At 40.8% G+C, this 1,116,003-nt stretch overlaps 6 protein-coding genes and 2 pseudogenes across 11 annotated transcripts; 6 read left to right on the top strand and 2 right to left on the bottom strand.

The window, feature by feature from the left end:
- The first annotated feature begins 65,287 nt into the window (after positions 1 to 65,287).
- Positions 65,288 to 72,280, top strand: LOC140198595 (secreted phosphoprotein 24-like). The gene is made up of 6 exons (XM_072259594.1): positions 65,288 to 65,415; positions 65,558 to 65,679; positions 67,151 to 67,273; positions 68,243 to 68,377; positions 71,061 to 71,108; positions 71,971 to 72,280. Exons 1-6 carry the CDS (start codon positions 65,361 to 65,363, stop codon positions 72,106 to 72,108), a joined length of 621 nt encoding a protein of 206 aa, XP_072115695.1. The 5' UTR covers positions 65,288 to 65,360; the 3' UTR covers positions 72,109 to 72,280.
- A 38,056-nt stretch (positions 72,281 to 110,336) lies between these two features.
- On the top strand, positions 110,337 to 115,613 carry LOC140198596 (secreted phosphoprotein 24-like; annotated as a pseudogene).
- A 28,579-nt stretch (positions 115,614 to 144,192) lies between these two features.
- LOC140198733 (secreted phosphoprotein 24-like) lies at positions 144,193 to 148,662 on the top strand. Its single transcript, XM_072259747.1, has 6 exons — positions 144,193 to 144,379; positions 144,518 to 144,621; positions 145,150 to 145,278; positions 145,904 to 146,032; positions 146,149 to 146,193; positions 148,588 to 148,662. Exons 1-6 carry the CDS (start codon positions 144,193 to 144,195, stop codon positions 148,660 to 148,662), a joined length of 669 nt encoding a protein of 222 aa, XP_072115848.1.
- A 33,025-nt stretch (positions 148,663 to 181,687) lies between these two features.
- On the top strand, positions 181,688 to 187,064 carry LOC140198597 (secreted phosphoprotein 24-like). Its single transcript, XM_072259595.1, has 8 exons — positions 181,688 to 181,739; positions 181,882 to 181,985; positions 184,044 to 184,172; positions 184,744 to 184,875; positions 184,985 to 185,029; positions 185,617 to 185,661; positions 186,825 to 186,869; positions 187,000 to 187,064. The coding sequence occupies exons 1-8, from the start codon at positions 181,688 to 181,690 to the stop codon at positions 187,030 to 187,032; spliced, it is 585 nt and encodes a 194-aa protein (XP_072115696.1). The 3' UTR covers positions 187,033 to 187,064.
- A 15,608-nt stretch (positions 187,065 to 202,672) lies between these two features.
- On the top strand, positions 202,673 to 205,964 carry LOC140198598 (secreted phosphoprotein 24-like; annotated as a pseudogene).
- A 3,610-nt stretch (positions 205,965 to 209,574) lies between these two features.
- On the bottom strand, positions 209,575 to 285,186 carry LOC140199418 (thioredoxin domain-containing protein 6-like). Of its 4 annotated transcripts, XM_072261478.1 has the most exons (20): positions 285,097 to 285,186; positions 278,747 to 278,794; positions 267,997 to 268,054; positions 263,320 to 263,423; positions 262,607 to 262,678; positions 250,456 to 250,572; positions 245,015 to 245,090; positions 243,027 to 243,109; positions 242,092 to 242,184; positions 241,247 to 241,401; positions 239,496 to 239,695; positions 239,023 to 239,167; positions 237,218 to 237,325; positions 235,494 to 235,645; positions 231,231 to 231,375; positions 229,455 to 229,693; positions 228,968 to 229,024; positions 221,074 to 221,133; positions 220,538 to 220,639; positions 209,575 to 212,452 (listed from the first exon to the last, which is right to left on the bottom strand). In XM_072261478.1, exons 2-20 carry the CDS (start codon positions 278,777 to 278,779, stop codon positions 212,343 to 212,345), a joined length of 2,109 nt encoding a protein of 702 aa, XP_072117579.1. In that variant the 5' UTR covers positions 278,780 to 278,794; positions 285,097 to 285,186; the 3' UTR covers positions 209,575 to 212,342. The 4 variants fall into 4 exon arrangements, with proteins under 4 accessions (XP_072117579.1, XP_072117580.1, XP_072117582.1 ...); XM_072261479.1 differs by lacking the exon at positions 262,607 to 262,678; XM_072261481.1 differs by lacking the exons at positions 243,027 to 243,109; positions 245,015 to 245,090.
- Positions 285,187 to 294,969: 9,783 nt separating this feature from the next.
- On the top strand, positions 294,970 to 957,275 carry vps8 (VPS8 subunit of CORVET complex). 2 transcript variants are annotated; one of them, XM_072261483.1, is made up of 46 exons: positions 294,971 to 295,158; positions 307,525 to 307,593; positions 312,388 to 312,518; positions 320,823 to 320,919; positions 325,624 to 325,656; positions 330,483 to 330,537; positions 337,565 to 337,689; positions 339,521 to 339,607; positions 340,785 to 340,852; positions 343,954 to 344,107; positions 346,885 to 346,944; positions 347,398 to 347,505; positions 350,559 to 350,639; positions 361,192 to 361,362; positions 377,606 to 377,680; positions 379,066 to 379,101; positions 381,726 to 381,816; positions 387,117 to 387,163; positions 389,244 to 389,333; positions 400,700 to 400,746; positions 411,010 to 411,232; positions 412,953 to 413,042; positions 415,523 to 415,574; positions 418,980 to 419,022; positions 425,113 to 425,185; positions 435,872 to 435,991; positions 443,142 to 443,213; positions 447,891 to 448,010; positions 448,406 to 448,462; positions 449,447 to 449,529; positions 452,368 to 452,452; positions 468,402 to 468,500; positions 470,521 to 470,610; positions 484,106 to 484,152; positions 503,384 to 503,531; positions 513,119 to 513,208; positions 525,026 to 525,065; positions 552,567 to 552,670; positions 564,433 to 564,514; positions 576,860 to 576,942; positions 647,810 to 647,890; positions 686,614 to 686,783; positions 749,360 to 749,528; positions 800,887 to 800,940; positions 901,393 to 901,470; positions 956,977 to 957,275. In XM_072261483.1, exons 1-46 carry the CDS (start codon positions 295,087 to 295,089, stop codon positions 957,115 to 957,117), a joined length of 4,191 nt encoding a protein of 1,396 aa, XP_072117584.1. In that variant the 5' UTR covers positions 294,971 to 295,086; the 3' UTR covers positions 957,118 to 957,275. The 2 variants fall into 2 exon arrangements, with proteins under 2 accessions (XP_072117585.1, XP_072117584.1); XM_072261484.1 differs by lacking the exon at positions 901,393 to 901,470 and having other exon boundaries at positions 294,970 to 295,158.
- Positions 957,276 to 1,019,171: 61,896 nt separating this feature from the next.
- Positions 1,019,172 to 1,049,279, bottom strand: LOC140198599 (UPF0524 protein C3orf70 homolog). 2 transcript variants are annotated; one of them, XM_072259597.1, is made up of 2 exons: positions 1,048,166 to 1,049,279; positions 1,019,172 to 1,020,174 (listed from the first exon to the last, which is right to left on the bottom strand). In XM_072259597.1, the coding sequence occupies exons 1-2, from the start codon at positions 1,048,299 to 1,048,301 to the stop codon at positions 1,019,582 to 1,019,584; spliced, it is 729 nt and encodes a 242-aa protein (XP_072115698.1). In that variant the 5' UTR covers positions 1,048,302 to 1,049,279; the 3' UTR covers positions 1,019,172 to 1,019,581. The 2 variants fall into 2 exon arrangements, with proteins under 2 accessions (XP_072115698.1, XP_072115697.1); XM_072259596.1 differs by having other exon boundaries at positions 1,048,118 to 1,049,279.
- Positions 1,049,280 to 1,116,003: the final 66,724 nt, after the last annotated feature.

A 1,116,003-nucleotide genomic window follows, 5' to 3' on the forward strand; every position in this document is an offset into this window, starting at 1 on the left:
GATAAAGTGGCCACAGAGCATTTTTTAAGTGTTATGAGGGAACTTTCCCCCACCACCCACTCAGGAGGTACATTTCAACCACCTTCTGAGTGAAAGTTCTTCCTCACATTCCTTCAGGATCATTTACCCCCGTGAGGTGGGTTAAGACTCTGAGCAAGATGGGGGGTAATGCCATCTTAACCAGGGGCACAATGGAGGCAAGGAATGGAATATTGAGTTAAACCTGCATTTAGTTCAATGCATAAGGTTTAGCAGGTAAGGTGGACAAATACAGTGTGGATTGGCTCTGAGGACTGGGAAGTTATAGCCATAACAGAAGCATGATGGAGACTGGCAGCCCAATATTCCAGCATATAGATGCTACAGGTGAGACAAAACTACAGGTATGCAAGGAGGAGGTGTAGCCATTTTGATAACAGAGGACAAAACAATAGTACTTAGAAGTGATGTTTTGGAGGATTATCTAGTGATGTAATATGGGTACAGTTTAGAAGCAAGAAGAGGAGGGTCAATCTAGTGGAGCTATATTAGAGACACAGTCCAATTGTCAGAAGGGACTTGAGGATCAGGTGTGTGGAGAAATTGCTCATAATTCTAAGGATAAAGGGGTTGTATTAGTGGTAGATTATAATTTCTCTGGTATTGATAGGACTACACAAGGTGCTAAGAGTCTGTGTCCAGGAAAGTTTCCTGAATCAATAGAAAGACAGCACTGCTTGAGAGGGTGTAACATTGGACCTTCCCTTGGGGAACGAGGCAGGGCAAGTGACAGAAGTGGCAGTTGGGGAGCACTTTGTGTCTAGTGACCAAACTTGTATTAATTTTAAGATAGTAATGGAAAAGGTGAGGACAGGCCTAAAGGGAAGGGTCCTGAACCAGAGCAGGGCTAATTATGTCAGAGTTAGACAGGATCCAGCAGAAATTGTGTGAACCTATTGGAATGGAAAGCAAGGTGAAGTTTTTAAGAAGCAATATCAAGGTCCAGGATTCACGTTTTTGTTAGGGGGAAGCGTAAATCTGGCAAGTTTAGGGAGCATTGGCTGACAAGTGAAATTGAACTCTGAAGTGTACATTAGGTTTAGGAGGGTGGATTCAATGAATCTCTTGAAGATTATATTTTAAAAAAAAAAAAAAAAAAAATTAAGAATGTCCTAAGAGTGAAATCAGGAGGGCAGAATGTAAATATCAAGGATATGAGTATTCAGGGTTTGTTAATCCAGGGAGGGATGGCCCAGTCTTCCTGAAAATACTGAAGGGCGGCCTGAGCTCAGTCCATCAGGAAAAGTTTGATTTGGGGATATTGGTGGGGTTGACCTACTTCTTGACAGTGTCTTGGGCCAGTGAGATGGACCAGAGTGGGAAGAGAAGTTGTAAAGAGGCTGTAGTGAATGTAACTTCCATGACATCAGAGAACTTGCTTTGTATGCCAGTCGCTGAGTCACGGAGCAAGGAAATGCTGGAATAGATGAGGGAGGATAAAGGAAATGATTTGTTACAGCTGTGGCTTCTCAGGCCATGGTTTGAGGGCAGTGTCCTAAAAACGGGGAAGTGTGAAAATCACTCACCAAACCAGGCAGAATCTACAGCAGCCCCCTTTCTTTCCAATTTGACCAGATAATAGAGCTGGTGAGGTTGGGCAAATAACTGACAGCCACCTCTATTGCCAGTGGTGGTCATCTGCAGATGACCACAAGAGGTTTATCTGGGGGCCAGCAATGTGAAATGTTCATTGACAAAGCATTGTCAGTATCAATAACTGATCTACCCTTGCTCATGTCTGGAGAGACTATTTGCATTAGCAGTCCAGGAGGTGAAACAATGAAGGTGGAGAGAAGTCAGCCCTAGGTACTTGAGATTGAGGGAGGGCAGCTTCCTGTAGATTTCTGGCTGTGCCCAAACAATGAAGGTACTGTCCTGGGGATAGACACACTGAGTAAGGCAGGAGTTATCATAGATTCAGGAAAAGGAGAAATAATGTGGACAAGACAAGGACAGCAAACATTATGATCCACAAAGCAGATAACATGGCCCACAGAAAGTCTGCAGCACCAACCTGGAAGAGAGACAGGGCAATGTGTGGGAATCGTATCAGGAGGTCCCAAGGATCAGGGCCAATAAGGTTCCATAACTTCACTGGCATGGTAAACTGAGAAAGAGAAGGAAATACAGTGACTGAAGGTAGTCATCCAACCTGAATGGGGAGTGAATACAAATGAACTGGGCCTATTCAGTGGTTGGGACGGCGATCAACTGGACAGTTCGGAAGGAGATGCCACCTGGGAGAGGTCCTTGCGGTCATTCAAGTAGAGACAGCTGCAACCGTACATTGATGAGAAGGCCTGTGAGCCTAATAATTTACTTTGCTGGTGCCCCTAACAGAGAATAACCACTGGTAGTCACTGAGTTTTGGCTATCTGAGAATGAAGGGGTGAAGATAGAGTGATTAAGCTGCAATCGGTCAGCAGGGAAGGAGGCAACAGGCATACGAATTACAAAGCAGTGTTTTAAAGACTGTTGGTCAAATTTCTGGAACAATCTCTGCTTAGTCTTGTATATAGCCATTAGGGATGATAGCGTAGATGCACATAAGATAATTGAGGAAGGGGTTCCAAAGTACAGGGCATTTTTTTTGCTGCCCTATTTGATTAGATCCTCAAGGTTTGGCACTTTTTTTTTTTTTTTTTTTTTTTTTTTTTTTTTTTGGAACAAGTTATTTTTGTCCAGAAGGGCCAAGAGGTAGGACTGTTGGGGCATATACTGGAATTGTAGTATATAGTATATAACAAATATTAACTTCAACCAATCTTTAGACTTGAATGTGGATTATAGGTTAAATTTAAAATACAGCCCTGAACAATAGTTTCCTGGAGCTGTTGCCATCAGTTAACCGAAAACCAGACAATGCTGATTAACATTCATTTTGAGTGTCTGGAGTGTGGGTGCAATAAGGTGTGAATATTATATGTACTTCAAAGGAAGCATTGTAGATACATTGCAACTATAGAGTTGTCCTTTGATCTTTAAGTCCTGTCATGGAATATTGGGTTGACAGGCCTCCTCCTCCAGAGTCTCATTTTGTTGAGTGAAAGACTACTTTTATGTCTGCCAGCGGCATCTCTCTGGTGACTTTGTTCATGTTGCAACAGGTGCAATACCCTTTTTAAATTTATTCTCTTATGGGATGTGAGCGTGACCAGCTGAGCCAGCATTTTATTGTCAATCTCTAGTTGCCCCTGAAGGTGGTGATGAGATGGCCATAGACTGCATTAATGCTGCTTAGGATGATGCAAGCAACAGTAAATGGTGTATGAAGAAAATTTTGGCAGAGGGCACACATGAATCTTTAAGTCCTCCAAAATTTGAGCATATCCTCAGGTTTGGCTGAAGATGGAAAATACCAAGTTTGATTAAGAGGAGCTTTATAAGGCAAAAAGGAGAGCCCTCTGGATCTAAATCAATACCTTCCTAAAGCCTCATTCACCAGTACCCTACAGGAACAGGCACCACAGGACCCATGCCATCAGCAGTGTTGACAGTACTGAACTCAGGTTAACCACTTGAACACCAGTGACAACCCAACTTCTTCCCACCTCTGATCATACAATAATGTGCAAATGCATAAAACCATCACTATCACTCGGGAAGGAATGAAGTTGGAGCAAGATTCAAGATGACTTATTAACTCAAATCTTACAGAGAAATTAGTCATTTGCGTTAACAGTCAACACATCCAAGGGAGTGCTGGGGACAGCCCAGTGTTGCCTCACCTTCCAGCCCCAACATAGCAGAACAACAGACAGAACATAACAACCAGCAAAAGAACACCAGCCAAACATGCCTCCCACCCAATCACATACACACCTCCTAACCCCAAGACAGGTCATCTTTTTGGGCTCCAGCATTCAGCGGACACAGATACTGATTTGGACTTGCAGATATTGGGCTCTTGGCAAACCCTGCAGCAATTTGCAGATCCAGGGCTCCAGTTAATAGGCCTCAACATCTGAACTTCAGATCAAACCTCTGGGTATCAATCCTCGGCATTGACTCCAGTACCTGCTTGGCCTTGTAGACTACTCAAACTGCCCCTCTCTTTCAATGAGATTATTACTGATCTAAATCCATCATCATCCTCAGACAACTTTTCTCCCATTGCTCATCAAGATTCTGTCAGCAAAAAATGTTCTGCTTACATTGACTTTGAAGAAAGCTTTGTCTGGAATTCTTGAGCTCTAGAACATAGAGTATAAATGATGAAAGTAATGAGGAACATTTTTATTTATGAATTTTCCCTAAGTGTTTTCCAGGAATGCAGTTCCTGGCTAAATCAAGGAATATCTCCACACATTCTCTGATATCACTTTGAAACTGAAGGCATGTCCTCACCAAGCATCAGATCCACTTACATTCGAGTCATTTCAGGTTACCGTCAGCTCTGTGCCAGAACCAAGGCTTTCCATAAGCTTTTGGACAAAACATATACAAACCCAAGTGTGAGCATCAACTGTAAATATTATGACCTTGAAAGAAAATTCTTGGCAAAGGGAAGCTGATGGAGCAATATTTATGTGGTATAGTTCAATCAACACAAAGAATCAGCCAATACACTACTTCAAACAGCTAGAGTTTCATTAGTTTAATTCATCCATAGAAAGATATTTTACTCAAGCTTTATGATGCACACTTACAGATCACTTAGCATTTCCCTGGAACCTCTTTTTGATTTGTTTCTATTTCACAATTTGTGATGTTTAGACATGCAAGTAGAACAGTAGCGCTAAGGTATTGCTCTACAGCGCAAGCCAGCAATCAATGATTAGGGTTCAATTCCACTGCTGCCTGTAAAGAGTGCGTATGTTCTCCTGTGACCGCGTGGGTTTCTTCCAGGTGCTCTGGTGTCCTCAACATTCCAAAGGTGTACGGTTAGGGTTAGTGAGTTGTGGGCATGCCATGCTGGCACCGGAAGCGTGGCGACACTTGCACGCTGCCCAGCACAATCCTTGATGCCCTGGCAAACTACATGTTTCATTGTACAGTACATATGGCAAAGCTGATCTCCTTGAGAATTAGAAGTAAAAGAGGATTTGTCTTTGCAGTGGGTGCATCTGCTTTTCCTTGTGTACTACTTCAATATACTTGTATATGGAATGTTCTGTCTGGATGGAAAGCAAACCAAGCTTTTCCCTGCATCTTTGCACATGTGACTATAATAAACCAGTTACCAATCATAGCATGTTTCTAATTAGGAGAGCCTGCTAGAAATAGGTAATACCTGCACAAATAGGCAGATGTGCAGATACTGTGGCTTTGATTGTTGCTGATTATTAGTGGTGCATAATGAACTTATCTATATATTTAGGAGAATACAATTTTGACTTGATTACATCCTTCCATTATCTTCTTGCTTTATTCTGTGTACACAGAAACAATTCCTAGAACATAGAACATAGAATAGTACAGCACAGTACAGGCCCTTCTGCCCACAATGTTATGCCGACCCTCAAACCCTGCCTCCCATATAAGCCCCAACCTTAGATTCCTCCATATACCTGTCTAGTAGTCTCTTAATCTTCAATAGTGTATCTGCCTCCACCACTGACTCAGGCAGTGCATTCTGCACACCAACCACTGAGTGTTTTTTTAAAAAAAACCTTCCTCTAAAATCCCCCTTGAACTTCCTTCCCACCCCTTACCTTAAAGCCATGTCCTCTTGTATTGAGCAGTGGTGGACAACCACATGCTGTGTACAGGGGTAATGGTTCACTTCATCCCAGGTGAAACGTAGAATGGTATTGGATCTTTTAGCTGACTCTGCAGCAGAGTTCTGCTGAAAGAAATTCTTTGAAAGGGAAGTGCAATGAATCCTTCCCAGAAATGTATGGCAGTGTCAGCATGCGAGAAATTTTATTGCATAGCAAAACATTTTCATCTGCCACATGCTAGCTTCTGAGCTGAAAATTAGCCATTATATATGCGATCTACATCACTGTGTACACAGTGAATTGAAGAAAACTGGAGCACAGTCCTCCATGGGCATAAATCACCAAAGCATAGAATGATGGCAGTGCAACAATACCACAGATCTGCCTGCATCAGACAATTGCCACCTTCATGTCCATATTCTGGTGTAATTGTACATCCTGTGATTAATATGAGCGTCAAACAGTGAAGAAGGCTTTTTAGTAGATGACTCAATTCTTCTTCTGTTCCTCTAGTCATTTGGCAAAGAGATTTCTCCTAAAATCTTCAAAGATGATCTGATTTGATATTTCCAAAATGACAAACCATTCAGCCCATCAAACCCACTTCCATGCACAGAGCTGTCCCATCCCCTCGTTAATTTTCCCTGTAATCCATATCCTACAAGATTCTGCCCTTCAACCACACCTGAAGGGCAGCTTACAGTTCTCAAGTATCCTAGCAAGCTACACATCCTAGGGTGTAGGTGGAAACCACTGCATCCACAGTCAGAGGAAGGGCACGTAATCTCCATAGATTGGAGGAGAGAGATTGATCCCAATCATGGGAACTGTGAGGTAGCAGCTGGACGAGCTGCACCACAACGCCATGGGGGGAGCACCCTTTACCGTTCCCATTTCTCTCTTTTCCTTTCTTGGAAAAGATCCAGGAGTTTGAAAGCCAAGATGGCCAGATTCAAGAATAGGTTCGTTCCCACTGATATCAGACCATTAAACCAATCACTAATATATATTTAAAAAAAACCCTTTCCCTGAGATGCGACGTGCTTGGACTTCAAAATCTACCTTTCTTCGTTATTTTTGTTGTCATTTCAGCATTTATTTTCTAAACCATAATAAACCAGTTACAAATTGTAACATGGCTCTAATTAGGAGAGCCTGCCAGAAAAATGCTCAAATGTCAATGAAAGGCAGATGTGCATTCTGTTGCTGAGCAGTCACCATTGTATTTGTTATGTTACTGTGCATATGTTTACTCCGAACATCTTGCAAGCTGGGAATGTCATTGTGCCATGGTGTATATGACAATAAACTATCTGAAGTATGTACCTCAGCTGAACTGCGGCTATCGATGCAGTGATTCCAGACACTACTTCCATGCATCATAACAGTAGGGTTCTGATATCTCAGCTGTTCAGGAAAATGAGTCATGCAGCAGCTTGGAAAATTAACAAATAGATCCATGACGGAATTACAGGACCCACGCATCCAGGACATAATTGAACCAAGATCCTTCCTGCTAGAGGATGCAGGACTCACAAATTCAAACCTGGGCAAAGCCAAGGATGGAAGGCGGCTCTACTGAAGTGGATTTTGTGATCTCTCTAAAAGGGCAGAATGAGCCCTAGGCTAGAACTTAGTTGCATCCACAGGAATGCTATAGAAGCAGAAATTCTCCCAAATGAGGGAAATAATAAAACAGACAATCAGCTTTGATAAGATATTGGTGAATTCTAATGAGCCAACTATAACAAAACAGACTGGGTAGATTATGGGGCAATTGTTAGTATTAGCACACCTGTTGTTCTACAATATGCTTTGAAATTTAAAGAATTAACTTTATTTAAAGATTAGCTTTATTTGTCATATACATTAAAACTTACAGTGAAATGTCTTGTTTGCAATGTGCTGGGGCCAGCCCACAAGTGTCACCATGCTTTTGGCACCGACATAGCATTCAGACAAATCTCTAACTGTATATCTTTGGAAGGTGGGAGGAATCTGGAGCACCCAGAGGAAACCCATGTGCTCTCAGGGAGAATGCAGAGTCCAATCTCCTTACAGACAGTGGTGGAACTCAAACCCTAATTAGTAATCGCTGGTGCTATAAAGCAATTGCACTAACCACTATGCTTCCATGCATGTGTTCTTTGGATTATAGAAGCAAAACCTCAATATTATCCTTAAGGAATTAAAACTGAATGAATAAGAAATGAATCTCCATCTCACCATCCCATGCAACTTCTGCCATTTCACAATGATGGTCTTCAAAATATGTGACAGCCCTGCTGAAGAGAAGTGGACTACTTCATCCACATATCTTCCTGAGCCTGATTTAGAATTCATTGTGACTGAATAGGATGCAAAGAGATCAGGAAACTTGGTAATGAAGGGGAGCAGGAGCTGTTGACCAATGTGCTGAATGCCTATCTCAGTGCTGGGCCATAAGGCACAAGTATGAGGAGCTGTCCCTCACGTACCACTTACTAAATGAGTTGCCCTTCTGCATCAAAACTCCATTCACCTCAGTACCAATGCCCTCTCCCTTTCCACTCATTGGAGAACGAGGTCAATAACATTTAATAGGGCCATGCTCTGTGCCCTGGGGAATGTGTTGCCCATAATCCAAGCAGCTCCAAAACCACATGCTGAGCTCCATTTGAATGTTAGTGAGGATCCAGGATTACTTTCTATAGATCCCTCTGCCAGCCAGAGAAGCAGAGTAATAAACTTCTCCTGTCTCCACTAGTCCAGAGACTCATTCATTCCCTGGATATAGATGCAATGCCAGCATTTATTGTTCATCCCCATTAGCTCTAAGCTTGCCAAGCCATTTCAGGAGGAGTGTGGGGTCACATGTACTGGAGGTTAGACCAGGAATGAAGGCAAGATATCCTTTGCTGAAGGACAGAGGTGAAGCAGGCGACAATTAAAATATCTTGGTTTCTATTACCATGACAATCCCCTTAATTCTAGATTTATTTAACAACTTTATTTTAAATTTCTTGCTTGTCTCAGTACTTAATGAAATTAAATCTCCATTGAATAATCTAGGCCTCTGGATGCTGATCCAATAACACAATCAAAAAGTCGCCAAGGCACATCCACCTCTGTCCATCCTTTGGATTTTGTCTTCCTCTATCAAGGATACGCCTCCAGGTTTCAGCTGGTGAAGTGAATGGGCAATGTTCATATCTTGGTCATGAGTAAATAGCCAGATGCAGCTAGTACAAGTTATTAAATCACAAACCAGATTAAGGCAAGCTTGAGGTTGCATATTCTCCATGCACCATCAGTTATCTGCCATGAAAGGGCCTACAATGATTCTTTTCCTCACAGTAACAGGCCCTTTGGCCCACCATCTAACTGTAGCCCCATTGTTCATAAAGACCAGAGTGACTTCCAAAGAGATAACGTTTCAGCCAGGGCTGGCATTATTTTATGGTTTTCATGTGAGAGCTGAGAACTCGAGTGAGGCAAGTGAATGGACAATGTTGTCCTTGTAGGTTATCGACATGCAGGGCTTCACTGGTAACCATCTAATGCTCTTAATGTAGGCACCAGTTTCACCACCTCTGAATGTAATCCCATTATGATTTAGAATATCACCTCCATCCTGGTTACCCAGCCCAGAAAGGATGAGATGTGGGTACAAAGGGGATTTACAGTACTGGGGTCTGTACATCTTCAGTTATGAAGCAATGCTAAATGGGCTGGGATTGTTTTCCAGAGGCTAAGGAAAAGGTTAATTGAGGTGTATAAAATTATGAGATAAAAGTGGAAGGAAGAGAGATCTCCTCTAGAATTGAGGTGAATGATGAGGAAACAAACAGGAATAGAAAATATAGTCCCTTAAAACTGTCCGCTGATTGTGACTGGCCCTGCATCTTTTCAGCTTTACCATCCAAACCCACTTCCTGTCATTTCCTTAGTTCCAAAAAACTGATAAACCTAAGCTTTGAATATGCTTAATAGGTAATTGAATACAAAAGATTTGAGAATATGGGCCAAATAGGATGAACAAAGATAGGCATCTTGATCAGCCCATTTCTATACTGAATTTTTCTATTCAGGTTTTCATCTATGAACTAAATAGTCACAGCCCTTGGAGTAGAGAACTTCAAACCATTATAGTTGTCTATATGGAAAAAATGTCTCCATCTCAAACTTAAATAGCTGAATCCTTAAATTGAGGTTTTGTTTCTCAGCCCTAGACACTTGAGCAAGTGAAACCAGCCCATCAACATCTACTGAGACCCCTTCAAAGGTTAAAACTACCTACTTGATGTGTTGTGATTTATATAGACATTGGAATAAAGCTAATAATTAGCCTGGATGTCAAGCCAGTATAGAGGGTGTGAGCTCATCCTGTGCTGTAAATGTTGAATCTCTAATTCTTTGATAACCTTTTCATGTCAGAGTGTTTACACACTCATTGAATATTTTATTGCCCTGAAGTTTTCCTGACAGATGAAATTTATGTTTTTGTCTTGAAGCAATCATGATTAGAGAGAACGCCCTGAGATATAATAGAACTAAAATCCAGCAATTTTATTTTTCTAAACTTACTTTCAACCTGAGTTAGAGATGAGTGTAGCTTTCATTTTACAGTTCAGGTCAGGTTAGGTTATGCTTGCATAACTTTATCTTAAATCCTTTTCACCTTAAAAGGAAATATAGAACTTTCAGATTACCAGGGGTCATGACCAAGCACACCCATTCTTTTGAAAAATAAAGGCAGCCTTTCACAACACTGAGTTGAAACTTGTTTAAGAATTGCTGTGTACTGTGGAATTATTTGTACTTAGCATGTTGATGGATTGTCTGGAAACATTTGCAGATGGAGCATTGAAGAATAAATTGGACTTCACTGTCTTGTGACATTTAAGCACATGACTAAGATTCCCAAATAATCAGTAACAAGACAACTCATTGATTAAACTCTCTTTAACGAGGCTACGTGGTAACAAAAAAAAGCATAAAAGAAAGCCAAAACCTTTTCCCACATTCAGCTGACTTTTATTTTCCTTTTCTCCGATCCTTTCTTTCCCATGTTGTTGAGAGTCAGTGCATGGTCAGGGAGAAAGATAAAGGGAACTTTAGCACCAGAGTAAACTCGCTAATGGATTTTTGACTCTGTGGTAAACATGATTAAGCTCTGCTCTGCTTATTACAGCAAAGTCAGTATCATCTGGAACCCACACCAAATGCCAGAGGAACTCAGATCAGGCAGCATCTATGGAGAAGAATAACTGTCAATGTTTCAGGCCGAGACCCTTTGCAGAATCTCTAGTGTTTGTCAACAATAACCCTCATTTTTTTTACAAAGTTATCTTTCCAGCTACTTTAAGCAACTGAGAATGCATATACCATAGTTTCTAGAGCTTCAAAGAATGCTACAAACAACTACTATTTTTGAAGTGTGGTCATATTGTTATGCAGGGAAATTGTGAACAGTTTGTGGACAACAAGGTCCTGTTAACATGGATGTAGAGTGGAGAAGTGCAAAATTCACTCCCCTGTTGCATCAAGGAGGTCATGAAGGTCCGCCACTCATGAATTGGATTGCCACCCTCTGGATGGCTGAGAAGAGGTGAAGTACATGGGAGAGGGATTTGAAGTTATTGTGAACTTCATGTTGGTGGGAGTGAATGGCTATGTTAGCCTCATTTTAATTGCACCAACATACAATGTGGAACTCCACTGGAACTACATGGAGACTTTGCTCCTACTAGGTAACCCTTGCAGCAAAGACCAGCCATCCAGAGAGTTCACATGATGAACTGTAACAGTCAACTGTGTTCACTAGGTACGGGGTACCATGTCAATTGGTGGGTGGTTACTGGGTAAAAAGACTCGTCCTGTAAGCAGGGAATAGTAATAGGACAGTAACTCAATTACTGGGCTCGAGTTCAAATCCCACCATGGTAGCTGTAGACCTCAGTCTTTTCCAGCTGTGTTCCAACAAGAGTGAAGTCCAAATCTGCAGAAGTTCCCTGGCTGTTTTGGATATTCGTGGAGAAACCCATACTTAGACCTGGGATGGAAAGGGCAAAACCCTCATTATTATGGAGAAGAATAAGACAAAGTTAAGCTTTAGACTACTCATATTGTTTAAATTCTATGAAGTTCATAGTTTTAAAATGCACTTAGTTATGTCTTAAACTTTTGAACATTTTGGTTGATTTATAATAGTTTCTCTACAAATAATACAGGAATACTTAAGTTAGCCAGCTATTTTACCTCTTATCCATCTTGTGATTTGTGCTAGTACTGTCTTGCCACATTTGATGTCTCTCACACATCCATGACCTTGCACAGGACTTGCCTTTGATTAGGCCATCACTTGGCAGGAATTAACATTGAGCTGGTCAACAACTACGACATTCCAAGAGGGGTGGTATGAGGAGTGGGTGTAGGAAATTCTCGACCACTTCTACATTAAGCACATACTTCTATTTGACGCCTCGTGAACAATCTCACCCCTGACAGGTTTGCTTTAGTTCAGGACTGCAGTGCATTATTAGCCTAATTTTCCCCAGCTGCGTGAAACTTGAACAAACACCTTACTGACATTACTGCAAGAGACAAAGATGGCACGAGGACAGGGCATCAAGTCTCTTTCAAAACCTGTCCTGACAAATAAATCAATCAATGCTGGCAATCTCTAAACCCCCAAACACTTGTGAGCTGTTATTGATTTACAGCAGCTCTCTGTGGAGGCGAAGGTCATTTAATGGGATCTGGAAAACAAAGTCTGCACTGGTCTAGGCTTCACAGTTCACACCTTTGGCTTTTGTCATGGACAATCAGCACAAAACAACATCATGGTTACTGGCGGTAATTCCACTTGAAAGCTTCTGCTCCTTTTTCCATTGAAACCAAATGTGGTGAGTGTTTGGAAATGGCAGTGATGTTGTGATGAAGGCTGTGGCATTATTTAAGAATCTGCAATCTGTTCCTTCCTGTTGTAATACTGTAGTGAGATTAGTAATGTTTACTTCTACCCCACTCACTGACTATACTACCTGATTTGTCTGCAAGGTACCTATAATTTATTCTGAGTCATTCCCAAGTGTTTAATCTTTTGGCAACATGGTTTTTAGGACAAGCAACATCACATTTGAAGTGTGTTATGAGGATATAAATGATATCCTGTTTTTTTTCAATGCGATGGTAGCAAGATTAGTTCTCACATTAGCTCATCATTGCAACTACTATGTACTTTATAAATACGATATGTGCTTTATAAATATCTAGGCACAGTGCATTGTTAGCAACATCATCAATAATTTTTAGATGTTTTAGAGTTTAAAATAGCACAGATAGAAGGTTGAAATTTGTTCTGTTTCTTGTCCCATATTCAACTGAAGCTCCAGTATCTGAAACTCCAAAGAACCAAATAACCTCTCACACAAAATATGATCAAACTTTCTTCCCTTTCTCTAATCTCCCTACCATGTTGGGCTGTTATAAATGTCAACTTATAAAGGACAGGATAGATTTTTGTCCATTGCTACTTTAAGGTTGCTTTGGAATCAATTGATTCTGTGAACATGATTTACAAAAACTACTTTTTTTTCAGGCATATGGCCAATCATTTTAAGAGCCTAACCAAAATGGCAGCTCGATGATTTTCAGCATATATGGGAGAGTGAGTAAGTGATAGATAAGAGCTACAGGGAGGTAGTCACCACTAGGTTGCAGGAGGCAGGTAACTGGGTGACTGTCAGGAGAAGGAAGGAAATTGGGCAGCCAATACAGAGTACCCCTGTGGCCATTTTCCTCAAAAGTAAGTATACCACTTTGGATACGGTTGAGGGGACGACTTACCAGCGGGAGCCACAGCGACTTGGTCTCTAGTGCTGAGTCTGGCGCTGTGGCTCGGAAGAGAACGGAGGTGAAGAGGACTGCAGTGGTGATAGAAGATTCCATATTTAGAGGAATAGCTTTTCTGGCTTCTTTATACTCCTCATGTGCTTTGCTTGATCCAGTTTTTCCAAAGCTTTAAGTACTATTCCTTTTCCTTCTTGACTAAATTCATCACCTTTCTGGACATCCGAGGCTCTCTTATCTTTCCATCCCCCATCCCTCCTTCCAACAGGAAGATACCTTTCCTGTACACTGTGCAACTGATCTTTCAACACCCCCCACATTTCTAATGCAGACATGCCAGAGAAAAGATGTTTTCAATTAACTCTTAGTTCCTGTCTAATGCCCTCGTAATTTGCCCTACTCCAGTTTAAAACTCTCCCACAAGGACGATACCTACCCTTACCTATAGGTATCTTGAAAGATAATGATTGTGGTCACTGCTCCCTAACTGTTAACCCATTGAAAAATTAGTCGCCTGGCTAGGCTCATCACCCATCACAATTTCCAATACATCTCTTCCTTTAATCGGACCATCCACATGTTGATTTAAGAAACCTTCCTGGATACACTTAACAAATTCTACCCCATCTAAACCTCTTGCACTAAGAAAGTCCAATTTATATTAGTAAAGTTGAAATGCCCCATGACAACAACCCTATTATATTTACATATTTCCTTAATCTGATTACATATCTGTTCCTCAATGTCCTGGTGGCTACTAGGGGATTGGTAATACAATCCCGTCAGTGTGATTGCACCCTTCCTATTCCTTAGTTCCACTCAAATGGACTCAGTGTCTGACCCTTCCATTATGAGTGCAGCTATGATATTGTCCCTGAGTAGTACCCCAGCCACCTTGGAAAGGAAATCACCTATTCCTGCGCCTCTCTCAACCAATTTTCAGTAATGGCTGCAACATCATAGTTCCATATACAAGTCCATGCTCTAAGTTCATCATCCTTGCCCGTAATACCCATAGCATTAAAATATACACACTTCAAACTATCCGAACCCTCATAACTATTATTATATTTTTGCCTTTCAGTACTTTCCCTGGTATTAGTTCCCCTTCAGTTCAGGTGTAACCTGAATTTCATGTACAGGTCACCCCTTCCCCAGAAAAAGTTCCAGTGATCCAAGAACCCTGTCCCTTGCACCATCTTGTCAGCTGCTTGCCCATCCATGCTATTACTTCATTCCTAACTACCCTAGCCTGTGACACAGGGAATAATCCAGAGGTTACTACCTTGGAGTTCCTCCACTTCGGCCTCTTTCCTAACTCTATATATACTGTATAGGACCTCTTCCCCCTTTTCTGCCTATGTCATTGGTGCCAATATGCACAAGACCTCTGGGTGTTCACCCTTTCCATTAAGAATATCCTGCATTCACTGCAATACATCCTAGATCCTTGCACCTGGGAAGCCACACACCATCCTGTTGTCTCTTTTACAGCCACAGAATCTCCTTTCTGTCTCCCTAATATCTAGTCCCCTATAACTATCACACTGCCTGACTTCATTCTTCTCTGAGCCCCAGAGCCAGTCACAGTGCCACCAGTCTGGCAGCTGCTGCTGTGCTTTAATTGGGCATCTTCCCCAGCAGTATCCAAAAGGGTATATTTGTTGCTGAGGGGAATGGCCACAAGGGAACCCTGCTGCACTGATGACTTTATCCTCTTACCTCTCCTGAGGTCACCCATCTACTGTCTGAAGCCTGTACTCTGGGTGTGACCACCTCTTCAAAAGTCTCATCTATAATATCTTCAGCCTCCGAAATGATCCTGAGTACATCAACTCCAGCTTCAACACCTTGACCTGGTCAGTCAGGCACTGAAGCTGGGTGAGCTTCCCACTGATGTAGTCATCAGGGAAACTGTCAGGTATCCTGAATCTCCACATCTGACAAGATGAGCTTTCCATCCTGGCTACTCTCTACTAATAAAGAGAAAAGGCTTACTGCCTGTCCACAATGAAGACTGTTAAGTCAAAGCCTTCCCAGTCTATCATTGGCACACTCTGACAATGTCTGCTCTGCCTGAGCCTACTTTCCTTTTATTTGCAGCTGATTTTAGCACTCTGACGCTAACACTTACCACACCTGTGCAACCAAAAAGGACTGGCCTTACGTGAATCTGCTCCTTTTAAAATCTCTCCCCTGACCGTTACTCCCATGGCTGAGCTGCAAAAAAGGTCACTTACAAATTCACCAATGACACCTTTGATGGTAGTATCTCAGATGGCAACAAAGAAGTGTGATAAATTGGCTGGTTGAGTGGTGTTGCAACTACAGACTGGCACTTAATGTCAGCAAGACCTAGGAATTGATTATAGACTTCATGAGGAAAAAGTCTGGAGAACACACACCAGTGTACATTGAGCAGTGGAAAAGGTGAAGAGAATCAAGTTCCTGGGCATCATTATCTCAGAAGATCTATTCAGGGCCCAACATATTGATGTAATCATGAAGAAGGTATGCCAGTGACTGTACTTTATGTGTTTGAGGAGATCTGGTATGTCGCCAAGGACAAGCAACTTTCTATAGATTTACCATGGAAAGCATTCTGATCGTTTGCATCACAGCCTGATATGGAGGGTTCAATGCACAGGATTGAAAGAAGATGCAGAGGGTTGAAGACTCAGCTAGCTCCTTCAGGGTCACAACCCTCCCCACCATTCAGGACATCTTCAAAAGGTAATGCCTCTAGAAGACAACATCTATCATGAAGGACCCTCACCATTTAGGACATGCTGTCTTCATATTACTACCATTGCAAAGGAGGAACAGGAGCCTGAAGACCCACACTCAGAAGTTTTTGGAGCAGTTTCTTCCACTCCACCATCAGGTTTCTGAATGGTCCATGAAACCATGAACTACCTTGCTCTTCCTGTTTTGTACTAATTATTTATTGTAACTTCTAGGAATGTTTCTGCCTTACACTGTACTACTGAAACAATGCATTTAACGTCATATGTCAGTGATAATAAACCTGATTCTGATTTTGATACTGATTCTGAGTGTGGTCTAAGAATCTGTGTTATCTAAGACAAAGCAAATTACTTTATTTGCATACTATTTACCATCCTAAACTTCCATGAATTCCATTTCAACTTGCACCATCCTGACTTGGAAAGATACTTCCATTCCTTCAGCAATGGTTAAAGTCCAAATTCCCAGCCCTGTGGGAGTACCTTCACCACACAGACTGCCGTGGTTCGAGAAGGTGGTTCACCACTACATTCCCATGGGCCATTGGGGATCAGCAGTAAATTCCAACCTTGCCAGAGACGCCTACACACTATGAATAGATTTCAAAAAAATATTCAGATATTGAAGCCAATCCAAATAACACAGCAGCTTTGAATCGGTTTATCAGATTGCTAAATGGAGAAATGAGTGAACCAGTTTCCTGTAAATATAGCAATTCTTCTTATCCTATTTTGTCACTGTAATTTAGTGATCCCATCTATCCATTATTGAAATGCTATCTGTACTTTAATATCAGCTGATGTTCAGTGTGTATCACATACTCTTCCATGTCAGATTCTGGTTTCAAGATCCCCCGCTGTGGATTTGAATACTAATATCTCAACTGACCCTCCGTGCAATATTGATACAATCCTGGCCTGTGGAGGGTGAGTCACAGATAGGATATAAAATACTTTTGCAAAATGTTGAAAGAGCACAAAGCAGTTATCTGTTATGGTAACTGATACTTATCACTAAAGCAGCATCTACTAGCGATTATTTTCACCCTGGAATTTTTACGAGCTTCCTACCCATCAAACTGTAACCCATAATTGCTCAAGGTCTCTGTGGAAGGTATGAGTGCAAAACCAAAGTAGCAATGGACAAGAGTGAGTTCCTTCCAAGGCTCTTTTATTAAACTCTGTAAATCCAACAATACAGTCAATTGGTTATTCACAAAATCACAAATGACATCCATAGTTTCATATCAGCAATGAATTCCTTGCACTGACTTCTGATTTAACTCACTATTATCTATTTTCCAACTCAGATCCAGTGTGACCAATGATGTGAAGAGGAGGTCAGGTGTTGCTTTGCAACCATACCAATGATTTCACTGACTTGCCTCCTCTCTGACGGTGGTTGTTATTCTGTTTGTGGTTTCCTGGTGAGGGTTTATCTCTTGTGGCCTCCTGCTGTTTTGGTCTTCTCCTGCACAATAGCCCTATTTACAAAACTCTGAATGTTCTGCCCCGTTGCCTCAGTCACTTCAGGTCAGTGATTCCTGGGTCCCAGAAACTTTCGCCAATCTTGCATGCAAACTTAACGCCAGTTAGAGTTCAGTTTTTGTGGGAACTGTGGCTGCTCCATTGTGTTCAACTATAAAAAACAGGATGAAGCTCAGTGTCATCCAGAATAAGGGCAGACAAGCCCACGTCAGCACTCAGTTCCCACAATTACACTCAGTGTTATCCAATTACATCTCCCCCACCACTGCATTCCCCACCAAGCCAGCAAAAGTCTCTTGCCTCACTTCATCCATCCCTAGTTCACCATATCTTCCAGCTCAAGCTAAACTGAAAGGCAAGATTAAGCTTCCACTCCTCCCCATCTTCCAATCCATGAGTATGATCATGACCTGCCCTTCTCCCACAACTAGTTGAGCAATCTGGAGTGTAATTGGAAAAACAAATGGTTGTTTTTGTTATATTGTATGAACCCTTCCAACTTTCATTCATACATATTTGATGTCATGTCAATCAAACCCATTGAGGTACGAACCATTCACAATGTTTAATGAACAACATTCATGAACCACAACTGCCTTCAATGCACTCAGTGACACTGAGGCTGCCCATTCCATGAGTTTGGTCTTCAGCAAGCTTTATTGGCCTCCCACAAAAACCAAGAAATTAAAAGCAGGCATAGTCCTTCCAGGTGAGGTGACACTTCACCTGTGAGTCAGCTGGGGTGATATACTGCGTCCGGTGCTCCCGATGTGGCCTTTTATATATTGGCGAGACCCGACGCAGACTGGGAGAATGCTTTGCTGAACATCTACGCTCTGTCCGGCAGAGAAAGCAGGATCTCCCAGTGGCCACACATTTTAATTCCACATCCCACTCCCATTCTGACATGTCTACCCACGGCCTCCTCTACTGTAAAGATGAAGCCACACTCAGGTTGGAGGAACAACACCTTATATTCCGTCTGGGTAGCCTCCGACCTGATGGCATGAACACTGACTTCTCAAACTTCCGCTAAAGCCCCACCTCCCCCTCGTACCCCATCCGTTATTTATTTTTATACACACGCACTTTCTCTCACTCTCCTTTTTCTCCCTCTGTCCCTCTGACTATACCCCTTGCCCATCCTCTGGGTCTCTCCCCCCCCCCCCCCCCCACCGTCTTTCTCCCCGGGCCTCCTGTCCCATGATCCTCTCATATCCCTTTTGCCAATCACTTGTCCAGCTCTTGGCTCCATCCCTCCCCCTCCTATCATTTTGGATCTCCCCCTTCCCCCTCCAACTTTCAAATCCCTTACTCACACTTTCTTCGGTTAGTCCTGACGAAGGGTCTCGGCCTGAAACGTCGACTGTACCTCTTCCTAGAGATGCTGCTTGGCCTGCTGTGTTCACCAGCAACTTTGATGTGTGTTGCTTGAATTTCCAGCATCTGCAGAATTCCTGTCATATGCAATTCATCTTTCTAGGCTTACCCCCATTCAAAGGTCAAAGTAAATTTATTATCAAAGTACGTATATGTCAGGCTATGCACCTATGAGATTCATTTTCTTTGGGCATTCACAGTAAATACCAGGTACAGAACAGAATCAATGAAAGATTGCACCCAACAGGATGGACAAACAATCCATGTGCAAATGACCACAAACTGTGGCAATACAAAAAGAAAAAAAAAGAAATAATAATAATGCATGAATAAACAATAAATACTGAGAATGAGATGAAGGGTCCTTGAAAGTGAGAACAGTTCAGTGATGGGGTAAATGAAGCTGAGAGAGATTATCCACTCTGGTTCAAGAGCCTAATGGTTGAGGGGTAGTAACTGTTCCTGAACTTAGCAGTGCAAGTCTTAGGACTCCTGTACCTTCTTCCCGATGCCTGCAACAAGAAGAGAATATGGCCTAGATGGTGGGATCCTTGATGATGGATGCTGCTTTCCTGCAACAGCCCTCTGTGTAGATGTGCTCAATGATGGGGAGGCTTTACCCATGATGGACTGGGCCGTATCCACTACTTTTTGTTGGTTTTACCATTCACAGGCATTAGTGTTTCCATACTAAGCTGTCATACAACCAGTCAGTATGCTCTTCACCACACATCTATAGAAGTTGATCAAAGTTTTAAATGCTGAATCTTTGCAAACTTTTGAGAAAGTAGATGTGCTTCAGTATGATTCATTATGATCCTGGCTGCTCATGCAAACTTAATCCCATTCCCACTTCCTCCCTGTATACCTTAATGCTGCCAGGTCAAAGAACAATATCTAATGCATCGAATATAACCAATGATTGGACCTCAACTACCTATTGCAGTAGGGAATTCCACAGGGTCACCACTCTGTGCGTGAGGAAGTTTCTCTTCATCCCAGTCCTAAATGGGTTAACCTGCATCCTCATTCTGTAGCTCCTGAATCAGAATATCCCATATCACCAGGAACATCTTTTCTGGATCCAGTCTGTCTAGTTTCAACGGGACATTATAAATTTCAATGAAATCTCCACTCATTCATCTAAGCTCTGTCAAACTTTATCCTCACTCTTTTTGGCAGTTCCGCCAACCTAGGATTCAATCTATTGAAACCTCGCTTCAGTGCAAGAACATTATTGAGGGTGATGCATGTATGGAATGAACTGCCAGGTTGAGTCAGGTACAATACTTTAAAAAAAACAGTCTGGGAGCATCATGGTAACGTGGCAGTTAATGTAATGCTTTACAGTGGCAGTGATCAGAATCAGGCTTCAATTCCTGCCATTCTCTGTAAGAAGTTTGCCTCTTCTCCCTGTGACTGTGTGGGTTTCCTCCAGGTGCTCTAATTCCCTCCCAAAGTCCAAAGGCACACAGGGTAGGATTAGTGAATAATCCAAGGCTATGTTGAGGCCAGAATCATGGCAACACTTACAGGCTCACCCCAACATAATCATCATACTGCATTGGCTGTTGACGAAAACAGCACATTTCACTGTATATTTCGATGTGCACGTGACAAGTAAATCTAGTCTGTTTAAAAGAAACCTTTATCTTTTAATCTTTGCAGTGGACAGGTTTATGGATGGGAAAACTTTAGAAGGATATGGGCCAAAGACAGGTAAATAGTACTAGCTTAGATGGGCATTTGGTCAACATGGATCAGTTCGGCCAAAGGACCTGTTTCCATGCTGCATACTTCTATGAGTCTATCCTTCCTCCGATGAGGACACCAAAGTTGAGGATGTGGGCTGAACAACGCCCTGTGCAATTGCAGTAAGACACCTTTTCTCCTCTACTCGAACTGCCTCACCAAAAACGTTTACAACACACCATTTGCCCTCTTGAACATCTGATACATCTGCTTCCAGTGACTGGTATAAAAGGACACACAGGTGTTTTTTCTTGTACCTTCCCCTTCCTAATTACTTGTCATTCGGATAATCATTTGCCTTTCTACTTTTGTTACCAAAGAGGATAATCTCACATTTATCCACCTTACTCCACATCTGCGTGCATTCATCCATTCATTCCAACTATCCAGTCACACACTGGATCCTCTCTAAATTCTTATGATTCATGCTCCTACCAAGCTTTGTGCCACTTGCACACTTGGAGTTATTGCAATTAATTCACGCATTCAACTCATATATTTTTTGACTAGCTGGTCAAACTACTGACCCTTGCATCACCTCAGTACTCACTGCTTGCCACTCATGAAGATTAATGTAGTTGTTAATTGCCACAGAGAATCTGGCAAAAGAATCAGGATACTTTGAGATTTGCATTGGATTTGACACATATTTCTCTCCTTTAGGATTGCCACTGATTTGATTTGATAGCCTATAGCCTTCTAGTAGACAGTCATCTCTTCAAGTTCAGCAAGTTTATTGTTAAGTTGTAAGAATCTTGTATGCAGAGGTGAATTGAAAACTTGACTTACAGTGGCACCACAGGCACACAGCATCATATTAGCAGCATTCACATGAAAAACAGAAATTAAACAAAAGTTATACACAATTTTTACAAGAAAAAATATAACTCGATCAAAAATAAATAAAGTCCATTTTAGTGCTAAGTAATCTAAGAGGCCATTGTGTTACTAACCTGCAGTAATTAGGCTCTGCCAGTTGGTTCAAGAACTCGGTGGTGTGAGGCTCCAGGGTTCTGTTCCTACTGCCCACTAGGAGCTGTGCGATGGCACGGCCTCGATGATAGACGTTGCCTTCTTGAGGTAGCGCCTCGTGTAGGTACTATTGGTGGTGGGGAGGGATATGCTTCTTGTGTATCGAATTGCTGTACCACTCTTTGATGCAACCTATCAGAGTATTTACAGCAGTACATCTGTAGAAGTTTGTGAGTGCCATGCTGAACTTTTTTAATCTTCTAAGTAAAGACATTGGTATGCCTTGCCTTGTTAACGCCCAGAAATCTAAGGCTGCTGACTCCAAACATTTGACAAACTGCCTTACCCTTTCTCTCTCTCTCAGCTGCTGAGAACCTTCTTCAATTCCAACCGATCCGCAACCCCCATTGTGTTGCTGACAGGGCACTGCACTACAGTACTGCCTCAGCCTCAGAGACTTGGCTTCCATCTTGACATTGGTTGCTGTCTGTAAAGGGTTTGCACAATTTCAGTGAGACAGTGTGGGTTCCCCACAGTAGAAACCGTTTGAAACATGCTGAGTAAATTTGTGTAAACTAGCAATACTTGCTACATAGTATGTAACAAATGTGTTGCTATTTTGTAACCATTCATTCGTGGTATACAAGTTATAAAGTTAGAATAAACTATTTCAATAAAGAAAAGCCAAAGAGAATGCACAACCCCAATTGCAATATTAGACAAGTTTGGCAAAACAGATTATGCAGTATTCACAGCATGATTCTTAGTTGCAAAGCCCCTGATGAGCAATCTCTCAAGGCCTGTGTGTGCATTTGGTGAGTGCCAACTTTCCATTAATTTATATTCGCTACACGCATAAAACTAAATAACTCTCTCTATCTCTTTATCTCTCTCTCCTCTCCTCTTCACTCCTCCTCCACCTCTCCTCTTCCCCTCTCCTCCCCTCTCCTCCCCTCTCCTCCCCTCTCCTCCCCTCTCCTCCCCTCTCCTCCTCTCTCCTCCCCTCTCTCCCTCTCCCCCTCTCCCCCCCTCTCCCCCCCTCTCCCCCCCTCTCCCCCCCTCTCCCCCCCCTCTCCCCCCCTCTCCCCCCTCTCCCCCCCTCTCCCCCCCTCTCCCCCCCTCTCCCCCCCTCTCCCCCTCTCTCTCCCCCCCTCTCTCCCCCCCTTTTATTCTGAGACACATACACTCAAAATTTCATTTTTGAAGGCCTCCCACTTGCCAAGTACACCTTTGCCAGAAAACATCCTGTCCCAATCCACACTTGCCAGATCCTTTCTGATACTATCAGTGTTGGCCTCTCTCCAAATTAGAATCTCAACTCTTGGATCAGACCTAACTTTTTTCTCATTTTACTTTGAAACTAATGGCATTATGATCACTAGCTGCCACATGTTCCTGTACACAAACTTTCATCACCTAAACTGTCTCATTCCCTAATAGCAGATCAAGAACTGCACATTCTCTCATTGGGATGTCTACATACTGATTCAGTAAACTTTCCACAACATATTTGACCAACTGTATCCCATCTAGTCCTTTTATGGGAGTCACAGTCTATAGCTGGCAAGTTAAAAATCATCTATTACAACCAACTTATGTTTCTTGCAACAGTCTGTGTCTCTCTGCAAATTTGTTCCTCTAATTCCCACGGACAGTTGGGTGGTCTGTAATACAGCCCAATTAACATGGTCATACCTTTCTTATTCCTCACTTCCACCTGTAATACCTCACTAAGTGAATTCTCCAGTCTGTCCTGACTGAGCACTGCTGTGACATTTTTCCTGACTAGTAACACCATTCCCCCTCCTTTGATTCCTCCCACCCTGTTGCATCTAAAACAAAGGAACACTGAAATATTGAGCTGCCAGTCCTGCCCCTCCTGCAACCAGGTCTCACTAAGGGCTACAATATCATAATTCCAGGTGTTGATCCGTGCCCTGAGCTCATCTGCCTTCATCTACACTACTACTAGCATTGAACTATATGCATCTCAGGACATTAGTTGCACTGTGCTCAACCTTTTGATTCCTGACTTTGTCTGAGGTCTTAAGAACATGTCTCCACTACCTCTCCACGACCTGTTGTGGGGCGCCCTAGTTCCCATCCCCCTGCAACTCCAGCTTAAACCCCACCACCACCCTACGCCCCCAGCCTGTGCAGCACTATCAAATGTTCCCACTAGGATATTAGTCCCCCTCCATTCCAAGTACAATGTCTCTTCTGTACAGGATGCAGAAGAAAGCCCAATGATCCAAAACTCTTATTTCCTCCAACCTACACCAACTCCTTAGCCATGTGTTAAACTGTATAATCCTATTTCCAGCCTCACTAGCATGTGATATGGACGGCAGTCCTGAAACCACAAGCCTGGATGTCTGCCCTTTAACTTAGCACCTAACTCCCTGAACTCACTTCGCAGAACCTCATCACTCTTCCACCCATGTCATTGCTACCTACATGGACCACAACCTCTGGCTTTTCATCCTCCCACTTAAGAATGCTGAGGCACCCCTGGAGGCAATGTACCATCTGGGAATCTCATTCTCGTTCACAGAGCCTCCTTTCTGTTCCCCCAGCTAGCAGATCCCCTACCACCACACACAAGCGTCTGGCGATGCTGGAATTGGGAGCAAGAAACAAACCTGGAGGAAGTCGGCAGGCCAGGCAGCTTCTGTGGTGGCAAAGGGGTGGCCAGCGTTTCACGCCGAGACCTGAGTTCATCTTTTGGTATAGAATCAAACCTACTTCAGAGTCCCAAAGGACTCTGTGAAATTGGCCAAAGTTACATGAAGAGTAGTGCACCGTACAAGCCTTCATGCAGAGGAATGGGAGTTTAGTAGTTCCTATGACACCTCAAAGCAGATATTACAGTTGTCACACTGAACACTGGGAAACAAGCCAGCATTTCACAAAAATATTTTCCCAGGACAGCCACAGTATAGCACCAAAAAGGTTATTCTGGAGGGGAGTCTTAGGTAGTGTGAGAACAGACCTTTCCAGTGTGTCAATGAACTCACCTTGCAATAAAGGACTTGTTGGACCATGGCATTGTAAGTATGTCCAAAATGTTACTGCAAGGGAAGGCTGAGATAGGTGAAAGGAACTCCAGTAAATTATTAACATAACACTGTATACATGGTAAAGAGTATAGAACATAGAACGTAGAAATCTACGACACATTACAGGCCCTTCTGCCCGTGATTTTGTGCTGACCATGTAATCTACTCTAGAAACTGCCTAGAATTACCTTACTGCATGGCCCTCTATTTCTCTAAGCTCCATGTACCTATCCAAGAGTCTCTTGAAAGATCCTATTGTATCCAACTCCAACATCATCACCGGTAGTACATTCCACACACCCACCACTCTCTGTGTGCAATACTTACCCCTGGCATCCCCTCTGTACCTGCTTCCAAGCATCTTAAAACTATGTCCTCTCATGTTAGCTATTTCAGCCCTGGGAAAAAGCCTCTGGCTATCCTCAGAATCAATGCCTCTTATGATCTTTTACACTTCTATCAGGTCACCTCTCATCCACCACTGCTCCAAGGAGAAAAGGCCAAGTTCACTCAAGCTATTCTCATAAGCACCTTCTCCAATTCAGGCAACATCCTCGTAAATCTCCTCTGCACTCTCTCTCGATAGTATCCACTTCCTTCCTGTAGTGAAATAACCAGAACTGAGCACAGTACTCCAGTGGACTCTGACCAAGCTCTGAAATAGCTGTAACATTGCCTCATGGCTCCTGAGCTCAATCCCACGGTTGATGAAAACCAACACACCTTCTGTCAACCTGTGCAGCAGCTTTGAGTGTCCTTTGGACATGGACCGCAAGATCTCTCTGATCCTCTACCCTGCTAAGATTCTTATCTTTAATACTGTATTCTGCCTTCAAATTTGAAATGAGTATGAGCCTGACAGTTCTGACCTTTTAATTCACATCATTCTCAAACACTTCTAACATGTTCCTGTTTTGTTTTAAATGTAAGACAATAACAGAGGCTAAGGTTTGCCTCCCGCCCTCCCAAAATCTCCAGTTTCTTCCATCATTGGAGGAAATGTATTCCAAATGATCATTGGTTGATCGAGTGACAACAGGCTGTCAGCTGATGTGCTGAGGAACCTTGTGCAAGGGGACAGAGCCCAGAGCAATTGCTAAAAAAAAATATTAGCCTGGAAATGGTTACTGCCCTGGGTTAACCTCTGTAAAAGAGCTTTTTGTGTGCTATTTGTGTGCCATGTACTTGCTAATGGAGTCCAGTTTCTAAACATAAAAGATCAGTGAAGTTGAGGTTACAAATATACTAGTCATGAAAATAAATGTATTTTAAGGTAATAAAAATAGAAATGAAACATAGTGATTCATTTCTGAACAGTTAGTATTGAAGATCAAGGAAATAATATTAAACAATGGTTCGATTGCATTCGGACTACAAGGCATATTTTATGGCTTCCATTTTGTTTTTTTTTGTTGTTCCTCTCCAAGCCTTGAAGTGCATCAGGCAACAATCTTGCTGCTTCTTTAGCATTTGTCAGTCTTTTACAAGGCCAAGTTGCTAGCTCAATGCTCAACCCAGCACGGATGGAAAGGGTGCAAGGAACTGGCCGGATTCGAACCAGAAAGTATGGTATGGATGCCAGTACACCACCAGCCGGGCAGGCTTCCATTTTACAGAAACCTCACAGATCTAGCAAAGAAAGTGCAACAAAGAATCATATGGATGTTACTAGAATTCGAAGTAATGAACGATTTGAATAATTGCATCCTGCTTTACGATCAGCTTGCGGCCTTGCACTGGGAGATGAATGCAACTTGCATTTGAAAACAAATGCTTTGATACCAGTCTTTTCTGGCAACTGATATTAATCAAGGAGGTTATTGGATAATCTGATATTAATCAAGGAGACAAAAGGGCAATATTATTGGCTACAAGGAACAATATAATTGAGAAACACTATTATTTCCAGAGCATGCTGGAAATACTCAGCAAGTCAAACAATATCCATGGAAGTGTTAACATTGCAGGTCAATGACCCTCATCAGAATTTCAAGCAGACAGTTGCAGAGGTAACTATTGCCAAAACGCATGTTTACTTCCCTGTTTATTTCAATACAAAACCATCAGCATATCCCCACATTTATTTTGAGTCAATTAAGTTCATGTAATTAAAAAATGGTTTGATGTTAATGTTTACTTTTTAAGAGATAGATTTATATTAGTTCTTTAAATGTTTTAGAACACAACTATTTTGGCAGTTGGATAAGGAGGAGCCTTTGCATGGTCAGGTTGAAGATATTTTTCCAGCTGGTTTGCAGATGGAGCATGTATTGATCCCACAAACTGTGAAACTATCCCTCAGCACCATGCAGGATCAGGAGGACACATTTTGCTGAGAGGTAGTAAAAGTTCAATGTGAATTTACTAGATGGATCACCAGATAGTCTAATTCCAAATTTCTTCAGAGATGTTCTGAAGGTGCCCTTCGATATTTCTTTTGACTTCGGTAAGATCTTCATGCTGACTGAGATGGAATTTGAGAGCTTATTTGGGGATATGGTCATCTGATGGCTGTGCACAATGACCTTGCAGAGTAACTGGGATTTATCAGCCATGCCGATAGTGGGTAGCATGGTGGAGTAGCAGTTAGGGTAACACTATTACAGCATCAGTGACCTAAATTCAGTCCCCGTCACTGTCTGTAAGGTGCTTGTATGTTCTCTCCATCACCAGGCGGCTTTCCTCTGGGTACTCCGGTTTCCTCCAACATACCCTAGAATGCTTCGCTTGCATCCTTATCTTATCTTGGTTCCAAAGCTTAAACAAAAAGCCTATACAAAGAAGAGTTAGGTTTTCAATGCAAACACGAGGAATTCTGCAGATGCTGGAAGTTCAAGCAACACACATCAAAGTTGCTGGTGAACGCAGCAGGACAGGCAGCATCTCTAGAAGGAGGTACAGTCGACGTTTCAGGCCGAGACCCTTCGTCAAGATTAACTGAAGGAAGAGCTAGTAAGAGATTTGAGAGGGGGAGGGGGAGATCCAAAATGATAGGAGAAGACAGGAGGGGGAGGGATGGAGCCAGCAGCTGGACAGTTGATTGGCAAAAGGGATACGAGAGGATCATGGGACAGGAGGCCTAGGGAGAAGGAAAGTGGGGGGGGGGAACCCAGAGGATGGGCAAGGGGTATAGTCAGAGGGACAGAGGGAGAAAAAGGAGAGAGAGAGAAAGAATGTGTGTTTAATTCCACATCCCATTCCCATTCTGATATGTCTATCCATGGCCTCCTCTACTCTAAAGATGAAACCACACTCAGGTTGGAGGAACAACACCTTATATTCCGTCTGGGTAGCCTCCAACCTGATGGCATGAACATTGACTTCTTTAACTTCCGCTAATGCCGCACCTCCCCCTCGTACCCCATCCGTTATTTATTTATATATACACATTCTTTCTCTCTCTCTCTCTCCTTTTTCTCCCTCTATCCCTCTGACTATACCCCTTGCCTATCCTCGGAGGAAAAAAACTTTCTCCCCGGGCCGCCTGTCCCATGATCCTCTCGTATCCCCTTTACCAATCACCTGTTCAGCTCTTGGCTCCATCCCTCCCCCTCCTGTCTTCTCCTATCATTGTGGATCTCCCTCTCCCCCTCCCACTTTCAAATCTCTTACTAGCTCTTCCTTCGGTTAGTCCTGACGAAGGGTCTCGGCCCAAAGCGTCGACTGTACCTCTTCCTAGAGATGCTGCCTGGCCTGCTGCGTTCACCAGCAACTTTGAGGTGTGTTGCTTAGGTTTTCAATGGTTGTGTTCAGCCTGCTGACTGCATTAGAAGATGTATGCAGACAGTCCCTGTTAGCTTATCATCTTGACTTACAAAACCATACATGCAGAAAAGGCTGTACAAAGTGTTTGCAGTTCCTTTTGGTAGTGCACCATTTAACACTTTCCTTGCTGCAACCTCCACAGCCCTTGAGCAAGGCAGACAATGTATGTGGATTTAGAATCAATGGGATGTACAGCACTGAACTGGACCTTTTCAACACACCTTGTCCTTGCCAATTGTGATGTACCTGTGTTAATTCCATTTGCCCGTATCAGCTCCATACGTCTCAATTCCTTTCCTATCCAAGCTCCTGTCCAAATACCTTTAAAACATCTGCAATTAACAAGTGAGTTTTCTTCATCGTCCTGCATTGCCAATTATATTTTTGAGTTAGATCACCATTTATCACTATTAAACTTCTGTTTAACCAAGCTGCCAAAGATGGTCTTACCAGAAATAATAATAATATAAATGACAATAATAATTATTTGTAGTATTATTATTATTGGTACAAAAAATTTACTTGACCAACTGTACATATGAATTTATTTCAACAATTTTCTGAAAAATCCTGAAAAAGTGCCGAAATTTTTGACAGAAGGTAAAATGTATCTCTTAAGGGAAGTCACAAATGACATCAAAATATCATCATATTACTTGTTTATAAAATTGTAACACTATGCACCTCACAACTAATCACTACTCATTTAGATAACTACAATATAGTTACAAAAGCGCAGAAAGGATGATGTAAAGAACAACTGATAATAGATTCTGTAATTCAAAATCAAGCCTGGTAGAAAAGCAGAAATCTTTCATGTCGTAATATTGATTACCAAAAAGCATTTGATTCTGTCCTACAGTCGTGGTTAAGAAATGCTTTTAATATATATAAACTACATCCAATACTTGTGAAATTCCAACAACATCTGATGAAGCATTGGTGTACTATTATCACCCGATCTACTAACAACCAAAAAAGAACAACCAGCGTTGTCAAAATAAACTGAGGCATTTTCCAGGGTAACTCTCTAAGCCAACTATGGTCTTGTCCAGCATTAAACTTGCTCTTTAATTTACTGAATCAAATAAAAGCAGAGTATAAAATCAGATCCAACCAAATGAATTTTACCTTGACACAGCTTCTATATGTGATGTACTCCAGTCCCAGATCAGTGAGAACTTTAAAAACAAGTAAGAGAATTTTAAAATCAATTCTAAAAGATATAGGAAGCCAATGCAGAGTAGCTAGGGCTGGAGTGATATGGTCCATCATCCTGGTTTTAGTTAAAATTCTAGCAGCAGTGTTCTGAATGAATTGAAGTTTTTCAATAGATTGCTTTGGAAGGCCTGTAAAAAGTGTGTTGCAGTAACCTAGTCTATTTGATATAAAAGCACGTATTAGTTTTTCAGGATCATTATGTGAGTGAAATAGATATACCTTTGCAATATTTCTTAAGTGTAAAAATGCTGCTCTGGTCACATTCTTTACGTGGGATTTAAAATTCAAGTCTGAGTCAAGGATAACACCTTGGCTTGTTACTTCTGATTTTACAAAGGGAGCCAAATTCCCAAGTTTATCTCTCTTGGCTTTGGGATCAACCAAAAGTATTTCAATTTTATCTTCATTTAGTTTTAGGCAAGTACTGATCATCCATTTGTTTATTGCACAAAATTCTTAAATTGGACAAAATGGCTCCTTATCTTTAGAGGAAGCCATAACACTAGTTTATGAAGCTTACTAACAGGACATACTGCTTTTGCAGAAAACTGCTAAAATAAAAATATCTCAGAGCATAGCAATAGAAATCTTAACCAGGTCACTGCATTCTCTCACCACCAATAATAGTCATCCTCATGAAAGCTTCGGAACTTATCAATCCATTATTAATACCACAGTATTCAAATAAATGTTGTGATTTCAGGAAATGGAGGTAACATATCTCACCACGGATATTGACATAACACTCTGTTTCCCAGGTGCATCATATGCCAGCCTGTCTGGGGGTTTCCTGACTCTCTGAGACCTCCTCATCTCATCTTCAGTTCCTTCGGCCTTAGGCACTCCTTGTGACTGCTCCTGTTGGCTTGGGAATGCCTTCCCCTGTACATCACTCTTACCTCCCGGTGACTCAGTTCCCCCTCCCCCCTGAATGAACTCAACTTCCTTCAGTTTAAGCAGGTGCTGCCGATCAACAATGTCCTCTGTCACTCTAGCTACCCCTCCAGAGCATAACATAACAGATTCAGAGTGGCCGTATGCTCATCATCCTGCTTAGGAGGAACTTAAACCTCCTCAAAAACAGCTCTGAACACGGGTGAATCGACAGGATTTCCAAAAAATTCTCTCCATCTCTCTCCTTGCATGCGCCCACAAGCCTTCTCACAATGGGAGTATTTGCTCCCACAGGAATGGAAGCTTCACCCTTTTCAAGTGGATCCGGGCAGACCAATACTAGTGTATCAATAGTTACTCCAACATCTGCTTCCAAAGGCTCCAGTTTCAATGACATGTAAGCATTGTATGGGTAATCATCAGCACTAAGCCCCCAAATCTCAAAGACATTGAATGGTGTCAATGGTAAATGCATCAAATATTGGTTGTAAAAGGATCTGTAGAGTAAAGTAACTTGAAAACCTATGTCAAGTATGGTTCTAACATAAATACCTTTTATCGGCATGGATACATCAGACTAAACGTTTGTCCCACTAAACATTTGGGAATAGTGTTTTGCAATTTAGTATTTCCCTTGAAACACTGTTTGGAACGTATTCTCTCTGAGATGCCAGCACATTCCTTCATTGGGTCCATCCATAGTTTTGCTTCTTTTCTTCTCTGTTTGATTAACCGCTGACTGACTTTTCGAAGATTTTTCTGTCCCTCCCAGTTTCGCTTGAAATGTCCATGTTCTCCACAGTTGTAACAGAAAATACTGGTCTCCTCTCTAACCAAAAGACCTGTTACCAAGCAAACCCAACTGGATGACACAACATTCCTAAGATGGACAAAATGGCTCCTTGTCTTTAGCCAAAGCCAAAACATAGTCTGTAAAGTTTACTCATAGGACATACTAAATTTTCGGAAAACTGCTGAAGTTAAAATACCTCACAGCATAGCAGCAGAAATCTTAACCAGGGCATTACATTTAAAATATGTGGTAGGTTCAGAGTTGAGAGAGCAACTAGACTGTTTACTCCTTGTTACAATCTTATAGAGTTCTGAATCAGAAGTACATAGTTGATTTTATTTTCTTCCATTTTTCTTTCTTCCATGGCTTTCTGTCTCTTTCACTAATCAATTTCCCAGCTCTTTGCTTCATTCCTCCCCCTCTAAGTTTCACTATCACCTTGTGTTTCTCTCTTCCTTCCCCCCCACCTTTCAATTCTACTCCTCAGCAATTTTTCTCCAGTCCTGCCAAAGGGTTTTGTGTGTGTTAACTTGGTTGCTGACTTTTTACAAAGTTAGCTATTGAGGATACTGGTATCTGTAGCTATACTCTCCCTAATGGAAGTAACTTTGTTGATAAAAAAAAATATTATGAATTCCTCACATTTTGTGGCAGATGCTTGACTGAGGACATTATAGTTTGGGGCAAGGTTCAACTGTCAGTTAATAGTTGAGAACAATATTCTTGAATTGCTGCTATTCTCTGTAATAATCTTGGGAAAATGGGCTCTTCTGTGCAGAGCATATAGCGGCGTTAGAGACTAGTTTTCCTTGGAAATATTATGGTGTACTTGTAGCCTAGTTTTCCTCTATTTTCTCTCAGCTACTCTGCAGGATCTCTTGAGTTCATGGACAGAATTGTTTAACCGTCATGCTATTTTACTGCTTGATTTCTTTTATAAGTGGGGTTACTGTGTTTAATATATATTCCAGTTATTGTTGAAAGAATCAACTAGTTCATTTACTGAGCAGTTTAGCTCACATGGGTCAGATAAACTAGCCAGTTCAGAGAATGTAATTTGTATTACAGCATCAAGACACCATTTTTAACTGTAATTGCTTTTGTGGTCTTGGTTACAGGCAAGAGGGCGTTAAAAAGTATACAAAAAATGATCAGAGATAGTGGTATCAGGCATGGAGAGTCATTAATAATATTTAACCCTCTTGTCATTACTAAGTCAAGTGCATTTCCAAGTTGATAGGAGGGCTCCGTGATATGTGGGTATGATCTAGACTGTCTAGTTAGATCATGACTTCAGCTGCCATAGAGTTTGAATTTGGGTCGTCATTAATATGAATATTGAAATTACCAGCAATGACAATCCTAACATTGTTGAATATATGCAACACACATCAAAGTTGCTGATGAACACAGCAGGCCAGGCAGCATCTCTAGGAAGAGGTACAGTCGACGTTTCAGGCCGAGACCCTTCGTCAGGACTAACTGAAGGAAGAGTGAGTAAGAGATTTGAAATATTGTTGAATATATGTTACCATCCAAATGGCATTAGACATGGGTAAATTAGAGCAATGCAAAAATCCCTTCCATGTCAATGTTGCAAATATGTGAAAGCATGTGGATGTATAAACTGGAATTAATTAGTGAGGCAATAAACATTCAGTAGTCACTTTATTAGGTACAAGAGTGGAAATTGGTCTTGCCTTCTGCTACTGTAGTTCATCCACGTGTTGTGAAGCTCTTTTGCACAGCACTGTTATTACACGTGGTTCTTTGAGTTACTGTCGCCTTCCTGTACAGCTTAAACCAGTCTGGCCATTCTCCTCTGACCTCTCTCATTAACAAGGTGTTTTCTCTTCACAGAATGGATATTTTGTTTTTGTTTTTCTCTCTATTCGCTGTAACTCTAGAGACTGTTGTGCATGAAAATCCCAGGTTATCAGCAGTTTCTGAGATACTCAAACCCCCTGTTTGGCACCAACAATCATGCCAATGGCAAAGTCACCTTGGTCACGATTATTCCCCATTGTGATGTTTGTTTGGTCTGAGCAACTACAGAACCTCCTGACCATGCCTATATTCTTTTATGCATTGAGATGCTGCCACATGATTGGCTGATTAGGTATTTGATTAAAGAGCAGTTGCACCAGTGCACCTAATAAAGAGGCCACTGAGTATTTATTAATTCCAGAAAGTAATGAGTGGTAGAACCATTTCATGAGCTGTGACATCATCAATGCAAATATGTACAAGTCGTCAGTCTGATTATGTTCTTGCTTTTGCAAGTCCATTTGGAAACTCTGTTCTGAGGGAGGATCGCTGAGTCGGAACATTAACAGGATGTGATCTTTCCTCAGATGCTGCTTGACTGGGTGAGTTCTTTCAAAATTTCTATTTGTGCAAGAATTTCCACTGGAATGATTTCCAGCCTTTGCTCTGCAAACATATCCACAATATCAATATTCTCACTGGCAAGCTGTCGGAATTTTTTGGTTGGATGAAGCATCAGGTAGGCTTGTCACTGTGGGACAGAACATGTTCTAGTGTCTGTTCTCTTTTTGATGGTCCACCTGTGAACAATTAAAAGATAGGAATCTGTCTTCCAGTTTATTGCACAATGAATTTAGCTGTGTGTGGAACCAGTAATTATCTAGCAATCTGTAGCTGTAAGGGTTGTAGATTCACTTACCCTTAAAAAGGCTACAAAGTTAAAAATGCACACCTAATCTAAAGCCATAATCTCTCAGATAAAACAGCTGATGGAGGGTCAATGTTTGATGTCAACTACACCTGCAGCCAGTATTGTCAACAAAGCCGGATCAGAGGTATGGAAAATCATGAGAGGAATAGATAACGTAAATGCAAGCAGGCTTTTTCTGCTGAGGTTGAGTGAGACTAGAACAACAGGTCATGAGTTAAAGGTGAAATGTTTAAGGGGAACATGAGGAGGAACCTCTTTACTCAGAGGGTAGTGAGAGTGTGGAATGAGCTGCCAGAGGAATGAATGGATCGAGGTTTGATTTCAATGTTTAGGAGAAATTTGGATAGATACATGGATGGGAGAGGTATGGAGAGCTAAGATCTGGGTGCAGGTCAATGGGACTAAGCCAGAATAGTATCTTGCCATTGACTACATGGTCCAAAGTGCCTATTTCTGTGCTGTGGTCTTCTATGACTATTTCTATCGCATTTACAATATAGAGCATGGAAAAGGAAGATGAATGGGAGAGTGGAGGCTGGAAAGGAAGAATATCCACACAGATTAACCAGGAGGCTTAAAAGCCAAGTGATCTTAGTGGCTATTGACAATATAGAGGGACCGTATGTGATGAGGGAAGTATCTCCAATGCAGTGGGCTGGCATATGATGGAAGAGTGAAATGATTGGAAGCAGTTGGAAAAGAGGGAAATGAGTAAAGTGACATGAGGTCTAATTACAGTAGGTTGATTGCAGTGACATCTTTGAGGGACTGGAGGTGAGGATGATGAATTTCAGTGAGGTTTGTGAGGGACCAGTGCTAGTAGTAATTACAGTGATGTCCTGATGAACTAGAGTTTCAAATGATGGTTATAATGAGTTTATTGAAGAACTAGAGGAGAGGAAGACTACAGTAAGCTCTATTAGGAATGAAGTGATAGGATGATTACAGTGGGTTTCTTGAGGGATCAGATCTGAGACTGATGATCACCAATCACAACCATTGATCACAGGTGAAGATTGATATTGGAGTTAGGGTGGAGCGGAGATCTTCTAGAATCAGTGACATAAGTGATGAATAGAATGGAGATATGAAGAGAAGTGAATATCCTGAGGAGATCAGAGAAACAGGAGCATCTTCATTGATAATGGCCACATTGCTTGTAAATGGCTAAGGAGATATGAAAACAGCTTCCCACCACCCGTTTCACAGCAGCATCAGTGGTTCAAATTTTGGCATTAGCACTGTGCAGTGCTTAAGTCCCAACGTACAAGAGCTACATCAATGGATGTTTGAGCAGAGTTAAAAATTGATAACTGGTTTTCTAAGGTTACATTTCTGGGGAACTGTAAGCACAAAGTCCTGTGCAAGTGCAGCATAACAATGAAGTGGAAGTTTATGATTTAGAAGTTGGAGGAAGTATTACCAATAACAAATGAATTTGTGCAGAAGATTGTGAAGATCACAATTTTAATTCCCTAGAATCCAAATGTATTTGAATGAACAAAAGGAAATTTCCTATTAAATTTGTAATGTGTTGAAGTCCTTCTGTGGGCTTTTACCTCCTACCTTTGTACCCTCCTCTATAGCTCCTAGATCTCTGTATTCCTCCACTTCCTGCTACATGCACAGCTCCAGTTTCATTTACCCTTCCAATAGAGACAAAGTGGATCATAATCCATTAGTTTGGTGATGTTTACTGCTAAACTTGCACACTTGGAAAGAGACAATGCCACAAGAGATGACACCAAAGCCTGTATTCTGGCAAAAGCAAATAGATTTCTGGTAAATGGTTTGGGGTCTGATCTGCATAACTATGGCTCTGATGTGGACAATCAAGCCCTTCTATCTTCCCCCACACGCTCAACTTATTGGCCTCCTCTCCCCAAACCCCCTTCCACTGTTTACTCTTTCTTCCCTTCTGTTCCTCTCTAGGTTTTCTCTCGTTCACCTTTTCGCCTATTCTTTCGCAGAAGTTTGTACAGATTTGGCATGTCATCTAAAGCTCTGACAATCGTCAATAGATGCACAATTGAGAATAACCTGAATGGTTGCATCAAGGCCGAAGAACGGAAAGGCCAACAAAAAGTGGTGGATGCAGCCCAGTCCATCACAGGAAAATCCCTCCTCACTATTGAGCGCATACTCAAGAAAACAACATCTATCATTTAGGACGCACCATCCAGGCCTTGCTCTCCTCTCACCGATGCCATTGGGAATGAGATACAGGAGCTTAGGTCCCATACCACTAGGTTCAGGAACAGTTATTACCCTTCAGCCAATAGGTTCCTGAAACAGCATGGATAACTTCACTCATCTCAACTCTGAACTAATTCCACAACCAATGGACTCACATTCTGGAATTCTACAACTCGTGTTCGGAGCATTATTTATTTACTATTTATTTATTATTATCATGTTTTTTGGTATTTGCACAGATTGTTTTCTTTTGTGCATTGCTTGTTCGTCAATCTTGTGTGTAGCTTTTCATTGTATTTCTTTGTTCTACTGTGAATGTCTGCAAGAAATTGAATCTCAGGATAGTTAGTGTATGGTGACATATGCATACTTTGTTAATACATTTCCTTTCAACCTTTAAACTTTGAGCAGCTCTCTGCAGTTTTTTGCAGTCCCAGAGCAGTTGCCATACCAGGCCATGATGCATCTGGATCAGATGCTTTCTATGGTGCATGCCAAGCACGTGCCAACAGTAAAGTTTCCCCTCACTTCTCCTTGTAATCAATCTCAGTTTTAATGTCATTTCTGCAATAGAATTATACTAGCAGCTTTGTATCCTCACCTACATCACCACTCCACTGCCCTAACCAGCTATCCTTGTGACTCCCTACACAGCTAGTTTTACTGCATGTGCTCCAATCAAAGCCACGGCTTCTCCTATCAGGAGCAACTGGCAAGTCGAAGGCTGGATCTGTTGGTCAGTATGCATCGATGTACCACAATGTCTGCTCTCCTTATTCTGACTGATGTTTATCCTGGCTGCTTTCACATTGTCCTCTCTGCATGATGGGTTCAGAGACAATTCACATCAGTAAGTGCCTCATTTACTGTGTGAGAGTGGGTTCACAGACAGTTTCACATCAGTAAGAGTAACATTCCGACGTTCTCTAAAGTGTGGCAGGCTGCTCTGGAAAAATGAGATGTAGCATCTGTTATTTATTGGAGGGGAAAGAATTTGGGTGACTTGGAATGTGTGGGAGGATAATTATCTTTCCATTTCCACTCTGGGCTCTGAGCAGAATTGATTGGTGTTAGATTGGAAGTAATGAATTAAAACAAAACTGCGTCCTATTTTGGCATTTTCACCCTCAGCTTAACTGCATTTTGATCCACTTTAAATACTGTACAAGATGGCAGGGTTGTATAGCATTTAGCACAACACTATACTGCAGCAGCTTGTATAAGACTGGGGTTCGATTCCTGTCACTGTTTGTAAAGAGTTTGTATGTTCTCTCCTTGACCACATGGGTTTCCTCCAGGTGCTCTGGTCTCCTCCCACATTCCAAAGATGTCTGGTTAGGGTTGGTGAGTTGTGGACATGCTTGCAGGCTACCACAATCCTTGTTGATTCGATTTGATGCAAATTACCCATTTCGCTGTATGTTTTGTTGTCGAAGTGACAGATCAAACTGATCTTCTTTTGCAAAACCCACTGACCTTCTTTTAATCTTTTACTTTTCTTTGTTTCCAACAATGTGGCAGTGTTCACAGACTGACAAGATTTATCCCGTTTGATTTGCTATTGCTATTTTTTCAATCCTTCTCAAGCCCAAGGGGATTGAGCTTGAATGCTCTGCCTCGATTTACTTTTTTGTGTTGTACTTTCTCTTTGAAAGGAAGAGACTCCTGACAGAGAACTCTACTGGCAGAGTTTGTGTGGTCTTTTCAGATGTTTTGAAGAATTACCCTGTATGTTAGAATTTACTGTGTTTCACAGCCGGGCAGGTTATAGTTAAATGAAAACCTTGTATAATATATCAAACCTTATCTCTCACATCCCTCACCTAATGACTCTAAAGGAGGACATTCAATTCACTGAGGATTTGCTGACTCATAGAGCAATCCCACTAATTTCATTATAACCCACTGATCTCCCTGAAACTTTTCTCTCACACACAACCAACTCCCCATTCAACTACATTCAGATAGAGTTCCGCTCTTTGGGTGAAAAACATTTCCCTCTATGTCTCCACTATCCTGCCTTTCACCTGAAATCTTCAGTCATGAGCTATTGAGTTCTCTGCTGAAGGAAATAATTCCTTCCCCCTCATACGATCCAAGATTCTTAGGATTTTATACAGTGCATCCTCAGTTTTGAGCTATTGGTGATATATAGTCATGATAGTGCAGCTGTTTGCTTTCATAAATAGCCAGAGAAAGCGTACAGAATAACAGTCAGAGCACATTCCACTTAAATAACTCAACATCCTTCCCTCATCAAATAATAAACCACATGCCTTGCCCCTTTCCCAAGCTGACCTACTTGTTTTTGGCATGCCTTTCTTTCCAGAAACTTTCCAGCAGTAAGAAACTATTCTCGCATTTCAGGCTTAGCCTAGAGGCCTACATGCCTGGCTGCCCAGATGCCATTTTGTCCATTAGAGAAATCCCGCCCTTTGGCCCCTCAAGTCGGGGATGACCATAACACACTGATCTAATCTCATCCAATTTTGTATTTCCCCCACAATCTCATCAACAACATTATGTTATGCGCTTGTGATGCTGCTGCAAGTGAGTTTTTAGTGCACCCCTGCCTACCTACTCTTGTACATGTGATAAAAAATAAACTCAAATTTGACTGTGACTTTGACTTTGAGTCTACCACTCACTTACACTGGCTAAGTGAGCCACCAATATACAAGCCTTTTATGGATGGTGCCGATGACACTACACTGGTTGGTCTAATTTCAAATAATAATGAGGCAGCCTGCAGAGGTCATCACCTTGACATAATGGTGTCAAGAAAACAGCCTCCCCCTCAATGTCACAGAAACGAAGGAGCTGGTTGTGGACTACAGGAGGAATGAAGACAGGCTAACCCCAATTGACATCAGTGGATCTGGGGATGAGAAGGTGAACAGCTTTAAATTCTTTGGCATAAACATCACCGAGGATCTCACATTGTCTGTACATACCAGCTGTGTTTTGAAAAAGGGTCTTTTTCACCTCAGGCAGTTGAAGCAATTTGGTATGGGCCCTCAAATCCTAAGAACTTTACTGCTCATGTATATGAAGGATAAAGTATTAATGTCAATTCAAGTTATATGGAATCAAGGGGCTTGCAGGTGTGCAAACCAATGATTGGGTACAAATGCAGACAGAGCAAAGAGTTAAATTGTAACACAGAGGCAAAATTCAAAAGGGTGAAGAATACAGGACTGAAGGTGCTGTATTTAAATGCATGTAGCATTCGGAATAAGGTGGATGAACTCATGGTGCAATTAGATTGGTTGGTATGGATTTGCGGACACCGTTGAGTCGTGGCTGAAAGAAGGCCATAGCTGGGAGCTTATATATACTTTGTATCAAGAGGACAGACAGGAAGGCATAGGTGGTGGTGTGACTTTGTTGGTAAGAGATGGAACTACATCTTTAGAAAAAGATGACATAGGGTCAGAGAATGTTGAATCTTTGTGGATGGAGTTATGAAATTGCAAAGGTAAAATATCTATTATGGGAATCATACATAGGCCTCCAAATAGTAGCCAAGATGTGGGGTTAAGATTGCAAAGGGAACTGGAAAAAGCATGTAATAAGGTTATTGACACAATTGTTATGGGGAACTTCAGTATGCAAGGGAATTGGGAAAATCAGTCTGGTGTCAGATCATAATAGAGGAAATTTTTTTGTGTGCCTGTGAGATAGCTTTTTAGAGCAGCTTGTATTTGAGCCTACTTGGGAAAAGGCTATCTTAGATTGGATGTTGTGTAATAACCAAGATCTTATCAGGGAGCTTAACGTAAAGGAACCCTTAGGAGGTGGTTATCATAATATGATTGAATTCATACTGCAATCTGAGAGGAAGAAGCATAAGTCAGAAGTATTAGTATCACAATTGAATAAAGGGCATTACAGAGGCATGAGAGAGGAGCTTGCCCAAGTGGATTGGAAGAGGATACTGGCAATTTGACAGCGGAGCAGAGATAGCTGAAGTTTCTGGGAATAGTTTACAAGACGCAGGATAGGTATGTCTCACAGAGGAAGAAGTTCTCAAATGGTAAGGGAGGCAACTGTTGCTGACAAAGGAAGTTAAGGACTGCATAAAAGCCAAGGAAAGGGCATATAAGGTAGCAAAAGCAAGTAGGAAGTTGGATGATTGGGAAGCTTTTAAAATCTAAGGCAACTAAAAAAAGCTATACTGTAAAAAGCTGTAAGAGGGGAAAAGATAATATATGAAGACAGACTAGCCAAAAGTATAAAGCAAGATACCAGAAGTATTTTTGGTTATATAAAGGGAGGTGACAGTTGAAACTGGACCACTGGAAATGATGCTTGTAAGGTAGTAATGGGGGATAAAAAAAATAGCAGATGAATTTAAAGGGCACCTTGCATCTGTCTTCACTGTGGAAGATATTGGCAGTGTGCCAGAGGTCCGTGAGTGTCAGGGAGCAAGAGCGAGTGTCATTGCTATCACAAAGGAAAAAGTGCCAGGCAACCTCAAAGGTCTTAAGGTGGATAAGTCACTTGGATCAGATGGACTGCATCCCAGAGTCCTGAGAGAGGTTGCTGAAGAGATAACGGATGCATTGGTCATGATTGTTCACGAATCACTTGATTCTAGCATGGTCCCGGAGGACTGGAAGATTGCAAGTGTCACTCCACTCTTTAAGAAGGGAGGAAGGGAAAAGAAAGGAAATTATTGGCCAGTTAGCCAAACCTCAGTGGTTGGGAAGTGTTGTAGTCTATTATTAAGGATGAGATTTTGAGGTGCTTGGAGACTAATGATAAAATAAGTCAAAGTCAGCATGTTTTCTGTAGAGGGAAACCTTGCCTGATAAATCTGTTAGAGTTCTTCGAGGAAGTAATAAGCAGGTGGACAAAGGAGAGGTGTAGATGTCATTTACTTGGATGTTTCAGAAGGCATTTGATAAAGTGCCAACCAGCTGCTACTTAACAAAGTAAAATCCTAAGGTGTTACAGGAGAGATACTGGCATGGATAGAGGAACGGCTGACAGGAAGGGGGCAGTGAGTGGGAATAAAAGGAGCCTTTTCTAGTTGGCTGTCAGTGACTAATGGTGTTCCTCAGGGATCAGTATTGGGACAGCTGCTTTTCACATTGTTTGTCAGTGATTTAGATAATGGAATCGATGGCTTTGTGGCAAAGTTTGTGGATGATACAAAGATAGGTGGAGGGGTGGGTAGTGCTGAGGAAATGCGATTGCAGCAAAACTTAGACAATTTGGAAGAATGGGCAAAAAGTTGGAAGATGGAATACAGGGTTGGGAAATGTATGATAATGCATTTTGACAAAAGGAACAATAGTGCATACTATTACCTAAATGGAGAGAAGGTTCAAACATCAGAGGTGCAGAGGGACTTAGAAATCCTTGTGCAAGACTCCCAGAAGGTTAAAGAAGGCAAATGCAATGTTGGCATTTATTTCAAGGGAGATAGAATATAAAAGTGAGGAGATAATGCTAGACCTTATACGACACTAGTCAGGCCATATTTGGAGTATTGTCGACAGTTTTGGGCCCCATATCTCAGAAAGGATGTGTTGTCATTGGAGAGAGTCCAGAAGAGGTTCACGAGGATGTTTCTGGGAATGAAGCGGTTAACATATGAGCGGCGTTTTGCAGCTTTGGGCCTGTACTCACTGGAATTTAGGAGAATGTGTGGGGATCTCATTGAAACCTACCGAATGTTGAAAGGACTAGACAGAGTGGATATGGAGAGGATGTTTCCTATGGTGGTGGGAATCCAGAACTGAAGGGCACAGTCTCAAAATTGAGGGTTGATCCTTTAGAATAGCGGTAAGGAGGAATTATTTTTGCCAGAGAGTAGTAAATCTGTGGAATGCTCTGCCACAGACTGTGGTGGAGGCCAAGTCCATGCATATATTTAAGGCGGAAGTTGAGCGTTTCCTGAGCGTTCATGGCATCAAAGGATATAGTGAGAAGGATTGAGTGGGATCTGGGATAAGCCAGGATGGAATGGCAGACCAGACTCAATGGTCTAAATGCCCTAATTCTGCTCCTATATCTTATGGTTTTGTGTGAACATCCTCCCTGTCTGTCCTTCCCCCACCCAGTCTTAAAAATGGGCTTGAAGAGATTGTGTACTGCTCCTCTCAAAATGAATGAGAGCGCTTCAACTGATAGGCTGAAATCAGTCAACTGCCCCTAAATGACACGTTCCACAAGCTGAACACTCTGCCTTTAAAATTGCCTTCAGTATCTACAGTCCATTGTTCAGTTTGACACGTGTGAAAACTTGGGGCTGTAATTTTGTTTGCAGTTCTGCTTTGGGCTTAATCCAGAGAAGGGGAACTTTATATCAGCCTCTTAGCATTTGCCAGGAAATTCAGTTCCTGAGTTTTTTTTCCCCTGTGGATTTTCATTTGTGTTAGCAGCTTTTTATTTTGAGAATACAACTCCCCAAAATCACATAAACAGAAGCACAATCTTCATAATTTTCTTCTGTACTATGACTTATTTTTTTCAGTCTCACTGCAGTGGAAAACAACAGATCTTATTTACTGATCCGACAGGCTTCTGAAACTGTATTGTCTGAAGGTTCATCTCTCTACCCTCCATTAGTTATCCTTTGTTACCCCTACCCTCCCCAAATACGGGCTCCTTTGTGCATCTGGAATACCTTTCCCATGGAAGTCATGGGCATAATTACCTTCAGCTCAACACGCAAAAAATGCTGGTGGAACTCTGCAGATCAGGCAGCACTTATGGAGGGGAATAAACAGTCGAAGTTTCAGACTGAGACCCTTCATCAGGAACTAAAAAGGAAGGAGGAAGAAGCCAGAATAAGAAGGTGGGAGGAGGGGAAGTAGAGTTGGCAGGCCAAAGGCAAGACCAGGTGAGAGGGAAGCTGGTGAATGGCAGAGGGGAGTTGAAGTGAGAAACTGGGAAAAGGTAAGGGTCAAAGAAGAAAGAATCGGATAAGAGAAGACAGTGGCCCATGGGAGAAAGGGAGGGAAGAGGGGTACCAGGGGAGGTGATAGGCAGGTGAGGAGAAGAGAAGGGGTGAGAAGGGAATTGGAGAAGAGTAGCTGGGGGGGGGGGGGAGAGAAATTATTGGAAGTTAGAGAAATAGGTATTCATGCCGTCAAGAAGGAGGCTACCCAGATGGAATAGGAGGTGTTGCTCCTCCAACCTGACATTGGCTTCATCATAGCAGTAGAGGAGGCCATGGACCAACATGTCGGAGACCCTCAGCTTCCTGGCCTCAAGGTCACAGCAGTCTGCTGCTGCTAATCTCTGCCGCAACTTCCTGTTTGACAGTCACTGCATTCAGGTCATCAGCCAAGCTACACTAAAGGAGAGAAGCCATCATGTACTTTTCCTTCAATTCCTCAGGAGCAGGCAGAATAGATGTGCACGTTTCCCCAAAGCGCAAACATACATGGAGCACAAACGATATCCTGGCTAGAGTACCAGAGTATCTTTGGGCTTCTTTTCATAAAGAACCTACCTCCTTTTGGCATTGTTCTTCATCATCCTGCCCACATAGAACATTGGGAGCTCACTCCCAGACTACACTCCTCTCTCCTCATCACTGACATATCCATTCATTCAACTTTAATGCTCCTCTGTAGCTGGAAAGGTTAACTATATTGCAACTTGTCCTAAGAATTGGCTGCGGATATCATACCTGCTGGGTTAAGTGTTGGCAGCTCTAGCTTCTCGAAATGATCCAATAGAAACCATTGTGCTGAGGGATATAATTTCAGTTTCAGTGTAACATTCTGCCAGGAGATGCATCAAATACCTTTCAGTAAAACTCTCAATTGAAGCTCCACTCTCTATGTCACTTACATAAAGATGGACAGGGTGAAATACAATGCTACTTAATACGTTTAAATGCAATTTCTAGCACTCTGAGTTGCAAATTACAACATTTCAGTGTAATTGGATCCAGAAAAAAGTTCTACAAGGAAATTAGTCAAAAAATATGAAATAATGTATAATGATCATTGATGATGGTTGAAGTTAATCTGAGTTACACATTTTTAGGGAGCGACACAGAGACTTCTAACAGCTTTAACTCTGGGTGTTACCTCATCACTGAATAGAAGCTAAATTCCATGTTAAGAATTAGTATGATGTTGCCCTGTTGGATAGTGAAATGAAGTTGGTTTCGATTGAGCTGGATGGATTATGTCAAGGGGCTGAACTGACCTCCCTATGGTTTTGGGAACCAATGCCCATTCCAGAATGTGTCACCAACACCAAGTCATTGCTGGTTCTTTTCCACTGCTATTTTGGAGACAAATAAACTACTGTGTTAGCCTGCATTGCAAGAGCAGTTGGGTTTCATGAAATAACTTATATAAAGTCCATAAGAGCATAAGATATAGGAGTAGAAAAGGGCCATTCGGCCCATCGAGTCTGCTCTGCCATTCAATCATGGGCTGATCCAATTCTTCCAGTCATCTCCACTCCCCTGCCTTCTTCCCATACTCTTTGATGCCATGGCTAATCAAGAACATATCTATCTCTGCTTTAAGTGCACCCAATGACTTGGGCCTCCACAGCTGCTTGTGGCAACAAATTTCACAGATTTACCTCCCTCTGACTGAAGTAACTTCTCCATATCTCTGTTCTAAATGGATGTCCTTCAATCCTGAAGTCATGCCCTCTTGTCCTAGACTCCCCTACCATGCGAGATAACTTTGCCATATCTAATCTGTTCAGACCTTTTAACATTCAGAATGTTTCTATGAGATCCCCTCTCCCTCTCCTGAACTCCAGGGAATACAGCCCAAGAGCTGCCAGACGTTCCTCATATGGTAACCCTTTCATTCCTGGAGTCATTCTCATGAATCTTCTCTGAACCCTTTCCAATGTCAGTATATTCTTTCTAAAATAAGGAGCCCAAAACTGCACACAATACTCCAAGTGTGATCTCACATGTACCTTATAGAGCCTCAACATCACAACCCTACTCTTCTGTTCTATACCTCTAGAAATGAATGCCAACATTGCATTCACCTTCTGCACCACCGACTCAACTTGGAGGTTAAGTTGAATAGAAGCTGAGGGACTAGGAAAAGGATGCATCAAGGTACCACATTGATAGTATTCTTTCTTTTGAAAGCATGGGCCCTGCTTTGGAGAAATGAGGTAAAATGGGTTGAAAAGAGAATTATCAAGGTACAAGAGATTCTGCAGATGCTTGACAAACATGCACAAATTGTTGGAGGAACTCAGCATGTCAGGCAGCATCTATGGAGGGCGATAATGCTGCCTGGCTTGCTGAGTCCCTGCAAAATTATTGAGGTCTCCTTTCTTTCACCCTTTATTAACTCCATTCAAAGATAGACTAAAGCCAGCATGGTTTCCTGGAAGGAAAATCCTGCCTGACAGACCTTCTGCAATTTTTTGAGGAAATTACAAGCAGGGTAGACAAAGGAGATGTAGTAGACGTGGTGTACTTGGATTTTCAGAAGGCCTTTGACCATGTGCCGCACATGAGGCTGCTTAGCAAGATAAGAGCCCATGGAATTACAGGGGAGTTACTAGCAACAGTGGAACATTGGCTGATCAGCAGAAAACAGAGAGTGGGACTAAAGGGATCCTATTCTTGCTGGCTGCCAGTTACCAGTGGAGTTCCCCAGGGGCTGGTGTTGGGACTGCTGCTTTTTACGATGTATATCAATGATTAGGACTATGGGATTAATGGATTTGTGGCTAATTTTGCCAATGATACAAAGATAGGTGGAGGAGTGGGTAGTGTTGAGGAAACAGAGAGACTTGGATAGTTTAGGGGAATGGGCAAAGAAGTGACGAATGAAATACAGTGTTGAAAAGTGTATGGTCATGCACTTTGGTGGAAGAAATAAACAGGCAGACTATTATTTAGGTGGGGAGCGAATTCAAAATGCAGAGATGCAAGGGTACTTGGGAGTCTTTGTGCAGGATACCCTAAAGTTGAGTCAGTGGTGCAGAATGTGAATGCAATGTTGACATTCATTTCGAGAGGTATAGATTATAAGAGCAGGGATGTGATTTTGAGGCTCTATAATGCATTCATGAGATCACATTTGGAGTATTGTGTGCAGTTTTGGGCTCCTTATTTTAGAAAGAATATACTGACATTGGAGAGAGTTCAGAGAAGATTCATGAGAACGATTCCAGGAATGAAAGGGTTACTATATCAGGAACGTCTGGCAGCTCTTGGGCTGAATTCCCTGGAGTTCAGAAGAATGAGGGAGGGTCTCATAGAAACGTTTTGAATGTTAAAAGGCGCGAACAGATTAGATATGGCAAAGTTATTTCCCATGGTAGAGGAATCTAGGACAAGAGGGCACGACTTCAGGATTGAAGGACATCCATTTAGAACAGAGAAGCAGAGAAATTACTTTAGTCAGAGGGTGGTAGATCTGCGGAATTTGTGGCCACAAGCAGCTGTGGAGGTCAAGTCATTGGGTGTATTTAAGGCAGAGAAACATAGGTCCTTTTTTTAATATAATTTTTATTGAGTTTTCAAACTTGATTACATGAAATACTAATATCTACCCTCCCCCCTCCCCTTAACCCTTCCATCCGATATATACCCCAGAAGGATAGGTTTTTGATTAGCCAGGGCATCAAAGGGTATGGGGAGAAGGCAGGGGAGTGGGGATGACTGGAAGAATTGGATCTGCCCATGATTGAATGGCAGAGCAGACTCAATGGGCCGAATGGCTTACTTCTGTTCCTATATCTTATAGTCTTATGGTCTTAAATCCTGAGTCAAATCGCTCTCAGCAATCACCATGTATAATAGAACGCAGAACAGCACAGCACAGGGAAGGGCCATTCAGTTGACAATGTCTCTGCCATGCACAATAATACAAAGGCCCAAACCTTTGATTGTTTACTCTTTTTCACCTATGATTCCTGACCTACTGAGTCACTCCAGCATTTAGTGTGTGTTTCTTTGGATTTCCAGCATCTGCAAATTTTCTTGTGCTGTGACAAATTAAACTCAATCCCTTCTGCCTGCTCATGGTTCATATCTCTCTCCCCTGTATATTCTCGTGCCTTTCTAAAAGCCTTTTAAATGCTGCCATCGTACCTTCTTCCACCGCTACTTCTGGCAGCCTGTTCTAAGCACCTACCACTCAGTGTATAAAATAAATCCTTATCCTGCACATCTCCCTTAAACTACTCCGCTCTTACCTTAAACACATGCCCTCTTGTATATGACATGTCTACTCTGGAAAAAAAAATCTGGCTATCTATCTATGCTTCTTTTAATTTTATAAATTTCTACTAGGATTCCCTTCAGCCACTGACACTCCAGTGAAAATCACCAAAGTCTGGTCAACACTATCTTTCAACCCTGTCTCCAGGCAGCATCCGAGTAAACATCTTCTATACCTAACTTCCACATTCTTCGTGTAATAGGACAACCAGAACTGCACACAATACCCCAAATATGGCCCAAGCAATGTTCTGTCTAAACATATCAAAGGAGTCCCTATGTCATCTTCCGGGGTGTGGAATAAACAGAGGAACTGAGGAATGAGCTGTGTCACTAAAGTGACGGCAACGGTCAGAGCAGAGATCAGAAACTCAGCCGCAGGTCCAATATGACACTAAGTTTGTGAAAATCCTGCTTCAGACGCAGACAGCTCCCTGGAGCCATGACCATATGTAAATGTTAGAGGTGAAAAGCATTTAAGGAAAATAGTTGCATCAAGGTTTTGCTAGCCTCCTGTTTTGGTGTGGCTGGCACTTTGTGCGGTTGACTCTGAAAATGCTGCAAGTATATAAATAATGCATTTGTATTAGGATCAGATTTGGCAAAATTAGAATGCACCTCCTGATCCAGTCATAACAAAATCTATGTCATTTAATCTTCCATTTCCTCAGCTAACCATCAGCCAGTTAACTCCCACTGAATTTGGCAACTGATTTTTATCACTGTTAATGTAAATGCAGAAGGTTCATAACTCTGTCCTGAATGCAATTCTGCTTTCAGCTTAGTTTAGGTAAACTCATCAATCAAATCAAAGGAGAGGAAATTACTACACAAGCTATGAATTGTAAATAGTTTTAGATGTATTAATCAGGGTAAAGTATTTTGAAAGCTTTGGAGAGATGGTTTATATTATTTTCCATTCATTCTGTGAACTATAAGACCGATGCAAATCCACTAAAGAAATAAAAGTCTAATGCAAAATAGTTGAATTTATTATGAAATATCTAGTACAAGACATTTTTTTCACTTTTGTCCGGGTTCCTTGATGCCACACTTGGTGAAATGTTGAGCAATACAAAGAAAATAGGAGAGGAACTCAGCAGGTCAGGCTGCACCTATGGAAGGAAATGAACAGCTGACATTTTGGACTGAGTCCCTCCAGCACCTGAGGAATCTCATGTGTCTGTTGTTGAAATGTTGCCTTGTTGGCAAAGGCAGTCACTCCCACCTTGCCTCTAAAATTCAGATGTTGAATATATACATAGAACATAGAACAGTACTGCACAGGGGCAGGCTGTTTGGCCCACAATATTGTGCCGAACCAGCCATAAAGCAAATCAAAAATACGCAAATACCAATCCCTCCTACCGACACCATGTCCATATCCCTCCACCTACCCCACGTCCATGTTCCTATCCAAATGTCTCTTAAAAGCCTCTAATGTATTTGCCTCTACCACCACACCAGGCAATGCATTTTAGGCATCCACAACTCTGAGTAAAAAACTTATTCCCCACATCCCCCTTGAACCAGCCTCCTTTCACCTTCAATGCATGCCCTCTGCTATTAGACACTTCAACCCTGGGAACAGATGCTCCCTGTCCACTCAACCTATGCCTCCCATAGTCTTGTAAATGTCTATCAGATCTCCCCTCAGCCTCCAGCGCTCCAGAGAAAACAACCCAAGCTTATCCAGCCTCTCGTGATAGCACATGCCCTCTAAATCAGACAACATCCTGGTAAACCTATTCTGCACCCTCTCCAAAGCCTCAACATCCTTCCTATTGAGGGGCGACCAGAACTGTACGTAATACTCCAGATGTGGCCTAATTGGAGCTCTATAAAGTTGCAACATAACCTGACTTTTGAACTCAATGCTTTGACTAATAAAAGCAAGAATTCCATAAACTTTTTTAACCACCTTATTGACCTGTGTAGCTACTTTCAATGAGCTATGAACTTGGATCCCAAGACCTCTCTGCACAGCAACACTGTTAAGGATCTTGCCCTTAACAGTGTAGTGCCTCCTTGCATTTGTTCTACCAAGGTGCAACATCTCGTATATATCTTGGTTAAACTCTATCTGCCATTTCTCAGCCTATGTCTGCAACTGGTCTATGTTATACTGTATTCATGCTACAGTCTTCTCCACTATCCACAACTCTTGGTATCATCCACAAATTTACATTTTATCCAGGTTACTTATATATATTACAAACAGCTGAGGTCCCAGCACAGATCCCTGTAGAACTCCACTAATTACAGACCTCCAGCTCGAGTAAGTCCCTTCATCCTCCACCCTCTTGTCTTCTGTGCGCAAACCAGTTCTGAATCCAAATCACCAATTCTCCACAGACCCCATGCATCTTAATCTTCCGAATTAACCCCCCAGGAGGGTTTCTGTCAAACGCCCCACTGAAATCCATGTAGACAATATCCACTGCCCTACCCTCATCAATTTCTCTCGTCACTCTGTCAAAAAACTCAATCAAGTTGGTAAGACACAACTTGTCACACACAGGGCCATGCTAGCTCTCCCTAATTAGGCTATGGGTTTCCAAATGCTCATATATCCTATCACTAAGACTGTTCTCCAGCAATTTCCCTGCAATGACCTGAGACTCACCGGTCTATGGTTCCCAGGATTTTCCCTTGTTCCTTTCTTAAATAGAGGTACAACATTAGCTACTCATCACTCCTCCAGGATCTCACCTGTGGTCAGAGCGGGCATGAAGATACTGGTGAAGGGCTCAGCAATCTTGTTTCTTGCCTCCTTCAATAACTTGCAATAAATCCTATCAGGCCCTGGGGACTTATCCACCTTAACATTCATTAGGAGGCCCAGCATTTCCTCCTTCTTGACTTCTGAACACTATACTTGTCCTCCATATCCTTTTCCTTGGTAAATACTGAAGCAAAGTACTCATTAAGTACCTCACTCTCATTCTGTGCATCCAAGCAAATTTTCCCCCATTTATCCTTGAGTGGTCCCACTCTCTCCCTATTTATCCTCGTACTCTTGATGTATACTTGGATCAGGACTGTGATGAGATCCAGGGCAGCCTGATCCAGGGGTGAGACCTTCCATCACTTTGCTACTGATTGAGATTAGACTTATGGCATAGTAACTATCTGGATCATATTTGGTTTGCCATTTGTGCAAACGTATATACCTGGTTGATTTTCCACAGTGCCAACATGATGCAGTAAAGTGGGCATGCTGAAGCTCTTAGCTGAGGCTTCAACCTTCCCAGGAGTATTTTACTGTAATGTTGTTGAGGTGCAAAACCATTACTGTATCTAGCGCTCCCAGGTGTCCCTTCATACCACATGAATAAATCCATTTGGTTGCACACTGATGTCTTTGACTGTGGGGAACTCAGGAGGAAGCCAAGTGGATTATTCACCTTTGACTTGCACTCAACCTAGTAGCCACAAACACCGTGGGTGACCAGGTTGTGGGTGAAGCCTTTTTCTTCCATCAGTTGTTTAATTGTCCTCTCCCATTACCATTCATGACTGGACGTGCCATGGTCTAAATGTGAGTTCAATAACTTCTAATCTGAATAAGCTCCTACCACTGTTGAGCATGACTGCGGAACTGTGGAACTGTTTCAGCAGGCTGGCACCTCCTTTTATGGGTCCAGTGTGCTTCTCCTGGGATGTCCTTTCATCACTGCTGTCCTTGCTCATTTACACCATCCACTGCCACGTGATATCTGGATAAGAGGAAGTGCTGGAATCAGATACTAAAAAAAACACAGAGAAAACTTACAAAGATATTGACAGAACTTGAGAACCTGAGTTATAGAAAGGTTGAATAATCTAAGATTTTATTCCCAAGAGTTTAGGAGATGGTCCCAGAACCATGCTGCCAAGGGTGACATCCTCACGGCAGGTCATGGAGCAATTCCTTTCACTTCAATTATGTCTTCTTTTTATTTTAGATTGGTTCTGCTACTGTTAGAGCACGTTGTTTCCATTCTGGCGGTGTGTTTTTGGCTCAATCGGGTGATCTGGTGCTTTGCTGTCTCCGAGAGGTTACCATGAGGCTGCAACCAAAGTTTGCGACGTGGAGGCCGGGAAGGCAGGAGGCAGAGCGCAAGCCTCTGATCAATTCCGCCTCTTGCCAACCTCACCAATTAAAGTACTGAGGAAGATTGTACGTCTTCTGTATATAGGTGAGACCCGACGTAGATTGGGAGACCGCTTTGCTGAGCATCTGTGCTCCAACTTCCAGAACAAGCAGGATCTTCCAGTGGCCACCCATTTTAATTCCATTTCCCATTCCCATTCCAATAGGTCCATCCATGGCCTCCTCCACTGCCATGAGGAAACCACACTTAGATCGGAGGAACAACATCTTATATTCCGTCTGGGCTGCCTCCAACCTGATGACATGAGCATCGATTTCTCAAACTTCCCGTAATGCCTTCCACCTCCCCCCCCTTCACCATTTCCCATCCCCTTTTCCCTCCCCCACATTATCTCTTTGCCCATCCATCACCTCCCTCTGGTGCTCCTTCCTCCCCGTCCCACCTTTTTCTTTCTTCCACGGCCTTCTGTCTCTTTCGCCAATCAACTTCCCAGCTCTTTACTTCATCCATCCCCCTTCAGATTTCACCTATCACCTAGTGTTTCTCTCTCCCCTCCCCCACATTTTACATTTACTCCTCAGCATTTTTTCTCCAGTCCTGCCGAAGGGTTTCAGCCCGAAACATCAATTGTACCTTTTTCTATAGATGCTGCTTGGCCTGATAAGTTCCCCCAGCATCTCGTGTGTGTTGCTTGGATTCCTAGCTACTTCAGATTTTCTCTTGTTTGAGGAAGATTGAAATGATCGAGACAAGTGCGGAAGGCGAGTGAGAGTTCAGCACTATCTATCAGCCTCTCACTTGCTGCTGGTGGAGGAGGGTGTCTGAAATATACCTTTTGATTGTTGTATTTTATATCCTGTGTTTTCACTTGCTTTTTTGTTGCCGCTTGCATGATTTGTATTTTTTTTGCGCTTAGAGGAAGGGGGTGGTTTGATGGTTTTTTCCCTTTGAATGGGTTCCATGGTTTTTCTTTGTTTTGTGGCTGTCTGTGGGGGGAAATGAATCTCGGGATTGTATACTGCAGGCATACTTTGATAATAAACGTACTTTGAATCCTTTGAATGAGGGGAGAGTTGATAGAAGTATACAAAATTACAGTATGAGGGGTATAGATATGGTAAACGCAAGTAGTCTTTTTCCACTGAGGTTTTGTGAGACTAGAAATAGAGGTCATGGGTTGAAGGTGAAAGGTGAAATGCTTAAGGGGAACATGAGTGGAATCTTCTTCAATTGAAGGATGGTGAGAGTGTGGAATGACTAGCCAGTGGAAGTGGTGGATGCAGGTTTGGTTTCAACATCTAAGTGAAATTTGGATAGGTACATGGTTGGGATGGGCATGGAGGGCTATGTTCCAGATGGAATTCAACAGACTAGGCAGGTTAATAGTTTGGCATGGACTAGATGGGCCGAAGTGCCTGTTTCTGTGCAGTAGTGTTCTATGACCCTACTAGTTTAAGGGCCACTTAGACAGACCCTTAAATAGGCAAGGCATAGAAGGATATAGTCCAAATGAAGACAAATGGGATTAATGTCGATAGGCAAAAAGATTCATTTGGAAGTGATGGGTCAAGAGGCCTATTTTTATTCTGTCCAGCTTTATGGCTTTATACGCAAGATTCCACTTTTGAAAATTCCTTTGCTTTTTTCGCCCCACCAGTGGTAGTTGCACTTTCAGTCAGAGGACTTTGTGCTCAGAATATATCTCTGTGAAAGTCACTTTTTAGTCATCTACCTATCCCTGCAAGTGCCACAACACCTGTCTCTTTCTGATTATGCTTTTGCAATGTGACGTGGAATATTGACCAGTCTTGGCAGTGCTATATAAATGAAAGTTGGTTCTACTAATGAGAGATCAGAAAATAATGAGTCATAACAGTAAAGGGCAGCAAAATAAGTCAGATGGACAACTTCAGATATGTTCCATAAATCAAGTGATTCAAAGTATTTTGTTTGTGAAGTCATATTTCCTGGGTCTAGAAGCAAAGTTAATCTAAAAAAATCTAAAATTAGCTAATATTTATAGAGTGATGTCAACTATCCATGTCTTTATTGTTTGTACAGAACAAGCAAACACTGCAGTAAGTGTTGTGTAATATACAGTTAGAAATTTCCCTGCTTTTTTAGTTCAATTTGGCCAGTTATTTAACTTGAAAAACAAATAAAGAGCTTGTATATTCCCAAAGTTTTTCTTACATACAGTGCCAGAAAAGGCTTTTATTGGATTTGGCATAAATCAGATTGAGGTTCTTTGTAAAGTGGATTGACAGAGGAATTAGATAGCTGAGTAGCCCAAAGAAATCTCAGACATTGTTTGTTCCCCAGATTAAAAAGATGGATTGTATCATCATTGAATAATTCTATAGAACTTCAGAGTCAGTGTACAACTAGCAAAGTCTGGTACTGGAGATCAGAACCAGAATCAGGTTTAATATCATTGACATATGTCGTAAAATTTGTTGTTTTGCAGCAACAATGCAGTGCAAGCCACAAGGAATCTATACATTATATAAAAATATATATAAAATATCAAATTAAATAAGTGGTGCAAAAAGAGAGCAAAAATCATGAGGTAGTGTTCATGGGTTCATGAACCATTCAGAAATCTGATGATAGAGGGGAAGAGGCTGTTCCTAAAACACTGTGTGTGTGTCTTCAGACTCCTGTGCCTCCTCTCTGATGGTAATAAAGAGAAGGGAGCAAGCCCTGGGTGTTGGGGGCCCTTAATGATGGATGCCACCATTTGAGGCATTGCCTTTTGAAGATGTCCTTGATGGTGGGGAAGCTGGTGCCCACGATGGAGCTGGCAGAGTGCAACCCTCTCCAGCTTTTTCTAACCCTGTGCGGTGACCTCTCCATAGCAGACGGTGATGCCACCAGCTAGAATGCTCTCCACATTACATCTGTAGAAATCTGCTAGAGGCTTTGGTGGCATACCAGAACTCCCCAGACTCCTAAAGAAATGGAAGATGTTACTGGAGATGGTACTGAGTTTCACTGAGTGTGTGTGGATACTTGATAATGAAGTTGAAACTAGAAGAAACATTTATCTTGGTTTTACCTTCCAACCTGACATTCCAAAATTTTGATTACTTCAGGGGAGAAAGGCAATATAGCCCTCAAATTGGGTGCTATGGTAGCGTAGTAGATAATGCAATGCTAGTGGCATCAATCTTCGGAGATCAGTCCCAGTGTCCTCCTTAAGGAGTCTCTGTATATCCTCTCTGTGGAATATGTCAGTGTTCTCTGGGTGCTCCGGTTTCCTCCCACAGTCTAAAGGTGCACTGGGTAGGAACTGAGCAGATCAGGCAGTTTCAATGGTGCGGAGTAAACAATTATTGTTTCAGACTGAGACCCTTCACCAAGACTACTGTGATTCAGTATTTGACTCTATCCCACAGTGACCTATCCTTTGCTTCCACTCCTGACCAACAAGGCGGCAGAAGGGAGGAGGTGGTTCTAATTCTTGACAGACCACAGTCAATCGTTCACTGTAAATTGTTCTGTGATTAGGTTAGGGTTAAATTGGGGTTGTGGTCCTGAAGGTCGGCATGTCCTGAAGTGCAAGAAGGCCCAATTCCATGCTGTATCCCTAAGTAAATAAATAATTGCAAGCAAAGGTACTTGAAAGAACTAAAACTGGGAATAGGATTACATTTGAAGCTGTGTAAAGCTGGTCAGCACAGTGGTGCAGATAGTAGAGCTGCTGCCCGCATCTCCAAGTGACCCAGGTTCAACTCAGAGCACAACTGTTGTCTGTGAAGTTTGAATGTTTTTCCTGTGACCGCTGGGAGGAGTGTGAGGACATGCCTGTACTGTATGTCTGAAGCCACTGTTTGCTGAGGATTAGAATCACCTGCTCCCTGCTGCCTTCTTATTGGTCAGAACTGGAGAAAAAGTTGGACTAGACAGGGGACTGCAGGACAGAGTCAAAGACAGAATCATAGTCCTCCCGCTGAAGGGTCCCAGCCATTGATGCTGCCTGACCTGCTGAGTTCCTCCAGCATTTTGTGTGTGTTGCTCTGGATTTCCAGTATCTGCAGAATCACTTGTGCTGCAGAATCACAGTTAAGGAGGGAGCACAACAGCTTCCAACTTCAATAAGCCCTTCGCCTCCTTCAGTCAGAAGGAAACACACTCAAATGCATTTTATGTTAGCTATATGGTGACTTGCAGAATAAGGAACTAACCAATAGGTTCACCACAGAGTCAAACTCAGTAAAACTCAGTATGTGTATGAGAGAGAGATGGTTGCCTTGAAATACATCCTGAATTGCTCACTATATTACACATCATTTCAATGGATAACCATCAACCCATTCTGTCTCTGCCTAACTTAATAGGTATATCAATGCAACCTGCAGATAACCCATATAAGAAAACTGCCTTGCACAAAATTAATTCCAGACTAAATGCTTGGTTATCTTTTTCTCTTTTGATTTTCTCACTTTTGTAATTGATACTTTATAGCATGGTAGGCATGAGTGATGGGATGAATTCTCAGGCAAGTATCTGTGTGAGAAGTTGTGCATTGAGACTGCAAATGCATGAGACTGTGTAGAATGTATGATGACTCTGTTTGCACAGCTATGTGAGTGAGTGTAAAAATTGTGTACTGTGTGTGAGTTCCATGTTGATCCACACGTTCTAATTGGACATACCACACACACACACAACTGGTGATCTGGGGGAATGTATGAATTTTACTTTATCCTGTGCTAATTGGATAAATGGGTGAAGAGTGAAAGATGGATAATCAGCGTGATTTCTAGAAAATGTTATTAGGAGACATCCATGTACAGCTTAGCTTTAAGCCAAATCAGTGTGTCTATTTCTATGAATCTGGGCACAGCAGCTATAGGTTGACCCTGTTCCATCTTATTAGTACAATAATTCTGCCACAACAACTTTGCTTCCTTTCAGCATGCTGACTAACCTCACAAAGTTATGAACTGAGCTTTTTAGTCCTTTTGGCAGAGACAGTCACTTTCCATTGGCCCTTTATTTTTCCCAGTCCTTCCTTCACTGTGGTTGGTTTTATTTCAGGAACATTTCCATCTCATTGCCCTTTTTATCTATTTCCATGTCCACCGCTCTGTGGTTGGTTTTATTTTAGTAACATTTCCATCACTCTCATTCTGTCAGCTATTTCAGTCTTCCTCCTGATGCGCATTTTTGCTGAACTCCTCAGAGTATCCCAGCAGCAAACCTACAACCTACTCAGTGTAGCTGGGACCATGTATTTCCTGAACAGATGTGATACTCATCCTACTGCTCAACCACAGTCACTGCTCTGGGCTGTTCTGACTGTAAATCGCAGCAAGTATCACTTGGCACAGGCCATTAGCTCCACTTCACAAAGTCATTCAGTCTTAATATTAATCCCCACACAAAGATTGGGAAAGCCAACACAGAAATCACCAGCAATTACTTCTCCACCATTTTATGTCATTGAGTATCAGGATAGCTCAGTGTTGTGTGTTTTATCTGGTGCAGTTATGAGCCTGATTAGCAATTCAGTGTTGCTGCTCAGGATCCCTGGACATCTGAAAACAAAATGGAGCAATGAAAAGGGGAAAGAAAGTGGCCTTCTCCACTTACCTTTGGGAGGAGCATTCATGCTTTTCCCTAATGGTAACAGCGAGACGGTGGAGGTCTTTGATGATGGGTGCTGCTTTCCTGTGGCAGTGCTCCGTGTAGATGTGCTCAGTGATGGGGAGGGCTTTACCTGTGATGGACTAACTGTATCCAGTACTTTTAGTAGGCTTTTCCATACAATGGCATTGATGTTTCCCTACCAGGCCATGATACAACTAGTTAATATACTCTTTACCACACTTCTATAGAAGTTTGTGAAAGTTTTAGATAACATTTGAACCTTTGCTTATTTCTGTGAAAGTAGAGACACTGCCATGCTTTCTTCATATTGATACTTATGTGCAGTACCCAGGACTGGTATTCTGAAATAATAACACCAAAGAATTTAAAGTTGCTGATCCTTTCCCCCTCTGATTTCCTGATGAGGACTGGCTCATGGAGCTCCACTTTCCTCATGAAAATCATCTCCTTGGTCCTGCTGTCACTGAGTTGGAGGCTGTTGTTGTGGCGCCGCTCACCCAGATTTGCATTATCTTTCCCATATGTTGATGTCACCAGCTTTGATTCAGCCAACAACAGCAGTGTTGTTGGCAAACTTAAATATGACATTGGAGTTGTGCTTGGCCTCAGTCGTAAGTATAAAGCAAGTAGAGCAGGGAGCTAAGCACCCTGTGGTGCCTAGTGGTGCACCTGTGCAAAGGGAGATTGTGGAGCAGATGTTGTTGCCAATCCGAACTGGCTGGGGTCTGCATGTGAGAAAATCGAGGACCTAGTTGCACAAGGAGTGTATTGAGGCGTAGGTCTTGGAGCTTATTGATTCGTTTTGAGGGGATGATAGTGTTGAATGCCGAGCTGTAGTCAATAAAGAGCATCCTGATGTATTCATCTTTGCAGTCCAGATGTTCCAGGATTGAGTGAAGAGCCAATGAAATGGCATCTGCTGTTGGCCTGTTGTGACAGTAGGCAAATTGGAATGGATCTAAATCACTTCTCAGACAGGAATTTCATCACCAACTTCTCAAAGCACTACATTACAGTGGATGTAAGTGCTGCTGGATAACAATCATTGAGGCAGGTTACCGTGGTCTTCATAGGCACCAGTGTAACTGAAGCCTGCTTGAAGCAGCTGGCTACCTCAGACTGCCAAATCGACAGGTTAGAGATATTGCTGAACTCTCCAGCCCGCTGAGCAGGTCTTCAGTAATCAACCAGGTATTCCGTCTGGTCCGGATGCTTTCTGTGAGTTCAACTTTCTGAAGGATGCTTTCATGTGGGCCTCAGAGACTGAAATCACAGGGTCATAGGGCGGCTGTGGAAATTTGTGAAAGCACCTTCATGTTTTGATGGTCAAAGTGAGCATAAAAGGCACTGAGCACATTTGGGAGTGCAGTCTTCTGTCGCTTGGTGTCACTCTGTAGGACGTAATAGCATTCACGCCCTGTCACAACTGTCAAGCATCCTTAGGTGACTCAGGTTTGTTTTGGAATTGCCACCTTGCACATGCAATGGCTTTTTGGAGATTGTAGCTGGACCTCTTGTATTTAACTTGGTCACCAGAATAGAATGCCGATGTTTTGATCTCATGGTTCATCCAGGCCTTCTGGTTGGGGAAGAGCCTAAATGATTTTCTGAGAACACACACATCTACAACTGTTCTTGCAAAATCTGTGACAACCTTGGTGTATTTACTCAGATCCTCTGAGTCCTTGAACATGGCCCAGTCTACCAACTTGAAGCAATCACGTAACAGCTCCTCAGCCTCCCATGACCACCTCTTTGTTGTCCTTATCTCTGGATCCTGCTCTTTAGCCTCTGCCTGTATGCAGGTAGAAGGAGGACAGCTAAGAGATCAGATTTCCTGAAATGTAGTCTAGGTATGGAACAGCAGGCATTCCTAATCGTAGTGTAACAGGGGTCAAGTGTGTAGCATTCCTGGTGCTGCAGGTGACAGGTTCAAGATAAATGAGCAGAGGTTTCTTCAAACAAGACTGATTGAAGTACCAACAATGATTTGAAAAGTGTCAGGGCATGCTGTTTCTTGTTTGCCAATCACGACATTCAAAACATTGGATGCTTTACATCTGACTTTTAACATCTGTCTTTGGCAGCATGTAAACTGTGGTTGGGGTCACAGAAGAGAATGCTCTTGGCAAGGAGGACAGTCGGCACTTAATTATCAGGTGTTCCAGGTCAGGGGAGCAAGAGCACGGCAAGACCACAGTGTCCGAGCACTGCTAAGATTTTATCATGAAATAGAACCCCCCCCCCCCCTGCCCTTTTGCCTTCTCCAGAACCACTTTTGCAGTCCAGTCAATACAGCAATCTTGCCTTAGGTCTTCAGTCTTGTTCTCCAGCATCTGTACAGTTGCAAACAAGGTGCTGCGTAGAGGGCATTTCATCCCACCGTGTTTCAGCGTGGCCTGGCTTAGAGTCCTCCCCTCCTCCCTCTTTTCCAGCCATGATGCTGTACCTTGGTCCACTTAAAGGTGCTGTACCTGCAAGATTGAGGGTTAAGTCTGCCGAGTCTGTCAGAAGATCATGAAATCTCTAGTTCATTAAGAAGGTACAAAATACATTGCTTAAAGGGAAATTATAAGCTGTAGATTGAATGAGAGTAAGTCAGAAGTAGTATATCTGGAAACTTATAAGCAGCCTGCAACACATCACAATGATTCACCAGTGCCATCTTGAAACATCAGGACAATTGGTTAACTTGCTTAGCTTGTCTGTGTTGGGCAGATCTGCCAGTTAGTCAAGAGTTGCTCCGAAGGATCTTGCTTACAGGACGATGCTAGTTTGTAAAGGTGCCTGCTAACCAACCTTACACTGTGCAATAACTGTCCATATTCACACTTCACCCATGCATATTGTCCAGATGGATCTCATTCTTATAAGCTGTGCATAGGGACAGGCCAGAGCAGTTCAACCTCCGGACCCAGAATGATCTTAAATAACAGAGTAACACCACACACTCAACATTTTAGGAACAGCTTTTTCCCCTCTGATATTACATTTCTATACATTCCATGAACCCATGAACGTAACCTCACTCTTCTGCTCTCTTCTTGAACTTTTTAAATACTTATTGTAATTTATAATAATTTCTATGTATTGCACTGTAAAGCTGCTGCAAATAACAAATTTCATGCCATATGCCAATGATAACAAAACTGATTCTGGTTCTAATTCTGAACTTGCTAAAGGCATTTACATCAAATAAGCAACATTGCTTGTGCTCTCTGAACTTCTGATCCATATTCTCTGTCTAGCCAAGGTGTGCTGAATGCCGCAACACAATCACATTCTGCACGTTCGTACTTGTAAAGTCAAATCTCATCCCTGTTGGCCAACATTATATTCAACATGCTGTTATTATTTTCCCCTGTCAGACCTTGTCATACATATGTTTTGAAATTATCAGTCTGGATGGCGTGCAAAGCCAAGTTTTTCCCCACATCTTAGTCCACGTGACAGTAAAAAAGTAATTACCAATTATCAATCTATTCAGATTTGCTAACTGCTGGAGGTATACAGGAGATTCTGTAATTATGAACATCTCTGTTCTGACCTGTTATGTACTTTTATCACATTCCATCATGTGATTGATAAGAACTGGGGCACATGCCTGGACAGACACTAATCTCAATCAGACATCTTAATGATTTTTACAACATTTAACAGCTGGGTACAGTACTGACAAACAACACCTTATACTGAAAAGGATACTGCCATGCTGCAACCCACCAACAGGCATGTTGAAATAAAAACTGTAACTGGCTCTGACTTGTTTCCCTTTTGACCGAGTTTGCACCTAAATTTGCAGTTATTAAAAAAATAGCACATAGCTTCTGGTAGGTTTGTGATTCTCATGAATGGTACAGTCACGTGCATTCAAAGAGTAATGCACACAAAATACTCAGCAGGTCAGGCCACATCTGTGAAAAGGAATAAACAGTTGGCGTGTTGGGTCAAGAACCTTTGTCAGGACTGGAAAGGAAGGAAGAAGATGCCAGAATCAAATGGTAGGTGAGGGAGGGAAAGAAAGACAAGCTAGAGGGTGATAGGTGAGTGATAGGCGAAGCCCCCTTCTTTTCCAGACACGACGAAGGATCTTGGCTCAAAACGTCGACTGTTTATTTATCTTCATAGATTCTGCCAGCCCTGCTGAGTTCCTCCAGTATTTTGTTGGTGTTACTCTGGAATTTCAGCATCTGCAGAATCTCTTGTGTTTATGCATTCAATGAGTTGCTTCCATGGTGAATTCAATCTGTTTCAATATGCTTGGAAGTACTCAATATAAAAACATACTCAGTTGTTGAATTCTTAGGTTTGCTGCCTTGCAGAAGGTAAAGAGTGAGAATAAAGGGTGCCATTTCTGTTTGGCGGCCAGTAACTAGAGGTTTTCAGCTGGGGTCGGTGTTGGGTCTGCTACTTTTCACATTATATATCAGTAATCTGAATGACAGAATTGATGGCCTTGTGGCCAAGTTTGCAGTTGAAACAAAGATAGGTGGATGGGCAGGTAGTGTTGAAGAAGGATTTGGAAAGATTAGGAGAATGGTCAAGGAACTGCCAGATGGAATGCAATGTAGGGAGGTACATGGTCATGCACTTTGATAAAAGGAATAAAGACATACACTATTTTCTAAATGGGGAGTGAATTAAGAAATCGGAAGTCTAAAGGGACTTGGGGGTCTTAGTGCAGGATTCCCGAAAGGTTAAGTTGCAGGTTGAGTCAATAGTATGGAAGGCAATGTTAGCATTCATTTCGAGAGCACTAGAATATAAAAGCAAAGGTGTAGTACTGATCCTTTATAAGACATTGGTCAGACCACATTTGCAGTGCTGTGAGCAGTTTTGGACCCCATATCTATGAAAAGATGTGCTGGCATTGGAAAGGGTCCAGAGGAGGTTTATGAGAATGATCCTGGAAATAAAGGATTAATATCTGAAGAACATTTGATCACTCTGGGTTTGTACTCACTGGAGTTTAGAAGAATGAGGGGGAATCTCATTGAAACCCACCAAATATTGAAAGACCTAGATAGAGTGGATGGGCAGAGGTTGTTTCTAATAGTGAGAGAGTCTAGGACCAGAGCCCACAGAACACAAGGACGTTCCTTTAGAATCAAGTTGAGGAAGAATTTCTTTAGCCAGAGGACCATGAATCTGCAGAATTCATTGTCACAGATGGTTGTGAAGGCCAGGTCATTGGGTATATTTAATGCAGAAGTTTATATTTCTTGATTCATAAGAGCTTCAAAGCTTACAGGGAGAAGGCAAGAGAATGGGATTTAGAGGGAAAATAAATCAGCCGGAAAATAAATCAGCCATGATCAAATGCACAGCAGACTCGATGAGTTGAATGGCCTAATTCTGCTCTATGTCTTACGGTCTTAATTTTATGTTCACTAATGTTTTGGGGGTGGATGTCACAGCAGTTAAATCTGTCTATGGGTGGAATGGAAAGTGGCTGCAGGGCTGTATGTGGACTGGGTGCACAGCGGCTTTCGGCTAGAGAGTCACTGGGATTCTGAACAGAAGGAAAATTAATTATTAGAGTTTTACTATAAATGGTAATGTGATTTGCATGATTATGTGGATTTCAAAGGGATGTCTTGTTGTGAATTAAGTCTGTGGTGTGCTTTACAAGTGGGTGGAAATTGAGTTAATTATATATGGCTAAAGGTGATTAAATGAACACTAAAGAGAACTGGTAGTACCTGTATTATATAAACAGGTAGATCTGTGGTTGTGATCATAAATACAGGTGAACCTCAAGGCTACATGCTTAGGCCCTGCTCTATCCTTTTTACACCCATGCCTGTGTGGCTAAGCAATGCTCAAATTTGCCCATGACACCTCGCTGGCAAGTTGTTTAACTTCGATGGTACCAGCTCAGCCCCTGCTTCCATATTTCCATCACAGTAACTGTAGTATCAGAGCAAAGAGAAGTTTCTTAACACCAATGAGGAAATTAAAGGGAAAATGCAGACTCAATCTCCATTGAACACAGAGACAGAATTATCAAGTACTGCAGCTATTTAATCCATTGTATATGTCACAATTTGCTGAAAGTTTGACTTAATTAACTACATTCCCTGTATTTTCCTTTGAGTCCTGGAAATTATTTTTTAAAATTTTATTTTACAGATACAGTGAGGAACAGGCCCTGCTGTCCTAGCAAGCCACACTGCTCAGAAACCCACAGGACAATTTACAATAACAAATTCACTGACAAACCGGTACACCTTTGAACTGTGGGAGGAAACTCATGAAGTCAATAGAGTGAATGAACAAACTCCTACAGACCGTGCCAGGATTGAATGTCACACTAACTACTACATTACTCTTCTAAATATTTAGTCAATTTCTGTTTGAAAGTTCAAAGTAAATCTATTATCAAAGTACATATATGTCACCATATACAACCCTGAGATGCATTTACTTGTGGGCATTCTCAATAAATTCACAATAGAATAATAACCATAATAAAATCAATGAAAAACCATGCCAGCTTGGGTTTTCAAACAGTGTGCAAAAGATAACAAATACAGAAAGAAAGAAAAAATAATAATCAATAAATAAGCAAAGAACATCAAGAATGTGAAATGAAGCATCCTCGAAAGTGAATCCATAGATTGTGGGAGCATTTCAATAATGAAGCAAGTGAAGTTATCCCCTTTGGTTCAAGAGCCTGATAGCTGAGGGGTAATAACGGTTCCAGAAACTGGTGATGTGAGTCCTGAGGCTCCTGTACCTTCTTCAAGAAGGGAGCATGAGAGCACGACCAGGGTGGTGGGCATCCCTGATGATGGATGCTGCTTTCCTGTGACAATGTTTCGTGTTGCTGTACTCTGATGGGGAGGGTTTTACCAGTGATGGACTGGGCTGTATCTACTACTTTTTGCAGGATTTTCCTTTCAAGGACATTTGTGTTTCCATATCAGGCTGTGATGCAGCCAGTTAATATCTTCTCCACTACACATCTGTAGAACTTTGTTAGAGTGTTAGATGTCCTGCTGTACCTTCACAAGCTCCTAAGGTGGTGTTGTGCTTCCTTCCTAATTGCGTTTGCACGCTGGGCCCAGGATAGGTCCCCTGAAATATTAACACTGAGGAATGTGAACATGCTGACTCTCTCCACCTCTGATCCTCCAATAAAGGCTGTCTCACGGAGGTTTCTTCCTCCTTTCAGCTGCATGTGGCATAGTGGTTAGTACTGTCAGAGTACGGTGCTAGCAATCACCGATTGGAGTTTGATTCCAGCCGCTGTCTGTAAGGAGTTTTTACATTCTCCCCATGAATGTGTGGGTTTCCTCCAGGTGCTCTGGTTTCTTCCCATATTCCAAAAACATATGGTTAATGTTAGTGAGCTGTGGGCATGCTATGTTGGTGTTAGAAGCAGGGCGACACTTGTGGACTGACCCAGAACAATCCTTGTTGAAGCAAATGACACATTTCACTGTATGTTTTGATGATAAGTAAAGCTAATCTCTTCAATCTTAACTGTCTCAATGTAATTTATAGCAGAGTGTTGGGCTGACAATTGTTGCAGTTAAATTACAGATTTTAATAAATATGTATCTCATCTTTCGTTGACAGATTAAATTACTTGCAACTTCTGAGAATGGTCAAATAGCAAAATACAATGTACTAAATGCTGAAACTTGAAGTAATATTTTTAAATGGGGGTTGGTGAACAAAAATTTTAGATAATTGCAGATCTTAATAGCCAATAAATAGATGTGTGAAATATCTGCGTCTTTTCCAAAAGTCATAGTTATTAAACCCTCTATTATTGAGTTGGCAGGAAAGTTCTTTTCGTCTGTCTCAATGTTGTGGTTTGAAAACGTTGGTTGTGAAACTGTGAGTCATTAATTGAAGGGATTGCAACATATAAAAGGCAACAGCAGATAAAGGCTCAGTGAGAGGGAGAGAGATAGAGACATCATCAGCAGCTAAGTACCAAAGCTTGTCAAGATGCAGTCATTTCTATTGACTTTCGCTGTACTTCAGGCTTTCCAATACTGTGCTGGTATTTAAAATTTAAAAGTTATTTTTTCATTAAGATGCCATGAAAACTGCTTTCGGAATGCCGACTGAATGAATTCTAGGAAGTTCAGAACAGGCAGGTTACTATAAATGCTAAGTACCCTTATTGCTGACTTATTTTACAGCCATCCCAGTGTTTGACTTCCTTCCAGTCTTTGAAGATGCACTGAGGCAATCCATTATACGGCTGAACAGTGACACAGCTGGTGGTTACCTGTTTGCTGCCATCAGTAACGAACTGTTGCATGTAAGTATTATTTCATCAAACAAGACTTAAGTTATTCTTCATTTGTGTATTTATTTTGTTTGATCTTCTCTTCATATTTGTTTTAACTCTCCCTCATGTCCTATTTCTGGCAGTCTGCTGCTGTCACTTCTTTAATCTTTCACACAGCTGCAACGTATGTTTCTTACATAACGTATCCTGCAACTTATCATTTAGTTTTCTGTCTCCTCCTCTTAGGTGTTCTGCACATGTATTTCTACCCACTATTTCTTTGATCTCTTCAGTTGGGATATCAAATATTAATTAATTCTCTCTTCTCTCTTTCATTTGTCTTCCTTAACTTTTGTCCCAATGATTCTGTTTTTCTTTCTCTGAGGCTGTTACCTTTTTTAAAATTTAGTCTTGTGAAATAAGTAGTGTTTTAATGGTCTGAAAAGGCAGTCGATTATCTGATAATCCATTTGAGGTATTCCTTCTGTACCGGTGGGGAGCCCACATGGGTTAAAGGTTTGCTTCTCTGTTTCGGTGTGGGACGTGAGAAGAGAACATTCCAACAGGTAAACTGAGCTTCTAAGATACAGAATTGTCCTCAGTCACTAAGTTCACCTGAAGATAAACAGTGAACCTGGCAAGTTCTTTTTTTCCATTTGTTCAAGGTATTGAGAAGCTTAATTACCAAAGCTTGAAGAACTGCTAGACATTTGATTTAGAAACTGCCGTAAAATCCTTTATCATCTTTATAGTTTTGTGGTAAGGTTCCTCCAACCATGAAAAAGTTCCAGTCAGCAGATGTCCGGAACATTACTCTCGTTAGCATTGTTCCTTGGACCGTGCCTATCCCTTACTCTAGATGCTGAAGAGCAGGTGGCAGTGCAGTAAACGACAGTAGTGGAAACTGAGTTGCTTATTACCTCAAGACAGCAACAATAAACAAGTATTGTGCACACTATGCTCAGAAAATGCCTGCTGCACAATAGATATACAGATAGGTCTATCTTTCTATAATATTTCTGTCAGCCTCATCCCTTTTCTGCTTACTTTCAAGATATTCTTAATAATCTATCCCTTGAGTTTTGAACTGGAACTTTGCATCCAGGCTTCAGAATTCCCCTTTGAAGCTTCCTATCACTTTAAGTCTTTCTTGTTCTTTTAACATGTTCACTGAAACTTACTTCCTTCACCAATTACTATCGCAATCCATAAAAAATGTCTCTAAGTGACTCAAATCTAATTCCCTGTAGTGTTTGTCAACTAAATGAGAATGGCTATCATACATCCACAGCTCCTTTGAGCCAACTTCATTGCGAGTTGTAATCCTTGTAATGCTGACCTATCCATATTGTAAATTGTTAGCAATTTCAATGCCTTACTTACAAATAATTGCTGCAGGTCAATGTGAAAATGTGCGGTTTCAGTGACTTCAGAAGATTTTCATTTACCTTAATAAAGCTGGCAATTCACATCTGATAAATCTCTGTGTTTCATTCCTTAGATTATCCCATCAGGACAAGATGATATTTCTGTGGACCTGAGATTTACTGCAAGGGAGACACTCTGTCCCAAAAATAGTGGAGTAGAGATCGAAAACTGTCAGCTGAGTAGAAACCCCCTGGCTGTGAGCATTATGTTTTTTTTAAATTCATTGACCTTAATGTTGTGGTTATAATGATGAAGAAACTGTGTACAATTGTCCTGATTATACTGTGAAAACTGACGGCATATTCAGAGTACAAGCTAACATTCTGGAATTGCCATAATGAAGCCTTGTCCTCCACTAGTTGAGCAGTGCAGGACCTCAAAAGAGAGCAAATACTTAATTGGCTTGAACTTGGCAGTATGGGATCAAGCAAGGGTCTATATAAGCATATTTATTTTTTAAATGGAACTACTGAAATGAAGAGAACTTCAAAATATTATTCACACTGTAACAACCCTGGAAATGAAATTATTGGTAACTGGATATTTAATGGCATAATAGCATACTTTCAGGCAAGCACTTTCTGTCACAGATAAGCTGACACATTTCCACGGGATAATTATTTCATACACACTTAAAACAAAGTCAATATTTAGTTATTTTATTAATGAAATAACTAAATATTGACTTTGTTTTAAGTGTGTATAGAGTTTTAATTGATACTTTAATCATAAGTTTATGTCACATCTTCATTTCTGTTCCTCTAACACATTTTAAGATGGGTTCTAGTCCTTCTCCAGGCAAATGCGTAAAATCTTGTACCGTAAAACACTGTTAAGCTGTGCTGTCTTTCCGATAAGATATTAAACCAGTATTCTAGTTATTCTCTCTTGTGGTTGTTAAACAACATCATGAGATTATTTCAGAGAGCTAATAAATTACCCCCCTACCCATGTTGATCATTACTGGGCTGGAGTATTTTGCCAATATCACATTGTTGTTTGTGGGAGCTTACTCAGCATGTCATTTTCTGTATTACCCTAGTAATTCCACTTCAAAAAACAAAACCCAATTGGGTACTCAACATTTTGGGATGCTTTATAACGCACAATATAAATGCAAATCTTTATTTTACATCAATATGGTTATTCCTACTTTAAACCACAGGAAATGGTGACATGTCACAGCAGCGTTGGCTATTCATTAGGAAAATTTGTTGATGTTTTTCTACGTTGCAAGAATGCAAGAAGCAGATTTGTGGACAGCAGCAGTGCATCCGCCTCCTTTGAAAGCAGTGAAGAGGTAAGCTGCAAGTTTATTCTGAATGCCAGTTAATATTTATATGGTATTTATTGGATTGCATGAAGTAAAATCTTGTCCTTTGCTACAGATGAGATATAGTTTCACTGCTGCTTATTGACAAGTTCTGAATTGCCTTTCCCAATTTACATAAATGTGTTTAAGACCTACTCATTTCTAATCAATCAAATCAATTTATCAATCAAGTTTAGTTTAACCTTGAATTTTAAATATTTGCCAAGACATCAAATCATTTTAATTGAATTCATATAATGAAAATTGGGTGGTGGAATGGAGATATGTCTCTACCAAAGGAGCTGAAAGGCACTCCACCCTTGGGCAAGGTGTAACACCTGCTTGTCCCCCTGGTCTGGATCACGTGAAGCCATGGGATCAGGTGGTGGATGGTCGTATGAGCAGCTGGCGCATAACACAAGTCCTAGTTATGCAACCACTGCTGTCAAGCAGTCACCCTCTGAAGTGATAATGATAATGGCTGAGGTACCCATCTTGTAAAGACACTACCCAGAAGAAGGCAATAGCAAATCACTTCTGTAGGAAAATTTGCCAAAAACAAACATGGTCATGGAAAAACAATGATCGCCCACATCATACAACACAGCACATAACAACAACATTGATAGTGAAAATCACTTACATTTTTAATTGTATGTTTTAAAATGGCAAGCGCCTCCCTGTGAAAAGGTATAATGATATACAATCTTAACTCTGGAGCATGATTCCTAAGTCTGATCCAACCCAATTGTTCATGGTTGGTAAAGGGCCAGTTTAAAACCTGATCTGAGCACAGCTTTCAAACAAAACTAGATAGTTAGGGTGATGGTGGTAAAGGGTATGAAACTTAAAGTAATATCCAAAACTGCTGGTAATATGCATTAGCTCTGGAATTCCAGCAAAGGTGAACAGAATTATGGTCCAGTTGTTGACCCTATGAGTATGATTTTAGAGAGGGTAGGTTTTAGACAAGGTACAAACTTCTCTACATGCCACAGAGTTTTACCTCCATTGCAGACATCTTCTGGAAGTCAGCTTGGTTGACAGGCTTGCTTTAAGCTTGTAGGTGTACATCGGGAAGGAGTCTCCAAATATAATTGGTAGAAAGGAGAGATGCTTCATTCACAGATGGTCTAATGGGGGAGCTCTTTTCAATGTATCTGACTCCGAGCATGTAAGTAAGCTTGGAAATCCATATTCCTGTGTCACAAACACTTGCCGTCCCTCTAAAGCACTGCCCATTTCCCTTCAGTGGTTGGTATTCCCAAACTCATGGGAAAATCTATTGTAGAGAAGTTAGAAGAGCAGCTTCTAGGCTCATGAGGGTATGTAAATGATCAGCTCAGTTTGAACTGGGATTGTTTTAAGTACCTCATCCGCCACTCGGAAATCCAGGTGGACAAGATGCCCCCAGGCTGTGCCATCAAAAGTTTAACATCATATTTGACCCAAGTAACTATTTCTGTGGATTGAATTTACCAGCATTGGCAAAGTTTAGAGATAAAGCATATTTTGAACAATTAGAAAGGAATGGAAAGCATCTGAGATGGGTGGAAGTATAAAATAAATGTTGCATTAATTTATCCTTTTCAGACTAAGGTCTTGGTTAAGGTATGTTGAGGAATTGAATATTATGCCAATTTTGTTATGCTATAATGTTATGAATAACTTCTATGTCAAGCGTGCTATGGAACAAAAAAATGTAAAACTCCTTGTGTCATGAGTCATCGCCATATCTTCAGTCAAGCTTAAGATGCACTTACGTTGTTATAGCTATCTCACACAGATTTGTGTGATTTATTGGGAGATGGGGAGATAGCTGCAGTGTTTAGAGCTTAGTCATAGGATTACCATACTTTGGGATTGCATGTGGCTGATGGAGCCCACCTGGCCCCTCAGAATGTAAAATCAGTTCAATTACACTGACAGGAAAAGAGATCCTCCCTCAAGAGCATGTGACAATGATTTTACAGGCCTAAAGCACCAAAATATCCTACCCTGCAATTCCAAAAGAAAGGAACTTGGATTTTAGGAGAAAAATATTGGTATTACCCCCAGGGAGCTGTCCTTAATCACCAAAAAGAACTATCTCTTATTCTGTATTAAGAAAATCAAACTAATAAATACAAGAGAATGATATAGATTTGTATTATTAATCCATATGATATAGAAACCTATTTTGGCTCATTGAATCAATAATTATTCACCGAACAATCCCATTCTCCCTGTAATTTTCCTTATAATTGATTCTCCCCACATTTTATCAATTCCCCCTATTTTCTACCACTCATTTATAGACTAAGTGTAATTTAAAACCATTTAACCTATCAACCTGCACATCTTTGAGTTGGGGAGGTAAATGGAATGCTCACAGTCACAGGGAGAACACACAAATGTCACACAGACAGCACCAGAGGCTGCAATTGAACCAAAGCTATTGGTAACACCATCCTGACACCTTTCACTATTGAGCACCCCGGACTTGGAGACAGATCAGAGCAGGAATGGGGAGTCAGGGAGCTAAGTAGATGCCTTCTGCACATGGTTTTACAAGCCTTCCTCCCAGGCCTATTTGAATATACAGCTTATACCAATTACTCCGCCTTGTAAAGTATTTTCTTCACAACATTTTTCTTCACTTCTAACATCAGCCTTGATGTTTTCATTGTAGGTCATGTACCAGAGGGGATCAAAATTTCAGGATGAGTACTACTCATCAGTAAGTATAAATGACCATTAAAATCTGTCCAGTCACTACATGGTGGTCACATAGCCGTGCCTCTTCCAGTTATCAAGCCTCGCCAGGTGCTGAGGACGTAGCCCTCTGAGCAATCCTGGGAGGCCAGTGGAGTACGAGGAGGTGGTTGAAGACCTTATTACTCATTCACAGTGTGTAGGCATTGGCCATTTACCTTCCATCCCTGGGAGACAATGAACCAAATCTTTAAGCCACCGCCATGTATGCCCTTTGCACTCACGACTTAAGTAACCTGGTGGTCAATAAACATCCTCCAGTTCAAAGGGTAGGTGAGTTCCTGTCTCCATGGCACAGAGTGGCGCCAATTGTCAAGTCAGCAGAGAACCTTTTGTGACATTTGACATGAGTTAGAAATGCATCTCGTAAGGTATCACAGAATGGAAAGTCTCACGTTGATTACCAGGATAATGCGCCCCATTTCTTTAAAATTCAGATCCCTTTGCCTTCTGTGGCACTGAGTCGTGGCACTTGTTAACTGGTTCCAGTGATACCTCCATAGAGGCCATTATCTGAGGAGAATATTCAAACAGCGTGCTGTCAGTTGTGTGGGAGCCATACTGGAGTTCTATGCTACATCTTATTTCAGGCAGTGTCTTCCTGAGTTTGTGAGGCCACGTGGTAGAAGTGTCCCAGGCATGTACCCTCATGGCACAAGTCATTCCAAATTAAAAGGACATCTTGTGAATACTGGTACAGTGGAGATATCATCAGATATCAAACACACTCCAACTACTACCACTTGCCCATGGGTTGCTAACGACTAAAATGACATAGGATCCAACCATGAGACTATTGGGTTTACACTCTCTTCGCTCCACACTAGATCGACTGGAATAGGCAACAACCTGATGAACATCAGAGGAACGGCTCTGCTATGGAAAAGAAAATTAACCAGAGACAGAATATGAACCGGGGTCTGTCAACCAAGAAGATTCCACGTCGTAAACAGAGGCCGGAATAAGCAGTCAAAATATGTTCAAAACTGCATAAGTATATACCATGCATGCTTTAAAGTAAGCAGTAGAAGCTTAAAAAAATCTTAATTGTATCTTTCATTCAGTGATATAAGTTACATTGCTCCTTATGTACAAGTTGAAAGCAAGACAATAAAGCAAGTCGATGATAGTGTGAAATGTCCTGTCACAGTTTTGTGATAACTGACAATCTGAAAATGCCCCAGACTTGTTCTCAGGCACTGAAATGAATCATAAATTAATTAATGAAGTTGAAAATATCTCAGACTATTGCCTTCAAAAGAATTCTTGGTAGATAAACCAAATCTGGAACATAAATGAAACTAGAGTCACAGCAGGTTATATTTATAAGTTAGGTAAGAAGTGCTTCTCCTGTTTACATTCCCATGGTTTGCGTGACCTCCTGGTCGGCTTTGGATGAGTTGAAGAGAGTGTGGAGAATTGTTTTCCAGAATGGAAATTGTTGGTCCAGAAGACTTTCTGTTTCTTGGCTTGTCCAAGCAAATTAAATGTCTGAGGTTCGAGGAGGAGGATGGAGAAGTGTAACTGGATGTGAATGCAGGAAACTGAGGCAGGAGTCAAATGCTCAGTTGGTGAGTCTGCTCCACCTTTCCACATCGTGACTAAACCCTGGCCTCGCTCCATTTCCTGACTTCATTCCTGAAAGGACTGTTTAAATTTTCAGAGCCTGTCTGTTTGTCCCAAACTCATTAGCTACTACCCTATCAGTTCATTATAATAACCCATGAAAAACTGGGACAACTTATCAATGAAACTTCAGAGTTCCAGGAACTACAATGTAGTTTGTGTGATCAAAGCTCAAATGTATCACATTATCATGGTACAGTCCAGACAGATGCCAAATGCTTTCACACGTGTATGATGATCAGAATTGCTCACACAGCTTCATGTGTGATATAACCAGGGATTAATCTGCCTATATAGCATTTCTATAGACCTTCTTCCAATATTTTGTATTAGAAGTCAAATCGTAAACATGGAAACATGCTTTTAGGCCCAACTCATCAACGTCAATGGATGGTACTTAACCCATCTCCCAGTACTTGGTTCATAACCTTCTATTCAAGTGTTTCAAGTGTTTATCTAGATCTTTCTTAAATGCTATCAGCAACCCAGTTTCAACCCTTCTCTCAGGCAGTACATTCCAGATACCACTTTCTGGGTGAAGGTCTCTTCAAACATGCCCTTGAATGCCTTTGTGCCTTTGCTAAATATATGTATTTAGAATTTAGAATCAGGTTTAATATCATCAGCATACATCATGAAACTTGGTTTTTTGGCAGCAGTACAATGCAATACACGGTAATAAAAGCTATAAATTACAATAAATATACAGTATATAACAAAATAATTTAGTTAAGTCATGCAAAAAGGAAGGGGAAAAATACTGAGGTAGTGTCAAAGAATTCAATGTCCATTTAGAAATCTGATGGCAGAGGGGAAGAAGCTGTTCCTGAAACATTGAGTGCATGTCATCTAGTTTATCTACCAAAATTATAGGGAAAAATTTTCTACAATATATTCTATGTACATAGGCATCCGTTAGTCTCGTGAGACCATGGATTTGTGCCTTGGAAGGTTTCCAGGGCGCAGGCCCGGGCAAGGTTGTATGGAAGACTGGCACTTGCCCATGCTGCAAGTCTCCCCTCTCCACGCCACCAATGTTGTCCAAGGGAAGGGCACTAGGGCTGATACAGCTTGGCATCGGTGTCGTCATAGAGCAATGTGTGGTTAGGTGCCTTGCTCAAGGACACAACACGCTGCCTCAGCTGAGGCTCGAACTAGTGACCTTCAGATCACTAGACCGACGCCTTAACCACTTGGCCACTTACACTCTATGTATAGCCCTCATAATATTATATACTTCAATTGTTCCTTCTTTTAACCTCCTCCATTCCAAGGATAACAACCCAGCCTCTCCAGTTTCTGCTCATAACTCTTACGGCTTCATCATAAAATTATGCTGTGAACCTCCACCATCAACGTTGCCATCAACTGTATCTCTTCCATTTCAAGCATGTCTGCTCTTACCCCATCCTCCCGCCACCCTACCAGGGATAGGGTTCCTTGTCCTCACCAGTCTCCCCATCCAGCACATAATTCTCCGGAACTTCCGCCATCTCGAACTGGATCCCATCACCAAGCACATCTTTCCCTACCAACCCTCCACTTTCTGCTACCCGCAAGAATTGCTCTCTAGCTGACTCCCTTGTCCATTCATAACTCCCCATTGATCTCCCTCCTGCCACTTATGCTTGCACACAGAACAAGTGCTACACCTGCCCCTGCACCTCCTCCCTCACTACCATTCAGGCCCCAAACGATCCTTCCAGTTGAGGTGATACTTCACCTGTGGGTCTGTAGGTATTATCTACTATATCTGGGGTGCTCTCGGTGTGGCCTCCTGTATATCGGTGAGACCTGACGCAGATTGGTAGACCATTTCGCCAAGCACCTACATTCCGTCTGCCAGGAAAAGCAGGATCTCCCACTGGCCACCCATTTTAATTCCACTTCCTATTCCCATTCTGACTTGTCGGTCCATGGCCTCCTCTACCGTCGTGATGAGGCCTCACTCAGGTTGGAGGAGCAACACCTTATACAGTATTCCATCTGATAGCATGAACGTTGATTTCTCAAACTTCCAATAACTGTCTCCCCTCCTGTCCCCATCCCCATTTCCCTCTCTCACCTTATCCTCTTACCTGTCCATCACCTCCCTCTGGTGCTCCTCCCATTTTCTTTCTTCCATGGCCTCTGTCCTCTCCTATGATTCCACTTTCTCGAGTCCTGTATCTTCTTCACCAATCAACTTCCCAGCTCTTTACTTCATTCCTCCACCCTCTATTTCACCTATCACCTTGTACTTCTTCCTCCCCTTGCCCCTCTTCCTTACTCTGACTCCTCATCTGTTTTCTCCAGTCCCGATAAAGGGTCTCAGCATGAAACGTTGAGTGTACTCTTTTCCATAGCTGCTGCTTGGCCTGCTGGGTTCCTCCAGCATTTTGTGGACCTTCTCCTCAACCACTCCAGGATTACTACATTCTTCCTGTAGCATGATGAACAGAACTGCATGCTGTACTTCACCTGAAGTTTTATGAAGTTGGAGCATAACTCCCTTAAATGCCCTGGCTACCTTTACAATCTGAGCAATGCCTTTGAAGGTCAGTATCCCATATGTCTTTCTAACCACATATTCAACTTGTGTTACCACCTTCAAGGCTGTATGGATGAGCTCCAATTTCCCTCTCTTCCTCAATACTCCTGCGACAGTATTCTAGTCCTTTTATTAAAAAGGATGGCATTCCATTCGGTAGATCAAAGGCAAGTTCACTGCTAGCCAGCAATGATGGCCCATTCTTATTGTTCTAAATGCTTGTTAGGCCACTTAAAAGGGAAAGTTACTCTTAAAGCTTGCTAAGCCACAGTTTCTTACAGGCCAGAATCAGAACTAGATTCAGTTTTATTATCAATGACATGTGAAATTTATTGTTTTGTGGCATTAGTACAGTGCAACACATAAAAAGATATTATAAGTTAGAATAAGAAATATATTAAAAATAAACATATAATGAAAAAGAGCAAAAACTGAGGTAGTGTTCACGGTTTCATTGTCCGTTCAGAAATCTGTTGGCAAAGGTGAAGAAACTATTGGAAATTGGTAAGTATGATGTTGTGGGAATAACAGAGACATGGCTTCAAGTGGACAGGGCCTGGGAAATGAATATTCAAGGGTATACGTCCTATCAAAAGGACAGACTGATGGGCAGAGGGGGTGGGGTGGCTCTGTTGGTGAGGAATGACATTCAGTCCCTTGCGAGGGGGGACATAGAATCAGGAGACGTAGACGTAGAGTCAGTATGGATAGAACTGAGAAATTCTAACAGTAGAAAGACCCTAATGGGAGTTATCTACAGGCCCCCAAACAGTAGTCTGGATGTAGGGTGTAAGTTGAATCAAGAGTTAAAATTGGCATGTCGCAAAGGTAATGCTACAGTTGTTATGGGGGACTTCAACATGCAGGTAGACTGGAGGAATCAGGTTGGTACTGAACCCCAAGAAAGGGAGTTTGTAGAGTTCCTCCGAGATGGATTCTTAGAACAGCTGGTACTGGATCCTACCAGAGTGAACGCAATTCTAGATTTAGTGTTGTGCAATGAACTGGATTTGATCAGGGACCTCGAGGTAAAGGAGCCATTAGGAGGTAGTGACCATAATATGATAAGTTTTAATCTACAATTTGAGAGGGAGAAGGGAAACTCGGAAGTGTCAGTATTACAGTTGAACAAAGGGAACTATGGTGCTATGAGGGAGGAGCTGGCCAAAGTTCAACTGAACAATACCCTAGCAGGGATGACAGTGGAAAAGCAATGGCAAGTGTTTCTGGGAATAATGTGGAAGGTGCAGGATCAGTTCATTCCAAAAAGGAAGAAAGATCCTAAGGGGAGTAAGGGGAGGACGTGGCTGACAAGGGAAGTAATGGACAGTATAAAAATAAAAGAGAAGAAGTACAACATAGCAAAGATGAGTGGGAAGCTGGAAGATTGGAAAACTTTTAAAGACCAACAGAAGGTAACTAAAAAGGCAATACGCGGAGAAAAAATGAGGTACGAAGGTAAACTAGCCAAGAATATAAAGGAGGATAGTAAAAGCTTCTTTAGGTATGTGAAAAGGAAAAAAATAGTTAAGACCAAAATTGGGCCCTTGAAGACAGAAACAGGTGAATTTATTATGGGGAACAAGGAAATGGCAGACGAGTTGAACAGGTACTTTGGATCTGTCTTCACTAGGGAAGACACAAACAATCTCCCAGATGTAATAGTGGCCAAAGAACCTAGAGTAATGGATGAATTACTCAAATGAATTAGGAAGCAAGGATCAGATGGGTCTATTGAGGAATATAGGGAAGCAAGAAAGGAGCTTAAGAAGGGGCTGAGAAGAGCAAGAAGGGGGCATGAGAAGGCCTTGGCAGGTAGGGTAAAGGAAAACCCCAAGGCATTCTTCAATTATGTGAAGAAAGAAAGGATGACAGGAGTGAAGGTAGGACCGATTAGAGATAAAGGTGGGAAGATGTGCCTGGAGGCTGTGGAAGTGAGCGAGGTCTTCAATGAATACTTCTCTTCGGTATTCACCAATGAGAGGGAACTTGATGATGGTGAGGACAATATGAGTGAGGTTGATGTTCTGGAGCATGTTGATATTAAGGGAGAGGAAGTGTTGCAGTTGTTAAAATACATTAGGACAGCTAAGTCCCCGGGGCCTGACGGAATATTCCCCAGGCTGCTCCACGAGGCAAGAGAAGAGATTGCTGAGCTTCTGGCTAGGATCTTTATGTCCTCGTTGTCCACGGGAATGGTACCAGAGGACTGGAGGGAGGCGAATGTTGTTCCCTTGTTCAAAAAAGGTAGTAGGGATAGTCCAGGTAATTATAGACCAGTGAGCCTTACATCTGTGGTGGGAAAGCTGTTGGAAAAGATTCTTAGAGATAGGATCTATAGGCACTTAGAGAATTATGGTCTGATCAGGGACAGTCAGCATGGCTTTGTGAAGGGCAGATCGTGTCTAACAAGCCTGATAGAGTTCTTTGAGGTGGTGACCAGGCATATAGATGAGGGTAGTGCAGTGGATGTGATCTATATGGATTTTAGTAAGGCACTTGACAAGGTTCCACACGGTAGGCTTATTCAGAAAGTTAGAAGGCATGGGATCCAGGGAAGTTTGGCCAGGTGGATTCAGAATTGGCTTGCCTGCCGAAGGCAGAGGGTGGTGGTGGAGGGAGTACACTCAGATTGGAGGATTGTGACTAGTAGTGTCCCACGAGGATCTGTTCTGGGACCTCTACTTTTCGTGATTTTTATTAACGACCTGGATGTGGGGGTAGAAGGGTGGGTTGGCAAGTTTGCAGACAACACAAAGGTTGGTGGTGTTGTAGATAGTGTAGAGGAATGTCAAAGATTGCAGAGAGACATTGATAGGATGCAGAAGTGGGCTGAGAAGTGGCAGATGGAGTTCAACGCGGAGAAGTGTGAGGTGGTACACTTTGGAAGGACAAACTCCAAGGCAGAGTACAAAGTAAATGGCAGGGTACTTGGTAGTGTGGAGGAGCAGAGGGATCTCGGGGTACATGTCCACAGATCCCTGAAAGTTGTCTCACAGGTGGATAGGGTAGTTAAGAAAGCTTATGGGGTGTTAGCTTTCATAAGTCAGGGGATAGAGTTTAAGAGTCACGATGTAATGATGCAGCTCTATAAAACTCTGGTTAGGCCACACTTGGAGTACTGTGTCCAGTTCTGGTCACCTCACTATAGGAAGGATGTGGAAGCATTGGAAAGGGTACAGAGGAGATTTACCAGGATGCTGCCTGGTTTAGAAAGTATGCATTATGATCAGAGATTAAGGGAGCTAGGGCTTTACTCTTTGGAGAGAAGGAGGATGAGAAGAGACATGATAGAGGTGTACAAGATAATAAGAGTAATAGATAGAGTGGATAGCCAGTGCCTCTTCCCCAGGGCACCACTGCTCAATACAAGAGGACATGGCTTTAAGGTAAGGGGTGGGAAGTTCAAGGGGGATATTAGAGGAAGGTTTTTTACTCAGAGAGTGGTTGGTGCGTGGAATGCACTGCCTGAGTCAGTGGTAGAGGCAGATACACTAGTGAAGTTTAAGAGACTACTAGACAGGTATATGGAGGAATCTAAGGTGGGGGCTTATATGGGAGGCAGTGTTTGAGGGTCGGCACAACATTGTGGGCCGAAGGGCCTGTACTGTGCTGTACTATTCTATGTTCTATGTTCTAATTGAAGGAAATTTATATTAGGCAGGAAATGGTGTTGGATAGGCTGTTGAGTCTGAAGGCTGATAAGTCCCCGGGACCTGATGGTCTGCATCCCAGGGTACTTAAGGAGGTGGCTTTAGAAATCGTGGATGCATTGATAATCATTTTCCAATGTTCTATAGATTCATGATCAGTTCCTGTGGATTGGAGGGTGGCTAACGTTGCCCATCTCTTCAAGAAGGGAGGAAGAGAGAAAACAGGGAATTATAGACCAGTTAGCCTGACGTCAGTGGTGGGAAGGATGCTGGAGTCCATTATAAAAGATGAAATTACGACACATCTGGATAGCAGTAACAGGATCAGTCCAAGTCAGCATGGATTTACAAAGGGGAAATCGTGCTTGACTAATCTTCTGGAATTTTTTGAGGATGTAACTATGAAAATGGACAAGGGAGAGCCAGTGGATGTAGTGCACCTGGACGTTCAGAAAGTCCCACATAGGAGATTAGTGGGCAAAATTAGGGCACATGGTATTGGGAGCAGAGTACTGACATGGATTGAAAATTGGCTGGCTGACAGAAAACAAAGAGTAGCGATTAATGGGTCCCTTTCGGAATGGCAGGCAGTGACCAATAGGGTACCACGGCGTTCAGTGCTGGGACCGCAGCTGTTTACAATATATATTAATGATTTAGATGAGGGAATTAAAAGTAACATTAGCAAATTTGCCGATGACACAAAGCTGGGTGGCAGTGTGAAATGTGAGGAGGAGGTTATGAGAATGCAGGGTGACTTGGACAGGCTGGGTGAGTGGGCAGATGCAGTTTAATGTGGATAAATGTGAGGTTATCCACTTTGGTGGTAAGAACGGGAAGGCAGATTATTATCTAAATGGAGTCAAGTTAGGAAAAGGGGAAGCACAACGATATCTAGGTGTTGTTGTACATCAGTCACTGAAAGCAAGCATGCAAGTACAGCAGGCAGTGAAGAAAGCTAATGGCATGCTGCCCTTCATAACAAGGGGAATTCAGTATAAGACCAAAGAGGTCCTTCTGCAGCTGTACAGGGCCCTGGTGTGCAGTTTTGGTCTCCAAATTTGAGGAAGGACATTCTTGCTATTGAGGGAGTGCAGCGTAGGTTCACAAAGTTAATTCCCAGGATGGCGGGACTGTCATATGTCGAAAGATTGGAGCCACTGGGCTTGTATACTCTGGAGATTAGAAGGCTGAGAGGGGATCTTATTGAAATATATAAGATTATTAAAGGATTGGACACGCTGGAGGCAGGAAGCATCGTCCCGCTGATGGGTGAGTCCAGAACCAGAGGTCACAGTTTAAGAATAAGGGGTAGGCCATTTAGAACGGAGTTGAGGAAAAACTTTTTCACCCAGAGAGTGGTGGATATGGTCTGTCCCAGGACGCAGTGGAGGCCAAGTCTCTGAATGCTTTCAAGAAAGAGATGGATAGAGCTCTTAAAGATAGTGGAATCAAATGTTATGGGGATAAGGCAGGAACTGGATACTGATTGTGGATGATCAGCCATGATCAGTGAATGGTGGTGCTGGCTGGAAGGGCAAAATGGCCTACTCCTGCACCTATTGTCTATTGTCTATTCCTAAAAAGTTGACTGCAAGACTTCAGGCTTCAATATCTCCTCGACAGACTGGGTAGAAATGGCAAATTCCTCCCCTAAATAATGTTAATGAATCAGAAAGTCCTTTCTGATGATCTGGTAGTCTTACAGTCATCATTACTTTTATTTTTTTTTAAACCCCAGAAAGACTTAAATTTCTTCTTTGTCGTATATCAACTGAGATCTCTGGATCCAGACGAGCCCTTTGAACATGGGATCAGCAACTTAACCATGATGCTGTTGTATCCAGTGAACATCATTAAATGCAACAGAGGCAATTCATTCTTCTGTCAGGTACAGCCAGTCTCTTTCCTCCCAGACAATTTTTGTTCACAGTGGTTTAATGCAATCCATTAAATCAACAAAAAACAGGTCAAAACAAGTCAGTGTAATTACTGTTTGACTTTTTAAAAAGTTGACTAGAGTGAGCAAAATCCAGCCTTAGAAAATTATCCTGAATCTTTCCTGTAGTACACAGATGCCTTAGAGTTATGAAATAATTATATCAAAGCTCATTAGGTTCAGAGTCATTGAGCACAATAGCACAGAAACAGGCCCTTCAGCCTATCTAGTCCATGCTGAACTGTTATTCTGCTTATTCCCATTGAACGCACCTGAGTAATAGCTCTCCGTACCTGTCTTATCCATGTACTTATCCAAACTTCTTTTAAATGTTACAATTCAACCTAGTTCTACCATTTCTGCTGGCAGCTCATTCCACACTTACACCATCCTTTGAGTCAAGAAGTTTCCCTTCAGATTCCCCTCAAATATTTCACTTTTCACCCTAAACCTGTGAACTCTAGTTACAGTCTCACCCAAACTGAGGAGAGAAAGCCTGCATTCAACCTATCTATCTCCTTCATAACATTGTCTACCTCTATAAGATCTTCCCTCATTCTCCTGCGTTCCAGGAAATAAAGTCCTAACCTATTCAACCTTTCCTTGTAACTCACATCCTCAAGAGCTGGCAATATTCATATAAAATTTCTCTTCACTCTTTCAATCTTATTGATATCTTTCCTGTAGGTTGTTGACCAGAACTGCACATAATAGTCCAAATTTGGCCTCATCAACATCTCACATAACATCAACATAACATGTTGTCATTCTGCTGTTTGCTTCCTTCCTCCAGCAGCAATAAACCCAAAGGTATCTGGCTCACTGCAGACTGCCTTTTCAAAATCAAAGGGTAGTTCTGAGTCTACTTCTGCAAACCCTTCCTCCCTTTCCAGTTTTTCTGTTTATCTCTCTTGCTCCCACCAGCCGCTCCCTCCCAAACCATGCTGCTCAACAAACTTCCTGCTCTCTGGAAGGGAAGCTCTAAACACACTATCAATGCAACAAACAAAAAATGTTCCAGTCCCATCACAAAACTTTAGTTGGCAATGGTGGCAACTGAAACTTTGGTTTGTGTATGACAAAAATGTTGAGTTTGAAGCTTATAAGGATTGGTATATATTAATACTTTGCAAAATCAAAGGGCGGCTCGGAGTGTATTACCACAAACCTTTCCCTTCACAGTATTTCTGTTTATCATTCTTATCCTCTCAGCCCCTCCCTCCCAATTCCTCCTGCTGCTCTCTGGAATGGAAAATCCTAAACACACTATAAACGCAACTAGCAAAAATGTTCCAGTCCCAAACAAATGCCAGGACCTACCACATGAATCAATACAAGTATTGGCAGTAACTGGCACCAACTTAACTGAAACGGCTACATCAGTGGAGAAACTGGAACACTTGCTCTAACACTGAATCGTTGGAATGAACACTCACAATCTCTCCAAGGCAATTCTTCACACAACTACTTGGGTGAAGGACTAATGGGAATTCTGACAAAAAAGGCACAATAAATCGATCCAATTTTTCTGCAGAGCAGGAGATCAGAGACCTTTCTGTAAGAAGGTAGTCCAGCACTAAAAGACTTCAGCTTTGAACACCAATAACAGTACAGGCTGAGAGCTTCCTATTCTAGATCCCATCATCTCACTCAACTCACTGATATTGAAATATATTCTCCAGTGTTTACCCAAGCTTCTATTTAATGATATTAAATGTTGAAGGGATGTTGGACAGGCTGAGGCTGTGCAGAGACATAAGAGGTGGGAGTACTTCCTGTGAGATCATCGCTTTGCAAGATAGGCTGAGCTTGACCATCAGGCTGCAAATCATTTATACTGAGCACATATTTAACAAATGCAGTTCGTATTTCTAGAGGTAAAAATGTCCCTAGTTGGTCTGCATGAGGTTATTCTAAAGGAAGATTTTACAATTATCTTCTCTAGAAGCAAGCTAGGGTTTGCAGTGTTAATCACTCTTTGCTGTTTGAATTTAATCTGTTTGAAAGTTTAATCTGTTAAGTTAGACATCAAGAATTTTGACAAATAACTGATATCATCCAAATGTTCATTAATATCCACAGGGTCTCTTAGGAGTCGCATAACTCTATTCCTGTCAACTTCAGTCATTGGAACTCTTAAAACAGGAGGAAATGCATACTATTCACATCTACAACTCAGCAGAGATGTGAATAAATTCACTTACACAGCAGGGCTTTGAACTATTTTCACTAATGGGCCAGGCAAGAAGAAAAACTTATTGTTTAATATGGACACATTTAGTCAACTCTGGCCTCCAGGCTCTTGCTTTTGCAACCTCTCTTCAAGGACCCTCTCACTGCTTTGATTCTGATAAGCTTTACTCTTACCAGTCTATGTGGCACTAATCTTCCCTGTGACTTCAAAGTTAAAGCAATTTTCTCCCACTATAACTGGGCTTTCACCAGCAGTTTAAAGTCGTAGAGTATCTAATTTTATTCAATTTCCTTTTCATGGAATGTACATATATATTTATGTAAAAGTTGAGAACAATATTGTCATAACAGTATTGAAGCAGACCTTTTGGCCTCCCAATCCAAACCCCTCCAACCCACTCCAAATTCTAGCACATTAAGGACAATTTACCATATCCACTCACACCACACAGCACACAGTCTCAGGGAGAACATATCGACTCGACACAGAGAGCAGCTCTCAATAGTAACCAATTTGATGGAGCTGAGAGGCAGCACCATAGTATTGACACTGCTTAAGAAATAAATCATAATCCCTTTCATCTTTTCACATTCCTTACAGCGGAATGCCTGTTATACCTTAGATTCCAAGAGCATTAATGGGGGCTAACTGGACAGCTGTGCAGGGATGGACACAACAATTTTGTATCTTTCTTTCATTATCATTATTGTATATACAGAGCTTTGTACCATAAACAGCTGAAGCTAGCAGGAGAGCACTAATTGAACCTATATCTGCATATCTTAACGATCTTTGGCATGTAGAGACTGGTTGTTACAGTAAATTTCCACAGTGTTCCAGACCACGCTGAACACTTTGCTTGAAACATCAGTTTATTACACTGATAGGATCGTACCAAATACAACATGTGAAGCTCTGAGCCTCTAGGGCTGTATAGTTGCAGTGACCTGCTTTCGGGTGCTGTCTGTGTAGAGTTTGCATGTTCTCCCTCTGACCACATGGGTTTCCTTTCACATTGTGATTGGAAGGTTAATTGACCAGTGAAAATTTCACTTACTTTGGGAGGAATGTAAGGGCAATAGGTGGGAGTGAAAATAAGCAAGTAAAATGCAACTTCACAGTGAGGCGAAATAGACTCTGTGGGTTGAAATTGCCTTTTCTTTGTGTTGTAAGGATCCATGGAAAGCTCTCCCCCTCAGCCCAGTCATTCAGTTGCATTAACGTCCCAATCAAAAGATGTAGGAGAATTGTTAATCATGTAGAAAACTATTTGACAACCTGGCTGCACATCTGGAGTATTTAAACACTTAAGAATCAGGAGGCAAGAATTGAAAATTCACCCAAAATTGGAAGCCATTTGTTGATGTCAGATTGCATAGTCCTCAGTCTCGCGAGCACACATGTAAAATGGCTGCAAATCCGTTCAGACAACTGAAGCCCAAAATGGAGCAGCCACATCTATCTCTAATGGATATCTATTTTAATAATGTGTGGTGTGATGCAGAAGAAGTCAAGTCAAGTTCATTGTCAGTTAACTATATACTATCAAACGAGACGTTTCTCCAAACCAGGGTGTAAAGCACAGAAGTACATATAACACACATATAACGCACAATAACTTATAAAAGTAAGGATAAATTCTACAGATGAATTATGCATAAATAAACAAAGTAAAATGCATAAGTTAAATATTGTAAGGTACATAACAGATTAACCAGTGACACTTAGAATGTGATAAGGCAGGGAGTTCAGAAACCTGAGGAAAGGAACTGTTTCTCATCCTGACCATTCATGTTTTTATGCATCAGCCTAATGGTAGAAAGTCAACGAGGATGGTGGATGGATGGGTGGGTTCCTTAACAATACTAAGAGCCCTGCATACACAGCACTCCTGATAAATATCCCTGATAATCCTCTCAACCGTCTTCATGTTCCTTTGTAGGGACTTCCGGTCCAATGCTTGGCTGCTTCCATACCAGACTGAGATGCAACTCATCAGGACACAAGCAATGATGCTCCAATGAAGCTCAGTTAAGATGTCGTGAGCAGAGGGAGCCTGCCTTGCCTCAACCTCCATAGGAAGTGAAGGCACTGCTTTGCCTTCTTGTTCAGGGAGGTGATATTAAGGGACCAGGTGAGGTCATCCATGATATGACCTCCCAGAAAGTTAGTGCACTTAACTCTGTCTGCAGAGGAGCCATGTATTCACAGAGGGGGATAGTTCATCTGCATCTTCCTGAACTCCACAATGGTTTCCTTGGTCTTCTCCATGTTCAGACTAAGGTCATTCTTCTCACACCAGTCCTCCAGTAGCTTCACTTCCTCTCTGTACTCCGTCTTCTCATCATTGCTGATAAGGCTAACCACCGTTGTGTCATCTGAAAACTTGACACGGTTTGAGCTGGATCCTGCGACACAGTCATGCGTCAACAGTGTGAACAGCAGCAGGCTAAGCTCACAGCCCTGGGGAGCACCAGTGCTCAGTGTACTGGGACTAGAGGTGTTGCTGCCCACGCGGACCGACTGTGGCCTTTCTGTAAAGACGTCCAGGATGCAGTTGCAGAGGGAGGTGTTGAGATCAGGCAAGGACAGTCTCCCCACCAGTTTCAGTAGTGTGATGGTGTTTAACATAGAATTGAAGTCTATAAACATAGTATATGAGACCCATTTTCTACATAGGACACAACAGAATGGAGGGCAGAGGCTATTGCATCATCAGTGGATCGAATTGAGTGATAAGCAAATTGGAAAAGGTCCATTGTAGCTGGGAGTAAGGCTTTAATATGCTTCACGACCACCTGCTCAAAGCATTTCACAATGGTTGACATAACGATAGTCTTTTAGACAGGTTACTGTCACCTTCTTTGGCACTGGAATGATGGTTGGTGCCTTGAAGGTGGCAAGGTTTGTGACTGGTACAGAATAGTGATATTAAACACTCAGTGGCCACTTCATTGGGTACAGGAGCGGAACCCAAAATGGTTTTCTGCTGCGGTAGCCCTTCCCCCCATCCATCTAATCCTGGGTGGTGAACGTTTTCTGGTGGGAGCTTTTGCTCCCCCACCCACCACTTCCTTCCGTTGTTGAGTTGCTCCCTCTCCCTCCATTTGACGTGTTGTAACACACGTTTATTTGAGTTACTGTCTCTTTTCTGTCAGCTTGAACAAAGCTGGTCATTCTCCTCTGACAACTCTCATTAACAAAGTGTTTCCAGCCACAGAACTGCCACTTGCTGCATGTTTTCTGTTTCTAACACCATTCTCGATTAACTCAAGAGACTGTTGTGCATGTAAGTCTCAGGAGATCAGCAGTTTTCTGAGATACTCAAACCACCCTGCTGTACACCAACAAACATTCCACAGTCAAAGTCACTTAGATCACATTTATTCCCCTCTCTGCTGTTTGGTCTGAGCAGTGACTGAACATCTTCACCATATCTGCACGTTTTTTTGCATTGAGTTGCTGCCACGCAATTGGCTGATATTTACATTAACGAGTAGGTGTAGAGGCGTACCTAATAAAGTAGCCACAGGGTGTATATTCTATTTAGTTTATCAAAACATTGTGATATATACAGCTAACATTGTTAAATATGGTATGGTGATTCTTAACATGTCAAGAACGTTATCCCAAAGCACAGGAGAATGAGGGGAAAATTGATTGAATTATACAAAATTATGAGGGGAAAAGACAGTGTAAATGCAAACAGACTTTTCTGCTGATCATTGATAAAGGTGAAAGGTGAAATATTTAAGGGAACGTGAAGGGGATCTTTTTCTCTCGGGGGTGGTGTGAGTGTGGAACGAGCTGCCAGCAGTAGTAGGAGATATGGGCTTGACTTCAAACTTAAGAGAACTTTGGATAAATACAAGCATAGATGCAGGTGCAAAGAGGGCTATGTCCAGGTGCAGGTCAGTGGAAGCAGACAGAATGATAGATCAGCACATATTAATTGGGCCAAAGGGCTTGTTTCTGTACTGTCATGCTTTATGACTCTAATTTAAGAAACAGTTTGATTAAAGTTGGTCACAATGTAATTGGAATATGGTACAATCAGTGATATCTCTGTGTCTGACCAACACGTTATTGTATTTATTACATTGATAGCTAGGAGGGCCATTTTGTTGAAGTGGAAGGATACAGCAGCTCTCACTTTGTCACAATGGTTCTCTCAAGTGATGCTATGTCTTAGCTTGGAGAAAATTAGAAGTTGAACCTTTGAACCTATATTTGATTTTGAGAAAAGATGGGGTTCATTTGCTCGTTATTATCATTTGAGTTAATTGATAGATTTCCTCCACGATCTAATCATAAATTTTTGGTACATTTTTTTCTTGCTGGCGGTTTGATGTTTATCTTTAGAAGCTTTTTGTATGACGCCTGGCTCCAGGGTTGAACACCTAATGGTTTTTTCCCCCACTTTTTCCTGCTTCGGGTTTTTTATCCTTATTATCACCAAAAATTTTTCAATCTTTAAAATAGTTTTTTTTTCTTGAGACATTGTAAGTGTTGCTTACTTCGATGTACTCATGTTAATTTTGGATAATAATAGTAAAAAGATTTGAAAAGGAATATGGTACAACTAAAGTTGTTTGAGCAAATTGTCATTGATGGAGAGAACGTTCCTTTTGGATTGTAGTTATGCTAACAGCAAAAGGAACATGAGAGAACAGTTTAGTTTCCTCTTACAAACTGCTTCCTGGATTGATTGATTGATTGATTGATTGAATAGACTTTGATTTAAAGGCTAGTCATGGCCAAATTGGGCCAAGGGCAATTGACTGTTACATTTACTGTTGCCTGGGACAACAGAAGAATGTGAAAACTGAATAGTGCAAGCTGTAACTGACTGTTATAAAATATTTTTTAGGCAATTGGTTTGGAACCGTTTTCAAAGATCAAAGTAAATTTTATTATCAGTATATAGGCATGTCACCACATACAACCCCATGATCCCTTTTCCTGTGGGCATGCTCAGCAAATCTATAGAACAGTAACTGTAAATAGGATCAGCGAAGGAGCAAGTAGGGCGTAGAAGACAACAAACTGTGCAACTGCAAATATAAGTAAACGGCAATAAATAACAAGGGTATGAAATATCAAAATAAAGAACCCTTAAGTTGAGATCATTGGTTGGGGGAGCATCTTAATAGTGGAATGTAGTTATCCTCTTTTGTTCAACAGCCTGTTCTTGAACCTGCTGGTGCAAGTACCTCCTACACAATGACAGCAGTGAGAAAAAAAAAAATGGTCTGGGTGGGGAGGATCTTTGATGATGGATGCTGCTTTCCTACAACAACATTTTATGTAGATGTTCTCAATGGTTGAGAGGACCACTTCACCCATGATGTAATAGGTCAAATCCAGAACCTTTTGCAGGGTTTTCTGTTCAAAGGCATTGGTGTTCCCATACCAGCCGTAATGCAGCTAGTCAATACACTTTCCACTACGCAGCTATAGAAGTTTGTCAAGGTTTTTGATGTCATGCTGAATCTGTGCAGACTCCTGGAGAAGTAGAAGGGTAGTCATGCTTTCTTTGCAATTATATTTACATGATGAGTCACCTGAGAATTTAAAGTAACTGACCTTCTTCACAGCTAATCCTCCAATGAAGACTGACTCATGGACCTCTGATTTCACTCCCCTGACCTCTACAGTTGCTTGATCTTGCTGACATTGAGTGAGAGGTTATTGTAATGACAGCCCTCAGCTAGATTTTCAATTTTCAGATTTTATAATAAGGCAGCGTTTTCTAACATTTGGTGTAGTTGTCAGGATCCAAACAATATGTAGGAAGGAAAAAGCTTCCAAAAGTAGGAGAGACAGAGAATGTTGAATATTGATGAGGATGCCACCTGAAGAGTTACTCAGTGAAAATTGGGCAAGAGCTAACCGAATTTTTACTCTGCTATTAAAGATTGTTCAATGAAAATGGGTCACCTAGGTAATCCTGAGCAAGTTGTAAGCATGTTAGATGGATGTTAGTTACTGTGCATTGAAGCTCACAAAAAATGCATTAGCATATTCAGCATATGGTGCAGCATACAACCAAGAAAGGACAAAAAGGGTTCATGGGATTTCTGGGATACTGGAGATGAAATATAAGGTGACAAGAAAAAATATTTCTTTTGACTGGGGACCTGAGCAACATCAAGTGTTGAAGCTGCTAAAAGAACTAATTATTACTGCCTTGATTTTAGCAGAAAGATGGCTTGCCAATCATTGGGAGTTCAGGTATTGGTAGAGAAGAATGCAGCCACATGGAGTCAATGGGAAATGCATCCAGGAAACAGTACCTTTGGGCACGGTAACAGTTACACTATTACATCATCAGCTGTAAGATTGGGTTTCAGTTCCTGCCACTGTCTTTAAGGAGTTGTATCTTTTACCTGTGACTGCATAGGTTTCCTCTGGGTGCTCCTGTTTCCACCTACATTTCAAAGGTACATGAGGTCAAATTACTGAGTTGTGAGAGTGTTACATTGGCACTGGAATCCCGGCTTATTTGATTTGACACAAACAACATACTTCACTAAGTTTTGAAGTATATGAGACAAAAAACTAATCTTTCAAAGATTTACATTAAGCCAACCTGTCTCTTTTCAAGTAGTAATACACTATGTCTACGGCAGGTGCAAACTAACTATGGAAAACTGAGAGTGCCAGTTCCTGTTAGCCAGGGTTGTACTGAAGTCAATGCATTAACGTGATGAGTTACCTTTATGCCTTTTGGCATGTTGGAGTTTATAGATTTGGTCTGGGATATTTATTTGTCGTTAGGTTTTATATTTGCATGGTGGCTTCAAGTGGATAACATGCTGGTCAGCAACAGCGGGAAGGTGAGTGGAAATCCGAATTACATTTACTGGAAATGCAATCAGATGAAAAGCTCATGGAAAACCAATGAGACCTAAGTCATCCCATCCTTCTCTCCTCCCTGTCATCAGTTGACTATGGTATAGTTGATAAAAAGTGTTACATTGATCATAGACCAGATCGATCATTGAACTGAATTGAATTAGTTTTGTATTATCACACGTACTGAGATACAGTGAAAGACTTCCATTGCACACTATCCTGGCAGGGCATTGCCTTACATAAGTACATCAAGGAAATAAAAAAGAAAACAGAACACAAAATAGAGTGTAGCAGCTACAGAGAAAGTGCAGTACCAGTGGAAAAACAAAATACAAGGGGCATGGTGAGGTAGACTGGGAGATGAGGAATTCATATGAGACTCTATTCAAGGCTCTCATATCAGCAGGTTAGAATCGGTCCTTAAGCCTGGTCATGCAAGATCAAGCTTTTGTATCTTTTGTCCAATGGGAGAGGGGTGGTTTTGGGACCTGTCTGCTGGGTTCCTCTGTTTCAGAGTGACAACTGTCTGCTTGTTCACACAGTGAGGAATTTGTTGCCTACTTCTCGAGGGTTTGACTCTGGCTCTGAGATCTATGGCATAACTGGGTAGCTATTCTCACCTTAGCAGACAGCTTTTGATTTATTCTGTAGGCTCAGGAGATGTTCATGGGAGAAATGTGCAGTCATTACTGCCTGGGTAAGGGGCGTTGTCTGCTGGAGGCTGGTGTTTCTATTAGCAGTATTCATCAGGATCCAATTAAACACAATCTGCCTGTGAGACAAGTTCCAGGGCATCTGAGCCCTCACTTAGTCAACAACAATTTGAAATAATTCAGCCACAGCCCAAAGATCAAAAGCCAAATTAGAACCAAATTGCTACCTAATGTGCTAAAACATATTCAGCAAAGTTTGGGATCTGAGTGTTTAAATCTCACTGCTATCCACAGATATGTTGCCATTCCCCCCTACCCCACCTGTATCCACAGTGACTTACGGTAACAGTGACAGTTTATACTGGTTTAAGGCCATTGGCTTCCACACTGACAGCCTAATTTTATCCAATATCAATATTAATCCCTGAGAGTTTGTTTACTGAGTGTAAATCTTGTGCACATTCCTGTGATGGTTCTGGGCTTTTACTTGCAGGAGTTTAGAAGAATGTGGGGGGGGGGGGGGGGGGGAGATCTCATTAAATCCTGTTAAACATTGAAAGGCCTAGACAGAGTGTACCTGGAGAGAATGATGCCTATAGTTGCAGAGTCTAGGACCAGAGGGAAATGGCTTTGAATAGAGACACATCCATTTAGAACAGAGATGGGGAATTCCATTAGCCAGAGGGCAGTGATTGGGTATATTTAAAGTGGAGGTTGATAAGTTCTTGATTAATCAGGGTGTCAAAGATTATGGGGAGAAGGCAGGAGAATGTTGAGAGGGATATTAAATTAGCAATGATGGAAAGTTGGAGTAGACTTGATGGGCTGAATGGCCTAATTCTGCTCCTCTGTCTTATGGTCTTAGAAACATAGAAAACCTACAGCACAATACAGGCCCTTCGGCCCACAAGGCTGTGCCAAACCCGTCCTTACCTTAGAACTACCCAGGCTTCCCCATAACCTTCTATTTTTCTAAGCTACATGTATCCATCCTGCTGATATGAGACATCTCTTCTGTAACTACTTTCAAGCACCTTATGATGTTATTGTCATAAGTGGGGGTGCTAGTGGCAGATCCAAATGCAAGACACAGACAGTGAAGTAACAGGAACAGGACTAGGTGTGTCAAGAAAGCAAGAGAAGTGGGGAAGAAACAACACTGGACAAGACACAGGCCCTGGATGAGGCTAGGATACAGGGCCTGGGCTAGGACTAGACTAGGAAAGCAGGACCTGGACAAGGACTCCGAGCCAAAGACTGAACAGGGACCTGGAACCTAGGTCTTGACTCAGGTTCAGACCCCGGATCTAGGCGAGGACAAGTCGTGGCTACAGGACTAGGAGTGACAACAGGACTGGATGTGAGACTCCTGGACAGGATGAGGGAACCCTAGCACCTGCCTGAGAGAGGCACATGGACAGGATGAGAACATGAAGCCTTAACTTGGTCAAGGGAGAACAGGAACACAGAGCCTTGGTCGAGGGAGAACAGGAATACAGAACACAGAGCCAGGACCCCTCCTTGGGAACAGGACTTGGGGCCAGGACTCATACACAGAACACAGAGATCTCCACTCAAGGTAGCAGCAAACAGCCAGACCTACCCAACAGAGGCGAGGGCACAGAGAAAGTTCTCAGCTCAAGGTAGCAGCAAACGGCCAGACCTACCTAGCAAAGGCATAGACACAGAGACAGTTCCCAACATAAGGTAGCACCAAACAGCCAGACCTACCTAGCAGAGGCGTGGACACAAGCGAGGTAGCAGGCAAGACTTCAGGCAAAGGTAGCAGGCAAAGGTTTCAGGTGAAGGTAGCAGGCTAGGCTTCAGAAGGAAGGGGAAGAGGAGGGAACAGTCCAGCCTCAGGGTAACAGCAAAGACAGCCTGGCTTACCCAACAGAGGCAAGGACAGGATACTGACCAGATGAATCAGCAACCACACTCAACCCCAGGGCCACTTATATTCCCAGCCCCAAGATGAGCATCAGGTGCCTATGATTAAGCCCAAAAGAAACAAGGAACAGCCGGAAGATCTGGAGTCCGGAGTCCACAGACCGGACCGTGAACCGGAATGCGGAATTCACGGACCGGACCATGACAGTTATGTCATGGCTATCCCTCAAGGTTGAGGATGATGGTCTTCGTTCTGTTGATCTACTTATGGGTTCTCAAGTGGCTTATGAGTCCAATCTTGGCTTTGAAAGTTCTTCCGCATTCAGGACAGGTAGTTCCAGATGGCAGATCAGGCTTTGGTTGTTGCTGCCTCTCTTTCCATTTTCTTCTCTTTTCTTCTAATTCTGTACATCTGTTGGCTTCGAGAGTTGCTGTTCCTTCTCGGGTGATGGCTTGCCAGAGTTTCCTGTCCTTGGCATTGGTTTCCCAATTGTTGACGTCGACGTTACATTTCTTTATGTTAGTTTTTAAGACATCTTTGAATCTCTTCTGTTGTCCGCCTCTTTTATGTTTGCCTTCTTTAAGCTGGGAGTAGAAGATTTGTTTTGGCAGACGTTCATCTTTCATCCAAACAACATGACCGCTCCATCTTAGTTGGTTCTTGATGACGTAGGCTTCAATGCTGTTGTTTTTGCTTCATTTAGCACACTGACATTGGTTCTTCTATCTTCCCAGCTGATATTTAAGATGTTTCAAAGACAGTGTTGATGGAACTTTTCAAGTGCCTTCAGACGTCGTCGGTATGTTGTCCAGGTTTCTGATGCATACAGGAGCGTTGGGATTACCACCGCTTTGTATACTAACATTTTGGTGTCTGTTCGGATATCATGATCATGAAAGACTCTTATTTGGAGACATCCAATAGCTGTTCCAGTGCATTTAAGACGATGTTGGATCTCAGCATTAAGGTCGACATTGGAGGAGAGGTGACTTCCAAGATACGGAAAGTGGTCCGCATTTTCCAGGGTTGTTTCGCCAAGTTGATGGTTCTATCCAATTGGTCTCAATTGGTGACGGTTGATAGATGATCTGAGTCTTCTTGAAATTGATGGTAAGTCTAAGTTTCGTGTATGCACGGTTGAAGCAGTCAGAATCTGTTGTAGGTGGTTTTCTGAAAGAGCTGCAACACTGTTGTCATCTGCGTATTGGAACTCGATGAGGGAACTCATGGATGTCTTCATTTTGGATTTGAGGCGGGCAAGATTGAAAAGTCTGCCACCTGTTCTGTGGACAATTTCGATTCCTGGGGGTAGGTCGTCCTTGGTAATGCAGATGATTGTCACAATGAAGATGGGGCAATCACACATCCCTGTTTTACTCCTGATCTAACTTGAAAAGGCTCACAGTTACTGTTGCTGACCATGGCAGTGGCAAGCATGCCATCGTGGAGGAGTCTCAGGATTCGATTGTACTTTTCAGGGCATCCATAGGTGGGTAAGACATCCCATTGGAGTTCCCTTGATACCAAGTCAAAGGCTTTGGTGAGGTCGATGAATGCAATGTACAAAGGTTGAAGTTGTTCACGATATTTTTTTTGTAGTTGTCGCATTGTGAAGATCATGTCGATTGTCCCACATGATGGTCTAAAACTGGTTTGTGTCTCTGGAAGGATCTTCTCAGCTAAAGGCTTGAGCCGATTGTTCATGATGCGGGTGAGGATCTTTTCATTCCCACAAACTAGTAAATTCTTTAGGTGACAATCGTATGACACCAGTGTTTGGAGGCTGTTTTTTCTTTCTTACTGAGTGTTGGATCATCGCAAACCCAGCACTCAAATGGATAACACCCTTCGAAAACAGTTCCATTTGTCCAGCTCTTGAGATGTTTTGATGTTGTGGGATTCTGAAATACTTAACCATTTGGACCGATCATAACAGCTTCGCTCTTTGGTAGTCTAATATCTGATTTCACTTCTACAATACCATCTCCAACTTGATCTTGGTCATCTCCTTAGATCCTGTAAGAAAATCAAGATTATGTGTCTTAATGACTACTACCAGTGTCTTGGAATTCTACCAAGATTTCGACCCATTGCAATTTGGCTACAGCTGAACCAGGTCTACAGTGGATGACATCTCCTTCATTCTGTCCTTTGCCTATCCCTGGAGCATCTGGATAGTATAGATATTGATGTCAGACTATAGTTCTACCTTCAATATTAATGTAATAATGCATAACGGTAGCGTAGCAGTTAGCACGGTGTTATTGGAGCTCGGAGCATTGAGGATCGCAGTTCAATTCCAACATCATCTGTAAGGACAATATACGTTCTCCCCATGGGGTGCATGGGTTTTCTCTGGGTTGGTAGATTAATTGTCCCATGATTAGGCTAGAGTTAAATTGGGTTGATGGGTGGCATGGCTCAATGAGCCAGAAAGGCCTATTCTGTGCTGTATCTTAATAAATAAATAGAAGCAAACTCATCCCAAACTTGAGATCCTGGGACTCAACACCTCCCTCTGTGACTAGATCCTTGACTTTCTGACAAACAGACTGCAGTCAGTAAGGATGAGCAGTAAAACCTCCTCCACAATTATTTGAAACACAGGTGCTTCACCAAGTTCCATCCCTAGCACCTTACTCTACTCCCTGCACACTCGTGACAGGGTGTAGTTGTGTGGTGGAATCTGAAGGAGTTGATAGGAATGGGGGAAGAATGAAATGGGATCACTTTTGGATTAATATGAACGAGTGGTTAATAGCCACTGTAGGCTCAACAGATCAGTTTCCATGCTGTCTGGCTCGAAGGTAACAAGGGTGATTTATCGTACACAAAGGTTTAACAACTGTAATTATTCAACAAAGCAGCTCATGATTGCCTCCATGTGTCCAAACAAGGAAAAAATGGCAAAAGTAAAACAACCTGTTGTGCTGAATAGGCAAAGGGCTTACATCAATATAGTGGGGTAATGCCAGCATCAGAATTAATTCATGCATAAGATCCAATCTGTTCCTTAGGGTGAAACAGCCTTTGTGTAGTGAGCCAAATAAAGGAGGACAGGATGGCTACAAGAACTTTGGCAGCGATAAGTGGGGTGATGGAGAGAAATCTAATAGACAGACTGGAGAAGGAAATATTCTGACATTCATCTGAAGACTATTTGACCCAGGGAGAATTTGCAGAATTTGCATTATGCATGCACCAATAATGTTTTTCAATGAAATTCATGCAGCTGGCTCACACAAACAATGTTCTCTGCATGAAAATTGTAAATCTGCAATTTCAACATGTCTTTTGATATTGGAAACGTATGTAGAAATCTCCAATTTCCACAGGGAATCCCTTGTCCATTCAACCCTCCCCACTAATCTACCTCCTGGCACTAATCCCTGTAAACAGCAGAAGTTTTAGTCATAGTCATACTTTATTGATCCCGGGGGAAATTGGTTTTCATTACAGTTGCACCATAAATAATAAATAGTAATAGAAATAGTAATAGTAATAGTCATAGAAATAATAAATAGTAATAGAATAGCAGTAGAAATTAGTAACAAATAGTTAAATAGTAATATGTAAATTATGCCAGTAAATTATGAAATAAGTCCAGCCTATCGGCTCAGGGTGTCTGACCCTCCAAGGGAGGAGTTGTAAAGTTTGATGGCCACAGGCAGGAATGACTTCCTATGACGCTCTGTGTTGCATCTTGGTGGAATGAGTCTCTGGCTGAATGTACACCTGTGCTCACCCAGTACATTATGTAGTGGATGGGAGACATTGACCAAGATGGCATGCAACTTGGACAGCATCCTCTTTTCAGACACCACCATGAGAGAGTCCAGTTCCATCCCCACAACATCACTGGTCTTACGAATGAGTTTGTTGATTCTTTTGGTGTCTGCTACCCTCAGCCTGCTGCCCCAGCACACAACAGCAAACATGATCGCACTGGCCACCACAGACTCGTAGAACATCCTCAGCATTGTCTAGCAGATGGTAAAGGACCTCTGTCTCCGCAGGAAATAGAGACGGCTCTGATCCTTCTTGTAGCCAGCCTCAGTGTTCTTAGACCAGTCCAGTTTATTGTCAATTCGTATTCCCAGGTATTTGTAATCCTGCCTATTACACCTGCCTATTCATCTCCTCCCTCACCCCTCCATTTAATTCCCCAACCTGTCTTTCCAGGGGAGGCAGCACATCTCCTGTAAATCTGTTGGGGTCATCTACTGTACCTGGTGCTCCCTATATAGCCTCCTCTGCATAGGTAAGATCTGACATGGATGGAGAAACTGCTTGTCATGTACTTCCACTCCATTTGCAAAAAGCCTGGTGGCCAACCATTTAAATTCTTATCCCCATTCACATTCTGATATACCTGTCCATGGCCTCCACATCTGCCAATGATGAGGCCACTCTCATGTTGGAAGAGCAACACCTTAAATTCCACCTACGTAGCTTCCAACCTGATGAATGAACATCAATTCTCCAACTTCCAGTAATTTTGTCCCCTGCCCTTTCCTTCTTCTTCAATTCCACAATCCGGCCTCTTACCTCTTCTCAACACCAGCCTGTCACCTCCCCCTGATGCCCTTCCCCCTTCCCTTTCTCCCATGAACCATTCTCCTCTACAATTGAATTCCCTTTTCTCCAGCCTTTTACCTTTCCACTTGTCACCTCCCAACTTCTTACTTCATCCCCCTCCCTTCCCTTATCACCTTTTAGCTTGTCCTCCTTCCCCTCTCCCCACCTTCTTATTCTAGTATCTTCTTCCTTCCTTCCCAGTCCGGATGAAGGGTCTCAGGCCAAAATGTCGACTGTTTTTCCATTTCCATATATGCTGCCTATCCTTCTGAGTTCCTTCAGTATTTTGTGTGTGTTGCACTGGATTTCCAGTATCTGCAGAATCGCCTGTGCATTACTCAGCCAACACTCTCTCAGCAATAGTTATAGTTCCAGAAGGCATTTGGTAACATCAAAAGTTATTGTGGAGAATAAAATCTGACGGTGTGGTTAGAAGATTGCAGATTAACTGGAAGCACTGAGACGGTATAAATGTATCTTTGTCTGGTTGGCAAGATATCACCAGTGGTTTGCCACAGGGATCCATGTTAGGGCCACAACATTGTTTTTTTTAATGTAAATGACTTCAGCAAGGTTGGCTGCTCTGGAAGGTTAGATCAAATAGAGTTGGCTAATTAAATATATAATTGTCTTGATGGTAGAAAGCAGAGGCTGATAGTAAAAGGTTGTTTCTTGGCCTGGAGTCCCATGACTCGTGGTGTATCCCAGGGTTCAGTGCTGGGCCCATAACTGTTTGTCATCTATATCAATGATCTAGTTAAGAATGTACAAGGCATGTTTAATAAGTTTGCATATGACACTAAAATAGGTTGTATATAGACAATGAAAGAGGTTATCAAAATTGAAGAGAGATCTTGATCAGCTGAATAAGTGGCCCAAGGAATGGCAAATGGAATTTAATTCAGGTAAGTTTAAGGAGTTGCATTTTGGAAAGTCAAGTCCAGGTAGGAATTTCATAGAGAATGGCGGAACCCCGGGGAATGTTGTAGAGCAAAGGGATTTTGGAGTATAAGTACATGAATCATTGAAAGTGGAGCCACAGGTAGACAGAGTGGTGGAAATTCAACCAGCTCCATCATGGGTACTAACATCCCCAGCATCAAGGACATCTTCAAAAGATGATGCCTCAAAATGGTGGCATCACCATTAAGGACTCCTGTCACACAGGACATGTATTCTTCTGATTACTACCATCAGGAAGGAGGTGTATATATGTATGTTTTTTTATTTTAAGTATGGCACTGTACTTCTACTGCAAAACTACAAATTTCACAACATATGTCAATGACAGTATACCTAATTCTGATTCTGAAGAAGGCTTTTGGAACACTGGCCTTCATTAGGCAGGGCATTGAGTATAGAAGTGAGGAGGTCATGGAGCAGTTGTACAGGTTGCTGGTGAGGTTACACTTGGAGTATTGTGTTCAGTTCTGGTCTCCATCTATAGGAAGATGTGCAGTTTAGATTTACAAGGATATTGCCAGGACAAAGTGATATGGAAAGCTGGACATGTTAGGACTCTTATCCTTAGAGCAATCAGAGATTTAGATGTGATCCTATAGAGTGTAAAAATTCACGAGGGGCACTGGTAACATAAGTGCATCCAGTCTCTTTTATCCCCAGAGTTGGGGTACCAAGAACTAGAGGACGTAAGTTTAAAGTACGAGGAGAAAAGCTTTAGAGGAACTTGAGGGGCAACTATTTTACATAAAGGGTGGTATGTATGTGGAATGGAGTGCAAGGGGAAGTGGTTGATACAGGTACATTAACATCTTTTAAAGTCAATTGGATAGGTACATTGATTGGAAAGGTTTAGAAGGTTATGTGAGAAACGGGAATAGGTTGGATGGGGCATCCTGGTTGATAGGGCAATTGGCATGGCCTATTTCCATGTTGTATGACTCTATGACTTAGATGATAGCTCTGAGAATACACTGTTAATGTACTGATGCAAATGTAAATAGACAGTAGCTGTGAAGAAGACACGATGAGACAACAAAGGGATAGGAATAGGTTCAGAGAGGGTGGAATGATCTGGAGTATGACTCAAAAAATGTGGAATTGTTCACTTGACACAAAAAAATTAAGAAGAAGCACATAATCGGAGTGAAAGATTGCAGAGCTGGGTGCCCAGGTATGTGGGATTCACAAAAAGGTCAGTGTACAAGAAAAGCAGTATTTAGGCAAGAGTACAGAATGTTGCCGTGTATTGTTAGGAGAATGAAACACTGTTGCAGGGAGACTATGTTTCAATTAGATGATAGGATGTTAAAGTATTGGAATCATTTCAGAGATTTACAAGAATCTCTGAGGATCATCTGGACAGGCTAAACTTGTACACGTTGAAGTTCGAAAGAATCAGATTCACTTGACTGAAACTTTCTGAGAGGTCTTCACAGAAGATTGTGTAAAGAATGCTTCCTCTTCTGGAAGAATCTAGAACTACAGGTGCCTCCAGAATAAAGAGATGCCCATTTATGACAGAGATGGGGTGATTTTCTTTTTGTCTCTCTCATAAGGCTGTGAATCTTTGAAACTATCCCTCAAGGAATGGTGGAAGCAAAGCCTTTGAATAGTTTCAGGCTGTTAGACTGATTCTTGGTAAAGAAGCCAGGCAAACTGCTTTGATCTCATATGGTGGCACAGGCCTGAGGGGTCACGTGACATCCTCTTGCTTCAAATTCAGATGTTTATATACAGACCAGTCGAAGAATGAAGACCAATTCATTTCATGCTGACCTAACCTGTTCTTTGCCTAAATCTCGTCAAGGACTTGACCAACTCCCTTTGAAAGGTTGCTCTCGAATCTGCATTCCCTATCCTCTCAAGCAGTAAGTCTATGGTACTTCCAGTATACAATTCATAAAGTATCTCCATTGTTTTGCTGAAGAATCCTTAAGCAAAATACTACAGATGCTGTTGAAATCATCTTGTAGATGCTCCAAATAATGTTGATGAAGGAACATAGACATGAAATTGAAACACCCTGGTTTCCTTGGCTGCGCAAGTCTAGGGAAGACAACTTCCGGCCCCGCCAAACTCGTGAGGTTGAGCCACGCTCAATCCCAACCCAAACCCTGGTTTGTGTGGGTGCTGTGTCATTTGCTACCCCGTTACAAATTAATGCCACGGAATAACAGACAGTACACTGCATACGATTAAAGGAATTATATTTGTGAATCTTAACTAAAGAGTTAGTAAAGAATAACAAAACGAAAAGGGCCCATTCCAATTAAAAAGTCAAATCTGCACAAGTTGGAGCTCTCTTGAACTTCTCTGTCATTTTCACGCTGGGCCCTCAGTCAACATGAAAGCACGCATCATCTTCCGAACATCACTCGCAAACCATCTTGAACAAACGGGTCTCCTACCGGATCATGTGATATGACCCGTTCTCCCCAGCATCTCCTCTCGTCATCTCTTCTTGAGCAAAAGCTCCAAGCCCAACTTTAGAGTCCCTCACCAGGGAAACCTCCCTTTAATCTGACCATCCTAATTGGTTGGCACACATTTCTCATCTCTCTTCAACAGTAACCCAAACAAGCATGAAGACAGAACAGACTGCTCTTACAGAGCTGCCAAAATGAAATATGTACAGTATAACAGTAAAAATATGAACCAGATCATTAAAAAATGTCAACACTTCCTCTTCCCAGTCATGCTGCCTGACCTGCTGAGTATTCCCAGCATTTTCTGTTCCATTTAAGGAATGTCTCAGAAACATACTAAAACCTACAGCACAATACAGGCCCTTTGGCCCACAAAGCTGTGCCAAACATGTCCCTACCCTAGAACTACCTAGGTTTTACCCATAGCCCTCTATTTTCCTAAGCTCCATATACCTATCCAAGAGTCTCTTAAAAGACCCTATCTTTTCCGCCTCCACCACTCCTGCTGGCAGCCCATTCCACGCACTCACCACTCTCTGCGTAAAAAAACTTACCCCTGACATTTCCTGTGTACCTGCTTCCAAGCACCTTAAAACTATGCCCTCTCATGCTAGTCATTTCAGCCCTGGGGAAAAGCCTCTGACTATCCACACGATCGATGCCTCTCATTATCTTGTACACCTCTCGTCCTCTGTCGCTCCAAGAAGAAAAGGCCGAGTTCACTCAACCTATTCTCATAAGGCATGCTCCCCAATCCAGGCAACATCCTTGTAAATCTCCTCTGCACTCTTTCTACCGTTTCCACATCCTTCCTGTAGTGAGGTGACCAGAATTGAGCATAGTACTCCAAGTGGGTTCTGACCAGCGTCCTATGTAGCTGCAACATTACCTCTCGGCTCTTAAACTCAGACCCACGATTGATGAAGGCCATTGCACCGTATGCCTCCTTAACCACAGAGTCAACCTGCATCTCAGTTTTGAGTATCCTATGGACTCGGACCCCAAGATCCCTCTGATCCTCCGCACTGCCAAGAGTCTTACCATTAATGCTATATTCTGCCATCATATTTGACCTACCAAAATGAACCACCTCACACTTAGCTGGGTTGAACTCCATCTGCCACTTCTCAGCCCAGTTTTGCAACCTATCAATGTTCCATTGCAACCTCTGACAGCCCTCCACACTATCCACAACACCCTCAACCTTTGTGTCATCAGCAAATTTACTAACCCATCCCTCCACTTCCTCATCCAGGTCATTTATAAAAATCACGAAGAGTAAGGGTCCCAGAACAGATCCCTGAGGCACACCACTGGTCACCGACCTCCATGCAGAATATGACCTGTCTACAACCACACTTTGCCTTCTGTGGGCAAGCCAATTCTGGATTCACAAAGCAATGTCTCCTTGGATCCCATGCCTCCTTACTTTCTTAATAAGCCTTGCATGGGGTACCTTATCAAATACCTTGCTAAAATCCATATACACTACTACTCTACCTTCATCAATGCGTTTAGTCAGATCTTCAAAAAAATTCAATCAGGCTCATAAGGCACGACCAGCCTTTGACAAAGCCAGGTTGACTATTCCTAATCATATTATGCCTCTCCAAATGTTCATAAATCCTGCCTCTCGGGATCTTCTCCATCAAATTACCAACCACTGAAGTAAGACTCACTGGCCTATAATTTCCTGGGCTATCCCTACTCACTTTCTTGAATAAGGGAACAACATCCGCAACCCTCCAATCCTCTGGAACCTCTCCCGTCCTCATTGATGATGCAAAAATCATTGCCAAAGGCTCAGCAATCTCCTCCCTTGCTTTCCACAGTAGCCTGGGTTACATTCCGTCTGGTCCAGGTGACTTATCGAACTTGATGCTTACCAAAAGCTCCAGCACATCCTCTTCCTTAATATTTACATGCTCAAGCTTTCCAGTCCAGTGCAAGTCATCCCTACAATCACCAAGATCCTTTTCCGTAGTGAATACTGAAGCAAAGTATTCATTAAGTACCTCCGCTATTTCCTTCGGTTCCATACACACTTTTCCACTGTCACACTTGATTGGTCCTATTCTCTCACATCTTACCCTCTTGCTCTTCACATACTAGTAGAACGCCTTGGGGTTTTCCTTAATCCTGTCCGCCAAGGCTTTCTCATGGCCCCTTCTGGCTCTCCTAATTTCATTCTTAAGCTCCTTCCTACCAGCCTTATAACCTCCTAGATTCCTATCATTACCTAGTTTTTTGAACCTTTCGTAAGCTCTTCTTTTCTTTTTGACTAGATTTACAACAGCATTTGTATACCACGGATCTTGTACTCTACCATCCTTTCCATGTCTCACTGGAACATACCTACTCAGAACCACACACAAATATCCCCTGAACATTTGCCACATTTCTTCCGTACGTTCCCCTGAGAACATGTGTTTCCAGTTTATGCTTCCAAGTTCCTGCCTGATAGCCTCATAGTTCCCCTTACTCCAATTAAACGTTTCCCCAACTTGTCTGTTCCTATCCCTCTCCAATGCTATGGTAAAGGAGATAGAACTGTGATCACTATCTCCAAAATGCTCCCCCTCTGAGAGACCTGACACCTGACCAAGTTCATTTCCCAATACCAGATCAAGTACAGCTTCTCCTCTTGTAGGCTTATTGTGTCAAGAAACCTTCATGAACACACCTAACAAACTCCAGCCCATCTAAACCCCTCACTCTAGGGAGATGCCAATCAATATTTGGGAAATTAAAATCTCCCACCACAATAACCCTGTTATTATTACTCCTTTCCCAAATCTGTCTCCTTACCTGTTCCTCGATGTCCCTGTTACTATTGGGTGGTCTATAAAAAACACCCAGTAGAGTTATTGACCCCTTCCTATTCCTAAATTCCATCCACAGAGACTCCGTAGACAACTCCTCCATGACTTCCTCCTTTTCTGCAGCCGTGACATTACCTCTGATCAACAGTGCCTCACCTCCACCTCTTTTGCCTCCCTCCCTGTCCTTTCTGAAACATCTAAAGCCTGGCACTTGAAGTAGCCATTCCTGCCCCTGAGCTATCCAAGCCTCTGTAATGGCCACAACATCATAGCTCCAAGTGCTGATCCATGCTGTAAGCTCATCCGCTTTATTCATAATATTCCTCACATTATAAAAGACACATCTCAAACCATCGGTCTGAGCGCATCCCTTCTCTATCACCTGCCTATCCTGTCTTTCGCACTGTCTCCAAGCTTTCTCTGTTTGTGAGCCAACCTCCCTTTCCTCTGTCTCTTCAGTTCAGTTCCCACCCCCAGCAATTCTAGTTTAAACTCTCCCCAGTAGCCTTAGCAAACTTGCCCGCCAGGATATTGGTCCCCCTCAGATTCAAGTGCAACCTGTTACACCTGCCCCAGAAGAGGTCCCAATGATCCAGAAATCTGAATCCCTGCCCCCTGCTCCAATCCTTCAGCCACACATTTATCCTCCACCTCATTCTATTCCTATACTCACTGTCACATGGCACAGGCAGTAATCCCGAGATTACTACCTCTGAGGTCCTGTTTCTCAACTTCTTTCCTAACTCCCTGTAGTCTGTTTTCAGGACCTCCTCCCTTTTCCTACCTATGTCATTGGTACCAATAGGTACCACGACCTCTGGCTGTTTTCCTTCCCACCTCAAGATATCGTGGTCTTGTTAATTATATTCCTATTCCTCACCGGTTCTGTGCCCCTTCCTGCAATGTTATTCAATATTGTCATGTTCCCACTTTCAGCAGCCGTGTCAGCAACCATCGGCCTGAGCTTGAAGGTGCAGAGTCAATCTATCTCATGCCAGCATTAGACGTTCAGTACCCCTGGGCTTTGAGCAGAAGCTGACACCTGTTCCTCCTTGTGGTTTCATCTTTTCTTGAACTGTTTACCTTCTCCCAATGCTTCGACTTTTCTCACTCCCCTCCCCCTCCCACACATACCCTGAGCCCTACACACAACCCAGGAGCCAGGAAACCTAACCACAGATTAGAGCACCACTGTCAATAAACACAAGTCCAAGACAAATCCTTGCATGCTGTGCCCACACTGGGGAAACTGAACAGCATCTGTTGTCAGAAGTGCTTTGCAGAGGAGGCCTGGTAACTTTATTAAACCATAATTTTTGCAAACTTTGCTCAGTATTTGAATATTACAGTAACCTAACCTTAGAGGATGGTGAGACCTACCCAAAGTGGGCATCGGGATGGTTTAGCTCTGTCGCCCACTCATTATTACAGTGGTGAGGGGCCAAGGCACTGAGCCCAGTCAACTGATGGGTTATGAGCACAATTCTAAAAGACTGTAAGAGGTTGTTTTAGGGGCTCCTTGTTTCATTTATTCAATGCAGGAGAGTTTTAACAATAGCTCCACCTCCCACAAAGGGTGGATAAGTGGAGAATATTAAATAGTTAAGACCTCAGTGGAGGCTTTCTGGTTTTACTGGAAGGACAAGTGCTGGTTGACCAATCTCCTCCCAAGAGACAGCACGAGCATTTAGATATTTAGAGTCAGCGTGCCAAAGGTTTAAACTGCATTTCAGGATTAATACTCTTTGCCTGTGCTTCCTCGATCTTGTGAGCGTTGATAACTGGAGAAAGAGAGTCAAAGATGGTGTGGAAAAGCTAAGAACTTGTACACAACTGCTGATGGGTGAAAAGTAACAGAATTACCCTCTACTCCTTCATCAGACCTGTTTATTTCCTGTTCAGTGTGAACCAGTCTCATCTCCACCAACACCAGCTCCAGGAACTTCCACCTGCATCTCATCACTCTCCAAAGCTGACCTTGCTCTGATCTCACTTCTAAATTTCTCAGGCCCACCCTGCAATCTTTCCCCAACAACCCTTGTGCTACCTTCCTCCTTTCTCCAACCACCCGTCTATATGAATTCCCATCCCATCTCTTCCTCCACTTTCTTCCCAATGCGTTGTCATCACCACAGTCCTGAAGCCTTTGTTATTTCTCTATCACACATCATCATGAACACATGCATACAGCCATTCCATCACTTCAACCTGAATTCCAACCTGATCAACTTCCAGATTCAGATTAATTTATTTACCACATGTAAATCAAACATAAAGTGAAATGGGTCATTTCCATTAGCAAGCAGCACAACCCAAGGATATATTGGGAGCAAGTGTTGCCACACATTCTGGTGCCAATCTTGCATGCCCACAATGCTTTGTAGAACAACATGGAACACAACAAAACAAATCGCTGTATTATAAATGGTTAATTTCTGTGCTTGTCGAATGTCTGTGCCCTTTGACATTTATGAACGTGACCATGGGATACAATACAATACAACTGTGAGAATGCAAGAATATGGGGATTCAACCATGGGAACATAAAAGTTAGGTGAACTCAAGGATGGGACTCGTGAAGAGTGGTGACAAGTGATGATTGATTCTGGCTCAATGGTTTAAGCTGGTGCTAATGTTTTGGTCCACTTACTGTAGCATTTCATATCAGTGGAGAGGATATAAAAATAGAACATTTGAGGGACTTTGAGGTAGTTTTTTTAAGGCCTCACTGTTGGGTTGATTGTGAACAATGCCACAGATCAGGTAGAGTGGGAGGTATACTACAGTGAGAGGACCCCATGCATACCTAGATAAGTATTTTAATGCTTGTTTTCTGTCCTAATAAATGAAGCTCTGAAGTTCTAGGTAAATAATTGGATCTGTGTATTTCTACCTTACCAAGCCTACCCCACGAACCGTTTAATGTAATGTAAGAACCACAACAAGCAACAACACAACAGTAAAACCAGCCCATTTCCTTTCTCACACCCAATCCCCTCACACAGATGTCCTCCAATCCCAGAACAGGCCTTCAGGCCTTCAGCAATCTCACGGACAATGAGTCTCCAATTTTCCCAATGGACTGCAGACACATAGACCCAGAGCTTCAACTATCGGACATCAACTTCTGGACTTCTGGGCTTCATCTTTGGCATGGGTCCCAGGACTCGCCAATGACAGGACCCCAAGCTCCAGGCTTTGAACTCTGGCTTCACTGATGATGGGATTTCGAACCTGAGGCCATGAACTCTGTTCTAACATGACTTACATACCTGAGGGATCATAAGCTCTCGCACCCCCTGCTCGCATGGACATCTGATCCGGGGGCCAGTGTGCCTGACCTATAAACTCTAGTGCACACTAACTTGTCTGTCAAACATGGGAACATGTTAAATCTAACGTGCACTATGGAGGAAAAACTCCATAGTTTTACACCCAGTAAGTAGTTGGGCCAAAGCGATAGGAGCACTCCTTGAGAGGTTCAGACCTAAACTTTGCAGGATGTCTCATGTTCTTCATGAATACGATTCACACCAAAAACAAATTGGTGTTTGGGATCAGCGCCGATGATTTACAGGAAAATAGGAGAAAGAATGGGTTAATAAACAAATCATAGGAATAGCATGGGCACCAAATCATAACAAAAAAAGCTTAAATTTAGCTCAAAAGTCATCATGTTTGGGAAGAAATACCCATCAAATGCCAGCCACGGTAGGTCCTGGATTAGCTGATCTGGCAAACGTGAGTCTAACCATAGACAGAGAGGCAAAAAGTACATCAAGATCCTTCCCTCCATCTGGAGGCAGAGGAGGTTGGGGAGGTCCTAAATGCATACTTCAGTATTCACAAGTGAAGAGCACCTTGATCAAGGGTGAGGTCAAAATAGAACAGGCCTGTGTGCTGGACAATGTGGAGATTAAGGAAGAAGTGTTGGATCTTCTTAAAAACATCAAGATTGTTAAGTCCCCGGGGCCGGATGTAATGTACCCCAGGTTGCTGTGGGAAGTGAGAGAAGAGATTGCTAGAGCAGTAGCTATGATCTTTGAATCCTCTTTGGCTGCAGGGGAGGCTCCGGAGGATTGGAGAATGGCAAATGTAGTTCCCTTGTTTAAAAAAAGGGGAACTATAGACCGGTGAGTCTTATATCGGTGGTCTGCAAACTATTGGAAAGGATTCTTAAGAATAGGATCTACAAGCACTTGGAGAAGTAGTCTACTCAAGGATAGTCAACATGGCTTTGTGAAGGGAAGATCGTATCTCATGAGCCTAATTGAGTTTTTTGAAGAGGTAACAAAAGAAATTGATGAGGGTAGGGCGGTAGATCTGGTCTACATGGATTTGAGCAAGGCATTTGACAAGATTCCCCATCAGAGACTCATCCAGAAAGTCGTGAGGCACAGGATCAGTGGAACCTTAGCTGTTTGGATAAAAAATTGGCTTAAAGGAAGAAAGCAGAGTGTAGTAGTGAAAGGAAAGTATTCTGCCTGGAGGTCGGTAACTAGTGGAGTGCCGCAAGGATCTGTCCTGGGACCCCTGCTCTTTGTGATTTTTATATATGACCTGGATGAAGAGGCGGAAGGATGGTCAAGTAAGTTTGCGGATAACACAAAGATTGGGGAAGTTGTAGATGTAGCTGTAGGTTGTCGAAGGTTACGAGAGGATATAGAAAGGATGCAGAGTTGGGCAGAAAAGTGGCAGATGGAGTTCAATCCGGAACAGTGTGAGGTGATGCATTTTGGAAGGACAAACCAGAAGGCTGAGTACAGGGTTAATGGTCGGTTACTTAAGAGTGTGGATGAACAGGGGTCCTTGGGGTTCAAATCCATACATCCCTCAAGGTCGCTGCACAGGTTGATAGGATAGTTAAGAAGGCTTATGGGATGCTAGGCTTCATTAATTGGGGGATTGAGTTCAAGAGTAGAGAGGTCATGATGCAACTCTACAAATCTCTGATGAGACCACACTTAGAGTATTGTGTTCGGTTCTTGTCACCTCATTATAGGAAGGATGCGGAAGCTATGGAGAGGGTGCAGAGGAGATTTACCAGGATGTTGCCTGGATTGGAAAACAAGTCTTATGAGGCAAGGTTAACAGAGCTGAGACTTTTCTCTTTGGAGCGTAGAAGGATGAGAGGGGACTTGATAGAGGTCTAACAAGATTATGAGAGGCATAGATAGGGTGGATAGCCAGTACCTGTTTCCCAGGACATGGATAGCAAACACCAGAGGGCATATATACAAAGTTAAGGAAGGGAAGTTTAGGGGAGACATCAGGGGTAAGTTTTTCCACACAGAGGGTTGTGGGTGCCTGGAATGACTTGCCAGGGATGGGGGTGGAGGTTAAAACATTAGGTACTTAAGAGCCTCTTGGACAGGCACATGAATGAAAGAAAAATAGAGGGTTATGGGGTAGTGTGGGTTTAGTACGTTTTTTTTAAGGAATATATGGGTCGGCACAACATCGAGGGCCGAAGGGCCTGTACTGTGCCATAGTATTCAAGTGCCTAGTACCTATTGTTCTGGCGTGAAGTGTTTCCACGTGAATGAAGTCCTCCAACATGACATTCTTTTTCTGAGACCTCAAGGAATTTGCAACCGCAAATATGTGGGTTCCTCTCTTACTAAGTCAAGGTCAGAGAAGGTCAGCGTGGAAACCAGATCTCTCAGCCCACCAGGCTCATGTCAAACATCAGCCATCCATTGATATTAATTTTACATGAATCCCAATTATTCTTCTCACATTCATGGCAACTCCGAAACCTACCACTCACCTACACACTAGTGGTAATCTACAATGATCATTTAAACTACTGACCCTCGTCACATGAGAGGAAACCAGAGCACCATGTAAAAATAGGGAAAATGTGCAAACTCCACAGACAGCTCCCAAGATCAAGATTGAACCAGAAACCAGTTCCAAGAGGCAGGAGCTCTTGTGCCACCTGTCATTTTGGAATTTAATAAGGTGATCAAATGGCCAATCCAAAACATCAGTTTGTTTCAGGTGCGAGCCCCATTCAGGAACAACATGAGACGTCCTGAGCAATTAAGGTCCCAGTGTCTGAAGCTTTCAAAGAATGTTCATATCCGCATTGGCCCAACCATTGGTCCTCATATTTCCATGATCAAATGGAAGAACAGACTCAATGGGCTGAAAAGCCTAATTCCGACCCTATGTTATATGGCCTAAGATAACACAATTTGATACACTGGTTTCAAGACCTCTTTCTGTCCTCCGGGCATTAATTCTCCCCAAGTCTCCAATTATTGATCTTCCATATGAATGGAGTGGGACAAGGAATATGCAGCCAAACGTCTGTATCCTGAGATAAGGTGAATAAGTGCCTGGGAAGCACTGAGGGAAGCCTCACACAGTAAAGCATGTTGTTTTTAGTCACTGTCCAGGAACGTAACTGATCAGGTACTGCATATTCAATGCTATTGATTGTAAATACAGCTCAAGAAGTAGACTGGTAAGAGCATAAAATGGAGGAAAGGAGGAGAAGAAATTTGATGTAAACATTGATTCTGTTGCAGCCAGTTTTGAATTTATTCAGAATATAAAGTGGCGGCAGTGAATCCAGAAGAGCCTTGAAGGGTAATGATTAACCCAAACAACAATGCTGCCCCCTACTTATGGGAAAGCCCAGGCAGCTGTAAAAATTTCTTGGAGGTTCTATCCACATCCACTGCAGCTGCTCAGATCCCATCATTGAAAACATTGCAACTAAAGTTCTCGAAAAGCTGAAACAACGTGCATTTTTTCCCTTCCCTAGTGATATATCAACCGGTCTGCTAGGTGCACGGCACTGGAGATTCCAGAGTACTCCTGCAAAACTGGTGATGTGCTGGAGATGTGAATGTGGCATGTTTTTAATTACCAATAACCATTTCCTCTACCTCTGTCAGTTCATAATTTCACATTCCAAGGAATGTAACCCCATCTGACCACATTCCCCACCAAATCTAAACATGGTGATGATACTTGGAAGAAGCCGTGCCCATTTTACAGCCCACCTGTCAGCTGGTTCCTGTGCCCACGGTCAACAAACTGGGCAAACATGAGTCACTGTTTGGATGTGGTGGAGGTTCAAAATATAAAAACCAAGGCAGCAAAGCAAAGGCAGGTCGAGAGAGAGAAACAGCTCCTTCACTCTGAGAATCTAGCTAGCTGATCCCACACGAGGCAGAATGAAATTCTTCCTCCTCGCCATTGCTGCCGTGCAGATCCTCCACTGCTCGGGTAAGTATCAGGGAGAGTGGGATCTCGGAAAGCAGTGAGTTATTAATAATGAGCTTCAGTCTGTTCTATAATACCCATGTGTATGAAGAACTGATGGCCTTTCTTTTCTCCGCAGGTGCACCAAGCTCCAAGGCTGCTCTGAGAGCATCAATGATAAAGCTGAACAAAATCACCAGAATCTCAAACCTCTGCGGTGTAACTGGGAGAAGATTTGCAGATGTAAGTGTTCTTTGGCTTAATCATGTTTTACTGTTAACAGTATACAAAAATATTACTTCTTGTACTGCACTTGACACGAGCTAAGTAGTATATTGATGAATCAGATAAAGAATTTAATTCTGCTAACAGTGACAGGTTTGAGAGATTTGGACTAGAAGTAAAATTCAAAACTTTTTCCAAAGTTTAGGTTTAGGATTTACTTTTGGCCGAAGTATTTCCAGACCCCAGTTATCCCTCAATCATTTATTCATTTCTTTCTATTATTAAAATTCTAGTCTCTTGAAAATCTTCAATGTGGCAGGTTAAGGACTAATGCTCTCTCTGAGTAAATTATGTTTTTGGCTATGTTGTTTGATCATTTGAAATGTTCCAGGGAGACCTCTTTTGAATGTAAAGGCATGTGTTTCTCTAACTGGCATTATATTAGAGTAAGAATACTTGGTTCAAGAACATGGCATTAAGGTGGGAGGGATGGTGAGAGTCAGCTAGGTTTCTGGAACATGATAGTGGATGTAGATACAATAGTTCATTCAAGAGCCCTAGTATTTAGGGGAGCACGATAGCGCAGGCTTTATCTATTTTTGATTTAGCGATATAGTGTGGAGTTGACCCTTTTGGCCCGTCACCCCAGCAACCCTACAACCCCGATGAACCCTAACCTACTCACAGGGCAATTTACAATGACCAATTAATCTACCTGGTACATCTTTGGACTGTGAGAGGAAACCAGCGGACTGGGAAAAAAATGCACGCATTCTAGGAGGAAAACGTACAGAGGCTCCTTACAGAACGGCGCTGGAATTGAACTCCAAACTCTGGAAAGCCCTGAGCTGTAATAGCGTTGCACGGACCGTTACATTACCTTGGCACACTTTACAGCACAACACTTTGCAGGGCCAGCGGTAAGAACAGAGTTCGATTCCTGCCACTGTCTGTGAGGGGTCTGTACATTCTGCCCGTGACGCTTGGTCCTCAGTTTCCTCCCACATTCTGAAGACGTACAGTTTAGGCGAGTGAGCTGTGTACATGGTATGCTGCCACTGGAAGCGTGGCAACTCTTGTGGACTGCTCAGCGTAACCCTCACTGATTTGATTTGACACAAATGACACATCTCATTGCATGGTTTGATGTACATGTGACAAATAAATCTAATCTTTTATATTTAATCTCTTTAGACAAGCATGGGAATATATAGGGAATGGAGGGATTGGGATCATGTGCAGGCAGAAAGGATTAAGAGAATTTGACATTTTGTTCAGCACGGGCATCGTGGGCTGAAGGGCCTGTTGCTGAGCCACAGGAAGTTCTAAGTTTGAAGTTTTAACACGTACCACTTCTGTCACTAGGTTTATCGCACAGGCAGATTGTCATACAACGTGGATTTAGCGTTTACTGTGAAAGAAACCGCCTGCTCCAAAAGCTCCCGGCGTCCATTTGATCATCGCAGCTGCCGATTCCGCTCCGGGAAGAATGCGGTGAGTCCTGGGTTTATTGTAGAACTGACGCTCTTCAGTTTACTGAGTTGCAGCGTAAAACGGACAGTCATACTGAATCATTAAAGGAATTTTGTAATGCCGAGTTATCTACCAGTCCCTCCCTGAGTCGGTGCCTACTAATGCCGTTCAGCAATTTTAATCTATACTTTACTTCTACAGGGAAAAGGTATCTGCAAAAGCCACGTTGAATACTTTGCTGGCAAGATTGTTGACATTGACGTGGACTGTCGAGGTTTGAGGACAATTGACAACAGAAGTAGATCTTTAGAGTCAAGTGAAAATAGTGTTGAGGTAAGTTCACCATAATATAAATCAAGGAATGGGCTTTTTGTGTGTTGAATACAAATTTTCTTCATTTATAACTTTATATTCTTCACTGTGTGTAGGATTATGAGGTGCATAGACAGAATAAATATGCATAGACTTTTTCCTGTGGTTAAGGAATCAAGAACTAGAGAATATAAATTTCAGGATGAGAAAGGAAAAACTTAACATGAACCTGTCAGGCAACTTTTTCACTCAAAGGGTGGCCAGTATATAGAATGAGCTGCTGGAAGAAGTGTTTGAGATGGGTACATTAACAGCATTCAAAGAGGTATATGGACAGGAAAGGTTTAGGAGGATATGGGCCAAACATGGACACATTGGATCAGCTTAGATTGGAACCTTAGTCCACATGGACCAGTTGGGCCTACAGGGCCTATTTCTGAGCTATAAGACTCTTTGGCTCAATCACTTGTGGCTCTGAAAAGATATGCAACGGTGGACCATAAATTTGACGTGCATCTGATTGATTCATTGGCAGTGACATTAGAAATCCATCATTGCTCGCACGTGCCAAACAGCTGGTATCTTCACATTTGTACTTTGTATGAATCGTCGGAAACAAATTCATTGATGCCTTCAGTTCTTAATAACAACCTCCAAAGCCTGGGCCTCTGTACCTTCCTCTGCAACTGAATCCTTGACTTTCTCACCAGGAGACCACAGTCTGTGCTGATCGGAGATAACATCTCTTGCTGACAATCAACACTGGCATATCTCAAGGATGTGTGTTTAGCCCACTGCTCTACTCTCTCTATACCCACAAATTTTCAGTACTTTAGGACAAATCTGTGCCTAGGCACAGCTCGAAAGCCATCTATAAATTTGCTGACGACACAACTATTGTTGGCAGAATTTCAGATGATGATGAGGAGGCGTACAGGAGCGAAATAGATCAGCTGGTTGAGTGGAGACGCAACAACAACTTTCCACTTAATGTCAGTAAGACCAAGGAATTGATTGTAGTTTTCAGGAAGGGAAAGTCGAGGGAACACACACCAGTCCTCATCAAGGGATCAACAGTGGAAAGGGTGAGCCACTTCAAGTTTCTGGGTGTCAACACCTCTAAAGATTTATCCTGGGCCCCAACATTATGATGCAGTTACAAAGAAGGCACAACATAGATATTGAGGAGACCTGATATGCCAACAAAGACACTCACTAATTTCTACCGATGTATGGTGAAGAACATTCTAACTGGTTGCATTGCCATTTGGTATGGTGGGGCCACTGCATAGAATCAGAAAAAGCTGCAGGAAGTTATAAACTCAGCCAGCTCTATCATGGGCACTAGCCTCCCCAGCATCGAGGACATCTTCAAAATGTGATGCATCAAAAAGGAGGCATCCATCATAAAGGACCCCATCACCCAGGTCATGCCCTCTTCTATTTGTTACTATCAAGAAAAAGCTACAGCAGCTTGAAACTTCAAGAGCACAGCCTAAAGGCACACACGCAAGGACACAGAAACAACTTCCTTCCCTTTGCAAAACACATTAAAGTTGCTGGTGAACGCAGCAGGCCAGGTAGCATCTCTCCTCCTAGAGATGCTGCCTGGCCTGCTGCGTTCATCAGCAACTTTGATGTGTGTTGCTTGAATTTCCAGCATCTGCAGAATTCCTCTTCTTTCCCTTTGCCATCAGATTTCTGAAAGGACAATGAATCAATGCACACGACCTCACTATTTTTTCTTCTCTTTTTGCATTTTTTAATATATGTATACAGCACTTCTCACTGTACTTTTTTTGTTATTATGTATTGCAATGTACTGCTGCCACGAAACAAATTTCACAACATACGCCAGTGTTATTAAACTGGATTCCGATTGAATTTGTTGAAACTTGATGCATGCAAGTGGATTTTTACCCTTTACTTCTTTTTCTACTATTACTGAGAATAGTTCTTTATTTTCAGTACTTTAGGGCAATAATGTCCTTTGCACAACTTTAATATTATATCCATTCTCTCCTCTGCACAGAATCTATAAACATTACTCTTTTAATTATAGATAAACTTCAGGAGACCACCTCGTCGAGGAATCTACAGACGTAAGTGCAAACCAAAAAATTACTAAGATTAATAAGACCACCTGTGTTTAACTAGCTAAAATGCAATGTGTGGCCAAAACGTACTTCATTGATTCTGGATTCTATTGGAAAAAGTTGGGGGAGGGGGAGGATCAAAACTGGTTGAATCTTGTCAGAAGTGGAGAATTGAAATCCTCGTCAAAGGATTTTAAAATGGGACTAAACAGAGGTGATTCTATTCTCCATTGGATCAGAACGTATTCAGATAGTGGCATCAAAGAAAAAGTTATTTACATTCACACCATCCTTCACCTAATTATTGTTAACCCTAATCTTTAGGATTAATTGATCATTGAACTCACCAGTCAAGAGGTGATCTGTTCACTCCATTATTTCTATTAAAGGCCAATGTAGCAATTGTCTGCAGAACAAAAGACAGGGGAATCATTAAATCACAACTCTGAAATTTAAGCTATTAACCCTTTTGAAATATATAAAAAATATTGTCGTTAATCGTTGTTTACTGAATGAAAACTAAGTATATGTAAATACTTTAATAAAGCCAGGCAAAAGTGAAAAACATTTGTTTTTTTTTTATTCCAGGTGTAAAACAAGTTAAAAGAATCGTTGGCTGAGGGAGCACAGATGTAAGCAGGATTTCAAGTCAAATAATTGCCTTTTGATTTTTAGTAACAATTGATATATTGATTGCAAACTAAACCTGGATGAGAAAAATGATAATTTTGTTGATTGTTTGATTCCAGAGGCCCAATGAGGATTCCAGAGCCCAAGTGAAACATCTGAAGGGCCAGGCTCTTGTGTCTATCAACACAAGAAGACCTCAGTTTGAATAAAGAAGTGCATTCGGTTAGTTTATAGGTGGGATGGGGGAGTTGGGAAGGAAGGGTTATCAGTGTGGGGGTGATTCTGCAGATTCCTGACTGTACATTTTACTATAACTGGGAGGTTCGATAGCTTGTAAATGATCCATCCTTTTGTGTGTACTGATTCCAGTGGATTAAATTAGAACTACCAAATAAACAAATACTGATATTGTTCCAAATTTTGTTATTTACTTTACTGATTTAGTTTGGTATGGTCATTGTACATTGGGATTATGTCACCAAACAATTAATCTCCAAATTGTGGGCTGATCATCCAGAGAACGGAGTTTAAAATCTAACCACTGCCACTGGGAAAATTAGAGCTCACCAGTTTTAATTAATCTAAAATAACAATTTAGCATCAGTAATAGTATTGAAAAGCATTGGCCTCTTTAATGTCACATAGGAGCATCTTGACCTGTAATGGGTCTATTGATCGTCTAATACTCTTCATTGTTCTTATAGAGTCAGAGAGTAACACAGCATGGAAATAGTTACTTCAGCCCAATTGTCCATGCCAACCAAAATGCTCCTCTAAGTTAGTCCCATTTGCCTCTCTAAATCTTTCCTATCCATGTACCTATTCAAGTGCCTTTAAAAGAGTCATTGTTTTACCTGTATCCACTACTTCACCTGGTAGCTCACTCCAACTACCCACCACCCTCTAGGTGACAAAGTCATCCATCAGATTTCTTTCAAATCTTTCCCCTTTCACTTTAATCCTAAACCCTCTAGCTTTTAATTCCCTTTCCCTAGGAACAAGTCTGGGTACACTCACCATACCCGTACCTCTTGTCATTTTATACAATGGCCCAAGCAAAGCTTGAGATCAAGGATATTTAGCAACAAACAACAAGTGATACCCTTGGCAGCAAAGCCTAAAACAAGTAGTTTAACGGACACAGACTGTCTGTTCCTTTGAGACTGTTGTTAACTGGATAGTTTGAGTGAGGAGCCACATAATTTCCATATAACACATTTTGTCAAAATGGAACCTTTACTCTTCAGAAGATATGATACCTCTTTCTTTCCCTAGCCAGATGTGGAATCAATTTATCAATTTGCACCTTGAATGGAAGTGAGAAAATTATTTTGATAAACTGAGAATGATTTCTTATTCATTTGCATCCTTAGATGACCCGAGTCTCATGGTCAAATAACATTCCAAAGACTTGTACAGAAAACAACACTAACTGTGGCTATTTCCTCCCTCAGATGACCACTTTATGGTCACCTTGGATCCATCTGCTGCTTCCTGGGGCATTCCAACTGTTTGTTTTTGCCAGCAGTTTCTTTCCTTTCGTCCCTTTTGCTGCGTACAGAATCCACATTCATTGGCTGTGCCAGATGGCACAGTGTGAGGTAACCAAGTCCATAAGCCATTCTGCTATAAAGCTGACAAGACTCAAGCCTACACAAGGGTGTGGGAGCAATGGCTGGAGCACCCGAAGTTATAACCAGCTGTTTTACACAGATCAGATTGTATTTCTCATAGATAGGGCCATGAAAGCAGCTGCAGCATCTTGTGACCTTGACCCACATGCTTCCATGGTTCCACCAATGGGTGCACTTGCAGGTCCATTGGTGAAATGACCAGCGCTAAGTTATTGGGCTTCTCATGTTCATATGTCACATGGGCAAGTACAAACAGTGCTCAATTGTGATAGTTTGAACAGGAAGAATTCTCTGTTTGCTAGGGTAGTTGTGCTGGTTGGTCGTCCACCCAAGACCTGGCTTTCATGCACTATGCATCTGCATCAAGAAAAGTGAACTAGCAAAGGAACTTGCCACAACCTTCTCCAGAGCACAAGAGTCTGTGCCTCAACTACCATATGTAGTTCAGATTTGTGATCAGTGGCCAACAAAACCATTATTATAATTGTGTTTCCTGCATTCCCGTGTGTTAATTGTCTGATATGTATAGAGTCTGTCATGTTTGGTTCACCTGCACTCTTTCCTGTGTAGGTATCTGTCCAATGGATTAGCTGACATATTGTCCCCTCTCTTTTCCTGAGATAACTATTAATTTTCCAGGATTATAACAAGGCCAGAATTTCTTTTCCCCAAACCCACTAAACTCTTCAGAAGATGGGGTAAGTTGTTTCCTTAAAGAACTACAGCCTAATGTGCTTTCACATTGTTGCTGTGTCAGATTCCAGGATTACATCTAGCTCTCTTACCATTTTACAATCAGATTTCACTTTACAGGACTCGAGATTTACTTCTTTTCCTTCTGACTTTTAATGGTGGTTGGCAGTCCAACTTAAAGGTCCATTACTGCCATCACCTGGACTGGAGTGTGATATAGAGAGTTGGGAACTAAAACCCCTACTAGTTCTTTATCAACTGAAAACTAAATTACCCCAAAAAACCCTATAATTTTTAAATAATGAAATACAATATTGTGAATTAAAGTCACTTCCATAACTTAGTAAAATTTTAAAATGAAAACTGCCAACTTCCAAAGCTAGTAATGCAGGCTGTATTTGCGTTCTTTCAACCTTGTATGCTTCACATTGTAAAAGAATGTGTTCAGCTATTCTATAATGATGACAATACCTACACACCTCAGAGTGATGTTTTCCAACAAGATACAAGGAATAATTAAGCGTAGTATACCTACTAAGTCGAGTCAGTGTAATTCCTTCCCTTCTTGTCTTACACCCGACACATCTACGTGCAGGAACCCGTAAGAGGCGGAAATGTAGACCAATATTTGAATATGAAATAAAGTTTGAAGATCTTCCAGCAGTCAACCAAACCTACTGCTGGAATGACCTGTTTTAAGACTAGTCAAAATCAAAAAAGAATCTGAACAATTTATAACTTTGCAAGTACAGATTTCCTCCACCCACTGTAAGCCCAAAATGATGGCAACCAGCTCAGCAGTATGTAATGATAAATAGTTAGTAAGACATTTCTTTATTGTTACCTGTAATTCAGGCACAAAAACAGTCACACGTGTTAAATTATCTTTTGATCCATCATTAAAAACAGTTAACATATCACAATAGTTCTCCTTAACATAATGATGAACCACAAACTCTCGGGCATATCAGGATCCTTGGATTTCCTTAAATCATGCGAGCTAAAATCAACTAAAGCCATTGGAAGAAAAAACCATGGTGTGGTTACTGAAAAAGCTACAGTGGGACAAATTACATAATCCGGCAAACCCATATTCCTAGTGTAATGAGAACCCAGGCACCCACAACTAAAAACTCTCTTCTTGTGATGTTGCCAACAGCCCTCCAAAACACTTTTAACAGGATGATCATTCCTCTGCCTCTCAAGTTAACCTAGTATGTTAACAACAACTTTATCCTCCACAACTGTAAAGGTAATTGTCTCATTTCAGCCAGTAAAGCTGAAACAGGAAATGACTTTACTGCACCACAATTGCAGTCTTAAAGCCTGTGCTTTTATCACATCCAAATGTTTTAAATTTGAAGATGAAGCTAATCGATCAGCCACACAGCCATAATCAAGTACCGATCTAATTAAACAAATATAAAAAGTCAACAGAGATTTTTGTGTAGCACCCCAAGAATACCAACATAGACACCTAAAGATATTCAATGCCCCTTTACAGTTGTCAGTTATCTTACTGATATAGTGCTTCCATGTCAGCTTATTATCTAGCCACATGCTAAGAAATCTTACCACTCATACTTCAAGAGTTTGACTATACAATTTCAAATTTTGCGCAAGTCTATTGATCCTCCTTGTAAAACATATGACTTGTGTTTTAGTTACTGAAAGCTTAAAACCCCATTTATTTGCCCATTGTTCTACCTTATTAATTAGTAATTGCATCCTATATAAAGTTAAATTGAATTTTTTCCTCTGATCCATAAAGCTCCATCATCTCCAAAAGGTGATCTACCCACCCCAGTGCCCATTTAGAAAATATCATTAATCATAATATTAAACAATAAAGGGCTGCAAATACTGCCTTGAGTCCCATTCTCTATCTCACAGAAGCCTGAATATACCTTTCCTACCCTTACCTGCATAGACCATCCAAATAAGAAACTCAGAAAAAAATTATATTACCTTCCTCACACTCCTAATTTCCATAATTTAATCAAAAGACCCTCCCTCCGTAACACATCATATGCTTTTTCTTTCTCCAAAAAATACTGTTATTACAATTTCTTTATTTACCTGATAACATCTTCCAAACACAAAACTAAATCAAATATCATTCTACCCTTCCAAAATCCGCTCTGATAAAATGATATATCACCTCTTTTTTACAAAATATAATTCAACCACTTTATTACCATATGTTCCATAAGTTTACACAAATGGGATGTTAATGATATTGTTCTATAACTAGAAGGATCGGACGGTGTGTTTCCAGGTTTTAGAATAGGCACTCTTACTGCCATTTTCCATGAGGAGGGAAGCTGGCCTAAATTCCAAATATGATTCAGAAATTATAATATTATCTTAAGAGAGTTGTCGGCCATATGTTAAAACATACAATATCATATATCATCTTTTCCTGGAGCCGACTGATCTGTACTATCAAGAGCTTTCATAAATTCAGATAAAGAATACATCACTAACACTATCATTGCTACAGCTAGCTTCCAATACATTGGGGTATTCACTTAGAGCCTTAACCCTTCATTGTTTAGCCTCTTCACTTAAATTATCTTGATTTATGATTTGCAGCAAATGATCAAGGCAGTAATTCAATACTTTGTTTCAGTAACAGTCGTATTACCTTCTTTAATCAATACTGAAATGTTATTTGCTTTATGATCCCCCCCATTTTTTAAATCATTTGCCAAACACTTCCAAGTTTAATACCCCTTCCAATACTATGACAATATGACCTCCAATAAACCTTTTCGCACTCTTCACTACTTTCTTCACCACACCCTGTCCCCTTTTATACTTAATAAGGTCACTCGGAAAGTGTTACTTCTTAACTTCCTAAACACCTTATTTCTCTCCCTAATTGCCTCTGAACACTTCTCAGTCCACCATCGTACAGCATTTCTCCTATTAATGCCCTTTTTAATAGGAGTCATTTCCACCACAGTTTGACGAATAATGTGACATAATCTTTCATTGCAGAAATCCACATCATCCTCAAGATTCAGCCCTGATAGGCACTCATCACATGAAACCTTAAACCTCTCCCAATCTGCTTTAGCGAAATTCCACCTCCTAAAAATGGCCTTCTATCCCCTATATAAATCCACACCTAAGCTTATAAATATAGGAAAATGTTCACTTCCCAATATTTCATCTCCCATGTCATCCCACTCACTCATTCCAGCTAGAATTTTGGAAACTAAAGTTAAATCTATAGCAGTTTCAGAACTATTATGAACATTAAATCTCGTGCCCCTTCCAACATTAAAACACAAGATGTAAAATATCTAAAAATTCTTCTACAATCAAATCATTTCCATCATTCTGCGAACAGCCCCACAGTGAACTATGTGAATTAAAATCCCCACACCATATAGTGAGCTAGAGCTTTCCAGCAAATCAATCGAGAGCTTTCCTCGGGTTATAAAAATTTACCACTTTAATACCCCTACCTGTTGAAACAAATACTTCTACGACAAGTGCCTCATGTACTTCATTTACATCTACAACTTTATGTCCTATCCCTTTCCTTATAAAACTTGCAACACCACCCCTTTTACCAACTAATCTATCATACCTAATTACAATATAATCCTGCAAAGAAGAACTTAAATGTGGTAAAAACCAGGTTTCCTGAATACATATAACATCAGGTAGATTTGATAAATCAGAAACAAACTTCTTAGAGTCATGATGGTTTGAAACCAGGCTTCTCACACTCCACTGCAATATTCTTATGCCCGTTATGTACCTTCACAAGGAGACTGAAAAACAGATACCCCACCTGTTACAGCTTCATTTACAGCTTCCCACATAACATCTGTTATACCCAGATACTTTTCTGCAGCTTCCACAATAATAATAACTTTTTCAGTATGACTAGATGTCTGAGCCATACAATTCACTATATCCGCTATGAACATCACAAACTTCATTTGATCAACTAGTAAAGTACCTTTAGTAAGAGAAGTATAATGCTGACATATAGTCTTTGACTTCACAGTCTGTTCTCTGACTGGTAATTCTCTATTAATGTTTGGTTTAACTTTTCGCACAGCCTCTACACATGACACACCTAACTGTACTTGAATCTTTTGAACCTCAGCTGCCTTTTTAAGCACTTCACATCTTCTGTAAGTTGCAGTATGTTCTCCTCCGGACTTACAACATCTAAACTTTACGCTTTCACAATCTTCCTATTTATGTTCCCACCACACTTACTACATCTTAGTTTCCCATGACGCACTGCCACAATATGCCCAAACTTCTGACATTTGTAACATCTAAGCGGGGGTGAAATATAAGCTAGAACATTATTACAAACATACCCCAAACTAACTTTATCAGGGAGCTTCTCTTCATCAAAATGTATCAATATAGATAAACTATCCATCCTTTCCCCATTTTGACTACATGCAATCTCTTTACCTCCTCAACTTTGCCTCCCAATAAATGAGATTTAACCTCTTCTATCAAAATCTCTACCTGTACATATGAAACAACACTCCGAACACCTCTACTTTCATTAGGCAAAATAGCTACTATCCTTTTGCCAAGTAAAGTCTTCCATCATAATGCCTTCTCACACTGCTTGTTTTCCTTACACACAATTAACATCTTCTCAACTTTTAAAGTACAAGCACGATCTATATTCCCTATGGCCACTTTTAGCTCTGCAGTAAATTTAATGGGATTGATGGAGGGCATCTGTTCTAGTTCAAAGTTGAACAATACTTTGAAGTCTTTCTTTTTTTCTCAAAGTATTGATCTCTTCCTCTCTATCACTTGAAATCATTCCAATATTATATTTCTTTTTCCATTTTCCAGATCTCCATTTGCGGTTTCTTTTCCAGATCTTTCTCCCTACCTAAACCTACACTATTTCCCAACATCCCCACACTATCCACAGCCTGCACCACCAACCATCACTCCTCCAGCAAGTTCCCAAGTCTGACTGCTCCACCATCCAGCCAGTCCTCTTCTTGTACAGTCACTCAATTTTTCCTCCCCACTCTAGATTTAGAGTGAGAACAAGAGAGTTTAAAGGAGCTAGATCTTGGGGCTACTTATGAGTTTCACCTTACAGGAGTTTAATACAGGCAAGTTTTCTAATTGTTGGTTAATTGTAAGTTCATTGAACTAATAAAGAGCAGCAAATAAGAAGAAGGTTGGGTGAAGCAGAGTGTCCACATTGGAGAGGTAATTGTGTGAGTGGGCGAATGGAAGCATGGAGGTGCTGAGCCTTTGGTTCAGGAGGCTGAGAAAGAGGCCCAGGTGTTGGATATATGTGTGGATCTTTAAAAAGGCTTTGGTAAGGAGGCATTTGCAAAGTCTTAGGTTGCTGTTGATCCTTTGTACTTGATTCAGTGTTGGCAGGATGGAGATAAGGCCAGTAGAATGCTCTTCCTGCAAAATGTGGGAGGTCAGGGAATCTCCTGATCTCCCTGATGACCACATCTGTGGGAAGTGTACCCAGTTGCAGCTCCCGATAGACCAAGACAAGGAACTGAATTCGGTTCTGGATCATCTGGGATGCAAGGAGCATGATAGATGAGACGCTTATTGAGGTCGTCACACCCAAGGTACAAGCTTCAGATGGATGGTTGGATGGATGACCACCAGGAAAAGTAAAGGGAGCTGGCAGTAGTACAGGCTTCCACTGTGCCCATTCCACCTAGATGCAGGTGGACCTCCTCCTTGATGACATCTTCAACAGATGATGCCTCAAGAAGGTGGCATCCATCATGAAGGACCCTTGCCATCCAGGACATGAGCTGTTCTCATTGTTACCATCAGAGAGGAGGCATAGCAGCCTGAAGGCACACGCCTTTAGGAATAGTTCCTTCTCCTTTGCTATCAGATTTTTGAACAGATCGTTCTTTTACATACTTAAGACCATGCCTCACTTTTTACACTCATTTTACACTACATACGTGATTTTTATTTATTTTTGTAACATAGTAACTTTTTAATGTATCGCATTGTATGGCTGCCACAAAACAAAACAAAAATTGTAACATGTGTCAGAGATAATAATCCTAATGCTAACAGCCTTGGATACTTCTGGGGGGGGATTCTTTCAGGGACTAGCAGCAGTAGTCAGGTCTCTGACTCAGAGGGAAAGGATCCAGGATGATAGGAGACCTGATAGTGAGGGGGACAGGCAGGAGATTCTATGGCTAAAGAAGAAAAGCCAGGATGGTGTATGCCTCTTGGGAGCCAGCGTCAAGGAAGTCTCTGAGTGGATGCAGAAATGTTCTTCAGGGGAGGTGAGCAGTTAAAGGCTTTGTACATATTAGGCACAATTGACATAAGCAGTACAAGGGACGGGGCTCTATAGAATTAGTATAACGAGTTAAGTAAGAAACAAGACCTCAAGTGTAGTGATATCTAGATCACTCCTGGTGCCACATGCTAGTGAGCCCAGAAACAGAAGGAATGGCCAGATGAATGTGACTGAGCAGCTAGTACAGAGATCAGGGGTCAGGGATTCAGGTTTTTGGGTAATTGGGATCCCTTCTAGGATTGGGATGACCTGTACAAGAGGTTGTATTTGGATCTAAGAATCATGATATCCTTAAAGGGAAATTTGTTAATGCTATACAGAAGGGTATAAACTAGATTGGCAGGGTGATGAGGCTCTGAGTAGCAGCAAATCATGGGATAAAACAGTAACCAGTGAGAGCAAATTTGGTCATCAGAATTGCCAGAGACAAATAAAGGAAATGAATACTCAGTTAAACTGCATTTACAGCATGTCAATGCTGGAGGAACAGATAAGAAGTGGCATGGTTAGCGTAATACTGTACACTGCCAATGACCCAGGTACAATACTACTGCTATCTGTACAGGAGATTGTACGTTCTCCCTCTGACTGTGGCTTTCCTCCAGGTGCTCAGGTTTCCTCCCACATTCCAAAGATGTACAGCTAGAGATAATGAGTTACGGGCATGCTGTGGCAACACTTGTGGGCTGCATCCAGCACAATCCTTACTGATCTGACTTGATGCAAGTGGCACATTTCACTGTATGTTTCAATGTGCCTGTGACAAATAAAGTTCATCCTTACCTCAACGTGGATTGGCTCTGAGAGCTGGGATATTATAACTGTAACCAAAATGTTCCTGAGAGAAGGACAGGACCAACACCTCTACATTGCAGGATACAGATGCTACAATTGTGACTGAGATACAGGGAATGAGGAGGGTGAAGCCTTTTTAATAAGGAAGTACGAAACAGTGGTACTTACAGATGATATTCTCAGGGCATTGTCCAGTGAGGCCATATGGGTAGAACCTAGCAACAAAAAAGGAAGGGTCACTCTAGTGGGGCTGTAGTGGAAAACCACCATCACCCCTCCCTCTACTCTCCAGCAGGAACTTGAGGAACAGGAGTGTAGAGATACTGCTCATAGTTATGAGAAGAAAAGTGTTGCCTTAGAGGGAGATTTAGTTTCTCCAGTACTGACAGGACTATCCAGAGTGTTAAGGGTCTAGACAATGGAATTTGTAACTTTGTCTAGGAAAACATCCTTATTCAAAGGGCCCTACTTAGAATGTAATACTGGACTTCCTCTTAGAGAATGAAGCAGGGTAAGGGACAGAAATGGCAATCGGGGTGCAAGTTGGTTCTAGTGACCATAAGTCTATTAGTTTTAATAATGGAAAAGCTGAGGACATGCCCATAGGTTAGGGTCCTAAATTGAAGCAGGGATAATTTAGGGGAATTTAAGCTGAGTGATTTGGTGAGCACTTTGGAGGGACAGGAATGGATAGAAATTGGGAGACTTTTAAAAGTGTGATATAAGGTATTCAGGAGCAGCATATTTTTGATGGGACAAAGGGTAAACCTGGTACATTTAAGGAAGGACGGCCAGTAAGAGATATTGAGGTTCTGATCAAGAAAAAGAGAAATTTTCTGTTGTACTGTGAACAAAGTTGCCATAAAGGCACTGAAGCTCATGGATATAGAAGTGTTTTACTCAACAAAAACAAGCAACAGGCATCATAATGAGATCCTTTCGGAGGAAAAGGCCTCGCGACCCAATATTACATAACAATTATATGCTAAAGATCAAAGGACAAGTCTATAGTTACACTATATCTACAATACTTCCTTTGAATCACATATAGTTTTCACACATCTCCTTCTTTGCACCCACACTCCAGACACCCAAAATAAATGAATGTTAATCAGCATTCAAACTGCTGGAGGAACTCAGCAGGCTCGGCAGAATCTATGGAAAAGACTACAGTTGGTCTTTCGGGATAAGGCCCTTCAGCAGGACTAGAGAAAAAAAGATGAAGTTAATATTTTGCTGTACAACCTAACTCCAGAATACACCCTAACAGTTCCTCCTAGTGGCCTTCCTGGACAAAAATAAATTTGTTCCAGGAATAGCCAAACCTTATGGGCGATTGAATCAAATAGGGTCGCAAAAATGCCCTGCTTCAGAACACCTCTCCCAATTACTCTACCGTATGTGCATCTACATCTACACTATCATCCTTAATGCCTACCTACAAGGTTCTAAGGAGAGATCATTCCAGAAATTTGACCAACAGTCTTTAAAACACAGCTTCATCATTCGTATGTCTGTTGCTTCTTTCCCCGCCGAACGATTGCAATTTAATCACATTCTTTATCTTCATCCCTTCATTTATTTTTGATAGCTAAAACTCTGTAGTGGCTATCCATGGATACTTTCTAGTCAGGGGCACCAGCAAGGTAAATGTATCAGGCTCAAAGGCCCTCTCATTGATGTACGGGAGGGGTGGGGTGGGGTGGTCTCTATTTGAATGACTGCAAATACTTCACCGTGGTGGCACACCCTTCTGGACTATTCATTTGATGCCTGGCCCAACCACTCAAAGGGCCCAGTTCATTTGTATTCACTCCCCATTTGACTGGGGCGACTGCCCTCAGATGCTGTGCGGATTTTCTTTTCTTTCTCGGTCTGCCCCAACATCGAAGCTGATGTCTCTGCTGTAACTCGAATCCCTTCCCATCAATTCTCCCCAAATGTTTTTCTATACTGAGCCATACAACTGATCATCTACCTTCAGGAACCAGGCTTCATTACAGAGTACCATCACCATTACATTTTAACATGCTATTCACGACTTGCTGTTGCGCTCAGTGTCTTCTGCCTTCGCATTTGCTGTGGGTCTGCTTCCATCAGCTGTGGTCAGGCCTGATACAGCCAGCTGGAGTTCATCACCAGGGTTCTCTGCAATGACTCTGTTACCGGGTAGACTTGATCTCCCGCTCTGTCTGTGGGGTGACGAGAAGGTGGGCCATACAGTTTAACCTGATCCCAGTGTTTCCACCGGCTGCCTTGCTGGGACTGTACACCAACGCAGGCGTCATTCATCCAGAGCACTGCCTGTGGATCTATCCACCCGGGAGTGAAACCTGTCATTTCAACCAGCTCTTTTTCCATGACTTGGTCACCTGGCTGTGGGAGGACTATCTTCTCTCCCTCAAGCTCTCTCTGATTTGCAGTGTATCACTACTGCTTTGGCTGATCCCTCAATGTGTTACCCTGGTTACAGTGGTCCTTCACATCTCCATGTAATCTTGCTGAATTGTCAGTTGTGGTTTCTTTTGTACATTTGTAATTTCTGTTGCTTCTTGTTCTTCCACTGCCTTCCTCGCACTGATGTCTGCCCACTCCTTCCCTTTCTACTCCTTACTATCCCCTTTCTGGTGAGCCTTTATTTTAATCACTGCTACCTCCTCAGGCAGCTGCACTATTTCTAACAGCTCCTGACTGTGTTTGGCCCCTACCTTTGGGACCTTCGGACATGATTCCCACACATTGCCCTGTCTCCTCTCTCTGCTTGGGTCTGCTGTCTCCCTGTGCGCCATGTTATCTGCGTTACAGGTCACATGTCCACTGCCCCTGTCTTGTCCACGTTATTTCTCCTTTTACTGAGTCTATGATCACACCTGCCTGAGTCAGTGTGTCTATCCCCAGGATAGTACCTTCATTGTTTGGGCACACCCAAAAATCTACAAAGAGCTGCACTCCCTCAATTTCAAGTACCCAGGACTGACTTCTCTCCACCCTCGTTGTTTCACCTCCTGCACTGGTAATGTAAATTGCCTCTCCAGTCATGGACAAGGGTAGGTCAGTTGTCGATGCCGACAATCCCATGTCCAATAACATTTCACATTGCTGGTCCCCTAATAAACCTTTGTGTACATCCGTGGATGACCACTACTGGCAATAGAGGCTGCTGTCAGCTGTTTGTCTGACTGAACCAGTCCTATAATCTAGTCAGCAGCCAAATGGGAAAGAGAGAGGGCTGCTGTGGTTTCTGCCTAGTTTGGTAAGTGATTTTCACACTTTTCTTTTTTTTCACAACACTACCTCCAACCATGGCCTGAAAAGCTGCAGCTGTAACAGATCATCTCCTTTCGCCTCCCTCGTCTTCTCCAGCAGTTCCCTTACTGCATGCCCAGCTGTTGACACTCAAAGCAAGTTCTCTTTGATGTCACGATAGCTACGTTCACCACAACCACTTTACGACTTCTCTTCCCCCTCCTCTGGTCTATCTCACTGTCCCATAATACTATCTTGCAGTTGGCCGATCCCACTGCTGTCCCCAAATCGAAAACTTCCTGGTGGGCTGAGCTCAGGCCTTCCTTCAGCATTTTCAGGAAGACAGGGTCATCCCTCCCTGGATTGTCCAACCCTGAATATTCCTCTTATGCTCGATATTTACACTCTGCATAATCCATGGCTGGCTCATCAGCTCTCTGAATGACTGATACTATCGTTCCCCAGTCATTTGCGCCTCCCCCCAGTTGCTGCCTCACTTCCCCCTTAAAGAGGCAATATCACTCTTCATTGCTGGCATTCCCAATAGTTGCCCATGTACCATCCTGCACACCCCCCGTGCTGTACTGACCCACATATTCCTCGGGCAATTTGCTTTTACCAATGCATGGCTAACTTTAGGGCGCATCTGGTGAATTTCAATCATTTCCTGGAGCTTGCGCCAGAGATCTGTATTCCTGCAGAGGTCCAAGTGTGAGGTCTAATTTCCCTAAGTAAGGGCAACTCTGACAAAATGCTCTGCTTCTCCTCAGGGGTGAAGGGCTTGTGAATGCTCATAATCAAAGTCAAGGGCTGGCTCGGGTCATCAGGGTTCTCGACCTCAATCGGTGCTATCCCAACAGATATATCTGGGGATCTCCACATTAATTCCAATATTACATACAATATAAGTGATGGATAAAAATTAAACAGTAACACTTAAAACTGCTGGATATGTACTCTGCAAACTGCCTCTTATGTATGTCTGAACTCATAATGCCTGTTATATTTCTTGACATCTAACTGTTACATCAAGGTTACAGATGGTTTGTTAAAACACACACTCACAAATGCATCAACCAAAATACCATTCCCAGGAAAGTATACCTGACCCCCCCTCCCACCGATGTCCCGAACTGTCAGTAATCTCCTTTCACAACTGATGACCCTGTCTTACCAAATCAACACACAAAGTTCGGTCTCTTATATAAACACACATGTACGCGCACACACACCACACCACTTATCAGCTCTCCACCATGTTCGTGATACCTCATGATCTCAAAGCCACCGACTCGAACAGGTCCAAGTGTGAGTGTTAATTTTAAAAACACTGTCCCACTTAGACTGCTGAGATCACACAAAGGTATCACATGATGGGTCTCACAAAGGTAACCTGGACGAGCCCCCAAACATTGTAACAAGAACAAAGCTGCTGGAGAGACACTGAAGCTAGTGGATACAGAAGTGCTTTCTTCAGCAAAGATGAGCAGCAAGCATCATATTGAGACCCTTTCGGAGGAAGAGGCCTACACAACCTAATTATATATGATATTTTATATGTTAAAGATCAAAGGACAATTCTATATTACAATGTATCTACAATGCTTCCTTTGAATTACATTTAATTTTCACACCTTCTTCGCACCCACACTCCAGACACCCAAAATGAATGTTAACCAGCATTGTCTGATTTTCAATTAACTAGCATCAAAAGCTCCAGGAAACTATTGTCCGGGGCTGCATTTTAAACTTAATCTACAATCTACTTTCTGGTCTAAAGATTGGTTGCAGAAGTTAATATTGTGCTATATAATCTAGAACATACATGGGGTTTTAGAACATACATTGGGTTTAGGATGTTGGGGAATGAGTGAATCCCTTGAAAACTAAGAAAAGATTAAGAATACTCTAAGAGGGGCATCAGGAGGTAAAGAGATGGTTAGTTGTATAAGTTGTTGATGAGGTAGCGGCTGGAGTACCTTGTACAATTTTAGTCACCCTGTTATAGGAAAGACATGGTTATGGACTAGACAGCCTGAGCTTTCGGCTAGGTTTTTATTTCTTGAGCATAGGTATGTGAGCGAGAGGTGACCTTATAAAGGTTTATAATATCATAATAAGGTTAATGGGAACAGTTTGTTTTTCCCCTCAGGATAGGAGAATCAAAAACTAGGGAACATAGATTTAAGGTGAAATGGGAAAGATTTCAAAGTGATCTGAGGGGCAACTCCTTTATTCAGAAGGTTATGAGTTAATGGAACAAGTATGGATGAGGTGAGCTAGGTGGGCAACATATTCGACAATGCCTCATTGGGACAAAGGGCCTCTATCCATGCTGTATTACTTTGACTCTGACTCTCTGCAGAAGACTTCTCAATTCCTGTTCTGTTTACTGCCTTTCAATTCTTAGTCTGGTTTCACTACCATTCTAATTCCCCACTCTGGAATCTGCACTGGTAGTTTTGGCATGCTGCCTACACCATATCATTTTATTTTGGCTTTGATTGTATTTCTCCCTTTTTATCCAGGAGCTCTGACTTCAGTGCTCATCACTTTTCCTTCTGTGCGAACGTCTCAATCATCTGAGTCTTCAATTTCAAGGCCATCCCTCATCCCATTGGAGTTAAATCTGAATCCTCCCTTCCACTTTACTCTGGCTAGGTCCCCTTTCATCTATTTCAGCTCACACTGCTCCTTGATTTCTTTATTAATAATCTAAACCTTAAAAACACATCAGTGTTTTTTCACTCTCTCTCAACCTATATCATGCCCCAGGACCAGGTCCAGCAAAGACTACTTCCTTTTTGGGCAATCTTGCTGATGATCAAGGATCTTTATTGGACACCAAATTTATTAAGTGACCTACATGATGTGATTGAAAACCATAGTTTTTCAATGGTAAAGTAGCAATGGAAATGTTAAATTATAAATTAATAGATTCATTGTGTAGAAAAAAATGTGACAAATGGAACAGCATAGTACAGTTCTATTTGCCATATAGGGCCTGTATTGTGCAGTAGCATTTTATGTTCTAGTACAAACCCTTAGGCCCACAATGTTGTGTAGATCTTTCAACTACTCCAAAATCAATCAATCCCTTCCCTCCCACATGGTCCTCCACTTTCTTTCATTCATGAGCATATTTAATTGGAACAAATTGTCAATTGTTAAATGATTTCCTCTTTTACCTTTAAAATTCAAATAAATTGCCATAGATCTCTAATTTATAGGGTCCCAATATTTTTAGTCAGCCTTGATACAGGAATACTTTATGTTGGGGATGACTATAATGGCCTTTCTCTGTAAATAAAATTCTTGCTCTCATATACCCTATGAGGATATCAAAACGGTCAGGATTTTCCAAGTGATATCTGAATAAGTACCATAAATCATGTGTCAATCCAGATCAAAGGTCTTGACTCAACATCAACTGTCAATTTCCCACCACAAAATCCTGCCTGCCCTACCGAATTCCTCCAGCATCTTGATTGTTATTCCAGATTCCAGCTCCTGAGTCTGAATAACACCATGCCTTGCACTCAGTTTTACTTCCTATGCACTCCAGTATCTGGTTTCACCTATCAACTATGTTTGTACTACTTCCCCTCCCCCCTCCTATCCACAACCTTATTCTGGCTTCTTCCTCCTTCCTTTCCAGTCCTGATGAAAGGTCTCAGCCTGAAACATCAACTGTTCATTCTTTTCCACAGATGCTGCCTGACCTGCTGTTTTCCTCCAGCAGTTTGTGTGTGTTGCCCCAGTACCTCATTCTCTCAAGCTGTCTCTTCACAACATTGATCATCTATCTTCAAAGATGTCAGTACCAGCTGCCAAATCCTTTGTTTCACTGAGGGTGTATATATGTTAACAATTATCTGCACTGATGTTTAACACTGAAAATCATTTTCCAGTAATGAGGTTGTTTTCCTGACACATTAACTAGACAAGGATTGCCGGCAGTGCTACCACTCACATGATGGTAGGCATCATCTATCAATTTGGAAATTGTGCTCGAGCACCTCCATCTGGGGTTTCAAAGCTCAAAGTAAATTTATTATCAAAGTACATATATGTCATTATATACAACCCTGATATTCATTTTCTAATGGGCATAATCAATAAATCTGAAACAATGAAAGACTGCAAAATCTGGACACTTAAACCAATGTACAAATGACAACAAACTATTCAAATACAAAAAGAGAAAAATAACAATACTAAATAAATAAGCAATAAATATCAAGAACATGAGATGAAGAGTACTTGAAAGTGAGTCCATTGGTTGTAGGAACGTTAAATTTTCAATGATTGGGCAAATGAAGTTGAGTGAAATATGACTCAACAGCCTGATGGTTGAGGGGTTATTAGTTGTCCCTGAATCTGGTGGTGAGAGTCATAAGGCTTGATGGTAGAACAAGAAGTGAGCATGCCCATGGTGGTGGTGGTCCATGATGATGGATGCTGCTTTCCTGTGACAGTGTTTCATGTAGATGTGCTCAATGGATGGAAGGGCTTAACCCATGATCAACTGAATTGTATCCATTACTTTTTCGTAGGATTTTCAGTTCAAGGCCATTGATGTTTTCATACCAGTCTGTGATGTAACCAGTTAATCCACTACACATCTACAAAAGTTTGTCAAAGTTTTAGATGTCATGCCGAATCTCTGCAAACTGCTCAGGAAGTAGAGGCTTTCTTCATTGTTGGACTTGTGTGCTGGGCCCAGGTCCTCTGACATAATAACACCTAAGAACTTAAAGTTGCTGACACTCTCAGCTCTGATTGTCCAATGAAGACTGGCTCATGTACCTATGGTTTTCTCCTCCTGAAGTCAATAATCAGCTCCTTGCTCTTGCTGAAATTGAGTAAGAAGTTGTTTCCCAAAGCAGTGAAGAGCAATGAATGGATCTAATACCCTGGGACACCACCAGTAACAGATCTCCAAATGGACCCAAATCCGTCCAGAATTTTGCCTTCAGCTTTCAAGCCTGACTTTAATCATTAGAGATTCAAAAGACTGTAAATGCTGGAATCTGAAACAATGTGCTGGAGGAACTCAGTAGGTTGTGCAGCATCTATGGCATGCTAGGAATCATCGACATTTGTATCATGTATCAAATGTCAAACATTTCATGTCCATCCTCACCCCCCAACAGATGTTGTCCAACTCACAAGTTCCTCCACCAGTTTGTTTAACAATGAGAGGGTTCAAGCCAATGATCATATATATTTATAAATAAAAGTTTCTGCTCAACCTGGGCCTGAAACATTACCTGTTCTCTTTCATACAGGTGCAGCTTAACCTGCCAAATATTTGCATCATTTTATTATTTTAAATTTTCAGAAACTGTAGTTTCTGACCTATTCTGTTACGATGATTTGCTTGGTTCTGCCCCATTGGTCTGATTTTTTAAAAACATTTTGTTCCAGGGGACTGCTGGAAATGACTAGAAATCAGTTCTCATCCATTATGTGTTGCCCCTGACATTCGTTTGGAGCGTCAGTGGGAAGACACTCAAAGCCATTATGGATTGCAGAAATGCACTGGTGTTCTGAACCAGGCAGAACAGTTGCTCATTCTTTAACATTGCAGGTCTGTCTGTTAAATCAGATGTGAAACAGGTCACCAGCAAACAGGGAACCCTCTGTAATTTTCAGGGCAATGACAGAGTTCGCATCATTAAACAATGTGGCTTAAAGTCAGTAGTTCGCAGAATCTTATACATAGACTGACCTGTAAAAAAGTCCATCACAACTACCGCAGGTGATGACTCTCACTAATTCTCATCCAGGATCCTATTTGCCACCTGTCAATGATTCAGTCCAAATGTTGTCCCACCCTCTCTGCGGTCCTGATGACAATTAAGTTCCACAATTTCATTTCGCATTGTAAGTGGTGAGAGCAGATCTTTTTTCACTTCCTTGAAATGTTGTCTCAACCAAGTCTTCTTGCTCATTAATCCTCAAGATATACCACTTCAACTTTTTTTCCCAGTTGAAGAAATATAGAAACATGGAAATCTACAGCACATTACAGCCTCTTCAGCCCACAATATTGTGCTGACCATGTAAGGTATGCTAGAAACTGCCTAGAATTTCCCTACTGCATAGCCCTCTATTTTTCTAAGCTCCATGTACCTATCTAAGAGTCTCTTAAAAGACCGTATTGTATCCAAGAAATGACACTTTGACCTCAGAACATCATGAAAGGTAAAACATTTTAACTCAAGGATTTCTGAGTTTGAATCTTCTGCACCACCATGCTTTTCAGCTGTAAACAACAGCAGGGTTTGGATGAGGAGTAAATTCTATTGCTGAAGCTTCATTGCCGGGCCAGCTATGTGTCAACTCATCATACAACAAGGTCACTTACCATCATCAGTATGGTGAAGCTGGTACAAAGCCACAAACACCCACTGATGCAACCCATTAAACGTCAATATTAGATGTTTACAAAGAAAGGCTCAGATCTTCCCTGAAACTTGTATTTTCTGAGGGATGAGGGATGGGCCCATGACCCTTGGAGTTCACTTGTCAGCATTCCTGAAGAGTTACCACAACTCTCCCTTTTCACACTCCTACACATTGCCCACAATGCTCTCTTCACCCAACCCCTGAATAGTGAACACCCTGCAGTAGGTAATTATCACCTTCTCCCTCAGCCCTCCATTAGTAATTACCTTCATCCCACCCCACAGCATTGGCCACCCTCCCTAACTCCACCTTCTGGTCAGCGACCACAATCGTGACAGCTAAGTGATCTGCTTTGTCCTGGATGATGTAAAGATTCTTGACAATTACTGGAGCTGTATTCATCCAAGCAAGTGAAAGCTGCTTCATTATGCTGCTGATTTGCGCCTTGCAGATAATGAAAAAACTTTGGGGGCTCAGTGCATCAGTTATCACATATTTAACCTTCGAGTAATACTCATGGAACACAGAAATATGCATGTCAAACAAGCACACATCGACACTAATCCTTCAATAATCCCATTTTGTTTTAATCCCTCTGCATTCCCATCAGCTCACCCCCGATTCGACCACACACCAGGGGAAGATTACTGTAGCCAATGAACCTGCACACCTTCGGGACGGGGAGGAAACTGGAGCACCTGAAGAAAAGCCATGTGCTTACAGGTGAATGGCCTTCCTCCATTCTAACTCCTTGTACTTGTCCAGATAAACACCATCTGTCATTTCTCATCACCAATCTCCAACTGATCTATATTTTGCAGTATCCTTTGACAACCCTCCCTGATCTTCACAACCCTGCCAATTTTCATGTCCTCAGTAAACTTGCTCATGAGACCATCCACATTTTCAAACATCAATAATATGCATTACAAACTATAGAGGTCCCTGCACTTATCCTTACAGAACACTACTGGTTACAGGACTGTCATCTCATCCAGAGAAACAACCCTCTACCATTACCCTCTCTCTTCGAAAAACCAAGCCAATTTTTCATCCAATTTACCAACTCACCTTGATATCATATGATTTCATTTTCTGGTCCAATCTGTCATGAGGTACGATGTCAAGTGTTTTACAAAAGTACCCCATAGGCAACGTCCATTGCCTTACCCTCATTCGCATTCTTTATCATTCCTCAAAATACTTAAATTTGAGTCAGAACCTCCATGCACAAATCATACTCACTACCCATAAAGTATATGTTTTAATGCGAGTGGAGGGAAATTTAATGTCCTAGAGTCATAGAAAAGTACAGTTCATAAGTAGGCCCTTCAGCCCATTTAGTCTGTGCCAAAACCATTTAAACTGCCTACTTACATCTACCTGCACTGGGATCATAGCCTTCCATAACCCTACCATTCCTGTACCTATCCAAACCTCCTGTAAATGTTGAAATCAAGCTCATATGGACCATTTGTGCTGACTGATCATTCCACACTCTCATGACCTTCTGATTGAAGAAGTTTCCCCTCATATTCCCTTTAAACTTTTCACCTTTCACCTTGAATCTAGTTGTTACCTCACCCAACCTCAGTGGAAAAAGCTTGCTTGCACTTACCCAGTCTATACCCCTCATAATTTTGTATGCCTCTATCAAATCTCCCCTCAATCTTATATGTTTCAAGGAATAAAGTCCTAACCTTTTTCAGCATTCCTTATAACTCAGGTCCTCCAGTCCTGGCAATGTCCTTGTAAACTTTCTCTGAACTCTTTCAATCTTATCTACATCTTTCTTGTAGGTAGGTGACCAAAACTGCACACAGTACTCCAAATTAGGCCTCACCAATGTTTTATACAACTTCAATATACCATCCCATCTCCTGTATTCAGTTCCTTGACTCGTGAAGGCCAATGTGCCAAAAGCTTTCTTTGCAAATCTATCTAGCTGTGACTCCACTTTCAGTGAATTATGGACCTGTATTCCCAGATCCCTTTGTTCTACCACACTCCTCAGTGCCCTACCATTCACTGTGTAAAACCTATCCTGATTGGTCTGACCAAAGTGCAATACCTTGTAATTGTCTGCATTAAATTCCAGCTGCCATTTTTCAGACCATTTTATACAGACATCAGAGATAGGTATTTTACACAGAGCTTGATAAGTGTGTGGAATGCACGGCCAGGGGTGGTGGAAGGAACATTTAAGAGACTCAGTCACATGGATGAAAGAAAAATGGAGGGTTGTGTACTATGTAGGAGGGAAGGGTTAGATTGATCATGGAGCAGGTTAAAAGGTCAGCATGACATCATGGACTAAAGAGCCTGAACTGTGCATTAGTGTTCTACGTTCTATGTTTTTCTCAAAGTGAGTAAATATAGTCCTTCAGAATTTTCTCCAGTAATTTCCCTACTACTGTATGTGCAGTCATCCATAAACATTCCCACTTCTGACCCTACAAAGATAAGGCTCATGAACTGGCATAGATAATTTCAATCACAACAACTCTGAACTGATTCTACAACCTACAGGCTCACTTTCAAGGACTCTTTGCAACTCAAGTTCTCAGTATTTTCTTTTATTTGCACAGTTTGTCTTCTTTTGCACATTGGTTGTTGAATGAGAGTTTACCCTCTGGCTTAATTGTCTGGGTTGAATGAGGGATCTGCTGCGCCAAGGGGTTAAAAATTGTGGTGTACCGTTTTCTGTTCCTTACAGATTCTCATGGAAGCCCACCTCTCTGATCTGTTCTGAGTCTATTCCACCAAGCATATTTGTTTTACAACACGAGATAGAGGTCGTCCTCAACATGAAGGCAAAATTCAGCAGAACTAATGACTAATCCCACCATGGAAAAATGCATCAAGTAGATTGGGTGAGGTTGAGGCCATGTAGATTCATCCCTTTTACTGATGTTTTCCACTGCTTTTTGTAGATCCCTCTATAAGAAATGGTTCATGTTCCCTCATGTTACCCTTCCAGAAGTCCACAATCAGCTCTTTCACCTTATTGACATTAAGTGCAAGGTTATTGCTGCAACATCACTACACTAGTTGGTATATCTCACTTCTAAATGCCCTCTCATCTCCATCTGAGATCCTACCAACAATGGTTGCATCATCAGCAAATTTATAGATGTCGCTTGAGCTATACCTAGCCACACATTCATGGGTATAAAGGGAGTAGAGCAGTGGGCCAAGCACACACCCCAAGGTACACCAGTGTTGATCGGCAGTGAGGAGGAGATATTATTAACAAGCCACACAGATTGTCGTCTTCCGGTTAAGAAGTCAAGGATCCAATTGCAGAGGGAAGTACAATGGCCTAGGTTCTGTAGCTTGTCGATCAGCACTGTGGGAATGATGGTGTTAAACACTGAGCTATAGTCAACAAATAGCATCCTGACATAGGTGATTGCATTGTGCAGGTGATCTAAAGCCGTGTGAAGAGCCATTAGGATTGTGTCTGCCATAGACCTATTGTGGCGATAGGCAAAATGCTGAGGCAGGAGTTGATTCTAGCCATGACCAGCCTCTCAAAGCATTTCATCACCATAGATATGAGTGCTACTGGACAATGATTATTAAGCTAGCTCACACTTCTTTTCTTGGACACTGGTATAATTGTTGCCTTTTTGAAGTAGGTAGGAACTTCTGACCGTAGCAGTGAGAGGTTGAAAATATCCTTGAATACTCCCACCAGTGAAGAAGATCCCACTCAGGTTCCACTTAAATATTTCACCTTTCATCCTTAACCAATAACCTCTAGTTCTAGTCTCGGCCCACTCAGAGGATAAAGCCTATTTGCATTAACCCTATCTATACCCTTCATAATTTTGAATACCTCCATCAAATCTCCTCTCATTCTCCTGTGTTCCTGGGAATTAAGACCTAACCTGTTCAATCTTAGCCGATAACTCAAGTCCTCAAGTCCTGGCAAAATCTTTATATAAAGTGATGATGGACAGGACGAGAGGGACAGAAGAATATCTTCCTGTTCCTAATGCTCTGGTCTTCCCAGGTTTTTTGGGTCCATTGAGTTCAGGCTTGCACCTCATTTGTTGCCCCTCTTGATGTTACTCTTCACATTCTCATCTGGGAACAAGGTTTTCGTCAAATAAAACAGTTCAATGGTCAACTGTAATGTTTCAACACCAGCCACAGCCAATGCTGAAGAGTTCAATCATGTAAAAGATTAACTCAAACTATTTCACCCCCCCCACCCCGCCCCACATCCTCACCCACCCACCTTCCCCCTTATCTGGTTTTACTTATTACCTGTCAGCTTGTACTCCTTCCCATTCCCACAGCTTCTTATTCTGGTTTCTGCCCCCTTCCTTTCCTGTCCTATTGAAGGACCTCAGCCCAAAACATCGACTCTTCTTAGATGCTGCCTGGCCTGCTGTGTTCCTCCAGAACTTTGTGCCTCTTCCTTTAGATTCCCAGCATCTGTAGAATTTTTTAACTTTAAACTAAAAATAGGGACGGTTTTCCCACAAAATAATGGGACTCAAGTGACCTATGTGCTAAAATATAATCAATGTTTGCAATCAAATTATGATAACTTAGTTCTTGTTCAAAATACGATGTATATTTTCGTGCAGATGTTGACACATGTTTCCCTGGACACTGATCATTCCCTTGAACTGTTTACCTCCACTAATTATTTTGATGTTCTCTCTTTTGCTCCACACTTCACCTCACATCAACTCTGAGGTCAGTGTGCAACCCAGGAGGCAAAAAGCCTGACCATAGGTTTCGTTAACATGTCAACAAGTCCCCATCCAAAACAAAGCCCTGGGTCAAGCACCCATGCTCAGAGACCTAAATAGTTTCTGTCATCAGGAACCTGTTGCAGAGAGAAGTTTGTAATAGGGCTGATCTTTTATTCAGACAATACTGTGCTGCAACACCATAATAATATGAACTCTTTGTGTGTAGTCGTTTGAGCAAAAGGACAATCCATATAATACAGTGAGGATCAATCCATGATCACAGTTCTAAGCTGTCTTGTTGGCCTGTCATTCAATGTCTGAGCACTAACACTGGAGTAAATGTGAACACAGGGCCATGAACACATCAGGTGTTTACTGCTTTGGCACGAGGAGACTTGAATAGAACAACATATTCTGATCTAACTTCCTCAGCGACCGCACTGGGGCTTTGCAGCACCGTGTTTGCCTGTTCCAGAGTGAAAGTTTCAGTTCCTGCTTGATAGATTACTCAGTAATCCTTGCCAGCTGTTTATCTGCACGTTTTCAGTTTTATATACCACCAAACTGTGATGATGTGTTCTTCATATCCCGCACAATTTTGGCAAGCAGATAAAGACACCGTCAGTTCATGAGCAGCCCACAAAGCCATGTTGGCAATGGTCAACGTGAACCCACTGCCCCCAGTGCATCAGTGAACTGGTACTCCCATACACGGCACAGTGGATCATCTCAGCGGTCAGTGCTGCTCAGAAATACTCAACTGTGTGAAATCGTCATTCTGTTTACAGATCAGATTAACCAAACTGTGCCACGTTTGCTCCAAGTTCAACCCACGGACAATGAATAAGTTAAGGATATCATTACTGGAATGATGCCTGGAAAAGCTTGGCAGGTGCTGAGAGTTGTGCAGTGCACCACAAGCCAGTTCTGTGCTGCTGCTGTTACTGAACGCCCTTTACGTCAGCTCCATAGGGATGATGATGCTGCTTCAGGTCCGTGCCCTCCTCTCCAACGTCATCCTTGACGTTGCCTGCCGGAACGTGACCAAAGAAGCATCTGATCGATGATGCCAAGAAGTGGTCTCAACAACAACAGAACTTTAGAACTAGCCACTTGTCACTGGCTCCTGTAACTTCCTGTGCTGAGCTCAGTTCGTACCAAGGAATTGATCTGTCAGAGTGGGAGAAAGGATGTTGAAACCACAAAAAGTGGCTTGGCATCAAATTAGTGATGAGGAATGGAAGTTAAATTTAAGATGCTATGGTATTTTGGATTTAAATTTTTAGATTTAGATTAGCTTTATTTGTCACATGTACATTGAAAAATACAGTGAAATTTTATATTATTTATTTATTTTATTTAGAAACACAGTGTGGAACAGACCCTTCCAGCCCAACAAGCCACACCACCCAGCAACTAATCTATTTATCCATAGCCTAATTACAGGATAATTTGAAATGACCAATTAACCTATGAACCAGTATGTCTTGAGAATGTGGGATGAAACCAGAGCACCCGGAGAAAACCCATATGCCCATGGGAAGGACACACAAACTTCTTGCAGACAGCATTAGAATTGAATTCCAAACTCCAACGCCCTGAGCTGTGATAGCATCGTGCTAACCTCTATACTACCATGAAATGTGTCGTTGGCATCAAATCAGATCAACAAGCATTGTGCTGGGCACCATACTTCCGGCTACAACTTAGCATGCCTACAACTCACTTAGCCGAACTGTGCACTTTAAAAAAAATGTAGGAGGAAACTGGAGCACCTGGGTGAAACCCATGAGGTCACAGGGAGAATGTACAAAATCCTTGCAGACAGCAGCAGGAATTGAACCGGATCTTGCAGCTGATACAGTAAAGAATTGCACTAACTGCTACACTACTGTCTCGTTGATGCAGGGAAGGATTAATTTAACAGGAACTTAAGAAAATAATATATATAAGTCTTGACAGTGAGAACACAAGGACAATAGAACATAAAAACATATGAAATTAAAACAGGAGACCTTAACTTCATGCCTGTTCACCATTAGGTAAAATCACTATTGATCTTTTACCTCATATTCTGTTTCCTACCCCATCCTCATTCCTTGATCCCATTCATATTCTCATTGTACATCACCATGGGTCATTAAGAAGTGAGAAGAGCTTTGGATGCATCACTTCCTGTGCCATACTCACAGCTAACCTCATGACGAGATATCAGAGATCATTCTATGTGCAGACCACCATTGAAATGGAGGAAATACAGAGAGACGGGAAGGTAACCAAACAATGTTATTCATTTTGATGTGTCAGGTTAGAAGCATTGTCTTGTCTTCCAAAAGCCAACATTTTCTGGTTACTGATCCACACTAAACCGACTAATAGTCCACTAATTGATCTCTATTTATTAATACTATCAATGGAAATGTTACGTGGGACTTGGTCTTGCTCAGACTACCTTGTTAAGAGCAGTATTTGGGTAATAGTTGAGAATGAAATCAGTCCAAACATTGATTCCGCATACGGTCAACCACCTGGTTTCAGTCATTCCTTGGCGTTCATGTTGTATGGAAGTATTCTGGAGTTATGTGAATATAGCAGATATTATCTCAAGCAAGGACCAGTCTACAGTTCATATTGTAAATTACAACCAGTGAACTGAAGTTCAAAGCTTCATTTTTACTCATGGCTGCTCCACAGACTAAGGGATTGCATATGCAGTAGCTAAATGTTAAAACAATGAGCCTGCAGCAATTCAGACAACTATGACTAAAGTCATTTGTGCCCTTGTAAATAGATTCAGGGAAACTTGTAATCAGAAAAGGTATTTGAACATTCAGATGACGCTTCAGGCCAAGACCCTTCGTCAGGACTAACTGAAGGAAGAGCTAGTAAGAGACTTGATAGTGGGAGAGGGAGGGGGAGATCCAAAATGATAGGAGAAGACAGGAGGGGGAGGGATGGAGTCAAGAGCTGGACAGTTGATTGGCAAAAGGGATATGAGAGGATCATGGGACAGGAGGACCAGGGAGAAAGAAAAGGGGGGGGGGGAACCCAGAGGATGGGTAAGGGGTATAGTCAGAGGGACAGAGGGAGAAAAAGGAGAGAGAGAGAGAAAGAACGTGTGTATATAAATAAATAACGGATGGGGTACAAGGGGAAGGTGGGGCATTAGCAGAAGTTTGAGAAGTCAATGTTCATACCATCAGGTTGGAGGCTACCCAGACAGAATATAAGGTGTTGTTCCTCCAACCTGAGTATGGCTTCATCTTTACAGTAGAGGAGGCCGTAGATAGACATATCAGAATGTGAATGGGATATGGAATTAAAATGTGTGGCCACTGGGAGATCCTGCTTTCTCTGGCGGACAGAGCGTAGGTGTTCAGCGAAACGATCTCCCAGTCTGCATCGGGTCTCGTCAATATATAGAAGGCCACATGGGGAGCACCGGACGCAGTATATATTGGCGAGACCCAACGCAGACTGGAATACTTCGTCTGGTGCTCCCGATGCGGCTTTCTATATATTGGCGAAACCCGACGCAGACTGGGAGGTCATTTCGCTGAACACCTACGCTCTGTCCGCCAGAGAAAGCAGGATCTCCCAGTGGCCACACATTTTAATTCCACGTCCCATTCCCATTCTGATATGTCTATCCGCAGCCTCCTCTACTGTAAAGATGAAGCCACACTCAGGTTGGAGGAACAACACCTTATATTCCGTCTGGGCAGCCTCCAACCTGATGGCATGAACAGTGACTTCTCAAACTTCCGCTAATGCCCCACCTCCCCCTCGTACCCCATCTGTTATTTATTTTTATACACATTCTTTCTCTCACTCTCCTTTTACTCCCTCTGTCCCTCTCACTATACCCCTTACCCATCCTCTGGGTTCCCCCCCCCCCTTTTCTTTCTCCCTGGTCCTCCTGTCCCATGATCCTCTCATATCCCTTCTGCCAATCACCTGTCCAGGTCTTGGCTCCATCCCTCCCCCTCCTGTCTTCTCCTATCATTTTGGATCTCCCCCTCCCCCTCCAACTTTCAAATCTCTTACTAGCTCTTCTTTCAGTTAGTCCTGACGAAGGGTCTCGGCCCGAAACGTCGACTGTAACTCTTCCTAGAGATGCTGCCTGGCCTGCTGCGTTCACCAGCAACCTTGATGTGTGTTGCTTGAATTTCCAGCATCTGCAGAATTCCTCGTGTTTGAACATTCAGAGTTGTCTCCCACTGTAGATATGCAATTTAAGGGAAGCATTGTCAACTCAAATAATTGAAAGCAAACAATGTCATTGTAACCACTGAAATTGTATAAAATCACTTCCTGTTATCTTGATCTTAAGTTAACAAAAATGTGATGTACCTGAGGGTTTGTGAACCTTTACTGAGAGTGTCTCCAGAATGATGGCTGCTTGTGACGCTGAATAAGGATTCCATATCACCAACTTCAATGTCTCTCTGGTGACGTTGTTCACAGTCCAAACAATGTGAAGAATGGACATTTGGGTCAAATATGAGCCCTGGGATGAATGGCAGGAACTGGGGGAGAAGGATCAGGGAGAACAGAAACTGCTTAAGGTAGAAAACTGTTGCAGGAAGGACTTGAGTTTGGCAGCTGACCTGAATAAACCATGGAAGGTAACATGCCAGTGAATTCAGTCAACCTCCTGGGGTAATGATAAATACAGCAACATTGCCCCCTAGACTTGCGAGTGCCAAATCCAACCTGAACATATTCCAGCAAGTTACATTTTATAATATCCCACTCATTTAAGCAACCTCTTCACGAAGATGATAGAAACCTTAAAGAAAAATGTCCACAAAAAATGAAACACTGTTCTGATCAATATTGTTGTTAGCAGTAGAATCCCAGAGATTAACTTTCAATTATTGGAAAGTGCAGGAAATTCCTGAAATTAGCAACCCTGTTCTAATTGAAAGAAACATAGATGTAATTCCTTTGAATTAAGAGCTGCCTTGTTCAGATTTGTGATGACAATTTCCTCTCTTTGGTTAGTTTATTATTTCAAACTCTAAGGAATAAAACCTGATTTCACTCTTTTCCCACCAAATCTAAACATGATGACGATACAAGGAGGTGGCTTTGCCAATATTATTGCCCCCCTTTCATCTGGTTCCTGTGCCCACGACTTTCAAGCTAGGTAAATATGAGTCAGTGTTTGAATGTGGTGGTGGTGCAAGATATAAAGACCCAAGGCAATGAGGTGAAAGCAGATCGATCGAGAGAGAGAAGCAGCTTCTTCACTCTGAGAAACCAGCTAGCTGATTCCATACAAGACAGAATGAAATCCTTCCTGCTCACCATCATTGCCGTGCAGATCCTCCACTGCTTAGGTAAGTTCTGGGGTGAGTGGGATCCCCAGAGAGTGGGACCTCAAAGAACAATGAGTTATTGGTAATGAGCTCCGGTCAGTGATACTTCATGCATGGGTAAAGGGAGTATTTGATAAAATATTCTTTCTCTCTCTTCAGGAGTGCCTGTCCCTGAGGATGCTCTGAGAGCCTCAGTTCTGAAGCTGAATGAAATTACTAAGGTTACCAATCTCTGTGGTATCACTGGAAGAAGGGTAGCAAATGTAAGTGTGTCCTTGTTTCAAGTGTGTTTCACAGACTGAATATTATTAGAAGAAGAGGAATATTTTAGAAGAATACCATTGAGCACAGTTAGACACTTTATTACTTATGAGAAGAATATTAAGCATGCACAACTTTTCATGAAATTCAGTTCAATTATTTAAATTCTAAATCTGTATTTGGTTTTGGAGACTGGAGCAACCTTTGGAACTGTGATTTGAAATTTCATCCAACTTTGGGATTTATTTTCTTCTGAAATATTTCTAAATCCTGAATATCCTGTCATTAATTGTTCATTAATTTCCTGTAGAAACTGAAGGCTCCAGAACATTGTTCATTTTGCACAATGAGGGACAAAGAATTAAACTTACGCTCAGATGCGTTAAATCTTTTGTCCCTGTTACATTGTCATTCTGACTGTCAAATGTAAGCATCTGAATGGAATACAGGCCTCTTTTGTTCTAAGCTGTATCTGACCAGTTATGGATGGCAGATGTGGTAACATATTCATGACTTGTTTCTGTTAATAGACCTATCGCACAGGTAAACTGTCATACAGTGTGGATTTAACATTCTCTGTGAAAGAAACCATCTGCTCCAAGAATTCTGGACTGGAATTTGATGATCCCAGCTGCTATTTCCGTCCCAAAAATATCGCTGTAAGTCCTGTGCTATTCTGTGACATCAAACGCTTCTTCTGAGTAGTAAGTTATACTGCAGTATTGAAACACCTGAAATCAGTATCTCCTGGGTCATCTGGTACAAAGATCCCTGAATACCAATTAATATCAAGAGAAAGGACTTGAGATACTAAGATGAACCGTTGAAATGGCCTCACAACTCCAGGTTCAATCCCAATTTTGGGTGATGTCTGTGTGGTCGTGTATGTTCTCCATGTGACTGCATGGGTTTTGTCTAACATCCAATGACGTGTTGGCTGGTAGGGTAATTGCCCTTAGCGTGAGTGGCTGGTAAAAGTATTGTGGGAGTGGGGCGGAGATGATAGAGATGTTAGAGGAACAATGGTACTCGTGTAGCTCAGTGCTTGCTTGTCACCACAGATGCAGTAGGCTGAAGGACCTGTTCCCATGTTGTATGATTTCATGAGTACTATATTAAATGTGCAAAAAAAACATAAATACTGAGATATGTCATAGAAACTGCCCTAAGTACTAAGCAACATCATAAGAAAATCTATGGAAAGAGCCGAAATTGAGCTAAATGGCATTCTGCTTCAAAACAAAATTTGCAATCATGTAATACGTCATGTTATTCTAACAGGAGGAAGGGTTTTGCAAAAGCCGTGTTGAATACTTTGCCGATAAGGTGGCTGACATTGAAGTGGAGTGTGAAGGTCTGAAGATAGTTGACAGTGAGAGTGACTCAACAAAATCAAGTGAAGCCACTGTTGAGGTAACTTCACCTTTACACTGTTCAAGGCACTGGGATTTCTTAAAATGGGAGTTTATTTGCTGAATATTTCATTGGTTTCCTGGGCTAAAGATGTGAACATTACTCTTAACGTATAGGAAACATCTGAGTCAAGAGAGACATCATTTGAAGAAACATCAGATGTGAGTATTAACTGCTGACTTGATAAATGATTTTCACATTAATCTCAATTATGCAATAAGTATAAAATGTCACCATTAGTTTTGCCATAATTGATTCTGAGAGACCAGTTTATTTCTGTTCAAGGTATTAGGAAAAGGGATTCATGTGCTTTATTCCAGTGGGAAATTTCTAACATTTTCAAAGGATTCTAGAATTCCCCCGATCCTGAGGTAACTTTTTTCCATGAAGTCAAAGCTAACTGAAAGTCTAAAGAATGAGATTTTTCTGATGCCATTATTTGTAGAACATAATCTTCTAGGGATCTCTAATAGTTGGTCCTTACTGAATAGGAAAGGTTTAAAACAATAAATACCAGTTGATGATCATATCACTCATCAACATATCCATTGACAGCAGAATATCAAAGGCTTAGTGAAGATATTTTCACTCTGACTGAGCTATTGCATCTGAGAAGTAAAATATCTGTGGTTATCAATTCTATCTCTATAACATTGTTTGTCACTTTGTAAATGTTTGTTATTTATCAAATGCAGTGTACAATCCCAAATTGAAAGTGTTAATATTGTAATACAGAGGATTCCTGTTAATTGGGCCGTTGTTACATCAGGGCAGCTGCTTTTTTGGGACAACACGTAAAGAAAAAAAACTAATCAAGAAAATATCTGGAATTCCCTTCATTTATTTGGGATACTATGCAATTTATTTGGGGCAGGAAACCATTGCCATACCATTTCTAACTAGCAGCAGTCATGTGCACTTGCGAGCTGATTAGACGTTACACCATGATACAAGTTAGCAGTTTTTAAATAGCATCAGTTTTTAGTGTTCGTCTTAAAAAGCAGTGATTTTTGTCACTGATAGTTGGCGAGAAATAAACAGTGAGACAATTCAGAACTGTTTTGCTCACTGCGGTTTCAAGCAATCATGCTTGAAGATGCTAGAAATGGCCATAAGTAAAAATGAAAGGATTTTATGACTTCAACAAGTTGGGAACTATGAAGAATTTGAAGGTATTGAAAATTGTCTTGAATGCTACAATCAAAATGAAGATTTAGAAGTTGCAATCATTGACAGCATTGTATGAAAGCAGTTCATTATCTGCTCTAGGTTTTTGCGTTGATTTTGTTCATTTACAGTCAAAAGAACATAACACAGATTAATTCCTTCATTGATAAGTATTAGCAGCTAATACAGAGTTTTATAGTACGGTAGTAGCATTAGTAGTATTTTAATTCATTCTCTATTCATTTAAATATATAATTTGTTACTCAGTTTGTCTTTGTTATACTATTTTAATTATTTTCATGAAACATCAGCTAATTAGGGCAGCCACTTAATTGGGCCAAAATGGACTGGTCCTGATGTGTCCCAATTAACCAGAATCCACTGTATAATTATTTTTAGGTATTTTTTACAAATGTGAAGCATATACATAATTTATCAATTATCTCTTCATTAAACATAAAATAATATCTTAATACAGGTGGAAAGCAAATCAGTCGAGTATTCATTGGAAGAGCCATCAAATGAAAGTTTAAGCTAATGATTCTTAAATATAATATGTCATCAAGATAGAATCTGAGGACTTCAGTTATTGGTTGAAACCCCCAGGAACAGTAAGAGAGAAAGAGACTCTGTCCATACACTAGCAGCATCAAGGCAATTAATGCTGATGCCTTCCTGACAGCAGCCACACATTGAATCTCCTCTTTCAATGTACACTATTCAATAGTTCTGAGGGAAGTCAACCCAGCTAGTGGGAAATCTTACCCCCATTATTGATCTTGCAGTTCTACAATTCCAGGGTTGTGTTGACGCATTGCTACAGTGGAACATGAGATACCTGGTGAAGCCTTCCCACTCTCCAAGGTTCTGTCAAGATTTATAAAATTAGGATTTTTTTCCCCCAATTGCATAGAGGGATGAGGGGAGATTTGATATGTATACAAAATCATGAGGGACATTGATAGGGGAAATTCAACCAAGCTTTTCCCACTAAAATTGGGTGAGATGAGAACCAGAGATCACGGGTTAAGTGTGAAAGGTGAAATCTTTAAGGGGCACAAGAGGGGGAACTTCTTCACTCAGAGGGTGGTGAGAGTGAGGAGCAAGCTCCCAGCAGAAGTGGTGGATGTGAGTTTGATTTCAACATTTAAGAGACATTTCCTAAGTACATGGTTATGGTCTGGGTGCAGGTCAATGGGATGAGGTAGGTTAATAGTTCAGCATGGACCAGATGGGCCAAAAGGCCCATTTCCATGCTGTAGTGTTCTATGACTTCTAAACTCTCATTAATAACCTAATAGTCAAATCTTATACACGCTGGGAAATAGTTTTTAAGATGGCACTTTGGTCTTCTGTGCTGAAATGTAAATATTAATATTTCTTTACAGGACCAAACAGAGTCAGAGGACACAACTCTGGAAGAGACAACAGATGTGAGTACTAGTTGGAACTTTGCAAGATGATTTTTCTGTTGATACTGAATACTGAGCCATTGAATACAACTGAGAATATACCATAACTAACAATTCTATATTCGTAACATTTTGACAGTTTTTGAATATTTTAAATATATAATTGAAAAACAGGTATCAATACACTTTTTGCTAAACCTATGAATAATATTTCAATATAGGCACAAAGCGAGTCAGAAGAAACACCATGGGAATCTTTAAAAGTAAGTTTAATCTGGGAAGTTTTATTTTCTGATTCTTAACTACAAAAAATGTGAAAGGGATTAAGCTCTCAGAATCTTTTCAGAGTCAGAGGCATTTACTTAGTCACATATCCCATAAACAGAAAAGGGGATATGGTGCTCACTTGCTGTTGGGTGTTCACTAACCACATGAGTTTGTTCTTCACTGAATCTGCGGTGACATAAGAACATCGAGAGCACACTCTCCTGACAACAATCAGCACACGTACAGCTGATAGCTTTCTGAAAAAAGCCTCATTTATGTTCCCCTCATCTAAGGGTCAAGTTCTGTGGAAGTTCAACACAGCAGAGACCAGTTGATGGGAGTGGTTGTCTCAGTTAGATTATCCCATGACCCTACCCCTCTCTGCATGAAGGATATACTGACCATTGCCACAATGCACCATAATAGGTACTTGGTGGGAACTTCTCCAATCCAATGCTTAGCAATGAGCTGAAATTCCAAAATGTTCAGATTTAATAATAGCTCATTTGTAAGTTAACATATAATTAATTGGTAACAATTGAATTCTTATGGCTCTTTGCTCTCCTATGCCAATTTTTAAAATATTAATATTTTCACACAGGTCAAAACCAGATCAATAGAGACATCACTGGAGGAGACATCAGATGTGAGTATAAACTGGGGACTTGTCAGATGATTTTCTTGGAGATCTTGCTTTTGGGCAATAAAATATGAAGTCCTGAATTTCAGTTTCAGGGCAGACTGAGAGAGCAATTTCATTTTAATTCAAAACTCCAGGGTGGGTTTACAAAGTTTGTAAAGGGATTGTTGAATTGACTCCAATATAGGATGAGTTGGGTCTCGAAAGATAAGCTGAATACCAAATTGCAAGGAAAAGTATCAGAGACAGAATTTGTTATACTCAAAACAAAGAAAAACACCAAGTACTCATCCTTCCTGATGCAGAATAGCAGGGTAAATACAAGAGATACTGATGGATGGGATGTGTCCCTATCGTTACATAACTATTGACCCTAGAGTCCATATACCAGTTCTGTACTGATCAATACAGTACACAGTAGAACAAGAGAGGTTTGGTGAGGACTTCTTTATCACAATAACAAGTCACTGAATTACAGCTTTGATATGTCCACATCAAACTAATTTAAATTCAAAATCATTTGCTGAAGTTAATTTATCATTTACCAAATATATTCATTAATCCTGTCCTGATGCTTTCATACAGATGAGAAGCAGATCAGAGGAGACATATCTCCAGGAATCTTCAAATGTAAGTTTAAGCTGAGAGTTTTATCTGCTTACTTTCTCGTATAGCAAGTTGGTGGGATGGTGCAGGCATTTAGCTAGTAGATCTGCTGTCTAAACACTCCAGCGACCCAAATTCCACACAGACCCATGTTCTCCCCACAATTATATGGGTTTCCAGAAGGTGCTCCAGGTTTATTTCACACCCAAAGACATACAAGTCGGTGGATTACTTGTGGGAGTGTGGATGAATGGCAAAATCTGTGGCAGCGAATCGGAATGTGGGGAAGATAGGCACAGGGAAAACTGAGACAGAGATTAGATTGCAGGCTGACAGAGACTCAGTAAGCTGAAACAGCCTCAACTTCAAGTTCAAGGGTATAAAATTAACTTTTTACAGCATTATTACAGAATATTATAGCCTCTTTTTATGTCATAAGGGAACATGGAGATAATACGGAAATTTGAACCGTCAGAAAAGAATCTGAAGTTTACATTTAAGTGCAGTGATTCAGCTCTTATTGAATTCTCTACAACTATGACCAGAGGGTTGTTGGGTGAAGCTGAGCTTTTGCTCCCTAAACTTTAGTGTAACCCAGATCAATTACCCTAATAGCACCAATGGTCTGTGGATACGTAAAACTAATGGATTCCTAAAAGCAGCCCATCTTACATTCTCCTCACGTAATTATCAGTTCCAGGGAAGTTCAGAACTATAGTGATTAATTGATGGAATATTCCTCCAACATTAGAATAGCTATTGACCCCTCCTATACTGACAATTTCTGCACAACAGAAATTCAAACTTCATTGAGGATATTTTAACTCTAACATTGAGCAAATGAACTGTACCTCAGGAATATAAGTTGTTCTCACTTCCTGACTTACAACCAGATATTATTTATGCTTTTTGTTTAGAAATGATTCTAAAAATATATACATTATTTTCATTCAGGAGAGAATCCAATCAACAGAATTATCACATGAAGAATATTCACATGTAAGTATAACTGTGTCAGATAATTGCCTTGCTATTATTATCACAAATACAAAAATTATTCTAAAAATAACTATATTTCTTGTATATAAATTACTATTACTATAACAGTTCTGTTAATTCCATCCATCCTAGGAATACGAGGATCCATGGTTCCATCACTAATCAGAAAGAAGCATCTGAAAGTTCAAATTCTATGTGAACACATGAAAGTCTGGTTCCGATTAAAGAAAACATTGTCAATTTTTTTCATATATAAGACCAAGGGGCCTGGGGCTCCTAACTGTACATAAAATGTACCTAGGGATATCTATACATTGTAAATGTTCTGTATATTGGTGTGTAATGTTGTATTGTATACTATGGATCAAATTAAAATTATAAAGGATTTATTCACATGTTCTTTGAAACAAGTTTTTCATTCTACTAATTATATTTGAATTAGGCTGTTTCACACAGACAGGATTTGTCAGTCTACAGATAATTAGGATGAGTTGCATACTTAGCTGATTGAAGACTGGTGTGGAGATGTGTGAGTGGTATTGCCATGGCCCAAACTAAAATTTAAAGTCTCCACGTTTCCTGATCCAGAATCTAGCATTAGCTCAGTGAACTCTTTTGTGAGCACAGAATCTTGCATCTTGAGTCAAAGTGACCAGACAACATCTTTCTGTCTCACTTTATTGGAAGAAAACGCTTTGTCCTGAAAATACTTACTGTAAGGTTATTGGTATGAATGATCTCTGACCTAAATATACAAAGTTATGAGGGTTATAGATAGAGGTATTTGCCACTCAATTGGTGAGCCTAGAACTTGAGATCGTAGGATTAGTGTGCAAGTTGTGATATTGAAAGGAAATCTGAAGGAGACCTACTTCATCTGTGGAAATGGTGGATGCAGGTTCAATTGTAACATTTAAGATAAGTTTGGATAGGTACGTTGATGAGAGAGGTGTGGAGGGCTATGATCCAGATGCATGTGGGTGGGACGAGGCAGATAACCACGCCAGCATGGACTAGATGGGTCAACAGGCTTATTCTGTGCTGTAGTGCTCTATAGCTCTATGATACTGATCTGCTGAAAGCAGCAAGAAGACTTTCAGGAGAATGGGACAATGTGAATGGGACAATGGCGTATCCAGACCAGTCAACACTATGAGGTCCTCCATTAAAATTTCAGGACGAGTGTCTACGTTAAGATGGCCATCGCATAGACTCATCAAGCAGCAGCCTGATATAGCCATGCACACACAATCCTGTCATTCAGCCAATGTTCAAAGCTCCTCCACAATGGTATGTTTCTTGTATCTCTCGTATGACAGCTCCAAAGAAGATGGCAATTCAAAGACATACACTTTGAATTGCCAACTAAGAGAGTAAGGCCTCTGAGAGTTTTTAAAATTAACTACATTAAATCTAATGAAAACTGGTCTTACACAGGCAAGGAGCCCCTGCTTATCACCACACATTACAGACTTCCTATCGGATCGCCAACAGGTGGTAAGGATGGGCGCCCTCACCTCTGCCCCTCTGACCCTCAGCACAGGTGCTTCCTAGGGTTGTGTCCTGAGTCCCCTTCTCTACTCCCTTTACACCCACGACTGTACTGACACACACAGCTCCAATCTGCAGATCAAATTTGCAGATAACACAAGTTTGATCAGCCTTATTTCTAGTGGTGATAAGATAGTCCACAGAGGAGAGGTTAATACCCTGACTCAGTGGTGCCAAGATAACAACCTTTCCCTCAATGTCCAAAAAACAAAAGAGCTGATTGTGAATTACAGGAGGAATGGAGACAGGCTTGGCCTGATCAACATCAATGGGACTGCAGTGGAGAGGGTGAATAGTTTCAAGTTCCCCGTATACACATCACTGATGATCTCCCCTGGACTGTACTCACCGGATTTGTGGCAAAAAAAAACACAACAGCGTCTCTTCCACCTCAGGCGGCTGAAGTTCAGCATGAGCCCTCAAATCCTCAAGACCTTCTACAGGGGCACCATTGAGACCATACTGACTGGCTGTATCACCACCTGGTATGAGAACTGTACCAACCTTGATTGCTGGGACCAGTGCATCTGTGGATGTCAGCTTCCCTCCATTGAGGACATTTATAGCAGCAGGTGCAGAAAGAAGGCCTGAAGGATCATCAGGGACACCAGTCACCCCAACCATGAACTGTTTCAACTGCTTCCATCTGGCAAACAGTACCATAGCATTAAAGCCAGGACCAACAGGCCATGGGACAGCTTCTTTCTACAAGCCATTCGACTTTTAAATTCACATTGCAACAGAGTCATAACACAAAGATTATTACTCCCTCACATTGTGGGATGGATGCAAGATTTAAATAAATTCTAAATTCTGGGGAGTAAAGCCCAAACCTATTCAACCTTTCCCTAAAACTCAGATCCTGAAGTGCAAGAAACATCTTTGTAAATTTTCTCTGCACTCTTTCAATCATATTTACATCTTTTCTGTAGGTAGTTGACCAAGCCTGGACACAATACTGCAAGCTGGGTTTCACCAATGTCTTATATGTTATCAAGGCCAATGTGAAGCAAGTTTCCTTTATGACCATATTTACCTGTGATGCCACCTTCAAGGAATTATGGATCTGTATTCCCAGATCCCTCTGTTCTACCACACTCCTCAGTGCCCTACCACTCACCATGTAAGACCCACCCTATTTGGTCCTCTCCAAGTGCAACACATTGCACATGTCTGAATTAAATTCAATCTGTCATTTTCAGCCACTTCACCAACTGGTTCAGAACCCACCGCAAGCTTTAATAGTCTTCTTCACTGTACACTACATCCCCAATCTTGGTGTCTTCCACAAATTTACTGATCCAGTTAACCACATTATTATCCAGATCGACGATATAGATGAGAAACAACGATGGACCCTGCACTGATCCCTGCGGTACACCAGAAGTCACAGTCCTCCAGTCAGAGGCAACCATCTACAACCACTCTCTGACTTCTTCCGCAAAGCCAATGTCTAATCGAATTTACTACCTCTTCTTGAATACCAAGCAACCAAATCTTCTTGACCAACTTCCTGTGTGGGACCTTGTCAAAGGCCTTGCGAAAGTTCATGTAGACAACATCCACTGCCTCGCTTTCATCCACTTTCCTGGTAATTTCCTCTATAACATTGGTTAGGCATGACTTACCATGCACAAAGCCACGTTGATTGTCCATAATCAATCCCTGTCTATATAAATACTTATATATCCAATTCCTGAGAATATCTTCCAATAATTTTCCCTCTACTAATGTCAGGCTCACTTGCCTATTCTCAGAGCCTTTCTCAAATAATACAACAACAATAGCTATCATTGAAACCTCCAGCACCTCACCTGTTGCTAAGGATGTTTTGAATATCTCTGCTAGGGCCCCTGCAATTTCTGCACTTGCCTCCCACAGGGTCAGAGGGAACATATCATCAGGCCCTGGGGATTTATCCACCCTAATTTGCCTCAAGACAGCAAAGACCTCCTCCTGTGTAATCTGCATAGGGTCCATGACCTTGCTGCTGCTTTGTCTCACTTCTATAGTGTCTCACCTGAGTAAATACAGATGCAAAATACCCACTTAAAATCTCCTCCTTCTCTTTTACCTCCACACATAGATTACCATTCTGATCTTCCAGAGGTCCAACTTAGTCCCTTGCAATCTTTTTGCTCTTAATTTATCTGTAGAAGCCTTCAGGATTCTCCTTCACTTTGCCTGCTCGAGCAACCTCATGTCTTCTTTTAGCCGTCCTGATTTCCTTCTTAATTGTTCTCTTGCATTTCTTATACTCAAGTATCTCATTTGTTCCTGCCTGCCTTTACTTGCTATATACCTCCTTCTTTTTCTTAACCAGAGCCTCAATATCTCTCAAAAACCAAGGTTCCATAAATCTGTTATCCTTGCCTTTTATTCTGACAGGAATATATAAACTCTGTTCTCTCAAAATTTACTTCTGAAGGCCTTCCACTTATCTAGTATACCTTGGCCAGAAAATAGCCTGTGCCAATCAACACTTGCCAGATCCTTTCTGATACCATCAAAATTGGCCTTTCTCCAATTCAGCATCTCAACACAATCCCACATCTATCTTTTCCATAATTGCCCTGAAACTAATGACATTGTGATCATCAGATGCAAAGCAGTCTGCAATCACTCTACAAATTTGCTCCTTTAAGTCCCGCATTGTTGGGTAGTGCATAACATAATCCCATTAACACGGTCATACCTTTCTCTGTTCTACCCATAAAGCCTCACTAGACATGCTCTCCAGTCTGTCCTGACTGAGTACTGCCATGACATTTTCCTTGACAAGTTATTCTGCTCCTCCCTCTTTAATCCCATGCATTTGAATTCCCAAAATGCACCATCACACATAGTCCAGATTCAGCAACTTCTGCCATTTCTCCACTCCTTTCTGTCCTCCAGTGGAGCAACACAGTAACATAGTGGTTAGCATGATGCTGCTACAGTGACAGCAATCGCTGATTGAGGTTCAATTCCTGCCACTGCCTGTAAGAATTCTATACATTCTCCCCCTAACCAAATGAGTTTCCTCGTTGTGCTTCAGTTTCCTCCCATATACCAAAGACATAAGGTTATGGTCAGCAAGTTGTGAGCATGTTATGTTGGTGCCAAAAACATGGCAAAGAAACCAATAGGTCCTTCTGCTATTTCTCTACCTCTTTCTCCCATCCATTGGGGCAGCACAGTAGCATAGCGGTCAGCATAACACAAATACAGCACCAGTGATCACGGATTGGGTTTCAATTCATGCCTATGCCTGTAAGAAGTTTGTACGTTCTTCCCATGACTGTGTGGGTTTCCTTCGGGTGCTCTACTTTCCTCCCACATTCCAAAGACATACAGTTACGGTTACTAAGTTGTGGACCTGCTATGTTGGTGCAGAAGCATTGCAACACTTTTGAGGCTGTCCAGCACAAACCTTGCTGATTTGATTTGAGGCAACAATGCATTTCACTGAATGTTTCAATGTTTCAATATACAAGTGACAAATGAAACTATTCTTTTCTTTATCTTTATAAATATATGACTGATCTTATTCCTGCCATATCCTTTGACAACTTTCTTCAGAATCCACTATTCCACCAGTTTTTGAGCTGTCTGAAAACTTACTAGTGTGATCATCTACATTTTCCATAAGACCATATGTCCATAAGACATAGGAGCAGAATTAGGCCATTTGGCCCATCAAGACTGCTCCGCCATTCATCATGGCTGATTCTTTTTTCGCCTCCTCAACCACATTTCCTGGCCTTCTCCCCGTAACCTTTGATGCCATGTCCAATCAAGAACCTATCAATCTTGGCCTTAAATACACCCAACGACCTGGCCTCCACCACTACCTGTGGTATCAAATTCCACAAATTCACCAGCCTCTGGCTAAAGAAATTTCTCTGCATCTCTGTTTTAAATGGACACCCCTCTATCCTGCGGCTAGACTCCTCCACCATGGGAAACACCCTTTCCAAATCTACTCTGTCTAGGCCTTTTAATATTCAAAAAAGCTTCAATGACATCTACCTCCCCCATCCTTCTAAATGCCAATGAGTACAGATTGAGAGCCATCAAATATTCCTTGTATGATAACCCTTTAATTCCCAGAATCATCCTTGTGAACTGCCTCTGGACTCTCTCCAATTCCAGGAAACTTTTCTGAGATTAGAAGCCTAAAACTGTTCAAAATACTCAAGATGTGGCCTCACCAGTGCCTTATATAGCCTTAGCATCACATCCCCGCTCTTGTATACTAGACCTCCTAAAATGAATGCTAACATAGCATTTGTCTTCCTCACCACCGACTCAACTGACTTTAGGATGTTCTGCACAAGGACTTCCAATTTCCTTTGCATTTCAAATTTTTGGATTTTCTCCCTTTTAGAAAATAGTCTGAACATTTATTTCTACTACCAAAGTGCATGGCCATGCGTTTTCCAACAGCGTATTTCATTCGCCACTCTCTTGGCCATTCTCCTAATCTGTCTAAGTCCTTCTGCAGCCTACCTATTTCCTCAAAACTACCTGCTTCTCCACCATTCCTAGTATCATCTGCAAACTTGGTACCAGAGCCATCTATTCCATCATCTAAATCATCGATATACAGCTTAAAAAGAACCTGTCCCAACACCAACCCCTGCGGAACACCACTAGTCACTGGCAGCCAACCAGACAAGAATTCTTTTATTCCCATCGCTGCCTCCTACCGATCAGCCAATGCTCTAACCATGCCAGAAACTTTCCTGTTACACCATAAGCTCTTAACATGGTAAGCAGCCTCATGTGTGGCACCTTGTCAAAGAGCTTCTGAAAGTCCAAATATGCAACATCCCCTTTATCTAGCCTACTTGTAACCTCCTCAAAGAATTCTAACAGGTTTGTCAGGCAAGATGTTCCCTTACGGAAATCATGCTGACTTTGTCCTATCTTGTCCTGTGTCACCAAGTACTCCATACATCCTTAAAAATTGACTCCAACATCTTCCCAACCACTGAGGTCAGGCTAACTGGTCTATAATTTCCTTTCTGCTGCCTTCATCCTTTCTTAAAGAGTGGAGTAACATTTGCAATTTTCCAGTCCTCTGGCACCATGCCGGAGTTCAATGATTTTTGAAAGATTATTGCTAATGCCTCCATAATCTCTAATGCTCCCTCCTTCAGAACCCTAGGTGCAGTTCATCTGGTCTGGGTGATTTATGTACCTTTAGGTTTTTCAGCTTTTTGAGCAACTTCTCCCTTGTAATAGTAACTGCACCCACACCGCTTCCTTCACACACTACAACATCTGCCACACTGCTAGTGTCTCCCACAGTGAAGACTGATGTGAAATATTCATTTAGTTAATCTGCCATCTCCTTGTTCCACCATTATTATTTCTCCAGCCTCATTTTCTAGCCGTCCTATATCCACTCTCATCTCTCTTATTTTTACATACTTGAAAAAGCTTTTACTATCCACTTTGATATTGTTTGCTAGTTTGCTTTCATTTTTCATCTTTTACCTTTTAGTTGCTCTCTGTATGATTTTAAAGCTTCCCAATCCTCTATCTTCCCACTAATTTTTGCTTTGTTGTATGCCCTCTCTTTTGTTTTTACATTAGCTTTGACTTCCCTTGTCAGCCATGGTTGTACTATTTTATCATTTGAGTATTCCTTCATTTTTGAAATACATCTGTCCAGCACCTTCCCCACTTTTCCCAGAAAATCACGTCAATACTGCTCTGCTATCATCCCTGCCAGCAGCTCCTTCCAATTTACAGACATACTTTGGCCAACTGCTCTCTCATACCACTACAATTTCATTTACTCCACTGAAATGCTGCTACATCAAACTTTACTTTCTCTCTATCAAATTTCAAGTTGAACTCAATCATATCATGATCACCGGCACCTAAGAGTTCTTTTACCTTAAGCTTTCCAATCGCCTCCGGTTCATTACATAACCCCAGTCCAGTGTAGCCGATCCCCTCGTAGGCTCAACGACAAACTGCTCTGAAAAGTGATCTCATAGGCATTCAACAAACTCACTGTCTTGAGATCAATTACCAACCTGATTTTCCCAATCAACCTGCATGTTAAAATCTCCCATGACTATCATAACATTGTCCTTTTGCCACATCTTTTCTATTTCCTGTTGTAATCAGTACTCTACATCCCAGCTACTGTTTGGAGGCCTGTATATAACTGCCATCAGACTCCTTTTACCCTTGCAGTTTCTTAACTCAACTCACAAGGATTTAACATGTTTCGATCCTATGTCACACCTTTCTACTGATTTGATGCCATTCTTTACCAGGAGATCCACGCCACCCCCTCTGCCAACCTTCCTATCCCTCCGATACAATGTATAACCTTGGACATTCAGCTCCCACCTACAACCATCCTTCAGCCATGATTCAGTGATAGCCACAACATCATGCCTGACAATCTGTAATAGTACAACAAGATCATCCACCTTATTTCTTATACTCTGTGCACTGACATATAACACTTTGAGTGCTGTAATTGTTACCCTTTTTGATTCTGCATCCTTAATACACTGATACTCACCCTGCTGACTATCATCTGCCTGCCCTTTCTGACAGTCTGACTGCATGCTACAAGGGGTGATTGATAAGTCCGTGGCCTAAGGTAGAAGGAGTCAATTTTAGAAAACTTAGCACATTTATTTTTCCTACATCTACACACTTAGTCCAGCAGTCATGGAGCATACGGATCCCTTCTTTGTAGAAGTCGGAGTCTTGGACCTCCCGAAGTGGTCCACTGCAGGGATGATTGATAAGTGTGTGGTCTAAGGTAGAAGGAGATGAGTTATTAACTTCAAACTTTCTGCATTTTCACTCAAAGAGTTGAACTGCACGTGCATGTAACAAGAGCTGCATAACTCATCTCTTTCTACCTTAGGCCACGAACCTATCAATCACCCTTGCTGTGAACCACCTGGAGATCCAAGATGCTCTGTTATATGCACGTGCAGTTCAACTCTTTGGGTGATAATGCAGAAAGTTTGAAGTTAATAACTCATCTCCTTCTACCTTAGGCCGCGAACTTATCAATCAACCCTGCTGTGGACCACTTCTGCAAAGAAGGGATCCATATGCTCCACAACCGCTGGACTAAATGTCTACATGTAGGAGGGGACTATGTTGAAAAATTAATGTGCTAGGTTTTCTAAAATTGACTCCTTCTACCTTAGGCCACGAACTTATCTTTGCTTTTTTACTATCCATCTTATCCTAAGGCCCTTCATTCCAGTTTTCACCTCCCTGCCAAATCCTTCACAACAGCTTTAGCAAAGCTGCCCGCGAGAATATTGGTCCCTCACGGGTTCCCGTGCAACCCGTCCCTTTTGTACAGATCGTACCTTCCCCGGAAGAGATCTCAGTGCTCCAAGAACCTGAATCCCTGCCCCCCCCACACCAGCTTCTCAGCCACGCATTTATCTGCCAAGTCATCCTGCTTCTACCCTCGCTAGCATGTGGCACAGGTAACAATCCAGAAATTACTATCCTGGAGGTTCTACTTCTCAGCTTTCTGCCTAGCCTCTAAATTCTTTCTTCAGGACCTCTTTGCTTTTCCTTCCTATGTCATGGTACCAGAATATACCAAGAGGGAGGACTGGTCTCTCTCTGTCTCCAAAATGTTGTGGACACAATCCGAGATGTCCCTGACCATGGCACCTGGGAGGCAGCATACCATCTCACGTCCACAGAATCTCATTTTCATCCAAAATCAATTTATGTATTACAAACTACAGAGATCCCACCACTGAACCCTCTGGATCTCCAGTCAGAGTAACTTTCCTCTACCACTATGCCTCTGTCTTTGATGACTGAGCCAATTTTGGTTTCAATCTACCATCTCAGTGTGGATCCCATGTGACTTAATCTTGTGGATTATAATGAAGAACATTGCCAAATGTAAGGTCCATGTAGACAACATTCATCACCCCACACTTGCTATTCATCTTCATCTTTACCTCAAACTGTAATCATATTTGTGAGACTGGACCTCCTCTGCAAAAAGCCATGTGGACTATTTCTACTAAGCTCATGCTTTTCCAAATGTAACTGTATCATGTCCCTGAGTTTCTTCTCCAATAATTTCACAACCGGTGATGTAAGACAATAATATCCTAGTTTGTCCCTGTTGCCCTTCTTAAACAAAAATGTCTTTGGACATTCTCCAGTATTTAATTTTACATGGTATGTGTGTATCTTAGTCACTGTATGTCTTTGCATGTCTGTGTGTGTCTTGAGTGTGTACCTCTATCTGTGTATGATCTTGTCTATGTCTGTTTTGTGTGTGGTATGTGACTCTGTAACTCGCAAACCCAAACACCCCCATCCCCTCCCTCACACAAAAAATAACAGATCACTCGAAATCCCAGTCCCCCAATCCACAACAAGAAAGAATGGGCGAGAACACATAAAACAACACAGAACTGAAAGAGGCCAATATGAACTGCAGTTAGCTTGAACTACAGTCCAATCCATAAATCACAGAATTTCGATAACATTTCTGAGAGTATCAGGACCCAGCAGCCTCTCTGAGGAAAACAACATGAACCAGCAACCTCTCCAAGAACCATTCACTCCCCTCTGCATTTGCCTCGATGCTTCAATCTACGTCAATGCGTTAATCGGCAAGAAACGTAGTTGATCATGGCCCTCATCTCGTCTCTCAACTTTTCCTTGTGGTAGCTCAAGCTTGCTTACATTTCTCTCCTGGAGTTTTCTTGGGGACAGCAGAGCATTAGCTCACTCAATCAAACTACAGACTGTAAGTCGCAGGCTCCAACAGTTTCAAAAACAAAATTAAGATAAAAAGTAAATGTAAAAAAGCTGAAATGATTGACTATCTGGATTGCCCAAGGAATCATTCATGGGTGCCACCTTGACTGGAAAATTCACTAGATAAACATAAACTATAAATGATATACAATTTTTACAAGGCAGAACACAAGTAGAACAAAAATTAAATAAAAATACATTTTAGTGCAAAATAATCAAAATAGTCATAGTGTGGCTAAACTGTGGTGATTTGGGTTATATTGGTTGTTTCAAGAACCAAACAGTTGAAGGAATGTAGCTGTTCTTGAACTTGGTGGTGTGGGACTGTAGCTTTCTGTATCTTCTGTGCAATGGCAGCTGCAAGAAGATGGCATGCTCAGAACAATGGGGATCTTTGATGATACATGCTGCCCTCCTGAGGCAGTGCCTCTTGTAGATATCACCAGTGGTGGGAAGGGATGTGCTTGAGATGAATTGGGTTAAATCCACTACTTCCTCCAGCTTCTTATGTTCCTGCAGAATTGAAATGCCATTCCAAACTATAATGCAACCAGTCAGGATACTTTCAACAGTTACAATCCAAACTTGCTTAACTGTGTGTGCTGTTTCTATCTGTTGGCATCATACGCTTATATTCCAGTCTAGCTGCTGCAATACTAAAAGATTTAACACAGTATTCATTACAGTGTCCCCTGGCCCTCAGCTTGTTTTTGGAGATTTGTCCAGTGGTATGCTCTATCCACAAAGAGCAAAAAAAAACTCAATTTCTGTCATTTCTGCCTTGTTGATCTACATTCAGTCATCAATGAAAAGACAAGATATATTGTTGGCCATGTTAGTGCCAGGAACATGCTCACTAATACTCAACTTGGATTCCGCCAAGGTCACTGGGCTCCAAATATAAATGTAAAGTTGGTCTAGACAAGGATGCAAGAGCTGTATTCCAGAAGTGGGATGAGAGGAACAGCCTTGTTAACCTTGTGTACTTAAAAAGAAGCTGGAACAAAAGTAAATAGGAACAATGGTGAAAGTTATCCACCAGCTGGATTCATGCCTCGCACAATGGAAGTGGTTTTGGTTAATATAGATCATCAGGTCCCAGGACATCACTGGAGAGATTCCACATTGCGGAATCCTTCACCAGTCATCTTCAATGTTTCATTAATGACCAGCCCTCCACCATATGGCCAGAAGTGGGGATGATCACTAATGACTGCAGATTGTAAATTACTGTACACAATTCTCAGATTTAGATGTACTTACCTCATATAAATGGAAACATACAGTGAAATGCATCATTTTTGTTCAGAATCAACACATCTAAGGATGTGTTGGGGCAGCCCACAAGTGTTGCCACATAGCATGCACACCATGCTTGGCAGAACAGTACAGAACTCAACAAGCAGCAAAATAACAGCAAACCAATATCCTTTCCTCCTGCCACCTACTCATAGACAAAGAGAGTTCTGCAACTCCAGACAGGCCTCCAGCCTCCAGGTTACAACCACCGGGCTTTGACTTCCAGTCTTCTGATCGAGCTTCAGGCTTTGACCTTTGGTACCAACACCCAGACTAGCTGATGGCAGGGCACCAAATTCCAGGCTCGAACACCAGGCTGGCCGACTGACTGGCCCTCATTCCTCCTTGTGCCTGCTGCTCACACAGACATCTGATCCTGGGACCAACTGACGTGGGACAGCCCAACATCCATGGATGTCCTTTTTCACCCGTCCACGCTGTTGGCCTTCAAGCATGGAGAAGAGGCCTATACTCCAAATGTCTTTCATCACCCATCCACATCGGTAGACTTTGAATGCGAGAACGCAGAGCAGAGGCCTGACCTCGATATCCTTGTCCTTAAACCACAATCTGGCCTCTAAGTCACCACATCCCTAACCTGATTTTGAACTTCCCTCTCTGTCCCCAAAACTACAAGCCAGCATTTTCTCAATATCCTAAATTAAGCATTCTTGGAATTCTATTAGGCAAATATATTTCTAATTTTGAGAATCTGCCTTCTTGTGAGAAGCTAGAGACGAAGTCATAGAGCTCCAAGTGGAAATATTTGTCATATTATTAACCATGTAAGAGGTACTGGGAGACTGGAAGAATGGAAGATTGCTAATGTCAGAATCAGAGTTACGTTTATTATCATTGTCTTTTAAGTAGGTCTTAGAATCAAAATCTCAGATGGTGAGGTGCACAGGAGTAAGAGATCAGCTGGTTGGGCAGTGTCACAACAACCACACACCATATCAGCAAAATCAAGGAATTGATTGTGGACTTCAGGTAGATGTCTCCTACATACAGCGATCCTTCGGGGGATATCTTCTGGACAGATCATGAAACCATATATTTCACTTCATTCATGTCTTTTGAGAGGGAAGAATGCCTTTTTATCACTTGTGAGATTGCTCTGCTGTGAAGACGGAGAATGTTGCCCAGGTTTTCTACATTTTGGATGTGGACTTGGATTATGGACTCTTTTTCAGTCCTATGGTTTTTTTCTATTCTGTGTTTTTCAGCCAACCTTTCTTATTTTTTGTGTGGGGGGAGGGAATTTGGGGGTCAATGTGCATGTTCTGTTTTTGTTCAATTTTTTGTGCATGGAGGAGGAATTTGGGGTTGATGATAGTGCTGCTGTTATTTTCTTTCTTAGTTTCATGGCTATCTGGAGAAGAAGAATTTCAGAGTTGCATGGTTTGATAATAGATGTACATTTGAACCTTTTAATGTGGACTTCAAGTAGGGAGGTCAGAAGAACATACACCAATCCACATTGAAGGTCAGTGAGGGAAAGGATGAGCAGCATGGGTGTCAGCATCTCAGAGGATCTACTCTTGGACCAACGCTTTGATGCAAACACAAAGAAGGTGTGGCATATTAGACTCTGTAATCAATGAATGAATGTCTGACAGGTCAAATGATAAATTATCTCTTTCCATGATGGGTGAAGGTACAAGGAGAAACCCAAACTGTGTCTGTGGATAGGGGTAAACTGACTAAGGAAGAATGAAAATATTTCGGTCTCTCTGTTTTAAAGGTTCCTACTGGAATTTGCTTTGTTCCATTTCAATGCTTGCCTTATGTTTTGTTGGATATCTAACTCTGTTGAGACCCAACAAGCCACTGACAACCTTGTGATTTGTGAAAATGATATTATTATTTTGGGAAAATGTACATTATTTGATATCCACTAATTGGGAGTATGGCAAGCCTATAAGTGAGGGAATGTTGTACACCTAGGGTGACTGGTCTCATATGGCTGTTTCTTTCTGGGAAACAAGTAAAGTGCCAAATTGACTGTAATCTGCCTCTAGTAAGTTAACCAAGTTAAGAGCCCATGGTATTACAGGAAAGTTACCCTAATATGGTTGGAGCATTGGCTGATTGGTAGGAGGCAGCGAATGGAAATAAAAGGATCCTTTTCTGGTTGGCTGCCAGTGACCAGTGGAGTTTTGCAGGGGTCGGTGTTGGGACCACTTCTTTTTATGCTGTGTATAAATTATTTAGATGGTGGAATAGATGGCTTTGTTGCCAAGTTTGCAGATGATATGAAGATTGGTGGAGGGGCAGGTAGCATTGAGGAAACAGGTAGGATGCAAAAGGACTTGGACAGATCAGGAGAATGGGCAAGAAAGTGGCAAATGAAATACAATGTTGGACAATGCATGGTCATGCACTTTGGTAGTAGAAATAAATGTGAGGACCATTTTCTAAACAGGGATAAAATCCAGGAATCTGAGAGGTAGAGGGACTTTGGAGTCTTTTGTTCAGAACACCCTGAAGGCTAACTTGCAGGTTGAGCCTGTGGTGAGGAAGGCAAATGCCATGTTAGCATTCATTTCAAGAGGTCTAGAATACAAGAGCAAGGATGTGATGCTGAGGCTTTATAAGGCAGTGGTGAGGCCTCACCTTGAGTATTGTGAACAGTTTTGGGCCCCTCATCTTAGAAAAGATGTGCTGGCGTTGGAGAGGGTCCAGAGGAGGTTCACAAGGATGATTCCGGGAATGAAAGGGTTATCATATGAGGAACATTTGATGGCTCTGGTGGGTCTGTTCTTGCTGGAATTCAGAAGGATGAGGGGGGAATCTCATTGAAACCTTTCTAATGTTGAAAGGCCTAGACAGAGTAGATGTGGAAAAGATGTGGACAAGGGGGCATTTAAGGCAGAGATTGATAGGTTCTTGATTGGACATGGCATCAAAAGTTATGGGGAGGAGGCCAGGAACTGGGGTTGAGGGGGAGGTAAAAAAAGGGTCAGCCATGATTAAATGGCGGAGTAGACTCGATGGGACAGATGGCCTAATTTTGTCCCCATGTCTTATGGTCTTATGGATTACAATAAAATCTTGATCATTTTGGTAAGTGGGCTGAGTAATAGCAGATGGGACTTATTGCAGATAAATGCAACCTGCTATATTTTGATCAGTTAAACCAAGTAAGGACTTGCACAGTAAATGATAGGGCCCTGTGGAGTGTTGTAGTTCAGACAGATAGCTTCTTGAAAATTATGCTATAGATAGATGGAGTGGTGAACAAGGTGCTTGGTCAGTGTGACTTCGTTGGTCAGGGTAATGTTCAGGAGTCAGGATGTCAGGTTACAGCTGTACAACGAATTGGTATGGTCACATTTGGTAAGGCACATGACCACCTGCATCCCAAGGTCTGAAAGTGGTAGCTATGGACTTGGCAGGTGCACTCAAAAATCTAGTTTCTAGCTGAGGTTCATGAGAAAGAGCTAAAGTTTGGGTTAGCTAGGACTTTATTCCTGGGAGTCCAGATAGCTGAGGGATATATTCATAGTGGTTTATCAATTCATGCAGAGCATAGACAAGGTGGTTTGTATGTGAAGCAAGTTGCCAGAGGAAAAGTAGATCTGGATACAGTTAGTAATAGTAATGTGATCACTCAAGTTGAGTACGATGTTCTCCTAAGGGTTTGCATTTTGATGGGTCCTCAGGTGGCTGCCAAGGCCAATACAGAATCCATTTAATCTGGTGCAGCATGGTCATGAGTAAGTGGTGGCTATGGTTTGCAGTTGGGTCTTTCGATTGTTCAGTTTTTTCTTTTTGCAGCTGCCAGTTGTTCTGTGTGGCACAGCAGAGGAGCTCCCTCTTTAACAGAATTTCTCCAGGCGTATCTATAGAGTGTAATGTCTTCCCAGTTTTTGTTGAATTTCTTCAGGTTGATTTTCATGTTATTGTTGAAGCATTTCCTTTGGCCACAAGGGGCTTGCTGATCTTCTTTCAACTAGGAGTAAAGGATCTGTTTGGGGAGACATGAGTTAGGCATCCGAATGACATGACCTATCCCTCAGAACTGGTGCTGTTTTATTGTGCTGGAAATGCTGTTGGCCTCGTTCAGTACCCTGGAATTAAAACAACAGTCATTCCGGCAAATCCCTAAGATCTTTTGTAATGTACTTTGCTGGTATTGTTCCAGGGTTTTCAGGTGTTTATTGTAGGTGGTCCATGATTCAAGTCTATACAGTAATCTAGGAAGGACCACTGCTCTACAGACCAAAAGTTTTGTTTGGACCTGTAGGCTGCTGTCTTCAAAGACTCAGGTGGTGGTTGATCTCCGAGTCGTTGCCTGTTTTTGAGGAGAGAGTACTGCCGAGGTAGGGAAAGTGCTTTACATTTTCAATGGTGATACTGTCAACTTATACGGTGGACTGGATAAATGGCTTGTGGGGCGGTGACTGATATAGGGCCTGTGTCTTTTTTATATTCAAAATAAGACCCAGCACTCTGTATGCCTTGGCAAGGGCCTTCAGGATACATTGGAGCTCTTCTTCAGAGTGTGCTATGGTGTCGTTGTCATCTGCATACTATCAGTTTCATGATAGAGGTGGTGCTGACCTTGTTTATGGCCTTAAACTGGTTGAGGGTGAAAAGCCTACTGTCCATTCTATACATGGCTTGGGATTCCTTGTGGCAGGTCTTGAAGCTGAGGTGAAGGATGGCAGGAATAAACATGGAAAATAGGATGGGTGCAATGATGCAGCCCTGTTTGACTCCTGTCCAGACAGTGACGAGTCTGATTCAACGCCGTAATTGCTGAGTACCGTACTTGACATGCCATCTGCAGTAGCGTCATTATTCATAAGTACGTGTCAGGCCAGTTATGTCTTAATAGAATATGCCAAGATCCTCGGAGAAGATAGTAACTGTCTCTTGGAATGAGGCATAAAGAGCCTTTGGCAACTGTACACACGATGGAGCAGACCTATTTAGGATCCACTCTACTCACCCTAATCGGGGAAGGGACTGGAAAAGGTCCCCTTAAAATAGCCTGCCTCGAATCCTCCTGGCTGGATTACCATATCCAGAGGACCTCCATGTGTGGTCAGAAACAAAGGAACGTGATATATGGAGCCTGGAATATGCAGACTCTGATAGATAGTGCAACCAGTGATAGACCAGAGTGAAAAGTTGGGATCTTCACCAGAGAGCTGAGGAGATACCCGATTGACCTAGCTGCTCTTTCTGAAACCTGCCTGGAAGATGAAATGCAACTGAAGGAAGAGAAGGGTGGTTACACATTGTTCTGGAAAGAGAAGGCAACCAACAAGTCCAGGGTCCATGGTGTTGGGTTTGCAATAGAGAACCAGCTAGTCAGCGAAATCTTTGAACTTCCCATGGGGAATCAGTGAACACTCATGACAATCCATTTGGTTCCTGACAACTACCAGATGGCTACCATCGTGACTGCTTATGCATCCACTCTGGATGCACATGAGTATGACAAGGAGGCCTTCTGCACTTGCCTAGACGCAATACTGTCAAACATCTCCAAGGAGGATAAGATAATTCTTTTCTGGGACTTCAATGCCAGGGTCGGTCAGGACTTCAGCCTTTGGACGGATACCATAGAAAAGGAAGGCATTGGCAACATCAGCTCAAATGGAGTACTACTTGTCATCATAGGTGCTGAGAACAATTTTATCATCACAATCACTCTCTTCTGCCAGAAAAGCAAATTCAAAGCAACTTAGCAGCACTTGCAATCTAAACAGTGGCCCCTATCACGCAGTCTAACTAAGTCATTGTCCGAGCTAGGCGCCACTGTGATGTGAATATCACAAGGACCATGACTACCAGCAGACGACTGCTAGGCAGATCAACACCTGATCCGCTCCTCCATGTCCACCTGTCTCATGAGAAAAAGGAGGCTTCAGATGAAGCAGACCAGGACAAGACTAAAACTTGAGAGTCTGCTTGAGACTGCCACCCAACAGCACCTTCAGGCCTCATTTGGGGAAACCTCCAATGGGAATTTCTAGAAGATATCAAAGAACACTCAGGTCTGCTTAAATCCATCATTCTCAATACCTGAAAAAGCATCATTGGGTACTTGGTGAACTGAGAAAGCTCTGGAAATCCAGAGACTAGCAGAATCTAGTAACATGAGTGGCTTCTTTAGTGCCACCAAAGCACTCTATGGTCGAAGTTACTGCTGATTAAACACCCTGCACTCAAAGGATGGGAAGAACTTATTAAAGAATCTGAAGGATATGTACAATTGATAGAGATAGCATTTTCAAGAACTTCTTAACCACCACAGCACAGCTGAACCAGAGATTACTAAGCAAATCCTACAGAGACCTGTGAGCAGCTCCAGAGGCATGGGGCACCTCTCAGTACAAAGGAGGCTTATATTCCAGAGCCTGAAAAGCAACAAAGCCATTGGTCCTGACAGGATTGTTGCAGATATCCTCAAGGAAGGCGGAGCAGCATTCCTGCATCACATATCCACCCTGCTCCTGAAGGTCTAGGAAAAGGAACAACTGCCCTCAGAGCTCAGGGATGAGCTAGTAGTGTCCATTTTCAAGAAGGGAGACAAGGCAGATCGTGGCAATTGCGGAAGCATCTCCCTCCTGTCAAAAGCAGGCCAAGTGCTTGCATGTATCCTTGTTAACCAATTCCTTCCACTATCTACAGAAGTACTCCTTGAATCACTGTGCAAGTTTCCTCACATCTAGAGGTACAGCAGACATGAACTTCACAGTCTGCCAATTACAGGAAAAATACCATGAGAAAAGGCAACCCTTGTACTTGGCTTTCATAGATTTGACAAAGGCATTTGGTACAGAAGACTGCCAAGCTCTGTGGCATATACAACACAGAGCATATACAATTACAACATTTAAAAGACATTAGACAAATAGGAAAGGTTTAGAGTGATAGGGGCCAAACACAGGCAAAATAAACAAATAATAATAATGTGACCATAGGACCATAAGACCATAAGACATCGGATCAGAATTAGGCCATTTGGCCCATCGGGTCTGCTCCACCATTCAATCATGGCTGATCCTTTTTTTCTCCTCCTCAACCTCATTTCGCGGCCTTCTCCTCATAACCTTCGATGCCATGTCCAATCAAGAACCTATCAATCTTGGCCTTAAGTACACCCAGCTACGTAGCCTCCACAGCTGCATCTGGCAACAAATTCAACAAATTCACCACCCTTTGGCAAAAGCAATTTCTCCACATCTCTGTTTTGAATAGACGCCCCTCTATCCTGAGGCTGTGCCTTCTTGTCTCAGACTCTCCCACCATGGGAAACATCCTTTCCACATCTACTCTGTCTAGGCCTTTCAACATTCAAAAGGTTTCAATGAGATCCCCCCTCATTCTTCTAAATTCTGGTGTGTATAGACCAGAGCCATCAAACGTTCCTTGTATGATAACCCTTTCATTCCTGGAATCATCCTTGTGAACCCCCTCTGGACCCTCTCCAATGTAGCACATCTCTTCTAAGATGAGGAGCCCAAAACAGTACACAATACTCAAGGCGAGACCTCTCTAGTGTCTTATAAAACCTCAGCATGACATCCCTGCTCTTGTATTCTAGACCTCCTAAAATGAATGCTAACATTGCATTTGCCTTCCTCACCACAGAATCAACCTGCAGGTTAACCTTTAGGTTGTTCTGCACAAGGACTCCCAAGTCCCTGTGCATCTCAGATTTTTGAATATTCTCCCCATTTAGAAAATAGTCCACACATTTACTTCTACTATCAAAGTGCATGACCATGCATTTTCCAACATTACATTTCATTTGCCACTTTCTTGCCCAGTCCCCTAATCTAAGTCCTTCTGCATCCTACCTGTTTCCTCAACACTACCTGCCCCTCTACCAATCTTTGTAACATCTGCAAACTTGGCAACAAAGCTATCTACTTCATCATTTAAATCATTTATATACAGCATAAAAAGAAGTGGTCCCAACATTGAACCCTGCGGAACACCACTAATCACTGGCAGCCAACCAGACAAGAATACTTTATTCCCACTCACTGCCTTCTTCCAATCAGCCAATGCTCTAACCATGTTAGTAACTTTCCTGCAATATCAAGCACACTTAAATTGGTAAGCAGCCTCATGTGTGGCACCTTGTCAAAGGCTTTCTGAAAGTCCAAATATACAACTTCCCCTTTATCTATCCTAATTGTAATCTCCTCAAAGAATTCCAACAGGTTCATCAGGCAGGATTTTCTCTTAAGGAAACCACGCTGATTTTGTCCTATCTTGTCCTGTGTCACCAAGTACTCCATAACCTCATCCTTAACAATTGACTCCAACATCTTCCCAACCACTGAGGTCAGGCTAACTGGTTCTTTAATTTCCTCTCTGCTGCCTTCCTCCTTTCTTAGAGTGAAGTGACATTTGCAATTTTCCAGTCCTCTGGCACCATGCGAGAGTCCAATGATTTTTGAAAAACCATTGCTAATGCCACTACAATCTCTACCGCAACCTCTTTCAAATCCCTAGGGTGGAGTTCATCTGGTCTGGGTGACTTATATACTTCAGGCTTTTCAGCTTTTTCAGCTCCCTCTCCCTTGTAACAGTAACTGCACCCACTTCTCTTCCTTCACACACTGCAACATCTGGCACACTGCTAGTGTTTTCCACAGTGAAGACTGATGCAAAATACTCATTTAGTTCATCTGCCATCTCCTTGTCCCCTGTTATTATTTCTCCTGCCTTGTTTTCTAGCGGTTCTGTATCCACTCTCATCTCTCTATTTTTTATAGACTTGAAAAAGCTTTTACTATCCACTTTAATATTATTTGCTAGTTTGCTTTCATATTTCATCTTTTCCCTTCTAATGATTTTTTTAGTTGCTCTCTGTAGGTTTATTAAAACTCCCAATCCTCTATCTTCCCACTATTTTTTGCTTTGTTGTGTGCCTCTCTTTTGTTTTAACATTAGCTTTAACCTCCCTTGTCAGCCACAGATGTACTATTTTGCTATTTGAGTATTCCTTTATTTTTAGAATACACATGTCCTGTACCTTCCTCATTTTTCCCAGAAATGCACACCATTACTGCTCTGCTGACATCCCTGCCAGCAGTTCCGTCCAATTTACTTTGGCCAACTCCTCTCTCATACCACTGTAATTTCCTTTACTCTACTGAGATACTGCTACACAAGACTTCACATTCTCTCTATCAAATTTCAAGTTGAACTCAATCATATTGTGATCACTGGTTCCTAAGGGTTATTTTACCTTAAGCTCCCTAATCACCTCCAGTTCATTACGTAGCACCCAATCCAGTGTAGCTGATCCCCTCATATGCTCAACAACACTGTTCTAAAAAGCCATCTCTTCGGCATTCGACAAACTCACTCTCTTGAGATCAATTAACAACCTGATTTTCCCAATCGACCTACATGTTAAAATCTCCCATGACTATCATAACATTGCCCTTTTGACATGCCTTTTCTATTTCCTGTACTAATCTGTGGTCCACCTCCCAGACACAATTGAGAGGCCTGTATATAACTGCCATCAGGGGCCTTGTACCCTTGCTGTTTCTTAACTCAACCCACAAGGATTCAACATCTTCCAATCCTATGTCACATCTTTCTACTGATTTGATGCCATTCTTTACCAGTAGAGCCACGCCTCCCCCTCTGCCTGCCTTCCTATCCCTCCAATATAACGTGTAACCTTGGACATTCAGCTCCCAACTACAACCATCCTTCAGCCACGATTCAGTGATAGCCACAATATTATACCTGACAATCTGTAATAGTGCAACAAGATCAGCCACCTTATTTCTTATACTCCGTGCATTGACGTATAACACTTTGAGTGCTGTAGTTGCTACCCTTTTTGATTCTGCATCCATAATACAATGATACTATGACTATGTCCCATCACCTGCCTGCCCTTCCTGACAGTCTGACTGCATGCTATCTTTACTTTTTACCATCTGTCCTTTCCTGAGTCCCTTCACTCCAGTTCCCATCCTCCTGCTAAATTAGTTTAAACCCTCCCCAACAGCTCTAACAAACCTGGCTGCAAGAATATTGGTCCCTCTCAAGTTCAGGTACAACCCGTCCCTTTTGAACAGTTCATACCTCCTCCGGAAGAGATCCCAATGATCCAAGAACCTGAAGCCCTGCCCCCTGCACCAGCTTCTCAGCCATGCATTTATCTGCCAAATTGTCCTGTTTCTACCCTCACTGGCGCATGGCACAGGCAGCAATCCAGAAATTACGACCCTGGTGGTCCTGCTTCTCAGCTTTCTACCTCGCTGTCTAAAATCTCTTTTCAGGATCTCTTTACTTTTCCTTCCTATGTCACTGGTACCAATATGCACCAAGACATCTGACTGTTTCCCCTCCCTCTCCAAAATGTTGTGAACGTGATCTGAGACATCCCTGACCCTGGCACCTGGGAGGCAACATACCATCCGGGTGTCCCATTCACATCCACAGAATCTCCTGTCTGTTCCCCTCACTGCAGAGTCCCCTATCACTACCGCTCCCTTCTTCTCTCTCTTTCCTTTCTGTATCACGGACCCATGCTGAGTGCCTGTAACCCAGTCACTGTGGCATTCTCCCAGGAGGTCAGCCCCCACAAAAGTATCCAAAGCAGTATACTTGTTTTTGAGGGGAATGGCCACAGCGGTGCTCAGCTCTAACTACCTATTTCTATTTCCATTCCTCCTAACAGTCACCCAGTTACTGGCCTCCTGCAACTACGAGGTGACTACTTCCTTGTCACTCTGATCCATTATCTCTTCACTCGCCCATACAAACCTGAGGTCATCTAGCTGTTGCTCCTGTCCCTAACACGGTTTTCAAGAAGCTGCAGTTGGATTCACTTCACGCAGATGTAGTTCCCTAGGAGACTCTGGGTCTCCCAGGACTTCAGCATCCAGCATGAAGAACACACAACTCCTATTTACTATACCAGGTACAGTAAGAGGAAAACAAAAAGGAAACCTTAACAGAAGCTTGCCCAGAGCCAACACCTTCTTTAAACCAAAGCCTGACGCTTCTACTCTCGCTCCTGGCCTACCCCTGTCAATGGCCACTCCGCTTGTCCCTCCTGTACTTTTATTTAGTTTGCAGTGTTCTGCTCCCACTGCTGACAGGGCCTCTGCAACGGCCATACGCTCGCGAAGCTCTCTTTTTAAACAAGCATTGCCGACCTGCGAGAAACCTCTTCACAGTGCTCTGCTCACACCGGTGATAGGGCCTCTGCAATGGCCAAACACCCACAAAGCTCTCTTTTTAAAGAAGGGACATGCTGAGATAGACACCCTGGTTGATATGATGGCCTTAAGGGCCCATTTACTGTGCTGTCTACCTCTGTGAACATAGCTGCTCTCAATTGAACTTATCAGCTCATTTCATCATCTTCAATACCTCAGTTAGAATTCGTTGTAATCCTCCATACCGTTGAACCAAGCCTGGAGTGCACAAAAATATACACTGTGTCATAAAAAAGATAGTGATCTGCAAAGTGAGTTGGGAACTATTCAAGGGAGAACTGTCATGTCAAACTTTACCTCATGCATTTAACATACTGAATACAAAAGGAGGATATTTACATGGATTTATTAAATGCTGTAGAAATAAATACAGGTTACATTAGAAGGCTTTCAGAGATGATAGATGATGCTCCACTAAGAATGAAAAATTACTGTGGAACAGCAAAAACAAATCAAGTGGGTTTATCATGGTGGCAAATAGAAAGTACTATGTTATTCCTGGAACAATTTAATGTGTTTTTTTTTAACTACGGGAAGTTTCCTGACTGTTTACACACCCCTGTCAATGGTCAGATGATTAACTCAAGCCTTCCAAACACAGTTTTCTGGTTTTAAATCTTCCGCCGCTTCTTCTGACTTCTGAACTCAAACTTAAAACATTGCTAGCAAACTCATGAGTGGCTACTGCATCCATTTTAAGCCACTAAAGCTCACATAAGGACTATCTAAACCAGAGAATCTGTACAAGGAGACTGAATTTTTCCATTAGTAGAAGACTAGCAAAGATTAGCAAAGACTTAACAAGTAGCAAAGATTTCTCAGCCGACTGTTGTTGCAACCAAGTTAGGAGATCAATTGTAATTCAGGGGATGCTGTAGAGGATTCAGTATTATTCAGTACATGTTTTGGGAAAACTAATCTCACCTGGACTGTACATATCAGCTGTGTGGTGAAAAATGCACAACATCACCTCTTTCACCTCACCTCAGACAGCTGAAGAAGTTCAGCACAAGTCCCCAGGTCCTCAGGACTTTCTACAAGGGCATCATTGAGAGCATCCTGACTGGTTGTGTCATGCTGGTACGGGAACTGTACTGCCCTCTATCACAGGGCACTGCAGACAGCGGTGCGGCATCCGTTAGTCTTGCAAGACCATGGTTCTGCGCCTGGAAAGTCTTCACTCTCCAGGGCACAGGCCTGGACAAGGTTGTATGGAAGACCGGCAGTTGCCCATGCTGCAAGTCTCCCCTCTCCATGACACCAATGTTGTCCAAGGGAAGGGCATTAGGACCCATACAGCTTGGCACCAGTGTCGTCGCAGAGCAATGTGTGGTTGAGTGCCTTGCTCAAGGACACAACACATTGCCTCAGCTGGGGCTCGAACTCACGACCTTTAGGTCGCTAGTCCAATGCCTTAACCACTTGGCCACGTGCGGACAGCCCAACATATCTGTCGACGTGAACTTTCCTCTGTTCAGGACACCAACTGCAGCCGGTGCGTAAAAACGTTCTGGAGGATCATCAGGGACTCCAGCCACCCCAACCACAAACTGTTTCAGCTGCTACCGTCTGGCAAATGGTACCCCAGCATTAAGGCCAGGACCAGCAGGCTCCGGGACAGCTTCTTTCACCAGGCCACCAGATTTATTAGTACATTGATCTGGCTGTGTATCTGACTGTACGTATATGTACTCAAAGCAATTATGTATACAATGTTAGTGTTTGGGCAATATTCTCCCCCATTTCCCTTCTTTATTGCTTGTACCTTGCGACAGAGGTGCAACATAAGGATTTTTACTCCCTTGGGTGTAAGAAATAAAATAAATACAAATACAAACAAATCTAGAATCTTAAATGAAGTCAGGTTTCAGATTTCTGAGCAGACATAAACCCACGAATACTACCTCACTATCTTTGCTCTCTTTCGTACTACTTGTTTATTTGTTATCTGGTGCTGGTGAACCAGCCCCACTGCCTTGTGGGTAGCCCAGGAGAGATGAAGGCTACAGGATTAAACCCAGGCAGAAGATCCGGAGTGGAGCCCCTAAGGTGGCCGGACATCACTGAGCATCCTTCTGGCAGCTCCTGCAGCCAAGCTGGTGACAAACGTATTGCTTCACTTTCCTTTAGACTACACTGGTGAAGTCAAGAGGAGGACCTTGACGACTGGGCATCCCAGGATCTCCGTACCTTCCGCACAGGCTTGTGCTGTGGAGAGGGCACAGCCTCCATTGTCCTTCGAGAAAGATGGATGCCATCAATTTACTTTTCATTACATAGTTCTTATTATAACTTATAGTACATTTTATGCATTACACTGTACTGCTGCCACAAAAAATACAAATTTCATGACATGACAGTGATAATAAACCTGATTCTGATTCTGAAATTAGACTAGGACTAGGATACAAGTTCTTTAATGAGATCATCAGTATTTATAACATGCTTAACATAGAATTGTAAAGGCATAATCCCCTGGTGGAATTGTAAACACAGTAGTATACTGTCAGTGGATTGAAATGCAGTTAATGGATAAGCAAGGAGAGACTGCCTGGTTTTCTTTATTGTTTATGGAATTATCTGTCCCACAGAATCTCGGTTATGAAACCATCTCTCCAAAAAAACATTAAGCAATTCCTAAAGCACCTGCACCTGGCAGAAATGTTAATGTTCGCTCCAGTCTTTATCCAATCCTATCTCTCACAATATTCTATAACACACCATTCAAAATGTCTGCATTGACTGAAGTAGCTAACTCCACACAAGTTTGTTGATGACACCACTGCTGTGGACTGTATCAAAGGTGGCGATTAATCAGCATGCAGGAGGAAGATAGAAAATTTGACCAAGTGGTGTAATAACAAAAATCTCTCACTCAATGTCAATAAAACCAAACAACTGATCATGGACTTCAAGAGAGGGACACCAGACGTCCATAAGCCAGTACTCATTGAAGGATTGGAGGTGGAGGAGGTCAGTAACTTTAAATTCCTGTGTGTCACTATCTCAGAGGACCTGTCCTGGACACATGATATGAATGTAATTGCAAAGAAAGCACAACAGCACCTCTACTTCCTCAGGATCTGTGAAGATTTGGCATGTCACCAAAAACCTTGACAAACTTCTATAGATGTGTAGTGAAAAGCATATTAACTGGCAGCATTATGGCCTGGTATGGGAACACCAATGCCTTTGAGCCGAAAATCCTACAAAAGATAATAGATTCAGCCCAGTACATCACATGTAAAGCCCTCCCAACCAGTGAGTACATGAAATACTGTTGTAGAAAAGCAGCATCCATCATCAAAAATCCCCACCACCCAGGCCATGTTCTTTTCTCGTTGCAGCCATCAGTAGAAGGTACAAGTACCTCAGGACTCACACCATCAGGTTCAAGAGCAGTTACTACCCCTCAACCATCAGCATCTTGAACAAAAAGGGATATCTACACTCATTCAATATCTGGTGTTCTCACAACCATGATCTCACTTGAAAGACTCTTTATCTTGTTATTTCATGCTCTCATTATTTATTGCTATTTATTTGTATTTGAATTTGCACAGTTTGCTGTTCATTGATCCTGTTACCAGTTGCTGATCTATAGATTTGCTAAGAATGCCCACAGGAAAAAGAATCTCAGGGTTGTATGTGGTGACATGTATGTACTCCGAGAATAAATTTTACTTTGAACTTTTGAACTTAGAACTTTGAAGCAAATGAGCAGAGTTACAGATTCTTGGTTTGTCTTCAGGTCGGTTTAGTCCACATGAGAGTTAGAGCCAGAGCGGCAGCCAGAATGGTTTTTTTTAATTGCTTTAACACGCGTAAATATGCTTAAGAAGATAGAGAGTGCTAAGATCACTAACGCTATCGCTTAGACCGTTATTTCATTTTATATTGCTAGTTTTAGTTGCATTAGTTTTTTTATCATTAAAGTAGGTTCAATAGGTACATATAAAGTCAGGGAAGTGTATAAAATATACATCCTGAAATTCGTTTTCTTTGCAAACATCTACAAAACAGAGGAGTGCCCCAAAGAATGAATGACAGTTAAACTTTAGAACCCCAAAGCCCCCCTCAGATCCTCCCTCCCACACACAAGCAGCAGCAAGGCAACGACCCCCACCAGCAAAAAAGCATCAGCGCCCTCCACTGAGCTCTCAAGCGTGCAGCAAGCATCAATAAAGTCACAGACTTGCAGTACCCTAAAGACTACTCGTTCACCCGGTAATTCGACATACCACAGGCTCTCTCTCTCCCTAATAAGAGAAAAAGATATGTCCCCATTTCATAGCGAGAGGGGAGGCATAACAAACAGCTCACCGATTTACAATGTTAAAAGTCTGTTGTGCCATTTTTTCCGAGCTCTGTGCCCAGAGAGTCGGCTCCAGAAAGACACTGCTCTCCGGACACACAACCCATGGCAGCTAACCTGCTGCTCCCGATGTTCCGTGCTCTCCCGCGGCATTTCAGTCAGGGGCACCAGCCGAGAATCAGCACATCTCCAGAGCCACAAAAATCCAGCACCCTGAAAGCGCACCAGTCTTCCAGGCTGCATCCTTGGGATATCAAAAACAGCTGGTTGTGAGACTCTGACAGTGGGTCCCATTCCCACAAAGAACCGAACTCAGAGTGTAACTCCGGGTCAGGGTCTTCAAAAGAACCTTGAAAAGGAAAAAAAAGAGAAGATAGAAATAGAGTGACTTCTGAAGATGCGAGCAAAGGAGTCGCCAATTAGTGCCATCATAATTTTGCTCCACCCCTCCTATTGATTGTCTTTGCTGATTCCATACTAAAGGATTAAATATACTCTTTTGAACTTTGAAACTTGGTTACTTTGGAGTGCGTCATACAGTGTCAACCCCCATGATTAGTGTCTGAGTGGTTTTGGCTTGTTTTCATGTAATCACTACAATGAGGGTAATGCTGGCAGATGGAATTTATGTAGATAGGCATCACAGGCGACACAGACGAGATGGGCTGAAAGGCCTGTTTCTGATCTGTATGATTCTCGGTTTCTAATATACAAATCACAGTTCTTTCATAATTATCTATGTAATCAACAATTTCACAAAAGACTCAGCCAATAAAGGCTGGCAAAAACCAGTGAGGTAAAAACGCAGTCAACTTGAATACCACTGGAATCATATGAAAACATGAGATAATTAAGTTCAGCACTATTCCCTGGATTTGTATGCCTGCAATTCAAAAAATGTTGATGAGAAAATAAAGGGCATTCAGCCCACAAACACAAGAAACTGGCCAGACAATAAAATGAATATGGAAACAACCAAGGAATGAGAGGCAAAGGGTTATGAAGATGAAGAAAGCAATCAATCATGAGGCATTGGAGTTCGAACTAAAGTGCCATTTGATCTCAAAGACTAATCCAGAGCAGCTGAAGAACAAATCCTCTGGTGAATGTAACCCTGATTAGCCTTCAGAACACTCTTCCTGTTCATTTTAACCATCCCATGGGGCTATAGGAATTTCTGATGGTGATATACTAAATATTTTCCTGATGCGGTTGTTTATTCCTCTGATAATTACCCTCACCCACCCCTTCTACATTCCTGCCTCTGAACACTCCCTCTCCCCCACTTGCCTGAAACCACTCAGTGCCCTGTAAATTGAGCAGCCAGGAAGCCACAAACATAAACCTCTCCACAACTGTCAACAAGACCCTGGTCCAAAGTAAATCTCTGCATGCAGCACCCACGCTCGCTGATGACTGGCCCCTGTTGTCAGTGACGTGAAGCAGAGAAAGCCTGGAGTTTGCTGTGGGTTTCTTCCAATAGCTTCTAGATAGTTAGCTGCCACTGCAAGGCATGCAGGGCTGAGGCGGAGTTGTCAAGGGCAGAAAAGTATAAAATTCTGTTCAAAATTAACTCCAACATGAGAGCAGAAGTGAAGTGCATGCAAACGCTTAGATTCAAATTTCCAACTATTGGCACCACTGATCAATTAGAGAATATCTTTAAAATGCCTCAGGGTAGATACCATCCATCATGAAGGACAAGAGCCATTTTCATCACAGTTTTTAGTAGCCCTGGTTACTAAATGAGAAGTAGAAAACACACTTCATGGAGCCACACTTGGGTAATGTACAAAAGGATAGAATTTTACTATGAGCACGTTCATATTCCTTGTCCACCAACTCACAAGGGGGTAGCTGTCTGGGACTCCCAACATCAAAAGGAACATGCACAAGAACATAGAACATAGAAAATTTACAGCACACTACAGGTCCTACGGCCCACAATGTTGTGCCAACCATGTAAACCTTTCTAGAAGCTGACTAGAATTTCCCTACCTGTTAGCCCCATGCCCGATGTTTTCTCCAAGTGTATCAATGTTCATCAGTGCTGCCCGTCACCAATACCTCCAAAGGTACTCATTCCACAGACTGAGACTGCAGTTTGAAAGTCAGTCATTGGCAAACAAGAAACTAAACCCGAAATGGAAGCTAACTATCAAAACGGTGACATGGTTGCAATTATAGAATATCTTTTTGACAAGTTGTCCCAGATTCTTTTGTATATCAAAGATAGTACAATGACTTCTGTTCATCTGCATTATTCCATGCAACCAATGCGACTTAATGCTTTTACAGTATAATGCACAACAATACATTTTGTTGATGCACACTAATAGCACAATTCATTATGATAAAAGTTCTACTAATGAGAAGCAGAAATCTCAGGGCTGTTCTTCATGAACATCAGACTTTCATTGATGGAACTGTTTTCATCCTTATCAAAACAATCAAAACAAGAAAACTGAAGTGAACTTTAACATTTTTCCTATTAGTCAGACTAGTCTGGAAAATCAGTAGTTTTGCTACCCAAGGTCTAAATGGGCAACAACTGTTCTATTGAAGCAATATTACTACTTTGCAACTTTTTGTCTCTAAAATGAAAAGAAAACATGCTGTGGAATTTCACTATCATACATGTACATATATATTTTAAAAATATAAGTGTTTTAAAACAATAAAAATTATTTGACTTACAGTATTTACAGAGTATCAGCTTTCATGTCCATTGTGCATTTGTACCATACTCTGTCTAATATTCATATGTTTAATAAAAACATATTCTATCTTGCAAGGGCACAAGCAGCAGCGCTGACGCATTAGTATTAACATTTGGACTATAGAGATCCTCTTAACATCTGGACTACTGAGATATCTGATAGCAGCAAGTTTTACAAAAAAGAAAATCTATTATACCAAGGTACATCTTTGCAAGAAGTTTTTTTCCAGTTCAATGAAATGTGACAGTCATTTACTACTGACCACAAACTCTACACCATGACTTGTGTGGTAAATTATCCAAATTAATAACATCAAGGTATGGTTGACTGATTCCAGGAATCCATCGAATGGACAGAGTGTGATTTTGTACTCTTACCAATAACCATTTCCTTTCTTCCGCCAGTTTTTTATTTAGCATTCTAAGAAATAAAATCGTACCTCATCCATTTGCCACCAAATCTAAACATGATGACCTTTCTAGGAGGAAGTTCTGCCCATTTTTACAGCCCACCTTGTTCCGGTGCCCATGATGGTCAAGCTGGGCAAATATGAGTCAGTGTTTGAATGTGGTGGAGGTGCAGAATATAAAGACCAAGGGCAAAGATGTGAAGGCAGATCAAGAGAGAGAGAAGCAGCTCCTTCACTCTGAGAAGTCATTCGACTGATTGCACAGGAGGCAAAATGAAATTCTTCCTGCTCGCCATCGCTGCTGTGCAGATTCTCTACTGCACAGGTAGGTACTGGGGAGAGTGAGACATCTGAGGTCTCTGAGTTACTGGTAATAAACTTCAGTCTGTTTTATTTCACCTCTGTCTAAGGAGAATACATTGAAGTTTCTTGGAGAGTTTTATCTAAATTCACCTTTTCTTCTGCAGGACTGCCAAGCACTAAGGAAGCTCTGAGAGCCTCAGTTATAAAGCTGAACGAAATCACTGAGATCACCAACCTCTGTGCAATAACTGGGAGGAGAGTGACAAATGTAGGTATATCTGAGCAAAGAACAGGGAGCTTAAATATCAAAATTTACAAATATATTTGATGACATTTAGATGCTGAGTATTAAATATGCACAGAATATGATACAACACATTGTAGAGGCTGAATCTCTGGTCAGTAGTGTTACAGGAAGGATTCTAGTATGTATAAAATAGTGGCTGATTGGCAGGAGGCAAAGACTGGGAATAAAGGGAGCCTTTTCTGACTGGCTGCTGGTGACTAGTAGTTTTCCACAGGAGTCTGTGTTGGGACCGATTCTTTTTACGTTATATGTCAATGATTTGGATGATTGAATTGATGGCTTTGTTGCAAAGATTGCAGATGATATGAAGATAGCTGGAGGGGCAAGGAGTTCTGAGGAAGGAGAGATGCTTCAGAAGGACTGAGACAGATTAGGAGAATGGGCAAAAAAATGGCAGATGGAATACAATGTCAGGAAGTGTACGGTCATGCACTTTGGTAGAAGAAATGAAAGAGCCGACTCTTTTCCTAATGGAGAGAAAATACAAAAAACTGAGATGCAAAAGGACTTGGGAGTCATTGTGCCAGATTTGCCAAAGGGTAATTTGCAGGTTGCGTCTGGAGTGAGGAAGGCAAATGCAATGTTAGCATTCATTTCAAGAGGACTAGAATATTAAAGCAAGGATGTAATGCTGAAACTTTGTAAGGCACTAGTGAAACCTCACTTGGAGTACTGTGAGCAGGTTTGGGCCCCTTAGGAAGGATGTGCTGAAACTAGAGAGAGTTCAAAGGAGGTTCACGAAAATGATTCTAGGATTGAATGGCTTGTCATATGAAGAGCATTTGATGGCTCTGGGCCTATATTCACTAGAACTCAGAAAAATGAGGGGTGACCTCATTGAAAACCTATCAAATGGTGAAAGACCTTGATGGAGTGGATGTGGAGAGGATGTTTCCAATGGCGGGAGATTCTAAGACCAGAGGACGCAGCCTTAGAGTGGAGGGACATCCTTTTAGAACGGAAAAGAGAAGGAATTTCTTTAGCCAGAGAGTGGTGAATCTGTGGAATTCTTTGCCAAAGGCAGCTATGGAGGCCGTCTTTATGTAAATTTAAGACAGAGGCTGATAGGTTCTTGATTGGTCAGGGCATGAAGGAATATGGGGAGAAGGCAAGAGCTTGGGGCTGAGATGAAAATTAGATCAGCCATGATGAAATAGCAGAGCAGACTTGATGGGCCAAATGGCCTAACTCTGCTCCTATATCTTATGGTATTATTTTCAAAGGGAGACTAACAAATCAGATGATAATCTTGGACAAGTAGTTTAAGATGTCTCAACACTGATTAGGAAACAACACTTCAAATGGCCACAATAGCTACATGATGAAATTATAGCCATTCAATTAAATTAATCAGGTATAAAAATGTATCATCAATAAATGCATCATAAGAACAATTGAATTGTTATTCTTAACTTACTGCAGAAAATAAAATTGCTACTTTTCCCTCTCTGGCCTTGGCATGATTTCAGATTCACTGAACTGAGTAACTCTTCACTACTCTCTGAAATAGGTTTATAAGGCAGCCATTCAGTTTATGGCTTTAATCAATGACCAATTGCTGGGCTTGTGTGTGACATCCACATAACAGGAATCAATTAACCCGAGATAAAGTTCAGTCATTCTCAGTTCCTGAGTTTAATTGCTAAATCAGTATTTGATTTTAGGAATTTAGATTGGACCAAAGTCTGCAAATAAAATCTGCTGTTTTTTCCAAACTTTGAACACAGGATTATTTTGTTCTCGTTCCAAATTCTAATTACCTGTTGATAAGAAATAGCCTACAGATACTGAAAAGTTAACGTAAAAATAGTCAGCATTTGTGAAGAAAGAAACAGAGTTCGTGTTTCAGGACAGCATATTGAACACTACTGAAAATTTAAAGGGATTTTTTTGTCCTTGGACAAATTAAATTTTCCGATCTATGTTGCCTGTTGATGCTGAATGGTAAAGCGGTGAAATCTGTGTAGAGTTTCTCTAACCAGAACAAGCACACACCAATAATCTGTTTCCTTTTATCAGACTTATCGCACAAGCAAACATTCATACAATGTGGATTTGACATTCTCGGTGAAGGAAACAATCTGCTCCAAAAGTTCTGGCCTGGAATTTGATGATCCCAGTTGTCGTTTTCGCCCCAAGAAGATTGGTGTAAGTCTCAAGTTTTATTACATTGTGCAAACTCCATGTGTGCTGAATTATATCAACGCAAGGGCCAAGGGTGATAAGTTGTGTTAGAGGCAGGGCCAATGGTAGACACATTTTTTCTATTCAGAGTGGTAGGTGCCAGGAACACACTCTCAGAGCCGGTGGTGAAAACTGAGATCTGCTACATTAGTGGCATTCAAGAGGCTTTTATATCAGCACATGAATATGTGGGAAATGGAGGAGTGTTGATCATGAGCAGGAACATGGGTTAGTTTAATTTGGCACGATGCTTAGCAGAATTGTCATGGATGGAAGGGTTTGTTTCTGTAGTGTATTATTCCATGTCTATATGTCATAGGAAGTGCCAGCAATGCTGAGTTATATCATAGCGAGTCCCTATTAGGGAACTGAGTCTGAGTGCTGAATTCCATGCATACTGTTAACTCATAGGGAGAATGGTGACCCCTGAGATAAATCAAAAACAAACTAAGAGTTGAGCTACACTGTGACCATTTTGTACCTGTGAGGATGGTACTGTCATCAAAACTTAATACATTTCTTTTTATTTTCACAGGAGAAAGGGTTTTGCAAAAGCCGTGTTGAATATTTTGCTGATAAGGTGGCTGACATTGATGTGGAGTGTGAAGGTCTGAAGACAGTTGACAGTGAGAGTGACTCTCTAGAGTCAAGTAAAACCAGTATTGAGGTAACCACAGTTATACAATTCAAGGCAAAGGGATTTCTGACATAAGGTTGTTTAAAATTTGTCTCATTTTCTGCAGTACTGATGATTATTAAATAATCTTTTCATACAGCACAGAAACAAATCCCAAGAAACATCACTGGAAGAACCATCAATGGTGAGTTTAAACTGAGGATTCATTGGATGATTTTTTGGTTGATCGTGGTTGTCACAAATATAATGTGAAACCCTGGATTCAGTTTGGCCAGAATGAAGTGTGAAATGAAATATTAACTTAATTTGAGGAATCCAAGGAGAGTATTCTGATGATCAACTCCTGTGGGAGATCTCCACTTATTGTGGAGATAAGTATTATTGAAATGGCTCTACATACAGAGGAGCAGTTTGTTTCCTTCTGAAGATAAAGAGAACTCAGCAGAAAAAAAGGGATTTTGGAATGAGTACTATCTGTCACGTAATACCAATAATAAACACTATGAAGTTGACGGGAATAGCATTCATTATTAGCTTATCTATTAAACTCACAGCCCCACCACACCTGGACCACATGGCAGAATATGTTAGGTTTACTGACAGTTTTCCAGGTCCAACACTGAGCCATTGAATCACAACTTAAAAACTCAATGAATAGGTCCTCATTTATTATTCAACATATTAATATTTTGTATATCTTATGTATGATTATAATTAACCAAGTATTTAATGAACCCTGTGCCAACTTTGTACGTATTAATATCTTGACAGGAGAAAAGCCATTCTAAAGAGACATCACTGGAGGAAGCATCAAATGTAAGTCTAACTTTTGTCTGCTGGTTTCCACTAAAAAAAGGTTTTCAAATCTGGATTGAAGTCTGTTAGAATAGTCTTTGAGAATTTGATTTAACTAAACACCATGCAGAAATAAATGGGAGAGGGAATAATTGAGCTTAATTGCTATTGGTATTTCTACAGACATTGCCAGAGCTTGGGTTGACTTGACCCCAATATAGAAAATGAATTTGCATTGAAATTAAAGGGAATAGAATGCTGACGGGACTGGGAGTTGCTGCAGATGGAGCATGACAGTACTGTTGTTTACATATAACCATATAACAATTACAGCATGGAAACAGGCCATCTCCGCCCTTCTAGTCCATGCTGAACTCTTACTCTCACCTAGTCCCACTGACCTGCACTCAGCCCATAACCCTCCATTCTTTTCCTGTCCATATAGCTAGTCAATTTAACTTTAAATGACAACATCGAACCTACCTCAACTACTTCTGCTGGAAGCTCGTTCCACACAGCTACCACTCTCTGAGTGAAGAAGTTTCCCCTCATGTTACCCCTAAACTTTTGCCCTTTAACTCTCAACTCGTGTCCTCTTGTTTGAGTCTCCCCCACACTCAATGGAAAAAGCCTGTCCATGTCAACTCTATCTATCCCCCTCATAATTTTAAATACTTCTATCAAGTCCCCACTCAACCTTCTACACTTCAAAGAATAAAGACCCAACTTGTTCAACCACGAACAATGGTCCAAATTATAGGTCCTTTCTGTAAGTTCAAAGTGAAAATTCAAAACTGAAGTGGAATTCTTCTTTTGTTATTCAATATTATTGAAATTTGTAGCCCAGCATTTATTGTTCATTAAATGCTGGGTTGCAGATTCTCGTGAATATTGAAAATAGCTCTTGGGAATGTGATGGTGAGCTGCCTTCTTGAACCACTGTTGAAGCTGCTTCCACAATACGGTTGGGAGCGGATGCCCAGAATTTAGATCCAGCAGCAATGATAGTTGCATTTCCAAGTTAGGACGAGTTGAGACTCACAGGGGAAATCCCATGCTCCTCTGAACTTGCTTGACTTCCTGTGTGAAGAGATTTTGCCACTTCATCATTCTGTGATGTAACAATATTAGTGCATTTGTTTGAAGGCGATGCCAGAAATAAAAATGTGAATATTTTTATACAGGTGAGAAGCATATCAATAGAACGATCATCCCAGCAATTTTCAAATGTGAGTATCTGCTGTCACTTTGTTATCCAATACTTTACTCTCCATCTTGAACACTAGCAACCAAATACTGAACTCAGACTGTATTCAGTCCATCGCGAGATGACAGCTCTGTTGGTTCTGTTTATTGCAGGAAAATGCTGAGGATTCAAGAGGCCAGTACTAACAATGAAGAAAAAAACTATGAATGACCAAATGATACAAGCAGACCTCAATCAAATTGAAGAAAATTTGATGAAATATACTTGTCCATAACTAAGGGAGTGGTGGGTGGTGGGGGAGGGGGTGTTCTGGGTTGGGAGCTGCGAGTCAAACTGAGGTTCTCTGACTGTACATTTTACTGTGATGGGGAGATTTTATAATTTGTAAATATTGGTATTGTTTCTTGTGCATTATTGCCTTGTATACTGTGGATCAGATTAAAGTTATAAAGAATATTTCAACTTCAGGTTTATCTTCATTCAATGATACACGCGTATGCAGCTAAACAAAACATAATTCCTTTGGGGCCAAGGTGCAAAACACAGTACATATAATCACACACACCACATATACATACATTACTTAAGACCCAGCACATATAGTCACAGTCCCCGAGTGGCATGCCCCAGGATTGATGATATGTGGGATGTTGTCCTGTCAGTACTGGACAACTGGCCTGCAGGGATTAGCTTTTAACCTCGCACGGATTCTAGAGCACTTGGTGTGCTTCTGTTTTTCCTCACATTACTTCCAGTGCCCGGTAAACACAAAATAATCTGCAGATGCTGGGGTCAAAGCAACATTCGCAACACGCTGGAGGAACTCAGCAGGTCGGGCGGCATCCGTGGAAAAGATCGGTCAACATTTCGGGCCGGAACCATTCATCAGGACTGTAGAGGGAGGGGGCAGAGGCCCTGTAATGAAGGTGGGGGGAGGGTGGGAAGGAGAAGGCTGGTAGGTGCCAGGTGAAAAACCAGTAAGGGGAAAGATAAGGGGGTGGGGGAGGGGAGGCAGGGAGGGGATAGGCAGGAAAGGTGAAGAAAGAATAGGGAAAGGTGAAGAAAGAATGGGTAGTAGAAGGAGGCGGAACCATGAGGGAGGTGATAGGCAGCTGGGGGAGGGGGCAGAGTGACATAGGGATAAGGGAAGGGAGGGGGAAGGAATTACCGGAAGTTGGAGAATTCTATGTTCATACCAAGGGGCTGGAGACTACCTAGACTTCCAGTGCCTCCTTCCCTGGGTGGCTGTAAAAGGTGGCACTGTGCAATAACCCAAGGAGAACCTTTGCTATTGGTCTCACTAATGAACTGTGCTTACAGTACTTTGTATTAATAATGAGCAACAGGGTCCTGCAATCAGAAGAAAAACGTGTCAGATAAACATTTGCACCATGGGAGTGGTTGCTGCGACTAAACACTTACTAATATTCTTCCAAATGTTGTTACTTAGCTGAGTGATCACACTGCAAAAAATAAGGAATGAATGCAAATAAAGCAAGTTGTTTCTAAACCTTATCTTATTGCTGGGTGAAATAATAACACCGACTATCAGAATTAAACAACAGAATGTGAGCAAAAGTAGCTAACATAGTTTAGAAAGAAAACACCTTTCCTTTGTAAATATTATGGTAGAAAATTACATCTCAAGTATGCAGTAAAAATGTGCTATGGTCCTGAGCTTGAAAACTCTTCCCATGAATTTCTGTACTTCTACTGGAGAATTGTGCGAAGGGAAGCATTCTACAGTCTGAAACTGAATAATGCAACAGAAGGGTCAGAAGAATTGTGTTATTATTTGGCCACCTTATGGAAGACTTGTAGATAAACTGAGCAAAGTTAATGTTTTATAAGTATAAATTACCCAACTGCTGTAAAACTGCATGATATGTCCAGCATTTAATTAGCACCTGTTGGTCTTTGGTACACGCGGGTGTTCACACAATATATGATGCGGTGCTTTACGTTCATGTGGAATCAATGGTCCCACATGAATAAGTCTGTCCCTCCCTGAACCTTTGGGAAGGTCAGATATATTCATAATAGTCATGTGAAAGTAAATCCGCACAGAGTTTGGAAGGGCTATCACATCCACAAATATCTGTGACAATAAGTACATTTTCTTATGGTCGGGGCTGTATTTCTGAGGAACACATGTACTTCCTGAGGTGGTCAATAGCACAAACCGCTGCAACACAGTAGCCCTGCCATTTGGGGAATACAAGTTATTTCTTCCTTGGCAGGCTTTCACCCGGAGCTGCAGAACAAGGGGGAAGAGAGGGAGAGAAGGCTGAGAAGTGGGAGTAGAGGGAGCTGAAGGAAAAGGCTAGGTAGAGGAGGAACATATCTGCAAATAAGAGTGAAGAGTGGCCTATTCTGGATACGGTGCCAGGCATGCTTCTGATTTTCTTTAGAGAACCTCACCCCATTGGATCAGTGGCCAAACAGGAAGATCAGTACTGAGGTATAACTGACCAGCAATACTACGGTAAGGCTTTCGAGTCCTATGGTTTGAGTATACTGGTGTACACTTTCAGCCCACTGGGAATTTCTTACTATATGGATGTCACCTGATTAAAGTTATAAGCAATGTCTGAAAGTAGTTTGCAAGACCTGAACATTATAGAAAATCAAGTTAGAGAGTCACGATTCCTCAAGAAGCTGTGGAACAGCATAAATGTATCTTGTTAAAGATTTTCTTCATTAAGTATCTGTAATGTATGGATCTATTTCTTTTATAGCAATGACTTCCCTCAGCACTACACATTGATCTGTTGTCTATGCATGCACATTGCTTTCTCTCTCTCATGCAATGTGAATGCACCAGTTAAAGCCATCTCCCATGTGCATGCTTTTACTTAATTGATATGTAGTTGTGCACAGACACACCAGCATCTACGTAGGAACATAAGACATGGGAGCTGAAAAACAGTGCCCTGCCATTGATCAAGATCGTGGCTAATCTTGCACCTCTGCTCCCTTTTTCTGCAATATTCCAATATCTCTTGATTCCCTTAATAAATAGAAACATAGATAGATAGATAGATATACTTTATTGATCCCGAGGGAAATTGGGTTTTGTTACAGCCGCGCCAACCAAGAATAGTGCATAAGTGCATAAATATAGCAATACAAAAACCACAAACAATCAAACAACAAAATGCAAACTATGCCAGATGGAAAAAAGTCCAGGACCAGTCTATTGGCTCAGGGTGTCTGACCCTCCATGGGAGGAGCTGCAAGTTCGATGGCCACAGGCAGGAATGACCTCCCGTGCCGCCAGTGTTGAATCTCGGTGGAATGTGGTCGAAGTCCAACAGTAGAAAGTTCAATATCCGGTCTACAAACACGTTCCTCGATCGTAATATGACCCGGATTGCACCATCTGTTGTAAACCAGAACAGTAAGCACCCAACTCCTTTACATTTACCGCTCTCAGTGCACTTCCGGTCAGCCCGAACGGTCTGGAAGCCGTCCATGGAGAAGTTTTGATCAGGTATGTCCTTGTGCAGCCCCGTTCCAGTGAAGCACATAACACTGCACTCCCGAAATTTTCCCTGACGCCTGGCTAGCGCCATGAACTCGACCATTTTATTACCCACCGAACTCCTCTTCTCCATAAGTCTCTGTTGTCGCGACCCGGTCCTCTTTCCTCGACTTTGTGATCCCCCCCTGCATCCTCTGTGTGTTTTCCTCCAGATTTCAGCAGGGGTGTCCGCCGCTCTGCTCGCTAAACCGGCCGGCATTAGCGCAAGCAGCTGGTCCCTGGAATGAACAATGTGACCACGCTTCTGTCCCACGTGTTGGGATGTAACTACTTCCAGCGTTAAAAACCCAAATAAAACTCTCTCTACCAGCATGTTAGAGAGGGTGCAGCTTCGACATGTTACCGTGAAAAAAAATACAAAAATAACTTAAGTTAAAAAGTAAGAAGAAAAAAGTAAGAATCCGATCAGAACGGCTGTAACAGGCTGCATGCATGACCAGCGCATGCGCACTAGGAGCCTGAAACGAGATATCAGTCTCGTTTCTGAGTGAATACACTGCATGAGCCTCTAAAACTCATAGGGGAGAAGAATTGCAAGGATTCACCTCTCTCTGGGTGAAGGGTCCTCTCCTGAATTCAGTCCTGCTCCTGAATGCAGCCATAACCAGGGAGATGGTGATTGTTTTTAGGAGGAAGAGGCTTCTGACGAGTCCTGTATACATTCTGGGAGAAGAGATTGCAGTGGTGGACAAGGTCAAATACTTGAGCGTTTACCTCGACAACAGACTTAACTGGAAAACCAACACCATGGTTGTTTACAAGGACAGGGATGAGCAGACTCTATTTTCTAAGGAAGCTGAGACCCTTCAAAGTGCACAGCAGGATGTTGGAGATCTTTTACCAGTCTGTTGTAGCAAGTGCAGTCTTCTTTGCTTCTTTATTTTGGGGGAGTAGCATCGTCAAAAAGACTGGATCCTTCCTTGGCTACAACCAGGACTCTTTTGAGTTTAGTGGTGGAGGGGAGGTCACTAAGCCAACTGTTATCCATTATGGACAATCTGGCACGTCCTCTCCATGACCTACTGAATAAGCAGTGGAGAGCCTTTTCATACAGCCTCATTCTGCTCTGCTGTCACAAGAAGCAATACAGAAAACCTTTCCTACCAAATGTAATACGCTTATACAACACAAACAAGAGAAAATCTGCAGAGGCAGGAAATCCGAGCAACACACACAAAATGCTGGAGAAACTCAGCAGGCCAGGCAGCATCCATGGGAAAAAAAACACGGTTGACGTTTTGGGTCGAGATCCTTTGGCAGAACTGGAGAAAATAGGCTGAGCAGTAGATTTGATAGGTGGGGGGAGGGGAGAGAGAAATGCCAGACGATAGGTGAAACTTGGAGGAGGAGGGATGAATCAAAGAACTAGGAAGAAAGTGGGGGGCAGGAGCACCAGAAGGAGGTGATGAGCGGGCAAGAAGATAACATGAGAGAGGGACAAGGGGATGGGAAATGGTGAGGGGGTGTGGGTAGAGGCATTACTGGAAGCTTGAGAAACTGATGTTCATGCCAGCAGGTTGGAGGCCATCCAAACAGAATATGTGTTGTTCCTCCAGCCTAAGTGTGCTCTTATCCCGACAGTGGAGGAGGCCATGGATGGACACATTGGAATGGGAATGGGAATGGGAAGTGGAATTGGAATGGTGGCCACTGGGAGATCCCACTTGTTCTGGTAGATGGAGTATAGATGCTCAGTGAAGTGGTCTCCCAATCTACATCAAATCTTTTTATCTCTGTGCGACAGGAGAACATACATCATAGTACAATAGTCTCTGCTTTATTGTTTCATACATTATAGGATGTGGAAATCATAGAAAGGGTTCAGAGGAGATTTACAAGGATGTTGCCTGGACTGGGGAGCATGCCTTATGAGAATAGGTTGAGTGAACTCAGCCGTTTTTCCTTGGAGCGACGGAGGATGAGAGGTGACCTGATAGAGGTGTATAAGATGATGAGAGGCATTGATCATGTGGATAGCCAGAGGCTTTTTCCTAGAGCTGAAATGGCTAGCATGAGAGGGCACAGTTTTAAGGTGCTTGGAAGTAGGTACAGAGGAGATATCAGAGGTAAGTTTTTTACTCAGAGAGTGGTGAGTGCGTGGAATGGGCTGCCGGAGACGGTGTTGGAGGCGGACATGATAGGGTCTTTTAAGAGACTCCTGGACAAATATATGGACCTCAGAAAAATAGAGGGCTATGAGTAACCCTAGGTAATTTCTCAGGTAAGGGCATGTTCAGCATAGCTTTATGGGCCGATGGACCTGTATTGTGCTGTAGGTTTTCTTTCTTTTCCAATCTTCTTATTAATTTTCAAAATTATAAATATTACAACAATATTAATGAACAGAGATTGGGATTACATTATTAATAATTGACATTACAAATATAGCGTTGGTAATAATAGATGTGTAAAGTTTCCCAAACTCTAAATATAATTAAACATGATAGAGGGACGTGCTGTAGGTTTTCTATGTTTCTATCATTATTGCACATTATTGAACATTGGTACATTATTATTGGGTATATTATTATTCTGTATTTTATCATTAGTTAAGTCTGCACACAGCTAAGTGTGTTTTTTAAAATATTGCTGCTGTAACAAAAGAGGGAGCTGTTCCCACTCAAGATCAATAAAATCGTTATTATTATTATTATTATATCCCTTACAATCCAAACTGGTGCCAAGCTGTGACCTCTGTTAAACTGCAGCTTAGGTTTAGTTGTTTATTAATTGTTTTTTAGGTTTGTAAAATGGTTTTGAGGACAACATCCCAACCACTGAAGTCAAGCTAAGTGGTCAATAATTTCCTTACTTCTGCCTCTCACCCTTCTTAAAGAGTGAAGTGACGTTTTCAATTTTCCAGTCCTCTGGAACCATGCCAGAATCTAATGACTAATTGCTTCTATGTTCTTTAATACAATAGATTGTTGGGGGTAGGGGGGAAGGAAGCAATGAATTATTTCGATGTTTGGAAAGTTTTCAAAAGAATCCCACAAAGGAGATTGGTCAGTAAGGTTATCCCTAGAAGCAATTAGTTAATAAGGAAACTATTGACCGCACCTGGCATTATTAAGCCCCTCTGGCAGAAGTTGTTTTTAATATAGTCAATGACTTGGTCTCCACAGCTATCTGTGACAATGAATTCCACAGATTTACCACCCTCTGGATACAGGAATTTCTCCTCATCTCTTTCCAAAATGGACATTCCTTTATTCTGAGGCTGTGCCCTCAGTCCTAGACTCCCCTCTACAGAAAGCATCCTCTCCACATCTGCTAGTATCTTTCATGCAATACCATGAGCTTTGCTGAGAAGCCTTATGTGAAACACCTTGTCAAAGGCCTTTTGAAAAAGCAAATGAACAACATCCACTGACTCTCTTTTGTCTATCATGCCTATTATTTCCTCAAAGAATTCCAAAAGATCTGTCCGGCAAGATTTCCTCTGAAGGAAACCATGCCAACTTTAGCCTATTTTATCACGTGCCTCCAAGTACTTTGAAATGTCCCCCTTAATAATGGACTCCAACATCCCAACCACTGAAGTCAAGCTAAGTGGTTAATAATTTCCTTTCTTCTGCCCCTCACCCTTCTTAAAGAGTGAAGTGACGTTTTCAATTTTCCAGTCCTCTGGAACCATGTCAGAATCTAATGACTAATTGCTTCTATGTTCTTAAATACAATAGATTGTTGGGGGTTTGGTGAAGGAAGTAATGAATGTATTTCATTCCATATGTTGTAATTTGACCTTTCCAAACCTATTCTACTTCTTTTAAATATATGCAGAGAGGAGCAGAGTCAATGACACTAATGGTTCTTTTTGATGTTACACAACACCCCATGTCTTTTCTTTTCCTCAGTTCAGTTGATTAGTATTTTTGGGGGGGGGTATTTTTTTTTCTTTTTTTTCTTTTTTCATGCTATTTCTGTCTTTTTTGTATATTATATTCGTATTTTGTGCGATTTTGGGAGGGTTAATACCTGTGTGCCAACTGAGTTTATATTTATATATGTTAATTATTGACAATGTAATCCCAAAAGCTTTGTATTAATACTATGTTATGTTTATCATTTTGATATTACTAAAAAGATTGAAAAAGAGAAGAATGTATTTCGGTGTTTGGAAAGTTTTCAAAGAATCCCACAAAGGAGATTGGTCAGTAAGGTTATCCATAGAAACAATTAGTCAATAACGAAACAGAATTATTGACTGTATCTGGCATTATTAAGCCCCTCTGGCAGAAGTTTAATTAAGTGCATAACACATTGCCTCATTAGGACTTCTAGCTAACAAATAAATTTTAAATATCTGACAATGATCCACCAAATGAATTGCAGAAGTACTCAGGAAAGGACTTTTTCATGTCACTGAAGATATATATAGCAGGTGTCTTGCCAATTAACTGGCCAGGGCATTGTGGTTGTTTTGTAACTTCAGAGACTTCAGTGCAGTGCGACTGAGCAGCAGAATATGGCAGTATCATTCTTGTCAGTCATGCGCCTGACTCCTGACGTCTGACACATTGGGACACTCAGTCATTGCTGGCCAAGTCTGCAGCATTTTCTATCCCCTGGTCGAGGGTTCAAGATGTGTCAAATTAGAATGCCTCAGAGACTGATGCTGTCTCCTCCTCTGTGAAAGGATGGGGCAAGGTCAGACAGTTAGTAAGTAACAATGCCACAGCACTCTGATATAAAACAAAACTCAACAGCTACCTAATTGCCCTCATAAAAATACTTCCTTCAGTCCTCAATGTCTTTCCTTTGCATTCTGAATTCTGGGCACTCAGCAAAAGCAAGAAGTTATCACTACCTCAGCTCTTGTAGCCAAATGGAGAGGATTCTGTGGGTGCTGAAGGTGATGATTTTGAAGCATCGATTGACATTCCTTTTAGCACTGCTCCTGCCTTTTGTAAAATTAATGAAGTGCAGAGCAGTTAATCAAGAACAGTGAAATGTCTAGCTCAACATGTTTGGGAGTCAAAGTCAAAGAGGTCAAAGTACATTTATCATCAAAGAATGTATACATTATCCAACCTTGAGATTTGGTTGTTCACAGGTAACCACAAAACAAGACACCTGAAAGAACCCAATTAAGTAAATAGATGAAAGATCAATACCGATGCGCAAGAGAAAGAAAACAAAAACACAAATTATGCATACAATTAAAGCGAACAACAACATTCTGAACCAAATTGACTCCTCAGGTCTGAACCCAGAGCAGCCCTGAATAGGCCCAAAGCCCCACTTATCAGTTCATCATACTAGCAGGTACAGAGCACTGCAACTGGGGCAGTCTTCATGGAGAGAGGAGTGACTATCACAGAGGACAAATAAAATTGGTTCTTAAATCAGTCGAGCCGATGTTTAAGTTGACCAAACAACAGCACAGCAAAAGCTCCAATGCCCTGGAGAGAGGAGTGAACATCACGTAGAGTGAGCGAAATCGGCTCTCGTCTCCGATCTGGGCGGCACTTAAATTGTCTAAACAACATATAATACCTTGCACTAGGACCCTACTACTGTGAAGTACTCGGAGCCTAGACCACGCCACCCTGCGACTGGGTCTGGGCTCAGATTTCCCTGGCCAGCACGAAGCCGCTCTCAAGCTCTTCAAATCAGCTCGGTGTCCAGGGCAATCCAACCTTGCACCCAGGCCAATTGTATGGGCATTGACTGTCCTCTGCCCAGGCCCCAACTTCGCCCCTCAGTGCTAGAGCGATCCAAACTCACATCCAGGCCAGTTGTATGGGCACTGGAACTCCATCAGCAATGATTCTGCAACACACCATATCAATTCATCCCCCAAACTCACTTCACTGTTTGCAGTGATAATTTAACACAATTTACCTCAGAGAAGTTATCTTTAGTGATGTCTTTAGTCGGATTTCTTAATTTTTTAACTATCAGTGAGCTGTCACATGAGCTCAGTAGCACCATCTTAGCCATAAGTATAGCGTTCAAGTATAGCAGGCAACCCATTCTAATTTATTATCAGCTGAATTCAATGTGCAGAACGGCAAGTGAAATTGGGTCACATTTGGAAATCTGCCACTGATTTCTGGTGACTAGGGCTAAATAAAGTCATCAGTACTGTTCCAAGATGGCGCCAATCTGCAACCCTCTATTGAGGTTGCAGCTCAGATTGAGCTATTTTTTAGTTGTTTTTTTTTAGGTTCATAGAGATGGCTTTGGGAATAGAGAAGGGAGTTAGATCTCAATGTCTGCGAGACCAAGTCTGAGTTGGTTGGAGGCTGAAGAACACAGGCTGTCCTAGGTTTAGAGGGCTGCGGATGTGCATGGGTGGCAGGGAGAAACAGGGCTTGTTCTGCTGTTGTTGTTTTGTTCCTTGCTGTGTTCTCTGTGTTCTCTGTGTTCTCTAGGTTGTTCTCCTAAGCCTTATGGGCTACATTGGCACCAGAATGTGTGGCAACACTTGTGGGCTTCCACAGCACATCCTCAGGTGTGTTGTTTGTTAACACAAATGACACATTTCACTAAATGTTTCAACGTACGTGCGTTAAATAATCTTGATTTTGAACATTAATCAAGCAGATCATTACTGTTTAAAGAATGAGTTACTAGCAAAGAATGCGACTGAGGTACAAATTCAATATCTCTAAATTTTAAAAAATAAATTAATCCCTTCAAAAAAACAGTGTATTGAATTTAAATTAAATTAATTAAATTAATGAACTGGTTGAAGGAACTGCTGGTATTGTAGCAAGTTTGCAGATGATACCAAGACAGGTGGAGGGCTAGGTAGATTTCCAGGTGCAGGGAATCTGCAGAAGGATTTGGACAGGTTAGGAGAATGGCAAAAAAGTGGTAGATGGAATGCAGCGTGGGGAAGTGTATAGTTGTCCACTTTAGTAGAAAGAATGAAGGCATCTATTTTCTAAATGAGGAGAGAATTCAGATATTGGAGATGTAAAGGGACCTGGGAGTCTTAGTTCAGGATTCTCTTAAAGTTAACTTGCAGGTTGATTTGGTTGAAGGAAGCCAAGTGCAATGTTGATATTCATTTTAAGAGGATTAGAATGTAAAATCAAGGACGTACTGCTGAAGGTTCGTAAAGTATTGTTCGGGCTACATTTAGAATATTACGGGCAATTTTGGGCCCTGCATCGAAAGAATATGTGCTGGTCCTGGAGAGGTACCAGAGGAGATTCACAAGAATGATCCCAGGAATGAAAAGCTCAATATATGAGGAGTGTCTGATAGCTCTGGGAACTATCAAACAAACATTCAGGGGATGGGGGTACCTCTTTGAAACATACTGAATATTGAAAGGCTTAGATAGAGTTGATGTGGGGTCGATGTTTTTATTACCAGCAGAGTCTAGGAACTGAGGGCACAGCCTCAGATTAAGGAGATGTCCCTTTAGGACTGAGATGAGGAGGAATTTCTTCAGTCAATGGATAATGAATCTGTGGAATTTCTTGCCATAGAGGTCTGAGGAGGACAGGTTATTGGGTGTATTTAAGCAAAGATTGATTGGTAAGGAGGTTAAGGTGTGAGAATGGGGTTGAAGAAAGAAAAAACAATCAGCCTTGATTGAATGACAGAGTGACTCAATGGGCTGAATGGCTTAATTCTGCACTTCAATCTTATAGTATTATGGTCTAAAACAACTATCAGCAGCCATAACATGAGGCAAAGTCCAGCCTGATCTGCAAAAAAAGGAGGGATAGTTCAAAGAGTCACACTCTAAGTCTTCATTTGAATCACACAGTATATGAGAATACTAATCACATTAATCATCATGACTGATCCAGAAGACCTGAATGTCTTATAATATTAAGGGAGTAAATGATTAAAATCTCTTATGAGATCTGACAATATTCCACTTGTTCACTTTAACCATTCCCTAATTCCATTCAGTTCTGAGCTGATGATGGTGATATACTAAATATTTTCCTGCTACAGTTGTTTATTCCACTAATGATTATCCTCACCCACCTCTTCTACATTCCTGCCTCTGAACCCTCCCCCTCCCCCACAATCCCCAGGCCATTCAGCGCCCTATAAACTGGACAGGCAGGAAGCCACAAACACAAACCTCTCCACAAGTGTCAACAAGACCCTGGCCCAAAGTAAATCATTGGATTCAGCACCCACGCTCGCTGATGACTGCTCCTGTTGTCGGTGACGTGAAGCAGAGAAAGCCTGGAGTTTGGTGAGATTATTGGCCAGTGCTTTCTATCATTGGCTGTAGGTACAGCAAGGAGAGCATGGCTGATGGAGTGTAATGTCCAACAAACAAAATAAAACCCAAACTACCTGCAACATGAGGGCAATATTGAAATGACTAATATACTCTGGACTCATGTCTCCAACCATGGACTGAGTTAGCATTCATATTATAACTAGTGTATATCAGGGATTGATATAAGCATGTGATTAATATAAGCATTAACTGATCAATATATTTCATTTGTGATAAATCATACTCTCTTGCTCTGAAGCTCCTAGAAAGAGATCATTATTAGTAGTGCTTACTGCCTCCATAAAGTAGGCTCAAAACCACCACTAAGTATGCTACAACCCAGCCCCAGGGCAAGAATAGCTGAAACAATCAATGCCTATTAGCTCCTGAAAACAAACGGTGGCTGAAAGGAACTTTTCAAGGTATCTACCATACACAGATCCACAAAACTCTGTGGTCAGGAAAATAAAAACCTTTGATTGGCTTACATTTGAAGTATTATGTGCAGATCTGGTCACTGCATTGCAGGAAAGATGGGGAGGATTCAGAGGCGATACGGAAGAAATTTTACAGCATATCGCCCGGATTATAAGGAGAAATCAGACAAATTTGGACTGTTTTTCTCTGGTCAGGGGCTAAGGGATGACCTGATAGAAGTATATGAGTTATGAGAAGAATAGATAAGGTACTGTAGTTAGTCAGAGCCTTTTTCCCAGGGTGCAAGTTAAATATGAGAGGGCATAGGTTTCTAAGGGCATGGGGAGATATGTGAAATATTTTAAAGATTAACAAGTACGCAGAAGGGATTATGCAGATGCTGGAAATCCAGAGTATCGCACACGAAAATGTTGGAGTAACTCATCAGGTCAGGTAGCATTTATGGAGATGAATAAACTGCCGCCATTTTGAGCTGAAACTTTTCATCAGAAGATTAACGGGTAAAGGGTTTTGCAGAGAGAATTTTAAGTTCCTGGAATACACTGCCAGAGAAAGTGGCAGTAGATATAATAGGCATTTAGAGAGAGGGATGTAGACCAGGTGCAGTATATGGGATTGGTTTAAATGGGCATTGTAACCAGCTGAGAACTCATAGGCGGAAGAGCCTGTTACTCTTCTGCACTGTTCTATGTTGTATATTCTAACAGTATTGACTTGATGAGTTTCTCCAGCGACTTGTGTGTGTACATCCATGAGCCTATCTGAGAGTCTTTTAAATTTCTCTTTTATCAGCCTCCACCACCAACCCACTGTAGTGCTTTCCAGGAACCCAACACTCTCTGTGTAAAATACCTATATCTGACATCTCCCCTTATCTTTCCTCCACTCACCTTAAAAGGATGTCTTCTGCTGTTGGTCATTGCTGTACTGGGAAAAAGGTGGTGTAGAAATTGCAAGATTATATCAATGCACAGATATTCTAACAGTCAGTGACCATATTATTATAATAAATGGTGTATCCCTTTATTGATACAACAGTGGCAATGCACCACCAAGTATACTACAAAGACCCCTGTCTAAGCAAATTTAAAAGTTCTAAATAGATATATGTTACTGTAAAATAGCTTGAGATTCATTTTCTTGCAGGCATTTACAGGAAAGAAGAAATACAATAGAATTTTATGAAAAATTGATGCACAAAGACTGGCAAACAACCGATGTACAAAAGAAGACAAAAGAAGGTAAAAAAAATACTATTGAGAACAAGAGTTTAAAACAAGTCCTTGAAAGTGAATCTGTAGGTCATAGAATTACCTCAGTGTACTGCTGACTGAAGTTAACAACACCAGTTCAGTCGCCTGATAGTTGTAGGGTAATAACTGTTCCTGAACCTACTAGTGAGGCACCTAAGACTTCTGTGTCTACTTCCCTGTGATAGCAGTGGGCAGGGAGAAGGGGCTGGATGGTGGGGTTCTTTGATGATGGATGCTGCTTTTTTTAATGGCAGTGCTCCTTGTAAGTGTACACAATGGAGGGGGGGGGAGGCTTTGCCAGCAATGGACTGAGGGGTATTCACCACTTTCTGTTGCCTTTTCTGTTCCTGGGCATTGGTGTTTCCATAACAAACTATGTGCAATCAGTCAGTATACTCTATAGTATTTGGTGACATGGCAAATCTATCGAAACTTTTAAGAAAGTAAAGGAGGTTTCCTGCCTTCTTTGTGATGACACTTACAGCTATGTATGTGCTGGTCCCAGGCAGAGTTTCTGACATTTTAGGTACCAAGGAATTTAAAGCTTGTGAGCTTCTCCAACTCCTTTCCCTGAGTGAGGACTGGGTTATAAACCTCCAGCTTCTTCCTCCTGTAGTTGATAATCAGCTAATTGGTTTTGCTGACATTAAGTAAGAGGTTGTTGTTGTAGCTCCATTCAACCAGATTTTCAGTTTCGCTCCTTTTTGACGATTTGTCACCATCTTTGATCTGGCCAACAATTGACATATATCAGTATGGACCATTCGCATTTACTGATGACTGAGCCCTGAGTGAAGATAGAGTTGAACAAGGTTAGTATTTTCTTCAGTTTATCTTTTTGTTTCATTACAATCATTACTGTGAGCTGAGAAAAACTGAAAAATTGAGGGAGAGTTACATCCAACTCATTAGGGTAAAAAATAATCTATCTCCATCCTGAGGAAGGGTCCAGGCCCAAAACATTGACTGGTTGGTCCCCTCCAGAGATGCTGCCTGACCTGCTGAGTTCCTTCAGCAGTTTTTGTGTGTTGCTCTGGATTTCCAGCGTCTGCAGAATCTCTTGTATGAACTTATCTCCATAATGGAAGCAAGATCAAAATGGTTATGAAAACTTCAACTCAAATACCCAACCACATACATGAGATTTACAACATTACAGGTCATGTATATCAGCTGTTTACTGCTCTACTGATGAACATGGTTTTTGGAGTTTCTTACTCAATACATGGTTCCGATCTCAGGTACAGCATCTTGTATTTGCTTAGCACCTGAACAAAACCTCCCAAGACACTTCACAGAGGTGTGATCTGACAGGAAGCATGATGGGATTTATAGTACGGAATTCACCAATGTGAGTATAGATATCATTGCTCGTCAAACTTCCATTCTTTCTGAAACTTTAATCTGTTCTTTCAGCATAACGATCCTGTTATGCAACAAACATCTTCCAGAACCAAATGGTAAGATGAACAACACATATAGCAGTTGAATTATCACTTTTGGCTTATTCATAGTCATTCATCTCCTGGTACCCACACAAGATAACAATGCAGCAAGATGGCTGTGCTATGGGGGCTTAACAGAACTGAGTAAGATTCTCGTCAGGTGATTCATGTAATGTATACAAATATTGATATCAAATTCAGGTCAAGCATTCTGAATGGATCTTTGGGAAAAAGCACATTTTGAGTCCAGGATCCAAAGAGGTCCCACATTTATTGGTGAACAATGAAAACTGAAGATGCAAGAACTGCTCAGCAGGCCAAGCAACATCTGTGGAAGTTAATATTACAGTTCAAAGATCTTTCACTGCAATTAGCGGTCTTTCAGTTGGTTGAACTCAATATCAATAGCCAATCATTAATTGTAGTTTCATTCCTGAAGAATGGTGACAGGTCAGCCACTGCTGCTAATGAACTAAACCCAGCAGAATGGAGTTAGCACAGGGGACGGGAATGGAGAGAAAGTGTGGAAAATTCAAATGGAAATAAACAAAATTTGTTTTACACCTCATCCACGTGATGGTTTACAGACAAGTCTTCGATACAGCCACAGGACAGGAGTTAAATATTTTTCCAGCATGTTTTTCTATGCAAAAAATAATTCAAATAACGTGCTCAACTCCTCACTGAAAAATTCCAGAAGTTCATCCCAGTGGAGAGAGTGTCACTATGTACACATGGCAAATGATTATTTGTGCTCTTTAGTTTATTTATTATTACATAATCTGATAAATAAGACCAGATTTCACCCCTTTCCCACTAAAACTAAACACGTTGATAAAATTCGGAGGAAGCTTTGCCCATAATTAGAGCCCACTTTTCATCTGATTCCTGTGCCCACGGTCAGCATGCTGGGCAAACAGCAGTCAGTGTTGAAACGTGGTGGAGATGCAAGATATAAAGGCTGAAGGCAGTGAGCTGAAGACAGGCCAAGAGAGCAAAGCAGATCCTTCACTCAGAGAAACCAGCCAGCTGATTCCACACCAGGCAGAATGAAATCCCTCCTGCTCGCCATCACTGCTGTGCAGATCCTCCACTGCTCAGGTAGGTACTAGGGAGGGCAGTGAGCTATTGGCAATGATCTTCGGTCTGATTTATTTCAGCCATGTGTAAGAAGAATCCACTGAAGTTTCTTGGAATGTCTTTTTTTTACAACTCCCCCCCCCACCCCCCCGTCTCTCTCTGCAGGAGTGCCAAGCACCAAGGAAGCTCTGAGAGCCTCAATTATAAAGCTGAATGAGATCACTGTGATCACCAACCTCTGCAGTATGACCAGGAGAGGAGTGATAAATGTAAGTGTGTAAATTGTTTTGTTGCATAAATTCTGCAAAAATATCAATGATCTCTGATAAACGGATTACTAAGTATTATCCATACATACTACATTATGCTGTCTGATTCTCAGTTTGAGAATCTCTAATCTAAATCACTGCTTGATTTCAGAGATTTGGATTGGAGGAGGGATTTCACATATTTTCAGGATTAGTGCTTCATTTCCTCTAAATTATTTCCAGATTTCCAGAGATGTCTCCTACTTGTGAGCCTTTATCAATAGTAAAAGTTCTGGCAGATTGGACATCTTCTCTATCTGGTTCATCATGGTCATTCAGTAACTGGACAACACTAAGTGTCTTGTCCATGTAGGCTGACAATTCTGAATTTATAAGTAGAGGTATCTCTTCAATCATAGAGCCATGGAGCCAAAGAGCACAATCAACCCGTTATTTGGTCTAGTCCCATCATCCTGCACCTGGATCATAGCTTTCCATACCCCTCCTATCCATGTACTTAAAAAATTAATCTTAAAGTGTTGAAATGGAACCTGTATTTATCACATCATTGGCAACTTATTGCACACCCTGAGTGAGGAGATTCACCCTCAGGTTCCCTTTAAACACTTAAATAAAAACCTGTGACATTAAGAGCTATATGTGACCACAGTAATACATTAGTAAACTGCTTTCCTTTGTTTTAGGTTTATCGCACTGGCAAATTGACGTACAATGTGGATTTAACATTCTATGTGACAGAAACCATCTGCTCAAAAAATTCTGGATGGGAGTTTGATGACTCTGCCTGTCTTTTCTATCCTAAACCAAATGCTGTAAGTACCGAATTATGTTGTAGCATTGAAACTTTTATATGCCACTATCTAATTGAAGAACGGATGCTGATGTTTCACCTTGCAAGGATGATAATACCTTCCTTGTATTAAATTAAAGCCATACATACTCAGCTACAGCAAAGGAAATACGAAGAGATTTCAATGATATCAAAATACTTTTGAGTTAGTTCTAGTAGTGGTTCATTCAATCTCTCGAGTTGTGTGCATGGTTCTCCTAAGGGATGTCTATTGATGGGAATTCAGGTGGCTGTAGAGCACAATTCTGCCCCCTTTTGCCATGGGAATCAATTCTATGCTTACATAAATCAATATTCTTAATTTTGACAGGACAGGGGTTTTTGCAGAAGCCACGTGGAATATTTTGCTGATAAAGTGGTTTATGTTGACGTGGAGTGTGATGGGTTGAAGACAGTTGACAGCGAGAGTTACTCATTAGAATCAAGTGAAATCAGTTTTGAGGTAACCACGCAGTTATATAATTCAAAACTTTCTTATACTTGAGATTAATTATAAAATGTCCCAATATTACACTGTGCTAAAGATGTAAATATTCATCTTTTAAAACAGGATGAATCCAAATCCAAAGAGACATCACTAGAGGATGCATTCAATGTGAGTATTGACTGGATATTTAATGATTTTCTTTTATATCTTGATTGCTACCAATAAAATCTCAAGTTCTAGGTACAACTGTGCCTGAGTGGAATGCAAGAAGGCAATGTTTTTCATTTCAAAGCACAGGAGGAAAGAGATTCCAATGTTTGATTCCTAAATGAATGTGAGGTTGTGGGGATGGGGCTGGGGCTAATTTCCAACCACTTCCAAAGGTTGTTGAATTGACTCCAACACTTATTTTCCACTGAAGGCAAAGTGAATTGTCCACCAACAGGACATAATAATTGCAAATGATGACATCTAGAGAGCAGCCTTGATGCAATCTCATTAATGGACCTTCTCTAAAGGGAAGATCATGAAGGACCAGTTCTAGAAGCACGTTCACATAATTGGTTTGACCTTTGAACCCAGGGCAGTATTGATCACCTACTGTACAATTTCATTTATTTGGTGAGGAAATTCTCTGCTCCAAAACTGAGCTACTGAATCACAGATAATATCCGTAATTGACAATTAATATTTGAAATTTTTTGATTTGCTGGTAGGTCCTTATTTACTATTAAGCCCTGCACTAAATACATCAATATTTTCATGCAGGCATATAGCATGTCAGAAGAAACATCAGTGCAAGAATCCTCATTGCAAGACTCCTCAAATGTAAGCTTTTTTGGGGAAATTTTATGTGCTGTTTCTGAACTGCAAACATGTTCCACTCTAGGTTAATCTGTCAGGATAAAGTCTGAAAATCAACAAAAAGAGGGGAACGATACTGATACTCAATTGTTTTTCGGGGGTTTGCCATTCTTTAAGGAAGGTTGTTGAGTTGTCCAATGAGCTTCATGAAAAACACTCACTTTCATCCTACAAAGGCCATAGTATCAAAAACTAGGACATTTATATTTATATTCTCCTCATTTAATAAATACTAGTTATCAGCTCCTCAGGACTGCAGGAATCAACACTATCGAGACTTACAGATAGAACACCTCAATTCCATTAGCTCATTCACTGACCATGCAGCCCCCTTGTACCAGGGCTGCTTTGATCCATGCTGCACTGCAGACCAAAGCAATTGCTGAGGACTTTTCAACAATAATATTAAATTTCAATTGTGCCATTTTGACTTTTGCCACTTCCTACAGTTATGATTTGATGGCATTTAAATGTTTTAATATTTATTACATATTTGAGGTGATGCCAAAAATTAGGATTATTTCCAAAATACTAAAGGTGTAACATTTATGTTTTAAAATAGGTGAAAAGCAAGGAAACAGAATCATCTTCAAATGTAAGTATGAAGTTGGACTGTGTTGATTAATTCGTCATCACAAACACACACTGAAGCCAGATTCAGTACTCTCCAGCTGCAGATATTAATTTTGTTAATTCCATTTATTTCAGGAAAGCACTGTGGATTCAAGAGCTTGGCATTAACCATAAAAGTAACTCCTGGGAGCCTAAGTTCAGTGTGAACACAAGAAAACCTCATTCAGAATAAAAAATGCTGTTATCCACTCTACATGTACATATAAAAGGGGCACTTGGGGTTTCTAACTCTAATTTTCTACTGTAACTGCAAGATACCATTGATTGTAAATGTTTTGTACTTTCATGTTTTATTCTCTTGTATTGTGTTATCATCTTGTATACTGTGGATCAAAACGAAGTGTAAGTTTTTGTGGTATTCTGTACAGCTGTTGTCCATTCTACTCTGGATTCAATAGCCAATGCCTGCTTGTTAACCTAGGCTTTGTACTGCCACCCTATTTTCTGACAAGATTATCTATTTCACCACCCAGCAGGTCTATTGGTTTACTACAGAGCAGATCATTAATCTGGTCAGTTTGGACTTGTTGTATTGTACTACAATCATATATTCTTGGCTTTTATATCAGAAACAATATAACTGCATTGTTTTTGCAGACATGTACAGGTATATCCTTTTTTTCCTGAAAACAAATGAATAAATTACTTCTAACAAATATGTGTTGTGATTCATTCTCTTTTGTTACCTTGTTTTTATTTATACTATAACTTTTTTTTTAACTAAAATTACATTGGACAACATTGACCACCAGAAGTATCTCCAGCTGAGTTCAGTAATTATCTTTTTTTTACTTTGACTGTACCCAGTATTATGGGGCCATGTACATCATTCCTGTCTATCAGTCAGCCATACTTTCTACCCCATGATGGATAAGAGTGAATGATTCTATTATATTTAATTCCATATGGCTGTTCCCTGCTTCTTTAAGAGAATTGAATGTGCCTGTATCAAATAATAGGAGCTTTGAGAGCAAAGTAAGGCTGTATTGAAACTAAGGAACTGGTTTGTCTTACTTATTTTTTTGTCCTCAGAACTTTCTTATTTCCAATTGAAAATTAAAAAAAGAAATTGCACATGCTGGAGAGGCTGAAATAAACAGAGCAAAATCTAGGAACATGATGGATAGTCTGAGCCCAAAATGTCAATAACTTATTCCCTTTCATAGATGCTGCCTGACCCACTTTGACCTGAAACATTGACTCTGTTTTTCTTTTCAATGATCTTGCCAGATCTGCATTTCCTTCTCTCTACATGAATGAAAATACACGTGGAATAACTCCCTATGGTCGGAGTAGAAAAGAATATTGTTACAAAAGTGAAGATTAGTAAGGTTCAATATAAGACTGGCTGCAGATTCTTAAGGCAAGAGGTCAGTCACTTAGACAGAGCAATCTCAAAGTCCCACACTGACTACATCTGCTCCTATTTCCTGCACTCTCATTGAAACTTATGGCTCTGATGCCACAGTAACACAGTAACTTTCTCCCAGACCTCTATCACTGTAAGTAGGATGTTCTGCAAACAAGATAACACTGTGCAGTTTGCTCGGCCTGTGGAGATGCCACAACCTCTGTTTTGACACTCCATATCCAGGATGCCTCAACCTGGATATTGAAAGTGGAAATTGTTCCCCATCCCAGCCTGTTTGTGGGAAAGAGCCAATTCTACTGCTGATGGTCATTTTGTCATTACTACTACTGACAGTCACTAAGAGTAAGTTACTCATGGTTTGTACACAAACATCAAAATATAACCAAAGAGAGACAGTATTTGTCTATCAGATAAGTAGAAAGGATATTTACTTTGAGATCCACAATTAAACAAAGTAAATTTATTATCAAAATACATATTATGTCACCATATACAACTCTGATGTTCATTTTTTGCAGGCATTCACAGTAATTACAAGAAACTCGATAGAGTCATTGGAAGACCACACCTAGCAGGATGAACAAACAACCAATGTGGAAAAGACAAGCTGTGCAAATACAAAAGAAAGAAAAAAAATAATAAATAAATAAATAAATAAATAAATAAATAAATAAATAAACAAACAAACAAGCAATAAATATCAAGAATATGAGATGAAGAGTCTTTGAATGTGAATCCATTGGTGGTGGGAACATTTCACTGATGTGGCAAGTGAAGCTGAGTGAAGTTATCCCCTTTGGTACTATTGCCTAATGGTTGAGGGGTAATAACTGTTCCTGAACCTGGTGGTGTGGGTTCTGAGGCTCCCGTACCTTCTTCCTGATGGCAGCAGTGAGAAGCGAGCATGGCCTAGATGGCAGGTGCTGCTTTCCTGTGACTGCATTTCTTGTGGATGTGCTCAATGGTGGGGAGGACTTTACCCATGATGGACTGTGCTGTATGCTTAAATACAAGAAAATCTGCAAATGCTGGAAATCCAAGCAACAAAATTAAGGGTCTGGTGAAGGTCCTGATGAAGAGTCTGGTCCCAAAGAGTCGATTGTTTACTCTTTTCCACAGATGCTGCCTGGCCTGCTGGGTTCCTCCAGCATTGTGTGTGTGTGTGTGTGTGTGTGTGTGTGTGTGTGTGTGTGTGTGTTTGTTTGTTGCTGGGCTGTATGCTTTACTTTTTGTAGGCTTTTCCATTCAAGTGCATTTATGTTTACATACCAGAATGTGATGCAAACAGTCAATGTACTTTCCACTACACATCTATAGGAGTTTGTCAGAGTTTTAGATGACATGCCAAACCTTCACAAACTTCAAAGAAAGTAAAGGCACTGCCATGATTTCTTCATAATTACACTTACGTGCTGATCCCGGGACACATCCTTTAAAATGATAAGACCGAGGGATTTAAAGTTGCTGACTCTCTCCACTTCTGATCCTCCGATGAGGACTGGCTCATGGACCTCCAGTTTCCTCCTCCTGTAGTCAATAACCAGTTCCTTGGTCTTGTTGACATTGAATGAGAGGCTGTTGTTGTGGCTCCACTCAGCCAGATTTTCAATCTCCCTCCTGTACGCTGATTTGTCAACATCTTCGATTCGGCCATCAACAGTGGTTTCGTTAGCAAACTTAATGGCACCAGAGCTGTGCTTAGCCTCACCGTCATAAGAATAAAGCAAGTACAGAGGAGGCTAAGCACACAGCCTTGCGGTGCACCTGTGCTGATGGAGATCCTGGAGGACCCTATTTGGCGCACTATTTGCGAACAGTGACTTCCAGTGAGAGGAAGAAACATTTTCAAGAAACCAACATTGCATTGCAGAAAGCTATTGAATCATCACTGCGCATCTCATTAAGGATAAGTCTGTGGAATATCTTTCCTGGAACATTATCACGCTTCGGAATATATGCAATGCCTGATGCTGATCAGTCTAAGGTTGGACTCCCCATCACTGACTGCTTGAATTTCATTGCAACCATAACCTCACTAAATTGCTTCTCCACCTGAAACAGAATCAAGGGAAATGACCTTTTTGATTTTCTTGCTCATGTTTTTCCCATTTCTATTAAGCCACATCTGTTGTGTTGTTGCTAGTGAGTCAGAGATGTGGTGGAAAAGCAAAACACTGCAGATGTTGGAAACCTGAAACCAGAACAGAACATTCTGAAAACACACTGCAGGTCAGGTAGAGTCGTGGACAGCAAAACAGAGTTAGCATTTCAGGTCGATGAGCTTTCAGAACTACAAACATTTAGTATTTCTTTTCCCAAGGACATTGGCTGACTTATTGACCATTTCCAGCATTTTCTGTTCTAACTTCAGAGTTGTTTCATAATGTCATACAGTATTGAAAAAATGTTTTTTAGCCCAACTCTTCCATCTGACCAAAACTCACATCTAAGCTAGTCCCCTTTGCCCATGTCTCTCTAAAGTTTAAACCTCCAGAGTCTAAACCTTTCCTACCATGTATCTATCCAAGTGCTTTTTAAATGTTATTTATGTGATAGAATCCTACTCACAAAAATAAAAGTAAGTGCTATCACACATCCTGAGAAATCATAGCAGTGGACTCGGAAAGGTTTAAGGAAATTTTTGGCCCCATCAGTTTACTTATGGTCCTAGGTCAGACCAAAATGCTATACTATGGGAGTCAATTTTTAGAGCAGGGTAGTATTTATTTTCCAAGATCCATTAAATAATCGGGTAACATCTCAGTTCAAGTATACTGTACTGCTGTAACTAGATTGACATAACTTTATGATAAAACTATATGTATTACAAATATCATTAGCACACATTATCATTCACAACATTTCCTTATAGATCATAGTGAAGTTGTAGTTCAGTCTTTACACTTGAAAAGTTCCTTTCGGTAAATTACGACACTCAGTGATGTAAAAGACCTGAGTAAGGAGACAGTGATTTCCACATCCTTAGTTAAATCCGATGTGCATGCATGTCCAATCAATGGCTAGTTAGCTGCAGTAACATGGATTGTTTAGGCACCTTGTTTTATGAGGTGGGCAGCACAGTAGCTTAGCGGTTAGAGCAATTGCTTTACAATGCCAGTAATCACCAATCAGGGTTCGATTCCCACCACTGTAAGAAATTTGTATGTTCTCTTCAGGACCACGTGGGTTTCCTCTGAGCACTCCAGTTTCCTCCTACATCCCAAAGATATACGGGTTAGGGTTAGTGAGTTCTGGGCATGCTAATTAGGCACCAGAAGTTTGGTGACATTTGCAAGCTACCCTCAGAACAATCTTCAGACTGTGTTGGTCATTGACGCAAAATGACGCATTTCACTTTGATTCAATGTACATGTGACAAATAAAACTTTTTAATCTTTTGATATAAAGGCCTCAGCAAGGATTCCAAGGAGCCTTACTGCAATGTCTGCAGGATTTGTTAGCGCTAATGCTCCTTAAAATGTGGAAGAATCAAATTTAGTCATATTTACAATTTAGTATGATCAATAAGACTGCCAATTCTACCGAAGTCTGTGGTGTAGTGGATAGTAGTCAAGATTATGCAGGATTACAAAAGGATGTAGATCAACTGGGAAAGTGGGCCAAGGAGCGGCTGGTGAAATTTACCTCGGGTAAGTGTGATCTTGGGAAGTTAAACCAAGCCAGGACTTACACAATAGATGCAGGGCTCATGAGAGTGTTGTACAACAAGGAAGGGTACGAGTACGTAGTTCCCTGAAAATGGCAACACAGTTGGTGAAGAAGACATTGCTTTCATCATTAGCACATTGGATACAAGTCATGAGTGTCATGATAGGCCTATACAGGACTTTGGCGAGACTGTATTTGGAATATTCTGTGCAGTTCCAGCTAATAGGAAGAATGTCATTAAGTTAGAGAGAGTACAGAAAGATTGACAGGAATGTTGCTAGGACAGAACTGTTTGACAAATGGATAGGCTGAGGCCTGTTTTCCCAGGAACTTTGGAGGCTAAGATTAATTAAGCAGAGATACAGTATATTAACTCATAAGGGATATAAGTAAGGTGGGTGATTACAATCCTTTCCTCACAGTAAGAGTGTTTAAAACCAGAAGGCATTGGTTTGAAGTAAGGAGATGTATGTGGAACAAGTTGCTAGAAATGCTAGTGGGAGGTACATTTACAGCTTTTAAAAGATGCATAGAAAAGAAGAATTTGGGCCAAATGCAAGCAAATTGTATTTGCTCAGAAGGATATCTTGAGCAGCAGAAAATTAATTGGGAATAAGAGCCTTGTTTCCATGATGTATGACTCTAAGACTAGAATGCAATAAAATGGAGTTCTTCAAGAGGCTGAGTGGTTTTGATGCACTGGAAAGAGAAAATCTATTCCTTCTGGTGACGAGTTTAATAACTAGTGATCATAAACATAGAAGTAAAATTGACAGAAGTTGAATGATTAGTACCAATAATGTTAAATAGGACAACATCATGTGACTTTAAAAAAAATCAAGGCATGGTAGTCATTTATTTATTTAGCGTTACAGCATGGAGTCGGCCCTTCCAGTCCTTCAAGCCGCCAAAGCCCCAGTAAGCCCACAACCCCGATTAACCCTAACCTAATCATGAGACAATTTACAATGACCAATTAACAGCCTTTGGAGTGTAGGAGGAAACCGAAGCACCCGAGGAAAACACATGCATTCCACAGGGAATATTCATGGAACAGCGTCGGAATTGAGCTCTGACTCCCTGAATGCCCCGAGCTGTCATCGTGTCATGCTAGCCAGTGTTGTACGCTGGACCTACTGACATATCAAGTTTTCAGTCATCAATAAATCAGCCTTTATCAATTAAAGCTGGATTGTTACTATCCGAACCAGACTTAATAAGAGAACAATGTTATGGTTGATTAATGATAGACGTTGTTCTGTGAGGAATCAGATGAAGAAAAATACCTCAAAGAAACTGCAATTTCATATATGTATTTTTTTGGTGTTAAGGTGCTTTTTTTGCTGTATCAGACTGCCATAGTCAGTCTGAGCTGTTGAAGAGCAGTGTTGCACTGTTTGTAATGGGGTCATATGTGCAGCTCCAGCCAATGTCTTCTCTGCCGATTATATGGAATCACTGATGGAACTATTTCCTTCTGCATTTTCCTTCTCCTCCTCTGTGGGTCCATCCGGAGAGCTCGTTTTCAAGTGCTCAGCGTAAGCATCATCAGGAGCTGTAAAATTGATAGTGCAAAGGCTGTTTTAATCCCTTCGTAAAATGGTCTTATGGTATTGGCATTGTTTTATTATTGTCACACACCGTATACCAAGATGCAGTGAACTCCAAAAGCCACGTTCATCGCTAGAGCAATAAACAACTGATATACAGGACGTGTGATGTTGTAAATTTCATTTATGTGGTTGGGTACTTGAGTTGAAGTTTTCATTACCATTTTGATCTTGCTTCCATTACAGAGATAAGGTTCATAAATACAAGAGATTCTGCAGTTGCTAGAAATCCAGAGTAACACACACAAAATGCTGGAGAAATTCAGCAGGTCAGTCGGGGGAGTAAACAGTTGACATTTCAGGCTGAAACACTTCATCTGGACTGGAAAGGAAGAAGCCAGAGGTGGGGTTGGGGTGGGACGTAGTACACCCTAGAAGGTGATAAAGGAAGCCAGGTGGGGGGAAGGGGAGGGGAGGTGAAGTGAGGGAGGTTGAAGAATCTGGGAGGTGATAGGTGGAAAAGGTAAAGGACTGTAGAAGGAATCTGATAGGAGAGAAGAGTGGGCCATGGGAGAAAGGGAAGGAGGCGGGGGACCAGGGAGTGGTAATAGACAGGTGAGAAGAGGAGGTAAGAGGGGAGTCAGAGTGGGGAATGGAAGAAGAGGGAAGGAGGAGGGGGAACATTTACTGGAAGTTAGAGATATTGACGTTCATACCATTAGATTAGAGGCTACCCTGTGGGAATATGAGGTGTTGCTCCTCTAATCTGAGTGTGGCCTTATTGTGGAGGTAGATGAGGCCATGGAGTGATGTGATGGAAGGGAAATGGGGATTGGAATTAAAATGGTCAGCTACGGGGAAATCCTGCTTGTTGTGGATGGAGCAAAGGTGCTTAACAAAATGATCTCCCAGTCTACGTCTGGTCTCACTGATTTAGTGGAGGCTGCATCGACAGCACCGAATACAGTTGATGACCCCAACTGTATTGGATAACAAAAGTGTTACTTCACCTGGAAGGAGAATTTGGAGCCCTGAATGAGGGAGGAGATGAATGAGCAGGTGTAGCACTTCTTCCACTTGGAGGGATGAGTGCCAGAAGGGAGATGAGTGAGGAGTGACAATGGACAAGGGAATCACGGAGAGAGTGATCCCTGTGAATGGCGGAGAGTGAGGGAGGGGTAAACATGTATTTGTGTACCATCCAGGCAGAACATGCCATACATAACTGCTTCACAGTAATAAAGAAAACTGAATTCTTTCTATGGTGTACTTCAAAAGGGCAATGGAGTTAAACAAATCACGTGAAAGGACCATGGTGAGGCTGACTGAGAGTTCATCTTCAGTGTAGAAGAAAAACTAACAATATGTTAAGTCCCTAAGCACATGTCCCTAAAGACATGTTCGGCACAACTTTATGGGCCTGTATTGAGCTGTAGGTTTTCTATGTTTCTGATGTATGACTGTTATAGGACAGATTGACTTCAATGGTTTGTGTTATTCAGAATCAGACAAGACTATTACCCACTCAACTACTCTAGGCACTGTTGAATTCTCTAAGGACATTAAAGCTTTTTGATTATGCTCTCAATGGCCACCTTATTAGGTACACTGTACACCTGCTCGTTACTGCAAATATCTAATCTGCCAATCATGTGGCAACAACTTAATGCATAAAAATATGCAGACATGATCAATAGGTTTTTTTTTGATCAAACATCAGAATGGGGAAGAAATGTAATCTAAGTGACTTTGATTGTGAAATAATTGTTGGTGCATGACAGGGTGGTTTGAGAATCTCAGAAACTGCTGAACTTCTGGCGTTCTCGAGCATAACAGTCTCTAGAACTTAAAGAGAATGGTGCCAAAAACAAAAAACTTCCAGTGAGCAGCAGTTTTTTGGATGAAAACACATAGTTTATGAGAGATGAGGACCCTGGTCAGACCCCACTTGGAGTACTGTGCCCAGCTCTGGTCACCTCACTACAGGAAGGATGTGGAAGCCATAGAAAAGGTACAGAGGAGATATACAAGGATGTTGCCTGGATTGGGGAGCATGCCTTATGAGAATAGGTTGAGTGAACTCGGCCTTTTCTCCTTGGAGCGACAGAGGATGAGAGGTGACCTGATGGAGGTGTTCAAGATAATGAGAGGCATTGATCATGTGGATAGTCAGAGGCTTTTTCCTGGGGCAGAAATGGTTGCCACAAGAGGACACAGGTTTAAGGTGCTGGGAAGTAGGTACAGAGCTAATGTCAGGGGTAAGTTTTTTACTCAGAGAGTAGTGCGTGCGTGGAATGGGCTGCCGGCAACGGTGGTGGAGGCAGATACGATAGGGTCTTTTAAGAGACTTTTGAATAGGTACATGGAGCTTAGAAAAATAGAGGGCTATGGGGAAGTCTACTAATTTCCAAGGTAAGGACATGTTCAGCACAACTTTGTGGGCCAAAGGGCTTGTATTGAGCTGTAGGTTTTCTATGTTTCTATGTCAGAGGAGAATGGATAGACTGTGTCGAGCTGGCAGGCAGGCAACAGGAATGCAAATAACCACACGTTACAACAATGGTGTGCGGAAGAGCATCTCTGAATGCACAACATGTCGAACCTTGAAGTGAATGGGCTACAGCAGCAGAAGACCAGGAATATACACTCAGTGGCCACTTTATTAAGTACAGGAGGTAACAAGAGGTTCCTAATAAATTGGCCACTGATTGTATATGCACCAGCATTTTATATATAACTATACCAGGAGCAAACATCTCAGAAAAATATTGCAGCAATTCCGCGCGATTACAAGATAGAAAGGCGTAAAGAATGAGATGAATTTGAAAACATTGACCAAGATGTTAGAATTGAATGGAAATCAAACAAGCTGCAGATGCTGGAAATCCACAGCTAAACAGAAAATGCTGAAATTACTCAACAGGAGAGGGCAAACCTGTAGGATGAGAAACAGAGTTGAACTTTCAAGTCAAAGACCCTCTATCAGACGTTATTTTGTCAGAAGGATGAAGAGGAGTGAATTATCTTTCCATCACACTCTTGTAAAATCTATGTGTTGCTAATAATTAGTAATGATTAATCAATAGAGAGTAGTATTTTCAGTACATGCTACAGAAAATATCATTAGGTCAGCATGTTGAAAAGTTTTCATGTTTTCGCCCTAACTAACTTGGCAAAGTTGGGATCTGGTTCCACATCTAAAAGTCTATGCTCAAGTCTACTACTTCACAGTAGTAATTACTCCTCATAAATAAGCCTAATCAATGAGTGAGAAGCAACTAATTAAACTATTTAAACTAGACAGATATGGCAACATTAATATCCTTCCTTAACCTGTCTATGCATTCACCTGCAAGGTTCACTAAACAGTAAACAGGTATCCTGTGCAGGTATCTTCTGGGGGTTAGTTAAAAAATACTCGTGGACTAAGATGTTAGCTGTCCTGTGCTTTCACCAGTGGGATCATCAGTTGATCTGCCACCTGTCTTCAGGAATTTCGGCCGGCTTATAATCAAGACTCCCTTGAGGTGGTGGGCCAGCAGTGCTAAAGCACCTCCTCCCACTGGTGAGCTTAAAAACTTGGCATCTGCCTCTATCAGAGTTGTTGGTCACTTCCATCCAACAGATAGTCTGCTCTTCAGGTGTCTATGCAACTACTGAAGGGTTTGCAAGATATGTATACACTGTCTGACTATCTGCCCCTCTGGACATACTTGGTCCACATCCATGCTGATCCCTTCTCTGCTGCCTCAGCTACAGCTCTGCTGGTTGACTTGATCTCTCTTCTAGTGAAGCCAAGGTCATGCAGCCACTTCTGGACAGTGAACGCAATAAACCCACGGCAGCCTACTTCGAATGGATAGCATGAGACCTTCCACCCTCTGCCTCTGCTCTCTGATCTTAATTCTTCATACTTGGTTAACTTGCGCTCATGGGCTTCATCACTGTTGTCTTCCCGGGGACTGTGAGTTCACCAATAACCACTTCTCTACTGGTGTCAAACCATACGATTATATCTGGACGCAATGTGGTGAAAACTATTTGCTCTGGGAAACTGCCTTTCCCGTCCAGGTCAGCCTTGACACACCAATCAATGGCTGAAGAAAGTATGCTTGATCGTGAGCCTGTGCTGTACACCCTTGACTTGGAGCCTTCTTTCACAAATGATATGCGATGTTCTGTGCAGCATGGGGCATTGCAGCACCTCAGCTGACTCAGCACAGATAAGGTTCGTGGTTCAGACTATTCAAATTTTGGAGGCTCTATACTTTGACTCATGGTACATGGAAGGTTTAAGATTTAAAACATCAGAATTAAAGTATTTTTCTGCTTCTGGTCGCTCTGCTGACCTGCCTTGCCTGTGTGACTCTGGATCAAGTATAACATAATGTTTAAAAGCTGTTTTGCAATGCCCAGAGGAGGAACCAAAAATAAGCAGATGCAGATGGTACATAATATCAAGAACAGAGAATAGAGGAGACACTTCTGGTGCTGAGAATGAGTTGTGGAGGGTGGTGGGGAGGTGCTATTTTAAAAAAATATCTGGAGGGCAAAGACAGTCCACAAAATATTACTGGCACTTCGAAATGAACACTCCTTTACTGTATTCGCTTAGGAAACAAATACTGTAGGTGCAGGTTTCGTGGAAGGGGAGGGAGAGTTACAGAGCATGTTAACATTTAAGAGGAGGAGGTATTAGATATCTGAGCAAACGTAAAGGTGGAAAGGTTCCAGGACATGATAACAGTATCCTCGGCTGCAATGGGAGTAATGTAGGAAATTGCTGGGGCCCTGACAGAGATATTTAAAACTTCACTGGCCTGAAGTGAAGTTCCAGGTGGAAGGTGGACAGCAAATGTGTTCCCTTTATTCAAGAAGGGCAGCAGGGATAAGGTAGGTAACCATAGGCCAATGAGTCTAACTTCCAGTGGTAAGAAAGCCATTGAACCAAAATTGTGAGAGATAAGAGTAACCTACATTTGGAAAGGTAGGGGCTATTCAGGGATAGTCAGACCTGGTTGATTGGAGGGAGATCCTGTCTGAATAATTTGGTTGAATTTTTGAAGAATAGCAAAATACATTGAAGACAGCAGTTTGGTTAATGTAATTTGCATAGACAAGATCCCAAATGGAAGACTGGTCCTAAAGCGAACCCATGGGATCCAAAGAAGTTGGCAGATTGGATTCAAAGTTGGCTTGTAATAGGAAATTGGGGGTACTTTGTGATTCGAAGCTTGGGACCAGCTTGGGTACTTGATGTTCAGCATGAACAAGGTGGGCCAAAGAGCCTGCTTCTGCACTTTATGGTGCAATAAAAGCTTTGTAGCTCTGAATAACTGCATGTAGTGTCAGTTTCTCAAAAAAAAATCTGAGTATTACATCATATTGGCCAGAGATTTCCACAATAAAAAAAACCTATTCAAAGTTGATGTGAGAATTTAGCTCCATAACCATCAGGAAGTTTGAGATTCCCTAGAAAACATCCACAAACATAGAAACTTCAAAATTCCCACAACTGGTTGTCACTGTCACCCAGACACTGGACTCCTCATTGTGAAGGATGAACATGAGAACCTGTTCACTGAATCTATTCCCGGTGAGTTCATTTATTTTAATGGAGAGAAATGGGTGTGATCAGAATATAATTAGCATATTTTTGTAATGACTAATCAGGAGGGTTTAAACTAGTCTGGCAGAGATGTGGGACCCAAGGCAGTAGTGCAGAACCTGGGCTAATTCCTTGCTCTCTTTATAAATGTTAAAAAGAGCAATTTCAATGGACAGGATGGGCAAGGGAAAGTCAGAGAGCAAGGAAGATCTGCAGGAAGCTTGGCACAAAAGGCAGGTGAACTTAGGGCATGGATTTGTGCATGGCGCTGGGATATCACAGCCAAAGCAGAAACATGCTTGAGGGAGGGGCAGAACTGACAGCTCAACGTTCTAGGCTATGGAAACTCTTAGATAGGCACGTGGATGTACAAAAAGTGGAAGGTTATGATTGTGTAGGAGGGAAGGGTTAGTTTGATCGTGGAGTAGCTTTGTACAGGTCAGTACAACACCGTGGGTTAAAGGGCCTGTACTGTGCTGTACGCATGCCCTATGTTCTTGAAAGGTAGGACGTTACATTTTGGAACAGGAAAGTATCACCCTGGTACTTAGAGAGGATATTCCTGTGAGATCTTTTATGCAAGAAAACACAATTGAACTCTGATATGAAGTTATCTGATATCTATACATAGATTGATTGGATTGGATTGTTCAAATTAGTGCAAAGGGTAAGAGTGTCTGCATACTTCTTCCTTGCAATGATACCTGGAAGCCCTGGTACTTTCTGATTGTTTCCAACTTAATACTTTCCAACCAATTACACCAGGAACTTATTGGGTTATCTGAGGCCACAGCCCATTGCTTGCTGAAGGTTAAGATGCAAATCATCCTTGAAGAAGTACAAGTGGCTTCAGTGTTTCTGGGTCAGGAAGGAGACAGATCGGCACGGTTTCAGGTTCTGGTGGCTAAACAATGAATCATGCTAGAAAATATGCATATGTGGGTTGTGGAAGAGAATATGATCAGGCATCTACAAGATTGAATAATCTTCCAAAGTTTAATGTCTAGTCTTCAGGTTAGGAATAGCAAATAATTGCCTGCATTTAATGGAATTAGCAATAATTAGCAGGGGGGAAGCTCATCTGCACAGGCATAATGGAATGGACAGAACAAAACAGAGGCATGGGTCAATGAATTTGCTATGAGCTCCAAGATCAGCTTCTTCTAGACAATATATGAGAATACTGGGGTAAACTTGGAACAGGGAGATCAATGGCTGTGCAACACACACAAAATGCTGGAGGATCTTAGCAAGTCAGGCAGCAATTGAAGGCACAGGGGCACAGCTGGTGGCCTTGTGGGACTCACAGCTCCATAGCCCAGGTTCAATCCTGATGTCCATTGCTTTCTGTATGAGGTCCCTATGACTTCATGTGTTTCCCCTGGATTTCCAGCTTCCTCCAACATTACAAAGACATGCAGGTGAATTGGAGACTGCAAATTGCCTCTAGTGTGTTGCTTAGCGGTACAGGCAAGGGGACTGTGGAGAGAATAAGTTACAAGGAAATAAGTGGGAATAGATTATTCTGTGAATATACATAGACTTGGTGGGATGAAATGGTCTCTTTCGGTGTTATAAGGAACAGTTTGCAAGATAAGCTTCTCACAGTACCTTGATACATGTGACAATAACAAACCAATACCATCACCAAACAATATTTGGTTTTGATACTAAAAAGACCAAATTGTCTTGTAAACTCACCAATTCTGAAATAATTGTATTTTCCACTTATACTTCCAACCTCTTGCTAAAAAGGCAAGCATACCGTTTACTTGACTGCTTGCATTTTTTTGGTATTTCAGATTTTAAGTATTTTTTTGCATCTTCCACAGGAAGACAGACACAAAATATTTGTTTAAAGTCCTCGCTACTTTCTTTTTCCCATCAAAAATTTTCTGATATTTGTCCCTATTAGATCCATATTTCCTTTCACTAAAACCTTTGTTCCATTTTTGCAGGGGTTCTAGAAATCTGCTCTTATCATTAGGGCTCCCAGCAATCACCATGACCCTCTCTCAAGGCAACCAGAGGGGAATTGGTTAGAATGAAAGGATTGGACCAAGTGGGTATCCCATCCCTTCCCCCACCCCCAGGTTCTCCAGTTTTCTCCCACATCTCAAGCACAAATGACTTGGCAGTTAAGCTAACTGCAGCAAACTGCCCTGGAAGTAAAGGTGAGTAATAAAATGTGGAGGGGAATTGACGGGGATTTGGGGAGAATAAAACAGGATTAGTGTAGATGGGCGTGCAATGACTAGCATAGACCAGTGGGCTGAAGGGCCTGTTTCTGTGTCATGATCATGAAGTGTTGGTAGGAGTACACCAATGTGTTCACATGACAATGAGCTTGCAAGAGTAACTGTTATCAAGTTATTCTTCAAGCTCTGCAGGTCAGATTGTTCTCTATGTACTGGAGTCTGTGTGCACAGCCCCTAACTGATTCCACTTCCCCACTATAGAGAACATTAGACAGGATCATTACCTTCTTCATTAACTTGCCCCTCTGGAGCTTCTTCTGGCAAATTCTTCTGCAAGTTCTCATCAAAGGTGCTCTTTGAGTTTTCAATCTGAGTGTCTACAGGAGCTGTAGAAATTAAAGGCACAAAAAGACTATTTTGGCAATTGTAGAGATTAAGGGCAGAAAAAGAGGTGGGAGTGGACATAGTGGCTCAAAACATCAAATGCTTATTTCACTTCATAAATGCTGCCTGACCTGCTGAGTACCTCCAGCATTTTTATGTGCCATTGAGAGAAAGCAGTTGGCCTTATGTGCATTATTCCTCTAATTCAACTGTCCACAGAAATTCATCTACATCTTAAGTATATTTTATGATACTGACCATCAGATCTACAACAGAAGTAATCTCAGTGAGGACTGGTGTCAACCAATGCTGCCCCAATGCTTTGCACAATCTTTCTCCCCATAAATTAGGATGTCTCTATTTTGGATGGAAGGTTTTAGCTAAAACTGTAGGTTTTTAGCTTACAAAAGGGATGATAAGAGATAGATGCTCTTACTTTCATCACCTACTTCAGTTTTCTCTGTTGAGTCCACTGCATCAGCTCTTAGCTGTGTATCTAAAAAGCAACAAAACAAGAGAATAAAATATTATTTTTACTCTTAATATCTACCTCTTCACCATACATGGAATACATACTTACAATCTACTTAATTTTCTATGTTGTTTTATATTAATTCTGTGGAGAATTCGCTCAGATTTCTCTTTTATCTTTAATTTTAAAATGCTCTCCTAATCCATTGTGCAGGATAAAGACCAAAAATATTACTAACATAATTCTTTCCCTCTACTGAATTGCGCAGATCCAAAAGAGGAAAACTACATTAATCCCAAGGGTCCTGGATTAAAGAAAGGCGATGTAACCCAGTTTTGTTGTTGCCTGTTGGTATCTAACAGCCCCTGCTGGTGGAATGTGTACACAGACATGACTGAGTCAAAAATCTGGCTCTGCTGCCCCTGGTGGTGGAGGAGCAGAGGTGCAATAGGGTAGGAATTGTCTTCTTACAATGCTGCAGTCATCATGAGAGTGAAGCAGAGACAGATTTGGCCTTCCTGCTTATTACGTTCACGTGCTTGGAAAATCACTGCCTGTCTACCAAGAATCTGAGGATGACAAATCATATGGAGATGGGCAGAAAGTTAACCCTTACACTTTAACATAACACTTTATTCTACATTCTGTACTGATGTGATGATATGATCTATATTGATAGCATGCAAAACAAAGTTTTACACTGTACTTTGGTGTATATGTAACAATAATAACCCAATTTACCAAACCGATGAAAATGGTGGGTTGATTCTTTAAGGAGATGCCAGATAGCATCTGTTGTTTCAAAGTGAAAGACTGGTGCAAAGTACAACAGTGACACATGACGACTTCACTATTGTTATGTAGGAATATGTCATTCTTTCCCTCCAGACAAAAAGTGATGTCAGAAATAACTCCCTCTAGAGAGGTGCTGTAGTCTCAGGTTGTCCTAAAACGTGGTACATCTAGTGTAATAGTTTATACTTTTTATACTGGAAGCAATGACAATACCTTGGATAGAAGTGGAAGACTTATTCTATACATCAGAGGGCTATATTTGACCCTGGAGTAGTGCCCAGTGCCTATAGTGCAAATGCCTCTGACAATATTCATCCAAGATTTAAAAGCAACCTTCACATGAAAATTTAGACCAGTCTTCTCAGAAAGCATTGCTCAAAGCTCAAGAAGGGTTTCTCTGCTACTTTGATAACAAATGGAGCATTCCATTTTGTCAATACCCACACAGATTAAGTCTCTTGGGAGTGACTATTGCTAAAGAATAAACAGTGGAAAGTTACCTTATTTTCGCTGTGACCACAAATCTTTGCCTAATTGTGGATCAGACCGGTCCACAGGCAGGAGTGATCTCACAGACCAGTCTACATTAGCCCTACTTATTAATGTTTCTGTAATGGAATAAAATCGTTCCAACCCTAACTAATAGTTAAAATAAAGATGACAGCCAAAACTCCCAATTACTAGTATCATGACATACTGTATTAAATACACACTATGATTTTCCAGAGTTAAACAGCTGGAACCTGAGTAACCTTGTCTCTGCCCTATTTCTCCTGAATATTGTCCAGCACTTGAGCTGCCATATTCATAGTAGACCTTTGGAAAAGATGGAAAGGGCTGTGTAGAAATGTTTCAATCATAACAATGAGGGATATAGATACAAACATGCTTTTTCCACTGAGGTTGGGTGAGACTAGAATCAGAAGTCATAGGTTAAGGGTGAAAGGGTCAAAGTGGAAATACTTAAGGGGAATATGAGGGGGAATTTCACTCAGAGGGTAGTGAAAGTGTGGAACTAATTGCCAGTCGAAGTGGTGCATGCAAGTTTGAATTGAGCACTTAAGAGAAATTTGGATAAGTACATGGATAGGAGGGGTGGGGAGGCCTATGCTTCAGGTGCAGGTCAATGGGACCAGTCAGAATAATTGTTTGGCATGGTCTGGATAGCCAAAAGGCCTGTTTCTGTACTGCCATCTATAATTCAATAACAACATGGTGAGGGTAGGGCCTAGAATAAAGCACTTCCATGGTAGGTTGGTCCAAAAGGTTCAGGCACACAGGATCCACATTTAGTTGGAAACAAAATAGGGCTGGTTATTGAGAACAGATGATAGTGGTTGAGAGGTGTTATTCTGAATGGAGGACTGTGGCTAGTGCTGTTTCACAATATTCAGTGCTGGAAACTTTATTGTTTGTGATATGCACCCAGTGACCACTTTATTAGCTACTTCCTGTACCTAAAAAGTGGCTATTGAGCGTATGTTAATGATTTTCTGCGGTTGTAGCCCATCCACTTCAAGGTTCGTTGTGTTGTGCATTCAGAGATGCTCTTTTTAACACCACTGCTGTAATGTGTGACTATATGAGTTACTGTAGCCTTACTATTAGCTTGAAGCAGTCTGGCCTCACTCCTCTGAACTCTCTCATTAACAAGTCGATTTCACCCACAGAACTGCCACTCTGGATTTTCTTCTTCTTTGCACAATTCTCTGTAAACTCTGAAGACTATTGTTCATGAAAATCCCAGCAAATCAGCTGTTTCTGAGATACTCAAACCACACCATCTGGCACCAACAATCAACCTACAGTCGAAGTCACTTAGATCACATTTCTTCCCCATTCTGATGTTTGATCTGAACAACAACTGAGCCTCTTGACCATGTCTGATGCTTTTTCTGCATTGGGTTTCTGCCACGTTTGTCTGATCAGATAATTGTATTAACAAACAGGGACACGGGTGTACCTAATAAAGTAGCCACTGAGTGTAAGTAAATGATCTGGGTGAAAATGTAAGTGGCCTGATAAGTAAGTTTGCAGATGACATGAAAATTAGCAGAGTTATGGACAGTGATGAAGGTTGTCAAAAGTTAGAGCAGGAGATCACAATCATCAGGAAAACTGGGTAAAGGAATAGCAGATAGAGTTTAATCCAGACAAGTGTGAGCTGTTGTACTTTAGGCAGTCAAATGCAAAAGAAAGTGTACAGCCCCCTAAGCAGCTTTGATCTAATGAGGAACCTTAGGATACAAGTGCTTAGATCTCTGAAAGTGACAAGACAAATGGATAGCATGGTAAAGAATGGATATGTTATGCCAGTTTTCATTGGGTAGGCATTGAGTGTAAAGTAGGAAAGTCATGTTGCAGCTATATAGAACTTTACTCAGGCTATATTTTGAGTATTGTGTGCAGCTCTAGTCAGTGTGGATGAACTGGAGAGGCTGCAGAGAGGTTCACCAAGATGTTGCCTGGATTAGAGAGTATCAGCTATAAAGAGAGGTTGAACAAACTTAGATTGTTTTCTCTGAAGCATCAGAGGCTCAGGGGTAGAAAATTATTTGAGGCACAGGTAGGACAGATGGCCAGAGTCTTTTTCCCAGTGTGGGAATGTCAAATATTGGAAGGTGTTGGTTTAAAGTGAGAGGGAGAAGTTTAAAGGAGATTTGCTAGGCAAGTTCTTTAAACAGAGAGTAGTTGGCATCTGAAATGCAGCACCAGGATAGATTGGAGAAGCAGGTATGATTCCAATCTTCAGGAAGCATTTAGATAGTGACATGAACAGGTAGGGAATGGATGAATGTGGACAATGTCCAGATATGTGGAATTAGTTTAGATTGGCATCAAGTTCAGCATGGATATGGTGGCCTAAATGGCCTGTCCTGTGCTACCCTGTTCTATGTGTCCATGGTAGCGGTCCCCAATCACCGGGCCACAAAGCATGTGCTACCGGGCTGCAAGGAAATGATATGAGTCAGCTGCACCTTTCCTCATTCCCTGTCACGCACTGTTGAACTTGAACATAGGGTTGCCAACTATCCCGTATTTGCCGGGACATCCTGTATATTGAGCTAAATTGGTTTGTCCCATACGGGACAGCTCTTATCCCGTATTTCCCCCGCTAAGGTAGGGCGTTCTTATGAAACCTTTCGTGCCGAAATGGCGTAAAGCAAAGAAGCAATTACCATTAATTTATATGGGAAAACTTTTTGAGCATTCCCAACCCCAAAAAATAACCTACCAAATCATACCAAATAACACATAAAACCTAAAATAACACTAACATATAGTGAAAGCAGGAATGATATGATAAATGCACAGCCTATATAAAGTAGAAATAATTTATGTACAGCATAGTCGGGAAGGTTAAGCCAAAACTAATCTGTGGAAAAAAATCAGCACTTACACGCATGCGCACATCACGCATGTGCACACAGGTGTCCGCGCAAGGTTTCATGGTCATGGTAGTCTTATGGGGTAAGCACAAGTGTCCCGTATTTGACTGCTACTTTTGTCCCTTATTTGGGAGTAAGAAAATTGGCAAGCCTAACTGTAAAAGACATGCTGAGGTGAGTTTAACCCTACTTGAACACCACCACCTACCCCCCAGTCGGCCGGTCCACGAGAATATTGTCAATATTAAACCAGTCTGCAGTGCAAAAAAGGTTGGGGACCCCTGGTGTATGGGATTAACCATTGATTTTGTGAATGGAAAACTGTTGTAATGTTGAAAGGAAAACATTCCATTTGGCTGCCCAGCAATTGAAGTGCTGGGGGAAAATGAGAGGTCAGCACAGATTTTAGCGCCAAAAAAAAAGGGAGAGGGTGGTTGTTGATGATCACAATGCCTACCTCACTGCTCCCTTTTAGATCTGCTCATGCTACCATGTTACTCCAAGCAGACATGTGACTTCTCCACACAATCCAAAAAAGCTTCAAGCAGCACAATCCACCTCATGAGGAGAAGGATAACTGAGGGAATGTCAGACCCAAATAACCCATGTCAGCTCTAACTTTAATCTGTGTTGATAAGAGTTCCAAAATGATGGATAATTGTGGCAGAAATCCTGCTTATCTATAGCCTGGCCATTAGAACATTAAAAAAAACAAATTAAAATAACTTGTTTTGGGAAACAAATTGGTTCATGATTAGACTGCTAGAATGTAAAACAACTTATAAATATCTCTTCAAATTTATTTTTGTGAATGAGCTTGGCATGTAACTTTACTGGAGCAGAAACAAATTTGACTCATCTCAGAAAGTAATACAAACCCTAGAGTAAAAGGAAGAGACACTTGTGGTTTCTCTCCATTTTTACCTGTGTTTTTCCTAAGGTAATAGATGTCCTTCAGGAGTTTGACCCCTAGGAGGAAAGAACCCTTCATTTTATGCCCACCACCCCACTGCCCATAGGACTGCAGGACATCACCAAGTCAGTTGTCAGTCTTTGCTTTTATTATAGACTAGGATCTCTGCTCAATTACATTGATCTTGTTTTCAGTTGAAATGAGTGTAATTTGCATCAGATACAAATTTTGTGAGTTCTTGCACCAGTTATTTCCAAAATAATAACAATAATGTTAGTTACAAAATTGGTCATATTCCCGGACCAATTTTACTTTAGTTGAAAGTCTCCACCCATGTGTTGACCTTCAAAGAGGCTCTAAAAATTAAGCTGGCAGCAATATAGTCCATCAGCCAGTAGGGTTGATCGGTACCATCTGAGGGGAATAATGCTCATAGTGACTTTTGGCAAGCTATACATCTCTAGAGTTAGAAAACATGTGATAGCATTGCACCAGTGGTAGCTTTATGTGTGCATTTTATAACACTACCCTAAAATAAGCATTTCTGAAAAGTGGCCAATATAAAATACAACATATATATTCAACCTAGTGGTATTCTGTCATCAGTGATCCCTCAACATTGAAGTTTGTCACAACGATAGCTGAGTTCAAGTACTTTTCATCAAAAGTTGTTATAAAATTCTACATTGAAAACTATGTCACTGGTGGCACTCGCAGTACAGTGTCCAATTTCAGTAGAGTGAATCATTTCATTTTTGGAAAAATCTTTGTCTGTTGTTTATTTTGGAAAAGTCAATAAAAACCCTAGGACACATATAATCACATGGATTTGTGGAGAATTTATTCAAGAATTCAAATAAGTAATCACTTTTTGTATATATTCCATATTAACATCAATACAGCAGAAAATGTTACCCCACCCCCGCAAAAGGTAAAAAAAACCTCATTTGGAGAGATTTCTGGAGTTTTATCAATGTCATGATATTTTCCATATTGTTGTATCATATCAAAACAATCCTAAGCTTTTGTCATGTCATATAGAATTACAGTACAATAATTCAAATGTGGGGTTCCACCCTGCCATAACCTAGGCCCCATTTGGTTGTAAAATAAATATATTTAATCAAAGACTGCTTTCCATACTTTGTTTTCCATACTTTCATAACCTATTAATAATCATAATAATTTTCCAAGTCTTCCAAATCTTCCACATCTTCATCTGAACTTTCCACACTCTCTGGGGTAGATGCCTGGTTCTCACAATCTGCCAGTCTACACATGTCAGTACACCTGAGGCCATTTGCAACACACATACATCTTGGGAGTCAACATTTTTTTGGACAGTTACAGGCCAGTAGATCCAAGTCTGTCCACAGGGTTATCAGCTCAGCTAAGAGTGGACCTTGCAGTAGATTGTTCAACTTCTGTTGGTTCAAGTCACTGGCCATGTCGTTCACATGGTCTAAGAATGATTTGATCATCCCACTCCTCTCTGGAACATTGTTCTCAACCCATGGTGTGAACTCTGCCCACACGAGTCTTATCAGTGCTTCGTAGATGTACTTGTGGACCCTGACAGCACGATTGTAGTGTTTACCATCAAGAATCCATTGATGGACCCCTCCGCGACAATTCTAGGCTCTATGCATACTTCCTTTAGATCAGCATCCCGAAATCGCTTTCCTAGGATGGCTAAGATATTACATATGGTATGGAATGTCCCCATCCTGAGAAGAATGTTGGAGAAGCGGTCTTTATGCTTCCAGATAATTTCAGTGGCTTTTGCAGAGTGCTTGATCCATGACTACCATAATTGTTTCCAGATGAAGTTCCTTCCTGATTAGCTCTGATTGGTTCAGGATTTCAAATACTGTGGTCAACTCTGTGGCTCGTGAATTGATGGTTGGCAGATACCCAACAATATCTTGGGAGATTGGTTCCTGGTTCCTGGTCCCTGGTGCTGATATTAAAACCAGTCCAGCTTGGGATTGTCTGATTCTCTGGATCTGTTTTCTACCACCGCTGCAATGCTATCACATATTTTCTAGCACTAGGGGTGTATACCTTGCCAAAAATCACTGTAAGAATTATTCCCCACAAATGGTACCAGTGGTCCAAATTTGAGGTCCTGGTTCACTGATAACAACATTTAAATGTTTCTGTTTATAACTTACGTTTCGATTTGCCAAAAACCCAACCATGATATTTTCCACACACGTGGCACATATTACTTGCACTTTAGAGAAAGAAGCAGAATTAATTAGCAGAAACACTAACTCTGTTTTTCTCTCCATAAATTCTGTCTGAACTACTAAACAGTTCCAGTACTTTTTCTTTTCCTTCCAATTACTAACACTGATTTCATTTTGGGATAGATCCATTTTCAGTTGCAGTTATCAAACTTCACTGTTTCCAACTTTGTGAAATGGAACAACTTTTAAAATATATGTTTTCAAAAAAACTCCTAAATACACAGGTTTGTGGGTGATTTCATGTACAGCAATATGCAGAAATCCAGAGGGCAAGATGGAGAACAGAAATATTACGTTAAAATTTGCTTAAGTCTGGGAATATTTTTTGCACGATCAATAGCTTCAAACATTCCTTATTTTCCTTTTTGCAACATGTTGCTTAAAAGTTATTGTTTGGTATGTTTACCTGCACAGAAACATTCAAATTTGTTTTCAAAAGTATGTTATCACATTGGCTGTGTTAGCTGAATTATCTAATTAAAATAACCATTGGAGTCATTCATACAGACCTTCTGATTCCTCCCTATACTCCGGGTAAACTATTTTCTCCAAGTTTGGTTCAATACCTGAAAGTAAAAAAGACAACTATCAGTAGTATTATCAATTCAAAAATTAACCAACTTCTCGTCTTTTACTTAAGCTGCCCTGTCAAGAGCTTAATTAATTCTTTCAGTCAATCTGCACTATAGCTTCAGTTTTGGTCTTAGAAATAATCCTTAAATGTCCCATATCCTTGAAGCTTCAGATAAGGTGCATTTACAAAGCTGTCAGCTGCTTTCATGTACTTACACTCTAAGCCTGTCATGCTTGTGTTGAGAATAACAGGTTTAGGGTATGGATAAGAATTGGAATATCTAAATGATAAAATATTTAAATTTACATATATCTCCATTTTAAATATCCATTTATTTCATGCAAATATTGCAATATTTCATAATTTAATGCTATAAGCTTAGCCAGACTCTACATTCATTTCTTCTGCTTATATGTTCTGACCTTGGACAATACCATCCACTCCGATATTTATGTCCCCAAACAGAAACTTGATTTTTTCTATGGCTTGCATTCGATCTGTGGGACCATGCAAGGAATTCCGTAAGACATCCTTTGCAAACTTGGCTCGCAAAGAATCTGGTGCTACTTTCTTGGCCTCCTCAGGATCTCTTGGACCCATCAAATTTCTCCATTCTTCTACTGCGTTCTCCTTACTTAGAATCATCGTCAATGATGGACCTCTGCAGAGGGCACAAAGAGGATTAGAGGCTATCAGTATTAAACTTACTTTAACCTATCTTTCAAAATGTGCACAATTTCTTACCAGAAGTAAGGTTCACAAAGAGAAAGTGGTTTCAAACAATAGATTTTAAAATAATGGCTTCATGAACATTCAATGTGCTGAAATCCAAAGTCAATGTATAGAATATTCTACCTATTGAAGGCCCCAATGCATAAATTGCTTAAGGCAAAACTAGACCGAAAACTTTTGATTTATTTGCAAGATGTGGACCCTTGGTAGAAATTTTAGTATTAATTGCCAATCCTTATTTGCCCCCAAATGAAGAAGTTAACCACATTGTAAGTTCAGATGTCACATACAAGCTGACTGGGTAAGAACAGATATCCTTTCCTCAAGAAAATTAGTGAACTGGTTGGGATTTGACACCAATCTGACAATTCCTTGAACACCACGTAATATTGGAATTCCAGATTTAGTCACATCTGACATTGTATGATTTGAACTCCTGTTTTTGGATCAATTGCTAGACAAGTAACTTAACCACTTTGCTACCATACTGTAACCACAGTCAGCTAAGATTATTATTTTCAAATATTGATTTGAAAACTGTGCTGGGTGGACTAATGACCAAAACTCTAAAATTAACACAGTCTTCTACTGTTTATCAAATGATATTCATAGCTGAATCCCATCATGTCTTTGTGTCCATGAACTCTGTCAGTTTTTTCCTGACGTGTACCATGCTTTTGAGTCAAAACAGAATATTCTAATGGCTCTCTGTCCTCCTCCCCGTGGAAGTACATAAAAGGACATAAAGGGTCAGCTGAGAGGGAATGGAGCCAATACTAACACACGAACTGAATAGCCACTTTCTTGCTGGTGTTTACATTAATTTATCAAACTAAAGAAGGTGGTTTATATGGTGAAAAATAAAACCCAGGAGAAAATAACGTTCAATCAAATTATATTTTTATTTTCCCTATCCTTTTGATCATAACTCTCTATTATTTATTTTGCCAGCCATATTTACATCTTGGCTCCAAATGCATTTCCTTTGGATGGCTGGTTTGTTTACTGCAGGAATAAAAGCCAAACCTTAAATTATTTTCTTAGCAATGAGTAAAATGCTATATTTATAATCCAACGGGATTCATTAGTTGGGTTGGGCTTTGGAGACAAGGTGAGTTATAAACAAAGCCAGACATCAGTTCTACACACTATCTGTCTACCCAAGAATAGAATCATATGATCATAGCACGGAAGGAAGGGCATTCCTTCCAGCATGCCCACTTTGTAAAGGGCTAGCCAATCGGTCCCACTCTCCCCAGAGCTCCACAGTTTCCCCTTTTCTATTCCATTTTGTGAGCCACTGTTGACTTTTAGACAGTGCACTCCATATCACTAAATCTACATTAACATTCAGAAATATTTGCATTTCTGCCAATGGAAACAATTTTCCCTCATTTATGCTTTCAAAACCCTTCAGATGTCTGAAGAGCTCAAATAAATCTAGATAGAAACCAAATAAAACCTACTCAGTCATATAGTCAATCAGCTTGTCAAAGAATGGCTTGCCCTTGTGTTCCTTGTAGAACTCTTCAGCCAGTTCTCTGCTAAATACTTTTTCTTCCATCTGTGAAATAATAAAGCCTCCTTCTTCAATCTTCTGTACAATCATATCTGCCATAGTTGAAAGTTAAATCACACAAGCAGGTTAACAAAGGCTGCACTCATTCTAATATGATAAAAACAATCATAGCTAGTGAGAGGATAAATATCACAATGATATTGGGAATGTTTTTATGGAATAAGAAATCAAAATGATGAAAATACTTTAAAAAGTGCTGGTGATTGACTTCAGGAAGGAGAAGAGATGTACATGCTCCTGTTTAGATCAATGGCGGTGAGGTTGAAAGGATTGAGAGCTTTGAATTCCCTGGAATAAACACTGCCAATAGTCTGTCCTGACCCAACCATGGTCAAGAAAGAACACCAGCACCTCTACTTCCTCGGAGGTTAAGGAAATTTGCCATGTCCCCATCGAACCTTACTAACCTTTATAGATGCACCATAGTAAGCATCCAACCCAGATGCATCACAGATTCGTATGGCTACTGCTCTGTCTGAGAACGCAATAGGCTTCAGAGAGTTGTGGGCACAGTTCAGCATATTATGATGGACTCTGCCTGCACTCTTCAATGCTTTAGAATGGCAGCCAAATGCATCAAAGGCCCTCCCCACCTCGGACATTCTCTCTTTTTCCCCCTCCTATTGGGTAGAACATTCAAAAGCCTGAAAGCACATACCCCCAGGCTCAAGGGTAGTTTCTGTCCTGCTGCTATAAGAATAATAAACAGATCGCTTGAATGATAGGGTGGACTATTGACCTTACTGCACTTTCACTGTAACTGTAACACATTACTCTAAATGCTGCTGTTGCTTTTCCCCTGTGCTACCTCAATGTGATGAAATGATCTGTATGGATGGCATCAAAACAATGCCTTTCACTGTGCCTCAGGACAAGTGACAATAATAAACCAATTCTGTTACTGTGACAGTATTGTTAAATCTTTCATGAACAAAATTATGCTTGTTTTCACATCAAGAAAGTTTCTTATTTCATTTGGAAAGATTTTGTTGAAATTAAATATGACTGAGTGAAAACTTAAGCAAACTAGTCAGATCTGTATGAACTTGTAATGCAGGACAATCCAAGAGAAGTCCTCATCCTTGTTTACAATTCCCAGCATTAGTTTGTCCAAGCCAGCTCTGGAACCTCCTCTGGTTTCTGCCCAGGTCCAAATCCTCTTATCTCCTTCAAATCTCACCTCACCTTTGCTCCACCAACAATGGCATAAACAAGACTCTGATTTTTTGAAGGGCTTGAAACTGACTTCACAGACAATGCTAGAAACACTCCAACAAAACGGTCGATCTAAATGCCCAAAGTGCCAGAGCTCAAGGATGAAGTTGGTCGAGGCAGTCTTGAGGAGGACTTCATAGAATGCATACATGATAGTTTTCTGAACCTATAAGTGAACATGCTATCTTAGATCTGGTCCTGTGCAATGAGACAGGTAAAATTAGTAACGTTGTAGTTAGGGATCCTCTTGGAAAGAGTGATCACAGTATGGTTAAGTTTCTCATACAAATAGAGGGTGCAATAGTTCAATCTAAAATCTAAATCAGGTATATTATGCCTAAAAAAAGGGAGAATACAAAGGGATGAGGGAAGGAGATGGATAGGATAGACTGGGAACACAGGCTATATGGTGGGACAGTTGAGGAACACTGGAAGACTTTCAAAGAGATTTGCCACGGTGTATATTCCAGTTAAAAGAAGGGACAGTAAGTGTGGAGAGAGCCAGGCTTGGATAACTAAGGAAATAAAAGAAGGCATCAAACTAAAAGCTCAGTTGTACAAAGTTACCAAGAGTAATGAGAAACTGGAAGATTGGGAAAACTTTAAAAAGTAATGAAGAAGCACTAAGCAAGCAATAATGAAAGGGAAGATAGATTATGAAAATAAACTAGCACAAAATATAAAAATGGATAGTAAACATTTTTATAATTATATAAAGTGGAAAAGGGTGGTTAAAATGAACATAGGTCCTTTGGAGGACAAGAAGGGGGAATTGATATTAGGTAATGACGAAATGGCAGAGGCTTTGAATGACTATATTGTGTTGGTCTTCACAATGGAGGATCCATCTAACATGCCAAAAAGAGATGATATGGATGCGATGGGAGGTGAGGACCTCGATACAATAGCTATCACTAAAGAGGTAGTGCTGAGCAAACTTGTGGGCCTAAAGTTAGACAAGTCTCCTGGTTCTGATGGAATGCATCCCAGGGTACTGAAAGAAGCGAGAGCTTATACTTGAGGCATTGGTGATAATTTACCAAAATTCTCTGGACCCTGGGCAGGTCCTGGCAGACTGGAAGGAGGCAAATGTCACACCACTGTTCAAAAAAGGATATAGGCAAAATGCAGGTAACTATAGGCCAACTAGTTTAACATCTGTAGTTGGGAAAATGTTTGACGCTATCACTAAAGAAGAATTAGTGAGGCATCTGGAAAGAAATGGATCCATCAGGCAGACGCAGCATGGATTCAGCAAAGGTAAGTCCTGTTTGACAAACTTACTGGAGTCCTTTGAGGATATAACAAGCAAAGTGGATAGAGGGGTACAGATGGATATTTACTTGGATTTCCAGAAGACGTCTGATAAGGTGCCACATAAAAGACTTATCCATAAGATATGTATGTATAGAGTTGTGGTGATGTATTAGCATGCATAGAGAAGTGATTAACCAATAGAAAGCAGAGAGTTGGGATACATGGGTGCATCTCTGATTGGCAATCAGGCGTGAACGGTGTGCTGCAGGGGTCGGTGCTAGTCTGCAACTGTTAACAAAACAGGTCAATGATCTGGAAGAGGGGACCGAGTGTGGTGTATCTAAGTTTCCTGATGACACTAAATTGAGTGGAAAAGCAAACTGTGCAGAGGATAGAGAGAGTCTGCAGAAAGGTTCAGATAGGTTAAGTAAGTGGGCAAGGGTCTGGCAGATGGAGCACAATGTTGGTAAATATGAGCTCATCTGCTTTGAAAGGAAAAATGGCAGATCAGATTATTATTTAAACAGTAAAAGATTGCAGCATGCTGCTGGGCAGAAAGACTTGGGGAGCGCTTGTGCATGAATCGCAAAAGGTTGGTTTGCAGGTGCAGCAGGCAATCGAGAAGACAAGTGGAATGCCGGCCTTCATTGCGAGAAGGATTGAATTTAAGAGCAGGGAGCTGCAACTGTACAGGGTACTGGTGAGGCCGCACCTGGAGTACTGTGTGCAGTTCTGGTCTCCTTATTTGAGGAAGGATTTACTGGCTTTGGAGGCAGTAAAGAGGAGGTTCACTAGGTTGATTCCAGAGATGATGGGGTTAGACTATGAGGAAAGATTGAGTCACCTGGGACTGTACTCGTTGGAATTCAGAATAATGAGAGGAGATCTTATAGAAACATATAAAATTATGAAAGGGATAGATAAGATAGAGGCAGGAAAGTTGTTTCCAATGATAGGTGAGACTAGAACTAGGGGACATAGTCTCAAGATTCGGGGAGTAAATTTAGGACTGAGATGAGGACGAACTGCTTTTCCCAAAGAATGGTGAATCTGTAGAATTCTCTGCCCAATGAAGCACTGGAGTCTATCTCAGTAAGTATATTTAAGACAAGGTTGGATAGATTTTTGCCTAGTAGGGGAATTAAGGGTTATGGGGAAAAGGCAGAGAGATGGACATGAATCCATGGTTAGATCAGTCATGATCTTATTGAATGGCGGAACAGGCTCGATGGGCCGGATGGCCTACTCCTACTCTTATTTCTTAAGTTCTTAAGGATGTTTTATTCCTATTCATGTTTCCTCCTGGTAGATGGTGCCAACTTTGATAAGATACCTCAGATGAAGCTCCCTCAGAAGACTGATGTTACCAAACATCCCAATGATACTGATGGTAAAAGTACAGCTATACATGAAAAACTGTTAATAGTCTATGTTAGTCAATGGAACTATCCAGCCCACATTTCCCAACTCTGTCTTTGCTATTTCCCATCTTCAAAAGTCTCCAAATGCACCTCTTCCCTTAACGACATACTTAACACTCTTCTGAATAGTTTTTATATATTTATTGAGCATTTATTTAAAACATCTTAAAAATGCATGGTTTTTGATTGATTATGCTATCCTGAATTGCTGGACATTGTTTCTGGTACTGTGTTTGTTTACTGATGTCTCTACATACCTTTGTGATTCTCCATTGCATCAGGTTTGATGACAGCCAGCGTATGTTCCACTTGGAAGAAGAACTTCAGCTCCCTTTCTGCCTCCTCTGGTGTGTTGCTGCCATGCAATTGATTTATTGGAATAGATTCCACTGCAAACCGTGCCCTCAGACTGCCGGGAGGAATGCAATAAATATATTAAATATGATAGATTACAGCGAGGAATGTAATAAATAGCTCATTTGTAGTTTCGAGGCTCCAGTTGGCACACCTGGTCCTGTCTCCAAAGCTACTTGTCCTTTCAAGTTCCCTGAAGGTATCAGTGACACCTCATTCAAACTGTTACTACCTTAGTCAAATGAACACTCAGTGCCATCAGGAGCCCTCAGACGTTGTTCTAACACAATCAAGAAGTGAATCCGGTTTACGTTCACGCTAATACCTTCCCCCACGTTACACTACAGACTGATGACATTGCTGTACTTTCCTCATTTTACTTCACTGCCATCACCAGCGAAACATAATGTAAGGCTTTATTAAAATAACGGATAGTGACAACTTTTTAGATAATGCTATGCCTTTGTCACAAATAAAGCACTTATTTGATCCAAAATATTCTTTGAAAGACCTTTTCCAATCTTTTCAGATCAAATATATTTTCCCCCAGTTTTCTACGCTTTTCTCTTCTCTCTTGAGGGTCGTCATGAGCTAAGGTAGTTCTATGGGTCTGTGGAGTCCTCCTGTATCACATCAGGTGTCCTTTATTCCTGCATTAAGCTAGTTAGTTGCAGTTGGCAGGACACTTCATAATTATTGTCTGGAATTAATATATTGGTCATTCCTCATCCAGCATTCCCATAATGCACATTAGAGCAAGAGCCACCAACTGCCCTTTCGATCAGTGAGATCCCCCAGCAGCTCAGTCCCAGGATTGGATGTCCAGGGGAGCAGGAGGCAAGAGGACCATTGATCCCTTCATACGCGAGTCAGCGGGCCCAGAGTTTAATGCATAGAGTTTGGGGTCCTGTCATCGGCACGTCCAGAGTATGAGGCCTGTAATTCAGGGTCCCAACATCAACTAGTCCTAGGGTCAGTACCGAAGCTTGAAACCTGAAGATCGATTGGAAGCCCAGAAGTCGAGGCCCTGGTCTATGAGTCTGAAGCGCACTGGGGAATTGGAGGCCTTTTGCCTGCAAGTCTGCAAATCCTCTGTGTGTATGGATTGATGGGAGAGAGAAAAGGGCCTTGTTTTGATGCTGTTGCTCTGTGGCCTGTTGTGTTCTGTGTTGTTTTGCTGAGCATTGTGGGCATGCTATGCTGGCACTGAAATGTGTGGTGGCACTTCCATCAGGGCTCTCTCCAGCACATTCTTTGGTTGTGTTGGTTGCTAATGCAAACAACACATTTCACTGCATGTTTTCATGTACCTGAGATCAATAAATGAATCTGAATCGGAACCTGAATCAATCAGTTGTCAGGTCGCCTTTAGAATCAACACGAGTCTACTCGTACAAAACTCAGTTTCAGTACCTCTGTTGCCATTGCTCTGACAGAAGTCAGCTAACTTAGGGCCGTCTGGGGTTAAATATTTATTATTGTCAGATTGGAAGCTACTGAGTCAGCCAATAAACAAAGTCTGTTCATTCTTGACAAGAAGCTAAGGAGGCACGTTTTTATTTTTCATCAAATAAATTCACTCCCAGTCTCTGCAAAGAAAACCTGATGGTCATTTGAAAGGACATACCTTTCAGGGGCTTCTTCTTTCGCTTGACGCACATCTTGAGGCCCTAGCTGATTCCTCCAATGTGAAACAGCATCATTGCTGGCAAGAGCCAAAGCAAGTACAGGCCCACTGCAATACAATACAGGCTAATGTTATCACTGATACAGAAGTTTAGTGGGTAAAATACAAGCAGAATACAGACTGCTGATGCTTCAATGGAGCTTCTGTTTGGCTGAGATGATAAAGTCCCCCATGGCGGGCAAATTGTTTTGTAATACTGCATTTTTTATCATAATGTTCATGGAAAATATTCCTTCAAGGAAAAAGTCAAGGCAGGTGTTGATATTGATGGATGCAATCTACCACCCCAGAGACCTGAAACATTCTGTAGTCAAGGAGTACTGCCTGAGTTTGCAAGAGAGCTTCAGTAATATTCATTTATTATTTTGGGGTGGAAAGGTCAAAGCTCCTTCACTCAGGTGAACTTAATCGAAGGGATTTTTTTTTCCCCAAAGGCAGCCAGTTAGCCTCCAAGTGAAGTCACTGATCAGCTTACCAAAGGCTTGGACCCTTTCAGAATGCCTAAGAAATGTTTAAGATCTCTGAGATGAGATGATGTAAGATCCATCATGGACCTCGAGATAGGCTTCTGTCAAGTAATTATGGGTTACTCAGATTGCAAAGTATTCTTTGTACCAAAGGGTTATAGGGAAGCAATCCAACAAACTTGAAGACAGCTTTATTTGACTATTCCATGATTCTTACATTTCAATCTGGTAAACTAGTTTCAATATTTTAAGCGATTAGATGAATCCTGACTAATTTTTAAACTCCCTTTCAATTTATTGAACATTATAACATGGATCGAATCAAAATCAAGACAATATGTTTTTAATATTTATTATTATGGAAACGTTCATTGATATACACAGTACATTGGTTAACAAGATTACAGCAACTGTATTTATAAAGAAATAAAATACTGCTGTTGCTGGAAAAGATTAAACCAGAATATGCAGGAAATACTCAGCAAGTCAGGCAGAGTTTACAAAGTACTTTTTCAAATCAGCAAAATTAAAGGTATATGGGTTTTGAATATTTAAAGGAAGAAATAGGACAGGATGAAGGCGGGAGCAAGAGAAAGAGCTGACAATAGGCCATTACTGTATAACAAAATGATAGTCCATTATAACAAAAGCTTGGTGCAAAATGCAGAATGGTTTTCTAAATTTACCAAGGGAATTTGAAAGGAATTCTAGAAATCCTTTGAGTGTGGTCTCCCCATATTTTGGAGTTGGTGTGACTGTTTTGCAGAACAAAATCCAATATTTCATTATGAGCTTACAATCTCTCGTTCTCTGTATACCTGTCACCTCAACCTTTCTACTTTATGTTGCTCCAACATAAGGAACAAAAGCCTATCTGAAAATGAGGAAATAATAATGAATTCAATAATTTAAGATTATCAACTTAAATGTTTTTATTTCAAATTATTTGCCTTACCACACATATACAGCATACATGTGGTACTATTCAAGGCATTCTGTAATATGTCCAACACTTTATTTATTTTTTATGTGTTTCTACAATAGAGCTACAGAAAAAAAACATCAACTAAATGGAGATTTATACATTGCAAAACAAACAAGTCCAATATATAATTCACAACAATAAAAAAGCACCCAAAATAAAATCATGTAAGATTAGTATCCACCCCAACCTCCCACTGAGAAAAAAACCCAGGCCAACCATTTCTGTGTATAAACCATTTCTGTGTATATGTCCAACACACAAATGCTAAATATAACAATTGTGAGTAATGGTACCTGGTCATGTTCTGAAGCAGTGCTGGGAAATATTCTGCTTCCGTGTGCTCTCTGTAAAATTCATAAACTTGTTGTTCTGTAAGTAAGATCTCCTTCTGCATGGCTATTGTTAAGCCAGCCTCATTAATCTTCTGCAGGATGGATTCTACACAGCAGGAATAAAGAATTAACACACGTGGAGTGACAAAAATTGTGTTGTTCATATTTTCAGAAAGCCTTAAATGATTTAAAATTAAAGTCTAATGGTAAGACTGAGGATGATATTAAAACTCAAAAGTTATGTTGTGAAAACCAGAGATTTTTGATCAAAATGAGCAGGAACGAGTAACTGGACTCCACAAGGAGTCTTTAGCATTTTCAGTTCTTTCTGTACTTTGTTCTCTCCCTTTATCAGATTGAACACTGTGTAAATCGGTGTGGATAGGGCCATATTCGGGGGAACTGTGGTGCAATGCTACACAAATTATTCTCACCCTTCTTATCCTTTAAGATATCCGGCCTGATCAGAGCCAAGGTCTTCTCCACACGTTGGCCAGTCTCAGCATCATTATGGGCCTCAGAGCCGGCCCCAAAGCTGGGGAAGAAAAACGCAAGTTCCCTGGCAGCCTGTTCCTTGTCATCACATCCATGAACTGCATTGAAGAGCTTCTCAGTACCGTATAGAGCTCGGAGACTTTGGGGGAAAAATATCCATTAGGAATTAAAAAGCAGTAAGCACACCAGGTAAGCGCTCTGTGCTTTTGCTGTTACTATTCAAAGCAAATAATTTGGCATATATAATGCGTGACTTACATATTATTGTCTTTTTATTGCATATTTTAAATTATGTCTAAGAGTGTTTTCTTCTCTCCCACATTGAATATCTTTCAGGATTGAGGAATTGTGAATGGGAAACTAGGTAATCTGATCTTAAGTGATGTTGAGAGTTCACAGCTAAAATCTTAAGTATTTATTGCCAATAATCATGAAATGCAGATAATTTCCAACAAGTAAATCACCCTCACCTTGCTTTCAACACTGTTACCAATTATGAATCTCCCACCATTACCATCTTGAGAGCCACCATTCAGCAGAAGCTTAATTGGAGAAGCCACATAAATAGTGTGGCTACAACTGAAGGCCACATTTTAGATACTCTGTAGTGAGTAGAATACCACCAGACTTCACAACATCATTCTAATGTCCACAAGACCCAGGACACTCATACAGATACAGCAAGACAAATGGTGTATTGGTCTTAATTGCAAAATGATGGAATACAAGAGCAGAGACATCTTGCCTCAACTACATAGAGCCCTGTGAGATTCCATTGGTAATATTACGTGCAGGTCTTGTTTCTCTACCTGAGTAAGGATATCCTTGCAGTAGAGGGGTTCCAGACAAGGTTTGCCTGATAAATCCCTGAGATGGTAAAGAGAGATAAAGCCAGCCCTCTAGGGATCAAAAGAATGGGATGCAACCTCATTCAAACATACAAAGTGTTCATGGGGCTTGACAGTATAGATTCAGTTTTGATTCCTCCTCAACCTGGTGTGTCTAAACCAGGGTCACAGTCTCAAAATAAGGTAGCTACCTCAGGGCAGAGATGAGAAATTTCTGCACCAAGACCCAGAAGGGTGTGGAAGCTCAGGCTGAGTATACTCAAAACAAAAACTGATTGATTTTTAGACTCAAGTTAATCAGGGTAAAAGTGATTCCAATAAAAATGTGGATTCAAAGTAAAATATCAGTAATGACATTGAATAGCAAACCTTTACCGTTTCGACTTATCACCTTCCAGCTTCTTAATTCATCCTCCCCCCCATCCGCCCATCTACCCCCTCACTTGGTCTCACCTATCACATGCCAGTTTATATTCCTCCCCCCCCCCCACACCTTAGTCTGGCTTCTTCCATCTTCCTTCCAGTCTTGATGAAGGGTCTCGGCCTGACATGCCAACTATTTATAACCCTCCATAGACATTGCCTGACCCGCTGAGTTCCTCCAGTATTTTGTGTGCGATACAGTAACCTTTACTATTTAGAATTGCAACAGTTCAAGAAAATGAGTCACCACCATCTTTTCAAGGGTATTTACAGGTAGGCAATAAATGCTGGACTTCTCTATGGCTTAACATCCCAGTGCTGAGGTAGTTGGTTTAATTTCTTCAAATCCTTAATGCTACCCAGATCAAACCACAGCAGTCAGTAGGACAAAGTTTGGGAGTTCCTTGGTGCTCCAGTACCTTTCAGGTTTCTCCTGTTTTGCAATTTCGACATCAGTTGGGCCAATGAACTCTTTCCACAGAGGAATGACTTCATCTGTTCCTTCAGGTTCGGATATGACCAGAGCACGGCAGGGACCACTTGACATGAAGCGAATTAGCTCTTCGAAATGAGACTTTAATGTCAAGAACAAACAATGTTTGAAAATCAGTATACATTTTTAGATTAATCTTTTATGGTACAATATTTTCTTCCTTTTCTCTTCCTTCAGACTTCCTTTGACTGTTTAGTACTATGGCATTGGGTTGATGACTAATAAACCAGGCTTCCTTTGTTGCTGTTGAGTCTCACCACTGTCACTCATTTTCTGTTTTAAGTCATAAGCAGAGATACCTAGAAAGACAATTTTCTTTCAGGGAAAAAGGAATCCTCTTTTTCATGGCCACTCACCTGGTAGCAGAGTAGGAAGGCATTCCATCACATAGCATTAGGGTGAAAAGTTTATATCTTATTCCAGTTTTCTGAATTCATTGGGAAAGTGGGCATATGTATAAAATGACCTGACAGAGTAGATAACTCCCCTTGGATGGAGCATCTAAAAGCAGGAATTACAGTCTCTGAATTGGCTTTCAGGAGCAAGATGAGAAATTTCCACAGCAAGGCGATAGTGATTCATTGCAATTTTCTACCTGAGGACTCTGGAGATTTGGAGTCTCAGTTGCTGAGTATATTCAAGACAATTGATGGATTTTGAGAGGTTCCAGGGATCAAGGTATATGGGGTTACAGCAGAGTTACAGGTTTTTGACATCAATCTTTTATTCCAATTTAGCAAGACCCAGATACCTGGTGCTTTTCACACCCACCTCCTCTGACTGATGTTGGTAGAGGCCTCGTGCCTCATCTTCTGTTAATGTCCGCTCCTCTTGGCAGATAATTTCAAAGCCTGCTTCCTGAACCTAAGCAGACCAAGAGATATTAGGGGTTCAGTGTTTTCAATTCTGAAAATTACAGAAACATTGGTGTATCATATAATCAAATATTCCTACCATAACAATGTTGTAAAATTACTCCTGGATCCAAAAATATTATTGGCATTCAAGCAACCATAGGTCATAGATTTATAGTGTAATATGACAAAGAATTCCACCTCATTTCATTTTTAAGGTAACATCCCTTTGTTTCAGCCTGTGCCTCTCCTCCTTTTGGAAACATCCTCTTCACACCCATTGTATCCAGGCCTTTCAGTATCTATTAGGTTTCAATGAGATCCTTTCTCATCCTAATGAACCCCATTGATTTTCCATTCTAGTTTAAAAACCGAAAACATTTTCTGTCAGCAAAACAAAAATAACATTGCAAAGACTCAAGTAGGTTAGACAGCATCTGTGGAGCAGTAAACAGAGGGTCTTGAGGATCAAAAATTTACATCTGAATAAAAAAAACAAACAAACTGCTGGAGGAACTCAGTGGATCCGATAGCAGCTGTAGAAGTAAAGAAGTCAACATTATGGGCCAAGACCCCGTGTAAGATCCTTCCTTAAATCTGAATAATTTGAAACATTAATTTTGTTTCTTCCTCCATGGAATCTGACTACCAACTTTAGCTGTATTTTGTTTCTGTTGTATTCTTTACACTTTACATCAGTACATCACTACTAGTTCTATCTCCAGGGATTTCAAGATTCAAACATCAGAGTGGAATTAAAATACAAAGCTGAGTTGCAAACCTGTAAATTGACTGACACTAAATACCCTCAAATAATTTTTAACATTAATGGTTTGAAATTCTGCTTCTCACCTTCATTATTATTTCATCTGCTTTCCCATGAGCCACAGCATCAGGTTTGATGATTGCAACCGTGAATGCCTTATTGGCAGTAACTGCATCAAATGAACACAGAGTTTGTGATACACATGAGGAATTCACTTTTATTGAATAGTTTAGTGAAAAGATTTAGGAACACAGGTAAAGCAGTCAAACTATTGAGCTGGCCAGGATTTAAAGCACTTGGGAATATATTTCAGTATGTATCTTACTGCTGCCCCCTAAGGGTTGATGTACCAACTACACTGTGGAAACATGTTTACAGTTTTGCTGGTTTTCTCCTCTTTACTCCCTTGTTGTTTATAACAGTCAGCCTGACTCGTGTGGCGCCAATCAGAATTAACACTCACAACATCCTGGTTCAAGTTCTGAAGGCCTGAGGCTGAAACTTTAATCTGACACTGAAGAAGTACTGCACACATTTTTGTGACGGGACCTTAAGCCAGGATCTCATCTACCCTTTCAAATGGTTATAAGCATTCCCATAGCACTATTTCAGAAAGAATTTCTAGTGTCCTGGCCAGTACATCACTTAATCAACAACACCAACAGCAACTTATCTGGTCATTGCCTTACTCCTAATTATGGACACTTGCTGTGTGCATTGTATTTTCTACATCATGAGAGTATCTGTTTAAGATGCACTTGACTAGCTGAAAAGGGTTTTTAGATATCGTCAGGATATAAATGATGAAACTTAAAGCCAAGTCCTTCTTTCATTTGAAAGTGACTAACCTTTAAGATTATACAGGTCACCAGAGCCAATCTGACACTTCATCCTGACAGCGTTTCCAAGCTGGTGTAAAAATATTGAGCTATTACCATCTATTACCAAGTTTATACATGGGAATGTTCCCATCAGTGATTACATAAAAGGAAACTGATAGGGTCATTGCATCGAATGGAAAAAAAACTACAAAAAGTAGTGGATACAGCCCAGTAGTGGATACAGGTTAAGCCCTCCCCACCACTGTGGACTTTTACAAAGACAGCTGTCACAATAAATCAGCATCTATCATCAAGGACTCCCGCCATCTAGGCTATGCTCTTCTCTCACTACTGTCATCAGAAAGGAGTTACAGGAGCCTGAGGTTCCATGACACAAGGTTCAGGAAGTTACCACTCCTCAAGCATCAGGCTCTTGAACCAGAGGGGATAAATTTACTCACCCCAACACCAAATCTGATTCTACAACCTACGGACTCTCTTCTAAAGACTCTGCAACTCGTTTTCTCAATATCTGTTGCTTACTTATTACATTTTTTCTTTTCATTTTGTATTTGCGCAGTTTGTTGTCTTTTGCACATTAGTTGCTTTTCCCTGTCATGTGCATTTTTTCATTGATTCTATTGTGTTTCTTTCTACTTACTGTGAATGCCTGTAAGAAAACAAATCACAGGGTTGTATATGTTGACATACATTTACATTGTATGTTGAACATCCAACCTTTCTCTAGTTCTGCAGAATTACCTATACATTGCCTTAACTAAGATCAGGTGATACTGTACACATCAATAATTGAATATGTAACTTCCTGATCTGCGTGTGACAGGACTGCACCATCAAGCGAACTTACTTCCAGAGACATTAACAGTTCTTTCCTACTTGGTCTTGTTAATATTGTTACTAGGTATAAATGTCCAGAAATATAACTAAGTCACTGTGGTGTTACGTTGCTCCAGAAAGGAGCTGATAGTAGAAATACAAGATGACAGGAAAAATCCATGAGTAACTGCTTTTTGGCTGACAGTGGTTGGGAACATCTGCAACATGAAGATTTCTTCCCATATGATGTTTTCAAGGACCTCCACTTTCCCTTGTCATTCTAAGTAACTGAGCTGATGCTCCCTCCTCCACTCTATCAAAGGGAGGCAGTGGGTCATCTTGATGGCATCCTTTTGACATTCATTGCTTCAATGGTCCAAGTAGCCTAATTATGCTCCTATATCTTATGGTCTTACCGAGTTCTTTCTCTTCATCAACTGGCAGCACTGTCACTTCCTCGTCATCTTCTTTTACTAAACCTCCATCTTTGATCTAAATCCAAAAGCAAACCATGGCTTTGGTTGGTTGCCTTGTTGAGACACTTGAACAATTTTTATGACAGGATTAGACAAAGAAGATATTTCACTGAGGTGCATAGACTTATGAATAAAGATAAATTGAATCCCAAGTATCTACATTCCGTAACAAAAAGTTTTTTCTTAACCAGAGAACATGTATCAGTAATAGATGGCTCGGCAATAACTGCAGACGAATGATTCAAATGTTCGGATTCAGATTCTGATGGAGATGCAGACTTACTTATAATATGTACGTTGAAACATACAGTGAAACGTGTTGTTTGTTTTCTTAAGACTCCATGTGCATCTCCCTAAATAATACAATTCTAATAAAATTTATCATTCAAGGATTTAAGGGTGTTGATAGATCAGTTTGAAAAAAACTTGCAAGGACTAGATACCCATATAAAAATGAGAGGTGATTAAAAATAAAACGTTCCATTTCTCAGAGTCACAGAAAAGAACGGCACAGAAACAGGCCCCTCAGGCCCACCTAGTCTGTGCCAAACCATTTAAACTGCCTATTCCCATCAACTTCCACGGAATCATAGACCTCCATATCCTAACCATCCATGTACCTATCCAAACTTCTCTTAAACATTAAAATCAAGCTTGCATGCACCACTTGCACTGGCAGCTCATTCCACACTCTCACACCCCTCTGAATGAAGAGGATTTCCCTCATGTTCCCCTTAAACTTTTCACCTTTCACCCTTAACTCATGACCTCTAGCTGTAGTCCCACCCAACCTCAGTGGAAACAGCCTGCTTGCATTTATCCCATCTATACCTCACATAATTTTGTATACCTCTATCAAGTCTCCCCTCAATCTTCTATGTTCCAAGGAACAAGTTCAAATCCTGCCCAATCTTTCCTTACAGCTCATTCAAATTTGCCTCAAGGCAGCAAGTATCTCGTCCTCTGTATTCTATATAGGGTCCATGAAGTTCATGCTGCTTTGCCTCTGTTATATGGATTCTGTGTCCATCTCCTGAGTAAATACAGATGCAAAAAATTCATTTAATAGCTCCCCCATCTCTTTTTGCTCCATCCATGGATTACCATTCTCATCTTCTAGAAAACCAATTTTGGCCGTTGCAATCCTTTCTCTTAACATATCCTAACGGGAGTAAGGGGAGGCCATGGCTGACAAGGGAAGTAAAGGACAGTATAAAAATAAAAGAGAAGAAGTACAACATAGCAAAGACGAGTGGGCAGCTGGAGGATTGGGAAACTTTTGAAGAGCAACAGAAGGTAACTAAAAAGGCAATATGCGGAGAAAAAATGAGGTACGAAGGTAAACTAGCCAAGAATATAAAGGAGGATAGTAAACGCTTCTTTAGGTATTTGAAAAGGAAAAAAATAGTTAAGACCAAAATTGGGCCCTTGAAGACAGAAGCGGGTGAATTTATTATGGGGAACAAGGAAATGGCAGACGAGTTGAACAGGTACTTTGGATCTGTCTTCACTAGGGAAGACACAAACAATCTCCAAGATATAATAGTGGCCAAAGGACCTAGGGTAATGGATAAACTGAAGGAAATTTATATTAGGCAGGAAATGGTGTTGGATAGACTGTTGGGTCTGAAGGCTGATAAGTCCCCGGGACCTGATGGTCTGCATCCCAGGGTACTTAAGGAGGTGGCTTTAGAAATCGTGGATGCATTGGTAATCATTTTCCAATGTTCTATAGATTCTGGATCAGTTTCTGTGGATTGGAGGGTGGCTAATGTTGTCCCTCTCTTCAAGAAGGGAGGAAGAGAGAAAACAGGGAATTATAGACTGGTTAGCCTGACGTCGGTGATGGGAAAGATGCTGGAGTCGATTATAAAAGATGAAATTACGATACATCTGGATGGCAGTAACAGGATCGGTCTGAGTCAGCATGGACTTATGAAGGGGAAATCATGCTTGACTAATCTTCTGGAATTTTTTGAGGATGTAACTATGAAAATGGACAAGGGAGAGCCAGTGGATGTAGTGTACCTGGACTTTCAGAAAGCCTTTGATAAAGTCCAACATAGGAGATTAGTGGGCAAAATTAGGGTACATGGGATTGGGGGCAGAGTACTGACATGGATTGAAAATTAGCCGGCTGACAGAAAACAAAGAGTAGTGATTAATGGGTCCCTTTTGGAATGGCAGGCGGTGACCAGTGGGGTACCACAGGGTTCAGTGCTGGGACCACAGCTGTTTACACTATATATTAATGATTTAGACGAGGGAATTAAAAGTAACATTAGCAAATTTGCCGATGACAGAAAGCTGGGTGGCAGTGTGAAATGTGAGGAGGATGTTATGAGAATGCAGGGTGACTTCGACAGGCTGGGTGAGTGGGCAGATGCAGTTTAATGTGGATAAATGTGAGGTTATCCACTTTGGTGGTAAGAACAGGAAGGCAGATTATTATCTAAATGGGGTCAAGTTAGGAAAAGGGGAAGTACAACAAGATCTAGGTGTTCTTGTACATCAGTCACTGAAAGCAAGCTTGCAAGTACAGCAAGCAGTGAAGAAAGCTAATGGCATGCTGCCCTTCATAACAAGGGGAATTGAGTATAAGAGCAAAGAGGTCCTTCTGCAGCTGTACAGGGCCCTGGTGAGACCACACTTGGAGTACTGTGTGCAGTTTTGGTCTCCAACTTTGAGGAAGGACATTCTTGCTATTGAGGGAGTGCAGCGTAGGTTCGCAAGGTTAATTCCCGGGATGGTGGGACTGTCATATGTCGAAAGATTGGAGCGACTGGGCTTGTATACTCTGGAATTTAGAAGGCTGAGAGGGGATCTTATTGAAACATATAAGATTATTAAGGGATTGGACACGCTGGAGGCAAGAAGTATGTTCCTGCTGATGGGTGAGTCCAGAACCAGAGGCCACAGTTTAAGAATAAAGGGTAGGCCATTTAGAATGGAGTTGAGGAAAAACTTTTTCACCCAGAGAGTGGTGGACATATGGAATGCTCTGCCCCAGAAGGCCGTGGAGGCCGTCTCTGGATGCTTTCAAGAAAGAGATGGATAGAGCTCCTAAAGATAGCAGAATCAACGGTTATGGCGATAAGGCAGGAACTGAATACTGATTGTGGATGATCAGCCATGATCACAGTGAATGGCGGTGCTGGCTCGAAGGGCTGAATGGCCTTCTCCTGCACCTATTATTTATTGTCTATATATCTGAGTGCCCCTTAGGATTCTCTTTCACTTTGTCTAAGGCAACTTCATGCCTTCTTTTAGCCCTCCAGATTTCTTTCTTAAGTGTACTTTTACATTTCTTATCCTCCATAAGCACTACATTTGTTCCTACCTGCCTATACCTGCTATGCACCTCCTTTCTTTTTCTTAACCAGGGCCACAATATCTCTTGTAAACCAAGGTTCTTCAAACCTGTTATCTTTACCTTTTATTCTGACAGGCACATACAAGCTTTGTATTCTCAAAATTTCACTTTCTAAGGCTTCCCACTTATGAAGTACACCTTTGTCGGAAAACAGCCTGTTCCTATCCACATTTGCCAGGTCCTTTCTGGTACCATCAAAATTGGCCTTTCTCCAATTTAGAGTTGCAACTCGCCAACCTGACCTATCTTTTGTCATAGTTACTTTGAAACTAAAGGCATTATGATCACTAGATACAAAGTAATCCCCTACACAATGTCCATTAACCTGCTCTGCCTCATTCCCGAATAGCAGATCAAGTACCTCCCACTATCTCATTGGGACTTCTATGTATCTCGTGGGGACTTCTATGTACTGATTAAGGAAAACACCTGAGCACATTTGACAAACTCTATCTCATCTAGTCCTTTTATAGTTTGGAAGTGCCAGTCAATATGTGGAAAGTTAAAATCACCTACTATAACATCCTTATGTTTCTGGCAAGTCTGCGATCTCTCCACAAATTTGTTCCTCTAAATCCCATGGACTGTTGAGTGGTTTATAATATAGCCTCATCAACATGGCCATACCATTCTTATTTCTTAGTTTCACCCCGAAAGCCTCACTTGACAAGTTATCCTGCCTGTCCTGACTGAGCACTGACTAGTAATGCTACCTTTCCTCCTTTAATCATTCCTGCTCTGTCACACGTAAAACAATGGAACCCCGGAATATTGAGCTGCCAGTCCTTCTCCTCCTGCAACCAAGTCTCACTAATAGAAACAATATCATAATTCCACATGCCCTGAGCTCATCTGCCTTTCCTATGATGCTCTTGCATTGAAATATATGCAGCACAGAACAATACCCTCATCATGCTCAAACTTTTGATTCCTGACTTTGTCTGAGGTCTTAGCAACATCCGTCTCCACTAACTGTTTTGGCCCTCTGGTTCCTACTCCCCTGCAACTGTAGTTTAAATACCTCATGCAGCACGAGGAAACCTTCCCGCTATGATATTAGTCTACTTCCAGTTCAGGGGCAAACCAACCCACCTTCTCTGGAAGAGAGCACAATGATCCAAAAATGTGACAACTCCCTCCTACACCAATTCCTTAGCCACATGTTTAACGGTAAAATATTTCTATTTCTGGCCTTACTAGCATATGGCACGGGTAGCAATCCTGAGATCACCACCCTGGAGGTCCTGTCCTTTAACTTTGCATCTCACTCCCTGAATTCACTTTGCAGAACATCACCACGCTTCCCACCCATGTCATTGGTACATACGTGGACCAGGACCTCTTGGCTGTTCACCCTCCCGCTTAAGACATTTGAGATGTCCTGGACCCTGGCAGCAGGGAGGCAACATAGGCATCCAGGAATCTCAATCTCATCCACAGAACCTCCTTTCTGTTCCCCTATCTAACGAATCCCCTATCACCACAGCTCGCCTCTTCTCCCCCCTTTCCTTCTGAGTCACAGAGCCAGACTCAATGTTAGAGACCTAACCACCATGACCTTCCTCTGCTACGTGATTTCCCCCAACAGTATCCAAAGTGGTCTACCTATTTTTGAGGAAGATGGCCACAGGGATACTCTGCAAGGGCTGTTTAACCCCTTTCTCCTTCCTGACTGTCACGCAGTTTCCTGTGTCCTGCACCTTAGGTGTAACTACCTACCTACATGTCCTAACTATCACTCTCTCAGCCTCCCAAATGATCCAGAGTTTATTGAATTGCAGCTCCAACTCCTTAACATGGAGTGTTAGAAGCTGCAAATGGATGCACTTCTCGCAGGTGTAGTCGTCAGGGATACTGGAGGTCTCCCTGCCTTCCCACATCCTGCAAGAAAAGCATTCCATCATCCTATCTGGCACCTCTACTGTACTAACTGACTGAATATAAAGGAAAAACAATTAAAGACAATAGTTTGGAATCAGTACTTTTTTTTTGTCATTACTGTTCTCACCACTTTCCGGTCAGCTCCCTCTTCAAGCACCTTCTTTTCTGCAACTAAATGTTCGAGAATGGTTTTCTGGAGCAACGGTGTATTCGCCCCTCTCACAACTGCAACCAGCTGACCTCCCTGAAACACAGAAAGTGCAAGAGTGGTAAGTTTAAAATGTAAGGGTAAGCTTCACAACAAGCTCACCTTCCATGTGAGCTCAGTGCCTCAACAGTTAACGGCCAGTTGACATTCCTAGCAGATGTGTCAGTAGACAAATGGAAAAATCTGGCAGTTGCTCTACAGTGTAGGTGAAGGTAACACAGCCAAGACAGCATTTGCTGACTTATATATTCCACTGGAGCCTCCTCTTACCCTAGCTCTTCTACTTCAGTGAGTAAAACCCTTCATTTGAACCTTGCACAGGAAAATGTTCATGCCTTTCCATTAGATTTCATGACATGTATTTGGTATTATAATTATATTGTTTTTAAGTGTATTTAAATACATGTAGCCCCCCTGGCCAACCTCAGGGTCACTCGGCTCGCTGTCATCTAGGGAAACAGCCCTCAATCCTGGCACACTGGGTAATAGTTTGTGTGGATGCTGTGTGATGTACCCCACCCCGCCCAAATAACAGACAATACACCAGATACGATTAAATGATTTACAGTTTATAGATATTACTGGAACTATATAATTAATAAAGAATAAAATATAAAAGGTGCCACACTTATCAAAGTTCAATTTCTTCACACACAAACAGTTGGAGCTCAGGACCCTTCTTCACCCTGCGACCCCTCGGACCACCTCGACCGGCCGCCTGGGACCAACAACAGTGGTTGACCAGATGCTCCACACGAGCCCGTCTCCATCTCCCCTCCTCGCCGAATGCTCCGCTCAGGGTCCAATCCCATTAGCGGACTTACAGCACCCGGTCCATTCTCTGTCTCTCTCTCTCCAGCCTTCTCCCTCAAAATCCCGCGCATACAAATCTTCCAGATACACCAAAGTCATAACAATTATCCCAATTGGTTCATAGCATCCTCTTATCACCCCCTAACCCACAACAAGCTGCTAATGCAAAACTTTCTCAGTGTTTAATATAACAAAGAAGCATTCCCAAGTATAACATAACAAATAAGCCATTTTAGTAACATAAAAGACGAAACCCCCTTACATACATATACAAGCACTTGACTTTACCAAGTGCTGGTAAATAGGATTAGTCTACTTGGGTTGGCATGGACAGGGTGGAACAAAGGATCTGCTTCCACGCTGTACCACTTTTTTTTAAAAGGCATTATGAAGTAAATGATTAATCATAGTGCTAACCATTTCTCCGCTCTGTTTCCAGATCCCTTATTTACCTAGCAACTGATGGTCATCACCGTTTGTCCCAGATATGACCTCTGGAGCCAGGGAGGATAAACTTCCTTCTTCTTGCTCCTTGTCTTCCTTTGACATGGAGACCAAAATGAACCAATCGTCATTATAATCCAGTGCCTTATTTGGTTTCCTCTCATGGCATTAACCCTGAAAAGAAGTTCCCGCCCACTAAGTAACAGTGTTCCCCTTCTAAAATAACCCAGCTGGGCCTGAGTAAGTAATTAGCAATGCAAGCCAGGAATCGATGGGTCGTAGTTCTGCCAAAATGCTGATAGAGTCTCAGAAGCATTTCTCAATGTTGAGTTCAGGTGCAGATCACCTTTAATGTAATTAAGTGAGCAAAAGGGACAAATGGCCTATTTATTGGTACTTACCATGAAAGAGGTCATGGAGGTCAGGGAATTCACAGAAGAGAAAAATAATGCCCTAAAATGATCAATGTTATAAAAGAAGAGCTGCTGGTAGTCATGAGATGGGTAAATCCCCGGGGTCTGATCCAGTGTATCATTACAGATTGTGGGAAGGAAGGGAAGAAATTCCTGGGGATCTGCAAGGCAATTTTGTATCCTCCTTAGGAATGGCTGAGGTACTGATATCTGGAGGACGGTTACTGTTGTGCAAGCACTAGCCAATGAACTACAGGCTGCCGAGCCTAACATTATCTATGGGTAAGTTACTAGAAGGGATTCTAAGAGAACAGGATCTACCACATTTGTAAAGACAAATACTGAAAAGAAATAGTCAACATGACGACTCATGTGTGGGCAATTATGTCTCACTTAATTGATATTTTGAAGAGGACAGAGAGGACATTGTCTACATGGACATTAGCAAGGCTTTTGACAAGGTCTGGCATGGTAGGCTGATTCAGAAGGAGAGATCATGTGGGATCCAGTGTGAGCAAGCAAATTGGATTTTAAAAAATGGTGGAAGGAGTCAGGGGGTGATAGTGGAGAGCTGATATTCAGACTAGAGGCCATTACCTGTGGTGTTCTGCAGGGACTGGTGCTGGGTCCACTAATGTGTATCATCTACATTAACGATTTGGGTAAAAATGTAGGTGGCATGATTAGTAAGTTTGCAGTTTGGTGACAAGTGAACGACAAATAAGGTCATCTAACATTATAAAAGGATCTAGCTCAACTGGGAAAGGGGGCCAAGGAATGTCAGATGGAATTTAAGTCAGACAAGTATGAAGTGATGCATTTTCAAAGTTCAAAAGTGCAAAGTAATTTTACTATGAAAGTACATATATGCCACCATATAGAATCCTGAGATTCATTTTCTTGTGGGCATTCACAGCAAATACAAAGAAACACAATAGAATCAAAGAAATATTGTACAAAAACAGTTGGACAAGCAACCAGTGTGCAAAAGACAACAGACTGTGCAAATACAAAAATAAAATAATAATAGTAATATTATTTTCTCAACTGGTGTCATCCCAAAAGCACTACACAATAGCATTAAGTAATTAGGGCTACACACCAATATCTATGTAGATCTTCAGAAAGCCACAATACTAAACATCACTAGAACAGGCCAAAACTACGCAAACTTCTGATAAATTAGAGGAGCTGCTGTGCTTTCTTTGCCATGTTCCTTATGTGCTGGACCCAGTACACATCCAGTGAAATGAAAATACTGAGGAATTTAAAGTTGCTGAACCTCTCCACTTCTGATCCCCCTAATGAGAACTGGCTCAAGGACATCTGGTTTCCCCCTCCTGTCATTAATAATCACCTCCTTGGTCTTGCTGACATTGAGTGAGAGGTCGTTGTTGTGGCACCACTCTGCCAGATTTTCAATCTCCCTTCAATATGGTGATTTGTCACCCCCTTTGATTGGGGAAGTTAAACTACGTCAGGAATAACAGAATCATGGGGCGTGTTGTAAACCAGAGACACTTAAGGATACAAGTGCATAGCTGACACAGGTAGACAAGTAGAGAATATAAGAACATAAGCAATAGAAGTGGGATTTGGTAATTAGCCATTCCTTGTCACGGCTATTCTGGCTATGGACTCAGTTCCACTTGCCTGCCTTTAACCCTAACTCTTACTCCCCCTAGTATTCAAAAAACTGATTGTGTCTTAAACACATTTGGTGATGTAGCCTCCACTGCTTCCCTGGTGGAGAATTCCACAGATTCACTACTCTCTGGGAAACGCAGTTCCTCCTCATCTCAATCCTAAATCTACTCCCTCGAATCTTGAGGCTATGTCCCCTAGTTCTAGTCTCAATTACCATTGGAAACAAGTTTCCTGCTTCTATTTTACCTATCTCTTTCATAATTTTGTATGTTTATATAAGATTCTCTCTCATTCTTCTGAGCTCGAGCGACTATAGTCTCAGACAACTTAATCTTTTCTCATAGCCCAGCCCCCTCATCTCCAGAATCAACCTGGTGAACATCTTCTGCACCATCTCCAAAACAAGTATCTCTTTTCTTTAATAAGGAGCCAGAACTGCACGCAGCACTCAGGTGCAGCCTTGCCATTTCCCTGTACAGTTCTAGCATATGGCATGTTTGTTTTCATTAGATGGGACATTGAGTACAGGAGTTGGGAGATCATGTTACAGCTGTACAAGATATTAGGGAGACCATTCCTGGAATATTAACTGCAGTACTGGTCACCATTTCATACAAAGGCTGTGATTCAGCTAGAGGGAATGCAGAAAATATTCACTAGGACATTGCTAGGACTGGAAGGCTTGAGACAGAATATGCTGGAATAGATTTCCCTGGAGCAAAAGAAGTTGAGAGGTGACGTTAAGGAGAATTATAAAATTATGAGGAGTTAAAATAGATTAACAGATAAAATAGATTGTCAATGTATTTCCCCACAGTAAGGAAGCCTTTAACTAGAAGGCTTGATCGGGGCATGACTGCTCAAGCACGTGGACATCAGCCAGTGAGAACAGCGAGAAGAGTTCAAAAGGAGATGGTTCCTTCTTCAGCGGTTTGATCAGGGCACAACTACGCAAGCGCGTGGACGTCAGCCACTGAGAACAGCAAGAAGAGTTTAAAAGATGCCAGCTTTATACAGCAGGCATCAGAAGAGCGGGCGACGGAGTAGAGGGAGACAGAGTAGGAAGGCTTTGGCTCAATGGGGCTTCGGCGATAATGAGTCAAGGCGAGGTAGGTTATCTGTGGAGAATACAGACAGGAAGAATGTGTATGAGGCCAGTGCTCTGTGCTTAGTGTCAGATGTGGGAAGTCCTGGAGTCTCCCAGCCTCCCGGATGGTCACATGTGCACCAGTTGCGTCAAGCTGCAGCTCCTTAGGGACCACGTTAGGGAACTGGAGATGCAGCTCGATGACCTTCATCTGGTCAGGGAGAGTGAGGAGGTGATAGAGGGGAGCTATAGGCAGGTAGTCACACCAGGGCCTTGGAATAAGTGGGTAACAGTCATGAGAGGAAAAGGCAGGAGTCAGACACTAGAGAGCACCCCTGTGGCTGTACCCCTTGACAATAACTACTCCTGTTTGAGTACTGTTGGGGGGGGAACGGCCTTCCTGAGGGAAGCAACAGTCTCTGGCACAGCATTTGGCCCTGTGACTCAGAAGGGTAGGGAAAGGAAGAGGATGGCAGCAGTGATAGGGGACTCTATAGTTAGGGGGTCAGACAGGCGATTCTGTGGACGTAGGGAAAAAGCACGGATGGCAGTTTGCCTCTCAGGTGCCAGGGTCCAGGATGTTTTTGATCACGTCCATGATATCCTGAAGTGGGAAGGAGAACAGCCAGAGATCGTGGTACATATTGGTACCAACGACATAGGCAGGAGAAGGGAGGAGGTCCTGAAAGCAGACTACAGGGAGTTAGGAAGGAAGTTGAGAAGCAGGACTACAAAGGTAGTAATCTCGGGATTACTACCTGTGCCACGTGACAATGAGTATAGGAATAGAGTGAGGTGGAGGATAAATGCATGGCTGAGGGATTGGAGCAGGGGGCAGGGATTCAGATTTCTGGATCATTGGGACCTCTTTTCAGGAAGGAGTGATTTGTACAAAAAGGACGGGTTGCGCTTGAATCCCAGGGGGACCAATATCCTGGCAGGCAGGTTTGTTAAGGCTATTGGGGAGAGTTTAAACTAGGATTGCTGGGGGGGTGGGAACCAAACTGAAGAGATGGAGGAAGAGGCAGTTGGCTCACAAACAGAGAAAGCTTGGAGGCAGTGCGAGAGGGAGAATAGGCAGGTGATAGAGAAGGGACATGGTTTGAGATGTGTCTATTTTAATGCAAGGAGTATTTTGAACAAAGCGGATGAGCTTAGAGTGTGGATCAGTACTAGGAACTATGATGTCATGGCCATTACAGAGACTTGGATGCTTCAGGGGCAAGAATGGTTACTTTGAGCGCCAGGCTTTAGATGTTTCAGAAAGAACAGGGAGGGAGTCAAAAGAGGTGGGGGTGTGACACTGTTGATCCGAGATAGTGTCACGGCTGCAGAAAAGGAGGAAGACATGGAGGGATCGTCTATGGAGTCTCAGTGGGTGGAAATTAGGAAAAGGAAGGGGTCAATTACTCTACTGGCTGTTTTTTATACACCACCCAATAGTAACAAGGACATCGAGGAGCAGATAGGGAGACAGATTCTGGAAAGATGTAATAATAACAGGGTTGTCGTGGCGGGAGATTTTAATTTCCCAAATATCGATTGGTATCTCCCTAGAGTGAGGGGTTTAGATGGGGTGGAGTTTGTTAGGTGTGCTCAAGAAGGGTTCTTGACACAATATGTAGATAAGCCTACAAGAGGAGAGGCTGTACTTGATCTGGTATTGGGAAATGAACCTGGTCAGGCATCAAATCTCTTAGTGGGAGAGCATTTTGGAGATAGTGATGACAATTCTATCTCCTTTACCATAGCATTGGAAAGGGATAGGAACAGACAAGTTAGGAAAGCGTTTAAATGGAGTAAGGGGAAATATGAGGCAATCAGGCAGGAACTTAGAAGCATAAATTGGGAGCAGATGTTCTCAGGGAAATGTACGGCAGAAATGTGGCAAATATTCAGGGGGTATTTGCATGGAGTGCTGCATAGGTATGTTCCAATGAGACAGGGAAAGGATGGTAGGGTACAGGAACCGTGGTGTACAAAGACTGTTGTAAATCTAGTCAAGAAGAAAAGAAGAGCTTATGAAAGGATTAAGAAACTAGGTAATGATAGAGATCTAGAAGATTATAAGGCTAGCAGGAAGGAGCTTAAGAAAGAAATTAGGAGAGCCAGAAGGGGCCATGAGAAGACATTGGTGGACAGGATTAAGGAAAACCCCAAGGCATTCTACAAGCATGTGAAGCTCAAGAGGATAAAACATGATAGAATAGGACCAATCAAGTATGACAGTGGAAAAGTGTGTATGGAACCGGAGGAGATAACAGAGGCACTTTATGAGTACTTTGCTTCAGTATTCACTACAGAAAAGGATCTTGGCAATTGTAGGGATGACTTACAGCATACTGAAAAGCTTGAGCACGTAGATATTAAGAAAGAGGATGCATTGGAGCTTTTGGAAAGCATCAAGTTGGATAAGTCACCGGGACTGGACGAGATGTATCCCAGGCTACTGTGGGAGGTGAGGGAGGAGGTTGCTGAGCCTCTGGCAATGATCTTTGCATCATCAATGAGGACGAGGGAGGTTCCAGAGGATTGGAGGGTTGCGGATGTTGTTCCATTATTCAAGAAGGGGAGTAGAGATAGTCCAGGAAATTTTAGACCAGTGGTCTTACTTCAGTGGTTGGTAAGTTGATGGAGAAGATCCTGAGAGGCAGGATTTATGAACATTTGGAGAGGCATAATCTGACTTGGAATTGTCAGCATGGCTTTGTGAAAGACAGATCATGCCTTACGTGCCAGAATAAATTTTTTGAGGATGTGAATAAACACATTGATGAAGGTGGAGGAGTTGATGTAATGTTATGGATTTCAGCAAGGCATTTGACAAGGTACCCCATGCAAGGCATATTGAGAAAGTAAGGTGGTATGGGATTCAAGGGGACATTGCTTTGTGGATCCAGAACTGGTTTTCCCACAGAAGGCAAAGAGTGGCTGTAGACAGGTCACATTCTGCATAGGTGACCAGTGGTGTGCCTCAGAGATTTGTTCTGGGCCCCTACTCTTGTGATTTTTATAAATGACATCAATGAAGAAGTGGAGGGATGGGTTAGTAAATCTGCTGATGACACAAAGGTTGGTGGTGTTGTGGATAGTGTGGAAGGCTGTCGGAGGTTACCGTGGGACATTGATAGGATGCAAAACTGTGCTGAGAAGTGGCAGATGGAGTTCAACCCAGAAAAGTGTGAGGTGATTCATTTTAGTAGGTCAAATATGATGACAGAATATAGTATTAATGGTAATCCTCTTGGCAGTGTGGAGGATCAGAATGATCTTGGGGTCTGAATCCATAGGACACTCAAAGCTGCTGCGCAGGTTGACCCTGTGGTTAAGAAGGCATATAGTACATTGACCTTCATCAACTGTGGGATTGAGCTTAGGAGCCGAGAGGTAATGTTGCAGCTATATAGGACCCTGGTCAAACCCCACTTGGAGTACCGTGCTCAGTTCTGGTCGCCTCACGATAGAAAGGATGTGAAAACCATGGAAAGGGTGCAGAGGAGACTTACAAGGATGTTGCTTGGACTGGGGAGCATTCCTTACGAGAATAGGTTGAGTGAACGCAGCCTTTTATCCTTGGAGCGACAGAGGATGAGAGGTGACCTGATAGAGGTGTACAAGATTGTTCATGTGGATAGTCAGAGGTTTTTTCCCAGGGTTGAAATGGCTAGCAAGAGAGGGCACAGGTTTAAGGTGCTTGGAAGCAGGTACAGAGGAGATGTCAGGGGCACTTTTTTTTTTTACACAGAGAGTGATGAGTGTGTGGAATGGGCTGCCAGCGATGGTGGTGGAGGCGGATACGATAGGGTCTTTTAAGAGACTCCTGGACAGGTACATGGACCTCATATAAATAGAGGACTATGGGTAACCCTAGGTAATTTCAAGGTAAGGACATGTTTGGCACAGCTTTGTGGGCTGAAGGGCCTGTATTGTGCCATAGGTTTTCTATGTTTCTATGGCATAGATTTAAGGTCATAAACATGAGAAATTCTGCAGATGCTGGAAATAGGTTTATGGTGAGAGAAATCAATTTACAGGGATCCTGAGGGGCAGGTTTACCACACAGACTGCTGGTTATATGAAGCAAGCTGCTGAGAAGTGGCAGATGTGGATGCAATTATGATTAAAAAACATTTGGAGAGGTTCATGGATAAGAAAGATTTAGATAAGGAGCCAAATGCTGGCAAATGAAACTAGCTCAGGAAGGCTCTTTCATAAGCATGGATGAATTGGGCAGAAGGTCCTGTTCCCATTCTCCATAACTTTATAACTCCTTTTTGATAATATTCCTTCATCCTGCTGCATATTTGATGATCTTTTGGCTCTACTGACTCTGATATTGGCCTCAAGGCACTGAACTCGGAGTTAGAGTGGAAATCAAGATCTGAAGTAATGAGCTCTGAAAACCTTCCTTTGACTGCCAATTGGAATATTTATTATTTCACAATGTTATTTCGGACAGTTTCCATCCCCCTTCAAAGGTTTTTGTAACCACATAGAAAAGAGGAGGTTAATTTATAAAGGGGAATTTTGTTAAGAACTGTCCGTAAGAATAAATAATATTTTATTTTTCGTAAATATTATTACTGGCCTTCATAATACTGAGTTCATTTTATTAAATGACCAAGGTTTATGCTTTCATGTTCTAAGGTGGAAATGGTTTGCACGGAGTTGGTAAAGGTACACAATTGTTTATGCAACCAAGGCAGATGATGGTGAGCATTTCAGGTATCTCCTGTAGAGGGAGAAAATCTCTCCTAGTCTCACTTACAAGAATCTATTCTTTTAGCTGACATGTAATGTTTACATATGTCTAACTTCACAGATGCAAGGTGGGCAGTGTGAAACTGTCACCTCATTAAAGGAAAAATAATTTTGAGGGACATTTTTGAACCATTTTTGACCAGTCTATCTCAATGGTTCATTCATTGAAAAACCCTGAAGACACATTGTAGAGCTCAACAATAAATTGGGATAAGGCAAACATGAGGAAATCTGCAGATGCTGGAATGCAGATGCCGAAGGGTCTCGGCCCAAAACGTCGACTGTACCTCTTCCTATAGATGCTGCCTGGCCTGCTGCGTTCACCAGCAATTTTTAAATGGGATAAAGGCTATGAATCCAGGAAAATTTGTGAAGAGTTAAATGAAAGGAGAGTAAATTACCATGGAATGAGGTCAGCAAAATTCATTTGGTGATTCCAAGATATCCTAAGCTGCTCCTTGAAGGTCAAATTGCTCAACACATGGTTAGTGGTCATTTTAACGATTCAATCAAGATCAAAGAAAACCTGGGCAATGAGTTTCTCAATCTAATTGTTCTTATTTCTCTGTACCATACCATCTGTAAATAGCCACCATGGTCATGAAGGGGAATCACACTGAAACTTATCGAATATCGAAAGACGTAGATATAGTGGACGTTGAGAAGATATAGAGGAGCCTTGGAACAGAGGGCTCAGCCACAGAATACCAGGATGTCCCTCTAGAACAGCGATAAGGAAGAATTTCTTTAACAAGACAGTGGTGAATCTGTGGAATTCATTGTCATAGATGGCTGTGGAGGCCAAATCATTGGGTACATTTAAAGCAGTGGTTGGCAGGTTCTCGATTAGTAAGGTTCTAATTGGCAGAGCAAACTTGATGGACTAATTCTGCTCCTACAGTTGAAGTCAGAAGTTTACATACACCTTAGCCAAATACATTTAAATTCAGTTTTTCACAATTTCTGACATTTAATCCTAGACAACATTCCCTGTCTTAGGTCAGTTAGGATCACTACTTTATTTTAAGAATATGAAATGTCAGAATAATAGTAGAGAGAATGATTTATTTCAGCTTTTATTTCTTTCATCACTTTCCCAATGGGTCAGAAGTTTACATACACTTTGTTAGTATTTGGTAGCATTGCCTTTAAATTGTTTAACTTAGGTCAAACGTTTTGGATAGCCTTCCACAAGCTTCTCACAATAAGTTGCTGGGATGCACAGGACTGGTATAACTGAATCAGGTTTCTAGGCCTCCTTGCTTGCACACACTTTTTCAGTTCTGTCCACAAATTTTCAATCGGATTGAGGTCAGGGCTTTGTGATGGCCACTCCAACACCTTGACTTTGTTGTCCTTAAGCAATTTTGCCACAACTTTGGAGCTATGCTTGGGGTCATTTGGAAGACTCATTTGTGACTGAGCTTTAACTTCCTGGCTGATGTCTTGAGATGTTGCTTCAATATATCCACATAATTTTCCTTTCTCATGATGCCATCTATTTTGTGAAGTGCACCAGTCCCTCCTGCAGCAAAGCACCCCCACAACATGATGCTGCCACCTCCATGCTTCACGGTTGGGATGGTGTTCTTCAGTTTGCAAGCCTCACCCTTTTTCCTCCAAACATAACAGTGGTCATTATGGCCAAACAGTTCAATTTTTGTTTTATCAGACCAGAGGACATTTCTCCAAAAAGTAAGATCTTTGTCCCCATGTGCACTTGCAAGCTATAGTCTGGCTTTTTTATGGTGGTTTTGCACTGGTAGCTTCTTCCTTGCTGAGCAGCATTTCAGGTTATGTCACTATAGGACTCGTTTTACTGTGGATATAGATACTTGTCTACCTGTTTCCTCCAGCATCTTCACAAGGTCCTTTGCTGTTGTTCTGGGATTGATTTGTACTTTTCGCTCCAAAGTACATTCATCTCTAGGAGACAGAATGCGTCTCTTTCCTGAGCGGTGTGACGGCTGTGTGGTCCCATGGTGTTTATACTTGCGTACTATTGTTCGTACAGGTGAATGTGGTACCTTCAGGCATTTGGAAATTGCTCCCAAGGATGAACCAGAGTTGACATCATTTTCTGACGTCAATCCGATAGAAAATTTGTGGGCAGAACTGAAGAAGCATGTGTGATCAAGGAGGCCTACAAACCTGACTCAGTTACACCAGTTCTGTCTGGAGGAATGGAACAAAATTCCAGCAGCTTACTGTGAGAAGCTTGTGGAAGGCTACCCAAAACGTTTGACCTAATTTAAACAATTTAAAGGCAATGCTACCACATACTAACAAAGTGTATGTAAACTTCTGACCCATTGGGAAAGTGATGAAAGAAATAAAAGCTGAAATAAATCATTCTCTCTACTATTATTCTGACATTTCACATTCTTATAATAAAGTAGTGATCCTAACTGACCTCAGACAGGGAATGTTTTCTAGGATTAAATGTCAGGAATTGTGAAAGACTGAGTTTGAATGTATTTGGCTAAGGTGTATGTAAACTTCTGACTTCAACTGTATGTCTTATGGTCTTTATCTGAGCCATTGTGAGTGGAAATTTTCTCTGTGACCTCTTTTTGGCGTTGACAGGAACCTGACAGGAAACTATAAGCAAGTTCTCAGGTCTTAGAGCATATGAGAGTATTAGAGATTGTCTTTACGACAGAGGCACCCTCTCCATCCCTCATTCGCATCTTTCCACCAGAGCTGTCAACGTGCCTTCTGATAATCATGGACTGCACTCACAATTAAGAAAGGCTCCCTGGGAAAAGTACAAGCAGCAGCCAATACTTCAGTCAGCATTCTGTGGAATTCAGATGTGGGAAGGGTACTGCAGGGGAAGAAGCATAACACAATCCCAAAAACATGTGACATTTCCACTTGATGAATCTATTTTAAATGATCTCACCCCATAGAAAAGGAAAGTGGGTTCACATTTCCCCCTGTACTCTTGTAGAGAGTCAACATTGTCCACTTCGGCCTGGAAAATAAATGTGTGATAATATCAGTGGGTTAACTGCGTTCTGGGAGAGTTTTATTTCCTAGCATGACTGCTTATTTTATGGAAATGTTACTCATTCCACATGGGAATGGAGTGAATTTGCCTCTGGACAGGTTAACAGTTCCCCTAAATTTTAGCCATTTGTGGGATAGTTGCTCACTGGAAGGCCAGCATTTCTGCCATATCTCCAAAGGCATTTGAGCTGAGTATCTTGGGAGACCATTTCAAAGGACATTTCAAGGCAGCCACATTGTTGTAAGTATAGAGTCACATGTAGGCCAGATCTCTAAAGCAGATGAGTGAAGCAAGTATTGTAGCTTGAACAATGATCAGGTGGTCATCTTTGTAATCCAGATACATTGTGGGTATTAGATTGTGATGCTTAAGCCAGTCTCTGTGTTATGACAGAAGATGAATGGCCTCTGGCACTGCATTCGGTCCAGGCAAAGCTACTTCATCCACCACACCTGTAACACTATTTTTTTCTCAAACAATGTTTCCATCTAAGACTCATTCAAGGACATTTGGAATTGAGTTTTTTTTTGCTGGATTTCAAATGAAACCAATTTAGCAGTGATACTGCCTTTCTGAAATTCCATACAAAAAAATTAAAGTCTTACCATTGCAAAATGCAAGAGGTCGTCTCCCAACTCATTTTTAATCTTCCGAAATAGGCTAATCACAGCCTTACATGGACCACACCACCCTTGGTACACATCAACCACTGCCAGAGAGAAGAGAACTAGCTGTAAACCAAAACATTCTATCTGAAATGCATGTAAATCTCCTTAAAAACTGATTACACGAAAGCAAGGACGCATATTAACTAAATTTAAGGTATTAATACACGACCTGTTTTAATGTATTGTTTCTGGGATGTGGGCATCTCTGTCATGCCCTGTATTCATGGTCTGTCCCTAACTGTCCCTGCGAAGAGGGCAGTGAGCTGTCTTGTTGAATCGCTGCACTCCTTCTGTTGAAGTACTCCCACAGTGGGGAGGAAGTTCTAGGATTTCAAACTAGTGATTATGAAGGAATTTTGACATATTTCTAAGTCAGTGGTTACAAAGTGCTAAGTGTATCCAAAGCCTTTATTTTCAAGTTGCTCTCAATGTTATTTTTGAGACTTAGGCAAGACAATGCATATTGTTCACCACTGGTGATAAATAGCCAACCTTGCGGTGTTGAATCAGGCTCATCTCCAGATTAACAAGCTGAGCAAGACCTCAAACCTCCAATTGCTCTTCTGCAGACATCCCACCCTGCAAAAACTCGTTTCAGGGAGGTAGCACCATCAATTTGCGGGAGACTTCCGGGAGAGGTGGGATGTCTGCAATAGGGTAGCCCCTTAGCAGCCAGCCAGCTAGTTTAAATAATGTTAGCTATGCTAATGAATGAATGACACCTGTTAAACTCACCTCAACATGTCTTTCACATTTTAACCCACCATGGGCAATAGAAAAGTCACTGTCGCAAACAGCGCAGCGAGCAACAGTGTCATTACTTTTTGACCCCTATTAAGCAGGGGTATACTTTAGGGTAGTCTGGGGTGACGTACGTTTCATATTTTCTTTTTTTGGAACACTCTCCCATGGTGCGCTCTCGCTCACTCTCTTCTCTCTCGTGCATGGTCGCTCTTGCTTTCTCTCTCGTTCTCGCTTGCTTGAGCTCTCACTTGCTTTCTGTCTTGCTCTCTCGCTCGCGCGCTCTTGCTTGCTCTCGCTCTCTCTCGTGGTCACTTGCACTTTCTCTCTCGCTTGCTTGCTCTCTCTCTCGCTCACTCACTCTCAAAAAAATTGATTTCCGTGATATTGTATATAATTTGCGGGCATCAGGGAGCCACTATTCATATTCGGGAGACTCCCGGAACTTCCGGGAGAGGTGAGCTATCTGCTTCTGCTGCTAAAACCCTTGTGAAGGCCTTGCATTTTAAGTCTGCCCTCCTGGCTGCTCTCTGGCCTCTCTCGCTAAACAAATTCATTTTCATTCAAAATTCTGGTATCCACCTTTATTTGAAACCAAGCCCTTTTTGTTCATGGCGCTGCACTGCTCCCCAGTCTGAACGCATTTTCATTCATAGATTATTCTAGTCATTTTCAGAGCCCACTGTGGTCATGCTTTTCTATATCTCACCTCCAACTCTACAACTGTTTGAGACCCTGATATTACTCAACGGTTCTGCATATCCACCATTCTAAATTCATATTTGAAGACCAATCTATAAATTAACAAAGCCGTAGGCTATGGAATTTGTTCCGTAAAGCTCGTTGTTTTCTCTACCTCTCTCTCCTTCATTCTTTTGTTACATAAAACCTATTTCTATTTTTTCACAACACACACAAAATGCTGGAGGAACTCAGCAGGTCAGGCAGCAGCTGTGGCAAAGGATGAATAGTCAGAGTTTTGGGCCGAGACCCTTCATCATCTATAAACTCCTCTCCATAGATACTGTCTCACCTGCTGAGTTCCTCCTGCATTTTGTGTACGTTGCTCTGGATTTCCAGCATCTGTAGAATCTCTTGTGTTTCTATTTTTCCACATTTCCTCATTTCCTAATAGCCCCTGCATGATACTTGCTATTAGATCTTCAACAGTTTTAATGGGGTTGATGTGGTGCCTAAAAATACTTACTTAAGGGTAGTTAGCATATGACAAATAAAACCACCGAAAGTGTCATGTCCAGATGTTTAACATCCAAATGAATGAATCACATGAATGAGCAACTCATGGGTGTGCTTCAACAACATATGTTTTAATTCAGCAGCTAAACCACTGAGGGTGATTATAGGCTACAGTGGTTTTAGCATGACTAGCTCATGATGTAAGCAATAATTCCCAAGAATCATCTCTGTGGTAGTTGAACATTCATTTCAGTTTTTCAGTCATCTCTTGCTTGAGCACGTAAACTAGGTAACTTTGATTAAAATATATTAAAATGAGAAAGGAATTTAAGGCTTACTTCTTCTACTGATTATGCAGAATTACTTCAATCGTCAGCTCAACCTGATCCACTTGCTTCCCAGAGGAAGATGAGGATTATTCAAGGCTGTTTATGTTTTTCATGGTTTTCTATCCTGTATTTATAATCACTGTGAATATTCTTAGCCCAACCTCCAACCAGAGAAGTTACAACAGATAGCTAATTGAATCTGAGATACTGGTCAACATTGAATTGTTATTTTACATGCAGATTAACTTAGGTAAAATACATTCCGACAATGTTGCTGTACTTACTGAAAGTGTACTGTTGACTTCCAGCAATTACTGACGTTTAACTAAACCTTAAGTGCGGATGTTACATTAACTTAAGACATGGGGCCTCCATTAAAATAACTTTCAAGGGGATATTTGTACTCACAAAGCTTAGTATCAAAACAGTACCAGTTGGAAAATACAGGGTGGAATTTCCTGAAAGAGGAGCTAACTATAAATAAACACAAAATTATTTTCATATGTATTCATATTTTGGCAATAACAAATTACTCTTAAATTCCAGCCAATCTTATTATCAAATATGAAAACACAGAACTATCAGCAACGTTTTAATTTCACTCCTTATGGTACTGTCAGTATGAAACTTGAAGTATTATGCAAGCTACTGCCCTTCCGCATCTGGGAGTTACTTTAAAAATCTGTAAGTTTTTTCATTAGCACTGAAACCATAAGAAAACACATTCAAAGAAATGCAAATGCAAATATTTTGTAGGTCTGAATGCAGATGAATTATTTTTTAAAGAAGTTCATTTAAGAGGAGAAAAAGTAGGTTTAGCTGTAAACTCATTCTGAGTGTGTGCAAACTGAGAGCAAAACTCTTCAGTCTGAGGACAGAACCATCATTATGAGCTGAAATGTATTCAGATGCATAGATCTACAGATAGCAGAATCTATGAAAGAAACAATTTAATTTTGTTCTTAATATCTTTTCCTTAGCTTGCTTGAATTTTACTGTAGGTTTCTGATTTACACTGTCCTTATCCATAACGCTGGCTCAAAGTACATAGGAATTCCATGCTTTTCGTCAGCGCTTCATAGTAAAGGACGGTCTAACTTCCTTATCCTGCCTTGGCTAAAGCTCTGTAATTTCTTGAATATAGCAAGGCGTCCCTGTTTGCGGTCCTCTTATCCATGAGCAATTCAATGCACAAAACTGGTTGCTAAGAGCGTCCACACATACAGTGTTCTCTGGTTGTAACTGCCACAAGAATGTGGTTGAGCCAGGTCCTCGGGTCAAAAGTGTCAGGCAGCCTGAATGTTCATAAATGCCCCTAACAGACCATGAAGGAAATTTTGAATATTCTGTATTCAAGCAGGAGTTCTATCCCTCCTGAGAGTTTTACGGGAAATTCCAACATTTCTCTGGAGTATCCAGGCTGGTATTTTCTTTGGTTATACTGGATCCAACCCGTCTCTTGCATTTCCCCTTTACAGGATGCCTGACTGTGGCCATGCAGCTCCCAGCATCAGGTCAGAACAGGCACTGAGGTCATTCCGCATAGGGAAGTGGGCCACATGTTACAAAACCTAAGGACCCACCATCAACACTGTCTTCAGTCTCCTCGCCAACTTCAGACCTTTTGACATTAACACCATTGCCCCAGGTTCAGCTTGGGCTGAATTAGACTATTTGCATCTGCAGCAGCTGGATCAACCCTGCACTAGGTGTCTGATCCACACCTTCATAATCCCATTCAACCCTATTTCACTCTCATTAGCACAACCTCTCCACATCCTGTCTGTAGTGCACTCCTCCTCACTCCAGGATTATGTTTTTCAAAGCTTTTCCTCCTCGCATGATGCCAATGGCCTCATGTAACTTTTGTGGCAGTTTGTTCTCTCTTAAAATTTTCTGTGCACTATAACTCTTACCAAACTTCTCCCAGCCTTGGTGATGCATTTTCTTTTAATTCTGTGCCATTCAATGACTCCACAAACGTTAATTTTTCAGCTGTAACTTTAAGTCTTTCACTGGTGGCATTGCTTCTGTTCTCCAGGAGGTGCTGCTGCCCCACATACCCTCTATCACAACACGAATTTTCAGTTTCTCTGATTTTGTAAGTAATAGTCACTCAATTCAATCTTAATGTTAGTTATGTTAATTTATTCATTTTTATTGAGTGTTAATCTGTTTAATTGAAATACCTTGATTAACAATGGACCCAAGATTTCATATAAATGTAGTAATGTGTTCATAGTTAATTTTGTAGAGTGTGATTTTGTTCCATTGTTATCCTTACTCTTAAATATCACTCCTATTTTGATGCCAGATTGACTGAATTTCACTTTAAGAAATTTCTTACCAGTCAGCCCAGTTACAGCCAGCATTTCATCCCATTGTTCCTGGCTCGAGACAGTAATCTGCACAGGAAACAGTAGAGTAAATGTTGGGTGCAGTTGTGAGGAATTTACAGATCCAAAGTCAAATTAAAAGAGGATACTGCTCACTGTTGTTGTTGAAAAGGTACAGGAGAACTAGGAATACACCGCAATACATTATTACATTCATGTTTTACTTAAAGGGACATTTGCTGATAACAGTGACTTAGCTGGGCATCTTCAGAACTGACTGCAAGCTCTTCAAACCCCATTCAACATGCAGAGTGTGCTACAGCTAACAGGGAGGCCTTTTGTTCAGTACTTTGGTGCTGAGATTCTCATTCAATGGATGCCTCAATGTTAACACTACTTGCACCAATTCACTCAGATGCTGTTGATGTGGACATGACTGGCCACCCTGGATTAGGGATCTTGAGGCAGGAGGCAAAGTTATGACTATCAGTAAAGTACCTGGGTCCACAGAGATTCTGAATCCTACCTAGGTCTCTTTGACAAATAACGTATTTGAAGACTCAGGCTTTTCAATGCTGTGTCTCAAGATATGCGTACTGGCAAGGAAAGACCCTTCACTGCACTCTTGTGTCTAAACCCTCTCTCTTCAGAGCTCAAGATCACATTAGCCCCTAACTTCCTTGCCAAGTGGTGACAGCAGATTCCTACAATGCCTACTAACTTGCTGCTCATCACAACATCAAGGGGGTCACCCAGGCACGTTATTCAGAGAGAAACAGCAATAGTAATGATTCTACCTCACAACTCTGATCTGGGTTCAGTCCTAATCTCTGGTGCAATGTGTGTGGATTTTACATGTTCTCTCTGACCACATGTGTTCTTTGGGGTATTCTACTACCTTCCCAAGTATGGGGTTAATTGCCCAACCATAATGGCACTTGGTAGATTTGAAGGTGGCAGTTGATGGGGATATGGAGAGTTTTTTAAAAAATGTGTCAGGGTCTGATAGATTCCCATGCAGTATCTCTTTGAGATGGTTTCAGCTATCTTGATAAACAGCTGGCTTTTCAGGCATTGGGTTTTGCCAGAACTGCTGAGAATATGCAACACTGTTCATTGTATTTTACAATGAATGTGAAGTGGCTTCTTTTCTTTTGAAGGAGCCCACATGGCATTTTCTTTGTCCCTCAGTTGTACTTATAAAACTCCTGCTCTGTGCAATTTAGCTTGTTGCATCACTTCTGATTTCATCAAGCTTTATTTATCTTAATATTTCTCCATACCACAAATAGCTTGTCATCAATTCAAATGTTTTATTTTACTTTTAAAATGAGAGTTAATAATGATCAAAATGATTCAGACAGTAAATGAACTGTCAGAGTTGCTAAACCTGTGTGTGAAGAAACTAGACTGACATTAGCAGAGATACTGTTATTGAGAAGGGCTGTCTCAGCACTGTATGATTATAAATTAATTCAGCTCCCACGCATTGTCAGAATACAGAAATTCTTTCATATTGGCTTTCTGACATCACCAGCATTTGCTGTTTAAATAGGAATATTTAAACATAGACAAAAAAGAAAAACAGCAAAAATGCCTGTTACGTTAAAAGAATTTTTAAGGGGATTGTTTACTGGGTGTGGATGTGCCTCATTAGTCGAGATAATTTCACCTCTGCCCTAGTAAACAGGTTTCCAAAACGTTCCAGTCATACTATTTTAGTAACAGTTCTTAGGCCTCTTAAAATAAGGTGGATTAATAAATGTGCTAAAACTGCAAATACTAATTCACATGAGCATGTTACCCTATATTATAATGGTTGAATGTGAGAGAAATCAGTCTTACTTTTACATTCATTGATTGGCATTGTTCTTAACTCAACCTGTTTTCTTTGCTGCTTTTCAGTAAGTGCTACTTATTCTAAGTGACATTAATTCAAGCACTGGCTGAAATTAAAATAGTTTTTTAAACTTGTTTTCAAACTTGTTTTCATCGCTTTGAAAGGCTAATGACATTCTGCAGTGTTTTTTAATGAGGAAATTAATATCAGGGCAATGAACTTCATCTGTGTTTTTTTCCAAACTGCATCATGAGCTAAAATTTGTTGTTCAGTAAATATTCTGAATTGATGTTGTTGAGGAATCTGCCAACAATATGGACCCTCCCTTGGGTTAGTGATGGTGGAGCAATCGGAAGTCAGACCACAGTAAACAGGGACTAGGAAGCACAACGTTAGTGTATCAGTTCTGCTTCACTGAAGAAAGACCATATCCCTGTCATTCACGGAAGCTCCACAGACAGTTCAGCTGCCTAACAGGAAGTGGTTGTGTGTACTATTATTATATTAATTATCTGTACTTAAAAATAGGTTATCTGGCAACTTAAATAATTATAAATTGCACAGGAAAGAAATAATCTTGCACTTAAAATAGATAACTTGAATTAACTAATTTTGTATTAACCAGTGTTATTTTTAATCTTGAGGTTGTAACTCAGTTGCAGGTTTGCACGATTAATTCCCATTGGATTGCTCCATTGGGATGATGTGGAACCCTTGGGAATTCATCAGCAGCACTCATTTCTCTGATGTGCTCGTGGGCAATCCATGGCAATGGTAGGTGACTGGGAGAGTCCTGAGGGATGTCAGTGCTATGGAGAACAAGAGCTATCTGATTACAGTCAGGGCACGTTACCAGTGGGATACTTGACTCTAGGAAGACTAAAGGGAGAGGCAGATAAAAAAAAGCATAGTTGGAAACACTGTGCTGAATTGGTACTCCAAGCTGCTGCTGAGAGAAAAATAATGAAAGAAGGAGATGCAGAAAGCAACATCAAATCCGTGCGAGTAATCTATATTACATGTTGTCTATTTTGAAAGGTGGACATTTGAGAATGCAGGCTAAGGGATGGAAGGAACTTGTTTACTATGATTCTGTCTGCAGGCACCACAGTGTGTGGGTCCAAAACATGCACTTGAGTTGCTGGGGACAAATCCATACATTATTAGGGCACAGAAGGAGAGAAGGAAACATATGGTAGGAAAGGAAGAAGTGGAACGAAAATATTTAATTGTTCCACCCATTTTGACTCATTTCTTTGGGTTTTATTTCGGCTATGAATGCTTTCATACTTTTTGCTGCTGTGCTATGAGGTGTGATTTATAGTCAGCACCTCACATCAGATAATATAAAGCTAATGATATTGTCAGCAAAGGAAGGGCTGTTTGGTACTTTGTTAGAGCAAACTTCAATTAATTCCTCCATCCTATTTTCCCTTTATTGCCCTAAATCTTTCTGTGCTTCAGCTATTTATCATCTGTCCCATTAAAAGGTGGACTTGCCTCTTCTTTAGCTTTGTCTGCTACCATTGTGAAAATCCAAACTAACTTTACAAAGCTCAATTAGCCATCTGTTTAACTCCAGTGAAAAAAAGCACCAACCTTGCCTATGCTAGTCCATGATTCAGCCCAAATTTTAACACACAGTTGTAATTGCTTGTGCAAAACTAGACAAAAGGGTCAGGCAGGAAGTCCAAATTCAATTTGATTTGTAAATTAATTATTTTCATTTCAGGCTTTCACAGAGTCATGGTGTTATGTAGCATGGCAGATATCCCACCTCTCCCAGGAGTTCTGGGAGTCTCCCGCATACCGATAGCAGCTGCCTGATGCCCGCAAATGATATACAATTTCCCAGAAATCGATTTTTTAGAGAGGGAGAGGGAGAGGGAAAAAAAGAAAGAAAGAAAATGATTGAATCCTGCTTGATCTCTCTTTGTGCTAAGTAGACCTATCAGTTTTCTCCGTGGGCGGGCTTTACAGTCAATCTCTCTCTCCCTCTTCCATAGTCCATCAGTTCAGTTACTGCTGTCTGTAATGACACCGAAATGATCCAGACAACTGTCGGTGATGAAGTACAAAAGCCTTGCGAAGAAATTCCCAAGGCTGGCGGTGACAACCTGACTATGCGAGGCTGTCCTATATGGGCGGAGTGTGTTGGCGTCTTAAAGGGGGTGGTTTAAATTGGAGCAAAATTCCAAAATTGTCCGCTAAGACATCTTTAAAAATGCGCTCCCAAATTCTTCGGCGTTCTTTTCCTGAAACACTTCCACTTACAGGTACATCGAAGCCCGTGATGGCTGGGTTTAAGCGCAGCCGTTTTCAGAAGAAAAAACGATTTTAATAAATACCCGGCCCCCATTGAGGTCTCATCATTAGGACAGTGAACTGTTTACCTGTGCTGTGCACTTTGTATGCATTTTGAATTACACTTTATTAAATAATATGGTAATATATTGTTTTATGTGGTGTGCATGATATATGTATTGTGGCTACACCGTGGTCCGGACAGAGGTTGTTTTATTTGTGGACAATCAGCCAGATGACAATAAACTTGAACTTGAAGATACAGAACTTCTAAATCACTCTTTTAAAATCCCCCAATTCGATGTAAAAAAGTAAGTTCTGATCCCGACTATTGCGGGGGTGTGTGTGTGTGTGTGTGTGTGTGTGTGTGTGTGTGTGTGTGTGTGTGTGTGTGTTAGAACAGAGGGATTTGGGTAGAACAGATCCATAATTCCTTGAAAGTGGCGTCACAGGTAGACGGGGTTGTAAGGAAAGCTTTTGGCTCAATGGCCTTCATAACTCAAAGTATCGAGTACAGAAGTTGGGATGTTATCTTGAAGTTGTATAAAACACTGGTGAGGCCTAATTTGAAGTATTTTGTGTGGTTTTGGTCACCTACCTACAGAAAGATGTCAATAAGATTGAAAGACTGCAGAGAAAATTGAGAAGGATGTTGCCAGGACTTATGACCTGAGTTATAAGGAAAGGTTGAATAGGTTAGGGCTGTATTCCCTAGAACATAGAAAAATGGGGGGAGATTTGATAGAGGTAAACAAAATTATGGGGGGTACAAATAAGGTGAATGCAAGTAGGTTTTTCCACGTTGTCCAAATGGACTTTCAGCGGTGCACACCTGCAATAAGGATACACCTTATGCTTTTTTCTTTTAGAGACCACAACATATTAGGGAGGCTAAGCACAGGGAAGGCTGCTCAAGTATTTCACAGTTCTTGTCAGCAGAAAACCAAAGTCTGACAGAGAAGGTCGCTAGAGCTGAGGTGTACTTTACATCTTTCATCACTGAGCATAACCTCCCATTCCAGGTGTGTAAGCAGACAGGCAAGCTATTCAGGAAAATGTTTCCTGATTCAGAAACAGCAAAAACCTATGCCTGCTCATCAACCAAGACAGCAGCCATTGTGAACACGGCACATTAAGACAGAATTCAGAAGTCAGCTGTCTCACAAAACACGTGTGAATCTGTTGTCTTGCAAAATTAACAAATTCATTGACACAGACTGCTATAAGGTTGAGACTTCCAGTTGAGACCTCCCTAAAATGAGTTTTTGCAGGGTGGGATGTCTGGCATGGAAACAGGCCCTTTGGCCTAACTCGACCAGGCTGGCCACCTGCTAGTCTCGTTTGCCCACATTTGCCCCAGATCCCTCTTAACATTTCCTAACCATGAACCTGTCTAAATGTCTTTTAAACATTGCAATCATGCCCTCCTCTACCACATATGGTAGTTTGTTCTATATATCCAACAGGATCCATGTGAAAAACTTGCCCCTTTGATCCCCTTCAAATCTTTCTCTTCTCATCTTAAATCGATGCTGTCTAGTCTTAAACCTTCCTACCCTTGGAAAAAGACAGTGAGAGTTCACCTTATTTATGCCCCTCATGATTTTCTAAACCTCTATAAGGTCACCCTTCAGCCTACTTCACTCCAGAGACACAAGTCCTAGTCTATGCAGTTTATCCTTATAACTCAAGCTATTCAGTCCTGGTGACATTCTTGTGAGTCTTTTCTGCACTCTTTCCAGTTTACAGTCATCTTTCCAATAGCTAGGTGACCAGAACTGCACACAATAACCAAATGCAGTCTTGTATGGCAGTAACATGTTGTACTTATTGCCCTGACCAATGAAGACAAGCTTGCCAAATACTTTCTTCATCACCCTGTCATTCAACAACAGTCACTCAACTTCAGCAACACTAAACAGCTGATTATTGACCACAGGAAGAAGAAGCTGGAAGTCAGTGAGCCAGATCTTATTAGGGGAATGGAGGTGGAGAGGGTCAGTAACTTTAAATTCCTCAGCGTTAACATATCAGACAATCTGTCCTGCGACCAGCACATAAGTTCCATCACAAAGAAGGCTTGACAGCACCTCTATTTTCTTAGAAGTTTGCGCAGATTCAATGTCATCTAAGTTATTGACAAATTTCTATAGATGCACAGTGGAGAGTATCCGGATTGGTTGCATCATGGCCTGAAAACACCAATGCTCAGGAATGGAAAAGTCTACAAAAAGTGATGGACACAGACCAGTCCATCACAGGCAAAGCCCTTCCCACCATTGAATACATTTACAAGGAGCACTACTAAAAAGCAGGATCCATTATCAAATGCTCCCACCATCCAGGCCATGTCCTTTCATCACTGCTACCATCAGGCAGGAGGTACAGGAGCCTTGGGTCCCACACCACCAGGTTCAGGAACAGTTATTACCCAACTGAACTCGTGTGGATAAATTCACTCATCTCAACAGTGAACTAACTCCACAACCTACAGACTCACTTTCAAGGACTCCACAACTCATATTCTCACTATTATTTATTTACTTATTATTATTATTTGTAGAATTTGTCTTCTTTTACACAATAGCTGTTTGGCTGTCATAGTCACGAGTCATACAGTACAGAAGTGCTGTCCATGTCGACCAGCATGACTCTCTGAGTTAGCCCATTTGCCTCCCTGTGGTCCATGTGATGCAACTGCAGCTTGACCATGTAAAGGACCTCACTGCAGAAATGCAATCTCAAAGAGTAGGAAGATTTTGGAAAGAGATAATGAGAGTTAGTGAGCAAGAATTCAGGATGAGCAAGCAACAGCAAACATAACTGTGCTTTCTGTGGATTATTGCTGTATGTTCTCAAAAAGAGGAGGAAGGTGTTTTTCTCCATCAGTGGGAGGGAGAGTTCTCCAAACATTGGCAAGGCATTGTTGTTGAAGGTAACAAACAGCAGCAACAACGTGCCTAGGTCTTACATATAGCTTCAGAAGTGACTTAATAACCTAATAAGCCCAAAGAATGTGAGTGCAGTTTCTGATTTACCAGCTTCCTGTGGTGTACAACCCTGCCTCCACTCATAACTAGCCAAGTGTAATCTGTCACATCATTCATTACACCTACTCAACTGTCAGCTGCAACAAACTTATACTTCCTGGGCACTTTATTACTTCTAAATTTATATATCCATTGCTGCCACTCACTTCAATCCTTATGGAAATGTTTGAGTCATCCACAAGTAAATACATTAGAAAAAGTAATATTGGTCCATTTGGCCCTTTCTGTCTGTCCTATCATTCAATAGGATCATGGTTAATGTTGTGTATTTAATATTTAAGTAATATCTGATAAAACCTTGTATATATATATTGGTTGATTAAGCACTCCTGGCTGGTTGAAATTCAATAATTATGGGTTATATGTAAAAATGCATTAATTGCATACATCATCACGCTACCATGTGATATATGCACACTTCACTTAAAGTAAACTTGAAGCTAGGCCCACATTTCATACTCTTGTGTCATCCTTCAAATAAGTTCAATGTTTTGAAGTTTCAAAACACAATTCATATTCTGCCTCAGGATCACAGTTCTGCACTAGTGCTATATCCTTTGATTTCATTAACAACAAAAAGCATATTAATCTCCAACTTGAATATACTCTAAAAATGGAGCCTCCAAGGTCCTCTTATACAGTGAATTCATTACCAATGGAGGAAAGAAATTTCTTCTCATCTCTGTCCTGAATGGCCCTGTTATTGACACCCCAACCATGGAAAACATTATCCATCTACCTATTCAAATTCTGTGTATTTCAATGAAATCACCTCTCATAACCTCTCCTCATATGGAAAATCTGCCATTCTAGGAATTAACGATTAAATCTTTGCTAAACTTCCACTATTATAAGGAATTTATTCTTTAGATAGGAGAAATTATCGAGACTCTTTATAATTGGAGCAATACTCCTACACTCAAATCTTCTTGCAATGAAGGCCCACATATTGTTTGAGTTCCTAATTACTTTTATGTACCTACATATTAAGTCTTAGTCATTCATATTCGAGGACTCCCAGGTCTCTCTGACCATAGACCTCTTCTACATCTCACCATATAAAAAAGGACTCCGTGTCAAATCCCAAGGCAATCCTATCAAATCCATTCCACCTTACTGTAAATCCCTGCAACCTATTGTCTGACATAACTCTGCCATTGGGCAGTCCCAAGCCCAGCTACAAAAGCAGGAGGATTGGGCATGGGGCAAGCTACTTCATTCCATTAAAAAAACACCATAGCTGCAGGAGTTCCAGAGACTTCATCCCTGGGAGAGGAAGAATTTTTGATGGGCTGCAACTTGGAAAACTGGCCCTGAACTGAGGACTCTGGCAGGCTGCTGTCGGTGGCCTATGCCCCAGTAGGGATGATGGGCTTAAGTAAGTGAGTGAGTATTATATGACTTGCCCATCCTGGTCCTTCAACCACCCACTTACAGTAGGGGCAATTTACAGGAACCAATTAACCTACCAACTGGCATACATTTGTGATGAGGGAAACAAATGAGAAGACTCCCAAGGTCACAGAGGAAACTCTACACAGACAGCACTAAAGGCCAGGATGGAACACAGGCTTCTGGGACCGGGAGCTACAGTACTACCTGCCATGTGACTCTGCTTCCCACAGCCTGTCTGCATTGTCCTCACAGCCCACCCTGTCCCTCAGATTATTTGTGTAGTGAATTCACCGGATAGACAAAATTCCTGTGATTCACTCATGGATGTGCTCTTTCATTTTTTGTTAGGAGAAAAAAAAAAGGTATATAAAAGGCTAAGAAGTAGAAATGGCTCCCACAGTTTGTGGAGCTCACAATGAGGTTGTTGCTTGTTTATTTATTGAGATACAGCATAGAATAGGCCCTTCCAACCCTTCGAGCTGCGCCACCGAGCAATCCCCCAATTTAATCCTAGCCTAATCACAGAACAACTTACAATGACTAAATAACCTACCAACTGGTACATCTTTGGACTGTTTCAGGAAACCCAAGCATTTGGAGGAAGCCCACACAGTCACAGGGAGAACGTGAAAAACTCCATACAGGCAGTGGCAGAAATGGAAAACATAATATTTATGCATCCCCCTCGGATCGATATGAAAGAATCACAAGCTTTGCAAATGGCTTATGATTAGCTCTGACACACTTCTGTTGACCATGTTTTACGGATCACTGAACCAAGAAAACCCGGCTTATCAAGACTGTGACTTTGCCAAGTATGCTCGGATGGCCTAGTGATGGATGCTCCATCTCTAAGCTGTTTTTCCTCCATAATACCACTTTCGAAGGGGATGATGAGCCCCCATACTTTTATTTCCTGGGTGTTTCTCTTCCACCAACCTCTGCCCATCCGTTTTACTTCCATTCTGCATTCTGCTCAGTTCGCTCCAGGACACCACTGAACTCTGCACCATCCTCCCCTATATTTCCCTTCCATGCTTCTCTCTCTCTCTCTCTCTCTCTCATGCATCTCCCTCATGTACAACCTCTTCCTGTACCCCTGCCTGCTCTACTTCTCCCATCCTCTACTTCTCCCATCCTCTTTCCACTGTCATTCCACTCAGTATGCCATCTTTCTGTGCATTTTCCTCCTACACACTCTCTCTCTCTCTTTCAAGCACTTCCCTCCAATAATCCTCCTTTCTGATAATTCCCTTTCATGCTTTTGTGGACCTTCTCTGCTGCCTCTTTGTTATTGTCCCTCTCTCTACTGGCCCACTCTTTATTGCTCCTCCCCCTTCTGCTTCATCCTCTCTCCTGTGCCTGCTCTCCCTGTTATGCCCCTCTCATATGCCTGTCTCATTTGTGCCCCTCATTCCAGTGTCATATTCTGCTGACACCTCTGTCTCTCCCATCCATCCTGACTACCTCATCCTGTGAGCCATAGTCTGCGTATTGGAGATCCAAAGCCAACACAACACCACTTTACTGGATAACATTAGTCTTCACTGCCTAATGTCCTTGTGTGGGTATGCACAGTACTCCCCTGCATTCTGCTTGTGTCATAGATTGACCCCTGGACTTCACAAGAACTGCTTGCAAAATGTTTGTTAGTTGGAAATGAGACATCCTATATTGAGCATTCATTGAGATTGAGCAATCCGAATTTGAAACATCTTATCAAATGCACCTCAGCCTCATCTCCATTTTACTGGCGAGCTTCCCAAGTCCTTGAAAATTCCTGCTGGAATTCTTAAATTCTGATTTTGTTGAAAAGCTTTTACATTGCCCTTATGAGCTTACAGTAACGATTGACATTAAGTTATGTGTATGAAGTCAAATGAACCTGTTGGGGGAGTCCTTGCTGTTTTTACAATTCCTTTTCCTTTACACTCAACCTCACAAGCACCCTTCGTTGACATAGCACAATGGCCCTCTTGTGTCCATTTTAGAGTACAACTAAAAAGGACATTTTTAGACTTTGTATTGAGTAACAATCTAGAAGTTTTAGATCAATGTACATGATGAAAATTATTTGGGATAGTTTTACAATGTTTTATTATTAATAAAAGTAGGTAACAAATCCAATGGAACCTTTAGATTGCAGCCGTTTATTTAATTTCCTAGTCGTACCTGCAGTATTGTTTCTTTCTTCTTTCCAGCCATTTGTCCCACTCCTGACTGAAATGGAAATTAACAATGTTTGCAAAATTCAATCCACTTTCATCATCTATTGACATATTTTCTTGTACCACTGCAGCATCTTATTAATCAGAATCAGGTTTATTATAACTACTATATGTTGTGAAATTTGGTGTTTTGTGGCACCAGTGCAGAGTAATATAAAAAATATACAGTACCATAAATTATAATTTGAAATATGTAGGTCGTGTTTATGGCCATTCAAAAATTTGATGGCTGAGGGGAGTAGCTGTTCCTAAAAAGTTGAGTGTGTGTCTAGGTTCCTGTGACTCCACTCTGATGGAAATAATGAGAAGACAGTAAATCCAGGGAGGTGGAGGTCCTTAATGATGGATGTTGCCTTTTTGAGACATTGCCTTTTGAAGATGTCCTCGATGATGAGGTGGCTAGTGCCCATGATGGAGCTAACACCAGCCTCCCCAGCGATAACTTTGGTGGTTGCTAAAATTTATCTTCGTCCATGTACTGCAGTTTAACAAATAACTTTTAAATTATATTTGCTCAGATGAGAGCAATTTCCATGTTTTTAGAAGATTGAGCTTAAATGATTATCAGCTGGGGGACCAGATTGCACAGGTGATTGGATTTAGTTTTTGATGTCTGGGGCTAATTTCAATTCAGTCATGGAATGATCGCCTTCCAAGCATGTGACATTCAAGGTAAACCATTGGAGATAATTTTTCCCTGTGAAGTTTTGTTCAGTGCAAACACTAATCAACCAATTATTTCCTTCGTAATTTTGTTGGGAATTGGGTCTCTGAAATCAACTCTTAAATATGGTGACTGGACTGAATCTGGCACTGCCAACCAATTTCTTAATGGGATTGAAAGAAATGTGGTCTTTTCAATACTTAGCATCAGTCAGGTGCAAGAAACTAGGGACTTGAAGAGTACCAGAAGGTCCCATGTACTTCCCTATTCATGGGCAATGCTGCCACCTCCTGCTCAAATGCACTGCTTAGCCACAGACTGATGAGCATATATAAGCAATTCCAATTGGTTTCAGGGATTGAGTTAGTTTCAGAGAAAAAGTTAGTGATATTGTATAAATATATAAATAAATAATCAATCATTGTCATCTGGTCTGACTATTTTTTCTGTTTCCTTCACCACTGGGTGTGATTATCTGAAGGTTCTGTGAATGTTGTTCAGAGGAGTCAGGACTTTCATAAAGTCTGGGTAGACTTCATAGAGGAGATAAAATGGAAGCTGGGATTGTGGAAATAATGCAAGAACCTGGTCACTGGGTTTAAAGTGTTCTTGCTGCAGGCCCTGATGTTACTCAGATCCTGTGTCTGTGCTGCTGCAATCACCCCAGCATCATCCACAATATCGAAAAAGGGACAATGTCCTCAGAAATATAACATGTAAATCTTTTAATAATTGGAGGGGGGTGGATGTGCCAAATAGCTCTCACCCTGATGGCTACCTTTATATGTGGCTGCATTAGATTCAGATCAGATTTAGATTTATGTATCACCTGCACATGGAAACATATAGTGAAATGTATTCTTTGTGTTAACAATCAACATAATCTGAGGATGTCCTGGGTCAGCCAGCATGTGTTTCCACACATTCCGGCACCTACATAGCATGCCCTCAGTACACAGCAGAACAACAGAGAACACAACAAACATCAAAACAAGCCTCTTTACTCCCTTCTACCCACCCACCTTTCACTTGCAGACAGTCCTGCAACTACAGAACATGCCTCCATTCTCCAGTCTCCAGGCTTTAGGCATTGGACTTCAACTTCTGGACTTCTGTTGGACTTTCAGATGATAATCTTTAGCCTCAACCACCCCAGACTAGCTTATGAAAAGGATCCCGAACTCCAGGCTTGTCAACTGACTGGCTCTAGTGCCTCCTTGGGCCTTATGGACATCTGATCTTGGAACCTACCAATCCAGAGCAGCCCGACATCCACAGATGTCCTTCATCATCCCTCCACAGTGTTGTACTTTGAGTGTAGAGCACAGGCTTGGACTCTGGATAGCCTTCATCTAGCTATGCATACACTCTGGGTACCAAATGTTACCATGTTCTGAGATGCTACCTGCCATTGGGCCTGCTTATGTTGTCATGAAACATTCCATTCATTTAGACTCCACCATTCTCACTTGTCCCTTATACAAATGCTGACAGAGGCAAACACCTGCTAACATAACTCAGTCAGGCAGTGGTTTGCATGGAAAGTGCTTTAAGCACTGCAGAAAAAGGCGTGGGGGGGCAGTGGATTCTGTCTATTGGTTTCCTAAATAGACCAGCCTAGTGCCTAATCACCAAAACTTTGAAACAAACAGGACAAGACATTGCTTGGTTGTGCTGCGAGGAGGGCCCCTCCCTGTGAAACCTTCATATATGTCTGGGGTTTTAATCTCATCATCACACATTGCCCTTGTGGCAGCCATCTTCCATCTCCATCTTGGAAAGATGCTGAGTTCTTTGTTTAAGCTGACATCGAAAATTTGCACATGCTCTATATTCTGTTCTTGGAAGACCCCAGTGAGACAAATTGTAACTGCGTCCATAACAGTTTTAGCTCGGTGTAAGTTGCCAAGTTGTCTGCCTGGCACTTTGTAGTCTTCCACTATGACATGGCCAAATGTTGTAGGTTCAGGACCTCATACTGAAGGATTCACTGTGTGAAAATGTCACAATGGCTGTATGGGGAAATACCCTCCGATATTATGTCAAGCAAATTTTTATGTATATAAAGAGAATTACATGGTTTGTGCTGAGAATGCGGGTACATGAGTATGCTGTGTAAAAAAAAATCTCAAACTTTACAATTAAAAATATGCCAACTAGATATCTTTCAAAGGGTTTTCTTTCTGGAATCATGTGGAAATTAAAAATCTTCACTGTCAATTTTTACTAACAATGTTTTATAGTCATCCCTAATATTTTGTAAAATTGAAACTGTGTCACTTTGCTATCAAATATTACTTTTATTCCACTTGAGGAAAATTGAATACTTTGCGCAGAAATAAATATTCTGTAATCAATTTCCTTAATGATAATACCAAATTATGATTATATAGAGATTTTTTTTTTAAATCAAATAAAAATTTGTCTTGGAAACCCATAAGACATTTGAGCAGAATTAGGCCAATTGGCCACTGAGTCTGCTCCACCATTCAATCATGGCTGATCCTTTCTCCCCCTCCTCATCCCCTTTCCCCGGCCTCTCCCTGTAACCTTTGATGCCTTATCCAATCAAGAACCTATCAAGCTCTGTCTTAAATACACTCAAAAACCTAGCCTCCACAGCTGCCTGTGGTAATAAATTCCACAAATTCACCATCCTCTGGCTAAAGAAATTTCTCCACATCTGTTTTAAATGGACAACCCTCTATCCTAAGGTTGTGCCCTCTTGTCCTAGACTCCCCCACCATGGGAAAAATCCTTTCCACATCTACTCTGCCTAGGCCTTTCAACATTTGAAAGGTTTCTATGGGATCCCTCCTCATCCTCCTAAATTCCAGTGAGTACAGACCCAAAGCGATTAAACATTCCTCGTATGATAAAACTTTTGTTCCCAGAATCATCCTTGTGAACCTCCTCTGAATCCTCTACAACACCAGCACAAATTTCTTAGATGAGGAGCCCAAAATTGCTCACAATACTCAAAGTGAGGCCTCTCTAGTGCTTTATAAAGCTTCAGCATCACATCCTTGCTCTTATATTCTAGACCTCTTGAAATTAACGCTAACATTGCATTCGACTTCCTCACCACCAACTTTACCTGCAAGTTAACCTTTACAGTGTTCTGCACAAGAACTCCCAAGTCCCTATACATCCCAGATTTTTGGATTTTCTGCCCGTTTAGAAAATAGTCTTCACATTTATTTCTGCAATCAAAGTGCATCACCATGCATTTTCCAACATTATATTTCATTTACCACTGTCTCACCCATTCTCCTAATCTGTCTAAGTCCTTCAGCAGCTTACCTGCTTTCTCACCACTGCCTGCCCCTCCACCAGTCTTTGAATCATCTGCAAACTTGGCAACAAAGCCATCTATTCCATCATCTAAATCATTGATATACAGCGTAAAAAGAAGTGGTCCCAACACCAACCCCTGTGGAACACCACTAGTCACTGGCAGCCAACCAGAAAAAGATCCTTTTATTCCCACTTGCTGCCTCCTACCAATCAGCCAATTCTCTAACCGTGCCTGTAGTTTTCCTGTAATATCATGGGCTTTTAACTTGGTAAGCAGCCTCACGTGTGACACCTTGTTAAAGGCCTTCTGAAAGACCAAATATACAACATCTAATGCATCCCCTTTATCTATCCCATGTGTAATCTCCTCCAAGAATTCCAACAGGTTCGTTAGGCAATATCTTCCCTTATGGAAACCACGCTGACTTTGTCCTAACTTGTCATGTGTCACCAAGTACTCCATCACCTCATCCTTAACAATTGACTCCAACATCTTCACAACCATTGAGGTCAGGCTAACTGGTCTATAATTTCCTTTCTGCTGTCTTCCTCCTTTCTTAAAGAGTGGAGTTACATTTGCAATTTTCTAGTCCTCTGGTACCAAGCCAGATACCAATGATTTTTGAAAATTATTACAAATGCGTCCACAATCTCTACCACTATCTCTTTCAGAACCCTATGTCATGCGGGTGGGGGGGGGGGGGAACGCTGGGAGCGGACCCAAATGCAAGACACAGGCACAGAAGTACTAGGAACAGGACTTGACTAGAGAGCTGGGACAGGAACACAGACTTGGGCTAGGAAAGCAGGACCAGGACAAGGAACTGGGAACTAGGAGCCTGGGCTTGGACTCTGAGCCAGAAACTGGAGAAGGACCCAAAACCTGGGTCTTGACTCGGGCTCGGACCCTGGAACTAGGCGAGGACAAGATGTGGCAAGGCAACAGGACTGGACGTGACGGCAGGACACGGGACTCCAGGGCAGGACAAGGCACTAGCACTGGATGAGGACACAAAGCTCAGACTTGGACTTGGGAGACTGGAACACAGAACCTTGGTAATCTTGGGAGACAGGAATGCAGAACACAGAGCCTTGGTCTTGATAGACAGGAACGCAGAACACAGAGCCTTAGTCTTGAGAGACAGGAGCGCGGAACACAGAGCCTTGGTATTGAGAGACAGGAACACGGAGCCAGGACCCCTCCTTGGGAACAAGACGTAGGGCCAGGACTCATACACAGAATTCTGAACATGACAAGATGGTTCCCAACTAAAGGTAGTGGTAAATGGCTGGACCTACCCAGCAAAGGCATGGACACAGAGGTGGTTCCCAACACAAGGTAGCGGCAAACAGCCGGACCTACCTAGTGAAGGCATGGACACAGAGACAGTTCCAAACAACAAAAGACAGTTCCTTAACTAGACACAGCAAGGCTCCAGCCTTGCTCCGGCAGAAGAGCTTGACGACAAGAATAGGCAAGGCTTCGGATGGGATGGGATGGGATGGGATGGGATGGGATGGGATGGGATGGTTTTGACAGGAACAATCCAGCAGCCAAGCCCTGGTCTCCAGAGGTATTTATGTATCTGTGTAAATGAGAATCATGTGCCTCAATTAGAGCATCCTACAGAACAATGGAAAACCGGAAAACCTGGAATACGGATCGATGGACCGGACCATGGATCGGAATGCAGACTTCACGGACTGGACCATGACACCCTAGGATGCAGTTCATCTGGTCCGGGTAACTTATATACTTTTCGAGCACCTTCTCCCTTGTAATAGTAACTACACTCACTTCTCTTCTCTCACACCCTTCAACATCTAACAGACTGCTAGTGTCTTCCACAGTGAAGAGTGATGCAAAATACTCAGTCAGTTCATATGCCATCTCCTTGGCCCCAATTATTATTTCTCCAGCCTCATTTTCTAGCAGGCCTATATCCACTCTCATCTCTCTTTTTTGCATACTTGAAAATGCTTTTACTATCTACCTGGCTATTGTTTGTTAGCTTGCTTTCGTATTTTCCTTCCTAATCCTAATGAATTTTTTTTAGTTGCTCTCTGTAAGGTTGTAAAAGCTTCCCAAACCTCTGTCTTCCCTGTAAATTTTGCTTTGTTGTATGCCCTCTCTTTTGCGAGATCTATACACGAGATTTCAATTCCAATTGATTCGTGATGCTTTGGTTCTAAAATATTACCAAGTTATGCCGGTATTATTTGGACCTTTAATCGGTATCCACAAAGGCCATCAGCGAGAAAGGGACATTTTTCCGACAAGAACACTCACAACTTTGTGTGCAGAAGATTATCTTTGAGAAGCTTAAGAGTACCTTGATGGAAGTGCTGTCGAACCCAGACTACCCAGCAGCTGGAAGAACTGTCTTTTTGGTGGCAGTGTCCGTGTCTTTTTGTCTCGCACACGAAGTTCAATGGGAGAATCTCAGGAAACCAACTGGCTTCGCAGACGGAAATGTAAACTGTTGCTGGTTGCCTTGGTTAACCATCATGTGATCTGTATGGCCAGTCCAATGACACCGTTACCCTGCTTTGGGTCCGTACACCGGTTTCTTTGCAGTACATTCAAGTGGTGCACTTTGAAATTTGAATACATCAGTGTCGGATAAACCGAGAGTGAAACAATGTCGCCGCAATAAAGTAATTGAATTTGTTTTCCCACTATCACTTATCGTTTCTCATCCGTTTTCAAAATGCTGATTCAAACTGTGTTAATCGGTTCACAGTTGATTTCCCTCTGCGCTTGTATTTATTGCACAAAGGACATTAATTTTATCCGTTAAATTACGCTAGACAATGAGGGGTGTTTTCGGCTTTATTTATTCAGCTACTGGTAACGGTGACCCTGTTTCATTTTAGCGTCAACAAAGTGAAGAGTTGGAAAACCCTACTTGAAATTGACGAAGTTATCAGTTTATTTAAACTAGAGACATTTTCCTTCTCAGCACCATGACACTTCCAATCCGGTTTAAACCAAGCGAGCTCTTAATTAAATACCACAGTGATAAAAAAAAAGTTTTAAAAAATGCAGGTGCTGTAAATCTGAAATAATCAAGCGAGAAAATCCGGGAAATAATAAATAGGTCATGCAGAGTTAATAAATCAGGTTGGTGGATCATTCCATCCAAAAATAAAGTATAGTATTATGTAACGCTATTGGAGCGAAAAACTACAAATGCGGGAATTCAGAAACAAAAACAGAAAAGTGGTTGTTGAGTCCAGAAGCTGACTGAGGCGATGTTACCAATAATCAGAATGAGAATCAGGTTTAACGTCACGGCACATGTCATGAAATTCGATGTTTAGCGGCAGCAGTACATTGCAATACATAATAATTAAAACTGTAATTTACAGTAAATATATATACATTCAAAAGTTACATTTTTACAATAAATATATATACATTCAAAAGTTACATTAAATAAATAGCCCATATTCAGATAAAAGTGGTGACATATTGTTCATGGACTACAGAAATCTGACGGCAAAGGGGACGAAGCTATCCCAGAATCGTTGAGCGTATTCTTCAGGCTCCGGTACTTCCTCCCTGGTGGTAACATGTCCTGGATGATGGGGGTCCTTAATGATCGGTGCCTTTTTTTTGAGATGTCCTTCATTTTGATGAATCTACACGAAAACGCAGCACACCATTTTCAATTTCTTGACTGAGACTTGAATGCTAAGTCTCCCAACATACAACTAAGAGTATAACTAACTGTGAGTCATTTTGATACCTTGATCTGCAAAGATAAAGTCTGGAGTTAGCAGATAACTTCTTTGTCCAACAAAAGACTGCAGATGCTGGGAATCTGGAGCAACACACAAAATACTGGAGGAACTCAGCTGGTCAATCAGCATCTATGGAAGGAAATGGACTGCAGACATTTCGGGTCGGGACCCTTCATCAGGACAGGATCGGGACCTTTATCTTGGAAACAGATTTAGCATATTCATTTGGGAGTTGCCTTGTGATTCAACAGTATACTGTTTATTGAAAATTCTATTCATTTGTTAAAATGCGTATCTCTGGAATTACATGTAACAAATCATTAAATTTATATACACAATTGATTTCCATTTTATAATGTATTGACCTAAAATCGGGTCAATTCTGAGACTTACTGATGCCAGACCTAATGACACTTTTTATTTGTTACATTGTACACATTAGAAGCATTCTTTTTGCTGCTTGCTAGAATAAAATCCTTTCAATTATTCTTTCAAATTTAGGTTTGCACTTTTGTGAAACACTGAACATATTCTGTTAATTGTCAGTACCTATAATAGTTGTATCAAAATTGACATTGGAATGTGATTGAAGAGACTGTATATATATCTCAGGCACTTCAAGTCAATCACTCTCTTGTACATTGCGATGACCAAGTAGTGCAGAGTTCTGTGAATTTTTTTAAAAAGCAATAAAATAATGATCGATTGATTGTCTGTATTCAATTATGATCATAACAATATTTTTCCAAATATTTTATGGATTTATGAAGATTATTTACTAATTTAAAGATATGATGTAAAGATGTCCTTTAATTCACTGCCAGAGGATGATGTACCACTATCTTTTTTTCTCTATTTATATAAGCAGATAGCAGAATTAGCCTGAACCGCATATCCAGTTATTTCCGCCTATTGAATTTTTGCTCTTCACTTCTGGATCTTCATTTCAATTTGCAAATCAAACTATCAATATAGCTCACAATTAACTATACTTATAGCTGTATGTTGGGAGACTTAGAACTCAAGTCTCAGTCAAGAAATTGAATATAATGATTAGATTCTTGAAAAAGAGAGGGAAGAAGAGGAACCTATTGGCCAGTTGGCTTAATATGCATCATTGGGAAAGTATTAGCAGCTATTATTAAAGATGATACATTGCATCACTAAGAAAAGCATTATGATAATCAGACAACTCAAAGTAGCCATTGCTTCACAAAAAGGAAGCAACGTTTGACGAATTCATTGATTTTTTTGAGAAAAATAACACATGCAGTGGACAAAGAGAAATCAGCAGATGTACCAAGATTACCAAAAGCATTTGATGATGTACCATGCCAGCTGTAGAAAATAAAGGCTCAAGTGCAGAAGATTACATATTGTTGTGGATAGATGACTGACTTGCAAACAGGAAAAAAGAAAGTAAACATAAATATGCCTTTGATGGCATGACACAGGAACAGGGTTGGGGTCTCAACTTATTACAATTTAAATAGTATGCTTGCATAAAAGGACTAAAGGTATGGTGCCTAAATTTTCAGCTGACTGAAAGAGTAGGAATGTAAATTGTGAAGCAGTAATAAAGAGGGGGCTATAAAGGAATATACAGAGATTAAGTGAGTGAACAAAAATTCTAGCAAACTGAGTTATTGTTCAGATTAGTAGAAAAACTGAGAGAAGAAAACATAGCATTTAAATAATAAGAAATTGTCAGTCTCCGAGATACAGGTATTTGGGTATTCTGGTGCACAATTTTCAAAATACAGTCACATTAAGTAATTAATAAAATCTAATTGTCAGGCCTGCACAGGCAGACACCTCCAAGCCTCCACCCAGCTAACAGAAGTCACAAGTTACCTGCCACTCATTTCCAACTAATAACCTGCAACCTACTAAAACCCAGCTCTTATCCACAGTCCTTGTTGTTGTGTATTTAATATTATAGTAATACTGGAGTAATTTTGTAAACATATTGTTTGTTTAATCATTCTTTGTTGTTTATATAATTTTTATGGTTATATGCAAAAATGCATGAATTGCATATGCCTCGCGTAAAGTAGACTCATATTTTGGACTCGCCTTTCTTCCTTTGAATTAGTTTAATGTTTTGAAGTTACAAAACATAACAGTGGTGACGAGATATTTTTAAAAACAAACCCAAGATGGCCAGCAACCTGTTGAAGTGCAACAAGCCATTCAAATTGAAAAACACTGCAGTGAGGAATGGTGAGTGAAAAAAACAGCCCAGCAGATGCGGAGACTGTTGAGTTAAAAACAAGGCAGTAAACAGAAAAATTTAGCATACATAATCAGTGAGTTTCGGATGGTAATGACAGAGGCACAGTGGAGTTGCAGTCAAGGATGAGGGTGACCATGAGCAATATTGCAGCATCTATACACAGGTCAGCCTGGCAGGGGCTCACATACACCAGACTAATGTAGGTTTCACGGTGAAACTTGCACCATAGTAGAACACATACAAAGAGAGTGTTGTCAGGCAGCCGCAAATAAATGGACTGCACAGGGAAGAGAAAAAGATAAAAAGTCAAGTTGCAGTTTCGACAAATGCACTAATCTGCATGCTGTTAGTGACCAATCTGATAATGATGAGCGTGATATTGGGCAGTGTAGCCTTAAGGTTTACAGTGTGAAAATTTACAATGGACAGGCAATATGTTGTACGTCAGAAATGAACATTCAATTAATTAAGTAACACACACAAAATGCTGGAGGAACTCAACAGGCCAGGCAACATCTATGGAAAAAAATACAGTCAACATTTCAAGCCGAGACTTTTTTCCATAGATACTGCCTGGTCTGCTGAGTTCCTCCAGCATTTTGTGTGTGATACTTGGATTTTTAGCATCTGCAGATTTTCTCTTCTTTGTGGTTAAATTAATTAAAATGGAATTGGAATCTGGCTCAGCTGGTGCAGTCATTCCATAAAATGAGTCTGAACAGCATTTCGTAGATACTAAACTGAAGCCTGCAAGATCCTACTGAGAACTCATATTGGAGAAAATATCCTATGGGAATGATACTCGTGACAGTGAAATAAAACAACCAATACGCCACATTGAGTTTGTATGCGGTAAAAACAGGAGGACCAGCATTGTGGGGACATGATTGTCTGAAACAATTAAAACTTGAGTGGAGATCCATCCACAATTTGCATACCACATTCCCTGCAACAAAGTCAACTGAAAGTGAGTTAACAAGGTCACTGGATGATGCCACAACTGTCACCATGCTAAACACCAGGAATTGTTGCCCAACAGAGGACAAACAGGTGTTGGTGCCTACCTCTGTGCCTCTGGTTGGAAAGCATATTGGACCAAGGAAGGATCATGCTCAGAGGAATTGTGAAAGTGACAAAAGCATAGCCCGAGTACAACAGCTTTTGTAGATAACATATCTGAGAAAGCTTCTAATTTGTTGATCAAAAAGTTACTTGTGAAACGTAGCTTGGTTTTAAACTGAAAGTAAGCTTAAGGAGCTTCATGAAAGTGATAAGCATTTGGCTTTTGTAGGTTTAACGAACCAGAATCTACTCTACATGGATTAATGTTATTGCATGAACTTCAAGTGGAAGACAAAAAGCTGCTTGTAAAAATAGATGTAAAAACCAAAACCCAGCTGGATAAATAGAAGGCCAAAAAGATAGGAGTCAATGGAGTAATGAAAACAGAGGATTCGTCAGATGATGTTGTGGACGAGGAAACCAAGAGGAGAGATCTGATTGTAAATGGAGCAATAGAAGGATTAGTAAGAGAATGCTCCAGTGAACTAAATGAAACTTCCCAAGATCAAGATGCGCAAACTAGAAAAAGAAAAAGGAAGAAAAAGAAAGGTGAACCATTTCCTGCAATCTCAGAGTCAATTCCCACAACCAACACAGAAGAATCCCCAGAATCTGAGATTATTTTCACAGCCACAAGTCTCACCTGCTAAAGGGAGTGATTCCCCCCCTTCAGGAAAGACATTATCACACAAGAGTAAGAGATCCTCCTCAGCAATTAAATCTTTAGGCTGAATGGGACAATTTAAAATTTACTATGTTGTGGATATCCGTATATAGTTGGTTGAGACCTCCATCGGTCAGAGTTAACCATGGATATTGCATCCCAGCTGTCTAGATATGCAAGCCTGGGCAGTACAATATGGAGAATAAGCTGTTGCCCATGTAGCAGGCTCCCCCCTCCATGCTTCTTATGAACCCAAAGGAACAGCGGAGACTGGCACAGTTGGTACCAGCAGCATTGCAGGAGTTGCCAGTCAGCTTTGAACCCAATGTAGGACTCCAGCTCTGGGTTTTTCCCTCGGGATTTACTCCTGAAGCCTTCCCCATGGGTGGGTATAGCCGCAAGGCAGCGGAGGTTTGAGATCAGAGTTTTCCTTCTAGATTAGCTGCCAACCACGGCTAATGAGCCTCATCTGACTGAAGCAACTGATTTTAAGGCACCAGTAACTCACCTTTCCCCTTCTCCTGTCAGTAGAAATGGGCAAGAGCTGGATGTGATTGTCAGAGGCTATTTTAAGCGCATGCCATTGGGAGTATTTAATAGGTAGCGGGAGCTTGTGCCATTACTACCCCCCAGCTATAACAACCTTAAGGATAGTAGTTGCATTATATAATATACTATGTATATAGTTGAGATGCATTCTCTATTGAGTTGGAGTTTATAGCTAAGCAGGGAGAGTGTGTACTTGATATTTCAGTAAAATTTGAGTAATCTTGTAATACATTTTTTAATTAAGCATTTTTCATTGTTTATGTAATTAATTATGGTTATATGTAAAAATATGCGAATTGCATATGTCATCACGCTACCACATGATGCATGCACACTGCTTAAACACGAAGTTAGACTCTCATTTCAGACTCCTTTGTCTTCCTTTGAATTAGTTTAATGTTTTGAAGTTACAAACCATAACAGTTGTTCACTTTTATATGAACTAGCTAGCCTCAATGAGTTGCTCCTAGCCTTCAGTTACCATGTTGCCTTGTCATGTTAAGTATCCGTTCTTTCTTGTTTTGTGGCCCCCCCCACCCCCGTGGCTTGTTATTTTGCAGTTTATGACTAAAGTGTTTGCTCACTGCCAAATCACTCCGCTACTCTGTATTTGGCTCAAACCTACTCGACATTTCCTGACAGGATGGGTGAACCAGTGATTAACTAGCAGAGTTTGCTTCAAGTGGAAGTTGTCTGCCGACACGAGTACACAATGCAGAAGTAGCAGGAAACCATTGACCATTTCTTCTGCCCTTTCAACCATCTCTCCATAATGTTACAGCAACCCTGTGACAGGCAAACTTCTCCCTTGGGGCTTTGGATTCCAGTACCTAAATGCATCGATGAATCCCCAACTTGATGCTGCAGTTTCCTGTCCCAGTGCTTCCTACACTTTGAGCTGCAGCCAACTCTGTTTCTACAGACCAATCCAAGATTACCTTCAACTCTCTTGACAGGCAGGTTCTGACCTGGGCTGCCACTAACTGGGACAATAAAACCACCATCTGCAATAAATATGAGGAATTCACCGCTGAGATGTGCAGCAGTTTCAACCATCAATGTGGAAAGGGGAGACAGCAAATCAGATACTTTGCCTGAGTCAAGGCTCACACTTCGTGCTGGATTACAATGTGGAATTTGGCACTTTCTCGGTGGTGTGCAGCTGGACTGCAAGAGCACTGCTGGCTCATTATCATCATGGCCTCTCAGAGTGCTCGCCTACCCAGGAATTGCATACTAACCTTGAAAGCCTCATCGCTCTGGTCTTCTGTGTTGACAAGTGTCTTATGGAACAAACCTCCAGATAGCCTGCTAGAACCATTTCAGGCTGCAGGACACTCATTTGCAATGCCTTGCAGTTAGGGACAGCTCTCTTAATCCCACCAGAAGCATGAGCATCAGTGGAGAAACAACTTGTGTGCTTACTGTGGAGTTGCTAATCATCTACACATCTAATGGCTACTGCATTTAGGAAAATGGCACCACCATCTAGTGAGCTGCTCCCCACCCCCAGCCCTTGTTCCAGCACCATAGCCCAACTCTCTCTCTCTGTACTCCTTCAAACCCTGATGGCTCTATGTGCATTGAGGTCTGTGGTGGATTCTGGTGCAGAAGGCAACTTTCTGGGCTGGACACCGTGTGTGTGCAGCTTGGACTCCCTACGAAGCCTACCTCTCACCTCTTCTGCATCACAGCCATTGATGGACCTCTGGTATAGTCAGAACATGCACACGGCCTGTGCAGATTCGCACTAGAGAGCATCGCGAGTCCATCCAATTCTTCCTTATTGTATCATCCAACACTTTGCTCATCTTGGGCTACCCCTTCTCTCCAGTCACGACTCGCACTTCTCCTGGTCATTAGGCTCACTGCTGAATTGGCGACCCCTCAGCGGGACCTCCTGCCTGCAACCTCACTTGACTTCACTCTGTAAATCCAAGGAGGTGGAGGAAACCCTCAACCTTACCAGCCTCCTGCAGGAATACCATCACCTTCAGTAAAAGGGAAGCCAGCATTCTGCCGCCTCACAGATCACACAACTGCACGATTGACCTCCTCCCAGGCACCACCTCTCCACAAGGCCGTCTGTTCTCTCTCGCCCCTCCCGAGACCCAAGCCATGAATGACCACATTGCTAATGCCCCACAGCACGGCTTCATTTGACCATCCCGGTCCCCAGCTGGTGCAGGATTCATCTTTATCAATAAGAAAGATGGGGGATTAGTCCCTGCATTGACTACTTCCCACTTGCATTGAGGCCCCTCATTGCTTAATATTTTGCAATTTATTATGAAAATGATTGTGTATTGCTAAATTGTCTCTATTACTCTACGTTTGGGTCAAGCCTCCTGTACATTTCTTGACACCCATAGAATGCTATTTCTTTCCATAGATGTTGCCTGGTTCACTGAATTCCTCGAGCATCTCGCCTAGTGCTCTAGGTCAAATCATCTGCAGTCACTTGTGTCTCCAGAATGTTATCGTTTAATGTGAGTGATACCGAATGTAAAAGTTGGAAACATTTTGCTTCACTTATGTAGGATTGATAAGATGGTGACTGGAATAGGGGAGCAGAGAAGGTTATTGGGGTCTCCCTACCTGCTGTCCAAGACCTCTTTCAGAGTCGATGCCTCCAGAAGACACAGTACATCATTAAAGACCCCTCACACCCTCTCCATGAACTGTTTGTTCTTCTGCCATCAGGCAAACGTTACAAGAGCATCAAAACTAAAACCACAAGGCTACTAAACAGCTTCCTCCCACAGGCAGTCAGACTGCTAAATAGCTGCTCTACCTGACTCTGCTTTGGACACTTTTAACTTGCACTGGACACTTATAATTTGATTTTAACTGACATGTGGCTGTTGTGTTTTACTATTTATTGTTATGTCTATTATTTAGTGTTGCGTTTGTTATGTTATGATTGAACTGCTCCTGGGAAACGCTGTCTCATTCTGCCCTACAGAACTGATGTACGGTTAGAATGACAATAAAGTTTTTTGAATCTTTTGAATCTTGAATACCATAAACACAAGAGATTCTGCAAGTGCTGGAATCTATAGCGGCAGGCACAAGATGCTTCAGGAAGTCAGCAGATCAGGCAGCATCTGTGGGGGTGAATAAACAGACGATGTTTGATGTTTCCAGGCAAGACCCTTCATCAGGATAGACAACTGGAATACTATGTACAGCACCTCTCCTAAACTGAGGAACGACTTCACTGCAACAGGAGTGGTTCAGCGTAAGTATACTACCACTTGGATTAGTCGAGTTGTCTTTTGATAGGTTAAACTGGGATCTGTTGGGCGTCTGGAGAGTGAGGGTTGGGGGTGGTGATTACTCGAGTTAATATTAAATCCCGAGGAGTCTTTAACAGAGTCGATATGGAGAGGATGGTTTCTCTTGTGACAATCTGTATCCAGGTTTTAATGTTTAAAAATGAGGGATCACCATTACAAATGTGCAAGCAGGAATTTGGAACTGAGGTTTGAATTAGGTCAGTTGGAGCAAGATCGTGGGACCGAGTCGCGTTGTCTTGCATTCCCTACATTCGCATGAAAGTAGCCTTTGTCGTTCAGTATCGAGGAAACAGCACGTGGTTGTAAGCACCTGCTCTTCAGTAACCGTTAAAAAAAGACTTGCTATCAAGTTGGCATATGAGATTCGCTTTGCAGAAGATCACTGGAATTACCCTGGAAAGCATGACCACTATTTATCAACAACAGGTAAAAGACTAATGACATTGCTTTCGAGGAGAAATTCACGACCCTACATCCCTCTGACAGAGGGTTCAGAGGCAGTGAAGTTTTGGGATGCACAGAGCAGGAATATCAATACAAACACTTCCCAATCCGTGTGTCCGCACACTGTCAATCACTTCCGGGCAGCCAAACAAACTTTCCGCATCAGAGGCAGCTGATTGGTTTACCGCAGCTGTCTGTCAAAGTGCGCGATGACGTAAGCTGCGGAGAACATCCCGTAGGGTGGCGGTTGCTACGGTGAGGTTTGGGCGGGACTATCAGCAGAGGGTCAGAGACAGGTGATCGGGGAGGTGGAGCACGGAAGATGTCGGAGTCACCGGACACACAGAGCTTAACATCGTCTTCGTCCCAGATCAACCTGACGGACGCTGACGGGGTAAGCCGGCTAGGCCCAATGACACACCCGCGCGGCTACTTACCTTAGCCTTGTGCCTTCTTCTTTAACTGGACCCCAGTGCCACAATTTCCCCGGTTCAGGCTGCACCATCCCGCCCCTGTGCCCTCTCATTGACCGGCTCATTGGCCCCTATGACCCCCCACCTCACCTGCCGTGATCCCAGTGCCCTTCCTTACCTTATCTCTTAGAAACATAGAAAACCTACAGCACAATACAGGCCGTTCGGCCCACAAAGTTGTGCTGAACATGTCCCAGCCTTAGAAATTACTAGGCTTACCTATAGCCCTCTATTTTTCTAAGCTCCATGTACCTATCCAAAAGTTTCTTAAAAGACCCTATCGTATCCTTCTCCACCACCGTTGCCGTCAGCCCATTCCAGGCACTCACCACTCTCTGCATAAAAAACTTACCCCTGACGTCTCCTCTGTACCTACTCCCTAGCACCTTAAACCTGTGTCCTTTTGGGGCAATCATTTCAGCCCTGGGAAAAAGCCTCTGCCCATCCACACGATCAATGCCTTTCATCATCTTATACACCTCTATCAGGTCACCACTCATCCTCCCTCACTCCAAGGAGAAAAGGCCGAGTTCACTCAAACTGTTTTTATAAGGCATGTTCCCCAATCCAGGCAACATCCTTGTAAATCTCCTCTGCACCCTTTCTATGGGTTCCACATCCTTCCTGTAGTGAGGCGACCAGAACTGAGCACAGTTCTCCAAGTGGGGTCTGACCAGGGTCCTATATAGCTGCAACATTACCTCTCAACTCCTAAATTCAATTCCATGATTAATGAAGGCCAATATGCCTTCTTAACCACAGAGTCGACCTGCGCAGCTGCTTTGAGCGTTCTATTGACTTGGACCCCAAAATCCCTCTGATCCTCCACACTGCCAAGAGTCTTACCATTAAAACTATATTCTGCCATCATATTTCACCTACCAAAATTAACCACTTCACACATATCTGGGTTGAATGCCATCTGCCTCTTCTCAGCCCAGTTTTGCATCCTATCAATGTCTTCCTGTAACCTCTGACAGCCCTCCACACTGTCCACAACACCTCCAACCTTTGTGTCATCAGCAAACTTACTAATCCATCCCTCCACTTCTTCATCCAGGTCACTTATAAAAATCACGAAGAGTACGGGTCCCACCTTTTCTGCAGCCGTGACACTACCTCTGATCAATAGTGCCATGCCCTCACTTCTCTTGCCTCCCTCCTTGTCCTTTCTGAAACATCTAAAACCCGGCACTTGAAGTAACCATTCCTGTCTCTGAGCCATCCAAGTTTCTGCAATGGCCACCACATCATAGCTCCAAGTACTGATCCACGCTCTAAGTTCATCCGCTTTGTTCACGATACCCCTTGCGTAAAAATTGACACATCTCAAACCTTCCGTCTGAGCGCATCTCTTCTTTATCACCTGCCTATCCTCCCTCACACACTGTCTCCAAGCTTTCTCTATTTGTGAGCCAACTGCCTCTTCCCCAGTCTCTTCAGTTCGGTTCCCACCCCCCAACAATTATGGTTTAAACTCTCCCCAGTAGCCTTAGCAAACCTCCCTGCCAGGATATTTGTCCCCCTGGGATTCAAGTGCAACCCGTCCTTTTTGTACAGGTCACACCTGCCCCAAAAGAGGTCCCAATGATCCAGAAATCTGAATCCCTGCCCCCTGCTCCAACCCCTCAACCACGCATTTATCCTCCACCTCATTCTATTCCTATACTCACTGTCGCGTGGCACAGGCAGTAATCCCGAGATTACTACCTTTGCGGTCCTGCTTCTCAACTTCCTTCCTAACTCCCAGTAGTCTTTTTTTCAGGACCTCTTCCCTTTTCCTACCTATGTCATTGGTACCAATATATACCACGACCTCTGGCTGTTCTCCCTCCCACTGCAGGATATCTTGGACACGATCCAAAACATCCCGGACCCTGGCACCTGGGAAGCAAGCTACCATCTGAGTTTCCTTCCTGCGTCCACAGAATCGCCTGCCTGACCCCCTAACTATAGTGTCCCCTATCACTATTGCCTTCCTCTTCCTTTCCCTACCCTTCTGAGCCACAGTGCCAGACTCTGTGCCAGAGGCACGGCCACTGTCGCTTCCACCAGGTATGCTGTCCCCCTCAACAGTACTCAAACAGGAGTACTTATTGTCAAGTGGTACAGCCACAGGGGTACTCTCTCGTACCTGACTCTTCCCCTTCCCCCTCCTGACTGTGACCCTCTTGTCTGTCTCCCGTGGCCCCGGTGTGACCACCTGCCTATAACTCCTTTCTATCACCTCCTCGGTCTCCCTGACCAGACGAAGGTCATCGAGCTGCATCTCCAGTTCCCTAACGTCGTCCCTTAGGAGCTGCAGATCTACACACCGGGTGTAGATATGGTCATCTGGGAGGCTGGGAGACTCCAGAACCTCCCACAATTGACACCAAGCACAGAAAACCGGCCTCACACTCATACTGTTTCCTTTCCACAATTAACACAGGTAAACCTACCTCGCCTCATTACCACTTAAGCCCGTTGAGCCAAAGCCCTGTCACTCTGTTGCCCGCCGGATATGGTGGTCTTCTTTTTAAACTTTTCCCGCTCTACTGGCTGACATCACGCACTCGCGCAGTCTTGCCTCTCTTTTACCCCGGTAGTAAAATGCCTTCGCTCCGGAAATCCTTAGCCGTTTCATTCACAGCCTTCTTGCTCCGAATCTCCAGTTCACTCCAGTTCAGCTCCTTCCTTCCCACCACTGCCCTTGCCATAACTCTGCCACCTGTTTCCCCCAGTGCGCTCCAGGAACACTGCCCGAGACCAGTTTTTCACGTAAGGTGTTCCAGCGCCCAGTAACTTATCCAGGGCTTCAGAGTTAGTTGCTAACTAACTAATCTCTGTGCCACCTGATTGTTTGATTACCCTGCCGTGCTGTTCTATAGACCCCTTCCTATGTTAAAATAAAACAATAGTATCATGTCATTTCTCTATTCTTTAGATTTGTAGCACAATTGGTTGTATTGGTGTGAAACAAGACTATATGTTAATGGAGTGACACATTTGTTAATGTATACCACACCTCACTTCATCCCACCTCTTCCACCCACCTACTTACCCCTCACGTGGCTTCATGTATCACCTCCAGTCATAATCATAGTCATAGTTTACTGATCCCGAGGGAAATTGGGTTTCGTTACAGTTGCACCAACCAAGAATGGAGTACAGGCTTGCAGTCCTTCCTCACCCTCCACCACCTTATTCTAACTTCTTCTACCTTCCCTTCCATTCTTGTTGAAGGGTCTCGGTCCGAAATGTTGATTTTTATTCCTCTCCGTAGCTCCTGCCTGACCTGTTGAGTTCCTCCAGCAGTCTGTGTGTTACTCTGGTTTTCCAGCATCTGCAGATGATCTTGTATTTCTAACAATGCAGAATAGAGTCTTACAAAGAAAATGCAGTGTAGGTAGATAATAAAGTGCAAGGCCATAACGAGGTAGATTGTGAAGTCAATATCCATTTTATTTTGTTAGTTTCCATACAGTAGTCTTATAACAACATGATTGAAGCTGTCTTTGAGCTGAGTGATATGTGCTGGCAGGGATTTGTTTCTTTTGCCCAGTGGGAGGATGTAAGAAGAGAAAATGCTGGGGTGGGTGAGGTCTCTGATTTTGTCGGCTGATTAACAGAGGCAACAAGGTGTAGACAAAGGGGAAGCTGATTTTTGTGATATGATTAAAAGCCCCATGGCACCATTTTGAACAAGAGCAGAGGAAATGGGGCCGGATTAATGTTTCAAAGAAGAGCAGCAGAATTATTTTGATCAATGGAAAACAACTAATACTGCAAATGCTGAAATCTAAAACACAAACAGAAATGTTGAAGGACTCAGCCAGTCAATTGGCATCTGTAGAAAGGGAAACCAATTAAAGTTACAGGTCAAAGAATGAAGGATCTGCCATCCGTGACTTAACTGCAGAATAATTGTGGAATTATTCCCAGTGCCTTGGCTATCACCTTCATTGTGCTGATTGCTTGCTGACATTTTCCATGTTTACATTTGCTGGCATTATTTCAATTGTAACAGCATTTCAGAAAGACAGTTCTCCATTAGCTGAAAATATTTTGTACATTCCGTAAGAGATAGGAAAGGCACTACATCGCTACAAATTTAGTTGAATTCTACCCTTTGTTGGTGTAGAGTAAAAATGTTATGCTGTACAACTGGCATGCTGTTGATTATTAATACTATTATGAATCTTCTTTTGAACTCTGAAAACCACACACGATTTTATACCTTTAGCATGAGATTATTATCACTCCATGTTGGAGCTACCTGTTTAAAAACATACTACTGTGTTACATTTATAGTTTCAGTGGGTTAACATTGCAGAATAAACAATAACATTGATTTGTTTTTCTCATAATTTTTAAACACATCACAGTGCAGCTTGTGGTCTTGTTTATAGCTGCTTGTTATTTCCATCTATTTGGTTTGCCCATTCGTAGTTTTTGAATTGTTATTCCTGGCCGATGTCATGTGCTGCATTTTATGTTGTTATAGTCTAGTTGTTGGGAGATATGTGACACTCATTTGTAAGGTATTAAATGTATGACACCATACTGAGACTGTGGACAGCTCTGCTTGCTCCACAAAGTGAAGAACATTGGTTGTTGATGGTATTTTCAGACTTTGATTTCTCATTTGAGTCAATTCTTCTTAGTGTGCGGTAGATGGAAGGTGCACCTTCATGATAAGATGAACCTATACAGAAATGCAATATACTGTGGACCCACGATAAGCATGTCATTAATCCATGACAAAATAAATCTCACTGCAAAACAACACAAACTTGAGCCCTACTTCATTGGCATTTGTCAATGTGTAAACCAGGAGATGTGGCACACAACAGGATAAGAATAGAACTCCAATAGTCAGCATCTAGGAGGGAAGATAAAAAAGTAGGATCTCAAAGGTGATATTTCTGCATTACTCTCAGTGCCATATGCCAGTGAAAGTATAAATAAGAAATATATGGAGGTACAATGTGTAGGCATGGTGCATAAGACATAGGAGCAGAATTAGGCCATTTGGCTCATCGAGTCTGCACTACCATTTCATCCTGGCTGTTTATTATCCCTCTCGACCCCATTCTCCTGCCTTTTCCCTGTAACCTTTGACACCCTGATTAATCAAGAACCTATCAACCTCTGCCTTAAATATACTCGATGACTTGGCCTCCACAGCCGCCTGTGCCAGTGAATTCCACAGATTCACCAGCCTCTGGCTAAAGAATTTTTTCCTCATCTCTGTTCTAAATGGATGTCTCTTTATTCTGAGACCTTGCCCTATGGTCCTAGACTCCTCCACTATATATAAAAAAAATCCTCTCCATAACCATTCTGTCTAGGCCAGGGTTCTCAATCTTTATGTCACGGATCAATCTCATTAAACAAGGCAACATGGATACCAGGTTGGAAGCCCCTGGCCTAGGCCTTTCAATAAGATCCCCCCTCATTCTTCTAAACTCCAACAATTGCAGGCCCAGAGCCAGCAAACAATCCTCATATGATCACCTTTTAATTCCTGGGATCATTCGTGTGAACCTCCTGTGGACCTTCTTCAATGCCAGCACATCTTTTCTTGGATAAGATGCCTAAAACTGCTCACGATAGTCCAAGTGCAGTCTGACCAATGCCTTATAAAGCTTCAGCATTACATCCTTGCTCTTGTATTCTAGTTGTCTTGAAATTAATGCTAACACTGCATTTGCCTTCCTTACCACTGTATCAACCTGCAAGTTGATCTTTAGGGACTCCCAAGATCCCTTTGCGCCTCAGTTAGAAAATAGTGCACACCTTTTTTTCTTCTACCAAAGTGCATGACCATGTACTTCCCTACACTATATTCTATCTGCTATTTCCTTGGCCATTCTAAGCCCTTCTGCACACACCCTGCTTCCTCAACACTACCTGTCCCCCTCTTATCTTCATATCATCTGCAATCTGGCCGCAAAATCATCAATTCCTTTATTGAAATCATTGACATATAACGTGAAAAGAAGCGGTCCCAACCCTGACCCCTGCGGCACACCACTAGTCACTGACAGCCATCTAGAAAATGCCCCCTTTATTCTGACTCTTTGCCTCCTACCAGTCAGCCAGTCTTATAGTAGTCATAGTCATATTAATCCATGCTAGTATCATTCCTGTAATACCATTAGCTTCTATGTTGTCGAGCAGCCTAATTTGCGGCATCTTGTCAAAGGCCTTTTGAAAATCCAAATAAACAACATCCACTGACTCTGCTTTGTCTATTCTGTCTGTTACTTCTCAAAGAGTGCTAACAGATTTGTCAGGCAAGATTTCCTGTTAAGGAAACCATGCTGACTTTGGCCTAATTTTTCATGTACCTCCAAGTACCCCAAAACCTCATTCGTAATAATAGACTCCAACAATTTTCTAACCACTGAAGTCAGACTAAACTGCCTGTAATTTCCCTACTTCTGCCTCCCTCCCTTAAAGAGTAGAGTAATATTTGTAATTTTCCAGGTCTTCTAGAATCTAGTGATTCACGGTCATTTTTAATGCCTCCACAATCTCTTCAGCCACCTCTTTCAGAACTCTGGGGTATAGTGCCTCTGGTGCAGGTGACTTGTCTACCTTCAGACTTCTGATCTTCACAAGCACCTTCTCCTGAGTAATCCCAATGGCACTCACTTCTGCCCCCTGATGCTCTTGCATTTCTGGCATTCTGCTAGTGTCTTCCACAGTGAAGACTAATACGAAAAAAAAGTTCATCCACCATTTCTTAGTTCTCCATTACTAGCTCTCCAGCGTTATTTTCCAGTGGTCCAATAAACATTCTTGCCTCTCTTTATATACAGGTTTCCCCCGCGATTCGAAGGTAGAGCGTTCCTATGAAACGGTTCGTAAGCCGGAATGTCGTAAACTGAAGAAGCAATTACCATTTATTTATATGGGAAAATTTTGTGAATGTTCGCAGACCCAAAAATAACCGACTAAGTCATGCCAAATAACACATAAAACCTAAAATAACAGTAACATATGGTAAAAGCAGGAATGATGTGATAAATACACAGCCTATATAAAGTAGAAATGGTTTGTACTTTTCCGCAATCATTGCCGGCATTGTTGTCCGTAGCGAAAACCTCACGCAAGTGCCGTCGGCAAAAACACGGCGCAAGCGCTCTCGGCAGAAAATCTCATGCAAGCGCTGTTGGCAAAAACACTCTGTCCAGTAACCTTTAAGCTATGAAGCTGCCAAATCATACCAAATAACACGTAAAAATACACAGCCTATATAAAGTAGAAATAATGTATGTACAGTGTGGTATCACTTACGGGAATCGGGAAGACAGCTTGCGGAACACACTGATGATAGTGTGTTGGACTGAGTCGTCGGAGTTTGGGTGGTGCAGTGGCCCCCACCCTCCAGGCAGCAACCCAATACCGATTGTGAAGCATGCAGCGGTGCAGTGGTAGCCGGGAGGCACACAGCACATCTTTTAGAAAAAAGCCGAAATAAACATGCTAATAAATTACGTGTCGGGTGGCACCTAATTAATTAGCATATTTATTTCAGCTTTTTTCTTAAAGATGTGCTGTGTGCCTCCCGGCTACCGCAGCAATCTCCGCGAATCGGTATCTGTCCGCAGCCTGGCGGTTGGGCTGGTGGGACACTGGGGTGTCACCTCATTGTCGTCTGTTTCCATTAGGGCAGGCAGCTCATCTTACCTATGACTGTCTGCCCCGATGTCGAAGGTCGAGGTTCGTCGTCTGCTGTGGCTGATGTTGAAGGCTTGCTTGACTGCTGAGCCTCGTGCATTTTTCTATCATACAGTTCTTTGTAAGCACTCAAACCATCCTGCAAATATCCCCTAAACCTACGTATCCTTTCAAAATTAAAGTCGTACTTTATCATTGCAGCGAAAATCTCACACAGTTGCTTCACGTTCACTTCGCTACTGCATTCAGTTTCGATTGTTATCCTTTCCTCTTCCAATTGCATCAGCTCTTCATCTATCAGTTCTTGGTCATGGGATGCCAAAACCTCTTCAACATCATCTTCGTCAACTTCCACAAGCCAAACTCACTTTGTCCTTACTTCGTTCACCACGATCAAAATGCTTAATTATGTCTAGTTTTACGCTAAGTGTAACACCCTTACGAGCTTTTTCAGGCTTTTCCGATACCTTAGAACTCATCTTGCTAATGGCTGGTCACGGGCACGTGTTTAAGCAATGCCGGCGAGAATGCCGTTCCGAATCCAGGGGAGAGCAGCTGCTCGGGACGCGCGCTGCCCTTTATTGTGCGCTGATGTTTTTTGTAACAGTGAAAACACCTTCTGTTAGTGAAAACTGGGAACTAATGTAGGTCTTTCGTAACAGTGAGGTTTTGTAAAGCGAACATTCGAAAAGCGGGGGACACCTGTATCTAGAAAAACTTAATCACTTTTTATATTATGGCTAGCTTAGCTTCATATTTCATCTTTTCCTTTCTTATGGCTTTTTTAGCTGCCTTCTGTTACAAGAGAATTACAGGAGATCCAGGTATGACCTATGGAAGGCTGTCTCACGGGCAAAGTAGGAACTCCGGACTAAAACTTGAATCAATGAAGGATGCATGATAGTTTGAATACTATCACCTCTTATAAAGTTAAATCAGACGATGCAGGGCGACAGCAGGTCTTCACTTCCTGATGAGCTCAATGCCTTCTGCGCTCGCTTTGACCATCAAAACGTGCAGGAACCATAACAAACTTCCACAGCCCCCGATGTTCATATGGTTTCAGTTTGAGCATGTGTGAGCAGCCTTCTGGAGGATGAGCCCATGAAAACGTCTGGCCCAGATGGAGTACCTGGTCAAGTACTGAAGACCTGTGCTGATCAACTGACTGGATTGTTCACTGAGATCTTTAAACTCTTGTTTCAGTAGTCTGAGGTACACACCTGCTTCAATTATACTGGTGCCCAAAAAGAACTTGGTGACCTGGCTCAGTGACTATCATTCAGTAGTACCTACATCCACAGTGATGAAGTGTTTTGAGAGGGTGGTGGTGAAACATATCAATTCCTGTCTGAGAAGTGGTTTAGATCTGCTCCAATTTACCTACTGGACCAATAGGTTTTCAGCAGATGCCATCCCATTAGCTCTTTACTCAACCCTGGAACATCTTGACAACAAAGATACATATATTAGGCTGTTCTTTATCGACCACAGCTCAGCATTCAATACCATCATCCCATCAAAGCTAATCAATAAGCTTAAGAACTTGGCCTCAGTACCTCCTTGTACATTTGGATCCTTGATTTCCTCATTTGCAGACCCCAGTTAGTCCAAGATCTCTATCAGTACAGGTGCACCACAAGGCTGTCTGCTTAGTCCCCCGCTCTTCTCACTTTACACATACAATTGTGTGGCTAAATACAGCTCCAATGCCATATTCAAGTTTACTGATGACACCAATATCGTAGGCTGAATCAGCATTATTGAAGGGAAATTTTAAATCTGGTTGAGTGGTGCCATAACAACAACCTCTTACTCAATGCCAGCAAGATCAAGAAGCTGTACTGCAAGAGAAGGAAACCAGAGGTAAATGGTTGATGAACCAGTCTTCATTGAGGATCAGAGGTGGAGAGGATCAGCAACTTTAAATTCCTCAGTGATATCATTTGAGAGGACCTGTCTTGGGTCCAGCTCATAAGTGCAATTACAAGAAAAGCATAGTAGCACCTCTACTTCTTTACAAGTTTGCAAAGATTCGGCATGAGATCTAAAACTTTGACAAACTTCTATAGATGTGTAATTGAGAGTATATTGACTGGCTGCATCACAGTCTTTTACGGAAGCACTAATAAGAAACTCCTGCAAAAAGTAGTAGGTATGGCCCAGTGCACCATGGTAAAGCCCTCCCCACTATTGAGCATACTTACATGATAACACTGTCTCAGGAAAGCAGCATTCATTATCAAGGACCCCCCACTACCCATTATCTGCTTTCTTATCACTGCTGCCATTAGGAATAAGGTACAGGAGCCTCAGGACTCACACCACGACTTTAGGAACAGTTACTACTCAACCATTAGGCTTCTGAACCAAAGGGGATAATTTGACTCAACTTCATCATTGAAATGTTCCCACAACCAATGGCCTCACGTTGAAGGACTCTTCATCTCATGTTGTCGATATTTATTGGTTATTTATTTATTATTATTTCTTTCAATAGGTGCATTTAATGTCAGAGAAATGTATATAATATGCATCCTCAGATTCTTTTTCTTCTCAGACATTCATGAAAACAGAGGAGTGCCCCAAAGAATGAATGACAGTTAAAACATTAGAACCCCAAAGCTCCCCTAACTCCTCCCTCCCAGCAAGGCATTGACACCCCCCCTGCGCCCACCAGCAGAAAAGCATCAGCACTCTCCACCGAGCACTCAAGTGTGCAGCAAAGCATTAGTAAAGACACAGACTTACAGTACCCCAAAAACTACTCATTCACCTGATAAGTTGACATATCACAAGCTCTCTCTCCCTCCCTAATAAGGGAAAAAGAGGTGTCCCCATTTCACAACAAACAACTTGCTGACTTACGATATTAGAAGTCTGTTGCATCACTTTTTCTGAGCTCTGCGCCCAGAGAGGCAGCACCAAATAGGCGCAGCTCTTCCAACACACAACCCCCAGCCCAGCAGTTAGCCCGCTGTTCCCAGTATTGCATGTTCTCCCACGATGTTTCAGTCAGGGGCACTGACCTAGAATCAGCGCATCCCCAGAGCCACGAAATCCCGGAACCTTGAAGGTGTGCTGGTCTTCCAGGTTCCATCATTGGATATCAGAAAGTGGCCCGACGTGAGGTCCTGAGAGCGGGTCCCATTCCTGCAAAGAACCGAAGTCAGAGTGCAACTCCAGGTCAGGATCTTCAAAAGACCCCCTCCCACACCCTGAAAAAGGAAAAAAGAGATATTAAAGATAGAAATAAAGCTACTTCTGAAGATGCAAGCAAAGGAATTGCCGTTTAGTGCCATCTTAACTTTTTTATTTACAAAGTTTGTTGCCTTTTGTATACAGGTTGAACATGCAAGCCGATGTGGTCTTTCATTGATATTGCTATGGTTATTATTCTATGAATTTATTGAGTACGGCTGCAAGAAAATGAATCTTAGTGTTGCATATGGTGACATAAATGTACTTTGATTATAAATTTACCTTGAACTTTGGTTTTTAAAACCTTCCCAATCTGAAAATTTCCCACTAATTGTTGCCTTACTCTGTGTCCTCCTTTGCTTTTATGCCGTCTTTGACTTGTTAGCCATGGTTGCCTCATCCTCCATTTAGAATACTTCTTCATCTTTGGGATGTATCTTTCCTTCACCTTCTGAATCCCAGAAGCCCCAGCCATTGCTGTTCTGTTGTCATCATGATAGCAGCTCACTGAAAAGTCCAGAAGGTATCCGAGGTCTGTTTAAACCTCATGCTGCATCAATAATGAACAACCTCCATTGCTGACTGTGAGAAAGAGCTCATTGAAAAGTCTTGAAAGCACCTTGTAGCTAGGAGGGCCTTAGATTCTTGGGGCCAGGAGACTATGTGTAGGGAAAAAGGCAAATAAAGTGGGTTGCATTTCAATGGAATTGAGGTGAATGCCCCTGCGGTACACTTTAGCTTTTGTGCTTGTGGTCATTTTTTAAAATTAAATTCAGAATCTCAGGCATGGTCTTGTGGTGGAACTTCTATAGTGCGATAGGGGGTAGATTGGAGTTAGTGACACAGCTGGCATTGCTTATCTACTGTCGTAAATGCTGTACCCAGTGTAGGGTTGACACTGAACTACTGAGATAAGGATATCAAATGTCATACTTTGGTAAGGGATTATTCAGTAGTATTAGGCACTAATTTTGATAAGAATTCATAAAACTGCCACAATTAAAATAAAAAACATTTTCATGAAATTGCAGTATTCTTGAAATTGAACTTGCTGAAATAGATTTTTTTTTGTAGATGAAATGCTTGGCTGTATTGGTCTTTACCAGTAGGGTCTTCAGTATCCACTCAAAGATGTAGTTGTGTGAAATTCCATCTGTTTCATAAACAATGAAACCAGATTCCTCACGAAGAGGTTACCCATTTCAGAAGCAGTCATATTAACCACTTAGTGTTTTTTGTGTGCTCAAAATATTTCATGATTTATTCTTCAATTGATTTTCAATGAGCTCCCTACATTTATTGCAATGGCTGCAACACGTTCTGGAGAATCTGGGAAAGGATGTGATAGCTGCCAGTCTTATTTTTTCCTGATATGTAGGGAAGAGAAAAAACACCTAATTTTCTTTCTTTTGCAGATCGATGACAAAGAGTTTGATATTCCTCAAGTTGATACTCCACCTACTCTAGAAAGCATTCTAAATGAGGTAAGCTTAATGCTAAAATAAGAATGCTCTGCCTTTAAAAAGTGCTGGACAACAGATGTGTTGTAGGAATTAATGCTTGATTCATTGACTTTACCTGCATCCCATAGCATTGTAAATTACGTAGTGTCACTGGTGATCTGGGACTGGTTTTGAAATGTAAGGCATATTAAAAAATAACTAAATACTGGAAATGTAAAATAAAAAAAAAACACTTGCACTTGTAAAAGTGGATGTAAAAGATTGGTTGAATTTCATCAGAATTAAGTTTGTTGCTAGGATTTCTTCATGCATAATATTTTGGTGTAGCTTAGGATATTTTGTTCCAAAACATTAGATTGTGCCAAGACTAAAGGACAAAAAAAGTGCCTGATTGGATTGATTACTAGCTCCTTATACTGCCCTCCTGTATCTTTCCCCTTGGTCCAGATTTGGAACCAAAGGCAAAACACTGATAATTATTGGAATGATCCTTAAATTCATCCTTGCACCACACTAATTATGGTTAATCTATAAGTAGCAGTGGTAACATTTGCTAGTTCTGTGAAAGCAATAAATTTTGGAATCATTGAGAAATATAAAAGGTAAAGAAACTAAAGTAAGTAAGAACAAGTTTCAATCATGGAGTTTAATGCAATGCTCACAATGGTTATTTAAAAACTTCCAAATGCACAAAAGAGAATGTGTTGTTTTTTCCATGGCCATTGAGGATAATAGTGAGGAAGTTAACGAGTCCAAACCGTCAGAGAAACCTGGCCGAGGTATTTGTCTGCAAAGCTACATAATTAAAAAAAAGCCCTGTCTATATCCAGAAATTAACCCAGAATTTGTGTTGATTTCTGGGGGGATTTGGCATCCATAGGGAAATATGACTGCTGACTTTACAGTGGAATTTTTTTGCACTAACAGTTTTATCAGTGCTGAACTCCCTCCGAATGACTCTTAACAGTAGTGTAACACCTAAAATATGCCTACATTGAAATTTTAAATCTTGGTATAAAAACAATAGTTCTTATTTGCTCTTATTAACTCTTTCTCCTGAAACCACACAATTCATATTGCTGTTGAGATCTGTAAACTCAAATAAGGTGGAAATCAACATTACAGTGACCAACAGTGTCCAGATCTTCATGTCATTCTGGGATATAGATTTTTGCCACATCTGAATTTACTGCTTACCAATGCAGTAAAGGTTTTGCCTTCATAACATGCTTCTCCAAGGTACAAGTATTCATTGATTGTACTCAAATATTTGCAGAGACTATCATGTTAATTTACCAGTAGCTTAATGGCCTCTTGCACAAATAACATGCTTCTGGGAGAATTGCTTTACCAGTCCCTGTCCAGTTTTCTCTGATCCTCTGCACTTTCCCATCTCAGTTCCATTCATTCAGTAGTATGCTGCTCTGTAGCTTACCAAACACTGCTTTCTACCTCTTTTGACTTTGCTGAAATAATCTTGCTTGTGTTGTTAAGTGCCAGCAACTGAGAGAGATTGCAATAGATCATTAGGCAATATTGGTTTTAAGTACAGCATTATTTATGAAGTCTTTGGTATCTATGAACAGCACATTTGAAGAATGTGATCTTTGTGCAATTCTCATAAGCAGAATTGTGTTGACTCACAACGTGCCTTTAATATAATTAAAAGATGCTAAATCAAAAGCTGCGCCGAACATGTCCTTACCTCAGAAATTACTTAAGGTTATCCATAGCCCTCTATTTTTCTAAGCTCCACGTACCTATCCAGGAGTCTCTTAAAAGATCCTATCATATCCGCCTCCACCACCATTGCTGGCAGCCCATTCCATGACTCACCACTCTGTAAAAAAAAACTTCCCCTGACATCTTCTCTGTACCTACTTCCAAGCACCTTAAATCTGTGCCCTCTCATGCTAGCCATTTCAGCCCTGGGAAAAAGCCTCTGACTATCCACATGATCAATACCTCTCATCACCTTATACACCTTCATTAGGTCACCTCTCATCCTCCGTTGCTCCAAGGAGAAAAGGTCAAGTTCATTCAATCTATTCTCATAAGGCATGCTCCCCAATCCAGGCAACATCCTTGTAAATCTCCTCTGCACCCTCTCTATGGTTTCCACATCCTTCCTGTAGTGAGTCGACCAGAACTGAGCACAGTACTCCAAGTAGGGGCTTTGACTGTCCTATGGACTCAGACCCCAAAATCCCTCTGATCCTTCACACTGCCAAGAGTCTTACCATACTATATTGTGCCATCATATTTGACTTATCAAAGTGAACCACCTCACACGTATCTGGGTTGAACTCCATCTGCCACTTCTCAGCCCAGTTTTGCATCCTATCAATGTCCCGCTGTAACATCTGACAACCCTCCACACTATCCACAACACCCCCAACCTTTGTGTCATCAGCAAATTTACTAACCCATCCCTCCACTTCCTCATCCAGGTCATTTATAAAAATCTTGAAGAGGAAGGGTCCCAGAATAGAACCCTGAGGCACACCACTGGTCACTGACCTCCATGCAGAATATGACCTGTCTACAACCACTCTTTCCCTTCTGTGGGCAAGCCAGTTCTGGATCCACAAAGCAATGTCCCCTTGGATCCCATGCCTCCTTTCTTTCTCAATAAGTCTTGCATGAGATACCTTATCAAATGCCTTGCTGAAATCCATATACACTACATCTACTGCTCTTCCTTCATCAAAGTGTTTAGTCACATCCTCAAAAAATTCAATCAGGTTCGTAAGGCACAACCTGCCTTTGACAAAGCTATGCTGACTATTCCTAATTATATTATGCCTCTCCAAATGTTCATCAATCTTGCCTCTCAGGATCTTTTCCATCAACTTACCAACCACTGAAGTAAGACTCGCTGTTCTATAATTTCCTGGGCTATCTCTACTCCCTTTCTTGAATAATAGAACAACATCCACAACCCCCTAATCCTCCGGAATCGCTCCTGTCCCCATTGATGATGCAAAGATGATTGCTAGAGGCCCAGCAATCTCCTCCCTCGCCTTCCACGGTAGCCTGAGGTACATCTCATCCAGTCCCGGTGACTTATCCAACTTGATGATTTCCAAAAGCTCCTGCACATCCTCTTCCTTAATATCTACATACTCAAGCTTTTCAGTCTGCTGTAAGTCATCTCTACATTTGCCAAGATCCTTTTCCGTAGTGAATACTGAAGCAAAGTACTCATTAAGTACCTGTGCTATCTCCTCTGGTTCCATACACACTTTTCCACAGTCACACTTGATTGGTCCTATTCTCTCATGTGTTGTCCTCTTGCTGTTTGTATACTTGTAGAATGCCTTGGGGTTTTCCTTAATCCTGTCTGTCATGGCCTTCTCATGACACCTTCTGGCTCTCCTAATTTCTTTCTTAAGCTCCTTCCTGCTAGCCTTATAATCTTTTAGATCTCTATCATTGTCTAGTTTTTTGAACTTATCATAAGCTCTTGTTTTCTTCTTGACAAGATTTACAACAGCCTTTGTACACCACGGTTCCTGTACCCTACCATCCTTTCCCTGTCTCATTGGAACCTTGCAGAACTCCATACACATGTCCCTTGAACATTTGCTGCATTTCTTCTGTACATTTTCCTGAGAACATGTGTTCCCAGTTTATGCTTCCAAGTTCCTGCCTGATAGCCTTATATTTTCCCTTACTCCAATTAAATGCTTTCCTAACTTGTCTGTTTTTATCCCTGTCAATGCTATGGTAAAGGAGATAGAATTGTGATTGCTATCTCCTAAATGCTCTGCCACTGAGAGATCTGACACCTGACCAGGTTCATTTCCCAATACCAAATTAAGTATAGCCTCTACTTTTGTAGGCTTATCTACATATTGTGTCAAGAAACCTTTCTGAACACACCTAACAAACTCCACCCCATCTCAACCCCTGACTCTAGGGAGATGCCAATCGATATTTGGGAAATTAAAATCTCCCGCCACAACAACCCTGTTATTATTACACCTTTCCTGAATCTGTCTCCCTATCTGCTCCTTGATGTCCCTGTTACTGTTGGGTGGTCTATAAAAAACACCCAGTAGAGTTATTGACTCCTTCCTGTTCCTAACGGAGACTCCCTCGACAATTCCTTCATGAATTCCTCCTTTTCTGCAGCCGTGACACTATCTCTGATCAACAGTGCCATGCCCCCATTTTGCAGTTTAATTTAATTTGATAGAGTTTAATTTTGTAAATTCTAAGCATTGCTTTTAATTCACTCTAATGCTTTTATAGCTTCTTGCTTTGCTAGCAGACACTATTGTGGGCAATACGTTATGAGAACTGGCTGCAAAGGGAACATTAGAAAAGTAGTTCAATTTTTTTTTCTTTCACTCTTTTAAATAAGAAAAATGGTTAAAGATTGGGGGGAGGGGATTCATAAGATAAAAGATAGGAGGGATTGGGTTTGCAGCCTCTCATGATTGCTCTGCTATTTGGTAAAATCATGGCTGTCCATCTATCTCAGCCTCTCTTGCTGCAGCAATTTCATTTCCATTGGTTCTCCTAATATCCCCAAAATTATCAATGTCTATATTAAACAGGGTAACAGAGCTGTTGGGCTGAGAATTCCAAAGATTCATTACCTTTTGGGGGTAACTACATGTCCTTTAATTTCAGTCGTGATTGATCATCTCATCATTATGAGGTTCTTGGCATATTTTTTGTAACACCTAAAATATGCCTTGGTTTTGGCCATCCTAGCTAGGTGAAACACCATCCAGGCAAAGACAGATCCAATCCATTTAAAATGATGTTTCCCTTTTCTTCCCAATATGCCTTTCCTTTAAACAGACAGAAGATGAAGATGAATCATTTATACTGGAGGACCCAACTCTCTTGAATACAGATAATATTGATGCACATTCTGGTGAAACCTCTTCTCTTGCTAGTTCAGACAGTGGTGACAGAGCAAACTTAAAACGGTGAGAATTTGGAGATTATCAGTTTCTACTGTCAAGTCATCACAAAGTGACAAGAATTTACAACTGTGGGAATGGCAGTAACTAAACTTGCAGGGTTTATCTTTGCATGCATTATATTAAATTTAATTTCATTTTTATGAAATTAGTCACAGTGACATTTGTGTTTTGTCCTAACATTGATAAGAAGCTAAATGGAAAGGCTCAAAGGATGGACAGTGAAGTAATATATTGAATTTAACAAAAGGGTCATACACTAAGTGGCCAATTTATTAGGTACACCTGTATACCTCATTAATGCAAATATCTAAACAGTCAATCATGTGGCAGCAATTCAATGCTGAAAAGCATCCACACACAGTCAGGTGGTTCATTTGTTGTTCAAACCAAACAATGGAATGGAGGAGAAATGTGATCAGGTGACTTTGAATGTGGAATGATTTTGATGCCAGAAGGGGTGGTTTGAGTATTTCAGAAACTGCTGATCTCCTGGGATTTTCACGTACAACAATCTGTAGAGTTTACACAGAATGGTGTGGAAAAACAAAAAAAATCTAGTGAGCGGCAGTTATATGGGCAGACATGCCTTGTTAATGAGAGATGTCAGAAGAGAATGGCCAGACTGGTTCAAACTGACAGGAAGGTAACAGTAACTCAAATAATTACGTGTTGCAACAGTGGTGTGCAGAAGATCATCTTTGAATGCACAACATGTTGAACCTCAATCGATGGGCTACAGAAGCAGAAGACCAGGAGGTATCCAATAAAGTGGCCACTGAGTGTATGTTTTGTATCAAGGCAATGCCTAGGACAGTTCAATACTGGTATCTATAGTAGAATACTCGAATCTAGTTTTCTGCTGACACAATTTTTATATATTTTGAACACAAAGCTAACAGTAAACTAGCAACTACAATTTTCAGTGGCAATAATCATATCTGCAAACTAAGCACTGCTTTTAATTCACTCATTTTGAATGCAGACAGGTAACTTTGCAGAATTACATCTTTAAAATGGGAGTGCATCCAGGCTAGCAGAACTCCTTGAATATTCAAATGTTGGTGGCTGTTCTGGGAGTATCTGGGCACAAATTTTAGACATCCAAAGTATATCTCTGTTGTTACATTGTTGAGAGATAACTGTCTGAATATATGAGTGGAAAAATAAGTGGTGCCACATGTAAACAGGGTGATGGAAATGGTGTTTAGCAAGCTGGCCTTTATCAGTAAAGTCATTAAGTTTAGGAGTTCGGACATGATGGTGCAGTTGTACAAGTTGTTGGTGAGACTGCACTTGAAGTAGTATATACAGTTTTGGTCACTCTCTTATGAAAAAAATGTGATTAAACTGCAAAGAGTGAAGAAAAGATTTGCAAGGATGTTGTCAGGACTGGAAGGCCTGAGTTTGGCAGAGGTTAGCCTCATTGTAGGAAAATGAGGGGCAATTTTATAGAAATGTTTAAAATTATGGCAGACAATGGTTAAGGTGAGTGAATGGTAGCTGGTCTTTTTCTCAGGGTAGGAGAGTGCAAAGCTAGAGAGCATAGATTAAGGGTGAAAGGGGAAAGATTTCAAGGGACCTTGGGTAATTTTTTCATACAGAGGGCAATGACTACATGGAACGAGCTGCCAAGAAAACTGGCTAAGGTAGGTAAAATAGTATCATTGACAAAGCACTTGGATAGGCACATAGATGGGTGGGGCTTAAGAGGCACATGAGCCCAACACAAGAAATTGGGACTAGCATTGTCAGCATGGACTTGTTGGGCTGAAGGGCCTGTATTCATCTTGTATTGCTGTAACTAGCCAGAATATTAAGTGACAAAACATACATGTCCTTAACTGTGTATTAAGTGGCAGGGACATGTCTTTAATAATGTTTTAATATATGAGATGTCTGCATAGTGCTTTCCCTAAACCAATCCTGAGGTTTTCACTGAACACCGATTAATATGAACATTCATCTGTTGTCTTCCACCACATAGTTTTAATGGATAGAATCAGAATATCCAGCATTTAATGATTGGTTTCAATAGGCTCAAAGTAGCTAAAGTTAAGTTGTGAACATGTTTTACTTCCTGAAGATGTGTTCCTCTTTTTCATTAATGTCTGCTGTCCATAATTTCATTCTGGAGTAATCCCTTATTTATCTATCTATCATTTATCTATTTATTATTATTTTTATTTTTTATTCTTCTTTGATATTATGTATTGCATTGAACTGTTGCTACTAAGTTAACAAATTTCATGACACATGCCGGTGGTAATAAACCTAATTCTGATTCTGATTCTAACACTGGAACCAAATCAAGTGTTCAGAGTCACAAGCAAAAGAAAATCTGCAGATGCTGGAAATCCAAGCAACAAAGTCAAAATACTGGAGGAACTCCGCCATTCATAGTATCTTCGAAAAGAGTACAGTTGACATTTTGGGCTGAAACCCTTCAGCAGGACTGGAGGAAAAAAACTGAGGAGTAGATTTAAAAGGTGGGGGGAGGGGAGAAAAGCATAAAGTGATAGGTAAGACCTGAAGTAGGATGGAGCATCCCCTTTTCCTTCTCTCATGTTAACTCCTTGTCTGCCCATCACCTCCCTCTGGTGCTCCTCCTCCCTTTTCCTTCTTCCATGCCCTTCTGTCTGTTTTACCAATTTACATCCCAGCCTGGCCTGCTGAGTTCCTCCAGCATTTTGTGTTAGTGTTCAGAATATTGGTTTATGTCGAAAATATGGATGTGTGGAGTGACCTATGAGCTGGTATCCAATTCTTCAGTTAAGTTTCCCTAGGGATTTGCAAGTATTGTCTTAAAATAATAAGCACCTAATTTTTTATGTTGCCATCTTTCAAAATTAGTTGATTCTTTTGTAACTCTGGTGCCCAGTAGAATAGAATAGATCTTTATTGTTGTTGCTCAAGGCTATGAGATTGCAGTGCTACAATGTTTACAAAGTCTCTTCCGGAGGAAAGACAGTGACAGCATTAATTCTAGGCAGTACATTTTTTAAAGAGGCGGTGACCATAACTCCCCAGCCTTTAGCATAGCCTTGGACAAAGATAGAAGCAGATGGTGTTGGAAAGTACTTAACCAGAGAGGGCTAATTGTGTTGCTTTTAAGCAGGAATTTGGCAGTGTAAATTGAGAACTGCTTCTCAGGGAATTTTACAATGAAAGTATGGAGGTTGTTTGGGGAGCACTTGCATGGTATGTTTGTCCCATTGAGGCAGGGAAGGAACCATGGTTGACAAGAGAAGTGGAGCATTTAGTCAAGAGGACGATGAAGCATACTTAAGGTTTAGGAAGCAAAGATTAGATAGGGCTCCTGAGAGTTGTAAGGTAGCCAGCAAAAAAAAAAAAAATAATTAAGGGACTTAAGAGAGCAAGAAGAAGACGTGAGAAGGGTAAGGGTTAAGGACAACTCCATGCCATTGTACACACATACTGCAAGGATGTAATGTTGAGACTTAAGAAAGCACTGGTGAGGCCACACTTGGAATATTGTGTGCAATTTTGGGCCTCTTATCTTAGAAAGGATGTGCTGAAACTAGAGAGCATTTAAAGGAGGTTTACGAAAATTATTCCAGGATTGTCATATGAAGGGTGTTTGATGGCTCGGGGCGTGTACTCACTGGAATTCAGAAGAATGAGGGTGACCTAATTGAAACCTATTGAATAGTGAAAGGGCTTGATAAAGTGGATATGTAGAAGATGTTTCCTATGGTGGGAGTGTCTAAGACCAGAGAACACAGCTTCAGAGTAAAGTGGTGTCCTTTTAGGATGGAGATGAGGAGGAATTTCTTTAGTCAGTAAGTGGTGATTCTGTGGAACTCATTGCCTCAGGTGGCTATGGAGGCCACGTCTTTATGTATATTTAAGGCAGAGGTTGATAGATTCTTGATTGGTCAGAACATAAAGGGATATGGGGAAAGGCAGGAGACTTGGGCTGAGAGGAAAAATGGATCAGCCATGATGAAATGGCAGAGCAGACTAGATGGTCCAAATGGCCTAATTCTCCTCTTATATCTATGGGCTTATGTTCTTATGTGAAGAACAGGAGTTTGACTAGAGTGAGGGTAGGACAGACCAGGGATAAGATGTGCCTAGAGTCAGAAAAGGTAGGTCCTTAATGAATACTTGACTTCATTATTCACCAGTGAGAGGACCTTGACAAATATGAGGTCAGCATAGAACAGGCTAATGTGCTGGAACTTGGTGAGGTTAACAAAGAGGATGTGCTGGAATGTTTGTAAAACTGTAAGGTAGATAAATCTTTGGAGCCAGATCTGATATATCCTAGGTTATTATAGAAAGAGAGGGAAGAGATTGCTGCAGTGTTGGTGATGATCTTTGGATCCACACTACAGGGATAGTATGAGAAGATTAGAGAGTTGGCAAATGTTATTACTTTGTTCCAGAAAGGTAGTAGGTATAATTGTGGAAGTTATAGAGTAGTGAATTTTGCATCATTTGTGGACAAACTATTGGACAGGATTCTTAGAAGCAGCATTTACAAGTACTTGGAGAAGCATAGTCTGATTAGACATAGTCAGTTTGGCTTTATGAGGGTGTAGGTTGTGCCTCATGAGCTTGATTGACTTTTTCAAGGAAGTGACAAAATAAATTGATGATGGTAGAGTGGTGGATGTGGTCTAGATAGAGTTTAATAAGGTATTTGACAAAGATACCCCATCATTCAGAAAGTCAGGAGGCATGGGATCTAGAGCAGGGGTCCCCAACCTTTTTTGCACTGCGGACCGGTTTAATATTGACAATATTCTTGCGGACCGGCGGACCCGAGGTGTGTGTGTGGGGGGGTTGGGTGGCCAACGGCCAAGGGTAGTAGTGAAATACGTTGTGTTTACCAGAGAAAGACTACAATGACCATGAAGCCTTGCGTGGCACCATGGCGCATGCACGTACGTGCCGATTTTTTGGTTGCAAATCGTTTTTGGCGATTCTGTTCAGGGCAGGGGGTGGGGTGTTAATCACGACCGGAATATCGGTGATAAGTGGCTAATACACTCAAATTCTTTTCTAAAAGGGTTTATCTAACGAATTTAATATTAAACACAGTGCATATTTTCCTTGCATGAATATAGTGATAAGTCAATTATCAGGGCAGGACAGGGAACTTGAAGTAAGTGTTGAATGAACTTCCAGTAGAAGTGGCAGAAGCAGGTTTGATATTACCATTTAAAGAAAAATTGGATAGGTATATGGACAAGAAAGGAATGGAGGGTTGTGGGCTGAGTGCAGGTCGGTGGGACTAGGTGAGAGTAGCGTTTGGCACGGACTAGAAGGGCAGAGATGGCCTGTTTCTGAGCTGTAATTGTTATATGGTTATATAAGTCAATAGCATCATAACATTTTAAGTAACGTTTGGATATTAAACACACAGCACATATTTTCCCTGAATGAGCATATAAAATCATTGCAACACACCAATATCGCTGAATCAGTGGGAGCTCTGGGCTTGTTTCCCTGCAACAACACTGTCCCATCGAGGGGTGATGGGAGACTGTGATACTCGAAGGGTGTTCATTATGTCCAGTCTATTCCACAATTTAGTTTTCGTTGCATTCATTGCAGCAAACTCCGCTTCGCAGAGATATGATGTTGGAAATGGAAGCAACGTTTTCAGTGCTTTTGTGGCTATCTCAGGATATTTAGCCTTGACTTTGATCCAGAATGCCAGCAGAAATGTTATGTCAAACATACTTTTCAGCCCGCCGTCATTTGCAAGCTTAAGGAGTTGATCTCCTTCCTGCGCTGACACGGATGACGTGCGGGTCATGACCTTGCATGGGTAATGGCTCAACAGAGCGTGACAGAATGAGAAAAGGTGCAGCTGACTCATATCACCAAATCATATCATTCTCTCGTGGCCCGGTATCGGTCCGCAGCCCAGTGGTTGGGGACCGCTAATCTAGAGAGATTTGGCTGCATGGATTTAGATCTGGCCTTTCCACAGAAGGCAGAGGGTGGTAACGGGTGTAGAGTATTCTGCCTGGAGGTCCTTGACTAGTGGTGTTCCGCAGAGGTTTGTTCTTTGTGAATTTTTTAAAGTGACTTGGATGAGAAGGTGGAAGGGTGAGTTAGTAAGTTTGCAGATGATAGGAAGCGTGGTAGTGCTGTCGGTAGTGTAGATGGTTGTCATTGGTTACAACAGGACATTGATAGGATACGGATGACATCCGAACAGATACCAAAATGTTAGTGTACAAAGCAGTGGTAATCCCAACGCTCCTGTATGCATTAGAAACTTGGACAACATACCGACGACATCTGAAGGCACTTGAGAAGTTCCATCAATGCTGTCTTTGAAACATCTTAAATATCAGCTGGGAAGATAGAAGAACCAACGTCAGTCTGCTAAATGAAGCAAAAACAACAAGCATTGAAGCCTACGTCATCAAGAACCAACTAAGATGGAGCGGTCATGTTGTTCGGATGAAAGAGGAACATCTGCCGAAGCAAATCTTCTACTCCCAGCTTAAAGAAGGCAAACGTAAAAGAGCGGACAACAGGAGAGATTCAAAGTCGTCTTAAAAGCCAACATGAAGAAATGTAACATTGACATCAACAATTGGGAAACCAATGCCAAGGACAGGAATCTCTGGCAAGCCATCATCCGAGAAAGAACAGCAACTTTCGAAGCCGACAGATGTGCAGAATTAGAAGAAAAGAGAAGAAAATAGAAAGAGAGACAGCAACAACTAAAGCCCGATCTGCCATCTGGAACTAACTGTCCTGAATGCAGAAGAACTTTCAAAGCCAAGGTTGGACTCATAAGCCACTTGAGAGCCCATAAGTAGATCAACAGAACGAAGACCATCATCCTCAACCTCGAGGGATAGCCATGATGACAACAATAGGATACAGAACTGGGCTGAGAAGTGGCAGATGGAGTTCATTCTGGAGAAGTGTGAAATGATTCACTTTGGAAGGTCGAACTTGAAGGCAAAGTGCATAGGTCCCCAAGTTGCCACGCAAGTCGATAGCATAGCTAAGAAGGCATATGGTCTGTTGGCCTTCATTAGCCTAGGGATTGAGTTCAAGAGCCATGAGATAATGTTGTAACTCTTTAAAATGGTTACGCCACTCTTAGAGTACTGTGTTCATCCGTGGTCACCTCTTTAAAGAAAGAATGTGGATGCTTTAGAGAGGTTGCAAAGGAGATTTACTTAGGATGCTTGCTTTTTTTTACAGTGGTAAGTGCATGGAATGCATTGCTGGGGTGGTGGTAGAAGCATGTACATTAGACATATTTAAGAGAATGTTAGATAGACACATGGATGAAAGAAAAATGGAGGGCTATGTGGGAAGGAACGGTGTGATTGATCTTGAGGTAATTGTTAAAGGTCAGGACAACATTGTTGGCCAAAGGGCCTATATTGTGTTGTGGTCTTCTGTGTTCTGTGAACTATTATTTTAGGTGAAAGAAAATTTGGAAGCATGTCATTTTTTTTAACGGCAGACCCTCGTCATTTTTTTTGAAATTGACAGTTTTTATTCAAGTTTGTTTTCAGGTTATTCCAGTACTGTCACTGTAAAGAGGAGTCTTATGCTGCAGAGTGTCAACATTGCAGTGTGAAGTGTGACTTTGCACTATTTTGGTAGCTGCTCTGAACTAAGGGAACAAGGTTCCTTAAACACTTCTCTTTCATCATCTTTGTTCCCCTTTTAACAGTTTCAGGTTGCAAATATATTTAAGTAAGAGCGAACTTACACAATATTTACCTTTTATTTCATGTGTAAATTATTTATAATTCATGTTTATTACATTAATTCTGAATTTTTGAGTGATAAGGATTGGGTCTGAAGTCACAGACTGGACTGGATAGGGATTGGATAGGAAATTTTACTTCCCTAAGAACATTAGTGAGCTCAGTGTATTTTTGTTTTCTTGTGTTTTCATGGTTCTGTAATTTTGTATTCCAGGATAATTTAGTTAACTGAATTTAAATTTTCCGCATTGTGTGGTTGGATTATTGCGAGCTGTCCAGATTATTAGGCCTCTGATTACTGGTCCAATAGCAGAACTATTTCATTGTATCTTTTAGACTTTAATTTACAGAACTAGTTGATACAAATAAGAGAATTGTCATTGTAATCTCAGCCATGAAGACAGTTGCAATAATTCTGTCATTGCCTCCTGCAATTAATTCTCTTGACTAATCTTGATACTGATTAATTTAGAAGGATCTAGATTAAAATCCAGTTGGGAATGCTTGTGAAGAAGTGGCAAAACAAGGTAACAATAATGTAATTCTCACAGTTTTTCTTCTTCTCCCTCATTAACCAATTGTCTAGAAGGAAAAATGTTTCAGATGTCAGCTTATGCATTCATGGTTCAGTTGTTCGGCGATCAGTTCTTAAAGGGGTTTCTGCACAAGTTGTATCTGCAGCAGTAAGTAAATTTTCTCTCTTATCACCTCTCCTAAATGATCCCAGTGAAATGCAGTTTTAACTTTGCTTAATACCTTTTGATTCAACCTGCAATGCAGCACAATAAGGGGTTGGCAATTGTAGATTTTTGTGTTTTCATAAGAGGGATCACTGATCAATTTTGAAAAATGCTATACAACCCCTTCTAGACCAAAGTCAATCTAGAAAGCAAACACTCTGTTGGCTCCAAAGCAAAACAATCCTTCCCTAAACAAGAAGACCAGATCTGTAAGAATCTCTCTGTCATCATAAAACTCAATATTTAGTCGCAGCAAGACCTCCTTATTCTTACATTTGTCCATGCTGTGCCAGTTTGATGTGAACTCACCGTACTAAGTTCGCTTTCTTTTTTCTGTGTTTCTTAATTATGCTTTCATTTTACCACCTTATTCCAAAGTTCAAATTGTCGTGAAGAGGAATTAGTGGTCTACTTCTTTATGGCTATTGAATGGATGTTTTTGGTGAAGATTGGTGCTATGTCCATGATTGTAATGCCCATGTGAATGTCGGGATAATTAACATAAAATAAATACAATCAACATTAGGGTATATGAGTGTGTGAAAAGTCAACATAGGGTAGCTAAAAGAGGAATAAAGGGCAATGGGACATGAGGGAGAGTAGGATAAAGATATGAAGTTTAGAAGGTGAAGAATGAGAGATTGACCATGATGGAAATTAACTGGTTGAATCTAGAGGCCACACAAGAAAGACACGTACAAAATGCTGGTGGAACTCAGCTGGCCAGGCAACATCTATAGGAAGAAGTACAGTCGACGTTTCGGGCTGAGACCCTTCGTCAGGACTAACTGAAAGAACGGATAGTAAGAGATTTGAAAGGGGAAGGGGGAGATCCGAAATGTTAGGAGAAGACAGGAGGGGGAGGGATGAAGCTAAGAGCTGGAAAGTTGATTGACAAAAGGGATACAGAGCTTGAGAAGGGGGAGGATCATGGGATGGGAGACCTAGGGAGAAAGAAAGGGAGAGGGGAGCACAGAGGAAGATGGAGAGCAGGCAAAGAGTGATTGTGAGAGGGACAGAGAGGGGGAAAAAAGAGGGGGAGAAATAAAAATAAATAAATAAGGGATGGGGTAAGAACAGGAGGAGGGCCATTAACGGAAGTTAGAGAAATCAATTTTCATGCCATCAGGTTGGAGGCTTCCCAGAAGGAATATCAGGTGTTGTTCCTCCAACCTGAGTGTGGCTTCATCTTGACAGTAGAGGAGGCCATGGATTGATATATCCTCCCCATCCCTTCCCACCGATCTCCCTCCCGGTGCTTATCCTTGTAAGCGGAACAAGTGTTACTCATGCCTTTACACTTCCTCCCTCACCACCATTCAGGGCCCCAGACAGTCCTTCCAGGTGAGGCGACACTTCAACTGTGAGTCGGCTGGTATGATATACTGCATCCGGTGTTCCTGGTGTGGCCTTCTATATATTGGTGAGATCCGATGCAGAATGGGAGACTGTTTCGCTGAACACCTACGCTCTGTCTGCCAGAGAAAGCAGGATTTTCCAGTGGCCACACATTTTAATTCCACGTCCCATTCCCATTCTGATATGTCAATCCATGGCCACTTCTACTGTCAAGATGAAGCCACACTCAGGTTGGAGGAACAACACCTTATATTCCTTCTGATAATCAAATGGCACCTGTTAATAGATTCATATCCTTGTTGGTGCATTTGTGGGGAGGCAAATGAGACCAGGGTGATTATAGGAAGCAGATGTGTATCTCCTTAACCAAGTGGATTGATCTACTATGGACTGAACAGTGCAAACACTGGGAACGACATACATAGATTAAGTGAATTCATTGCCAGGTGGATCGATAATGAGGAATAAAGATTGCAAAATGATGGCTTGATTAAGAAACACAGGAAAGAGAAAGTGAATTTAGTATGGTGAGCTCATATCAAATTACTGCAACATGGACAAATACAAGATACTTCTACACCAAAATCAATCTTGTGAACAAGTACTCCATTGCCTCCAAAGCAGAAGGGGTTGTCATCTGGGGAAAAATTGAGGAGTATTAGTCTGCTACACTGAAGTTTAGAAGCATGAAAGATCTCATTGAAATTCTGAGGTAGCATAGCAAGGATGATGTTCTGAAGTAATGACTCCTAAATGAAGAGGCATATCCTAAGGAAACGTATCAAACACTAAAGACTTGAGGTACAAAGGGATTCCTTCTTGTGTAAATCTTTGGATTCCTTTAGTCTGGAGAGTTGTGGATGCTGAGTCATTAGTTGTATTTACTCTGAGAACACAAAGGAATTGGGGCCTTATAGAAATTAACCAGAAAGGTGGAGTTGGGGATAAAGTTTGAATTAGCCATGCTTTCATTGAATTAGATATAGACTTAATGGAAGGCATGGGAACACAGGATGAATAGTGCCATATAACACACAGATAGTTTTGCAGCATAAATTGGCCTGTAAAATCATAAACAAGAGAAAATTTGCAGATGCTGGAAATCCCAGCAACACACACAAAATGCTGGAGGGAGGAACTCAGCAGCCAGGCAGCATATATGGAAAAAAAATACTGTTGACATTTTGGGCCAAAACCCTTCTGCAAGAATGAAGAAAAAAAGCTGAGTAGATTTGAAAGGTGGGGGGAGGGGAGAGAGAAACTTTAGGCAATAGGTGAAGCTTGAAGGGGGAGGGATGCAGCAAAGAGCTAGGGAGTTGATTGGTGAAAGAGACAGAAGGCCATGGAAGAAAGATGAAAAGTGGTGGGGGGAAGCGAGGAGCACCAGAGGGAGGTGATGGCGGGCAAGGAGATAACATGAGAGAGGGACAAAGGGATGGGAAATGGTAAAAGGGGGGTGGAGGCATTACTGGAAATTTGAGAAATCGATGTTTATGCCATCCGGTTGGAGGCTACCCAAACGGAATATAAGGTGTTGTTCCTCCAACCTAAGTGTGACCTCATCATGACAGTGGAGAAGACTATAGATAGACATATCAGAATGGGAATGGGAAGTGGAATTAAAATGGGTGGCCGCTGGGAGATCCTGCTTGTTCTGGCGGGTGGAATGTAGATGCTCGGGGAAGCAGTCTCCCAATCTACGTTGGGTCTCACTGATATACAAGAGGCCACACTGGGAGCAGCGAACACAGTATATAACCCCAACAGACTCACAGGTGCAGTGTCGCTTCACCTGAAAGGACTGTTTGGGGCTTTGAACAGTAGTGACGGAGGAGGTGTAGGGGCAGGTGAAGCATTTGTTCCACTTGCAAGGATAAGTGCCTGGATGGAGATCAGTGGGGAGCGACAAATGGACAAAGGAGTCGCATAAGGAGCAATCACTGTGGAAAGCAGAAAGTGGTGGGGGGAGAGGAAGACGTGTTTGTGGTGGGAGCCAGTTGGAGGTGGCAGAAGTTTCGGAGAATTATGTGCTGGATGCTGAGGATGGTGGGGTGGTAGGTGAGGACAAGAGGAACCCTATCCCTGGTAGCGTGGTGGGAAGGTGGGTAAGAGCAGATGTGCGGGAAATGGAAGAGATGTGGTTGAGGGCAGGGTTGATGGTGGAGGAAGGGAAGTCCCTTTCTTTGAAAATGCGGACACCTCCTTCATTCTAGAATTGAAAGCCTCATCCTGAGAGCAGATGTGGCAGAGACGGAGGAACTGAGAGAAGGGGATGGCGTTTTTATAAGTAGCAGGGTGGAACGAGGTATAGTCCAGGTAGCTGTGAGAGTCCATTGGTTTATAATAGATATTGGTGGATAAGCTGTTTCTGGAGATAGAGAGAAATCGAGAAAGGGAAGGGGAGTATTGGAAATGGACTAGGTGAATTTGAGGGCCGGGTGAATGTTGGATGCAAAGTGGATGAAATCGTCGAGTTCAGTATGGGTGTAGGAAGCACCCCTGCAGTGCTTCACCTGCCCCTACACCTCCTCCCTCACTACCATTCAGGGCCCCAAACAGTCCTTCCCCGAGTACCTATGCTCCCGTCCGCCAGAGTAAGCTGCATCTCCCAATAACCACCCATTTTAATTCCACTTCCCATTCCCATTCTGATATGTCCATCCGTGGCTTCCTCCACTGTCGGGATAAGGCCACACTTATGTTGGAGGAGCAACACCTTGTGTTCCGCTTGGGTAGCCTCCATCGTCATGGCATGAATATCGATTTCTCAAACTTACAGTAATGTCTCCATCTTCCCCCTTCATCATTTTCCATCCTCTTGTCTCTCTCTCATGTTATCTCCTTGCTTGCCCATTGCCTCCCTCTGGTGCTTCTCCTCCCACTTCCATGGCAATCTGTCTCTTTCACCAATCAACTTCCTAGCTCTTTGCTTCATCCCTCCCCCTCCAAGTTTCACCTGTCAACTGGCGTTTCTCTCTCCCCTCTCCCCCCCAACTTTTCAAATCTACTCCTCAGCTTTCTTTCTTCAGTCCTGCCGAAGGGTTTTGGCCTGAAACGCCGACTACTTTTATCCATATATGCTGCCTGGTCTGCTGAGTGCCTCCAACATTTTGTGTATGTTGGCCCATAAAATGCTTGCTCTGTTGTTTAATTTATCTTGTATCACGTTTGTTTTAGGATTTTGTCATTTGTTTAACATAATTGGAGGAAATACTAGGTTTGTGTAAAGTGTCCCTTGGTGAGATGTGTCTATTTGGTAACGAAATTTTATAACGTTTTTTTTTACAGGATAGAGTTGATGCAGGATTACCCACTGCTGTTGTAAGTACAGCATATATAAATCATTCATTTCCACTTTATGGTGTTGGTTATTGATGAAATGTTTATTTTACCTTTTGTAAATGAGATAAAATTTTTGAGATGAAGGTTGATGATCTAATGAATGATTTTATGACTGAATACATACATTGAATAAAAACTGCAAAGACAAACTATTGAAAATACGATTAGTTTGGGTAAATTTTTCAACATCTGCCATTGATATAAGGGGGCAATTTGTTGCCTCAGTGTGTTTTATCTGTGGTTCTCTGATTCTAAGACAGTGATTTTTCTTTCTGTATTCAGTGAGGTGCTCCTTGTGATAGAAGAAGATAATTTATTGATTTGACCAGAGCCCAAAATGACTTCGACTTTATTTTCTGTTCCTTTTCTCGAAAATAAAAGCTACCACAATTGCAGATGGAAGATCCTTGTATATATCTGCTATATTTCTCAACTTTCGACTCATACTTGCATTTTTGAGGCACTAAAATAATTTACATTTGATCTCTCTTTGAGTATACCATTCTTATTTTAGTTTCTTGCTTTAACTCGAAAATGGGTGTACAGAGTCCAAACTTTTAGGGAGATTCAAGTGATAGTGCTGATATTTGATTTTGTCCCCACTGGCCCAGGAGGTCTTGACTCTATATTTAAACAATACTATAAAGTACTACCCAGGTTTAAAATACTGTCCTGCAAATCAAACATTAACTAATACACCCATTAACAGTGCAGTAAAAGAAATTAAAAACTGATACTGGCTTAATGAATGCAAACAACAGGAATTCTGCAGATGCTGGAAATTCAAGCAACATACATCAAAGTTGCTGGTGAATGCAGCAGGCCAGGCAGCATCTCTAGGAAGAGGTACAGTCGACGTTTCGGGCTGAGACCCTTCGTCAGGACTAACTGAAGGAAGAGCTAGTAAGAGATTTGAAAGTCTCCTCTACTGTAAAGATGAAGCCACACTCAGCTTGGAGGAACAACACCTTATATTCCGTCTGGGTAGCCTCCAACCTGATGGCATGAACACTGACTTCTCTAACTTCCGCTAATGCCCCACCTCCCCCTCGTACCCCATCCGTTATTTATTTATATACACATGTTCTTTCTCTCTCTCTCCTTTTTCTCCCTCTGTCCCTCTCACTATACCCCTTGCCGATCCTCTGGGTTCCCCCCCCCCGTCCCCCTTTTCCTTCTCCCTGGGCCTCCTGTCCCATGATCCTCTCATATCCCTTTTGCCAATCACCTGTCCAGCTCTTGGCTCCATCCCTCCCCCTCCTGTCTTCTCCTATCATTTCGGATCTCCCCCTCCCCCTCCCACTTTCAAATCTCTCACTAGCTCTTCCTTCAGTTAGTCCTGACGAAGGGTCTTGGCCCGAAACGTCTACTGTACCTCTTCCTAGAGATGCTGCCTGGCCTGCTGCGTTCACCAGCAACTTTGATGTGTGTTACTGGCTTAATGAATTTCCTTTTAGGCATTATCTCTGGAGGTAGTTTAGAAAAAGAAAGAGGGAAAGAAAGCTACTACTTAGAAATTGGATTTTTTGATGTGCTGTGCTAGCACCATGTATAACACTGAAGCCCATATAGAAATCCTGTAAAAAGAAAACACAAAATTGTAAAGATAGAAACATGCAACTGTACAGTACAGGCACACGCCCTTCAGTTCACAGTGTCTATACAAACCATTAAACTAATATACCTGTTCCTTTATTCCTTGCTTGTTCATGGTTCTTTTAAATGTTGCTATCATATCTGCTTCTACCACTTCACCTACATATATAACATTTACCATCAAGAAAAACTTAAGATTGTTCTTAATCACGGCATAGTTTGTGTGTGGGAAATTCGTGCCATTGAACAAAGAGTCCAGGGCATTAACGGGAAGCTAGAATGGATCAAAGTTGCTGGTGAACGCAGCAGGCCAGGCAGCATCTCATAGGAAGAGGTACAGTTGACGTTTCAGGCCGAGACCCTTCGTCAGGACTAACTGAAGGAAGAGTGAGTAAGGGATTTGAAAGTAGGAGGGGGAGGGGGAGATCCAAAATGATAGGAGAAGACAGGAGGGGGAGGGATGGAGCCAAGAGCTGGACAGGTGATTGGCAAAGGGGATACGAGAGGATCATGGGACAGGAGGTCCGGGAAGAAAGACGGGGGGGGGGTGGAACCCAGAGGATGGGCAAGGGGTATAGTCAGAGGGACAGAGGGAGAAAAAGGAGAGAGAGAGAAAGAATGTTTGTATAAAAATAAATAACGGATAGGGTATGAGGGGGAGGTGGGGCATTAGTGGAAGTTAGAGAAGTCGATGTTCATGCCATCAGTTTGGAGGCTACCCAGACGGAATATAAGGTGTTATTCCTCCAACCTGAGTGTGGCTTCATCTTTACAGTAGAGCAGGCCGTGGATAGACATGTCAGAATGGGAATGGGATGTGGAATTAAAATGTGTGGCCACCGGGAGATCCTGCTTTCTCTGGCGGACAGAGCGTAGGTGTTCAGCAAAGCGGTCTCCCAGTCTGCGTCGGGTCTCGCCAATATATAAAAGGCCACATCGGGAGCACCGGATGCAGTATATCACCCCAGCTGACTCACAGGTGAAGTGTTGCCTCACCTGGAAGGACTGTGGGGCTGGAGGTCAGCGGTTGCTCTCCACAGAGGCCATGGGTCAATGGGTCGGTAGTTGGGTTGGTGGCATTTGGAAGGATGCAAGTCTGCGGTGCGGCTGGTGCTCTTCACAGAAGGATTGAATTTAATTCTGATGGGAGGATGTTTCTGAAGTTGTAAGATTTAAGTGGTTATTAGACTGTAGTTTATATTGCTTTCCTTCCGTTTTCTGTATTTTCTTGTTGCAGATTGGCAGGTTGGGCTGCAGGATGGGTGATGTGTTGGTTTTTGTGAAAGAAAAGGGTTGGGGATTTTAGGTTTAATGTTCTTCCTGACTTTTCTTTATGAACGATCTGTTAATTTTTGTGTATGAGAGTGGGGGTTTGATACTATTGTTGCTGTTTTTTGTGAGGAAGAGAATTGGGGGTTTGATGTTATTGTCACTACTTTTTTGCAAGGGTGTGGATATGGGGTTTTATGTTCGCCACTATTTTGCATGGGGGCAATCTGTTAGCTGTTGTGCGAGGGAGGGTTTGGGGGTTTAGGATTTGTGGATTTTGTTTCTTTTTCTCTTTCATGCAGGGAAAAGGGTTGATGTCTTCTTTCAATGATTCCTTTTTTTTCTGTATTTCATTGCTATCTGGAAAAGACGAATATGAGAATTGCATTGTACATGCATACTTTGACATTAAAATGAACATTTTTGAACCGTTAACCAAAGTGACAGATAGACTGGGATGTCGAGCAAGAACTTGATCATCAGGTGTGAGACACTCTCAGTGTTGCTGTTATTGGTGGAGGTGTGCCATACCATGAGAGTGTGCTGTGACAGTCATTTGATCTCTTTCATCTTGAGATCGAGGATTGTTTGTTTCTATTTAGTTATTATATATAATTCTCTAGAGGAAATAGGAGAAAAAAACAAGCTCCACGTACCCCTTACCATGATAGCTATCTTTGTGTGTGCTGCATCATCCTGTTCATAGAACTGAAGTATACATGTGCTGAGGTTCTATGTCTTGGTGTTGTGAAGGCTGGGCCTGGCCTCATTGCTGTGCATTGTTCCATTAATTTGCACCTTGCCACATTACTTGACCTTCACTAGAAGACAGACAGGCATTAGTCAACATGAAGCATGCTGCCGGCCTCTGAAGAGAAGGGTACAGCAGTCACTTTCCACAAATGCTGCCCTTGAGATGGCAGCCTTGCGGATGAGATTGTCTTCCACTTATTTATAGACTGATTGTCAAGGAGTTTTGGAAAAGGCTGAGGTAGCCCTTGTTGAGGTTTTCCCTGAGCAGCTGTGCAGCAGATGATTTTCTAATCTTTGAGCTGTTCTCAGAGATACACATGAAGTCAAGCATCAACTGGAAGATCATCAACACAGTGAAAAACCTTGCTATGGTTTGCCTCAAACCTGATGGCCTTCCATTGTACTAAGGTGCTACCATTCGCTATATTCCAGGATATAAGCATATATGCTGTGGGATGTACTGAAACTCAGTGCAGCCCCTGCAAGAGCTTTGTGAGAAGGGACTACAGTTTGAGGTCCTGATGCCACTGGACACCGAGGGCTGAGTCCTGGTGGCATCTTTCAAATATTTCATTTAACAGTTTTTCGATTATAAAATCACCCATCACCCATTATTCTTTTCTTCCAGCTGCTAAGGCAATATTTGATCCAGTTTACCACTGTACCTTTGTTTACTTGTCCAGTCTGCCAAATAGCATCTTGACGAAAACCTTGCAAAAATGTATGTGGACTATTATCAAACAGTTATTGACCCTCCACAAAGAGTTCGGGTAGTAAGGTCTGCCTTTCAGTTACAAATTCATGCTGATTGACCTTGATTAATCTGTGCCTTTTTAAATGAAAGTTTTACTGTCACTTAGAAGTCCAATAACTTATCCACCAATAAACTTAAACTAGTTGGTTTATAATAACTTGTTTAGCCCCCTTCTAACTTTAACAACAATGTTACAATACTAGCAGACGTGAAAATCTGGCTCTGTTTCAAATGCTAAAGAGGATTGAAATGCAGCATTCAGAGCCTCTGCCGTTTGTCCCCTTGTTTCTGCTAGCAACCTGGAAAGTAAATCACCTGTGTGCCAATTTAACCATGTTATAAAGTGGTAACTTCCTTAATACTTTCTCTGTTATGATATTCTTGTAGCCACGAGTCTACGTTATTTATTTAAACTTACTTTTTGCTTCTCCAGGTTGTGTCAAACCTCATAGCAGTGGGCACGTCGCATGGATTGGCACTTGTATTTGGTAAGGTAGAAATCTTTCACAGACTCTTCAGTTGTTCAGTGCTCATTGTAACAACCCTAATAATATTGTCGTCTTAAAATAAAAGTTTTTCTCTGAATCTGCAAATGTTAAATTATTCAGATTTCTTCTAACTCCATTGAAGTCTTCATGTTCAAATTTTTCTACATGTAAATATTTGTGTCCAACATTGTCCCTGTTTCTATATGGCAAAAAAGAGATAATGTTGAATTCTACCGATTGGTGTGGTAAGATAGAAAGTTATAGCCTCAAGATAGAAAATTATAGGCCCAGTGCCCGTTATGTTCTGTCATGTGAAATAAATAGAAAATATTTGGTTAAGTTTTTATCATTTTATTGTTCCTAAAATGTTGTTCCAACTGAACGTAGATTCACCCTTCTCAGCCCTTTATCTTTCACCTATCAACTTCCCAGATCTTTATTTCATCCCTCCCCCTCTCCTGGTTTCACCTATCACCTGCCACCTTATACTTTTTCTCCCCTCCCCTCACCTTCTTGCTCTAACTTCTCATCTTTTTTTCTCAGTCCTGATGAAGGGTCTCACCCCGAAATGTTGACTATTTACTCTTTTCCATAGATGCTACCTGACTTGCTGAATTCCTCCAGCATTTTGTGTATGTTCATTCTGGCAAGATGTGTGTGTTCATCCTTGGAATGAACTAAAGCCCAAATTATTTGTTACCTGAGTGTATACTGAAACTGGTGGTGACCTTTCTATTGGTTGATTGGAGTAATGCAAGGCTGCTTTCTGATTGTGCACTCCTTTGTGAGAAAAAATCCTGCTTTCACTTGCTATTTCTATTCAGTGATATGATTTGAAATTAAGAGCTTGGCTGGTGGAGGGATTGACTGACAAACATCCATTCAATATTACAATCTGGATATGTGTAATAATTGATAGAATTCTGGCCATTTCAACTTTGTTTTTATTAAATCTTGAATATTATGTTTGCAGACAATTCTGCAACCTGATATGTTGGTGGATCAGTTCTCCCTTAACTTGACACACTTATTTGAAATTATTTTGATTCTGTTATAGTTGGGGATGGAAAAAATACATTAATTCCAGAGAGAAAATTGTTGGTATTTAAATGGACTGGGTAATGTGGTGTTTTTCTGTTTGTGCAAATAAAATTAGCTATGTCACAACATACTAATTGGCCGTAAAAGCATTGTCAAAACCTTTTAATGACCATATTTGAGCTTCAAATCAATAAAAGTATTATACGTGCAATTAATTTTGAATATAAGAAAAAGCTTGCCTTTAAATAGTTCTAAATTGTGTTGTCAATATGAATTACTGTTGGAAAGCAATGACTTGCAGTGCAGCTATCCTTTGTATTGATAGGAAGTTTCAATATTTGAAGTGTTGGCTTACTCCAAGGCAACATCACCTCTGTTTTACAAGCTGTTCAGTCAAGAGTAACCCCAGGACATGGTCATGTATTTAATACTCTTGATGGAGTACGACAGGAGTGCTATCTGGAGCCATTTTCCAGCATGGCTGGACTTGAATCAGTGAACTCTGGGTATTGTGTTCAGGCTCTTTTAAAGTTAACATCCCTCCCTCAAATAATAGCACAAATGGCACACCTAGCAGAACTGTTGCTTTATAACTGCAACATCCTGGATAAATTTATCAGAGTCAGCTTTATTATCACCGACATGTGTTGTAAAATTTGTTAACTTAGCAGCAGCAGTTCAACGCAATACATAATATAGAAGAAAAAAGACACAAAATAGAATAATAAATAAATGAGTAAATCAATTACAGTATACGTATATTGAATAGATTAAAAATTGTTCCAAAAACAGAAATAATATATTAAAGAAATGAGATAGTGTCCAAGGGTTCAATGTCCATTTAGGAATCGGATGGCAGAGGGGAAGAAGCTGTTCCTGAATCGCTGAATGTGTGCCTTCAGGCTTATGTTTAAGTTTATGTTTGCCATTATTTTGTATGGTGAAGGCTCGTGCAACGTTGCACCAATCTTTTTGTAGTATGCATCTCTTTCGTGTGCAGAGTACTGTTTTTCTTTAAGTTCTAGAGGAAGTGTTTAATATTGTTATGTATAATGTGCTGAACATTGAATGCTGACTTGTGGTCTCTTCTTTCTCTTCATGTCGCCCTGGATATATAGGAAAAGGTACAGAACACAGAGCTGTGGGTGTACCTAGGGGTTTGCTTGCTTTCTGCTTTTACAAACTGAAGCTCCAATAATTGACACAAAGTAAAATGCTTGTTTTTCTGTCTAAGATTGCAAGTTACCTTTAAATTTAAGTACTGCAGGTGAATTTTATCTTATTAACATTTTTTGTAAGCTATCTCCAATATTCACCTATAATGATATATTTAAGTAAATAATAGAACATAATTGTAATATTTTCTATTTTGTGATTCTACCCCCATCCTCGTCTCCTTTTTTTGTGGTTTTAGGGATATTTCATGCATCTTTAAATTAGCACAATTCTTTAACAGTCTCGAACAAACAATAACAATCAAAACATTTAATACCTTAGTACGTAGAGATGTAATGGGTGATAACAAAAAGCTTGGTCAAAGAGATGGAATTTAAGTAATGACTTAAAGGAGAAACAAAAAGTGATAGAGATGTGAGGAGAAAATAATTCTTGAGCATAGGCAGCCAAAATCACGACCTCTGGAAGGGCAGAGGGGTTTGATTAATTTTGTGACATGCATATTGTATGTCATTAGTATTTTGATGAAAGCTATTTTGATGGCTGCTTTTGGAAGGCTTCAAACAAAAAGTTCCAGGAAAGATCAACATGAATCTGGGGGGTAACAACCTGTTCAATGAGCTTGGATAGGTTAGTGAGTTTGGATTTGAGTTTAACATGGCAAGTGTGATGACAGCAGATTTGCAGAGGGAGGCAGCCTGTCCCTGAGTTGAAAGAACTGTTAATAATACTAGTTACTATGGGAGCCAGGAAGCAAAGCTGAGTGGTTAGAAGCTTGTAGGAAATAGGGCAAGGGCATGAGAGGTGGTTAAATGAACAGCATAAAGTGGGTGGGTATCAAGGGATAAAATAGTGAGGTTAGGGAGATGCAACTTTGATACTAGGATGGGGGTTAACAGATGAAATTTAGAGGATTAGAGAGATCAAGAGAGAAATGAGGCATTAAGGAAAGGAAAAAGAAATTAGGTTAAATAATTAATAACTTGTTTCATATGGATGTTTATACCAAAGGTACCTCAGCCAGAATTTGTTCCAGTATTGGAAAATTCATGGTGCTTGTTTGCAACTGAGATTGTCATGCCAAGTTAGTATTTGCAATGAATGACTGGATCTATCTTTTAAGCATTAAACCTACTCTCAGAGCTGGTGACTCCTCTGCACGTTCATTATTACTGAACTCAGTCCCAGAATTGAGAGAACTGTTAATAATACAAATCATCCCTTTAGATCAGAGATGAGGAATTTACTTAGCTAGAAGGTGGTGAATCTGTGGAACTCATTGCCACAGACTGCTGTGGAGGTCAAATCATTGGGCATATTTAATGAGGAAGTTAATAGATTCTTAATTAGTAAGGGTATCAAAGGAGAATGGGGTTGAGAGTGAAAATAAATCAGCCATAATTGAATGCAGACTCATTGAGCCAAATGGCATAATTCTATTCCTATGCTTTATGATCATATGGTCATATAATTTATCAGAATGCGTAATGGAAACAAAAGCAGAATGTTGGTCTGCAGCAGTGGAAAGAGAGTAAATGAGTTAATGTTCTCCTCGGATTCCTTGAAGCCACACTTGGTCAAATGACTGACTCTTTAATATTGACGATAGTCACTCTTGCCTCATGTCTTTAAAAACTCAGCCATTTTACTGATGATTTGGACTGAGACTGTAATGAGTTCTTAAGCTGCATGGTGCTCTGGAGCCAAAAAACTGGGCATCATTGACCAAGTTATTGTTGAGCAAATAGACTTCATGGCTGTGGACATATCATCCACTAATGCTAACAACTGAGAAGAGACTTGTGGGCAGTCTATAATTTACTCTGCTTTTGTTGAGATTTCTGCTGAGTGAATTATTGGCCATTTTAGATGATTGATCAGCATCAACCATTGGTCTGACTTTGTGTATAGACTTACCAGTTATGGATGGTGGATTTCTTTCTTTTAGTGAGCTTATGGTATTTCAGGAAAGATACGAGAATGGATAGAAGATCGGCTGAATGGCAAGAGGGAAAGAGTGGGAATAAAAGGGGCCTTTTATAATTAGCTGCTGTGTTTCACAGAGTTTGGGGTTGGTGGAGGGGCAGGTAGTGTTCAGTAAGCAGGGAGTGTGCAGAAGGACTGAGACAGATTGGGAGAAAGGGCAACGTTGTGGCAGATGGAATATAGTGCAGGGAAGTGTATGATAATGCACTTTAGTAGAAGAGATAAAGGTGTAGACTATTTTCTAAATGGGGAGAAAATTCAAAAATCAGATGTGTGAAGAGACTTGGGAGTCTTTGTGCCAAATTCTCTAAAGGTTAACTTGCAGGTTCAGTTGGTGATAAGGAAGATAAATGCAATTTTAGCAACCATTTCAAGAGGATTAGAATATAAGAGCAAGGATGTGATGCTGAAGCTTTATAAGGTATTAGTCAGACCACACTAAGAATATTGTGAGTAGTTTTGGTCCCTTTAACTAAGAAAAGATGTGCTGGTGTTGGAGAGTGTCCAGACGAGGTTGACGAGAATGATTCTAGGAGTGAAAGGGATAATGTATAAGGATTGTTTGATGGCTCTCTGCTTGTACTCACTGGAGTTTAGAAGGATGAGGAGAGATCTTATTGAAACATATCGAATATTAAAAGAATTAGATAGGGTGGATGTGTAAAGGATACTTGTTTTAGTGGGGGAATCTCAGACCAAAGTGTACATCATCAGAATAGAAGGATGTCTGTTTAGAACAGAGATGAGGAGCAATTTCTTTAGCCAGATTGTGGTGAATCTTTTTAATTCATTGCGATGGATGGCTGTGTAGGCCAAGTCATTGGGTATATATTAAGCAGAGGTTGATAGGTTCTTGATTGGTAAGGGTGTCGAAGGTTACGGGGAGAAGGCAGGGAATGTGGTATGGGGGGAATGATAAATCAGCCATAATAGAATGGTAGAGCAGATTCAATGGGCTGAATATCTTGATTCTGCTCCTATGTCTTATGGTTTTTAATGAACCAATAGTTTTCATTGAATTTGAAAACTTCAATGTTACTACACTAAAATTAACTTATTTTTGTGATGGATTTGAATAATTGAAATTGCCCAGTGGCCATGCTATCTCTCTGGATCACCAATGCAGACATTTGGATCACTAGTTCAGGAATATAACCACATTGCAGCCATAATACTTTCTCCTCTTTCATATGAATGTCTAAAATAGAATGCATGAACTGAAAAAGACCATTTGGGAAACCAAACCATCTTGTTCCAAGTCAGTTTTCATACATTTAATGGTAATCCTGACATAATTAATTTAATGTTTAGGAATATTTGTCTGACTTTTATATCCAATGTAGCTAGTGCAATAATATACTGTATATTAGCTGTTAAACTTGGCTTAGTGCCAGTGCATTCTTCCCTGACTCAGCGTTCTAAGATTAAGCCCCAATGGAACAACTCCACAATATAATCTAAATTGGCATTTATTACTGGTGGGGTAATGCTGCCATAATAGGAGTGCTTGCTTTCCAGTGAAACATTAAACAATATGTTTCTCTCTATGAATTGATAAGAGGAGAATTAGCTGTCTTTTTTATTATATAATGGCTTAACACTATGTGTGATTTTGATAATGCCTATTTCACTTTCTGTTTGTATTGTTATCAATACGTATAATTGAGATAATTCTCCTCGTTTGTATTTATGCTCCTTTTAAATAAATAAAAAGATTGATAAAGAGAGAAAAAGAAACATTAAACAATATTAACTTGATTTAGAAGATCCCATGGTTTTATTCAAAGCATTCTGTCAATCATTAGGAGATAATTGAACTGCTCAAAGCAGTAATTCTTTTGTGGAGATAGACATATCTTTTATGGAAATTGAATGCACAGATTCTTTGTGTGTCGCTCCAGATCTTCTTCATCTGCAGTCTCTTGTGTCTTCCTGAGACTTGGACAAGACTTAAAGGAGTACTACTGGGCGAGAGCTGAAACAGAGCTTCATAAAATAGCCAATGCAGACTAACTTTCCTAATTTGCCTCCATTTGTAATATACTTTCTAATATCATGATTAAAACCTGAAGCAACATCTAATGAAACCTTGGCCAATTTGGCGATTTATTTCAGAACTGTTTGTGTTATTTAGCTGCTTTGCAGCACTGTCCACACTCCAAAAATACAACTGCGTTATTTATTGGAGAGAACTTCAGGTTTTACTGGAGTTTTGGATAAAGCTAGATTAATGCAGGCTTTTTTTTCCATATAAAGTCCTTGCTTTACAATCCTGTATCTTACAGTAGTTTGTGTGAAGCAATTGCTTCCATTACTGCTTTCTTTCCTTAACAAAAAAATTGTGTTTTCATCATCTTTCACCTTTGTTTCTTCTTGCCTTTTACTTAGCATATTCTTTTTAACTTGAAAATTGGGATGTTATAAGTTTTATTTATCAGCATCTTATTTCACAGATAGTTGTGATCTAGTGAAAGACAAGGGTTAGAGCATCTTGAAGACACCTGTTAATTTGTAATGAGCACATACTTCTTAAATCATATATTTTAAAATCAAGTCAATTAACTTGTAGCAAAAAGAGCAGAAATTAGTTGATGTTCTGAAGTTTATTTATATAACTAACCTAGTATTTATGACATTTGATTTTTACCCCTAAAGGGCAAAATAGTTTTTCTTTGATGCATAAACTTCTTAATTTTCTTCATATTTTTTAGATACAGAAATTTTAACTTGTCCTGTCTAGATGAAGCTACTAATTGTATCATTTGTTACTTTATGAAAGTATATGTAGCTCTGTGATGAGCTTATTTATCTGATTCTCTTTCAGATCCAAATCAAGCTCTGCGGTTGTGTCTAGGGAGCACGGCAGTAGGGGCTCAGTACGGAGCTGTATCAGCGCTCAGTATCAACAGTGACTGCACTCGTCTCCTCTGTGGGTTTGCCAAGGGACAGGTAGGTTTAGTTGACAGCTGGCAGTTATTGTAGCAGAGGACTGATGTCCATTTGGTGGAAGGTTGGCGGATATTTTAGTATATCTGCCTGCAAATTTTTTACCTTTTTTTTTAAATTACTCACATCAAGCATTTAAGTTGGTGACCTTGTGTTTTTTTTATTGGATTCTGATACCCTTGGTACAAAGGTTTGTCACTGGATAGGCAGGTACAATTTTCACATGTAATTTTAGGAATCAACAGGTTCTGAGGCAAGGTTAAATATTAAAATTTTCCACTGGTTTAAAAATAATTATTGCATTTTCTGCCAGCTTTCACTAATCTGCCTTATCTGAAAGGGAGAGCTCTTGGCCAAAATGTCAGAGGACTGAAGGCTCTTATAGGAGCCTACAACTAATACAACAACCTTCCGATTCCTGCATCAAAACATGAATTATAGAATTCTCATTTCCTTTGAATTTTCTGAAAAAAAAATTGCCATCATGTGCTTTTATGTTCCAGCTGACTGAGTGACTTCATCTGCATCTTTCCTGGTATATGTTGTGTCTTCTTTATTGTAGAAATTGGGCTGCCAGAGTTTGTGACAGAAAAAAATTACTTGAGGTTCTGAATTAATTTTGGGGTGGATGTTTGTAGAAATAATCATTAGTTTAGGCTTGTGTAAGAAAAAAAGGTTGTAAAATCTTACTGAGGTGGTTTTGAATAATAGCATGTTTGGCAAAGTATAGAACCAGCATGTCAACTATTAAACTGCAACTTGGCAAGGAATGAATGCTATCAGGGGAAGGAGTAGAAAGTATGAGTAAAAGATATCCCTGATTATAAAAGAATACTGTGGATGCTGTAGTGATTGGTTCGTTGTAGAACCAGCCTGCTATATCAATCTTTCTGACATGGTAATGTATAAGATGCTTCTGAGGTTTGTCCTGTGTTGGAGTAGCTGGTGAAGAATTTTATGTAGCATATTGAAATAGCTTGCAATTCAGTGCTATAACTGGGAGTCATGTTTGTATTTAGTTTTTAATATTCTCTTGTAACAATTCTAGTCAGTGTAATTGGTTTGTTGCAAAGGTTTATCAATGTCTTTTGTACAAATTGGATGGACTGGGTTATAGGTAGAATTTATAGAAAACTTGAATTGCACCTTCAAAAAGTGTTTAAATCATGCTGAAGTATGCATTTAGATTATGAGAACACTCAGTCCTCTTTTTATTGTCATTTAGAAATGCATACATGCATTAAAAAATGTTACAATGTTTCTCTGGAGTGATATTACAGAAAACAGGACAAACCAAAGTCTTAACAGTGACAGAACCACATAATTATAACATATAGTTACAGCAGTGCAAAGCAATACCATAATTTGATAAAGAACAAACCATGGGGATGGTAAATAAAGTCTCAAAAGTCCCCGAGTCGATCGACTCCCGAGTCCCTGATAGCAGGTGGCAAAAGGGAGAAACTCCCTGCCATAAACTTCCAGGCACCGTCAACTTGCCGATGCCTTGGAAGCAGCCGACACTGAGTCCATCTGTCCGAAAACTTCGAGCCTCCGACCAGCCTCTCCGATACAGCCTCCTGAGTGTTATCCTTTGCCTAGCGCCTTCGACCTCACCCCGGCCGCTGAAACAGGCAAAGCCAAGGATTTCAGGGCTTTCTGCTCTGGAGATTCCAGTTACCACACAGTAGCAGCGGGAGTGAAGCGGGCATTTCAGAAATTTTCCAGATGTTCCTCTGTGCTCTCGTATCTGTCGTCACCAAATCAGAATTGTGTACAACTGTGAATGCAGAATTTACAATTATAAAACGTGTGTTATTTTTGTCTCTTGTAGATTACCATGTGGGACTTAGCGAATGGGAAGTTGTTGAGAACAATAACTGATGCTCATCCTCCAGGGACAGCCATCCTGCACATAAAGGTTTACTTATCATGAATAAATTTCAATAGCATAGAATACTAATTTCCTTAATGTACATATGAATCCTCAATTTAGTAACTACAGTCGACCATATTATGTTGTGGAGTGTGAATTTAATGTGAACTTATGGAATTTATTGAAACTTTCTGACTTTAGTGAGCTTGGCAGTAAAACAATATTGAATATTTCTATGTCATAGAAGTCATAGAAATCTTAGGACTCTACAGCACGGAAACAAGTCCTTTGTCTTGTTTAGTCTGTGCTGTACTATTAATCTGCCTAATCCCATCGACTAGCACCTGGACCATAGGCCTCTATACCTATCCCATCCATGTACCCATCCAAATTTCTCAAGTGTTGAAATTGAACCTGTGTCCACCACTTCTGCTGGAAGCTCATTCCACATTCACACCACCCTCTGAGTGAAGATGTTCCCCCTCATGTTCCTCTTGAACATTTCACCTTTCACTCATAACCTCTAGTTCTAGTCACATTCAACCTCTGTGAAAAATGTCTGTTTACATTTATCCTATCTATACTCATAATTTTGTATACCTTTATCAGATCTTCCTTCATCTTTTATGCTCTATAGGGCATGAAGTCCTAAAGTATTGAGCCTTTCCCTGTAACTTGGGCCCTCAAATCTTGGCAATGATTTAAAAGAATCAAATAACAAAGATGAGGGATTAAAATAGTAGATTTCAATTAAAATTAGGCTTTTGATTACTTTTTCCTTCTTATTTTAGGTTTATTGATCTGTATGGTTCATTTAAGTGTTAGGGACACAGTTTTTATCAAAATGTGATTGGCTGAAGTATTAAGTAATAACACTTGACCTCAAAATAAAGAACTCTGCTTCAGGTATAAAGATCAGCTTGAAATAGTTGTGTATTTTGGACATTTTAAAGGCTGGGGATTATCATAATTGAAAGTGAATTATAACTAATTTGATTTGAAAAACAAGTAGTAGGAAGCTAATAAACAGAAGTAATTTTTATTGCTTACAATATGGGAAGAAAATAAGTAATAAAAATAAATGGGTATCTGGGACATATCTTGTGTGTTCAATATTAAGTAATTGTAATTGAATATTTGTTTTGAATTAGGATCTTTATAACAAGCCACTCTGTTAATTTAATTTGTGTGTAATACATGTGAATTATCCTTTTTATAACAGTTCACTGATGACCCAACTATAGCCATTTGCAATGATAGTGGAGGCTCAGTGTTTGAACTTTCCTTCAAGTAAGTTTGTATTTTTTTATATACATTAGAGGCAAATCTCAAGATCATTCCTTATAGATCTTGTACTTAATCTATGCCTACTGATGATTAAACATGAGTTTCAGATGAGCTTTTGTGGGAAGCCATCCCTTATTTATTTATTTAATATATCTTTTATTTTTTCCCTGTTTTTCCCCTCTCTTTTTTCTCCCTCTGTCTCTCTCACTATAACTCCTTGCCTGCTCTCCACCCTCCGGGCTCCCCTCCCCCCTTCTCTCTCTCTCCCCAGGCTTCCTGTTCCCTGATCCTCTCCCTTCTCCAGTCTGGTATCCCTTTTGCCAATCAACTTTCCAGCTCTTAAATCCACCCCTCCCCTTCAGTCTTCTCCTATCATTTCGGATCTCCTCGTACTTGCAAATCTCTTACCATCTCTTCTTTCAGTTAGTCCCGACGAAGGGTCCCGGCCCGAAATGTCGACTATACCTCTTCCTATAGATGCTGCCTGGCCTGCTGTGTTCCACCAGTATTTTTTGTGTATGTTACTTGAAATTCCAGCATCTGCTGATTTCCTCATTTCTGTGGGAAGTCTATGTGCAAGATTAAGTATGTTGGATTTCGTTAATATTTTTAGTTGTATTGCTTCACTCATGTCATCATGGAATAGTAATACAAATTGGCCTAGTAGTTGAATCACCAGAATAAAGGTAGGATGTGGGCCAGTTATAAATTTGGTTTGAGACTCTTGCAAGGCATGTGTTGGGGACATGGGGAAGGTTGAATTTCAATTGAAGGAAATTGCAACTATGAGGGAGTGACAAGACTATTTACCCTGAAAATTGGGGTTTTTGAAGGGGTTGGCTGTTGGTGGTGGTTAAGATTGGCTGCTAGAGATCAGTGGGTAGTGAAGGGTATGTCTGAGCAAGGATTAGGTTCATAAGTTATTTCAAGTTAGTAATAAGGTTGTGTGTCAGGTGGTAGATCAGATGTTTTTAGAAAAAGGATGGGTTAGATGGCAGATTGATGACCTTGTGAGACACAGGAAGACAGATTTGGTGTCATTGAGGTTGCAGATTGGTGATTTTGGTGGTTGGACAGATGTTGCAAATAAAAAGTGTTGGGGCAAGGAAGAATGACAACACAAATTTGTTATTTGACAAGGGTTTATCTGTATTGCGTTCCTAGTATTAGAATCACAGAATGAAGCCTACAGTGGGCAAGTCTGCATTACGCATGGATAAAGCAAACCTCAAAGCATTTTGGTGGTCTGTGGGCTGTTCATGCAGATTGATATCATGGTAGTAACCTTCAGGAGAGTTGTTGTCAACTGTTTGATCTTTCTTGTATTAGCAGACAAGATGTATTAAGGAGCTAGAACAAAAACTGAGAACTTTGTGGAACTTGCAGTTGATATTTTATTGAAATTTAATTGCATAGAACAGAACAATGTGGCACTCCTGAGATCGAGTTTCAGGGCTGTTTTGTTGTCATAATTTTAGATTTATTTCATCCTTTCCGTTCATATTTTCTTTCACATTGTGAGTTGCCCCCAGCATTTACTTAACATCTATCAGGCTTGTAGCTGATTCTGTTCCTGCCATTGCTGCTGCTGAATGGTCACATAGAACATACAGTAGTATCATAAGCAAGGGGGGCATAAGCTTAAGATGAGATGGAGGAGATTCAAAGGGATTTGAGGGTGTATTTATTTTACAGAGTGATTGATGTTTGGAATTAGTTCCCAGAAGAGGTGGTGGAATCAGATACAATACTCGTCACATACTGTACACTTAAACAAGCATCTGAATAGGTGAGGATAGAAGGATATAGATCTAATATGAGCAAATGGAATAGTGTAGATGTGGAAAAAGGCTGGCATGACCGTGATGGGCTGATGGGCTTGCTTCTGTGCTGTATCATTATGATTCTATAGTAGTAGACTGTCAATGCTGCTGATCTTCTGGTTCAGGAACTGTGGTCAATTCTTCTTGTTTCTGATTAGCTTTGAAATCTTCTTTTGAAAAGTGTGCTCTTGGGTGTTGGGCATAATTGGAAATAGGCTTAATTGTGACCTGTACTTACTGTCAATCAGATCAGGATGTGATTGTGTATTGGAAGGGCTGTTAATGATTGTACTACAGTATTTTTTGTAATTTTTTTGAAAAAAGGCAGCTGAAAGAAAATTGCTTTAAAACTTTTTCAGCATATAAATTTTCTCTTGTAGATTGTTATAATTTAAGAAGTTGTTACATCTGTTTTAAACAAGTGGGATGATTTCCTTGCAAGCTGATATCATCATGTACTGTTCAAAGTTTTGGGGTAAACTTGCTACCAGTCAGGTGGGGAAGTGTAGCACCAAATGCGAGTCTGTGTTGTCTGACTCCTCTTGTGTTGCCACTGAGCATGCCAATAAAATATGAAGTTACAAGTATCTGAAAAAGATGTTGAAAGCCTGAAGGTTGGAGAAAACATAAAAATGGGAGAAATTCTGAAAGACAGCGTGAAAAGATGTAAGGTGTCTTTTAGAAAGCATCAGTCCATCAAGCTGATACTTTCTGCAAGTCACGTGCTTCCTTCTATATTTTGGGCTTAGCTTCACTCAATGTCATAAAGGAAAATGGTGTCGAACTATTCCTCCCCAACTCTCAAAGGTTAACCTGGGAGCATAGATTTGTGTCCATACTCTTGATTTTTAACCTGGGCTGATTCCTCTTCACAGATCCAAGTGACCCACTGATTAGAGAAGAATTTACATTCTGTCTCATATAGTGATCTATAGACCAGTGTATTTTCTGTTTTCCACTTGATGTTTAACACATTTGTTGGTTGTTGTTCCTTTCCACTCCTTGTTGCACATTGGGTGGCAAGCTTGCCATTTTTAAAGCATTTCTTTCTGTCTTTTACGAGGCCAAATTGCTTGTTCGATGCTCAACCCAGCACAAATGGAAAGTGCTAGGAGCTGGCCGGATTCAAACCCGAGACCTCTCGCCTCAAAGTCTAGTGCAGATGCCATTACACTCCCAGCGGGCTACTTAACATGTTTAGTCTAGTTTATTTTATTAATTCCTACAGCTTTATTACATGTTGTTCTGCACCTGAATGTCATTCTGTAATTTTATTCTCAGGAGAGTAATGGGAGTAAGAACATGCGAGTCCCGCTGTTTGTTTAGTGGAGCTAAAGGCGAAGTTTGCTGCATTGAACCGTTACTTGTAAAGCCAGAAATGAGAGATCACCCAATAACACAATATGCACTACTGGCGATGGCTTCTTTAACCAAGGTATAAATGTTTTGATTAATAAAAATATCTATTTTTGAACTGCATCTAGTCTCCTGTGCCCTCCTCTATTGATGACTGTCAAAGAAGGTGTCTACTTACTTGAATGCAGAGTAATATCTGAAAATTGGTTCCAAAGCAAGAAGAGCAGCAATTTGCCAAAAATCGTTGATTCCTTCATTATACTTGAGTACAGCATTTCTCCCACTGCCAGCTTCTCACCTTCCACCCTGATTATATTCAGCTCGTTCAGCCCTCTGTTCATGTACCTTAATGTCCCACATATTTCACTGACCAACATTGACCCTTGTTGTGCAGTATCTTAAAATTTAAACTTCCTTGCAGTTAACTTATCACTGGATCACCAAACCTAATCTTTGTGGTAATCTAGTATTTATCTTCCTAAATTTTCATTTATGCTGATAGATCCTCAGCTGTTTGGGTAAAGTGCTGAAATCTGTCTTTCTTAACTCTGTCCTCTATTTAATCACTCACTGGGGCCATCTATTTATCAATATTCATTTATCTCTCCTAATGTTACCCTTTCTCTCTTATTATGCATTTTCCTTATTTGTAATTAGTGAGGTCTCTTGGGATTTGTTTTTATTTTTGGACAGTTTAGATGCAAATTGGGTAAGAACTTGAATGTACCGTACAATTTTTGAAGAACAACCAAGCATTATCAACTATTTTGTCATATTTTTGAAGTACCTTGTTCTCTCTCTGCCCAATCTGCTTGAATTAAAAATACCACCTAAAATAAAAAAAATTGTCAGCAATTTTTAATTGAAAAACAATTATTGAGCAGTTAATGATCTAACAACTACATTATAATATAAAGGCAATGCAAGGGATGTGGAACAACAGAATTATTTTTGACTGAATAGTAGGTAAGTAAGTAATGTAAGTGTTACCAGTCTAATTTGCAGATGCATGATAGAGTTTTGAGAATTGCTTTTAAATTGGCCAGGCTGTTGTTTGCTGTGCTTGACGACTTGGTTATCTGGATAGAGTCATTGAGTGACACAGCATAGATGTCCCAACAATTCCATGCTAACCATGTTGTCCACCTAGCTGGTCCCAGTTTACTGTGTTCAGCCCATATTCCTGCAGGCCCCTCCCTTCCATGAATCTGTTAGGTGTTTCTTAAATGATGGTATCGTACAAGCCTCAACCATTTCCTCTGGCAGCTCGTTTATGTACTCACCACTAAAAGTGAAAATATTTTCCCTCAGGCAGATTTTACATCTTTCCTCTCTCTAAATCTATCCTCGCTTTAATCTCCCATACCCTGGGGCAATGTCTAGTACCGTCCACCTTATCTATGCCTCCAATAATTTTAAACACCACTGTGTAAGGCCACTCCCTCATTATCCTACTTTATGAGAAAGAAGGACATAGCCTGATCAACCTCTCCCAATAACTTAGTCCCTGTAGTCCTGGCAATATCCTTGTATGTCTTTTCTGCTTTCTTTGCTAGTTAACCACATCTTTCCTGTGAAAGGGTGATCAAAACTGTACACAGTGTTCCATATATAGACTCACAAATGACATGAGCAACTGCTACATAATATCCCAACTTCCTAAGGGGATTTGAAGCAAATTCTTTCATCCACAGGATGGATGGAATCCGGTTGCTATGACAATATTTAAGAATTATCTAGATGAGCACTTAATTGTCAAGGCATTATATAGTATGAGTTTAGTTCTAGTAACCCAGAACTTGAGAGGAGTTTCGTTCCTAGAAAACCATTTTGTAATGTGATTTTTTTTTTCTTCTCATTACCCGAAAATCTGCATACAATTGAATCTCATGTTGTAATTGGAAATGTGTTCCTATAGGATGTTTTTCTCACAACAGTAATATTTGTTTTGCAGCTGTTGGTTCAGTGTTAGGGCCCACTTGAGATATTACCATATCAACTTCCCAAGCAAATCTATTGAGGCTTGTACTTGTGTTTAGAAACACAAGTATCTGCAGATGCTGAAAGCCAGAGATAGAGAAAGTTTTTTAAAAAAGTGCAGATGGAGCCAAGTGAGGGAAGTGGAGGTTGGTGACAGCGTTTGTGTCTCTACTTGCATCTAGCCTTCAGTTTGAATAGAGATGTATTCTTTTAAACAGATCAAATATAGGTAGGATAACAAAGTAAGAGCAACAGACAATCTTTTGGAGGAAGCACTATCTGTGTGGGGGTGGGGGGGGTGTTGTTGGAGTGGAATGATTTGTTGATGTTTCGAGTCAAAACCTGCTTTGACTACTGCCTTACACCTGATTTCAGCATCTGCAGTCTCTTGTGTGTCTCCAGCTAGCAAAATGAATCCCTTGGGTTAAAGTAAAAAGTGCCACATTATCTGCACGTTTCTTAAGAATTATGAGTTAAACAAAAATAAGAAGAGACAAAATTTGTTGTGCCTATTGCATGTTGTGTTTACTTATTTAATTTTTTCCCTGTACATAAATTCCATAAGAGCAAATTTTATTCTGTTTCTTGGATTTTTAAGTAGTTATTTATGAATTTAGTAGGGGTGAATTACTGTAACCTAAATGATTATATTGGGGGTGGGGTGGTGAGGGGTCACCTGTAAATAGAATTAGTGTAGACGGGTGCTTGATGGTCGGCATAGCCGTTATGGGCTGAAAGGGTAATTTCTGTGCTATATGACTGACTGTAGAAAAAAAACATCTAAACAGAAGCATAAATAGAGCTTGTTCATACCATTTTTTGAAAATGCATTTTTTAAAAAGTGGAATAATTCCAACAACTTGGTTTGTTTTTAAGGTCTTGGTCATTGGATTGAAACCCTCATTAAAAGTCTGGCTGACATTTCCATATGGAAAAGTAAGTGTACATGTGTTACTTTGGCTTCCTATAACAAATGGGGTACTAGTTCCTCAAAAACCTTCAGATATAATACTGGTAATAGTCTTTAGATGTTTATTTTTCCAATTTTCATATCACACTGTGGGTTGTATTTAACTTTTAGTAACCATTAATCTTCTGAACAGAATATCTGGCCAAAAACTAAAGGAATTATCACCTGCTGTCTTCCATGGTACATGAATTTGTCAGCAAAATGGGCAATATTTTCCTAATTTACGCTGCACATTCTGAATTTATATGATTAGTCTGTAAAACAATTGCGATTACATTGTATACTAGACTGTGTTTCAAACATTAAAAGGATCTAACATTTACCTCACTATGACTAAGTTATTGACTACCTACCTAATCAGATTATTAAATTAAAGTTGGCAGTATTTAATTTTTTTTTTTTGTTTTTGTTTATCCTAGACAAATCCAGCAAGTGTTCCGCTTCTATCTTGGCAGTTTGTCGCAGTACAGAGTGTTGTAATGCCCATGCTAGCTTTTTGTAGAGGAAATGCCATTCATTTCCTTCTGGTAAGTTTATCAAGTACGTGAACTTGCATCTGAAGAAAAGAGCATCAGAATATTTTCCTCCACAAAATATTTGTCAATAATATTCTCAACTATAAACTCTTTAGCTTCTGAAATTCTCTCATTTAAACATCTCAATGAAGTTAAAATGCCTTAGTCTTCGCTAATCATGAAAGTACTATTCTTGTGCACAATTGACCTTGGATCTGTCCTTTGCTACTCTCATGCAGTTTAACTGTAAGTACATGGGCATTGTACTTCTCTATTTGTATGTGTAGTAGGAAGTACACAATTCTGCAGTAAGCCAGACTCCACTGAGCTGAAGACGGGAGTCAGGATATAGCATTCAAGCTCCATAACATATAACAATTACAGCACGGGAACAGGCCATCTCCGCCCTTCTAGTCCGTGCTGAACTCTTACTCTCACCTAGTCCCACTGACCTGCACTCAGCCCATAACCCTCCATTACTTTCCTGTCCATATATCTATCCAATTTAACTTCAGATGACAACATCGAACCTGCCTCAACCACTTCTGCTGGAAGCTCGTTCTACATAGCTACCACTCTTTGAGTAAAGAAGATCCCCCTCATGTTACCCCTAAACTTTTGCCCTTTAACTCTCAACTCATGTCCTCTTGTTTGAATCTCCCCCACTCTCAATGGAAAAAGTCTATCCACGTCAACTCTATCTATCCCCCTCATAATTTTAAGTACCTCTACCAAGTCCCCCCTCAACCTTCTACGCTCCAAAGAATAAAGACCCAACTTGTTCAACCTTCCTTTGTAACTTAGGAGATGAAACCCAGGCAACATTTTAGTAAATCTCCTCTTTATTGACATCTTTCCTATAATTCGGTGACCAGAACTGTACACAATACTCCAAATTTGGCCTCACCAATGCCCTATACAATTTCAACATTACATCCCAACTCCTATACTCAATGCTCTGATTTATAAAGGCCAGCCTACCAAAAGCTTTCTTCACCACCCTATCCACATGAGATTCCACCTTCAGGGAACTATGCACCATTATTCCTAGATCCCTCTTCTGCTGCATTCTTCAATTCCCTACCATTTACCATGTATATCCTATTTTGATTAGTCCTACCAAAACGTAGCACCTCACATTTATCAGCATTAAACTCCATCTGCCAATTTTCAGCCCACTCTCCTAACTGGCCTAAATCTCTCCACACGCTTTGAAAACCTACATCATTGTCCACGACTCCATCTATCTTAGTATCATCTGCGTACTTACTAATTCAATTTACCACCCCATCATTCAGATCATTAGTATATATGACAAACAACACTGGACCCAGTACAGATCCCTGAAGCACACCACTAGACACCGTCCTCCAATCTGACACACAGTTATCCATCACTACTTTCTGGCGTCTCCCATGCAGCCACTGCTGGATCCATTTTGCTACTTCGAAATTAATGCCTAACTATTGAACCTTCCTAACTAACCTTCCGTGTCTAACCTTGTCAAAGGCCTTACTGAAGTCCTTATAGACAACATCCACCGCTTTACCCTCGTCAACTTTCTTAGTAACCTCATCAAAACATTCAATAAGATTTGTCAAACATGACCTTCCACACACAAATCCATGTTGGCTGTTCCTAATCAGACCCTGTCTATCCAGATAATTATATATTCCATCTCTAAGAATACTTCCCATCAATTTAAAGTACTCTGGGTGCTTTATTTGTGCAACACACAGGCATACAATTGAGTAAAAATAAAACAGAATGAACTAGAAAAATACTGCAAGTATTTAATGCATCTAACTTATGATGATTAAGTCACACATTCATAAGAAATTAGGAATATATGAAGCAAAACTTACATGTAACATACCCAAAATTACACCCAACATGAGTAAGCAAAGTTTTAAAGTATGCAAGAAGATTAATATCATGTAAGCACTTATTAAATAGCTAAGGCTGGTCAAACGATATACCGATTTATCAGTTCTGTAAGAGCAGTCTGTTCTGCTTTTAGCATGTTTGGGTTTGAGCTAAAAATGAGCTATGTTGTTCAATTTAGAAATGTTCTGTCAGCCAATCAGGATAGTGGAATTGGGAGAAGGTTCTTGAGAACGCTGGGTGGAGAGGTTTTTGTGACTGACACTGGTGTGGGTTGAGGTCTTTTTGGTGAGAGCTGGGAAAAGACAGGAGGGAAGATGGCTGAGGATGCCGTCCCTGGTGCACAAGATGCTTGGTGCAGATGAATGACTTCACGGAGGAGGGACCAATGCTCCCATGGGAGAGCCTGTTTGTTCCAGGTGAATTTCGAGTGACATCCAGAAGGTGGTGTATGCTTTCATGCAGACCATGGATCCAGTGCACGAGTTAAAGCCATAAAGCCAACTTCAAGATGAGCTACAACTTAACTGCACGTATTTGGACTGGGTGACTGTAATGTTCCCTTTTACTTTTTTTCTTTTTTTCCCTACTAACTTCAATAAATCAGATATTTGAAAATATACTTTCTTTATAATTGTACGCAGTGTACAATCTATTATTTCTTGCCGACGGGAAATTGCACAGTGCCAGTAGTTACACAGTATTCACACAGATTGGCGTTTGGATGAGCGAGACACCCCAACTTCCTGAGTTTGGTGGGACCCAAGTCATATCGACCCTGGACATATGGAGTCTGCAGAAAACTAGTTTTATCGTTGCTGAGTCTGGTGGCTGTGAGCAAGGGGCTAACAAGCTGAATCTCCAGAGATGCTTGATGAAAGCAGGATTTCATATCCGTAACATACAGAGGGTTTAGTTAGGGCTACAGTGTTGTGCAGCTGGAGTCACGGTATTGTGGGTTATTTAATATATATCTGATACTTATTGATTGAGCTTTGGATTTTGATGTTTCTGGAAAATGGACAAAGTTTTTGATTTGCACTATGTTGATGTAAGCAACATTTTGCTTGAATTTATAGCTGACTATGCTGTTTTTCTATTTTGATGTGTACCTACTTTAATATTTTTGACCTCATTTATAGTAATAGTTTATTAGATAACTTTTTTTCTGTTCTTTGCAGGTAAAGAAAGATGAATCTGGAGCTATACATGTTAGCAAGCAGAAACAATTACACTTACACTATGACCTCATCAACTTGACGGTACGTTTGAATTTGCGATTTTATACTAGTTTTTTTTACATGTAGAGTACACTTATAATCAACTCTTCCCATTCTGTGTTGACCAAAAACTATATACATTTGGCTACTCAGAAGTGGTACCTGGTGTGGTCATCTGCTGCTGTAGCCTATCCCCTTCAAGGTTTGATGTGTTGTGCATTCAGAGATGCTCTTTTGCATACCACTTTTGTAATGTATGGTTGAGTTATTGTTGCCTTATTGTCAGCTTGAATCAGCCTGGCCTTTCATCTCTGACCTCTCTCGTTAACAAGGCATTTTCGTCCACTGAACAGCAGCTCACTGGGCGTTTTTCTTTTGCTTTTAGCACCATTCTCTGTAAACTCTAGAGATTGTTGTGCGTGAAAATCCCAGGCGATCTGCAGTTTCTGAAATGATCAAACCACTCTGTCTGGCATCAACAATGATTCCATGGTCAAGGTCACTTAGATCACACTTCTTCCCCATTCTGATGTTTTATCTGAATAACAAATGAACCTCTTGACCATGTCTATGTGCTTTTATGCATTAAGTTTCTGTCACATGATTGGCTGAATAGATATTTGCATTAATGAGCAGATGTACAGGTATACCTAATAAAGTGGCCAGAGTGTAATTTCTTACATTTCATTGGTACTTGAGAGGAAGTTCAGCAATTTTTTAAACAGCAATCCTCACATGCTTTCTTGAACTTCAATGAATTGTTGGCTGATACAGAGCAGGTGTTTGACAAAAAATTAAAAATCAATTGCCCATTAAAAGCAAAATCCTTTTGTCTATGTAAATCTCATTGATGGGATCGACATGGATTCACATGTTACCACAATGTCAGCATTCATAGAATGTTATTATTATTTATGAATTTTTTCTCAGTAATCTGTGTTGTAGTGGTTCATGTCAGATATGATGATTACCCCATATCTTGCAATTTGGTAACCCTTTTTCTTAGTTCTGTGAAACCATCAGTCTTCCCATTGGAATTTAGTTACATGATTCAGTTCATTTTAAGAAATTGTGTACAGTATATAACCTGAAATTTCTACTGCATGTTATCAATGACTATTTCTAGTCTTTGACCAAGTTACCTATACAGTACAAGACAACTAAAAAGGGGCACACATACAGAAAACACAATTGGGCCTAATTTAAACTGTGCTTTATAAATGATAGTCTTTATATGAGGATATCAGGGACAGCTTCTTCACACAAAGGGCAGTGAGTATTTGGAATTAGCTGCCAGAAATAGTAGTTGAGGCAGGCACATTAACAATGTTTAAAAGCCATCTAGGTATTTATATGGATAGAAGAGGTGTAGAGTACTATGGGCCAAATGCAGGTAGATGGGAATCACTAGCACAGTCGGCAGGAACAATTTGGGCTGAAGGGGCTGTTTCCATGCAGTATGACTAAAGTATTGTAGCTTAGTACTTGTCCCCTTTGTGCATCTGGAATCTTTCCTTCGACAATGCTGTTTTTTTTGCCATTCCATTATACATTTCCTCAGATGGAGATTTGAAGGATATTTGTGCAGATATCTGTGGATTTGTGCTAGACTGTTTGATACTTCCCTCAAGTTAGATGCTGTGGTTCTGAGGAAAGTAGTTGGTACTTCAAGTCAAGTCAAATCACTTTTTATTGTCATTTCGACCATAACTGCTGATACAGTACACAGTAAAAACGAGGCAACATTTTTCAGGAACATGGTGCTACATGAACAATACAAAAACTACACTGAACTACGTAAAAAACAACACAAAACTACACTAGACTACAGACCTACCTAGGATGGCATAAAGTGCACAAAACAGTGCAGGCATTACAATAAATAATAAACAAAACAATAGACACTGTAGAGGGCAGTTGAGGTTGGTGTCAGTCCAGGCTCTGGGTATTGAGGAGTCTGATGGCTTGGAGGAAGAAACCGTTGCATAGTCTGGTGGTGAGAGCCCGAATGCTTCGGTGCCTTTTGCCAGATGGCAGGAGGGAGGAAGAGTTCGTATGAAGGGTGCATGGGGTCCTTCATAATGCTGTTTGCTTTGCGGATGCAGCGTGTGGTGTAAATGTCTGTGATGGCGGGAAGAGAGACCCCGATGATCTTCTCAGCTGACCTCACTATCCGCTGCAGGGTCTTGTGATCTGAGATAATGCAATTTCCGAACCAGGCAGTGATGCAGCTGCTCAGGATGCTCTCAATACAACCTCTGTAGAATGTGGTGAGGATGGGAGGTGAGAGATGGACTTCGTAATAGTATCACAGTTCTCTCTTTCGTTATGATACAGCATTGATTTAGTTTACTTGGTCTAATGTCCTGATGCTTTCACAGAGCTTGACTGTTACTGCACTTTCCCAGCTCTTTCATCTTGTCTCTGTAATTTTATTTTCTCCTTTGCACTTTTATTCAATTATCTTCTGGAGGTTACTTAATCTATTTTCACCACCTTTCAAATCATGCATTCTAAATTGCACTAATTTGCTAATTTTTTTTTAAAAAATAAGCTTTGATTAAGGTTACTGATCCTTCTGCCATTCATAAGTTTTTCTGCATTTACCCAGTCAAAATCATTATTAATTGTGAACACTTCAACTGAGTCTCCTCTTGGACTTCATTTGTCTAAGGAGAGTGACCCAGGCTTCCCAGACTCCAAAATACTGTAATTTAAAAGAATTGAAGTTTCATCCAGGCAGTATCATAAATCTTTTCTGCATCCTTCCTAGAGTCTATACTTAACAGTTAAACATAGTTCTGCAGTTTGTGTTTTAGAATGGTTTAGGTTAATTTTCTTGGTTTTGGGCTGTATTTCATTAATGAAGCCAAAACAGCTAAATGTATTTACAACAGTGATCTTGACCTGAGCTACTGCCCTCAATGATTTGTGTATGCATATACCCTAATTTTTACATTATAAATGGAAAATTAAGAGACGAGTGGGCCTGATTGAGATCAAAATTGAGGCCAGCTTCTGGAGGTGAAGGGCATGAGAAAGGAGCTACTTGAACTTGATTGTTTTCACTCTTTCTGATTCCCATTGCAATTATACTGTAGGCTTTGAATTATCTTTCTTTATTAACATCATGCATCACTTCACATTTTTCTGTTTAAATTTCACCACTTGGATGTTTGTTTTTCTTATTTGCCAGTGTAGGTCCTTGCCTAATCTTATTATTCTCTTTTACTTCTCACTGTGTTTCTGAGTTTTATATCTGGAGTCATTGAAATCCTAGCATGCACATCCAAAAACAAATAATATATACTCAAAAGACTGGTAGGCCTCAGGGTATTCTTTGTGAGAAATCAATGTAAGATGTGTATATGGAAATAGTACTATTTTAACCTATTACCATATTACTTCAAGTGCTTCCTTTAATAACATAAGTTTTATTTTTTCTATGTACTCCATTGGAAAATAGTTCTTTAACCATCCTTTGAAAACCTAAATATATTTCATCCTTGTGAACCTTGTCAATCATTTGTTATTTCAAAGAGTTCAATGAAGGTAATCAAACATGATTTGCTTTTAACCATTTTATTTTAACCCCTATTTTTTTCCCAAATGGTATTTAATTTCCTTATCACCAAAGTTAGGCCGTTAGTTCTGAAGTTAACCCCTCCCCTTTGTTAAATATATTGGTAACATTTGCAATCTTCCAGACTTTTAATATTTTGCAGGGCATTACTTCCTACAGTGTGAAACCCAACATCATAACTGGCTGCGATTCTTCACTCCCAAATGAACTGAATGCCTTTTATGCATACTTTGAAAGGGAGAATAAAACTACACCTGTGTGAATCCCTGCAGCATCTGGCAACACTGTGATAGCTGTTTCAGATGCTGCCATCAGAGTATCTTTCAAGAGAGTGAATACTCTCAAGACATCAGACATCGATGGTGCACCTGACAGAGCACTAAAAACCTGTGTCAACCAATTGGTTTCAGTGTTCAAGGACATCTTCAATCTCAATCTGCTACAGTTGAAGGTACCTACCTGCTTCAAAAGGGCAGCAGTCATATCACTTCCTTGAAGAGCAGGATGAGCTTCCTCAATGACTATTGCCCAGTTGCACTAACATTTGCTATGATGAAGTGCTTTGAGAGGTTGGGCATAGCTAGAATTAACTCTTGCCTGAGCAAGGGCCTGTACCTACTGCAATTTTCCTACCACCTCAGCAGGTATACAGTGGGTGCAATCTCACTGGCTCTGCCCTCGGCTTTGGACCACCTGGACAACAGCAATACCTACGTCAGGTTGCTGTTTATTGACTATAGCTCAGTGTTCAAGACTACCATCCTCTTAGTACTAAACAACAAGCTTTAAAACCAGGGCCTCTGTACCTCACTTTGCAACTGGATCCTTGACTTCATCAGGAGGCCACAGTCACTGTGGATCAGTAATAGCATCTTGCTGACAACCAATAAGGATGTGTATTTAGCCTGCGGCTCTACTCTCCTATACTCATGACTATGTGACAACGAACAGTGCAAATGCCATCTATAAGTTCGCTGATGACACACTGTTCTTGGCAGAATCTCAGATGGTGATGACGAGTAAGGTCAATAGGCTGGTTGAGTGGTTTTGCAACAACAAATTTGCATTTACTGTCAGTACAACCAAGGAATTGATTGTGAATTTCAAGAAGGAGAAATTGGAAGAACTCATAGTATTTTTCATTGAGAGTTAGGTAGTGAAAAGGATGAGTAGTTTCAAGTTTCTGGGTGTCACCACCTCTGACACCTTAGCCAAGTAGATTCGATGTAGTTATGGAGATGGCTCACCAGTGGCTATATTTACTTAAGAGTTTTAGGAGATTTGACACATCATTAAAGCCTAGCAAATTTCTGCGAATGTACCATGGAAAATATTCTGATTGGTTGCATTACTGTCTGGTATGGAGATGCTAATGTGCAGGATCAGAAAAAACTGCAGAGGATTTGAATTCAGTTAGCTCCATCATAGTCTCCCTAGCATAGAGAACATCTTCAAAAGATGATGCTTCAAGAAGGTGGCGTCCATCCTGAAGGAACCTCACCATCCAGGACAAACCATCATCTCATTACTACCATCAATGTGGAGGAATAGGAGCTCAAGGGCATGCACTCACTGTTTTAGGAACAGCTTCTTCCTCTCTGCCATCTATCAGATTTCTAAATAGACAGTGAACGCACCCTAGAACACTAACTCACTGTTCTTGCTATCTTTTTTGCATGACTTATTTACTTTAATTTATTTAATATATATAGTTTTTATTGTAATTTACGGTACAGTAGTGGTTAGTTGGGACAGCCACTTAATTTGGGCTACCTCTTAAAGAACAAAAACTAATTGTGAAAATAGCTGGGATTCCTTCATTTGCTACGATACCATGCCACTCAATTTGGGGCAGGAGTCTGTTGCCGAACAGTTTCTAATTCGCGTCAATCGTGTGTACTTGTGTGCCTTTTAGACACTACACCATGCTTAGAGTGGACAGTTTTTAAATAATGCTAGTGTTTGTGTTCAAATAGCAGTGATTTTTGACCAGTAGTTGGCGAAAAATAAGCTGTAAGATAATTCAGAACTATTTTGCTCACTCTGGTTTCAAGCATTCAGGCTTGATGGTACCAGAAACAGGGAGTGAAAATGAAACTTTTCAGTACATTAATAAGTTAGGAACTACAAAGGTATCGACAGTCATCTTGAATGTTAGAATGAAAATAAATATTTGGAGGATGCAATTGTTAAAAGGATTGAATGAATGCAGTCCATTATCTACATGAGACGTCTATGCTGATTTTTTTCATTTACAGTCAAACAGAACATGGTAGTGTACATTGATTTCCTCCATCGATCACTATTAGGAACTAATAATCAATTTTATGGTACTATGGTATTATTGATAATATTTTAATTTGTTCTGTATTTCACTTAAATATATAATTTGTTGTTCAGTTAAATGGTAATTCATCTTTTTTAAAATACCTTTTTAACTATTTTCCTGAAATTTTGGAAGCCGTTTAATTTGGCCAAAATGTGTAGATCTCGATATGTCCCAATTAACTGGAATCCATGTATATTTTATGTATTGCACTGTACTACTGCTGTAAAGCAATAAATTTCATGACATATTTTAGTAATAATAAACCTGATTCTGAAAATTGTAGCTGAATCTTATTTCCTTGCTGCTTGGGGATGGAGTCCATTTGGAATAGATAGCTTTGTTAAATTAATCTCTACCAACTCTTTTTTTGAGCATATGTTCATAGCCATCTTTATTCCATCTAGTGCTGCTGCTCTTTCTTCCACTCCTCTGTTGGCAGCATCTCTTTGCTGGTGTTGAATAAGTGTTCAATTAGTTCCTCAGCCATAGCCATTTCTGCACAAGATCTCTATTTTGTTCCTTGATTTGCTTCAATTTTCCTTTAACGATTTTTAATATTATGTATATGTACAAAAACCTTTTGACCATTTTATTTCAATTTAGCTTACTATCTATGGCCTTTTAGCTCTCTCTGGCTTGGCTGCCTCCTGTATTATGATGTCTGCTTTTTCTGTGTCATTTCATTATCTTTGGTTATTTCAAGGCAAGCTACCTTTGTACACTCTTCGTTTCCCACTCTGAGGAATTTTTTTTACTGGCATCTGAACTGTTTCCTCTTTGATGAGATCCAGTTGTCAACCAACCCTTTAGCATATCTATTGTTTTCAGTCAACCTTTTCAACTAATTGGGTACATTTTCTCCTTAATTACTTGACTATACTTTTATATTTGATCTTTTTTGTTACTGTCCTTATGTGATTGACAGAAGCTTATAGTTTTGCAGTCACAGGTCTTTCAGCTGCCAAGATCCTGCTCTAGAAACCTCATTGTCTCTTCGAAGGCTCTTCAAAGTGTTCTTTTTGTTCAAAGGCTAAAATATTTGCTCAGTGTCTCCTTATGTGGCTTTGTGACAAATAATGTTCAGTGAGGAAGTTTGCACCTCCAAATGTGCCACTTGCAGACCTGTTTCTCATGTTTTTGAGTGTACTAATTTTGATATCTCTTCAACTGGCCACCAGATGTCACCCCTGTCCATGGGATCTGTACTAATTAGTTATTTATATTTTGTCACAGTGTGATCAGTGCAATGTGCTTGAAGGTCAGCCTTCACTCTTTTATTTAGCATGACAAAACGTGTAAAATGCATTACCTCAGTTAATGGCTTTGAACATTTTTGCTGTTTTGTGAGCGCCTTCACATACAGATTCTGTTATCTTGCTCCTTTCTGTGCTTCAGCTCCATAATTTATCTGTATGTGAACATCTTTATTACTATCTTTGTCACCTTTGCTAGAATTGTAGATGCATTCAAATTAAAGGTTGTCTCTTCATTCGTATTGTATAAGCTTAATTTGGCTTTCTGTGACATAGAAAATCTTTTATTGTTGATCATTGATTCCTTTATTTTTAAACAAGTTGTGCTTCTTAATACCTGTACATTTGATGTCATAACTTGAATTTATATCCCAACACTTCTTCCCCTCTGCCATCCGATTCCTAAATGGACATTGAACCCGTGAATGCTAGCTCACTTTTTTAGTATGTGTTATTTCTGTTTCTGCACAATTTTTAATCTATTCAATATACATATACTGTAATTGATTTATTTTTTCTTCTATATTAGGTACTGCATTGAACTGCTGCTGCTAAGTTAATGAATTTCACGACACATGCCAATAATAATAAATCTGATTCTGATTCTAAACACCCTTGCCCTGTATTCAAGCCTATACAAGGAATAGCAATGTCAGTCTGTAACCCATCTGCAATGATAGTACAGTTGAGGAATGAACCAACTTTCAGATCAAAATATTTGATGTCCAACATGAATCCACTTTTAGTAGGGCATGTGTATGAATGGATTTTTGTAAGTTGGAGTCCTTCTCAAGAGTAATGTTTTTTAAGTTATGTATGATCTGCTGATCTAATTGCATTTTATTTAAGGTAATGCTGCTTTTTGATAACTTTCAACTGAATAAAATTGAATAATGTCATTCTGAGAGTTTTTTTTAAAGTTTGATCTGACATTTTTTGATATGACTTAGCCAGGACATTGTAAGAGAATGTTTACTGAGTTTTGTCACTTTGCCTTGGTATTCTCTGAGGCTTTTCTGAGGTGACTTCGGTAATTCAATCATGAGACCGAACACACACAAATTCTGATGCAGACCATTGGAGCCAGATGGTTCAATAATTAGAGCTGCCTTTCCTTTTTGATTGTATTTAAATATGCTAATATTCAATGAAGCATTAATGATAATAATGCTCACATACTAGCTAGCTGGTGCCTTTCTAAGAACACCATTTTCCTTTTGAATGTTGAATCAATCATAGTTCTGCATTTTATTACCAGCCTTAATGTGGAAATTGCTTTGAGTTTGAAGCTGCTGGCAAAGTTGCCCAGTGGTTGGTAATTTATTTAACTGTCAACGTTTGTTGTATATGTCATTTATACACACAACATTTAATGCGTAGGTGACACCATGTGATGTCTAAAAGTTCTAGTTAATTTTTGTTTCCTGCATTGTCCTGTTCAGTTAATGCTTTTGCTACAGTGAGAATGCAACCCAAGTCAAAATATGCTAGTTGGAATCAAATGGAAGTGATAGCTACATTGGTGTGTAACAAATAATGGCATTGAAAGAAACACAGACCTCAAACATAATTCCCTTCCCCTGTCACGAAACCACTACCTATCACATATTGAGGTGTATGGATATACCATTTTCAAAATTTATACGTACAATAACAAGAAACAATGAAAATTAATTGAATCATCTTGGTTGAAAGCAGCATCCTTCATTAGGGACATCCAGCACCCAGGACATGTTCTTTTCTTGCTGCTGCCATCCAGAAGAAGGTACAAGAGCCTCAGGACTCACCACCAGGTTCAGGAGCAGTTACTACTCCTCAACCATCAGGCTCTTGAACCAAAGGGGATAACTTCACTCAACTTCACACCCCATACTTGAAATGTTCCCACAACCTATGGACTCACTTTTGAGGACTCTTTATCTCATGTTCTTGATAGTTATTATGTGTTATTATTAATTGCTTTATTATTATTGTTTCTATTTTGTATTTGCATAGTTTGTTGTCTTTTGCACACCAGTTGAATGCCCAAGTTGGGGTGGTCTTTCATTGATTCTGTTATGGTTATTATTCTATTATGAATTTATTCCGTATACATGCAAGAAAATGAATCTCGGGTTTGTATATGGTGCCATATATGTACTTTGATAATAAATTTACTTTGAACTTAGAACTTAGTGATATTTTTTATCAGAAGAATGTGGTGTTGAGCTCTGAAAGAAATATGAATAATGGAGAAAGGAAATTCCCCATCTTTATTTTTTTGAGTTCTTTATTGAGTCCTTTATATATAAATTGTGATCAGAATGTGGGAACAATTGAAGAGAATTGACTGAAGATTTTATTTCTTGTTAATGCTTATTTTTTTTTAGATTTTTTTAAATTTCATGGCTAAAGTTAGAAACTGAATGGAATTATCATTGTAAGAACATAAGTAAGAGCAGACATAGGCCACTTGGGTGCCTGTGCCTGCTTGACCTTTCCATGCTATTTTCCAGTACTCACTCCATATTTCTTGATACTCAATGTCCAAAAGTAAATTATCTCTGTTTTAAACATGTTTGGTGACCGAATTTCCAAATCCTTTTAAAAAGAGAATTTCAAAATTCTCTGCCCTTTGGGTAAAGAAACTTCTGTTTTTAATGGATAATCCCCCTTTAATTTGTTACTCATATTCCTCTGAACAGTCCTTTTAATCTTTCAGCATTTTAAAAAAAGTGTGCTTCTATTTTTATCTATCAAAGTGGATGCTTACCTTTTATAAATAGTGTTCTCTCATCTATGTCCTTGTGCATTCACTAAGACTGTATTTATTTCTTACCTGATCCTCTATTTCCACCTCACAATTCACACCGCCATCCTGTCTTATTTCATTGGCAAACACTGATATATTAAATTTGGTTCCCTCATCCATGTTATTGAAATAGATTGAGAATAGCTGGGTTTCAAGTACTGATCCATATGGCAATATATGTGATACAACACCCCAACCTGACCCATTTATTTTGAAGATGCAGAAGTAGGTTTTACAAAAATTCAGATGAAATCCTGAATATAATATATTACACCATTGAGTAACCTATCAAAGCTTTCTGATTAGAGTGTTTCCAATAGAAGTTGTATACCACCAAAAATTTGCAAGAGTAAAATATATGGGGATTTAGGAAGAGGCTCATTTTCTCAGCTGCAGTTAGTAAAAACTATGGCAAGTTTATAAAGTGTGAAAAATAGGAATACACTTGAGTAATAATATTCAGACAATTAAAGGGCATAAAAGTTTGAGTGATACAAGCAAGTCCCTTTAGATTTCTTAACTATTATCTGGAATATTGTTACATGTGCTTCAGAACTGTATGGGGTTATTCATCTTTCATCTTTAGCTGAACAGTGAAGGGAGAATTCATTCTCAACTTTTTCCCTTTCTTATCACAGTGGATCAATTCTCGGACACTGGCTCTACTAGATAGTGCTGAGAAGCTACATATGGTGGACCGGCAGAGCCAGAACGAGCTGGAGATCGTAGACATTGCTGAAGTGCAGTTGGTTTATAACAGCAGCCATTTCAAATCCCTGGCCACTGGAGGAAACGTGAGCCAGGCTTTGGTAAGAGCTCAGCAAATTCAAATTATCTTTTTCTTTCCTCTTGTTTTATGGTTAATAATTACAGATATTGATTTGTGGTGGCACCTTTATTGTTTTCAAATTTAAATTAAATCTCCAATAAATTGCATTGTTCTTAATATCCTCTCGTATCATTTGAGAGACTGGTATTGTCTCTTCTGTAGTTAAACCAACATGGCTGTGATTATCAATGCTGTATTTTGTAAGGCTGCATGAAGTAATTACATTTACAGGTTAAAAATAAAGGCCAGTAGATATGCATGCACTGATCTAGGTGAAAACTGTTTTAAATAAAATGCGTTTTGATGAATGCACATGCTCATTTTGTGTTAAATGTTTAATATATTTTTTCCACAATGTTGAATGCCTTCTTTGATCTCATGGTCATACACAGAACTAAAATGATTTTTTTTGCTAATAAATTAACTTGTATTGGAAACCAGGACCTTTATAAGATATTTTTCAGGATGCATGTAAATCTTCCAGTGCTTTAACTTCGTATGATTGTCACAAAATTAACTTAAGTTCCATATCAAGAAAGAAACAAATAGTATATGCTTTCTGAATGTTATGCATAAAGGGAGAGGTATGTGTTATAAATAATGTATTGAAACTACATATATCTTACAAATTCAACATGTTAGACACTGCCATGTACTTTAGTCTGTAGATTAATCAAGGTACAGTTGTATAGTTCTAGGTTGGATCATTACTGGCCCATATGAAGATATTTTTTGTCTGTAGATTTGATACAATTTGAATGGATGAATATTTTCAGATTATTAGCCTGATTTGGGGATTATGTTTTTATTTAATTTAAGATATGGCATAGAGACAGTGGACCAATGTGGTCATTGGGCAGAATTTGTTTGGCTTCCTTTCCAGAATAAGTGTGCTTCCAGCACCTCTAGCCACCCAGGTTCAATCTTGATTTTAAGTGCTGTCTATGTAGAGTTTGTTCATTCTTCTTGTAAATGCATGGGTTCCCTTTGGGTGCTCTCATTTCCTCAGTTAATTGACTACTGTGAGCCATCAATGTAAATTTGTTGTGCCAAAGGGCCTATTTCTCTGCTGTTTGATTTTAACTCTTATGAATTGTCAAGACCTGAATCCATCCCAGGCAAAGCAGTCTGCTGGATTACACGCTATCTACCATCTTGGACAAATCATTTTCTGGCATCCTATGACTGCAGTGTGCACTATCTGCAAAACCCATTGGAGTTAATTGTGTTGGGCTACTTCAACAGCACTTCCCAAACCTGAAAACTCTACCAACAAGAGGTTCAAGGACATTAGGCTCATAGGTACACCACAAGTTGCATGTTCTCCTCCTATTCTGAATTGGAAACACTCCTTCCTCAATATCAGATTTGTATCCTGGAATTTCCTCGTTCCAGCATTGTGTCAGTGCCTTCAGCAGAAAGACTGAAATGGTTCAGGTGGCTCCTGCTACCTTCTCAGTGGCAATTAGGGATAGGCGATGAATGCAGACCTTGCCACTGATATTTAGATCTACCCGTATCTATAAAGGCAAGAAATGATTATGCAAAGTCAGGATGGCTCTATGTGTGGAAAATTGTGTCTCTCAGATTGAGGATTGACGAGAGCTATGTGGACTTTAGTGAAACCTTTGTTCAGGTCCCGCATGATATCCTGTTCTGGTTTAGATTACATGGGATTCAGGGTGAGCCAGCCAATTAGGTCTAAAGCTGGCTTGATGGCAGGAGTGAGGGAGTGGTGTGGAGTGTTGTTATTCAGATTGAAGGCACATGACCAATGTTGTGCCACAAGGATCTATGCTGGGTCTCCTGTTTGTAATGTGTATTAACAATTCAGATGAAAATTGTGGTGGCATGGTTGCAGCATAGGTTGTGGAATTGGTGGTATAGTGGATGGTGAAGTAGGTTATCTAAGATTACAATAGGATCTAGTTCAACCAGGAAAGAAACAGAAATTAGAATTTAACTCAGACAAGTGCAGAGTGACAAGTGAACATACATTTACCACCATTTTCTTTTAAAGTTTAATTTTATCATGTTAGGAATTGAGTTATTGGGATGTTGGTGTAGCTGAATTTGCTAGTATTGTAATGTTTGAGACTCCCACACCAAATATCAACTCAGGTTGACCACTTCGAATGCAGCAATGAGTAATCCAGTTCCACAGCTGGTCCAGACATAATTTTTGCCAGCCTAATTTCAAATTTCCTGCATCACTGCACCAACACTTCGTCACTTTTTTGAGGGCGCCATTAGCGGTCAGCTGTGGTACAGTCCTTAAGAGAAGCAAGTCATTCTTCTGTGTTTTTCTGCCTTTATTTTTATAACCTATGCTTATCTATCCCCAATCATGTCTTTGTTGAATTAAAGGAAGTGCTTCTAATGGTGTAAAGTGCAAAAACCATACGTTATCTATGCAAGATAAGGTGGAAATTCTGAAGCAACTCGACAGTGGTGCGTCTGTGAAAAGCATATGCGATTTGCATAACATTAGCTGTTCCACAGTTTATGATATAAAGAAACAAAAAGAAAAGTTGCTCCAGTTCTTTGCTGACAGCGAAATAATAAAACAGATGTGCATAAGGAAAACAATGGAAGATTGAAGATGTTCACAAGAAGATAAAGTTCTCATAAAGTGATTTAAATTCCACATCAGCAAAGCTATAGAACTATCAGAGATGGTGAGGGAATAAGCAAAATTATTTCATGAAGAACTAGGACTGGATTATGAGTGTGATTACACTGAAGGGTGGCTTCAGTATTTTAAGCAGTGACATGGCATAAAATCTTGTGCAGTGTGTAGTGAAAAACGGTCAGCAGACAAGGAAGCAACTGCTGAGTTTGTTGATGAGTATGCCAAGTTCATTTCTGACGAAAATTTTAAGCCCTGATCAGGTCTACAATGCAGATAAAACTGCCTTACATTGGCATTGTACTCCAAGATGAGCACTGACTACAGAGGATGCAGAATCACCAACAGGTTGTAAAGCATCAAAAGACTGTGTCACTGAGTTGGGCTGCTCTAACGCTGCAGGAACCCACTTTTTCATTTGCAAATGTTTATGTCCCTGAGCTTTCAAGGGTACGAAGCAGTTTCCAGTAATTTACCTTGCCAACAAAAAAGATGGATCACAACTGACATTACATTGAAATGGTTTGAACGTTACTTTGTTCCAGAAGTGAGAGCTCACTGTGACTGTTGGTCTGACAAAAATTGTAAGATGATGCTGATTTTGGATAAATGCTCTGCACATCCAAAACAGAGCTCTTTGTTAAAAAATTTTTATGGTATCATAGTCATAGTCATACTTTATTGATCCTGGGGGAAATTGGTTTTCGTTACAGTTGCACCATAAATAATAAATAGTAATAAAACCATAAATAGTTAAATAGTAATATGTAAATTGTGCCAGGAAATAAGTCCAGGACCAGCCTATTGGCTCAGGGTGTCTGACCCTCCAAGGGAGGAGTTGTAAAGTTTGATGGCCGCAGGCAGGAGTGACCTCCTATGACGCTCTGTGTTCCATCTCGGTGGAATGAGTCTCTGGCTGAATGTACTCCTGTGCCCACCTAGTACATTATGTAGTGGATGGGAGACATTGTCCAAGATGGCATGCAACTTGGACAGCGTCCTCTTCTCAGACACCACCATCAGAGAGTCATCTACCTGCCACCTAAATGTACGTTATTAATTCAAACACTGGACAATGGCATATTATGCTCTTCGAAGGCTAACTACCGTTCTCTGTTTATGAAGTGGCTACTGAGTGCAATTGACTCTAGCAGACCAGTACAGGAATTTGTGAAAGAATTGCTTTTCATTTGCAGTTTCTTTTTTCTTTTTTATCCAAGGGTGAGATGATCATCAAGTGGGTTAGAGCTGTTTGTTTATTTAATCCTAACCTAAGCACTAGTGGTTCAGCAAAATCTCTAATCCGACACTTATCATTCTAGATTTGTGGTGACCAACCTGTGCTATTATGTTATTGTGTTTGTCTTTTCTATCCCATATACTCTATGATTGCAGTTTTATATAATAGTGAAGCAATGTAGAATCTTGTGTTCCAGAGTTAATTCTAGATCAATATTCTCTGCTGATTCTGCTGTGGAACTATCTCAGCCTGCGTAGAATTGGGTTGAAGAGTAGCACTCCAGAAAGCAAATGTGTAGCTGATTCGTATTTCTTAACACTTCCTTAGGTGCTATACTTCAGATTCTTTCTTCTGTTCTCATGAAGGTTGTAAATCTTATGTGCAAAATATTCAGCTCCCACAACTATTTTCATATTTAAGTACCTCATTTTCTAAATGTAAAATATATTGAAGTGGGATTTTTGAGCTAATCTACAAAACGTTGTGCATCGTCAAATCAAAAGAAAAATTCCAAAACCCACCAACAATTTACTAAAAATTAAAAACCAAAATTGTGATGCTAAAAAAGTATTCATTCCCTTTGTAATTAGTATGCCAACTTTTCTTGGGTGCAATACTATATCATCATCATCATCATCATCATCATCAACGATCACTCACAGTCGAGTATCCCTGGTAGTTGATCTGTCCTGTCCTGTGCTAATTTCTCCCATCTATTTCGGTTGATGTGACACTTCCTCAGGTGGGTCTTGGTATTGTCCTTGAACTGCTTTTTCTGCCCTTCAGGAGTGTGCTTTGCATTCTTGAGTTGGCCGAGCAGGAGTTGTTTAGGAGGCGGGAGTCAGGCATACGGATGTTGTGCCCGAACCATTGCAATTCGTGTTGAGTCATGATTGTGGCTATGGAGTTAATGATATCTTCCTCTAGGATGCTGGAGATAGTACGCTTGTTCTTCAGCTAACACTCCGATCTTTTGAGGGCATCTTTGATGGTAAGTTTCTGGGAATTTTATGTGCCTGCTGTATGTTGTCTATTACTTCGCTCCATATAGCAAGGAGGGGAGGACTTTTGCTGTATAGACCAGAAGCTCAGTGTTGGCCTTGATATCCCAATCTTCAGAAGCCCTCTTTCTCAGCCTGACACAAGCTCCACTTGCACAGACTATTCTGCGACTTATTTCAAGGTCAATAAGGCTCTTGAAGAGAGAAACCTGTCAAGATACTGGAAATGATCAGTGTTTCCTAGAGGGGTGTTGTCAACTTAGATGGTTGAAGGTTTCGGAACTTGATCTGGAACAGGTTGGTGCAGGACTTGGTGTTTAGATCAAGTCCCAGGAGCTTCTATGCTCTGGCAGAAGCATCCATTATGCACTGCCGATCCTCTTCAGAGTGAGCTATGATGGTGTTGTCATCTGCATATTGGAGCTCCGTGATGGAAGTAGCTGACACCTTGCTCTTAGCCTTGAACCTGTTAAGGTTAAAGAATCCCCCATCTATCCTATAGAGAATCTGGACACCTTGTGGGAAGTCTTGGCCTGTGAGTTGGAGACTTTTTACAATGAAAATGGCAATTAGAGTTGGGGCAATGATGCACCCGTGTTTGACCCCGGCCTCAACCTTAAAAAGCGCTACTTCAGAGCCACTGTTGCTGATGACTGATGCACTCATATCGTTGTGTAGGAGCTGCAGGATCTTGAGGTATTTCTTCGGACACCCCATTTTGCACAGTATCTGCCAAAGGGCAAGGATGATTTACAGAGTCAGATGCTTTTTTGTAAGGTCTATGAAGGCCATATAAAGTGGGAGATTTTGCTTCCAGGCTTTCACCTTTTTGAAGAGTGTGATAATCAAGGCGTCCCTGAGTTCAGCTGGAATCTTCTCTTGGTCCCAGATCTTGACAAGCAGGTCATGAATATGATCTAAAAGTTCTGTGCCACCTTACTTGAGGATTTCTGCTGGAATTCCATCAGGCCCAGTGGCCTTGCTGTTGCTCAATTTCTTGCAAGCAGTCTGTACCTCTTTGATACTACGAGGTTTACTCATATCCTCCTTCATGGGTTGTTGTGGGAGCCGGTTGAATGACTTCAATGTCAACAGTGGTGTTATGAATAAGTAGCTCCTGAAGGAGTTCCTTCCATTGAGAATAGATGGCATTATTGTCCTTAAGCAGCCTTTGTCCAGCTTTGGAACAAACAGGGTTTAGGCCAGAATGGTTAGGGCCATGCCCTCCTTGGTGGCAATAAAGAAACCCCTGATATCACCAGAGTCAGTAAGGGCCCTCACAGTCCACCACTGATTCTTTATTTTCTTTACTCAACTCTGGACTATGGTCTTGGCTTTCGTGGGCTTTTCTTTTTGCCTTGCAGTTGATGTCTTTCAACAGAAAACTTACCTTTTGTTGTTGATCAGCTCTTCTATTTCATTGTCATTTTCATCAAACCAATCTTTGATACTGCTTTGAGAGTCTTTCAGAAAGGACAGCCTAGCGATGTTGTACCTTTGCTGTGTCTTTTAGGCTGTTGATGTTGAACCTGGGATGGCTCAGCTTCTTTTGCACTCTACTTTTCCATATGATTTTGTTGTTCATTTGTGAGTGAATAAGCCGATGGTCTGTCCAGCCGTCATCAGCACTGATTATGGCTTTCATTCTTTACGTGTCTGCGATCCTTCCTCCGGGCAATAACATAATTTATAAGATGCCAAGTAAAAACAGAGAAACGTAGAAAAAACTACAGCACAATACATGTCCTTTGGCCTACAATGCTGTGCCGAACATGTACTTACTTTAGAAATTACCTGGGGTTACCCATGGCCCTCCATATGTCTAAGCTCCATGTACCTATCCAGGAGTCTCTTCAAAGACCCTATCGTATCCACCTCCACCACTGTCGCTGGCAGCCCATTCCACACAGTCACCACTCCCTGCGTAATTAATAAATAAATAAATATATGTATATCCCTGACATCTCCTCTGTTCCTACTTCCAAGCACCTTAAAACTGTGCCCTCTCGTGATAGCCATTTCAGCCCTTGGAAAAAGCCTCTAACTGTCCACATGATCAATGTCTCTCATAATCTTGTACACCTCTATCAGGTCACCTCTCATCCTCCGTCGCTCCAAGGAGAAAAGGCCGAGTTCTCTCACCCTATTCTGTAAGGCATGCTCCCTAATCCATGCAACATCCTTGTAAGTCTCCTCTGCACCCTTTCTATAGTTTCCACACCCTGTAGTGAGGTGACCAGAACTGAACACAGTCCTTCAAGTGGGGTCTGACCAGGGTCCTGTATAGCTGTAACATTGCCTCTCAGCTCTTAAACTCAATCCCACGATTGACGAAGCCCAATGCATTGTATGCCTTCTTAACCATAGAGTCAACCTGTGCAGCAGCCTTGAGTGTCCTATGGGCTCGGACCCCAGGATCCCTCTGATCCTCCACACTGCCAAGAGTGTTACCATTAATACTATATCCTGCCATCATATTTGACCTACCAAAATGAACTACCTCACACTTATCTGGGTTGAACTCCATCTGCTACTCCTCAGCCCAGTTTTGCATCCTATCAATGTCCCGCTGTAACCTCTGCAGTCCTCCACACTGACCACAACACCCCCAACCTTTGTGTCATCAGCAAATTTACTAACTCATCCCTCCACTTCCTCATCCAGGTCACTTATAAAAATCACGAAGAGAAGGGGTCCCAGAACAGATCCCTGAGGCTCACCGCTGGTCACCGATCTCCATGCAGAATATTGACCCGTCTACAACCACTCTTTGCTTTCTGTGGGCAAGCCAATTCTGGATCCACAAAGCAATGTCCCCTTGGATCCCATGCCTCCTTTCTTTCTTAATAAGCATTGCATGGGGTACTTTATCAAATGCCTTGCTGAAATCCGTATACACTACATAAATGTGTTGAGTCACATCCTCAAAAATTCAATCAGGCTCGTAAAGCACGACCTGCCTTTGACAAAGCCATGCTGACTATTCCTAATCATATTATGCTTCTCCAAATGTTCATAAATCCTGTCTCTCAGGATCTTTTCCATCAATTTACCGACCACTGAAGTAAGACTCACTGGTCTATAATTTCCTGGGCTATCTCTACTCCCTTTCTTGAATAATGGAACAACATCTGCAACCCTCCAATCATCCGGAACTTCCCCCGTCTCCATTGATGACGCAAAGATCATTGCCAGAGGTTCAGCAATCTGCTCCCTCACCTCCCACAGTAGCCTGGGATACATCTCGTCCGGTCCCAGAGACTTATCCAACTTGATGCTTTCCAAAAGCTCCAGCACATCCTCTTTCTTAATGTCTATATGCTCAAGCTTTTCAATCTGCTGTAAGTCATCCCTACAATCGCCAAGATCCTTTTCCATAGTGAATACTGAAGATAGTGAGTACCTCAGCTATCTCTTTCAGTCTTTGAACTCAAAGTTCAACAAAGTCCACAAAGTTTTCACCTTATTTCTCTGGCAGAACAGGGTATTGGTGGTGGTCATGGCATGTTCAGCACACTTGGAGAGTAAGAGCATTCCATTGGAGTTGATGTTGCCAACAGCTTCCTTCCCAATTGTGCCCTTCCCTGCCAACTTTGGCATTGAAGTCTCCATGACGAATGACCTTATTTTACTTGGGAATATCTGATAGTTATGCAGTCTAGGTCAGTGTAGAAGATCTCCTTAATATTGGCTGGTGAGTTTAGGGTTGGAGCATAGGCAGTCACAGCTGTAACCATTTGGTTGTTAGTGAGTTTAAGTTACATGGTAATGAGATGTTCAATGATGCCATCTGGCAATTTGGAGAGGTGACTGATGATGCTGTTCTTTCTGGTGAATCTTCCTCCGTGGATTCTGAATCCAATATTATATATTACTTACCTTGCCAACTCACCCTATTTGTTGAAACCTGTGATCACCTTATAAATTCATAAGAATAAATAATCCCTCTCTTCGTAACTTCCAACAGTATGGTAGATTTTCAATAGACCAAACAAAAAGAAGACAAAAGAGCTTTCAAGGCAAATTAGAGAAATGATAACAGAGAAGCACAAATCTGTGGAAAGATACAAGATCATCATAAAGGCACTGAGCATGCCTTGGAGCTCAATGCAGTCCATTGTGAAAAATGTGAAATCATAGCAAAACTGTTAGGTCAGGCCACCTCCCTAAACTTAGCTGCTGGTGAAGAATGGCACTTGTAAGGGAGGCAAATTCATTAAATATGTTTAAGGTGGTGACAGATAAATATTTTAAGATTGAAGAATAGAAGGTTATGTGAAACTGGTATAGAGAAGGTGTTGAGGCATCGTAGATAAGCCTTGATCATCTTGAATGGCGGGGCTGACTTTATGGGTCTGGTGGGTTCTTATGATGGGTGGGTCAGCAAATGGCTAGCAGAATAGGAGGATCAACAGATAGTTGGTAGATCGGTTGAGTCTGCAGATAAGTTGGTGGGATTGTCATGTCGGGAGGGTGGGGGAGAGTACAGATCAGGTGTTGGTTTTAGTGGGGGATAGGGGTGGAGGGGTGGGGATCCACTGATTGTTAAAAGGTTAGGATAATCGTTGTGCATTACTATCAGAATGGGGCATACAGTATGTTGTGTAACCTGTGGTGCCTGATCGTCCAGTGAGGCTCAACGTAAGCTTGAGAAATGACATCTCATCATTGGTCTGGGTATATTGAAGCCCTTGAATTGAGTTGCATTGAATTGAATTGACTTTATTTCTTACATCCTGCACATACATGAGTAAAAATCTTTACGTTACGTCTCTATCTAAATGTGCAATGTGCAATCATAGTAACTTATAATAATTTATAATAAATAGAACAGTCAATGTAATATTAATATACTTTAATATACTTTATACTTTATTGAGTACACTCAAGTCAGCATGAGTTCATCAATAGACAATAGGTGAAGGAGTAGGCCATTCGGCCCTTCGAGCCAGCACCGCCATTCACTGTGATCATGGCGGATCATCCACAATCAGTATCCAGTTCCTGCCTTATCCCCATAACAGTTGATTCCGCTATCTTTAAGATCTCTATCCATCTCTTTCTTGAAAACATCCAGAGACTTGGCCTCCACAGCCTTCTGGGGCAGAGCATTCCATATATCCACCACTCTCTGGGTGAAAAAATTTTTCCTCAACTCCGTTCTAAATGACCTACCCTTTATTCTTAAATGGTGGCCTCTGGTTCTGGACTCACCCATCAGCGGGAACATGCTTCCTGCCTCTAGCGTGTCCAATCCCTTAATAATCTTATATGTTTCAATAAGATCCCCTCTCAGCCTTCTAAATTGCTGAGTATACAAGCCCAGTCGCTCCAATCTTTCGACATATGACAGTCCCGCCATCCCAGGAATTAACCTTGTGAACCTACGCTGCACTCCCTCAATAGCGTGAATGTCCTTCCTCAAATTTGGAGACCAAAACTGCACACAGTACTCCGGGTGTGGTCTCACCAGGGCCCTGTACAGCTGCAGAAGGACCTCTTTGCTCTTATACTCAGTTCCCCTTGTTATGAAGGGCAGCATGCCATTAGCTTTCTTCACTGCCTGCTGTACTTGCATGCTTGGTTTCAGTGACTGATGTACAAGAACACCTAGATCTCGTTGTGCTTCCCCTTTTCCTAACTTGACTCCATTTAGATAATAATCTGCCTTCCTGTTCTTACCACCAAAGTGGATAACCTCATCCACATTAAACTGCATCTGCCATGCATCTGCCCACTCACGCAGCCTGTCCAAGTCACCCTGCATTCTCATAACATCCTCCTCACACTTCACACTGCCACCCAGCTTTGTGTCATCGGCAAATTTGCTAATATTACTTTTAATTCCCTCATCTAGATCATTAATATATATTGTAAACAGCTGCGGTCCCAGCACTGAACCCTGCGGTACCCCCCTGGTCACCGCCTGCCATTCCGAATGGGACCTGTTAATCGCTACTCTTTGTTTTCTGTCAGCCAGCCAATTTTCAATCCATGTCAGTACTCTGCCTCCATTCCCATGTGCCCTAATTCTGCCCACTAATCTCCTATGTGGGACTTTCTGAAAGTCCAGGTACACTACCTCCACTGGCTCTCCCTTGTCCATTTTCATAGTTACATCCTCAAAAAATTCCAGAAGATTAGTCAAGCACGATCTCCCCTTCGTAAGTTCATGCTGACTCAGACCGATCCTGTTACTGCTATCCAGATGTGTCGTAATTTCATCTTTTATAATTGACTCCAGCATCTTTCCCACCACCGACGTCAGGCTAACTGGTCTATAATTCCCTGTTTTCTCTCTTCCTCCCTTCTTGAAGAGAGGGACAACATTAGCCACCCTCCAATCCACAGGAACTGATCCTGAATCTATAGAACATTGGAAAATGATTACCAATACGTCCACGATTTCTAAGGCCACCTCCTTAAGTACCCTGGGATGCAGACCATCAGGTCCCGGGGACTTATCAGCCTTCAGACCCAACAGCCTATCCAACACCATTTCCTGCCTAATATAAATTTCCTTCAATTCATTCATTACCCTAGGTCATTTGGCCACTATTACATCTGGGAACACACATCAAAGTTGCTGGTGAACACAGCAGGCCAGGCAGCATCTCTAGGAAGAGGTACAGTTGACGTTTCAGGCCGAGACCCGGGAGATTGTTTGTGTCTTCCCTAGTGAAGACAGATCCAAAGTACCTGTTCAACTCGTCTGCCATTTCCTTGTTCTCCATAATAAATTCACCCACTTCTGTCTTCAAGGGCCCAATTTTGGTCTTAACTATTTTTTTCCATTTCACATACCTAAAGAAGCCTTTACTATCCTCCTTTATATTCTTGGCGAGTTTACCTTAATACCTCATTTTTTCTCCGCGTATTGTCTTTTTAGTTACCTTCTGTTGCTCTTTAAAAGTTTCCCAATCCTCAGGCTTCCCACTCGTCTTTGCTATGTTATACTTCTTCTCTATTATTTTTATACTGTCCATTACTTCCCTTGTCAGCCACGGCCTCCCCTTACTCCCCTTAGGATCTGATCAGTCTGATGGCCTGGTGGAAGAAGCTGTTCCAGATACTGTTGGTCTTGGCTTTTATGCTGCGGTACCGCTTCCTGGTTGGTAGCAGCTGGAATAGATTGTGGTTGGGATTTGTGTCCCCAGTGTTCCTACGGGCCCTTTTTTCACACCTCTCCTTGTAAATGTCCTGAATCATGGGAAGTTCACAATTACAGATGCGCTGGGCTGTCCGCACCACTCTCTGCAGAGTCCTGTGATTAAGGGAGGTACAGTTCCCATACCAGGCAGTGATGCAGCCAGTCAGGATGCTTGGGCTTGATATTGAATTAAAATATTTCAAACAACAACTCTGTTTTCCCATTCTCCACAGATGTGGCTGTACCTTTCTGTTCTACAGTATTTTCTTTTTTTCTCTGTCTCCAACTGCTGTTTTTTAAGTAGTCATTGTCATGCCCATGACTGTTTTGTACACCTTTTTACAGATGTTTTCTGTTAACTCCCCCCTCCCCCCAACAGCTTAAAGTTTCCTCTCCATTGCTATCAGTGCAGCCTTTGCGTTATTTTCTTCCATTTCCTGCACATCTACTTTCACCCCATTCCCCCTCTCCTCATCTAATATAACAAGAATGGGGTTCCCCCGGTCCTTACCTACCATCTCATAAGCTTCCACATCCATATCATTCTCTTCAATGTATGTCATCTCTGGTGGGATGCCACATCTAGGCATATCTTCCTGTTCCCTGTCCCTCTCTGCTTTTCACAGGGATTGACTCTTTTTCTACTCCTCCTCCCCCCCCCCCGCCCCCCCGGCAACCAGGTGCACTTATTCCTCCCCATCAATGTCCCTCCAGGTACTTATACCTGCAACTGTCTTGAATGTTTTTTTCTCCCAGATCCCATCGCTTATCACAAATATAGAAAGCTAGTTTATTTATCCTTGATGGGCGGACTCAAAATATTTGTTTTTTTGTGTGATTAAGCTATTAGAACTCAGATCAGATAGCTTACCATTAACTATTTTGGCTCTCTTTTTGCACTACTTATTTAATTTAACAACTGACGTTTTGGGGTGTGACTCTTAATCAGGACCCTTCATGAGTCCTGATGAAAGGTCTCGTGAGGAAGTGTTCACCAGTTGGTTCATTGTCTCGAAACCTGATGCCAGAGGGGAAGAAATTGTTCCTAAAACACTGAGTGTGTGTCCTCAGGCTCCCGTCCCTCTTCTTTGATGGTAATAGTGAGAAGAGAGCTTGTCTTGAGTGATGGGGAACCTTAATATAAAATATTTCAGATATTAAATTGAGTAGTTTCTAATACAAACTTGAACAGTAATTAAATTTTAAAATCCTTCATACTTGTGCAATTTGATGGAAAATTTTTGACAACGCCAAATAAGGGAATGAAGGCCTATGTAAATAACCATTCTCTTAAAACTAGTGTATATTATGGTCTGCTCCTCATGGTTGTGAAGCACTTTGTAATGTGCCAACTATGTGAAATCATCTATCTGTGTACAATATCTCATTTGTCTTGAAGCTATCGCAAACAAAGTGTCTGAGTTAATAATTCATTGCTGTCAATATTGATGTCATCTTTTTTCAGGTTTTTACTATTAGCTTGTGATTCTAGCTAATCCATCCCCAATAAAAAGAAAACAGAATTTTTTAGAATCAAGGTTGTTTTGTGTGAATTTTTACACTGACAAGTATTGACTTCTGATTGTTAAAACAGTGAACTTTGTTTTATGTTTCCTTCTCCTCTTCTCAGTTAGTGAGGGTGACGAATTTTAGTAACCAATCCAGCAAGTGCCAGTGGGTCTCTTGTTTGTTTGCTCTCATCCGAAGAGTCACATACAGGTGTCCCCCGCTTTTCGAACGTTTGCTTTACGAAACCTCACTGTTACGAAAGACCTACATTAGTTACCTGTTTTCGCTAACAGAAGGTGTTTCAACTATTACGAATAAAGGCAGCTCGCAAAAAAAGCAGCGCGCGATAGAAAAGGCAGCGTGTCCCGAGCAGCCGCTCTCCCCCGGATTCGGAACAGCATTCTCGCCGGCATTGCTTAAAGACGTGCCTGTGAGCAGCCGTTAGCAAGATGAGTTCTAAGGTATTGGAAAACCCTAAAAGAGCTCGAAAGGGTGTTACACAGCGTAAAACTAGACATAATTAAGCGTTTCGATCATGGTGAACGAAGCAAGGACAAAGTGAGTTTGGCTTGTGGAAGCTGACCAAGATAATGTTGAAGAGGTTTTGGCATCCCATGACCAAGAACTGATAGATGAAGAGCTGATGCAATTGGAAGAGAAAAGGATAACAATCGAAACCGAATGAGTAATGATAAAGTACGAATTTAATTTTGAAAGGATACGTCGGTTTAAGGCATACTTGCAGGATGGTTTGAGTGCTTACAAAGAACTGTATGATCTAAAAATGCGCGAGGCTCAGCAGTCAAGCAAGCCTTCCACATCAACCACAGCAGACGACGAACCTCGACCTTCGACATCGAGGCGGGCAGTCATAGGTGAAGATGACCTGCCTGCCCTAATGGAAACAGACGACGATGAGATGACACCTCCGTGTCCCACACCCCAACCCCCAGGCTGCAGACAGATACTGATTCGCGGAGAATGCAGCAGTAGCCAGGAGACACCCAGCACATCTTTAAGAAAAAATAATCTACCAAATCATGCCAAATAACACTTAAAACCCAAAATAACAGTAACATACAGTAAAAGCAGGAATGATATGATAAATACACAGCCTATATAAAGTAGAAATGCTTTTCCACAATCATTGCCGGCACTGTTCTCCATACCGAAAATCTCATGCAAGCGCTGTTGGCAAAAACATTCTCTCCAGTAACCTTTAAGCTATGAAGCTGCCAAAGCATACCAAATAACACATAAAAATACACAGCCGATATAAAATAGAAATAATGTATGTACAGTGTAGTATCACTTACGGGAATCGGGACAGCCTCGAGCACACTGATGGTGGTGTGTTAGACTGAGTCGTCGGAGTTTGGGTGGTGCAGTGGCCCCCACCCTCCAGGCAGTGACCCAATATCGATCCCCAAAGCATGCAGGGGTACAGCGGTAGCCGGGAGGCACACAGCACATCTTTAAGAAAAAAGCCGAAACAAACATGTTAATTAATTAGGTGCCGCCCAGCACATAAATGTCGGCCCAGATCAGAGACGACACAATCAGCAATCATCTCTGATCTGGGCCGACAATTACGTGCCGGGCGGCACCTAATTAATTAGCATGTTTGTTTCGGCTTTTTTCTTAAAGATGTGCTGTGTGCCTCCCGGCTACCGCTGTACCCCTGCATGCTTTGGGGATCGATATTGGGTCACTGCCTGGAGGGTGGGGGCCACTGCACCACCCAAACTCCGACGACTCAGTCTAACACACCACCATCAGTGTGCTCGAGGCTGTCCCGATTCCCGTAAGTGATACTACACTGTACATACATTATTTCTATTTTATATCGGCTGTGTATTTTTATGTGTTATTTGGTATGCTTTGGCAGCTTCATAGCTTAAAGGTTACTGGAGAGAATGTTTTTGCCAACAGCGCTTGCATGAGATTTTCGGTATGGAGAACAGTGCCGGCAATGTTTGTGGAAAAGCATTTCTACTTTATATAGGCTGTGTATTTATCATATCATTCCTGCTTTTACTGTATGTTACTGTTATTTTGGGTTTTAAGTGTTATTTGGCATGATTTGGTAGATTATTTTTGGGTCTGTGAACGCTCACGAAATTTTCCCATATAAATAAATGGTAATTGCTTCTTCACTTTACGACATTCCGGCTTACGAACCATTTCATAGGAATGCTCTACCTTCGGATGGCGGGGGAAACCTGTATTTCTGTTTGAGACCAATATTGAGTTATGGTAAAATTCTTCTATTTTTGGAAGAAGCATAGTTAAACCTGTTCTTGACTGTATCTGATACTCAGACTTGTATTTGCCGGTGAGGTTCATCTGAGAACCATATACATTATTTTTTTCTGGTCTTAATCTTTTAAATACTGAAACCAATAATTGGCATTCTGCTTCCATCCTGTATGAGAACAACCAATTAAGTACTGACAAAGGATTGTCCCTGGAATTCATTTTTATATCTATGTCTCTTGATCACACCATATGCTCTAATTAACCACCGTTGTGGAGGTTAACTGGATTGTATTGTGGAGGCTAAAATAATTGAAGGATATAATTTTTTCCTAATTATTATTCTCAGTAATTTTATTGGCATCCACAACAAATTGCGATATTATTGGTTCTTTGCTGTTAATTTCTGTTAATTAAATGACTGTTAATTTCTTAAAGGCTCTGGTTGGTGAAAAGGCATGCTATCAGTCAGTCAGCAGTTATGGAGGACAAATTATCTACCTGGGAACTAAGGTAAATGTGGTGCATCATTCTCACTACCAGTATGGTGGAAGAGTGAGTGTGTGTGTGTGTGTGTTTATATATTTTATATAAATTATATATATGTAATTTTTTAAGACTTCAGATTGGTAGTGAAGTATTAACTTGTGTGATTCATTAAATAGCAGTTTTATGTGTATGATTTCTGCTTTATTTTGTTTAATCTGATTTTCTTTGTTTAATCAAATTCAGTTTGCTTTCTCATAAGAAAGAGAATTGATGAATCCTGCAAAATAAAATTCCGCTAACACTTAAGTAGAATTTCTTATCTTTGGGGTAGTGTGCAGTTCTGCAAAATGTATAACTTTGTTCTACAATGTTTTAATTGACATGAGTACCTGTAACTTGATTTTGACTAGTTATTGCACATAGTTTTCTTGCCAGAGCACACGTGGCTGAACGAACATTTAATGTATTAAATTGCTTTTCACTGAGAAGTTTAAGTGCCCCCATTTGTGATCATTTATCTTCACGTTCACCCTGTGCTATGTACCAACCCTTCTGCAGACTGAATTTTATATTTCTGATAATGGAGTTCACATGCAAGTTCTTTCATGAGCCATTTGCAGCCATCCATACCTGTCTTTTTGGCATGGTATTCAGTGCGAGTCCTGTACATAATCTCATCAGTTAAATCTTCACTGACACTATTTAGTTGTACTGTTGATGTCATTGTTTGCACACAAGATCCTAATCCTTTCTCAGTTTTCTAAACCATTGATTACTTCAGTCTGTATGGTCACTTTTTTTAATACAAATACTGGAGTTCTCAGCACCACACTAATTGTTTTGCTGTATTCTAGAATTAACTACTCCCAGTATCGATCAGCATTATTGCATTTTTACGAATATTCCAGATGGGTTCTCCTCAAGTGTCAGTGTCACTCTCCTACATTACATAGTCAAAATTATGCAGAGTAGCTGTGTAATCCATCTCTTAAAGATATTTCTTTATAATGAAGATTTAAGATACATCAGGTATCTGCTGGCAGAAATAAGGACCATTTATAAAAATACTTCTGTCTCTCTTGACGATGATATGGAGTGAAGAAAAATGGAAAAACTATCTTGAATTTTTATAACTAGTTGTAATTACAGATGTATTTGCAGCTAATAAATTTGCTGCAAAATGTCAAGTTAATACCTAATATGCAGGTTATATTATTAAAATGATGACTCGCAATTGGGAGCGCTGGTGTATGGAGACTGCATTTGATAAGCTGTGAGACTTTGAAATGATTAAACCTTATGCTGCTTTTTCATTGATAAGCTTGATGGGACCTTCCATTGCTGAATATGGGATAATCATGAATAATATTGGCCTATATAGTGACTTCATATTTCTTTTTTTTTTGTAGTCTGTGCATGTGATTACTCTAAGGACTTGGCGGGAGGTAAGCAAGTTAAAATGTTTTGTGGGAAGATCTGGCTGGCTCTTCATTTTAAAGAAAAACAATGTTTTGCTCCACTTTGGCCTGGCGCTAGGCATTTGGACGACTTAGTTTAGCTTATAACATAAAATTTCTTGGTTGTGCAGATCAATAAAAAAATTGTTCCTTTAGGCCATTTCCATCTCCATTGATGTGTATATAGCAAAATCTAACTATGTGAAAGATTAGTTCTCATCTGTTGCTTTTAAGTGCAATCTGTCAAAACTGCACCCATCATGGAGGTTTATCTTTCCTTCTGACTGGATTCCTTTTCATCACTCCTGCATTCCCAAATATCTTTTCTTCTTTTGATAGCCGAGTTAAAGAAAAAAGCATTAATAGAGAGGACAGCATTTTTTTTTAAATAGGCAACAGTTTCCAGTTTATTTTAGAAGTTTTCATTATGTACTGATAATAAAAATATTGTTGAAAGCTATATTAGAGAGATAAAAGTACATTGGGAAAATTGAAAGCACATGAGACATTTGAGATTCATGAAACTGCTGCAACATGCAATTGTGGTTACAGCCTTCAACATGAAAGTTCAGAATTTTGTAGTAATCATAAACAAGATACAAAAGATGCTGACGATCTGAATTAAAAGTATTCAGCAGAGTTATTTAGTTGGTCAGATAATATCTGGGAGAATCGGAGTTATTGTTATCACAACAGGGATAATGTCGCTGAGCTCCGAATCTTTTGTTTGAAGGATCCGTAATATTGCTCTGAAGAGTGGAAGATCTTCAGGAGAAGCAGTTATAACTTGAACTAAATTCTCATTCAAGGATGTCATCTTGAACAGTGCAACACTTGCTCGGTCATGCAGTGCAGTATCTGTCCAGATCTTTCAGCACAACTGTTTTTCTAAACCATGGGCAGGAATGCCATGTGCTTGAATCCTGTGACTTGTATGTTGTTGTAATAGAAGTGGACAGTGGTGTACTTTGCAAGTGTGTGCACTTAAGTTAGCTGGTATTTTGTTCAAAAAGCAATGGATGGGTTTTGCTTTGGTGCTTCAAGCACTGAATGCTGTTAAAATGCTTTTTGGAAAATCAGTCCAGGGTTTGAAGGGGTTTTGGGTGTACACAAAATATTGATTTAGATTTCAGCTATATCGATAGATAGATCCTAATTGATCCAAAAGAAAATTACAGTGTCACAGTAACATTACAAGTGCACAGATATAAATATTAGAAGAAAAGTAGGAAGAATCAAAAATGTTACCACAAACAGCCTAACAGTTGGGGGTCAACATTTCCTCAGCTATGGGTTGACTCATTATAGAGCCCAATGGCCGAGGGTAAGAATGACCTCATATAGCGCTCTTTGGAGCAGCGCAGTTGTTTTATTCTATTACTAAAAGTGCTCCTCTGTTCAGCCAAGGCGGCATGCAGTGGGTGAGAAACATTGTCCAGAATTGCCGGGATTTTCCATAGGGTCCTTGTTTAACCACAGCCTCCAGTGTGTCCAGTTTGACTTGTATAACAGGGCATGATCAGTTTATTGAGCCTCTTGGCATCACCCATGTTGATGCCATTACCCAGCACACCACTGTATTGAAGATTTTACTGGGAACAACAGACATGTGAAGGAGAGGCCTGCATACCCCAAAGAAGCTGTCTCCTCTATAAGTTGAGCCCTTCTTGTGCACAGCCTCTGTGTTGATGCTCCACTCAAGTCTGTCATCCAGGGGCACCTCGGATACTTGTAGGTCCTCACCATCAATAGTAACAGGGAGCGGTGCGTGATTAGTCTTCCTGAAGTTAATCACTATTTCCTTTATCTTACTGATGTTGAGTTGCAGATGATGCAGCTTGCACCATTTGACAAAGTCCTCCACCAGGATCCTGTATTCATCCTCCCGTCCTCCCTCTATACACCCAACTATTGCTGAGTCATCAGAGAATTTCTGCAGATGAGATGACTCAGTGTTGTACCTAAAGTCCGAGGTATACTGGGTAAACAGGAAGGGAGCCAATGCAGTCCTCTTTGTGGCCCCAGTGCTGCCTATAGCCATATCTGACATGCAGCTCTGAAGCCGCACATACTGTGGTCTGTCCATTATCCAGAATACAATATGAAGAACTTGAATGTGACTAGCTATTCTGACGTTTCTTTCATTTTGGATAATACTGGGAGATTGTAAAATGCTTATTCATTTTTCTCAGTCATTGTGATATATATTTGAAAAGTGAGTTACTTAACATTGTGTGGCGTGAATATTACAAGCTTCTTGCAGCCATTTACAATTGAAGCATTAATTTTATCCTATTTGCATGAATTATGTAGACAAAACATGGTGACTTCCTTAACCAAAAGTGTGAGGTTGCCTTCTATTGTTTGGTCTGTGAATCATTTTCCAATGTCGAAGTTTGCAACTTAGATCAAACTGAGATAACACATGAAGCATTGCTTGAAGATCTTTAGTACAGTCAGATAGTTCACTCACTCTGCAACACTCCAGCCGTTAAACCACGAATGACACGTGCTACTGCATGTGCTGTAAGGAAGTAGATACTTCCTATAGATGCTACTGTGAAGAAGCGTGAGCATTGATGTATGTTTTTCTCCCAATGCTGTGTCTGCAGAGGTTGGATTACCTGTTAAAGCAGGAAAGATTCATTGAGGCACTGTCTCTTGCCTGGTCCTTTCATGAAGGAAAAGCCAAAGCCGTAGTGGGTGAGTTATAATCTTTCCTGAATATCATTGATTGTTAAACTTTCAAATGTTCAATTTTATTTACATTGATAAAACCATCGAAACGCAGTGTACAGAATGTGAGCGTTCAGCAATCATGTTGATGCTATCCTTTTGAGAAGGCAGTTGAGCGCAGTTCCACTAATAATTTGTGACTGAAAATCTTGAAGTTTGGGGGAATTAATAATTTGACGAGGGGGTAAAGGAATTTCAGAGTTCAGTATCCCTTGGGAAACTGATATAGTATTAAGAGGTTTTTAAGGATTAAGTGTTTCAAATGTATGACAAAGATGAGAAGAAAGCTAAGGGGTGTGGAAAAGTGGTGTTGAGGTCAAGATTGCAGCTTCCATTATTTTACTAAATAAGCTTGAGAATATGGTGCAAACAACAGGAATTCTGCAGATGCTGGAAATTCAAGCAACACACATACAAGTTGCTGGTTGCTAATGCCCCACCTTCCCCTCGTACCCCATCTGTTATTTATTCTTATACACACATTCTTTCTCTCACTCTCCTTTTTCTCCCTCTGTCCCTCTGAATATACCCCTTGCCCATCCTCTGGGTGCCCCTCCCCCCCTCCTTGTCTTTCTTCCCGAACCTCCTGTCCCATGATCCTCTCATATCCCCTTTTGCCAATCACTTATCCAGCTCTTGGCTCCATCCCTCCCCCTCCTGTCTTCTCCTATCATTTTGGATCTCCCCCTCCCCCTCCAACTATCAAATCTCTTACTCACTCTTCCTTCAGTTAGTCCTGACGAAGGGTCTCGGCCTGAAACGTCGACTGCACCTCTTCCTACAGATGCTGCCTGGCCTGCTGCGTTCACCAGCAACTGGTATGTGTGTTGAGTATATGATGACCTGGTCCTGTTTCATTTGTTCTTATTAACATACGAGCAAGCTTCTACTTTGATAAAAGCTGCTTTTGGGTAAAGACTGGCAAAATTTCAGGTGCTGCCTACTACAAAGAAGTTGCAAGAAAAGCTCTTAATACAGATCTAGAGAGATTGGTTGTAGGAATCCACGCAAATATTTGTGACAGAAATATCCATGAAATGTCAGAATGGAGAAAGTGATAAGCAATACAAATATTCTAAAGGGTACTAGGCTAGAGTGTATCTGTAGAATTAGAAAGAAAGTCTTGACGCGCAATGAAGTGCAGCCTTAGAGATATGTACAACATTTTGTGACAGACTGTCTGTTGCCCAGACATCCTGCACAATGAAAATACTGTGTGTATATATGTGCTGTGGTCAGATTACACTGATTCTGTTTTCTACTGCTTCATTCCTTGTGACTTTCTGTTGTATGATGTAGGGATTGATGTTAAAGCCACAGTGTTTGAAATGCTAAATTCAACCCAGACAGAAGTCAAAATCAAAGTACATTTATTATCAAAGTATGTATATGGAATACAACTCTGATATTCGTCCTCCCGCAGGCAGCCATGAAATAAAGAAACACCATGGGACCCATTCAAGAAAACATCAAACACCCAGTGCGCGAAAAAAGAACAAATTATGCAAATGTCAAAAAGCAAACAAACAGCACAAAGAATATCAAACATCAAACCAGCATTTCAATAGTATTCAGTACAGTTTAGTTCAGTTCAGCACCACATTGCAAGCCCACTGCAGGCTGCAGGTCCATTCTTCACTGAAGCACCCCAGTTCGTATCGATAGCCCCGATTAAACCGCTCACAGAAATCAAAATCCAGAAACACATGCAACATGAACTTGAATGGCTCCCAAAACAAGTCCACAGTCTTGCTGATCAATCCTTGCAACATGGATCCCAAGACTCTTACACTTTCCTCTGACAGCAGCTAGCGAGGAGAAGCGGAAGACTAGACAAATGCAGGCAGATGGCGCTGTACACCCACATGTCCTCTGGCTCTTGTCCTCCTCGACTTCAACCTTGTTCGATGCCTTAATCGGAGAGAAGCAATAGAGTCGATCATGGGCTCGCGCCCCCATATCCAGGCCTCTAAAGCGGTACACTCCGCTCCAAATCTCACTAAACTTCCTCAGAGACAGCAAAGCACCAATTGCATAATCAGCCCACAAACACACCATCAAAATGTAAATCACAGGTTCCAATAGCCTGCAGCTTAGTAGTGGAGTCAAATTTGAAAGAAGGCGAATAAGTGACAGTAGCTTAGTGAACTGTCTCCAGGGCGTTGCCGTTGATTACATTGTTTGCTGATGCCATTTTGAAGACATTTGCTTCCACAACAGAAACTTAAACCCAATCCAAAAAATTGGCTAATTGTTACAATTGTGAACTATAGTCAATTTATTATAGCCAAGATAGATGCAACAAAAGTAAAGCAGTATTCAGAAGTGGGCTGATATGCCGTATTAGATTCGCACTGCAGAAGAACTTGACAAAAATTGTGACTAACAATGTCTTTGATTTCTGCTTTATTTCCATGACTGTCCCCCACTGTTAATGGCCTAGGAGTGAAGAGTTAATCAAAAACGTACTGGACGAATAGCATAGCATTAAGAACAGGTCAAAGGTTGGAAATTCTCTGCAGTCCACAGGCTGGAAATATGACGGAGTACTTTCAACTTGCCTGGATGCATACAAATCCAACAGCATTTGGAAAGCTTGATGCTATCTATAACGATGCAAATCACCTAAAACTTCCACTGCCTCTCCTACTGGTCACTGTTCTATTGCGGTGGATATGTACCAACCAAAAATGCTCTCCATTCCTACTTTGACATCAATCCCCAAACCCATGTTCTCTACCAGAAAGAAGAACAGGCTGATGAGAGAACTCCTGCCTGTAAGATCCTCACCATTGTTTTGTGGAAGCCTAGCTCCCTTCCTTCATAACCACTGGGTTGAAATCTTGGCATTTCTACTCAATACTGTTTCAAGAGTGCTTTCAACAGAAGCACAAAGTAGGTTGTGCTTGAGCATTTAAGGATGATCAATAAATGTCAGCCCTGCTTGTAATCTCTCATCTTGTAAATGAATACTTAAAAAAAGTTGACACAACAAATATAAGAAACGTGATCATAGAAAATAAAGTTGAATGGAGGGAATAATGTTCATATGCGATTTTTAAAATTAAATATGCAATCATGCAAAAAAGGATCCTGGCAGCTGCCAGTAAATGGTATTAGTGTGCTTGATCGCAAGCAGGCTGTGATGTTGATCTTCGGCAAAATAAGTTGACTATTAAACCCAAGAAATTCTGCAAATTCTGGAAATCCAAAGCAACGCACAAAATGTTGGAGGAACTCAGCAGGTCAGGCAGCTTCCATGGAAATGAACAAACAGTTGACATTTCAGACTGAGACCTTTCCCATGAGATATTTGTATGGATATCTCAAAGATAGAGCAGAGTGCTTGCTTTCAGATTAAATTGAATTTCTCTAACTCTGGAAAAAGCGTAAAAATAAATACATGTTTTTCTCTATTTAACACAATAAAATCTTTTCTGCTTTTCAAATCTTTATTTTCTGTATTTGTTTTTCACGTTCTACAAAATCCTTCTCATCAGTTTCTTTTCTCATTTTGATTATTTCTATATACAATAGAAAGTGAAGACTTGAGAGAAGCACATTCTGTTTTGAAGCATTCCTTACTCTTGTATGCTAGGCTTTTGCTATGGTGAATGAATAGAAGAAAATATATTCACTAATGTACTAATTGAATAAAGATCGGTACCTTCAATGGAAAATATCACAATTGATAGTTGGCCAGTGGATAAGCAAATTGTTGAAGTCAGAAGATTTTTGAGTGGTCTCATTTTTTTTTGATTTAAAACAATAAACAACTCTTGGACAAATGGCACTCATGCTTTTTTGTCTTCTTTCATGAACCACCGTGTAAGATAATGTATTTTGATAGGGAAGATACTTGGGGCTGTTCTGAAGAATTTTACATTTTTTTACAGCTTCTACATTTTATGGCGATCTCATTCCACATCTTGAAATTGCTAGTAATGATGAAACTGTAAACACCTTCAAATTACATTGTATAGTAGTAGTTTCATCACTGTTTGCACCCCTTGCAGATGCAGTAAATCTTGAGATGCAACCAGCATAAAATATGGTGAACAATTAAATTCAACTATTTGTTTGTTCTAGCTTATGAAGTTACAGAATATTCATATAATAAACTATTCAGCAGAATACATTACTTTTGTTGTACTGACCTTAATTTGCTTTGAAATTGTTGCTTTTTTCAGGTTTACCTTGTTAAGAAGCTTTAAGTCCCACCCAGTGTAGCTTCATTATGTTTTGTGTATGTTATCTGTTGGGACAAAAGGGTGTTTTATTCATTCTAGGATATTCAGAATTTAACAGTTGGAAAGGGAATATCTTCAGAAACAGTAACAGTGGATAAATATTATTAATCATTTGAATAAGCATTTGATAGTGCAAATTTCAACTATTACAAGATTTTTGATCCAGTAAAGCAGTGGATTCACGGCTTTCCCTTGCACAACCATAAAGACTAAGTTGTAATAATTGAGTTTAATTTCAAGCAAACTATGAATACTTCAAGCCCAATCTCAACCTATCCTTAAGACATAGTGTTGCAGCATGCTAGAATTTCTAGTAAGTTAGCTGCTTGACTCCAATTTATAACCACTACAGGGATTCTCAAGATGGTACCCATTCAGTTCAGAGACAGATAAAAGGCAGTTGATATGCCCTACGGATGAAACTTAAATCATCGTATATATCTGCTGTTAATTTGTCTGTAATGAGGCCTATTAACATAAAAAGTGAAATTATATAACTACCCCTTGGGAAATCATGAATAAGGAATTAAAAGAAATGAACATTTCATTAACTAGAGAAATGTTAGAACTGGAAAAGGAAGTGATTCTATTTTTGTGATTCTCTGCCAAGCACTTAAGGTCAAGACCAGAAGAGCACAGATGCAGATTAAAGCTCTATGCGATGCTTCTAAATCCCACTCTCTGAATAATGCTTTTTAATGCGATTATCCACATAAACACATTTGGTGGCCACAGTAATGAAAATAATTTAGCGCTGAATTACAATGGCACTACTGTCTCGGGAACATATACTACTTGCAGCTAGATTTATGTTGCCACAAACTCATTTCAATAAACAATGGGGTTTGTAGGAAAAGGTAAAATGTCAGCATTTTAATGTTCGAGAAAATATGCAGATGCAGTGTCACCTTGTTCTTAATTCCCATCTCTCCTATGTTTATTGGCTATTCATATCAGAAACAGATGTACATTGTTGGAAACATTTTTGTTCATTATTCCATTATTATTTGTTGATAGGGTTGTTTGGAGATCAGAACAAACGGAAAGGAGTTGTGGCTGATCGGGTAAAGTATTGCTTATTCATGATTTTCATCTCATTTTATCTACCTAAAACTGTTGAGCATGGCACTGAATGGTTAGAACACCAGTTGCCAAAACAATCAACTCTTGGTACAACTGTGCTGCTGACAGACTCAAGATGTGCTTTGGTGTGCAATGGTGTGTTTTTTTTTCCAAATTTGGGCTTGTCTAGCTGATAAGTGGTTATAAACCTACTGTAGAGCAGTATTTTAAATACTTTCTTCATTGGAAGGGTTGCATATTTATGGAATATTTTGCCTATACCCTAACAATTCCATTGGTAAGTCACAATAGGTTTAGTAAGCTCCAATATGTTAAGTTGCAGGCAAAAACCCGTGGCATACTTCCTTAGCTGTTCACTGTTCTTCAGTGATAATTTCAGTGAATATTTATCTCATAATAAATAAGATACATGAATGAACACAATCTTTTTTGTTATTTGCTAGTGAAAATTTTTAATCAGATTCTGATTTATAGTTTAACCTGAATGGAAAAAGTGAAAAAAATCTACTCTTTTTGCATGACATTTTTACTGGATTTTTTTTTCTTCTTGCATTTTTAACTATATTTAGTAGTGACTATCTTTATTTATACTCGTTTGTCCTGAAATGTTTGCAAATGGGAATGTCTCTGCATGTGCTCAGTTAAACTTTTGCATAGCTTATGGCATCAAAAACCTCTTCTTCTACCCTCTCCCTTGAGTAAAGCCCTCAGTCTGTAAGAGTTTGTTCTTGATATTATCATTTTAGTGCTGATACTGTCCAAGCAAAATTCTTTTGCACTTCTTCTTGTGCCACTACAGTAAAGCTCCATTAATCTGCCATGCTCAGGTCTTTGGTGATGCCAGATTGGCTGGACCATTGGATGTTATTTTTTATTAATGCGCCAGCACACTTTTAATTCACTTTTTTTTAAAAGCGATTTTACACGGCAACATTTCAGTGAAAGGGAGTAGGAAGTAGAACTAGTTAAGATTCAAGGGAAAGAGCAAACAGAACCAGCAGTTTGAAGGATATGTGGGAACTAGGGCTCCAGTAAGTGACCCGGGAGCTTAGGAATAGGTGCCATGGTGAGTGGCCAGGGAGCACAGGAACATTGATCCAATGAGTGGTCAGGCAGGACAGGAACAGGGAAATGTTATAACTGGAGCTTTGGTGAGTTGAAAGGAAACATGGAAATCAGGGCACTGACGAGTGGATGGGAAGTCGAACAACTGAGATCCTGGTGAGTGGTAAGTGGAAACATTACCTGGTGAGCCAGATGCTGATATATCGGGATTTCTGAATTGCTGGACAGTGGACTATTGAGATTTTCTCTGACCCTTATGTAGAGATCAGAACTGTTCAAGGTACCCCAAGGATTCTGAGCCATGATTTTAAATATGATTTCCTTAATTTTTTCTCATTTTCCATTCTGCACCTTAAGAAATAAACCCTATTTTATTTCCCTACAGCTTATTAACCTGCATTGCCACTTCTACTGATTTATTTGCCTTTATTCACAGATTCATCTGTTTCTCCACTGCACTTAAGATTATTTATTTTACAAGAAATATGAAGTCTTCTTTTTCCCATTGTTCTTGTCACAAATGTGTCACTTCAGAATGCTGGATACTTCAATTTGTTTGTTATTGCATGCCCTATTGGCAAATTTATTAATACTGCTAATATTTTTTCGGGATTATCATCTATAATAACAGCACTCTCTAATCATGACCCATCCACTAACTTTGGAATTGTAATTTGGATTTCCCCATCTTGATCGTTTATGTAAACTTTGTTGATATATCCATATCTTCTGGAATACCATTCCACAGCCTTTGCTATGTGAGCAACTGTAATTCATCTCTTTTCTTTGTCTTTGTTTTGTAGCCATACATTCTTCATGCATTTGGACCCCACATGATCCAAATAAGATGTAAAACTGCTCCCAAACTAAAATTTTATTATCTTAAACACACTTCCTTGCTCCTCAAAATTTTGTTCAGGCTACAAGGAGAGATGTAGTTGACATTTGCATGAAATTGAAATAAATCTGATCTATGTTTAAAATCTTTCTCTTCAGATGGTAGAAATCCTGCTTCAGTATGCTGACCGTGCTCTGAAGAAATGCCCTGAACAGGGCAAGATACAGGTTATGGAACAGCATTTTCAGGCAAGTGAATAGCTCATACTTTTTTTTTAAAGAATGGTAATAAATGCAAACAAAAAGGTAAGTTGTACACTGTATTAAAAGGCCATTTACTATAAATGAAAAATGGAAAATACTGCTGAAACATTACCAACTTGAAATACTTGGAACGCCATTTTCCAACGATAGCCCCGTGACTTACTGTTTCTGGTGCTTTTGTTCCCCCCCCAGGTTCTTGCATTTGCTATATTTTTGAATTATCTCAGCATTTTGATATAACTATAGAGCAAGTCATTGTTTGTGCAGTGTCAAAGTGCTATAGTTCAGTAACTAGTGTGCCCAATAAATTAGTGAATATGCTGTGGCATGTTATCATATGTTGGTGATACTGGTCTTGTGGAGCAAATGAGTATAGCAGTCATATAGTTGGTGATATCTCCCATTTATATATGAGTAAACAGCATTTATTCCTATAATCACTTGCCATCTACTAATAGGTGTTTTTGTTCAAAGGTTCTAGCTAATGAATATTTCTCCTTGCATCTTTGCTGATGATATTTTGATGTTTAATTTCCTGCCTTGAGGACATTCTATGTTATTCTAGCCAGGGGCTGCAGCAAGTAATGTGAAAGAAGTAGTTAGATTAGAGATACTGGGAATAGGGAAGGAAATTGCGTGAAGGCTCCGGATCTGGTAGGATGAGGGACTGGGAGGGGTGGAGTAGCAGAGATTGCACAAAGGCTCTAGTTGTGGGGGAGGGGTTGAATTGCATGACAGCTATAAATTGGGAGAGAGAATTAATTGAAGGAGGCAATATATGGGGAGGTAAGTATTGGGTGAGGGCTGCAGTGTGTGGGGCAGGGGAAACTAGAGAAAGGTTCCTGTAAGTGAAGCAGATTAGATGGACCAGAGATGAACAAATGAAGCAATGTCCCTTGGAATCCACAGGCTTGAATCCAGACAATCTTGTTGTATTAGATCAGACTTGGGCAAAGAAACATCCTCCTCATTTTGTTGAACAAAACTTGGAAGCAGCACTAAAGGAACCACGAGCACATAATGTACAATGGGACAGTCACGGGTAGGACTTCAGTGTTCATCACCAGGAGCGACTTGGTAGCACCAGAATTCACTGAAATGGCCAAGTTCTAAATGAAATCAGAATCAGAGTCAGGTTTATTATCACTGGTATGTGTCGTGAAATTTGTTAACTTAGCAGCAGCAGTACGATGCAATACATGATAATATAGAAAGAAAAAATAGTAAATCGATTACAGTAAGTATACAGTAAGCAAAAAACAAATAATATATATTTATTAAAAAAAAGGGTGAGGTAGTGTTCATGGGTTCAGTGTCCATGTAGGAATTGTATGTTAAAGGAAAAGAAGCTGTTCCTGAATCACTGAATGTGTGCCTTCAGGCTTCTGTATCTCCTTCCTGACAGTAACAAGGAGAAGAGGGCTTGCCCTGGGTGATGGGGGTCCTTAATAATGGACACCGCTTTCTGAGGAACTGTTCCTTGAAGATTGTTGGATACAATGAAGGCGTGTACCCAAGATGCAGCTGTCTAATTTTACAACTTTCTAGAGCATCTTTCAGTCCTGTGCTGTAGCCCCTCCTCCATACCAGAATGTGATGCAGCCTTTCAGGATGCTCTCCGTGGGCATATAGAGGTTTTTGAGTGTTTTGAGTGACAAACCAAATCTCTTCAAACTTCTTATGAAATATAGCCACTGCCTTGCCACCTTTATAATTGCATTGATAAGTTGGGACCATATTAGATCCTCAGAAATCTTGACATCCTAGAACTTGAAATTGCTCACTCTCTTCCCTCCATGAGGATTGATTTGTGTTCCTTTATCTTACCTTTCCTGAAGTTCCACAATCAGCTCTTTCCTCATACTGGCATTGAGTGCAAGGTTGTTGCTGTGACATCACTCAACTAACTGGTATATCTCACTCCTGTGTGGCCTCTCATCTCTGTCTGAGATTCTAGCAACACTGGTTGTATCATCAGCAAATTTATAGATCGTATTTCAGTAGGTTTCAATAAGTACATTTAATGTCAGAGAAATGTATACAATATACATCCTGAAATTCTTTTTCTTTCTGAAATTCTTCTTCTTCGCAAACATTCATGAAAATAGAGGAGAGCCCCAAAGAATGAATGACAGTTAAACTTTAGAACCCCAAACACCCCTCCAGTGCCCCCCTCCCACACAGAAGCAGCAGCAAAGCATTGACCCAGACCAGCAAAAAGCATCCGCGCCCTCCACTGAGCACTCAAATGTGCATCAAGCATCAATAAATACTCAGACTTGCAGTATCCCAAAAACTGCTCGTTCACCCAGTAATTCAACAGGCTCTCTCTCTCGCCCTAATAAGGGAAAAAGAAATGTCCCTGTTTCACAGAGAGAGGGGAGACATAATAAACAACTCACTGATTTACAATGTTAACAAGTCTGCTGCAATGCTTTTTTTTGAGCTCTGCGCCCGGAGAGTCGGCCCCAGAAAGGTGCAGATCTCTGGGCACACAACCCACAGCAGCTAACCTGCTGCTCCTGATGTTCTGTGATCTCCCACTATGCCTCAGTCCTGGGCACCGTTCTAGAATCAACACGTTTTCACAGCTATGAAAATCCATTTCCCTGAAGGCACGCTAGTCTTCCAGGCCACGTCCTAGCGATATCAAAAAGTGGCTGGTCGTGTGGCCCTGAGAGTGGGTCCCATTCTTGCAAAGAACCAAAGTCAGGGTGTAATTGCAGGTCAGGGTCTTCAAAAGAACCTTGACAAGGGGGAAAGAAAGAGATATCAAAGATAGAAATAGAGCTGTTTCTGAAGATGCAAGCAAAGGAGTTGCAGTTTAGCGCCATCTTGACTTTGCTCCGTCCTCGCATCTAGCCACGCAGTCACGGGTATAGAGGGAGTAGAGCAGTGTGCCATCCTGGATGCTGCCAAATTCGATCTGTGGCAGGTAATGGGTGAATCTACTTGACCTCATTCTCACCAGTTTGCTTTTAGCAGATATATTAGGGAGAGTCAACATAGCTTTGTGTGTAGTAGGTCATGTTTGACCAATCAATTGGAGTTTTTCGAGGAGGTTACCAGGAAAGTGGATGAAGGGATGTCAGTGGATATTGTCTACATGGACTTCAGTAAGGCCTTTGACAAGGTCCCGCATTGGAGGTTAGTTAGGAAAATTTAGTCGCTAGGTATACATGGAGAGGTGGTACATTGGTTTAGACATTGGCTCAATAGAAGAAGCCAAAGAGTGGTAGTAGAGAATTGCTTCTCCGAGTGGAGGCCTGTGACTAGTGGTGTGCCACAGGGATCAGTGCTGGGTCCATTGTTATTTATCATCTATATCAATGATCTGGATGATAATGTGGTAAATTGAATCAGCAAATTTGCTGGTGATACAAAGATTAGAGGTGTAGTAGACAGTGAGGAAGGTTTTCAGAGCCTGCAGAGGGACTTGGACCAGCTGGAAAAATGAGCTGAAAAATGGCAGATGGAGTTTAATACAGACAAGTGTGAGGTATTGCACGTTGGAAGGACAAACCAAGGCAGAACATACAGGATTAATGGTAAGGCACTGAGGAGTGCAGTAGAACAGAGGGATCTGGGAATACAGATACAAAATTCCCTAAAAGTGGCGTCACGGGTAGATAGGGTCGTAAAGAGAGGTTTTGGTACATTTGCCTTTATTAATCAAAGTATTGAGTATAAGAGCTGGAATGTTATGATGAGGTTGTATAAGGCATTGGAGAGGCCGAATCTGGGGTATTGTGTTCAGTATTGGTCACCAAGTTACAGGAAGGATATAAATAAGGTTGAAAGAGTGCGGAGAAGGTTTACAAGGATGTTGCCGGGACTTGAGAAACTCAGTTACAGAGAAAGGTTGAATAGGTTAGGACTTTATTCCCTGGAGCGTAGAAGAATGAGGGGAGATTTGATAGAGGTACATAAAATTATGATGGGTATAGATAGAGCGAATGCAAGCAGGCTTTTTCCATTGAGGCAAGGGGAGAAAAAAACCAGAGGACATGGGTTAAGGGTGAGGGGGGAAAAGTTTAAAGGGAACATTAGGGGGGTCTTCTTCACACAGAGAGTGGTGGGAGTATGGAATGAGCTGCCAGATGAGGTGGTAAATGCGGTTTCTTTTTTTAAAATTTAAGAATAAGTTGGACAGACACATGGATGGGAGGTGTATGGAGGGATATGGTCCGTGTGCAGGTCAGTGGGACTAGGCAGAAAATGGTTCGGCACAGCTAAGAAGGGCCAAAAGGCCTGTTTCTGTGCTATAGTTTTTCTATGGTTTCTATATCTATCCACTACAGTATTGGGAGAAACGGACCATTGTACAGTCCTTCTGTGAATGCCTTATAAATAAATAATTTTATCAATGAAGTTTTATTTTTAAATATAATACTGAAATATAATATTTGACACTAGACCTTTTTTTCCCCTTATCTGGGTAGGAGGAGGTAACTAAAGGATCTTAAGTCAGCTTCAGCAGTAAATAAGCATGCATTGAAAAATTATGAGGCTGGAGAATGTGATGTTGAGGGATTTCAACTAGGCACTACGCATGCATTTGCAAGTAAACAAAGTTCTGGCAAAGTGCTGGTAGCAATGTAACGTTAGAAGAACTCAAGTGTGACAACTTCAGTAGTCCCCTGAAAGCTTGAAGTTGCTTCAGGCAGCTATCAGTCAAGTCATAAAGGACATTGTCTGGCCAGAAGGTGATTATGTAATAGACTGTGCCCAATGATGACTTGTCAGGAGCAAATCAAAAATTCTTTCTGTTTATATTGATGTGGTAGCTGAGTTCTAAAGCAACATGATTGAACAGTTTTGGTCGTTTATGGAACATTTCTCTGCTGATATTTCAAGTAATCATGGCCCACTGCTGTAATGATGTAAATCTGTTCAGAACATCTTAAACCTTAGCTGTAATTTGATGGAAATTTCTTATCAGGCTATCAATTATTAAAGCTGTGAATGGTAGTGCCATGCCTGTCCCACATAACTGACAAGTACTTCTTTTGCCCAAATCTGGAAGATCCGTCATTGCATTCTATCCAAATCATAGAATTTCCAGTAGTTGAGTAATACAGAAAGGAAGTGATCATTGTTGAATTGGTTTGTGGTTTTAATATATGTTAATAGACAGGATATGAAAGGATTTGGACATAATGCAGGCTAATGGGATTAGCGTAGAAAGACAAAAATGTTGGCATTGAAGTGTTGCGTTGAAGGATCTGTTTCTATCGTGTACAACTCTTGTTTCTGTTTTGTTGACCAGTGTCCAGGTAAGTCTACTTTACAGCTGTTTCCAATATAGAACAATGACCTTGGATATAGGGCATAATTTCAAAAAGTGGTGATAATGCAAACTTTGGAAGAGAAATGAAATGTGAGATTGAGTGCAATATGGGCACATGTAAGTGTGCAGAATATGTCAAATTTAAAGTGACCATCTAAAAATGAACAAGTTTTAATTTCTATGAAAAAGAATAAAGAGAAATCATTTTTGGTAGATGCAGAAAGAACATAATTTGTCATTGTAAGTTGTCCCATAATTAGTTTAAGGTTAATCATGTTTGTAGGTTGTTGCTGGGGAGGCGTGGCTCAAAGGGCCAGAAGGGCCTACTCTGTGCTATATCGCTAAATAAGTCAAATAAATATGTGACAAAAACATAAGGAAAGCTCATTTCATACACTGAGGATTTGTAATCTTAAGACTTCAAAAACCTATTCGATGCATCTATACTCATGTCATTTACAGATGCGCAGCAGAGAGTATTCTAACATGCTGCATGACTGCATGGGTTGGCAACTGTAGTGGACAAGAAGGATCTACAGCGGGTAGTCATAACTGCCCACTGCAAAACTGGCACCAGCCTCTCTGCCATTAAGGGCATATTATGTCCTTAAAAAACCTGTGGGCAAGTTTGTTAGGGGTGTTGGGGAGGGTTTAAACTAATTTAGCAGGGATGGGAACTGGTATGATAGGGCGGAGGATGGGGCAATTGGTATACAAGTTGATGTATAATGAAACTGAGGAAGGACATGCAGATGAAGGAACAAAATTGTGGTCAGTGGGTTGAGCTGAAGTATAATATGGCGAAATCGAAAAGGGTAACAAATACAGGACTGAAGGTGCTATATTTGAATCCACGTGGTACATGAAATAAGGTAGATGATTTTTTAGCGCAATTAGAGAGTGGTGGGTAATGTGGACATTACTGAGTTGTAGCGAAAAGAAGATCATAGTTGGGAACTTAACATCCAAGGATATCCATTGATTGAAAAAGACAGACAGGTAGGCAGAAGGGGTGAGGTGGCTGTGCTGGTAAAATATGAAATCAAATCCTTAGGGGTAACATAGGATCGCAAGATGCAGAATCCTTGTGGGTAGAGTTAAGAAACAACAAGGGTAATGGGAGTTACGTACAGGCCTCTGAACAGTAGCCAGGATGTGGGATATAAATTACAACTGGAGATGCTCTGTACATACATCTATTGATGCTTCTGGACACATCTTCAGTGATGTTCCTGGAATCATCGGGTGTTTCGGGTCTTTCAACATCATACAACCTCCTCCAGGTGACCCAGCTGGGGCTGATCAGACCCCAGCAGATAAAAGGAGTATATAAAAAGGGCAATGTTACAATAGTCTTGGGGGATTTCAATATGCAGGTAAATTGGGTAAATCAGATTGGTGCTAAATCCCAAGAGGAGGAATTTGTAGAAGGCTGATGAGCTGGCTTTTTAGAGCAGGTGGTGATTGAGCCCACTAGGAGAATGGCAATTCTGGATTGGGTGTTGTGTAATGAACTAGATTTGATTAGAGAGCTTAAGGTAAAGGAACCCTTAAGAGACACTGATCGTAATATGATAGACTTCACCCTACAGTTTGAGATTGAATTACTTGATGGAGAAGATTGAGTCGGATGTATTGGTATTGCAGTGGAGCTGTGATGAAAGTTCTTGACAAGCATGAATTGTACCCAGATGCAGGGATATCCAAAGTAAGGTTCGAGACACAGTATTACGCTGGATCTGAACAGAAAGCAAACACTAGATGATATCACGAGTAGGCTTACGATTGAGCACTGAGCCACAGTTCAGATGTGCCTTAAATACTCAATTCTTGGCATTCGAAACAGGATTACCAATTAGTGGGACTGTCCTGAACCCTTAAAGGGGTCACATCAACTATCTGTACTCTGGGGAGTTATGAGCGTCTAAATCCCAGAAGCTGGTACGGTTGGGTATGTCTTGTAACAGGAGTAAAGGGATTTATTGAGGCCTGAGAGAGGAGCTGGCCAAAGTTAATTGGAAAGGGACTATCAAGGGATAACAGCAGGACATCAAAGGTTGGAGCTTCTGGGAGCAATTCGGAAGGCATGGGCTAGAAACATCCCAAAGATGAAGTACTCTAAAGCGAGGATGAAGCAACCATGGGTGACAAGGGAAGTTTAAAGGCAGCATAAAAAGAAAAGGAAGGGCATATAATATCGCAAAGATTAGTTGGGTTGGTGGATTGGGAAGCCTTTAATAACCACCAGAAGGCAACTAAAAAGCAACAAGGAGAGAAAAGATGAAATATGAAGGTAAGCTAGCCAATACTATAAAAGAAGATACAAAAAGATTTTTACAGATATATAATGAAAGATGGGAGTGGATTTCGGACCACTGGAAAATGACGCTGTAGAGGTAGGAATAGGGGACTAAGAAATAGTACACGAAGTTAGTACGTATTTTTCATCACTTTTCACTGTGGAAGACACCTGCATTATGCCAGAAATTTCAGAGTGTTGCTATTACTAAGGAAATGGTGCTTGGCAAACTGGAAGTTCTGAAGGTGGATAACTCACCTGTGCACCAGATGGACTACACTCCAGGGTTCTGAAAGAGGTAGCTGAAGAGATTGTGGAGGCTTTAGTAATAATCTTTTAAGAATCACTAGATTCTGGAATAGTTCTGGAGGACTGGATAATTGGAAATGTCACTCCACTATTTAAGAAAGAGGGAGGCAGGAAAAAGGAAATTATAGGACTGTCGGTCTGACTTCAGTGTTTGGGAAGATGTTCAAGTCCATTATCAAGGATGAGGCTTTAGAGAACTTGGAGGCACGTGATAAAGTAGGCCAAAGCCAGCATGTTTTCCTTAAAGGGAAATCTTGCCTGACAAATCTGTTGGAATTCTGTGAGGAAATAACAGACAGGATAGACAAAGGCGAGTCATTGGATGTTATTTATTTGAATTTCAGTAGGCCTTTGTCAAGGTGCCACACATGAGGCTGCTTAACAAGATAAGAGCCCATTGTATTACAGGAAAGATTCTAGCATGGATAGAAAATTGGCTGACTGGCAGGAAGCAAAGAGTGAGAATAAAGGGAGCCTTTTTTGGTTGGCTGCCGGTGACTAGTGGTGTTCCACAGGGGTCGATATTAGGACTGCTTCTTTTCACATTATATCTCAATGATTTGGATGACAGAATTGATGGCTCTGTGGCCAAGTTAGCAGAGAATATGAAGATAAGTGGAAGGGCAGACAATGTTGAGGAAGTAGGGAGTCTGCTGAAGGACAGTTTGGGATTATGGACAAAGAAGTGACAAATGGAATGTAGTGTAGGGAAGTGTACGGTCATGCATTGGTAGGAGGAATAAAAGCATAGACTACAGTGGCATGCAAAAGTTTGGGCACCCCTGGTCAAAATTTCTGTTACTATGAATAGCTAAGCGAGTAAAAGATGACCTGATTTCCAAAAGGCATAGTTAAAGATGACACATTTCTTTAGTATTTTAAGCAAGATTACTTTTTTATTTCCATCTTTTACAGTTTCAAAATAACAAAAAGGAAAAGGGCCCGAAGCAAAAGTTTGGGCACCCTGCATGGTAGTACTTAGTAACACCCCCTTTCGCAAGTATCACAGTTTGTAAATGCTTTCTGTAGCCAGCTAAGAGTCTTTCAATTCTTGTTTGGGGGATTTTCGCTCATTCTTCCTTGCAAAAGGCTTCTAGTTCTGTGAGATTCTTGGGCCGTCTTGCATGCACTGCTTTTTTGAGGTCTATCCACAGATTTTCGATGATGTTTAGGTCGGGGGACTGTGAGGGCCATGGCAAAACCCTCAGCTTGTGGCTCTTGAGGTAGTCCATTGTGGATTTTGGGGTGTGTTTAGGATCACTATCCTGTTGTTGAAGCCATCCTCTTTTCATCTTCAGCTTTTTATTTTTACAGAGGGTGTGATGCTTGCTTCCAGAATTTGCTGGTATTTAATTGAATTCATTCTTCCCTCTTCCAGTGAAAAGTTCTCTGTGCCACTGGCTGCAACACAAGCCCAAAGCATGATCGATCCACCCCCGTGCTTAACAGTTGGAGAGGTGTTCTTTTCATGAAATTCTGCACCCTTTTTCTCCAAACATACCTTTGCTCATTGTGGCCACATAGTTCTATTTTAACTTCATCAGTCCACAGGACTTGTTTTCAAAATGCATCAGGGGTTGTTTAGATGTTCCTTTGCAAACTTCTGACGCTGAATTTTGTGGTGAGGACGCAGGAAAGGTTTTCTTCTGATGACTCTTCCATGAAGGTCATATTTGTGCAGGTGTCGCTGCACAGTAGAACAGTGCACCACCACTCCAGAGTCTCCTATATCTTCCTGAAGGTCTTTTGCAGTCAAACGGGGGTTTTGATTTGCCTTTCTAGCAATCAACCTATGCATGGAAGTAACTTATCTATTTATACTTATGCAACACACATCAAAGTTGCTGGTGAACGCAGCAGGCCAGGCAGCATCTCTAGGAAGAGATGCAGTCGACGTTTCAGGCCGAGACCCTTCGTCAGGACTAACTGAAGGAAGAGTGAGTAAGGGATTTGAAAGTTGGAGGGGGAGGGGGAGATCCAAAATGATAGGAGAAGACAGGAGGGGGAGGGATGGAGCCAAGAGCTGGACAGGTGATTGGCAAAAGGGGATACGAGAGGATCATGGGGCAGGAGGTCCGGGAAGAAAGACGGGGGGGGGGGGACCTAGAGGATGGGCAAGAGGTATATTCAGAGGGACAGAGGGAGAAAAAGGAGAGTGAGAGAAAGAATGTGTGCATAAAAATAAGTAACAGATGGGGTACGAGGGGGAAGTGGGGCCTAGCGGAAGTTAGAGAAGTCGATGTTCATGCCATCAGGTTGGAGGCTACCCAGACGGAATATAAGGTGTTGTTCCTCCAACCTGATGGCATGAACATCGACTTCTCTAACTTCCGCTAAGGCCCCACCTCCCCCTCGTACCCCATCTGTTACTTATTTTTATGCACACATTCTTTCTCTCACTCTCCTTTTTCTCCCTCTGTCCCTCTGAATATACCTCTTGCCCATCCTCTGGGTCCCCCCCCCCCCATCTTTCTTCCCGGACCTCCTGTCCCATGATCCTCTCGTATCCCCTTTTGCCTATCACCTGTCCAGCTCTTGGCTCCATCCCTCCCCCTCCTGTCTTCTCCTATCATTTCCCCTCCAACTTCCAAATCCCTTACTCACTCTTCCTTCAGTTAGTCCTGACAAAGGGTCTCGGCCTGAAACGTCGACTGCACCTCTTCCTAGAGATGCTGCCTGGCCTGCTGCGTTCACCAGCAACTTTGATGTGTGTTGCTTGAATTTCCAGCATCTGCAGAATTCCTGTTGTTTTTATTTATACTTATTGTGTTTTTGTTGCACTGAATCGGATCCGAAGTAACAATCATTTTATTCTCCGTGCACCTGTGTACTGGAAATGACATTAAACAATCTTGTATCTTAAAGTAATGTTGAGTAAATTGTTAAAGGATAATTACTGTAGGTATCTAGGGTGTGTGCTGGAGTAGGACTAAACGGCTGTCCAAATTCCATGGAGTGTGTGACTTTCTCCTTGACTGTCCTATTGTGATGATGAATGTTTTTGATTTAATGAATATTATCTATCTTTAGCTTGGATTTGACCTGTGAAAACAACTATTGATTCAGCACTTGGTGATGTTGGAAATACGTACATCAAAGGAGTATATGATTTGTCTTGTGTTTTTTTCCTCTTCTCTTTTTCTCTGTAAAAGTATATAATCAATTGTACTTTGGGATCTTGTGAAATTCAGCAACTGATGACTCTAAATAGCTAGGTGGAGAGTATTTTAAATCATGTTTGTTCTCTGGTTCTGTTATTCAAATTAAGTTAACAAACTTCTGACTGAAGCTTACCATACCAATCTGACAAAATTTCAGGGCGTTCTGTCTTATTTTGCTCAGTTCTTGAGATGAAACTGTCTTTTTAGTCTCTCACAGAATTTTACAATTTTATTATCAATAAGCAAACGTTTAAGGCTATTGACTATGTTCTATCATGATTTTCCTTTACAGGAAATGGTACCCATCATGGTTGATTATTGTCTTCTGTTAGAACGCATGTAAGTTTCAAATATTATGTTTATTGATATATGTGCTAAATTTATGTGCATATCGTTGGTTTAGGTGAAAGATGAAGCTCTAATTTGCAAATTTTTGATTTTTAGTTTTGTTTCAAATTTTACTTTCATTAATATTCTGAAAATAATTCAGAATTAATAGTTTACATCTGACTCCTAAAATGAAGGTAATATTAAATAATAATTCATGATTCTTTATAATAGTGAGAAAAAGATTTCCAATTTGCATTGCATATCCTCTGAACTGAGATGGGTAGTAAAATCTTAAAGTGTGGATGAGATTGTCTTCCTCTCACAATTCATAGTCTTGGCCTTTGTTCATTATGTAAACTTCTACTCATGGTTTTTCCAGTCATTGTTCTCCGACTATGAAGTTAGTACCAATCATTTTGCTGCTTTAAGTTAATTTATACTTTAAAGTTTTGTAATGAAGAGTTTTCCAGTCATGGTTTGTAAGAAGATGAGATTAGGAGCAGGAGAAGGCCACCATGCCCTTCAAGCCTGTGTGCGATTCATTAAGACTTTTCCTGCACTATCTACACTTTACTTGATCCTCAGCATGAAACTGTAATCTCCTATCTGATTGTTTGGAAATCCCAAGCATTCGGTATTTGGCAAACTGAGACTGTCTTCCCACACTGTCTTTAACACACGGCATTTCTGGTCCCCATACTATTTTGAAACACACCAACCATAGCCCAAGTTAGCTCACTTCTTTAAATTGCACCAGGGCCCTAGCTTTATATTTCAAAATTAGTGTTTATTCATAATAAAAAATATATAATAGAAACACTGTAAAACTTTTACATTCATTGTCATTATATTCAGTAGTGTTAACTTATCATACTCTGCAACAATTTAAAAAAAAGCAAATTGAAAGTGTTATGTAGTTTTAATTCAAAAAACATTTGGTAGTCAAAAAAATCTGCCAGCTCAGCACCATCTAGATCAAGCTTTCTCAACCTTTTTGCCCTGATGACCCCGTGAAATAATTTTCAGGTCTCAGGCACCGCTGCATTATCATATCTAGAGCTCATGGTACATTAGCATGATCAGTAAGTTGTAGATGTAATAATAATCCAAAAATAATTGTCAATGCTCTTTTGAGGAGAGAATTAATTTTTAGCTAACCTTTCTTGAAAAAAAATAGTTAAGCTTAGCTTACCTTTCTTGAAATTAATCTTTCTTTCTCTTTCATAAATTTTAAAAACTCATAAAGCAAACATATTAAATTTCTCAATTCTGGGTAAAACTTGAGATAAGCACACATACATTTTATCTAGAACTGAAATGAGACGATTTCTATCTTTGCTCTTGTTGCTTAAATAAGAAAAAGCTTGCTCACATGTAAGAAGTTGAAAACTGCAGCAAAATGTTCATTGCTTTCCTATGTATGGCAGGATACTCTTCTTTCACAGAAATCCAGAACTTATCCAGGGCAAGGTCAGTAAATCTCATCTTGAGTGCACAATCAGACTCTAGCTCACAAAGTTCTTCCTCGTCTCTCAAAGTCAAGTTCTCAGGCTGAGCAGAAGATTCAGGGAAAGGGTCCCTCACCCAATCAAACACTTGTATTGAAAAGGAGGTAAAATACTGTTCATTTTTTGTTCTGCAGTTCTTCTAGGTGGTTTTCAATTAGACTGGAGACTTTTTGATATCTTTCCTCACTCTCAAGCTCAAGCAACAGTGGAAACATTTTAAGATCTCCTTTTGCAGCATGATTTTTCCAAAGATTCAATTTCCTTTTAAATCTAATAATCCTGTCACTTAAAGTTAAAGCATTTTCTCCAGGGTCTTGCAGAGACTTGTTCAACTGGTTCATTTGATGAAAAATGTCTGCCAAGTAGGCTAATTTCTGCAGCCATTCTTCATTTTCAAAGCACTTAGCAAAATCTGGTCTACTATTCTCTTAAAAGTACTCGTGCAATTCGGCTTTGAGCTCAAACACCCTGCTGAGAACTCTTCCTCTGCTAAGCCACTGGATTTCTGTAGGAAGCAGGAGATTGGTGTGATATTTGTTCAGGATTTCACACAGTTTTTTAAACATTCTTGAGTGACCTGTTCTTAAAGCCATTAAATAACCTGCGTCCTGAATCTTTTTACTGAATGTTACTTTATTTTCAAAAGTTTTATAGATTCCAATAGTCATATAAAATAATCAGCATTTTTACGTGTCATATGGCTGTGATTTGTAGTGTGCCTTTTCAATTTTGTTACAGCTATTGCAACATTTGTAAATTGCTTGCCACAGGCTAGGCACAATGGAATAGCCCAATTTAGAAAACCCACTGATAAGTAGATTTCATTGTAAAGATATGGTAGCAGCTAATTACTTTAGTCCTGCCCACCGCTTTTGTCTCCGGGATCCAGAGAGGCTATGGTGGACTTCTTCTGGGACAACAGGAAGCACTGGGTCTCTGCTGCCGTTCTGAGTCTCCCGATTGCGGAGGTTGGTCAGTCATTGGTGTAGGTGCACACCCAGCTGGTGTCTCTCCGCCTCAGGATCCTGCAGAGTTACAGGTGTCCCCTGCTTTTCGAACGTTCGCTTTACGAAACCTCACTGTTACGAAAGACCAACATTAGTTCCCTGTTTTCGCTAACAGAAGGTGTTTTCACTGTTACGAAAAAAGGCAGCACGTGGAAAAAGCAGCGCGCGAAAAAAGGCAGCATGCGCCCTGAGCATCCGCTCTTCCCCGGATTCGGAACGGCATTCTCGCAGCGTTGCTTAAGCACGTGCCTGTGAACAGCAGTTAGCAAGATGAGTTCTAAGGTATCGGAAAAGCCTAAAAGAGCTCGTAAGGGTGTTACACTTAGTGTAAAACTAGACATAATTAAGCATTTTGATCGTGGTGAACGAAGTAAGGACAAAATGAGTTTGACTTGTGGAAGTTGACGAAGATGATGTTGAAGGGGTTTTGGCATCCCATGGCCAAGAACTGATAGATGAAGAGCTGATGCAATTGGAAGAGGAAAGGATAACAATCGAAACCAAATGAGTAATGATAAAGTACGACTTTAATTTTGAAAGGATCCGTCGGTTTAGGGCATATTTGCAAGATGGTTTGAGTGCTACAAAGAACTGTATGATAGAAAAATGCGCGAGGCTCAGCAGTCAAGCATACTGTACTGTCGTTTTTCAAGCCTTCCACATCAGGCGATGAACCTCGACCTTCGACATCGAGGCAGGCAGTCAAAGAAGAAGATGACCTGCCTGTCCTGATGGAAACAGCCGACGATGAGATGATATCCCAGTGTCCCACCATCCCAAACCCCAGGCTGCAGACAGATACCGATTCGCAGAGAATGCAGCGGTAGCTGGGAGGCACTCAGCACATCTTTAAGAAAAAAGCCGAAATAAACATGCTAATTAATTAAGGTGCCGCCTGGCACGTAAATGTCGGCCCAGATTAGAGGTGATTGCCGATTGCGTCGCCTCTGATCTGGGCCGACATTTACGTGCCGGGCGGCACCTAATTAATTAGCATGTTTGTTTTGGCTTTTTTCTTAAAGATGTGCTGGGTGCCTCCCGGCTACCGCTGTACCCCTGCATGCTTCACGGATCGGTATCGGTTCGCTGCCCAGAGGATGGGGGCCACTGCACCACCCCAACCTCCGACTCAGCCTAACACACCATCATCAGTGTGCTGAGTGCTGGCCCAATTCCGGTAAGCGATACTACACTGTACATACATTATTTCTACTTTATATCGGCTGTGTATTTTTACATGTTATTTGGTATGATTTGGCAGCTTCATAGCTTAAAGGTTACTGGAGAGCGCTTGCACCGTGTTTCTGCCAGCAGTGCTTGCGTGAGATTTTCGCTACGGAGGACAGTTCAGGCAATGATTGTGGAAAAGTATTTCTACTTTATATAGGCTGTGTATTTATCATATCATTCCTGCTTTTACTATATGTTACTGTTATTCTAGGTTTTATGTGTTATTTGGCATGATTTGGTAGGTTATTTTTGGGTCTGTGAACGCTCACAAAGTTTTCCCATATAAGTAAATGGTAATTGCTTCTTCGCTTTACGACATTCCGGCTTATGAACCGTTTCATAGGAATGCTCTACCTTCGGATGGCGGGGGAAACCTGTACTTGTATAATGACCACCCTCCGAGATGGCGTGCGCTGCCAACACACTTTCGTTACCAGGGACACAGCTTGCAGGAGGCTCACGGCTTCCAGCTCACAACATCAGCTGCACCGCTTTAAGGGAACTGCCTCGCTTATACGGAGAGCTGTTGAGGCTATTGGGTCTAGTCTCATCCAGACAGGGTGCTCCTGAGCCATTGGGGGACGGTGCTGTAGCTGCGAGGGGGACTGGTCCCCATCCTATCAGAGCGAGTGTTGCAGGGGCTCGGGGAAGCGGATGGGTTCCGGCTGCACCACCACCTGATGGGTCAGAAGTGCTCATCGGACCCAGGCCTTGGGATACCACACAGGAGAGGGTCCCAGACAACGTGAACCATCTCGCAGGGATACCCACTGTGCTGTTCTGTGATGTTCCCAAGCATTTCTTGTCTGTGCTGCTCTTGCACACCTTTCACTTCCTTGCCTTCGTCTTCCACCCAGATTCACCTTAGCGATCTGTTTTACCATCCATCAGCGAAGGAGGTTACCAGTGGAAGTCTCTTTATGCAGGGATCCTTCCCCTGTTCATTGGGGATCTGGAGAGGAAGCAGTTGCACAGGTTTTTAAGCAGGTTACTGACAACCTGTCCACCTTTCTATTCTGTGGCCGGGAGGAGTCAGTGTACCTGCTTATATGGAGTGTGGGAGGTTGCACCTCCTGTTTGAGTATCTGAAGTGGCTGTTGCTCAGGTTCTTGTTTCACTTCAGCCCTGCACTCCTTATATACGGGCACCCAGTATGGAGAGGGTGAGTCACGAGTAGGATCTATTGGTGGGCCTGCTCCTGGCCCTGGCTAAGATGGTCAATCACAGGTCTAGGTGGCGGAAAGTCAAGGGCTCTGCCAGAGCCACCTGCCCCTCTTCCAAGGCTATATTCATGCTTGGAGAGAGGGAGCATGCAGTCACAATAGATACAGTGAGGGATTTCCAGGAGTGGTGGTCCTCCCAGGAAATTGACTGTATTAGAGACAGTAATAATCATATTTTAATTTAAATTTACTCACTGTCTTGTAAATACTTGATGTTTGTACTTCGTCCATTTGTTGTGTAAATAAATTTTATAGTTTCGTGAAAAAAGACACTCTTGTGTCGGTGGTTGTACTAGTGCAATGAAATGACTCAGAACATTGTAATTCTTCATCATTACCCTTACAAGAATTGTTTGTAGGCCTGTACCTGGGATCCTGCTCTTCAACAATTGCCACACTGGACCATCTTTAGAATGAAAATTTCCTTCCAATTTTCTACTACACCAATAGATTTTGTTTGCTTCCTGAAGTCAGTTGGCAGCATGTCAGGGAAAGTAGTTCGGGAGGGGAAGGTGACGTCACAGCCCCAGTTGTGCGAGTCCATTCAATGCTTGGAAAATGCACTTCATGCTCCTCATCAGTCCACCGTCTTCCCCTCCGTGCAATACAGCACTCACCATTATCAGCCTACCATCCTCCCCTCCGTGCACCAATTTTCAACGGCATCCCCTATGTTGTGTTAAAAACTGAGAATGGACTCAAGCAAGTACACATGATCCTACTGTGCACTGCCATACTGGGCCAAGAGACCTCTAATGAGATTGCTAATGGGGCTGCTCGGTCAATGTCCACCAATGCAGTTGCTATCATCGCGCATTGCGCAGAGTTTCCAAAACAATGTTTTTTTAAATCATAATCTCTTTCGGAACCCCTAGCAACCTCTTGTGGAACCTTAGGGTTCCATGAAACACCAGTTGAGAAACGCTGACCTAGATCCTGAGTGTGTCGGAGGTACTGGATCCAGAAATCAATCGATCTTCATGTTCAGTAATTTCTTTTTCAATATTTTAATTAACTTTTCTACATAGGAGAATACAGAGTTCAAGAAAAAAGAAATATATCAAATATATTATACTGAATCGCACATACGAACTCCTTACTCATATTCATACAAATTGATTAATTCATAGTATTGAAATATAGTGAATTTATTATGTGGAAAAAAATCTAACCCACTACCAAAACCAAAGCTGATTAGTGAAGAAGAAGAAAGAAAAAAAGTATATTATTAGCCATCATCTGTGCTTTAACGGCAAATCAAAGGTTTTGAAAATAGTTCAGAAAAGGTCCCCACAATGTTTGAAAGTCTTGATTAGATTCAGAAATTGAACACTAAATCTTCTCTAAATTTAAACATGACATCACATCACACAGCCATTGAACGTGAGTGGGCGGAACTGCATCTTTCCATTTAAGCAAGAGCGCCCTCCTAGCCATAAGACAAATAAAAGCCAAAATGTGCAAATCAGATTTCTCCAAAATATCCTTTTATTATTCTCCATAATATCCTTTCCTCCAACAATACCAAATAAAGCTGTCAAAGGATTAGGCTTAAAATTTACTTTAAAAAGTACTAAGAAGTACCGCGAATACTGCTTTCCAATATTTTTCACGACTCTGGCATGTCCAAAATATATGAATGAGTGAAGCTTCTCCATTATTACATTTCTCACAATGAGATATATCCAAATAAAAGCCAGACAACTTGTCCTTCGTCATGTGGGCCCTATGGACCACTTTAAATTGTAGGAGAGAGTGGTGAGCACATAACGATGAATTGTTAACCAATTTAAAAATTTCATTCCAAGTTTCCTCAGAAATTGAAGTCTGTAAGTCTTGTTCCCAAAGATTTTTAATTTTATCTGAACACTTCTCATTCCCAGCAACATATAAATATTAGATATAGATCCATTATAAAAAGGTTTCAAATTAAGAATTACATCTAGTAGGTTCTTATCAGGACTTTTAGGAAATGTACATATTTGAGACTGTAAGAAGTCTCTTATTTGTAGGCATTGTTAAAAGTGAGTTTAGGGTAAACTATATTTAGCTGACAGTTGCTCAAATGAAAGGAAACTTCCCTCCACAAACAAGTCCTGGAAGCATTTAATACCTAATCTATCCCATCTTTTAAAAGCCCCCACATGTTCTGTAATTTCAATTACTGAATCGCCACAATCCTTGGGGAGAGTGAATTCTATGTATTCACTACCCTTTGAGTGAAGAGGTTTCACATTATCTCATTCATAAAGGGGGTACTCTTGCAACCTGTGTTTTTAGACTCCACAGCAAGGCTAGTCACGTTGTGTGTACTCTTAACAAGCTCCACAGTCACCTCTCATTCCGCTGCATGCCAGAGAGTGCTGACCTCGTTTACTCAGTATGTTCTGGAGTTACATAGTATGGAATTCTGCTCCTATGTCATATGGTTGTATGGTTTTATCAAACAGATCTTTAGTCTTAACTCATCCAAGCATCCATCCATGCTTGTCCCATTTGCCTATGATTGGCCCTCTGACTTAACCTTGTAGCAGCTTAAATATGTTTTAAACTTTGCGATTGCACTTGCCTCTTCTACTTTCTCTGTATACCCTCTACCATCTGGAAAAAATATGCCCCTCAGGTCACCTTTTAATCTTCTTAAACTTGTGCCCTCTAGTTTTGGACTCCCCTACCCTGGGAAATTGACTCTGACCATTCACCTTATCTATGTATCTCCTGATTTTATATGCCTGTATAAGGCCATGCCTCTGCCTTGTATGTTCCAGTGGGATTAAAAACCCCAGTTTATGCAGTGGTCCTTGTAACTCAAGTCCTCCAGTACTGATAACATCTTTGTGAATCTTTTCTATATTCTTTCCACCTTAATGACATCCTTCACATTGGTAGATGATTAGAACTGTGCACCATATTCCAAAGAATATGCCTTTCTCATCACTTTGTATATTTTCTGTTGCCACTGTTGGAGAACTGTGTGCTTGTATTCCAACAACACACATAAAATGCTGAAGGAATTCAGCAGGCCAGGCAGCATCTATGGAAAAGAGTACAGTTGACATTTCAGGCTGAAACCCTTCGACGGGACTGGAGGAAAAAAAGCTAGGGAGTAGATTTAAAAAGTGAGAGAAGGGAAGAGAGAAACACAAGGGAGTAGGTGAAACCTGGAGGTGGAAGGATGAAGTAAAGAGCTGGGAAATTGATTAGTGAAAGAGACGGAAGGCCATGGAAGAAAGAAAAGCAGGGAGGAGTACCAGGAGGAGGCGATGGGTGGGCAAGGAGATAAAGTGAGGCGGGATAAGGGGATGGGAAGTGGGGGGGGGAGGGGGATGGGAGGCATTACCGGAAGCTTGAGAAATCTATGTTCATGCCATCAGGTTGGAGGCTACCCAAGTGGAATATGTTGTTTCTCTAACCTAATTGTGACCTCATCTCGACAGTGGAGGAGGCCATGGATGGACATATCAGAATGGGCATGGGACGTGGAATTAAAATGGGTGGCCACTGGGAGATCCTGCTTGTTCTGGTGGACAGAAGTGCTCGGCGAAATGGTTTCCAAATCTCCCATTCCATATATTGTGAGACGTGACGTAGATTCTGATGGGGGAGGGGAATGGACCATGGAAGAAAAGGAAGGAGCAGCAGCCCCAGGGGTAGGTGATGGGCAGGTGAGGGAAAAGAGGTCAGAGACTGGAGTGGGAAATAAATGAAGATGAGTGGGGTAAAAAAACAAAATGAAAAATTGATGTTCATGTTATCAGACTGGAGGCTCCCTAGATGGAATATGAGGTGTTGCTCCTCCACCTTAGAATAGCTTCTGTGGCAAAAGAGGAGGCTGTGGCTGAATGGGGAATGGAATTAAAATGATTGCCCTCTGCGAAGTTCTCCTTTTGGCTTCAGCTGCAAATCTGTTAGGGTTTTCTATTGTATCTTCTGCTTCTGATGCAGCCTCCTCTACATTGGTGAGACCCCACGTAAGTTGAGGAACTACTTTGTCGAGCACCTCCACTCCATCCTCCAAAAGCTTGCTTTTTCTTCACGTTCTTCCTGTCTTTTTTTGAAAGAAATATTGATTAATATAAAAATGGAAAATGCTGGCATCTCACACAAAACTGTCTGAAGAGAAAGCCAACAGCTGTCTACCTGCTATTCAGTGATGAATCACTTGTAGGTTTTGGCTGTCTGGGTTTGGAACATGCTGTTCTGTGCTATAAATTTTGATAACAGTTACTCTGTTTTATTCATGTGATTTGTGCATTTTAAATAGTGAGGAGGATATGCCTGCTTTTCATTTCTTTATCATTTTTTACTATCCTGCTGTTGGCCCACAGCACACTTTTTCCAGCCCTTCTCATTCAGAATTCTGAAAGAAATTGGATTATTTTGCTAGTCACCTACACTAAGGGGTAACTCTCATGTGCCCAGTTAACCTACCCACACGTTAGGTTGGGATATGAGAGAAAAATCACTCCACTCACACCTATGCATAATTTCCAAAAAAAACCTTTACGATCTTAAATCATTGTATTCAAGATAGACAAAGCTTTTTTTTAGCAAAAGCAATCATTTTCAACTTTCGAATCCTTTGAACACTACAAAACTGCAGAGCATTGGGGATGGATTGGAGTAGTAGAGATGGGTAGGGAATGAGCTGAACAGCCTTGAATCCAAAGGCAGTTATTATATACAGAAGAATTTTACTAAGATATTGCCAGGACTGTAAAATTGTAGGTATGAACAAATATTTGATAAAATGGGTTACTTACTTCGGAATAGAAAAAGCTGAAGAGAGCATCCACCTGACTGGGGTGTATAAAAATGAATGACATGGTTAAAATAAAGGACTTATTATCTTCATTATGTGATTGGTCAAAAATTAGTCTTCATGGATATAATTAATTGTTATTAGTATATTTTCTTTCAGAAAGTGGTAGGGTCTCCCAATTACTGTCTCAAAGGGTGCTTGAGGAAGAAATACTCATCATAGTTAAATAGTCCTAGACTGTGTCCTTGAGCTGTGACCTGCAAAGTTGTGGACTAATTGCTGGAAACTGGGGTTAGTGCTGGATAGTTCTTTCTGTCCATTAGTATTAGTCCAAAAATAGCTGTCTTCACTTTTGTTATTTTTTTTGTGATTTCTCCATGGAGTTATATTTGGATTGAAGTTTTATCAAATCCAGGAATCCCTTATTTTACTGTAGTCTTGTCCTTCTGTTTATTTCAGTGTAGTTACATAGATAATTTACATCTGCATATTATATAAATTAATTTTAATAGTAAAATAATTTAACTTTTCTTTCGTTACAGAGACCTTCTATTTGGCCAGATCTACAATAGACTAAGTGAGATCTCAGTGGCAAAAGGAGTTTTTCTTGAATGCCTAGAACCCTATATTTTAAATGACAAGCTAACAAGCATCACACCACAGGTGATGAAGGATTTGCTCATCCACTTTCAGGACAGGGATATGATGGAGAACATTGAAGCATGTATTGTACATATGGACATCACTAGCTTGGATATTCAACAGGTGAATTCATCTTTTTTTTGTTTCCCTTAATATAAATGATGTATTTTTTGCATGTTAGATTACTCTTAGGGCTGCCATCTCAGTGTATTTCTCCTATCGTTAAGCTACTGCTACATTTTCAGCAATATGTTTGGGCTAATGACTGACAAGTCTATTCCTGCCTTTTTTATGATGCAAAAAATAAGAGCGTCACATGGCCTTGTTCTTATAATATTATTCAGGCAACTGATGTTACAAAGTTACATGTTTATGGCAACAAGTTTATTTTTGTTTATATAGTTCTTTTTACTGTATTCTTCACTGATTAGAGCTTGCAATGTTGTCCTTTGAAGCTCAAGTTTATTGTCACTCAACCATATACATGTATACCACAAAAAAAATGTTCCTCTGGACAAAATTGCACAGCACTGTACATATGACTCACTCACATAACACAAAGTAATATCACCTCAAATAAATTGATAAATAATAGCATGTATTTCCAACACAAGTTTAAAAAGTAAACAGTACAATGCTACTGGTGCTTCATATGTGATGATTCTGGGTGGTGCCAGGGAGTTCAATAGGCTCACGCCTTGGGGGAGAAAGCTGTTTCCTAACAGTCTTTGTCCTGATGCTATGGTACCTCTTGCTTGATGGTAAGTGGGTCAAAGAGATTGTTGGACAGATGCGAGGGATCAATGGCAATGGGAGGGATTAATGCCCTGTGTACGCAAGGCTTTTGATAAATATCTCAAGTGAGTGGAAGTGGGACCTGATGATTCTTTTAGCAATCCTTTCAATCCTTTGTTGCATCTTGCGGTCAGATGCCTTACAATTTCTGTACCAGACAGTGATGCAGCTGGTTAGGACACTTTCAATGCGCTCCTGTAAAAATTAGTTAGAATAGGGACTGGGGGTGGGAGAGCCTTGCTTGCTCACTTGCCTCAATATCCTCAGAAAATAGAGATGCTGCTGTGCTTTGATAGACCAGGTCTGTTGTGTGCACTCCCAGAAAATTAGTGTTCCTAATTCTCACCACAGAGGAATCATTTATGTGAAGTGAAGAGTGGTTAGCCTACAGCTTCCTAAGGTGTAGAATCATCTCTTTCATCTTGTCCATGTTGAGATTAAAGTTGTTGCGCTTGCATCATTCTACAAACCACTCTACTTCGTTTCTGTATGCTGTCTCTTCATCCTTGTTAATGAGGCCAACCACTATTGTGTCATTGTCGAACTTGATCATTTGGTTTGAACTCAATCTAGCATTACAAACTCGGGGGTAGCTCAGCTTTTCTAATTCACCTTAGGGAGTAGATAAGAAAAGAGATTCAGCAGCTGCTTGAAATCTTGAGCAACACATACTAAGTGATGGGAGAACTCAAAGGGTAAGGCAGCATCTATGGAGGGAAATATTACTGACATTTCAGTCCAAAATCCTTTATCCTGTTCAATGTCATTAAATATGCTGCACGGTCATATTTCTTTGTTATTTGGTTAAAATCAGTGGAATAGATTTCAAAGGCAGTGTGCAAAGCATAGGCATGAGCTACATATCAGGCATGAATTTGTAGGGAAGAATCTGAATATAGGTAAATACCCTATAGCTTTTAATAAAAGAAAAGTCTATTCTCCAGAGGTTTGATACTGAATCCAAAGAGAAGCCTTAAATTTCTGAAATGATTGACATGTAGCCCTTTTGGACATTTTTTGACTATATATATGTGTGCATTTGTTGTAGGTGGTCCATATGTGCTGGGAACATTGTCTCTATGATGCCATGATCTATGTATACAATAGAGGAATGAATGACTACATCACTCCAATGGAGGTAAGTCTTGCATGTTAAGGGCAAAAGGCACATGATCTGTACATTCCCACCACACGCACCCAACCTCCAAGTCATTCTGTATAGAAAATATGTGTCTCTCACCATGCGTGATTTGATATCACAGTTTACTTTCTTTGTATAACCTTGTCCTTCAACAGAAAATTTTTTGGGCCATTTAAGAGTCAACCATTTTGCTGGAACTTGAGCCCATGTCAGTCAGATTAAGTAAGGTTAATAGACTTTCTCACTGAAGGGCATTGGTGGAACATTTGGGTTTTTACAAACATCTTGTACTTTATAGTCATTCATAGGTAGTCCAGATTACTGATCATTTATTAACAATGGAGTCCCCCAGCTACCAGCATTGTGGGACTGCTTTTATAACATGAGCTACAGTGGTTCGAGGTGACTCACCACAACTTCTTGGGGGGAAAAGGGATTTGTCACACAGTGTAAAATTGTCATGGTGAACGATGCCAAGTTGATATATGAAACATACTACTAAACTGAATCAGCACTGAAAACTACTTTGGCTATTATATATTAGACCCACTGGTTATCAGTATGACACAGTAAAATCAGTCAGATATATCATCTTTCCCTCTTATTGGCAATAGCCCAAATGACAATACTAGGAAGTCTGAAGCTGTTCATATCCTTCTGACAGAATAATCTGCAGTGTGTTTACTTTGACTGCTGTGAGATGACAGCAGATATAATCATAATGGCTGAAAGATTTTAGCAGCTATATATTACATGTACTGTTTAATGCCGAAATTACTTTGATCTTGCTTGGACTATCAAAGCAGATAAAAGCACGGCTGTCTCAGTGATCACTTAGTCATTGCTAACTTTTAGCCTTTCAGTAAAGTAGCTGGCATTCCACATGACTAACTACTGTGAATATCTTTTAGAAACTTCAGACACAAAAGTCTGATAACTCATTCCTAGAAAGATTTATTCAGGAGGGCTGTTACACTCTTCTCTTGAGATTATAATTACCTCATCATCATCATCATTATGTACTGTGTCGTATGATGTGGGTGATCATGATCCTCTATCCATGACCATGATTGTTCTTGGCAGATTTTTCTACGGAAGTGGTTTGATATTGCCTTCTTCCAGGCAGTGTCTTTACAAGGTGGGTGACCACAGTCATTATCAATACTCTTTAGAGATTGACTGCCTGGTGTCAGTGGTTGCATAACCAGGACTTGTGATATGCACCAGCTGCTCATACGACCATCCACCACTTGCTTCCATGGCTTCACGTGAGCCTGATCGTGGGCTAAGCCGGTGATACACCTTGCACAATAGTGAGTTGCAGGCAAGCAGAGGAAAGGTGCGCTTTACATCTCCTTTGGTAGAGATGTATCTCCACCCTTCTGCCCTTAGCACCTCATAATAAGTAAATAATACTTTTAGGCAATAACAGAGAAATAGCACGAGTTGATCATAGCTGTGACAAGGTTGCTTTCTGATAATTGTTTTGTCTTGCCTGATGGTCTTTTGAAGAAGAGAAACAAAATGGAGCCTTGCTTTTATTACACAGCCTTAAAATGCTGTGGATCTTTGCTAAAGTTTCTTTAGCTCAGTCTCCTAAATTGAGCAGAGCTAGAGCTTTAAGATTAAACTATGATGATGTGGTTTAAGTAGTCAAATGTATTTATTTGAAAATATAAATTCTGTGATTAAAGGGCAAGATAGGTGATGGTTTCTTATCTCACTTCAGTGGTTTATGTTTTCAAATCTAGCAGTCCTTTTGCCTTGTGTAAATGCAATGTTGTAAAAATTCTGAGTACTCTATATACCTCATTAATAAATTGCATAAAATTCCATGAAGTCCAAGCCAAGATGGGTTACCTTGAGAAAATCATGACATAATTAGGATCAACTTTCTGCTTGTGAAGATCAAAGGAAAGGTAATATTTATTTAGGAACAGGAACTTGGAGAGGATGCAACTAAGAGTGAGCAAGTATAGTAGGCTGGAAGGTAATTCCTGTTATCACAGAAAATAAATATCATGTGTGTCAGGCTTTAGTCTGTGCACCTAATTAGCTATTGGGCCTTATTCTGTTTATCAGCACACACTGTCCAAATCAAAAGCACTAAGTAGGTGTGAGCACTGGAGTCATTTAATCATTTAATCATGGGGTGATCTTAATAAAATTATAATTTAAAAAAGCATAACAGTTATTGGTCTGTGGTTATGTACCCTTTTACTTGAACGGCTTTATGGCAACATTAGGAAGTATGAACCAAGCTTTTACATTACCTGGAGACAAAGCTAATTATTCACCTTGGATCTTTCAATCTTTTTTCTGCATTGAAGTATGGAAACTATTGATCCTATTTTTGTTTGCCTATTGATTTGTTAAATAACGAATTTCAAACTTTAACAGTTATGTTAAGCCATGTTGGCTTGTGAAATCACAGAGTTTCATGTAACATATTAGCTTTTCTCCAAATTATTTTCCAGAAATTATTCCAGGTTATTAGTCCTCCTCTTCGGGCTGGAAAATCTCTCAGAGGTAGATGCTACTTTTTCACTAATTAGTTCATGTCAGTAGTTATAAGTGAGCCTTCATGATTAGAGTTTTCATCTATTTAACAGTTTAACAGCTGACAGAACAGAGAATAAGGAATCAGATCAAATTGCACGCACGGAGCATGTTCATATTTTTATAGTCTTTCATCTTTTGTTTTATGAAATACAATGCCACATTGTTCTCCTCTTTGGCTCACAGTTTTTGCATTTACCATTTCAAAGCTGCACATTCATGTTTCTGACTTTCACACCTACACATTCAAGATGAAAGTTGAGAAAGTGTTGAAGGTCAGGTGCCAGCTCATCTGACCTGCTGCTCTACTGCTGGAATTGACTTTGAGCTCTGAGTCATACTGAACTCAATGGCCAGCTGCACTTTCCACTCAGCTTTATGCTGATCAAAAGGGTTAATGGACCTGGCTCATTTTCTTGAAATATGATTGTTAATTGCAATAAATTTGTATCAATTAAATGCTTTTCTTTGTAATAATATTTTTTAAAATATTGAGCTCCATTTCAACTGCTTTTTAAATGTCTCTGATAAGAACTATTTATAGGTCATTGTAAAGATCTTTGATAGAATGAAGTCAAGGGGACATTTAGGGCAATATTATGGCTGTACCTCAGGAGCTACTACTGAGGCCAAGTTGCAGTCTATGGACAGCCTTCCTTCACAGAATGACTGGAGCATCAAGGTCTGATGCTGATTTGTACCATGGGACTGAAAAGGTTGCTGTGATGTGAAGCTTGGTCTGGTGTGAGCACATTTTGGCCCTTTACTTCTGACCTTGTGTAGAACCTGAGCTGTTTGAACTCCATTTCTTCCTGCCTTTTCGATATCTACTTCTCTGCATGGAATGACTTTCAATTTTCCATCAGTGCTGCTTTATAGCATGCTGATGAGTTCCTTAAATTGAATTTCTTTGCCCTCTGCTTGTGCGGCTGGGATCCTAGCTGTCTGTTGAATTGCATTATTCCACTTTTTTGTATTTATCAGTCTATATCACTTTTCTCTTTTTGTAACCTTTTGCTATCCATGTTGTTTCCCACTTACTCACTCTTACTGTTCTAGTTTACATTCTCTAAGGCAAATAATTTGCATTGTTCCTCCTACCACACAGTTATTGTCGAATTCTGCAATGAGTGAATACCACCATTCCAGACCCGTCATTATTTGATAATGACATTTCAACAACATAAAACAGCCTTGCCTTGAGGTGTGAAGGTTATGTGTGTGAAATTATTAGAACTCAGTTATCATTTTATATCGAGTGTTTATTTGAACTTTATGTAATTTTGCTATGCCAAGACAAAAAAGATATCTCAATTACATTTATTGACTAATGAACCAGTAAAGGTTAAAATCCATGCAATCACTCGTGTAGGATGTTGTTCTGGCACCACAATATTTGGATGTTCCTTTCCTCCTGGAAGGCCTGACTATTTTAGTGTCATAGGAACTTCCTGAGTAATAACACCTTGACAGTCAAATTGCCAAAGACCTTTTACTAAATGTCCCTAATTATCAGAGACATTTAAAAACAATTGAAAAACACATTCCTTCCTATTGAGGAATTAGATGGATCTGAAGCAGGATGAATATTTGCTGCTATTTCATAGGAATATTCTTGACGCTATTTCATAGGATTATACTTGCCTACTATCTTCAATGTACCAAAAGGGACATTATCAATAAAATTGATTCTATAGAGCTATCTGGGCAGATGAACAGGCGATTGTTCAAAATGGTGGTGTTTGGGGTGGTGGTTCTTTTTTTAAAAAACAGAGGAAAATGGTAGGGTGGCAGTGAGCTTCACAAAGGAATTTCAGGGTTTAGGGCCTTGTCATGTGAGTTATGAAGTAGTTTAAATCCTTGGATGATAATGAAAGTGTAATCAGAGGGACACACGCATTTGGAATGGTTTTGGGCTAGAATAAGTTACAAAGATAATGAGAGTTGAGATAACTGGGAGATGATTTTGGTCGTAAGTGCAAACATGTCGGAAGTTGATGCATGATAGGATGAGGGCAGTGGAGTTTTAGATGATTACAAATTTTCAAAGGTTAGAGTGAAGGATGCAGGACTTCACCATGGTGGAGTAAGTCAAGGTTGCTGATCATAAAGATGCTGTCGAACAATCAGTACTTTTTGATCCGAAACAGCCATTGAATAGGGCCTTGTTGTGATCTGTGATCTCAATAATAAAGTATACAATATATATGGTCCCTAATGTATTCTGGTGAAGGCACAAAGATTGGGAACAGGCACATTAAGTTTCATGTGATTGAGGAGAGTCAGTGACTAAGCAATGAGCTTTGATAGGGACAATTATTTGGTCTTTCTAGTATTTAGTTAGTGCTAGATATCAAAAGTATAATCTGACAATGCAAAGATGAATAAGGGATCCAGGAGCTGTATGCATTTAAGCTGTACATGAAAACAGTTTTTGGATTGTTGCCAAGACACAGATGTAGATGAGAATTAGGGAAGGTTAAATATGATACCATTGTAGGAATAGTGTTTGTGATTGGTCAGATATGTAAGGAACTAGGTATGTCTGGAAATTCAAACAACACACACAAAATGCTGGTGGAATGCAGCAGGCCAGGCAGCATCTATAGGAAGAAGTACAGTCGACGTTTCTGGCTGAGACCCTTCGTCAGGTCTAACTGAAAGAAGAGATAGTAAGAGATTTGAAAGTGGGAGGGGGAGATCCGAAGTGATAGGAGAAGACAGGAGGGGGAGGGAAGAAGCTAAGACCTGGAAAGTTGATTGGCAAAAGGGATACAGAGTTGGAGAAAGGGGAGGATCATGGGACAGGAGGCCTAGGGAGAAAGAAAGGGGGAGAGGAGCCCAGAGGAAGATGGCGAGCAAGCAAGGAGTGGTGGCGGGCAATAGTATGGTTCGTCTTAACTTCATATATTCATTTTTTGGAGATCTGGGCAATGTTCACAAAGGCCATTATTTATTGCTTATAGCCAATTGCCCTTGAGAAGCTGATTTTGATTCTTATTCAAGCTTTTGGATAAAGTTTCCAGCATTTCAATCTGGTTTGTTTTTAAAACAACTTTATTGTTTTGTTTTCTACTGTATTTTCCTGGTTATCATGTATCTCCAATGGCCAGAGGGCGTGGTGGATAAATAGTCATGATATGGCTATATTTCCACTGTGTTGTTGAAGACGATATCAGAATTCAGCCAGTGGGTGATTATTAATGAAAAAGTGCATTTAGCACTTTGGAACACTGTTTTGATGCTCATTTGTGTTAAATGTATAGCCTTCTTAATAACTTGCCACTTAGCACAAAATATTAAAGTATTGTGTTGACAAAATGTATGCTCAAAACAAGTTTCTTTTGAATGAATTTAGATTTTTTTTGTTTTCAGATGAACAAGTGATTATGGGTAATAAGTTACTGGTATACATAAGGTAAGTTCTGTTTTACAGATTGTGTTAAGGAATTGGAGCTGGAACTGGATGAACTCTGAATCACTCGGGAGGCTGGGGAAGGGGTGATAGACAGGATACAGAGAGGTAGTTACATCCAAAACACAGCACAGAGGAAACTAGTTGACAGTCAGGAGAGTAAAAGTAGTTAAACAGTTAGTGCAGAGTATCCCTGTAGTCATCCCCCTCAACAGCAGGTATACCACTTTGAATTCTGTTGGGGGTGATAACTTAGCAGAAGAAAGTCAGAGTGGTCAGGTCTCTGGCGCTGAGTTTGGCGTTATGACTCTGAAGGGAAGGAGGAAGAAGAGATGAGCTGTGGCGACAAGGGATTTGTTAGAGGAACAGGAAGGAGGTTCTGTGGATGAGAATGAGATTTTTGAATGGTATGTTGCCTCCCAGCTGCCAGGATCCAGGACATCTTGGTTGAGTCTTTAGCATTCTTAAGTGGGAGGGTGAGCAGCCAATATACTGTAGGTGCCCATGAGTTAGGCAGAAAGAGGGACGAGGTTCTGCAAGTGAGTTCAGGAAGTTAGGTGCTAAGTTAAAGGAGAGAACCTCCAGGGTTGTGATCTGAGGATGGCTACCATACCAGATGCTAGTGAAACCAGAATTAGGAAGATCATATAGCTTAAAACATGCCTAAGGAATTTGTGTAAAAGGAAGGGTTTTGGATTTTTGGATCAATGGGCTCTCTTCCAGGGAAGGTGGGACCTATACAGAAGAGACTGTTTGCACCTAAACTGGAGGGGGCCTAATATCCTATCAGGAAGGTCTGCTAGTACTGCATGGAGGGGGTTTAGACTGGAGTTCCAGGAGAATGGTAACCAGAGTGCCAGTACAGATGGTGGAGTGGTTATGGAGATGGATGTTGTTAAAACACAAAGTCAGGAATCAAAAGGATAAGCATGGTGGGACTAATGTTCTGAGTTGTGTATATTTCAATGCAAGAAATATTGTAGTAAAGGCAGATGAACTCAGGGCAGGGATCAAAGTGGAATTATGATGTTGTAGCCATTAGTGAGACTTGGTTGCAGGAGGGGTCAGGACTAGCAGTTGAATATTCCAGGGTTCATTTGTTTTAGAGATGATAGAGCAGAAGGGATTAAAGGAAGAGGGCTGGTGTTACTATTTAGGGAAAATTTCATGGCAGTGCTCAGTCAGGACAGACCAGAGAAATTATCTTTTGAGGCCTTATGGATGAAATTGAGGAATAAGAAAAGTATGACCATGTTAATGTGGCTATGTTATAGACTGCCCAACAGTCCACAGGATTTAGATGAACAAATTGATTTAGATGAACAAATTTGTAGACAGATCACAGACTTTTGTCAGAAAGTTAAGGTTGTTATAGCAGGTGATATTAACCTTCACATATTGATTGGCACCCGTGTACTGTAAAAGGACTACATTGGATAGAATTGGTCAAATGTGTTCAGTAAAGTTTCTTTAATCAGTACATAGAAGCGCCAATAAGAGAGTGTGCAATACTTGATCTCCAATTAGGGAATGAGATGGGGCAGGTGACAGATGTTTGTATAGGGGAACACTTTGCATCTAGAGATCACAATGCCATTAGTTTCAAGGTAATTATGGAAAAGTAAGTTGGAGAGAAGCCAATTTTGATGGTTATCAGAAAAGATCTGGCAACTGTGGATTGGGGCAGGCCGTTTCTGGCAAAGGTGATTTGGAAAGTGGGAGGCCGACAAAAATGAAGTTTTGAGAGTACAAAGCTTGTATGTGCCTGTCAGAATAAAAAAGTGAAGATAACAGGTTTAGGGAGCCTTGGTTTTCAAGAGATATTGAAGCCCTGGTTAAGAAGTAAAGGAGATGCCCAGCAGGTACAGGCAGGTAGGAACAAATGAAGTAGTTGAGTTTAAGAAATCCAAGAAAATAAGAAAGAAATCAGGAGGGCTAAAAGAAGGCTATAACAGACAAGCTGAAGGAGAATCCTAAGGGATTTTACAGTTATGTTGAGAGTGAAAGGGTTGCAAGGGACAAAATTGGTCCTCTGGAAGATCAGAATGGTAATCTATGCATGGAGCCAAAATAAAGATGGAGGAGATCTTCAATGGATTTTCTGAATCTGTATTTACTCAGGAGACAGACACTGAGTCTACAGAAGTGAGACAAAGTAGCAGTTTCATGGACCCTATACAGATTGCAGAGGAGGAGGTGTTTGCTGTCTTGAGGCAAATCAGATTGGACAAATTCCCAAATCCTGACAAGGTGTTCCCTCGAACCCTGTGGGAGGCGAGTGCAGAAATTACAGAGGCCTTTGCAGAAATATTTAAATCATCCTTAGCTACAGGAGAGGTACTGGAGGATTGTACAATAGCTAATGTTGTTCCACTGTTTAAACAAGGTTCTAAGGATAAATCCAGGAAATTATAGGCTTGTTGAGCCTGATACCGGTAGTGGGAAAGTTATTGGAAGGTATTCTCAAGGATTGGATGTATGAGTATTTGGATAGACTGGGACTGATTAGCCATAGTTAGGAGGCCCTGTGAGTAGTAGGTCATATCTAACCAGGTTTAGAGTTTTTCAAAGAAGTTACCAAGAAGGTTGATGAAGCAAGGTAGTGATGTTCTTCTTGGGCTTCTAGCTGGGTACAGGTATAGATTAGCAGATGACACCAAGATATCTGTATCTGGCTGTAAGCCTGAAAAGAATTTATTTGTCATATATGCCAGGAAAGCACTAGATTCTTTTCCATAGTGGACATTGTCTACATGGCTTTCAGCAAGGCATTTGACTCTGTTTGTCAAGAGGCTTCAGTCGCTTGGCATTCAAGATGAGTTAGTAAATTGGATGTTGGCTTTGTGGGAGAAACCGGAGAATGGCAGAAGATGTTTGACTCTCTGACTGGAGGCCTGTGACTCATAGAGTGTTGCAGGAATTGGGGCTGAGTCTGTTGTTGTTTGTCATCTATACCAACGATCTGGATGACAGTGTAGCAGTGTAGTTAGCTGGATCAGTGAATTTGCAGATGATACTAAAAGTGGAGGTGTATTGGACAGTGATGAAGACCATCAAAGTTTACAGTGGGATCTGGATCAGCTGGAAAATTGATCTGACAAATGGCATTTGGAATTTAATGCAGACAAGTGTGCAGCGTTGCACTTTAGGAAGACCAACCAGGGTAGATCTTACACAGTGGCGATAGGCCACTGAGAAGTGCGGTAGAACAAAGGGACCTGGGAATACAGATCCATAATTCATTGAAAGTGCTGTTACAGGTAGATGGGGTTGTAAAGGAAGCTTTTGGCACATTGTCCTTCATAGACTAAAGTATTGAGTACAGAAGATGGGATGTTATGTTGAAGTTGTATAAAACACTGGTGAGGCCTAATTTGGAGTATTGCAGTTTTGGTCACCTTCCTACAGGAATGATGTAAATAAGGTTGGAAGAGTACAGAGAAAATTTACAAGGATGTTGCTGGGACTGAGCAATAAGTTGAATCGGTTAAACTTTATTCTCTATAAAGTAGAAGATTGAAGGGAGATTTGATAGAGGTATGCAAAATTATGAGGGGTATAGATGGGGTAAATGCAAGCAGGCTTTTTCCACTAAGGTTGAGTGAGACTAGAACCAGACATCATGGGCTAAGGGGGAAATGTGAAATGTTTAAAGGGAACATGTGGAGAAACTTCTTCACTCAGAGGGTGGTGAGTGTTGAATGAGCTGACGTCACAAGTCATGAATGCAATTTTGATTTCAACATTTAAGAGAAGCTTGGATAGATACCTGGATGGGAGGGGAATGGAGGGCTATTATCCAAGTGCAGATCGATGGGACTGGGCAACTTAAATGATTTGGCATGGACTAGATGGTCTGAAGGGCCTGTTTCTGTGCTGTAGTTATATTTGTCTATAGGGTGAGCTCAAATTTAGCATGTTTCTATATGAATCAATCAAAGATGCAACATAATGGGAAGCCATTTGTCCATTACCTCCATGCTAGTGAAAAAAGAGCTACTGTACACGGGCTAAGGAACTTCCTTTACCTAGGATCATGTATAACATTGCAGGTTATGATATATTGAATCTTAATAAAAAAAAACTACTATTTTATCAGCACTTAAAGTTAGCAATATTCACCTTGTAGCAGTGCGCATATTAATTCTGAGATATGAAGAGGCAGGTATTCCCATTGTCCAGCTGGACCTTTGTGATCAAGCAACACACACAAGATGCTGGTGGAACGCAGCAGGCCAGGCAGCATCTATTGGAAGAGGTACAGTCGACGTTTCGGGCCAAGACCGAAAGGGTCTCGGAAGGGTCTCAGCCCAAAATGTCGACTGTACCTCTTCTAATAGATGCTGCCTGGCCTGCTGCATTCCACCAGCATTTTGTGTGTGTTGCTTGAATTTCCAGCATCTGCAGATTTCCTTGTGTTGGACCCATGTGATAGTTGTTTTGGTTTATTGTTTGTGGGTAGGAGGTCAGGATTTGCTTTTGTTAAATGATACCATAAGGGCAATAATTCAAAAGAATATGTTAATATATTGTGGCTTAATGTTTCCTTGAAAAGCTGTGTTCAGAGGAAATACTTGTGTGTTGCTGCTGTTAAACTTGATCAACGAAATGGCTAATCCATTAGCTAATGTGGATTCATGGGCTAGTGAATGTTTTTTCAACTGGATTATTTCCAAATTTTTTTCACCATTGATCTTTCCTTCCCTCACACCAAACAAGAATGGGGGATAAAGGCTTACAGAAGTTGAAATTAAATGTCAAAAATCATTCAGGATGTGCCTTTTCAAAATTCTTTTGGAACCACATCCGGATTCTTTTGTACAGTAGAAATTCTTTCTGACACGTTCACTTCATTGATTTATTTTCCCCTTATACATTTACTAGAAAAATGTGTTCAGTGCTGATCTGGTACTGCTAGAAATCTAAGGACAATATGTTATGAGCATGTTCTGAATTATTTTTTTGAGGGGGGGGACTAATTAAGATTGTTCTTGACATGTTTGGTTTCAATTTACACGTTCTATGTCTTCGAAAATTCTCTCCCATGCCTTCATAGCTAAGGGTTAGATTCTGATTGTAAAATATTTTCAGATTGTTAGTGTTCTTTTATTCATGAGGTTTTCTTTTGCTAATAATAATTTGCTTTTCATAGTCTCTCCTTGATAAGTGCTCCTGGGAGCTATCTTTATCAGTCAATTTATATTTTAATTAAAATGGTGAAATGCATTTGAAATGAGCATCGACAATAAGCATATTCGCACATTTATTTCAATGTACTCTGAATATTCAGTATCACTGTTTGTTGATTGAAACTAGCAATAGTGCAAACGATGATATTGTACAATTTTAAGCAAACCAATTTGATGAAAGAAATAGTTAAAAGTAATTCCAGTTGTCTCAAACATGTTGCTGGGTAGCGATCTTGATAAACTGGAGATGACATTTTATGTAGTTATATCCTGAAGCTTTTTTTTTCGACTTTACTGTGATACAAGTAAAGCATGCCATTAAGAGCATTTAATTTTGCTTGCGTTATTACCTTTCTGCCTTCGATTGGAAAATGTGTGGCAAGCCTTGTTTGAATATATTGCTGGACAGAACCTACTTCCCTCCTCATGGCATTGGTTGCCTGATACATCCACTCCTGAGGCACTCCACTTTCCCACACCAGTTAGAAAAATCAATAGATTAGCTAATTTGGTTCTTGATAATTGGCCACTGTTTCTATGCCAGTATTTTATAATAAACAGAGCTGTGTAAAGCAAAGTTTAAAAATAAAGCTCTCTTTAGTCACATTAAAATGTCTCTGCAGATTTGCTTCCTATGCATTGAATATTTAATTCTTTGAGAATCCAGGCAACTTCAATTAGAATAGAAAATGCTTTTGACTCCGACAAACTTAATTACATTTTATTGATTTTACTAGTTGATGTGCCTCTGTTAACCTTTAAATGTCTGTTGTTCTTAAGAAATTTATAAAAGTTGTTGATGTATAAATTGCATGGTGTATTTTTTAAAAGATACTGCTGAGATGAAATCTTTGCATGGTATGAGTCCTTAGAATACAGTACTGGAATTATTTTCCTTTTTCAGCTGTTGCCTGGCTGGACGAGCCTATCCTCTTGGTAATATTTCTGAGGACCTTGTCTCATTGGTAAAGCATCAGGTGAGTAAACCTGATAGCACAAAGTCCTGGATTTGTATCAGTGGGCTTGTTCTACAATTTAGGACATTAGGAAAAGCTTTGTCATTTCAGTCACTTTTCCTTCTGTAAACCTTGGGTTTCTTCTGCAGTAAACCTTGAGCTGTGTTTGCAAATTATTTAAGTTTAGATTCAGAATCAGAATTAGGATTAATATCACTGGCGTATGTTGTGAAATTTGTTGTTTTGTTGCAGCAGTACTTTGCAATACATAATAATAAAAAACGATAAATTACAATATAAAGAATATATAAAAAATTAAATAAGTGCAACAAGAGAGGGAGGAAAAGTGAGGTAGCATTCATGGTTTCATTGTCTATTAAGAAATCTGATAGCGGAGGGGAAGAAGCTGTTTGTGTAGCATTGTGTATCTTCAGACTTCTATACCTCTTCCTTGATGGTAGCAATGAGAAGAGGGCATGTCCTGGGTGATAGGGATTCGTAATGATGGATGCCACCATTTTTGAGGTATATCCTTTGAAGGTGCCCATGATGGAGCAGGCTGAGTTTATTTATTCCTGCAGCTTTTTCCGATCCTGTGCAGTGGCCCTTCCATATCAGATGGTGATGAAAACAGTTAAAATGTTCTCCATGGTATATCTGTAGAAATTTGTGAGTCTCTTCAAACTCCTTATGAAATATAGCCACTGTTATGCCTTCTTTGTAATTGCATCAATATGTTGGGCACAGGATCGATCTACATTGACATCCTGGAATTTGAAACTGCTCACCTTTTCCACTACTGATCCCTCAATGAGGACTGGTCTATGTTCCCTCGACTTCTCCTTCCTGAAATCCACTATCAGTTCGTTGGTCTTACCGGCATTGAGTGCAAGGAGTTGTTGAGACTCCACTCAACCAGCTGATCTGTCTCACTCCTATATGCCTCGTTATCACCATCTGAAATTCTGCCAACAATAGTTGTGTCATCAGCAAATTTGCAGAGGGTGTTTGATTTGTGCCTAGTCACACAGTTGTGGGTTCAGAGAGAGTAGAGCAATGGGCAAAGTACACATCCTTGAGGTGTGCCAGTGTTGATTGTCAGCAAGGAGGAGGTATTCTTTCCAATCCGGACTAACTGTGGCCTTCCAGTGGTGAAGTCAAAGATCCATTTGCAGAGGGAGGTATAGAGGTTTTGGAGCATGTTGGTTAGAACTGAGCGTATGATTGTGCTGAATGCTGAGCTGTAACCAATAAACAGCAGCCTGACTTGGGCATTGCTATTGTCTATGAGATTGCTCCTGCTTGTAGACCTATTGTAGCCATAGAGGGTCCAGGTTTTTGCTTTGGTAGGAGTTGATTCTGGCCTTGACTAACCCCTCAAGTCACTTCATCACAGTGGTTGAGTGCAGCTGGGTGATTGTCACTGATGCAGTTCATCCAGTTCTTGGGCACGGTTCTGATTGTTGCACAGGTTTTCGGTACCATACCATGTACACCATCAGGGTGTGATACCTTGCGAGGGTTCACCCTCTTGAAAATTGCAATGATGTCGGCCTCTGAGACAGCCATGACAGTGTCACTGAAATCTGTAGGGATTTGCACAATTGTAGTTTTACTCTTCCTTAGTTCTCCTAGATTAGAAGGACAGAGATTACCTGCTTTCTGCCTTTTGATCTTCTCATGTTGATTTTGAATGTTAATTTCAGAAGAACTTTTGTTATCGCATTCCTTGGTGAAAGTTAAGTGGTGGGGATGAGGTTAGAGGGAGATGTTGAGCAAGCTTTCCATAATAATTGGGTAAAGATTGAAATGGAAAGATGCAACTATACAATTGTTACTGTTTTCTTAGGCTTTGCTGAGTCTTGATCAGATTTTCTAAATGTCCTTCTGGAAGCATTTTTTCAGTAACAAGTTGAGAGCTGGCTTCCTCTTCAACACCTATAGTAAATGATAACAACTGCTGCAAATGATCACAATTGGTGCATCCTTTAAATAGAGCAGCCAAAAAAAAAATAGGAGCTTCACGGAAGTATTACTAGTGAGGTTTAATGTGCAGATTATCAAAAAGTCAAAAGTAGATTTAAAGAGGCTTTTACGGAATGTAAAAATATGGAAGCAGGAGTAATTCATTTGACCTTTTGCATTCGCTCCACCATTTGGTAAAATTAGCCCTTGTTTTACCTCTGCTACTTTCCTGCCCTATCTTTGTGCATCTTGATTGCCTTAAAATCTGGTGTATTAATCTTAGTTTCAAATATAATCAGTGCTCAAGCCTCTACAGTCTTAGATAGAAAATTTCAAACATTATAGTTGAAAGCAATTTCTTTCCATCTTATTTCCAATCCCTTATTCTCAGACTGTGACCCTGGTTCTTGAGTGATACAGCAAAGCATACAATACTAGATGTCAGACAGTCCACCATTTTGTAGATGAAGAAGTCAACACTGGTGCTCAATCTCATCAGAGTACACATAGAAATTTAGATTGTGTCTGGAAAATTTTGCCATTGACCAGTATGAGGGTGAGAAATAGGAAGAGACCAACGATAGACACTGGGGAACACTGGAAATAATGGTGACTATGGATCAGGGAATTTATATCTGGCTATCCTCTGCTTACAACCAATATGATAAAACTAGAATCAGGACATTGAAGTCATATCCAGTTGAATGACCATTGGTCATATCATGACAGTTGCTCCTTTTTTTTTTGAGAGCTGATTTTTTTGTCTTTTGAATCATATTAGCTCTAGTCACCATGTTAAAGTAGCAGTAGCATCCAAAAGGTAATTCTGTTTATTAGTCTTTACCTTCAGCAATCCTACCTGTATTGTGGTTTAGATTATTCCTAAGAAATTATTGATAGTTAACTGACGAAGTTGCTCAGGCCTCTGTATTTACATGCCATGACTCAGTACATCCTAAGTACAGGGAACCAATTGCATGCCTTATAATACTGTAGTCTGATTTTGCATTCTCTGTCCATATTATTGTTATCTCTTGTGTCCAAAGTAAGTTCCTTCCCATATGAAAGCAGAATTGGCATAGGCTTCTGAAATGGCATTATAATTGCAATAATAGAAGATGGGAAGTAAGTCTCATTTTTCAACTGTCTGAACTGCAGATGTTTCTTCTTGTTATTAAAGGGTAAATACTATAATGAGGAGAAGCTTAAATTGGTCATTTGTAACATACTAGGTATCATATGGTCATTATGGTTAAGTCAGCCGTGTATTGGTTGGCTGTGAGCAGTGAACTTAGACTTACTGTGCTCCTGAATCTAGAGGTATAAATAATTCTTGTAGTGTAAACTTCAATTTAATAAACTTATTTTGACTAAGTAAACTGTACAGTACAGTCATTGTGAATGTAGGCTTTCTGAACAGTGGCTACTGTGGATAAACCATAATAAAGAGTTGGGATTTAACTATATATTATGCTGTGAATCACAATAAATTAGTAAGCAGACTGAGAGCTTGTGATCATAATTTATGATTCTGTTCAACACAGCACTGATCAATGTTCCTTAACAAAATAATGATTGCATGAAAATAAGATGATTGGAGCAGCCATATAGGAGCTGCAAGTTAAATTGATGTGGTTGACTTTGTTATTCGACAATGACAATGAGCACATTCACAAGCCAGAGAGGGAATCTTTTGTAAATTATGTACTGAGGTATATAAATATCTGAAGAGCATCTCCTGTGTTCCTGTGTATAGGGTATCTCCATGTCACTTAAGGCTAGAGAGAAACTGGCATACTGTGCCTCAATAATTATGAAGATTTGCTCGAAGGATGTGTACTGTGCAGAAATAAAATTTGTGGAGGAATTGATTTGCTGAATGCATTTCCTGCTTATACCCCTAGATCCAAGTTTTCAACAGAAACTTAAGTGAGCAGTCCATAAATCTGAGAATAGAATAGGAGACCTCCTATTCCATAGCAACACACACAAAATATGTGCAGGAACTCAGCAGGTCAGGCATCATCTATGGAAATGAATAAGCAGTTGACATTTCTGGCCAACATCCTTCTTCAGGATGGGATTACCTTCTGTTCCATGTTTTTATGATGCATATTAAATATTATATGAATCTTGTGTTACATTATAATTTTATTTTTACTTTAGTTTTACCTTTAGGTATTCTGGTTATCGCTATTTTGACCGTGCTTTAAAATTGTCTGCTGATTATTTCTAGAATTTCATGCAACATTCTTTAATGCCCTAAACTTTAATGTTTATGTCTTACCCCTACTTGATTTCCCAGAATACATCACCTTTCACATACATAGAGCATAACATAGTACAGTACAGGATTAGATCCACAATGTATGTGCTGAACATGATGCCAAATTAAATTAAATCTCTTCGGCCTGCATGTGATCCCCAGTCCTACTTGTTTCTGTGTACCCTTCCTTCCAGCATACCTGTCCTATCATCTACTTTCCCTTCAATCCCTCCTTTACTTGCCTGCTTCTCTAGTTCCTATCGCCTGATTACACACTTCCAGATAGCACCAGAAAACAGCCCTTTGAGAATATTGGCTCTCCTCCAGTTCAGGTGTAATCTGTCCCTCTTGTGCAGGTTCCACCTCCCAATGATCCATATATCTAAAGCCTTCCTGCACCAGCATCAGAGCTGTGTATTGAACTCCACTACCTTTCAGTTTCTGGCTTCACTAATATTTGACATGGTAATAGTCCTGAGATTACAACTTTGAAAGCTCTGCTTTTTAACTTGCTACCTAGCCAGTAGAATGTTGAATTATGTTCTGAAGCTTAACACTAATTCAGTGCCTCAGTTTGTTTTGGAAATAGACTGATTTTACAGAGGTAAAATCTTGCTCCATGAAACTTTGTACAATTAATTTAAGATTGTGGAAAATAAAAGCTGGAAATCTTTTGAGTCACAGGGACATAAAATTGGAAATGGGCTCTTTTGCCCACTCCATCCATATTGACCATCAAGCACAATTTTTTTCTTTACTAATCTTATGTTAACCTTTTTTTATTCTCTCTACATTCTCATCACCTCTCTTCCAGATTCAACCACTTGCTAACTTCCAAAAGCCACTTCAGAACTTTTTGTGCATGGTAGAATTTTACAAATATGAAACCAAATGAGTTGAGTACATCATTTGATGTTAATGTTTCTATCCTTACCCTGTAGCCTGATTTCAAAGCCTCAAGCACTCAGAGCTAACCATAATTATAAATACAATTATATAATTGGCATTCCTAGCATTTCCAATGGAGATTATATAAACTGATGCAGCTCTCTCCCAAACGCTGAAAGGGAAAATATATCTGGATTTGTTTTCCACTATTGTTAAATTGACTGCCTATTCAATGGGCCTGATGGCATTAAGTAAATGTTAAAGAATCTTGGAAACTGACCCATTATTATAACCTAACTAAATGAATGGTTCTAGTCCAACCACTCTGCTGGTAACCAAACTTGGAAACTTACCATGCTTGAAAAAGATAACCTCTTCTGAATAAATTCATACAGAACCAACTGACAAAAAAAATTATCATTAATTAAGGCTGCAGTAAATGAGTGGAGAGATTGTTTACAGAATCAGTCAGATTTATTATCACTGACATATGACATGAAATTTGTTGGCTTCCATCAGTAGTGTAGTGCAAAGACATTAAAAAAATCACTAAATTAGTTTCAAAGTAAATATGGGAAAAGATAGTTCTGATGTGTGGGGTGAGATTCTAGATTGGAGAAAGGCCAATTTTGATGGTATCATAAAGGATCTGGCAAGTGTAGATTGGGACAGGTTGTTTTCTGGCAAAGGTGTACTTGGAAAATGGGAGGTCTTCAAAAGTGAAATTTGAGAGTTCAATGTTTGAATGTGTTTGTCAGAATAAAAAGTAAAGATACCAGTTTAGGGAACCTTAGTTTTTAAGAGATATTGAAGCTTTGGTTAAGAACAAAAATAGGTATATAGGAGATAGGAACAAATAAGGTACTTATGGAGTTAAAGAGATGCGAGAAAACACTTAAGAAGGAAATCAGGATGGATAAAAGAAGGCATGAGGTTGCCTAAGCGGACAGACTGAAGGAGAATTTTATGAGATTCTACAGATACGTTAAGAGGTGTTTGCTGTCTTGAGGCAAATTAGGGTGAATAAATCCCCAGGGCCTGACAAGGTGTCTCCTGGGATCCTGTGGCAGACAAATGCAGAAATTGCAGGGGCCCTACCAGAGATATTTAAGTCATCCTTTACAACAGGTGAGGTACTGGAGGATTGGAGTATAGCTGATGTTGTCGTCTGATGTTTAAGAAATGCTCCAAAAGTAAACCAGGAAATGATAGGCCAGTGACCGTGACATCAATAGTGGGAAAGTTATTGGAAAGTATTCTAAGGGACCGGATATAGGAGTATTTAGGAATATTTAGACTGATTAGGGGTAGTTAGGCACAAAGCATGCCTTTGTGCATAATGGTCGAGGGTCTTCTAACATCCATCATACACTAATTGTTTCATTTCTGAAATCATTCTTGTCAGCCTGCTCTGAACCCGCTCCAATGCCAGCACATCTTTTCTTAGTTAAGAGGCATAAAACTGCTCACAATACTCCAAGTGCAGTCTGAACAATGCCTTATAAAGTCTTAGCATAACATCCTTGCTCTTATATTCCAGTCCTCTTGAAATGAATGCTAACATTGTATTTGCCTTCTGTCGTCCAAATCATTAACGTATAACTTGAGAAGAAGTGTTAAATAGCCTCATATGCTGCACCTCATCAACGACGTTCTGAAAATCCAAGTATACAACGTCCACAGATTCTCCTTTGTCTATCCTGACTGTTACAGTATTTCCTCAAAGAATTCCAACAGATTTGTTAGCCAAGTCTTCCCCTTAAGGAAACCATGCTGACTCTGACCTAGTTTATCATGATCCTTCAAGTACTCTGAAACCTCAACATTAATAATGTTACTGCAACATTTTTCCAACCACTGAAGTTATACTAATTGGCCTATAATTTCCTTTCTTCTGCCTGCTTCCCTTCTTAAAGAGTGGATGGACATCTGCAATTTTCCAGTCCTCTGGAACCATGTCGTGATTCTGGAAAGAGCATTACATATGCCTGCACAATCTTTTCAGCTACCTTTTTCAGAACCCTGGGGTGTAGTGTATCTGTTCCTGATGACTTGTCTATCTTCAGACCTTTCAGCTTGCCAAGCACCATCTCCTTTGTCACAGCAACTACTCAGCTCTGACCCTGACATGTGAATTTCGGGCATATTGCTAGTGTCTTCCTCAGTGAAAACTGATGAAAAATATTTATTATGTTCGTCTGCCATTTCTCTGTCCCCCGTTACTACTCCTTCAGCATCATTTTCCAGTGGTGCAATATCCACTCTTGCCTCTCTTCTACTCTTTATGTATCTGAATAATAATCTGTATTATAGGTATTGTCTTTTATATTATTGGCTAGCTTACTTTCATATTTTATCTATGCAATTTTTAGTTGTCTTTTTTTTTCAAAGTTTCCCAATCCTCTAACTTCCCACTGATTTTAGCTGTATTATATGACCTCTGTTTTGCTTTTTTCACTTTTCTTGTCAGCCATGTTGCCTCATCCTCCCTTTAGAATGCTTGCTCATCTTTGGGTTATATCTATCCTGCGCCTTCTGAATTGCCCCCAGAAACTCCAGCCATTGCTGTCATCTTCCCAGCTAGAGTTCCCTTCTAATCAACTTCAGCCAGCTCCTCTCACGTGTGTCTGTAGTTCTCATTAGTCCTTTAATACTGATAGGCCTTTTTTTATTTTCTCCTTCTCAAACTGCAGGGTAAATTATATCATATTATGATTACTGCTTCCTGTGAGTTCTTTTACCTTAAACTCCCTAATCAAATCTGATTCATTACACAACACCCAATTCAGGATAGCCTTTCCTTAGGTGGGTTCAGCCACTAGCTGCTCTAAAATGCCATCTTGTAGGCATTCTACAAATTCTCTCTCTTGGGATCCAGCACCAATCTGATTTTCCCAATCTACCTGCATATTGAAATCCCCCATGCCCTCTTTGCATCCTTTTCTATTTCCTGTTGTAATTTATATCCCAAATCCTGGCTACTGTTCGGAGATCTGTATATAATTCTCATCAGGAGGCTTTCGTTCTTTCATTTTCTTAACTGTACCCAAATGGATTCTGCATTTTCCAATCCTATGTCACCTCTTTCTAAGGGTTTGATTTTTTTTTTACCAACAGAGTCACCTCGCCTGCTCTGTCTTGCTTGTCCTTTTGATACAATGTAGCTCCTTGCATGTTAAGCTCCCAACAAGGATCTTCTTTCAGTCACAGCTCAGTGATGCCGACAATATCGTACCTGCCAATCTCTTAACTGTGCTACAAGATCATCTACCTTATTCCCTATACTGCGTGTGTTCAAATGTAACACCTTCAGTTCTGTATACATCACTCTTCTCAATTTTGCCCGTGTTCCACTTCAACTCATTCCACTGACTGCAATTTTGTTTTATCATCTGCCTTTCCTTCCTCACACTCTCACTACACAGTGCATGTACTTGTATACCAACTGCCCCATCCTCTGCTCTATCACTCTGGTTCAGATTCCTCTGCGAAATTAGTTTAAATCCTCCCCAGTAGCTCTTGCACATTTCGGATATTAGTCCCCCTCAGGCTCAGGTGTAACCCATACGTTTTGTACAGTAATACTTTTCCAAGAGATCCACCCAGGCTGTGCTCATTTCTTGCTACTGACCTTAGGTAGAAGGTACAAGTGCCTCAGGACTTCCACCACCAGGTTCAAGAACAGTTACTACCCTTTAACTATCAGGCTCTTGAACAAAAGAGAATAGCTACACTCATTTAAAGACTCTGCCATATGTTATTTCCTGCTCATTATTTATTGTCATTTATTTATATCTGCATTTGTGTAGTTTGCGTACAGTTAAGTTGCTGATGTTTACAGTTACTGTTCTATAGGTTTGCTCAATATGCCAGCAGAAAAAGAATCTCAGGGTTGTATCTAGTAACATGTACGTAATCTGGTAATAAATTTTAATTTGAATTTTAAACCTTGAGATCCCAGTGATCCAGAAATCTGAAACTCTGCCCCTGAATCAATTTCTCAGCCATTCATTCATCGGTCCTAACATCCTATTTCTGCTCTGACTAGCACATGGTATTGCAAGTAATCCAGTGATTGCTGGAGGACATAACTTTCAGCCTGTTCCCTAACTCCCTGTACCTACTGCACAGGACCTCTTCCCCCTTTCTCCTTATGTCATTGGTGCCAATGTACACCACAACCTCTGGCCGTTCACTCTCCCTCTTGAGAATATTCTGCAACCACTCTGAGACATACTCGACTCTTTTGCGATCAGAGTCTCCTGACTAGAACCCTAACTATCAAGATTCCTATCGCTATTGCTTTACCTGACTTTACCCTTCCCTGCTGAGCCTCAAAGTCAGCTGTAGTGCCACTGGTCTGGTTGCTGCTACTGTGCCCTGATATGTCATCCCCTTCAGCAATATCCAAAGGAGTATACTTGTTGCAGAGGGAGATACAGAGGCACGTGGTACTGGGATTATTAGTCATGAGGGAACGATGATGGTGAAGGTCCAACTCAAGTTGATAAACAGTGGACGGGCATGTGTTTCATAGTTGTCTAGGTAGCTGTAACACAGAGTGGAGAGCCAGTGTGACTGAGTCTACTGTAGACCCATTGTGATGGTAGGCAAATTGCAGTGGCTCTGGGTCCTTGTTCAGGCAGGATTTCATTAACCTATCTCTTGAAGCACTTCATTATGGTAGATGTGCGTGCTACTAGGCAATAGTCATTGAGACAGCATACCCTGCTCTTTTTGAGCACTAAAGGTACTAGAAAGATTGTTGCTTTTTGAAGCAGGTGGGATCCTCACACTGCAACAGTGAGAGGTCGAAGATATTTTCAAACCCTCTGGCCAGTTGGCTGGCACAGATTTTTCAGTACCCGGGCAGGTATGGCATCATGACCTGACGTCTTGCAAGGGCTTCACCCTCTTGAAGGATGTTCTGACATTGGCCTCTGAGATAGACATGGGTATTTGCACAAATGTAGTGTTATTCTCCCTTTCAAAGCATGCATAAAAGGTGTTGCTCTCACCGGAGACTGAAGCATCATAGCCAGTTTTGCTGTTATGTATAGCTTTTTCGTAAATAATGGCATGCAAACACTGCCACAGCTATTGTGCACCAATTCTGTCTTTAGTTTCACTCAGAGTTGCCTTTTTGCACTCACAGTAACCTTCCTTAAGTCATACCTGGACTTGTTTAATTATGGATTGCTGATGTTGAACACCTCAGATTTAGCCCTCAGCATACTGTGAATCTTTCTCACTGAGAACTTAGAGTTATCCTGGACTTTGTGCTTCCCCTGTATTGGTCGATTTATTTTTAATTAATTTTGAAGTTGTGCTCTGTGATACTCTGCAGGATTTGCTGTCTATTCAATGCTTCAACTAGAGCAATTATACATCAGCCATAAGCCTGGGTTTTATGCACACAGCTCATTAAAAATGTTCTACTGCTGTTTATAAATGCATCTCCTGTGCTCCAAAAGATTTGCTGAGAACAAAAAGGCTTTCTATGTCACATTTATGTAAAAGTCTATTTGAATGATGCTAATTTACATTATCTCTTTGATACATATTTTCCTGTTTTTGATTTGTTTCAGGTCTTTGAGTTTTTGATCCGTTTGCACTCAACTGAAGTAGCTTCTGATGAAGAACTGTACCCTCAAATTAGGACACTCCTTCACTTCGATACTCGAGAGTTTCTTAATGTTTTGGCTCTGGTACAGTACTTCTACTTTAGCAATTTCAGTTTCATTAAGAGTGTGTTCAAAATTTGTTTTACTGGTGGTTTATTAAACAAAACATCAAGAACTATTTTTCATCTACAACAAATCTTTAATTCTTCGTTGCTTATGTTACGGTGTTTACTTGCAGTTTTTCTTTAGCTGATGAGAGTAATGCACATCTCTTTGTCTTGCATTTTGGGACTAGCTTATCTGTTTATAGCCATAAAATAATTTTGTAATGTATTCCCTATTGTAATGTGAGAAATGTGGCAGCACACAATAGGATTATACTGCCAGCAATGAGACGATGACAGATAAACTGTTTATAAGTGATTTTACCCTTAATGCCAAAGTAACAGTTCTTCAAAGAATTTTATGCATCTACCTGAGAAAACAGTTTATTGTTTAATGTTGATCTGAAAGATGCTGCTTCTCCTAGTACACCATTTCCTCGGACCAAGGTGGAGTCTTATGCTTTAGGCTGGACTTGAATCCACAATATTGAATGCGATGAATCCTGTTCATAGAACATCAGCTAACAAGTGATTATTCTTAAAATTATGGGCCCACACTCAGTGTAGTCGACATTTTAATTATGGGTGTTGCCACTATCAATTACAAATGTAGTATTGTATAATTTTGTTTAATTTGTTTCAATTTTTGTGTAAGTTAAGTTTCTGATGTTATGTGGCTGTGATGTTGCTACAGGTAGGCTTTTCATTCCACCTTCGCATACATGGACTTGTGCATATGACAGTAAATGCAAATTCCACTGTCAATTCAATGCTGGCCCTGTACTTCAGCAGATATTTGATTCCGAGGGTTCTGTTCATGAGCTGAATTACATCTGACTGGATTATCCAGCTCATACAAGCCTTTTTAAGTTGTTTTCCCCAGTTCGTTGTACATTTTATCTAAGGGGCTAAGTATCATGAGGCAAGTATACCTTTTTTAAATTTAGTCCTCCTGTAGCCTGAGGCAGCCAAAATCTACAAGTGGCTCAGCTGCTTTTGCTCAAACAATGGATTCAGGTTTTCTTAGTTCATTTAGACTTGCATCATGTTGAACGGCATGTTCACTCACAAGATAATTGGAAATCTGCATGTGTGTTAGTCATTAATACATATAATTAGTTGTTGTTTAAAGTAATTTCAGAGTTTTAATTTTATGGGAGTTCTAGTAAACCTGTGGGGTTGTTTTACAGGGTTTGTGCTGTATTGAGTTTCTTTCCACCAACTAAATACTAGATATGAATTCATCCTCCATACTTAAACTCACTTTGAATTTATCCTCTGTGCGTTTCACTGTATGTGAAATAAAGCTACTCTTTAAAACACTATTACTGCTAACTTAGATTTTAAATTTAAACCCCCCTCCCTCCACAATTACAGTATTACCCTTGCTGCATATATGTCTGATTTTTTGATATATACCCTATTACTGTTATGGTTTCGGTGGCTTACAAATAACTCCTTATGTTTTCACACTGTTGTTCTTGACTTAACCCAAACTGATTTTTTTTTTTGGTAAAAGCTCTTATCTAATTGCCCTTAGGAAGGTAGTAGTGACCTGCTGTAATGAACTACAACAATACTCCTGGCATAGGTATTCCCATATTTCTGATGGATAGATAGATTGACCCAGCTCTGGTGAAGGACCACTGATATTTTCCTACAGGGCTAATATAAAAATTGGAGAGGAACTTGTCTTTGGTTGTGCCCCTATTTGCCCCTTGTCCTTAATCCATGAGTATCCCCCCTCACATTCTCTTTTTTCACCAAGAGAATGAAATGTCTAGAGTATTCTGCCTGAGAGTGGTGAAAGCAGAGTTGCTGACAGCACTTTTGAGACAAGCACTTGAATCGCCTAGGAATAGGGTACTATGGACCGTTTTCTGGAAGATGGGATTATTATTGTTCAGTGACCAATGATTGGGATGGAAGTGATGAGACAAATAGCCTGTTTTATGTTCTATTACTCCAAGTTATTTCTATAATATCGCATCTGGAACAGCCTCAATACTCCAAATGTGGCTCAACTGAAGTTTTATACGGTTGTATAAAAGAGTAGGGATTAATGGGTCCTTTTCAGAATGGCAGGCAGTGACTAGTGGGGTACCGCAAGGCTCTGTGCTGGGACCGCAGCTATTTACAATATTCATTAATGATTTAGATGAAGGGATTAAAAGTAAAATTATCAAATTTGCAGATGACACAAAGCTGGGTGGCAGTGCGAAATGTGAGGAGGATGTTATGAGAATGCAGGGTGACTTGGACAGTTTGGGTGAGTGGGCAGGTGCATGGCAGATGCAGTTTAATGTGGATAAGTGTGAGGTTATCCACTTTGGTGGCAAGAACAGGAAGGCAGATTACTATCTGAATGGTGTCAAGTTAGGAAAAGGGGAAGTACAATGAGATCTAGGTGTCCTTGTTCATCAGTCATTGAAAGTAAGCATGCAGGTACAGCAGGCTGTGAAGAAAGCTAATGGCATATTGGCCTTCATAACAAGGGGAGTTGAGTATAGGAGCAAAGAGGTCCTTCTGCAGTTGTATAGGGCCCTGGTGAGACCACACCTGGAGTATTGTGTGCAGTTTTGGTCTCCAAATTTGAGGAAGGACATTCTTGCTATTGAGGGAGTGCAGCATAGGTTCATGAGGTTATGTAATATGTTGAAAGATTGGAGCGACTCGGCTTGTATACACTGGAATTTAGAAGGATGAGAGGGGATCTGATTGAAACATATAAGATTATTAAGGGATTGGACGTGCTAGAGGCAGGAAGCATGTTCCAGATGTTGGGGGAGTCCAGAACCACAGTTTAAGAATAAGGGGTAGACCATTTAGAATGGAGTTGAGGTAAAACTTTTTCACACAGGGTTGTGGTTCTGTGGAATGCTCTGCCTCAGAAGGCAGTGGAGGCCAATTCTCTGGATTCTTTCAAGAAAGAGTTAGATAGAGCTCTTAAGGATAGCAGAGTCAAGGGATATGGGGAGAAGGCAGGAACAGGGTACTGATTGTGGATGATCAGCTATGATCGCAGTGAATGGCGGTGCTGGCTTGAAGGGCTGAATGGCCTACTCCTGCACCTATTGTCTATTGTACCACGGCTTGCCATCTGTGTCTTAAGCGATGAGGGTAAACTTGCCGTGCACCTTCTTTACCACCCAAATACTTACAGGGAGCTATGGACTTGCACCCTAAGATCCCTCTGTACATCAGATTCCCAAAGTTCCTGCCATTTACAGGGACGTCCCTTTAGAACAAAGGTTAGGAGGAATTTCTTTAGTCAGAGTATGGTGAATATGTGCAATTCATTGCTGCAGATAACTGTGGCAGCTAGTTATTGGGTATATTGAAAGCAGATGTTGATAGGTTCTTGGTTAGTAATGCCTTCTCTCCATAACTTTTGATGGCAGGAGAGTAGTGTTAAGAAGGATAATAAATCAGCTATGATGGAATGGTGAATCAGACTTGATGGGCCAAATGGCCTGATTCTGCTCCTGTGTCTTATGGTCTTATGTTTTCTTGTACTTGACCTCCTGAAGTGCAACCCTCACACTTATCTGGATTAAACTCTCATGTCATTACTTTGTCTAAATCTCCAGCTGATGTATTTGATGCTTTATCTTTGACAACCTTCCTCATTGTTCACAGCACCACCAATTTCAGTGTCATCTGCAAACTTGCTAATCAAACCACCTACAGTTTCATCCAAATCATTAATGTATATTACAAACAACAGAGGCCTTAGCATTGTATATTGTAGAGCACTAATAGTCACCAACCACCATTTAGGAAAGTACCACTTGATAACCAATCTGATTTTGAATCCAGTTATCAAAACACTGTGACATAATCTTCTGAACCACTCTGAGTGAAATGTTTTACTGAAGTCCATGCATTCAACATTCACTGCACTACCCTCGTCAATCATCTTCATCACTTCCTCAGAATTATTGGACATTGTGAGATTATCAGTGAATGCTCTCACTTCTGAACATGTAAGAAAGGTCATTGATGAAGCAGCTGAAGCCCATTGAGTGAGGGACGTTGCACTGAGGAGTTGTTGTAGTTACAGCATTATTGTTCCATGTACTAAACCAGGCTCTCTCATCAAGCAAATTACAAACTTGAGAACTTTGAGATAGTTCATCTTGCCCCTTAGTATAAGCTGAAGTCTTAGTTACAAATTTGAGGAGAATATTGCAAATTTCAAGACAATATTGCGTCTGATCTGGCGCCATGGTAGCGTAGCTGTAAGCGCAGCATTATTACAGCTTGGGGCGTCAGAGTTTGGAGTTCAATTCTGACGTCACCTGTAAGGCGTCTATAAATGCGTGGATTTTCTCTGGGTACTGTTCCTCTTGCAGTTGAAATACACTGGTTAATAGGTTAATTGGTCATTGTAAATTGTTCCGTAATTAGGCTAGGGTTAAGTTGGTGGTTGCTGGGTGGCATGGGTCGAAGGGCTGGGAGGGCCTATACCGCGTTGTATCACAATAAATAAATAAATAAAAATAATACCTCTCATTCTTAAGCTTTTTGTAGACATTACATTCTATTATGCATGTTCTTTAATAATTCTCTTGGGAGAGCTATTAAATAATATTTGGGAATCATTTTACGTGACAGTAGAAAATGGTCTATGTCAGGTTGCCCATGGTTCACTTAACTTGCTTGACTTTATTTTCCATTGACATCCCAGTTTATTTTTTGCCATGCTCTGAGTTGGCTTTAGAAACATATTGGTGAGATGAGGCCAGATATGATTAAGTAGCTTTAGTTTACTGTAAATCTAGAACATGGCCGAAGATGACAATCTCAACTCATTTATTGCCATGTGTTGCACTCTGGATATTGAAATATTGAAGCGCAAGGTTGAATTTGGAGGGAGGAGAAGATGGCGGCGTAATGCAGCGTGCGAGGCTGTTCCGAATGAATATCGATATGTGTTAACTAGGGGGCCGTGCACAATCCGGATTTGATGGAGACAGCTGTGAGAAGCACGGAGGAACACCTGGAGTAACTTCTGAAATGCCTGCTTCGCTGCCGCTGCTACTGTGCGATCGAGAATCTCCAGAGAGGAAGACCCCAAATCCCCAGCTTTGCCTGTTGCCGGGGCCGGGGCTGGGGCCAAAGCGCTCGGCAGAGATGGTGCTCGGTGTCGGAAAGCTGGTCGGAGGCTTGGAATTTTTGGACGGACCCGGAGTCGGACTGTGGTCGGATGCTTCAGTATGCTGCACGGCGAGTTGATGGCGCTGGAGGTTCACCGTCTGTGTGAGATGCTGGGACTTTCGAGAGACTTTGAGGCTTTTACTGTGCCATGGTCTGTTCTTATCAAATTACGGTGTTGCTTTGCACTGTTGTAACTATATGTTATAATTATGTGATTTTTGTTAGTTTTTAAAGTCGGTTTGTCATGTGTCATTTCTTAATGCATGCATTACTAAATGACAAAGAGGACTGCGTGTACTTGTAATCTTAAAAAAAAATACTAATTTGTCTAAAATTAGACAGTTAAAAGCTGTTGATATTTCAAGTGTACGTTTAGTTTTTACTTTTAAAAGTTATGAAACACTTCTACAATATTAAAGAGCTAATAAACTTGTAAATTTAACAAAATTTGTTTACATTGGTATAACTTGTGTTTCATACCTTCTGAGATAATGCAGGCTTATTCCTGCTGCTTTTGGACATCAAAGTACGTTTATGTCATATACTGCCTTTAAATTCATTTTCTTGCAGACATTTACAGGAAAATAAAGAAATACAAAGGAATATAAAAGCTATACATAAAGAATTGCAAACAACCAATGTGCAAAAGAAGATATATTATGCAAATTAAAAAAAGAACTAATACTGAGAAAATGAGCTGTAGAGTTCATGAATGTAAGTCTATAGGTTGTGGGTTTGTCAGGAGTTGTGAGTGAAGTTATCCATGCTGGTTCAGGAGATTGATAGTTGTGGAGTAATAGCTGTCTGCTGAACTTGTTGGTGTGGGGTCTAAGGCTCCTGCACCTCTTGCCCAATGGTAGTAGCGAGGAGAGATCATGGCCTGGGTGATGGGGGTCCGTGATAATAGATGTTGATTTTTTGTGGCAGCACTTCATGTACACGTGCTGAATGATAGGAATGTGTTTGCTTGTGATGGACATGGAATGGAAGTGAAATGCAGATTTTTTTAAATGCTGAAAACTTTGTTTCCACAATTACTTCTGCTAACTCAGAAACCAAATTCGGGCCTATACCCTGCTTGATCTTGCAAATGTCTTCAATTAAATGTCTTCAGTATTTAATTTGGGGGTGGGGGGGGGGGGGAAGCATGAGATATAAGAAGAAGTGAAACAGGCCTGATGCAGACTGTGGAGCCGAAATGGCAAGCTGTATCTTTTGCATCCATAGATGCTGCTTGATTCGATGACTTCTTCCCGCATTCTGTTTTTTTTTGTTCCACAATGTAATATTTACACAAGAAAATTGTATCACTTATAATGCAGCTTCTTTACATCTTTTTTGAAAATATATTTTTGCTGGCTTGGTAACATGGTTCTTCTGGTCTTTGTAGATTCATATCTCAATAGCTCAAAATAACTGAGCCATTAAAGTACAAAAGGTGTCAGATGAGATATTAAAAAGGCAGTACATCTCAGATTGGTAAAAGGTTTTATGGCAATATTTTGTTGAGCAGAGAAGTTGCATCTCGTGCCTTGACAAGTATCTATCCCCTAAAGGCAGTACAGATATTATCTAGTTATTATGTTTGTGGAACGTTGTTCAGCAGAAACAGGATGTTGTTTCAACAATATGTGTAAACTTCAAAAGTGTCACTTTAATTGTTAAAGATGTTGAAGCACCAAAGTGGTGCAAAATTTTCTCATTGAATTTTCTATGAAGAGCAAAATTTCATTGATTTTAGTACAGATTAATTTTTCCATTTTGTGCCTTAATTATGGAGTAGTATTAATAAAAGTCATGGATCTATGTTTCTTCTGTCCTGAGCAGATTAGGATGCAGTGAACCTTACTTAAAAGGAAGTGATGTAAAAATTATAAGGGAGATTTGTTTGTTCTTCTCTCCAAACCTCCATAAACTCATTTTGGCATATAAGACATAATTCAGCAATGTGCCGTCTTTGTTTTCAATAGACTTTTGAAGACTTCAGAAATGACAAGCAAGCAGTGGAGCATCAGCAGAGGATTGTGGATATCTTACTCAAGGTAAGAATTCTTTGAAAAAAAATGGCAGTATTCTCTGCAATGGTATAGGCTGTGGTTGTTGATGAAGCCCACTTGGGGCGATTTATACTAGATAGGCTTGGTCTCCATCTTAACTGCTGCAGGCTTTGTGCTGAAAAGAATTTCGGTGTTGTTAATGTTGGGGATTCCAGAACACAAACTGATGAAGGAAAAACTGCGCGGTCCAGTAAGATTTATCTGAGAGGGAAACTTCTAGTGACAATGATCCCATGTGCCTGCTGCATTTATTCTTCCAGCTGTTAGAGGTAATGCTTTGGGAGATGCTGTCAAATAACTACAGTGCATACGTCGACATACGTTAAAGCTGTAGTGTGCTGGTGTTGGAGGTGGATATTAAAAGTGGAGTACCTGCTGTGCAACTGACTTGATTTGGGTGCAGTAGAGTATCTTTGCGGTTGCAGGGTCATTGCTGTATTTGCACTCATTCGGGCAGTTGGAGAGTATTCTACCACAATTCTAACATGCTTTAACAGTGTAAAAATTGGTTTGTGGAAACAGTTGAATCATTTGTGGTAGGAAACCCAACATGTTAATACTGTTTCTTTTGTAGATGGTACATTTAGAAATATTTAAGTCTTGGTATCTATTTATGCACCACACATTCCTGTTGGTTAAAAAATACCTCTCAACTACTTCTAGTCCACATACAACAACTATTTTTGTTCTATCTGTCCTTTGTAAGCTGTCATCGGCATGATGAAAATTATACTGTAAGCAGAGCATGTGAACATAGAGCAAAGAACATAGAACAGTGCAACACACCACGATGTTGTGATGCCCAATATAGTTCTAGTTCAAAGTTTGAGATAAATTTATTATCTAATTACATATATGTCACCATGTACATCCCTAAGATTCATTTTCATGTGGGCATACACAGTAAATCCAAGAAATTCAGTAGAATCAAAGCAAGACTACACCCAACAGGATGGACAAACAACCAATGTGCAAAAGGCAACAAACTGTGCAAATACAAAAGAAAAATACTAAGTATATAAATACATAAGCAATAAATAAAGAAAACATGAAATCAAGTGTACTTGAAAGTGAGTCTATAGGTTGTAGGAACAGTTCAATGATGGGGCAGGTGAAGTTATTCCCTCTGGTTCAGTAGCCTGATGGTTGAGGGATAATAACTGTTCATGACCCAGGTGCTGTGGGTACTCAGGCTCCTGTACCTGCTTCCTGATAGCAGCAGTGAGAAAAGAGCATGGCCTGGATGGAGGGGGTCCTTGATAATGGATGCAGCTTTCCTGTGACAGCACTCTGTGTAAATGCGCTCAGTAAAGGGGAGGGCTTTATCTGTTTGACTGGGCCATATCCACTACTTTTTGTAGGATTTTCCATTCAAGGGCATTGATTTATCAGTACCATGCTGTGATAAAACCAGTCAATATACTCTTCACCACACACTTATTAACATTTGTTAGTGTTTCAGATGTCATATTGAATCTTGCAAACTTCTAATGAAGTAGAGGCACTGCCATGCTTTCTTCATAATGACACTTATGTGCTGGACTCAGGGCAGATCTTCTGAAATGACAACGTCGAGGAAGTTAAAGGTGGTGATCGTTTTCACTGCTGATGACGATGAGATCTGGCTCATGGACCTATGGCTTCCTCCTCCTGAAGTCAATAATCGGCAACTTGGTCTGGCTGACATTGAGTGAGAAGTGGTTGTTATGGCACCATTTAGCCAGATTTTCAGTCTCCCTAAGTGCTGATTTGTCACCACCTTTGATTCAGCCAATGATAGTGGTGACGGTAGGAAACTTAAATATAGCATTGGAGCTGTGCTTGGTCACACAGTCATAAGTATAAATCAAGTTGACCAGGGGGCTAAGCACACAGCCTTGTGGTGCTAAGGGAGATTGTGGAGGAGATGTTGTTGACAATCAAAACTGCCTGTGGTCTGCAAGTGAGGATATCGAGGATTCAGTTGCACAAGGAAGTATTAGGGGTAAGATCTTGAAGCTTATTGTTTAGAAGTGAGAGGATGATAGTATTGAATGCTCAGCTGTAGTCGATGAAGAACATCCTGATGTACGCATCTTTGCTGTCCAGGAATTCCAGGGTGAGTGAAGAGCCAATGAAATGGCATCTGCTCTGAAGCCGTTGTGACTATAGGCAAATTGGAACAGATCCAAGTCGCTTCTCAGGCAGGAGATGATGTGTTTCATCACCAACCTTTCAAAACACTTCATCACTGTGGATGTAAGTGCTGCTGGATGATAGTTATGAGGCAGGTTATCATGTTCTTCTTTGGCACTGGTATAGCGGAAGCCTGTTTGAAGCAGGTGGGTACCCCAGACTGCCAAAGCAAGAGGTTAAAGACCTCAGTGAACACTCCATCCATTTGATCAGCACAGGTTTTTAGTACTCGGCCAGGTATCCCATCTGGGTGAATGCTTTTGTTGGGTTCACTCTCCTGAAGAATGCTCTTATGTCAGCCTCAGAGACTGAAATCAGAGGGTCATCGAGGGTTGTGAAGATTGGTAAAGGTTCCTTCATGTTTTCATGGTCAAATTAAGCGTAGAAGTCATTGAGCTCATCCGGCAGTGAAGCCTTATTTTCACCTTTGTCATTTAGTTTCACTTTGTAAGAGGTAATTACATTTAAGCCCTGCCACAGTTATCGAGCATCCTCCAATGATTCATGTTTGGTCCAGAATTGCCACTTCACACATATGATGGCTTTCTGGAGATCAGACCTGGACTACTTGTATTTTACTTGGTTGCCAGACCTGTATATTACTGATCTGGTCCTTAGCAGATTGTGGATCGTATAGTTCATCCAGAGCTTCTGCTTGGGGAACACTGGATGATTTTGTGGGGACACACTCATCCATGGCTGTTTTTAGAGTCCGTGATAACTGTGGCATATTCTTTCAGATCCTGTGCATCCTTGAACACAGCCCAGTCCACTGACTTGAAGCAATCCTGTAGCCGTTCTTCTGCCTCCTGCAACCACTTCTTTGTTGTCTTCAGAGCCTTGCTGTTTTGGAGGGCAGAGGAGGATAGCCAGGTGGTCAGATTTCCGGAAATGCGGTCTAAGCATGGAACAGTAGGCTTTCCCAATGGTAATATAGCATTGGTAATATTCCCAATGGTAATTTATCATGAGTGTGTTGGGATCCCTGGTGCTGTAGGTTATATGTTGATGATAATTGGGCAGAGGTTCCTCAAACAAGCCTGACTGAAGTCCCCGACAATGATTTGAAAGGCGTTGGGGTAGGCTGCTTCTTGTCTGCAAATGGCGACACTCAATGTCTTGAGTGCCTGTTTAGCGTTGGCCTTTGGTGGTCAGGATCACAGAAGAGCACTCTTGCTAAGTAGAATGGTTGGCACTTAATTGTTAGATCTTCCAGGTTGGGGTGAAAATATGTGACAAGACTGCTGTGTCAGAGCACTACAAAGAGTTTATCATGAAACGCAGACCCCCACCTTTTGCCCTCTCAGAATCAGCAGTCTGGTACATACCGTGTATCAAGAAGCCTTTGAGTCTTACCAGTGTATCTGGAGTGAGCTCTGTCTCAGTGAAACACAGAATGCAGCAATTCCTCATTTCCCTGTGATACAGCAATCCTGCCCTTAGGCCCTCAATCTTGTTCTCCAGCCGCAAGAGATACTTATTTCATTTCCTCAGGTTTCAGTCTGGCTTTGATTCTTTCCACCTTCTCCTTTCTTTCAGCTCTGGCAATGTACCTTCGTCTGCTTAAAGGTGCAATACCTGCATGCTTCAAAGTTAAGTCAGCTGTGTCATTCAGAATGATTATGAAGACACGTAGTCCTCTTTTATTGTCATTTAGTAATGCATGCATTAAATGATACATTAAGAAGCTTGTGAAATTGCTAGTTCATTAAGTTGTTTCAAAAGTACATTATTTAAATGGATTTAACAGGCTACAGATTGTTTTGACTATAGTTCAAAAGAAGTATATTTCAAAGTTTTGTCAGTTACCTGCAACATGTTGCCGTGGTTCACCGGCACCATCTTGTACTGCCATGCAATATAAACCTACTCCATGACCATCTAACCCTTCCCTCCAACACTGCCCAAAGCCCTTCATTTTTCTTAAATACTTGTGCCTATCTAAGGGTCTTTTAAATGTTCCTATTGTATCAGCCTCTACCAACACCCCAACAGTGCTTTGCAGGCACCCAACTCTCTGACATCTCCCCTAAATTTTCCTTCACTTACTGATCTTAAATGGATGTCCTCTGGTATTGACCATTGCTGTCCTGGGAAAAAGGTGCTGGCTGTCCATTCTAACTATGCCTCTCGAAATCTTATTCACCTTTCTCAAGTCACCTCTCATCCTCAGTCTTGCCAAAGAGAACTGCTCTAACCTGCTCAACCGTAATTCACCAGGGAAGGTTGCTAATACTGAGCTAAATCCCACAGAGGAGTTTGATTTAAAAAGTGTAATGAAAGCAGGGCTTGAAGTTTTATCTGAAATTCACTTTCTAGGGTGGTTAAATATATGTTACAGGTATGAAGCTACATTTCTCTAAGTATTTTTAGGTTTCATAGATAAATATGAATATGTTAGTATGAATACTGTATATCATTTGCTGGTTTCACGATAATCAGTTACTGGGAGTGTTGAATTTCTTTGTTTTTTTTTACTACTTGTAGGTGATGGTGGAGAATTCAGACTTTACTCCATCACAGGTTGGGTGTCTGTTTACCTTTCTGGCAAGGCAGCTGGCAAAACCAGACAACACACTCTTTGTCAACAGAATGCTTTTTGATCAGGTGAGTTATTCTTAGCAATTGTGTTGATTCAGAATTTGATGAAAAGTTAGATGTTGCCTAAATTTTTATCCAATCTTTTGTTTTGACAAAATAGTTCAGTATTTGATCCACCCGTTTATGTGAGTCAGTAAATACCCAGTAACATTCCTTTTCCATAGAATGTGCCTTTCATTTTCAACCTACCTTACTGCCTCATTTAACACAACTGGCATTACACTCGTGCGAACTGGCTCTGATATGCCATCTCTCATTTTGCTTCAGTCTCAAGCAAGAGTCAGTGATTTGTGATGGGAAATGGGGGTGAGAACATTTAAACAAGGAAAATTTTCAACTATTCCATTTAAATAATGCATTTGAATAACCTCTTAAAAAATGTTCACTTCTGTCTCTTTCAGGTTCTTGAGTTCCTGTGTAGTCCTGATGATGAATCTCGACATGCTGAGAGGCAACAGGTGAAGTGGTATTGATTCAATGGGATGTGCAATTGGATTATGTACTTTTAGAGGGTCCAGACTGCAAGATTCCCATGGTTCAATTTCTGATTCCCAACTCTAGGTTTGGATTTGCCAATGACCTTTTTGGTGCAAAGATGCATTTAGCTATGAAGTGGCAGCACCACTCATTGTAGCCAGTTGAACAGATGTGAAATGTGAAAAGGGTTAACGCTACCTAATCTTAAAATGGTGTTTGAAAGCAGAATAGGAGAAAGGTAAATTGAGGCAGTAGGTGGAGTGTGAAATGAATATAGTGGAAATATTAAGTATAGCAAATATCCCTGAATTATTTTGGGAATAATGACTTGATTTATAAGCATTTCATAATGAAATAAATCACAAGCTGCTTCATTAGTAACAATGAGTTGACGGGGGAGTAGAGACTATTAATTTATGGATCCAGAATTTTGTGCAACAAATGAATATGGTTTATATTTTGATGAAAATAGAATAGTTGATTGGGCCACATATGAAGCAAGCAAAGACAAGCAATGAGCTAAGGAGCAGATTAATGTTTGAAAAATAGCAGGTAAAATGATTGGAAGATGATAAAGGAAGAAATAAAGAAGTCTGTACGCTTCAAAAAAAGAACTGCAGAGCATGACCTGTGTGCACAATTTCATGGTGGAAAAACGGATGATGCATGAGAGACTGATGAAAGAAATGTAGTTGATAGCCTCATGGCCAAAGAAGCTGGTGGAGAAGTGGATCTGAATAAAATCAGTGTGTGTGTGGAAATTGATAAGCGATGTCCTCACGAGCAGACTGCAGATGAGAATCTGGGGTGGGCCATGTGTAGATCCTTGCAACAGTCCTGAGCTATACATCTTTAAACAGGCGCAGTATACATTTGATGAAAACTGAATGTTCAAACTGTGTTCATGTGCAGTATAGAAACAAAAGACTTATTTATTACATTAACTGGATTTGGTGTCTTTTTAGGTTCTTCTAGAGCTGCTTCAGGCTGGAGGAATCGTCCAGTTTGATGAAAGCAGATTGATTGCCATGGCAGAGAAAGCTGCATTGTGAGTTGTGTTGAAATGGTTTCTATTAAGTCCTGTTCCATCAGCAAGAAATCTTTAAAGGTGTATTTTGTGGCTCTGGGTAGTAATCTTGCTGCTAATGAACTTGATATTTGCATCTACTTAAATTCAAAAGGTAACATGATATTTAAAAAAATATACAAATCATAGAAAATCATTGGATGCCTTGTAATCCCTCTTTGGATGGAGGCCCACTTTAGAGGTTATAACACAAAATAAGGGTTATTGAAGTACATCAGTATGGACAGAGGATTGATTAAGGGACAAGAATCAGAGAAAGAATAATAAATATGTCACTTACATATTGACAGAGAGCTTTGTGGATGAATAGAGGCCTCAGCTATTTCTTATTTCTATTAATGACAGATGAAATGATAAAGTATCATATGTCCAGCTACAAATGTCTGTAGTTTCTTCCAGGTCAATCAAAACAATATGATAGGTTAATGGATTAAAAAGAATGTCTCCCCAGAGCATATCATCATGTTCTGCTGAGAAAAATTGCCTTTATTCATTCTGTCCTGCAAAATGGCTAAATTAGTATTTTCTGTCTTCTGGACTAAGTGAGCAATGTCTTGACTAACTCTGTTCCCTTTAGAGCAGTGTAAGCAGGTAAATTTTTGTGCTAAATTTATGACTACTTGGCATTAACCAATAGATTTATTTACTAATTAATACCAGTAAGATAGTCAATATTTGTTTATGATTCCTTTCTCTACCAATGATAGACTAGCAATAACAAATCAAAGTTTAATGTGGATCAGAATTCATTTCATTCTTGAGCACATCTACACCACCATTGTTTGTTCTTGAACAAACAATGGTGCTGGTCTTGCATGGTTTTAACGTTTAAACGTTTGAAAATTGAGCAGGTTTAGAAATAGTAATTCCTTTTCAGTCAATACATTTTCATGGTAATGTTAAGAGAAATTCTCGTCAGACAGCATCTGTGGAAATTGAAACAGTTAACATTTCAGTTTTTAGACCTTGTGAGAACCTCTTTCCACAGATGTTGCCTGAACTGCCAAGCATTTCCAGCTTTTTCTGTTATTATTTCAGATTTCCAGCATCTACAGTATTTTTGATATTCATTTTTTATTTATTTTGTTATGAATCCTTAGAATAGATTGAAGTTATAGTTTCTATTGTTTGTTTTTATTCTATAAAAGAAGGATTTGCATTCTTTTCAATCTACCCCTAAGTGCATCCGGAACCTGAACTGTGTCACAAAATGTGTCTTTAATTAACGGCTATAAATGTCCAAACTTGCTTGAGACTGAATGGATATGTCTGAATTACTTAAGGGATCAGTATAATGGTTTCAAAGGTACATTCAATGTCAGAGAAAGGTATACAATATACATCCTGAAATGCTTTTTCTTCTCAACCATCCACAAACACAGAGGAGTGCCCCCAAAGAATGAACAACAGTTAAATGTTAGAGCCCCAAATTCCTCCCCACCACGCTCCTCTCCCTCCCGCATGTAAGCAGCAGCAAGCAACAATCCCCCCCCTCCCACTGGCAAAAAAAAAGCATCGGCACCCACCACTGAGCACTCAAGTGTGAGCAAGGCAACTGCAAAAACAAACTTTCAGTACTCCAAGGACTACTTGTTCACCTGGCATTTGACATACCAGAGGCTCTCTCTTTCCCAAAAAAGGGAGAAAGCGATGTCTCCATTTCACAGCGAAAGGGGAGAAATAACAACTCACTGGTTTATGATGTTAAAAGTCTGTTGACACACAGCCAAAGATCTTCCGTCTCCAGCGACACACCGGTCTTCTTCTCGGACACGGATTTCCGGTCCCCCTCATCCTCTGAGCCATGAAAACTTGATCCTCCGAAGGTGACCAGTGCTCTTAAGCCGAGCCCTCGGCGTGCCGAACAGCGGCCAGTTATGAAACCCCGACAGCAGGTCCCATTCCCACAAGGAACCTTAGTCAGCATGTAACTCCAGGTCAGGGTCTTCAAAAAAATCTGGAAAGAGAAAAATAGACATTAAACATGGAAGTAGAGCTGTTTCCAAAGATACAAGCAAAGGAGTTACTGTTAGGTTATGAAGTTTACATCATGATTTTGTATGAAATATGACTGCATGCTGCATCTATTGTGAAGAATTTTCTCTCTGCAGGTAGTCTATTCAGATTATTGTGTTTAGAGTTTAACATTTGAGTGCATTATTAAAATAAAGCCTGACGGCAGAAGATTTAGCTAATGTTATGTAAAGAACTTCAAAACTCTGGATGCTGGAAACAAATAAAAGATAAAAACTGGAGATGCACAGCTGGTCAGGCAAAATTTATGCAGAAAGAAACAAAATTAATCTTATATAGTGGACTTTTCATCATAACAAAATGATGTTAGAAATGCAACGTTTTTAATCAAATGAGTAGAAATGTATGCTGTGGGTAGTGTAATTGATTAAAATTACATGGAACCCTTATGGCTAATACAATATATTCTGTATTATTCAAGCTGATGATTGGGAAGTTATAGATGATATGTGTGTACATACTTCATCCTTAATCAAAACTTTTAATTTATTAATTCATCCTCTCTTCCCAGTTGGTAGAGTGACTCATTAGAATTTATTTCACATAAGCTCAGTGTAAGTTTAGAAGCAAAATAGTTTCAGTTCAGTTCACTTGATTCATTTATCTTTTCTGGGTCTTTGGCAGAGCAAACCAAAGGTAATGAGATTGTTTGAATCATTCCCCATATCTTTTCAATGACGCAGATTTCCTTGGAGGGTAGTGAAGTGCTTCTGTAAGCATTATTTTTCAAAATATTATTTTGTAATCACAGTTTTTTCTTTCCAGCTACCAAGTCTGTGAGTTCATGTATGAAAAGAAACAACTCTACGTTAAAGTCATTGGCTGTTACCTGAATGACCCAGTTCGCCAGGTATTTTTGTCATAAGACAGGAACTTGTTTAATTATTGTGTTGCATAACACAGGCATATTTTCCTAGATTTTTCTAATTACACCAGTATTACTCTGAAAGTCCCTATTATCAAAAAAATCCAAAAATGACATACAATCTACCCACACAGTCAAAATTTCCTGTAATGGTTGCAGACCATTAATGAGTATTTGAATTTATAGCTGAAATGCTGCTGTTTGTTGTTTACAAACTGTTGATATACACTGTTGTACCTAATAAAGTTGCTGGTGAGTGTACGTTGATGATCTGCTGCTGCTGCTGTAGTTCATCCTCTTGAAGGTCGGTCATGTTGGCATTCAGCAATGCTCATCTGCACAACACTATTGTAACATATATTTGAGGTAATGTAGCCTTCCTGTCAGCTTGAACCAGGCTAGCCATTCTCCTCTGACCTTTCTCATTAACAAGATGCTTTCACCGACAGAACTGCCGCTCAATTAATTTTTTTCTTTTCTTTGTTTTTTCGCATCATTCTCTGTGAATTCTATAATGTTGCGAGTGAAAATCTCAGGAGATCGTCAGTTTCTGAGATGCTCAAACCACCCCATCTAGCGTCAACAATCATTCCACTGTCGAAGTCACTTACATAACATTTCTTTCCCATTTTGATATCTGGTCTGAACAACAATTGAACTTCATGACCACGTTTGCATGCTATTATACACTGAGTTGCTGCCACATGATTGACTGATTAAATATTTGGATTAACAAGCTTATGTACAGGTGTACCTAATAAAGTGGCCATTGAGTACACCAGACGCAGTGAGACAGAAAGAGCAGTGTTCACTTTAGGCAGAGAATTGTTTTGGAGGTGGAAAGGATTAGCAACTGGCATAAAGACAGGAGATATGAAAGGCAAGATATATGAAAAGTCTGTGCAGACAGTTCATGATAACTTGTGTGAGCTGACTTCAATATTTTGAACTTGCTTTATTTATTTATTTCATGCTTATATATTTCCCTTTCTATATCCTTACATATATTTAGTATTCTTCTCAGCAGTTACCTCTCTTAGGTGTCTGATTTCAGGTTGAAGGGCAAAGATATCGTTAGTCTTCATAACTGAGACATACATCCTCTTGGCACTTCTCCATAGAGCTGTTATGATATTGATGTTGTCCTTGTATTTGGTTCCCAAAAATCAAAATAATATTATGGTTTGAACACTGCTTGCTTTGGCTTGTATTTGATTGCTAACTGCATTCTAACTTTAGTATTTATAAATCTAAATAGTCACTTACTGGAAGATTATATTGGTAAGATGTACATATATTGAATAAAATCAGATTTACCACCCCACAATGAACTGCAGTCTGAGATATTAAGGAGTGGAGAAAGTGCCGGATAACTGTAGTCCCTATTCTCCACCGGTGTTTAGTTCTCTTCAGAGTATGTAAATTGTTTAGCATGGCTTGTGTTTTCATGAAAGTTTTTTCCCCCCAGTTTTATGGCATATAATGACTGCTGCAATCAAAATTAGAACAGATTAAGTCATTATCTCTTATTTCCATTTTCAAGCAAGTAGTTGGAAATGACTCATTTTTTTTAACTGGATTAGACTCAGTAATGTCTTAATTAATACTGGCTCATTATGCAAGCAAAATCTGTGGGCAAGAAGAGGCCGCCCAAAGCAAACTGTCCCTGTTTGTTGCTGCCACATATGCAGTGGGCATTTTCCAGACTAGCTGATCTGAAGCCTAACCAGGCCAAACTGATGTTCTATGGAGTTGCAGAATCTTGTATGATGTAGAACCATCTATCGGTCAGGATGGTGTTCTACATTGGAGAAAGCAAACAGAGATTGGTGGTCCCTTTACAGAGCATTTGCACACGATACTTAGGTGCAGCCCAGAGCAATGTCCTACTTTACCATCCTACTCCCACAATTTTATATCTATGATCTTCTGCAGTGCTAGAATAAAGTCCAAAGCATGCCTGAGGAACAGTACTTCATTTTACAACTAGGTATACCGCAGCCTTCTAATTTGGTATAATTCTTAAACTTCAGAAAACTTGCTCTTTCTCCCTGCATCAAAAGCTGACATTTCTATCTGTTAACATTTTGGCTGAGTTTTTCTTGCTGTACAGTGTGACCTGTTCCATAGCCTTAACAATTGCAACATGTTTGCAACACGATATAGAAAGAAGCTCAGTTTAATTTTAACTGCTACCTAGCTACCTCATTTGAGGAATTTGTTCTGCATATCCCTTGTCCACCTTCTCTGCTACTTAAAACTAACTTGTTTTCTCTTCTTGAGTGCAAGCTTGAAGCTTTGATTGTTTGTCTTTGTTACGATGTTGCCTGGACTGCGCTTAATTGTTTCATGTAATTAGAACCATTAAAGCAAACATTATTAGTTCAGAAAAAAATGTTAATGATCTTGTGCTTTGTCTCCTGAAATCATACCTTACCATTCGCATGATTGGGTTCATTGTTTCTAAACTTTGTCTAAACTGTTGTGTGTTCGGTCAGCAAGGTTCACAGGAGAGCTAATAGGGAGTTTTAGCAACTTCAGACCACTGCTGAACTCTATGAGGAGTGTAGCATTGGAGTGCAGTTAGAGAATTTTGACCATGTCTACATGCTTTTATTCTTTGAGTTACTGCCACATGATTGTCTGATTAGATATTTGCATAACGAGCAGGTATACCTATTAAAGTGGCCAATGTGTGTACATTCTAATTGTTTGGTGTCATCAGTAGCAACTTTGGCAATGCTATGTTAATTTTTTGAGGGTTTTTACTTGATGTAACATACCTATTGGGACTAATAAAAATTATAGGGAAAAAAGTTATTCATTAAAAATGAGATAGGGAAGCAACCTTTACATTTTGAGTCAAAGGATAAAGCTAAAATTCTGTTATTTAGTCTGAAAAACTTAAGTATTATTCCAATTACACATTAATCTGTTTATAATTACTCATCATTAAACCTTAGTAATAAAATTGATATGCAGGTTGTCTTGAAGCTAACAATTTGAAGTATGTAGTAAGGTTGATGACCATGAAGAATAAGTAAGACCTCAAGACCATAAGATATAGGAACAGAATTAGGGCATTTGGCCCATCGAGTCTGCTCCACCATTTTATCATAGCTGATCCAATTTTCCTTTCAGCCCCAATCTCCAGCCTTCTCCCTGTACCTCTTCATGCCCTGACCAATCAAGAATCCATCAACCTCTGTCTTAATTATGCATAAAGGTTTGACCTCTGCAGCTGCCTGTTGCAACAAATTCCAGAGATTCACCACTTTCTGGCTAAAGAAATTCCTCATTTCCATTCTAAAAGGATGCTCCTGTATTCTGAGACGGTGTCCTCTAGTCTTAGACTCTCCCACCATAGGAAGCATCCTTTCCACATCCACTCTATCAAGATCTTTCACCGTTCAATAGGTTTCAATGAGGTCACCCCTCATTCTTCTGAAATTTAAGTGAATACAGGCCCAGAGCCAACAAGCACTCTTCATATGTCAAGCCATTCAATCCTGGAATCATTTTTTGTAACCTCTTTCAAACCCTTCCAGTTTCAGCACATCCTTTCTAAGATAGGGGCTCAAACCTGCTCACAATACTCCCAAGTGAGGCCTCACCAGTGCTTTTGAAAGTTTCAGCATTACATCCTTCCTTTTATATTCTAGTCCTCTCAAAATGAATGCTAAAATTGCATTTGCCTTCCTCACCACAGGCTCAACCTACAAATTAATCTTTGGGGAATCCTGCACAAGGACTCCCAAGTCCCTTTGCACGTCAGTTTTTTGTATTTTTTTCTCCATTTAGAAAATAGTCAACTCTTTCATTTCTTCTACCAAAGTGCATGACCATACACTTCCTGACACTATTCCATTTGCCATTTCTTTGCCCATTCTCCTAGTCTAAGTCCTTCTGTAGCCTCTCTACTTTTTCAAAACTACTTGCCTGTCCACCTATCTTCATATTGTCCATAAAAATTTTCAGCAAGGCCATCAATTCCATCATCCAAATCATTGACATTCAATGTAAAAAGAATCAGTCCCAACACAGATCCCTGTGGAACGGACTAACTCGCCTATAGTTTCCTTTCTTCTGCCTCTCTCCCTTCTCGAAGGATGGAATGACATTAGCAATTTTCCACTCTTCTGGAACCGTTCAAGAATCTCGTGATTCTTGAAAGATGATTACTAATGCCTCCACGATCTCTTCAGCCACCTGTTTGATAACTCTGGGGTGTGTACCATCTGGTCCAGGTGACTTTTCTACCTTCTGTCCTTTCACCTTCCCAAGAACCTTCTCTCTGTAAATGATAACCTCACACACTTCATGCCCCCTAATACCTGGAACTTTCACCACACTACCAGTGTCTTTCACAGTGGAAACTGATGCGAAATACTCAATTCAGTTCATCTGCTATTTTGTTGTCCCTCATTACTACCTTTCCAATGTCATTTTCCAGTGGTCCAATATCCACTCTTATATCTCTTTTACACTTTATGTATCTGAAGAAACTTAAGGTATCCTCATTAATATTATTGGGTAGCTTAATTTTGTATTCCATCTTTACCTTCTGAATTACTTTTTTAATTGGCTTCTGTTGGTTTTTAAAACTTCCCATTCCTCTAACTCCCCACTAATTTTTGCTCTATTATATGCCCTCTCTTTGGCTTGTATGTTAGCGTTAACTTCTCTTGTTAGACATGGTTATGTCATCTTTCCTTTAGAATACTTCTTCCTCTTTGGGATGTATATATCCTCTGCCTCCCGAATTGCTTCCAGAAATTCCAACCTTTGCTATTCTGTTGTCATCTCTGCAAGTGTTTTTCCCAATCAATTCTGGCCAACTTCTCTCTCATGCCTCTGTAATTCCCCTTTCTCCACTTTAACACTGATACATTTGACTTTAGCTTTTCCTTCTCAAATTTCAGGGTGAGTTTGATCGTATTATGATCACTTGCCCCTAATGGTTCTTTCATCTTGAGGTCTCTAATCAATTCTGGTTCATTGCATAACACCCAATCCAGAATACCTGATCCTCTAGTGAGCTCAACCATGAGCTGTTCTAAAAAACTATCTTGTAGACACATTAGAAATTCCCCCTTTCTGTAATCCAGCACCAAGCTGATTTTCCCAATCTAACTCCATATGTCTATTCTAACATTGTCCTTTTGGCATGCATTTTCTAACTCTTGTTGTAATTTTTATGCCACCAACTTGCTACTGTTTGGGAGTCTGTATACAACTCTCACCAGGGTTTGTTTTTTTTTTACCCTCGCAGTTCCTTAGCTCTAGCCACAATGATTCAACCGTTCCGACCATATGTCAACTCTCTAATGATTTGATTTCATTTCTTACCAACAGAGCGATGTTGTCCCTTCTGCCTTCCTGCCTGTCCTTTCAATACAATATGTATCCTGGACATCAGGCTCCCAGCTATAATCTTTCAGCCATGATTCAGTGATGCTGACATCATACCTGCCAATCTTCAACTGTGCTGCAAGTTCATCGACCTTATTCCGTATACTGTGCATGTTCAGATACAACATCTTCAGTCCTGTATTCATTCTTTTTGATTTTGTCCACCTTTTATGTTGCAACTCATCCTGTTGACCGCAATTTTTCCCTATCAACAGGATCTCCTCACTACGCATTGCCTCTATTTGTAAACCAGCTACCTCATCTTCAGCACTATTGCCCACCTTTGCTACGATACTCTTTGCATTGAAATATAGGCATTGCAGGACACTAGTTGCACTATGCTCAGCTGTTTGATTCCTAACTTTGTCTGAAGTCTTACCAGCATCTGCCTCCACAACCTTTCCACTAACTGTTTTGGCACTCTGGTTCCCATCCCCTTGCAACTCTGATTTAAACCCCACCATGTAGCATTAACAGTCCTTCCTACTAGGATATATGTCTCCCTCCATTTCAGGTGCAAACTGTATCTTCTATACTGGTCTCAGCTTCCCTGGAAGAGAGCCCAATGATCCGAAAATCTTGTGCCCTCCCTCCTATACAAACTCCTGAGTCACATATTAAACTGTATAATCTTCCTAGTTCTGGACTCATTGGTGCGTGGCATGGATAGCAATCCTGAGATCTCAACTTTGGGGGTACTGTCCTTTAACTTAGCGCCTAACTCTCTGAACTCCCTATGCAGAACCTTGTCACTCATCTTACCAATGTCATGCACCACGACTTCTGGCTGTTCACCCTCCCACTTAAGAATGTTGAGGACTTGATCTGAGATATCACAGACCCTGGCACCCTGGAGGCAACATGAAGAAGAAGAAGGTACCATCCAGGAATTTCTTTCTCACCCACAGAAACTTCCGTCTGTTCCCCTATCTAACAAATCCACTGTCACCACAGTGTGGCTCTTCTTCCCTCTTCCCTTCTGAGTCACAGAGGTAGACACAGTGCCTGAGACTCGACCACAGTGACTGGGCTCAGTTATGTCATTCCCAACACTCCCCCCCGCCCCCGCCGCCCCTGACAGTATCCAAAATGATATACCTATTGTTGAGGGGGACGGCCACAGGGGTTCTCTGCACCAGCACAAAAGGAGATCACTTGACCCATTGTGTCTGTGCCAATTGTATTGGTACATCAGTGCAACATTATCCCACTGCTTGTTTTCTGGTAATCTATCATCATCTTTCTTCTGATATTTTAAATGTAGAAAGCCTTTTCACAGAATCTGTAATCTTGCACTATTTTAAAACTTTGGATGTCTCTTTGTCTTTACTTCTGGAATGGTAGAGTTAATCCTTGAGTCTGAAGTTTGTTCTTGTAACTTCAGTTCTTTGCCAGTCATGTCAGAGGCTCTGCACAGTTCACTCTATGTTTTGGTACTGGGGTGAGGACTGGGCTGTTCAGGACATTTTCAATGCAAGCGGCTGACCTAGATAAAGCTTTGGGGAAGGGCTGGTGACTAACAGGGCCCCAAATAGCAAGTAACCTCCAGACCCTTCTTAGCATTTCCTCAATCAATAGGATCATGACTGATGTTTAACTTCAGTTGCTCTTCTGTCCTAACCTTGTATCCCTGTATGCCCTTAAAATCCAGAAATTGTTAGCAGTTCCTTTTACTAAAAGTTCTGCACAACAGAGCTTCCACTGAACTCTTCGAGATAAAATTCCAAAATTTATCTATCCTTTCGTTGATTTTATTTTTGCCATCTGAATACTGAATGCGCGACCACTTATTTTGAGGTGATGTCATCTGTTCCAGACAAACCAACTTGGAGAAATATTATTGCCTAACATTTCCTATCTTTCAATAATTATAACCCACATTGTTCTATTTATTATGCTGTTTTATTCTTATTCTTTGGTTCTAATCATATGAATTTTAACATAATTATTTTCCCATGAATTTAACAATGTCTTAAATATTTAATAATTACAGGATTGGTACATTGGACAGATAGGTATTTTTTAATATGTAGTAATTAAAAATATGATCTTTTTTTCATTCTTGGAAATGGAATTGTAGGTTGGCTTAAAATATAGTTAAACTTACATACTTTTAGTTATTGGCTAAGATTAAGACTGATTGGTTCTCCAAAGGTGGAATCATGGAGTCAGTAGAGCATAGAAACAGGAATTTCAGTCCAACTTGTTCGTGCTAACCACATTGCTTCTATGAGCTAGACCCAAGCACCAGCACTTGGCCCGTATCCCTCTGAACCTTTCCTATCCATCTATCTCTTCAAATTCCTTTTAAATATTGCAATTTTTCCTGTTCTACTATTCCTCTGGCATCTTGTTCCAGATACCCCCTACCCCCTGTCCCTAAGGTCCTCTTTAAATCTTTCCCCTCTTGCCTTAAGTTTATGCCCTCTGGTTTCAAGCTCCCTTGCTCTGCTTATTAGATAGTCACCACTTATCCTACTGATGCCCCTCAATATTTTAATATGTAACCGTCTCACTAGGCTTGTATTCAAACTTGGCTTGTTGGCTAACTGTGCTAACAGCCACATGACAGCGGTGAGAAGACCACCTTTCATAAACAAAATACATCTAGGGTCAGTATGCTTTGAGATTCAACCAAACGGGAAAGTTGGTATGTTCCAATTAAGGATAATGGGCTGTAGCGAATGCTGTATAAATACTGCTCGTACATAGTTATTGGTAGCCCAGAAATGACAGATCGTACACCAGCATAAAATTATAGATAAAGTATATTCGCAAGATATTCAACTTTAACAAACAGTTACTGACAAAGAAAAATACAAATAAGCCATTACAGTTAAACCTATCCAATGTGTACATAAACGTTGGAACTTGTCTCTGGAGAAGTTGGGGGTGTATCGCTTTACTCATGCCTGGACCCATGGTCTGCGTGAAAGTGTCTGCCATATCCCAAATGCCCCTCGAAGACCATCTTGAAAGAACTCGCTCTCTCAGGAATATTGGCCCTTCCTCCTAGGAACCATTCATCTGTACAAATCACTTCTTGCAACGGGGTCTCTCCTTCCAGTGGCATTCTGCGGCATCTTCCCTTCCGCCCTGCTCCGCCAAAAGACCCCAAACTGTGTTCAGAAATCTGATCCTGCCAGCTCTCTTGAAGCATCCACTGTGCAGAAAGTTACAATTGGCTGACACAACTTTCTTAAGTTGGACAACATGGCTCATTATCTTTAGCCAAAGCTAAAATACTCTTACCAGCAGGACACACTGCTATTATAGAAAACTGCTAAAATAAAGTACCTCTCAGCATAGCAATAGAAATCTTAACCAGGGTATTACATATATCTTTACAAGGTTATCCCTCAGCTTCCTACACTCCAAGGAAAACAAGTCCCAGCCAATCCAATCTCTCTTTACAACTCAGACCCTCCTTTCCTGGTAATATACTTCTGAATCTTTTCTGCAGGCTTTCAAGCAATCATAACTGTACACACTACTTCAAGTATGGATTCACTTATGTCCTTTATGTTTGTAACACAATGCCCCAACTCTTGGATTCATTATCCTAGATGATAAAGGCAAGCATGCCAAATACCTTCTTCAACACCTTATTTACTTACTTCACCACATTCAGGGAACTATATACTTGTACCCTAAGTGTAGCCCCCTCACTGGGCTCTGATGCAAACTTGGCTTGTTAGCCGACTCTGCTAACAGCCACATGATTCAGTGGTGAGAAGGCCACCTCCCACAAACAATGCGTGTCTAGTGTCAGCATGATTTGGAATTCAACCAAATAGGAGTGTGTGATGTTTCGATCAAAGAAACCTCGATTTGAGCGAATATTGTGTAAATATTGCCCATACACAACTATCGGTCGGCAAGAAATCACAGATTGTATACCACATAAAATTATAAAGAAAGTGTATTTACTAATTTCAGCTTTATCAAAGTTATTAAGAGAAAGAAAAGAAGGAAAAAAAATAAAAGGGCCCATTACAGTTAAACCAGTCTAAATGTGCACATGACCATTGGAGCTCATAGTTTCCAAAAGCTGGGTATAGCCGTTACTCATGGTGCTGAATTCTCATTACCAATCACTGGTAGAGTTTCCCATCTTGGACTCCTTCATCTCGCAAGCTACTCCTTGCAATCACGTCTTCCCATCAGTTTGAATCCTATGCTGTCCCTCACACTCTTCTCAGCATCTCCCACCAAAAGACCATGAACCCCACCAGTGTCCATCAAAAATCTCTGTCCGCCCAGCTCTCTCTGGAACCTTTTCTGAATTCCACCATCCTGATTGGCTGATACATCATTACTAAGTTGAACATCATAGCCCCTTATCTTTGGTTGAAACCAAAACATTCTACCAGCAGGACGCACTGCTTTTGCAGAAAGTACCCTATAACATAGCAGTAGAAATCTTAACCAGGGCATTACATAAGTTTCTCTGTTCTATAACACTTTCCAGAGCCCTCCTGCTTACTGTGTAAGCTCTGCTTTTATCTCTCCCAAATGTCTTTTCCTTGTAACATTTGTTGTGAAGTGAAACAGTTAAAGTGAGGGAAGTCAGTTATCTTTTCTGGTCCCACTGTGCTTTGATATTTACCAGCCCTTCTTGAACAAGACCATCTTGGGAAGGAAATAAGCTGTTCTTGCTGAAGTGGGGCAGGCAGTATCCCCTAATGTTATCACTTAAAGCTTGAGTGGGGTTATTTGTGTTGGATTCAGGACAAAAAGGTTAATGTTGAGTGCCCTTGTGGAAGAGGGAAGTAGGAATGTTCCTCCAAACCAGAGAACCAAAGCTCCAGACTTATTATGATGTACAGTGTAGCTGCGACACACTTCAACTGTCTCTTCACAAGGCCAACCAACAGTGGTGTTGGAAGTAGTGCAGCTGTCTCTCAGTTCTATAGACCTGGGTTTAATCCTGACCTCAAGTTCTGTCTTTGTGGAGTTTGCATGTTTACCTCTGTGACTGCATGCATTTCCCTACGTGCTCTGGTCTCTTCTCACATCCCAAATGTGGATTAATAGAATACCCTACATTGGACACTGTATATTGTCCCTAGTGTAGGTGAGGGTGTTCATGACCTTAAGTGAGAGGATAAGTAAAATTGAATTGAATTGATTTTATTTCTTACATCCTTCACATACATGAGGTGTAAAAATCTTTACATTACATCTCCATCTAAATGTGCGGTCATAGTAATTTATAATACATAGAACAGTCAATGTAACATAGAAATACACTCCAATCAGTGTGAGTTAATCAGACTGATGGCCTGGTGGAGGAAGCTGTCCCAGAGCCTGTTGGTCCTGGCTTTTATGCTGCGGTACTGTTTCCCAGATGGAAGCAGCTGGAATAGATTGTGGTTGGGGTGAGTCGCGTCTTCAATGATCCTATGGGTCCTTTTTACACACCTGTCTTTGTAAATGTCCTGAATCATGGGAAGTTTCAGAGCTACAGATGCGCTGGGCTGTTCGCACCACTCCCTGCAGAATCCTGCGATTAAGAGAAGTACAGTTCCCATACCAGGCAGTGATGCAGCCAGTCAGGATGCTCTCAGTTGTGCTCCTGTAGAAAGTTCTTAGGATTTGGGGGCCTATACCAAACTTCCTCAGCTGTCTGAGGTGAAAGAGGTGCTGTTGTGCCTTTTTCACCAAACAGCTGGTGTACAGACCACGTGAGGTCCTCTGTGATGTGGATGCCGAGGAACTTAAAGCTGTTTACCCTCTCAACCCCAGATCCATTGATGTCAATAGGGGTTAAGCCCATCTCCATTCCTTCTGTGATCCACAACCAGCTTCTTTGTTTTTGCGACATTGAGGGAGAGGTTGTTTTCTTGACACCACTGTGTCAGAGAGATGACTTCTTCCCTGTAGGCCACCTCGTTGTTGTTTGAGATAAGGCCAATCAATGTAGTGTCGTCTGCAAATTTAATTAGGAGATTAGAGCTGTGGGTGGCAACACAGTCATGGGTATACAGGAAGTAAAGGATGGGACTTAGTACACAGCCCTGAGGGGCTCCTGTATTGAGAGTGGGGTGGAGGTGAGAGAGCCCACTTTTACCACCTGTAGGCGATCTGACAGGAAGTCCAAGATCCAGCTGCACAGGGCAGGGTGAAAGCCGAGATCTCTGAGCTTCTTGTCGAGCCTGGATGGAACAATAATGTTGAGTGCTTAACTGTAGTCCAAGAACAGCATTCTCACATAAGCATCCTCCTTCTCCAGATGTGTAAGGATGGTATGTAGAGCAGTGGCTATTGCATTGTCTGTCGATCGGTTGTGTCGGTAGGCAAATTGTAGGGGGTCCAGTTTGGGTGGTAGCATGCTGCATATGTAATCCTTGACCAGCCTCTCAAAGCATTTGCTTATTATTGAGGTGAGTGCAACAGGACGTCAGTCATTCAGGCATGTTACCTTGGTCTTTTTTGGTACAGGAACAATGGTGGATAATTTGAAGCATGATGGCACTCTACACTGGGAGAGCGAGAGATTAAAAATGTCAGTAAACACACCTGCCAGTTGTGCTGCACACATCCTGAGTACTTATCCTGGGATGCCGTCTGGTCCTGCAGCTTTGCGACTGGCAACTCGTTGGGAACATTGCATACCTCAGCCTCAGAGATGACCAGGTTGCAGGTTGTAGCAGTGGCTTTCCGCAGAGGCTGAGAGTTAGCGACATTGAACTGAGCATAAAAGCGATTGAGCTCATCTGGGAGAGAGGCCGCGATGTTGGCAGCACCACAAAGTTTGGCTTTCAAGTCTGCGATGGTATACAGTCCTCGCCACAAGTCACATGTGCTGTTTGTTGTGAATCTTGACTCAATCTTGTCCCTGTATTGTTGTTTCGTAGACTTGATAGCTATGCGCAGGTCATAGCTGCTTTCCTTGAGCTCTAGTTAATCACCAGCAATGTAAGCTCTATGTTGTGTGGTTAGTGCTGCTTGTACGGAACTATTGATTCAGGGATTCTGGTTTGGGAAGACCCTAACCGACCTCTGGGCGATAACATCGTCGATGCACTCCCAGATGAAGCACCTGACTCCATCAGTGAACTCAGAGACATCCTCATCATGGAAGACGTTCCAGTCGATGTCATCGAAAGAGTTCTGCAGCATGGAGGCCAATCGGTTGGACCAACAGTGGATGGTTTTAACTATGGCCACCTATTGTTTCAGTTTCTGCTTGTACGTCGGCAAAAGTAGGATTGAAGAGTGATCTGATTTTCCAGAAGCTGGGCGAAAGAGAGCTTTGTAAGCATTGCGGAAGGGAGTGTAACAGTGGTCAAGTATCTTATCTCCACGAGTGCTCACCTGGAGATTAAAGATTTTAATATTAGCTTTATTTGTAACACAACATCAAAACGTGTAGTGTCTTATGACCAAAACTGTCCAAGGATGTGCTTGGGGCAGCACACAAATGTTGCTTTGTTTTTGGTGCCAACATAGCATGCCCACAACTTACTAACCCATGCACCTTTGGAAACCCACGTAGTCACAGAGCAGAATGTATTGCATCTTACAGACTGTGGTGCAAATTGAATTGTTACGTTCGTGGCTATGCTACTTTGCCCCCCGAGGTACAAGGAAATGAGTGAATAGGATAGCCTCCTATATCAGAAGAAAATGTAGGAAACTAAAGCTTTTCCTTCCAACAGTCTTCTCCTCATCCCACCCCAAATTACACCTTCCTCCCTACCTCTTCCTTCCCCCTCTCTTAAACAATCATGCTGAGTTATTTCAGAAATTCTTCACATAGGTTGCCACTTCCTGCCACCAAATTAACACTCCCAACCAGTGATTGAATGAGATCATACAATGATTTAGCACTAAAGTGGGCCCTTTTGGTCCACCTTCTCTGTGTTGACTGAAATGCCTATCTACACAAGTTCAGTTTACCTTAATTAGGCCTATATCTGTGTTGTTTGGAACTCTCCATAGATTTATTTAGATGAGGCTTTGCCTGTTAGGATTGACAGGTCTTCTAAGTCTTAGTCATTTTCCATGAACTCCATCTTAATTGAGGCCTTGATCTTTAAAGCTTTCCTGCTGTTTCTATTTACTTGATATTTGTTTGCAAAGCTCCTAATATGATCTCCCAGTTGAACTCCCAGTTTGTCTTGATTGATTGAATCGATTCCAATGTGGAATACTTCCTAGGTATCTCTATTTTCTTCACTTGGCTTGGCAGAAGGGAAGTGTTATAACTCGTTCATTGGCATAAAATTTATACCACAAAACACTATATATTCTAAAATCTAAAATTCTGGTTAATTGGGACATATCGGGACCAGTACTTTTTGGCCCATTTAAACGGCTGTCCCAGTTAGTCAACGTTTGATGGAAATAGCTAAGAAGACAACCTACCATTTAACTGAGTAATAAATGATGTATTTAAATGAAATACAGAACAAATTAGAATACTACCAATGCTACTACAGTATTATAAAACTGTCTATTAGTTCCTACGGAGGAATTCATCTGGTTTACGCTGCTGTGTATGGGTTGTTCAGGGAGAAGTAGTACCTCTAGTGAATGGGCTTGTTATGTCCATTCTGGGGCAGCTCACTCACCTTTGGTTACCACCGGATGGATGCTCAGCTCTTATCTGTGGCTCCAAGCATCTCTTTGCATGTAACAGCAGCCACACCAAAGTACAGTGCTTCAACAGGCGAGCTAAATCGGGTGAAGGTAGCCAGTGGGACTCATACTCCGGTGAAATAGGGACATGCCTGTGCTTGCATGTGTGAAGTTACCTCCGGCAGACTGGGTGGATAAAAGCAATAGTGATCTCCAATGGCCAAGAAGGTGGTTCTGCAGTGCTTCATGGAGAGGGAAGGGCATGATAAAGCACAGAAGAAGTCATAGTTATCCTCTGCAACCAAGGAAAACCCCAGTTTATGATGTGTACTCATACCACTGGACCCAGACTTCTGAGATTGAGAGAGTGGAACTACCCTAGTGCAACAGTTTTTCCACTTTAAAAAAAATCTCGCAGTTCTCACCAAAATTGTCAGATACAATGGACACCTACCACTTTGCCATGTTCTTTTGATTGACTGTAAATTAACAAAATTAGCACAGACATCTAGTGCAGATAATGGACTGCCTTCATACAATACTTTTGGTGATTGCATCCTCCAGATTCGTTGTAATATTCAAGATGATTTTTGATACATTCAAATTCTTAGTAGTTCCAAACTTGTTGAAGTAATGAAATTGTTTCATTTTCACTCAATTCTGGCACCTTCGAATGCTTGAAACCGTAGTGAGCAAAACAATTCTGAATTGTCTTGCTGCTTATTTCTTGCCAACAATCAGTGACAAAAATAACTTTTTGAACACAAACACATACAAATGAAAGAATTTAAAAGCTGTTTGCTTTAAGCACACTGTGATGTCTAACAGGCACATAAGTGCATGCATCTGCAGCTAGTTAGAAACTGTTCTGCAACAGTCTCCTGTTCCAACTAAGCAATATATTGCCCCAAATAAATAAAGGGAATCCTATTTTCTTGATTAGTTTTTGTTCTGTAAGAGTTGTCCCAAATAAGTGGCTGTCCCAGTTAACTAATGGCCCAATTAACTGAAATACATAGTGTTATAAGTGGCTTTAATTTCTTGAGACATTTTTGGAAGTTTTTTTTTATCTGTTCTGCAAACAGTAACTCTTACTTGAGTAGCTCCTTGCACGCATGTACTTTTCAATCTTTTAATGTTTGTTTTTCTCTCTATTTTGGATCTTAGCCAATTTTTAGGCTTACTGATTAAATTTTCATGAAAATATTTCCTTTTAGATAAAGATGCAACATAAATATTGCAAATGGTAGTGTAGCATATCATTGACACGAACAGTTGTGTTATAACTTTAGGATTTCATAGTCAGGAATAAGTTGTGATGCATGCAAGAATGGATGCAGAACATGAGAATAATTAAAATCTTAAAGCATGTTGCCTGTGAAAACTCGAAATTCAACATAATATTTTGAGCATGTATTTCTGAAAAGAATTTTATCAAATAAGATTCATAAATATGTTCAGCATAATCTACCACCTCACTTGAGATAATTCATACGACTGCAGTGGAAAATACAATTTCTGGTCATTAGGAAATCTTTGGTATTGTAGTAATTTATGCAATCTTGATGGTCTGAACATTCCTATAGCAATTCATTAACACACTTGTTAAACTAATTTAACATCCAGAGGTCTGGTTAATTGATCTGGAGCTGAGAGTTCAAATATCAGCCCAATGAAATGGGTATTTAAGTTGTTGAATAGATTTACCATGAAACTACTTAATTATTGTTAAGAACCTCTACTGATTCACTTTTGTTACTCGGAGGAGAAAATCCATCGTCTTTTACCCGAATTGGTCCATATGTGACCAGTGTGGTTGCCTTTTAACTCCTTTCCAGATCAATTAGGAGTAGACAGAAATTCTGAACATTGGCGTAACCTACGAAATAAGTGATAAATGGTGTGCTCCTGTTAATTTTCTTTTCTTCTTTTTTAGGAGGAGATTTTCAATTATGTCCACAATATGTTGTCCATACCTGGCTATAGTACCGAAGAGAAGGAATCTGTATGGAATAAAACAATGGAACACTTCAAGGTAGCTCTTGTGAAGTAACTTGGATGTACAGATCCAGTGAGGATAGACAATATTCAAACCAAACACAAACATCCATTGTAGGTTGTATAAAGGGTTGGATGGCACTGTGGTACTAGTGGGGCTGCTGCTTCACAGATTTGCTGACCTGGTTTCAGTCCTGACCACTCATGCCGTTTGTGTGGAATTTGCATATTCTTCCTCTTGCACAGCCAATATCATTTAGGTGCACTGGTTTTGGCTTGTTTGAAGTTAATTGTCCACTGTATATTGCCCCTGTTGTGCCCACGAATGATAGGATCTGGAAGAAATTGATGGGAATATAAAATCGAATCTCAATAGAATGAGCGTAATAAGGGCACTTTCTGGTCAGCATTGACTTCGCAGACTGATAGGCCTATTATTTGTAACTGCTAGTCTTGTGTAAATCTATGTGATCGATAAACGAAGTACATCTGATGTCAATCTTTACAACTTGTATAAACAATTTGTTATTATTTATAAAGTGTTTGTATGAGTTATATTAACTATAGGAGATAGTTTGATTCCATGGAAGAGACTAATGTGTAGGAAAAACAAATTCCTTGCTGAGGAATACGTGATATTTATCAACTATTTTCATTTCTAGCTTGCTGAATAAGACTTGGAATTATACTAATATGATGTCCCACTTGCCTGTAATGTAGATTGAATTCGCAAAGTGAGAATTGAAGTTATTTCAATAGGTACATTTAATGTCAGAGAAATATACATCCTGAAAGTCTTTTTCTTTGCAAACATCCACCAAAAGAGGAGTGCCTCAAAGAATGAACGACAGTTGAACATTGGAACCCCAAAGCACCCCCCCCCCAGCTTCTCCACCCATGCACAAGCAGCAGCAAGGCAACAACGACCCCCACCCCCACCAGCAAAAAGCATCAGCGCCCTCCATTGAGCTCAAGCGTGCAGCAAGCATCAATAAAGACACAGACTTGCAGTACCCCAAAGGCTATTCGTTCACCCAATAATTCGACATACCACTGTGTGTGTGTGTGTGTGTCTCTCTCTCTCTCCCTCTCTATCTCTCCCCCTCCCCCTCCCTCTCCCCTCTCCCTCTCCCCCCTCTCTCTCCCCCTCCCCCTCCCCTCACCTCTCCCTCCCCCCTCTGTCTCTCATGTGTCCCCGTGTCACAGCGAGAGCGGAGATGTAACAAACAACTCGCTGATTTACAATGTTAAAAGTCTGTTGCATCGCTTCTTCTGAGCTCTGCGCCTAGTGAGTCGGCCCCAGAAAGGCGCAGATCTACAGACACACAACCTATGGCAGCTGACCTGTGTTCTCCCACGACACTTCAGTCGCGGGCACCGGACTAGAATCAGCTCGATCCAGAGCGACAAAAATCCAGAACCCTGAAGTTGCGCTAGCCTTCCAGGTTTGTGTCCTTGGGATATCAAAAAGCGGCCGGTCCTGAGGCCCTGAGAGCAGGTTCCATTCTCACAAAGAACTGAAGTCAGAGTGTAACTCCAGGTCATGGTCTTCAAATGAGACTTGAGAAAGAAAAAAAGGGATGTCAAAGATAGAAATAGAGCTGCTTCTGAAGATGCAAGCAAAGGAGTTGCCATTTAGCGCCATCTGACATTGCTCTGCCCCTCCAAATCAATAATGCATTGTTGATACAAAGCCTATAAAGTGGTTCATACCCGAGCAGTGCTTTTGATGGAACTGTGCATTTTGACTTTAGTTTATGGAGGTAGATGCTTAGAACCACATTTTGATTTCACTTACTGTATAGGTTTTTTTTTATACATTGTCCAGATTAGTGGCAAATACTATCTTGACTTCCTTTTTTAACACTTTTTATGAGAAGAACCTTGCATGCTATTTGACTCTAAATGAATGTCTTTCCACAAGTAGTAGATATGTAATACTTATCCAGTCTCATAGTGACTTACTGCAACTGTTTTGACAGTTTTCTGTTGAGATATGCTGTGGAGATTCGCAGATTTTATTTGGAAAAGTAAACTGGCCTCTTTTTAAATTGCAGGAACTGGTGTCTATTAATCCTCCAAAAGCAGCTGAATTGTTAGCTGTGCATTTCTCTACAGAGCTACGATCAATTCTGAACCAATTAGAGGTAGAATTAATTTTCTTCCTTTTTCTGTAACTTAGTTTAAAAGAAATGTTCTTGCATTGAAACTTACACATGCACTTTTTTAAAACTGTGGTGCCTTACCTGCAAAAGTACTGAATCTAGCTGTTTTTTTTTCTCTCTCTTGGCATTGCAAACTGGTTCTTCTGATCCATGTTCCATGCCAGGCTGCCTTTTGTTTCTCTGTCATGTATCCTACTAAAGAGTTATTTATTTGAGTCAATGTAGAAAACGCATTTTGGACAGCATGCTTCCTGCTGTGACATGAACATTCAGCTGCAGAAATAACGCCTTTGAACAACTATTAGTGCTCGCCTCACATAGTGAGTTATTGGTTCCATTTAAAAAGCAAGGGACTGAAGAAGAATTATGAAATCTTTTAAAATCCTGACATGGATAATGTTGTTGCAGCCTAGTTTCTCAGCTAATGCTGAGTGAAGCTATCAGATGCAAGGTTAGTGAACTGTCTGTGCAGTTCAATATTTGAAAAGCTTATTTTCCTTCACAGAATGTGTGTGTGGAATATATTTACAGCTATTTTTCATCTGCAAATAACCCTAGTACAAGTTGAGGTTATTCTCATATGCACAAGTACATGTTTGCACAGTAGCAATAAAAAAAACTTACTTGCAGCAACTTCACAGGCACATAGCATCATATAAGTAGTGCTCACAAGAAAAACATAAATTATAGGTCATTCTTATTACAAGAAACACAATTTGAACAAAAAAGTCGATTTTCATGCAAAGTGGTCAAAATAATCATGTTCTAAACTAGTGATTAGTATTTTGCTGGCTGGTTTAAGAATTAAGTGGATGAAGAGAAGTAGCTGTTCTTAAAGCTGATGGGATGGACTTGAGGCTTCTGTGTCTCGTGTCCAGTGGTAGCTGTGAAAAGATGACATGGCCTATATAGTGTAGATCTTTGATAATAGATATTACCTTCTTGAGGCAGTGCCTCCTGTAGATACTATCACGGTGGGGAGGGTTGTACCTATGATATATTGGACAGAGTCCACCGCTCTCTGCTGTCTGCAACTAGTTGTGTCTCTGTGCATTTGAATTACCAGACCTGACTATGATGCAACCAGTCAGGATACTTTCACCAGTACGTCTGTAGAAGTTAGTGTGTTCGGTGACAAGCCAAATCCTTTTAACCGCCTAAGACATTAAAGACACTGGCACGTTTTCCTTTTGATCGCTTTGATGTGCTAGGCCCAGGGGAGATCGTCCATTATGTTAATGTCCAGAAATTTAAAGCTGCCAAGTCTCTCCACTGCTAATCCCTCAATGTTTACTGCACATGTTTACCTTTAGATATGGCATTCGAGCTGTGCTTAGCCTCGCAGTCGTGGGTATCAAGCAAGTGGAGCAGGGGGCTAAGCACATAGCCTTGTGCATCTGTGCAAATGGAGATTATGGGGGAGATGTTGCCAGTCTGAACTGACTGGAGTCTGCAAGTGAGAAAATCAAGAATCCAGTTGCACAAGGATGTACTAAGGCATAGATCTTGAAGCTTATTGATCAGTTTTGAAGGGTGATATGGTGATGAAACAACTAATTCCTGCCTGAGAAGTGATTTGAATCCACTCCAATTTGTCTACAGTCACAGCAGGACAACAGCAGATGCAGTTTCATTGCCTCTTCACTCAACCATGGAACATCTGGACAGCAAAAAGATGCATACATCAGGATATTCTTCATTGACCACAGTTTGGCATTCATTACTATCATCCCCCCAGAGTTAATCAGTAAGCTTCAAGACCTGGGTTTGAAGCTGGAGTGCTGTCAGGAGAGTTGTGAGTGCATCATTTCTCTGTGAACACAACAGTTCCTCATTATACCTCTAATAAAGCTGTCTTGCTCTGAGATCTTTAATCTTGTTTTCTAATGACTTATTAGGCTGGAGGGTGCTGGGAAGGGGTGGGGTCAGGGGCAGGTGGGCCTTCCATCTTGAGGGAAGCTTTCCCCTGCAGCCCATATTTTCTGAGACACTGGGGGCCTCCCCAGTGTTTCTAACAGCAATGTTTACCTTCTGGGTGTCTGTTCTGGGTAGTTGTTATGTATCAGTTACTCTGAAGATTATGGAAATAATTCCTCATCCAATCCCTTTTGCCTCAATTTGATTGTTCCAGTGCACATTTAGCTTTGCTTCTACAACTGTAAGTAAGTTATCTAAAGCACTACTGTTGGGTCAAGCAGCACAGTGATGTATATATTCTAATCTTGTTTTCAGACCTCTGTGGTGTGACTCTTCGCAGTCTTTTCAAGTTCCTCCAGTTCAGTTATGTGCACTCTTCAAATTCTGGCCTCTTGACCAAACTTAATCACTCCACTGTTAGCTGTACTTTTGGTTGTTAACCACTGCAATTCTCATCTCAGATCTCTTCATAGACTAATCATCTGCCCTGATATTTCCTTGGGTTTCATGATCTATAGGAATTACATTTGATAATTATTGCTGAGAAGCAATTCTTACATTTTACTATATTTTGCATTTCATAGATATGAAATGCTAGCTTCTGAGAATCTGCCATGGGGAGAAAAATTAGGGGCTGCAATTGTGTCATATTATCCTGTACCACAATGAAAAAAAGATTCAATACAGCTGTAGTTTTTCTTCCTCTGCTTCATATATGGACTAACAGAAAAAGAGTAATTTCTGACAATTCATTTGTGCTTCTAGATTTTAATCTCACAACAACAGTAGCTTTATGTACGCAAACATGAGGAAGTCTGTAGGTGCTGGAAATTCAAGCAACACACACAAAATGCTGGTGGAATGCAGCAGGTCAGGTAGCATCTATAGGAAGAGGTACAGTTGCCGTTTCGGGCCGAGACCCTTTGTCACGACTCACAGGGTCCTGACAAATGGTCTTGGCCCGAAACGTCGACTATACCTCTTCCTATAGAGGCTGCCTGACCTGCTGCGTTCCACCAGCATTTTGTGTGAGTAGCTTTATGTAAACACTTTTGTTTCTAATTGTATATTGGTAGTTCTCCTGTTATGAACTAACAACAAAGAATGTTGAAAACATTTTGACAGTCAGGAAGCATTTGTGAAAAGAGAAACGGGTAACATTTCTGACCTGAAGCACTTCAGCAAAACTGGGAAAGAGGGAAAACAGTTTGGCTTTCTGTAGCATTTTTAATATGCAATTAAATTATCTCAATGTACTGAAAAAAGGAACAGATGCCTCTTTTAAATTTAATTTGGAATGTTCATGTGCCAAAAGGAATGAGCCTGGAACACTCACAGTAAGTGTCTGCAGAGGTTATAATACATCTCTGCTTCCTTGAAACAAATGAAGTTCAACAACAATTAATTTCCTAATATTTATGTAGTTAATTACACAAATTACACAAATCCAGAATGCACAGGACCCTGAGGCTGTGACCCTGCTGAACCTCACATCACAGTGCTAAGCAGTATTGCACCCATATTGTACTGTCTCAGTACTTTTATATTTGTGTGCTATAGCACTTTTTATTCGCAGTTATTTTGTAAATAACACTATTCTTTACATTTCTGGTTAGATGCTAACTGCATTTCATTGGCTTTGTATCTGTACTCGGCACAATGACAATAAAGATGAATCTAATCTAATCTAATTCAATGAAATGATATTCTAGTTATAAATAAGAGTATTTCTAGAATTGCTAGCACCCAATATTTTTCACAATTTTTTTAGAAACTGCTTTTTCAGAGAATCTTTCCAAATTATTGATTTTAACCAAGAAATTTGTACATTACTGTTGCTACTACAAGATTTCCATTTGCATTTCAAAACCTCATTGTTAGTAGTTACTGTTTTTTTTTGTCAGCCCAACTGTGAAGTGGAGAAACAAAAATCAATTTTAATACTTGTTTGAAGGAGAAAAACACAATCATGCCAGAATTGTTAGTTTAGAAAGATCAATATGTTTTGGCATTTGCTGTGGGTACCATTTTCTTTTGCAATGTATCACTTTGAACTTTAGAGTTAATTGTGCAGAATACTGGGAAGCAAAACTTAAGACTGGCTTTCTCATCCCTATCATGTCAAAGTAGCAGAGTGGAGTACTGAAAAAGTGAATGACTGTTTATGCTGTTAATCGTATCTTATCCTGTGATAGATATTCACTTTCCAGAGTCTGAGAGGTTTATTGATAAACTCGGCTTTTTAGCACAGCTGGATGACTTTTTCAAAGGGTCAGAATTAAACTTCTAACAAATATTATTTTTTCAGCTTTTTGCTGTAAAGCAGAACTAGTCCCCAGTTCTTAACGTAAGTTACAAACAACAAGCAGTTTGAGGTTGGAGGCATAGCTTTGCAAAGTATGCAGGAGACTTGTCTCCATTAGCCAAATACAAACAATGGGGTTATGTCACTTAACACATCAAACCTGGTCACAAGCTGGGATGTTTGTGTACTCAGGGGGTCAGCCCTCACAGCAATAATTGTGGATGTTTGGGATCTCTGTTGCCAGAATCTTTTAAGACCATCTCTGTGAGTTACTTTGTCCCAGCAAAGATATCTGGAAAATATCACATGCAGATTATGTCATCTAGTAGAAAATAATGTAAGTATTTAAAAGATGGGAAGGGAGTATTGTTTGGAATGACAATGAAAACAACAGAAAGATGAGGTTACAGAAAGAATTCAAACTTATTCCTCAACCCTTGGTTTCTGCAATTGACAACTCTTTCATTTGCAATTTGTATATGTTTGTATGAATTATAGCTGTGTTTGGAAATTTGCAGTTACTAACTTTTGAAATTTGAAACTCTTCTATAAATTAGAATTCCTCTGCAGGTGTTAAATGTGTGTTAAGAATTTTGTCTGAATTAATACACGTAACAGTAAAAAATAAAATGACTGTGTTTAAACTACTTTGTTAGCTGGAAGCATCTCATCCTTGGTAGCGTGGAGGGTGGGGAGGACTCACCACTCAAGCAGTGGGTATTGGCAGCTAAACCTTGCCGCAGAAGCTAGACTGGGAAGGAAGCTAGGTGATTACAGTATAATCTCCTTGGAAGATAGATAGATAGTTTTTTGATCCCAAAGGAAATTACAGTGTCAAGGTAGCATTACAAGTGCACAGATATACAAATGTACAAATATTAGAAGAAAGGTAAGACCTCAAACAGTCTAACAGGAGGGGGTCTACACTTTTCCAGCCATAAGTTCACTCATGGAGCCTAATGGCCGAGGATGAGAATGGCCTCATAGAGCGCTGTTTGGAGCAGTGCAGTGGTCTTAGTCTATTACTAAAAGTGCTCCTGCGTTCAGTCAAGGTGGCATGCAGAGGTTGAGAAACATCATTCAGAATTGCCAGGATTTTCTGTAGGGTCCTTTGTTCTACCACAGCCTCCAGTGTGTCCAGTTTGACTCCCATAACAGAGCCGCCTTTCTAATCAGTTGGTTGAGCCTGTTGGCATCATCCGCGTTGATGCCTTTGCCCCAGCACACCACCGCATGAAAAATTGTACTGGCAACAACAAACTGGTAGAACATCTGAAGGAGAAGCCTGCATACTCCAAAGGACCTCAGTCTCTTCAGGAAGTAGAGGCGACTCTGGCCCTTCTTGTACACAGCCTCTGTGTTGTGCTACACACAAGCCTGTCATCCAGGTGCACTTCCAGATACTTGTATGTCCTCACCACATCCACTCCTCACCATCAGCAGCAACAGGGAGCGGTGCAGGCTTAGTCTTCCTAAAGTCCATCACCATTTCCTTGTCTTACTGATGTTGAGCTGAAAATGATTCAGACCTTTTGACAAAGTCCTCCATCACAGCCCTGTATTCATCCTTCTGTACACCCAACTATTACTGAGTCATCAGAGGATTTCTGCAGATGACATGACTCAGTGTTGTATCTAAAGTCCGAGGTATACAGGGTAAACAGGAAGGGAGCCAGTATAGTCCCCTGTGGGGTCCCAGTGCTGTTTGTAGCCATGTCTAACACACAGATCTGAAGCTGCGCGTTCTGTGGTCTGTCAGTCAGGTAGTCTATTATCCAGGATACAATGGAAGTGCCAACCTGCATTGAATGAAGCTTTTTCCCCAGCAATGAGGGCTGTATGGCATTGAAGGCACTTGAGAAATCAAAAAACATGATCCTTACAGTGCTGCCCTGCTTATCGAAATGGGTATAGGCTCTGTTCAGCAGGTAGATGACACGTTGTCGACTCTAATGTGCTCCAAGTGGGCAAAATGCAGGGGATCGAGGGCTGATCTGACAAGGGGTCGGAGGTGAATGAAAGTACCCTATCTATATTGGATAAGGCTTAAGGTCTTCTTTTGAGTTTACAGCTGGATGGACAAAGAGCCCAATTTCATCACAAACCAAACTGGTCACTATTTCAAGAACTGAATATAAGTGACAGACAATCTGCATTCTGGACCATGGTCTCTGTCTTGAACTGAAATTGGTCAATTTTGAAGCACTTGCTCCCTGATCAGACCTTAAGCATCAGTCTTCAAAGTGAAATAGTGACCCTTCATGATTTTGGAACCAGTTTGTCTGCCTTGGAGGGGTACAGATTTCTATGGTCATGTACAAATATATAATGAGTGTCTCCTGTTGACGATCATCATCTTGAATATTGAGATTAAAAGATAGATGATTAATCGGGGGGGGGTGAACTAGTGCGGGTAAGTTCAATGTTGAATCCAACACAAAAAGAGAGACTGAAGTTTGAATAAGGGAAACTGAGAAGTAAATTTCAGTAAAATGCATTTTTCAAATCTATGACTGTAAACAGTCTGAAAAATGAGACACCAGACTTATTTAATTTTTGGAAAAGTGTTGATTGACAATCAATAAAAATCATGTTGCCAAAAAGAAGGGGCATGTGATTAATTATAAATAATAATGATTATAAATACAACAAATCATGAAAGTGACAAATGTTACTCAATTACTATTTTTGAAAAGCTAATGATAGAGTGGCACAAACTAACCAGAAACTAGGGGTGATTTATCATTTATGGATAATTCATCCAATCTATATTGCCTGGCTAGTTTCCACATTAATGAAGTTGTTGATCAGGCACTTATTCGGGCTAATTTCTTTAGAGTGCATTATGCTTGTACATAAGTTCAGCTTGCTTATCTTGAAGATGCAAATTTCTCCTGGGAAATGGTTCATTAGTTATTATATTGTAGAATATTTTTGAACAGAAATGAAACAATTATGTTTTTGTTCAGGTTATTTGATAATTTTGAATGCCACACTGATTTTAATGTTTCATAGTTTAATTTTTGTTAAACTTGGTGCATCCTCTGGCATTTTATTCAGATGTAATCTGCACCCTCATTTGAGCATCACAGTCTATAGGCTTTAATTTTTTAAAAAGCTCTTTCCTCAAAGTTTGCTTTGGAGAGAGATGATATGTTGTACTGAATTTCACAACTATTCAGTGTTACATTCTATATTGGCATATTGCCTGCATATTACATGTTAATAATGATTGCTGTGATTTATAAGCTTTCTTGTAACACATTACTAATTTTATTGTTATAATTCTCTTCTTGTCCCAGACTTAATCTTGCATGAAAGTGTGTATCCTGGCTGTTAAAGATTGCTGTTGTGTTTTAAACCTGCAGCAGCTGATTTAAAAGTTTAAAAATAATATAATGAAATAAAAGCAAGTGTAGGCCATCTAGTCCTTTGAGATGCTTTCCCCTTTAATAAGGTCACTATCGAACCACTGCATTATCCACCTTTGAACTTGATCACTCATGTCCTGTCGAGAAATCTTCTACTCTCTTGAAAATGCTCATAAATTAACACCCACAGCACTCTAAGAACTCCACCTTCACAACCTTGATCTTGGTTAACCAGTCCTTTATCTGGAGATGGGCTCTCAAAGGAGAAAAGGCTTCTTGATCTTTGCTCTGTCCATCCCTCTAAGAGTATTAGTTTTCAATGAGTTGAATTATTCTTGTAAAGCTAATGAGTGTAGCTGAGGGTCATTTCTTCATCTGTAATGTACTGACTCCAAGGACTGTACAAGAACACTCCCAATTCTCGATGTGTAGTCTCAGTAATGACGTATATACAATCAGTGCTTCTTTATTAGGTACACCTGCACATCAATGCAAGTATCTTTTCAGCCAATTATGTGGCAGCAACTCAATGCATAAAAGCAGCCAGACATGGTCAAGAAGTTCAGTTGTTGTTCAGACCAAACATAAGAATAAGGAAGAATTGTGATCTAAGTGACCTTTACAGTAGAATGGTTGGTGGTGACAGACATAGTTTGAGCAGCCAAGAAATTGCTAATCTCTTGGGATTTTCATTTACAACCGTCTCTAGAGTTTACAGAGAATAGTGCAAAAATGGAAAAAAAAATCCAGTGAGTTGCAGTTCTGTGGGCGAAAATGCCTTGTTAATAAGATGTCAGAGGAGAATAGCCAAACTGGATCAAGCTGACAGAAGTGTGACAGTAACTCAAATAATCACGCTTTACAATAGTGGTGTGCAGAAGAATGTCTCTAAGTGCATAACATGTCGAACCTTGAAGTTGATGGACGATAGCAGCAGATGACCGTGAACATAGGTACAGGAGGTACCTAATTAAGTGGCTGCTGAATGTAGTTTCAGCAACTTGTTGAAGTTAAAATTCAGTGATACAGTTATTTTAAGCAAGCAATGATACAGGTGTTCCTTTCTGTTAAGATTAAGATCATTTGGAATGTCGTGTACAGGAATGAATAATGTAGTTTCGTATCTGGGGTTATTAGCTCACATGTCTATTCAGGGAGAAATGTATAGATTTTTATCTTGGAAGATCTATCGATAGTTATTCAATTTCTCCGAGAGGATAAATCTGTTTGAATATCCTGAAGCTATTGTCCAATCATTTATCCTATCTTCCTCTGCATTGTATGCCATCGAGAAAATTGGATACTTTTAAAATGGAGGATGTACTGTTTCCTTTTGACAAGATAGATTAACGCCCTATTATAATGTGCTTGGCAGTGAATTAAAAAAGAAGACAGTGAACATAGAATTGCAAATTTTACCTAATTATAAACTGGGTAATTTAAACACCAGGAACACCCCATTAATTGCAGGATTTTTGCCAGTTACTTATGTTTGTGTATTTGACAGTTTGCTCTGAGATCCTGCAGTTAAGAACTATAATTCAGTGCTATTAGTGATGCTACAATTTTGAATAATCTTCAATTCTCAACTGCAGAGTATTTATGGTCGTTGTTAGCAGTTTGATTACTCTGGGTGATTTGTATTTTTTTAAACACTTGTAGGTGGCAAGGAAAGAGAAGAGTGCTGAATCTAATGAAAATTGGCACCTGATGTCAATGCTGACAGATGGTGCAGAATTTTACACAATTATTTTTAAATTGTATGCTGAAACTTTATAATACCACAGGGATCGCTACTAGAAAGTGAGACATTATTGAGTGTTTAGTGCTGTAAACTTTGCTATTACATTTGATGTGGGAAGGTGTTAGAATCTTGCCAGAAGAATGGGATTCTGAACTATCTTGAAACATGAATAAGCAGCAGTGATGATTTTTATGTGATTGCAATTCACGATTTGAGACCAAATTGCTTGGATAAAGAAGCACTGCAATAAAATATACTTCCATGTTTCTAACATGTTGCCCTATTGCCAAATGTCACTCAACATCTTGAACTAACTGTTACGCAGGCGAATGCTGTAGCCTTGCTGCACCATGTTATTTGCAGTAAGTATCAATTGTATCATTGTGTATAATGTTAATAGATCAGCTGTCTTCCAGAGTGAGAGCTATTTCTGAGGATTCTTTGATAATTCATTTTACTCAAGAATAATTTGTGTTTAAGCTGTGCAGTTAGTGCAGAAAAACACTCTTAGAAACTTTTCAGGTGTACAATTAATAAAACATTACTATTACATAATGAAAATGATGCTTGTGTGTGACTTCATGTCTTAATATTTATTCAGCTTCTTCGAACTTCATATGAATTGCATCACTTTTTGTGATGATCATATCTTTATTTTTAAGAGAGCTTTTTTGATTTAATACATATTTGAATTACTGATGTAATCTTAGTTAAGGAGGCTCAAAGGAAGAGAAAGGGATGCAGAGGTATAAAGGGAAATTCATCTTGAGTGTCTTAATGTTCCGGAGAAAGGATAGAAATGATTGTTTAGGGTGGTGGTGCTTCAGCATTTGAGAATTAGAGTGCCCAAGGAGAAGATTTTCAGATAGCAAGTTTACAGAGGTGGGGAATGATTGTGAATGAGGTAAAGGTTTTTCTAGACATTGGATCTGTGGAAATGTTGAAAGAACAGGACCAATGAAATTCAGCAAGGATGAGGTTGACAGAAATCTGACATTGTGCATAATACAAAGATGTTAGAATTTGAATCCACTGAAATTAATGTAGAATGGAAATGCAATAATGACCAGGGATATAGAATATTCAAAACTAGAGATTAAAGCTGATTGAAGATGTAGGGGACTAGAGGCAGTGTTACACAGCCAAAGTGATGGAGAATTAGGAGGATTTGAAGCTGCTTTCTGGGATAAAATTTCAAGTCGCCTCAGCATCCATGTTTTGCCCTTGAACACCAGCAGAAAAATAATTTTTGACAAAAGCGTTGTTACCTAATATAACTTGGGAAAAGCAAAAACAGTATTCCTTTTCCCTATATTTTTAACTGTACTGGTATCAGGTTAATGGTGAGGGCAAAGAAGGAAATAATGTTCCATTAAACATAATCATAAAACATCAATAAAATTTGACTAAAAGTGACAGAATTCAAAGCTATTATTGTCTGGAGGATATGTCCTATTATTTCTGAAATATGTTAAGACAAGTTTTAAGTACACAAACATATTGGTTATTGATTTATTATTGCCACATGTACCAAGGGACAATGGAAAATATTTGCTTTACATGCCATCCATGCAGACCATTTCATTACAACATTGCACTGAGGCAGCAGTAACTGAAAGTGAATAAAATGTTACTTTTACAGAGCCAGTACAGTCTGGCAGAAAGTAATGTGCAGGGCCCACAGTGAAATAGACTGTGAAATCAAGAGTCCATCATATTGTACAAGGGTACCATTCAACATTCTTACAGTTGTGGGGTAGAATCTGTCTTTGAGCCTGGTGTACATGCTTTCAGGCTTTTGCATCTTCTGCAAAGAGGAGAAGAGAGAATGTCTTGGGCAGATGGGGTCTTTGATTATGATGGTTGCTTTACCGAGGCAGCAGAAAGTATAGTTGAAGTCAGAATCAGGTTTTATTATCACTGGCATGTGACGTGAAATTTGTTAACTTAGCAGCAACAGTTCAATGCAATACATAATCTAGCAGAAAGAAAATAATAAATAAAATAAAAATAATAATAAATAAAGAAATAAATCAATTACAGTATACATATATTGAATAGATTTTTAAAAACTTGCAAAAACAAATACTGTACATTTAAAAAATGTGAGGTAGTGTCTAAAGCTTCAATGTCCATTTAGGAATCAGATGGCAGAGGGGAAGAAGCTGTTCCTGAATTCCTGAGTGTGTGCCTTCAGGCTTCTGTACCTCCCACCTGATGACAACATCGAGAAAGGGCCATGCCCTGGGTGCTGGAGGTGCTTAATAATGGACGCTGCCTTTCTGAGACACCGCTCCCTGAAGATGTCCTGGGTACTTTGTAGGCTGGTACCCAAGATGGAGCTGACTAGATTTACAACCTTCTGCAGCTTCTTTCGGTCTTGTGCAGTAGGCCCTCCATACCAGACAGTGATGCAGCCTGTCAGAATGCTCTCCACGTTACAAATATAGAAGTTTTTGAGTGTATTTGTTGACATGCCAAATTTCTTCAAACTCCTAATAAAGTATGGCCGCTGTCTTGCCTTCTTTATAACCGCATCGATATGTTAGGACCAGGTTAGATCCTCAGAGATCTTGACACCCGGGAACTTGAAGCTGCTCACTCTGTCCACTTCTATGAGGATTGGTATGTCTTCCTTCATCTTACCCTTCTTGAAGTCCACAATCAGCCTTTTATTGTCTTACTGACGTTAAGTGCCAGGCTGTTGCTGCGGCACCACTCCACTAGTTGGCATATCTCACTCCTGTATGCCCTCTCGTCACCACCTAAGGTTCTACCAACAATGGTTGTATCGTCAGCAAATTTATAGATGGTATTTGAGCTCTGCCTAGCTACACAGTCATGGGTATATAGAGAGTAGAGCAGTGGGCTAAGCACATACTCCTGAGGGGCGCCAGTGTTGATCATCAGCGAGGAGGACATGTTATCACCAATCCTCACGGATTGTGGTCTTCAGGTTAGGAAGTCGAGGATCCAATTGCAGAGGGAGGTTCTGCAACTTCTCAATCAATATTGTGGGAATGATGGTATGAAATGCTGAGCTATAGTCGATGAACAGCATCCTGACATAGGTGTTTGTGTTGTCCAGGTGGTCTAAAGCCGTGTGGAGAACCATTGAGGTTGTATCTGCTGTAACCTATTGTGGCTATAGTCATAGTCATACCTTATTGGTCCTGGGGGAAATTGGTTAGGATAGGTTGTTTACATGAGTTTAGTAAAGCATTTGACAAGATCCCTCCTGGTATGCTGATCCAGAACATTCTGACACACTCTATTAGTGCAATAGATTAAAAATTGGCTTGATGATAGAAAACAGGGAGTAGTCATGGAGGGGTGTTTCTCTGGAGTTAAAGCAGAATTGGATTCTTTGGTAACCGCATTAAGGATGTTAGCTGCATTGAAGTCCAGTCCTCACATGGTGTTGAAGGTCAATGGACACATTCACGGTGTAGTTGAATTTGTGTATATTCACATTATAGTATTTTCTTTACACCAACATCACAGTTAATATGGTCCACTTGAACCCAAAGCAGGCTGAATCTTGAACAAAACGGAATATGTCTCCTTGGTTGATCATGCTGTGTTTTAAATTCTGCCATCAGTACTGTGTTTCTAATAGAATCAGAATCAGTAACGTATGTTGTAAAATTTGAAGCAGTAGTAAAATGCATGAAATAGAAGTCAGTATAAGTTACAAACATAAATAAATAGTGTGAAAGACCAGAAGCCAATTTGCATAAATTCCAATGTAAATATAGCTTTGGGGGAATAGATGTATATCAAATGTATCAAGGAATTGGAAACAGTTGACAATTTTCTATATTAATTACTTGAATAATTGGATGAGAGCAAAGCCTTTGTTGTGGTTATGTTGCCTGCTTGGTTTAAGTACACATAAAGTTGGTATTGCTACATTCTATGCTGACAATAATTAAAAGGGAATAATTTTTTCACGTTTTCATCCTCAAATGCTAAAAAATTAGTCTTTATTTCTTCCAATCTGTCCAAAACACACATTTTTTAATTAAAAAAAGACTGGTGTTGGGATTCATTGGTTATTGCTCAGTACAAAAATATCTAAGGCCTGGTGATAACTTAAGGGTAGTGTAATTGTTTTTTTGTCCTTTATGTTTTTTTCAGGATGAACACATGCTATTTCAGTTATTACAGAGTCTTTTGGATTCTCCGTAAGTATACCTTTGCTGCAAATATAACCTAATATATTCATGCATTAAGTTAACTTCTTCCAGTTATTTGATTTGGATTGATCATTTTTCTACCCTTTGTAAATGTCTTGTGCTTCAAAAATGCCATTACAACCAACATCCTTGCTGAGGTTATGAGTATAAGTTTTGAAAACATTTTCAAAGGTAAAGATGAAATAAGTGAATTGACAGAAAAATGTTCAGGTTTTCAAGTTAGTACATGTGAGAATAGGTGCAGGCAAATAAAGTAATTTTCATTTTCATTCAGCATTCTAAAATAAGTTACTAGCAGAGGCAGACTGAACATCATTATGAACTTATATTAACTTTATGCATCAAATTGCAGAGATGGTGTCGATAAAGCTTAGTATTGTATTACTCACAACAAAAATACACCTTTTTGGCAATGATGTTAGAATTTCTTTATTAACACCAATGATTTGCATATTTTGAGCAATGTTCATTTACTGCAGAACGTGTATTATGTATTTGTGTGGGGATTTCTTGGAGCATCGCTGTTCATGTTATTCCATGACAAACAAGTCTCAGGTGCCCAATCCCTCCCTAAAACCCAGAAACATTTGTAAGCTCTTTGAAGGAATTTCAGTAATTAAAAAAATCCAAACTTATCCACTAAACTAAAATAGCTAAATGTATCTTTTTGATCAAAGGTGGTGAATGCATTCAACCACAAGGGATCACGCGGAGCAGAGAATCTGAGCTGCAGCTCATTTCTGACTTTTATACTGTAATATGCACACGTCAGTAATGAGCTGACCCAACACACTGCAACTAGCTTGCAATCATGCAACTCAGTGAAGCAACACAGTGTTGTGTTACTGTATGTTTGTTCAGAAATGAAAATAGCCATTTCATATTTCCCTCTTATTGTTTGTAATATTTTCTAATAATGGAAATATTTTCGATTTTATTAGCAACTGTATACATACATTCCTGGTATGTTTTCAGTTTTTTTTATATGAAATCGGCATCAGGCAATCTCAGGAGGAATACAATGAGCTGCTTCCTTGATATTCTTTCCAGTTAATTGAACCTCAGATGTATCACAGTTTAAAGGAATAATAAATCTGATATAAACATGAGATTCTGCAGATGTCAGAAATCTTGAGTAACACACACAAAATGCTGGGGGAGCTCAGCAAGATAGGCAGCGTATATGGAGGGTAATAAACAGTATCTGTTTCGCGTCAAGACTGGAAAGGAAGAGGGAAAGTAGCTAGAATAAAAAAGTGAGGAAGCGGAAGGAGTGCAAACTGACATGTAATATGCGAGACCAGTTACGGGAAGGGTGAGGATAAAGTAAGAAGCTGGAAGGGATAGCCGAAGTGGAGAGTGGCTGATGAAGGAGGAATCTAACAGGAGAGGAGAGTGGACCATGGAAGAAAGGAAAGGAGGAGGGGAACCTGGGGAAGGTGATGGGCTGATGAGGAGAAGCAAAGGTATGAGAGGGGAACTGAATAGAGGGTAGAAAAAGAGAGAAAGGGGAGAGGGAAAGATACTACCAGAAGCTCGAGAAATTGATGTTCATGGTATCAGGTCTGAGGCTACCTAGACGAAATGTGAGGCTCAAAGGGTGATGGATATAGAATCTTTGAATTTCCTTTCAGACAAGTAGATAGATCTTTAATTCAGGAGGTGAAACATGACTGTAAGTAGACTGGAAAGAAGATAAGGTTATAATCAGATCAGGCTTGAGGATCCAAGTGGAACATTCCTGCTTCAGGAGCAGCTTCTTCCCCTCTGCCATCCAGTTTCTTGCTCACTACCTCACTCCATTTTTTATTTATTTTTGCTTTTTGCACTATTTGTTTTGACTTAATTATTTAATACACACACACACACACACACACACAATTACTGTAATTCTGTTTTTTTTCTTTATCTATCATGTATTGCTGCCGCAAAGTTAAGAAATTTCACGACATATGCTGGTAATGCTAAACCTGATTCTGCTTTCTAGTTACTATGTTTCCCTCATTTAAATCTTTCCTTCTCCATTTTTGTCATATAAGTAACAGCCTAGTTTCTCTAGCCACTAAAAATCATCAAAGTTTTTATACTAAGTGCAATTCCAATTAATTTGTATCTTTAGTGATAGTTTAATATGGTCATTCCCAGTATCTGGTGGGTAAACTGTCCTTGATGGGTCTCAACACCTCTCTCTGTAACTGGATCCTGGTCTTGACAAGAAAAGTCACAGTCAGTCCATGTTGGTAAAAACATCTCTAGCTCCATCACACTGAGCACCAGTGTTCTCCAGGGCTGCATGCTCAAACTACTGCTCTTCATGCTGCTGGTGCATGATTGCATTGCTAGATCCAGTTTGAACTGGATCATTGAGTTTGCTGATGACACGACGGTGTTTGGCTTCATCAGCGATGACATGAGTTGGCGTAGTTGGATCTAGATACAGTGCCTTGTAAAAGTATTCAGCCCCTGATCTTTGTTTAGATAAATATTGCAACCAAATACTTTTCTATTATTAATTTTTTTATTGCAACACCAACAAATTACATTCAATACAACCAATTGCCAATTACATTTTAACTGTTTAACCCAGCCACCTCCCAACCTTCATCACCATCCCCCCTCCACCCCTCTCTCCCCCTATCCCTCTCCCCCCCATCCCTCTCCCCTCCACCAACCAACTGAGTAGTAGTGCATACACAGACAAAGCATTCCTATTTTAACAAAAGATCTTTTAAGTTAGATATCAAATTTGTCCACATTAAGATTGTGTTTGGTCGTGCATCATTTACTGTTGCTGAAGAAAGTTCCAGGTAAGAAATGTCCAAAAAGCTCTGAAGCCAGTGAATATTTAAAAAATCATGGGGAGGTTTCCAACACTGGACTACAATCTTCTTAGTTGCAGTCAGGCCTGCCAGCCAGACTTTGCGTGTTTTTTCCGTAAGGGAAAGGTGGGAGTCATAATTTAGAAGATGTACAGCAGGGTCCATTGGTAATTGTACCCCCGTTAGTTCTTTAAGAGTACTGATAACCTTCCCCCACAAACTAAAAACCCCTGGACTTTCCCATACAACATGAATAAAAGAACTAATGGTTCTGTGGGGGCAAAATGAGCAATATGGGTCAGGAACCAGTCCCATTTCATGTCTAATTCTCGGTGTTAAATATGCTCTATGACAAAATTTCAAGTTTATATACCGATGATTTGGGTTTTTCGAAGCACCGGCAGCATTATCCCAAACTGCATCCCAGTCTACGTCTTGTCCCAATTCAGATATGTCTCTATCCCAGGCTTTCATTCCTGATGTAGGCATATATCTCTGGGAGTTTAATTTATCATAGGTATATGACACTATCTGTCCTGGAGCACTCTGTATCCAACTTAAAATGGGATGGTCTTTTAAATCGGATCCCCAGGGAACGGCGTAGGTTTTACAAGCTGATCTTACTCTAAATTAGAAGAAAAGAGAGTGTTTATCAATATTATATCGAGATATCAGTTCTTGAAAGCTAAGAATAGTACTTGTCCCATTAATATCTTGAAGAGTAGTAATACCTTTATCCTCCCAACTTCTGTTAGTGAATGGTTTCCCCCACAGATAGAAACTGATTATTGTTCCATAATGGAGATGATTTGCACCATACGCTTTTAAAATTTAGGAATTTTTCTGCTGCTCTAAACACTTGTAGCAGATGGGTTAAAATCGGACCGTAATACAAATCACATTTTTTGGTAGACATACCTATAAGGAGAAAGTCCTTCAACTTTATTGATACTATTAGCTCTTGTTCTATATTTTTCCATGACAAAACTTTAACCTCCTCCATCCAATAGCTCAGACTTTTTAATACAAAGGCTCAGTGATACAATTTAAAATTTGGACATGCCAAGCCCCATCCGACTTTTTGAATTGTAGAGCTGACCACTTTATATTGGGTCGTTTACCATTCCAAACATAGTATCGTAGTAAGGAGTCCAGTTTTTGCCAATATCCTGCTGGAGGTGCAAGTGGGATCATTGAGTGGATAAAATTAAGGCGGGGTAAGATGTTCATTTTTATGACCGATATACGGGCTGGGACTGATGCTGGCAGGTGCTTCCATCTATTAATATCTATTTTTTTCGAAATTAAAGAGTAATTTGTTTTAGCCACAGATGATAGGGAGGTATTAGCTTTAATACCCAAGTAGAGGACCTCATTTGTAGCCTTAATCTGGGGAGGGAGAGACACCTTACTTTTATCCGTATTAATCAACATCAGTGCTGATTTTGACAAATTAACTTTGTATCCTGAAAGGAATCCAAATTGCTCCAGTGTTTTTAAAACACAGGGAAGAGCTTGTTGAACATTTGCCATATAAACTAGCGTGTCATCCGCGTAAAATGATATTGAATGTGAAGTTGTACCTATTGTAATAGGGGAGATCTGAGGAGAGTTTCTAATTAAACGTGCAAGCAGTTCAATAGATACAGTAAAAATTAAAGGAGACAAAGGGTCCCCTTGTCATGTGCCCTGTCCTATGTCAAATAACTCTGAGAAACCTCCTCCCACACGTACCCAGGCTGAAGGATTAGCATACAGTGTTTGAATCATATTGATAAATTTATTGCTGAATTTAAATTATTTTAGAACTCTCTAAAGGTATGGCCATTCAAGACGATCAAACACTTTTTTAGCATCTAGAAATAGCAGGCCACAGGCAGGCGGGATTTTATGTGTTGCACTCAGTATGTGTAAGAGCTGGCGAATATTATCAGATGCGAGATGCCCCCTGATAAAGCCCGCTTGATCTGGGCTAATTATTTTCCCAACTACTGTCTCAAGTCTACTGGCTAAGACTTTGGAAAATATCTTGAGATCGGCATTTATCAAGGAGATTGGACGGTAATTGGTACACTCCAAGGGGTCCTTACCGGTCTTAGGTATAACTGTGATCAGGGCTGTGTTTAGATCTCTATGGAAAGCGCCATTTCCAAAAGCATAATTTAGTGTTTCTAACCATACTGGTCCAAGAATATCCCAAAGTGCTAGATAAAGTTCCACTGGTATGCCATCTATGCCTGGTGTACGGCCCTTATTTGTAGCTTTGACTGCTTTAAGTAGCTCATCCAACTGTGATAAGACTGCTGAACAGATCCTGATCCGGATCTGGCCTGTACCCTCCAAATATCCGGACCTGCCTCTCGGTTTTTTTGCACTACCTTACTTTCCATTTTTCTATTTTCTATTTATGAATTTATAATTTAAATTTTAAATATTTACTAATATTTACTAAGTTTAATATTTAATATTTGTAATCCAGGGAGTGGGAAGCGTAGAATCAAATATCGCTGTGATGATTGTACGTTCTAGTACCAGTTGTTTGGCGACAATAAAGTATAAAGTATCCAGTGTAATAGGAGAGTCTAGAGTTTTGGTATCCTCTAATGACAACGTAGGGAGGTCTAATCCACTAAAAAAATCTGTGAAGTCATTCTCAGAAGGAACTGAGCCACTTGTATACAGTTCTTTAAAGTAATTCTTGGATGTCTCATTTATTTCCTCTGTTGAAGATGCTGTTCCACATGTAGCACATCTAATTGTCGGAAGCAGGTCGTTGGGTGACAATCAGAGGGGGGAAAGCGAAGGTGAGCAGACAGGTAGTGCAGAGCACCCCTGTAGCCATTCCCCTGAATAATAAGTTTACCGTCCTGGATACTGTCGGCGGGGACGACCGACCAGGTGTGAGCCACGGTGGCAGGGCCTCCGGCACTGAGTCTGACCCCGTGGTGCAGAAGGGTGGGACGGAGAAGAGGAGAGCTGTCGTCATTGGAGACTCTATAGTCAGGGGAGCAGACAGGAGATTTTGTGGACGTGAGAAGGACAACCGCATGGTTTGTTGCCTCCCGGGTGCCAGGGTCCGGGATGTCTCTGACCGGGTGCACGACATCCTGGTACGAGAGGGAAAGCAACCAGAAGTCGTGATACATGTTGGGACCAACGACATAGGCAGGAAGAGGGATGAGGTCCTGAAGTGTGAGTTTCGGGAATTAGGCAGAAGGCTGAAGAACAGGACCTCAAGGGTGACGTTCTCAGGATTGCTGCCAGTGCTACGTGACAGTGATGGTAAGAATTGGAGGAGATGGCAGTTGAATGCGTGACTGAGGAGTTGGTGCAGGGAGCAGGGTTTTAGATTTTTAGATCATTGGGATCTCTTCTGGGGAAGGTGGGACCTGTACAGGTTGGATGGGTTGCACCTGAACTCGAGGGGGAGCAATATCCTTGCAGGTAGGTTTGCTAGCATGGTTCGGGAGGGTTTAAACTAATTTGCGAGGGAGATGGGACCCAGAGCGATAGAGCAGTGAAAGAAGTGCGTGGACTAAAGCCAGATCTAACATACAGAGAGGCTTTGAGGAAAGAGAAGCAGAATAAACGGTGTAAAGACAGTAAGGTAGAAGGGCTGAAATGTGTGTACCTCAATGCAGGAAGCATTAGGAACAAAGGTGATGAACTGAGAGCTTGGATACATACACGGAATTATGATGTAGTGGCCATTACAGAGACTTGGCTGGCACCAGGGCAGGAATGGATTCTCAATATTCCTGGATTTCAGTGCTTTAAAAGGGATAGAGAGGGCGGAAAAAGGGGTGGTATTACTGGTCAGGGATACTATTACAGCTACAGAAAGGGTGGGTAATGTAGCAGGATCCTCTTTTGAGTCAATATGGGTGGAAGTCAGGAACAGGAAGGGAGCAGTTACTCTACTGGGGGTATTCTATAGGCCCCCTGGTAGCAGCAGAGATACAGAGGAGCAGATTGGGAGGCAGATTTTGGAAAGGTGCAAAAATAACAGGGTTGTTATCATGGGTGATTTTAACTTCCCTAATATTGATTGGCACCTGATTAGTTCCAAGGGTTTAGATGGGACAGAATTTGTTAAGTGTGTCCAGAATGGATTCCTGTCACAGTATATGGACAGGCCAACCAGGGGGAATGCCATACTAGATCTAGTACTTGGTAATGAACCGGGTCAGATCACAGATCTCTCAGTGGGTGAGCATCTGGGGGACAGTGACCACCGCTCCCTGGCCTTTATAATTATCATGGAAAAGGATAGAATCAAAGAGGACAGGAAAATTTTTAATTGGGGAAAGGCAAATTATGAGGCTATAAGGCTAGAACTTGCGGATGTGAATTGGGATGATGTTTTTGCAGGGAAATGTACTATGGACATGTGGTCGATGTTTAGAGATCTCTTGCGGGATGTAAGGGATAAATTTGTCCCGGTGAGGAAGATAAAGAATGGTAGGGTGAAGGAACCATGGGTGACGAGTGAGGTGGAAAATCTAGTCAGGAGGAATAAGGCAGTATACATGAGGTTTAGGAAGCAAGGATCAGCTGGGTCTATTGAGGAATATAGGGAAGCAAGAAAGGAGCTTAAGAAGGGGCTGAGAAGAGCAAGGAGGGGGGATGAGAAGGCCTTGGTGAGTAGGGTAAAGGAAAATCCCAAGGCATTCTTCAATTCTGTGAAGAAAAAAAGGATGACAGGAGTGAAGGTAGGACTGATTAGAGATAAAGGTGGGAAGATGTGCCTGGAGGCTGTGGAAGTGAGCGATGTCCTCAATGAATACTTCTCTTCGGTATTCACCAATGAGAGGGAACTTGATGATGGTGAGGACAATATGAGTGAGGTTGATGTTCTGGAGCATGCTGATATTAAGGGAGAGGAGGTGTTGGAGTTGTTAAAATACATTAGGACAGATAAGTCCCCGGGGCCTGACGGAATATTCCCCAGGCTGCTCCACGAGGCGAGAGAAGAGATTGCTGAGCTTCTGGCTAGGATCTTTATGTCCTCGTTGTCCACGGGAATGGTACCGGAGGATTGGAGGGAGGCGAATGTTGTTCCCTTGTTCAAAAAAGGTAGTAGGGATAGTTCGGGTAATTATGGACCAGTGAGCCTTACGTCTGTGGTGGGAAAGCTGTTGGAAAAGATTCTTAGAGATAGGATCTATAGGCATTTAGAGAATCATGGTCTGATCAGGGACAGTCAGCATGGCTTTATGAAGGGCAGATCGTGTCTAACAAGCCTGATAGAGTTCTTTGAGGAGGTGACCAGGCATTTAGATGAGATTAGTGCAGCGGATGTCATCTATATGGATTTTAGTAAGGCATTTGACAAGGTTCCACATGGTAGGCTTATTCAGAAAGTTAGAAGGCATGGGATCCAGGGAAGTTTGGCCAGGTGGATTCAGAATTGTCTTGCCTGCAGAAGGCAGAGGGTGGTGGTGGAGGGAGTACATTCAGATTGGAGGATTGTGACTAGTGGTGTCCCACAAGGATCTGTTCTAGGACCTCTACTTTTCGTGATTTTTATTAACGACCTGGATGTGGGGGTAGAAGGGTGGGTTGGCAAGTATGCAGACAACACAAAGGTTGGTGGTGTTGTAGATAGTGTAGAGGATTGTCAAAGATTGCAGGGAGACATTGATAGGATACAGAAGTGGGCTGAGAAGTGGCAGATGGAGTTCAACCCCGAGAAGTGTGAGGTGGTACACTTTGGAAGGACAAACTCCAAGGCAGAGTACAAAGTAAATGGCAGGATACTTGGTAGTGTGGAGGAGCAGAGGGATCTCGGGGTGCACGTCCACAGATCCCTGAAAGTTGCCTCACAGGTGGATAGGGTAGTTAAGAAAGCTTATGGGGTGTTAGCTTTCATAAGTCGAGGGATAGAGTTTAAGAGTCGCGAAGTAATGATGCAGCTCTATAAAACTCTGGTTAGGCCACACTTGGAGTATTGTGTCCAGTTCTGGTCACCTCACTATAGGAAGGATGTGGAAGCAGTGGAAAGGGTACAGAGGAGATTTACCAGGATGCTGTCTGGTTTAGAGAGTATGGATTATGATCAGAGATTAAGGGAGCTAGGGCTTTACTCTTTGGAGAGGAGGAGGATGAGAGGAGACATGATAGAGGTGTACAAGATAATAAGAGGAATAGATAGAGTGGATAGCCAGCGCCTCTTCCCCAGGGCACTACTGCTCAATACAAGAGGACATGGCTTTAAGGTAAGAGGTGGGAAGTTCAAGGGGGATATTAGAGGAAGGTTTTTTTAGTCAGAGAGTGGTTGGTGCGTGGAATGCACTGCCTGAGTCAGTGGTGGAGGCAGATACACTAGTGAAGTTTAAGAGACTACCAGACAGGTATATGGAGGAATCTAAGGTGGGGGCTTATATGGGAGGCAGGGTTTGAGGGTCGGCACAACATTGTGGGCCGAAGGGCCTGTACTGTGCTGTACTGTTCTATGTTCTATGTATAGACCTTTTAGCTTCCTGTTGTTTGAGCGTTAGTGCTAAAAGATGGCTCGGCCTGCTGCCTTCTGCATAATACTTAGGTTTGTTTATATGGATCATATATTCTGCCCTGCTTCTTAATAAATCATTTAATTCTGCTTGTTTTGTTTTGAGCTCGTTTTCTTTTGTTATGGTGTATCTCCTTTTGGGATCATTCTCCGAAACCTTACATTGTTCTTCTAGGGTGGAAATCTTTTGAAGTTGGCTTTTATGTAGATGGGAACTGAACGATATAGCGTTATTTTGTAAGAGACCCTTGATGGAGGCCCAAATCACTGTCACATTTGAGACACAATTTTTATTTAAATTTATAAATTCTGTCAGTTTTGTTCTCAGTTGTGATAGAAATTTGTCATTTTTTAGAAGGGTAGAGTTAAACCTGCACCTAGTAGCCTTATTTTTAATTTTGCCATAATTAAAAGTAGATATGACTGGGTTGTGATCAGATAGATGTCTGGGCAAAAATTCTATTGAGTGTACCAAAGGCAGCAGACCGGAGGATATAAGAATGTAATCTCTCCGAGAGAAAGTTTTATGTCTTGTGGAGAAGAAGATATAGACTTTAGTCATAGTCATACTTTATTGATCCGGGGGAAATTGGTTTTCGTTACAGTTGCACCATAAATAATTAAATAGTAATAATAAAACCATAAGTAGTTAAATAGTAATATGTAGATTATGCCAGGAAATAAGTCCAGGACCAGCCTATTGGCTCAGGGATTATGCGCCCTCCACACATCAGTTAAATTTAAATCCGTTAGAAAAAGGTTAAGTGCTTTGGAAGGAGATTCTTGAGAGCTTGATATTGTTGAGGAAGATTTATCGAGGTTAATGTTTACCAAAGCATTCATATCCGAACTGAACAGACACTGAACACTGACATTAACCGCCCCCCTCTGGCATCAACAAATTAGAAAGGCAAAGCAGTTCTCATAGGCAATCATATCAAAGAGACCAGGAAAAAAAAAATGCCTGGACAAACCGGTTAACCTATATGATTAAAACCATTTCCGTCTCAAATAGAGTACAACACATAATCAAGACCCCAACAGCCTCTTGCTAGAAACTGTCGCTTTAATAGACTGTCGCTTAGCGATGGCGCTAGTGACGTCTTATCTGGCGCCCAGGAATGTAATCAAGTCTACTGGGGACATAGCGTTCTAAAGCTATTCAGAACAAACTGCTGTTTTTCAGCTTCATTCTTGATGAAGTATGACATTTGGGTATATTGAATATGACCTTAGAAAGTAAAAGATAAAAAGTATAAATCTAGGTGGATTTATATCACTTCACCATGTTATCCTTGTAGTAACAAGTTAACTGAGCCATTACCTTAAAGCTCTGACCTGCAATACTCAGAAACAAATTGGCCCCTTAATTAACTAAATACAAAAGTGCAACGAACGACTTTCTAATAAAAAGATAACCAGAAAACTTCACACCTAGGACGTTAACTTGCCCGTTCCTGTAGATTGTGCATACAGGCAGGTCCGAGCTCGTAATGCAGTTCCATCTCCTCCCGAGGGGTGTGTGGACTTGCCCAGGGTCGTCTTCTGTATCTCCTAGCACCGATGATTTTAGAGCTTCTTTCGCTTCCTCTGTCGAATTAAACGACATCTTCATGCCCTTGATATTCACTCTCAAAATCGCCGGTTATATGAGGAACGAGTCGATCCCCTTCTGTCGAAGCTTAGCGTGGATCTCCTTGTATCCCTGCCATTCCTGCATCGTACCAGGGCTGTAGTCGGCGAAGAACTGCAGCTGAGTGCCATCCGGGAGAGTAGGTTTGGCTTTCCTCGCGCCTTCCAGGATAGCCTGCTGGTCGGTGTACCGTAGAAGCCTAAAAACCATGGTCCGCGGTTTTGCGGTGTTGTTGGAAAAGATCCTGTGTGCTCTATCGATCTTCAATGGAGTACTATGGGATTTCTTGACTCTGATTGGGCTTTTAAAGGATATCAGTTTTCTTTATTTGAAGCCACTCCATGGTTGCTCTGGCAGTGTGCTTGGGTTGTTGTCCTGCTGAAAGATTGACTTCCTTGCAGATTAAGCCTCTGGCAGAGGTAGCAGGATTTTTTCATCCAGGATCTATCTACATTTAGCGGCATTTATCTCCCCATCAATCCTGACCAGATATCCAGTCCCTGCTGTTGAAAAGCATCCCCTTAGCATGATGCTGCCTCCACCATACTTTACAGCAGGGATGATGCACAGTATTTAGACTTGCGCCACACGTACTGCTTAGTGTTGAGGCCAAAAGGTTCCACTTTAGTCTCTTCTGACCACAAGAAATTCTTCCATATCTTTAGGATAATGAACCTAAACACATCTCAAAATCCACAATGAACGAGGTGCAAGCTGAAGGTTTTGCCATGGCCCTCATGGTCCCCTGACCTAAACATCATCGAGAATCTGTGGATAGACCTCCGACAGAGCAGTACATGCAAGACAGCCCAAGAATCTCACAGAACTAGAAGCCTTTTGCAAGGAAGAATGGGCAAAAATCCCCTGAACAAGAATTGAAAGACTCTGAGCTGGCTACAGAAAGCGTTTACAAGCTGTGATACTTGCCAAAGGGGGTGTTACTAAGTACTGACCATGCAGGGTGCCCAAACTTTTACTTCAACTCTTTTCCTTTTTTGTTATTTTGAAACTGTAAAATAGTGGTCACCAACCTTTTTAAGCCCAAGATCCCCTACCTCGAACTTTCACATAGATAAGTTGACCCAAAGCAGGCACTGACTTTTAGTGGTATAAAACCAACATGCACACCGCTCATTGCTCGGCCCCATCTGTAGTAATTGCCACCAGTTTATGAATGGGGATGTCACTTTCACGGACATATATTTTAAAACTCATTGTAAATATCCTTACCTCTCGTTCTTTCCTTTAATTGCAAAAGAGTGGGGAAGTCCTCCTTTGTAAACTCCTGGAAAGCCATTCTGACAAATACAACAAGCTGAGCTATTTGCATTACATCCAGGGATTCATCGAACTGTAGTGAAAAATATTTACGTCTTCTGACGGTGACTCTACCCTCCTTGTCACTGTTGCAGGGCCAAGCAATATATTGCGGTTGTGATGCCGTTTTTATTTTTAATGTCATTAAAAACAGCCTCTGCGGTAATGACCATTGCTTCCTTGAATAAGTCACCATCTGTAAAAGGCTTCTTGTGTTTAGCCAAAAGGTGACTTACACGAAATGATGCTTCAATAGCAGCCTTATTTTGAGCAGCTTGTTTTGTGGAAAACGATTGCTGGGGTGGGCCTTCATCCCTGAGTTCAGCTCAACTTTCCAGGCACGAATTGTGCTCTTTGGGGGTAGGTGTCTTTAAATTCCTGGTGGTTGGTGTTGTGGTACCGCTCCAGATTCCCTCTTTTAGTCAATGCTTGTGTTTGGTGGCACAGCATACATACACACTTGTCTTTCACCAAGGTAAATAGAAATTCCTCTTTCCATTCTGGATGGAATTTGTATGTTTTCGCCTTCTTTCGTGGAGCCTCCACTATGCTATCAGGATATCACGAGAGATTGCCGATTGCGTCGCCTCTGATCTGAGCCGACAGTTACGTGTCGGGTGGCACCTAATTAATTAGCTGGTTTATTTCAGCTTTTTTTTCTTAAAAATGTGCTGTGTGCATCCCGACTACCGCTGCACCACTGCATGCTTCGCGGCCCGGAGGTTGGGGACCACTGCCGAATATTGATGTTTGCCACAGTCTGTACTCTTATCTAATCTGATTGGTCACTTTGATGCAGCACAAGCTACACTGAAAACGCAGTGCATGGTGGGGGACTACACACATGCGCACTGGGCAGAAAGAACGGAACTAAACCCCAACAACCGGGAAACAATCTCTCTTTACAAACAGCTTTTAGTGAAAATATTGCTATATTACCATTAGCCTAATTAGTATTACTTACTTTCATAATGCTCACATTACAACAGTATTTGTGTATTTATTTTTGATTTTTCTTTGGGACCTACTGGGAAAGTCTCAAAGATCGACCGGTTGATCGTGATCGACGGGTTGGCGACCCCTACTGTAAAAGATGGAAATAAAAAAGTAATCTTGCTTAAGATATTAAAGAAATGTGTCATCTTTAACTTCATGCCTCTTGAAAGTCAGGTCATCTTTTACTTGCTTAGCTATTCATAGTAACAGAAATTTTGGCCGGGGTGCCCAAACTTTTGCATGCCACTGTAAATAACCTTTTTACGCAAAGCCTTGGAGATTTTGGAGCCATGAACTTCATCTCCCATTGCAGCTACTGCAGCTCACTCAGAGGGATTGTTAGCATCACAGTAGCCTCTCTTACATGTCCATTCTTCTCTGGTGACTGTGGAGAGGGGTGGCCTGACCTGGGTAGTGTGGCTGTGGGTTAATTTTTTTTTCCACTTTTTCATGATGGACTGCGCTGAGGTCTGAGGTAGGTTCAGTGTCTTTGAGATGGGTTTTTATTCTTTCCCAGATTTGTGCTTCTATTATCACTTCTCTGACTTGAATGTTCTTTTGTCTTCAATTCGGTTTGGTCTGTTGAAAATCTACTATACTGTTGCACCTTATAGATGAGGTAGTTATTCTTATGAATTCATTGAAAAGAGGTGATTCTCTATTTTTCTACGTTAACAAATTGGCAAGGTAATACACAATATTGCACCTGAGGAAGGTTAGTGTATTAATTACAAAGAAGATGAATACTTTTTCAGCCTCAAGTTTGGTTTTTAATTTTTAGTAAATTATTGACAGGCTTTGGAATTTTTCCTTTGATCTGACATGATGCACAATGTTTTGTAGATTTGCTCAAAAAATCCTACTTCAATATATTTGAAATTTAGAAAATGAGACAGTGAAATGTGAAAACATTTGTGTACGCTGAATACTTTTTCAAGACACTCTATCCTTGTCCATGAAGCACAGCAAATTGTGCAGTCTCCAGCAGTTTGCTTTACTCCATGGAGGAGTTTGTGTTTCCTACATTGACCTAATTCGCCGCCTCAGGACCTTCAAAACCAGACTGAAAGCCTGAGGAACTGCTTAAAAAGGTGAAAGGAAACCATACAATCCAATATCAAGAAATACTGAGAGCATTGGATCTGGTTAAGATTGTAGAATCAGAGACCATTTGGGATAATACTCAGAACTTGTGCTGTAGTTCCAATGGAATTACAACAACAAAATGAGGCACTACAGCTCAAAGTTGTGAGGAGGATGCAAAAAAACTGCAAAGGGGTATAAATATATGGGATTTCATATTACGGTTTCTTGCAGCACAGAAGAAGACTATTCAGCCTATTGAGTCTTAGCCAACTGTCAGAACAATTCCAGCAAACACATTCCCCACTTATTTCTTGGCAACTGCCTCTTTCTCCCACATGCATCTTTTGACAGGATGAAACTTGCCTGCGTATGTTCTGAACACAAAAAGGAGGACAGATTCAATCAAATCACTGTCTTATTAGCTCACAATCAGACCACAATCATCAGCATTACCAGTAGAGCTGTCAGATACTACTTACTTTCCACTTGCATGTTTACCAGTGCCTGATTTGGGTTTTATCAAGACCACATGATTCCCGATATCATCACAAACTTAATCTGAACAAACATGGAGTCATTGTTGAATTTGAGCAGAGAACGTAGAACAATACAGCACAGGGAACAGGCCCTTCACCTTATGATTTCTGTGATGATCATAATACCAGTCCAAATTTATTCCATGCCTCTTATGTGTTGCTGTTATATATGCTTCCACACTCAAACCTGGTAGTCCATTCCAGCCTGCTGTTTCCCTGCAGGCTGACTGCAGCTTAATTACATTCTTTTGTCTTCAGCCCTTTATCTTCTGGTCGCTGAAACTCTCCTTCCAGGAGCACCCACGGGCTCTCTCATCAATGTACAGGAAGGGGCTGGGGTGGCCTCCATGTAAATGTCTGCAAGGACCTCTCCCCAGTGGCCCCCCCTTCTGAACTGTTCGGTCGATCACTGGCCCAACTGCTGAAAAGGGCCCAGCTCCTCAGACTGGGGTGACTGCTTTCAGATGCCGTGTGCAGTCTGAAATGCCATCAAAGTGGTGGAACTTGCCATCTCTGCTTTAACTCAAAAGTCCCTCCCCATCTATTTCCCAAATAACTATGCTATAAACTTAATCATCTACCTTCAGCAACCAGCCTTCTTTACAGAGTACCATCATCATCACACTTTAGCAGGCTATTCATGGTTTTCCAACACGTTCTCAGTGTCTTCTGCCATGCTCTCAGTGTTTTCTGCCTTTGCGTTTTCTCCGGGTATGTTTTCATCAGCTGTGGTCAGGTCTGGCATGGCCGGCTGGTATTCCTCTCTTAGGTTCTCTGTAATTACATGGTTACTGGGTACACTTGGTTCCCCACTCCGTCTGTGGGAGCAACAAAAGGGTGAGTTGTATGCTTTAACCTGAGTCCAGCGTTTCCACTGGCTGCCTCGCCGAGTCTGTACACAATGGGTTTGTGGCTTTAAGGACTGCCCATTCCGAGTTTCTTCAGTAATGGCCAAGTTAGTTCAAAAGCAACTAAATAACAAATTCTCAAAAAAATATATTTTACTCTAATATTAATAATGAAGATCGGAAATACAAAGTGCGGTGTACTACATATATTCCACTGCAGGTATTTAAAGTGTTAAGGCTAGAGTTTAGTCTGTTTAGGTTTTTTTTTTGTGAGACAAGAACATTTGACATAATTTTTCCATAAGTGAGAGAAGTGCAAAAAAAATGAATTCAGTGATAGAAAAATGTGAGTGCCATATTTGGCAAATTCATTGTACATGATAACTCCATCCTGGCAGCAGCCCCAGGTCCTAATTCTAGATGCATAATCAAATGTCAACAGCAAAAACTTAAATGCAATAACTTTATTAAATTACATCTCAGTAACTGGAAAGAATGTAGGTTTGTTTGTTATGGGTATTTTGAAGACTTGAATTGAATTTGTTTATAACTAAGAGGTTGCAAAAAGTTGGCGTTGGAAAAATATAAATGTTCTTGTTTCTCAAATAAAACTAAATAGACAAAATTATAAACTTAACATTTTAAATTACAAATTTCACAACATATGTCACAACAATTTCACAACAGTGTCCATTATGAAGGACCTCCAGCATCCAGGGCATGCCCTTATCTCATTATTAGCATCAGCTAGGAGGTACAGAAGCCTGAAGGCACACACTCAGTGATTTAGGAACAGCTTCCTCCTGTCTGCCATCCAATTTCTAAATGGACATTGAAGCTTTAGACACTACCTCACTTTTTTTTAATATACAATATTTCTGGTTTTGCACATTTTAAAAATCTATTCAATATATGTAATTGATTTACCTGTATATTTATTTTTATGTTTTATTTATTATCTTTTTTTCTCTCTGCTAGTATTGCATTGAACTGCTACTGCTAAGTTAACAAATTTCATGTCACATGCCAGTGATAATAAATCTGATTCTGATATGAAACCTGATTCTGGTTATATTATTGACAAGGACCCAAAGACCTTGACCATGATCTGCAGAACTGAGTTTAATCCAATCATGACAGCCATGGATTTAAATTTAAGTACAAATAATATTGAAATCAAAAGCTAAGTATTAATGATGGTGACTATTACACTACCAGATGGCTATAAGAATCCATATTTTTTATTGTGTCTTTAGGGGAAGTCTACTCCTCTTTTCTAGTGTAGTCTTAGGTGCAACCTTGCAACCACTGGTATGTTTAACTTCCCATTGAAATGGTCCAACAAAACATACTGGGCTCAAACAATACAATAAATGCTAGTTTTGCTAACAACATGTAGATTGAACAAACTTTAAAAACTGAGAAGACTGAAATTTTTGAATGTTCAGGATTATATTCAGCTTTATGTTGACTGGTGATTTATGAAAATTCAGACGGATCATAGTGTGAGATGATTTCTGATATTCACTATAAAATAGTTATCATTAAAGTTTGAAATCCATACGATGATATCTGTGGCCTGTGTCACCATAATTTCACCTCAATAGAAAAGAGATGAAAAGAAGTCTTTGGATGGAGATTGCCAGACAGGAAACTTCTTTGTGAGTCATAGAAACACACAACACAGAATCAGGCCCTTTTTACCCACCTCATCCATGCTGAATATGATCGTTATCTATACTATTTCCATCTGCCTGCATTAGATCTTTATTTCTCTATGCTTTCCTATCCAAATTCTGGTTCAAAGATCTTTCAAATATTGGAATAGAATCTTTCACCATTACTTCCTCTTACAACTCATCCAGAATTTCACCACCCTTCATAAACCTTCATGAGGTCATCTCTAATCATTTTTGTTCCATTGAGAATAAACCCATCCCATCCAAGGTCTGCTTATAGCTAGGCCATCTATTCCAGGCAACATCCTAGTGGTCTCATCTACAATCTCTCCATTGCTACCACCTCCTTCTTTTATTTAGAGATACAACATGGAATAGGCCCTTCTAGCCCTTCAAACTGTGACGCCCCGCAACCCCAACACCCGGATTTAACCCTGACCTAATCGAGGGAAAATTCACGATAACCAATTAACCTACCTAGTATGTCCTTGGACGGTGAGAGGAAACCGGAGCATCTAGCAAAATCCCACGCATTGCGAGCTCTGTTCCATGGGGAGGACATTCAGATGCTCCTTACGGAGGATGCTGGGATTGAACTTTGAATTTCCTACATCTTGAGGTGTGATGGCATTGTGCTAACTACTATGCTACCGTCGCTTTATCTGGCTGCCAGAACTGCACACAATACCCTAACTGCTATTCAACCAAAGTTTTCTACAATGGTGACGTGACATCCCTGTGTGATGCTCAATGGCTCAGCCTATCGTGGAAGCATACCAAATACCAATTTTAATGATCCTACGCACCTGTGTTGTCACTTTAATGAAGCTATGGACTTGCACCTTAAAATCTCCCTGAATACTTCCAAGGTCAATACCATTTACTCTGTATGCTCTACCAGAATTTGATATGCTAAAATGCATTACCTCACACTTGTATAGATTAAATTCCTTCTGCTACTACTCTGGCCAATTTTCCAGCAAATCTATGTTTGCTATATCCTTTGACAACCACCTTCACAGTCTACAATTTCATGAATTTCAGTGTTGTCTGCAGACTTCCCAGTCAGGCTACCTACATTCTTATCCAAGTCATTTACAAACATATTCCAAACAACACGGATCCATTCACCAATTCAGTCAGAAAGGTAGAAGGTGCAAGTGCCTCAGGATTTGCACCACCAGATTCAATAACAGTTAACTACCCCTTAACCATTGGCTCTTGAACAAAAGGGGTTAACTACACTCATTCTATTTCTGGTGTTCCCACAGCCAATGGTCTCACTTTAAGGACTCTTTTATCTTGTTATTTCATTCTCTCATTATTTATTGCTATTTATTTACTTTTACATTTGCACAGTTTGTTGTTCATTGATCCTGTTTACAGTTACTGTTCTAAAGATTTGCTAAGCATGCCCACAGGAAAAAGAATCTCAAGGTTGTATGTGGTGACATGTATGCACACTGATAATAAATTTTACTTTAAAATTTTGAATTTTGAAAAGCACTCATCCATCATTAACTATTCTCTGCCTTTTAATCGCCATACCAATTTGCCAAAGTGTCCTGAATCCTTTATGCTACTTCAGTCTTGAGGTCTAGCTTCCTGTGCAGGACCTTGTCCAAAGCCTTATTAAAGTGTGTTAAAGCAAATCTCTAGTTTGCCTATTCCTGCAGACTAAAAAATTAAAGTTGCAACTCCATGTTGATAAATGTTTTTACTTTATATAGATTGCACATCTTTCAGTCTTTCGTCTACCTTAGTGATCAGATCTCCACTATGTTTAACTTGCAGAGATGGAGTGCAAGTGAGTCGAGAGCTCTTGCAGTTGAATCCTGACATTCATGAGCAGTACCTCGACTTGCTTTGCCAGTACGATCCACAGCGAGTAACTGATTTCCTGAGGGTGTCAGAACATTATAGACTTGAAGAAGCTGTTCAGGTACTTAATTACACTTAAATTTACACATGATATCTAAAATGGAAGGTATAATGAAATAGTGGTACAAAAAGACATTTTTGAGTATTACAGAATGTGACTTAAATGGGATAGTTTATTAGTTCCATAAATGATTCAAACAAGTTGTGCTCATAAGATTTCAGTACAAAATGTGTAACTATCAGAATAGCTTATCTTTCAGTGATATTTTCAATGCAGTTTTTTGCAGCGCTGGATATCCAAGTAGTTGTGTTGTTGGTGGAATTTTCATTAGGCTTTTTTAATAGTTAATAAGACAGCTGCATCCTGTACCACATTGACATGCTTGAGGCATAATTCTGTAGTAATTAATTCATCAAAAACTCTGGCTTGTGATGAATGCTTACTAAATTACCAACCATGCAATAAAAACATTTACACTTATATTACTGTGGATGCCGGTTAACGGGGCCACATTGGGACCAGTACATTTTAGCCCAATTAAGTGGCTACCCCAGTTACCTGAAGTCTCATGGAAATAGTTAAAAAGGTATTAAGAAAAAACAACTACTATTTAATTGAGTAATAAATGATGTATTAAATAAAATACAGAACAGATTACGACACTACCGATTTAAGCTGCTGTGGATGAGGTGCCCAGGGAGAGCTAGCTTTCAGATTTTCGATTCCATGTTTGGATAGCTCATTCCCTTTGCTCCCCACAAGGCACTCAGCTCTTACCTTTGGCTCCAAGTAGCTGTTTGCATATGACGGCAGCCCCACATATGAAACAGGTACACTGCTTCGACAGGAGGGTTAAGCTCGAAGAGAGTAGCTGGCAGGCCTCATACCCCAGTGAAGTAGGGAGATGCTTGTTTTAGCTTGTGAAGTCAGCTCAGGCGGACTGGGTGGTTGAGATCAACAGTGATTTCCAATGGCAAATGTGTTTCTGCAACGTTCGTGGAGAGCGAAGGGCATGATAAAGCACAAAAGCAGTCATGGTTATCCACTGCAATCAAGAAAGTCTCCAGTTTGTGATGACTACTCATACCACTGGACACGGATTACCATGTTCAAGAGGGGAGCAGCTGCCTCAATTAGGCTAAGTTCCATGGAAATAGTCAAAAAGGTATAAAAAGACAAACTGAGTAGTAAATTATGTATTTAAATGAACAAATTGGAACACTACCAATACTACTCTAGTACTATAAAACTGTGTATTAGTTCCTAATACTTATTGATGGAGGAGCTCATCCTGTCGCAATCTTTTGACTGAAAATGAACAAAATCAGCATGGACACCCAGTGCAGATTTTGGGCTGCCTTGTTACAATGCTGTTGAAGGTTGCATTCTCCAAATATTCATTTTCATTGTAACATTCAAGACAATTGTCAATACTTTCAAATTCTTTGTTGTTCCTAACTTGTTGAAATCATTTCATGTTCACTCCTGACCATTTCTTGCATCTTGAAGCCTGTTTGCTTGAAACTGCAGTGAGCAAAACAGTTCTGAATTATCTCGCTACTTACTTGCTGCCAACTATCAGTGAGAAAAATTGCTGCTTTTTGAATACAGACATGCACAACTAACACTATCTCTACCTCTAGCTACCAACTTCTCCATTTTTCACCTGCCCTCTTCTCCTCTCTCATTCTCGAAACTCTTCTTCCTTCCTGACCTCTTCGACTCAATTCTTGTACTTCCCCCCACCATTCCTTCGTCCTCTCCTCTGCTCCCTGCTTCCCTTCCCCCGATCCCTGCCTCCACCCTTCCCCTGATCCCTGCCTCCACCCTCCCCTGATCCCTGCCTCCACCCTCCCCTGATCCCTGCCTCCACCCTCCCCTGATCCCTGCCACCTTCCCCTGATCCCTGCCTCCACCTTCCCCTGATCCCTGCCTCCACCTTCCCCTGATCCCTGCCTCCACCTTCCCCTGATCCCTGCCTCTACCCTCCCCGATCCCTGCCTCTACCCTCCCCTGATCCCTGCCTCCACCCTCCCCGATCCCTGCTTCCCTTCGCCGATCCCTGCCTCCCCTCCCCTGATCCCTGCCTCCCCTCCCCTGATCCCTGCCTCCCCTCCCCTGATCCCTGCCTCCACCCTCCCCTGATCCCTGCCTCCACCCTCCCCTGATCCCTGCCTCCACCCTCCCCTGATCCCTGCCTCCACCCCCCGATCCCTGCCTCCACCCCCCGATCCCTGCCTCCACCCCCCGATCCCTGCCTCCGCCCTCCCCTGATCCCTGCCTCCACCCTCCCCTGATCCCTGCCTCCACCCCCCTGATCCCTGCCTCCACCCCCCTGATCCCTGCCTCCACCCTTCCCGATCCCTGCCTCCACCCTTCCCGATCCCTGCCTCCACCCTTCCCGATCCCTGCCTCCATCCCCCCGATCCCTGTCTCCACCCCCCCGATCCCTGTCTCCACCCCCCCGATCACTGCCTCCACCCCCCTGATCACTGCCTCCACCCTCCTGATCCCTGCCTCCACCCTCTCCTGATCCCTGCCTCCACCCCCCCGATCCCTACCTCCACCCTCCCCGATCCCTGCTTCCCTTCGCCGAACCCTGCTTCCCCTCCCCTGATCCCTGTGTCCACCCTCCCCCCGTTCCATGCTTTCCCTCCCCCAATCCCTGCTTCCACCCTCCCCGTTCCCTGCCTCCACCCTCCCTGTTCCCTGCCTCCACCCTCCCCGTTCCCTGCCTCCACCCTCCCCGTTTCCTGCCTCCACCCTCCCTGTTTCCTGCCTCCACCCTCCCCGTTTCCTGCCTCCACCCTCCCCGATCCCTGCCTCCACCCTCCCCGATCCCTGCCTCCACCCTCCCCGATCCCTGCCTCCACCCTCCCTGATCCCTGCCTCCACCCTCCCTGATCCCTGCCTCCACCCTCCCCTGATCCCTGCCTCCACCCCCCTGATCTCTGCCTCCACCCTCCCCGATGTCTGCTTCCCTTCGCCGATCCCTGCTTCCCCTCCCCGATCCCTGCTTCCACCCTCTGCTGATCCCTGCCTCAACCCTCCCCTGATCCCTGCGTCCACCCTCCCCCCCATTCCCTGCTTTCCCACCTCCCGATCCCTGCCTCCACCCTCCCCGTTCCCTGCCTCCACCCTCCCCGTTCCCTGCCTCCACCCTCCCCGTTCCCTGCCTCCACCCTCCCCGTTCCCTGCCTCCACCCTCCCCCGTCCCCTGCCTCCACCCTCCCCCGTTTCCTGCCTCCACCCTCCCCCGTTTCCTGCCTCCACCCTCCCCTGATCCCGCTTCCACCCCCCTGATCCCGCCTCCACCCCCCTGATCCCTGCCTCCACCCTCCCCGATCCCTGCCTCCATCCTCCCCGATCCCTGCTTTCCATCCTCCCCGATCCCTGCTTTCCTTCGCCGATCCCTGCTTCCCCTCCTTTGATCTCTGCCTCCACCCTCCCCTGATCCCTGCCTCCACCCTCCCCTGATCCCTGCCTCCACCCTCCCCTGATCCCTGCCTCCACCCTCCCCTGATCCTTGCCTCCACACCCCCGATCCCTGCCTCCACCCCCCCGATCCCTGCCTCCACCCCCCCGATCCCTGCCTCCACCCTCCCCGATCCCTGCCTCCACCCTCCCCGATCCCTGCCTCCATCCCCCCGATCCCTGCCTCCACCCCCCCGATCCCTGCCTCCACCCCCCCGATCCCTGCCTCCACCCCCCCGATCCCTGCCTCCATCCCCCCGATCCCTGCCTCCATCCCCCCGATCCCTGCCTCCACCCTCTCCCGTTCCCTGCCTCCACCCTCTCCCGTTTCCTGCCTCCACCCTCTCCCGTTTCCTGCCTCCACCATCCCTGATCCCTGCCTCCACCATCCCCGATCCCTGCCTCCACCTTCCCCGATCCCTGCCTCCACCCTCCCCGATCTCTGCCTCCACCCTCCCCGATCCCTGCCTCCACCCTTCCCCGTTCCCTGCCTCCACCCTCCCCCGTTTCCTGCCTCCACCCTCTCCCGATCCCTGTCTCCACCCTCCCCCATTCCTTGCCTCCCCTCCCCCCTGTTCCCTGCCTCTCCGCTCCCCACCATGCCTGGCCCCCCCACCCCTTCTCATCCGCACCTGGTTTCCCCTCGTCACCTGGTCGCTACCTCTCTTCTCACTCACTCTTTGCCCTTTCCTCAGGGATTGCTCCTTTAATTGTTAATATCCACACTTTTCTTAAGATATCATCATGTACACAAATGTGCAAAAATATCAAGTAAGTAGATAATTTGTTTTGCATTTTACTTGGAGTGCATTAATAAGTGTACCTCATAGAGGTCTAATGATACTTGTAAGCACTCATTTGACCCATCCTTTGAGTTGCTTATCCACTGAAGTTTTGCATAACTGTAATAAATTTTTATGTTAATGAATAGATGATGTAAACAGTTTTAATGCAAATGTAAAAATAGAACAATATAGCTTGCTGCTTTTCAAAATTCATAGTTGGAACATAAAGCCCAGTTCAAAGTAATTGATCATTCTCAACGGATATGCTTCTCTATTGTAATTATTCAGTGTAAAATATGTCCAAAGTCATTGCTAACTATAACAATAAGCATCAAGATTCATAGCCCAGCAAATTGCTACCTTTAGTTTATATCATTGGCTTTATTTGCTTGATTTCAGATTTTGTTTTCATTCATTTGCTTGTGTTGAGTTTATTTTAGTGTTTGGCTGCTTGTTGCAACATTGCATCTCAAAAGAGAAGTCTCAATGTCCACTTCCCTTTGTGTGGTGAAGTGCTTTCTGATGGTGGCTGGAAAGACTTAGTTCGATTTTTACCTTTGTGCCCTTATTCTGGGGGTATCTCACCAACCTAAACTGGATGAAATATTCTCTCAACTGTAAGATTTTATTTTGCTCACCTTTTTCTATCATTGAAAGCTAACAGGTAATTTATCCTAAAAGTAAACTATCTTGGCCTCGACATAATTCCAATGAATCTGGATCTTCTGCAAGCTGATATACCCTTTTCAAGGCATTATGCCCAGAAGTGGTCTCGGCATTTACCAAACACAAAATATGTTATATATAGTGTTTGACTGTTGGTTTAATTTTGTCCTTGGATTTCATGTCAGACATCAGTTGAAAACTTGCTTGATTTTGTCATCTTGATTTTGAGAAAGCAACACATCAGTTATATTTCCATTGAATTGTATGTGTTATCAGGTTTGTTGGAAAACTGTTACCTTTAAATATTAACCAGGTCCAGTTCTCCTTTTAGCATTTTCCTGTTTTGTATATGTGAGCTTATTTATCACTCTTCTGTTTACAATGATATCTGTGTTTTCCATTGTATTGATGATGTGTCATGTTTTCATTACTGCAGCAATGCAGCATATCTCAGTAATAGATTCTTGTGACAACTGTGAAGAGGTGCCATTGTTGCAAATAGTGTATCTGATCTAGAGGTGAAAAAACTGGTTTAGTCTTTTTTTCCAGTTGTATTTTCTGCTACAAAATCAAAAATTGTATCGTTACAGTTGCATATCAGTTTGGAAAAGATGAAGAGCATAATAAATTTATATGTATTAGACTTCCTTGTAGTTTTTGTTCTGGTTGGCTTTTTTTTGTAGAATCAGAAACTAATGGCATGAATATCAGAAAAGTTGTACAGTGGCTGGACATTCATTTTTCCCTGAACGTTAGCCAAGCGCACAAGATGAAATTAGCCTTTTTGTTTGTTCCTCTCATACTGAATCACTGCTGTTTTAATCTCTAAGCAGTAAATCTAATAATATAATAGATCATAAGCATCAATGATTTGTTCTTCATAGTAAGTTGGCACATAAGATAATTTTTTTGTGTTGTTTGGTGTTGATACTTGGTAACTCTTTGCGTACAGCTCCAATGGGAATCATTAAATCCCAATTCGGAATGCTACAACTGAAATCCACAGTGACATATGTGTGTACTTCATTAAGCAACATTGTTTGATGCCGTTTTAAAAAAAAATCTATCGGTACTCAAAATTGGCGGATCCCGGACTCCAGACTTTAGTCATGAGTGCAGTTCTCCTTTAAGAAAACACGGAATACAGCCTGTCCAAGGTGCAATTAAAATGCAGATTGCAGTACCAGAGGCACATTGAGGACTTCTGTGTACTTTGCTTCATGGAAGCATGGCTCACTGTCACTATTTCGGACACAGCACTGCAGCCTGATGGCTTCACCATTCTCTGCAAAGACAGGAGAGCTCTGGTTTTTTAGAGGTAGCATGCTTTATGAATAACTCATCGTGGTGCACAGATGTGGTGGTTATGTATCAATCCTGCTCACTTGAGCCAGAACATTTGCTGAGGGAGTTTTTCTTGGTAGCAGTGTACACTCCACCTCAGGCCAATGACAGATGGGCACTGGAGGAGCTGAGCAGCGTGATTAGTAGTCACAAAACAGTGGGGGATTTCATCTAGGCCAGCTTGAAGAAGTCTCTGAACAACTGCCACCAATATATTTCCTGTGGAACCAGCACAGCCAACTCAGTTGACTACTGTTATCGTTACTCCTCGTGGCACATTGCGTGGCAACCTAGCCGTTTCTTTAGCAGTTTTGTATGCTTTTTATGAGGCAGAGTTGGTAGCTCAAACTCAACCCAGCACAGATGAACTCGAGACCACTTGCCTCGAAGTCTGGTGCAGATGCTAATACACCACCGGACGGCACCACTGTTAAGCCAGCATCAAGTATGCTTATTGTGCCATTCCTTGCCCACACTTGGCTGTACTTCTACTCATAGTGCACAGGCAGAGACTAAAGTCTGCAGCACCAGTGGTGAGGTCCAAGAGGATATGGTTCAAGGAGGCAGAGGACTGCTTTGGATCAGTGGACTGGACAATATTCAGGGTTTCAGCTTCGAATCTGAATGAATATGCCACGGTTGTCACCGAATTCATGAAGACCTGTGTAAGTGAATATGTGCTTTCGAGAACACCCTGGACATTTCTAAACCAAAAACTGGATGAACCAGGTGATTCCTAGTGTGCTGAGGGCTAGAGCTGTGGCATTCAAGACCAGTGCAGAACTATACAAGAAGTCCAGGTATGACCTATGGAAGGTTATTTTAAGAGCAAGAAAACAACGGTGACTGAAGTTAGTGACGGAATTGGATGCGCATCAATGGTGGGAGGGTGTGCGGGCCGCTACTTCACAGGTCGAAAGGCTGTGATGATTCACTCCCAGATGAGCTCAGCACCTTTTATCCATGCTTTGAAAGGGAGAATAAAACTACACCTGTGCGAATCCCTGTAGCATCTTTGTTTCGGAGGTCGAAGTCAGAACGTCATTTAAGAGGGTGAACTTTTGAAAAATGTTCAGTCCTAACTGTGAACCAGACAAGACACTGAAAACCTGTGCCTGCCAATTGGTAGGAGTGTTCAAGGACATCTTCAATCTCTCACTACTGCAGACAGAGGTTCCCCCTGCTTCAAAAGGGTGAAAATCATACTAGTGCCCAAGAAGAGTATGGTGAGCTTTCTTAATTTCTATCACACAGTTGCAGTCACATCTACTGTGATAAAGTGGTTTGAGAAGTTGGTCATGGCCAGAATCAACTCCAACCGAAGCAAGGACCTGGATCCGCTGCAGATTGCTTATTGTCACAGTCTTTCAGTTCTAATCAATAAGCTCCAAAACCTGGACTTTTTGTACCTCTCTCTGCAATTGGATCCTTGACTTCCTCACTGAGAGACCACAGTCAGTACTAATTGGAAATTACATCTCCTCCTCACTGACAATCAACCCTGGTGTACCTCAAGAATGTGTGCTTAACCCACTGTTCTGCTCTCTGCACATCCACAGCAGTCTGGTTAGGCACAGCTCAAACGCCATCTACAAATTTCCTGATGACACAATTATAGTTGGTAGAATTTCAGATGGTGATGAGAAGGCGTACAGCAGCAAGGTAGATCAGTTGATTGAATGGTGTTGCAAAAATAACCTTGCACTCAGTGTCAGTAGGACCAAGGAATTGATTGTAGACTTCAGGAAGGGGGAGGCAAGGGACACACACCAGTCATTCATTGAAGGATCATCAGTGGAAAGGGAGGGCAGTTTAAAGTTCCTGGGTTCTAACATCTCTGAAGATCTATCCTAGGCCCAACATATTGGAGCAATTGCAAAGAAGACATGACAGTGGCCTCATTTCATTAGCCTCTTCAGCATTGAGGGCACCTTCAAAAAGGACTCCCATCACTCAGGACATGCTCTATTCTCATTGTTAACGTTGGAAGAGGTACAGGATCCTGAAAACGCACGCTCAACATTTCAGGAACAGCTGCTTCTCCTCTGCAGTCAGACTTCCCAATGGACAATAAATCCATGAATACTACCTCACTATCTGTTTTTGCTCTCCTTTTGCACTTTTTATGTATTGCATTGTACTGCTGCCACAAAACAACAAATTTCATAACATATGCCAATGATATTAACTCTGATTCTGAATGTCACTGGGCTGGGTTAGGGTACAGCTGCATCTAATGGATGATAATTCTTTACTGTGTTTATAATCCCCGAGTATAATATGCTAGAAGACTTTTGAACAGAATTCGCATGATCCCATAACACAGCCAAGTTTTCTTTGATTAATGAAGAGATACAGCTCATTTGTGAAGTCCAAAAATTGACGCTGCTCACATAAGGATTCATCATCATCATCAGGTGCCGTGCCCAGTTTGAGCTTCGACTGCCATGGCCCACACACTCCTGTTTTGGGTCAAGTGGATCAATTCATTTCCAGTTCTCTGGCTGCTGTCTCCATCATCATTTGTCTTTGTCTTCCTCTTGCTTTCTTCCCTTCAATCTTTCCCATAATTACTGTGCATTCTAACTCCTCTTTCCTAATCACATGTCCAATGAAGTTACGTTGCCTTTTCATGATCTCAAACATTATTTCCCTTTTTGTGTTTGCTCTGTTCATGACATCCTCGTTAGATATTCGTTTCATCCATGATATTCTTTGCATCCTCCTCAAAAACCACATTTCTGCTGCTTCAATTCATTTCCTCATGTTACTAGATATTGTCCAACATTCTGAGCCATATAACTTAACTGGATAAACGTAACATTTCAGTACTCTGAGGCAGGTTGTCATGCCTAGTTTAGTATTGGTCAGTATACTCTTCATTCTCGTAAATGTGTCTTTTGCCATCCCTATTCTTCTTTTGATATCCATGTCACACCTGCCATCTGATGTCACCCAGCTTCCTAGGTAGCAAAAGTTCTGTACTTGTTTTATGTCTTCCCCGTTTATTCTCAGCCTGCAGATAGGATTCTCCTTTTTGGATATCAACATACATTCTGTCTTTTTGCAATTGATAGATAGACCCATTTTTGAAGATTGTGGAATTGAAAAACTTACTGATTTAATCAATGATATTTATGAGACTGGAATAATACCAGAAGAGATGAGAAAAATCAGTATTTATCATGTAAGGATTACCGTTCTGAAATTGGGTTTAATGTGGTAATGGAGCTCTCCTTAGCATCTGGCTGTATTGCTTTTTTTTATATGAATCTGAATATTCAGCACTGTATTATGAATGTTATTTAGTGTGAATGGCTTCATTTTTGTATACTCATTTTTGCTAGAATTTTAACTTGAAATGTGTTTGTTACTTAGATTACAAAGAAGCATAAGCTGCATGAAGCCACAGCCTACTTACTGGAAAAGAAGGGTGACATACATGGCGCCTTTTTAGTCCTGCTTGAGGTATAAGCATACTGTTTTTCTTTATCTGTGCAATTCTTTTAGATTGAAAAGTGAATTATAATTTTAGAGTTATGTTGGTATTGCTTTAGTGTGTGATATTTGTCCTTTAAAAAACAGAATTAGCTCCTGGAATCACAGATAAACAAGGAAACAAATAGCTGAAGGATCTGGGTAATGCAGACAACATCAGTGGAGGTAGAAGGATGATTGCCGTTTTTGGTCAAGACCCTATATGAGGATGCCGCGATACAGGGTCTCAACCTGAAGCATCACTGTACCTTTCCCTTCACAAGATGTATAATCCACCAAGTTTTTCCAGCAGTTAACTCCTGACATGTTAATTTCTGCCTTTATTTTAGGCACGGAAACCCTGATCTCTTGCAGTTTCATTTCCAGGTGGAGGGATGTATGGTTTTTGGTTCCTTGAAGTTTAATTTCCTGAAAGGGGGCATGATTATTATAATTTAACTTAAAGATCAACACCCAATTTTCCTGTCTTCTTCCCCAATGCTCAGTAGTGAGTTAGTTATGAGTGATTAAGTCCTGTGCTGCCAGACGCCTGGATCAGCTGTCTCATTATTATCTTGCCGTCCTCTTCGGTCCTCATGTTCACAGCTAAGCATCTTCAAACTGCTGCCTTGTACATACTTCACCGTTATCTCAGATAACCTTGATCTTTTGCATCATCTTCCCTTTTCCATAATCTATTTAACTACTATATCTGGTATATGAACATTACTTTGCAAAAGTCTACGTACGTGTGTGTGTGTGTGTATATATGTATATATATAGATATATAGATAGATATATATATATAGATGTATATAGCAAATTTCATGATATGTGAGTGACGATAAATCTGATACTGATGGATCTCTGTTGTGGACTGAGAGTGGGAAGGGGACAGAGGGAAGACAATAAGACAATCATGGTTGGGAAAGGGGGAAGGGAGAGGGGATGGAGAGAGAAGCACCAGGGAGATATTTTGTAATGATCAATAGACCAATTGTTTGGCAACAAATGACGTTATCTGGCACTTCAGGGCTAGGTGTGATTGCACCTGCGCCCTGTCTGCCCCGGCATGCCTTCTCTGCCATCTGTCGTACTACGCTCTACCCTCACCATTCCCATTATCCTTGACTCCCACCAGGTTTATGGACTGATTCTCTGCTCTATGTTGCTCCCTAGCTACAAGTAAAGTATGTGCCTAAGACCTTTGCACAACACCGTATGAAATGCCACATCTCCTTTTAAATATTTTAGCCTCCAATCTGAATCTCTTCTTTCTCTATTTCTCATACTTCATTGCCTTTGGAGTTGTAATTGCTGCCTGGTTACCTCCGTTTATCCTACTTGTAGTGCTTTGCTCCAATCCGTGAATATTTCTCCACTGTAATTTTCTCCTGCCAATCTTGGAAAGGCATAACCAAACACAGTGCCTAATTCTTCCTTTCTGTTGCTGACTTGCGGGAGCCATTTTCAGCTGTCACATTATCTGAATTGACACATCCTCTACTACCAATTTGACATTTCAATGAATAAACAACCAGGTGCTGCCTGACCCACTGAAGTTTCCAACACTTTGGTTTTTTGTTTCAAATTTCCAGCAAATGCAGTTTTTTGATTTTAATATACAAACTCTGCCCACTTAATGTGCCTTCCACTGAAAGTCAGTTTATCAGCAAATAAATTGGTTCCCTTCATATCCTGCATTGATATTTTGACTTTAAACTGAAACTTAGTACATTGATGACACTTTGCCTTTTATCAAAGCATCTTCAAGTCTGTCTATGCTTTTCATTAACTACCTGGTAGAAGCAATCTTTTTCATGGTTTGTGAGGTGAGAGGCAACTGAGGCTGAAGCACTCAAAATAATCAATTTTATTAACAATTAAGGAACAAGTAAAAGTTGTTTATAAGTTTGTGTGTGCATTCATCTCTGAACCAAGGATGAATATTGCCTCAGGTAGTCAATTCTTTATTGTTGACAACACTGAGTTTGGACTTTAAGTATGAATTTTCAGTCTGCCAGTTTTGAGGACAGCTGGAACACATTTATATTTATAAATTATGAATGAACAATATCCTACAGAAAATGCGGTATGCATCCTGAATATTGTCCTAGCCTTGTAGTTTGTTCGGGCTTACAATAGTTACCCAACGAAGTGGGTATCGTAAGCTCTGATTTTGACTAAATTGAACCAAATTTTGCCTTAATGGTAGGTCAATCATTTTATTAGATATGTTTGGTCTTTCATGAAACCAGGTATGGAAGGTTTATACTGATAAGCATAAAATCTTTCATTATCTACGTGAGTAAGCAAGAGATTGAATTCTCAACAAAGTTCCTTGTTTCTTATCTTCTAATTTGCATTCAGTCATTTACAAATAAAATTAAGTACTTCTCACAAAAAATATCAAGTTAAAGATTACAGATTGCTGTAAGTTCTTTGGAAGCTATTTTTCTTTATTCTTTGTAATGTCCAGACAGCAAATTATCTAAAACATTTTCCCCCAAATCCTACCATTACCAATTTAAGTGTTCTTAGCATTTATATTCTCCAAGAGTAGGTGTTCCTTCTGTTAGGCTTTTAATAAGTAACTCTCATTTTATGCGCACTTCATACCTGCCTTGAGTCATTTGTCATTCTAAGTTAAATTTCATTTGATTAAAATTGCATGTCATATTGAAAAAAATGACAATGTAGAAAGCTAAGGTTAAAATTGAATATCCTTGGACTTGAGGATATTTGAGCATTCTGTTTTAGATCATAAGTTATAGGAGCAGAAGTAGGCTATTCAGTCCATCGAGTCTGCTCCACCATTCAATCGTGGGCTGATCCAATTCTCCCAGTCATCCCCACTCCCCTGCCTTCACCCCTTACCCTTTGATGCCCTGGCTAATCATGAACCTATCTACCTCTGCCTTAAATATACCCAATGACTTGGCCTCCACAGCCGCTCGTGGCAACAAATTCCACACATTTACCACCCTCTGAATAAAGTAATTTCTCCGCATCTCAGTTCTAAATGGACAACCTTCAATCCTGAAGTTGTGCCCTCTTGTCCTAGAATCCCCCCACCATGGGAAATAACTTTGCCTTATCTAATCTTCTCAGGCCTTTCAACATTCAAAATGTTTCTATAACACCCCCCCCAACCATTCTGCTGAACCCCAGGGAATATAACCCAGGAGCTGCTAGATGTTCCTCATATGGTAGCCCTTTCATTCCAGGAATCATTCGTGTGAATCTTCTCTGAACCCTCTCCAATGTCAGTATATCCTTTCTAAAATAAGGAGCCTAAAACTGGACACAATACTCAAGTGTTGTCTCATGAGTGCCTTATAGAGCCTCAACATCACATCCCTGCTCCTGCTCCTATATTCTATACCTCTAGAAATGAATGACAACATTGCATTCCCCTTCACAACCGACTCAGCCTGGAGGTTAACCTTTCGGGTATCTTGCACAAGGGCTCCCAAATCCCTTTGCATCTCTGGATTTTGAATTCTCTCCCCATCTAAATAATAGTCTGCCCGTTTATTTCTTCCACCAAAGTGCTTGACCATACACTTTCCAACATTGTATTTCATTTGCCACTTCTTTGCCCATTCCCCTAAACTGCCTAAGTCTCTCTGCAGGCTCTCTGTTTCCTCAACACTACCTGCTCCTCCACCTTTGTATCATCGGCAAATTTAGCCACAAATCCATTAATACCGTAGTCCAAATCATTGACATACATCATAAAAAGCAGTGGTCCCAACACCGACCCCTGTGGAACTCAATTGGTAATCGGCAGCCAGCCAGAATAGGTTCCTTTTATTCTCACTCTGTTTTCTGCCGACCAGCCAATGCTCCACCCTTGCTAGTAACTTCCCTATAATTCCATGGGCTCTTGTCTTGTTAAGCAGCCTCATGTGTGGCACCTTGTCAAATGCCTTCTGAAAATCCAAGTATACCACGTCTTCTGCATCTCCTTTGTCTACCCTGCTTGTAATTTCCTCAAAGAATTGCAGTAGGTTTGTCAGGCAGGATTTTCTTTTGAAGAAACCATGCTGTCTCTGGCCTATTTGTCATGTGCCTCCAGGGACTCCGTAATCTCATCCCTAGCAATCAATTCCAATAACTTCATAACCACTGGTATCAGACTAACAGGTCTATAGTTTCCTTTCTGCTGCCTCCCACCCTTCTTAGATAGCGGAGTAACATTTGCAATTTTCCAGTTATCCGGTCAATGCCAGAATCTATCGATTCTTGAAAGATCATCATTAATACCTTTGCAGTATCTCTAGCTACTTCCTTCAGAACCGGAGAGTGCATTCCATCAGGTCCAGGAGATTTATCCACCCTCAGACCATTAAGGTTCCTGAGCACCTTGTCAGTCGTAATTTTCACTGCACAAACTTCACTTCCCTGACACTCTTGAATGTCTGATATACTGCAGATGTCTTCCGCTGTGAAGACTGATGCAAAATAAGCATTCAGTTCCTCTGCTGTCTCTGAATCTCTCATTACAATGTCTCCAGTGTCATTTTGTATTTGTCCTATATCTATCCTCGACTCTCTTTTACCCTTTATATACTTAAAAAAGCTTTTAGTATCTTCATTGATATTAGTCACCAGCTTCCTTTCATAATTCATCTTTTCCTTCCTAATGACCTTATTAGTTTCCTTCTGCAAGTTTTTAAAAGCTTCCCAATCCTCTGTTTTTCCACTAGCTCTGGCTTCCTTGTATACCCTCTCTTTTGCCTTTACTTTGGCTCTGACTTCACTTGTCAGCCATGGTAGTGTCCTTCTTCCCTTTGAAAATTTCTTCTTATTTGTAATATATTTGTCTTGCACTTCCCTCATTTTTGCAGAAACTCCAGCCATTGCTGCTGTGCTGTCTTTCCTGCAAATGTACCTTTCCAGTCAACTTCAGCCAGTTCCCCTCTCATGCCATTGTAATTCCTTTATTCCACTGAAATACCGACACATTGGATTTTATCTTTTCCCTCTCAAATTTCAATGTGAACTTGATCATATTGTGATCACTGTTCCTTAAGGGTTCCTTAAACTTAATCTCTCTTATCACCTCCAGATCATTGCATAACACCCAATCCAGCACAGCCGATCCCCTAGTGGGTTCAACGACAAGCTGTTCTGTAAAGCCATCCCCGAGACATTCTATAAATTCTCTCTCTTGAGGTCCAGTATGACCTGGTTTACTCAATCTACATTCATAATAAAATCCCCAACAATTACATGACATTGCCTTTCTGACACACCTTTTCTATCTCCTGCAGTAATTTGTAATTCCCGGCTGCTGTTTGGAGGCCTGTATACAACTGCCATTATGGTCCTTTTACCCTTGCCATTTCTTAACTCAACCCATGGAGACTCAACACCTTTGAATCCTTTGTCATCTCTTTCTAATGATTTAAATTTTGAGAATGATTTAAGAATGATTTTCCTTCATCCATAATAAAAAGTTCACTTCAGTTATGGAATTCCAGATTTCTTCTTTCAGATCAATTTTTAACCCTTCCAAACGTGCCTTCAATCTGCTCAACACCATTTTAATTATTTAATTAACAGATCACCTTATCTTGATGCATGTTCAGGTTCTTTGATTAAAAACTTAAAATTATAAGTGGTACAGACTGTTTACTCTTTCTCCTTAATCACGTTAACTATTCCATGTCAGTTCCTCCTCAGGTGTTCCACATATTAATTACTTCACTCAGGCTATATTATAGCTCAACTTGAGTATTCATTCCTCAGGTGCAAAATCAGGTAGAAGTCAGTTTGGACTTCCAGCATATTTTATCAGATGATTGAGAAGCAACACACCCAAAGTGCTGGAGGTACTCAGCATGTCAGGCAGCATCTATAGAAATGAATAAACAGTTGATGTTTTGGGCAGAGACTCTGATTGAGGTAGTAGCTCTTCCAGCAGTTATTGTAATAAAGATTGAAATAGATATTCTCATTATTTGGTAGAGGTGAAGACATATTCTTTTGCCATAGTGAAGGTTGTTAAAAATGATTCTCCTGAATTTTGGAAGATTATGCTCATTGATTGCAAACTATGCTTTGTGTTTTTTCACTAATTGTTTCTTATGGATATGATTTATACAGTTCCTTTTCTCCAATTCTGATTCTAATTGTGAAGTATACTATATTTATTCATAATGACCTAGGACAATCATAGCTCCCATTTATTGGTATCCTCTCAATCTCTTCTCTCTTCTCCAATTTTTTTTTGGCTTCTTTTTCAAGCTTGCCATCTTATTAACTTTGAATCCTTGAAATTTAATCTGTAACAATGATTACCTCTTAAATACAAATTACAAGCTCTAAATGCTTGATCACTTAAGTGTCCCATTAATTTTGTTTCTCTTCTCAACACTACTCTGATAACCTATACAAAGAGCACTGTTTCAAAAAAAAAAATGTGCATTTTTATATCATCTTTAATGTATTAAGACTGTTCACAGGAGTGTTATATAAAATTTGACTTGAGTTGCATATGGAGATATCAAAAAGCCTAAAAGCTCAATGAAAATTATTAATGGACTATAACGAGGAGAATGAGCAGAGAACTGAATTGATTTAGGGAGGGAACTCCAGAGCTAAGGGAATTGAAGGAGAGCAGAGCTCTTAATAAGCTCAAGAAATATGAAGAAAGATAAAGCAATAGAGAGATTTGAAAACAAGGATTTAAAAAGAAACTGAGGACTGTTGAGAAACAGACAGTATACATCAGTCTTTGGGTAATGGGATGAACTGGCAGATGCACAGCAGAATTTTGTGTGAGCTTAAATTAATAGCTAGTAGATAAAAACAGGCACTGGTATTTCAATGGAATATGTACAGTGCCTATAAAAAGTATTCACCCTCCCTTGGAAGTTTTCATGTTTATTGTTTTACAACACTGATTAACAGTGATTTAATGTGGCTTTTTGACACTGATTAATAGAAAAAGACTCTTTTGTGTTGAAGTGAAAAACAGATCTCGATCTAATTTAATTACAAATATAAAACACAAAATAATTGATTGCTTAAGTATTCACCCTCCCCTCCCCAATATTGACACACCAAATCATCATTGGTGTAGTTAATTAGTTTTAGAAGGCACATAATTAGTTAAATTGATATCTGTTTTTGGAGACCTGTGTACACTGAAGGTGTGTCAATTGATTGGAGTAAAAATACACCTGTATCTGGTAGGTTCAACTGCTGGTCAGTCAGTATCCTGGCAAAAACTACACCATGAAGACAAAAGAACACTCCAGGCAACTCCGTGAAAAAGTTATAAAAAAGCACAAGTCAGGAAGACGATGAGTTGAACGGTTTGTTTCTATACTCTTTGACTCTTAACTCAGCGATTCTAGGTGTTGGTCCAGGAAACCCTTCAAACTGCTACTAATGCATTCACATCCCATCTTAAATAGGAAGAGCAATACTATGGTTAAAGTCCACATGTGGTTTCACCAATGTCCAAAACAACTGAAGCTTAACTTCCTACTTTTATATTTGTGTCCCCCCCACAATAAAGAATAATGTTATTTTTGGTTTCCTAATTACTCGTATATTTTCACACCATTTGAGAATCATGTGCTAGGATACCTGCATTGTCCTTCTTGGAGTAGTGCAATCTCTCAACAATTGCTTTTTTTAATTTTCTTGTTAAGATGAACAATTTCATGTTTCCCAAAGTATAGTCCCAGATACTTGCCTCATCATTTAACCTATCCATATCCATTGTAATCACTGTCTATTCTCTTCACAATTTCTTTTCCTACCTGTCTTTGTGTTACAGCAGATTTAGCAATTATTCCTGGGGTACCTTCATGTGAATCAATTATTATTGAAGTGCCTGTAGTATGACACGCTCCCTGTTCTTGTCAGCCAGAAAAAAGCCTATTTATGCCTATTTTCTGTTTACTGTTAGTCAGCTACTCTTCTGGCTATGCCAGTGTGTTTCCCCCAACACCGTGGGACATTTTTAACAATACCCTTTGATGGCAGCACATCATCAAATAGTCCATAAATTGGTTTTCCTAAATCTACAACATTCGCAATCTTTTAAACACATCGTAGCCAGGCACTGAGAAAAATCCAAGGTTATCTGGCCATGTCAACATGGTTTTGTGAAAAGAGAAGCATATTTATCCAAGTATGGAAGTACTGGAGTTATATCCTCAAAGAATTTAAATATGTCATGTTACCTTTGGTCAAGTATGTTTTCCATGTTGGCGTTGACAAATTACTTTATTTTTTTCCCGTGCCCAGCTATAGTGTCTTTATTAATAGCTCTCAACATTTTCTGGATGTTAGATGCTGTGTTAGCAATTCTGCAGTTTTTAAAATTTCTGTCTCCGTCTCTTTTTGAATAAAGAAATTCTGTGTTATTGTCCAATTTAATGGAACCTTGTAGGGTAGAAAGAGTAGACAGAATTTGTATTGGCCCAACTTAATAAGAGGAATTGCTTTTCCCTATTTACCAACAAATTATCAGATTCAATCCCCATTTGTAGTTACTATAGCCAACACAGCTGCCTTATATTAGTCTTTGATACGGATATTAAGGCAGCACAAACTAGCAGTGTCTTTTGATTGCTCCCATTAAGTTTGTAGAAGGGACTCCATGATGCTCCTATAACTTTATCCCTAGATCCTGAAAGCTCTGTCTATTTTTGGCTACCTATTCTTTCTTGATCTTACATCAGTGTATAAAATCTAAACCGGCATATTGTCTCTCTACATGAAATGATTCAAATTGTTGAGCCAGAGCACGATCATCATTAAGCTCTCAGGAATTTGCAGGCATAATCTAAAACTAGATTTTATTCATGTCTTCTATTTAACTGGCATTTCTTTGATATTAATTTATTTTGTATTTTCTAATGACCTTCCAGCTTACTATAATATATTGCATTTAGTCATAGTCATACTTTATTGATCCCAGGGGGAAATTGGTTTTCATTACAGTTGCGCCATAAATAATAAATAGTCATAGAACCATAAATAGTTAAATAGTAATATGTAAATTATGCCAGTAAATTATGAAATAAGTCCAGAACCAGCCTATCGGCACAGGGTGTCTGACCCTCCAAGGGAGGAGTTGTAAAGTTTGACGGCCACAGGCAGGAATGACATCCTATGACGCTCTGTGCTGCATCTTGGAGGAATGAGCCTCTGGCTGAATGTACTCCTGTGCCCACCCAGTACATTATGTAGTGGATGGGAGACATTGACTAAGATGGCATGCAACTTAGACAGCATCCTCTTTTCAGACACCACCGTGAGAGAGTCCAGTTCCATCACCACAACATCACTGGCCTTACGAATAAGTTTGTTGATTCTGTTGGTGTCTGCTACCCTCAGCCTGCTGCCCCAGCACACAACAGCAAACATGATAGCACTGGCCACCACAGACTCATAGAACATCCTCAGCATCGTCCGGCAGTTGTTAAAGGACCTCAGTCTCCTCAGGAAGTAGAGATGGCTCTATTATTATTTTATTCTCTCTTGTGGATACACATGTACCAATTGTGAGAAGGCATTTCCATGATATCATTAGAGACTATTCATGAAATTCGCACAACTCCTTTTCCTAAATGGCCACATTTAGAGTCATAGATTTGTTCACCATGGAAACAGACCCTTTAGTCCAATTGTTCAATGTTGACCAAAATGCCCATCTAAGTCCCATTTATCCATGTTTGTACTTATTACTCTAAACCTCTCCTTTTCATAAACGTGTCTTTTAAATGTTGCTAATGTACCTGCGTCAACCATTTCCTCTGACAGATCATTCCATATATGGACCACCTTGGTGAAAAATTTGCGCCTTAAGTTTCTATTAAATCTCTTCCCTCTCACCCTAAACTACTGTATGTCCTCCAGTTCTTTTGATAAAGACTGCATGCTTTCACCCTATCTATCCCCCTCTTGATTATATACACCTCTATAAAATCACTATTCCTCCTATGCTCCAGTGAACAAAGTTCTAGCCTCCTCATCCTCTCTGTACAGCTCAGTCCCTTGAGTCCTGGCAAAATTCTTGTAAATCTTCTCTGCACTTTTTCTAGTGTAATGGCATATTACTTCTTGCAGGATAACCAAAACTGAACACAATATTCCAGATATGGCCTTGCCGATGTTTTGTACAACTTCAACACAATATCCCAACTTCCATGCTCAGTGCTCTGACTAATGGAGCCCTCTTCCTTACCTTGTCCACCTGTGACTTTATTTACAAAGAACCATGTACTTGTACTCTGAAGTCCTTCTGTTCTACCACACTCTCTAGGACGCGACAATCCATGGTGAAATTCCTACCCTGATTAGTCTTCCAAATTTGTAAGTTATTAGTATAGTGATTTTGTTATTAGATTGGTTTGTAGGTCTTTGAATAAAGTCAATATCCACATTGGTCTGTCAAACTGAGTTATTTGGAATCAAGTGCTTCTAATTTAACTCAGAACTGAAAACAGGAACTTAATATTACAGGGTGACAGATTCATGTACACAGATCCAAGACAGAATTTGTTTACAAAATACAATAAATGGTAAATCATTTTTTTGTCTGTTGGTATACCATTTCATAGAGGGATAAATTTATTGATGCAGTTGAGACAATGCTTTGGGAAAATGTGCTATTCTTAATTTCAGCTGTTAAGATTTACAAAAGGGTTAACGTTGAACAAATTGTGAAATGGGTAAGTACACAGTGCAAGCATGAAAAACCAGTCCGGGTACTCGGTGACTGGTCTCAGCTTTGGAATTTTGTGTACACCAAGTTTTGCTGCCCTTTAGACCAAGTTTTCTTTATCACACTCTAGTAACATAACATCTAATCAATGGTTTTAAGGAGAACTTGTTCTACCTTTTTGTAGAGCTTTTTTCTTCTTGAATTGCTTAATAATGTCTCCATCATGCTCTAACTTTGCTATCTTTCACTATCTTTGGCTGCATCTGTATGTCATTTAACTGGAACTGAAGTTGCTGCTGGCTAATTTACCTACTTTCCAGGTGTAAGCTGAATCTTACATGTTTACTCTTTTGCGACTCATATTTTTCCTCTCTACTTGAGAGTAAAACAAACTCTGCTCACTTTATTCTAAATGCACTCCTAGTTTATCTTCTGTCTTCTACCTTATCCATTGATTAGATTGATTTTGCTCTTTTCAAGTGGGAGCAATTGTAAATATATTTTAACTTTTTAGGGTCATATAGTTAACCAGCCAATTAGAAATGTCTGTTTCATTGACATCCTGATTCAATGCTTACAGATGATGCTTTTGATTTTTTTTTGGGTATGCAAGTTAAAATTAAAGTTGATCATTCCTCCTTAGGAAAAGTGAGGGAATTACTCCTAAAATCACAGCAAAATGGTTGCCTTTTATAGTGTTCTACTGGATAAGTAGTCTGGAGATTCTGTAAAGAGTTCTTATCTGATTTGTTGAATGGCCTTTAGTGGAAAGCTACACATCCAAGAGTCTACAAGTCATGGGCAGAGCACTACTAAACATGTGTTCCTTTCCATTGTACCATATTTCTTTGCCAAACAGGATAACATCTGACTGATTTCTAAATCTCACTGTTTTTCAGAAAGCTCTGTCCACTTGGAAAAGAAACCACAAGCATGCTTTGAGATTGATAAAAACAATTTTGTATTTAGAAAACTCTTTGGGGGAAACAAAAGCTGTTTTAGGGGATGTGTTCAACCAAACTAGGGTGGATTTTCCACACAAGATTTCTTGTGTAACTGTCTGTAGTCTAATAATATTGAAGCAGGAGATTGATTAACAATTTCTCTTTTAGATTTTGAAGCACAAGCTGTCCTTGTTTACAGATGGTGCAAGTAAGTAACAATTAAACTACATTTTAACGCCTGTTCAGCATTATTTTGTCATTGACAGAATCAAAGTTGCTGAGTCTGTATGTCTCTATTTGATGTTTATTCATTGTAATTTAAAAAAAATGAAAACCTGCTGGAAGTGCATCTATAGAGAAAGGAACAAAGTGAACTTGATAGAAAAGAAAATACTCATTGCTCATAAAGATGTGGCATCCTCTGGTGTGATCTTCCTTCAATCTAGTAATGTTTTTTTTCCCTGAGCATCAGTTCAAATGAGTTTGTGGTGTACTTTAACGGTGATGTTAGTCGTAAGGTTAAGTACTGAATTGCATTACAGAATTCTGACAGGCAGAAAAAAAAAAGGAAAGTTTTATAGACTGCAAAATTAAGATTGAAGTGTGTACAAGATAGAGTCTAAATCATCCTAAATGTTACAAATTATAAAGGTTTTTTTTAAAATGTGAATTTGGGTCATTTACAGCTCACTTCCACGAAACTAATTCTGAGGGACAAGTAACAATTAATCATGGATTAAAACACAATTAAAATTCACTTGTACTTTGTGGAGCTAATTGCAATGTACTCTTGAGTATCATATAACAGTCCTGACAAAGGGTCTCGGCCCAAAACGTCGACTGTACCTCTTCCTAGAGATGCTGCCTGGCCTGCTGTGTTCACCAGCAACTTTGAGGTGTGTTGCAATAATTGTTAATAGCAAGGTTTCATCAAAAAGCTTAGTTATTGGATCATTGGTCGAGCCACAAACCAAGATTGCAGCTTAACGTGGAGGCTCCGTACAAGCTTGCACTAAACAACTTTAAAACCCTAAGTTACCAATACCAACTGAACTCGGACTATGTCAAAATTGACTACAATCAAGGACTGTGATATTTTCACCCGAAGACGTGGCTCCCAAAAACTGAAAATCAACACTCCATTGACAGAGCAAGACGAGGAAGCTACTAGTAACATGGCGGTGCTAGCTGAACTAAAGTTACTTCGCTCTGAGTTTGGAGGATTTGAATCCAAACTGGACAGTATAGATGACCGCCTGGGTAGGCCAGCTCTGTTGCTGCCTTGGAAAACAATATGTCAGAGGTGAACCGAAATGTTGCTTCTAATACCACACGGATTGTAGAGACTGAAAACCGAATAATGACAGCAGAGGAGCAGGTGGAAAAGAACAAGGTTGAACTAACCAGTGCCATGAAACGAATCGCCTACCTGGAATCCAAGACTGAAGACCTGGAGAATCGGAGTAGAAGGAAAAACTTGCAGTTGTTCGGCCTCCGGGAGGGTGCTGAAGGAAACCAGCCACTGTTGGAATTCATGCAGAACATGCTACTGCACTGGCTGGAGCTGGATGCCGACAGATCCTTCATTCTAGAAAGAGTTCACTGAACTCTAGCACCACCGAAACCAAACCAGAACAGAGTGGTTCTCATTCGGTTCCTGAAATTTCAAGATCAGGAGTTTGTTTTCCGCTCCACTAAACAGCGTAATATTACATATGAGGGAAACAAACTTTACTTCACTCAGGACCTCTCAGCTGAGACCATGTGACAGCAAAATGAGTTTAATATGGTCAGAAGAGTGTTCGTCGAATAAGGAACTTTCCGCAGATTTCAACATAATCCATGCAAGATGAGAGTCCTCCACAATGGGAAAATACACCTGTTTTCATCACCAAACGAGGTGGAAGATTTCCATCGATGACACACCTGAGGGGTCTGATTAAGGCAGTGGTGAGATTTGTTTACTTCCATACCCATGAGAATCAGCTGATACTGACTGCTTAACAGGTATAAGCCTACACTGAGTCCCAGAAGACTTTTTTTTCTTCCTTTATTTTTCTTTTACTAGAACTGCCACTTTAGCCTCTTTTATTCTATTCTTGAAAAGATACTGTATTTAAGAGGATGTTTATACCACCAGAATAGCTTTATTATTTTGCTTGTTTTCATTTATAACATTTTAGTTTGTTGAACCTTAATTCCATTGAAATGGAACTCCATGGACCTGAATAAACATTTATAATAGGCAGTACTGGCATACAGTTCAGTGGCTACTTTGATTTTATTTTTATGCTAAGTAGGTTGAGTATATGATGTTCAAGATATAATAAGGTGCATGGTTGATGGACACCACTAGTTGCCTATGGAGTTAGGTTCGTATAATTTAGCTGCTTCTCCATAGAGTGGATCAGCACAAGCTCTATAGTTTTTTGTTTTGAGCAAGGGACGGGGAATTCAAGAGTTCAAATGTCTATATGTGTAAATGCATGTGTTTTTTGTTTTTCTTTATGTATGTCGTGCACCCAACACAACAGTAATATATCTTACTTCTTTTCCTGGTATAATTGACATGTATTATATGTGGAACAAATGAGCACTCAGAATATCTTTAATATAAAAGTCACAAGCTGGAATGTTAGGGGACTAAAGAAGTTAACAAAATTGAAACAGGTTTATAAATAGGATCAAAAGGCTTAAGTCCAAAATAATTTTTCTTCAAAAAACCCATCTGACAGTCTCAGATATTAAATTGGTATGGAATAGATGGCCTGGCCAAGTAATATATGCAACATACAACAACTATGCTAGAAGTCTACTTATCCTTATTCATAGAACAATACCATTTCAAACTATGAAAACAATCCAAGGCTCAGCCAGAAGGTATGTTATTACGCAAGGTAATATCCTGTCTTTCACATTAAACCTAGTCAGCATATATGGCACAAATGAAGATAATCCTAAATTTTTTTGAAGATTTTTTTCCTTACTGTGTCCAGTTTACTAGGCTTTTATATCATTGGAGGAGACTTTAATTGCACTTTAAACCCAGCTCTACAGCTCTGCAGGCTGTGATACCTATAAGGCACAAACTAGAAAATTACTAAAACAAATCATTGTGGATATAAATTTGATTGAAGTATGAAGAGAACAATCCCTGGCAGAATAGCCATAGTCATACTTTACTGATCCCGGGGGAAATTGGTTTTCGTTACAGTTGCACCATAAATAATAAATAGTAATAGAACCATAAATAGTTAAATAGTAATATGTAAATTATGCCAGTAAATTATGAAATAAGTCCAGAACCAGCCTATTGGCTCAGAGTGTCTGACCCTCCAGGGGAGGAGTTGTAAAGTTTGATGGCCGCAGGCAGGAATGACTTCCTGTGACGCTCTGTGTTGCATCTCGGTGGAATGAGTCTCTGGCTGAATGTACTCCTGTGCCCACCCAGTACATTATGTAGTGGATGGGAGACATTAACCAAGATGGCATGCAACTTAGACAGCATCCTCTTTTCAGACACCACCGTGAGAGAGTCCAGTTCCATCCCCACAACATCACTGGCCTTATGAATGAATTTGTTGATTCTGTTGGTGTCTGCTACCCTCAGCCTGCTGCCCCAGCACACAACAGCAAACATGATAGCACTGGCCACCACCGACTCGTAGAACATCCTCAGCATCCTCCGGCAGATGTTAAAGGACCTCAGTCTCCTCAGGAAATAGAGATGGCTCTGTCCCTTCTTATAGACAGCCTCAGTGTTCTTTGACCAGTCCAGTTTATTGTCAATTCGTATCCCTAGGTATCTGTAATCCTCCACCATGTCCACACTGACCCCCTGGATGGAAACAGGGGTCGCCGGTACCTTAGCTCTCCTCAGGTCTACCACCAGCTCCTTAGTCTTTTTCACATTAAGCTGCAGATAATTCTGCTCACACCATGTGACAAAGTTTTCTACCATAGCCCTGTACTCAGCCTCATCTCCCTTGCTGATACTCTTAGAATAGAATACTCTTGTCATTCAAGTACATGTAAATCTCGTTATCGTATTGATTATTTTCTTGTCTCGAGAGCTGTTATCAAAGATTAAAAGTTGCTAGTATGATAGCATAGTAATAAGCGACCACGCTGCTATTTCATTAAATGTTCATATAGAGAAATTTATTCAGTCCCCCTAACTGGCGATTTCAGGTGAGATGTCTACAAAACCCAGACTTTGTTAAATTTGTGGGACATAAAATAGATAGTTATTTTGAGTTAAATACAGATCAAACTAGTGCCAAAATGAGATGGGAGACGTTGAAGTTATATATTAGAGGAGAAATCATTAGTTATACAAGCTCCAAGGCCAAACAACAAAAAATAGAGATGGAAACTTTGGAAAAACAAATTAAATTTTTAGAGATAGAAGTAAATGAAAGATATGATCCAACAAAACAAAGAGATCTGCTACTTTTGAGAGCCAAATATAATAAATTATCTGCTGATAAAGCTGCAAATAGTTTAATGTGCCTGAAGCAATCTTATTACGATCAAGGAGAAAAGGCTGGGAAACTCTTGGCATGGAGAATTAAAAAAATACAATAGACAATAGGTGCAGAAGTGGACCATTCGGCCCTTCGAGCCTGCACCGCCATTCTGAGATCATGGCTGATCATCTACTATCAATACCGGGTTCCTGCCTTGTCCCCATAACCCTTGATTCCTCTATCCATAAGATACCTATCTAGCTCCTTCTTGAAAGCATCCAGAGAATTGGCCTCCACTGCTTTCTGAGGCAGCTCGTTCCACACCTCCACAACTCTCTGGGAGAAGAAGTTCCTCCTCAACTCTGTCCTAAATGACCTACCCCTTATTCTTGAACCATGCCTTCTGGTACTGGACTCTCCCAGCATCTGGAACATATTTCCTGCCTCTATCTTGTCCAATCCCTTAATAATCTTATATGTCTCAATCAGATATCCCCTCAATCTCCTTAATTCCAGCGTGTACAAGCCCAGTCTCTCTAACCTCTCTGCGTAAGACAGTCTGGACATCCCAGGAATTAACCTAGTGAACCTACGCTGCACCTGCTCCACAGCCAGGATGTCCTTCCTTAACCCTGGAGACCAAAACTGCACACAATACTCCAGGTGTGGTCTCACCAGGGTCCTGTACAAATGCAAAAAGATTTCCTTGCTCTTGTACTCAATTCCCTTTGTAATAAAGGCCAACATTCCATTAGCCTTCTTCACTGCCTGCTGCACTTGCTCATTCACCTTCAGAGACTGATGAACAAGTACTCCTAGATCTCTTTGTATTTCTCCCTTACCTAACTCCACACCATTCAGATAATAATCTGCCTTCCTGTTCTTGCTCCCAAAGTGAATAACCTCGCACTTATTCACATTAAACGCCATCTGCCAAGTTTCTGCCCACTCACCCAGCCTATCCAAGTCACCTTGAATTCTCCTAACATCCTCATCACATGTCACACTAACACCCAGTTTAGTATCATCAGCAAACTTGCTGGTGTTATTCACAATGCCTTCCTCTAAATCATTGACGTAAATCGTAAACAGCTGTGGTCCCAATACCGAGCCCTGTGGCACCCAACTAGTCACCACCTACCATTCCGAGAAACACCCATTTACTGCTACCCTTTGCTTTCTACCTGCCAACCAGTTTTCTATCCATGTCAATATCCTCCCCCCAATGCCATGAGCTCTGATTTTACCCACCAATCTCCTATGTGGTACCTTATCGAATGCCTTCTGAAAGTCAAGGTACACCACATCCACTGAATCTCCCGCGTCTATCTTCCTGGTTACATCCTCGAAAAACTCCAATAGATTAGTCAAGCATGATTTGCCCTTGGTAAATCCATGCTGGCTCGGCCCAATCCTATCACTGCTATCAAGATATGCCCCTATTTCATCTTTAATAATGGACTCTAGCATCTTCCCCACTATTGATGTTAGGCTAACAGGGCGATAGTTCTCTGTTTTCTCCCTGATAGAGTCATCAGTCTGATAGAGCAATTAACAGTATAATAACCTCTTCAGGAAGCCTAACAGTAGACCCACTGGAAATTAATAACAGTTTTAGAGAATTTTATGAACATTTATATAGATCAGAATGCCCCCAAGCCTTCAGAAGAACGGGACACATTTCTTGATCAGTTTCAATTCCAGACACTGACAGAAGATGTAAAAAAGGAGTTAGATAGAGGTTTAACAATTGAAGAGATGTCACAGGCTGTCCAAAATATCAACAGTGGTAAAGCGCCAGGGCCTGATGACCTACCAATTGAACTCTACAAAACATTTCAAGAAAAATTACTAGTCCCACTCTTAAATATGTATGGCGGAATGGAACTTATCCCACCCTCTTTAAGGCCGGCAATGATAGCACTGATCTTGAAACCAGGCAAACCTCCTACAGAATGTTCCTCATTTAGACCGATAAGTCTAATTGGATCGGACACAAAAATACTTTGTAAAGCCTTAGCAAGAAGATTAGATCCTTATATCCCACATCTAGTTCATAATGATCAGAATGATTTTGTGCAAAAGCGCCAAGGATTCCATAATATTAGAAGAGTTCTTAACATAATTCATGAAAAATTTGACGCTAAAGGTACAGCAATAATATCACTAGATGCTCGGCAGGCCTTTGATAGAATAGAATGACCATATTTATTTCATGTATTGCATAGATTTGGATTTGGAAAGAACTTTTTTAAATGGATTCAGATTTTATATACAAATCCAATAGGCAGTGTCTTAACAAATAGTATAGTTTCTAAACCAACACACATCAAAGTTGCTGGTGAACGCAGCAGGCCAGGCAGCATCTCTAGGAAGAGGTACAATTGACGTTTCGGGCCGAGACCCTTCGTCAGGACTGTTACTAGCTCTTCCTTCAGTTAGTCCTGACGAAGGGTCTCGGCCCGAAATGTCGACTGTACCTCTTCCTAGAGATGCTGCCTGGCCTGCTGCGTTCACCAGCAACTTTGATGTGTGTTGGTTGAATTTCCAGCATCTGCAGAATTCCTTGTGTTTAGTTTCTAAACCAGTCATCTTGGAGCGATCTACTTGCTAGGGATGTCCTTTGTCACCAATGTTGTTTATACTGGCCATAGAACCCCTGGCTATGGCAATAAGAACGCAGACTGGCCTGTCAGGCATCCAGCTAGGAGAACGGGAACATAGAATATCCTTATATGCTGACGACGTGTTTCTTTTTTTTTTAACAATTTTGTCCGTCAGTATTCCAAACTTAATGCAACAGATTGAATTATTTTGGCAGTTCTCTGGTTATAACATTAACAACTCAAGATCATCAATACTATTTTTGAACAAAGAAGAAAGACTGAAACCAGTCATAGAATCCCATTTATAAATGCAAAGGAAGGATTTACCCACCTTGGTGTCAAAATTACCCCTGAAATTAAAACGATCATCCCAACAAACTATGACCTACTAGTGGGCGAAGTGAAGGAGACGTTGGATTGATGGATAACAATGCCTATATCAGTCTTAGGCTGCTATACCTGCCTTATGAAAGGGGAGGGCTACGGCTCCCGAACCTGAAATGGTATTATCGGTCTGCTTAATTCCTTTCTCAATGTTTTATTTCTCAATGGAGGCCCTTCCAGCCTGGGTGAATATTGAACGGGCATCACTACCGAACCTCCCATTAAAGCTTTATCTATGCTCTGCAGACCCCAGAAATCTGAAAAGAACAACCGAGAACCCTTTCCTCAAAAATACTATTGACATCTGGTATAAAGCACATCAGCATATTAAAGATACTCCTTCCATTTCTCGCTTCTCCTCAATATGGGGCAATACGTAGTTCAGGGCAGGAAGAGCAGATGGTGGTTTGAGAATCTGGGTAGACAAAGGTGTGCAGAAAATAGAGGACCTTTATATGAATGGTAATCTTATTACATTTGATCAATTGTGTCAGACATACCATATTCCTAAAAAAAAACACTTTTTAAAATATTTACAACTGAAACATTACATACTATCAAAATAGAAGCATTTAGTATCCGAATCACCACTATCACATCTTGAAAATCTCACACTTCTAAACCTAAAGGGGAGGGGTCAGATTTCTTTATTCTATACAGCTTTGATGTCATATTAGGTTAGATTAGATTAGATTCAACTTTATTGTCATTGTGCCGAGTACAGATACAAAGCCAATGAAATGCATTTAGCATCCTACCAGAAATGCAAAGAATAGTGTTATTTACAAAATAACTGCGAATAAAATAAGTGCTACAGCACACAAATATAAAAGTACTGAGGCAGTACAATACTGCTTAGCGCTGTGACGTGAGGTTCAGCAGTGTCACAACCTCAGGGAAGAAGCTCTTCCTGTGCCTGCTGGTGCGGGAGCGGAGGCTCCTGTAGCGCCTACCGGATGGGAGGAGAGTAAAAAGTCCATGGTTAGGGTGAGATGCATCCCTGATAATGCTTTTTGCCCTGCCCAGGCAGTGTTTATGGTAGGTGTTCTCAGTGGTGGGCAATTGGGTGCCGATAATTTGCTGGGCAGTTTTCACCACATGCTGGAGTGCTATTGCGGTCCGATATGGGACAATTGATAAGGAGTCCACCATTGACAGGCTAGAGGCATGGAGACTGGATGTTCAAGAGGACACACAAGAAACTGAGTGGGAAATGGCATGCTTAAAAGCTCAAAAACAATCAATTAACGTGAGAATGAAGCTATTACAATACAAATAGTTAATGAGAACTGATATTACCCCAGTCAAACTGAACCGTTGGTCCCCTGACATCCCAGATACTTGTGTTAAATGTTTAGAAGAAAAAGGTACTGTGTTTCACTGTGTATGGGACTGTCCAAAATTTAAAAGATACTGGAAAACAGTTGTTCAGACTATATCTGAGATAATTGGAGTAAAGGTGCCTCACCAAGCAAAAATGTGTGTAATAGGTATATATCCAAAGAACTTTACTGTTAGTTCAAAACAGTCAATTTTAATTGACTTTGGACTCCTGCAGGCCAGGAGGGTGATAGCTTTATCTTGAAGAAAAATGGATGTAAATTTGATACACGTATGCGTGAAGGAGATGGCATCTTGTATTGTATCGGAGAGACTAATTTACATAACCAGAGGAAGGGCAGGAGAATTTGAAAATATGTGGAAACCTTTACTGGAGTTTCTTGGACGTCAAGGTACACAGTCATTTTGAAATAGCTGTGTGTTGTTGAGTGCTTCAACTTTTTTTTCTGATGTGTTTTTATTTTATTTCTTTGTTAAATATGTGAAGTATGTGAAATGTTATATTTCTTTTCCTTTGATGATTGTGAAAAACATGAGGACATGGTTCACTATTTATTTTATTTATTATTATTGTTTATTTGTATATGTGAAATATATGTAAAATTCAATAAAATATTGTAAAAAAGAAGCTTAGTTATTTCTGTTGATTACTCCAAACAAAGCTTTAGAGTAGGGGATGACACACAGCAACATCTGGAGCTGCTGTAAATTGCTTACCTCCACAACAGGTCTAGAGCAGGTGCAAACTCACTGACTCTGCACTCTGCTTTTTAGTGTGTAGGTGACAGCAAAGTGTGCGATAAGCTGTTGTTTATCCAGTATCCGTCGTGTCAACACCATCATCCTCCCACTACTAATCACCAAGCTTAAAGACCTGTACCTCTGTAATTCCATCTACAGCTGGATCTTTGATTTCCTTATGGAGAGACAACAATCAGTGTGGATTGGTAGTAACATCGCCTCCTCGCTGGCGATCAACACAGGTGCACTCAAGGATATGTGCTTAGCCCACTGCTCTTTCTCCTTCTTTCCCTCGTCCTTGCCTCTCCCCCCCTCCCCCTCCCCCCACTCCCCCTCCCCCTCCCTTCCCTCCCCCTCCCCCCTCACTCACTCTTCATTCCCCCTCCCTCTCCCGCCTCCCACTCTCTCTCTCTCTCTCTTCCTCTTTCTCACCCCCTCCCTTTGGTAGTCGTTTTAAGAGATTTGGTATGCCACCTTACAACGATAGAAATTTCTGAGAGCATTCTGACTGGCTGCGTCACAGCCTGGTGTGGAGGCTCTGATGCACAGGATTACAAGAGGCCAGCTCCATTTTGACACAGCCCTACCTACCATTGATACCTTCAAGATCTGGTGCCTCAATAAAATGGCATCCATCACTTAAGACCCTCATCATCCAGGACATGCCCTCTTCTTGTTGTTGCCATTTGGGAGGAGGAAAAGGAATCTGAAGCTCCCCACGTAACTATTCGCACTCGGTTATTTTCCCTCTGCCATCAGATTTCTGAATGATCCAGGAACTCAGTGAATACTGCTTCATTATTGCTTATTTTTCTCCTTTTATTTGTAACCTAATTTTATTCCTTTGCACTGTATTGCTGCTACAAAAGAAAAAAAGTCATGCAACTTAAGAAAGAGTAGGCCAATTTCTTTCTTGTACTGCTTCACGTTTCACACTGTCATGGCTAATTGGTGTTTTTTTTCTACTGACTCATTACCCTTTGTAGGAGACATGCATCTATTTTTTCAGTCTACAGGAACCATGTATCTATTTTATGGTGCGTTTATTATGTTAATCCAAGGTTTCTCAACCATGGTTCAGGAAAGGTCGCTTGGGGTTCTGTGAGGGACTGTGATAAAAAAAAACATTGTTTTTTGAACAATGTGCGATGCTATCACTCGCAGTGGTGGGCAGTGACTGAGCAGACTCGTTATAAGTCTCTCAGCCGAGTGTGGCAGCGTGCAATAGGACCGTGTTTATTTGGTTGAGTCCATTCTCAAGTTTTTGATGTGAGATAGGAGATGAGCACTGTATTGCACGGAGGGTTGGATGGTAGGCTGAAGATTGGTGAGCGCTCTGTTGCACAGAGGGGAGGACAGTAGGCTGTTGAAAAGTGTGAAGTGCATTTTCTGAGCATTGAATGGACTCACCCAGTTTTATATTTTGTTATCCCCTGTGATTTACAGACATGTCTGATGGTTCAATGTGGCGATTTTTGAATTACAATCTTCTGAGTCATTTCACTGCGCTAGTGCAACTACGGACACCAAAAAGTCCATCTTTACAATGAAAGCTGCTTATCAATGGATTTTACGTGGACTGGTGATCCAAGTTGCCCTATTCCATTGTACCTAATCTATGGCAAACAACTTAAAAATGCAGCAATGGCTCCAGCAAAATTGAAAAGACACTGAACTACAAATCATAACCATATGATACATAATGCTGATAATTTTAAACAGCTATTGGAATCTCAAAACAGAGTAAAGGTTTAGTTAATAAAATCATAGTCAGTCGAAGGGTCCAGGGAGCAAATTATTTTGTAGCAGAAATTATTACCCAGCAAAGGAAAAGTCATACAGTTGGTGAGAACCTAATAATGCCAGCATGTAAAATTATAGTGGGTAGAATGCTTGGACAAGATGCAGTACAAAAAAATTGAAAAGGTTTCATGCTCAATGATGATGGCTAGTTCTTCATTTGTGAAAATCAAGAGGGATGAAGAGTCCTCAGGAGTGATGGCATGATAGAGAGACCAATTCTGGATCTGTGGACTCTGAAGCAGTAGGGACATGGGAACAGCTGGGATGCAGGCACTCAGGTAGTAAAATCCTTCCTGCATCTCCTCTTCTCTTCAACAGTCACTCTTCTGGATTCCTGAAAATTCTTGGCTGCACCATGGATCAGTGTTCTCCAGCGGTCTCTGTCACAAGCCAGCTGCTGCCACTCATTGACCTTGATATTTACGTGAGCGAGTTGCTGCTCAGTTGGAAATAGTACCTTTTACGTGGGACACCACAATCTCTCTTGCCTTGAGAGATTTCTCTGTAGAGTACTGCTTTTGGTAACCTGGAGTTGTCCATGCGAGACACTTGGCCAGAATAGCGGAGCTGCTTGAGCAATAAAGTAGCCTCAATGCTTGGAAGTTGAGCCTTCTCTAGGACCTCTTTATTGAAGACACGATCCTGCCAGCTCATACTCTTGATGGAGCGGAGGCAGCACTGATGGAAGCGCTCGATGAACCGGATTTGCTTGCGATACAAGACCCAGGCTTCAGAGCTGTAGAGCAGTGTTGTGACAACAGCAGCCCTGTATACCTGGATTTTTTTAGACAGATGCAGCTGGTAGTTCCTGCATGCATGTTTCTGGAGGTGCGTGAATGCACTGCTGGCTTTGGCAAGTCGATTATCAAGTTTCCTTACTACCGTAGTATCGCTGGAGATGACACTGGCCAGAATAGTGAACTGCTCAACTGTACTGAGATGGTGGTTGTCAGTGGTGATATGAGATGGGTTAAAAATGCCACGAGAGGTGGGGTGGGAGGGGCTTCTGATGGAGGATCATTGTTTTCTTCAGACAGACCATTAATCTGAAAGTCCTTGCAGCCTTGGTGAACTGTGACTGCAACCTGCAGCATATCCTGTGTGTGTGTGTGTGTGTGTGTGTGTGTGTGTGTGTGAGTGAGAGAGAGAGAAGAGGTCCACATAAAGTAGCTCGAGAATGGGCTCTTACATGGTTTTTGTTTGGGTTAGAAGGCAGCCACTCTCAAACAGTCCATAAGTCGACATAGTAATGACATATCACATGGTGGTGAAGAGGTTTTGTGTGATAAATTCCAAAACAACAGCTTCTCTATCCAGGTTGATGAGTCAACAGATTTCACCAATAAATGTCATGTTGTAGCATTTGTAAGATTTGTAAATGATGGTGAAATTCAAGAAAACTTGTTCTGTTGCAAAGAGTTGCCGAAACAAGCAAAGGCCAAGATATATTTAATGTTTTGTCTTCATATCTGGAAATAAAAAGTCTGTCTTGGAGGAACTGCATTTGCATCTGACCTAATGGTGCTCTATCAATCAACACACATCAAAGTTGCTGGTGAACGCAGCAGGCCAGGCAGCATCTCTAGGAAGAGGTACAGTCGACATTTTAGGCCGAGACCCTTCGTCAGGACTAACTGAAGGAAGAGTGAGTAAGAGATTTGGGAGGGGGAGGGGGAGATCCAAAATGATAGGAGAAGACAGGAGGGGGAGGGATGGAGCCAAGAGCTGGACAGGTGATTGGCAAAGGGGATACGAGAGGACCATGGGACAGGAGATCCGGGGAGAAAGACGGGTGGTGGGGACCCAGAGGATGGGCAAAGGGTATAGTCAGAGGGACAGAGGGAGAAAAAGGAGAGTGAGAGAAAGAATGTGTGTATAAAAATAAATAATGGATGGGGTACGAGGGGGAGGTGGGGCATTAGCGGAAGTTAGAGAAGTCGATGTTCATGCCATCAGGTTGGAGGCTACCCAGACGGAATATAAGGTGTTGTTCCTCCAACCTGAGTGTGGCTTCATCTTTACAGTAGAGGAGGCTGTGGATAGACATGTCAGAATGGGAATGGGATGTGGAATTAAAATGTGTGCCCACTGGGAGATCCTGCTTTCTCTGGCGGACAGAGCGTAGGTTTTCAGCAAAGCGGTCTCGCAGTCTGCGTCGGGTCTCGCCAATACATAGAAGGCCACATCGGGAGCACCGGATGCAGTATATCACCCCAGCCGACTCACAGGTGAAGTATCGCCTCACCTGGAAGGACTGTTTGGGGCCCTGAATGGTGGTAAGGGAGGAAGTGTAAGGGCATGTGTAGCACTTGTTCTGCTTACAAGGATAAGTGCCGGGAGGGATGGGGGGGACAAATGGACAAGGGAGTCGCATAGGGAGCGATCCCTGCGGAAAGCTGGGGGGGCGGGAGGGAGGGAAAGATGTGCTTAGTGGTGGGATCCCGTTGGAGGTGGCGGAAGTTACGGAGAATAATATGTTGGACCCGGAGGCTGGTGGGGTGGTAGGTGAGGGCCAGGGGAACCCTATTCCTAGTGGGGTTGCGGGAGGATGGAGTGAGAGCAGATGTACGTGAAATGGGGGAGGTGCGTTTGAGAGCAGAGTTGATAGTGGAGGAAGGGAAGCCCCTTTCTTTAAAAAAGGAGGACATCTCCCTCGTCCTGGAATGAAAAGCCTCATCCTGAGAGCAGATGCGGCGGAGACGGAGGAATTGCGAGAAGGAGATGGCATTTTTGCAAGGACAGGGTGAGAAGAGGAGTAGTCCAGATAGCTGTGAGAGTCAGTAGGCTTATAGTAGACATCAGTGGATAAGCTGTCTCCAGAGACAGAGACAGAAAGATCTGGAAAGGGGAGAGAGGTGTCAGAAATGGACCAGGTAAACTTGAGGGCAGGGTGAAAGTTGGAGGCAAAGGTAATAAAGTCAACGAGCTCAGCATGCATGCAGGAAGCAGCGCCAATGCAGTCGTCGATGTAGCGAAGGAAAAGTGGGGGACAGATACCAGAATAGGTACGGAACATAGATTGTTCCACAAAGCCAACAAAAAGGCAGGCATAGCTAGGACCCATACAGGTGCCCATAGCTACACCTTTAGTTTGGAGGAAGTGGGAGGAGCCAAAGGAGAAATTATTAAGAGTAAGGACTAATTCCGCTAGATGGAGCAGAGTGGTGGTAGAGAGGAACTGATTAGGTCTGGAATCCAAAAAGAAGCGGAGAGCTTTGAGACCTTCCTGATGGGGGATGAAAGTATATAGGGACTGGACATCCATGGTGAAAATAAAGCAGTGGGGGCCAGGGAACTTAAAATAATCGAAAAGTTTAAGAGCGTGAGAAGTGTCACGAACATAGGTCGGAAGGGATTGAACAAGGGGGGATAAAACCGTGTTGAGGTATGCAGAAACGAGTTCGGTGGGGCAGGAGCAAGCTGAGACAATAGGTCTGCCAGGACAGGCAGGTTTGTGGATCTTGGGTAGGAGGTAGAAACGGGAAGTGCGAAGTGTGGGAACTATAAGGTTGGTAGCAGTGGATGGGAGATCCCCTGAGCGGATAAAGTCGGTGATGGTGTAGGACACAATGGCCTGGTGCTCCTTAGTGGGGTCACAATTGAGGGGTAAATAAGAGGAGGTATCCGTGAGTTGTCGCTGTGCCTCGGCAAGGTAGAGGTCAGTACGCCAGACTACAACAGCACTCCCCTTATCAGCGGGTTTAATAATAAGGTTAGGATTAGTGTGGAGGGAGTGGAGAGCAGAGCGTTCCGAAGGAGTGAGGTTGGAATGGGAACAAGGTGTGGTGAAGTCGAGATGGTTGATCTCCTGTCGGCAGTTAGCGATAAAGAGATCCAGAGCAGGCAGAAGACCAGAGCGGGGTGTCCATGAAGAAGAGGAGGGTTGAAGACAGAAGAAGGGGTCATCGGTGGGGGTGGAAGAGTCCTTGCCGAAGAAGTAGGCTCGGAGACGGAGACGGTGGAAGAAGAGTTCCGCATCGTGGCGAACACGGAACTTACTGAGGTGTGGGCGAAGGGGGACAAAGGTGAGGCCCTTACTGAGGACAGAGCGTTCTGCCTCCGACAGTTGAAGGTCGGAGGGGATGGTAAAGACCTGGCACAGATGAGAGCTGGGATCAGAGGGGGGAGGCTGAGGGTGTCAATGGAGAGGGAAGGGTTGGGGTGAGAGGAAGTTGGAGCCTCTGAAGACCCAGGAGCTGACGATGCTCTATCAATGCTTGGTTCCATGAGAGGTTTCGTTTCTCTTGTAAAAAAATAAAGAAAATGAACAATGATTAGTTCACTCGAGAATGTTTTCAAAAAAAACTGGTGTGCTCTTTGTCCAGGTTTTCACACAATCTCCTTTGACATACAGAAATCCGGTGGTTTAGCAGAGGAAGAATTCTCAACAGGTGTCTTGAGTTGAAAAGTGAATTGCAGGAGTACTTTCAAGAGAATAGTAAGCCAGATTTTGCTAAGTGTTTTGAAGATGACGAATGGCTGCAGAAACTCACCTACTTGGCAGACATTTTTCATCATATGAACCAGTTGAATAAGTCTCTGCAAGGTCCTGGAGAAAATGTTTTGACTTCAAGTGACAAGATTCTTGGATTTAAAAGGAAACTGAATCTTTGGAAAAAGTATGCCACAAAAGGAAATCTTGAAATGTTTCCAATGCTGCTTGGGCTTGAGAGTGAGGAAGGGTCAGAAAGTCTTGAGTCTTATTGAAAACCACCTGGAAGAACTGCAGAACAAAATTGAACAGTACTTTTCCTCCCTTTCAACAGAAGTGTATGACTGGGTGAGGGACCTTTTCTCTGAATCTTCTGCTTAGCCGAAGAACTTGACTTTGAAAGAAGAGGAAGAACTTTGTGAGATGCAGTCTGATCGTGCACTCAAGATGAGATTTATTGACCTGCCCCTGGACAAGTTCTGGATTTCTATGAAAGAAGAGTATCCTGCCATTCGTTGGAAAACAATGGACTTTTTGCTGCAGTTTTTAATTTCTTACATGTGTGAGAAAGCTTTTTCTTGTTTAACAGACAACAAGAGCAAGGATAGAAATCATCTAATTTTAGTTGAAGATCCCTACTCATCTTAAGTTCGACCTAGAACTGAGTATTTGTGCAGCAAAGAACAAACACTGGTTTCACAAGCTAGGCCTATATTTGAGCCTGATCATTCACTTAGTAAGAAAGTGTTTTTCAAAGTCTTGTATAAAATTGTGTCTTAAGCTATATTTTCATCCATATTACTTCTGCTTATGGATTTTAATATCTATTATTTAGCATTGTCAATAAATGTTCATGTTCATAAATCAATTTCCAGCCTTTATTTAAATTGTATCTACCAAGCCTACCTTTAGAAAAATTGAAGCCCATTTTGGTTTATTTAACAGAAATTTATTATGTTTGCATTCTGAGTTTTTAAAATTTATGAAAGGGAAAGAAGGAAATTAATTTCAGGAAGGGGAGGCTAAACTTAACTACCTGTTTTTTTCAAGAAAGGTTGGCTAAAAATTCATTCTCTATCAAAAGAGCATTGACAATTATTTTTGGATGATTATTATATCTACAACTTACTGACCACGCTAATGTAGCGTGATCAGTAGATATAATAATTTTTAGTCAGTGTTTCCCTGAGACTTGAAAATTATTTCAAGGTTTCCTCCAGGGCAAAAAGATTGAGAAAAGCTGTGTTAATCTGCCACGTGGGTTGGAGCATGGTAAAAAAACAAATGAGTATAGTTACGTATTCACATTTAATTTAGTTAGTTGTTAGCCAGTGGGAGTGAGCCACAGCAAATTTATTTTTGTTGACCACTTAAATTGCGCTAACTTCATTAATTGGAACATTAATTTAATTCACCCGCTAATTATGCTTAGTATTGCTTAGTTATATTGCTAATTAGAACATTTATTTATACTGATATGAATGCTAGGATTGCTATATCGCTGAATTGGTTTCATTAGTTTTTTTTTTATCCCTGTAAGATCATTAGTCTTTGCTGGAATCATAATAAAGGATCAAATGTACTTTTTTCAATTTGGAAACTCATTTTTTGGAAGTGCATCATATTGTGTCAATTACCCTGGCTTAGTGTCTCAGTTGGTTTAGTTTGTTTGAAAGTAACCACTGCATTTTGTAAACAAAAAATAGTATACCAAATGAACACCTGTCATGGCAAAGGATTGTCTCAGACCATTGATGAAATTGGAGTCACATCTCCTTGAAACAGGAGCAGCTTGCAGTAAGATTATCTGTGACTTTTTGTTGATTCATGCTATGCGTTTGTGGTTTGGACACGGTTTGGAATGGTCAGCACTGCCTGTGCGTTGGGGACCATTGCTCGGTTGTGCTGTGTTTGCTTATGGGTGCGTTATTTTGTCTCACTGAAGTGCTGAAATATTCTGGTTGCCGATGTCTGAATTGAAGGCTGTTTGTTCGATCTGGTTTAAGCGCTGTGGATGCGCAGATGGTTTGTTTGTTGGCTTCTCTATTGAATTGAATATTGCTGGTGCTGCAGACAAACAATATTGCACAACTACAGACAATAATGTGAATGTATTGAAGCATGGAATTGGTGCCAACAACCCTGCAGTTGGGGCTTGCAAAAGACAAATTAATGTTTAAGTTAAGGCTAATCCAATCAAAAATCTTTAAAATGTGTAAGAAACAAACGCAAACAAAATAAAGGTTTAATATGGTCAATTAGTGCTCTTATGAAAATTAAAGAAAACACCTTACAAGTGCAATCTCATCTTGAAGATGTGACTAACCTCTGCGAAGCTGTTACTTAGCACTATCACATGCTAATGTCAATACTTCACAAGGCTAAACATGATAAGCAGCAAATGTTTTTCAAACATTGATGCTATTGCAGTACATTTACAAAGTATACAAAACAATGGTTGACCCAAACATGTTACATTGGGGGTTGTGTTGCTGGAACAAGTAAATATGTGCATCACCTTCCATCAAGCAATGTTTCTCAAATCCAAGGCATGTTTTGACTATGCGTAGAGAAGGTTTCTCAGAGGATGATGTGAAACCGAATGACATTGTCTAATGTCAGCGTTTGAAGTTCTGTTGTAGGAAGAAGATATTCTGTATCTACTACTTCCTCTGCATGCATTAAAATGGAGGCTGATTTAGCTGCATAATTGCACATCAATGATTATTGAAGGACAAACATGCACTGGAAGAGCAAGAGCTGTTCCTCTTGGAACAGGAAAGGAAAAAGAAGGAATAGTTTAAGTTGGAGAAGTAAATTGTTGCACATATGGCCAAAGTTAATATGGTAAGGGCTTCGAGTGTGATGAGTGCTCAGAGGGCTCCAGCAGGACAATCCTATGTTGTGAGTTTCTATATTGAAAAGGCACACAGAAAAACAAAAACACCCAATGTTAATGCTGATTTATTCATTGCTCAAGTGTCTGTAAAACCCGAGTGGTAGTTCAGATTGCTTACTCTCAGTCTGCACTATTGCAGAACACTGAACCTAGGTCATATTCAAAGTGCTCATGGGGCCATTAATTTACAGCATGGAAACACTCTTGTTTTAGATTATAGAGATCAAAATAGTACTATTGATATTATGAGGAAGCAAAATGAAATAATAGCCTTCCTTATACAACAACAATGCATTTGATCTTTGCCTAAAGAAGATAGAAATCTTCGATGGAGATCCATTGCTGTATCATGCATTCATAGAGGGCTTTTGAAAAGAGTGTTGAAAACAAGACTGATAGGTATAGTGACAGCCTGTCTTTCCTCAAACAGTACACTAGAGAACTTGTCTGAAGTTGACAGCATGTTGACCCTAAGAAAGGATATCTTAAGGCTTTAATACCGGATCATTTTGGTAATGAACAGGAAATTGCCTTCACCTACATGCATAAGCTTCTTTCTTGGGTACCCATCAAGTCTGAAGGCGTGAAAGCTCTTCAAGACCACAGTCTTTTTCTTAGAGGCTGTTGCACTGCCATGAAAGAAGTGCAGTAGATGCGTGAGCTGGACATGCTTGCTAATATGTTGATTGTCATAAAGAATGGTGGTCTGTGAACTGCAAGAAAGGTACAACCGTAAGATTATTTTCACTGATATTGTTAATTTTATAGAAAGACAAGTAAAGATTGCTATACACCCAGTGTTTAGGAATGTACACAATGCTATATCTCCGTCAATAAAGTGTGAACAAAACTAAGTCACTATTTCATTTTATGGGTAAAGAAGGCAGCCTTGCTACCACTGTGGCCACTGTGAGAAGTAAAGCTAAAACTGAAAATGGAGCTAATGGAAGGGAAATGGGCTCGTTAAGCAAAAGGGTTTGTTGGTTCTGCGAGGGTGCACACACATTGGATTTGTGCCCTCAGCTGGAGAAAAGGACTCATAGTGAGAATATTGCCCTCCTTAAAGAAAATAGTGTCTGCTTTGGGCTGTTTCTGTACAGGGCTTATCAGCAAGGATTGCAGGAAAGGTCTTTCGTGCAAGGTATGTAGTGGCAAGCATGTCAGCATACTTCATATTAACTCTAATGAAAAGGGTGCAGAATCAAAACAAACCATGAAATAACATGACATAGCAGAGAGTAATAATCTAATGACCTTACAGGGGCTGATGATCATGATGGTTAACTTCCCATTGTTCCAGTACAAATAAAGTCTTAACAAGGTAACAAGACAGTGGTTGTTTATGCTTTCCTAGATCAAGGAAGTACAGCAGTGTTCTGCACAGTGGCCCTCATAAACAAGCTCAACCACACAGATAAAAGGACATGTATTCACTTAGGCACTATGGGTCAAGGGAAGGTCATGAGTAGCTGCATTGTTTCAGAATTGGAAGTGGCTGGCTTAGATGTGAAAACTATTGTGAACTACCAAACATCTACATAGAAGAAAAATGCCTGTCCACAAAGAGAACATTCCATGACAGAGGGATCTCCAGGGATGGTCTCACCTGAAGCTTGTCCATTTGCCAGGGAAACATGATTCAGAAATTGAGCTCCCAATGAGAACAAATGTGCCTAAAGCATTGGAGCCATTGCATGCGATTCACAGTGTTAATGATGGACCCTATGCAATTAGAACAATATTGAGTTGGACTGTGAATGGACCACTGAAAGAAGACCATGGTAATGGAAGAGACTGTGCACAGCCAGAGCTAACAGTTAACAGGATGACAGTTTTGAGCCTGGATGAGTTTTGGCTGCAGCAGTTTAAAGCAGATTTCCCTGAATGCAGTCAGGATGAACAAAGTGGTTTGCAAGAGAAGACCACTTGGTCTTGGAGCTGGTTGTCAATACTGCAGAACTGTTGGAAGGTCACTACAAGATTATTTTACCTTTGAGAAAGGAGGTGGTTAACATGCTAAATAATGGGATGATTATTGAACAGTGTGCTCTAAATCAAAGGAAGAGGTTTAAGAAGCATTTGTCATTTTACACTGACAAATTTCATGAAAGATCTGATCTCCAAAGGTTATGCAGAATGAATGCCAGCATAGGATCTGGAACACAATGATGAGAAAGTCTTGTATATGCCACATCATGGTGTTTATCTCCCCAGAAATGCAAAATGTTGTGTTTGGTGGTGGAGTGAATTTTCTTAATGTTCAGCTTTTACAAGGACCAGATCTTACTAGCTCATTAATTGGAGTGATAACTTGATTCAGAAAAGAACCAGAGGTGATCATGGCAGATATTGAATCAATGTTAAAGTACCAGCGAAAGATACAGATCTGCTGAGGTTTCTCTGGTGGCCTGTTAATGACCTCCGCCAAGATATGGTGGAATAGAACGGTGGTACTTCATTACTGAGCTGTTCCAATTTCACTTTCAGTAAATGGTAATGTCCAGAAGAAAATGAAGAACAATTCAGCTATGAGGTAGTAGATAAGGTTTTGCATTGCTTCTATGTTGGTGACTGCCTTGTGTCAGTGTCCTCTGAGGAAGAAGTGGTGGCATCTCTCTATCATGACCTTGTATCCATTTGTACAAAAGGCAGTTTTCCACTCACAAAGTGGATAAGCAACAGACATAGTGTACTAACTGTGATACCAGAAGGGCAAAGAGCGAAAGACATGAAGGATTTGGATTTGGGTGTCCAATGGTGCATTCTGTCTGATACTTTCAAGTTGAAGATTGCAATCCAAGATAGACCATTCACTAGATGGGGGATCCTCTCCATAGTTCAGGAGTCTTGAGTCCGGTGTTGCTATCTGCTAAGACGATCTCTGTAGAAAGGATTTGGCTGGGATGACACTATAGTAACATCAGTTGCTCATGAAGTGAATAAGCTAGCTGGAAGAACTCTGCCAGTTGGAAGACTTCCAGGTTGTTAGATGTTTGTAATCCTTTGATTTTGGAAAAGTGACTGCTGCACAGTTATACCACTTTACAGATGCAAATGAACATGGCTATGGAGCAATGAACTACCGATTGTTGCAAAACATGTGCTATCAGGTGCACCATGATTTATCATGGGAAAATCTAGGGTAGCTCCATTGAAGCCAGTTTCCATCCCTCAGATGGAGCTGACCACTGCTACTATGACAAGCCGTATGGACGCATTGTGGAGGAAGGAGTTGCACATGCAGCTTCAGGACTCAGTGTTGTAGATTGGTAGTACTTCTGTGCTGAAGTGAGTAAAGAATGAAACTTACAGATTCCAAACCTTAGCTGCAAACAGTTTCAGAAATTCTTAAGGTCTCACAATGAAGGTATGTAAACACTTCAAGCAACCAGGCACATGGGTTGAAGGTGAATGCATTCCTGGAGAATGAGACATGGGTGTCAGGGCCTTAGTATCTTCAGCCTGAATGGCCTGAGAATCCCGATTGTTCTGGAGAACTTCTGCTAGATGATCTAGAAATCAAGAGGAGTGCTACAATGAATGTCACATGAGTTAAAGAGGACATGGTAACACATATGATCTATCACCTCGCCTTGGTCCCGTCTGAAGAAGACAATGATCTGCAATCTTAGATTTAAGAATCTGCTCTTGTTTCTTAGTCGGAAGCAATTGAACATGGCTCTTGCTCAGTCTGACTTGGAAGAAGAAACACAAAGATATAGTTTGGAGAGAGAGATTGAGTAGGGCAAAGATCAGATCAGCCATGATTGTCTCTCAGAGGAGGAGCTCAAAAAGGCTGAAGTGGAGAACATTGGGTTTAGCCAAAGAAAGAGATTTCTAGATGAATTGTTAAGTTTGCAAAGGGGAGAAGTGTGAAAATGAACATCCATATTTTGAAACTTAATCCAGTACTTGAAGATGGAATATTGAAAGTTGGTAAACAGCTTTGGAGGGCAGCCAGACCCGAAGAGTTTAAACATCCTGTTATACTGGCAAAGAATCTTCATATCTCAGAACTCATTTTGAGGCATGTACATCAAGAGCTGGGACATGGTGGCTGTAACCACGTGTTATCCAGGTTGCGCCAAAAATACTGGATTCCCATTGCTAGTACAGCTATAAGAAGAATCCTGTCTAAGTGTGCTGTTTGTCAAGGGTTGCACACAGCACCAGAATTACAGCACATGCCAGATCTGTCACTGGACAGGGTCTCTCCAAATGAACCTCCGTTTACACTTTCGATCTTTTGAAGTGAAGAGCGAAGGGTTCACAAACATTTTCTTGCAACCTGTATCCATATTTTTTCCAGTAAACAACTTTGTTGGCCACAGAATGCTTTAGATCCATTTTTTAATCCTTATCTTCATTAAACTTTTATATTTGCTTTCAATTAAATCTATTAATTATTTTTGTTTAATTTATGTGATTTGGACACCAATGTCAAGGCTAGTATTTATTGTCTGTCATTAGCTGTCCTAGACAAAGTTATAGTAAACAACAGAGTTCTTGATAGTGTTAATGTACTTCCACAGTGCTTTATGTAAGGGTCCCTGGCCTTGGATACAATGACCATGAATTACATTACCGTTTCAAAAATCAGGGTAGTGAGAGTACAATTTTTATGCAAGTATGCTAAAGGTGGCGTTGCACTACATAACGTAAAGTTTACCATTATCAAAACGCAAAGTCCTAAAGTCTGAGGTCAGCTTGTAACTTCTGAATACAAACAGTGATGGAGGCTACATTCCTTTGATCTAGTCTGAAGCAAAAAATGAAATTTCTTAACACTGCAATGCGTACTCTTTTGAAGTACCTCTCTTTATTGATTGCATGCTTAACAGTAGTGTCATGTAGTGTACTTGCTGAAAATCAGTTAATTATAAAATGGCTTGAAGCAATATGTGTGCAAGTCTGATTGCTCAATATTGTTTATTTCTTACTTTGACCAGCATGATTGGACTTATATAGCTGTAAGCTATACTTGTAAAACTGATAAGCCTTCACGCGGCACCTTGAATAAATAATGAACTGATGTAGTTGCAAATGAGACAAAATATTGTTTTGTTAGTTCTTTTGTATGAATATTCTTACATTGGAAGACAAGATATTGGGATGTGAGTAAAATATTTTTCTTTCCTCCTCAACACTTTTTTACTCTTAATTCTTTTTTCTTACTCTTTCAGTAAGATGGTGGTACACTTGGCTTTTACAGGTCAACCAGAGGTGTTATTGTCTTTTTTTAAATGTACTTTTTTATGATCACAAGACCCTGCTGGACATTAAGAACTACCCCTCAGTGTTTGCTCGGGAGAAGACAAGCTGTATTGTGTTCAACTGCAGACTGCTGCAATATTCATGGGCTCAGGGACTTGAGCTATAATTTTTGTGTGACTATTTTTTATGTGCTTATTACCTTATGTGTGCTTGTCAACTTATGTGCGTCGTGTGCCTTCTGCTGTGTATGATTGTTGGTACTGTATTTTTCACCTTATCCCTGGAGTAACGTTATTTCTTTTGGTTGTGTACATGTATATTCATGTATGTTGAATACCAGTTAAACTTGAACATTAAATTTTATTCATGGCACTTTTCTTTGACCACATATCTTCTGCTGAACTAGTACTGTTACCACAAACATTCTCCATACAGTTAATTTGTGTATCTGAACTCCGAATTCTTTAATGAATAGCATGTTGCACAGGATAATTGAAAACCAATAAGGGAAGGGAGGTCAGGGTAGGAGACTATCCTTTAATTGCTGTCACATCCCAGTAGTCCATGTTGTGGCTGACACTTTTAACTTAATAAAGCCATTTTGAGATATTTTAGGACTAAAAGTGACAGTCTTTTTATGGAGCCAATCTTAATCCAGAATGAGAATGGAATTTATGAGATTTACTTTAAAATAAGTTGTGTATACTAGATTTTTGACATGGTTAGAGTTTTGTGTACGTAAGGCTTTTTAAATAAAAATAAATCTCAATGCTAGAGGTGAAGCAGAGAGTTGATGGCAAGGACAGAAGGCAAGGAGGAGTACTGTGGGAGTTCTGTAGGAGGGAGCAGATAAGATGTGCTTTTGGAGTAGATTTTGGTTGTTCCAGTGATGATTTTGACAGTAGAGATTTTATCAGTCAGTAGCCAGATGTCAAAAAACCTACATTCTTTCTCTGTTAGTATATTGACATTTGATTTAATTTTAGCACCAAGGTTATTAGCTTCAATTTGCTTTTTGATCTTTCTGACAGCGTTGCTTTTGCATGAAAACAAATCTGAGCTTCAATTCTTTGGAGCATAATTAATAAGAAGCAGCAGGACATGGAGTGAAGTGTTGCTGTCTATGGCAGTTTTTTGACTCACATTTCCATGGTTTCAAGCATTGGAAGTGGGAGCAGAAGAGCACCCTCAGCCTCTTGAGCCTACTCTGCCATTTAGTAAAATTGTGACTGACTCGATCACAACCTCAGTTATTTTCCTGCTGCCCATGGTAATCTTTCATCTGTTGCTCATCAATATGTTTCAACTTCTGTGTTAAAAATATTCAGATATTCTGTGTCCTCCATCCTTTGAGGAGGAGAATTTCAGAGACTCATGACCCTTCGAGAGAAAATATTTTGCGTCATCTCTATCAGAAAGTTGATTCCTTATTTTAGAACAGTTATCCCTTTGCTTTAGATTCTTCTGCAAAAATAAACATCCTCTACACATCCTCTGTCAAAGTTCCTCAGGATCATATATGTTTCGATGAAGGCACTTCTTGCTCTACTAAACTCCAATGAATATAAACCTAGCCTGTCCAATTTTTCTTGTTAATACAAATCATTATTCCCTGGAGTGGTCCTGTTAATCTTCCCTGATTTGCTTTCAAAGCATTAATGTCCTCCCTTAAAGAAGATATCACTGCTTCACATCATACTCCAAACGTGATCTCACCAACGCCCAATGCAAAATGTACCATTTATTTGAAAAGTTATACTTCTATAATATTGTCTCTGCATTTATGTCAAATTGCTGATTGACCATATTGTGATTTAGATTCATTTACAAAACTGAATAGTTGGCATAGACTCAAAGTCTGCAAACTACTGTCATATATTATTCACCTCAATATTATCACCAAAATATGTACACTTTTCATTTCTAATTTGATTCAGTTCTTAGCAAAAATCTGTTAATTATCTAAATGCCTACTGTTCTTGATTTTTTCTTTGTTGGGAAAGTCTTGTAATCAGGTTCAGAAGAGTTACTGTATATCTGCATAAATCTCAATTTTCAGGCTTCTTTTTATGGCTGGAACAGAATGGTAGAATCTCCATATTACAATGAATGTATTACCACCCTGTTCCTGTCATTGAAGCAATGATGATCTTTCCCTTGGCATCACATGAATGATCCACTCTCTAAGAAGGGAGGAAGGCAAAAAAAAGGAAATTATAGTCCAGTTGGCCTAACCTCAGTGGTTGGGAAGGTGTTGGAGTCTATTATTAAAGGTGAGGTTTCGAGGTACTCGTAGACTAAAGATAAAATGAGTCAAAGTCAACATGGTTTCTATTGAAGTGAAATCTTCCCTGACAAATCTGTTAGAATTCTTCAAGGAAGTAGCAAGCAGGGTGGACAAAGGAGAGGCTGTGGATGTCATTTACTTGGAGTTTCAGAAGGCATTTGATAAGGTGCCACAAATAATGCAACTTAACAAGATAAAATCCTATGGCGTTACAGGGAAAATACTGGCATGGATAGCAGAATGGCTGACAGGCAGGAGGCAGCAAGTGGGAATAAAAGGGGCCTTTTCTGGTTGGCTGCCGAAGACTAGTGGTGTTCCTCAGGGGTCAGTATTTAGACCACTGCTTTTCACATTGTTTGTCAGTGATTTAGATATTGGAATTGATTAGTTTGTGGCAAATTTTGCGGATGATACGAAGATAGGTGGGAAGGGTAGGTAGTGCTGAGGAAGCAATGCGGTTGCAACAGGACTTAGATAAATTTGGAAGAACGGATAAAACGTGGAAGATGGAATACAATGTTGAGAAATGTATGATGATGCATTTTGATAAAAGGAACAATAGTGCGGAGTATTATCTAAATGGGGAGAAGGTTCAAACATCAGAGGTGCAGAGGGACTTAGTAGTCCATATGCAAAACTCCCAGAAGGTTAATTTACAGGTTGAGTCTGTTGTAAAGAAGGCAGATGCAATGTGGGTACTTATTTCAAGAGGAATAGAATATAAAAGCAAGGAGATAATGCTGAGCCTTTATGAGACACTAGTCAGGCTGCACTTAGAGTATTCTCAACAGTTTTGGATTCCATATCTCAGAAAAGATGTGTTGTCATTGGAGAGAGTCCAGAGGAGGTTCATGAGTATGATTCTAGGAATGAAGGGGTTAACATATTAGGAGCGTTTGGCAGCTTTGGGCCTATACTCACTGGAATTTAAAAGAATGCGAGTAGATCTCATTGAAACCTACTGAATGTTGAAAGGACTAGATAGGGTGGATGTGGAGAGGATGTTTCCTCTGGTGGGGGTATCCAGATCAAGAGGGCACAGCCTCCAAATTAAGTGGCGAGGCTTTAGAACAGAGGTAAGGAGGAATTTTTTTTTAGCCAGAGAGTAGTAAATCTGTGGAATGTTCTGCCACAGACTGTGGTGGAGGCCAAGTCCATGTGTATTTTTAAGGTAGAAGTTGATCCTTTCCTGATCAGTCAGGGCATCAAAGGGTATGGCGAGAAGGCAGGTACTTGGGGTTGAGTGGAATCCGTGATCAGCCCTGATGGAATGGTGGAGCAGACTCAGAGGGCTGGATGGCTTAATTCTGCTCCTATGTCTTATGGTCTTATTGTCATTTGGCCTAGCACTTCACGTTGCTGGCATCCTGATCTCACTTCAGACATGCTTTCTTTCTGTGCTATCTTCTCCCATCCTCCAGGCAGCTTCTACCAGATCTATTTTGCAGAAATGGTGGACATTTTTTTTGCATTACTCTGTAATATTGTCACACAAATTGCCCATTGTATTTATGTACCTTTACTTGCCCATAGGGGAGAAAAATGAAGATATAGTGCAGGCTGCAGAATCCACACTGGAGGAGACAATTGCACTGTGTCAACGCAATTCACACAGCCTGAACCAACAGCAGCGAGAGGTGAGTGTTGGCATTTTGCACCTAAATGCTAAATATTTTTACTTGTGTCATATTTTAGGTCTGAAGTTCTTAATTGTTTTGTGGTTTTTATGCTGAAAGCTAGCAATATTCATGAGATTTACATTTCATATATAGTGAAGAGGTTTAGTTGCATATTAAATGTTGTATGCTTGGAAAATTATCTCAAATTCCATCACTGTTGTACCCTTCTTCATAAAAAAACTTAGTCAGCCAAGAGTAATTTTCTTATTTGTGGAGTATTCCTCTGTCAGTGGTCACAACAGTGACAATAGGGGTATCAGAGATAAAGGGAATTAACTAGTAGCAACAAAGGCTTTTGTTTTTTCAGGATTGAGATTATTGGGTAGTTTTGTAGGTGTTTTTCTACTTTGATCAGACATTGCAACTAGCCACATATGATTTGAAATGATTCAAAACACGGTTATAAAACTAACCAGATAAAAAGCATGAGAAATCCTTTTGGAGCTTAGAATTGTGAAGCAGACACCCAGTGAACTTTTTGAAATAAACTCAACTAAATTGAGGATAAACAAAACGAGTTAAGAAGTGCACAAACAGGATGGACAAGCATATTTAAGGAGTCAGGCATCAAAATACACATGCATAAAATAATATGGTTTGTCTTTGTTGTATTTTCCATATTTCTTAAAAGTTTTGTGCAATTGTCCAAGCAATGCTTTTCATGATAGAAGCAAAACAATCCAGTGCAAATTCTGCATGAAGTTCAGAAAGGATGATTTGGAGATTAACGTCAGACTATGACACTTGGTAACTTGTGTTGGAGAGACTTTGGCTCTGGAAAGGAAGTGATGCAGTTCGTAAAGTTTTACATTTTATCTGTAGATTAGCTTCAGCATTATGTCGATTGCACAGCCTTGTGTAGCAGTCATGAGATGCAGGTAGATTTCTTTGGTTGCCAGACGAGGAGATAACAAAGAAAATGCCAGAGAACTTAGTGAAGCAGCATCTGTGGAAAGAGAAAGCAGTTAAAGTTTTGGTCCAGCCTTTCTGCTTTTGTTTCAGATTTCAGCTTCTACTGTACAAACTTAGGAGTGATGCTTCTCCTTTTTTCTCAATGAATGAAGGGTTTTGTAAGGCCATGGAAGGCTGCTCCCTGAGTGCCGCTTTGAATTAGCATCCAGTGAAGATCATGTCCACTGTGCCTTTAAATAGACAAAATCCACATGGTGAATTGTGGGACAACTCTTCAGAGATACTTTTCATTGTGGAGAACTTTCTGTCATTCAGGAGACCTTCTGACAGTTTGTTCCTGTTTTTGAACATGGTTAAGATTATGGCATCTCTGAGATACCAGGGTACATGCTTCTCAACCCAGATGTGTAAAATTGCATTGTGAATTTGTGACTGAAGTTCTTCACTGCCAAGTCTTAGAACTTCAACTGAAATATTGTTTGCCTTAATATGCAGCTTCTCAATAAAAGTATCAAAACTGAAATATTAGAATCCTCACGGGCAGCCCCAAAACATGACAGAACTGAATGCCACTGCTCTATCACTACCCTGAGTGTGACAAATTGTGTAGTTGGTGGAAAATACAAAGATAGATACACCTTTTTCTGGAGGAGAAAACTGAAAAAGGAATGCTTTTCATACAGTGGATTCCTCATCCATTGATGATTCAGTCTGATGTCTTTGTGACTCTTCTGTAGGGTAAGTGATACCACATGACCTTCAATTCACTGCAGCAGAGGCTTTTTGCTGCACGTTCCCCAACCTCTGATGCTGTAAATAAGGAAGACTTCTCCAAACTTCAGTCTGCTGACCTACATCCCAGAGGGAGGCAAACTGAATCTCCTGGGTAATGTCAATGCCAGTGTTAAAATCCTCCTGCAAGACATGACTGGGAAGGAGGAGAAAGGGAAAACTACTCTTAGCAGAATTGTCCTCCTAATCAAATGCTTGGAGCACAGACATTTCCCTACAGACAACATTTTGTCAGGGAAACCAATATAAATTCTCATGGCAACACTATAGATTCAGACACTGGTATCTGATGGATTATGTATTTTCTTTTCCTGCATCATGCCTGACATGACTGTTGGATTGGTCATTGCCTATTCTATTCTGTTATCTTCATCACCCTGGCTTCAAAATATTGGACTCAGCAAAAACACTGCATCAACGAAATCAGTGTTGAAGGTTAATAAGGATCCCATTCAGATAATTTGCACTAACAGCAGCTCACAGACAATCGGACAGCTTCCAACAACAGGAGTTACATAAGTTATGTAGTATTCTGACTGCTATTTGCTGTCTTTACAGATGCAAAGTAAGGTGAATTTGTGTTTTATCTACTAGAAAGTGTCAAATCTCTCAGAAGGTTGATTCGCAGGTTGAGTCTGTGGGAAAGAAGGCAAATGCAATGTTGGCATTTATTTCAAGGGAAACAGAATATAAAAGCAAGGAGATAATGCTGAGGCTTTATAAGGCACTAGTCAGGTTGCACTTGGAGTATTCTCAACAGTTTTGGGCTCCTTATATCAGAAAAGATGTGTTGTCATTGGATTGAGTCCAGAGGAAGTTCACGAGGATGATTCTGGGAATGAAAGGTTTACCATATGAAGAGTATTTGCTAGCTTTGGTCCTCAGTTCACTGGAATTTAGAATAATGGATGGAGATCTCGTTGAAACTTCCCGAATGTTGAAAGGACAAGATAAGGCAGAAGTGGAGAGGATGTTTCCTGTAGTGGGAGTATGCAGAACTAGAGGGCACAGCCTCAAAACTGAGGTGCGACCTTTTAGAATGGAAGTAAGAAGGAATTTTTTAGCGAAAGAGTGGTGAAACAGTGGAATGCTCTGCCACAGACTGCAGTGGGAGCCAAGTCCGTGGGTATATTCAAAGCAGAAGTTGATAGATTCCTGATTGGTCGGGGCATCAGGGATATGGTGAAAAGGCAGGTGTATGGAGTTGAATGGGATCAGGGATCAGCCATGATTAAATGGTGGAGTAGACTCGCTGTGCTGAATGGCCTAATTCTGCTCCTATATCTTATGGTCTAAAGCCCCATGAATCTAGTTTGATGAGAATGATTAGGAGATCCAGAAGCCAGTTACCACAAAGGCAAGGCATTCCCAGATTGGGAACACAACACACCTGAAGGGGAAGGAAGGAAGCAGTTCTGCAGTCTCCTAAGGACCAAAGTCAAACAGAAATTTTGTAAGAACAGATAGTGGATGGAAAACAACAGGTGGTCCTGCAGTTCGCTGGTTCTTCAGCCTAAACATCCCAGAGCCTACCCCACTGAGAGACAAGAATGGAGGAAACCTTAATAGCGACAGGGGTTTAAGTGGCAAATAGTGGAAGGAACACTTCAAAGAACCACACAGTCTGACTCATAGTGCCATTGATTCCATTCTACAGCAAGCTATTTGCTTCACTGTTACCACTATCCAAGACTAAAAGTGTTGGTGGGTTGTACTAAGCATGGAGTTCAGTCATATACAAAGAGTGCTGGATTCGCTCAAACATCTTTGGGGTCAAGGACAACTGCTCCAAGAAAATCATTCAATGCATTTTGTTTGTTTTTTTTAAAGACAGCTGGCTATTTCTATCATTTAAAACCATGTCCTATAATGTATGAATGGACAGTATGACCAAGTTGTTTGGATCCTTGTTTCTAGGCTTCTGTGTTAAAATGATTACTCCGTCACAGTCTCTACAGAGAGATTGACAGATCCCAAGATCATTTATGACAACAGCCATTTGCATCTGCTATTCAGTATTCAGTTTTCCAGTTGAGAGAATTTTGTGCGCGAGTGTCAATGTGAACCATCGTCTCAACAATGTATGGAATTTGCACAGCCCTTCACTTTGTGTGTCCACATTATATACAAGTCATTCCCAATCTGTGGCTGAGTTCCACTTCATGAACTGTTCACAACTCAAACAGTTCATAAGTTAGAAATACAGATAAGGACTTTGTTCCGAGGTGGCAGAGGATGCCTACAGTTACAGCCAGAAAGTCTGATTTCCTTTATGTTTGTTTGTATATGTGTGCTGTACGTAAGTCAAGTGTTTGTACATAGAACATAGAATAGTACAGCATAGTACAGGCCTTTCGGCCCACAATGTTGTGCCAATCCTCAAACCCTGCCCACCTTAAATTCCTCCATATACCATATTTGTAAGCTGGGATGTAACTGTATTAAAAAAACCATTATTCCTCTCCTAGTTCAAAGGGACCTACATAAAATACATTTAGTGGAACATCATAATGAAGTCAGAATAGAAAAAAGCTGTTAGTGATAAGGAAAGATAGGAATTAGGTCATTTCAAGAATGCCTTTAATAATCAGTGTAAAGAATATGATATTATCTCATGACCAATTCTATTTGGATAGTTAGTCCCCAAAGTAAGAGATAGCCCTCTGCCACTAATAAATTATGTTGTTAAGCTGCATAATTAGTGGAGGTATTAGTTTTTTTTTTAAATTACAATATATTTACCTACAAGCATTCTCCCCATCAGATGTGACATTTTTGCTGTGCTAGAAATACTTCCCTCTAACAACTAACTTTTCTGAACATTCTATTTATTTGGAAGTGAGTCCAACATTTTTTTATCCTTATTAATGTCTGCAATAGAAAATTAAATCAGCTGTGCACTTTTGAAAAGCATAAAATTTTCACTGCTGAATAGTCCTTTGTACAGCGTAGGCAGTACCTTACGACGCAATGAACAGAACTGAAATATACAGCAGCCGAATTTAGCATACTGATAGATTAAGAAAAAAAATAGGAAGTAAGTCACATTTTGAAAGTGAGTTTTTTCTTTGGCCACTGTGAAGTGGTGCTATGTGTAATAACACAGTGCTTTTCTCAACAATGATTCCATAAATCTTTCGAAAGTAACTTTAAGTCTATGGAGATGAAAGTGTTAACTAAAGTGTGCAGACCTTTATTGTTTTTTTTGTCTTTGAGATCTGGTTCTTTCAGATCATAAAGCAGGTATGTTATGTAGGACTAGATGTTAATATCCCTTATTTGCACTCCTGAGACGTGCTGCCTAGACTCTGTGGGTTGGCCAAGTGAGTGGTGGCATCTTCTGGGTTATCAAGTGGGCGCCCTCTTTCCTCAGTGTTTCGCTGATAGGCCCACGACACCTCCGGAGGGTTCAGCAGTGAATCCTGGCGTCCTGGGCTCAACCTCTAGATGCCTATCACTCACTTGGGGACCCAGATGGAATCCTTTCTCTTCATCCGGAGCCACTGACTACCCTTTTCAGCAGCTCTGGAGAGGTCTTTGACTGCTTGTCGGTGTGTCTTCCCTCGCACTCCCAACTCCTGGAGTAGCCTTGATGTTGATGTGGCTACAAATCCTCTGCAGCCTACTTCGACTGGTCGGACCCTTGCTCTCCAGCCACGTTGTTGCGCATCGGCTGCAAGCTCAGCATACCTCAGCTTCTTGTGCTCGTAGGCCTCCTCCGCTGCATCCTCCTGGGGCACTGTAAGCTCGATGATGCAAACGAGATGGAGTGAGGCCAACCATAGCACAAGGTCTGGTCTGAGCTTGGTTTCCGCGATTTCAGTTGGGAAGCAGAGCCTCTGGCCTAAGTCTGCCACCATCTTCCAATCACGTGCCCCACCTAGCCACCCGGTGTCTGGTTTTGATGTATCGAGTCTGGCTTGACTGTCACCTTCCTGGACAAATGCCATTAACGGCCAGCGGGATGAAGGGGGAGGGGGAGCGTTGATGCTCATCTGCCGACTTTCCAGCACCGCTACAAGACGTCGTAGCACCTGGTTGTGCCGCCAGGTGTATCGGCCTTGAGTAAGGCTGGTCTTGCAGCCCACCAGAATGTGTTTTAGTGTTCCTGAAGTCGGGCAGAGGGGGCATGTGGGGTCCTCTCCATACCACTGGCTGAGATTCATGGGAAACGGCAAGACATCGTAGGCAGCCTTATGGTGAAACTCGCTCTGAATGTCCCCATCTCCCACAGCTCTTTCCAGGAGATCTTTCTTTTCTCCACTCCCTCCCATCTCATCTATTGCCCTTGCCTTGTCTGAGCAACGGCCTTTGTGCACATTCCCGCCTCCTCCTGCCAGCGTATCTCCTGCATCACGAGCCCGCGTCTCTGAGACGGAGCAGCCTTGTTCCAGGCTGGTGTACTGTCCCCAAGGCCAAGACCGCTCCTCCCTTGCTGCACTCGGCCCATGATGTTCCTGTGCTTGAGTGCCGCCTTTGCTTGCTTGGTTGCTTCTGATGGAGTCCATTTCCTCCCAGTATCCAGGACGTGGGAAGCTTGTGCTACAAATGGATCACTCGCCTCTGTTAACATCATCTCCCGTCTCACTCTGGCGCACTTGTACTCCTCTGAAAGACTGGAAATGGGTAGCTCTAGGACTCCTTCGCTGTAGAACCCTTTGCTACTGAGGCACCTGAGAGGACCACGCCTCTTCCTTACGTATGAGCTGATCAGTCTCTCCAGCTTTTCCACTTTTGAGATTGGAACTTCATACAGGGTTAGTGGCCACATGAGGTGTGGAAGGAGCCCAAACTGCATACACCAGAGCGTCATCTTGCCAGGGAGAGTGGTTCTGTCGATGCTCTCGAGGCCACTGAAGGCATCCTTCCTGAGCTGATCTACCTGCTCTGTGTCTTTGAGGAATGCATTATACCTCCGACCTAGGCTCCTCACAGGCTTCTCGAAGACTGTTGGAATCGTCTCATCACCCATGTGGAGGTGTTGGTCTACCAGCTTCTTCTTGACAATAGAGATGCTTCTGGACTTGCTCGGCTTGATCTTCAGCCGAACCTGCTCGATGTTTTCTTAAAGTTTTCTCAACAGGCGTACAGTACAATCCTTGGTCATGATGAATGTTGTGAGATCATCCATGTATGCTCTGATAGCGGCAGCCTCAGGCCAAGTCTTATGCGCTATCCTCCAACCACCCATCGAGATGCTCTAATGATCAGGTACACGGCCATGGTGAAGGGTAGCGGGGAGATGGTACCACCGGCCATGATTCCCACTTCCAGATATTGCCACACTGTGGTGTAATCTGCTGTTGTCAAACATAGCTGCGTGTCCTGGAAGTAGGCCTTAACGAGGCTTGTGAGGACCACTGGGACCCTGAAGAAGTCGAAAGCAGTCCAGAGGAGGTTATGAGGGACTGAGCAGAAGGCATTGGCGAGGTCCAGGAACACCATGTGAATATCAGTTCCCTCCTTCTTGGCGACCTGGATCTGATGCCAGATGGTATAAGCATGTTCCAGACAGCCAGAGAAGCCAGAGATCCCTGCTTTCTGGATTGATGTATCAATCAGATGGTTTCTTTGCAAATATCTTCCAACATAATTGTATAAGGGCTAAGAATGTTGTAAAAGTGAGCCTGAAGGCTTTGTGTGTCAATGCAAGGAGCATTCGTAACAAGGTGGATGAACTAAAACTGCAGATTGTTATTAATGATTATGATATAGTTGGGATCACAGATACATGGCTCCAGGGTGACCAAGGATGGGAGCTCAACATTCAGGGATATTCAATATTCAGGAGGGATAGGCATGAAAGAAAAGGAGGTGGGGTAGCATTGCTGGTTAGAGAGGAGATTAACGCAATAGAAAGGAAGGACATTAGCTGGGAGGATGTGGAATCGATATGGGTAGAGCTGCATAACACTAAGGGGCAGAAAACGCTGGTGGGAGTTGTGTTCAGGCCACCTAACAGTAGTAGTGAGGCTGGGGATGGTATTAAACAGGAAATTAGAAATGCGTGCAATAAAGGAACAGCAGTTATAATGAGTGACTTCAATCTACATGTAGATTGGGTGAACCAAATTGGTAAGGGTGCTGAGGAAGAGGATTTCTTGGAATGTATGCGGGATGGTTTTTTGGACCAACATGTCGAGGAACCAACTAGAGAGCAGGCTATTCTAGACTGGGTATTGAGCAATGAGGAAGGGTTAATTAGCAATCTTGTCGTGAGAGGCCCCTTGGGTAAGAGTGACCATAATATGGTGGAATTCTTCATTAAGATGGAGAGTGACATAGTTAATTCAGAAACAAAGGTTCTGAACTTAAAGAATGGTAACTTTGAAGGTATGAGACGTGAGTTAGCTAAGATAGACTGGCAAATGACACTTAAAGGGTTGATGGTGGATATGCAATGGCAAGCATTTAAAGATCGCATGGATGAACTACAACAATTGTTCATCCCAGTTTAGCAAAAGAATAAATCAGTGAAGATAGTGCACCCGTGGCTGACAAGGGAAATTAGGGATAGTATCAATTCCAAAGAAGAAGCATACAAATTAGCCAGAAAAAGTGGCTCACCTGAGGACTGGGAGAAATTCAGAGTCCAGCAGAAGAGGACAAAGGGCTTAATTAGGAAAGGGAAAAGAGATTATGAGAGAAAACTGGCAGGGAACATAAAAACTGACTGTAAAAGCTTTTATAGATATGTGAAAAGAAAAAGATTGGTTAAGACAAATGTAGGTCCCCTACAGACAGAAACAGGTGAATTGATTATGGGGAGCAAGGACATGGCAGACCAATTGAATAACTACTTTGGTTCTGCCTTCAGTAAGGAGGACATAAATAATCTTCCAGAAATAGTAGGGGACAGAGGGTCCAGTGAGATGGAGGAACTGAGGGAAATACATGTTAGTAGGGAAGTGGTGTTAGGTAAATTGAAGGGATTAAAGGCAGATAAATCCCCAGGACCAGATGGTCTGCATCCCAGAGTGCTTAAGGAAGTAGCCCAAGAAATAGTGGATGCATTAGTGATAATTTTTCAAAACTCTTTAGATTCTGGACTAGTTCCTGAGGATTGGAGGGTGGCTAATGTAACCCCACTTTTTAAAAAAGGAGGGACAGAGAAACCATGGAATTATAGACCAGTTAGCCTAACATCGGTGGTGGGAAAAATGCTAGAGTCACTTATCAAAGATATGATAACAGCTCATTTGGAAAGCATGAAATCATTGGACAAAGTCAGCATGAATTTGTGAAAGGAAAATCATGTCTGACGAATCCCATAGAATTTTTTGAGGATGTAACTAGTAGAGTGAATAAGGGAGAACCAGTGGATGTGGTATATTTGGATTTTCAAAAGGCTTTTGACAAGGTCCCACACAGGGGATTAGTGTGCAAACTTAAAGCACATGGTATTGGGGGTATGGTATTGATATGGATAGAGAATTAGTTAGCAGACAGGAAGCAAAGAGTGGGAATAAAGGGGACCTTTTCAGAATGGCAGGCAGTGACTAGTGGGGTACCGCAAGGCTCAGTGCTGGGACCCCAGTTGTTTACAATATATATTAATGACTTAGACGAGGGAATTAAATGCAGCATCTCCAAGTTTGCGGATGACATGAAGCTATGCGGCAGTGTTAGCTGTGAGGAGGATGCTGAGAGGATGCAGGGTGACTTGGATAGGTTAGGTGAGTGGGCAAATTCATGGCAGATGTAATTTAATGTGGATAAATGTGAGGTTATCCACTTTGTTGGCAAAAACAGGAAAACAGATTATTATTTGAATGGTGGCTGATTAGGAAAAGGGGAGGTGCAACGAGACCTGGGTATCATTGTACACCAGTCATTGAAAGTGGGCATGCAGGTGCAGCAGGCGGTGAAAAAGGCGAATGGTATGCTGGCATTCATAGCAAGAGGATTCGAGTACAGGAGCAGGGAGATACTACTGCAGTTGTACAAGGCCTTGGTGAGACCACACCTGGAGTATTGTGTGCAGTTTTGGTCCTCTAATCTGAGGAAACACATCCTTGCCATAGGGGGTGTACAAAGAAGGTTCACCAGATTGATTCCTGGGATGGCAGGACTTTCATATGATGAAAGACTGGATCGACTAGGCTTATATTCATTGGTATTTAGAAGATTGAGGGGGGATCTTATAGAAACGTATAAAATCCTAAAGGGATTGGACAGGCTGGATGCAGGAAGATTGTTCCCGATGTTGGGGAAGTCCAGAATGAGGGGTCACAGTTTGAGGATAAAGGGGAAGCATTTTAGGACCGAGATTAGGAAAAACTTCTTCACACAGAGAGTGGTGAATCTGTGGAATTCTCTGCCACAGGAAACAGTTGAGGCCAGTTCATTGGCTATATTTAAGAGGGAGTTAGATATGGCCCTTGTGGCTAAAGGGATCAGCGGGTATGGAGGGAAGGCTGGTACAGGGTTCTGAGTTGGATGATCAGCCATGATCATACTGAATGGCGGTGCAGGCTCGAAGAGCTGAACGGCCTACTCCTGCACCTATTTTCTATGTTTCTATCTTGACAGCCTATGAGCAACCACACTAAAGAAGATCTTGCCCTCGATGTTTAGGATACTAATCTGGCGGAATTGGCTGATTTCTGATGAATCCTTTTCCTTTGGGATCAGGATTCCTCTGGCTCTCTGCCAGGATGTTGGTATCTCCTGCTTATGCCATACCACCTTCATGAGCCTCCAGAGGAACCGCAGGACACCTGATTCATTTTTGTAGAGCTTGTATGGCACTTCATTGGGACCTGGGGCTGATGTGGCCCTTGCCCTACGCACAGTTTTCTCCACCTCACTCCATCTAGTTTGGCTGATATCTAGTTGGTGTTCCAGTGGATGTATTGGTGGCATGTCAGGTGGGAGGGTGATCTCTTCATGGCGTCGGTTGTCTGTGTATAACTTTTTCAGATGTTTTTCCTGTTCTGCCTTTGACACTGACAGACTTCCGCTCTTCTCCCCTGTAAAGAGATCCTTCATAAACTTGAAGGGTTCTTTATAGGAGCTTGTACTTGTCTGTTCCTTCTTCCTGCGTTTCCTTACCAGGTTCTCAGTTCTCCTCAGTGTCGCGAGCCTGCTCCGGATGTCTGCTTGCAACAGATCATAAAGCAAGAATATGTTAGTTGCCTCCGCTCCATCACTGAAAATTTTCTTCTTTATGGGTACAGAGATGAATATCAATTGAGCATTTCAAAATAAAGCTCACTTACCATATTTATGTACCTACGCTTCCCAGTTGGAAGTATTGCATCATTTTTACAAATGGTAAACTGCTGATGTGGACTAAATTCCAATTTTTTCCTATGGTTTAGGAGCACAGAAATTAATTTTGTATTCCAAGCATTGACTCATTGGAAATTACCCCTGCAGTGACTGAAAGCAAGAGTTGGATCCCAGCTGGAAAATGTAAACAGCCTTTGCATTGCTGAAGCCCTGTCTTTAAACTGCACTCACTGGTCTCTTTATTAGGTATATGAGTTGTCTTCTGCTGCATAGACCATCCACTTCAATATTCAACATGTGTGTTCAGAAAAGCTTTTCTGCACACCACAGTTGTAACGGATGCTTATTTGAATTACGGTCAGCTTGAACCAGTCTGGTCATTTTCCTTTGACTTCTCTCATTAACAAGGCATTTTCGCTCACAGTACTACTACTCAGTGGATATTTTTCATTTTTTGCACCATGCTCTGTTGTCTTTGAAAATCCCGAGAGATTAGCAGTTTCTGAGTTATTCAAACCACCCATCTGGCACCAACAGTTATTCCACAGTTAAAGTCACTTAGATCATATTTCTTCCCATTTTGATGTCTGTTCTGAAGAACTTCCGAACTTGTTGACCATGTCTGCATGGTTTTATGCGTTAAGTTACTGCCATATGATTGGCTGATTAGATGTTTGCATGAACAAGCAGGTCTACAGATGTACTAATTAGGTGGCCTCTGAGTGTATATTGCATCATGTTGTTGAAGCTAGATCTTGATAGATTTGCTTCCCCTCTTACAGGCATTATGGTTTCCATTGCTGGAGGCTGTTATGTCAACCCAGAAGCAGTTAAAAGATGGATCGTCCAGCCAAACCATAGAATGTAAGTATGGAAGTGGTTTGGAATGCCAGTTGTATTGCTTTATAATTAATATTAAAATAATTAACTTTTTATATACTGGGAACATGACTATAGTAGAATCTCAAAATGCAGCGAAAGATTTTTTTCCTGTTTATTTGTGTTATTTTGGTGTTGAGAATACGGAAATATAAAATAATACAGGAAATTCATGAGATTGAATGGAGCCTTCTGTTGTATTTATAGTATTTGAAGGTATGATTTGACATTGTCTAATATTGTCATTGGTTTATTATTGTCACATGTACCAAGATACACCAGAAAGCTTGTCTTGTGTACTGTTTATACAGATCAAATCATTACACTGTGCATTGAGCTAAAATAAAATAAAACAAAAACAATGCAGAATGAAGTATAAAAGCTACCAAAAGAGCATATTGCGGGTAAACAATAAAGTGCAAGATCAAAATGAGGTAGATTGAGAGGTCAAAGGACCATCTTTTTGTGCAAGAGTCTGATAACAGTGAGACAGAAGCTGTCCTTGAGCCTAGTGGTGGGTATTTTAATGCTTTTGGATCTTCTGCTGGATGAGAGAGGTGAGAAGAGAAAATGTTTGAGGAGGCTGGGGTCCAAGCTATGTTCACAGCTCTCTTTAATTTCTTGCAGTCACATGCAGAGCAGTTGACATACCAAATGATTAATCCAGATAAAGTGTTTTTTTTTGTGTGGTGTATTGATAAAAATTGGTAAGAGTCGACAGAAACATGGTAAATTTTTTTTAACCTTCTGGGGAAGTGGAGGTATTGGTGAGCTTTCTTGGCTGTGACATCAATGTGTTTGGACAGGACAGGAACTTCTAGGAACTTGAAGCTCTCAATCCTCTGAACCTCAACACCTTTGATGTAGACAGGAGCTTGTGCACCACCCTTCTTTCTGAAATCAATGGCCAACTCTGTTGACATTAAAAGGCTGTTGACATGATTCTACGTCGCTAAGCTCTCTATCTCCTTCCTGTACTCTGACTCATCATTACCTGAGATGCATCCTAATAATCATTAATGCACTATCACAGAAATCCCTTTTTTTTGCTGGATTGCAATTTTAATTACAATACGAAGGAATTCGGGTGTAACATGGTATTTCAATACAGTTCTTTCTAATGCAGAATGAATGTCCGTTCTGCATCATTCAAATGCAAATATATCCAGTAGTTTCTGTAAATTACTCATTTAATCCAGAACATGTTTTAAATCAATCCATTATCATGATGCAATATTTGTGATTTTTATTTTTGTGATCCTACACTTTTTCGCCCATTCTGATTTGCCCTGAAAGGTTGAAGTATTAACCCAAGTTGCATTGTCGACAGTTGATTGGTGGCTGACCACAGTGTGAAAGCAATGAATGGGCTAGGGGTTCTGTTTTGATCCTAGACTAATGGTTGTGAGTTAGAAGATCAGCTGTCATTATAATAAATGAAACTGCAGGCATGAATAGAGGAGAGCCTAATCTTACTACTTTTTCTTAGCTGGTTTGTAATAGCAGCAATCAAAAAGAAATGGTTAACCATTTGAAGTTGAAAATTTGAGGGATTGTGGGGTTAGAGAGGATAATAGGACCAACTATATCCACAAATGCTAGTGTACACTTGGTCATTTTAATGGCTACCTACTGCGCTCGAACAATTCTATAGGATAATAATCAAAGAAAGTTTAATAAATGTTAAGATAAATGTAAGGCAAGAAAGTTTTTCTGAATGAACCTGGATATGCCAGATTGTTTTCTAATTCTTGACAGACCTTGCATTCAATATTGTTAAGCTATTTTTCTTCCTTTTTGTCATTTTTGATTATGATGTTTTCTTTTCACATTCATTAAAGCAGCATAAAATGCCTTGCCTAAGGAGCTCTGCATTTTTTTGGTTCCAATGGACCATTCTAACCAAGATGTTTGCATTGCACCAAGTTCTCTGCAATTGTCAAGTGCTTCCAAATATATAAATGCTACTTCTAGGTTCTCCGTTCTGAAAGATAATTTCTTATGTGGTATGTCAGGAAGAAACTGAAATTAAAAAGGCTCTGACAATGCCCGTTGATTTCTGTATGATAAAAATCTTAGCCATTCCCTTTATTTGGGTTTAATTTTTTCTACTCTTCCTCATCAATGTTAGTACTACATGCCAGCACAATTCTATTCTGGAAGCAGTCAGATAATAAAAGCTGGAATTTCTAATGATTTCAGTATTTCTCTTTGCTTTGTAGTTGAATATTTGTAATTTTTCAGTGAGATTATGTGATCTAGTTGTTTGGTTATTTATCCCGCTGCTTTGAGGGAACTTAATTATTATGCTGAGTTACCTGTATTATTTACTTTCCAATTTGGAGTTTCAGCAAGCATAGATGATTATTTTCTTGGTATAAAAATCATTACCTAGTGTGCTGACAATGTCATAAATAATTCAAGGTAAATTTTATTATCAGAGTACATATATGTCACCACATACAACCCTGAGATTGATTTTCCTGTGGGCATATTCAGAAAATCTTTAGAATAGTAACTATAACAGGATCAATGAAAGATCAACCAGAAGACAGAAGGTGGCAAAGTGTGCAAATGCAAATATAAATAAATAGCAATAAGTAATGAGAACATGAAATAACAAGATAAAGAATCCTTAAAGTGAGATCATTGTGTGACGAGAATACACATAGATTAAGATGTTAGCTGGCCTGTGCTGGCACCAGTGGGATCAGCAGTTGGTCTGCCACCTGTCTTCAGGAGAAAGAGAGATAAGGAAAACAATGGAGCAGCATTTGGAGATGTTAATGAAGGTATGGGAGAGTTTAACGGAAGGAGAGCTGTCAAGATCGGCTCCCCCTTTGAACCCTGAACTGTTTGAAGTGATGGACAGGCGATACCCCAGCGGGTGATGGACAGGCGATACCCCAGCGGGGGGATAAAAAGGGACAGGTTCGCTAAGGCAACACACACGACACCCCGAGGTAACGAGACCCTGGAAGCGGTGCGTCTCCCAAAAGTCGGTGGGAAGTTTTGGACGGTGGGTCGCGGGATAAGACCATAGACGCACAGGGTGGAAAGGCACGGTCGGCGGGAACCTGGTGTGTGTCCACCCTTGCCTGGGTGCCAGGTTCACCGCAGAGAAACGATCGTATCTGGAAACGGAGGGGTCACGGTCGGTGACCTCAGATGACATCACAAAAGGCTCGCACGAAAGCTGACTGCGAAGAATATCGAAGGTCTGTGTGGAAGCCGTTTGAATATTCATTCGTTTTGCTCTCTCTCTCCTTCCCCACACTGTCCATCTCCCACGGCAGCGATTACTGCGAACTGAATTGAACTAAATTGACTGAACTTTGCGTCACTTTGAAACTGGTCATTTACCCCTAGACAACGATAGAGCTTGATTGATCCTGTTATCTTAATTCTGTGTACATGTGTGTTTATCATTGCTGAACTGTTGCATTTATTATCCTTTTGAATAGAGTACTGTGTTGCTTGTTTCTTTAATAAAACTTTCTTAGTTCTAGTAGTCCAGACTCCAACTGAGTGATCCATTTCTGCTGGTTTGGCAACCCAGTTACGGGGTACGTAACAATTGGTTGTGGGAATATCTCAATGGATGGGCAAGTGAGTGTAGTTATCCACCTTTGTTCAAGAGCCTGATGGTTGAGGGGATAGTAATGGTTCTTAAACCTGATGATGCAAGTCCAGAGGCTCTTGTACCTTCCACTTGATAGCTGATGATGGAGGCTGCTTTCTTACGACAGCATTTCATGGCATTTCATGTAGGTGTGTTCCGTGGTGAGGAGAGCTTTAAATGTGATGTACTGGGCCAAATTCACTACCTTTTGAAGATTTTTCCATTCAAAGTCATTGGTGTTTTCATACCAGGTCATGATGGAGCCAGTCAATTCACTTTCCACTACACATTGAGAGAAGTTTGTCAAAAGTTTTTGATGTCATGCTGAATCTCTGAAGGAGGTAGAGGCACTGTTGTGCATTTTTTGTAATTGCATTTTCATGCTGGGTCCAGGATAAGTCCTCTGAAGCAGTAAACGCCCAGGAATTTAAAGTTGCTAACCCTCTCCACCTCTGATCCTCCGAAGAGGATTGGCTCATGGACCTCTGGTTGACCTCTGGTTTCCCTCTCCTGATGTCTACAGTCTGTTCCTTGGTCATGCTGACATTGATTGAGAGGTTGTCTAGGAGAGTTTTGGGATTCATCTTCATCTAGTGGTGAGTGGATGGTCTGTTCAGGTGTTGTCTATTGGAATCTACCATTACAGACCAAACTCACAAACCAAACATTAGGTTTGCTGTATATTATATCAAGAAATGGTTGAGTTTATTGTGCACAGCAAAGGCCATGTTCCCAGCAACAATCTCATTCTAGTATTGATAACTTTTCTTCAATAACCCTAACCATGTAGTTCTGTTATAATTCCATCACTGGTCACCATTTTCTATATTACAGCAAGGATGCACATTGATGACAAATTACTCAACTGCCTCAGACATACCAGCAATGTTTTCAGCCCCTGCAGATAGGGGTGTTTCATGTTGAAATCCTTAACCCTGTCGCTGAATTCATGATCTCTTAAGTGATCCTGCCATCTTGTATGCTACAGAGTCTTGGACAATTTTCAGAAGGTGTCTTTAGACAATGAGGAAGGACCACCAATGCAGTCTCCATAAAATCTGGTCAGTATCCTCTCCAATCCAACATCCTTGTATCACAATGCTGATCACACTCAGTTAGTTCTATTGGGTAGGACAGGTTTGTTTGCGCTGGAGGTTTGGGAAAAAGCAGTTATATAACTGAAGCCTATGAAGCCCTGCGGGATCATGGCAAGGTAGATGTGTTTTGGATGTTTCCTGTTTTTGGAAAAATCCAGAATTACAGTCACTTTAAGAATAAGATTGAGGCAAAACATTTTCTGACAAAGCCTCTTGATTCTGTAGAAATCCTTTCCTCAAGACAGAGGTGAAGGCCTTAAATGTTTTTCAAGCAAAGGTGGACAGATGTATGATAAGCAAAACAGTAAAATGTTATCATGGATAGATGGGAAAATGGAGTTGAGACTGCAATCAGATCAGCTGTGGCCCTATTAATTGGCACATCAGTCTTAAAGAACCAGGTGGCTTGCTCCTGTTCCTCATTCATATGATCACAAAACATTGATGTAAGAGCAAGTTATCCTTGATCCAAAGAGACTACCTGGGAAAAATATGGTGTCATAACTACAAATAGCCCTGCAAACAAGAAGACTAAAGTCAGAACGTAATTATAATTCAACCTGAAATAGATTCGGATTCAGGTTTATTTATCACATGTATGTTGATACCTGCAGTGAAATGTATCATTTGCATTAACAAGGAACACATCCAAGGATGTCCTGGGGGCAGCCTGCAAGTGCTGTTGCGCATTCCAATGCCAACATAGATGCCCACAATGTTCAGCAGAACAGCAACACAACACAGAACAATACAAGCAGCAGGAGCAACAACAGAATAAAACATCAACAGCAAAACAAGCCGCTTTAATACTCTCCCACCACTTTATACACACACAGGCTTTCAACTCTGGTACAAGCCACCTCCGGGCTTCCAGTCCTTCACTCCAGGTTCTCAAACTCTCAGACATCAGGCCTCCAATCTTTAGTCTCTGGCCCGGACTCCTAAGCTTTAGATATGTTATTTAATTTGCTGAATAATTACAGAATCTTCTGCTTTTAGTTCAGTTTTCCAGCTTCTGTTATGTTTTGCTTTTACAATGTAGAAAATTGTCTACACCACAAAGAAAAGAACAGATTTGGTCTACTGTCCTTTATCAGCAAAATTATGGCAACTATATATTTGATAGGGTTATTGATTGGCTCTTTTTGCCATTAATCTACTCAACAAAGCTCAGTTTCTGTTGCTGTAGGAGTATTCAGCTGCAAACCTCACACCAACGCAAATATGGTCATAACTCCTGAAGTTGGTTGTCAACTGAGCTATAACGGACACAGCTCAGTACATCGCAAAATCCAACCTCCCCTCCGTGGAATCTGTCTGCACTTCTCATTACCTCAGAAAACAGCCAACATTATGAAAGACCTCTTCCACCATAGACATTCTCTTTTTCCCGCTTCCTGTCATGCAACTGAAAGCACGAACTACCAAGCTCAAGGCCAGATTGTATCTTGACCTCTCAGTCTACCTTGTCATAGTATAACAATATATTCTTCAGCAAAACTACAACACAGGATTTCACAGATGTTGGAAATTTGAAACACATGCACACAAAATGCTGGAGCAACTCAGCAGGTCAGGCAGCATCCATGGAGGAAAATGAATAGTCGACTTTTTGGGCAGGGACCCTTCATCAGCACTGTGCTAAGAAGGATCCTGATGAAGATCTCGGCCTGAAACATTAACTTTTCATGATTAGTTGTTTGTGATTTGCTCACAACTCTTCATGTATGGACTACAGTAGCTTGGAAAGGAACTTCTAGATCAAGTTGGAATGAGCAGCAAAAGATGTGTCAGCAATGCATGTGGCTTCAGAAGGAATTTCAGAAGTAGTTTAAATTTATTGTAATTTATGAAGGATTGGGGAAGATTGTGAGCTTACTTGAAAATATTTGTTGTACGAGGGTGATTAATAACTTCGTGGCCTAAGGTAGAAGGCGTCTAAACACATTTATTTTTCAACATAGTCCCCTCCTACATTTACACACTTAGTCCAGCGGTCATGGAGCACATGGATCTCGGACCTCCAGAAAGTGGCCACAGCGGGTGATTGATAAATTCGTGGCCTAAGGTAGAAGGAGGTGAGGTATACAGCTCTTGTTACATGCACATGCAGTTCAGCTCTTTCAGTGATTATGCAGAAAGTTTGAAGTTAATAACTCATCTCCTTCTACCTTTGGCCACGAACCTATCAATCACCCCTGCTGTGGACACTTTCTGGAGGTCCAAGATCCATATGCTCCATGACCGCTGGACTAAGTGTGTAAGTGTAGGAGGGGACTATGTTGAAAAATAAATGTGCTAGGTTTTCTAAAATTGACTCCTTCTACCTTAGGCCATAAACTTATCAATCACCTCTTGTATTACAACATGGTCAAAATAGCCATCTCCATATTTCAGCACAAGTAAAGGCAGTGTTCAAGAAAAGCTTTTGTATGGCCAGAAATGTGAGAGAGCTTTGGCTTAAAGTCTGCTATCAGAAGAAGTAGTTTGTTTAAACTAAAACTCAGGAAAATAACACTTTTAAATCTCTGGAGATGCTAGATGAAGCTTAAATTATGCAAAATCTTAATCTGAAACCAGGCAGTTGAAGATGCATGTAATCTGAAACTGCTTAACCACTTTATGATAGTTCCTCTACTGATCTGTATATTCCAGCAGCATTTTAACTGTACATCTTCTGGAAGAATGTCTGAAAGGTCAGAGAGGCTTGAGAGGAGGGAATAGTTCACCTGACACTTGAATAATTGATTAACTCAACCTGAGTGTCAGCAGGTTTAATTCTAGAAAGTATAACTCTTGTAAATTAGTTTGTGACAAATTGAGATTTCGAAAATTTGATAGGAACTTGGTGATTAGACATAGATAAATAGATTGTTCCTTTAGAAAACTTGCAAAACTTAAGGAGTTTGTACAGCGAACAATAAGTTGTTCAGTTGAAAGGTTAAATCACAAATTATATTTTTTGTGCAGCAAAGTAGTTTAATATTGTAGATTTTAAGAGCAGTTGCTCTAACTTTTTGCATTGTACCTTTTTACATTAAAAATATTGTGTGACTTTGATGCCTTTGAATTCTGTTTGGAAAGAAAATCATCCAGAGTTCACTGATGAAACTAAACAAATAATGCATTCTAAAACCTAACTGGATCATTTTCTTCGACGGAACAGTACTTAGTAAAATGTTTGTAATTTGTCTCATGGCTTTGCACCAGAACACTTACATCAGAAGGCAATTAGATTTTGCACGAAGCAAACTTTATGTATAATTTTATATTTCAACACACTGCCTAAATAGTTGTGGAGTGGTTCATAATCAACATTCTTTGAGTTTTTAATGATTCAATTTTCATCCCATGAGCAACTGCTTATTCTTGACGGTAGTTTTATTTTTAGCTCACTGATTTTCGATTCCATGTAATTAGAACCAATGACAATTCACTGCAAGTCATTGCAAAATACCCCAACTGCATTCAGAAGTGATTATTTAATGCTCGATGTTATATTGGAATTTTCAAAGATCTTTATTCTTTGCCTTTGAGACATTGGCCATTTTTCCCCTAATCATTTTCATAACTCAACTCATTAGTGTACTTTTACCATATAGTTAACTTATCCAAACATCAGCACAATACCAGAAAGTCAAATTTTGGAGTGTTGGAATTCACATTCCCGATATTTCTAAATCAGTGGTCCCCACCCACCGGGCCATAGACTGGTACTGGGCTGCAAAGCATGCGCTATTGGGCTGTGAGGAAACGATATGATTTGGTGATATGAGACAGTTGCACCTTTCCTCATTCCCTTTCACGCACTGTTGAACTTGAATGCACACGAGGTAATTATGCACGCGTCATCCATGTCAGCGCGGGAAAAAGCTCAACTCCTCGAGCTTGCAAATGATGGCGGACTGAAAAGTATGTTTGACATACATCGCTGCCGGCATTGTGGATCAAAGTCAAGGCTAAATATCCTGAGGTAGCCATGAAAGCACTGAAAATGTTGCTTCCATTTCCAACATCATATCTCTGCAAAGTGGGATTTTCTGCAATGAATGCAACAAAAACTAAATTGCAGAATAGACTGGACATGAGGAATCCCCTTTGAGTATTGCTGTCTCCCATCACCCCTCGATGGGACCATCTTGTTGCAGGGAAACAAGCCCAGGGCTCCCACTGATTCAGCAACATTGGTGTGTTGCAATGATTTTATATGTTCAAACAGGGAAAATATGTGCTGTGTGTTTAATATCCAAATGTTACTTAAAATGTTATGACTTAGAAGTGACTTATAATTGACTTATCACTATATTCATGTGAGGAAAATAATGCAGTGTTTTTAATACTAAATTTGTTAGATAAACCCTTTTAGGAACAAAATTGAGTGTATTAACCACTTATGAGTGACTTATAGTTGACTTATCATCTATATTCCAGTTGTGATTAACATCCCCCCCGCCCCCCCGGCAGGGTTGCCAACTGTCCTATATTAGCCAGGACATCCCGTACATTGGGCTAAATTGGTTTGTCCCATATGGGACCACCCTTGTCCCGCATTTCCCCCGCTAAGGTATGAAACCTTTTGTGCCGAAATGGCGTAAAGCGAAGAAGCAATTACCTTTAATTTATATGGGAAAATTTTTTGAGCGTTCTCAGACCCAGAAAATAACCTACCAAATCATACCAAATAACACATAAAACCTAAAATAACACTAACATATAGTAAAAGCAGGAATGATATGATAAATACACAGTCTATATAAAGTAGACATAATGTACATACAGTGTAGTTTCACTGAACAGAATTGCCAAAAATGATTTGTAGAAAAAAATCAGCACATACACGTCACGCAAACACACACAGGTACCTGCGCAAGGCTTCATGGTCATGGTAGTCTTTCTCCGGGTAAACACAACGTATTTGACTGCTACTGTTGTCTGTTGGCAACCCTACCCCCTTCCCCCCTTCCCCGGCCTGTCAGCAAGAATATTGTCAATCGTAAACCGGTCCGCGGTGCAAAAAAGGTTGAGGACTGCTGTTCTAAATAGAGTGGAAGTAAAATTTTTGTGGAATAAGGTGGTAATGGATTAAAAATGATTTCTCAATGTGTTATGTGACCCAATTACTTCATTCGTAGCCCCAGCCTGTAGTATTATGTTACATAATTCCTTATGTATTTTGCCTTTACTGCCAATATGAAATGTTATAGCCAATGTGCATTGACTCCAGAGCTTCCAGTTTGGTTTGTATCTGAGACCAGGAAGGTGGTTGCAACACCAGATGAGATTTACTATTCTAAATACCATGAGTGAAGTTCTTTAATTTCTTAAGAGTCATGAGGAACCACTTTTAGATACTGTGTAATAAACCAGATTTGATTACTGTTAGAAGTGATCACAATATGATAGAATCACCCTGCATTTTAAAAAGGAGAATCTAAAACTGGATGTATCAGTATCGCAGTTGAATGAAGGTAACTACAGAGGTATGAGAGAAGAACTGGCCAGAGCTAATTAGAAGGGAAGACTAGTAAGAGTGAGGATAGAGCAGGAGTGGGTGAAGTTTCTAGGAGTTTGGAAGATGCAGAGTTGGTTCATCCCAAAGAGGAAAAATCTTTATAAAGTGAGGATGAGGCAAATGTGACCGATAAGGGAAGTCAAAGACAGCAGAAAAGCAAAAGAGATGGCATACCATATAGCAACAATTAATGGGAAGCTATAGGATTGGGAAACTTTAAAAAACAAAAAAGCAATGAGAGAAAAGATGAATATGAAGATAAATATTGGACTGGTGGAAAATGCTGCTGATGAGGTAGTAATGGGGGCAAAGAAATGATGTATGAACTGAATAAGTATTTTGTGACAATCATCACTGTGGAAGACCCCTGTAGCATGCCAGAAATTTGAAAGTGTCGGGCAGAAGTGAGTCACTATTACTAAGGAGAAGGTGCTTAGGAAGCTGAAAGATCTGAAAGTGGGAAAGACACCTGGAGCAGGTGGACTACACCCCAGAGTTTTCAACGTGGATAGATGATTGGCTGACTGGCAGAAGGCAAGAAGTGGGAGGAAGGGAGTCTTTTCCTGTTGACTGCAAATGACTAGTGATGTTCTGCAGGGGCCAATGTTGGGACTGCTTCTTTTCATGTTATATATCAATGATTTGGATGATGGAAATGATAACTTTGTAAATTTCTGGATGATAGGAGCGGCAGATAGAGCTGAGGAAGCAGGGAGTCTGCAGAAGACAGATAGATAGAAGAAGAATGGGCAAAGAAGTAGCATTTGGAATACAGTGTAGAGAAGTGCATGGTCATTCACTTTAGTAGATGAAATAAATGCATAGACTATTTTATGAATCAAGAACAAATTTAGAAATTGGAGGGGAAAAGGGACGTAGGAGTCCTGGTACAGGATTCCCAAAACGTTAACATGCAGGTTGAGTCTGCAGTGAAGAAGGTAAGTGCAGTGTTAGTATTCATTTTGAGCAGAATAAAATATAAAAGCAAAGATGCAATGCTGAGATTCTATAAGGCACTCGTCACACTATATTTGGAGTAGTGTGAGCAGTTTTGGGACGAATATCTGAGAAAGTATGTGCTAGCATTAACAAGGTTCCAGAGGTGGTTTATAAGCATGATCATTGGACTGAAAGGATTAATGTATGAGGAGCACTGGATGCCTCTAGGCCTGTACTTGCTGGAGGTTAGGAGAATGGAGGGGAGGGGGCAGGGGAAATTGCACTGAAACCCTTCGAATATTGAAAACCCTGGATAGAGTAGACATGGGCAGGATGTTTCCAATGAACATTAGCTTTATAAAGAGATTAGCTTCAATTGTCAAACGTACAATGAAACATCAAAACATAGTGAAATGCATCACCTGTGTCAATAACCAACACAATTCAAAGATTTGCAGCCTGCAAGTGTCACCATGCTTCCAGTACCAACATTGTATGCCCACTACTTATTGTCCCTAACCCTCATCTGTTTGTCTGGATTGTGGGAGGAAACCAGAACACACAGAGGAAATCCATGTGATCATGGGGAGAATGTAGAAACTCCTTACAGACAGCTTTGGGAATTGAACCCCGAATGCTCGTTGTTGCTGCTGTAAATCGTTGTGCTACCTGCAATGCTACTGTGTCACTACCTTATATTACTGTGCTGCTCGTGCATGCTACCAATCTAGCACCAGAGGGCGGGCACATCATCAGAATAGAAGAATGTTCATTTAAAACAGGAATACGGAGAAATTTCTTTTGCTAGAGGGTGTTGAATCTGGAATTCACTCCCACAGATTGTTGTGGGGGCCAAATTATTGGGTATATTTAAAACAGAAGTTGATATTTTATTGATTAGTAATGTCATCAAAATTTACAGGAAGAAGGCAGGGAAGGGGATTGAGGGGAGAAATAAATCAGCCATGATGGAATGGTGGAGAAGATGCAATGGGTTGATTGGCCTAATTTTACCTCTATGTCTTATGGAACTTTGAATATGAAACTTTCATTTGATAAATCTCATTTCACATAAAAACACTTGGTGTGCCATCTGGATCCAGGATTTTGTCTGATGTTCCCTAAGTATACTGACTTGTATTCTATTTTGCTTTCCACAGCTCTGAAGAACTTGACAAAACAAGTATTAAACAGTATGACAGGATTCATAGCACTTCCATCAGTTTTGCAACAAATTCTGCAGGTGAGTTTTGAAATAACTTGGATTACTTTTTCATTTGTCACAATTTCACCCAGAATTTGTTGGAAAAGAACTTGTAATGATACTGCTGTATAGTAAGTATTCTGTTATATCCTTCCAGTTCAAATATTATCACCCAGGAAATTGATGAAAAAGAAAACTGATGCTTGACTGATTACTTCTGAGTCATAAGTAAATGATAAGAGCAATAATTTTTCTCCTTAGTCAATTCATTCAAATTGGAAGAAACTTTTAATTCAGATGGAAGGAAATATGGACGCCAGCAATAAAAAATGCAATGGAACTGAAAATTAAATGAAGGGAGTAAAGAAAAAAACAAACAAATGAGAAACATTTATTGAAGTTCATCATCAAACAAACATTTCCATGAGATGTATTTCAGATACTGTACATGTATATCAGATAGTCATATTTGTCACAAATCTCCACATAATATTTATCTGAGGTATACACTTATAGAAAGGAGAGGAAAGAAAGAACAATCAAAAGAAGAAAACTATGTACAAAATAGGATAAGGTCCTGAAAAGAAATTTCATATTTTCAGTCATGAGATTCTATAAATCAATTAATTGCCTAATGTGCCTCCATGGTGAATGGTATGTTGAAATTGCTTATTGCCTCAGTAAATTAATCCTTAGTGTGAGTTTTATATTGTCGTGCAGATTTATCAATTTCTTGTCAGCAAACCTCCATTGTTCTGAAGTGAGTAGTGTTACAGAAAAAAATCTTCCACCAGTTTGAGTGATGTGCAACTTTTAGTGCTTATCCACCTCGTTACAAGTTGATGTTTTAGTTTGTGCATGCACTGTGAATTCACCGTTATTTTTTCAGTGAAGCCTGGTCTGTCAACATTTTGTGGCAATTTACTTTAAAATAAAATTTAAAACCTTCAGCAAAACAATTATTTGGGGAAGAATTAGCTGTTCTGTGTCATTTCAAGAAATGAATGTCATGAAACCAACCTTGCTCAGAAACTTAACAGTTGTTTAAGCACCAGTATTGCAAGATTTGCCTTTATATTTGTGTGTCATAGAAATATTGATTTTTGAAGCAATGTTTCACTAAATTAGAGTTGCTGGTCTGGGAGTTTTCAATCCCAGATATTTCCCACACACTCAACGTTTCAGGAACAGCTTCTTCTCCTCCACCATCAGATTTCTGATGGACAATGAACCCATGAACACTACCTCAGTGTTTTGCTCTCTTTTTGTACTACTCATTTGATTTAATTTTCATATATGGACTGTACTTATTCTAATTTATAACTTTTTATTATTACATTTTGCCATATACTGCTACCGCAAAACACAAATTTCATGACATATGCCAGTGATGTTAAACTTAATTCTGATTCTGTAATATTTGTGAATACCTTTATGAAATACATATGAAAACGTAGTCAGTTTTATAGAACCATCCTATTCATGACGAAGTAACACGAATTTGTATGAGCACCATCTTTTAACCTTGTTGAAACTCTTATCATTATCGCTGAATTCATTCTGTATTTCATGCATACACTCTGTATGAGATGAAACAGACTATTTGGAGTCTTGTGTCTTGTTGCACCATTACTATTTACTCACTGCCCATTGCGCTACTTGTGTTTAGGGCAGCAATGAACGTACTCCATCTCTTTCTGTCCTTGGTCATCTTCTCTATTGTGACCCAGGTGTGGTTCAGGGTTCTCATTTCTGTCTCTGTGGTATGGCACCAAGTTGCCTTTGGTCTGCTGTGTTGTGATGTGCTGTCTTGATGATGGAGTTAGCCTGTTTTCTCATCATGTGCTCAATCCGTCTATAATGTTTCCTCATGAAGATTGTGGCCATGTTCTCTTGCTGATGCTGAAGGAGTAGGGTGTGGTTGGAGATCTTTCTTGGCCAGAAAGTACAGAATGTTGTCCGGTAGCTCCTGGTGTGGAATAAATTCAGCATGACAAAGTCGGTCTCTGTCATGCACCAGCATTCTGACCTGTACAAGAGTGTGGATGGAACACAGCTCTGGTACAGCTTCACAGATTATATTATACTATAATCTGATATCTGTTATTGTTAGGATCCCCCAAAAAGGAACGCTAAGTGACTGCAATAGCTGGTGCGTCAATGCCCAGCAAGATTCTCGCCAAAGTCATTGTCCAATATTTTAAAGATGCTGTTGATATGTGCTTGAGGAAGGAGCAAGCTGGCTTCAGGAAGAACAGAGGCTCTGTTGACCAGATCTTCACGCTGTGTAATAGCATAGAGCTGGTCACAGAGTGGCAAAGACAACTGTATGTAAATTGAAACAACAGGAATTCTGCAGATGCTGGAAATTCAAGCAACACACATCAAAGTTGCTGGTGAACGCAACAACTTTGATGTGTGTTGCTTGTATGTAAATTTTGTGGATTTTGAAAGGCTTTTGATAGCATTCACAAGGAGAGCCTCTGACGAATTCTCAGGTCATACAGGATCCCTTCCAAAATTGTCCAGTTTATCCAGAATTCCTGTGCTAATTTCACCTGCACAGTTGGGGATTGCAATTTGATCTTTGAGGTCAAGACAGGAGCCAGTCAAGGCTATGTGATGTCAGCAATATTGATTAACCTGGTCAACGCAAACACGAGGAATTCTGCAGATGCTAGAAATTCAAGTAACACACATCAAAGTTGCTGGTGAACGCAACAGGCCAGGCAGCATCTCTAGGAAGAGGTACAGTCGACATTTCGGGCCGACATCCTTCGTCAGGACTAACTGAAAGAAGAGCTAGTAAGAGATTTGAAAGTGGGAGGGGAAGGGGGAGATCCAAAATGATAGGAGAAGACAGGAGGGGGAGGGATGGAGCCAAGAGCTAGACAGGTGATTGGCAAAAGGGATATGAGAGGATCATGGGACAGGAGTCCCAGGGAGAAAGAAAAGGAGGAGGGGGGAAAAACCCAGAGGATGGGCAAGGGGTATAGTGAAAGGGACAGAGGGAGAAAAAGGAGAGTGAGAGAAAGAATGTGTGTATAAAAATAAATAACAGATGGGGTACGAGGGGGAGGTGGGGCATTAGCGGAAGTTTGAGAAGTCAATGTTCATGCCATCAGGTTGGAGGCTACCCAGACGGAATATAAGGTGTTGTTCCTCCAACCTGAGTGTGGCTTCATCTTTTCAGTAGAGGAGGCCGTGGAGAGACATATCAGAATGGGAATGGGACGTGGAATTAAAATGTGTGGCCACTGGGAGATCCTGCTTTCTCTGGCAGACAGAGCATAGGTGTTCAGTGAATCGATCTCCCAGTCTGCGTCAGGTCTTGCCAATATATAGAAGGCCACATCGGGAGCACCGGACGCAGTATGTCACCGCAGCTGACTCACAGGTGAAGTGTCACCTCACCTGGAAGGACTGTCTGGGGCCCTAAATGGTGGGAAGGGAGGAAGTGTAAGCATATGTGTAGCACTTGTTCGGCTTACAAGGATAAGTGCCAAGAGGGAGGTTGGTGGGGAGGGATGAGGGGGACGAATGGACAAGGGAGTTGTGTAGGGAGCATCCCTGCGGAAGGCAGAGAGAGGGGTGGAGGGAAAGATGTGCTTAGTGGTTGGATCCCATTGGAGGTGGCGGAAGTTACGGAGAATAATATGTTGGACTCGGAGGCTGGTGGGGTGGCAGGTGAGGACAAGGGGAACCCTACTCCTAGTGCGGTGGCAGGAGGATGGAGTGAGAGCAGATGTGCGTGAAATGGGGGAGATGCGTTTGAGAGCAGAGTTGATGGTGGAGGAAGGGAAGCCCCTTGCTTTAAAAAAGGAGGACATCTCCCTCGTCCTGGAATGAAAAGCCTCATCCTGAGAGCAGATGCAGCGGAGATGGAGGGATTGCAAGAAGGGGGTGGCATTTTTGCAAGAGACACGGTGAGAAGAGGAATAGTCCAGATAACTGTGAGAGTCCGTAGGCTTATAGTAGACATCAGTAGATAAGCTGTCTCCAGAGGTAGAGACAGAAAGATCTAAAAAGTGGAGTGAGGTGTCGGAAATGGACCTGGTAAACTTGAGGGCAGGGTGAAAGTTGGAGGCAAAGTTAATGAAGTCAACGGGCTCAGCATGCGTGCAGGAAGCAGCGCCAATGCAGTCATCGATGTAGTGAAGGGAAAGTCGGGGACAGATACCAGAATAGGTTTGGAACATAGATTGTTCCACAAAGCCAACAAAAAGGCAGGCATAGCTAGGACCCATACAGGTGCCCATAGCTACACCTTTAGTTTGGAGGAAGTGGGAGGAGCCAAAGGAGAAATTATTAAGAGTAAGGACTAATTTCGCTAGACAGAGCAGAGTGGTGGTAGAGGGGAACTGGTTAGGTCTGGAATCCAAAAAGAAGCGGAGAGCTTTGAGACCTTCCTGATGGGGGATGAAAGTGTATAGGGACTGGACATCTCCAAGAAGAACCGGAAAGCTTTGAGACCTTCCTGATGGGGGATGGAAGTATATAGGGACTGGACATCCGCTTTATCCACTCAGGGGATCTCCCATCCACTGCACCAACCTTACAGTTCCCACACCCCGCACTTCCGGTTTCTACCTCCTACCCAAAATCCACAAACCTGCCTGTCCTGGGAGACCTATTGTCTCAGCTTGCTCCTGCCCCACCGAACTCATTTCTGCATACCACGACACGGTTTGATCCCCCCTTGTTCAATCCCTTCCTAGCTGTGTTTGTGATACTTCTCACGCTCTTAAACTTTTCAATGATTTCAAGTTCCCTGGCCCCCAGTGCTTTATTTTCACCATGGATCAATGTTGCACTATAACAGGATGTGAATTTCTGTCAGAAATCTCACCCACTTCCCTAACTGGAAATATTGTATTTGTGGGCACTTGGCTGCCTTTTGGTCTTCTAATCTGTATTACTTTGCCACTCTGATAAAAAAAAATCCTTTCCCTCTTGCCCTTCACTGTTTTCACAGAATCACATTTAATTCCCATCTCTAGTACATTACATTTTTTTAAAATTCCAAATTATCTTGTGATGCTTGTCGTTCTTCCATAATTTTCCCATGGCTCAGCCCCATCCTGAATCAGCAGTTCCTCTGAATTTCCTATTTTTGCTTTGCCTTTTCTATACTTGCCTTCCTTTCTTGTGTACACTGTAGAATTGAATTCCAGAATTCCATCAAGTACCCTTTTACTTTATGCAGTATTCCTCAATTTGTTTTTGTTCTTATCAATATTTATCCTTCTTTGTCTTAAAGTTTCCATGTGACCTGCAGGCAGATATGATTATACTCTGGGTTTCCAAAGTTTAAATATGGGTGAGTTGAGATAACTATTTTGTGCTGAAGGTTCTACTGCCGTGAAAGTTTATTCACCTGTACCAGTCCTTGTTCAGGAGATGAGATATGCCTTAAGAATTGTAAATTTCCACTAATTTCTCTAACTTAGAAGTTCTTGATGCTGTTGCCAGAAATTTTGGTGTACATTACAATAAAGCCAGGATGTGGACTACAAGTGTTTAGGACTGATTGATGTAATTCATAAAATAAAAACAAAAGCATCATTCAATTAATAGAGCGGGCATTGTGGGAGCGGACAGTGTTGGAGTGGACAAGTTTTGGCAAAAAGAGGCTGTAAGTACGTTTCCAGTAAGTTTATTTTTTTCTTTCTTTGTCGATTAGTACGTAGTTAATGTGGTGAGAATGGGTCCAAGGTTAGTGGTATGTTCTTTGTGTGAGATGTGGGAACTCTAGGAGACCTCCAGGCTCCCTGATAAATACTGTACAAGCTCAAAAACTGCATAGAGTTGCAGCTCCTTGGAGACCATTAAGGAACTGGAGATGCAGTTCAATGACCCTCTACTCACTGGGGAATAAGGAGGTGATAGATAGGAGTTACAGGGAGATAGTCACCCCTAAGTTGCAGGAGGTAGGTACCTGGGTGACTGTCAGGGGAGGGATAGGAAATAGGCACCCAGTATAGAGTACCCCTGTGGCTGATCCCCTCAAGAATAAATATGCTACTTTGGATACTGTAGTTGGAGATGACTTAGCAGTGGAAGCTGCAGCAACTGGGTCTCTGGCACTGCTTCGGGCTCTGTAGCTCAGAGAAGAAGGGGGGGAAAGAGCAGTACTGTGTGGTAATAAGGGATTCCATAGTTAGAGAAGCAGACAAGTGCTTCTGTGCACATGAAACAAACAGCCGGATGGTATATTGCCCCCCAGATGCCGAAGTTTGGGATGACACAAATTGGGTCCACAGCATTCTAAAGGGGGAGGGTGAACAACCAGAAGTCCTGGTACATATTGGTACCAATGATATGGGTAGGATATGGGAGGAGATCCTGAAGAGACAATATAGGAAGTTAGGTAGAAAGCTGAAAAGCAGGACCTCCTGGGCAGTTATTTCTAGGTTGCTGGCTGCGCCGCATGCCAGTGTGGGTAAGAATAGGATGATTTGGCGGATGAATACATGGCTGGAGATTGGTGCAGGGGGCAGAGTTTCAAACTTCTGGATGATTCTGATCTCTTCTGGGAAAGGTATAACATGTACAAGAAGGATGGGTTACACTTGAACCCAAGGAGGACCAGAATCTTTATGGGCACCTTTACTTGAGCTGTTCGGGAGGATTAAACTGATTCGCATGCGAATGGGAACCAGAGCTGCGGAAGGACAGCTGATAGATGAGTAAGTGCTTTGTGTAGTGACACTGTGAGGAAGGACAGGTTGATGATAGGGCAAAATTACAGTCAGTGGTATGTGTTGAAGTGAAACATGGAGGCAAAATCAAAAAGGGTGATGAACAGAGAACTGAAAGTGGTAGATTTGAATGTACACATTATACAGAATAAGGTAGATGATCTTGTAACGCATTTAGAGATTGGTGGTCATCAGAGTTATGGCTGAAGAAGATCATAATTGGGAGCATAACATCCAAGGATATGCATTGTATCAAAAGAACAGGCTGGTAAAAAAATTAAATCAAATCATTAGAACAAGGTGACATAGGATCAGAAGATGTAGTGTCCTAGAGTGTGGAGTTAAGAAACTGCTAGTGTAAAGGACTCTGATGGGGAAAATTAGATTGGTGCTGGATCCCTAGAGAAGGGATTTGTCAAATGCCTATGAGATAGCTTTTTAGAAAAGCTTGTGATTGATCCCACTAGGGGAAAAGGCAATTCTGGATTTGGTGTTGTGTGATATACCTGATTTGATTAGGAAATTTAAGGTAAAGGAACCCTAAGGAGGCAGTGATCATAATATGATAGAGTTTAGCCTGCAGTTTGAGAGGGAATTAGACATATCAGCTTTATAGTAGAGTAAAGGGAATTATAGATGCATGGGAGAGGAGATGGCCAAAGTTGATTGAAAGGAAACACTAATTAGGATGATGGCAGAATAGCAATGGCTAGAGTCTCTGGAGCAATTCAGAAGGCACAGGATTAAGCATTATTCCAAAGGAACAATGAGGCCACCATGGCTGACAAGGGAAGTCAAAGACAACATAAAAGTAAAAAAGAGGGCATAAAATATGGCAAAAATCAATGGAGAGTTGGAGGATTGGGAAGCTTTTTAAAAAAATCAACAGAAGGCAATGAGAAAATCATAAGGAGAGAAAATATAAACATGAAGGTTATCTAGCCAATAATATAAAAGTTTATTCAGATATACAGTATAAAGAGTAAAAGAGAGGTGAGACTGGATATTAGACTGCTGGAAAATGACACTGGAGAGGTAGTAGTGGGGGAGAAAGTAATTGCAGATGAACTTTAAGTATTTTGGTCAGTCTTCACTGTGGAAGATATTAGTTTGCTAGAAATTTGAGTGTGTCGGGGCAGTAGTGAGTGCATTTGCAATTACTGAGGGGATGGTGCATTAGTAATAATCTTCCAAGTATCAATAAATTCTGGAATGATTCTAATGTACTGGAAAATTGCAATTGTTGTTTCACTCTTTAAGAAGGGAAGGAGGCATAAGAAGGGAAATTATAGGCCAGTTAGCCTGACCTCAGTGTTTGGGAAAATGTTGGAGTCCATTATTAAGAATGAGGTTTCGGGATACCTGGAGACACATGATAAAATAGGCTAAAGAGAGTATGATTTTCTTAAGGGGCAATCTTGCCTGACAACTCTGTTGGAATTCTTTGAGGAAATAACAGGCAGGATAGATAAAGGAGAGTCGATGGATGTTGTTTACTTGGATTTTAAGGTGGTCTTTGACAAGGCTCATACATGAGGCTGCTTAACAAGATAAAAGGCCACGATGTTACAGGGAGGATACTAGTATGGATATAAGATTGGCTGACTGGCCGGAGGCAAATAGTGGGAATAAATGGAGTCTTTCCTGGTTGAATGTCGTGACTAGTGATGATTCCTGGCACTGGAATGGTTAACGTATGAGGATCATTTGATAACTTTTGGGCCTATACTCGCTGGAGTTCGGAAGACAGAGGGGTGGATCTAATTGAAATCTATCAAATATTGAAGGGCATAGATAGAGTGGATGTGGAGAGAATGTTTCCCATAGTGGGGGAGTCCAAGTCCAGATGGCAGAGCCTCAGAATAGAGAAACGTCCATTTGGATCAGCAATGTGGAGGAATTTCTTTAGCCAGAGCATAGTGAATTTGTGGAATTTATTGCCCCAGACAGCTGTGGAGGCCAAGTCATTAGGTATATTTAAAGCAACGGTCGATAGATGTTTTTATTAATCAGGGCATCAAAAATTATAGAGAGAAGGCAGGCAATGGGATTGAGGGGAAAAATAAATCATGATGGAATGGCACAGCAGACTCGATAAACCAAATGGCCTAATTCTGCTCCCCTGCCTTGTGGTCTTAATGAATGACTTGCCTCTGGGAATCTGTTCCTTTTTGATGATGGATTCTACATTACAGTCACATGCAATGTGATCAATTTATCTGCTCAAGTGCACTGATTCATAGGAGATCTTTTACTTTTAGGCTTACACTAAAGAGTTCCATAGGTGGTTGAGAGTGACGTTACAGTACCTTGCATTCTAAGCTAATTCTGCTGCTTGTATGCCCAATGGAAACACCACACGTACATGAACTGGATTATGCTGCTTGTCAGCTGGCTGTCCTGTAGAGGACTGCCACCTAGCGGCCATGAATGGGTCAGTTTGCTCCTGACTTCCACACCTGTGCTTCTATTGTGGAAGCCAGAAATGAGCTGGAGTTCAGCTGCTGATGCACCTGACTGGCTGCTTTGGAACTGGACTCGGTATCAACACCAGGAGCATATTCAGATATGCTGAGTCCCTCTCCTTTACTATTTAATTTAATTATAAATTTTAATTGTTTTCTCATAATAAATATGTTAATAAATAAGGTTTTTTTAGATGCTTGTAATTTTGAATTATTTAAAACCTTTTGAAGGATCTCATTGATCACAGATGCTTACAACCTTTTTAGTAGCCTTTTCTATAGCTATTGACGACAATGAGCTATCAAAAACCACAAAGGCTGTTCAGGGTACAGGGCCTCGGGTTTAACTGCTTGAGAAACATTGCAATTTGTGAACAGCTGTGCTTCACAACATCTGAGGCAGCAAAGGTGTTAGGTCAAATTAACCAACAGGACTACGGAAAGGAAGTACAGCTGTTGAATCATGCTAGTTCATTACTGTTAGTTCATTATTCATTCCTTTTTACAGTTATTGGTGGAGTACAATGAATCAACTTTTACACTAAAGGTATGACCGAACCACACACTATGTATTAACATGTTTATCGTGTTAGAATGTAGCAAGGTACAAAGTCAGATTTCAGAAGGATATAAATGAGTCAGTAACACAAGTGGGATTTGGAATTATTTTTTTTTAAAGCTCTGGGTGAAACTGGCATTACCAGTGTTTACTGTTCATCCATAAAGATACCAGTGTGGAGAGAAGATTGGCTGTCTGAGAGGAGGCAAAGAGTGGGAATCAAAGGAGCCTTTTCTAGTTGGCGTGCTGGTAACTAATGGTGTTCCTCAGGGGTTACTGCTGGGTCCAGTACTTTTCACGTTATGTTAATGATCTGGATAATGGAACTGATGTCTTTGTGGCCAAGTTTGCGGTTGATAAAAAAGATAGATGAAGGGGCAGGTGGTATTATGGAAGCAGGGGCTCTGTAAATGGACTTAGATAAATTTGGAGAATGGGCAAAGAAATGGCAGATGGTATACAGTGTAGGAAGACGTATGTTCAACTTCAAAGTCAATTTATTGTTGAAGTACGTATGTATCACCATATACAACCATACAACCCCGAGATTCATTTTCTTGTGGGCATTCACAGAAAATACAAGAAACATAATAGAATGAATGAAGGACTGCACCCAACAGGACAAACAACCAATGTGCAAAAGATGACAAATTGCAAACACAAAAAGAATAGAAAAAACATAATAATAACAAATAAATAAGCATTAACTATCAAGAATGAGATGAAAAGTGCTTGAAAGTAAGTCCTTATGATGTGGAAAGAGTTCAGTGATGGAGGCGAGTGAAGTTGTCCTCTCTGGTTCAAGGGCTTGATGGTTGAGGGATAGTAACTGTTCCTGATCCCGATGGTGTGGGTCCTGAGGCTCTTGTACCTTCTTCCTGATGTCAGCAGCAAGAAGAGGGCATCTCCTGGATGGTGTGGGACATTGATAATGGATGATGCTTTACTGTGACAGTGCTATGACAATGTATGGCCATGCATTTTGGTGGAAGGAATAAAGGTGTCAAACACTTTCTAAATGGGGAGTAAATTCAGAAATTTGCCTAGGTATGAGCGGTTGTGGAGAGGATATTTCCAATAGTGGTAAAGTCAGGAACCAGAGAACACAGCCTCAGAATAGAGGGAACAGGGATAAGGACGAATTTCTTTAGCCAGTCTGTGGTGAATCTGTAGATGGTTGTGGAGGCCAAGTATATTTAAAGTAGAGGTTGATATGTCCTGGATTAGTAAGGGCATGAGGAAAAGGCAGGAAAATGGCTCTAGGAGGGAAAATAATTCAGCCATGATTGAATGACAGAGTAGACTCAATGGCCTTATTCTGCTTCTTTATCATATAGTCTTATGGTTTCATGGTCTTCCCCTGACAAGGTGCTGGTGAGCCATTGCTTCATGCCCCTGCTGTCATCATGAAGTTATTTCCAGAGTGCTGTTCGACAGAGCATACAGCAATGCTGACAGAATATATTTCTAAATCAACTTGGAGGGAAACGAGATAGTGTTCCCATGTGCCTGCTACTCTTGGTGTTGTCAGAGTAGTTGAGTGATCAACTGCGGTGTCTTTCTCAAATAGTGCATGCTGCAGCCACTGCTCACCATTAGTGGAATGAATGCATGTTCATTGTGCTTTACGTAGTGTCAGCTAAGCAAGTTGCCTTGCTGCGGCTGGTTTCAAGCTTCTTGAGAGTGGTTCGATATGCATTGATCCAAATTAGTGAATATTATTTTATCATTAAGTTGTGCTTCTGATGTGTGCTTGTAAGTGTTAGAATGGCTTTGATGAATCACTTGTCACAGGATACTCAGCATCTGACCTGTCACAGTGGTATTAGATTTTTTTTTGTGACTGGAGGAGTAAACGCTCGGCATTGATGACCTTTTGGGATGATGATGGTCCTGGCAATTGTCTCACTTTCCCAGTTCTGATGAAAAGTCTGTGTCCTATAGAATTAACTGTTTCTCTTTTTGATACTGCCTAAGCTGTTCAGTGTTTGCAACATTTTCTGTTTTCACTTAATTTTCTTTTTAAATTTTCATTCAAATTTTGGGGCTGATGATGTATATAGGAAAAAAAAATATATAACTGTATTCCCAACCAGAGTGAAATGATAGGACTCGTCAATGTAAAGATGTCACCAATACGGAGGAAGATAGTTTAGAGTATTTTTAGAATCAGGATTGCTGTGTCATAGGAAATACAGACACTACTGCATTGTTCATGAAAATGTGAAGCAGAAGATTCACAACATGAATGTAGCTGTACAGTGGGAATTGCTTTGAATTGCAGAACTGATTCTATGGGGAAAAAATTGCCAAAAGGTAGATTCTGTCCTGTAAATGTGTGACTTCCCTAAATCACATCCGTGCCTTCTACATCTACTCTCCACACCAAATGCTTATGAGAATTTTGTTGCATCTTAAAATAGGGAATGGTTAAAATCTTACTCTAGTATTCAGCAATCTGTTCATATCTGAAAGATGCAAAGTGAAACACTGGCATCTTTTATAGAAGTAGTGGAAGATTGGGCTGATTATTAAAAAAAAACAATGAAGTCTGATTAAAGCTTTATAAAGAAGGCTAATTTTAGAGTGTGAGTAAAAAGCTAGCCAGAAGTATTATAACTTCTGAGAGTTATAAATAAAGGTAACAGTATTATGTGTTGGTGGTAGAAAAATGATGATGGAAATCGGGGAGATGATAGACAAATTAATAAACGGCATTGCATCAGTCTGCACTATAGAGGATTCAAGTAACCAGGGGCACTCAAGAAATAGCTGTAAATTGGAAATTGAAAGGGAGGGAGAAACTCATACATAAAATGGAGAAGTGGCATTCAGTAAATTGATGGAGCTGCAGGTTAAAAATTCAGGTTCTGATCGACTGCTTTGTACAATTTGATTTAGTATAAATGGTTAATGACAAAATTGATTCATTAGTTTTAATTTTTCAAAATTCTCTAGATTCAGAGATTATTCCAATACATTGCAAATAGCAAATGTCGATCCTTTATTCGAACGGAGGAAAACAACAGGAAACTATGGGTAGTTAGCTTAATGTATGTTTTAGGGAAATGTTAGTAAGTTATTATTAAACATGTTAGAGTGAGGTACTTGGAGAAATTCAAGATAATCAGGCCAAGGGTGCATAGCTTTGTGAAAAATGAATCATATTTAATATATAATGTATCTGAGTTTTCTGAAGAAGTGGTGGACAAAGAGGGACCTAGATTTCCAGGAGGAATTTAATTGTTGTCATATTGAGAGGTTATTTCAGAAGATGAAGTTCAAAGTAAAAGTTTGGAGTAAAATTTATTACCAGTGTACATACACGTCACTACGTACAACCCTGAAATTCTTTTTTTTTGCTGGCATCTATAGAACAATAAGTGCAAACAGGATCTGTAAACTGTAAATGTCGGGATCTGTAAACTATAAACAAGTTGTGCAAATGCAGATAATAAATAGTAATAATATCTAGCATAAAATAACAAGATAAAAGAGTCCTTAAAGGAGTGTAGTTATCCCCTTTTCTTGATGGTTTTGGAGTGGTAATTGTTCTTGAACCTGGTGGTCCAAGTCCTGAGGCAACTGTACCTTTGACCAGATAGCTGCAGCGAGAAAAGAGCATGGCCTGGGTGGTGACAATCTCGATGATGGATGCTGCTTTTCTACAGCAATGTTTCATGTAGATGTGTTCAATGGTTGGGAGCGTTTTATCTGTGATGTACTGGATTTTCCACTCAAGGGCATTGGTGTTCCCATACTAGGCCATAATATAGCCAGTGAGCATGCTTTCCACCACACATCTATTGGAGTTTGCCAAAGTTTTTGATGACATGCCAAATCTCTGCAAATTACAAAGCATAATTAGAAAAGTGGCTGTCTAACAGGAAAGACAGGACAAGCAGAAATGAGTCTTTTCCTCTTTTTCAAGTTCTAATGAGAGGGTTACCACAGTGGTTAGTGCTGGGGCTTCAACGTTTTGCAATTTGTATATCTGACTTAAATAAAGGCACTAAAGGTACAGCTGCTAAATTTATGAATCACCTAAATGTAAATAGGAAAGTAAGTTGTGAAGAGAACAGAAAAGAACTACAAGAACATTTAGTGAGTGGGCAAAAATTTGGTTGATGGACTACACTGTCCATGTTGGCAGGCATTAGCTAAATGAATAGTATTGTGTTTTATATTCATTAACTATAATAACCCTGTTGTTCTTGCAAGCCTCCAGAATCTCTCTATGTATTTGTTCTTGTTGGCTATTTGGGGCCTATAGTATAAACCCAGTTATTTTGGGTGGGTGGAAACTTGGAGTTGTGGTTATAGTAAGAATATCTGAGATCTTATTAAATAGCAGAGTCAGCTCAAAGGTCAAAGTGGTCTTTTACTGCTCTTAATATGTCTGTAAGAATACAGAACATAGAACATTACAGCACAGTACAGGCCCTTCAGCCCACAATATTGTGCTGACCTTTTAACCTACTCAAGATCAGTATAACACTTCCCTCTACATAATTTCATCCACTTCCTTAAGAGTTTCCTAAATTTCCCTAATGTATCTGTTCTACCACCAACCGTAGCAGCACATTCCACCCACCATTCCCCTGTATTAAAAAAAAGACTGTTGGAAAACTAGCTTTAACATGGCATGAGTTCAATGATGTAAAATATGAAAGTGAATTTTTTTTTTGCCTTGTAAGTGTTTCTGTATCAACAGGAAATGTTAGATACAGGATTTAGGGCATCTATATTAATGCAATAAATATTTTGATACCGTATGTGATACTGGGTAGATTTTCTTTCCATGCTGCACTACCAGCATTCTCTTGCTCACAGAACATGTATCCATTGATTCTGCAATGCAAATTGCTTTGCTCAGCTTTGGAAGTTGCACTCATCGTAAAGAAGGGTGTCCTTTTAAGTTATTCCTGAACACTTTAGGAACTTATGGTGATGTATATCTGCATATATAGAAGCCAGCGTTATGAAGTAACCTTTTAGTTTGCTCTTTGGAAAAGGTTGAAATTGATTATAAACTGTGAAATAATAACTGTATTCAGTATGAGTAGTCAGAGGGCATTTATGATTGTCTATGATATTGTAAGTTAATTGTTAGTACACAGCTTTCTCGGGAGAGATAGTCACAAGAATATCTCGTCACTTTACAGCGTTTAATCTCAAAAATGCTATGTGTAAAGATTGTCGTGGGAGGAGGTCTAATAAACTAAATTTAGGGAGCTAGGAGATAAGTTAAAAATTAGGACCTTTTAATTCAAATGTAATAGTTCTAGAATTGCTACCTGTGCTATGTGTTAGTCAGAGTAGGAATGTCAGCATAGGATAAATATGTGGCGTGAGCAGTGGTGCAGGAAGGAGGTTTCAAATTCTTGGGGCATTGGAACTGGTTCTGGGGGAGATGGCACCACTGGACAGGAGTGGGACAAATGTCCTAAGGGATTGTTTGCTAGCGCTGAACTGGGGAGGGTTTAAATTAATGAGGCAGGGGGATGAGAATCCAGGCAGAAAGACAGAGAAACAATGCAGAGACAAAAGCAAATCTTAATTGAGGATGAGATCAGGGCGATAGTGAGAGATGATATAAGATCTAAGCAGCCGAATGTTAAGTCCACGTGAGTAGAGATTATGAATCGTAAAATGAACAAGTCACTGGTGGGAGCTATTTGCAGTCGGCCTAAATATTAGCATAAGCAGTAAACCGAGAAATATCTAAAGCATGTTCAAAGTTCAAAGTAAATTTATTATCAAAGTACACATATATCACCATATACAACCCTGAAATTCATTTTCTTATGAGCATACTCCATAAATCCATAGAATAATAATCATAACAGAATCAACGAAAGATTGCACCAAATGGAATGGAACAGCATTTGTCATGGAGAACTTTAACTTGCAAGTAGGTTGGAGGATTCAAATTGGTTGAGGAAGTCTTCACAGAATCCGTCCATGATAGCTTTCTTGAACAGCATGTTTGTTAGTGAACCTGCAAGGAAATTGTTACCTTACAGAAAAGACAAGACAAATATGGTGCAATGAAGAGATAAAATTAACAACCTTGTTGTGTACTGTATCTAAATAAGGGGGACTACAATGGGCTGAAGGAAGAGCTGGCTAGCATGGACTGGGAGAGCAGGCTGTATGTTGGGACTGTTGGGGAATAGTGGAAGAGTTTTCAAAGAAGCTTTTCGCAGTGCTGAACGAAATGTACTCCAGTTCAAACCGAAGACAGTAAGGAATGGGAGAGCCAGGTTTGGATAACTAAGGAAATAAAAGAAGGCATCAAATTAAAAGCTCATGTATACAAAATCATCAAGAGTAGTGGAAAACGGGAAGGTTGGAAAAACTTTAAAAAGCAACAAAGAGCCCTTAAGTAAGCAGCAAGGAAAGGGAAGATAGATTATGAAAGTAAACTAGTGCAAAATATAAAAACAGATAGTAAAAGTATTTATAATGATAGAAAGCTGAAGTAAAGGTAGGTAATTTGGAAAATAAGCTGGAATTAAGGCTTTGAATGATTATTTTGAGTTGTGTTTTATGGTGGAAGACATGTCTATCATGCCAAAGAGAGAGATTATGGATATAAGGACCTTGATACAATTGATGTCACTAAAGGGGGAGTGATGAGCAAACTTGTGTGTCTAAAGTTAGATAAGTCCCCTGATCCTGATGGGATGCATCCAAGGGTACTGAAAGAAATGGCAGAAGTTATAACAGACATATTTATTATAATTTATCAAAATTTTCTGGATTCTGGTCCAGTACATTGGAAGACAATGAATGTCACATCGCTGTTTAAGAATGGATGAAAGCAAAAGGAGAGTAACCTTAGGCCAGTTAGTTTCATGTCTCTAGTTGGGAAAATACTTGAAGCTGTTGTTGAGGGGAAATAACAAAACATCTTGAAAGAAGTGTTTCCATCAGGCAGACACAGTATGGATTCACGAAGGGCAGATACTTTTTGACAAATTTACTGGAGTTCATTGAGGATATAACAAGCACAGTGGATAAAGGGGAATGAGTGGATATTGTAGACTTGGATTTCCAAAAGGTGTTCAGGCAGGTGCTACATAAAAAACTTATCCATAAGATAAGGATGCATAAAGTAGGGAGTAAAAGATCATCAAGATGCTGCTAAGATGGGATGTTCGTCAAAGTTGTGGCTCAGACATATTTATATTTTATGTTTGTAGGGATGGGTTTGGGTACAATGTGCAGGTTTAGGGACAGATTAGGTATTAGGGCTAGGGATGAGGGGATTCAGATGTAAAGGACAACAAATCAAGAGTCAGGCAGGAACCAGACCTCAGGTCAGAGCACTTCTCAGTAGAAGGCTAGTGATCCCTGTGGACAAATGTCGGGTTAGCAGTTGCTGAGATGTAGACCAACGATACTCATGGTCAATTTCAAAAGTCAGCTGGTCCCTTGGGCAATAGTTAATTACCTCCCCAGGACAACAGGTTTTGGGATTGGAGATCTGTGTGGGCAGGAAGCATGAGGGCCAATGACAACCAGGTAGAGGAGTCCCAGGGTCAGAGGTCCATCGAAGTTTTGTGATTGATAAGTCCTGGGGTTGATACCTAAAGTCGAGGCCTGAAGGTTATAAACCAAAGTCAGTGAATACAGATATGAAGCCCATTAGGTTGGCATGTCTCGAAGTTGGAGGCCCAGTGACAAGAGCTTGGAAGCCCACAGGTTGTCTACCTGGGGTTGGAGGAATTGTTTTGCTTTTGTTTGGTTTTATTGCTGTTGTTGTGTTGTTGCTGCTGTTCTATTGCTGTTGCTTGCGTTGCTCAAGATTGTGGACATACTATGGCGGCACCTGAATATGTGGTGATAGTTGCTGTCTGCTGCTTGCACCTCCTTGGGTTGTGTTGGTTCTTATCACAAACGATGCATTTCAGTCTGTTTTGCTGTACATTTGATAAATAAATGAATCTGAAGGTATTAGCATGTATAGAGGATTAGGTAACAAGGGAACACAGAGGTGGGATAAATGGGTGTTTTTCTGGTCGGCAATCAGTTGAGAGCAGCGTGCTGCAGGGGTCAGTGTTGGGTCTGGAATATTTCACGATATACATTAACAGTTTGGAAGAGGAGGATGAGTATATGCTAAGTAAGTTTGCTGATGACACTAAAAGTTCAAAGTAAAATTTATTATCAGGGCACATATGTGTCACCACATACAACCCTGAGATTTTTTTTCCTGTGGGCATACTCGGAAAAACTATAGAACAGTAACTGAACAGGATCAATGAGATGGCCTGTTTCCGTGCTGTAATTGTTATATGGTTATATGGTTAATAAAAGAGCAAGAGCATAGAAGACAACAAACTATGCAAATATAAATAAATAGCAATAAATAACAAAAGCATGAAATAACAAGATAAAGATTCCTTAAAGTGTGGTTGTGGGAACATCAGAAATAGAATGAGTGTAGTTATCCTCTTTTATTCAAGAGCCTGATAGTTGAGGGGTAATAACTGTTCTTGAACTTGGTGATGCAAATCCTGAGACACTTGTATCTTCTGCCTGGTGACAGTAGCGAGAAAAGAGCATGGCCTGGGCAGTGAGGATGCTTTGATGATGGATGCTTCTTTACTACGACAGCGTTTCATGTAGATGTGCTCAGTGGTTGGGAGGACTGTACTTGTGATGTACTGGGACGAATCCACCACCTTCTGTAGGATTTTCTGCTCAAAGGCATTGGTGTTCCCATAATAGGCCTTACTGGAGTCAGTCAATACACTTTCCGCTACATATTTATAGAAGTTTGTCAAGGTTTTTGATGACATGCCAAATCTATTCAGACTCCTAAGGAAGTAGAGATGCTGTTGTGCTTTCTTTGCAAACTGAGTGGAAACACAAATTGTACAGAGGATATAGAGAGTGCAGAGAGACATAAGTAGGCCAAGGGAGTGGACAAAGGTATGGCAGATGGAGTATAACATCGGTAAATGCGAGTTGAGCCACTTTGGAAGGAAAAACAGAGCATCAGATTATTATTTAAATAGTGAGAGATTGCAGCATGCTGTTTTGCAGAGAGACTTGGGAGTGCTGGTGCATGAATTAAGCAAGGTTGGTTTGTAGATGCAACAAGTTATTAAGAGCAATTGGGATGTTGGTCTTCGTTGCTAGAGGGATTGAATTTAAGTGGATGAATGTTATTCTGCAACTGTAGAGGATACTAATGAGACTGCACCTGAAGTACTGTATGCAGTTCTGGTGTCCTTACTTGATGAAAGATATACTGGCTTTGGAGGAGGTTCACTTGGTTGTTTCTGAAGATGAGGGATTAGCCTTGGAGGAGAGATTAAGTTGTCTGCGACTTGTCTCGGTAGAATTCAGAAAAATGACGTGGGATTTTATAGAAGCATATAAAATTGTGAGAAGGGTAGAGACAGGAAATTTGTTTCCACTGGTATGTGAAACTAGAACTAGGGGCATAGCCTCAAGATTCAGGGCAATGGATTTAGGACAGAGATGAGGAGAAGTTCCTTTTCCCAGAGTAGTGGATCTGTGGAATTCTCTGCCTAGATATAATGCATCGGGGAGAAAAAAGCACACTTAATATGTTAACACTGAAACATGATGACAGTTTCATAGCCTTTGAGTATGCATGCTGTCCATTTTTGTAATTGAATTACCCATTCAATCAACTGTGGAACAAGTTAACTTCTGATAACTTGTTTAACATTTTGAAGAATATCGTATTAAACTGAATAAGATCAGAAATAATTTAGAAACACTTCCCTTCATCTCTTTGATTTATTTGCAAACAAGGTAACTGAATTACAAATTAAAATGGGAAGAACTAAACAGATGTTAAGAGGTGACATAATGCCAACGTCAATGTAAAAATGATTTGCATTTAAACATTTGTTAATTAATTTATAGCATGTAGGTATTTCCAATAATGGACAGAAAGATGAACTGTGTAAGGTTGTTAAAAACAATCAAACTGTTATTGACATGGAACCAATGCTATGTGCAGCATTTAGTTGATATTCTCTTCTCCAGTACCAAGATCAAAAGAAGAAAAGCCCTCTTTGTAGCATTGATAACTTATATTTTTCTCTTCGACCAGGATATATCAGTTGATCTATAGCACAGGTTCAGATGCATCTATAATAGATTTTGCCTTTAAATGCCTTACTAATGTTCCAATGTGCAGTACATTCAGTGACTATTAGGTACTTCCTGTACCTAATAAAGTGGCCACTGTGTTTATGTTTGTGGTCCTCTACTGCTGTAGCCCATAATCTTCAAGGTTTGATGTGTTGTGCATTTAGAATTGTTCTTCTGCACATCACTATTTTAACACGTGAATATGTGAGTTAATGTCACCTTCCTGTCAGCTATGACTTCTCTGGCAATTTTCTTCTGACCTCTCTCGTTAACAAGATGTTTTTGTCTGCAGAACTGCCACTCACTGGATGTTCTTTGTTTATCACACCATTCTCTAAAGTCTAGACCTTGTTGTACATGAAAATCCTGCGAGATCAGCAGTTTCTGAGGTACTCAAACCACCCTACCTGGCACCAGTAATCATTCCACAGAAGAAGTCACTTAGATCACATTTCCTTCCCATTATAATGTTTGATTTGAAGAACAACTGAACCTCTTGACTATGTCTGCCTGGTTTTTATGCACTGAGTTGCTGCCACTTGATTGGCTAATTTGATACTTGCATTTATGAGCAGCTGTATCAAATAAAGTGGCCACGAAGTGTAAGTTGTGAAGTTAAGATAAAGTACAAAAATAGATTAAAGGTGTCTGAGAAGGATAAATTAGACTGCCGGCATTTAACTTATTTTTGTTGTCATGCCATCTCAAAATGTTGCACAACGAATGAATTATTTTGAATTTTAGTTATTGTTATTAGGCTAATGAACCTAGTCATTTTTGTTGCAGAAGAATGCCCCTCAAAGGAAATAAATAGACAAACAAGTTTTTTTGCAAGATAAATATCTTTTTCTTAAAATGTTAATCACATTTCTATAGAGAAAGTGAAGAATACCTGCTCCCAGCTTTGAGATTGTGTTGACATCATATTTGTTATTCATAATATTGCTGTGCTGAATACTTAGCTAAATTTGAATTTTAAAATAGTTTATCTCCTGTCTTTGTTGGACACAGAAGATTCTTGAAGTATGAATTTGGAGCAGAAGCTCCCTCATCTTAAGTATTCACCACCAGTTAAAAAGACCATAGTTAACCTAATTGTAATCTTATCTCTACATTCCCATTTATTACCTGTAATCTTCCACCCACTTGCCTTAAAAAATATTTGTAAAGGCCTGGTTAAGATTTTTACTGCTATGCTGTAGGTATTTCATTTTAGCAGTTCGGTAAAAGCAGTCTGTTCTGCTTTAGCATGTTTGGGTTTGAGCTAAAGATAAGTGGCTTTGTTGTTCAACTTAGGAATGTTGTGTTAGCCAGTCAGGATGGTAGAATTGGGAGAAGCTTCCAGAGAATGCTTTAGCAGAGAGGCTTTTGTGATGGACACTGGTGTGGGTCGAGAATTTTTTGGCAGGAGCTGGGAGAAGACAGGTGGGAAAATGGCCAAAGATGCCATCCCTGTTGCACAAGGTGCTTTGTGCAGATGAATGGCTTCAAGGAGGAAGGACTAATGTTCCCGTGGGGGAGCCCATCTGTTCGAGATGGATTTCGAACAACATTTGGAAGGTGGTGTGTACTTTCATGCAGGCCGTGGGTCCAGTCCATGAATTAAAGACAGCTTCAAGATGAGTTCCAACTTAAGTGCACATTCAGACTGGATTAACTATAATGGGCCCTTTTTATTTATTTTTTCTTTTCTTTTTCCTACTAATTGTTCGATAAAGCTGAAATTTGTAAAAATACATTCTTTATAATTGTATGCAATGTACAGTTGTTATTTCTTGCTGACAGGTAATGGCAATTGAGCAGCATTTACATGGTAGTCACTCAGATTGGGGTGTGGTGGTTGAAACATCCTGGCTGTCCCGATTTGGTGGGACCCAAGTCATATTGACCCTAGACATAAGGAGTTCGAGCATGGTGGTTTCCTCACCACTGGGTCCATTGGCTTGTTAGTGAGAGGCTAACTGGCCGAGTTTCTAGAGATGCATGGTAAAAAGGAGTTTCATATTCAACAAACTTCAACCATTATTTGAGGAAGAGAGTTCCAAAGACTCATGAACCCTCCCCACTGAGAAGGAAAACTTCTCATCTGTCGTAAGTGGGTTGATATTATTGTAAGAAGTAACCCTTTAGTTTTAAGTTCAGTTATAAGAGGGAACATCCATTTTGACAAGTCTTATCAAGATCTTTCAATCATCTTTCACTTTTCTAAACTTGGATACAGGCGTAGCTTGTCTAAAGTTTCTTCATAAATAAACACATATTTTCCAGGTATTACTCTGAATTGTTTCCAGTGCAACTGCTTCAATTGCATCTCCTAACTATAAAGACAAATACTAAACTCAGTACTCCAAGTGTGGAAATCTTCCCATCTTAGATTATTAGTTTTCTTGTTCTTGGGTAGTGACTTGTTATGTCTATTACAGCTTTTATCCTTCTGGTTCTATAAAATGTGTACTTTAATATGACCCCCATTCCTGTACTAATAGTCCTCAATATTTATTGGATGCAAACACGAGGACATCTGCAGATGCTGGAAATTCAAGCAACACACACAAAATGCTGGTGGAACGCAGCACGCCAGGCAGCATCTATAAGAAGAAGTACAGTTGACGTTTGGGGCCGAGACCCTTCGTCAGGACTAACTGAAAGAAGAGATAGTAAGAGATTTGAAAGTGGGAGGGGGTGGGGGAGATCCAAAATGATAGGAGAAGACAGGAGGGGTAGGGAAGAACCTAAGAGCTGGAAAGTTGATTGGCAAAAGAGATACAGAGTTGGAGAAGGGGGGGAGGATCATGGGACAGGAGACCTAGAGAGGAAGAAAGGGGGAGGGGAGCCCAGAGGAAGATGGAGAGCAAGCAAGGACGAAGGATTAGCCCTGACGAAGGGTCTTGGCCCATAACGTCAACTGTACTTCTTCCTATAGATGCTGCCTGGCCCGCTGCGTTCCACCAGCATTTTGTGTGTGTTGCTTAATATTTATTGGATGTATTTTCTTTTATGGATACCGTCTGAAAGTGGGTAACATAGTATAACAAAAAGAGCTTTTAATTTTTGTTGCTTTGCTGAGAATAAAAATGGGTAATGAAAGCAAATTTAGCAGATTAAAAACACAAAAGATTCTGCAGATGCTGATAATCCAGAGGAACTCAGAATGGTCTCGGCCTGAGGCATTGACTCTTTATTCCTCTCCAGCACTTCGAATGCATCAACAAAAAAAATATAGTATGCACTGTGGAGCGACATCACTGCATGATCATTTAGACAGATTTGTTTTGGGTTGAAGTAGTCATAAACATGATTTTTAACACACTCACATTTATACTGACAAATTAGTTTTACAACAGAAGTGTAAGAATTCCATTGTGGTTTAAATAAAACTCTGTGAATCAATAGATAATTTTCTGTCTCCTTGGATTTCTAAGTGGAAAGGAAATATTTTTCATGAACCTTTTTGATTAATTTCTGAATCTTTTCATAACATTTCAATTACCTATTTACATAAATGTTAAAATTTGTTGTATTTTCATAGCTTTATCTTTTAGCATTTGGAAAGCAGTCTTTTCAATCACTTAAGGGTGCAAAGTATATGACCTAGCCTACTTCCCTGAAAATTCATTTGTCCCAATCACATAGTCTGTCAATATTTGTTGTTATGTTGCGTTTCTGTCTACACTGATCTATCCAACTTTGAATTCTTGGCTAGCTTGGATAGGATTTTTCAATTTCCTCATCTAAATTGTTAGTACATACATTCAAGGTTCCAGCACAATTCTCTGTAGAATGGTTTTAGTCATATCCTCCCAATAAACAGATTATCTGCCAATTTAAACATTTAATAAATGAAAGCAGCATTATTAAAACAGGTCCATAATTGACCAGTTTCTTTTCATTAACATTCACAAAGACTGGGTGAATTTAACTAAAACTTTTGAAGTTAAAATCAGTTAACTTTTTGTGTGCTGTCAGTTTCTCTGAAATGGCTGTTAAAGAGCATGGTAAAACAAATGTTTTCAGTAATATTAATGCAAATAAAGGAATGGCATTTTCACAAGGGTCTCTAAAATGCCACATTGTCAGTTGAAGATCACTGGAGCATCAACAAAAAATAGTGCTGGTAGCTCGTTATGAACTTTCTCAAGATTTTGCTGTGATCTGGGCAAAATCTATTGTATTGTGTGGTCAGTCTATGAAACCAATCAACAAAATCGTCAAACTAAATCGAATTTAAAAATTTAGAAATTTAACCATTGTGTTTTATAATAAAAAGGATAGGAAGCTTCAAGAGGTACAAGAGGCTTTTAAAGAACTACAAGTTGTCATTTATACTGCTTTCTTAGATTAGTGATGAGCTTTTCATCATTGGGTAAATGTGTCACTATATTTTCTATTGGCTGAAAATGTTAAGTTCCATTAACAGCTGCATGGCCATCTGCAAAAGCCAGCTGCTAAATGGGTGCACTAATCACGTTGCCATTTCTCTATCAATGTTGGGTCTGTAATTGCTGCAAAGAATCATTGCTTTGTTTTGGAGTTTGAGTCATCGGGTTATATAACATAGAAGCAGCTCTGAGTTGTTCCCATTTGCCTGAATTCGGCCCAGATCACTGTAAACCTTTCATATCCAAGTACCTGTTTAAATGTCTTAACCGCATTGCAATTGTACCTGCCTCCACAACCAACACTGTCCATGAGGAAAACTTGGCCCGTCGGTCCCCCTTAATATATTTCCTTCTCAACTTAAATCCAGTTTTAGACTCCCCTATCTTGGGAAAAAAGATTGACGATTTATTTATCTATGCCCCTCATGATTTTATCTCCTGCTCAGGCCACCCATCAGCCTTCCATGCTCTCCATAAAACAGTCCCAGAATATCCAGTCTCTCCTTATAACTCAAGACTGCCAGTCATAGTGACTTGCCTGTGAATCTTTTCTGTACCCTTTCCAGCTTAATGAAATCTTACCCAAAGCTAGGTGACTAAAACTGCTCACGACGATACTCCACATACAGTCTCACACGTGTCTTGTATAATTGGTTTATTATTGTCATATATATTGAAATACAGTGAAGATCTTTGATTTGTATTGCCATCCAAACAAATTATTTCATCACATCAGTACATCAGTGTAGTATAAGGGAAAAGCAAAACCAGAATGCAGATTATATTTAAGATGGCGCTATTGAATGCTTGTGACTGCTCACTGGTAGTTAAAAAGTTACAAAATTCAACTAAAGCAATCTTTTCTGAGGTAAATTGTGTTAAATTATCCCTGCAAACAGTGAAGAGACGAGCAAAGGTGAGGCGAGTTCAAGGGATAAGTTGAGATGGTGTGTTGCAAAGTCGATGCAGATGGAGTAAGTAGTTCAGACAGGAGTGCTTGAGGCAGAGGAAACTAGATGCCCATACAATTGGCCTGGGTGCGAGATTGGATCGCTCTGGGTACGGAGCTGAGTTGAATAGCTTGAGAGTGGCTCTGGGCTGGGTGGCGAAATCCTGCCCGGAGGGAACCGCTGAGCAGTGTGGTCTAGGCCCCTGAGCCCTTCACAGTAGCTGGGTCCTAGTGTAAGGTACGATCTGCTGTTTAGACAGCTTAAACACTGGCCCAGATTGGAGGCAAGAGCCGATTTTGCTCGCTCTCCATGATGTTCACTCCTCTCTCCAGGGTACTGGAGCCTTTTGTTGTTCTGTTGTTTGGTCAATTTAAACACCAGCCCAGATAGACTGAAAGATAGGGTGTCCGTAACTTCCGCCACCTCCAACGGGATCCAACCACTAAGCACATCTTTCCCTCCCCCACCCCTGCTTTCCGCAGGGATCGCTCCCTACTCGACTCCCTTGTCCATTCGTCCCCCCCATCCCTCCCCACTGATCTCCCTCCTGGCACTTATCCTTGTAAGCGGAACAAGTGCTACACATACCTTTACACTTCCTCCCTTGCCACCATTCAGGGCCCCAGACAGTCCTTCCAGGTGAGGCGACACTTCACCTGTGAGTCGGCTGGGGTGATATACTGCGTCCGGTGCTCCGGATGTAGCCTTCTATATATTGGTGAGATCTGACGCAGACTGGGAGACTGCTTTGCTGGACACCTGCGCTCTGTCCGCCAGAGAAAGCAGGATCTCCCAGTGGCCACACATTTTAATTCCACATCCCATTCCCATTCTGACATGTCTAACCACGGCCTCCTCTACTGTAAAGATGAAGCCACACTCAGGTTGGAGGAACAACACCTTATATTCCGTCTGGGTAGCCTCCAACCTGATGGTATGAACATTGACTTCGTTAACTTCTGCTAATGCCCCACCTCCCCCTCATTCCCCATCCTTTATTTATTTTTATACACACATTCTTTCTCTCACTCTCCTTTTTCTCCCTCTGTGCCTCTGACTATACCCATCCTCTGGGTACCCCCTCCTGTCTTTCTCCCTGGGCCTCCTGTCCCATGATCCTCTCATATCCCCTTTGCCAATCACCTGTCCAGCTCTTGGCTCCATCCCTCCCCCTCCTGTCTTCTCCTATCATTTTGGATCTCCCCTTCCCCCTTCCACTTTCAAATCTCTTACTAACTCTTCCTTCAGTTAGTCTTGACGAAGGGTCTCGGCCTGAAACGTCGACTGTACCTCTTCCTAGAGATGCTGCCTGGCCTGCTGCGTTCACCAGCAACTTTGATGTGTGTTGCTTGAATTTCCAGCATCTGCAGAATTCCTGTTGTTTGACCAATTTAATGTAATCCTTTTTACATGGTTCAATAAAGTAAGAAAGTTTTCTTTAAACAGGTGTTTGTAATTCTTAGTGACTGTTACCCTCAAATAAATAAATGGATTCCTTACAATTTTAAAAGGGAGATTAGTATTAATAAATACCAAATTATTTAAAGGAAATAATGCACTCTTATGTAGGTTCAATTTATATCCTGAAAACTGGCTAAAACGGGGAGTAAAGGAAGTACGCAAGGTAATGAGGTCTCAACATTAGAGATAAAAAGCAATACACCATCAGTGTAAAGCCAGATTTTGTGAGTAATACCTCTCCTTAAAATACCACAGATATCATTAGATTCTCGAAAAGCAATGGCGAGGGGTTCTAAAGCTATATCAAAGAGAAAAGGACTCAACAGACAATCTTGTCTCGTTCCGCAGTGAAGTTTAAATGATTTGGAATTTAGAAAATTAGCAAGAATCCGAGCAAAAGGAGATAGATAAAGTAATTTAATCCATTGAATAAAATCTGGTTCAAAATTAAATTTTTCTAAGGTTTTAAATAAATAATTCCATTCAACCTGATCGAAGGCCTTCTCAGCATCTAAGAATATCACACATTCCGATATCTCCTGAGAAGGACAGTAAATAACACTTAATACATAGCCTATATTAAAATAGGAATGTCAGTTTTTAATGAATCCAGTCTGATCATCAAAGATAATAGAAGGTAAGATATTTTCAATCCTACGAGCCAGAAATTTAGAAAGGATTTTAGGGTCAACATTGAGTAATGAAATTGGTCTAAATGAAGGGCATTCAGTTGGGTCCTTGTTGTTTTTTAGGATAAACGAAATAGAAGCTTCACAGATTGAGGCAAGCTACCCAATTTGAAAGATTCCAAAAAGACTAAGTGTAACTGCGGTATAATTAATGAGGAAAAAGCCTTATAAAATTCTCCAGAAAATCCATCTGGACCCAGAGCCTTCCCTGAGTGTAATGAATGTATAGCCTCGGCAATTTCCTTATAGGAAATGGGTTGATCCATCTGTTTGCAATTATCTGCAGAAAGTGCAGGGATATTTAATTGACCTAGAAGATTATTCATTACAGTACTATCTTTAGGGGAATTAGAGCTATAAAGTTTAAAATAGAATTCTCTAAAGGTATCATTTATTTCAGAGTGATCAGTTGTCCTATCACCAATAGCTTTACAAATTTCTTTAATTTGTCATTTAACTACAGAAATTTTTAATTGGTTGGCCAATACTTTGCCTGATTTATCTCCTTGAATATAAGGTTGAGTTTTATCTTTAAGAAGTTGAGTTTCAATTGGATATGTTAACAGAAAATCATATTTAGTTTTAACTTGAACACATCTTTTATATAAAACAAGATCTGGAGCATATTTTTGATCTAATTGTTTCAAGTGATTGGCTAATTCAGTTCTTTCTTTATTAGCTTTATTCTTAACACTCGCAGTATAAGAAATAATTTGTCCTCTAATATAGGCCTTGAAAGTATCCCATACAATATTAGAAGTCTCTTCCTTTTTCTTTTCTTCAAAAAACAAAATAATATCCCTCTCTAGAAATTTAAAAAATTCCTTATCAGATAACCATGGATCTGTTAGTCTTGCAAAACCATGGATCTGCGCCTGGAAAGTCTTCACTCTCCAGGGCGCAGGCCTGGGCAAGGTTGTATGGAAGACCAGCAGTTGCCCATGCTGCAAATCTACCACCCCCCACGACACCAATGTTGTCCAAGGGAAGGGCATTAGGACCCATACAGCTTGGCACCAGTCACAGAGCAATGTGTGATTAAGTGCCTTGCTCAAGGACACAGCACGTTGCCTCGGCTGGGGCTTATCAGATAACGAAGTTGTATTAAATCGCCAAAATATGTTTGTTTGAGGAAGACCAGAGAGATTTAAAGATAGAAATACAGGAGCATGATCTGAGACAGCAATCTCTTTATATTCACAGGAATGAACTGATGAAATCATTTGACTATTGATAAAAAAAAAAATCAATCCTGGAATATGTATGACAGACATGGGGAAAAAAAACGAGTACTGCCTATCTAAAGGATGTAAAAAATGCCAAACATCAACAATACCACACTTCAATAAAAAAGATTGAATAAACAAAGCTGATTTATTTAGAGACATTGGTTTAGAAAATGATCGGTCTAAAATTGGGTCTAGCAAACAGTTAAAATCTCCTCCCATGACCAGAGAATAAAGACTCAGATCTGGTAAAAACAAAAAAAAAAAATGCTCTAAGAATCCTGGATCATCAACATTTGGGGCATACACATTGGCAAATACTATTAGTTTATTAATCTAGTTTTCCTGGAACTATAACAAAACGTCCATTGGTATCCGACACTACTTTATATTGGACAAAGGAAAGTGTATTATCTATAAGATTTGAAACTCCTCTAGACTTGGCCTGAAAAAAAGAATGAAAACGAAGTCCATTCCAGTGGCTAAAAAAATGTAAATGATCACATTTGCGTAAGCGAGTTTCTTGTAAGAAAATAGTAGGGACCTTAAATTTCTTAATATAAGCAAAAATCTTATTACGTTTAACTGGGTAACTTAACTCTTTCACGTTAAAACTGAGTAAATTAATAGCGCAAACACGAGGAATTCTGCAGATGCTGGAAATTCAAGCAACACACATCAAAGTTGCTGGTGAACGCAGCAGGCCAGGCAGCATCTCTAGGAAGAGGTACAGTCGACGTTTCAGGCCGAGACCCTTCATCAGGATTAATAGTTTGGTCCATTTTTAATATTATTTAATATTATTAAAAATTAATATTATTTGAAAGAAGGGTTAAAATGCAAGTTAAAACCAACCCATAAACCTTGAGAAATGGTAACCAAGCGATAAGTTGGCTAAAAATTCGAAAACAGCTTCTGAGAAAAAAAATCATACCCCGCCCACCTCCCAAAGAAAGAAAGCCAACCAATAGAAAGCCGGCATCTACAATTACGGACAACCCCCCAAAAAACCTGGTGATCGCTCCAATTAGTTTCAAGGTTATTTATATTCCAACCTTGACAAAACAATACCCAAACAAGAAATTCAATTCTCCTATATCAAAAATACAGTATTAAAAAATGCAAAAGGATATTATTTACAAAGGTTTACCAAAAGTAAAAGATGCAATTCATACAGAAAGACATTAAACATTAATCTTGAAAAGCAGACTAAGCAGTTAGCCTTCAAATTTAAAAAAATCTTTGTGCTTCAGCATTCAAACAAAACCATTCAAAGGATCCATCTTTAATGAGATTCTCAGTCAAACTGGGTAGACAGGGATGGCTTGAAACCCTTGTTAAAAAAGAACGCAACAAAGCTTGTTTAAACTTAGCACCCCACACAAAAAATGCTGGTGAATGCAGCCGGCCAGGTAGCATCTACAGGAAGAGGTACAGTTGACGTTTCGGGCCAAGACCCTTCGTCAGGACGAACTGAAAGAAGAGATCGTAAGAGATTTGAAAGTGAGAGGGAGAGATCCAAAATGATAGGAGAAGACAGGAGGGGGAAGGATGGAGCTAAGAGCTGGAAAGTTGATACGAGGCTGGAGAAGGAAGAGGATCATGGGATGGGAGGTCCAGGGAGAAAGTAAGGGGAAGGGTAGCCCAGAGGATGGGCAAGGAGCTATGGTGAGAGGGACAGAGGGGGAAAAAAGAGAGAGAGAGAAATAACTAAATAAATAAATAAATAAATAGGGGATGGGGTACGAAGGGAACGTGGGGCATTAATGGAAGTTAGAGAAGTTCAGTGTTCATGCCATCAGGTTGCAGGCTACCCAGACGGAATATACGGTGTTGTTCCTTCAACCTGAATGTGGCTTCATCTTGACAGTAGAGGAGACCGTGGATAGACATATCAGAATAGGAATGGAATGTGGAATTAAAATGTGTGGCCACTGGAAGATCCAGCTTTCTCTGGCGGACAGAGTGTAGGTGTTCAGTGAAACGGTTTCCCAGCCTGCGTCGGGTCTCGCCAATATATAGAAGGCTGCACTGGGAGCACCGGACACAGTATATCACCCCAGCTGACTCACAGGTGAAGTGTTGCCTCACCTGGAAGGACTGTCTGGGGCCCTGAATGGTGGTGAGGGAGGAAGTGTAAGGGCATGTTTAGCACTTGTTCCGCTTACAAGGGTAAGTGTGGGGAGGGAGATCGGTGGGAAAGGATGGGGGGGACAAATGGACAAGGGAGTCGCATAGGGAGCGATCCCTGCAGAACGGGGGGGGGGGGAGGGGAGGGAAGGCTGTGCTTAGTGGTGGGATCCCGTTGGAGGTGGTGGAAGTTATGGAGAATTATATGTTGGACTCTGAGGCTGGTGGGGAGGTAGGTGAGGACAAGGGGAAACACATCCCTAGTGGGGTGGTGGAAGGATGGGGGAGAGCAGATGTGCGTGAAACTTAGTACGTTCCTGCATAACCTCAAAAGAATCATCCTCGAGAATTTTAATATTCCAACCTATAACCAATCATGCCCGTTCGATGGGATCCGCGAATTAAAAGTTTCTCATTTAATCTTGTAAAGACAAATTAAACAGCTAGCCTTCGGATTTTAAAAACCTTTGTGCTTCAGCAGTCAAATGAAACCATTCGAAAGATCCATTTTTAAGTGTGATTCTGAGTCAGGCTGGGTAATGAAGGGAAGGCTTGAAACCCTTGTTAAAAAACACGGACATAACTTCTTTGAATTTAGCACATTCCTGCATAACCTCAGGCGAGTAATCTTCGACAATTTTAATCTTACAACCATTATAGTCAATAATGCCTCTTGGACAAGATTCATGAATTAACAGTTCCTTTGTTTTAAATTCATGAAAACAGATTATTTCTGATTTTGGTCTATCTCCCTTAGGTCTAAACACGGGAGATCTGTGAACTCGATCAATCATAGGCAAAGACAATTCTTGCAAAAAAGTTTGCAAAAAATTCCATATGATGATTACCTTCGATTAATTCTTCGAGACCCAGAACCCATAGGTTGTTTCTTCTACTTCTATTTTCTAGGTTGATCATCTTCTATCTCAACTTTTTGTTGGACTTCAATTGCTTTTCACAAAGCTTTTGCAATTCATCCACTTCTGTTTCCAGAGACGACAAAATTACTTCATTATTTTTTATGCATTTATCGTGTTCATTAAGAGTTTGTTGAATTTACCATCTATTTGTTTAAATTCAGAGCTGAATTGTTGAAACTTCTCAGAGGCCTGTCGTGTGTGACTTTGCTGCAAATCCATAATAGAATCCAAAGAAGCAGGGAGATCATCCTTTTTAGTACCTCTGGCACTCCTTCCAGTCATAATGAAAGAACATCACACTTAAAAACGAAGTTTCAAGACAAGTTGGAAATAGTGAGATAATTAGAGTTGGAGCAACGGCAGATTGCTGTTACTCCATCAGCCACCACCAGGAAAATCCTTTTCTTTTCTAACCCTGTAGTTAAGATTCATAGAAATAATTCCTTTAATCGTATGCAGTGTGCTGCCTGTTATTTCTTGGCACTGAGTTGTAACAGTGCAGCAAATGACACAGCATCCACACAGACCGGGGTTTGAGATGGGAGAGCCGTCTCAATCTCAAGAGTTTGGTGGGACTGGAGTGTGTATTCCTGAGATTTACGCAGCCAAGGAAACCAGGCAGGGTTTCACATGATTTGTCTTTTTTTTGCCCTTTCTCTTGTGTTGGTCTTTTATTTTTTTTCTTTAAATAGGTTCTTTCGGGTGTCTTGCTTTATAGCTACCCGTAAGCAAAATAAATATCAATATTGTATAATTTATACATTTTTGATAAATGTACATTGAATGTAGTGTAATAGTTACAGAAAAAGTGCACTGTAGGCAGATATTAATCTGAAATGCCATGACATGATTGATTCTGAGATCATGAATCCCTCTTAATGTGCAGGAGGTCTGTTCACCAGTCTAATAACAGTTGGATAGAAGCTGTCATTGATGTGCTTTCAGATTTATCTATCTTCTGCCCAATGGGAGTGAGGAGAAAAGAGAGTGTACAGAGTGGGAGTGGTTGTGAATAAGTTGGCTACTTGTCCTAGGCAACAAGAAGCATAGGTAGAGTCCATTTGGGGGATGCTGATTTTGTGATGTGCTGAGCTGTGCCCTTAACTCTCTGCAGTTTCTTGTAGTCACAGTCAGAGCAGTTGCCATATGCTTTCCATGGTGCACCTATGAAAATTGGTGAGGGTTATTGGGGACATGCCAAGTTTCTTTATCCTCCCAAGAAAGGCTGAGGAGGCCAAAGTACTCAAAAAGTGACAATGAATCATTTTCTTTAACTACGCTGCAAATCTGCATCTACGTATTCTGGTAATAACTAAAAAAGTGTTTCCGGAAAAAATAGAGTTTATATTTTTCACAGTTAATTAATACATCTCTGATTCCTGCTTATTGTACACCCACATTATTAAATGCATCTAAGATTCAATTGATATTATTGACATTAATCAAATGAAATATTATTCTACAATTGAAAGGGACACACTGCAATTAATTCTAATTATTAATATACAGGCATGTTGAATTTTCTTTAAGCTCAGCTTCTCAATCAATGGAGGTACCTGAAGTATATTTGGTGGGAGGAGAAGATGGCGGCGCGACGCAGCTCGCAGCGGCCACTCCGGTGGTGATGTCTGTTATTTGTCAAATAGGCTGCCATGCACAATCCTGATTTGATGGAGATGGATGTGAGAGCACGGAGGAACATCTGGTGAAACGTCTGAAATGCCTGCTTCGCTGCTGCTGCTGCTGTGTGGTCCAGAATCTCCGGAGGAGAAGGCCCCGAGTCCTCGGCTTTGCTTGTTGCTCAGCGGCCGGGGTGGAGTCAAAGCAATCGGCAGAGGATGGTGCTTGGAGAAGCTGTGTCAGTGGGGCTGGTTGGAAGCTGGAAGTTTTCGGACGGACTCAGAGTCTGCTGCAGTCAGGTGCTTCCAGTGGTGCTGCATCAGCAAGTTGGCTGCGCTTGGAGGTTCGTGGCGGGGAGAGTTTCTTCCTTCTACTGCCCGTGTGAGATGATGAGTCTATCGGGACTTTAAGACTTTTTTTTTATCGTGCCCATGGTCTGCTGTTTATCAAATTATGGTATTGCTTTGCACTGTTGTAACTATATGTTATCATTATGTGGTTTTGCCAGTTTTAGTCTTGGTTCGTCCTGTGTTTTCTTGTGATATCATTCTGGAGGAATGTTGTATCATTTTTTAATGCATGCATTTCTCAATGATAGTAAATGAGGACTGAGTGTCCTCATAATCTAATCTAATCTAATATATTGAAAATCATTCACTGATACCTCTGCTTTTCAGAGTTTATAAAGTTCAAAGTAAATTTTTTTATCAACTACGTGTATGTCACCGGAAACAATCATGAGATTTATTTTCTTCCGGGCGTACTCAATAAATCCATTTAGAATAATAACCATAATCTAATTAGTGAAAGACTACACCAACTTGGATGTTCAACCAGTATGCAAAAGACAACAAACTGCAAATACAAAAACAGTCTTTAAGTATATTCAAGATTGAATGCTAGATATTTTATGTGCATTAATACAGGGGTCCCCAACCTTTTTTGCACTGCGGACCGGTTTAATATTGACAATATTCTTGCAGACTGGCCAACCCGGGCAGGGGGGCCGGGGGAGGGGAGGGTAGGGGGTAGGGTTGCCAACGGACAAGGGTAGCAGTCAAATACGTTGTGTTTACCCAGAGAAAGACTACAATGACCATGAAACCTTGCACGGGCACCAGTGCGCATGCGTGTACCTGCCGATTTTTTTCCTTCAAATTGTTTTTGGCGATTCTGTTCGGGGGGGTGGGGGTGGTGTTAATCACAGCCGGAATATAGGTGATAAGTGGCTAATACATTCAATTTTGTTTCTAAAACAGTTTATCTAACAAATTTAATATTAAACACACAGTGCATATTTTCTTCGCATGAATATAGTGATAAGTCAATTATCAGGTGAGGACAGAGGAACTTGAAGTAAGTGTTGAACGAACTTCCAGTAGAAGTGGTAAAGGCAGGTTCGATATTATCATTTAAAGAAAAATTGGATAGGTATATTGACAGGAAAGGAATGGAGGGTTATGGGCTGAGTGCAGGTCGGTGGGACAAGGTGAGAGTAGCGTTCGGCATGGACTAGGAGGGCAGAGATGGCCTTTTTCCGTGTTGTAATTGTTATATGGTTATATAAGTCAATAGCATCATAACATTTTAAGTAACGTTTGGATATTAAACACACAGCACATATTTTCCCTGTATGAACATATAAAATCATTGCAACACACCAATATCGCTGAATCAGTGGGAGCCCTAGGCTTGTTTTCCTGCAACAAGACGGTCCCATCGAAGGGTGATGGGAGACAACGATACTCGAACGGAGTTCCTTATGTCCAGTCTATTCCGCAATTTAGTTTTCGTTCATTCATTGCAGAAAACTCCGCTTCGCAGCGATATGACGTTGACAATGGAAGCAACGTTTTCAGTGCTTTCGTGGCTACCTCAGGATATTTAGCCTTGACTTTGATCCAGAATGCCGGCAGAGATGTTATGTCAAACATACTTTTCAGCCCGCCGTCATTTGCAAACTCAAGGAGGTGATCTCCTTCCCGCGCTGACATGGATGACATGCAAGTAATGACCTCGCGTGCGTTCAAGCTCAACAGTGTGCGTGACAGGGAATGAGGAAAGGTGCAGCTGACTCATATTGTTTCCTCGCGGCCCGGTAGCACATGCTTTGCGGCCCAGTACTGGTCCGCGGCCCAGTAGTTGGGGACCACTGCATTAATAGATTTACGAGGGGTGACTGATAAGTTTGTGGCTTAAGGTAGAAGGAGATGAGTTATTAACTTCAAACTTTCTGCATAATCACTCAAAGCATTGAACTGCATGTGCATGTAACGAGAGCCGTATAACTCATCTCCTTCTGCCTTGGGCCACAAATTTATCAATCACCCCTGCTGTGGACACTTTCTGGAGGTCCAAGATCCATATGCTCCACGACCACTGGACTAAGTGTGTAAATATAGGAGGGGACTATGTTGAAAAATAAATGTGCTAGGTTTTCTAAAATTGACTCCTCCTACCTTAGACCACAAGCTTATCAATCGCCCCTCGTAGGAAATAGATAAGAGAATGAATGTATAAATCCAATGGAATTTTCATGAATCACACTGAGGTGCACAATAACTGCTTACATTCTTTTAGTAGCTGGAGGTGAATTTATGCAATTCTGACTTTATATGGTTGTGCATATAAGTTTGCTGCAGGCTGGATTGTTGTATTTCTTCTAGTAATTAAAAGAGTTAAGGATATCAAGAAGTCTGAGGAAAAACTTAATAGAATTAAAAACTCTGAAGAAATGCAACATCTCCAGTGCCTCTAGGGAACCTCATATTCCTTAAAAGGAAATTCAGCTTATTATGTCCATACGAGCTTCAATTCCATCTTACTCCTTTACATCCTCGAACCCATTCTCTAACACAACTATCAACTTCTGAGTTAATGTATCAGGCGCACACAGAAATCCTATGTTAAAGTAGCAGTTAAAGTAACTATCTGTCAGTCGATCCATCCATTTGATGTACCAGCCACCATTTTGCCCCATCTGTGCAACAGTATGCTTTTCCCACATTGGCCTCACCAGTCAGCTCAGAATCCACAAAACTAATGTGAATGCAATTTAATCTCAAACCCAATAGCTCATCTCAGAATGATTATATGAATATTTCATGCAATTCAACTCCCTACATCATAGATATAATGAAATATAAGAGAGGTCTTGCAGTTGATTCATGCAGAAAAGTTGTTAATGTGCAGAGGTTCTTCTGTGACCTTTACAAATACGAGGATGGAAGCCATAAGGTTGAAATTTTGAGGCAACATGGGCATTTTTATTTGTACAATGTTTAAAATTTCCATAGGTTGTTTGCTGTTAGTATTCAGTTCTAATGCTTTGGAGTTGAAAATGGGCAGTACTTCACAGAGGAACAGTCCAAAATCTGAAGTGAAGACATCCAAAAAAAAATTAAGATTTCAAGAGCATAGAAATGTGGCAAGAGTTTAGGGACAGAGTGCCAAGAGTAAGACTTGGACAGTTGGAAGTTGTACCATTGTAAGGAAATCCATGTCTAAAATCAGAAGATTAGTAGCTAAAGTGAAGGAGTTGAAAGTTGTTGCTATAGACAAGATAGGAAAAGACCGTGAAAAGATTTGAAAACTATCATCCCCTCAATACTAATCGACAAGCTTCAAAATCTGAGCTTCTGCGCCTCCCTTTGCAACTAGATCTTCGACTTCCTTATTGGGAGACCACAGTCAGTAACATCCCCTCCTCATTTTCAGTTAACAGAGGTGCACCTCAAGGATGCATGCTTAGCCCACTGCTATATTCCCTTATACTCAGGACTGTGTGGTTAGGCACAGCTGAAACACCATCTATAAAATACCTAACAACACCACTGTTGTTGGCAGAATCTCGGATGGCAACAAGGAGGTATACTGGAGTGAGATCGATCAGCTGGTTGAGTGATGTCAGAACAACCACCCCACATTTAACGTCAGCAACGCCAAGAAATTGATTGTGGATTAGGGAAGGTGGGGAAGTACACATCAAATCCTCACTGAGGAATCAGTGATGGAATAGGTGAGCAGCTTCATGTTTCTGGCGTCACAATCTTGGACCAAACACAATGATGCAGTCACAAAGAAGGCACACCAATGGCTCTACTTCATTAGGAGTTTGAGGGTATTTAGTATGTCATCAAAGACTCCGGCCCTGTAGCTCAGAAGGGTAGGGCAAGGAAGAGGAGGGCAGTTGTGATAAGGGACTCGATAGTAAGGGGGTCAGATAGGCGATTCTGTGGACGCAGTCCAGAGACCCGGATGGTAGTTTGCCTCCCTGGTGCCAGGGTCCGGGATATTTCTGATCGTGTCCAAGATATCCTGAAGTGGGAGGGTGAGGAGCCAGAGGTCGTGGTACATATAGGTACCAATGACATAGGTAGGAAAAGGGATGAGGTCCTGAAAGGAGAATATAGGGAGCTAGGAAGGGAGTTGAGAAAAAGGACCGCAAAGGTAGTAATCTCGGGATTACTGCCTGTGCCACGCGACAGTGAGAGTAGGAATGCGATGAGGTGGAGGATAAATGCGTGGCTGAGGGATTGGAGCAGGGGGCAGGGATTCAAGTTTTTGGATCATTGGGACCTCTTTTGGCGCAGGCGTGACCTGTACAAAAAGGACGGGTTGCACTTGAATCCTAGGGGGACCAATATCCTGGCAGGGAGATTAGCGGGGGCTACTGAGGTGACTTTAAACTAGAATGGTTGGGGGGTGGGAATCAAATTAAAGAGGCTAGGCGTGAGGAGGTTAGTTCACTACAGGGGGATGGGAACCAGTGCAGAGAGGCAGAGGGGTGTAAAGTGAGGGTAGAAACAAAAAGTACTATGGAGAAAAGTAAAAGTGGCAGGCCGACAAATCCAGGGCAAGCATTAAAAAGGGCCACTTTTCAGCATAATTGTATAAGGGCTAAGAGTGTTGTAAAAGAGCGCCTGAAGGCTTTGTGTGTCAATGCAAGGAGCATTCGTAATAAGGTGGATGAATTGAAAGTGCAGATTGTTATTAATGATTATGATATAGTTGGGATCACAGAGACATGGCTCCAGGGTGACCAGGGATGGGAGCTCAACGTTCAGGGATATTCAATATTCAGGAGGGATAGACATGAAGGAAGGGGAGGTGGGGTGGCGTTGCTGGTCAAAGAAGAGATTAACACAATAGAAAGGAAGGACATAAGCCGGGAAGATGTGGAATGGATATGGGTAGAGCTGCGTAACACTAAGGGGCAGAAGACGCTGGTGGGAGTTGTGTACAGACCACCTAACAGTAGTAGTGAGGTCGGAGATGGTATTAAACAGGAAATTAGAAATGTGTGCAATAAAGGAACAGCAGTTATAATGGGTGACTTCAATCTACATGTAGATTGGGTGAACCAAATTGGTAAAGGTGCTGAGGAAGAGGATTTCTTGGAATGTATGCGGGATGGTTTTTTGAACCAACATGTCGAGGAACCGACTAGCGAGCAGGCTATTCTGGACTGGGTTTTGAGCAATGAGGAAGGGTTAATTAGCAATCTTGTCGTGAGAGGCCCCTTGGGTAAGAGTGACCATAATATGGTGGAATTCTTCATTAAGATGGAGAGTGACATAGTTAATTCAGAAACAAAGGTTCTGAACTTAAAGAGGGGTAACTTTGAAGGTATGAGACATGAATTAGCTAAGATAGACTGACAAATGACACTTAAAGGATTGATGGTGGATATGCAATGGCAAGCATTTAAAGGTTGCATGGATGAACTGCAACAAATGTTCATCCCAGTTTGACAAAAGAATAAATCAAGGAAGGTAGTGCACCCGTGGCTGACAAGAGAAATTAGGGATAGTATCAATTCCAAAGAAGAAGCGTACAAATTAGACAGAGAAAGTGGCTCACCTGAGGACTGGGAGAAATTCAGAGTTCAGCAGAGGAGGACAAAGGGCTTAATTAGGAAGGGGAAAAAAGATTATGAGAGAAAACTGGCAGGCAACATAAAAACGGACTGTAAAAGCTTTTATAGATATGTAAAAAGGAAAAGACTGGTAAAAACAAATGTAGGTCCCCTGTAGACAGAAACAGGTGAATTGATTATGGGGAGCAAGGACATGGCAGACCAATTGAATAATTACTTTGGTTCTGTCTTCACTAAGGAGGACATAAATAATCTTCCAGAAATAGTAGGGGACAGAGGGTCCAGTGAGATGGAGGAACTGAGCGAAATACATGTTAGTAGGGAAGTGGTGTTAGGTAAATTGAAGGGATTGTAGGTAGATAAGTCCCCAGTGCCAGATGGTCTGCATCCCAGGGTGCTTAAGGAAGTAGCCCAAGAAATAGTGGATGCATTAGTGATAATTTTTCAAAACTTGTTAGATTCTGGACTAGTTCCTGAGAATTGGAGGGTGGCTAATGTAACTCCACTTTTTAAAAAAGGAGGGAGAGAGAAACTGGGGAATTATAGACGGGTTAGCCTAACGTCGGTGGTGGGGAAACTGCTGGAGTCAGTTATCAAGGATGTGATAACAGCACATTTGGAAAGTGGTGAAATGATCGGACAAAGTCAGCATGGATTTGTGAAAGGAAAATCATGTCTGACGAATCTCATAGAATTTTTTGAGGATGTAACTAGTAGAGTGGATAGGGGAGAATCAGTGGATGTGGTATATTTGGATTTTCAGAAGGCTTTTGACAAGGTCCCACACAGGAGATTAGTGTGCAAACTTAAAGCACACGGTATTGGGGGTAAGGTATTGGTGTGGGTGGAGAGTTGGTTAGCAGACAGGAAGCAAAGAGTGGGAATAAACGGGACCTTTTCAGTATGGCAGGCGGTGACTAGTGGGGTACCGCAAGGCTCAGTGCTGGGACCCCAGTTGTTTACAATATATATTAATGACTTGGATGAGGGAATTAAATGCAGCATCTCCAAGTTTGCGGATGACACGAAGCTGGGTGGCAGTGTTAGCTGTGAGGAGGATGCTAAGAGGATGCAGGGTGACTTGGATAGGTTGGGTGAGTGGGCAAATTCATGGCAGATGCAATTTAATGTGGATAAATGTGAAGTTATCCACTTTGGTGGCAAAAATAGGAAAACAGATTATTATCTGAATGGTGGCCGATTAGGAAAAGGGGAGGTGCAACGAGACCTGGATGTCATTATACACCAGTCATTGAAAGTGGGCATGCGGGTACAGCAGGCGGTGAAAAAGGCGAATGGTATGCTGGCATTTATAACGAGAGGATTTGAGTACAGGAGCAGGGAGGTACTACTGCAGTTGTACAAGGCCTTGGTGAGACCACACCTGGAGTATTGTGTGCAGTTTTGGTCCCCTAATCTGAGGAAAGACATCCTTGCCATAGAGGGAGTACAGAGAAGGTTTACCAGATTGATTCCTGGGATGGCAGGACTTTCATATGAAGAAAGACTGGATGAACTGGGCTTGTACTCGTTGGAATTTAGAAGATTGAGGGGGGATCTGATTGAAACGTATAAGATCCTAAAGGGATTGGACAGGCTAGATGCAGGAAGATTGTTTTCGATGTTGGGGAAGTCCAGAACGAGGGGTCACAGTTTGAGGATAGAGGGGAAGCCTTTTAGGACCGAGATTAGGAAAAACTTCTTCACACAGAGAGTGGTGAGTCTGTGGAATTCTCTGCCACAGGAAACAGTTGAGGCCAGTTCATTGGCTATATTTAAGAGGGAGTTAGATATGGCCCTTGTGGCTACGGGGGTTAGGGGGTATGGAGGGAAGGCTGGGGCGGTGTTCTGAGTTGGATGATCAGCCATGATCATAATAAATGGCGGTGCAGGCTCGAAGGGCCGAATGGCCTACTCCTGCACCTATTTTCTATGTTTCTTCTACAGCTGTGTGGTGGAGAGCATTCTGAATGGTTGCATCACCACCTAGAATGTAGGCTGTAAAGCATAAGATCACAGGAGGCTGCAGAGTGTTGCAGACAGCCAGCTTCATCATTGTCACAACCTTTCCCACCATCGAGGACATTATCAAAAGGCAGTATCTCAAGAAGGTGACACCTATCATCAGGACTCTCTATCTGGGACATGCTTTCTTCTCATTACTCTCATTGGGAAGGAGTTACAGGAATTGGAACTGGTTTATTATTATTGTTACATGTACTGAAGAAAAGTGAAAACCTTATCTTCCATACTATGAATGCAGATCAAATCATTGCACAATGCATTTGGGTTTTTTTTAAAAAAAAATGCAGAAAAATGTGTAACAGTTGCAGAGAAAATTCAGTGCAGACAAGTTAGGTATAAAGTGCAAGATCATAATGAGTTAAACTGTGAGATCGAGTCATCTTAACATACTAGGGAACCATTTACTATTCTTATAACAGCAGGTTAGAAGCTGCCCTTGAGCTGGTGGTATGTGCTTTCAGGCTTTTACATCTTCTGCCCAATGGGAGAGGGGAGAATAAAGAATATCAGGGGTAGGTGAGGTCTTTGATTATACTGGCTGCTTCACTGAGGCAGCAAGAAATATAGATAGTGGAGAGGTCTGTTTTAGCACGTAAGCCCGGTCAGAATTGATGGCTGGTCTAGGTCTCAGTTTTGATTGGTCCTGTCTCTTAGTTTTACAGAGGTCATATCTCAATTTCTTTTAAGGATCAAGGTCACTTGATTTGAATGCTGTAGACTCTGTTTTCAGTTGGGAATGGATCTCCCAGTTCATCCATGGTTTTCGGTTTGGGAACATCCGCATTGGTGCTCAGCATAATTGTTGATAAAGTCCATGACGGTGGTGATGTACTGATCTAAGCTGAAGACACACACTCAACATTTTAGGAACAACCTTCTTCCTGTCTGACATCAGATTTATGAACAGTCAGTGAACCCATGACCACTACCTCATTATTCCTCTTTGACACTATTTATTTTGTAACTTAGAGTAATTTTTATGTCTTGCACCGTATTCTTGCTGCAAAACAACAGATTTTATGACAAAGGTCAGTTCTAGTAGCATAGCCATAAGTGCAAAGCTATTACAACTAGGGGCATTGAAATTCAGAGTTCAATCCACGCATCCTCTGCATGGAATCTGTACATCATTCTTGTAGAATTGTGTATTTTCCCTGGGTGCTCTGGTTTTCTCCCACAGTCCAAAGACATACTGGGTAGGTTAATTGGTCATTGTATATTGTCGCCTTATCATTTAGGGTTAAATCGGGGTCGTCAGGGTCTACCAGGGTGGAGCTACTTGAAGGGCCGGAAGGGTCTATTCACACTGCGTCGCTAAATGAAGAAAATAAAGAAATAATAAACCTGATGTGAAAGGGAGATTGCATTCCTTTTCCTTCAAGGCATTCAAATGATAGGCTGGCTAGTGCACCGTGAATGAGAATGCTACTGTTTTCTAGCATAGTTTAATTATCAGCTGCTAATTTGAAGCTTCTCTGATAGATGTAACCAATGGGGATATTAGCATCCTTTGTCAGCATAACAATGGGCAATTAGAAACTGTGCTCTAAGCACAAAATGAAAGACTCTTTCTTCAGGGACCCCCATGGATTTTCCATGTTTTCAAAGTATAATTAATATTTTATAAAGAGAACTAAACAAACTTTGTCTTCTACTTCAACAAAGATATGGAAACACAATGATGTGGACAAACCAGAAGAAGCCCCACCTTGGGAAAATCTGATAGGCAGCAAGGCCATACTTCGATCTTTCCCAGTTGATAAAACGGTCAAGGTTTCCAATGATTTTTTTAAAAGTTACTTGGTTTTAGGAAAAGTCTTAATGCTTGATAAAAGAATATTGTTTAATAATTAGAAGTATTGAAAGAAATGTGACAATTTTTAAATGAAAAATATTTTTGCACTTTCGTACCTGTGGCTGAAGTTTCCATTCAAATAAATGAGGTGTAAATGTCTCAGAATCCAAGAGCTGGACACTCAGCAAGCTCCTGCTCTACTGTTGGATTCCGTATTGGGTTCAGTGACAGAGAGCAGCTAGGAAACCATAAGCAATGCTGGGACATCAAGATTGGACTTGCGTATTTGTGCAAGTGTCCCAGTCTTGCCAGCAAAAATATGGATATAGATTGGGCACTTTCGTTATTTACCAGTAAAATCTGGATAGGGACTTGAACCTGTCTGTTAGTTAATTTATTTAGTTACAGGAAATTTGTTGCATCAGTTATTTTCTGTCAATAAAAAGAATTGATAATGGAAAATGAGGTGATATCTGTTGTTGGGATAGGTGGGAAGCTCTGTTGTAGAGGAAAGATTGGAGTTTAATCAGACCCCAAACTCTGCATTGTATCTATTTAATTGATATGCAAAGCTGCTCCAATATGCAAATAATTAGATACTCACAGTAGGAGATGCATGAATATTTGATAGTTTACAGCATCCATGACTGGATTAAGGATGACAAACCTTTATGTTAGAGTCAAGTAACTGCAAATATGAAATAAAAAAATGTGGGAAATGCTCAGCAGGCCAGACAGCATCTACAGAGAGAATGTTTCATTTGGGTTGAAAATCTATCTGCAAAACCTTGAAAGAGAAAACAGTTTGATACAGCAGAGAGTGTGATGAAGTATTTCAAAGGTCCATTTTATTTTCACAGTATGTATTCATATACAATTTCAAAATTCATTTTCTCCAGATAGCAATGAAACAAAGAAAGAACATGAAAGTTGATCAGAGAGAAACATCAGACCTGCCCCCCCACGAAAGAGAATGGCATTCCGATCATCGACCCCCAAAACCTCCCTCCCCCTGCACAGATTGAACAAGAACATCAAGTCCCTTACAACTCCTCCCCCACACAAAGAAACTAACAGAACATCAACCCTTAAACCCCCTCCCTTCACACAACAAAACAGAAAAGGAACAAACGATAAAAAGCAAAGCATATAAAAACCATTAAGTCTGAAAAAGTCCACAGTTCATAAGTGCAATAGCCCAATCCATAAATGCAGAAGCATGGCATCCTCCGTGTATATTTATTCATACTTATGTAGGAATTTTTGCTTATCTTTCAACTATTGAAGAGTTTCGTTTGAAGGAATTTGTTTTTGTTATGTAAAATTGCTGTGTGCATTTACTTTTGATGATCAGTTTATCTTTGACAAAGTTTATACGAAACTAAATGCAGCATACTGTGCTTAATTTTCTAAATTGAAATTAATTAATTTCAATTATAATTGAAATGATCATAAATTAATTGTTAACATAATTGCAATTAATTTTTGATCAGTTTATTAATTAATGATGATTTAAACATGATTAATTTATGATGATTTTCTGATTAAAATGTTAACACATTTTCATTGTGAATAATGTTCAATATCTTTGGCCATGTAGCTGCTATCAGCCTGATTGATGTGTAGATTTGATGATATTTCGTAAAGTACACAGAATATTAAACTGGAAAAATAGTTACAGATTTCAGCACCAAAGAGAATATAGTGCATAGTTTGGGTGCAGCACTGGTGTAATGGTGAGCATAATGCTATTACTGCTCCAGCAAACTGGGTTCAATTCTCACTTCTGTCTGTAAGGCGTTTGTACTTTCTCCTTGTGACCATGTGGATAATCCTCCCACGTACCAAAGACATAGCAGGTTAATTGGTCACGTGGATGTAATTAGGTGGCACAGGCTCATTGAGTCAAAGGACCAGTTAATGTGTTGTGTCTCTAGATAAAAAAATAAAGTTAATAACTTATTTTCTGTCTTGTTTCAAGGACACATCAACATGGATTCAAAATAACAAAGTTTTACAGATGATATAGTTTTGTATAGAATAGAACAGGCCCTTGAGCCCACAATGTTGTGTGACCTTTTAACTATTTTAAGATCAATTTAACTATTCCCTCCTACGTACTCCTCCATTTTACCTATCACCCATGTATCTATCCAAGAGACTCTTAAGTGTCCTTTGTATATCTGCCTATACCACCAACCCTGGCAGGACATTTCACACATTCACAATACTCTGTATAAAACAAAAAGAGCTTAACTCTGCCATTCTTCCTGTACTTTCCTCCAATCATCTTAAATTTATGCACCCTCATATTAGCCATTTCTGCCCTGGGATAAAAGTGTCTGGCTATCCATCTGATCTATGACTCTTATCATCTATTTTCTGTTGTGCAGTCAACAGTAAGTGGCAGAATGCTGGCAATGGCTCATACAATAGAAAAAAGCTTGCATTCAGCCTTATATAGAAGTATCACAATTATTTACAATGTGTGACCATGCACATAATTACTGTAAAAGCAAAGAAAAACAGCAGATGCCTGAAGTCTGAAATAAAGACAGAAAGGTGTCTTTGCAGAATGAAACAGAGTTAATGTTTTAGGTCATTAGAATGAGGAAAAGATAGACATCTATTATGTTTTAAGTTACAGAAAAGAGGGATAGGTAGAGGAAGCAAAGGGACTGCGTTTGGTAGGGTGCAGACTGCGTGAGACTAAATGCTCTCACTTGCGTTACATTGGTTAACAGTGGATGGTGAAGGATTTGACTTGTCTGGAAGAGCTGTAAATATAATGAGATGAATGATACACAGGGAAAAAGAAAACAATTGTTGGAACTGTGAGAAATCTGAAGCAAAATAAATTTCTGAAAACACTTGGGAGGTCATGCAATATCTGTGGGGAGAGGATATTTAATCAGAACTGGCCAGTTCTCCTGAATTGGGAAGGTTCTCTAAAATAGTTGAATATAGTAATATGGAGTCTGAAGCTGTAAAGTGCCCTGATTGAAATGTAAGATATTCTTTGACCTTCTGAATTTCATCAGAACAGTGTAAGAGGCCCAAAGTCAGAGAGGTCAGAGAGGGATAAAGAACGAAAGTAACAAGAGACTTAAAAGCTCAGACTCACCTTTGTGGTCTGAAAGGAGGCTTTCAGCAGAGTGGTCACCCAATCTACATTGGTTTATCTAAGTGTAAAGGAGCACTCCTTGTAGTGCACTCAGTGAAACAAGTGCAGGTAAGTCACTGAAGGGAGTATCAATGTCCCTAAATAATGTGAGGGGAGGAGATAGAAGAACAGTTGTTGCATCTCTTTCATTTGCATGAGTTGTTGCATGAGTAGGGGTGTGGGTGTTGCTACAGTTTGAGCAATCAGCCAGGGAAAGGGTGGAGATTTATCTGGTGGTAGGATCTCATTGAAAGAGGCAGAAATTATGGGATATCATCTGTTGAGTGTGGATACCACCAGTGTGAAAGAGAAGAAAGTGAGAATGGAGCAGACATGGTTGAGAGGGAAGTCATGGTTTAGCAAAAAAAACTTAATCAGAACAAATACAACAGAGAAATGGAGAGAATAAGATAGACTCCTTACAGTAAGCATGGTAGGAAGATATATTCATTGTTGATCCTGCCTTTGCTTTTTGCTGTCTTACTGGTAGCATATTCCAGATGCCTATCTTTCTCTCTGTTAAAAAAAAACTTGTCTCATAAATCTTCTCTAAACTGTCCGCTTCTCATCTTAAAGTTATGCTTGCTAGTATTCAATGTTTCCACATTTGAGAAAAATTCTGACTGTCTACCCTGTCTATGCCTCTGATAATTTTATTTACTTCTATCTGGTTGTCCCTCAGTCTCCAGTGCTTCAGATAAAACAATCGAAGTCTGTACAAACTCTCCTTCTAGCATATATTCTCGAATGATGTTGAACTTCTGCATACTTAGCAAAGCCTTCATATCCTTCCTGTAAAGAAGGAGCAGTACTCTGTATGCACCAGCTAAAGCTGATAGAAAAGTTAAGAGGCCAGATACCAATTATACCCACCTTCTTGACGCAGGACATTACAATACACTGCCTGTAGTGTAAGCAGTCAAATTAACGATTGCATGATCTCTAAGGCTTTCATCAATTCTTTGATGTAATGTAAAGAACTGAGGGCCAGACGATAGCTGGGTTATGATTCTCTCCATGTTTGCCTGCTGGCCATCAGCACACTCTGTCCTTTTGCTACATTGCAAACTGTTTTTATTGTTGGGGTGTTTTACTTCCCTCACCTCCAGTCCCTCCACCACCCCCTCCATGGTTCCATCAACCCACCACCCACACATTTTACCCACCAGCTCCTCTTCCCCATTCCTCCTTTAGTTCTAATTCCATCTGCTCTTCATCTCTCTGCTAATGGTTCCCATTGTCATCTTCCTTGCATCAGATTTGTGCATTGATAACCCTTTATCCTCCTCCTTATCACTCTTCAGCAGCTATTTCCACTCTCACCCAACCACCCTCTCACCTTTGCTCCATATATTTAGTTTTATTTTGTCTGCCTCCACCTATCAAGCATCTTACTCTGTCTTCCAGCTCCATGCCTCCTGCTCCCCCACCCAGCCTGAGCAGTCCATCATCCTTCAACTCTCTTCAGTCCACCCATCACCCACTGTTTGACCACTGCCCCTCTGTTTCTTTTGGCTGTCTCTCCCCTCCACTCTTAGCTCTAAAGTGGGTTTTTACTCCAAAATATCAGTGTTCCCTGTCTCCCCCCCCCCCCAAAGATGCTGCTCAGACTGCTGAGTTCCTCCAGCAGATTATTTGTTGCTCTAGATTCTAGTACCTGCAGTCTCTTGTGACTCCATTTTACTCTCTTAGTTACATGATTCAGGCCAGGACCAGTAATTTGCATTAAATTACATGTTCAATTTCAAGTTTATTGTCATCTAGCTATACACATATGCAACCAAACAAAACAACGTTCCTCCAGACCATGGTACACCCACAAAACATAAATCACACATGGCACATAAAACAAAATGTTGCCACAAGTAAGGTAATAAATATAATTGAAAATGTTTGTAGTGCACAGCTCAGGTAAACAGTAAACAGCTCACTGTCCTAGTGATGAGACATCTGTGGTGGCAAGGTATTCATTTCTCTCACCGCCTGAGGGAAGAAGCTGTTACCCAGGTGGCAGTCGTAGTCCAGATGCTCATTTATCTCTTTCCTGACAGTTATGGGTCAAAGAGATTGAGGGATAGGTGGTAGGTATCCTCAACAATGCTTCAGATCCGTCATCTACAATACTCCTAGTAGATGTCACAAATAGAAGGGAGGGAGACCCCAGTGATCCTCTCGGCAGTTTTTACTATCCTCTGTAAGGTCTTGCAGTCCAATGCCTTTCAGCCTCTGTACCACACAATGATGCAGCCCGACAGGACACTCTTAAGTGTGCTTCTGCAGAAAGTTGCTAGAACAGGGCCAGGAAGCCTTACACACCTCAATCTTCTCATGTGATACCCACAATAATCTCTTTTGTCTTGTCCACGTTGACACTCAGGTTGTTGTTCTCACGCCGTTGTTGGAACATCAATGAACTAGATGCAGTTTGAGCTGGATTTAGCAATGCAGTATTGAGTTAGCAACATGGACAGAAGTGGGCAAAGCACACAGCCCTGGGAGGCACAAGTGCTCAGTGTGATGGAGCTTGAGATGTTGTTGCCAACTTGGATGAGCTGTGAGAAATCAAGTTGTTCTGATTTCCAGAAAGGATAGGAAGGGATGGATAGTGTAATAAGTGATAGGGTGATGAGATATAATAATTATACAGCTATGTGGTAGATAGATTAATAAGGGTAGTTACAGAGGGAGAGAGAAAGCAAAGGAACATCTAAACACAATGAAATGGAGAGAGAATTGAAAGTCACAGTTAGAATTTTAAAATCATTCAGCATGTTTCACATATTGAAGGTCATGAAGGAAAGGATCAATGTGTGAATGTACAAATTAAGATTTGATAGCAGAGTTCAATTGACTAAGTTCCTTGGTGATTAGGTGAGCCAGATGTCCATTGGAATAAGAGAGTGGATGCAACTGGGTCCTGTTTATAGCAGGACCCATGACCCAAAGCTTATACCATGGTTCCATATAGTTCCAGACATTAACTGAAGAGAAAGATGCAGTTGTAGTTAGGGAATGGAATTTGTAATTGGAAATAACCAATGGACTTTGATGTAAGGTCTCAGCCTAAAATGCTGGTCATACCCTTGCCTCCACAGTTGCTGCTTGACCCACGGAGTTCCAGTAGTTTATTTTTCACAAAAGTTTACTGTAGCTGCTCATACTCCTTCAGAACATTTTTTCTTTCTCCTGTCTTTGATCTTTCCATTCCTATTCCAAGTTCCTCTTTAGCCTTGAGGAGTTGGCTTGCACTGGATTGCACTTAATTGCACTTAATTTCACTATTAGGAAGGATCCCAACTTCATTAAGGATGTAACAATATGGAACAAAATGGGTCAGTCATTGGAAAAGATGCAGGAGAAACACTGAATGGTCTTCCCATAATGGCAATACCCATCAGCCAAATGCTTGGAGCAGACATTAATTCCTGGGTCACCTATAGGCGTTTACTTGAATGTCCCAGTGTCACTCTGCAGTGACTGCACTAACATTGACTTAAATTTCCAGACTGAATGATTGTAGCAGAATTCTCACAGTAGTCAGTAGCATGCTGAACTTTTTCTTATTTTGTTTCTTTATTAGCATGGTGGCATTTCACTTTGTCATGTACTGCAGAAGAGCCTCCATGAGGGTGATGTACCTACTGTGATGGCACAAAGGATATTTTTGAGGAATCAAGGGCCTCAAAAGCCGTTCATCCATTACTAGCTGAAATACAAGGCCCAGCTTACGTAGCTATAAGAAATCAGCCATCATTAGCAGCCTGTTTTATCAGACACCTGCCATTAAAAGACCTTCAGTAAATATGTTTCAGCATTAACAATCAACGGCATCATCTTAATGCAGAGAGCTGGAACTTTCTTCCTGTTTTGAATGATCTCACTGAATATTTGTAGGCCTTCAGGGCAGTTGGCAGAGTTAAGCCAAGAACCAACAAAAAAGAATTTCATTATGTTCAGTATCTTGTGCATTAATTTTTCTCATAATGCACTACCTGTTGGAGTTGTTAAGAGGCTTTGTCAGACCAAGTCACTGCAAGCATTTTTCATAACTTTTGAACTAGATCCCTCCTTATCAAAATGTGCTTCTTATGGATTTGTAAAATTAATAATGTTCTTTCTCTGCAATACATGTCTTTTTTTAAATCTAAGATGTGAAGTTTGGCTCTTATGCTCGGTTCACATTAATGGCACTTAAAACTGATTAAGCTGCAATTAAAGGCTTCAAAATGCACTAGTTATGTAGAACAGCTTTTTGTCTCATGGCAGGAGTCAGATTAATTTGCTGCTGTTATTAATAGTGTATTGACTTGGTATGTAATAATGAGGTTGATTGTGGATGTGGCTTAAACTTAACTAAATGGTGAAATAATGCTTATTACAACAAGGAAGCATTATTAATCCCCTGCATGCTGAAAATGCCAGGAACCAAAGTTCAAAGTTAATTTATTATCCAAGTACATATATGTCTCCACATACAAAGCTGGGATTCATTTTCTTGCGGGCAATCAGTATAAATACAAGAAACACAATAGAAGCAATGATAGACCACAACAAACCAAATGGACAATCAGCCAATGTGCAAAAGGCAACAACCTGTGCAAATAGAAAAAGAAAGAAAAGAAATAATAATAATAATAAATAAGCAAAAAATATCAAGAGCATGAGATGAAGAGTCCTTGAAAGTGAGCCCATAGTTTGTGGGAACATTTCAGTGATGGGGTATGTGGAGTTATCTCCTCTGGTTCAAGAGCCTGATGGTTGAGGAGTTATAACTGTTATAACTGTTCCTGAATTTGTTGGTGCAGGTCTTGAGGCTCCTGTACCTTCTTACTAGCATGGCCTGGATGGTGGGGGGTCCTGGATGTTGGATGTTGCTTTCCCATGAGCGCTCCATGTAGATGTGCTCAGTTGTAGGGAGGGCTTTATCCATGATGGATTGGACCGTATCCACTAATTTTTGGAGGATTTTTCCAGTCAAGGGCATTGGTGTTTCCATACTAGGCTATGATGTAGCCAGTCAATACACTCTCCACCACACACATGTTTCATTACATCATGGTTGGATGTAAGTGCTACTGGACAACAGTCATTGAGGCATGCAACCCTGTTCTTATGAACCAGTATAATTGAATCCTGCTTGAAGCAGGTGGATCCTCAAACTGCTGTAGCAGGAGGTTTAGTATTTGGCCTGGTACCCCATCTGGGTCAGATGCATTCCGTGGGTTCACTCTGTTAAAGGATGCTGTCACATTAGCTTTAGAGACTGAAATCACAAGGTAATCAGGGGCCATTGGAGTTCTTGAAGGTGCCTCCATGTTTGGAACCAGAGCCATTTTAGTAGGGTTGCTGTTGATTGCCATAGCTGGCTGGTGGCGTAGTGGCATCAATGCTGGACTTTGGAGTGAAGGCTCCCGAGTTCGAGTCCAGCCGGCTCCCTTGCACGTTTTCCATCTGTGCTGGGTTGAGCGTCGAGCTAGCAACTCGGCCTCGTAAAAATAAGAAAGCCTGCTAAAAAAAACGCCGTCATGACAGTGTCCCGATGACTCCACTTGGAGTTAAGGGCTTTCTTCTTCTTCTTCATTGATTGCTAAATCTAAACTGAGTCTTGGCACAATTTTTGGCCAGGACTTCAATTTTCGTGCCCTTACAAATGATAAACTTTTGTTTAATCTTGTGTGTATTGAAAGTTTTCAAACAAGTTGTTATTTCCTTTATAACGGTACTATTTTAAACTGGAAATAACATTTTCATTGAGATTAGAAGGGCTAAGCAAGAAAAGGGTCATAGTTAGCTCAGTTAAACAAATCAAGAGCTTCTGGAAAAGTAACTTTGAAGCATTACAGAAACTTCAACACTTCCCTGGAGAGTTTTGTAAATATTTAAGTATATTTTAGTTGGCTTTGAACTATCATTATTCTGAATGAACACTATTGACAGACTTTGAATAGATTAAGAAATAAATCGGCATGTTTTAAAACCAGTTAAAGAAAAATGCAGTTGTATTATTTTGAGCTACATTTATTTTATTTGTGAATTGCAGTCTTCGCTTGAACCCTGACAATTTGCTGCAAGTGTACAGTAAAGTGAAGCTACTTGAGTGAAGGGGTCCTAGACAAACAGTAGATTTGTTTATTTGGTGCATATTGTATTTTGCACTATGCCAACCCACCCCTTGCTACTTCCTGTTGAAAATATTTAAAATTGTTTTCAAGTTAAGAGCTATTTACTTAGTAACTGTACAGTACTGATCATGAAAATTGCCGCTATGTTAAAGAGTAGCACCCAACATGCTGAACAATATTGATTTCCTGTGACACTGGAAGTGCACACTTCAGGCAAGTTTATGAATAGGTTTCCAGATTTTTTTACTTGAGTGAAAATCTGAAATGAGTGGCACTTACTTTTTATTCGCAGTTATTTTGTAAGTAACACTATTCTTTGCATTTCTGATTAGATTCTAACTGCATTTCATTGGCTTTGTACCTGTACTCGGCACAATGACAATAAAGTTGAATTGAATCTAATCTAATCTAATTTAATTTAATCTAATCGTTTCAAGATAACGGCCTGGTCATTTCAAACTCAGTTACACTGACATTTCTCTCACATAGGATCATGAATCTTTGGAAGTTTCTCTCTCAGAAAATTTATACAGCCTAGCTGTGTAATGAAATTTTTTTCAAGTTCATTCATTGTTCTTTTCTGATTGAGTTAAGGGCATTTACATATGTATTCAGAAAAAAAGAAGCACTGCCTATACGAATTATGAATTGACTTTATTTCTTACATCCTTCACATATGTGAAGAGTAACACTCTTTACATTACTTCTCCATCTGAATGTGCAAATTATAGTAATTTGTAAGAAATGGTAAGTACAGTCAGATATGCATCAGAACAGTCAATATAGCTTAGAAATACAATGTGTCAGCATGAATTAACTAGTCTGACGGCCTGGAAGAAGAAGCTGTCCTGGAGCCTGTTGGTTCTGGCATTAATGCTGTGGTGCCGTTTCTCAGATGGTAGCAGCTGTAACAGTTTGTGGCTGGGCTGACTCAGGTCCCCAATGATCCTTTGAGCTCTTTATACACAATTGTCACTGTAAATGTCTTGGATAGTGGGAAGTTCACATCCACAGATGCGCTGGGCTGTCGGCACCACTCTCTGCAAGAGCCCTGTGATTGAGGGAAATACAGTTTGCATACCAAGTAGAGATACAGCCAGTCAGGATGCTCTCAATTGTATCCCTTTAGAAAGTTCTTAGGATTTGGGGACTCATGTCACCTTCTCCAACCGTCTGAGGTGAAAGAGATGTTGTTGTGCTTTTTTTCACCACATAGCCAGTATGTACAGAGTAAGTGAGGTCCTCAGTGATGTGTATACAGAGGAACTTAAAGCTGTTCATCCTTTCAATCCCAGATCTATTGATGACAATAGTGGGGGGAGCCCATCTCCATTCCTCCTGTGCTCCACAACCAGCTCTTTTTTTTTTTTGCGACATTGAAGGAGAGGTTGTTTTTTTGACAACACTGTGTCAGGGTGATGACTTCTTCTCTGTCGGCTGCCCCGGCCTTATCTTAAATAATAATCGATGTAGTATCATCTGCAAATTTAATTAGCAGTATGTGTGTAGAGAGACTAATGGAGGGGGCTTAGGACATTGCCTTGGGGGGCTCCTGTGTTGTAGGTCAGAGGGGCAGAGGTGAAGGAGCCCATTCTTACCACCTGCTGGTGATCTGACAAGAAGTCCAAGATTCATTTGCACAAGGCAGGGTGAAGGTCTCTGAGCTGCTTGTGAGCCTGGAGAGAATTATGGTGTTGAATGCTGAACTGTAGTCCAAGAACAGCATTCTCACATACACATCTCTCCTTTCCAGGTATGCAAGGAAGTGTGTAGAGATGTGGCTATTGCATCATTTGTCGATTGGTATTGAGTTAGGTGAATTGTAAGGGGTCCATCGTGGCTGGTAGCATGTTGCAGATGTAGTCCTTGACCAACCTCTCAAAGCATTTGCTTATTATTGAGGTGAGTGCAACAGCACATCAATCGTTCAGACACGTTACCTTGATCTTTTTAGGTTAGGGACAATGGTGGATGTTTTGAAGCAAGAGGCCACTCTACACTGGGAGAGGGAGAGATTAAAAATAACTGTAAACATGCCAGCCATTTGTGCTGGACACACTCTGAGTACCTGTCTTGGGATGCCGTCCAGTCCCAGAGCCTTGTGGCTGTTCACTTGTTGGAAACACCTGCATACTTCAGGCTCAGAGATGATCAAGGTGCAGGTTGTATTGGTGGCTCTCCTCAGGGGCCCAGCATTGGCAACATCAAACCGATCGTAAAAGATGATCTAGTTCATCTGGGAGAGGCAACGATGTTGGGAGCACCATTGAGTTTAGCTTTGAAGTCTGTGATGGGGTGCAGACCTTGCCATAATTTGCGTGTGTTTTGGTGGAGAGTTGTGTCTTGATGTTGCTCCTGTATTGTCATTTTGCTGCCTTGATGATTTTGCTTAGATTGTAGCTGCATTTCTTGAGTTCCTGGTGAGCGTAGCGCGCATGGAACTGTTGATTCAGAGTTTATGGTTTGGATAGACTCTGATCGATTTTTGGAGAACAACGTCTTCAAAACACTTCTGGATGAAGCTCATGACCCCTTCTGTGAACTCGGAGGTATCTTCATCGTAAAAGACATTCCAGTTGAAGTCATCAAAGCAGTCCTGCAGCATGGAGAATAATTGGTCGGACCAACAGTGGATGGTTGTAACTATGGCCACCTCTTGTTTCAGCTTCTGCCTGTACATGGGCAGAAGTAGGATGGAGGAGTGGTCAAACTTCCCAAACAGTGGATGGAGGAGTGCTTTGTAAGTGTTGCAGAAAGGAGAGTAGCAGTGGTCGAGTATGTTATCTCCCCATGTGCTCACCTGAATGTGTTGACAAAACTTCGGAGAGACTTTAGTGAACAACGCTCAATTAAAGTCTCTGGCGACGATGAAAGCAGCCTCCAGATGTACTGTCTCCAGGGTGCTGCTGGTCTGGAACAGTTCCTTGAGAGCCAAGTCAGTATCAGACTGCAGTGGAATATACACAGCTGTGATAATCACAGCCGTAAACCAGAAAGGTCTACATGGCAGCACAAGGTATTCCAGATACGGGGAACAAAAGGATTTGAGGGCATGCATATTCCGTGGGTCACACTAAGTATTATTGACCATGAAGCATACCCCTCCTTTACTCTTCCCAGAGAGGTTTTTAGACCTGTTTGCTTGGAACAGGGAGAACCCAGAGGGCTCAATGGCATGATCCATTAGCTCTTCCGTCAACCAGGTCTCCACATATCACAAAATGCTACGTTCCTGTGTTTTCCACTGGTAGGAGATTCTGGCTGTCAGTTTACACAGTTTGTTGTTCAGGGACTGAAGGTTAGCCAGGACTATGCTAGGGAGCGGTGGCCGATTAGTGTGCTGTCTCAACCTCACCAGAACGCTGGCCATTCTCCCTCGCCTCCGGCGCTGCTTCCGAGGTAGCAACAGTGAGGAAATGAGCCTCCCATGATCGTGTATGCAGGGATTCCCAGTGTAGAAAAGGCAGCACGTTGTGGGTAAATGCTGTCTTCCTGATGTTCAGAAGTGTCAGTCAATCGTATCTGATGTGACTTACCAGCTTCTTGAACAAGAAATGCGAAGGAACTTGCAGAAATTAGCAGTACACTGTAAAGTTGGTAAGGGGCTCGCGACACGGCTGTGTACGCGGCACCATCCTGGCCAACACATTAAGGGTTACAAGAAATCACTTTGAGTTATGTTACGCATACAATACATCAAGAAAGACAAATGATTACTGAAGTAGAACTACAGAAAACAAAATAATCATTACCATCCATTTCATGAGTGGATCTACACAGTGCCTGAGGGGAACCATAGATCCAACAACCTCACATTATGCATTTTCTCTCCCCCCCTCCCCCTCCCTCTCCACCTCTGATTCCCTTGACATTCTTGACCCTATCTCCAACTCTTAGCACTAGCACTAGTCACTATCCAGCTGAAGAGAAGTGCCCCCCCAACCCCTGCACAAAGAAATTGCTCCGTTAAGACCCCTTTATTCCTCACTTGGACTCACACAACTCAAAAACAGACACCAGGTGTATAAGTGGGGAAGCATTCTTCACCAATATCTAATGTCAATGGTTGTTTTTTAAATTAGAGACAAAACATTGGTCAATGAGGGAGGAAACAGGCCATTACCACATTCCAAGGTGACACCATTTTGTCTTCAAAACTTTCATTTTGTCTTTAATACAGTACTTCCATTTTATTATCAAGGAGGAATCACATTTAACTCTTTCCTTGCAAGCAGTTATATGTACTTGCAGTGGAGATCCATGGCTGCATTAACCTGTTATAACCACATATGTATCTCTCGGTGACCTGAGGTATGGATATTCCATAAAAACAAATCGGTGTTTTGCAGCGACCCATCACAAGTAATTCAAACTGAGCTTCCTTGGGGCATTGCACTTATATTTTTCAGCTTGTTCCACTAAGAGGTGCTTTTACTGTTATCAGATGCCTTTGATGTTTAGAAACATTTAGGAATAACTGAAAAATATAAAAACATTGAAGGATTGTTTTTTGCATGCCTTCTAGTCGGGATGCACTTTTGGAATAATAAATGTTAATGATTATATCAAGGCAGGAATTTCAAGTATTAAGCAGTCATGAAATATTTTCAAAATTTTATTTTAAGCCCAAATATCTGATGCTCTTTCAATTAGTTTTTTTAAACTCTGATTTTAATGTCTTAAAGCAGTAATCTGTACATGAAAGCACAAATCAGCATTTAGCAAGTAGAAGATGGTAAAATAGCTCAAAAGATCTGAGGTGTAATTGCAAGAGATGTAATTGAAAAAAATGGATGCTGTTAGTAAAAGTTGGGCATTCAGATCAATACCACTTCAAGTTGGTGTGTTTTCAAGAATTAAAATTTTAAAGGTGGTGCACAGAAGGCAGAGAAATTTAAAAAAAAATTCTGCACATAACAGCAAGTATAATTTGTGAACTAGTGACTTGTGATATATTTCAATATTCAGTAGAGGAGGTCATTATGCAGGCCAAACTTACGTTGGTTGACTGCTTGCATACCTAAACCAAAAATGCTTATGACTGCACTAAGTGGCATTTTGGCTGATTACAGCAACACACATAAAAGTTGCTGAACCTCTTCCTAGAGATGCTGCCTGGCCTGCTGCGTTCACCAGCAACTTTTATGTGTGTTGCTTGAATTTCCAGCATCTGCAGAATTACTGTTTTTTGGCTGATTACTTCTCTTTTTCTATTTTTTTTAAAGCAAACCTTTCTGAAAATTTTGCTGTCAAAGAAATATTTTACTGTGGTCTTGGGAAGAGGGATGCATAGGGAAAGCTCTATTTTAATGTTTTTGGAACAGTTGAAAAGATAGACAATGCATACTTGTACTGATAGGATTGACATGAGATCAATTTCCTTTCCTCTTCAACTTATTTCTAATGTTATCATGTTTGGGAATTGGTAAGAAAAAATAGTGGTGAAATAAATTTGCTGCCAAAGACAATAGCAATATAAAGCAGAGAGTAACGTAACTTAAATTGGCATTGGCTAGAGTTGCAGGACAGATTGAGAATCTGTAGTATTGTGGTCGTTAAGTACTATCACAAATTTATTAAAAATTCAGTTTAGAACTTCTAAAGGTATCAAGCATGCAGTTTTGCTAATGTTTTAAATACAAAAGGAACTTTTAGATGACTATTGATTATTACACCTATTGACACCTTGTATGCTGCTTTCTGAAAACCTCAACATGATATTTTTACTGTGTTATTGAATATGTTGGAGGCCATTTGAAAAATCTTCTTAATGTTCAGTGTTGGTTGTCCATCATTTTTACCGATGACCAAAACCTGTGTGGGATGAGTTTTATAGTGAAAAAGCCATTTCACTGGGGCAGTTCCACTGTATCAACCTCAAAAATCTTGGTCCAGTGGTACGAAAAATCGTCACAACTGGAGACTTCCTCAGCTGCAATGGATAGCCATGATGCCTTCTGTGCCTTTGCTCTCCACGATGCATTGCAGCACCACCTTCTTGGATCTTGTAGATGATCTCATCTGCCTAGTCCGCCAGGACTAGCTTTGCATGCTGGGGTGTGCATATCCCTAACTCAATAGGATTGCAAGTTCCTGGCTACCCTCACCTGGTTTAGCCTGTCTTTCAAAGCGGTGTACTGGGGTGTGGCCACTGTTGCATGTAAACAGTTATTTGGAGCCACAGGTGAGAGCTGGGTGACAGATGTGGACCAAAGGTGGACGAGTTGCCCCTGGGCGGAGAATGACAAGCTGCCACTAAATGTGCTACCCCTCTCTAAGCACCCCATACACCCAAATCAGAGGTGCAGTATCCACTCAATTGATATATCTCCTGCTCATGGATTGGGAGGCAGCTCTGCAAGCTGGAAACAGAAGTTGGAAAAGAGCAAATCTCAGAGTAGATGATAGGGTGCAGTAGAGAAAGAGATGTCTGTAAGAATTAGAGGCAGCAACATGATGAGGGTGAATAGAAATGGAAGGAAAAGTAAGTCAGGGATTGGGAAGTTTGAAGATGAGAGGAGATAAAGAAGATTAGATTGGGAAAGAAAAGGGGAATGAAGTACATCGATGTATGTGCAAACAGGTATCTGTGTGTCCATCTTTGCATGTGTGTTAGTGCACATGCAGCAGAGCTGATATGTAGTCACATTGGATCCCCTTGCTGCAGGACCAAGAACTCACCTGTTCAAGGCTGTGTTGTACCTGGCAAGCAACAGCAGTCTTTTGTTAAAAGAAACTATCATGGTCAGTTTCTACTTTTTAATATAAAGTTCAGGGCATGAAGAACTGGACCCTCCTGCAGAGATCGATCATTCTTGTATTAGAATGTCACTGCTGTTAAGGCCTAGGAACTTGGCCATTTAGACATCAATGTTGCCTATTGAACAGGACACAGCTGGCAGGAGATGACCAGTGTAAAGAGCAAGATGATGGGTATATCTTCCTGTGGTGAGGTAAATTGAAAGAAGAACACAGTCTTCATCAAGTGAGCTTGTCCATCAAGGAGTGAACCAATGATCTCTGCAAATTCCACCTGTGTTTTGAGTGTTTCTCATGACACTTGTCTCAATCTAACCCAGAACCAGTGTTCTGTAGTCACTCAAGCATGTAGCCCAACCTTGGAAGATACAGATGTAGCAAGGAGGGAGCTTCCATTTTGCTCTTGATAAAACTTTGTCAGACATTTCAGAGGGATCTCAACAAATTCCCCTGAACAACCTTAGTTCCGGAAAAGACTGTCCTCAGGGAGAGTTTGACTGGCACATAGGGAATAAGAAATGCAAGCTCTAACAGAGCCCTTCTCTTGATAAAATAGTTGTGAAGTAGACTCGTCTTAAATAATATGCTGCTTTGTCAGAATACCAAACACAAGACCTTATGTGAAAGCTCCAAATGTACCCATAAAGACCTGTTAGATTATTACATTGTCCACAGACCATAAAGAAGCTTACACTACCAGTGTCTGCATTGCTATTTATGACTATTATGCTTGCCACAGTCTCAATCCGTGTCATCATTTCAGACCCAAATCAAAAGTGGCAACAGAAATGTTTGGGAATAACCAGGCTCAATAGCCACAAATAGAGAATCAGAGTCAGATTTATTATCACTGACATGTGACACAAAATTTGTTATTTTGCAGCAGCAGTACAGGGCAAAGACATAAAAATCTATGGATCATAAAAGTAGGGTAAGAAAAAAAGAATAAGAAGTTAGTGTTCATTGGTTTGTGGAACATTGGGGATGTCATGGTAGCTTAGCAATTATCGTAACGCTTTACTGTGCTAGAAATCTGTGTTCAATTCCCACTGCTAAATGTAATGACTTTGTACGTTCTCCTCATGACTGCATGGATTTTCTCTTTGTGCTCTGGCTTCTTCCCATATTCCAAAGACGTATGGGTTAGTAGGTTAATAAGTTCACATGGGTGTAATAGGGTGGTGCAAAATATAAAAAAACAAAATATAAAAAAATCAAAAATCAGATTCCGGAGGAGAAGAAACTGTTTCTAAGTTACTGAGTGTGGGTTCTTTCTCCCTGGTAGTAATGAGAAGAGGGTATGTCCTGGATGGTGAGGGTTGCCTTCTTGAGGCACTGCCTCTCCAAGATGTCCTTGATAATGGGGAAAGTTGTTCCCAGGATGGGGAGAATTATGCCTATGTTGGAGCTGGCTGAGTCCTTTGCAGCCTCGTGCAATCTTGTGCACTGGAGGCTCTGTACCAGGTTGGGATTCAACTAGACACAGAACATGCCCTTCGCCAACTGAGTCTGTGCCAACCATCAATCATCCATTTACACTAATCTTACATTAGTCCTATTTAGTATTTTCTCTGTATTTTCACAACTGCCCCTAGTTTCTATTATTCACCTTAAACACAAAGGTAAGTTTGCATTGGCCAGATGCAACCTGCATGTTTTTGGGAGGTGGGAAGAAACCAGAGGACATTGGAGGAACCCAATGTGGACAAAGGGAGAAAACAAACCCCACGCAGAGAACACCAGAGATCAAGATTGAACCCTCTTCGTTTAGGATAGTATTTAGAGAATAAACAGTGAACCTGAAGGGAAAGTGACAAGCTTGTGCTGAGGGTGCGAGAGTGGAAGTAGAGAAGCAGCACTATGCTGTCAGATATGTATACGCAGTGGGTGCTACATTTGTAGAGGTGGTTGACCATGGTCTCTATTACAGTTTAATTTTTTCAATGTTTATTTGATACACATTCTCTACTTCTAATAAGATTAATACTTGTTTCTGTCTATGGCCATAAAACTGAACACTTATCTAAGGCACAGCATTATTGCAGTCTATGAATTGAATCTGAATTTGATTTTTTTTCCAAAATATGGTGCAATTCTAAATTAGCATGGGTGGATAATTTTCTCTACAAATAAAGAAAATAGCACCAACCTGCAGTAATTAGTCTACTTAGTCTACTATTCTGTACTTGGTATTTTGTACTTTAATGTTAATTAGACACACCTTATTATGTTGTTTGGTAATTATGTTGATTGAATAGTTGTTTTATTGTTTTATTTATATATATATATATATATATATATAAAACTTTGTAACCTCAAAGGGTATAAATTGAACAGTAATAGCTGGACTGCTGTGAGGCCCAATAGATCCAGCAATATTCTTGTAAGGAAACCTAGGAAAGCGATGTCTTTTCATAGTAAACTGTTCATGCTTGAGTGCCATTTTTCCAACATCTGTGATATAATGTACTACCACCTGAGTTAATAACTGCAGCTTCTCCAATCAAATTTACTGTTTACTATAAGTAGATAGAATCTAATTATGTTGGTGATCATCCTCTATGATTATAATCTTGGAAAAAATATTGTCATAATTTCCTTCCACCTAATTTTATGGTTGCTAAGGAACAGGCAATTATAGACAAAGCACTCTAATTCCTTTGGATTTCTCCTGATCTCTTCAGGTGCGACTCCCAGAGAAATGACATAAATGGCCACTAGTTCTTTACCTTTTGAGATTTTAGAACATAGAATAGTACAGCACAGTACAGGCCCTTCGGTCCACAATGTTGTGCCGACCCTTAAACCCTGCTTCCCATATAAACACCCACCTTAAATTCCTCCATATATCTACCAAGTAGTCTCTTAAATTTCACTAGTGTATCTGCCTCCACCACTGACTCCACTGACAGTGCATTCCACACACCAACCACTTTCTGAGTAAAAAAAGCTTCCTCTAATATCCCCCTTGAAGTTCCCACCCCTTACCTTAAAGCCATGTCCTCTTGTATTGAGCAGTGGTGCCCTGGGGAAGAGGCGCTGGCTATCCACTCTATCTATTCCTCTTAATATCTTGTATACCTCTATCATGTCTCCTCTCATCCTCCTTCTCTCCAAAGCATAAACCCTAGCTCCCTTAATCTTTGATCGTAATGCATACTCTCTAAACCAGGCAGCATCCTGGTAAATCTCCTCTGTACTCTTTCCAATGCTTCCACATCCTTCCTATAATGAGGTGACCAGAACTGGACACAGTACTCCAAGTGTGGCCTAACCAGAGTTTTATAGAGCTGCATCATTATCTTGCGACTCTTAAACTCTATCCCTCGACTTATAGAAACATAGGAAATAGGTGCAGGAGTAGGCCATTCGGCCCTTCGAGCCTGCACCGCCATTTATTATGATCATGGCTGATCATCCAACTCAGAACACCGCCCCAGCCTTCCCTCCATATCCCCTGACCCCCGTAGCCACAAGGGCCATATCTAACTCCCTCTTAAATATAGCCAATGAACTGGCCTCAACTGTTTCCTGTGGCAGAGAATTCCACAGATTCACCACTCTCTGTGTGAAGAAGTTTTTCCTAATCTCGGTCCTAAAAGGCTTCCCCTCTATCCTCAAACTGTGGCCCCTCGTTCTGGACTTCCCCAACATCGGGAACAATCTTCCTGCATCTAACCTGTCCAATCCCCTTAGGATCTTATACGTTTCAATCAGATCCCCCCTCAATCTTCTAAATTCCAACGAGTACAAGCCCAGTTCATCCAGTCTTCCTTCATATGAAAGTCCTGTCATCCCAGGAATCAATCTGGTGAACCTTCTCTGTACTCCCTCTATGGCAAGGATGTCTTTCCTCAGATTAGGGGACCAAAACTGCACACAATACTCCAGGTGTGGTCTCACCAAGGCCTTGTACAACTGCAGTAGTACCTCCCTGCTCCTGTACTCAAATCCTCTCGCTATAAATGCCAGCATACCATTCGCCTTTTTCACCGCCTGCTGTACCTGCATGCCCACTTTCAATGACTGGTGTATAATGACACCCAGGTCACGTTGCATCTCCCCTTTTCCTAATCGGCCACCGTTCAGATAATAATCTGTTTTCCTATTTTTACCACCAAAGCGGATAACTTCACATTTATCCACATTAAATTGCATCTGCCATGAATTTGCCCACTCACCCAACCTATCCAAGTCACCCTGCATCCTCTTAGCATCCTCCTCACAGCTAACACTGCCACCCAGCTTCGTGTCATCCGCAAACTTGGAGATGCTGCATTTAATTCCCTCATCCAAGTCATTAATATATATTGTAAACAACTGGGGTCCCAGCACTGAGCCTTGCGGTACCCCACTAGTCACCGCCTGCCATTCTGAAAAGGTCCCGTTTATTCCCACTCTTTGCTTCCTGTCTGCTAACCAACTCTCCACCCACACCAATACCTTACCCCCAATACCGTGTGCTTTAAGTTTGCACACTAATCTCCTGTGTGGGACCTTGTCAAAAGCCTTCTGAAAATCCAAATATACCACATCCACTGGTTCTCCCCTATCCACTCTACTAGTTACATCCTCAAAAAATTCTATGAGATTCGTCAGACATGATTTTCCTTTCACAAATCCATGTTGACTTTGTCCGATCATTTCACCGCTTTCCAAATGTGCTGTTATCACATCCTTGATAACTGACTCCAGCAGTTTCCCCACCACCGACATTAGGCTAACCGGTCTATAATTCCCCGGTTTCTCTCTCCCTCCTTTTTTAAAAAGGGGAGTTACATTAGCCACCCTCCAATCCTCAGGAACTAGTCCAGAATCTAACGAGTTTTGAAAAATTATCACTAATGCATCCACTATTTCTTGGGCTACTTCCTTAAGCACCCTGGGATGCAGACCATCTGGCCCTGGGGATTTATCTGCCTTCAATCCCTTCAATTTACCTAACACCACTTCCCTACTAACATGTATTTCGCTCAGTTCCTCCATCCCACTGGACCCTCTGTCCTTATGAAAGCTAACACCCCCATAAGCTTTCTTAACTACCCTATCTACCTGTGAGGCAACTTTCAGGGATCTGTGGACATGTACCCCCGGATCCCTCTGCTCCTCCACGCTACCAAGTATCCTGCCATTTACTTTGTACTCTGCCTTGGAGTTTGTCCTTCCAAAATGTACCACCTCACACTTCTCCGGGTTGAACTCCATCTGCCACTTCTCAGCCCACTTCTGCATCCTGTCAATGTCTCTGCAATCTTCGACAATTTTACTTGAGTTATATTAGAAGTTCAAGATCCTGCAAAATTTTCAGTATCAGATGATTGGATATTAATTCCACTTGCAGATATTTTAATATGTATTTTATATTTTATATCAACTTTGACTGTACCCTGTTTCTTCCTTTAAAATTTGACAAAGCAAAACAAGTATGTGCCTAAAATGTAATATTCTCCAATAGCTGGGGGTTAACTGTGTAAAACATTACAGAGTAATGCAATTGAAAAGATCCGTTGTTAACTCATCTTCATTACTATGATGCAGTTGGTTTGTTTGTCCGTATATTTAAGTCGAAGAATTAACAGAGCATAGAACAGTAGATAACATGAACAGGCTCTTCCGCCCACATGTCTGTCTTATGGGCCATGGTGCCAATATATACTAATCACATCTGCCTCCACATGATCTTTATTATTGTCTGTTCAATCTGCTTACACTATTTCCCGTCTTCACTCAAGTGAAAAAAAACATGCTTTGTAAATCTTTAATTTAATTTTTCCCCTCTCAATTTAAAACTACTATTTGATATTTCCACCCTGGGAACAAGACTTTCACAATCTACCCTATCTATGCCTCTCATAATTTAAAAACTCCTATCAGGTTGTTTGTCAGTCTTCAATGCTCCAGATAAAGTATTCCCATTTCTCCCAACCTCTCCCCATAGCTAATGTTTTCTTATTTGCAACACCCTGGTAAACCTCTTCTGCACCATCTATAAAGACTTCATATCCTTCCATAAGTAAACAGAACTGCACAGAATATTTCAAATATGGTTGAACCAAAGCTTTATTCATCAGCAATATGACTTGCCAGTACCCTAACCAATAAAGGCCAGTATTCTGTACGCATCTTTACCACATTTGACTTCCCAAAGTGCAATGTCTCACATTTATCCAGGTTAAATTCCATCTGCCATTAATCTGTCTATTTTTACAACTGGTCTGTGTCCTGCTGAGTCATTTGAGACCTTGCTGACTATCCACAATACTGCCAATTTTTGTGTTGTCTGAAGACCTGTGAATCAGCCCATCTACAAAATAATATAAATATATATCAAAAGCAACAAAGCTCCCCACACACAGATCTGTGTGAGCAGCACTGGTCATGGATCTTAAGGCAGAGTACAGAGTAACACCCCTCCACCATTACCCTCTGTTTTGTTCGGCCATGCCAATTTTGAATCCAGTTTTGGAATGAAATGCAAGGAGAGGTTGAACAAACTAGGGCTGTTTTCTCTGAAATGGCAGAAGCTGAGGCAGAAGTCTAAGAGATTATGAGAGAAAAAGGATGGATTAGGCAGCCACTATTTTTATCCCATGGTCGAAATGTCTCATATTAGAGGACATGCATTTAAGGTGAGAAGGGCCTTCTGGGCAAGATGACGCCAGCATACAACGCTGCTTCGATGGACATTTTCTGGATGGATCATGAAACCATATATATTTCTCTTCTTCTATGTCTTTTACATTTGTTTTTCATCTTGAATGTGATTCTGGAACTGTCGGAGCCTGTGATTTGCAGTTTGGAAATTGTTTGGATGTTTCAGCACTCTGCACACTCTGAAATGATTTCAGGAGGCAGGGGCTGCGTGCAGGAACCTCTTGGCGAGAAGGTTGCAGGATGCAAGCCAATGCTCGACTCCATTTAGCTGATTAACGCTTCCATTGTTCGCTGATTAAAGCGATGAGGGAGATTGAAACATCGAAGCAAATGCAGAAGGTGAGCACCAGCTGCCAGCCTTTTTATCGCTATGGAATCACTCTGCTACAGAGAGAGGAGACTGCCTTTCTGTCGCTGGTGAGATTGTTCTGCTGGTGGAGAGGAGAGACTGGCTTTTTATTGCTGGGCGATCGATCTACTACCGAAGAGGAGAGACTGCCTTTTATCACTAGGGGATTGATCCGCTACTGGAGAGGGGAGACTACCTTTCTGTCGCTGGTGAGATTGTTCTGCTGCCCAGGAGGAGAGACTGTCTTTTTATCACTGGGGGATGAATCAACTACCGGAGAGGGGAGACTGCCTTCTGATCGCTGGGAGATCTGTTACCGGAGAGGGGAGACTGCCTTCTGTTTACTGGGGGATCGATCTGCTACAGGAGAGGGAAGACTGCCTTTTGACCGCTGGTGCATTGTCCACTGCTGGAGAAGGAAAGGCCAGCTGCTGTGCCTGTAGAATGTTACCCAGGTTTCCCATGTTTTGGATATGGGCTAGGACTTAGCCATTTTTCAGTCTTATAGTTTTTTATGTTCTGTATTTTTTGCCTGATGTTTCTCATTTTTTTTGTGTGTGGGGAGGGGAATTTGGAGGTCCATGTGCCCATTCCATTTTTGTTCATTTTTTTGTGCGGGGAGGAGGGAGTTGGGGGTTGATGATCGTGCTGTAATTATTTTCTTTCTTGGTTTCATGGCTATCTGGAGAAGAAGAATTTCAGAGTTGCATACTTTGATAATAAATGAACCTTTGAAGGGCAAGTTCAGAGGAGACATGCAGAGCAAGTTGTTTCGCACAGAGACTAGTGGATTCTCAGAATGCTCTCCCAGTGGAATTCCTGGTAGTGGAGCCAAATAAGATAAAAGTGTTTATCAGACTATTAGATAGGTACGTGAATATTCAGAGAACGCTGAGATATGGAGCTGATGTAGGCATGTTATGTATAATCAGGTTTGTGGGTTTGGTGAGTGGGAATAGAAGACATTCCCTACTTGGAAGTAAGTTACCCATTTATTTACATGACAAAGTAAACACTAAACATTCAGTAAACCATTCTAATTGCAGTCAGTTACAAGTACTTACCTAAAGTGTGTGTCTGTACCCTCCTTTACGGCAGTAGATGTCCACTATTAACGTGGAGCCATCTGCAGCGTGATACACAGTGACACAGAGAGCAAAGGAGAGTGCCTGCTTTCAACATGCTAGATTTAAACTATAGTGGCCCCGTTACATCATCAGCTAAGTGGCAGCTAGTGGGAGGGGCTGCAATGCTTCTGAAACGGGCATAGGGGGAAACTGCTTTTGATGAACTGGTAAGGTAGACGTTTACTGCAACATCCCATCCCTTGAAAGATGCAGCACCATGACATCCAGTCTGTAGGCTAGTACAATCCCTGTAGCTGCCTGTATACTACATGTAAAACATAACACCATGATACCCAGAATTATCAGCCCACCAATGTACTACATGGTCCACCAACCTCGCAGTGTCCCATTATCTTAGTGTTTGTCTGATGTATATATGTATGTCTCATGGCCACCATCGTATAAAGCTGTGCTTTTAAATTCAATTTACTGCTTGCAATTTGCAATCTACATCAAGAACAGAAGACCAGTTCTTGCTTGAATTAATATTTGTGATATTCACACAACTCCAGAATACTCACTAGCATACCCTTGTCTTGGCCCCGGGCAGAAACCTATCCCATGAAGATCAAATTTTAAGGAGGATCTAATTAAATAAGGCAGCAAAATGCCCTTCACTTCAGATCTTTTCCCCAATGACTAACCTATCATGTCCCTATGTGTACCTGCATCTACACTTGCCAGCATTTCTAATTGGCTATCTTTCAGACTAAGCAGAGATGGCAATAAAATGTACCAGAAATTTGATCACATCCTCTTCTTGGATACATTTGTCTTCTCAATTTCAGCCAGTCTTTAAACTGTATCTGTGTCATTTGTGTGATTGTTTCCTCCTTCCCTACTGGATCATTACACACTGATCACATCCTTCTCTTAACCCCTTCAGTCTCTGATAGCTAAAACTATCAGTAATTAGTTACTCTGTGGGCAGGGTCTTACCAAGGTAACTTTGTTTCAGGTTCATGCGATGACAGAAGATTATCAGAAGAATCTGACAATTAGTCTCTTCGCTCTATCTACAGGAGGGTTTGGGGTGGTTTCTATTTGAATAGCTGCCAGGACTTCACCCCGGCGGCACCCCTTTCCGAACTGTCCTTTCCTTCGGTGGCCCAACCACTGAAAGGGCCCAGCTAATTTGTGTTCACTTCCCATTCAAGCTGGGGTGGCTACCTTTAGATACTCTGTGCATTGTCTTCTCTCGTTCTCAGTCTACCTTGTGAAGTTGAGGAACTTCATGTTTGTGTCATAACTCAGATGATCCCTCCTATGAGGAAATTTGCAGATGCTGGAAATTCAGGCAACACACACAAAATGCTGGTGGAACGCAGCAGGCCAGGCAGCATCTATAGGAAGAGGTACAGTCGACTTTTCGGGTCTCGGCCCAAAATGTTGACTATACCTCTTCCTATAGATGCTGCCTGGCCTCCTGTGTTCCACCAGCATTTTGTGATCCCTTCCATCTATTTTCCAAATGTCTTTTTATTCCGCTCTATTAACTAAACTTCTACCTTCCAGAACCAGCCTTCATTACAAAGTACTGTTACTGTTATATTTTAATGTGTTATTCACGGCTTGCTGTCACATTCTCTGTGTCTTCTACATTCGTGTTCCAGTTACTTTTCATTCGCAGGTCTGCTTCAGTTAAGAAGTTGACAGTCATTACTTAATTTCCTACAATGAGATTGTTAGTGGACTGACTCATTTGGTCTGCCTTCTCTCCCTGGTTCTCTGTGGTCAGCACTGCTGAATTTCATTTGTATTTTACCAGACACTTGCTGGACTTCAAGCATGTTCTACATTGCTATTCTAGGAGGTAGGAATGATCTGAATCCTGGCTACACATTTGCATTTTATGAGACACCCACTATGACTAAATCTCAACTTTGCAAAGTTATTTCCAAAAGATCTGAAACTCAAACAGTGCATTGACAATACCCAATTTATATACAATATATTAACCTTGTGGAACTTCCTTGTTATGAAAAGCAATGTCTCAGTTCACTCCTTTCACAACTTTCCGATCTCCCTCTAAAAACAAATTTTAAATTCCCAATTTGAGTATACACAATCAGTATCCCCCTTGAACTTCCCACCTCACCTTAAAGCCATGTCCTCTTGTATTGAGCAGTGTTGCCCTAGGGAAGAGGTGCTGGCTATCCACTCTATCTATTCCTCTTATTATCTTGTACACCTCTATCATGTCTCCTCTCATCCTCCTTCTCTCCAAAGAGTAAAGCCCTAGCTCCCTTAATCTCTGATCATAATGCATACTCTCTAAACCAGGCAGCATCCTGGTAAATCTCCTCTGTACCCTTTCCAATGCTTCCACATCCTTCCTATAGTGAGGTGACCAGAACTGGACACAGTACTCATGGAAAATAATCTTATCATACTTACTGTTCCATAAAACATTATCAATTCTTAGTGTCAACAGCATTTCTGAATCTATTAGACCTTCAAATGTGAAGACATTTTCCCTGAATTGTTTCTTCTTCAGGACTGTGTTTAAATCGACCTCTGAGGGTTTGGTCACATCTTAATATCATCTTGTGTTGCCTGGTGATCCATTTTATTTATGATGCTACCATGAGGTATTTTGAGATGTTTTACTGTGCTGTACAAATAAAAGTTACTGTGATTAAAGCTTTATTTTTATTTCCTCTGGTTAAGGTGATCTAAATGAAAACGGAGCCGAAAATAAATACACTGAGCCTGAATTATCAGATTTCATTTCTTATTGGCTCTGTGCTTGCAGAAAATATAACATTGATTCTATCAGAAGTGAAGACAGTGGTGACCAATGTTGCAGCATGTTAGTGCACCAATTTTTTCACACAGTATGATATAATTTCCGGATTTCAGCTATAGCATTGAGATAAATAGAAATTCTAATTCGAAATCATCGTCCATTCCCCTTCAGTGAGTTTGAGAAATTATATGCACAGGTCTCTGAGAAGATTAATTGAGATTCTCTCTCACTACCTTTGGAATTGTAATTGCCTGGCATCAATTCCAGGATATAGAATATTGACATGCTGCAATATCTGCACCTAAATCCTTCGATCGTTTTGCCTGCATGGCAATTTATTTAGTTTGTATCCCGTTTAATTTGAACCCTATTGCGCACGGCCTTTGCACCTAACTCAGCTAAAAATTCAAAATCTCATCCATTCCCAGATTTGTTTATTTCTGCTTTTGTAGAATCAATGCCATTTTAGTGCCTTTGCTACAGAACCTCTAACGTGTGTTCATCAAAGCAAAGCTAAATTTCTAAAATGCTTTTTCACCCACTTCCTGAATATCTTACCTCATACTTTGCACCAATCTCTTATGGAATCTGGCTTTGCTGTTAACCATGTCCTCATAGACTCTATCTTCATGTTCAGACATTCGCAGTTGCTGCAATCATTTCTAGCTTTGTGCCACTGTAGTCAGACTTCAGTCCTGTATATTTTCTCCGTTTTTCCACTCTGCCTTCAGACAGTATACTTCAACTATTTGCCTGCTCTCACCTTCCTTATGCCCTTCACCTTTCCTTTCTGTGTAATCTTGAGTAGCATTCCTGAAAGCTATCTCCCCAACCTTCTCCCATTTCTATTCCGCACTCCCAACACCTTTGATAGATTAATTCATTGGACTCTATAAAAATACAAATTAATCTTAGTCATGTGGCTGAGACACAAATGAAAATTAATTGTAATTTTTTTTTAACTAAAGTGACCTAATTGTTCTGCTGGATATACGAGCAGTGGATTTATTTACTAACTTGCTGCATATCTGGTTACTTGCAGGATCCTATGTATGGGAAAGGAAAACTTGGAGAGATTCAAACCCTTATATTGGGAATGATAGACACATTCAATTATGAGCTGGTAAGTACAGCTACTACAATCTGTCCAGCTCTCTAATAAAAATGATAATTGTTGCTAGTTGGAGAGGCTTCATGTATTTTTTAAAGCGAATTAAGTTGAAGGAATTATTTGAATCTATAGAACAGTTCATGTTGTTTTTAGTTGACATAGAGCTACTATACTAGTGAGGCTACTTTCACTCTCTAGAATCTCTATCTTCATTAGATATTAATGTTATAGAAACATAGAAAATAGGTGCAGGAGTAGGCCATTCTCCATCTTAATGAAGAATTCCACCATATTATGGTCACTCTTACCCAAGGGGCCTCTCACGACAAGATTGCTAATTAACCCTTCCTCATTGCTCAAAACCCAGTCCAGAATAGCCTGCTCTCTAGTTGGTTCCTCGACATGTTGGTTCAAAAAACCATCCCGCATACATTCCAAGAAATCCTCTTCCTCAGCACCTTTACCAATTTGATTTACCCAATCTACATCTAATAGCATCCGTGTTCACTACAGTAATTAATCCCTAAGAAAGATTTCTGAAGAAAGCAAAAATTTTTATGAAACCTTCATTTTAAATCTTGGGTGAAATGTTAGCCTTAAGACTGCACCTTCGGACAAAAAAAAAATCATTTTTAATGCACAGTTCATGGATCTGTGTTTTTTGCTTGCTGTTAACTCAATTATCTGTTTACAGGTAACTATCTTTCATAATTTATTTAGGAAGAAATGCTCATTGTGAATTCCGGAGATTTGGAGACACTGCATTAAAAACACAGTATTAGGTAGATATTGGTGTAAAATGCGAATCATGCATTGAAACCTTGCCACCCCAAATTTAGGAGGGTAATGGAAATACAGCTACATATAATTATTCCACTGTTTTCAAGCAAAATGGAGAAAGTTGGATTATTACCTCATCAATCATGTCCAAAAGTGTGGTACTGTATATAAGAGACTGATTTTAACACATTGTTTTTGTGTTAAGTTCCCTTTACTGCAGTTTGAAATATGATTCTCTTTTTAAAATGAGAATTTACTGTAACTTTGCTCATGTTCTTTACTTTGTAGGCAGTCTTTTTAAATAAGTTCTGTGGATTGCTTTGATATCTGTTTTAAATAGATTGCACCAATTAAATTGGTTTAGTTTGCTGCAGACTAATCATGCCCTGCCTCCAAGCCTTACCCCTCTTGAATTGACTCACAGTGTTTTAAAAATTAAAATGTCTGAAGAATTATATGTCAGTTAAGTTAAAATCAACAATTGAAATACTGAGATTCTGCTAATATCTTAATTTCACTTGAATATGATTAGAGTTTAGTGGTAGGTTACTGCTGCCAACAGTCAACTTCATTGTTTCTAGACAAGAACCATTACGGCATTTTAGCAGTGTTAAAAATCAAGCTGAAATAACTATGCTTCCTATATCTTGATATGCCTTTATGTTGGAACAAGTTAGCAACAACACCCCAAAATCTATTTGGCCAAAGTGGTATAGTTTTCAATGCTCAAACAAAATGCAAAAACAAAATTTAATGCATGTACAAGTAGAAAATCTAGATTGGGCCTTAGGGTGGTTATTAAGAGATCTTGAATCATAAGTCAGGTTTTTTTTTCAAAATTGGCTTTACTTGTGATATCTCATAATTTTGAAAAGTTTTTTATAGATAATAATGCAAATTTCCATGGATGGCAAGTGAACTATCATTTTCTGAAGAGCCACCTTTTATATAAATCCCTTCTATACTCCTTATTGAATTCTAGCAAAGCTGACATATCACTCATATTGTCCTCTTAATTCTCTAATATCCTGTTGTTAGATAGTTCTGTACTGATTATGCTTGTCATAAAATAACATATTATCTCAGACTTTGCTGTTTTTCATGAGGAGTCAACATCTTATAATCACAACACGCTGGAGGAACTCAGCAGGTCGGGCAGCATCCGTGGAAATGATCAGTCAACGTTTCGGGCCGTAACCTTCGTCAGGACTGAAGAGGGAGGGGGCAGAGGCCCTTTTAAGAAGGTGGGGGGAGGGTGGGAAGGAGAAGGCTGGTGGGTGCTAGGTGAAAAACCAGTAAGGGGAAAAATAAAGGGGTGGGGGAGGGGATAGGTAGGAAAGGTGAAGGAATAGGGAAAAGCACAATGGGTAGTAAAAGGAGGCGGAACCATGAGGGAGGTGATAGGCAGCTGGTGGGGGAGGGGGCAGAGTGAAAGTGGGATGGGGGGAAGGGAGAGGGAGGGGACTACCAGAAGTTGGAGAATTCAATGTTCATACCAAGGGGCTATAAAGACTATTTTCTAAATGGAGAGAAAATTAAAAACTCAGAGGTGCATTGGGATTTGGCAGTCTTGTGCAGGGTTCCTGACAGGTTAACTTGCAGGTTGAGTTGGTGGTAAAGAAGGTAAATGCAACGTTAGCATAAGTTTTGAGAGGTCTGCAGTATAAGATCAAGGATATAATGCTGAGGCTTTATAAGGCATTGGTCAGACTACATTTGGAGTATTGTGAACAGCTTGTTTATTTACTTAGAGATACAGTCGACCCTCCTTATCCGTGGGTTCTACGTGTGCGGATTCAACCAACCACGGAACGGGATAACCCGGAAGTTCTCTCTCCAGCACTCGTTGTTTGAGACCATAAGACAAAGGAGCAGAAGTAGGCCATTCGGCCCATCGAGTCTGCTCCGCGTTTGAGCATTTTTTCTTGTCATTATTCCCTAAACGATACAGTATAACAACTATTTACATAGGGTTTACATTGTATTAGGTATTATAAATAATCTAGAGATGATTTAAAGTATACGGGAGGATGTGATTAGGTTATATGCAAATACTACGCCGTTTTTACATACGGGACTTGAGCATCCGAGTTTTCTGGTATCTGCAAGGGGTCCCGGAACCAATCCCCCGTGGATAAGGAGGGCCGACTGTACAGTGTGGAATAGCCCTGCACTGCCCAGCATCCCCGAATGGCCTTCAATTCAACCCTGACCTAATCACAGGGAAACTTACAATGACCAATTAACCTACTAACCAGTACATGTTTGGACTGTGGATGAAAAGCGGAGCATCCAGGGAAAACCCACACATTCCATGGAGAATGTACAAACTCCTTATAGTGTATGCCAGGAGTGAACTCCGAACACTGGCACCCTGAACTGTAATAGTGTCACACCAACTGCTACGCTACTGAGGGGCCCATTTTAAAAGATGTGTTGGAATTAGAGAGGGTCCAGAGAAGGTTTATGAGAATTATTCTGGGAATGAAAGGGTTAAAGTACAAGGAGCATTTGATGGCTCTAGGCCTGTACTTGATGGAGTTTAGAAGAATGAGAAGGGATCTCATTGAAACCTATCGAATATTGAAAGGCCTAGATAGAGTAGGTGTGGAGAGAGTATTTCCAGCACTGGGTGAGTCTAGGACCAGAGGGCACAGTCTCAGAATAGAGGGATGTGCATCTAGAACAGAGATGGGAAAGAATTTCTTTAACCAGAGTGTAGTAAATCTGTGGAATTCATTACCATGTTCAGCTGTGGAGGCCAATGTGCCTTAATTTTCTCAATCAGCATACTACGAAGGCTCTTGTGGTAAACTTAACCAAAGTCTAGGTATACAACAGTAGAACGAGAAAGAAGTCTTTATCCTGTCACGTGACCGGCAACAATGAATTATCAACGGAGTCAGGTTTTATATAAAGACAAACAAGCATTTATTAAACTCTGCTGAACAATAGAGAAAAGTATTCCAACGACTAACTTAACCGGAAGTTAACTGCTGTATGCCAACTCTGGAACGGTTCTTCAAAGGGTAAATTTGAAAACAGTTCTTAAAATGGGAAATTCAAAAGTCCAAGTGATTTACACAGTCAATAAGGAGAGAATTCGCTGGAAATGGATTTCTTCGAAGACGTGACGTTACTGCTGATTCTCCAAAGGATTCATGACGAAGGAAATAAACGGCTTAAATGAACTGAACTTTTTCTGGCGAGTGAAAACTGCACAAACTTCCCTGCTCTTGAAGGAGTTATCTCAGATACAGGTCACCATTTCTGAATGAATACTCAAGAAGGTCGATCCTTTATTAAACCGCCGAACGACTCCAACTTTATTTGATCCTTCAGGCTCTTGTACTTCCGTAAGGTCTTCACTCTCCAATACTACTGTAAAGGTAAATCAAAGATACACCAACAAAACTGGCAGCAATTGGCGAAACTGCTGGCGCAGCGATTATACCTTACAATAGGAAGTAGAACTCCACTTTAAAACGAAACTGCGTCATGAGACGAATACACAGCATAACGGAGTAACTGATGAACTAAACTGAAAACTAACTGCATCACAACAGGGTTACCGTTTATATACCTGTTGTAACATGCTATCACGTGACCTCACACTGGCGGGAAAATTACATCACCCCACCATCACAAGACCATTATATCATGCTCACAAGATACTCAATTACATCATGGTCATAAGACAGTCACAAAATACCCCCGAGGTATGTAGCACCTCTCTCCAAAAAAATTTTTGGTCTTTTATGAGCAAAATTTTAACAACTATCTATTTACAAAAAAAAATGCAAATGTATAAAATCTACAACATACACAATATACACAGTAATATCATACAGAACCGTGCAAACTAACATACAGTAGGAGTGTTACAAATGTTAAAATACCACTCCATCAAAAAAAAATTTCATTGTACATTCAACATCTAGATAGACAGTCAGTGATCACATTATCTTTACCTTTAATATAAGTATTCAAAATATGATACTCCTGTAACATCGAACTACAATTCAGTAACCTTCTATTTTTGTTTTTCATCTTACTCAAAAACACTAACGGATTATGATCGGTATAAACTATGAGTGGTTTCTGAGTAGTATCAACATACACTTCAAAGTGTTGTGAAGCCAAAACAAGAGATAATAATTCCTTTTCTATAGTTGAATAATTTCTTTGGTGGGCATTAAATTTCTTAGTAAAGTAAGCTACCAGACGATCAAGCTCATCACACTTATCCCTGTGAAGTAACACTGCTCCTTCAGCCTCATTGCTAGCATCTACCGCTAATGAAAATGGTTTTTCAAAGTCAGGTGACTTGAGCACAGGTTGATGACTTAGCATAGTTTTCAATTTATCAAATGCCTCCTGACAAGGCTCTGTCCAAAGAAACTTTTCACTTTTCTTCAAGAGATTAGTTAATGGAAGGGTACATTAGCAAAATACTTACAAAATTTACGATAATATCCTACCATTCCCAAGAATCTTCTTAGAGTCTTTTTACCAGTTGGAATGGGTACCTCTAAAATTGCCTGAACTTTTGCCTGAACAGGAGCTAATTTTCCCTGACCCACAACATAACCAAGGTAGGTCACAGTGGCATGACCAAATTCACTTTTAGCTAAGTTAATAGTTAAGTTGGCTTTTGAAAGTCTCTCAAATAGTTTCTCCACCGCAGTAATATATTCTTTCCAAGTACCATTTCTTGTAGCTAAATCATCAATATAGGCATCCGTGTCTTTTAACCCCTGAATTACAGAATTAATTATCCGCTGGAAAGTACCTGGTGCATTGTTCATCCCAAATGGAAGAACATTATATTCATATAACCCAGATGGGATTACAAGTGCAGAAATTTCTCTACCTCTATCAGTCAATGGAGCACACCAATAACCTTTTAACAAATCAATCTTTGTAAGGAACTTTGCTTTTCCAACTTTATCCACACAATCATCCACTCTAAGGATTGGATACGCATCAGTTTTTGTCACAGTATTCACCTTTCTGTAACCCGTACAAAACCTAATACTATGGTCTGGCTTAGGCACCATAACACACGGTGAACTCCAATTTGAATTAGGTCTAATAATATTATTCTCTAACATATACTTAATTTTTTTGTTCAGCAAGTTCACATTTTTCCATGTTCATCCCATATGGATGTTGCTTTATGGGTTTTGCCTCTTGAACATCTACATCATGTGAAGCTACTGTGGTTCTTTTTGGAACATCTGGAAATAAATCCCTATATTTAAAAATCAACTGCTTCATCTGCTCTCTCTGCTCTGGCTGTAAATAAGCTAATTTCTCATCAATATTTTCCAGAATTGTTGAGTTTGGTAACGTGGCAGAAATAATGTTGGGTTTAAAATGAGTTTCAGATGAATCATCCATTAAGTTCCTAGTGGGATCAAACTCATTATTATTTTTATCATATTTATATGACAAAGCTGCGTTGGCTTTCTTCAATCTGGTGTTTTTATCACATAATCCACATCATTAACTTTAGATTTAATTACATAAGGACCATGAAATTTAGCTTGTAAAGGGTTCGTTTGCACTGGGAAAAGAACCAACACCTTATCTCCAGGCTTAAATGACCTCATTCTAACGTCCTTATCATATCAAGTTTTCATTTTCTCGTGAACCGATTTTAAATTTTCCTTGGCTAAGCTACAAGCTTTATACAATCTTTCCTTAAATTTCAAAACATAATCCATCAAATTAGTATGTACCTCTTTATTAATCCATTGTTCTTTTAACAAGGTCAAAGGTCTTCTAACTCTATGCCCAAACATAAGTTCAAAAGGACTAAATCCTAGAGATTCCTGCACTGACTCCCGTACTGCAAATAAAAGTAAGTGAACTCCCTTATCCCAATCCTTTTCATTTTCCACACAATACGGCCTAATCATGGTTTTGAGGGTAGAATGGAACCTCTCTAAGGCTCCTTGTGATTCTGGATGGTATGCAGATGAGGTAATCTGCTTTGCTCCCAGATTATAAACTATCTGTAGAATAATCCAGACATAAAATTACTACCTTGATAAGATTGTATTTCCTTAGGCAATCCAAAATAAGTAAAGAATTTTATGAGAGCCTTTGTCACAGTTTTGGCTCTTATATTCCTAAGAGGTATTGCCTCTGGAAATCTAGATGCTGTGTACATGATGGTCAACAAATATTGATGTCCAGTTTTAGTTTTTGGCAATGAGCCTACACAATCTACAATAATTTTTGAAAACAACTCACCAAATGCTGGAATAGGTTGCAGTGGGGCTACTGGAGTAACTTGATTAGGTTTACCCACAATTTGACAAGTATGACATGTTCTGCCAAATGTCACCACACCTTTTCTTAAACTAGGCCAGTAAAAATGTTTAAAAACCTTGTTCATAGTTTTCTTTACAGCTTGATGGCCACCCAAAGGCACACTATGAGCCAAAGTTAAATTTCATTCCTATAAACTTTAGGAATGTCTACCTGGTGGTTAACTTCCCATTCTTCACTGGCAGGAATTGTAGGTGATCTCCACTTCCTCATTAATGCTACCTTCTCAAAATGATATCCTACTGGCACCTTTTCAATTTCATGATCTGGAAGAGCTTGTTCCTTTAACTTGACTATCTCAGGATCTCTATCCTGCTCTGGATCAGCTCCTTCTGAGATAGAGACAAATCTTCATGGTCAGACTTACTACAATAATCTTGATTAAACGATGTAGGTAAGAAAGTTTCTGACACATCCTGAAAATTTGAATCCCGAGTTAAATGGCCATGGGTAGCAGACACATCCTGCACAGACCCATCCACCTCAGAAATCTTTTTGGCCATAGCTTGAGTTACAACAGAGGAGGAATTCGTGTTAGAATCCATCTTTGGTTCCTCAGAAATGGGCTTAATTGTCAAATGCACATCAGGAAAAAAATTGTCCATTTGCTAAGTCATTCCCAAACAATAAAGGAACATCATTCACAGGTAAACTGGGTTGTAGTCCTACTTTAACAGGTCCTGTAACTAACCCTGACCTTAAATTTACTTTATGCAAATATACAGGCATAAGGGCACTCCCAACACCTCGTATATAGTTTACCTCAGCAATGTCAGACTCATTACTAAACTTTAGAACACTGTCTAAAATAAGTGACTGAGAAGCTCCAGTATTGCTAAGAATTTTTATTGGCACCGGAGTGGATCCCTCTTTCAAGGATACAAATCCTTTGGTTATAAAATGTTCATATCCCCTCTTAACGTGGTCAGAATCTGTCAAAGCTTCATTCAAATTTATCGAACCCTATGGATTTACAGGTATTTCAATATGTTGCACGCAAGCATCTGGGACTGCCTCCTTCTCCTTTTTCAATCGAAAACAGTTAGCTATTACGTGACCAGGTTTCCTACAATAATTACAAATAGGACCAAGATGTCTTTCCTTCACTTATCTCCCTTCATCCTTACCTTTCTCACTAACTTCAGTTTTAAATTCTGGTTTCCTTTGACTACCTGGAGAAAATTTACTCTTAAGGATTAAAGCATACTCATCTGCTAATTTTGCAGACTCCTGCAATGGACAGTGTCCTTCTTAATTAAATATGTCCTTACTTCAACAAGGATGCTCCTTTTAAATTCCTCCAATAAAATAACTCTTTTAATTTATTATACTCCCTATTCACATTTTTAGAGGAAACCCATCTCTCAAAGCACAGCAGATTTATCATAGGCAAATTCCACGTAAGTTTTTTCCACGGATTTCTTCAAATTTGTGAATCTTTCTCTATAAGCTTCTGGAACCAGTTCATACATTTTCAGTATATGCTGCTTCACAATATCATAATCAAGTGCTTGTTCAGCAGTTAACACAGTACAAATTTGTTGCGCTTTACCCTTAATTACACTTTGCAACATCACTGGCCATTAATGTTTCAGCCACTCTGAAATCAGAGCAACTGTCTCAAAATGTTGGAAATATTTATCCACTTCTGTTTCATTAAACGGAGGAGCTAATAGTACTTCTCTACTAGCAACAAACTGTTTCCTTGAACCTTGATTTTCCATCTTTAATTTCTCCATCTCTAGCTCAAACCTCCTCTATTTCTCTGCTTCTTGAGCTTTAAATTTCCTTAGTTTATTTGCCTCTCTTTCAGCCATCTCCACTTTAAATTGCTCAAAGTTTATTTTGATTCTATTTGTAACTGCATCTCTAATTTACTTATTGGAAACCTTTCTAACACCTCTTCATCAAAATCTCCCGACTTTATACAGTGTTCCGCGATCGTTCTTTGAATTACTGGCATATTTGTACCCTTCGAAATTCCTTTAAGTTCCAACCTTCCAGCAATCTCGGATACTTCACCCTTATTCGCCTTCGCTAACACGGCCGGGTCAGGCGCATCCATAAACTCATCAATATTCATTGCTGACGAATACAACATAGACTAAGCATACAAAAGAAACGGGTATTTCCCTTTTCCAAATCAGATTGATAATTAAACAAGCACTTAAGCTCAAAATTGGAACGATCCCGACGAGCCCCCAAATTATGTCATGTGACCAGCAACAATGAATTACCAATGGAGTCAGGTTTTATAAAAAACAAACATTTATTAAACTCTGCTCAACAATAGGGAAAAGTATTCCAACGACTAGTTTAACCGGAAGTTAGCTGCTATACGCCAACTCTGGAACAGTTCTTAAAAGGGTAAGTTCAAAAACAGTTCTTAAAATAGGAAATTCAAAGGTCCAAGTGATTTACACAGTCAATAAGGAGAGAATTCTCTGGAAACGGATTTCTTCGAAGATGTGACGTTACTGCTGATTCTCCAAAGGATTCACGATGAAGGAAATAAAACAGCTTAAAGGAACTGACCTTTTTCTGGTGAGTGAACACTGCCCAGACTTCCCTGCTCTTGCAGGAGTTATCTCAGATACGTTACCATTTCCGAACGAACACTCAATAAGGTTGATCCTTTATTAAATGGCCGAACGACTCCAATTTTATTCGCTCCTTCAGGCTCTGGTACTTTCGTAAGGTCTTCGCTCTCCAATACTACTGTAAAGGTAAATCAAAGATACACCAACAAAACTGGCAGCAATTGGCGAAACTGTCGGCACACTGATTTTACTATACAGTAGAAAGTAGAACTCCACTTTAAAACGAAACAGACGAATACGCAGCTTAACGGAGTAACTGATGAAGTAAACTGAAAACTAACTGCGTCACAACAGGGTTTCCCTTTATATACCTGTTGTAACGTGTCATCACGTGACCTCACATTGGCAGGAAAATTACATCACCCCACCATCACAAGACCATTACCTCATGCTCACAAGACACTCAATTACATCATGGTCATAAGACAGCCACAAGATACCCACGAGGTATGTAACAATCCAGAGGTTAGAGAATCTTTGGAATTCATTATCTAAGAAGTATTTAGAGGCTTAATTACTGGATATAATCAAAACAGGGATCGAGGGATTAAAGAGATTCCAGAACATGAGGTTAGAGATGTTGCAGAGACATTGCACTGTCATTAATGGTTCGTCATGTTCTAACGGAGTCATGAGTAACTGAATGGCCCACTCTTACCCCTATGCCTTTCATATTTGTCTTCTTTTAATTTCTTGTACATTAATCCATGATACCATTGGTAGTACTGATTGCACATCCCTTGTGGTGTTCAAACCTCACATTGAAGACACTTTGCATCATTTGTTCTGAAACTAAAAAGGGTACGTTCAGAACAAATCTGAAAGCCTAAAATGGTGCATCTATACGTGTTGTGAATCAGCTGTAGCATAATTGCATTCCACCATAACTTGTAACTTCGTGTCTTGGCATAGCCCCTGTTCTGCAATTATAAAGAAGCTGGGAGATGACTGGTTCATTAATAAATACAGAAGAAGGTGTCAGCGTTTGGAGCAGAATCTTGTTAAGTACATTTGCAATTACAGTGGTGGAGCTCAGCATGTGAGTGAAAGAGAAAGTCTACAGTATACATTTATCGTTTGCAACTATCTTGGAAGTCCTAATTCCTACACCTGTCTCCACCTGAGCCCAGTGACATTCCAGAAGCTAATCTTCAGTCAATTTAATTTACAATATGTGATAGTAGAAATAATTGAATGCTGTCGAAACAGAAAAGGCTATTGGAGCTTAGCATTGTTTCTGACAGGACAATTTTGTCTCCAGGTTTCAGTATTGACATGTCCGAAACATGCGATTAATTCCCGTGGTGAGAGTGACTGCTCTTGACATCAAAGCCATATTTGACCAAGTGAGGTATCAAGAAAGGAGAAAGATTTACAGACTACAATCATACCTGCACAAAGGAAGATTTTCATGCCTGTTTGGGCGGGGGGTGGTTCTGGGAGGTTTAATCTTCTCATTTCTAGGACTCAACTATATAGATCATTGACTTTGTTACCTTCATCCTTAGCTGCTTAATCAGTGACTTCCTTTGCTTCACTAGAAGTGGAGATGTTCCAATGTCTGCACTGATAACAGTTCCATGTGCACATCTGTAATATGCAGCTTAATTTACTTCATCTGTGCTGGTCATTGATTGGCCTGTTCGAAAGATGCAGCTATTGGTTCTTTCCCATTTGTTCCCTTGTGCGCCACACATCTCTGGTTCCAGGCACCTCTCCTTTTTTTGGGAGCACTCTTCAATTGGAGCTTGTGTACTTGGTCATCAGTTTTGTCCCTTCCGACACGCCATGTTTGGCCAGCTCCCGGGGCAGCAGCAGGCACACAGCGGTCTGGATCTCCCAGGAGCTGATGGTTGACCGCTTGTTGTAATGGGCTAGGCGAGAAGCTTCGCCAGCAATGTGCTTGAAAATGTTCTTCATGAACGAGTTCATGATGCTCATGGCCTTGGAGGAGATGCGGTGTAGGGAAGAACCTGCTTCATCACTTTGTAGATATAGATGGCGTAACTCTTCTTCCTCAGCCTCCTACGCTTCTTGCCAGACTTGCCTGATGGTTTCGGCAGTGCTTTCTTAGTGCCCTTCTTGAGAGGAGGTTTCTGCTGGGCATTTCTCCCACCAAGTTGAGACCTTCGAGGGTATCAGAATAGCTCATGCAAGAGACTTGCTCTCTTCTCCCTTGTCTCCAGGAGCTCCTCTTCACACTGTGTTTACAACCAGTGCTGAGGAACCTTTGAGAAAGTGTGCTGCAGATAGAGGAGGGCTCACACACACACTTAGCTAAGTACCTGTTTGTTGAATGTTTGGTTTTGTAGTTCTGTAACTTGGGCAGGCTTATTGAAATACCTTCTGAGTTTGAAGCATTACTGAATGTTTAGTGCTGTAGTTTTTGTAACTTTGGGTGGCTTAGATGAGTACTTGTTTGACTTGGATGTTTGGTCAAGTGGTTTTCTGGTTGTCTGTAAATAAATGGTTAACTTGAAATCAATGTTTTCTGTCCCGCTTACCGAACCCGTGAATCTGCTTCCCTGTAACAAGATCATCATGCATAAAAGCTGTATGTGGACTTGTGTAGCAAAACAGACAAAATTCAGGCTTAGTTTGAAGTGGAGGTAATGCCTTTTTCACACTGGCTATTCCCAGTGAAGAATTTTTGCCATTTCCCCTAGATAGTCAATGACATCACTATTGGCATATATACTGTCATCAATTTGATCCCAAACTTGCCTTTCTTTTGGGTAGATGATCTGCTTAATGCTTCTCTAGCTTAGATGAGAAGTGTGTGTTTTCATCAGAAACCTAAAGGCAAGGGGTCACGTGGGGTCTTGGTATGGAGTAGACATGTGTCCTGGGAGCTGCGCCTACCTTCATCTTTTGCCTCACCCAAATAGCAGTTAATTCTTATTTTTCAAGTAACTGAAGTAAGTTGTAATGGGCTGAACGAAATGACGAAACCAGGTAAAGGGAAGAAGCAAGAAAAGGGTGCAGGAGAAGAAGAATTTGGCGAGGGTGCCGTGAAGCTGGCGGGCCCAGGAGAAGCTAAAGTTAATGCTGCTAGCACCCCTGTCCCAACTACCATTGACGAAGTCCTTGTGGCAGTAAACAAGTTGTACAGTTTGGTAGACAGGAGACATGCTGAGCATAATAAGTCAATCATGAACTTAACAGCGGCTCTTGCCGAAGTCAGTAAGCGTGTTTCTTTAATGGAGGATACCGCCGAATTGTATGAGAGGCGAATCGAAGAGTTGGAGAGGCGGCTTGATAGCCTGGTATCCCAAAACACGCAGCTACAGGCTAAGGTGGGTGACCTTGAAGCTCAATCTCGCCGTCAAAACATTCGCATTATCGGGGTTCAGGAGAAAGCCGAAAACAATAAGCCGACGGAATTTGTAGCCATGCTGCTTCTGAAGTTGCTGGGGGAAGAAAATTTCCACCAGCCGATTGAAGTGGACCGTGCCCACCGGAGCCTAGTACCGGTTAAAAATGGTAGGCCAAGAGCTATTATTGCTAGGCTACACCACTACCAGGTTAAGGAGCTGGTGCTACGGTTGTCCAGGGAGAGAGCTCTGCTGCTATATGACGGGCACCTGGTGTTCATTTACCTGGATTTAACCTCGGCTACCATGAGGAAATGTCAGGATTTTCAACACATTAAGGAGAAATGCAAAGCCAGGAAAATTAGGTGTGGATTCCGGTATCCGGAGAGGTTTGTGGTTACAGTTAACAACACCCCCAGTACGTTCAGCACTGCAGCCATAGCGGAGGAGTTCCTGAGCCGAGAAGTTAAAAATTGGCATTCTGACACCGTATTAACCTAAAAACGGATTAACGCTGGGTTACTGGTTTTATCGTTGATTGATAGTGACTTCATCTGGAGACTGTTTATTATGTTCAGTGCATGAGGAACTGAAAAATAAGCTCACACTAAGATGTGGGTGAGGAATGACTGTTAGTGTTTATTTTTCCATTTCATATTGTATTTGTGAAGAGGTGTTTCTCCCGAGTTTAGTGAGCAATGGGTAGTTATCTCGCTATTCCGGACCACGTGTTGGCTCTTGGATATAGCTTTAACTCTAGGTTAGGGGTAAGGAAGTACTACTTCTGGTGTGTTTTTTAAAAATTTTTGGGAGGGTTTTTTGTGTTTCTCAAGGGGTTGTTGCAGCACATCTGTTTGTTCAAGTTACTGTTTGTGTTATGCCACGACCGTTCAGCATGTTTTTTTTTTGTTAAGCAGCAGACATGACATCTAATCCGCATATGCACAGCATTGGTGAGATTAAGCTTGCCAGCTGCAATGTACGGGGGATGAATAGTCCACTGAAGAGAGGGAAGGTGTATGCACATCTTCGTACACTCAAAGCTGGTATTTGTTTTCTCCAAGAAACGCACATTAAGAAAACAGTAGCAAAAGTGCTTAGTCCCTCCTGGGCATCTCAGGTCTACCAGTTGAATTTTAGTACAAAAACTAGAGGTGTTGCAACCCTAATAAAAAAAAAACATACCGTTTATTCACACACAAACTAGCGCTGACCTGAGGGGCAGATATGTAATAGTTAGTGGAATATTAAACTCCATACCATTGACACTAGTGAATGTGTACGGGCCCAACTTTGATGATCCAATTTTTTTTCAGATCCTCTTTAAGGCCATACCTAATCTGTCTGACTCTAACATAATTGCAGATGGAAACTATAATTGCATCTTAGACTCCCTCCTAGATAGACAACGTCCCCAAGTCTGTTCACTTAAAAATAGTGTAACTCTTAATAATCTCATGCAATCGTATAACATAGTGGACATTTGGAGGCTTCTTAATCCCACGAAGAAGGGTTTTTCATATTTTTCCGCAGTATACAAATCCTACTCGAGGATTGATTATTTTCTGTTAGATTTGAAATTGGTCTTGTCAGTAGTCGGTTGCACATACCATAATATACTTATATCGGATCATACTCCTGTCTCCCTTATACTTAAATTGAACCATAAGAGAGGTGAATATAGTTGGCATTTAAATAATGTTTTGCTAAAGGATAAGGATTTTTGCTGTTTTCTTTCAGGTAAGATAGATCTATACTTAAGCACCAATGATGTGGGGCGATGTTGATGATTCCACTCTTTGGGAGGCCATGAAGGTGGTTATTAGAGGTTGCATAACAGCATATGAGACAGTGGAAAAAAGAAGATTCAAGAAAAGGTTAACTGAAATAGATGATCAGTTGGCAAATCTGGAAGCTTCTTACAAAATAAACCAGGAAGCAGAATTACTTAGTAAGATTACTGCCTTATGGTATGAGTATAATTCTATAATGTCCAAGAGTGTTTCAAAACTACTGACATAAGTCAGACAGAGGTATTTTGAGCTTGGTGAAAAGCCCCATAAGTTATTAGCCTGTCAGTTAAGACAGATACAGGCCTCCAGGGCCATACATCATATAAAGATGAAAGATGGCTTTTTATTGACGGATCCGGAAAAAATTAATAAGTGTTTTACGGAGTTCTATGCTAATGTTTACCAATCACAAGGCAGTCTGGACACTGAAGCTATGGAAGCATTTTTTGATAATCTGAATCTGCCCATGCTGTCAACAGATTCAGTAAATACACTTGATGCTGATATAAGCCTAGATGAGATCAAGAAAGTCATCTCCTCCCTCCCCAATAATAAGACAGCGGGTCCGGATGGTTTTAACATGGAATCCTTCAAAGTATTTGGTCCAAAATTGTCGCCTCTGCTCTTACGTATGTTGAATCACTCTAGGTTAGTTTCCAGATTGCCACCCACTTTATGTAAAGCCAATGTCTCCCTGATTCCAAAACCAGGTTGTGATCCTGAGGTGCTTTCATCATATCTCTCCATTTTGCTGCTGCCCATTGAAACCAAAATTCTTGGGAAAGTCCCGGCCAATAGGTTAAAAGAACGTATTTGTTCTATCATTCATCCAGATCAAACTGGCTTTATGCCAGGTAGACATATGTATTTTAATTTGTGCCATCTTTTCAATATTTTATGTACAGAACATGCAGAAGAGGCTGTAGTCATCTCATTAGATACGCAATGTGCGTTTGACCAAGAGGAATGACCATATATAATGTTTTGCACTTAAGAAATTTGGATTTTGACCATCTTTCATTAAATGGATTGAGATAATTTATTCACACCCATCTGCTTCAATTATCACTAATCAGAATATTTCCTCCCCTTTTGCAATTCATTGTGGGACTCGTCAAGGTTGCCCCCTTTTAGCGTTTTGTTTGCAGTTATCATTGTGTTTGCTGTTAGCATCAGACAGTTCACTTTGATATCTCCCATTGATACGCATGAACATAAACATCACCTTTCGTTATACGCTGGCGATGTCCTTTTATATATCTCCAGCCCACAAACATCAATACCCGTACTTCTGATTCTAATTAATAACTTTGGCAGTTTCTCAGGTTTCTCTATTAATTGGGATAAGAGTGAACTAATGCCAGTCACTGCAGTGGTTAATACAGTGTATTTACAGTCCGTTCCCTTTAAAATAACTCATGATAATTTTTCCTATCTTGGTGTGACTATTACAAAAAACCCAAATGATCTTTCGCAAGTGAATTGGTGAAAGAAAGTTGAGCAGTTTAAACGCAATATTGACTTTTGGAAAATCCTTCCAATTTCTTTGGTGGGGAGGGTTAACACAATCAAGATGATTGTACTGCCACAATTTCTTCATCTTTTCCAGTCAATTCCATGTTTTATTCCTGTCATATTTTAAGCAATTGGATTCAATTATTATACCCTTCATTTGGAATTATAAAGCTATTAGAATTACTAAAATACACTTGTCAAAGCCCAAGGAAGCAGGTGGTTTGCACTACCAAAAGTTAAAATGTAGTACTGGGCTGCCCACCTATCCATTCTTGCATGATGGAAAAAAGGCCCACCCTCTACCTCAGACTCGTGCACAGCATGGTTACTCATAGAGCGAATGCTTTGTAAGAAGACTTCCTTACCTGCTCTCCTTAATAGCCCCACTGCAGTTAATAAGTCACTTTTTAGTAACAGCTTCGTGGTCGGCAGCACTATAAGAATTTGGAAGCAGATTCAACTACACATTAAGGCCCCAAAAACTTATATTGACACTCCGATCTGTGACAAACATGAGTCCCTGGAGGCAATAAATAAATTTGATTCTGCTACTGGTAGTGCGGTATCCTATTTTTATCAGATCCTACATAATGGAGCTTGGGTGAATACTGCAGGTTTTAAACAGGCATGAGTGGATGGATTGAGTATAGAACTGACAGAGGAGGTCTGGGATGAGTGTTTAAAGAGTATACAGGATTGTTCGGTCAATGTCAGACACAGACTTATACAGTTTAAAATACTACATAGACTTCATTATTCCAAAGAAAAGTTGCACAGCTTCTACCCTGATGTTTTGTCAGTTTGTAATAGATGTAAATCTGTGAACAGTAACTTGTCACATTCATTCTGGTCATGTTGTAAGCTTTATGCATACTGGAAAAGTATTTTTCACTGTTTCCCTGAGGCTTTTGGGAAGCGGTGTGAACCCGACCCACTCATAGCCATCCATGGAGCAACAAGCTCCCTATCTTCTGCCAATATGTATGAAAAAGTGGCTGTAATGTTTGGAATGGTGATTGCTAAGAAGTTAATCCTGCAAATGTGGGAAATGGACTCTGTGCCTATGCATGATCTGTGGCTGAGAGAACTGGCAAATACTTTACCTTTGGAGAGACTGAGATTATGTAATGAGGACAGAGGGGACATCTTTGAAAGGATATGGGACTTCCTTACGGGGTGAGGACTGAGGTTTTTTGGTGCGGTGCACCTCTGCTGTGTATGCTTACTTTTGCCTTTATATTTTTCTCCCTTTTGCTGCTCACTATTTAATTTAATTTTGCTATGGTTGTGGTTTTTGTGGATGTGCTGTATTTTTTTTGTTAGTAATAAAAAAATTTAAAATAAAGATTTTTTAAAAAGATTAAAAAAGAAAGAAATCTAAAGGCTTGAGGAGCATTACAGATTACATTTTCCCGTTCAAAGATGAAAAATGGAGTGTATAACTCTACTCTTTCATGTTCTTCTGGTAAGATGGCAGCGCAGGCGAACACAGCAAACTCTCGGGGGCCAACCAAAGCTGCTTTTTTGTTTGTAAGATTTGTTTTTTTATGTTCCAAAGACAACTCTACTCCAAGAACATTGGATACTGCAGGGCTAGTCAATCAGTGAGCTGCTCATAGATCAGAGTAGCTGGATTGGTGTCAATAGCGGAGCTAGTCGAGATGTCAAAGGAGCTGGTTAAGATATTGGAGGAGTCCGTCTGGATGTTGGGAGGAGCCGGTTTGGGTTCAGTGGAGCTGACCTGGCTGCAGACCATGTTGCTGCCTGCGACTCAGAAGCATTGGAGTTGGTGAGGTATAATCATGGGAGATTGTCTGGGACATTTCACTTGCGATTGCACGACTCTGTTGGGCAGTGAATGTAAGTTGTTGCAGGCCTGTTACCCTTGTCTGGTGGAGGGACAGTCGACACGAGAGCTGTGTAGCCTGAATTGTATTGAGAACTAGGCCTCAAGCCACAGGCTTGTCTGCTGCAGATTAGGTGAGAGTCGCAGAAGTGCTGCAACATGGTTGAGCTTGATTGGGGCCTGGCCTCGCCCTTGGGTGCTGCCATTCCATGCTCAAGTAGTAGAATAACAGGCTGGATTACGTGCATTTGTACACTGCCGGGAGACGGCACCATCGATTGATAGACATTCTCACTCAGGGCCTTGGACAATGTATGGTGGTTTTTTTTGAGTGAATATGTTTCTTTGCTTGATATTTTGAATTATATTATTCACTATTTTTGTATGGCTGCTTGCTATTTTGAATGTTTTGCACCTTGGCCCCAGAGAAACACTGTCTTGTTCAGCTATATCTATGTATGGTTTGAATGACAATTAAATTTGATTTGATTTGATTTCTGAAACAAAATACTATGATCAAAGACTTTTGGACAGGCACTTTGAGAAAGGAAACTTTCTCAGAGAAAGCATAGGCTATTTGTATTGCTTTGGTGTTGCTTCAGACTGTGATTTCAGATTCAGTGTTTTTTTTAAAGTGAGACTTGCTACCATAAGATGTTTGAATATAAATAGCTTTGTTGGGTGCCATATTAATTGGATCTGGGCTCTCAGTTATTTACAATCTATATTAATGACTCACATGAAATGATAAAGTGTAATTGGATGGTACTCAGCTAATTGGGAAAGTGAGCTGTAATGATGCAAAGACTGCAGAGTGGTATATACAAGTGAATGAGCAAAAAATATGTGCTATTAATCATATCCATAGAAATAATTAGAAATAATTAAATGTGACAAGTTTGGAAGTATTGGTTTACAGGTGCATCAGTAGTTAGGCAAATAGTATGTTTTTATTTCTAGGCAGATGGAGTATACAGGTCATGCTGTGATTCAAGGCTTCCAATGATTCCTGAGTTCATTTCTTTAGTATTGTTTGTGATTTTCGTCTCAAAACAAAGGATATAATTTCTTTATATAATAATATAAAGACCTCCGCCTAATCAGAAATCTGTACTGGGAACAAACTGCTGCTGTAAGAATAGATGGAGAAGTGAGTCAGTTTACGGAAATCAAGAGAGGCGTTAGACAAGGGTGTGTTTTCTCCCCTGATTTATTTAATGTGTACAGTGAAACAATATTACAAAAAATAAGAGACATCTTGGGAATCAAAGTTGGCAGTGAAAACATCAATAATTTCAGATATGCAGATGACACTGTGTTAATTGCAAGTATGGAGGAAGAACTACAAAACTTAGTTGATATAATTGTTGAAGAAAGTGCAAAAATAGGTCTATCTTTCAATTGCAAAAAGACAGAATGTATGGTGATATCCAAAAAGAAGGAGAATCCTATCTGCAGGCTGAGAATAAACGGGAAAGACATAAAACAAGTACAGAACTTTTGCTACTTAGGAAAATGGGTGACATCAGATGGCAGGTGCGACATAGACATCAAAATGAGAATAGGGATGGCAAAAGACACCTTTATACGAATGAAGAATATACTGACCAATACTAAACTAGGCATGACAACCCGCCTCAGAGTACTGAAATTTTACGTTTATCCAGTTATGTTATATGGCTCAGAATGTTGGACAATATCTAGTAACATGAAGAAATGATTTGAAGCAGCAGAGATGTGGTTTTTGAGGAGGATGCAAAGAATATCATGGACGAAACGAATATCTAGCGAGGATGTCATGAACAGAGCAAACACAAAAAGAGAAATAATGTATGAGATGATGAACAGGCAATGTAACTTCATTGGACATGTGATTAGGAAAGAGGAGTTAGAATGCACGTAATTATGGTAAAGATTGAAGGGAAGAAAGCAAGAGGAAGACAGACAAATGATGATGAAGACAGCAGCCAGAGAATTGGAAATGAGTACCAATGAATTGATCCACTTGACCCGAAACAGGAGTGTGTGGGCCATGGCAGTCAAAGCTCAAACTGAGCGCAACACCTGATGATGATGATAATTTCTTGTTGAGTCTGATTTTTGAGGGGCCTTTGAAACCCATTCAATGACGTGGCATGGTAGCGTAGGTAGGCAGCATGGTAGTGTAGCGGTTAGCTTGAAACTTTATAGTAAAAGTGATGGAGCTCAATTCTCACCGCTGTCAGTAAGGAGTGTGTGTGTTCTCCCAGTGTTCCTCTGGGTGCTCTGGTTTCCTCCCACATTCCAAAGTTTTACAGGTTATGGTAGGCACATTTCCCTTGTTTGTTGGTGCAATAAACAGTGGGGATCTGTATGGCTTCAGCTGTAATGAAGACTAGGCCTCAAGCTGCGGGCTTGCTAGCTGCTGCAGTCCAAGAGAGGAGATGCTAAAGATGGTGTAGCTCGGATGGGTGTTGACATCTCCTGTCGGTGCTGCCCTCCAGTGTTCAATCGTTGGAATGACAAGCTGGATTGCGCATCTACATTCATCTGCAGACTGCTCGGAACTGCACCATCAAATTGCGGAACATGTCACTCGGGGACTTGGGCTATATATTTATCTTTTGCGCATCTGTATGTTTGCTTGCTATTTTGAATGTGCTGTGTGTGCCTTGTGCTGTGCATGTTTTGCAACTTCGCCCTAGAGAAACGTTGTTTTGTTCAATTGTTTTCACGTATGGTGGAATGATAATTGAACTTGAACTTGAATTTGGGTTAGTGTATTGTGGACAGGCTATGTTGGCACTAGAAGCAGGGTGACATATTCTTGGACTGCCTTGTTCATTAATGCAAACAATGCATTTTGCTGTATGATTAAATGTACATGTGACAAATAAAGCTCATCTTTATCTTTATCTAAAAGATTTGAAAAAAGAAGGTTTCTCAATTGAGAAGGTGGATTTTGATAGCCTGTTTTCTCAGGTTGGATGATCAAAAACTGGGATGGAAACAGAAAATGGGGAAAAACTCAACAGCCAGGACTCATTTGTGGAAAGAGAAAGAGTTAGCGTTCCACAAATGCAACCTGACCTCTTGAGTTTTCCAGCATTTTCTGATCTTTATTCCAGATTTTCAGCATCTGCCTTTGTTTTTGTTTTGTTAGTTTGGAACTCAGGACAAGGTAATCAATCCATGTAGAGTGGAGATAGGTTGATAATACTTTATTCAAAGGTCATAAGTGTTTGAAATTCTTCACTTCAGAAGAATGTATGCTCAGTCTAATTTAGATAAATGGTAAGATTAAGAGATACGGGAATTGATCAAAATGGATATCATATAGTTGGGTTACTTGAGGTACGGGATCAGCTGACTGGAGACTCTTTATAATGTATTACTTTTTATGTTTTTGAATTTGTTTGAATGAAAGGATAACGGCAAGAACAGATAGAATGAGAGAGACGTCAGATAAATAAACATGAGAACACATGTTTTGGGTAAAATGACTCATTTCTATGCTGTATATTCTATGTCCATATTCACGATTCAAGATTGTTTAATGTCATTTCCAGTACATGAGTGTAAAAGAGTATGAAATAATTGTTACTCTGGATCTGATGCAGCACAAAAAAAGCCACAATAGATATAAATACATAAGATAGCTTATATACATAGATGGTATGTCCATAAAGTGACGTTAGCCGCAGGAGTATCTGTACATAAGGTGACTGACAGGAAATGATATAGTAGTGGTGGTTGGGGGTGTGCAGGGGTGGTTGAATGGGTGGACGTGTTGATCAGCCTTACTGTTTGGGGGAAAGCAACTGTTATTGAATCTTGTCTGGATGGAGTCTTCTCAGGATCAGGTTGCTGTGAATTCAGCCCAAAGCAGAGGTAAGCTTCATCTACGGCTAAATACCAGCACAAGATACCACCTTTCAGCTATTGCTGAATGGAGGAGATTAACTATTGAAGGAAATCAAGGGTATTCTCCTCTTGAATAATAAACATACATCACTATTGAAACTAAACTAGAAACTGTCAGAAACATCAGTAGTTCAGGCAACATCAGTGAATGAGAAGTAAAGTTAATATTTCAGGTTAAAGAGGAAGGATCTTTTTCCTGAAATACTAATCTTGTACTTCTCTCCAAAGATTCCACCTGACCTGCTGAGTTTTTTCAAGCATTTTCTATTTGTTGTTATTTCAGATTTCTGGTGTCAGTAGTTTTTTTTTGATTTGTTTTTATCATAGTGTTAATTAATTAATTAATGGTTGGAGCCTGTGGATTGAATTTTGGTAGGATAATTGGGCTTGATGGCCTGAAAGGTCAGTTTGCCAAGTGAACCTCCTGATCTGACAGTAAGTTACTGGTTGGATCAGATAGCAATGAACCACCACCATGTTAAGAGTGTTGCAGCAAATGCTTGACAAGGAATTGAGGAAAAAGTATAAAGCCATCCATTAGAGCTGATTGAGAGCTTTTCACTCAAAATTTATTCCACCAATAATGCTCGGGCCAACATGGGCCACATTTGTTAAGTTGCAGACTTGTGTAAACTTGATAGAAAATAATGCAAAAACTGCTAAACCCTCAAGAACCTTAACAACTTACCTTGCATGCCTTGAACAAAAAGCTGATGTTTGAAACACAGGTGTCTAACTGTTGAGTTCATGTCCTCACTGTATGACTGTAAAAATTGGATCACTTCCTACAAACAACAGAACTTGTACAGCTTTCAATTTCAATGTCTCAATCTCTTACAGCCACTCAGGAGTACAATCACTACAAAATAATTCTTGAGAGGACAGTATTTGGAGATCACACAGTATGCTGACGTGCTTCACTACCTGGGACATGTGGAATGCATGGCTGAAAAATATCTGCTGAAGGCTCTTTTCTATGACCAATTTAACCAACACGGAGCAAAGGAAGATCAGAAATATGGTACAATAACAGGGGCTCACAAAATTCTGCTTTCCCAGTCCAGTGATGCTCAGAAACTCATCATATAGTTTAGCCTCATCCCTGCAGGAGATCCAGCAAGCAGAATGTGATCCAATCTCTGCTTGGCAAGTGAACTTGCAGCCTCTGTGGGAAGGACTGCTAATTAGTCATTGGCCCTTGCTCCCGTACCACAGCCAGAAGTAGCTTAATGTCAGTTGTCCTTTCCTGCATCAACAGTTAGGATTAACTTCCAGAGTTGACTAGGTGGGAGGGTTAATTTGAGATGCAGAAAATCAGTTAGTTCAGAATACCACAGATTATCTGATCTGCTCGGCTCACGAGAGTGAATGGATCAGCTCAAAAGTAGGTTTCCTCAGTATATAGGTTTTCCTGTTTGTGCTTCTACAAGTTAATGCATCTGTTGTAACAACAATCCAGTGTTCTGAGTCATCTTCAGCATCTAATACAATCAAAGGAAGCCAATAAAAGGTTGCAACACACACCAAATACTGGTGGAGTCTCCCCCTACCTTTTAACTCTACTCCTCACCTTTTTTCTCCAGTCCTGCTGAAACGTCATGGCCTGAAACGTCAACTGTACTCTTTTCCGTAGATGCTGCCTGGTCTGCTGAGTTCCTCCAGCATTTTGTGTGTGTGTGTGTGTTGCTTGGATTTCCAGTATCTGCAGATTTTCTCTTGTATGTTAATAAAAGATTGTTTCATTTTTCATCTAATTTAGATTATCCCTCTGTTGAGTAAAGCTCTACCAAAGACTTGTCCACTTTGTAAACTATTATGACAGTAAACTTGTCTCAAGCCAATTTTTTTTGCAAGTCAAATGTTGGAATTTAGTTGATTGAGTTTTCAATTTGGTCTGAATATCGAGATTCAGGTCCTTTATGACATTAGATTTGTCATTCTTCTGCTGACAATATCGTATAATGCTTGTTGTGCTATCATTGTTGAATTATTTTTTAATATTCCCAAATCCAGAGATTAAGAAATGTTTAGCATTTCTAATACTTAGCAGAGATTTCTTCCACAATTACCATCGGCACAGGTACATCTCAAAGCTGTGTTCTTAGCCCCCTGCTCTACTCGCACTTTACCTATGACTGCGAGGCTAAGTATAGCTCCAGGTCTATATTTAAGTTCGCTGACGTTACCATTGTTGTTGACTGAATCAAAGCTGGTGATGAATCAGCATAAAGGAAGGAGATTGAAAACCTGGTTGAGTGGTGCCATAACACACCCTCTCAATCACTGTGAGCAAAAGCAAAGAACTGATTATTGACTACAAGAGAAAAGTGGGAGGTCCATGAGCTAATCTTCATTAGAGGATTGGAGGTGGAGGGGGGTAGTAACTTTATATTCCTTGGCATTATTATATCAGAGCATCTGTCCTGGGATCAATATATAAGTGCCTTTACAAAGAAGGCACACCAGCGCCTCTACTTTCTTAGAAATTTGCGTAAATTTGACTTGTCATCAAAACTTGGACGAATTTCTGCAGATGCAGTGGAGAGTATCCTAACTGGTTCATCACGGCCTAGTAATGAACTACCAATGCCAAAGTACGGAAAAGCCTATAAAAAGTATATTTACAGCCCAGCCATCACAGGCAACGCTCCCCCCCACCATGAAGCAGATTTACAAGGAGTGCTGCCACAAGAAAACAGCATCCATCATCAAGGACCTCCACCATCTAGGCAAGCTCTCTTCTAGCTGCTGCTTAGGAAGGAGGTACGGGAGCCTTAAGGTTCAAGAACAGTTATTGCCCTGCAAACATAAGGCTTCTGAACCTGCATGGGTAACTTCATTCACCTAAACTCTGAACTGATTTCACAACCTGTGGACTCACTTTCAAGGACTCCACAACATGTTCTCAGTAATACTTATTTACTTACTTACTTATTTATTACAAGTTTTTTATTTGCACACTGTCAATCATTGTGTGTGGCTTTTCATTGATTCTATTGTATTTTTGTTCGACTATAAATACCTACAAGAAAATGAGTCTCAAGGTAGTAGATGGTGACATACTAAATACATAGATTGATAATAAATTTTCTTCGAACTTTGAGATCTTAAGTCTTGCAAATCAAAAAATAGTATGTACCAGATTTTTCTTACATTTATTTGTGGAGAAATGGTAACCTTGCAAAAAGGCCATCCAAGAACTGGCCATATTATTATGATATGTTTTATGATTGCTTAGCTTGTCACTTGGATGTCTATAAACTTAGGATATCTACTGTCTTCATCTGTCACTTTCACAATTTTTGAAGGGAGAAAAATTGTGTTGTGCCTTGGCACATTAAGTCTGCATTGTCTGATTGTCCTTTGTGCCGACATAGCAAAATATATTAAACTGAATATGCAGTCATTTATCTCTGCAATATTCGCAATGAATGTTGACAGAAGGTTCTTTTGGGAAAGGACTGCACCTTCCAACAATGATTTTGAAGTTGAAGCAGTTTTTAATTTATTATGTTTATTGTTCATGGACCCTTGACACCCTTACAGTAAAAGACATTAAGGAAGCAAATTTAATTGACATAACTGAAATGTTGCACTCCTATTAGATAATACATTAATCAATAATTGCACAACAAGCAGCAATAAACTGACAATGGCGATTAACAGAACTGAACGCTATTCTGAGAAGCAATATCTGTTACTTTTGGATAATAACAAATTATGTATTTTAAATGAGAAAGAACAGATGTGAAAATACTTGATAATTATGAATTATCATGTGATATACAAGCTAATTAATATTTACAGAAGTCACTAATGCAGAAATATACAAAGGTACATGATCCCTGGCAGTAGCCTGGCAGGAAGTACCCTCGACAGGGATAAGCAAAGGGTAGATCAGTTTACCACAGGACTGGAGGGAGAGAAGTAAAGCCAGAATGATTTAGAATGGTCAGATCAATAAGGACTTGCTCAGGAAGCAAGCTGTAAAACAATTGGTGCAGCTGAGTTGAGTGAATCATTTGGCTATATCAGTCTGGAGGAAGCAAAACAAATCAGAGAGGAGATAGAAGTACTTTAACACAAAAGCTGGGGTAGTATGAGGCTAAAATGGTGGTGGAGGCAGAAATTTTCTTGGATGTGTGCTTTTGAAATGCTATTATCTTCAAGGATATTAATGAATAGTTGATAATTAAGATGAAGCTCGTTTTCAATGGCACATTTAAATGCCTCTATTCTGTGTTCACTATCTCTATGATGCTCTTTGGAGGAAAAGTTTTATGGAAAGGTTTCAAATTTTCCACCAGAATTTTAATGGAAGAATAAGCACCTGATATATTTATAATAGTGTACCAGTGACTTGATTGAAAATTTAAGCTCTCTACTGAATTTTAACTTCCTGTGGACCTCCTATGTTCTCTGTTTTAATACATTAAGAATCTTAGATCTGCACATATTTTCTGCCAGCCAGTCCTTACTTAAATACCTATGTCGACATTTGTAATGGAAACTACCTATGCAAATTTGAAATTTATTAAATACAGCCTCTGTAGAAATGCTGTAACGAGAGAATATAATTACGGCATGACAAGTGAACACAAGTTTTTTTTAACAGGGGACTTGGGGCTTTAGAAACTGTACATAAGTTAGAGATTTTTTTTTAAAGGGACTGTTTTCTGGGTTCACTTTTACATCACTTGAAGGCTTCATTATTTTTCAGTCTCATATTGTGGTGCCCCTGGAGGTTGGCTGATCTTTATATTTTTATTAGATAGTATTTAAATTGTTGGGAACATCACAATATTATTTCAGTGGCTGTTGAGAGGTTATCAACTTGACATGTTTGGAGTAGAAATTTTGAAAGATGCTATTTGATTACAACCCCAAAATAACCATATACCAGAAATTTTGGCCTATATTTCCTGAAGTCTCAAAGAAAGAGAAATGATCTCATTGGAAGAAAAAAAGACTCTTATGGGGATTGTTGCCTTGAAAGGTATTTGGAATTGGATGGCATAGTTTTAGGTTAAGCTGTCAACCATTCTTCATTCAGAAGTTTGTAAACTTTTGGAATTCTCTTAACCAAAAAGGCTTTGACTACCCGATCTTTGAATGTACTTTGAAATTGATTGACTTTTTGGATGTTATTGGTGCATGAAATTAGGATGTTGTGGAGTTTAGATTAAGCATCAGACATGAGCAATTGTTTTTGAAGAAAAACTCAGCAGTTTTCAGCAATAGCTAAACAATATCTGCACGCTTCATGCGATGACTGAAAATTTTTGAACAATATTTTAATATAATGTTTTTGCTCACTATTTCAATTTTTGTATTTTTGCAATGTTCCAGACTTAAGTAATTCCCTCGAAGTGTCTCTTCCAAGATGCTCTGTGAATATAATGAGGGACCATCTGCAGCTTTTGTGGAGTTCAAGTAGGTCGATGTATACACAGAGGAATTCTCCTCGTAATTGTATGTTTGGGCTCAGGACAAGGCAGCTGCTCTGCTCTAATGAGGTTATTAAAAGGCTGCAGGTGTCCATGGAGGCTATTACCATCCTTTAAAATTGGCAAAGCATTGCCTTTTGCAGTTGAGGTCACTGCAGCCTATGATTTCTTTGTCTTCAACTCCTTCTTGTCTATAGTGGACAGTTAGGCAGTCTGCAGTTCCTGCTAGCATTCAGCATGTGACTCATTTTCCAAAGCGGGCATTCTCCTCAGCAGCACATACAAAGTACTATAGGAACTAAGCAAGTAAAGCCGCATCTATAGAAGAAAATAAACAGTCAACATTTCAGGCTGACACCCTTCATCAGGACTAGAAAGGAAGAGAGCATACTTTTCACTTTCTCCACAAAGACCCGCAGCAAGATAAGGGTCCATCGCTCAACCAGATTGCACACTGCTTTCGACTACAAAGTTCAAAGTACATATATGTCACCGTATACTACCCTGAAATTCATTTTCTTGTGGACATTTGCAGTAAATACAAAGAAACGCAATATAATCAATGAAAAACCACACATAACAAGGATGGGCAACCAATTGCGAAATATAACAAACTGTGCAAATGCAAAATGATTATAAAAAAAACTAAATAATAGTTATAAATAAACAATAAATATGGAGAATATGAGTTGTAGAGTCCTTGAAAGTGAGTCCATAGGTTGTGGAACCAGTTCAGTGTTTGGGTGAGTGAAGATGACAGAGAGATCAAGGAAGAAGAGGGAGGCGTCAGAAATGGACTGAATTAATGTAAGGGCAACATGGAAGTTGGAGGCAAAGTTGATGAAATTGACCAGCTCAGTGTGGATGCATGAATCAGCACTAATGCAGTCAATGTGGCGCAGGGAGAGTTGGGGAGCATTACCAGGGAAGGCTTGGTGCCTTGATCGTTCTGTGTAGCCAACACAAGATAAGCATAGCTGGGTCCTACGCTGGTGCCCATGGCTACCCCTTGAGCTTGGAGCAAGTGTGAGGAGTCGAAGAAGATATTGTTGAGGGTGAGGACCAGTTGTGCCAGACAGTGGAAGGTGGTGGTGGAGGGGAATTGGTTGGGTCTTTTTGGGAGAAAGAAGTAGAGAGCTTTAAGACTTCTTGATGGAGATAGAAGTGTATAGTGACTGGACGTCTATGGAGAATATGAGGCAGTCAGGACCAGGAAATTGAAAGTTGTTGAGGAAATCGAGAGCATGTGAATTGTCACGGATATAGGTGGGAAAGGACTGAAACAGGGGAATAAAACGGAGTTGAGGTACGTAGACACAAGTTCAGAGGAACAGAAGCAGGCAGAAGCAATGGGCCTACCCAGACAGTCAGGTTTGTGGATCTTGGATAGAAGGTAGAAATGAGCAGTGCACAGTAAAACCTTGTTGTACTTGCCCTGGGTAATGAAAATGAAATGCACACATCTACCTGTGAACAACCAACATTATTTACCTGTACTGCCACCTTCAATGATTTTTGGATTTGTACACCAATGTTGCTTGTTCCTCAATACTCCCTAGGATGAAGCTGGTATATGTTTTACTCTTACCTGACACCCCCTCCCCAAAAAATTTAAACTTCATAGTTGTCAGGATAAGATTCTTTTGCTATAGTCAATTTACTAGCTGATCAATATCATTTTGTCACCTAAGGCTGTTCTCAAATATACCATCAAAATTTTTTGCGATCTGCATGATAATTGAGGATTCAGGTTGAGTTCTGTGTTCAACATTATTAATTGCATTTAATGGAAAATATAACATTTTCACAACCAAGCTGAGATACAGAAACATCTCTGCATGGACATCCAGACTGAAAAGCAGCTTTCTCCCCAGGGTTGTCCTGCAACTGAACAATACCTCCCACCCCACCCACCCATCATCCATGGCACTATGGACAATCTCTAAGTGCATTACATAAGCATGTGCAATATTTGAGTTTAAATGTGGCAACTATCTTCCTTTGATTTCAGAGCTCTTTTCTTAAATCTCAACTTTAATTCTTGATGCCATTTTATATTTAATCATAGCATTTTATAACATAGGCAAGTACAATACTTGAATGGGGCAACCTCTCTTTCTTTTAATTTTAGAGCTGTTTGGGTTTAATTCATTTATAACTTTGATATCATCTGAAGTAACTCAGGTGTTATTTCAAATTTAGTCATTATGTTTTTAGTAATTGAATTGCCAGTGTGTTGTTTTGCACTGAATGGAGTAGCACTGCAACCTCATTGTCCTTAACAATGACAGTACAGGTGTCCCCCGCTTTTCGAACATTCGCTGTACGAAACCTCACTGTTACGAAAGACCTACTTTAGTACCAATTTTCGCTAACAGAAGGTGTTTTCACTGTTACGAAGAAAGGCAGCGCGCAAAAAAAGCAGCACACGAAAAAAAAAGCAGCATGCGCCCCGAGCAGCCACTCCTCCCCCGGAACTGCATTCTTGCCGGCATTGCTTAAACACGTGCCTGTGAGCATCCGTTAGCAAGATGAGTTCTAAGGTATCGGAAAAGCCTAAAAGAACTTGTAAAGGTGTTACACTTAGCGTAAAACTAGACATAATTAAGCGTTTCAATCGTGGTGAACGAAGCCAGGATAAAGTGAGTTTGGCTTGTGGAAGCTGACGAAGATGATGTTGAAGAAGTTTTGGCATCCCATGACCAAGAAATGATAGATGAAGAGCTGATGCAATTGGAAGAGGAAAGGATAACAATCGAAATCGAATTCAGTAGCGAAAGTGAAGTCATCCAGGAACTGAACGTGAAGCAACTGTGTGAGATTTTCGCTGCAATGATAAAGTACGACTTTAATTTTGAAAGGGTACGTTGGTTTAGGGCATATTTGCAAGATGGTTTGAGTGCTTACAAAGAACTGTATGATCTAAAAATGCACGCGGCTAAGCAGTCAAGCAAGCCTTCCACATCAGCCACAGCAGATGACAAACCTCGATCTTTGACATCGAGATGGGCAGTCATAGGAGAAGATGAGCTGCCTGCCCTAATGGAAACAGACGACGATGAGATGATACCTCGGTGTCCCACCACCCCAACTCCTGGGCCGCGGACAGATACTGATTCACGGAGAATGCAGCGGTAGCTGGGAGGCACACAGCACGTCTTTAAGAAAAAAGCCGAAATAAACATGCTAATTAATTAGGTGCCGCCCGGCACGTAATTGTCGGCCCAGATCAGAGGCGATTGCCGATTGCATCGCCTCTGATCTAGGCCGACATTTACGTGCTGGGCGGCACCTAATTAATTAGCTTGTTTATTTCGGCTTTTTTTCTTAAAGATGTGCTGTGTGCCTCCTGGCTACCGCTAGATCGCTGCATTCTTCGCGGAGCGGTATCGGTTCTCTGCCCGGAGGGTAGGGACTACTGCACCACCCCAACCTCCGACAGCTCAGCCTAGCACACCATCATCAGTGTGCTCACTGTCTTCCCGATTCCTGTTACTACACTGTACATACATTATTTCTACTTTATATAGGCTGTGTACTTTTACATGTTATTTGGTATGATTTGGCAGCTTCATAGCTTAAAGGTTACTGGAGAGTGTTTTTGCCAACAGCGCTTGCGTGAGATTTTCGCTACGGAGAACAGCGCCGGCAGTGGTTGTGGAAAAGTATTTCTACTTTATATAGGCTGTGTATTTATCATGTCATTCCTGCTTTTACTATATGTTACTGTTATTTTAGGTTTTATGTGTTATTTGGCATGATTTGGTAGGTTATTTTTGGGTCTGCGAACGCTCACAAAATTTTCCCATATAAATAGATGGTAATTGCTTCTTCGCTTTACGACATTCCGGCTTATGAACCGTTTCATAGGAACACTCTACCTTTGGATGGCAGGGGAAACCTGTACTGTAAAACTCTAACTAACTAAGCTGATGGTAGAAAAGTGTTAATTGCGACTGGGGAAATAATTTCAAACAAATCTGCAATTATGGATATGCGTCTACTTGTTTTTGCTTTGAAAGTGACCTAAGACTGTCTCAGTATTAGTACTTCCATCAATTGATATCATCTGAAGATGTTTGGATCACTGAATTGCTGACATTGAGACAAACTTTTAAACTCCATGTTGTCCAATGGTCCCCTCAGTCTTTCTGGCATTCTTAGAGCATGTGAAAATTTCCCTACAAACCTAGAAGAGGTCAAGCTACTCCCTCAATTCAATTTAATATAAAATTAATATATTTTAACTTTGTCCCAAAGGTGTGATTCTGTATGATGTATGCTTTTCATAAAAAAACATAGTGATAGCCATAAGGTAGGAGCAAGAAACGAACTGCTGGATAAACACAAGAGAATTCTGCAGGTGTTGGAAATCTTGAGCAATACACACAAAATGCTGGAGGCATGCAGCAAGTTAGGCAGTATCTATGGAGAGGAATAAGTGATGAAGGGTCTCATCCCAAAGCATTGTCTGTTTATTCCCCTTCATAGTTGCTGCCTAACTAACAAATTGCTGGTTTTTTGCTTCAGATTCCAGCATCTGCAGTCTCTTGCCTCTGCATACGTAAGAGGCTTTGCTACTAAATGGTATAATAATCTTATAATATTTGAGGATTCAAATTGAGTTCTATATGTGACCTATTTAATGGAAGATGACTTTTTAGCACAGAAAATGTCAATTGAAAAGCATTAATTCCAGTTTTGGGAAATAGTTTTTTACAAGTTAATCGTGCTATAGCTAATAACTCATAATATTTTCCAATTTAGTCGAAAGAAATTTTGATCAAATCCACGCAATTCCATATGGTTATCTCCATGATGTTGCTCTTAAAGAACAGTCGGTAACATTACCTCCATACACCATTTTCACTTTCCTTCACATTAAACTAATTGCAGTGATGTAGCATTGGCTTCACCTTGGCAGTGTTTGGAGTAGCCATGCTAAAATTAAATGATTAAATAGCTAGGAGTAAGCTAATGGCCTTTCCTGTCAATGCACAGAAAATGCTGGAGCAGCTCAGCAGGCCAGACAGCATCTATGGAAAAGAGTACAATTGATGGTTTGGGCTGTGACCCTTCTCTCAACTCGAAATATTTACTGTACTCTTTTCCATAGATGCTATTTGGCCTGCTGAGTTACTCCAGCATTCTGTGTGTGTTGCTTGGATTTCCATCATCTGCAAATTTTCCCATGTTTGTGATTGGCCTTTATCTGTCAGTTCTTATGTTGTTTTGCAGTACTATCAAAGATTTTCAGGATGTTGAGAGGGTGTGATAGATTAGGTTGCTCAAAACTATTACTTAGGTGAATGAATCACTAACCGGTGATAATATATCTTAAATCATTACTGATACATCTGGCATCTCAGTAAGGAACAATGTTCTTACTTGGAGAATTGATGGGATATGAAACATCAGCCTTGAAGTTGGGAGATGTTGATTACATTAAATAACAATGAAGAGTGATTTGACAGGTACTTGAGAGTAACTTGCAGGGATACAGACAAATATATGATGAAGCATAAACACTTTTTCAGAGAACCAGCACAGGAATAGCCAGATGAGCAGACTCTTCCTACACTGCTAAGATTCTATTTCTTGATTGGAACAAATTTACATTTGGAATACCTATTTGTGCTAACCTATATTCTCAAACATTGGGAATGCACCTTTTCATTCATTTAAATACTCATCACCAGAAACAGAAAGCAACCCAGAATAATTTACCAATTCTTGTTGAAATGTGGTATTAAATTGCATAAATGATTCAGTTGCCAATTTGATCCATTTCAGGGAAATATGGGGAAGTTAAATTGCTGTGTATTGTAGATGAGTCAAAAATAATTATCCAAAAAAATCTTCCAGAAGCCTGCCAGTAAGCAGTTTTAACAGCAGTCATCTGCTCCTGACAGTGACTATAGTACAGGCTGAGCACCCCTCACCTGAAATGCTTGGAGCTGGAAGTGTCACAGATTTCGGATTTGGTAGCATTTTGGAATATTTGCAACTAGTATATAATTAGATCCCTTGAGTATGGGACCCAAGTATAAACACAGCTTAGACATATACCCTGAAGGTAGTTTATATACTTCTAATAATTTTGTGTATGAAACAATAATGTATACTTGAACCATCAGAAAGGTAAGCTATCACTACTTTGGCCGCCCACCTGAACAGTCAGTGATTGTTTGGCATCGAATCATTCTTGACTCCGAATTTATGTCCTACCAGTAAACAGTCTTTGTCTTGCATTTGTTCATCATACATGTATACTGATGCAGCCATTCAGCATATTTGATTTTCATCAGCAATGATCTTGGCAAACTCATCAATGAATTTCTCTGCTGTTTTGTGATCAGCAGACACTTCATTGCCTCAAATTTTAAAAAAAAATTAATGCTGTGTGTTTTCTTAAATTTCTGCAACCAGCCTACTAAATGTTCACAATTATTTTCAATTTTCAGTTTGTTGTGATAGATGTTTGCTTCTGTCATGATCAGCATACCGTTAAGCAGGATATGTTCATTTCAACATTGACGAATCCACAATTGAAATCTTCAGTTATTTTTATGCAATGTTTTTTTATTTTTCATTAACTTCTGTTCATTACATGTGTGATTTCATCTCTCAGAATTTTCTGTAATGCGCAGTCTAAGAACCTTTCCAGTGCCTTTTGGAATTTTCCATTTATGACATCATGCCAGCACTCAAAAAAGTTTCAGATTTCAAAGGTTTTCAGGTTTTGGAGTTTTTGGATAAGGGGTGCTCCACCTGCATTTGTACTGCTGACATCTATTGTCTGCCAATGGGTTCAAAGCAGGGTAAGAGTACAAAAACTATATAAAAAATCAAAAATGTTTATTGAAATATGCTTGAACTGCAGTATACCAGTATGCAAATGTTTATTAGCAAACTGGTTATTCTCTCTTTGAAACTTACAAGTATGCATTGCACTCCTTCTATGTTGATATAACAGAAGCATACATAAGTTATTAAAGGTAAATTATATATTGGGTTTTAAGGAGAGCCCAGGTAAACTTGGGTATTTTTCATTGGAGTGAAGATGGCTAAAGGGGCATTTTATAGAGATTTATAAAATTATGAGGGGCATAGATGGGTAAGATAATCACAGTCCTTTTCCCAGTTCAAAACTAGAGGACCTAGTTTAAGGTAGAGATCTGAAGGGCAAGTGTTAGCTATGTGAAGTGAATTGCCAGAGAAGTGCTAATGTCAGGTACAGTTACAACATGTAAACAATATATAGATAGATACATGATTGGAAAACACTAAAAACATGCAAATAGGCATCTTTGTATATCTGTGAATCTACACTTGTACAATTTATCTGTACAATTAAAGAAAAGTCATAGAGATCGTGTGCAGACTTCGTGACTATTTTGTAAACTATGTGTACTCTGTCCACAATGACCATCCTGAACTCCTGCTTGCATGTCATTTCAGCTCCCCTTCCCATTTCCACACTGACTTGTTCTTCCTTCGCCTTCTCCACTGTTAGATTGAGGCCCAACACAAACTAGGGGGAAAATACCTCAAATTACACATGGATAGTCTACACCTGATGGTATAAATTTCAGCTAACACCTACAGTACATCCTGCATTTCTCCCACCCCACCTCCTTATCCACCTCTGGTCCTCACATTTTGTTCACTTTCCCATTCCTCCAAGAACCCCTCCCCCCCCCCCCACCACCACCACATTACCCATTTTGAGCCATTCACCAACCACGTACAGACTTTACACATTGGATATTCTCCTCTTCCATGTCAGTTCCACCTGCCCTTGAATTTCCCCCAGTGGTTCCCAGTGTCACCTCTGTTACTTATTAAATTTACCACTTGGAGCCTTTATGTTCCTGCTTATCGCTTTCTTACCTATCTCCACTATCGCCATCACTTCCCCTCTTCTTACCTAAACTCATCTGCCCTCTTTGTCTCCCCTTCCTCCTCCCCAGCTCTATCTGCCCATCATCCTTACCAAACCTCGGTACAGCAATGATCTAATGGCTCTGGCTTACCACTTCCTGCTCTCGACTCCACTTTCAGTCCTAATGCAGGATATCGACCCAAAACATTGACAGTTCCTCCCAACCCCACCCCCCAAAAGGTGCTTGACCCAGGGACATATTACCACAGATTCTTTGCCACTCCATATTCCAGTATCTGCAGTCTTTTGTGTCTCTTGTAATACATATATTGCTTGTCTTATTTCAGGTGTGAAGAATCAACATTATGTTTCTATTTTGCAGTCTCAAAATATGGAATTTCCTTTTTTAATAATTCCCTTCAAATAAATATAAATTGGACTTGCAGTTTAATCCAATCAGGTCTTAGTGCTCGCAACACACACAAAATACTGTAGGAACTCAACAGGCCAGGCAGCATCTATGGGAAAGCGTATAGTCAACGTTTTGGGCCAAGACCCTTCATCAGTTCTTAGGGCTCAGGCCTAATCAACGAATTCTTTTTGTTCTCTTCTAAGGTGTTTTCCGTATTCTGGAAGGCTACTTGCTAGTATAAAAAGGAATCAATTATATCATGAGTTCCATTTCATTAAGCATTATGGCTGTTAATTTTAATTGGCTGCTGTGAGATGCTAATTTGCAACAGGCGCACTTGTTCATTTTGTGTTAGGCAGTGTAAGGTCTGTTGAGTTTATCACTTAACTCTCTGAGTGCTGAATTTCTAATGCAAAGTTTAATGTTTCTAAATTACTTTCTAGGTATTTTACAATAAATTAGCTGTTAATCACTTTTTTATTATTTTGATCAGAAGAGAAATTAGCTTATATGTCATCATTACAGTATGTGTCAGGGTAAGACCTTGTTAGTGGCTCTTTCCTCGTTAGATGGGATACCTGCAAGGCTTATTATTCATTAGTGCAATGCCTTCTTGATGTGCTCCTTCCTTGCTGGGGCAGAAATCACTTCCCTGTGGAAGGTTGACAAATGTTATCTGCCAGACTACTTTTGATTACACAGAAGTTCGGACAGGAATCTTCCATGATTTTTATCAGCTTTGATTAGCCCTAGTTTGCATTCTGGGTTTCCATTTTATCTAGGCATGTGTGTACAAACTCATGAGGCACACTGTCTGCCTGAGTAGAATAGCATGGGTGGTAATATTATGTATATGTTCATTTCCCATTTTGATGAATATGATAGTTTTAGTGACAATTACAAACAAAATGACTCGGTATCTTTCAGGTCTGGAAAAAAAAATCCTAATTTTCTACTGCAAGAGATATGAGTGAGCTTTAGGTTTTTGATAGGATCCCTTTTGCTATTTATCATATTCTCTTTAATTTTAACAACTCAGTTAAATTGAAGACCAAACCAATGCACATGACTGCTCATTCTCCATCTGGTCACCAAGAATGTCACCGCTCAGTTTTTAAAACATGCACATGTTGGAAATGTAAATTGAACATTTAGCCTTCACTCATTGTTGAGGATCATCCAGGGATAATGGTCGTTTGGATGTAGCAGCAGATAACAATTAATTAATTCCTCAGCTATGTGTCTATCTAGAAGACACTAAACAACATTTCACTTTAAAGTAAATTCCTTCAAAACTGTTACTGGAAAATAAATCAGATTTTTTTTCATGAAAACTCTTTAATTTTATCTTTTTCCAAAGGATTGACTTTGGCATTTGCAGCTCAGCCACGTGTGAAATCAAGTTCCATTATGTCATAGAGTAATTATAGGCCAGGAGATCCTTTAGCCCATTGAGTCCATGCCAACCAATATATGTCTGATTAATTTTGAGGAAAAGGAGAAGGATTCTGTTGAAGGATTTCCATTCACTATGGCAAAAGGAGAAGGATTCTGTTGAAGGATTTCCATTCACTATGGCAAATTTATATTTCTTGACATTAAAATGCTTTTGTATACTTTTTTTATAATTCCATAAAACCTAACAAAGCAATAGTCATACATGGATTCTTAGGTTCAATTCAGTGACCCTAGAAATGAATCCAAATATTACCAACATCTAACAATAACTTGATTGTTGTCTTAATCACAGGCAATGATAAACTTCTTGACTTCTGCATAACCTGATGTGGCAGTTGTTTAGCAAGCTGGATAATTTTAACTATAAAGGCTATTATACAACAGATATTAAAAATAAGCAGGTAAAGTTGGTTTGCCCTTAGTAAAGTTAAATATATAGGTTTGCTGCACCACCATAACATTTAGCTGGAGAAAAAAAACAACAAATTTCACAACATTTGTTAGTGATAATAATAACCCTGATTCTGATTCAGGTTTATGATTTTATTAAAGAAATAATTAAGGTGAAATGTAATCTAGTGTACAATTATTATTCAAGTTCTTGATTTAGTTGTGATTAGAAATTGATGCATTCTTGTTTAAAGTTATTTTCAATAACTGAAAAACACCAAAGCAATATCCTGAAATTAACCTGTATAGAAAAACTGAAAAGTTCAATCGCACTATATCTAAAACTCCTATATCTGCCTCATCCCTACTTCATGGTTAAAGAACGTGAGTGTGTTGCATTGTTCTCCTTAAGATGCATGGGTGTGTGGCTCAGTAACTGAAATGGCCCCACACATATAGCCTTCGTTGTTGCACAGCTGGAATTTTCTTTTATATAATTTTAATATAATTTTGAAATTATGCTGGTAATGAAATCTATATTAATATAATTGTGAAATACCCTGTAATTAATGTGTTAATGAATATAGTTCATAAATTTTCTATATAATAAATGTACCGCAACCTTTACTTTGAAATATTTTAGTTCAACATATTTACATTATTAGTGTTTTATGTTACAATGCTGTTACAAATTGTAACAATAAGTACTGAATAGAAGTCAGTGGTTTATTGTTAATAAACATCTCGCCCGCTGAACACCAGTGCCATCTCATCAAAACGTTTTACTTTTGCCTTTGTTTTGACAGCTTGACGTCACTTACTTGTGCTTTGAGTTGTGGTTTGCATTTGTTTGATGTGCATATTGCAAAAATAAACATTTAAAGTGCTGTGCAGTTTTCAATCTGTGTATAAGTTTTCCTGCTTAGAACAATGGTTGTTCCACACAGCTGTAAAAAAAAAATAGAGAGAATGTTGGCACGTTGGCACAGAATTAGTGTGGCATTAACACAGGGTTGAATTAAAAGGTTCCTTTACCTGCTGTTTCTTTTACAGACGTTGTTAGAAACCACAACAAACCTTTTGAACCACGACCTCCATTGGTCACTCTGCAACCTCCGTGCAGCAGTTAGTAGGGGACTAAACCCCAAACAGGAGCACTGCAGTGTCTGCCTACAGCAGTACAAGAGGAAACAGGAAGGAACAGAAGAAGTCATTGTGTTCAGGTATGTGCAATACCTTGTCACTGTCTTACGCTAACTACGCTGAGGGTTTTGTTATTCCATACCTTTTGATGTTTCTTTGTTGACCTGAAATTTGTTGGGAGTATCAAACCACTTGTACTCTCCCTTACTGACAGAATATTTATTTACTTGAAGTCCACCATTTGTCAGCTGCTTGGTCTGTGAAGCTGATATCAACTTTAAATCTGAGAGGCTCTGTACAGTTTAAGGCATTGTAAGTAACATCCCTTGCCATAGGAATGCAAGGCATAACTAATTAAGCCATGCTTGATATTTGGGAATGTCTTTGATATTTGCAGACTTTCCAAACGTTCACCATTTGATATGCAATTAATAAGAACATAAATAATAAACAAGTTGGCCATGTGGCACCTTATTTCTGTTCTGCAATTCATATGATCATGGATGATGTTTTACCAGCATGCTACTTTCTTCATGCACACCTCTCAAAAAGCAGATGCAAATAAGATATAAAACAAAGCAAACCTTTACAAAAACTTAGAGGGTTTTCAGTCACAACAATAGTTTATTGGATAGTATTTATTATGGACTTGTTTTTATGGCAAAGTATATGTGATAGCTATTAGTTTCTAGTGATAGAAATGCTGTGTGTTGTGTGTGTTATATGTGTAATGTACTGTGCTTTACACCCTAGTTTGGAGAATCTACATTCTGTGGTTATATACATGTATATAGTTAAATGACAATAATCTTGACTTGACTTGAAATAACATTGTGATAAGTTTGTAAACTACCTCAGTAAGTTACTTTATCATTAAAATGACTCCAAAAGTAGATATTTAGAAATATGAGTAGTTAAATAGAATGGAAAGCTTAAAGGATAAAAGCTGAAGATCTTATTTTAGACTCCAGTCTGCAGTTTGCTTAAAAGATTAGTCAACACGGGAAGGTGTGCAATGTCTGTGTTGCCTTTATTCTTTGATTAGTGACCCTGAACAGTTTTTTTACACTTGCCATTCATGTGCTTAAGTGCATAGTGTGACCTTGTTACCATTTCAGTTGTCTAATTCTCTGCACATCTTTGCCAATCACTATTTTTTCCATTAGCTACCTTTATTCCACAGAACAGTGTTGTCTGTATATCCAGATAGTTAATATTTTGATTTATATAGAGAATTAGTCTTTGATGATGGGAGGGAGTTGGTCTTAGAGCCATGCAACATTTACACAAACATTTACACATGAATCATCTCACACAAACAAAACACAATTGAGTTCTCATTGTAATTTTGCACAGTTGAATTCATTTCATTGCACAGTAGAAATCACCTGAAACGTCTTATATATTGCAGACCCCTATGTTAACATCATCTGAGTTTAGAATGAGAGGGCAATGTGTCACTGCTGAAAGTAAACATTTGGAAGTGCCTGAAAATCCTTACTGCATATTGAGGAAATAAAGATTTTCTGACCACATTGGCATGTTGTTCTATTAATTGGACCTTGTAGGATAAACTGAGGACAGGGATGGACTAAGCAGAGGCAATTAACAGAGGACTGCACAGCAGTTATTAGCTGCAGGGTGAAGCAGGGGAGAGACTGAGAGTGGACTGCGGGAAGTGAAGTGGTGGACGGTGGAGCACCAGCGGACTAGGTGGAGAGAAGAATAAATTGTCTGCGAAGACAGAATGAAGTGAGGGTAGCCTTCGAGGGTGTAGGAGTAGTGGGCAGCAGGATAATCCTGTGTGGAAATGGCAAACTGGGAGTGGATCCATCAGGGTAGAACTCAAGCGGACCTAAAAAGGGAGAAGGTGGGGTACGGCTGTAAAGAAGGCTGAGCAGGGCTCAAGACGTGCAAGGCAGAAAGCAGGGTGTGGCTTCGATGGATCTGCAAGGAAGACAGCAGAATGGAACTCCAAACAGATGTGAAAGGTAGAGGCAGGGTCTGGTTCAAACTGTTGAGAAAGGGAAACACAATTGAGCTCAAAGAGATGTTTTGACTCCCAGACTCCATCTAAATCCTCCAAACCAACTTAATATTCATGCGGAGCAAATGATGCATGAATCATAGAACACTTGATGTCTGTGCCAGCCATAGTGCCAAAAGAAACTATCCCTTTCCCCCTCACATTCCCTGAAAGTTTCCCCCTTCTTCTAGTATTTGACATTTCTACACTCCGAAAGAGACTTGAACGATCTACCCTATACATAACTTTAATAATTTTATAAACTTCCATCAGGTCTCCCTTCAGACTCCAGTGCTCCAAAAGAAACAATCCAAGTCTATACATTATCTCTACACTAGACAGCGTGCTGGTGGATGAAAACAAGGTTCCCAGATGGTATGTTGCCAGAGTCAGGGATATCTCGAATTGAGTCCACAGCATTCTCGCGTGGGTGGGTGAGCAGCCAGAGGTTATGGTCCACATCGATATCAATGCCGTGGGTAGGAGGGACGATGAAGTCCTGCAAGGTGTATTCAGAAAGTTAGGTGCTAATTTAAAGAACAGGACCTCCAAGGTATGATCTCAGGATCGCTTCCAGGGCCACGTGCTAGTGAGGCCAGAAATAGGAATATCATATAGTTTAACACATGGCTAAGGAGATGGTGCAGGAGGGAGGGCTTCAGATTTTTGTATCATTGGGCTCTCTTCCAGGGGTGGTAGGACCTGTACAGAAGGGATGGATTGCATTTGAACTGAAGGGGTCCAATATCCTAGCGGGAAGGTTTGCTAGTGTTGCGGGGTGGGAGATGTTAAACTAGAGTTTCAGAGGAATGGGATCCAGAGCAAAAGAACATATAGTGGAGTGGTTGTGCAGAAAGGTACTGCTAAGCCTACATAGGAAGTCAGAAATCAAAAGGTTGAGCTGGGTTGCACTAATGTTCTGAGCTGCATATATTTCAGTGTAAGGAATAATGTAGGAAAAGCAGATAAGTTTAGTGCATGGATCATCACGTGGAATTATGGCATTGTAGCCATTAGTGGGACTTGGTTGTAGGAGGGGCAGGACTGGCAGCTCAATTTTCCGTGATTCCATTGTTTTAGGTGCGTTAAGAGTGGGAGGGATTAAAGATGAAGGAGTGACATTACCAGTCAGAGAAAATGTCATGGCAATCTCAATCAGGACAGACTGGTGAGCTCATTTAGTGAGGCTTTATGGGTAGAACTGAGGAATAAGAAAGGTATGACGCATTAATGTGATTATATTATAGACTAACCAATAGTCCGTGGCACTTAGAACAGCAAATTTGCAGAGAGATATTTCTCTCTGAGCAAGAAACATAAAGTTATGATGGTGTGTGATTATAACTCCACACGTATTGACTGTGACTCTCATACTGTAAAAGGGCTAGATAGCAAAGTCTTTGTCAAATGTGTTCGGAAAGTTTCCTTAATCGGTACACAGAAATCCCAACTAGAGAGCGAGCAATACCAGATCTAATGTTAGAGTATGAGACAGGGCAGGTGACAGAAGTTTGTGTAAGAGAACACTTTACATCTAGTGATCATAAAGCCATTAGTTTCAAGGTAATTATGGAAAAGGATGGGTCTGGTTCTTGGGCAGAGATTCTAAATTGGAGAGAACCAATTTTGATTGTATCAGAAGGATCTGGCAAGTATGGATTGGGGCAGGTTGTTTTCTTGCAAAGGTGTGCTTGATAAGTGGGAGGCCTTCAAAAGTGAAATTTTGAGAGTACAGAGTTTGTATGCTCCTGTTAGAATAAAAGACAAGGATAAGAGGTTTAGGGAACCTTGGTTTTGGGGAGATATTGAGGCCCTGGTTAAGATAAAGGAGGTACATAGCAGGTGTGAGCAGGCAGGAGTAAATGAAGTATTTGAAGAGTATAAGAGATGCAAAAGAACACCTAAGAAGGAGATCAGGTAGGCTCAAAGAAGGCACGAAGTTCCTCTAGCAGACAAGGTTAAGGTTAAGGAGAATTTTAATGTTTCTACAGATATATTAAGAGCAAAAGGATAGCAAGGGTCAAAATTGGTCCTCTGGAAGATCAGAGTTGTGATCTATGCATGGAGCCAAAAGAATTGGGGGAGATCTTAAATTGATCTTTTCCATATTTATTTACTTGGGAGATGGACACAGAATCTAGAGAAATGAGCCAAAGCTGCAGTGAGATCATGGACCCTGTACAGATTACAGAGGAAGAAGTGTTTGCTTTCTATAGGCAAATTAGGGTGGGTAAATCCCTAGGGCCTAGTCATTGATTAGAGTTGAATTAATTAGAACAGTGGTCCCCAACCACCGGGTCGCAGACCGGTACCGGGCTGCAGAGCATGTGCTACCGGGCCGTGAGGAAACGATATGAGTCAGCTGCACTTTTTCTCATTCCCTGTCATGCCCACTGTTGAACTTGAAGGTCATCAGCCGGTCATTAACCTGCAACTACTCGATGAGTAAAAAACAAACGCCGCTTGTGAGTTTCTTTGGAAGAGATGGTAGGGGACACAAAAGGCGTAAAGATGATGATAGCGCAAGAGACAGATGAGGCCGAGACTGCAAAAAAAAAAGCTTCCTTCAAGAGAAAATATGGCAAGTCGTACATAAAATATGACTTTATTGTGACCGTTGACTTGCATGCTCCAAGCCCTGTGTATGATATGTGGAGACAAGCTGTTTAATGAGGCAATGAAGCCCTCAAAACTGTTTCGGAACCTTGAATCCAAGCACCCTGCACTTAAAGACAAACCTGTTGAGTTTTTTGAGCGGAAAAAACGTGAGCAAGCGGGACAGAAGCAAGTGCTGAGAGCCACCACCTCCACAAATGCTACTGCTCTGAGAGTGTTGTACTTAGTGGCTAGCCGTATTGCTAAGGCTAAGAAGCCTTTCACTGTTGGTGAAGAATTGATTCTGCCTGCTGCCAAGGACATGTGCTGTGAACTGTTGAGAAAAGCATCAAGATGGCACAGGTTTCTCTTTCAGCTACCACAGTTTCAAGGAGAATCGATGACATAGCAGAGGACATCAAAGCACAGCTGTTGGAACGGCTTAACGAGTCTGGTTTCACTACCTGAGTCAAAGAGGTTGCTCCTGAATGAGAGTCTACACACTGTGTCACACACAGGGAAATGCTGGCTAGCTGAGAAATGTCACCTGATCTTATCAGGGTATTGAGTGACGTTGTTGAAGTTATCAATCACATCAAAGCAAAAGCCCTTAACTCACGTCTGTTTGAGCAGCTTTGCGAGGAAATGGATGCAGAGCACAAACGCTTCTCCTACACACTGAAGTCAGGTGACTGTCAAGGGGGAGAGCCCTGGCCAGGGTATTTGAGTTAAGACAGCAGCTACAGAGATTTCTTTCAAAAAGTCACCACTGGCAGCACACTTCAGTGACGAGGAGTGGATAGCAAAACTCGCTTATCTGTGTGACATCTTCAACCTGCTCAATGAACTCAATTTGTCTCTTCAGGGAAGAATGACAACTGTCTTCAAGTTGGCAGATCAAGTGTCTGCTTTCAAAGCCAAACTGGAACTGTGGGGACGGCAAGTGGACAGCGGCATATTTGACATGTCCCCAACATTAGCTGGGAATTTGGGAGAGACTAAGGCTCACCGCAGGTGCACGAACACCTGTCTTTGCTGTCGACAGAATTCAAGCATTACTTTCCAACTGCAAATGACCCAAGACGTGCAAAGGAATGGGTCCGTGACCCATTTGTGAATGTCCCCGGTGAATTATCCATGTCAGCACGGGAAGAAGATCAACTCCTTGAGCTTGCAAATGACGGCGGGCTGAAAAGTACGTTTGACATAACATCTCTGCCGGCATTCTGGATCAAAGTCAAGGCTGAATATCCTGAGATAGCTACGAAAGCACTGAAAACGTTGCTTCCATTTCCAACATCATATCTCTGCGAAGCGGAGTTTTCTGCAATGAATGCAATGAAAACTAAATTGCGGAATAGACTGGACATAAGGAACCCCCTTATGACTTATAATTGACTTATCACTATATTCAGGCGAGGAAAATATCTGCTGTGTGTTTAATATTAAATTCGTTAGATAAAGCCTTTTAGAAACGAAATTGACTGTATTAGCCACTGATAAGTGACTTGTAGTTGACTTATCACCTATATTCTGGTTGTGATTAACACCCCCCCCCTCCCACCTGCGGTCAGCCAGTCCCCAAGAATATTGTCAATATTAAACCGGTTCACGGTGCAAAAAAGGTTGGGGACCCCTGGATTAGAAAGCTTAAAATAACCGTTAAGGGCAAATCATCATAATATGATCGAGTTCACCCTGAAATTTGAGAAGGAGAAGCTAGAGGCTTAAGAGAGGAGTTGGCCAGAAATGATTGGAAAAGAACTCTGGCAGGGATGATGGCAGAGCAGCAATAGCTAGAATGTCTCGACTCAATTTGGAAGGCGTGGGATATATACATTCCAAAGAGTAAATATTTTCATCAGACATCACTATGGAAGACACTAGCAGTATGCTGGAAATTCCAGATACAAGGGGTCATGAAGTGTGTGAAGTTACCAATACTAGAGAGAAGGTTCTTGAGAAACAGAAAGGTCTGAAGGTAGATAAGTCACCTGGACCATATGAGGTACACACCCCAGGGTTCTGAAAGAGGTGGATGAAGAGATCATGGAGGACTTAATAATGATCTTTCAAGAATCACTAAATTCTGGAATGGTTCCAGGAGACTGGAAAATTGCAAATGTTACTCCATTCTTCAAGAAGGAAAAGAGGCAGAAGAAAGGAAAGTATAGGCCAGTTAGTCTGACCTCAGTGGTTGGGAAAATGTTGGAGTTGATTATTAAAGATGAAGTCTCAGGGTACTTGGAGGCACAAGATGAAATAGTCAGCATGGTTTCCACAAGGGAAAATCTTGCCTACAAATCTGTTGGAATTCTTTTAAAAAATAACAAGCAGGATAGACAAAGGAGAATTGGTAGATGTTGTGTATTTGGAGAGAAAATAGTAAAAAAAACTGAGATGCAAAGGGATTTGGAAGTCCTTCTGTAGGATTCCCTAAAGGTTAACTTGCAGGTTGAATCTGTGGTGAGGAAGGCAAATGCAATGTTAACATTCTTTTCAAGAGGATTAGAATATAAAAGCAAGGGTGTAATTTTGAGAGTTTATAAAGCACTGGTAAGGTCTCACCTGGAGTTTTGTGAGCAGTTTTGGGCCTCTTATCTTAGAAAGGATGTGCTGAAACTGGAGAGGGTTCAGAGGCGGTTCACAAAAATGATTCCAGGATTGAATAGCTTGTCATGCGAAGAGCGTTTGATAACTCTGAACCTGTATTCACTGGAATTCAGAAGAATGATAAGTGATCTCAGAAACCTATTGAGTGGTGAAAGGCCTTGATAGGATGAATGTGCAGAGGATGTTTCCTATGGTGGGAGAGTCTAAGACCTGAGGACACAGCCTCAAAATAGAGGGACATTGTTTTAGAATGAAGGTGAGGGGATTTTCTTTAGCTTGAGAATAGTGAATCTGTGGAATTCTTTTCCACAGACAGCTATGGAAGCCAAGTATTTATGTATATTTAAGGCAGAGGTTGATAGATTCTTGACTGGGCAGGGCACAAAGGGATACTGGCAGAAGGCAGGTGATTGGGGTTGAGAGGAAAATTGGATTAACCATAATAGTATGATGGAGCAGACTTGATGGGTCAAATGGCCTAGATTTACTCCTATATCTTATGGTGTTATGGCCTGATAAGGGTGTTCGCTTGGACCCCATGAGAGGCAGGTGCAGAAATTGCAGGGGTCCTAGCAGTGAATATAGAGCAGCCGTAGCTATGTGTGCCAGAGGAATGGAGGATAGCTACTGTTGTTCTATTGTTTAAACCAAGGGAATAAACCAGGAAATTATAGGCCAATGAACTTAACATCTTTAGTGGGAAAGATATTGGAAGGTATTCTAAGGTAATGGATATGTAAGTATTTCGATAGACAAGGACTGGTTAAGGATAGTCAGCCTGGTTTTATGCATGGAAGATTGTGTCGAATCAACCTTATAGATTATATTGAGGATGTTATCAGGAAAGTTGAGGATGTTGTCCACATGGACTTCAGCCAGGCCTTTGACAAGGTTCTGCATGGGAAGTTGGTCAAAAGGTTCAGTTGCTTTGCATTCAAATGAGGTAGTAAATTGGATTAAACATTGGCTGTGCAAGAAAAGCCAGAGAGTGATAGTAGATGGTTGCCTCTCCGACTGGAGGCCTATGACTAAAGGTGTGCCACAGGTATCACTGCTGGGTCTGTTGTTGCTTATTACCTATATCAACAATCTGGATGATAACATGGTAAACTGGATCAGCAAATTTGCGAATGACACCAAATTTGGGGGTATAGTGTGCAGTGAGAAAGACTATTAAGTCTTGCAGCGGGATCTGAACATGCTGGAAAAATGGGCTGAAAATGGCAGATGGAATTCAATGCAGACAAGTGTGAGGTGTGGCACTTTGGGAGGACCGACCAGGGTAGGTCTTACGTAGTGAGCAGTAGGGAACTGAGGTGTTTGTTAGACAGAGATATCTGAGAATTCAGATCCATAAATCTTTGAAAGAGTTGTTATAGGTGGATAGGCTCAGAAAGAAAACTTTTGGCACATTGGCCTTCATAAGTCAATGTACTGAGGGCAGGAGTTGGGATGTTATGTTGAAATTATAAAAGGTATTGGCGATGCCTAATTTGGAGGGTTGTGTCTAGTTTTGGTCACCTATCTACTGGAAAAATGTAAATAAAATTGACAGTACAGAGATACTTTACAAGGATCTTGACAGGACTTGAGGATGTGTTTCATTGGGAAAGGTTGAATAAGTTAGGACTTTATTCCCTAGAATGTTAAAGATTGAGGGGAGATTTGATAGAGGCATACAACATTATTAAGGGTATAGACAGGGTAAATGCAAGCAGGCTTTTTCCACTGACATTGGGTGAAATTACAACTACAAGTCATGTGTCAAGGGTGAAAAGTGAAATGTTAAGAGGAACATGAGGGGAAACTTGTTCACTCAGACAGTGGAGAGAGTGTGAACAAGCTGACAGCACAAGTGGTGGATGTGGGTTTGATTTCAACACTTAAGAGACATTTGGAAAGGTTCATGGATGGGAGGGGTATGGTCTGGGTGTAGGTTGATGGGGCTAGGCAGATTAATTGTTTGCTATGGACTAGATGGGCTGAAGGACATTTTTTCTGTGCTGTGGGGTTCTATGACTCTGACTTCCTCTGTATCCTCTCCAAAGCCTTTGGATCCACTGGTCATGGGGTAATCAGAACTAAATACAGTATCTCAGATGTGCTACTGAAGTTTTACCCAGCTGCAACATGACTTACTGACTCTCATACTCAGTGCTTTGACTTTCACAAATAGCAAGACATAGTACAGTTCAATAGCTGTCTAGCAGAAGAGATACTTGGTAGGATGATGATTTTCTTGTGCAGCCTGTTAAAGCACTGCTGTGCCATCCATTCCTCTTCAGGCCATGTGATTTTATCTGATACCTTTGCCTGGTAGTAAAGTGGTTATGGCTTCTACCTATAGTTAAAATTACTTCTAAAAATGTCACCAATATGCATATCACAGAAAAGGTCCCTCTTTAGAACAACAGATTAAAGTTGGAATCTGTGAACTCAGTAACTCCAGGTTGTATGTGTAATCTGGTGGCATTTACTTCCCTAGTGTCCAATTTCCATTGAATGGGTAAGGTTAATATCTCATGATTTTATTTTTGGTAATTGGTTTATTATTGCCATATGTACCAAGACACAGTGAAAATAGTTGTTTGCATGCCTTCCATTTCATAAATAAGTACATCAAGTTAGTAAGGAAGGTGAACAAGATAACAGAATGTAGAAAATGGTGCTACATTTATCAAGAAAGTACAGTGCAGGTAGACAAATAAGAGGCAAGGTAAATTGAGAGATCAGGATTTCATTTTTATTGTATAAGCAGTCTATTCAAGAGTCTTATAACAGCGGAATAGAAGCTGTCCTTCAGAGTGTTGGCACATGCTCTCAAGCATCCATATCTTTCGCCAACAGGGAAGGGACCGAGTGCAGAATGATTAGGATGGGAGAGGCACTTGATTATGTTGGCTGTTTTCCCTTGGCATCAGGGAGTATAGATAGTCAATGAAAGGGAGGCTGGTTTTCATTATGCATTGAAACTGCATTTGCAACTCTCTGCAATTTTTTGTGGTCTTGGAAAGAGCAGTTCCCAGACAAACTGTGATGCATTTGGATAGAATGTTTTCTGTGATGCATCTGTAAAAATTGATAAGAGCCACTGGGGACATGCTGAATTTCATTATCGTTTTGAGGAAGTAGGAGGTAGCTGATGTGCTTTGTTGGCTATTGGTCCATGTAGCTGGAACAGAGAATATTGTTAATGATATTTACACCTGGAAATTTAAAGCTCTTAATGCTCTCCATCTCAGCACCGTTAATTCAGCATGTCCACCACCCCATTTTTTGAAATCACTGGCCAGCTCTTTTGGTTTGCTGACATTGAGGGAAAAGTTATTGCTGTACACCATGCCACCACGCTGTAGTCCATGTAACGATTAAAGATTAGCTTTATTTGTCACATATGCATCAAAGCATTGAAGCTTACAGTGAAATGTGTGTTTTGCTACAGTGACCAATGTAGTCTGAGGATTGTGCTGGGAGCAACCTGCTGCACTAACGTAGCATATCCACAACTCAGTAACCCATGAGGATGGAGGAAGAATATACAGTCTCCTTGCAGCCAATGTGGGAATTGAACCCTGATCAGTGATTCCTGGCACTGTAAAGCAATTGCAGACATCCCACCTCTCCCGGAAGTTCTGGGAGTCTCCCACATATTAATAATGGCTCCCTGATGCCCGCAAATTATATACAATACCACGGAAATCAATTTTTTTGAGAGCCAGCGAGTGAGAGAGCGCGAGAGAGAAAGCAAAAGAGAAAGCGCGGGAGCAACCACGAGAGAGAGTGTGAAAGCAAGCGAGAGAGAGAGAGTGCGAGGGAGAGAGAAAGCAAGTGAGAGCAACCACGAGAGAGAGAGCGAGCGAGAGCACGCCATGGGAGAGTGTTCCAAAAAAAGAAAATATAAAATGTATGTCACCCAAGACTACCCTAAAGTGTACCCCTGCCTAATAGGGGTCAAAAATAATGACACTATTGCTGGCTGCGCTGTTTGCAACGGTGACTTTTCTATTGCCCATGGTGGGTTAAAATGTAAAAGACATGTTGAGGTGAGTTTAACAGGTGTCATTCATTCATTAGCATAGCTAACGTTATTTAAGCTAGCTGGCTAGCTGCTAAGGAGCTACTCTATTGCAGACATCCCACCACTCCCGGAAGTTCTGGAAGTCTCCTGCAAATTGATGGTGCTACCTCCCTGAAATGAGTTTTTGCAGGGTGGGATGTCTGTAATTACAGCACCACCCCATTGGTGATGTCATTTGCAAACTTATAAATGAAGTTATAGCAGAACCTGCCCAAGCAGTCTTGAGTGCTTGGGAAGTAAAATAAGGGGCCAAGAATGCATCTCTGCAGAGCTCCAGTATTGAAGATAATCACAGAGGAGGTGTTGCAGTCTGTTCTTATAGATAGTAATCTGTTGGTCATGAAAACAAGGATGATTTTTGGATACTCTTCCATTTCAGAATGCGAAATATTTTGCACCTAAATATTGACAAAGATAAGTATTAATGGATCTGGGGAAAGAAAACTATGGAAGAAATCAACTGGGAATTTAATTGACCAGTTGTCATGGAAATAGCAATAATTTAGCAGAAATGAGATGAGCTCTTAATGGCAGCACAGCTGGAGCAGAGGAAAATGTCACACTCTTAATTGTACAAGCTATGTTAGCACAGACATATCTCATTTCAGTGTTTCAGTACAGCTCTTAGGGCAGAAGATGGAGGATCATTGACCAGTCTCAAACTAGTGATTTGTGATAGCAGTTACCTGATAGAAATGATGAGAAGGAAAGTGCTATTTTTTGTGATAATTTAATAAAATTGGATACCTTTCACGGGCCAAGTGAAGCAAGCATGTCAGTTTGTGTTCCTCTAATATTCCCATTTTCAAAATAAATGTATAGACGCATATACATCACTTGTAAACTCATTAACTTTGATTTATTAAAAGAACATTGGCAATGCTTGACTGAATTGTTACGGTGAGCAATTGAAAAATGAAAGCTGTGTGCTGGCTCCCAGCATCACCTTATGCTAGCCAAGATTGGGGTACTCTGTAAATGTAAGTTGTACTTAGTTTTGTATGGCACCAGTACCATTAGTTAAAAGAAACTGGCAATCCAGCATAATCTTCTGACAGTTTTGTGACAACTTCTAAACATTTGGAATGTTACATAAACAGGTAAATGCCATATGGTTCCTCTGACTGTGCTGCTATTCAGTATAGTTGTGGTTGATTTTTTTTTAACCCCAGCACCTCTTTCCTCCACTAACTGTATAACCTTGATTACTAAAGTAGAAATATTCAATTAATAACTAAATGTGGTTCAGTCTTTGTTTTGAGTATACTCATAGAGCCTCTTAATAGAAGGATGGATAAGTGCCCAAATTCTGACAGGATTTATCCCAGGATGATAATGGAATTAAGAGTGAAGATTGCTGGGGTTTTAACGGAGATTTTTGCTTCTTCACTCACCGTGGATAAGGTGCCAGAAGACTGAAAGACAAAAACAGTACGGTTGAAGTTTGAGAGTGCCAGTGGACAGAAATGAGTGCCGTTGCTATCAGTAAGGAGAAGGTACTTGGGAAGCTGAAAAGTCTGAAAGTTGAAAAGTCACCTGGACCAGATGGTCTACATTCCAGTGTCCTGAAAAACATAGCTGAAGAGATTATGGAGGCATTAGTAATGATCTTTCAAGAATAACTGGACACTGGTGTGGTTCTGGAGAACTGGAAAATTGCAAATGTCACTCCACTCTTTAAGAAGGGAGGGAATCAGAAGAAAGGAAATTATAGGCCAGTTAGCCTGACTTCAGTAGTTGGAAAGATGTTGGACTCTATTAAGGATGAGGTTTCAGGGTGCTTGGGGGCACATGACAAAATAAACCAAAGTCAGCATGGTCTTCTAAAACGGAAATTTTGCCTGACAAATGTGTTGGAATTCTTTGAGGAAATAATATGCAGAATAGATAAAGGACAGTCAGTGGATGTTGTTTATTTGGATTTTCAGAAGGCCTTTGACAAGGTGCTGCACATGAGGCTGCTCAACAAGAGCACTGGGGTAATAGCATGGGTAGAAGATTGGCTGACTGGCAGGAGGCAAGGAATGGGAACAAAGGGAGACTTTTTTGGTTGGCTACTGGTGACTAGTGATGTTCCACAAGGGTCAGTGTTGGGACCACTTGTTTTCATGTCATATGTCGATGATTTGGATGAAGGAATTGATGGCTTTGTGGCCAAGTTTGCGGATGATACAAACATAGGTGGAGGGGCAGGTAATTTTGAGGAAGTAGTGTGTTTGCAGAAGGACTTAGACAGAATGAGGGAATGGGCAAAGAAGTGGCTGAGGGAATGTAGTGTAGCAAAGTGCATGGTCATGCACTTTGGTAGAAGGAATAAAGGTGTAGTTGGTTTTCCAAATCAAGATTCCCAAACTTTTTTTTATGCCATGGACCCCTAACATTAACCAAGAGGTCTGTAGACCTCAGGTTGGGAGTCCCTATTCTAAATGGAAGGAAAATTTCAAAAATCAGAAGTGTAAAGGGACATGGGAGTCCTCATACGGGATTCCCTGAAGGCTAATTTGCAGCTTTTGTTGATGGTGAGGAAGGCAAATGCAATGGTAGCATAAACAATAGAAAATCTGCAGATGCTGGAAATCTGAGCAACACACACAAAAGACTGGAGGAACTCAACAGACCAGGCAGCATCTATGGAAAAAGATACAGTCAACGTTTTGGGCCAAAACCCTTCGGCAGGACTGGAGGAAAAAAAGCTGAGCAGTAAATTTAAAAGGTGAGGGGAGGGGAGAGAGAAACACCAAGTGATAGGCGAAACCTGGAAGGGGGTAATGAAGTAAAGTGCTGGGAAGTTGATTGGTAAAAGAGATAGAAGGCCAGCGAAGAAAGAAAAAAAGTGGGGGAGAAGCACCAGAGGGAGGTGATAGGCGGGCATTGAGATGAGGTGAGAGGGAAAAAGGGATGGGAAATGGTGAGGGGACATTACTGGAAGTTTGAGAAATGGATGTTCATGCCATCAGATTGGAGGCTACCCAAACGGAATACAAGGTGTTGTTCCTCCAGCCTGAGTGTGACCTCATCGCAACAGTAGAGGAGGCCATGGGTTGACAATTCGAAATCGAAATAGGAAGTGGAATTAAAATGGGTGGTCACTGGGAGATCCTGCTGCATCTGGCATGGAGCATAGATGCTTGGCGAAGTGGTCTCCCACTCTACATCAGATCTCACCAGTATTCAGGAGGCCACACTGAGAGCACCAAACACAGGAAATGACTCCGACAGACTCTCAGGCTCAGGTGAAGTGTCGCTTTACCTGAAAGGACTGTTCAGGGCCCCAAATGATAGTGAGGGAGGGGGTGTAGGGGCAAGTGTAGCACTTGTTCAGCTTGCAAGGGTAAGTGTCAGGAGGGAGATCAGTGGGGAAGGACAAATAGGCAAGGGAGTTATTTAGGGAGCAATCCCTGCAGAAAGCAGAAATTGGGTGGGGGGGAGGGAAAGATGTGCTTGGTTGTGGGATCTCGTTGGAGATGGCAGAAGTTCCGGAGAATTATGTGTTGGATGCAAAGGCTGGTGGGGTGGTAGGTGAGCAGAAGAGGAACTCAACCCTGGTAGAGTGGTAGGTGGATGGGGTAAGAGCAGATGTGCATGAAATGGAAGAGATGTAGTTCAGAGCAGCATTGATGGTGGAGGAGGTGAAACTCCTTTTTTGAAAAAGGAAGACGTCTCCTTCGTTCTAGAATGAAAAGCCTCATCCTGAGAGCAGATGCGGCAGAGACAAAGGAATTGAGAGAAGGGGATGGCGCTTTTACAAGTAGCAGGGTGGAACAAGGTATAGTCCAGATAGCTGTGAGAGTCTGTGAGTTTGTAATGGACATTGATGGATAAGCTGTATCCGGAGATGGAGATAGTGAGATCAAGAAAGGAAAAAAAGGTCTTGGAAATGGACCAGGTGAAATTCAGGGCAGGGTGGAAGTTGGAGGCAAAGTGAATAAAGTCGACAAGTTCAGCAGAAGTGCAGGAAGCAGCACCAATATAGTCATCGATGTAGCATAGGAAAAGTGCAGGATGGTCACCAACTTAGGCTTGGAGCATAGACTGTTCCATGTAGCCGACAAAAAGGCAGGCATAGCTGGGACCCATGCAAATGCCATGGCTACCCCTTTTGTTTGAAGAAAGTGGGAGGAGCCAAAGGAGAAATTATTTAGTGTGAGGACAAGTTCCGCTAGGCGGAAGAAGGTGGAAAAAAGGGGATCTGGGTCGGTCTGGTGCCCAGAAGTAAATGAAGAACTTTGAGTCCTTCCTGGTGGGGGATGGAGGTGTATAGGGACTGGATATCCATAGTAATGATAAGATGATAGGGGCCAGGGAACTTGAAATCCTTGAAAAGATCAAGAGTGTGTGAGGTGCCATGAATGTAGGCAGGAAGGGACTGAACTTGGAGGATAAAACAGAGTTGCGGTATGCTGATATGAGTTCAGTGGGGCAGGAACAAACTGAAACAATGGGTCTTCCTGGACAAAGAGGTTTGTGAATCTTGGGTAGGAAGTAGAAAAGGAAGGTGCGGGAACTATGAGGTTAGTGGCCGTGGATGGGAGATTCCCAGAGTCAATAAGGTTGGTGATGGTGTGGGAGACAATGGCCTTGTGTTCCTTCGTGGGGTCCTCTTCAAGAGGCAAGTAAGAGGAGGTGTCTGAGAGTTGGTGCTGGGCCTCGACAAGGGAGAGGTCAGTACACCAGGCTACTACATCACCTCCCTTATCTTCGGGGTTGATGTTGAGGTTAGGATTGGTGCAGAGGGAGTGGAGAGCCGAGCATTTGGAAGGAGGGAGGTTGGAATAGGAGAGAGGAGTTTTAAAGTCTAGATGGTTAATGTCCCATTGGCAGTTGGCAATGAAAAGGTCCAGAGCAGGCAGAAGACCAGGGCGGATTGTCCAGGAAGAGGAGGAGGGTTGAAGACAGGAGAAGGAGTCATCAATGCAGGATGGGGAGTCCTTGCCAAAGGAATATGCTCGAAGACAGAGGCAGCGGAAGAAGAGCTCAGTGTCGTGAGAGGACTGGAGTATAGATGAATGATGTAATGTTGAGGGTTTATAAGGCATTGGTCAGACCGCACATGGAATATTGCGAGCAATTTTGGGCCCCTTATTGAAGAACAGCTATGCATTGAAGAGAGTTCAGAGGAGATTCACAAGAATGATCCCTGGAGTGAACGGGTTAACATACAAGGAGCATTTGATGGCTATTGGCCTGTACTTTCTGGAGTTTAGAAGAATGGGGAAAGGAGGTATCTCACTGAAACTTATCATATGTTGAAAAGCCTTTATAGAGTGGATGTGGAAAAGATGCTTCTTATAGTAGGAGAGTCTAGGACCAGAGGGCACAACCTCAGAATTGAGGGCTCTCCATTTAGAACAGAGATGAAGAAAGATTTCTTTAGCCAGGGGGTGGTGAATCTGTGGAATTCATTGCCACAGACAGTTGTGCAGGCCAATTCATCAGATATATTTAAGTGGATGTTGATAGGTTCTTGATTAATCAGAGCATCAAAGGTTGTGGACAGAAGGTAAGAGAATGGAGTTAAGCCGGACAATAACTCAACCATGATGGAATGGCGAAGCAGACTTGATGGGCTGAATGGCCTATGTGTTATGGTCTTAAGAAATAAAGGTTTTCTGACCTCAGGTGCAATTGGTTTATTATTATCACTAGCATCGAGGTACAGTGAAAAGCTTGAACACTGATACATTGCTCATACGAGACAAGCTCATCACTGTACCTCAGTAGAAGTGATAGTAAGAAACTAATTCCAATTCTACTGCATTAGTGTGTATTCAGAGGAATGTTTTCTGAGCTCAGTGGAAGTTTGGCCATTAATATTTCTTGAGAATAATTTACAACTCTGAAGATTCGGAAGGTGTTCTCACTGCTGGCTTTGGTCATGATCATCCCTGCCTCAGACATTTTCACTCCTGGTTGTCACTTAAGTTGTCCAAGCTCCCTCTCACTGAAGCTATGTAATCCAAACTACAGCCTTTTAGTCCTGAATGACAAATCCTTACTTTAAGGCTATAAGCAGTAGTACAAGTCAGGAAAATCATCTCTGCATCTCCTTTGTCAAGTCCTGTAAGAATGTAATCTCTTCTCAGCCTTCTGAACTTAAGAGTACTTTTTTATATTAAAATAAATTTTATTCATAATCAAAAAATGCTTACAAGAATAAACAGTGCAATCTCTTTCTTTCTTGCATTCATTGCGTAGTGTTCATTTCCATTCCTTAAAACCAATGTGACAATTGCCACCCTTGCTCCTGCGGGATGGTACTCTACTGCAAAAATTGTGGGGCTTCCTCATCCAACCCGATCTCTTCTCCAGTAGCAGAAGGAACCCTATACCGTGGTTCTTCCCTGCTAGGCACTTGCAGTGGCTGCACCAAGCTTCAGTGCGTCGCTTAGAATGTACTCCTGAAGCTTGGAATGTTCCAGCTGGCAGTGTGCCTTCATGGACATCAGGGTGTGCTAGCAGTCTAACAAATTTTGGGCAGACCAAAGGGTGACTTTAACTGTGTTGATGATCTGCCAGCAGCACTTGATATCAATCTTCGTGTGTGTCCCTGGGAACGGCCCGTAGATGAGCCTTTTGAACTTGAGTATTGGCATAATCAGTATAACTTATATATTGGATAAGCTCACCAGTGCAAGAATCAATGCAATAAACCCTGCTATTACTAGTGTATTTTTCCTTAGTCAGGGAGATCAAATGTATGCACAATATTACAGACTAACTTGTAAAAATTCCAGCAAGTGTCTGTAACCATGTGTTTAAATGCCTTTTTCAATAAAACACGATGAGTGTTCTTTGCTGCTTTCTCTTTGACAGGAGTTTAGTGACACCCCCTTTCACTGCTTCTCCCCTGTGATCTCTGCACCTTACACTCCTAATGCTTCCCTCACCTTCTTACTTTGGCTTCTGCCCGCCCCTTCACCCCTTCCTCCCTTCCTTTCCAGTCCTGATGAAGGGTCTCGTCCTGAAGCATTGATTGTTTATTCCCCTATATAGATGCTGCCTGATTTGCTGAGTTCCTCCAGCATTTTGTGTGTGTTGCTTTTGTTTTATGTGATATTTACTCTTCACAGTCCCCTATCAACTATCGGTGCAGTTTTTCCATCTGAATCTAAAAATTCTTCTTTTACCAACAGATATGAAAAGCAAAGCTCAATAAGCCAAATGTATTTTGGGAGGGCTCTCTTGTAGACCTTGGTTTAAATTCTTTTTCCAAAAGGCAGACCTTTTAGCAAAGTAATGCACTCCTTACTGAATGAAACTGTTAAGTTTCCATCTCTAAATTGATCATGTGCATTGTGTGAAAATGTAATCAAAAATTATCTGTACATAAGACTCCAACTTTAAACATGGGTGGATAGTTAAGGTTAAATTCTTCTTTTACTAAACTGCATTCTTATGCTTAGTATGTCTTAAATAATCTGGGCTGAAATATCTAAGAAGCATGGATTGTTAATGGATCTGAGAAATTCCATTTCATAATCATTCTTGATAATTTTTAATTCAAAAGTCATCTATCTAATTTCAGATTCAAAGTTAATGTGAATCCGCCTACTATATATTTGATATCCTTCGGCTGTTTTCACTGCTTCAGAATTTCATTAATGGGTACATACATGGTATCTACCTGTTCAGAATGCTCACTATTGCAAAAATGAGAAAGGACATCAAACAGACAAATCAAGGCTATACTACTTTCATGTTTTCCAAAGTAATTTCTTGGAATGGTGCAGTCAGAAGTCATCCAATATTTAATAATTTTTTGATAATGGACTCGCTAAATTAAAGTGAAGGAGTATGTTTCAAATCTTTGTTTCAGCCAAATGAAACCATGGAGATAATATTTCTTGCAAATGTTTTGCAGGTGGATCAGACATCAATGTTTTGTTGCAGTTGGATCAGACATTTGATTTTATAACTCAAACATGAACTGATTCTTACCAAGCCCGTCACTTCTGAATTTAACAGGCACAGACAGGTGACTAACTTCTGGGAGCCCAGTTAAATGTTATAATGAATCCACACTTGCGAGTACCACTTACTCTTCATCTTCCTTCTAAACAGCTCTCTTACTCATTCTCCTTGCCAACCCCTTTTACCTCAACCCACCTCTTCCCCCCCCCATACTCTCATTTGACTATTTCCAGTTTCTTTTATTAGTAACTTTCCTTTGACCAGAAGTGGAGATGTCTTCTAATAGTTGCACAATGCTCCTTTTCACTCACACCTCACAATTCCTTGAGCAAACAGAGCAGCCTAAGCCTGCATGAGCAATCTCTAGGTGACATTCAGTCGCGGGCAGATAAATGACAAGGAACATTTACATCAACAAGCTGTGATTGTTTCCAACCTGAAAAACCAGCAATTGTCGATAATTTAAGTCAAAAACTTGCATTGAGTATTGGCAATTCACGTCCCTTGCCCCACCAAACATCCCCTGCCCACAGATGTTGCTCGACCTCCTGAGTTTCTCTAGCCAATTGTTTGTTGTTTGAGATTCTAGCATCTGTAGTCTCTTGTGTTTACATTCAAGGTGTTGTCATTATCCATTAAAATGGATTCAGCTGTGGCTAGATGGGAGACACTAGAGAGTAGTGGCAGATAACTGTGTGTCAGATTCGAGGACGGTGTGTAGCGGTGTGCCTCAGGGATCTGTACTGGGTCCAATGTTGTTTGTCTTATATATTAATGATCTGGACAATGGGGTGGTAAATTGAATTAGTAAGTATGCAGATGATACTAAGATAGGTGGTGTTGTGGATGATGAGGAAGGTTTTCAAAGCTTGCAGAGAGATTTAGGACAGTTAGAAGAGTGGGCTGAAAGATGGGAAATGGAGTTTAATGCTGAAAAATGTGAGGTGCTCCATTTTAGCAGAACTAATCAAAATAGGACCTACATGGTAAATGGTAGGGCATTGAAGAATGCTGTAGAACAGAGGGATCTAGGAATAATGGTGCATAGTTCCCTGAAAGTGGAATCTCATGTGGATAGGGTGGTGAAGAAAGCTTTTGGTATGCTGGCCTTTATTAATCAAAGCATTGAGTATAGGAGTTGGGATGTAATGTTGAAATTGTAGATGCCATTGGTAAGGTCAAATTTGGAGTATTCTGTACAGTTTTGGTCACCGAATTATACGAAAGGTGTCAATGAAATTGAGAGAGTACAGAGGAGGTTTACTAAAATGTTGCCTGGGTTTCATCTCCTAAGTTACAGAGAAAGGTTGAACAAGTTAGGTCTTTGTTCTTTGGAGCAGAGAAGGTTGAGGGGGGAGTTGATAGAGGTGTTTAAAATTATGAAGGGGATTGATAGAGTTGATGTGGATAGGCTTTTTCCATTGAGAGTGGGGAAGCTTCAAACAAGAGGACATGAGTTGAGAGTTAAAGGACAAAAGTTTAGGGGTAACATGAGGGGGAACTTCTTCACTCAGTGAGTGGTAGCTGTGTGGAATGAGCTTCCAGCAGAAGTGGTTGAGGCAGGTTTGATGTTGTCGTTTAAAGTTAAATTGGATAGATAAATGGACAGGAAAGGAATGGAGGGTTATGGGCTGCGTGCAGGTCGGTGGGGCTAGGTGAGAGTAAGAGTTCGACACGGAATAGAAGGGCCGAGATGGCTTGTTTCCGTGCTGTAATTGTTATATGGTTATAAGAGCTGAAGTGTTTCAGCTAAATTTTTCAGATCAAAAGCCCTTCATCAGAACTGGAAAGGAAATTTTTAAAAAGCCCATTGAACTGCAGGAAAAGCAGGGAAGATTAAACTACCTGGCAGAGTAAAACCAGCATAACCATGGGGAAGGCTGTTAACAAAGTTATCCTGTTGATGAGTGAATGGATGCAGTTAAAGAGCACAAACTTTAGACAAAAAGATACAGGAATTCTGAAGTGCAAGGGAGACAGACATGCCTGGGAATGGAAAGAAAAAAGTGAGCTAATCTCACAGTTGGATCATGTATACAGAGAGAGAAGTCAAGTTAACTGAAGCTGTGGAATAAATATTAACATGGCCAGACAGCCAAATTATTTCTGTGGTGATACCCAATCCACCACCTTGAAAATATAGTGGTCTTAAAAAGTAATTAAAAAATGAAATTCTGATGTTCTAATGGATTTCTAGCTGTCCGCTGCTTCAGACGGAACTTCGTTAATTGAACCACATCCCAAATATATACTTCAGATGAAAACTTTGAATAACAGTACAGATAATTAATCTCTGCAATTCCATTATATTGACCCCAATTTCATTGTTGTACCAAAAATATTACTGAGATCAGCTCTGTCAATGCAGATCAGTGGCTACATTCCTCTACCTAAATGATTCAATATCACAGCAAGTAGATTATTATCCAGTTATCTATGAAGATAAAATGTATTCAACAATTTATAGACTTACACGGTGTGGAATCAGGCCATTTGATTCGATTTATCCATATCTATCAAGATGTTTATCTGCATTAACCCCTTTTGCCTGAATTTGGCCCATATCTGTCTAAATCTTTCCTATTCAAGTACCTGTCTAAATAGATTTCAAATGTTGTTGTAGTATCCATTGCCAACACTACCTCGAGCAGCTCATTCCAGATGACTTCCACCTTCTGTACCCACTCAGTTCCCCTTAAACTTTTCCCCTCTCACCATAAATCTACACTGGGAAAAATATTGTGATTATCTACCCTGTCATTGCCCTTCACTTCAGCAGTCTGAGGTACCTACCTGCTTCAAGCAGACTTCACTTAGATTGTTGCCTGGGAGGAATGTGGTAACCTGCTTTAATGACTATTGTCCAGTAGCACTTACATCCACAGTCATGAAGTGTTTTGAGAGGTTAGTAATGAAACATATCAACTCCTGCCTGAGAAGTGACTTGGATCGGCTTCTATTTGCCTACCAGTGCAACAGGTCCACAGCAGGTGCTATCTCATTGACTCCTCACTGAACCCTGGAACATCTGGATAACAAAGATGCATATATCAGGATGCTCAGCATTCAATACCATCATCCCCTCAAAATGAATCAATAGGCTTCAAAACGTTGGCCCCAATACCTCCTTGTGCAATTAGATCCTAAACTTCCTCACTTGCTGACCCCTGTCAGTTCAGTTTGGCAACAACATCTCCGCCATGATCTCCATCAGCACAGGTGCACCAAAAGGCTGTGTGCTTACCTCCCTGCTCTATTCGTTTTGCACTGATAACTGTGTGGCTAAGCACAGCTCCAATGCCATATTCAGGTTTGCTGATGACACCCCACTGTCATAAGCCAAATCAAAGGTGTTAGTATATGTACATATCGGCATATAGGAAGGCAATTGAAAATCTGGCTGCGTTGTGGCACAAAACAACCTCTTACTCAATGTCAGCAAGACCAAAGAGCTGATTGCTGACTTCACGGGGAAGAAACCATAGATCCATGAACCAGTCCTCATCGGAGGATCAGAGGTCAGCAACTTACAATTCCTCAGTGTTATCATTTCTGAGGAACCGTCCTGGGCCCAGCACATAAGTGCATTTACAAAGAAAACATGGCAGTGCCTCCACTTCCTGAGGAATTTGCAAAGATTTGGCATGACATCTAAAACTTTGACAGAATTCTAAGATGTGTGGTGGAGAGTCTGTTGACTGGGTGCCTCACAGCCTGGTATGGAAATACCAATGTCCTTGAACGGAAAATCCTACAAAAAGTAGTGGATACGGCACAGTCAATCATGGGTAACGCTCTCCCAACCATTGAGCATGTCTACATGAAGCGTTGTTACTGGAAAGTAGCACCCACCGTCAGGGATCTCCACCACCCAGGTCATGCTCTCTTCTCACTGCTGCCATCAGAAAGAAGCTGCAGGGGCCTCAGAGCTCTCACCACCAGGTTCAGGAACCATTCGTTATTACCCTTCAATCACCAGGCTCTTCAACCACAGGGGATAATTTTACTCAACTTCACTTGCCCCATCATTGAGATGTCCCACAATCTATAGACTCACTTTTAAGGACTCTTCCTCTCATATTGTCAATATATATTGCTTATTTATTTATTATTATTATTAATTCTTTTTCTATTTGCACAGTTGTCTTTTGCACGCTAGCTGAACCCCCAAGCTGATGCAGCCTTTCATTGATTCTGCTATAGTTATTATTCTATTATGAATTTATTAATTATGCCTGAAGAAATGAATCTCATATATATACTTTGTTAATACCTTTACTTTGAACTTTAATAGTTTTATATTTATATGTGTAATGTTAAATAGGTTTATTTTATATAGTTTTATCAGATTACCTTCTGCCTGGTTCACTCCAGGGAAAATTGCCCCAATCTATAAACTCTCTCCTTGCAACTCAAACGTTCTTGTCTGTTTTTTTTCTCTTCCCTGTATATCAGTGGATTAGAACAGATGGCTTGAAGAATACCTACTCCCTCAACCTGCTGTTTACTCCACACATTCTCTGCTGGCAGTTTGTAACGCAAATTGAATTGACAACTAATGCAAGTAAAGTGAAGATGAGTAGTGAGAAATATTTGGATGCGATAAATATGAGATATCTGCACTTAACCATATTTTGTGCAGACTGTGTGTAATAAAGAAAGATAGTGCTAGCAACCTAAACTGCAGTGAGTCCTTATAGTTTTATCTTTATCACAACCAGTTCTTAGGAACAGCCTCCATGCTCCGTCCAAATCATTTGCCATTCTCACTTTGATATGTAACTCTGTATCCTCATTGTTGCTTACTCTAAATCCTGCAACAGTATGTTCACCACAATAGATAAAAGTATTTTCACCCAAATCTACTTCCAGTTACAAGAACTTTCTTTTTTAACTGCAGCATTTGAAGAAGATAATTCACTACCTTCACCAGGTTAATTGAGATTGGGCATTATTGCTGGCCTTGACAATGATGTTGTTTGCGTCATACACGAGGAAGTACAAATTTAAACAAGCCTCCAGCATAGATTCTAGTCTTGAACATGGTATTCAAAAAGTTACACAACCTATTGTGCATTGAAATTGTGTAGTCTTAAGCAATTCTTGCATTCCACCCTCAGTTTTCTCAAAAATTGTCCATATTGCAGTCTTCATAATGCTAAGCCGAGCCATCCACTTATACAAAAATGCAAATGAAAAGAAATGTTTTACTTGGTTATTTTCAGATAAATTACATAAGAGAAAAGTTTTATTCCATAAACCTAGCATTCTGGGGATAAGTTTTGAATTCCATAGAGCATATTTCCATCACCCAAATTGCCATGCCATGGAGTTAACTGTACTAAGCAGTCTGTCAAAAATACTTCATTTTACTTTCTTAAATGTCATAACATGTATATTTCCAGAATGGTGGTGTATGTGTGTTATATTTTTAAATTCCATCTGCTATTCTTCTTTGTCTGTTCTGATAAAGGGTCCCAGACCTGAAATTTTAAATATTTTTCTTCCCCTAACCTGCCAAATGTTTCCATTATTTTCTCTGTTTGTTTCTGATTTTCAGCATCTGCGTTTTCCTAAGTTCTAACTATGCTGCCTTTTGGTGTGTTATGCAAACATTGACATCCTGTATAGAAGCCCAAATCATTTAGATCTTGAGTAACAAATTTCTGGAGCATCACTTTGTTGGCAAGACCCTTTGAAGAATCTGTACAGAGTAGCTGTGTGGTTCTAATGCAATAGCATTAATGTTTCTAGCAGCAGGAAAGCGTTTGCTCTGCACTTTGTAGTGCTATGTGTGAGTGTTGTGTTCACACATGCCATGAGTATGATTCTTAATCAGTTAGTGTGGTGCAAAGTGCATTTAAAAATCTTCATCCTAAGATCCCTGACAAGCATGGTAGAAGTTGTTTTCTGATTTCTGAAAGAAGACTGGAAAGTGTTGCTCTTACTTTTCTTTTCGTGGCAGCTTCGTAAAGCAATGTAAGCATGTCAGTGCATCATTTTTATCTTGTTATTGGTATTGATTACCAAGACACTATGAAACACTTATCTTGCATACTTTTTCAACAGATCAAATCATTGCATTGAGTTTAGAATAAGGTGAAATAAGATAAAAGCTACAGAAAAAGTCCAGTGCAGGTAAATAATGAAGTGTAAGATCGTAACAAGTTAGATTTTGAGACCAAGAATCCATCTTATCATACAAAATGTCAGTTCAGGGATCTGATAACAGTGGAATTCAGCCTGGTAGTATGTGTTTTCAGGCGTTTTGTATATTCTGCTCAATGGGAGAGGGGGTTTTTCATTTCTGGGTGCTTTATGAGGCTGTGAGAAGTAGAGATAGAGTCTATAGAGGGGTGGCTGCTTTCTGTGACATGCTTGGCTCTGTACACAATTCCTCTCCTATCAGATTCCTCCTTCTTCAGCCCTTTACCTTTCTTACCCACTGGCTTCACCCATCACCTTCTATCTATCCTCTTTCCCCTTCCCCCACTTTTTTGTCTGGCATCTTCCCCCTTTCTTTCCAGTCCTGAAGAATCAAACTGGGCGAAGGACAACCAGACTAAAAGCTAAGAATGTGGCAGATGTGACAGCTTAACCTTCAAATCATTAATTCTTACACCATGGCAAGAGTGAGCATAGGAACGAGACACAAGGTGGTCATCCCAAGTAAAAATTTCTCCAGTCGTCCAGAGTTTCAATATGTGCCATTTAAGCATTTCTGGGGGGGGGGGGGGGGGGCGTCACGTGATGACGTGGGATTGAGACGTGTAAATCCAGTTCTCCCGCAACAAATCAGTAAAGTACCGTTTAAACAAAACAAAGTTAGTAAATATTTTCTGAAAACTATTTATAAACTTTGTAAGACTACTTTACGATATGCCTCCTAAACCATAACCAAAGAAGTCTGCTGTTGCGAAGCAGCCGCGAGACGGGAAGAAAAAAGGGCCTACTGCAACGATGGAGCCTCGGACTCAAGTTGGATCTCCTTCGGTAGGACAGGGAGCAACGGTGGTGGTAACGGCTTCTTCGAAGAAGACACCAGAAATGCGCATGCGCAAAGAAGAGCGCATGCGCAAATTGACACAACGCAAACTACAAGAACCGATAGCCACTGCAATTGAAAATGACTCAGAGTCAGAATTGGATTCTGCAGAGAACACAGATGAAGAAGAGGAGGAGGGATTGGAAGCGATTGGAAGTAAAGGAGATGATAGAGACATGAGAGAGGCTATATTGCAATTAACGGCTGAATTAAGAAAAGTAAGAGAAGAGCTTAGAGATACGAAGATGTGCTATGATAAAGTTATGGCAAGACGGGACAAAATGGATAAGAAGCTTCAGAAGATGGAAAGAGCAATGGGGCATATGAATGATAGAGTGGCAAAAACAGAAAATGATCTGCTTGTCTGGAATTCGGAAAGAAACCGACTCTTGGAGAAAGTGGACATGTTGGAAAATTTTAGTAGACGTAATAATATTAAAATTGTTGGTCTTAAAGAAGGTACGGAGGGAGATAAACCAATAGAATTTTTTCAAAGATGGATCCCGGATGTTTTGCAAATGGAAGAGGAGGTTCGACCAATTGAAATTGAGCGGGCACATAGAGCTTTAAGACCAAAACCAAAAGATGACCAATATCCACGATCGATTTTAATAAAATTTTTAAGATTTCAAGACAAGGAAAGGATTCTACAGGCAGCTGCTCGAGCTGCCAAAGATAGAAAAGGGCCATTGATAATTAAAGGGAACAAAGTTTTTTTCTACCCTGGTATAAGTTACGAACTTTTGAAGAGAAGGAAGAAATTTAATCCAGTGAAAAAAACCTTATGGGATCATGGTTATCAATTTACACTGCGTTACCCTGCAACCTTGAAGATTTTTTTGCCTGGCGGAGAAAAAAGATTTTTTGATGACTACCAGAAAGCAGAGCAGTTTGTGCGAGATTCTTTGAATATTCACCAGATACAAGAACAAACCCAGGAGAGCGAGATAGATTGAAGATGAAGATTGGGTTAAAGAATGGACGTTGGATTTTTGAAGCTGGATGAATGTATAAATATATTATTAATTATACGAGGGGGGTAAGAAAGGTTAAAACTGGAGGAATATTAGTTGGGAATAGTAATACTAATTTTGTCTATATATATATATATATATATATAATGTTTTTTTGTTGCGGGGGAGCTGGAAGAAGCACTGATCGATTGCTACACTAGTCATGTGTGCAAGCGTGGCTTTTGCCACGACCCGTAAAATGGAGGGGGGTAGTGTTGTGTATCCTTTCATTCACAACATTAGTGGGGGGGTATTTTGTTTTTTCTTTTTTTGTATTTTTTCTATCTTTTTTTTTCTTTCTGCCTGGAAGGTTGGGAGGGAGACACATAGCAACATGGTGAAGTTTAAAGAGATTCCCCAAGGAACTATGAGAGTTGAGAAGATAAATAATGTTTTAGATTGGAGTAACTTTGTTAAGAATAATGACTAATTTATTGAATTTTTTGAGTTTTAATGTTAACGGGCCTAATGGACCAGTGAAAAGAAAAAGAATCTTACCACATATTAAAAAAATGAAGATAGATTTAGCTTTTTTACAGGAAACGCACCTAACGGAAACAGAACATCAGAAACTAAAGAGAGATTGGGTGGGTAGTGTTGTTGTGGCTTCATTTAATTCAAAAGCGAGGGGAGTCACAATTTTGATCAATAAAACGTTACCAATTAGAATACAAAATGTAATAACTGATTCTGCGGGGAGATATGTGATTATACATTGTCAACTTTTTTCTGAACTATGGACTTTTATGAATATTTATGCACCAAACGAAAATGATGCAAAATTCATACAAGAAGCTTTTCTGAATTTGGCGGATGCGCATGAAAAAATATTAATTGGAGGAGACTTTAATTTTTGCTTAGACCCAGTCTTAGATAGATCAACCAAGGCTGTTATAAAATCGAAGGTAGTAAATTTAACTTTATCATTGATGAAGGATTTAAATCTGTTTAATATATGGAGAAGAATCAATCCTAAAGAAAGAGACTATTCGTTCTACTCCCATAGACATAAAACTTTCTCAAGGATAGATTTGTTTCTATTATCAATGCATATTCAACACAGAGTGAAAAATATGGAATATAAAGCAAGAATATTATCAGATCATTCCCCTTTATTAATGACAATAATAATGGCTGATAAGGAAGAAGTGGCTTATAAATGGAGATTTAATTCAACATTATTAAAACGTCAAGATTTTTGTGATTTTATGAAAAAGCAGATTCAATTTTTTTTGGATACAAATTTTCATTCAGTGGATGATAAATTTATATTATGGGATGCGATGAAAGCATATCTTAGGGGCCAGATAATAAGTTATACGTCTAAAATTAAGAAAGAATATATGGCAGAACTAGATCAATTGGAAAAAGAGATTACAAAAATAGAAAAAGAATCTCAAAGATATATGTCAGAAGAAAAACGAAAACAACTTGTCAATAAGAAGTTACAATATAATACGCTTCAGACATATAGAACGGAAAAAGCAATTATAAGAACTAAACAAAGGTATTATGAGTTAGGTGAGAGAGCACATAAAATTCTTGCCTGGCAGTTGAAAACAGAACAAGCTTCCAAAACAATAAATGCAATTAGAACAAGGGCAAATAAAATATCTTATAAACCTCTTGAAATAAATGAAACCTTTAAAAATTTCTATTCTGAATTATATCAATCAGAATCCCAAAATGATGTTAATGAGATAGAAAGGTTTTTATCACAAGTTTCTCTTCCAAAATTGAATTTGGAAGAACAGAAGGAATTAGATATGCCTTTTACATTAAAAGAAGTTGAAGAAGCTTTAGGATCACTCCAAAGTAATAAATCTCCAGGAGAAGATGGTTTTCCACCTGAATTTTATAAAAAATTTGAAGATTTATTATTTCCTCTTTTTATGGAACTAGTATGTCAAGCAGAAAAAATACATAAACTTCCAGAATCTTTTTCAACAGCGATTGTAATAGTATTGCCAAAAAAAGACAGATATCCTATGAAACCAGCATCTTACAGGCCTATTTCTTTATTGAATACGGATTATAAAATAATAGCAAAAATTTTATCGAATAGATTATCTAAATATTTACCAAAATTAATACATATGGATCAAACAGGATTTATTAAAAATAGACAATTGGCAGATAATGTAACCCGGCTACTCAGTATAATTCATTTGGCACAAAAAAGGGATGAGAAAAGTATAGTAGTAGCTTTGGATGCAGAAAAAGCATTTGATAGATTAGAATGGGATTTTTTATTTAAAGTACTAGAAAAATATGGGTTAGGAACATCTTTTATAAATTGGATTAAAACTTTAAATTCTAACCCTAAAGCTAAAATAGTGACAAACTCTCAAATTTCAACACCATTCCAGTTAAAAAGGTCAACTAGACAAGGTTGTCCACTATCACCTGCTTTATTTGTATTGGCGATAGAGCCATTAGCAGAACTAATTAGAATTGATCCAGATATTATGGGTTTTAGAGTTAATCAGGAGGAATATAAAAATAATCTTTTTGCCGATGATGTTTTGATCTATTTAACAAACCCACAACATTCGTTACATAAATTATCTTCTAGATTGGATGAATATGGGAAGGTATCAGGTTACAAAATAAATTGGGATAAAAGTGAAGTTTTACCTCTTACTAAAGGAGACTATAGTCAATGTCGATTAGTAACCCAATTTAGATGGCCGGTAAATGGTATAAAGTATTTAGGTATAAGACTTGATAATGATGTAAAGAATTTATATAAATTTAATTATTTACCACTATTGAAAAAAATTCAAGAAGATCTTGACAAATGGATGATATTACCAATAACATTAGTAGGTGGAGTCAATGTTGTAAAAATGAATATATTTCCTAGATTACAGTATTTGTTTCAAACATTACCAATACAATTGCCACAGAAATTTTTTCAAGAGTTAAATAAATGTGTGAGAAAATTTCTTTGGAAAGGTAAAATGTCAAGAATATCATTGGAAAAATTGACATGTAAATTTGGGTTAGGAGGGTTACAACTTCCAAACTTTAAAAACTATTATAAAGCAAATCAACTTAGATTTATTGCATCTTTCTTCGATGATCGAAAACCAGCATGGATTAAAATAGAACTAGACAAGATAGGAGAAAATAGACCTGAAGATTTTATATATAAATGGGAATCTAAATGGATACAGGAAAAGAAAGAATCTCCTATATTAACACATTTGCTTGATCTATGGAATAAGATAAATGTTGATAATGAAACACAGAAATCTCTATTAGCAAGGAGACCTTTGTTCCAAAACAGACTTATTCCTTTTACAATGGACAATCAACTTTTATATAATTGGTACCAAAAAGGGATTAAATTTATAGGAGATTGTTTTGAAGGAGGTATATTGATGTCATTTGAACAATTAAAGGATGAATATAAAATATCTAATAATACTTTCTTTTGTTACTTTCAATTAAGGGCTTACTTAAAAGGTAAGCTGGCTCAAACAATGTTTTTGCCAAAACCTAATGAAATTGAAATTTTAATTCAAAAAGGGAAAATTAAAAAATTTATTTCTTGTATGTATAATTTGATTCAAGAACAGACAATTAAACAAGGAACTCATAAGTCAAAGCAAAAATGGGAAACAGATCTGAATATTAATATTGATGAAACAAATTGGTCAAGACTTTGTCTTGACAGTATGACAAATACAATAAATGTTCGACTTAGATTAGTACAATATAATTTTTTACACCAATTATATATTACACCGCAAAAAATAAATAGATTAAATTCAAATCTATCTGATAAATGTTTTCGGTGTAATCAAGAAATTGGTACTTTTTTACATTCTACTTGGTCTTGTTTTAAAATTCAACACTTTTGGATAAATTTAAGAATCTTATTGGAACAAATTACTGGAACTCAACTTCCACATAACCCTGTATTATTTTTATTAGGTGATATTGAAGGGATAAAACCGAAACTTAAATTGAATAAATATCAGAAAGAATTTATAAAAATTGCATTGGCAGTAGCTAAGAAGACTATAGCAGTTACTTGGAAATCCGATTCGTATTTAAGTATGGATCGTTGGAATAATGAAATGGCTAGTTCTATTCCACTCGAAAAAATTACTAATAATTTAAGAGATAAATATGTAACATTTTTGAATATTTGGCACACTTATTTACAAAAGATAGGATGGCATATTTAAGTGCTCCGATAAAGACTTTGGTCCCTTGGGGAAAGTAACGAATAATTATACCAAATTTATTTTGAATCCCATGGAGCATGTGGAAACCTTCCAACACCCAGGCGGTTCTTTTCTTTTTTTTTTCTCTTTCTTTCTTTTTAGGTAGGACTGTATATGGGGGGGGGAGGGTTAAGGGGAGGGGGGGAGGGTAGATTTTATCTTTTCATGTATTCCTTTTGAAAATTCAATAAAAATTATATTACAAAAAAAAAAGCATTTCTGAAGAAGCACAAGGAAGTGGGCAAGGTTGAGGACCTGGTCAGCCACCAAAACTAAGTGCAGCAGATGAGTGATATAGCAAACTGATGTTGCTTCTAAATCAGAGGAAATCCAGTACTGCTATCAGCTCTGAATTGCAAAAAACGACTGAAACCCAAGTACACCCCTCTACAGCTGAGAAATCCTGTTGGATCTGGTCTTCATAGAAGAGTTGCTGCTAGAAAGCCATTCCTCCGAAGTGGAAACAAAGCTCAAAGACTCATCTACATACAAAAAATGGGGTACTGAACGATAGCAGCAAGTGCTCTGGACTGAGGAGTCAAAATCTAACATTTTTGGCTCAAGCAGGAGACAGTTTGTCCATACAAGAGCTGGAGAGTGCTACATGGATAAGTGTCTGCACCCCACAGTGAAGCATGACAGAGCTTAAGGCTGCATTTCTGTTAGTGGAGTTAGCGATCTGGTCAGAATTAATGGAATTCTCAATGCTGAGAAGTACAAGCAGATTCTTATCCACCATGCAGTGCCATCAGGGAGGCATCTGATCGGTTCCAACTTCATTCTGCAGCAGAACAATGACCGTAAATGCACGGCCAAGGTCATAAAGAACTATCTCCAACAAAAAGAAGAACAAGGAGTTCTGCAGTATATGGTATGGCCTCCACGGAGCCCTGATCTCAACATCATCGAGGCTGTCTGAGATTACATGGAGAGATAGAAGCAAGTGAGACAACTGAAGTCTGCAGAAGAACTATGACAATCGAAATCTGCAGAAGAATGGGTGACAAGCTCTCCAAATTGCTTGAAACAACCTACCAGCCAATTTTCTTGTAAAACTGCACTACAGTGTACCTAAGATAATTGATGCAGTTTTAAAGGCAAAGGATAGTCATACGAAATATTGATTTTATTATGTTTCTGTTTCTTTTTAGTATTTGCTGCTCTTTATAGTTTTTTTTTATATTTTGAAACTTTTCCTTTCATTATTTTTGAAAGCATCTTCACTTTACAGAATTTTTTACACATCTTGAGACTTCTGCAAAGTACTGTACATACAAAAATAGGGCATAATTGGAAGAAAGTATAGGGGGGTGTCAAAGGTAGTTTATTTTCTGTAAAACAATATTGTTGAAAGCTTTTGACGCAAAGCAAAGCTGGGAGCATTCAATCCAAACACAAATACATTAAAATGATTTAAGTAAAATACACTTTTAAAAATCAAATTAATGAAAAGCTTTTCCTGATTTATTTTATTTAGAGATAAAGCGTAGATCTGGCCCTTCCAACTCTTGGAGCTGTGCTACCCAGCAGTCTAGCTATTTAACCCTAGCCTAATCACATGTTAATTTCCAGTGACTAATTAACCTACGAACTGGTACATCTTTGGACTGGGAGGAAATCCATGCGTACATGGGAAGGAACATACAAACTTGTTTACAGAGAACACCAGAACTGAACTCCAAACTCTGACGCTCTGAGCTGTCATAAAATCGCGCTAACTGCTGTTTTCATGGTGCCCTATAATTAATATTAAGAAGAATTAATATAATTAAAAAATTGCATTTCGCCTTTGCCTTCTCATCCACAGACCTGGAATCCCCACTGAAATCAGTGGATCTTCACTCTTAGTATTTTGGCTTGGCATGATATAGAAATGGAGATTTCTCCTTTGTAATGCTGGGCCCTGCCATTGGTTCCAGCATTGAAACCTTATTGCAGGTGAAGTGCAGTCTGTCAGTAAGCCACAAATCACAGGAATTGCTGAATTGTCAACGCCTAGAATCAGCCAAAAAGATTTGCCAAACTGCCTCTTTTAAAAGTCTAAGTTGGTACTGTTTTTGTCCTGCTGATAGAATCCCTGTGTTGGCTTACAATGAGTGAGAAATAAGCAAATCTCACAAATTTGTCGGTAGAAATTAGTAGATATTGATAAGATGTGACTTTGAAGAGCGTGACAGAATCTCATCAATCTTAAAATGTTGCTCTTTTCATTAAGGCCTCCAAATGGAGGATACAAAAATAGACTCAATAAAATCCATTGGCAAAGCCTTGCAAAAGGTCAGATCCTCCAAGATATTTGCTGTGAATGTTTATATATTACAGTCTATTAGAACAATACCAATATGGGATTCCTAATAACATACCAAGTGAAACAATTCCTATTAACTGAATGACAGGCCAAGTGTCAACATGACAACAGAACCTGGGGTCTTTAGTTAGAATGCATTACTAGAGGGTACCCACTGCTCTGACTGAATGTCTCATTCTTTGCATTATTAGGATTCTTGTAGCTCTTCAGCTCATCTTGTTTGATCAGTTAACATTCTATCTGAATATCACTCTGTTCCTCTGTAAGGTACCTTTGCAAGGATTACTTAACTAAAACAGCAGAACTCTCGTGGCATTCCACACATCCATAAGTATAAGGAATCTGTGTCAATTAAGTTCTTGTTAACAGCACCCACCACTTTATCCACCTAGAAATGAAAGATTGACCTCATCTCTTCTCTCAAGTTTGCTCTTTGAAACGTTCAAAAATATTAATAAATTTTCATGAATTAAATGAATTATGGAATTTTCCCCCAAAAGAAAAGGTACAAGTTTCAAAATGATGATGTGAAATCCTTTTCTATTTTTGAGAAAAGTGATAGTGGAATTAAAAGACCATGACATCAAGCTTAAATTCAACAGTGTTTGACTCTTTGAGAAACCTATAAGGTGGCAGAGGTTAGAATTTTTGCCTTGCTGTTTTCTATGAGGAATTTGAACTGGAAAACAGGTAATCTGCAACTCTGGTCACTCAGTGTAGAAAATGCCCTATTGTTGTTTTATTGGAAGCATTTATATATGAACATTCAGATGTATCTATTCATCAAAACCTAGATGTATTGGCCATGGTTGGATTTATTGTACATAATACTTCTGCTTAATTTACTAATTTTTTGGGACGTGTGTGTTGCTGGAAAGGGTAGCATTTATTGCTCAACACTAATTGCCCTGGGGAAAGTGTCACTGTTGTCTAGGACTGTCATTTGTGACTCGCCTTTGGAATTTGGGCATGTTAGCTTCAGAACCGATTATGACATTAGTCCACATTGGGGTTAAATTATAATGGGGTCTGAAGCCGAGTGATCCTGGTGAAACCCAATTTTACTTGGTAATCAAGTTATTGCAGAGTGAAAATGCTACCTTGGTTTGTAGTGTAACACCTTACACTTGTCTGAATTAAGAACAGCACACAGCAATAACTTTAAGGTGTTTTAATTTAAGAATCGTTAATCCAACATAACGCGGTCAGTAGCAAGCATCTGTTGTCACTCTGAATTTTTTTTTTTTTGGTAATATTGCTCCAGAGGACATTAAGCCTCAACTATGATCATCACTGAGATTGATTGAGAGAGTGAGGTGTGCTAGATATTGCTTCTAGTCCACAAGAAGCCCTGTTAAGGTACTTATAGTCTCCCTAAAGATGATTTCCCTTCTCTTCAAGTGCTCTATTTCCAAAGGCCAGGGAAACTGTGCTGGACTGGGCCAAAGCTACTACTTAGATTGAATTAGAGTCTGTAAGGCTCCTTTTGACCCTCTGCATCTGAACCTACCATCATGCCTACCTACATTAAATCCCATTTGCCTGTATTAATTCCATATAATCTGTGTGCTGTTTGTCTAAGCACCTTGCAAGATGCCTCTTAAATGTTAACAACAGGAATCCTGCAGATGCTGGAAATTCAAGCAACACACATAAAAGTTGCTGGTGAACGCAGCAGGCCAGGCAGCATCCGTAGGAAGAGGTGCAGTCGACGTTTCAGGCCAAGACCCTTCGTCAGGACTAACTGAAGGAAGAGTGAGTAAGGGATTAGAAAGTTGGAGGGGGAGGGGGAGATCCAAAATGATAGGAGAAGACAGGAGGGGGAGGGATAGAGCCAAGAGCTGGACAGGTGATAGGCAAAAGGGGATACGAGAAGATCATGGGACAGGAGGTCCGGGAAGAAAGACAAGGAGCGGGGGGGTGGGGGGGGACCCAGAGGATGGGCAAGAGGTATATTCAGAGGGACAGAGGGAGAAAAAGGAGAGTGAGAGAAAGAATGTGTGCATAAAAATAAGTAACAGATGGGGTACGAGGGGGAGGTGGGGCCTTAGCAGAAGTTAGAGAAGTCGATATTCATGCCATCAGGTTGGAGGCTACCCAGACGGGATATAAGGTGTTGTTCCTCCAACCTGAGTGTGGCTTCATCTTTACAGTAGAGGAGGCCGTGGATAGACATGTCAGAATGGGAATGGGATGTGGAATTAAAATGTGCGGCCACTGGGAGATCCTGCTTTCTCTGGCGGACAGAGCGTAGATGTTCAGCAAAGCGGTCTCCCAGTCTGCGTCGGGTCTCGCCAATATATAAAAGGCCACATCGGGAGCACCGGACGCAGTATATCACCCCAGTCGACTCACAGGTGAAGTGTTGCCTCACCTGGAAGGACTGTTTGGGGCCCTGAATGGTGGTAAGGGAGGAAGTGTAAGGGCATGTGTAGCACTTGTTCCGCTTACAAGGGTAAGTGCCAGGAGGGAGATCAGTGGGGAGGGATGAGGGGGACGAATGGACAAGGGAGTCGCTTAGGGAGTGATCCCTGCGGAAAGCAGAGGAGGGGGGAGGGAAAGATGTGCTTAGTGGTGGGATCCCGTTGGAGGTGGCGGAAGTTACGGAGAATAATATGTTGGACCCGGAGGCTGGTGGGGTGGTAGGTGAAGACCAGGGGAACCCTATCCCTAGTGGGGTGGCGGGAGGATGGAGTGAGAGCAGATGTACGTGAAATGGGGGAGATGCGTTTAAGAGCAGAGTTGATAGTGGAGGAAGGGAAGCCCCTTTCTTTAAAAAAAGAACACATCTCCCTCGTCCTAGAATGAAAAGCTTCATCCTGAGAGCAGATGCGGTGGAGACGGAGGAATTGTGAGAAGGGGATGGCGTTTTTGCAAGAGACAGGGTGAGAAGAGGAATAGTCCAGATAACTGTGAGAGTCAGTAGGCTTATATTACTCACTCTTCCTTCAGTTAGTCCTGACGAAGGGTTTCGGCCTGAAACGTCGACTGCACCTCTTCCTACGGATGCTGCCTGGCCTGCTGCATTCACCAGCAACTTTTATGTGTGTTGCCTCTTAAATGTTGTTACTATTCCTATCTTCACCACCTCCTCTGGCGGTTCATTCTAGATATCAACTACTTGTCAGAGAAAAAAAAAATCCCTCAGTTCACCTTTAGACTTTCTCCCTCTGATTGACAACATGAAAGAGACCCTTCATCCACTGAGTCCCTGCCAATGCAAGTGCATCTGCATATATGTATGATATAATAACAATAACTGAAACCTGACTGACCCCAAAGGATGGCGATGAATATAGTATTAAAGGATATATTTTAATTGGGAAAGATCGTAAGGGTGAAGGAGTAGCCATATAAATAGGAGAGACTTTAAACATGACAGGAGATGAATTGAGACTTAGTGGAGATATCTAGGTGAGAATTGAAAGCTATAAGGATAACGGAATAGCATTGGGCGTATGTTATAACCCCCTACTGCTGATAGTGATTTTAATAAACAACTTTATCAGAATATTAAAAAAAACAAGTTCTGAGGGTGATGTAATACTTATGGATGACTTTAATTTCCCAAATATTGAATGGGAGAACCAATGACTAATGGATTACAGGGAAGTGAATTAATTGAAAAGAAAAAGTAGCTGATAAGAACAGGCATGTTAGCAGAAACCCAGCATGGGTTCAGAAAGGAAAAATCACGTTTTACTAATATGCTGGAGTTCAATGATGAGGTAAGTAAAGTTTTCTGATAATAATAGAGCGGTTGATTTCACTTACTTAGACGTTCAGAAGACTTTGGACAAGGTACCTCACGAGAGGTTAATAATCAAATTACAAAAGATAGGGATGCAGGGTAAGATGTGCAAATGGGTGCAGAATTAACTCAAAATCAGAAAACAGTGAGTTATGGTAAGAAGATAATTTTCACCCTAGAAGCTGTTAAAAGTGGGGTTCCATGGGGATCGGTTTTGGGGCTGCTGTTTTTAATTTACATTAATGATTTGGATAAGCACATAACAAATAAACTAGTAAAGTTGCCGATGACTCAAAATTAGGGGGATGGGCTGATGACATTCAGGCAGCAGAATCAATACATTTAGATCTAAACAAAATCCAGGTGTAGGTAGATAAATGGCAGATGAAATTTAACATAAATAAACTTTAACATAATTAAATACAATGGGGGGGGGGGTCTTGAGTTAGAAAGTGCACTGTATGAGAAGGATTTGGGCATCCTGGTGGGCTGATCACTACTATCATCCAGGCAATGCACAGAAGTGATTAGGAAAGCTAATAGTGTTGGGCGATATAATGCGCTCAATGGAGTTCAAGTCAAGAGACGTTCACCGTAAGTTGTAAACTGTGCTTGTGAGACCATACCTTGACTACTGTGTACAATTTTTGTCTCCAGATTGTGAGAAGGATGTGAAGGCACTGGAGAGAGTCCAGAGAAAGGTGACTAGACTCATTCCAGGTCTGCACGAAATGAGCTATAAAGAAAAATTGAAAGAATAATTTTTTTTAGGCTAAGTAGATGGAAAATGAGAGGAGACATGATAGAAGTGTTCAAAGTCATTAAGGACATGGGGCCAGAAGTGGAGACTGGTTAAGGGAAGATTTCAATATGTCATCAGGAAGCACTTCTTTACACAGCAAGTTGTGAATACATGTGAACTACTTTCTTCCTAGGCCTCCTGTCCCATGATCCTCTCATATCCCTTTTGCCAATCAACTGTCTAGCTCTTGGCTCCATCCCTCTCCCTCCTGTCTCCTCCTATCATTTTGGATCTCCCCCTCCCACTTTCAAATCTCTTACTAGCTCTTCTTTCAGTTAGTCCTGACGAAGGGTCTCGGCCCAAAACGTTGACTGTACCTCTTCCTAGAGATGCTGCCTGGCCTGCTGCGTTCACCAGCAACTTTGATGTGTGTGGCTTGAATTTCCAGCATCTGCAGATTTCCTCGTGTTTGCGAACTACCTAGTTGTGTAGTTTAGAGTAGTACCTTAGCGACTTTCAAATCTAAACTCGATAGTTATTTCAACACACTATGTGAATAGGAATTTGGCAAGCTTTGTTGGGCTAAATGGCCTGTTCTTGTCAAAAACTTTCTAACGTTCTAACCATTAACCACCCATTTAGACTAAATCTACCTTAATTCCATTTTACGTTCTCTCATATTCCAATTTAATCTTCTTTCACCACCCCACCCCACCTTCCAACCAACCCTAAATTCTACCACTCACCTACATACTAGGGCCAATTTAAAGCAGCCATTTAACTCACAGACCTGCACATTTTCAGGATATGGAAAGAAATAGGAACACCAATAGGATGCAGTGGCAGGGGAATGTGAGAACTCCAGACAGACAGTATTGAAGGTCAAGATTGAATCTGGGTCTCTGGAGCTACAAGGCAGCAACTTCACCAGCAGCACCTCTGTGCCACCCAAGGAATAGGGTTCAAGTTCTTCTCATTATTGGTGGATACTGAGCAGCAGTTGCACCATTTAGTTGTTCTCTACACATCAAGGCCTAGCTTCTATTTGCAGTTCTGCTGCCTGAGCCCTAAATATCACCACATGCACATGAAGATCTGTTATCGCATAACTGTCCAAAACACTGTGTTCAGCAGCCCACAGTTCATGAAGTATGTGGTCAGTTTCTGACTGTATTACAACTAATAAAGGATTGCATGAATCAGAACCAGATTTATTGTCACTGACTTATATGACATGGAATTTGTTGTTTTGCTGCAGCAATACAATGCAAAGGCATAAAATTACTATAAATTACAAAATAAGATGGCAGCACTGAATTTGTGCAACAGCTTACCAGTAGTCCAGAAATCAAGAAATACGACTAAAAACATTTCTAATATCACCTTTTCTGAAGTAAATCATGGTCAACTATCACCAAAACCAATGAAGAAGCAAGTGGAGACAGAACTGATTTGAAGGATGAGCTGTGCTGGCGTATCGCAAAGCTGAAACACAATGTGTTCAAGACGGGGTCGCAGATGGAGTTCGTATCGCTATTGCTATCAGAGTGAACGATTTGGAGAGAAGTCAATGCGGAAGAGCTTGGGGTAACCCGTTTGCGAGGTTGGATTGCTTCAAGTGGATTTAGTGAGATCGAGAATGGCTGTGGGCTGTGTGGCCCTAGTGTGTCACTGCTTCAGGGCCTGGGTCCTGGAGTGGAGCACTACCCGGTGCTTAGACAATGTAGATGCCGGCCCAGAGAGATTGAAAAGCCCAAGTATCAGGACTGGAGGCGAAGGTCGGGCCAATTTCACTGGCTCTCCCGCTATGTTCTTTTCTCTGTCTGGCAGCTGTTGTCTCTTTGAGTTTCATGGTATTTTTAACCTGCTAATATGATACTTGGGCCTAATCTGGCTGCTCCGGGGAGAGGATTCAAGGATTCAATCTGCTTTGTCATGCTGTCGTTTGCTTCTATTATTTGCATGATGTGTGGTTTTTTTCATCATCTCTGCGCAGTGGTTATGGTCTCTATTTTTAAATGGGTTCTTCAGGTTTCTTGCTTTGTGGCTGCCTGTAAGCAAATAAATTGCAAGGTGTCTATGCATTGTTTGATAATAAATGTACTTTGAATCTTAAAATAAGTAGGGTAATAAGGAAAAATGAGGCAGTGTTAATGGACCGTTCAGAAATCTAATGTCAGTTTCTGAATCACTGAGTTCCTGTACCCCTTTGATGGTAGTAACAAGAAGAAAGCACGTCCTGGATAGCAAGTGCCCTCAGTGATGGCTCTTGAAAATGTCCACTATGGTCGGTGGATTCTGCTGTGCTGCTTTCATAATTGCATTGATGTGTTAAGTCCAGGATACAGTAGATCCTCTGAGATGCTGATACCTTGAAGCTGCTTATCCTTTCCACCACTAACCCCTAAGCTAAACATGGCATCCTTAAAACGTGTATCAGCGAGAAAGAGATGTTACTTCGGCACTGTACTGATGGTGCTCTCCCAATAAGGAAGTTGCAAATCAAGTTGCAGAGCGAGGTACAGAAGCCCAGGTTTTGAAGCTTGGTGATTAGAACTGTGCGGACAGTGGTGTTGAACAGCGAGCTGTAATCGAGAAATAGCAGTGTGACATTTGTTGCAGTCACTTAAATGTTCCAAAGCAGAGTGGAGGGCCATTGAGATAGCATTTGCTGTAGATCTGTTATGAATCACAACAGACCAGGTCCTTTCTCAAGCAAGAATTACTTAAACCATAACCAACCTCTTGAAGCGCTTCATTGAGGTTGATGTGTGTGAACTATTTGCAGACATATGTTCCTTTGAACATTGCAAACATTTAAACAAATAGTGATGTTTAGTTTGGTTCATTTTGGACTAACTAGGAGTTAAATAGTAGTCAAAAGCAAGCAACACACACAAAATGCTCGTAGAACACAGCAGGCCAGGCAGCATCTATAGGAAGAGGTACAGTCGACATTTCAGGCCGAGACCCTTCGTCGGGACTAACTGAAAGAAGAGACAGTAAGAGATTTGAAAGAGGGAGGGGGAGGGGGAGATCCGAAATGATAAGAGAAGACAGGTGGGGGAGGGATGAAACTAAGAGCTGGGAAGTTGATTGGCTAAAGGGAAACAAAGCTGGAGACACGGGAGAAAGAAAGAGGAAGATGGAGAGCAGGCAAGGAGTGATTGTGAGAGAGAAAGAGAGAGAGAAAAAAGGGGGAAAAATAATAAATGAATAAATAAATTAAATGGGGATGGGGTAAGAAGGGGAGGAGGTTCTATTCATTTAATATTTCCCCCCCTTTTTTTCTCTCTCTCTTTCCCTCTCACAATCACTCCTTGACTGCTCTCCATCTTCCTCTGGTGCTCTCCTCCCCCTTTCTTTCTCCCGTGTCTCCAGTTTGTTTCCCTTTAGCCAATCAACTTCTCAGCTCTTGGCTCCATCCCTCCCACACCTGTCTTCTCCTATCATTTCAGATCTCCCCCTCCCCCTCCCACTTTCAAATCTCTTACTACCTCTTCTTTCAGTTAGTCCTGATGAAGGGTCTCAGCCCAAAACGTCGACTGTGCCTCTTCCCATAGATGCTGCCTAGCCTGCTGTGTTCTACCAGCATTTTGTGTGTGTGGCTCGAATTTCTAGCATCTGCAGATTTTCTCGTGTTTGCGTAGTGAAAAGCAAAGCTGGATATCAATCCTGGAAATCAGAAATAAAACAGAAAACACCAAGCTCTTCTCTTCTCGCCTTTACTTCCTCCTCCAGTTCATTATCATGGAATCTTTCCTAGGCATAGTGCTGAGAATGATTTCTCAATATTATCACTTTTCTCAATTAATTAATGTTTCATCATAGATCTCTCCTTTTTGACTTTTTCCCATTCTTCTTTTTCCTGGCAATACACTTTCTCTCCCACAACCTGGCACATCTAAAGCATGAAAAGGATCAACCTATAATTTTTTTCTCCATAGGTGCTGCCTAACCAGTGAGGATTTACAGCAATTACTATTGCTACTAATTATATTGCTCACTAGGCTATCCTCAGTTTATCATTGCTTAGCAACTCCGTGATCTGGAGGAATAGGACTGTAATTCAAAATCAATGTGCTGGCTTAATCCGCCTTTCCTATTAAATCTGAATTTGAGAATTCAGAAACCAGAGATCTACTAATTTAAGGACAGGTTGTTTAGAATTTTCAGCAGATAAGGAAAGCAAAATGAAGTTAGCAGACCAGATCATGTGAGACCCACTACTAACCTCTGTCACAGCCTCACTGGAGTATAATAGTCAGTGTGTGGTGACGAAGCTTCAGGTAGTGGAACCTGCCCCCACCACCAGACCACCCAGAGAGTCATTTGCAGCCTATACTGTCTCTAGAACATGTTTCTATTTGCTTCTGATGATCAGAAGTATCTAAAAGCAGTTGAGGCAAATGTGAATTATTTAAGATATTGATTTAAAAAAAAAGAAATTTGAAAGTTTTCAAAATTAGCACTAAAAATAAATTTATTTGAAAACATGTAGCCAATCTGAGTTAAAGATATTATTCTGAGTTAAAATTTTAAAAAAATCACTTGCCTTTCCTTTGCTTTTCGATCCTGATCACAGTCAAATGAATAGAGTCAAACTGCATTTTCAGGTATGGTTGTCATAGAGCCAAGAAGTTGGGTACACTGAACTTCTGGGCGGCATGTAAAGCAGTTCAGTTAGGCATATGGAAACTGTTTGCTGACAGTTTCCTCAAGAATTGCTGGCTTAAGTGGAGAATGATCACAGTTCAGTATTTCAGAATCAGAATTGGATTTATAATCACTGACTTGAAATTATGTGAAATTTGTTGTTTTGGAGAAGCAGTACATTTTACGTCTATACGTGAGGACATAAAATTACTATAAATTACAAAAATAAATAAATAATGCAAAGAAAGGAATAATGAGGTAGTGTTCATGGGCTCATGGACTTTATAGAAATCTGGTGATGGAGGGAATGTGTGATAGATATTCACTGTCTAGAGCCAGGGGGTCTTTCCTTTTTGCCAAGCTCAGATTTCTAGGTACTGCAGCTGTAAAATTCTATAGATCAAAGTATAGTTTTTGAATAAGTTAAACTTCCAACTGCTTGTAAACAGGAGCCAGTCTTCAGTTTTTAATGTAATGTCAAGTAGTTATCGGTTTGAAGTTAAAAAGACAGGTTTGCAAACAAACACTGACTACAGCACAGACTTAATTGGCTCATAGCACGAGCTAACTACTGAAGAGCTGCAGTGTAACAGTGGGGTATGTTAATTAGGCCTACACCAAACTAGACAACATTGGCTAAGTTGTTTAGTTCAAGGAAGCTTGCATACTATATATATATATATATATATATATATATATATATATATATATATATATATATATATATATATATATATATATATATATATTACTTAGCATATTAAATAACTGATCTATTAATAGTTGGAAGGTTCATGTACTCAGGGTGTCAGCTTCACAGCATTAATTGTGGGTACGTGAGATCTGTCTCCAGAGGCTTTTGGATGACTTGTGTTAAAAGATATCTAAAAAAATATCATATGTGTGAAATCACCTATATGGCAAAGAAACAGTATAAATGTAGAGAGCATTGAGGAATGACCAAAGAACATTAAGCATGACAGAAACACAGGATGAACTGGAATCCATTCCACTGCCTTCATTGGATTTTTTCAATGGATGATTTGTTCATGTCTTTTTAGCTTATAAGAATTGAACCTGTGTTTTGGAAATGGTTTGTATTTTAGAAATTTGAATTTTAGAAATTGCTTGTAATCTGAAACGGAAGAGTATTATTCCCTAATAGAAATAGAAGAGTAGTATTCCTTAATGCAGAACTTGCTGGGATGATAAATGCCACCCAAGAAGCAGTCATGGTAAATAGAGCTGACATAGTGAAGCAAAATCTGCAACTGAGACAAAAGGACATAGCAAAAGCACAATTATAGAAGGTGACTACATCAGAACAAGTATGAATGCAGAAGAATAACCTGTCTACAAACAAATAAAATCCCTACAGCAACTGTGGTCATGTTTGTTTTAGGAATAGGTGGGCTTATGGTAACTATTGAGTGATCGTCTTTGAACTGTATCAGATCAATTGGTAGAATGTGGCAACTGAGCATGTGGCTGATTGATTGTGTATTGAATCAATTGGGCTTCCTACATGCTGGAAACACTCTCTTTTGGTGCAAGTTTTCGAATACGCGTGTTGTTTCATCTCGGCAGGCCTGGTTCATAGTTCTCGCACCATATGTTGCCCAGTATGTACTGTGGCTAACATGACTCAGTTAAATTGTTTAATCATACTACTCTGTTGTTATTTTTGTTCCATACATGCATAACAATCTCTATCAAAAATAAAATTAGAAAAGCTAAGATGCAACATGGAAAAGTTAGTGTTTGAATATGAGAGAAAGATGGAAATTGGAAGCAAAGTTGATATTTTTATCCAAAATGGGGGAACAGTGGGGAAGATTATAACATTGTTTAAGGAAAAAGAATTCAGGAAGGGAATCTGAAAAGAACTGGAGCAAAGAACGTTTCATGTATTCCATGAAGCCAAAACTAGCTTTGCTGTGGTCCAAAGTGACAAAGGTGTGGCAGTTGTCCAGAAAAGTAAAAAAAAACCTTTGACAAGAAATTTACCCATCTTATCCTTTTTTTTTCAGAAAATTAGCCACTGTAGCCTTCTGCACTCTTAGTACAGAATTGTTTTCTTAGTGCAGTTCTAAGTCTATTGCTCTGCAGCAAATCTGTTCCTCTTCATTCCACACACCCTAGGCAAAGAAATCATCCTCCCTAGAAATTGCCCACCAAGATCTCTTCAAATTGTGTGTGTTTCAGTTAAATCCAGTTCCATTCTTCTTGGCCAGAACCTACTTAATCTTTCCTCATGTGGCAGGTCAGGAATTTACTTGCTAACCCTTTGCTACTGTTCCTCTGTGGTAAAAAATATTCATGCTTAAGGTGGGGAGATCTGATCTGCGACAATACTCCAGGTCTGGTCTTCTCAAGGTCCTCCATAACTATAGCAAGGGATTCTTATTCTTGTACTCAAATTCTCTTGTAGTGAAAGCCAACAATACGGTTTGCCTTCTCAACTGTTTGCTGCAGCCTGCAGTTTTTTTCCCTTTCAGCATAAGGTATACATAGACATTCAAGTTTATGCACATTAATACTGAATCTAACACTAAAGTGGATAACTTCATAATTAAACATCTTATATTGCTTCTTCTATGTTTCTTTGCCATCTGCTCAATTGTTTTAAGTCACCTTGAAGCCTCTTTGCATTGATAAACTCACCAAGTGTAATGTCATTGGCATCCTTCGAAATATAACATTGAGTTCCATCATCAACATCGTTGAGATATATGTATAAAATAATTAGCTCAGGCTCTCTAGCACTGAGCAAATTGACTTTTGTAGCCTTTGGTGGTTCTGTACTCCCAGTGAGAATGACTTTGACACTATTTTCTTAGGTGATCACTGCTTTTCATTCCTTGCAGCTCTGTTGCTTGGTAAGATTAATTACCACATCAACTATTGCTTGCTGAGGTGTTTCACTTGATTTTTCTTAAAGCAAACTGTCCTTGAATAAAAGATTGGGCAACATGTTTTTATATTGTATGCATCAGCATCTCATAAGCACTATCCATTAGTGTATCTGAGCTTGGTGAGTATTTTGCCTTATGCTGAAATTCATTTTCTTCATACTCTGGGAATTAAAGTCAGTTAACACCTTTTTTTCATTTAACAAACAGAATACATTCCCCCAAGTACATTTTGCTGGCAATAAAGGAAAATATTGTTCTGTGCCATAGTTCTTTAAACTCCTGGAAGTATTTAATCCTTGTACTTAGTAGAGAATGCTTCCACAGCACTATCCAAGGTGAAAAGTTTTTCATCCACCATTCCAAATTCAGGAGCGCTATAGTGTCAGAAATCAAGCTGCTTGCTGGGAAGGCCAGTTCCTAGTTGTTATTGACTGGTTCACTGAAACCTAAGAGAGAATGGGTCTTATATTAAGTATCTTTGAAAACAAAGGTCCTTCATTGTACAGCACCGCAGCATTACCTACGCCCCCGCCAACAATTTGAAGACATAATTAGATCCTGGAAAATGTAGATCATTTTTCATAATCTGAGAGCAATTGCTCTGTGAAAGCATTCTTTGATGAAGTTATCTCTCTCTCCACTGCAACTGTGTATCATCCTCACTGACTCAAAGTGAATCACTGGCCAACAGCCATTCAAAATGTAGAAGCAGCATCAAGAAGATACTGAGAACTTTTAAGTCTCAGGATTTGGGATTTGGGAACGCAGCACCTTCCTAAACATCGACCACACCTGTGGCAAGGTCTGCAGATTACATGTAAGCTTTATTAGTCACCTTTGAACTTGAATGAAAGCAAGTCATTCCAGCATTCCTAAATTTCAGGTATGTGCCTGAGAGAAAAGAAATCTGCTAAAGATGTTCCAGTGCAACATGAATATTTAGAAGTTACATCCTAGTAATTCTGGAATAAGTGTATCAATGCAATATTTGCAACACTGTGTTCCAATTGTTAACTCATCGAAATCAGGCTTTAGAATGTTATTAGATTCCAGCATAGTTTCAGTGTAACTGCAACTGTGTTAGAATGGGCAACGGGAGGTATTCAAAGCTGATCAATGTACTGTATATATATTTGTAATGTATGTCACTTATCCTTTTCAACTGTACGTCCATGCAAGAATATTTAAGGACAGAGTATGCAGGGTATAATAGCATAGTCTAATTAGGACTAACTACTAAGGAATATCAAATATCTATTTTTCATTCCAAACTCATTAGAGTAAAGTTAATTTTGGTTGAAATTTTCAGTGTGTGAGTTCTTTTTTTTTGCCAGCATTTCTTTGATTTACTGGAGGTTTGTAGAGTGCACAAAGTGCGTCTGCTGTGAGACCGTCAATGCAGAGCTGTTCCCAAAAGGTTGTGTGATTGAAGGTATCCTAATGTTGTTGCATGTAGCATCTGGGATCTTGAATAGCATACGAAATAAATCTGTAAAACTCATGGTGTGATTTGTCATTCTCCCTTGCAAGCTTGTCCAGGTGTATTTCTGGTTCTGGTTCAGGAAGTCTGATCACCTGGCTGTACCTCTACTCCCTGAGTACAGGCAGAGACTGAAGACTGCAGCACCAGTGGTGAGGACCTAGAAGGTTTGGACGAGGGAAGCACAGGAGCACCTACAGGACTGCTTTGAATCAGTGGACTGAACTGTATTCAAAGATTCATCTTTGAATCTGGATGAGTATGCTGCAGTTGTTACCGACTTCACTAAAACCTGTGTGGATGAAAGTGTGCCAACAAAGACTTACTGCACATTCCCAAAACAAAAGCCATGGATGAACCAGGAGGTACGTCGTGTGCTGAAGGCTAGATTTGTAGCATTCAAATCCGGCAACCCAGACCTGTACCAGAAAACCAGGTATGATTTGCGGAGGGCTATTTCAAGGGCGAAGGGGCAATTTCGAACAAATTTGGAGGCAATATCAGATGCACGGAAACTCTGGCAGGGCCTGAAAGACATTACTTCTTACAAAGCGAAACCCAATAGTGTGAATGGCAACAATGCTTCACTACCAGATGAATTCAACGCCTTCTATGCATGCTTTGAAAGGGAGAACACATCTACAGCTGTGAAGATCCCTGCTGCACCTGCTGACCCTGTGATCTCTGTCTCAGAGGCTGATATTAGACTGTCTTTAAAGAGAGTGAACCCTCGCAAGGCAGAAGGTCCCGATGGAGTACCTGGTATGACTCTGAAAACCTGTGCCAACCAACTAGCGGGAGTATTCAAGGACATTTTCAACCTCTCACTGCTGCGGGCAAAAGTTCCCACTTGCTTTAAAAAGGCAATAATTATACCAGTGCCTAAAAGAATAATGTGGGCTGCTTTAAGGACTATCACCTGGTAGCACTCACGTTGACAGTGATGAAATGCTTTGAGAGGTTGGTTATAACTAGACTGATCTCCTGCCTCAACAAGGACCTGGACCCATTACAATTTGGCTATCATCACAAAGGGTCAATGGCAGACGCAATCTCCATGGCTCTTCACACGGCTTTAGACCACCTAGACAACACAAACACCTACGTCAGGATGCTGTTCATCAACTATAGCTCAGCATTTAATACCGTCATTCCCACAATCCTAATTGAGAAGTTGCAGAACCTGGGCCTCTGTACCTCCCTCTGTAATTGGATCCTTGACTTCCTAACCAGAAGGCCACAGTCTGTGCGGATTGGTGATAACATATCCTCTTCGCTGACGATCAACACTAGCGCACCTCAGGGGTGTGTGCTTAGCCCACTGCTCTACTCTGTGTATACACATGACTATGTGGCTAGACATAGCTGAAACACCATCTACAAATTTGCTGATGATACAACCATTGTGGGTAGAATCTCAAGTGGTGACGAGGGGGCGTACAGGAGTCAAATATGCCAACTAGTGGAGTGGTGTCACAGCAACAACCTGGCACTCAGTGCCAGTAAGATGAAAGGGCTGATTGTAGACTTCAGGAAGGGTAAGACGAAGGAGCACGTACCAATCCTCATAGAGGGTTCAGAAGTAGAGAGAGTGAGCGGCTTCAAGTTCCTGGATGTCAAGATCTCTGAGGATCTAACCTGGTCCCAGCATATTGATGTAGTCATAAAGAAGGCAAGACAGTGGCTATACTTTATTAGGAGTTTGAAGAGATTTGGCATGTCAACAAATACACTCAAAAAGTTCTATAGTTGCACCGTGGAGAGCATTCTGACAGGCTGCATCACTGTCTGATATGGAGGGGCTACTGCACAGGACCAAAAGAAGCTGCAGAAGGTTGAAAATCTAGTCAGCTCCATCTTGGGTACTACCCTACAAAGTATCCAAGACATCTTTAGGAAGCGGTGTCTCAGAAAGGCAGCGTCCATTATTAAAGACCTCCAGCACCCAGGACATGCACTTTTCTCACTGTTACCATCAGGGAGGAGATACAGAAGCCTGAAGCACATACTCAGCGCTTCAGTAACAGCTTCTTCCCTTCTGCCATCTGATTCCTAAATGGACTTTGAAGCTTTGGACACTACCTCACTTTTTTAATATACAGTATTTCTGTTTATGCACATTTTTAATAATCTATTTTGATTTACTTGAATATTTATTATGTTTTATTTTATTTATTATTATCTTTCTCTCTCTCTGCTAGAGTATGTATTGCATTGAACTGCTGCTGCTAAGTTAACAAATTTCACGTCACATGCTGGTAATAATAAATCTGATTCTGATTCTGATGGTTTTAACATTTGTAACAGGTTCTGTAGAAAATAGTCAACCAGAGCCACAAATATTAGTCATCAGACATGTAGAGAACTGATGGCATGATGAGTTATGTGGGTGCAGTGATTGTACTTTTTAAATAGTAATGAAGAACACTAGCTGTAGGCAAGGGCACTTATTTTTTCAAAAGATATCAAATTACCAAAGTGGAATAATAACAATTATGGTGAACTGTGAGGTCCTGATATGATTATTGTAAACTGAGAATCAAGACAAGATGAGAGGGTTCATTTCTACGATAAATGTCAAAGTTCAAAATAATACTGCATGTTTAAAATAATTTTCAACTTTCAACTTCCTGTTGATTTTTAACATTTTTAGTTACTATGGTGAATTTTAAGAACTACTGTGATCAAAGTGGAGATGAGATTTTAGACTTTGTTTTTCCCCTATTCAATGGTTTTCCAATAATCTGAAAATGAGCACTGAACTGTTATCGTGATGGATTGCACCTGACATATGGTTTGTGAATGGATTATAAATGGTATGATGACTGCTCGAAGGAGAGGCACATCACTGATTGGAGCTTTTTGAGCTTTAACTCTCCACCTGCTGTAACTGCAGTTTAATCTTGTAACCTGCTCTTGTTTCTTAAACTATAAAAATTGCAAGCACACATATACATCACAACAATATAATCACAAATGCAATTGTGCAGATGTGTGTCGGTTCACACCTTTAGGTACATTATTGAATTGAATTGACTTTATTACTTACATCCTTCATATACATGACGAGTAAAAATCTTTGTTACGTCTCCGTCTAAATGTGCAATGTGCAATTTATAATAATTTATAATAAATAGTATGTATAACAGTTATAATGCAGCTTTCTTACCAGTGAAGCCTTTCTTGGTGTTTCTTTCTCTACTATTTCTTAAAAGGTGCTTAATATTGAATAAGTTTTTGATCCAAAAATATGACATTGGAGTAAATTGTGGATAAAACTTAACATAAACCTTTCAAAATAAAATCTCTGAAAAGGTGTTGACTAGCAGAATCAATTTCTTGGAGCAGAAAAGGTTAAGAGGGATGCCTGTTGAGATAAGCAAAATTTTGAGACGATAGATAGATTACAGAATGGGGGATTTTTTTGTCCCCAGCAAATGTGTCTAAAGCTTGAGGATATAGAGTTATGATAATATTTAGAGGGGTCTGAAGAGAATTTTTTTTCACCTAGAGACTTTGGAATCTGGAGTGCACTCACTGAATAGGTGGTAGGGGACTCTCAGAGCATTTGAGAAATCTTTGGCAAATACATGAATCACCAAACCATAGAAATCTAGAGATCAAGCACCAGTAAATAGGATTTGTTGTGGATTTGTATATGGTGGACTGTGTTGAATAACTTTGACTATAAGCATTCACAAAAGAGAAAATGTGCATCGCTGGAAATCCGAGCAACACACACAAAATGCTGCCTGGCCTGCTGAGTTCCTTCAGCATTTTGTGTGTGTTGACTATAGCAATAAATGTTATACATAATGGGGCGGAATCTTGTGCTCCATTTCCCAAGTTAAGTTTCATTGTACTTCACTTCAGAAACTTGGATCAATGTTCTGCTGCCTTATTTGTCACTTAGTGTATGCATTTAAGTTCCCTGTAAAATTTGATTTTGGATATACGAATATTTCAAAATCAGTTAAATATACGTTACCCTTTTTCTGAAATTCCATTCACCAGATGCTTTGTTTTAATTTCTTTAATCTCTGCAATTTAATGTCACCCGTCATGCTTCTGTTCAGAATCAGAATTAGGTTTAATATCACCACAGTATGTCGTGAAATTTGGTAACTTTACAGTAAATATATATATATATATATATATATAATAGTTAAATTAAGAATAGTAGTGCAAAAATAGAAATAAACAAGTGAGGTTGTGTTCATAGATTCCAATGTCCATTTCAAAATCGGATGGCAGAGGAGCTGAATCTCTGAGAAGAGAGCACTTCCTGGGTGGAGGGGGTCCTTAATGATGGATGCCGTCGTCCTAAGGCACCTCTCCTTGAAGATATCATAGGTACTATGAAGGCTAATACCCACGATGGAGCTGGCTAATTTTACGAGTTTTTGCAACTTAATTTGATCTTGTTCAGTAGCCCTCCCATACCAGACGATGATGCAGCCAGTTAGAATGCTCTCCGCAGTATATTTGTAAATGTTTTTGAGTGTTTTAATTGACAAACCAAATCTCCTCAAACTCTGAATGAAATAGAGCCACTGTCTTACCTTCTTTATATCTGCATTAATCTGTGATGATTGGTTTGTGTTCCCTCATCTTACCCTTTCTGAAGTTCACAATCAGCTGTTTGGTCTTACTGACGTTGAGTGTAAGGTTGTTGCTGCGACACCACTCCACTAGTTGGTATATCTTGCTCCTGTACGCCCTCTCGTCACCACCTGAAATTCTGCCAACAATACTTTATTCCCTTAATATACAGTACAAATGTCTACTCTTTAGAAAACTTCAGCTGATGTTCCAGTAACACTGTAATGTTCAAGCAAAAGTCATTGGTTGGACATTCATTCTTAGTGAGCATAGGAATGATCACGCCACTCTGCTCTTGTTTAATGTTGAAGAGTGGAGTCCAGATCCAAGTGGAAAAATACTATGTACATTAAATGTCATTCTTTTGCTTGCTATTTTAACAGATGTTAATTGGCCATATTAATAGTTAATAGCAGGAAAGGAAGAAATATGGCACAAACTAAACACTTATCCACTTAAAATGATAATCATAATTATAACATTTTGCTTCTCTAAAGAAAATGAATTAAAACTTATTAAAATACAAACTTCTTAAAAGGATGGTTTTTCCAATGCCTCATTATAAAATAATGTTTATAATTTACTTGCACAATAGTGAGTTTCTCAATATCAGCACTTAAGAGAATTAACTCCAAAGCCTTCCTTGTGAAGCTACCTTCAATCGATGTCATCTCTATCATTTTACTGTTTTTTCTGCATTACCTAGGTGTCTTCATTCTATGGAAACAAAAGTAACTTTTAAGGATAAGGATTAGGGTTCGAGCATGTCCAAAGGCAAGGAAGTTTGAAATTTAGATAGAATAAACTGTTCAGTCAACATAATTTGACCAAGGTAAATGAAAATCTCAAGCTCTATTTACAGTGATCAAGATGGCTGAATGAGTAAATGCTTGACACCAATATGTGACACAGGGGGTTAACAATGTAATCCCAGTTTGGAGTAGTCAGGCTGAACATCTACTGTAGAGAAAAACTGTACCTGATATTTTAAATTTTATATCATGATATAAATACAAAGTAAGAAAAATGCAAAATAAAACCTATACTTTCATGGTTGGTACATTAGGAAGTGTACACAATTAATCTAAAAAAGAAAACACTAACAAACATAGCAACATAGCTGTTCATGTGGCTCCCTGAAGTGTTACACCCTTTGACTGTTTGAGGGTCTTCTCCACCCCCCCCCACCAACTCTGCCCCTCCATGTGCGGTAGCAGAAGGACATATATGTGGTCCTTCCCCACAGAGCCTTGGTATTGGCTGCTCTGCATTTCAGTGTAAAATGGCAGCCTGGTCTGAGCCATTTGGCAGCATTCCCTTACAGGCATCTCTCTGTGCTGGAAGACCTTTACCGAGTTGATGACTTTCTTGAGGTACTTGATGTTGATTTCGATGTGTGTTGCCAGAAACAGTCAGTCGATCAGAGAGTCCTCGGTCATCAGTTGCTGGAGATAAACTGGAACACAAATCCTTGCATACGTCTCCACACCCTTTTAGTAAATCCACATTCTGCAAGCAAAGAGTTGTGTGACCGCTTCCCCACCACAGCAGTCCCGAGAGCAGTGTATATTAGAGGTGAGATATCATCCATAGAGGAAAGCTCTGACTGTGAGGTACCTCTCACCGCCAGCCAAGTGAGGTCTTGGTGCTTGCTCAAATCTAGTGATGAACTGTTCTACCAGACATATTAGATTGTTTGCTCACAAAATCCAGTGCCTGCAGTACATTCCATGCTGACCATTGCCTAATCAACTTGCGATCAGAAGTATTTAATTGGAAGAACTCTTCCACAAAGAACAGGTAGAACATTGCGTGGTAATGGGGCTAAGCCCATCTTACAACACCATAAACTGTACATGATGTCCAAGTGATGGAGATGTTGTGAGATTTGTAGTCAGCATCAGCTAAGGAAGGCAACGTCATTATGTTTTTGTTCCCACAGGATGGTGTGGAATATTGGGTTGGGGGGGGGGTGGGTTGGGGGGGGGGGTGGGTTGGTGGTGGGAATTACTAAAGCTTGTGGAATATTTTCATCCCAGTGAAGCTGAAGTGATCAGGAGATGCCACTCAGAAGTTTATCAGGAAGTCCGAATTTAACCAAGACTGATAAGAAAAAATCTGATACACTGACCCTTCTTTTTGTTTCTGTAAGCCGAAAAGATGTTCAATTCACAGGCCTGTTAACTAAAACATAATTAATTCTTGGATTTGATTCCTGGCTGGCTTCCCTCGTTCTACTCTTCATAAGCCCTTCAGTCCACTTCCTTACTCCACAAAGTTCCTTTCAGTCTACACTGACTGATGAGTAAGTAGTATCTTAATTTAAATATTTTCTTTTTCATTTTCAAATCTTTGTCTGGCTCTGTAATCTCCATTAATCGTTTAAATATTTGAGGTATCAATGCTTCATTTTCAATTCAGAAAATGAGAGCACGCATGAATTTAATTGTCCCACTATTAGCAGCAATTCCTTCATCACCCAAGTCTCTTTGCTGCAGTTCCCACTGAAAATCTTGCCACCGCTCTATTTTTTTGGGGGGGAGGAGGGGGTCCTTAAAGCCTGCTTCTTTGATCAGGATTTTGATCATCTATCCTGATATCTGACCCGGCTGGTGGCGTAGTGGCATCAGCGTCGGACTTCGGGACGAAAGGTCTCAGGTTCGAATCCAGCCGGCTTCCCTGCACGCTTTCCATCTGTGCTGGGTTACGAGCTGGTGATCTCTTTGGAAACTCACCCAGCAGAAGACAATGGCAAACCACTGCTGTAACTTGCCTCGTACGTGGTTCCCCACTACGTCAGAGAGGCGTGGAGGGAAATCGTCCAATAACTGGAGAAACTCTGGATGCAACATACCTTTCCTATCTTAATATCTCATCCTGCAACTTAACATCAGCTTTTTGTATGGCAGCATTCCTTTCAGGTATCCTGAGGCGATGTTGCTTTGGCAGTGGTGCTATACAAATTATATCGTTACTTGATAAAGTTTTGTACTTTCTGGGCATTAAGCAATGTCAAAATTTAATGTTCATCATTTACTTAAACAATTGGGATGAGAATGTACAAGGTACCATTAGCAAGTTTGTGGCTGACACTAAAATAAGTGCTATCGTGAATAGCGAAGAATTTTCATGGGATTTTGATCTGCTAGGTTAGTGAGCCGAGGATGAGCAAATAGCACATTCAAGTGTATGAGGTGTTGCATTTTAGGAAGTCAATCCGGGGTAGGACCTTCACAGTAAATGGGAGAACCGTGGAATATGTTGTAGAGGGACCTAGGTGTATGAGTACATGGTTCCCTTAAAGTGGCATCACAGTTCGACATGATGGTGAAGATGGCATGACTGAGCAGGCCTGTGGACGCCAGCGAGTTAGACCGGTGGGAAGAATTTAAAAAGAGAGCATTTTTTTCTTCAGCAGTTTGCTCGAGGCAGAACTGTGCAGGCATGTGGACGTCAGTGAGTTAGACCAACGGGAAGTATTTAAAAAGAAGGCAGCTTTATAGGGTGTGTGTCAGAGAAGAGGGAGTCAGTGTAGGAGGGCTTTGGCATAACAGGGCTTCAGTGGTATCAGGTCCAGGCGAGGTAAATTACTTGTGAGGAATAGGTATAGGAAGTATGTCTGCGAGGCTGGTGTTCTGTACTGAGTGTTAGATGTGGGATGTCCAGGAGACTCCCAGCCTCCTGGATGGCCACATCTGCACCAGGTGTGTCGAGCTGCAGCTCCTTAGGAATTGGGTTAGGGAACTGGAGATGCAGCTCGATGACCTTCCCCTGGTCAGGTAAAATGAGGAGGTGATAGATAGGAGCTATAGACAAGTAGTCACACCGGGGCCTTGGGAGACAGATAAGTGGGTAACAGGAGAGTGAAGGCCAAGAGTCAGGTACTAGAGAGTACCCTGTGGCTGTCCCCCTTAACAATACTCCTGTTTGAGTAGTGTTGGGGGGGCAGCCTACCTGGGAGAAGCACAGAGTCTGGCCATATGGCTCAGAGGGGTAGGGAAGGAAAAGGGTGGCAGCAGTGATAGGGGACCCTGTAGTTAGGGGGTCAGACAGACGATTCTGTGGACGCAGGACAGAAACACAGATGGTAGTTTATCTCCCAGGTGCCAGGGTCCGGGATGTTTCTGATCGCGTCCACAATATCCTGAAGTGGGAAGGTGAACAGCCAGAAGCCATGGTACATATTGCTACCAACAACATAGGTAAGAAAAGGGAGGAGGTCCTGAAAACAGACTTCAGGGAGTTAGGAAAGAAGCTGAGAAACAGGTCCACAAGCACCACAGTAATATTGAGATTATTGCCTGTGCCATGCGACAGTGAGTATAGGAGTAGAGTAAGGTGGATAAATGCGTGGCTGATGGATCAGGGGGCAGTGATTCAGATTTCTGGATCATTGGAGACCTGTTTTGGGGCAGACGTGACCTGTACAATAACGATGGGTTGCACTTGAATCTGAGGGGGATCAATATCCTGGCAGGGAGGTTTGCTAAGGCTATTGGAGAGAGTTTAAACTAGAATTGCTTGGGGGTGGGAACTGAACTGAAGAGACAGAGGAAGGGGTGGTTGGTTCACAAATAGAGAAAGCTTGTAGGCAGTGTGAGAGAGAGGATAGGCAGGTGACAGAGAAGAGATGCGCTCAGACTGATGGTTTGAGATGTGACTATTTTAATGCAGGGAGTATCATGAACAAAGCGGTGAGCTTAGAGCGTGGATCAGTACTTGGAGCATTGATGTTGTGGCCATTACAGAGACTTGGATGGCTCAGGGGCAGGAATGGCTACTTCAAGTACCAGGCTTTAGCTGTTTCAAAGGGGGGCAAAAGAGGTGGGGGCGTGGCACTGCTGATCAGAGACGGTGTCATGGCTGCAGAAAAGGAGGAAGTCATGGAGGAAATGTCTAGTGAGTCTCTGTGGGTGGAAGTTAGAAACAGGAAGGGGTCAATAACTTTACTGGGTGTTTTTTATAGACCACCCAATAGTAACAGGGACATCGAGGAGCAGATAGGGAGACAGATTCTAAAACGGTGCAATAATGACAGGGTTGTTGTGACGGGAGATTTTAATTTCCCCAATATTGATTGGCATCTCCCTAGAGCAAGGGGTTCAGATGAGGTAGAGTTTGTTAGGTGTGTTCATGAAGGTCTCCTGAAACAATATGTAGATAAGCCTCCAAGAGGAGAGGCTGTACTTGATCTGGTATTGGGGAATGTAACCTGGTCAGGTGTCAGGGCTCTCAGTCGGACAGCCTCTTAGAGATAGTGATCACAGTTCTACTTCCTTTACCATAGCATTGGAGAGGGATAGGAGCAGACAAGTATGGAAAACATTTAATTGGAGTAAGGGGAAATATGAAGCTATCAGGCAGGAACTTGGAAGTATAAATTGGGAGCAGATGTTCTCAGGGAAATTTATGGCAGGAATGTGGCAAATGTTCAGGGGATATGCCTTGGCGAGCAGGATTAAGAAAAACCCCAAGGCATTCTACAAGTATGTGAAGAGCAAGAGGATAAGACGTGAGAGAATAGGACCAATCAAGTGTGACAGTAGAAAAGTGTGTATGGAACTGGACGAGGTAGCAGAGGTACTTAGTGAATACTTTGCTTCAGTATTCACTACGGAAAAGGATCTTGGCAATTGTAGGGATGATTTACAGTGGACTGAAATGCTTGAGTATGTGGAAGAGGATGTGCTGGAGCTTTTGGAAAGCATCAAGTTAGATAAGTCACCAGGACCAGACGAGATGTACCCAAGGCTACTGTGGGAGATGAGGGAGGAGATTGCTGAGCCTCTGGCAATGATCTTTACATCAATGGGGATGAGAGAGGTTCCAGAGGATTGGAGAGTTGCAGATGTTGTTCCCTTATTCAAGAAAGGTAGTAGAGATAGGCCAGGAAATTATAGACCAGTGAGTGTTACTTCAGTGGTTGGTAAGTTGATGGCGAAGATCCTAAGAGGCAGGATTTATGAACATTTGGAGAGCTATTATGATTAGGCATAGTCAGGATGGCTTTGTCAAAGGCACGTCATGCATTATGAGCCTGATTGAACTTTTTGAGGATGTGACTAAACATATTGATGAAGGTAGAGCAGTAGATGTAGCGTATATGGATTTCAGCAAGGCATTTGATAAAGTACCCCATGCAATGCTTATTAAGAAAGTAAGGAGGCATGAAATCCAAGGGCACATTGCTTTGTGGATCCAGAACTGGCTTGCCCACAGAAGACAAAGAGTGTTTGTAGATGGGTCATATTCTGCATGAAGGTCAGTGACCAGTGGTGTGCCTCAGGGATCTGTTCTGGTATCCCTTCTCTTCGTGATTTTTATAAATAACCTGGATGAGGAAGTGGAGAGATAAGTTAGTAAATTTGCTGATAACGCTAAGGTTGGGGGTGTTGTGGATAGTGTGGAAAGCTTTCAGAGATCACAGCAGGACATCGATAGGATGCAAAACTGGGCTGAGAAGTGGCAGATGGAGTTCAGCCCAGATGAGTGTGAGGTGGTTCATTTTGGTAGGTCAAATATGATGGCAGAATATATTATTAATGGTAGGACTCTTGGCAGTGTGGAGGATCAGAGGGATCTTGGAGTCCGAGTCCATAGGACACTCAAAGCTGCTGCACAGGTTGACTGTGCAGTTAAGAAGGTATATGGTGTGTTGGCCTTCATTAACCGTGAGATTGAGTTCAAGAGCCGAAAGGTAATGTTACAGCTACGTAGGACCCTGGTCAAACCCCACCTGAAGTACTGTGCTCATTTCTGGTCGCCTCACTACAGGAAGGATGTGGAAACTATAGAAAGGGTGCAGAGGAGATTTACAAGGATGTTACCTGGATTGAGGAGCATGCCTTATGAGAATAGGTTGAGTGAACTTGTCCTTTTCTCCTTGGAGCGATGGAGGATGAGAGATGACCTGATAGAGGTGTACAAGGTGGTGAAAGTCATTGATCGTGTGGATAGTCAGAGGCTTTTTTCCAGGGCTGAAATGGCTAACACGAGAGGGCACAGTTTTAAGGTGCTTGGAAGCAGGTACAGAGGAGATGTCGGGTAAGTTTTTTACATAGAGAGTGGTGAGTGCGTGGAATGGGCTACCAGCAACGGTGCTGGAGGCGGATACAATAGGGTGTTCTAAGAGACCCTTGGATAGGTGCATGGAACTTAGAAAAATAGAGGACTATGGGTAACCCTACGTAATGTCTAAAGTAAGTTTATGTTCAGCACAGCATTGTGATCCGAATGGCCTGTATAGAGCTGTAGGTTTTCTGTGTTTCTATGCAAGGCATTTGGCATGCTGGCCTTCATTAGTGAGGGCATTTAGTATAGGAATACTATGTTGCAGTTTTATAAGGTTGCACTTGAAGTATTGTGTATATTTTTGGTTGCCCTGTTGTAGAAAAGACACCATTAATCTGGAAAGAACACAAAGAAGATTTATGAGAATGTGGCCGGAAGCTGAGGGTTTGGGTTACAGGGACAGATTGGACAGGGTAGGATTTTATTCCTTGGAGAATAGAAGACTGCGGGGTGACTATATGTATATAAAATTATGTCTGCCACATATCAGTCTTTTTTCCCAGGGTAAGGGAGTTTAAAACTGGAGGACATACATTTAATGATTAAAAGGTACCTGAAGGGCAACTTCTTCGCAGAGACTGGGTGTATATGGAATGAGCTTCCAGAGAACGTGGCAGGTACAATAACAACACTTCAAAGGCATTTGGACAGATATATGGATAACAAAGGGATGGACCAAAAACGGACAAATAGATTGTCATCTTATTTAGCATGGATGAGTTGGGCTAAGGGGCCTGTTTCCATGCTCTATGACTATGATTCTATTACAGTGCATCTTTGTGTTGAGATTAGAAAGCCTGATATAAGAAAAAATTTGCTTGCATTGGAGAAGGTCCAGAGGAGGTTCACGAGATGATTCTGGGAATGAAAGGGTTAACAATTGAGCATTTGATGGCTCTGGGCTTGTACTCACTGGAGTTTAGAAGAATGTGGGGAGGGTCTTATTGAAACTTATTGAATATTGAAAGACCTAAGTAGAGTGGATGTGGAGAGAATGTTTCCTATATTTGGTTAGTATAGGACCAGAAGGCACTGTGTCAGAATAGAGGGACATTCATTTAGAACAGAGATGAGAAGGATTTCCTTTAGCTAGAGGGTAGTGAATATGTGGAATTTAGTGCCAGGGATGGCAGTGGAGGCCAAATCATTGTGTTTATCTAAAGTGGAAGTTGATAGGTTCTTGGTTAATCAGGGCATTCAAGGTTACGGGAAAAAGTCAGGAGAGTGGGTTTGAAAGAGATAATAAATCCGCCATGATGGAATGGTGGAGCAGACCCAATGGGCTGAGTGGCCTAATTCTGCTCTTATATCTTATGGTCTTATGATTAGAATTTAATGGATTAATTAAAATTTTATGCATCATGAAACTTAATATCATCCTTTGTTACCAATATTAGCAAGCTGAATGCAGGCCCAGATTTGAAATAGATTGCTAAAAATAGACTTGACAGTGTTTTTAATAGCAAATAGCACATGAGCAGCATTTTTTTCTGTTTCTGTAGTGTGCATCAAACTCCTTTATGTAACACAGATTGTTCTATAATTGAAACTTGGCCAGTTTTGATTAGCAACAAACACAATGTTGATTAACAATGTTTTGCAAACACTGATGAAGTGAATGATGTGAATCAGAATAATTGAGTTTTCATGGTCTTGAGGGCAAAATACTATCCAGTTCCCAAGCAAAGCATGTTGTTTTTTCTTATGCAAAGTGAATTTACGGGAAACTTTACTTTCAGTGTGGGAATGGATCAGAAGAACACGTTATCAGCCATATATAAAAGTCTGAATATATAACACCTTTGTCCAAACATCAAAGTTGCCTGCTGAGCCAATTTCGTCCACACTTGGCAAATCAGTCCACCAGACAGCGCTCCTTCTCCCCACATCAAAACAGAAGCTGAAATGTGAGGCATCCAGTATAGAATGTTGTTCAGTGCTGGTCTGAGGAAATGCATGAGATTCTACATGACTGCTTTGGTCAGTAGACTTGTCTATGTTCAGAGATTTAGCAGCCTGCTGAGATGAGTATGTCACTGCCATCATGGACTTTTATCAGCAAGTGTGTGGAGGTCTGGGTACCAAAGAGGAAAATTTGGGTGTTTCCAAACTGGAAGCCATGGCTAAACTGGAAGATCCACTATCTACAAAAGTCTAAGGCTGCAGCGTTCAAATAATCTCAAATTATTCTCTCAAATACCTCTGCAATGTACTTACCCACTGTGTGCACATTTGTAAAAGTAAATGAGCTGTGTATTTAGATCTGGAAAGAGCCATGCTGTCAATAGGCATATAAAGAGGAGGAGGCTATGCAGCCCCATGTTACCTATTCTTGGAGAACACAAGTGTTCAAAATTGAGAGCTTCTGGCATTGGTGGACTAACACTATTACAGCACTAGCTGTAAGAATCTTCCATTCCTGACGCCCTCTGTAAGGAGTCTTTACTTGTGACTGTGGATTTCTTCCTGGTGCTCTGGTTTCCCCCACAAACCAAGGACGTATGGTTAAGATTAGTGAGTTGTGAGCATGCTATATCGGTGCAGAACCATGGTGACACGTGCAGGCTGCCCCCAGCACAATCCTCACTAATCTGATTTGATGCAAATGACACATTTCACTGTATGTTTTGATGTACATATGCAATTAAAGCTAACTTTAAATCTTTCTCCTTCTTTAATGCCCCTTGACCAGGCTACCACTCAGTGATAAATAATGATCCAAAGTTCTGAGTACATTTATTATCAAAGTATGTATATACTACATACAGCCTTGAGATTCGTCTCCTTACAGGCTTCCACAAAACAAACAAATCCAATAAAACCCATTAAAGAAGACCACTAGACACCCAATGTGCAAAAAAAAACAAATCATGCAAACAATAAAAGTAAGCAAATAGCATTCTGAACTGTAATTCACAAAAGTGAGTCCATAGCCACGAAGCCAGTCATCACTGCAGTCAGTCCAGGAGCCCATTAGTTCAGAGTAGAGACAAGTAAATCTCACAAGCAGTGAGCTGAACACTGGCCTGTCCCTCTCCTCTGGCCCCGAAATCCTGACCTTTTCAATCTGGCCTAGTGCTTAAATTGGCCAAACCTCAGGTCATTCCTCACTTTACGATCCAGGCTCTGCTGCTTTGATAAGCTCTCAGACTGGCCCCGCCACCTTGATGCAGTCCGTACCAAACCTTTACTATCTGGCCCAGTGCTTAAATCAGCCGTACAGCAGGTCGTTTCTCGCTCTCTGGCCAGGACTTTGCTGCCTCAGCTCTGCCATGTCGGATTGCCTCAAGTCCACTCCAGCAGTGGCCAAACATTGGCTCATTCACCGTTCTCAAGCCAGGTCCCTACCGCCTCATCTTGGATCAGACCCGCCGTGCTACAATCGCGAGACTTCGTTTCACACCGCAAAAAATGCCGGGTCATACACTGGTTCAAAAGGTCAACTACGAAAGGGAAGTTACAGGCTATTAATTGCCATGATGGTAAATGAGAAAAAGTGTGATTAATAAACTAGTTAGTAGTTTAGTTTGCTGCCAGCAAGTCGTCACTGTGCTTCACCAGTGCCGTCTTTACTCAGAAGATCATTTTAATCTCTGTTCATCTCATCTGCAGTTGTGGCCATATCTACCACTCACATTGTCTCCAAAGTAAAGACTGTGGAATTCAAATTGAAGGACAGACAAGATGGACTTGCTACAAATGCAACTCTGGTAATAAAGGTGGAAGGTGCCGAGATTTGGGATTAGATGTCAACAGGGGACGTAGCACTTCCTTGGCACAGGTAAGATGCTGTAGAACAGAAGATGTTCTTTTGATAATGATATTTCCGTCAACCTTCCTCAGTGGATGTACTGTTGTTTACATGACAGTAAATGCAATCTTCCTTTCCCTGAATATTTTAAGATTTTCTTTAAAATTAGTAAAATTTCCTCCGATATTTCAGTCTACCCTGCCTTACATATGATGATAATCTGCAGTCAGAATACTATCTAGGGTACAGTGCACCACACAGATGCTCATTTGCTCAGTTCTTTAATGTATTAAGCTGCCAGGCATAGGAAAGCATAACAACAGTTAGTTGGATGAGAAATATAAGCTCTTGTAATGTGACTTTCTGAGGAAGTTGGAGTGGAGGTACTTCTATGTTCATCTCTATGTTTTGGATGCAGTTGGCATAAAATCTGTTCTGGAAGGGACGGCTGAGAGAAGGTAATAGGGGATTGTGTTTACTTTCCAATATTATTCCTCATCTTTGAATGTATTGCAATTGTATTGTTTACCACCAAAGTACTGAAAGTTGATAGAAGCTTTGTATAACCTGATGGATTACATTTTGCTTCGCTTGCTAAATTCTATTGCTCTGAGCTTCCTTAATCTGCACAATCTATTTGCATTAACTCCCTTTTTTTTCTCTATAGTCAGTTTTCAGTCAACTTCCTGGATCAATACACTGAGCTTATAGCTAGTTTGCTTATATGGGCTCTGTTAGGAAACTAATTTTTTGAATATCCATCACACTCTGTGGCCACCTTACTAGATAAACCTATATACCTGTTCATTAATGCAAATATATAATCAAGCAATCATGTGGCAGCAATTCAATGCACGAAAAACTTGCAGACATGGTCAAGGGATTCAGTTCGTGTTCAGACCAAACATCAGAATGGGGAAGAAATGTGGTTTAAGTTAGCTTTACTGTGGAATCATTGTTGGTGCCAGATGGGGTGGTTTGAGTATTTCAGAAACTGCTGATCTTCCTGGAATTTTCACACACAACCGTCTCTAGAGTTAACAGAGAATGGTGTGAAAAACAAAATTATAACATACAGTGAGCAGCAGTTCTGTGGGTGGAAATGCCTTGTTAATGAGAGAAGTTAGGGGAGAATGGCCAAATTGGTTCAGGCTGACAGGAGGCAATAGTAACTCAAGTAACCACATATCACAACAGTGGTGTGTGGAAGGGCATCTCTGAATGGTCAAAACATCAAACATTGAACTGGATGGCTACAGACGCTGAAGACCATGAACATATATCAAAGCTTCAGGCCTGTGTTTCTTTATAGGATGAGTTCAAAGCACAGTTGAATTTGAAAGATTCTTTTCCTTAGACAGTTTCTTGAGATTGAGGATCTATTCCAGTTCTGAGAGTTCTGAAGTGCGTGATGAGGCTAATGTAGGCACCACAGTCCCTTTCACAGATGATGCAGGAGATTGCTGGCAAGATAGGTGGATTGATAGTTCGTGAGCTGATATACTGTGCTGTATACTCAAGGTCTGTGTGAACTCTTAATGTAAGGCATTACAAATGTCCCTTTTGCATTTTGGGGTTCATGGTCCAAAATTTCCTGGAATCAGTGAGATGTTGCATTTCTTCAAGGAGATTTTCAGCATATCATTAAATCTTCTGTCCACCAGGAAATCTCTTCCCATGATAGGTACTGTCTTCTGAGAGTCATAGAACACTGCAGCACAGAAACAGGCCGTTCTGCCCATCTAATCCATGCCGAACTATTAATCTGCATAGTCCCATCAAGCAGCACCTGGAACATAGCCCTCCATGCCTATCCCATCTATGCACCTGTCCAAATTTCTCTTAAATATTGAAATTGAACCGCATCCACCATTTACACTGACAGCTCAGTCCACACTCTCACCATCCTCTGAGTGAAGTTGTTCCTCCTCATGTTCCCCGTAAACATTTCACCTTTCACCCTTACATAACTCTCATAACCATAATCTTTAGTTCTAGTCTCACCCAATCTCTGTTTTGGGAATCTGGTATCCAAGACGTCATTGATCTTGCATGTCCACTGTAGACAGCTGAATGTGACAAGGTACTCAATACTGAGCTGTTGGCCTTGGAAGAAACTGAGATGATAGTTTGCTTGTTATTCAGAATTTGGAGGGTTCTGTGGAAACAATGTATGTGGTATTTTTCCAGCACTTTGTAATGCCCACTGTATATAATCCAGATCAGAAAAGCAGCTAAGAAGGCAGCTTATTAAAAGCAAAAAAAAAACAAATAAATATCCAACATAAAAATTACTTAAAATGCAATTATACATTTTGAAATTCTCCCACCCTTCTTCTGGTTATGTAAGTCAGTCTCCAATACAATACAAGATGCCATCTCCTTCACCCATACATGTATCAAAGGTATATCCACTTTTCTCCAAGATAAAGCCATCATCTTCCTGGCCTGCAGGAGTCCAAAGTTAATTAAAATTGACTGTTTTGAACTAACAGTAAAGTTCTTTGGATATATACCTAGTACACACATTTTTGCTTAGTGAGGCACCTTTATTCCAACAATCTCAGATATAGACTGAACAACTGTTTTCCAGTATCTTTTTAATTTTGGACAGTTCCATACACAGTGAAACACAGTACCCTTTTCTTCTAAACATTTAACACAAGTATCCGGGATGTCAGGGAACTGGGCATCAAGATGCACAGTCATTTTGAAATAGCTGTGTGTTTTTGAGTGCTTCTATGTTTTTTTTTGATGTGTTAATTTATTTCTTTGTTAAATATGTGAAGTATGTGACATGTTATATTCCTTTTCCTTTGAAGATTGTGAAAAACATGAGGACATGTTTCACTATTTAGTTTAATTATTATTATTGTTTATTTGTATATGTGAAATATAAGTAAAATTCAATTAAAATATAGTTTTAAAAATGCAATCATAGGAAAAATACTAAATCCTGTTATGCTCAGCCATCCAAATAATTCACATATTCCATCACATTTACCATAATTATCTTTCTCTTCAGCCTTACTTTTAGATAAGGTTCCATTACCTCGGAATGCAATAAATTCTAAGAGTCCATATTACAATCTCAGCTCAGAGCATAAATCACTTTTAACTTCATGTATAAAGATGACTAAAACATATATATATATCCATGAAGGTGAAAACTATTAAAGACTGTTTTCTATAGCTGCAATTACAGACAAATAGTTTTCTGACATTATAAGCAATATCACTATTAGTTGCATTCAAATGTTTAAGTTTTAAACATGAAGTTAAACCTAACTATTTTTGCATGCATACTTTGTAATGATTTAGAATCCTAGAACACTACAGCACAGAAACAGGCCCCTTGGCCCACCCAGTCCGTGTCGAACTATTAATCTGCCAAGTCCTGTCGACATGCACTCGGACCATAGCCCTCCATACCACCTCCAGCCATGTGAACCTGTCGGAGTTCCTCTTAAATGTTGAAATTGAATCCACCACTTGCACTAGCAGCTCGTTCTACACCCTCACAACCCTCCAAGTAAGAGGTTTTTTCTCCTGTTCCCTGCCATAGTTGGATGCATCAGCAAGGGAGATGAGGCTGAGTACAGGGCTACGGTAGGAAACTTTGTCACGTGGTGTGAGCAGAATTATCTGCAGCTTAATGTGAAAAAGACTAAGGGGCTGGTGGTAGACCTGAGGAGAGCTAAGGTACCGGTGACCCCTGTTTCCATCCAGGGGGTCAATGTGGACATGGTGCAGGATTACAAATACCTGGGGATACAAATTGACAATAAACTGGACTGGTCAAAGGACACTGAGGCTGTCTACAAGAAGGGTCAGAGCCGTCTCTATTTCCTGAGAAGACTGAGGTCCTTTAACATTTGCCGGATGATGCTGAGGATGTTCTATGAGTCTGTGGTGGCCAGTGCTATCATGTTCGCTGTTGTGTGCTGGGGCAGCAGGCTGAGGGTGGCAGACACCAATAGAATCAACAAACTCATTCGTAAGGCCAGTGATGTTGTGGGGATGGAACTGGACTCTCTCACTGTGGTGTCTGAAAAGAGGATGCTGTCTAAGTTGCATGCCATCTTGGTCAATGTCTCCCATCCACTACATAATGTACTGGGTGGGCACAGGAGTACATTCAGCCAGAGGCTCATTCCACCGAGATGCAACACAGAGCGTCATAGGAAGTCATTCCTGCCTGTGGCCATCAAACTTTACAACTCCTCCCTTGGAGAGTCAGACATCCTGAGCCAATAGGCTGGTCCTGTACTTATTTCATAATTTACTGGCATAATTTACATATTACTATTTAACTATTTATGGTTCTGTTACTATTTATTATTTATGGAGCAACTGTAACGAAAACCAATTCCCCCCGGGATTAATAAAGTATGACTATGACTAAACATTTCACCTTTCAACCTTAACCTATGACTTCGAGTTGAGTTTCAGCCAACCTCCGTGGAAAAACCCTGCTTGCATTTTTTCACCTATAAAGCTCATAATTTTGAATACCCCTATCAGATCTACTGTCACTCTCTTGTGTACTAGGGAATAAGGTCCTATCCTATTCAACCTTTGCCTATAACTCAGGTTCTTAAGACCTGCAACATCCCTGCAAGTTTACTCTGCACTCTTTCAATTTTGTTTACATCTTTCCTGTAAGTAGGTGACAAAACCTGCACACCATGTTCCAAAAAATGCCTCTTATACTATTTCAACATAACATCCCAACTTCTTTACTAAATACATTGATTTATGAAGGCCATGTGCCAAAAAATTTTCATTACGATCCTATCTACCTGTAATGCCTCTTTCATGGAACTATTGATCTGTATTACTAGCTGAATAGTCTAAAGGTAGATAAATCTCCCGGACCAGATGGAATGCACCCTCATGTTCTGAGGGAAGTAGCTGTGGAGATTGCGGAGGCATTAGCGATGATCTTTCAAAAGTCGATAGATTCTGGCATGGTTCTGGAGGACTGGAAGATTGCAAGTGTCACTCTGCTATTTAAGAAGGGGACAAAGAAGTAAAAAGGAAACTATAGACCTGTTAGCTTGACATCAGTGGTTGGAAGTTGTTGGAGTCGATTGTCAAGGATGAGGTTACAGAGTACCTGGAGGCATATGACAAGATAGGCAGAACTCAGCATGGATTCCTTAAAGGAAAATCCTCCCTACAAACCTATTACAATTTTTTGAGGAAATTACAAGTAGGCTAGACAAGGGAGATGCAGTGGATGTTGTATATTTGGATTTTCAGAAGGCCTTTGACAAGGTGCCACACATGAGGCTACTTAACAAGATAAGAGCCCATGGAATTACTGGAAAGTCACATACGTGGATAGAGCGTTGGCTGATTGGCAGGAAACAGAGAGTGGGAATAAAGGGATCCTATTTTGGTTGGCTACCTGTTACCATTGGTGTTCCACAGGTGTCCGTGTTGGGGCCACTTCTTCTTACATTGTACATCAACAATTTGGACTATGGAATAGATGGCTTTGTGGCTAAGTTTGCTGACGATACGAAAATAGGTGGAAGGCCCGGTAGTGCTGAGGAAACAGAGAGTCTGCAAAGAGACTTGGATAGATTGGAAGAATGGGCAAGGAAGTGGCAAATGAAATACAATGTTGGAAAGTGTATGGTTATGCACTTTGGCAGAAGAAATATACGGGTAGACTATTATTTAAATGGGGAAAGAATTCAAAATTCTGAGATGCAACGGGACTTGAGAGTCCTTGTACAGGATACCCTTAAGATTAACCTCCAGGTTGAGTCGGTGGTGAAGAAGGCGAATGCAATGTTGGCATTCATTTCTAGAGGAATAGAGTATAGGAGCAGGGATGTGATGTTGAGGCTCTATAAGGTGCTGGTGAGACCTCACTTGGAGTACTGTGGGCAGTTTTGGTCTCCTTATTTAAGAAAGGATATGCTGACATTGGAGAGGGTACAGAGAAGGTTCACTAGAATGATTCCGGGACTGAGAGGGTTAACATATGAGGAATGTTTGTCCGCTCTTGGACTGTATTCCTTGGAGTTTAGAAGAATGAGGGGAGACCTCATAGAAACATTTCAAATGTTGAAAGGCATGGACAGAGTGGATGTGACAAAGTTGTTTCCCATGATGGGGGAGTCCAGTACGAGAGGGCATGACTTAAGGATTGAAGGGCACCCATTCAGAACAGAAATGTGAAGAAATTTTTTTAATCAGAGGGTGGTGAATCTATGGAATTTGTTGCCACGGGCAGCAGTGGAGGCCAAGTCATTGGGTGTATTTAAGGCAGAGATTGATAGGTATCTGAGTATCCAGGGCATCAAAGGTTATAGTGAGAAGGCGGGAGAGTGGGACTAAATGGGAGAATGGATCAGCTCATGATAAAATGGCAGAGCAGACTCAATGGGCCGAATGGCTGACTTCTGCTCCTTTGTCTTATCATCTTATGGTCTTATTCTCAGATCCCTCTGTTCTACCACATTCCTCAGTGTCCTACTGCTCACCATATAAGACCTACCATGGTTGGTCTTCCCAAAATGCAACACCTCACACTTGTCAGCATTAAGTTCCATTTGCCATTTCTCAGCCCATTTTTCCAATTGATCCAGATCCTGCTTTGATAGTCTTGATAAGACGGTGGGTGAAACAATGGTTGTAGTTGGCCACCTATAGTTGCTTTGCATTATGTACATGTAAGTCAGGTATAATTAATGTTAATTTACACTTCTGTTGACTTATATTTTCCATGTTTGTAGTTGAATTTGTAATTGCTTTCCACTCTAGAAAATAAACTGTGATAAACTGGTAATCGGAAATACATCACTGCCTGTCCATATTTCTAACTCCGCAAAGTTCTTTAAGGGTTCTTGTCAAGGGAGACCAGTAGAAGAAATGCTGCCCGCTCCCTCACTCCCTACATCTCTAAAACTTCCAATAGATAAAATCATACAATTCTGCCCTGTGTCTTGCGGTGCTTGCACAGGTCTGAGATCCACACAAAGCACTAACATTGTTTGGCTGTCTGATTATCATGAGTTATAGTATAACAACCCGCTACATTGTTTGGAAGCTGCAATTCCAGCCCTATCACTGTGCTACTGACCATAGAATCTGTGCTACTGTTTCTGTGATTCAGTTTGGTATGGTTTAAAAGAAATATAAATTTGTGTGATCCAGGTCACAACTTTGAAGCTCCTTTCTCTGAAGGACATGGTATTGGTGGTCTATGAAATTTATTGAACATTTTTTCGAGAAATCATGCATCGTATAAGCTAAGTAAAACAATACTACCTATTTTTCTACGGGATTTTAAGCTCAAAGCCAGGTTGAGCAATCTGCAGGCTGTGTGACCCCTTTTTGAGAAAATCAGAATAATCTTCAAACCCTTGTCCTCATTTTGAGTTTTAGCAGCAATCTTGAATTAACAAAAGTCATTCTGCTGAGGCTCACTGCTTTCAGACAACCGAAAGTCGGGCAGTTCCTAGTGAAAGCAGCTGACAGGTAGTAAAGAAAGAAAATGGAATCTAGTAATGGTGGATTAGACTTGCAGTGAGCCAAACACTTAAAAGCAAAAGACCTCCTGATCAGCCTCTCCAAAAACTGGTATAATTGGATTCAATAAATTTAATGCACACTCTGTTCTATTGTTCAGTAGTTCTGATTTGTTATAAAGGTCTGATAAATATGCTTCGAGCCAGATTCTGTGTGCCAATTTCAAGGGCTGTTTGTGCAGACCAATGGTTGAAGTACTTCTCTCTTTCACGCCCCTTGGTATTGTGGCCTTGGTATTGTGGCTCTTCTGCTTGCCCTTTATATTTTTGATTTGTAATGCATAAGATCTTGCAACTATTTTTATTGATCGTAACTATGCGATTGCTGTGTGCAAGTTGTTTATAATGATTTTCACAAAGTGATAGTGTCTACATTTGGAAAAACGTATTTATTGGCTATGCAAACTCTAAAGGGCTTTCTGAAGATGACATGAAAGAGGTAGTATAAATGCAAGTCTGTCATCCTTTCGCATCTGTGCATCCATTAGTGTGTGTGAAACCATAAATATGCTAGTCGCATTACATCTTGATTTGAATCATGTGATGTATATAAGCCTTCATATAAGCTTTTGATGCCCATACTACAAACCAGAGGCTATTGAGTGACGAAGATTGTGATTGCATTTGTCTTGGTACAGTAACTACTTAAATCCTGAAAGAAATAGCAAATGTAACATAAAGATTTGAGTTCAAGGAAGAATTAAAGAATATTAGCTTCAGTCAAAACTTTCAGAGCAATTGATGATCTTCTTAGGTACATTAAAGGTTAAAAGCAGAGTTTAAAATTAATTGATTAGAAGATTAAATATAAGGTTGCCGAAAACATCACAAATAAATGCTGAGTATTCATATGTGTAAACTGCAGACAGAATTACCAAAACATGGTTTTAATAAGTGAACTCCATGGTGAAAAAAAAATAGTCCGTTACAAACGAGAGAAAATCTGCAGATGCTGGAAATCCAAGCAACACACACAAACAACGCAAGTGTGTGTGTTGCATGAAAAAAATAGTAATTAGTCACCTACTCTTACTTTGTCCCTAATTTAGAAAAGAAAATGACAATTTTTCTCCAAGTAATAGGAAGGTTTGGGAAAGAAAATATCTTTGTTCAGGTTAAAGAGTTTACCTTACAGTGTTAAAACGAATTGATCTGTATGAACATTATGCAAGACAAGTTTTTCACTGTGGCTTGAGCACATGTGACTATAATAAACCAATTTACAAGTGCAGGAGTACTCGTCAACATTGGGAAGATGATAAAAGAAGCCTCCACCCACTCAAGCTTCATCACAGATTCTGAACCCATCAACAGAGGCGGTATCATTGGAATATTTGTGCTGATCAGCTAGTACCTTCGACTCCTTGACAATTTGTCACAGTTGATTGAGGGATGAAGTAGTGAAAAGCTAAAGATGTAAGGCTGAGAACTTCTGAAAGACTTTTATGAGAGAAACTGCTTCCTCAGCATCCTGCAGTTCTTAGGAGCCCAAAATAGATTAGATTTCTGCTGTCAGCATGTTCTTTTAGGCTTATCAGTAGGAGATCCAGTTTTGTGGTACCTGCAGCATAATACATTATGTATTAACTTATGTAATACTTCCCATTCTTATAAACGTTATAATATTCTAAGCAGAATGAATAATGCCACAGAAGATAAGTTACAAATTATAAATTTGCAATTTGTACTGTAAAAGTTAGAATAAATCCAATCCCCAGAAGGTCAAACTTCTGAGCAAATATTCTGTTTCTAAATGTTGTCTTTGTCAGTAGCTGGCAATATGAATTTTAAAAGAGGCAATTTAATAAAGCTTGAAATGACGCCATATCCCAAAAGGTTACTACTGTAGAATGGCTTATGGGTAATGTTGATATCACGTATTAATTCGAACCTTTCATTCCATGTTCAATCTAATTTCTTTCATAATTTAGAACGATTTTAAGAAAATTGTAGTGTTTGCAATGATACTCAAATGACCTTTATTAAAATGCATGAAGATGTTGAGTTTTATAGTTATAAAAGATTATAGAAATGAATTATCTGTGCTTCTTGCACAATCTTGCAAGAGAACTGATCAGCAGGCAGCCCAAGATATCAACCTTCCATAAAATCATATGATATAGGAGCAGAATTAGGCCATTTAACCTGTCGAGTCTGCTCCGCCGTTCCATCATGGCTGATTTGCCAACACTCTCAGTCCCTTTCCCCTGCCTTCTCCGCGTAACTTTTGATGCCCTTACTAATCAAGAACGACTGCGGAGAAAGTAGTATTCATCAAGCCACAGCCTCTAGCACAATTTTAATGAATAATGTTCAGGCCAGCACCAAGTACACCAGGGCTTGAGTTACACAGTTGAAGTTAGATGTGTACATCAATTAATGGCTTATAATTAGATATGAATGTCAGTTAATGGTTTTCTTCACACCTTATTTTGGAAGTACAAAGAATCTCACAATAGGTTGCCTCAGTTTGGCAGAAATGGGCTAAAAAGCTCTGAAGGAATAAAACAATAAACTAATAAAAACAAAAAAAAATGCAAGAAGTACTAAACTGATTAGGTGAAAAACAATGGAGAGAAAATCAGGGTACCTTTTAACATAATATCTCATCTGCTGTACACGATATTTTGATTTATGAAGGCCAGTGTGCCAAAAGCTTTCTTTAAGATCTTGAAATCTTTATGGAGCTGAAATGAATGGGGTTGCACTTGAGTTAAGTGAGGAGATTCAAAGTGTATCTATCTCTTTTCAGTAAAGTTATGGAATTCCCGCAGTTTCAATGGCAGAATCAGATGTAACAGCCTCTGACTCACAGTTTCCTCAGTTCTGTGCTTTATTGTATAGGTGTGGGAGTTCAGGATGGCATTGATGCAAGCACAAGTTGGTGGTTTTCGACAGAACTGTGTGTTAGCCATCAAAATAATCAAGCCCTAAGTGTTTTTATAGTGTTACAGAAACCAAATGCTTAATTTATGCTTGAATAGATAGATAGATAGATAGATATACTTTATTAATCCTGAGGGAAATTTGGTTTCGTTACAGCTGCACCAACCAAGAATAGAGCGTAAATATAGCAATACAAAAACCACAAGCAATCAAACAACAAAATGCAAACTATGCCAGATGGAAAATAAGTCCAGGACCAGTCTATTGGCTCAGGGTGCCTGACCCTCCACGGGAGGAGCTGCACGTTCGATGGCCACAGGCAGGAACGACCTCCCGTGCCGCCAGTGTTGTATCACGGTGGAATGTGGCCGAAGTCCAACAGTAAAAAGTTCAATATCCAGTCTGCAAGCACGTTCCTTGATCATAATATACCCCGGATTGCACTATCCGTTGTTAACCAGATCAGTAAGCACGAAACTCCTTTATGCTTACCGCTCTCGGTGCACTTCCGGTCAGCCAGAACGGTATTACCCACTGAACTCCTCTTCTCCAAAAATCTCCGTTGTCTCGACCCGGTCCTCTTTCCTCGGTTTTGTGATCAGTTATTTGAATATTGTAGTCTTCAGTCTAACTTTGTTGGAAAAAACTCACATGAAATGTCAGCTAGAGTTTGCTAAAAAGCACGTGGGAGACTTTGAAGTCAGCTAGAAGAAGGTTCCATGGTCTGTTGAAACCAAAATTGAGCTTTTTGGCCATCAGACTAAACATTATGTTTGGTGTAAGCCAAACACCGCACATCATCATCAGCACACCATCCCTACTGATGCATGGTGGTGGCTACATTATGCTGTTGGGATGCTTTACTGCAGCTGACCCAGGAAGACTTGTAGAGGGTAAAATAAATGCAGGGAATTCCTAGAGGAAAACCTGATGCATTCTGCAAGAGAACTGCAACTTGGGAGAAGATTTGATTTCCAGCAAGATAATAACCCCAAGCATAAAGCCAAGCTGCACAGAAATGACTTAAAAACAACAGAATTAATGTTCCGGAGTGCCAGGTCAGAGTCCTGTCCTCAATCCAATTGAGCATTTGTGTCTGGACTTGAAAAGGGCTGTTCATCCACGATCCCCATGCAATCTGACAGAACTTGAGCAGTTTTGTAAAGAAGGATGGGGAAAATTTGCAGTGTTCGGATGTGCAAAGCTGGTAGAGACCTATCCACACAGACTCAAGGCTGTAATTGCTGCCAAAGGCGCATCTACTAAATACTGACTTGAAGGAGATGAGTGATTATGCAATCAATGATCTTGTGTTTAAGAATTGTAATAAATTTAGACCAATTTGTAGACATTTGTTTTCACTTTGACACAAAAGAGTCTTTTCAGTTGATCAGTGTCAAAAAGCCAAATTAAATCCACAGTGATTCAATATTGTAAAACAATAAAACATGAAAACTTCCAAGGGGGATGAATACTTTTCGTAGGCACTGTACTTTAATTTGACAAGAGGAATTGGTTTAGTTAGACACTTATTTACTTGTTTAATTAGCTCAGCACAACATTGTCAGTCATACTGCTTGTTTCTGTGCTGTAGTGTTCTATATTCTCTGTTCAACATTGTAAACCACAGTTAGAAAAATTAGATTTGAAATGGATAATTTTAACCTTTAGTTTAAGTGTCAATTTATAAGAAGTGCAGAAATTTTCAAGTGCAGAATATTATAGAATAGTAAAAGGGTAACAGTGGAGGAGGGCACTGATTATTTGAGTTGGTGGTAGCTCATTCGCTACTTTTACAGCCCCCTACATTTCCTTTTTAAGGATTAAAATATTTCCTTTTTGATATCCACAGTCAAATCTGCTTCCATTACCCTGTCAGGCAACATATCCCAAATGCCAACTGTTCATTAATCAAAATACAGAAACTCCTATGTCACCTTTGGGTTTTACACTGCTTATATTTTGAAACGAAAACTTAAATTAATTCTTCACTATATAATAGAAAGAAGATAAAATTGGTGGAAACTAATGTGTGTTCCCAGCTTGATTAATTTCAGTGGGATCAGGCATGTGGTCTGCAACTGTCTGTGGGGTGACACGCAGCTTGAGTTGAGTTGAGGCGTATAATTGAGCTTTGGTACAGCTAAAGTTATTCTTTAACTCATTGTGCTTACAGATTTCAGGTGGAATGGTTTCCTTCAGCCTCTCCTGACCCCCCTGCAGTTCAACTAAATTGATATACTGTCCCCATGTCTAACCATAGAACATAGAAAATAGAACAGTAGAGCATAGGAACAGGCCCTTTGGCACACAATGTTGTGCTAAGCCAATTAAATTAGCAATCAAGTGACCAACTGAACTAATCCCCTCTGCCTACATAATGTCCATATCCTTCCAATTTCCTCACATTCATGTGCCTGTTTAAATGTTTTTTAGAAGTCTCTAAGGTACCTGGCTCTACTATCATCCCAGGCAACAAATTCTGGGCACCCACCACTCTCTGTGTAAAAAAAAAACTTTCCCCTCACATCTCCTTTCAAATTACCCACTCTCACCGTAAATGCATGACATTTGCTTTTGGACATTTCAACCCGGTGAAAAACATACTGTCTCTCTACTTTATAATTCACTTTTAATCCTGTGCGACAGCCTCCCATAGAGTTGAACCAAAGCACAACAACCTTATGCCATCTGCTCAGTGCAGAAAGTATATTTTTGCTTTGTGGATCTTATAGCAGGGAGTTAAATTGATATTTGCCTTGCCTGGTTATAAGAATGTAATGAAAGTAAATGGAGAAGATTATTAAGTTCTGTTTTCATTCTTAATAATATAGGATAATATGTAATATACTGTCATAAAATTATGGCATTCTCTTAAAGTTATGTATGCATCTTTCTTTCCTACCTCATGGACATGCGAGTTTTTACAAACTTCGTAACCAAACTTGCTTGGTACTTCAACACTGATAGAACATAGAATAGCCCAACATAGTACATAGTCCCCTCCGACCACGATGTTGTGCCAATCTTATAACCTACTCCAAAATTGCCTATATTTTAAAGTTATTGGTATCCTTCTTTCCAAAACATTTAGTTGACACGTTCTATCTTTATACATTAAGGAGGGAATTTGGTTTTCCAAGAAACTAAACTGCTCTAATTCTGGCAATTAAAAAATGGCCAAATTGAATTATTTTATTATTAGTTCTTGTGTCTTTTGCCTCCAAAAGCCTTAATTTCTGGAAACTCCATGCATACTACAACCCCACAGAGATTTGCTACATGGCTACATTTCCTCCATTCCTAAGACCATGCTATTGGTCATTTTGTCTAATATTTCTTTGTGAGTTTGCAACAGCTTTTATATGATAGTTCTTTTGCAGTATTAATGCTGCAATATAAATGTAAACGTTGTTGCTGCTACATCTTTTGCATTCAGGAATATTTAATATTTTGTATTTGATGCTGTTGACAGTGGTAATCATAATTGTACTTTCAGCAGCTGGACCATTTGTCATGATGACAATGATTCATAATATGCGTTAAGCACAAAGTGATATTAAGTAGTTTCTGAAATTAAAGTATCAATTTTTATGAATAAGTGGGACTTGATTTAGCAAAACAAAGTTAACTTGAAATAAGAATATGACAAGAAGATTATGGACCTCCACAGAGACTCCCAATCTTCTCATCTTTAGTCTCTGAGCATTAAGAAGGTGAGAAGCACAGAATGAAATTAATACATATGCCACCTACTGCTCTTTAATTGAGCAGATCAAATACATTATCTATTTTTTGAAGGCATCTCACACAGCTATGAGTCTCATAACTAAAAGAGAACCTTTTTTATTTTTGCTTCAGCTTATTTAACTCTTTCCTCTGTTGCATTACAAATTCATTCTCTAGAAGATGAAATTAGGAATTGCTTTAGCTAGAGGGTGGTGAATCTGTGGAATTCATTACCACAGACAGCTGTTGAGGCCAAGTCATTGGGATCTTAATTAATAAGTGTGCCAAAGCTTACAGAGAGAAAGGAGGAGAATGGGTTGAAAGGGAAAATTAATAACCCATGATTGAATAGTGGAGCAGACTTGATGGGCTGAATGACCTAATTCTGCTCCCGTCTTATGACTTCAAAATGAGTTTATTCTCTAGAAAATAATTTTAGGATAGGAAAAAATATTGTTTCTGTTTTGGTAACACCGTTGCAATAGTAAGGGACAATGATATTAATGTGACCATTCCAAAGCTTCAGTGTATTAATTGCATTTTGCTTTCATCCATAATAATGCGAGTATTGGAGTGCTGTGGGTGGTGAAAGCTTTAAGACCACTACAGAATTGAAAAATGCTGAAATACTCAACAGGTCACGCTGCATCTGTGTGCAGAGAAGCAGAATCAACATTTCAGATCAGAGATTCTTCATCTCAGTTTTTTTTCAGAACAATATTTTTTCAAGACATTTATCCTCTGGGTGGTGGCATACAATTGACTTCTGCATGTGTTCTTTCTTGTTCTGTATTTAATAATACAGAGGGAACTGTTTGTGATGTGACTAACAAATATTTTGCAAATGGCTAATACAGGGGTCCCCGACCTTTCTCGCACTGCGGACCGGTTTAATATTGACAATATTCTTGCGGACTGGCCGACCGGTGGGGGGTGGGGGGGTGGTAGGGTTGTCAACGGCCAAGAGTAGCAGACAAATACGTTGAGTTTACCCCCAGTAAGACTACAATGACCATGAAGCCTTGCACGGGCACCAGTGCTCATGCGTGACCTACCGATCCCCGCCCCCCTTCTACAAATCGTTTTCAGCGACTCTGTTCCGGGGTGGGGGCGGTGAGAGAGGGGTGTTAATCACGACCGGAATATAGGTGATAAATGGCTAATACACTCAATTTCGTTTCTAAAAAGGTTTATCTAATGAATTTAATATTAAACACACAGCGCATATTTTCCACGCATGAATATAGTGATAAGTCAATTATCAGGGGAGGACAGGGGAGCTTCAAGAAAGTGTTGAATGAACTTCTAGTAGAAGTGGCAGAAGCAGGTTCAATATTATCATTTAAAGAAAAAATGGATAGGTATATGGACAGGAAAGGGATGAAGGGTTATGGGCTGAGTGCAGGTCGGTGGGACAAGGTGAGAGTAACGTTCGGCACGGACTAGAAGGGCAGAAATGTCCTGTTTCCGTGCTGTAATTATTATATGGTTATATAAGTAAGTCAATAGCATCATAACATTTTAAGTGACGTTTGGATATTAAACACACAGCACATATTTTCCCCATATGAAGGTATAAAATCATTGCAACACACCAATATCTTTGAATCAGTGGGAGCCCTGGGCTTGTTTCCTATCGAGGGGTGAGGGGAGACAGCGATACTCGAACGGGGTTCCTTATGTCCAGTCTATTCCGCAATTTAGTTTTCGTTGCATTCAATGCAGAAAACTCCGCTTAGCAGGAAAATGTTGGAAATGAAAGCAACGTTTTCAGTGCTTTCGTGGCTATCTCAGGATATTTAGCCTTGACTTTGATCCAGAATACCGGCAGAGATGTTATGTCAAACATACTTCTCAGCCGGGCGTCATTTGCGAGCTCGAGGAGTTGATCTTCTTCCCGCGCTGACATGGATGACACGTGCGTAATGACCTCACATGCGTTCAAGCTCAATAGTGCATGACAGGGAATGAGGAACAGTGCAGCTGATTTATATCGCCAAATCATATCGTTCCCTCGCGGCCCAGTGGTTGGGCACCGCTGGGCTAATATGATGGGCTTTTTTTTGGTAAAAAAAAACTATTACCACAGACAAATAATGAAATGTGTCTCTAACTTCTGAGGAGAATAAATTAAATGAAAAGAATAAGTATAAATTAATATCACAGAAGAGGTTAATAAATAAATATGGAAGAGCAATATCCACTTTAATTAATATTTTTAATATTGAATAATATTTTGCCCTGCGTTTTAACATTGTAAATTGGCCCAACCAAAGTAGCAATGGCCTTGAAAACTTGCTCCATGTAATCACCATCAATAACCATGCTCCACTTTTTTAGCATGAAACTTGCAAGAGTAATAGTGAGTAAAACTATGACTTACGCTGTTCCTTAATCTTCAAAGACAATTTTCACCTCTCAATTCCCTTATCAAAAACAAGAAATGCTCACTCTTACATCTCTTTCCACCATTTTGTCCAATAGAAACTGCAAATTTATTTAATTTATGCCCTTTTTTGCTAGTCATTTAGGATGGAAAATATTATTGAAGGTGGCCTGTTATTGACAAGATTTTTGGTTTCATGTTGTCACTCATGCACTGGAGGAAGAATGAAATATCTAGTAACATTGCATAGTCCTATCCCTGTGTTTGCGTATTGTTCCTGCAATTCTTATTTCTGAATCTTCGTATTCCGACAGTCTTGCAGTTTTATCGCCTGCAATAGTATGGTTGTTGGACAATAATAGGACTCTCAGTCTCTTCAGAGAAATAGTTCCAATGCTTTGTGAATCCTTTTCTGATTTAATGTATCCAACTTGATGGGAGAAGTAGATAAATATCGCACAGAACCTGTGACACCACAGCTAGAAGAAAATGGAAGAAAATGTCAAGGAAAATCAAGGGACTGATCATATAAACATGTCCCAGTCAAGCTGTTGTACAGTTTTCATAGGCTCACCTACAGACAGTTACTGAAGTTATCACTGCTACATTTTTCTTCAGAAGGCCTATAGATTTTTATTTACAAAATCAATGCACTGCTGCAGTGGAAAAGCACAAATGTCATGCAGCTGCTGAAATAATTTTTCGAACCTGACAACTGGGACACTTTACTACCTGTTCATATGCATCAAAATATACGGAAGATGAACTGTCATAAAGTAAAAATTCACAATTTTTTCTGCTAGTGCTCACTCTCTTTAATACCTTCTGCCTTTCTTGCGGCCGACTCTATATACTTATTTTACAGTTTAGTTTTGTAAGTAATTTCCTCCATCAGTAATTCTGGAAAGACTCTCCTACCTGATAGACTTTCTGCTTGAAGGAGATACTTAAAATATCAGCTTCAATTAATGATCTTAATTTTTTTTTACTTCTATTTCCTGTTATCAGTTTTCTCTTCCACAATGGCTGGAAAGTGTGCATATTCTTTATATTCTTTATCTGCTAAAGCGTTTCTTCTTAGTAAATCTCATCTGCCTTCACATTTCTCACCTAAACCTCAGACTTTCATGATTTAATTTACTTCCAAGAGCAAGCGTTATTAGTTGAGGTGAGCATCTCTTTCTTGTAAAGTTAAAAGCAGAAACACCATAATTAATAGTTTTGTTGATTTACTTATAACTCAAATTCACTTTTTTCTTATCTTCCTAAAGCCAAGACACCTGCTAATTAGTACAACACAAGCTTGAGCTTAATTTTTATTGACAATATTTAAACCCAATATCTAGCATTTTACTTTGCAAATAAACTTTCAATAACTATATTGAAATTAAAAAAACAAACCCTTTGTACAGCTTCTGAGAGTAAAATCATATCTCAAATGATTTTAAGAGAAACTTCAGTATGAAACTCCAAGCAATCTGAACAACAATGCTTTAGTTTTAATTAGATAATTCACATGATCACTGAATCTAATCAATTTCAAAACATAGTTTTCTGATTTATGATAATCAATGCTAGCTTTTACCACAAACAATTTAACTAATAGAATATAAAACAGTACATTGCACTACAGGCCCTTCTGCCCACAATGTTGTGTACTGAATGTTTCTGTGCTATTTGTTGTAAATTAATTGCTTGATTAAGCATTCTTTATTTGTTTAAATCATTCATTATAGGTTTTATGTAATAGTACATGAATGGCAAATGTCATTACACTGCCACATCATACATGAGCGCCTCACTAAAGTAAAAACGAGGTACGTGCGTCTATCTCCCAGACCTCTGTTTTGCTTTCAATTAGTTCTAATGTTTTGGAATTACAAAACATAACAATGCCTACCTTTCAACCTACTCTAAGATCAATCTCACCCTTATCTCCCACATCGCCATCAATTTTTCTATCTTCCATGTGCCTATCTAAGAGTCTCTTAAATGACATAATGTATCTGCGTCTACGCATTCCATGCACCTGACATGCTCTATGTAAAAAAGAAACACATATGGCAAAAAGGCACTGGCTATTCACTCCTTCAATGCCTCAGATTGTCTTATACACCTCTAACATGTCATCCCTCATCTTGCTTCGCTCCAAAAAGAAAAGCCTTGCTCATTCAACCATTCCCCATAAGAAATGCACTCTAATCCAGGCTGCATCCTGGTAACCACCTCTGCACCCTCGTCCAGGCAACCAGAAATGAACACAATTGTTGTCTGGTCTAGCCATAGTTTTAGAGAGCTGCAGCATTATGTTGCGATTCTGGAATTCAATCAGACTAATTGAAGCCTTGGCAAATTGAGGCCAGCACACCTTCTTAACCACCCCATCAACTTCTGTGGAAACTTTGAGGGATCTAAGGACGTGGACCCCTACATCCCTCTATCCCTCCGCACATTTAAGAATCATGCGTTTAACCATGTACTCTGCCTTCAAGTTCGACCTTCCAAAGTGCCTCACTTTTCAGCTGAGCTCTATATCCTAACCATATCCCGTTGTAAGCTATGACAACCTCCTATACTATTAACAATACCACCAACCTTGATGTCATCTGCAAACTTACTAACCCACCCTTCCACTTCTCCATCCAAGTTCTTTATAAAAATTACAAATAGCAGGGGTCGCAGAACAGATTCTTGTAGAACATCTCTGGTCACTGTCCAGGTGAACTATGCCCCATCTGCTACCAATGTCTGCCTTCTGGTGGCAAGCCAATTCTGAATCTACACAGCCAAGTTTCCCTGGATCTTTCTGAATGATGAACCTTGTTGAATGCATTACTAAAATCCAAATACATCACATTCGCTGCTCTATCTTCATCAAGTTGTTTTGTCATGTCCTCAAAGAATGCAGTCAGGCTTTTGAGTCGTCACCTGCCCCTCACGTAGCCATGCTAACTATCCTTAAGCAAACTATACTTTTCCAAATGCTAATAAATCCTGTCTCTAAGAATTCCCTCCAATAGTTTGCCCAACACTGACATAAGAATCACTAGCAGTCTGTAATTCCCAGGATTATCCTCATGATCTTTTTTTGAACAAAGGATTAATATTTGCCAACACCCAATTTTCTGATACTGCTCCCGTGGCCAGTGAGAATGCAAGAATCATCACCAAAAGTGTAGCTATCTCATTCCTTGCTTCCCATAGTAACCTGCGGTATATCCCCCGGAGACTTTTCTGTCCCAATGTATTTCAAAGCTTCCAACACATCCTCTTAACGTTGACATGTTTCAGCATTTAGCTTGTTCTACGCTGTCCTCACGTTTGTCATATTCCTCTATAAAGATGCAGAAGTTAACAATAAATGTATCATTGGCCTTACAGAATTAAGAGAAATGTAAGGTGAAAAGAGAATTTTAAATGTGGTGTGTCCGTACAACATAACAAAAATGCTGGACATGCATGGTAGATTACCATCAACATAAAAAGGAAGATAATTCCAGGTCAATTTATATTTTCATGGGTTGGAGTTCCACCTGTACAGATGGTCTTGCCAACACCATGGCGAAGTGCTTTTTGTCTGTGAGTCCACTGAGGACTAAACAGATTGTTCTGACGTTACAGCCCATCCCAGTTTTGGTCTGTAATGTACTGCATAATTAAGCAGTAAAAGCAGATTCAGTAACAACTTTAAAAAGGAATGCTGGAAGGAGAAAAATAACTTGAGGGTCCTGGGGTGATGGTGAGGAGGTGAAACAGGTTGGAGAGCTCTTTCAAAGAGATGGCATAGTTATATGAGGGCAAATAACCCCTTTCAACATTTTGTGATTCTAATCTCATTAAATTTTAATTAACCATAATACAAAGTCAGAAATTAATGACTTATTAGCAAAATTGAATTTTCAATGCACATGATCTTTTAATCATCTTTGAAGAGCAAATTTTAGTTTCCAACTACACATCACTTTCCAGCAGGTACACTTGGAGCTTTTAACTCTATTCCAAGAGCTCAGAGATCAGTTGTAGGATCTGACCTTCAGCTCCATGCTGAGCATCTAGGCATTGAAGCTGGTCCCCTGTGGGCTTATACAGCTGAGTGCTCCCAGATGGGGATGCTGTCAGTTTACATCCTGTTCCAACTCGAAATGGCATCATTTTTTAAAATAGCTTTAATCTTTTTTCCAAAATCTCTGTAAGTATGCACTATAGCATTGATGGCTTTGAACAGCCAGTGGTAGAGATAAAGCATTTGTTCCCATTGCAAATCAACCAGGCAGATATTTACGAATTGTTGGAGTAGGAGTTTGACTTGATGGTAATATATGTGTGAAAATGAGTGTGCTGTCCTTTTCACCATCTGTTTAATTGTTATGCAACAAGTTTGCCAGGGGCTGCCAATACACCCACCTTTAGGTTCTCTTCTGGCTGGAGCAAATTTCTACACCATCATCTTGAGTTTTCTTCTAATATTCTTTCTTAACTTGTGAAGTAACTTGATTTTTATTTTGTTCTTTGTTGCAGTGTGCTCTAATCACAGGTTGCTTTGCGTACATAGGAACATCTCAACCTACATATTCCTTTCTAAGTCGTGCATCATGCTGAATTGGAAATACTCTGTCCACTTTATTAGGTATCTCTTGTACCTAATCAAATGGTCACTGTATGTCTGTGGTCTTCCACTGCTGTAGCCCTTCCACCTCAAAGTTCAACATGTTATATGTTCAGAGATGCTCTGAAAAAAAGATACTGCTGATATTTGCTAGGTTTGTTTTAGTGAAGTTAACCTGCTAAGAAAATTGGAAAGAAGTGACAACAACGGGGATTTAATTGCTTTTCTGCTTGACACTTTCTTAGGCTTCATGAGGATCCCATGAATAAAATCTTCTTTGTAGTTTCTTCCCACCAACAATCAGAGCATTTTTCCAATTATGCAGAGCCTGCTGTGGTAACGTGCAAAATACCACATGACTTCAGTTACTGTAGTGAATGATAAGTCTTAAAAATTGATAATAAGGAATATTTAGAAATAACTAGAAATAATAAACAAATCCAGTACCAAAATGTTGATGTACACAGCTTTAAGTACTCCTTGTATTCTGACCTACAAAAGAAAACTAGTCAACAAGACCAATAGGGAAGGATTCAAACTAACACGCCTCCACAGCAGAAACAAGATATCAAACTCGAAATCATCATCCATTTGTTGACCTATAAACTTCACAACTTTGAAACAAAAAAAAAACCTCTATAAACCCATCTCCAATGGTCTACACTATCCTCTAACAATAAATGGCCAAAACAAGATCCTGGAAAATGCTTCCATATATTGGAAGCCTTCTCTCAGTGATTTCAGATATCAATAAAGAAATTCTTTAATGACTTTGGTGCATCTGAAAAAGCATCTGAAATTCAAGACCTCAGATCTGGCACAAAACTTGTCTTGTGTTGGGCATTCATGGTCCCTGCTCTCCTGCATGATTCTGACTTATATTGGACATATCTGGATAAAGGAGAGAAACCAGCAATGCTGTTTCAGTAAAATTGCTCCAAATCCATGGGCTGGATAAACAAATCAACCTTGGTGGCCCTCCTAGACCAACTGCCCAGCATTAAGGCCCAAATTACACTCAGTCACGACCAACTGACATGTTGATCCTGTAATACCATCTAGATAGGCTCTTTTCCAAGCTCCATGATAAAGGTTCCCATTCTGGGTTCCACAGACCCTTTGCTTAATGGTATTGGTCAATGGAATAAAAAGAGTTTGGGAATGCCTGCTGTATGGTATTAAGAAGTTACCAGGTAGACCAATGAAATGAAGACGATTTTGCGAAAGGAAGTGCAATCTACCAAACTATCCACATCTGCTTGTTAAGTTTCCCTTACTCAGCTTGAGATGGAGTTTGATGATCAATCCATAATGGCTTCTTGAGCCTCTTCGAAGTCCAAAGTATAAGTGTGGGAACAATTCATCATTGATTCTAAGCATCTGTCGAAGATTAGACATTTAACTCCACCATCTTTAACTCTGTTAAATGACTGACCTTCACTCCTAGAAAAGTTCAATGCCTTTTATGCACACTTTGAAAGAGAAAATAAAACTATAATTATAAGGATTGCTGCAACATCTGGTGACCCTGTGATCTCTATCTGAAAGGTTGATGTCAGAGTGTCTTTCAAGTGGGTGAACCTTACCTGGCAACCGGCCTCAGTGGAGTACCTAGTAGAACTCTGAAAACCTGTGGCAACCAACTGGCGGATGCGTTCAAAGACATTTTCAGTCTGGCATTGCTACAGTCGGAAGTTCCCACCTGCTTCAAAGGGGCAACAATCATACCAGCACCCAAGAAGAGAAGAGTGGGCTGCCTTTATGACTGTGATGAAGTGGTTTGAGAGGTTGGCTTTAGCTGGAATTAATTCCTGTTTCAGCAAGGTCCTGGACCCACTGTAATTTGCCTATTGCCACAATAGGTCTATGGCGGATGCAATCTCATTGGCTCTTACACGGCCTTGCATCATATATATGAATATCTATATCAAGATGTTGTTTATTAACTATGGCTCAGTGTTTAATACCATCATTCCTACAGTTCTGATTGAAAAGCTCCAAAACCTGGGCCCCTGGATGTCACTGTGCAACTATAACCTCGACTTTCTAACCGGGAGACCACAATCTCATCACCATCTGAACTTCTGCCAACAATGGCTGTGTTGTCAGCAAGTTTTTAGATGGTATTTGAATTGTGCCTAGCCTTACAGTCATGGGTGTAGAGAGCAGTACAGTGGGCTAAGCCCACATCCCTGAGTTGTGTCAATGTTGATTGTCAGCAAGGTGCATATGTTATTTCCAATTGAACAACTTGAAATATGAAGAGCATTTGATACCTCAGGGCCTGTATTCACTGAAATTTAAAAGAATGAGGGGTGACCTAATTCAAACCTATCAATAGGTGAAAGGCCTTGAGAGAGTGGATATGGAAAGGGTGTTTCCTCTGGTGGGAGTGTCTCCCACTTTTACTAAGACGCAGCTTCAGAACAGAGGAGGAATTTTTTTAGCCAGGGAGTGGTGAATCTGTGAAATACATTGCTACAGACTGCCGAGGAGGCCGTCTGTATTTATATTTTTTATATTTTATATTATTTATATTTTAAAAGGCAGAGTTGATAGATTCTTGATTGGTCAGGGCATGAGGGGATACGGGGAAAAGACAGGTTGTTGGAACTGAGAAGGGAAAATGGAATAACCATGATGAAATAGGAGACCAGGCTTAATGGGCCAAATAGCCTAATTCTGTTCCTATATCTTATGGAGTTATGGACATATGCCAGTGATATTAAACCTGGTTCTAATTCTGTTTTATATGCAGAGAAAAGGGCCAATCATCAGTTTGATTTAAAGATAAAATCACATCCATAATTGCCATAATAAACAGAGCAAATCCAGCTGTTGTGTGAATCTGAGTAGACTTTGGAAAAGTCTATGATACTGCATTACTTGTCTATGAAAGTTATACACATGGGGGGCAGCAATGGAGGAGGAGGATTTGGAGAATTTATTTCTCCTCGGGCAGGATTGATTATGATTTGCTTCAATTCTGATCAGTGGGACCTGAAGTGATTAATAAGAAAAATGTGCATGCTGCATGCTCCTCCCCCAGTGAGGCAGGAGTTGACTGGGGTGACAAGTGAGTGGGTGGTTTGTGACCTGGTCCACTCTGTCACCTCTTTCTGCATGTTCTCAAGGTTCATTATATCATCCTGAACGTGCATTCACATCTTTGAGTAGTCATGGCTCAGAGGGCCTAGAGGTACACTGAGGATGATGTACTTCATCAAGAAAGACTTGAGACTATCCTTAAATCTTTTTATTTGTCCACCTGGTCATTTCCTGTCACAACAGAGCTGGGAATACTGTTCCAAGCAAGTGAAAATCTGCACATGTTGGAAATCCAAGCAACACACAAAAAATGTTGGAGGAACTCAGCAGGTCAGGTATCATCTATGGATAAAAGTAAACAGTTCAAATTTCAGGCCGAGACCCTTCATCAGGACTGCAGGAATATGTTACCAATTTTGTGACTCTTACCAGGCATCTGAAAGTTGGCCTGCACAGCATAGCTGACTAACAGTATCTAGGCCTCGTTCTTGGGATGTTTGCCTGAGAATGGCCACTCACAGAGGTTCACCTATACCTCCAAAAAATTTGAACAATTTTGCAGAGACAACATTCGTGGTATATTTCCAGTCCCTCAAAATGCCCTTAAGAATTGTCTGATATTATGGAAATGTAGCTATTAAGTAACTTAAGACAATTGATAAAATTACATTCCAAAATCTGCAAAATACTGCAACAATAGTAAAATCTAAATATCTGGAAAATAATTTAACTTATTCTCGAGAATTTGATTCTTGTGGACTTTCTATACATAACAAGTAGCATAAAAGGAACATTTAACACGCATATGCCACAATCTTTTGTTGCTGTCCCTGTGATTTTGGCATAGCGTTATGTGACCAGTGTGAGAAACAACAGACATCCTGTCCAGCTGGAACTCAGCGTGCTTTCTCTCCCAACTGAATTATTGAGTTAAATAAAACATGGGACAGTAGAGCGGGTCTATTGGCCCACAATCTTTGTACTTAACAAGAAGCAGAATTAAACTATTTCTCTTCTTCCTGTGCGTGATCCATAACCCTCCATTTCCTGCATATTGATGTGTTCATCTGATAGCCTCTAAATGCCACATTCGTATCTGCTTCTATCACTCTACTTCCTGGCAGTCTATTCCATGTACCTGCCACTTTCTTTGTACAAACTGCCCAGCACATCTTTAAACTACGAGCCCCAATCCATAGCACCCCTCCCCAAACACATGCCTCATTTATTATTCCTCTCAACCCCATTCTCCTGACTTCTCCCTGTAACTTTGAAGCCCTAACAAATGAAGAATCTATCAACCTAACCACGAGGAAATCTGCAGATGCTGGAATTTCAAGCAACACACACAAAAGTTGCTGGTGAACACAGCAGGCGAGACAGCATCTCTAGGAAGAGGTACAGTCGACGTTTAGGGCTGAGACCCTTCGTCAGGACTGACTGAAAGAAGAGCTAGAAAAAGATTTGGAAGGGGGAGGGGGAGCTCCGAAATGATAGGAGAAGACAGGAGGGGGAGGGATGGAGCCAAGAGCTGGACAGTTGATTGGCAAAAGGGATATGAGAGGATCATGGGACACAAGGCCTAGGGAGAAAGAAAAGGGGGAGGGGGGAAGCCCAGAGGATGGGCTAGGGGTATAGTGAGAGGGACAGAGGGAGAAAAAGAAGAGAGAGAAAAGGAATGTGTGTATATAAATAAATAAATACTGGATGGGGTACGAGGGGGAGGTGGGACATTAGCGGAAGTTTGAGAAGTCAATGTTCACGCCATCAGGTTGGAGGCTACCCAGATGGAATATAAGGTGTTGTTCCTCCGACCTGAGTGTGGCTTCATCTTTACAGTAAAGGAGGCCGTGGATAGACATGTCAGAATGGGAATGGGACGTGGGAATAAAATGTGTGGCCACTGGGAGATCCTGCGTCCTCTGGTGGACAGAGTGTAGGTGTTCAGCGAAACGATCTCCCAGTCTTCATTGGGTCTCGCCAATATATAGAAGGCCACGTCGGGAGCACCGGATGCAGTATATCACCCCAGCCGACTCACAGGTGAAGTGTCACCTTACCTGGAAGGACTGTCTGGGGCCCTGAATGGTAGTAATCTATCAACCTCTTTTTTTTAAAAATATACCCAATGACTTGGTCTCCATGGGCATCTGTGGCAATGAATTCCACAGATTCATTGCACTTTGGCTAAAAAATTTCTCCTCATCACTGTTCTAAATGGATGTCCCTCTATTCTGAGGCTGTGCCTTCTGTGCCGCTAGACTCCTCTCCACATCCACTATATCTGGCCCTTTCAATATTCGATATGTTTCAAAGAGATTCCCCCCCCCCCCCCACATTCTTCTAAACTCCAGCGAATACAGTCCCAGAGCCATCAAACTCTCCTCATATTTAAACTCTTTCACTCCTGGAATCATTCTTGTGAATCTCCTGTGGACACTCTCTAATGCCAGCACATCTTTTCTTAGATAAGGGGCCAAAAACTGCTCACAATATTCCAAGGTCAGTCTGTCCAATGCCTTATATAACCTCAGCATTACATCCTTGTTTTAACGTTCTAGTCCTATTGAAATAAATGCTAACATTGCATTTGCCTTCCTTACCACTGACTCAACCTGCGAGTTACACGTAGGGGATCCTGCATTAAGATTACCAACTCCCTTTGCACCTTTAGTTTCTGAATTTTCTCCCCATTTAGAAAATTGTGTAAACCTTTATTCCCCCTACCAAAGTACACAACTATATACTTCTCTATACTATATTCCATATATCATTTCTTTGTCCATACTTCTAATCTGTCTTGGTCCTTCTGCAGACTCCCTGTTTTCTCAACACTACTTGCCCTTCCACCTTTCTTTGCATCATCCACAAAGTTGGCCACAAAGCCATCAATTCTGTCATCCAAATCCTTGATTATATAAAGTGGAAAGCATTCCCAACCACTAACACCTGCAGAACAACACTAATCACAGCTGCCAACCTTTATTCCCACTATTTGCCTCCTGCCAGTCAGTCAATCCTCTATCCATGCTAGTATCTTTCTTTAATACCACGGACTCTTGTTAACTAGCTAAATGTGCTGCACCTTGTCAAGGACCTTCTGAAATCCAAATAAACAACTCATCTTAAGGATTGCAACTTCCCTTTCTATACCCCTCATAAAATTATAAACCTACCAATCCTTCCCTCAGTGTCAGTTGCTTTGGAGTTTGTCCAACTTGTGGCATCACAAGTAGATAGGATCATAAAGAGACCTTTTGACGCATTGGTTTTAGTAAATCAGGGCTTTTAATGCAGAAACTGGGATGTTATGTTGAAATTTTGTTAGACATTGGTGAGGGTGAATTTGGAGTTTTCTGTGCATTTCTAGTCACCTACCTACAGGAAAGACATCAACATACTTGAAAGAGTACAGATAAAATTTACAAGGATGTTGCTGGGACTAAGTTATAGGGAAAGGTTGAATAGGGTAGGACTTTATTTCCTGGAATGCAGGAGAATGAGGCGAGATCTTATAGAAGTATACAAAACTACAAGAATATAGATAGCATGAATGCGTGCAGGCATTTCCCTTTCAGGTTGGGTGAGACCAGACCAAGAGGTCAAAAGTTTTGGGTAACACGTGAAATATTTAAGGGAAATCTGAGAGAAAACCTTTTCAGTCAGAGGGTGGTGTGAGTGTGGAAATAATAGTTGCAAATTAAATTGTAACATTTAAGATAAGTTTGGATAGGTACATGGGCGGGAGTGGTCCAGAACAATATGGTCTAGCTGCAGGTTGATGGGTCTAGGCAGAAAATCAGGTGATTATTGACTAGATATGCCAAAGGGCCTTGGTTTTGTGTTGTAGTGTCCTGTAACTTTAACCTCTCCTTATAGCTCATACCCTCTAATCCAGGCTGCATTCTGGTAAATCTGTTCTGCAGCCTTTCCAGAGCCTTTACATCCTTCCTGCAATGGGGACAACCAGAATTTTACACAATGTGGCAAGCAAATCTCTTTATGTTGTGTCCTGCAGGATAATAAACGTTTGTTTTATCCACTTAACAAAGCCATCTTTTGTCTTGTGTTGTCAGGTATGTACTGTATATTGAACATTTTATCATTTTGGAAAGCAGAATACATTTTTTCTTCATTGCTATCCTTATTTTTTTTGTCATCAGTACTATTTATGCAGTAAAACAGTCTGCTTGATATAGCCCAATGATAGGATGTACAAAGTAAGGTCAAGTCAGATGAAAACTGATGCAAATCTAAATTCAGCCTTGATTCTGAGACAGACTGATGTTGCTGCTGATATCAAAAGGTGAAGTTGCTCATTTGCTTGATATCTGCTTTCCTCATCTTGATGATTGCAAAATTTCATCCAGAAAGATCTACTTGAATAATTTAGTGACTACAGAGAAGAAATATTAATTCAAGCTATTTAAACATATGTAATTTAATGTGATGAGAGAAAATTAGCCTTGTTATAGTCTTTTGGAGAACTCTTCAGTAATAATTTTGTATTCAAAAGAAACTTGTCTAGACAATTATAATGGTACAGAAAAGGATAGAATAAGGTTTAACCATTTTAGTTAGATATAAATTGTTATTCATCGTTGCTCAGTTGAAAAATTAATGGAATTGAAACTTAGCTTGCATTTTGCATCTACAGAGATGTTTTCAACTGATTCCATGTTTTCTTTTTGCTAGATACCAGTTAAAACAGGTTTTGTGTGCCAGTAATTTTATATTACATATGATTGGATTGGCAATAAACTGGTTAACATTCAAGCGAAAGCACAAGGTTAAGAGAAAGCATCATGGAATATAGACAGCTTAAGTGATTAGGCAGTGTGGTAGAGCATGAGATGGTGCATATGAAATGCTGATACCTTAGAGATGAAAGCAAGTCACTTTAGATTTATAGAAAAATAAGAGAAAACAAAGAAATTAGAAGGGCAAAAGGGTTTCATGAAATGACCTTGGCCAGCAGGATTAAGGAGAATCCTATAATCCTTATGTATATTAGAAGGAAGGAATTGGCCAGATAGGTAATCTATGTATGGCACCAGGGGGTATGAATGAAATCCTAAATGAATACTCTTTAGTATTCCCTAAGGAGAGGGATGTGGAGGCTGGAGAGGTAAAAGAAGGGTACACTGATATTTTCAGCACATCTGAATTAGGAAGATATAAGTGCTGGAAATATTGGAACACATTAGGATGGATGAATCCCAAAAAACAAAGACATCTTTGTTAAATATAGGTAAAGTAGTAGAAGATTGGAAGACAGTTGAACTTGGCCCTTGTTCAAAAAGGAGCAGTAGAAATAGTTATGGAAACTGCAGGTCAGTGAGGTTTACATCAGTGGTAGGGCTTTTATGTATCACACCTCACAAAATCTGACTGAAATGTTTGAGGAAGTGATGAAGTGATTAATGAGGTGAATCAGTGGTCATCTATTATATCACTTATCCTACATTATCAACTGTTCCAGAAGGGACAGGGGATCTGAGGTATATCGGTAAAATAGATCCAAAATTGGCTTGGATTCATGTAGTCATGCATATGTGTTTTTCTTGCTGGAAGTCTGTAACAGATGATGTACTGCAGGGATCCATGCTTTGACCATTGCTGAATGTAGGCAGTTTAGTTAGAAAGTTGCAAATCACTCAAAAATTGCTGAAGTCATAGATAACAAAGAAGGTTGTTTAAAAATATAGTGGGACATAGAGGAAAGTTGAGTGGATCAGCGGCAGGTGGAATTTAAACCAAGCAGGTGTGAGGATGGTCCATTGGGATGGCAAGTTCTGCTAAAACGCACAGAATAAATGGCAGGCACCTTAGGATCATTAATATAAAGAGAGACATTGAGCTGCAAGTCCAAATTCTCAAATGGTGACACTGCTTAACAGGATAGTGAAAAAGGCATTTAGTATTTGTTTGCATTTGTAGGTTAGCAAGAAAAAGACTTGGTATGTCCTGATGAAGGGTCTCGGCCTGAAACATAGACTGCACCTCTTCCTAGAGATGCTGCCTGGCCTGCTGCGTTCACCAGCAACTTTTAAGTGTGTTGCTTGGTATGTTATGTTCTGTTTGTTCAAAACATTGATTAAACTGCACTTAATGCATTATACACAGTTCTGGTTTCCACGCTACAGGAAGGATGTGGTAGCAATAGGGAGAGAGAAGAAGAGGTTCACCAGATGTGGACTGGAATGGATGGCAATAGTTATAATGCAAAGTGGATAGACTGGTCTTATTCTCACTGGAATGTAAATGGCTGATGGGTGACCTTATAGGCACTTACAAAGTTATAAAGGGCAATGATAGGTAGTTAGAATTTTCTTACCAGGGCAGGAGAGACCAAAACTAGATGGCACTGGTTTAAGAGGAGGGGAGGGGGGAGTTAAAGTCCTGAGAGGTAAGGTTTTCACACACAGTGTGGTGAATATAACCAATGAGCTGCTGGAGGAGGTCTTGGAGTCAGATACTATCATAATATTTAAGAAGAATTGAGACAAGTACTTGGATAGAAAAGGAGTAGAGAGATATGGGCCGAATGTGGACAAATGGGTCTAACATAGATAGGTGTCATATTCAGCATGGATGAGATGAGCCATCGAAGCTCATTTACATGTTGTAGAATTCTGTGATTCTAAGAATGAACACAGACCAAGATTTCACAAAATGGTCATACAAGTTAAAAAATATTCCAGGATGAAAACTGAAAGGTCAGTGCTGTAGTATGTTTTATGAGAAAAATGTGGTATTCAGAGGCACATGGTGGTCTAAGTTCAAGAATCAGAGAAGGTTGGTATGCAGACAATTGTGAAACCAAACCCAACATTATTCTTAATATATGAATGGTTACAATATACACCTTGAAAATTTTAAAGAAGAAAGGCTGTCTTCAGTCAGTTGCTGGATTACGAACACAAAAATGAAAGAATAATCAAATATTATGTAATCAATGTTCCCTCTGAGGTGTGCACACACACCTTTTGCTACTGGTTCACAAAAGATTGTCATCCTCTACCTCGTGGGTATATTAAGTACCTCACGATTGGATGCAATCCCATTTCCTTTTCCGATTTCTGATGCGATCGGCGTTGACAACATGGAGTTTGCTATGATTTGGGTCTGCAGATTTTAGAACTGGCTTATTTATATTGTTTTTATTTAAGAAATTATTCAGCACACACATGTCACTGGGCAAAAAATTGCACAGCACATTTTTGCGCACTCTGGTCATTACAAATTAGAAGGAACGTATGTAATGCAAAGTATATTCCGCACAATATTCTGTCCAAGACTGAGTTATATCAGGATGCTACATTCTCTAACCAGCTGAATTTCAGCCTCTTTATTTCATGGCGTAATTAACTGGATGCCAAACTGGTAGGGAACAGCCTGAATTTTAAAATTGAGACTGCACCTTAAATATCAGTTATATTTCATTTCTTCTTATTAGATGAAAGGCATACGTGCCTTAGAGAAATCACGATTAATTCATGAGATAAAGGAATTGCTCTTCAAGGAGAGTAGAATGAGATGTGGTTTTGTTCATATACTTCTCTTTTAATAGATGATATTACAGAGCAGAAGATTAGATGCTATTTCTCGTGGCAAGGTTATCTTGAATTCAGGGTTGCCATTTCAGAATAAAGGGTTTGGGCATTTAGCACTGAGACAAACACATTTATTTTTCCAGAAGTTGTAAGTGATTGTAATTTTTCGAAGTGAACTCAAGTCAAGTCAAGTCACTTTTTAATTGTCATTTCGACCATAACTGCTGGTACAGTACATAGTAAAAACTAGACAGCGTTTTTCAGGACCATGGCGCTACATGAAACAATACAAAAACTACATGAACTATGTAAAACAACATAAAAACTACATGAACTATGTAAAACAACACAAAAACTACACTAGACTACAGACCTACCCAGGACTGCATAAAGTGCACAAAACAGTGCAGGCGTTACAATAAATAATAAACAGGACAATAGGCACAGTAGAGGGCAGTTGAGGTTGGTGTCAGTCCAGGCTCTGGGTATTGAGGAGTCTGATGGCTTGGGGGAAGGAACTGTTACATAGTCTGGTCGTGAGAGCCCGAATGTTTCGGTGTCTTTTGCCAGATGGCAGGAGGGAGAAAAGTTTGTATGAGGGGTGCGTGGGGTCCTTCATAATGCTGTTTACTTTGCAAATGCAGCGTGTGGTATAAATGTCTGTAATGGCAGGAAGAGAGACCCGATGATCTTCTCAGCTGACCTCACTATCTGCTGCAGGGTCTTGCGATCCGAGATGATGCAATTTCCGAACCAGGCAGTGATGCAGCTGCTCAGGATGCTCTCAGTACAACCTCTGTAGAATGTGGTGAGGATGGAGGGTGGGAGATGGACTTTTCTCAGTCTTTGCAGAAAGTAGAGACGCTGCTGGGCTTTCTTTGCTACGGAGCTGGTGTTGAGGTGAGATTCTCCGCCAGGTGAACATCAAGAAATTTGGTGCTCTTAACGATCTCTATGGAGGAGTCGTCGATGTTCAGCGGAGAGTGGTCGCTCCGTGTCCTCCTGAAGTCAACAACCATCTCTTTTGTTTTGTTCACATTCAGAGACAGGTTGTTGGCTCTGCGCCAGTCCGTTAGCCGCTGCACCTCCTCTCTGTATGCTGACTCATCGTTCTTGCTGATGAGTCCCACCACGGTCCTGTCATTGTGAACTTGATGATGTGGTTCGAGCTGCGTGTTGCAGCACAGTCGTGGGTCAGCAGAGTGAACAGCAGTGGACTGAGCACGCAGCCCTGGGGGGCCCCCGTGCTCAGTGTGATGGTGTTGAGCATAAGACATAGGAGCAGAATTAGGCCATTTGCCCCAGCGAATTTTCTCCGCCATCCCTTCATGGCTGATTTATCATCTCTGAACTCCATTCTCCTACCTTCTCCCTTAACCTTTGACACCCTTACTAATCACGAACCTATCAAGCTCCACTTTAAATATACGCGATGACTTAGGTTTCACAGCCATCTTGGCAACGAATTCTACAGATCCACCACTCTCTGGCTAAAGAAATTCCTGCTCATCAGTGTTCCAAGGGGATGTCCTTCTATTGTGAGTCTGTGCTCTCTGGTTGTAGACTCCCCCATTATTGGACACAGCTTCTGTATATCCACGCATTTTATGCCTTTCACTATTTGGTAGTTTTCAGTGGGATTCCCCTTCATCCTTCTAAACTCCAGCGAGTACAGGCCCAGAATCAGCAAACGCTCCTCTTACGTTAAACGTATTAATGTCATGTATATCTGTACGTAGGTTCAGAGAGTTGAGCACAGTTTCAACCTTTGGCTCTGTTATGGTGACCTGTTTTCTGAGTTCATCTGATTTTTTTTTCAAACTGCTGAAACCATACAAACATGCCCATCTGTTATGTTACCTAGACATTAATGTTTGGCTCAGTGTTCTACCATAGAAGTGTAACAGCTGAATTAAGATAGTTTATACCTCTGCATTTTCAACAAAAATTCTGGACTCAGGATCAAGGGATCCTTGATTCTCTGGAAGAATAAAGTTCTCCTTATTCTCTGAAGAGAACAGATGAAGCTCTGATTTGACTGTGTTTTCGTGCCTCCCTGATATTCCTTAATACCCTTATTGAGCATAAAACTAAGCCTTGACTGTGTTCCTAGTGAGACTTAACTCTAACCATTGTGAACTTCAGATTATTAAATTCTGCATCTGTCATTGAAACTTGTATTGATTAAGTACAAATTGGTTCTTGCTATGGTTCACGAAGTGACATCACTCATTGATCCCTCAGTGTTGGATGTCAGACTATTGTGCATCAATGTCTGACTGCTTCTGCGTAGACATGACTGTTATGTAAGTGAATAAGCAACTTAACAAAAGCACCCTTTAAACTGTAATCCAAGAATAGCATTTGAAGAATTATCTTTCTTTTAGTCAGGTGAACCATTGCAACAATAATCTAGTAGCCCTGTTTAAATAATAAATGCAAGCCCTCAGCACATGAGAAGGATTTGTAATCACCCTCGCCTATCCATTCCATTATGTCCAAGATGCTGATGAAACTGCATCTTGAATATAGTCTATGGTACTGATTACACATCATAGAAGGATGTGATTAAGCCAGAAAGGTTGCAGAAAAGATTCACAACGATGTTGCCGGAGCTGAAGGACCTGAGTTATAAGAAAAGACTCTTAAGACTGAGACTGCTTCCTCTGGAGCGAAAGCAACTGAGGGCTGTTCTTATAGTTTACAACATCATGACAGTTGTAAATTAAGGTGATTGATCAGTCTTTTCAAATAAAGGAAACCAAACCTTGTAAAACAAAAACCACCTGAATGCAGATGGTTTGAAATGCCTGTAAGGCTGTAACCCTTGGATTATGCAAGCGACCTTTAGAGTAACATTCCTGTTCTCTGCAAAGTACTTGAAATGCAAATAATTATGTGAGATTCCGAAGCAAAGAAAATAAAAAAAACAATATTAGATTAGATTAGATTATGAGGACACGCAGTCTTCTTTTATTGTCATTTAGTAATGCATGCATTAAGAAATGATACAAAGTTTCTCCAGAATGATATCACAGAAACACAAGACAAACCGACTGAAAAACTGACAAAAACCACATAATTATAACAAATACTGTAATTTGATGAAGAACAGACCATGAGCACAGTATAAAAAGTCTCAGTCTCTTGAAAGTCCCATAATCTCACGCAGACGGTAGAAGGAAGAAAAAAAACTCTTCTTGCCATGAGTCTCCAGCACCGCAAACTTGCCGATGCAGCATCCTGGAAGCACCCGACCACGGCCGACTCCTAAGCCCGTCCGAAAACTCCGAGCCTCCTACCAGCCCTCCGACACCGAGCAGCGAGCACCATCTCTGCCGAGCACTTCAACCCCAGCTCCAGCAATAGGCAAAGCCGAGGATTTGGGGCCTTCCCCTCCGGAGGTTCTCGATCGTACAGTAGCAGTGGCAGCGAAGCAGGCATTTCAGAAGTTTCTCCAGGTGTTCCTCCATGCTTCTCACGGCTGTCTCCATCAAATCGTGATTGTGCACAGTATCCTAGTTAACACATATAATATCATTCGGAGCGGCCGTGCATGCTGCGTCGCACCGCCATCTTCTCCTCCCTCCACTTAATGTCAAGGTGCTTTTTGTTTTAACTGATAACCTCTAGCTTGTTGTTTTTCAGCCTATTATATTTTTAATTTAGACTATGAAAAAGGTATAGCATTAATTTTCTTTATTATGTGTTAGTTGTATTGCTTGAGTAATAACTAATATTCCACTATCGTTCCTGTAGGTTACATTTTTGGATTTCTACTTAAAATCTTTTAATTCCTACACTCCCCCCTGAACATCACTTGTTCTTACACCTCCTCCCCACCACCATCCAGAGACCTACACAGCCCTTCTATTCACCTGCATCTCCTCCAACCTTACCAACCTCAATCGCTGCTTTTGATGTGACCTTCCCTACCTTGACAAGACCCATTCCATACTAGATGACTAATATGCAGAGCAGCTGCATTTTGTCAGCAATGGATGTCTCAAGCTTCTGGTTGCATCGCATTCCCACAATGGGATGTCTGTTGTCTGCCTTCTCCACTGCCAAGGTTCCAACACATTTTCACCCACCAGACCTCACCTCCACCTGATTCCATCTGCCTTTCAACCCTCTTCTCTAAATATCTTTCATAATTTTGAAAAGGTAAACTATGTTTGTCTTTGCCTTCTATTTTACAGGGGAAAGCAACACATTTTTTTGGTGTTTCCCCATTCTATAACCTGTCATTGCCGCTGAAATTCTAGTGAAATCATACTTTACTTTTTCAAGGATTATAGTATATTTTCTATAACATGATATCAAAATTAGGAGATGTTCTAAATCATAGTCTAACACATGCATAAATTCAACATACATTATTCCTTCCCTGTTGAAAGATTAGGCAGCAAATCTATTATTTAATTGACCTTTCAGCAATCTCTGCAATCCCTTACATTCTGACCTAATAGTTCTTGTGAACTATTTGTTTGCCTGTCCTGTTGGATGCCGTCTTTCATTGATTCTATTGTGTTTCTTGTATTTACTGTGAATGCTGCAAGAAAATGAATCTCAGGCTTGTATATGGTGACATGTATGTATTTTGAGAATAAATTTACTTTGAACTTTGAAATGGGTTGTATCAAGTATGAATTTTCTGGTTTACATATTCTTGTCTTCATGCAGCTGTCAAAAAGGAGTTAGAAAATTTGTCAGTGGTTTGTCAAAATAATATTTTATCTTTTGAGGAACTCAGCCTGGGCTGCATGAAGACATAATTCAAATTAAAAATCTTCATTTCAACCAGGCAATTACAGAATGGAATTGGAACTGGTTTACACACACAAAATGCTGGAGGAACTCAGCAGGCCAGGAAGCATTTGAGGAAAAAAGTACAGTCGACATTTCAGCCAAAACCCTTCAGCAGGACCGAAACATCGACTGTACTTTTTTCCATAGATGCTACCTGGCCTGCTGAGTTCCTCCAGCATTTTGTGTGTTTGCTTGGTTTCCAGCATCTGCAGATTTTCTCTTGTTTGTGATTGGAACTGGTTTATTATTGTCACTCGTACTGAGGTACAGCGAAGAGTTTGTCTTGTATATTGCTTATCTCAATCAATTCATTATACAGAGCATTGAGTTAGTACAAGGTAAAGCAATGACAATACAGAATAAAGTGTAACAGCTACAGAAAAAATGCAATGCAAGTAGACAATACAGCGCAAGATTTTAACCAGGTAGATTATAATAGATTTTTTTGGATTAATTGGTTATGTTTATACTTATATTTATATAAAATATCTTTATATTGATATTTAAATTTCAGCTTTCTGCTTTGTCTCTTGAAATATTACTGATGTAATTGTTGTAGCATGTTTGAATGCCCACACGGTGTGCAAGTATGTGTTTAATTTATATTCTATATGGCCAAATATGCTTCCGCACAAAAGAAGTTTTCTTCCAGACCCTTTTCCCAGGGGGTCTGAATCTAACCCTTAAGTCTCATGTGAAGGATTTGATGTCATCAATTTATATACCCTGAGCACCTCTGCATATAGTGGGATAAAGGCAACTCAGGCATTTCTTGCTTCTGGCAAAGATGTTTTATCTGTAGATTGACTGGATAGCAACTTGTCACCATTGATCTATTAAAGTCAAAGGCCAAGGATTACTAGCACTCATCAACCTGGAAATGTTTTTGTTGCTTACATAACAAAGATGTGCATGAAGCTATCACCAGTTTATCATTCTTAGGTCCTTTAGACAAGAGTTGAGTTGCAGTAAATTAGACAATGCCTTATATCTTGCATGACATCTGAAAATGGACGTTTTAATTGTATAATTTTCTTCCTATGTTTTAGCAATGAGGTCTATTTCTCTGACGTTTTGTTTCATTTCTTTGGAATCATTACCAGTTAAGGAATAGAAGAGTTTTCACGTGGAATGTTCATAGAACATACATTACTGTGCAAAAGTCTTAGGTACATATATATTACTAGGGTGCCCAAGACTTCTGCAAAAGTACTGTATTTGTCAACTTGGAGCAGAGAGCAAATCTGGCAGGAGCAAAAGATGTTGGGAATGGCGAGGGTGGAGCACCACGGGCGGGGTGCAGGTCAGATGGTACAGAAGACATGCCGGGGGCAAAGGATGGTGCAGGTGCAGATACACCAAACCCGGAGACACCAGGCAAGGTCATTTGGTTTCAAAAAATTGGTTTATTGATTATTACAAAACGTCTCTCTGGGGCTTCCTGCTCCGTTCCCTCATCCTTCCCCTTGTCCCAACTATGATTACCTTCTCCCTTCCCCCTTCCCACTCTCAGTCCACAAAAGAGACCCATATCAGAATCAGGTTTATCATCACTCACATACATCGCGAAATCTATATATTTTGCTGCAGTAGCAGCACAATGCCATACATAAAATTACCACAGTACTGTACAAACTTCTGAGGCACCCTAGCTCAACTTCCTATATACACTCAGTGACCACTTTATTAGATACAAGATTGTACAGCAGTGGAACCAGAAATGGGCTTCTGCTGCTGTAGCCCATCCACTTTGTGGTCACGTGCTCTGCATTCTGAGGTGCTCTTCTGCACACCACTGTTGTAACGCATGGTTGTAAGAGTTACAAATGTCTTCCTGTCAGCTTGAACCAATCTGGTCATTCTCCCCTGACCTCGCTGATTAATAAGGCATTTTCGTCCATTGAACTGCCGCTTACTAGATTTTTTTTTTGGTTTTTGTGTTATTTTCTGTAAATTCTAGAGAATGTTGTGCTTGAAAACTCCAGGAGATCAATAGTTTCTAAGATATGCAAACCACCACATCTGGCACCAACAATATTTCCATGGTCAAAGTCACATAGATCATACTTGTTCTCCATTCTGATGTTTGGTCTGAACAACAACTGAACCGCTTGACAATGTCTGTATGCTTTTATGCATTGAGTTGCTACCACACGATTGGCTGATTAGATATTTGCATTAGGAGCAGGTGTGTAGGTGTACCTAATAAAGTGGCCACTGAATATATTTGTACCATCGTAAAAAACCTGGCATTAGATAGGTAGCTGTTAAGCTTGAGTATCACAAGGAAAATTAATTGGTGCAATAGTTCAGCGATTTTGAGCTTTTTGCTCTTAATGATAACATCACGAGAGTCCTCAGCATTGAAACAAGCCTTCAGGCTCACCAAGGCTGTGATGGCCCATTAACATGAATTGCATTTTATTCTCAGTCTTATCATCTATTATTGTATTCTTCCATTCACTAGCGTACCAGGAGCAATTTACAGAAGCCAATAAACCTACTAGCCTCACTGTCCTCGGCAGAAATGGGAGCAACTGGAGGAAACTCACCTGATTACAAAGAGAACATTCAAACTCCACACATAGCACCCGAGGACAGGATTAAACCCTAGTTGCCAGAGCTGTGAGACAGCAATTTCACGGGTTGTGTCAATGTTGCTGCCACACTGCCTAGGACCTGTAATTTATTGGATTTCCCAGTGACAGTGGCAAAGTTCATTGTTGAAAATAAACCTATACTTCTCAAATTGTAAATGAAGAAGTACTCAGTGGCTCAGTGAGTACATGGCCTGATTAGTGTACAAACAGTGAATGATAAACGTTTTAGGAACAGTTTCTTCCCTTCCACTATCAGATTGCTGTGCAGTCCATGAATGCTACCTCACTACTATGCTTTCTTTTTGCATACACATATACTTTTTTTAATATTTTCTTTATTGTTACTTACTTGAGTGACATGGTAGCATAGTAGTTAGTGTAGCAGTATTACAGCGCCAGCAACCCAGGTTCAATTCCACCACTGTCTGAAAGGAGTTTGTACATTCTCCTTAAGACCATGTACTCCAGTTGTCCTCCAGATGCTCCAGTTTCCCCCAGTATTCCAAAGGCTTACGGGTTAGTAGGTTAATTACCCTCGTGGGTATAATTGGCCAGCACGGGCTCGATGGGTCAGAAGGGCCTGTAACAGAACTGTATTTCTCTGCACTAACTACACAGCTGCTGCAAAACAACAAATTTCATAACATATTTCAGGGATATTAAACGATGCTGATTTTGAGGAAGATCTATGGAGGTGGTTCGGTGATGAAGTTCTAAGATTGCACCATGATGCTGGGCAGAAAGAAAATTAGTGGCTTATTGATTTCCATTCTCTTTTGTTTGGGAATATTCTTGGCTGAAGTTGGATCATGTTAGGAGCATGTTTAGCAGTAAGTGTTTCAGAGCCGTTGGATTTGCCAATCTATAGCCTCCTGAGGGAATAAGACAAAGTGTCAAGTATCATGGAAGCAGAACCTGCAGGGCTGCAGCTTTATACTTGTATTTCTGCTTCAAGTTGATATTTACCTCAGACCTCTGCTCTGTTAGTCCCACATAGCTCTTGCTTCTCTCAATGTATATCTGTCTCCTTCTTAAATGCCCCCAGCCTCCACAACTGCAAATGAAAATCAAAAAAATTGTAAATGGTGGAAATCTTAAATAAAAACAGAAAATGCTGGAAACACACAGCAGATCAGATAGCATGGATACAGTCCATTCAGCCCAGCTCATCCATGATGACCGGTGGGTATCTTGCTGTGTTAATCCTGACATTCATTACTTGGTCCATTGCCCTCTATGCCTAAGTGATGTAGGTGCTCATCTAGACACTTCGTTCAGCGGCAAACCAGCTGCAACGACTCTCTCTGGCAGTGCTCTGTGGAAAAGGAACAGAGTTAACATGATGTGTTCAAGATCATTCATCTTGAGAAAGAGGTTACCAAGAGAAATGAGTCACAAATCTGATCATTGCATTTCAGAGCACCTTTGTTCAGTCAAAAGGAGTGACCTTGAGTTTCTGGTTACCTACTACTTCAATTCACCATCATTCTCCCAACTCTCACCTACCTGACTCTTCTACTGCACTGTTACAATGAGAGCCAAACCAAATTTTAAGTTCAACTAAATGTGCACTTGCATCTTTCTGAACTTGAATTGAATTTCTCAACTTTCATTACATTGACTAGTACAGCACAGAATCAGGCAATTCGGCCCAGCATGTCAGTGCTGCCCATGCTGCAAAACTAATTAATCCCACCTGCCTACACATGCTCAGTATCCCTCTGTCCCCTGCCTATTCATGTGTCTGCCTAAACTCTAACTGTTGCTTAAATGTTGCTATGGTATCTGCTTCTACCAATTCCCTGGAAGCACTTCCGGACACCTACAAATTGCAAATTTCCTTTAGGTTTTCCCCTCTCAACTTAAAGTTTTGTCCTCCCTAAGGAAAAGACTTTGACTGCGTATCCTATCTGTGTCTCAAAGCTTTCAACATTACAGAAAAAATAATCCAAGTTATTCTAACCTGTCCTTGTAGCTAACTCACTCTTTCTTTTTGTGTGTATCATACTAGCCTTTTAATCAGTGATTCATCTTTAATATTGGCTGAGTTTTTCTCCTATCAGTAGTACTGTCAGGTCACACATCAATGCTATTAGCAACTCTTAACACAAACAAAGAAGCAAAATTTACTTCTAATGGCCACATTAACCCATTCAGTACTGGAGCAACACAGCAAGTCAGGCTGCATCCATAGAAGGGAATAAACAGTTAATGTTTCAAGCCACGATACTTCATTGGTACACTTGATGGTTTTCATCTTGAACTGAAACATCGACTGTTTATTCCTCTCCATAGATCCTGCCAGACCTACTGAGTTCCTGCAGCTCTTTGTGTGTGTTTCTCGAGATTTACAGTATCTATGCTTCACCTATTCAGTTCCAAACTGTGAAATATTCTCTTTATTCTACTCATTCCTCCTCCACCTTCTCTACAACTGAAAACTAATTAGTTTTCTCTTTTTCCCAGTTTTGACAAATAGTCTTGGTCATAAAGCTTTAATTCTCATTTTCTTTTTGCACTTGCTGCTTGACCTGCTAAGTGGTTCTAGCATTTTCTGTTTTAATTGTATTTATAAATCAGTCAGGGTCTATCCAAACCAGAAACTCTGGATGAACAGTTCTGTTCGTGCTGCATTAACCGCGCGAGACAGAGCTTTTGCCACCAGTAACCACCAGGAACTCAAGAAATGCAGCTATGATCTACACAAAGTCATGAAGGTAGCGAAACAACAATACAGGGAGAAGATCCAGACCAACAACACACGCAGCTTATGGCAAGGTCTGCACACCTTCGCAGACCTCAAAGCTAAACGCAGTGGTGTCGCCAACATCGCTGTCTCTCTCCCAGATGAGCTAAATATTTTTTACGCTAGGCTTGATGTCATCAACACTGAGTCCCTGAGGAGAGCTGCCAATGCGACCTGCACCTTGCTCATCTCTGAGGCTGAGGTACGCAGGTGTATCCAATGAGTGAACAACCGCACGGCTGGGGACCAGATAGCATCCCAGGGCGGGTACTCAGAGTGTGTGCGGCACAATTGGCTGGTGTGTTTGCAGACATTTTTAATCTCTCCCTCTCCCAGTGTAGAGTGCCTTCCTGCTTTGAAACACTTACCATTGTCCCTGTACCTAAAAAGACCAAAGTAACATGTCTGAATGTCTGGCATCCGGTCGAACACACCTCAATAATAAGCAAATGCTTTGAGGGGCTGGTCAAGGACTACATCTGCAGGGTGCTACCACCCACACTGGACCCCCTACAATTTGCCTACCAACAAAACCGATTGACAGATAATGCAATAGCCGCAGCTCTACACACCATCCTTACACCACTGGAGAGTGAAAATGCTTATGTGAGAATGCTGTTCTTGGACTACAGTTCAGCATTCAACACCATAATTCCCTCCATGCTTGACAAGAAGCTCAGAGACCTCGGCTTTCACCCTGTCTTGTGTAGCTGGATCCCGGACTTCCTGCCAAGGTTGTCAGCAGGTGGTAAGAGTGGGCTCCCTCACCTCTGCCCCCTGACCCTTAACACAGGAGTCCCCAGGGCTGTGTCCTAAGTCCCCTCCTCCTCCTTTACTCTCTGTACACCGTGACTGTGTAGCCACCCACAGCTCCAATCTGCTAATTAAGTTTGCAGATGATACTACATTGATTGGCCTGATCTCAAGTAGTAACGAGGCAGCCTACAGAGTAGAAGTCAACACGCAGGCGCAGTACTATCAAGAAAACAACCTCTCCCTCATTGTCACAAAAACAAAGGAGCTAGTTGTGGACTGCAGGAGGAACAGAGATAGGCTCAGCCCTATTGACATAAGTGGATCTGGGGTTGAGAGGGTGAACAGCTTCAAGTTCATCGATATGCGCATCACCGAGGATCTCACTTGGTCTGTACAATCTTGTGTGGTGAGAAAGGCACAACAGCACCTCTTTTGCCTCAGATGGTTGAAGAAGTTTGGCATGAGTCCCCAAATCCTAAGGACTTTCTACAGGGCCACAATTGAAAGCATCTTGTCTGGCTGTACAAGAGAGCGCATCTGTGGATGTGAACTTCCCACTAGTCAGGACATTTACAGCAACAGATGCATAAAAAGTGCCCAAAGGGTCATTGGGGACCGGTGTCACCCCAACCACAAACTGTTCCAGCTGCTACCATCTGGGAAATGGTACCGCAGCATAAAAGCCAGGACCAACAGGCTCCGGGACAGCTTCATCCACCAGGCCATCAGACTGATTAATTCACACTGACACAATTGTATTTCTAAGCTAAATTGGCTGTTCAGTTGTATATCTTACTGTACATACTATTTATTACAAAGTACTATAATTTTCACATTGCACATTAAGACAAGAGTTGTAACATAAAGATGTTCACTCCTCACATATGTGAAGGATGTAAGAAATAAAGTCAGTTCAATTCAAAATCTCCATGGCCCTCCTGGGTAGAATTCCAGAATTCACCATTCTCTGTGAGAAGAACTACATATATATTTCAGTTTTAAATTACTGACTGTTTACCTTGTAACCATGTGCCTTGACTGGAGATCTATCACTTATGGAAACATCTTAACATCTACCTTAACATGCCCTCATAGTTTTCAGTAAAGGTCATCCTTCATTTTCCTAAACTGCAAAGAACAAAGATCTAACTTTTTGAGCTATTCATGATAGGACTAGCAAGTTTAATAATTTGATGATTTGTAATCTAAACAGTATTTAAGAAAATAAGAAAGGAGGAGTAGGTCATCTGGCCCGTCAAGCCAACTCCGCCATTCAAGAAGATCATGGCTGATCTGACTATGGACTCATCTCCACCAACCTGCCTTTTTCCCATAACCCTTACTTACCCTACTATGCAAAAGTCTATCCAACCTTGTCCTAGATATATTTACAGAGGTAACCTCCACTGCATCATTGGGCAGAGAATTCCAAAGATTCACCACTTGAGCCTATGTCCCCTAGCTCTAGTCTCACCTACCAGTGGAAACAATTTTCCTGGCTCTGTCTTATCTATCCCTTTTATAATTTTATATGATTCAGTAAGATCTCCTCACTTCCTTCTGAATTCCAGTGATTACAGTCCCAGCTGACTCAATCTCTCCTCATAGTCTAACCCCCTCATCTCTGGAATCAACCTGGTGAACTTCCTCTGCAGCATCTCCAAAGCCAGTATATCCTTCCTGAAGTAAGGCGACTAGCACTGCATGCAGTACTCTAGATGTGGCCTCACCAGTACCCTATACAGTTGCAGCATAACTTCCCTGCTCTTAAATTCAATGCTTCTAGCAATGAAGGCCAACTTTTCATTTGTCTTCATGATAGCCTGCTGCACCTGCAAACCAACCTCTTGCGATTCATGCATAAGCCCAAGTCCTCTGTGCAGTAGCATGCTGCAATTTTTTTACCATTTAAATTGTAATCTGCTCTTCCAATTTTCCTTCCAAAGTGGATAGCCTTGCATTTACCAACAAGGTACTCCATCTGCCTGACCCTTGCCCACTCACTTAACCTATCTATATCCCTTTGCAGACTCTCTGTATCCTCTGCACAGTTTGCTTTTCCACTCAATTTACACTCGGTCCCCTCTTCCAGATCGTTAATGTATATCATGAATAGTTGCAGGCCCAGCACCTATCCCTGCAGCACACCACTCACCACTGATTGCCAACCAGAGAAACACCCATGTATCCCATGTAGTTATTAAAACATCCTTGGCCTTTTCACCCATTTATCCTGATTGAATTTTAACATAGTAGCTTTTTTATTGAATGACTATAGCGTAAAAAGAGGCCAAATGGCCCATTGAGTCTGTGATGGCTTCTAGTGGGGCAATCATGCTATTCATGTTCCCCTGCCCTTTCTGCATTGCACTTTCTTCAAGTGCCATTCTAATTATTTTTTAAACTTCTGAAGAAACTTTAAAATCTGAGCTGGAATACCAAATGCACAAACCATAGCTCTATATAGAAAACCTGCTTTTCATTGTTATTACTCAAGAATGTTGATACTGGAATCTAAATAACATCATGACTTAATGTAGAAATTCATTTCTAATTGGATTATTATTATCATATACCGTGATACAGTGAAAAACTTAGCATGCCATGCATACATACAGATGATTTCGCAACATAAATATATCAAAATAGTGCAAGAGAAAATGGAAACCAGGATGTTGCAATTACAGAGAATGTGCAGTGCAGGAAGACAACAATTTGTAGGACACATGGCTTGGTATATTGTGAGGTTAATCTTTATCATATGAGGTCCATTAAATAGTCTTATTAAAGTGAGATAGAAGCTGTTACTGAGCCTGGTATACGTGTTTCCAAGTTTTTGCATCACCTACCTGACTGTGGGGAAGAAGAGAGAATATCTGGGGTGGGAGGTGTCTTTGATTATGTTGGCTCCTTTTCCAAGGTACAGTAGACAGAGCCATTAACTAGATTGAGGCACCTGATGAATTCCCAAAATGCATAAATTTTTGGAAATTGATAGTTATCACAGACTAACCATTTTGCAGTTTAAGAAAGATATTAAGTTGGTATTTTAAATTGGAACAAGAGGCTGAGAGTGAAGGAGTAACGGAATCTCGGGGAGAAGTTTTTCTTACACTGCTCGAGGAAAAGAGGCTAGACTACACAGGCGCGTGACGTAAAGCACCAAAGGTTTAAAAAGGAGAGGAATTTTCAACGGTCTTTTTTAAATCGGAGGAAGAGGCTGAGAGTGAAGGAGTAAAGGAATCTCGTAGAGAAGTCTTTTTTTTTTACACTGCTCAGGGAAAGGGAGGCTAGACTGTGCAGGCACGTCACGTAGAGCGCCAAAGGTTTAAAAAAACCCACCATATACAGGGAGCAGTGAAATGAGAGGGAGCAGAGTGGGATGGCTTTGGCACAACAGGCTTCGGCGTGAACAGGCAGAGGCCAGGGTAGGTTCCAATAAATTTTGTTTTGGTTGTTTAGAGTAGAGAGAATGCCAGGCAGGATGTTGGAATGCTCCTCTTGCAGGATGTGGGAAGTCAGGGAGACCTCCGGTGTCCCTGACAACAACACCTGCCAGAAGTGCATCCAGCTGCAGCTCCTAACAAACTGCGTTAGGGAACTGGATGATCTCCGGATCATTTGGGATAATGAGGAGTTTATAGATAGTAGCTTCAGGGAGGTTGTTACGCCAAAGGAGCAGCGCACAGGTAATTGGGTTACCGTCAGGCGAGGGAAGGGGAGAGGGCAGGCAGAGCAAGGTTCCCCTCAACAACAAGTATACCGATTTGGATACTGTTGGGGGGGGGGGTGACTTACTTGGGACAAGCTGCGGCAGCCAGATCTCTGGCACTGAGTCTGGTTCTGCAATGCAGAAGGGAGGATGGAAGAAGAGGAGAATGGGAGTGATAAGGGACCTAGTAGTTAGACGTACAGACAGAGGTTCTGTGGTCATGACAGAGACTCCCAGATGGTTTGTTGCCTCCCGGGTGCCAGAGTCAGGGGTGTCTCTGATCGCTTGCACAGCATTCTGAAGTGGGAGGGTGATCAGCCAAATGTCATGGTACATATTGGTACCAATGACGTAGGAAGAAAGAGTGAGGAGGTCCTGAAGAGTGAGTATAGAGAGCTTGGTAGGAAGTTAAAAAGCAGGACCTCGAGGGTGGTAATCTCAGGATTGCTACCTGCGCCACGTGCCAGTGAGGGTAAGAATAAGATGCTCTGGCGGATGAACCCGTGGCTGAGGAACTGGTGTAGGGGGCAGGCTTTCTAATTTCAGGATCATTGGGAGCTCTTCTGGGGCAGGTGGGACCTGTACAAGAGAGACAGGTTACACCTGAACTACAGGGGGACCAATATCCTTGCAGGAAGGTTTGTTAGTGTTATTGGGAGGGTTTAAACTAGGTTTGCAGGGGGATGGGAACCAGAGTGCCAGAGCAGATAGTGGAGCGGGGGTGAAAATAAATGATGTTAAAAGTTCATGCAAAGTCACAAATAGAAGGGTTGTGCATGGTGGTAATAATCTTCTGAGGTGTGTCTATTTCAATGCAAGGAGTATTGTGGGGAAGGCAAACGAGCTGAGGGCATGGATTGACACATGGAATTATGACATTATAGCCATTAGTGAAACTTGGCTACAGGAGGGGCAGGACTGGCAGTTTAATGTTCCAGGGTTCTAATGTTTCAGACATGATAGAGGCAGAGGAATAAAGGGTGGAGGGGGTGACATTGCTAGTCAGGGAAAATGTTACTGCAGTGCTAAGGCAGGACAGATTAGAGGGCTTGTCTACCAAGGCCATATGGGTGGAGCTGAGAAACAGGACAGGTATGACCACGTTAATGGCATTGTATTATAGACACCCAATAGTCAGCGAGAATTGGAGGAGCAGATCTGCAGAGAGATTGCAGACAGCTGCAGGAAATATAAAGTTGTGATAGTAGGGGATTTTAATTTTCCACATATTGATTGGGACTCCCATACTGTTAAAGGTCTAGACGGGTTAGTGTTTGTAAAATGTGTTCAGGAAAGTCTTCTAAATCAATATATAGACGTACCAACTAGAGAAGATGCAATATTAGACCTCCTATTAGGAAACGAGTTAGAACAGGTGACGGAAGTGTGTGTAGGGGAACACTTAGGTTCCAGTGATCATAACACCATTAGTTTCAACTTGATCATGGATAAAGATAGATCTGGTCCTCGGGTTGAGGTTCTAAACCGGAAAAAGGCCAAATTTAAAGAAATAAAAAGGATCTAAAAAGCATGGATTGGGACAGGTTGTTCTCCGGCAAGGATGTGATTGGTAAGTGGGAGGCCTTCAAAGGAGAAATTTTGGGAGTGCAGAGTTTGCATGTTTCTGTCAGGATTAAAGGCAAAGTGAATAAGAATAAGGAACCTTGGTTCTCAAGGGATATTGGAACTCTGATAAAAAAGAAGAGAGAGATGTATGATATGTATAGGAAACAGGGAGCAAATAAGGTGCTTGAGGAGTATAAAAAGTGCAAAAAACACTTAAGGAAGAAATCAGGAGGGCTAAAAGAAGACGTAAGGTTGTTTTGGCAGTCAAGTTGAAGGATAATCCGAAGAGTTTCTACAGGTATATTAAGAGCAAAAAGATAGTAAGGGATAAAATTGGTCCTCTTGAAGATCAGAGTGGTTGGCTATGTATGGAACCAAAAGAAATGGGGGAGATCTGAAATGGGTTTTTTGCATCTGTATTTACTAAGGAAACTGGCATGGAGTCTATGGAAATAAGGCAAACAAGTAGTGAGGTCATGGAACCTATACAGATTGAAGAGGAGGAGGTGCTTGCTATCTTGAGGCAAATCAGAGTAGATAAATCCCCAGGACCTGACAGGGTATTCCCTCAGACCTTGAAGGAGACTAGTGTTGAAATTGCAGGGGCCCTGGCAGATATATTTAAAATGTCAGCATCTACAGGTGAGGTGCTAGAGGATTGGAGGATAGCTCATGTTGTTCCGTTGTTTAAAAAAGGCTCTAAAAGTAATCCGGAAAATTATAAGCCGGTAAATTTGATATCGGTAGTAGGTAAATTATTGGAAGGAGTACTAAAAGATAGGATCTACAAGTATTTGGATAGACAGGGACTTATTAGGGAGAGTCAACATGGCTTTGTGCGTGGTAGGTCATGTTTAACCAATCTATTAGAGTTTTTCGAGGAGGTTACCAGGAAAGTGGACAAAGGGAAGGCAGTGGATGTTGTCTACATGGACTTCAGTAAGGTCTTTGACAAGGTCCCGCATGGGAGGTTAGTTAGGAAGATTCAGTCGTTAGGTATACATGGAGAGGTAGTAAATTGGATTAGACATTGGCTCAATGGAAGAAGCCAGAGAGTGGTAGTGGAGGATTGCTTCTCTGAGTGGAGGCCTGTGACTAGTGATGTGCCACAGGGATCAGTGCTGGGTCCATTGTTATTTGTCGTCTATATCAATGATCTGGATGATAATGTGGTAAATTGGATCAGCAAATTTGCTGATGATACAAGATTGGAGGTGTAGTGGACAGTGAGGAAGGTTTTCAAAGCTTGCAGATCGATTTGGACCAGCTGGAAAAATGGGCTGAAAATTAGCAGATTGAGATTAATACATACAAGTGTGAGGTATTGCACTTTGGAAGGACAAACCAAGGTAGAACATACAAGGGCACTGAGGAGTTCAGTAGAACAGAGGAATCTGGAAATACAGATACAAAATTCCCTAAAAGTGGCGTCACAGGTAGATAGGGTCGTAAAGAGAGCTTTTGATACATTAGTCTTTATAAAATCAAATTATAGAGTATAAAGGCTGATTTGTACTTGTACGTCAAATGTACGCCGTAGGTGCGGCGTAGCAACGTACCCTACTTATACTCTATGCCGTAGTCTAATACGCACCTCTCCCAAAATGTAACTACGTGTCACGGCGTCGCAGACCACAACGACTGTGATTGGTCCGCTTGGTAGCATCGCATTTCCTCCTGCGCTGCAATAGCTTTCCATTGGGTGACTGAAGGGCAGGGAAGGAACTCTGGCTGCAATACTTTCCATAAAGCTTTACAGACCTCCAAAATTATGGAGGACCCTGTGCTTGACGCCAGTTTGTAGCTAGCTGCTACAGCCTGTTGACTTCCACCTGAAGCTAAAACTCGAATGGTGATTGCCAGTCTCCGAGTATACTGTGCGTACACTGATGCAAAATAAATGGTTGGAGATGATGAACCAAATCATCAAATCTACCTGCCGACATCCAAAAATATTTGAAATGCATTTCCTCATCCATGTCTCTCAGTGGCCGGACAAGCACAGAGAATTCACCCTCCTTCAGTTTCCGTCACCATTGTTTGAAGTTTGAGTTTCTTTGTGTTGAGTTAGTACGCACAAGTATAAATCAGCCTTAAGAGTTGGAATGTTATGGTGAGGTTGTATAAGGAATTGGCCAGGCCGAATTTGGAGTATGGTGTGCAGTTCTGGTCACCAAATTACAGGAAGGATATTAATAAGGTTGAAAGAGTGCAGAGAAGGTTTACAAGGATGTTGCCAGGACTTGAGAAACTGAGTTACAGAGAAAGGTTGAATAGGTTAGGACTTTATTCCCTGGAATGTAGAAGAGTGAGGGGAGATTTGATAGAGGTACATAAAATTATGATGAGTATAGATAGAGTGAATGCAAGCAGGCTTTTTCCACTGAGGCAAGGGGAGAAAAAAAACTAGAGGAATTGGGTTAATGGTGAAGGGGGAAAAGTTTAGAGTGGTGGGAGTATGGAATAAGCTGCCAGATTAAGTGGTGAATGTGGGCTCACTTTTAACATTTAAGAAAAACTTGGACAGGTACATGGATGAGAGGAGTATAGAGGGATATGGTCCAGGTGCAGGTCAGTGGGACTAGGCAAAAAATGGTTTGGCACAGCCAAGAAGGGCCAAAAGGCCTGTTTCTGTGCTGTAATGTTCTATGTTCTATGGTTCTAGTAATGTTACTGGAAGCAAAAGGCTGTGCTGATGGAGATATATTTTTTACTTTCACTAGTGCCTTGCATTGAAGCATACCTTCTGAAACAATGGTTTCTTACAAATAGAACCCATAATTGATTGGCACACCATTTGTTTTTTTCTTACTTCAAGCAACTCAAGATATGCAAATTAACCCCAGCCAGTCTAGATTTACTCTTATGGCTATGATGTTCTGTTCAGAGCTGTGTGTTCTTTTACTGTGTTCCATGATATAATTCAAGTTAGTCAGTTGTTTGAAGACTTTTTCACCAGACATTTTGGAACTGACTTAGACCAGAACTTTTGAAATCCCTGGACTTTTGTCCTATGGAACATTGTTATGTCTAACTCCTCGAACAAGTTTTCATTGTTATTACCCTTGGGCTGAATGTTAACATAGCCAAATGCTGATTTGCTGGGTGAGCTGCTGATTGTGAGGAGCACATTTGTATGCATGCAAGCCTGATGATATCGAATGTAAAAAAATACTTAGCTCTGCAACATAATCTATAATCTATTCACTATCTTTAATGTAACAAAATATCCTCTGGATAGTCCTGAAGCTCAAAATACAAAGCATTTGATTTTATATTCACATGCTGAAAAACATCTGTGACCTCATTGTTACACAATGCCCACACTGATGTCAAGCTTAGATTATTGAGTGGAAAAAGTATAAGAATCACTCTCCGCTCCACTCCTCTGAAAATGTCAATATTCTGACTGATTCCATTTCCTGTTTTTTCTCCTAGATTAAAGTAATGCCAGTCTATTACTCAGCGAACAAGGATTCTGACAGTAGAAAGGTAAACCATTTACTTGTTAACATAACTGCTTGCCTTTTCTTCTAAATGAAAGTATTCTGTAAGTGCATCAGTCTTAAATCATCAAAAAAATAGCAATTCCAAAGGAGTAAAACTGACAGCTATAGAATTACTGGCACCTATGCATCTAATTTCTTAGTCTTTAATAAATTGATACATTTGGCCAGTTTAGAATCATTTATGTACTGGATGAGGAAACATCAGTTTCAAGAAAATGGTAGTGAACAATATCTATATTAGAATATGAACCTCGATGATACCTGCTGAAAGTTTCATTTGAAAGGGTAGGCATTCTATATTGTATATTCACCATGATCACAATGGAGCACATTCGGAGGATGTAAATATGAGTTTCCTTGTGGATTATATCTTAAATAGTGCCCAGAAGGTTGGAGAAGACTAATAATTAGGTATGTTCATGGATGGATGTTCACAGATATCACAGAACTGGTGGTGTGGAAACAAGGAAGGTTGTCTAAAGCTATAGTAGGATATGGATCAGGTGGAAAGTTGGGCAGAACAGGGACAAAATGTTTTTAATCCAAACAAGTGTGAAGAAATGCAATTAAGTGATAGGGTGCTAACGAATGTTTATGCACAGAGGAATCTTGGGGTTCAAGTCCATGGTTACCTGAGAGTGGCAACACAGGAGAGATATGGTTGGAAAAGAAGGCAAATGGCAGTCATGCCGTCCTGTGTCAGAACATAAAATATAAAAGTTAGGATGTTATGTTGTAACTTAACAAAACACTTGTTAAACTGTTCTTGAAGTATTTTGTGCATTTCTGGTCATCACATTATACAAAACATGTAGATTTGCTAGAGCATGCAGAGAATATTCACATGTTCACCAGGTCATTCCCTGGATTAGAGAACTTTTGTTATGGAGGAAGGTTGACTCATTGGACTTATTTTCCTTGAAGTAAAAGAGACTGATGTGTGACCTGACAGAGTCATATTAAGTTAAACGTAGAGAGGGTTGATGGTCATGATCTTTTTCCCATGATAAGTGAATCAAAGACAAAAAGGCATAGGTTTATTGTGAGAGAACCGGAGGAGAAATTTTGTGATATGGAGAGCTGATATCTAGATGCACTGCCAGAGTAGATAGTGGAATTAGTTACAATCATTACCTTTAAGAGACATTTCAACAGGCAAGGCTTAGAAGGATACAGACCTGATGCAGGCAGATGTGGTTAGTGTAGATGGATATAAAGGTTGGCATGGGTGTGGTGATGTGAAGGGTCCATTTATGTGTGTTATAGAAATACAAATATGTCTTTCATTTCTTAGATTTAAAAAAAAAGCTATTGTTTAAGATGAACTGACTTCTGCATCTTTTGGAAGCTGATTTATTAGCATGGAACTTGTAAGAATGATTACAGTTTCCAAACTTTCTAGTTGTACTTTCTAGCCCATTTTACTCACAATGATCTCAATGTGCTCGATCACTCAACTATTCAGGAAGTCCATTACTGGGGCATGAACCTGCAGCAATTCTCTAACGCTAATGTCAGAAATTTACTTGCTGAGGCTGCACCATTTTAATATCAACAGTGGGAAATAATTGCCTTTATTAAAATATTGTTGTATTTAGTTACATATTTTCAATTATTTAAAGTGCTTAAATATTTAAAAAAAATATTTTAGTAATATTTTGAATATCTTAATCGTTTAATTTTTAATAATCCTAAGCTGGTCCTGAAAGTCGGAAACATTCAGAGCTTTTGACAAGTATGACAACCAGCTATGACAGGGGTGCAACAAAACTGGTTTTCAAATGGGATCTTCATCCAAGTCAAAGATAGAGCTTGTTGGCAGCCTATTATGTGATTGTGTAATGACGCATGTTATTACCAGACTTTATTGCAATGTCTCAGCAGCTAAGATTAGGACAGCATCAAATAGGAAGTTGACTACAGTAGATCCAAAGTAACTTGTCGGGGAGTTCTTTGCCAACATTTCTGGTTCATTTTGTTTTATAATATATTCAAATATAGTACAAAAGAAACTTCATAATGGGATCTTGATTGTAGGGTGCATCAATAATTTTAGAAATTTTGGGGTAATTTCAACTAGTTTTATGTTAGTAATGAAGTGACTTTCTCTGTTTCTGGGTCATAAACTTGATGTTACAAAAGGAGCATGTTGTTAATTTAATGATTATGTAGCGGTTGAAGCAGGGCATCCCGATCAAATCCACTTCAAGAACTGAATGGGACTAAGTACAGTCGGCCCTCCTTATCTGCGAGTTCCGCATGCGCGAATTCAACCAACCGCGAATTGAGAAAACCTGGAAGTGCTCTTCCAGCACTTGTTGTTCGAACATGTACAGACTTGTTTTTCTTGTCATTATTCCCTAAGCAATACAGTATAACAACTATTTTCATAGCATTTACATTGTATTAGGTATTATAAGTAATCTAGAGATGATTTAAAGTATACGGGAGGATGTGCATAGGTTATCGTGGATCGGGATCCAAAAAAAACCAGAAGTTCTCTTACTAAGCAAGTTGGAACAGGTACATCCGGTATTATTTAGTATCAGTTAGTCAAACGTTTGTCTTAGTATATAGTATATATTTTACCTTTCTATGCATATAAAACACTTAAAAAACGTATGTTTCAGCGCCGGGCTCGGGAACGGAAATTCCCGAGTTCGATCCAGTGACAGACCGCTCCCGAGCACGTCTCCATCCGTGCTGGGTTGATGTGGAGGATCAAAAACCCAAAACCCCGAAACCTAATAATTAAACTTCCATCGGGGCAGGGCTTTTCTCACTTTATCCTTTAAAATTGTTCTGATCGTTGACCAACTGTAGCCTGATGTTTTTCCAATGACTGATGGCGTTTCACCTCTTTCCAATCGCTTTATTATTTCCACTTTACTTAAAATCGCGATCGTGATTATTTTCATGAACAGAAACACTGCGGATTCAGTGCTCCACTGCCGGGTCCTAATGTCCACTGCACTGAGACAGGTTAAATAAGGTCCAGGGTTCTGCTGGGTCCTAAGATCCACCATATTTGGACAGGTTGAATAAGGGACTTGAGCATCCACGTTTTTTGGTATCCACGAGGGGTCCTGGAACCAATCCCACATGGATAAGGAGGGCCAACTGTATAGGAGTAGGTATTTTTTATGGAAACAAAGCACTAAAACTAAAGAATGTGTTTATCTTTAGATTTTGTGAGTCAAAAGGGATCCGTGAAGTGAACATAGTAAACTGAGCTTAATTCTGCCTTTTTTAATAAGATGTTTTGATTCTTTATTTTGAATGTGCATCCCCATTAAATAATTTAATTTAGAACATTTATCTATGTTGACAGCTCAGGAACAGTTGGCTTGGGAATGTTTCTAGAGCTGATAACGTGCAAGCTAAAATTATATTACTGGAAGTTTAGTTATTAAACTAAAATGCCACAACAATAATGGTATTTCAACTGAATGTGTTCATTTTGCAATTCTCCATTCCTCATTTTTGTAATCCTTGCAAACCAGCTTGATCAAGATATTAATCTTGTAGGCAGCATCTCTGAGGAGGCAGAGTTAATGTTTCAGGTCGATGGCTTCTCATCTTCTAACATTTCTCTCTGATATGAACTGCTAGTTCTGAATTTGCTTACCATCTATTTCTCACATGCTGCCATACTAAAAAGGGCTATGCTGATTTTACCAAATATGACTAGAGAATTAGCTAAGTTTTTGAAAAATCAAAGATTGGGAGAAGGATGTTCCGTCAAAATCAGGAAATGATAAAGTTGATTGAGAGTAGGACTTTCTGTGTTACTTTCTGTTTTAGGATGGGATTCTGTGTATTTGGAAAGGACATCGTGTCTATATGAATGAGAAAGGGGCTTCTTCTCAATGGTATACTTGAGTATGTAATCAGGGAGTTGGAAAATTTGCAATCTGGGAATCTTTCCAAGAAATCAGATGAAGATAGGCTCGGAGTTCCCCCAAGATCTTATCTTCTGCTCAAGATGACGCCAGCATACAATGCTCCCTCGGTCGGCATTTTCCCATAGCAAATGAAAATATCTTTTTTACTACTTTTATTTCTGTTTTTCACCTTAAATGTGTTTCTGGGACTGTTAGAGCTTGTGCTGTAGTTTGGAGATCATTTGAGTGATCCAACGCTTTGCTGTCTCCGAGAAGATTCCGGGATGTGAGTGTACTCGGGCAGCCTCGACACCCTAAAACTTCGAGATGGGGCACGAGCTGATGTTCGACTCAATTTCGCCATTTAAGGAATCCATTAATTGCTGATTAAAGCATCCAGGATGATTTGAGACATCGAGGTGAATGCAGAAGTCGAGCAAGAGTTTCAACACCGACTGCCTGCCTTTTGATCACTGCCAGAGAAGGGGTCTGTGAGCAGACTATTGTTGTTTGGCTCTCTGCCTCTTGTGATGTCCCTCTCTCTTGATGAAGGTCCCTAATGTTGTAGGATGATATCGTGTTTCTGCATTTATGGATTGGATATTGAGTTTACGGACTGTAGCCTTTTTTCCAGACTTATAGTTTTTATATTCTGGGTTTTTTTTAATCCCCAGTTCCTTTTCTGTTTTGTTGTGCAAGGGGAAGGTGTTTGGACATTTGTGTTCTGTTAGTTTTTGTACAGTGTTTGTTTTTTTGGGGGTCAGTGTTCCTCTTCCAGTTTGTGCAGGGGTAGTGGGGTTTTGGGGGTTTGATAATTGTGATGCTGTTCTTTTTTGTACGGCGGGGCTGAGTCTGATGTTTCTCTTTAAATGACTTCCATGTTCTTTCTTTCTTTCTTTCGTGGCTATCTGGAGAATACAGATTTCAGAGTTGCATATGGATACATGCTTTGATAATAAATGAACCTTTGAAGATCAGGATGGTGTGGAAAAAGTCAAAAATCCTACGTGTGTCGGCAACATTTCTGCAGTTGTCTGGTCCACGCCATTCTGTATTGTGCCACTATCCTCCATCCCTCCATCTCCATTGTCCTACCTCTAACCTAGGATCTACAGCTAGGCATCTACTGTGAGACATTACTCCTGTATTTTTTTCAAATTTATATCACATTGCAATGCAAAGATCCTATAAATTAGCAATTGAATCCTAAATTGCTCTTAGTACTCACTATTCTTAATATCACAGTAATTAGTTAGGAGACAGTATCATAATTTTCTAGATTTTAGCATCCTGCTTAACTTTAGGAAATGGGTAGGTAAATTTCAGGTTAAATTGTATGACATAATTTTACCAATATTTCCAAATGTCACCAGCTATAATAAAAGCTGTTTTTGCAGAAAATAGCATCAACAGGATGGTTAATTCCCTTTATATTGTATTCTATGGGCAATGCTACATAGAAATATTTTTCCTATCATTAACTTCTGTTAAACTCAACTTATTGATAAACATTCATAGACTACTTCAGTAACAGGAACTGGCCCTTTGGCCCATGTTGTCTGAGCGAACCATAATGTCATCGTCTTTCAAAGTGAATTTACTAGTATGCAATTTTCGTACTCCAGCAAGACAAGTAGGTACTTGTTGCCTTGGTCAGTGGCTTGTTCTGATTAAATCAATGGCAGATGGTGATCAATGTACATAAATGTCAGATCATGAAGTTAAGAAAGAAAGACCTAAAAGGAAGAAAGTGATCCATGGAGTTGCATGCAGAGACTATTGGAATTTTGCTTTATTGTTTTCAAACAAGAAAAAATCAATTAAAATATTGTTATGTTTTGACTAGCTTGTCAATGGCATGTAGTTCCAGTGAAGTTCCAACCGTATTTATGTAATTTGGTATAAATTGATTCTTCTTGATTTATTCCTTTAGTAAGTTTACATTGATAATGAAGTTTGAGAACTGTAATATGATAGCTGGGGAATTTATATATAATACAGGTTGAGCACCTTTTATCTGAAAATTCAAAAATCTCCAAAATGTGAAAATGTTTTGAGTGCTGACATGACGTCACAAATGGAGAATTCCACAAGACGTTGGGAATGTTCTCAGGTGATGCTCAGTTCTCTGCGCACCACAGACAGTTCTGAGAAGTGACCTAATAAACCCTGAGTGGGACCTTGTTGGTGTCAGCTTTTTTCCAGCAGTTTTCATAGCCAGATCTTTTTGTATTACTCACAGTGATTACCATGTGTTTTGCACTTATCCTCTGCTCTGTGTGGTGAAGATATTGTTGAAAATGTCAAAAAAAAGCCTACAGTTACCACTATGGGTAATAGTAAAAGGAAAATGAGGAAGCATATATGTTTATAACACAGAAAATCAAATTGTTAGAAACACCTGATAGTTTGAAGCATCTGACAGAGGAGTATGGTGTTGGAACAACCACCACTTATGACTTTACCTTACATATAATCTAAAAATAAAGTAAAATACAAATAACCTTTTAATCAAAATATGGCATTGTAGGTGGAGACTGAAAGCCTGCCGTTGTCTGTGGTTGTTCAACGGCTGGTACCCAATGCTGCTACGCTGTTTTAGTTACCCTGCACGCATTATATTTTCATTATATTAAAGGTATGTAATAATTTTACTGTTAAGTACATATATGTGATGAACAAGAGTAAGACAAAGGCTGCTTACTAGTAAGCACATAGATTCAGAGTCAGGTATGATGGCAGTGCCGGACAGCCACTGACTGTCCATCTGGGCAGCTGAGGTAGTGATAGCTTACCTTTTGGATGGTTTAGTGTACGCATTATTGTGTCATACTCAAAATTATTTAAAGTATTATATAAAACTACCTTCAGGGTATATAGTCGGCCCTCCTTATCCGCGAGTTCGGCCTGCGCAAATTCAACCAACCGCGAATCGAGGAAACCCGGAAGTGCTCTTCCAGCACTTGTTGTTCAAACATGACAGACCTTTTTTCTTGTCATTATTCCCTAAACAATGCAGTATAACAACTATTTTACATAGCATTTACATTGTATTAGGTATTATAAGTAATCTAGAGATGATTTAAAGTGTACAAGAGGATGTGCATAGATTATTGTGGATTGGGATCAGGAAAAAAACGGAAGTCCTCTTACTAAGTAAGTCGGAACAGGTACATCCGGTATTATTTAGCATCAGTTAGTCAAACGTTTGTCTTAGTATATAGTATATAGTGTATATATTTTACCTTTATAGGCATATAAAACACTTAAGAAACATATGTTTCAGTGCTGGGCTCGGGAACAGAAATACCTGAGTTTAATCCAGTGACAGATCACTCCCGAACGCGCTGTCCAGCCATGCCGGGTTGATGTGTAGGATCAAAAACCCAAAACCCCAAAACCCAATAACTAAACCACAAATTGCTTAGTAATAATTGTAGCTTTCATTGGGGCAGGGCCTTTCTCACTTTATCGTATAAAATTGTTGGAATCGTTGACCGACTGTAGCCTAATGTTTTTCCAATGACCGATGGTGTTTCACCTCTTTCCGATCGCTTTATTATTTCCATTTTATTTTAAATTGTGATCGTGATTATTTTCGTGAACAGAAACACTGCGGATTCAGAGGTCCGCCGCCGGGTCCTAATGTCCACCTTGCTGAGACATGCTAAATAAGGTCCGGGGTTCCGCTGGGTCCTAAGGTCCACCGCATCTAGACAGGTTGAATAAGGGACTTGAGAATCCGCGTTTTTTAGTATCCGCGAGGGGTCCCAGAACCAATCCCTCACGGATAAGAAGGGCCGACTGTATATCTAAACTCTATATGTAATGTCAATGAATTTCATGTTTTAACTTGGGACCTATCCCCAGGGTATCTCATTATACAGATACAAATATTCCAAATTCCAAAAAAATCTAAAATCCAAAACACTTCTGGCCCCAGGCACTTTGAATAAGCGGTGCTCAACCTGTATTGTATCTTCTATGAGATTGTTTGATTTGACTATCAGGACTACTGATTTATAGTGACTTGAGTATGTTGCAATGCCGGTTATTAGATTATTGTGGAACTGTTCCTGCTATTTCTACACTGGATTTCTATAATGTAATTTCTTTAATTACATTATGGATATAGTAGATACAGAATTCTGATTACCATTAAATATTAGTTTAACCCTGCAGTTAATTTTGTCTTCTCTCATTTTTAAACTGTGGGCTGCAGAGATAATTGGAAAAAACATTTTCTAAGCTGCAGGTTGACCAAAGGAGACAAGTTGGGAGGTTGCCAAAAGTGAAAAGGAGCCTCCTTGCATTGGTGCAGTTGAAAGGGTGATCCTGAGAAAGGGACTGATAGCTGAGAGGATATTAGGAAGAGTAAACTAACTCTTAACAGTATGATCTCAGGGGCATTCACATGATAGTGAGACCATGTGTTGTTACTGAAGCCAATGAAAAATAAATATTGGTCTAGATATCAGGGGTAGTCCCTGTCCTCTTCTTTGGGTAAATTTTCATGAGAGGGCAGAAGATCATCTGCCTTGTGTCTTTTAAAAAAAACCTCCAGCAGGGATTAAAACATCAGAATCAGAATTGGGTTTAATAGCACTAGCATATGTTGTGAAATCTGTTGTTTTGCAGCAGTAGTAAGATTGTAATTTATAGTTTCTTTTATTAAGGATAACAATGTACTGTTGCCACAAAACATCAATAACACATATAATTAAACAAAAAAGTCCAAAAGGAGAGCCAAAAAAATAGTAAGGTTGTGTACAAGTGTACATGCGTTCGTAGTCCGTTCAGAGATCAGATGGTGGATGGGAAGAAACTTCCTGAAATGGTGAGTGTATGTCTTCAGGCTCCTGTGCCGCCTCCTGATGATAGCAATGAGAAGAGGGCATGTCCTGGTTGATGGGGATCCTTAAGTATGGATACCACCTTTCTGAGGCATTGCCTTTTGAAGATGTTCTCGATGCAGCTGGTGGCTAGTGCCCATGATGGACCTGGCTGAGATTGAAACGTGCTGCAGATTTTTCTCATCCTGTGCAGAGTCCCCTCCATATCACACAGCGCTGCAACCGCTTGTCCCATTATAATGCTATCTTGCAAAAGTAAATGAGGTTTTGGGATTTGTGGAGCTGAGTTTTGCTACGTAGCCTTGCAGCTGACTATGTAACCTTGTAGACAAGTTAATTAAATACATCTGCTTGTTCCATTCCTCCAGCTGTGTGCAGCTGTGCCTCAGTGAATCCACTTTCATCTACCTGGGACATATCATGCACACATACATTTTGTTCAGTGGGAGGAACTGTCATCAATGAGTGAGAAGCACATTGGCTCCCGTCTCGTTTCAAATTTAGAAACACGTAACTGGAGCCATTCCCAGTACTCAGGGCTTAATGAACCCACGGAGGTGGTATCTTCAGAATGAGCCAACTAACCATCTATCCTTGGTTAGAGATCCCACTGCATTTACTCAAAGGAGAGCAGATCCACTTTCCCCAGTGTTCTGGGTCCAGTATATCTTGAACACCAAAAGCATCATCAAGAACTTAGTTTTATGGTTGTTGGGGCAGCACAGTGGTGCAACAGGTCGTGCTGCTGCCTTGGAGAGCCAGAGATAAAGGGTTAAACTTGACCTCTGGCACTATCTGTGTGGAGTTTACACATTCTCACTGGGTTTCATGTGCCAAAGATTAATTGGCCACTGTATATTGTTCCTAGTGTGCAGGTGGATATGTAGAATCTGGGAAGAATTGATAGGAATGTGGAGAGAGTTAAAAATTGGGATTAATGTAAGTGAATGGTTGATAGTTATTGAGTACTTGATGGGCCGAAGGTCTTGTTTCCGTGATTGTGGGATTTCCCATGCATTGCGCTAGTTATATTTCCACCATTGCAGTGGTGAGTGTTCTTTAGAAGTACTTAATTGGTTGTAAATCTACAGTTGAAGTCAAAAGTTTACATACACCTTAGCCAAATACATTTAAACTGAGTTTTTCACAATTCCTGACATTTAATCGTAGAAAACATTCCCTGTCTTAGGTCAGTTAGGATCACTACTTTATTTTAAAAATGTCAGAATAATAGTGGAGAGAATAATTTATCTCAGCTTTTATTTTTTTCATCACTTTCCCAGTGGGTCAGAAGTTTACATACACTTTGTTAGTACTTGGTAGCGTTGCCTTTAAATTGTTTAACTTGGGTCAAACGTTTTGGGTAGCCTTCCACAAGCTGCTCACAGTAAGTTGCTGGAATTTTGTTCCATTCCTCCAGTCAGAACTGGTGTAACTGAGTCAGGTTTGTAGTACTCCTTGTTCGCACATGCTTTTGCAGTTCTGCCCACAAATTTTCTATCGGATTGAGGTCAGAAAATGATGTCAAGTCTGGTTCATCCTTGGCAGCAATTTCCAAACACCTGAAGGTACGTTTGTCTGTACGAACAGTAGTATGCAAGTATAAACACCATGGGACCACGCAGCCGTCATACTGCTCAGGAAGGAGACGCATTCTGTCTCCTGGAGATGAATGTACTTTGGTGTGAAGAGTGCAAATCAATCCCAGAACAACAGCAAAGGACCTTGTGAAGATGCTGGAGGAAACAGGTAGACAAGTATCTATATCCACAGTAAAACGAGTCCTATATCGACATAAACTGAAAGACTGCTCAGCAAGGAAGAAGCCACTGCTCCAAAACCGCCATAAAAAAGCCAGACTACTGTTTACAAGTGCACATGGGGACAAAGATCTTACTTTTTGGGGAAATGTCCTCTGGTCTGATGAAACAAAAATTGAACTGCTTGGCCATAATGACCATTGTTATGTTTGGAGAAAAAATGGTGAGGCTTGCAAGCTGAAGAACACCATCCCAACCATGAAGCATGGGGGTGGCAGCACCATGTTGTGGGGGTGCTTTGCTGCAGGAGGGACTGGTGCACTTCACAAAATAGATGGCATCATGAGGAAGGAAAATTATGTGGATATTTGAAGCAACATCTCAAGATATCAGCCAGGAAGATAAAGCTCGGTGTCAAATGGGTCTTCCAAATGGACATTGCCCCCAAGCATACCTCCAAAGTTGTGGCAAAATTGCTTAAGGACAACAAAGTCAAGGTATTGGAATGGCCATCACAAAGCCCCGACTTCAATCAGATAGAAAATTTGTGGGCAGAACTGAAAAAGTGTTTGCGAGCAAGGAGGCCTACAAACCTGATTCAGTTACACCAGTTCTGTCTGGAGGAATGGAACAAAATTCCAGCAACTTACTGTGAGAAGCTTGTGGAAGGCTATCCAAAATGTTTGACCCAAGTTAATCAACTTAAAGGCAATGATACCAAATACTAACAAAGTGTATGTAAACTTCTGACTCGCTGAGAAACTGATGAAAGAAATAAAAGCTGAAATAAATCATTCTCTCTACTATTATTCTGACATTTCACCTTCTTAAAATAAAGTAGTGATCCTAACTGACCTAAGGCAGGGAATGTTTTCTATGACTAAATGTCAGAAATTGTGAAAAACTGAGTTTAAATGTATTTGGCTAAGGTGTATGTAAACTTCTGACTTCAACTGTACTTGTGACGTTCAGAGTGGCATAAACAAGAGAAAGTCTGCAGATGCTGGAAATCTGAGCAACACACACAAAATGCTGGAGCAACACAGCAGGCCAGGTAGCATTTATGGAAAAAAGTGCAGTTGACCTTTCGAGCCGAAACCCTTCGGTAGGACTAGGGAAAAAAAAACTGAGGAGTAAATTTAATAGGTGGGGGGAGGGAAGAGAGAACCACCAGGTGATAGGTGAAACCTGGAGGGGATGAAGTAAAGAACTGGGAAGTTGATTGATGAGATGAAGTGAGAGAGGGAAAAGGGGATGGGAAATAGAGAAGGAGGTTGGGGGGCATTACTGGAAGCTTGAAAAATAGATGTTCATGCCATCAGGTTGGAGGCTACCCAAATGGAATATAAGACTTTTTTTTCCAACCCAAGCGTGTTCTCATCATGACAGTGTAGGAGGCTGTGGCCCGTTTGTTCTGGCCGACGGAGCGTAGATGCTCGGCAAAGTGGTCTCCCAATCTACATTGGGTCTCACTGATGTACAGGAGGCCATATCGGAAGCACCGAATACCATAAATGACCATAACAGACTCACAGATGAAGTGTCGCCTCACTTGGAAGGACTGTTCAGGGTGTTCCAGGTGAGGTGACGCTTCGCTGAGAGTCTGTTGAGTTCATTTACTGTGTTCGGTCTCCCAGTGGCTGCCCATTTTAATCCCACTTCCCATTCTCATTCTGGTATGTCCATCCATGGCCTCCTCCACTGTCGTGATGAGGCCACACTTAGGTTGAAGGAACAACACCTTATATTCTGTTCAGGTAGCCTCCAACCTGATGGCATGATTTGTCAAACTTCCAGTTATGCCAGCCAACCCCCTCCACTCCCCACTTCCCCTTTTCCCACTCTCACCTCATCTCACCCATCAACTTCCCAGCTCTTTATTTCATCCCCTCCAGGTTTCACTTATCACCTGGTGGTTCTCTCTCCCCAGCAACCCCCTTCCACCTTTTAAATGTACTTGTCAGCTCTTTTTCTCCAGTTCTGCTGAAGGGTTTCAGCCCAAAACATCGAATGTACTTTTTTCCATCGATGCTTCCTGGCCTACTGAGTTCCTCCAGCATTTTGTGTGGATTGTTCAGAGTGGCATAGTCACCAGTTTACAAAATCTGGCCTCTTTGCTCACCAGAAATAGCTTTTGTTACACCCGACCTTCCACTTCACAGAACTTGGCCTCTCCAACTTCTTCCATTATTTTGCCTACCACCAGTGTTCGCCTCAGTACAGAGTGAAGAGTTCATTCATTTTCTCTTTTTGAGCAAAGAAGTACAAAGATATGTGGGATTTCTTTTGCATGTCACACCACTCATTCCAGGAGCAGTCATCAAAAAATTTTCAGCCCTCAGTCCATGCTTTTATATCCCAAATTTATTGAAGATGTGCACTTTTAAAAAAATGCTTCCTCAATCAAGAGCAGAAAATAGATCTTCTAAAATATATATGAGTTGCTTGAGGTATTAAATGAAATAGGTTTGAGCACAATTCAACACTTGAACATTGTATGTTCAGACATCAGGCCGTTGCATAATGTTTATCCCGTGAGGCATAATGTACTGTTTTCATGTTGAATAAGTGGCTATGCTGCACATATTGACATTTATCTTGTCTGTACCCTTTTAATAACTCCAGTATGATCTCGGTAGAGCCACATTCTGCAATATAAACATCCCTAGCTTCCACAGCACTTTGTAATAAAACTAGTGTTTACTCTGTAGCTATCAGCTTAGCAACCCTTCCAGTGCCTGGCTGACTGTAATACTGTGCCCAGCATTGTCTACTTTACAGGGGTGGTGTTGGATCAGTGTTTTGTGCATGGTGGAGACTGGGAACTGCTTCCTCATCTTGAGTTGCCATATTCAATGAACTATTGCTCATTATCCCCAATTAGGTTGTGGGCCACTGTCAGGAATTCATTATTGCTCCTTACTAATTTGCCTTCTCAGTGAATCGTTATACACTGGTCTGAGTCATCTATAATTCCCAGCTGTTGTTGAATAATTTTATATGCCAGTGAGTCAAATTCTGATAGCTTGCTTAGTTTGTTCATACTTGACATTGGCAAATGATGTAGTAGCATAAAAGTGTGTTAATTTTTTGTGATTTTTTTTTCAAAAGAGGGATATCCACCAGATCTGTTTGTAATCAACCACTGAGAGAACAGCATAAGTTCAGCATTAAGGCTTTTACTGGGCATTGAACTGTAAATTCCTCCTGATAGCTATGATAACAACATGACCTTGAAACCCTGCTCTCTGAGGCATCACAGCAGCTCTGGGTCATTTTATGACTGTACCAGCGGACTGTGTAAGATTGCGGCAAAGATTGAGTTGCTGAATTGTGTTTTTTATCAACTCAGAAGGTCAAAAGCATTTGCCCAGAGATCTTTAATCCTCTTGCACCCTTCTACAAAATCTAAACTATATTGCCATTTTAACTTCATGGATTCTGTTGTCACATCATTGTGCACAAACTTAATTAATTTGTCACTTGCATAACTGAAGCGCAAATAATGTTGTCTTCTCAAGGAGGAATAGCTAAAACTCAATTGAGACTGTTTCAGTAATTACAGTCTTCTATCATTGTCATCTGGGGAACCTCTTCTCTCTGAAGTCTATGATAAAAAAACATCTATCACAGATAGAAGGTAAGCCTAAACCTCATTATCAACAATGATCTCCACTTACAGAATGGAATTGCTTCACAGAGGCAGAAATTTGTTGACAAGTATTTCTGACAAAGTAGGTTGAATCTCATGCTTAATCTTAGATTTTCTTATGGCATAGATAAAGGCTGTTTGGTTCATTGAATCAGTGCTGGCTCCTTGTGCATTCCCACTAGTTCCATTTTCCACTTATTCCCCTATGATTTATATTTTTTCCAATACCCATCACCTCTGCCCCAATTCTTCTGCCACCCAGGTACACCAGAGGTAGTTTATAGTAACAAAGAGACTAAAACCTGTCATCTCCAGCCAAACCATGAAAATAGGATTACAGATTTAATTCCTACATTACATTGAATATTAAAATTAAAATTTTTACCCTTAAACGCAGCCTTAAGAAAAGTGAGAGCAAATTATTTTGCTTGTCATACATGAAATTTATAATCAGAAGTGTATATCATCCATAAGTAGAAATTCTTTATCAGTAAAAAGCTGATGCATCACATGTTATAGTGTATTATAGAGTAGAAAAGCATCTATGTTTATATGCTGGCATGATGATTTCATTGAATGCAAAATTATGATTTATGAATTCATTTTAATTTTGGCAGGTTGCTGTTGGTGAGGTGTCACAAAGATTGTTACTGGGGCTCAGCTTTTTAAAAAAATATTAAATATATTTTTGAATGCATACTTCCAAGTTTGCTGACACTACAAGCGTAGGCAGCAAATTGAGCTCTGAGGAGAATGCAAAGTGTCTAGAAAGATTTATAAACATTAACTGAGTGAGCAAAATGTGAAGGATAAATCATGATGCAGATTAATGTGATTACTTCGGATAGAAGAATAGAAACTATAAATGTATGGATCTCTCAGAGCATTGTAAAATACATGCTTGTACCCACCTGCTTCAAGCAGGCTTCAATCATACCAGGGCCCAAGAAGTGTGTGGTAACCTGCTTCATTGATTATCGCCCAGTAGCACTTCCACCACAGTGCTGAAGTGTCTTGAGAGGCCGGTGATGGAGCATATCAGCTCTTGTCTGAGTGGCAACTTGGATCCGCTTCAATTTGCCTACTGAAGCAGCTGGTCTACAGCAGGTGCCATCTCAATGGCTCTTCACACAACCCTGGGGCATCTGAACAGCAAAGGTGCATACATCAGGATGCTCTTTATCAATTACAGCTCAGCACTTTATACCATCAACCCCTCAAAACTAAAGAGGCCAATCCAGACATCAGAACTTTTGAAAGGAGGGACTCCAGTCAGGTCCACTGCCTGGGTACAAAAGGCAGCAGTGGACCACTACAGCGAGAAGGAGCTTTGACTAGCAGCCAGTCGGCAGTTGGGATTGATTAACAAGAGCAAATTAAAGGAAAGCAGGGGCTAATGCAGCGGCCTTCCTCTGAGTGGACAGAATCAGAGTGGTGATCTTGAGGCTTTAGCTCTTTGAAGCCTTAGTGAGAAGAGGCTTCAGTCAAAGAATGCAAAGAAAAAAAAACTATGTCAAGTTTTTTTTTCCTTCCCCTCTTTATATCTGCTCAACTAGGACAGTAGAGTACCAGGCAAGATAGTTGAATGCTGCTCTTGCTGCATGTGAAAAGGCGGGAAGAGCTCCTGTGTCCCTGGTGCAGATGCAGCTTCAGGTTCCGGCCCGAAACGTTGACTGATCGTTTCCACGGATTCTGCCCGACCTGCTGAGTTCCTCCAGCGTGTTGTGAGTGTTGCTTTGACCCCAGCATCTGCAGAGTATTTTGTGTAAAGGAAAGTCATGGTGATCAGGTCTCTGGTACTGTGTCTGCCTCTCTGACTCAGAAGCAAAGGTGGAAGAAGAGGCAGGCTGTGATGATAGGGGATTCATTAGTTAGGGGAACAGACAGGAGGTTCTGTGGGCGAAAATGAGATTCCCAGATGGGATTTTAAAATAACGCAAACAATAGGAATTCTGCAGATGCTGGAAATTCAAGCAACACACATCAAAGTTGCTGGTGAACACAGCAGGCCAGGCAGCATCTCTAGGAAGAGGTACAGTCGACATTTCAGCCTGGGTCTCGACCTGAAACGTCGACTGTACCTCTTCCTAGAGATGCTGCCTGGCCTGCTGCATTCACCAGCAACTTTCATGTGTGTTCCCAGATGGGATGTTGCCTCCCAGGTGTCAGGATATCTTGGATTGAGTCCTCACATTCTTAAGTGGGAATGTGAACAGCCAGAAGTCATGGTCCATGTAGGTGACAATGGCATGGGTAGGATGAGTGACAAGGTTCTGCATAGGGAGTTCAAAGAGTTGAGTGCTAAGTTAAAGGGGCAGGACCTCCAGAGTTGTGATCTCAGGGTTGCTACCCATGCCAGGTGCTAGTGAGTCTAGAACTAGGAAAATTATACAAATTAATATGTGGTTAAGGAGTTGGTATAGGAGGGATGGCATAAGATTTTTGGATCATTGGACTCTCTTCCAGGGAAGATGGGACCTGTATAGAAGGGACAATTTGCACCTAAACTGGAGGAAGACTAATATCCTTGTGAGAAGGTTTATTAATGTTTGAACTAAAGTTGCAGGGGGATGGAAGCCAGAGTGCCAGAACAATTGGTGGAGAGATAGGTGTTGGTAAGACTTCAGACAAAGTTAGGAATCAAAAGGTTGAGCACTGTGTGATTAGCGTCCTGAGCAGCGTATATTTCAATGCAAAAATTATCGTAGGAAAGACGGATGATAGTGCTGAAAATGAGGTAGTTGGTTTACAAACAGAGCCAATGAATAGTGAGGAGAGCCTGTTTAATGGGGCAAAATTGCAGTCAGCAGGATGAGTTGTAACGTAAAAGGGTGATACATGACTGAAGGTGTTATATTTAAGTGTGCGCAGTATACAGAATAAGATAGATGAACTTGCAAAACAGTTGCAGATTGGCAGGTATGATGTAGCCACCACTGAATCATGGCTAAAAGAAGATTATAGCTGGGAGCTTAATTATAGCAAGGATACACATTGTATCAAAAGTACAGGCAGGAAGTTCAAGGGAGCGACGTTGCTCTGTTGGTAAAAAATGAAATCAAATCATGAGAAAGAAGTGGCATTGGGTGTTGAATCATTGGGAATAGAGCTAAGAGGATGCAAGGGTAAAAAGACCTTGTTACAGACCCCCAAACAGTAGTAAGGATGTGGTCTACAAGTTGCAATGAATACGGAAAATGCATGCCAAAAGGGCAATGTTACAATAATCAGGGAGGACTTTAATATTCAGGTACATTGGGAAAATCAGGTTGGTGCTGGATTACAGGAGGGTGAATTTCTAGAGTGCCTACGAGATGGCTATTTAGAGCAGCTCGTGGCTAAGCCCACAAGAGGACCAGCTATTCTGGATCGGGTGTTGTGCAATGAATCAGAATTGATTAGAGAGCTTAAAGTAAAAGAACCCTGAGGGGAAAGTGATCATAATATGATCGAATTCACCCTGAAATTTGAGAAGTAGAAGCTAAAGTCAGGTATATCAGTATTACAGTGGAGTAAGGGACTTACAGAAGCACGAGATAGGAGTTGGCCGGAATTGATTGGAGAAGAACACTGACAGGGATGACAGCAGAGCAGCAATGGCTGGAATTCCAGGAAGCAATTGGGAAGGCACAGGATGTGTACAGCCCAAAATGTATACATTCCTCACTGAGTATTCTAAAGGAAAGATGACACAACCGTGCTACAAGAGAAGTCAAAGCCAATATAAAAGCCGAAGAGTGGGTATATAATAGAGCAAAAATTAGTCAGAAGTTAGATTGGGAAACTTTTAAAAGCCAACAAAAGGCAAGTAAAGAGTCATTAAAAATATAATGATGAAATAGAAAAGCAAGCTAGCTAATACTGTTAAAGAGGATACCAGAAGTTTCTTCAGACACATAAAGTGTAAAAGATAGGAAAGGGTGGATATTGGCCTGCTAGAAAACAGTGCTGGAGAGGCAGTAATTGGGAACAAGGAAATGGTGGATGAACTGAATAAGTATTTTGCATCAGTCTTTGCTGTGGAAGACACGAGCAGTATGGTGGACCACGAAGTTACCATTACTAGAGACAAGATTCTTGGGAAACCGAAAGGTAGATAAATCACCAGGACCAGATGGTGTACACCCAGTTCTGAAAGAGGTGGCTGAAGAGATTGTGGAGGCATTAGTAACGATCTTTCAAGAATCACAATTTCTGGAATGATTCAAGAAAATTGGAAAATTTCAAATGTCAACCTACTCTTCAAGAAGGGAGAGGCTGAAGAATGGAAATTGTAGGTCAGTTGATAAAATAGGCCATGGACAGCGTGGTTTCCTCAAGGGAAAATCTTGCCAGACAAATCTGTTGGAATTCCTTGAAGAAATAACAAGCAGGATAGACAAAGGGGAATCGGTTGATGTTGTGTACTTGGATTTTCAGAAGGCTTTTGACAAGGTGCCACACATGAAGCTGCTTAACAAGCTACCCAAGATCCACAAACCTGCCTGTCCTGGCCGACCTATTGTCTCAGCTTGCTCCTGCCCCACCGAACTCGTTTCTGCATACCTCGATACAATTTTATCCCCCCTTGTTCAATCCCTTCCTACCTATGTTTGTGACACTTCTCACGCTCTTAAGCTGTTTGATGATTTTAAATTCCTTGGCCCCCACCGCTTTATTTTCACCATGGATGTCCAGTCCCTATATACTTCCATCCCCCATCAGGAAGATCTCAAAGCTCTCCGCTTCTTTTTGGATTCCAGACCTAATCAGTTCCTCTCTACCACCACTCTGCTTCGTCTAGCGGAATTAGTCCTTACTCTTAATAATTTCTCCTTTGGCTCCTCCCACTTCCTCCAAACTAAAAGTGTAGCTATGGGTACCCGTATGGGTCCTAGCTATGCCTGCCTTTTAGTTGGCTTTGTGGAACAATCTATGTTCCGTGCCTATTCTGGTATCCGTCCCCCACTTTTACTTCGCTACATCGACGACTGCATTGGCGCTGCTTCCTGCACGCATGCTGAGCTCGTTGACTTTATTAACTTTGCCACCAACTTTCACCCTGCCCTCAAGTTTACCTGGTCCATTTCCGACACCTCCCTCCCCTTTCTAGATCTTTCTGTCTCTGTCTCTGGAGACAGCTTACCCACTGATGTCTACTATAAGCCTACTGACTCTCACAGCTATCTGGACTATTCCACTTCTCACCCTGTCTCTTGCAAAAATGCCATCCCCTTTTCGCAACTCCTCCATCTCCGCCGCATCTGCTCTCAGGATGAGGTTTTTCATTCCAGGACGAGGGAGATGTCCTTTTTTAAAGAAAGGGGCTTCCCTTCCTCCACTATCAACTCTGCTCTCAAATGCATCTCCCCCATTTCACATACATCTGCTCTCACTCCATCCTCCCGCCACCCCACTAGGAATAGGGTTCCCCTGGTCCTCACCTACCACCCCACCAGCCTCCGGGTCCAACATATTATTCTCCGTAACTTCCGCCACCTCCAACGAGATCCCACCACTAAGCACATCTTTCCCTCCCCCGTCCCCTGCTTTCCGCAGGGATCGCTCCCTACGCGACTCCCTTGTCCATTCGTCCACCCCATCCCTCCCCACTGATCTCCCTCCTGGCACTTATCCTTGTAAGCGGAACAAGTGCTACACATGCCCTTACACTTCCTCCCTTACCACCACTCAGGGCCCCAGACAGTCATTCCAGGTGAGGCAACACTTCACCTGTGAGTCGGCTGGGGTGATATACTGCGTCCAGTGCTCCCGATGTGGCCTTCTATATATTGGCGAGACCCGATGCAGACCGGGAGACCGCTTTGCTGAACACCTACGCTCTGTCCGCCAGAGAAAGCAGGATCTCCCAGTGGCCACACATTTTAATTCCACATCCCATTCCCATTCTGACATGTCTATCCACTGCCTCCTCTACTGTAAAGATGAAGCCACACTCAGGTTGGAGGAACAACACCTTATATTCCGTCTGGGTAGCCTCCAAGCTGATGGCATGAACATCGACTTCTCTAACTTCTGCTAATGCCCCACCTCCCCCTCGTACCCCATCCGTTATTTATTTTTATACACACATTCTTTCTCTCACTCTCCTTTTTCTCCCTCTGAATATACCCCTTGCCCATCCTCTGGTTCACCCCCCCCCCCCCGTCTTTCTTCCTGGACCTCCTGTCCCATGATCCTCTCGTATCCCTTTTGCCAATCACCTGTCCCAGTTCTTGGCTCCATCCCTCCCCCTCCTGTCCTCTCCTATCATTTTGTATCTCCCCCTCCCCCTCCCACTTTCAAATCTCTTACTAACTCTTCCTTCAGTTAGTCCTGACGAAGGGTCTCAGCCTGAAACGTCGACTGCACCTCTTCCTAGAGATGCTGCCTGGCCTGCTGCGTTCGCCAGCAACTTTGATGTGAGGCCATGTTATTACAGGAAAGATTCTGGCATGGATAAAGCAGTGACTGATTGGCAGGAGGCAAATAAGGGGGATAAAGGGAGTCTTTTCTGGTTGGCTGCTGGTGACTAGTGGTGTTCCATAGGGGTCTGTATTGGGACCAATTCTTTTTACATTATATGTCAATGATTTGGATAGTGAAATTGATGGCTTTGTTGCGAAGTTTGCAGATGATATGAAGACAGGTGGAGGGGCAGGTAGCTTTGAGGAAGTAGAGAGACTACAGAAGGATTTACACAGATTAGAGGAATGGGCAAAGAAATGGCGGAAGGAATACAGTGTCAGGGAGCATATGGTCATGCACATCGGTAGAGGATATGAAAGGGTTGACTATTTTCTAAATAGAGTGGAAAATACAAAAAATAACTGAAGCGCAAAGAGACTTGGAAGTCCTTGACAAGAGAAAATCTGCAGATGCTGAAAATCCTGCTGAAGGGTCTCGGCCCAAAACATCGACTGTACTTTTTTCTATAGATGCTGCCTGGACTGCTGAGTTCCTCTAGCATTTTGCTTGTGTTGGGGGTCTCTGTGCATGATTCCCTAAAGGTTAACATGCTGGTTGAGTCTGTGGTGAGGAAGGCAAATGCATTGTTAGCATTCATTTCAAGAGGATGAGAATAGAAAAGCAAGGATGTAAGGTTGAGACCTTATAAAGCACTGGTGAGGCCTCATGTGGAGTATTGTGAGCAGTATTGGGCCCCTTATCCTTAGAAAGGATATGCTGAAACTGGAGAAGGTCCAAAGGAGGTTCACAAAAATTATTGCAGGATTGAATATAAGAGTGTTTGATGTTTCTGAGCCTCTAGTCACTGGAATTCAGAAGAATGAGTGATAACCTAATTGAAACCTATCGAATGGTAAAAGGCCTTGATAGAATGGATTGGGAGAAGATAGTTCCTATGGTGGGAGAGTGTAAACACAGCCTCAGAACAGAGGGGCGTCCTTTTAGAATGGTGATGGGGTGGAATTTGTTTAGTCACAGAGTAGTGAATTGTGGAATTCTTTGCCACAGGCAGCTGTGCAGGTCATCTTTATGTATATGCAAGGCAGAGGTTGATAAATTCTTGATTGGTTAGGGCATGAAGGGATATGGGGAGAAGGCAGTAGATTAGAGCTAAGAGAAAATTGGATCAGCATGATGAAATAGCAGAGCAGGCCTGATAGGCCAAATGGCCTATTTCTGCTCCTAAATCTAATGGTCCAATCAGTAAACTCTAAGACCTGGGCCTCAATACTCCCAAGTCTTGGATCCTGGATTTCCTCACCTGTAGACCCCAGACAGTTTGGATTAGCAAAAACATCTCCATCGCAATCTTCATCAGCACTGGAGCACCACAAAGATGTGTATTTATATCCCTTCTCTACTTGCTTTGCACCTATGACTGTGTGGCTAAGTACAGCTCCAACACCATATACAAGTTTGCTGATGGCACCACTGTTATGGGCTGTATCAAAGGTGGTGAGGAATCAGCACACAGGAGGGAGACCGAAAAATTTGCTGAGTTGTGTAATAAGAACAGCCTCTCGCTCATTGTCAATAAGACCAAGGAACTGATTGTAGACTTCAGAAGAGGGAAACCAGAGATCCATGAGCCAATAATCATCAGAGGATCAGAGGTGGAGAAGGTCAGTAACTTTAAATTCCAGGGTGTCACTATCTCAAAGAACCTGTCCTGGACCCATCATACAAATATAATTGCAAAGAAAGCATGAGAGTGCCTCTACTTTCTCAGGAGTCTGCGGAGATTCAGCATCTCATCAAAAACATAGTCATAGTCATACTTTATTGATCCTGGGGGAAATTGGTTTTCGTTACAGTTGCGTCATAAATAATAAATAGTAATAGAACCATAAATAGTTAAATAGTAATATGTAAATTCTGCCAGTAAATTATGAAATAAGTCCAGGACCAGCCTATTGGCTCAGGGTGTCTGACTCTCCAAGGGAGGAGTTGTAAAGTTTGATGGCCACAGGCAGGAATGACTTCCTATGACGCTCTGTGCTGCATCTCGGTGGAATGAGTCTCTGGCTGAATGTACTCCTGTACACCACCAGGTTCAAGAACAGTTACTACCCCTCAAACATCAGGCTCTTGAGCAAAAGGGGATAACTATACTTATTCTAATTCTGATGTTCCCACAACGATGGTCTTACTTGAAGGCCTCTTTATCTTGTTATTTCATGCTCATCATTTATTGATATTTATTTATATTTGCATTTACAGAGCTTATTGTCTATTGATCCTGTTTGCAGTTATTGATCTATTGCCCACAGAAAAGTATTTCAGGGTTGTATATAGTGACATGTATGTACTCTAATAATAAATCTTACTTTGAACTTTTGAACTTTGAATAGTTAGTTTATTTCTCAGCTTAGGGAAGGCTAAAACTAGAGGGTGTATATTTAAGGTGAGAAGGGAAAGATTTGAAGGGTGCCTGAGGAGAAACTTTTCTGCAAAGAAAATGATGCATAACTGGAACAAACTGTCAAAGAAAACTAGAAGTTGGTACAATTACAACATTTAAACAACTTTTGGACAGATACATGGATAGAGAAGATTTAAAGGGATATGATCCAAATACAAGCAAATAGAATTAGCTCAGATAGACATCTAGGTCAGCATGGACAAGTTGGGTCATAGAGCCTATTTCTGCTTTGTCTAATTCTATGACTCTGACTGCTTTGAGCGTGCACAAAGGTGTGCTTGTGTATGAGAAGTAAAGTACAGGTGCCGCAAGAGAGCTCCAGTAAATGAGCAAGCCGCAATTGTGAATGGATTGGTGAGAACAGAGCTAGCAATTGTGCAGAGTTGGTAACTAAGGATGGATATTCATGCCATGGAGTCATACACAATAGAAACAGGCCATTCTTGCCCATCATGTCTTTGCCAATCTTCAAGCACACATTTACATTCATTCCATTTTGTTCTCTCCATGTTCCCATCGGTTTCCCGCAGATTTGACTCCCTGACCTGCACACAGTCACCAGATAAGCTCCCCACCCGCATGGGTTTGGAATGTGGGAGGAAAACAGAATTCCAATGCAATCGCAGTCAGAATGTATAAACTCCACATAGAGGGTCAGGATCAAACCAGACTCACTAGAGCTGTGCAGGAGCAGCTATGCCATCACATATACCTTGAATGCCAAACCAGATAGGGTCATTTAATTGGTTCCTCAAATGAGGGCATTGTCCTGTTAGTAGGGGATAATGTTGTTTATGACTGAAATACGTTATCTCAATGAAGCAGATAATGATTAAGAATTATTAATATGCAGAATGCCTAGGCTCACAAACAAGAGAAAATCTGCAGTTACTGGAAATCAAAACAATGCACACACAATGCTGGAGGAACTCAGCAGGCCATTCAGCACGATGGAAAAGAGTAAACAGTCAACATATCGGGCCTGTCCTGATGAAGGGTCTCAGCCCAAAACATCAACTATGTACTCGTTTTTATATATGCTGTCTGGTCTGCACAGTTCCTCCAGCATTTTGAATGACAAGACTCCTTCCCTTGGCTGGAATAAATAGAAGAAGGGAGCACAATCACACATTGAGTGGACATTCAAACTTAAAATGAGAAATTTGTTCACTCAGAAGGGCATTGATTTCCAGAATTAGCTGCCCACAAGAGCTCAATCTGTGAATATATTTTCATATAATAAATATTTTTCTGTTCATTGACCACTCATCTTATTTTTAGTACAGTTTAGGTTGTATACTTATGATAATGGTGCTAATTACACTCTGTGGTCACACAAGGACCTTCCATGGAGCAAAATGAGTTGCTAGAAGTGACAAGCCTACATTAGCCACAGAGTTTAAGTGTCATCACATAATCTTTTCTTGAAGCAAGCACGATCCAACCCGATTCTGAGAAATCCTCAAAGAGGTCAGACTGTCAAACATTCCATTCCTTCACAGCCACATTGAGCCAAATTGGAGTTGCATGAAATTTTCAAGTTCAAAAAGAAATCAAATTTAAATAGTTTAACTGCTAGAATAAAAAAATAAAGGATATAAGGCTATCAGGCAAAAACTTGGAAGCATAAATTGGAAACAGATGTTCTCAGGGAAACGTATGAAAGAAATGTGGCAAATGTTCAGGGGATATTTGCGTAGGGCTCTGCATAGGTACATTCCAATGAGACGGGTAAGGTACAGGAATCGTGGTGTACAAAGTCTAGTCAAGAAGAAAAGAAGAGCTTATGAAAGCTTCAAAAAACTAGGAAAAGATGGAGATCTAGAAGATTATAAGGCGAGCAGGAAGGAGTTTAAGAATGAAATTAGGAGAGCCAGAAGGGGCCATGAGAAGGCTTTGGCGGACAGGATTAAGGAAAACCGAAGGGCATTCTACAAGTAGGTGAAGAGCAAGAGGATAAGACATGAGAGAATAGGACTAATCAAGTGTGACAGTGGGAAAGTGTATATGGAACCGGAAGAGATAGCAGAGATACTTAATAAATACCTTGCTTCAGTATTCACTATGGAAAAGGATCTTAGCAATAGTGGGGTAGACTTGCGGTGGACTGAGAAGCTTAAGCATGTAGATATTGAGGAAGAGGATGTGCTGGAGCTTTTGGAAAGCACCAAGTTGGATAAATCACTGGGACCAGATGGGATTTTTCCTCCAGGCTACTGTGCGAAACAAGTAAGGAGATTGCTGAGCCTCTGGCAATGATCTTTGCATCATCAATGAGGACAGGAGAGGTTCTGGAGGACTGGAGAGTTGCAGATGTTGTTCCCTTACTCAAGAAAGAGAGTAGAGGTAGCCCAGGAAATTGTAAACTAGTGATTCTTACTTCAGTGGTTGGTAAGTTGATGGAGAAGATTCTGAGAGGCAGGATTTATGAACATTTGGAGAGGCATAATATAATTAGGAATAGTCAGCATAGCTTTGTCAAAGGCAGGTTGTGCCTTACGAACCTGATTGAATTTTTTTGAGGATGTGGCTAAACACTTTGATGAAGGAAGAGCAGTAGATGTAGTGTATATGGATTTCAGCAAGGCATTTGATAAGGTGCCCCATGCAAGGCTTACTGAGAAAGTAAGAAGGCATGGGATCCAAGGGGACCTTGCTTTGTGGATCCAGAACTGGCTTGCCCACAGAAGGCAAAGAGTGGTTGTAGATGGGTCATATTCTGCCAGGAGGTCAGTGACCAGTGGTGTGCCTCTGGGATCTGTTCTGGGACCCCTACACTTCGCGATTTTTATAAATGACCTGGATGAGGAAGTGGAGATATGGGTTAGTAAATTTGCTGATGACACAAAGGTTGAGGGTGTTGTGGATAGGGTGGAGGGCTGTCAGAGGTTACAGCAGGACATTGATAGGATGCAAAACTGGGTTGAGAAGTGGCAGATCGAGTTCAACCCAGATAAGTGTGAGGTGGTTCATTTTGCTAGGTCAAATATGATGGCAGAATATGGTAAGATTCTTGGCAGTGTGGAGGATCAGAGGGATCTTGGGTTCAAAGCTGCTGTGCAGGTTGACTCTGTGATTAAGAAGGCCAGTGCATTGGCCTTCATCAACCATGGGATTGAGTTTAAGAGCCGAGAGGTAATGTTGCAGCTGTATCGGACCCTGGTCAAACCCCACTTGGAGTACTGTGCTCAATTCTGGTTGCCTCACTACAGGAAGGATGTGGAAAGCATAGAGAGGGTGCAGAGGAGATTTACAAGGATGTTGCCTGGATTGGGGAGCATGCCTTATGAGAATAGGTTGAGTGAGCTCAGCCTTTTCTCCTTGGAGCGATGGATGATGAGCGGAGACCTGCAGCTGAAAAGTTCTATTCAAAAGGTTCAAAAGAGCATCTAAACAAGTTCTGTGGACTGATAAAGTTAAAATGGAGCTTCTTGGCCACAATAAGCAAAGGTGTGTTTGAAGAAAAAAGGGTGCAGAATTTCATGAAAAGAGCCCCTCTCCAACTGTTACGCACGGGGGTGGATCGATCATGCTTTGAGCTTGTGTTGCAGCCAGTGGCACAGGGAACATTTACTGGTAGAGGGAAGAATGAATTCAATTAAATACCAGCAAATTCTGGAAGCAAACATCACACCGTCTGTAAAAAAGCCGAAGATGAAATGAGGATGGCTTCTACAACAGAACTAGAAGTCTTTTGTGAAAATCCCCCAAACAAGAATTGAAAGACTCTTAGCTGGCTACAAAAACTGTTTACAAGCTGTGATACTTGCCAAAGGGGGTGTTACTAACGTACTGCCATGCAGGGTGCCCAAACTTTTGCTTCGGGCCCTTTTCCTTTTTTGTTATTTTGAAACTGTAAAAGATGGAAGTAAAAGTTTTCTTGCTTAAAATATTAAAGGAATGTGTCATCTTTAACTTTATGCCATTTGGAAATCAGTTCATCTTTTACTCGCTTAGCTATTCCCAGTTACAGAAATTTTGACCGGGGTGCCCAAACTTTTGCATGCCACTGTATATGAGAAGTGCATCTGCTTTCTCAGCTCAGTATACTCTAACCACTTGTCTATCTTTACATAGCAGTGCGGAGGCACCAGGGTCAGAGACCAAGTGACCCACAAGGAGGATGTCTGCATTTGAAAACTAAAAACAAATTGCACGTTACAACCAACTTAGAAATGTTTGATTATGCAGACTTGTTTTGAGAGAATACAAATCACAAACCTCAATGCTATTAACAGCACATTTCTTTTTAGCATTATGGCCTGGTAGAATTAACTTCCATTAAACCTTTTAGCGATTTACGATGAAAAGAAATTTGAATTAAATAAAATGGAATTCTTAAGGTCAGTTATTTTTGGTGAACTATCCTCTTGGTTCATTAATGTAGATCAAGAAAGGAAATTGTGAGAATTATGCCAAGATAAGAGGTCATTTTACATTAACTGCCTTGCTTTATCTTCAAAGGAATTTTTATTGCTACATGCAAGTGTAATTGATGTTTAGAGCTGTTACCAACTGTTAAGTCTTTAAAGGTGTTAACTTTTCTTATAAAATACAATCTTACTCCAGATTTACACAGCTGTTTTAGTGTGAAGGCAAACAGTTTGGCTTTCCCCTCACCTTCTGATCTAGGCTTTGTCTAGTTTCACTTCAATGCAGAAATGCATTTATGCAGTGTCTCTCTTTACTTTGCCATAACAGTTTATGGATTCTAAATTCAGTGATGCCTCTGATACCAAGTGATCATAGCTTTTTTTTAAACAAAACAAAGTTCAAGAAATATCGGTTTAAATGCTTGCACTGAAAAATGTTCTCCTTGTTTTCCAAACATATCAGTTTTTAATTAATCAGACAGATGCTCAACTTGTCATAAGTTTACTACAGAGCTAGACAGTGAAAATATACACTCTGTGACCACTTGATCAGGTGCCTCCTGTATCTAATAAAGTGGCTATCAGGTGTATGCTTGTGGTCTTCTGCTGCTGTAGCCCATCCACTTCTAGGTTTACATGTGCATTCAGAAATGCTGTTCTGCACATCACTGTTGTAACGTGTGGTTATTTCTGTTGTCTTCCTCCCAGCTTGAAAATCTGCCCATTCTCTTTTGTTCTCTCTCCGTTTTCATTGACAGAATTTCTGCACGCTGGATTTTTTTTACACCGTTTTCTATGAACTCTAGAGACAGTTATGTGTAAAAATCCCAGAGGATCAACATTTTCTGAGATACTGTTCTGACATCAACAATCATTTCATGGTCAAGGTCACTGAGATCATAGTTCTTCCCCATTCTGTTGTTTGGTCTGAACACTGAACTTCTTGACCATGCCTGTATGCTTTTATGTATACTGTTGCTGCCACATAATTGGCTGAGCCGATATTTTCATTAACGAGCATTTGTACCTAATAAAGTGGCCACTGAGTGTAATTCAGTCGAGATGTTCTTACTTTCCCAAGCATAAGAATGGAACACTTTCTAAAATACTGAGGAGGTTAGATATTGTAGATTTAAATATTGTTCATAAAATGAGTTTAAAGCCTGAAAACAAAATTACATTAACAGGTGTCACAAGCAATTCTAGAGGCACTTCTGCCTCATTCTAGTAGGTCTTTTTATATAAATACCAGTATTTAAATACATATTTATGCACACATTTTGGTCTGAAATGGGTAGGCACAATTTATGTACACCACAAGCAGGATACTCAGTGAGTACTTTTATTAGGTACCCCGTACATCTGCTCATTTATACAGGTAAGAAGGAAGGAGGGAGAAAACAGAGAATTACTCTGTCTGAGTACAGGTGACGGGCAAAATACTGGTATGTTGTATCACCTGTGTTTTCAAGGGAAAGTACCATAAGAAGAGGGGTTCAGAGTTCAAAATATATTTATTATCAAAGAACATCTATAACACCATATACAATCCTGAGATTCATTTTCTCACAGGCATACTCAGAAAATCCAGGAAACATAAGAGAATCAATGAAAGACTACATCCAGCAGGATAGACAAACAGCCAATGTGCAAAAGACATCAAAATGTACAATTAAAAACTTTTATTTATAAATAAATATATAAGCAAGCAAGCAAGCAAGCAATAAATATCAAGAACATGAGATGAAGAGTCCATGAAAGTGAGTCCTTAGCTTGTGGGAACAGTTCAGTGATGGGACTAGTGAAGTTGAGCGAAGTTATCCCTACTAGTTCAAGTACCTGATGGTTGAGGTGTAATAACTGCTCCTGAATCTGGTGGTGTGGGTCCTGAGGTTCCTGTACACTCTTTCTGATGGCAGCAGCGAGAAGAGAGCATGGCCTGAGTGGTGGGGGTCCTTAATGATGCATGCTGCTTCCCTGAGATTGCACTCCATGTAGATGTTTTCAATGGTGGGTAGGGCTTTACCCACAATGAACTGGGCTATATCCGCTACATTTTGTTGGATTTTCCATTCAAGGGCATTGATGTTCCATACCAGGCCATAAAGCAACCAGCAAATATACTCTCTACCACAGATCTATAGAAGTTTGTACTTGAGATTGGTAAAACCTAACCAGTGAGTCATATAGAAACTTCTTCCCTATATTGGACCCAATAAAGAATTGTGTATGTTCAGCTAACATCTGTCTTGGTTATGCTGCAGTGATATTGGCTCAGCTTTGTGTTTGTGTGTTTCATCCCCATTATTTTCTCTCTGGAAGGGGAGGACAGGCGCAGCATGACCCGCAAGGCATGTTATCCTGGTCTGCATTTCATAGCTGCTAAATTCTTTGGTTGAAGTTGTTCTGTTCATGTTCTCAAAATTCCGTCTTGTTCCCTCTCAAAGTTCAAAGTACATTTACTATCAAAGTGTGTATAAATTGAATTGACTTTATTTCTTACATCATTCACATACATAAGGAGTAAAAATATTTACACGACACACACAAAATGCTGGTGGAACGCAGCAGGCCAGGCAGCATCCATAGGAAGAAGCACAGTCGACATTTCAGGCCGAGACCCTTCATCAGGAGTCCTGAAACGAAGGGTCTCGGCCTGAAACGCCGACTGTGCTTCTTCCTATGAATGCTGCCTGGCCTGCTGCGTTCCACCAGCATTTTGTGTGTGTTGCTTGAATTTCCAGCATCTGCTAATTTCCTCCTGTTTGCGTTTTAAAATTATTTACGTTATGTTTGTCTAAATGTGCAATGTGCAATTTATAGTAATTTGTAGTAAATAGTACGTACAACAGAACAGTCAATATAGCATGGAAATACAATTGTGTCAGTGTGAATTAATCAGTCTGATGGCCTGGTGGAAGAAGCTGTCCCGGAGCCTGTTGGTCCTGACTTTTATGCTGCGGTACCGTTTCCTGGATGATAGCAGCTGGAGCAGTTTGTGGTTGGGATGACTCGGGTCCCCAATGATCCTTCAGGCCCTTTTTTATGCACCTGTCATTGTATATGCCCTGAATAGTGGGAAGTTCACATCCACAGATGCACTGGGCTGCCCGCACCACTCTCTGAAAAATCCTGCGATTGAGGGGAGTATATTTTCCATAGCAGGCAGTGATGCAGCCAGTCAGGATGCTCTCAATTGTGCCCTTGTAGAAAGTCCTTAGAATCTGGGGGCTCATGCCAAATTTCTTCAACCATCTGAGGTGAAAGAGGCACTGTTGTACTTTTCTCAGCCCACAGCCAGTATGTACAGACCACGTGAGATTCTCGATGATGTGCATGCCGAAGAACTTGAAGCTGTTCACCTCTCAACCCCAGATCTGGTGACATCAATAGAGGTTAGCCTGTTTCCATTCCTCCTATAGTCCATAATCAGCTTCTTTGGTTTTGCGACATTGAGGGAAAAGTTGTTTTCTTGACACCACTGTGTCAGAATGATTACTTCTTCTCTGCAGGCAGTCTCATTATTATTTGAGATAAGGCCAATCAATGTAGTATTGTCAGCAAATTTAGTTAGCAGATTGGAGCAGTGGATGACGACACAGTCATGTGTACACAGAGTAAAGGAGGGGGCTTACGACACAGCCCTGAGGGGCACCTGTGTTGAGGGTCAGAGGGCCAGAAGTGAGTGAGCCCACTCTTACCACCTGCAGGCGATCTGACAGGAAGTCCAGGATCCAGCTGCACAAGGCAGGGTGAAGGCTTCTTGTGGAGCCTGGAGGGAATTATGGTATGGAATGCTGAACTGTAGTCCAAAAACAGCATTCTAATATAAGCAAACATGAGGAAATCTGCAGATGCTGGAATTTCAAGCAACACACATAAAAGTTGCTGGTGAATGCAGCAGGCCAGGCAGCAGCTCTAGGAAGAGGTACAGTCGATATTTCGGGCCAAGACCCTTCGTCAGGACTAAGTTTTGGGCCGAGACCCTTCATCCTGACGAAGGGTCTCGGCCCGAAACTTCGACTGTACCTCTTCCTAGAGATGCTGCCTGGTCTGCTGCGTTCACCAGCAACTTTTATGTGTGTTGCTTCTAATGTAAGCATCCTTCTTCATCAGATGTGTAAAGACAGTGTGTAAAGCTGTGGCTATTGTGTCATCTGTCAATTGGTTATGTCGTTAGACAAATCGTAGAGGGGTCCAGTTTGGGTGGTAGCATGCTGCAGATGTAGTCCCTGACCAGCCTCCCAAAGCATTTGCTTATTATTGAGGTGAGTGCAACAGGACGCCAGTCATTCAGACACATTACCTTGGTCTTTTTAGGTACAGGAACAATGGTGAATGCTTTGAAGCAGGAAGGCATTCCACACTGGGAGAGGGAGAGATTTTAAATGTCTCTGAACACACCTGCCAGTTGTGCTGCGCACATCCTGAGTACCTGCCCTGGGATGCTGTCCGGTCCCGCAGACTTGCACCTGACAACTTGCTGGAAACACCTGCGTAATTCAGACTTCGAGACGACTAAGGTGCAGGTCGCTTCGACAGCTCTCCTCAGGGGCTCAGTGTTGGTGACATCAACCGAGCATAAAAAAGGATTTAGCTCATCTGGGAAAGAGGCAGTGATGTTAGCCGCACCACTGTGTTTAGCTTTGATGTGTGCGATGGTGTGCAGACCTTATACAACCATGAGATTCATCTGCTTATAGGCAGCCGGAAAGCAAGAAACCCAAAGGAACCCAATTAGAAGTAAAGACCAACACCCAATGTACAGAGAAAGAGGGAAAAAAACAAAAATCATGCAAACAATAAAAGCAAGCAATAGCGTTCCGAACCAAATTGAGTCCATAGACCCAAATCTCAGAGCAGCTAGACTCCATTCACCCATTGAACCGATAATCTTATTGAAATGTTAACAATTTATTCTAATGGTTATCCTGTCTTAATTCATTCAGAGACTTTCTACCTTCCCTGCCCTTTAACAAGCTTCTTTTGTCACATTCCCAGATTCGACAAGAGCCTTTGACCTGAACATTATCTCTTTATATTTTTTCCACAGATATCTGCTGAGTATTTCTGGCATTTTCAGTTTTTAAAAAATTATCTACAGCATCTATAATATTTTGATCTTTATTAGTGTCTGATCTAACCTCACACCAGATCTGAAACCATCAAAAAACTTGGAGAATCTCAGCAAGATTTAGCTCTACCATTACACTTTATAGATGGTTCGAAACCATCTGTACGTATGTTGTAGAATCTGAATCAGCATTGTTAAGTATTTCTGCAGATTCTATTTTAGCTAAATGCTCTCAGGGTTTCTGCATGTTGACTGAATTGTAATCTTGGAGTTGCTTCCAAGATAACTACTAATGCAAATCTCCAAACTTCCTTCATACTCTGTCCATTTTAGTATCATTTGTTTTCATCAGTTTAAATTATTTAAAAAAAGGAAGTGTTTTCAGTGGCCAGATTCATGAAATTTTAATTACTGAATGCAGAATGCACCATCTCTGTTTCCTTTAACAAGTGTATCTCTTTCCAAAAGAAGTAATGTATGCAGTGTCCATATTGTAGTAGTTAATAAAGGTATTGACTAAATAAAAATGCCTAATAGACAAATAGTATTTAGAAACCCAATTTCTGTTGCTTAAGAATTGGCAAGGAATATTATGGATTTTATGGTGATTGCTGTAACAGTGGAGAGCTCAGTCTGGAAGAATTTTGCCTGCAGATAATATATTCATTAAGTTGTCTATGTAACAAGGATTAGGCCTCAGTGCATTTGTTTCAGTTTGATTTTTTTCACACCAGTATAAGGTAAATTGGGTAACTTAAGTATGAATAACAATATGAAATAAAATGAACATATGTCAGCATGTGATATTTTCTCTAGTAAGGCTTGTTTGAGGATGAGAAAAATGTTGGTGCACATAGATGAAGGAGAAAGTCATCAGTTATTGCTAGCTGAGCTATTTGTAGAAAACACTGAAGAACTCACATTTCTTTGTCGCCCAACTTGGTCTCCTTGAACTTCACATCTAAAGATATGTTTGGTGCCATCTCCAGCTGTACGAATAAATGTATGCCAATTCGCAAGAGTTGAACAGTTTCTTAAACTGTTAATGGAGTGAATGGCTATTTTGTCTGTTGTGCCTGGTTTTAAACAAAGAAAGTTTGGATGATTCAGGCACTAGGAGAATTCCCTGCTCCAACTGATGTTGATGGATCTTTGTCATCCACCTCAGCCACAGAGCAACAAACATTGGCAGAATTTAATTTCTAATACTGAGACTGCACCCCAATTTTGCACTCATGTTTCAGCAAACATATAATTAAGCTCTGAACCTGTCACATTTTTTATTAAACAGTGTAGATAGCACTATCAAATGAACAGAATTGATACTTGACAATGGATTTAACAATATAGGCCACAAAAGAAGCAAAAGACTGAAAGTAGGATCTCCTTACATTTGGCTGAGTAATGATGATAGTAATTTTAATTGTCATTGTCATTGTCATACTTTATTGATCCCGGGGGAAATTGTTTTTTGTTACAGTTGCACCATAAATAATAAATAGTAATAGAACCATAAGTAGTTATATAGTAATGTGTAAATTATGCCAGTAGATTATGAAATAAGTCCAGGACCAGCCTATCGGCTCAGGGTATCTGACCCTCCAAGGGAAGAATTGTCAAGTTTGATGACCACAGGCAGGAATGACTTCCTATGACGCTCTGTGCTGCATCTCGGAGCAATGAGTCTCTGGCTGAATGTACTCCTGTGCCCACCCAGTACATTATGTAGTGGATGGGAGACATTGACCAAGATGGCATGCAACTTAAACAGCCATTTGATTATTAAGTAAGCCATTTGATTAGTATGGACAGTACCATTAAGATTGTACTGCTGTTGCTGTGATTTTCAGTAACTACTAAGCTTTTGTTGAACATTTCTTGAAATACATTGCAGAATGCCAAAGGCAGTAATTTCTCCTTTGGCTCCTCCCACTTCCTCCAAACTAAAGGTGTAGCCATGGGCACCTGTATGGGTCCCTGCTATGCCTGCTTTTTTGTTGGCTTTGTGGAACAATCCATGTTCCAAGCCTATACTGGTATCTGTCCCCCACTTTTCCTTCACTACATCGACGACTGCATTGGCGCTGCTTCCTGCATGCATGCTGAGCTTGTTGACTTCATTAATTTTGCCTCCAACTTTCACCTTACCCTCAAGTTTACTTGGTCCATTTCCGACACCTCCCTCCTCTTTCTTGATCTTTCTGTCTTATCTCTGGAGACAGCTTATCTACTGATGTCTACTATAAGCCTAGAAACATAGAAACATAGAAAATAGGTGCAGGAGTAGGCCATTCGGCCCTTCGAGCCTGCACCGCCATTTATTATGATCATGGCTGATCATCCAACTCAGAACCCCGCCCCAGCCTTCCCTCCATACCCCCTGACCCCCATAGCCACAAGGGCCATATCTAACTCCCTCTTAAATATAGCCAATGAACTGGCCTCAACTGTTTCCTGTGGCAGAGAATTCCACAGATTCACCACTGTCTGTGTGAAGAAGTTTTTCCTAATCTCGGTCCTAAAAGGCTTCCCCTCTATCCTCAAACTGTGGCCCCTCGTTCTGGACTTCCCCAACATCGGGAACAATCTTCCTGCGTCTAGCCTGTCCAATCCCTTTAGGATCTTATACGTTTCAATCAGATCCCCCCTCAATCTTCTAAATTCCAACGAGTACAAGCCCAGTTCATCCAGTCTCTCTTCATATGAAAGTTCTGCCATCCCAGGAATCAATCTGGTGAACCTTCTTTGTACTCCCTCTATGGCAAGGGTGTCTTTCTTCAGATTAAGGGACCAAAACTGCACACAATACTCCAGGTGTGGTCTCACCAAGGCCTTGTACAACTGCAGTAGTACCTCCCTGCTCCTGTACTCGAATCCTCTCGCTATAAATGCCAGCATACCATTCGCCTTTTTCACCGCCTGCTGTACCTGCATGCCCACTTTCAATGACTGGTGTATAATGACACCCAGGTCTCGTTGCACCTCCCCTTTTCCTAATCGGCCACCATTCAGATAATAACCTGTTTACCTATTTTTGCCACCAAAGTGGATAACTTCACATTTATCCACATTAAATTGCATCTGCCATGAATTTGCCCACTCACCCAACCTATCCAAGTCACCCTGCATCCTCTTAGCATCCTCCTCACAGCTAACACTGCCGCCCAGCTTCGTGTCATCCGCACTCTCACAGCTACCTGGACTATTCCTCTTCCCACCCTGTCTCTTTCAAAAATGCCAACCCCTTCTCGCAATTCCTCCGTCTTCGCCACATCTGCTCTCAGCATGAGGCTTTTCGTTCCAGGACGAAGGAGATGTCCTCCTTATTTAAAGAAAGGGCTTCCCTTCCTCCACCATCTACTCTGCTCTCAAACGCATCTCTCCCATTTCACGCTTATCTGCTCTCACCCCATCCTCCCTCCACCCCGCTAGGGATAGGGTTCCTCTTGTCCTCACCTACCACCCCACCAGCCTCTGGGTCCACCATATAATTCTCCGTAACTTCCGCCACCTCCAGTGGGATCCCGCCACTAAGCACACCTTTCCCTCCCCACCTTTCTGCTTTCCGCAGGGATCGCTCCCTACGCGACTCCCTTGTCCACTCGTACCCCCCATCCCTCCCCACCGATCTCCCTCCCGGCACTTATCCTTGTAAGCGGAACAAGTGTTACACATGCCCTTACACTTCCTCCCTTACCACCATTCAGGGCCCCAGATAGCCCTTCCAGGTGAGGTGACACTTTACCTATGAGTCGGCTGGGGTGATATACTACATCGGGTGCTCCCGATGCAGCTTCCTATATATTGGCGAGACCCGACACAGACTGGGAGATCATTTTGCTGAACATCTACGCTCTGCCCACCAGAGAAAGCAGGATCTCCCAGTGGCCACACATTTTAATTCCACGTCCCGTTCCCAATCTGATATGTCTATCCAAGGCCTCCTCTACTGTCAAGATGAAGCCACACTCAGTTTGGAGAAACGACACCTTATATTCCGTCTGGGTAGCCTCCAACCTGTTGGCATGAATATTGACTTCTCTAACTTCCGTTAATGCCCCACCTCCCCCTCGTACCCCATCCCTTATTTATTTATCTATCTATCTTCTCTCTCCCCTTTTTTTCTCTTTTTTCTCCCTCTGTCCCTCTCACTATAACTCCTTGCCCCCTCCCCCTTCCTTGCTCCCTAGGCTTCCCGTCCCATGATCCTCTCCCTTCTCCAGTCTTGTATCCCTTTCACCAATCAACTTTCCAGCTCTTAGCTCCATCCCTCCCCCTCCTGTGTTCTGCTATCATTTCGGATCTCCCCCTCCCCCTCCCACTTCCAAATCTCTTACTAGCTCTTCTTTCAGTTAGTCCTGACGAAGGGTCTCAGCCTGAAACGTCGACTGTACCTCTTCCTAGAGATGCTGCCTGGCCTGCTGCGTTCACCAGCATTTTTTGTGTATGTTGCTTGAATTTCCAGCATCTGCAGATTTCCTCGTGTTTGCTAAAGGTAGTGCTATGACAGGGCTTGTGTTACTTAATGTGTGACACTGGAGTAATGTGAAAGGACAAGAAATTATCACTACTCTGTTTCACTACATCAGAACTATGTTTTCAATCAAATTTCAAGCCTACAATATTTAAAGGAAAATCGAACTTCTTTTCTAAATATTTGTCTTGGAAGCAATTCCAAGATTACAGTCCAGTATAGTTGTAGTGTCCCTGAGAGCTTTTACACAAAACCACAGCCTACTAATTCAGATTCTGAACCATGCAAAAAGTTCAGTGGTAGAGCTAGGTCTCGCCGAGACTTTCCAAAATATGTGATAGGAATCACAAACACGAGAAAATTTGGAAATGCTGGAAATTGAAAGCAACACACAGAAAATGCTGGAGGAACTCAACAGGCCAGGCAGCATCTATGGAAAAGAGTAAACATTCCATGTTTCGGGCTGAGTCTCCTGATGAGGCAAGTTGCGTGTGTGGTTATGTGATGGGAAATTAGTTTTCTGTTTTTGTGCTAGTTTAGAGCAGGCACTAAGTAAAAATCAAAATACTACAGATGTTGTAAATCCAAAATAAAAGCCGAAAATGCTGGAAATGCACGACAGTTCAGACCATACCTGTGGGAAGAGAAACAGCATTCAGGTTGAAGACCCTTTGTCAGAACTGGAAGAAGACAAAAGTAGTTTGTTAAGGCACATAGAAGATATTATGCCTCTGATAGGATAAAACTTGGATGATGATGAGAATAGGTTGTAAACAAGGTTATTTTTACAGTAGACATGCTCCTGTGAGGAAGAAAAGCAAGAATCAGAAGGAAATCACTGCTGAAGACCAAGCAGATTAGAGAGTAGCCAAAGTCTTTCCTCTTTTTAAGAAGGCCAATAGAGACAAACCAGGAAAAGTCATCATCTGCTGAGCCTTACGTCAGTGGGAAGAAGTTATTGGATTAGATTCTTATGGATAGAATCAACTTACACCTGGAAAGCATAGACATTAGGGATAGTCAGCATGGCTTTCTACAGTTTTACAAACTTGATTAAGATTTTTTGAAGAAGTTACAAAGATGATTGATGAGGGTAGGGTAATAGATGTTATATACATAGACTTCAGTAGAGCTTCCGATGTGGTCTCATGATAAGCTGGTCCAGAAGATTAAGGCACACAGGAACTATGGAGACCTGATAGATTGGATTCAAAACTGGCTTGACCATGGAGGACATAGAGTAAAGGAAGAGGGGTATTTTCTAGCTGGAGGCACATCTCACTGTTGCATGTTGTTCCACAGGGATCAGTGCTGAGACTTCTGTTTATGACATATATAAATGATGTGGGTGAAAATGTAACTGTGTTGATGAACATGTTTACAGTTGACACAAAAATTGGTTGAGTTGTGGATAATGAGGAAGTTTGCCAAGCAATTCAGCAGGATATAGATATAAGTTAGTAAACAGTCAACATTTCAGGCAAGACCTTTCATCTGGACTAGACCTGAAGTCTAGTACAGCCCTGATAAAGGGTCTCAGCCAAAAACATTGACTATTTATTTTCCTCTATAGCTGTTGCCTGAATTGCTCAATTCCTCCAGCATTTTGTGTGGGTTGCTAATCACAGCATCTAAGGAAACTCCTGTGTCCTTGATGTACAGAGGGGTCCTGGTGTTCCAGTTCATTGCTCCCTGAAAGTAGCAACAGAAGTGGGTTGGTAAAGAAGGTGTATAGCATACTTGCCTTAAGAAGTCATGTTGCAGCTGTATAGGTCATTGGGTAGACCACATTTGAAGTACTATGTCCACTTCTAGTTACCACATTGCAGGAAACGATGATGGGGCTTTGGAGAAGGTCAGTAAAAGGTTCACCAGGAGAAGCTGGACAAACTTGAAATGATTTCTCTGGGACAACAGAAGATGAGGGACAATCTGATAAAAGTATATAAAATTATGTGATAGTCTTTTATCCCAGGATGGAAATGGCAAATATTAGGTTTGTTTTTAATGTGGCGGGGGGGGGGGCGGGGGGGTGGAGTTTAAAGGAGATTTATAAGGCAAGTTTTTATTTTACCCAGAAAGTGCTGGGTGCCTGTAATGTGCTGCTGGGGAGGTGTTAGAAGGAGATACAAGAGTAATGTTTATGAGGCATTTAGATAAACATACAAACCAGCAAGACTGGGAGGACACAGACTACGTGCAGGCAGATGGGAGTAATTTGGATTGGCATAATGTTCATCTTGAGCTGAGGTTTGTTGCTGTACACTACTGTCGTATGTTTTGCAAGTTATATCCAGTACTTACCCAAGAGAGATTTCCTAATTTACACTTCACCAATGTGCTACATGAAAAATTCAGACAATATTAAAAAGTCATAACTTCAGAGAGTTTTCAAAGTAGTAACTTAATTTTGAGAGTTAGATGAAAGTTGTTAACTATTTAAAGCTTAAATTTGTGCTTAATAATGTTAGCTGAATCTCAAGATCACAGTACTGCTTTGAAATTTTTACAAGGCTGTTTTTACATTTCTGTGGATTTTCTTGCAAATTGAATAGCACATTTTTATGTAGTAAGAAAACTATGTTGCACAGGAAAAAGAGCAAGAAGCTGTTAACCATTTTCTCATTAACAATTTTGTCCATTTTAGAGAGCTTTGGGCTGGAAAAATGTAATCCAGAAAATTAAGTTGGCAACTCTAAATGCTCCTGGCTGGAACGCAGGTTTTTGTTCAAGTGCTCTGCTCCATTTCATTTCTGCCAAACCATTCTTGATATATCAGGGAATGCGCAAGCTAGAAGATCCAAATCTCTAAACAACACACTCGATAATTTATGCTTTTTCCAAAGTATGTTTCAATACTGATATTTGCTTTGTGTTAAACATGCTGCCCTGATGAAAAGCTTGGACTTGGGCAGTAAAACTTATTTTGTGGTAAATGATGAGAGATCCTGCAAGGCAGCCTATACTTTCAGCTGCTGGGGAGTATTAACAATATACACTCAGTGACCACTTTTTTAGGTACCTCTTCTACCTAATAAAGTGCCCAGTGAGTGAATGCTTCTGCTGCTGTAGCAAACCACTTCAAGGTTCAGCGTGTTGTACGTTCAAACATGATCTTCTGCACACCACTGCTGTAACACTTTCTTATTTGAGTTACTGTCACCAGCTTGAACTAGTTTAGCCATTCTCCTCTAACCTCTCATGGACAAAGCAGTTTCACCCAGAGAACTACCATTCACTGGATGTTTCTTTTTGTTTTTGCACCATTCTCTGTAAACTCTAGAGAAGTTTGTGTGTGAAAATCCCAGGAGATCAGCAGTTTCTGAATTATTCAAACCACTCGTTCTGGTACCAACAGTCATTCCACAGTTGAAATCACTTAGATCACATTTCTTCCCCATGACATTCTGAACAACGAAAGTGTATCTCTTGAACATGTCTGCATGCATTTATGCATTGAGTTGCTGCCACATAATTGGCTGATCAAATATTTGCATTAATGTACAGGTGAACCTATTAAGGTGGCCTCTGAGTGTACGAGTACATCCTGTAATGACAGAATGAGGAAGGAGGTGAGGGGACAATAAAGTGCTCACAGGGATCAGAAGAACTTGTGCAGGCATTAAAGAACAGTGTGCAGATACGAGGCTGCCTCCTTGGGCAAAGCTACGAACCATGCAGCCAATTAATGGAAAACATTCATGCCCTTAACCCACCTGGCAACTTCTAACCATCAGAATTTGTAGTATCTTTACTCACTTTTTGATTACATCAACAATTTCTCATTTTGCAGAATCTCTTTTGGTATTTCTGATACCTTAGTTTTCATGGGAGTCCTGCTGAAGCTACCTGACTGTGTAGTGACCAGGATCAATGTTCTTGAAGTTTGGTTTTGCAGATATGAAAAAAAATCGGAATATAGAGCATAGAGCGTAGAACATTACTTCATCCCACGTTATGCTGTCTATTTAACTTACTGTAAGATCAATCTAACCTTTCATTTCTACATAGCCCTCCGTTGCTCGATCATTTATGTGCCTGTCCAAAAGTTTCTTAAATGCCTCTAATGCGTGTCTCTACCACCACCTCGGTATGGTGTTCTACTTGCCCACTACTCTCTGTGTAAAGAACTTACCATTGACATTCCCTTCATTTTCTCCTCCAATCACTTTAAAATTATGCCCCCTTGTATTAGCCATTACTTAGAGATCAGGTGTTAGCTGTGGAGAAATCAGAACAATGTTTCATGTCACCTACCTTCTCTATGTTCCTCCAAACCTCTCTCTCATTTAAGACATGCTTGTTTTCAGACTTTTTCCTCCTTCTGATTAAATATTATTGACCTGAAACATGACTTTTGTTTCTCTTTCCTCAGAAAACTGAGAAGCTGAAAACTGCTATCTGAGTTGCAGCGTGCTTTCAGCATGTCAGCATTTTCTGCTTGCTGTTTCAGGTTGTTGATTTGTGATATGTTTGACAGGGAGTTGTGCAACATTTAGCTCATAGATGCAGGAAAGGTGTGCCTGACCCTTTGGAGAACATTTACTTTGAGTTTTCAGCATTATTAAAAGCTGGATCTCTTGAATGTCAGAGCTGTGAAAATGGGTGCCATTAATGTAGTGCATTTAACATCTAGTTCCCGCTGTTCCTGGAAGAGGAATATTATAATGAGGGAAATCTAGCACCATTTTGAAACTATTACTAACATGTGTCATGATTTTTAAGAGCTTTTTGAAACAGCATTAGGGAGACAGCTAATACTGTAATAAAGTGCTAGTTTTGTTTTAGCATCCTGATTTTTTGCTAATCAATTGCAGACTTTGATTAGTCAGTATGTGCGTAATAGTTGAACTGTCTAATGAGTTCTCCAGTCATCGTCTGTTGTTCTCATGTTCCAAAACTGAACTCAATCATCAGGGAAGTGGCATGGTCTGCCCCTCAATTATTGTAGCAGTGTACCACTGCAGGGGGTCACATGAGTGCTAACAGTCCTATTGGATTTAAAGGATGTATTAGACCACTCTGCAACACATTGACTATGAATATTAGAATGAAAGGCATTGCATTGTTTATTCCTGGAAATATTTTTTATTATGAATAAAGTTTATTTTGATATTAAAAAAAATCATGGTGTGCCCAAGACTTGTTGGTCTGCCAGCACATTGAGATGTCTATCTCAAAAGCCGTGGATGAACCAGGAGGTATGTTGTCTGCTGAAGACTAGATCTGTGGCATTCAAGTCTGGCAACCCAGGCCTGTACCAGAAAACCAGGTATGATTTGTGGAGGGCTATTTCAAGGGCGAAGGGACAATTTTGAACGAGGCTGAAGGTGATATCAGATGCACAGCAACTCTGGCAGGGCCTGCAAGACATTACTTCCTACAAAGCAAAACCCAATAGTATGAATGGCAGCGATGCTTCACTACCAGATGAATTCAATGCCTTCTATACACACTTTGAAAGGGAGAATACAACTACAGCTGTGACGATCCCTGCTGCACCTGATGACCTCTCTGATGATCTCCATCTCAAAGGCCGATGTTAGACTGTCTTTAAAGAGAGTGAACCCTCGCAAGGCAGAAGGTCCTGATGGAGTACCTGATAAGGCTCTGAAAACCTGTGCCAGCCAACTCACAGGAGTATTCAAGGACATTTTCAACCTTTCACTGCTACAGGCAGAAGTTCCCACTTACTTCAAAAAGGCAACAATTATACCAGTGCCAAAGAAGAATAATGGGCTGCCTTAACGACTATCACCCAGTAGCAATCACATTGACAGTGATGAAATGCTTTGAGAGGTTGGTTATGACTAGACTGAATTCCTGCCTCAGGAAGGACCTGCACCCATTGCAGTTTGCCTATCGTCACAATAGGTCAAAGGCAGACACAATCTCTATGGCTCTTCGCACAGTTTTAGACCACCTGGACAACACAAACACCTCTGTCAGGACGCTGTTCATCACCTATAGCTCAGCATTTAATACCATCGTTCCCACAGTCCTAATTGAGAAGTTACAGAATCTGGGTCTCTGTACCTCCCTCTGTAATTGGATCCTCGACTTCCTAACCAGAAGACCACAGTCTGTGCAGATTGGTGATAACATATTCTCTTCGCTGACAATTAACACTGGTGCATGTCAGGGGTGTGTGCTTAGCCCACTGCTCTGCCCTCTGTATACACATGACTGTGTGACTAGGCATAGCTCAAATACCATCTTCAAATTTGCTGACGATACAACCATTGTGGGTAGAATCTCAGGTGGTGACGAGAGGGCATACATGAGTGAAATATGCCAACTAGTGGAGTGGTGTTGCAGCAACAACCTGGCACTCAACGTCAGTAAGACGAAAGAGCTGATTGTAGACTTCAGGAAGGGTAAGATGAAGTAGCACATACCAATCCTCATAGAGGGATGGGAAGTGGAGAGAGTGAGCAGCTTCAAGTTCCTGGGTGTCAAGATCTCTGAGGATCTAACCTGGTCCCAGCATATTGATCGAGTCATAAAGAAGGCAAGACAGCGACTATACTTTATTAGGAGTTTGAAGTGATTTGGCATGTCAACAAATACACTCAAAAACTTCTATAGTTGTACCGTGGAGAGCATTCTGACAGGCTGCATCACTGTCTGGTATGGAGGGGCGACTGCATAGGACCGAAAGCAGCTGCAGAAGGTTGTAAGTTAGTGAGCTTCATCTTGGGCACTAGCCTACAAAGTACCCAGGGCATCTTTAGGGAGCGGTGTCTTAGAAAGGCAGCGTCCATTATTAAAGACCTCCATCACCCAGGGCATGCCCCTTTTTCACTGTTACCATCAGGTTGGAGATACAGAAGCCTGAAGGCACACACTCAACGATTCAGGAACAGCTTCTTCCCCTCTGCCATCCGATTCCTAATTGGACTTTGAAGCTTTGGACACTACCTCACTTTTTTAAATATACAGTATTTGTTTTTGCTCATTTTAAATAATCTATTCAATATAAGTAATTGATTCACTTGTTTATTTATTATTATGTTTTATTTTATTTATTATTATTTTTCTCTTTCTCTCTGCTAGATTGAACTGCTGCTGCTAAATTAACAAATTTCACGGTGCAATCCAGTGGTAATAAACCTGATTCTGATTCTATAGAGAAATCAGAATCACAATCAGAACCAGGTTTACTATTACCAGCATATGTTGTGAAATTTGTTGTTCTACGGTAGCAGTACATTGTAGTACACGGTAATGAAAGCTATAAATTACAATAAGAAGTATATGTAAAAATAATAAATAAGTAATGCAAAAAGGAAAGGAAAAGCTACTGAGGAAGTTCCGATGGGTTCATTGTCCATTCAGAAATCTGATGGAGGAGGGGAAGAAGTGTTCCTAAGGCATTAAATTTGTATGTTTAGGCTCCTGTACCACCTCCCTGATGGTAGTAATGGGAAGAGGGGAACGTCCTGGGTGATGGGGGTCCTTAATCATGGATGCTGCCTTTCTGAGGCATCGCCTTTTGAAGATTTCCTGGATGCTGGGGAGACTGGTGCCCATGATGGAGCTGGCTCAGTTTACAACTTTCTGCAGCTTTTTCCGATTCTCTGCAGTGGCCTCTCTATACCAGATGGTGATGCAACCAGTTAAAATGCTCTCCATGGTACATTGGTAGAAATCTGTGAGTGTCTTTAGTCACATACCAATTCTCTGCAAGCTCTGAATGAAGCATTGCCACTGTCTTGTCTTCTTTGTAATTGCATCAATATGTTCATCCGAGATTAGATCCTCAGAGATGTTGACACCCAAGAATTTGAAACTGCTCACCCTTTCCACATCTGATCCCTCGATGAGGACTGCTGTTTGCTCCACTGAGTGATGCTTCCTGAAGTCCACAAGCAATTCCTAGGTCTTACTGATGTTGAATGCAGGATTCTTGCTGGACACCACTCAATGAGCTGATCTATCTTACTCCTGTGCACCACCTTGTCACCATTTGAAATTCTACCAACAACAGATGTGTCGTCAGTAAATTTATAGATGATGTTTGAGCTGTGCCTAGCCACACAGTTGTAGGTGTAAAGAGAGTGGAGCAGTGGACTAAGCACACATCCTTGAGGTGTGCCAGTGTTGAGGAGATGTTATCACCAGTCTGTACTGACTGTAGTCTCCCGATGAGGAAGTCAGTGATCCAGGTTTTGGAGCTTTGTTGGTTAGAGCTGAGGGTGTGATTGTGTTGATCGCTAAGGCGTAGTCATTAAGCAGCAGCCTGATGTAATTATTACTAATGTCCAGGTGATCCAAGGCCAAGCGGAGAGCCAGTGAGATTGCACCTGCTGTAGACCTATTATGTTGCCAATTGTCTCAGTTAAGACTTTTGGAATATGTGCTGAGGGCCACATTGAAGCTTTGTGCACTCACCACTAGGGCTCGGTGGGGAAGGACCACAATATAGGGTTCTCTACTGGATCGGGTTGGTTAACAGTGCCCTTCAATTATTGTGGTAATGTACCACCCGAGGAGGCCACATGAATGGCAATAGTCCCATTGGTTTTGAGGAATGTAATAGAACAGTACATAAAGCATTAATTATGAATGTCAGAATGAAAAGGCATTGCACGGTTTATTCTTGTAAGTATTTTTATTATAAATAAAGTTTAATATTTTAATATATAAAAAACACAATTATATCACAGTCTAGTTTGTCACAATGACCACATCAGTGGTAGCTGGCCATGCATAAGAATTGTCTTCCCTTAACCCTACTAGAGAAAGCGCCTGGCAGCTTGGCAGTTTGAAGCCATGTAGGTAGACTCTAGGATCCTTTACAAGGACTTGTTTGATGTCAGTATTGACCTGTATTTCTGATGTCAAAGGGCCTCTGACATACCATCCTGGTGTAAGCAGTGTGCGCTATGATGTAATCGGGGGAAAGCTACCTCTTAGTACCTTATCCTTCCACCTACATCTCTATCCTACAAGAGTTCCTTTTCTCCTTACAAATGTAGACTTTAAAACAAAAGCTTTCTGTTGCACTCTGCTGTGGTATGGGGATCACAATGCATTATTTAACGGCACCGGATAATTGTAATATTGTAACAAGCAATCTGCTACCTTTACATTGACATTTCTTTTAATCTTATTTTAACAAGCAGACAATGCCAACAACTGGGCTATTAATGGGAGTCAATGTTGTGAGTGACCAGGAGCATTTAAAGTGTCTCATAGTAAAGCAACTAAAATGTGTACATAGAAAATAGTTAAAAGCAGAGAACCATGAAGGTCAGTGACAGGTGTCAAGTGGAGGCCACCTGGATACAATACTGAAAGAATTAAATTGAACCCACTTGAGTGGTCAAGGTTAGTTAATCATCTCCAAGAGCCATATTTCCACCAGCTGTACCAATAGACTCAGGCACTGCTGAATTCTCCAGGCTTCTATTACTCACAATATAGCAGTCTGCATCAATCAGACTCAAATATAACCTTCATATGCTCCATTGCCTCTTTACAGACTTAGCAATGTCACAGGCCTCTACTCTTGTGTAATGGTTTGCACACAATTCTAGTGCTCAATAATGGTAATGGGTATTCATCCCAATTGAATGACACTCACTAGCGGATATTTTTATTTATTTATTGAGATACAGTGCAGAATAGGCCCTTCTGGCCCTTCGAGCTGTGCCACCCTGGCCTAATCATGGAACAATTTACAACCAACACACATCAAAGTTGCTGGTGAACGCAGCAGGCCAGGCAGCATCTGTAGGAAGAGGTGCAGTCGACGTTTCAGGCCGAGACCCTTTGTCAGGACTAACTGAAGGAAGAGTGAGTAAGGGATTTGAAAGTTGGAGGGGGAGGGGGAGATCCAAAATGATAGGAGAAGACAGGAGGGGGAGGGATAGAGCCAAGAGCTGGACAGGTGATAGGCAAAAGGGGATACGAGAAGATCATGGGACAGGAGGTCCGGGAAGAAAGATGGGGGGGGGGGGGACCCAGAGGATGGGCAAGAGGTATATTCAGAGGGACAGAGGGAGAAAAAGGAGAGTGAGAGAAAGAATGTGTGCATAAAAATGAGTAACAGATGGGATACGAGGGAGAGGTGGGGCCTTAGCGGAAGTTAGAGAAGTCGATGTTCATGCCATCAGGTTGGAGGCTACCCAGACGGAATATAAGGTGTTGTTCCTCCAACCTGAGTGTGGCTTCATCTTTACAGTAGAGGAGGCCGTGGATGGACATGTCAGAATGGGAATGGGATGTGGAATTAAAATGTGTGGCCACTGGGAGATCCTGCTTTCTCTGGCGGACAGAGCGTAGATGTTCAGCAAAGTGGTCTCCCAGTCTGCGTCGGGACTCGCCAATATATAAAAGGCCACATCGGGAGCACCGGATGCAGTATATCACCCCAGTCGACTCACAGGTGAAGTGTTGCCTCACCCGGAAGGACTGTTTGGGGCCCTGAATGGTGGTAAGGGAGGAAGTGTAAGGGCAGCATTACTCTGGTCACAAGGAGGACGTACAAACTTTACAGACAGTGGTGGGAATGAACCTCTAGTAGTATAAAATATTGTGCTAACCACTACGCTACCATACCACCCCTTTTCTATTCATTAGAACCATACCATAGCCACTTCACCTGTTAGGAAATAGTTTTTACTCACAGCAGAGGCGGAATTCCATTTTTTCCAAAATGTTCTATTGCATATGGAGACATTTGCTAAAACTGGCAGCATTAGCAAACAGATTTGTTAAATCACATATATATGAACATTCCTCTATTAATTATAAACCACATATGATATGGATTTTCGCTATGAACTATAACAAAATTTGTAGAATAGGTAAGTCTGGGTACCAGCCATATCAAATGGCAATATAGAAAACATTATTTGTTTTCTATCCAGTGTACTAAACTTGTGTATTAATAAAAAAGGATTGACTTATATCTCTTTCAGGATGTACAATGGTAATTTAAAGTCAGTTATATAGCAAAGAAAAAGTCCCTTCAACTCAAATTATCCCATGCAGACCAGAGTGCCTACCTTAGCTAGTCCCATTTGCCCTATATCCCTCTAAACCTTTTCTAACCATGTAGCATCCAATTTTTAAAACATTTTAAACATTGTAATTGTACCTGTCTCTCCTTCCTCTGCTAACCCATTCAATATATCTATCATGTTTGGAAAAACTTGTTCCTCAGGTCCTCTTTAAATCTTTTCCCCTCTTAGCTTAATCACATTTTTTATGATAAGTTCATATAAACAAACATACGATGATGGCCAAATATCCCAATTTAGTGGTTAATTGGGGAGTGACTAACATTAGATTTAATTGACTTCATTTAAAAATGTGGATAAATGGTTATGATTTTCTTTGAAGTTTTTTCTACAAAGGACTCTCATGAGGAATTTGATGAACGGGCTACAGAAGCTGAAGGTGGACATATGCAATAATATATTTGATGAAATAGGAAACTGAATTCCAGCAACCAGAATTCTGATCTCTGCTGCTGTCTGTGTGGAATTTGTACATTTGCCATGTGAACATGTCAAACCCCTGGGTTGTCTATTTTCCTCTTTTGTTTGAAAGGGATGTAGGAGCTTAATTGGCTATTTTAACTTGCCCCTGGTCCAGGTAGCTGATAAAATTAGGGGCATGTTAGTGACCATGTGTAACAGAATAATTTCCTTTGAAATAAATGGGGGAATAAGATTAATAAGTTGTTCTATGAGTTAGTATAACTCGATTGTCTGAATGGCCACTTACTTTTGTGCACTGAGAAGTCTGCAAAAGGTTAGAGCCCATGGTCATCTCCATGTGGGCTTTTTGGTATGATGCAATACATTATTGATGATGTCTCGGTGTCAGTGGGGAGACAAGCAGCCTTCGACATCAGAATTCTGCAAGAGAAACGGGGTGCAGAGGACATCCCAGGTCTCTCAGCAATCTGTGCCTAAGCATATTGATAGGATTGCTGCAGCACTTCCCCGAGGAAAAGCTGAAGCTGTATAAAGTATAGATCTGTTCCTTTCCCTCAAGACAGCATTCGTCTATCCACACTTACCAGTAGCAGTCTTGGGGAGCAGCTGACGTGATGTGATACTGCAATGCACACTTGAGCTTGCTAGTCTCTGAACTGCTCAAGGTCATTCTCCAAGGCCATCTGAAAACAGCAGCATCTGCAGTCACATTTCCCAGAAACACACAGCAGTCAAAGTCAAACAACAGCAAGGCACCAATAGCGATTGAATAATTTGTGTATTTGGTGGGATTTCATTCAGAAATCAGCTCAGAATATTTTTCTGTGGTGTTCGTTTTTGCCTTTTGACCACAGTCACAGTGATGGTTGCTGGCAGAAGGAAATTAAAGTGTGGGACTGTTAAAAGGGATTTGCTGCTTTAGATGAGATCTTGATGGATAGATACAAGGGATTCTGTAGATGATAGAAATATTGAGTTCTGATGATAGCTATTGGCCTGTACTGTTGATTGTTTATTCACCTCCATAGATGCTATCTTACCTGCTGATTTACTTGATGGTCAAATTCTCTTAATGCTTCATGTTCCTCTTGGTAATACTCCCTTTCTTCATCAGGTCACGATATACCTGATGGCATAAACATATGGTGTGCAGCCTGCAACAGACCCTCACAATCTTAAAAGCCCTGCAGAGCCCCTCGAGGATGGGCCAGGAAATGGAAGTGTTGGTTTAAATCTCCAGTGAAATACTCTCAGTACAATTTACTTGACAGAGACATCAATCAAATCATCAGCTGGTTGCATTTATCTCCTGGACCTTTTGTTTTGCATCATGGACAAATTTAGCAAACTGACCTGCTCTGTGCCTGCAGAAGACCGACAGTAGACTTGGTGTAAAAACCAATAGTTCTTGCTGTGCCAGGCTACTATCTCCCCAACTGCTATAGTCTATGATTTCTCAACATTCCTACAGTCTAGGAGCTACCATGAGCAACTGCTGTGGGACATCAAATGAAGCAGAGGTCAAAATGCTCCTCTGAGGCTTAGAGTACCGTTCCTGCACCTCCTGCCTGAGGAAATTCCTCTGGATTACTATTTTCTCAATAACTTCCAGCTTGGGTCTCCTGGCAGGAACACCACAGTGACTTTCCCATGTAAGCCCTCAATAAGAGCATTTTTATTGACACATTTAGGCCAGTATTTGCATTGATTCTGGAGGCAGTTGTCTACATCCATTTAACTTTCAAAAAGATTATGTTTAGTATAGACTTGATAAACTTATCACTAAATATCATATGGTTAATCGGTCAACAGAATGAAATGCAAGTCCCGTATTTTTTCTACTGGCGATCCCTTATGACATTATGGTTCTTAAGGAGTCATGCTTTATTCAATAGCCAACTAATCAATATAAGCTAAAAATAAGTATGAGCAAAGAACATGTTGCATGTAGTATCTCTGTGGAGATAAGTTCTAGTTGATGTCTACATTGAATGGAATTAAGAAGAAAATACTGATTTTAAGAGATCAGTGATTATTACCCGAGTCCTTAAGGTGAGGATATTGCAGGAAGGTTATAACTTGCTATAGGCAAAGTCAGAGACTACTAAAATATCACTTCAGGCAAGCAATAATGAATGTAAAATTACTTGAAACAGTGACAGGAAGATAGATGAGAAAATTGAGTTGGTGGTGTCAGTACTAGTGTGGTGTTATTTAAGTTACAGAATTAGAAATCAAATTAAAATGCTGGAACATGGAGTGAAATGTGAGTCTGAGATTAAAAACCATTGTTCATAATACCCAGGTTTTACTGTTTCTCAATCTTATGATGATTTTAGTCAGAATATTGCATGAAGCTATTTAATCTTTTGCCTTCTGTACATGAAAATGGCCAAACTCAGATTAGGTGAATACTAATATAAAATATACTGAGCATATTTAAATCAGAGAGCATTTGTGAAGGCAGAAACAGACTAAATATGCAATGATCATAGAATTCCAATTATTGATAGTATTATAAGGTCACTCTATTGAAATACTCAAAAGTTATAAAAAGAAATGTGATCTTTTGCAAACTGAACTCTCCATATTTAGTCAAGTCCTGGTGGTGCCAGGGGATTGACAGGTATATTTCTCTGCCAAGTGTTTTTACAACTAGTTCAAAACATTATTGTCTATTCAGGAATCTGAATAACACTTTCATATTATTCCTTTTACTGATTTTAACAGATTTCAGGGATGGAAAATATCTTTTGAACATAGAGCATACAACAGTGCAGCACAAGACCACGCCTTCAGGCCACAATGTGTGTGCTGTATTAGCTAAGATTAGCCTAAATTTCTACCGCCATAACGATCCATATTTTCTTAATATATAAATATATAAACAAATGGCCGGCTGGTGGCGTAGAGCCATCAGCGCCGGTCTTCGGAGTGAAGGCTCCCGAGTTCGAATCCGGCCGGCTCCCTTGCACGCTTTTCATCTGTGCTGGGTTGAGCGTCTAGCTAGCAACTCAGCCTCGTAAAAATAAGAAAGCCTGCTAAAAAAAAAACGCCGTCATGATGGCGTCCCGACGACTCCGCTCGGAGTTAAGGGCTTTCTTCTTCTTCATATAAACAGATATTCTTAATATAAAAATATATCAGCATTTACCTCTACTTCCCAATATCAAATGCTGTGATGGTGAGATTTTGGGAAAGGAGTTACATCATATTCTGAAATTGAAATCTTAATCTCATATACCACAAATAGAGCTCATCTGGACCAGCAAAGTGATTCTCTCTCTTTTGCAAAGAAAGTTAGTACTGTTCCCACTTTTCCCCCATTTCCATAACATATTTCCTCCTAAAAGTATTTATCCAATGCTCAACTGACGGGTATAATCACATCTGTTCCCACTGGCCTATGATGCAGGGAATTCCAAATCCTGATCCATTCCCTGAGTAAAGTTGTTCCACTGTTTCTGTCCTTTCGGTCTGTTCATCATTCTTTCTTGATCCTTCAGAAAGCTTGGAAATTTTCCTTGTATTTGTTTAATAGCCATTATTCACCATACAAAAGACTTGCATTCATAGGAAACATTGCAATAGATAAAATCTTGTAAATTAAAGAAGCAGGAGAAGAGCATTGTAAAAATTTGGTACAAAACATTCCTAAGCATAGAGAGTGGTACATTATTTATTATTGCAAGAAATAGCTTCATAAATCAAAGACATGTTTCAAAGGATTATGGTCAAAGTATGTAAATTGAATGTTTTCAGTGTGTTGTAAGGATATTCTTCTTTAGTTTTTTTTCTGTTCTAAGAAGACTGATCTCAGCTTCTCCGTTCTATCTATGGATCACTTATTTCTGAGTTTTATTCCAGAAAACTTTGTTTGTGTGCTCGCCAAAAGAATCACTTCCCTCCTAAAGCATGGTGCCCAGAATTAGACACAGTATTGCTACAGGCCCCAGGTGTAACACAACTTCCTAGCATTTGTGCATAAAACTCTACCTGTAAACCATAAGCTAGCATGTGTTTAATTATATGTTTTGTTAAAGCATTCAACTACCTTCAAAGATTTATGCATAGGTACTTCCAGGTTTTTCATCTTGCATCTGGCTGAGCAAACAAACATCTTGCTTTTTAGTATACAGTTAATTGGGCTATCATTTAATAGGGCCAGCTGCTTATTTGGGACAACTCTTAAAGAATAAAAGCTAATTGAGGAGCTATCCAGAATTCCCTTTGTTTATTTGGGACACGATGCTGCTTAACTGGGGCAGGAGACTGTTGCCAAACAGTTTCTAGCTCACATCAGTCACTTGCTCTTGCATGACCAGTTGACACAACACTGTCCTTCGAGTAAACAGTTTTTAAATGGTGTCAGTTGTATGTGTTTGTGTTTAAAAAGCAGCGATTTTTGTCACTGATAGTTGATGAGACATAAGCATTAAGACAATTCAGAACAGTTTTGCTCACTGCAGTTTCAAATATTCTGGCTTGGAGATGCCTGAACGGCTGAGAGTGAAAATGAAACAATTTTACTATTTTGACATGTTAGAAACTACAAAGAATTTGAAGGTATCGACAATCATCTTGAATGTTACATTTAAAAAGAAAATTTGGGAGATGCAGTCATCAACTGCATTCTATGAAGGCTAGTGTCTGCGTTGATTTGTCATTTACAGTCAAAAGAACATGACGTGGATGAATTCTTCCATTTATATTAGGAACTAATACAGAGTTTTATAATACTGTAGTAGTATTGGTAGTATTCTAATTTGTTCTGTATTTCATTTAAATACATCATATGTTACTCAGTTTATCTTTTTTTTAATGCCTTTTTAACTATTTCCATGAAACTTCAGCTAATTGGGGCAGCCACTTAATTGGACCAAAATGTACTGGTTCTGATGTGTCCCAATTAATCGGAATACACTGTACATAAGTATACCAGACTATATTTTTGCACTAAATGCTGATGCATACTACTTTGTTCAAAACATTGACCACAGCTAAAATTACCACCACTAATTTTATTCTTGAGGCATTTTCATAGCCATTCTGCTATTGTGCTTGTATCTCATTTTGTTCACGATAATGTGCCTTATCAAGTACTGTTAGTATGCCTATCAAAAACTATCTCTTCTTCCACTTTCCCTGTGACTTCATCAAAAAGCTTCAATCAGTTTAATCAAACAAACTTCTCCTAGAAATTTGCGGATTTTTGCTTTGTTATCCAACTATGTATTGGTTCCTCCGAGATTAATGTTTTAGGAAGTTTTCCCGCTAGCCTGTATTGACAGGTTTACCTGACTCCACTCTTTAGGTCAAGGATGCAAAACTTTTCACTTTGCATCTTCTTCTCCCAACACCAAGGCCAAGATGAAGACTGCATTCATAATTGACTGTATAACCAAATTCTACAGTACTGCAATAATCTCAATAAATTCAATGGCTACCAAATTAATTTTGTTTTTTGTAGGCCTACATTTAGAGAGCATAATAAAAAAGATTGTAAATGATGCCTACATTGGCCATGTAATTAATTGGTAATTGTTTTGTGATTATCACATGTGCCAAGGTAAGGCAAAAAGCTTTGGTTCACATGGCATCCATTCAGATCATTTCATCATATTAGCACATCGAAGTAGACCAAGGGAAAGCAATAGCAGAATACAGGGTAAAGTGTTACAGTTACAGAGAAAGTGCTGTACAAGCAAGACAATTATGAGGTAGATTATGAGGTCAAGATTTCATCTTACCGTACAAGAGGTGCATTCAGAAGTCTTATAATCGTGGGATAGAAGCTGCCCTTCAGCTCGGAGGAGGGAACCTTTTAACTGCCAAAAGGTATTGATAGTCAATTAGGCAGAAAAGTAACAAAATGAAATTTACGTGTGAGGTAATTTATGGAAACATACAGTAAAAGACACATGTTGAGTGATACAGAGGAACAAAGGAATCTCAGAGTGCAGAGTCTTAAATCTTTAAAGGTAGCACAAAAGGGCAGTAAAGTAATTGAAATGGCATAAGGGATGGTTTTTTCTGTTAGGTTAGACATGGAATGTAAGAATAGGGAGGAATGCATCGATGCTCAGAGCACAGCTTGAATACTAGGTATGGTTCAAGTCACCACATTATTGCACTAATATCATTCGGGTTTGGGTTCTGCTGCAAAGGTTGCAGTGCAGACGTATGAGGATATTGCAAGGATTGGAAAAAATAGAATTGTGTCCTTTGGCTGAGTGGAGACAAAATGAAATGCATAAAATTGGATAGCCTAGTAAAATAAATAGAAATCAACCTTTTCTTTAGCAGAGGGGTCATAATTGATAACAGGACTTGAGGGGAGATACTCCGAGGGTAGTAGGAGTCAGCAAGTCATTTTTCTAAAAAGCAGTTGAAGGCAGGAACCCTCATTGCATTAAATCGCACAAGAATGCTTATGAAGGAACTGTGGAACCATTACGAAAGGTGGGATAGGATGGCTGGCTGGCTGCTCTTCTTCAACAGACATTGATATAATGAGCCAAATGGTCTCCAGTGTAATAAATAAGCTGTGATTATAATTTGGAGCTTTCAACAGGAAATTTACACAAAGGAGGCCACAGATGAATATCACAACCCTGAATATCAAATCTAAAATATTTCTATATTGTGCAGCATGACATGTTGCTTTGTAGCACTCTCCCAGGATTGGGCAGGCAGCAGCATATTAAATCCCCATGGAGTGATATTTCTAGTTTCAAAAATATTCAGTTCATGTTTTCTTTATGTGTAGAGATACTTAAAAAATATTAACACCACACATGTCCCTTTACAATCATACAACTTCACCTGTTTTTAGGGGATTTCACATACATGTGATATTTCATCAAGTCACAGGAACTTACAAAGCAGTTGTGTTTCTGTTTGCACAGCATTATATTTATTCCAGTGTTTGGATATTCCACAACCACAAATCTCCCTTGCCTGTTACAAGAGGAACTAGACCACAAGACATAGGACATAGGCCATTCAGCCCATCGAGTGTGCTCCGCATTTCATGATGGCTGATCCTGGATCCCACTCAACCCCATCAACCTGCTTTCTCACCATATCCTTTGATGCCTGACTGATCAGGAAACTATCAATTTCTGCCTTAAATATACCCATGGACTTGGCCTCCACTGCAGTCTGGGCAGAGCATCCCACAGATTCACCACTCTCTATCTAAGAATAAATCCTCCTTGCCTCCCTTCTAAAATGTTGCCTCTCAATTTTGAGGCTTTGTCCTCTAGTTCTGGATACCTCCATCATAGGAACCATCCTCTCTACATTCACTCTATCTAGTCCTTTCAGCATATGATATGTTTCAATGAGATTCCTCCACATTCTTCTAAATTCCAGCGAGTACAGACGTAAATCTGCCAAATACTTCTCATATGTTAACCCCTTCATTACTGGAATCATCCTTGTGACCTCCCTGAGACTCTCTCCAATGACAACACATCCTTTCTGAGATATGGAGCCCAAAGCTGTTGACAATACTCCAAGTGTAGCCTGACTAGTGTCTTTTAAAGGCTCGGCATTATCTCCTTGATTTTATATTCTATTCCCCTTGAAATAAAATGCCAACATTTTGCATTTGCCTTCTTTCCCACTGACTCTGCCTGTAAATTAACCTTCTGGAAGTCTTTCTTTCTTTTTCAATCTTTTTATTAATTTCAAAATATAGAAACAAAACATAGCAATAATACAGATAATATGAGATGTATTGTTACATTTAAAAAAAGAGTAATTGCAAAACCAAATAGTGGAAATTACCAAAACTCCCATACATGTAGAACTGATCACGGATAATATAAAGCCAAAAAAAAGGAAAAAGACAAAAAAAAGAAAAAAAAAACCATCCCAAAAGAAAAAAAAAACAACTAAACTAAAAGACTTGGGCAAAACTAACAACTTAAAAATGGAAAAGAAGAAAACCTCAGCGTCGACACCTCCATTCCCCTCCAACAACAGTACAGAGAAATAAAACCAGTTTGGAAATGATCAAATTACATCAAATGAAAATGCTGAATAAATGGCCTCCAAATTTTTTCAAACTTAATAGAAGGGTCATAAACTGCACTTCTAATTTTCTCCAAATTCAGACACACCATAGTTTGTGAAAACCAATGAAATACTGTAGGAGGGTTGATCTCTTTCCAATTCAACAAGATGGACCTTCTAGCTATTAAAGTAAGAAATGCAATCATCCTTCGTGATGAAGAGGTTAAATTATTTGAGTCTATCATTGGTAGTCCAAAGATAGCAGTAATTGGATGAGGTTGTAAGTCTATATTTAGGACCGTTGAAATAATATCAAAAATATCTTTCCAATATTTCTCCAACAAGGGACATGACCAAAACATGTGAGTTAAAGAAGCAATCTCAGACTGGCATCTGTCACATATTGGATTAATATAAGAGTAATAACGAGATAGTTTATCTTTGGACATATGAGCCCTGTGAACTACTTTAAACTGTATCAACCTATGCTTAGCACATACAGAGGATGAATTCACCAACTGAAGAATTTTTTCCCATTTTTCAGTCGGTATATTAATCTCAAGTTCTCTTTCCCAGTCAGCTTTAATTTTATTAGAGGCATCAGGACATAAATTCATAATTATATTATATACAATTGCTATTACACTTTTCTGAGAAAGATTTAAGTCTAAGATTTTTTCCAAAGTGTCCATTGGATATGGGTGTGGAAAATTAGGAGAGACAGTAATTAAAAAGTTTCTAATCTGTAAATATCTAAAAAAGTGAGATCTGGGTAAGTTATATTTATTAGAGAGTTGATCAAAAGACATAAAACAGTTATCCAAGAGTAAATCGCGAAAAGATATTATACCTTTGGTTTTCCAATCAAAGTAAGCTTGATCCATCATGGAAGGTTGAAAAAGAAAATTTGATATAATGGGACTTGCTAGAATGAATTGATTAAACCCAAAAAATCTTCGGAATTGAAACCATATACGTAAAGTATGTTTAACTATTGGGTTATTCATTTGTTTATATGATTTAAAAGAAGTAAAAGGAAGTAAAGTTCCTAAAACCGAACCCAAGGAAAACCCTTGTAATGAATTAGATTCAAGATTTACCCAATGAGGGTTTAAAGATGCGTCCAAATCTTGTAGCCAAAATTTTAAATATCGAATATTAATTGCCCAATAATAGAATCTAAAATTTGGGAGGGCAGGTCCCCCCTCCTTCTTGGATTTCTGTAAATATCTCTTACCTAACCTAGGATTTTTATTCTGCCAAATATATGAGGAAATTTTTGAATCTACGTTATCAAAAAAAGATTTTGGGATAAAAATTGGAACCGATTGAAATATATACAAAAATTTAGGCAAAATGATCATCATAATTGCATTAATCCGACCAATCAAAGACAAAGAGATTGGGGACCATTTGGTAAATAAAAGTTTAATCTGATCAATTAAAGGTAAAAAATTAGCTTTAAATAAATCTTTATATTTTTTGGTAATTGTTATCCCTAAGTATATAAATAAATCAGTAACCAATTTAAATGGTAAACGTCCATAAATAGGTACATGCTTATTTAAAGGGAATAATTCACTCTTACTAAGATTCAATTTGTAACCAGAAAAGTTACTAAATTGAGCTAACAGATCTAAGATAGCAGGAATTGACTTCTCCGGGTTAGAGATATATAACAACAAATCATCTGCATATAATGATAGTTTATGTATTTCATTTCCACGGGTAATACCAACAATATTTGGCGAGTCACGGATAGCAATTGCTAAAGGTTCAACAGCAATATTAAATAGTAAAGGACTAAGAGGCCAACCTTGCCTAGTACCGCGAAAAAGACGAAAAAAAAGAGATCTATAATTATTTGTACAGATCGAGGCTACCAGGGAGTAATATAACAATTTAATCCAAGATATAAATGTCAAATTAAAATTAAATTTCTCAAGAACATTAAATAAATAAGGCCATTCAACTCTGTCAAAGGCTTTCTCAGCATCTAATGAGATAATACATTCCGGGGTAGTAAGTGAGGGGGTATAAACAATATTCATTAACCTCCTAATATTAAAAGATGAATAGCGATTTTTAATAAATCCGGTTTGATCCATGGAAATAATTTGAGGTAACACCTTCTCCAGTCTAGTAGCTAGAATTTTTGAAAAAATTTTTGAATCTACATTCAGAAGAGATATCGGTCTGTAGGATGCACAATCCGTAGGATCTTTATTCTTTTTAAGAATTAAGGAAATAGAGGCTTCATAAAACGATTGTGGTAATTTACCTAAACTAATTGCTTCCTTAAATATTCTAGACAACTTAGAAGAAAGAATGGAGGAAAAAAATTTTAAAAATTCCACTGTAAACCCATCGGGACCGGATGCTTTACCGGAATTTAATGATGAGATTGCAGTTATTATTTCTTCCTCTGAGATGGAAGTTTCTAATGATAGGCAATCTTCGGGAGATAGTTTCGGAAAACTCAATTTACTTAAAAAATCATGCATGAAATTAGAATCATGAGGAAAATCAGAATGATATAAAGAGGTATAAAATTCTTGAAAGGTTTGGTTTATCCCAACATGATCAACTGTGAAAGTATCATCCTGTTTGCGGATCTTAGTAATTTGACGTTTAACCGAATCAAATTTCAATTGGTTAGCCAGTAATTTACCCGATTTATCACTATGAATATAAAAATCACTTCTAGTTCTCATTAATTGATTTTCGATCAAGGATGTTAATAATAAGCTATGTTCCAATTGGAGTTCAACTCTGTGTTTGTACAGCTCCTTGCTAGGAGAAATAGCATATTTTTTATCAACTTCTTTAATTTTATCAACCAGTAGAAGTATTTCATTGTTAATACATCTTTTCAAACCGGCCAAATAGGAAATAATCTGACCACGGATATAAGCTTTAAAGGCGTCCCAAACAGTTCCGTTGGAAACTTCATCCGTAGTATTAGTTGAAAAGAAGAAATCAATCTGCTCCTTTATAAATTTGACAAAGTCCTGATCTTGAAGCAAAATAGGGTTAAATCGCCATTGTCTGGTAGTACAAAAGGTATCCATTAACTTGGTGGAAAGTTTCAATGGAGCATGATCTGAAATAGCAATAATGTCATAATTACAATCAACTACATATGGAATCAAACGAGAGTCAATCAGGAAATAATCAATTCGGGAAAAAGAACGGTGAACATGTGAAAAAAAGGAGAATTCCTTATCATTTGGATGTAGAAATCTCCAAATTTCTGAAATCCCAGCATCCAACATAAAAGAGTTGATAATAGTAGCCGACTTATTCGGTAAAGCCGGACTACTTGTGGATCTATCCAACATGGGATTCAAACATAAATTAAAATCACCGCCCATTATCAACATATACTCGTTTAAATTAGGAAGGGAAGTAAGTAAATGTTTAAAGAATTCAGGATAATCCACATTCGGAGGGTAAACATTAACCATAGCGACCTTTTTATTAAAAAGTACCCCCGTAATTAACAGAAATCTGCCCTTAGGATCTGAAATGATGTCTTGATGAATGAATGTAATTGAGGGATCAATAAAAATTGAAACGCCTTTAATTTTGGCTTGAGCATTTGAGTGGTATTGTTGTTCTTTCCAAAACTTAAAGAAGCGTTGACTGTCCTCTTTCCTTACATGAGTCTCTTGAGCAAAGATAATATGAGCATTCAGTCTTTGGAATATTTTGAAAATCTTTTTCCGTTTTATTGGATGGTTTAAACCATTTGTATTCCAAGAGACAAAATTAATAGAATGAGCCATAACTAAAAATTAACCCTTTGGTGAGTAAGGGGTTAACCATAATGTGAGCTCATGAAATCGGAAGAGGAATACATGATTAGAGAGGAACCGGAAATCTCGACACTGGGGACATCTTTGTAGTTCTGAATCAGCCCAATAGAAAAAATTAAAAAAGAAAAAGACCACCCCCTCCCCCAACCCCAAATAGAAACCCGAACTGAGCCAGAGAAGGCTGAAGAAAGCGCTAACTAATACTAACTTTAACCCCATTTCTGCAGGGGGCAACTCCAAAAATATAAGTTAGATAAGTGACCTCCCAAAGACTAATATGTGAAAAATAAACAGTATTGTAAATTAGTCTCCATAGTAAAAATTACTAAAATATATAAAATAAAAGAAACCAGTATCAGTGCATATAATTAGTTAATTATAAACGAGTAAAAAAAACGCTTCCAAAATAAGCAAAATGGATTATGGGAAGAAGCATAAGAACATGGCGTCCCAAAAAAAAAATAAAAATTATAGAAAAAGAAAGACAAGTCGCCATTTTAATTATGCGAAAATCAAAAATAGGAAGCATATAACTACAAATGACCGTCAGATCGGATCATTAGTAATAACAAAAAAGGATAGATTAAAACAAAAGGTTAACTAAGGGAAAGTGATGTTATTCACAGAAGATAAATATTCTATATAAGTTATAGAATAATCACTATAGTAAAAAACAAAGAACAAAAATCTTAAACTTATAAAAAACCTTCATCGCACAGTAGTAGAAGGTTTATTTTGAAGAAAAACACCAGAGAGAAAAAAAATTGGTGCTGGAAGCACCCGACACAGATTAAGAGAGGGTATCTGTATCAGATGGGAAATTATCATCCAAAAAGCTCCGAGCGGCAGTTGTAGAGTGGAAAACATGACGATTTCCATCGGGAAGAGAGATTCTGAGTCGTGCAGGACACAGTAGTGCCGGTTTGAGATTTTTTTGATAGCATTCCGACATTAAAGGTTTAAAAGTCAGTCGTTCCTTCATCACTTCAGGACTGTAGTCTTGAACTATTCTGAAGGAATGCTGGTGATACTTGATCTTCCCTTGTCGACGAACGATCTGAAGAAGTTGTTCTTTAATATTAACATAATGGAAACGAAGAATAACTGGTCTGGGTTTGGAAACAGCCGCTGCCGACTTTACCCACGGTATACGATGGGCGCGATCGAGTAATGGAGGATCGTTGGGAAAAACTGAACCGAACGAATCCTTTAAAAGTTTAGCAAAGAATATTACAGGATCTCCAACCTCAACATCCTCGGGTAGGCCAATTAAACGTAAATTTTGTCTTCTCGATCGATTCTCAAGATCAATAACTTTGGATTTAAGTTGTTGGAGCTGTTTAGTAGTCGAAGCTAGATTCTTCTCTAAGATCTCAACTTTTGTATCCGTCTTCTGAGATTTAGTATCCAGCTCAGAAATTTTTGCATCGTGTTTTTGAACATCAGCATTCAGGAATTTCAAAGATTCCGTGATTGATTTTAAATTTTCATTAAGACTTTGACGATGTTGTTCAAATTGAGCAGTTAAACTTTCAGATAATTTTATCCAATGCTGCTCAAACATTTCCTCCAAACACTTCACCATAACTTCGTAAGTTAATTCCGTTGGTTTAGAGTCACCTTTCTTCTTTCCTCCGTTCCCATCAGCATCTTTCCCATCTTTGGTTTTAGATCTCGTACTCATTTCTTTAAGCTCAAAAGTTGCGATTGACAAAAGGAAGTCAATTAATCGATAATTCAGAGAGATAAAGTAAGTCTTCTGGTGTACTTAAAGTTGATTAGATCAAGGAGATCATAGGTTAAAAAGGATAACGGGAATGGAGCGAAGCCAGAGAGACGACCTCACTCCATGAGCGCTCCCTGCAGAATCACCTGGAAGTCTTACACGAGGATTCCCAAGTCCCTCTGCACCTCTGATGTTTGAATTTTCTTCCCATTTAGATAATAGTCTGTACTATTTTTCATTTTGCTAAAATGCATTATCATACATTTCCCAACACTATATTCCATCATCCACTTTTTTGCCCATTCTTCCAATTTGTCTAAGTCTGGCTGCAATCACATTGTTTCCTCAGCACTACCTACCCCTCCACCTATCTTCATATCATCAGCAAATTTTACCACAAAGTCATCAATTCCATTATCGAAATCATTGATATAGTGAAAAGTTTCAATCTCAATACTGAACCCCTGAGAAACACTTCTCATCATCGTCAGCCAACCAGAAAAGGCCCCTTTTATTCCCACTCACTGTCTCCCGCTTGTCCGCTATTCCTCTATCCATGCCAGTATCTTTCCTGTAATGCCATAGGATTTTATCTTGTTAAGCAGCCTCATGTGTGGCACCTTATCAAATGGCTTCTGAAAATCCAAGTAAATGCTATCCACTGCCTCTCCTCTGTCCACCCAGTTTATTACTTCCTTGAAGAACTCTAACAGATTTATCAGGCAAGATTTCCCTTTACAGAAACTGTGCTGACTTTGACATAATTTATCACTAGTCTCCAAGTACTCCAAAACATCATCCTAAATAATGGCCTCCAACACTTTGCCAACCACTGAGATTAGGCTAACTGGCCTATAATTTCCTTTCTTTTGCCTTCCTCTCTTCTTAAAGAGTGGAGTGACATTTGCAATTTTCCAGTCCTCCACGATTATGCCAGAATCAAGTGATTCTTGAAAAATCATGACCAATGCATCCGTTATCTCTTCAGCAACCTCTCTCAGAACTCTGGGATGTAGCCCATCTGGTCCAGGTAACTTATTGACCTTACGACCTTTCAGATTGCCTTGCACTTTTTCCTTTGTAATAGCAATGGCACTCACTCCTCCTCCCTGACACTCACGGACCTCTGGCACACTGCTGGTGTCTTCCACAGTGAAGACTGATGCAAAATACCCATTAAGTTCATCTGCCATTTCTTTGTCCCTCATTACTATCTCACCAGCATCATTTTCCAGTGGTCCAAAAATCAACTCTCATCTCCCTTTTCCTCTTTACATAACTGAAAAAGACTTTTAGTATCCTGCATTATTGGCTAGCTTGCCCTCGTATTTCATCTTTTCTCTTCTTAAAGCTTTTTTAGTTGTCTTTTGTTGGATTTTAAAAGCTTCCCAATCATCCAACTTTCCACTCACTTTTACTACCTTATGTAGTCCTTAAGTTCCCTTGTCAGCTACGGTTGCCTACCCCTGCCATTTGAGAATTTCTTCTATGGGGCATGTTATCCTGCGTCTTGTAAACTATTCCCAGCAACAGCCATCTCTGTTCTGCTGTCATCTCTGCCATTATCATCCTCCAATCCACCTGGGAAAGCTCCTCTCTCATGCCTCTGTAATTCCTTTTATTCCATTGCGATATTAATACCTGTGACTTATGCTTCTCCCTCTCAAACTGCAGTATGAATTCAATCATAGTATGATCACTGCCTCCTCAGGGTTCCTTTACATTAAGCTCCCTAATAAGATCTGAGTTATTACACAACTCCCAACCTAAGATAGCCCTTCCCCGAGTAGGCTCAAGCACAATCTGCTCTAAAAAGCCATCTCAGCAGCATTCAACAAATTCCTTCTCTTGCGATCCGACAGCAACCAATTTTTCCCAATCCTCTTGCATATTAAAGTCCCCCATTACAATTGTGACATTACCCTTATTACATACCTTTTCTGGATTGTATGTCACTGCCCATATCAGTGACATAGCTTATCATGGCTTTATAGTTTGGATAGATATCCAAAATCCAGATATTTATGAACTGGAGTTACCTGAAAAGATGTTTTGAAAAATCTTCTATATATTACTCAGTAAAATAAAATTCTGATCTACTGTCTAAATGCTAGGACAAGTAAACTAGGTAATAGTTGTCAGTGCAGGGCCAGTTATTGGCTTCATTACTTTATTTAGAGTGGTGCAGCAGTCTAGTTCTTGCTCTCTGTGATGTCCCTTGTGGTCCTCCATTTCCACTCTCACATCCCCACCCTCTGCAAATTTTATGTTTTCCTGTCTTTTATGCCCCATCAATATCACGTCAAAAAAGGCTAAAGACAGTTTCTCTCAAGGGTAGTACTGTCGGAAGAAAGCTACCTATTTTGTCGTCTTGACAAATGCAGAGCAAGTCCTTTTCTCCAAAACTCTATGTATATGGGCCAAAATCCTGGAGAGCATTAATGCAGTCTTAGTCTGAAGCCTGCTGGTTTTCCAGGAAACTATGATAACTTTAAAGAAAATGTCTGGACTGTTCTGAATTTGTATTGTTTCAAGTGACAAATTTTGCCAATGATCCACCAGAGTGGAGAAATGTCCAGCAGCTGTCAGACTTCATCTTCAGAGCATTTAGCTACTAGGTCTGTATAGAAGGCAAAAGGTACCTAAAGTTTGATCCTAAAATGCTATTTTCCAAAACTGTCAATTATGCAATTTCCTTCTGGTTAAATACTGTCCCTTACGATCTGAGTGACAGCTGCCTAAAGCAATTTGAGACTTCACAAAATCATACAGGAATAATAGCTGTCAGACTTGATTTTCTTCAATTTTCCACAGCTACCAACACTTAATTAGTTCTCTAACAGGTTGTATAATGGTCATTTTTCCCTCTATTCAGAAGGTACTGTTGAGTCCGGAGCAGTTGAAATATCTAGCCACTTGAAAGGCTTGGAGGCTCTCCCTGCAAAGGAGTGCAGTGTGGTGGTGGGGGTGAAGACTGTGATTGAGCCAGGAAGTAGCAGAATAACTCCATGATGGAGCTGAGGATAAGTGAGGTGTTGCTGCTCTTCCTCCCTGCTCAGGAAATGTCTTACATTGAAACCAGCAACTCCCATCACCTTTTCATTGCTGTGCATTCCAATTCTGAGATCACTGAGGAGTGCAGTTGCACAGCAAGATCCTATTTTAAATATACTACTGAAATGACTTGGTGAAAGTCAAGGAAATGTTCAGTTTCTGCCACTGTAATGGAAGCAGTAGGCCCATGCATTGTTTCTCGGGATCAAGTGAACTCTGTCACTATTCTGTCAACCTTATTGTGGGGTGAGAAGCTTTAATACTGAGGCCAGGATTGTGCTGGGCAGGCCAAAAGTATCGACATGCTTCTGGCGCCAACATAGCATGTCTGCATCTCAGAATCAGAATCAGCTTTAATATCACCGGCATATTTCATGAAATTTGTTGTTTTACAGCAGCAGTACATTGCAATACATAATAGAAAAGGAAACTATAAATTACAATAAGAACTATATATTAAAAAAGTTCAATCAAGTAAGTCATATGAAAGTAATGTAGTTTTCATGTGTTCATTGTCCATTCAGGGAACTGTTGGTGGAGGGGAAGAAGGGGTTCCTGAAAAGTTGATTGTGTGTCTTCAGGCTCTTGTACATTCTAGCTGATGTTAGCAATGTGAATAGGGCATGTCCTGGGTGATGGGGATTATTAATGATGAATGCCGCCTTTTTGGGGCATTGCCTTTTGAAGGTGTCCTCGATGCTGGGGAGGCTAGTGCCCATGTTGAACCTGGCTGAGTTTACAACTTTGTTCAGCTTTTTCTGATCCTGTGCAGTTGGACCTCCATACCAGATGGTAATGCAACCAGTTAGAATGCTGTCCATGGTACACCTGTAGAAATTTGCAAGGGTCTTTGATGACATATCAAGTCTCCTCAAACTTTTTATGAAATATAACTACTGCCATGCCTTCTTTGTAATTGCATCAGTATGTTGGACCCAGAATAGTTCTTCAGCAATGTTGACACCAGGAACTTCAAATTGCTCACCCTTTTCACTGGTGATCTCTTTATGACTACTGGTGTATGTTCCCTTGACTTCACCTTCCTGAACACCACGTCAATTCCTTAGTCTTAACAACGTCGAGTGCAAGGTTGTTGCTGTGACACCTCTTAACTAGCTGATCTATCTCACTCATGTACGCAACCTCGCCACCATCTGAAATTCTGCCAATAGTTGTGTTACCGGCAAATTTATAGATGGCATTTGAGCTGTGCCTAGCCATACAATCATGGGTATAGAGAGAGCAGAACAGTGGGCTAAGCCGGCATCCTTGAGCTGTGCAATATTCTCAGTGAGGAGGAGTGGTCTCCCGGTGAGGAAGTCAAGGATCTCATTGCAGAAGGAGGTACAGAGGCCCAGGTTTTGGAGCTTGTTGATTAGAGTTGAAGGTGTGACTTTTGAACACAGAGCTGTAATCAATAAATAGCAGCCTCACGTTGGTATTGCTGTGGTCTGGGTGATCCAAAGCTGAATGGAGAACCAGTGAGATTGCATCTGCTGTAGACCTATTGTGATGATAATGCAAAGTGCAGCAGGTCCAGGTCCTTGCTTAGGCATGAGTTGATTCTGACCATGACAAACCTCTCGAAGAATTTATTACTGTAGATGTGAATGCACCTGGCCGTTTGTCATTCACCTTGCTCTTCCTGGGCACTTGGGCATTGTCGCCCTTTTGAAGCAGGAGAGAACCTCCAACTGCAGCAGCGAAAGATTGAAGATGTCTTTGAACACTTTTGCCAGTTGGTTGACAGAGGTTTTCCATGCCCTACCAGATACACCATCAGGGTCTGTCACCTTGTGAAGGTTCACTTCTTGAAAGATGTTCTGACGTTGACCTCCCAGATAGAGATCACAGGGTCACCAGATGCTGCAGGATTCACACAGGTGTAGCTTAATTCTCCCTTTCAAAGCATGCATAAAAGGTGTTGATGTCATCTGGGAATGAAGCTTCACAGCTACTTATGATGTTAGTTTTTGTCTTGTAGGAAGCAATGCCTGCAAATTGTACCAGAGCTGATGTGCATCCAATTCTATCTCTAACTTCAATAGGAATTGTTTTCTTGCTCTTAAAATAGCCTTCTGAAGGTCCTGCCTGGATTTCTTGTATAGTCCTGGATCACAGTCTTGACTACACAGATGTAGTCCTAATACAAATCTTCTGGTTCATCTGTGGCTTTTGGTTTGGGTATGTCTGGTACATTCTCGAAGGCACACATTCATCCACACAAGTCCTGATCAAGTCGGTGACAGCTGTGGTGTATCCATTCAGATTCAAAGACGAGTCCCTGAATATTATCCAGTTCACCAACTCGAACACAGTTCAAAGACAACCTCCGTAGTATCCAGGACATCTTCAAGGAACGATGCCTCAAAAAGGCAGCATCCATCATTAAGGATGCTATCACCCAGGTCATGTGTTGCTACCATCAGGAAGGAAGTACAGAAGCCTGAAGGCAGACACTCAATGATTCAGGAACAGTTTCTTCCTCTCTGCCATCTGATTTCTGAATGGACATTGAATTCACAAACACAACCTCACTCCCTTTTTATTTCTATTTTTGCTGGTGATATTAAACCTGATTCTGTTTCTCAAAGCAGTTCTATAAGTGCTCCTCTACCTCCCTTGACCAAACAATATTATCCCCTGCCTGTCATTTTCCAGCCTTTGTGAAGGTAGTTTGAAGCTTTTGGTGCACGGGACTAACTTAATCAGGCTTTCATGATCACTTAATAGCAGCATCTGAGGCATCTTTTAATTATTATATTTGACTGTTTCCCATTTTTATTTGAATATTTCAATGTTTTTCATAGATTCTATTGTTTTTCATTGTCCTACTATGAATCTCTGCAAGAAAGTGAATCTTAGTATGTGATGATATGCATACTTTAATAATAGGTTTATTTTACTTTGAACTTTGAACTTTCTCTGTGCTGTTACCCATTCCTTTCCCAAAATATAAATAACTTCCCCTTTCACGGAGTATCAATGGTTTATTTGCTTCATTATGAGAATATTTTCCTCCCAATATTTAAAAACCCCAAGAGCAAAGGATACAAAAATAAATCAACAATATTCGTCTCTGAATTAATAAGAGAGGATTTAAGTGGAATCCATGTATTTAGATCGAAGCTTATGTGAATTACAAAATGGTTATTATTACCCTTTTGTCAGCTATGTAGAACAGTCTATGTTCAAAGACTTCCCTGGTTATGCTCCCCTTTCTCCTATTGTCTACTTTCCTCACCTATCAGATTCTTTCTTCTCCAGCCCTTGAACTGTTCCACCCACCTGGCTTCACCTGTTACCTTCCAGGTATCTTCTTTCCCCTGCCCCACTTTATAATTCAGGCATCTCTCCCCTTCCTTCTCAGTCCTAAAGAAGGCTCTCAGCCTGAAATGTCGACTGTTCACTCGTTTCCGTAGATGCTGCCTGACCTGCTGAGTTCCTCCAGCCTTTTGTGTATATTGCTATGGTTATTGTAAGTTGTTTATTCCATCATTACTGATGAGTTATTACAGTCAATCAATTAAATAGCTGAAAATCTCATCCAAGTTTATAGTGTTCCATTAGCACAATTTCAAAGCACAAGCATTGCACCCATCATTATTCTTTGCTGTCATATTGCTTGTGCAAAGCTTCCTAACCTCACCATTTGACATTTCCTGTGAGAGGAACTTCAGCTGGATATAAGGATAGCCCCTGACTGTGTTAAGTTTCATTTCTGTTATTTGTGTCTTAGTACATGAAAATAACAGATCCTAATGAGTTGCCAACTGAGATGGATTGAACAAGTTTTATTTATCACTGGTGTAGTTTACCACTAATGAGCCAGCACTTCCAGCACCTTTGTTACTTCTCTAAACATGCACAATTATGTAAACTATTTGTGGGAAGAAAGGCACAGAATATTTTTCAAACCATTTGTATTAGAACTGTACTTGCATCCTTTGCCTGCAAGTATGTAGTTTCCATTCCTCAAATGCCAAATATTCATGTTGTATTTTAAGTAATTTTTAGCAAATTTAGGGAGATACTTTCTTTCTGATATTTAGTAATAATGGAGGAGTAAACAAAAATTAAATTAGGAACAAAAATAGTAGTTGAATTTCCTGCAGAATATTTTTATATAACAACAGAGATCATAAACTTTGAAAGGACGTTATTTTCCCCTTAAAGCCAGTCTTTTTTTGCCTTCAATACTAAAACTACAATCCCTTATTTTTTTTTCTCTCTTATTCTGGCTGCATTATCTTTTCCAACCTTTTTTTTATTTTGTTGATTACTTATCCCTGTCACCATTGTGCTCTAGTTATAGTCAGCCCCATTCCTTTTAATATACTCTTTTAATCCCAGTTGATGTCTCTACATTTTACCAATTCTTGATTATGTGTGTCCAATGACAATTAAGATTGATTAACTTTTTGATACATTCAAATGAATGTATTTACTCATCTGAAACAGGCTATTACTCGTAGACACCAGCTGGTGTAGGAAATATAGAGCACAGTGTCATCAGTCTGCCCCAGTGGTATTAATGCTTAAACTCAAATTTTAACTAAAATGTGATTTATTAACTGCAGTGGGGCTATTAAGGAGAGCTGGTAAGGAAGTCTTCTTTCAAAGCACTCACTCTATGAGTAACCATGCTGGGCACGAGTCTGAGGTAGAGGGTGGGCCTTTTTTCCACCATGCAAAATGGTTAGGTGGGCAGCCCAGTAATACATTTTAACGTCTGGTAGGGCAAAACCACCTGCTTCCTTGGGCTTTGATAAATGCTTTTTAGTAATTTTAATAGGTTTGTAATTCCAAATGAAGGGTATAATAATTGAATCCAATTGCTTAAAATATGACAGAGGAATAAAACATGGAATTGACTGGAAAAGATGAAGAAATCGTGGCAGTACAATCATCTTGATTGTGTTAACCCCCCCACCACGGAAATTGGAAGGGTTTTCCAAAAGTCAATATTGTGATTAACCTGCTCAACTTTGTTTCGCCATTTCACTTGCAAAAGGTCATCTGGGTTTATCACATTTTAGTAACAGCTTCGTGGTTGGCAGCACTATAAGAATTTGGAAGCAGATTCAACTGCGCGTTAAGGCCCCAAAAACTTATATTAACACTCTGATTTGTGACAATCATTCCTTTTTGCCTGGCCTGAATGATATTGTTTTTCTACCTGGAAACAGAGAGGCATCTGTAGTGTAGGTGACCCATATATTAATGGAAACTTTGCCTCATTTGCGCAGTTACAAGTAGTTCGCAATATCCCTGCATCTAGTTTTTTTAGATATTTTCAAATTCGAGATTATGTTAGGAAATATACACCCAACTTCGAAGTTTTAGACAAACATGAGTCCCTGGAGGCAATAAATAAATTTGATTCTGCTACTGGTAGTGCGGATCCTATTGTTATCAGATCCTACATAATGGAGCTCGGATGAACACTGCAGGTCTTAAACAGGCATGGGTGGATGAATTGGGTACAGAACTGACAGAGGAGGTCTGCGATGAGTGCTTAAAGAGTATACATGATCCTTCAGTCAACATCAGACACAGACTTACACAGTTTAAAACAATATGTACATAGACTTCATTATTCCAAAGAAAAGTTGCACAGTTTCTGCCTTGTTGTTTCGCCAGATTGTAATAGATGTAAATCTGTGAACAGTAACTTGTCACATTCATTCTGGTCATTTTGTAAGCTTTATGCATACTGGAAAAGTATTTTTCACTGTTTCTCTGAGGCTTATGGGAAGCGGTGTGAACCAGACTCTCTCATAGCCATCCATGGAGCAACAAGCTCCCTATCTTCAGCCAATAAGTACGAAAATGTGGCTGTATTGCTTGGCATGGTGATTGCTAAGAAGTTAATCCTGCAAATGTGGAAAATGGACTCTGTGCCAATGCATGATCTGTGGCTGAGAGAACTGGCAAATACTTTACATTTGGAGAGACTGAGACTATGTAATGAGGACAGAGGGGACATCTTTGAAAGGATATGGGACTTCCTTACGGGGTGAGGACTGAGGTTTCTTGGTGCAATGCACCTCTGCTGTGTATGCTTACTTTTGCCTTTATATTTTTCTCCCTTTTGCTGCTCAATATTTAATTAGAATTTGTTAAGGTCGTGGTTTTTGTAGATGTGCTGTTTTTTTTGTTTGTAATAAAAATAAATAAAAAGAATATTAAAAAAAACTCAAATTGTAAAGTATTAGAAACCTCAAAAAGTGAATTCTGAACCCATATTTCTTTCCAACGTCAGATAGTAAAGATGGGAACTGTGACCTGCATCTTCTGCAACCCTCAGTGAAAGCACATCAGGTTTTCACCTGCTGGGAACATCCTTCAGAAATTCAGACTCGTGCTGCCTGTAATTTTCCATCCATTAAAATTAATGAATGGAAAATAACACAAAGTAGCGATGTGTTTTCCTTCTAACAAAGCCCATGATTCTGGATGCCAAAGATGTTAATCTAAGTCTCTATCCATTTCACTATTGGTGCCATTAATTACTTTCAGCTAGCCAAGCCATCTTTTATAACCCATGCCTAATTGCCCTTCAGAGACTGATAATGAGCCACCATCTTGAACTGCCACAGCCCACTCTGGTTTCATGAAGGGTGTTTTATGATTTAGATAGTGTCATTGACGGAACAGTGATATATTTTCAGGTCAAGATGTTATACAACTTGTAACGTAGCCGACAGGGAGCCCTGTTCCTACGGCCTTCTTCCATTGTCCTTCTTGATGAGATCTTAGAAATAGTAATATCTCTAAATGTAAAAACGATGTAAGTGATGGGAGGTGACTGTTTGCAGGGTGCTGTTGGAACAGCCTTCGTGAGTAATTGCAGTACATTTTATAGATAATATACACTGTGGCTATTCTTTGCCAGTGGTGGATCAAATACATGTTTACAATAGATGGGGTCCCAATCAACCAGGTGCTTTGCCCTGAAAGACACTGAGTTGTTTGGGTACTGCTGGAGTTAAATTAGTCCAGATAAATATTTTATTAGGTTGCCTTGGAAATGATGGAAAGGTGTCAGGAAATGGACCAGCTGTTGGATACCCAGCTTCCAAACTGCTTATATAGCCACAGTATTTGTGCAGCTGATCCATTTGAGTGTTTGGTAGTATTGCCATTGAATATCGAGATAAGTAGCCATTACTTGGCAGTTGTTTGACAGAAATTATACTCGTCACTTACCAGGCCATGTCTGAATATTTTTTTTAGATCTTGCTGCTTGCATTATAATCTCCCTTATTGAATGAGGAGCTTGTGAATGTTATCTGATATTGTGCAAGCACCTGCAAACATCACCTCTTCTGACCTTTCAGCAGAAAGAAGGTTTTGATGAAACAACTAAGAATAGTTAAACCCAAGGCATTGCCCTAAGGATCTCAATTGTGGCCAGTGGGTAGAATAGTCAGCCTCCAATGCTTAAAATCTTTGAGGCATGTTTGCAATTTTTGTAGCATTTTCCCTGTGTGTCTCTTGATTTCAGTTTTTCTAGTGCTACTTATTGCCACTCTTGATCAAAAATTCTGGCAAATGATTATCCTGGTTAAACACAATCTGAGAATAGAATTTGCTATTTACTTATGAATGTGCTCTGTTTGATAGCACAATTGACAACACCTTCAATCAATTTGCTGATAATTGGGAATGGACTGACTGGGCTAGATTGAATTGTCTTGCTTTTTGTAGACAGAGCTCCACTGGAAAAATTTACCTGGAGGTGTGGCTAATTCTGAAGGTCAGGTCTTCAGTACTACAGATAGAATATCATTTGATCCCTAGCTTTTGTTTATCCAATGTTGTTGTTCTTGATATTGTGTCCAGAGAAATCAAATTAGTGAATGACTAGCACCAGTAGTGATGGGATCTGAGGAAGAAGACAAATTAAGTCATCCATTTGGCAGTGATGCTGAATGACCTGCAAATGATTCAGCTTTGAGCAGCATGTGCATTCTGAGTTCTACCAGCATTAATGATGAGAGTGCTCCCAGAACCACCTGCTCTCATTTGTTTTAATTGTACAGCAGGGTTCACAATTAGATATGGTTAGACTACAAAACCTTGGTATATTTGTAAGATCACGGTTGCATATAAACACCCCTGGCAATGCCAGCATTTATTTCCATCCTTAATTACCACTGACCCCAGAAGACTGATGGACTTGCAGTCATAGATAGGCCAGATGGGGTAAGGATGGCAGATTTCCATCCTGGGAACATCAGTGAACCATTTTTATTTATTACAACAGTCTGGCAGTTTGATCGTAATCATTACTGTGACTGTATTTGTTTTTAATTCCAGATTTATTTAAATACCCAAACGTAAAATCTTCAGCTGCTAAGCTGAGATGCATACTTGTGTTTCTGGATCAGTAGTACACAACAATGGCTGCTAAACTATAAAATAACTTTTATACTACTGCACCTCTAAAACATACAAGTTCTTTAAACAATCATAAGATGTTACTAAGTTAGAGTTAACTGTCTTCTCAAGAGAATAAACTCTAAAATTATTTGTGAATTCAAATTGATGTGCTTTGACTTTTTATTATATTAGTCACCAGAAATTGTGGCTAAAGCACAATAAAAATATTAATTGGACTTTAATGTTCAGTGTTGCCATTGTATCATGTTTTCACTGTAAGTTGCTCAATGTTGATCTGGTAAGAAGATAGCTGTCAATCTTCCAATTTATGGCTTTTCTCCAGAGCCAATGAAAGCTAGATAATGAAAAAGAATGATAAACAATTGGGTGAATTGGAAACAAGTTAATTTTAAACAGTAAGAATAAGTGTAATTAAGGGAGAGATAAAAAGGAAATGTAAAATAATTGGTAAAATATATGAGCAAAAGAAGGTGTAACTGAAGCCAATTATGTTTAAGAATTACAGTAACAGTTCTTGAGAATTACAGCATGTTTCAGACTAGGTGTATGATGAAATATGGAAATATTGAACACATTCACAATACAGTGCTGACAACATTGCAGCAATACTGTCTGCATTCGAACTTGACCTTTTAATTTGACTTAATAATCTAATAAATACACAATAATAAGATTTGTCTAATCACAGCAGTTGATCTTTTTGAAATAATTCACAACATAGTTTGAAATATTTTGAACGTAACCACATTACAGTTTTTTTTCCCCTGCGTTTTAACACAAATCTACCTCACTGCATGGGCCCATGTCTTACAGATGATGCAAAAAATAGAAAAATTAGAATTAAGTTGTTTTAAAGTCATTCTTTTGAAGTTCTTGTGCATCAACTTGGGCTAGTCCCACTGTTGCCCTCTATAACTTACAGAAAATTGTGTTCTTAATGATCTCATGAAGATCCAGTGAGCAATTTTCAGCCCTTTACCTTAGAATGAATGTGCTGAAACTGGAGAGGGTTCAAAGGAGGTTCATGCAAATGATTCCAGGATTGAATGGCTTGTCATATCATTCCACCGAGATGCAGCACTGAGCGTCATAGGAAGTCATTCCTGCCTGTGGCCATCAAACTTTACAACTCCTCCCTTGGAGGGTCAGACATCCTGAGCCAATAGGCTGGTCCTGGACTTATTTCATAATTTACTGGCATAATTTGCATATTACTATTTAACTATTTATGGTTCTATTACTATTTATTATTTATGGAGCAACTGTAACGAAAACTAATTTTCCCCGGGATTAATAAAGTATGACTATGACTATGACATATGAAGAGCATTTGATGGCATTTGAATTCACTAGAATTCAGAAAAATGAGGGGTGACCTCATTGAAACCTATTGAATGGTGAAAGGCTTTGATGAAATGGATGTGGAGAAGATTTTCCTGTGGTGGGAGAGTCTAAGACCAGAGGACACAGCCTCAAAATAGATAAGCGTGCTTTCAGAATGAAGATGAAGAGGAATTTCTTTTGCAAGAGATGGGTGAATCTGTGGAATTCTTTGCCACAGGCAGCTGTGGAGGTCAAGTCTTTATGTATATTTATGGTGGAGGTTGATAGATTCTTGATTGGTCAGGGCATGAAGGGATACGGGGGGAAGGCAGGAGATTGGGGCTGAGAGGAGAATTGGATCAGCCATGAAAAAGTGGCAGAGCAGAATCGATGGGCCAAATGGCCTAATTCTGCTCCTATGTCTTATGGACTTATGGTCTATAATATTCAGGAAAATCAGTCCAAAATTGTCCTTTTCTGCCAGTGATGACATACTTGCATATGAATTATCTCAAATTATTTATATGCTTAATTCTAAAATGTTATTTTCTGAAAGAAATCAATGCAATTTGTATGTTAATAAGTCTTTTCTTTAAATGTCTTTTCTACAATTGCTTGAAGCAGTTTTGGGTCATCAGATTTTTCTCACAGGACACCAAAGTGATGTGGATAACAAGACAGACTCAGAAATTACAACTTAACCTCGAGAAACCATTCACTTTCTACAGCTGCAGGATTCCATAGTTGCACTGGTCTGATTATAACTTCCAGATTAGGATGTCATGTACCTCTCATTATTACTAGTGCTCTCTGAGGCATTAATTACCAGTCCTAAATTATGGTAATGTGAAGGATTCATAATAACATTGTAAATCCAGCACATTCACAATTACCATTAAGATCATTGAAGAGAATGTTTGCAGGTTCAACTTTATCTGCTTTGGTGGAGGCTAACTGTGGTGTGTCATAAATCACCCTGAAATTTTCACAGGCTCAAAACTGCTGGTGTATCTCTTTCAAGCACAAGTTGCTGGAACTTTCATAAATCAATAATTGAATGTGCTATTAATATGGACTCGAGAGTCTGTAAATGCTGGAATCTGGAGCAAGAAAAAATCAAACTGCTGGAGGGACTCAGCAGGTCAAGCAATATCTGTGGAGGCAAATGGACAGTCAACATTTCAGTTTGAGATCCTCTATCAGGATTGATATACGGACTTCGCCCAAATCATCCACTACACTTTTGGCCTTCACAGATGATGCTTGACCTGCTGAGTTCCACCAGCAATTTGCATTTGTACTGCCAATGTATCCTTCTATTTGGCCATTAAATGACTGTCATGTTATTAGCCAAAGAAAATTATTTAAAACTTATTTAAAGATCGAGTAGATAAATGAATTAATTCCTGTGCATAGCTTGCTGGAGTAAATAACTGGTTCTAAATGCATTATAACTGGTTGCATCAATGTCTGGTTTGGAAGTTTCAATGCACCGGATTGGAAAAAGCTGCAGAGGGCTGTAAATTCAGCTAGCTCCATCGTGAGCACTATCCTCCCACCATTGAGGAAATCTTCAAAAGGTGATGCCTCAAGAAGACAGCATCCATTATTAAGGACCCCTAATACCTGGGATATGCTCTCTTCTCACAGCTACCATCAGGGAGGAGATACAGGAACCTGAGGATACACACTCAATATTTCAGGAATAGCTTCTTCCCTTCTGCCATCGGATTTCTGAATGCTCATTGAACCCATGAACACTCCGTCACTATATTGGTCTCTTTTTGTACTACTTATATATTTTTTATATATTTCTTATTGTAACTTAGATTAATTTTTATGTATTGCAGACTAGTGCTGCCACAATGGAACAATTTTTGCAACATATGTCAGTGATAGTAAATCTGATTCTGATTCTAACTAAATAAACCTGGAGAGATAATCAGACAGATAGATCTTTGTGGGGTTAAACTGGTTAGTTTTCAAAAGTGAGCTCATAGACGGCAGTGTGTTACTTTTGTCATTCTCTGTGACACTGGCTAGGTGTTTCATTTTTGATACATGACGCATTTGATGATTGTAGAATGATATCATGAGTTCTTTCCTTAACAGCTGTCCTAATACAGTGAATACCCAGTACTATATTTATTAAATTTTTATAGCTAGGATAGACGTTAGGCATCATTTCAAAAGAGAATCTGTTCTGTGAAAGACTGGTGAATTGATGATTGTAGTAGAGATGATGGACCCTGATTTTTATGATGCCATGATGGAGACCTCAATTGGGAAAATGAAATGGAAGTAATGGCTGCAGAGGGATAGGGAGCCTTCCAGACACATTCTCAAAGACATCACCAATGATGCTGCTCTAAAATCAAGACTCCAGTGTCCCCATCATTTTTGATTTGAACACATTGCTTGAAATTATATGCAGACTTTCCGAGAATATCCTCTTAACATTTTTTATTCAAAAGAGACCCTCTTCAATCAGTTAGTTGTTAACCATCATCCTAGAAACTACCTTACAGTACTCAAGGTGTTGTATCTAAATGTGTGTAGTATAAAAAATAAGGCGGCTAATCTTGTTGCAATATTACAGATTTTCAGGTATGATGTTGTGGCCATCACTGAATCATGGCTGAAGGATGGTTGTAGTTGGGAGCTGAATGTCCAAGGTTGCACGTTATATCAGAGGGCTAGGAAGATAGGCAGAGGGGATGGTGTGGCTCTACTGGTAGAGAATGCATTCAAGTCAGTAGAAAGATGTGACCTAGGATCAAAGATGTTGAATCCTTGTGCATTGAGTTAAGAAACTGCAAGGGTAAAAGGACATTAATGGCAGTTATATACAGGCCTCCCAACAGTGGCCAGGAGGTGGACCACAGATTACAACAGGAAGTAAAAAAGGTGAGTCAAAAGGGCAATGTAGTCATGGGAGATTTTAACGTCCGGGTCGATTGGGAAAATCAGGTTGAAAATGGATCTTAGGAGCGTTAGTTTTTTGAATGCCTAAGAGATAGCTTTTTAGAGAAGTTTGTCGTTGAGCCTACTAGGGGATCAGCTATACTAGATTGGGTGTTATGCAATGAACCGGAGGTGATTAGGGAGTTTAACGTAAAAGAACCCTTAGGAACCAGTGATCACAATATGATTGTGTTCATCTTGAAGTTTGATAGGGAGAAAGTAATGTGTGGTGTAGTAGTACTTCAGTGGAGTAAGAGAAATTATAGTGGTATGAGAGGGCAGGGAGGTCAGCATTATAGTGGTATGAGAGGGCAGGGAGGTCAGCATTATAGTGGTATGAGAGGGCAGGGAGGTCAGCATTATAGTGGTATGAGAGGGCAGGGAGGTCAGCATTCTAGTGGTATGAGAGGGCAGGGAGGTCAGCATTATAGTGGTATGAGAGGGCAGGGAGGTCAGCATTATAGTGGTACGAGAGGGCAGGGAGGTCAGCATTGTAGTGGTATGAGAGGGCAGGGAGGTCAGCATTATAGTGGTATGAGAGGGCAGGGAGGTCAGCATTATAGTGGTATGAGAGGGCAGGGAGGTCAGCAGAGCAGCAATGGCATGCGATTCTGGGAAAAATGAGGAAGATGCAGGACATATGTATTCCAGAAATTAAGAAATACTCAAATGGTAAAGTAATACACCGTGGCTGACAAGGAAAGTCAAAGCTATTGTAAAAGCAAAAGGAAGGGTATATAACAAAGCAAAAATTAGTGGGAAGGTAGAGGATTGGGAAGTTTTTAAAAAACTACAGAGAGCAACTAAAAAATCATTAGAAGGGAAAAGATGAAATATGAAAGCAAGCTAGCAAATAATATCAAAGTGGATAGTAAAAGTTTTTTCAAGTTCACTAAAAATAGAAGAGAAATGAGAGTGGATATAGGACTGCTTGACAATGAGGCAGGGAAATAATAACAGGGGACAAGGAGGTGGCTGATGAACTAATTGAGCATTTTGCGTCAATCTTCACTGTGGAAGACACTAGCAGTATGCCTGATGTTGTAGTGTGTGAAGGAAGATAAGTGGGTGCAGTTACTGTTACAAGAGAGAAGGTGCTCAAAAAGCTGAAAGACCTAAAGGTACACAAGTCACCTGGACCAGAGGAACTGCACCCTAGGACTGAAAGAGGTAGCATTAGAGATTGTGGTGGCATTAGAAATGATCTTTCAAAAATCTTGGACTCTGGCATGGGGAAAATTGCAAATGTTACTCCGCTATTTAAGAAAGGAGGAAGACAGCGGAATGGAAATTATAGACCAGTTAGCTCGACCTCAGTGGTTGGAAAGATGTTAGAATCAATTGTTAAGGGTGAGGTGATGGAGTACTTGGTGACACAGGACAAGATGGTACAAAGTCAGCATGGTTTCCTTCAGGGAAAATCCTGCCTGACGAACCTGTTGGAATTCTTTCAGGAGATTACAAGTAGGATAGATAAAGGGGATATAGTGGATGTTGTATATTAGGACTTTCAGAAGGCCTTCAGCAAAGTGCCACACGTGAGGCTGCTTACCAAGTTAAGAGCCCATAATATTACAGGAAAGTTACTAACATGGTTAGAGCATTGGCTGATTGGTAGGAGGCAGCGAGTGGGAATACAGGATCCTTTTCTGGTTGGCTGCCAGTGACTAGTGGTGTTCCGCAGGGGTCGGTGTTGTGACTGCTTTTTATGCTGTATACCAATGATTTAGGTGATGGAATAGATAGCTTTGTTGCCAACTTTGCAGATGATACAAAGATTGGCAGAGGGGCTGGTGGTGTTGAGGAAACAGGTAGGATGCAGAAGGACAGATTAGGAGAATAGGCAAGAAAGTGGCAAATGAAATACAGTGTTGGAAAATGCATGGTCATGCACTTTGGTAATAGAAATAAATGTGCGGACTATTTTCTAAACGGGGAGAAAATCCAGGAATCTGAGATGCAGAGGGGCTTGGGAGTTCTTGTGCAGAACACCCTGAAGGTTAACTTGCAGGTTGAGTCAGGGGTGAGGAAGGCAAATGCCATGTGAGCATTCACTTCAAGAGGTCTAGAATACAAGAGCAAGGATGTGATGCTGAGGCTTCATAAGGCACTGGTGAAGCCTCACCTTGAGTATTGTGAACAGTTTTGGGCCCCTCATCCTACAAAAGATGTGGTGGCATTGGAGAGGGTCCAGAGGAGTTTCATAAAGATGATTCCAGGAATGAAGGGGTTATCATACGAGGAACGTTTGATGGCTGTGGGTCTGTACTCGCTGGGATTCAAAAGGATGGGGGGAACTCATTGAAACTTTTCGAATGTTGAAAGGCCTAGACAAAGTAGATGTGTAGAGGATGTTTTCTATGGTAGGAGAGTCTAGGACAAGAAGGCACTGCTTCAGGACAGAGGGGCACCCTTTCAAAATAGAGATGCGGAGAAATTTCTTTAGCCAAAGGGTGGTGAATTTGTGGAATTTCTTGCCACACAAAGCTGTGGAGGCCAGGTCATTGGGTGTATTTAAGGCAGAGATTGATAGGTTCTTGATTGGACATGGCATCAAAGATTACGGGGAGAAGGCCGGGAACTGGTGTTGAGGAGGAGATAAAAAAAAAGGATCAGCCATGATTGAATGGTAGATGGTCTAATTCTGCTCCTATGTCTTACGGTTTTATGGAATTGTGGATGGAACGATCCCTGCAGAAAGCAGAGGGGAGGGGAACCTAAAGATATGATTAGTGAGAGAATCCCTTTGGAGATGCTGGAAGCTGGGAAGGATGCTGTGTTGGATGTGAAGGTTCATGGGGTGGTAGGTTAGGAACTCGATCACCGTTAAGGCGTCTGGGAATGGGTTGAGCACAGAGGTTTGGGAAATGGAGGAGATGTTGGTGAGGGCAGCATCAATAGTGGAGGAAGGGAAACCTCCACTATGAAAGGAGGAAGATATCTCTGATACCCTGGCCGCATCCTGGGAACAAATGTGGTGGAGGTGAAGGAACTGAGAAAAGGGAATAGCATTTTTATAGGAGATAGCGTGGGAATAGGTATAGTCATGTTAATGATAGGAATTGTTAGGTTTATGAAAGATGTCAGTTCTCAGTTTGTCTCCAGAGATGGATTCGAGGAGATTGAGAAAGTGGAATGTCAGAAATGGACCAAGTGAATTTAAGGTTTGTTCTTTTGTTAAGAAAGGATCAGAGAATTTTGAGTAATAGAAGTGTATAGGGACTGAATATCCATGGTGAAGATGAGGCGCTCAGGGCCAGGCAATTGAAAGGTACTGAGGAGATCAAGAGCATGAGAAGCGTTGCAGATGTAGGTGGGAACGGACGGAACCAAGGGGGATAGAATGGAATTGAGGTATGAGGACACAAGTTCAATGGGGCAGGAGCAGACAGAGACAATCAGTCTATCCAGACAGTTGGGGTTCTGGATTTTGGGTAGGAGGAAGAAGCAAGCAGTGTGGGGTAAGGGAACTATGAGTTTGGTGTGGTGGATGGGAGTTTCCCAGAATGGATGAGGTCAGTGATGGTGTCAGAGAAAAATTTCTGATGGTCTGGAGTAGGGTCCTCGTCAAGGGGTAGGTATGTGGATGTGTCTGAGAGTAGCCTCCTGGCCTCAGCAGGGTAGAGGTCAGTGTGCCACACTACAATAGTGCCCCCTTTGTCTGCATGTGTAATGGTAAAGTTGGGATTGGTGCAGAGAGACGGGAGGGCAGTGCCTTCAGAGGGGGTAAGGTTTGAGGAGGAGAGAAGAGTGCTGAGTCTTGTTGGCAATTCAAGATGAAAAGATCCAAGCAAGTGGAGAATCAGGGTGGGGTGTCCACGAAGAGGAGGAGGATTGAAGACAGGAGGAAGGGTCAGCAGTGCGGGGCGTGGAATCCTTGGCAAAGAAGTGGGTTCGGAGATGGCGGTGACGAAGGAAGAACTTGATGTTGGTGTGAATGAAACTCACTGAACTGCAAACGAAGGGGGTCAAAGATAAAACCCTTGCTGAAGACAGAAGATTCTGCCTCAGAGAGGGGAAGGTCAGAGGGAATAGTGCAGACATGGCAAGGATTAGAGCTGGGTTCAGGGGAGGAAGAGAGTTGGTGGTGCCAGAGGGGAGAGGGTTGATGTGATCAGGGAAGGTGGGGGTGGAAGGAAGATGGAGACGCCAAGGACCAAAGAGGTGACAGTGGAGCCTGAGAGACTCGGGGTTGGTGAGTGGTGGTGGGGAATAAGGAGCCAGGGAGCCCAGTGGCAGCAAGTGAAGTCACAACCTGGAAGTACTTGTGGTTAAGGTCCAGGCTGGCACTGGATCTGGAGGCCATGTAGTTTGTAGTCTGAAGGTATCTGAGGTCGTAGGAACCGATACTGGTGGCGGTAGAATTCAGGTTCTGGATCTGCTTGTCAGAATCTGGTTTGGAATCAATAGTGTCAACAGGCCTGAGGCATCAGAGCTGGGGCTGGAATTGGCGAGGTGCTTGGTTTGGGGCGACCAGTCAAATCGATGTGCGAGTGGGAGCAGCAGGGTTAGTTGATAATGTCATCATGTTTTTCTTGCCCTTAGAATTCTTTGTCACACACTCGGGAAATGCCATCAGAGCAGCCAACTATAGTGCACTTTGTAGATGTTGGACACTTCAATCACTGCACCAGTGGGGAAGAGAAGAATATGTAACGTAGTGGAAAGGGTGTCAATCAAGAACATTGTTTTATTTTAGAAATTGTTAAGCTTCTGTAGTATTGTTGAAGCTGTAAGCTTTCAGACGCTGGAAACTATTTCATCTTGTTTCTGTGGCAACACACACAATGCTGGATGAACTGCACAGACTAGAGTAACTAGTCAACATTTTGGGCCAAGACCCTTCATCAGGGCTGGAAAAAAAGATGAGAAGTTAGAGTACAAATGTGGGAGGAAAGGAGGAACAAGTGCAAGGTGGTAGTTGATAGGTGAAACTGGGTGAGGGGGAGGGGGTAAAGTAAAGAGCTTGGAAGTTGATAGGTGAAAGAGATAAAAGGCCGGAGGAAGGGGAATCTGGTACGAAAAAGTGGAACTTCATGGAAGAAAGGGAAGGAGGAGGAGCACCATCTAACCATCTATTCTTGACATTCAATGACATTACAATGGGCAGGTAGTGAGATAGGAGAGAGCAGGAAACAGGATTTCAAAATGGTGAAGAAGAGGGTGTGGACAATTACAGGAAGTTTAAGAAATCGATATTCATGCCATCAGGTTGAAGGCTACCCAAATGGAGTATAAGATGTTGCTCCTCCAACCTGAGCGAAGCCTTATTGCGGCAGTAGAGGAGGCCATGTACTGACATGTTGGAATGGGAATGTTAAATGGAATTCAAATGGGTGGCCACCGCTTTTTCTGGTGAACAGAGCGTAGGTGCTTGGCGAAATGGTCTCCCAATCTCCGTTGGGTCTCACTGATATACAGGAGGCCACACTGAAAACACCAGATACGGTAGGTCTGTGGTCCCCAACCTCCGAGCCGCGGACCGATTCATTGCCGCGAAGAATGCAGTGGTGCAGCGGTAGCCGGAACGCACCCAGCACATCTTTAAGAAAAAAGCCAAAATAAACAAAGCTAGTTAATTAGGTGCCACCTGGCATCACCTCTGATCTGGACCAACATTTACGTGCTGGGTGGCACCTAATTAATTAATTTGTTTATTTTGGCTTTTTTCTTAAAGATGTGCTGGGTGCATTCCGGCTACCGCTGCACCACTGCATTCTTCGCGGCAATGTATCGGTTCGCGGCCCGGAGGTTGGGGACCACTGCAGTAGGTGACCCCAACAGACTCACAGGTGAAGTGTCACCTCACCTGGAAGGACTGTTTGGGGCCCTGAATGGTAGTGAGGCAGAAGAAGTAGAGGGACAGGTGTGACGACTTTGTCAATCATGGAAAGACTTTGGGCTCTCCTCATGACAGAATATTCAGCTTCGAACTGATTTTATAGCTATGTACTTATGTGGCTGGCCCAGCTATGGTTTTGATCAATGATGCCCCTCCACTCCCACCAAGATGTTGATTGTAGGGTATTTGGTGATTGTAAAGTCATTGAATGTCAAGAATAGATGGTTAGGTGGTCTGTTTCAAAAATAGTCATCAGTGAATATTGATTTCAGTTTTACCATGGTGCTTTATACCACACTTGGTTTAACATCAAAAGCAGCAAAGGACCTGGTTCTAAACTTTGGTAATTACCATCGTATTCTTTCTTCAATCCAAAGAACTTTCATTCGTAACAGTGTTTTCTCCCTTCAGCATGTTTCATATCCCTACTGCTACTGTCACTTACAGCCTACTGGTTTGAAGTTTTGATGACAAGTTGTGTTTAGCAAGGTACTTCATCAGATATCTTGTGAAAGCAAATACACACATTAGCTGTACTTACTTTATCCATTCTGTCTGCTACTTCATCAACATGCTTAATTAAGATACTCAGGCCCATAACCTCTGCCACCAGAAAAGGCATCATCTGTAATTTTCCCTCAGAACCTGACTTAGAAATAAATTATCATTCCTTTACAGTAATTGGATCCAAAGGACACATCTCCTGACTGTGGGGCACCTTCACCATCTAAGCTGTATTGATTCAATTAAGCAGGTCACTACTGCCTTCATGAACACAATCACAGATGGACAATAAACTCTGCTTTCCAGTGACTTCCACTGTCCACGGATGAGTGAGAAATAAATTGTGCAATTGACAAAGTCAAAGGAAAGAATAGAATAGCACCCTACTAGACAAGAACCAGAGTAATTGGGGTGCCATGGTAGCGTAGTACTTAACACAACACTATTATAGCTTGGGGTAACGTAAGTTCTGAGTTCAATTCCAGCATCTTCTGTAAGCAGGTTTCTAAGTTCTTTCCCATGTGCATGTGGTTTCGTGCAGGTGCTCTGGTCTCCTCCCACTGTCCAAAGGCATGCCAGTTAGTAGGTTAATTGGTCATTATAAATTGTTCCATGATTAGGCTAGGATTAAGTTGGTGGGTTGCAGCTCAAAGGGTCTCAAGGGCCTATATACTTCGCTGTATCTCTAAATAAAATAAAAATTAAAGTATATTAAGAAAACTAATTCTGCGGCAGAGAACTCATGAATAGTTTGAAGGTTGAACCAGGGAAGAAGGCAATATGTAAAAGTCAGATCTCTGGTGTACAGATGTCAATCCCAGAAAGCCTGTACATAATTTACGGCAGCATAGATCCTGGACTGCTGTCCTGACAACTGATGATGCCACATTTAAAGGAACATTCAGGTTTTGCAGCAGTCCATCAAGCTCTTTCCCCAGAGGAAACAAGGATCAGTGAGGCATCACCGCAGGAGAATGGCATTGGTTCCAAGCACAAACACAGCTCTGAATCTCTCACCCTGATCAGCTGCTTGTGGATTCCAGTACAGCATGGTACCAAGTATGGCTTTGTCATTGCCCGAATATTTTATTTGATCTATTTCACCACAATGCTGTCTCTTGTGCCCAAGCTTTCTATGAAGAGGAGCTAACTTTCTAGATGAATAGCAAAATATCCAGCCTCCATTGAATCCATTGCAGAACCAAGACTGCTCCAACATTGGTCATCTAATTGCAGAACCCAAATGATGCTCATGTTTGTATGTGTTTGAATGGTGGGCTCCATTGTTCAATGAAACATGCAAGAGAGCACTTTGTACAAAGAATTTCTGATAATAAAGGTTCCTGTCAAGACCCCGGAAATCAAGGGCTGTTTGCCAAATCTCAACAACTATCTCTCAGTGAAGGGAGATGTTAATAATGAAATTCCCCATCATCTTTAGAGTGTCCACACGTCTGGACATCTGAAGAAAAAAGTGAATATCAAGATCTCAAGCTACACATAACGTAGTGATCCTTGCCTGCTGTATGTCATAGACTAACTGGCATAGGCACCCTAAAGCAGTGACAAGTTGCCAACAACACAATTTCTGAAAAACCACTTTTTTGGTTACAAAGTAAGTGAGACATAAGCCAGCATTTTCTCCTAGGCCAATATTCTCAGCAGTGAGACCTGAAATAAACTCTGTCAGCTCTAATGAGCAAGCATGTTTTCAACACACCCAGCAATGGATTTCCAAAACAGACAGTCTCTTCTGAGCTCTATCAAGGCAAGATTTAAGGATTTGTTTTTTTTTAGAGAAAAAGCATGGTAACAGGGCCTTCCAGCCTAGCGATCCCACTCTGCCCAATTACTCCCATGTGACCAATTAACTTACTAACACATACATCTTTGGAATGTGGGAGGGAATCAGAGCACCCAGAGAAAATCCAAGTTGTTAAGGGGAGAGTGTACAGACAATGGCAGAACTGTACCCTGGTCGCTGTCGCTGTAACCGTGTTATGCTAACCACATCTTCAGTGATCCTCAAATATGTGGAATGACCCATCAACTCATTGCAGTTTCGAGTTTGTCAAAGTCAAGTTTATTGTCATGTGCTGTAATATAGGTATGCACAGGTGCAATGAAAATCGTACCTGCAGCACCATCACAGGCACATAGCATCATATAAGCAGAGTTCCAATGATAAGTGTGCATTACACATAAATTATACACAACTTCTACAAGAGCGAAAATAATTAAAACAAAAAAATGAAGTTCATTTTAGTGCAAAGTAATCAAGGTTGTTGAAGTGTTACTAAACTCCAGTGATTAGGGTTTTGTCAGTTTTTTGATAGGAAATAGCTGTTCCTGAACCTGATGGTGTGGGACTTCAAGCTTCTGTACCTCCTACACCAGCGATCCCCAACCTCCGGGCCGCAGACCGATACTTGGCCGCGAAGCATGCAGGGGTGCAGTGGTAGCCGGAATGCACCCAGTACATCTTTAAGAAAAAAGCCGAAATAAACAAGCTAATTAGTTAGGTGCCGCCCAGAAGCCAGTCTTCATTAAAGGAACTGAGGTGGAGAGGGTCAATAACTTTAAATTCTTCAGCATTAAGGATCGACATTTCTCTCTCTGAAAAGTGTCAGAGGATCTGTCCTGGGACCAGCACGTAACTGTCATTACAAAGAAAGCATAGCAGCGCCTATACTTTATTAGAAGTTTGTGTAGATTCAACATGTCACCTTGATCCTGACAGCCATGTCTTTTCAGCCTGTTTGGGCTGGTGGTTTAAATTGACCAAACAATGGAACAGCTAAAGGCTCCAGCACCCTGGAAAGAGGAGTGAACATCACGTAGAGCAAGTGAAATCGGCAATCACCTCTGATCTGGGCCAACATTACATGCCGGGCGGCACCTAATTAATTAGCTTGTTTATTTCGGCTTTTTTCTTCAAGATGTGCTGGGTGTGCTCCGGCTACCGCTGCACTCCTGCATGCTTCGTGGCCTGGTATCGGTCCGCGGCCCGGAGGTTGGGGACCACTGTCCTACACAATGGTAGCTGAAAAAGGTAACAGCTTCGATGGTTAGAATCTTTAATAGATGCTGCCTTCTTGAGGCAGCTCCTCCTGTGGTGGGGAAGGATGTGTCTGTGATGTGTTGGGAAGAGTCCACAACACTGCAGCTTCTTCTGTTTCTGTGCATTTGAATTGCTATGCCAGTCCATGATGTGGCTGATAGGTTACTTTTAACAGTGCATCTGTAGAAGATTGATAGAGTGTTCAATGATAGGCCAAACCTCCTTAACCTCCTAAGAAAGTAAAGATGCTGTTGTGCTTTCCTTATAATTGTGTCTATGTGGTGGGCTCAGAACTGGATATTCAATATGTTAATACCCAGGAATTTATAATTCCTGACTCCATCCACTGTTAATCCCCCAATGTAGAGTGCCACAAGTTTGCCCTCCTTCTTCTTCCTGAAGTCAACAATCAGCTCTTTAGGTTTGCTGATGTTGAGTGAATGATTGTTGCTGCAGCACCATTCGACCAGGTGTCCTATCTCACCAGTCATAATGGAGAAAGATGGCATTGAGAATCTCAAGTCCATGCTTCAGGAGCCTATAGACAAGCTGCTTCTGTGCAGTATATTCAGAGTCAATTGTGTTCTTGTGAATGTGGTGTGGCGTAGGCCTGTAATACAATTGGTACCTGCTGCCACCAAGTTCCCGATTTGGGTTTCGTGGTGTCCTTGCTAAGTTTGCAAATTTTACACCATTTCATTGCAAAAGTCTTTTTCACATTTATGTGACCTAGTATGCCTACGCTTTAGGCACACTCTTCATCTTAATCAATAAGGCTGATAGTCAGTGCATTTAGACATTTTTTTTATTAACCACCAAACCATCGTTAAAAACATCCACAAATATTGTTGCTGCAAGTTTACATAATGATTTGATGGTAAATATGCATTAGTTGTTTTGACAAAGCATTATGGAATATCTAGTCTATTATTCACCAGTACACTGAATATAGATAGTCTGTATAGCAGAGATATGTAATTGCTGTTGATAATTTTCCAGTGAGCGGTTAATTTTAATGAGTTGTACGATGGTGGAACTGAGTGTTTTGCATTGAAACCAACTGTTTGAACTTGATTATTTTACAGAATAGAACATATATATATATATATATATCTTAATGAGATTTAAGTAGAAATAACAATGGCTGATGTGATATACAAGACAAGAACTGTCATATTTTAACAGCAGGACTCATCAGTATGCAGATACAATAATTTAGAGAAATCTCCATTTCACAGTGCAATGCTTTCGATTACAAATATTCCAAAATACATCCAATAATGAAAGAATAGATGGAGGGGAGATGTGAACTTGTTACTTGAAATTCAGTAATATAGTTGTTTATTTTCCAGATGGTATGAGCTCAGTTAAAATTCAATGTCTGAATGAAAAATATGCCATCACTGAATTTCTCTTACCAAGTATTTTAGAACAATATTTCCTGTTGGTGCTATCTGCTGTCTCATTTCACAGCCAAATGAGTAAGTGGGGATTTAATTCACATCATTAATTGCTGTGAAAGGTAGATGGTAAAAGGCTTTGGATGTGGTGAAAAGTGTAGCATTTTGATGTAACAGCATGGCTTGTGATGGAATTTCTGGGGGCAGCTAGTAGTCTTGGTGGATAGCAGTTATCTTTGCTGAAGAATGTTTTTGAACCAGTTGTTCTTTTCAGAACAATTGAAAAGCTGCAAGGCCATCTTTACTGATGCAACAAGCACAACACACAAGGAACTCAGCAGGTCAGGCAGCATCTCTGGAGGGAAGTGAACATTTGATGTTTCAGGTGAACTGCAAGACAAGGCCATTTCCTCTTCCACACCTACCCAAACACATACACACAGGCCCCTAACCCCACCCACTCCACCCTGGACTCGTAGACTTGTAGACATTAGCCTCTGATTTTCCCAGTGGACTCTCGGAACCAGGGCTTTGTCCATCCAACCTCAACTTCCAGACTCGCTGACTACGGTGTTTGACCGTCAGGCTTCGATCTTTGTCATCAAGCCCAGGACTCATTGATGATGGGACCCCAAACTCCAGGCCTTGAACTTGAACTCCAGACTCACTGATTCGCCGACTAGGGAGTCATCAGCTTTCATATCAACTGCCTGCACAGACCTCCGAGCCTAAGACCTGCCAACCTGGGGAATCTTGCTGACCTGAGCTTCACCAGCGCTCATCCTTGCTGGTCTTCATCCATAGCTCTTGCCAGCCCACCATCCATCCCTAGGGATTACTGGCCTTCAACCCACAGAACGCCTCAACCTGCAGTCCAACCTATGTCCTCGAATTCCGCCACATCCCTGTCCCTAAACCCTAAACTGATACCTTATTCCCCAAAACCCTACAAACCTAAAAAAAACACCTAAGTCTGAGCCACGATCTTGACAGAGACCACAGCAGCTCATTGCCATCTTGAAAGATGGAAGGAGAGAAGAGTGGAAATAGTAACAGCAGTTAGGAGGTAATAGGTGTAGCTGGCAAAGGGCTGTAGATGATGGAAAGTTTCTAGTACCTGCAGTCTCATGTGTCCTTATTTTTACTGATGCCTGTTTATTTTTATAAATTGAGCTTTTCTATACTGGATTTGCATTCTGAACCTACTATTTTCTAATACTGCTTGGATTAGAGATATTTATAAGGAAAGACTATGTGAGCTAGAGCTTTTCTCTTTGGAGCAACAGAGGATGAGAGGTGACTTGACAGAGGTATATAAGATTATGAGGGGCATAGATGGAGTGGACAGTCAGCACCTTTTTCCCAGGGCAGCAGTAGCCAACAACAGAAGGCAGTAGAGGAAAGTTCAGGAAAGATGTCGGAGATAGATTTTGTTTACATAGAGAGTGTTGCAATTTGGAATGCACTGCCAGGTGTGGTGGTAGAGGCTGATACAGTAGAAAAATTTAAAAGACTCTTAGATGGGCACTTGGATTTATGAAAAATGAAGGGTTATAGACTGTATCAGAAGAAAATTTTAGATTAATTGTGGAGTATGTTTATATAGGTCGGCACAACGTTGTGGGCCGAAAGGCCTCTACGTTACTGCACTAATGTAAGTTTTATGTTCCTGTCTGGGATTTGAACTCTTGATGACTGGATTAGACTTGAGCCATCTGAATTACTATGTTGTTAACACTGCACCGCCATAGAAGACAATGAATGCTGGCTGGCTATTAAAAGTGCTGGTTTCAAGAAATCAGCCCAATCATTTTTCTCATGATCTCCACATTTCCCTGATGGAATCATTGAATGGTAACATTGAAGATATTTGCTGATCTGATTTTTATCATTGTAGGGGTGATGGATTAATTGTGAAGGTTCAACTACTGGCCCTTCGGAATTTGATGTTTATAACTCCACTTAAAATATGGAGGGAAACAAATACACCCATTTACTTTATGGATGCAGGAATAGCCCCTAAAAATGATTTTTTTTTGTGGGCTAAGCACTTTCTCTCTCCTTCACCAAGCAGAGCTGTAACTATGGCAACTCCCGCACAATATCTGGCCAAAGCATTCTGAAACATCAGAAATACAAAATGCATTGCTGATGAAAACACTAAAAGGTGCTAAATGTGCAAATTAATACAGCTGAACGTTGTGTGCTCCACAGATGTGCAATACTCAGGTGCTACTATGTTACATATTTAGTCCAAAGAACAAAGGGAAATTTTTTACTTCAAAACATATATGCAGATTGCCACTCAGAAAGGTTTGCTCCAAAGTCTATTAAATAGCAGGTGTACTCTAGTTTCGTCATAATAAGCATTATATAAGCACACATTTTGTTGCATCTCTTCCCTCAACCAGCACACAGACCCTTACTTCAATGCCTTTTGTTCCCGACAATGGACATAGAGCCACATCACTGCAACTTTTTGCTAATAACTAATAGATATTCCATCACTGCATCCTGCTTCTTTAAGGCAAGATATGCAAGTTCTGTCAATGTATTATCTTCCAATTAAACAGCATCAATTATTAAACATCTGTTGGAAGCAATGACAGGAATGATCTGTTATCACTGCCCTTGTCTACCCATTGCCTTAGGGAATTGTGGTATATGGCAGGCTATTTGTAGTTTGAAGTTCAAAGCTATATTTTATGATGAGCAGAATTTAATAACTAAACTAATGTTCCATCCTAAACTGAATGTCAAGAAGAGAAATGGACAAAAGCATCATTTGAAAAATGTGTTCTTCACAGCAGGCAACCTGATAATAGTCATTGATTGAATGCATATGTCACAAACCAACCTTTACACGATCAGTATCATGATATGTTTGCCACACCTTCGTAACAATAGTGTACTGCAGAGTGAATTCATGGTACCTGCATATTTTAGAACCATAGAACATTAGAGCACTGAAACAGGCCTTTTGGCCCTTCTTGGCTGTGCCGAACCATCTTTTGCCTAGTCCCACTGACCTACACCTGGACCATATCCCTCCATACTCCTCTCATCCACGTACCTGTCCAAGTTTTTCTTAAATGTTAAAAGTGAGCCTGCATTTACCACCTCATCTGGCAGCTCATTCCACACTCGCACCACTCTCTGTGTGAAGAACCCCCCTAAACTTTAAACTTTTCCCTCTTCACCCTTAACCCATGTCCTCTGGTTTTTTTCTCCCTTAGCCTCAGTGGAAAAAGCCTGCTTGCATTCACTCTATCTATACCCATCATAATTTTATATACCTCTATCAAATCTCCCCTCATTCTTCTACGCTCCAGGGAATAGAGTCCTAACCTATTCAACCTTTCTCTGTAACTCACTTTCTCAAGTCCCGGCAACATCCTTGTAAACCTTCTCTGCACTCTTTCAAACTTATTAATATCCTTCCTGTAGTTTGGTGACCAAAACTGTATACAATACTCCAAATTTGGCCTCAACAATGCCTTACACAACCTCACCATAACATTCCAACTCTTCTGCTCAATACTTTGATTTATAAAGGCTAATGTACCAAAAGCTCTCTTTACGACCCTATCTACCTGTGATGCCACTTTTAGGGAATTTTGTACCTGTATTCCCAGATCCCCCGTTCTACTGCACTGCTCAGTGCCTTACCATTAACCCTGTATGTTCTACTTTGGTTTGTCCTTCCAACGTGCAATACCTCACACTTGTCTGTATTAAACTCCTTTTGCCGTTCTTCAGCCCATTTTTCCAGCTGGTCCAAATCGCTCTGCAATCTTTGAAACCCTTCCTCACTGTCCACTATACCTCTGTATCATCAGCAAATTTGCTGATCCAATTTACCACATTATCATCCAGATCGTTGATATAGATGACAAATAACAATGGACCCAGCACTGATCCCTGTGACACACCACTAGTCACAGGCCTCCACTCAGAGAAGCAATCCTCCACTACCACTCTCTGGATTCTTCCATTGAGCCAATATCTAATTCAATTTACTACCTCTCCATGTATACCTAGCAACTGAATCTTCCTAACTAACCTCCCATGTGCGACCTTGTCAAATGCCTTACTGAAGTCCATGTAGACAACATCCACTGCCTTCCCTTCATCCACTTTCCTGGTAACCTCCTCAAAAAACTCTAATAGATTGGTTAAACATGACCTACCATGCACAAAGCCATGCTGACTCTCCCTAATAAGTCCCTGTCTATCCAAATACCTGTAGATCCTATCTCTTAGTACTCCTTCCAATAATTTACCTACTACCGGCATCAAACTTACCGGCCTATAATTTCCCGGATTACTTTTAGAGCCTTTTTTAAATAACGGAACAACACGACCTATCCTTGAATCTATGGCAATCTACGCTATCAATGGCACCTCACCCGTAGATACCAACATTTTAAATATATCTGCCAGGGCTCCTGCAATTTCAACATTAGTCTTCTTCAACGTCTGAAGGAATACCCTGTCAGGTCCTGGAGATTTATCTACTCTGACATGTCTCAAGATAGCAAGCACCTCCTCCTCCTCAATCTGTGTAGGTTCCATGACCTCACTACTTGTTTGCCTTATTTCCATTGTTCTATGCCAGTTTCCTTAGTAAATACAGATACAAAAAACCCATTTCAGATCTCCCCCATTTCTTTTGGTTCCATACATAGCCGACCACTCTGATCTTCAAGAGGACTAATTTTATCTCTTACTATCCTTCTGCTCTTAATATATCTGTAGAAGCTCTTTGGATTATCCTTCTTCTTGATTGCCAAAGCAACCTCATGTCTTCTTTTAGCCCTCCTGATTTCTTTCTTAACTTTTTTTTGCACTTTTTTATACTCCTCAAGCACCTTATTTGCTCCCTGTTTCCTATACATGTCATACATCTCTCTCTTCTTCTTTATCAGAGTTCCAATATCCCTTGAGAACCAAGGTTCCTTATTCTTATTCACTTTGCCTTTAATCCTGACAGAAACATACAAACTCTGCACTCTCAAAATTTCTCCTTTGAAGGCCTCCCACTTACCAATCACATCCTTGCCAGAGAACAACCTGTCCCAATCCATGCTTTTTAGATCCTTTCTCATTTCTTCAAATTTGGCCTTTTTCCAGTTTAGAACCTTAACTCGAGGACCAGATCTATCTTTATCCATAATCAAGTTGAAACTAATGGTGTTATGATCACTGGAACCAAAGTGTTCCCCTACACACACTTCCGTCACCTAACTCTTTTCCTAATAGGAGATCTAATATTGCACCCTCTCTAGTTGGTACCTCTATATATTGATTTAGAAAACTTTCCTGAACGCATTTTACAAACACTAACCCGTCTAGACGTTTATCAATATGGGAATCCCAATCAATATGTGGAAAATTAAAATCCCCTACTATCACAACTTTATGTTTCCTGCATTTGTCTGCTATCTCTCTGCAGATTTGCTCCTCCAATTCTCGCTGACTATTGTGTGGTCTATAATAGAACCCCATTAATGTGGTCATACTTTTCCTGTTTCTCAGCTCCACCCATATGGCCTTGGTAGACAAGCCCTCTAATCTGTCCTGCCTGAGCACTGCTGTAACATTTTCCCTGACTAGCAATGCCACCCTCCCCCCCCCCATCCTTCATTCCTCTGCCTCTATCATGTCTGAAACATCAGAACCCTGGAACATTAAGCTGCCAGTCCTGCCTTCCCCACAATACTCCTTGCATTGAAATAGACACACCTCAGAAGATTATTACCACCACACACAACCCTTCTATTTGTGACTTTGCATGAACTTTTAACGTCATTTATTTTCACCCCCACTCCACTATCTGCTCTTGCACTCTGGTCCCCATCCCCCTGCAAATCTAGTTTAAACCCTCCCCAAAAGCACTAACAAACCTCTCTGCAAGGATAATGGTCCCCTTGTAGTTCAGGTATAACCCGTCTCTCTTGTACAGGTCCCACCTGCCCCAGAAGAGGTCCCAATGATCCTGAATTATGTTGGAGAAGAAAGCTATTTGGCAAAGTGGATCCATGCTGATTCACAAAAGAACAATATCAGCAGTCCATTCACTCTCTTGTTTTCCGTATTGCCTAACAATTTGCTCTTTCTAACATGCACATCAACTCCTATTTAACATCATTGGCGTTTGTGACTAATCTAGAGTAGCCAATTAACCTTCCAACACTTCTTTCAGAGGGGAGAGGAAATAAGAACTCCATGTGAATTGAATTGAATTGACTTTATTTCTTGCATCTTTCACATATATGAGGAGTAAAAATCTTTACATTACGGCTCTTTCTAAATGTGCAGTGTGCAATCATAGTAATATATAATAATGTATAATAAATATAACAGTCAATGTAACATACAAGGATGTAAAAATGTTCCACAGAAAGCATCCATTGTCAGGTTGAAATGCAGGTTCCTGTGAAGATTATTGCCTACACTTCACGGCCTTAGTTATAGAGAGAGTTTGGACAAGTTAGGACTTTATTCCTTGAGTTCGAGGGGTGACCATTATCCAATAGTTCTGACAGCCCTTTCTGATACCATGTACATATTTGTCTCCAGCATGAAATTTAGACCTTAACATCAAAAGAGATAGGAGCAGAATTAGGCTACTCAGCCCATCAAGTCTGCTCTATCATTTTGCCACAGCTGATCCAATTTTTCTCTCAACCCTATTTTCCTGCATTCTCCCTGTAACCTATCATCCCTGACTAATCAAGAACCAATCAACTTCTCCCTTAAATCCATCCAATGCTCTGGGCTCCACATCCACCTGTAGCAACAAATTCCACGGATTTACCATCCTCTGGCTAAAGAAATTGCTCCTCATCCACATTCTAAGTGGACATCCCTCTGGTCTTAGACTCCCCCACTATATTTTCTTTTAGAAAATGCTCTACATTCTTGTTCCTTCTACCAAAGTGCATGACCATACACTCCTCGACACTGTATTCCATCTACTCCTTCTTTGCCCATTCTCCTAACCTGTCTAAGTCTTTCTGCAGCCTCGCTGCTTCCTCAACACTGCCTGCCTCTCCACCTATCTCGGTGTTGTCCGCAGATGTGACCATAAAGCCATCAATTTATTATCCAAATAATTGTAAAAAGTTTAATGTAAAAAAGAAGCAAACATAACACTGACCAGTAGTCACCAGTGGCCATCAAGAAAAGTCTCCCTTTACTCCCAGTCTTCGCCTCCTGCCAATCAGCCAATCCTCTATCCTTGCTACTATCTCTTATCTTGTTAAGCAGCCTCATGTGACTTGCCAAAGGCCTTCTGAAAAATCCAAGTACACACTGATTTTCCTTTGTCTATCTGGCTTGTTATTTGCTCAAAGAATTTCAATAGATTTGTCTGGCAAAATTTTCCTTTAAGGAAGCCATGCTCACTTGAGCCTATTTCATCATATGCCTCCAAGTACCCTGACACCTCATCCTTAACAATCAACTCCAACATCTTCCCAACTACTGAAATCAGACCTACCGACCTATAATTTCCTCTTATCTGCCTTTCCCCATTCTTGGAGTGACATTTACAATTTTCCAGTCCTCTGGAACCATCTCATAATCTAGTGATTACTTATGCCTCCACAATTCTTCAGCTAACTCTTTCAGAAACTTGGGGTGTAGTCCATCTGGTCCAGTAATTTATCTACCTTCAGATCTTTTGCTTCCCAAGCACCTTCTCCCTAATAACAGCAACTGTACTTACGTCTGCCTCCTGATACTCTCGAAAGTCCGGCTTACTGCTAGTCTAGTGTCTTCCACAGTAAATAGGGATGCAAAATACTTAATTAGTTCATCCTGCCATTTCTTTGTCTCCCATTACTACCTCTCCAGCATAATTTTCCAGCAGTCCAATATCTATTCTTGTCTTTCCTTTACTCTTTATATATCTGAAAAAAACTTATGGTATTCTCTTTGATATCATTGTCTAGCTTACCTTTATATTTAATCTTTTCCCTTTTTATGGCTTTTTAATTGCCGCCTTTTTGTTTTTTAAAAACATCAAATCCTTTATCTTCCCACTAATTTTTGCTCCATTATGTGTCCTCTCTTTTGCTTTTATGTTGTTGTTCACTTCCCTTATCAGCCATGGTTGTGTCATCCTGTCTTTAGAATATGACTTCATCTTTGGGATGTATCTATCCTGCATTTTATGAATTTCTCACAGAAACTCCAGCCATTGCTGTTCTACTGTGATCCCTGCTAGTGTACCTTTCCAATCAATGTTGCCCAGCTCCTCTCTCATGCATCTATAATCCCTTTTTCTCCACTGACACACTGACTTTAACTACTTCCTCTCAAATTGCAGGGTGAATTTTATCATATTATGATCACTGCCTCCTAAGGATTCCTTTACCTTAAGCTCCCTAATGAATCTGATTCATTACACAACACACAATGCAGAATAGCCTTTCCCCTAGTGGGCTCAATCACTCGCTGCTCTAAAAAACCATTTGTAGACATTCTACATATTCTCTCTCTTGGGATCCAGCACCAACCTGATTTTCCAATCTACATACGTATTGAAATCCCACATGACTATTGTAACATTGTCCTTTAGACATGTGTTTTGTATCTCCTGCTGTAATTTGTTGCCGACCTCCTGGCTACATCCTTTGGAAGACTGCATGTAATTCCCATCAGGGTCTTTTTACCCTTACAGTTTCTCAATTCTACCCACAAACTTTCTACATCTTCTGATCCTATGTCACTTCTTTCTAAGACTTTCATTTCACCGTTTACCAACAGAGCTACCTCACCCCCTCTGCTTACCTGCCTGTCTTTTCAATACAGTGTGTATCCTTGGATGTTAAGCTCCCAACAATGATCTTTCAGTCACGGTTCAGTGATGCCCACAATGTCATACTTGCTAATTTCTAACTGTGCTACAAGATCCTTATTCCGTATACTGGGTGCATTCAAATATAACACCTTACAGTATTCATCACCCTTTTCAATTTTGTCCCATGTTACACTGAAACTTATCTCACTGACTGTAATTTTGCCCTATCATCTGCCTATCCTTCCTGACAGTCTCACTACACACGGCAACTAGTTGTATATCCACTGCCCCATCCTCAGCTCGAGCACTCTACTTCCCGTCCCCCTACCAGATTAGCTAAAACCCTTTCCAACAGCTCTAGCAAACTTGCCTACAAGGATATTGGTCCCCCTCAGGTTCAGGTGTAGCCCATCCCTTTTGTACAGGTCTTACCTTCCCCAGAGGAGATCCCCATGATCCAGAAGTCTGAAGCTCTGCCTCCTGCACCAATTCCTTGGCCACACATTCATCTGTCAAATCATCCTATTGAGGTCATGCTTTTCAGGACCTCCTCCCTTTTCCTACCTATCTCATTGGTGCCAATAAAAACCATGACTTCTGGCTGCTCACTCTCCCCCTGTAGAATGCCATGGACTTGATCTGAGATATCCCTGACTCTGGTACCTGGGAGTCAAAATACCATCTGGATGTCCACAGAATCTCACTTCTACTTCTATAACTGTGGAAGCCCCTATCACTATTGCAGTCCTCTTCTACCCTCTTCCCTTCTGAGCCACAGCACCAGACTCAGTGCCAGAGACATAGTCACTGCCGCTCCCTCGTAGTAGACTATCCACCCCACCCCCCACCCCCCACCCCCCCAACAGTATACTTATTATTGTAGGGAATAGCCAATGGGGTACTCTGCACTGGCTGCCCATTTTTCCCTCTCCTGACAGGCACCTGCCACCTGCAATTTAGGGGTGACTACCTCCCTATCACCTCCTCATTTTTCCATAAGAGCTGAAGGTCATTGAGCTGCAGCTCCAGTTCCTTAACACGTTCTCTGAGGACTGTAGCTAGGTGCACCTTGTGCGGATGGGAGTGTCTGGGAGGCTGGAGGTCTCCCAGAGTTCCCACATCTCACACAAAGAATACAACACAGCCCTTGTAGCAATTCTCACTACACTAACTATACACAAGCAAAGAATGAAGAAGCAAAAACTTACCAGTAACCCATCTTGCCCAAAGCTGTTGAGCCAAAGCCTCTCCACTCTAACAGTGGACAAAAACATACAATGGCCGCTCCACTTGTCCCTACCTTATTTTTATTTGCCCTTGCTAATGAATTGCAATTTGATTGGGTCACTGGAAAGAGCCAAAAGCCTGTGACCACTCCTTTTAAAATCTCTTGTCCTGACCTGTGTGTGGCCTCCTCTCTCGATACAAATTTCACTCAGATAACTGCACAAATCTTCATTTGATTTTACAGTTCAAACCATTTTCATTTTCCATTGTGGGGAACACAAAACAACTGATTTGCCACGACCTTTCACACTGAGCAACTCCCACAAAATGCTGGAGGAACTCAGCAAGACAGACAGCATCAGTTAAAAAGAGTAAACAGTTGATGTTTCGGCCAACAGTTTTCATCAGGACTGAAAATAAAAGATGAGGAGTCAGAGCAAGAAGGTGGGGGAGGGGAAGAAGAAATGCAAACTGGTAGGTGATGGGTGAAACCGGGAGAGGGCGGGGGGTGAAGTAAAGAGCTGGGAAGTTGATTGATGAAAGAGGTAAAGGGCTGGAGAAGTGGAAATCTGATGGGAGAGGGAAGAAAACCATGGAAGAAAGGAAAGGGGGAGGTGATAGGCAGGTAAGGAAATAAGGTGAGAAAGGGAAATGGAAATAGAGTAATGGTAAAGGGGGGGGGGGCAATTTCCAGAAGTTGAGAAATCAAGGTTCATGAAATCAAGCATCTGCAGATTTTCTTGTGTCTGTCAAGACTGATTTCTCTTCCGTTTTATTTGAAAGTTATAGTGATGATTGTTACCGTTTTAAACACAAGACTGTGTCTGGAACAGTGCTGCATTTTGGATGCAATCTAGCGATGCCTGTTTTACATTTGTACTGCAGCGATAATAGTTTGCTTGTGTCCTGACTGTGATCTCACCTCAGTATCTGCTGTGAGGAGCAGAAGAATAATGTCATTTCATGGTATGAATTTGTGGCATGAGGTCAGATACGAGATACTTGCTGAAAGATAAAAATGAGAGTACTAAGGTGACTAATTACAGCCACAACAACTTGTCTGTACAAAACACAAGATGCTGAATTTTGGTATAAAAATAGCCATTTAAGCTGAATGTGGCTGGTATGGTACTGATTGTAAGTCTGATCACAAAGCTATTTAGTCAGTACTGATCCACACAAAAGAATAAACAATCAGCACCACTCACCCCTCAAGTACTGTATCAGACTATCTTTTAAACAATCAATACACCAACTCTTTACCTGAAATTGGACATTTTAAAGGGAAGATTTAATAAATATTTTTAGAATTCTGTCAATTCAGATCTTTATTTGTTTCACTGTAATTTATTAAGTATATTTCAGCACGTTTTATCGACCATTTTATTTTAATATTTGGTCACGTCACTCTCTTAGTCTTCTATTTGAGCAGGACACAGTCTGTCCAGCACTAAAAGAAATAGCTATGCAGTTCTGAATAGTTTCTTCTCAGAATAATATTAATCTATTTATTTGATAGAATTGTAATCCTCCCCAGGCTTTTTTGTTTTGTTGCAATCTAATGGAACAATTCTGGTGTCATAAGTAGCAGCTGGACAGTTAAGTAGTGTCAGATCAAGATACCTTTAATATACTAGAACGTATGCTTGCTGGAAATATTATTGGAAAAAGAAACAGATTTTTTATTCATTATTACATTGCTGTTTGTGGTAGCTCGATGCGAACAAATGGGCTCTCTTGCTTCCCATATTACAACAATATCCAAGCATTTATCGTACTGCAGAGGGTTGTAGACATTTTAGAATGGGTATAAAAGCAATTATATCAGCGTGGATATTTCTTGGCACATATCCCACATATTTTGTTTCTTTTTATTGTGTGCAGCCAACTGAGGCAACATTAGAACCACAACAGCTCCAGGCCTTTGACCAGCTCCGGCGCCTCTACAGAGGACCATCAAGGGTATGTGCTTAACTTTTCTCTTGATGATTTCACTTAAAGCATAACACTTCCCAATAAAGCAGCATTTCCACTTGGGAATGTAAGGAGCCACAGTCAGAGGCTCTACTGCAACATGCACAGCTTTAGAAGTAATGAGCTGATGTCATAAACTGTTTTGTCTTTATTTATTTATAACCACATCCTATACTAAACATTATTATTCACATAAAACAGTTATAAAAAGTGATTGTGGTAGGAGAATTTGTACTATTTTTAAAGATTTTTTTAAGTTATCCAGCATAAGTGTAGCCTGGAGAAAAGTACACACTCAGGACAACAAATACTTTCTCGGGTTTTAATTCCTTTATCTATTTTAGATGTTTACATACCAGAAGAGGGTCGTGAAACAAAACGAACCAATTTACAACCAGTTCTTGCAGATACAATCTCAGTTTAACTTTCGATCCACACCCTTGTGTATGAACAGAATTGCATATGCAGTATATAAAAAAATCAGAACTAATACGGTACTAATACAGTAGTGGCAATCCTACTTGGATGGTGAGGAACTTTGTATAATCCACGGTACCCAATGTCGATTTCTTCACTCGTGGAAATCTTTCCTCACCATGCCCAGCACACTCTGGGAGAAACCCAATTCCAACACCCTACCACGTCTTCAGCAGAAAGCAAAATGGTCTCCCCACTATCCCGCGCATGCGTAATGACATCACCGTCTCCCTTAAAGGCACAGACAACTATTCTAGCATTACCCGGATGGATGCCTAAGTACACTTTTAACAATACTGAATAAGAACCGACGGTCACCTGGTTACATTCTCTCCTGCATTCAAGTAATCGAACTCGATTACTCGCTCACTACAAGGGTACTTTTAACCTCCTTAACCGCTTGTCTAAGGAGAACTGAACTGAGACTAGCCAGTCATGTTTCCGGTCCACCGTCTGTTCTTGCCCCAACAGAGCATCCACGGGCAAGTGGGGATCCACCTCAAACAACAGACAGTAAGGTCAATACCAGTGGTTGCGTGAGGTGTCGCATTATATGCATACACCAACTCGGGTAGATGTTCTGGCCATCTGCGCTTCTTTTCTGGAGGCAACGTACACAACAAATCATGCATCGTCCTGTTGAAACGCTTGCACTGCGTGTTTCCAGTAGGATGATGAGGTGTGGTACGGCTCTTCTTTACCCCGTATAGTTTGCAAAGATCCACTATGACCTCACTTTCGAAGTTATGGCCCTGGTCAGAATGCAATCTCTCAGGGACATCGTACTTCATGAACCATTCCCTCAAGAGCACCCTGGTTGTGGTATCTGCCTTTTGATCCCGAGTTGGAAATGCTTGGGTGAATTTAGGGAAAACGTCCGTGACTATTAAGACGTTCTTACGCCCGTCAGTTGCTGGCTCCAACACAGTGAAATCTACAGCTACAACTTCAAGCGGCCTAGAAACCAGAAATGACTTCATGGGGGGAGGGGGGGCGGATCCTAGGGTGTGGCATCTTAGTTAGCACACAACGTGGACAATTTTTGACCCACCGTGCCACATCCTTGTGTATGCCCACCCAAAAACATCAGCTTCTCAACAACTGCAGAGTACATTCTATGCCTTGATGGCCCATAGAGTCATGTTCATACTCTAACACTTTGCTCCTCAAGCTGTTAGATATCAGAAGCTGGTAACACTCTCCAAGCTTCTCATCCTCAACTACCCTACACAGTAACCCTTTACGCTCCCTGATACTGTCCCAGTGCCTTAACAGAGACAAAACAGGTTTAGGCAGAGTTTTAAGCTCCTGGCCACTCAGCTTCCTTTTCTGATCCCATAAGTCTCTTAGGACACTTAACACAGGGTCTTGCTGTTGAAAAATACGCAAAAGTCCCCTTTAGAATAACCTGGGAGGGTTGGAGTGTTCCCTTGCGTCGGACCACTTACATCATAGTACCAGCTTCCCAGGCTCGAAATTGCTTAATGTTACAGCTGTTAAGACCAGCTGTAACCAGTGCCAGGTCAAGGGCAGTGCCGCGATTGATCAAACTACAAATCGCCACAGACCCATCAAACTCCACATCCTCTGAGACAGGCTCAGTGTCCCCTGCAAATGGCTGCCTAGAGAGTGCATCAGCCACGGTATCGCTCCGGCCCGGACAATACTGGACATCGAAGTCAAACACTGCATAGACAAGTTGCCTACACTGGTTGATAATGTTCATGCCTACAATACATGGGATAGGGGGTTCGGTGCTAACAGGATTCCTGACTACTAGAAAGCCACAATTTGGTATCTTCATGCCCATTGCTTGAACCTCTCGCTCTCGATACCCAAGGCAAGGAATTTCAAGACCGTTTGCAGCTGCTAGCCTAAGCCATCCAGCAGTGGACAACATACCCTCGTCCTCTCCATTCAAGTGTTCTCGAAAGAACTGTTCGGTCAGGGTGCTTACCTGACTACCTGTGTCCAACAGACAACGGACAGCAACACCTGATATTTCAAGCTCCACAACTGGACATGTCCCTATGGCACGTTGCAGCAACTGGTCACAGGGTAGCTGTACATTATCTGTATCTATGAGGTTTCGCCGAATTGCCCGACTCCCAACCTCTTGAGGGCAGGAGGATGCAGACTCCACTTCCCTTGCACCCTGCTTCCATGGGCAATTCTTAGCCAAATGCCCTCCCACCTGACACTTGAAACATATTGGTTGCCCATCTTCTGTGAACCTAGGCTGTAAATTACGTCTGCCACTAGTAGCGCGTGTAAAATCCCTCTGCACAGTGAGATCTTTCACTGCTGGAGTCAATTCACCAAGGGCTTTGCCCTGCTCTGCGACCACTTTAAGGACATCATCTAGTGTGACAGACTCAGATTCCCAAGCTGTAAGAATTGAGCATTGTGCCTGGCCACTGCTACACTTTGACTTTCCAGACCTTGTATTTCCCAGGAGCTCTTCTACGAGCCACAGACGAGCCTTCTGTCTCACTTCTGTCATTGAGAACTCAGGATGGCCCCACACAAATCTGTGGAGCTCTCTTCTGAGGGAAGGATCCCTGATCCCCTCTATAAATTGATCTCTTAGCACCACTCTCTTATCGGTCACGGTATCAGGGGAGTGCTTCAGTATCAAGTTAAGAGCTTGGGTTAGGGCAGGTGAAAACTCTCTTACATCTTCACTCTCAAGCTGTTTGTGACTGTAGAAGCTATGCCACAGCTGGGGTGCACTACGCTTGTCTCTAAAAGCTTCCCTGAGATAGGTGAACAAGTCATCAGCGCGGTCTTCCCCAGTATCACTGTGCATACGTACGTCCGCTAAGGCTGCACTCCTGAGCAGGGACATAACAAAGTCATACTGATCCTGGTCAGACTGATTTCTACTATGAAGTGCATGTTGTACTTCTTCAATAAAGTCATCAACAGACCTCCCATCTTTCTCAACATCCCCCATAAATGGAACAATGTGTCTTTCCCTTGGGACATATACATAGCACCTTTTGCTTAATTTATCTATGGTTGCCATGGCTTCATCATACCTACTACGCAATTCCCTAATTTGTTAATTCAAATCAAGTTCAACTGGTGTGTCCTCTGAGCGTGACATAGTAAAACCTCAAGTCTTTAAAGTTCACACAACAAGCCTGCAAAAAGAAGCTGCTGCCGTCCTTTGCTGCAAATGCAGTGGCTTTATGGTCCACAGTTCCCTGGGTCCACGCTCCGCTCTGCGTCTTGACGTCAGTCACTGACGTCCCAGCCCATTCCCAAGGCTCCTCCACACTCTCTACAAGGCTCTACCGCGCTGTCTCCTTCCGCCTGACGGGAACTTGGTCCTGTCTTCACCTCTACCGTATTCGGTATTGTATATTATACTGCATACAACAATCAGAGACCCTCTAAACTGGCTTGGAATTAACCCCACTCCTGGTACCAGATTTTATAGCCTGGGGAAAAGTATACACTCAGGCCAACAAATACTTTCTCGGGTTTTAATTCCTTTATCTATCTTAGATGTTTAAGTGCCAGAAGAGGGTCGCGAAACAAAACGAACGAATTTACAACCAGTTCTTGCCGTTACAATCTCAGTTTAACTTTCGATCCACACCCTTGTGTATGAACAGAACTGCACATGCAGTATAAAAAATACCAGAACTAATACGGTACTAATACGGTAGTGGCAATCCTACTTGGATGGTGAGGAACTTTGTATAATCCACGGTACCCAACGTCGATTTTTTCACCGTGGAAATCTTTCCTCACTATGCCCAGCACACTCTGGGAGGAACCCAATTCCAATGCCCTACCACGTCTTCAGAAAGCAAAATGGTTTCCCCACTATCGTGTGTAATGACATCACCGTCTCCCTTAAAGGCACAGACAACTATTCTAGCATTACCCGGATGGATGCCTAAGTACACTTTTAATAATACTGAATAAGATCCGACAGTCACCCAGTTACATAAGGGATGAAGTTAGGTTGATTTTAGAAACTGCAAAGGTAAAAGGACCCTGACGGCAGTTTTACGCAGGCCTCCCAACAGTAGCTGAGATGTGGACCACAGATTACATCAGGAAGTAGAAAAGGCATGTCAAAAGGGCAATGTTATGATAGTCATGGGAGATTTCAGCATGCAGGTCAATTGGGAAAATCAGGTTGGAAATGGATCTCAAGATAGTAAGTTTGTTGAATGCTTACAAGATGGCTTTTTAGAGCAGTTTGTTGTTGAGCCTGTTAGGAGATCAGCTATATTTGAGTCGGTGTTATATAATGAACCGGAGGTGATTAGGGAATTTAAGGTAAAAGAACCCTAGGAAGTATTGATCACAATATGATCGAGTTTCCCTTGAAAGTTGGTAGGGATACAGTAAAGTCGGACATAGCAGTATTTCAATGGAGTAAAGAAAATTACAGTGGTGTGAGAGAGGAGTTGGCCAAAGTAAATTGGAGGGAGATGCTGGGAGGGATGACAGCAGAGCAGCAATGGCATGAGTTTCTGGGAAAAATGAGGAAGGTGCAGAATAGATGTATTCCAAAAATGAATAAATGCTCAAACAGCAAAAATAGTACAGCCATCACTGACAAGGGAAGTCAAAGCTAAGAGCAAAAAATTAGTGGGAAGACAGAAGATTGGGAAGCTTTTAAAACCCTATAGAGAACAACTAAAAGAATCATTAGGAGGAAAAAGATAAAATATGAAAACAGGCTAGCAAACAAAATCAAAGTGGATAGTGAAAGCTTTTTTAAGTATGTAAAAAAAAGAGAGATGAGAGTGGATAAAGGACTGCTAGAAAATGAGGCTGGGGAAATAATAATGGGGGCCAAGGAGATGTCATATGAACTAACTGAGTATTTTGTGTCAGTCTTCATTTTGGAAGACACTAGCAGTGTACCAGATGTTGAAGGGTTATGAGAGAAGAGAAGTGAGTGCAGTTACTATTACAAGGGAGAAGGTGCTCAAAAAGCTGAAAGACCTAAGGGTACATAAGTCGCCCAGACCAGATGAACTGCAGCCTAGGGTTCTGAAAGAGGCAGCAGTAGAAATTGTGGTGGCATTAGTAATGATCTTTCAAAAATCATTGGACTCTGGCATGGTACCAGGGGACTGGAAAATTGCAAATGTCACTCCACTGTTTAAGAAAGGAGGAAGGCAGCAGGAAGGAAATTGGGAAGATGTTGGAGTCAATTGTTAAGGATGAGGCTATGGAGTATTCGGTGAACGCAGGACAAAATAGGACAAAGTCTGCATGATTTCCTTAAGGGAAAATCTTAACTGATGAACCTGTTTGAATTCCTTGAGGAGATTACATGTAGGATAGATAAAGAGGATGCACTGGATGTTGTATATCTGGACTTTCAGAAGGCCTTTGGCAAGGTGCCACACACGAGGCTGCTTACCAAGTTAAGATCCCATTGTATTACAGGAAAGTTACTGTCATGGTTAGAACATTGGCTGATTGGTAGGATGCAGCAAGTGGGAATAAAAGGATCCTTTTCTGATTGGCTGCCAGTGACTAGTGGTGTTCACAAGATCCCAAGACAAAGGAGCAGAAGTAAGCCATTCAGCCCATCGAGTCTGCTCTGCAGCTCCCCCATGAGCTAAACTATTCATCCATCTAGTTCCAATTTCTGGCTTTTTCCCCATATCCCTTGATACCCTGACTAATTAGATACCTGTCAATCTGCTCCTTAAACACCCTCAATGATCAGGCCTCCACAGCTGTATGTGGCAACGAAATCCACAAATCCACGACCCTCTGGCTAAAAAAAATTCTCCTCATCTCTGTTTTAACTGGGTACCCTCTAATTCTAAGACTATGGCCTCTTGTCTTGGACTCACCCACCAAGGGAAACAACCTTTCCACATCTACTCTGTCCAACCCTTTCAACGTTCGAAGTGTTTCTATGAGATCTCCTCTCATTCTTCTGTACTCTAATGAATACAGTCCAAGAGCCGACAAACGCTCCTCATATGTTAGCCCCTGCATTCCAGGAATCATCCTCATAAATCTTCTCTGAACTCTCTCCAACATCAGTACATCCTTTCTAAGATAGGGGGCCCAAAACTGCATACAGTATTCCAGATGAGGTCTCACTAATGCCCCATAGAGCCTCATCAACACCTCCTTACTCTTATACACTATTCCTCTTGAAATGAATGCCAACATAGCATTCACTTTCCTTACCACCGATCCGACTTGGTGGTTAACCTTTAGGGTATCCTGCACGAGGACCCCCAAGTCCCTTTGCACTTCCAATTTTTGAATTTTCTCCCCATCTAAATAATAATCTGCCCGATTATTTCTTCTTCCGGAATGTACAACCGTACATTTGTCAACGTTGTATCTCATCTGCCATTTCTTTGCCCACTCTCCTAAACTGACTAAGTCTCTCTGCAACCTTTCCATTTCTTCAACATTTCCTGCTCCTCCACCTATCTTGGTGTCACCTGTAAACTTAGCCACAAAACCACTTAATCCATAATCCAAATCATCAATATATATCGTAAAAAGAAGCGGCCCCAACACCAACCCCTGCGGAACACCACTAGTAACCGGCAACCAATCAGAATAGGATCCCTTTATTCCCACCCTTTGCTTTCTGCCTATCAGCCAATGCTCCACCCATTTCAATATCTTTCCTGTAATTCCATGGGCCCTCATCTTATTAAGCAGCCTCATATGCGGCACCTTATCGAAGGCCTTTTGAAAATCCAAATACACAACATCCACAGCCTCTCCCTTGTCAATCTTATTCGAGATTACCTCAAAAAATTCCAATAGGTTGGTGAGGCAGGATCTTCCCTTCATGAAACCATGCTGGCTTCGGCCTATCTTGTCATGCACCTCGAGGTATTTCATAACCTCGTCCTTGAGGATTGACTCCAATATCTTTCCAACTACCGATGTCAGACTAATGGGTCTGTAATTTTCTTTTTGCTGCCTCCTTCCTTTCTTAAATAGCGGAACTACATTTGCAACCTTCCAGTCCTCCAGAACCATGCCAGAGTCTATTGATTCCTGGAAGATTAATTCCAATGCTTCCACAATCTCCAAAGCCACCTCCTTCAGAACCCTTGGGTGCACCTCATCTGGTCCAGGAGACTTATCTATTCTTAGTCCACTTAGCTTCCCAAGCACTTTCTCTCTAGTAATCTTGACTGTACCTAATTCTATTCCCTGATACCTCTGGCTATCAGGTATATTGCTCATGTCTTCCACTGTGAAGACTGATGCAAAATACTCATTCAGTTCCTTCACCATCACTTTGTTATCCATTATAATTTCTCCAGCATCATTTTCAATCGGTCCCGTATCTACCCTTGTCACTCTTTTACTCTTCATATATTTAAAAGAACTCTTAGTATCCTTTTTTATGTTAATCGCCAACTTCCTTTCATAATTCAACTTTTCTTTCCTAATGACTTTCTTAGTTTCCTTCTGTAAGTTTTTAAAAGTCTTCCAGTCCTCATTTTTCCCACTAATTTTTGCTTCCTTGTACGCCGTTTCTTTTGCTTTTATTTTTGCCTTAACCTCTCTCGTTAGCCACATTTGTGCCATTTTTCCATTCATGATTTTCTTTTTTCTTGGAATATATTTTTCCTGCATTTTCCTTATTTCTTGTAGGAATTTCATCCAATTCTGCTCTGCCGTCCCTCCATTTAGCTTACTTTTCCAATCGACTTGGGCCAGTTCCTCTCTCATACCACTGTAATTTCCCCTGTTCCACTGAAATATCGATACACCTGATACCAGCTTCTCCTTTTCAAATTCGAAACTGAACTCAATCATATTATGATCACTACTTCCAAGGGGTTCCTTTACCTCCAGCTCCCTAATCGCCTCAGGTTCATTACACAGCACCCAATCCAAAACAGCCGGTCCCCTGGTGGGCTTCTGGACAAGTTGCTCCAAAAAGCCATCCTGTAGGCATTCTACAAACTCCCTCTCCTGAGATCCATTACCTTCCTGACTTTCCCAATCCACTTTCATATTAAAATCCCCCAAAATTATCTTGACATTTTCCTTCTGACACACTTTTTCTATTTCCAGCTGTAACTTGTAGTCCACATCCCGGCTGCTGTTTGGAGGCCTGTACATAACTGCTATTAGTGTCTTTTTACCCTTGCCATTTCTTAATTCTACCCATAGGGATTCTACCTCTTCTGATCCTATGTCCCTTCTTCCTATTGATTTGATATCGTTACTTACCATCAGGACCACACCACCCCCTTTACCTACCTTCCTATCTTTCCTATACACTGTGTAACCTGGGATATTCAGCTCCCAATCATTTCCATCATTTAGCCATGACTCGGTGATGGCCACAATGTCATATCTTTTAACCTGCAGCTGTGCAGCAAGGTCATCCACTTTATTTCTAATGCTGTGTGCATTTAAGTACAGTACATTTAGATCAGTATATTCACTGGCCTGTCCTTCTTGCCATCTTTGCTGCACAGTATTTTTGACTTATTTCTATTTTCCTCTTCCTTGACCCTAACACCTTGGTTTCCTTCCCCTTGCCAACTTAGTTTAAACCCTCCCTAACAGCTATATTAAACAATCCTGCCATGATATTAGTACCTTTTGAGTTCAGGTGTAATCCACCTTTTTTGTATAAGTCATACCTTCCCCAAAATAGATCCCAATGATTCAAGAATTTGAAGCCCTGCCCCCTGCACCAGTTACTTAGCCACACATTCCATAGGGGTTGGTGTTGGAACTGCTTTTTATGCTATATATCAATTAGTTCATGGAATAAATAGATTTGTTGCGAAGTTTGCAAATGATACAAAGATTGGTGGAGGGGCAGGTAGTGTTGAGGAAACAGGTAGGCTGCAGATTAGGAGAGTGGGCAAGAGAGTGGCAAGTGAAATACAATGTTGGAAAATGCAAGGTCATGCACTTTGGTAGTAGAAATAAATGTGAAGACTATTTTCTAAAATGGGAGAAAATCCAAAAATCTGAAATGCAAAGGGACTTGGGAGTACTTGTGCAGAACACCCTAAAGGTTAACCTGCAGGTAAAGTCTGTGGTGACGAAGGCAAATGCCATGTTAGCATTCATTTCAAGATGTCCAGAATACAAGAGCAGGGATGTGATGCTGAGGCTTTATAAGGCACTGGTGAGGCCTCACCTTGAGAATTGTGAACAGTTTTGGGCCCCTCATCTGAGAAAAGATGTGCCTGCATTGTTGAGGGTTCAGAGGAGGTTCACAAGGATGATTCTGGGAATGAAAAGATTGTCGTACGAGGAACGTTTGAGAGTGCTGAGTCTGTACTCGCTGGAATTTAGAAGGATGGGGGGATCGAATGTTGAAAGTCCTAGACAGAGCAGATGTGGAAGGATGTTTCCCATGGTGGGGGAGTCTAAGACAAGGGGGTACAGCCTCAGGATAGAAAGGTCTCCATTTAAAGGAGAGAAGTGGATACATTTCTTTAGCCAAAGAGTGGTGAATTTAATTGATTACCACAGGCAGCTGTGGAGGCCAGATTATTGGGTATATTTAAGACAGAGCTTGGTAGGTTCTTGATTGGACATAGCATCAAAGGTTATGGGGAGAAGGCCAGGGAGTGGAGCTGAGGAGGGGAAAAAATGATCAGCCATGATTGAATGCTAGAGCAGACTCAATGGGCCAGATGGCCTAATCCTGCTCCTATGTCTTATGGTCTTATGGTCTTATAGTTAAGTAGCAATGTACATTCCAAGCATCCATCTTTAGCATCAGAATTGCTCATGAAAGTGCATCAAAAAAAGTCTGGTCTGCTAGCATTGTATCTCATTCTTATCATATGCAATTCCCTACTGTATCAGTGTGGTATCTCATTATTTATTTCCAGAAAGGTGTTGCTCCAAGCTCTTTAATTATTCAGTTCATCGAACTTGGCTTTATCAGGGCCATGGTTCAATACCCATGTATTAATTAAATAATGTCTAGATTATTTTGTGATTACTTTTATTGCTGAAACTGAGAGAAAGATGATTCAGTCGTACAGGTTAGAGGGAAGAGCAAGGAAAAATGAGACATCATGATAGCATTTAAACAAACCCTTTCCATGCCCAGTGTAATTCCTATCTCACTGTTCCTTTTTTCCATTATTAAGTCTGAATCCTTTTTAAATCCTTCTTAGTGAATGACCAAGCATCTTTTAAAATCTGTAATTGCATCTGCCTTCTTCACCTCAATCCAGGTCACCATAGAAACATAGAAAATAGGTGCACGAGTAGGCCATTGGCCCATCGAGCCTGCACCACCATTCAGTATGATCATGGCTAATCATCCAACTCAGAACCCTGTACCTGCCTTCTCTCCATACTCCCTTATCCCTTTAGCCACAAGGGCCATATCTAACTCCCTCTTAAATATGGCCAATGAACTGGCCTCAATTGTTTCCTGTGGCAGAGAATTCTACAGATTCACCACTCTCTGTGTGAAGAGGTTTTTCCCCATCTCGGTACTAAAAGGCTTTCTCTTTATCCTTAAACTGTGACCCCTCATTCTGGACTTCCCCAACATCGGGAACAATCTTCCTGCATCTAGCCTGTCCAATCCCTTTAGAATTTTATACATTTCAATAAGATACCTCCTCAATCTTCTAAATTCCAGCAAGTATAATCCTAGTCGATCCAGTCTTTCATCATATGAAAGTCCTGCCATCCCAGGAATCAATCTGGTGAACCTTCTTTGTACTCCCTCTATGGCAAGAATGTCTTTCCTCAGATTAGGAGACCAAAACTGCACACAATACTCCAGGTGTGGTCTCACCAAGGCCTTGTACAACTGCAGTAGTACCTCCCTGCTCCTTTACTCGAATCCTCTTGCTATAATGCCAGTATACCATTTGCCTTTTTCACTGCCTGCTGTACTTGCATGCCCACTTTCAATGACTGGTGTACAATGACACCCAGGTCTCGTTGCATCTCCCCTTTTCCTAATCGGCCACCATTCAGATAATAATCTGTTTTCCTGTTCTTGCCACTAAAGTGGATAACCTCACATTTATCCACTTAAATTGCATCTGCCATGAATTTGCCCACTCACCTAACCTATCCAAGTCACCCTGCATCCTCTTAGCATCCTCCTCACAGCTAACACTGCCACCCAGCTTCGTGTCATCTGCAAACTTGGAGATGCTGCATTTAATTCCCTCGTCTAAGTCATTAATATATATTGTAAACAACTGGGGTCCCAGCACTGAGCCTTGCGGTACCCCACTAGTCACTGCCTGCTGTTCTGAAAAGGTCCCATTTATTCCCACTCTTTGCTTCCTGTCTGCCAACCAATTCTCTATCCACATCAATACCATACCCCCAATACTGTGTGCTTTAAGTTTGCACACTAATCTCCTGTGTGGGACCTTGTCAAAAGCCTTTTGAAAATCCAAATATACCGCATCCACTGGTTCTCCTCTATCCACTCTACTAGTTACATCCTCAAAAAATTCTGTGAGGTTCATCAGACATGATTTTCCTTTCACAAATCCATGCTGACTTTGTCTGATCATTTCACCACTTTCCAAATGTGCTGTTATCACATGTTTGATAACTGACTCCAGCATTTTCCCCACCACAGATGCCAGGTTTACCGGTCTATAATTCCCCGGTTTCTCTCTCCCTCCTTTTTTAAAAAGCGGGGTTACATTAGCCACCCTTCAATCCTCAGGAACTAATCCAGAATCTAAAGAGTTTTGAAAAATTATCACTAATGCATCCACTATTTCTTGGGCTACTTCCTTAAGCACTCTGGGATACAGACCATCTGGCCCCTGGAGATTTATCTGCCTTTAATCCCTTCAATTTACCTAACACCACTTCCCTACTAACATGTATTTCCCTCAGTTCCTCCATCTCACTAGACCCTCGGTCCCCTACTATTTCCGAAAGATTACTTATGTCCTCCTCAGTGAAAACAGAACCAAAGTAGTTATTCAGTTGGTCTGCCATGTCCTTGTTCCCCATGATCAATTCACCTGTTTCTGACTGTAAGGGACCTATATTTGTCTTAACCACTCTTTTTCTTTTCACATATCTATAAAAGCTTTTACAGTCAGTGTTTATGTTCCCTGCCAGCTTTCTGTCATAATCTTTTTTCCCTTTCCTAATTAAGCCCTTTGTCCTCCTCTGCTGGACTCTGAATTTCTCCCAGTCCTCAGGTGTGGCACTTTTTCTGGCTAATTTGTATGTTTCTTCTTTGGAATTGATACTATCCCTGATTTCCCTTGTCAGCCATGGGTGCACTACCTTCCCTGGTTTATTCTTTTGCCAAACTGGGATGAACAATTGTTGTAGTTCATCCATGCAATCGTTAAGTGCTTGCCATTGCATGTCCACCGTCAACCCTTAAGTATCATTTGCCAGTCTATCTTAGCTCATTCACATCTCATACCTTCAAAGTTACCCTTCTTTAAGTTCAGAACCTTTGTTTCTGAATTAACTATGTCACTCTCCATCTTAATGAAGAATTCCACCATATTATGGTCACTCTTACCCAAGGGGCTTCGCACGACAAGATTGCTAACTAAACTTTCCTCATTGCTCAATACCCAGTCTAGAATGGCCTGCTCCCTAGTTGGTTGCTCGACATGCTGGTTCAGAAAACCATCCCGCATACTTTCCAAGAAATCCTCTTCCTCAGCACCCTCACCAATTTGGTTCACCCAATCTATATGTAGATTGAAGTCACCCATTATAACTACTGTTCCTTTATTGCCCGCATTTCTAATTTCCTGTTTAATGCCATCCCCAACCTCACTACTACTGTTAGGTGGCCTGTACACAACTCCCACCAGTGTTTTCTGCCCCTTAGAGTTATGCAACTCTACCCATACAGATTCCACATCCTCCAGGCTAATGTCCTTCCTTTCTATTGCGTTAATCTCCTCTCTAACCAGCAATGCTACCCCACCTCCTTTTCTTTCATGTCTATCCCTCCTGAATATTGAATATCCCTGAAAGTTGAGCTCCCATCCTCCCACCGTGACTCTGTGTGGAAAAAAATTACCTTTCAGATCGCCTCTACATTTCTCCCCTCTCATCTTAAACCTCTTCTTCTACGTTCACGTTCCCTCGAGGAAAGAAAATGATTGCATATCCTATTTTTGTTACACATAATTTGATAAACCAAAATATCATCCCTCAGACTCCCATATTCCAGTGAGAATAAACTAGCCTATCCCATGTCCTTAGAACTATGCCCTTCATTCAAAGCAACATCTTCGTGAATCTCTTCTGCATTCTCTCTTTTGCTACTCTATCCTTCCTGCAGCATGTTGAATAGAGCTGGACACAATATTTATTCTGAGTTCAGTCAAACCAATGTTTTATACATCTGCAACATGACATTCCAACTCTTATAATCAATACCTTTATCTATGAAGACATACATATTGAATGTGTTTTTCAGTACATTATCCACCTGTGTTGTCTCTTTCAGCGAGCTAGGCAATTTACTACTATGTCTGACCAGAACTTTACCTCTCAAAGTGCATTATTTCAAATATGTCTGGATTAAATGCCATCTGCCTGCCACCAATCAGCCAACTTTTCCATCTGATCTGTGTCTTGCTGTACCCTTAGACAACCTTTTGTACTATCTGTGACTGCCAACAATTTTCACTGCATCTGCAAATTTCTTAATTGGACCCTTTTCATTCTTCTCCAATCATTAATATAGGACAAACAACAGACATAACCACCCATCTCTGCAGTCTATTGACTCAATCTGCTGATCATTCTGCTATATTCAGAAGTTATAGCTGTATAAGATTTTAGTTGAACCAAATGTCTTTTTTCCCAGGGAAAGGGAATCATCAGCTAGAGGGTGTAAGTTTTAGGTGAGAGGGGAAAATTTTTAAAGGGAACTGAGGGCCAACTTCCTCACACAACTTGTGGTGCATATGTAGGATGAGCTGTGGTAGAAGTGGTTGAAGCAGGTACAATAACAGCATTTAAAAGGCACTTGGACAGGTACATGAATAGGAAAGGTTTAGAGGGATGGGAGCCAAATGCTGGCACGTGGGACAAATCTAGTGGAGCTTTGGTTGCCATAGACGAGTTGAGCCAATGGGCTTGTTTCTGTGCTGTATGACTCCATGACTCCAATAAACCTTTCCAATCCATTCTGTACAACTCGTGAAGTGAACCAGGAAGTGATGTTTGACAATAATCTTTTTCTATTATCTGCTGAATCCTTTCATGCATCTCATGGTACATGTAATTAATCAAGAAAACTCGATTTAATTCAACTGGTAACAAGTATGGAGATAACTATTTCTTCTGAAAAACATTATGATATGTTTGCCTTATCGGCTGCTTCAATGCCTGTTTTCAAAACTATTAATGTATCCATAGTTAGAAAAATCCTTTTGAAAGTGCTTGTGGAGCTTGCTAAATTCTATAGATTACTTAACATTTTAATTTTAGTTGTCTTTATTATGTCATTCATATAGTTGGAACAAACAAAGGCAGAAAAGATGCTGCTTAACTAAAGTTCTATATAGTGGTTTAATGTGTTGATGGCATCTGAAGTTGGGAGTATCATTCCCTTCTTGATATGGAAGTGTTTGCAAAGTGCAGCATTGACTACAAATCTGTATTTACACAACTTCGGAAGTCTTCAATTCATCTTGATTCAATAAAATAAGTAGAATATCTATGTTGCATGCAATGCATTGTGTAGTCAGACTGTGAGGAAGGACAGGCAGATGCAGTCAGTGGGATGAGTTGAAAGCTAACATCAGGGCAAAATTGAAAAGGGGATGATACAGTACTGAAGGTGTTATATTTGAATGCACGCAGTATATGGAATAAAGTAGATGATGTTGCAGTGCATTTAGTGATTGGCAAGTATGACTGTGCGCATCACTGTTTTGGCTGAAAGAAGATCATAGTTGGGAGCTTAACATTCAAGGATACACATTGTATCAAAAGGACAAGCAGGTAAACAGAGGGGTTGGGATAGCTCTGTTGGTAAAAAAATCAAATCAAGTCCTTAGAAAGAGGTGACACAGGATCAGAAGATGTAGAATCCTTGCGGGTAGAGTTGGAAGCTAAGGGTGAAAGGACCCTGATGAGAGCTACCTGCAGACCTCCAAGCAGTAGCCAGGAAGCGGGATATAAATTGCAACAGGAGATAGAAATGCCATGTAGTAAGGGCAATGCTGCAATAGTCAAGGGGGATTTCAGTACATGGGTGGATTGGGAAAATTAGGCTGCTGCTGGTTCCTAATGGAGGGAATATGTAGAATGCCTGTGAGGTGGCTTTTTAGAGCAGCTTGTGGGTGAGCCCACTAGGAGAAAGGCTATTCTGGATTGTGTGGTGTGTAATGAACCAGATTTGATTAGGGAGTTTAAGGTAAAAGAGCCCTTAGGAGGCAGTGATCATAATATGATAGAATTCACGCTGCAGTTTGAGAGGAAGAAAAGAAAGTCTGGTGTATCAATGTGACAGAAGAGAAAAGGGAGTTACAGACACGTGAGAGAGGAGCTGGCAAAAGTTGGTATTTTCTATGCTTCTATGTTTCTATGGAAGGGGACACTGACAGGGATGACAGCAGAACAACAATGGCCGGAATTTCTGGGGGCAATATGGAAGCACAGGATAGAAACCAAAAGATGAAGCATTATTCTAAAGGGAGATGAGGCAACTGTGGCTGACTAGGATAAAAGCAAAAGAGGAGGCATATAATAGCAAAAGTTAGTGGAAGTTAGTGGATTGGGAAGTGTTTAAAAAGTAACAGAAGGCAATTAAAATAGCCATTAGCAGAGAAAAGATGAAATCTGAAGGTATGCAAGCCAATAATATTAACAAGGATAGCAAAATAAAAATAAAATAGCAAAGAAGGAAACTAGATACATTTTTTTCAGTTGTATAGAGTAAAAGGGAGGCGAGAGTGGATATCGGACTGCTGGAAAATGATATGGGGTCAAAGAAATTGCAGACAAACTTAATAAGAATTTTGCGTCAGTCTTCACTGTGGAAGAAGCTAGCTGCATGCCAGAAATTTGAGAGTGCCAGGGGGCAGAAGTGAGTATAGTTGCTATTCTAAGGCAAAGGTCCTCAGGAGGCTGAAAGGTCTGAATGTAGATAAGTCACCTGGACGGCCTAGATTGCACCCCAGGTTTCTGAAAGAGATAGCTGAAAAGAGTGGGGGGGCATGAGTAATGGTCTTTTAAGAATCACTAGATTCTGAAACGGCTCCGGAGGATTGGAAAATTGCAAATGTCATTCCAATTTTTAAGAAGAGAGGGAGGCAGAAAAAAGGAAATTTAGTCCACTTAAACTGACTTCAATGCTTAGGAAAATTTTGGAGTCCATTATTAAGGATGAGGTTTCAGGTTACTTGAAGGCACATGATAAAGTAAGCCAAAGTCACCGTAGCCTCCTTAAGGGGAAATCTTGCCTGACAACTTTTTTTTGGAATTCTTTAAGGAAATAACAGGCAGGATAGATAAAGGAGAGTCAGTGGATGATGTTTACTTGGATTTTCAGATTTCCTTTGACAAGGTACCACACATGAGGCTGCTCAACAAGATAGGAGTCTATGTTATTACTGGAAAGATACGAGCACTGACAGAAAATTGGCTGACTGGCAGAAGGCAAAGAGTGGGATTAAAGGGGTACTTTTCTAGTTGGCAGTGCTGTTCCTCAGGGATTGGTATTGGGACAGCTTCTACAGAAGGATTTAGACAGATTGGGAGAATGGGCAAAGAAGTGGCAGATAGAATATTGAAGTGTATGGTCATGCACGTTGGTAGAAGGAATAAAGGCATAAGACTATATTCTAAATGCAGAGAAAAGTTAAAAATCAGAGGGGCAAAGGGACTTGGGAGGCCTCATGCAGGATCCCCTAAAGGTTAGCTTGAAGGTTGAATCAGTGAGCAGTTTTGAGCCCCTTATCCATGAAAAGATGTGCTTGCATGGAAGAGGGTCCAGGGAATTTTCTTGAGAATGATTCTGGGAATGAAAGGGTTAAAGTATGAGACATGCTTAGTGGCTCTGGCCTTGTACTCTGGGATTTAAAAGATGGGCGGGGGAGTCTCTCCTCGAAACCTTTTGTACATTGAAAAGAATTCATAGAGTGGATGTGGAGAGGATGTTTCCTATATTGGATGAGCCTAGGATCAGAGGACACAGGCTCAGAATAGAGGGCCATCAATTTAGTACAGAAATGAGGAGGAATTTCTTTAGCCAGAGGGTGGTGAATCTGTGGAATTCATTACCATGGACGGCTGTGTGGCCATGTCATTGGGTTTATTTAAAGTGGAGGTTGATAAATTCTTAATTAATCAGGGTGTCAAAGGTTACGGGGAGAAGGCTGAAGAAAGGGATTGAACTTTGAGGAGAATAATAAATCAGCCATGATGGAATGACAGAGCAGACCAATGGGCTAAATGACCTGATTCTGCTTCTATGTCTGTGTTTTGTGTCATCCACTAAAAATATGCAGTATATCCGACATTGTGCTTAACTTTTTTTTTAAGGTATTCTTATGCTCTAACTTTGAAAGAGTCACTCAAAAAAAAAGGAATATAGCAGCTAGTATAGTAGAAGTAGTGAGTCATTGCAGGAGCCTCAAGAGCATAGAAGGAGTTTGAGGATAAATAACATAATAATTGAAAGAAAGTAATGTGTCTTGTGAAGTGCCATAGAAATTGCTAACAATGGATGTAGAGAAAGATTCCTTTTAATAAGGTTTCTACTTCCTAATACTAACACTTAGCGTTAAGTAATTTTAATTGCTCTATGAATAAAATAGACGACATCAGTTTTCATATTTTGTTCCATTCAAATAAGACAAAGAGATGTAGAAATTGGGTTAAAATTAGGGTCCATAAATCTAATCCATATTTTGTGAGATCTGCAGCAAGAATAGCTACAGTGGCTGGGCCTTTACACTCAAGATTGTGATCAGATTGCTGTCCAACTGATCGATAGTGGATCTGAGAAGAAATCAGCGGTCCAAAAGATGTTGACAGCAAGGCAGAGTAGAAGCAAACAATAAGGGAAGCTCTTAAAACATGGTCTGCATCAGAGAAGAGACCTAATACATTTACTAGGAAGCAAGCAGGGCACAGTCCCCTTCGGTAAAGACAGAAGCAGAGGCAGCCTTTTACTCCATTGTCAAGATGTGATTCTCCCTCAATAGGCTAAGCCAATCACTAACCTTTAATGTGAAAAAATGAATTTATTCTAGTGAGAACAGAGTGTGCATTGCAATTCATTAGATTTGGGTGCAAATATTTGATGGCTTTGTTGTTCTGAGGACATGCATCAACTTTTGCAAGCTCTGACAGAATCATGTTTAGCATTTAGACTCAGATTCTTTCTTCACAAAAGTGTCCCTTTATGGAACAATATCCTTTAGAGGATTATTTTAAATGTGACTGTGTATATCAATCTATCTGTTGGCAGTACAGTGCCTGCTTTGTCTTCCACAAAGCCACCTGATACCATCTCTGCCCATTTATCCTTAACTTGTGCTTGCTTCAGTCAGAATGATGTTATTTTTAAGGGATTATCTCCCACCACTGTGCACCCATTTCAGACATTGTAGATGAGTTTTTTAGCTGCCCTGACCACCCACCACTTCCCACAGCAAATGTCCTACTAGCAAACTATATGGTTTTGAGTGCACAGGCAAGCCGCAAACAAATACTTACATCCAATTGCAAAAATCAGAAGTGCTGAAAATGCTTATGAAGGGTCTCTGACCCGAAATATTGACTGCATTTCTTTTCCCACAGCAGCAGCCAGATCTGATTCCTTCACACTCGCATTTAACTGACTATTTCTTTATTCAGATAAAAATATAGATTTGCAAAGTGAGGTCGAAGAGTGTTGCTGTCAGGTACTTTCAGTGCATCCTTTTTAGCTTTGCTTAGGAACTCGAGCTCTTCATATTGCAAAAAGCAAATGTGTTGGAAATGCAGAGTGAATCTTTCTGTTTGCCTCCCACAGACATAGCCTGACTCTTTATTTGATTATTTCCAGCATTGGCACATGGACGAAGGAAAACTGGAGGGCTATTTTGGAGGGAAGGGTTAGATTAATCTTGGAGCAGGTTAAGGTCAACACAACATTGTGGGCCGAAGTGCCATATCGTAATGTTCTATATTCTATTTCATATTTCTAGCATCTCATTTTTTTTTCATAAACTTGAGTTAGTCACTCTGGTAGTTAACATGGGAAATCAGTAAGGGGAGAAAGATAAACAAGAGAAAATCTGCAGATTTGGGAAATCCAAGCAACACACACAAAATGTTGGAGGAACTCAGCAGACCAGGCGGCATCTATGGAGAAAAATACAATCGATGTTTCAGGCTGAGAGCCTTAGGCAGGACTGGAGAAAAAAAGATAAGGATATTTAAACGAATGGATAAGGGAGTCACATAGGGAGTGATCTCTGTGGAAAGCAGAAAATGGAGGGGAGACAGCTTATCTATTGATGTCTGTTATAAGCCCACTGATTCTCACAGCTGACTGGACTATACCCCTTCCCACCCTGTTACTTTGTAAATACACCACTTCCTTATCTCAGTTCCTCTGGCTCCACCGCATCATTTTTCACGATGAGGCTTTTCATTCTAGAACAAAGGAGATGTCTTCCTTTTTCAAAGAAAGGGGCTTCCCTTCCTCTACCATCAACGCTGCCCTCAACTGCATCTCTTCAGTTTCACGCATTGTGCTCTTACCCCATCCCTCTGCTACCCTACCAGGGATAGGGTTCCTCTTGTCCTTACCTACCACCCCACCAGCCTCCATGTCCAGCACATAGTTCTTCAGAACTTCCACTATTTCCAATGGGATCCACTACCAAACACATCCTTCTCTTCTCCCTCCCCCCACACTTTCTGCTTTCCGCAGTGATTGCTCACTACGCAACTCCCTTGCCCATTCATCCCTCCCACTGATCACCCTCCTGGCACTTATCCTTGCAAGTGGAACAAGTGGTACACCTGCCCCTACACCTCTTCTCTCACTATCATTCAGGGCCCGAAACAGTCCTTCCTGGTGAGGCGACGCTTCACCTGTGAGCCTGACCTGTGGGTCATACACTGTGTCCAGTGCTCCCGGTGTGGCCTCCTGTGAGACCCGACGTGGATTGGGAGATGATTTTGCCAAGCACCTATGCTCTGCCAGAAGAAGCGGAATCTCCCAGTGGCCACCCATTTTAATTCCGCTTCCCATTCCTATTCTGATATGTCAATCCAGGGCCTCCTCTACTTTCGCGATGAGGCCATACTTAGGTTGGAGGAACAACACCTTATATTCCCTCTGGGTAGCAGCCAACCTGATTGCATGAACATCGATTTCTCAAACTGCCGGTAATGCACCCCCCCTCCACTTCACTATTTCCCATCTCCTTTTCCCACTTTCACCCTATCTCCTTGTCTGCTTGTCTGCCCATTCCCGCTTTTCTTTCTCCCATGGTCTTCTGTTCTCTCCTATGGGACCCCACCTATCCAGCCTGTATCTCTTTCACTAATCAACTTCCCAACTCTTTACTTCACCCTTCCCCCCCTCCCAGTTTCATCTATCACCTTGTGTTTCTTCCTCTCCTCCCCCCACCTTCTAACTCTGACTCCTCATCTTCTTCTGTCCAGTCCTGCCAAAGGGTCTTGGCCCGAAACGTTGACTGTACTTTTTTCCGTAGGTGTTGCCTGGCCTGCTGAGTTCGTCCAGCATTTTGTTAAGAGAGAAAGATAGACTGCAAGAGGGAGGGGAAATAGCAGTTTTAGCTGCAGTTATTCTGTAATTCAAGTTATTAAGTTGCTTTTATGTATGCAGTGTACTCCAAAGCACTGAAGCAGTGCCATCAATTAACTGCTTATCAAACAGCCTCCCTCCCCCCCAAATGTTTCCACTGCCCCATCAGTCACTTTGCAGCTCAGGTATTCAGCCAGATCATTTTGATAAATCGTCCTGACATTTTCAAGTAGAGCTTTATTGCAATTACTGTAGCTGTACAGTAATGACTTCAAAACACATCACTTATATAGATTATAAGCATTACTAACAGCAGCACAGATCATGAATACCGTGCAATTTCCAGCAGGTAATTTCATAATATTTTAATGCACTACAATGTTATTGCCAGAACCAGATTTCTCAGCAGTATATTTGCCCTTGGTGAAGCACTTCTCTAAGCAGTGGTTGACTGCATAAATGGAAGGTAAGTGAGTTAGTCTCTCTTAACTACAAACATCATCTTAGTGTAGGGATTTGATCCCGTTTGTCTACTGGAACTGCTAGATTAAGCCAGCATCTAATCTATCATATGGGGCACTGACTGAGAAACAAATCAATAGATTAAATTATCAAAAAAAAATAAAAGAAATTAAAGATAAAACTCATCCAGACTGTTATGTAAAGATAAAATGACTGATGAACTTTTGTGGAATGCAGACATTGCAAATCATTCTCAGTCATTTCTTGTGAATTACTGATAAAATTCATAATGAAATCGGATTGAATTTGTCAACTAGTGCTATTATTGATAGACATTTTAAGATGCAATTTGTAATTACAAAGCATTTTGCAAGAGGAAAGGCAATGTATTAATTAAATAATATCTTGATTATTTTGTGATTGCTTTTATTACTACAACTGGGAGAAAGATGCTTCAGTCGTACAGGTTAGAGAGAAGAGCAAGCTGGAATTGCCCATTATCAACAGAAGGTATAAAGTCAGCAGCAATAAGTCTGACAAATTTTGACCTATTGATTTCAGGTCAGCTGATTGCTCATTCTTTCACCATAACCTTTCACATTAAATAACAAGTAAATCTTTCAGAAACGTGAGCATTCAGCATTGCTGTGGAATTAAGTCCCAGACTTATGTGGAGCAGCTGGAAAGCCAGTACTTGGTGAAAACCAGATAGCAAAACACCTGTCACAACAGTCTCTCACTGGATTTCCTCTGAAGATCCACAGAATTGAGTGAGTTGTTTAGATCTTTTGATCTGGAAAGCAACTCATCCATTCCTGGTTTTCAAAGGTACAATGCTCATGACAGGCAGTCAGCTGTATCTCCCAGTTTTTAAGTTGACCCAATATTTGAAGGAAGTCCGCAGGACAGCACGAGGGGGCAATAGTGACAGGTTTGAGTTTCCTTTGGGTGCACAGATTTTGCCATATCCTAAATATGTGTGGGTTGATTGGGTAATTGACCTCAGTATGCAGGTGAGTGGCAGAATCATCTCCATGTCGAGTGTACCTTATGTGGGGAGAATAAGTTTTCTCAAGCCTCAGGTGAATTGCCAGATGATTACAGTAGAGTAAATGTAGTACCATTATTCAAGAACAGCTGCAGAGATGAAGCTGGGAACTGCATGCCTGCAACCCTATGTTGAGCACCTTTTGGCTACGTCTTAAAACAAGCAACAATTAACTCAGAGTGGATTAATCATACATACATATTTTACCTGCAGAAAGGGAAAGACTGCACGGCACAAGAGTCTGTGATATCTTCAAGAAAACAGACAGCATAGTCACTTCTTTATACCCATTGTTTGTTACCCATACTTCAGTTCAAGGGAAGGGTGCATTCTTTCCTTCTGCTTAATCTGTGTATTTGGCATTCTTCCAGTAACATATCTGCTGATCTGCAGTTTGTCAAGGACTCAGGTTCCATCTGCATAATGTTGCATGAACACTGTGTTATGAACAAAAATGCCATTTTGTTACTACAAGTGCATTACCACATTGTTGAAAGAGAAATATTTAGAAAAATAATCAGACGGCTTTGTTAATGGGAGATTCGGTCTAACAAAAATGATTGAAGTATTCCGAGGTAATAAAACGTGTTGATGAAGGCATTGCTGTTGATATAATCAACAGTGGACAACAGCCCTGACAGAAAACTGGCCCTAAAGATTAGACCATGGTTCCAAGGCATATCAGCATAAATGGAGGTAGAGAGCAATAGTGGAAGGTTGTTTTTTTAATGTTTGGAAGCCTATGAACCATAGGGATCAGTGATGGGAATCTTATGGCAATATATATCAACAATTAAAAATGAATGTAGGAGGCATGAGTAACACACACAAAACGCCCGAGGAGCTCAACAAGTCAGGCAGTATATATGGAGGCGAATAAACAGTCGATGTTGAATGCTGAAATCCTTCAGTCAGGACTGAAAAGGAAGGAAGCAGAAGGCTGAAAATATTGGGAGGAGGGAAATCGTTTCAAGCTGGAAGGTGATACGTAAAGCCAGGTGAGGGGGAAGTGGGTGGGTGGGGGAAGAGCATGAAAATGAGGGGGCATTGTTGATAGAGAGGTGGATAGTCTGTGGGAAGTAAGCATAGCATCAGCAGTTAGAATTGAGTTATGCTCCACCTGTGGTGATGCACTAAGGGACGGATGTACACAATGAATGTTAAAGCCCTAGGGAGTATTCAGGATCGGAAGGAACTTTATGTACCAGTTCATAAATTCCTAAAGGTAGTAGCACAAGTGACAAGATGAAGAAGGCATATGGGATGCTTGTCTTCATATGGTATGGTATAGAATATAATGCTAAATTATAAATTTAACTCTCTAAAGGATACCTTGGTAGAATCAGCAAAGTTAGTGATTCCTAAAAAAGAAAAAAGCACAAAGAATAAATGGCTGACGGAAATCAAAAATCTAATGGAAGAAAGGAGATGGAAGAAAGCAAATCCTATAGACTATAAGTCCTTAGATAAAAAAGTTAAAAGCTTATGTCAAAAAGCCAAAGAAGAATGGTTAAATCAGGAATGTGAGCAAATAGAAAGAATCCCTGTTACTGATCCAAAAAGGTTACATCAACAAATCAAGAATATCACTGGTAAAAAGCTCCTCTGTTCTTCAGGTGGATATTTGAAAGCAAAGGACGATACCATTATCATGGAAAAAGATGAGATTATGAACAGATGGACTGAGTATATTCAGGAATTGTTTGAAGACGATCGAGGTGAAAAACCAGAAATTAAGAAAAACATTGAAGGTCCAAGTATTTTAAAATCTGAAGTTCGTAATGCAATAAATAAGATGAAGAAAGGAAAGGCAGCAGGTCCTGATGAATTAATAATAGAACAAATTATTTCCCTTGAAGATTATGGAATTGAAAAACTTACTGATTTAATCAATGACATTTATGAGACTAGAATAATGCCAGAAGAGATGAAAAAATCAGTATTTATCACTCTTCCTAACAAAACTGGAGCAATAGAATGTGAATTACATAGGACCATAAGTTTAATGAGTTATATCACCAAGATGCTTCTAAGAATTTTGATGACAAGAGCTAAAAGTAAGATTCAAGCTGAAATAGGTAAAGAACAATGTGGTTTTGTGAAAGACAAAGGTACAAGAAATGCAATATTGATGTTAAGGATACTCTCAGAACAAGCTATTCAAGTGCAAAAAGATTTGTTTGTTTTATTGACTGTTTGTTTTATTGATAAAGTGAAGCACAATAAGTTATTTGAAATATTACAGAAAACTCTAGATCTAGATTCGAAAGATCTCCGCCTAATCAGAAATCTGTACTGGGAACAAACTGCCGCTCTAAGAATAGATGGAGAAGTGAGTCAGTTTACGAAAATCAAGAGAGGCGTTAGACAAGGGTGTGTTTTCTCTCTGATTTATTTAATGTGTACAGTGAAACAATATTCCAAAAAATAAGAGACATCTTCGGAATCAAAGTTGGCGGTGAAAACATCAATCATTTCAGATATGCAGATGACACTGTGTTAATTGCATGTATGGAGGAAGAACTACAAAACTTAATTGATATAGTTGTTGAAGAAAGTGCAAAGGTGGGTCTATCTATCAATTGCAAAAAGACACTATGTATGGTGATGTCCAAAAAGAAGGAGAATCCTATCTGCAGGCTGAGAATAAACGGGAAAGACATAAAACAAGTACAGAACTTTTGCTACTTAGGAAGCTGGGTGACATCAGATGGCAGGTGTGACATAGACATCAAAAGAAGAATAGGGTTGGCAAAAGACACCTTTATGAGAATGAAGAGTATACTGACCAATACTAAACTAGGCATGACAACCTGCCTCAGGGTACTGAAATGTTACGTTTATCCAGTTATGTTATATGGCTCAGAATATTGGACAATATCTAGTAACATGAGGAAACGATTTGAAGCAGCAGAGATGTGGTTTTTGAGGAGGATGCAAAGAATATCATGGACGAAACAAATATCTAACGAGGATGTCATGAACAGAGCAAACACAAAAAGAAATAATGTATGAGATCATGAAAAAGCAACGTAATTTCATTGGACATGTGATTAGGAAAGAGGAGTTAGAATGCACAGTAATTATGGGAAAGATTGAAGGGAAGAAAGCAACAGGAAGACAAAGACAAATGATGATGGAGACAGCAGCCAGGGAACTGGAAATGAATACCAATGAATTGATCCACTTGACCCAAAACAGGAGTGCGTGGGCCATGGCAGTCGAAGCTCAAACTGGGCACAGTACCTGATGATGATGATGATGATAGAATATAATATTTTGTGTCAATGTGCTCAAACCCCTTGATCAGCAGAAGTAAGCTCAAAAATTTTCTTTGCAGCAGTCACTGATTAACACACAATCCTAAACACCGAAGGGCCAGCCTGAGATATTGGATTTAAATTGCATTTGTTTATAAATTAATCAAGCTATTATACACTGAGTAGCCACTTTATTAGGCACACCTGTACACCTTGTTAATGCAAATACCTAATTAACCAATTATGTGGCAGCAACTCAGTGCATAAAAAGCATGAAGACATGGTCAAGAGGTTCAGTTATTGTTCAGACCAAACATTAGAGTGGAGGAGACATGTGATCTATGTGACCTTAACCATGGAATGATTGTTGGTGCTAGATGGGGTGGTTTGAGTATCTCAGGAAATGTTGACCTCCTGGGATTTTCACGCACAATGGTTTCCTGAATTTACGGAGAGTGGTATGAAAAACTTAAAAAACATCCAGTGAACGTCAATACTGTGGGTGAAAAAGCTGTGTAAAGGAGAGGGTTCAGAGGAAGATGGCCATACTGGTTCAAGATGACAGGAAGATGACAATAACTTAAATAACCATGTGTTACAACCATGGTGCGCAGAAAAAGCATTGCTGAACACACAACACATCGAACTCTGAAGTGAATGGGCTACAGCAGCAAAAGACCATGCACATACACTTAGTGGCCACTTAATTAGGTACAGGAGGTCCTATAAAGAGGCCACCTAAGTGCATATTGTCAGACTGCCACAAATGGTTTCAAGAGTGTGTTTTTGTAAATAATCTGCACATCAGTTTGACTGCTTATGGGTTGATCTAAATCACTGTTTTAAATTACTGCCTTGTAAAACACTTCTGGGTAGCAATCATTCTTTGCATAATGCTTCCAAAATGGTCAGCTACCATTTTTAATTTTAGCTTTAATAAGTTAAGATTATATGAAGCAGTGCAATTATTTCTATAAACAGTTAATCAAAACCAGTTTATAAGCAGAGGTGTTTAAGTAAGGTAAGAGACAAAATGGAACATGGAAATAGTTTGTATGCAGATCAGCTGAACAGCATTGAAATAACCTAGACTGCAGGTGAGGCAAATCCATTCTGAAGGAAAAGCAATATATTATGAGGTTGAAAATCTCCAATGAGACTGGGACGTGCTATAAATATACAGCAAGTCAGACAGCAATCTGAAATGAGAACAGATTGACTTGTCCTTTTGAGGTTTCACTGGAAACGGAATCACACAACAATTCTATGCAAGGGTAAATGGGAGACATTTATCCATGGACATGATCTGTGGAAAAAGGGAGAAGAAGGCTGAGGCTGCATTTTCTATTTTTGTTAGGAATTATACCTTTAAAGAGAATTTGGCTGTTCCTGAAGAGATTTCCAGTATGCTGTTACCAGTTCAGAAAGCTTTATTTTCCCAGTCTCTTTTATGATTGCTATAAAGGCATGTGCAGCAGCACACAAGGATTTCACTGTTGTGTGCTATTTCTGGTGCAATTTAATTTGGGAGCTTTTAAACTTTTAAGAGGATTTTAAAATTTTGTACTGAATGATTGCAGTGTGATTGAGGCAGAAATTACTGAGTATTTTAAGAAAAATTCACTAAATATTTGATACAGGAGAAGCTGTTTCTGCAGACTGATCGTAAGATTGATAATGCATTTCTCAGGTGAAAAGCCCATTATAGCTTTGAAATTAGATGGCATTCAGTTGTGGCCCCCATACAGGATTCTTAGAATTCAAGGAAACTAAACTAGTTAAGTTTGGTCCTTGTTTTCAGATTGGTATTCTTCTAAAAGAGGGCACAACAAAGGCTATATTTCATTAGGTGTTTGAGGAGACTTGGTATGTCACCAAACACTCTCACAAATTTCTACAGGTATACCACAGGGAGTATTCTAATTGGCTACATTACCATCTGGTACTGAGGTGCCACTGCATAGGATAGGAAAAAAGGTGCAGAGAGTTGCAAACTCCACCAACTCCATCATGGGCACTGGCCTCCCCATCATCCAGGACTTCTTCAAGGACCAATGCCTCAAATAGTTAGCATCTATCATTAAGGACCCCCAACACTCAGGAGGTGCCCTCTTTTCATTACTACCATCAGGGAGAAGTTACAGGAGCCTGAAGCACACACTCAACATTTTAGGATCAGCTTCTTCCTCTCCACCATCAGGTTTCTGAATGGACAATGAGCCATGTACATTATCTCACAATTTTTTTTTTGATGCACTACTTATTTAATTCAATTATCTATATTTCTTATTGTAATTTATATTTTTATTATGTATTGCAATGTACTGCTGCTGCAAAACAACAAATTTCATATGCCAGTGATATTAAATCTAAATCTGATTCTGATTAAGGTTCCATGCAATTGAACATCTACTACACAATCAATGACAACAATTCCCACTGGCGTATTGAAAAGACGTATTCATTTGGTAGACCACTGTCCTGGATAGGTAGCAGATTGGTGGCTTGAAACAAACAAAAGTTGAAGTTGAGGTTAGCTGGAGTAAAATTCCAGGAATCTTGGGGTTTAGGGTAATAGCTAGAGGGATGGGAGATTGCAGGTAGGTATATTTCTTTTTCATGTTAAAATGATTTTCATAAGTACAGGCAACAATGGTGTTAGTTTTCTTAGTGCAGCCAGTGTAACAGCAGGACCTTTAACAAGCTTTATATTCGAGATTTGTACCTGCAGATAAAAGTCCAATACCCATGTCAGGTTTGTCAAGTAAAGATGCCTCTTATTTGTCCTTACCCACTGTGTTGAATAGTGCAATTCTGACTAGCACTTCCTGTAGACCTTGGTCGCACATCAACCCTGTAAATGGGGTGCCAGATAACCTAATTTGTAGGTTAATGCATCATATAGTTGTTTTATTAAATGCATTGTTCAACCTTGTCAGTGTTATTCTTTGTATTAAGTGGCTATCCAGTCTGTGCTGATAATGGGTGCAGGTAGTTTTCCAGCAAGAGGCTCTGGGATCACAATCTTTTCTTTACAATATTGGTGAAAGGTGAAGTGCTCTTTTTGGGATATTCAGATTGTGTTTATTTTGAGGAACACTATGCGGGAAGATTTTTTTCTCTTCAACTTTTGGGGGTTATCATTTCAAGATTCAAAATGTATTATTATTAGTAAGATTAGAGATATCCGGGATTGTGATTTATTGATATGAAGAACTCTAATTAACCAAATATTTTTCATGCCTACTTTAAAAAGTGATACCAAATAGTTTAATTTTTGGAATTTGTCACCAAGCTATTTGGATCCTTTCCTCTACTGTAAGTGTGGATGAGTTACTTCCAGTCTCAACCGTCACTTCTCACCTTACTCTTTCAAACTCTGAACTCCCTCGGCCTCAATTCATAACGTTCCTGAATTTTGAGCTCTGTCTCTGGATGCATACCCGTAATGGTATGATTATCGTGGACTAGTAAGAGTTAGTTATGGTGCAAGATAACCAAGGCTTCTCTCCATCATCACTATGACCTTTACTGCTAAACCACCCTGATTTCCTTGGCTGTGTAAGTCTAGGGAAGATACTCAAGTCCCACCAAACTCATGAGATTGAGACATTCCAAACCCTGGTTTGTGTGGATGCTGTGTAATTTGCTGCCCTGTTACAAATTAATGCCATGAAATAACAGACAGTACACTGTATACGATTAAAGGAATTATAATTATGAATCTTAACTAAAGGGTTAGTAAAGAATAGCAAAAAGAAAAGGGCCCATTCTAATTAAACATTCAAATGTGCACAAGTTGGAGCTCATCTTGAACTTCTCTCTCACTCACACGCTGGGCCCTCAGTCAACGTGAACACCCACACCACCACCTGAATGTTACTCGCAATCTATCTCAAACAAATGGGTCTCCCACTGCATCGTATCTACGGCCGGTTCTCCTCAGTGTCTTCTCTCTTCATTTCCGGACGAACAAAAGCCCAAGACCAACCTTATTGTCCCTCACCAAGAAAGCCTCCCACTAATTGGATGGCACACGTTCCACATCATTCCTTATCTTCCACAATAACCCTAACAGGCTGAAAGCAGAACAGAGCTACTAAATGAAGTACCTGCAACATAACAGTAAAGATGTGAAACAGGGCATTACACTGCCTTCAGTCATCTAGTTTCCTTTCATAGCAACGCTGATCAAAGCATTTTCTGACCCCAGTACTAAGGTTTTTTGAGGCATAACCCAGCCTGAAGGTGCTGGATAGATTTGAGAGGGGTGGGTGACAGGATGTACTTCTATCCTTGCAATGAACATTCGTCAAATCTACTGCAGGAGTAGCAATCTAAAACTATGTAACACTTTACAACACATTTTTTAAAAAACCATGACATTTTATTGAGGTTAAAAAGAAAAAGGATATTGAGACAAAGATAGTATAGAGAACTTAGTCAAAGTGCTTGTTTCCAATCATGTTTTTTAAAGATAAAGAGCTGAGGGAGAGAGTTCTGGAACATGGACATCGGTGACTGATGCCACAGTCACTGATGTTCTAACAAAGAGAGGGAAACTAGGTTGCGCAGGGTTATGTTACTCCAGAGTGGCAGCAACATTTTACTACAAGGACCACTTCATCGAGCACCCTTGTTCCGTCCACCACAAATGGCAAAATTTCAAGTAGCCACCCATGTTAATTTGACTTACTATTCTCATTCTAATATGTCAGTACATGGCCTCCTCTACTGCCATGATGAGGCCACACTCAGCAACACCTTATATTCTATCTGGGTGGCCTCCAACCTGATAGCATGAACATCAATTTCTTTAACTTATGGTAATTTCTCACCCTCTGCCTTCTCTTTTTTTTCTATTCCCCATTCTGCTTCCCCTCTCATCTCTTCTCTTATCCTCACCTGCCCGCCACCTCCCTCTGGATTCCTTCTTCGGCCCTTTATCTCTTTCACCTTGCACTTCCCAGCTTCTTACTTCATCCCCTCTTCCCCACCCACCCACCAACCTTCCTCCTCACCTGCCAGCTGTACTCCTTCCTGTCCCCCAACCTTCTCATTCTGGTTGCTTTCCGCTTCCTTTCTGGTACTGACGAAGGGGCTCGGCCCAAAATGTCAACTGTTCATTCCCCTCTCGAGATGTTGCCCGACATGCTCAGTTTCTCCAGTGCCTTGTGTGTGTTACATAAGCCTATGTAAAAGTAGGTAAGAGAGACACGAGGATAAAATTATGAATGGCTTTCTTGCATTGATTCAGAGCAAGTTACAGTTCCTAAGCTCTAATCTTGTGCAACGTTTTTGATTCAGACACAATCGAGGACTTGTACTTTTAAAAAAAATCTTCTGGCATGCCAGAGAGAGTGGGAGGGGAACTCAAGTCGTGATCTTTTGCAAATGAAAGGGGTTTATTTTCTTTCCGTGGAGAAGAGCTTAGGGTTAAATGCTGGAGGTGTGTAAAATTGGTTAATTGTATTGAGGTTCAGTGAAAACCTTTGTTGTGCATATCATCCAGATAGATCAGTTCATCACATCTGTGCACTGAGGTAGTACAAGCAAAAACAGTAGAATGCAGAATCAGTTGCTGCAGTTACAGATGGGGTTTTTATGAACAAAATAATCCTTTCTCTTTGGACATGAGATACTGGATAGTCTTATTTCATACTTCAGTATGTGCTAAGCACAAGCACACTTAGGATGCCTTGCTGGATTGTACTTTATCACAGTATTTTTGAAAGGTTATAACAGCCTAATATACAGTATACATACCCATTATTGAAAACTGAAATCTTATAGACCATCCTCAAATTATAAAATACATTCTGGTCCCTGTAGATCCTCTATTTTAAGCAGCAGAAAGAGTCAGACCTTGATCAGACAGAGCCCTGATTTTCTGCTTAGTTTGCAGTCGGGGGAATTAAAGGAGCCACTGGTCTACCCCATGGAATTTCAAAGCGAGTGTATTTTGAAAGGTATACGTAGGAGCGAAGACACGGACAAATTACATTTCCTAGAGACTCTTGTTAAGGTTACTGATCCCAAGGGTACGTTTAAAATGATCACTCATGAATGACAAAGTCATCTTATTATTTGACAGCATAGAAATAAGTTATTTCATGTGATGTGAGAAGATATCCTAAGGTCGTGATATGGCACTATGCCCATTATATTTGTAATGGTAAAATATCATCTCACAGAAAATAATGATTAGATGTTTGAATCTGTAACTCTGATACAAACAATTACTGACCTATTCTAACTGTGTTGTAAAGCACTTTCCTGTTCACTCAGAATCAACCCTGAATTGGTGTTGGTTCTGTGCAGTTATCCATTCCTACTTGAACCTTTTGCACACTGTACTACTTGGTTTTCCATCTCTTTCTATTCTTCCTGGTTGCCCCATTACTGAATAAAAGGTAATGATGGAATGCCCAAACACATAATAATTCAAGGGAATTGATGAGAGAGTAAATCAGCTTTACTTGCTTTCAAATGCTGCTATGATGACTATCTATAATTCCAAAGTATTTTTTAATGTTTGAGAGGAGATCTGTAAATTTAGGCTCATTTCTAGGAGATGGTAATATAGTAAAATGATAGGTTTTGTATGTTACAAGGGCAGCCTGGTTAGTCACTTGAACCATTATGTTAGATCTCATGATTATTTGAGAAGAAGATGACTTCTGTGCTCCTATCCCTGCAGGTTTTCTTTTATAGCTAGTGGTAGAAGTTTTGCCTGCCAGTTAGAAAGTAAAGGGACAAGTTTCACTTCAGAGGCTTGAGTATGTAAGATAACCAACACTTAAGTGTTGTAGCAAGGAATTGCTGTATTGTCTGAGTTGCTGCATTTTGGATGCTAAGTTAAGCCAAGTCTTCATTGGACACCCCATTTGAATTCAAAAGATTCCCTGACGAGATTTGAATAATTTTTCTGATGTCTTTATACATTGGCACATTACAATAAAATGGCTGAACAATCTTTTACTTCTCTGTTGCACTGGGAAATGTGCACTACCTGAAGCATCTTGTTTTGGCTGTGGTATTTAACTGAGGCCCTGTCAACCTTCTCAAGAGAGCATTGAAGGTACATGATGCAGTTTGAAGAGTGGAAGAATTTTTCCAGGATTCTGGGATAAAGTCCATGTTTTCCTCACTGGAATAATGAACTTGGTTGTAAAGTATTTAATTGGTTGTGAAGTGCTTTGTGTCATCCTCAAGTTCTGACAGATACTATATGAAAAAATGTCTTTATTTTGTTTGTTTATTCATATCTCCTCTTCTTAGGCAGTCCCTGCCATTGAGGATAACTTTCTTCTGTTGGTGATGGGTGGGGAGTATGGAGAAATAATGGATTTCTTCATTATTTACTCAATGCTTCTAACTCAAGGATAGATTGGGTGAGCTAGGGCTTTTCCCTTTGGAGCGAAGGAGGATGAGAGCGGATTTGGTTATAGAGGTCTTCAAGATGACAAGAGCCACTAAATCGAGTGGATAGCCAGAAACTGTTTCCCAGGGTGGAAATAGCTAATACCAGAGAGCATAATTTTAAGATGATTGGAGAAAAGTATAGGGGGGATGTCAGAGGTAAATTTTTGTAATACAGAGAGAGGTGCATGGTGGAGGAGTGGATGCAAAAGGGACATTGAAGAAACTCTTGGATAGGTGCATGACTGACAAAAAGCAATAGATGGCTGTGTAGTTTTAGATTGATCTTAGAGTAGGATATGCAATCGGTACAACATTATGGATCGAAGTGCCTGTACCCTAGTGTTATGTTTTATATTGTAAAAGATCTCAAGAATGCTCCTTCTCTGTTTTGAGCAGACATAGGATTTTAGAACTTCTCATAGGGTTTGAGAAAATCCTTGAATCATTTCCTCTGTCCATCAAGTAATATCTTCCTGTGACAGAACTCAGAATACCGTATCTGTCTTAAGAGGCTGGTGTCAGGCATGCAACAATTTAGTCTACCCAACAGAGCTAACTAAATGTAATTAAGACCCCAGTGTTGTGGATGTTGGCCTGAGAGATGACACTGCCATTGATTTGGGGCTCCTTCTCGTGAATTTGGAGGATTTTGCATCAAAAACATTGTGGTGGGTCTTCATTATTCTGAGATGCCTATTCTCCCAAGACTCTGAAGGAGAAAACATTTATGGATGGTGTGAGCCAAGAAAAGGATAGACAAAATATAGAGGAAGTAAGGAAAAAAAATATTTTTTTTCTTTGAGGCAAATGGTCTAGGTTGGAGTACTTTTATTTTAAAAATCACATCTATATTATCAGAAATTAACAATACAATATGCTTCTCACTCTTTTAAGGCATGTAGATAATTCACATGTGGATATTGTATTTTCTCAAGATTTTTGACACGTTACGTTGAAATCAGACTTTTCAAAATTGAAAGTTTAATTTTTAAATGTTTTTGATACTTTATATTCTGAATTATTTAGAATATACAAGGAGGCATCATTTAAAGGTGATTGGTGGAAAATATAGTGGGGGATGTCAGATGTAGGTTCTTTGCACAGGTATGTGGAACACCCTGCCAGAGGTGGTGGTAGAGGCAGATACATTAGAGACATCTAAAAAACCCTTAGATAGGCACATGGATGATAGAAAAATGCATGTCGGAAGGATTAGATTAATCTTAGAGTAGGTTAAAAGATTGGCACAATGTTGTGGGCCAAAGGGCCTGTACTGTGCTGTTATGTTCTATGTAGTCTTTCTGTTCTCTAACTTAGCCACTGGGGGAGTCATCACATGCTGATGTATTTTTGTGATAGATTGGAAGACTGCTTAATCACAGCAGCCACAGCATAATTCTGTGACAGGGAATAAATGGTCTGTTGTGTGGGAAGGGAAGAAACGATAAATGGATCCTTAGTAATAGTTCGATTGTTCTAAGCGTTTAGCAATGTTGAACTTCTCAGTATACGTATCCTTTTAACATAACTGTCACTGACTTCTCTTAGTCACTGAGAAAACTCACTGCTCGTTGATCTAAGTGGAAACTTTACATAGACCCAATGGGCACTTATTCCACGAAATAAGTATATGGAATGTTTTTTGTTCTTTGAGGAAAGCGTTCTACCATTCTACTTTCCTGGTGCAAATGAAAGCCACTTTGACAGGACACTAGGCTATGGTTGAAATTGATTGAGTGTAATGATGGCATTAATTTGCTTTTGCCTCTCTCCTGTGTTATAATATCATAGTTTATATATTATAAGATTAGGCTTAGTGTTATTGTGTCTCTAATTTAAAGTAAATTGAGAATGGCATATTTAATCACACAATTTTTTTAAAAAAACTGTTCTTTGGAGGCACACAGACTGCAGATGCTGGAATCTGGAGCTGAAAAAGTGCTGGAGGAAGATAGAAGGTCAAGCGGCATCTGTATCATCAAGGAAATGGCCAACACTTCAGGTTGAGACCCTGTATTGGGACTGCGAGTGCAAAGGGGAAATGGCTAGTTAAAATGGGTGAGAGGAAGGGACGTGGCAAGGTCTGGCAGGTGATGGGTAAATGGAACTACGTGGGGGAGAGTGGATTGGGGAGTGAGCAGGTAGGGGCAGATAAGAAGGCAGATGGAGCTGGGAGGATGGAAGTAGAGACAAGTCACTGGAAGGTGATGCCGAACCGAGAGGCAGCAGATACTGGAATCTGATAAGTAAGAAAGGTGAAAAGTGGAACCGTATAAGGGGCTAATGATGGGTAGATGACCCTGTTGGAGAAAGGAATATTACAACCAGAAGGTGTGGATGATAGGAAGATGAAACCAGGTGCAGAAGGGAAATGAAACTTGGTAAAAAGAAAGAGGGGATCAGAAGGAGGGAGAAATGAGCACAGGGAGTGTGGGTTTCCTGAAGTAAAAAAATCAGTCTTCGTACCATTTGGTTGTAGACTACCCAGACATAATATAAGGTGCTGTTCTTCTAGTGTGTGTTTAGCCTCACCCTGGCAGTGGAGAAGGCCAAAGACAGACATGTTATCAAAGGAAATGGGAAAACATTTGAGTCTTCGGACAATGCAACATAGTACCATAGTTGGTATCTATTGCTGCAGCATGTAATGTAAATGATAGCTTTGCTGCTGTTGGCATGCTATTATGGCCATATGTTTGTAGTTTAGTGTGATTATATTTAAATGGGTTTGGAATTGTTTTGTTTGTGTCTTGCCAAAATAAGCCAGTTTTAAGATTACAACTATTTTTAATCAGATTTTCATCTCAATATTCAATTTCTTAGTAGACAATTTGGCTTTGCTAGCGTTGGGGAAGTTCCATATAGGTGCTGTATAAACTCCATATAAGCAGGAGCCTTATCAGATATGAGTCACTTATGTTGAACTTGTCATGACACCCAACTTTTTGATTTGAGGTAGGTGGGTTGGGTCACAACTGCAAAACAATTGAGGGCTCGGGCATAGGTTTGGTCGACGAGCTCCAATAGTCCAATTGATGCAGCAGTGTAGCTATAGCTGGTATCTCCTGATCTGAGTTGAGCATATGGAGAGAGCAGATGATATCTGTGCTACAAAAGGCAGCAGCTGATCATTTGTAGCAACTGCCTGGTAACTCATTTGTGTGACAGGCCAATCTGTCACTTACAGAGGAGCCATGTAATGTAAGACAATTTCTCTTTGGGCAAACGATTATTCCTAGAGCAAATGTATGTAGCCAGACACTGGGAAAAGATGCAGCTGAAAGGAGCAGGGAGATCTAGAGAGATGGAACTGGGGTTTTAAGATTTTCTGGACAAGCTAACAGTGGATTTGACTAGGATGAGAGAGAATTTTTTAAAAAAATTGCTCAGAGATTATGCATAGGAAAAAGCTTTAAAACCTGAGCATGTTCAAGCGTCCTGTGATGATTAGGTCAGGCTAGAAACAGGTCAAGAGCCCAAGGAGGAATGGATGACGTTAGGTGTAATCAAAGAGAATGTGTGATATGAGTGGCACTGATAAAAGCAAACTTAGCTCGAGGTCTGATTGGAGCAATTGAGACTCGGTATTCCAGGAAAACTGGCAGACATCTTGGATGTCCACAGCACATTCAAGGTTTTGTAAAACAAAGAATTTAGGGATGTTATATCAGTTTCTATGGACAGAAAGATTCAAGTTTCATTTTAGTTTCGAGAAGGAGCCACTACGTGAGATGAGACAACCACTAGCCATATTAACAACCAGGGTGGTCATGAAGTCAAGATTTCTTCTCAGGAGTTTAGTGGGAATAAACTAAGTGGCATAGTCAGTGCTAAGGAGAGTTCAATGGTGACTTTCTTATAACAGCTGAATGGCAGCCAACAGCAGTTAGAACAAGCTTCATGTGCTGCCTTTGATGCAGCAAAAGGTCACAGGTTAACAGTGTACCAAAATACCTATGTCTGTTTGAAAGTTTGGTTATGTAATCTGCCTCTCCAACCTCACCATTAAAATGCATGTCAATAGCATGTTTTATTTCGCTTTCAGACTTGCCTCTCAGTTATTGTCAGAAATATAGATGTTTTTAACACCAGGCCATAGTAAACTACCTGTACATCTGTCTGAGTTAAAGGACAAATTATTCAATAAATAGTGCATTAATTGTGTAAAATATACCAGTTCATCTGTCTCAGGCTGAGATACGCCCTGGCCAGGTCAGACCAGCCAGCTCTCAGTTATGTTGTGCCTCATCTCATGAAGGGAACAGCAAGCTCTTCCAATATAGTAATTCTGAGTTGTGCTCTGAAAGGTGAACTGAGCCACATGTCTAACTTTGAGTAATTAATTATCAGGACTGCAGCAAAGTACCCACCAATTTGTTTCAAAGTGTTTTCATTTCTCCCATAGAGCTCAACTCAAAGCCTGACCTCCTTCTCTCTGTCTTAAAATTCAGATTTGTATTGCTCTTACTTTGTACCATTTATACTAAAAGATTATTCAAGTTTGATTATTCAGTTAGCCTGATCTCAGTGATTGGGAAGATGTTGGACTCAGTTGTTAAGGATGAGGCTATGGAGTATTTAGTCAAGATAGGACAAAGTCAGCATGTTTCCTTAAGGAAAAATCTTCCTCATGAACCTGTTGGAATTCTTTGAGGAGGCTACAAGTAAGAAAGATAAAGGGGATGCAGGGGATGTTATTTGGACTTTCAGGAGGCCTTTGACAAAGTGCCATACCTGAGGCTGCTTACCAAGTTAAGAGCCCATGGTATTACAGGAAAGTTACTGGCATGGTTAGAGCATTGGCTAATTGGTAAGAGGCAGCGAGTGGGAATAAAAGGATCCTTTTCTGATTGGCTGCCAGTGAGTAGTGGTGTTCAGCAGGGGTCGGTCTTGGGACCACTTCTTTTTATGCTGTATGTCAATGTTTTAGGTGACGGAATAGATAATTTTTTTGCCAAGTTTGCAAATAATACAAAGGTTGGTGGAGGGTCAGATAGTGTTGAGGAAACAGGTAGGATGCAGAAGGACTTAGACAGATTAGAAGGATAGGGGAAAGAGTGGCAAATGATATACGATGTTGGAAAATGCATGGTCATGCACTTTTGTAGTAGAAATAAATGTGCAGATTTTTTTCTAAGTGGGGAGAAAATGCAAAAATCTGTGATGCAAAAGGACTTGGGAGTCCTTTTATAGAACACCTTAAAGGTTAACTTGTAGGTTAAGTCAGTGGTGAGGAAGGGAAATGCCATGTTAACATTCATTTCAAGAGGTCTGGAATACAAGAGATGTGATACTGAGGCTTTATAAGGCACTGATGAGGCCTCACCTTGAGTAATGTGAACAGTTTTGGGCTCCTCATCTAAGAAGTGACGTGCTGGCATTGGAGAGGATTCAGAGAAGATTCACAAGGATGATTCTGGGAATGAAAGGGTTATCAAAGGAGGAACGTTTGATAGCTCTGGGTCTGTACTCGCTGGAATTTAGGATGGGGGGGGATCTCATTGAATCCTTTCAAATGTTGAAAGGCCTAGACAGAGTAGATGTGGAAAGGATGTTTCCCTTTATGGGGGGCTCTAGGATAAGAGGGCACAGTCTCCAGATAGAGGGGCGCCCATTTAAAACAGAGGTGCAGAGAAATTTCTTCAGCCAGAAGGTAGTGAATTTGTGGAATTTGTTGCCACAGGCGGCTGGAGGCCAAGTCATTAGTCGTATTTAAGGCAGAGCTTGATAGGTTCTTGATTGGACATGACATCAGAGGTTACAGGAAGGAGGTCAGGGAGTTTAGCTAAAGAGGGGAAAAAAGGATCAGCTATGATTGAATGGTGGAGAGGACTCGATGGGCCAAATAGCCTAACTTTTCTCCGATGTCTTATGGTCTAAGTCAAGTGAAGTTTATTGTCATTTAACTACATAAATGTATATTGCGTATGTAACCATAAAATGTATATAGAAGCCAGACATTTCTCCAAACTAGGGTGTAAAGCACAGTAGTACACATAACAGACATAACACACAATAACTTATGAAGGTAAAGATAAAATCTACAAGTGAATCACGCATGAATAGCAAAATAAAGTGCATTAATATTAAATCTTGTGAAGTACCAAATAGATTAACCAGTGACACTTCAAATACGATGCGGCAGAGAGTTCAGAAGCTTAATGGCCTGGAGGAAGAAACTGTTTCTCATCCTGACTGTTCTTGCTTTTATGATTGTAGTCTCCTGCCTGATGGTAGAAAGTTAAAGGGGATGTAGAATGGTTGGGTGGAATTGTTAATAATACTAAGAGCCCTGCGTATGCAGCGCTCCTGATAAATGTCCCCGATGGATGTTGGGGGGTCCCCTATGATCCTCTAAACTGTTCTAATTGTCTTGAAATACAAAAGCAGTATACACAAAATTCTTGAAAATTAAAACAAGTCAGCAAGTGTAAAAAAGTAAAGGTTAGAGCATGCAGCAACATGACCCTCTGCCGAAAGGATAAACGAAGTATAAACCTCATAAACGTAAAAAAAACATGAAGAAAGAAAAAAGGTGACAAGAATCAGAAGAAGGAATGAATGATGTGCAATCTAATTTTCCTTTTGGAAATCAGATCTTTTTCAAAGTCTGCAATCTGACGCAGAACATAGAACAGACCCTTCAGCCCCAAATGTTGTCCCAAACTAATTAAGTTAGTAATCAGATACCAAACTAAATTGATTCCTTCTGCCAATACAATGCACCCATACTTCCATTTCTTGCACATTCATGTGACTATCTAAAAACTTCTTAAACACTCCTATTGTATTTGCAGGAACCCACCACATTCTATGTAAAGAAAAATTAACTTATCCAGCACATCTCCCCAAAATTTAACACCTCACCTATAATTCATGCCTTCTGGTCTTAGGCATTTCAACCCTGAGGTAAAAATCCTGACTTTCTACTCTATCTATGCCTCTTTTAATCTTATAAACATCCACTAGGTTACCCTTCAGCCTTCAACACCCTAGAGAACAATACTGAAGTTTGTTCAACCTCTCCTTACAGTACATGCACTCTAATCCAGGCAGCATCGTGGTAAACCTCTTCTGTGCCTTCTCCAAAGCCTTGGCATCCTTCCATGGGGTGACCAGAACTTAATGCAATACTCCAGATGCAGCCTAACTAGAGTTTCATAGATTTCTTAACTTCCCAACTCTTGGACTCAATTCCTTGATTAATAAAGTCTAGCATACCATCTGCTTTCTTCACTACCTGATCAACCTGTGTAACCATTTTCAGGAACCTATGAATTTCGACCAAAAGAACCTTCTGCACATCAAAATAGTTAAGATTCTTGTCATGAACAGTGTTCTGTCGCTAGACATTTGGTCTCCCAAAGTGCAACACTTCATACTGCACAAAGTGCAATGCTCCATCTGCTATTTCTCTGCCTATACTGTATCTACAACTGATCTATACCCACTGTAATAGTTACCAGTCTTCTACGCTATCCACAACACCACCAATCTTTGTTTTGTCTGCAAGCATATTTAACCCCCTCCCCAGCCCACCCCCAGCAACCTACATTCACCCAGGTCTTTTATATATAGCACAAACATTATGGATCTTTGCAGAACACCACTGGTCACAGTTCTCAGCCAGAAAACATCCCATTGACCACTACCTTCTGAATTGTAAGGGCAGGCCAATTCTGAATCCAAGCAGCCAATTTACTGTGGATTCCATGCACATTAATCTTCTGGATGAGCCTCCATTTAAGAATCCTGTCAAAGCACCTTTCTAAAATCTACGCCAGTAACTTCTATAAGGTCTACCTCCAATCACCATGTCACCTCCTCAAAAAAGTCAATGAAGTTAATAAGGCACAGATTGGCTTGTAAAATGCCATGTTGACTACCCCTAATTAGTCCATGATTTTCCAATTCCTCATAAATTTAATCTCTGAGAATCCTCTCCAGTAACTTCTCAACCAGTGAGATGAGACTATAGTTTCCAAGACTGTATCTTTTCCCTTCTTGAATAGTGCAACAACAGCCAGTCAGAATTTTGATGTAATGCAGCGGCAGTATATTGCAGGAAATTAAATAAGTGGTGCAAAAAAAGAAAAAGAAAGTAGTGAGGTAGTGTTCATAGGTTCAATGTCCATTCAGAAATCTGATGGCAGAGGGGAAGAAGCTATTCCTGAATCGTTGAGTGTGTGTCTTCAGGCTCCTTTACCTTCTCGCTGTTGGTAACAATGAGAAGAGGGCGTGTCCTGGGTGGTGGGAGTACTTAATGATGGACGCCACTTTGAAGATATCCTGGATGCTGGGGAGGCTAGTGCCCATGATAGAGCTGACTGAGTTCACAACCTTCTGAAGCTTACTTGGATCCTGTGCAGTAGACCCTCAAAGCCAGACAGTGATGCAGCCAGCTTGAATGCTCTCCACAGTACACCTGTAGAAATTTGCGAGTGTCTATGGTGACATACCAGATCTCCTCAAACTCCTAATGAAATATGGCTGCTGCCATGCCTTCTTTGGAACTGCATTGATATGTTGGGTCTAGGATAGATCCTCAGCAATGTTGACACCCAGGAGCTTGAAATTGCTCACACTTTCCACTTCTAATCCCTCTGAGACTGGTGTGTGAGCCCCCGTCTTACCCTTTTTGAAGTCCACAATCAATGCTTTGGTTTTACTGACGTTCAGTGCTACGTTGTTGTTGAGACACCACTCAGCCAGTTCATCTATCTCGCTACTGTACGCCTTCTTGTCACCATCTGCCAACAATAGTTGTGTCATCAGCGAATTTATAGATGGCTTTTGAGCTGTGTGTAGCCACAGAGTCATGGACGTTGAGAGGACAGCAGTGAGCTAAGCGCACATCCTTGTGGTGCATCCGTGTTGATTATCAGCAAGGTGGAGAAGTTATTTCTGATCCACACAGACTATTGTCTTCTGGAGCAGAGGTTGAGGATCCATTTGCAAAGGAAGGTACAGAGGCCCAGGCTTTGGAGGTTTTTGATCAGAACTGTAGGAATGATTGTGTTAAACGCTGACCTATAGTCAATGAACAGCAGCCTGATGTAAGTATTAGTATTGTCCAGATGATCCAAGGCTGCATGGAGAGCTAATGACCTATTGTGTTGATAGGGAAATTACAGTGGGTTGAGGTCCTTGCTTAGGCAAGCGTTTTTTCTAGCCATAACCAACCTCTCAAAGCACTTAATTACTCTGGGAGCTTGCTTATGGTTAGAGAGGACATGGAGATTTTGGTTAAGGCTCCAACAATCTCCTTTCTTGATACTCTCAGTAACCTGGGGTATATTCCATTCAGCCCCTGGAAGCTTATCCACCTTAACATTCTTTAAGAAACCCCACGCTTCCTTTTCTTTTATCTCAAAATGCCCAAGGAAATTAGCACACTCAGAAGTATAAAGTGTTAGATTTTCCCCCCAGTTTTAAGCAGTACCAGACTTCTGTCATGGACCCCTAAATCCCAAGCTGCGGCAAACATATCTTAGACCTACTGGAAGTGCAAGTTAATGTAGAAACCCATTTATTCTCTTCCCTCTCCGGTCAGCCAGCAGATACAAAAGCCTGAGGGCATGAACCACCAGTCTCAGATAGCCTCTATCTCACCGCTATCGAACTCTGAAACGGATTTCTCATACGTTCAAGAATGAACCCTTGAACTCTTCATTTCTCAGTCTATCACGATCACGATGTGGCCCTTACATTTTGTTGTCTCTTCTAATACTAAATTCTGATTTCTATTTTCTTTTTACTACCTCAGTGTAATTAAAAATGACATGATCAATTGGTTTTCCTTCTTTGCTACTTCCTCTGAAGTATTCAGCCTGAAATATTAACTCTCTTTCTGTTTACAGAAGTGCTGCCTGACCTGCTGAGTATTTCCATGAGCTTTTTTTTTCAACATTCCAACATTCACGGGTTTTTTTATCGGTGACTTTCATCTCTATGATGAGATCATGGATATTGATAACTTATAATTTTCCAAGAATTATTCAAGTTTTTAGAATTCCATCAGCCCATCTCGGACCTTAGCGAATGACTGATCTAAGGCTCCCCATTAAGAAGTAAGATTAAAAGATAGCAGAAGCCCAAAAGCAAAGTTAGTTACGTTTAAGTACAGAAAGAAAAGGGAGATATAAAAACATTAAAATCAAAAAGCAATTTGAAATGTAGAAACTGAATATTGTAAAGTTCTCCATTTCTGGACTGGAGATACTTAGATATAATGTGGAAACTTACTGCTGGAGTAAAAGAACACCTGCACTGTGAAACTGCAGTTCAAATGTTCTGATTGTATTGAGCAAAGGACATACAAAAGTGAGTATTTAATGAAACAGTGAAGTTGACAGCAATTAGCCTTTTTCAACAAGGATAACACTGGAGCAGCATAAATTGCTCAAATGGTTATGGGATTTGCAATACTCTACATGAGGTATCTCTCTCTGTGCCATTAGACCTGCAATTATTTTAGCAGGAATTTCCAATCCAACAACTTCTTACTCGTATAAAGAAACTATACACATTATTGTTATATGTTCTATCTGCATTCAGTAATGCCTTTCTTAATAAAAAAAATGTGGCACCTATGGTACTCAGCCACATACATCATATTCTAAGAATGTACAATGATGCCATGATATATTTCCTTGGCATATTTTATCTATGTCTTAAGTGATCTAACACTCATTCACACTAACTTTTATTGACTTTCATTTATTGCTTTCCTTTATATTGAGTGTAGTCTTCAGCTATAGCGTGATATTGATGTATTGGTAAAATGGGCTGAGAAATGGCAGGTGACGTCTAATTCAAATGAATGTAAGGTGTAAGATTTTGGGAGTACTAATGAGGCTAAGACGTACATCATGAATAATAGGGTCCTAATTTCCAACCTGGTGGCATCAACATTGATTTCTCCTTCCAGTTTTTTTGCCATTTTTTTCTTTTCCCCTCCACCTTCCCTCCTCTTCTATCCCCAACTCTGGCCTCTTCTGTCTTCTCCTCACTCGCTTATCACCACCTCCTGGTGCTCCTCCTTCTTCCCTTTCTCCCATGGTCCATTCCCCCTTCCGATCAGATTCCTTCTTCTCCAGCCCTTTTACCTTTCCCACCCACCTTCTAGCTTGTCCTCCTTCCCCTGCTCCCACTTTTTTATTCTGGCATCTTCCCCCTTCCTTTCCAGTCCTGATGAAGGGTCTTGACCCGAAACTTGGACTGTTCATTCATTTCCATAGATGCTGCCTGATCTGCTGGGTTTCTCTGGCATTTTGTGTATGTTGCTCAGGATTTCCAGCATCTGCAGAATCTCTTGTGTTCAGAGGTTGAGTCTTCTGAACCCCCCTAGAGCAGAGGAGATTGAGGGGACTTAATAGTTATTTAAAATTATAAGGTGTATAGCAGGTGTACACATCAAGTACTTTTTCCCCCTTATCAGAGGTGAATAAAGTCAGAGGACAAAGGATAAGGGTAAAAGCTTTAGATGACCTCATGTTAGAACTGCGCAAGACATTGGTGAGACGACACTAGGAGTATTATTGACACTTTGGTCATTTACCTCCAGGAAGAATGTCACTAAACTGGAAAGGATGCAGAAGAGATTCACAAGGACTTTACTGGAACTGGAGGGCTTGAGTTATTTCGAGAGACTGGTCTTTTCTCTGGCGTGTTAGTGACCTTGTAAAGGAATATAAATTAAAAAGTGGCATTGATCAGGTGAATGATCACGGTCTTTTCTTCAAGGTAGGGGAATCTAAAACAAGAGGGCATAGATTTAAGGTGAGAGAGGAAAGATTTAAAGGAACCTTAGGGGCAAGTTTTTAAATATGCGGGTAGCTGGTTTTTGGAATAAGCTACCAGAGGAAGTGATAAGTTACAATGTTTAAAGGGCATTTGAACAGGTATATGGATAGGAATGGTTTGGAAGAATACGTGCCAATCCAGGCAAGTGGGACTATCTCCGCTAGGCAACTTGAATAGTTCATCTGTTATAGATGCACCAGAGAAAGTATCACATCTGGATGCATTACAGCTGAATGGCAACTGCTCTAATGAGGTCCACAAGAAATTGCATAGAGTTGTGAATGCAGCTCAGCCCATCGTGCAAACTAGCTCCTACCTCATTAACCATCTACATCTACCACTGCCTTGGGGAAACAGCCAACATAATCAAGGAACCCATTTATTCTGTACCCTCTCCAGTCGGCCAGTAGATACATAAGCCTGAGGGCATGAACCACCAGTCTCAGATAGCTTCTATCTCACCACTATTGAACTCTGAAATGGATTTCTCATACATTCAAGAATAAACTCTTGAACTCTTCATTTCTCAGTCTATCATGATGTGGCCCTTACACTTTGTTGTCTCTTCTAATACTAAATTCTGATTTCTCTTTTCTTTTTACTACCTCAGTGTAATTAAAAATGACATGATCTGTCTGGCAGATCAATTGGTTTTCCTTCTTTGCTACTTCTTATGAAGTCTTCAGCCTGAAATATTAACTCTCTTTCTCTTTACAGTAGTACTGCCTGACCTAATGAGTATTTCCATGAGCTTTTTTTTCAACATTCCAACTTTCAGGGTTTGTTATTGGTGACTTTCATCTCTATGTTGAGATCATGGATATTGATAACTTATAATTTTCCTAGAATTATTCAAATTTTTCATTAGTAAATTTTCTTCTACCTCAACTGTTTCTCAGGTAAAACATTCCTTACCAAATAAAGGAAAAGAAACTGAAATTCCTGGATGTACTCAGCAGGTAAAACATTAATTGGAAGGAGAAACTGTTCATGTTTAAGGACAATATTGAGATACTTTATTTTCATCTGTATAATTTTAAACTGATGGCCTATTATGCTGGACTTGCCAACAACAAACTCTTTTACTTCTCTTCTGTTGTCCTTTAGTCCAGCTGCAATAGTCTGTGACTCCAGGTTTCCTCAAATGTTTCCATCCTTAGCAATGTCTCAGTGATCTGCCTGATGCATCCTGCATAGCTTTAATACCTTTTCTTTTGAAGCTTTGGGAAAAGTCATGACAAAGAGCCAGTTCTAAGTTTTGTGGGACTAGTATTTGAGGAAAGGAGCAAGGTGGGAAACTCAGGAATGCCTTCTATCTTATTCTCGTTCTCGTATCTCATTGTATGTAATGTTAAAGATGCGCAGGAACTCAGCAGCTACTCTGGCTCCCAATAATGGTGCTATCTTTAAATTCTTAGATGGTGTTTCAAAGCTTCTTGTTAGGGATTTCAGTTATCCAAAGCTCAGCGAATGCAGCACTGCTGAACACTTAAGCAAAATTACATTTAATCTACTAGCAGCAGAGTTAATAGCGGTGCTCAATGGGAAAGGGATTCTACAGATGCCAGACCCGGCACCAGTAACCTGGCCTAAGCAGCTCAGCTGAGGAAGTAGTAGATGCAGTTGTCAGAGAGGAAGCAGAAACGTAGCAACAGAGCCAGGGCAGTAGATAGGCTGAGAGCTAACCCAACCAGACTGGCAGTACCATCAATTTTCCTGGCCAGCATCCGCTAGCTAGATAATAAAATAGACTTAGTGAGACTGAGAATGAATGCACAGAAAGAGATGAGTAACTGCTGCATTCTGGTTTTCACTGAAACATGGCTAAACAGCAATATGACCGGCTCAGCATTTCAACTCGACAGATGTCTCTGTTCAACACAAGTTTTAACTCTCTGTCAGGGAATTCCAAAAAAGATGGAACCTGTTTGTGCAAAGGTTGTTGCAAAAACTTAACTGTAGTTAGCAGCCACTGTTCTAGGGAAATTGAGCATTGTACAATTAAATGCCAGCCATGTTACCTGTTCAGGGAGTTTACTGTTGTGTTTATCACTGTCTCCATTCCCCTGAGAACCAACACCAAGAATGCTCTAGAAGAGCTGTACAGTATCAAGAGCTCTCTACAAAACAAGCATCTGGACGGTGTCTTCATAATTGCAGGAAGCTTCAGTCATGTTAAACTGCAGGACATTTTATCCAAATTCCACCAACATGTCACCACGGCCACTAGGGGAACAAATAGACAGGGCTATGTTTATTCAAACAGATACGGTGCTTACAAAGCTATCCCACATCCTCATCCTGGCCTCTCAGACCATGTCTCTATAATGTTAATCCCAGCATACCAACCACTGCTGAAACTGCATAGAGTAATCAGTCAAGAGGATCATCACTGTATGGCCTAATGAGGCAACCTGTATGCTTCAGGATTGTTTTGAATGGACCAATTGGAAGATGTTCAAGCAGGTCGCCACAGATCTCAAAAAATATGACTCATCTGTCATCAGTAAGTAGACGACGTTGGTACCTCAAGAATGGTCATCCCACAGCCCAACCAGAAGCCCTAGCGAAACACAGCGGTGCACTCCCTACTAAAACTCCAGGATGTTGACTTCAAGTCCAATGACAGAACAGCTCTCAGATCAGCCAGGAAAACCTCATGTTATGCATCAAGAGGGCAAGGACGGCCTATGCACAAAAAAGAAATCAGGAACACCTGTCTGATAACAATCCTCAATGTATTTTAGGGGAATTAAGGGTTATGGGGAAAAGGTAAGTAGGTGGAAATGAGTCTATGGTCAGGTCAGCCATGATCTTATTGAATGGTGGAGCAGGCAAGATGGCCTACTCCTGCTCCTATTACTTATGCTCTTCTCTTTCAATATTTTTTATTAGTTTCTGCTTGGAAGAATACAGAGTACAAGAAGATATATATTATGTCAAAAGGTGGATAGGGTAGTTAAGAAAGCTTATGGGGCGTTAGCTTTCATAAGTCGAGGGAGAGAGTTTAAGAGTCGCGATGTAATGATGCAGCTCTATAAAACTCTGGTTAGGCCACACTTGGAGTACTGTGTCCAGTTCTGGTCACCTCACTATAGGAAGGATGTGGAAGCATTGGAAAGGGTACAGAGGAGATTTACCAGGATGCTGCCTGGTTTAGAAAGTATGCATTATGATCAGAGATTAAGGGAGCTAGGGCTTTACTCTTTGGAGAGAAGGAGGATTAGAGGAGACATGATAGAGGTGTACAAGATAATAAGAGGAATAGATAGAGTGGATAGCCAGCGCCTCTTCCCCAGGGCACCACTGCTCAATACAAGAGGACATGGCTTTAAGGTAAGGGGTGGGAAGTTCAAGGGGGATATTAGAGGAAGGTTTTTTACTCAGAGAGTGGTTGGTGTGTGGAATGCACTGCCTGAGTCAGTGGTGGAGGCAGATACACTAGTGAAGTTTAAGAGACTACTAGACAGGTATATGGAGGAATTTAAGGTGGGGGCTTATATGGGAGGCAGGGTTTGAGGGTCAGCACAACATTGTGGGCCAAAGGGCCTGTACTGTGCTGTACTATTCTATGTCCTATGTCTATGTAAAAGAAAAAAAAAGTACCAAATACATTATATTAAAATACAATTACAATCACAAAACTCCATCATAGAAAAATTAAGTAAAATCGTAATATCATAATTTTATAATACAGAAAAAAATCTAAACCCACTACCAAAGTCAGAGCTGTTAGGACAAACAAGTAAAAAGGTGAGAAAAAACCCTTATCATGTAGTAAAATATATTATTAGCCACCATCTGTACTTTAACAACAAATCAAAGGCTTTGAAAAGAACTCAGAAATGGTCCCCACAATGTATAAAAGTCTTGGCTAGATTCAAAAACTGAACAACGGATCTTCTCTAAATTTAAGCATGACATAACATCATGTAACCATTGAGCATGAGTAGGCGGAGCAGCATCCTTCCATTTAAGCAAAAGAGCCCTCCTAGCTATAAGAGAAATAAAAGCCAAAATATGTAAATCAGGTGTATCCGAAATGAAGTCTTTTCCTCCAGCAATACCAAGTAGTGTGGTCAAAGGGTTAGGCTTAAAATTTACCTTGAAAAGTACCGAGAAGGTTTGAAATACTTCCTTCCAATATCTTTCAAGGCTCGGACATGTCTAAAATGTGAATTAATGAAGCTTCTCCATCTTATCATCTGTCACAGAAAGGAGATATATCCGAATAAAAGCAAGATAGTGTATCTTTAGACATGTGAGCCCTATGAACCACTTTAAATTGTAAGAGGGAATTACAGGCACATAACGATGAAGAGTTCACCAATTTAAAAATTTCATTCCAAGTTTCCTCAGTCTGTAAATCTTGTTCCCAAAAATTTTTACTTTTGTCCATAGGAACATTTCTTATTCCTAACAGCATACCATAAATATTGGAAATTGAACCATTATAAAAAGGTTTCAAATTAAAAATTACATCTAATAAGTCCTTATCGGAGCTTATAGGAAATGTATATAATTGAGAGTGCAAAAAGTCTCCAATTTGTAAATAATGAAAAAGGTGAGTTTTGGGTAAACTATATTTAACTGACAATTGCTCAAAGGAAAGAAGACTTCCTTCATCAAACAAATCCTGGAATCATTTAATACCCAATCTATCCCATTCTTTAAAAACTGAATCAGTCATCGAAGGTTTAAAAAAATAGTTAGAACAAATGGGACTAGACAAAGAAAATCTCAATAAACCAAAGAGTTTCCTAAATTGTACCCAGATCCTCAAAGTATATCTAACTACCAAATTTTCAGTTGGTTCGCTAAAAGATAAAAGTAATGAAGATCTGAGAAGAGAAATAATAGAACATTTATTAACAGAGTTAGCTTCTAAAGAAACCCACATCAGACAGTCCCCACAGTTAATATAATATGTCCAAAACGTAAGATTTTGTATATTGACTGCCCAATAATAAAACCTAAAATTTGGTAAAGCTAAACCTCCATTCTTCTTAGATTTTTGAAGATGAACTTTATTTAGTCGAGAACGTTTGATTTTCCATATGCAAGAAGATATAATAGAATCAAGAGAATCAAAAAAAGATTTAGGAATAAAAACAGGTAATGCCTGAAACAGGTATATAAATTTAGGTAAAATATTCATTTTAATACAGTTAATTTGGCCAATCAAGGATAACGAAAAAGGCGACCAGGTTGATAATGTCCTTTTTAAGGTAAGGTAAGAAAATTTTCATTAAATACGTATGTATAATTCTTAGTAATTGTTACACCCAAATAGATAAATTGATTTCATACAATTTTAAAAAGAAAGTTAGTATTAATTAATAAGAGATTATTCAGAGGAAAAAGTTCACTCTTATGTAAATTCAGTTTGTATCCTGAAAACTAACTAAAATAAGAAAGTAAGGAAAGCACAGGAGGTAATGAAGTCTTGACATTAGAAATAAAGAGCAGTAGGTTATCAGCATAAAGCGAGACTTTATGAACAGTCCCTTTCCTTAAAATACCAGTAATATCATTAGATTCTCCGAAAGCAATGGCTAAGGGTTCTAACGCCAAATTAAAGAACGAGGGCTCAAGGGACAACCTTGTCTAGTTCCACGTTGAAGTTTAAAAAGTTTGGAATACTGAAAATTGGTAAGAAACCTGGCAGAAGGAGATAAAGTAATTTAATCCATTGAATAAAATCGGGCCCAAAATTAAATTTTTCTAAAGTTTTAAATAAATAATTCCATTCAACCCTATCAAAAGCCTTCTCAGCGTCCAAAGAAATCACACATTCCGATATCTCCTTAGAAGGCGAATAAACAACGTTTAGTAAATGATAAATATTAAAGTGGGAATATCGATTTTTAATAAATCCCATCTGATCTTCAGAAATGATAGAAGGTAAAATACTTCCAATTCTATGGGCCAGAACTTTAGATAAGATTTTAGTATCAACATTAAGTAAAGAAATTGGTCTGTATGAAGAGCATTCAGACATCCATGGTTTTTGATGCAAAATAAAGAGCATCCTAACAAGCTGCATCACTACTTCGTACAGAAGCTGCACTACAAATGGAAATCAAAACTGCCCAATGCATCCCTGGCACCAGCCTACTCATCATTAAGGATATATTAGAATCAGAACCAAGTTTAATATCACTGGCATAAGTCATAAAATTTGTTGTTATGCGGCAGAAGTACATTGCAAAACCTAATAATAGAAACCAAATTACAGTACAAAGTGTGTGTGTGTGTATATATATATATGGATTAAAAAGTTAAATTACATACGTAGTGAAAAAGAGAAGAAAAAGTGAGTTAGTGTTCACGGTTTCAATATTCATTCAGAAATCTGATGGCAGAAGGGAAGACGCTATTCCTGAATCATTAGGTGTGTGCCTTCAAGCTCCTGTACTTACTTCCTGATGCTAGCAATGAAAATAGGGCATGACCTGAGTGATGGGGGTCCTTAATAATGGATGCCGCCTTCTTGAGGCATCGCTCCTTGAAGATGTCTTGGATGTTGGGGAGGCAATTGCCCATGATGGAGCTGACTGAGTTTACAACTTTCTGTAGTTTATTTTGACCCTGTGCAGTGCCCCCCTCACCCATACCAGACAGTGATATAGCCAGTTAGAATGCTCTCCATGGTACATCTGTAAAGATTTGTGAATGGTTTTGGTGACATACCAAATGTCCTTGAAGTCTTAATGTAATATATCTGCTGCCATGCCTTCTTTGTAACTGCATTGATATGTTAGGCTCAAGATAGACCTCAGAGATGTTGACAGCCAAGAACTTGATATTGTTCACCCTTTCCAGTACTGATCCCTTGATGAAGACTGGTGTGTGTTTCATCATCTTACCTTTTCTGAAGTCCACAATCAATCCTTTGGTTTTACTGACGAGTGCAATATTGTTGTTGAGACACCACTCAGCCAGCTGACCTGTCTCGCTGCTCTACACATTCTTGTCACCATCTGAAATTCTGCCAATATTCTGTGTCATCAGCAATTTTATTGATAGCATTTGAGCTGTGCGTAGCCACACAGTAATGGGTGTCAAGAGGACAGCAGTGAGCTAAGCGCACATCTTCTTGTGGTACACCAGTGTTGATTATCAGCAAGATGGAGATGTTATTTCTGATCTATACAGACTGCAGTCTTCTGGTGAGGAAGTCGAAGATCCATTTGCAAAGGGAGGTATAGAGGTCCAGGCTTTGGAGGTTTTTGATCAGAACTGTTGGAATAATCGTGTTAAACGATGAGCTGTAGCTAATGAACAGCAGCTTGAATAAATAATAGTGTTGACCAGGTAGTTCAAGGACGCATGAAAAGCCAATGAGATCGCATCCACTCATTGTGGCAATAGGCCAGTTGCAGTCGATGGAAGACTGTTCTTAGGCAGGAGTTGATTCTAGTCATAATCAGTCTCTGAGAGCACTTCATAACTGTAGATGAGAGTGCTACTGGATGATAGTCGTTAAGGTAGCTCACCCTGCTCTTCTTGGACACTGGTATGATTGTTGCCCACTTGAAGCAGGTGGGAACTTCTGACTGTAGCAATGAAAGATTAAAAATACCTTTGAAAACACCCACTTGTTAGCTAGCCACACACACTCACAAAAATGCTGGTGAACGCAACAGGCCGGGCAGCATCTATAGGAAAAGGTACTGTTGACTTTTCGGGCCGAGACCCTTCATCAGGATGCAGGGTCTTGGCCCAAAACGTCAACTGTACCTCTTCCTATACATGCTGCCCGGCCTGCTGCGTTCACCAGCATTTTTTGTGTGTGTTGCTTGAATTTCCAGCATCTGCAGATTTCCTCGTGTTTGACTTATTAGTTAGAACTAGTTTTCAGAACCCTACCAGATACACTGTCACCTTGCAAGAGTTCATCCTCTTGAAAGATGTCCTGATGACGGCCTCAGAGAAGATCACAGGTTAACAGGATGCAGCAGGGATGTAGTTTTATTCTCCCTTTCAAGGCGTGTATAAAAGGCGTTGAGCTCATCTGAGACTGAAACATCACTACTATTCATGAAGTTGAGTTTCACTTTGTAGGAAGTAATGGCCTGCAATCCCTGCTAGAGTTGATGTGCGCCCAATTCCACCTTTAACCTCAATCGGAATTGTTCTTTTGCTCTTGAGATAGCCTTCGATAAATTGTACCTGGCCTTCTTGTGTAGTCCTGGGTCACCAGACTTGAATGCACAGAGCTAGCCCTCAACAGACTACGAATCTCCTGGTTCATGCATGGATTTTGATTCTAGTATGTACGATATGTTCTGGTAGACACACACTCATCCACACAGATTTAAATGAGGTCCATGACAACTGTAGTGTATTCATTTAGACTTAGAGATGAATCCCTGAATACTGTCCAGTTCACTGACTCAAAGCAATCCTGTAAGCTCTCCTGCATGTCCCTTGTCCATACCTTCTTGTTTCTCTCTACTGGTATTGCAGTCTTCAATCACTGCCTATTCTCAAGGAGTAGAAGTACAACCAGGTAATCTGACTTTCCAAAGTGTGGGCATGGGATGGCACGGTAAGTGTTCTTGATGGTAGTATAACAGTGGTTCAGTGTGCTGGTTCCTCTGGTTCAACAAGTGATATGTTGGTGATAATAGCCTCAGTTGTCACAAGGTTGAAGCCTAAAGCCACAGTGCTGCCCTTTTGCCGCCGCCCAGAAGAGAGATGTCGCAGTCATTGTGCTGTATCGGAGGCGGTGTGGCACTGTGTCCAAGCTGGATTTGGTGCTGCCCCCCAGTGTTCACTTAGCAAAAGACAAGCTGTATTATGTTCAACTGCAGACTCCTGCAACATTCATGGACTCAGGGCCTTGCAATGTATATTTTTTTGTGTGACTGTATTTTTACTGATATGTGTGCTTGCTATCGTATATGTGGTCTGCGTGCCTTGTGCTGTGTATGACTGTTGGCACTGTGATTTGCACCTTGGCCCCAGAGTAATGCTGTTTCGTTTGGCTTTATTCATGGGTATTAATGTATGGTTGAATGACTATTAAACTTGAAGGTGAACTGAATTAGAGACTTTTTCAAGCTGGCCAGGTTAAAACCCACCAAAAAGATGGGGAAGGTATCAGTGCACTATTTCAGGCCTGTTGATTACTTTACTCAATTCATATAGTCTGTTTGACACAGGCCTGAGGTGGAATGTACACCGCTTCCAAGACAATGGCTGAAAACTCCCGCAGCAGATAAAATGGACGATACTTAATCACTAGATACTGCAGGCCGGATGAGCAGGACTGGGACAAAACCACCACGTTTGTGTACTTCAAGGAATTAATCATAAAGGATAGGCCATCTCCTCTGCCTTTGAAGGACTCGGCAGTCCTATCTTGGCAATGAGTCATGAAGCCAGTGCGTTGCACGCCTGGGATAGGCAAGTCGCAGTGAAACAAAACAAAAATAGAAAGATGCTGGAAAAGGGCCAGTAACTTCATGAAGGGTCCCATGCACTCTGATCATAGACAATTGGTCTCATTTCAATTAGGGAGGAAGTTAAGTGGCATCCACGCCATGAACACCAGGCTCAAAAACAGTTACTTTCCCCAAGCTGTAAGGCTCATCTACATCTCCATTGACTAACACCGCCTCTACTTTATTATTTCCTGTCAGTCACCTTATACATAGCCTAGTGTTATTTTATGGACATACAATCAATCTATGTATATAAGCTGTCTTATGTATTTATATTTACTGTGTGTTTTCTATTATCGTGTTCTTTATCCTTTGTGTTTTTTCTTGCTATATCGGATCTGCAATAACAATTATTTCATTTTCCTTACACTCGTTTACAGGAAGTGACATTAAAGGATCTTAAATGGTCATTCAGTGACATTTTGGAGTGAGTTTGATTTTTGTAATTGCATAAGGTATATTGTAGACAGGGAGTCTATTTCCTACACTACCCCTGTTCTTAAGTTCTTGACGATGACAGTGATTACAAAAATTGATCATCCATCATTTTGGAGCACAAAAAGCTTTCTTCATGTAAGCAACACACACACACAAAATGCTGGAGGAACTCGGCAGGCCAGGTGGCATCTATGGAAAAGACTAAACATCAGTTCTTCCTGCATTTTGTGTGTGTTGCTTGGATTTCCAACATCTGCAGATTTTCTCTTATTTCTTCATGTAATATTGAGTCTCTCTGTTCAAGAACAGAAGTAGCGAGCCTTACTATTTACTTCTATCACTTCTTTGAATTGTATTAACTCATAACTAAACAGAATATCCAGCATCTATAAATGTTCTTTTCTTTGTTTCTTGCAGCTTGCAATTCTCACAGAACTCTCACGTAATCGAAGCGGTGACAAGCATGGCTTTCTTCGTCCTGGTACAGCGGCAAATAGTGTTTTCCAGAATGAGAACTTCCAGTTGCGTCTGTCACCACCTCCTGTCACTGAAGATTAATGTTACAGATGCTGTTTGCACAATCGCAAAGGCCTAAAACTTCTTAAAACCTTTTACATTAAGATTTAATGCCAAGGCTAAAAATACCAGTAGCCTACATAATTCTGAAAACTTGCATACTTAACATTGCTACTATTAATAAAGTATGTTCTGTTCTGCCGTGCTGGTTGTGTATTTATGAAAAGACTCAGACAATACACTTTTCCACTTTATCATGAAACACATGAAAAAAGTCACGGATTTCTTAACCATATCTTGTGCTGTTTTCCCCCCATAAAAATATTGTTGAATAAGTGTTAGGGAAGATGGAAATATTTAAGATTCATGACAAAAGTTCACTGTTCACTCCTTTTACTGCAAGCATGATAGAATATTTTTCAAGTTACTTGGTCTACATGCCTAAACAATTAACCACATAACTGAACATAATACGAGTAGTCCAAATTCGTACCTAGGCAGTGCTTGGAAATATTTTCTCAAAAACAGCACAATCCAAGCCTAAAATGTGTGCATAGTAGAGAGGATGAGAATGGATAGTTGACTCATTGGTGCTTATCTCCTTGCAACCTGCTAATGTTAATTGTAGCACTTGTGTATTCTGCATAAACCAGACCAGTTCTGAATTGGACACTAAAATCTTCCTGTTTCATGTGAGTGATGGACCAGGAAGGAGAACAGCAGGCATGCTCTTCCTTCCATTCCTACATGAATGGAGAGAACTGAGCTGACTGAAAAACGAGGGTTATCAGTCAATTGGACCTCAGCACAAGACAGGCATGCATGCAGAAGCAATCAAATATTGAAGTCTAGGATGAGCCAAAATCTGAAGTGAGATGGAAGACAGATGCTATCTAATCTAACACTACGCTCCTCCACCGAGCTCTTCAGCAACACAGCCATGACTGTTTGAACGTATCTGGTGCTCAGCTTTATAAAAGGTAGGGCACACAAGAAACTGCAGGTGGTGGAACCTGATGCAAATTGAAACAATGTGCTAGAGGAGCTCAGCAGGTCAAGCATCATCTGAGAAGGCAAAGGGCTTTTGGTTCAAGGCCTTCATCAGTCCTGCTGTTAATTGACCTGAGCTCATTCAGCAACTTGTTTTTTTTTGTGCTGAAATCTAAGTTTGTTTGAATTGTCAGATCTGTGTAAAAAGTTAAATGCTTGTGTTACTTAATCTTTTTAACATTTTTAATTCTTATGTTTAACTTTTAATTTATGATGTTTAATTTTTTCATATTTTATTATTCAGTCACTTTAAATAGTATAACATTTTCAGACTATCAGATATTTATTCTGACAATTAAATATGTTTCACGAGCCTTTGATGCATATGAAAACTGACAAACGGTGTCGGATCACTTAGGGAGGAGCAGTGTCCCAGGATATAATACTCTAAACTTGGTTATACCTGAGATCTCGCTCCACCTCGTGGAACAACTCTTGGTCTTAGTCAGCTTATCTAGCCTTCCACATCATGAAAACAAACTGTGAGCAAGGGCTCTGGATCTAGGATTATTCAAATTAGCAATGTTCACATGGCAAAGGGGCATCCAATGACTAATCGGTTTCAAGGGTAAGGCAGCTGGTGCTCTTGATCTTCCAATACCTTGTGTTCTTCTTCATCTCAAGTAGCACCAAGGTAACTTGTTCCCACTCTGTCAGTTCAGAGGTGGATGAGGAGACTCGTGATGGATCCACAAATTTTACTACAGTTAAAGGAGAAGGTGATTGGCCAAATGTAGAAAGTGCTAGGTTTCGATGTACTTTCAATTCGTGGGTTCAAGGTTCTCAAAGTCACCTCAAATACTACTCCTCCAGTCTTTGTGAGACTGTTGCAAATGGTCAGTGAAGCTTTGAGAACCTTTTTCTTCTGCTCACCCTGTTATCTCTCTCTGTGACAGAGCTCAGAATAGAGTGTCTGTTCACAATAGTGGAGTACCGCAAGGCTTGGTGCTGGGACCACAGCTATTTACAATATACATTAATGATTTAGATGAAGGGATCAAATGCAACATTAGCAAATTTGCAGATGACACAAAGCTGGGTGACAGTGTGAAATATGAGGAGGATGTTATGAGAATGCAGGGTGACTTGCACAGGTTGGGTGAGTGGGCAGATGCAGTTTAATGTGGATAAATGTGAGGTTATCCACTTTGGTGGCAAGAACAGGAAGGCAGATTACTATCTGAATGGTGTAAAGTTAGGAAAAGGGGAAGTACAATGAGATCAGGGTGTCCTTGTTCATCAGTCACTGAAAGTAGGCATACAGGTACAGCAGGCAGTGAAGAAAGCTAATGGCATTTTGGCCTTCATAACAAGGGGATTTGAGTATAGGAGCAAAGAGGTCCTTCTGCAGTTGTACAAGGCCCTGGTGAGACCCCACCTGGAGTATTGTGTGCAGTTTTGGTCTCCAAATTTGAGGAAAGATATTCTTGCTATGGAAGGAGTGCAGCGTAGGTTCACTGGGTTAATTCCAGGGATGGCGGGATTGTCGTATGTTGAAAGATTGGAGCAACTGGGCTTGTATACACTGCAATTTAGAAGGATGAGGGGGGATCTGATTGAAACATATAAGATTATTAAGGGATTGGACACGCTAGAGGTAGGAAACATGTTCCCAATGTTGGGGGAGCCCAGAACCAGAGGCCACAGTTTAAGAATAAGGGGTAGACCATTTAGAACGGAGTTGAGGAAAAACTTTATCACACAGAGGGTTGTGGATCTGTGGAATGCTCTGCCTCAGAAGGGAGTGGAGGCGAATTCTCTGGATTCTTTCAAGAAAGAATTGGATAGAGCTCTTAAAGATAGGGAAATCAAGGGATATGGGGAGAAGGCAGGAATAGGGTATTGATTGTGGATGATCAGCCATGATCTCAGTGATGGTGGTGCTGGCTTGAAGGGCCGAATGGTCTACTCCTGCACCTATTGTCTATTGTCTAATACAAGCAAGAGAACTGAGGGTGGATGGATGAATGGAGAAATAGCAAGGAGGAAGAAGGGAGTGTCCATCAGTACTTGAGTTACATATCTTGTAAGGTCACAAACAGACAACCCAACTTTTTTTGTCATTGGTTGAATGCTTGATGGTAGGAGAAATAGTTAAAAATAGTATTGAACTCAAAGGAAAGTCAAATACTCAAACAAAGATGGGTGGCTATATACAAGATTGGACAGAATGTAATCAGCAACAGCAAATGATAAGCGCGTACTAAAGATGGACACACTAGAGTATTAGGTAAAGATAGACAGGAATGTAAGAATAACCAGTAACAATTACTATTGAGTTTGGAAATTAATTTTGGAAAGCAGGATGAATTAAGCAGCTGTGTTCATCAGTTTTGGCCAGATACCAAGATTAGCTTTATTTGTCACACATACATCAAAACATTGAACCACACAGTGAAATACATTGTTTGTATCAGGGACCGATACAGTCTGAAGGTGTGCTGGGGCATCTCGCAAGTGTCGCCATGCTTCTGATGCCAACATAGCATGCCCACAACTTACTACCCCTAACCCAAATGTCTTTGGAATGAGGGAGGAAATCAGTTCACCCTGAGGAAACCCATGTGGTCATGGGGAGAATGTACAAACTCCTTTCAGAGAGCGGTGGAATTGTATCTGGGTCTCTGGTGCTGTAATAGCATTACACTGACCACTATGCTACAATGCCACCCTTCCCAGGAGTAGTTGCAAATATGGAATGGAAAGAAGAAGTGAGCAAGATTACAGTTACCAGGGAAGAGTGCTGAATCTGCAGTTAGCAAGATCCCAAATCCTGATGGACTTCATTTTGATCTTAAGTGGTTATGAGCCTGTTGGTTTTAATTTTTTAAGAAGTCCCAATATGCAAAGAGCAAATATAACTTCTTTATTCAAAAGAGGGAGACAGAATTCAGGAAACTGCAGGCCAGTTAGCTTGAAATTTATCATTGAGAAAATGTCAAAAACTACTATTAAATATGTTATAGCTAGACATTTAAAAAACTCATAGTAATCAAGCAAAGTCAACTTGGTTTTGTGTTAGGAAAAATCATGTTTGGCTAAGTTATTAGAGTCCGTTCAAGAAGAAATGTGCTGTTGTTAAAAGGTATCAGTGGGTGGACTCATTATTGAATTTTCCATTTTTAAATAGCTTGGTCTTTATGTTTGTATCACAACTGTCCACTTGTGCTTGCAGTTTTTCTTTCATTTGTATGTTCTAGTCTGCTGGCAATGGACCAATAATTTATAACATTGCACACTTCACAACATTACAAACTGCTCATTTAATGCCTGCATTATTTTACAGGCATTGGCTTTTTTTTGCCCATTGCCTCCGCTGCACCCCCTTCCCCCCCTCCCCACCCAGCTAACTGGATTAACTTTTGTTCTCCCTTTCTCAGTTCTGATGATGAGTCTTTGGCCTGAAATGTTAGTTGCTTCTCTTCCCTCGAATGGAAAAGATTTATAATTAGGGATGGTTGGGCCAGGTTAGGCTTTATCCATTGGAGATTAGAAGAGTGAAATGTGATTTATCACAACATACAAGTCTGAGAGTTGGTATCAGAGGTTGTGGACTGATATGATAGAAGTTTAGAAAATTATGAGAGGCCAATATAGAGTAGATAGTCGAGCCATATTCCATGATGGAAATGTCAAATATTAGAGTCATAGCTTTAAATTGAGAGGGGCAAAGTGAAAAAAGATACTTATGATGTAAGTACAGTGGATTTTGTTTGATTGGGCCACATTAGGGCCAGTACATTTTGGTCCAATTAAGCAGCTACCCCAATTAGCCAAAGTTTCATGGAAGTAGTTAAAAATGTATAAAAAAGACAAACTACCATTTAACTAAGTACCAAATTATGTATTTAAATGAAATACAGAACAAATCAAAATACTATCAATCGGTTTGGTGGTTGTCCATCATATCTGATGTTGACAGGAAAACCTCTGAGGGAGAATTTTTAAAGTGGGGCAATTCCACTCCCTTGGCTCGAAAGTCCGGGTCCAATGGTACAAATATCGACACAACTAGGGTCTTCCATGGCTGCAGTGGTTAACCATTACTTCTGTGCCTCATCATGCCCTTCGCTCTCCACATAGTGTTGCAGAACTACCTTCCTGACCATTGGATCTCACAATAGATGTCATGCACCCAGTCTGTTGGAGCTGACTTTGCAGGGCATGTCCCTGTTTCACCAGGGTATAAGGCCCGCTGGCTACCCTCACCTGGTTATCCTGCCTGTCGAAGTGGTGTACCAGGGTGTACCTGCTGTCACATGCAAGCAACTCCTTGAAGACACAGGTGAGAGCTGAGTGTGAACTGCTGTGTACTTTTGATTGACTGTAAATGAAGAAAGTCAGCAGACAGCTAGTGAAGATAATGGACTGTGTTCATACAGTTTTCATTGATTGCATCCTCTAAATCTTCATTTACATTGTAATATTCAAGATGATTGTCGATACCTTAAAATTATTTATAGTTCCTAACATGTTGAAGTATTGAAATCATTTCATTTTCACTCCCAGCATCTGCAAGCCTGAATGCTTGAAACCACAGTGAGCAAAACAGTTCTGCATTGTCTTACTGGTTAATTCTTGTCAACTATCAGTGACAAAAGTCACTGATTATTAAGCAGAAGCTAACACTATTTAAAAACTGTTCACTCTAAGCACAGTGTACTGTCTAACGGCCACACAAGCACACAAATCTGCCACTAGGTAGAAACTGTTTGGCAACAGTCTCCGGTCCCAATTAAGTGGCATAGTGTCCCAAATAAATGAAGGGAATCCCTGCTATTTTTTCAATTAGTTTTGTTCTTTAAAAGTTGTCTCAAATAAGCAGCTGCCCTGATTAACCGATTGGCCAAATAACTAGAATCCACTATAATTTTTACACAGAGTGGTATGTGTCTCTGCAATGGATCAGCATAGAAAATGATAGAAGTAGATATGATAAACACAAGAGATTCTGCAGATGCTGAAAATCAGAGCAATACACACAAAATGCTGGAGGAACTCAGCGGGTCCAGCTGCAGCGATGGAAATAAATGAACAGTCAATGTTTCAGGCCCAGACTGTTCATCAATACTGAAATGGAAGGGGGAAAATGGCAGAATAAGGAGGTGGGGGGAGGAGAATGAGTATAAGCTAAAAGGTGATGGCTGAAGCCAGGTGTGTGAGGGAAGGAGGATGAAGTAAGAAGCTAGGAGGTTATAGGTGGAAAATGAAAAGGGCTAGAGAAGAAGGAATCTGATTGGAGAGTAAAATGAACTATGAGAGAAAAGGAAGGAGGAAAGAAACCATGGGGAGGTTAGGAGAAGAGGTAAGAGAGGGGGCAGAGTGGGGAACTGAAGAAGAAGGTAGTGTGAGGGAGAAAAGAATATTTTGGAAAGTTAGAGAAATCAATTTTCATGCTATCAGGTTGGAGGCTGCCTAAATGGAATATAAGGTGTTGCTCCTCCAACCTGAGAGTAGGTATAATAGTAGTGTTTAAAAATGTATGCATTTCTAAATGACAGTAAAAGATGACTGAGTGTTCTCATAATCTAAAAAGTCTTTTAGATGGGCATATAAATTTGCAGAGAATGGATGGATATTTTGAAGCAGCAATTCATTTGCACATTTAAGAGGGATGAACAGGTAATAATGGAAGGTTACCAACCATATGCAGGCAAATGGGATTAGCTTGGACTGGCTTCATGTTAAGCATAGACAAGTAGACGGAACAGCCTGTTCCTGGTTTGTACTGTTCTATGTTCCATTACAAAATTGGCAGAAATCTGAAATATTTATATTGTTAACAGCCTGTGATTACTTATTGCTGATGTTGGTGTAACTCCCTGCCTATTCCTCATCAAAGATGACAGAAAAGTGCACTGGTTAACTTCCATTCACAACTAAATAATTCCTTAAATTCAATTTTAATTATAGCTAGCACTGATTTTTTAAATTTTATTCATAAAATTTCATGAAACAATTTTTACTTTTGAACCTGTTAGTCATTACCAATTTTTACTTTGGATTACTATGTCACAATTCCGTCTAATTTATAATTCAATCTAATTTATAATTCTGAGTTAAACTCTGTACATCAATCAAAGCATTCAAAGAGTGTTGCTGTGTTTTTTGCTCGACACTCAGAGAATGAAGACCTGAGAATCAAATACATATAAGACTGTACTTGTTCAAGGCCTGAGAAAGTTACAGGCATGGTGAATGGGGGGGGAGTGTCATTGGAGTATTCTGACTGAAAACGCTATGCCAAATTGGCATCCTTCATGGCAATGTGGCATCAAACTTTGGAGAATCTGTATCCTTCTTTTAGGTTCTTAGTTTGGTCCAGACCCAACGCAAAGTGATTTTAGAATTTTAATGTGGGGCTTAGCAAGTATTTCCAGTGTTCATGCAAACAATAGAGAGAAACAGAATGTGTGAAAATAATTAAAGACTTCACCATGGACACACTGTCCGAAGATAGTGAACCATTCTTGGAAAGTTATAGTTCTTTATTGACAGCTGTCCAGTTCAAATCTTGTTAAATAATCTGCTAATTTGATTCTTTGTATAATACTTTGTGAATGGTGACAGAAAACTTCTGCAGCAGTTCATCCGCAGGGAACCACCAAATTTGCACACATTATTGCACATCATTATATAACCAGTAGGTAAATATACAATATATTCTCAACTTCTGTATGATACTATTAATTAGAGTGAAATGAGATTCATCCAGTCCAAACTGGTCCATTGACATAGCTGATTCAATATTCCTCCTTTTCCAATATGTTCATCATCATCATTATGAAATTGCTGCTTATATTTTCAACTCAAGTCTAGAGGCATAATATGGGCAGGTTTACTTCTCAGAGTTGTTTAACTTCTTCCTTTTTCTTTCAAGGGTGTTATCATATGATGTTATCGTTATTAAGGGAGTTAACACATTGTTTTGGTGTTATTAAATAAGTAGGATAATGGCATTGCCGAAACCAAATCAGCACCGAAGCAATTTGTAAACATATTACAAACTATACATTTCTATTCATCATACTTTTATATACAGCACTTCCGGCCCTTTGAGCCACGCTGCCCAGAAACATCTGTGTTAACCCTAGCCTAATCACTGGATAATTTGCAATGACCAATTAACCCACTAACAGGCAGTGAGAGGAAACAGGAGGATCCGGAGAAAACCCATGCGTTCCACGGGGAGGAAGTACAGACTCCTTGCCGATGACCTTAGATTTGAACTCCAAACTCTGACGCCCCAAACTGTGATAGCATCAAACTAACCACTACTCTACTGTGGCACTATTTTTATCAATACGTGTCCCCATATTCTTTACTCAGTTGGAGCATTAAAAGGGATGTCATTTTGATCTGCTAGCTGCCATTTATCTGCTAGCCAGTAATTAAAAGTTGATTTCAGAACAGCGATGCACAGGTCAGGTTGCACTTGTGGGATCAGAGAATCTCTTCCTTTGACCACAGGTCCATCAGGCAGTTGTCGGCCAGCTACATCCTGCAGAGGCTGCAGGGGAAGGATCAGATGGAGACTGTGCTGTGCTTCCTTGAGCAGGTTGTTCAGAGGATCTGGCAGAATGCCTCATCGCCACATCTCAGCAACAGGCACCAGGACTTTGCCTCGCTGGTGGTGAGAATGGCCGTCCCAATCAGATCCTTCTTGCATGCCCCTCACTCCCATCTTGTGTTGACCCCAGGATGATTGTAGTGGGGTTGAGACAGTTGCTCATCTTTTTGTGGGCTGTGGGTACAGAAGCAGATGTGGAGAAAGATGCAAGGGTCTTTTGTCACGGATCGCCCCAAGCAACTGCATGATATGGAGCTCTCTGATTTATGGGCTTTCCCCTCTGATCTGTAGGCATATCAATCCAGTGAACCACATGCGTGGCATTGGTGCTATTAGTTTTAAAAATGTTAGTTAACACTGCTTAATGCATTGTCCACGAATGAAAAGACTTTGCATGGTTTGTTCTTGTACATATTTTTTATTCTGAATAAAGTTTATTTTGTTTTTAAAAAGAACTCAGGTCAAAAATCCTTTTTCCTAAACTGGGAAAGTGAAAACAAATTAAACTCCGGAGAGGGTGAGGAAGGAATGATTCGGACAAAGTAAATATCTCTGATAAGGTAAGGCCACCTCCATGTCTTTTCAAAATCAATCACACCTTTCCTCTGCTTTCAGCATTTCAAAGGGACAGTTCTATTTATGACCACTGGATCTGCTCTTACACCATCATAAAATTATAAAAGACATATAAAATTATGAGAAGCATAGATGGGGACTAAGGGTTCTGACAATCTATGAATAGACCATCATAATCTTTAGGTAACTCAAATATTAGAGAACATGCATTTAAGGAGGGGGCAGTTTAAAGGAGATGTGCAGTATATTGCTTTGCTTTTGCAAGGACCAATATATTGTTGGCATGCTGGATTGGATACTGTAATACCTTTTTCCCCAAAGGTTGCCCCTATAGAACAGAAATGAGGAATTTCTTTAGTTAGAGGGTGGGAAATCTGTGGAACTGATCACCACAGATGGCTGTGGAAACCAAGTCATTATATTTAAAGCAGAGGTTGATAGCTTCCTGATTCATAATGGCATCAAAGGTTAAGGGGAGAAGGCAGGAAAATAGAGTTTAAGAGGGATAATAAATAGTCATGATGGAATGGCACAACAGATTCAGAGGGTCAAATGGCTCATTTCTGCTGCTTTGTCTTATGGTCTTACAGAGCAAACTTTTTACAGAGTAGTAGAGGTCTGAAGCGTGCTGTCAGGGTTAGTGATACTTTATACTTCATACTTTATTGTCGCCAAACAATTCATACTAGAACGTACAATCATCACGGCGATATTTGATGGAAGCAGATATGATAGAATCAGAATCAGGTTTATTATCACCAGCATGTGACGTGGAATCTGTTAACTTAGCAGCAGCAGTTCAATGCAACACGGAATCTAGCAGAGAGAAAAAAAATTTTAAAAAAATAACAAATAAACAAGTAAATCAGCCCTGGGTGCTAGAGGTCCTTAATAATGGATGCTGCCTTTCTGAGACACTGGTCCCTAAAGATGTCCCGGGTAGTTTGTAGGCTAGTACCCGAGATGGAGCTGACTAGGTTTATAACCTTATGCAGCTTCTTTCAGTCCTGTGCAGTAGCTCCTCTATACCAAACAGTGATGCAGCCTGTCAGAATGCTCTCAACTATAGAAGTTTTTAACTGTATTTGTTGCCAAATCTCTTCAAGCTCCTAATAAAGTATATCTGCTGTCTTGCCTTCTTTATAACTACATTGATATGTTGGGACTAGGTTAGAGGATTGATACGTGTTCCTTCGTCTTACCCTTCCTGAAGTCCACCATCAGCTCTTTAATCTTACTGATGTTGAGTGCCACGTTGTTGCTGTGGCACGACTCCACTAGTTAGCATATCTCACTCTAGTACGCCCTCTCGTCACCACCTGAGATTCTACCAACAATGGTTGTATCGTCAGCAAATTTATAGATATTATTTGAGCTAGGTCTGGCCACACAGTTATGTGTATACAAAGAGTAGAGCAGTGGGCTAAGCACACACCCCTGAGGTGCGCCAGTGTTGATTGGCAGCAAGGAGGATATGTTACCACCAACCCACACAGATTGTGGTCTTTTGGTTAGAAAGTCAAGGATCCAAGTACAGAGGGAGGTACAGAGGCCCAGGTTCTGCAACTTCTCATTCAGGATTGTGGGAATGATGGTATTAAATGCTGAACTATAGTCGATGAACAGCATCCTGACATAGATGTTTGTGTTGTCCAGGGGGTCTAAAGCCATGTAGAGAGCTATTGAGATTGCTTCCGGTGTTGACTTATTGTGGCGATAGGCAAATTGCAATGGGTCCAGGTCCTTGCTGAGGCAGGAGTTCAGTCTAGTCATGACCAACCTCTCAAAGCAGTTCATCACTGTCGATGTGAGTGCTATTGGGCGATAGGAGCATTTAAGAGGCATTTAGATAGGCAAATGAATATGGAAGGATGTGGATCATACACAGGCAGAAGAATGTTAGTTTGATTTGGCATTATCTTCAGCACAGATATTGTAGGCCAAAGGGCATGTTTATACAGCGTCTGGTACTGTTCTATGTTCTAAACCATTCCCTTATTACAGCAGTATCTAATGCAGCTACAGAAGATACAAACCTGTCATTAGTTTCTTCCTTTCCCAACATACTGAACAGGGACACAAAAATCCTTCCAGTTGAAGCTGCTATTAACTTGCACTTTTTTCCCAATCTGGTGTGCTATATTTATTACTCATGTTGGAGAAAACAAAAACAGATTGGTGACTAGTTTTCAGAGTACCTGCATTCAATTCAATTGCTTGCCACTTTAGTTCTGTCTCTCACCCCAACTCTTATTTATCTGAATATGACCTCCAGCACTGCTTGAGAAGCAGCACCTCATCTGGGTGTGAAATGGCTTACTATCCCATCTTTTTTCAAAATCTGAGATCTTCTTATCAGCATTAAACACCACAATTTTTGTTATATTAAATTTCATTTAGACATAATTTGCATTTAATTTCAGATTATTCTTTTGGTGCAGTTCATATTTCATTTTGTAAACTCCTGCATGCAACCACCTCCATATCACAACAAAACCCTCAGACAGACTCTTGTCAGTTTTGAATTGCTTTGCTATGTACAAGATACAAGGGCTCCCAAGTTAATTATGATAGTTGGAGCAGTAGAATGTGGGAGGCGAAGAACAGATAAATGGTTTGACGTGTGATATAGTGACAGAAGAAAGGGAAATAGGGAGCAGTGTTGTGGGGAGCAGGATAATGAGTGCTCCTGTTTGCTACATTGCTGTAATTGAGCTGGAAACTCAGAATCTTACCTTTATAATCCTGTTGAGATCATTAAACATGTTTTGCTCTGAAGAATCTAAGCTTTTTGTGTAATTATTTGATGAGATGGAGTTTTTTTCTGATGTTAGCTAACAATCCTGAGAATAAAGCAACTCAGCAGCTACTTCTCGGACTATGTATGAGAAAATCTAATCTTTCATCTTGAGTTTATTTGCCATGCCGGAATTTGTTCAACCGGGGTGCTCAGCATTAATGCGGAATTGTCAATGGAATAAAAAAGTGACAAAGAAACAACTAAAAAGCTGCAATTTATTATAAAAATGACTTTTGCTTTATGGCTGATAAAATATTTTCATATACTAGTTATAATCCAAGCAAATGTTTGCCCTTCTGCTTGTTAACTTCAATATGCAGGTAGATTGGGAAAATCAGGTAGGTGATGGAACCGAGAAGAAATTTGTACGATGCCTACAAGATAACTTTTTAGAGCAGCTTGTGGCAGAACCCACTAGGGTATTCAGTGTTATGTAATGACTCAGATTTTATTAAGGAACTTAAGTTTTAAAAAAACCATAGGATGCAGTGATCATAATATAATAGAAATCTCACTGAAATTTGAGAAGTTAAAATCGGATGTATTAGCATTACAGTTGAGTAAAGGGAATTACAGGGACATGAGAGAGCCCCTGGTAGGAAGGTGGCACCAGCAGGGGTGATATTAGAACAGAAATAGTTGAGGTTTCTGGGATCAATTCAGAAGGCCCAGAAAAGATATATCACAAAGATAAAGAAATATTCTGAAGGGAGGACAAGGCAACCGTGGCTGAAAATAGAAGTAGAAAGAAAGCATAAAAGTAAAAGGGAGGGCATAATTCAGCAAAAATTAGTGAGAACATAGAGGATGGGAAGCTTTTAAAAACCAACAGAAGGCAACTATATAAGCCATAGTGAAAGATAAGATAAAATATGAAGGTAAACTAGTCAATAATATCTAAGAGGATATAAAGAGTAAAAGATACTAGAGTCGATACTGGACCACTGGAAGATGATGCTGGAGAGGTAGTAATGAGGGACAAAGGAATAGTGGACAAACTGAATAAGTATTTTGCATCAGTCTTTACTGTAGAAGACACACACTAGCAGAATGCCAGAAATGTGAGAGTGTCAGGGGGCAGAAGTAAATGTTGTTGCTTTTACTAAGGAGAAGGGGCTTGGGAAGCTGATAAGTCTGAAGGCACATAGATAAGTCACCTGGACCAGATGGACCACATCCCAGGTTCTCAAAGAGGTAGCTGAGGAGATTGCGGTGGAATTAGTAATGATCTTTCAAGAATCACTAGAGTCTGAAATGGTTCTGGAAGACTGGGAAAATGCAAATGTCACTCCACTCTTTAAGAAGGGAGGGAGGCAGAAGAAAGAAACTATAGGACAGTAAGCCTGACTTCACTGGTTGGGAAGATGTTGGAGTCCAGTATTAAGGATGAGGTTTCAGAGTTCTTGGAGGCAGATGATCAAATTGGCCAAAGTCAGCATGGAGATAAAGGGGAAATTTTGCCTGACAAATCTGATAGGATTCTTTGAGGAAATAACAGACAAGACAGAAAAAGGAGAGTCAGTAAATTTAAACGCAAACAACAGGAATTCTGCAGATGCTGGAAATTCAAGCAACACACATCAAAGTTGCTGGTGAACGCACCTACCACCCACCAGCCTCCGGGTCCAACATATTATTCTCCGTAACTTCCGCCACCTCCAACGGGATCCCACCACTAAGCACATCTTTCCCTCCCCCACTCTCTCTGCATTCCGCAGGGATCGCTCCCTACACAACTCCCTTGTCCATTCGTCCCCCCCATCCCTCCCCACTGATCTCCCTCCTGGCACTTATCCGTGTAAGCGGAACAAGTGCTACACATGCCCTTACACTTCCTCCCTTACCACCATGCAGGGCCCCAAACAGTCCTTCCAGGTGAGGCAACACTTCATCTGTGAGTCGACTGGGGTGATATACTGCGTCCGGTGCTCCCGATGTGGCCTTTTATATATTGGCGAGACCCGACGCAGACTGGGAGAACGCTTTGCTGAACATCTACGCTCTGTCCGCCAGAGAAAGCAGGATCTCCCAGTGGCCACACATTTTAATTCCACATCCCATTCCCATTCTGACATGTCTATCCACGGCCTCCTCTACTGTAAAGATGAAGCCACACTCAGGTTGGAGGAACAACACCTTATATTCCGTCTGGGTAGCCTCCAACCTGATGGCATGAACATCGACTTCTCTAACTTCCGCTAAGACCCCACCTCCCCCTCGTATCCCATCTGTTACTTATATTTATGCACACATTCTTTCTCTCACTCTCCTTTTTCTCCCTCTGTCCTTCTGAATATACCTCTTGCCCATCCTCTGGGTCTCCCTGCCCCCCGCCCCCCGTCTTTCTTCCCGGACCTCCTGTCCCATGATCCTCTCGTATCCCCTTTTGCCTATCACCTGTCCAGCTCTTGGCTCCATCCCTCCCCCTCCTGTCTTCTCCTATCATTTTGGATCTCCCCCTCCCCCTCCAACTTTCAAATCCCTTACTCACTCTTCCTTCAGTTAGTCCTGACGAAGGGTCTCGGCCTGAAACGTCGACTGCACCTCTTCCTAGAGATGCTGCCTGGCCTGCTGTGTTCACCAGCAACTTTGATGTGTGTTGCGAGAGTCAGTAAATGTTGTTTATTTGGGTTTTCAGATAGCGTTTGATAAGGTTCCACACGAGGCTGTTCAACAGGCTAAGAGCCCATGGTATTACAGGAAAGGACGAGCATGGATAGAAGATTGGCTGACTGGCTTTGATAGCTTTATGCCAGATTTTTGGATGATACAAAGATAGGTGGAGGGACAGGCAAGGTAGTGCTGAGGAATCAGGGTGTGTCCACTGAAGATTGGGGGAATACGCAGATGGAATATAGTGTACGGAAGTGCATGATCATGCACTTTCGCAGAAGGAATAGAGGTGTGGACTATTTTCTAAATAGGAGAAATTTCAGAAATCAGAGTTGCAGAGGAACTTGGAAGTCCTTGTGTTGGATTCCCTAAAGGTTAATTTGCAGGTGGATTCAGAAGTAAAGAAGGCAAATGCAATGGTGGCATTCATTTCAAGAGGCCTAGACCACAAAAGCAAGGATGTAATGTAGAGGCTTTATAAGGTTAGCAGCCTTGGGCTTTATTTCTAAGTAAAGATGTGTTGGCATTGGAAGGTCGTGAGAATGATCCCAGGAATGAAAGGGTTAATATATGAGAAGCATTTGATGGCACTGGACCTGTACTCACTGGAATTTAGAAGAATGAGGGGGAATCTCTTTGAGAACTATTAAATGTTGAATGGTCTAGATTGAGTGGATGTGGAGAGGATGCTTCCTATAGTGGGCGAGTCAAGGACCAGAGGACACAGCCTGAGTATAGAGGGATGTCCATTTAGAACAGTGATGAGGAAAAGTTTCTTTAGCAAGAGGGTGGTGAATCTGTGGAATTCATTGCCACAGATGGCTGTGTAGGCCAAGTCATTGGGTGGAGGTTGATAGGTTCTTGATTAATCAGGGCATCAAAGGTTATGGGGAGAAGGCAGGAGAATGGGATTGTGAGGAATAATAAATCAGCTTGTTGGAAAGGCAGAACTGACTCGACAGGCCAAGTGGCCTGGTTCTGCTCCTATGTCTCATTATTAAGATAAATAAGTATCAAACTGATTTCAAACTCCTTCATTTCTGGACTTCTACATCAAGGTAATTTAATCCAAGTCTAATCACTTCTATTCTTCCACTCGCATAATTATTTTAACCTCCCTCTCAGGACTTGTAAGTATCCTGATCCAACTGAACATGAGCTTCTACAGAATCATACAGTGATTCTTTTCTGCATAAGGAAGAATGTATTAAAAATAGACCTTGTCATTTTTGGGGACATGGGTTCATATTCCATCTATGTGATATTCGGCTCTATTTCGAACATCATGACCAAAGGCGCATGGCGCAGACATGCGTAAGAATTTAGTAATTTTTTTTTAAATAGGTGCTCAAAGACACAGAGAAAGGAAATATTGTATAGCTGGAGACGAGCGTAATACACACAAAATGCTGGAGAGCTCAGCAGGTCAGGCAAAACCTATGAAGGAGAATAAAAAGACAATTTACTGGGCTGAGACCCTTCATCGGAACTGGAAAGTGGAGAGAAGCCAGAATAAGAAGGTTCGGGGGGAGAGGGAGGTGTACAAGTTCTCAGGTGATAGGTGAAGCCAAGTGAGGGGAAAAGTGGGTGGGTGGGAGAGGATAATGAAGTATTAAGCTTGGAGGTGATAGCAGGAAAAAAACAGCTGAAGGGCTGAATGAGAAGGAATATGACAGGAGAGGAGAATAGACCATGGGAGAAAGGGAAGGAAGAGAAGAACAAGGGAGGTAAAAGGCAGATGAGGAGAAGAGAAAGAGGGTGATATTCTCAAGACTGCAGCTGCACACAGTGTTGGGAAGAAGACTTATATCTTAATACTGATACATTCACAAAGCTTATCATCATGCAGAAAGCTTCAGTACAGCAAACTAAGAAAAACAAATAATGATAAAGAGATTAGTTCTTCAAAATAAAGTGAAAGTTCCAGTTGGTGTTATCTTCCAATTGGCATTTGCTTGTATATGTAGCAATTACTTTCCAGAACCCTTGATGTGCAGGTAACCTTTTCTATCAATATTGTTTTGCAGTCACAGTTTGACATTGAGGATATTTTTACATCATTTAAAAAGGTCATGCTTTTTTGTACTGTATACTTCAGTGAGCATTGGCGTGCAAAGCATTTGCAGATCTTTAAGATTCTTGGGTCATAGTCGGCTGTTATGAATGGAGTTGAGACCTGAAGATGACAGCAGATGGAAGATGAGATACTGTTCTGCAAACTCTCATCGGGCACAATTATAACAGTACTGGAGGCCACAATCAAATAGGTTAGGGTGAGATGGAGAATTAAAAAGGCAGAAATTAGGAATCTCCAAGCTGTGGGGAAGACTAAACACAGGTGGACCACAAGGAAGTCACCCAATCTGATTTTTGTGTCTCTTTTGTAGAGAAGACCACATTGTAAGCACCAAGTGCAGAACACTCATTTGGAAGAAATGCAAATGAATCACTGCTTCACCTGGAAAGACTATTGGAATCCATTGATGGGAAGGTGTGAAAGGACAATTGGAAGATAGCTGATGTTGTTCCGTGATTTAAGAAAGGCGGTAAGAATAAGCCAGGAAAGTTGATGAAGGCAAGGTAGTGGATATTATCTACGTGGACTTCAGTAAGGCCTTTGACAAGGTCCTACATGAGAGGTTACACAAGATGTTTCAGTAGTTTGGTGTTCAATTTCAAGTTTAATTATTCAATCATACATGAAGGCCCATGAATACAGCCAAATGAAACAGTGTTCCCCGGGGCCAAGGTGCAAAACACAGCACCCAACAGTTATACACTGTACAAGGCTCATACAGGCTCATACAAGGCTCAAGATAGCAGTAAAGGTATGGTCACCCAAAAATATAATATAGCCCAAGTCCCTGAGTCCATATATGCTGTTGGCAAAAACAAGCACACAGCAGTCTGCAGATGAACCCACCGTCAGTCTCACCTATAAAACAGTGAGTCAGACTTGCAGTATTCTGCATTACCGATGTCCAACAGGGTCTTGCAATCACAAGAAAAATGTCCAGGACGGTCACTTGCTGTTAGAATGCACAACATTGCCTTTGCTCTTTGACTCCGAAGCCTTTCTCTAGCAGGCAGCAACATGGTCTGCAAAATGTCCAGCTCCTCCAGCTCCTCTGCTAATGAGCAACTTGCTGATGGGGTAGACCTTCAATACTTAAAGTAGAGTCTTGCAATCATAAAAAGATGTTTAAGAAAGACAATAACACTTTGGTAGGCCCTGTAGAGGCCACTGCATAGGGGCACACTGCTATCTTACCTGAAACATGGTCAAGATGAGGTACTAAATTAGATTAGACATTGGTTCCTGGGAGAAGCCAGAGAGTGATAGTAGAAGGTTGCCTTTCTGACCAGAGGCCCGTGACAAGTGGTGTCTCACAGGGATCGATGTTGTGACTGTCATTGCTTGTCATCTGTATAAATGATCTGGATGATAATGTGGTCAACTGGATCAGTAAATTTGCAGATGACACCGAGATTGCGGGTGTAGTGGACGGCAAGGAAGACTATCAAAGTTTTGCAGTGAGATCTGAATCAGCTAGAAAGAAAGGCTGAAAAATGGCAGATGAAATTAATGAGTCAAGTGTGAGGTGTTGCACTTTGGGAGGACAAACCAAGGTTGGTCTTACATAGTGAGTGGTAGGGCACTGAGGAATGTGGTAGAATAGAGGAATCTGGGAATACAAATCCATAATTCCTTGAAAGTGGTGTCACAGATAGATAGGGTCATTAAGAAAGCTTTTGGCACATTGGACTTCATAAATCAAAGAATTGGGCACCAGGAGTTAGGATGTTATGTTGAAGTTTTACAAGCAGTTAATGAGGTCTAACTTAGAGCACTGTGTGCAGTTTTTGCACCTACCAATTGGAAAGATGTCAATAAGATTAAAAGAATCCAAAGAAAATTTACAGGGATGTTGGTATGACTTGAGGACCTGAATTATTAGGGAAACGTTAAATAGATTAGGATTTTATTCCCTAGAGCAGAGAGGAATGCTGGAGATTTGATAAAGGTATATACAATTATGAGGGGTATAGAGAGGGTAAATGCAAGCAGGCTTTTTCCACCGAGGTTGGGTGAAACTAGAACTCGAGGTCATGGGTTATGGGTGAATGTTGAATTATTTAAGGGGAACTTCTTCACTCAGAGGTTGCTGAGAGTGTGGACTGAGATGCCAGCAAAGTGGTGGATGTAGGCTTGATTTCAACACTTAAGAGAAATTTGCATCGATACATGGAATGGAGGACAATGATCCATATGCAGGTCAATAGGACTAGGAAGATTAATACTGCAGCAGAGACCTATCACCTGTACTCCTTCCCCTCCATCCACTTTCCTATTCTGGTTTCTTCACCCTTCCTTTCCAATCCTGCTTATCCCCCTCCTTAGATACTGCCTGACTTGCAGAGTTCCTCCAGCAGAGCTTGTATGTTGCACAGATACAAAAACATTGTCTCCTGTTATATTGCTTATAACGCTTTCTCACTCAATTTCTTTAAAGTTCATTGCTTAGGGTGAGCATTCATTCTTCTTTTCACATTACTAATCTCTACATAACCTATTATCTCTCACCTTACTCCTCCCCTTAGCTCTGCTGTGAAAACCGTAAGCAACCCTCAACCTCCATTAGAAATTGCTGGCCCAAAAGGTTGACTGGTTTCTATTTCCACAAAAGCTTCCTGACTGGCTGAATTCTTCCAGAATTTCTCATTTCATTACAGAAAACATTGCTGGATTAAGTGAAAGAGCAAAACATAAAGTTCAGTGTTGGGAATGATGAAGGGTTTTCTTAGGATCTTAGAAAAATAGAAATACATTTTAAAATAACAAAACGTCCTGAGCTTTGGAAGAGAAAGGAAATTTGAGTTTTTGCAGAAACAACTACAAAGCAATGGGTAAGTGGGAAAAACTAATATAAAATACTATTGGAATAAAACATCACGTAATGCAACACATTCTCGTCACTTACGTCACCCAACTCCTCTTAGATTCTTTTTGCCATTAACCTACACTGGGGAGAAATTTACAGCAACTGATTACTTTACCAGAGCATCAGTTATCAAAGAGAAAACTTGCAAACTCCACACAGATAGTGCCCAGATCCAATCCACATTCCTGAAACCGTGAGGCAGCAAGACTGACTCCCCTTTACTGTGAGAATTTGTATTTTACCTAGATTTCTTTCCCCTCCTGTTATTCAAAGAGGACAGCATTTATCTACTCATTTGAACCAGGCACTGGATATATGAGAAGAGATGGAAGAGGGGCTGGTTATTTAGTTATTTATTTACACTGTGCAACTTACGGAGGATTGGAGACATATGACTCGCGCCTTCTGCCTGATATACAAACGTACTTCTGGATTTCAGCATTGTCATTTTGTTGTTTAATTCTCATATCTCAATATAAAGTGCTTATTTTGCTTCTGTATTAAAGCATAATTGAAATTCTAGTTATGTGTAATGGATTTGTAAAGGTTAAAAACATAACTAATTTAATGCCTTTAACTGGATTTGCATCCAGTTAGCAATACCAGGAAAGAAACTGCATTGAATTTAGCCATAATGGACCATATCCTGTTCACTCCCATTGCACAGAGCTCTAAATTCAAGCCTAGCATTTGAATCCAGAGCTTTGGAAGATGCATAAAGCCATCATTGTTTATCATGTTAAGTAGTTAAGCAGAAAGGACTTGTAACCCATCCGCCTGTGAAGTGCTTTTGTATCTGATCTGGATCATTCTACAAATAATTACAAATTAACCCTATCTAAAGGCTTTGTTTAAAAATAATCCCTTTATCCCTAGTCATCCCCCTTCTGAAGATATGAACTCCCCACAATGTATACATATTGGTTATAACTTTAGCATAGAAGGAATTGATTCATGAAATTGTTACAAGTGATCTGTGTCTGGATTTCCTTCCCAGGACTTAGCTCACTCAATAACAAGGCACGCTTCTTTTAAATGGAATTTCTCACAGGTTCCGGGACATACAGGATATAAGTTTGATTGAATGATAGTACTAAATAGGTGATACATTGACTGTCTATTATATATCATGCAACAACTGAAACAGAATATGAGGTTGAGATCATAATAAGTGGCAGATAGAGATCAGATTGTTTTGTGGCATCACTGTGGTGGATTTCTAGCCCATTATTTTGGACCCATGTCTATTTCTGTAATAGTAGGAGTGTCTTCATTCATTTTGACAGAGTATTATGTGATTTTTTAATTAGAGGAAGGATACAAAAAAGTAGAAAAGCAGCATCTGGATAGTACCGGGCTTTAGGGATCCAGCGATATAGAGAGACAGAGGAATTGATGGTTTTCAGTGTAGCTGAGAAGGTGCAAAAATAACCAGCATGTATCAGTCAATGCAAGAACATAAATAATTATATAAAAGTAAATTCTAAAACACAGAGATGATAGTTCAGGTAATATTCTGCCTTTTTGGAAATTGTGGCATACATGCAGGTCTCCGAAAAAAGAAGCAGTATGTAACACGGTAATATTTAGGTATGGGTTGGTAAGTGACAAGAAGCTGCTTCACCACCATCTTCCCGAGGGCAATTATGGATGGATAATAAATAATAGTGTTTATTGATCCCAAAAACTGTAAATGAATGAAATAGTTATCTAGGTAGAGGATCAAACATATTTTCGTCAAACATTTTGTAATTCCTAGTGATAATATGCATGGACATAATTCTGATTCAAACTGAATGCAGACATCACTCTTGCAAGTATAAAAGCCTTAACGTGCTTTTATAAATGTGTGCAAAGAGCTTTCAGCATTTGAAAGTTAAGTGAAACCGCAGGCAAATAAAGCATTTATTATTTACTTCATGGTTATTTTTAATCAACATTTATTCTTGTAATGTTTGCACATATGGTCTTGAATGATATTGTCAACTCTTCAGATTAAATATTAAATGGTGTTTGAAAGCCCTTTGCAAAGCCAACATTAGAAAATAATGGAAATACCACTTCCTCCCAGAAGAATGGTCCCTTTGTAATTTATCATTGCCATAATCAGAGCAGGATGTAGGGGGCTCTGGATAGAGGTAGTATCCTTAGTGTCTGGCAGCTACACTCTACATACTGTAGTAGGATGGACAGGTATCACTAGTCCTCATCTATCTCCTAAATCTGTCACACCTACCTCCAAGGGCACACTCTAGCACACTGCTTCAGCTGGTGGGCTAAATGACATGAGGGTGTGGTGGTAACACAGCACCACCTTGTGAAGGACTTTGTCGATGAAGTTACCAGGCAGGGCGGATATGAGTTCCCTGAAGAACTGCAGCAGCCATGAGTTCCGGACCAGGGCGAGCCACTGAGTTGGAGGACGTCAGCTGTGCTCTGGCCTGGAGAGGGATAGGCGCCACCAGGCCTCATCAGCTCAAGACACGCGACATGATAGACACAGCAACAGACCCCATACCGGGTCGGTCATCGCCTGGATCACCAAGGACCACGCTCTCCAGGGCAGAGGTGTTAAGTGTGCTACTGGTATAACCTCACCACAGAAGATCCATGGGAGAAACTACATCTCATTAGCCACATGGAACGTGAGAACACTTCCCCAAACATGGAAACTGCTGGAGTTTGCATATGAGCTAGAGAGGTATACCTGGCACATTGTAGGACTCTGTGACATCAGGTGGAAGAACTTCGGTGAACATCTTACTAGGGGAGGCCATATACTATACTACAGTGTAGAATTTTACAAATATGCCAATAGTGTAGGATTTCTTGTCAACAAGAGCATCAAGAACTCAGTACACTGGTGCCACCCAGAATCTAGCAGGCTTATTTCCATCTGCCTTAGAGCAGCACCTTTCAAGACTACAGTAACACAGGCCTATTCACCAACTACTGATTATGAAGATGACCTAGTGGAGGAATTCTACACCCAACGCCAGGGTATTAATGACAAGCTGAAGGAACTCTGCAGCCCCTCCTGTAATACCATAACCAACAAGCGAGGATTACGCCTACTTGAGTTCACCAGCTACAACATCATGGTATTTGCGATCACCCTTGGAGAGCACAAGGCATCACAACACCGGACCTGGCATGTGCCCAATGGAATATAAATCATAGCCAGATCGATTACATACTGGTTCAGAACCGGTTTCGGGATCAAGAGAGCCACAATAAGGACGTTCCCAGGTGTTATTATTGGAAGTGATAACAACCTGGTGATACTGAACTTTAGAATAAGGCTGAAGAAAGTCAAGAAGCCCAAGAACATCAGAATGTCTGAGGGACCCCTCCATCGCCGAATCGTTCAAAGCTACAGTTAGTGAAAAAATTTCACCACTGCTGACACTTGACAAAGACACTGAAGTGTTGACAACTAAGTTCAATGAAATGATGATAGAAACATTCAATGAGATACTTGGAAAACACCATCAGAAAACCCAACCCTGGAAAACAGAGGAGATCCTGGAAATGTGTGACACTAAAAGAGACCTGAAAAAAACTAAGAACACAACAACAGGAGCTGTAGCGTACAGAGATCAGCAAGAAGATCAGGAAAAACAAGATCAAGGCCAAGGAAGCACAGACTGAGAGACGGTATACAGAAACAGAAGATAGTCTGAACAAGAACAACAGCAGGCGAGCGTTTCAAATTGTGAAGGACCTCACTAAACAGAGAGAGTCCTGAGTCAGCACCATCCAAGACAAAGAAGGAAACTTTCTCACAGACGATGAAGAGTGACTAAGTATTGTTCAGACCTTTACAACCATTAGACCCAATGAGACCCCAGTGTACTTGCAAGTCAAGAATCATCAAACAATGATGACTTTCCAATTCTGTGGGAAGAAGTAGAAACAGCCATAAGATCTCTAAAGAATGAGAAAGCTGCAGGGATCCCAGCTGAGCTGATAAAACACTAGTGAGATACAGTGATAGACATCCTCACCAATATTCGCAACAAAATCTAGTAGACCAAAGAACAGCCAACACCCTGGACAAAATCACTCATCATCATTATCCCCAAGAAAGGCAACTTACAGCATTGTCAGAATTATAGAACCATAAGGCTTATCAACCATGCAAGCAAGGTGGTTGAAGGTCATCTTGAACAGACTGAAACCACAGGCAGAAGAAATAATCACTGAAGAGCAGGCTGGATTCAGAAGTGGAAGAAATACAACAGAACAAATATTCAGCCCACAAGTACTGTGCAAGAAGTACAACCAACATCAACAGGACAACTTCCACATGTTCATAGACTTCGAGAAGGCATTCGGTAGGGTGTGGCTTGGTGGACTGTGGGCCACAATAAAGAGATACAACCTGGGCCAGAAGCCAATCCAAACCATCAAGCAGCTCTACATCAAAGCTAGCTGGCACAGTTGGAGAGTGGTTCCACACATCAGTAGGAATCCAACAAGGCTGCCTCTTTCCACCCATGCTGTTCAACATTTTCCTGAAGCAAATAATGACAGATGCCCTGGAAGACCATATCGGCATAGTCAGAATCGGCGGACAGATCATAACCAACTTCAGGTTTGTCGATTACGTTGATGGGCTGGCAAGAAGTGAGGATGAATTGGCCTGCCTTACAAACCGTCTGGGTGATACATATACCAGATATGGCATGAAGATCAGCACAGAGAAAACCAAGTTGTTGAGAAACAGTGAGGAGCCAATCATAACAAAAATCACCGTCAGTGGACAAGAACTAGAGACTGTCAAATGGTTGAAGTATCTTGGTGCCGTTATCAACGAAGGAGGATTAAAGCCTGAGGTCCTTGTGAGGACAGCCCAAACAACAGCAATGCTAGCTAAACTAAAACCAATCTGGAGAGACAATAAGATCACTCTCAGATCCAAGTTGAAACTCCTGCAAGCACTTATGCTCTCCATCTTCTTGTATGCATGTGAATCATGGACTTTGACAGCAGAACTGCAAAAGAAGATCCAGTCTGTAAAACTGAGATGCTTCAGAAGGCCTGTCAGCATTTCCTACATAGACCATGTTTCAAACAAAGAACCATTGCCCTGCACATGAGACAGTACAAAGACCTACTGTCCACAGTAAAGAAGAGGAAACTGAGGTGGTATGCCACATAACAAGATCAAATGGACTCTCAAAGACCATTCTTTAGGGAATGCTGCAGGGGAAAAGGAAAAGGGGCAGGCAAAGGAAAAAATGGACCGACAACATTGCAGAGTGGAGTGGAGAGAGCTTTGCCGCAACCCAGACACTCACCCAAAACCATAAGAGGTGGAGGCAACTGGTGCACCACTCATCTGTACAGAGCCCCTATGACCCAGGTGGGTTGCAGGATCCATAACCGTAAAGTAACTATATACTCACAGCCTAATTTGGCATTGTTTTATCTATGTCAATGTCTCTTCCATTCTGAGTTGTACTCATGTTCATTAGCTTTTCAGCAGGCAAGTATTTGGAATCCACAGAACTTGTCAGTTTTTCCTCCAGCTCAGTGAATTTCTTGAGTGAATAGCTCAGCCATAAGGTCTCAGTCCTCAATTAATCGGCATCTAGCAAGACTGCATTGGACAGGGAATGTTGCCAAACTTACACTTCCTGATCAATAGCCATCAAGTTTTTCAATTTTGTACAATGGTTTCAAATGAGTGACAACATATCAACTGTGCATTTATTTATTTGGGATGGATGTGCAATAGCTGATTTATTATTACTAATTTTACATTATTATACATAATCAAGATCTATCTAGTGTCTTCAAGAGATTGCTTAATAAAAGTAATATAAAGCAGGAATTTCTGGAAAAGCACAGGTAAGCCACATAGTATCAATAGAGAGCAAAAATGTTTCAGTTGACAGATTCTTGTCAGACCTGGAAGAGAGCTGAGATTAATGGAGGGTATCTAAGGTCAGACAGGGAGATGGGGGAAATGTAGAATAAGAGGTAAAGAACTAAATGGCACATGTGTAAAAGGATGCAAGATAAGAAGGTGTGACAGAACGGTGAAGAAAATGGTTAGAGAACCTGGAATGGTATGTCAGGAGGAGCTGTTAAATTCAACAGAAGTGCATAACATCCAAAACAATATGTGCAAGTGTGATTATTAGTTACTGAAATTACTAGGAAGTTCAGAATGTTACTTATCTGAAAGGTAAGGTGCTTCATTGGAGCAAAGAAGGAAGCAAAGGACAGGTTAGAAGGAACGTAGAATTATAGCAGAATGTTAAGATTACACTTACAAAAAAAAGAGTTCAACAAAGCAATCAGTTGGTCAATGTTTGATCATTTCTATGTCAAATCCTCAATATTCCTGTTTGTGAACTTACTTGTAAACTGTTAATATTGCACTGCTTCTTGTTCAGATAAAAGACCTTCGACCTGCAGTACACTCTCCATTCAATACCAAATACTCCTGATCTACAATGTGTTTTTAGCCTGTTTTTATTTCACATAATTTTCCTTTTGAACAAAAAAGTACATAGGTTTGAAAATCTGCAAACCAAATTCAATTTCCACCTTTATTTTGGAAATGATGTAAAAAGCTATGTACAGAAAAGACAGCCTAGAGGGAGGCTTGTGTGCGCAGGAACACGAACAGAATAACATATGCTGTTCTCCTTTACTACGTGAGAGAAAGAAAGGATATGACCACAGTAAAGCAATCAACCAGCATCTGGGCTGTGTAATTAACTTGGTTGCCTTTGCAAAGTAACCTGCTCAGCAGATGAATTCAACGCACCAACCATCTGGCAAATAGTAGGTTTCTCTGCACTGTACACTCCAATAAGTGGCTTTCCCGCTTCCATTTTTAGCAAAGCCCTTACCTGAATCTCATCTATTTCCATCATCCTCTCGTACCTCCCACCACCTTCCACAACAAAACGAAGAAAGAGTAGTTGGCATTATTAGTAAGTTTGCAGATGACATTGATGGTACAGTGGACAATGAAGAAGGTTTTCTAAGATTAAAACAGGGCCTATTATAACAACATGAACAGTTGGCTAAGAAATAACAAATGGAATTTAATGCAGACAAGTGGCAAATATTGCATTTTGGTAAGTTAAACTTGGGCAGGATTTGCACAGTAATTGGGAAGGTCACGGGTAGTGTTGTAGAACAGAGATACCTAGGAGTACAAGCACATACATGTAGTTTCCTGAAGGTGATGACATAAGTAGACAGGGTAGCGAAGAAAATGTTTGGCATGCTTGCCTTCCTCAGCCAGGATACTGCCTGCAAGAATTGGGATGTCCACTTGTGGAGTACCGTGTACCATGTTGGTCAAGTAGCTTTAGGAAGGATGACATTAAGTAAGAACATGTGCGGGAAAAAAAATCACAGGGATGTTAATGGAAGTGAAGTGCTTGAGTTTTAAAAGATTGGATAGGCTGTTTTTTTTTCCCCTAGAGCAAAGGAAGTTGAGTTTTATAAAATCACATGGTACATAGGTTACGTGAATCATCTCAGTCATTTTCCCAGGATAGGAGTAGTCCGTAAGCGCAAGGGCATACATTTAAGGTGAGAAGGGAAAGATTTAATTGGGACTTTCTTTACACATAATGAGTGTAGTCAATTTGTGGAGTAGCTGCCAGAGGAAGTGTTAGAGACGGGTTCAATTACACTTAAAAGGCTTTAGGAGAGATAACTGTACAGGAATAGTTCAGTAAGATGGTTCAAAAACAGGCAAATGGGACTTGGCATCTTGATCATGTTGACAAGTTGGACTGAAGGGCTCATTTCAAAGCCGTATGTCTCTAATATCCCACACATCTTCTTTATTCCGATAACCTGACCAAGACCTGCATCGTTTAATTCTTAGCAGGGTCAATGGAATTCTGACGATGAAATTTGTCGAAATATATCTCCTCACTATGAGATGTAGTTTAAGGGTGCAGCTTTTTTCCCAACACATCATCGAATATGCGGAACTTGGTCAGACATACAGCATCAGAATTATACGGCATAGAAATAGGTCCTTTAGCACATTGAGACTGTACTGTCCATCAAGCACCCAATGACACTGATCGGTCTTTATTCTGCCTATATCACCATGAATTCCCCTCATCCCACATAGTTTCTAACTGTCACCAAAACACTAGACCCAATTTACATTGGTCAACAAAAATACTTATACGCATATCTTTGGGACATTAGAAATAACCTATGTGATCACAAGGAGAATATGCAAACTCCAGACAGACTACACTGAAATTTAGGATTGAACCTGGGTTATTGGAGCGTGAGGTGCCTTCTCTCCCAGCTGTCCACTGTACCAGCCATGCCTGGAGAATAAATTCTGGCATGTAAAAGAATTAATTATTAACCACTGATCTAAAATCATCTTCCCAGAGTGTCATTCTAAATGAAGCAAACATATGCTTCACTTTATAGGGCATCCTTCTGGTGGTTCTCAGATTTAATCATAAACAAACATTTCTGTGACTGAGACCTGTATCAACGTAATGTATTCAAGCTCAAGGAAAGAAGAAATACTTTCATATTTAGCCAGGATCTCAAAGAGCCAGCCTCCCATATGCTTCAGTCAGGAAAGGAAATTATTATTTTTTAATCTGACACAATTCTATTTTAACATGCGCCACTTTAAAACTCCACTGAAGTTGGGATAATGTTAATATAGTTAACTAGGCAGCCAACATCCATTCAACAAGATTCCACCGGTGTTGTCAAAAGCTGGATGATTATTTAGTCTTGTTATTGAGTCACAGCATGAAAGCATGCCCATCAGCCCAACTCGACCATTCTGATCAAGCTGTCTACTTGGGCTAATCCTATTTCCATGTGTTTGGCCCATATCCCTCTAAATTTTCCTATCTATATACCTGTCTAAATGCCTTCTAAATGTTGGAATTGTACCTGCCTCTACTGCTTCTCTGGCAGCTTGTTCCATACACCTACCACACACTGTGTGAAAAAGCTGCTCCTCAGATCCTCTTGTTAATCTTTCTTCTCCCTCCTTAAATCAATGTCCTCTAGTTTAAGACTTTACTACCCTGGGGAAAAGGCTGTGACCTTATCTATGCCCCTCATGATTTAAACTTCTATATGATCACTTTTGGTTGAATTGCCCAGGGTAGTCCTCACTACATAGAATCATGGGATCTTATATGTTACACACAAGCATATTGAGACAAGGAATATTCTTCTATGCTCAAATTTTGTGTTGCCCAGCATCCACAAATGACAGATGCAAGGGGCTCAATTAATGACTCAATGTGAATATGTTTCTTTAGGCCATTAGTAGGCACAACTTTTATTCCTAACTGCTTACAAATTATCTGCTTATAAAATGTAAGTGTTTATTTTAATGCTACCTGCTAATCTTTCTCATAACCTCCCTTTACCTCTTGCATTTGATGTAATTCCCTCCTATACTTTGCATTATCTTTTTGTTTATTAAAGAAATCTTGCTCTTGACATATGTCATTTCTTAACATAATCTTTCTTTTAAACCTTTGCTTCTTTTCTCATGCTCAAGTGTTTTCTGTAAGTTATGTTCTGGGTATTAGGACCCATATCTTCATACCTTGGCTTCAACTACCTAATATAACTTGTTGTCAGACTGCCATGAATGTTCTATTCCACAACAGTGCCTTGTTTAGTTTCTCAATTGATTCATCCTTCTTAACCATGGGGATATTTCAAATAAATTACAGCATGCCTAGAGGGAGGAGAAGTTGACATGGAAGCAGAACTATTTGTTATTCTATAGTCAACTTATTTGTACTTTTTACAATAAAGATTTCTCACTGATTCATCAAATCATTTTGCTATAGTTATTTTGGAAAATATATCAATTAGTCACAGATGACTGATCTCATTCAGCCACCCATTGGAATTAATATCTTGCCAAGCCATTGACACTTTTATTCATGATATTAGTGTTTATTTGGGTTAAGCTGTCCAAAGATAGCCACATTCTTGTAAGACTTGCAACATGTTTTGATAATTTGTTGGAGCAACTATTTTATTACTATTCATGAACCAACATGTCAACTGTCTCTGACACTCTCTAGAAAGATTATGAATTAAGATTCAAGCATAATGTCACACCACTCGTAGGAAGTGTAACAACTGTTAGAATGGTTTTTCCAAAGCATAGATTTATTGAATCACAGAAACTTAAAGTACATACCAAGGCTATTCTGTCCACTCCATTCATGCTGACCCCAAACAGAGCTATCTAGGGTGTTGCCACTTCCCCTTGTAAACTGTGGTTCTTCAACTATTCAACTTTCAATGGGATTAGGGTTTCTGCCTTCACCATCCTTTCAGAGAGTAAATTCTAGACCTGGGGCGGGGAGGGGGGCATTGAGAGGTGATATTCCTCAACCTAATCCTTTTACTAATAACTTACATCTTTGTTCCTAGATTCTCAAATTCTCCACCAAGGAAATAAATCCTGCCTAACTACTCTCTTCTGGTGTCTCAAAATTTCATAGACCGTATTTAAATCTCCTCACTGCCTCATCTGTTACACAGGATTGTTGAAGGTAGAGCAGTGGGTGCTATATATTTAAGAGGTCTTTTCACTTCACCCACTATAATAGACATATGGAAAATGGAAGCACTTCAGAATTCAAGGATCGTGATTAATTTGATGCATAATGAGCTAATGTTCAGGAAGAGGACAGAATGGTAAATGGTTACTTTCCACCTAGAAGAAAACATAAAGTAGAAAATTCCGGGGTTGATAGCAGCACCGGTGATTTTCTTATATCTAAATGCCTTCTACTGCATGTAGGGAGTAGGGAGGACAGTTTCAAAGTTTACAAAAATGCAATTTAGTGAATAGTAAGTATTATAGCATAAGACCCTGGTTATTTTGACAGATTGGTACTACAGTAGACGCCTGGTTGATGCCATCCAATGGAAATAAGCATAAAGTGATGAATCCTTGGCAGAATCAAAATGAAGTGCTGGTATAATCAAAATGCTACAATTGTAAGAGGTTACGAGAACAGTGCAACCTAAATATACATACTCACAAATCTTTATGAGTGGTAGGGCAAAGCAGTTAGGAATGATAATGGAAAACCCAGTTTTCTAAGCTGGTACACTGAAGACAAAATTAAGAAGTCAAGCTAAAAAAAATGGCACGTCACTGGTTAGCCCTCAGCTGGAGAACTGTGCACTTGTACTAGAACTGGTTTAGAGATGGTTTTCGGGTTGATACGAAGAACGAGGAACTTAATTCATCCAAGAATCCAACGCAGCTGAAATTGTTCTCTTCTGAGCAGAGCAGACTGAGTAAAAATCAAGTAATAGATTTTCAAAATCACAGTGCCTTTTGTTGACAGGTTTAAAAGATTGGGCAAAGACATAGGGTAAATTAAGAAAACATCACATGTGGTCCATTGAGATTTAAAATATGCCACACTGTTGTTTCCAATAACGATTTATTGAACATACAGTTGTTGACATAAATGGAGGATTCCAAGTAAATACTGCATCAAGTAATTCAATTGCCATTTCTAAATACTGGCAAAGGTACAGTGAGATGATTGACCTTTTTCAGGGCTGTATAATCCTCCACTGCTTTAAAGTTTGATGCCCTGCTTCCCCAAAATTATTCCTCAACACCATAATTACAGAAACATTCCTGAGTTGTTCATTTTAAAGAAATTAAATTATGTCCTTGCACAATTATAATAAATAAATGTGACAATTCTGTTTCTGCATCTCTTACAGAATACATTGAGACCGTGGCTGAGGAGTGCAACAAATATATATCACAAATATCAGATTAAATTCAAAGATTCAAAGTACAGTTATTATCAATGTATGTATACATACTGAGATTTCTCTTCCCACAGACAGCCGCAAAACAAAGAAAACCATGGAACCCGTTAAAAGAAAAACAGCAACCCCCCCCATTCACAAAAAAAACAAATAGCGCAAATTACAAAAAAATTAGTGAAAAACCTGGAATATGTACGCTTAACACCCAACCATGAAGTCTTTGAAAGAGTCCAGGCATATTCAGTGTAGCTCAGTTCAGCCTAACCCTGTGCTGTGTCATTTCTTGTGTCAGTGCAGGCCGCAGAGCCAGTCTGTCCCAATCAAATTCATGCAAAATACCAACAAAAAAAGGAACAACCAGAAACCAGGAACACATTATAATGCGAACTATAGAGTTCAATCTACAAATCACTTTGATTAAACCTTGCCCAAGGCCCAGGACTCTGTCACCATCCTCCGGCAGCATCAAGTGAGAGGGAGAGAGAACATTCATACACAGGCATCTTCCTCCAGGAGCAGTGAATGAGAGAGAGAGAGAGAGAGAGACCGGTCACAAACAGGTAGATGGCACTGAATACCCGCCAACTTTCTGCTCTTGTCCTCATTAATTTCAATCTTCCTCGACGCTTTAATCAGCAAGATCAGTGAGAAATGGATTCGATCACTGGCTCGTGCCCCATCTCCAGCCTTCTTGGCCTTCAAAGCTCACACTTCGCTTGAAACCTCACCGAACCTCCTGAGACAGAAAAGCACCAGATCACTCAATTGGCCTGAAAGGAACCCTGAACTGTAGATCACAGGCTCCAATAGTAGTAGAACCATATTTGAAAGAAAGAGAAGAAGAAGGTGGTGCCAGCGAATGTCCATGTGCATTGGATATATATTACAGGTACAATGTTATAAGTATACAACTGTGCATATTAAATTACGTGAATGAATTGTGTTATTATTTTGAGATAGAAAGTAATAGAAGCACTGTTGGTGCAAACACTGAGTGTCCGGGGCCTGTATAGGGACTGGGAACATTTGGATCTGGTTTGGAGGCTGTAAGAATCCAGTGCTGGCAACACCTAAGACTCTTGAGATTTCTGGGAACAGTACAGAAACTACCCTTCTGGTGACAATTAGCTCTTTAGCTATGTGTAGTGGTACACAAGTAAATCAGTCAGAGAGGCAGAATAACTAACTCACAGAGTGATATGCATTATATCAGTGCTGGACTACATCTGAGATTTCAAGTGATTTGAAATAAATCAGATTTTGACCATAAAGAGGAAACTTTAAATTTGTTGTTTAATTTATAATGTGTTCATCAAATAATAATTGCTGGTTTTCATGCAAGATACTGATATGAGGAGCAAAGATGGTGTCAAATGGCTGCCTCTTCGAGCTCATCTGCAAAACAGCTCAAATTCCTCTCTTTAATGTCTCTTTTTACCTTCCTAAGGTGGCTGGAGCTCTGTCAGAATCCATGACCTACAGCTGCACTCAAACAGTAGTTCTTCATGATGGTGGATTCACTTCTGGAACTCATTGACCAGCCGTTTTTGATATCTCCAAGAGCGGCCTGGAAGACGTGTGCCTTTGGGGATGCATCCTCGGAAGGGCCTTGTAGGCTCGATTCCTCACTGATATCGCCAACTGGAACATTGTGGAGATCGGAAAACTGAAACAGCTTTCAGAGGCCTCTGCACTCAGGTGATCTCTCTCTCTCTCTCTCTCTCTCTCCCCCCCTGCTCCCCCACCCCTCCCTCTCCCCCTCCCCTCCCTCTCCCCCTCCCCCTCTCCCCTCTCCCTTCTCCCTCCTCTCCCCCTCCCTCTCTCCCTCTCTCTAACCCCTCTCCTCCTCTCCCCCTCTCTCTTCCCTCCTTCCCTCCCTCTCTCACTGTAGTTTCTGATGGACCTGGATCATGGTCTCTTTGGGGCCTTTGCTATTGTTTGCTTCGTGGGTGGTGGGCACTGATGTTTCCAGCTGGAACAAGTGGGGGGGAGGGTTGATGTCTTGATGTCCCTTTTTACCCTTTCTCTTCACCATTTACACCTTGGACTTCAACTACCGCACAGAGTCTTGTCATCTTCAGAAGTTTTCAGATGACTCTGCCATAGTTGGATGCATCAGAAAGGGAGATGAGGTTGAGTACAGGGCTACTGTAGGAAACTTTGTCACATGGTGTGAGCAGAATTATCTGCAGCTTAATGTGAAAAAGACTAAGGAGCTGGTGGTAGACTTGAGGAGAGCTAAGGTACCGGTGACCCCTGTTTCCATCCAGGGGGTCAGTGTGGACATGGTGGAGGATTACAAATACCTGGGGATACGTATTGACAATAAACTGGACTGGTCAAAGAACACTGAGGCTGTCTACAAGAAGGGTCAGAGCCGTCTCTATTTCCTAAGGAGACTGAGGACCTTTAACATCTGCCGGACGATGCTGAAGGTGTTCTATGAGTCTGTGGTGGCCAGTGCTATCATGTTTGCTGTTGTGTGCTGTGGTAGCAGGCTGAGGGTAGCAGACACCAACAGAATCAACAAACTCATTCGTAAGACCAGTGATGTTGTGGGGATGGAACTGGACTCTCTCACGGCGGTGTCTGAAAAGAGGATGCTGTCTAAGTTGCATGCCATCTTAGTCAATGTCTCCCATCCACTACATAATGTACTGGGTGGGCACAGGAGTACATTCAGCCAGAGACTCATTCCACCAAGATGCAGCACAGAGTGTCATTGGAAATCATTCCTGCCTGTGGCCATCAAACTTTACAACTCCTCCCTTGGAGGGTCAGACATCCTGTGCCGATAGGCTGGTCCTAGACTTATTTCATAATTTACTGGCATAATTTACATATTACTATTTAACTATTTATGGTTCTATTACTATTTATTATTTATGGTGCAACTGTAACGAAAACCATTTTTCCCCGGGATCAATAAAGTATGACTATGACTATGACTATGACTATGTCTTGCTGCTGCTTGTGCATGGGAGGGAGGTGAGGGTCGTGGGGTTCTAACATTTTTCTGGCATTCATTTTTTGGGGTTTTCTTCTGTTTTGTGGATGTCTCAGAAGATTATGAATTTCAGGTTGTGTACTATATACATTTTTCTGATATTAAACTGAACCATCGAGCCATTGAGGTACTGTGGTGAGTCAGGAACTGGTATAATTACTATATATGAAAACTTTCCTCATGATCTCATGTCAAAGTTACTCATAAGAACATAAGAAATAGGAGCAGGAGTAGGCCATTGAACCCATTAAGCCTGCTCCACCATTGAGTAAGATCATAATGATCTGGTCATGGACTCAGCTCCACCTATCTGCCTTTTCTCCGTAACCCTTAATTCTCCTGCTATGCCAGAAATCTATCTGACCATGTCTTCAAGATATTTGATGAGGTAGCCTGTACTGCATCCCTAGGCAGAGAATTCCACACATTCACTACCCTCTGGTAAAAGCAGTTTCTCCTCATTTCTGTCCTAAATCTATTTCCCTGAATCTTGAGGTTATGTCACAAAGTTCTAGTCTCACTTACCAATAGAAACAACTTTTCTGTTTCTTCCTTATTTATCCTTTTCATAATGTATATGTTTCTGTTAGATCCCACCTCCTCCTTCTGCATTCCTCTGAATATAGTCCCAGGTGACTCAATTTCTCCTCATAGGCTAATCCCCTCATTTTAAGAATCAACTTCATGAATCTCCTCTGCAACACTTCCAAAGCCAATATGCCTTGCCTTAAGTAAAGAGACTAGAATTGTATGCAGTACTCACCAGTACCCTGTGCAGTTGCAGCATAATCTCCCTGCACTTAAATTCAATCCCTCTAGCAATGAAGGCCCACATTTCATCTACCTTCTTGATATGCTGTTGCACCTACAAACTAATCTTACATGATTCATGCACAAACACTCCCGTTCCTCTGCACAACAGCATGCTGCAATCTATCACCATTTAAATAATAATCTGATCTGTTATTTTTTCTTCCAAAGTGGATGACCTCACATTTACCAACACATTCATCTGCCAGATCCATGCCCACTCAATTAATTTATCTATATATCTCTGCAGACTCTCCGTATCATCTGTACAATTTGCTTTTCCACTGATCAACAAACTTAGGTATGCTTCATTTGGTCCCTCTTCCAAATCATTAAAATTATTCCTTGCAATAATGTGAAATGTTGAAAATTCTTTTGATCTTGCTGGTGGGGTGGGGAGATTTTGTGGTTGCTGTTGATGCCAGGAAAAGTACAAACCATTGAAATAGAGAAAATATCAGTCATACAGATATACTTTATCAGGAAGAACCTATATTACCATTATGCTCTTTACAGAGAGAATTGTGGGCAGGAGTCCCATTGGAACTGCTGTGGTGGGGTGAGCAACTGTAGACCTGGAGGGCTGTTCCTGGCTGGTTTCGTATTTTAATGTGCTTCTGATAGAATATCTTGGGCAACCTATCTTTCAGGAATGAGGAGAAGACAAGCAATATTTTTGGCATAACCTTTACTTTTCTGCATTCGCACAATCTGTCCTGCTGCTTCCCAGACAGTTTAATAAGGGCAATAAGAAGCAGTGTTTCTAGTAGATTTTTGAACGTAATAAGTTGGTTAATATGGCGGAGTGATTTTGGAAATGAAGGGCTTATAGGGAAGACCCAAAAAGACATAAAGACCAAAATAAATATGTAAATATGTGAACAAATAAAATATGTAAAATATAAAAATATGTAACAGAAAAATAAAATAAAATTTTAGAAATACAAAATTCAGATGTTAAGTGGTCAGCTTTAACACTGATTTCATTTCCAAGCCCAACAGAATGCTCATGGTTTTAAATTTTTATGTAATTTGATTTAAGAATTCTGAATAATAGATGAGCCATTTTGTATTGTACAGAAATATTTGTGAACAAAATTAATCTGCAGTCTTTCTTCCACAGTGTCTCTGTGATCTGTTCTGGTCTTTGGTTTCAGACAGAATTTGACCATTTTTAGATTACTGCCAATCCCATTTAGTTTCTAGGCATTACAATTTGCATAAGGACACTGACATTAAGCTGTGGTTGAGTTGTACACAATTACAAAAGATCTTCATTATGTCTGAATAAACATTTCCCATCATATGCTAATAACTAGATATCTTAATTACCAAAACTCAAAACATACAGTAAATAGATATGTACACTGTGCAAGACATTATTATGTTGCACTTTTATTTTTGCAATAATGTGCTTATTATCAGGAAGCGATTTAGCCTTTGGCCAATAATATACAAGTTAGATACATATTACTGGACACAACTAAACTTCATGAAGTTTATGCTAAGTTCAAAAACTTTGTTGGTATATCATCTCTAGATTTCCCAAAGCCTTTCCACCATCAATAAAGTTTGTCAGGTTTACTTGAATGAATATATCTCCAACAATACTAATTTCATCTACATACTTACTAATGCTACTCCTAACCAAGATTCGAAGTCACTTCAAATTATTGTAAAAGATAATGGACCTTGAAGCAATTTGTAAGCATGCAAAGTGTAAACAGCCAGCTAGAGAAAACAAAATACACTATTAAGGACAATCTCCCGAGGGCCATTACTGCAAACTACCAGCTAGACAGAAATACATCCAGTTACTGCTATCTTTTGCTTTATTTCTGAAAACAACATAGCCTCTATGTTGTTTCCTGGGATGGCAGAACTTTCATATGATGAAAGACTGGATCAACTAGGCTTATACTCGTTGGAATTTAGAAGATTGAGGGGGGATCTTATTGAAACGTATAAAATCCCAAAGGGATTGGACAGGCTAGATGCAGGAAGATTGTTTCCGATGTTGGGGAAGTCCAGAACGAGGGGTCACAGTTTGAGGATAAAGGGGAAGCCTTTTAGGACCGAGGTTAGGAAAAACTTCTTCACACAGTGAGTGGTGAATCTGTAGAATTCTCTACCACAGGAAACAGTTGAGGCCAGTTCATTGGCTATATTTAAGAGGAAGTTAGATATGGCCCTTGTGGCTAAAGGGATCAGGGGGTATGGAGGGAAGGCTGGTACAGGGTTCTGAGTTGGATGATCAGCCATGATCATACTGAATGGCAGTGCAGGCTCGAAGGGCCGAATGGCGTACTCCTTCACCTATTTTCTATGTTTCTGTGTTTCTATGCAGTTGACTTGCAGTGTATGGACATGAAGGGTAACAACATCTTTGCAGGGTCAATAAAAAGAAAGGAGGTATAAGGGAGAGTAGCCACTCTTGGAGTAGGGCATCGTTAGAGCGGTTTGGCTTCGGTTCAACAGGCCTGGGCGAGCACAGGTGGAGTGCTCCTCTAGTTTTATTGTTAGTACATAGTTAGTGCACTGACAATGAGTCCAGAGGTATTGGTATATTCCTTGTGTGAGGTCTGTGAAATTTGGGAGTACTCCAGTCTCTCTGATAACTAAATCTGCAAAAAGTGCATCGAGCTGCAACTCCTTAAAGGCCATGTTAAGGAACTGGGGCTGCAGCTGGATGACCTTTGGCCCATATGGGAAAATAAGGAGGTGATAGATAGGAGCTACAAGGAGGTAGTTACCCCAAAGTAGTAGAATGCAGGTATCTGGGTGATTGACAGGAGAAGGAAAGGGAATAGGCAGCCAGTGTAAAGTACTCCTGTGGCCATTCTCCTCAATAATAAGTATAGTGCTTTGGATAGTGTTGTGGGGGGAATGACCTTCTGGGAGAAGACCAGGCAAGCAGGTCTCCGACACCGAGTCTGGTTCTGTGGCTCAGAACAGATGGGAGTGGTGAAAAGGAGTGCAGCAGGGTTTTGTTGGAATATTGGGATTCCATAATCAGAGAAGCAGAAAGCAGATTCTGTGGATGTGAAAGAGACATGTGGATGGTATGTTGTCTCCCAGGTTCCAAGGTCAGTGATGTCTCAGATCACATCCAGAGCATTCTAAAAGGGGTGAGGAACAGCCGGATGTCATGTTGCATATTGGCACCAACACCATAGGTAGGAAAAAGGAGGAGGTTCTGAAGAGAGAATACAGGGATTTAGGCAGAAAGTTGAAAAGCAGGACCTTCAGGGTAGTAATCTCTAGATGGCTGCCTGTACCAGTGAGGGTAAAAATAGGATAATGGCAGATGACTGTGTGGCTGGGGAATTAGTGCAGTGGGCAGGGTTGCAGATTTCTGGATCATTGGGATCTCCTCTGGGGAAGTTATGGCCTGGACAATAAAGACGGGTTATGCCTGAACCTGAAGGGGACCAATATCCTTGTAGGCATGTTTACTAGAGCTGTTGGGGAGAGTTTAAACTAATTTGACAGGAGGATAAGGAACTGAAGTGATAGGGCTGAGCATGGGGCAGCTGGTATACACATAGATGCAATGTGTAGTGTGACTGTGAGGAAGGACAGGCAAATGGTAGGGCAAAATTGGGGTCTGTGGGATGAGTTAAAGTGTAACGGAACAAAAATCAAAAAAGGTGATAAATACAAGACTGGAGGTGGTATATTTGAATGCACACAGTATATGGAATAAGGTAGATGATCTTGTGGAGCACTTAGAGAATGGCAGGTGTGATATGTGGGCATCTCTGACTCATGGCTGAAGGAAGATCAGAGTTGGGAGGGGGAGCTTAACATCCAAGTATACACATGGTATAGAAAGGACAGGCAGGGAGGCAGAGGGGATGGGTGGCTCTGTGGCAAAAAATGAAATCCATTTCTTCGAAAGACGTAACATAGGACTGGAAGTGGTGGAACCCTTGTGGATAGAGTTTAGAAACTGTAAGGGTAAAAAGACTCTGAAGGGAGTTATTCACAGGATGTGGGCTACAAATTACAAATGGAATAGAAAAAACACATTGAAAGGCCAATATTGTGAAAATAATGGGGGATTTCAATGTGCAGGAAGATTGGAAAAATCCGGTTGATGCTGGATCCCAAGAGAGGGAATTTATAGAATGCCTACAAGATAGCTTTTTAGAGCAGCTTGTGGTTGAGAATAACAATTCTGGATTGGGTGTTATGTAATGACACTGATTGGATTAGGAACCCTTAGGAGAAAGTGATCATAATATGTCAGAATTCACCCTATAGTTTGAGAAGGAGAAGCTAAAATTAGATGTATCAGTATTACAGTGGAGTAAAGGGAGTAAAGAGAGAGGAGATGGCCAAAGTTTGGGGCATAAGCCTTTGACAAAGTTCCACACATGAGGCTACTTAACAAAATAAGAGCCCATGGTAGTACGGGAAACATAATAACATGGATAAAAGATTGGAATGTGCTTTCTCTCCAGTAACAGGATCAATGACCAAATTAGAGATAGCATTATTGGCAAAAATAGCACAGGGCGAATGAAGAGAAATCTTATCATTCAAGATTTTGCTGGGTTCTGGAATACTCTCCATTTTAAAAAAAGAATTTCTATATATTAAAACTGTATTGGACGAACTTGCAGGATGAGGAACTGAGAGAACTATGGACAAAAGGTGCAGATGTAGAAGTAAATACAACTGTCCTCTATGAGGTTCACAAGAGACAGTCGATGCTGAACCTGGACCAACGAACAATCTGCTTAAGGTCTTGATGCAACACCGTGACTGTCTGTTTCCCTCAGCAGATACTGCCCGACCCAGTAAGTTCCTCTAGAATTTTGTGTTTTTTTCCCATGATGGAGCCAGCACAAAGCAGAATGGATAAAATAGCTTCCTTTAGCATTACAAATGTTATGGTGTGCGGATTTTGCCAGCATTTGCCACAAAAGATGTTTGAACAATGTGAACAGCATTTTGTAGATGTTTTGTATTCACCTCCTTTTCCAATATCCTTGTTGATAACTTGCCAATAAAGCTAATCCCCAATAAAATGAAAGATCTTCTATTGTAAGCTCAGGGAGATACAGACAAATTGGAAATCCCAGGACACATCACTTTAAATCTCCAATGGCAGATGAACAATAAAATCAGTGTTTTGTTTGCAAAATAGCTGCCTCATTGCAATATGCTGGTTGGGCATGTGAGGTGAAAAATTTCCTGGTTTCATTGCCCGTAGCTTTTTCACTGGATCCAAATCTATTTATTAAATGGATATTTGAGCTTAGTTTTAACAGCCTGAGTGTGTGAATTTTTAAAGCAAACTCATTCATCAAAGAAAGTTATTCTATCTCTGTCACTGCTTTTTCTAAGCTGTTCCTATCACAGTTCTTTCAGTAAAATTAAACAAATTTGATATTAAGACTGAAGTTATTGGAAATTTCGCTGGCAGTGCTGATAGAGCAGACTGAATGCCCTTGTTTAACCATATAAGTGGGATGGATGAACATAGCAGCAATGGTATTCATTTGGGTTGTAGGAATCCAAGTAGCCATTCTGAGGGATTCCAATGACTTTTTTGTGGCGTGATTGGGAGGACTTCCCAGTGACCACTCAGTTGGTAGAGATATGAATGGGGAGATCCAATATCCATGAGGGTTGTGTGTAGGTCAAAAGGGGTCCTGGAGACTATTTGGAGGGGGAAAGGAGGTTACAAAATCAATTTTGGGGTGTAGGGGTATCCACTGTGCACCAACTGGGACCAAAGCTGAAGGGGGTTAGGTGATTTTGGTGGGAGTTACTGTAGGATCAAGGTCGGGGATTGGGGCAAAATCCAGATGGCTAAAGTGAGATCAATGGGTGGGAGCCACAATGGAATAAGAATTGTTCAGTGTCATGGTTGGCATATCGCAGCCTTTTCCATTTGTAAGCCTCATCCACAGCATCCTCCCAGGGGACCGTCAGCTCAGTGATAAAGACGCACCGACAGGAGTTGGACCAAAGGACCAGGTCAGGCCGTAGGTTGGTCTTTGCAATTTCAGATGGGAACCTAAGTTTCTGGCCTAAGTCAACATGCATTTCCCAGTCCCTGGCTGCACTCAGTGGGCACGAGTTGTGAGGCAAGGGGTTAGCCCCCGGTTTCCCTCCTTCCCGGATGAAGGATGGTAGTTGTGGGACCATTGTCTGGGTATTGAGAGGCCTGGAGTTGGTGGTTACTCTCTTACACTCAAGTTCAGCTGCCAAACACCTCAGCAGTTGGTTGTGTCTCCAGGTGTATCTGCCTTGTATTAGGCTGGTCTTGCAACTAACCAAGATGTGCTTGAGGGATGCCGGAACTGCGCACAGAGGATAGGCTGGATCCTCTCACAGACAAAGATTTAATGGAAAACTTAACTCTACCTTCATTTGACAAGGTACCTCATGATCGGCTGATCCAGAAGATTAAGATGCATGAGATCTAAGATAGTTTGGACTTGGAATTGGTTTGCCCATAGAAGACAGAAGGTAGTGATGGAAAGTTATTATTCTGGCTGGAGGTCCCACAGCTAGTGGGTTCCACATAAACTGGTGATGGGGCCTCTGTTGTTTGTGATATATTTGTACATGACTTGGGTTGGATGAAAATGCATATGGGTAGGTTTTTTAAGTTTCCAGATGACACATTGTTTGGTAGAGTTACAGACAGTGTGAAGAGTTGTCAAAAAATACAGCAGGATATTGGTTCAGTTGCATATGGGCAGAGGAATGGCAGATGGAGTTTATTCTTACCAAGAGTGAAGTGCTGCACTTCCTTAGATCAAATAAAAGGGGAAAGTATGCAGTTAATGTCACGATCCTTAACAGCACTGATGTACAGAGGGATCTCAGGGTCCAATTCCATAGCTCACCAAAAGTGGCAACACAAGTAGATAGAATAGTAAGTAAGGCATATGGCACGCTTGCTGTCATTGGTCGACAAACTGAATATGAGTAAGGAAGTTATGTTGCAGCTATATAGAACTTTTGTTCTACACTTGAAGTATTGAGTACAGTTCATTACAGGAAGGATGTTGAGGCTTTGGAAAATATGCAGAAAAGGTCTACCAAGAATTTAGAAGGTGTGAGCTATAAGGAGAGGTTGAACAAATTTGGGTGGGTTTCTCTAGAACATGTGAGGCTAAGTGGAGATCTATCAGATAGTTTATAGAATTATGAGAAGCAAAGACAGGGTAGACAGTCAGGGTTCTTTTTCCAGGGAGGAAACAACAAATATAAGGATATACATTCTAGGTGAGAGGGGCTACACTTCTCGCAGAGACTGGTGGGGTTTGGGATGGGCTGGCAGGCGTAGTGGTGAAAGCAGATATGATAGTGGTGTTTAAGAGTCTGTTAAATAGACACATGAGTATGCAGGGAATGGATGGATATGGATCATGTACAGGCGGAAGAGATTGAGTTTAATCTAGCATCATGTTGGGAGCAGATATCGTGTGCTGAAGGGCCTGTTCCTCTACTTTATTGTTGTTCTATTGCCTCAGTCTTCGTAATTGAGAAACTCAACACTGAGATGGTATGCTTTTATTCAGTGGTCATCTTAATTGTATTAAATTTAAAAAAAGGATTAAAAACACTAATAACTAGCCTAGGTAAAGAAGGCTACAGGAACAGATCAAAGAGCTACTTCTATTAAGGGTGTGAAGATGGATAGAGTTTTGCATTCCCTTTTTGCAAACACTTTAACCTGACCACACAGAATACATTTAAAACAAGTTGCAAGATTTAATTTGTGTTAGCTATTCTTTGGACTCATTAATTTGGATGAAAGTGAGAGGGAATTAAGATGAGTTGGATTTAAAGGTACCACTGAACTGAAGTATATTTTGGCTAACCAATTTTGCAATCCATGCATTCAAAAGAGAAAAAATAACTGAACAATCGGGTCTCAGAATCTACAACCTCAGTCAGTAAACACTGTTTTAATCAGAAAATTACAAACAAAACACTTTTACTATACCTGTGTGAGGCTTCTATCTGCTTCTCCTTTCAACCATTCATGGCTCCACCTGATCAAGATTGTTGAATCCTGGAATTGCTTTTTAAGTTCTGTTCTTTAATCAACAATGTAATATGCAATTTCATTCCTTGGAAACTTAATTAGGCTGGTTGCTGTGAATAAATAGATTTATGTGCCCCTTTAGTACAGTCTGCTAAATGATGCATCAGCTCTGCAGTAAGGTGGCAAAGTACTTTTGCTTTTGAAAGCCAGAAACAACCAGATTTCACTAAAGGTTGATTTATTTATTTTATTTTCTCTGTAGTTGCTTACTCTACTTTTGCTTGTTCATTTATTTCATTTAATTGTAATGCTGTAGTGCAGTTTTATTTACCAAAGATAAACTATGTATGAGAAATGAACACTTTCAACCTGTTTTATTAAGGGTCAGCAATCAATATGTCCTGATCAATAACTGCGTAAGGAACTTGCCTTTCAGCTGTCAGTTTCAGGTTGGGAGTTTTATTTAATGATTGTAAATGCCCCCTTCGTTGAATATGATCTTTCCAACTTTAGTGATAAAATAGGACTAATATTGTGCACCACACGAGCAACAAGCTCATAACTTGCTGATGAGGCATGCTGTTTTCAGTTGTAATTTTCAACCACCCTATTAATGACTAGACTCAGAATAGCTGCCTGAATAAAATATTAATGGTGTTTGGATTCTTGGATGTTATTCATGTTTAGGCTTGGTCGAGTTCCTGTTGGGAAAAGGGGAATCATTTTAAAGCGATGGCTTCTTAGAGTAACACACAAGATGCTGGAGGAACTCAGCAGGTCAGGCAGCGTCTGTGGAGCCAAATGGACAGTCAAGGTTTTGGGTTGAGACCCTATAGCTGTTCATTTCTCTCCACAGCTGCTGCTTGACCCAACGAGTTCCTCCAGCATCTTCTGTGTGTCTCTAGATTCCAGCATCTGCAGTCTCATGTATCTCAGCTTTTTAGAGAACAAGAAACAAATAAAGTTTAAGGCAGCATTAGCAATCCTGTTAGTATTGAAATTCTTCAGAATAGCACTCAATAATGAAAACTCTAGTAAGTGATTTCATGATTCAAGTTTACTTAATGTCATTTCCTGTACACAAGTGTAAAAGAGAATGAAATAATTGTTACCCCAGATCTGATGCAGCACAAAAAAAAACACAAGTGGATAAAGAACCACAATAATAATAATAAAAACTATAACCATAAATAGTTAAGATAGTTTATATACATCAATTGATTGTATGTCCATAAAGTGACAGTAGGCCTGTACATAAGGTGACTGACAGGGAATGATATAGTGGTGGTTGGGGGCGTGGGGGGGTGGGTTAGTGTGTGGAGGTGTTGATCAGCATTACTGCTTGGGAAAAGTAACTATTTTTGAGTCTATTAGTCCTGGTGTGGATGCTACCTAGCCTTCTTCCTGATGGGAATGAGATGAACGGTCCATGAGCAGGGTGAGTGGGATCCTTCATGATACTGCTGGCCCTTTTCCGGCACCTTTCTGTATACATGCCCTGGATGGTGGGTAAACTGGTGCTGGTGGTGCATTGGGCTGTTTTGGCTGCCCGCTGCAGAGCCTTCCTCTCCGCCACAGTGCGGTTTTCATACCGGGCAGTGATTCAGCTTGTTAAGAGTGCTTTCGACTGCACATTTTTAGGATGATGTGAATATAGATGTGGTAACTTCTGCTTTGAAAAAGGCACACTCGACAATTTCATGCCCAAAGAAACCACTTTATCTCGAACATCAAAACCATTATGTATACACAGAGACTTTCACAACCCGTACGGCATGGCAGGAACACTATATACAGTGCCCACCGGAAGTAAAATGAACGGAAGTAAAACCCCCCCATTACCCTAATTAGTATTAACTTACTTTTAATAATGCTCACATGACAACACTTCTCCCCCTTTAAAATCCAACATCCCCCAAATGTAAAAACTAGGAAATAAAAACAGTGGTATTATTAACTTGCGTACCCCTGAAAACTTATACTAGTATCTCCGCAACAGTTTATCAATACAAAACATCTGGAAAACATGACAAATTCAACATTCGATCTAACAACAACAAAAAAAATACTGTCCCGTCAAAGATTCAGTCTGTCAGGAGGTTTACCAGTGTGCTGTGATTTGCACACTACCCCCCGTGACCCAGCAGGCACCACTGGTGAGGGTGTTTTGGGTGGGTCTGGTGTTGGGGGCATGAGAGGGGTCTGTGTGTCTGCGTGAGAATGTCCATCCTCCTCAGGGGACCCCGACCCCTCTGCCAGCATCTCTCCCTCTGGCAAAGTCACTGGTGGACATGCTTCCACTGTAGTCTGTCTCACAAATGGAAACTCCATGGAACCGTCTGCCTCTGAGTCGGAATCATGACACAGGCGCACATGGTCCTGATGTCTGCGGAAAACACTCCCATCAGTCAGCTTAATAACATAGGAGACAGGACTACTCTGCTTAAGAATAACCCCAGGCAGCCATTGCTGATTGTTTCTCACATAGACATTGTCATCCGGTTTTAACTGTTTCTCTCGCCCATGTTGATCATGTCCCTCCTTCTGCTTTTCCTGCTTTCTCTCCACTTTTGCCTTCATGTCCAGGTGCAGCAGGTCCAATCTTGACTTGGGCCTACACGCCATCAGCATCTCTGCTGGAGTGCGGGCAGTCGTAGTCTGTGGTGTGAGGTGGTATTTAAACAGGAAACGTGAAAGCTGCATGCTAAGAGAGTCCCCTGTCATCCGCTTCAGGCCTTCCTTCACTGTCTGAACAGCCCGCTCAGCCAAACCACTGGAGGCTGGGTGGAAAGGGGCCGTCTGAATGTGATGAATGCCATTCTGCTGCATGAACTCACTAACAGTTCACTGGTGAACGTCAGGCCATTATCAGTGACCAGAGTGTCAGGCAACCTGTGGACTGCAAACACTTGCCTGAGTTTGTCTATGGTTGAGGGGGCTGTGATGTTGCTCCTGATGTGAGCTTCGATCCATTTAGAATGTGTATCCACCATCACAAGAAACATCTGCCCCATAAAAGGGCTGGCAAAGTCCAAATGTAGCCTAGACCAGGGGTGGTCTGGCCACTCCCATGGGTGCAGAGGAGCTGGTGGTGGCATATTCAGATTAGTCTGACATTGCGTGCATGATTTTACCTTGTTCTCCAAATCCTGATCCATTCTTGGCCATCAAACGTAGGATCTTGCAAGGCCTTTTTTTTCCAAGACACTCCTGGGTGAGCCTCATAAAATCCTCCGCAATCTGTGAATGGCCAGGGGGAGGAATGATGACCCTTGCCCCCCCCCCCAGAAAATACAGCCATCCTGCAGACTGAGTTCTGTCCTGTGTTTGGCAGAAGGCCTCAGTTCCTCTCCTTCCACGACTCTGGGACAACCTTGTGAAAGAAAAGTCTTGACTTGGGACAGGACTGTGTCCCTCTCTGTCCACTGCTAGATCTGGGTTGCCTTTACAGGTGTCTCCAATGAAAACACAGTCTCTGGAGGCACATATGTAGTAACAGGTGTCTCAGGTAAAGGTAGTCGACTCAGTGCATCGGCGTTTGCATTATCCCCACCTGCTCTGTACACTATAGTATACTGGTAGGCTGACAATGTAAGAGCCCAACGCTGTATCCTGGCTGAGGCTGGCGATGGGATGCATCTAGTCTCACTGAACAGGCTCATCAGTGATTTATGGTCCGTATAAATTGTAAATATGCGTCCATAAAGGCACTGATGAAAGCGTTTGACCACAAAAACAATGGCCAGACCTTCTTTGTCTAGCTGTGAATATCCCTTCCCAGCAGCTGTCAGGGTACGTGAAGCAAAACCAATAGGCTTCTCTGAGCGGTCCTCCATTACATGTGAGAGAACTGCCCCGACTCCATAGGGCGAGGCATCGCATGCCAGGGTGATCTCCTTGTCTGGGTCATAGTGAACAAGCAGCTTCGCTGAGTGGAGGAGTTCTTTCACTTCCTTGAAAGCTTTCTTCTGCTCTTCACCCCACTGCCACTTAGTGTCATTGTGAAGCAGCTTGTACAGTCGGGTCAAAACCCTTGAGAGGTCAGGAAGAAACTTGCCATAATAATTCACCATGCCCAAAAATGATCTGAGTTCCGTGACAGTCTTAGGGCTTAGGGCCTCCTTAATAGCTCTCACTTTGTCCTCCACAAAACAAAGCCCCTCAGCTGTGATCTTGTGTCCCAGGTAAGTCACACTGAATGCCAGGAACACACATTTTCCGTGTTTCAATCACAGCCCTGCATCTGAGAGCCTCTTCAGCACCCATTCTAAATTAGCCAGATGCTCCACCTCCGTAGCCCCCGTGATCAAAATATCATCAAGGTACACTGCTGCGGGCGGAATCCCCTGCAGCAAAGTGTCCATTGTCCTTTGGAAAATGGCAGGGCTGGACGCCATTCCAAACACCAGGCGATTGTACTTGAATAAACCCTTGTACGTATTAATTGTGACGTACTCCTTTGTATCCTCGTTGAGCAGCAGCTGTTGGTAGGCATGGCTCATGTCCAGCTTTGTGAACAGTTTACTCCCTGACAGGGTCGCAAACAGGTCATCCACCTGAGGCAATGGGTACTCCTCCAGCCTAGATTAACCATGAGCATATAATCCCCATATGTCCTCACCATTTTGTCTGCCTTCAAAATTGGAACAATGGGAGCCGCCCAGCTTCAAAACTGGACAGGCTGAATAATGCCCAGCCTCTGTAAACTTTCCAGCTCCTCCTCGACTTTGCCTTTCATGGCATAGGGCACTGAATTGGGTTTAAAAAACGTGGTGTAGCCTCAGGGTCGACGTGGAGTTTCAATGTTACACCCTTCAGTGTTCCTAGCTCCTCCCTGAAAACGTCACTGTACCGCTGCAGAATGTCCTCCGTCGTGTGCGCATACTTAATTTCATGCCAATTTAGCCAGATTTTGCGAAACCAATTGCAACCCAAAAGGCTGGGACCCCGCCCTTAGCTATCACTAGCCTGGCTTCAGCCTTCTGACCCCCGGCTGAAATGTCCACATATAACACCCCTAAATGAGGTATGGGCTGCCCCGTATAGGTTCTAAGTTTGAGCTTTGATGGCCTAATGGGAGGCAGGTTGGACCCCCATGTCCTCCTGTAGGTCTCCTCACTAATGACCGATGCAGTAGCCCCTGAATCAATCTCAAACTTAATGTCCTTTCCCCTGACAATGACTGTGGCATAATATGGTTCAGGTGGTTCCTCATCTGTTTCCACTGCAAACATGTTGTAGGCACACGCTGCCTCTTCATCTGCTTCTTCTAGATGGTGTGCGGCTGCCTGAGCCTGTTGAGCTTTGCCCTGCCCAGGCTTAATCTTACCCTTTGAACTTCTGCACTTTTTAGCTAAATGTCCCTGTTTGCTAAAAGCATGGCAGACAAGTGTCTTTGAATTTGCAATCATTTGCATAGTGCGTCCCTCCACACCGGAAACATTCCACCCACTTTGCCTGTTTACCAGTCTCCCTCCTGACTTGGTGCACTGTCACCGACTGCGACCCCCCCATGTCCTTTCTGGATATCCTTGACATTATTAGCAGCCATCTCCATGCCTTGGGCAATCTCTAAGGCTTTCTTGAAAGTCAGTGGTGGGGTTTCCCCTAACAGGCGGCGTTGTATGCTGTCAGTACTAATGTCGCATACCAATCTATCATGGAGCATGTCATTCAACACCACTCCGAAATCACAATGCTCTGACATCTGCTGAAGCTCGGCCACAAAATTGGCCACAGACTGACCTGGCTTCCTGAAACGGCTGTGAAACTTACACCGTTCGACTATCACAGAAGGTTTCGGATTGTAGTGGTTCCCCACGAGCTTGAGCAGTTCGTCATATGGAAAGTCCCCCGGTTTCCGCGGTGCTGCTAAATTGCTTATTAGCTTGTAAGTCTTTGCCCCACACACACTCAGGAGAATAGAGCGTTTCTTAGCCTCCTCAGTAATTCCATTAGCACAGAAAAAGTGTCCCAATCTTTCCTCATAGATAATAGACAATAGGTACAGGAGTAGGCCATTCGGCCCTCCAAGCCAGCACCACCATTCACTGTGATCATGGCTGATCATCCACAATCAGTACCCTGTTCCTGCCTTCTCCCCATATCCCTTGACTCCGCTATCATTAAGAGCTCTATCTGACTCTTTCTTGAAAGCATCCAGAGAATTGGCCCCCACTGCCTTCTGAGGTAGAGCATTCCACAGACCCATAACTCTCTGGGTGAAAAAGTTTTTGCTCAACTCTGTAACCTCCACAAATTCAACAATAGTCCCAAATGTAGCCATCTGAACATGAGGCTTCTTATCGGCGCTGCTGTTCCCATTCGAAACGTGCCGACACGTCCGCAAAACCAGTTTACTTCGTTGCCAAAAATATGTGGTAACTTCTGCTTTGAAAAAGGCACACTTGACAACTTCATGCCCAAAGAAACCACTTTATCCCGAACAACAAAACCATTATGTATATACAGAGGCTTTCACAACCCGTACGGCATGGCAGGAACACTATATACAAAGCCCACCAGAAGTAAAAAGAACGGAAGTAAAACCCCCCCATTATCCTAATTAGTATTAACTTAATTTTAATAATGCTCACATTACAACAATGGATGCGCATAGTCCAGCTCTATTCAGGCTGCTCAGAAAAGTAGAGGTGTTGGTGAGCTTTCCTGACTGTGTATAATGTGTTCTTGGGACGGTGAAACATTGTGCAAGATGTGCGCTCCTAGGAGAATGAAATCGCTCGCAGTTTCCACTTCAGTGCCACCAATGCAAAGAGGGGTGTGAGTAGTGCAAATTCTCTGATAACCATCTCCTTTCTCTTGTTGACATTGAGGAAGAGGTTATTTGCAAACCTGGAGCAGCTGATGACAATAGCAGCACCTCTGCCATAAATTTGATAAAGATCAGTTAATGGCAAGTTGATTTAGTTACTAATTTCATTGAATGAAAAAACTGTCAGATATAACAAAATTTAGTTTATATAATAATAAGTAAAGCACATTTTGTTTTTCCCATGATATTACATTTTTGAAAGAAGATTTCAGTGCACTTGCAGTAAGCTTTCACTATAGTGCACCGCAGAGATTCATATTGATTCATTGTAAATGATCTCAGAGCAACCACAGGGGAATCCAGTGTCTGCTTTCAGCCACTCTGAATTAGTTAACAATATTCCCTTCCTGAGCAAATAACCATTTTTTGTAAACTTGACTCAGAACAGCATTGTGAATTCACTGCTAGTAGTTTTTTAATTCAGATAGGCCACAGATAAGGCCAGAATCTATTGCTTGTAGTGGCTAGTAATGTAGCCACACTTGTGGGCCATGCTGACTGTGTTGGTTGTTAACACAAATGATGCATTTCACTGTATGTTTTGATATATGCGTAATAAATAAACTTGGATTTTGAATCTTGAAACACATTTCTGATTTCCCTTCTCTCCTGAAAGTGATACTTTATAGAGTTAAAGTCCTGTGCTTTTATATATATATAAAGATTTTTTTCCCAGTGGAAATCAAAATAGCTCAAAGATCCAACAGGAATTTACAAATAGTTGTAATACTGAAAATGAAAAATCATCTAACATTGGTTGCTGTACATGGGTATCAAATTGAGTAAGTTGAGATAAAATTAAACTGAAGCCAGCAAGTTTCACAGATTGTGCCATGAAAGCAAAGGTGTAAAGATTTTCTATTACTGTTTTGGTTGGGTCTAGCACAGCTCCTCAGAGAATAATTGTGTAGAGTATGGGCTGGAAGACTATCATCTTTGACTGAAAGCTTCTGGACTCTGTAAACGTGGAAATTGGATGTCAGCATGGTATATGATCTCAATAAAAGATATGAAGTATTTGCCCTCATCCTAATACCATGGAAGCTACGGGCAAGGGACCAAGCATGCTTGGAAACCATGATTCCTGTTTGAGTAATCCACTGCAAATCCAAGCTGGAAAGTCTAATTTGTAAATGGACGTTACCACTTTCATCCCTTGCATGGATTTGATCAGTTTAGTATTTGAGGTAGTTTAAGGTGTAGTGCTTACCATAATGCTTTACAGTACAGGTGACCCGGGTTCAATTCCCATCACCGCCTGTAAGGAGTTTGTACATTCTCCCTGTTATAACATGGGTTTCCTCCAGGTACTCTAGCTTTCTCCCATACTCCAAAGGTGTACCAGCTGGTAGGTTAATTGATAATTGTAAATGGTCCCATGGTTAGGCTCAGATTAAATCAGTTCTATTGTTCTATTTAACAAGTTCGAATTGTGAAAAGAGTTTTCTAATTCACCCCCACCAAGGGGGTGGAAGTGATGCAGGAGTGACTTGGCAGATACAGTATATTAATTGATTGGATTCAAGGAGCTTTAACATTGCCATTGGATCATGTCATGTCATTCTCTGAGTTGATGGATTTTCTTCATGCAATGTTAATAGTTCCCTTGAAGGAAGATTTTGTTCCAATGCCCTCTGAATAGTCAGTTAAAGACAATGCACCATTATCCTAGTTAATATGTTCATTAGGGTCAGATGTGTGAAATTAATAAGTGTTACCATCACTGGGAGATACTGTGCTTCATTGGAACAGCACCCTCCTTTATTAGTATTGTCATTTGTCTTGTAACATCCAATGATACCATTCCTATCAAATTTTTCATTTGGGATGTCAAAATGAAGGAAACCTAAGGAAGTCCAGAGGTTTACATTCTTCATTAGCTCCATTCCTTGTATCCACAATGGCTCCCACTTAGGACATCTGTTTATGATGTAGCATTCAAAGTGGCAAAGTGGCACTGAGCCTTCCAGGAAGATATTCCTTACTGTTCATTGTTGTATCTACGCCACATGGCAACACTATGCTAATATAACTGATCTGCCCTTTGCTATTATATCCCTAAGTCTAAAGTTTTGGTGTAAAGCCCAAAAGGAGAAGTGGTGACTGAGATGCCTTGCTCTTCTTCAGATAAAACATAGAACATAGAATATTACAGCACAGTACAGGCCCTTTGGCCCACAATATTGTGCATGATAAACTGTATCACTAACATTAATATTCATCAGATTTCCAACTTGAATTAATCCAAAAGTCCCAATTTTCCCATTCTCTGGTTAGCATTTCTTCTTTATTTCATTTCCTCTGTTCTGTCCTGGAATCATATGACGAACTTCCTCGCCACATCCTAAATACGATCTTTTTTGTAAATGCCTGTGACCATATGCCTAACTCATACATGGTTTAATTTAACTCCATTTTTCAGATTTATGTTTACTTCCTAATGGTGTTTTTACTTAAGTTTTTAATAACCCATTCCTATTTTGTACTTTTCCTTTATGAGACAAATATTATTCCATGCACATTTAGCACTTTATATATCATTTGCAAGAATCTTTAGATGGATGAAAGAATTGGAGGCTTTATTAGAAACAAGCAACATACATTTTTAATGTGTACAGCAAGCCACATTAAGTGAGAAAAACACCAGAGTGAAGATTGGAGATTGATTACTTCTCCAATCCTTCACAATCTGTTCCCAGTTGGTTCCAAAGTTTCCTTTCATTAGCAATTTAGCAGTTTTCCTTCCTATAATTCAGCACTAAAGTAAGTCTATAATGAAAAGTTTGCAATGTTGCATATGTTCTCTGAACATTAGCTGTAAACAAAAAAGTTCCCATTTTGGCAAACTGAAATTGACCTGGACTATCAGAATGGAAGTTTACACATTGAAAAATTCAAGATTCAAATGTATTCAGGAGAATTAATTTCCTCAGTGAAAACTTGAAGCATAACACTTGATGGTGAAGAGTTATCTTCTCCAAAAGATCAATTACTTTGATTATTCAATATGTAAATGGATGGTCTCTTCTTGTTTAGAACGTTGGAAGGGAGTGTTTGAATAATTAATTTTAATTCAACACAATTCATGCTGAAAATACTAAATTGGTCAAGCAGTAACTCTGGAGAGATAAACAAGAAAATGTTCCAAGGCAATGTCTTATTATCAGAAGTATGAAAATTAAAAATTGGCAAGTTACAAGGTACAGAGAAAAGGGAGAGTGCAGGAGAAAGCAAGTGGGAAGTTTTTTGGTAAGTTGGAGGCAGGATGGGTAAGATGATAGACTTAGTGAAGATCAGATAGTGAAAATGATTGGTAAAGGGATTATTGAATAATGAAAGATCAGTTTGAAAAAGGTATAATTCTTTTTGATCATTTAAACTTTCATTCTTCCCCTTGTGTTCTTCTTTCCACCTTTCTCTGCAGCTTAAGACTTGTTCTAACTCTGACTGATTTCCACTTTTGATGAAAGAACTTTGACATGAACTCTCCACAAAAGGTGCCTGTTTGACAGGTAATTTCCAATATTTTCTATTTTACCTCAGATTTCCAACTTTTACAGTATTTTGCTCTTGTATTATATACTTTGATTGACAGCGAGATGGTATTGGGAATTAATGTTTCTTCACAGGACTGAGTGAACGCATTGACGCCCATGAAGGAAATGTACCTTCTTGAAGCCATTTACAGTTAGCGGTCAAATAGATTTAGTCAACAGATGTTTAACTTAGCAGGCATACCCGGTGCATTTGAGAGTACAAGTCTAATGGGGAGGAGGAAAAATAGGAAAGTTTATTGAGATGTCATTCCATGTGGAAAGCAAACTAATCCTGGAGCAGGTCAGGAAATTTAGAGGAGATGACCCAAATGCAGAGCAGTGGAAATGATTTAGTGGTGAGCAGCAATAAACTGCAAAGCAACAAGTTGTGAAGGACCACAAAGCAAGAGAGAACAGATACTTAACATGACCAGGCAACTGAAGGTTGCCAGTGGCTGAGGATGGCTGGTTCAAATGAATGATACGAGGACTGTAGATGCACACGGGGTGTAAATAGGCTGCAGGTGATGAGTTGGAAACGAGAAGCAGGTGGCTCCTATTTGCTAGGTGGAGACTGGGAGGTGCCTGCCTGACAGAGCAAGGGGATTCTAAGCAGTATTATAACTTCATTGCAATTTATTATTTATATCTGTTTTCATAAGGGATTTCTTTTACTTTTGAGAGGAAATGACAAATACTTTATGATTTGGTAAAGTAAAAAATAAAACAAAGCTGCAAAGCTGACATGAATGATAAATATCAACACGATCCTTCTCAGGAACTAGCCTTAAACATTTTTGAGCTCGTGTTAAATTTGCGTATTGGTTTAGGTTAATGACATTTGGTAGTCTGACAAAGGAATGAGCTCACCACTTTCTGAAGTCTGAATCACAACATGCATATTAAAAAGAATGGTAGCCAAAAATACCTGGAATCAGGGAATTCTTGCAAAGCTTGCAAGCTGTGAAAAAATGAATTCTCCTGTGCCAAGAAAATTGCATTTGGAAATACCTAATTTGGTAATACATACAGAAATGTTCTTTTCCACTTTTTGTTAAGAATACCTCCCATCTCTTCTTTCTGAAAAACACATGCAAATTGGAACTTCATTTCATTTAGATGTGAAAGATAAAAAAATGTGTAAATCGAGAATCCACAAGTATTAGACAGGTTGGTCTGTAAGATTAGCTGAAGGTTTTGGAAGCTGTTTCTACACGATTACTATTAAGTCCATAAGATATAGGAGCAGAATTAGGCTATTTGGCCCATCGAGTCTGCTCCGCAATTTCATCATAGCTGATCCAATTTTCCTCTCAGCCCCAATCTCCTGCCTTCTCTCCGTATCCCTTCATGCCCTGACCAATCAAGAATCTATCAACCTCTGCCTTAATTATACACAAAGACTTGACCTCCACAGCTGCCTGTGGCAAAGAATTCCACAGATTCACCACTTGCTGGCTAAAGAAATTCCTCCTCATCTCCATTCTAAGAGGACACCCTGTGTCGTCGGAGTCTTAGCCTCTTCCACCACAGGAAATATTCTCTCCACATCTACTCTATCAAGGCCTTTCACCCTTTGATGGATTTCGGTGAGATCGTTCTTCTAAATTCTAGTGAATACAGGGCCCATCAAACGCTCTTCATACGACAAGCCATTCAATTCTGGAACCATTTTCGTGAATTGCCTTTGAACCCTCTCAAGTTTCAGCACATCCTTTCTAAGATAAAACTGCTCACAATACTCCAAGTCAGGCCTCACCAGTGCTTTATAAAGTCTCAACATTACATCCTTGCTTTTACACTCTCGTCCTCTTGAAATGAATTCTAACACTGCACTTGCCTTCCTCACCACAGATACAACTTGTGAATGAACCTTTGGGGAATCCTGCACAAGGACTCCCAAATCCCCTTGCACCTCAGTTTTTTTTGTATTTTCTCTCCATTTACAAAAAAAGTGAACCCTTTCATTTCTTCTACCAAAGTGCCAACAGGTATGCATATGTATTTTCCTTATTTTGCCATTGCATGGCATATTTAGTTATGTGAATATATTATAACAGGATATAATCACTAAGATTCCATTAAAGTCTAAAATTTATAGGGATAACATTATTAATTACTGCGTAAAATTGTGTGTCATTTTGCTATGCTGCTAATAGACTGATTCTGTTTCCACATAGGCTTTGAATCCTCTGTCTAATAACATATCTTGTAAAATTCTGAGCTATTTTTAATTAAATTTATATATAATTAAATGAATATTAACAAACCACAAAAATCAGTTGATTACATTTGTACGAATTAACATTATTATTATCTATACTTGAACATACTGACTAGTAATGACACCAAAATTAGTATATCCACGATCAAATAGACACATGAGAATTTGAGTTGGAAAGTGATACACTAAAATTCGTTAATTTTATTTTTTTAATGTACTCACAGATGCAGCATAGTAACAGGCCCTTCTAGCCCAACAAGTCCACATTGCTCAAATATGCCCATGTGACTCATTAGCCTACTAACCCATATGTCTTTGGAATGTGGGAGGAAACTGGAGCACCTGGAGAAAACCTATGCAGTTACGGGGAGAACATACAAACTCCTTACAGAGGGTGGCAGAATTGACTCCTGGTCACTGGCACTGTAATAGCATTGTGGTAAATGCTTTGCTACCGTGCCACTTGGGGAGGTACCTCATAGACACATGTAAGTATCTAAAATTTCCAGGGAAATTTAAGCATACAAATTGTAAAAGGCTTCTTTGGTACAAAGATAAGTAAACATGGAAGTATCTAAATTAGGAAAGCAATGTTACTTTCCAACTGCCACGTATTTGGGCTATGATTTGAATTATGTTCTTGTTTGCCAGCCAGTTTCCTCTCCTCCTCTCCTCTCATTGAGGGAATTGAATTGTTTACAGAGCTATGGTTCCACAAGAAAAGGCCATGTAGAAGTCATCATTTTTTTCATGTGTAACCCTTACTAATCAACTTTAGCAAGCAATCCAGTTGCTAATGGAGGCAAAAGATCTAACCTGATATGATGTCTGTATGATATACCCAGAACTGTACTTCCCACAAAGACCATTAGGGAGTAATCAGTTGTGAAAAGATTGTTTTTTTTTTCTTCCCAACTCTAAGGGAAGTGTATCTAAAGACAGCGAAGATCATACACAGTGGAGTAATTCTGTCACCCGTACACAGGTTTCAATTGCCCTTCTTATGACTATTCCAAGGATGAACAGAGGCTTCAAGTTCCTGTTACAGGGCTATTTGTGCCAGTCCACTTGAAATGCTGCTGTCACTTTTGAACAGGTGGGACAGGGGAGCACAGAAGAATCTGACTTTGTGAAATGGTTTCTTTGGCAATCTCCAGTTGATAAATGAGTTGAAGCATCTTCTGCTGTAGTTTCATGAGTACACATTGCTGACAGTGAGTAGAAGGTATAGTTTATACCTAAAATCCTCTTTGCTTCGCATACCATCAAGCACATACTTTTGTTTGGTCCCAGAAATGTGACCATAAAGCTATTTACTGTATGTTTGTTTCTTCCACTTAGGGAGTCCTTGAGATCAGAGATAACTTGCTTCCTCTCGTGTTCCATGGACTCTAGGGTGACAGAGAAGACCAATATGGGTCCTATGGTCTCTTCAATAGATGGTTCAGGAGATACCTGATAGGAACAGCAGATGAGGAGGTTCACTTCTTCTGTGGTTGAGTCTGGGATTCTGCATAGTCCCAAGAAGTGGCCTTGAAGTTGGTAATGCTACCCTGAATGTCCCTTCTCCATTTCAGGATTTTCAAAGGCCATGTCCAAAGGCTATTTCCAGCTGATATTCTCCTACCAAAAAAATGATGGTTTTAGGAGCCTGATTTTGGAAGGTGATTGGTGTGGCCTTCCCAAAGGAGCTGATTGAATGTAATTATAACATTAATGTTGCAGACATTGGCTTGGGAGAGAACAGTGAGAACGGTTCACTTCTCCTGACAGTAGATTTAGAGGAATTTGCTGAGACATCTTTGGTGGTATCCCTCTGATGTTCCTGAGGTTCTAACTGTGTTTGGTCCCAGAGTCAGGAGCACACAGGACAGCAAGTCTCACTGCCAGGTTTGTGCTGGGTTCAGGCTCCTGACTTCAAATTGTCATTTTTGTAGGCCAATATATTATCCTGGCATTGTGAAGAGAATGGCAAATTTCATCATCAGTGTCTGGTCACTAAGAGGCATTCCTAAAATTTAACAAGTGCTCTACATTTTCCAGAGTCTGGTGAAATTTCATTGTCAGATTACAATGTTGGTAAAACACTGGTGTGTGTGTGTCCAACATAATGCCCATCCTCTTGTATCCTTCATTAAATGATGTGAGAGTGGCTTGAAGCTTGGCCTCCAAATGTGGTCTGTGTACTGCAGAAGTTACGGTGATCGTGGTGCTGGAGTAGAGGCAGTGCAGTTGAATATTTTCAGAATCAGAATCAGGTTCACTTGTTTATCACATATACATTGAAGCCTCCAGCGAAATGCGCCACTTGCATTAACAATCAACAGAACCTAAGGGTTTATATGAGCCCTGCAGGTCAGTTCCACTGTGGCAGGAGGTGTGGTAAAATATTGTGGGGAGAAAGACTGAACAAACATATCCTCTAGATGTACAGAATCCAGGCTGCAATTTGAGGAGCAGGTCTTTTATTCCACTGTAAGAATGGGAAATTGAGGAGGACCTGGTGAAGAATTTTTCTACGAAGAGTAGTAGAGAGATGCCCCTGTAATTCCCATTTGGATCTGAAACCTTTGTTGAATTCAGTTAAAGTTCTGAGGTCCTCTGATATATCCTCCCCTTCTCAAACGATGGAACTGAGTTTGTGCATTTATGCCTGAAGTTCATCACGGACATGTTTACAACAAATATCACAGTCATGAAAAACATATTATCTAGGTCAGACTTGTACTAAAAGAACCCCTGCTAGGTCTGAAGTTGGTTACCCTATTTGCCTTAAAAAACTTGATTGCATTTCCTCAGTAGTTCTGCTTCAGTGGAGTTTTTATAGTTAGACTCTGTTCATCACTGTTGTTCCTGATCTTGTACAATTTCAATCAAAGGAATGTTTCCTTTATCATAGAATGTTTAAAATTTCACACTATTACTTGGCCTTCATCATGTATACATTTATTCCTAAATTGTGCTCTACATTTTGTTCTTTTAATTTACCCCCTTTAATTACATCCAAAATACGATACAACAGTGGCATTATAATCTAAGGGTATTCTTAAAAAGGGGTGGATATAATGACAGTAATTTTTGATTAAATTGAGACAATATTAAAACAGAAATCTTTCTGGTTCTGACTACATTAGACACAGCCAAATGATCAGATAGATATAGTTCATATGTAAACAAGTTGCAAACATTCTGATGTACGAACTGTCTACCTCGTGTATACTTATTGCAAGAAAAGGCATCGGGATAACTACAGACCAGTTAATTTAATGTCAAGAGTGAGCAAAGTTTAAGAATCAATAATCAGAGTCAGAATTAGCAGGCACTTGGAGAAGTGTGAGTTGATTAGAGAAAGCCTTTATAGGTTTGTTAAAGGCAAAACCAACTAACTTTAAGGATTCTTTTGATGAAGTAACAGAGAGGGGAATGCAGTTGAAGCAATAGATGTAGACTTCCAAAAGGTATTTGCTAAGGTGCTACAGAACAGGGTTGAGATTGAAGCAAAGGGGGCTACAGCACTGTGGATTGAAAACTGGCTGAATTAAAGAAGATACGGAGGAGGAATGAAAGGTTCTTTCTCAGGCTGGGGCTAAGTGTGAAGGACGTCACCAAAGTCTGGTTTAAGTTTTGTTTTGGTATGTTTAATGAGTTGCACCTGGTTATTCAGGGCATAATTTTAGAACTTGCAGATGACACACAATTTAGGAGTGTAGTGAAATCTTAAGATAGTAACAGACTTCAAGGTGCAATAAGTAGATTTGTGGACTGGGTGCCCATGAGGGACTGCAGATGCTGGAATCTGGTCCTGATGCACAATCTCAACCTGAAACTTTGGCAACCCCTTTGTCTCCTCAGACACTGCATGGGCTCTTCAAGTGGATTACCATCTGCTGGTGAAGTGGGTAAGGGGTGGCAGATGAAATCTAAACCTGAGTAATGAGCTCAAGAAATGAGAAAAGCCAATGTAAAAAGAACAAAACTAAAAGGGAGACAAGATTGGAGAGAACTGAGGGTTCCATGAAAGTGGCAGGCAGGCTGTGGAAGAAGTCAAAAAAGCACACAGGATCTTGGACCTCATAAATGGGGCAGAGGGTACAAGAGCAAGGAACTCAAAATTAATTGTATGAAACACTGATTTAGCTCCAGTGGGAGTTCTGGGCACCACAGTCTACAGGAGGTGGAAAAGCTTTGGACAGGGTAATGGAGATATTAACAAATACAATTCCTGGGGAAAATGACTTCAGTTATATGGATGGACACGATAATCTCATGTCCTCCTTTGTACCAGGGAGGGAATATAACATTTAAAGCTATTAAGGTTATGGATGGAGTAGCTGTTTCCATTGATGGAAAGGATGTAGAAATAGGGAACGCATGATGCAGGTGATTTGCAAAAGGACCAGAAGTTACATGATAAATATAAATCTCCATTTGGGAGTGGTTAGAAATGGGAAGGGGTTGCCAATGGTTTAAATGAATTGAATTGAATTTATTTCTTACATTCTTCTCATACATGAGGAGTAAAATTCTTTATGTTACGTCTCCAACTAAATGTGCCACGTGCAATCATAGTAATTTATAATAAATAGAGCAGTCCATGTAATATAGAGTCCACTCAAATCAGCATGAGTTCATCAGTCTGATGGCTTGGTGGAAGAAGCTGTCCTGGAGCCTGTTGGTCCTGGCTTTTATGCTGCGGTGCCACTTCCCAGATGGTAGCAGCTGGAATAGATTGTGGTTGGGGTGACTTGGGTCCCTAATGATCCTACGGACCCTTTTTACACACCTGTCCTTGTAAATGTCCTGAATCATGGGAAGTACACAACTACAGATGCGCTGGGCTGTCTTGCACCACTCTCTGCAGAGTCCTGCGATTAAGAGAGGTATAGTTCCCATACCAGGCAGTGATGCAGCTAGTCAGGATGCTCTCAATTGTGCCCCTGTAGAAAGTTCTTAGGATCTGGGGGCCCATACCAAACCTTCTCAACCGTCTGAGGTGAAAGAGGCGCTGCTGTGCCTTTTTCACCACACAGCTGGTGTGTACGGACCATGTGAGGACCTCGGTGATGTGGAAAGCTGTTCACCCTCTCAACCCCAGATCCAATGATGTCAACAGGGGTTAGCCCATCTCCATTCCTCCTGCAATCCACAACCAGCTCCTTTGTTTTTGTAATGGAGGCAGTTTGAATTGTAGAACTATAAAGATTATGAACAGAATGGCAGTACTTTGGGATAAGGATGGGGGAGTGTGACTCATGTAGTGTTGGTACAGATTTGGAAGCCAAATGGCTGTCTTCTTTGCTTCTGGTATTGAGTGACTGGTGGTATATCGCACCTTGACAGATTAAATACACATAAAAAGTCAGATCATCAACTGCAATGTCTACCAATATGTTGCAATTAGGATTAATGATTGGTGTTATTTGCAGCATGGATTGCACACAGATTTAGCCATACTGCACATGGCAGGCACCAACTGAACAAAAAACATTATTGTGTTCTAATTCCGTCCTTCATTGGGCAATCCACTTGAAATTTATAGAAAGATCAGAAGTTTTGAGTACTTTAGCTTGTGTCACAGTGCCAAATTTTCAGTTTGTTAATCTTAATTCCTCTTTAATTTACTCAATTACCAGGCACTGTTCTCCTTTATCAATATGTACACAAGCATGTCATTTGAATATGGTGTTCCGTGAGTCCTATTCAGTGCTTCCCAAATCAAGAATATATTTGGCAAAAGTCTGTTTCATTTTTCATCCCCCACAAAATTCTGTTTAATTGTGCACAATCTGCTGTCTCAATGAAAAGGTGCACTCAACATGAGCCTTATTGCTAACTGAGGAAATCCTGAACCAGTAGTTTATTTTAGCTATGATCTTGTGTATAATACAAAACAGCACAGAGCAAGTTAAATAATGTAACAAAGGTATCTATCCTAATAATGTAAACATCAAGAAAAATACTTGACAATCAATATTGAGTTAATGACAATGTATATTTTACAAGTATCTCAAAAATGAAAGCACTTTTTCATGCGGGGTTAATGTAACTCATTCAGCATTATATCCACAAATTATTGGATTGATGGAATCATTTGACATGTTGCACAACAAGACTTTAGATCCTAATGTCTTTACTGATCTGTGATTTAGGAAAAGGTGATTTTTTTTTCAGAATGCACATTTTGTGTAATTCTCTCTATGATTGGAATAATCCTAATATACTGTAAATCATCTACTTGTGTCTTTACTCTTCTCTCCTCCTCCCAACTACTTCCAGCCCACCCTCCTCCCCGCCCCCCCCCCCAGTCAGGAGGGAAGCACAGTCTGGACTTGTACAAATGGTGCTGTGTGTTCAATTGTGCTTGAGTGTGATGTTCAAATTATGAGAATGACAAAGTCAAAGTACTGGATTAAAAAGCTGTCAGCTTTGATATTGTGCTTGGTAGCTTCAAAAGTCTTGGCCCCTTTGGTCTTTCCACAGTCTAAATCACTAGGTTGACATAGCAATCATTCACCTACCATCTGCATGCATTATATTTTAATTAGTTGTCTATTTTATAATTGAGAAAGCTTTGATCAGTTTCTATTTTTAATTACTTCAAAAAAATTATATTAAATACTGAGCACATCTTCAACTTATCTTGGAATTCATAAACCTTGGTTGTATCTGTTTCATCTGGAATGAATGAAGATAGCAGGAAAGCTTCCTTGCTGCTTTAACTTAAACAGTTGTTTCAATTTTTTCAATAATTTCCATGGCGGATTGAGAAGGAGAAAGCAAAGCACAATCATCTGGATCCCACTGACTCTCTGGAGTAGAGTCATCATCTGAACTCAGTTCATCTTCATCCTCATCCTCCTCTGTGTCATCATCACATGATTCTGGGTAGTGGAGCCCTAAAGCATTTATCCCAGAATCCTCTGAGGCAGATGGTGAGGAGCACTGGTTCATTTGTGGGACCGTCACCTTGTCTGCCACAGCTGGCCCCTTTGAACAAACGGAGGTCGTCTGACTGACGTAATCTCCAGCCTTTTGGTCCTGCACAACAGGGGCTGGTTGAGGCTGACGCTGAACATAGCACATCTTCCCATTAATCCTTTTGACCCGATAGCTGTCAACAAAGAGTTTGGAAATGGTGCAGTACCTCGGTGCGTCGGGTGTGAATGGAGGCCTGAGGAAGGAAGAAGTCTTTAGAAAACGTTCCGTCAGCGACATGGACAGCTGGATGGTATCTGTATGGCTGCTTGTGCTGATCGGGATTGATGTGCTTGGTAGACGCTCTACTGGGGTCATAGGTTGATAAATATATCTACCTGAAAAAGGTCAAAATGAATGAGAATGGTGAGAATGCAAGGGAGTTAGAAAGCAATTTTTTGATGATTATTGCTGATTATTTTATCGTGTTCAGATTAGATAAACTACTAAACAAGTTAATGCATAACAAAACCTGAAACATTTTATTCATGTCATTGATAATCCACTTCGAAAGCATAGTTCTTCATTTTGGGGTATGTGATATTCGTTAATTTATCCTCTTTACAATTTGTGTACCATTTGGATGTGTGTGATTTAACTATCGTTTAATGTTGTCCTTCCTTCATTACTACGAAAGAATTTGATTGCCTTTTGTGTTTGGATGTTGGAAACTCTGGGAAAGGAATAATTCAAACTGATAATGTGTTAATATTTGTATCTCTGAAGCTGGATATTGTAAGAGTTATAGCAACCAATGACTTAGTATCTACTAGTATCTACACAGACACTGGGCAGTTCCAGACTGACATATTCTCAGCTGACATTACTGCAGGAGATGTTGGGCTAATTCTTGTCAGTGATAGTCTGTGCTGTGTTGAAGAAGTGAAAGGGATCTCAATTCCACATCTGCTTTTAAGCAATAATATTGAAGCTTCTGCAAAAACACTGCAAATTTATGGAATATCATGGTATATTAATTAACCATATGCTCAAAACAAAGGGGATTTTTTATATATTAAAAGAATTCAGCAAAGATTTCCCTCTCGATTCATAGAGTCAGAGTCATAAAATGCTACAGCATAGAAACAAGCCCTTTGGCCCATCTAGTTCATGCTGAACTGTTCTTCTGCCTAGTCTCATCAATCTGCACCAGGAACATACACCGCTCCACACCCCTCCCACCCACGTACTTATCCAAATTTCTCTTAAAAATTGAAATTGAACCTGTATCTACCACTCCTGCTGGCAGCTTGTTCTACTCTCACACCACCCTCTGAGTAAAAATGTTCCTCCTCATTCCCCTAGTTCTAGTCCCACCCATCCAACCCACAAGCTACTTGTCAAAATATTGTTACTGATTGATCAGACCTCTGATCAATCAGTAATAATTTGGGATGGGGGGAGATGGAGAAGGGAGTAACATAAATGTGTAAGTGGCTGCACCAAGACTGCAATTTTTGTAAGCGGCTAAGTATCACTCCAACATCTGAGAGGCCACCGTTGATATTGGAAGCAAGATTTAACATGTCTAATCTTTAGAAGCAATATATTGCTAATCTGAAAAAAAATCATTAGAGTGAGATATCCATTTTATTTTTAAAAGATTTGTCTCATTGAATCACCTCTTTAATATATTCCTTACTGGGGTTTCGAATCCTGTCCCTTCAAACAACCAACATTAAGAACAACAGAAAAAGAAAATTTGCTAAAACCTTTAGGTCATCTGGTTTATTGTTATGGAGTTTCATAGTCATTGCTAATACAACCAAGATTCCTTCCCTGAAAACATCCCAGCTGTAATAATAGTGACCTGTGCTCCGACAAAGTTGTATCCTTGGCTAAACAGTTCTTGGCAACGTAAAGTATTGGTACTGACTGAACATTGTGGAAATGTGCTCAGAATGGCCCTATCCATGCGTTGGTCTGCATTCAGTTGCCAGCAAAGATATGTACCAACTGACCTTATGGGAAACACAGTGTAGATTAAACTGAATGAAACTAGAGGTAAAAAATTTAAATTACAAAGATGGGTTGCATTTAGTTTTAAGTATAAAAGAGCATTAAATGTTCCAATTATGTTTAAAATTAACAAATGATTTGACTGTGTAGCTAGAAACAAAGATTTGCTAAGGTGTAAAATGAAAACCTGACTTGAAAGTTGGGCAACTACAACCAGTCTGAATTTAGCCATAGCTAACCCAAACCCAAATGAAATACAGCCAAGTCAAATCCAAACCAATAACAGTCAATCTGGATCTGACATTCCCGCAGCCAACTCAAATCAACCCAATCAAAGCAAGGTCAAAACCTAATCTCAGATTCATGGCACACAGGTCTTTTTGATACACAACCTTAGCTAATACATATTGTCATTTCTTTTTAGCTTGGCTCAGGAAGCTAAGCTCTGGGTAGAAATGCTTCCTTCTGGTGGTGGTGTTCAAAGCAAGATGGTATAAACTAGAGCCAACCAATCAATGTACGTTTGTAATAAAGAGAAGCATAACTTTGCAAGAAAATTAATGAAAATATCTCTCTGCTTCAAATTTTTGTTCAGATGGATAGGCTATGGATGACTGACTGACTTCTTTTCTTATAGAGGTAGATAGGTTTTGGAAGGAGACATCAATAATGCAATTCAATAATGCTGAGTTCAGGTTCAACTGAGATATTTGATTTCAAATATGGTGATGAACGGAATTTTGGACCACCCTTGATATTGAGGAAAATTCCAATAGTTGGATATATACTTTGGATAAAGCACGATGGCTGTGGTTGTCGGGGGCAAATCATCTCAGCCCCAGGGTAATGCTTCATTATTTTCCTCATGAAGTGAGACAATTGGCTGATGAATGGAAAATTTTCAACAATAATATAATGCTCCAGATAATGAAGAGGTCTGAAAAATTTGTCTTTATGCGGTGACATCTAGACTGACTCCAATAAATGGCAAGTATTGATTGAATGTAACTTGATTAAAATCTAAGAATCTACTGTTGACATTTGAGAAAATTACATGAATGAATCTTCCTCAGCAATATCCTGAGTCCAGTGACTAACTGGATGAGTTACAACAGTATAATAGCTTTTGGAACAGGTTAGGGACTAGTACATTAACACCAACTAAGCACAATTCAAATGGAGTATCCTCCACTTCGAAAGGTAGTTCAGCTCTGTCCACTTTTATAGCACCTGTGTACTAGTATAAACATCCTGTGTTAAAATCTGGATTTATTTTTTGGAAAATAACTTTTATTATCTATTAATATACAGTCTATTGCTTGTTTATTTACTACATTGACAAAGGTTCAGGAAGATGCACAGACACTTCCTCGAAGTATTTCAAGATGATCAATAACTGTTAGCTTGGCCATCTATAATCGATGCTCAAAGAAACAGAAAACACTCAGCAGATCAAGCATCATCTGCAAACAGGAACAGTTTAGAGCCAGGTCAGAAATTTCTTTGCAGGAACAGTACTGATTGTTCAGGATCAGAGAGAGACAGATCAAGAAAGACATTGAAAACAAAGCAGAAAGGCAAGGCTGGGTGTGTAGGGATGAGGTCAGAAGAAAGTGAAGGGAAAGAAAGGTCAGGAACGGTATAGCAAACTGAGACCGTTGACATTAGCAATCTGTGATATCAAAAAGAAATGAAAAATAGAAGTATTTATAACTCCAAATGCAAAATAGAATTGCAGTGGGTGAGATCTTTGAGATGGACTGAGTTGGTGTTACTGTAAGGAGAGGTCAAGAGCATACATGCATCAATGCATTGGCATAAAGAGGGGTATCTCAGGATGAGATGAGATCAGTGTCTTGAGAAACATTAACTGTTTGATTATATCCGTGATCCTGGGTGGGTCCAAATTGTTTAGGATAGAATTTGGAATCGAATTTTTGAAGGATGAGCTGGGACCAGAGACTCTTGCTAAGGGTAGCAGGTATAAAACATTAACTCTGTTTCTCCTTCCACAGATGCTGCTGAGTGTTTCTAGCATTTTTCATTTTTTTTTCAGATTTTCATATACTCTCTAATCCTTTTAGAATGAGTTCACATCCCAAAAAACCAACGTATATTTTCTTAATAAGCACTGCTTCTGAGATACCCTAAGAAAAACTGTTCTTCTTGAGACCTTTGCAGATGACAGGGATATCTCCGATCAATATCTTCCAGCTGCCTCACTCCCAACTTTGCCTCCACATCCTTTCTGGGTGTCTCACCTGTTGCTTATCTCCCATATTTATTTTGCTTTCATTCTCCTTCAGACAGTGTAGATTTCATCCATTCCAACAGAACCGGCAAATTCTGGATTCTTCCTTTATTCAGAGGACCATAATCTAAACATTACAACATTTTGCTCTTCTCCAGTGTGACTAGACACCCACAAGTAGATAGTCATAGAGTCATACAGCACTAAAACAGGATCAGCCATCAAGTATCAACCTAGACTAATCCCATTTACCAGTGTTTGGTGCATAGCATTCTATGGCTCAGTGATTTAAGTGCTTGTTTAGATACTTTACCACCATCCCTGTCAGTTCTATTTTATCAGGGCCAAAGAATAGTCCATGATCTGAATATTAACTCTGTTCTCTCTCCATAGATGCAGCCCACTGCTAAGTTTCTACAGCATTTTTGTGTTATACATGCTAATGTAATATCATAAGAGGACATATTTGAGTTTGTACATTCAACAAATGAAAAGAAATTAACACAATCTGAATTTTCTTTTCAAAACGGGGGGGGGAGAAGGTGGGTGTGGGTGAATATTTTAAATTTTGTGTCCATTTAAAGTTCCTCAAAGATTACACATTGTTGCAGATAAGAGCAGTGGGAGCCCTTTTCTGGCGATATACAAGTCTTCATTGAACTAGATTCTGGACTTATGCCATCCTGTTAATAACATCAGGAAAGCTTCCATACAAAACTCAGTGTAATGCTGGCCATATGATCCATCTGCTATGGAAGAGGATGGGGAAAAAAGTGTGATGAATCAAACTAAAAGCTCAAACATTTTGAGTTTCTGGCCTCTTTTTCAAAAATGGGGAACTTTATAATAGCTGTTTCTGTTAGTTTCAGTTCCTTTTTTTCTGAAACAATTCAGTAATTTAATCTGTTGGCTGTCTTGCAAACATCTTTCTCTTCTTGTTTCTCCTGTCTAACTCAGCAGCTTTGCGACCTGCTAAATATTTGCGGTTTAATTTCAGAATTTAGTTTTTCTGCAAGCTTTTGCTTTCGAAACCCCATTTCAAATATTTAAATTAAATGTGAATTGAACAGGGATGTCGGTGACCCATTTCAAAGCCTGCTGGGAATTTAAATCGAGTTCATGATCACCAGTTGGAATGTTCAAAAAGTCCCATCTGCTACAGTTTTCCAGCGCAAAACAGTCAAAATTATCTTCCTCCAATTGTTTTTTAGTTTTGAATTGAGATACTCCACTGTTCTCAAGGCAGTGGGTGTGCATGAGTTCATAAGTAGTTAGGAGAATGCCATTAACAGGTTGAGTTTTGACAGCCAGGTGATTGTGTAGCATGCATTGCCAGGATGTGCACAGGCTAAGTGAAATCACATCAGCTTCTTCTTTTCACTGAGTCATTTTAGTTGAATACAAAGCCGCAATTAACTGTAAAATAAAATTTCATGGATGCAAATCAGTGTCTGCCGACAATCTATAGGATATCTAGCATGGAACTCAGCAGGAAAGATAAAGGGGGCACTGAACTATGCATTTGCATTGTGTAGAACACCCTGCTGTATACCAAACCAATTCATTCTGAATTCTTTTGAAATTGCAGCAATCGGTTAGATTTGTATAATTACTGGAAAGTTTAACACATTTCAACCTGTTACCTTCATATAGCGATATATTTTTTCCCTTACACATAATGGCCGAGGCATAGTGATAATTCGTATGTCCTCACACCTACATTCTAACACACACTTTGCACACTATTCACACAATCATCCAAGAATTCCACACCTTCATACGTAGTCAGCCACCTCTCACCACTGTTGTTTATTGAAAGCAAAGATGCAGGCAACTGAAATTATAGAGCAGGGGTGTCTCACCTCAGGAAGCAGGTTAATGCCTCAGAATGAGACAGTGCTGGATCTGATAGATGCTGGAGCAGGTGACATCTAATTACCAGGAGAAGCAGAGTTTGTTCTCACCTGGGCAGGTAACATTTCAATGTCACTTCAATAAACTTCTCTTTCTACATGCAGAGGCTACACCTGTGGCCACTTACTCTCAAATGAATGGCACCTTCACACATCAACATAACAACTCGGATATTAGCCAGGTGCAAACAATAGCTCACTGTGCACACCCCTACAGAGCCAAAGGCTTGTGTAGGCTAGAAAGAACATAGATCCCTACATCCTTCACAATCCAGCATGTCATATGAAGGAGACAGTACAACACATAACTTTGAAATCTAGCATGAAATCTACCACTCATTTTACCATATACTGTAATCTAGCATACACTCTAATGTTCCAAGTATCACAAAAGAGCAAGAGTTAAGGAAATTTACGATCAACTATGAAAGGATCAGGAGCATGAGAACTCTTACTATGCCTTTCTCACAGATCTGTGGTTTGAGCTTGTAATCAGGCACATTCTCAGAATCTTCATTATTCCGAAGTGATTTCAGTATTCATTGAAAACCCTTAGCTGTTGGAAATATGTCATATGATGTCATATGATGTCAACCAGTCCTGAGTCATTGTCTTCTGCATAAGCTCTTTGCTTTGACAATAATAGCAAATAATTTCAAACAAATCCATTTTTGGATAAAGATGTTAGATGCATTTCCATTGCAGCAATGAGACACTGGCTGAGTAATGACATATGATACTTCCCTGGTAATGCTCCCCAATTCTTCCCATGTTACAATGATGATTGCATTGGTGCTGCTTTGCCTCTAACGTCCACTCTGCCTTTAAATTCACATGGCTCATTTCAGACACCTCCCTCCCTTTCTCGGTCTGTCTTTCATTTCTGGAGACAAATTGTCAACTGACATCTTTTAGAAACCTTTTGATTCCCATGGTTATTTTGACTATATGTAACTCCTCCCACTCTGTCTCTTGTAAAAATGCTATTCCCTTTTCCCGGTTCCTTCATCTCTGTTGCATCTTATCCAGGATGAGGCTTTCCTTTCCAGAACATCAGAGGTATCCTCTTTCTGCAAGGAACAGTGTTTCATTCCTCCACTATTGATGCTGCCCTCACCCGCATCTCCTCCATTTCCTGGACAGCTCACCCCATCTGCCTGTCGACTTAACGAGGATAAAGTTCCTTTTGTGCTCACCTATCACCCCAAGAGCCTCCGCGTTCAACACATTGTTCTCTGCAACTCCCGCCATCTTCAACCTACCACCAAACACATCTTTACCTCCCCCTACCAACTCTCCTTTTTCCGCAGGGATCACTCCCTCCGTGATTCTCTTGTCCATTCGTCCCTCCTCATCAATCTCCCTCCTGGCACATACCCCTGCAAGTGATCAAAGTGCAACACCTGTCCATTTACCTCCCCCCTTACCTCCATTCAGGGCCCCAAACTGTCCTTCCAAGTGAGGCAACACATCAGCTATGAACCTGTTGGGGTTGTTTACTGTATTTGATGCTCCTGATGTGGCCTCCTCTACAATGCTGAGACCCGACATAAATTGAGAGACTGCTTTGTCGAGCACCTCTGCTCCATCTGCCAACAGCAGAACTTCCTGATGGCCAACCATTTTAATTCCTATCCCCATTCCCGTCCAACATGTTAGTCCATGGCCTCTTGTAGTGCCACAAAGAGGCCACCCTCAGGGTGGAGGAGCAACAGCTTATATTCCGTTTGGGTAGCCTCCAACCTGATGGCACCAGTATCTATTTTTTCCTTCTGGTAAAAACATTTTCCCTCCCCATCCCCACTTCTTCTATTCCCAACTGGGGCATCTTACCTCTTCTCACCTGCCTACCACTACCCCTTGGATCCCCTCTTCCTTTCCTTTCTCCTATATTCTAGTCTCCTCTCCTATCAGATTCCTTCTTCTCCAGCACTTTACCGTTCCCAGCCGACTGGCTTCACCTACTAGCTTCTAGCTCATCCTCTTTCCCCTGACCCTACCTTGTTATTCTGGCACCTTACCTCTTCCAGTCCCAGAGAAGTGTCTTGGCCTGAAACAGCGACTATTTATTCATTTCCATAACTGCTGCATGAACTGCTGAGTTCCTTCAGCATTTTCTGTGTGTTGCTGTGAATTTCCAGCATCTCCAAAATCTCAAGTGTTTATGATATTTTCAGGTCACCATTTCTATCAGATTAAATTTCATTTCAGGGCATCTGTGGAGTGGTAGAGATGGTAGCTTCGAGCCATGGTCTGGTGCCTGGAGTGAGCTAAAGAACTGGAGGATGGGCTACATTTATTGGGGCAGTCAAAGAACATGCCATTGTGCACATGGCCCAATCCTTCAGAACATCATTTTGAATGCTGGCTCCATAGGAGATTAGAGAGGCACATTTTATCAGCATTAGTGAGCAAACGTCAGGCAAAAAGGGAACAGGAACTATTATCCACACTCCAGAGATGTCTCCTCTTATAAAATTAAATCAAATGATATAGGAGACAGCAGGGCTACTCATGCAGATGAGATCAATGTCTTCTAGGCTTGCTTTGACCATCAAAGCGGGGAGGAACCATCACAAACTCCCATGTCCCTCGATGATCCTATGATTTCCGTCTCTAAGGCTAATATGCAAGCAGCCTTCAGGAGGGTGAACTCAGCCCAGATGGTGTACCTGGTCAAGTACTAAAGACCTGTGCTGATGAACCGGCTGGGGTATTCACCGAGATCTTTAACCTCCTGGTTCGCCAGACTGAGTTATCCACCTGCTCCAATCAGGCTGTAATAATACTGGTGCCCAAGAGGAGTGCGGTGACTTATCTCAATGATAATCACCCAGCTGCACTTACATCCACAGTGATGAAGTGTTTTGAGAGATTGCCTGAGAAGCAACTTAGATCCATTCCAATTTTCCCACCGGAGCAAAAGGTCCACAGCAGATACCATTTCATTGGCTCTTCACTCAAATCTGGAACATCTGGACTGCAAAGGTGCATACATCAAGATGCTCTTTATTGACTATAGTTCAGCATTCGATACTATCATCCACTTAAAACTAATGAATAAGCTCCAAGACTTTGGCCTCAATACCTCCTTGTGCAATTGGATCCTTGGTTTCCTTATTTGAAGACCCCAGTCAGTTTCAATTGGCAACATCTCCTCCACGATCTCCATCAGCAAAGGTGAATCACAAGGCTGTTGTGCTTAGTCCCCTGCTCTACTTGCTTTACACTTATGACTGTTCGGCTAAGCACAGCTCAAATGCCATATTCAAGTTTGTCGACGACACCGCTGTTGTAGTCCGAATCAAAGGTGACGATGAATCAGCACACTGGAGGGAGGTTGATAATTTGGCTGAGTGATGTCACAACCACCTCTTACTGACTGTCAGCAAGGAGCTGATTGTTGACTTCAGAAGAAGGAAACCTGAGGTCCATGATCCAGTCCTCATCAGAGGATCAGAGGTAGAGAAGGGTCTGCAACTTTAAAGTTCCTTGGTGTCATTTTTTCAGAGGACCCTTCCTGGGCCCAACATGTAAGTGTAACTAAAGAGAAACCATGGCAGTGCCCTTACTTCCTTAGGAGTTTTCGGCATGACATCTAAAACTTTGACAAATTTCTTCAGGTATGTTAACTGGCTGCATCACAGCCTGGTATAGAAACACCAATGCCCTTGAACAGAAAGTCCTCAAAAAGCACTGGATGTGGCCCATCCATCTTGGGTAAAGCCCTCCCCACCATTAAGCACATCTACACAAAGTATTGTCACAGGAAATCAGCATCCATCATTAGGGATCCCCCACCACCCAGGACATGCACACTTCTCACCGCTGCCATCAGGAAGAAGGTACAGGAGCCTCAGGACTCGTCCCAACAGGTTTAAGATCAGTTATTGGCCCTCAACAATTAGGTTCTTAAACCAAAGGGGATAACTTCACTCACTCCATCATTGAAATATTCCCATAACTAATCACTTGTGAGGACTCTTCACCTCATGTTCTTTATATTTATTGCTTATTTATTCATTATTATTCTTTCTTTCTTTTTGTATTTGCACAGTTTGTTGTTTGTTCCACACTGGTTGAATTCTCAAGTTGGAGTGGTCTTTCCCTGATACTCAGGTGGTGGCATCCGTTAGTCTCGTGAGACCATGGATCTGCGCTTGGAAAGTCTTGCTTCAGTCTGTGTTAGAGCAGCGTCTGTTGTGGCTGTAGAGGCCCACACGGGAGTGACAGTCTCGGCTGCAGCGACTGCACTTGAAGTTGTCGTCCTCCAGTGTTGTCTTGGTGCTGTTTTTCCAACGAGTGCGCTTTTCTTCAGCAGCAAGCCTCAGCTTCTCTTGGTAGTTCTGCGTAGTTCTCCCTGATACTATTATGGTTATTATTCTGTTTTGGATTTATTGAGTCTGCCCACAAGATAATGAATCTCAGGGTTGTGTATGATGACATATATGTACTTTGGTAATAAATTTACTTCAAACCTTTGATTTACATCCTCTTTCGACAACTATAGCCCTTCGTTTAACTTCTTGCTGAAGTCAGAGAACAAGTACTCCTTTCAACCATTTGGTTCTTGATTACCAGAGTTTAGCAATACCATGACTACTTTGCTCATTTTACACAAAAGGTACTTTGATATTTTTTGGTTCTGGTTGTGTTCTTCCTTGTAAAACCCATGTATAATTTAAGCTTAGTTTTTGTTTTTCTTTGAAAGCTGCTTATATGATGCTGTGTACCTGTGATGCTGTTGAAAGCAACGTGTTCTCCAAAACTAGCTGTGACTTAAATCAGGCTGTTCCAGTACAGTTACAACATATGTCCTGTTTATAAAAAGCAGGACAGATCCACTCTGGCTTATTAATGCCTAGTCAGTCTACCCGATCAATCAAGCCATTGGTGACACTGCTATCAAATATTATTTCCTCACCAATTACTTATCCAACTTTGCCATGGGTTGTCCCAGGTCCGACCGCAAAAGAAGGAGGGTTGAGTGGGTGTTAGCAACCCAGAGCTACAGAAACGCCAACAGAAACTCTAAAGTGCCCAGTACAGAGGACTCTGGCAAGCTGCTCTCAGTGGCTGTAATTGGAGTGCTGGGCTTAAAAAGAAGAACCAATATCGGGCATCAGTAAACAAGTTCTTTTCAAGTCCTACACACTCATCTTTCTGGAAGTCATCACTGGGTAGAAACTCAGCTGGACCAGTGACACAAAAACTGAGCTACAAGCACAGCTGGGTCTCCTGCAGAAAACGACACATCTCCTAACACTCTAAGGCCTTTTTATCATATACAAGGAATATCAGGAGTGTGATGGAATATTCTCCACTTGCCTGGATGAGTGCACCTCCAACAACTCTTGATGCCCCAAGGGCCAAGTAGCTCACTAGAATTGGTACCCCATCTACCATCTGAAGCACACATTCACTCTACCACTAACGCACAGCACAAACTGCTTGCTGTTACTCAGCACTGATACTACTTCACAAATAGTACAATCTCTACCAAAAAGCATAAGGATAGCAGAATCGCGTCTTCAGAAATATCTACTGGAAGTTCATTGTTGCACAATTCCACTGTCTTGTTTCTTTCACAGAGGTTTTGTAGGAACTGTATCATCTGACTATGGCTGTCAGTCCATGAAACTAGGTCTGTAATTACATAGATTAACTTGTCAAATTGATTGATTTGTAAATTTGACCATAACTTTAAATGAAGCTTCAGTATGCTTCTTAATCAAGAGAAACAAAGACTGCAGTTACTGCACAAGATTATTATTAATATTTTATGTGAATGATCTCTCACCAGTTCTGATCAAAACTTTTAAATCTATTTCTTTCTCCACAGATCCTGCCTGACCTGCTGAGTATTTCTAATAAATTTTTTTTATTTTTTATTTTCAGCATGTGTGAAATTTTGCTTCTGGAGATTGGAACATGACCTTCTGAAATAATTGAAAGGTTCTGGTATTTGGTATCATTCTGATCCTCCATATATATTCGTGGTACTGTTAAATGGCCTATTCTCTGAGCATCCATAAGATTTGAAAATAGAAGTCACTGCTTTCCAGAAACTTATGCCATTTCTGAGATTAATTCAAGGTAAACATATGCTAGCCTTGAAGAGTGAACAAGTATGTGTACAATTAAAAAGAACATGAGTAATTTTATAAGGTTGGTTGATGATAAACAGAATTATTCAGTTAATTTGTTGGTTCTGATAAATCCCTGGGTGGCAATGTCTGGCTGAGACTGAGAACTAAATTGTTAGCTTTGACTTTCTGTTTATCAGAGTCACATTTATTTTAAGCTAAATAACTTGCTTTAAATAATTTATATTTGCAGCATGGTTATGGTGCAAGGTGGTATTAAACAATTATATCACGCTGATTAAAAACTATTGCTAAAACATTACAGTGGTTTGAATGACTCTCAAATGTACTGGTATACAGAAAGAAGGGCTTAAAGGAACATTTCCATGATCAAACGCTGCATCAGAGAATGTTCAAATAGGATTATGAAGAAAGTAAACAACTTAAAATGTTAAACAAGAGAAAATCTGCAGATGCTGGAAATCCGGGCAACACACACAAAATGCTGGAGGAGCTCAGCAGGCCAGCGAGCACTTATGGAAAGTACAGTCGACATTACGGTCCAAAACGTCAACTGAACATTTTGCCATAGATGCTGCCTTGCCTGCTGTGTTCCTCCAGCATTTTACGTGTGTAACTTAAAATGTTAGCACTGTTTTTTACTGCAGTGATGTGCACTGACCTCTGAGTAGTTCCTTCATTCCTGCTTTTATATCAAGAACATTTTTCTCATTGTTAAAATCTAACATTAGTTTTCTGTTGTTGAGGGGATAATCTGAGTTGATCATTGCCTCATCTTCTATTTGTTTCAGCAACTTTATTTAAAAAAACCTTCTGGGAAAAAAAGTTTGTCTATTTCCATTTTGTGAAACAATATGACACAATGTCATAAGGCGTAACAGGAAGCTGTAAATTTAATCACAGCTGCTTTTAGTCTTAGATGCTTCTTGTTTCTCTGTCGACTTCCAGTCTATCACATGATTTAGCAAATATTCAGGTGCTACCTCTTTGCTTAAATATGGGAGGAAAAGTCCATTACAATTGAGGAGTCATAAGCAGGCCTTCAGCTTTGTCAGATTGTTTGAACTCTAAGCACTGAGCATGGCTTGATGGTCCTACATTGGGTGGAATTCTTCAGTGTCTGTCATATAACCAAGGACAATCTCTGAGCCAACAAACATGTCCTTATTCCTCCTACATGCCAGAGTTGCTGGAGAACATTTTCTGGTTCTCCTTCATTTACTGCTCTATTTTTCCAGATGCTAATGTATCACCATGGCAGGGTATATCGCCTAGTAGACTTTGGATGCAATAATGTATTGTCCTCGGGAAAATGACCAGAGCTGACACTCTCTCAAAGGTCAATATGTATTCTTTAAATCTCTGTCTAACTCGATCTGATGCTAGGAGTTTAAGGAACTCTCCTCCTTCTAAGTCATTGATGCATAGAGTTATAAAGCACTACAGCACAGAAACAGGCCCTTTGGCCCATCTACTCCATGTCATTCTGGTTTTCTGTCTTGTCCCATCTAGCCCACCATCCATCTCTCATGCATGTACCTATTGAAACTTTACTTCAACGTTACAAATGAACCCATATCTACCACTTGTACTGACTTTTGTTTCACACTCACATCACCGTCTGAATGAAGAAACTCCATTCAGATCCCTCTTAAATATTTCACCTTTCACCCTAAACCTGTGACCTCTAGTTCTAGTCACACCCAGCCTGAGGGGAAAAAGCCTGTATGCATTAACCTTGTCAATACTCCTTATAAATTTGTATACCTCTGTAGGATCTCCCCTCATTCTCCTATACTCCAGGAAATAAAGTCCTAACCTGTTCAGCCTATCCCTGTAAACCAGGCCCTTAATCGGTGTAAATGTTCTCTGCACTCTTTCAAACTTATTAATAGCTTTCCTGTAGGTAGGTAACTAGAACTACATGTAATACTTTAAATTTTGCCTCACCAATGTCTTATATAATTTCAACATAACATCCAAGATCTGTACTCAGTGCTCTGATTTATAAATGCCAAAGAGCCAAAAGCTCTCTTTATGACCGTATCTCCCACTTTCAAGAATTATGGGTCTGTATTCCCAGGTCCCTTCGTCCTACAGCATACTCAGTGCCGCACTGCTTACTGTGTAAATTTTACCAGATTTTGTCCTCCCGATGTACAACACCTCACACTTGGTTGCAATAAATTCTATCTGCCATTTTCAGCCCATTTTCCCAGTTGGTCTAGGACACTTTGCAAGCTTTGACAGCACTCCTCACTCTCTACTACGCCCCCATTCCTGGTGTCATCTGCAAATTTGTTGATCCAGTTTACCACATTATCATCTAAGTCATGAATATAGATGATAAACTACAATGGACTTAGCACCGATCCCTGCAGCACTCCACTAGTCACAGGCCTCTAATCAGCCAATGATAAATCCAATTGACTGTTCCATCCTGGATGCCAAGTGACTAAACAATTTGGACCAGCCTCACGAGCAGGATTTTGTCAAAGGCCGGTGACCAGTGGTATGCCTCAGGGATCTGTTCTGGGACTCTTATTCTTCGTGATTTTTATAAATGATCTGGATGAGGAAGTGGAGGGATGGATTAGTAAGTTTGCTGATGACACAAAGGTTGGCGGTGTTGTAGATAGTGTGGAGGGCTATCAGAGGTTACAGCGGGACATTGATAGGATGCAAAACTGGGCTGAGAAGCGGCAGATGGAGTTCAACCCAGGTAAGTGTGAAGTGGTTCATTTTGGTAGGTCGAATATGATGGCAGAATATAATATTAATGGTAAGACTCTTGGCAGTGTGGAGGATCAGAGGGATCTTGGGGTCCAAGTCCATAGGACGCTCAAAGCAGCTGCACAGGTTGGCTCTGTGGTTAAGAAGGCAGATGGTGCATTGGCCTTCATCAATCATGGAATTGAATTTATGAGCCAAGAGGTAATGTTGCAGCTATATAGGACCCTGGTCAGACCCCACTTGGAGTACTGTGCTCAGTTCTGGTTACCTCACTACAGGAAGGATGTGGAAAACATAGAAAGGATGCAGAGGAGATTTACACGGATGTTGCCTGGATTGGGGAGCATACCTTATGAGAATAGGTTAAGTGAACTCGACCTTTTCTCCTTGGAGCGATGGAGGATGAGAGGTGACCTGATAGAAGTGTATAAGATGATGAGAGGCATTGATCATGTTGATAGTCAGAGGCTTTTTCCCAGGGCTGAAATGGCTGCCACAAGAAGACATAGGTTTAAGTTGCTTGGGAGTAGGTACAGAGGAGGTGTCAGAGGTAAGTTTTTTACGCAGAGAGTGGTGAGTGCGTGGAATGGGCTGCCAGCAACGGTGGTGGAGGCAGATACGATAGGGTCTTTTAAGAGACATTTGGATAGGTACATGGAGCTTAGAAAAATAGAGGGCTATGGGTAAGCCTAGTAATTTCTAAGATAGGGACATGTTCAGCACAACTTTGTGGGCTGAAGGGCCTGTATTGTGCTGTAGGTTTTCTATGTTGCTATGTGTCTACAAATGTCCATGTCGGTAACGTCCACCCTCATCAACCTTTTTGATAACCTCCTCAAAAATCTGTAAGATTGGTTACACCCAATTTACCACACACCAAACCACTTTGACTGTCCCTAATCAGGCCATGTCTATACAAATACTTACATATATTCTGCCCCTTATAATATCCTCCAGTAATTTACCTACAATTGACATCAGGCTCACTGGCCTATAATTTCCTGACTTATTCTTATAGCTTTTCTTAAACAATGGAACAACATTAGTTACCCTCCAGTCACCCAGCTCCTTACCCATGGCTAAGGATATTTTAATTATCCCCTGCAAATCCTGCACTGGCCTCCTACAAGGGCCAGGAAGACAGCTCGTCATGCCCTAGGGACTTACCCACCCCAATTGTCCTTCAGACAGCAAGCACCTTCTCTTCAGTACCTGCGTCAGCTTCTAGTAATAATCGCTTTTAGAGTCACTCACAGAGCACTACAGCCCAGAAGCAGGCCATTTGGCCCATCTAGTCCATGCCAAATTGTATCTTCAAAGTGTTCTGATGTATGGAAAGGTTCAGCAAAATGAACTCTATATCAAACCACTCGGTTTCAGCTAATTCGTACATTCAATGTCCGTTTTCATTCATTTCACTAACCTTGTCCTGTTCGGCTACATGAGTATGCTGTGATCACACAAAAGGCAAGCACAACTTACTCTGATAACCATTCTGATTAGTCTCACTTCATCCCCACCATGAAATATCATAAAGGCACTTTTTGGCTAATGGAAACATTGAGTGAAAACAGCCCTCGTGATTCAGCAGTTAAAACCACACACTGCTCTGTGTAAGAAATCATGTTTCACTTGGCTGCTCATCCTAGAGAGTATATGATATCACAGACTATACACGAGTCCAAAAAGGTTTACCACAGCACTCCTATTGACTATGTTTGAGAGGAGTAGTGGAAAAGAAATCATTCCAAAACCCATAACAGGAACACCTATGGGAAGCCATCAGCCTGCAGTTGCTCTCAATTTTTTCCCATTTGGTTCAATGTCACTAGTGGTTCATCTCTCCTTTTCATCTCAATGTACAATACTTGCTTTGTCTCATGTACGTTGAAATAGATTTTCCTTGACAAAGAAACTTTTCATTGTTTGAATTAGCGGGCTACGTCTATTCACACTTGTCTCAGAATTGACACCAGCATACTTCTGATAAGATACTGGCTGCCCAGTTTGCACTGGATTCAAAAGTAACCATGTAAAAGATCAAGCGACATGTCTGCAGTGAAATACAACCATATCCCAAACAGAATTCAAAAGGGAAAATAGTCCATTTGTTCCTATTTAAATATGATTTCTAACTGCACTGAATATCCCTTTTATTGATTGTGCATTCCTCTATTGCAGACAGAGCTCTTGTGGAACTGAAGTGCTTTTCTCTACTAGGTGCACTGTGTATTGAGCAAATAGCAAAACATCTGATGCGATTTATTAGACCATTTTCCTTTAGTTACTCTTCCGTCAATGAGGACTTAGCAAAAACAGCTATTACAAGCGGTAGTTTTTGCTGTCAGCTGTTTTAAAGAGGTAGTTGGCCTCGGCAGATTTATTCTTGACTGCAATTGATACCTTGTGCTTTGACATATCAAATAACATGTTTTATTATTTTCTCTAATGCCCATACTGACATTTTCATTCTATCATTCAAGAGCATATACCTTAAAACTGCTGCAGAGAAAAAGATGAATTCAGTCAGGAATTAATAAATAATGTCCTTCAGCATATGTTGTGTGCTCCTGCAAAATACTTACTTTAATTAAAGTACTAAGATATTTTAATCATTAAAGGGAAATATTAGATGATAAATATCATTACAAAAGACAGAGAAAATAACGTGCAATGGAGGGAATTTTATCCCTGCCTGCCTGACAGAAATTGTTTGCTTAAAGAGGTGGATTACCTATCTGCATTGAACCAATCAGCTTCCTGTAGACTTGAATTATAAGGTAATACTTTGAGCAGCCAAGCAAGACACTGTTATTGGCAGCAATTTTCTTCTGAGGCATGCACTGGGATACCATTATGTCTTTTCTTCGAGGACAATCGAGCAGGAAGAGAATCAAAAGCTAGAAGGCGCATGAGGAATTTGAGTTTATTTCAGTTATTTTCTCGTGTCGTTTAGGAGCTTGGACCTCAATAGTTCAAGAATTTACTGGCCTATCTTCTTTTTTGATATGCATTCATTTTATTGATATGAGCATTGCGGGCAAAGACAGTACTTATTGCTGAGCCCTACAGAAGTTCCAGGAGTTAGATCCAGGAACAATGAAGGACCAGCATTATATTTCCAAGTTAAGATGGTGTGTGACTTGGAAGGGAACTTGGGGGTGGTGGTGCTCCACTTTTCTTTATACCCTTGTCCTCGGTAATGCAGTTTGCAGGTTTGGAAGGCACTGACAGGATAACCTAGGATTTTGTAAACCGTAAATATTGTGGCTGCCATGGTGGAGGAAGTGAATATTTGGAGTGGTAAATGGGATATCTATCTCTCTCTCTCTCTCTCTCTCTCTCTCTCTCTCTCTCTCTCCTCCTCCCCCCCCCCACCCACATTCCTCTCTCCACCTGATGAAATGGTCTTCATAGCTCAAACACAAATCAGATTCCTGCTGCCCAATATCTTGCTCTTGGCTTCTGGCTTTTGGCAAGGTAGATAATAGACTGCATTCTATTATTAGAGATACAACAGAGGTTCAATCACAAGATCTCTGATCAAATCACATTCATTTCACATTTTGCTTCTATTGTGAATAGACTCATCTGTATTCAAGGCCCCTGTAACGGGAACATACCTAAGCGTTAGGATCAGTTGTATGTTAGAACTTAAAAGTCTAAACTTGCCAATGCAATGACACAAACAAGTAGCAACAACATCCTCAACCCAGGATTCATACAAGAGTGGTCCAAACTCAATGTAGTATAAACGTTAATAAATATCGATAATATTTATACCACAGGCAGTCAACCCCTGGAGTCTGCATTTGACTTGTGGCATAGAGCATGAGAGGTGACTGGACAGAGGCGTACAAGATGATAAAAGGCATAGATCAAATGGATAGCCAGAGACATTTTCCCAGGGTGGTACATTAGGGACATTTAAGAAACTCTTAGATAGGCACATGGATGATAGAAAAATAGAGGAATATGCAGAAGGAAATGGTCAGATTGATTTTAGAGTAGGCTAACAGGTTAGCACAACATTGTGGACTGAAGGGCCTGTACTGTGCTGCTATGTTCTATGCCCTATGTTCCTTCTGTTATCCTATTCCCAGAACATGAAGCAAATAAGAACACAACAAGGAAAATTAAAGGAAACATCTGGTTCCACCTATCATCCACTAGCCTCTGTCCCAACCCCTCACTCATATGGCTTTCTATTGGCTATCGTTTGTCTCTCTTTTTAATCCTATTGCACGGTCTCAACCCAAAATGTTGACATACACATTTTGCCTCTACAGTGGCTGCTTCACATACTGAGTTCTTCTAATGTCTGGTGCTTTTTTTTGCTCTGCAGGATAATGCTAAATGGCCGATAGCACATGGAGACTCAGGAGATAATGTGCCCATCACAATATCTACAGGATGCAGTTAGTCTGGCTAATTTTTAAATCAATTGTGACCCCCAGGTTATGGAATGTTATACAGAGATATTAGCATTAAAAATCAAGAGTAGATAGCTGCACTTCCTCCTCCCAGAGATACTTAATTCTTAAAACATGAATAGTATGAAATATTAGGAAGTCCCTAAGTAACGACCTTGCTGTAATTGTAGAACAGTTATATGAATGCATACTTGGAGTGAAATTTAGGACATCATATCTCAAAAGGGGGGGGGGAATAGTCTTTTCTGTACCTAGAGAGGCCCAAGATAATACACAATAGATTCAAAAATTGATTTCTAGGATGAGGATATTGTTGTATTGGGAAAGTTTAAGTAGCATTATCCTATATTCAGATTTTGGCAATCTCATTCAAACATTTAAGAAATTAATAAAGAAGTGAATCAAACTAGAGGACACTGATTTAGGGTAAGGGGTAAGAGATTTAGGGGGATTTGCATGAGATATTTTTTCACTCAGAGACTGATGATTATTGGAATGCACTTCTGGACAGGGCATCTAAGTAGTCAAGAATGAGCATTTGAATCACTTAGACACTGAAGCACAAGTAAACTGGTGAAGATGGGACTAGTACAGATGGGTGCCCACTGGTTAGCATGGATGTGGTGGGCTGATTGGCCCATTTCCTTGCAGTATGACTCTATGATTCGACACCACTATAAGAAGATGACGAGGATTAATCTGGAGAATTTGAAGGTCATAGGGTACAGTCTCAAGACAGTTCTGTGTGCAGTTTTGGCCACCTTGTCGCAGGAACTGACATGGAGGGTTTGGACAGATACAAAGGAAGATTCACAGGATCTCGCCTGGAAAGACAGTATTAACTATAAGGAGTGGTTGGACAACCTTAGATTGATTTCTCTGGGATGCTGAAGGCAGAGGGCCTGTTGCTATGTTCAATGCATGCTAAGATATTTGCCATTTCCGACCAGAATCACTATTAATTTGTTTACTTAGGGGGTTGCAAGTTTTTTGAGTTCTCTAAACTAGAGGTGTGCAAATACTTGATCATTAAAAATAATTGGATTTGAACAATAAAAATAAATTAGTGACATTCAAAGATATGGAAATAATGTACAAATGTGGACTTAAGTTACATTAGTGAGCATAACCTTCTGGAATAGTAAAGCAGATTCAGAGAGCCCAACTTGTCTACTCCTGTTTCCATGTTTTTATATTGATACAGGTGCGTATTATTTACTAACAGTAAATGTAGTGCGGATGAATCGATAGTGAAGATTGTGGAATTTTACTAGTTACTGCCATGTGCGAATGACCAATAAAATTATATCTCAACTATCCTAACTAAGCCCATTAAGTCTTGCAAATACATGATGTGATACATGATCTGGAAGAATTTGATACTCACATTTTAACAAATATTAAAATTTCTGAGAAAAGAAATCTCCAAAAATATCAAAGTGATGATAAGTTTAATTCTGTTTTCTACAACACAATAAGACTTTTGTATCAAAGCATCTAAATTAATTCCCAGAGATTCTCTCCTTTTTTTTTCTTATTTGATACAAAGGTTCAGTCCTTATCTTGAAAAGCAGGCTTCAGGCATCTTAGAGCCTACTAATTCTCCTGATTCTTATGTTTTTGAATTTCACATTCCCAGAGGTCAATCACTTAAAATTTTGGAAGTTTCATCTTCACTTGCTCTACTGTTTTCATGGTAATTGGTGAATGAATAATCCAGTAGTTTTTTTATCCGCATAAATCAAATACATGTCATGTTATTTACTGAGGATTAGATTATTCTCAATAACAAAATTATTACTTTTACCCAGCTGGTTTATTGTCATCATAAATAGTGAAAATTTGAAATGATGATTGTTGTACAGTGTTATCTAATAATCTTGGTGAGTAGGATGGGTTTAAAAAAAGACATGTTAAAGGTGGAGGGAGAGATGAAGAGGATTAGAGAGAGAATTCCAGAGTTTTAGGCTTGAATAGTTGAAGGAACAATTATCGGTGGGTGAAAGAGATAGAGGATCTTACAGTACTGTGCAAAAGACTAAGGGTGCCTAATACTTTTGCACAGTACTGTGTTTGTCAATGTGGAATGGAGAGAGAGTTTGCACATCAGTTGAGAGCAAAGGATGTTGGGAATGGTGAGGGTCAAGTGCCATGGCTGGGGTGTGGGACAGGTGACAGAGGAGTGCCAGGGGCAGGCAGTGGCAGAGGTGACATACCCAGCCCTGAGGCACCAGGCAAGGTCATCTGATTATACACAATTGGTTTATTGATCATTACAGAATGTCTCTCTGGTACTTCCCTCTCCTACCCCTCTCCCTTCCCCTTTTCCAACCCTTCCCACCCTCAGTCCATAATAGAGACCTATATTGGAATCAAGTTTATCAACACTCAATATGTCTTGAAAGTTGTTTTTTTTTTACAGCATCAGTACAGTGCAATACATAGAATTACAATGGTACTGTGCAAAGGTCTTAGGCACCCTAGCTATACAGTATCTATGTGCCTAAGACATTTGCACTGTACTGTAGATTTACAAGAATGTTGCAGAGCTACAGGGCCTGGGTTATACTGAGAGCTTCAGCAGGTTAGGACTTTCAGGTTGACCTAACAGAGGAGTATAAAATTATGAGGAACAAATGCTTGCAGTCTTTTTTCTCCGAGGGAAAGGGAGCCAGAAACAGGAGGGATAGGCATACACTGAGGAGGGAAAGTTTTAAAAGGGACCTGAGGGGCAACATCATGCAGAGAGAGGGTGGTGTGTATATGGAATGAGCTCTCAGAGAATGTAGTTGAGCAAGGTATAATAAAACAATTAAAAGACATATGGATAAGAACATGAAAAGGAAAGGTTTAGAGGAATATAAGAAAAACATGGGCAAATGGGACTAGTTTTAAGAAGGTACCTGGGTCAGCATGGACATTTCGAATAGGAGTTGAGATAAAGTTCCTATTCAAAACCTTAGCCTGTTCTTTTGTATTTGGATGCTGACAGGGGTATTGTATATTTTCAGCCTTTTCTATCTTTATTTTGGATAATCAGCAAGTGTTGTTTTCTAAATTTAATCTGCTTTATTAAAAAATTAATCCATTTATTAGTATGTTTTATTGGCTGATATTGGCTGTGCCTCTGCTGCGAGCTGTTTGCTAACAAAATTCTAGAGGGACATTTGATTACAGTGGGTATTCTCCACAGTACAAAAGCATAGGTTTAGAGAACTCATCTTTTGTCAATATTAGCAATAATTAAGTTCCAGATAGTAAATGTCAGTCATACTGAAGCTGATGGTATTAAGTGAACACCAGTGGCTTGGCTATTAATGAAGCTGAGACACAGGGGAGAGTGATCAGAGATGAAAAGGTAGCTTTTCAGATTGGATGGAAGCCTATCTGACTTTCAAGGGATGGTAATGACTGGGATTTGGGTATAAAGAGAACAATACCAGAGATTTCACAGGACGTGTGATTAGGAAATGTAGGAATTTTTATGAGAAGGTTGCCAGGACTCAAGGGTTTGAGTTATAGGGAAAGGTTGGGTAGGCTAGGACCTCATTCACAGAACATAGAACATTACAGCACAGTACAGGCCCCTTGGCTCACGAAGTTGTGCCAACCTTTTAACCTATTCTAAGATCCATACTAACCCTTCCCTCCTACATCGCCCTCCATTTTTCCATGGAGCATAGCTCACGATTTTGTACACTTCCATATTGTCGGAGAGGAGTGACCTTATGGAGGTGCATAAAATCATGAAGGGCATAGGTCTGGTGAATTCACACAATCTTTTTCTCCGTGAAAGGGAATCAGAAACTAGAAGGCATAGTTTTAAATTCAAAGCTCAATGTCCAAATAAATTTATTATCAAAGTACATGTATACTACCTATATACTACTTCGGGATTCATTTTCTTGCAGCATTTACAGGAAAAATGATATACAATAGACTTTAATGACTGGGACTAGAAGGCTAACTTCTTCATGTGGAGGGTGATGTGTATAGGAAACAAGCTACCGAAGTACATGGACAGGAAAGTGTTAGAGAGGTATGGGCCAAATTCAGACAAATGGGACTAGCTTGGATGGGCATCTTGGTTGGCATGGACCAGTTGGGCCAAAAGCTCTATTTCCATGCAGTATGTCTATGACTAAACAGTGAAGTGATTTCTCAGGGATATCGACAGATTGCTGATGTGGCCTGACACATAGAGAATGAAATCTAATACATAAGAGTGTGGAGATATGTTTTGGGAGTAAACGTAAACTAAATCAGAATCAGAATCAGGTTTATTATCACCAGCATGTGACGTGAAATTTGTTAATTTAGCAGCAGCAGTTCAACGCAATATATAGCAGAGAGAAAGCGAGAGAAAAAAATAATAAATAAAATAAAACATAATAATATATAATCAAGTGAATCAATTATATACATTGAATAGATTATTTAAAAATGTGCAAAAACAGAAATACTCTACATTTTAAAAAGTGAGGCAATGTCCAAAGCTTCAATGTCCATTTAGGAATCGGATGGCAGAGGGGAAGAAGCTGTTCCTGAATCACTGAGTGTTTGCCTTCAGGCTTCTGTATCTCCTACCTGATGGTAACAGTGAAAAAAGGGCATGCCCTGGGTGCTGGAGGTCCTTAATAATGGACGCTGCGTGCAGTAACTGAAGGAAACAGAGATCGACTATATCTATATCGAGATATATATATACCTACACACACACACACACACACACACACACACACACACACACACACACACATATATACACACACAGATCATTTGATATGAGAAGTTAATAAAGCTTTTGGAATGTTTGGCTTTATTGATTGGCATTGAGAATTGGTGCAAAGAACTTCTACTGAACCATTATAAGTCACTTGGGTCTCATCTGGAGTTTAATATCTGTTTCTGCTCATTAGATTCAAAGAATGATGGTATTTCCTTTCAAACTACTTAAGAGTTTAAATGGAAAATGAATGTTTCCACTAACAGGTGAGTGGATGAATAGAAAACACAAATTTAATTTAATGACCAAAGAACAAAAAATGAGATAAGTAGAGTTCTGCTTGATAGATATTATGAGGTGGAACACACTTCCTACAGGATAGTGAAACAGATTGCAAAATAATTTAAAATATTTCAAATTGATAGTTGCACAGCACAGAAACTCACCCATGCAGATCAAGATGCCTACTTAACCTAATCTTGTATTTGGACCATATCACTCAAAACCTTTTCTATCCACATACCAGTCCAAATGTTTCTCTTTAAAATGTTGAAATGGAAAAATTTGCAGAGCTTCAGGGAAAGTGCGGGAGACTCAGTTGACTTAGATAGCTCCTTTGAAGAGTCAGTAAGGACCCAAAGGACTGAATATCCTCTTCCCCTCTCTAAAGCTGATGGTTGGTTTATGAATTTTGAATTTGAAAACCAGTCAGCTTTCCATTAACCAGAATACAAAATTTCTCATTTACATTTTATAAATAATTTCATTACTTTTATAACCACACATTTGAAAATATTCCAACTTTGCAGTCCCCTCTTCTTGTATGCGAATTATTAGCTAATCTCATAATGTAATGAAGTGTGTAATTAGGGTAGAAAGGGGGAATTTAAAAAAACCTGCACTAACAAAGTACCATCTAGTGACCTTTTACCAGGCTGAGATGAGGGGGAATTTCTTTCAGCTGAAGGTTGTCAATTGTCTACCCTGGGGAATTGTGATTGCTATGTCATTAAGTCTATTCAAGGGTGATGTAGATAGATTTTTGGTCTATGGGGAACACTGAGAGATTGGACAAGAAAATAGATTTGAAGCCAAAAATCAGATGAGATCTTAGTGGAACTAGTTTCAGGGGCAATACCACCTCTTTCTACTATTTTTCACAACTGCATGTTCTTCAAAATCCAGGCACAGATGCACCTCATGATGAGGGTCTCCATTTCTATGCAAAAAGATAAGGCCACTTGGCCCTTCTGGATACACTTTCTACAGGAGAATCATTGCTGCAACAAAGTTGCCTCTCATTTGCCATTAATTGACAAGATGACACAAAGAAATGTTGTTGTAAAAAAGATATAAAGATATGGCTATCATGCAGAATGAAATGATTTTAAATGTTTGAGTTGAGGAGCATTGGGTAACCTTTTGAGTAAAGTAGTGGGAGTTCAGTATAAAATTTAATTGAACTGTGTCTGCCACTGTACTTCATTACTACACTCATCACATTTGTGATTCTTGGACTGCAGAAGGGGGAAGGGAGGTGATTTTCTTATTAATGGTTAATATCTAATTTCATTTAAAGCAGGGGTTCCAAACTTTTTTTCTGACATGGACCCCTACCATTAATTGAGGGATCCATGGATTCCAGGTTGGGAAACCCTGCTTTAGTGCATTCAAAGGGAAATTTGATGGGCACTTAGGGAATAATACATAGAGCTTCATCAGCCTTGAATGGATTTAGTGACTCAGCATTCACAACTCCCTAGGGAAGAGAATTCAAAGACTTTAGTGAAAAGAAATACCTCCTCATCTCAGTCTGGTTAAAGAGATTAGACAGTTGGGAATGCTCGAACAGGAACCAGCATGGATTCAAGGGCCCAGTGACCTCATATGTGCTTTTAAAACTCATGATTCAACAAGGTATTCAATTCAAAGAACTGTGAGAAGGAGTCATGAGAATTATTTCTCCCATTAGGTCACTGAAAGACCAGAAAAAAAATGAGGACTCCAAGAAGTAGTGACTAATACAAGCTCTTGTACCAATCATTACAATCATAAATAATTTCGAGCAAGTTAAATACAATGTGTTGGTTTGAACAATGAAAGTGCAGTTTCCGACACTGGATAAAAGATAAGCATAGGATTTAAATTCATCTACATGCAAATTGGAGTTGTATTTTAGTCACCACATTATAGAAAGGATGTGATAGAGAGAGTCTAGGAAAGACTTACAAGTACCATTTGTAGGATGAGGAATTACATTTTCTGTGACAGACTCGGGTGTCTAGAACTGTTTCTCTCAGAGGAGATTTGACAGAAGTATATAAAATAATGAAGACTCTGGATAGAGTGTAGTGGAAGGCTTTTGCTTTTGTGGAGGGGATAATGATTAGAGATCACAGGTGTTAAAACAAAAAAGGGGAATAAATATTACACAGGAAAAAAATTTCAAGGCTCCACAGAAAGTGCCTTCACGTGAAAGTAGAGATTTGCTCTTGTAGGGTTGGATAAGATGGGCTGAATAGCCTCTTATTGTGCTGTAACCATTCTGTGACTCTATGGGTTGACTAGGAAGGATGATTGCCTTCCTTATTATATCTTGCCTTTGACTTTTTTTTGTGATACTATCCTTTTCTTTCAAAACTAGCTGGAATTGGGAGTGAACTAAACCAACCTGCAGAGGATGACGTAGTGACCTTTACCTTTGCAAGGTGATTGAGGAGGGGTTGAAAATTCAATAAAATTCTCAACCATGCCTTGCATTCTCAAGCCTATGTTTGGTTGAATATATTAGGACTACAGAATACATTCTGTTCACTCCATTAATGAAGTGATTTCCCGAGCAGGTATGCTATACCAATTTACGTGAAACACCAAATACTCAATAGATAATTACTTGCAGTCATTTAACAAAATAACTATGTAGTAATATTTTTAAATTAAATCAATGCCTTAAGTTTGGTGCCTGATGTGTTGAATTTCGTTTCTGTCTAATCTGGCTGTTGTAGAGGCTGTTAGACTGCTAGCCAAAGATTCACTGAAGTTTCACTAAGCTCCCCATTTTCTGAATTTGACAACAAATGGCTGACTAGTGCCATAGTTAAAATTCTTGCATTCACCAAACTTCGACTCATAAGAATGCAGCAAACCCAGCTTCATATAAACTATTCCTCCCCCACCCCCACCCCATTTTCAGGCTAAATTATACCTCCAGCTTTGAAGGAATTGGAGTAGAGTTGGCTTCCTCTTACACTGACTCACTCACATGACCTTCTCTGATTCTTAAAATGACCTTTGCCATATCAGATTTCTAAACTGACCATCCCTCTCCCGTTACTTTTGTGTGAAGGGTTACCTCAGCAGGAGCCTAACAAACAAAATTCGACCACGAGGAAATCTGCAGATGCTGGAAATTCAAGCAACCCACACAAAATGTTGGTGGAACGCAGCAGGCCAGACAGCATCCATAGGAAGAAGCACAGTCGACGTTTCGGGCCGAGACCCTCCGTCAGGACTCAAACAAAACTCAACAATCTTTTGCATCGGAAGCCTTGTCAGCCAATTGACATTCAGCAATGACTACGGCCCCAATTTATCACCGTTACGTGCTTTGCAGAGAACCAGATTACAGGTTCAAATTATCCAATCGGGATTAAAACATTCTCCCTTTTTGATGCTTTGATGTTTTGCCTTGTCTACTATTGAATTTAGTTTTTAGTATAAATTATTTATATCTGTAAATTAATTATTTTAGGTCTGATGGCGGTACTATAGGGACTGAAGTGTTTTCTGTCGATAGGATGCATAGAAACTGCCATTACAGCAGTTAGATGGCCAGAATATTTCTTTAAACTCCGAATTATAACGGGTTAGAATAAAAACTAAACGAGCAGTGTGTATATTTTTCAGTGTGTGTGTTCATTGTTCACACACATCCGAATGCCGTTTCCTCAATTTAAAGGAAGGACGGCAGGTAGGCTTTAAAAGAGCTATAAAGAGCACCGTTTGCCGTAGAAGAGGATAAATATTTTCAGAATCTGTTAACATTTTGAGGATTGCATGCTAAACAGTATAATTACCAAATCAATGCGGACCACGATATAATTTTAACTGACATTTCACTTCTGCTAATCGGAGGCAAACATTAACGAATATCGCTTACAGTGACACCATCCTAAGTGGCAACACCAGTGCCGTTTGAAGCACTTGCCATGGCTGTGCGTGGCACAGATGGAGAGGCCGTCACAAGGCTGGAAGTCTGGTCTCCCCGCACAGCTCCGAGCCAAAGCCTGGGCTTCATCCACCTTCTCGTTCTTCCAAATCTTCCTCACACCGGAGGCCTTCATTTCGGCGAAGGAAGGTGGTATCCAGTTGGGAAAATCCAGACCGGGGAGAAAAGGCAAAAGGAGGTCCCGTCCACACACACACACACAAAATGTGTTTATGTGTAAGGAGGTGGAGATGCACTATAAAGAGAGTGAAGCAAACTTCAATTAAACAGGACCCTGTGTAGTTCAGTCAAGTTTAGAGTTTAGGACGGGGGTGGGATTTGGATTGGATTGGAGAAATTAGGAAGCGGGCAGTTCGGAAGGTCACAAATACTGCAGCTGTAAGGATGATCAGGATCAGATGAAGATTGCCCCGGCCCGTGGCTATGATCTGTCCAATGTGTAATTGTAAGAGGGTGGTGCTGGAGAACAGAGATGCATCTGCCAGAAAAAGTAGCCATAAGGAATACTCCCCATCGCGCCGTCAGACAGAACTGGGACAGAAGCTTTCAGCTGTACGGGTTGTAGAGGTTGGAGACAAATCCACTCGGCAGGAAACTTGATGGCCGGCGGAGAGGAGGATAAATGAAGAGAAAACGCTACGTCAGTCGGAGTTGAGGAGCCTCAGATTAGTGGAATGGTTTTCCGGGGTGGGGGGACTGCAATGGGATCAGGCCAGATCCCAATCCGCTCCTTCCAAGTGTAATGTAGGACCAAAAGTGGGAGCACGAAGTCGAAGCCAAAATCAATTGAATCGCTTTCAGTCGATGTTCTGGTAATAACCTGAAGTGCAAAAGACTTTCACCGCATCTTCATAGTTTATCGCAGCAAGCACAACGGCAATGCGCCGCGCATTCAAATTCTACCCTTTTCCACACATTAATCCTTCACTAGCGTGGCATATTCCTTTCCCAAACCGGATCAGTCCCGAAGGTCGCTCAGTAATCCCGCCCAGACGAAGCCGAGCCCTGGGCAGTGTCTGATTTTTAAAGTCACTTCTGCTCTCGCTCTCGATGTTCTTGTCACCGTCGACGTGATGTCAGTGACACGAAATCTCGAAACTGGAAACGGAAGGAGAAGGGAGGAGGAGGAGGAGGAGGAGGAGGAGGAGGGGGAAACGCTTTGGCAACAACAGCACAAAAAATACATTTGCTGTTCCATTTGTTAGTTTCTAACGTCCGGAGCAACCATCCGCTTCACAACTGTAACAGTGTGACAACATTCTTTCCGCATCCCTAGTTGCATGCAAGGACAATCTGGTCGGTCTCTTTTCCTTAGAACTTTGATCAGCATAGCAGAAGTTCCGTGATGGCTGGTTTGTCCTTTTTTAAATGTTTCTATGGAATCGGGAAACTGGTGCAGCTGTTCAGTGACGATAACCCATGTGATCCAGTCGTTTTAATATATGCGTTCCTCGTAGTGGAAGGCAGTGTGTAGTAAACGACAATCCTTTTAATACACTCATTTAACAGAACTTGAAAAGAACACGGAATAAAATGGTGTTCTACCCCATACGGGGAAGAACCCAATTCATTATATAGTTTGAATCGTTTGTTTCTGCCGATCGCAATTTGCTGATCTCCATTTTAACATTTATGTGCGTCAACTTAAAAAACAATGATTAATGTTTGAAAACTGGTGTACGGTACTCGACTACATTTTCGTTTGCAAGTTTTTTTAACCGGATAGAATATCCCTGAAAATGTTAACATAACTCAAATAACTACTTGTCCTTAATTCTAAGATGTACAATCAAATACCTGTGGGAAATGGAGAAAACATTCTTGCAATGTTAGTGCACACTATTTTATGTAAGCAAATATTTTACATAAATATTTTATGTAAACAAAAAAGATGTGAAAAAGTATTTCTATAATCAATCCCGCTTTACAGACAGTGAGTTATTTCTAAAATGTGTAGGAAGTAATACTACAATAAAATAGATTTTATAGGAAGCACAATGTTTATGTTAGTCTGCTATTGCGATGTTTTTATTCCGCGCATCCAGAAGCACTGTGACTATCCTAGCACACCCTTATGGTACTTCTGCCAAAACATTCATCAGCATCAGCCATGGTTAAAAAGAAATATTCTGGGAAGAATCTTTAGATGTAATTTACATACCCTTGGTTAATGCAATAGGTTAAAAATCAAAATTTTATCATAGACTATCAGGTTTCCAAGACGATCAAAAGCAACTGAACGATTGCTACAAATGGACTTGATGTATTGCCTAGAAGACGTATCGCCACTCATCCGACAGGCTCCTTCGGTTCTGATCCATGCTGGGTTTTTCTCCAGTTTATAAACTCTGTGAGTTTTTTAAGGGTATAAGGGTGTTACCTTTAAGGACTGACAACCTTCATAAACATAGGAACTATGTCGCTTCTGGGCTATGCCACATAGTTAAACTATGTGAGTGAGATGCACATACTAGTTAAACAGGATCATACCTAAACTCGGTATATAACAGTTTATCTAACTCTAAATTGTTATGAGGCTTCTAAATGTGTTCCTCCAACCTGCAAGCATCGCACAACTATCAAAGGATGACCTATTGGAGGGCATACAGTATATGTATTCTGTTGACTCTCCGAACCTATACACTCTCTTTGGGTTCAGGAGGAATTTTGTTGAATTCTGTTCCTTTTGAAGCAGCCTGGGGTTTAATATGTCTTTGATTCTCTTGTTAATTACCTAGATGTTCATACCTGGATAGTAGCATTGGGTCTCATGGTTCTTTGAGCAAGTGTGATCATGCGGGACCAGCTCAAGAAATCATCTGGTCTTTCAAAAAAAATGAAATATTCAAAGGAACATTCTGAAAGAAACTTTTGTTCTGAATTGCTTTTACATTTAAGACCAACACTGTAATGAAGGAAACGTACTATCAATAAGTTGTTCATGACAATCAGAGTTGTTGCTTTCACTACCTGTGAATTTTAAGCTTAAGGACATAATTCATATTCTATTTTAATATTCCTTTGAGCCTGAACAAATTTTGACATAAGTGTAATCTGCAAATATTACTTTAAATGTTTTCCTTAGAGGTAGTACCCACACACATACCATCGTACGTCAAAACCAATTGTTGGCTGAAAATCCACTGCTTCTGACGCATCCACTGCTAAAAGTTCAATGAGCTTGGGAAGAAATTAAATCACACATTAGAGTGGGCTTAGTATGTTTAATATGAAACAACAGGCCCTGCAGAAGATGAAGCTTTTGTCAGTTTTTCACAAGGCTAGTGATGCAGAAGTGGACAGGGATTTCTATTCTAACTTCTTCCCACCTCTGATATTGGTCCTTCATTTTGGCAACTTAATTCAAGGTAACACAAAATGACTGGACAAGGATTCCTTTTGCAGATTTAAATATAGACAGTGCTAGTTTGTGATTCAAGATGCAATATTCAAGTTTATTTGTCATATGATACATTGAAACATAAAGTTAAATGCATTGTTTGCGTTGACAACCAACATACCTGCGTGTGTTCTGGGGGCAGCCTGCAAACGTTGCCACAATTCCAGTGTCACAATTCTCGGCAGAACCACACAGAACAAAATAACAACAGCAAAAGCAAGCCCTGCTCCCCCCTTCCACTCACACACATAGACAATCCTTTAACCACAGCTCAGGCCTCTAGCAGACACGGTCTTATCCTTGGATTTGGATACATCCACAATACTCATTTTATTTGTTAGTTTCTTGAAAAAAAATCTATGGCTATTGGTGGCCAAAAGCTTTAGTTTGTTAGAACAACAAATTTTCTTTAGGAGGGACAATCATCTCTGCAGAGGTGGTGCTCTATAGGAATTGGAGTGACGTATAAATTGCAGAGGTCATTCAGTCCAACTCTTGCTTAGACAATAACTTCATTGACATTAAGCACTGAATATTGGTCTATGCATTGTGGTCTGACCATTACTTACTTGAAAGAAGTTATTCATATCATGGCCCCTGCTACAACTGTACACCAGACCATCTCCATGTCACCATTTTAAATGGTAGTCTGTACCAGAAGTAGGTCCAGATGTTTCTTCACCTCAGATCAGCACTTTCCTGAGAATGGGCCTAAGATATTTGCAATGTTACTATAGTGAGTAAAGTGTTTGACGCTGGTTTAAGGTGGCAACCCAATATTTGTATAACCCACTTATATTTTCCAGGTTACTTTAGGTTGAAGGACACAGCCCTTAATTTTGTCCTAGGTTTTCTATCGGTTATGTATGTTCAAAAATCACCAGTTTTTACTCTCTTAATGTGACAGTCCTTCCTTACAATCTACTGTAAGGTGAAGTCAGTGGGTTGGCAGTTCACTCATCCAACAAAGCTGACCACCACATATTACAGACTCACTTTCAAGGACTGTACAACTAATGTTCTCCATATTATTTATTGTTCCATCTTTTTATTCAGCTATTTATTTATGCACAGCTTGTCTTCATTTGCATATTGGTTGTTTGTCAGTCTTTATTCATGTATTGTTTTTCATTAAAAACATAGAAACATAGAAATCTACAGCACATTACAGGCCCTTCGGCCCACAATGTTGTGCCAACCTTGTAACCTACTCTAGAAACTGCCTGGAATTTCCATACCACATACTCCTCTATTTGTCTAAGCTCCATGTACCTATCTAGGAGTCCCTTAAAAGACCCTACTGTATCCGTCTCTACCACCTTTGCTGGCAGTGCATTCCACACACCCACCATTCTCTGTGTGAAAAACTTCCCTCTGACACCCCCCTTGTACCTACTTCCAAGCACCTTAAAACTATGCCCCCTCATGTTAGCTATTTCAGCCCTGGGAAAAAGCCTCGGCTATCCAGTTGATCAATGCTTCTCATCATCTTATACACCTCTGTCAGGTCACCTCTCATCCTCCGTCGCTCCATGGAGATAAAGGCCAAATTCACTCATCCTATTCTCATCAGTCATGTTCTCCAATCTAGGCAACATCCTTGAAAATCTCCTCTGCAATCTCTCTATAGTTCCACATTTCTTTATTTTCCTGTAAATGCCTGCAAGAAAATGTATCTCCAGGTTGTATATGGTAATAAATGGTAAATTTTATTTTAAATTTACCTTGACTTTGACTATTTGAAAATTCTTGCATATGTTACAAATGACCAATATGATTTATCTTTTTTTTAGCAGGTGTTATTACTGTGGTTGGTTAAAAGGCTGAGGGCATTCTGATTTTCTAATGAACGACACAAGATTGAAATTTAATAGACAGGAAGCATAGAGGTAATCAATAATATATTATCATTAATATGATAATATTGCTTATTAAATGCTAAGATGAAAGCAGAGAACACTAGAAGTACTCAGCAGGTCTGGCAGCATCCATTAAAAAGAAACAGAATTAACATTCCCCTTGAACCTACTTCTAAGCACCTTAAAGCTATGCCCCTTTGTGTTAGCCATTTCAGCCCTGGGAAAAAGCCTCAGCTATCCACTTGATCAATACCTCGCATCATCTTATACACCTCTATCAGGCCACTTCTCATCCTTCGTTGATGAGAGGTATTGATCAAGTGGATAGCCGAGGCTTTTTCCCAGGGCTGAAATGGCTAACACGAGGGGGCATAGCTTTAAGGTGCCAGACTTCAGTGTTCCAGCATTTAGAGTTTTGTGATTCTCAACTAAATGTTGAGGCTAATTTTGTTTTAGTATCTCTCCATTTATGAATGTATTATAGGATATTCAAAGCCATCATTAGCAGTATTCTGTCCCAGCTTCACTGCATTTAATAACCCATTCTACATCCTCAAAGGCTTCCTCAGAACCTTATATCAATTCTATGCTGATTATATTTTCTACAATTATTTCTATCCTTCTGTTTTTGCTCTGTCTTTTCTTGCAGTGCTTTAAAATGTTTATTGTATAAAAGTTTTTTAATGCAGTCTTTATTATGATTTTTTCACAACATATATATTTTTTTATTTATGAAGTTACATAAGTTACTTTCAATTGACTCAATAAGAAACAGCATCCCTCCAGTGTGATCCAATAAGGTTAAAATGTTAAGATATTCCATATATCTTACTATGCTACCCATTTGAAATATGTTTGCTAAATATTGCTTTTCAGAACACAATTATCCTTGCCTGATTGACATCTAGCAAGCATGTGTCAATTTCTGTCACTTACAGTATTTTGGTTGGGACTCTGCAAATCCAGCAATGAGTAAAATGCACCCCCTGTCTTTTATTCGCAGTGAACATGCAGCATTCAAAATAAATCATTCATTGCATTTGCCAGATATGTAAAATATTTAGGAAGATTTGATACATCTTAGTTATGTCCAAGAAGCCATCACAACCATTCATCATTTATTCATTTTTTTTTCCTCCAGTAAGAGGCATCAGAATAGAGGACCAGAAGGTTAGTCAGAGGTAGAAAGGGATAGAATTTAAGGAGAAAGAGATGATTGGCTGATAAACCTGTAATGTTAGCCTTTGGTGATGTTATTAATTAGTGAGTGAAGCTCACTACAGTCGACCTTCACTAATCCGACTACCTGTAATCCGGTTCCTTCGATAACCTGGCACTGATTATGCTTAATGTGATCCTTCTGTAATTTGACATTTTCATTTTGGTCCCAATAGTGCCGGATCAGTGAAGGTCGACCTGTAGTGTATTAGTATACTAACAGTGAGATATTAGTGAGATACAAGGCATCTGATGCTTCATATTGTTACTGCTTCCCATGTTGTGCCATTACTTTTACATTGATAAGCATCCAAGATGCTTAGCATGAGTACTCCTGTAGTTATGAGCCTTATCCTTTTGAATCCTGACTGGGATTAAAGACAGTGAAAGCAGAAGAATTAATTAACCTGTCAAGTGGCAATGACTGGTCCCAAATATCTTTTATAAAATGAAACATTCATAGGTTTGGGAGAGAGCAGACAGAAGTGTTTTCCTAGATATTTTCCTTGTGCTGATCCTCCAAAACAAATTAGAGTGGCTCCAGGGGTGATGGACTTTGGTTACTGGAGGCACAACAGTACAAGGATTTACCAATTCATCAGATGCCTTGCAAGGCAGTACCTCAATAAATATTAGCCTTATATTATAGGTTAAGCAGAGATCCAATTAGTGTTCAAAATTGTATTGATCTTTAATGGAACAAACATAGTTCGTTCGCCTGAATGATCAGTAAACCAGAGTCTTTGGATAATCAATAATACGCAAAAAATTGAACTACGAGATTGTAAATTGGAATGTGCTATCTGAAAGGATGGTAGAATCAGATTTAATAACAATTTTCTGCAGGGAAGTCGATATATGTGCGAAAATGAAAATATTACCGGTCCAATTGGAAAATTCAGGATAGTAAGTCTAACTGGATGATTGCTTCTAGGTCCCAGGACAGACATTCTGGGCTATGTAATCTCCTGTTGTCTGGTGAATAGTGTCTGGGAATAATGGAAAGTGGATGTGTTAATGTGTTAGAATCATAGAGAGTAAGCACAATTGTCAGATATTCAGCCCTGTTTGTTTTCAATAACAGATATATCCAGATCTCATAGTAGCTTCCCTTTCCCCAGACTATACGTTTTCAGATAATATTTTGCCTTTCCGTTTTCAGGACAAGAGCGCATCACCTCATATTTATTTTCATTAACCTGCATTTGTCATGAGTTTGCCCAACTCCTAACCTGTCAAAAACACACGGGAGCTTCTCTGCATTCACCATGCAACTGACATTTCCCTCCATCAGCAAATATGGACTTGTTACATTAAGCTCCCTTATCCAAGTCAGTAAGTATATTGTGATTAGCTGGGGTCTCAACACTGATCCTCGCAGCATCTACTTGTCACTGCCTGCCACCTGGTCAAAAACTCAATTATTCCTCCCCTTTCTTTCCTTCTGTCAAATACTGTAATCCCCATTCCATGTTGGTATATTGCCCCCAACTCCATGTACTTTAAATCTGTTCATAACCTTGTACATAGGACTCATCAAAAGCCTTCAAAATGTTAAATACACCATATTTATTGTTTCTTTCAAATTTCTTCCACTAGTTGCATCCTCAAATAAAGTCCAGTAGATTTCTCTTTCATAACCCATACTAATACTAATGTTTTCTTAATAATTTCCAGGTTTTATCTTTTACAAAAGATTAAAGCCTTCTTTACGCATAAAAATAGATTCATCTGTATGATAATGATTAAAACAGTGTTATCACTGCTTATTTTAAAGAAATGGAAGCGAATGCTGGGAATTATTTTTGCCACTGATGTCAAATTTGTTTGTTATAAATATGTAGCTGGTTCTATATCTCACCAGATTCTCTTTTCCATTGGAACCGATAAGGAAGAATCTAGTACATGACAGAACATGGGCTGCCAAAAGCTTAGGACTCCATCTTTCACTTCTGACTAAGACTAGTGTCACCTTTGCTTGCTGAGGGAATCCTTGGGGAACTAATTAGTGATACCTTTCTTTGCTAGTTTATTTTTGAAGTTGAAATACATTCAATGTTTGTACCCGTTGGCTTTCAAGCTTATTCTGAGGCTGCCTATTGAAATAAAGTGTTTCACTGTGCCAAAAACATATTTTTCTTTGATCCAGCAATTCTAGGAAAAGCTAGGTTGTATACTAATTTGACTTAAAACCCAAACAGATAATACGAAGTAATGTGCACAATTCACTTCCAATGTAGAATTGATCTCCTTAGCCTAATTGATTCGTGCTTCAGTTTAAGCTCCACACAAACTGTTTCATAGTCTATTTTTCCTAATCTCATTAGCACTTTCATCCTTTTCTTCTTAATTCAATTACCTAGATTCTTTCTGAACCATTTACTTCAATTATTTTATGTGCTCTGGTACCAATTTCTACATTCAGAGCATTAACTGAGTGATTAAATGTCTCCTTACGTTTTCTTATTGCTTTTAATATTTTATATAACTTCACAGTTTTCCCATAGTGCCACATTCCACATTCAGCAGTTTTAAAATAACAAAATGCTATGGAACTATTTCAGGTTTGCCTAAAAATGATTACTAATCAGAACAAGATATTTACTGTGTTATTTGAGTCACTTTTGGCCCATTTTCCTCCACACCCACTCCTAATGGAAAGAGAAGCATAGCTTTTTATTCCCATTATATAATCCATGTGCTAAATCCATCAAATTTACTTGTGATTTGCAATTAGGATATATCCTTTATAGTCAGAATTTCTAGATTTGGTTGAAAAGCAAGCTATTTCTCATCTAACCAGCCAATAATCTTTGCTTAATAAACTATGTAACCCAAAGAATAATAGCAAGAAAACATTTTTCAAAGGATCTCACATTCTGCTGTGATGACTGTGAAGATTCTGTTTGATGTGTACGTCAACAGCTGAAGTTATTCAGAATAGTTCTGAATTTCAAAATGAATCTAAATTGCTGTTTTCAAACATATGTAGCCACCCTCCCCCCCACCCCCCGGCCACCCTCAGGGTAGCTCGGCTTGCTGTCGTCTAGGGAAACAGCCCTTGGCCCCGCCAAACTGGGTAATAGTTTGTGTGAATGCTGTGTGAGGTACCCCACCCCGCCCAAATAACAGACAATACACCAGATGCAATTAAATGATTTACAGTTTATAGATATTACTGGAACTATATAATTAAAAGAGAATAAAATATAAAAGGAAAATAAAAGGTGCCACACTTATCAAAGTTCAATCTCTTCGTGCACAAAAACCGTTGGAGCTCAAGGACCTTCTTCTTCACCCTGCGACCCCTCGGACCACCTCGACCGGCCGCCTGGGACCACCAACGGTGGTCGACCAGACGCTCCACACGAGTCCATCTCAGTCTCCTCGCCGAACGCCCTCCTCGGGGTCCGACCCTGTCAGCTGACATCACAGCACCAGGTCCATCCTCTCTCTCTCTCTCTCCCGCCTTCTGCCCCAAAACCCCATGCATACAGTATCTTCAAATACACCAAAAACATAACAACTATCCCAATTGGTTAATAGCACCCTCTTATCACACTCTAAACTAAAACAAGCTGCTAGCGCAAACTTTCTCAACGTTTAACACAACAAAGATTCCCCAGAGTAACATAACAAAGATGCCATTTTAATTAGCCTCCTCAGTAACATAAAAGTCGAAACCCCCTGCACATACATAACAAATGTATGAATGAATGAATGGATAGGATACCAGGGTAGTGAAGGAGGGGCCTCCTCAGGGTTATAGTGCTGTACAGCACAGAAACAGCTTTTGGCCCATTACATCCAATCTTCTTGCCCATCAACACTAATTCCATTTGCTTACATTAGGAGCATCCTTCTGCAACTTGCCTACTTATTTGGCTCTTAAACATAATGATTATATCTCATTCCACCAACTGCTTTGGCATTGAGTTCCAGGTATCAACCACTTTTGGTGTGAAAAAGAAAACCCTCTCAGATTCCCTTCAATACTCCTTCCTCTGTCCATGTCTCCTTGTTACTGATAACCCTGCCACGGAGAAAGAATACCCTCTCAAAATTGCATCTGCTTCTATTAGGTCATCTTTTAGCCTCCTTTGCTCCAGGAAAAACAAACGCTTTTTATCCAGAGGGTTCAAATTCGGCAGTGAAGGAGTTCCTTCCTCTGCAACCACAGGAGACGTCAATCCTATCCTTTCATCTCTTCCCATCACCTAACAACAGATTGCTCTTCTAAGTGAGCCACCCACTCACACCTCTCTTCTAATTAGAGGCTCATTGTGAGCCTTTTGTGCTCACAATGTAGTCTTCTGTACACTGGAGAAACCAAATACAGATCACAGATTAGCTGGCTGCTAAGTGTTTAACACACACGAGCAAGCTAAAATTCCTGAAGCTTGCCACCTTAGTTCTCCTATTTCTTCAATCACTCCTATTATAGCAAGAGGATTCGAGTACAGGAGCAGGGAGGTACTACTGCAGTTGTACAAGGCCTTGGTGAGACCACACCTGGAGTATCGTGTGCAGTTTTGGTCCCCTAATCTGAGGAAAGACACCCTTGCCATAGAGGGAGTACAAAGAAGGTTCACCAGATTGATTCCTGGGATGGCAGGACTTTCATATGAAGAAAGACTGGATGAACTGGGCTTGTACTGGTTGGAATTTAGAAGATTGAGAGGGGATCTGTTTGAAACGTATAAGATCCTAAAGGGATTGGACAGGCTAGATGCAGGAAGATTGTTCCCGATGTTGGGGAAGTCCAGAACGAGGGGCCACAGTTTGAGGATAGAGGGGAAGCCTTTTAGGACCGAGATTAGGAAAAACTTCTTCACACAGAGAGTGGTGAATCTGTAGAATTCTCTGCCACAGGAAACAGTTGAGACCAGTCATTGGCTATATTTAAGAGGGAGTTAGATATGGCCCTTGTGGCTACGGGGGGTCAGGGGGTATGGAGGGAAGGCTGGGGCGGGGTTCTGAGTTGGATGATCAGCCATGATCATAATAAATGGCGGTGCAGGCTCGAAGGGCCGAATGGCCTACTCCTGCACCTATTTTCTATGTTTCTATGTTTCTATTCTCAGTTTCTCAGTCTGTAGCCTCCTGTACAATTATAATGATGACCAACATAAGTTATCTGTCTAAGTGCTTTCCAGCCTTCTGAAACCCAACATCAACATTTACAAGTTCAGGTAACTTTTTTTTCTGATTTTATCAGAACTGACTATTGCTGCTTCAGGGCACCCAAGTCAAAGTACAAGATGCTGATGAGACTGAAATTGGAGTATTATGTGCTGCGCTGAACACCATATTATAGGAAGAACATGACTAAGATGGCAGAAAAGAGTCAACAGGATGTGACCAAGACTGAAGTGCTTGAGTCACAGGGAGGAACTGGATAAGTTGGAAATGCTTTCCCTGGAGCACTGAGGCTGAGGGGTAACTTTATCAGGTTTTATAAAATCATGAGGGGGCATAGATTTGGTGGCTGGCCACACTATTCCAGTAATGGCCGAACCAATGTTCTATGAGTTGTATATAGCCTTCCTGCTCTTATATCTAATGGTTCAGCTAATGAAGATGGGCATGCTCTATGCTTTCTTCACCAATTTATCTAGCTGTACTGCTATCTTCAGGGAATCCTTAGGTTTGTACACTGAGGTGCTTCTGTTTCTCAATAATTCATAAAGCCCTACCATCCATTGTGAGTGTCCTCACACTTATAAGGATTAAACTCCATCTACTGTTGCCCTGGCCATCTGACCAGCTGATCAATGTTATCCTATATCCTCACAATCAACAACACTACTTACTTTTTGTGTCATTTGCAAACTTTTTTTTATCATAACTCTTACATTCATAGCGGGTATCAATAGAGAATTCGGCGCAGCTCGGGTGGGGAGGGCTGCTGCTGGATGTATGGATATTTCATTTGCAAGAGAATTGCTCAACATAAACATTATTGTACATCATATACTGGTATTCTACTCTCCTGTGAATAAACCTTAAAATAAACTCACAAGCTAAATGCTCCATTCCTTGAATTCACTAATAACTATTCAAAATTTGCACCTTGTGATTTCAAGTTGTAATTTGACTAGATATCACTAGTTGAAATACTGTAGGCTGAAGGGCCTGTTCCTGTGCTATATGGTCCTATGTTTTAAATCACTGAAGAACAATGTTGAACTCTTTCATAGGAACATTACAAATTTTCCAAATTTCTATTTTCTGTTTGTTAAAACAAAATGTTTTTGCTTCACACCTTTGCTGGGAGTATTCTTATCAACATTGTGGATGGACAGGGATGGAGCGCCATTGTAGTGTAGTGGTTAACGCAACACTATTACAGCTCGGGCCATTGGGATTTCGGAATTCAATTCCGACATTGTCTGTAAGGAGCTTGTACATTCTACCCACGACTGCCTGGGTTTCCTCCGGGTGCTCTGGTTTCCTCTCGCAGTCCAAAGACGTACCAGTCTATAAGTTAACAACAGGAATTCTGCAGATGCTGAAAATTCAAGCAACACACATCAAAGTTGCTGGTGAATGCAGCAGGCCAGGCAGCATCTGTACTGGCTTGCTGCGTTCACCAGCAACTTTGATGTGTGTTGCCAGTCTATAAGTTAGTTGGTCATTGTAAAGTGTCCGTGATTAGGCTATTGTTAAATAGGGGGTTGCTAGGTGGTGTGGCCCGTTGGGCTGGAAGGCCTGTTCCACACAATATTTGTAAGTAAAATACAGTCCAGGATAGGACACACAGCTGGAACCAACCACCACTTGTAAGCACATGTGAATGATAGATGGGAGCTTGCTGTGCTGCAATCTGATGGGAGACAAGGTATCAATGAAATTTCATTGGAACCTGCCATACCAAACTCAAATATAAGGTTTTGAAAATCTTTTCTGAAATTGCTTAATATTCTTAAAAACTTTTGTCAGTTGCATGAGCTATCTGGGTATATAAATACAAGAAAAGTGAGAATGTACTATCTTTGATTACCCCCTGCCTTCAGAGTATTTTTCCAATAACTTCCCTAAAATCGATCTTGGATGCACAGGCTTATAACAATATGGCTTATCATAGCTGTCCTTTTTGAATAAAGGTACTATATTTGTTGTCCTCCAGTCGTCTGGGGAGTCACCCGTGGTGAGTGAAGAGCTAAAATTCTCTGTCAGCGCCCCAGCAATCTCTCACAATGCCTTCTCTGACAGAATTGGATATACTTCATCAGGTCCTGGGCACCTATTCACCTGTAAGCCTCCTACAAGGCCTAATACAATTCTTCCTTTTTAATGATAACATACTTTAGGAATTTCACCCTCTCCAGCCCTGAATTGCCAAACTACAATATTCTTCTTTTGTCCTTTTCTTTAGTAATTACAGGTGAGATGTGTTCATTTAAGAATTCTGGAGAAAGGGCACATCTGTACCCAGAAGTGGGTGGAAAGCAAACTGTGCTGCCAGCCAAAAGGTATAGTTAGTTTTCTTCTAACTAATACACAATGGAAAATCATTATTGAGATCAGCATTTATTGCCCATCCCTACTAATATTTACAGGGAGGAGTAGTGAGCCTGCAGTGCAATTAGTTAGTTCTGGTAAGAGTTGCTGTTTGAGACTATCTTCTCACCTCTCTGATATGCTTCCTTTTGTAATTAACCCATAAAGGTTAAGAAACTGGGAGAAAGATCATTCCTCCATGGTCAATGTATGCAGTTTTAACCTGACTTGCCAGCTGTAGCCTCTCTCTTATTTCTTCACATATTCTCAGCTTTCTACAATGTCCAGCTTTCATTGTGTGTACTTCCCTTTTTATCCCTACTTCTGTCATAGTGCCAGAGTCATACAGCACAGAACTAGGCCATTTGGCCTATCCGGTGGATGCTGACCATCAAGTACCCATCTATGCATATCAATCCCATTTACCAGCTCTTTGTCAGCAGCCTACTAAGCCTTGGTGATTCAAGTGTTCATCTAAATATTATGGTCTCATCAGGCATGGCAACTGGATTGCAGCCACAGCTTGGGTGAAAAATATTCTTCTTTGGAGTTCCTTGAAACTTTTTCTCCCTTAGCCTGAACATTTTATTCCTAGAAAGTGACCTCTTGTTAGAGTTACTTCCGCTGAGGGGAAAATGTTCCTACTACCTATCCTAATAATGTTATACATCTCTTTCAGATATCTCCATCAGCTTCATTCACTCAGTGGAAAACCCAGACTATCCAGTAACACACCTAATCCTTCTGCAGCATGATGCATCTAAATAAGTGTCTTCCTCACAGAACTAGAGTATTGACTTGGCGAAAACCGAGAAAGACTAGAACATTCAATAAAAAAGGAATGAACAGAATGCACCTATCATACATTATGCATCTTACTGAAGTAGAGGAGATCTGGGTACAAGTGAGTCCTTCTCTGTCAGAGGTAGAAAGACTGGAAATTCACAGTCTGATAGTGACAGAATTAAGAGTCGTCCTGACAAATATGTTGCCTTGATTATGGTGTTGACTTTAAGAGGATTATGGTGACTGTTAAGACTGTGGATAAACTGTAACTAAGTCAAATTTTATTCTTCAGATAAACAGGAAAGATTACTGGAGTAGCTGAGGGCTTTCCTTCACAGCCACAACTGCAACCATTAATGAAGAGCTTGTAGTACTCATTAGGTGCCTAACATGTTCCTCAAGAGATAATGTGAGCAACTGCATTAAGTAGACTCATGCTCATGTTCAGATAATTTAAGGTATAATTCCATGTGCTGTGAATTTTCCACTGAGTTCTTCCTGTTGCCTTTGTGGTTTAATGTGGAACTCTTCAATATCGGATACTGTATTGCTTTATGCATTGTAGCATAACGGCATTATCATGTCAGCAACCTAGATTCTTTTCGGGCCGTTGTCTGTAAAGAGTTTGTACATTCTCCCTGTGACCATATGGGTTTCCTCCAGGCAATCGGTTTCCTCCCATAGTCCAAAGATGTACTGGTTTGTAGGTTTATTAGTCACAGGGATATAATCAAACAGCATAGGCTTGTTTGGCCGTAACAGCCTGTTACTGAGTTGTATCACTAAATAAATAAATGTAATGCGAGTGAAATATCCTTCCGAGTTCCACAATAATTCCTTGGACTAATACCAGGCTTCACACTGATTTCCAGCTTTACATAATGCTCTCCCCACTAACCCCTGTCTATACCAGTGTATGTGTATTTACGTCTCATTCTGTTTACCCAGCCTCTTCGCCTCCAGCAGCCAGTTCGGTGCCTCTGTGCTGCTATTGAGCAGAGGACCTCAACTGGCAGTAGAGTTGTCCCCAACTTTATTCAGAGGTAATCAGCGGATTTCCTTTGGAGGTACCATCCTGCCAGAATTACTCCAGAGAGGTCAGGGACCACTTCCATTCCTCCTTTTCCAATGTTTGCCTTTTTTTTTTGGCCAGAATCTAACTTCAACAAGCTTCTCCAACTCTGAAAACTTTCATGCTGTTCTGAGATAGCTAAGGTCAAAATGAAATGATCTTTTCTTGTTTCCTGGATCATCAGAATTGAGATGATACTGGGAACTGCTTCAGGGTGGAACTCAACATGGCCCGAGCTTTTGTACGGTATGTCCACAGAATGTTGATAAGACATCCGGCACTTATGCATCTGTATGATAGATTGCTTTATTAGGCAAGCTATTTCTTGTGGCGATAACACTACTGATGGTGAGATCTGGATGAGCAGTAGAGCTAAAAATATTTGTGTATTGCTCCCAGCTGGTTCCTGCATTATTTACACAGGCAATTATATTTCCTCTGGGCTTTACATCCGTAACAGACAATATCTGTGTTTTAAGCAAGAGCTTGCCATTATGGGAGGGAAACTTCAATTCCCAGTCTATCAGAATTCATCTAGTCAGCAGCACAACACAAAGCACAGATTCTGCTGTCCATTTCTCAGTATTATTTATTCCACTGCTTCTTTCATCTAAGGAATATTCTTTCCATGCAAACCAGAAAATGCAAACTAATCATTAGCATTTTAGAGGAGCTATTAGTTAAAGAAATAAATCTGGATGAATGCTATCACATCTTATAAAGTAAAATCAAGCGATATAGGTGGCAACAGGGCTTCATTTCCAGTTCAGCAGGATGCATTCTCTTCTCACTTTGACCATCAAAACATGGAGGCACCATCTCAAACTCTCACAGCCCTCGATGATTCTGTGATTTCAGTCTCTGAGGCCAATGTGAAAGCAGTTTTCAGGAGGTGGAACCCTGGAAAGCATCCGGCCCAGACAGGGGACCTGGCCAAGTACTAAACGCCTGTGCTAATCAATTGGGTGGAGTGTTCACTGAGATCTTTAACCTCTGCTTCAACAGTCTGAGGTACCCACCAGCTTCAAGCAGGCTTCAATTATACTGGTGCCTAACCTGCCTCACAGGCTATTGTTCTATAGCACTTACATCCACATTTAAGTGCTTTGAGAGGTTGGTGATGAAACATATCAACTCCTGCCTGAGAAGAGACTTGGATCCACTCCAATTTGCCTACCAGAGCAACAGACCACAGCAGATGCCACCTCATTGGCTCTTCACTCAAACCTGGAACACCTGGACAGCAAAGATGCATCAGGATACTCTTTATTGACTGCAGCTCAGTGTCATCACCCCCTCAAAACTAATCAATAAGCTCAAGACCTTGGCCTCAAAATCTCCTTGGACAGTTGGATCCTTGATCTCCTCACTTGCAAACCCCAGTCACTTTGGATTGGCAACAGTATCTCCTCCACAGTCACCGTCAGCACAGGTGCACCACAAGGCTGTGTGCTTGGGCAACTGCTCTATCTGCTTTACCCTTATGACAGGGTGGCTAAGCACAGCTCTAATGTCACATCCATGTTTGCTGACAATGCCACTGACGTAGGCTGAATCATAGGCACCGATGAATCAGCATATAAGAGGGAGGTTGAAAGTTCGGCTGAGTGGTGGTGTCACACCAACAACCTCTTACTCAGTGTCAGCAAGACCAAGGAGCTGATTATTGACTTCAGAAGAAGGAAAGCTGAGGTCCATGAGGCAGTCCTCATCGGAGGATCAGAGGGGGAGAGGGTCAACAACTTTAAATTCCTCGGTGCTGTAATTTCAGAGGGCCTGTCCTGGGCCCGGCATGTAAAATGCAATTAGGAGGTAAGCATGGCAGCAACTCTACTTCCTTAGGAGCTTGTGGAGATTTGGCATGACATATAAAACTTCGACAAACTTCTGTAGATGTGTGGTGGTGAATATATTGACTGGCTTCATCGCAGCTTGGCATGGAAACATCAATACCCTTGAATGGAAAATCCTACAAAATGCAGTCCCTCCTCATCATTGAGCATATCTACATGAAGCGTTGTTTCAGGAAAGCAGTGTCCCCACCACCCAGGACATGCTCCCCTCACGCTGCTGCCATAAGGAAGAAGCGACAGGACTCACACCACCAGGATCAGGAACAGTTATTACCCCTCAGCCATCAGGGTCTTGAACCAAAGGGGATGACTTCACCCAACTTCAGTTGCACCATCACTGAAATATTCCCACAACCTATTAACTCACTTTCAAGGACTCTTCATCTCATGTTTCGATAATTACTGATTATTTATTTATTTATTATTATTATTTCTTTCTTTTTGTATTTGCACAGTTTGTTGTCTTTTTGCACACTGGTTGAATGCCCAGGCTGGTGTGGTCTTTCATTGATTTTGTTATGATTATTATTCTATTATGGATCTATTGAGAATGCCTGCCAAAATATGATTTTCAGAGTTGTATATGGTGACATGTTTACTTTGAACTTTGAGTCATCACCAGTCCATAGTTCCCTTTTCGCTTGGATAAGAATGCATTTGAAAATAGTTTTCTGGTGTATTTATATTTCAAATGCTTGGGCGAAACTCCAACTCAATTACACTTCTGAGGAAAGAGAAAAGGAGTCAAAACTTTAAATCACAGGCATTTTATCAGATGAAAGGTTATTAACCACAAGTATTCTGTATCTCCTTTCACAGATAGCACTTGTCCTGCAGACATCTTCTGGCATTTTTTTTTGTTTCTATTTCAGATTTCCAACATCTGCAGTATTTTCTTTAGTATTGCTCACACTTTGGCCTTTTATAGCTGAGTCCTAAAAAGATAGGAACATAGGAGAATGCCCAATGACCCAGATTCAGCCTTGTTTGTGTGGACTTTGCATATTCTCCCTATGATTGCTTGAGTTTATTTGGTGTTCTTTTTCCCTTCCAATATCTCAAAGTTGTGCAGGTTGGAAGTGTGGTTAGTTACTGTAAGTTTCTCCAAATCTGTAGATGGTGGTAGGAACTGGGAGAATTTGATGGGGGATGAATGCAGCTGGGTGGCAGGTGTATGCTTGTGGGCTGAAGGGCCTGTTTCATGCCATGTGATACAATGACTAAAATACTTCATCCTTTAAGCATTTCAAGATTGAAAAAAAGGTAAATTGATGTGTTCAGAAGATACTCCAATGACAGTTTCCATCAGGAACAACTGTAACTTTTATTTTACAGCCCTGCTACATCTAACCACATGCATTATTAGTGATAGGCACTAAATGTTGGTCTTGCCAGTGATAACCTGTGTGCATTTATGTGAGAAAACTCCTATAAACCTCATATCAGCAGTACAGTAATTATTCCATTGTGTTAATGATTGCAACAAATTGTTCACCAATTCCATTCTGCCAACATCCTAGGTATTGTTCCTGACTGTAAAGTTAACAAGGAATGCTGCATAGTTCATGTATTTTCCTAATTAATGTGTTTCGCATTTTCCTTGTTCTGGATATAGACCACGTGTTACCATTTGAAGATCCCATTTTTAATCAACTTCTGTATTATGGATTATCCTGGAATTATATAATTATGTGAATATAGCAGATGTTACTTCAAGTGAGCACTGATCTTCAGTTCATAATGTAAACTGCAAGCAACAATCAGTTTGAAGCGATCATGAGATGTTCTCGTATGCATCGGCTAAATGTAAGACAATGGGGTTATGTTAATTGGCCTGAATGAAACCAGGGCAACATGGGCTAAGTTACTTTGCACCATTGTGACTGAGTTCAAGCTGGCAGTCCAGACTGATTTTGTTACAAAGCATATCAAAGATGGTCACAGGTGTAGTGGATCAATCAATAGTTGGGATACTTGTGCACTCAGACTCAGCTTTGACAACATAAATTTTGGGTGTCTATGATCACTGTCCCTATCTGTGTGAATTACTTTTGTCACAGAAAAAATGTTTGAACATTCAGAGGTTTCTCCCACTGTAGCTGTGTAATTCAAAGGAAGTATTGTCAACCCAAAATATTGGAAGTGAACAATGCTATTGTAACTATTGAAATTGTGTTGAATCACCTATTGTTACTTTTGATCTGAAGAGTATAAAAATATAATGAACTTTTCATTTGAGAGACTCTACCAAGAAGGTATCTAGGAAAAAGCCCCTGTGTCGTGATGAAGGAAAACCTTTATATCACCAACTCGAGTGTCTGTTCAATGACTCAGATCACAGTCACCATGCTCTGTAGCACATAGAAAGCCAACATCTAAGCTTGAATCTTACATCACTTGTATCTTGTAAATTAGAAAGGCTTATGGATGAGAAATAAGTGCGATCGGGTCAGAAAGGGGTATTTATCATTCAGGTTTTTTGCACTGGATTTGGACCTGGACTGGTGACTGTTCAATGTGCAACAATGCTTCCAGGCTGACAAGCTAAAACTTTCCCCCTAGATTTTCCCAGCTATTAGAAATAAAGGTCACCTCTCTTTAATGAGATGCAAACAAGGCTTATGTAAATGTTATCTAGATTTGATTGGGACCAATGATTCAGAGTTGAAACCTTATACCTATGTCAGCAGAGCATGCTGGCTGAAGACTCTACAAAGTGGGTCAAACATTTTACCTCCAAACTACTTTGCTCTAACAATCACAGGTTAACTATGCACCCTGCTTCCAATGCTGGTCAATTTTTCACCATCCTTCCAGAAGAACTTGTACTTGTCCACCCCCACCCCACCCCCACTCGCAATCTATTGCAGGCAATATTATTTACAATGTCCTCCAACAGCATCAAAGATTTGGGGGATAATATTTACTTTGAATTGAGTTGTTGTCTGGTAACAATAGACCATTCCAGCTTGTTGCTGAGTTTCTCACTATTAACTAGAGTGTAGGTAGTGTGTATTTGAGTCACACAACACAGAAACGGGCTCTTTGGTCTACTGAGTCCAAACCAACAATTATGTTCCCAGCTATACTGATTGTGTTATATTCTCCCTGTATTCCTATCAAGTCCTCTCCGATTCTACCCCTCACCTGCACTTTACAAGTTTACAGTGGCCAGTTTGGGACCCGGCAGAAAACTGGAACTGGAGCAGATGCTAGGATTGAACCTGGGATCCTGGAACTGTGAGGCATCAGCACTACTTGCTGTACCACTGTGCAGCCTACAGGTAGGGAAGGCAACAGGTCCAGATATTTGCACCTTTCGGATCTGAAAGTCGCCATCTCTTGTAAATGTGAGGCCTTCTACTATCTACATTGGGTTTATTCAATTAATTCCAAGTGCAGATCATGGTCAAATGTGAAACAAGTTTCCAGACTATTCTGGGCATCATTAAATTACCATTTCAAAACACAAGATGAATTACCTCAGCTATGCAGACGACATACAACTGTCGAATTATCCCCGAGGCCTTACTAGCATTACAGAATGGATTTCCTTAAACTAGATAAGGGAGGAAAAACAGAAATTTTGGTTATTGTTAGCAATAAAAAAAAGTGTGAATCTTAGAGGTAAATTTGATCATCTGGCCCTGCAAATCAAGCCAGAGGTAAGTAATTTAGGTGTTATTGATTGAGCAAAGTTTTAAATCACGTATTAACCAATTAATAAGGCTGCATTCTTTCATTTAAGGAAGATTGCAACAATTCAATTTCTTATAACATCTCAAGATGTGGAAAAATTGATACACTCTTTTGTTTTTATTTGATTAGACTGCTGTAATGCACTCTTTTCAGGACTGGCTAAGAAAGATATAAATTGGCTGCAGCTTGTTTAAAACGCAGCAGCAAGAATTGTAACCAAGAAGGAAAATCTGAGCACATTTCACCAGTTGGTGTCATTACACTGGCTGCCTGTGTCCTTTAAGATCAAGTTTAAAATACTCAATTGTAGATAAGGCTCTGAATGACCTAGCTCTGCCGTGTATTTTGGAGTGTCTATCTGCTTACATCCCTAATCGTAACCTTAGATCCATGAATACAGTTTTGCTTAGTGCTCCTAGAGCAAAGCACATAAGAGCTGGTGATGTGGCTTTTCGCTCTTATGCATCAAAAATCTAGAACACTCTGCTGACTGAGATGCTGGATGCCAGGCTAGTACTGTGGAATATTTCAAAGCACTTCTAAACATCTTCTTTTTAAATTTGGCCTACTTACAGGATTACTTAATGCTTGTTAATGTTGATTACGTGTATATAATTTGGTATATTTGATTACATTTTATTCTATATAATGTTTGGCTTTATTTACGATTTTTAATTTTGTCTTGTATTTTTATGATTATATTGATTTATCTTTATAATCTTTGTAATGCACTTTGAGCCTGCATCTTAATGTATGAAAGGTGCTATATAAATAGTTATTATTATTATTATTGTTTTCTGTAATTATTAATATGTAACTCTTCAAACACATTTTCTCCCACCGACTCACTTGCTTAATCTTTGCTGACATATCCACAGTTACTACCCTGACTTAGAAGAAGTTCAGATTTAGTTGGACCAAGTCTTTTGATGCTCCCAGTACAGATTTCCTTTCAGTTTTAAGTGCATATTGCAAGCACATTTTGAGCATAAGTTCCACTCCTTGGATAAATGGATAAAACATTAGTACTTGCCTCGTATTCCCAAGTCAGAAGGACACAGACTTCAATTTTCGTGCGATACTGATTTAACAACAACCCAGACAGACTGGGTCATGGTCACTCACCAGGTGATGCTCACACACAGGAGACATGGCACCTATTTGGAAACACAGGAGGCCGCAGATGCTGGAATCAGTTTAAATAAAAGGTCTCAACCCAAAGTACTGACTGCCTATTTCCCTTCATTGGTACTGCATGACCTGCTGAGTTTCTCCAGCATCTTGCGTATGGCACCTATTTCTTTAAAAACACTGTGATGTCCTTTAACTCATCTGCGTATCCCTTCCCAGTTTCTCATTTCATCCCCCTTCCCCCACCCACCCAACCTTTCCTTCACGTGGCTTCACCTATCACCTTCCAGCTTGCTCTCCTTCCACACTCCCCCACCTTCTTATTCTGGTTTCTTCTCCCTTCCTTTCCAGTCCGGATGAAAGGTTACAGTCTGAGACGCGAACTGTTCATTCCTCTTCATAGATGCTTCCTGACCTGCTGAGCATTTTATATGTGTTGCTCTGAATTTCCAGCATCTGCAGAATCTCTTGTGTTTGCTGTCACACCAATTAATGTTTTCAGTTAATGCAAGTTAGAAAGAGAAGTTGGTGATTGAATGGTTTCTTTCTGGTTGCATTAAACAATTATTGAGCGGTGAGACAATGTGGGCTCATTTAAGGGCTTGTCACTGGACAACTCAACAGCAGATCAATAGCTGTGTCTATCGAGCAGGTCTTACACTCGGGAGATACAAGAGACAGCAATTGCTGGAATCGAGAGCAACGAACAATCTTCTGGAAGAACAGTGGTTTGAGCAGCATCTCCTGTGAGGTGGGAGTGATTGTTGGAAACACAGATAGACAGGTTTGTGAGGAAAGCTCTTGGCACATTTGCCTTCATCTGTTGGGGCATTCAGTACAAGAGTTGGCATGTTATAATTTAGCTGTACGAACATTGTGTGACTGCCCTTGGAGTACTGTGTGTACCTCTGGTTATCCAGCTACACAAAGGATGCCATTAAACTGGAGAAGGTGCAGTAAAGATTTGCAAGGATGTTACCAGGACTGGACACCTTCAGCTAAGAAGGAGAGAATGGATAGTCTGAAGCTGTTTCCTCTGGAGCACAGAAGGTTGAGAAGTAACCTTACAGAGGTATATGAAATCATAAAGGGCATTGATAGTCCTGCTGAAGGGTTTTGGCCTGAAGTGTCGACTCTACTCTTTTCCATAGATGCTGCCTGGCCTGCTGAGTTCCTCCAGCACTTTGTGTGTGTTGGTTGGGTGTTGATAAGGTCTTTCCTCACAAGGTAGATGAGTCTAAAACTAGAGAGCATAGGTTGAAGTTGGGGTATGGGGGTGCAGGTGGGAGTGAAATTTAAACGGAACCAGAGTGGCAACTGTTTTACACTGATATGTGGGTGTGTGGAATGAGCTGCCAGAGGAATTCATAGAAGGAAGTGAAATTACAATGTTTCCAAGGCATTTAGACAGGTACATGGACAAGAATGGCTGAGAGGGATATAGACATAGAATAGTACAGCACATTACAGGCCCTTCAGCCCACAATGTTGTGCCGACCCTCAAACCCTGCCTCCCATATAACCCCCCACCCTAAATTCCTCCATATACCTGTCTAGTAGTCTCTTAAACTTCACGAGTGTATCTGCCTCCACCACTGACTCAGGCAGTGCATTCCACGCACCAACCACTCTCTGAGTAAAAAACCTTCCTCTAATATGCCCCTTGAACTTCCCACCCCTTACCTTAAAGCCATGTCCTCTTGTATTGAGCAGTGATATAGGGTAAATGGGACTGGCTCAGGTAGGCACCTTGTTCGGAATAGATGGGTTGGGCCTGTTTCCATACTGTATAACTCTGTGTCTGGGCACAGGCTTTGTCCCTGCTAAATCAGCTGCTTGGATGAAAAACACTGGCACCTCTCTTAAAGCATTTTTCACATCCATTCGGTATTCTTGTGGGGTGGTCCATGTTGCAGTTGGCCTGGCCATCAATTGGTGCAGAAGATGTGAGGGGACAAAACATGGGTAGTCTCCCTCACTCTCCCATGTCCACCCAGATCACATGTAAGCAAGCATTAGATTAGGTTATATGGCAAGGCTTCAGCCCAGAGTCTCTGGGCGTTCTGTTCGATGGCACTGGAAAATGTCCGTGGGATTTGTGTTATGCACTTGAATCTGTGCCATTCCATGTGTTGTAAACTCATACTGCCTGCAAATGTTGTGATTCAGCAGCACACCAGTGTTAACCAGTCTGTTTGTGGCTTTAGCACATTTGCAATGGGCCAACTTCGTAACAACAAATAGTCTTCTGAAAGAACTCAAGGAGATGAGCAGCATCGGTGGGACGTGGGGTTGGCGGGGGGGATGAAATTTTCTACATTGCAAGTCACCAACCTACATCAGAACTGAGAGTGGACAGGGAAGATAGCCAGTATAAAGAGCAAGGGGAAATGGCTGAGCCGGGGGCTAGTGGGTGATATGTGGTCAGAGGAGGGGTCAAGGATGATGGCCAGATAGAGCCAGCTGGGGGAGGGAGAGGTGGATTTCAGGACAAAGGCAGGTGGATGATAGCCAGAGACAGGCATAAGAATAGAGGCAGAAGGAGCCATGTAGGGGAGGAAACAGTGTAGACAGAGACCGCTCGGAGGATGCATTTGTTGCTCTAGAGACGGGTTGTTGCTCTAGATTACAATATCTGCAGTCTCTGGTGTCCCCAGCTAACTTTGTAAGATGACTAGATCCAGTTCACGCTCCCTTGCAATGTTTAAGCACACTCTGAATTCATTACCATGTAAACATTGGTAGAATTATTCAGAAACTCATCATTCAGAAACTCTGTACTCTATGGAATTTTCTACATGTTTAATCACTAGAATTAAATATAGAAATGCTAGAAACACTCAGCAGACCAGGCAACATCTCTGGCAAGTAAAACAGCTGACATTTGACAACAGTGATACTTTCTCCGAAGAGTCTTATGTCCTGACGAGGGGTCTCCGAGTTGAAACATTAATTCTGTTTCTCCGCGAATGCAAGCTGACCTGCTAGTGTTTCTAGCATTTTCTGTTTCTGTTTAAGACGTCCAGCAATCAGCTTTGCTTTGGTTCTTCATCGTAATTTATACATTGAGATCATTATTTTCATATCAAGATCTGATCCAACGTGTCACAAAAAGCTTGTTACACTGTAATTTTGATGTATCCCAGAAAAAAATTACAATTTAAATCCGAACCATTTATTAGTGTTGTTTCACTAATTCAATGTTTTATAATATCATTGTCATCAGAACAGCTTGTTCATTTATTGAAATAAAATGGTACTTGGAACACACAGAATTGTCCCACGCAATCCAAAATACAGCTTAAAAGTGCCCCAAGGCTGTTGTCTTGGACCGCACTATCACCACCACCCTTAGCCTACAGCAGCAACAGGGTCTGCCAGGCAGCGCTGGCATTCCTCTCAGACGATGGGATTCCGAGCAGTGTTTTTGTTCAAATTACAACTTTCGTCTACACAACTGAGGTATGTCCCAAGCATTCGCCAATAGATATGTACAGCAGAGGGCAGGCCATTCATCCCACATATAATCTGAGTGGAACTAATTAGCAATCAAATGGCCAACTGAACTAATCACTTCTGCCCAGACAATGCCCATAACCTTCCATTTCCCACACTTTCATGTGCATGTCGAAGAGCCTCTTGAGGGCCCTTATCACGTTTGCCTCCACTACCACCCCAGGCAGCACACTCCAAGCACTCATCACTCTCTGTGGAAAATAAAACTTTACCCTGCACATCTTCTTTTAACTTATCACCTCTCAGCTTGAATGCATGCCTTCCAGTATTAGGTATTTCAACACTGGGAAAGAGATACTGGCTGTCTGCTCTATCTACCCAGTTTGTAATCTTATAAACATTTATCAGATCTCCTCTCAGCCTTCGCCAAGAAAATAACCCAAGTTTGACCAACTCTCCTTACAGCATCCTGGTAAACCTCTCCAAAGCCAACACATCCGCTCTGCAATGGGGCCACCAGAAATGAATGCAATACCTCAGATGGAGCCTAACCAGAGTTTTATAAAGCTGCAACATAAACTCCTGCATCTTGAACTCAGTTCCTTAACTAACAAAGGCCAGCTTGCCGTTTGCCTTCTTTACCCACCTATCAAGTAGCCACTTTCAGGGAGCTCCCTGTCCTCCACATCCCTCCCCTCAGAAAATACTGATTTAGCTCTCATTTAGGACCTCACTACATTCTTCACCTTCAAGCACATGTTCTCTCCTTTATCCTTGTGTGCTCCTATTTGCTCCCTAGATATACAGTATTCTTGCTCTGGTTCTTGGGATTCTCTTTAACCCTACTTACCATGGACCCTCCTGGCTCTCCTAATTCTTTTCTGGTTTCTTTATAATCCTTCGGGCCTTTGTTTGAGTTAAGCTTCTGAAATCTTACATAAATTTTCTTCCAAATTCACCTTCTCTCTCATCATCGAAGGTTCCCTTACCTCGCCATTCTTGTCCTCCCTTCTTCCTGGATCGTACCTGTCCTGTATTCTGTGCAGTTGGTCTTTAAACATCCTCCTCATCAGAAGTGGACCTGGCCAGAGACAGTTGCTTCCAATTAACTCTTCCTAGTACTCTTGTAATTTGCCTTGCTCCAATTTAATACTCTCCTGTGAGGTTCATATTTATTCATGTTCTAACCTCTGACCTGGGGTGCCCTTGGTCCCATTTCCTGCCAAACTGGTTTAAACCCTCCCGAGTAGCACTAACAAACCTTTCAGACAGGATATTGCTCCCCCCTCCAGTTAAGGTCCAACCCTTTCCTTTTTTATGAGTTACTCCAGCTCCAGAAGAGATTCCAATTATACTTGTTCATTTTATTAATATGTCCAACCGTATTTGTTCACACTTCAAAAAGAATAAAACTAAGTCACTGTTCCAAATATGTTTTTTTTCTGGTGCATTTTTTTGTTGTGTTCTTCACAGTTATTTCTGCCAGGTCTTGAAATAAGTAAAATATCATAAGTGAGAAGTTTACCCTGGAGCTGGAAAGCAGCCTGTAAAGTGTTTCTGGTTAAGCTGAATTTTCTTTAATGTTTGAGGTGTGTTGTTCCTATTTGTTACACTGCGGACTGTGTACAGATTGTTAATTGGTTGCTTTCAGCTTGAGCATGCAGTGTATCAGATAGGACGGCTCTAACTATAAGACCATCATCAATCCATTACATCACATCTATTGATGGTAACTTGTAGTGATTATTATTATTAAATATCCATAGGCAATCCTGTCAGTTAAGGCTTGGTATAATTAGCTTATAAATCTTTCCCGTGGTTAGATCAGCACCAGTGGCAACGCTTATTAAAATATTCAATAGATGTTCTAAGAATTTGCCTATTTTTATTAAGCATTCAGTGTGGTTTACTGCTAATTAATTAGATTTCTTGCAGCTTGCTTCTCATCTTTTCCAGACAGACTCTGCTACATTATAGGCACCCGTTAGTCTCGTGAGACTATGGATTTGCACCTTAGAAGGTTTCCAGGGCACAGGCCTGGGTAAGGTTGTATGGAAGACCTGCAGTTGTCCATGCTGCAAGTCTCCCCTCTCCACGCCACCGGTGTCATCGCAGAGCAATGTGCAGTTAAGTGCCTTGCTCAAGGATACAACATGCTGCCTCAGCCAGGGCTCGAACTAGTGACCTTCAGATCACTAGACGAACGCCTTAACCACTTGGCCATGCACCAACACCTACATTAAGCACCTTACAAACTGAGGTGCAACTTTGAGCACTTGTTGGTCCAACTGTTAGCCTACCTTCAGGTAGACAGAAGAACAGATATTTTTCCATTTGCCACCTGTTAATCATATTCTGTTAATAATGCCTTTTATTGTTTGTAAAAAGAACTCATTTAACTCTCTTACTGCTTTGTTGCCTCAGAATGGGCTTTGTTGTTTATAAATATGGTGTCTAATGTTAATGCTATCTTATCTGCATAAGACCAGATATTAGATCATTATAATATATCACCAATCAGTATTTTGACTTTGTCACAAATACCAGCTTGTTATAGTCGTATCCCAATCAATGACCCATGTTAGAGATTTAGCTTCATATTTTTCATTCCCATTCTAACTTTTAAGTTGCAGACCACAAGGCTGTGCCAACTAAATTGGAATGGTTGTGATAAGCCTTCACAGAATTAGTGTGAGATAGGTACATTCCTGTCATTGGATTGATGTTTGCCTTGCAAGGATATTGGCTGTGGCAGAATTATCTGTAAGAATGGGAAAATGGCAATCAACCTTGAATAAATTTTCCCCCAAAATATCTGGTGGTCTCTGTAATGTGGGCCCGGTCCTTTACAACGTTACTGATACCATTTCCTAGAATCACCTGCCATGTGCTGCAGTGATGTCATCAAGCAACCAAAGACACCAAATGTAATGAAGGCCCTAAAGCAAGAAATAAAAAGCACCATTTAAAAATAGCTTAAGTATTTTACGCAGAGTGTATTATGAGCATTATGAAAATCAGATCTGAAGCATGATAAACACAAGAGATTCTGCAGATGCTGGAAATCCCGAATAACACACACACACACACAAAGTGCTGGGGGATCTCATCAGGTCAGGAATCATCTGTGGAAAGGAATGAAGATCAATATTTTGGGCTGAGACACTTCATCGTCATTCCTGTGAAGTATGATTAACAATTTTTCTAGCAAATGTCAGATCGCAGCATTTGCAGACGAACATAAGTACAAGAGATTCTGCAGATGTTGGAAATCCAGAACAACACACGCAGAATGCTGAAGGAACTCAGCAGGTCAGTCAGCACCTATGGAAATGGAAGAAACAATTGGCGTTTTGGGCCAAGACTCTTCATCAGCACTGGAAAAGAAAGGGCTAGCTTGTTCCTCCTTCCCATCTCGTCCTGATGAATGATCTTGGCCCGGAACACTGCCAGCTTATTCATTTCCATAGCTGCTACCTGATTTGCAGAAGAAGTTGTAATTTTAAAGCTTTGTTATACATGGTAAACTGCCAGTCTGTCTTAATACGCCATTCAACACCAACTTGTAACACAGACACTTTGAAGATAGTTTTCAGTGAGATTACTCAGTGTGCGTGAAAACAACATCAGTATATCAAGAACAGTCATCTCATGGCTCATCCAGAAGCCCTGGATGAATGTAGAGGTGCGCTTCCAAATAAAGCCCAGGATACTGCCTTCAAGGAACATCTGTCTGATACTGAAAACTGATACTGGTTCCCCCTCCTGTCTTCTCCTATCATTTTAGATCTCCCGTTCCTGCTCCCACTTTCAAATCTCTTATTATCTCTTCTTTCAGTTAGTCCTGACGAAGGGTCTCGGCCCGAAGCATCGACTGTACCTCTTCCTATAGATGCTGCCTGGCCTGCTGCGTTCACCAGAGTTTTTTATGTCTGTTGCTTGAAGTTCCAGCATCTGCAGATTTCCTGGTGTCTGATACTGATCCCTGGTGTATGTGGCTGGGCATCAAGGGTATCACTGACTGTGCAAGGAAAAACAGCGTTGACTGTACCAGTGATGCCTCCCTCCCTGACGCTCCGAACAACTTTTATGCATGCTTCAAAGCAAGCAACACAACACCAGCCATGAAAGCTACTCCAACCACCCCACCCCCATGCCCAGGTGAGCTGCCACTCTGTAAGAGCAGCAGAAAGGAGAAGAACTCTACAGAGAGTTAACCCCCGTAAGACGGCTAGGCCAGACTACGACCCAGGCTGAGTGCTCAGGGAGTGCACACGCCAGCTCACTGACATCTTCACGGACAACTTCAAAACTTCGGGGTGCTGCTCCCACATGCTTCAAGTCAGCCACCATCATCCCTGTACCAAAGACCTCTACACCTTCAAAACTAAATGACTACTGCCCAGTAGCACTGACACCAATCATAATGTAGTGCCTTGAACAGCTGTTAGTGGCACAAACTAAAATCTCCATTCACTGAAATGCTTACCGACAGAACCGCTCTACAACAGATGCATCTGTCGTTCACCTTGCCCTAACATACCTAAAAGACAAGGACACTTATGTCAGAATGCTACTTCTGTTCAGTTCGACATCCAACACTATTGTCCCACAGACCTTGGTGAGCAAACTCCTACTCCTTGGTCTGAACACTCCACTGTGCAACTGGGTGTTGGGCTTCGAAACGAATAGACCTTGGATAGTCTGGATACACAACTGCTCCTGTCTCCCCGTCATCCTCAACACAGGTGCCCCCCCACCCAGCCCATTGCTACCCACTCCGCTCCCACTTGACAGCACAGGCAGTCATCCGAGCCGTCACATCGACGTTTGCCGGTGAGAGTGGTGGGCTCATCACTAACAATGATGAGGCAGCCTACAGAGAGGAGATGGGAGAGCCCGAGGCCTGTTGCCAGGCAAGCAACCTCTTCCTTGATGTCAACAAGACAAAGGAGATGGTTGTCGACTTCAGGAGAACTCACACCACTCACTCCCACCCCCCACCTTACATCGGCAGCACAGCAGTGGAATCTGCAAGCAGTTTCAAACTCCTGGGATGCACATCACGTACAACCTCTCATGGTCCCAGAACACACCGTACACAGTCAAGAAAGCTCACCAACATCTCTCCTTTCTGGGGAGGCTAAAGGGAGCTGGGCTTTACACATCCATCCTCACGTCATTCTAGGGAGCATCATGACAAGCCGTATCACTGCACGGTATGGAAACTGCACTGCGGTGGCCAGGAAGTCTCTACCGCAGGTGGTCAAAGCTGCCCAATGCATCACTGCACCAGCCTACCCACCACCAAGGACATGTACATAAAAAGGTCCCGGAAAAGGGCCAGTATCGTCATGAAGGATCCCACTCACCCTGCACATGGACTATTTGTCCCATTCCCCTCGGGGAGGAGGCTACGTAGCATCCACGCCAGGAACACCAGTCTCAAAAGCCGTTACTTTCTCCAAGCAGTAAAGCTGATCAACACTTCCATCCACTAACGCAACCACTACTTTATTGTTTCACGTCAGTCATCTTATATACAGCCTACCATCACTTTATAGACATATAATCAATCTATGTATACAAACTATTTTATGTATTTATATTTATTGTGTTTATTATTATTATTATTATGTTCTTTATCTTTTGTGGGGGTTTTTTGTACTGCATCGGATGCAAAGTAACAATTATTTCGTTCTCCTTACAGTTTTGTACGTGAAATGACATTAAAGAAAATTGAACCTTGAGGCTTGGAATCTTTGGAGAAGATGGTGAAACAGTACCCTCCTGTGGTGGAATAAAGAAATGCTGACAGCAATTTTTGGATTTTCATTTTGAATGGCAACAAGTGCAATATAGATGTTGCTGCAAGTTTTCTGACGTGAGGACGGCAAACACTGACAGTTTCACCAGCAAAGTCAAAAGCTGGGCTATTATCTGCTTGAGGGCGGTTGGTCCATGATTAGTGAGATAATTAGTATTAACACCATAAAAACAATTTAACAGATATGGTGTCAGTACATTTGAAATAATAAAACTAATCCAACATCAGTAAGCAACATTAGAAGAAAAGTTTAATAAATATGGAACATCACTATAGGTGAAGAATATGACAGTGTATGCATATATGTAAAGTCAACATACACTGATTGTAACATAAAGAGAGATTATTTGTCATGGTCCGGTCCTTGAAGTCCGATTGAGGTTCACGGTCCAGTCCATCGATCCTTGCTCCAGGTTTTCCTGTCTACCCTGTTTCTGTTCCTGTTGAGCACTAATTGAGACAGCTGATTCTCATTGGGGCTGGCTGCATAAATACCTCCAGAGACCAGGGTGTGGCTGCTGGATTGTTCTTGTCCTTACTCCTTGTATCCCTTCCCCTGCCTTCTGTTTCCTCGCCTGAAGCCCTGCCTTGTCTTGCTGGTAACTCTCACCTCACCTCACCTGTAGTCTTGTCTTGGAGCCACCCTGTACCTAGCTCCCTTCCTGTCCCTTGCCTCCGCTGGGTAAGTCAGGCTGTTTTGCTGTTACCCTGCAGTTGGTTCTGCCCCTTGTCTCCGCTGGGTAAGTCAGGCTGTTTTGCCGTTACACTGCGGTTGGTTCTGCCCCTTGCCTCCGCTGGGTAAGTCAGGCTGTTTTGCCGTTACACTGCGGTTGGTTCTGCCCCTTGCCTCTGCTGGGTAAGTCAGGCTGTTTTGCTGTTACTCTGCGGTCGGTTCCGTCCCTTCCTGTCCCTTGCCTCCGTTGGGTAAACCAGGCCATCTTGCCATTACCCTATGGTAGGTTCTGTCCCTTGCCTCCGTCGGATGGAGATCCGCGCCCTGCCCAGGAGTACCGTGCCTTGCCCAGGAGGAGCTTCAAGACCCCAAGCCTCGTGCTGTGCCCCAAGCCAAGATTCAAGACCCCAAGCCTCGAGCCATGTCCCAAGCCAAGCTTCAAGACCCCAAGCCAAGCTTCAAGACTCCATGCCTCGAGCCCTGCCCCAAGCCAAGCTTCAAGACCCCAAGCCAAGCTTCAAGACTCCATGCCTCGAGCCCTGCCCCAAGCCAAGCTTCAAGACCCCAAGCCTCAAGCCTCGCCCCAGGTCTCTAGTCTCAAGCCTGAAGACTCCAGCCTCGTCCTGCCTGCCAGCCAAGTCATGTCCATGCCTAGTCCTGGGGTCCGAGCCAGAGGCAAGACTCAGGTTCTGGGTCCTTGTCCAGTCTCTGGCTCGGAGCCCAAGCCCGGGCTCCTAGCTCTCTTGTCCAGCCCTGTTCCGGGTTCCCGGTTTTCGTGTCCATGTCCTAGCCCTTACCCTGTATCCTAGTCCTGTCCCTAGTACTTCAGTGTCTGTGTCTTGCACTGTGTCTTCCATCTGCCACTTCCTTGACCATTCTCCTAATCTGTCCAAGTCCTTCTGTAGCCTCTCTACTTTTTCAAAACTACCTGGCTCTTCATCTATCTTTGTATCATTTGCAAACTTTGCAAAAAAGCTATAAATTCCTTCATTCAAATCATTGACGTAAAAGATTAACAGAAGGTAGTCCCAACATAGACCCCATGAAATACCAGTCATCACCAGCAGCCAACCAGAAAAGGCCACTCTTTGCCTCCTGCCAATCAACCGCCACTTTATCCATGCTAGAATCTTCCCTGTAATACCATTGACTCTTAACTTGTTAAGCAGGCTCATGTGTCCAGTTACACAACATTTACCGATTCTATCCTGCTTGTCATTTTTTCAAAGAATTCCAACAGATATGTCAGGCAAAATTTTCCCTTTAGAAAACCATGCTGACTATGGCCTATTTTATCATGTGCCTCCAAGTACCCCAAAAACACATCCTTAACAATTGACTCCAACAAATTCCTAACCACTGAGGTCAGACTAACTGGCCTATAATTTCCTTTTTTCTGCCTCTCTCCCTTCTTGAAGAGTGCAGTGACATTGGCAACTTTCCAGTCTTCCGAAATTCTCAACAGGCACTAAACACAGGTTATAACACTGTCCAGCAGTGCTGGACAAGGGCCAGTAACATCATGAAGGATCCAACCCACCCTGCTCATTGACTGTTTGCCCAACCCCATCAGGGAGGAAGCTGCATAACATCCTCACCAGGACAACCAGACTCAATAACACTTCCACCAAGCAGGAAGACTCATCAACATCCCCATCATTACTTTATTATTTCCTTTCAGAGTCACCTTATGTACAGACATTCCTGTGCCTAGAGTCACTTAATGAACATACAATCAATCTATGTTTATCAGCTATCCTATGTATTTATAGTTATTGTGGTTTTTTATTATCGTGTTCTTTATCATATTGGCTTTTTTGTGCTGCATCAGATCCAGAGTAACAATTATTTTGTTTTCATTTATACTTGTGTACAGGAAATGACATTAAACAATATTGACACCCACAGCCTTTGAATGTATTTGGTCTGATCTTGTTAAAGTATTCATCACAAACAAGCAGTCAAAATGCCATAGCTCTACAGTCACTTCCCATACCATGTGTTGTGAAAATACTGCTCTACATTAATTCGAATCTTTCCAGGAGCATTTTCTAGTTCGTTAGCTAGCTTTTATTATGAGGACCTGGACCCGCTGTAATTTGCCTATTTCTGCAATAAGTCTACAGTGAATGCAATCTCACTGGCTCTCCACTTGGCTTTGGATCACCTGACAATAACAATGCCTATGACAGACTGCTGTTTATTGACAACAGCTCAACGATCAACGAAATCAAACTCTCAGTTCTAATCAACAAGCACCAAATCCTGGGACTCTGTTCCTCCCTCTACAACTGGATCCTTGACTTCCTCATCGGGAGACCGCAGTCTGTGTGTATCTTAAATGACATCACTTCCTCACTGAAAATCAACACTGGCGCATCTCAAGAATGCATGCTTAGCCCACTGCTCTACTCTCTCTACACCCGTGACTGACGGCAGAATTGGAGGTGGTGACGAGGAGGTGTATATGGGCGAGGTAGGCGACTGACGGCAGAATTGGAGGTGGTGACGAGGAGGTGTATACGGGCGAGGTAGGCCAGCTTGCTGAGTGGGGTCACAGCAACAATTTTGCACTCAGCATCAGTAAGACTAAGGAATTGCTTGTGGACTTCAGGAAGAGGAAGTTGAGGGAACACACATCAGTCCTCATCGAGGGATCAGATGTGGAAAGAGTGAACGGTTTCAAGTTCCTGGCTACCAACATCTCTGAGGAGTCTGTTCTGCTGACCAACATATTGATGCAATTACAAGAAGGCACATCAGCAGCTATAGTTCATTAAGAGTTTGAGGAAAATTGGTATGTCACCAAAGACACTCGCAAATTTCTACAGATGTACTGTGGAGAGCATTCTAACTGGTTGCATCAAAGTCTCGAATGGAGGGGCAACTGCACAGGAATGAAAAAACTCCAGAAAGTTATGAATTCTGCTAGCTCCATCATGGCACCGGCCTCCCCAGCATCCAGGACACTTTCAAAAGGCGATGCCTCAAAAAGTGGGCATCCATTATTAAGGACGCACATCACCCAGGACATGCCTTCTATTCATTGTTACCAACAAGGAGGAGGTATAGGAGCCTGAAGACACATACTCAACCTTTCAGGAACAGCTTCTTCCCATCTACCTTCAGATTTATGAATGGACAATGAACCCATGAACACTACCTTAGTGAATTTTTCCCTCTCTTTTTTCACTACATATCAATTTAATTTCCTTTCTTTATGCATACTTATGATTGAAATTTATAGTTTTATTATTATTAGATTAGATTATGAGGACACTCAGTCCTCGTTTATTGTCATTTAGAAACGCATGCATTAAAAAAAATGATACAATGTTCCTCCAGAATGATATCACAAGAAAACACAGGACAAACCAAGACTAAAACTGACAAAACCACATAATTATAACATATAGTTACAACAGTGCAAAGCAATACCGTAACTTGATAAAGAGCAGACCATGGGCACGGTAAAAAAAAGTCTCAAAGTTCCGATAGCCTCATCATCTCACACAAGCGGTAGAAGGGAGAAACTCTCCCTGCCATGAACCTCCAAGCGCCGCAAACTTGCCGATGCAACACCATTGGAAGCACCCGACTGCAGTGGACCCTGAGTCCGTCCGAAAACTTCGAGCCTCCGACCAGCCCTTCGACACAGCCTCTCTGAGCACCATCGTTTGCCGAACGCTTTAACTGCGCCCTGGCCGCCAAGCAACAAGCAAAGCTGAGAACTCGGGGCCTTCCCCTCCGGAAATTCTGGACCACACAGTAGCAGCAGCAGCAAAGCAGGCATTTCAGAAGTTTCACTGGATGTTCCTCCGTGCTCTCACGTCCGTCTCCATCAAATCAGGATTGTGCACAGCACCCTACTTGACAAATAACTGACATCACCACCGGAGTGGCAGCTGTGAGCTGTGACGTGCCGCCATCTTCTCCTCCTCCTATGTATTATGTATTGCAAGGCACTGCTGCTGCAAAACAACAAATTTCATGACATATGCCCCTGATATTAAACCTGATTCTGATTCTGAAGTTTCTGTTTTTTTTATATAAAGTTTTATACAAAGTTACCTTTGTAATAAGCCTCATGAAGCTAGACCTACAGCATGGTTTTCTTTATTGTTGAAACTTGGATTTCTCCAGTCTTTTAATGAAAAATATTAATTCATACTATTACTTTCTAGTCATTTATTCTCATAGTCACACAACATTGAAAAGGCCCTTTAGGCTGTTAATTCCATGCCAACAATTAAGCACATATTTGCACTAATTCTAATTTGCCCATATTACCTTCAACTTCTCCCAGATTCCACCACTCACCTACACTAGGGTGAATTTACATTAATCTACACAGTCATTCCTTTAGAACGTGGAAACAAACAGGAGCACCCAGAAGGAACTCACACAGTCAACAGGAGGACATGCAAGGTCATACGGATAACAACTAAGGTCAGGATTGAACTGGGGTGGGTAGAGCTGTGAGAAGGTGGCTCTCCTAGCTGTGCCACCATTCTGTCTTTTGCAAATCTAGTTTATAGTTTATGCTTTTGTTGGATCCATTCTGAGACAATATATATTTATGGTTATGACTAAGCATCTTTTATATTCTGTGTCTCCATTTCTTATATTGTGTTCAGAAATCTTGATTTATTGTCCTTATCTTACAAAATTCTCTTTATTCCATAAATTATATCTTCTGTAAAACTTGATTCTAATCAAGGAACAAGGTTCAAACGTCAAATGATTCAATTTAATATCAGAAAATGTATACAGTATACAACCTGTGATTCTTACTCTTCCCAGACATCTACAAAACAAAAAAAAAACCAAAGAATGAATGTCAGGGTATGTTAGAATCTTAAAGCCCCTCTTCCCCCTTCCCACGCACAAGCAGCAAGAAGAGCATCATCCTTCTCCCCTTCTCCACCCACCACTTGCTCCAGCAAAATCATCTACCCTCACCACCCACCATCCACCATGCAAGCAATAGCAAAGCCCCCAAGGAGACCATGATCTAGGGTCCATCGAAACTACTGTCCATCCCAACACTTCACCAACTCAAACAGGCTCTCTCTCACTAGCGATGGGGAGAGATATTTCCCCTGCAACAATGAGAGGGGAGACCAACAATGTTACAATCTTCCACTTGTGATTATCCAACATGATGCTTTCCAAAAGCTCCAGCACATCCTCTTCCTTAATATCTACTGTATATGCTCAAGCTTTTCAGTCCTCTGTATCCTGCCGATCCTCCCTATTGCACTGTCTCCAAGCTTTCTCTATTTGTGAGCCAATAGTTCCTTCCTCCGTCTCTTCAGTTTGGTTCCCACCCACCAGCAATCCAAGTTTAAACTCTCTCCAATAGCCTTAGCAAACCTCCCTGCCAGGATATTGGTACCCCTCAGATTCAAGTGCCACCTGTCCTTTTTGTACAGGTCACTCCTGCCCCAAAAAAGGTTCCAATGATCCAGAAATCTGAATCCCTGCCCCCGCTCCAATCCCTCAGCCACGCATTTATCATCCACCTCACTCTATTCCTATACTCACTGTCGCGTGGCACAGGCAGTAATCCCAAGATTACTACCTTTGTGGTCCTGCTTCTCAACTTCCTTCCTAACTCCCTGTAGTCTGCTTTCAGGACCTCCTCCCTTTTCCTGCCTATGTCGTTGGTACCAATATGTACTATGACCTCTGGCAGTTCTCCTTTCCACTTCAGGATATCGTGGGCGCAATCTGAAACATCCTGGACCCTGGCACCTGAGAGGCAAACATGAGAGAATCTGTGCTTCTTTCCTGCGTCCACAGAATCGCCTGTCTGACCCCCTAACTACAGAGTCCCCTATCACTGCTGCCATCCTCTTCCTTTCCCTACCTTTCTGAGCCACAGGGTCAGACTCTGTGCTTCCCCCAAGTAGGCTGTTCCCCCCCAACAGTACTCAAGCAAGAATACTTATTGTCAAGGGGTACAGCCATAGGGGTACTCTCTAGCCTCTGACTCCTGCCCTTCCCTCTCCTGACTGTTACTGGCTTATCTGTCTCCCCAGGCCCCGGTGTGACTACCTGCCTATAGCTCCTCCCTATCACCTCCTCACTTTCCCTGACCAGACGAAGGTCATCGAGCTGCATCTCTAGTTCCCTAACACGGTCGCTAAGGAGCTGTAGCTCAATGCACTCGGTGCAGATGTGGCCGTCCGGGAGGCTGGGAGTCTCCAGGACCTCCCACATCTGACACCTAGCACAGAAAACCGGCCTCACACATAAATTGAGTTTATGACCATATAGTGACATTAGGCACAGGAGAGTCTGCACATAAGATGACTGGCAGGAAATGATAAAGTCATGGTGGGGAGCAAGTGGTGGGGTAGGTTAGTTGTTGGGGGTGTTGATCAGCATTACTGCTTGGGGAAAGTAACTGTTTTTCAGTTCTGGTGTGGATGCTACGTAGACTTTCTCATGATGGGAGTGGGCAAATGTAGCAGGAATAGAGTTTTTGATATTTGTCATTATCAACCATTCAAAGCAACTCCACATACCATCGTTCAGTTCATTTTTATTGTGTTGCAAAATAAAACTCTATTTAATATGTTTATAAGTGTTAATCCTTTGTTAATAACTTATAAGAGCTACCTTCAACATTCCAGATCATATGAATAAACCATCTGCATTTTCTCTATTATTAAGTATGTATATAATGCTTAAAAGCTTCATTCTTTCATAAAATTCCCTGTAGCTGATTAGTTCCTAAGATCTGTCTCATTATTTTGCAGCCCATCTAAATATTGATCTATCAATCTCCACTAAATTTCATATGTTCTGGGCCATTTTCAACACAACATTTTCTGTCAATTGAGCATCTTTACTTCAGCTGTAAGAAGCAGGATATCCTGCCTCCCATCCAACCACCCATTCCCATTCCAGCTTGTCAGTCCATGACCTCCTCTACTGCCAAAATAAGGCCATTCTCAGGTTGGTGGTGCAACACTTCATATTCCATCTCGGTAGCCTCCATCCTAACCACATGAAAATTGATTTCTCCAACTTCTGGTAATTCCACTCCCCCCCCCCCCCTTCAACTCCCCACTCTAGCTCTGGAATTACCTCTTATCTTCTCCTCACATGCCTATCACCTTCCTCCTCCTTCTCCTTCTCCCATGGTCCACTCTCCTCCCCTATCAGATTCCTTCTTCGAGGTGCAGATAGGAGGTTCTGTGGTCGTTACAGAGAATCCAGGATGGTTTGTTGCCTCCCAGGTGCCAGGGTCAAGGATGTCTCTGATCGATTGCATGACATTCTGAAGTGGGAGGGTGATCAGCCAGATGTCGTGGTGCATATCGGTACCAATGACATAGCAAGGAAAAGTGAGGAGGTCCTGGAGAATGAGTATAGAGAGCTTGGTAGGAAGTTGAAAAGCAGGACCTCGAGAGTGGTAATCTCAGGATTGCTACCTGTGCTACGTGCCAGTGAGGGTAGGAATAGGATGCTCTGGAGGATGAACAAGTGGCTGAGGAACTGGTCTAGGGAGCAGGGTTTCAGATTTCAGGATAATTGGGACCTCTTCTGGGGCAGGTGGGACCTGTACAAGAGAGACGGGTTACACTTGAACTACAGGGGGACCAATATCCTTTCAGGGAGGTTTGTTAATGCTATTGAGGGGGCTTTAAACTAGATTTGCAGGGGGATGGGAATCACAGTACCAGAGCTGACAGTGTGGCTGGGGTGAAAATAAATGATGTTAAAAGTTCAAGCAAATCCACTAATAGAAAGGTTGTGAGTGGTGGTAAAAATCTTCTGAGGTGTATATATTTCAATGCTAGGAGTATTGCGGGGAAGGCGGATGAGCTGAGGGCGTGGATTGACACGTGGAATTATGACGTTGTAGCAATTAGTGAAACTTGGCTACAGGAGGGGCAGGACTGGCAGTTTAATATTCCAGGGTTCCGATGTTTCAGATGTGATCGAGGCAGAGGAATGAAAGGTGGGGGAGTGGCATTGCTTGTTAGGGAAAATATTACAGCAGTGCTCAGGCAGGATAGATTTGAGGGCTTGTCTACTGAGTCCTTGTGGGTGGAGCTGAGAAACAGGAAAGGTATGGCCACATTAGTGGGATTGTATTACAGACCACCCAATAGTCAAAGAGAATTGGAAGTGCAAATTTGCAGAGAGATAGCAGGCAACTGCAGGAAACATAAAGTTGTGGTGGTAGGGGATTTTAATTTTCCATATATTGATTGGGTCTCCCATACTGTTTGGGGGTCTAGATGGTTTAGAATTTGTAAAATGTGTTCAGGAAAGTTTTCTAAATCAATATATAGAGGGACCAACTAGAGGGGATGCAATATTAGATCTCCTGTTAGGAAACGAGTTAGGACAAGTGACAGAAGTCTGTGTAGGGGAGCACTTTGGTTCCAGTGATCATAACACCATTAGTTTCAACTTGATCATGGACAAGGATAGATCTGGTCGTAGGGTTGAGGTTCTTAACTGGAAGAAGGTCAAATTTGAAGAAATGAGAAAGGATCTAAAAAGCGTGGATTGGGACAGGTTGTTTTCTGGCATGGATGTGATCGGTAGGTGGGAAGCCTTCATAGCAGAAATTTTGAGAGTGCAGAATTTGTATGTTCCTGTCAGGATTAAAGGCAAGGTGAATAGGAATAAGGAACCTTGGTTCTCAAGGGATATTGCAACTCTGATAAAGAAGAAGAGGGAGTTTTATGATGTGTATAGGAAGCAGGGAGTAAATAAGGTGCTTGAGGAGTATAAGAAGTGCAAGAAAATACTTAAGAAAGAAATCAGGAGGGCTAAAAGAAGACATGAGGTTGCCTTGGCAGTCAAAGTGAAGGATAATCCAAAGAGCTTTTACAGGTATATTAAGAGCAAAAGGATTGTAAGGGATAAAATTGGTCCTCTGAAGATCAGAGTGGTCGGCTATGTGCGGAACCAAAGGAAATGGGGGAGATCTTAAATAGGTTTTTTTGCGTCTGTGTTTACTAAGGAAACTGGCATGAAGTCTATGGAATTAAGGGAAACAAGTAGTGAGATCATGGAAACTGTACAGATCGAAAAGGAGGAGGTCCTTGCTGTCTTGAGGAAAATTAAAGTGGATAAATCCCCGGGACCTGACAGGGTGTTCCCTTGGACCTTGAAGGAGACTAGTGTTGAAATTGCAGGGGCCCTGGCTGAAATATTTAAAATGTCGCTGTCCACAGGTGAGGTGCCGGAGGATTGGAGAGTGGCTCATGTTGTTCCGTTGTTTAAAAAAGGATCGAAAAGTAATCCAGGAAATTATAGGCCAGTAGGTTTAACGTCGGTAGTAGGTAAGTTATTGGAGGGAGTATTAAGAGACAGAATCTACAAGCATTTGGACAGACTGGGACTTATTAGGGAGACTCAACATGGCTTTGTGCGTGGTAGGTCATGTTTGACCAATCTATTGGAGTTTTTCGAGGAGGTTACCAGGAAAGTGGATGAAGGGAAGGCAGTGGATATTGTCTACATGGACTTCAGTAAGGCCTTTGACAAGGTCCCTCATGGGAGGTTAGTTAGGAAAATTCAGTCGCTAGGTATACATGGAGAGATGGTAAATTGGATTAGACATTGGCTTGATGGAAGAAGCCAGAGAGTGGTGGTAGAGAATTGCTTCTCTGAGTGGAGGCCTGTGACTAGTGGTGTGTCACAGGGATCAGTGCTGGGTCCATTGTTATTTGTCATCTATATCAATGATCCAGATGATAATGTGGTAAATTGGATCAGCAAGTTTGCTGAAGATACAAAGATTGGAGGTGTAGTAGACAGTGAGGAAGGTTTTCAGAGCCTGCAGAGGGACTTGGACCAGCTGGAAAAATAGGCTAAAAAATGGCAGATGGAGTTTAATACTGACAAGTGTGAGGTATTGCACGTTGGAAGGACAAACCAAGGTAGAACATACAGGGTTAATGGTAAGGCACTGAGGAGTGCAGTGGAACAGAGAGATCTGGGAATACAGATACAAAATTCCCTAAAAGTGGCATCACAGGCAGATAGGGTCATAAAGAGAGCTTTTGGTACATTGGACTTTATTAATCAAAGTATTGAGTATAAGAGCTGGAATGTTATGATGAGGTTGTATAAGACATTGGTGAGGCCGAATCTGGAGTATTGTGTTCAGTTTTGGTCACCAAATTACAGGAAGGATATAAATAAGGTTGAAAGAGTGCAGAGAAGGTTTACAAGGATGTTGTCGGGACTTGAGAAACTCAGTTACAGAGAAAGGTTGAATAGGTTGGGACTTTATTCCCTGGAGCGTAGAAGAATGAGGGGAGATTTGATAGAGGTATGTAAAATTATGATGGGTATAGATAGAGTGAATGCAAGCAGGCTTTTTCCATTGAGGCAAGGGGAGAAAAAAACCAGAGGACATGGGTTTAGGGTGAGGGGGGAAAAGTTTAAAGGGAACATTAGGGGGGGCTTCTTCACGCAGAGAGTGGTGGGAGTATGGAATGAGCTGCCAGACGAGGTGGTAAATGCGGGTTCTTTTGTAACATTTAAGAATAAGTTGGACAGATACATGGATGGGAGGTGTATGGAGGGATATGGTCAGTGGGACTAGGCAGAAAATGGTTCGGCACAGCCAAGAAGGGCCAAAAGGTCTGTTTCTGTGCTGTAGTTTCTTTGGTTTGTATGGTTTCTTTTCCAGTCCTTTACTTTTTCCACCTATCACCTCCCACTATCTTACTTCATTCCCTCTCCCCCTTCCCCACCCACCTGGCTTCACCTATCACCTTCTAGCTTGTACACATTCCCTTCCCCCCACCTTCTTATTCTGCCTTCTTTCCCCATCTTTTCCAGTCCTGATGAAAGTCTTGGCCTGAAACAGCAAGAGTTTACACATTTCCTTAGCTGCTGCCTGACCTACTGAGTTCCTCCAGCATTATGTGTCTGTTGCTCTGGATTTCCAGCATCTACAGAATCTCTTGTGTCTTATTAGATATCATAAAGTCAGTTGGAACATCATAAACACAAGAGATTCTGCAAATCCTGGAAATCCAGAGCAACACGCACAAAATGCTAGAGGAACTGAGCAGGTCAGGCAGGTAGCAAGTTGAGGAGAAGAGTTAGGAGGCTAGAGTGAGGGAAGGGGAAGGGGAAAAAAATACCAGAAGTAGTAATCAATGTTCATGCCATCAGGATGTTTTATTCAAATTGATACACTAGTTTCAGTTTAACTATTTTGTTGCGGAAACAGGTGTTATGAGGGCAGCCACTCAGAGCAACCAAATCTTTGTGTTCACCTTGTGATCAGTCTAACTCGATAGCTGGATACACATAATGACAGACCAATATCACAACAGCCAATAAAGGAGCTGCTAGTCTGGAAGGATCTGTAAAGAAAAAATAGACACCTTTTTAAAATTTGCAAGATGCTTTGATTTCTCAGCCAAGTATGAACTACATAAAATCCAGGTGATAATGAAAAGACTCCTTTTTATGGGTAATTGAAATGTAAAACAGGCTCCATTAAAAGAAGTTAATGCATGTCCATAAGCAAATGCTGCCAATGGCACATCCCTGGGTGCAGGAGAACATGCTGAAGGCTGCACAGGAACTGAGAGCAGCTATCACCAAATCTGTGTGGGGTAGGGTTACAGTTCGAGATGCTGAGGGGGCCAGGTCCATGTTACAGACCCTCTGAAACAGATTATGTCAATGCGATGGCACATTGTGGGAGTATGTATAGATTTGATTGTGCAATAACGTAAAGAAAGTAATACACTAATTGTATTGTTTCTTCTGTATATTTTTTATGAATAAAGTATATTTTTAAAATGAAAAGTAGAAGTAGGGAAGGCAGGAAATGTTCAGTAAGTCAGGTAGCCTCCATGGATTGAGAAACAGGTTTCAGGTATATTAGTGTGGAAAATTGTTCTTTAACTTTCTCTATGCTTGTTTATAGTTTTATATAATCATCTATATGTGTGTAATTGTGGTATATTTTACAATGAATTTTCAGTAATTGCTGTGTAGCTGATTCCACATTTTTCTAGAAGTTTCTATGCAATGTGTGTCATGCCACTAATCTGACTATTTCATAGGTTATTGCTTATCAATTGAATGTGCTTTAACTGTCTAGCTTGTACAAGAAGGCCATGACTTTGTTTTTTTTTTAAACTTGGCTTCCCTTCATTCTTTGTTCTTTCTTCTTATAAAACAGTGGTAATAACCAAGTTTTTTGCCTCATTCTTGACTTCTGAAGAAGCTCTGGATCATTACATCTCTAGATCCAATAGACCTAAGAATGCTTTCTCACTTGTCCAGTTCAAAAGTCGTCAGTCTGAAACATTCACACTGTTTCTTATGTCACAGATTCTGCCTAACCTGCAAGGTATTGCCAGCAGTTTCCATTCTTATCCCACATTCCCATCTGCCTTTGCAACTGATGTCAAAGTATTATCATAGTTCCCTCAGTCTGTAGACCCCACAGTATTGACTGCATGTAGCAGTTAATTCAATGCTACGATTCAGTTACTATAAAACATAAAACAAGCATTTGCATTTTAATTTTGACCATTTTATATTTAGCAACTTGGAGGATTTTGAAAAAGTTTGATAAATAATTTTGTTTTTCTTTCATTGTGAGTTGAAAAATAGTAGTTCATTTCAAAGCAGGTTAACGGTGTTTATATTGTGACGGGGTCCTGAATTAACCCTATGAACTGTGCTTTTGAAAAGAGAGAGAGAGAGAGTTGTTCAACACCAGACACCTTGTTAAAAAGAGAGAGAAAGAAAGAGAGAGAGAGAGAGGCAAAGACTGCTCGCAGTTTGTTTACACTTTTGCAAGGACACTGGCAGCTTCCCAATTCTTACAGAGAGAGAAAGGAGAAGCTGCTTGATGGACAGCTAGCATTCAGCACGGTGAGATAAATAGAAGGTCGGCTGTTAGACTTGGAAACACATGGTTTTGGACACTGAATGAGCTTTGTTGTGCCCACAGAAAAGGTGGGTCTTGGAGGATCAATCAGGCGGATCGATCAGAGGCTCTCGCAGTGTGAAGAAGTGAGTGACCTGTGGGGAGTTATTTGTGTGTCCAATCCTCGCCTGGGTTGATAATTCCACCACAGAAGAACGGTTCCCTTTGTGGTGGTCACAGTCAGTGACTTCTAAAGGATTTCAGAGGGCAACGGGAAGATCGATGGCATCAGATCACCTGAAGGCTCAAGTCTCTCCCTCTCTCTCTCTCTCCATCACCACTCAATTCAATACCACGAACTGAACTGAACTTTACTCATCATCCTAAGACTATTTATTTACCCCTAGACTTGAAGGAGCTTGGTTTTCATATATTTCCACACTTACTTCTATATATAATCAATGCTAACCTGTTATATATATCTGCATTTACATTACTGTATTGCGTAGTTACTAATAAATAGCAATACTGCACTCCAAAGTGTTTTCCATTTCTGCTGGTTCTTTAACCCGTCACGGGGTATGTGACAATATAAATAATCACCTCATCTTTTTTTGTGATTCTAGTTAGGATGACAGCCTGGGGAATCAGACTCAATATAAAGCATATAGAGATGTGGAAGGAAGGAAGGATAGTGAAGAAGCAGTGCAAATACACAAAAAAGAGTCTAAAACCATGTTTTGAGCACATTGACAGTCATAGGCTTGTCAAAGTAGCAATGGGATTAATTAAAGATCAAAACTATTATCTATTGCTGGGGGCAGACATCGTAAGAGATAAGATGGGCCCTTTGTTTCATTGCTTCACAGGCAAAAGGACATTGCCAAAGCTCTAATAAACATGGAGGTTACAAAACTATTTGATAACAAAATAACTAAAAGTTAAAGTGAAACTCCTAGAAAATTAGGGGCAAGAGTATCTGTACTGTGCTGCGATGTTCTATGTTCTAAAACCTGGTCTATCTAAGATGATTGAGACATAAGTTCTGGAAAGTATATTTTCTAAGTTACTAAGGAAAGTGGATAAAAACTGCAGAGCTACAAGTTACAACCTTGTAAGGTAGGATGATGCCAAACTACGGGAGGATTTTAAACATTACAATGTTGTTTAAAAAGGGGAAGACAGACAAACTAGTCATCTACCACATTCACACAAGCCATGAAATAGTTTATAGAAAAAAATCTGCCAGAAGAATTGTACACGCATGGAATGATAGAAGAAGAAATAAAAATTAGAAGTGCTGGAAACAATCAGCGTGTCAGGCAGCGTTTGCAGAGACAGAAGCAAATTTAGTATTCAAGACTTTTTTTTAGTTGAAAGGTTATTGACTTGAAATGTAACTCTCTGCAGATGTTGCCTCACCTTCCAAATATTTCTCGTGTTTCCTAATTTCAGAATCAAAATCAGGTTTATTATCACCGGCACGTGTCGTGAAATTTGTTAACTTAGCAGCAGCAGTTCAATGCATACATAATATAGGAGAAAAAAACAAAAGAAAATAATAATAATAATAACAAATAAACAAGTAAATCAATTACAGTAAACGTATATTGAAAGATTAAAAATTGTGTAAAGAACAGAAATAATATATATTTAAAAAGTGAGGTAATGTCCAAGCATTCAATGTCCATTTAGGAATCGGATGGTAGAGGGGAAGAAGCTGTTTCTGAATCGCTGAGTGTGTGCCTTCAGGCTTCCGTACCTCCTACCTGATGGTAACAGTGAAAAAAGGGCATGCCCTGGATGCTGGAGGTCCTTAATAATGGACGCTGCCTTTCTGAGACACCGCTTCTTGATGACGTCCGGGGTACTTTGTAGGCTAGTACCCAAGATGTGTGGGCATGTGGCCAAGTGGTTAAGGCATTGGACTAGCGACCTGAAGGTCGTGAATTCCAGCCCCAGCTGAGGCAACGTGTTGTGTCCTTGAGCAAGGCACTTAATCACACATTGCTCTGCGATGACACTGGTGCCAAGCTGTATGGATCCTAATGCCCTTCCCTTGGACAACATTGGTGTCGTGGAGAGGGGAGACTTGCAGCATGGGCAACTACTGGTCTTCCATTCAACCTTGCCCAGGCCTGCGTCCTGGAGAGTGAAGACTTTCCAGGTGCAGATCCATGGTCTCGCAAGACTAACAGATGCCTCCAACTAACCCAAGATGGAGCCGACTAAATTTACAACCCTCTGCAGCTTCTTTCTGTCCTGTGCTGTAGCTCCCCTACCCCCCCGTACTAGATAGTGATGCAGCCTGTCAGAATGTTCTCCACGGTACATCTATAGAACTTGCTTTAAGTTTTCAAGTTCAAGTTCATTTAATTATCATTCAACTCAAGTGCCTGTGTCCATGAATACAGCCAAATAAGACAGCATTCCTTCAGGGCCAAGCTGAAAAACACAGTGCCAACAGTCATACACATCACATATAGCACCTATAAGATTGCAGTACACATACAGTCACACACGCAAAATATGTAATATAGCCCAAGTCCCTGAATGTCATGTCCTGTAGTTTGCTGGTGCCTAGATATTGTTGGAAAGAACAAGCCCACAACAAGAACAAACCTGCAGCAATTTTTTTTTAGCTTGTGCTTCGTATAATGACATACTGTACATCCTTACTGGTTTGTTAGTATCATTTTATGTTTGACTAACTTGAATGAGTTTTTTGATGAGGTAATAAAAGGCAGATGAAAGTAGTTGAGCTGATGTTGTGTTAACTGGTGAATGTGACATTTCCACTGGTGTTTGATCAGCTACTGCATTTCAGGCTCAGGAGCAGAGTTGAATCCCTTGTGATTAAAAGAAAGCACAATTGCATTCAGATGCAGAATTTGTAAGTAATGGAAAAGAGAGTTTTGGTACGTAATTATTTTTGGATTGGTAAAGGGTATACATTATGGTCTGTCCCAAGACCACAGATTTTATTGCTCAGTGGATATCTTGGCAGAATAATTAGAACAATGTAAGAAAGAAACAGTCAGAGATCTGGGCAGACTAAAAGGTAAATGGGATAAGGCCCAGCAGGTGGGTGCTCACTGGACAGCAGCCACGGGAATAACTGCTGAGGAAGGGGATGAGATAAATTGATAAGCACCGAACCAGGGTGTTAACAAGTGGGAAAGTACCCACAAACAGGAGTGGTTATACCCTGTACTGCCTGTTGGAACAACACCCATAGAGAACAGACAATTATAGGCTGAGAACACCAATGATCCCTGCCAGCCACTCACACTCATCACCATCATCCACAAGCCCTTTACACCATGGCAAAAGTAGAGCATTCTATCCAAACTGCCCTCACTTACAGCTGCGTGTGGCAATGCAGAATTTCGGCATAAGTTAGAAGAAATGGTCAAAATGCACCAGATGCACTGCAAAGTCACACACATATTGGTTAAAGCTACATGCCCAAGCACTCCGGGGATGCAGGATGAACATGAGCACCTAGTGGGAGTGCTAGCAATGAGAAATATATCGGAACTTTTAGGAAGAAGTGAGGCAGCGACTTGCAGGAGAGTGTAACTGGGGAATGATACTGTCAGTTGTTCAGAAGGCTGACGAACGTGCCATAAACTATGGAGAGTGAAAATATCAGGCCTACGAAGAATACTTAGGGCTGGGCAATCCTCCCTGAAAACGCTCAAGGAAGGGCTGAGCTCAGCTATCAGGAGATTTTAGACATGGGGATAACTGTAGGATTGACCCACTCCACAATAGCTTCATCGGCTGAGGAAATAGATGAAAAGAGAGGAAAGGTGGGTCATAGGGTGACTGTAGCAGTTGGAACTACTGTGAAGCTGCAGGAATCTTGCTTTGTTTGCCACTGACCAGAGCACTTCGCAAGAGACTGTTGCGCTAGACATAGAAGGGCAAAGGAGATAGTATGTGACAACTGTGGTCTCCCAGACCTAACAGGGAAAGGAGACATGAGGGTCATCCACCGAGACAGGTGGAGACTGCAACAAACAGGTAGAGAGCCCAAGCAAAACAGCAGAGCCTCTCTACCCAATCTGACTGCTGACCAGATTGTTGACTGCTAGCCTTAGATCACCTGAACAATATAAACACCTATGTCAGGATGCTGTTCGTTGACTACAGCTGAGTACTTAACAGCACCATTCCCACAGACCTGATCGATAGGCTACAGAATCTGGGCCTCTGTACCTGCCTCTGCAATTGGATCCTCAGCTTCCTAACTGGAAGACCACAATCTGTGTGGATTAGAGATAATATCTCCTCCTGGCTGATGATTAACACTGGTGCAAATCTGAGGTGTGTGCTTTACTCCCTCTGTACCTGTGACTGTGTGGCCAGGTATAGCTCAAATGCCATGTATAGATTTGCCGATGAGTTAACCATTGCTGGTAGAATCTCAGACGGAGATGAGAGGGTGTACAGGAGTGAGATGAGTGGTGTCACCGCAACAACCTTGCACTCAATGTTAGTAAGACAAAAGAGCTGATTGTGGACTTCAGGAAGCGTAAAATGAGGGAACACAAACCAATCCTCATAGAGGGATCAGAAGTGGAGAGAGTGAGCAGTTTCAAGATCTCTGAGGACCTAACCTGATCCCAACATATCGATGCAGGTATAAAGAAGGCAAGATAGTGGCTATATTTCATTAGGAGTTTGAAGAAACCTGGTTTGTCACCTAAAACACTTGAAAACTTCTATAGACGTCTTGTGGAAGACATTCTGAGCATGCCTCACTGCCTGGTGGGGTGGGGGGAGCGGTTACTACACGGGATCGAAAGGAGGAGTGGTGCCTCAGAAAGGTGACTTCCATTATTAAGACCTCCCATCAACCAGGACATGTCATCTTTTCATTGTTACCATCAGGAAGGAGGTACAGGAGCCTGAAGGTACACATTCAGCAATTCAAGAACAGCTTCACCTCTGTCGTATGATTCCTAAATGGACATTGAATCCATGAACACTACCTCACTTTTTTTTGATAAATATTATTTCTGTTTGCACTATTTTAATCTCACGATTTAATATACATATATATTTACTGTAATCGATATTCTTATTTACTTTTCCTTTTTTTTGTTATTAACTGCAATCGTGAACAATAGCCAGATCAGAAATGCTGATCAAGTCAACTGGTTCCCAAAGAGAACTCTGATAGGCCAATCAGATGGTTCACTGCTGCTCAGCGATAGAACACAAAAAAATCACATGTACAATTAAGAAACATTGAAAAATAGTAGAAATACTGGAGTCATGATGATCATGATGAAATCTGCTGGAGAGAGACATTTATACACATGCTGTCCTCTATAATTCAAAGAAATTGAAGGATAAGGTTGCAGGGTGACAAAACGTGACAGGAGCACTGGGAACTAAAAACTAATTCCTACTGGGGGAAAACAGCACCTGTTCTTTCCGCGCTGTTCTCCAGCAGTTTAAGGACTAAGTCCAGCCGGAACATAACTCACAAGTGCTCTTGAAGGTCAGGTATTAACCCTACCTACCAACAACCAAGCACTTCCATCCTGGTCCCCTTCATGATAGTTTATGAAGAAGCATGGGACTTCCGTCCCAGAGATGATAGGTGTTTGTGCACTCAACTCTTGAAGGTTTGGACCCCATCGTCGCAGATGTTTCCAACCACAGCATCTGGAAGGCTGTTCCAAATTCTAATAGCACAGTGAAGGAAGCTTCTATCCAGTGTGTAGTCTATATTATCATGTATTGCAGTGTACTGCTGCTGCTAAGTTAAATTTCATGACACATGCTGGTGATAATAAACCTGATTCTGATCATAGGACTAGCAAAAGTAGCCTCAAGGTCAGACGAGTAGCTGGCGGCCGTCCCCATTGTTAGCACTGGTGACCCATGGATGTACATGACAGCATTGTTAGGAGGCCTACTGGAGCCAGGATGGTGTCAATGGGTTGCTTTGTCAGCAGTTTTCAAAGCTGTAGGTTAGCACAAGCAAGATTGTGTTAGGTGAAGGCTAACCCAGTTAATATAAAGGGGAATCTGCATAAGCCCCATAAGCAGTATCCCATAAAAGCAGATGTACTGGCAACTGTCTGGAATATAGAAAAGGAACTAAAATATTAGGGGATACTAAAGGAATTAGATGGATCATATTGGTTAACAATTGGTTAATGCCCTCAATAAGACCACACCCAGATGACATCCAACTGTGGCCAGCCCTGCCACAATCCTGAATGTCCTGTTTCCAAAATATAAAATTTTCTCAGTCCAGGATATTGCTAATGGATTTCGTGGGCTTCCATTAGCACCTGAGTCCCAAGACCAATTTGCCTTCATCCTGGTTGGTCAGCAGTTTACATGGACAAGACTTCCCAAGGGATTCCACAATAGCTCAGCCAATTTTCATAAAGTCATGACAGAGACTCTGGGAAAACTCAATTCAACATCCTTCTGCTCAACCATCTTACAGTACAGTAGATGATTTACTAATTTCTCAGAGGATGAAGCAGGTCATTTAGCGGCTATAGCCAGTGTTTCGGAAATGTTGCATGATGAGGGGGTTAAAAGCAGCCCACAGAAGGCTCAGATAGAGAAACAGACTGTACAGTGCCCTAAGATAAATGACTTCAAGGGGTGGAAAGACATGTCGGATGACAGATGTTCCACAATCTGCTCCCAGTCAACGCAAGGGGAGTGAGGAAGGTAACAGGTCTATTCAACGACTGCCATAATTTCATACCAGGGCTCTCAGCACCAGTGGCTCTGATACAGGCCTTAATCAAAGGAGGGAAGCCTCCTCTGTAGGAAGTAAAATGGGGGGCAGATGAGGAAAAAGCTTTATCGGATATCAAGAAAGCCCTGATCTCTACACCTACACTGGGGTTACCCGATGCGGCTCACCCCTTTCACCTTTACTACAACAACGAGGGAAGGTATTACAACACAGTGGTAGTGCAGGCCAACAGGGACACAAGATGAGCAGCGGCATATTATTCAACAAAGCAGGCACCTGTTGCAGCAGGCCTTCCTCACTATGTGGCATCATTAAACTGTGCAGAGTGGGCAATGCAAGTAAACGACCTGGTGTGATGATGGGACAACTCAGACTACACACTCCACATACTACTGTAGAGCTCCTGAACACAGGGAGGCTGACAGAAGGGTAGCTTGGGAGGCAGTTTTGACCCCCAAACACAATTCAGTGACAATAGTAAGGGACAATGGAATGAACCCTGCAAGAACCATCTGAACAGAAGGGGAGGCCCATGAGCACCAAATAGAAATAGAGCAGCAGCAAGATAATTGGTCTGAGGGAAACACCTCTGGAAGAGAAAACAGAGGAGATTTTTATAGATGGGTCTTGGATGTACATAGGTGGGAAGCCACGGAGAAGATGGGCCATGGTGAAGAAAACAGGTGAGGAATTAGCTGCAGGAGGACTGGCAGGAGGTTGCTCAGCTCAGGTTGTTCTGATAGAAGCACTGTGCTACAGCAAGGGCAGACAATTAATTATATATACAGACTTACGGGCTGATGCATGATTACCCGGCGGCATGGATATCAATACAACGAGGTATAAAAATTGCTGCTTCATGATTGTTTATTAAGTGTTAATAGAACAAAGAGAACAGGAACAGATCAGTGACAGGACAGAAGAAGAGAAAAACTTATGGCAACTAGCATAAAACAATTACTTCTATACCCAAAGATAAAGGAAATTCCATTGATAAGAACAGTCCATTTGGAAAATACTTACTAAATACTGTCGTAACATTAACCAGAGGAAATATTCATTCACTTAATGAAAGAACATAAAAGCTAAGAAGCTTCCAGTATGATACTATGTATAGCCACTAGGGCAGGGGTTTCCAACCCTTTTTATGGTATAGACCCCTACCATTAACTGAGAAGCCCATGAACCTCAGCTTGGAACTCCTGCACTAGAAGTATATGAAACTGCTATGTACGTATATAAAGGCTACTTAAAAATACAAGGTGATAATTAATTGTTAAACTGTAAAGAAAATGACAGTTAAACGGTTGGATTCAACAGGGGAGAATACGGAGCAGAATGGGAATGAGCGTGCAGACATCAGGACAAAAGAGCATCAGAAGAACAAGAGGCAAATGAAATTGGAAGTGTGCAGGAAGAAGCTACTGGAGCCAGTTTAGTAAAATTATATGAAGCGGTAGAAGCAGAGAAGAAGGAGAAGTAGAGGAGAGAGGGAGCAAAGGAGAGACCAAATGGGAGCTGGACTTACAGAGAGGCAGGAATCCCAGTATTCCCACCATGTATTAGGCAGATACAACTGAAGTTATATCATGGGGTGACACAACCGATTGAGAGATGATGCAATAGCCACAGCTCTACACACCATTCTTACACATCTGGAGAAGAAGGACGTTTATGTGAGAATGATGTTCTTGGACTTCAGTTCCGCATTCAACACAATAATTGCCTCCAGGCTTGACAAGAAGCTCAGAGACCTCAGCCTTCAACCTGTCGTGTGTAGCTGGATCCTGGACTTCCTGTCAGATTGCTGCCAGGTGGTAAGGGTGGGCTCCCTCACCTCTGCCCCTCTGACTCTCAACTCAGGTGCCCCTCAGGGCTGTGTCCTAAGCCCCCTCCTTTACTCTCTGTATACCCATGACTGTGTCACCACCCACAGCTCCAATCTGCTAAATAAATTTGCTGATGATACTGCATTGATTGGCCTTATCTCAAATAATAATGAGGCAGCCTACAGAGAAGAAGTCATCACCCTGACACAGTGGTGTCAAGAAAACAACCTCTCCCTCAATGCCGCAAAAACAAAGGAGCTGGTTGTGGACTACAGGAGGAATGGAGACAGGCTAACCCCTATTGACATCAATGAATCTGGGGTTGAGAGGGTGAACACCTTTAAGTTCCTCGGCATAAGCATCACCGGCATCTCATGTGGTCTGTACATACCAGCTGTATGGTGAAAAAGGCACAACAGCGTCTCTTTCACTTCAGATGATTGAAGGAATTTGGTATGGTCCTCCAAATCCTAAGAACTTTCTACGGGGGCACAATTGAGAGCATCCTGATTGGCTGCATCACTGCCTGGTATGGGAACTGTACTTCCCTCAATCGCAGGATTCTGCAGAGAGTGGTGCGGACAGCCCAGCACATCTGTAGTTGTGAACTTCCCATGACTCAGGACATTTAAAAAAATACAGGTGTGTAAAAAGGGCCCAAAGGTTCACTGGGGACCCGAGTCACCCCAACCACAAACTGTTCCAGCTGCTACCATCCGGGAAACGGTACTGCAGTGTAAAAGCCAGGACCAACAGGCTCCGGGACAGCTTCTTCCATCAGGCCATCAGACTGATTAATTCATGCTGATACAATTGTATTTCTATGTTATGCTGACTGTCCTGTTGTACATACTATTTATTACAAATTACTATAAATTGCACATTGCACATTTAGATGGAGACGTAACATAAAGATTTTTACTCCTCATGTCTATGAAGGATGTAATAACAAAGTCAATTCAAATCAATTCAATCAGGGAAGGCACTGTATGACCCTCATGACCCTCCAGCAGGCCTGGTGTTGGACAGGGATGGGTGAAGATTCTGAGAAATTCTGTGGCCATTGTATCATTTGTGCTCAGCATAACCCCAGTGAGGACAACAAGGTGCAGTTGGCAACACAGCGATGACCAAGAGAACCCTGGGAAAATACCCTGATGGACTTCATGGGGCCCCTGCCAAAAGGTCAGTTGGAAACATTATTATCTGGTGATCAGAGGCTTTCCCAATGAGAGATCGTGCCACCAGCAATGATTTTAGGTCAGGAAATCTTCCCCAAGTGGGAAACCCCAGCCCAGGTGGACTTTGATCAGTGAGCATGTTTCACAGAGACAGTGATGAAGGAGATGAGCAAACTGTTGGGGATTCAACAATGATTCCATGTACCCTACCACCCCCGGCCCCCAGAACTCAGGGATGGGAGAAAGGATGAACCTAACAATCAAAACTGCATTAGCTAAAGCTATAACAGAGACAGAAAAGATATGAATTGATGTCAGGAATCCTGACGAGGTTACGAGCAACCCCAAAACATATGCTGGGTCTGAGCCCCAATGAATTACCAATGGGGTGAGCAATGTGACTCCCTTATGGGGTGATTACAGCCTGCAGTGAACCTAGAACTTATAGGGATAAAATGACTCCGGATGTAGAGAACCTCTGTAACAACTTTAAGTGTTGAGAGACTGAGCAAAACAATGGCAACACATTGCTGATCAGATGGAGAGAAGATAATCCTCCCACAGCCAGGAGACCAAGTCATGGGAAGGGAGCTGCCTAAAAAGGCAGGGTTTGTTGCCAGGTGGACAGGGCCGCAGGTGGTGCTCCTGACAAATGACACATGTTTGTGTACTGTACAGACCTGGTGAGGCAGCCAGTGGAAACACTGGACTCAGGTTAAACCAAATCACTCACCTTCTTGTCACCCTCACAGAGAGAACAAGGGATCAGGTCCACCCAATAACACTGTCATTACAGAGAATCTAGGTGATGAAACCAGCCTACTGTGTCATACCACACCACTCCTGATGGAAGAAGACCCACAGATGAAAGAGAACAGAAACACATATACAGGAGGGAGAGAGAGAGAGGGAGAGAGGGAGAGAGAGAGAGAGAGAGGGAGGGAGAGAGAGAGAGAGAGAGAGAATGTCAATGAATCATGAATAAAGTTTAAAACATAACGGTAACTATACTTTGTAATGAAGATTGGTTCTTGAAGGTAGATGATTAGTTGTGTAGATCAGAATAGAAAGATATTGGGTAAAATAGACTGGAAGAGATCTGAGTTAAGACACAGACATCAAGCTTCACAACCTCGATGGCAAGGCAGGCCAAGAAAGGGAGAAGAAGTCACACTCGGTGTCAGAAGCCAACCACCCCAGCTGAATGGGGAGTGAACATAAATAAACTGGGCCCTTTCAGTGGTTGGGCCAACGATCGAAAGGACAGTCCGGGTGGGGGTGCCACTGGGGCAAAGACCTTGCATCTATTTGAATAGAGACCCTCGTGTAGATTGATCAATAAGACTGATGCCAAGATCATTCTGATAATCTCCTGCCATGGCATGGAATGTGAACTGCTGTTGGTGAACCGGAAACAAAGTTACCTTGCTGTGAGCCTGCCCACAGGTTTACTACAGACAGCCACAACTGATGGTTTTAGCTGTCAGAGCTTGAAGGGTGATCAAATTTCTGGATTGTTTTATTGCCATCTCTGTGCAGTCTTGCAGATAGCCAATTAGGGATGTTAGATAGTACTTGGGGAAGGGATCCAAAATGAGGGACATTTTTCGCTGCCCTGCCTAATCAGATCCTTAATGTTTGGCCTTCCTGGGACAAATTTCCGTCTGGGTGTCCAAGAGGAGGAAGTATTCTGGAGTTGTATGAATACGGGAGGTATGAATTCAAACAAGAAACAGGCTTCAGTTCTCATTGTAAATGTAACTAAGTTCAGGAAGCTTGCAAGTAGCCTTCTTTATTTTTGTAAATTGCAAGCGGTAAACTGAAGTCAAAAATCACAGGCTGCCCTGCAGTCTAAGAAATCGCATATTCAAGAGCCAAAACATTAAATAGTGTTAATTGTCTTGCATCAAATCTGGCAACATGGCTAAGTTATTTGTACTGTTTTGACTTGAATTCAAGCTGGCAGATCACATAGATACAAGGAAATCTGCAGATGCTGGAATTTCAATCAACACACATAAAAATTGCTAGTGAATGCTGCAGACCAGGCAGCATCTATAGGAAGAGGTACAGTTGACGTTTTGGGCCGAGACCCTTCATCAAGGCTAACTGAAAGAAGAGATAGTAAGAGATTTGAAAGTCGGGGGGGGGGGGGGGGAGATCCAAAATGATCACACAGATGTCTCTTCGCATATCAAACATGGTCACAGGCATAGGCAATCAATAGTTTTTCTGTGCTTATCATAGTTGTATACACAGAGACAGCCCTGACCACATTAATTTTGGGTGTCTGGCTCTCTGTTGTCAAATGATTTCAGGATACTTATATTAATTAATTTCTCCCAAAGGTACTTGGACCTTCAGAGATGTCTTATTAATTACAATATGCTTCCACTATGTAACTCAGAGAAACCATCTGTCAATCCAAAGTATCAAAGTAAACAATGTCATTTTAACTATTGAAATTTTATTGAATCATCTGCTGTTACCTTTGATCTTAAGGGTATAAAAATATGATATATGTAAGTATTTGTGATCCTCTACTGAGAGTGTCTCCACAAGATTGCCTGCTTGTTATGCTGAATAAAGACTTTTATGTCACCAGCTTCAGTGTCTCTCTGGTGACTTTGATCACAGTCACAACAGTTGGGTCCACTGTTACATGCTATTTATACTAATGATTTGGATGACAATGCGGGTTAGTACGTTTGTGGAACACACCAAAATTGGTGGTGTAGTGGACGATGAAGAAGGTTGTCCAAGGTTACGACAGGATGAAGTTGGTCAAGGGGTGATGGGTGGAACTTAACTCTAGCAAGTGTGAGGCTTAGAAAGTTAAACCCTTGTATGGTACAGCCAAAGTGAGTATTATATAACAAAGAGACCTAGGGACTTAGGGATGGTATTTCTCTGAAAGTGGCACAAAAGATAGACAGGTGATGAAAACGGTGTTTACCATGCTGGCCTTCATCAGTTTCGGAACTAGGATGTAATGTTACCATTTACGAGATTACTTATAGAGCTCTATGTATATTTCTGGTCACCCAGCTATAGGAAGAATGTTAGCTTCCTATAGACAGAGTGAAGAGAAGATTCAGGAGGTGTTACTGAGTTAAAAGGAGTGGCTGAATAAGCTGGGGTCTTTATCATTGGAGCACATGAGGAGTGACTTTATAGATATAATGGAAGGTCACAGTCTTTTTCTGGATTCTAAAACTGAAGGATGTAGACTTAAGGTGAGGGTAAAGAGTTAAAAGGGACATGAGGTTGTGATGGATGTGCATGCAGTGTCCAGGTCTGTGGAGCCATTTTTGCCAAGATCATCTTTCTAACATAGCAGATGACACTTGTAGAGATCAAAGAGTTCCTTTTGAGTAAGTTAAATTTCTAACTGATATTCTGTGTTCAAGTTCTTTTCATAAATGGGAGCCGATCTTCAGTGCTTAAGGTAAATGGCAAACAAAAATCACTCTGAAGTAAAATGGACAGTTCTGTAGCCAAATACCCCTGTCAGTAGAGCACAGGATGCTGGCGCATAGCATGGGGCTGGTTGCAGTGTAAGACAATGGGGTTATATTAATTGGCCTGTTTTCAAACTGCACAACACTGGCTAAGTTATTTAGTTCAAGGAAGTTTGCAGGACAGATTGATCACTTAGCACACCAGATTGCTGATCTATTAATAGCTGGAAGATTTGTTTACTCAGAGAGTCACTTTCCAGCATTAACTGTGGGTACCTGGGAACCCTGTCTCCAGAAGCTTTTAGACATCTGTATGAAAAGGGATCTGAAAAAATATCACATGTGTGTGAAGTAACTCAAAAGGTAGAAAAACAGCATAGATGTTATAGGGCAGTCAGGCTTTTTAGGAATGGTCAAGGAACAGCAAGAAGAATGGCAGAAAGATAGGGTGACTAGAATCCATTCCTTTGTCTTCAATTTCTCTGATGAACGATTCATTCTTCTGCAACTCGATGGTATGTCTTGTTAGCTTGTAGTAATTGAACCTGTGTTTTGGAAATCATTTGTAATCTAGGAATCTTTTACAACATAGAAAACCTGTGAGTTTTAAATGTGTTTCACGAGTTTTGCCTGGATTTAAACATGTATCACTAAAAATAAATGAACTGTGTTTAAGCTACTTTGTTAGCTGGAAGTATCTCCATAAGACCATAAGACATGGGAGCAGAATTAGGCCATTCAGTCCATCAAGTCTGCTATGCTATTCCATCATAGCTGATCCCAAATCCCACTCAACCCCACACACCTGTCTTCTCGCCACATCCTTTGATGTCCCGACCGATCAGGAAATGATCAACTTCCGTCTTAAATATACCTATAGATTTGGCCTCCATTGCAGTCCGTGGAAGAATATTCCACAGATTTACTACTCTCTGGATCAAAAAAAATCCTCCTTACCTCTATTCTAAAGGGTTGCCACTCAATTTTGAGGCTGTGCCCTCTTGTTCTGGATATTCCCACCATAGGAAACATTCTCTCCACATCCACCCTATCTAGTCCTTTCAACATTCAGTAGTTTTCAAGGATATCCCCACACATTCTTCTAAATTCCAGTAAGTACAAGCCCAAAGCTGCCAAATGCTCCTCATATGTTAACCCCTTCATTGCCAGAATCATCCTTGTGAACCTCCCCTGGACTCTCTCCAATGACAACACATTTTTTCTGCGATATGGGGCTCAAAACTGTTGACAATACTCCAAGTGCAGCTTTCAGATTAGGTTTTTTAGATTATGAGGACACTCAGCCCTTGTTTATTGTCATTTAGAAATGCATGCATTAAAATATGATATAACATTCTTCCAGAAAGATATCACAAGAAAACACAAGACAAACCAAGACTAAAATTGACAAAACCACATAATTAGATTTTTAGATTATGCGAATACTCAGTCCTCTTTTATTGTCATTTAGAAATGCATACATGCATTAAGAAATGATACAATGTTTCTCCAGAGTGATATCACAGAAAACAGGACAGATCAAAGACTAACACTGACAGAACCACATAATTATAACATATAGTTACAGCAGTGCAAAACGATACCATAATTTGATGAAGAACAGACCATGGGCACAGTAAAAAAAAAGTCTCAAAGTCCCGATAGACTCATCATCTCACGCAGACGGTAGAAGGGAGGAACTCTCCCCGCCATGAACCTCCAAGCACCGCCAACTTGCCGATGCAGCACCATTGGAAGCACACGACCGCAGCGGACTCTGAGTCCATCCAAAAACTTCGAGCCTCCGCCCGGCCCCTCTGACACAGCCTCTCCGAGCACCATTCTCTGCCGAGCGCTTCGACCACCCCCCGCCCCCCGGCCGCCAAGCAACAAGCAAAGCTGAGGACTCGGGGCCTTCTCCTCCAGAGATTCTGGACCACACAGTAGCAGCATCAGCGAAGAAGGCATTTCAGAAGTTTCACCAGATGTTTCTCCGTACTCGCAGCTTGACTAGTGTCTTATAAAGTCTCAGCACTATCTCCTAGTTTTTATATTCTATTCCCCTTGCATATTCCCAATGTTGCATATGCCTTCTTTACCACATACTCAATCTGTAAATTAACTTACTGAGAGTCTTGCACGAGGACTCCTGAGTTCCTCTGCACCTCTGATATGTGAATCTTCTCCCCATTTAGATAAAAATCCACACTACTGTTCCTTTTACCAAAATACATTATCATACGTTACCCAACACTCTATTCCAACTACCACTTTTTTGCCCATTTTTCCATTTGTCTGTCCTGCTACAATGGTGTTGCTTCCTCAGCATTACTTACACCTCCACCTATTTTCATATCATTTGCACACTTTACCACAAAGCCATCAATTCCATTATCCAAATCAATGACAAACAATTTGAAAAGCAGTGGTCCCAATACTGAACCCTGAGGAACACCACTAGGCACTGGCAGCCAACCAGAACAGGTGCCTTTTATTCCCACTCGCTGCCTCCTGCCTATCAGCCATTCCACTATCCATCGCAGTATCTTTCCTGTAAAGCCATAGGATTTTATCTTGTTAAGCAGCCTTGATACAGTGAAGGGGGTGGGTGGGGGCTCACCGGTCAAATATGTAGTGAGTATTGGCAGTTGAACTTGGCATGGAGGATAAACAGGGAAGTAATGGTGTGTTTGAAGAGTAGTTAGTGACTGTGTAACTCCCATTAGTAAGGGTACACATAGCTATCTCTGTCAGATAGGGCTTAAGATCTTTGAGTTTAGAGCTTTGTCATCTGTAAACCCAATGCCATCAAAATTTGCGTTTTTTTTGGGTACAGATGGCGGGTATCTGGAATGACCAGAGTAGAAGCAGGTAAAATAATGATGTTTATAAAGGCATTTGAACTGTTGTTTAAGAAAGAAGTAAATGACAGGTGGGCGTCATGATGGTATGCACAAGTTTAAGTCAACTTCTGTGATGTTCTATTCTATAAACCAGGGGTCCCCAACGTTTTTTTGCACTGCTGACCGGTTTAATATTGACAATATTCTTGCGGACCGGCCGACCCGTTGGGGGAGTAGGGTTGCCAACGGACAAGAGTAGCCGTCAAATACATTGGGTTTACCCCGAGAAAGACTACAATACATGTTAGTAGGGAAGTGGTGTTAGGTAAATTGAAGGGATTAAAGGCAGATAAATCCCTAGGGCCAGATGGTCTGCATCCCAGAGTGCTTAAGGAAGTCGCCCAAGAAATAGTGGATGCATTAGTGATAATTTTTCAAAACTCTTTAGATTCTGGACTAGTTCCTGAGGTTTGGAGGGTGGCTAATGTAACCCCACTTTTTAAAAAAGGAGGGAGAGAGAAACCAGGGAATTATAGACCAGTTAGCCTAACATCGGTGGTGGGGAAACTGCTAGAGTCAGTTATCAAAGATGTGATAACTGCACATTTGGAAAGCGGTGAAATCATCGGACAAAGTCAGCATGGATTTGTGAAAGGAAAGTCATGTCTGACGAATCTCATAGAATTTTTTGAGGATGTAACTAGTAGAGTGGATAGGGGAGAACCAGTGGATGTGGTATATTTGGATTTTCAAAAGGCTTTTGACAAGGTCCCACACAGGAGATTAGTGTGCAAACTTAAAGCACACGGTATTGGGGGTAAGGTATTGATGTGGATACAGAATTGGTTGGCAGACAGGAAGCAAAGAGTGGGAATAAGTGGGACCTTTTCAGAATGGCAGGCAGTGACTAGTGGGGTACCGCAAGGCTCAGTGCTGGGACCGCAGTTGTTTACAATATATATTAATGATTTGGGTGAGGGAATTAAATGCAGCATCTCTAAGTTTGCGGATGACACGAAGCTAGGCAGCAGTGTTAGCTGTGAGGAGGATGCTAAGAGGATGCAGGGTGACTTGGATAGGTTAGGTGAGTGGGCAAATTCATGGCAGATGAAATTTAATGTGGATAAATGTGAAGTTATCCACTTTGGTGGCAAACATAGGAAAACAGATTATTATCTGAATGGTGGCCGATTAGGAAAAGGGGAGGTGCAACGAGATCTGGGTGTCATTATACACCAGTCATTGAAAGTGGGCATGCAAGTACAGCAGGCGATGAAAAAGGCGAATGGTATGCTGGCATTCATAGCAAGAGGATTCGAGTACAGGAACAGGGAGGTACTACTGCAGTTGTACAAGGCCTTGGTGAGACCACACCTGGAGTATTGTGTGCAGTTTTGGTCCCCTAATCTGAGGAAAGACATCCTTGCCATAGCGGGAGTACAAAGAAGGTTCACCAGATTGATTCCTGGGATGGCAGGACTTTCATATGATGAAAGACTGGATGAACTAGGCTTATACTTGGTGGAATTTAGAAGATTGAGGGGGGATCTGATTGAAACGTATAAAATCCTAAAGGGATTGGACAGGCTAGATGCAGGAAGATTGTTCCCGATGTTGGGGAAGTTCAGAACGAGGGGCCACAGTTTGAGGATAAAGGGGAAGCCTTTTAGGACCGAGATTAGGAAAAACTTCTTCACACAGGGAGTGGTGAATCTGTGGAATTCTCTGCCACAGGAAACAGTTGAGGCCAGTTCATTGGCTATATTTAAGAGGGAGTTAGATATGGCCCTTGTGGCTAAAGGGATCAGCGGGTATGGAGGGAAGGCTGGTGCAGGGTTCTGAGTTGGGTGATCAGCCATGATCATACTGAATGGCAGTGCAGGCTCGAAGGGCTGAATGGCCTAGTCCTGCACCTATTTTCTATTCTCTATTTTCTATTTTTCAATAACCATGAAGCCTTAATAATACACTCAATTTTGTTTCTAAAAGGGTTTATCTAACAAATTTAATATTAAACACACAGCACATATTTTCCTTGCATGAATATAGTGATGTCAATTATCAGGAAAGGACAGGGGAGCTTGAAGTAAGTGTTGAACGAACTTCCAGTAGAAGTGGTGGAGGCAGGTTCGATATTATCATTTAAAGAAAAATTGGATAGCTATATGGACACGAAAGGAATGGAGGGTTATAGGCTGAGTGCAGGTCGGTGGGACAAGGTGAGAGTAGCGTTTGGCACGGACTAGCAGGGCAGAGATGGCCTGTTTCCGTGCTGTAATTGTTATATCGTTGTATAAGTCACTTATAAGTCACTAGCATCATAACATTTTAAGTAACGTTTGGATATTAAGCACACAGCACATATTTTCCCCGTATGTACATACAAAATCATTGCAACACACCAATATCACTGAATCAGTGGGAGCCCTGGGCTTGTTTCCCTGCAACAAGATGGTGATGGGAGACAGTGATATTCGAAGGGGTTCCTTATGTCCAGTCTATTCCGCAATTTAGTTTTCGTTGCATTCACTGTAGAAAACCTCGCTTTGCAGAGATATGTTGGAAATGGAAACAACGTTTTCAGTGCTTTCGTGGCTATCTCAGGATATTCAGCCTTGTCTTTGATCCAGAATGCCGGCAGAGATGTTATGTCAAACATACTTTTCAGCCCGCCGTCATTTGCAAGCTCGAGGAGTTGATCTCCTTCCCGCGCTGACATGGATGATGCGCGGGTAATGACCTTGCATGCATTCAAGCTCAACAGTGGGTGTGACAGGGAATGAGGAAAGGTTTCCTCGCGGCCCGGTACCGGTGGTTGGGGACCGCTGCTATAAACAGCTGCCATCCATTCAGTTAGGGGTGCCATTGCTGTACATGGGGTATCCAGGAAGGTACTTGTTTACTACCCTTCAGTCTGTTGGGAATACAAGGAACTTTGAAAGAGCATCACAAATGTATTCACTACCACGGCAACCACCTTTGACAACATCAGCACACAAGTTACTGTTTCAAAGATGGTTCTAGGTTTCAGTTCTTTTACTTTCTCTCATAATTTTCCTTTAGTGCTATTAATTACCTGAAATGAAATTCATAACAAAAACTGCAGTTGCTGAAAGTCTGAAGGTGGAGTGGAAAATGCTGAAGATACTCAGCAGGTCAAACAGCATCTGTGGAGAGAGAAACAGAACCAAGGCTTCAGGAGAGACCCCTTCTCAGAATTAGTTTAAGCTCTACATTATCATTCGACCTCTGTTTCTCCAACATTCTGACTATTGTAAAACTCCCATATTCAGCTGTCTGACAATTCAGAAATCCTGATAGTTCACCACCTAGTTCACTGGGTAATGATTCTCTTGCTCTCTTCGGCCTAGTTCCCACACTCCCATAAAACTTACTGGGGCTTTGCTTTCTACATGACTTTTAAATTTACAATATTCACTAGAGAATTTATTACATAATTCCTGAACATAAATACTGAACTAAAAGTGTTCTGAAGGCTTAATTGGATTAAAGCTTGATGGTCTAGAAAGTCTGCTGGCTCAGCATCACCCAAGTTCTGAACATGCTGGATTAAGAGAATTTTGCTGTACATTGTTTGTATCTTTGTAGTGGCAGAACAGTAATGTAGCCCATTTAACACAATTGTTTTACAGCGTCAACTGTAAGATCGGGCTTCAAATTCCACCTTTGTCAGTAAGGAGTTTGTAGATATTCTCCTTGTTACCATGAGGGTTTCTCCCAGCTGCTCTGGTTTCTTCCCACATTCTGAAGCACACAGTCAGGGTTGGAGTTTGAGGAGACCTGGTATGTCTCCTGCAGGTGTACCGTGGAGAGAAATCTAACTGTTTGCATCACCGTCTGGTATGGAGAGGCCACTGCACAGGATCGGAAAAAGCTGCAGAAAGTTGTAAGCTCAGCCAGCTCCATCACAGGCACCAGCTTCCCCAGCTCCAAAAGGCGATGACTCAGAAAAGGCAGCATCCCTTCATTAAGGACCCTCATCACCCAGAACATGCCCTTTTCTCATTCCTACCATCAGGGAAGAGTTGCAGGAGCCTGAAGGCCACATTCAGTGTTTCAGGAACAGCTTCTTCCCCTTTGCCATCAGATTTATGAATGGACAATTCACCCGTGAACACTACCTCACTACTTCTTGTGCTCTCTTTTTGTACTTTTGCTTAATTTAATGGGCATCCTTTAGTCTCGTGAGACCATGGATTTGCGCCTTGGAAGGTTTCCAGGGCACAGGCCTGGGCAAGGTTGTATGGAAGACCAGCAGTTGCCCGTGCTGCAAGTCTCCCCTCTCCACGCCACCAATGTTGACCAAGGGAAGGGCACTAGGACCGATACAACTTGGCACCAGTGTCATCGCAGAGCAATGTGTGGTTAAGTGCCTTGCTCAAGGACACAACACGCCGCCTCAGCTGAGGCTCGAACTAGCGACCTTCAGATCACTAGACCGACACCTTAACCACTTGGCCACCCGCCAACACGCGCAAATTAAATTGCTTAATTTAATATTGTATGTATGTAACTAATTTTAATTTATAGTTTATTTTTATTATTGTGTATTGCAATGTACTGCTGCTGCAAAACAAGAACATTCCCAACATATGCCAATTATACTATACCGGCTTCTGAATTGTGGACATGCTATGTTGGTGCCAGAAGCACATCAACACATGTGCATGGCTCAGCACAATCCTCGCTGAATTGATTTGACACAAATGATGCATTTCACTGTATATATGACATAAAAAGCTAATCTTAATATCTACCAGTTAAATTTCTCCTCTCATTTACCACCAGAGGGTCCCCTACCCAGCTATTTCCTTGCAGACGTTCTGCATATTCTCATTGTCTGCTCAAAACTTTCAAATGATCTCAGGCATGGACCCAGTTATCAACTTTAGCTACACCAGGGATGACCTAATGAAAAGGAAGTTTCTATTATCTGACAACAAGCCACTTTGAATCCTCATAAGTGTCAAAAACACACATAACATTAAGAGAGTGCTCACCTACTATTAGAAATATGGCCAGTGCAGCTGGCCATTTACTATGGGAAGGGACTCTTGTTACACTGGCTCCACATTATTAAACTGAGAGACTGTGGAACAGCTTGCCCTACACCATGCTGGGGAAATACTGTGACACACGATGCAAATATCTGGTGATGACTGGGCATCTGAGCACATGCAAGAGAAACAGTAGCAGGACATTGAGAAGGACATCTCTAGTCTTGTACTTGAGTTCTCTTACCTACATGTTAATATTAATAATTTTTGTAAATCAAAGGTTGAAAGGTTCATTTTAATATCAAAGTATCTACACAGTATACAACTCTGAGATTCATCTTCTGCAGATAGTCAGGAAACAAAGAAAACCATGGAAGTTATTGAAAGAAAGACTCCAGCCTCCCCCCGCACAAGAAAAAAAAATGAAAATTTGCAAAGCGCAAACTCCCAATCCCCTTCCTCACACAAAAAACTAACAGATTGCCCACATGGACGATGGCAGCTTAGAACATCCCAGTGTGTTCCATTCTCTTACAACTTAAAAATGCTGAGACTTTCTACTTCTTCTTCCAAAGTAACCACATACATCTCCAGCTTTAGCTTCAGTTTTATAAGCACAAGAGATTCTTCAGGTGCTAGGAATCCAGGACAACACACAAAATGCTGGAGGAACTCAGCAGGACAGGCAGCATCTATGGACGGGTGTAAACAAGACCCTGAATGGTGTCAGTCTGAAACATCAATCGTTTATTCCTCTCCATAGATGCTACCTGACCTGATGAGTTCTTCCAGCATTTTGTGTAGCTTTTAGCTTTATTTATCACGTACATCTAAGCGTACAGTGACATGTGTTATTTACATCAACAACCAACACAGTCCAAGAGTTGCACTGGGGCAGGCCGCAAGTACATTACGCCTCTGGTGCCAAAATAGCACGCCCACAATGTACTTCACTTAGCTTGACTATATTCTCCCGAGGGAAGAGAAAGATTTTTTTTATATAAACACAAAATTCCAACATCTACAGTCTCTTGTATCATCATATCCTCCTAAAGCCTCTCTTCATACTCCACACTGCCCCCGCAGCTACTGAGATTTGCATTATCAGAAACCTAGGATATTTTGCACCTGTTCTCAAGCAAATTGCTGAAATAGCATATAAATAGATGAAGACAGTTTCAGTCTCTGCAGCTTGTGTTTTCCCCACTTTTTGCTTTCTGCCCTTTAACTAAACCTCAGTCTAAGCTGATGTACTTCCTCTAATTACACTGGCTCTAAATTGTGTTTGTATAATCTTTTATGTGGCACTTTATCAAAGGGCTTTTAAAATTCCAAAAATACCACATCTACTAGCTCACCTTAAATATTCTGTTAATTATAATC

Source organism: Mobula birostris, chromosome 6, assembly GCF_030028105.1.
Source record: "Mobula birostris isolate sMobBir1 chromosome 6, sMobBir1.hap1, whole genome shotgun sequence".
Taxonomy (NCBI): domain Eukaryota; kingdom Metazoa; phylum Chordata; class Chondrichthyes; order Myliobatiformes; family Myliobatidae; genus Mobula; species Mobula birostris.

What these genes read in the sequence shown, in the direction of transcription:
- LOC140198595 (XM_072259594.1), top strand. Translation starts at nt 65,361, where the DNA reads ATGCAGTCATTTCTATTGACTTTCGCTGTACTTCAGGCTTTCCAATAC. An exon ending in GGCTTTCCAATACTGTGCTG is followed by an intron (nt 65,416 to 65,557) that starts GTATTTAAAATT and finishes CTTATTTTACAG; the next exon opens with CCATCCCAGTGTTTGACTTC. An exon ending in AGGATGAGTACTACTCATCA is followed by an intron (nt 71,109 to 71,970) that starts GTAAGTATAAAT and finishes GCTCCACACTAG; the next exon opens with ATCGACTGGAATAGGCAACA.
- LOC140198733 (XM_072259747.1), top strand. Translation starts at nt 144,193, where the DNA reads ATGAGTCAGTGTTTGAATGTGGTGGTGGTGCAAGATATAAAGACCCAA. An exon ending in TCCGTCCCAAAAATATCGCT is followed by an intron (nt 145,279 to 145,903) that starts GTAAGTCCTGTG and finishes TTCTAACAGGAG; the next exon opens with GAAGGGTTTTGCAAAAGCCG. An exon ending in CATTTGAAGAAACATCAGAT is followed by an intron (nt 146,194 to 148,587) that starts GTGAGTATTAAC and finishes ATTTCTTTACAG; the next exon opens with GACCAAACAGAGTCAGAGGA.
- LOC140198597 (XM_072259595.1), top strand. Translation starts at nt 181,688, where the DNA reads ATGAAATTCTTCCTGCTCGCCATCGCTGCTGTGCAGATTCTCTACTGC. An exon ending in CAAGTAAAACCAGTATTGAG is followed by an intron (nt 184,876 to 184,984) that starts GTAACCACAGTT and finishes CTTTTCATACAG; the next exon opens with CACAGAAACAAATCCCAAGA. An exon ending in CACTGGAGGAAGCATCAAAT is followed by an intron (nt 185,662 to 186,824) that starts GTAAGTCTAACT and finishes ATTTTTATACAG; the next exon opens with GTGAGAAGCATATCAATAGA.
- LOC140199418 (XM_072261478.1), bottom strand. Translation starts at nt 278,779, where the DNA reads ATGGCTGGAAAGAAGAAAGAAACAATACTGCAG. An exon ending in CTGATTGACTATATGACTGA is followed by an intron (nt 229,694 to 231,230) that starts GTAGGTTTTATT and finishes TGCCCTCTGCAG; the next exon opens with AGGTCCATCATTGACGATGA. An exon ending in AGTGGATGGTATTGTCCAAG is followed by an intron (nt 229,025 to 229,454) that starts GTCAGAACATAT and finishes TTTTACTTTCAG; the next exon opens with GTATTGAACCAAACTTGGAG.
- vps8 (XM_072261483.1), top strand. Translation starts at nt 295,087, where the DNA reads ATGTCGGAGTCACCGGACACACAGAGCTTAACATCGTCTTCGTCCCAG. An exon ending in ATGGCAGAGAAAGCTGCATT is followed by an intron (nt 449,530 to 452,367) that starts GTGAGTTGTGTT and finishes TTTTCTTTCCAG; the next exon opens with CTACCAAGTCTGTGAGTTCA. An exon ending in GTCCAGCCAAACCATAGAAT is followed by an intron (nt 564,515 to 576,859) that starts GTAAGTATGGAA and finishes TGCTTTCCACAG; the next exon opens with CTCTGAAGAACTTGACAAAA.
- LOC140198599 (XM_072259596.1), bottom strand. Translation starts at nt 1,048,301, where the DNA reads ATGAAGGCCTCCGGTGTGAGGAAGATTTGGAAGAACGAGAAGGTGGAT. An exon ending in CCACTTAGGATGGTGTCACT is followed by an intron (nt 1,020,175 to 1,048,117) that starts GTAAGCGATATT and finishes GACCTTTTTCAG; the next exon opens with GTAGATATATTTATCAACCT.